The sequence below is a fragment of the Ambystoma mexicanum genome, chromosome 6q, assembly GCF_040938575.1.
Source record: "Ambystoma mexicanum isolate Mex_15411 chromosome 6q, UKY_AmexF1_1, whole genome shotgun sequence".
NCBI classification, from domain to species: domain Eukaryota; kingdom Metazoa; phylum Chordata; class Amphibia; order Caudata; family Ambystomatidae; genus Ambystoma; species Ambystoma mexicanum.
In genome coordinates this window covers 1,027,026,753-1,028,180,185 of record NC_090937.1, presented here as the reverse complement: position 1 = coordinate 1,028,180,185, position 1,153,433 = coordinate 1,027,026,753, and positions in this window count along the sequence as shown.

Sequence of the window (1,153,433 nt, the reverse complement as noted above, 5' to 3'; positions counted from 1 at the left end):
ATTCATTGTGTAAACTATCGTCTGCCTTTCCATTGTCTTACCTATTCCAATATGTTTTTAGAGCATAGAATAGGCATGGGATGCTGGTGAACATTTAGCATGTATACTTCATTTGTATAGTGTATTGTTTTTATTTTTACCTCGCTGTTATTATAGTATTTATTATTGATAGGGGCTCTTATTATTTCTTGATACTATGGGGTACATCATACTTTAAAGCCATTTTATATGTCAATGAAACAAAAAAGGAAATACAGTAAATTCTCCAGAGACCACCCGACAAGACAATGGCCTTGTATTGCAGTACATGATACACCATGTGTTAGCTGATAATACAAATGTTAGTGATAACTACTGTTACTGTACAGTACATTCACACACAAGACAGGGAGTGTAAAGTTGGGCCCTGGCCAATGATGACTCTGACATCCAGAGAGGTACTAGTGACTTCTTTAATCTGTTTCTTGTACATTACATCAAGTACATCAGGTCATGTACCCATAAGTTAAGGGCAACATCCACCGGCATCCTCTCCCAGGGGGTCTACATTGCCAACTGACTCTCACAGAACACATTCATACATCAACATTCTCTCGGGCTGCATTCTCTGTCACTCACTTCAACATTCCATGCATTCTACTCAGAGTCCAGGGGAAGCTCAGTCACTACAGGGAGCATCACAAACCTAAGGATAAGGTTATATACGTAATTGTTCAAAATCGTGCTGCCAGTGGATGGTGCAGAACAGTCAATGGGTCGGCATAATGTTCCTTAGGATAATGCTGCAGAGAAACATTTTTCCATTAGAGATTTGGAACTTAATATTCTAGCATACCTGGGTCATATTGGCATGCACTACCCACAACATGCATGCTGTGTTTGTGAAGGTGGTTGTAAAGGCATCCATACAATACACCAAAACAATTTGCAGTTCTCTATGAGCCACCACATCCCAACGCATTAGCTTCTTCTACATTGTTTTTGAGCTGAAGCTGGATTTTCCTCACTTTCACCCATCTCAGCCATTCTCGTCTGACAGAGTCCTGAGTGTTAGGGGACAACGAAGGGACTTGGAAGTGCTGCGCTGCAAGGCTTTCCTTGGGAAATGTGAATCAATGTGCTCAAGGTGAGCGCCTGCTGCCACGTTGCAAAACTTTAAACAGAAAAAAGTAAGTCATTTGTATGGTAGTTCTGTTTATATTACAATTGCCTTTGCAGCATTGACTGTATATTTGCTGTCTGTGAACACAGTATTTGTCAAGACCTGACCTGATCCACCAGTACCATCCTCGAAATGGAGTGTAACAAGTTCAAAACAAGTGGCGGACCTTGCCATGCAAAACACTTACATCTGTGAACAGAGGAGACCTCTGAAGGCAACGGAGAAAGGCACCCAGAGACCCTGAAAATCAGAGAGGCAGCAGTACAGACTTAGCACCTCTTCACCACTCCGGGTAATGTGTTGCACTTTCCTGTTTCTCTCTCTACTGCAACCATTACATTTTGAACTTGTATTGACATTGGCAAGGTTTGATCCTATATGGGGCTACAGGACTGTCTGTTGTGGCCCTTTACAGCCCTTCCCATTACAATGGTCTCATTCATTTTCTTTTGAAATTGCAAGGGTTTGCTACTTTATGGGGTGCAGTACTGTTGTTGTCTTCTTCCCATTTGTGAGTTCATATGACCTAAACATGTTGTATGTTTCTTTTTTGAGGCATTGGTGCCTCTGCTAGTTTTGTAAGCCATTTTGGCTGAGGCATTGCTAACACTGGATGAAACCATCAAGTGGAAGAAAGGTCAGGGGCCAGGCCCACTAGTCTAAGACCACGGAAACTGGGATTGGGGTTCAAGAAGTAGCTCTCAATGATGAGACTAGCCCAGGTAAGAAATTGTTTTGCAAGCCTGCATAGGTCCAGAACCAAAAGGGCTTCTTGTGTACCCTAACCCACTGGACACAGTCAATTCAGTCTGAAACCTGCACACATGAGGCATTTTCACCTCAGAAGAAACAATGTTTGTCTTCTAAGGAGGATTGTGAAAAGAAGCATGGGAAGGTGGCTTCAATAGACTTGCAACATTTTGTCAAGGAATAGCTTCGACCTCAAGAGCCCACAACCATGGCCCCAACACTCCATGACTTGTACCTCAAGAGCCCGGAACGCTTTGCTAGCCCTGCCAGCAATCTTGGGGCCGCCACCTCCTCCACTCTTTAAAAGCAAAAAAACAACGTATAGTTATTCTGAAATAATGCTCTTACTGTGATTCAATTTATCAGTGAGCTTAACTGCAAGTTTCTTCTGCTTTCGATTTACTCTTGTTGTGAGAGGCCTGCCTGCAGTTATACCCTTCCCATGTAAATAAAGTAACATATTTTAGAAGTGTTTCTTTGTTAAATTGGTTTGTCGTGTAATCATTGTGAGTGGTGTGTCATGTGTGAACCCTTGTGAACAAATACTGAGTAAGAAATATAAATGAGTGGTTCATTTGCCTGGCTCAACCAGCCATTGGCAGTATTGTACAAGTCATGACCAGTACACAATTTGTGGTGGAGCCATAAAAATGAGCTCACATGCTTACCTGCAGAAAAAACACATGGTTGCCAGTTTAGATTTGTGACAAATTGACTTCTCCCCTGCAGAGGTACAAGGATGAATAGAGGCTAACGCGCCCACTCAGCTCTCACACATCTATAAACCAAGAACCACCACAATGATAAAGGTAAAACAGGCACAGTTAAGAGATTTACCTCCTTTGCCTTTTGTGGTACCGTGGGCAGATGAAAGACTATACTCCCAAGATGGATCTGAATGTGGTTGAGTAGCAACCGAAACAGCGAAGTACAACAGTCCACAATAAACAAATGTCCAATCAAGGTTCTATAAAAATGTATATACTTTAATCAAACACTCCATGCGCAATAATAATTAACTAGAAGCCCACCCCTTTAGAAGGAACAGAGAATATGCACTGATAGAATAACTGCAGGAATTTGGGTAATACGATAAGGGGAGAAAAGACTATTAAAATACCACAATGTTCTAAAAGGATATTTCTTGATGTTGAACTAGAGATTCAAATGATCTATCCAGCCTCTGGGGCCCAAAGATGAACTAGGGGAGCAGATACCAGTCAATATTACCTTCTCAAATGTCTCGGTGGTTTGATAGCATTGAACCAGGCTTCTCAGAGCTGTTTGCAGATTCTCTTTTGTTCAATTATGCGGCAGTCGCGATGGTCCAGCGACAAGCTGGTGTTGAGTCAGGGTCAAACAGAAAGTAGCTGCGGTCTCGAATGTGTCTATTTGAGTTGTGTGGATCGCATGATTACCAGGTTCAGTTGGCGGTCAAGGTTCAATGGCAGTGAGCTAGTACCAGGATGTGCAGGTGAATTGATTTGATGCAGAGACTCGGAGGTCACTGCTCAGGGTACACATGGGTCAGATCAATTGACTTTCAGGTGTGGTGATGAAGAAGCTAGTGCTTCAAACAGTGACTCGAGCAAGGCAAGGCAGCAGTACTTTGTTGCTTCAAGCTGAGGCAACAATGTGCTTTGGCTGTCGCGGTGTGGCAGAGAATGGAATTGAATGCCAAATGGCAGTTCAAAGAGGGGTGAAGCCTACAGGCAACTTAAAATTGTCCTGGAGGTTTTCCTTTCTTCAAGTGTTCTTGAATTACAGCTCACAGTAGGTCAGCATTGAACCATAGGGATCTTGGCTGTTCGGGCTTTCAGGAGCCGAAACTCTTACATTAGAATATAGATAGGGACAAATGGCATATGAGGAGGAACACAAAGCTTATAGGTGTTGTTTGGTTATTTGCCCACGTGTTGACTGCCCATGGCCATGCTAATACCACTACCTGCCCCTCCCTGCCCAAAATACCTCCTCATGTGTACTCATTCATCTGGCTTTTCTCAAGCTTTACCATCAATCTTTTCACTCAAAGTGCCTGCCAGTATTTTTTCAAAGCAATCTTCTGAGAGTTAATGATGTAATTAATGTACTACATGTGTAGTAAACATGTATAAACCAGGTCTGCCTTCAGCCTTCTATTTATAAGAATTGTACATTCCCTTCACTGAAGTCCTATTAAAAACCAGCATTGGCAAAGCCATCCAGGCACTTGCACTATTTTGCACCTGCTGCCATCAATGGCCAGTTAATACCACTAAGGCAATGCCTGGCAAGTGCCTTTCCCCTGCCTACACAAAAGCCCACACTGTTGGCCTTAACAATGCTTGTTTAATGAGCCCCTTCCATTGGATCTGCCACAACAATGCAGCTGTAAAGTGGCCTTAGTTGAAAAGGGCATCAACACCATATGAACGTGGATTTGGGTGCTGCCCTAAAAAAAGATTGTGTGCCCTAACAAGCGGCTCTGCATAAACAACCCTTATCTACTCCGGCTAAACATAGCTTCCATACCTGGACACAGACTTCATCCACTGAAACATGCTGAATATCCACCTTTGCAAGAGACTAAGATACAATAGGATGAAGGGCACCAAAGCTAAACTACCGCCCACCGTGCAGGAGGCTACCACAGGGTTTCAATCAGTATTAGCCAGGTTCTCCAAGTCTGTATTACTGAGCAACCTGCCCGCTGGCCATCAAGCATGGCTTGGTGCCAGGAAGTGGGTGCGTCGAGGCAGTTGAGAACAGGCCCACCAGGTAATGGTAGATATTTTATACCACTATATTGTTGATGGTTCTGGACTGGGTTTCAACTCAGGAAATGATTATGTTTTGTTTGTAAAAACAAACATGCTATCAATAGTAGTGGGACTTAGGCCCTCAGCTACATGGAAGCACTATCTCCAGTTCTAAAGGGATTGCATATACGTTACCAAGTCAGCTACAAAACCACAAGCCTAGCTGATGCTCCATGCATACTTAATATTCGACCCCATATTTTAGATGTTCAGTACTTGTTCTTGTCAATGGGTAAAACCCAAAACAAAATACATACTGAGGCCTATTCAAAAAAGCATATTCGAATCCAGCTCCCATTGATGCTCCTTTGTCCCATAGACCCAACCACTTTGCCATCAATGCCGTTAACTAGAAACATAGCCTCGACTAATCTCAAGTACTCAACCCACTCAAAACCTAACACTTCAGCCCAGGATTGTGTCTCGAGCCGCTCAATGGTGAGAGTGAGGAGATGCCATTAATTTCTCTTTAGGACTATTGGCAATGAAAACAAATAAATAAATCATCCAGATGCCAGTTGCTGAGAAAAGTGGTCACGTATCGCGGCAGCCAGTGCACTGCATGCTGGAAATTTTTTGAAATGTCGAAGGCTATGACTGTAAGATGTTGCTTTGGTTTTCTCCCCCTACTTTGCTGGTTTTGCATCCTAACCTCCACCTCCTCAGATTGAAGCTCCTGTGGCAGCAGTGGTCTTTGCTCTCTCGTTAGGGGATCCTCTATGAAATGTGTCTACAGTTATTTCCATACCTTATGTGTTTTGACTTGTGACATTTGTCACTCTATCTGAAAAGTTGAAAGTCCTTGTCTAAGGGCACTCTTAACTAAGGCATGTGCTCGTAAAGGTACCACACGAACGTGTATTGTTATTTTTAGCAGTACTGCTCAAGGGGGATGTAAATCCATGTCCGCATTTTTGATAAGTGGACCTCCAAACACACTCTATCCATTTTTATGTCACTGTAATAAACACGTCTTAAAAATATAATTATTACCCCTATGCGCTTTCATATCTTCAAAGGATAGTTTTAATGAAACACTGCTGCCCTAAATATGCAATCCTTTCTTCAGCCATAATTAGATTGGTCAATCTGACATTGGACAACCCTGGACTGCTTTTTTCTACCACAACTAGGCTAACTGGTAACTTCCTTCCAACTACTTTAATCGTGCTGTCTTGTGTCTGCACGGGGTTATGGTCTATCGAGGATTGCCTTATTGGGAATTTGCTACCACATCCGGTCGAAATAATTTATCATCTGATTCAGGTCTCCTGTTAATCCCTATTTTGGAGTCCGTCAGGGGATTGTTGGAATTATTGGGGGCAGTATTTCTTTCTCACCTATTAGTGTTAATGCATGTGGAGTTGCAATCTGTCATGTTTTTGAATCCCATTATTGCGCAGCACAGTAAAACAGGAGGTATTCCTAAATGCTGCCTCTTTCACTGTTACTGTACTCATAATGAGGCCATAAGCCCTAGTCTAAGGGCTGCCGATTTCATGTTCTACCCCTGCTTTATCCACTACTACCCTGCTGTTTCCTGGGACTCTAGCATACAAGCACAACTCATATTTTTAAAGCGGTAGGGAACATCACCCTATGCAGGGCCATCTTAAGCACTTTTGGGGAAATTAATGGAATTAAGGGATCAAGAATACTGGTCGCGCCCCCGCCCCCTACCCCTTGCGCTCACAACCTATAGGTTGATATCTGTATCACAGCATAATAAGCATGTTTACTCCCTTTAAGTCCCCTTGCCCTCTTCATTCTTGATCTAATCAGAATGATAAACAAGTAGCATTTGAAGACCAACATTAGTAGTCTACGAAGAGGTTACTAGTTCTAGCACATACAGGATCATTATTTTCAATAGCATCCAGGAAGGTATGCAACCTGTAGTATTAGTGCAGGGCCGTATGTAAAAGGTACATGTAACCCATAATAGTCAGAGAACTCACATTAGCTGCCTCACAGAATGCAAAAGTGCTCATGCATGGATAGAGGAGACCAAATGGAAGGAAAAGAAAGCTACACATACCGTAGCATGGATAGTGCATGCAGATTAGAAGCTAACAGGAAAGTGTCTTTATCCATAGAGACTCAGATTAGAAGTGGGATATGGTTTTCAAATAGTGCTGACATTAGATATCAAAGGAACAAATGTCTGCGGTGTGCAATATAAATATGCTCACTATTAAAGTGGAAGCAACCCTATAGCCAGTGAAACCATGAATAAGTATTTTATGAAGATCATACCATGAGAAGGAAATCACTCTGAAGAGCTGACAATTTTGAAAGGTTTAGGGAGTGGCAATATTGAGAGGTTATGCAATACAAGATTAAATGAGATGCCCAGGATCGCACATTGGTTAAGGGGTGAAACGGTGAAGCTGGGAGTTGTGCCAAAACAGAAATTTCTGCATTTGAACACTTTCTTTTCCAGTTCTTACCATGAGCTAAAACAATTTCATTTTATAAAAAAGGACTTGGAAAGTACACAAATCACATTACCAAACATGACCATTTTTAAACAAGATATTATAGAAGGGTGTTACGCAAAATGGGAATGGTTATAGGTTCAATCTCTCCATCATCAAGGGTAACATATAAGTACCAGCATACCAATCAATGTGATTTAACAAATTTAATCTGGGTCTGTCTTTTGTATTTTAAAGCTTTAAATATTTCCAAAACAACGGATTGTGTCCAGGGATGTCATTTCACCAAAATGCCTGGGGTAGCGGAAGTGACATCACACGGCCCTTGACCTCTGATAACATCACAGGAAGTGATGCCATTTGACCCCACCCCGAAGTGATATTGCGGGAAGCGATGGAACACAACCTTTCACCCCTTAACAAAACAAGAAGTGGCATCACATAGCATTGTTCCTAAGTACACTAGGAAAAATATGGTTATGACATCACTATAATGTGATGTACATTTCATCCAAAAATGGATCGCCATAGGTATCGTTAAGATCAGTGTGTATAAGCCCATCTTACCAAATGACTGTGAATGCAAGCAGACGTCCATGGCCAAATGATAATGATGCGTTATTATATAGCACTTACGCTTAAGCGTGTTACATAGAAATAATATACACCCAATAAGACCCAACCTGTGTTGGTGCTCATTTATCGACCTCAGAAGGATGAAAGGCTGAGCTGAGGTGTTTACGAACAGACTAAATCAGTGACTCACCCCCTGAAGTGTGCCTGAAATAAACCTTTAATGAGTCTAGCCTTCATTGTATACAATTCCAGAAAGAGAAATTATTTGGTATTCCTATTCTTTCTTATTTACAGTCAGTGTTGAAAGTGTTACACTTGTGGAACCCCTGATCTTATTTTTCTATTTTTTTAAGAGGCCTAAACAAGAAAGCCAGCGACTCCAGAAGCAAAGAGCCACATGGCACTGGCCACAGCCCAGGAGCTTGCATTACAACAACAACAACAAAAGAAACCTTTTTTTTTAGGGGTAGCAAGGGAGACCACAGGAGTAGCAAGGGAGACTTCAGGGGTTGCACTTGCGAGCCCTGATGACCCCTAAATGACGTCCCTGCTTGTGACATTTTCATTTATAAACGTGCATAAACCCTTTGACTTTTACCAAAAAGCCAACTGTGTTTTGTGTCAAACAAGCAGACCTTAAAATATGCTTGCATGAGCCCTGCAACATCTGGTCTGCTCTCTTCTGTCTACCAACCCTTCCAGCCAGATGGCCTACATAAGAAGAAAGATCAAGTCATGGGTAAAACGATACCAGCAGCATGCAAGAAGGCAAACCTCACAGAAGACAGCACAGTAATTTAAGATATAATAGATGATTTGACCAGGATCACTGTATCGACTGCTGGCAAATCCAGGATACAAGCATGAACGCTTTCATTCCATAGTCTTGAATTTGGATACGTATTCACCTCTTGGACTAACAGTTTATGCCATTGTTGGAGGTGATTGCCTAACAACACCCCATATGAACAAACCAATTTCTAGACCTTCACCATAAGGATGATATCTTAGTTTTTATAGCAACCCCCTATCTGGTACAGGTACATTGCTGATAATAGCAGATGTTGTTCTGCAAAACCAAGTACATATGTAGGCAAATTTATCAACTTCAGACATAGGAAAGGCTCACCCAGCCTTGTTGGAATGTGATATTCTAAGTTTGCATATGAACACATATCTCTGCAATGGGTGCTTCACACACTGAGCTAACTTCTCAACCAGTGTGGCACTCAATTTATCAATTTGGAATTCACTGTTGCCTATTGTACATGATCAACACAATTCCCACAGGAAGGAAAGAATGCCGTAAGGAACACACAAAATATGAATACCACAGTGAACACAGAAAGCAATACATGATGAATTGATCAAGGCAGAATGTACTTGTGCAAATAGAAAGGCAATAGGTTTAGACCCTCAGCAACACCCCATAAAATATCCTGACGTGCTATTTAGGACTGGTGAATAATGGAATCTTACTCCTTCAGATCGGGTAGCTTTGTGGGCCCCCCTAGTAGGTGGGGCCCTGGGTAAGTGCCCCTTTTGCCCTCCCATAAAAACGTCTCTGACCCTCTGGTAACCTCCCTTACTGGGAACATTTTTGTGATCACACCACCTTTTTATTTTGGTATCAGCTTTCACGCTTGTCATGAGAGGTTTTCGGAGGAATCCCAAAGCTGCAATGGGCAATTAGCGGTAATTTCTTCTTTGAAACAATCAAGTAGGTGACTCTGGACTGAAGGTATTATGTGTAGAAGCTGTTTCTTCTTTGGTTATCTCCTAGGGCAATCCTGACTAGTGTTGATGGGAATTGTAGTCCAAACATCTTGAGAACCAAAGGAGTTAGACCATTAAGATAGGGCCACTTTCTTCAACAAAACTAAACACTACATCATAAAATGAAGAATCTGCCTGTTGATGGATCTCCCTTTGCATGCTTCACGCCTGCATCCCTCGACATCATTGCATAGTCACCATGCCAGTCTGGCATCTCTTCCTAGTTATCACATTCTTGAGAGCCAATCACAGCCTGTCCTAGCAGGCGCACGTTCCCACACTCTGGTTCCAGAAATCCAGCGTACTAATACTTGGTAAAGAAGATAGGACTCACTTGGTGTGGCATGGAGTGACAGCAACAGAGTGATCTCCAGTTGTGGTAGATACACACACTACTCCGGTGCTATTTCCTGGTTAGTAAGTCCTGATCAGCAAATCACAGCTTGTTGTACTGGACACCACTGCCTGCAATCTGATTCCAACAGCTTCCGACCTTCAGTTGCCAGACCAGAGGCAGCAAGCAGTTGAGGAGGAAATAAAATGGATTAAAGCAGCAGAAGCAAAGACAACGCCAACGATGGTAGTAGCACATGCAAAACGTTAAAAATGGGAATCCAGCGTTCATCAGCGCATCTGCAGACTCATCCTCTGGAACTCAGCGATCTTGATCCCGACGCTGGGCTCCTCATCCACGGAGTCGATTCTGCAAAGAAGACGAAAGACAAGGCTAGACAAGCTACCACCCATCAGTTTAGGGTTGTGCCGCATTCAAACCACACGTGCATCCCTAGGAGACGAATTACCTGTTACCGGACCATGGTGGGTTCACTTCTCGTTCACACTGGCTGCCATCTCATGCTCTGCAACTGCTGCAAGGTCCGCAATACCACCTACACGGAGAGAGAGAGCAAAAGAACGACGTTACAGAAGGAACAAACTATACAAACACAACAAAAGCAGACTGAAAGCAAACAGGCAAGAAAAGACACATTGAAAAACTCACCTGGAGAGAAGGGGATTAGTCACAACTGGACTGGGCTACCACGTACAGGGACCAGTGAAGGAACTCGGTCCCGGTCAGACAAGCGCCCCTGCAAGAAGTAGCAGGATGGACTGCTCACCAATAACAATCATCAGGTGAGCTTTCAAAGGGCAGCGCAACCTGCACAAATCATGTCCTGGAAGGAAGGGTCTGGAAGGAGAACTGGATCACAGACTGGCATGCTCACGTCCCTTTATATCTCACAGGAGCAGTCCTGAGCAGCGTTACCCATTGCTGCAATTCACTGCATAAATGCAGGGGGGAGAAGCTAGATGATGGCGGCATAATTTCCGGGTGGGCTGCAACCGTGCCCCAATACCCCCGCAGAGACCGGTTAAGCATAACAGAACGAGAAGCCTCTACGAATCTCTGCCTTGGTGTTATGGAGACTTCTGAGACAGACCAGTTGGCCCAATTACTGGGAGAGTTACGGGCTGAAGTTCATGCGTAAAGACAGGAAACCAATGCCCTAAGGAGGGATCTCATTGTGAACCATGAGGGTACTGATGAACTATCAAGACACTTGCTCCAAGCACAGGCTGGTCAGGTCCCATTACCAGGGTTGGCCCCTTCTGCTACACCTTCACAGTCAACGCCAGTTCAGGTGGTTCTTCCTAGGGCAGTTCTCCTGGCCCCGCCCAAATGTTTCACAGGCAACCCAAATAAGTACGCCCACCTCATGAACCAATGCCTTCTATATTTCCTGTGCAGAACTGGGGCGTACTCCAATGAACAATCTAGAGTGGCATTTGTACTTTCATATTTGGGAGGGAGTGCGGCAGACTGGTCAATACCCTTGGTCAACCAAGATGATCCTTTGCTTCAGGACTTCAGGGGTTTTCAGCGGGAAATGGAGAAACTATTTGCACGGCATATTCAAGGAAAAGCTCTGGACAACAAACAGTTGTCACTCCGGCAAAGTAATCAAGATTTTCTGACCTACATCGCCTCCTTCAATCACCTTATAGTCCAGACAAACTGGCCAGAGGAGAAAAGAACTGCGCTCTTTAACCGAGGGTTGCAGTGAGAACTCAAGGATGTTTTAGCCCAAGTAGTAAATCCCCCAGAAGAATGTGCAGAATACATCAACCTGACAGTGCAGCTCGATCACAGGTTGCAGGATCGGAAAATGGATTGAGCAAAAGCAGAAGGACGGTCGTTCTATGTACAACCTAGTGAGAATCAAACTAAGTCACACGATCAGTCTGAACCCATGCAAATCGGGGGCTTGCAGAGTCCGCTCACCAAGGCAGATAGGGAGAAAAGGAGACAGCAACAACTTTGTCTATACTGTGGTAAGGCAGGTCACTTTCTCCGAGAATGCCCGCTGAAACCTCCCAGGAAAACAGTTGGAGCAACTGACAAAAGTGAAGTAGAAGAACCGGACTCAGGAAACTTCAACGCCCGGCAAGCATAGGGGTCCACTTGTGGAGCGGTGAAAAGGAACCAATACAGATCTCACATCTAGTCATCCCTGTGCTCTTGGTAAACCACAAACAACCGTCAAAAATACATGCCTTGGAGGCTTACATTGACAGTGGAGCTGTGCTGAATTACATTGACCAGGATCTGGCAACTCAGATAGGCCTTCCTCTCCGACGGAAGCAAATATCGGAAAAGTTAAGCAGTGGATGGATCTCAGCTATCATCCGGCCCAGTAACTCACTACACCAAGAAAGTTACGCTTCTGTGTCAGGACGGTCACCGCAAGGACATCACCTTTGATCTCATCGGGGCTCTGGCTGGAGACCCACAACCCTACAATTGACTGGCACAAAAGGGTTCTACCCTTTTCACAAGACTGTGTTGACAAATGCTACAACAAAGGATCCCCATTAAAAGGTATCACTGACCCAGGAATGAAGAAAATAACCGTAATGGGCCTCACAAGTTCGTTACCACCTTAATACCTGGATTACCAAGTTGTTTTTCAGAAGGAACAAGCGAACACCCTACCTCTGCACAGACCGTACTGCTGCCAAATTGATCTTGTACATGGAGCGCAAGTTCCCTGTAGTCGGATTTACGCCTTAACAGAACAGGAAAACCAACATCTAAAAACATACCTTGATCAGTATCTGGCAAACGGCTTCATCCGTCTGTCCAAGTCCCCTGCATCCTCGCCCCTCTTTTTTGTGCCCAAAAAGGAGGGAGACTTGAGAATTTGTATTGACTACAGGGCACATAACCAAATCACGGTAAAAAAACGGTACCCGTTACCACTTATCCCCGAACTCTTGGATCAAGTCAAAAACGCTCAGATTTATACGAAACTAGATTTACGAGGGGCCTATCATCTGGTAAGAGTCAAAAGTGGGGATGAGTGGAAGACAGCCTTTCGCACAAAATACGACTTTTATGAGTACCAGGTCATGTCCTTTGGGCTATGTAATGCCCCTGCAGCATTCTAATTCTTCATGAACGACGTGCTCCACAAACTATTGGACATCCGCGCACTTGTCTATATCAATGACATTCTAATCTACTCAACCACATCAATCATGTTTGGGCAGTCTTAGAAAAACTTAGTCAAAATCAGTTATATGCCAAACTGGAGAAATGCTTCTTTCATGTGACAGAAGTAAAATTCCTCGGGTTTGTTCTCACACTATGCGGCGTACTCATGGACACGCGCAAGGTAGACGCTATCCTCCACTGGTCCTTGTCAACATCCACAAAAGGAGTACAGAGTGTGCTCGGGTTCGCCAACTTTTATAGTTGATGTATTCCCAGGTTTTCTCAGATTGTCTATCCAATTACCTGTGTGCTGCGGAAAAATAAACAATTTCATTGGTCTGCAGAGGCAGAGGAGGCCGTCCAGAAACTAAAACAAGCATTCACAACCTCACCAGTTTTACGAAAACCCCAACCAGAAATACCATACTTAGTCGAAACCGATGCTTCAAACGTAGCAATGGGAGCAGTCCTGTCACAATGAGACTCCGAAACAGAACAGCTGCATCCCGTGGCGTTTTGGTCTCGTAAATTGTCTGCCCCCAAATTGAACTATGCCATCACTGATAAAGAACTGCTAGCAATTAAGGCAGCATTCAAAGCATGGAGGCATTATCTTCTCGGAGCTAGACATACAGTTACCGTCATCACTGATCACCGCAATCTGCAATACTTAAAGACAGCTAAGGTGCAATCATCATGCCAACTCTGCTGGGCGCTCTTCTTCTCAGAGTACGACTTTGTTATTACCTACAGACCCGGAGTATGCAACGGAAAAGCAGACGCCTTGTCACCCATGAGCAAGGAAGAAGGAGCATTAACTACACCTGACCCCGTGGCCATCATCCCCGAAGGTACGATCCTAAGCATTATTGCCACAATCACCTTTTTCGATGACATAAAATCTATCTGCAACAGCTGATGAATCAAGCAGCACAACAGGACTGGCTATCAAAAGGAGACCGGTATACTATCGTGAACAATCTACCATACTTTCAAGGTCGGTTATATATCCCAGATAAAAAACTACAGAATCAGATCATAGCAAACTATCATGATTCTTTAGTAGAAGGGCATCTGGGAATAGCAAAAACCCTAGCTAAAATTAAGAAAAACTACTTGTGGCCAACTTGGTGAAAGGACATGATCCAGTTCATCGCAACCTGTGGTGTCTGCGCACAACACAAGTGTCAATAACAAAGTCCTGCAGGTCTTCTACGCTCTTTGGTAGTACCCCCAGTGCCATGGCATATGTTGTCAATGGATTTTATTACAGATCTTTCACTCTGCAACGGATACAATACCATCTTAGTCATCGTAGATCTGTTCTCTAAAATGTCCCACTTCATTCCTCTGAAGTGTCTTCCCACTGCATCTGTTCTGGCTACCGTGTTTCTACAGCAAATTGTTTTGCTATCTGGTTCCCATCCATATTAATATCAGACCGAGGAACTCAGTTTGTCTCTGCATTCTGGAAGAGATGTTGCAAAATCGCCAAGATCGACCTTCGGTTGTCAGCAAGCCACCATCCTCAAACCAATGGCCAGACCGAATGGACCAACCAGACCCTACAGCAAAACATAAGGTGTATGCTGCAACAAACCGAGGATACCTGGAATGATATACTATGGTTAGTGAAATACGCATACAACAACTCTATCCACACCAGTACTGGGCAAAGTCCATTCTACACAGTGCACGGACGACATCCACGGACATCAGTTTTTGACCCAACCGAGTCATTGGAAATGCCAGCTGTAACAACCTTACACAAGACCATCACCCAGGTTCTTAAGGAAGCAGCAGAACACCTAGCCAGAGCCAAAGAGAGACAAAAGCAGTTTGCGGATTGACTTAGAAGGGAATGCCCAAACTATCAAGTCAGAGACAAGGTTTGGTTAGCATCCAAAAACATTCCTCTGAAAGGACCATGGGCCTTCTGGCCCAGATACTTGGGACCCTACACCATCAAGGCGGTGATGAATCCTGCTGCCATGAAGTTAGAATTACCATCCCACATGCGGATCCACCCTGTATTTCATGTCTCCCTCTTAAAACCAATGAAACCAGGTACACAGATCGACACTCCACCGGACCCCGAGATAGTTGAGGGAGGACCAGAATACGAAGTCAAAAGTATCCTAGACTCTAAGGTAGTCTGGTCCAAATTACACTATTTTATAGTCTGGAAAGGCTATGGATCTCAAGATCGGACATGGGAACCTAGTGAGCATATCCACGCTCCACGATTGATCAGGCAGTTCCATCGCATCAACCCTACCAAACCAGGACCAGGAGAGGAATCAGCCTTGAGAGGGGCCTTGAGGGAGAGTGCTGTCATGATTACTGACCCAAGAACACAGTCACCACACCATCAAGTGATGGGGGTAATGGGTCACAGGACGCAGACACACAGGGGACCCAGTTGGACTAAGTCCTGGCGCTTTTGGTGCCAGACTCATGTACGAATGTAAGCAGGAACAATTTATTATTGTGCAAGAGCGCTTCATTCACAAGAACTTTTTCATGTGCTTTTATTTTGGGAACATATCCACGAGCATACTGTTGGGTGTGGCTCTCCAGGCCCAGACTACATGTGCAGTCTCTAGAAACTGCAGGGTGTGGCAGGCAGGCCAGGACCAGTGAGCGTGGCCCCAGGAGCTCAGCTATACAAGCTGTGCTAGCCTCAATGCCAGCGCTTCGTGTTACTTTGCATTCACATGCAATGTGACGCTCATCGCCGCTTGGACCAGCTTACTTACCATTTGGATCTCAGCTTTTTTCCTGCACACTCACTTTCCGGAATTCAGCGTTCATCAGCGCATCTGCAGATTCATCCTCTGGAACTCAGCGATCTTGATTCCGATGCCACGCTTCTCATCCACAGAGTCGTTTCCTGCAAAGAAGATGAAAGTCAAGGTTAGACAAGCTACCACCCATCAGACAAGGGTCGCTCCGCATTCAAACCATGCGTGCATCCCTAGGAGACCACTTACCTGTTGCCAGACCATCGTGGGCTCACTTCACGTTCACGCCAGCTGCCATCTCACACTCCGCAACTGCTGCAATACCACCTACACGGAGAGAGAGCAAAAGAACGATGTTACAGAAGGAATGAACTATACAACCAAAACAGACTGAAAGCAAACAGGCAAGAAAAGACAAAGACACACTGAAAAACTCACCTGAATAGAAGTGGATTAGTCGCAGCTGGACTGGGCTACCACGTGCAAGGACCAGTGAAGGAACTCGGTCCCGGTCAGACAAGCGCTCATTCCAGAAGTAGCAGGATGGAGTGCTCACCAATAACAATCATCAGGTGAACTTTCTAAGGGCAGCACAACCTGCGGGAATCACGTTCTGGGAGGAAGGGTCTGGAAAGGGATCTGGATCACAAACTGGCATACTCACGTCCCTTAATATTTCACAGGAGCAGTCCTGAGCAGCGTCACCCATTGCTGCAGTTCAGTGCATACGTCACGGGGGAGATGCCAGATGAGGGCGGCCTAATTTCCGGGAGGGCTGCAACCGTGTCCCAACGCCTCCACAGAGACCAGGTGAGCATAACAGTATAATGTTGAGTCTACAAAATATAAGCTTTTGTCATGTTGAAATCCTGAAGAAGACGAACATCAGTTCTTGATTAGAACTCGATGACATTTTTCGTTGAAACTAAGTAAAAAGGTATATTCAGAAAGTGATAATTAGATAAGTATTGGTTATTCATATACTTCTCTAGAATAAAACTTGAAATGATCCAACTAATTTCAATTGAATTATATTCTTGATTTAAGACTACACAAAGATATTGTATACATTGATGTTGCTATCGAAGTGGTATAAGAAAAGGATACGCGATTATTCTTCTGCACAAGTGCATTTTTTTGCATATAATGCTATTTGCAGTTTTTACACATTGTATATATCTCTAGAATATGTTTCTATGTATATGCAAGAAATATGTGTTTTTAGAAAGGTAATTGTTTTATGTAAAAAATATTGAGTGACACTTATTGAATACAATGAACATTTTAATGCATTAGATAAAATAAATCATGTCATTTTTTACAGTTTAAACACTGACCCATCGCTCTCTTCATTGCCATCCGAGTTCTCGATTATATAAATGAAAGAATAGTTCTGTGAGACATCCCTTGTTATAGCTCTCTGTGTCCAATTCCCTGATGTCCACAATGAATTGGAGACCCACCTTTTTGGTATAGCCAGTGAAAATGTCACCAGGGTCCAGATTATCAAAGCTTTGCGCTTGTGCAAAAAAGTGGAGCAAATTAATTTAGCACTGCTTTTACTGCTTAGATAATTGGAAATGGAGCAAACAGATTTAGCCACAATTTGTATTATCGAAACATGTTTTCAGAAGGGCAAAAAGGAAACAGACTTTTTCATTTACTATGTTTGATGAGTAACATGAAAAGAAATGCAGTCAACAGATTTTCGTTCAGATATGCAGCAAAATGTGTAAAAAAACAGTATGATTTAGTTTTGCCCCACTGCAAATGTTTTTTAGATAATGCCAGTTGTGACAAAACCTGTTTGCTCCATTCTATATTAGCAAATCATTTGCTCACTTTTTAGAACTCATGCAAATGTTAGTGAATCGGTTTTATTTGTAGGCAGCAAAGTGTTAAAAGCAGGTCTCGAAATGTCCTTTAATGTTGTGCAAACTCGACAGTCAATACTCCCCGTTAGTGTAAATGGGACACAAGACAGGTTGCCTGATAACTGAAAGACTTCAATTTAACGTGCACAGCTTTACGGTTGCGACGCAGCCTATTTAAGATAATGGCCGTGTGTGAGCCAACAAAATGCCAAGAAGATTTACATTAGCAAATTATTTAAGAGCTGACTTGCCACTGTGATGCAGGTCAGCACATTACGCCATTTTCCATTGCTTATCCAGACATTCAACGTGCCCTTTTAATTCCTCATACATCCAGCAATTTATTGGACTGGGGCGGTGCCAAAGCTCTTATTTTTTAAAGTGCCAGTCCTGGTATAACTCTGCACAACTGCAATCTTTTCAACATGACATGTAAAATGTGCTTTGCAGGTGCTGTGGAACTACTCTCACTCTTTTATCAGCCGAACCACCGCTGATGTATGTACTTTGCCTGACAACCCAGTGAGCCTAATGTTCGATTAGGGAATTTTACAAAAGAGGCAATTCATCTTACATCCAAAACTATCCCTAAAATTGCAAACAGAATATCAATAAAGAGCGTTTTTAAATGTACAAGATTTATTGCACAGTTGTAAAGATCAAAGCAACATTATTCAGCAGTGATTGGACTTCCAGTAATGTGACGTGGGAAAACAATGATGTAGAATTCTATTGGATGCATAAAATAGTAGGCTTCACACTACCTTAAAGAAGTAATATACTGAAGGCTGGATCAGCCAGCGTGAATAACATTGCTCTGTAAATGGGTGAAAGGTCTTTTCTGTCCTACAGCCAGCGCCTTGATGAAGATGATCCTTGCTGTCCTTGGGTTAATTGTCAAGGGTAAACGGAGAACGTTGGCACATTTAGGTGTGGCGAAACGGATATTTGTAAATATGTAGTTAGCTGTAGTATGGGAGTACTTTCCAGCCCATGTGCTACCTCTACAGTTGTGTACTGGGCAACTGTTTACTCCTAGAGAAAGGGAGGCAGGTCCAAATGCTTGCAAACCAGAATCATGTGCACCATTTACCTGTATACAGTACTTGTTAATGCAGATTTTTAAGTTTCATAACTTCGCAAATACCAGGTTTAATTATTACTCAATGTGATCCATTTATTGACCTCTGAACGGTCCATGGCTGAGAATATTTTTCAGCAAATCTAACCAACTACCTTAAGGACTAAGGACTAAAGCCGATACCAGGAGCCAAGCATTTAACTTGCTCAGGTGCTTGAACCCAGAAGGGAAACTAACTGCAAAACGCACACTACTCCCCCATTACGAGGCAGATGGTAACAACAAAAGTTATTTCACATGCACTTGTTTATACCCAATGCTTGCTTTATTATCGTACAGTTTTATGGGGAACATCTCATGCATACAATGATGGACAACTTGTTTTCACTTACGTGAAGGGATGCACCTATGAAAAAAGTGCGCATGACAGACATCCACATTCTCTCCTTCATACCAGATATTCTTCCCTTCAGACAGGGGAGTTGCTAGGTCTGGAAAAGACCCGGGGCTAAGCTGATGTCAGAACTGTTGGGACTGGGGGCTAGCTAGTCTTTTGGCTGTAGCTCCTGAGATTCTATCCGGGGCTACAACCAAAATATCAGGGGCAATAGCCCCCTTAGCCCCCCCCTAGCAACGCCCCTGCCTTCAGACATGATGCAAAGAAGGGTATTCAAAAACCATTGTGTGCATTATGTCACATGGCCCAATAATGGCGTGATTGTCTACTGTATGGATGGGGGATTGGGACAATGGCTGAGTCCTCCTTATCTTTGCTAAACCCCTGCAATAAGAACTGTGTGGGTTTATTTATTTATTTATTTATTTTAACTTTGCTTGTAAGACATATATTAAATCAGCTAGGCGTTACCTATCACTTTGTCTCTCTCACTGTATAGAACAGGCAGCACCACTAAAGTGAACATTGGAGGAGCGCTGGCTCCTTAATGGTTAACTCTTCGACCTGAAGCAAGCAAGTTATGTCTGAAGTTGGCCACACCACCACACTCTATGTCAGAAAACTGAAAAACGGCATAGTTGGCAGGTCAGTGAGATCTTGGCTGGTTGCCCAGGGAAATAACATGTGGGCGAGATGGTGACACGGGGGTGAGATGGTAGGAAATGTCAGCTCTGGCGTAGGAATGAGATTCTCTGTAGCAATTGGCTCCAGAGAGAAACCCAAACAGACCTGGTGCAATTGTTCCTGTTGATGGTCAATGGTCCAGTAAGCAAGCGATGCGCCACAAAACTCCAGGTAGGGTCTTCTCCTCTTCACAAACCCCTCATGCACACCTCTTTGTAATGTGGGAGATTGACACAATAACCTACCCTCTCACCAAATGTTCTTATGAAAAGTCTTCTCTGAGTATGTGTAAGCCTCCAAAAGGGAGATCGGACCTCTGGTGGGATTTGGTCTTCAAAAGGTAGAGGGACTGGCATAGTCTGAATCATGATGAATTGGAGATGAGAAAACATTTCTCTGGACGATACTTGTTATTCACCCAACACTTCTGTGCATATCCGAGGTGTAAAGAAGGTGTAAAAAAGGTTATGGGGTTCAGCACTCCAAATTAGTGTCACTAATGGCTCCTACAGGCACGGCAAGCCTAATTTAGGAGTCAAATCTTGCTCTTGCACCCTTACACCATGGTCCTTGCTGCAGTGGGATGGAAATGGTGATGAATGTTGTTGTGTCTATAAAGTGACACAAACACTTTATGAAGGATGGGGGATTAACAAGGGAAGCAGGGGGTAGAGGAGGAAGGGGAGGAGCTGGAGAGAAGGAAGTTAGTTGTTGTAAAGGAGAATAAAGAGAAGTAATACCAAGCAGTGGCTCCTGACTGCTCTTTTATGCTGTGGCCGATCCAGCCACAAAACAACTGGCGGTGACGTTTTCGGACCTGCACTTGCCACAAGCCATCTGCATCCATGCGCCGCAAGGCTGCAGGTCCCGCTGCTAGCTCTTCTGGGCATCTGGGCCAACAGGAGGCACTCCATTCACACAGGGGTGTGGAAACCAACCCCTTCACCAACTCCATTTGAGCATCCGCGCAGACCGGGGGTGCTCCGCTGACAAGGGAGTGCGAGACGGTTCACCCACCACACACACAGAGACAGCTTGCCCCGGTGCCCATTCCAGCCGGGCATCAACACCACCAGGGGTGCTCCGAATACCGAGGTGTCCGTCAGCACCTGCGCAGATGCTAGTCACAAAGCGTCCCCAGCACTATGAGTCTTGCCCTGGCATCCCTGAGCTTGGCACTTCCAAGGAGACTGCTGACATGCAGTCTCCACTCCTGTGTTGCAGTGAATTTGCAGAAGTGTTTCCAGTGCCACACTTACCATGCCAACATATATTAAAATCCGTCAAACCTGCCCCATGAGGCAACCGACTTCCGTGGTGCCATTCAACTCACACAGTCTTTAACTGATTTAAGGTGCCTAAGTGTCCCCCTATGCCCCTACGGACACAGACATTACTCCTGAGGCCATAGCTCATAGCCAGCAATGGCCAGGTTCACAACAGCTCACAGCCATTAATATGCCTCCCAAATGGAGGAAGACCAAGAAGCAGGGGCCCAGTCCTTACTGACATCCACTTCCAGATCATCATTCCTCCGAAAACCACAGCCATCATCCAAGTACTGGAAGATGTCTATGTTGCAGATGCCACAGGTCAGATTTTCTGCTATCTTAAGTGCAAATGGATCACTCCTAATCATACAAGATCAGAAATATTGTTGCACAGTCATTGATTACTGTATTGTCGATTGTTTTTCCTTCAGGAATGTTATGAAATGTTGCATTTCTGATTGAAAAAAGAGTGAACACTAGCCTCTTGAGTTAGTTTTCTAATGGCACGGGTAGGCACCACAAAGATGTATGAAGGCCGGAGGGGCTGGTTGGCAATCCCAAAGCTTGACAAAGAGGTATTGGAAAGAATTACTAGATCACAAGAAATTAAGACATTATCTTAAAACTATTAAAGTGTTCAGAAGCCACAAAGGAAAGTGTCAGTTTGTTGGAGTGTTTGGTTGAAATTATCTGGGACAGAGCTATTGGCAAACAGCATCCCCAAGTTCAGTAGCTCCAGGTTATAGAAAGGTAGGCCCCATGGTTGGATGCAGAATGTAGAATCTCTAAAAGAAAATGTAACCATGATTTAGTGAACGGTGTGCACATGGCTGGTCAGATTTATAATTTCAAAGAGACATATAGAAATTGCTAAAAGACAATTCTTGAGAAACAGTGGGGGCTTTTTTCAAAGGACACCAAATTGTTTTATGTTTAATGCAGTTGCTGAGAAAGGCATTATGCCATCTCCTTGGACAAGTAGTCTTTGGACCGCCAGCCCCCCACGGTTATAGGCCAATTTCCTCACTGGACATCGGCAGTAAGATATTCCCCAAATGTTTGTTGTTCAGACTGGAGGAGATGACTCTAAGTAACAATATTTTGAATCCCTCCCAAACAGGTTTCAGGGGGGGGGCTCAGTACAGTGGACCACTGATTCCCTCTGAGCACCATCCTGGAGAAATACAGTAAGGTAAAGGGGGGCAGATTTGGGGATTTTCAGATTTATAGAATTTGAGTTGATTGATAGAAACATAGTGTGGGGGTCATTTACATTGTATTGGCGTCCCTAAGGTTTTATTAAATCTTATCTAACTGTGATATGCAGACATCACCCCATCTGTCTGATATACAAGAGTGGGGAATTATACATTTTCCCCCACCAATAAAGCTGAAAAGCAGTGATGTCAATTGGCCCCGATGTATTCCTTTCAGACACTGATTCTAGTACTTTGCTTAAGAACGTTAATCCACCCTCTCCGAAGGGTACATTTTATAGCATGCTCCTTTATGCCGAAGACACAACTATTTTGGACTGAACCCCAGCAGGTCCTCAGCAGGGCCTGCTAAACACAAACTGTGTTTTGGGGAACTATATTTTGAAATTAAATATGATCAAAACAAAAATGTTGGTGTTCGTGAGAAGGGTGAAACCTTGTAGCTAGTTTTTAAATGAATGTAGAGATGAGGGAGCAGCCTCATTTTTATTTGAGCCTACTCGTAATGAGCAGTGCTTGGGTCAATCATTTCAAGATGACAGCTGGAAGAGCATCATTTAAAGTGATTTTTATGTTTTTATTACAGGTTTGGGGCATTCTGATTGCACAAGAACCTAGGAGGTATATAAGGCAAAGGTCTGTTCATGATTTTAATGGCAATGAAATCTAGGGTGATTCAAACTGTTATGTCCTGGAGGGGTTGCAAAATAAATTCCCATGCCAAATAATGGGTCTCCCTGCAGATAAACCTGGTAGTGCATTATGAGCTGATTAGGGGATGTTCGGTTTGATGGTATGGGGCCAGTTAAGATTGTGTACTTATTTTTTAAAAGCACACCTGGGATTTTCTGCTAATTATAAAAAATAAAGTGAATTTCAGTGTAGGTGCTATTGCTGCCTCCCATGGCAAAGAAAAAATACGTGTGGTACTGTGGGTTGTAAGGCACTGTTCATTTGGACAGGGGATGGGATGTGACAAATTTGGCACATTAAGTCAACTAAAAATAGCTCCTAAACCCAGAGCTTGTCTGATGGGAGAGAGGCAGATTTCCAAAATACACAAATGCTAACCTCTTTGGCTTACATACACATATAAGAAGACAAGGAGGAATCTGTAAAATAAAATGCCCAGAATGCCGGGTGATGATACTAATGGTACGTGTACATTTCCCCACCCCTCATTAAATTAAGAAGGTGTGCAGCAGGGCCATCTTAATCACATTTGGTGCCCTGGACACGGACATCTTTGGGGCCCCCCTCCACCAAACCAAAGAAATTAACAAATCAAGAATGCTGGTCGTGCCACCCACCACCCACCCGTCGCGCTCACAACCTATAGGTTTATATGGTGTCTTGCAGCATAATAAGCATGTTTACTCCCTTTAAGTCCCCTTGCCCTCTTCGATTTTGCTCTAATCAGAATGATAAACAAGTAGCATTTGACGAGCGACATTAGCAGTCCACAAAAAGGTTACTGTTCTGGTACATACAGGATACTTTTGATCAATAGCATCTAAGAAGGTATGCAGCCTGTAGTATTAATGCAGGACCATATGTAAAAGGTACATTTAACCGATAATAGACAGAGAACTTACATTAGCTGCCTCACAGAATGCAAACGTGCACATGCATGGATAGAGACCATCAATTGGAAGGAAGGAGAATGCTACACATACCGTAGCATGGATAGTGGAGGCAGATTAGAAGTTACCAGGAAGGTGTCTTTATCCAGACAGACTGAGATTAGAAGTGGGATGTGGTCAAATAGTGTTGCCATTAGATATCAAAGGAAGAAATGCCTTTGGTGTGCAATATAAATATACTCACTATTAACACAGTGAAACCATGAATAAGGCTTTTATGAAGATCATACCATGAGAAGGAAATCACTCGGAAGGGCTGACAATTTTGAAAGGTATAGGGACTGGCAATATTGAGAGGTTTGGCATACATATTTAATGAGATGCCCAGGATCACACCTTGGTTAAGGGGTGAAGGGGTGAAACTGGGATTTGTGCCAACTATTCAATTTCTGCATTTGTAACACTTTCCTCTCCAGTTCTTACCATGAATTAAAACAATATCATTTTATGAAAAAAAACGTACTTGGAAAGTACACAAATCACAATACCAAACATGACAATTTTGAAAAAAAATATTGTAAACGGGTGTTATGCAAAATGCAAATGATTCTATCTTCATTCTCTCTGTCATCAAGCAAAGTATATCAGAACCAGCATACCAATCAATGTGATTTAACAGATTTAATCTGGGTTTGTCTTTTGTATTTTAAATCTTTAAATACTTCCAAAACAATGGCTTGTGACATTTTAATTTATAAACGTGCATAAAAACCTTTGACATTTACCAAAAAGCAAACCGTTTTTTGTGTCAAACAAGCAGACCTTAAAATATGCTTGCCTGAGGCCTCCAACATATGGTCCGCTCTCTTCTGTCTACCAACCCTTCCAGCCAGATGGCCTACATAACAAGAAAGATTAAGTAATGGGCTAAATGATACCAGCAGCATGCAAGAAGGCAAATCTCACAGAAGACAGACATATATTAGATGATTTGACCAGGATAACTGTATCGTCTGCTGGCAAATCCAGGATACAAACATGAACGCTGTTGTTCCATAGTCTTGAATTTGGATACTTATTCATCTCGATGGAGGCGATTGCCTAGGTTTTACAACACCCCATCTGAACAAACCAATTTCTAGACCTTCACCATACAGATAATAAGTTAGTTTTTATAGCAACCCCTATGTGGTACAGGTACATTGCTGATAATAGCAGATGTTGTTCTGCAAAACCAAGTACATATGCAGGCAGGTTTATCAACTTCAGACATAGGAAAAGCTCAGCCAGTCTTGCTGGAATGTGGTATTCTAATTTTGCATATGAACACATATCTCTGAAATGGATGCTTCACACTCTGAGCTAACCTCTGAAGCATTGCAGCAATCAATTTATCAATGTGTATTTTACCATTGCCTATTGCACATGATCAACATAATTCCCACAGGAAGGAAAGAATGCTACAGAGTTGTGCCATAAGGAACAGTCACACTATGTATACCACAGTGAACACAGGAAGCAATACATGATGAATTGATCAAGGCAGAATGCACTTACCAAAACAGAAAGGCAATGGGATTAGAGCCTCAGCAGCACCCCATAAGTTCTCCTGACGCCTGCTATTTAAGACTGGTGAACAATGCAATCTTACTTCTTCAGATCAGCTAGCCTTGTGGGGCCCCCTCTAACGTGGGGGCCCTGGGCAAGTGTCCCTTTTGTCCTCCCATAAAAATGTCTATGGTGTGCACGAGAAAGCACAACGTGTGCCTGCAAAATCGCAATAGATGCAGATTTGTTTCATTTTCTGTTAATTTGTTGCTTCTCTGTTTTGCGTAAGACATGCCTTGCAGCTGTTTTATCAAATTAATTGTAATGATCAGGATATTGGGCCTCATTACACGGACGGCGGTGGACCAAGGTGCTGTTAGCACCTTGGTCCATGCCGGTAAAATACCGGCACCACCTTGGTGGAAAGGGGAATTACCGCCCTATTCCAAGGTTGGTGGGGCGGTAATTCCCCCTTCCCCCATTGCCCTTCCCCATTCGCATTTTTGCCCCATAGGGCATAATGGAAATGGGGAAGGTGCTAATTACGGCACAGCAAATTGCGGTACTGTAATTAGCCCCCTGGTCCCTTTGCGGGTTGGTTTTTAACGCCTGCAAAAAGCAGCCGTTAAATTCTTCAACCCGCAAAGGGACCTCATAGTAAGGCGGTAAGACCCTTACCGCCTACCGTGTATTGAGGACCATTATATATAGCTTGTTTGAATATGGTAAAGCTGCTTTTTAATTTATTTTGAGCTTGTTCTTTGCAAATGGTATTAAATATGATACATGTTTTTAAATGGTGCTATCTTAATGGAGAAATATGATTCAATAAATATTGATTGAGTAATAATGGTTATTACATGGCAGGATTCAAAGATCAACTCACTGGGGCTTTGGAGGTTACTGAGGTAATCTCCTAAGAATTATTTTGGCATGGAATGGCAAATAGTGAATTTTAAAACTCCTGAGACCTGTTACATTGGTGAAAAAGTGGCTAGGAATAAAAATAATACTCTTCTGAAGCATTTGAAGCCTCTTTTCTCTACTCAAAATGTTTTTTTACACAACACTTAGTGGCAAACCTTGGTCCAAACTTTGATGATTTGATGACCACTTCATAGAGGGGTGGTGTTGTGAAGTAGTATTTGGACTAATTAATTGGCTTGTTAGTTTAAACTTAAAAGTAACTACAGTAGATTTGAATATAGGGTAAATTAACTATGAACGGTGTGGCATGCATTTACCTTATCTGCCTATTATCCACATGCCAGATGGTCAGAGAATCAAACACTTTTCCACTAGGACATGTAAATAAGAAATAATTCTATCTGATAAATATAATGCTTGCAAATTATTTAATAAAGGAAAGTTGGGTATGCATGCCACTTATTTGTACATTATGCTCCTACTAGCTGTACAAAGGAACAGCATATGACCATTTTCTCCAAGACACAAACATGGTTCAATATTTTTACTCATTAATACCTTTGTCAGCTGGGCAAGGTATCTGAAGATGACAGGGTTTTAACAATAGCAAAACAAAAGGGGTGATGACTGGAAGGTTTAGAAATAGCCTTAACCTCTGGCATTGCTTTAGCCAACCTCCAGACCATCGTTATCTACCTGCCAAGCCATTACAATAGGGGAAATACCACATGCAAATCAACCTTGGTGCCACCCCAAAAGGACCAGTCCAGTCCAAACTGCTTGGTTGCATCCCTTCTAAATGAGACCACATGCATCCCCAGGCATGTTTTGTCTTAACAATGACACTGCTATAATAAGTAAACATACTTAACGAAAAACTATGTGCATGGTGGCAACAAACACAAATTTTGCATGTATAAAAATAAGCTGTCTCGAACCACAGCACACTCATTGGCCAACATTCTTGCACTGTCCAGGACTCTGTACTGGCTATATTGCTACTGAAGTCTCATCCCCTAAGCACCTCCTTCTAGGTCTCCATACCATGGCCCTGAGCAAGTGGCGAGCAACAATTTAGGGTGCCGTGAGCAACATGTTCCTCCAGAGCTACACATTAGGGATCGCTGATGTAGACAGTTGTGTATGTTCACGTCTCACTGGCAGCAATCACACTGCACACCCTTGCATTTCTAATGCCACTGTCTCACTGGTTCAGATGGAGTTGTTCTAGACTCATGCAAATACCAGTCACACTTTTTGTCTTGAAACTCAACTTTTGGAATCACTGTCATACAGTTTCTTGCTTGTTTTTTTTCACATTACAATACACCTCCTCATGAACCTGACACACATATCATGCTGAATCCACTGCAATATATCAACCTGATCATCATCACTGACATGAGTCTTCCTTCTCACTTGGAGCATTTGCCTGTATGCGTGTATGCATTTATGTGTGAATGGTATTTATAAAGCACACCCCTGGCTGCAAAGAGCTGTACCAAGAGGATTACAAGTAGGAGCTGGGATGGGTAGGGGAGCAGAGCAAAGGAAATTCCAGAGAGAAAGATATAAGGTTGAGCGAAGCAATCAGAGATTGGTGTGATGCACTTTGATGTGTGGAGTATTTGGTCCATCATGAAGTGTAGGATGGAGGGGGCAAGTCTTATCAGCCTTGGTCAATCGCTCCAGAGACAGGATGTATAACAGAAAAAGACCTGCTTCCTGTTTATTCCCCCTTTCAGTTCTTTGTTTCCAGCCTTGTAATGTGACTTCTGTACCTGCACTGGCCTGCGGGGATTGTGATTTTCTAGGCATAGTAGTGTGTTTTTGTTGTGATGGCTTTGTAGGTAATGCAGGTAGCCTTGAACATGATGCATACTTTAAAGATGCAGTTGTTGTGGTAAAATGTTCTTAGGCATGGTGCACTGTGCTGGATGGCTTGCAAAGAGGTTAAGCTGGCATCTGGGACACCTACGAGTAGGGTGTTGCCACCATCTAGCTTGAGAAATTGCTCTGAAACTTGGGGCATGGATGAAATGCTTGAATATGTGGCGGAGCACAGTGTGGTCCCATTCTGCATGAGTCTAGTTGGTAATGAGCGTTTTGAATGAGAGGATATTGTCAATAGTAAAGCTGGGAGATTTTGCAATGGGTGGGAGATGAGGTGTGGATCCTTTGAGCTCATATCAGTCAGACAATTCTGTCCTTGAGCATGCTTGGTGGGGTTTCCTTGTAGAATTAATTCAGTGTTTTGTAGGCCTGAGCTACAGGTTGGTGTTTGACATCTTGCTTGGATGAGGGAATGACAGTGCTTAAGTCAATGGATGTTGTTCATGCAGTTGCTCTTTAGATTATTGTATGCAATGTATCTTTAGATTCTGCATATTGGTTTATTTTGATACTGGTGATGGCGACGAGTTTCCCTAATGTTTCATGTAGAGGCTGAAGATGACAATGGACGGGAAGCAACCTTATGGAACACAGCAGGTTTCTCTGTGTTGCTGGGATCTGTTGGGGCCCATCTGAACGCGTTGGTCTCTGTTGGAGATGTATGATGTGAACCACTGAAGGGCTGTTCTGTGGAAGGGCATGTACATGGCGAGGATGTTGAAGAGGGTGAACAATATTGAAGGCAGAAGAAATGTTTAGGAGGAATAATGTAAAACAGGGCTTTATGGTCAACAGCATCGAAGGCAGCAGAGAGGTTGAAGGGACGGGTAAGCAGGGGTCCCCCTTGTGCAAAATAGGTAGACCATCAAAAATGACTTATAGTGTTAATTTAGCATTTATATAGCGCTACAAACCCTCAGGTATCTGAGCGCTGCTTATTATCACCCATGGTGTGTGGTGCTAATTTATCCACCTCAGAGGGATGAAAGGCTGAGTTTGGCCCCGCCGGGATTCGAACCTGCATCAGCAGGGTCTGCACAGATACCAAAGCAAGCACTCTACTCGCCTGTGCTATCGGACCGACATTGTCAGAAACCTAATTGTTTTTCCTTTAGGAGATTGTACAGAATAATCTTTTTGTGCAGCTGGATGGCGACATTCTTCTCAGTCACTTTGCTGAGGAACGGTAGGTGGGTAAATCAGTGATAGTTGCCTTGGTCATCTCGGTTGAGTTTGGGTTTCTTCGATACAGGATCTGTGCCATTTGCAGTGCATCTGAGATGGCACATTGTGTGAGGGATGTGTTGATGACATGGGTGTGAGTGCTTTTAACTTTGATGGGTTTCACAATAGAGGATGGGAGAATGTTCTTGATGAATTTGATGGGTTTCAGCGCCACAAGTGTGTTTGTAAATTCTTCTGGAGAAATTGTCCTGGATTTTCCACATCGTGTTATGTTGTGGACTGGTATTTGTGGGATGTTTGTAGTATATTTGTAGCTGTCGGTGTGTTGCCTTTTCTTTTCTATTTTGTCTGAAGAAGCTATGGATGGTGCTGCATTTGTCAGTGGATTGTGGTATTGTAGTGTCAGTCAGTGGGTTGCTGAGGTGCTTCATGGCTTGGAGGATTGCTCTGCTCTTGATGGACCCTTCCATGAATGTCCTGTGTGCTCATCAGAGGGTCTCATGGTCATGAGGTCTTCAAGTTGATAGGATTTTCTCCAGAACCTTTTATATTCTGCAGCTGGCACATTGATGTTAATAGTTTACAGTGTGAACCAAGGTGTGGAGACCTTATGATTGTTGAGTCGAAGTTTCAGTGGGGCATGGGTGTGAGTGGTCTCAGTTAGGGTATGGCTCAGTGCACTCAGCTGGGTGTTGACATTCTCCATTGTGTCAGAAATGGAGGCCACAGAAGATGAGGTTTCCTTTAGTGTGTTATGAGGGAGTTCCAAAATGGTGGTGAGGTGTCTTAGTCAGTTTGGATTACCCCTGATGGGGGAGAGATGTATGGTGGAAGAGGATGGGTATGGCTACATGATCCATCCAGTCCAAAGGTAGTAGGGAAATATACAATGGCTGGAGAGGTGGTGAATACCATGTTGAGTGCGTTGCCGTTGTTCTGGGTTGTTTTTGTGTTGTGTTGCTGGGTTTCCATGGTGTTGAGCATCATCTGATTACCTAGCTCAAGTGATGTATTTTGTTAATACTAATTTGTCCGTTTTAGGAGTTCATTGCTCTGCAGAGCTATGAATCAGATTGAGCTCATATGGTCATGTACTTGGAAACTGGGATTAATGTAAAAAACAATATGCCTAAAGGACATTTTCATAGTAAACCTTGAGATCAACTATGGGTCCAAGAAAATGGCAATGGCACGCCTCAGATGCGTAAATCGGAATATGGAATGAACATCAAATTGCAAATATGAACAACTTTTCCACTGGAGTAATCACACTTTGATAACTGTAATCTGCTCTGAACAAGTAATCCAGATTCTTTTGCTGAATGGGTGTGAAACACTCAACATATGTAGTGAGTGTTCGGTACATTCTTGCCTGGCCAGAGGAGTTTATTCCATTACGTTTCAATGCACGAGTAGCCATCCAAATTTAATTTCCAGCACAGATAAATGCTCCCCAAAAGTGGGAAATTGAATCTATTTGCATAGAAAAGGAAATGGACATTAAAAAGTGTGCCGTCAGTACAACCTGGAGGTTCAATCAAGACAAATGTATAAATGTGGACATTAACCCAAAGTGGAGAATGGAAAAATCACACTACCGCCATATTATAGAATCTTGGCAGTGGCCTGTGGCAATTCTGCATGGTATTAGCACTGGGCCATAAATTCCTTGGTGTAAAAATGCATTGAAATATGATGGTCATGAGGGGAGACTTCCTGAGGCAAGACCATTCATGTCATGTTACTTCATGCCGCTGGAGAAGAGCGTTTGACAGAAATTACTTCTCTGCAAAAACCAAGAAGAAGAGGTTTTGCTAGGTAGGGCTGAGGGGGCTATTGCCCCGGGTCTTTTGGCTGTAGCCCCAGGTAGAAGCTCGGGGGCTATAACCAAAAGGCTAGCTAGCCCTGAGTCCCGACAATCCTGACATTAGCATAGCCCCAGATCTTTTGCAGTCCTAGCAACACCCCTGCCAAGCAGGACCATGCCACCATATTCACCCCAAGGAGTTGATTCATTGGCACACAGCATTCGTTTAGTGCTCATTGTTTTACCAGATCCGCCTGCAGAAGATTAAGCAGTATGTTGGCCTCAATTTAAATCTGAAAGTGCTTGATGGCTGCATGCTCAAATAGCCTTTACTGGTTAGGCTTTACTGGTATGGCATGTAAGGAATTGATTGGTATTTTTTCTGGCTAGTTGAGTCAAAGAATGCTTTGTCATATCATTTCACTAGATCTTTCGATTTAATGATGGCAACACAACATTATTGAATTAAAGAGATATGTGTAGGCATCTTCCCACTTTGCATCCTTGCTTTATTGGCCAGGAAGTGTCTGTATCTTCAAGTGGCAAGAATCATCTGGCAGCTGATTATACTCCTACATCTACAGTATGGCACATCTCATTGTGGTCATTTTGCAATGGGGTGAATTCAAAATTAAAGCATAACATCCAGGCATAATGCTTTTACGCCTTTAGTCTCCACTGCAGGTTATTTTCATGGTCTTCGAATGCATTAGATGGGCACAAAGTAGAGTTTGCACCTCTGCTGTGCTTTCCTTTTCGGTATGGAATAGCACAACGTGTTATGCTTGCATGAGATTTTCGTGCAGGTGTAAAACAAATGGATTTCTATGGAATCCACCTCAGATTAGCAACTGCGAATGAGCAGGAAGATTAAATAGGGATCCTTTAGTAAATGCTGGCTGCAAAGCATACTTTGCAGGTGTTATATCCTTTTTTTTTACAAGGAGGAGAGTAGGAGGGGAATTTTGCCTAGTTTTACTTTTGTGTTTTGCACTAAATTTTGAAAATGTTTAAAATTGCATGCAGGTGACCATACATCTAATTTAAAATTACCCCCATTGTATCTAATGCTCTATATCAATACACTTCTACTTCCCAATGTTCTCTCTTTACTGCACCCTCTAATTGGACCCATACCCCAAGTAGGATTGACGTCCCAACTAGGTAAATATTAAGGAAGATTACATTCAAATCCTACTTAATGAAAGTGATTATAATGTTATCCCGCAATCACCAGGGGCATTATCTATCAATGACTAAGAAGATACCTTGGACTGTGGACAGAATTAATCCTTGCATTAATGGACAAGCACAGTATTGTACGTCCAAAAAATGCAAATGCAAGATGGTTATGTTCCTTAACTATGTCTTTATTTATTAAAAAATAAATAAATACATTTTCTAGATTTGTGATATTAAAAGAACAAAAACATGGCAAACAAAAATTCTTTGAAACATTAACAGTGGTATGTACCTCTGGGAGCAGATAAGTATCTGTACTTGCTTTTTTGGATCAGCTACAAAGAGCTGTATCGTCCTCTTTTTAGGGGCTGTGTGGATGAGGACTGACAAATTCAATGTACACAGTATTCCACTAAAACAGCTTCCTCCCTTCCAGCTATAAGGTTGTTCTCAATATCCCCCTGACACTTTTACACACCTATTCAATGTAAATTTAGGTGAGGATACATGGATTTCAAGAAAATATACATATTTTAATGTTTATAAAACACAATCAATAACAAACAAGTGCTTAAACAATCTAAGCATGATTGATTGATCTGAATCATGTGTCTAAAACCCAAAAAACATTTCATTCTGGTATATATGCATAACAAAAAGGAACATGTTCAGTATTGTCAACCTTTGAAAACAAATTATGCAATCAATCAATCATGTGCCTTTGTAAATATCTCTTCTTAGGGAGAATCAATGTGCCATCACTCTACGTGTTTTTCTAGAACCAATGTTCAGTGGTTAGGATGGAATCAAATAAATGCTAGTCACATCTCCCATTGGTGCTGTTTTCAGGGCACTCTTTGTTTTCATCACGTGATGGTATTCAACGTGTTGCATAGTGGGAGCATATTGTATTCCAATAAATCTAAAATCAAAACATACATAAAACCTTATTAATACCATGCAGTATTCTTTTTTTGTGTCGTGTCAGACTATGGGGACAAGCATCTGAACAAACCTAATGTCATTTGTTAGCATGAGGGCAATAGCTAATATCAATCTACAACAGTGAATCAAGACTCACTATCAACTGAAACAAAAACATATTTACTTATTCAGCACGGGCCGGTTTCTGTCCCTACTCTTAATATGTTGAGCCCAATGAATATGACTAACCTTATTGGTTATCGTAAATTCAAAACATGCTTTACTTATATTACATATGGGCAATTACTTTTGCGGGTCTACGTAATTCAATTACCAGAAAATATCCTGTTTCAAAGATACCATGGATCTGTAGTCTTTTGAACAATGTGGTCCATGAGATATTTCATAGGGCGCTGCAATCCCCTTCAAAGTGCATCGTTACTCTCCACGGGAACTGGAGTGAAGAGAAACGCGTTGTTACTGTCAAAATTCGTGCGTGACCACACCCACTATTCTATCAGGTGAAAATGGCTTAGCGGCCATCCTATGTAGCTTCTCGTGTCAAGTACTGGCCCGGAGTGTTCTTGCTAAACAGGTAATTTATACGGACATACAGTAAACCAAGACTGCCCATGTTAGAGATGACTTATCCTGGAATCTATTGGGACAAGAGAAAGGGAAGATGATGGAACTTTCTGTTCTGAAATGAACCAAAATACGTGCCGCCTTCCCACGGTCAGAGAGTTACCTCAGCTCACTTGAGTCCACAAGCGATGTCTTTGCCTACATCAGCGTGTGAGTGAATTCTCACCGATTCTTTGCCGATCACATGACTGGCTTAAATGTGAAGTGCGTGATGACATTAGACATCTACGTTGTATCCCTCAGCTCATTGGTTGTTACCAGTCGTCATCTCAGCGTGAAGCAAGTCATATGTAAGGGGTGGACCTATTCCAAATGGCTTGTATCAACCAACGCCATACTGGAAAAGGCTTTTGTGTAAATGATGCTGCATACGCGTGGGCCTATAGACACAGTTCTTGCATTCTGGGTGTTGCAATGAGGTTTCATGGATCATGGATCATGGCAATGCACATTGTATAGACAGATACTGTTCAAATGCAACGGGGACTTGAACAGAGCTGTTTTCCTGCCATAGCAGTCCAATGATCCCATAGGAACAGCTTCTACCTTCTTCCACGCACATATCCGACAGGTTTCACATGTTTTGAAGCAGGGCCAGCCAGTTTCAGTTGAGTCGAACGATTTCAACATTTGCCAGATCATAGACGAGTAGCTGCTACAGCACTGCTACAAACCACAGAAATCTCTTATTGCCGGAGTTGAAGTAAATCTTCCCCAAGATTGTGTTTTCAAGTGGGCCTGAGACCTCTGCATTAGCTTTCTTTAAAATATACCAGTGCCTTAACCATAACCATTCAGCTAGACACACATCGTTGTCTTGTCCATTATGTAAGCTGTCATTGTCAAGCCCCTTAGTCACCATCTACCAGAATGCCATTCTACATTTCTGACAGGTGCGTTCTCAGGCACTGCCCAACCCTCTATCTCTAACATTCTCTTACTTCATCTAAGCACTTGCCTATGAGTTAAGCAGGCAGAACCTTTCTTCTGGGGATTAGACTGCTTATTCTTGGCAACAGCTAGTAGTGTGCTTTTGGCTTCCTTAAACTATTAAATTGATCACGTTGGCTTCTGATGTGTTCCTAGCTTCCTGTAACACTGCAGACGAACTTTACATAACATGCAATGGGCTTGTCAAATCTATCTCTTGTGCTCTCTCTCTAAAATGCTTGATGATGTGGATAGCATTTACCAAGCATGCAATGGGTTTCTGAAATATATCTCTCACAGATCCCTAAGGAGAAGGGAGTCTGTCAGGCAGCCCGCAATGGATGTGTCAATTGCTTCTCCTATAGCCAGCCAGCAAAGTGTTTGTCAAATATGTCTCTCTCAGATGATTGTAGAGTTGGGTCTTCACTATCTATCAAGCAATATTTCAAATCATTTTCTCTGAAATCCTTGAGTAACAATGTGTCTGGCCAGCATGAAATGAGTTTTGACATTTACTTCTCTTATATCCAGCAGGTCATGCATTTTTCAAATGTCTTTCTCAGAAGAGTAATGAGCTGGAACACCTGTATCCAGCATGCAGCATGTTTTTATCATTATGGTATTTATTGAGTGCACGTTTTGCAATAATAGGGAGAGGGAAGCAGAAAAAAAGGGAGCAGGGAGTTAACAGCAGGAGAGGGCAGGTAAATGGCAGAAATGGATCTGCTCGCCGCTAAGGCATGGAATAAGCTACCCCTCGCACTAAGATCTGATTCAATGTTCCTCTCCTTTAGAAACAAAGTCAAAACATGGCTGTTCGCCCAGTCAAATTAACTACAACCTGAGCTATCGTGATTACATGACCAAGACACCCCACCGACTTTGCCCATAGCTTAGATTGCTTCTCCATATGGTCTCCCAAGCCATACTAGTACAACAAATAAGGGGTTACCTGTTACTAATCCCTGGTTATTCAGGTATATATTAGACAGATACTTTATGGAGTTGAATCAGCGGATGAGAGATGACAAGATTATTTCTTTAATTTATTCTAAAAAATAGTTTTTATTCATTGTAATACAATTCTATATATGTCTAAATACATCACAGTACTTTTACCAATTCATAATAATCATCAAATTAAACATATTACAATCTGAACTCACATAATCACTTCTCTCAGTCATACATTCATACCTATACTTTCACAACTGGCAATAACTCTTCTCACTTTCCAGTAACAAAGAAATTAAGCTGTTACACAATTTTTCATGGATTCAATAAAAAAAAACATTTTTCCAACCATTCATGGATACAAGTGTCAAAAACTGTTCATTTGCTTTGTGATCAGTCTATAATCGTCAACACCTGTATCGGTCAAATACTGGCCCCTGAAATTATAGCCCTCAATTCTCCGACCTTACCAAGCCATACTGCCTGATTCTCCTAAGTTATGTTCTCTACTTTGTAAATCTTGTATATATGCACGCAATCGCCTAGCCTATATGTTGCACTAAATCTTGTACACCTTGCTTACTTAAAATGCTCATGTTCTGCTTATCTCTGTATATTATATTGCATGACCTCTCCCATTGTATATTTCCAATGTATATTTACCGTCATTACGTAACTGTTATTGTATGCTCATGCCTCTGTTGTAACCTAATGTTCACTAAGTAAAAGCACCCAGATGATACCTTTGGGTTTGTAGAGCTATGCAAGCAAATAAAACAAACACACAAACAAACAAGCAAGCAACCAGGGGAAGAAACAGTGAGGAACAGGAGAGGGAACAGTGAGGAGTTTATTTGAATATTCAGCATCCCATTAACTCACACCCCAAATCTCAGAATGTACTATTTGTTATTTGGGATCGTTTCTCTATTAATTCTCCCCTCTAAACGTGTTCTGGAGTGCACACCTCCAAGTCCCCGGATTCAGCATTACTTCTTGGAATTCTGCTTGTCTATATTTTTCAGCAGTTGATTCTTCCAAGGTGCGCTATTGGCTGTCACTCCATGTCCAACTTCAGTTTTACTCTTTAGATTGCTTCATGTCAATACACGTTTTCTATAATCTATTGCACTCCAGACCCCAAAGTTCAGCGTTACACGCCGAAGCCAAAGTCCCTCTTGCTTTCCTTCTGTTTTCCTCCACTCTGGTCCCTTTTCCCAGTAATTATTGGGCATACACTCTCTACCCTGTTTCACCCATATCTAGATCTGCGTCTTTAACTCTTTCTTCCTAGATTCTCAGGTCTGATCTCTCACTGCCAGTATTGCTTGACATCTGCGGTAATGCCTTTGTGTTTCCCTTCTAACCTCTCGCTACCTTTCACATCACTCTTCTTTGTTTTTCTTTGTTATTTCTTCTTGTCTGCGAGAATCATTTTTGATGACGCAAGAAAAAGTAGCCATCAAGATGGAAGAATTACGGACAAGATACAAACAGTTGTGGTGTATGCACGACATCTTTCGCAAGCGGCACAGCCCAATACACCGGAAGTAAAAGTACAGAACCAGAACAAGAGGGTTTCTGGATGAGAAGAATGACACCAATGTCCCCCCTCTTTACCAGTCCTGAGGAAAGCATGAGAATAGCTAGCACAATAATTGTAGAGACTCTACTCATGCTGGAAACACCAACAGTGTCGACTTGAAATGTAGATTGGAATAGGAGCAACACACTGAGTCACTACATACGTACCCCTTTCACTGCGTGTTTAAGCAGCCTATAATAGCACTATATGCCCAGAAAATTGATTTTACAAATATGTGCGTGTGTTACAATTGAGAGTCTGAAAATAGACCTTTTTTAACAGTGTATGACGACAAATAAAATTATATATTTTTTGTAATAACAAATAGTAATGGTCTGCTAAATGAAGAATACAGAATAACCTAGTGATCTGTTTGAGTGGTGTACAACATACCTGCGGGTGTAAAATGGAGGGGTAGCCTGTGGGTATTAAAACTGCCATCTCACATGTGGTGGTATGATAGTATGATTCCTCATTGGGGTCCTATCATACTCCTTTGGAGTATGAAGAATATACCAGGGGTATTCATTCTGCCAGCTTTAAATCCTCAATTTTTCTGAAGGAAAAATCTCTAGCCAAGTGCGGAGGTTTTTCCTTAAACTTCCCTCAAAACCTGATACATATTTTTATGGTACAAACAGAGATATTTCTGTTACTGGCATTTGTGTACATTATCGTCATATTCATGATGAGGTCCAATGTGTTGCTTTTTGATTGGATGTTGTATTGAAATGGGTTTTAATTGAAATGGATGTAGTGAAGTTGGTGAGCACAACCACTGCCCTGATGTATTCCAAAGGGGGAGTGTGCTTTCCATGTTGACCCATGTGATGTGTGAGGAGGAATTTACTAAATTAATGACATATGGGGCACATGCTATGGATACATGTTGGGCTTTCAAACTTGACAACCTGTTCCCCAGAATTAATGTGAATAGATGTAACATGCATGCTTTGCCTAACCACAGTGAGACACTCATGATTACTTCAGAGATTACGTATTTCCGTTTTAGTTTGAGCCTGAACCACACACATTCAGTGAATCAGAGGATTTTACATCTCAGGTGACGCTTCAACATAATCATTGTATATTGGTATTATGACATGGTCAGATTGGTTGTACCTCCTTTTTCACCAGGAAGGGTTCTGGGGACCAGCCATTTCCATCCCTAGGCAAAGTGGAGGGGTTGTAGGCAGGATTCTTCAGCACTCCTCCACAGGCCCCTGGTAAAGCTGTTTCATCAGGCTAGAATGCAGTAAGGCACCAAACTAAGTAATCAGAATGTGAGATAGATGAAATGAGCCCAAAAACATGTACTGCCATGTCAAGCTTCCCTAGCAGAAGAAATATCTTCATCTCCCCAACTTTCCATGCATAAACATTTGCACCTTACTTTCTCATCAGCCAAACACCTCAATACATAGTAACGCTGGCACCCTTTTCCTGGTAATGCCGGCCAACTGCTGAGATCCTCTAGGGACACTCTCTAACCATCCACTACATAGGTGGGTTCGGGAATGCCATGGCATTCAGAGGTAGCAAACCTACCAGCAAGACATCCTTCAGGTGTTCCACCATTGCCAGTGACAGTTTGAGAAGAACTGTATAGTAGACTTGCCACAGAACCTTTATTTACGTGGCAATAAATAAGCAGCTTACAAACCTTCCTAATCAGTGTCAAATGATATGATATGATATATTATTTATAACGCGCTTAATACCCAGAGGTTTCTAAGTGCAGACCCGGGGATCGAACCTGTGTTGCTCCGTGTCATCTTGCTTCCAAGGCGGGCAATTTGCCCCTGAGCTATCCTCCCGAGACAAACCCTACATTAACTTTACTACTGTTGACAATGCATCATGATCCTTGCATGTATCGGGGAGAAGACAACAGGCTCCTATGGTGGATATTTGTGCAAGCAAATCTGCTTCCCCTTTCCTTCAAAATGGCAGTTTAAATATTTAAGGCTTTGGTCAATGCCATGGACTGCCTCATGAAGAAATCTGACAAAGGTGTAGTATGGAATCATAAACAGAGAGAAACCTTACTAAATCAGTGTGTTTCACTTGGGGAGATTAGAATAGGGGAATAATCTGGGACCTGGTTTATAGAGAACAAGGGGAACATCTCCTTAAGGGAAAGGTTGGTCAATCAGTAGAATCCGCTAGCTGATGAAAATGCATAAAACCTTGCAGGTCACATGTAAGGATAGTACCTGCATTCACAAATATAAACACATGAGTGGCTTCAAGAGAACCTGACCTTGCCGAAAACCATAATTGAAATTTGAGGGAGAAAGACATAATCCTGGTGAGTGGCATGCCCCAAAAGATTGGCAACCCCAGAAGCAGAGACACATAAGCCCAAAGATGGCTTGTCTGTCTGTGTTTCAGAGACAAGACACAGAGAAGAAGCAGAGAAAGCCAAAATCCTGCTGAGGACTACATCTCTGAAACTGAGACCAGTCCTAGAGGAGTCGCATAGAAAGCTATTATCCTGCTGATGGCCTTACCCCAAGCACTATGGAATGATATAAGAAAGTCAAGACCTTGCTGAGGACTATCTCTAAGATTCTGGAGTAGACTAGAAACAGTGTCTGAAGGAGAAGAGACACAAACCCACTTGTGGGTCTCTTACCAAAGATTCAAGATTGTGTCCCCGCAGGGTAACCTCTTGCTGGTGGGTTACAAAAACACAACCTGGCAAAGACCATTTGTAACTTCAAACAGATTTGAGTCATCTATAGTCATAAATCAGCTATATAGGAAAGCCCATGATTCTTTCCTGTACACTGTATATAGGTTCCAGTTACTATTACTCTGTGTAGAGTTTTACCACCCACCAGTCTAGATTAGGCCCAACTGGCTACCTCAGAGCACACACTGGATCCATTCAGCCAACATTCTCCTGAGTTGTTAACCATTACAGCCATTTGCGGCCAGGTTGGCCTTTTGTTACCAATCCTATTCTGGATCGGATTCAGGGGGCAGGGGCAATGCATGCCATTCATCGTAAGTCAGCATGAACCAAAATACAGAAAACCCAAGGACAAATAAGACCTTAAGCAGAGGAAAATAACTATTTGCTGGTAGGGAAGTGTCATCAACCCTAAGCATGGGGAAGGAAAATGCTAGCTTGAAGGACTGTGTAAACACTATTAACAGCCCTTAGCACGGGGGGTCGGGAGAATACTTGCTAGTAGGTACGTGGCCAAGGATCCATGCTAATCATTGGCACAGAAGGGTGATCCACAGTGGGAGGATCATAAATTATGAGCCCAATAACTATCCTAAAGCAAGGGAGCAAGGTACATGCTAGTAGGAGAAGCCAAGCAGTGAGCTGGGATATGTTTAATTAGGACTGAGAAGCCAAATCGTGAGATGGCGCTATATTCCATAAAGATGTTGGATTAGGGAACCAGGAGAAGATCAACATTCTTATGCCCTTGAACCATCTTGAATTGCCATAATGAAATCCTGAATATTGCTATCCTCAATTTTGATAGAGTGACCCAACAGGCAGGCACACCCATCCTGTTGGGTATAATAAAGAGTGATGAAACATTTTGAAAGCTCTTGTGTGTTTTTCAATTCGTTTGTGTCAGTATGCTCTGGTTACACATCCCATTGCATCAGTGGTGGGCCATCTGCGGACCTCCAGATGTTCTGCTCTATGACTCCTATGTCATCACTTTTGCACTGAATATGCAGGCTATGTCTGATGTAGGGAATAAACATCTGGAAGGCTGCAGTTTCTCCAACACTGTCTCACATAATAGCACTTCTACCGGTGCCAAGACACTAGGTAAGGGAACATTTTTTATAACACACTCAACTAAATATCCCAGAAGGAAGTTGCATAGCATTACATCACAATGTATGTCCAATTACAGGAAGTTCACCAGCAGGTTGTGAGTGTGCTCCTTCTCATCAACATGTCTGTGAAATAGAACCCCATTTCTTTTCCATTTACATATGTGCCTGACACCTTAACTCTTATGCCCAGGCATTAGTGCAATGCAGGTAACACTAGCAAATACATTCATGTTAATTAGAGACGTAAGGATTTGTTGGTCACCAGACTGTGGGGACTTCATTTTCGGGAATCCAATTTATAGAACCCTTGTTGGCTCTATATTTGGAAAGTGAGTGATGAACATGTGTGATTCTTTTCGGACTTCATAATATGTTTATCAGCAGGCCCTCCTTATCACTCACTGCACTACACGTTTTCCCCATAGCAGTTTGATTTAAACTCATTAGCTACATTTGTTTCAGATTTTCAGATTTCCGGGTAACTCTAAGTAATGAGCCATCTTATTGTTCAAGGCCGCAGCCACCTCTACCAATACACGACACAGGGATTTAGCTTTGACTGGCATCTTAGTGGGCAGTCGTCTTTTCATATTCTAGTTTAGCAGGTCATTAGTGTGGGGGAAATTATCCAGATCACACAAACGCGGGGAAGAGCAACACCTGCAATACTCACACTTAAGTAGATGTCTTAGGGAACACTGTAAAAGCCAACTCAAGGTTCTCATCAGTTTCTCCAGTGTGTGGCAGGTCAGGGATAAGTTGGGTGTTTGTGCGTGGTTTAACAGGGTCTGTGCCTGCTCGTGTGTGTACTTACCTATTCTTCTTTAACTCAGGGTAGCTCAGGTAGTTTTATGGCTTTTTCATGTGTGTCGTGTGCCCCGTGCATTAGGCTTTCTGCCTCTGATGGTGGTATCTCTCTGTCATTCTCATAGGACACAGAAGGTTCTCCCTTTTGTGCCCAGGACTGCTCAGGCTGTGTCAACGATGTTTCCCCTGGGTCTCATGGTCCCCTATCTTCTGCTCTCGCAGCTCTCTCTGATGGAGTGTGAGGTGGTTGTTTCCCTTTCGTGCATCCGGTAACACCAGGCATCTCTGTCTCATTATAACCGGTCCATGCCTGCTGATCTGATGGATGACATTTCAATCAGAATTGCAGCTAAATTTCACTGTCCTTTCCCCATGGTCAAGGGCATTCTAGCAGGATTTGACATGTTACATCCCGTGGGTTGGGAGCCATTGGCTGTGTCTTGACGATTTACCAGGAAAGAGCCTTTCATAAATGATAAAAGAGTCTATGAAATAGATCAATTGTTAGAAAAATAAGAGGTGCAAAGAATACATGCACGGGGGGATAGACAGCAGCAGCTCATGACTGGCAAATGAAAAATCATTGCAAAGCCACACGTGTGTAATTTACTCATTCATAAACTTTTATTTCGGCGAGAAAAAAACATAAACGTACATATAAAATACAACAACGTGAGATAACATTTCTCCCTACAGATACATTACAATGGATATTAGTTACAAAGTTCAGTAAAAAATATATTAATCATAAAAATGCAATGAGCAGATAAAGCTAACGGAGATAAAATCGATATGAATGTAGGGATTAGTATGCTGATTAAATCCACCAGTACAAGGTAAGGGATACTATGGATATATTAAGATTATAATTTTGAAAAATATATATTTCACTCAAATAAGAACATGTAACACTGAGGGACGAGGAGAGATAATCTTGCAGATGTTTAGAAACATCTTTTGGGATGAATAGGGGAAAGGAGGAGAAAGGAGAAGTAGAGGCAGCCTGAGACGGGCCAGGAGTGGTAGAGGAGGAGGAGGAAAAGGAGGTAGAGATAGAGAGGGTGGACAGGATGTCCTGAGTTTTAGTCGTGAAATGAGAGGCCAAGGCCATACAGAGGGCCTGGGACAGGATAGGTAGAGACTGCAGCAGGATTGGCTTGCCCCTTGCAGATTTTGAAATTTGGATTGGGCTTCAAACTGATTCTCATGACAGGGGCAAGGACATCCAGAGTGCTTGAGACAGAAAGATGAAGGTTAGAGAGGGCTATGTCAGGGTGTGAGTCAGCCAAAGGTAAAGGAGGAGAAGAGAAAGTAGCGGCAAAAGCCTCAAACGTACCCACACTTCATGGGTTGGATGACCAAGAAGTAGGTGGCATTGCTGGAGTCGGCTTGACCTGCAGGGGAGAGATAGAGAGTTGGGAAGAAAGGAGAAAGTAATCACTCCAAGAGAGAGGACTGGTGAGAGGGTTAGAGAAGGGGAGGACTGAGGAGATTGGAACATCAAGGGTGTGCCCTGCAGAGTGAGTCGGGTCAGAGGGAAGAATAGAGAGAGAGACAGAATTGCAGAGGTTGCGAAAGAGTCCTGAAGAAGGGCTGGTAGCATCCAGGTGGATTTATAAGTCTCAGATGAGGAGAAGTTGGGAGATAGAGGCATGGAGAGAGGAGGAGAGGTCAACCCACTCAGAGAGTAAGAGGGGGACCTGGCCAGGTAGTCTGTAGATAGTGCCCACAGTGAGAGAGAGGCCAGGAGAGATGGAGAGCCTGCATACCAGGCATTCAAAGGAGGAGTAGTGCTGCATTGGAATGATAGAAGCAGAGATCCACTCTGGGAAAATCAAGGCTTCACCACCACCGGGACCGTTGATTCTGGGTTCAGAGAGGATCTTGTAGCCACCGGGAAGAAGAGTGTCAAAACTCGTGACAGAGCTGGCTGTGAACCAAGTCTCGGTGAGACCGACTACATCCAAATCAAGCTCTTCCAGAAGTTGGCAGATGTCAGAGGAGTGTTTGACAGCTGAACAAGAGTTGAAGGTAGCGATGTGGATCAGGTTGTCCCATTTGAAGGACTTCCAGTGAGGAGTACAGGCCAGAGGTAAACCCTGCAGGAGTGTTGGAGGGGCCCGAGGGTGGGCAGAGGAGGAAGGAAGAGAAGGCAGGGTTGTCAGAGAGGGAGACAAGAGTGTCAGAGGGGTGGCAGAGGAGGGAGTCAGCAGGGTTGCCAGAGAAGCTTCAGAGGGTGCCAAAGAGGTGTCAGAGGAAGGAGGCAACAGAGGAGCCAGAGAGGGGTAATAAGGGATTGCAGGAGAGGAAAGGAAGTTGATAAGGTGCAGGAAGCATCTATCAAAGAGGAGAAGATTGGCCTGAGAGCCCTGGACCAAGACATTGTAATTTAAGTAGACATTAATGATGGTCGTAGAGGAGTGGAAGGGGGGCCAGTAGGGCCTCCCACAAAGTGTCACCATTAATAGGAGAAGCGGAAAAAGGAGAGAGAACAGAGACCATATGGGGGGTCCATAGGCCTGGAGAGGGAACAACAAAGAGTATGTCGGTTAGGGTCTGTCTGGAGGAAGCACTATCATTGATAGGGAGGCCTAAGATGGAGACCATCTTTTGAGCTTCTTCCTGTCAGACTAAGTGAAAGGTATAGGATAGTCGATAGAAAAGCAGTTCGAAAAGATAGGTGAGACAGACAGCACCATAAGGGTTGCAGGGAAGAAAGAGGAGGGTAGGGAGAGGGGAGCCCATGCAGGGGAGGGGAGGGCACACAGGGGGGGCAGACAGGAGGGAGGTACAGGGGGATGTGCGGGAGGGAGGAGGACACAACAAAGAACAAGAACAATGGACCTACAAATAAGATGCAGTTTAGAACCATCAGAAAAAAAGGAGCACAACAGGGAATGTAGAAGTAAAGAACGCAGATGCAATACAGGGCAAGAGGCAAAACACAGAGGTCAGCAGGGAACCTTGAAGTGAAGAATGCAAGCAATTGCAATGTGATGCCACACACCATGGATAGCAACACAATATCAAGAACCGTAGAGAGCAAACACAAAGTTCACACAGTCAAAAATACAGTCAACAAGGCACAGAACACAATAGGAACCTAGAAGAAGAATGCAGGCAATGCAAAGTAATTCCAGAAACAGTGGAACATGAGACATTGTCAGAATAGTACACAATAGATTTAAGATGGAATGGCTGAAATGCGAGAGGAAGGAAGGGAAACTCAGGAGGGGGTAATGGAACAGCATACAGTGGCCTGCGATTCAAGGGAGCACACATGCCCATGTTGTTGGCTAAGTATTTGAGTACAGCACAGTACAACAAACACAGATTCGACTTTCCCAAAAGGGAGAAAAAAGGCTGTGTTTTTGAGCACAGCAAAGGAAAAGCATCTGGAGGGTTGCTTAAGTAGGGAAAAAGAGTGGCAAACAGGAAGGCACCAGATGGCCGGAGCTTAGACCAGATGACCTAGATCCACTTGCACCTTCTCCCCATCTGCAAAGGTAAAAAGGATGGAGGGCTGCTTGAGTAGGGAAAAACAGCGGCAACCAGGAAGGCACAAGGTGGGCAGGGCTTAAACCAGGTGACCTAGATCCACTTGCACCTGCTCCCCATCTGCATGATATTGCGAGTGTGTCCGATAACATGTGCCTTGCAGGCCATTGCCACACATAGGTGCATTCGCATTGCTGAATCTTTCTGTATACACTAATGTGTGCTGTAAAATCAATGTCAACCGCAAACAGATTTCAATAATCCACCTTCTAGGATGCATAACATATAATGGACGTGGCCATGGATCCAATACTGTTCTGCTCATGGATGGGTGAGAAGGACCCTGACCAACTGTACTACAACATGTTAGAGTATATCATGTTTTGTGAAAAGCATACATAGCATGCACACATGGCACTCCCCTGATGTGGCTGCATTGGTGTCCATGCCTCCCACAACAACCTCCTGCTTACTGTTAATGAGTCCACTGGAGTGTCACTCAAATGAAGTGAGCTCCTCAGTATGTGGTGATCCATATCCAGTAGCCTAGGCAGAGGCACATTGCTGTTGAGCTTCTCATTGTTCCGTTGTATGAGGTCCCCATCCTCTTGTGGATTTCTTCTATAGTGAACCTCTCCAACCCACAGGCATTTATCAAATCTGTGACCACCTGCCACATCCTCCACTGTTGGTACACAGGAAGGGTACTGCTAGCTCAAGGGTATAAGTCGACCTGGTGGTCCTCAATGTAATCAGTGAGGATTGTTAGTTCTTCGTCTGAAAGGCGCTTCTTTCTTGGTGACCCCTTCTCCTTCACCTGTGCATCTTCGTGGGGTGCTGTTTGTTCTTCCCCTGCAGGTTGAGGCCTCTTAGCCCAAGTGGGCTTTGGTTGTACAGGGGCACCTGTAGGCTCATGACCACAATCAGCAGATTGGGCCTTCTTCTGTCATCTTCCCAATACTCTCTCAGAGCCCTGCCACTTATGGTGCAAGTGGCGTTAATGGCAATGTACCTGCAAATTCAGGTGCACAATCCATGTGGTACTCCCCCCAACATACTGCAGCCTCCACGCACGGCAGAACATTTGCATTGTACCCCCAATATATTACAGCCTCCACGCAAGCAAGGGAAGGCACATTTTATGACAGTGTTACGTGTGTAAGCGTGTGCAGTGCATAATATATGCATATAGGGTCCTTCCTCTGATTTAGTAACTGCTGTCTTGTGCATGGAGTGTAGCTCCTGCATCCTGCCTTATCTTGAGTCCTCCAGCCTTATTTTGCCACATAAGCTCAACATCTCCTGCTGCCTGGTAGTGTGCCACTGGCTGCTGACCACTAGCACTGCCTAGAAGTGCCTGCCATCCCCCACATCCTGGTCCTTTTAACCACTCCTTTCAGAGTCTGTCACCACCTCATCAGCCATCTCCGAGTGGCAGAAAGGAACAAGTTCAAGACCCTCTGCATTGTCCACAAGGCTTTCTGGGGCCTGGGACCACAATGCCTCCTACTCACTATTCCTAAACACCTCCCTTCTTAAGCTCTCCGCTCATCCACCTCCACCTCTCTGAGGGTCATTCGCTTTTCCAAGCAGAGATTTGGGGGTAGATCTCTGTCTTGGGCTGGAGCTTCTCTCTGGAGCAGACTCCCTGCCTCTCTCAGACTTCAGCAGAACCACATCCGGTTCCGGGAGCAATTCAAGACCTTCCTATTTGCTTCCGCTTTCTCTCTTCCTCTTCCCTGCTGATGACCCATCTGCTCCATGCACTGGTCAAGTGCCCACCCTCTGAACTTGGGCACAAGTCCCTGCCTGTTCAGTTTCACCTCACACTGCCTCTTGGCTCCCCAACACTTGGGGTATGTATCTGTAACCCTACAGTCCCTTCTCTCTGCACTTATGAGCCACCCATTGGCTGCACTTCTGATACCTACACTGAGCCACCCGCTGGCTGCACTTTTCTTTCCCTCCACTTCTCCACCCCCGCCCCTTGGCATGTCTCCCCTTCCCCTTCATGCACTTGCGCAATCTGATTGACACAGGGCCTAGTAAAATTGTTGTTTATCCTCCCTCTATTTTCCCCTCCTTGTCGCACCTAGAAACACTTGTGTACATGTCCGTTATAAATGCCATATCATATCATATCATATAATCTAAGGACTTCCTCCACTCTGTACAACCACCACAGCTCTACAGCTCCACAGTGCTCATAGTAAGGGCCCAGATTCACCTCACCAGCCTCATGTGCACCATGTCTGCACCATCGACCAGCACTCCCAAGGCGAGGCTACCGGGGCAGACACATTTTATGACAGTGTTACGTGTGTAAGTGTGTGCAGTGCATAATATATGCATATAGGGTCCTTCCTCTGATTTAGTAACTGCTGTCTTGTGCATGGAGTGTAGCTCCTGCATCCTGCCTTATCTTGAGTCCTCCATCCTTATTTTGCCACTAAAGCTCAACACCTCCTGCTGCCTGATAGTGTGCCACTGGCTGCTGACCACTAGCACTGCCTAGAAGTGCCTGCTATCCCCCACAGCCTGGTCCTTTTAACCACTTCTTTCAGAGTCTGTCACCACCTCATCAGCCATCTTCCTCAACTGAGGCCTCTATGCCAGCTACCACCATGGCCTCCTGTGACCCTATCCCGCCATTGGCCAGTCTGGATGTACCAGTGTCCCTGGTGGAGGTGCAAGCCCATATTGTGGCAGATGAGGTGGTCACTGAGCCTGCCCAAGAACATACAGGAGAACAGGCTGTGGATGATCAGCAGGCACTTTGAAGAGGAGTAGACTCTCTCTCTCTCGCTTTGGTGACCGAGAAGTGGGCATGTCATTTAGGGCCCGTATTCTGCCTACTAGCCCCATATGGCAAATATGAGAAGATTTATGCACTCAAACAACTGTATTATCCATACCCTAAACAGAAACAGTGAGGATATACAAAGCCAAAGATGACTGGAGTAAGTGATTTCATCTCACCTATACCACATTTAACTACTTAAGAATCAAGACAGATATGTATGTATGATAAAATAACACAGACATTAAGCCAAACTGTGTTTAGATATGAAGAAGTATTGCCCACAATTAATAGACATTAGGAATACATACCAGAAAAAGGCCCATAACAATAGCAAAAGGGTGCATTTCTCTCCAAATGAACACCACAGCATGTATTACAAATGGTTACATGCGTTAAACCTTAGAGAAATTTAAAAGTACTGAAAACAGATAAAATATAGGGCTGTGTGGAAGCTAAGAGAATCCATCAGCTCAAGGCAAGTTTACAGGCTGGATCCTGGGCAAGCCAGGTGCATGACTTGGCAAAATCGAATAGGAGAATATATTATTTTCAAAGGTGCTGCTCACAAATGCAACTGGCATAAAGTCAGATAAAGATAAGATAGAAAAAAGTAGCCAATGAGAAACCAGACAAACTAATCTATGTCCTTGGCAGAGTGTGCTAGAGTCTTGCTCAACTGAGCGTCATCCAGAAATGTTTTTTTCTTGTTTTAAAGTTGAAAAATATGTCTCATGTTCACTGAAATAAGGAATAACCTGAGTCATTGTGACAAGAATTAATCTTGTGTTTCATAAAGCGTTAATGTCCAATGAAAAAAAGTGATGCATTTCGCTCATAAGAAACCCACCTATTATATTTTATTGTTCATATTAAAATGGAAAGAACCATTGTGCAATACTTTGCTATGTATAAAAGTGTGTTAAAGATGGACACACTGTGAGTATTTTCATGCTATTTAATCATGTGTGGAATGAGGGATTCTCCCAGCCAGCTGAAAAAATAAAAGCTGTTGTTTTCTGCACAATTACGTCTCTGAATGGCTTTCATTGAGTTATGACTCGTAAAAATACTCTTCAATATATGGCTGACCAATGAAGCAATGCATTAAATTATTTACAGATTGAAAGTGACAAGAGCCCAAGGTCATCATCACTGATGAGTGCTGATGTGCAGCATTGCAGGGTACAGAGATCTTTTGCAGAACTGAGATGAGATGCAAGAGGGAAGGCTGGTGATGTCCTTTTTTCTGTGCCACGGAGAGCAGTGCAGCAGATCTTGAGTAAGGCATGAGATTGTGCAGAAAACAAAAACTAAAGGGGAAGATTGCATAGTATGTAATCTATAGTGGAGCCAACAGGATGTGGGTTAAGAGAAAGAAAGATACCTCAGTTTCAGGTTCCAAGGGGACCAAACATTATGCATTAAACTCTAAAAAAGAGTATATGATAGGGATTCCTGAGGCAACCTGCCAATTAAGAATTAAGAAAAATGCATATCACGCTCCAAAATGTAGTAAAATTTGAGATGAGATGCGTCTATCAGGGGGATAAGACAAGCCAGCCGTAGAAATGTTGTGCATGTTTTTATTTTGAGGTTTATGTTAGATAATTTGAAATATGTAAATAATCTTTAAGTGTTTGTTGTGTTTGTCATGGTTTAGCAAAGGCTTTATGTGTGTTTTGTGGTGCGTCACTGTCATTTTGTGTGAGCGCAAAGGCCAGGATTTCATTTGTATTTTTGAAAGTTTGTTCTGGGCTGTGGGTTGCGTTTCAAGAAATAACAGCTACATTCGTTTCATAAGTGAAGGCAGCTTAAGAATAAAAAGAGCCTGAATATGGCTTGGTTTGCTCAGCAGAGTTTTTTTTGATAGCTCTGAGCCAAAAAAGCTATTTTATTTTTAAATGAATTTTATTCAGGCCTAAGCCTGTGCACATCATATAATGTGTTGTTTTAAGCAATATACAAAAGACTTTAAAAGATGCACATACAATGTTTTGCTATGTGCAGTGCATGATTAATGGCAGTCTGACAAGACGGCATTCGTTACACATTGCAGACGGGTGTTGAGAAGTGGCGCACAGCAGAAACAGACAGCCTGCATTCCTTAAGAAATGTAACAGACAAACAAAAAGCTCAGCTGAATAGATCAGTGATTGGAAGCACTGTTTGTTGAGTTTCTCATATGCTACAGTAATCAGACACAGAAGGAGAAGTTGTTTTATTGTATGAAAAATATAGGTCATGTAAAACACCTTGCATCAGAGAGCTATGCAAATATCAGGAATAAGTATAGATTGAATAATGTTGAAATGTAATGTGAGGAGGGACCTTTTTATAAGGTAGGGAGTAAGTGGCATAGATGCCTCTGTGTATAACATGTTTTTTGTAAATATATGAAGAAAAGGGGCAATAAAGTAGGTTAATTCAAAAAGACAAATGTATTTTAAGTGGTGTGATCTGAGGCACATAATAGTGCATTTGTGAAAAATAGATTGGAAAAATATGGCATTTGGACTATAACATATAAGAATGAGTAGGGCTAAGGATGATATGTATGTGTGCATGTTTATAATAATGTGTAGAGTGTTTAGAAAAGATAGTTATTTAAGATTTGTAAAATTGTGTTTTTATTTTTTATGATGAAGAAATCTATATATACTTCTGGACTAATATTGTCATTAGAGATAGTATTCAAATGGTTGTGATTATATATTATGAGAGATGTATTTTTAATACATAGCTTTAAGTGAGCAGGGGCTTTGTACCGGTTTCATTGAAAGAGTATTTTAGAGTCAGAACTCATTGAATTGATTTTCCTCGTAAGGTTTTTTATGAGCTATACCATTAAGAATGGTGTTTTTTGATTAGAGGGATATCATGTTTAGGTTAAGAGAGTAACCCAAGTTGAAGTCATTTGAGTTTGGATGATTTTTAAAGAAGAAAGGGATTTGATTTTTTGTTATATGTTATGCTGAGATGGTACTCTCTGGGGCACCTTTGGTTGGGATATATGGGATTGTGGGGTGTGTGACCCCCTGTTTTCTAATTATTGAGGGTCTATATTTTTCAATATCTTCATTTTTTTCTAAAATACATGAATGATTAACCATATTTTGAGCACATTGCTTTCACACTAAAATGTATCCCATTTTATTTAGCACAAATAAAAGCCCCCCACCCTGACTTTTTATTCCATTCTAACATTGTAGGGTTTTCTATTAGTAATAGATGAGCCATTTTCTTTTTTTTAAAAGGCATACTATAAGTCTGCACAGTGTAGTCACATAGAAAAGGGAGAAAGATACATTGACCAATACAAGCAAAGCATTTTTAAAGTTTAGATACATTGTTGAAAAGTGAATTGGAAAAGGGAAGGTGCCCTGTGCAAGGGTTTTCCATCACAGAATGAATGTGCATAGGTTGGTACTTCACACCCTTGTGTTAAATAGCACAGACATAACTGCAACAACTGGAGCTCTTGGATGTTTCAGTGCATTATCAATAAAGGAGAGCAGATGCACACAGTTTATTTTTATTGAATTTCGTGGGATACATTTACCCACTCAGCAGTACTTCCCCCACATCACCGAGCTGCACTTCAGCAGAACCAGCAACATAGCTGTGCTGGCCCCTTTGAGCACCAGGGCCTTACCTCAATACTGCATTTTGCAGCTACAAAAGGATGGCTACACTGTTTGGCCAAGCACCATTGGGCAAGTTGGAACAGGAAGCACCTCAAGAAAGGCTGCCAGGGTGTGTTCTTGTGTGTAATAAAGAAGTGAACAAATGGGACCCAAACGCTAGAAGAATGTAATGGAGCACAAACACCAATAGAATGTAAATCATGGGGAAAGTACATATGGTGGAACGTTAAACATTCATAGAAATATGCCCTATGATAATATGTATACACACCTAAAATTGTGGGATTTTGGATGAAGCGGTTCTCATTACAATCACAAAAAACTATTAGAAGGGCGAAACAATGGAGAACGGACCTAGGAGTTGGACTGCCATGCTCTGCGTGAAAGATGTCATCTGCCTATGTAATTTGTTAAAGTCCCACAACTGTACAAATGTGTAATTTATGATAAGAATGATTTTTGCCAAAAAGGACTGTAGGAAGGCTTTGCACCTCATAAAAACAGAACCCCATCAACTGAGTCCCCTCCTAGAGGAGGCAACCAACATTGGATGACCTAGCCAGTGCTTGGAGGTAGATCTAGTTTAGGTCTGCCCAACCATAAATCCGATGATGTCACCCGCTTTATATAAGTGGTGGGAGCTAACAGGCACAGGACACTCTCTCCTGAATTTCCAGCGCCTGCGTATCCTGACATTCCAGATCCACCTTTGCAATATTCCAGACTCTACTGCATGGCCAAAGCATAGCTCATCCTCTCCCAGCAAGGCCATCGGTCCAGAAATTCCACTAAAATCCCAATAACAAAAGGAAAAGCTGTAGTACTTTTGAGAAGCATCCTGTGACCAGACTGGCTTTTTGCCCAGTACCTGCATGCCCGCTGTACTCTTGCCATCATCCAGTGACCACAATTGCCCAGCTGTTTGCTGTAAGGGGTGCCCGATATCCGGTGACCAGAACCTTTTGAGTCCAGAACCAAGTTGGCTGTCCCAAATTCCAAACTCCAGTGCTGATTGTGAGTATTTCCCCATCCCATAGCAACACATTGTCTACCCATCCTGATTCCTTGTCTTGGTTCCACTTTTTAAGTAATCCTATCCATTTGCTGATTCCTTGTTTAAAACTGTTAGAATTCTCTGTGCATCTTGTCCTTGATCTCCAAGCGTTAGCGTCACTGTTCTCTTTATTTCTGTCTTGCATAGATCATACGTCCTTAGCAATATTTTGATTAAATAAATTAATTTTCCTAAAGAAAAGGGGTGCAATGCATGAAAGGTTACAACTGCAGCATAACTATTATATTCATGGGTGGCATTCCTATTTTCTTGCCACTAAATCTAGTGTAAGTAAAACTTTTCTTTGCTTTATAAACCAATTTTCTCTTTTCAACTGCTCTATTTTCTTAAAATCAAACCTCATTTCACCTTGAAATCTCATCCAATTCTTTAGCTATAGTCACCCTTTCACTTCTATATTGTCCCTGTGATGTGCATCTATCACCTAGCCTAAAAACCACATTCCGATTTAGGGGGTAATTAATGGATTATTTGCGCCGAAATAAAACGGGATTTGTGCGCCATTCTGCCCGCTAATCCCTGTTTAACAAATGGGAATTTGCGGGCAGAATGGCGCACAAATCCCATTTTTTTGTCACAAATAATCCATGAATTACCCCCTTAGTGTATTTCACCCATTTTTAAAACAAATGTTTATGACATTTAAAGCTGAAAAAGGGAAACATTGAACGTTCCATGTGTGATTTGACTGCACTGTGTTTTCAATTTCAACCTGCTTGGTGAACTGTATGCCTTTTGTGATACCTTACCCTACAGTTGCTAGTGATATAACATCCCTGATACTGTGATAAAACATATGTACATCATTATTTAATTACACATATAATTAATTATTTGTTAAAATCCGAGTTTCATTTTAGGCCATTGCAAAGGGTTTGAAATCTGTTTTTGACTCTTATTTTGTGAGGGAAGGTCGGATTTTGATTCTGTTGCAGGTGGAAACCTTAACTTGAGTGCTATCTATCTGAATTCAAAAAGTGCTCCTATTCATTTGTGCTTTGGATATGTTCTTATAGAAGGTTATAAAACCTGCGGTCTTGAAAAAATAGACTCAGTGTTAGTTATTTCTAAAAAATACTTTCAATTTATAATCATTATTTCATCATTAGTTCAAAAATATATAAAAACACTTATAAAAGTGTTTGGTATGAGTAAAACCCAACCTCACACAGCATGGTACTAAACAATTTTCCTCTCCTATCTATAATATAATTATACTCAGTATTTGGAAAATTGTTAAATTCATCCACTGCTGTTTTGTAAAAGTTTTTTATTGTTCTATGTGGTTGTATGTATGTGAATTTGTATATTTGTATTGTTGTTTAGTACCATGCTGTGTGAGGTTGGGTTTTACTCATACCAAACACTTTTATAAGTGTTTTTATATATTTTTGAACTAATGATGAAATAATGATTAAAAATTGAAAGTATTTTTTAGAAATAACTAACACTGAGTCTATTTTTTCAAGACCGCAGGTTTTATGAATGTGGGGCACACACTTCCATATATGTACTTAGATCAGCAAAATGGGATATAGTATAATGATCCCTTTTATATATCAACATATTTAGGTCACTCCCTGACCGTGTGGGAACATTTTTTGTAATAGGGTGTTTTGCCTTTTATGAAGTACTTATAGAAGGTTACCCATGTGCATTTCAGTGGCTTTCATTGTAATTATCACCCCATGGGTGATTGCTTCTCCATATAAAGATTGTGTGATTTCCTTGGAGATTAAAATAAATATTGTATTTCCACCAACCGGTCTGCTTCATGGTCCATTATGATCTGGGGTGTTTGTAGAAGGGGGTGTTAGACGGGTTGGGTATCGGCTCAATACAAATTTGTTGAAAATAAAGAAAAAGTGTTGTAATGGAGCGCTGCATCCTAGGCTAGGGGCAAGAGTTCTGATCCAGTGTAATTTGCCCGGTTAGAATCCTTCGTAATTTGTAACATAAAACAGCAAGGAAGTAAGTCAGAAGAGGGAAATGGGAACATGATTGAGGAAGGAGAGGGAGAGAAACGGTGGTGAGAAAAGAAACAAGTATGGGAGAGCAAGAGTGAGAAAAATATTGCAATGCAGGCATATGAGAGTGTTACAAATAACTAGACGGTGAAGACACTGGTCAGAAAAGTAACTAAGGACAGAAAGAGGGTGGCTTCATATCCCCCACTGCATAGCACAGTGCCATTGAAATATTATGCCCAAGTTCACCCATGGTGCGTAGACATGTGCCAAAAGTTATAAATGCAAATTACACTACAGAGAAGGTTACTGCAATAGCAAGTGACACCAGATCAGGCACGGCAAACCCCTACACGAGTAAAGCAGGAATTAACACAATTTTAAGCATGTTTGAAGTTAAATACAGTAGCATCATGGAATGCGCATGCACTGACACAAACACTTATACCCAGATTAGGGGAAGCAATCTTAATAGGAGGAAGCACTCTTACAGCTTAAGACTGAAGGTACACATACTATAGGATAGGTGAGCATTCATGACGTCTCTATACCATTGTTGTATTTTTTGTAAAAATGTCAGCAAACATATTGAGGAGAAATTTGAGTACAGTGAACAGTGGATGATATGTAGTACCCCAAGTATTCATTATGAAGGTTCACAAGAATTTATATGAATATTTTAAGGCCAGAGAATATAAAGGGGTGCACCATTAGGCCAAGAAGCATTTTTATGGAGCCCACACCCCAATTAGTTTGGCTTTCAAGACTAAAGGACAGATTGTTAAGATTACCCTCAGAATCTTTATTCTGATAAAAAGTATCTATGGGTGAGAAAGAAGGAGCAATGAATGCAATCAAGCTAGGAACTGAAAGATTTCGGGAATACAACTAAAGGACAGTGATAGCGCATATTGAGAAACACAGATAGATTAATTTGGCAAACCAAGGTTTGTTTAATGTAAGTCTATTTAGTGGTTAAGAATTCTGAATAGAAACAAGGATGATTTGTCATAAGTACTGAGCATGTTTTGGATCAGTAGTATGTATGATGAATGATTTATTAGAAAGAGTGAGGAGAAGGAGCACTTGGAGATGTGGATAGAGAGGGCATTATGCACAGGATATGGAAAAACATAGGGATATTATGTTATGGTTTTGTAATGTTATGGCCACAAAGACGGGGGAGCGACATACACATACTGAATGTATAAATCCCCCCCACAACAGTAGAAAAAATGCGCACAATGCAAGTATAATACCAATCTAAGCAACAGTAACCCCATGTCCTGCTAGAACAACATATGAGAACACAGTGCATATTACTTGTATAGTGTATATTGAAGCATTTTGAAAATTATGGAGGAGGGACCCTAAAAGAGTACACACAGCAACATGCAACTGACAGGTTCAGGAAGGAGGGGTTGTGAGGAAAAACATAATGAGACAACTCCTGGCAGCATTGTGGAGCAATGTATGAGAGTAAATAATAAGAACATTATTTTTTGTATATGTGTGAGTAAAATATATTGATTTATGTTACAGATGAAGACAATGGGCCTCATTACAAATCGCCCGGTATGGAAACAACGGTGGCGGTAAACCTGCCGCCACCGTTGTTTCCATGCCGGGCGATCACAACTCCTGCAGGCGGGAGGTGATGTTCCCGCCAGGTCTGACCTGGCGGGTTTAACACCGCCCACCTGCAGGCGGACGAGGAAACACCGGCAGCATTATGAGATGCTGCCGGTGTTTCCATGATCCCCATTCCCATTGATTCCCGTAGGACTCAATGGGATTGGGGATTAACACCATTCCGCCTACGTGATTCCCGGGAAACCGGGGTTGTAATTCCCCGGTAATTCCGGGAATCACGGAGGCGGAATGGTAATACGAGTCCGGCGGTAACCAGGCGGTTTTACCGCCTCGGTTACCGCTGGACTCGTAATGAGGCCCAATGTCATTTTTGGAGCGCAAGAGGATTTTTTATATGGCCTTAGTGAAGTATAGTTTAGTGTTGCTATTGGAAGGAACATCATAAGAAGATGTAAGTATGAGAAAATGAAAAAGGGAGATGAACAGATAGAGAAAAAGTAATTACCTGTGGACACAGAAGGTGTGTGAATCTCCTGATTGTTTAGTATCAAAAGAAAGAGAACTCTGGTGACTACAAGTGAAAGATAGTGAGGGATAAAGTGGCTTCATAATGATAGCATTTCTCCTAAGTAGAGTATAGCAGGTGTAGATAAAGTATAGTATATATACGTGTGGCCATATCTATTGAAGAAAGTAATGAAGACATCTGGATGTAAGAAGGTGTAGTAAACCTTTTATGCTTCTTTTAATGTGTAAAGTATTGAAAGTATGTTTCATATGTGCTATGTTTCAGTAAAAAAGCAAATAAATATTGGCTTATGTAACTGAAGCGATAGGCAAACATTGCAAGCATATATGTCATGCTTGCCTGCACTCAAATAGGACATGTGCTTATTTTCAGCATCAAGGGTAGGCATATTAGAGTAGGAAGGGAAACACTAAGTGTTAAATATATTTTTCCAGAATAAACACAGTAAAGAAAAAAGAGACCCCGGTCATATGCCATCGGAAGAAGGACTACAAAAAGTAAAGACAAAAAAAAGATTTGCATCGAGGGAGCCAAAAGCAGGCCTGCCACCACGTGTATATAAAAAGGATAAAGCATAGTGCACCATCCCCTCTGCTCAAAAAAAGATTGCGTTCTACCTGGGCATAGACAAACACAGATTACCCTAGCATCGATACATCAAGGACATTTACAGTGGAAAGGTCAATGCCCTACATGCAAAGCGAGGGAACGACCTACAAAAAGGAAAGTAGAGTCTGCTTTGTTAGAATATCATGACTTTTGCCTCTATTTGGTTTCTACAGGAAGTAAAGCATATTTTATACATGAACGCACCAAGAAAAAAGAAGAAAAGCGGCAGAAGAAGACTGTTTCTTTTGTGTTATTGATGGTTTGGTCTTGTTGTATGTTTTGTTTATATTGTATGGTTACAAAATCAGGGGGCAGTTTATACAGCAGTTCACAATGAGTTCTATAAAGAATAGAGGAGACGTTTTTCCTTTTTCATTTAAAAGAAGCGTTTGGAGATGACATTTGAGCCCAGCACAGTATTGAGAAGAACAAAATGGGGTAAGAACCTATGAAAAGGGGAGGGGCAAGCCAGGATAAATCAACTTTATGTGTGTGCTTTTTGGTCCAACGTCACAGGCACACCCAGCCATAAGCATAGAACACAGTTGACACTAAAGTATGCACACGAGGGAGGAGAAATAACCATTTAATTAAATTAAAATGAAAAAGAAGACATTTTGTAGCAAGTGTTTAGAAGGTAGTATTATTTTAAAGAAATAGAAGCATTAGAGTAGTAATGTTTAGATTTTAGGAGGAAGTGCTGATAATGAAATGCACTTATTTTTAGACAAGCTCACTTGTTTTTATATATTACAGCTGGACAGAGAACACATGCACTTCAAGTTACCTATGCACAAAAGCCAACGAGCAGGGAGAACGGCCCTAACTGTCTTAAAAAAAAGGGCTTAGGGGACCTAGCCAGATGCCCAGTTGCAACTGAACTAAAAGAAACAAAAATCAGCACAATCATCTTCACAGACTCCCCATCCGTATGTCCCCAATTATGACAATTTCACATTGACTGATTATCTTGCACAAAGAAGAGAAAAAGAAGACACCACTTTTTGAAGCATGACCCTTATATGAACTGAGGGGCCCCTACACGTGCTGCAAAGCCTCCAAAAATATCATGTACTGAAGAAAGATCCTTGGACCTGATATGGAGAAGAACAGAGAACCTGATGAGAGATGTTCTAATGCTAATGGAATTTAAACAAAATGATGGCTAGGAAATGAACTTCAAGCAGCTGGCAAATGGGACATGGACAAGGAAATGTTGTGGGGTGAAGAAGGAAGTACACGTGTACATATGCATTTCTTAATTAACTATTTAGAGAAGAAAAAGAGGAGTGAAAGTAAAAAAAACAAACAAAATAAAATGGGTACCTCAATAAAAAACATAAATGTTGAAAGTCAATATATCCCAATTCTCGTAATGGCAGGGTCACTCATTTTGCATGCCAATTAATGTTTAAATTGGGTCAGAGTGGTGGGAACAAGATAGAAGTCATGACATTTTTGGGGATACATATAAACACAAATAATAAAAGATGGCAAAATACGCCTTAATTAATACATATGCAATGATTTAGAAGAATACAACATGAGTGGAGACACTATTAGTTCTTTAGGAGTGTCTTCCACGTTAATTCCCATATTGAGAACACTACGTTGAGGGGGGTGACTGAGATAGGGGTGCATAGGTTCATCTCATATGGGGAAGCATAAATAACAAGTATGTGGTGGAATATATCGACCAGAAGGGGAAGGAAGAGGAGTAGATGTCTCTCTCTTCCTCTGGTGATAGACAGGTGGACATGTCATTTAGGGCCCGATCCTGCCCACTGGCCCAATATTGCAAATATGAGAAGATTTATGCACTCTAACAACGGTATTATCCATACCCTAAATAGAAACAGTGAGGACATACACAGCCAATGATGACTTGAGTAAGTGATGTCATCTCACCTATGACACATATAACTGCATAAGAGTCAAAACAGATATGTAGTTATGACAAAATAACACAGACATTAGGCTAAACTATGTTTAGATATGAGGAAATATTACCCACACTTAATAGACATTAGGAATACATATCAGAAAAAGGCCCTTAACAATAGCAAATGGGTCAATTCCTTTGAAAATGTACACCAAAGCAGTTATTACAAATGGCTAAAGGCTTTAAGCCTTCGAGAAATTTAAAAATACTGAAAACACAGAAAATATAGGGCTGTGTGGAAGCTCAGAGTAGCCAGCAGTTCAAGCCAAGATTACAGGCTGGAGCCTGAGAAAGCCAGGTGTACGACTTGGCAGAATCAAATAGTAGGATATATTATTTTCAAAGATGCTGGTCACAAATTAAACTGGCCACAAAATCAGAAAAAGATAAGGTAGAGAAAAGTAGCCAATGCGAAACCAGACAAGCTAATCTAGGTCCTTGGAAGAGTGCGCTAGCATCTTGCTCAAGTGTGCGTCATCCCAGAACTGTTTTTTCTAATTTTAAAGTTGACTAATATGTCTTGTGTTCACTGAAATAAGGAATAACCCGAGTCATTGTGCCAAGAAATAATCATGTGTTTCATAAAGGGTTGATGTCCAATGAAAAAAGTGATGCATTTTGCTCATAACAAACCTGGCCTATTATATTGTAAAGTTCAAACTAGAACAGAAATAACCATTGAGCAATACTTTGCTATCTGCTATCTATAAATGTGTGTTCAAAATGGACAAACTCTCTTTCTGTGGCATGAGAAATTCTCCCAGCTGGTTGAAAAAATAAAAGCTTTTGTTTTCTGCACTATTGATCCAGTGCACCAAAAGACTTGTTATTATGTCTCTGAATGGCTTTCATTGAGTTATAGCTGGTAAAAGTCCTCTCCTCTTCAACAACTTGATGGTAGTGCAGGTGATATACTCCCTCGACGCAGACTGTCATCCAGTCAGAGTGAGCCCCTGAACCGTAGACACATTGTCAATCTGCAGGAGATGTTGTTGCCTGGGAGGCAAATCCTTATTGGCATTGCAAGCAGGCAGAGGCAAGGGAGTGCATGCAGGGTGCAAGTGACGCAGGAAGTAGAATGGCGTGTGCAACTACTGGTGTCCTCCCAGGTGTGCTTTTTGAGGCAGCAGGAGGAGGAGAGGCAGCGGGCGCATTATACAGGAATTGCCAGGGCCGAGGTTGAGGAGAGGTTGGCACAGACACGGCCGCCATCCTGGAAGATTCTTGCAGGGCAGTGGAGGAGATTGAGAGTTGTTGAGGGAGGCCCTGCAGGTGATCCAGGAAACAATGAAGACCCACCTGCAGGAGGCAGATATTTATGTAGAATCAGCCTTGGCTCAGGCATTGTCAGACATTTCCATGGACTAGCCCGATGACTGATGTATATAGTTCACTAATTGTTGGTTTCCTTTTGTTTATTTTATTTTTTCCATGAAGTTATTTTTGTCTTTCTTGTACATAGTTGTTCAATAATAGATTCATATGTTAACATTCACTACCACCATCACCATCTCTTTGTTCTTTAGTACTCTTTGTCCTTCCATGTGCAACCTTTGTTTTAACATGATCTCCAACTGAGTATGTCCTATGGCTGTCATGTGGGTTTCGGGAACACTCTGCGGGAAATATTGGTACTAGCCTATTTGCTGGGGCACATGTGTGCATGCTTCATGTGAATTTGGTATTTAGTATGATGCCTTCATGGCCAATGTATGTATGTGGACAATGGAAGAGTAGGAAGATGGCATGTTTGGTGTTGCATGTGTTTGATGTCTTTGTCATCCACATCTGTTGTTTAACTACTTCTGTGCTTTGCAGCACAAGCATGTTGGTCATTTTTGTACATGGTGTGTGTGGGTGTGTCAAACATGTATTCTTTGGTTGGCATGGCACTTTCTTTGTAAATGTTTTCATTGGTGTTTATTGATGGTGGGGGTTGTTTGTGGCATTACTGAGACTGACCAGCCCATATGGCCATGTGGATATTCATTTTGCCAGGAGGGTAGGGAGCATCACAAGGGTAGGGGTAGTAAACTATGGTTGACTGATGCCATTAATGGTGCAGGGACATTGCTTGATTGCTTTCAGTGTATCATTGGTGATAGAGCATGATTCTCATTGTGGGTCTGCTGTCGGCGATGTGGGTAGACATTTTGTGATGGGAGGTGTGAGGAATTCGACCATCCACACAGTGGGTGTGCACTCACCTGGGCTTTTCCTGAAATGTTAAATTAAATTGAATGATGGTAGATCAGCCTCTGGAAAATGTGTCGGACTAATCTACACACATTTTCTTATGCTCACAGCACAACATGCACATAGACCTACATACTCTGGGTGGGTACAGCCGACGGGAACAGTCCTCCTTGTCACATTTAGTTGGAATGTGACACCAGGAGTACATCAAGGCATCTCAAAAGGGGGAGGGCAAAACATTCCTCCTGCCATGGCCAGCCTAATTAAATAACAAAGGCTCCATGGGTCTCCCATATCCTTTTGTTAGCACAACGTAAGCACTAACCTGTTCTGTCATCCTGAACACAGCCAGATGAACAGGCAAAACCTCCCCAAGAACTCTTGTGGTTCTCTTGGTGGAAGACAAGAGCCAAGAGAACTCTCTGGGAGAACTGCTTCTGGAAGGAAAAAAAACTCCTGGGTCAGAAAAACTCTTAGCAGTCATTGTAGGAAGCTGGATGGAAAGCTGGTATAGTACTGCAACGGTTCGCGGCTGCACAGTAGGAGGAGCTGTATTCCGGGGAGAGTCAGCAGGGGAATCGGTGTGTGATCCAGTGGAAGGTTGAAGCAGGAAACAGAGAGAGAGAATCCAAGAAACGAGTGAACCCATGGAAAAGGAAGGAAGAGGGAAGCTCGAATGGAGTGATACGGGTTCCGTACCTCGGAAGGAACATGAATCAAGGAGAGAGGCAAGAACAGAGAGCAAAAGTATAGACAAGCGTTAGGCCATGAACAACAAAGCAACATATCTGCTTACCGTGGAGGATGCTTTTTAACTGCAGCTGACTCTCCTTCACAGCCTTTGGTGCAGGCAAGATGCCATTTTGGAATACACTAGACCGTATAATGCAGTGACAGCAGCAGGGGCAATGCACGGCCATCTTTGGAGGTGCACGGAGAAACAGCTTCTGTATTTTGTCCATCTGGATCACAGGGACCAAGGGGACTTCTGATGGTTTCTGACATCTTTCTTGGCCCTGTAGGTTGGGTTGGTGGCAGCAATTAAATATAATTAGCATACTAATAGAGTATACTTCAAACAGGCCCCCATAGGGCCTAGCTGCAGAGGCTAACAAATGACAGCTAAACTCCTAACAACCTTTGATATGCACTGTGTCAACCTGAAACCAGCTCCTGCCCCTCAGTATCAAGGGCAGTGAAGTATCATGTCTGGGTCATGTATTTACAGTAGGTAACCCCTAAAGAGGGACCCCATTCAGAGGGTATGAGTATGTGATTTAATGGAGACAGAAAGTTTGTTCTGACCACAACATCAAGGGAGATCTACCTTTAATTAGGAATCACAGAGAGCTCAATTTAACAGAGAGACCCCTTGATCCACAACAGACAGGAAGATGGGTGGTACTTAGCAGTACATGTTTTCACCTCTTTACCTTTCCTGTTGCAATCATCTGGTTATGGTTCATTAAGGTAGGCTTAGCCTACACCAATCGCTGGGGTCCATTTGGCTTTAAAAGAGGGTTGAGCCCCTCTTTTGGGCAGATCATCTGAAGACTTCACAAGGAGTAACCAGTAGAGCTCATTTGGACCCTGGCAGAGTCTGCCTTACAGCTTTCGCCAAAGAGGGCGGCAAGATCCCTCCCCTAAATATCTCCAAGAGAACAGAAGGAGATACTGAATCCAGAGGACCTTCCACCAGCTCCAGAACCGGTACCCAACCAGCACACATCTTGCCCTGCTAGGCTCTGCAAGCATGCTTCCTAGGTGGGAAGTGCCAGAGAATCTCTGAACTAAACCAAGGACAAGGCCACTGCTTGCAACACTCTCCTCTGCTTTGGCCCGTCTGCCTTAAAAGATGACACAAACCCAGTGAAGAAGCTAGAAGGAGTGCATCGACAAGCATCAACCAGTGTCTGCCTTAAGGGACATTTGTGAGCCAGTTGAGCCCCTCAAGCTGCAACCAACTACACCAATCACTGTTGTCATGGAGCAGTCACTACAATCATCCAAGACACCTCGACCAGTGCTTCAAACCCTCCAACCAGTACTGAGTCAACGATTCCTGATCCTGAGCCGCCATGTAGGCCATGTAGGCCAAGTAGGCCAGTATACAGCTGTCCATCCAGCCTCGCTCACCAAACTGCCTTCCACCTGATACACACAGCTGTCTCCCATCTTGAACTCTTTTGCAGGAGCTGCAAAGCACCATGAAACCATCTTTACACTGTCAGAGCACGAAGAACTTCTACAAGCACAAGGTACATTGTGGTTCTGTTCCCCTCATCCTTCTCTGAAGGCCCCTAGTGCCATTTTATTACCCATTGCTCCCTTTGTTCTGAAACCAAGTATCCTTGAAGTATTGAGATTAATTACTTTACCAACTACCCTCCTGTCAATATCCAGAGTACACCCCCTTTCCTTCTTGAAACTGCCTGTCCTCTGCATTCCTTTCCAGGGTGGGTTGTGTTTTGTAGTGTGATAGAACTGTCGTGATAGTAGATTTTTTCATACAACCTTGACTGGACAGTCCCTTTTATTATTGGGTAATCATTGTATTTTGACTGTGTTGCAACTAACCAACAAACCACGACCTTGTGGGGATAAGCCTACCATTTCGTCCACGTTACCAAAATCGTTACCAAAATTGGACAAGGCGGTTTATAATTTTCTTGTGTTTCCAATCTGTTTGATTCCTTCTGGTGTACCTGAGGTGTGGGCTGATTGATGGTTTAGAAACTGATATTCATGCCTGGACCACTGGTGCCCCGGAAGTTGATTTGTCACAGGAGGTATTCTTCTGAAGATGTTTTGGGTCTCTTAATGTGGATGGGCAGTCATGTGTTTAGGTGTCCGGCCAGATGTTCCCCATTGCAGGGATATTTAAGGGTTCTGGAGGCATCTCATTCACCTCTGGCCATTCACTTCTCCAGATTGTCAATTCATCTATGTAGTGTTCCTTTTTGCTACCACCACAGTTTCAGTGCCCTTTGGCACTTGCCATTTCATGTGGATGTACTCACGCTTCCACGACAGGTATGGCTTATTAGCATTGCAGATAATGAGGAGGGATGTGGTCTCACTCTGATTCACTGGGCTACAAAGTTCACATGTTGACTATGTCACCTGTACATCAAGGAACCAAAGTGTATCTCCAGCAACAAATTGGTTGGCAGATGTTGTGCAGCTGAGTGTGATTCAAGGGGATGCCATGGAAGAGATGACTGCTCTGAATACACCAGCACTGCTTCCAAGTGATCTTATTGGAGAAGAATGTCTGCCAGGTGTGATTCAAGGAAGACACAGTTGAACAATTGCTAAGGAGAACCCCCTAACCTCTGTGTACTCAACGATGAGGTCAATGAGCCTTTGGATCACTCTGTCTGGAGATCAGGGTGCTTTTGGTCTATTGACCCTTTTTGATGCTTTGCTGTTGCTTTGTTTAAAGCTACCTCAACACTGCTACAAACTAGACTAGAATCCTTGGAGCAAAATTAGCTCATACGACGGTACATCTTGGTTGTATTATCTCTTTAGTTGATTTCATGTAATAATGAAATTACAGATTATTCAGATGCCACCCTGATAGTGGGCATTTGTCCGAAATGCATTGGCATCACACTGTAGATCTGTTTTCCTTGATTGCAAATGTTGAATCCCATTAAACTACCATTTGTTTTATAATAAGTGATTATCCAGGAAGATCAGGGTGGGTACGACCCCAAGGGTCATGGTGGTGGGGGATTTGAATTTACAAATAGAACCATTATAGGACATGGAGGGACTGTGCGACTATTTTGATGAGGTTTGGGACATACCAGATCGGGAAGCACAAAGGCCTAGGAGGTAGCATCCCCAGGCAGTGGGTTCTGAAACAATGCTTCTGGGGATGGGCTTGAGGGCTTGTAATGGACAGTTTCTGGAGGATCAGATGGCCAGGCCCACCTACGTAGGAATTGAAAGAGCCACGCACATAAATTAAGTCATTTTATCTGCAAGGTTGTGGCCATTTGCCATGACCTTTAAAGTTCTTGATATCCAGAGTCGTGATGAGAGGCCCCTGTCACTACGTTGGATGTACATCGACATGCATGAGAAATCCCCCCAGCACAGTACCAGTAATCTGCTACAAATCCAAGGCCTGGCGAACAGAAGGATCAAGTGGGCTGATCTTGATTTACCAGCCCTCAAACTTGGTATTTCCGAATCAATTCTCATTGACCTTGAACACTTGTTATTCCTAGATACCCCAGATGCTGAAGTGCTCCATGATAGATTAACTCTGAGTATAATGCCATTTGTAACCAAACCATACAAAAAGATAAAAAAACACATAATTAAGGGGGCCCACTGGTAAGACGCTGAGTGTAGGGCAGCCAAGCTAGCCCTCTTGGCTTGTCTTAAGAGTGGTCTAGGTGTGGATCGGGACGAGTTAATTCACTGTAGAATGCTCTTTAGACAAATTCTAAAGACTAAAAGGATAAATCAATTTGGAAGGAGTGGGATGAACTCCAGGAAGCAGCAAACCAGGGGGGCTCTGAATTGTCCTGGGGGATTGTCAATGGCAACAAAGAGGCCAATGGTAATGGTCTCACTGACAATATTGCACCATCGGTATGGAGAGAACATTTTCAGAAAGCAGTTGGTCCATCTGAGCCTCAGGCCCTAGAAGTAAGGACAGAAAGTAGAAAGGGCATTAAAAGCCCGCTCCAGATAGAGTTTAAGTTAGACTGTGAGGCGATCACATTGCAATGCTGGATCAGATTTCTTGCCCACCGATCTGGTCAAGGACAAACCAGACATATGGGCACCTGCCCTGTGGCACCTGTTTGATGTGATCCTTAAAGCTAAAAAGTACCTCTGTCCTGGCAGGAAGCCACAATACACCAATATACAAACAAGGAGGAAGGGAAGACCCATCTAATTTTAGGCCCATATCCATTCTAGATGGGCTGAGGAAGATATTCACCAGTTTAATATATGAACATCTTCAGACATGGGTTATACAGGAGGGCCTCATTGACCACCTACAGGTGAGATTTCACCCTAAAATAAGTACCACAGACCAGGTATTACGTCTGAGCTTGATCACCCAGAAATAGGCGACCCTGAGGAACATGTATCTGTATTCAGCGTTCATGGACCTCACAACCGTGTTTGACTGCGTGTCAAGAGACAAGCTGTGGTCCATTATGGCCAAAAGGGGGATACCGGAAAATCTCCTCCAGATTATTGCACATTTATACTCCAACAATACAGCAAGGTTCCATTGGAGCTGGGGTGGTGAATTGACCGAATCCTTCACCGCAACAAGAGGGCTGAGGCAGAGGTGTGTCCCCGCCCCACTTTTATTCCTCTTAGATGAGCTCATACGCCATGTTAGGTAAAGGAGCCTTGATCATCCCAAATTTTGTCTGCAAAGCATCCCCATTCTCCTCTTGCCGATGATGCTGTTCTATTATCGACCTCTGTTAAAGGCCTGGAAGTCACCCTGGGATCATTTGGTCTTCCTGCCGAGATTTTAAAAATTCACTTTAATGCAACTCCTAATCAACGGCACCATCCTGGAGCGGGTATGTAACATTGATTATCTTGGTGTAAGATAGCAGGATAGGGGTGGCTGGACTCCACAGTTAGCTATATCATGGGCAGTCTTAGACAAATACTGTGGTGCAGTCTGGAGATTGTTATCAAACTCATGGACGAGGGGCTAGTACACCTGCCCTCACTATATAGAGTGCACAGGCTAAGGCTGCGGCACTGTATGGTCTGGGCCAAGCTGGATATGGTGGAGAGAGGCTTCCTTAACTGCTTGCTGGGTTTGCCAACCCCTTGCCCGGGCATACCAACCTATTTAGAACTGGGGCTGTATCCAATAGGTGCTGATGTTGCCCTTTGGCCTGTCCTGTATTGGATTAGGGTATGGACCACACCAGAGCTCTGGTGTACCGTGAGGTCATATTACACATGCTGGATTTAGAGGACAGTCGCTCCTTGCCATGGTTTGCATATATCAAAGAGTATTTGACTAGTTTCCATTTACAATCCTACTGGACAAACCCATCAGGCATACCACCAGGCACTGCTAATAGATTGAAGAGCCTTGTGTGGGAGGCCACAACAGTAGATATGATTTGTGCTTGTGGTAATTTGTCAATGGGGGATTATTATCTGGAATGCAAACTGTGCTTGGGGTTTGAAACTGGATGTGGCTATGCCCCTGCTAGAAGCCTGTATACAAACTTTACGCTGGGCCAAATGAATCTGGCCTACCACACATGCAATTGAGATGTAGAGAAAAATTACATTTGCCAGGCCTGTGGCCAAGTTAAAGAGACCTTATGTCATTTTCTGTTCTTTTACGAGAGGTATGCAGCCTTGAGGAACAAGTAACTAAAATCACTGTGGCGTCTTACCTCTCCCACCCATGGCGTGTGAGGTCCAGGTTTCTGAATAGTGATGGACCCAGGCGATGAAAACTGCCAATCTAGCGATGGCTTAACTGACCATATATTAGTTATTTATTTAATGACCTGTTTTATAGCCCATTTAAATGTTGATATATCCTGATAGTAATATACCTGAGTTTATTTTAGAGAGAACATAAGACACATACGGATCTGCATGTATGCACTTTATGCTGATTTGCACAAGAATTTGTTTATATAATTCGACCTGCACTGAGGATTTTGCCCATAACAATACGCAAAGTATTCAAGAGGAAACATGATTTACCTGCAGGGTATGCATTGTTTATAATATGCGTTGGCCATCAATGCCTATACTGATTAATTGATTATAATCATGAATTTTAAACTTGCATCAATCCTAAATATTTTATCTTAGGTATACCTATGAATTATGCATGTAATACTGTGTATTGTTTATGTATTGTGGCTAGTGACTATGTCGAATAAAAGTCGATGATGATGAATAAGTGATTGACTTATGACTCCCATTACACTACTGTTGTTTTGACACTGTCGATACGTTTTTTTGTGGAATATATCACTACAGTCTTCAGTGACCTCATTGTTGAGTACACAGTGCTTAGGGGGTTCTCCTTAGCAAGTCTTCAACAATTCTTTGAGAGTCCACATATCACGTATCAGGGCGCTTCTGCTGTAGTACTCCGTGCCTCATACAATGAGTATATATCAGTGCTTATTTATGATTCTTTCTAACAATTATATTGAACCCTCTTTTCTTCACGTGGGGTGCCCACCATCTTATACATTTGAGTCATGGAAGACACACGCCAGAGGAGTTGAGGAAAGTACATGCTCATAGTGCACTGGGCCATGGGTGTTGACGCATAGATTAGTGGGGGTGCTAGGAAGAGGGTGGACTTGTGCGTTCAGCCTTACTGTGGGGTGTTTACGTGAAGATTAGTGGGGGTACTGGGATGAGGGCAGATTTATTGGTTCAGTCTTAATGTTGGGTATTGATGCGCAGGTGTATTGATGCGCAAGTTAGTTGAGGTATAGGGACGAGAGCAGACTTGTGGGTTCAACCTTAATGTAATGTGTTGACATGCAGATGAGTTAGTGTACTAGAACCAGGTTGAACTTGTGGATTCAGTCTTAATGTGGGGTGTTGATATGCAGATTAGTGGGTATTCTGGGACGAGGGAGTCTTGTGGGTTCAGCCTTAATGTGGGGTGTTAAAGCGCAGATTAGTGGGGGTACTGGGATGAGGGCAGACTTGTGGGTCCAGCCTTAATGTAGGATGTTGACACACAGATTAGTGAGGGTACTGGGACGAGGGCGGACTTGTGTGTTCAGCCTTGATGGGATGTGTCGATGCTCAGCTTAGTGGTGGTACTGGGATGAGGGCAGACTTGTGGATTCAGCCTTAATGAAGGTTGTTGACGCCCAGATTAGTGGTGGTACTGGGATGAGAACTTGTTGGTTGCACGGAGTGAAGTGGAAGTAATGGTGATTGCTTGTAAGACTCTAAGGCAGGATGCCTTATATCAAATCCAGTTCACTAGAAGCAAATGGTAACTTCTAGGCCCAGGTGATCACATAAGTCCCTCTCCAGGCCCGTATGAAAAATCATATTACTGGTAACAGTTCTCCCTTCCTTTCCACTGTATCTCCTTCTCCCCCTTCTCCCCCACTGGCCGTACATCGGCAGAAAGTGTCCGGCAAATCCAGATTTTACCCACTGTTCTCGCCTTCTGTTCTTCACTACTCAACACCCTCTCTTTCTCCTTCTGTTATATAAAGGCAAGATTCTGCTTCCGTGGGGGTGCTTCCAAGCATGAGAGCCTTCGACTATGGCGAAGCACCGTGTGCACGTGACAAGCTTGAAAATATTATGAAGTGAATCCGTTTTTAAGAGGCAGAAACAGCTTCCAAATATTGGGGATAACATGGTGTAAATAACAATGGAAATCAAAGCAAGACTTTTGCTAGAGTTTTAAGCCTGCGTGCATACACTGCTTTTGGAGCTGACAAGCCGCGGCATCGATACCTGCATATTAAGACACTGTTTAGTAAGGACCCATTCATCACGGGTGCACATAACAATGCGCGCCTACAGGGAATGTAATGAGTTGCTGTGCAGTATTGGCCTGTCACTCACTTCTCATTATACACTGACTGGAGCTCATTTGCATATTTTGAAAATCCACTGAACAATAGGTCTTGCAAGTTAACAAGACATTTCCATTTCCAGATACCATTTTTAGTGTTACGTTGCTTCAATTAAAAATGCATATTTTAAAGTGTTTAAGATTTCATTATGTGGTGCAAACATGCCATGCATTATTTGCATATCATACATTATTGATCTGGGGAAGAGGAGCAGTAATTGGCAGGTGCATTTTGCATTAGTAAGTGTATTATGCTGTCCTCCAGTGTGCTCCGTGTCCTGGCTGCACCATTTCATTACTGTAGGATAAACCTAATTTCCCCAGGCTGCAGCCTTTTGTGGTCATCTCAGAATGCTACTTAAAGTGAGAGCTTGCTCCGCGCTTGCAAAATGCGATCAACACACACATTATTAATTATGCTGTACGGCAAAGTGGAGGCATAGTCAAAATGCGCACATTAAATATTCCACTTTCTTCCACATTATTTACCTTTATAGAGAACACTTCGCCAGTCGATCACTTTGAAATGTATACATGAAAACGTGTTCGTTTTAACATGTTAAAGCTTTAGGGAAAGTTTAACACGTCCAAATATCCTATTAATGCTTAAAAACAAGTACCCAGGAAACCAGAGTACTCCTTCATATGAATAAACTCACATTTGAACAAAAAGTGAAGGTGAAAAGTGTTATCTTTTAAAGCCACAAAAAATATACCACACGACCGAGGGGGATAGAGGGTCATGTGTACATGGGGGTTGGCTGACGGAATGGTGTAGCATGTTGCATCATCACAGACTATACACAAAAACTATGTATGCTCCAAATGTACATTCAGTGATATTCACTGGGGGTCAGTTGCATATCGACGAGTTACATTGCGTAGGTGCTGCTCTTGAACTCATGCTTAGCACGCAGGTGGCCCTGGAGTCCCATGTAGGCAGCCACTCGTCCAGGTGCTGTTAGAAAAGTAGTCCAAACCCTTCAAAATGACTAACATGTCCTCACACCTATGCCATTTTGGCACTCCCTTCCATTGCAGAGGGTCTGGATTTTAAGCTCACAAGGCCAAAATTGGTCCGCTTGGTGCCGCTTACTGGCACTTATATTTGCCTTATCTTCGAACTGTCCTTAGCCTGGCAGTAATGTTCTGTGTAGGTAATCTATCATATGTGTTGCAAAGACTGGAGGGGGACATCTGTACTTATGTCCTCTGTATGGTTGGTGCAAAACCCCAGAGCACCCCAGGCAAGACTCTCAATTGGTTACGTTGGACGAGCAGCCAGGCTTAAGCTCTCTGAGGTGGTGCAGGCTGATTCTTAAGTACAGTGATTCCCCAAGCCCACACAAAGGAATGTCCACACACATTTTTATGTGACAACACAGTCTTTTGATACCATCCGGAATTTGATAATAAGGTTCAGATAAATATACACATCTATAAATAACACACTTTGCACTCAAGCAACACTATCCTAATAATAATCGTCTCAATAAACTGGATCCAAGACACCAATCCTGCTCCATCGATGGCAACATCATAAAAGTGTCGAAAAAGAACAAAACTCTAGGGGTTTACCTTGACTCAACACTTTTGCTTAAAAAGCAATTTAACTCTACCATCTCAGCCACAGCCTATACCAACAAACTCATAAATTCCTGAAAACCATTCTTATCCACCAACAGCCGCCTTACACTGGATAGAGCCCTCATACTGTCCAAGTTAGAGTATTGCAACACCCTATTCCGTGGCTCTACTAACAACAACCTGAATAGACTACAAATGAACCAAAATAATGCCCTCCGCTGTGCTCTCAATCTTCCACGCAAGGCCCACATCTCCACACTCAGAAAGGAATCCCACTGGCTCCCCATCCACGGTAGAATTAAACTGCAGACTGTAAGTGACTTCAATCCAGCACTCCAACTAAGTCAATGCCTAGTATGGGATGCCCAATGGAAGACCTTATTTATATATTTTTATGTCAAAGTTCTTTAAATCTGGATAATGAACCCTTATATAATGCCCCTCTCTTTGAATCTCCCCGACCTCACTAAGCCAAGAAGTAGGTTTGTTTTGCAAATTAAAAGGTTTATTTGAAGGATGGAACAATATATATATATTTATATATACAGTGCTTAATTTGTGGGGGTGGTTGCCGGTGCCCAACACCGGCACTCTTTTTTTGGGCACCGGAACTCATGCGAGGCCAACGCACATGCAATTGCTTTGTTTGTTCTTCCACTTTGGTTTGATTGGATTATAAATCATTGGGATTTGTGTCATTCTGATCTCGATCTCTCTCGTGCTTGCAGGTTGCAGGCCATGGCTGGCTGGGCCTGGCAGGCAAAAGGGATGGGCCCCAGCCACCCAAATATATGTTTTTTCTTTTAAAATCTTAACTTCCGTGGGGCCGCTGCACCGTGCACCTATTTTTGTAATCAGGCTGAGCATGGCCGTGCTGGCCCCATGGAAGGTAGCCTAAGTGATTAAGGCAAGGCAAAACCCAGGACCGGTCGGGGCCCGGGCGGCAAAGTGGTCTCACTAGTGTCTGTCACAAAAGGAATGAAATGTTGTTTGCAACTTTGGGCACTTTATCATTGGCGCTGAGCCCGACTCGAGACAATTTTATGCCCCAGTCCGACTCTGGATAGCATTCATCTAAGCAAACATGAACTGTGAATTTGTGCCTGGGTGTTTCCATTCTTCCTTTTAATATTATCGGCCTCATTAGTTCACAAACGAGCTTCAGCGAAGGGACCCGGAACGGTGCACGTATAGGGCCGAAACCGAACCGGCTGCACTTCGCAAGAAAAGCCCATGCAAAGACGAACTTCTGAAATGTCATTTCAGGCTTAAAGATCCACACATGGAAACTAGACAGGGACAAACATGGTGCACGTGCCCACTAATCTGTCGTCATAAATAAAAGCACTAGTTGAGTATTCGTGTATAATTCTCAACCGTCTTTTGCTGTCATTTTTTTACATAATTCCAGCGCATGTTTTCTATCCTGATGTGTGGTTTATACACCAGATGTGGCCCCTTAACCTGGGTACAATACTCTCCGAGCATGTGCTCCGAAGGAGAGCACATGCAATCCTCAGATAGGAATCCTCAGATAGGCAGGTGGGTGTCTGTTACACCCTGTAGTTTATTGAAGTATGTCAAGAACAGGTCAGTGGGAAGGAGATATCCGAATATGCATTCTCCTCTGGCTCCTGAATATTGGGTGACAAAACAAATTTAGTTTTTTAATATGTGTTAAGGTGGAAAGAGGCCCTAAAGCAGAAGTAGCACAGGCCGTTGATTTCACAACAATGTCTTGCAGAAATGACTTTTTCCAAGTTATACAACACCATGCTCATGCTTGAAGGAAGGGTGAAGCGGGATGCATTTATGAGATGTGATGACTGATAAGGGCTTGTGAGTAAATTGATTACACAAAACACCTGGATGAGGTGACTGAAGAACGGGCTGAGGGGAGGGTGCTCTTCCTGGAGGTAACCGATTAACAATACTTGGTGTACTTTAACAGACTGTCAGATGGGGCAGAAGGTGTAGAGACAAATACAGTGCAACAGTGACTGAAACAGAATGCTTTTTTATTTATTTAAATTTTTAAAGCGCTCACAAAGCATTGAGACGCAGTTACAGGAGGAGCATGTCTTAGTTGCATATTTACTACTAGCCTGTGCCAGCAGTTGCTACACCAAACATGTGACATGGAGCAGCAGCAGTGTGATAGGCTGGTGGTGGGCCGATCTAGATAGGTCTAACACTGAACTGGCGCGGCTGGCGCGCCCGCGCTGATGCGAGGCGCCGCACCCGCGCTGAGGGCGGCACCGCGCCCAGCATTATGGAGCCAATATTTTTTGGGCACTGTCACTTATCTTTGTACAAATTAAGCACTGTATATATATATATATATATATATAAATATCTATCTATCTATCACACTTTTATGAATAAAATAATATCTGAATAGCACACTTATGAATATGAACGGTGATCATCAATGGGTAATATTACAATATCAACAACCTCTTTAATCAGTTAGGAGTAGGAATAGAAAGGATAAGGTAGCAGAGAATACTTTATATGATTCAAGGAAATGCAAGGATGGGAAAATGCAACACAGAAATAAACTTGATATGACAATATAATCACTTTTTCCCCTGTGACTACTCACTCCCCCCACTATGCAATATGAAGAGATGGAAATGGGGGCACACAAGTTTCAGGAATACCATCAATAACGCAGTTCAATCCCAGTTCCCCAGCAAGCTTAGAGAAAACAGGTATGATTTTGAAACAGGCAAAAATACTTTTGAATGTGATTGCAATGTAAGGGAAAATATGCTAAAATGATTTTAATTCACTAAAGGAGATTCGGGATAAGTGATAGTTACCTTGGATTGGTTCAGGTCAACACTAGCAATGATTCATGAGTGATTATCAGATTGAAAATGAAATTCAGCAGTTTGAAAACAAGACACAGCTATTTTGACATGTAGTGAAATGGAGCTAAATTGCAATTTGCGGCAGTTTTTCTGCGTGCGTGAAACGCGATTATGACAGTTAAATTTCGGTTCTAGGACGTGCGGTTCAAAAGTTACAGAGGTTTTTGTGAAGGTAGATTTTTCAGAAATAAAGTCAAGATTTCAAAATGACAGATTGCGCTTTAAAGATTTGGAATCAATATGGATTTATACCAAGGGCTATGAAACTACAAGATATCCAACGGGACAACCACCAGAAACAGGGCGCCTTCCGCTCTGATTGTTGTGCATCAAGACACTTGAAAAAATATCAGCGCATAGATGATTATCGCTACAATTTTTCAAGAATTATGTGGTGGAGAGGAGAATTTAGGATAGACAAAAGAGGTTCTATAATGCAGTTCTGGACAGGTTGAGATGGATGGAATAGAATTACTTTAAACTAAGAGATTGATTCTGTACAGTTCTAGACTGGATACTCACTCCTATGGCTTTGGAATGGAGTGGAATGGGCCCCATCAAAGATCCGGTCAAGGGTTTGGCTGGGATTTTCTCTCGCCACCGGACAGGTCTCAAGCCCTGGGTTCTGGTCTCAGCACGGCACTCTGGTCTGGATCTGACAGGTTCTGGATACAGCTCTGCTCTCTGGGTCTGGATCTTAGTTCTAGCACAGGGTTCTTGGCTAGAATAGCAAAACAGCACAGCACAGCCCGGCTGTTAACTGTGAGAGCCCCTTGGAAGTTTAGGGGTTAGAATCAGGTTTCTAGATTCTGCAGGCCTGCTAAGAAGGGTTCAGCTTTTGGGTTAGGCCTCTCTGCTTCAAAGTTCTAGAGTTTGGTTCTAGAGTCTCTGTCTGGATATTGTCTGGATCTGGTCTGGATCTTCTTGCAGGGTGCTTCGCCAAGAAATCAGTTGAGTAGTGGAAAAGTGTGTGTCCTATCTGTCCTCAGCAGTCCCTATTTATGTATTTTCCAAAGTTGGTGGGGAGGCTGATTCTCTATGCCCAACCCTCTAGAGATCTGATAGGTCAGAGGATTCCCTGTCCCCTGATTGGAGAAAGGAGCAGTGTGTTATCCTGTGTCATCATGTGTCATGTTTATGGCTTAGGGGAAAGACCCTCCCATTTTCTTTGTACAGTATATCTTATTTTTCATACAAAACATATTTACAATATACACAACTTGTTAATATTACATAAATTACATGACAGATTAATTAGGGTACTGTTCATCTCTCATCTTCCTAAGAGCTTTGGTTGAGAAATGACAACTTTTTTGTGCTTTTGGTTGGTTTCTCAATATTAGTTCTGCACCAATTTTTAGACATGCATTCACACCCCATCTGGGCACATTTCTCTAATTGTTTATGTTCATAGCATAAACACAGTAGCTACAATATGAATAATGCCGGGGTTTGGTCGCAGAACATCGCAAGAAGTCCAGCTTAGTCTTCAACTGTGAGCACATTTTTCATTTTAACAATCTCAAAGTTTCACATTTTTGTCAGTTCAGTGCAATTTGTTGTAAGCATTTTTCTAAAACATAAATTTAATCCAATTCATTAAAAATGCACCAACTGCTGGCAGTCTTCAAAAAGCATGAGCATTTCTAAGCAAGATGTAACTTCATAGATCAAGGAAGAAAGGCAGGTTAGTTTCAGAAAATACGCAGTATACTTTCTTTAGAATTAAATAGTGTTACTGTGTGAGAATCCCCCCACATGGGAAACTTGTAATGGAAAAGTTAGGGGCTACCCTATCTTGTCTATTACAGCCCAGTCCATAAATGTTCAATACTGTTCTGCTTTACGTCTACAGGTTGCACCACACCAAAGTACCTAATATGCCACAGAAGAACAGGACCCATGATGAATCTGGGACCCCTGGATGATTCCTGAGGCTGGAAGATGCTCTTCCTCATCACAGTATCTTTGGTGCCTCAGCAGGCAAAGTGGTGGAGCTTCTTGGTTTTACTCAATGGGACCCCTCAAAGATAGAACCCCATTCCAAGAAGGAGTTGCTGGGATGTTCAGACCAAGAGAAAAAGAGGAACCAGGCAGTGCCAAAAATGGCAGCACTTTCGGTCTTTGCAGTGGTCTCTGTTGGCGGGCCGTTACTCTATTTATTTTTATGTATTATTATTTATATGTTTCTTTGCTCTGCACTTTCCACTCTCCCCCTTCCTTGCACTTTCCCCCTTGCCTTTTCCCATGCGCTTGCACGTTCTCAATGTCACTGGGCCTAGTAAGATCATTGTTTTTGTTTCTCCCATGTACCCCTCCCTTGCCTCGTCACGTTCTGAAACACTTGTGTATGAGTGCAATATAAATAAATTATCATATCATATCATACTCCTGCTGTGGATGGCTCACAAAAGTAAACTTGCTGTGGACTTTGAAAAGACCTGGCTGAAGAGGCTAGGATCCTTGGGGACCTCAGATGCCTTTTGGTGATGACAGATGCAGTGGCAGAAGTAGGTGTCAGGTTTCAGGCATTGGTGGTTTACCAACTTTTGTTTATTTGATACTGCAGCCAGAGCACGGACTTCTGGATGGCTACTGGGGACCTGCACTCAACCACTGGACTAGACTACAGACCCTGACCAAGACAGGAACCTTGGGAGGTCTTCGTCAGATTTTGGTGGCAGGAGACCCACCAGTGTACCTTCCTCTGCACACAGCGAACTGGAATCTTCTTCAGTGGGAAAAAAGTGGTCAGATGTTGTGCCACAACTGGACTTCTTTGCATCGAGATGTTGCATAAAACAGACTGTGGATTGGCGTAAGCACCCAGCCTTTCCGAACATTACACTGCATTTACTCCAGTTTCAGTCGGGGCTGGCCCATGAAACATGTCACACAATCAAAACCAGACACCCACTGCACAACATGTGAGTTGATTCAGATGACATTCATTCAGGTCCCACCCCAAGGAGGGTGTACCCACAGCGCATAGTGCCTGGGAAGGCTCCGGTCAGTCTGACAGGAAGCAGCCCTAGAGCCATATATGGTCTTTCCACCCAACAGTCAGTCAGGGAGGAAGGGACAGAGTCACGTCTTCCCAGGACTTTGGGAAATAAGGTCTAGAGGCAATAGAAGCCAAACAGCTACAGTGGCCATCTTGCATTTGTCCAGGAATACCTTGATCCCTATGGCAGGGCCTAGGTGTCCCAAACATGAAGGATATTCAGAGCAACTGTCAAGTCAGCATTTAGCCACCAACAACCTATACCCTGCTCTCTGGGCAACACACAGATACCCAAACTCACACACAAGGGGTACAAGGATGTACCCCCAACTATGGCTGGCATAAGGGTATCCCATGGTTGTTGTTCACCCAAAGGAAACAAGAAGAGCTGCACTGTCAAAGGTCCAGTCTGGACCTCTAAGGCACAAAACATACAGAAAACACACACAGAGATGTGGTAGGACAAGGACTAGGGGGCCGTGTCCCTCCAAAAGGCATTTCCAGCATCACAAGTGCATTTACAGTGAACCTTTGTAACAGCTGGAAAAATTGTGTTTGTGAAACAGGTCCTTTTCTTCTACAGTCACGTGTGTTAAATAACTCACACATACTCAGAAGCTGTGGTTGCTTTAGCATAACGGGCATGGGCCTGGGTAAGTAGAAGTCCCTAACATTATGCACATGCTGTCAGATATTCTCTGTCATGCACAGCACCACACTTCAGGAGTGGTAGAGTGTAGAGTGATGAATAATCACAAGCTACCTGCAGGAACAGAGTCCCTTAAAGCCTGCATGTGGGACGATATATTTTTAGAATGCCAGTGCTGGCAGAATAAAACTGTTTTTACACAGAAAAGCTAGTATATTTTTGTTGAGAAAGGCCACATTGTTTTTTATGTTTTTTTTTTAAACAAGGCCAGCATTATAATGTCTTGGAAAAGGTTAATTTGTACTTTCGATGATCTGGCACCAGTACATTTTTTTCATGTATTCCGTTACATAATCAATTGCAAATTGTACTGCTTTTTTAACCAAATGTTTCTGAAGTTTGGGATGTAAAATCCACAATTTCATTACACTATTAAAACATTTTCTTGAGGTAGCTGCCATCTTCCCGCCCCTGAAAATTTGGTCCCACTTGCTTGTGCAATTGCGTGGGAGATGTTTGCACTCCTTAACTTGAGACAATTTCCAGCCAAAACTGTTCAGAAGCATCCATACACTGATGCAGGAATACACAGATTCAGGGCCCTATTTAATGATAAGTTTGTGCTAACAACTTTGCACCATAAAGAACATTGTGTGTACTTGGGCGTACAAAAAGTTCACGAAAAGTTCAGTACAATTTGCAGATGAATGGATTTCAAAGTGCAATGTAACCAGCAGCACAAAGAAGTGCAAAGTAACCGGCAGCACAAAGAATAATGAGTTGCACCTGGAACGCCCACAACAAACCCCAACGCTAGGAAAAACTAGCTTTTATCAAAGAAACTTTGTGCCTGGCAAATGTCAAAAAGTAATGAAGAAATTGCAAAACTGTGGCCGTGCCCTCCAACTCAAAGCAGAACCCCAGTGAAACTGAGGCACATACCCCGTAACTCAAAGCAGCACCCCTGCATAACTGTAGCCATTTCCTGTAAATCAAAGCAGCACCCTGAAAAACTGTTGATCCTCCCCCATAACTCTAAGCAGCACCCCGGCGAAAGTGCAACCCGTACCCTGTAACTCTAAGCAGCACCCCAGCAAAACTGCATCCTGTGCCCCATAACTCAAAACACAGCCCTAGCAAAACTGCAGCATGTATCTCTTAACTCAAAGCAGCACCCCTGCATAACTGCAGTCTGTACTCTGTAAATTAAGTACCCTGTAACTCTAAAGCAAAACTGTGCTTCGTCCCCCTAACTCTAACCATCACCCACAAAATGCAAAACTATTCATACACCCCCCTACACTAAAGCTGCACTGTAGGTTCATCATCCTCCCACTACCCCCACTGACATCTACTCCAACCCTGGGCAGTCCCCTCAAGACCTGTCATCTCCCACAACCCCCACTGACCTTCACCCACCCCCTCAAGTACCCTGCTAGTCCATCTTCCTCCTACTACCCCTGGTGACCTAAGACCCAGACCCAGGCAGCCGCCTCAAGTCCTACTACCTCTCACTACTCCCACTGACCTCTGCATACAACCCCAGACAGCTGCCTGCTAGTTTGCCTCCCTCTCACTACCCCTACTGAGCTTTACTACCAACCCCAGGCAGCCCCCTCAAGTCCTGCCACCTCACACTACCCCCACTGACCTCCACCCCAAGCACAAGCAGCCGCCTGCCAGTCTGAATCCCACCCACTATCCCCACATTCCTCTGCCCCAACCCCAAGCAGCCCCCTGCTAGTCTTCCTCCCTCCCACTATCGCCACTGACATCCACCCCAACCCCAGGCAGCCCCCTGCTAGTCTGCCTCCCTCCCACTAACCCCACTGACCTCCTCCACCAACCCTATGCGGCCCCTTCAAGTCCTTCCACCTCCCACTACGCCCACTGAGCTCTGCCCCAAACCCCTAAAGCCCCCTACTAGTCCGCCCTCCTCCGACCACCCCAGCTGATCTCTACCTCCAACACATGTCAACCCAGCACATTGACGTGTGGCCACATACACATTTCAAGCAATCATAACACATAACTATACCATTAGCTGCAGGCAGGGCCATGGGAAGTGCACCTGGGCATACGTCTCAGTGCCACCATTGCCCTGCTCACAAGATCACCTTGTCCTTTGCATAGACATGCAGCATGCGAAAGGATACAAAAAGGACTGGCATGAGGAGTCACGCATGGGACAGGGAAACCTGACAGCCATTGCCTAGACAGTGGGACACAAGTGCGGGGCCGCAACCTGCCCATCTGGGGCTATGCCATTGACGCCCTAGAGCACTACTCTCCCGAGAGGCCCAGGGACCACGACTGCCTTGTGGAGAAACAGTAGCTCTACCCTGGAACTCCTACTGGACCCCGGGTCTCGCCCAGGTCTTCATCTGCGGAGCTGGCATAGCCTCTCCCTCTGAATCCAGGTCTGTTGGGCCACACCAGCTCTGAGCCCCTTGACCAAGTGTGGAGGAGCCCATCTGGATCCAGCGCTACACATCTACCCCACAGGAATACACTTCCCAATGACTTTTAAGACCCCATGAAGTGGGGGTTTATGGAGCCTGGATGCAGACAAATGTAAGACACAGCCGGGGCAGCTGCTACTCAGGCTATCTGATCTGACCACCCCCACCAGATGGCTGGGTGGCCATGTGGTCATGCCTGCCTCAAGACCACTGTCCAGAGTATGGGGCTGAAGCTACCACCTTAGTGCCCAAGATTCGGGGCTTCAGCTGACATCCGTGAAACAAGGCCCAGTCTATCCTCCCTGCCTCACACGAGCTGGGTCGAGCCACCCTGACTCCGCTGGCTGGGCCAAGGCCATCTGGTCTGCTAGGCTGAATGGAAAGGGAGAAGGGTGCTCCCTGTCCAGTCTGGACCCCATGCAGGTGCAGGCAGTGTGGGTGGGAGTTTCCCATGAACTGTGCGGAGCAACAGGAAGAACAGAGACCCTTGTGGCAGGGCTGACACTGCGGCAGTGCCATTGACAAAATCTTGACTCAGAGGATGCTTTCCAATAGATCCAAGCAAGTTAGCTACTCTGCTACTTACACAACCCTGACCACAGTCAGGTAGTCTTTGAATGATTCATCACCAGGCTCCCCATCAACATACAGTGCACTATGTGTCCACACTGGTGTCCCAAGACAATCAGCTATATGCACTGGCCCAGAAGCCGGTTAACCTAGGCCAACCGAGGCTCCACATAACGTTTAGGGGGAATTCTGACTTAGAGGCGTTCACTCACAATCCACCAGATGGTAGCTACACCCCATTGGCTCCACAACCAAACACATACACCCAAGTCTGAACTTGCAGTTCCTCCTGCACAGAGCAGGGTTACCATTGAAACAACACATCATCGGTAGGGTAAAACCAATCTCATTACGGTGTGATCCCAGGTCATATTCCCTATTTGTGAGTGAACAAATGAACAACTTGTGAACACTGCTTCACAATGATAGGAAGAACCGACATTGAAGGATCAAAAACTGATATCACATTTAACGCTTCTCTGCCACAAGCATGTTATCCCTGAGGTATATTCTCTGATACCTCCTGCTTGAAACCCAAAGAGCCAGAAGGATCGTGAGGCCCTGTTTTCACAGACTGTATTCATACAGAAAATAGAGATTAAGTGAGCTTTTGCCCTCTGCTCGACTGGATGCTTCGATCCTCCCTGAGCTCATCTCAGGACACCTGTGTTATCCTTTGAAAGGTGTACTGCCCCAGTTAGACTCCACACCTGCCACTGTCCCAGGTATGGGTGACCCCCCGGCAGGTGCTTGCAGCCAGAAGCGAGAGCTTCATGGTCTTTGCCCACTGCCTCACTGGTTAAGTGAAATAAACAACTTGAGCAGTGGTATTTCACCTGTGGCCTGGGCCTGTAGCCAGCCAACCCCCTTCCACTCTGATCTGACTTCTGTGGAGCATCCAGGCTGCTTGACCTTTGCACAGCTTGGATGGGAGAGACATCGAGTGGGCATGCCACAAAGGTAAAGGCTGGCCAAGTAGTCCAACCCTATATGGACCAAGTACCCCAAATGATCCAGTGGTTTGCAGGGAGCCAGATGGGCAGGCTACCCTGCCATTGAGGTGCAAGTCTTCTGAGTTTCTTCTGTCAGCCAGGCTCCCTGCTGGGCTGGAAAAGGACATGGCCACTCAGGAGAGCAGGCAAGCAGGCAAAGTGCAGTGTGCACATTGCGTGGATTTGCAGAGCCTGGTTGCGTCAGCGAGAGCCAAGTTGAGCACAGACAGCACCCTTACGCACTAAAAACTTTAAGCCAGAGGAAGGCAACTATGCTTACTTGTCATCTGCGTGACAGAGGAGGAGGTCAGGCCAAAAGTGTCATGCCACCTCATAGCCATAATAGGAGTACATTCTAGATTTACTGGCCATCTGGATCTATCTTGCATTTCTAAGGTCAACTATCAGATGACTGGAAATGGAGAGTAGACAACTGACATTTCAAATGATAACAATGGGCAAAGGTGTCCCATGGCACTGGCCACCTGGCAAAGAACCCCCCACAGCATGGCCCCAGGAAGCAGAACACATGGGTAGGGGGTGGGAAGTGGGTCCCTTGATAGGGTGGGTAACTGCTAAGTGCATGACAGTATACCTGGTCCCAGGGACCTCCATGTGCAAACAGAGTGCACTGCTAGGTACGCCATAGCTCTCAAGCTCCACTGTTGCATGCACGACACCTCGAGTCAGTGATGATGCTTTGGTGGTGGTACAGAGAGGTGGGAGTCCCAAGATAGCAGATGAGGTGGTCATCGAGCCTTAGAGGTGATCCACAGAAGAACAGGCAATGGGGGAACAGCAGGCCCTCCAAGGCATTGCTGGTGGTCAGCAGGCACTCATACACTACCAGGAATCAGCAGATGGTAAAGTTTGGAGGAAACACAGGGCAGGAAGAGACAATAAATGACACGAGACAAGAGGAACTGGTGTGGCTCGTAGTTAAGGGAGGCAGCAGCGCGAAGTTAAGAGTAAGGCATCCTAGCAAGTAATTTACACGTTGCATGCTGCACGCAACATGGACTGACGCAGTGACAGAGAAATCTAAGGGGTGCACTGTGTATTTCCAGTTGTGCGCCATAACCTACGGAGATGGAGGATTTACAAATGCAGAAACGCATTTCACACTGCACAATATTTTTGGGGGTGCCACTTAATCCTTTGCCTTCTGGGTAGGCATTGCATGCCTTATTTTGTACATCGTGCATCACGTACCTTATTTTCTAGTTGTGGGGGTGCCATGCAATCTGTTGCCTTAACGGTAGGCATTGTGTATCCTATTTTGTACATTATTCATTGCATAGCATTTTTATTTTGCTGGGGCTGCCTCTCATAGCCTTGCAGGTTCACTTTTCTCTGTTGTCCATCACATAGCCTATTTTTCCACATTTTGTTTGAGGGTGCTTTTTGGATTGACTGCACCATGAGTGGGAAGGCTCACAGAGAGGGAGAGGATGAGAATGTGGACAAGGATGAGGGCAGGAGAGTAGTGAGCCTGCATGTACCCCTGCACCACCAATGTCCGCTAGGGCCAGGAGGAATCAGCCTACAGAGTCACCACCCCATGAAGAGGCACAGCTGAGGGATACTGGTTCACTGAGGAAGAAGTGCTTAAAAAATGAGGAGATGACAATCCTCAAAGGGCTTGCTTAGGAACACTATGTGGATCTCCACCCTTCGGCTGGCAGTATCCTTACTCTGACTTAGTAGATAAGGAAGTGGCAGGAGGTCATAGACATCATCATTGCCTGTGGTGTGGAGAGGTGCACTGCTGCCCAGGTCCGCAAGAGGATGGATGACATCATGCAATGGCCCAAGGAGAAGCTCAGTAGGTACGTGGACTCTGCCCAGGCCACTGGAGGAGGTTCACCACAGGAGTAGGAGCTGACTCAATTTGAAGAGGTCACCATTCGACTTTGCAGCAGATGGTTGGTGTGGGAAGCGTGGACACCCATGTTGCCACATCAGGTGAGTGCCATGTGTGCATTTGATATGTGCTTACATTTTCACATAACATGCTCACATATGTTGGGATATAGTTGGCTGGAGATGACAGCCATCCATTGGCACATCCAAAATGGTACTGTGTGCACTTCAATCGCATTATTTGCATTCAGGGAGGTGGTTGTATGGTGACTGTGTGCAGTTCATGTACATTTCACAGTACACATCACAGTATACACAATTTCATTGCTGTGCCAATACACCTATGTGTGCCAATGGCATGCAAGACACATATCAATGGACATATTCACAGTGTCATACATGTGTATAGTTTATTGTGAATGGAAGTCATTACTCACAGAGAACAATGGCAAGGTGTGGATAATGTCACACCCATGCATTCCCTGTCTGCGGGTGGACATGGATGCTGCACAGATGCATGAGGCCAGCTTCTAGATAGGAGTAGGTGTGGATGGGAAATAGATGTTTCAGTGTAGTACATTCCACATTTTTAGTGTCAATGTAGCAGTGGCCATGCAAACGTGGACTGGCCATTTCCATGCTGCTCTCTCATCATACATGGTTGAGATGCATGTGACCTTGACAGACCACATATGTGGCTGAGGGCAATGTGGCTATGGGGGTTAGGGAGATCATGGAAACACATATGTCTGCATGCATTTTCAGTCAGCAGATGTACAAGTTAAACTTCAACAATAAGACACGGTAGTAGTAGAGTAGGGGCTCATTAATGATGCACAGACCTCCGTCCATCCATCCACTAGTGGGAGTTACACTCTCAATCATGTCTGTGTGTATGTAGGTATGTATATTCTCCAGATCCCACAAACAATGGCATGCCGTACGACCTAATATGCTGTGACATGATTGCACAAGTCATGTAATACCATTGATCTGTGCCTTACAGTTCACAGTGCACTCTGTATCAATGTGTGATGCATGTGTGGTTGGCCATTTCATGTCTTTATGCATTGAAATTCACATATGCATGTTATTCCAGGTACTCATACCTGTATGTTGTTTTCTGTCTTTGTGCATGTGATGACCCAGCAGTTGAGGAGGTGGAGGGAGAGGGCAGGGAGATGGAGGATGCACAACCATCCTCCAGTGCAGCCAACAGTCTGGTGCCCAGTGCAAATCCCACCCTACTGCAGTCAATTGTCAGCAGGACTGCAGACTCTTCACATGATGCTGATGAATCTGATGTTGATGACATAATGAGGGACATGGAAGCTTCCCTAATGGGCATTCCAGATTCCATTGAGCTCGAATAGTCCCTTGAGTCCGCTGAGTCAGAGGAGAGCCAGGAGACCCTGGGGCCAGCAGTGGGAAGCACCACATAACCAGTGGCATCTGTAAGATTGCCTTAGGCTATGATGGGACCAGAAGCAGAGGCTGGTGTCCAACGGAGGGTTGCAGACCACCAGCGAATTATGGTACACTAACCTGCATCCCAGCTTCATAGGCCCTGCACAAGTCATGGATGTGTGCCTTCCAGACAAACTGAGTGGGATGAGTAGATGAAGCGAGCAACCACACAACATGGCGAGGCCCTGCAGGAGATGGCCAGGGACCTTTATCACCTGACTGAGAATGCAATCTCCTTCACAGCTGCAGAGGATGCACAGCATTTGGCCTCAAGGAACCACCAGCGGCCGTTGATGGACATCTTGCATGAGACACTGCAAGCAGAGATGGAGGCATCAAGGAGCTCCCATCAACGAGACGCAGAAGCCCACAAAAATAGCCAGTGGCTGGAGACTTTGGCATCTAGGAGATCACATTGTTGAGACATGGATGCCTTGAAGCAGTCTCTGCATGTTTAGATTTCAGCCACAAGGGCCATCCGCTGCCAATATGTGACCACCTTGAGGCATACTCTCTCCCTGAAGTTGACTGTGGCATGTGTGGGCTCACATGATGACTCAGTGGCCACGCGGGTCCTACTTCATCTTGACCTTGTTGCACTGGGGGCCCTCATGCACCCATCTGTCTCATGAGTGGTCGCAGCCAATGAAGACAAGGCTTTGGCACTGCATGGTCAGAGTTCATCATCTGTAGTTCCATCACAGCCCCCATTTCCCAGCAAGGATCCACAACAGGATGGTGGTGCCAACCAGGAACCACCACAGGACTTTGTTAGCTATTTTTACAATTGTCCAAGAATGACTTTTATTCTAATTTTTTTGGTCCTCGTCTACGGTCGACTCTGTTTCGTTTTCTACCCTCGTCCAAGATGGACTATTTTTCTTTACTCCTTTGTTTGCCTGATGTCAATGGACATTGCCCTCGTGAGGCCATTTTGAGTTGGAGGACTTGACATGAGGCCATGAACAGTGGAATTAACTGCCATGGTGTGTGGACTGCTACAGCCTCCCATATACAGGTGCACATTGCAACCTTCAATGATTCTCATATGTGCAGTCTGTATGAGTGACACCATCACCTGCTCCAATTCATTGTTCTATGTTATTATAGGTATCTTGCCTCATCCTGTGCCCGCTCTCCCAGGGGACCACTATACACCCTTTTTCCATCCTAGTACCCATTCCCTTTGCTGGACAATGGCCAATGTGCTAGGTGAAGGGTGTGAAGAATGCGCAGCGGAACAGCTGTACCAGGAGGTAAGGTTGTGCACAGTCAATCATGTACATGGCTGGTGACGATTGCACCTCAGTAATGGCATGCAGTGGTGCACGTAAGGCTTGCATGGATGATGTGATTTGGGGAAGGGTGGGTGATGTTGACTGTCACAGCAGATGTGAGTTGGCCTACGTGTGTGTGCATGTCTCCTTGATCAACCATCCGTGTGTTTTGTGTTTTTGGTTGCACATCCCCATGTCAAACTGTGGCTTCAGAAGGTTGTGCTGCCTTTCTCCTCCTTGAAATATTGCCAGGCCTTGACACCATCAACCCCTGCATCCTCACAGACAGACTTCACTCTCTAGGTATTAGGAACTCTGCATTAAGATGGATCTCCTCTTACCTCGCTGACCATTCCATGATCACTATCCTCCCAGCCTTCTCCTCTCCACCCCACCCTGTCTACAACAGGGTCGCACAGGTGGACTCTATTTTCCTCCTACTCTTCTACTTCTACCTGAGCCCCTGACGCACCCCTCTCCGCGCACATGATCCAACATGCTGCAAGTATGCAGATGACTCTCATATCATCTTGGAGATCCCAAAGAAGATGGCTTCTCCCCATCTTGACCTTGTCTCATGCCTCACATAAATGTTCCATTGCATGACGCCTAGCCACCTCATCCTGAATCCTGGTATGAATGTGATCCTGATCTGCAGTAGCACAGCACTCTTCCCCCACATTGACCCCTGCCCATCCTCCCTAGGTCCCCCACCCTCAGCATCCAGCTCAGTTAAGAACCTGGGATGCGCCATGGATTGTAACAGGTCAATTTCTCAACACATCAACTGTGGATAATGTTGTCTACACCTCTGCATCCTTAGATTTATCTTCCATTACCACTCCTACCCTCATTGAGTCACGGCAATGTTGCACATCATCCTCTCCCACCTAGACAACATCTATTCTATTTATTTTAGCACCTAGCCTATTGGCTCAGAAAGCTTCAATAGAGTCAGAGCTCAGCTGCTAGGCCCGTACGTCCCTCACCCCCAGAGAACACATCACACCTGCCCTCCAGGAGCACCACTGGCTTGCTATCATCCAGGACGCCACCTTCAAGGCCATGTGTGTCACTCAGTGTGCCCTCCACCAAACAGGCCCTGACTTCCTTCGACACTGACTCATAGGCTACCAACCAAACAGCTACCTTACATCAGGCTGTGCTTTCCTCCTTGTGATCCTTCCCATTCCTTCAATTCCACTTCACTAGGCGTACCCATTTTTTCCATATGGGCTTCAGGACATAGTGGACCACCTTTCCTTCCAGAGGACACACAATACCTGGCTCTTTCCTCCCCCAAGGCCGACAAAGCACACACCCCATGCAATGTCCCAGCACAGCTTGTCCTGTTGGGGACCCCCTGCCAGCCCATGGCGGTGTTGTAGTGTATGCAATGCCTGATTTTCGCGTGCCAGCAGGGTGCCTGGTTAAAAGGTGTACCTCAGCGGACTTGCATGCAAATTGCAGCCTGTCGGTATACCCCCCTGCACTCCAAAGGACCTATTTAATACACTTGCACCGTTTAGGTTTTGACTGCTTGGCCCATGTGGACCACTGACGGGCTTTACCTGTGTGTCACACATCTATCACTTTTTGTTTTCTGTTGGTTTTCTGTATGTATTTTTCATCTTCAATGCAGTGCCTTACTTTTCAGTTAACACATGTCATTATCATATTTTACTGCCAGTGGCTGCACTGTATGTGACTGTACATTGTGGGTGCATGCCTGAGCAAGCTCCTCGCCTCCCCACAGCATATGTTGTCCCTGTATGTGTTTTCTTCCACTACACCCTTTGATTCCCACCCCCTTACTAGGAAACACTCCTCCTTGGGGTTGGCTCATAATGATGGGGACGCAACAACTGGGAAGAGAGGAACCATCCCTGAACTATTGTAACCATTGGGTGTGGTGGGTGGGGTGGGTTGTGGTGGGTGGGGTGGGTTGGACTCTGTAGTAGGGTAGCCACAGCATTATATGTGTGGGAAGCGGGGACCTGGGTCTCTTTCTGGCTTGCCTGCCGTGGTCTGCTGACCATGTCTTTTTTTAACATCTGAGAGACCCGGATGTCTCATGGCTGCAACAGAAGGTCTGCCGCCTGGCCATTGAGTTGCCAAAGTCATCACCTCTCTAAAATGGCCACCACCATTTCCAGCTTCTGGGTTCGGGCAAGCTCACATGAAGCCTACCCCACTCATCTTCCATTGGCTGCATCTACTGTGAAGTAGCCCAATCCTGGGAACCGGCAGGCGAAGCCGGCCCCCTGCCCAAGGCCCCCTTTTAAGCCCCTTGATCCTGCCTGGCCTGTCCGGCCATTGCCAGAGTGCTGTGCCACCTTCCCCCTTCATCCTTTCCTGCTCCACTCTGCCTACTCCGTTCACTGCACTGATGTTTTCAACAAGCCCTGCCTCCATGCGGCCGATCACAGCTTCACCATATTACAATGTCAGCAAGGTAAGCGCTGCTGCCTCACACAGTTTCTTGCTGTGCGCATACCACCTGGACTCTCACTCCATGGAAAGCCACTCATACAGCACTGAACAATGCCTCCTCCTATTGCCTTCTCTATTCCTTATGTCCCAGCTGCTGTTTCCACCCGTATCCTCAGATTTTTCTTCTGTTTCAGTCCACTTGCATGCACCCTTCCACAAGCCAAGCTGTCAGCCTCTTTTTCTAGGTGTTCTCTTGATTTTCTCTCCTAGCCGCCTTATACCCTATGGTCATGGCATCTCTACGCACTTTGTCAGCATATTCCGATTGCCGCTATGGGTTCTCAGGACAATCATTCCTACTGTGACTTTAACAGCTTGCTGCTATCTTACGACATCTTCACTATGTAAACTATGTCTGGTTTCCTATGCGACCAACTGCCTACCTAATCTGCTCAACATCTTTTATTTTTGCTGTTAAGGACTAACGCTGTCTACTTTATTTCTGCCATGCATGCTGCTGGTGTTTGCTGCTTGTTAACCCCCCTACCTTGGTCCATATGAGCTGCTTCACCACACTTTTTAGTCATGGTTTGAGAGTTTGATGCATTATCTGTTTAATTTGTGGTGTGTTTTTTTTTTCTAAAACGTAGTCATTTCACTGCTCACTTTTGCCTACCTATTGTTCCATATTGTATGTGCCCCCTGCACCAACAGGTGGCTTTCTGCATTGTGCTCCCCTGATGTCACTGTTGTCTACCAGTTAATGCATGCTTGTTAGCCCCTTTGACCATGTGATGATGCCTGCCCAAACCTTTATACACCCCATTCTCTTCTCTAACAGGCTTGTTCTTTGTGTCGTACCTGTTGACTTTCATTAATGTCCTTTTTCCTTCCTCCGTCCTTAGCATTGCTCCTCCGCCCTTACCCCCTCCCCCTCTCCCATTTTCCCACTTCTATGTTACAGCATTTGAACAATCTGAATTGTCTCTTGGCCTAATAGAATAGTTTTGTCTTTTGTTTCTTGTTTTATTTATTCACCTGTGCTCCTCCCTAACCTGCACTCCACTCCTTTCCTCCCCACCCTCCCCTGTTTTCATGTTACAGCACTCTCATGATCCAAATTGTCTTATGACTTGGTAGGATTGTATTTGTTTGTTATGTTCTGTTTTATTTCTCACACCTTTTCCTCCCTAACCTGCACTCCCCTCCTCCCCCTACCCTGCATTCATGTTACAGCACTTCTGATTTTTTCAAGGCCTAGTAGGAGCATTTTTATATTGTTTTCTTTCCTGGTCTCTCCCATCCCTTTGTCTTGATGTGCCTTGAGACACCATTTGGCTGTATAGGTGATTACAAATAACCAATACATTAAATAAATAAATGTGCATTTGTGGCAGAGAATCCGAGGTGACCCCTTTAGCAGGTACCCTTGTTTCCCGTCTGCCCTTCCCCCTCTCCCTTTTTCTCCTCCTTCACCCCGATCTGCTTTGTTTTTCCATCAGTTTGCTCCCGGCCTCTATGCCCCTGCTACCTTTTCCGTCTCTTTCCTTCTGTCTCTCTCTCTTTCTCTCCTCCCCCTTCTCTCAGCCCTCACCAGCTGTACCAGCCCCCTTCTCTCCCCTCATCCCCCAACCAGCTTCTCTTCTCCTTGATCCCCACTCCTCAGCTACCCATTCTGTCCTCTCTCTCATCTCTCCCAGTCTCTCTCATCCTCTTTCCTCCTTCCGAGAAGCCTTGACACTCGAAATGTCACTCTATTACCATACCCCTCCTCCCTTAGTGTTCCTTTTCCTCCCCTGCATTCAAGGGTACTGCACAGGCCCCCTAGTCTCATGCAGAGAGGTTGCGCCTTGGTTGCATATTGCACCTTAAGCCCTCGACTCTGGATGGTAGCTATAAGACAGGCACAGCCTCATGGCCGCACACATCTGGTCCTTCAGCTGGGCCCAACTTGACATGTGGGTGCAGCAGTCAGACCAGATAGCTTGTGTTGCAGCTGGCGTGGCTGTCTACTACATTTGTCTGTGGCCATGCTCCATGATAGTAGGTGGGAGTGTCTCCCTGTGAGATATACGTGTGCCCTGGCAGATGGACGGTCTACTCCAAAGTCGTCCCTAGAGCAAGAGGGGACCAATGGGCCTAGCCATAGAGGGAAAGGGACCGCAAGCCGAGCAACAATATGCCCAGGTGGGTGCCAGGGCCCTCTGGGTGTCCTAGGGAAGTGCTACTGGGACTGTCCCAGGCAGTCAAGGCACCAGGCCTCTTCAGAGGGCATGGCTCAAAGGAGTTCCAGCCACAGATCTACCTGATTATGTTTTTTTTCTTCAAAAACCATAATGTCTTATTTATTTTTTCTTTGAAATGCATTGCAATGAAATTTAATGCAGGGGAGACCCCCGCACCCCCCATCCACATCCCCCCAACTTACTTTTACCCGAACCCAGCCCAATCTATTTTGCAGTGAAATGCATTAAAAAATAATCCCATTTTACTGGAATAAAAAATATGGGATTCAATGTTTTGGTAGGATGCCCCTGCCAGAGCCCGGATGTCCATGAGTGCTATCCCAGTCATTGTGCACCAGGCTCTGATGAAGTGCAGCAGTCAGATTACTCAGCGGTGTCCCTCAGGGAGCCCAGCCCAATGGGGTGGCCAAGGCGTAAAGTCATTGAGGGCAGGGCCCCAGATGGCCGGGGCTGCAACCCCACCCTTTAGTGCCACTGGGTCGACCAATGCTGGCATGTTTCCTTCTTCCCTGCAAGACAGCTCAAGGCTGTTCAGATGTTTTTGATTCATGCACTGCATGTCTCTGCAAAGTGACAAGGTGATTTTGCAGGTCCTGATGAATATGGGAGGCAGGTCAGTCATTTCTTGCACTTGTTGCATGGCACTCAGGAGAGCAAATGGCATGGTGATGTTGTGGGCGGGGATGTGGTCACTCTGTGTAGTGTTTTGAAGCTTATTGGCCTGATGTGAGCAGGTCCAGCTGCAATGATGCATAGGTGTACATGATGAAGATGGGAGACTAGTGAGTTATGGTTTGCACTTGCTGCATGGCATTCAGGGGTGCACACAGTATGGTGAAGTTGGGTGCAGGGATGTGCTACCTGCTCTGACCTTGTGTTTTCCTTTGTTGCGAGGCATTCAGCAAGGGTAGATGGCTGCTGCTGAGCAAAGTCAAAGGGCTCTGAAATGGCAGAACACCACACCTCAGACAGTCTGTGTTGGTTTGGGACCTTCAGGAGAAGTACATTGCTATGTGACTGAGGAAAGCTGGAGCAGGCTCTCAAGGGCAGAGGCTGTCACATAACGGGGACATTCTTCTTCAATGCATTCTATACTTTTTTCTCTCTGTATCGTTCCTTGTATGGAGCATTGTTTTGTGGGCTGTATTTTTTGGTGGAGAATGGAGTAGCCACTCCGCCTTGTGTTAGGGTGGGACACACCCAGGTTGGGCAAAGCAGTCCTCCCAGGTGTTGGTTCCTGCTTACATATGCAGTGGCTTTCTACTTCAGGTGTCCTATGTGTTATTGGGTGTCCTAGTGCACGATCTTTGGTTGGTAGCAGTTAAAAATAGTGACAGGATGTATTGATTGTGTTGTGTGAATTTGTGTCAGCGACAAGGATAGTGTTGTTAACAAATGCTATGACTGTGTCAGCGGTTTTTGCACTTGATTTGATGTACATGGGCACACACAGTTTGCATCTCCCAAACGCACATTCTCAGGGAGTTGTTATGGGCATGCTGGATTAGCCCTATTTCAACATTGAGAGGCATCAGAGATGTAGTGTCACTTTGTGTGCTCCACATGGGCAGAAATTCAGGTGATGTGTTTGTACAACATGATTAAGTGTCCCATTTCCCTGTGGCCTTTGTTGTGCCAAGGGGATGGATGGTGGCTGGGGATGAGGGTGTTGTCCCTCCTGCAGCTCCACTGCTTTGCCACGAAAATATTGTGGAGGACAAAATTTGCCACAATGTTCTGGAATACTACTGACGTTGCATATAGCAATACTCCACCTGAGTGGTCAAGGGAGCGGAAGAATGATTTTAGCACCCCAAACATGTGCCCCTCTATGCCCCTGGTGGCAATGGGTGCTGTGTTGTACCTTACCTCACCTGGAGTGGGTGGATTCCTGTATGATGTGAGCCAGAATGATGAGAGGGGTAGGCACTCTCCCATTAAAGGTGGAAATGCTTATTGTTTACATTGTTTGTCAAGGCTTATTTTACTGTGTCTCATGTAACTGCTTGCAATTGTGTGATAGTTGATACTCACTGATGAGCCAAGTGTTCCCATAGGTTCCCGATGCCAGGAACAGTTATAGGGGTGAACGGCAGTAAATATAGCTATCATGGCATTCACACGCATGCTGACTCCCTTAGCATTACAGATAACCTGTGCATTGATGGAATGCTAATGTTTCCGGTTGTGATACATGTGTTCACTCTCTTGGGGGACTGCAGCGCTACATGGGTACAGTCGATGGCTTCTAGTACCCGGGAAAAATGTGCAATGATATGATATGATATGATATGGTATTTGTAACGCGCCTATACACAAGTGTTTCAAGGCGCGACGAGGCAGGGAGGGAGGGAAACAAGGGGAAGACAGACAAACGATCCTACTAGGCCAGGTGTCATTCAGATCGCGCAAGTGCAGAGGTAAGGGGAATAGGAGAAAGTGCTGGGGGGGGGGAAGGTGGGGGGGGAAAGTGCAGTACAAGGTAAGTAGCGTAAAAAAAAAAATAATACTAATAAATAATAAATAAAAGGGCCAGCTGGTGGCAAGTGCGAGGTAAGTGCAGAGCAAGTGCTGGGAGGGGGGCTGTAGGGATACAGTGACAGTCCCACAGTGCAGGGGGAGCCAGGGAGGCAGTGCAAGTGGAGAGTGGCTGGGCCCTGACCGAGGTCGCTGAGAGTGGCCCAGATGAAGGTTTAGTGCAGAAATTCAGTGGGGAGTTAAGCAGGTTTAGCAGGGGAGAGGGAGAGAGAAGGCAGAAGCGAAGAGGAAGGTTTTGAGGTGCTTCCGGAACCGGAGATGGTTCTCCTCAAGTTTCAGGGAGGCAGGAAGGCTGTTCCAGAGGGAGGCCCCTGCTGCGGAGAGAGATCTACCCCCAGCTCGTTGCTTCAAGAAGCGGCTGACCATGAGGGAGTTGGAGACGGATGAGCGAAGGGCTCGTGAAGGAAGATATTTAGGAAGAGAGAGTTGAAGGTATTTAGGCCCCAGGCCCCAGAAGGCCTTGTGGACAATGCAGAGGGTTTTGAACTTAATCCTCGCAGCCACTGGGAGCCAGTGAAGAGATTTCAGTCCTGGAGAGATACGGTCCCTGGGCTTGAGGCCAAGGACAAGTCTCGCAGTTCTGTTTTGGATAAGTTGCAGAGGGCGGAGAGTGGAGGCAGGCAGATTAAGATAGAGGCTGTTACAGTAGTCCAGCCTTGAGAGAACCAGGGCTCGGGAGACAGTGAGCTTCTGGGGGAAGGAGAGGAAGGGAAGAATACCTCTGAGGAGGTGCAGCTGGTAGTGTGACTTCTTAGAGACGTCAGATATATGAGGAGAGAAGGAGAGTGTGGAGTCGAAGATGACCCCGAGGTTTTTAGCCTTGCAGGTAGGGGCAGGAAGGGGGCCAAGGGAGGCCGGCCAGAGAGCTGCAGGGAAGGAGGGAGTGGGTGTGCCGATGAGTAGAATCTCGGTCTTACTGGCGTTAAGGCAGAGGTCATTGGCGGCACACCATTCCTGGATAGCAGACAGACAGTCGGAGATGAGGGAAGGAGAGGAGGAGGCCGAGGGTAGCCTGAAAATGAGCTGGGTATCGTCCGCATAGCACTGGAAGTAGGGGCAGAGAGCGGCGATGCGGTGGGCAAGGAGTGCCAGATACTGGTTGAAAAGCCAGGGAGAGAGGTTGGATCCCTGGGGGACACCACAGGTGGAGAAAAAGATGTCAGAGAGGAAGGAGCCCATTTGGACCTGGGAGGGTCGACCAGAAAGGAAAGAGGTCAGCCATGCCAGAGCCTGACCAGTGATACCCAGGTTATCACGGAGACGGTTGAGCAGGATGGCATGGTTGACAGTGTCAAAGGCAGAGGAGAGATCGAGCAGAATGAGAACACAGGGAGTGTTGGAATCGAGGTTCAGGAGCAAGTCCTCACGGATGTTCAGGAGAGCAGTTTCCGTGCTTCTGGCCGCTCTGAAGCCGGATTGATGGTCATGAAGATTACCAACAGATTCAGCATGGAGGTTAAGCTGGGAGATGGCCAGTTTCTCCAGGAGCTTGCCCAGGAAGGGAGTAATGGAGATTGGGCGATAGTTGGCCGGGCAGGAGGGGTCGGAAGAGGGTTTCTTGAGGAGGGGGTGCACAAGGGAGTGCTTGAGGGGGGATGGGAAGACTCCAGAGGCGAATGAGTGGTTGCAAAAGTCAGCCAGGGCAGGAGCCAGGGAGTCGATGTGGTCCTTGATGGTTTTGGAGGAACAGGGGTGAACCTGTTTAGACGAGGCTTTCATAGATCGGACTTGTCTGGAAACCTCATCAGCAGAAAAAGGTGGAAAAGCAGAGAAGGAGGGCGGAGGGGCGGCTGCAAGAGAGCAAGAGGAAGAGCCGGGAAGAGAGGGAGGGAGGAGAGAGGAGGAGAGCGAGGACAGGATGTCCTGAGTTTTTGAGATGAAGTGCGAGGCTAGTGCAGTGCAGAGGGCCTGGGAGGGGACAGGAGAGGTAGAGACTGCAGCAGGGTTGGCCAGCTCCTTGCAGATTTTAAAGAGTTCGGCCGAGTTGTTAGATGCCTCAGAGATGCGGGCTTGGATAAGGGCTCTCTTCTTGGTGAGAACGGAGAGCCGGTATTGCCTTTGGAGCAGGCGGCAGGCCAGTTTGTCAGAGGATGAACATGAAGCACGCCATTTCCTCTCTGCCACCCTGCACTTGCGTTTTAGGGTGACGAGATCCGAGTCATACCAGGAGTTACATTTGCCATGTCATTGAACTCCTGGCACACTCTCTGTAGTGTGCGTGGTCTGCGATACACACCCGACCATTGCAGTGGTGCGCTGAAATGAGCCAGTTGGCAGAAAATGCAGAGCTGTTAGTATCTTCTCCAGTGGTATCAGTGCATGGGAGCAGATTCTGGGTAATGAAAGTCCATTCTCCCACTGCCTGGCCGGGTCAAGAATGACATGGGGAGGGAATCTGTGCCTTGCATACACCTCCTTGACAGGCATCTCAAATATTGTTGTGCTTGGATGGAAAACCCTGGACCTCTTCATCAACCTCCTCCTTCCATGAACAATCAGTGCCACTAAAGTGAAGTCAAACATCCTGGAAGACTGGGGTTGCCAGAGACAATTTTATGGGAGGGCAAAAGGGGCATTTGCCCCAGGACCCCACCTTGGAGGGGGCCTAGGGGAAATAAATAGCATGTTATGGCATGCTGCTGAGGCTCTAAACCTATTGCCTGCCTGTTTTGACAAGTACATTTTGCTTGATCAATTAAATAGTTTGTGTGTTCCTTACGGCACAACTCCTGTAGCATTCTTTCCTGCCATTTGTGTGGAAGGGGTGGAAGACAGAAGAGGATGTTGCAGGCCTCAGGCAAGCACACTTTAAGGTCCGCTGGTTTGACACAAACAACGCTTTGCATTTTGTAAAGGGCAAAGGTTTTTCTGCATGCTTATAAATGACAGTTTCAAAAGCCAGTGTTTTGGAAGTATTGAAAGCTTTAAAATACAAAAGACAAACCCAAATTAAATCTGTTAAATCACATCCATTGGTATGCTGGTATGCTTTGCTTGATGATGCAGAGAATAAAGCGAGAATCATTCTCATTTTGCGTAACACCCTTCTATAATATTTGGTTTTTAAATATGGTCATATATGTTAATGTGATTTGTGTACTGTCCAGGTCAGTTCCATACAATGAGATTATTTTAGTTCATAGTAAGAACTGGAAAAGAAAGTGTTCAAATTCAGACATTGCAGAGTTGCCACACATCCCAGCTTCACACCTTAACCAATGTGAGTTCCTAAGCATCTCATTTAATCTTGTATTGCCTAACCTCTCAAAATTGCCAGTCCCTAAACCTTCCAAAATTGTCAGCCCTTCAGAGGGATTTCCTTCTCAGGGTATGATCTTCAAAAAAGCCTCACTCATGGTTTCACTGGCTAAAGTGCTGCTTCCACTTAACTGTGAGCATTGATATACTACACACCACAGGCACTTGTTCCCTTGATCTCTAGTGGCAGCAATATTTGAAATCCATGTCCCACGTCTAATCTCAGTCTGTCTGGATACAGACACCTTCCTCGTAACTTCTAATCTGCACCCACTATCCATGCCATGGTATGTGTAGTCTTCTCCTTCGTTTCAATTGTTCTCCTCTATTCATGCTTAAGCACTTTTGCATTCTGTGAGGGAGCTAATGTGAGTTCTCTGCCTATTCTGGGTTGCATGTTGTTTGTTTGTTTGTTTGTTTTATTATTTATAATGTGCAGATGTACCCGGGGGTATCAAGGCGCAGCATTTACAAGAATATTCGAAGCTTGGTTACAAATTTAAAGTGTACATGTTAGCAATAAAAGTATATACAGAGCAATATGGGGAGAACAGGCAATATATACAATATAAACACGAGTACAAAGTGGGCGCACGGGTTACACAGTGTGCGGGTAGCAAGAGTGATAGCCTTGGCACCTAGCTATCTTGGTGGTCCCTCGTTTTCAGCCATGAAACTAGCATGGATCGGAATTTCAAATAGGGCATGTCTGCTCTAAGGTTGGGAGGCAAGGAGTTCCACAGTTTGGCTGCTTTTACTGGAAAACTGTTACCTCCTATGGTGGCAAGTTTGAAATTAGGGACAGAGAGGCAGTCTTTGTATGCAGTTCTGAGGGGTCTCGAGGATGCTTGTCTTTGGAACCTGTTGATCAAATAGATCGGGGCGGCATTGTTAAGAGATTTGTGAGTTAGAGATGCCGTTTTTAGGAGGATTTTGTCTCTAGTGGATAGCCAGTTGTTCTGTTGGCTGAGTCCTGAGATGTTCTCTCTTCTGGGGATGCCTAGGGCTGCTCTCAGGGCATTATTCTGTAAAGTTTGTAGCTTGTTGGTGGTAGCCTTGGAGGTTCCCAGGTAAAGGGTGTTGCAGTAATCAAGGTGGGAAAGTATAAGGGCTCTGGCGAGTGTGAGGCAGCTAGTGTCTGACAGAAATGGTTTAGCTGAGCGGATTAATTTGCACGTGTGTGCAGTTGAGGATGCCAGGGAACTCAGTTGTCTTTTGAAGGAAAGGTTAGAGTCCAGGTAGAGACCCAATGTTTTGACCTCTTGTCCAACTTTGATATTGTTCCCATCTATCATGAAGGAATTGTAGGCAGGGCTGAGTTCTGCAGCCGTGGGAGAGAAGACCCTCATAGTTCTTCCATTAAGGAATGAGGTGATCCATTTGATGGCCTCTGGAGAGAAGTGTGCTGCTGTATGGAGGTGTGAGCATAGGACAGAATGGTCGACCAAATCGAAAGCTGCCGATAAGTCAAGGAGGAGGAGCAAGGCAACTTGCCCTTTATCCCTGAGAGTATCAATCTGAGCTTTTAGGTCGATAAGTGCCGTTTCAGTCCCGTGTTGAGGACGGAACCCTGATTGTCTGGATCCTAAGAGGTGGTGTTCTTCTAGGTGCTTCTGTATTTGTACATAGGCGACCTTGTCGAGAATTTTTAGTAAGAAGGGAACAGTGGTTATAGGTCGGTAATTTGTGGGTATGGCTGGGTCCAGAGTAGGTTTTTTAATAATGGAAGTACCCAGGATTGTTTTAGATTGGAAGTGATGGAGCCAGTGTTAAAGGAAGCATTGATCAGTTTAGTGATGAAGGGTGAGAGGTCACGGACGGCATCTTTGATGAGCTGTGCTGGGCACCCTGGCAGTTGGATGGTTTCAAAGACAGGATATTTTTTTCTACTTCAAGAGTATTGACTTTTGAGAACTTGAAGTGGATAGGATCTGTGGTCGTGTGCTTATCCTGAATTTTGGTCGGGAGAATGTCTTTAAGGGCAGCTTTTTTACTAGAGATTTTAATTTGAAGGGTCACGATCTTATTTGCCAAGGCATTTTGAATTTCTGAGCACCAATTTTTATCTTTGGTACAAGTATCAGGGGGTAGTTTGGGAGTTTCAACTTCTTTAAGTATAGAGAAGAGCTCTTTTATGTTAGATTTGGCTTGGGATATGCGAGAGTCAAAGAGTCAAAGGAGGTTTGTTTGGCCAGGTAGATTTCTTTTTTATAGAGTGTGGTAAGTTTGGAAAGTTTGAGTTTGTTTGCGGCTGAAGGGGATTTTTTCCAGGTAGCCTCACAATTTCTTTTTTGCTGCCTTAGGCTTTTGAGGAATGGGGTGTACCATTTGTTAAGGTGCGTTTTCAGTTTACTAGGTCTGAGTATAAGTGGGGCGATGAGGTCCAACGAGGAAGCCATAACCTTGTATTCTTCAACCAGGATCTCTGGATCCAGGTTATCGGGGAGTGTGTTAAGTGTGGGGAGTAAATTCGGGATGAGTCTTTCTAGTGTAATGTTCTTCTTGTTTCTGGTGAGAGTTGGAGGGGCCGTGGTGTTAGGCAGAGGTGGGGGTCTGTCAGTGGGCAGCAAGAACGATACCAGGTGGTGATCGGTCCAGACTAGTGGTGAGGTATTTGTGATGTTCGCTAAGCAGTTGTGGTCGGCCACCCAATCAAGTATTCTACCTTTTGAATGAGTGGGTGCCATACTTCTTTGCACAAAACCTAGTTCAGCAAGAGTGTTAGCTATGATGCTGGCTGTTTGGTCTGCCGGGTCGTTGTAGCGCATGTTAAAGTCCCCCATGGTGAGAACTTGAGAGGAGCTTTTAAGATTGCTAGATAGAATGGCATTGAGGTCTTCATCAAAGGTGGCAATAGGGCCTGGCGGGCGATAAATCAAATGGATATGGAGGGTTTGGGTATTAGTGAGTGGGACTTTGACTGATAGTGTTTCACAAGATGGGACATTGGAGGAGGTTGCTAGTCTCATGGACAGGCTGCATTTATGTATGAAGGCGACACCCCCTCATCTGGAGTTTGGGCGATCTTGCCTCAGGATAGAATAGTTATCTGGGACTGCTAACATGAGCATGGGGCCTGCTGCAGGGTGTAGCCAAGTCTCAGTGATAGCGAGGAAATCAAGATCTTCTTTAAGGATCAGGTCTGCTATTTCTGTGGCGTGCGCTACTAATGATCTAGTGTTGATCAAAGCTCCCTTGATTTTGGGGCTGGCTGTGTTTTTAGTAGTAGTTTTATGACGTTTGTCTTGTGTTAATTCGAGAATGCCCTGACTGGGGAGGTTATGAGGGGGTCTAGTGGTGGGGTTGTAAGGTGGATTAGAAGTTTTAGTAGAAGAACTTGATCGAGGATGCTGTTCTTTGGACTTTTGTAAAGTGGGCAATGAACGGGCTTGAATGTACCTTTTACATACGGCCCAGCATTAATACAAAAGGATACAATACCTTCCTGGATGCTATTAATAAAAAGTCTCCTGTATCTATTCTAGAACAGAGGTAACCTCTTTGTAAACTTCTAATGTTGGCCTTCAAATGCTGCTTATTTATCCTTCTGATTAGAGCAAGTATGAAGATAGCAAGGGCACTTAAAGGGAGTAAACATGATTATTTTGACTAGAGACTAGACATAAAGTCTCTAATTTAACACAAGAGGAAATTATTGCACTTAATCGACTTTCATCTGACCACACCATTATCATTAAGGAAGCGGACAAAGGGGACAACGTTGTAGTACTAAACACAACGGATTACGTAGACATGGCCACTAAACATCTGGCCACCCCAAATTGCTATCAATGTCTGAAAAACAATCCCACTAAAGAAGTTGTTAAAACCATGTTAAATCTCATTAATGAGTGGCATCAACTAGGATATCTGACAGATGAGGAAAAGCAATTTCTTAGTATCACCGAACCAACGATGCCCACCATATATGTTTTGCCAAAAATACTCAAAAACTTTGACACACTTCCGGATGTCAGACCCATCATGAGTGGGATAGGATGGGCCTCAGAAGGACTATCTATATATCTAGACAATGCTTTAAAACAGTATGTAACCCAAATCCCCTCATACATTAGGGATAACACTCATGTTCTCCAAATGTTAGCACTAATTCAGTGGCAACCACATTATATACTGGCAACCCTAGATGTATCAGCTTTGTATACAAGTATAGATCATACTTTAGCGGTCACAACTTTAGATTACACATATTGTAATCTGTCAGCTTCCCACCGAACACATATCACAATGTTGAAAATATTTCTGAAATTCACACTCGATAATAACATTTTCATATTTAATAACCAATATTATGCCCAAGTCAAGGTCGTGGCTATGGGAGCCAAATATGCCCCCTCGTTGGCAAATCTGTTTATGGCACAAGTTGAAGAGAGTCATATTCTTTCTCATGCCAATTACAAATCTCATATTGTATTATGGAAGAGATTCATAGATGATATATTCATGATCTGGTCTCGGTCCACTTCAATTTTTCGCATACATGAACAACAATACTTTTAGCATATGTCTAACAGGTCAGTACAGTAGGGAACAGATCGATTTTCTGGATTTCACAATCTATATAGAAGATGACAGAATCAATACTAAAACTTATTGCAAGCCAGCAGTGGTCAATTCTACTCTTTTCTCAACCAGTTGTCACCGTCATTCCACTATACAAAATATCCCGATGGGAGAATACTGCAGGGCACGCAGAAATTGCAGTAAAGAAATGGATTTCCATCAAGAATGCAAACTTCTTTCTATCAGATTCTCACAAAGGGGATACGGAAATGAATGCATAAAGAAAAGTCTCAGTAGATATCGCAGTATGAACAGAGCTGATACTTTACAATCCAAACAGCGCAAATCTAATGACACCATTGGCATTATCACCAAATATACAAGAGACTCTAAATGCCTGTACAAATTACTTCACAGACATTGGAACATTCTCCGATTAGATAAGGACATTTCTCCTTTTTTGACTGAAAAACCGAGATTCATCTTCACTAGATCAGAAACAATTCGAGATAAAGTCAGTCCTTCTTTTTTGCAAATACAAAATGCTTCACCCGATACTGGGGCCACTTGGTTGGCTCAAACCAAAGGCTTCCACAAATGTGGCCATTGCTCCATGTGTAAATATGCGGACACCAACATTACTAAATACACAGATCATAATGGACATCAGATTCAAATCAGAGACTTCATTAATTGCAGACCTACGCATGTAGTTTATGTTAATTAGATGCACATGTGCTAAAATTTACATTGGATCCACCATTAGACAGCTACGAATCAGGATACGCGAGCATCTGTCAAGCCTGGACAGCCAAGATCCGAAACTGCCTCTTGCAACACATTGGCAAACTTTGCATCAAACTGATACCAAGGACAATATTCGGTTTGCATGCTTGATGAAGGCCAAATTGGGGAAGAGAGGTGGTGATATTGTATTAAAACTTAGGCAACTAGAAGCCAAATGCATCTGTCTATTTCAATGAACACAGGGCGGGCTCAATTCAGATAGCGAGATGCATGTGTTTCTGCAATAGACATCACTGCCAGTCTGTAAAACTCTAACTCAGCTCTCTCAAGAGCTAAATCCAAACTTAGGTTCAACACTTGCATTATCGTAATTTTGTCATTTGAACTAAACGAACATTATCTTTGCATGTGAAATAGTTATCTGTCACGCTTTTACTAATTCAGGACAATACTAGAAGATCTTACTTTTATAATTATATTGTATCTGTCACTCCGAAGTACACACAAGACTGTTTCAATAATCAATCAGGCATGGGCTGCTTGCACAGGGAACAACGTGAGCACCAACTTAAGGCTTATTTATACTCTAACTTTGTTCTATCCCATTCAGTCACCTTGTTTCTTTGAACAGGCATGAATCTGATCACACGCATATGCCACAGGACGAGTTCATTCATCAGCGCGTGTATTATTGCAACTCAGCATGATTCCATAATAGTCTACTGATATACCAAAGGTTCACATATATTCCAACACTTGTCCGGCACACGCAATATTTGCTGTGAATAAACGCAGCATCATGCTTTTCTTTCGTTATGAACATAACCTTTGTAACACACATGCACGAGAGAACTGTACCACTGTCTCGGCGCATGCGTTACATTCAGTATGCACGCTATCACCGCCAACACGAACGGCTTGACTCCATTACGGCTTGGACGGTGTCCGGGGCAGCAATAACACTGCTGACCATCGGAGGGATTTAACCCATTTCTACAGGTATTAACGAGTATCCCAGGCATAATATATACATAATATTAGAAACGCTTGTACAGTTCATTGAATATATGCTGTGTTCCTTACAAAGGCATCATATAGAAAACTATTGTCCATTTGGGGACCACCTAATCTCATCATTGCAATCACACCTTCAAAATCACATCAAAGGGTGAGTCTATTTTTGCATTTTCACCCCGTGATAGCTCAGGGGCATTTCATCACTCAGATTTACTTCTGATTTTGAAATAGTATTATGTTTGATTTGCAGCAGCTTCTGAAACCAGGTCCGACCGACTTTACTGTGACACCATTATACCAACATCTACAAGATATTAGGTGAGAACGTCATCTGTTTATAGTAATGCATCCATGGTATACATTCTTAACATGCTAATGTAGCAGTAGCTTAATTTTAAAACTGACCACAAAAGTGATGGGTGGAAGGTTTCGAATGATTCTAAACCACTGGCAATTGCTCTGGGCAACCTTCCACACCACCGTTTTTTAGCCCGTCTGCGCCATTGCAAAAGGGGACCAGCCATGTGCAAATCAGTCAACAGCTGCCACCACCGAAGGTAGCAGCCCAGCCCGAACTGCTAGGCCAGGTCCCCTCTGCACAGAAAACCAAGCAACCCCAGACATGTTTCGGCCTTGTTGGACCTCCTCAGTGAGGTGCAGCCTGGTTCCCTGTGGCGCAGCGAGCAAGGGACCCACGTCTGGGCATACCCTCTCACAAGGAGAAACAAACTGACCACAAAAGTGATGGGTGGAAGGTTTCAGGGCGACACATGTTTGGGGATGCTTGTGGTCTCGTGCAGAAGGGAGGTGACCTAGCAGTTCGGGCTGGACTTCCCCTTTTGGGGTGGTGCCAAGCCTGATTTGCATATGGTCTTTCCCCTTCTGTAATGGCTTGGCAGGCGAAGAACGATGGTCTGGAGGGTTGCCCCGAGCAATGCCAGTGGTTAAGATTCAGTCTAAACCTTCCAGCCATCACATCTTTGTTTTTGCTTTGTCACCCCGAGTGGGATGGGTATGCCCAGACGTGGGTCCCATGCCTGCTGGGCCTAGAGACCCAAGCTACTCCTCACTAATGAGCCCCAACAGGGCGAAACATGTTTGGGGATGCTTGTGGTCTCGTGCAGAAGAGATGTGACCTAGCAGTTCGGGCTGGACTTCCCCTTTTGGGGTGGGGCCAAGCCTGATTTGCATATGGTCTTTCCCCTTCTGTAATGGCTTGGCAGGCGAAGAAGATGGTCTGGAGGGTTGCCCCGAGCAATGCCAGTGGTTAAGATTCAGTCTAAACCTTCCAGCCATCACCTCTTTGTTTTTGCTTAATTTTAAAAGCACCATAACTCATCGGTCATTCACTCACGCAACATGTGTTTTTTTTTCACCAAAGCTCACTCACTTGTTCCTACCCCATCCTAAAAGGTGCCACCTTGTTTCTTTGTTTAAGCACATCCAATACCTGTTGAAATTAATGTGCTGGGGATGTTATATATTACCAGCATATCTAAGCTATTCACTAATCCGTGTATGTTTTCTGTTTGCTTCTGACCTGCCCCCCTGCCTACATTTCACTGCATTTTGGGTATATGAATTTAAATTTTATTTATTTTACATGGAAGTTCCACTTATTATATTTTTTCTTATTTTTGGTTGTCGCTCTGCGAATTCTGTACAATATTCATGTATTTTGATCACGTGTCAGCCTTCAAAACGACGCTTTGTCGAAACACGTGTCGGCTGAACAGATGATACCATTAAACTGTTTAAAACTTGTACTAAACGAATCATCATTGTATACTGCATCACTAGCCAAGTACTGTAATCTGGATTAGCGCGTTTGCATGTCACCCTACTCTATAATATATCACTTTTTACAGGCAGCAGTGGGAGCCTGGTAGTTAGACTTGCAACGCAGCAGCATTCCAATACTAATGCAAAGTGTGCACAGCGCACGCACAGGACTGTTTCCCACTGCCCCTATGTTGCATATGATTATTCTGAATGCTGCGAGGCAGCATATCAACCTATGGTTTGTGATTGCGAAGAGGGGCAGGGGGCGCAACCTGATATTCTTGATCACTTAACTTAATTTCTTTCGATTGGTGGAGGGGGTCCCCTAAAGATGTCCATGCCATGGGCCCCAAAAGTGCTTAAGATGGGGGGTTGCATTGCGCATTTATAGTTGGGCTTTCTTTGTGACACATATCATGTGGTGATAAGTACATGAGATTTGCGTCCTCCTTTGGACTGTGGACAATTGCGTGCCACAATCCATAAATAAGGTTGTCTTTGGGCTTGATGAAGCATGTTTGTTGCTTACATGGTGCGTCCCTCAATATGCCCATGCTATTCCTTGTTCTTCCTCATTTTGCGCACAGAATGGGGACCAGGCATGTTTCACCCCACATGTATTTCTTTGCGCTGGCCTTTCCCACAATTTGTGCAAGCTCTCAGCACAGTGCAAAGTAGGTATCGACCAACTGAAAGTAATTGCAGACCTGTGCAAATTCCGATCCATGAATCAGCAACTTTGGTTTTGCGTGGCACCAAGTGTACTTTTTCCTTTTGCATTGCGCAAAACCTTCGGTAAATCAGACCCTTAGTCTAACTGAAAAAATGCACTTACAAAGCCATGCAAATAAGTGTATTTTGAGCATGGGTTTTCCTAATATGTGGCATGCCCATAGTCCCATGTCTATAATTAACTGTCAGTATGAAATATGTGTATAGCTGCAAAAACAGACATCTATGTTTGCCTATTGAGAAATGTTTCACAGATAATTACTTGGAAACTGTGCACAATTTGTAGTTGTAGATAGGAACTGGCTTTTTACACTTGGGCAGCACATGGAATACCAGAGAAGCTCTGTGGATTTATTGATAGTCTTACCAGAGTACACACATGATTCTTTTTTTTTATTTTGTGCAGAGCTAAAAGGTTGTCACCACTTCAATATTTCCTACCTGTTCATATGATCAGTTCTTCTGGTGGAGTATATGTGGAACCCAATAAAAGCGCTTCAGTGGGGCATGAAAATGTGAGTGTTAACTTAGCACTTTACTGTATGGCTAAGCTGGGTAGAAGAGTTGCTCCTGCAGGGGATATCGAATGTTTGGTGTGATCCCTGCTTGAATGGATTTGTCCCACATGAGTATAACACATATGGATACAAGATTGCTTCGCGTTTTTACATTGTGGTTATTTAAAACCTTTTTCCTTTTAAAACTGATGTTTTTATCGCTGCTGTTGTCAGTGCATTTAATTTTTTTAATGTTAATTTGTTGTTTGTTTGTTGTAGGGGATTGGGGTGGTGGTTGGAAGGGTGAATTGGAAGAGTGGGTTAGACGGGTTTGGGGCACACCCCCTTTAACAGAAATATTCAGTGAAAATGGCTGTGATGAAAACACCATGGTGAAATGGGCAATGGTTAAAGTAGCTGGGTGAAAACAAGTGAAACAATTACAGGGCCTGCGATAGTGGCCCTGTAGTTATGGTTAAGATGCTCAACCCATTTATTTATGTATTTGTTTATTTATAAGGAGCCGGCAGCCCGCAGGCATCGGGGCGCACGTTCGCACAATAGAACGAACAGGTAAAGACAGGACAAATGCAGTGATCAAGGCAGCAGTCAGAGAGGGGTCTGTCCACTATTCAAAGCTGAAGGCTTTTAGGGAGGGACAGAAGGTTGTTGGAATTTTCTCCTCTCTTAGGCCCAGAGGGAGGAAGTTCCAGATTTTTGCAGCCTGGACTGGGAAGGAGCAGCCCAGTCATTTATGCGCTTGAATCCTATACACTTAATCAGAGACTGGACCGATGAGCGCAGGAGTCTGGTTGGGGTGTAGCTAGACACTAACAATTTCAGATACGTGGCGGCTCAGCTGTAAGGGCACCGATGGACTAGCATAGGTGGCATAACATGGATTTGTTCCAGTACTGGGAGCCAATGTAGGTCCCTCTTATGGTTGGAAATTGGATTTCTTCGTGTAACTCCTTTCATAATGCAAACCACATCATTTTGGATCACCATTTTGGAGATAGCAATTATTTGCTCCAATCTGAAGGGCATTACAGTAATCCAGCCTCGAGAGAATGGTATCCCTTGGCTATTGTTGCACAATTTGTCTCAGAGAGAAAAGGGCTGATGTTTCGAAGATGTCTAAAATGGTAGGCACAGTTCCTGGCGACTTGATTGGCATGAGTTCCTGCACTCATCGAGGGCTCAAGAGAAAAGCCAAGCATTTTAACTTCGGTTAGGACTGGAATAACACTGTTCAGTATTTAGAAATTCTGGTACTCCAAAGGAAGTTTGGATCTTACTTGGTGAGACCCGAAAAGTAACAGTTCAGTTCCTGTTGAGGCAAAGCCAGTGGTTAGTTATCCAGGACTCCACCAGCGTATACCGTCCTTTTGCCAACGGTCGTTTTTTTGATGGATTTCATGCTGAAATAAATCAATAGAAAAAACTCATTGAAATGTATATGGGGTGTGGGTAAGGGTATAAAATAGGGGGGCAGAGGTTGTGGTAACAACATAGGGAAATGGAGTTTTGGTGTGTCTGCATTTAAGAGAAATACATTACGATGAGATCCCAGATGCATTTGCATCTGCTTTTACCCCTCATAATTTAAGCCAAGCAATAGGCCAGATGTGACTGGCTCTGAAATTTCATTTTGTAGTGTTTTAGAGGATTATCAGTGCCCGCACCCACCAAGGGCCTCATGTCTGGTACTCACAAACTTGAATTTGATGGTTGATTTTCTGTAATCTCTGTAAAGGGATTTCAAAGCCTAACGTCTTGTTTCTATATCCACTGGCATATTTTCAATTATTGTTTGGGTAGGCTTGAGTATTCAATTAGCAAAACGTTGTTGCATATGGAGGGAGATTATGAGCAAGTACTAACATGGCATCATCAGCTGTGCACGTGATGAGGCTAGGTTACAGGACGTAGGCCTTAATAACAATACTAACATTGTAGCAAGCTAACATTGCAACAGATACTGTGTGTAGTGTAAAAGGGGGTAAATATGGGGTACTAACAGCTGACATAGGGTTGGTTTGTGTGGGCTAGATCTGCAGGCCACAGACACTGTGGGCACTAACAAACCAATAGGTGCATTAACAGCATGCTGGCTGATCATATCTAGTTTCAAAATAATGTAAAATTGAGAGCTGTAGTAATATATATAGCGCTTTAGAATATAGCGCTTCACTAAATGTGATGGCACATTTTTTTGGCAGCAATAATGTGGCACACACATATAGTTATTTTATGTTGCCAGTATAAGATGTGAATAGATTGCTGGTGGCTTGCAAGGTATGGAATTCATAATGCAGCAAAAGCCTAATGTGAAACTACAGAGAGTAAATTGCACCATTTTCTTTTTTCTTTTTTCTTTTCTTAAATACCTCATGCATAGAAGGCTACATTATTCATATAACTGACTGACTGAATTAACAATTACTAATCACTAATTCTAACTCCTTAACATTATAATGTAGTCTCTGTGTGCAGAATGAGGTGAAAAGATAATTTGTTTTCAAAAGTGCACTGGCATTTTCTTCTCTCTATTCTGTGTTCAGTTTGCAGAAAGCCTGCATAGCAGGAAATATTAATTGATAAAGTTGCTCGACGAGCAAGGAGTCGTTTGTTAGAAAAGTAAAGAGTGCAGTTGAAAAAAATCCTTTTTAATATGATTGGAGGAAAGTGTCTGCAGATATGCCACGTAAAATGTGAGGAGGCTCTAAGTTTTTCTAATGGGAAGATGACAGTGGGGAGTTTAGTTCGGGATGACTGAGCTCTGAGGACAGAAGTGCCTGGTCACTGATCGCTGGCTGGAGAACCCCACGTTCTCGCCGTGCATTACGAGCACCCAAGATTACAGGAGCAGTTCGTTGGCTGGATCTGTTTTTTCTGAGGTGAGCAAAGCAAGGTCGTGTAGGAAAGCTTCAAACAAATATCTCTGGTAAGCAGACAAAGTTTAAGTGAGGTCACTGTGTGCAATCAGATGGATGACCGAACTAAAAAATGTCATGTAGGCAGAGTAGCAAAGGAAATCCCCTGCATCTTACTTTGTCATGTTTAGAATGTTAAAAAGTAATTCATAGTTTTAAAAAGGCTTGTTTGCTCTGTTTCTGTTTTTTTCTCTCTTTTGTTACAGATAATGGTGAAATGTACATGGTAAGCATTGAATTGTGTACTGTACTTGTCTGCAATATAGTCAGTATATAAAAATGAATTGTTTGGAGTCTTTATTGCATTTGGGATTTTATATGTGGACACAGGGGAGATTAATTCTCTTTGGTAATATATTTGTCAATTTGCCCATGCAGATAAAATAACAACGAGAAGCAGTGATAAAATAGGTGTGTGTGTGTGTGTCTCCTCCTTGCATGTTGTTTGGAGGGAATCTAATATAACATATAGATTACTGGAGGTCTATGAGCCAGTAATGCCCACAGGCGCATAGATCACTGGTGTAGATAAGCCAGTGATACCAGCCACTGACTGTATATAAAAGTATTGGGTTCTCTTGTGTGTATAGGTCCAAGGCCCTCTATAGATCACTAGGAGGTATTTTAATAGAAAGGAAGCTTTTGTTTATGATGGCGTTTTGATGTAGGGAAGGAAACTATGCTCACCACTAAATACAGTAAACCATATACTACCACAAAATACTGCAAGTAATACATATCACTAAGTTCTCCAATATAATATAACAAAGTATGGTCACTAGAATGATATGAGACCAAACCCAATCTAAATGCAAGGATAAGTTATCACCAACTAATGCTCATATGTTGGTGGTAAGAAAAATACAGCCAAACCCCAAATTTACACAAAATATCCTACATAAATGGTACATTGGCCGGGAAAGTGGCTATGGAGTTCCTACTGGGCGTGGCAAGTGTGTCTCACACTACCATACATGCATTAGAGGGAACCCATTTCATGATAGCAGTGTGACACTAAAAGAGGCCACATTCTCAGAGTTAGTGCAATATCTGAAGGCAAAGCTATATGCACATGGGACATTGTCATCAAATAATTCCACAGAATGGCAGACCACATCTATGGTGAAGTACAGAAAGAACCATTAGACAGCATTTTGCAGAAGGCATTATAATTCAGGTCTGCCTTTTGAGACTACTAAATGCAGCTGATAGACATGCAGAGAAAGACTGTCTGATACAGCTATGTGCCAAGACATGGTTTATCCTAAATAGATCCCTGTGAATGCTAGAAAATGATACCAAGCTGATTAGCAGGTTAAAAGCTGATCTGGATGGAGTAAGTTAAAAAGACAAAATGTTAAGAGCAGAATTGGAGGTATGTCAAAAGGATATGTAGTCAAAATTTAGAGATCTCGACACCCAATTGTCTCAAAGCAAGAAGCAGTTTGAGGATAGTGAACAAGAATTGAAACACTTGAAAGGGTTGGTGGACCATATTAGACAAGATAAAGATGAAGTTGTTTTGGAAATGTGGGTTTTGCAAAAAGAACATTTTGAGAAAGAAAGTGATCTCCAAAATGCTGGACAGGAAATGGTTAAAATGTTAGAAGAAAGAGACAAGAGTTCAATGAATGCCAAATGCAAATGGGCAATATGCAAGAGGTAATTAATAAGATGGGTGAGGAAAACAATTATTTGCAAAAGGAGGCAGATAGGCTTCTTAAAAAGTGCAAGGATTTGGAACAGCAAATATGCATTTCCAGGTCCCAGGATAGACGGCAGGGCACCAGATTCAATGGAGTTAATGTGAATCCTATTTGTACACAGAGAAATAGTTCCCCAGATACTGGGCCGGTTGACTGAATTTGTTTTCAGCGCCCTTGGGGGATTTGATATACCCATTGGGGGCCACCACCAATCCCATACGCCTGAAACCAGGGTTGAATCACAAAGTAGTGCAATTCCATGCATAGCAATGAGTAGCCCCATAAAAATAACGAAATCAATCAAAGCTCTGATCAAACCATTAAAAAAAGGAGGGGAGTGCTGTATAGAGGACTATTTAGAAGCGGTGCATGACATATACAAAGCCCTCCAGATACCTAAGGAACAATACAGACAATACTTTCACTTAACTCTAGATGCTCCCACAGCCAGTATCATTAGAGGGTTAAATGAACAGCAGAACATGACATGGGCAGAGTTTGAAAAAGATATTAGACGTCATTTTTCTCCTTTCCAATCATTGCAAGAGGCAAAAAAGGTTGCTTACACGGCTGGACCAAACACGTCACCTCACCAGTTTTTTGCAAGACTTAAAAGAGCTTTTTCTCACTTTCATGCTTCTTTTGACCCCAATTCCTATGAGTTTAAAACTGCTTATTTCTATGGGCTACAGAAAGCCATCATATCACAGTAGTCCATGAATTTGGCCGTGACAAGTCCCTTGAATGGATTGTACACCAAAGTACAAAACTATATGAAGTACTCTATTGTCCGGGTAGACAAAATGATAAAATGAAAGACACTAGACCAAAATCTAAAGAACCCTCAGCAACAGTGATGGAGATCAGGTCAGCCAAAATGTCCCTTGAGTCTGCTCAAAGTCCAGGTAAAAATAATTTGACACCTGAACAAAGGGGTAATCAACAGAGATTGTCACTCCCTACACTGATGTTTCAATCACATGATCACAGTGATAAGGAGAACTACATCAGCCCCAGGTACTTAGGAGACAGACCCTGGGCAGGATATCGCCTGACATGTCAGGTATGAACAATAATCAGAGACAAAAGGCCTCATCACGACCTCGGCGGTAACCCTTAAGTCCGGCAGTAGCGCTATTACCGCCGGATTTAAGGGTCCGCCGAATCAGGGCTTTGGCGGATTTCAAACCAGCTCTGAGCTGGTGTGAAATTCGCCGAGAATTCACGCTAATACCGCCGGCGGGAAATCCGCCGGTGGTATGAGCGCGAAATTTCCCCATTGAGCCCAATGGGGAATGGGGCATTCCTGAATGGGCTCAATGGGGAATGGGGACTTCCAAGTCCACCCAACTCGTGATCCCGCGCTATTAGCGCTGGGGGCTATGGCGGTCGTGCTAATAGCCCCCGCGCTAATAGCGTTAGCGTTACCGCCGAGGTCGTGATCAGGCCCAAAGTCACGACCAAAGAAATACTGATCCCTACCAGACATTGGGGACACAAAGCAGATTTGACCCTAACAACATGATGTATGGTAATCATGATAGACCCCGATATGTGGATCGATTTACTGAAAATGGGAATCAGCATAGGGGACAATACTTGCAAAATGAGAGACAGGACATGAGGCAGAATATGAATTATGCCCCACGTCAATACAATGAATCACCACCACCAGGGGACTACAACCAAAGGATGGGTGAACCTCGCTCACCTCCACATATGAATCAAGAATTCAGAAACAACCCCAATAGAAATCATTCTCCTGAGAGATATCAGAATATATTCAATCAGGGGGAAAACCACCAATATCGAACAAGGCCACAGAGAGAAGATTCTAGGGGGATGGAAAGATTCCAGTGACTCGAGGCCCAAGTGAAAATGTTGGCTGAGCAAATAGGAAAGCTCTGTACAGCACAAAAACAGTCATCAAAGGAGGGGGCAGAAGGCCATAGCAATGACCAGTGGTTTCCGACAATAAGTGACTAAATGTTAATGATACCTGCAATGCTAAGAAAACAGAGTGTCCTGATTTGGTTTTGCATAATGGTTCTGAGATGCTTAATGATTTAAAAAGTAAAATACCGACAAATGAACATGTGACAGAAATTGCAAATACATCTAAAAAGGAAGTTTGATTTAACCTAGAGTTAAATCAAACATTGGAGATTTGCACAAATGAAAAAGGAAAACATGAGATTCCAAAAGAACAAAGGGACAGATTTAAGAAAGACAACTCATGCATGGGGAATACAAGTGAACAGGGAGTAAGTGGGGATGCTGGAACCCCTTCCCTGGGCAATCAAAGCACTAACCAAACACAGGCAGATAAATACTTCAAAGGAGGGTACAGATCAATCACCTGAAGAGTTCTTTGAGCCACAGATTTTTGAAGCAATTAAAAAGAGTGGTACCACACCAAATAACCACAAATGCACAGAATTAGAAAATGGAAAATTACCAAGTGATGTTTTTACACATGTTCAGTTGGAGGATTGTAGTGTGACCACTGATGATTCACGGATGGATGGGCGAACAGTGGCCACACTCCAAAAGACCTCTGAATACGGGGAAATTAATAAAGTCTTTCACAGAGAAATGGACAGAAAGGAGGGAAACATGTCTTTCCATTTACCAATGTGCCTAGACAAAAGTGAAAAAGGCCTGAGAAAGGTGAGTCCTGAAATCAGTAAGAATTCACACTTTTTATGTGTATTAGAGGAAGTTGAAGACAGGTATTATGCTCCCATCACTGTGTAAGAGAAATGCAATACATTTGCGATGATTGACACTGGCACACAGGGACAATTATGTCCACAGAATTGGTCAAAAGTATCAATGCAGGGAGATCCCCACAGAATCAGATCACAGTGAGGCAAAGTGATGGTCCAGTGCATAATTTTAACGGTGAAGAGGTGTCTATTATAGGTGTTACCGAAGTCGACATAAAAGTAGGAAAACACAGAATGAAACAGGAAGTATTGATCACATCTATTTGTGAAATTCCATTTGTGATGGGGACAGATTGCCTGAAAAGATTGTCTCCTCTCATAGATGGGGTGAATGGAATATTGTGGTCCTTAACCAAAAAACAGTTGAGACCTAAGAAAATAAAATCACAAAACAGCAGTATAAATGAATGCCACACTGTTGCCAAAACGAATGATGCAGTGGAGGTATACCTTCATAATAGCTGTGTACCTAGCGTTACTGTCATTTTAATGTGTCAAGACAAAATGCAACGTGAAAAAGAAAAACAATCTGTGCAGATTTATTTAGATCCTAGGAAAAGATGGCAAACTGAAATAGATGAGCACACATCGCACTTCTATTTAAAAAAAAGAAATGCAAACGGAATACTACTCCTGAAACAGACACAGAAAAACACATTACCACTCTTGCTGAAATACACATGGAAGATGAGCAACCATGGGTTCACATTGGTATAAATGACCATTCTAAAATGATAAAAGCTACCTTAGCGCTGGAACAGGAAAGGCGCTTTATTAATGAGAAATTACTGCAGAAAATAATGGAGAGGGGGGAGATCCCAAAAATTAGAATTAAAAACCAATATGTCTCTGGTCTGGACAGTCCAGACTTTGAAAACCAAATTGCAGGGAGATGCATGCTGAAGATTAACATTGGACAAAAAAAAACATCTACCATAATGTGTGGATAGTGAGTGGAGCACAAAATGATTTTTACATGGGCAATGATATCATGCACAGAATGTGTATGGTGTTAGATTTCCTTAATCAAAAAATATGGTCCCGGCTAGGTGGGCCTGCACCTGAATTTGAAGATGAAAGAAAGGCTTATCATTGCGCACAATTGGTCCCATATGCAATTGAATTACAGGTAAGGAAGGATGCTACTGTTCCTGCATTCACCAAGCATGTTGCAGTAACGCTAAAGTGCACGCATGGACAGCAAACGAAAGATTCTGATGCATTTGTTTGTTTAAATGAGTCCATGAAGCAAAAAGGTCTGGATTATGAATATACCCCATTGATAGATGTTGCAGAAGGATATGTGACAATTATGGTGGATAATAAAGTACATCAGGATATTCATTTCGAGGAAACTTCATCATTAGGAATGGCCATACAAAAATCCCATTATACTGCAGATTTCAATAACATGGTAATTGGAAACATTCCTGAGAGATATGTGGATGCACAGGGTGTGTTGCCAGAATATCTGGATTCTCAGCCCATAGGGATCTTTAAAATTCAATATGTGTACCCTTCTAATTCAAATGAGACAGTGTGCTGTCACCAAGAGAATTATATAGTATTTGACTCAAATGAAAATGAAATGGAAAATCAGCACATTCAAATGGAAGCTGATATGCCAAAATATTTAAAAGTAGTATCTTTACAGAGATACATAGCCACACAGTTGGAAGAAAGCACAGAGATTCCTCCACTGGAGGATTTCCCAGAATTCTCAGAAATGGTAGAGGAGTGGATTTTATTGGAAGATGCATGTGATAGCGAAGAGGATAAGAATGAATTGAGGAAAATATTTATGGAATTTAAAGAAGTTTTTGTTAAAGATGCATATGATTGCGGCCTAACTAATTTACATGTTGCCACATTACTGGAAGGGTGTGGTAGAAATCCAGTGTTTGTGCGCCAATATAGATTACCACTGGCATGTTTAGAGTCACTGGCAGAAGTAAATAAAAAATTGGAGTCTCTGGGAATTATCAGGCCCATTCATAGTACATCCAACACTCCTAGTTCTGGGTGTGTTAAAGCCAAATGTTCAATGGCGTCTGTGTGCAGACTTGTGAGAGTTAAATAAGAGAGTGCCAGTTGTCTAGATGGCCAATGCCATTCATTGATCAAGGCCTTGCTCAGGTGCATGGCTCAAAAGTGTTTACTACATTAGATCTCACATTTGGATATTGGTGTGTGCCATTGGCAGAGAATATTCAGAATTTGTTTTCATTGTCATTTGATAAGACGCAATACGCATGGGTTAGAACACCATTCGGGTATGTCAATAGTAGGAGTGACTTTGGCATATTTTTGAGAAAGGCTATACCTGATGCAGCGGAAAGAAGAGCTATAGTTTATGTGGATGATGTCCTGATAAAAAATGAAAGCTTAAAAAGCCATTTTGATGAAATTAGACAAGTTCTTGGCCATTTGCAAAAGGCAGGTGCCAAAGTATCTTTACAGAAGGCACAATGGTTGCAGAAAAAGGTGAATTTTCTAAGCCATGAAGTGACTGAAAATTGACTTAACCCACAAAAGAAAAAGTTAGAGGCCATACAGAAATTAAAAGACCCTAGAAATGTGAAAGGTTTAAAAAGTTTATTAGGAATGATAGGATATAACAGGAAATTTATTGAAAATTATGCTGAAATTACTCAACCATTGACTAAACTACTGAAGCTGAATACACCCTGGAAATGGGAAAAAGAGCAATCTGAGGCAGTGGCTAAATTAAAGGAATGTCTTATAAAGGCAGCATACCCCATAAAGAAAAGGGATTTTTTTTTTATAGAAATAGGTTTCTCTGAACATTGTATGTCAGCAGTGTTATCTCAAAAACATGATTTTAATAACAAAACCATTGCTTATGCAAGTTAGGCATTTTATCAAGTAGAAATTAAATTCAGTGAATGTGAAAAGGCCCTTTTGACCACTGTGTGACTGTTACATCATTTCCGACCCATTATTCAGGGAGAAAAGGTAATCATTGAAACAAATCATCAGCCATTGCAATTTTTAGAGAGTAAAAGGATTAGGTCAGGCAACCTAGCACAGTCCAGAATTACTTCATGGACACTGGCATTGCAAGGCTTTCCTGTAGAAGTGAGATATGGCCAAAATAAAAAGAGCCCAGTTGCTCAAGGATTGGCAGATTTACATGACTGTGCAGCTGAACATGTATCAAACGAAATAGAGGTGGAATCTAGTTTACAGGAGTTTGAACAATCACCACACAAAGCTTTTGATGAAAAGACATGCAAGGATTTGCCAACTGTAAATGTTGACGGTTGTGCCTTTCACATTGAAAATAACAGTAATAAACAATTGGTATCAGGAATAGGAAATGTCTGGTTGAAATGTGGAGACATTACAAGTATAGGGATGAGAATTGGGGCTAGGAGTATTCAGGAAGCAGAATTGGCAGCCATTTATAAAGAAATTACTACTGCAATTGATAATACATTTAGTGAAATTGTCCTGGTGACTGATTCTGATTATGCACGAAATAGCTTTGTAGAATATTTGCCTGGCTGGAAAGCAAGAGGCATGATTACGTACAATAAAAATCCCCTCAAACATGGAAAAATTATACAGGCCATAGACAAATTAGTGGCAGAGAATGATTTAACAATATACTCGAGGAAAATTTGTGGACATTTAAAAACTCCAGGAGAAGATAAGGAGAGAAATGATAAAGCAGATCATTTAGCCAAAAATGGGGCTGTGATGGAAGAGTTGCTACCTATTGAACACTTACTTGGTGAAAAACAGATTGATGCAGTTACACGCTCTAAGGCTCCAAAAGAGGTAGAACAACCAGCAGTGCAATGGAGTTATGATACACCAGATCAAGACCTGATTAAGGCACAAAAAGATAATCCAATTTTGGGAATCTATTATAATCATTTGATAGACCCTGAACAAAATCCTTTAACTGAAAATGATTGTGCGGGAAAAGAAGAGTTGAGGGCGGGTGCTATTAAAGAATAAAAAATGAATCAGACTACATGATGGACTCATGATTAGGGAATCCATAACAGGACAAATAAAGTGGGTGGTACCCCTTTCATTCAGAGGGCTAATGCTATACCACGCACATGATGCAATAACTGCAGGACACAGAGTTCACAAAAAAACATTAGGGATACTGAAAGATTATTCTTACTGGCCACATATGTCCCAAGATGTAGAATTATATACTAGGGGTGTCTAGTATGTGCCCAATTTAAACCCGCTTCACCAATGTATAGAGCCCCGCTGATGAAAATCTGACCATGGAATGGGAAGACCATTCCATGGTCAGATTTGCAAATAAACTATGTAGGGCCTGTAAAAAAGGTTGAGCAGGGGGAATGGTTATATTTTGAGCATGGTTTGTTTGATGTCAAAATGGATAGAGTGTATTCCTGCACCAGATTGTAGTGCGCAAACAGCAGCCACATTACTGGTAAATCATATATTTTCAAGATTTGGGTTACGACAAAGAATAGAATCATATAGAGGAAGTCATATTACAAGCACTTTAATGAGTAAAGTGTAGCATCTGGGATGTTTTTACCCATGCATCCGAGCCCTACCACAAAAACTGTGCCTTACCGGCATTGAAAACATCATCATGGCCAGAACTTCCCAGAAAATGCACAGGGAAATGCATGAAGAATAGGCTGCCACCCATTTTTGTCTATGTTGTGGGCACAGAAGGGCACTGCCTAAAACCACCATTGGGCTACACACAGTAGCCTGAAACCATTGCAAAAGGGGCAATGCTGATTGCCAAAAGCAACCCATAACTATTGGGAATTCATTTTCTTCAGGTCAAATATGGCTAAATTATGGGCACAAAATTATTTTACTGCAGAACCACACCAGTGCCATGTGCTGAACCTGGATAATATACTTCCATGTACAATCTCTTGTTTGAAATGCATTAATTCAAGACTGATCCAAAAAAAAATGCATGCAGTACCCGCTTTGGACTCAAGGCGGCGCTAGCGGTCTAAACTCTGACAGGAGAACTGCTACTTCAGAAGCTAATCAGCCTTCTGTGACAATTGGGACTTCAAAAGACTGTGGGTTAATTGAAAATCTAACCACCTGCTGTTCCCAGAGACAATCTGATTTGATTAACAGGCCAAAAGGCTGGGAAACCTTCTCACCTCAGAAAGCCCAGGATATCACATGGTCATGCTAACCAAAAGCAAAGTGACCCCCTGGTCTGTTGGCCTCAGCTTGCTGGAGCCCACAGAAAAGACCGTTTCCCTTGAATAGGATATGGTGATTTTGACTGTTTCCTGTCATCAAAGATCTGCCAGCCAGGAGAGACATGTGATCACTGTCATCCCCAAACTTTGGGGGCAGACTCAAACACTGCAGTACTTTGAATTGAAAGCAAATATATATTTTACAGAAACACTCATAACTCTTGGTAACCAGATGACAGAAATGTGAAATTTGGGGATCCTTAAAATGAAAACTTTGCCCACAATTCAAGCCCAAACTCCAATTTGTGTGATGTTCTGGGGCAAAACCCTGCTATTTATTGATACTACAGACTCTGTGTTTAAGCTAGAGACATGGGAATTTACTGGAGTATGTATGGACAGGCCGTGTATATGTGTATAATTTTTAATGAAAAACCAATGTTGCATAACCCACTAAAATTGAAAATAAGTTGCCATTTCTTTACCCAAGCTCCTAGAAATGCCAGAGTCGGAACAGTGCCTACCTCATGTGATATATGATGTGTGTAGGTGATGTAAAAACAACTGTTTAGTTTGGAAATATGTATTTGGATCAAATATAGATTTGTGTGTATAGATGACAGGGGAGGGCCCTCTGGCCATAAAATCTACGTCATCACTCTGACTCACAACTCAGTTCTTCCAATCATGTTAGAGGGGAGAATTGGGCCAATGACAAGTCGAGAGGGGCAGGCTTAGCTAGGCCCAGGCACACACCCATTTTCAAAACACATAAAAAGAGACTGCTGGGACAGGTAGAGACATTCAATTCCATTTGCTGCGGAGCATGCTGACCGACGACTTCACATCCAAAGATCCAACACTTAGACTTCCAAGCTAAACAGAGACTACAGAACTTTGAACCAAGAAGGCCCACTGAAAGCAAAAGTATTTGTCAGCAGGCCTCAAAATCATTTGCAAACTATTCCACAGCCGGGCTAGCTGTCTGAATTCTTTTGCCAAGAACTCTTGCCAGTACCCAGAAAGCAGTGTTACATCCAGAATCCACTTGATCCGGACCGGAAAGCAGAGCAGTATCCAGAACCAGAAGCCGCTGAATCCAAAGAGGCTAGACCAGCAGAGCAGAGCTGACCCAGATCGCTGTGAGCAGAACTGATGCCTGATTGACCCGCCGAGCAGACAGAACCGCAGCCGGACGTGTTGACCAGATCCGTGACGAGGCCTAGTTCAAATTTATATTGTGAGTACCTAGCAGAACTGTGCAGAACCAATCTCTTAGTTAAAATAATCTAATCCAAACTATTTTAACCTAAGTAGAACAGCCTCCTAGAAATCGTGTCATCTGTCATTTGTAAAGCTGCACAACTGTCACCTGTCAATTCTGAAGCTGCAAGCTGTCACCTGTCATTTTGAGTTTTACTTTAAATCCGAAAAACTACCTTTATTTAATCGTCTGTATCTCTGGAACCGATTGGGCTAGGAACGAGATTTAACTTTCCTCTGAAAGCTTAGGATCTATGCTTTCCAACAAGCCTAGAACCGACTTGCTTATACTTTTGCCGCAATCACGATTCACGCACTCGCGAATTTACCGCGATTTGTGATTTTGGCTCAATTTCTCCACTTGTCAAAATAGCAGCTCCATTCTTTCTATTGTTAAAATCTGTTGCAACTTGGTAATAACTCCCTGCATTGCTAAAGTGAGCCTGAACTAATACCAACATGCATCTTCCACTCACCCTGAATCTCTAGAGGGAATTAAAATCAGTTGGCACATTTTCCCATCCATTGCCATCACATTTAAAAAGCATTTTGGGTCTGTGTTTCAAACTCCTACCTGTTTCCTCTAAGCTTGCTGGGGGGGAACTGAATTTCGTATTGTATTTGATTGCCTTCCTGAGAACTGTGTGCTCCTCTTTCCATCTCCTTCCATTTCTTACATTGCATAGGGGAGGGGGGTGAATTGCCAGAGAAAAGTGATTATCTTATCTTTTGCTGAAATCATATCAAGTATTTCTGTACTGCATTTTATTCCTCATTGCTTTTCCCTTGAAATCATAAAAGTATTTTTGCTACTTTATCCATCCTATACTAACTCCTCATTGATTGTAAAGAAGTGTGCTAGTGCCAGATTACCCATTGTTGATCAACATCATATGTCTAAGTGTACTATCAGATATTAATTTATTATAAAGTGTGATATATATATATATTGTTTAAATTCTCAAATAAACCTTTTAATTTGCAAAACAAACCTACTTCTTGGCTCAGTGGGGTCAGGGGGGATTCTAAGAGGGGGGTGTTATACAAGGGTGGTCATCCAGAGTACTGAACTAGACATAACAATACATTAATAAGGGTTTTCCTCAGCATCCCAGACTAGGCATTGACTTGGCTGTAGTGTTGATTGAATATCGCTTACAAGCAGATACTGGGGGTTATAAGAAAACTGCACATTGCAAACAGACCTGCTTCTTCTGGGGGCATTGAGCGTTGCAACAGGTCTGTTGTGGACATATTAAAGAAGTTTGTAGCAGAGGCAGGTTCCAGCTGGGATTTACGTCTACTTCTGGTTTTGATGGCAATAGGATCAACTCCTGCCAAAGCAACAGGTATGAGCCCTCATGAAGTATTGACAGGTAGGAAAATGATATTGCCACAACATCTGTTATGCAGGACACATGAACAGACACTTGTAAGCGCATTTACAGTTCACAAATATATAGAAGAACTGAGGAAGCATTTACAACATGCATTTACTTTTGTGCAGCGGAATTTGGAAAGGGTTGCTGACAGTGCAAAATCATATTATGATAGAAAGACGTCCATGAAAGAGTATAACGTAGGGGATCAGGTATATACAATTCATTTTGGAAAAGGTAAACAAAAAAATTCTAAAATTCTGGTGGCCTGGCAAGGACATTTTCAAATCAAAGATAAGGTGTCTCCGGTGGTGTTCAAAATAGTAAGAACAGAGGGTGAAACGGTAACAGAGCAATTTGTTCATGTTAATCAAATTAAGCCCTGTCATCCCAAACATGAAGTAAGGAGGCTTGAGCAAATAGAAACAGCTCAAGTGCCCTGAATACATGAAAGAAAAATACATGATTCTCGTCATAGTGCCCAATACCAGAGAAATAAAATAGATGTGATTCTTATTGTGAAATCAATGTAAATAAAATACCATAGGTGATAAACATAGACAAAAGGGGCTGAAGCAGATTGATTTGTTATGATATAGCGTTGAAATATTTTAATGTATAATGGTGTTTTGTGTATATGTTGTTTTCTCTCTAACATGTACTTAATTTCAGCGGAAGAAAATGGAATGTTTTGGATTTTTGAATTTTTGTTAAAAAGGGTGAAATCGGTATTGTGCTATGTACTTAATCTGTCTCTTTTCTGTTTAATTTAGAATGACTAACTATATTTTGAGGTCGGAGGTCGCAGGACCGGAGGACACGAGAGATGATGGAGTCCTGGAGTCCGCAGGAAGAAATTCAGAAAAAGCCCCAGGTGGGGGCGAAGACCAAGCCTGTGAAACAGATGTCATTGATGATGGCGCCAGAGACATGGATGACACTATTGATGATTGTAGGGAATCTCAAAACTATAGAAGCACAGGTTATCATTGAGCCCGGACCAGCATCTGGCATTGCGGTGGAAGAAGCGCCTGGGTTTATCATGGGAAATAGAAGGATGATTTTTCAGAATATATATGTACCCATGAATCCTGATAGTTTGTTGGAAAAACACTTTAACAACACTGGGATCATGGTTGATCAGACTAAAGAGTGGCTAGAATTGAGAAAACAGGATGCTAAGCAGACAATAAGAGATATGTTATTGCAATTAGAAAAGACATTTGTGAATTCAGCGGATATAAAGAAAAGGAGGGGTAAGAGAGGAGCAGTAATGCTTGTGGTCTCCTTGGTAATGTCTATTATTGGAGCTGTAATAGGTACTACAATGTCAACAGCCAATGCCATTTCAGTAGGGACACTGAGTACTAAAACACAACAGTTGAATTACGATTTGGAAATGATCCAAAAGTCTTTGGATGAAATTAGAGGTGGATTGGATGAACAAGTGAAGTTTATCAATGAAACTGCAGTTATACTAAATGAACAGGCTGAAATTGTACAGCATACTACTAAACTGATAATTAAGCATGACCGGATATTGAATGAAATCCCGAATGTAATAAATCCTGGTGATAGATTGTTGACAAATTACATGAGGGAAGTCCAAACTGCAATTTCCCAATTAATTTGAGGACATATTCCATTATATTTTGTTTCACAAGATATTGTTCATCAAATGATAGAACGGTTAACCAGAAGGGAGATTGATATGGTACAAGTTAAAATTGCATTTGAAATGGGCAATGCAATGCCCCTATATGTGAATTTGGAAAGATTTGAAATTGGGTTTTCGTTGTGCATCCCATATATAGCTCCTGAACTTATTTATCAAACTAAATGAGTACATAAGGTGGGATTTTGGCAAGAAGGAAAATATATAAAAATAATTAATACTCCAGAGGTGGTGGCATTTCGGTCAAGGGAGCCTGAGGTTTACTTGATCCCAAACCTGGAAACATGTATAAAATGTAAGGATCAAAATTACATGTGTCCAGGTAAACCATTTGTCCCTGATGCTACAGATGCTATTTGTGGTTTGAAATCTGATCCAGGTATATTAGGAGCATGTGAAGTAGTCGTTAGCAATTTGGGTGGTGAGGAATTAGCACAAGCAATAATGGTAAAAAATAAATGGTTGGTCAGCACCTTTATGAAGAACATGACGATCATAGACTTAAATCATGGAACATTTGTTGTCAAGCAATTGAAATATAATGTATTTTACTTGCAGGTTCCAAAGGATACAATTGTTTCAATTGGGGGTTTAACATTATTCCATATTACAAATGATATTTGTGAAAGCAAAGTGGAAAATATTGAGTTTTTTCAAAGGGATGCATTCCCAAAAGATTTGGATGTGGAATTCTTACTGAATCATAAAGAAAAGCACACTATTAAAATGAGTCTGGGAAAGAAGAATATTACAGTTAGTAGCCTGGGTGTAATGGAAGTGGAAGTGTTTAATTGGGGAACCTGGGTGGAACGCACTATGGTGGGTTTAGCTGTTGTAATGTTAATGATGGGAGGATGGTTAATAATTTTGTCTGTAAAGATGAAGATGTTTCTTATGATATTAGCAACAATAGGGAATGAAAGCTATCCCAATGTGCATACATTTAAAAGAAAAGAGAAAAAGAGAAGCACAAGTAGGGTTTCCTCCAATTGTGGATTTGAGCAGTGCCAAATTGTCAGAAAAGGAGGGGTATGTAGTAATATATATAGCGCTTTAGAATATAGCGCTACACTAAATGTGATGGCAAATTTTTGTTGCCAGCAATAATGTGGCACACACATATAGTTATTTTATGTTGCCAGTCTAACATGTGAATAGATTGCTGGTGTCATGTAAGGTATGGAATTCATAATACAGCAAAAGCCCAATGTGAAACTACAAAGAATAAAGTGCACCATTTTTTTTCTTGTCTTAAATACCTCATACATAGTAGGCTACATTATTTATATAACTGACTGACTTAATTAACAATTACTAATCACTAAATGTAACTCCTTAACATTATAATGTAGTCTCTGTGTGCAAAATGAGGTGAAAAGATAATTATTTTTTAAAAGTGCATTGCCATTTTTTTCTCTCTATTCTACATTCAGTTTGCAGAAAGCCTGCATAGCAGGAAATAATAATTGATACAGTTGCTCGACGAGCAAGGAGTCCTTTGTTAGAAAAGTAAAGAGTGTAGTTGAAAAACATCTTTTTTAATATGATTGGAGGAAAGTGTCTGCAGATATGCCACGTACAATGTGGGGCACTCTATGTTTTTCTAATGCGAAGAAGACAGTGGGGAGTTTAGTTTGGGATGACTGGGCTCCGAGGACAGAAGTGTCTGGTCACTGAACGCTGGCTGGAGAACCCCTTGTCCTTGCTGCGCATTCCAAGCACCCAAGATTACAGGAGCAGTTCATTGGCTGGGCCTGTTTTTTTCTGAGGCAAGCAAGGCAAGGTCGTGTAGGATAGCTTCAAACAAATATCTCTGGTAAGCAGACAAAGTTTAAGTGAGGTCACTGTGTGCAATCAGATGGATGACTGAACAAAAAAATGTCATGTAGGCAGAGTAGCAAAGGAAATCCCCTGCATCTTACTTCGTCATGTTTAGAATGTCAAAAAGTAATTCATAGTTTTAAAAAGGCGTGTTTGCTCTGTTTCTGTTTTTTTCTCTCTTTTGTTACAGATAATGGTGAAATGTACATGGTAAGCATTGAATCGTTGTCTGCAATATAATCAGTATATAAAAATGAATTGTTTAGAGTCTTTATTGCATTTGGGATTTTATATGTGGACACAGGGGAGATTCATTCTCTTTGGTAAGACATTTGTCAATTTGCCCATGCAGATAGAATAACAACCAGAATAAGCAGTGATAAAATAGGTGTGTGTGTGTGTGTGTGTGTTTGTGTGTGTCCTCCTTGCATGTTGTTTAGAGGGAATCTAATATAACATATAGATTACTGGAGGTCTATGAGCCAGTAATGCCCACGCGCATAGATCACTTGCAGTGAAAAATCACGCTGATACCGGCCACTGAGTGTAGGTGGCACTCTATATAAAAGTGTTGGGTTCTCTTGTGTGTATAGGTAGATCACTAGGAGGCATTATAATAGAAAGGAAGGTTTTGTTTATGATGGGTTTATAATGTAGGGAAGGAAACTATGCTCACCACTAAATACTGCAAACCATATACTACCGCAAAATACTGTAAGTAATACATATTACTAGGTTCTCCAATATAATATAACAAATTATGGTGACTAGAATGATATGAGGCCAAAACCAATCTAAATCCAAGGATATCTTATCACCAACTACTGCTCATATTTTGGTGGTAAGAAAAATACCGCCAAACCCCAAATTTACACAAAATATCCTACAGAGCTAACACCAGTCCTTTGCAAGGTAGAGCACATGCTTCAAGGCAGGTGCAGGAAGAAAGGAATGGGATGTTTCATTTCTTTTCCGAGGACAGGAAGAAATGATTAACAAGCAGGAATGTAGCTTGCCAAAAACTAGAGGGTGTAAACTGAACCAAAAGGTGGTGAAAACGGTGCAATAATGCAATGGAAGATACTCGAATGTTCGGACACATGATTAAGTTCAAAGTGACTTTAAGAAAGGGGAAGGCACGTAGCAGCTGACATCACCAGATATGAGGGAAAAGATGGAGATGGGATATAAGTGACTGTGAGAGGAATGATGACGTCTTTGGGGCTTTTATGGAGTCTGTGGATTGTCTTGGGCAGGCTGAAACTTTAAAACTGGTCTGAGTGTTAACAAACTCTGACTTATAGCAAGGCCTGGAGTTTTTGGTTGCCAAATTTTGAAAGAGATCTGGGGCTTACCAGAAAGCTTTTCCTACCTCCATTTGCACCGAGTGAGAAAACTCGGCTGACTCGGTTGGTTTTCTGATCCAAGCACAATTGAGAGACAGAGGACTTCAAAGATGCAGGGATATCTCTTTGAGGTGATATCTCTGGTTAGCTGACAGCGCAGCAGGATTCTGAGCAGCTCAGTGTTCTGTCAGCTGGAAAGTAGGGGCTGCTGCTGAGTGAAGCCCAGTGTGTAGGCAAACCCGAGGGGCTGGCTTTGTTAGAGTCCCAAGTGAAGTAGAGTGATTATTAATAGGGCAACATTAGCTGGGGCTCTCTTGCTGGGGTAATCTTGCAAGGTGTCAAACTGGCCTGAATGGCATTATTCCCTTTATTTCTAAGATACCCGCAGATAAATGTAGTTGCCTGACTCAAAATTGATTATGGGGATTGTTCTGCTATGCAGGAGAGTCCATAATATATTATCCCATACTAACCCAACTTTAGATAAGGGCAGGGGATAAAAGGGAATTGAAGCTGTACCTTTAGTGAATTTGCTTTCATAGCCAAAGTGTCAAATAGAGTGTCTGCTAATATGTTCCCTAACTTAATAGTAAGCGGGGATGGGCGTACAACTAAGGGTGAACTTGCTTGATGCAGTATTACACTAATGAATGTCAGTAAGGCTTGTTCCAGAACCAAAACAAAGTTGTCAGTGTGCAATTGTATATGTTGTTCTTCCTTCCCTCCAACACCATGCACTGATAACAATTATGTTTTGCTTGTTCTTACACATCACCAATGAGAACATTTGAGATGTGTTTCTTTTCTTGCTATGAAGTTTAAACCTTTTATATACAGAATAAAATGGCGGGCATGTGTGCTGGTTTTATTGTCTGTAGAGTCTGTTCATTTTATGGTATCCAGTGTTATAAGAATGTGTTGTGTGCCTGACACAGTACAAAGTCTGTAGATGTCTAGCTAAGCCTATAGTAAAGCAACTGTGAACAAATGAAAGTGGCAGGAATGTATCTAACAGGCTCCATGCAATTATATGATAGCAGTTTTGAGAGCAGCTTTTAGCATATTTGTTTTCTGGGGGGGCCGAAGTTCCAAAGTAGTTGACCATGAACACAAGCCTTCTGTCCCCCCTCAGCTTAAATTTAGAATGGGCAACAGCCAGAAGGGCTGATCAGTGGATCACACATCTCTACTTGGAATGTAGAAAGATATCTCTTTACTGCAATACAAGCTGGAGCAATGCAATTTCTGCATTCATAAACAAGGCACAGGATTTAACATCACTTAGCAGTGGACAGTTAAACGTGCAACATAGAGGAGTAGCAGAATCTCTCCTACCTTTCTCAATACCAAATAAATATCAGCAGTCTATAACCTTAGAGTCAATGAAGAGGGTATGATCAGAGTCCAGCATAGAGGGCAGAACGGTAGTCTGAAGAGGTGTTGATCAGTGCCCCATAATCATGTGATGGATATCTGGAAGAGTTTGAGCTTATTAAGTTTGGCCGCTCTGAGAACAACACCCACTTATCCTTTGAGATTCAGATATGATTCCCAGATATTTGCAGTATTTCTCACCTAGGGTGAAGGAAGCATACAGACCGAATAGTTGAAGGAGGATGGAATTATATTAGGTTGATTAACCAGGTAAGAGATGAAAAGTATAAACAACTCCCTCTTCAATTCAGTTACAAGCTTCTAGCTCTAAGCCAAAGCCCAACTTTCAATAATGATCCTGGTGAACTAGACAAATCAGAGTGTGGACTTCAACGTGCATATAAAACTGTGTGCCGTCTACATAGGGATAAAAGGTAATAGCCATAGGAGAGTCAAAAAGTGGATTTAAATAATCGATTTTAAATAAATAAGTAGACAGTGAGGATCTTTGTGGGACACCACAGTCCACAGTGGCACGGTTGGAATTAAAGGTTCCCGGATGTATCCTTCGCTTGTAGTTAGAAACGAAAGACTAAAGCCAATGCAAAGACAGTCCAGTGACACAAGCCATAGAAGCATGATGCTGAATTGGATATCAATTAGTAAAGCTTGGCCTACAATGTCAAATTCCAAAGAGGATCCTAGGAAAATACGAATCACAAAGGCCCTTTGATCTATTAATTGTAGAAGATCGTCCCAGACTGTAACCAATGTCATCTTTGTTCCATGTCTTGGATTGAAGTGCAACATGAATTGTATTACCTTCTAGACACTTCTGCAGTTGGGATGTATTCATCTTTTCCAGAATCGTTCAGGCCGGGTTAGTCCTGCAATTGGGCTGCAGCTATTTACATCTAATGTTTTAAGTTTGATTTCTGCCGTGGAGGAGTCAGCACACGTTGTTTAAACATCCTCAGAACCTTACCATGAGAAAGTCATTAATTGAACATGTTGTCTTTGGAGTCAGGGTGGATGCATCTTCTCTGGCATCTAGTAGTGGTACCATATCTTCAAGTGTGCAAGTGGGTTTCAGAGTTTACATTAGGCCTCAGACCTCAGGGATAGTGGTCGGGAATGTGTGAAGGATCCAATCTGTGAACACCACTGATTCAAACATAAATGTCACATATTAGGCACACTCAGGATTAATAGTTTTTGATACACTGGGACAGAGTTTGCAAGTTTAGTTGCAAGTTGATAGTGTGCATTGTGGATATCTTGCCTCAAGATAGGCATGACACCCACACGTACAAAGAACAAAATCTGTGAATCATGTTAATTTCCCTAACTAATTTGATTCTTCTACTTTATTGCCTATGTAAACATCCAGCCACTAAACAGATCCTATTTCTCCTCTATGATAACCCCAACATTTACCTAACACAAGCTCTGGTAATAGTCAAATGTGATTACTGCAGTGGGATTTTACTACCCCCAAGAAAAGTTTCCCTTAGCTACAACTGGTTATGAAAAAGGTGGCCTGGATCATCCGGGGCCATCAACCATAGGAACATATCACTGCAGAACTAGTGAACATCAAATAGTTTACCAGCAGAACACAAGATCATGCAGTAAGTCATTTGCTTGACTCACAATGCATAATACAATCTATGACAGTTGCCGCAACACCAGCACCTGTAGTGTGGTCTGTTGCAGTGTCCATTACAGTGGAGACCAGTTGGCTGATGCTGCTTCATTAAAGGTGAGCTCAGCAGACTCGCTCTACTATTACTCGGAGCAGCAGCTCCATTTAAAAATGGCACCTGACTTCACATTATGTCATGGCCACCAGTCAAGGGGCCAGTCCTTCCTCATCCCCAGGGTCCCATTGGACCCAGTCCTGGCGCCTCTGGCTCCAGGTTCATGTAAAAGTGTGCTCTGCACACTCTATGCTAAGGGTGTGTGCAGCTGGGCCGGGTGTGGCCACAGGGCAGAACTGGAAGGCACGTGCTACAATCCCAAAGAAGGGCAAGGTGGAGTCAGTAGGTGGGGCTAAAGGGAGGGTCCTTAGCCAGCCTATATAAGGCTAGCCCATCCACGTGCCTTCGCTTTGCGTTATTCTGCTGTTAGCAGCGTAACACTCTCTGCTGTTCTAACCTATGCATCACTGGATTCCAGCAGCCCATCCTGAAGATACTCCTGAGAGCGCTCCTATCCTGCAGTCTACCGCTACATCGCTTTGAGCACCTTTCACCCCAACTACTACATCGCTGGGCGCGCATCTTACCTGCTGCCTGCCGCTACATCGCTGGGCGCGCATCTTACCTGCTGCCTGCCACTACATCGCTGGGCGCGCATCTTACCTGCTGCCAGCTGCTACATCGCTGGGCATGCATCTTATCTGCTACCAGCCAGTACATCGCTGATCGCGCATCTTACCTGCTGCCAGCTGCTACATCGCTGAGTGCGCTTCTTACCTGAAACTCATCATGGCCGGAGCCAGACTCTTCTTCTTACCCGCATTCCATCACGGTTGGGGCCGAAGTCTTCTTTCTCACCGGCATTCCATAACGGTCAGAGTCAGAGTCTTCATCAATGCAACAGTGAATCTTCATCGAGAATCCGGACACCATTCTTCATAGTCGGCCTGCACCTACGAGGAAATACGAACAAAACAGGTTAGAACTCATATGCATATCGAACGCACGGCCGCATCATACAAGATACTAGAGTTCCCTTATAATGATATGATATGATATGACATTTGTAACATGCCTATACACAAGTGTTTCAAGGCGTAAAACCAACTTACCTGTCACTGTTGAAACTCCATCAGCCTCTAGGTCTTCCGGACTCTCTTTGGTCCCAATTTACTTCTCCGTACCTATTGAAATGGAATGAGACATTGCAAGAATTATTATTAGACGAAAAAATGCAGACAATCTAATCGAACAATAGTCATAACAAACGACTTACCTTATAAGTGGATTGGTCGCAGCTGGTCTGGATCAACACTCCCACGGACCTGTGAAGTAACATGGTCCATTCTACGCAACCCTGCTAGGATAAGCAGGATGGATAGCTCAACATTACAAAACTACAGGTGAGCTTATATGGGAAAGTGCTTGCACACCGTATTTTGGCAAGAAAGCGTTGGGGGATGTCACAATATCCCCACTCCATTTTCATTGCCTCTCCTCTTCACTCAGGTGCAACACCCATCTCCCGAGCCCCAGGTCCAACCACTATCTGGAGGGGAAGGTGATTCCGAGGAGTCAAGTCAAGGGAGACCTCCAACCGTGCCCCAAAGCCTCCGTGGAGACCAGGTTAGTGTAACACATTATTCTTGAAAGGACTTTCATTAGTCCACTCCCACCTTCTCCCGCACTGGATTGGGGGACAATGCACATTTATGGCTCAATCACAGGGGGCCGGGAGGGGACGCTGGCCCCTTCTCAATGCCTATGACCCATGTTTGGTCCTCTCCAGGCCAGGAAGGCTCCCGGCACGACTGTCTTCCAAAGTGTCTAGATTGGCATCTGTTCATAAAGCTAAGTGTAATGTCCCCAACCTACTACCCGGATATGCTCACTGGGACATTAGCCAAACACAGACTCCACCTATCCTTACCATGTGGCCTTCCCTGGGTATACCTATCAATGGCTTCTTTTTGCTGTCCTTAAAATGCTGGTCCTGTAACCACCACTACAGTGAGCGCAATATGATATTATTTTAACTCTAGTCACTATCAGCTTGCACTGCTGACATAGCCGTCAGGCCCCTGACTATGGTTTTTTCAGCTTGTGCCTGCCTCCTTCTAGATTACTGCTCCCTATATTTGCCTGCTGTGTCTGTGCCCCAAACCCCCAACATGCTCCAACTTTGGCCCAGCAGGCCGGACATGTCTTATCGCTGTCCTACTGACTCTAATCACTATGGCATTTACTTCATTGTTTCCTTTGATTTTCTGTCTGATGTTTAACTACCTCGACTAGTAACCATGCAATGCCATATCTTTTTGATTCTAAACTCCAATGTCTTGCACTGCTGATGTAGTCCCCAGCTCTCTGGGTGTGGCCTTTCCAGCGTGTGCCCTGCCATCTACTGCATCACATCTCTCTATGTGCCTGCTGTGTCCCCACTTCGACCCAGCAGTCAAGGTATGTCTTAAACACTGTCCTACTGACTCTAATCTCTATGATATTTACTTCATCATTTACTTGATATTGTCGGATTTTGTACTGCATAGCCTATTTTCGTAACCATGTAACCTGTAACTAACTGCAACTGTAACTAGGGTTTAGGTGCCTCAGGCCTTTTTGTGCTGCTGTAAATGTAAAATAAATAAAAAAATATTGGGCCCTAGGCCTAAACTATCTTGCTGAACACAGATCGGACATTGGGCCACATTACGAGAATGGCGCTAAAAATCTCTCATTACCGGCATGCCGGTAATAACATGTCCCTGTAGGCTTGATCCCGGAAACAGCGGCTGATCACAAGTGTGCGAGCATGCGCACCCCTGCATGCTGGTAACGCCCGTACCGGCATGCCGGTAATGACCCTCAAGCCCCCAGATAGCGGCATCATCAAATTCGCACATAACACCTCTGCCATCGGCAACCCCCAAATAGCGGTACCGGTATTAACATAGTCGTGTGAACAGGCCCCTCATTACCAGACCCGGAAGTAACGTCATCACGCCGGAACGGGAAATGCATTGGCGGCCATCTTTAAAAACACAATCCATTGCCATCCTCCACAGACTAGACCTTCACAGGCAAAACTCCAAGCACACCACCGACAAAATGCCAAAGGCTACCCAGAAAGGCACTGCCCGCTTGCAGAAACCACAATTTAATGACAAAGAGTTGAACATGCTGGCCGATATCCTTGTAGAGAATGCGGATGTGGTTTTCTGCGGTGACCTCAGTTGTCCAGCACAGCTCAGAAAGAAGGCTATCTGGGAGGAAGTGGCAAGGAAAGTAAGTGTAGTCGGCACCACCGCACGCAGAGTGCGCGATTGCAGAAAGCGCTTGGGATGACCTGAGGCTGAGAGGAATATCTTGTTGGCCAATTGGAGCCAGGGGCTGGCAACAGGAGGCGGACCTCACTCACCTATCAAATTGGCTAGATGGGAGGAAACTTGCAGCACATTGATAGATGCGGAGTCCATTGAAGGTGTCGGTGGAGCAGATTTTGGAGTGCCATCATCGGCAGATGGAGGTGAGTGTCCCTGCAAACACCTGACAACCAATCATCACAGTTGACCACCAAATGTGACAGGGATGAAAGTCAAGACATGGCCCATCATACACACAAACGCATATCCCTGTCCACATGCTGGCCCCACCACTATCACATCCAAATGCATGCTGCATGCCGCTCCCATATACAAATACACACCTGACACACAGAGGACCTGCAGGTGTCACACAGCACGCAAGACACAACACAACTGTAGGCCCCACAGCAGACACCATGGTGAACATATGAACACCTGAGGGATTGCAATACTCACCCCCCAACCTTGCACGTACCCAACCCACCGAAAAACCAGGCATGCAACTGATCACATGGCGCCAACTGCACAAATACCAATGCATGCATGATGCAAGCACCACCATCACTGATGGAGGTACGGATGCAGACACCAAAGAACCTGATGGAAGTGCACAAGCCACACCAGCCAAAAGGCCCAAGGGGCCAAGATGACGGCACCAGGCCATCTACATCGAGGGGAGCAAGGAGGGTCCAATCGGCACACAAGACAGCAAGCAGTGCCCAACCAGCCACCTACACAGGACCAGCAGACACCTGCCCCTGCACCCTGGAGACACAACCCACACAGGGTGAGGCCACATATATGGAGAATGAGGGCACACAGTCCGTTGCCACAAGCTCCCTCGGGTAGACAGCTGCATCGGCAGAGCATAGTGGCGATGAGGAAGGGGTCCCTGATGAAAACACCAATACAGGAGTCCTCCACTCAGAGGCTGTAGGTCGACGCCCAAGCCCGCAGGCCACCCCACAGGGCACCCCTCACCAGGATTCAGTAGGACAGGGCAGCCATGGAGAGTGGTCTCCAACATTGCACAGCCCCGTATTGGCTGTAGATACACCACCAAACCCACCATCCACCACCACCACTGCAATACGGGACCTCAAAGGACTTCTGTCTAGGATGGAGTGCCGGCAGGAGGAAATGCATGGCTATGTAAAACAGTATCTTGCAGAAGGCGAGGCAACGCGCTGTGTAATCCGTGACACCACTGCGGCCGTTATCAAGGCCATCAACCGTAAGGCAAAGCGCGTCCACAATGATTTCTCTGCTGTTGGCCAGATCCTCAACAGGATTGCAGACAGTATGGAGCAGAGGCAAACAGCAGCTTCAGGGACACAGCCATCTACCTCATCTACATCTACCACGCCAGCAACTTCCACACAGACCAGCCCCATGCACAGGTCCCTGCGAAGCGCGTGGCGCTCAGAGATTCAACCCCTCTGAAGGGGGGTCCACAGTAGTAGGGCCACCTTGCACATTTTGATTTGCACCACATCCGGGCATATTTATTTATTTATTACATTTATATAGTGCACAGGCAGCCCAGGGGCATTGTGGCACTGTTACTTGTAAGGAGACTTAGTTACAATGGGTACAGGTTGTGCCTTGGGTTACAGTGAGGCGGTGACCTGTGATCAGCTATCGGTGGTATCATACAACCTAATACATCATACATGATATTCATGAGGGCTTGGACATATGGTGTTGGTTAGGTGAATAGGGTAGTTTTCATGGCTTTACGAAAAGCAGTCAGTGAGGGTTCAGAGCGCAGGGGGTGTTAGGGGGAGGGTGGAGGGTGGGGGCGTGTAGTACTGGGGGTGTGTGGGGGAGTGGTGGGTGTGTGAGGGTATGTGGGGGGAATTAAGGGGACAGTGGAGGGGGGTCTGTGGGGGGGTGGTGGGTGTGGCAGGTGTGTCAGGAAGTGGGAGAGGGGTGTATGGGGGCGAGGGGTGTTAAATAATATCGTACAAACCTGTTGTGTAAAAAACCTCACATGAGTGGACATTGCTTCTTTGGTGTGTGTCAATGTATTGCTTTAGAGTGCACTGTGCCCATATACTCCCACACCCAGTGCCCAGAGTCCCACATACATGGCACCCTCTGCATCCCAGTACATCAGAATGATTGGTCTATGACCGATTGGCGCACTGCGCATTCCTCAAGTGTATTGCGTCCTGGCCGATGTCCAACATCTACTCCTTCCTCTCCTTCTACTTCACCTGGTGGTGGCAGCTCCATGTCAGGTGGCAGGGGTACGTTCCACCGGATGCACATGCTATGCAGCATAGCACATACCATGATGATCTTGCCCACCTTCTCAGGCCTGTAAATGAGGGCACCACCCGACCTGCTGAGGCAGCGAAACCGTGCCTTCAACAGGCCAAAGGTCTGCTCAATGACCACACGTGTGCGTGTATGAGCACAATTGAAGTCCTCTTTGTGCCTGTTCTACGGATTCCTGACAGGGGTGAGGAGCCACGCCTTCAGGGGATAGCCAGCATCACCTGCATGGGAGCAGAAGGAGGTATGTGTAAGGATACTGCTCTGATACCATATGTGCTCAGCCTGTACATTGTTCATGTTCACATGTACTATCCTGTCGATGGCAGCCACATCTACACAACTATCTGCCCTGTACAGTACTTGCCAATCCATGGTGCTAGCCTTGGGTGACATACATGACTTAGGGGCCTTGACATTGGAACCACCAGCCACCCCAAAGCATTGACAAGGTCCATGATGTATGCACATGTGAGGGCTGTGTGGCAGGGGATTACTCCAGACACATGTAGGTCCCCCCACCCTCTCCTCCCATGGCCCAGTGGGCATTCCCCTTGCATATGCATGTAGCCCCCACCCTCTCCTCCTATGGCCCATTGGGCATTCCCCTTGCGTATGCATGTAGGCCCCCACACCCTCTCCTCCCATGGCCCAGTGGGCATTCCCCTTGCGTATGCATGTAGGCCCCCCACCTTATCCTCCCATGGCCCAGTGGGCATTCCCCTTGCATATGCATGTAGGCCCCCACCCTCTCCTCCCATGGCCCAGTGGTCATTCCCCTTGCATATGCATGTAGGCCCTCCACCCTCTCCTCCCATGTCCAGTGGGCATTCCCCTTGTGTATGCATCTAGGTCCCCCCACCCTTTCCTCCCATGGCCCATAGGGCAGACTCACCCAACAGCCAGCCACGTCGTACGATGTCTCCTTCCATGTAGCGAGGTAGTGAGGAGTTCCGCAGCACCATGGCATCATGCGTGTATCCTGGGTATCTGGCACAGCAATGTGTTATCATCTGGCTGGCATCACACACCATCTGCACATTGATGGAGTGGTATAGCTTCCGATTGCGGTACACCACCTCCATGGCATGTGGGACTACCAACTCCACGTGGGTGCAGTCGAGGGCACCAATTACATTGGGCTTGCCTGCCAGTGCATGAAATGCTATTTTGGTGGCATTCCCCTCCTGTGGTGTCCGTGGTAGGGATATGTAGACCCTTGCATGCTTTAGTAGTGCATCCAGCACTTGGTTTAGCACAACAGAGAAGCATGGTTGCGACATGCCATGCATTTGGCCACTGTGTGTTGGTAGGTGCCTGTGGCCAGGAAGTGGAGGACAGATGCCACCTTCAGCAGAGGGGGGATGGCTGTGCGGATGTTGATCAGGCTGACCAAGTCTTCCTGTATTAATAATGGTGGTGATGGTGTCCCTGCCCAGGCGGTAAAGGGTGTGGATCTTTACCGGGGTTAAGTCGAATGGATTTGCCCTTATACGTGGAATTGATGGCTGTCTGCGGGGAACAACTGCCTGCACTGGTGGGATTTGCTGGCCCGGTCGCACCCTCCTTCTCCTCTTGTGTTTCCTCTGTGTTGCATGTTGTAATGCCTACTCAAGGAGAAGCAGTGCAGGCATGCCCTCCAGCCCCAGTATGGCAAGTGCTAGTGGTATCATTTTGGTCTTGGAAGGGGTGTGGTGTGTGGGTGTGCTCCTTTGTGAAGGGCCTGGCTCCATTGCCTCCACCTGTGCTGATTGTGTGCACCTGTGGCAGTTGGGTGCACAGCAGTTTCCTATTAACGGCTGATCCATGATGCCGGTATTGACGGCATCATGGTGGCCCTTCTTACCGCCATCTGGATGTCGGTATGTGCATGTCTGTGTGACTCGGGATGTCCTCTTCCTTGCGGCATGCCGTTATTATGGGCACAGCGCCCGCACAAGCGCATGCTGGTACAGTGGTGCATGACCACAGCGGGTCTTTGTCGATGCCGGTAGGACCGGCGTCTAGGGTCGTAATAGTACAGCCCGGTAATGGATGCCGGTATTGCCTTACCAGCTCTGTTATTACCGGACCACCAACCTCGTAATGTGGCCCATTGTATTTTGTACTGCACAGTCATATGTTCACTGGGCATACTGGATATTCAATGGAGCATTTGATACAGGGCCAGTAAGACATACCAATGGAATGAAAGTTTATTTTCCATCATTTCTTCATTAACCACTAGGTAGCCTCTTCCATTAACAGCCGTAGTGGTAGTGTTGTATTGCTGTTGTTGTTGGTAACCTTTCTAAATGGTTCAGTGCTGTTAGCTTTGTAAAAGGTGTAAGAGATTCCAATGTTGATGTTTTGCACATTCCTTAGTATCTGAAAACGTTCTGACAAATGTGGTGAAAGGTTTCAGTCTGTGCAAGGTTTTACTTTAATTTAAATACACTATCACGGCGATGCATTGAAATTACTACAATATCGTGATGCTGCAAAGAGGTTGCAAAGAAATCACTGAACCTTGCTCGAGAGGAGGGGACATTTTCTGTTTTACATTAGTAAAATTAGTAAAATAAAATAACCAGGGTACAGAGGCTTCCTATTATGCATGTTCAAAGCATTGGAAGTACAGAAATAGAAACATGTTCAACTGGTTTACAATAAAAGGCACTGAACACGGATTCATTAGACCAGTTAAATGCCTTCAAAATAGCCTCAAGCAATATCTCTCCCTCCTCCACCCCCCACCCCGTGGAATGGTTCTCATATGAGCACATGTTGTCGCCAGTTTGCGACATAACCAACCTTATCCATCTAGGAAATATGGGAGAAGACACGTTTATGGGGTTTCCTATAAGACGCAAACAACTGAGAATGTGGTCCCTTCAGATCCCATGTCTTTTGTGCATAGTGTTTGAGAAAATGTACAACACACAAGTTAGTAAGGTCATGACATGTAGGGTACGTTAATGATCTGCAACCATTCTTAGTCTGATGAGATAAAGTAAAACACACACCTGCCAAGGTGAAAGAACAGCCAGCCAAATCCAATGCTAGGCTGTCTTACACCCTCTGGAAACTAATCAAACATAATGTATGACTAGCTCAGCCAACTATGTCTGCAATGAAAGGTTCTCACTGGGTGGCCAGTCCAAGAAAAAAGACAATACAGAGTTAATATCCCACAGCACTGAATACAAGGGGAGTTTTTGCAAAACTGAATAACCCTCATCAATCTACATACTAAGGGATGCTGTCCAGTTTGCATAGCCTCAAAAGTGAGATCCTGCGCGAAAATGGCAGACCTGTAAGGTCCAATAAGAGAGTGACTTGAGCAACTCCTCAAGGAAGTTTACCAGCTCCACCCCAGAGGCTGAGAAGTGATCCTGGCATCTAGATAGACACCAATGAACCCATGCCTGATAAGTGGAAATATATTGTTGTCTGTTGGCCATTGTCCAGGATTCCTTAAGAAAAACTTCAGTCATCACCATAACATCCTGGGAAATCTGAATGGCCCCGAATTCTCTAACCTAGTAGTCATAGAGGCCTGTCCAATTCAAAAAGATGTGGAACCGCAATGGGGTCTAAAGTTAGGTGATTCAGGCAGAATAATCGCAATGTCTGAATACATCCCTAACAGGATTGGGAAACATTCCTGGGAGAGGCAAAAGGACGTTGTTAACAGAATTGTCGCTGACTGCTGTTGCACCTTCAAAATTGAAATTATAGAAAAAGTTGTGAAAGGATAGTACCATCCTCTCCCCAATCCTGAAAGAAAACATTGGTGGCCAATGAGTCTGAGTCTGACCTCCAGCTGAAGAAATGAGGAACTTGGGTATTCAGGTGGGAGGCAACTAGGTCGACATCCAATAGGCCCCAAATCTGCTGAACAGCCTAAAACACTGAATGAAAGAGACAACAATCACTGGAGTGACCAAGGTGCCAACCAAGAGCGCCATCCGCTTGTGATTCTAGGGTTCTCAGTAAGAATTCTGCCTGCACTCTGATGTGGCATGGAAGGCACATTCCCAAAACAACTTTCTGAAAACTGGCAATGTCTTTGTTCAAGTCCCCCCAGATGATGTGTCACACTGCTGAGACATTGTCAATCCTTACAATGATGGATCCATGGAGGCAGTCCTTCAGGAAGCGCTTGATGGCAAACGACCCTGAAAGAATTGTAAACAATGTATGTACACCAAGGCTCCTCTCTGGAACATAAAGCTCCAGGCAAGCCATATCCACATTTGGCCCTCCAACACACCTGGTTGACATCTAAATCTAATAGCATAATGGGGTGGAACTTAACATTGTCCAGCCATTAGAAGCCTCCAGGTGAGTAAGCCACCAACACATTTCTTCTCTGGCCTTTGAGTCATTGGAGTCCAATTCACATAGGCCAGACCCTTCTAAAGTAAACCGATCTTCAATTGCAGTAAAGCACTGAAATGCACGGGTCCCGTAATAAATTATCTGGGCACAGTGGACAGAAGGCTTTCATTAAGACTAAATGTTGAACAGAAAGAGCAGGTCAAAGAAGATCTGACTGTAACCCTATTTGCATAACCGTGACCTTTGTCCGAGTCAGAGAAATAGAGATCATGACAGTGTCTATCCGAATTCCCACGAAAATCATCTATAGAGAAGGAGTGACGTTTGATTTCCTTGCTTTATGACAAACCCTGGTCAATTAAGTATATTCATGGGTTTCCTCAAATGCCTCAGACCCATTTCTGTGATGGAGCCCAGAGACTGGCTATCATCTAGACGAATTATCATTCAGATTCCCACACTCTGCAGTACCACCTCAACTGGGTTCAGCATCTTCTGTGAAACCCCACAGTGCTGATGACTAACCAGACAGTAGTCAACGGCAAAACTAGGTGGAAAGGTGGACATTGAGAGCAACAAGTAAGCATCCTTGAGTTCTAAATGCACAATCCAGTCCCCTGGGTGTAAAACATTGTGCAGGAGATGAACCCGCCTCATCTTGAAATGTCTATACAAAAGAAATGGGTGCAAATCTTGCAAGTGTTTCACATGACGGAAACCTTTTTCTTTTTTCCGGACCAGGAAGGGGTTGCTTAGAAACCCTGATGAGGCAAGTCGGTCCTCTCTATGGCTCCTTTCCACAGTAATTATTTTATTTCCTTTAATATGACAGTACCCCTAGGCATGAGAAGTGTATTCTCTGCACTGTCTGCAAGACCCAAGGATCATTTGTAACGCATAACCAATCTGGGATGCAGTATCTTGTGCGTCCCCTGATGTTTAGGTAAGATGGTAGATTTAACATACTAACCAGTCAATCTTTCTTTGTTTTCCCTTTGTCCTCCTCTGAATATTTGTCCCCTCTGTGGTTTTGTGACCAGACATTTCTGCCTCCCCCAGTAGGATATTGTGGAGAGGTAGATCCTGCCTTTCTGGACAGTCTAGCATATCCCCCTTCTACTGGCCCTGGGTAAAACAGGTTGCTGGTAAAAATATCTAGCCAGGAAAATGTGAACATGATTTAGAAACTTTTTTCACATCGCTCAATCAAAAGGCGAGTTTCCTTGTTTTGAGGGTTTGAATCTAACATGGCCTCTTTGTTGGGATAGATCTCTAGAAAAGACACCTATGTCTTTCTGTACTCATAAATGCATTGGCTGGGCATAACTACTCAAATATATCAGTGTCCACCATGGCGCCTTCCTGCATGGCTGATTCAGCCTTGTCTAACTTTACTTGGGGGTTCCCACGCAATCCATTTGCGTGGATCCCTACTATAAGTAGCCAAATATGTGCTCATTTTGTGGTCTACTGTGTACATGAGGGTACACTTATCTGGAAGTGCTGGCAATGGACACTCTGGGCATATGGAGTGCCTGGCCACTGTATCTAATCTTGATTGGATGTGTTTATGCAGATCTGCTGTATGAGCAAGCAGAGTCAACCTTTTGGAATTAGGATGCATGATGGACTCGGGATCAAACATTACGTTACCCTCAGCATCCTGAACCCCACTAGTACTTGCTAAGTCAGGGTCTGACTGAATAAGGAGATTTGGTAGAAATACTACCTCACCTGAGGTATCAAAACCGTTATAATAATCATTCATATAACTAGGGATGTTAACAATCCCCACCGAAAATATATCTTGAAGACTACCCAATAAACGGGTAGCACTAGAGCTAGAATAATCATTGCTGCCTTACCCTGATCATCAGTTATCAGAATCCCACCCTGAAAGGATTTAGTGGGTAAAACATGGCACCCGTCAACTGTGACTTCAAGATGTTGTGTCTTGGAAAACCGTTTGGATGGACCACCTTCTCTGCCTGTAGTAGCTGGACCTTTAACTTGTTAGCTTTGTCCTGGATTTAAGGTGTGAGAATTGTGCAGCAATGTTTTAAACAATGCGCAGGTGCATGGGAGAGGGAAAGGGGAAAAGTGCAGGGAAGGGGGGAGTGGAAAGTTCGCACCAAAGGAGAATCAGATAAATAATAATAAATAAATAACAGATAAGTAATAAAGGCAACACACAGTGGTAGTGCAGCCAGTAAGTGGCAAGTGCTGAGTTAAGGCAGTAGACAGGGTCGGTCTGATAAGTGCAGGAAGAAAAAAAAGGAGGTCGGGGGGACTGTATGGGTAAAGATACAGACCCCAGTGCAGGGGGGGGCCGGAGGCAGTGCAGGAGGGTGGCAGGGTGAGCAGGTACCTGGGCCCAGAGGACAGAGGGTGGCCAGGTGCATGATGCAGCGAGAGAACAGATCAGTAGGGGAGAGGGGGTGAAGGCAGAAGGAAGGTCTTGAGGTGCTTCAGGAACCGGAGATGGTTTTCCTCAAGTTTAAAAATTGCAGAGAGGTTGTTCCAAAGGGAGGACCCAGCAGAAAACAGAGATCTACCCCAGCTCCTTTCTTTGAAATACAACTGACCCTGAGGTAGTTAGAGGTAGAGGAGCAAAGAGCATGAGAGGGGAGGTATTTACAGAGGGATATCTGAAGGTATTTTGGACCTAGACCCCATAAAGCCTTGAGGATAATGCAGAGAGCTTTGAGTTTGATCCTTGCATCCACTGGGAGCCAATGATTTAAGAGCTGGATAGATACGATCCCACGGCTTGAGGCCAAGGACAAGTCTCACAGTCCTGTTCTGGATTATTTGTAGAGGGTGGAGAGTAGAGGCAGGTAGATTTAGAAAGAGGCTGTTACAATAGTCGAACCTAGGGAGAACCAGAGCTTGACAGACAGTGAGCTTCTGGGAGAAGGAGAGGAGAGGCAGAGTACCTCTGAGCAGGTGCAGTAGGACGTTTGACTCTTTAGAGACCTCAGAGATGTGGGCGGAGAAGGAAAGTGTGGAGTCAAAGATGACCCTGAGGTTCTTAGCCTCACATGTGGGGGTAGGAAGAGGGCTGAGGGATGCTGGACAGAGAGTGAGGGGGAAGGATGGTAAAGGTGTGCCGATGAGGAGGATCTCGGTCTTGTTGACATTCAGACAAAGATCGTTGATGGCACACCAATCTTCAATGGTAGTTAGGCAATCAGAGATGAGAAAAGGAGAGAAGGTGGCCGAGGGCAGACGGAAAATGAGTTCAGTGTTGTCAGCGTAACATTGGAAGTTTGAGCAGAAAATCGCAATGCAGTGGGCGAGACTTGGCAGGTATTGGTTGAAAAGCCAGGGCGAGAGGTTAGACCTCTGGGGAACACCACGGGTATAGAGGGAGATAGATGATAGGAAGGACCCAAGTTGGACCTGGGAGGGTCGATCAGAAAGGAAAAAGGTCAGCCAGGCCAGAGCGTGATCGGTGATACCCAGGATATCACGGAGACGGTTGAGCAGGGAGATATGGTTGACCGTGTCGAAGGCAGAAGAGAGATCAAGTAGGATGAGGATACAGGGTATGTTAGAGTCAAGGTTTGAGAGCATATCTTCATGGATGTTGAGGAGAGCAGTTTCCATGTTTCTGGCAGCTCTGAAGCCAGACTGGTGGTCATGGAGAAAGCCAACAGAATCAGAATGAAGATTAAGCTGAGAGATGGCCAGCTTTTCCAAGAGTTTGCCTAGAAAGGGAGCAATGGAAATTGGGCGATAGTTAGCCGGACAAGAAGCATCAGCTGCGGGACTTAAAGAAACATACATTGCCATGATTAACTACACATGAAGCTAAATCTGTAAGTAAAAGTCTGTTGTTCATGTGACTCAGGGATGTCAATATATACCTCATCATGGGATTATTATCTGCATGGCCTTCCATTGGTGTTAACATGCTGTTTCTAGGAAATGCAGAAATAGTAGAAAATAGTGGCTTCCTTTTTAAGGGACTAATTATACTGTTCACTTCTACATCATACTCGTTCGGGCCCCTTTCTTTCCCTGAACAGAAAAGTGCTGCGCATGACTTATCTTGTTCTGGGAGAACAAACCTGTGTGAAATGAACAAACAACAGAAATAAACGTGCACCTCACTAGGCGGGGAAGGGACAGAGTGCATGGCATATCGAGAAGTTCTTGTAATAGATTCCCCCAGCAAACATATGTTCTGCCAGGTCCCTGCACTGATTTCAGTATCACACACCCATCCACATTGTTCGCCGCCATGTTAAATTGAACTAACTAAAATGTGCTGCAAGCCCCGAGCCATGCTTCCTCCCTTCATGAGTTGCAAAAGTATGTGAGAGTTGTGCTCCAACTGAAGTGCTGCATGCACATAATGTGTATACACACAAAAAATGGAACAGAGTATTGTCAGAAAGCCAAAACTATATATATTTAAAAACAAAACATGTATAGGCACATATTCCAAAAGCATTTAATCATTTGGGAGATTGAGATGTGCACACTTTCCAAATAATTATTTTCTCCTCTCATATGGAAGTATAACCTAGTTCTTCTGTACCTCCACAGGACACTACACCCATTATTCATTCAAAGCGATGCCGGCAAACTGCATTTTGATCTCCATATGGTACAGATAATGACTCTTCCCAACTAGTTATTTGAATGGTGTCATGTAGGACAGGCACCATTTCATGTAGTATATTGCATCCCCGTGGACTATCTTGCATTCTGTGCCTGGTCTCAATACAGACTTCACATTGTCCATCTTGTATTTTCATTGTTGTTGCATCCCACGAGTGAATGCACTACATCTTAACCCAAAGTTATCCTGATGAAGCACATTGTTTAAATAACTAGTGAGGCAGAGTAATAATCTATACCACATTAAGTATTAAATGAAGGGTGCCAACATATCTTGTATTGGATTGTACAATATACAATATTTGTATGTATTTAGCACATGTATGAAGTGCCATGGAGCATTCTGACCACTGTATAGCATCTATTGGTAATAGTGAGATATGACTCTAAGGTCTTCATGGTTTCCGAGGGCACAGTGAAATAATTTGCCACCAGGGAATTTCGTTCTTCCTTTAACATTGAGGAAGCAGTTATTCCTTTTATGTGGCAATGTTGATACACAAAAGGAGAAACGAAAAAGGCTTTTTAAGGAGCCACCCTTATTGATTTAAACAGACTTTAGGCAATATGCTGTATTTGTCCAATAGACTGCATGTATTCCTATGTGGAGATATGAATTCTGGTAGTTGTATTTTCAGCCTTATTTTGGAGGTGGAAAACTACTAGCGTGCTAGAGGGTAATAGTGAGTTGGTGTTATGAGGTGCTACCTTTCCACGTGTGTCTGTTTGGTTGGAAGACCCTATCCTTCCCCCCTTTCCCTATTACGCTAAATAATCTGTGGACTAATGTACCATTTGGGTTTCAGACATTTGGAAGGGCAAGGGCATAATTTCTGGTGTGGAATCAGTAGTCAACAATGAAACCATTTTAGAATTGTTTAACTCCAATAAATCCAGCAAACAATAACAAGGTGCACAAATTGCAGAAAAAAACAGATCTTTAATGCATGCAATTATTGTCTAGGGGGTCAGTCCGTCTCATGTCATCAAAAGGTTGAGAAATCTTGACCCATCCAGATTGGGCTACAGTATTTCAAGACAAAATCCACAAAATTACAATAAATTCCAGAAATTAAGTAAATGCAACTTCCCTATTCTCCCACTGGGACTCGCCATTTACAAACGTATAAAAACAACAAACATTACCCTACTCTATTGGTTAGTACATTGCAAGTGATATATTCCAAAACCATTCGCCTGCAAATTACCTCATAGGGCAATTAGCAAAAACGGAAATCAACAGCTTGTGGCAACAATAGTAGATGCATTAACATCCTTTTCCATGACACCAGGCATCTTGGCACCCTAGACGGTTCTCAGACCTTGCAGCTTTCTCACCACATTGATACATGTTCCTGTCCCCCTTACCCATCCCTCTAGCTAGGCCAAGGACAGAAACAGTTTGCAGGACGTTCATCTCACTTGGGAAAGAGAGATCCTCATAGAACATAGAAAAACATGTTACAGAGGCTTTACTTTAAAGAAATTATTTCTTGTATTATTTCTGCTACCAAGTCACTCTGCCATGAATTAGGCAATCCAAAAACCTCCCTAGAGGACAGTAGATTAAAAGCATGATTCAGTATTTTGGCAGTGCCTCAAACCGAGACCTAGCTCACACAAAGATACTTATTTGCAACTATTGTTTTCCCATCTGACTAATGCTAAAGACATACATCGTTATTATTCCATGTGCTAAAATTCCCTGGGAAAAGCTTCATCTGAGAGAGAATAACAAGAACCTAAGTTCTGAAACAATAACTAATATGATTAGCCACATACTCGGCAATTTAAAAAAATTCTCTTGGATGCAGCAAAAACAAGGCCTAATTCAAAATAGAAGAGACACTAAAACAACAAAGAACCCTCACACTTTGAGTATTCTTGCAGCCAGTATTTCCCTTTATGTTGAGATGTTGCATTACAGATTAACCTTGCCCAGCGCTAGTTAATCTATTAACTACACCCCTGCTCTCTTACATCTTGTCAAAAGGAGATTTTGGTACCCACACTTTACTGACATTACACAAATCTCTTCCATATTTTTCTAGGATGCATGGTAAAGAACAGCCATCCCCATTCCCTGTGCAATCAACATAGGTTTCAAAATAGTTTTCAGGGTCATTCAGCGGATCAAATCGTGTTCCTGGTGGACCAATTGGATGCAGCAGAAACAAGGCCTAGTTCAAAATGGAAGAGACACTAAAACAACATAGAACCCTCACACGTTGAGTATTCTTGCAGCCTGTATTTCCCTTTACATTTAGGATGTTGCATTACATATTAACATTGCCCCCCGCTAGTTAATCTATTAACTACACCCGTGCTCTCTTACATCTTGTCAAAAGGAGATTTTGGAACCCACACTTTACTGACATTATGCAAACCTCCTCCATATTCTTCTAGGATGATTGGTAAAAAACAGCAATCCCCATTCCATGTGCAATCAACGTAAGTTTCAATATGGATTCAGGGTCATTCAGCTGATCAAATCGTGTTCCTGGTGGACCAATTGGATGTTCTGTTTTAACCATGTAAGGTAGATACTCGCCAGTCCATTGTTCTGTTTGTATCTGAACATTTTCCAAGAGGAGAGTGTCACTGACAGGTTTCAATGTGAGTGACATCATGGGCATTGTTTTGAACATTATCTTCTTAGAGCATCCCACAATCACTTCACAAGTAAAAAAAAAGAACAAACAGCAAAACAAGAACAGGAATCAGCAGTTTGATGTGAACCAGGCATTTTCCTTCACCCCACCCTCTTTCTCCATTGTGGTGCGCAAATCATGCATTGGGTATATTACCTGGGTAACAGTTCCATTGTCAGTTTCATTGGGAGGTTCATAAGTACAACAGGAAGTACCCAGTTTCGCACAAACTCCACATTCAATTGCAGTTAGCACATCGAAAACATAGGGATTCTGAAGAGTGATCAGCCTAATAGCTCTCAGTTCTTTACTTATGGCATTCAGCAAATGTTCCTTTTCATTAGACATTTGTATAATTTCCCACCTTGTAATTTGGAGCCATTTGGCATTGGCCACTGTTTGTATCCGAGGAAAGAAGATTGATGAAAAAAACTCTTCTGCTCTGCTAAATAATCTATATTCCTTGGGTATGTTTTTGAGTGTATCACTGGAGTCACGGGACAGGTGGTTGCAACAATGGTGACATTTCAGGCCCAAAGAGCCCTGTACCCGCTGATGCATTAAGTACACAGGCTTGGCAGGATGGCAGCAATTGCGTGTAAGCCATATCTCCACAAACCAGTAAATGTACATGGGCATCATTACGACCCTGGAGGTAACCATGCCGCTTTTTGCGGCATGGCTACCCCATTCTGGGTGCCGGGTCCAGGATCCCTGAATGGGGAAATGCTGGGCCAATCCGACCTTGGAGGGCCCAGTATTTCCCCATTCAGGGAACACAGACCCGGTACATCCCTATTCCCATTTGCGACCAGATAGGGCTCAATGGGAATGGGGAGTATGCAAACAACAGGCCCGTTAATGACAGGCCTGTTGTTTGCATCCTGGTCTGCTCGTGGGACCCGCTAATGACGCCTGGTTTTAGCGGGTCCCACAGGGACACCTTGTAATGAGGTGGTAGGGGTTAAGGGGGCCGGCAGCTCTATTGGGCCCATTAACCCCCTACCAGCAGGGTCGTAATGAGGCCCCATGAGTGCTGTTGTTCCCCCTCTGATGTCTGGGAGATCAATAGTCACATTACACTGCTGGATAGTACCCACTAACACACTGCCATTTCCTCTGAAACACAAGGAGAATTGTGCAAGTTTCATGATCATATTCGGAGGCGTCATGATGCCCTAGGGTTTAGCACGTGTTATAAATGCATAAATAATGAAAGGTTGATCTATCCAAGCCCAACTTTTGCAGATTTCATTTATTTGTAGTACTGCACTGTTTGGTAATCCAAACATCCCTCCTGTTGTGCACCCAATCAGCCCTTTGGCTCATTCACTTCTTCTGCAGTGAAACTGCCCCTGTCCTACTCCATCAGATACTACAACGTGGGTGGTACCATAAAAGCAACCCTATTGTTCCCCCTTTCCTTTTGTTCGATAGGTAAGTACAATATGCTTCAAACTCTCTCTGTCATCTTTTTTACTTTTATATAGTTATCTTCATACACTGCTGTGTTATCTTCTACCCACTGTACTTGAATCTCGTGTTCCTGAATCATCCTTCGCACCCTACATAAGGCTAGATGTACTAAACACTCTACCACCTCTGATAGTATTTCTTGTGGTATAAACAATCTATGTCTTGCTGTTGCATGGGGAATCAATGAACAAACAAAACAAGGTTTGCTCAATTTCACATAACCTTAAAAACAACATTTTGGAACACCTTCACTTGTGTAATTGCCAAAACTCTCTAGTCACAAGCACAGTTGTATGCACAATGTGCTAACAATGCTTAAAAATGAATACCTTTATTTACACTACTAACAACACCTGCAATAAAAACACATTGCTTACAAAATGATGTAGATCCTTCCTCTGCCTCCTTACCTCGAGGCCAGGGTACTCGACCCTACTAAAGTTCCCTTCACTTCTAGAACTGAGTGATAACCTGTCCATTCCTCGTAAGACCATTACTTATTATACAGCACTGTTTATCCCAGTTATAAGAGAAGCTTCCCCACATTAATTCATCATTTATGACGTCATCTTTCCCCACACCAGGGAAGATTCACTGCAACACTTCTTTATTACTCATACAATATTGTACAACGTTGTCTTTCCTCGCCTAGAGGAGCTTTCCCCAGCTATTTCATCAACTCATAAGCAATAGCAATTCACAAGCAGTAATAAAAAAAATGTCACAAACACTGTGTTTCACACAAAATGTGCATTGAAGTCCACTCAATCCAGTGCCATCTTAACAGCATGCAAAGCCTTGGGCAGTGCTCCCAATCCAGAGTTCAGACAGACATTTAGAGAACACAGCATCTGTTCACCTACACCATTTGTGTGCACACAAACTGCTTCCTGAAGGCAGGCACCTGTGGCACAGAACTTTGGCAGGGGGTACCCAGCATCCTCGAGGGGGCGGGGGACACTGAGGGAACACGTTGGCAGGTCACTAGCTGTTTGACTCCAATAAATCCTGGAAGCAATAACGAGGTGCACAAATTGCAGCAAAACTTTAATGCACCCCATCCACCACACCTGCTTCCTCTGCACCCACTTCATCTGCACCCTCCAGCCCTGTGCGTCTAACACGACAGAGTGCCAGGCACTCAGAAAAGCAGCCCCTGGTCATCAAGAAGTCCAGGAAATAGTGTTGGACAACTATGGGAGTGGGTCAGATGGTGTCTGTGGCATATGGGTGTTTTATGGGGAATTCGCTGGGGGGTTTTGGAGTTCACTAGGGGTTTTTGGGAGTTCAATGGGGGGTTTTGGGAGTTCACTGGGGGTGGGGGGTTGCACTTTCTTCAGTTGATATCAAGACACCCATTATGTAAAAAAACATTCAATGGCTGGACATTGTTCATTTCGTGTGTATCCATTTAATTAATGACGGTGTATGGTGCCCAACTCCCCACATTCCCTGTGTGCATGTCCACATGGATACAGTGTTCAATGTGTAACTGACACATATCTATCAACGTCCCTGTGGGTCAGAAGTATTCGTCAATCAGTGATTGGCGTACTGCACAGACATCCTGTGCATCACGAACTGGCAGGGGTGCTGCTTCTCCTCCGTCTTCATCTTCATCATCCTCACCCGGTGCATGCATGTCAATGTCAGGTGGCAGTGGTACATTTCTCAGGACGCACATGTTGTGCAGCATTACACAGGCCATGGTGATCTTTGCCACCTTCTCAGGCGCATAAAGGAGTGCTCCACCAGACCTGCTTAGGCAGCGGAACCGCGCCTTCAACAGGCCAAAGGTCTGCTCAATCACAACACGGGTACAGGTATGTACCCAATTGTACTCCTCTTCATGGCTGTTCTGCTGGTTCCGCACCTGCAAGGGAATATAGATAGGTCTATGTGATGCACTCTGAGCTGGCACCTTCAGTATTCACAGTCATGGCCACAGCTATTTGCTGTCGACCTGCACATGTCCCTGTATGTATGCACGAATATTGTTTAGATGCATTCTATACTGCAATATGGTGTGGTAGTCTGCATGGCATGGCGTTGTACAGATGATGCAGGGTGAATTCATGAATGTGGATGCGGATGTACTGTGGTTGTAGGACGATGTTTGCCTCCCATTTTTGCTGTGTATACTACACTGTGCATGGTCACACAAGCCGCATTGTCACAGTTGCAATCATGTTTAGTCATACATTGCTTGACATACCCATGGTGGCCAGGTTGTGGGTCTTACATCTGTCATTGATATACGTAATTGGTCAAATGTGTGCCAGTGATGTGTTATGTTGGGGTTGGGAGGTTCAGGTCAGGAGTGTTTAGCTCTGCTTGCATTCTCCACTCACCGTCCATTCCCACCCAGGTTGAGTATGCATCCCACCCCATTCCCGCCCAGGTGTAGTATGCATCCCAACACATCACTACCCCGATGCACTGACATGGGCCAGTCAGTCAACTCACCAAGCAGCCAGGCACATCGTCTAGCATGTCGCTCCATGTGATGGGGTAGCGTGGAGTTACGCAGCACCATGGCATCATGTGTTGATCCGGAAAATCGGGCGCAGCAATGTGTGATGATCTTGCTGGAGTCACATACCATCAGCACATTGATGGAGTGGTATTCCTTGCTATTGGTGTACACCACCTCTACAGCATGGGGACTACTAATTCTGCATGGGTGCAGTCCAGGGCACCAACACAATTGGGCACGCCTGCCAGTGCATGGAAGTCTACTTTGGTGTCGGCTGTCTCCTGGGCAGTCCGTGGTAGGGATATATGGGTGCTAGTGTGCTTCAGGAGGGCATCCAGCACTTGGTGCAGCATGCATGAAAATAGTGGTTGTGAAATGCCATGCAGCTGCCCCACTGTGTGCTGGTAGGTGCCTGTGGCCAGGCAGTGGAGCACAGACACCCCCTTTAGTAGCAGGGGGATGGCAGTGGTTATTCTATAAGGCTGGCGATGTTGTTGTCTACCATGTCCACTATGGTGGTGATGGTGTCCCGGTCCAACCGGTACGGGGTGGATCTGGTCAGGGGTTAGATTGAATGGACTGGGTCTGATGCGAGGAATTGGTGGCTGCCTACTAGGTACTACTGGCTGCACTGGTGGTAATTGCTGGGCCTGTCTCACCCTCCTTCTCCTCCTGTGTCTCCTCTGCGCTGCCTGTTGTTGCTGCTATAGTTGTTGTTGTAGTTGCTGTTGTTGCTGTAGTTGTAGCAGTATAGGCATGTCCTCCAGCACCATGATTGCAACAGCTAATGGTGTAATTTTGGTGTAGGAAGGGGTGTGGTGTGTGGGTGTACTCCTTTTATACTGGCCCAGGCTCCATTGACTCCACCTGTGGTGATTGTGTGCACCTGTGGCAGTTGGCTTGATTGCTGATTGCTGTTTATGGGTGGTCCGCGATGCCTGTATGGCCGCCATCGTGCAGGCCCTAATTACTGCCTTCGGGATGCCGGTATTTGCATGCCCGTGTGGGTTCTGATGTCCTCCCATTACTGGCATCCCGGTATTTACTCAACGAAGGGGCGCGTGTACGCGCGCATACCGGTATGAGGGGGCACAGAACAGGCAGTGGCATATTGGCGGGTTGTCAGGTCGTAATGCCCCAGACCCGTAAATGTCAGGTGGCAGTGGTACATTTCTCCGGACGCACATGTTGTGCAGCATGACACAGGCCATGGTGATCTTTGCCACCTTCTCAGGCGCATAAAGGAGTGCTCCACCAGACCTGCTTAGGCAGCGGAACCGCGCCTTCAACAGGCCAAAGGTCTGCTCAATCACAACAGGGGTACAGGTATGTACCCAATTATACTCCTCTTCATGGCTGTTCTGTTGGTTCCGCACCTGCAAGGGAATATAGATAGGTCTATGTGATGCACTCTGAGCTGGCACCTTCAGTATTCACAGTCATGGCCACAGCTATTTGCTGTCGACCTGCACATGTCCCTGTATGTATGCACGAATATTGTTTAGATGCATTCTATACTGCAATATGGTGTGGTAGTCTGCATGGCATGGCGTTGTACAGATGATGCAGGGTGAATTCATGAATGTGGATGCGGATGTACTGTGGTTGTAGGACGATGTTTGCCTCCCATTTTTGCTGTGTATACTACACTGTGCATGGTCACACAAGCCGCATTGTCACAGTTGCAATCATGTTTAGTCATACATTGCTTGACATACCCATGGTGGCCAGGTTGTGCGTCTTACATCTGTCATTGATATACGTAATTGGTCAAATGTGTGCCAGTGATGTGTTATGTTGGGGTTGGGAGGTTCAGGTCAGGAGTGTTTAGCTCAGCTTGCATTCTCCACTCACCGTCCATTCCCACCCAGGTTGAGTATGCATCCCACCCCATTCCCACCCAAGTGGAGTATGCAACCCCCCATTCCTACCCAGGTGGAGTATGCATCCCCCCATTCCCGCCCAGGTGTAGTATGCATCCCAACCCATCACTACCCCGATGCACTGACATGGGCCAGTCAGTCAACTCACCAAGCAGCCAGGCACATCGTCTAGCATGTCGCTCCATGTGATGGGGTAGCGTGGAGTTACGCAGCACCATGGCATCATGTGTTGATCCGGAAAATCGGCGCAGCAATGTGTGATGATCTTGCTGGAGTCACATACCATCAGCACATTGATGGAGTGGTATTCCTTGCTATTGGTGTACACCGCCTCTACGGCATGGGGACTACCAATTCTGCATGGGTGCAGTCCAGGGCACCAACACAATTGGGCACGCCTGCCAGTGCATGGAAGTCTACTTTGGTGTCGGCTGTCTCCTGGGCAGTCCGTGGTAGGGATATATGGGTGCTAGTGTGCTTCAGGAGGGCATCCAGCACTTGGTGCAGCATGCATGAAAATAGTGGTTGTGAAATGCCATGCAGCTGCCCCACTGTGTGCTGGTAGGTGCCTGTGGCCAGGCAGTGGAGCACAGACACCCCCTTTAGTAGCAGGGGGATGGCAGTGGTTATTCTATAAGGCTGGCGATGTCGTTGTCTACCATGTCCACTATGGTGGTGATGGTGTCCCGGTCCAACCGGTACGGGGTGGATCTGGTCAGGGGTTAGATTGAATGGACTGGGTCTGATGCGAGGAATTGGTGGCTGCCTACTAGGTACTACTGGCTGCACTGGTGGTAATTGCTGGGCCTGTCTCACCCTCCTTCTCCTCCTGTGTCTCCTCTGCGCTGCCTGTTGTTGCTGCTATAGTTGTTGTTGTAGTTGCTGTTGTTGCTGTAGTTGTAGCAGTATAGGCATGTCCTCCAGCATCATGATTGCAACAGCTAATGGTGTAATTTTGGTGTAGGAAGGGGTGTGGTGTGTGGGTGTACTCCTTTTATACTGGCCCAGGCTCCATTGACTCCACCTGTGGTGATTGTGTGCACCTGTGGCAGTTGGCTTGATTGCTGATTGCTGTTTATGGGTGGTCCGCGATGCCTGTATGGCCGCCATCGTGCAGGCCCTAATTACTGCCTTCGGGATGCCAGTATTTGCATGCCCGTGTGGGTTCTGATGTCCTCCCATTACTGGCATCCCGGTATTTACTCAACGAAGGGGCGCGTGTACGCGCGCATACCGGTATGAGGGGGCACAGAACAGGCAGTGGCATATTGGCGGGTTGTCAGGTCATAATGCCCCAGACCCGTCAATGTCAGGTGGCAGTGGTACATTTCTCCGGACGCACATGTTGTGCAGCATGACACAGGCCATGGTGATCTTTGCCACCTTCTCAGGCGCATAAAGGAGTGCTCCACCAGACCTGCTTAGGCAGCAGAACCGCGCCTTCAACAGGCCAAAGGTCTGCTCAATCACAACACGGGTACAGGTATGTACCCGATTGTACTCCTCTTCATGGCTGTTCTGCTGGTTCCGCACAGGGGTAAGTAGCCACGGCTTCAAGGGATATCCTCCATCACCTGCAAGGGAATACAGATAGGTCTATGTGAATCACTCTGAGCTGGCACCTTCAGTATTCACAGTCATGGCCACAGCTATTTGCTGTCGACCTGCATATGTCCCTGTATGTATGCACGAATATTGTTTAGATGCATTCTATGCTGCAATATGGTGTGGTAGTCTGCATGGCATGGCGTTGTACAGATGATGCAGGGTGAATTCATGAATGCAGATGCGGATGTACTGTGGTTGTAGGACGATGTTTGCCCCCCATTTTTGCTGTGTATACTACACTGTGCATGGTCACACAAGCCACATTGGCACAGTTGCAATCATGTTTAGTCATACATTGCTTGACATACCCATGGTGGCCAGGTTGTGCGTCTTACATCTGTCATTGATATATGTAATTGGTCAAATGTGTGCCAGTGATGTGTTATGTTGGGGTTGGGAGGTTCAGGTCAGGAGTGTTTAGCTCTGCTTGCATTCTCCACTCACCGTCCATTCCCACTCAGGTTGAGTATGCATCCCACCCCATTCCCACCCAAGTGGAGTATGCATCCCCCCCATTCCCACCCAGGTGGAGTATGCAACCCCCCCCATTCCTACTCAGGTGGAGTATGCAGCCCCCCCATTCCCGCCCAGGTGTAGTATGCATCCCAACACATCACTACCCCGATGCACTGACATGGGCCAGTCAGTCAACTCACCAAGCAGCCAGGCACATCGTCCAGCATGTCGCTCCATGTGATGGGGTAGCGTGGAGTTATGCAGCACCATGGCCACATGTGTTGATCTGGGAAATCGGGCACAGCAATGTGTGATGATCTTGCTGGAGTCACATACCATCAGCACATTGGTGTAGTGGTATTGCTTGCGATTGGTGTACACCGCCTCTACGGCATGGGGACTACCAATTCTACATGGGTGCAGTCCAGGGCACCAACACAATTGGGCACGCCTGCCAGTGCATGGAAGCCTACTTTGGTGTCGGCTATCTCCTGGGCAGTCCGTGGTAGGGATATGTGGGTGCTAGTGTGCTTCAGGAGGGCATCCAGCACTTGGTGCAGCATGCATGAAAATAGTGGTTGTGAAATGCCATGCAGCTGCCCCACTGTGTGCGGGTAGGTGCCTCTGGCTAGGAAGTGGAGCACAGACACCACCTTTAGTAGCAGGGGGATGGCAGTGGTTATTCTATGAGGCTGGCGATGTCGTTGTCTATCATGTTCACTATGGTGGTAATGGTGTCCCGGTCCAACCGGTACAGGGTGTGGATCTGGTCAGGGGTTAGATTGAATGGACTGGGTCTGATGCAAGGAATTGGTGGCTGCCTACTAGGTACTACTGGCTGCACTGGTTGTAATTGCTGATCCTGTCTCACCCTCCTTCTCCTCCTGTGTCTCCTCTGTGCTGCCTGTTGTTGCTGTTATAGTTGTTGTTGTAGTTGCTGTTGTTGCTGTAGTTGTAGCAGTATAGGCATGTCCTCCAGCACCATGATTGCAACAGCTAGTGGTATCATTTTGGTGTAGGAAGGGGTGTGGTGTGTGGGTGTACTCCTTTTATACTGGCCCAGGCTCCATTGACTCCACCTGTGGTGATTGTGTGCACCTGTGGCAGTTGGCTTGATTGCTGATTGCTGTTTATGGGTGGTCCGCGATGCCTGTATGGCCGCCATCGTGCAGGCCCTAATTACTGCCTTCGGGATGCTGGTATTTACATGCCCGCGTGGGTTATGATGTCCTCCCATTACCGGCATCCCGGTATTTACTCAACGAAGGGGCGCGTGTACGCGCGCATGCCGGTATGAGGGGGCACGGAACAGGCAGTGGCATATTGGCGGGTTGTCAGGTCGTAATGCCCCAGACCCGTTAACGATGCCGGTATTACCATTCCGCCTCCCTTTTTTCATTACCTCCATTCTCGTAATGAGGCCCCTTGTCTCCAATTTGATAGTTGGGGGCTTTACTAAGATGTTGGTCAGCAAATTTCATTTGTCTGTTCTTGGCTTGGAGTAAAGGCTCTGCTGCATCTTTGAAGGCCTGTGCAATAGTTGTATGTAGGGTTTTAACCGCTGGCATTTCCAAAGGGGTTGGGAGATCCAATTCTGAAGTACGTGGATATCTGCCATATATAGCGTCGAAAGGGGTTTGTCCAGTGCTGGTGTGTAATGAATTATTATAGGCATATTCAGCTATCCATAACAAGTCCTTCCAATTTCTTTCTACTTGATGTAACATGCAACCTAAGTATTGCTCGAGGGTTTGGTTTGTTCTTTCTGTTTGGCCATCTTTTTGAGGACTTGTGGATAGTCGAATGTGAATTTGGGCCATTGAACAACATTTCCTCCAGAAGTTGGATGCAAACTGACTACCTCGATCTGAGATCAAGACCGATGGAAAGCCATGTAGCCGTACGAATTTCTCCAGGAATACTTTTGCTAAATTGGATCCATTTGGAAGACCCTTAAAAGGAATAAAGTGTGCCATTTTAGAGAACAAGTCTACAACTACTAAGATGGTGTTGAATCCTTGACCGGGAGGTAGATCTGTAATGAAATCAAGGGACAGTGTGTGCCATGGTGCGGGAGGAATTTCCAATGGTTGGAGAAGACCAGCTGGTTTCTGCTTTTGGGACTTATTTTGTGCACACACCGCAAGATTGGATACATTGTATGATGTCTTTACGCCATGTGGGCCACCAATAGTTTTGTTTTACTTTAGCTATAGTTTTGGCAATTCCAGGATGCCCTTCAATAAGGGAGTCATGATAACCCGAAACAACCTGCTCTTGTAAATCTTTACTTAGCAAGTATAGACGGTTCCTAAAATATGGTAACTCGTCTTTAATGGTGTAATGTTCTCCTTGAGTACACCACTCTTGTGGGAAAGTGGCATCCATTAAGAGTTGGATCTTGTTTTTTGAGTTCACCCTGTGTCAATGTTGTCGTAAAACCCAGGAGTTTGTCTTCTGGAATGATGGCTACTGGATCTGGAGTTATGCCATGCGGGACAAGGCGTCAGCCTTTCCGTTTCGGACTCCTGGCCGGTAGGTGATCACATAGTCATATTCAGGGAAGAAAAGAGCCCACCGCAGTTGACGGGATGATTGAGCCTTTGCTGTTTTTAGGTATTGCTGTTTTCGATGATAAGTTATCTAGCACCAAGGAGATAGTGTCGCCATGCCTTGAAAGCTGATTTTATAGCCAAGAGTTCTTTGTCTGTGATAGCATAGTTGAGTTCGGGTGGTGAGAATTTTCGTGACCAGAAGGGCACAGGGTGTAAGTGGCCAGTTCCTGGGTCCCTTTGTGAGAGAACAGATCCCATAGCCATGCTAGAGGCCTCTGTTTCAACTATATAAGTGAGGTCTGGGCGAGGATGCCGTAGAATTTCTTGAAAGGCCTTCTCTGTTTCTTCGGTCCAATGGAACTTTTTATTGTTTTTTTCTCAATAGTGATTTAATTGGATGCACTATTTGGGAAAAATCTGGGGGGAATGGGCGGTAAAAGTTTGCAAAGCCCAACATACTCTGGATTCCTTTAAATGAAGTTGGTGACGGCCAGTTAAGAATGGCATCTACCTTGTGCCTATGCATTCTGATACCTTTTGGTGTGAGGATAAAAATTAGGAACTCCACTTCGGTGACATGAAAAGAGCATTTTTCAAGTTTAGCATACAGTTTATGTTGGCAGAGTTTAGTAAGGACGGAGCGGACATGCCTGACATGGTCTTCTTTTGTAGCAGAATACACTAAGATGTCATCAATGTAAACCAAGGCGCAAATGCTGATAAACTCCCGCAAAACATCATTCATAAAGTATTGGAATGCAGCAGGAGCATTGTAAAGTCCAAAAGGCATTACCTGGTATTCATAAAAGCCGTATTTGGAACGAAATGCGGTTTTCCATTCGTCTCCTTTCTTCACTCGAACAAGATGGTACGCCCCCCCCATAGGTCCAGTTTGGTATAGATTTGGGCGTCTTTGACTTGATCCAATAATTCAGGAATAAGGGGCAGAGGATAACATTTTTTTACTGTGATCTGGTTTAATGCACGATAGTCGATGCAAGTCCTCAAATCTCCTTCCTACTTTGGTACGAAGAATAAGGGACTGGCTGCCAGTGATTTAGATGGGCAGATAAATCCATTTGCCAGGTACTGATAAAGATAAGATTTCAAATTGAGGTTTTCTGGTTCAGTAAGTGCATAGATTCGACCAAAAGGAATTTGCGCACCAGGTATGAGGTCGATCTGACAATTGTAGGGCCTGTGCAGTGGTAGAGTATCGGCTTGTTCTTTCTGGAACGAACACGTCTCGAAAATCTTGGTATTCATTTGGTAGAGTACAAGTCACACCTAGTACAATCACCGCCGTACTGGGAGTAGTAGATGTACATAAGTCTGTTTTCCCCTTTTCCTGGTAATAACAGGTGCAAGCACAATCATCGGAAAAGGCCAACTTCTTGGCACGCCAATCTATTAGAGGGTTGTGAGCTACCAACCATGGCATCCCTAAGATTAGTCGAAACTGAGGAGCTTTGATGAGATCGAATGCAATAGATTCTCGGTGTCCATCCTGGCACAGTAGGGTTAGTGCTGCTGTGCATTGGGTTACTGGTCAGGAAGCTATTTTTGACCCATCAACAGTAGTAACTTTTTCAGTAGTCGACTTAGAGCACAAGGGATGTCCCATCTCTGCTGCCAGATCTTGGTCTACATAATTCCCAACTGCTCGGCTATCTATGTATGCTTCGACAGCATGTATCCGAGACGGTTGTTGGTGATTGGTCAAAATTACTGGTAATGCAAAGTGTGAGGTCTTTGGCTTATCCTTCTCGCTCGACAAGCGGACCTCTACGCTTTCCGGGCTTGGTAGTTTTCCGACTCCTTGTTATTTTCTTCCTTCTCTGTGGCTCCAACAGTTCTCCTTGTTGGTTTCACCGGACATTCTTTGAGGAAGTGGCCTAATTTTCCGCAATATAAGCATAATTGCTGTTGCCTTCTCTTGTCTCTTTCAGTTTTCGTTAAAGGGGGCCGTACACCTTCGATTTGCATGGGTTCTACAGTGTTTTCCAATGTACGTGGAACATTATCCTTTGACCAGACATACACAGCTTGAGTGTCTAACCTTATCCGGTCCACTTTTCGGTCTTGTAATCTGTGATCTAATTGCACCACAAGATTGATGAATTCTCCACAGTCTTTAGGTGGGTTAACCACTTGAGCAAGGACACCCTTTAGTTCCCCTCGTAGACCCCGTTGAAATAGTGTGGTCCTTTTTTCCTCAGGCCACCCAGCTTCAACGACTAGTCTGTTAAATGCTTCTATACATGTAAGCAAGTTTTGACTTCCTTGACAGAGTGACAAAAGTTTGTTGTCTAATGCTTGGCCTTGGGTATGACGAGCAAAGAGTTTTTCCATTTCAATCTGGAAACCCCCAAAGTCATGTAACAACGGATTATCCAAATTTACCAATGGTACCAACCAATCTGCAGCACTGCCACTCAGATATGACAAGACAAAAGCAACCCGTGCTTGGTCGTTAGGAAAAGCCCCAGGTCTCCAAAGGAAATGAAGACGACACTGGTTCATGAACTTTGTGTACTTCTTGGGGTCCCCTGTAAATCGTTCAGGTGGAGCTAAAGGAACTGCCCCAGTTAGGGTTATTTGTACTGGATTGATGGAAGAAGTTGGTACAGGTGCTGCCGGAATGTTACCAGGCAATGGGGTCTGTCCTGCCTGTGATTGGAGCAATTGTCTACTTATTTCGTCGGTACGATCGTTAGTAACAATCAAATACCTCCTAAGAGAGTTGGTTTCTTGCATGGCTGAATGTACTTCAGCGCGTAATTGTCCCAACAAACTGAACTAACTGGTCAGACTCTGAAGTCTCCATGACACCCAGGTGGATAATATTATTGAGTCTTTGCATTCTGTTACGCTCACCTGGTATCCACAGGGATGCCACCCAGCCCTGGTTGGATGATTTGCACTCTCAAACCCTCTCCCGGTCCCTTGGTAAGGCCTATGGTTAAAGATGGGTCTGGAATATAGGATAGCTGGATTCAATACCAGATTGTCTTTATGTTTTCCCACCCCCCTTGGCCTCAACTCCTTCCTCCCCCTTGGGCCCTCTCCTCACCTTAATATTGTAAAAGGTGGATTCTCCCCCCTGCTCCTCGTGGCAGGGGCGTGTAGATGTGGGGGGCGAGCAGCAACCAAGCTACTTCACTGGTGCAAGCCCCCCCCTGTGGGAATCCAGGCCAGCTGCGACTCCGTAGGTTTGCTGCTTTACAGTCTTTATATGCAGTTTGTAAGCGATATTCAATCAACACTACTGCTAAGTCAATGCCTAGTCTGGGATGCTGAGGAAAAACCTTATTGATGTATTTTTATATCCAGTTCAATACTCTGGATGACAACCCTTGTATAACACCCCCCTCTTAGAATCCCCCTGACCCCACTGAGCCAAGAAGTAGGTTTGTTTTGCAAATTAAAAGGTTTATTTGAAAATTTAAACAATATATATATATATATCACACTTCTATAAATAAATTGATAACTGATATCACACTTCAGAATATGACTGTGATCAACAATGGATAATGTTACAGGGGTACACTGATTTGGTTACTTAGGAGTAGTGTAGAGGATGAGGTAGCTGACAATGCTTGATGGTTTCAAGGAAATGCAAGGTGGAATAAAATGCAGTACAGAAATAACTTGTTATGATTTTAACAAAAGGCAATGTAATCACTTTTCCTTGGCAATTCACTCCCCCCCTATGCAATGTAAGAAATGGAAGGAGAGCACACAGTCTTCACGAATCCCAACAAATCACACTTTATAATGCAATACACAGTTCCAGTTCCCCCGGCAAGCTTAGAGAAAACTGGGATGAGTTTTAAACACAGGCAAATTACTTTAATGTGGTTTGCAGGGAAGTGAAAAGGTGCTAAAATTGCTTTTAATTCCCTCTAGAGGTTCAGTGTAGGTGATGGCTACTTTATATTAGTTCAGGCTCACTTTAACAATACTCTATGAATGATTAGCAGATTGCAAACGAATTTTAGCAAAGAGAAGCAAAAAGCTTCTGATTTCTACAGATGAAGAAATCGGGCCAAATCGCAAATCGCTGTAAATTTCGCGAGTGTGTGTCTAAATTTTGTTCCTAGCCCAAACGGTTCAAGAGATACGGACGATTTAGTAAAGGTAGATTTTCGGATTTAAAGTAAAACTCAAAATGACAGGTGACAGCTTGCAGCTGTAGAATTGACACGATTTCTAGGAGGCAGTTCTACTTAGGTTAAAATAGTTTGAATTAGATTATTTTAACTAAGAGATTGGGTTCTGCACAGTTCTGCTAGGTACTCACAATATCAATTTGAAATAGGCCTCATCACGGTCTGATCAGGTTGGACGGGACTTCCGGCGGGTGGTTCTGAAGTCCCGGCTATCTGGGTCAGCTCTGCTCTCTGAGTCTGTCAAGCACCGGATCTGCTTACAACAGTCTGGTTTGTGGTTCTCTCGGGTTCCGGATACAGCACTGCTTTCTGGATACTGCTACAGGTTCTTGCAAAAATTCTTGGCAACAATTCAAACAGCTTGCCCGGCTGTTGAATAGTTTGGTTGGTTTTGAGGCCTGCTGAAGAGGATTCAGTTGGTGGATTCAGGCCTCTCTCCTACAAATTCTGGAGTTAATTTCTGCTACAGGTTCTGGAGATTGATGGATTTGAAGTCTGGATCTCTGGATGTGAAGTCGTCGGTCAGCATGCTCCGCAGCAAATGGAATTGAATGTCTCTACCTGTCCCAGCAGTCTCTTTTTATGTGTTTTGAAAAGTGGGTGGAGAGGCTAGCATCCCTAAGCCTGCCCCTCTCTTGATTTGATAGGTCAATAGATTCTTTGGTCTCTGATTTGGGAAGGGATAGTGTGTCAGAGTGATGTCATTTTTATGACCTGCAGAAATGACACTCCCATGGTCAGTGTGCACACAAATCTATTCCTGATCCAAATACATATTTCCAGGGTACACAGTTGTTTGACATCACATACACACATCATATATTACTAAAGATAGTTCCTGTCCCGACTCTGGCGTCTCTAGGAGCTTGCATTGAAAAATGGCAACTTATTTTCGATTTTTGTGGGTTTTGCAACATTGGTTTTTCATCAAAAATTATACAAAGGCACATTTCCCTTCCACATATATCCCAGTAACTTTCCATGTCTCTAGCTTAAACACATTGTCTACAATAATCATAATTAGCGGGGTTTTGCCCCAGAACATGGTACAAATTGGAGTTTGGACTCAAATCGTGAGGGCATTTTTCAAACTAAGACTCTCAAAGTTGTACATTCCTGTCATTTGGTTACAATAAATTATCACTGTTTCTATAAAATATATATTTGTTGCAATTCAACTCCCCCAAAGTGTTTGGGTCCGCCTCCAGGAGTCTGGGTGGGTCAGTGATCACATGTCTCTCCTTGCTGGCAGAGGGCTGTTGACAGGAAACACTCAAAATTAACATACCCCATTCAACAGAAAGAGCCTTTTGTGTGGGCTCCAGCAGGCTGCCTGGAAGTCTCTCCTCAATCAATCAACAGGGTCATGTGATATCCTGCCTCCTTGGGTGGAATCTCTGAGGTGTTAAGGTTCCCCAGCCTCTTGGCCTCTGGGAACAGCAGGTGGCTAGATTTTCAATTAACTAACAAGCTTTGAACTCCCTGCCCCTCTTGCAACTCCTAAATACAGTTTCCCTGTCAGAGTTTAGACCGCTAGCGCCACCTTGGGGAATTTGTCGGTACTGCATCTATTTCTGAGTTGTCTTGAATTACTGCATTTCAATAGAGTGGTCTTTTGCTTGATAGTATAGGACCCTTGCTTAACATTGTTTTGATGGCATCCTTACAGTAGAGTGGTGATGTGGAACCCCCCACAAGAAGGTTGTATCTTTGGAGTGGTCTCGTGCCAACTGCGCAGTTCTCCTATTCTGGTGTGAATGTGGGCGGCGGTAGCTCATCCCCACATCCACCCAGTCTATTGATTTAGTTTGTTCTGGGATAGAATAATGGGCGGTGACAGCTCATCCCCACATCTACCCAGTCTATTGATTCAACATGGGTCAAAACCCTTGACAAAACCCCCCCGCCTGACTACACTTTGATTCAAGTCGAGGGGAAGTCGGTTGCAAAGGAGGTTTTGAGCCCTCGTGCTGGTATGTCCCCATTATCTTCTTCCAATTCCGAAAATGGCACAGTTCAGCATCTTTTCCTCCATCCGGTTGGATCGATCGGTTCTCCTCGCCGGTCCTGATGGGAATATTGGGCGGTACCCCGGGCCCCTCGGGTCTCTGCTCCCGGTCCACGGATCGTCCTCCTTGGCCAGTCTCCAGGTTTTCTTTCTCCTAGGACGACAAAGGAAAGCAGCAATACCTATCCGTAGACTTTTCTTCCCCACCATTGATATAGTGGGGTGGCATATACATTTTATAGTCAAAACACTTGCGTTCTTATTTTAACAAAAACAAGATACAATTATAAGACATTTTTTTTTCCAAATCATAATATTTTAGAGACTATATGTGGGATATTTTAGGGTTGGAATTGAATTACTCTGGAGCGGTCCCCTCTGGTATTGCAGAGGACTCCTCCAGTTGTTGCAAAGTGTGCCTGGGATGGCAACACTTTAGCTGATTTATATGGACCCACTCTCTTCCCCTTCCGCCAAACCGCCTTTGGGGATGCGGATCTTGTAGGCAACAGGGGAGATCTTGTCTATAATTTCAAACGGTCCCTTCCATGTAGGCAAGAATTTTCGCTGTTTGGCCTGGTTCCTTTGGAAATTGTATAGATAGACCCGATCACCCACCTTATATTCCTTTCGGGTAGTTTTTAAATCATAGTGGGTCTTCATGCTCTCGGCTGATCTTTCTAGATTCCGCTGAGCATAGGCAAAAGCATGCTGCAGGTGTTTCCTTAAATTCTCCACATACTCATGAGTTGTGGAGGCATTTATCAACGTTTGCTCTTGGGTTCTGTAGAGCAAATGCCGGGGAAGCACCATCTTGCGTCCAGTCATCAACTCAAATGGTGACATTTTAGTTGCAGATGAAGGGGTAGATCTGATGGCCATTAGGACCAGAGGTAATCGGATATCCCAACTTGGCCCAGAATCTGCCACAAACTTTTTTAAGATGCTCACAATGGTTCGGTTGTATCTCTCCACTGCTCCAGAAGAGGCTGGCCTGTAAGCAATGTGTAGCTTCCTTTTAACCATCAGTATCTCCCACATCTTTGTCATTACTTCACTGGTGAAGTGGCTCCCTCTGTCTGACTCAATCCTTTGAGGTAGACCAAAACGGGAAAGGATGTGGTTAATCATCAGCAGCTGCTGTTTCTGCCTTGCAGTTTGGGGCTGGGAGACATTCCACCCACTTGGTAAAGTCAGGGTCTGACTGAATAAGGAGATTTGGTAGAAATACTACCTCACCTGAGGTATCAAAACCGTTATAATAATCATTCATATAACTAGGGATGTTAACAATCCCCACCGAAAATATATCTTGAAGACTACCCAATAAACGGGTAGCACTAGAGCTAGAATAATCATTGCTGCCTTACCCTGATCATCAGTTATCAGAATCCCACCCTGAAAGGATTTAGTGGGTAAAACATGGCACCCGTCAACTGTGACTTCAAGATGTTGTGTCTTGGAAAACCGTTTGGATGGACCACCTTCTCTGCCTGTAGTAGCTGGACCTTTAACTTGTTAGCTTTGTCCTGGATTTAAGGTGTGAGAATTGTGCAGCAATGTTTTAAACAATGCGCAAGTGCATGGGAGAGGGAAAGGGGAAAAGTGCAGGGAAGGGGGGAGTGGAAAGTTCGCACCAAAGGAGAATCAGATAAATAATAATAAATAAATAACAGATAAGTAATAAAGGCAACACACAGTGGTGCAGCCAGTAAGTGGCAAGTGCTGAGTTAAGGCAGTAGACAGGGTCGGTCTGATAAGTGCAGGAAGAAAAAAAAGGAGGTCGGGGGGACTGTATGGGTAAAGATACAGGCCCCAGTGCAGGGGGGGCGGAGGCAGTGCAGGAGGGTGGCAGGGTGAGCAGGTACCTGGGCCCAGAGGACAGAGGGTGGCCAGGTGCATGATGCAGCGAGAGAACAGATCAGTAGGGGAGAAGGGGTGAAGGCAGAAGGAAGGTCTTGAGGTGCTTCAGGAACCGGAGATGGTTTTCCTCAAGTTTAAAAATTGCAGAGAGGTTGTTCCAAAGGGAGGACCCAGCAGAAAACAGAGATCTACCCCAGCTCCTTTCTTTGAAATACAACTGACCCTGAGGTAGTTAGAGGTAGAGGAGCAAAGAGCATGAGAGGGGAGGTATTTACAGAGGGATATCTGAAGGTATTTTGGACCTAGACCCCATAAAGCCTTGAGGATAATGCAGAGAGCTTTGAGTTTGATCCTTGCATCCACTGGGAGCCAATGATTTAAGAGCTGGATAGATACGATCCCACGGCTTGAGGCCAAGGACAAGTCTCACAGTCCTGTTCTGGATTATTTGTAGAGGGTGGAGAGTAGAGGCAGGTAGATTTAGAAAGAGGCTGTTACAATAGTCGAACCTAGGGAGAACCAGAGCTTGACAGACAGTGAGCTTCTGGGAGAAGGAGAGGAGAGGCAGAGTACCTCTGAGCAGGTGCAGTAGGACGTTTGACTCTTTAGAGACCTCAGAGATGTGGGCGGAGAAGGAAAGTGTGGAGTCAAAGATGACCCTGAGGTTCTTAGCCTCACATGTGGGGGTAGGAAGAGGGCCGAGGGATGCTGGACAGAGAGTGAGGGGGAAGGATGGTAAAGGTGTGCCGATGAGGAGGATCTCGGTCTTGTTGACATTCAGACAAAGATCGTTGATGGCACACCAATCTTCAATGGCAGTTAGGCAATCAGAGATGAGAAAAGGAGAGAAGGTGGCCGAGGGCAGACGGAAAATGAGTTCAGTGTTGTCAGCGTAACATTGGAAGTTTGAGCAGAAAATCGCAATGCAGTGGGCGAGACTTGGCAGGTATTGGTTGAAAAGCCAGGGCGAGAGGTTAGACCTCTGGGGAACACCACGGGTATAGAGGGAGATAGATGATAGGAAGGACCCAAGTTGGACCTGGGAGGGTCGATCAGAAAGGAAAAAGGTCAGCCAGGCCAGAGCGTGATCGGTGATACCCAGGATATCACGGAGACGGTTGAGCAGGGAGATATGGTTGACCGTGTCGAAGGCAGAAGAGAGATCAAGTAGGATGAGGATACAGGGTATGTTAGAGTCAAGGTTTGAGAGCATATCTTCATGGATGTTGAGGAGAGCAGTTTCCATGTTTCTGGCAGCTCTGAAGCCAGACTGGTGGTCATGGAGAAAGCCAACAGAATCAGAATGAAGATTAAGCTGAGAGATGGCCAGCTTTTCCAAGAGTTTGCCTAGAAAGGGAGCAATGGAAATTGGGCGATAGTTAGCCGGACAAGAAGCATCAGCTGCGGGACTTAAAGAAACATACATTGCCATGATTAACTACACATGAAGCTAAATCTGTAAGTAAAAGTCTGTTGTTCATGTGACTCAGGGATGTCAATATATACCTCATCATGGGATTATTATCTGCATGGCCTTCCATTGGTGTTAACATGCTGTTTCTAGGAAATGCAGAAATAGTAGAAAATAGTGGCTTCCTTTTTAAGGGACTAATTATACTGTTCACTTCTACATCATACTCGTTCGGGCCCCTTTCTTTCCCTGAACAGAAAAGTGCTGCGCATGACTTATCTTGTTCTGGGAGAACAAACCTGTGTGAAATGAACAAACAACAGAAATAAACGTGCACCTCACTAGGCGGGGAAGGGACAGAGTGCATGGCATATCGAGAAGTTCTTGTAATAGATTCCCCCAGCAAACATATGTTCTGCCAGGTCCCTGCACTGATTTCAGTATCACACACCCATCCACATTGTTCGCCGCCATGTTAAATTGAACTAACTAAAATGTGCTGCAAGCCCCGAGCCATGCTTCCTCCCTTCATGAGTTGCAAAAGTATGTGAGAGTTGTGCTCCAACTGAAGTGCTGCATGCACATAATGTGTATACACACAAAAAATGGAACAGAGTATTGTCAGAAAGCCAATACTATATATATTTAAAAACAAAACATGTATAGGCACATATTCCAAAAGCATTTAATCATTTGGGAGATTGAGATGTGCACACTTTCCAAATAATTATTTTCTCCTCTCATATGGAAGTATAACCTAGTTCTTCTGTACCTCCACAGGACACTACACCCATTATTCATTCAAAGCGATGCCGGCAAACTGCATTTTGATCTCCATATGGTACAGATAATGACTCTTCCCAACTAGTTATTTGAATGGTGTCATGTAGGACAGGCACCATTTCATGTAGTATATTGCATCCCCGTGGACTATCTTGCATTCTGTGCCTGGTCTCAATACAGACTTCACATTGTCCATCTTGTATTTTCATTGTTGTTGCATCCCACGAGTGAAGGCACTACATCTTAACCCAAAGTTATCCTGATGAAGCACATTGTTTAAATAACTAGTGAGGCAGAGTAATAATCTATACCACATTAAGTATTAAATGAAGGGTGCCAACATATCTTGTATTGGATTGTACAATATACAATATTTGTATGTATTTAGCACATGTATGAAGTGCCATGGAGCATTCTGACCACTGTATAGCATCTATTGGTAATAGTGAGATATGACTCTAAGGTCTTCATGGTTTCCGAGGGCACAGTGAAATAATTTGCCACCAGGGAATTTCGTTCTTCCTTTAACATTGAGGAAGCAGTTATTCCTTTTATGTGGCAATGTTGATACACAAAAGGAGAAACGAAAAAGGCTTTTTAAGGAGCCACCCTTATTGATTTAAACAGACTTTAGGCAATATGCTGTATTTGTCCAATAGACTGCATGTATTCCTATGTGGAGATATGAATTCTGGTAGTTGTATTTTCAGCCTTATTTTGGAGGTGGAAAACTACTAGCGTGCTAGAGGGTAATAGTGAGTTGGTGTTATGAGGTGCTACCTTTCCACGTGTGTCTGTTTGGTTGGAAGACCCTATCCTTCCCCCCTTTCCCTATTACGCTAAATAATCTGTGGACTAATGTACCATTTGGGTTTCAGACATTTGGAAGGGCAAGGGCATAATTTCTGGTGTGGAATCAGTAGTCAACAATGAAACCATTTTAGAATTGTTTAACTCCAATAAATCCAGCAAACAATAACAAGGTGCACAAATTGCAGAAAAAAACAGATCTTTAATGCATGCAATTATTGTCTAGGGGGTCAGTCCGTCTCATGTCATCAAAAGGTTGAGAAATCTTGACCCATCCAGATTGGGCTACAGTATTTCAAGACAAAATCCACAAAATTACAATAAATTCCAGAAATTAAGTAAATGCAACTTCCCTATTCTCCCACTGGGACTCGCCATTTACAAACGTATAAAAACAACAAACATTACCCTACTCTATTGGTTAGTACATTGCAAGTGATATATTCCAAAACCATTCGCCTGCAAATTACCTCATAGGGCAATTAGCAAAAACAGAAATCAACAGCTTGTGGCAACAATAGTAGATGCATTAACATCCTTTTCCATGACACCAGGCATCTTGGCACCCTAGACGGTTCTCAGACCTTGCAGCTTTCTCACCACATTGATACATGTTCCTGTCCCCCTTACCCATCCCTCTAGCTAGGCCAAGGACAGAAACAGTTTGCAGGACGTTCATCTCACTTGGGAAAGAGAGATCCTCATAGAACATAGAAAAACATGTTACAGAGGCTTTACTTTAAAGAAATTATTTCTTGTATTATTTCTGCTACCAAGTCACTCTGCCATGAATTAGGCAATCCAAAAACCTCCCTAGAGGACAGTAGATTAAAAGCATGATTCAGTATTTTGGCAGTGCCTCAAACCGAGACCTAGCTCACACAAAGATACTTATTTGCAACTATAGTTTTCCCATCTGACTAATGCTAAAGACATACATCGTTATTATTCCATGTGCTAAAATTCCCTGGGAAAAGCTTCATCTGAGAGAGAATAACAAGAACCTAAGTTCTGAAACAATAACTAATATGATTAGCCACATACTCAGCAATTTAAAAAAATTCTCTTGGATGCAGCAAAAAGAAGGCCTAATTCAAAATAGAAGAGACACTAAAACAACAAAGAACCCTCACACTTTGAGTATTCTTGCAGCCAGTATTTCCCTTTATGTTGAGATGTTGCATTACAGATTAACCTTGCCCAGCGCTAGTTAATCTATTAACTACACCCCTGCTCTCTTACATCTTGTCAAAAGGAGATTTTGGTACCCACACTTTACTGACATTACACAAATCTCTTCCATATTTTTCTAGGATGCATGGTAAAGAACAGCCATCCCCATTCCCTGTGCAATCAACATAGGTTTCAAAATAGTTTTCAGGGTCATTCAGCGGATCAAATCGTGTTCCTGGTGGACCAATTGGATGCAGCAGAAACAAGGCCTAGTTCAAAATGGAAGAGACACTAAAACAACATAGAACCCTCACACGTTGAGTATTCTTGCAGCCTGTATTTCCCTTTACATTTAGGATGTTGCATTACATATTAACATTGCCCCCCGCTAGTTAATCTATTAACTACACCCGTGCTCTCTTACATCTTGTCAAAAGGAGATTTTGGAACCCACACTTTACTGACATTATGCAAACCTCCTCCATATTCTTCTAGGATGATTGGTAAAAAACAGCAATCCCCATTCCATGTGCAATCAACGTAAGTTTCAATATGGGTCCAGGGTCATTCAGCTGATCAAATCGTGTTCCTGGTGGACCAATTGGATGTTCTGTTTTAACCATGTAAGGTAGATACTCGCCAGTCCATTGTTCTGTTTGTATCTGAACATTTTCCAAGAGGAGAGTGTCACTGACAGGTTTCAATGTGAGTGACATCATGGGCATTGTTTTGAACATTATCTTCTTAGAGCATCCCACAATCACTTCACAAGTAAAAAAAAAAGAACAAACAGCAAAACAAGAACAGGAATCAGCAGTTTGATGTGAACCAGGCATTTTCCTTCACCCCACCCTCTTTCTCCATTGTGGTGCGCAAATCATGCATTGGGTATATTACCTGGGTAACAGTTCCATTGTCAGTTTCATTGGGAGGTTCATAAGTACAACAGGAAGTACCCAGTTTCGCACAAACTCCACATTCAATTGCAGTTAGCACATCGAAAACATAGGGATTCTGAAGAGTGATCAGCCTAATAGCTCTCAGTTCTTTACTTATGGCATTCAGCAAATGTTCCTTTTCATTAGACATTTGTATAATTTCCCACCTTGTAATTTAGAGCCATTTGGCATTGGCCACTGTTTGTATCCGAGGAAAGAAGATTGATGAAAAAAACTCTTCTGCTCTGCTAAATAATCTATATTCCTTGGGTATGTTTTTGAGTGTATCACTGGAGTCACGGGACAGGTGGTTGCAACAATGGTGACATTTCAGGCCCAAAGAGCCCTGTACCCGCTGATGCATTAAGTACACAGGCTTGGCAGGATGGCAGCAATTGCGTGTAAGCCATATCTCCACAAACCAGTAAATGTACATGGGCATCATTACGACCCTGGAGGTAACCATGCCGCTTTTTGCGGCATGGCTACCCCATTCTGGGTGCCGGGTCCAGGATCCCTGAATGGGGAAATGCTGGGCCAATCCGACCTTGGAGGGCCCAGTATTTCCCCATTCAGGGAACACAGACCCGGTACATCCCTATTCCCATTTGCGACCAGATAGGGCTCAATGGGAATGGGGAGTATGCAAACAACAGGCCCGTTAATGACAGGCCTGTTGTTTGCATCCTGTTCTGCTCGTGGGACCCGCTAATGACGCCTGGTTTTAGCGGGTCCCACAGGGACACCTTGTAATGAGGTGGTAGGGGTTAAGGGGGCCGGCAGCTCTATTGGGCCCATTAACCCCCTACCAGCAGGGTCGTAATGAGGCCCCATGAGTGCTGTTGTTCCCCCTCTGATGTCTGGGAGATCAATAGTCACATTACACTGCTGGATAGTACCCACTAACACACTGCCATTTCCTCTGAAACACAAGGAGAATTGTGCAAGTTTCATGATCATATTCGGAGGCGTCATGATGCCCTAGGGTTTAGCACGTGTTATAAATGCATAAATAATGAAAGGTTGATCTATCCAAGCCCAACTTTTGCAGATTTCATTTATTTGTAGTACTGCACTGTTTGGTAATCCAAACATCCCTCCTGTTGTGCACCCAATCAGCCCTTTGGCTCATTCACTTCTTCTGCAGTGAAACTGCCCCTGTCCTACTCCATCAGATACTACAACGTGGGTGGTACCATAAAAGCAACCCTATTGTTCCCCCTTTCCTTTTGTTCGATAGGTAAGTACAATATGCTTCAAACTCTCTCTGTCATCTTTTTTACTTTTATATAGTTATCTTCATACACTGCTGTGTTATCTTCTACCCACTGTACTTGAATCTCGTGTTCCTGAATCATCCTTCGCACCCTACATAAGGCTAGATGTACTAAACACTCTACCACCTCTGATAGTATTTCTTGCGGTATAAACAATCTATGTCTTGCTGTTGCATGGGGAATCAATGAACAAACAAAACAAGGTTTGCTCAATTTCACATAACCTTGAAAACAACATTTTGGAACACCTTCACTTGTGTAATTGCCAAAACTCTCTAGTCACAAGCACAGTTGTATGCACAATGTGCTAACAATGCTTAAAAATGAATACCTTTATTTACACTACTAACAACACCTGCAATAAAATCACATTGCTTACAAAATGATGTAGATCCTTCCTCTGCCTCCTTACCTCGAGGCCAGGGTACTCGACCCTACTAAAGTTCCCTTCACTTCTAGAACTGAGTGATAACCTGTCCATTCCTCGTAAGACCATTACTTATTATACAGCACTGTTTATCCCAGTTATAAGAGAAGCTTCCCCACATTAATTCATCATTTATGACGTCATCTTTCCCCACACCAGGGAAGATTCACTGCAAAACTTCTTTATTACTCATACAATATTGTACAACGTTGTCTTTCCTCGCCTAGAGGAGCTTTCCCCAGCTATTTCATCAACTCATAAGCAATAGCAATTCACAAGCAGTAATAAAAAAAATGTCACAAACACTGTGTTTCACACAAAATGTGCATTGAAGTCCACTCAATCCAGTGCCATCTTAACAGCATGCAAAGCCTTGGGCAGTGCTCCCAATCCAGAGTTCAGACAGACATTTAGAGAACACAGCTTCTGTTCACCTACACCATTTGTGTGCACACAAACTGCTTCCTGAAGGCAGGCACCTGTGGCACAGAACTTTGGCAGGGGGTACCCAGCATCCTCGAGGGGGCGGGGGACACGGAGGGAACACGTTGGCAGGTCACTAGCTGTTTGACTCCAATAAATCCTGGAAGCAATAACGAGGTGCACAAATTGCAGCAAAACAGCTCTTTAATGCACCCCATCCACCACACCTGCTTCCTCTGCACCCACTTCATCTGCACCCTCCAGCCCTGTGCGTCTAACACGACAGAGTGCCAGGCACTCAGAAAAGCAGCCCCTGGTCATCAAGAAGTCCAGGAAATAGTGTTGGACAACTATGGGAGTGGGTCAGATGGTGTCTGTGGCATATGGGTGTTTTATGGGGAATTCGCTGGGGGGTTTTGGAGTTCACTAGGGGTTTTTGGGAGTTCAATGGGGGGTTTTGGGAGTTCACTGGGGGTGGGGGGTTGCACTTTCTTCAGTTGATATCAAGACACCCGTTATGTAAAAAAACATTCAATGGCTGGACATTGTTCATTTCGTGTGTATCCATTTAATTAATGACGGTGTATGGTGCCCAACTCCCCACATTCCCTGTGTGCATGTCCACATGGATACAGTGTTCAATGTGTAACTGACACATATCTATCAACGTCCCTGTGGGTCAGAAGTATTCGTCAATCAGTGATTGGCGTACTGCACAGACATCCTGTGCATCACGAACTGGCAGGGTTGCTGCTTCTCCTCCGTCTTCATCTTCATCATCCTCACCCGGTGCATGCATGTCAATGTCAGGTGGCAGTGGTAAATTTCTCAGGACGCACATGTTGTGCAGCATTACACAGGCCATGGTGATCTTTGCCACCTTCTCAGGCGCATAGAGGAGTGCTCCACCAGACCTGCTTAGGCAGCGGAACCGCGCCTTCAACAGGCCAAAGGTCTGCTCAATCACAACACGGGTACAGGTATGTACCCAATTGTACTCCTCTTCATGGCTGTTCTGCTGGTTCCGCACCTGCAAGGGAATATAGATAGGTCTATGTGATGCACTCTGAGCTGGCACCTTCAGTATTCACAGTCATGGCCACAGCTATTTGCTGTCGACCTGCACATGTCCCTGTATGTATGCACGAATATTGTTTAGATGCATTCTATACTGCAATATGGTGTGGTAGTCTGCATGGCATGGCGTTGTACAGATGATGCAGGGTGAATTCATGAATGTGGATGCGGATGTACTGTGGTTGTAGGACGATGTTTGCCTCCCATTTTTGCTGTGTATACTACACTGTGCATGTTCACACAAGCCGCATTGTCACAGTTGCAATCATGTTTAGTCATACATTGCTTGACATACCCATGGTGGCCAGGTTGTGGGTCTTACATCTGTCATTGATATACGTAATTGGTCAAATGTGTGCCAGTGATGTGTTATGTTGGGGTTGGGAGGTTCAGGTCAGGAGTGTTTAGCTCTGCTTGCATTCTCCACTCACCGTCCATTCCCACCCAGGTTGAGTATGCATCCCACCCCATTCCCGCCCAGGTGTAGTATGCATCCCAACACATCACTACCCCGATGCACTGACATGGGCCAGTCAGTCAACTCACCAAGCAGCCAGGCACATCGTCTAGCATGTCGCTCCATGTGATGGGGTAGCGTGGAGTTACGCAGCACCATGGCATCATGTGTTGATCCGGAAAATCGGGCGCAGCAATGTGTGATGATCTTGCTGGAGTCACATACCATCAGCACATTGATGGAGTGGTATTCCTTGCTATTGGTGTACACCACCTCTACAGCATGGGGACTACCAATTCTGCATGGGTGCAGTCCAGGGCACCAACACAATTGGGCACGCCTGCCAGTGCATGGAAGTCTACTTTGGTGTCGGCTGTCTCCTGGGCAGTCCGTGGTAGGGATATATGGGTGCTAGTGTGCTTCAGGAGGGCATCCAGCACTTGGTGCAGCATGCATGAAAATAGTGGTTGTGAAATGCCATGCAGCTGCCCCACTGTGTGCTGGTAGGTGCCTGTGGCCAGGCAGTGGAGCACAGACACCCCCTTTAGTAGCAGGGGGATGGCAGTGGTTATTCTATAAGGCTGGCGATGTTGTTGTCTACCAGTCCACTATGGTGGTGATGGTGTCCCGGTCCAACCGGTACGGGGTGGATCTGGTCAGGGGTTAGAGTGAATGGACTGGGTCTGATGCGAGGAATTGGTGGCTGCCTACTAGGTACTACTGGCTGCACTGGTGGTAATTGCTGGGCCTGTCTCACCCTCCTTCTCCTCCTGTGTCTCCTCTGCGCTGCCTGTTGTTAATGCTATAGTTGTTGTTGTAGTTGCTGTTGTTGCTGTAGTTGTAGCAGTATAGGCATGTCCTCCAGCACCATGATTGCAACAGCTAATGGTGTAATTTTGGTGTAGGAAGGGGTGTGGTGTGTGGGTGTACTCCTTTTATACTGGCCCAGGCTCCATTGACTCCACCTGTGGTGATTGTGTGCACCTGTGGCAGTTGGCTTGATTGCTGATTGCTGTTTATGGGTGGTCCGCGATGCCTGTATGGCCGCCATCGTGCAGGCCCTAATTACTGCCTTCGGGATGCCGGTATTTGCATGCCCGTGTGGGTTCTGATGTCCTCCCATTACTGGCATCCCGGTATTTACTCAACGAAGGGGCGCGTGTACGCGCGCATACCGGTATGAGGGGGCACATAACAGGCAGTGGCATATTGGCGGGTTGTCAGGTCGTAATGCCCCAGACCCGTAAATGTCAGGTGGCAGTGGTACATTTCTCCGGACGCACATGTTGTGCAGCATGACACAGGCCATGGTGATCTTTGCCACCTTCTCAGGCGCATAAAGGAGTGCTCCACCAGACCTGCTTAGGCAGCGGAACCGCGCCTTCAACAGGCCAAAGGTCTGCTCAATCACAACACGGGTACAGGTATGTACCCAATTGTACTCCTCTTCATGGCTGTTCTGCTGGTTCCGCACCTGCAAGGGAATATAGATAGGTCTATGTGATGCACTCTGAGCTGGCACCTTCAGTATTCACAGTCATGGCCACAGCTATTTGCTGTCGACCTGCACATGTCCCTGTATGTATGCACGAATATTGTTTAGATGCATTCTATACTGCAATATGGTGTGGTAGTCTGCATGGCATGGCGTTGTACAGATGATGCAGGGTGAATTCATGAATGTGGATGCGGATGTACTGTGGTTGTAGGACGATGTTTGCCTCCCATTTTTGCTGTGTATACTACACTGTGCATGGTCACACAAGCCGCATTGTCACAGTTGCAATCATGTTTAGTCATACATTGCTTGACATACCCATGGTGGCCAGGTTGTGCGTCTTACATCTGTCATTGATATACGTAATTGGTCAAATGTGTGCCAGTGATGTGTTATGTTGGGGTTGGGAGGTTCAGGTCAGGAGTGTTTAGCTCTGCTTGCATTCTCCACTCACCGTCCATTCCCACCCAGGTTGAGTATGCATCCCACCCCATTCCCACCCAAGTGGAGTATGCAACCCCCCATTCCTACCCAGGTGGAGTATGCATCCCCCCATTCCCGCCCAGGTGTAGTATGCATCCCAACACATCACTACCCCGATGCACTGACATGGGCCAGTCAGTCAACTCACCAAGCAGCCAGGCACATCGTCTAGCATGTCGCTCCATGTGATGGGGTAGCGTGGAGTTACGCAGCACCATGGCATCATGTGTTGATCCGGAAAATCGGCGCAGCAATGTGTGATGATCTTGCTGGAGTCACATACCATCAGCACATTGATGGAGTGGTATTCCTTGCTATTGGTGTACACCGCCTCTACGGCATGGGGACTACCAATTCTGCATGGGTGCAGTCCAGGGCACCAACACAATTGGGCACGCCTGCCAGTGCATGGAAGTCTACTTTGGTGTCGGCTGTCTCCTGGGCAGTCCGTGGTAGGGATATATGGGTGCTAGTGTGCTTCAGGAGGGCATCCAGCACTTGGTGCAGCATGCATGAAAATAGTGGTTGTGAAATGCCATGCAGCTGCCCCACTGTGTGCTGGTAGGTGCCTGTGGCCAGGCAGTGGAGCACAGACACCCCCTTTAGTAGCAGGGGGATGGCAGTGGTTATTCTATAAGGCTGGCGATGTCGTTGTCTACCATGTCCACTATGGTGGTGATGGTGTCCCGGTCCAACCGGTACGGGGTGGATCTGGTCAGGGGTTAGATTGAATGGACTGGGTCTGATGCGAGGAATTGGTGGCTGCCTACTAGGTACTACTGGCTGCACTGGTGGTAATTGCTGGGCCTGTCTCACCCTCCTTCTCCTCCTGTGTCTCCTCTGCGCTGCCTGTTGTTGCTGCTATAGTTGTTGTTGTAGTTGCTGTTGTTACTGTAGTTGTAGCAGTATAGGCATGTCCTCCAGCATCATGATTGCAACAGCTAATGGTGTAATTTTGGTGTAGGAAGGGGTGTGGTGTGTGGGTGTACTCCTTTTATACTGGCCCAGGCTCCATTGACTCCACCTGTGGTGATTGTGTGCACCTGTGGCAGTTGGCTTGATTGCTGATTGCTGTTTATGGGTGGTCCGCGATGCCTGTATGGCCGCCATCGTGCAGGCCCTAATTACTGCCTTCGGGATGCCAGTATTTGCATGCCCGTGTGGGTTCTGATGTCCTCCCATTACTGGCATCCCGGTATTTACTCAACGAAGGGGCGCGTGTACGCGCGCATACCGGTATGAGGGGGCACAGAACAGGCAGTGGCATATTGGCGGGTTGTCAGGTCGTAATGCCCCAGACCCGTCAATGTCAGGTGGCAGTGGTACATTTCTCCGGACGCACATGTTGTGCAGCATGACACAGGCCATGGTGATCTTTGCCACCTTCTCAGGCGCATAAAGGAGTGCTCCACCAGACCTGCTTAGGCAGCAGAACCGCGCCTTCAACAGGCCAAAGGTCTGCTCAATCACAACACGGGTACAGGTATGTACCCAATTGTACTCCTCTTCATGGCTGTTCTGCTGGTTCCGCACAGGGGTAAGTAGCCACGGCTTCAAGGGATATCCTCCATCACCTGCAAGGGAATACAGATAGGTCTATGTGAATCACTCTGAGCTGGCACCTTCAGTATTCACAGTCATGGCCACAGCTATTTGCTGTCGACCTGCATATGTCCCTGTATGTATGCACGAATATTGTTTAGATGCATTCTATGCTGCAATATGGTGTGGTAGTCTGCATGGCATGGCGTTGTACAGATGATGCAGGGTGAATTCATGAATGCAGATGCGGATGTACTGTGGTTGTAGGACGATGTTTGCCCCCCATTTTTGCTGTGTATACTACACTGTGCATGGTCACACAAGCCGCATTGGCACAGTTGCAATCATGTTTAGTCATACATTGCTTGACATACCCATGGTGGCCAGGTTGTGCGTCTTACATCTGTCATTGATATATGTAATTGGTCAAATGTGTGCCAGTGATGTGTTATGTTGGGGTTGGGAGGTTCAGGTCAGGAGTGTTTAGCTCTGCTTGCATTCTCCACTCACCGTCCATTCCCACTCAGGTTGAGTATGCATCCCACCCCATTCCCACCCAAGTGGAGTATGCATCCCCCCCATTCCCACCCAGGTGGAGTATGCAACCCCCCCCATTCCTACTCAGGTGGAGTATGCAGCCCCCCCCATTCCCGCCCAGGTGTAGTATGCATCCCAACACATCACTACCCCGATGCACTGACATGGGCCAGTCAGTCAACTCACCAAGCAGCCAGGCACATCGTCCAGCATGTCGCTCCATGTGATGGGGTAGCGTGGAGTTATGCAGCACCATGGCCACATGTGTTGATCTGGGAAATCGGGCACAGCAATGTGTGATGATCTTGCTGGAGTCACATACCATCAGCACATTGGTGTAGTGGTATTGCTTGCGATTGGTGTACACCGCCTCTACGGCATGGGGACTACCAATTCTACATGGGTGCAGTCCAGGGCACCAACACAATTGGGCACGCCTGCCAGTGCATGGAAGCCTACTTTGGTGTCGGCTATCTCCTGGGCAGTCCGTGGTAGGGATATGTGGGTGCTAGTGTGCTTCAGGAGGGCATCCAGCACTTGGTGCAGCATGCATGAAAATAGTGGTTGTGAAATGCCATGCAGCTGCCCCACTGTGTGGAGGTAGGTGCCTCTGGCTAGGAAGTGGAGCACAGACACCACCTTTAGTAGCAGGGGGATGGCAGTGGTTATTCTATGAGGCTGGCGATGTCGTTGTCTATCATGTTCACTATGGTGGTAATGGTGTCCCGGTCCAACCGGTACAGGGTGTGGATCTGGTCAGGGGTTAGATTGAATGGACTGGGTCTGATGCAAGGAATTGGTGGCTGCCTACTAGGTACTACTGGCTGCACTGGTTGTAATTGCTGATCCTGTCTCACCCTCCTTCTCCTCCTGTGTCTCCTCTGTGCTGCCTGTTGTTGCTGTTATAGTTGTTGTTGTAGTTGCTGTTGTTGCTGTAGTTGTAGCAGTATAGGCATGTCCTCCAGCACCATGATTGCAACAGCTAGTGGTATCATTTTGGTGTAGGAAGGGGTGTGGTGTGTGGGTGTACTCCTTTTATACTGGCCCAGGCTCCATTGACTCCACCTGTGGTGATTGTGTGCACCTGTGGCAGTTGGCTTGATTGCTGTTTATGGGTGGTCCGCGATGCCTGTATGGCCGCCATCGTGCAGGCCCTAATTACTGCCTTCGGGATGCTGGTATTTACATGCCCGCGTGGGTTATGATGTCCTCCCATTACCGGCATCCCGGTATTTACTCAACGAAGGGGCGCGTGTACGCGCGCATGCCGGTATGAGGGGGCACGGAACAGGCAGTGGCATATTGGCGGGTTGTCAGGTCGTAATGCCCCAGACCCGTTAACGATGCCGGTATTACCATTCCGCCTCCCTTTTTTCATTACCTCCATTCTCGTAATGAGGCCCCTTGTCTCCAATTTGATAGTTGGGGGCTTTACTAAGATTTTGGTCAGCAAATTTCATTTGTCTGTTCTTGGCTTGGAGTAAAGGTTCTGCTGCATCTTTGAAGGCCTGTGCAATAGTTGTATGTAGGGTTTTAACCACTGGCATTTCCAAAGGGGTTGGGAGATCCAATTCTGAAGTACGTGGATATCTGCCATATATAGCGTCGAAAGGGGTTTGTCCAGTGCTGGTGTGTAATGAATTATTATAGGCATATTCAGCTATCCATAACAAGTCCTTCCAATTTCTTTCTACTTGATGTAACATGCAACCTAAGTATTGCTCGAGGGTTTGGTTTGTTCTTTCTGTTTGGCCATCTTTTTGAGGACTTGTGGATAGTCGAATGTGAATTTGGGCCATTGAACAACATTTCCTCCAGAAGTTGGATGCAAACTGACTACCTCGATCTGAGATCAAGACCGATGGAAAGCCATGTAGCCGTACGATTTTCTCCAGGAATACTTTTGCTAAATTGGATCCATTTGGAAGACCCTTAAAAGAAATAAAGTGTGCCATTTTAGAGAACAAGTCTACAACTACTAAGATGGTGTTGAATCCTTGACCGGGAGGTAGATCTGTAATGAAATCAAGGGACAGTGTGTGCCATGGTGCGGGAGGAATTTCCAATGGTTGGAGAAGACCAGCTGGTTTCTGCTTTTGGGACTTATTTTGTGCACACACCGCAAGATTGGATACATTGTATGATGTCTTTACGCCATGTGGGCCACCAATAGTTTTGTTTTACTTTAGCTATAGTTTTGGCAATTCCAGGATGCCCTTCAATAAGGGAGTCATGATAACCCGAAATAACCTGCTCTTGTAAATCTTTACTTAGCAAGTATAGACGGTTCCTAAAATATGGTAACTCGTCTTTAATGGTGTAATGTTCTCCTTGAGTACACCACTCTTGTGGGAAAGTGGCATCCATTAAGAGTTGGATCTTGTTTTTTGAGTTCACCCTGTGTCAATGTTGTCGTAAAACCCAGGAGTTTGTCTTCTGGAATGATGGCTACTGGATCTGGAGTTATGCCATGCGGGACAAGGCGTCAGCCTTTCCGTTTCGGACTCCTGGCCGGTAGGTGATCACATAGTCATATTCAGGGAAGAAAAGAGCCCACCGCAGTTGACGGGATGATTGAGCCTTTGCTGTTTTTAGGTATTGCTGTTTTCGATGATAAGTTATCTAGCACCAAGGAGATAGTGTCGCCATGCCTTGAAAGCTGATTTTATAGCCAAGAGTTCTTTGTCTGTGATAGCATAGTTGAGTTCGGGTGGTGAGAATTTTCGTGACCAGAAGGGCACAGGGTGTAAGTGGCCAGTTCCTGGGTCCCTTTGTGAGAGAACAGATCCCATAGCCATGCTAGAGGCCTCTGTTTCAACTATATAAGTGAGGTCTGGGCGAGGATGCCGTAGAATTTCTTGAAAGGCCTTCTCTGTTTCTTCGGTCCAATGGAACTTTTTATTGTTTTTTTCTCAATAGTGATTTAATTGGATGCACTATTTGGGAAAAATCTGGGGGGAATGGGCGGTAAAAGTTTGCAAAGCCCAACATACTCTGGATTCCTTTAAATGAAGTTGGTGACGGCCAGTTAAGAATGGCATCTACCTTGTGCCTATGCATTCTGATACCTTTTGGTGTGAGGATAAAAATTAGGAACTCCACTTCGGTGACATGAAAAGAGCATTTTTCAAGTTTAGCATACAGTTTATGTTGGCAGAGTTTAGTAAGGACGGAGCGGACATGCCTGACATGGTCTTCTTTTGTAGCAGAATACACTAAGATGTCATCAATGTAAACCAAGGCGCAAATGCTGATAAACTCCCGCAAAACATCATTCATAAAGTATTGGAATGCAGCAGGAGCATTGTAAAGTCCAAAAGGCATTACCTGGTATTCATAAAAGCCGTATTTGGAACGAAAGGCGGTTTTCCATTCGTCTCCTTTCTTCACTCGAACAAGATGGTACGCCCCCCCCCATAGGTCCAGTTTGGTATAGATTTGGGCGTCTTTGACTTGAGCCAATAATTCAGGAATAAGGGGCAGAGGATAACATTTTTTTACTGTGATCTGGTTTAATGCACGATAGTCGATGCAAGTCCTCAAATCTCCTTCCTACTTTGGTACGAAGAATAAGGGACTGGCTGCCAGTGATTTAGATGGGCAGATAAATCCATTTGCCAGGTACTGATAAAGATAAGATTTCAAATTGAGGTTTTCTGGTTCAGTAAGTGCATAGATTCGACCAAAAGGAATTTGCGCACCAGGTATGAGGTCGATCTGACAATTGTAGGGCCTGTGCAGTGGTAGAGTATCGGCTTGTTCTTTCTGGAACGAACACGTCTCGAAAATCTTGGTATTCATTTGGTAGAGTACAAGTCACACCTAGTACAATCACCGCCGTACTGGGAGTAGTAGATGTACATAAGTCTGTTTTCCCCTTTTCCTGGTAATAACAGGTGCAAGCACAATCATCGGAAAAGGCCAACTTCTTGGCACGCCAATCTATTAGAGGGTTGTGAGCTACCAACCATGGCATCCCTAAGATTAGTCGAAACTGAGGAGCTTTGATGAGATCGAATGCAATAGATTCTCGGTGTCCATCCTGGCACAGTAGGGTTAGTGCTGCTGTGCATTGGGTTACTGGTCAGGAAGCTATTTTTGACCCATCAACAGTAGTAACTTTTTCAGTAGTCGACTTAGAGCACAAGGGATGTCCCATCTCTGCTGCCAGATCTTGGTCTACATAATTCCCAACTGCTCGGCTATCTATGTATGCTTCGACAGCATGTATCCGAGACGGTTGTTGGTGATTGGTCAAAATTACTGGTAATGCAAAGTGTGAGGTCTTTGGCTTATCCTTCTCGCTCGACAAGCGGACCTCTACGCTTTCCGGGCTTGGTAGTTTTCCGACTCCTTGTTATTTTCTTCCTTCTCTGTGGCTCCAACAGTTCTCCTTGTTGGTTTCACCGGACATTCTTTGAGGAAGTGGCCTAATTTTCCGCAATATAAGCATAATTGCTGTTGCCTTCTCTTGTCTCTTTCAGTTTTCGTTAAAGGGGGCCGTACACCTTCGATTTGCATGGGTTCTACAGTGTTTTCCAATGTACGTGGAACATTATCCTTTGACCAGACATACACAGCTTGAGTGTCTAACCTTATCCGGTCCACTTTTCGGTCTTGTAATCTGTGATCTAATTGCACCACAAGATTGATGAATTCTCCACAGTCTTTAGGTGGGTTAACCACTTGAGCAAGGACACCCTTTAGTTCCCCTCGTAGACCCCGTTGAAATAGTGTGGTCCTTTTTTCCTCAGGCCACCCAGCTTCAACGACTAGTCTGTTAAATGTTTCTATACATGTAAGCAAGTTTTGACTTCCTTGACAGAGTGACAAAAGTTTGTTGTCTAATGCTTGGCCTTGGGTATGACGAGCAAAGAGTTTTTCCATTTCAATCTGGAAACCCCCAAAGTCATGTAACAACGGATTATCCAAATTTACCAATGGTACCAACCAATCTGCAGCACTGCCACTCAGATATGACAAGACAAAAGCAACCCGTGCTTGGTCGTTAGGAAAAGCCCCAGGTCTCCAAAGGAAATGAAGACGACACTGGTTCATGAACTTTGTGTACTTCTTGGGGTCCCCTGTAAATCGTTCAGGTGGAGCTAAAGGAACTGCCCCAGTTAGGGTTATTTGTACTGGATTGATGGAAGAAGTTGGTACAGGTGCTGCCGGAATGTTACCAGGCAATGGGGTCTGTCCTGCCTGTGATTGGAGCAATTGTCTACTTATTTCGTCGGTACGATCGTTAGTAACAATCAAATACCTCCTAAGAGAGTTGGTTTCTTGCATGGCTGAATGTACTTCAGCGCGTAATTGTCCCAAAAACTGAACTAACTGGTCAGACTCTGAAGTCTCCATGACACCCAGGTGGATAATATTATTGAGTCTTTGCATTCTGTTACGCTCACCTGGTATCCACAGGGATGCCACCCAGCCCTGGTTGGATGATTTGCACTCTCAAACCCTCTCCCGGTCCCTTGGTAAGGCCTATGGTTAAAGATGGGTCTGGAATATAGGATAGCTGGATTCAATACCAGATTGTCTTTATGTTTTCCCACCCCCCTTGGCCTCAACTCCTTCCTCCCCCTTGGGCCCTCTCCTCACCTTAATATTGTAAAAGGTGGATTCTCCCCCCTGCTCCTCGTGGCAGGGGCGTGTAGATGTGGGGGGCGAGCAGCAACCAAGCTACTTCACTGGTGCAAGCCCCCCCCTGTGGGAATCCAGGCCAGCTGCGACTCCGTAGGTTTGCTGCTTTACAGTCTTTATATGCAGTTTGTAAGCGATATTCAATCAACACTACTGCTAAGTCAATGCCTAGTCTGGGATGCTGAGGAAAAACCTTATTGATGTATTTTTATATCCAGTTCAATACTCTGGATGACAACCCTTGTATAACACCCCCCTCTTAGAATCCCCCTGACCCCACTGAGCCAAGAAGTAGGTTTGTTTTGCAAATTAAAAGATTTATTTGAAAATTTAAACAATATATATATATATATCACACTTCTATAAATAAATTGATAACTGATATCACACTTCAGAATATGACCGTGATCAACAATGGATAATGTTACAGGGGTACACTGATTTGGTTACTTAGGAGTAGTGTAGAGGATGAGGTAGCTGACAATGCTTGATGGTTTCAAGGAAATGCAAGGTGGAATAAAATGCAGTACAGAAATAACTTGTTATGATTTTAACAAAAGGCAATGTAATCACTTTTCCTTGGCAATTCACTCCCCCCCTATGCAATGTAAGAAATGGAAGGAGAGCACACAGTCTTCACGAATCCCAACAAATCACACTTTATAATGCAATACACAGTTCCAGTTCCCCCAGCAAGCTTAGAGAAAACTGGGATGAGTTTTAAACGCAGGCAAATTACTTTAATGTGGTTTGCAGGGAAGTGAAAAGGTGCTAAAATTGCTTTTAATTCCCTCTAGAGGTTCAGTGTAGGTGATGGCTACTTTATATTAGTTCAGGCTCACTTTAACAATACTCTATGAATGATTAGCAGATTGCAAACGAATTTTAGCAAAGAGAAGCAAAAAGCTGCTGATTTCTACAGATGAAGAAATCGGGCCAAATCGCAAATCGCTGTAAATTTCGCGAGTGTGTGTCTAAATTTTGTTCCTAGCCCAAACGGTTCAAGAGATACGGACGATTTAGTAAAGGTAGATTTTCGGATTTAAAGTAAAACTCAAAATGACAGGTGACAGCTTGCAGCTGTAGAATTGACACGATTTCTAGGAGGCAGTTCTACTTAGGTTAAAATAGTTTGAATTAGATTATTTTAACTAAGAGATTGGGTTCTGCACAGTTCTGCTAGGTACTCACAATATCAATTTGAAATAGGCCTCATCACGGTCTGATCAGGTTGGACGGGACTTCCGGCGGGTGGTTCTGAAGTCCCGGCTATCTGGGTCAGCTCTGCTCTCTGAGTCTGTCAAGCACCGGATCTGCTTACAACAGTCTGGTTTGTGGTTCTCTCGGGTTCCGGATACAGCACTGCTTTCTGGATACTGCTACAGGTTCTTGCAAAAATTCTTGGCAACAATTCAAACAGCTTGCCCGGCTGTTGAATAGTTTGGTTGGTTTTGAGGCCTGCTGAAGAGGATTCAGTTGGTGGATTCAGGCCTCTCTCCTACAAATTCTGGAGTTAATTTCTGCTACAGGTTCTGGAGATTGATGGATTTGAAGTCTGGATCTCTGGATGTGAAGTCGTCGGTCAGCATGCTCCGCAGCAAATGGAATTGAATGTCTCTACCTGTCCCAGCAGTCTCTTTTTATGTGTTTTGAAAAGTGGGTGGAGAGGCTAGCATCCCTAAGCCTGCCCCTCTCTTGATTTGATAGGTCAATAGATTCTTTGGTCTCTGATTTGGGAAGGGATAGTGTGTCAGAGTGATGTCATTTTTATGACCTGCAGAAATGACACTCCCATGGTCAGTGTGCACACAAATCTATTCCTGATCCAAATACATATTTCCAGGGTACACAGTTGTTTGACATCACATACACACATCATATATTACTAAAGATAGTTCCTGTCCCGACTCTGGCGTCTCTAGGAGCTTGCATTGAAAAATGGCAACTTATTTTCGATTTTAGTGGGTTTTGCAACATTGGTTTTTCATCAAAAATTATACAAAGGCACATTTCCCTTCCACATATATCCCAGTAACTTTCCATGTCTCTAGCTTAAACACATTGTCTACAATAATCATAATTAGCGGGGTTTTGCCCCAGAACATGGTACAAATTGGAGTTTGGACTCAAATCGTGAGGGCATTTTTCAAACTAAGACTCTCAAAGTTGTACATTCCTGTCATTTGGTTACAATAAATTATCACTGTTTCTATAAAATATATATTTGTTGCAATTCAACTCCCCCAAAGTGTTTGGGTCCGCCTCCAGGAGTCTGGGTGGGTCAGTGATCACATGTCTCTCCTTGCTGGCAGAGGGCTGTTGACAGGAAACACTCAAAATTAACATACCCCATTCAACAGAAAGAGCCTTTTGTGTGGGCTCCAGCAGGCTGCCTGGAAGTCTCTCCTCAATCAATCAACAGGGTCATGTGATATCCTGCCTCCTTGGGTGGAATCTCTGAGGTGTTAAGGTTCCCCAGCCTCTTGGCCTCTGGGAACAGCAGGTGGCTAGATTTTCAATTAACTAACAAGCTTTGAAGTCCCTGCCCCTCTTGCAACTCCTAAATACAGTTTCCCTGTCAGAGTTTAGACCGCTAGCGCCACCTTGGGGAATTTGTCGGTACTGCATCTATTTTTGAGTTGTCTTGAATTACTGCATTTCAATAGAGTGGTCTTTTGCTTGATAGTATAGGACCCTTGCTTAACATTGTTTTGATGGCATCCTTACAGTAGAGTGGTGATGTGGAACCCCCCACAAGAAGGTTGTATCTTTGGAGTGGTCTCGTGCCAACTGCGCAGTTCTCCTATTCTGGTGTGAATGTGGGCGGCGGTAGCTCATCCCCACATCCACCCAGTCTATTGATTTAGTTTGTTCTGGGATAGAATAATGGGCGGTGACAGCTCATCCCCACATCTACCCAGTCTATTGATTCAACATGGGTCAAAACCCTTGACAAAACCCCCCCGCCTGACTACACTTTGATTCAAGTCGAGGGGAAGTCGGTTGCAAAGGAGGTTTTGAGTCCTCGTGCTGGTATGTCCCCATTATCTTCTTCCAATTCCGAAAATGGCACAGTTCAGCATCTTTTCCTCCATCCGGTTGGATCGATCGGTTCTCCTCGCCGGTCCTGATGGGAATATTGGGCGGTACCCCGGGCCCCTCGGGTCTCTGCTCCCGGTCCCCGGATCGTCCTCCTTGGCCAGTCTCCAGGTTTTCTTTCTCCTAGGACGACAAAGGAAAGCAGCAATACCTATCCGTAGACTTTTCTTCCCCACCATTGATATAGTGGGGTGGCATATACATTTTATAGTCAAAACACTTGCGTTCTTATTTTAACAAAAACAAGATACAATTATAAGACATTTTTTTTTCCAAATCATAATATTTTAGAGACTATATGTGGGATATTTTAGGGTTGGAATTGAATTACTCTGGAGCGGTCCCCTCTGGTATTGCAGAGGACTCCTCCAGTTGTTGCAAAGTGTGCCTGGGATGGCAACACTTTAGCTGATTTATATGGACCCACTCTCTTCCCCTTCCGCCAAACCGCCTTTGGGGATGCGGATCTTGTAGGCAACAGGGGAGATCTTGTCTATAATTTCAAACGGTCCCTTCCATGTAGGCAAGAATTTTCGCTGTTTGGCCTGGTTCCTTTGGAAATTGTATAGATAGACCCGATCACCCACCTTATATTCCTTTCGGGTAGTTTTTAAATCATAGTGGGTCTTCATGCTCTCGGCTGATCTTTCTAGATTCCGCTGAGCATAGGCAAAAGCATGCTGCAGGTGTTTCCTTAAATTCTCCACATACTCATGAGTTGTGGAGGCATTTAGCAACGTTTGCTCTTGGGTTCTGTAGAGCAAATGCCGGGGAAGCACCATCTTGCGTCCAGTCATCAACTCAAATGGTGACATTTTAGTTGCAGATGAAGGGGTAGATCTGATGGCCATTAGGACCAGAGGTAATCGGATATCCCAACTTGGCCCAGAATCTGCCACAAACTTTTTTAAGATGCTCACAATGGTTCGGTTATATCTCTCCACTGCTCCAGAAGAGGCTGGCCTGTAAGCAATGTGTAGCTTCCTTTTAACCATCAGTATCTCCCACATCTTTGTCATTACTTCACTGGTGAAGTGGCTCCCTCTGTCTGACTCAATCCTTTGAGGTAGACCAAAACGGGAAAGGATGTGGTTAATCATCAGCAGCTGCTGTTTCTGCCTTGCAGTTTGGGGCTGGGAGACATTCCACCCACTTGGTAAACAAGCATGTAACGGTCAACATGTGCTTGTTTCCTCTAGACGAGCGAATTACAGGGCCTACAAAGTCCATTTGCAAATCTGACCATGGCAGTGTCATCCCCCTCTTTTGGAGAGGCGCACGGTGTGTGAGGGATGATGGCTGAAATTTTGCACACACAAGACACCCCTTCAAGTATTGTTCGAGGTCCTGCCCCATGTGTGGCCAGTATAGCACCTCTCTTAAGATTTCCAGTGTTGTGTGAAAACCCTATGACCGGCGGTGGCCGCATCATGGGCGTGACTTAACATCAGGCTTCGGAATGAGGTAGGAACCACCCACTGATAGTGGCCAGCTTTGGATTTCCTTACCAGCAAACCATCTTGGATCCGGAACATTTTTGGACATTTCATCAACATTCTTAAGTCCTCTTTCCCAATGTAATCGGTACCTGTCAGGGGAAAGTTCTCAGGGTCCTCAATGTGTTGGTAAAACCTACCAATTATTGGATCCCCCTTCTGAGCTGTATTCAAATCAGCATCAGGGGTCTCCTTACTCCATTGTGCAGTTGAAAGATCATTGTGAGCATTTGTCTGGGACCTAGTGATAGCAGTGACCTGGATTTCCCCCAACGGGGACTCTATTTCTATTAGATCCCCTTGGATGGATCTGGTTTTGGCCAGCTGATCAGCTAAGTCATTTCCAGTTCTTTCTCCCCGTTGTTGTCAACATGGTAAGAGCATCCATCCACATAGACAGTGGGCATTCCCTCACACTTGTCTTCTTCAAAGACTTTGTGTGGGGAATTAAGGTATGCCTCCATGTTGTCCTTGATTTTTAGACTTTCGTCCTCGAGACAGTTTTCTCTGGCACAATCATGCAAGTCAGCCAGACCTTGCGCAAGGGGACTCTTCTTGTTTTGGCCATATCTGACCTGCACAGGAAAGCCTTGCATTGACAGAATCCAGGAAGTAATTCTGGAATTACTCACATTTCCTGCCCGGATTCTGTCACTTTGGAGATATTGCAGAGGCTGGTGTGGAGTCTCCACTATGATGTGTTCCCCTGGATAAACGGGCGGTAATTCTTCAATGCCCACACCGTTGCCAGGAGTGCCTTCTCACAATCGTTGAATTTTTCCTCCACAGAGGATAAAGTTTTGCTCGCATAGGAGATTACTTTATTGACCTTGTCATGCTTTTGGTATAATACTGCCGTCAAGCACGTATTAGAGAACCCTGTCTCCAGGAAGAACTCCTTGTTTCTGACAGGGTAAGCTAGGCAAGGCGCTTGTGAGAGGCTTCTCTTGAGTTGTCTTACTGCCTCGGATTGTTCTGGACCCCATTCCCACTTGACCCCCCCCTTCAGGAGATGAATCAGGGGTCTGGTGATCTCTGCGTAGCCCTCAATGAACTTTCTGCTGTAATTAGTCAGTCCAAGGAGGCTCCTTAGTTCCCGCAGAGTGGTGGGGTCTTTCAGTTTCTGAAGTGCTTCCACTTTCTTTTCCTGGGGACAGAGACCCTGAGGAGTAATCTCATGCCCCAAGAAATTAACACGGGTTCTACACCACTGTGCTTTCTGAAAGGAAAGTTTTGCTCCGGGGGCCCTCAACTGTGTCAGAACATAAGGATATCCGCTATGTGTTCCTCCACAGATGAACTTTTGATGAGGACATCATCTACATAAGCCAGGTTACCCCTCGCACCCTGGTCGGGCATGGCCTTATGTAGGAAAATGTTGAATTCATTGCCGGAGTTGAGGTATCCGAAGGGAGTCCGGGTCCAGGTGTACTGCTGGCCCCCAAAGGTAAAAGCCAGTTTGTATTGGTCCTCCCTACTGACAGGCACGGCCCAGTATCCATTGGTCAGATCTATTGCAGTGAATACTTGTGACCCTTGAATCTGGGCCAGCCCTTGGTCAATGTAGGGCGGAGGGCATCGGGAAGTATGGACCCGTTTGTTGAGCTCCCTAAGGTCGGCACAGAGTCTCCACTGGCCGTTTGGCTTCAATATTCCCAGCACCAGATTATTGAAAGTGCTGTGGACTGGACGGATTATTCCCCGGGACTCAAGGTTCTTAATTATTTCAGTAAGGGACTCCATGGATGCAAGAGGCAAACGATATTGCTTCACAAACACTGGAGTCATTCCAGGGTCCGTGGCAATTGTTGTGGTGTGGATGTCGGTGCGACCACAGTCATATGAGTCTACCGCAAAGAGATCTTGAAAATCCAAGAAAACTTGTTTCAACTTTTGCTTCTGTTCTAGAGTCACACAGGCATCAGCTAGGTTGACTCTCTCTTCCGCCATCTGCCTGAAGCCTGGAAAGACTTCTGGTTTGGCTATCTCCGCGGCCTCCTCCAGCTGGGTGGAGAAGTCCCTGGTCAGAGTGCTGATTTGGACTGGAGGCTTCAGGTGGGAAAGGCAGCCCTCATGGACCTGGAAAATCACCTCATCCCTCCTGAAGTCAGAAGTCACATCTTCCTTACCATAAGGGCAAGAAGTGTACACCAGGAAGTTCCCCCCCTGCCGGGTGAAAATTCTGTCTGGTGTTTTATTGTCCTCACTGTCACTGTCAAAACAGTCCTTGAGGATCGGTCCTAACAGTTCATTTCCTAAGTCAATGGAGAAATGTCAGTCATCAACCGCCATTCCAATAATGGTGCCTGCAGCTAGAGAAATACTCTTTAAGTCGCTGTTATCCACCTCCATTGGAATGGTGTCATGTTCTATGTTGACTAATGGAGTTGGGTTTACCCACAACCCTTGCTGTTGGAGAGAAGCATTTAGATGTATATAAGCATCAGGGTTTTTCAATTTTTACCCTCTTTTAACTTTCACTTCCAGGGAGAATTGTCGGGTCCTTTCTGTGATGGTGACTTCCTCTTTGAGCTGAATTTCATCTGCATAAGGTAGCAATTGAGATGACCTAAATGCTTTTTCCGGATCATCAAAGCCCAGGGAATTATCCGCTAATCGGGACCAAGCTTTGAAGTTTATTAGGTCCAAACTAATGGCAAAGCGATTGAGAATGTCACTGCCTAAGTAAAAGGCGGCAGTGACGTCTCGCACGACCCAACAATTATGGACTATGCTCTTGTTGCCAATGGAGATTTTGAGCATACACCTGCTTGGCAGGAGATGTTTGGAATTAGGTGCTTTCAGGTCCATTTCCCATTTGTCTATCATTTTGAATGTGGGAATGGCTGGACCTTTTGGGAGTTGGCGGAACATGGCTTCGCTGATGAAGCTCTTACCGTTGTTCACACACACTCGAGTGAGAACAGAGTCCTTCCCATCATTTAACTGAACAGGGACGAACAACTGCTCTCCAATTTTCTGAATATCAGCCAGGCTCTGAGCTGATTTCACATCTTCCTGGACTATAGGAGTGGGAGTTTCTGATTGTGGATTAGTAAAGAATTTCAGGGTGTTTCCTTCCAGTGTGAAATACCACCTTAAACTGGAAGGAAGGTTGATTTTCAGAAATAGAGAGGACTCCTCATCACCAGTCTGTTGTCCTACTGCTATTACTGTCACATCTGGAATTTGGTCGTTCTGGAAGTGAAATTCTACTTGGTCAGATTTTTGTTCAACCATGTGGCAGGTGCCATTTAAACTAACATGGTTGACACTCTGTGTTCATTTTATTGGTCGGCTAGTCTGGGTCCAGAAGACCTTATTTACGCAATCTATTAGGGGTGACAACCTTCTTGGGAGGTCATTCCCTAGTAAACAAGGGGTGCCCTCTGGAGTCACTGCTATGACCGGGTGTTTCACCTTGTGTCGCCCAATTTTGATGTCCAAATCTGCAGGCCCCTCGACAGGAATTTCCTTCCCGTCAAAGTTCTGCAGTTGTCCAGGAAGAGAGGTGAGAGGGATACGGTAATTCTCCCCCCTTCCTGCATTTAGTTCATCAAAGGCCCTTTTGGACAGAAGGGTAGCTTGGGATCCAGCGTCCACCAGTGCAGAAATTGTCCCCTGCCCCTGTACTTGTACCGGGGCATAATATCTTCCCTCCTTCTCCTCAAGGGTGCACAGATAATGTACATTTTTGGACAACTGGTGGGCTAACTTTCTGACTTTGGACATTGCTAGCGAAGAGATTTGCCAGAATTCTCTGGAGAGCCTGGGGAATCTGAAAGAAAAAGTTGGCAACTGGAAATGGTTTCGGGTCCTGGGCCGCCCCCCCATTTTTGGCGGCAGCCATCAGGATGGGTTTGACCCATGGGATTTTGGTATTGTTGGTTCTGGGATGAGATGGTGGGCGGCGGTAGCTCAGTCTCCACATCTCCCCAGTCTGAATTGGCATCCCTTTGGACCCATTTTTCCTTGGGAGGAGTTCCCCCATCTCTGAAGGAGAAGATCCTTTTCCCAGGATCTTCTGAGGATCCCTCTCCCTCAAATTGGAAGACCTGTACCTCCTCCACAAAGTGGGTCTGTTTGGGTCCTTTGTTTCTCCTACCCCATCGCTGCTCCTTGGGAGGCAGCCTTTCAGGGGCAGGAGATTTTGTTTCCGGTTCCTGGTTTTCCAGGGGCTGTTTATAAGTTGGGAAGGAAGCTTCCTCCAAGGCTTTACACCCCCCTTCCCCTTGTGCCTCCTCCCTGGGAACCGGCGGGTTATCGGGGTGCTGCAACGTCATTGTTCTGGAGCACCAGGTCCAGAGTTTGGGACATTCTGCGGTGGCATGCTCATCTGAGGGTTCTGTTGAGCCCTCAGTATGTCACCCAGATGCCGTGCCATATTTTGGACCTGCCGCTCAAGTTGTGAAACCCGCTCAGGCTGATACGGGGCTCTATTTTCTCCCCTGGGCTGATCCCGGGAAGGGTAGCTATCCCTTCTCTGGTAGTACCCCTAGTTGGGAAGATTTTGGTACCCCTCCACCCTTGGCCTCCCCTCTCCCGGATTAGGTTGGCTGAGCTCAGGGAATTGGGGAAAGAAGGATGGATGATTTTGGGGCTAGAAATTGGGTGGATACCTGGGGAAAAAGTTCTGCCCAGGATTTGGTGAATTTCTGCCCTCCTGGGGGAAGTTAGGAGGGAAGTTCCCCGGGTCAGGTGCTTGGCTGGATCCCCCCCCCCTTCGGCTGGAGGAGTCCACACATAACCCAGGATTGGTCGGTTTCCCTTGTAGCGGGGACTTACATAGTCAGGGGGGCGGGGGACCCCATTTGTGGGACTACCTCCTCGACTCCCTGTCTGTGACTGGCCCGAGGGCCTTCTGGGCTATGAATTATTTGGTGCAGGCAGGTTTTTAGGCCCCCCATCTCCAAATCTAAAACGGGGGCAACCTTTACCTCTGCCACCTTGGCAGCAGCAGGGGTGCTGTTGGTTTTGGGGGTTTTTCGGTGCATTATTTTTATTTTTGATGGGCTTCTGCACCTCATAGATCCGGGTAGCCTGTTCAATGACCCAGTCTAAAGATCTTTTCTCATGAAAATCTCTCACGAGCTGGGTCATTATGTATTTGGGTACGGCATGGAAAAACGTATTGATAAATTCTCTGCCATCTGTGCGCACCCTTCTGGTGGTCTGCTGAAAAGCACGCTTTAATTCTTGCACAAACTCTTGTGGGGCCTGATCCTCCCCACATTGCAAATTGTAGGCTGCCTTGCGAGCCTCTTGAGGATTTCTGTGCACAGAAAAATGTTTCAAGATGGCTGCCCTGTATGTGGACCACCTTGAATGATTTTGATCCTCCAGCCCTGCAAAGAAACTGGAGTATTCTGGTGAGAAGGTCCATTTGACGTACTGGATGCAGCTACTGCTATCCTTCAAATGGAAAGTCTCCATCATTTGCTCATAGAGCTCCAAGTGTTCCCAAACAGAATACTTGGCGTTCTTATGATAAGGCGTGATGACACTCCTTATTGCCTTTATTTGTTTCAATAGGGTCCTTAAGCAAGGCCCTTTTTGCCTTATTGGCCTTTTTAGTTCGGGTAACCCTGGTCCATTCATCCTCTGACTCAGAAGCACTGCTCCCAGAGGTGCCCGTCTGATCTTCCAGGTTTTCCCGGATTCTGCCAGCCTGGGAATGGCTGGCAGAATGTGGGGACCTGGTCTCCTGTGTCCTGTAATGCTCAGAGGAGTCTTCAGATCCCTCCTTGCTGCCAGGATTTGATGGGTACCCCCCCCACTGACCTAACTGGGCAGAGGTTTTCAGGATGCCCTTAATGGGCCTACTCTCCTGGGGTTCCCGACTAAATTGCACTGTGCTTGGGTGCCCACACCCGGATGCCCGCCCCTCCATTCCTGGGAGGTACTGGCCTATGAGCCCCATACTTCTAGCTGGATAGTAATCTGCCATCCCCGTGGCCCTGGGCTCATGTGCGCGAGGGGAAATAGGGGTGGCAGAGTCCAGGGACTGGGAGAGATGAAGGCCTCTGGTACCAGGGCTCCTGAGGTTATGCTCAGGAGTTTCTCTTTCCCAACGAACCTCATCTCTATCCGCCCCTGCTTCCTGTTGCAATGCAAGAGCCTGCGCTTTCAGTTCCTCAGTTAAGGCCTTACTAGACTCTATCAGTCTCTCCTGCATGGCTACCTGTTGCTGGAGCCTATCATTGTGCTGACAGAGAGCCTCATTTTCTCTCTGTGCCTCCTGATTGGTCCTGGAGTACTGGGCCAGTCTCTGCTGCAGGATGGTTACGTCCTCAGTCCCATCCCTACTGGCCTGCTCCTTGCTTGCCAAAGCCTCCTCCACCCTCCTGGTGTGATCTAGCAAGCCCTGATGCTCTTTTTGGAGGTCACCCAGCCCCTGGAGGGCCAAGTGATTTTCTTCAATTTTTCTTTTTAAATGGCAGACTTCCTGGCCTAAGGTATCCCTTTCCTGACCAAGAGCCTGCATTTGTGACTCCAGGTCGTCCCTCTGCCTTTGAAAGGCACCAGATTTCTGGCGTTCTTCATCAAACTCTTCCTGGGTATCCAGGTCTTTTAAAATCGATGAATTGCTTTCCTCTTTCTCTCTGGCTAGTTGGATTTGCAGGGTGGCTACCTGCTCTGTGCATGCCCTGTTGAAATTGATCTGTTGCTCCAGCTTTTTCTGGTTCTGCAGTAAGGAGTCCAAACTGTCTTGGTGCTCCTTCTGCAAAGCCAGAATTCTGGTATCCTGGTCTGTCTTTTCCTGTTGCAGTATATCCATGTCCTCTTTTATTTTAATGATATACTGCCTGCTATCATTTTTGGACTCCTGGCTCCTCTGCAGCCTCTGCTCAGAAGAGACCAGGTCAGATTGGGCCTTTTCTAACGCCATGTGTTGCCTATTTGCCATATCTTGGCCTTCAGCACATTTGTCCTGCATGGCTCCCATATATAGATACAAATATGCCGCTATCCTGGCAATCTTATAATGTTCATCTTTGGCTTTAGGGGCCATATATAGTTCACTCAGGGCCACATGTAGGGGACTCTGATCTCCCCATAAATCTGACCCTGTTTCAGTGACAGGTTGCGCGATTGCCTGCAACCAGACCGTTTGATCCTGATGAGTCCACTCACCTCTCACAAATAGCTTATGTAAGAAGTGCTCTCTGGCTATTTTCGTCATTCTGGAATTTGAGTTCCTTCCTGACTTACAGAAGTTTGTATTTTATTTTGCAAAACAGACTGTTTCCTTAGAGAGTTCCTTTGAGGGATGCTTTCACAGTGTAAATCAGCGTGGTGATCTAACCGGATATGTGTATCTGGTCAGTTGGCACACTGTATTAATCTGCACAAGTGGTAAACATAACCCAGAATATCCCGGCTCCAAGCACCCACTTTTGCAAGCGATATTCAATCAACACTACAGCTAAGTCAATGCCTAGTCTGGGATGCTGAGGAAAACCCTTATTGATGTATTTTTATATCCAGTTCAGTACTCCGGATGACAACCCTTGTATAACACCCCTCTCTTAGAATCCCCCTGACCCCACTGAGCCAAGAAGCAGGTTTGCTTTGCAAATTAAAAGGTTTATTTGAAAATGTAAACAATATATATATATATATATATATATATATATATATATATATATATATATATATATATATATATCACACTTCTATAAATAAATTGATAACTGATATCACACTTCAGAATATGACCGTGATCAACAATAGCTAGTGTTACAGGGGTACACTGATTTGGTTACTTAGGAGCAGTGTAGAGGATGAGGTAGCTGACAATGCTTGATGGTTTCAAGGAAATGCAAGGTGGAATAAAATGCAGTACAGAAATAACTTGTTATGATTTTAACAAAAGGCAATGTAATCACTTTTCCTTGACAATTCACTCCCCCCCAATGCAATGTAAGAAATGGAAGGAGAGCACACAGTCTTCACGAATCCCAACAAATCACACTTTATAATGCAATACACAGTTCCAGTTCCCCCAGCAAGCTTAGAGAAAACAGGGATGAGTTTTAAACACAGGCGAATTACTTTAATGTGGTTTGCAGGGAAGTAAAAAGGTGCTAAAATTGCTTTTAATTCCCTCTAGAGGTTCAGGGTAGGTGATGGCTACTTTATATTAGTTCAGGCTCACGATAACAATACTATATCAATGATTAGCAGATTGCAAACGAATTTTAGCAAAGAGAAGCAAAAAGCTGCTGATTTCTACAGATGAAGAAATCGGGCCAAATCGCAAATCGCGGTCAATTTCGCGAGTGTGTGTCTAAATTTTGTTCCTAGCCCAAACGGTTCAAGAGATACGGACGATTTCATAATGGTAGATTTTCGGATTTAAAGTAAAACTCAAAATGACAGGTGACAGCTTGCAGCTGCAGAATTGACAGGTGACAGTTGTGCAGCTTTAAAAATGACAGATGACACGATTTCTAGGAGGCAGTTCTACTTAGGTTAAAATAGTTTGAATTAGATTATTTTAACTAAGATATTGGGTTCTTCACAGTTCTGCTAGGTACTCACAATATCAATTTGAAATAGGCCTCATCACGGTCTGATCAGGTTGGACGGACTTCCGGCGGGTGGTTCTGAAGTCCCGGCTATCTGGGTCAGCTCTGCTCTCTGGGTCTGTCAAGCACCGGATCTGCTCACAATGGTCTGGTTTGTGGTTCTTTCGGGTTCCGGATACAGCACTGCTTTCTGGATACTGCTACAGGTTCTTGCAAAAATTCTTGGCAAAAATTCAAACAGCTCGCCCGGCTGTTGAATAGTTTGGTTGGTTTTGAGGCCTGCTGAAGAGGATTCAGCTGGTGGATTCAGGCCTCTCTGCTACAAATTCTGGAGTTAATTTCTGCTACAGGTTCTGGAGATTGATGGATTTGAAGTCTGGATCTCTGGATGTGAAGTCGTCGGTCAGCATGCTCCGCAGCAAATGGAATTGAATGTCTCTACCTGTCCCAGCAGTCTCTTTTTATGTGTTTTGAAAAGTGGGTGGAGAGGCTAGCATCCCTAAGCCTGCCCCTCTCTTGATTTAATAGGTCAAAAGATTCTTTGGTTCCTGATTTGGGAAGGGATAGTGTGTCAGAGTGATGTCATTTTTATGACCTGCAGAAATGACACTCCCCTGGTCAATGTGCACACAAATCTATTCCTGATCCAAATACATATTTCCAAGGTACACAGTTGTTTGACATCACATACACACATCATATATTACTAAAGATAGTTCCTGTCCCGACTCTGGCATCTTTAGGAGGTTGCATTGAAAAATGGCAACTTATTTTCGATTTTAGTGGGTTTTGAAAAATTGGTTTTTCATCAAAAATTATACAAAGGTACATTTCCCTTCCACATATATCCCAGTAACTTTCCATGTCTCTAGCTTAAATATATTGTCTACAATAATCATAATTAGCAGGGTTTTGCCCCAGAACATGGTACAAATTGGAGTTTGGACTCAAATCGTGAGGGCATTTTTCAAACTAAGACTCTCAAAGTTGTACATTCCTGTCATTTGGTTACAATAAATTATCACTGTTTCTATAAAATATATATTTGTTGCAATTCAACTCCCCCAAAGTATTTGGGTCCGCCTCCAGGAGTCTGGGTGGGTCAGTGATCACATGTCTCTCCTTGCTGGCAGAGGGCTGTTGACAGGAAACACTCAAAATTAACATACCCCATTCAACAGAAAGAGCCTTTTGTGTGGGCTCCAGCAGGCTGCCTGGAAGTCTCTCCTCAATCAATCAACAGGGTCATGTGATATCCTGCCTCCTGGGGTGGAATCTCTGAGGTGTTAAGGTTTCCCAGCCTCTTGGCCTCTGGGAACAGCAGGTGGTTAGATGTTCAATTAACTAACAAGCTTTGAAGTCCCTGCCCCTCTAGCAACTCCTAAATACAGTTTCCCTGTCAGAGTTTAGACCCCTAGCGCCACCTTTGTCAGTACTGCATCCATTTTTGAGTTGTCTTGAATTACTGCATTTCAATAGAGTGGTCTTTTGCTTGATAGTATAGGACCCTTTGTTAACATTGTTTTGATGGCATCCTTACAGTAGAGTGGTGATGTGGAACCCCCCACAAGAAGGTTATATCTTTGTAGTGGTCTCGTGCCAACTGCGCAGTTCTCCTATTCTGGCGTGAATGTGGGTGGCGATAGCTCATCCCCACATCCACCCAGTCTATTGATTTAGTTTGTTCTGGGATAAAATAATGGGTGGCGACAGCTCATCCCCACATCTACCCAGTCTATTGATTCAACATGGGTCAAAACCCTTGACAAGTTCTTATGTTGCTCTTAGTTTGAATAATAATGTCTTGCTTCTTTCCTTTTAGGTATGGAAAGGTATTTTGGTGTTGTCATGCAGTTTGAAGATGAGCATGGGCCGGTAGGCGAAAGCGCGATGTGCGCAATGCTGTCCGGTGAGTAATGCGCGATGTGCTGTGCTGTTTCGCCTTTTTTATTGCTAACCTGTGTCTTTTCTCTCCTTGCAGGTTGTGATGTTCTTCGCTAAGTGCCGTAATGTTCCAGCAATGATACTGACCAGGGGATGACTACCCAGGTAAGAATTGTGTGGCTTTCTTCATTCGGGAGGAAACGTGGGTAAACGCTTACTAATGCTGTCTTTCTTTCTCCTCTTTCCAGGTTATGGTATTCCAGGTGAGTGGAACTTAAGTCGGCGATGGATTGCAGACAGGATACTGTTCCAGGTAAGTTTCGTAGTGTTCTTTCTCTCTCTGCAGGTCCTTGGTTCAGGTAAAATGGCATCAAAGAACTGGACACGGTGAGCGTTACGCTGCCCACAGCAGAATAACGCAAAGCATGTTCTGCTGTTTGGGTGTGGTTTAAATAGTCTCAGGTAAAGTGGTCCAGGTAAAATAGTCCCAGGCCTGCCACACCCAAAGTAGTCCAGGTTAAGTAGTCCCAGGCCTGCCACACCCAAAAGACTAGACTGCATAGCTCAGTTCCTTGTAACTGGGCTATGTGTGTGTCTCCATGTTGGCTGAACCCTCCCCCACCCCCCCAAGTTAAATAGTCCCAAGTAAATAGTCCCATTCTAATGTTGGTCTTCATGATGGTTATGAGCCTGGCACCAAAGGCGCCAGGACTGACTCCAAGAGAGTCTTGCGTGAGGTTTTAAGGCCTTTGACCTGGCCCTAACTGTAAGGCTGACTTGCCAGTGAGGGCCAGGGGCAAGGGTCATGACACGTGTGCCAAAAGTAGTAGATTCACTATCATCATTTCTCATGACACAAGACATCTTGGCACTCTAGACAGTTCTCACATTGTGCAGCTTCCTCAATGTGAAACATACCTTTGCAACTCCCACATTGATACATGTTGCTATTCCCATTACTCATCCTTCTTGCTAGGCCAAGGACCAACACTGTTAGTTGGCAGGACATTCATCTTGCTTGGGAAAGAGAGATCCTCACAGAAAAATATGCAACAGAAGCCATTCCTTTGAGAAGTGACTTTATGTATCATTTGTTCTAGCCTGCCACTCCACCATAAATTCAGCAATCCTAAGCCTTCACTAGAGGGCAGTAGATCCAAAGCCTGATTCAGTATTTTGGCAGTTTCTCAACCTGAGGCCTAGTACACACTAAAATATGTCTTTTGCAACTATTGTATTTCCATATGATTAATGCTAAAGACATACATCGTTATTATCCCATGTGCTGAAATACCCTGAGAAAAGCTACACGAGGGAGAGGATAACAGGAACTCATTTTTGAAACAATAACTAATATGATTAATATTTGCACTGCCTTGAAATATAGCAACATACTCGGCAACTTAAAAAGTACTCTTGGATGCAGCAGAAATGAGGCCTAATACAAAATAGCAGAGACACTGAAACAAGATAGAACCCTCATGTTTTGAGTATTCTTGCAGCAAGTATTTCTCTCTACGTTTAGTACGTTGGATTTGCAAATTAACATGTAACAAAGTCCCTCATTTTGAGAATTGATTTCTTGTATTATTTGTGGTCTTAAGCCACTCCACTATGAACTCGGCAATCCTAAAACCTCACTAGAGGGCAGTAGCTGCAAAGCCTGATTCAGTAGTTTGGCAGTGCTTCAATCCGAAGCATAGTTCACACAGAATACTTCTTTTGCAACTATTGTTTTTCCATCTGTCTAATGCTAAAGACAGATCGTTATTATTCCAAGTGTTCAAATTCCCTGGGAAAAGCTTCATGAGAGAGAGGATAACAGGAACCTCAATTTTGAAACAATAACTAATATGATTCTTTTTGTCCTGGCCTGCAATCCAGCCACATACTAGGCAACTTGAAAAGTTCTCTTGAATGCAGCAGAAATGAGGCCTAATTCAAAATTACAGAGACACTATAACAACATTGAACCCTCACGGTTTGAGCATTCTTGCAGTCTGAATTTCCCGTTACTCTTAGGAAGCTGCATTTGCATAGTTATAATATGCCAGTAATAGAGTTGTGTTTAATAGAAACACATATTGTAATGTAGCATGTTCATAGTTCCACTGTGTAATAGCCTTTGTGATAGAAGGTAGCATTCACACAGGTTGATACTTGGATTTCTAGTTTGGGATATCATTAAAAATTGTTTGTGATTATTTCCACTCAGCAATCCAGTCATTTGAATGTATTTCTGGTGGGGGCACTTCAGAAAGAGAAACAACAAAAAGTACTATTGATAAAAGAGAAAATATGAATCTGATATTTGTTTTGTTTTTTAGACTTCACTAGGCATGCAATTGTTAAATTATAAACTTTTAAATTAATGATGTGAACAAATTGAATATAAGCACATAGATCAGACTTTAGCTTCCACGTTGATATGAGTACAACATGGAATAGAAACAATGGGAAAGTCTGGCAAGTCTGGAAAGCACTTTCTTTGTTATTTCTGAAGCAAAAGTAGGACATTGGGGAAATAAAATTATATTAAATAAAACATGCAAAAAGGGAACATAGTGTAGGCATTAGTGTCTAGGAAAATAAGAGAAATATAATATTTCATAACTCACATGGCAAACGTGTGTAAATGCATATAAATAAAGGCAAACAAGGAACACAAATACTCAATCTGCAGAGAGCACTCTGGCAGGCAGAGGCGAGCACTGTTGTTGAGTGAAAAGCAATATTCACTCAGGTACTTATTTAATGACTTTCTATTTTCACTTCACCACAGGAAGACTTTACCTACAGAAAACAGCATGCCATTTTGAAATTATTAACTGTTGCATTATAAATGTGAAGGCAATGGAAAATAGAACTTTGTGGAGACATTAATGTGTGGGTTAGTTGCAACACAGAAATGTGTAATTCTAATGAGAAAAGCTGACAAATAAGAAGAACGCAAATAAACAATTTGATGTACAATAAGCTCTGATGGAACTATAATGAAATTGAGAGTGAACATTTTTGCAAGTAATACTGGCCGCGGACTACACATTTTCAGTAAGTGCCTCTATTAAAGATATTCTAATTATACCATTCCCAAAGAAGAAAACTGTATTTAAAAGACATATAGGTGATTGTGTAGTGTAATAAACTACAAGGTGTAATGGGCCATCTTTGCAACAGCCTCTGGACATTAACTTTTGTGTCAACTAACCTAAAAAAAACGGTTCCATGCCTGTGTGCTGACATAATGTACTGCAGCATTCTTTGCAACACAGCATTTGCCACGCTGCTTGTGTAACACCATGGCCTCCCCTTACCACTGCTGCTTTGCTGCCTCCCTGGTCCTCTGTCATCCACCCCTTTGCTTGTAAGGGGGCTTCTCTGCCAGTCCTTACCTGTGTTCTTGTTCCCCCCTCCTCTTCCCTGTGCTCCTCCCCCCCCCCAAATCACATATTGCTTACCACACAAACCCAGAGATGTGTATACTCTGCTGCCTCTAGTGCTGATATGGAAGAGTCCAGGTTCCTCTCCTCTCACCCACCTATGTTCCGTAAATTATAGCTGTTCTGCTGAAGAGTTCCATAGGCCCCGGGGAGTTTTGTCCTGCACAGGCTTCCTACTGGCCCACTCCCCTGAGAAGGAACAAGTATCTTCTTTGCTTGCAGGTCCACACCAAGTGTGCACTAACATGAAACCCTTCCTGGGGCTACTGGCCTGTGGGTACCCTTCCCCTCAGGTTTTGGGGCACCACATAATATAACGCCTGAACAGAGTTCAGTGTGGGAAAGTATACAGGGACTTAGAATAACCCAGATGACCAGAACTGAAGAGGCAGATAAGCTACTAGACCCAGCCATCTTGCAGCAAACATCACACACATGAAATCCTGCAAAATGTTCTCAGCCTTCAATATTGTGGCACGCAGATGGCACCTTTGGTGTGCGGCTATGTATAGCCGCACCCAACGCTGTTTCCCCACTTAGGCTTACACTCACTCCAGTGGTCAAAATGTAGCTTCCTCAGCTTCTGATCATCCTTTATAGGATCACCTGCAATCTCTTGCAAACGTCTTGAAATTAGTCCTTACTCCACCCCTAACACTGGATCCATCCACAAAACAAAGGAGAACATTAGTAGAGATCTTTTACCCAAGAACACAGGTACATTTTGGTTACAATTTGCCTGTCACCATTCACTGCTAAATCAGTAAGGCATTAGAAACCAGCAAACATCCATATTTGTTGATTACATTGGAATTAGAACAACTCAGATATTTTTGGACTTAGTTGTGAAGTAGCCAGATATTCTCGGACATTGTGTATTCAACCCTTCTTAGGAATCTCATCTCAAATTACTAGGAACCCTTTGGACCCAAGAGAGCGTCAATCCACTAAGAAAATTCCTCATTCTGTAATGTAACAGAAGGTTTTCTTGAGACCCTCAACCTTCTATGAAGGAACAGACATATGCAACATAGCTGAAAGTCCATGTAGTTCGGCTATATCGCGCCTGTGTGAGATCAGTTCTCAGGATTTGCTCCTTCTGCAGCATACCTACCCTGACAGGTATTTGGGACCCATACGGGTAGGATCTGGCAGTAGGTTCACGAATACAGACTGTAACAGTGGACACTTTGAGTGTTTTTGTTTCCTTAACGGGAGAAAACATCACTGTACATGATCCTTGGGAAGTGAATAAGATCTAGATGGAATCATCACCAAATCAGGCCCTTTGCCCTCAATAATTTGTATCCCCTTCACTGACTTGTCGAAGGGAGGGGAGTAGAATTTGTGTTGGGAATCAAGGAATTGCACGGTGCTCTAGCGGGAGCCTCAGGTAAGTGTTACAGTTGCACTGTTCTTCTGCAGGCTGCCTGAGGCCTTGGTTGTTTTGTCTTGGCAACCTCACAATAGCTGAAACTTTCATAGTTCTCAATAAGTGGTATCTGCTCCTTAGACGTCAATTTATGATACACATGTGTTTAAGTCAGAGATTGACAAGGATTTCTTTGGCTGTGGAAGGGAAGAAAACCTTACAGGTGCTTTTCAATTGACCATGGTTTTTATAAAAGAAGTGTGCCCAGCTCAAAAGAGTTCAGAGAATTGTGGATAGAAAGACCATAGCTACATAAGAACCTAAAACCACGGTCAAAATTACACATGGTACATAGTGTAGTGATTAAGCTCTAGCGTGTGTGTGTGTGTGTGTGTGTTCAGCGCGTGAGCTGGGGACTGTGGTTGACAGAGCTAATGACTGCCGGGTGGGATGCCCAGTGTTCATTTTTACAAGAACTAAGCATGATATGTGAACCGTGTAACTATCAAATAAATACACATGAACGACCTGATCTGGCATCGGTTTTGCTTACCTACGAGATTATCACACTGGCTACGAGGCTGGTTCGTCGAGGAGGGGACGAGCTCGTTTTGGTGAGAACACTGCCCTCCATATCTCATCCCACCCGGCGGGGAGGGGCCAGTTTCAGGATCCGGTGCGGTGGTCCTGGGGGTTTACTGGCCCGAGCTGTGTACCACAGGAGGAAGAGCATTGCTGTAGCCAGGCAGGCTATTTGGTGTGTAGCCGGGGTCCAGCTGTCTGCTGAAGCCAGGGTCCACATTAGCGCTATGGTGTAGCCGAGGTCCAGCTGTCTGCTGAAGCCGGGGTTCACTGAACATTGTGAGCATTCGTTGGTGTAGCCGAGGTCCAGGGTTAGCTGCAACCAGGGTCCACCGTAGGATTCTTCCTGAGTGCCGCTGGTATCCATTAGGTGGCGTTTGTGTGCAAAGAGACTCTCGTGTGTTGCAGCGGAAGTGTGCGGTGGAAACTCCTGGTCGTTTGGAAAGTGAGTGCCTACTGTGGGTTCCTGATTGCGGGGTGTTTTTAATCGCTGTTCTTCATGGCGGGCGAGACATCGGAGTGCCAAGATGAGGAGTCCCTTCGTGGAGCGCATTTCACTGTGCATGCATCAATTGTCAGCCAGCCATCTGTTTTGGGTCTTTGTGCATGCTGCATTGAACATTCAGCCCCGGTGTTGCTGACTGATGCGCGGTGCATGGACAGCAGTATGGAGACGGAGGAGTGGCGTATGGAGCAGCACGTTCATCAATGTGGGCGTATTGTTGAACAGTTGGGTGAGGCTTATGGTTTTTGTCATACTACAAGGAAGAGGCGTCCAGAAGCGGACAGTGGTGGCAAGTACTGTGTCAAACTGAAAAGGAAATGTGACCATAAGTGTTCGCTATATGGAGCGGAAGGTTGTCATGATAACGTTTATTCTGATAAATGTGATAAAAGTGTTTCCTTCCTTTCCATTCTGAAGGAATTTGATCCAGATTTACATGACTTCTATGTGGGAATTAATGATCTCACATTAAATGAGGATTAATAGGATTTTGATGGTATTGTTGTGTGAGGCCGTTATGAGTGAGTGGAGAGTGGTGTGTGGCCTCTGTTGTACTTGTTCTTGTTTGGGCCGTATGGTTTGAGTGATTGTACGTGATTGTTGTGGACCTGTCATGTGTCCATTTATTGTGCTAAATGCTGATTACATTGTTTTGTAATCCTGTTTTCCTTTGCAGGGGCGAAAGGGATTGTTCTCCTAGACTTATTGAACTATGTGCATTCTTTGTAATGCGTTTTTCATTCCTTTACAGGACGGACTGGTAGGTTATTGGTTTACTGTACAATGTTTTGTGCTTTCCCTTGCATGTGGGTGGGGGAGAAGTATTGTTATGAGCTTTATATCTCTGTGGTTGCTCTTTTAAGGTATATACATTTTATGTGTTCATGAATTGTGTTGATATTCATCCGCATATGGGTGTTTTGCATAACCTGTATATGTGCTAACAGAGTGAGCGGTGTGCATACATGTATATTATGTACTTTGGCGCGGTGTCAAGAGTTGTCCAATAGGTGGGCAGGGTCTATTTAAGGACTTAGTTGGGCCCATTTAACATGCTCTGTTAATTATCGGAGGTAGTGACCGGGTGGTGCCACGTTGCACTGTTGCGCCATACGGTTAAGGGACGTGGTGTTGATCGTTTCCTTGGGTGTGGTTGCTTTATGTGTGGGCAGCCGGGAGGGCCCTTACGGAGATGTTGATTTTAATTGTTGTTGCAATGGCTAGTAGATTGTGGGCAGCCGGGTGGGCCCACGGGAGTGTTTTATCTGCGCCATTGTATTGTGGCGTTGACAGATTTTGGCGTTCAGGGTTTCGCCAGTGGCAGTGGCCTGGGGACACACTGGAATGGAGTTTGAGGTGTAGTTCGGCAGTGGCCTGGGGCCACACTCAACGGGTGTTGAAGATGTGTTGGCGTTCTGGGTTTCGCCAGTGGCAATGGCCTGGGGCTACATTGGAATGGTGTTGAGGTGTAGTTTGGCAGTGGCCTGGGGCCACACTTAGTGGGTGTTTAAGATGTGTTGGCATTTTGGGTTTCGTCAGTGGCAGTGGCCTGGGGTCACACTGGAATGGAGTTTGAGGTGTAGTTCGGCAGTGGCCTGGGGCCATACTCAGCGGGTGTTGAAGATGTGTTGGTGTTCTGGATTTCGCCAGTGGCAGTGGCCTGGGGCTACATTGGAATGGTGTTGAGGTGTAGTTTGGCAGTGGCCTGGGGCCACACTTAGTGGGTGTTTAAGATGTGTTGGCGTTTTGGGTTTTGCCAGTGGCAGTGTCCTGGGGCAACACAGGAATGTAGTGTTAGGTGTATTGGCAGTGGCCTGGGGCCACACTGGAGTTTAAGTTGCTTTGACTGAAGGACGTCTGTCTCGTGAGGTGTACTCCTCCCCTAGTTCCATGGGGGGGGGGTGCTGGTGGTTGTGTTCAGGGCCCATGTTGGCTGCAGGTCAGTTGCTCTGTGAGCTGGTTTGAGCTTGGGTGTGGCAGATCAGGGCAGATGGTGTGCGTGCTTGATGGCGGTCGAGGATTAGAGGTTTAGTTGTGTGGGCCAAGTTCTGGGGGGCAGCTCAGAACTGGTGGAGTTCGTGTTTGTTGTTTTTTTTCTCATGGGTCGGGTCCTTTAGGTTGTTCGGACATGTGTTGTAGAAGGACTTTGTTGGATATGTTGTTGTCATTGAATCGCCATTTTAGTTGTGTAATTGGTCATTCAGGGGGGCAATGGGCATTTATTGAGTGTTGCTGTGCTTGTTCTTATTGTTTCTGGGGTAGATGTGTAGGGCGAGCAACGTCTTTTCTTTGCATTGGTTGTGACTTTTGGTTGGGGTGTGTGTTGGATCTAAGGTGTGGGTTCTGCGCGCTGGCCACACGTAGTGCCGGGGTGGTGTTTGGTCATTTTGGACTTTTGGGATATTGGCGTTGCATGGTGTATCAAGTCTATCAGAGGAGCAGTGTAGTGAAGGTGTCTCTTTTCTTTCAAATGTACAGGAGGAGAAGTGTAGTGATTAAGCTTTAGCACGTGTGTGAGTTCAGCGCGTGAGCTGGAGACTGTGTGACGTGTGGGGGGTGAAGATTCCAGGAGAGACGGTTGACAGAGCTAATGACTGCCGGTGGGATGCCCAGTGTTCACCTTTACAAGGACTATGCATGATATGTGAACCATGTTACTATCAAATAAATACACATGAACGACATGATCTGGCATCGGTTTTGCTTACCTATGAGATTATCACACATAGCACTCACAAAGTTCATGGCTCTCCACCTTCCCCACAGAAATTACAGACAAAAGCTTTCTACCTGCACACAGCACTTATCACACAGGAGGTATACTGATATCCTTGCTACCTATTGAAGTAGTTCTTCAAGAGGATTCTCACAATTTCCCCCTGACACAGACCTTGCTAGAAAAGAAAGCAATTGTGCAGTGGTGCAGCACAGAACAGACCAGAACAGTGCACATTTGTGCACATTTGGTGTGGTGCTGGCATGTCAAGACATTTCTGAATCCTTTTTTAGGGAGTGAGGCCAGTAGGAAGTACCCAAGACCTCTGGCAGCCTCCAGAAGAACAGTGCAACTGTAACACTTACCTGAGGCTTCCACTGGAAAACTGTGGAAGTCCTCGAATTGCCAACACAAATTCTGCTCCTCTCCCTTTGACAAATGAGTGTAGGAGATTCACATTAATGAGGAAAAAGGCACTGGATTGATGATGGTTCCCTCTAGGTCTTACACACTTCCCAAGGATCCACTCTAGTGAGGTGCTCCTTGTAACAAGACAAAAACACTCTAAATTCTCACTGTCACTTTCTGTAGTCTTTGTAGTCCTAACCATTCTACCAGATCCCTCCTCATGGCCCTCAAATACCTGTCAGGGAGAGTGTGTTGCATATGGAGTGAAGCCCAAGAGTTCATCTCAAACTAGAGTGATGTAAGCCAACTACATGGCTGCATCACAGAAGTATTATCTTGGAGGGGTGAAGCTGTCTTAAGTATAAATGTTTTCAAGTAATTCTAGGCGAGATTCCCAATAAGGATTTACTACCCAATGTCTTGGAATATCTGGCTACTTCACAATTCAGTCCATGAATATCTGATATATTCTAACTCATATGTCTTAAAATCAACCAATATAAATATTTGCTGTTTTATAATGCCTTACTATATGAGAACATGTGATTTACAAGGCTAAATTAACCTACAGAGCAAATGCTAAACGCTGAGGGAAGTACAATCAAATTAAGAAAAATGATGTATCAAGTGTCACTGGAGAGAGTGGGGGGATCAGGTATTGAGGATTTGGAAGAGGATAGGTAAATACCCCTGCAAAGGCAACACTTGACTCCACTCTTATTTCCTCCAGTTTTGCAATACCCTATGTGGATGTCAAGGGCTCTAACTGGACATTCAAATATCTGACAACCAATACCACATCATCTTATAGATATGATATATTACACGGCCACGGTAGTGGCCATGTAGTTATGGTTAAGTTGCTGTTTCCATAGGAAGAGCACTTTTAGGCGGCTTATAACTCTGCTCCCACTGGATGAATCCTCACCACCTCACTTTGCAAAAAAAGTATATGGTCCACTCTAAAGTTTTTTGCAAAGTTTGGTGAGGTTTGGTCCAGGGGGGGAAAACTTATAAGGGGGTCCCAAAACGTATTTTTTTCCCAGAGAGTGAATGGGGGAAAAAGCTTGCGCACAGCTACAGGCCAAACCGCTGGACGGATTTTCACCAAATTTGCAGCAGGGGCTTGGTCCCGAAAGCATGCTTTTGTAAATTAGGTGACAATCCGTCCAGTAGTTTCCTTTAAAACGACCAAAGAATATGTCTCAAAAAATTCGTAATACCTATGTCCGCTCCGTGGTCACACTTCCCTTTTCGCTCCGAGGACAAGATAACGATTGGCCAGGGGGGGATCGCATCATGACCGCGGACACGCAACGTCTTCGCCGATTGGCTACAGCGGGCCGTGATGTGCGTCTGAATGTGTGGATGCGCCTGACATCTTGGATCCGAAGACAGCGCTGTCGCCACCAGAGGCGAAATGCTGCTTTGGAAAGTATTTTGCTCTGCTACAGTGAGTGGGGAGGATTACAGAGTAAGAGATGGGTTAAATACTGTATTTGTTTGGACGGTAGGTGTTAATGATGTATTGGCCATGCAAAATGGTGTTTGGGAAAATATTGTGATCTTCTATAGTGATTGGGGAGGTTTAGAGAGCAAGAGATGGACGAAATACTGTGCTTGTTTGGGCGGCAACTGGTAGTGATGTATTCTCCATTGCCACCTTGTTCAGGATATTTGTACGTCCAGAAAATGAGGGGTGTCGTGATGGGCATGTTTGCAGTTAAAAAACGTGATCATTACCTCCCAAGGACAAACCATTTGCATTTCAATTAAGCCAGGAATTCAGAGCCATTAAAAAAAATTACATTTAAAAAGGGGAGCGACAAGTGAATGACGTGACGTCATGACCGCCTTGTGGGCAAGTGTCCTGTGACAGACTATCAAAGAGTTGACGACTCTAATTACGGCACATGCAAAACGTGGCCATTTGTAGCCTGCTACTATAGGTTCTCCTGGAAATTAGTAACATTTTACTAACATTTAATGTTTGAACACGTATGTTTGTGTTGTACTTTGCACATTTTCTGTGTCTTTAAAAAAAACAATTGGTATAGATTGGTTATTGACACTTAGGGGGTAATTCATAGAATTCCGTGCACAAGTGGCACACGCGGCTGACGCACAGTGTGCGCGTGCAGCAGTCTGGGCCAGCTGCGTGCGCCAGAACCCATTTCGGCACTCAGCGTATTCATGGATTTTAACATCCATAAGCAGCCGTGGCGCAGAGTGGCGCAGCGACCCAGCAGCAGTGCCAGTTACGCCCCCAACCCCGCCCCGTGCGCCATGAACAGCGCACAAATCCAGTACATGGCGCACAGGCCAGTGGACTAGCATACAGCCCCCCAACCACGAAAACGTGTGTAAAACTCCCCGCGCACCCCTCGAAATACACATACTCCGCTCATTCGCAGGAAGTTACACACGCGGTAGGCCCTGTGCGAGCAGGGTACGTGTATTTCTTGGGTTTGCGGGGAGTTTCACACGCGGTATGACCTGTCCGAGCGGGGTACGTGTATTTATGGGGTTCGCAGGGACTTTCACACGCGGTAGGCCCTGTGCGAGCAGGGCATGTGTAATTCTGGGGTTCGCAGGGACTTTCACATGCGGTAGGCCCTGTGCGAGCGGGGCACGTGTAATTCTGGGATTTGCGGGGAGTTTCACACGTGGTAGGCCCTGTGCAAGTGGAGTACGCGTATTACTGGGGTTCGCAGGAAGTTTCACACGCGATAGGCCCTGTGCGAGTGGGGTACGTGTATAACTGGGCTTCGCAGGAAGTTTCACACGCGATAGGCCCTGTGCGAGTGGGGTACATGTATTACTGGGGTTCGCAGGAAGTTTCACACACGATAGGCCCTGTGTGAGTGGGGTACGTGTATTACTGGGATTTACGGGATGTTTCACACGCGATTGGCCCTGTGTGAGTGGGGTACGTGTATAACTGGGCTTTGTGGGAAGTTTCACACGTGATAGGCCCTGTGCGAGTGGGGTACGCGTATTACTGAGGTTTGCGGGAAGTTCCACACGTGATAGGTTCTGTGCAAGTGGGGTACGTGCATAACTGGGGTTAGCGGGAATTTTCACACACGATAGGCCCTGTGCGAGTGGGGTACGTGTATTACTGGGGTTCGCAGGACGTTTCACACACGATAGGCCCTGTGTGAGTGGGGTACATGCATAACTGGGGTTCACGGGAATTTTCACACGCGATAGGCCCTGTGCGAGTGGGGTACGTGTATCACTGGGATTCGCGGGAAGTTTCACACGCGATTGGCCCTATGCGAGTGGGGTACGTGTATAACTGGGCATTGCGGGAAGCTTCACACGCGATAGGCCCTGTGCGAGTGGGGTATGTGTATAACCGGGATTCGTGGGAAGTTTCACACGCGATTGGAGTGGGGTACGTGTATTTTGGGGGTTCGCGGGAAGTTTCACACGCGATAGGCCCTGTGCGAGTGGGGTACGTGTATTACTGGGGTTCGCGGGAAGTTTCACACGAGATTTTGCTGTCAGAGCGGGCTACGTGTATTTCGGGGGTGTGCGGTGAGTCCTACACATGAATTGGCAGTGTGGGTCCTCCCAGGTGTGCCCTCTACCCCCTCCACGGCCCCTGCAGGCAGCCCACACCACAGGAGACTACCCCGCACCCCTGGTCATGTCCCACAGGCAGCCAATCCACCATGGGCATGCCCCTCAGCCAAGCCACATGTCACCTTGCACTAGTGATCACCAACTAATGTCCCACAGCACCCCCACCCCCCAGCAGTGAGGGGCACCTGCCAGCAGGCCCCCACTCATGTCCCACTCATGTCCCCCAGCACCCCCAACCCCCAGCAGTGAGGGGCACCTGCCAAAAGACACACACTCATGTCCCCCAGCACTCCCACCCCCCAGCAGTGAGGGGCACCTGCCAGCAGGCCCCCACTCATGTCCCCCAGAACCCCCAACCCACAGCAGTGAGGGGCTCCTGCCAACAGGCCCCCACTCATGTCCCCCAGCACCCCCACCCCCCAGCAGTGAGGGGCACCTGTCAGCAGGCCCTCACTCAAGTCCCACTCATGTCCCCCAGCACCCCACCCCCAGCAGCGAGGGACACATGTCAGCAGGCCCCCACACATGTCCCACTCATGTCCCCCAGCACTCCCACCCCCAGCAGTGAGGAGCACCTGCCAGCAGGCCCCCACTCATGTCCCCCAGCACCCCCACCCCCCAGCAGTGAGGGGCACCTGCCAGTAGGCCCACACTCATGTCCCCCAGCACCCCCACCCCCCAGCAGTGAGGGGCACCTGCCAGCAGACCCCGACTCATGTCCCCCCCCTACATGAAGTAAAGATGCACAATCATGGCTCACTTCTACACCAAAATATCACAGCACGCCACCCCATTATTGAGAAGCAATTATTTCCCAATCCACCCCACCTGACATGCCTATCTCAAGACACAAACCAAAAGTCAACTATGTACATCAATACATGTCCATCACACACACACACACTGGTTGTCATTGTGTAAACCCACATTTTCACATGCATGAACACAATGAGCGAATCCCACACATGGAACTAAAATATGAAAATGTATTATGTACAAAAATAAAGCAATGAAATGAAAGCATAACAAAATAGCAAACATGAAATGAAAACCATGTGCAAAAGACGAGTAAATGAAAAGTATAACCAATACAAAGTAATCCTGAAGAAAAATAGTCAAAACTCTCCCTCCACCAACGCAAATCCAAACGAAATGTAAAAAGAGAAATCCATTGATCCATGGTGAAATCAAAAGAAAAAAGTTCAAAATAATCCATTGTCCAACTATGTACAATCCATTGTTCAAAAGAAAAATCCATTAATCCATGTTCAAAATCAAATAAAAAGTTCAAATAAATCCATTGTCCAACTATGTACAATCCATTGTCAAGGGGCAATGAGCCCAACGAAAGAAATTAAACCTACCTAAGAAACTACCTAATAAAAAAACTATATACAAATGTGTGTGGCATAGTTCATTCACCACAAATCAAAGGAAAAGGAAAAGGAAACCTAACTCTAAAAACTATTTACAATGGCAGCGGGCTAGTCCAACGGCTCACTTTTGGATGTCCCGGGATAGGGCATCATCAAACTCCCACTCAATGTACTGGAGGCGGTCCTCTTCCATGGCCCATAGGGTTCGTAGGGACGACGAAATGTTCACCTCCAACTCCCTGCGAATTGCCTTGAGGCACTCGGCCCACCTCAGGCCCCTCCGCATGGAGTTCTCCGCCCTGACCATTGTGAGCCGTGCCTCTTCCGCCCGCTGCCGCTCCGCATCTATGGCATGGCCCAACCGCTGCCACACGGAAGACACATGAAATCCTGGGTCCTCCTGCCCTATGGCCGATGCCTGCCCCTCCATTGTTGAAGGCCCCGAGCCATCATTGCTCCCACCATGTTGCTGCTGCTGTGCCTGTGCCTGCGCCCTGGCTCTTGCTGCTTGCACGTCCTCCTCCGGCTGGGGTGCAGTTGTCGTGGTGGCCACCCCTGCTGGACGTCCGACTCTTGACTGTGGCAGGGATGTGTCCTCCACCAGCCTGGTCGCTGGGTCAGAGGCAGCTCCACAGGGTACCCAGGTGATACATGGGTGGGAAGATGGCATGAAGGACAACTGGCGCGTAGGGGATTCAGGTGATGAGGGGGTCGTAAGGAGGTCCAGCACACAGAGGAATCCAGCACCGGTGACCCATCGCAGTAGGTCAACGAGGCATGCGAGACGACATGCAGTCTCTCCACGAAAAGACTGCAGGTCACCTTGCATGCCCTGTTGACGCAACGCCATCCCAGCCAGGATAGGCTCAACACGGTCCCGGATAGACACGTCTGCAGGGAGAGGAAGGCCAGTTGTTGTGCGCTCATCCCCTCCCTGAAAAAGGGTCTGGATGTAGGCATCCCTGCTGGTGCCAGATGATGCAGTGACAGGATCAGGGACAGGATTACACACAGGCACCTCCGCGGCTGCCTGTGCTGCCTCCTGTCCCTGCCCCTGAACTGCATCACTAGCACCAGTGGGATCCCCACCTCCAGACCCCGTGTGTGTCCCTTCCGCGGCCTCCTCCTCCACCAAATCCCCCACCAACCTGGATGACTCTGTGCCATCTTCCTCCGTCGGACCCTGTGGGGTCTCAGCTGCTCCTTCTGCTGGCGAGGAGTCCACCTCTGACCTCCGCCTCTTGGACCTACCCTCGGCAGCTGCGGCCTGGGACGCAGCACCAGACTCCTCACTCCCTGACGTGATGACAATCTGGGAGGGGAGCCAGGCCTTGCGTCTCCGGCTGGTGGTGCGATCCCTGCCGCTGTGCTCCACAGCACCCTCCCCGCCCTCTTCATCAGTTGACGCTGCAGACAGGGAGAGATAAAACACAGGCATCAGAGCACTGTACAATGGACTGATACACACATGACAGTTGTACATGAGTGGCAGTGTCATACTTCAGACATGGCATCACTCTTCCCAACACACATGTCATTTGTACTCACACACATGAGCAATTCCACAGCAATATTGTACCAGCCAGCACCATCCACACACATACAACAGCATGAGCATCCGAAGGTGAACCTGACATCACATGAAACACAGGGAGTGCACAACACACTTACATTCATGTGTACATGTCCACCAACTGCCACAGTGATGAGATCCCCATCCATGTCACATCTGGCATTCAGCCTTCTACAGGTCAGTGTCACATGCATCTAAGTTGCATCACAGTTGCACACTTGTCAAAAATACACACATGCACATGTACACAGTGCAGATACATGCAGCAGGAACCACCATCCATGTGTGACACCACAACCATGCCAACGTACATACACAGAAATTCAAACATGTGTGCTCCCACACCTGCATTTGCCCAGCATGCTTACCAACACATACACCATCGATGTGTCTCACACCTGAGAGGACTCACATGTGGCAGCCTCACGCCCATGCTCATACACATCCCTACATGGCCCTACAAAAACACATGTGCAATCTGCACACTACTGGCACACCACAACACGCACAGCGTCCAATCAGTATGCATGTACACTTACCGCTCGACTCCAGATGGGACTGCCTCTCAAGGACCTGAACGTGGAGCGCTGGGCATATGCGTTCCAGGACCCTCATTTGGTGGTCATAGTAGCCTGCGTGCCTCATGCGTATGCGTTTTTCGTGTTACTGGGTGCAACCGCGTACTACGAGAGGTTGATTCCACGCACGTACGCTGCAGGGTTGCGTGCATGGTTTTACTGCAGTTTCGGGGTGCCTGAGCGTTGCGTGACCCATCACTACATCACCGGGGTCACATACAGCCTTGCAGGTGCAGGGGGGCTATTCACATCTTGCATCCCACACCCTTCACCCCAATTGCCCAGGTCAATTGTGGTGTACACCTTGCATTGGCACTACTCCATCTGTGCTGGCACTACTACATCTGTGCCATGGTTGGGAGGCCACCAAAGTTGAGGGGTGCCTCAGCTGGGCGTCCTCCTTGTGACGGGCGTGGTCAGGGACAAGGCTGGGGTGACCAGTGAGTAGGAGGACTCCAGGGTGTCCAGCGTGCCGCAGAGGGGGAAGAGGCAGGGTTGCGCCACTTGAGCACGATGTTGTGCCATGTGTCGGTGCAGTCATGCCACCACCCCATGTGGTTCCAGGAGATGCAGCTTCTGCATCTGGCACTGGCACCCGTGTGACCTGGCAATCCGTTTCATCAACTGCCACGGGCCCAAGGGTAGTGGTAGCTGCAGGTGCAGCTGTGGACACCACCACCCAGGCTCAGGGTCTGCCAGTGCAGGCTGCGTTGGCACTTGAAGAGCCCTTGGAAGATTTCTAACAGGCCAGGAGGGAAACCGTAGGGGCACGCAGGGCTGCCCTGACCAAGGCACGTGTCCCTGGGGCAGTTATGTCATCTGCTGCCCCGAACAGCCGGTTGTTGGCAAGTGCAGGGGCTGGTGCACCCAACAACACCCTGGTTGTGAGTCTGCCAACCAAGACAGTTGCGGTCAATGACCCTGCCACAGCGGATGTTGCTGCACAGGGTCCATTAGAGGGCACCCAGCTGCCACTGACACAAGTCAGGCCTTTGGTCATCCCTCCACCTGCCACTCCCTTGGCTCAATCCATCGAACCCACTGGCCATACTGATCAGGGCGGTATTAGCCAACCACGGTCTGCGCCACAATCCAAGGAAGGTTATACCTGCCGCACAGGCTGGGACCCCACACACAGCCACAACCTCCTGTACATCGAGGAAGAAGCCTTTCTGCAAACAGGAAATGGACTTCCTCGTGGACTACGTGCGGGACCACAGCCGTGACATGCTAGTGGGTGCTAATTGTCAGACTACGACTGCCCACCGTGATACCCACTGGAAGCAAGTTGCGGAACATGTGAGTGCATTCGGCCATGAAGTGCGCACCATGCAAGAGTGCAAAAAGCGTTGGAATGACCTCAAACGCAGCGCTAAGACTAAGCGTGCCTCAAATTACAACTTGACTCTGGTGACTGGCAGTGGGCCTGCACCAGAGGAGGAAGACCTCACACCGCATGAGTCACTCGTTATGGAGTTCATACCATCTGAATTGGTTGAAGGAGTGGGAGAGATGCTGGACTTTGATGCCCAGTCCAGTGAGTGTTGATGAGTGTTTGTTGAGGACGTGTGTGTTTCACTTGTGTGATGTGTTGTGCATGACTGCCACTACATGTCACGTGTACATGGTTCTGATGTGCAAGTAATGCAATGCTTCCCTGATGCATGTCTGCTCTGCTGGATGGTGGACATGTGGAGCAGACGGGGACTGTCCGCATCACCACTATTGCACCCTACTCACATGCTGGTTACCAGTATGCCCCTCCGGTCCATGTTCCAGCTCACTGGCCCTTCTGCATGTAGCGTGGGGTGACCTTCCTCTCAGCCCAGGGACAATGTCATAGCATGAGTGCATGCATGTGTCATCTGCCTGCATGCGGGTACTCTATGTAGGCATGCTCCCTTGCCCCTCCACCCCCTGCTCTGCACCCCAATTCCACCTTTGCACGGGTCTGCTCAATATTGCCGTTGGGTACTTCCCTGTTCATGCGTCCTGTGTACATGCTAACTTCCAGTGGACAATGTGTCAGACATATGCTGTGTGGTACATCCTTAGTACATGATGCAGGGTATCTCACTTGTACTGTGCAGAGGTCAGAGGCCACGCAGGGACATGAGTGCCCATTCATGCTCCATGTACATTCCACACATGCCCCTATGTGTCCTTGACTAGATGATCACTGTAATACAAGTCCTGGGTGACATACATTGCATGGCATTTCATCAGCCTTCCCATGTCCACTGTGGCTCAGTACTGCATTGCACACATGTTTAGGGCCTGACAGTCTGTGTGTGTCACAGGCCTCAGCATGTTTAATTGCCAATGACTCTGTCCAACTGGTGTAGTGTCTTCTTCACACGTGGGTGTACTCCAGAGGTTTCATCATGTGTCCTGCTTATTGTCCCATCATCATTTGCTGTGTTGTCACTTGATTCACATGATGCTTTTGATGCTAGTCAACACAGTCTGTCAATACACAGTTCTATGTTCGGCCTTTTGATACCATGCGAGGCATCCCTGTATTTGCACTTGGGGGGAGGGGTGGTTTGCTTGTAGACATGCTACCCATTGTACGTGATGCCTGAAGTTGACCTTGCACTGCCTTCACATTGTATGACACACATCATGACGTTCTCGTACATGTAGATAGTGAGTAACGTACATATTTGCTGCACTGCATTGACCCACTTCAGTGCAAACTGACACCTTTTGACATGCCTAATCACAGAAGCAATTTCAAGTTGAACCAGAATGCATGGCAGGTTCTATTTTGTGTGTGACATGTCTGCTTGATGTGTTTGGTGTCTGTGTGTGTTGTGTGCTTCTAACATGTCTAGTGACTTTATTTCTCTCTACTTTTCAGATGATGACACAATGGAGCAAGAAGATGCTGTTGTCATGCCAGGCACAGGGTTGTTATCACTACAGCAACCCGACACAAGTGGGGGTAGTGGGTTGGTAGGCTATGAAAACCCATATGTGCTACAGTCCATCTTGTCTCTGGCTGGCAATGACGTCCATGTCCAGTTGGATGAGCATCAGGTCCATATGGCAGGGGTGAGTGATTCTGATGTGGACACTACTCTGTCCACGACACCTGCACTGAGGGGGTCAGACAGTCTTGGAACCTCCGCCTGTGGTGTAGTCGTGCAGCCGCGGACGGTGCCAACACAACGAGGACACCAGTCCTTGGGTTCCACAGGGGTCAAGCCCAGCAACCCGGTCGCCGCACGCAACCGCAGTATACTGAGTGGGAGCAAGACATGACTGCCAATTCTGAACGGCAGGGGGCAGCAATGGAGAACATCGCTGAGAGCATGGAGCGTATGGCCCAATCCACGCTCCCCCCTGCTAGGCAGGTGCTTCTCCAGCAGCAGGCGGCACGGTCCACCGCCCGCTCGCTCAGGCTGGGCATGGCGGCCTCAGCAGGGCACGCCAGGCTGAAATGTCATCTCTGCGTAAAGCAATTGCTGCTCACGCAGAGGCACACATGGAGACCCTCAGGCAAGAGTATGCTTCCCTCAGATCCACTCTGGGTGTCCTTATGATGTGCAAGAGGGAGCGGGCAGAGGAGAGGTTTGCGCAGCTTGACCGTACCATCTCCGCTGAGCTACATGCTTGCCAGGAGGTGCAGGAGTTGTCCAGCAGGGCTTGCAGGAGGAACTCCGTGTTACACCTGCTACCTTGCAAGAGGAAGCACGCGTATCACGGGAGATTCTGGATGCAGACCTACGTGTGATCGCCGCACAGAACCAGGCTCACCCGTCCGGCAGACTTGCTGCCGACGAGGGGCAAGCTGCAGCTAGGTGTGGTCAGGCTCATGTGCCATGTCCTCCTTTCCAGAAAGAGCCAGACTCGGACGACAGTCTATCTCCCACATAGGTCGGGCTGTGCAGGCGTTGAGCCCATGGAGGTTTTTTTTCCCTCAACATCATCCCATGTGGTTGTTAATCAGCACCCTGTATCTCCCCCCTCCTGGGTGCCTCCCCCCGCATCGTATTGGCCATTTTTGATTTTTCTTTTAGTTTAGTTAGTTTAATTTCAATTTGATAGTTAGTTTAAATAGGTAATGTAGGTTTTTCATAGTTAGTGTAATTCATTAATATAGTTTAAAATGGTTTGTCTATTGTGCTTTCATGTGACGGTGTGGTGCTTTGTGGCTTTTGAGAGCATCCACTGTCTGTTCCAGCTGGGCCCTTCAAGCTTGTCTTGTGTATGTGTTTGCAGCTTTGGGTCCTTGACTCACATATGCCACTCCTGCTTCCCTTATCCATGGGCTCGCAAGGATGGTTCGGTGTAACAGCCTATTACACAAGGGCTCTGGACTGTCATATCTGTGGCATGTCTGCTGCTGTGAAACTTGTGTTAACACCCCTAGTGGGGATGATAGGGGTGTTATTGACCACTGTTCTTCATTCGCTAGATGGGGGGTTTCATGATTGATGTGTACATTCATTGCTATTCATTGTGTAGTATGTTTAGTATCTATACTGTACATGTGCTTATTGCAATTCATGGCGTAGATGGTGTGTTCAACAGTTTGCCTGTGAAAGACGGACTGATGGTGTAATTTGTGATGTACGTCTCTGACATGGTCCAGTCATGTAATGCCTGAAGAGACACACACAGATGATTTTAAAGCATTAATCATGTGTTTCATGCACTTTCCGCAGGGGGATGAGCCTCCAGACCACCTTTGCCAGCAGACATGGGCCATTGGACGTGTGGAAGCTGGACACATTTGGTGGTCCAACATGCGCATGTGTGCGCAAGCAGAGGCACAGGGATTGCACTCATGCATCCGAAAACAGCTGACGTGTTTCGAGGGACTCCAGGCAAGGTGAGCAGCACAGGGGGCCACAACGCAGCAGACCTTCCACCTGGCCAGTTGCACATGCATGCTTAGTAGCAGCACTGACGGTGGGCTTGGACAAATATTGGTGTTGAAGTGCACAATACAGCTGAGATGCGTCGGTGGACTAATGGCTAGTTTATGGGAAAGTTGTCTGGGGCACCTGCAGGGCCAGTGGCACATACCTTCCGGTCCACCATGGTCAATTGAGGCACTTGTATTAGCCATGTAGCATTGCAAGACATGGAAAGAAGCAGCTCACAGGGACAGGCAGCAAGGGACAGACTTGTGTGCAGTGCATTTCAATACCATGTAGAATTTGACACATGCACTACCTACTTTATTTGGGTCATGGTGGAACACGACTTGTTCTGAAGTCATACCTTGCTATTTGCGTCTGGCTGCTTACCCAGGGAACATTGCATGTTGTGTGATTCATGACACATTGGTCTTCCATTTGCAACACACCCAACGGTGCATGACTTACTGCATTGACTGTGTATGAACCATCACAGGGGTAATGTTACGTATGGGTATGAAGCATCTGCACCAGATTGTTTGTTTGTAGAGTATTTTGTTACTTTGGGGCATATATGGTGGTGTGTTTGTGTGTTATGGGCATGCACAGATTAGTAACTGTGGCTCTCTTTGCAGCATTAACCTGCTCCTGTTACCGGACCTGAGAGTGTGCAGGCAGGAGGCCAGCACTCACCCCAGGGATAAGTTTTCTTTGTCTTCCATTTGAGTAATTTGTTACTATGTGCATGATGATCAGGTTTGGTGTACTTGTGTATGTGTAAATGTGAGGAGTACATTTTTGTGCATTTCCTACTTTCCCGTGTGAATCCTACTCCCCTCTCCTGCCCCTTATTCCAGTTATCCAGTATAGCAATGCCTGTCCCGACTGCTTATCCCTGACCCTCCTTCCCCACTAGGGTCTCAGAGGCCTGTGTGAGTTTGACCTTGCAGCCATCCCGACCACGGTGGGGGTGGTTGGTTTGTGCCACTCCTGCACCAGTGCATGGGAGCTGTGACAGTACACATCAGTTCGTGGTGCATTATTCTGTGTTATGTACCACATATGGTACACATCCTGTTGTGACATTTTTTTACTGTGCTACCTTGGTTGTTACGTCATTGTGGTAGTACTTGGGCTTTGTGACGCACTGCTACTTCAAGTCATCTACGGGAGGCTCTTCTGGTTTGTTTTGCTGCCTGCAGGCTTTTTGCTTGGCTTCTGTGTTGGCCTGCTTTCGGTTCTCTTTGATTTGGTGTTTTTGCAAGTCAAGGTGGCCTCTGAGGGTGCTAGACACTTTTTGCACACAAGGTGGGAGATGTTGACAAAGGGGAAGGGTGATCCTGTGGCCAGGTGAACTTCAAGGATGAAGGCTACATAACTCAGGTGCTGTTGTTCAGTGGGTCATGGTGATTTGTGAGGGAGTGTGGGTGTTTTGTTGTTGACAGTTGCCTTGCCCTACAGATTGATGCGCACCCTGACATTGTAATTGCGGTATCCTATGTACATGATGTATTCTGCTGATCAGTGCCTGTTCATGTGTTGTGTTTAGCTTTCGGGTGTGAGGGAATAGCTGTGGCTTGACATGCTGGTGTGTACACATGGTGAATGTTCACATATGATGTGTAGAGGACACTGATGGTCACTTGATTGCACATGCATATATTGAGTGCATGTCCCTACTGACCACACTCGCACTATGATCCACTACATGTACAACCACCCTTCCATGTCCACATGTACACTCTGTTTGCCTTCTGGTGCCCACTGTGTCCCTTCAGCACATGATCTATGACCAATTGTGGATCCTGTACATGCGTATTTTGCTTTTTGATGTAGTTTGTTGCTTAGATGTGATGTTTAGGGTGTGCGTCTCACACACAATGGTTGTTTTCTATGCTGTGCACTGAGCAGTGTGTTGCATGAGGTGGACACGGCACACAGAAGGTGCAGTGTTGATTTTGCTATGCACAATGTGCATGTAGGCAGGTATTCATTGTTATGTTACAACTACAACTGTTGGAATGCATTTGGGTATGACTTATTTTGTGTGGGAGTTTGTTTGTCCGTCATTTCATCTGATTCCTAGTCAGGCATCATTGTCTGATGCCACTTTACATTTTTCACATGTCAATGTGTACCTTATTGGTACTGTGTTGGTGTATAGCTATTGCTTGCCATGTCCTGTTGTGGTTTGGGAGGGTTTGGGTGACATAACAGTGATAGTCATGGCCTGTTTTGCAGGTCTGTGTGATTAACAACTTGCATGTGTGCCATGTGGTCACACAGGATTGCTTATGTTTAAGTAGCTAGGGATGCACACAATGTGGCACTTCCATGGCAACATTCTCAGGGTGGTAAGGTTGTGACAGTTGACTGTCTCTTTGTCATCATCGATTGTCCCCTGGTATGTGCCAGGCCTGTGTGCACTCCGCAGGGGTGGGAGTTTAGGTGAAAAATGTGGCCACAAGCTGAGTCTGGGCTTCCTCGCCACCTGCCCTATCCCCTCCCATGGGCAGCGCCTGTGCCTGTGGTTGGGGATGTGGTGGAACCACCATGTCCACCGGTACGCCCTGCCGTGTTGCAACATTGTGCAGGACACATGCTGCCACAATGATCCTGCACACTACTGGGGGTGCATAGAGTAGCTGCCCGCCAGAGCGGTCAAGGGAGCGGAAGCGTGACTTGAGCACTCCGAAGGTCCACTCCACTATGGCCCTGGTTGCAATATGGGCTGGGTTGTATCTTACCTGGGGTGGTGTGGTGGGGTTCCAGATTGGCGTCATCATGTGGTTGCTCAAAGGCTAGGCACTGTCCCCTGGAGAGGTGATGATGGTTGTGATTATTGGGGTTTGTGTATTTGTGTGTGTGTGACATGCAGGCATGTGCACGGGAATTTGTACTCACCTAGGAGCCATGTGTCGCCATGCTGCCCAGCTTCCAGGGCCCGGCTCAGGCGGACATTCTGTAAATGAAACTGTCATGGGTGGAGCCAGGGTAGTTTGCATAGACAGAGGTGATGATTCCCTTTGCATCGCATACCACCTGTACATTGATGGAATGCCAGTGCTTGTGGTTTCGGTAGATGTGCTCAGTGGCCCGAGGTAGACGTATGGCCACATGGGTGCAATCTATGGCACCGAGCCGTTTGGGGAAGTGTGCCACCCTATAAAAGTCCTGGATAACGGCCTGCCTTTCTGTTCTGGCCATGTATATGTGCCTGCGGACTGAGGGGCGTGCAGTGATGATTGCCAACACCTGGTGTAGGCAGCGTGACTGCGTGGCCTGTGAGACCCTCCCACTATGGCAGTAGTCTGCTGAAATGACCCAGTGGTCAAAGAATGCAGGACATTGAGCACCTTCTCCAAGGGGCTCAATGCTTGGAGCAAAGGGTGTGTTTGATGTAAGGTCATCTTCCCACTCCCTGACCAGGTCTAGGATGATGTGAGGTGGAAACCTATACTTGCCGTAGACCTGGTCGTAAGGCATCCCAAAAAGGCATGTCTGGGGTGAAAAAATGCGGGCCCTGGCTATTCTCCTCCTGCGGTGTCCCACGATCAGTGCTGCGACAAATGGGGTTTTCATCGTAGCTGTATATACGTGTTTGTTGTTTGCGTGCACTTTTATACGGTGCGCGGGACGCTTCCGCCTGCCTTCGTGTGGCGGACGCGTTGATGCCTGTACGCGTCTTTTGACGTGTGCAGGGTTCCCGTATTCAAATCCATGAAAAGGGGTTGTTCACGTACATGTGGGCGTTCAGTGTAGTTCCCTGCAGTACTTCCCCAGTTACGTCTTCTTTTTCACCCGTTATTCCCCATTCCGCGTGTTACGACCACTGTTCCGCCCACTTTTGTTGTGTGCGCCATGCTATGTGCGTTTTCCCTGTGCGCGTAGTGCACGCCATTTGATGACATGTGCGCCCGCGTGCGCCATGCACGGATTTGGCGCACAAACAGTGGAAAACACACGCAGCGGCTTCCTTGAATCACGCTTGCTTTCTCACGCTTGTGCCAGTTTGCGCTCGGATTTTCAGTGCACATTTGTTCAATGAATCGGCCCCTTGCTTTCTTTACCTTTTCCCCCATAAGTATATCATGCCATTCTGTGTCTGCCATTGTTTTCAAATGTCGAGTGAGGGCTTCTTTGGACGGCAAATGCAACTGCTGGTGAGCGGTTTCCTGTCCATAATAATTATGTGGAATGAGTCTGTAAACCCGATTTGTCCGTATGCTGAACTCGCTATTTGGAGCAACATCACTTAATTTATGGTGGTGTAAGCTCCAGGTCATGACGACTTCTGGGAAATAACTGTGGAAACAAAGCGACTGCTTCAACGAAGAGTTAAATAATTTTGTATGACAGAGAAACAACGTGTTCCTCTTCTTCACCATTTCCTATGAAAATGGGCTTACTCCGGTGGACTCTGCTAGTTTGTTGTTAAATAAACCTACTTTGCAAGTTATTAGGTTTTACGTCGCTGTATGCTTATTTACAAGTGTTGCGTCATGTCACATACTTGTGCTTTGTGCAGCCTACCATGGAAAGGGAAGGGGGCTATGTATGCAATAACCGCCTTACTTTTCTATGGCGGACATATTTAAAGAGGATTTTGTTTTGTAATCTAAACTGCTAAAGCCACCCCGGATTGCAACAAGTAAGCATACTTTTTAGTAGCACACGCTGCTAGTTTGCTAATTTAGACTATTACTGGCAAAGATTATTTAGCCTATGTACTTTACTGAGAGATAAGCAGTACTTGGAGTGTATGCAAAATTGTTTTTTTCCTTACAATGTGAAAGGCCGTTATTAACGCATTCTTTCCTTACTTTACCGGCGCCTTTCTTTTTTGGCACGGCAGGTAATAAGGGAATGTGCGAACGGCAATGAGCAAAAAGGCAACAAACAGTAATATGGGTTGGTGGATGTACGGCAACAAATTGTATCGTTTGTTATGTCCAAGGTAGCACCACTGTTTCTTATGTTTTCACATCACACCACTGCTGCTGTTTCTTAGGGAGGAAGGACGCCTTCAGCTGATGTGTTCTTCAGATAAGTACAACTTTTGCTACCGATATATAATGTGTAGTGCATTGCTAATCGCTGCATACCAATACATGTTGGCGTTGTGTACGGCAAATGTTGGAGGTGGACTTTCCTACATGATTATAAAATGTATTTCCACACTGCCCACGAGGTATAGATCGTACAGTTATGTGTGTAATGATTCTGGGACATGTCACGGTGCAGTATGCCAGAATACCTTCATTTGGCATTTTTCGCAAGGTGTATACTGTTTACCAAACAACCCTTGGTAAAGGAACGTTATGGTTACGTTGGTCTCCTGAAAATCTTTGACATGCAGTACACCATTTTTTTCTTAACAAGACCTTATACTTACATTGTCCTACTAAAAACCCGTAAAATTCACTAAAAAAACCCTTTGTTATGGGGACGTTATGGTTAAGTTGCGCTACTAAAAACCTGTGAAATTCACAAACATTTTTTTTTTATAAACATGACGTAATACAAACCTCACATTATACTTCCAAGTAAAACCGAAAACCCCTTGAAATTCGCCAGTTATGGTAGCCTAGGCAACCATAACTGCCCGCTCTACTGTGCACTGCTAACACTAACACCCAGGACATAAAAGATGACATCACAAATGTCATTGATGACATCACTGATGACATCACATGTGTAGCCCCTTCGTTTCTCTTTACTGCCATATCTAGGCAGGGTGGTTTTATTTACAGACAGTCAGAAACTTAACTTTCTAAAGGTATTACATTTATATATATTGCTATATATATATATATTGCTATTCACACATGTTCTTACAATACTTTCCTTACATTTCAATTCCATTTTATGATGTACATATATATGGGAAGAAGCAGGCCTGCAACACAGCTATCATTTTTGTGCTTGAATACAATCATGTAGATTATGCACAGTTGCTAATGACACTGCCTCCAGTTTTCTTACTTTTCTCTCCACATATAAACCTCATATTTGCATGCATTGTACTCCATTTATGTTTTGTGGGTATTACTAGAAATATGTAGTATGTGATGAATTATTACCAACTTAGTACATTTTACAGACCACAAAAGTATCATACTGAAGCCTTAACCATTTTATTATACAACTTTGGAAAATACAAACATAGCACCTTTGTGGTGTATGCTGCAGTCTATACCTACATTTCTGTATGAGTAGGTTCCTGTACTAGAAAGAACACTGTAATGGAATTTTGTTTAGAACACTACATTGCGTGATGAAGTCTACAGTTTATTACACATGTCCCGATAACCCCTGATACATTTTTGCCAAATTTGTATTCACAACCCATTGTCTTTAAGCTAAACACACATGTGATGTCATCAGTGATGTCATCAATAACATTTGTGATGTCATCTTTGATGTGTGTTAGTGTTAGCATTGCACAGTGGTGTGGGCAGTTATGGTTGTCTAGGCTACCATAACTGGCGAATTTCAGGGGTCTTTTGGTTTTACTTGGAAGTATAATGTGACGTTTGTATTATGTCATGTTTATAAAAAAAATGTAGTGAATTTCACAGGTTATTAGTAGCGCAACTTAACCATAACGTCCCCTTAACAAAGTTTTTTTTAGTGAATATATATATATATATATATATATATATATATATATATATATATATATATATATATATGGTAGTGGCCGGGTAGTTATGGTTTAGTTGCTAATCCCATTGGAAGAGCACTTTTTGGGCAGCTTATAACGTCACTCTCCCTGGACAAATCCTCACCACACTTTGCAAAAAAAAGTATTTGGCCCACTCTGAATTGTTTTGCAAACTTTGGTGAGGTTTGGTACGTGGGGGCAAAGTTATAGGGGTGATCCCAAAATGTCTTTTTTTCCCATAGACTGAATGGGGAAAAAACTTTGCTCACGCCTACAGCCCAAACCGCTGGACGGATTTTCACCAAATTTGCGGCAGGAGCAGTGGCATGGTCCCGAAAGCGTGCTTTTGTAAATTTGGTGAAAATCCAAGTTCGTTTTTTTAAATGACCAAAAAGTAGGTCACAAAAAATTAGTGATATCTATGTCCGGTCCGCGGACAGTGTACTGATTGGCTAATTGGCTTGCGTCATGTCCGCAGATATGCAACGTGTTCGCTGATTGGATGGTGAAAAGCGTGAAGTGCATCAGATTTTTGGAAACGCCCGCCATCTTGGATTCGCGGACAGCTGCCGATGTCCGTGGACATCGCAGTAAAAACATATGAAAAAACACAACATTCCACTTGTCAAACTTATCAAATAATCTCTGGGGAGGTGAGGGGTGATGAGGATGGGATGGGATATGGCTGCAAGAAGCAAAAATAACTGGTGTTTTTTGCCACGAAAGTAAGCGAACGGTTCTGATGTTCGCGAACAGTCCTATGAAAGTTTGCGAACACCTTAGGATTACAGGGTTGGTGAAATGCAGTTCTTGGATGGCTTATAACTTTGGAGCCACTTAATGGAACTGAGTGAAATTGTGCATGTATATCCCTGGGCTGATTCTGAGTGAGTATGCACAGTTTGGTGGGATTCTGTCATGAGGGGGCAGAATTAGAGGGGGGGTCTCGAAATAATGTGAAGGCTTATTAATGAGGTGCCATTTGACGAATCTACACTTCATTTGGAAAATTGATAATAGATCAAGTGTGTTTGCGAAGTTTGGTGGGATTCTGTCAAGAGGGAGCAACATTACAGTGGGGATCTCAAAATATTGTAAAGGCTTATAAATGTGGTGCCATTTGACAAATCTACACAAAGGTTTGCAAAAAGATTATAAATCTAGATTTAGATATTTTCGTAAAAAGTCTGAATGGATTTTGTCAAGTGGGGGCTAGGTTATATGACGATTGTATGTGCATACATTTGACACTTTTGAAAAAATAAAACATGGGTGGATTTCCAACAAACTTGCGTAAGGAGCATTGGTAAGGACCTACAAGCATGGTTTTGCGAATGTGCCAGTGTTTTATTATTTGACAAGTGTCATAATGTAGCTACAAAAAATAGCGGTATACCTTTAGTGACTGAGGGCTAGCCTGTGGCCATGGGCAGTGGCCAGATTGTCCGGGTCATGGAATAAGGTCATGATCCAGACAATCTGGCTACTGGCGATGACCACAACTGACAAAACATAGGATTAAAGTGGCCATTTCCACCTGGGACTGGCTTTGTGGTAAAGTTATTTGAAATTAGGATAGATTTTAAAGGGAAGAAAAATGTGCTTGTGGTAATATGGTCATAGGGTTCTCTTTTTGCCTTCTGCAGGCTGCTATGGAAAGCAAAGAGGGTCCCTGTATGGAGCCCTCACATTCCCTTTCCATGGTGGGCATCCTGGAAAAGGATTTTCCTTCCTACACCGGGATGCCACAGGTGTCCCGGTGTTGGAAGAAAGATCCTATTTTTAGCACCCAGGGTTCCTGCTTTGGGAACCTAGGGTGCTAATGGCCTTCATCCCCCATTTCAGGGGCTGGAATGGGGGGCTAATGGTCCAGACCTCGTTTTCCACCCTTGCTTTGCTTGGGCTGATAACATTGGCTTCTGGGCCGGTAGCCACCATTCCAGTCCCTGGAACAGAGGATGAACACCACAATATTCCCATTAGCATACCACAGAATGCAAATGGACATGTTCGAAATCTTATTGAGTCTATGTACTTTACTGTGGCAATAAGACCCGAGGCGGCGGGCCAATACCACCCCAGGTAATGCCCCCAGGGCCGTAGTTACAGGCCAGAGCGTAGCAAGTGCCCTAACGAAGCCCCGGGGGCATTACCGTGGGCGGTATTGGCCTGCCGCCGAGGGTCTTATTGCCAGTAGCACCCCGGCCTGTTTTTTCTGTTTTGCTTGTTTCGAAACAGAAGAACAAAAAAAAGAAAAAAAAGAAAAAAATGGCCACCGGGAAAGGGAAAACATAGTCCGTTTTCCCATATATATATATATATATATATATATATATATATATATACAAACACATACACCTTCAAGGTTGTAACACTACAAAAAACCATTCAGTAAGGTATGTAAACAGGGGGACCCAAGCACTCAAGACTTTGCTACCTAATGAAAGTGCAACACAACAACAGCTCTAATGGACTGAAGTGGAACTACAAACACAAAATCACTTGTCTAAACAAATATATTGTTTATGCAACTACTTGCACTTGTGACTTACATTACATTGGCTCTACTATAGGGCCTCTGAAATATATATAACACAGCCACGATAGTGGCTGTGTAGTTATGGTTAAGTTGCTAATCCCATAGGAACAGCACTTTTTGGGAGGCTTATAACTTCGCTCTACCTGGACAAATCCTCACCACAATTTGCAAAAATAAGTATATGGCCCACCCTGAATTGTTTTGCAAAGTTTGGTGAGGTTTGGTCTGGGGGGGGGCAAAGTTATAGGGGTGATCCCAAAATATCTTTTTTCCCATAGATTGAATGGGGAAAAAACTTTGCTCACGCCTACAGCCCAAACCGCTGGACGGATTTTCACCAAATTTGTGGCAGGAGCAGCGGCTTGGTCCCGAAAGCGTGCTTTTGTAAATTTGGTGAAAATCTGTCCAGTATTTTTTTTAAAATGACAAAAAAGTAGGTCACAAAGAATTTGTGATAACCATGTCCGCTCCGCGGACACACTTCCCAGTTCGCTCCGTGGACAGGACACCGATTGGATAAGCGGCATGCGCCATGTGCACGGACATGCAACATGTTCGCTGATTGGATGGTAAAGAGCATGAAGTGTGTCAGATTTTTGGAAATGCCTGCCATCTTGGATTCGCGGACAGCGACCGGTGCCGCGGACATCGCAGTAAAAACATATTAAAAAACACAACATTGCACTTGTCAAACTTATCAAATAATCTCTGAGGTGGTGGGGGGTGATGAGGATGGGATGGGATATGGCTGCGAGAAGCAAAAAAAACAGTGTTTTTTGCCACGAAAGTCCACAGTTTGGATGTTCGCAGACAGTCCTGGAAAGTTCACGGACACCTCAGCATTACAGGGTTGGTGAAATGCAGTTCTTGGATGGCTTATACCTTTGGCACCACTTAATGGAACTGCATGACATTGTGCATGCATATTTCTGATCTGATTCTGAGTGAGTATACAAAGTCTGGTGGGATTCTGTCAAGCGGTAGCAAAATTAGAGGGGAGGCCCCAAAATATTGTAAAGGCTATTGTAAAGGCTTATACATGTGGTGCCATTTGACAAATCTACACAAAGGTTCGCAAAAAGATTATAGATCTAGATATCAATGTTTTCGTAAAGTCTGGATAGATTTTGTCAAGAGGGGTTAGGTTATATGATGATTGAATGTTCATACATTTGACACTTTTGAAAAAATAAAACATGGGTGGATTTCCAGCAGATTTGAGTACAAATTGAATCAGCTAATGCCATCCCTCCTCCTCAAGAGACACCACCACTGCTGTAATCAAGGAGCATTAGAAACACTGCCCCCCACCTTAGAAATAACACACGTGCAACATTTTCCCCTGTCCATCTGCCCCTCCATATTAGTATTTGGTGACTCTTCCCTCATGTCCCTCCCCACGTTTCATTCTAAGCTCTCCTGCCAAAATAAAAAATGCATCCAAAAACAATAAAAGAAATGTTCCTTTGGGAACCACCTTTCACAGTTAAAAAATAGAACTAAAAAAAACGTATAGACTCCATTTACTTTATATTTCTCAGTAAAGTAAATAGACTCAATAAGATTTTCCATTTGCATTTTGTGTTATGCTAAAGGCGGTATTGTGGCATTTATCCCCCGTTCCAGGGATGGTACGGTGGATACCGAACTAGCAGCCCAAGTTATCAGCCAAAGCAAAGCAAGGGTGGATAACGAGGTCTCTGGACCATTATCCCCCCATTCCAGCCCCTTTAATGGGGGCTAACGGCCATTAGCACCCTAGGTTCCCCGCAGGCCATGTAATATATCTCTATATATATCTATCTCTCTCTCTCTCTCTCTCTCTCTCTCTCTCTCTCTCTCTCTCTCTCTATATATATATATATATATATATATATATATATATATATATATATATATAAAACATATATATATATATATATATATATATATATATATATATATATATATATATATATATATTCAGTAAAAAAACTTTGTTAAAGGGACGTTATGGTTAAGTTTCGCTACTAAAAACCTATGAAATTCAGTAAAAAAACGTTGTTAAAGGGACGCTATGGTTAAGTTTCGCTACTAAAAACCTATGAAATTCAGTAAAAAAACTTTGTTAAAGGGACGTTATGGTTAAGTTGCGCTACTAAAAACCTATGAAATTCAGTGAAAAAACTTTGTTAAAGAGACGTTATGGTTCAAAGTAAAACCGGAAAACCCCTGACATTCGCCAGTTATGGTAAGATACGCAACCATAACTCGCGCCGCCGTGCACTGCTAACACTAACAACCAGGACATCAAAGATGACATCACAAATGTCATTGATGACAACACTGATGACATCACATGGCTGGCTCTCCCTTTTTTTCCTTTACTGACATATCTAAGCCACATAGTTTTCTTCAGTAACAGTCAGGAAGTAAAAATTGAAAAGGTACTATATTTGTAGACTTAGGGTCAAGACATATCATATGAAACATATATATAGTGGAAGACACAGGCTTGAAAGAGAGCAATCCTTTCTGTGCATGAAGATAATTATTAGAGTTATCAGCACTTTCTCATAGTTTTATTTTTATTACTATACCTTCCCTGTATATGCTCATATTTGTATACATTGTACTCACACTCCTTTCCTTAGGGTTCACTGACATCATTTGATAAACATACATACAGTAAGTAGCAGCTTTGAAACAGAGCAATCATTTCTCTGCATAAAGATAATCAGTTAGGTTATGAACTCTTTCTGCTACTACTTCTGCTTTTTTGCTTACTTCTCTGTACATGTATATACTCACATTTGTATGTGTTGTTGTCTCTTTGTGTTTTGTCTGTAATAATGTAATTATGTATTAAGTGGGTTTTATTAGCTACTTATTAGATGTTTCACAGTACGCAAAACTCTAATAAGAAAGCAGTTATCATTTCATTATTCTACATGGCAAGATTATGAATATTGCACCTTCATCATGTATACTGCACACACTGCCTAAGTTTCTGCATGAGTTGCTTAGTATACTGGATAAAACTTCATAATAGAATGCTATTTATATCAATGCATTGCTTAATGCACTAATTAGCTCATGATATTTATTCAAATGATCCTTGACACTTTTTGGTCAACATTATAAGAATCCCTCCTACAGAGTTTTCATGAAAAGTAAATGCACATGTGATGTCATCAGTGATGTCATCAGTGACATTTGTGATGTCAACTTTGATGTCCTGGGCGTTAGTGTTAGCAGTGCACGGTGGCGCGAGTTATGGTTGCTTATCTTACCATAACTGACGAATTTCAGGGGTTTTTCGGTTTTACTTTGAACCATAACGTCCCTTTAACAAAGTTTTTTCACTGAATTTCATAGGTTTTTAGTAGCGCAACTTAACCATAACGTCCCTTTAACAACATTTTTTTACTGAATTTCATAGGTTTTTAGGAGCGAAACTTAACCATAACGTCCCTTTAACAAAGATTTTTTACTGAATTTCAAAGGTTTTTAGTAGCACAACTTAACCATAATATCCCTGACTTTAAATACATGTAACATAGAACATACTGAACCCCTAGTTAGTGATTTCGATGTACGCGGTCTACCGCCATGTCCGCGGACATATCGAAAATCTGAGTGTGGTGAATGTAAATTTAAATAGTGTGCCCCATTTCCGCATTGAGGTTTGCAGATGCTTGACAGACACCTGTTATTTTGTATTTTTTTTCTTCTTTTTTTCTTACTTTACTCCTAAAATCTTCACTTAACCTTCTCCAAAGCAACCCTTACATTCCAAAACAGCATGGAATTTCCCATAAAAGATAAGGAAATGCCATCTTCTTTAAAATAAACAGCATTACTGGAATCAATATTCTCATTATTACAGAAGAACATACCAGCTCTAAAGCATGAAGGCACACATGCCTCGGTTGATTACACACCTAGCATTGTTTTGCTGAGGACAAAAAACTGAACTATTGTCCCATATTACCCTAGGTAGTCATCCAGAAAAAATTACATTGGCATTTGGAAGGATGTTCATTACTGCTTGAACCAAGTGTTCCAAATCTGCCAACAAAGTAGGGGCACTGACATAGCCCAAACGGAGAGCATCATCGTGCAAAACTACCACATGGGGGCTGTTGATTCTGCCCATATCTTCCCAAACTTGTACAATTCCCTGTACATTACAATCAGGCACAGTGCTCCACACGACCTCCACTCCTTTAACATCAAAATTCTTTGCAACATGCCTGCATTGAGCATACTGTTGTAAACCATGCACAAACATATCTCCGAGCACCAACGCCCTGACTTTCTCCACTTCTGCCATCTTCACTACACACAGTCTCTTTCAACACAAATCCACAACCTCAACATCTGATTGGCTGATCCCTACAGTCTTCTTTCCATGCTGGATTTGCTGGAAAACCACAGATGTAGCACGCCCTGTTCACGGACAGCTGCGGTGTCTGCGGACCGTGTAACTCTTGGACAGCCCTTCTACCATTTCCACTTCACACTCTGTGCCATTCCCTCATTGCATACAGCTAAGCAGTCACACAATATAGAGAACGTCCTCAGAACACCCCCATTTTGTTTATTTTCGAACATTTCAGGACACCGCAAGTGTTCTTATAACACATGCAACTTGCCAGCGAACAATACGGACAACGTCCTCAGAACACCCCCATTTTCTTTATGTACGAACCTTTCAGGACACCGCGAGTGTTCTTCTGGCTCACTCTTTTTTCTTTTGCTTACAGATCTAGGCCACATGGTTTTCTTCAGTAACAGTCAGAAACTAAAAATTGTATTTTATGTGTAGACGTATCCTACAAGTAGGTTCTTTTAGTAACTCCCTTAGAGTCCAGTCACATCATATAAAACATATACATAGGGGAAGACACAAGCTTTAAAGACAGCATTATTTTCAAGCAAATAAATGATGATTTCTCTGTTTCAAAGCTGCTATTTACCCTATGTATTTGTATATTGGTATGTGTTCTTCTCTCTTTCTGTTTTCTCTATAGTAATGCAATTATGTAATACATGGGTTTTATTAGCTACTTATTACATATTTCACAGTACACAAAAATCTATTAAGAATACAATTATCATTTCATTATTCAACATATTAACATTACGAATATTATACCTTCATCTTGTACGCTGCACACAATGCAATGTTTCTGCATTAGTAGCTAAGTATACTAGATAGAACCCCATAATAGAATGCTATTTATATCAATGCATCATTCAAAGCACTAATTAGGGTATGATATTTATTGCAATGATCCTTGACACTTTTTTCGCAACATTATAATAAGAATTCCTTGTACACATATTTCATGAAAAGTACATACACATGTGATGTCATCAGTGATGTCATCAATGACATTTGTGATGTCATCTTTGATGTCCTGGGTGTTAGTCCTAGCAGTGCAGAGTGGTGGCGCAAGTTATGGTTGCTTATCTTACCATAACTTGGGAATTTCAGGGGTTTTTCGGTTTTACTTGGAACCATAACATCCCTTTAACAAAGTTATTTTTTATTAGCACGCAAACAATATTCAAAGATGGAGTGTAAAAAGCAATTTCAAATAGATGGCTGTACACAGAATGTTGCAAACTAAGAATTTATGGTTGTTTACAGTGAAGGTCAGCTGCTTCCATTTTTTGCTCGTGTGCCGGAGAGGCCCACGACTCGTACTAGGTTCTATTGTTTTTTGACCTTGACAGACAGGGATCGTGCTAAAAGACTTCTTTTGAAGGAGTGTTGCAAAAACATAAGACACGATAAGGATGACATTTCTGAAACAAAACCACTTTTACATATTATATCACTATGAGAAAGATCGTTGGCACAGACAGAGTCGTATTTTGGGACTGCACTACGCTTAGACAATGGAAAATGCCAATATAATGTAAGTAACCCTTTAGATTATTTTATACCCGAATATAATAACAATAGCGTGGCGTTAAGGCCCGGTTAAGTTGTACTTGTTCCTTCAATGTGGCAATTGGTCCCCTGTCACTTAGAGGGCTCTGAAAAAGGCAGAGGACAGAGGGTGGGTTAATGGGAATAAGTTAACATACTGCGTTGCACTATCCTTGCTAGCAAATAGTTTTACGCCCTAATAAATAAAATGAATATTTTTAATGAAGATCGGCTGGTGAGACTAATTTATGTTTTTTAAAGCAGGTATGTCATCCCGTACTGTGAATGCCACGATTTTCAGACCCCGACCGATGGATTTTTTAACTGCCAGGTGCAGCTACTTCTAAACAACTTCAAGACCCTCACCATTTTATGGGACAATCGCCAAGGACCAATATGCCCTTATGCGGTACTAGCAGCTCGAAGCAACATACCAACCATTATGGTAGTCTAATGCCTCGTTGTTGGAACAGCCTTCCTATTATCAGTGCCACCATAGTGCTTATTTTATCATAAAGCAACACCCTGTGTACCACAAAGGAACAGCGCGTGACTCAAGATGAACTTTTGCGGATCGACAGCAAAGACAAATGCAAATCACTGAATATTCTCTAAACATTTGATGTCAAATAAAAGTACTTTAAGAAATGTACAATCTTGCTGTTTGCTTTTAAATCACAGTTTCATATTCCGAATTGTGGCGCGCTGTGTTGTGAGATGATCTGTGTTGCTTACCGGGTTCTCTGTAAAGTCGCGTAGGAACCGCAAAGGAACAGCGCGTGACTCAAGATTAACTTTTGCAGATCGGCAGCAAAGACAAATGCAAATCGCTGAATATTCTCTAAACATTTGATGTCTAATAAAAGTACTTTACAAAATGTACAATCGTGCTGTTTGCTTTAAAATCACAGTTTCTTATTCTGAATCGTTGCGCGCTGTTTTGTGAGATGATCTGTGTTGTTTTCCGGGTTCTGTGTGAAGTCGCGTAGGACTGGAGACGACTGGGCGTTTGGCTACGCACCCTGTACCGTCACGGAGAGAGACAGGGAATATGAATGCTTTGATAATGTCAGGCTTAGGGGCGGGAGATATGATTTACTGTCGCAAAAGCAGGTCAGCCAGATCGATGGGGCAAGTGATAGGATTATCACATAATGTCGACGCACAGCAGCCTGATTTATCGTTTGTTTAGTGGACAAAAAGTCGGGTAAGGGCCATAGGAAATTGTAATGTCAACGGACATAAGGAGGGTTCTTATAACACTTTCAACCTGACAACGAACAATACGAACAGTGTTCTCAGAATACCCCCATTTTGTTTAATTGCAAATATTACCTCCACGTCCACTCTTCCTCATCCCAGCACTTACTTCATGAGACCCCTGCCTCTGACACAGGACCTTCTTCTATTTCTTTAAATTCCTATAACTCCTCCCCCACATCCACATCACTCAGTTTCATATTACCAAGCCGGAGCATGGGACCTTCCCCACAGGGAGGGTAAGGAGGGTCATCAGTACTGTGACGAGGAAGAGTAGGACTAGGAGTAATGAAGATTACCAGTAAGTAATCAGAGCATTTCAGGACACCGCAAGTGTTCTTAGGACACATTCAACTTGCCAGAGTACAATACGGACAGTGTCCTCAGGACACCCCCCATTTTGTTTATGTATGAACATTTAAGGACACTGCGAGTGTTCTTAGCTCAATTTTAGCTTGCTTGCGAACAAACGGACACATACTCCGTCCTCAGAACACCCCACCATTTAGTTTATATAGAACATTTCAGAACAGCCGTGTTGTCCGCAGACAAATCAAACACAACATAAGCGTCTAGTATATAAAAAAAACAGAACATTGAACCTATCTCATACTCCCCCACCCTCCCCAATTACTCTTACACACCAACACACTCCACTAAATACAATTTTCAATCCAAGTTTCACTGCACTGTCCGCGGTCGTCCGCAAATGCAAGATGGCGGGAGCCACAGAAAATCTGACACGCTTCAAGCACCACGCCGTCCAATCAGCAAACACGTCGGGTGTCTGCAGACATCGCGCAAGCCGCTCGGCCAATCAGGGCACTGTCCGCGAAGCGAACAGGGAAGTCTGTCCGCGAAGCTAACGGAGATATCACTAATTTTTTTGCCTTACATTTTAGTCATTTTAAAAAAAACTACTGGACGGATTTACACCAAATTTGCAAAAGCACGCTTTAGGGACCAAGCCCCCACTCCTGCCACAAATTTGGTGTAAATCCGTCCAGCGGTTTGGGCTTTAGGCGTGCGCAAAGTTTTTTCCCATTATGTCTATGGGAAAAAACTAAAGTTTTGGGACCCCCCTATAACTTTGCCCCCCCTGGACCAAACCTCTCCATACTTTGCAAAAATATTCAGAGTGGGCCATATACTTTTTTTTGCAAAGTTTGGTGAGGATTCGTCCAGAGGGAGCAAAGTTATAAGCCACCCAAAAAATGTTCTTCCCATGGAAACACCAACTTAACCATAACTACATGGACGCTACCGTGTCCATGTAATATATATATATATACATACATTACACACCTTGCTGTAGCGGCCGTGTAGTTATGGTTAAGTTGCTCAACTCATAGGAAAAGCACTTATTGGGTGGCTTATAACTTGGCCCCCCCTGGACGAATCCTTACCAAACTCTTAACTTTTTTTGCCAAGTTTGCTGAGGGTTCGTCAAGGGAGGGGGGGCAAAGTTATAGGGGGAACCCACATTTTTTCTGTGCCGTAGATGCAATGGACTTTTTTTGGGCTCCCACCTACAGCCCAAACCGCTAGACATATTTTCACAAAAGTTACGGCAGGAGTGGTGGATTGGTCGCAAAAGTGGGCTTTTTTAAATTTGGCATAAATCCATCCAGTAGTTTTCTTTAAAACAGGCAACATGTAGGTCCCAACAAATTTGTGATCTCTGGGTCTGTTCTGCTGACCCATTTCCCAGTTCGCTCTGCAAACAGGATTCCGATTGGCCTAGATCAAATAGTGCAAATTAACTCCATGGACAAACTGGAATGAAACTCCCTATGTGTCAACAATCCACTGCACGACTAAATAGCTATGGAAAACCGTATCTCCAACACTACGTGTTAGGAGAAAATGTTAACATTGTGTTTAAACTGTAGAGTAATTCTAAAACGTAACCTTGACGTGGAGCAAGGTTTAGTTAATGGAGTACTTGGTACAGTTGTAGGCTTCCAGACATATCCATGTGACAACAACATTCAGTTTGTCAACATCCACTTTGAAAAACGTTCAGAAGTTAAAAAGATATGACGCTCAACAGCACGATTCCTTCTTTTCAAAGGCATGTATGTACGAAGAGAACAGTTCTCTCTGTCTCTTGCATGTGCAGTCACTATTCAAAAATCACAAGGTTTAACCCTAAATCAGGACTTGATTGACATTGGCAGCACAGTCTTTAAAGAAGATATGAGCTATGTCACGGCAGTGAACACTTGAAGAACTATTTCTAGTCAATTTCGATACAAACAAAGTCAAGGCTGACATTCATTGTATTGTGGAGTACAACAGAGTACATGCTCTCTACACACCCCATCTCGATATGTACCATGTTCTTCAAAAAGAAAAACTTGTTAAAAGAAAAGTAATGCAAACAGAACTTATAAGAGATCTCCCAATAGTACTACCAAAGAAAGTGAAAGCAGCTGCTGCTCCATCAAGTAGCACAACCACAGAAGGATGTAGTGCAAATGCAAATGCACAATCAACAGCACTAACATGTAAATTGCTATGCATATGTAGCAATCAATGTTCTGTTCCAATTGCCACCAATTGCTCAAAATATTTACTTTAACTGCACAGGTCAGTTGTGTTTGCAAATGCTCCATCTTCATAAAAATGCAACAAACAATCCTAACAACACTTATCGTTTCTCAGGAATAAGGCAGGAATTGGACTACTGTGCGGGAATGTTGAGATTCACCATAAACACACAAGAAGAACCACAAGGATTTCTAATGTACTTACTGCAATGCTCGAAAGCAAAAATATACCTATAAATAAAATCTTCCAGATTTCATATATGTGGAAAAATATATGCACTCTCTGCAACAATGTTGCGCAGGAGCAAGTCCCTAACGAGCACTTTGTGTATATATCTGTTTAGCAATACCCTGGCATTGGTACTCTAGGATACTTACCATCCCTTACTCATCTGTTTCTATTTTGTAGATTAGCATTTAGCCATGTAGCATACAGCATACAGACTTAGACTAGGGTTCTAATGCACATTCCAGAACTCCATACTAACTATGCCATTTAGGTCACAGGCACTTGCACTGGAATACAGGGAGGTTATTCCATCACCATATTTTGTCCTTGTGCCTATTACAAATAAACTAGCACCCAGCCAGCAATAATGCTTTAATGGTCCTTATTGGCATCTTGTTAGATGCTTAAACCTGTACTCCGAATTAGTTGTGACAGTACGGATACTAGCACTTCATTAGTTGTGAGCGAGACCATCACCCAATTAAGCTGGCACTCTAGTCTTTAATTCTCTTTGTCCTTTTACATTATGGCAATAGGACTGTTCCACTGAGGGGCATATACATTCTTTTGCCTCGTCGCTAGATACATGTGTATCCCCAATTTTCATGCCATTACAATTATCTTGCTAATTGTGCACAAACGCTTGTTAGTTCATATTCACTAACTTCTCTGCATTAACTGCATCCAATTAATAAGTGACTCTGTAATCACTGAACACCACAGACTTTACTTTTGAACTGCCTGTTCATAGATTGGCTTTATCTCATCCTCTAGATAGAGGCTATGGGTTTGGCCAATTAACTGATGGCCTTACATTCTGTTAGGGTCACTAACCCATAAGAATTTGATGGATGGTTCTCTCTTTAGTAACCGGAAGCACCTTTTACCCTTACAAACAGAAACCTTGTATGATATGAGGAAAGCATAACCAAATGGTGTGTTACTTTTGAGAACTGCTCTTACAAACTGACACCTGGTTCGAAATGAGGAAAGCATCATCGAATTGGGTGTTTCTTTTGAAAACAGCTTTAATATGTCCAACTGCGCTATTGAAGAATATGACAGTTTCTTCCCGCTTTTCCTCTTTTACTTTTGAAATTGTTAAATGTTTTAATTTGTACTCATGAATTCCTGTATTGCAATGATCTGATTTACATGGTTTATGTACCAGTCATGAAATTTGACATTACTTTTATTTTGGTTTTCTTTTTAGTGAAGTATGATTAAGAAGCCCCTGATGAAGAGTGAATAACTCGAAACGTTTTGGGCAATTTGTCACAAAATCTATTTGTTATGAACTTAAGCCTAATGTGATTAATGTACATGCATTGTTTATCTTTAATAATTGAAAAATTTGATACATCAACAGATGGTTTGACAAACTAATTAGTGATGTGAGGGTCTCCCTTTATAGGAACCGCTTTCCACTGACTCCCAACTGTTTCACTGTATTAGGCCTTACTATCCATTCTCATTACATCATGTGGCGCTTCACGCTAGCATGAATTAGTTCTATGTATGCTTCTACTGCACCACGTGTCTTTAACTGTCCACAGAGCTGCTCTTAGTTTAATGTCACCATGTGCTGGTTTATCAATGACAATATCAGTATGCAAGTGTAAGAATCATGCTCTGCATGAAAGTAACTAACTTATTTTATGCCTTCCTTGTGCACAGCACTGCCCGCTCACGCTCTCTCTGAAAGCATGTATAAAATATTCTATTAAGGTGCTTAATATTTATATATATCTTTGGGTGAAAACTATTGGTTCCTTGCAAATCTTACCTTTGTCTCCTGTGAGGGAGCATGGCGTGCGGCAAAAATTAAACTATCTGATACGGCTCGTCATAAGACATATGTTACTTCTTTGATCCTACGGTAACCTGGATCTGGCTTGCCTGACAAGATGGCTGCCTGGTGAGGTCTGGTTGAGTCTTGTTATATATATGAAGGTATATTGCACATACTTGTTATAAGGTTTAATTCTATTGTGGTGGTTGTGGCCAGTGGCCAGATTCTTGGAGGCATGGCCACTGGCCACATAGACTTTAGTAATTATTGTATAGTTATTATAGGTATTAAAGGGTTAGTATATTCTATTTTTTATATGGTGGAATGACATAATTGAAGTGTATATGGTATTTATGATTGTAATACAATTGAGGATAGTGCTCTTCGATGTCGCCACCACCTTTAACATGATGACCATTTTAAACGCATTAAACAGCTACATGATACCTTCAGCATCACAGAGTGGCAACTGGACTGGATGATGTGTTTCTTCACTGACCTCCCTTTCCAGCTGGAACTGGGACATTTCTTCTACACCTTCTCACTCTCTACCTGCAGCATCCCCCAGTGTTCTATTCTATTGCCGTGGCTCTTCAATAGTTATCTTGTCCTTCTGGCTTATCTGATCTCTGCCTTCTCCCCTCATTTCCAGTGTTATGCCAATGACACACAGCTTTCATTGAAACTTCCCTGTACTACTTAGTACTTCCCGTGTTTTATCCCCCATTGTCTGACCGCCATTGAGGGATTGCGTGCAGGTAACGATCTTGGTCTCAATGCCAGTAAGATGGAGATATTTCTGATTGGGACACATGTGCCCTGTGTCCCTCCTACCCTCTGGCCACCCTACTTGGGCCCCTTTCCCTCACCATCCTGTGAGGCCAAAAACCTCAGGGTTATCTTTGATTCATCTCTCTCCTTCACTCCTTACATCTTGGACTTTATCAAGAAAGCCTACTTTTAGCTTCTCCTTCTTACAGGCATTTTACCTTTCCTCACCTTCCCTCAGAAGCACTGGTCCTGTCTGGGCTGGTCTACTGCAACAGTTTTTATGCACCTCCCCTTTGTTCCCTATGTCACCTTTAGCTAATCCAGAATAGGGCTACAAGACTTCTTTTTGGCCTGAAGCACAGAGATCATATCTCTGGAGCCCTAATATCTCTACGCTGGCTCCTGGTGGCTGCAAGAATGAAAATGAAGACCCTATTTATCATCAACAAGGCTTTCTGAAATATGGGGTTATGCTATCTTAAACTGTATCTCCTTAAATTCTCCTGTGCTAGAGCCCTCTGTTCTTCTAACTTCTCTGTTTGTGAAACGCTTCTCCAAACAGAGAGTGGGTGGGAGGTCTCTTTCTTTTGCTGTCACCTCTCTTTGGAACAGCCTCCCTGCTCCTCTCAGACTTGAGCTGGACTTCGCTAAGTTCTGAAAATTTCTCAAAACTCTGCTTTTCTTTTCCTATTTCCCTCTGTCTTTGCCTGCTAACTTATACCACTGCCCTGAGTCTGGTGGCCTGGCCCCTTAATAAATTCACAGGTTCGACGATGTATACCTAGTTGACACCAGTATCCCCACACTTCAACACTGCACTTGCGTGCTTTCTAGCTGATGGCTGTGCACCCCACCCTTGGTAGCCCTCCGCCCCAGCAGTTAGCCAGTGACCCGGACACTTTGGCATTACTTGCCACTTCCCTCCTGGGCTCCCATCAGCATTTGCCCAGCCCTACCACCCTTTCCATGCAATGCATGAATTTCTGTTAATGCACAGTTCCTGCAAGTGACTGGTGGATGGATGTGTGACTGTTTGAAGGCAGGCAATGAGGGAGTGTTACAAACATAAAAGTAAAAAGGGTAGATGATATGTACATGCCATCCAGGTCTTTTAATGATGCCTGGCTTGGAAAGGTGACTGCGGAGATCATGGATAGTTATAAAGGTCCATGGATTATGGCACTTATTGTATGCTAGAGAAAAGTATTTGTGGCAGAAAACTGTTTATGTCCTTTTTTTCCTCTAGTATACAGTTGTCCATTACTTCTATTAGCATTGTACAAAATGCTAATGAAAATGTTGCAGAATCATATTGAGTCTAACTACTTTATTGTTCTATTTTTTAACTGTGAAAGGTGGCTCCAAAAGGAACCTTTTTTGGTGTGTTTTGTGTTGTATTTTTTTAGTTTTTTAGTTTTTTGCAGTAGAGGCAAGAAGGTGGGAGAGGGAAATGAGGGATGGGGCACCACCCACAGATACAGAGGGGTAGGTGGACAAGGAAAGAAGTTGGGCATTCTTTAAAACTAAGGTAGGGGCAGTGGTTCCCATGCTCTTTGATTACACCCTCAAAAGCACTTTGAAACTGCTCCCCCTGCAGAGTGGTGTGTTGCAGTATATACATAGTACTGTTGTGTTGCAAATATATGGATCAACAGCCTCTTCTATGGCTTTCAAAGTAGCTAGTGGGATATTCTGCCCCACAGGAGTAGCCTGTGTGGTGGCATTGGCAGTTGAGGAATATGAGGTATAGGAAGTCAGCCTACTACTTCCTGAGCACCTGGGCGGTATGAGCTGGTGTGACGGTGTTTGGACATGATACCGAAAAAGTACTGCCCATGATTGAGTATGATTTCACACTCAATGCATTCAACATGGGTAGCCCAAGCCTTTGGTACCTCTTGTACGGTTTTAAATAACTGCCACACCCATGATTCTATCTCCATGCTAGAGGTAGACATTTGCTCTATTTCATCTTCCTGGCCCTCTTGATCTTCTTCTGAATCATTGCTCCTTTTCCCTTGTCCAGGCCCTCCAACTGGTGGTGGTGGTGATGTTGGCTTCTGGGCAGAAGGGAAGACCATGGTGGATGACATTTTTTAAGTTAACTAGCAAGTATGCTAATAGTTTTCCAAGCAGGTGCTCTTTCCTGGAATTGCAGATGGAAAATGAGTAAGGGAAAATGAGTAAGAATGGGTCTGGGAGCTCTGGAAGGGTAAACCTACAGCTTGGAACTTCCTAGATCAAGTCAAAATGCAGTTTCAAGATGTTCACAAAGCACTGACCCATTCACGAACACGTCATCAGGCCGCACGTGCGTGTAAGGTCACGTGACGCTGTTTGGGAAGTCTGCGATGTAAAACATTGTCAAAAGTTGATAGAAATGTTTAGAATGTTACTAGGAGGTGGGGAATGGCACAGTTTTCACTTACAACTTTCTAGATTGCCTAAAAATGCTGCTATATTGTGGGTGCCTGTGATATTAGGAAGTTGTAGGAAATGAGGGTGGACTGGTAAAAAACAATGAAATTCAGTGAACAAATTGTTTTAAAGGTACATTATGGTTAAGTTGCACTACTAAAAATGCATCAAATTCAGTGAAAATGCAGTTTCTAAAATGTTAGCGAAGCACCGATCCGTTCGCAAACACATCATCATGCCGCATGTGTGCGTACGGTCAAGTAACACTGTTCATGAAGTCTGCCATGATGTCAGACATTTGTGAAGGTCGGTGAAGAATAAAACAGTGTAGAAAGTTGTAGAACATTGATAGAAGTGTTGAGAATGCTGCTAGAAGTTGGGGAATGGCACAGTTTTCACTTGAAACTTCTTAGATTGACCGAAAATGCTGCTATCGTGGGGGTGAGTATGATATTAGGAAGTTTTAGTAAATGAAGGTGCACTGGTAAAAACCTATGCAATTCAGTGAACAAATTGTATCAAAGGGGCATTATGATTATGTTGCACTAATAAAAAGGCATCAATTCAGTGAAAATGCAGTTTCGAAAATGTTAGAGAAGCACGGACCCGTTCGCGAACACATCATCAAGCCGCATGTGTGTGTATGGTTACGTGACACTGTTCAAGAGGTCTGTGATGATCTCAGACATTTGTGAAGGTCGGTGAAGAATAAAACAGTGTAGAAAATTGTAGTACATTGATAAAAGTGTTGAGAATGTTGCTAGAAGGTGGGGAATGGCACAGTTTTCATTTGAAACTTCCTAGATTGACCGAAAATGCTTTAATCGTGGTGGTGAGTATGATATTAGGAAGTTTTAGTAAATTAGGGTGCACTGGTAAAAACCTATGAAATTCACTGAAAAAACATTGTTAAAGGGACGTTATGGTTACAAGTAAAACCGAAAATCCAAGAAATTCACCAGTTATGGTAAGCTAAGCCACCATATCTAGCGCCACCACCTTACACTGCTTAGACTAACACCCAGGACATCAAAGATGACATCACATATGTGGGCTTCTGTACCTTAGAGAATAACTATACTCCGACAGATTTATTCTGATTGACTTTATATATATATATATTATTTCAAACATAGATCCATAAACACGGCGACTGTATCATCCAACGTGAAGCTGGAGTTTAGAGGCGTGGGTAATCACAGCAACGACTGGCGGTCTTAGCCGCGGGTTCAATGGACCTTACCCACGGCTATTAGGGTCCAATATGCTGAAAAAGTACACTTTGTACCTGAAAGAGGCCTTTTTAAGAACTATTACATAAATATGTATATATTCAAAGATTTTTTTTTAGTTAAGGGGAGAAGTTATCACCACAAAAACCCTGGAATTCAGCTAAACTTTGCGCCCCCTGTTGCGCAGCATATGACTACAATGTTTACATCACAGATTTCATCACTAATTACATTACAACAGTAACCGACATTAAGGATGGCCTTTATCAATGGTCAGCACGCATGGGCAAATATATTTTAACGCATTAATGTGTACTAATCATGGCCTTTAGTCATGGACACTGGCCACAGTGTTTACCAATGTGTACTAGTTTTAAAACACTAACAGGCCACCAGCCATAGACTTTGGCCTTCACCAGTGGTTTTCAGTTGTGTTCACTGTAAGTTATATACACTAATCAGCTGTCAGTTCATAAGGGACACATTCTGGAATATATGTGAGCTTTTTGAGAAGTTCAATATGACCCAAAAGTCACAGCGTAGCTAGTTAAATGTAAGATATCACAATGAGCTGATACATCTTAGCACAATTGACCTGAATCAATATAGCTCCTGTGGAATTAAGACAGTCAGAAAACAAAACAGTTTGGAATGTTATTGCATCCACCAGAATGGAAAAATAATACTTAAACCATTGGTGAAAAGAAGCAGAACTAATTGCTCGACTCCAACATCCCCAGCCCAGAACCGATATGGAACCCATGTGTGAAAGTCAGAAGAGCACTGATGGGCATTGCTGAAAGAGCCTTTTGTTTATATTGTGATATGTTTCCGTAACAAACTGTATGTGGGGTCAACCATCTGTGAGCTTTAATTCCGAACAAGGGAACACCTGAATATGTCAATAATTGCTGACAGAACACTGCCATGGCAAAGAACATGGGGCCTTGGAGCATCAGATGGATAGCAGAGAACTGATCAGGTTCATCAGTATTAAGAATATACCAACAAGTGAGCGATGGGGGGGGAACAAGAATTGATCTTAAAACAAGAAGAGGCCAGACTTATATGCAGTCTGAGAAGTACCACCAATGACCTGAATAAGGACAACGAATAAAAATTCTTCTTATAGACTTCCTGACTGAAGTGAGCTTTCATGTGTGACAACATTAAGGACTACTTATGCAAGCCAAAGAATGTTATATTTGATATGGAGGAAGGTGTAGCTCTATAACAGCCCTTTCCTGATTAAGTGCTAACTGCATGAATCATTTATATTATTTTGATTGTGTCTAAAAGCAATATATGAAATTTTGAGAAATAATTATATCCTATAAGGTCTAATTATAGGGTGGAATGTAGAACAACTAAGGAAGATGGTGGGGCATGCTATCGCCCTGCTGTGCCGCCCAGCGATCACCAATGTTGTAGGCCAATTACAGACAATCCCATAGTAATATCCATTATGACTAATTAGATGTAGATATGGAAAACCACCATTATTGTGATACCAGTGCTCCAGGTAGTATTTTGGCATGAGAGTATTTTTACTCCCAGCATTTAGAATTAGAGAGTAAATCCTATTTCAAGAGAGTACAAATTAGATTCATTGTTCGCAAGAGATTAAAAAGTGTCTGACCACTATCTAATGTGTGCGTAAACTTAAAACTGTGTTCGAAAGCATTTGTGAGAAAGAACTTGAAGGTGTGTCCTACCCAGCTTTGTCTTCATTCTACTTTGACAAAAAAACTCTGTTAAGAACTACTACAGATGCCAGCTCGTTACATCATGAATCAAGCCCCTCACTCTACCAGCATCACTTCTCTGCCTCTCGGGCTACAGTTGCTGCCTGACAGTACCTACTTAACAGCCATTGCATATTTATGCTCCATCTTTCCTTCCCTTTGCTACTTCGTTTCCCCAGTCTCTCACTCTCTGATGCTCTGCCTCTCACCAAGAAGTGTTGCTATGCCACGTTTTGCAGTCTGTTGCTCTGTCACTCGGTCTTTCCCATTTCTGAATACTATTATTGCTGTTTCACTCCTATATCTTGCTGTATCAGTTGATATAACTCCTCTTCTTCTCTCATGTCATTCTTTCTCTAGTCTAAATCTTCTATTTCCATCGATCCCCACCAGCTGTTGATTTGTGTTTTCTTATTGTACTGTCTCTCACTGTCTCTCTTACTCTGCTCTATCCCTCACTCCTATTGTGTGTGTGTGTTTCCTATTATTTACCTCTGTTTCCCTTCTCACTTTCTTCTTTGCCCTATATGTTATGTTATGTTACTTGGCATTTATATAGCACCTTATATATTATTGGTATGATCTCAAAGCACTGTTAAGTTGAACGCCCTCGGAAACCGTAGTTCAGGTCAGTAGAGACCGTATGGTGCATGGGTGCACCGAATATGTGTGCAGCTGGTGTAGTTGTTCGGTGAAAGCTGCTTTCTAACGATAGGCGGTGCTGAGGATATCAGTTGGATGTGTTCAGTCTGTTGGGTGGACACTCAGACTGGGTTCTGGCTGTGTTAGGCCTGAGGAACGCCTATCTGAACAGCTAGGCTGGAATGTGCTCAGCTGGTTGCATTTTATTAGGGTGATTAGGTGTTCATGGGGTCGTATTCGTAAGTGAACAGCCAGGCCAAAATAACAGGGGTATAGCTGTATTCTAGTTGAATGATGGTGTATAGTAGAGAGTAAGCGTAGTGATGTGATACGGTGGTTGTCTGTAGAAGTGCCTGAGACAGGGACGTTAACAACATATATGGCAACAATTCTATCTACTCTGTCCCTTTGCATCCGCTCTGTCAAGTTCATTCTGTGGCTCATTGATCTCTCTTCCTGTTGCTCGAATTCCTGTTTTGGATTATCTAGAATGTTCTACCCTCTGCCCCCCATCCAAACTTTGTTCTCCTGTGTTGATAAGGTTCAGACTTTTAACATAGCACCAATAAATATCCAAAAAGCTGAAAATGCATTTTCTATTTACAAATCTAGTGCAGCTTTACTATTGCGTGCTCCTTTTCGATACGTGCAGCCCTTCTTTTGGCCATTACAATGGGAATGATTTAGTTAGAGGTTTGTCTCACCATATTCAGCACTTGCTGAATGTAGATGCTTTACCAGCATGATATGCCATTTCAAGTATTGCAGCCCTCATGGGATGCACATGTTCTTCTTCTGAGCCAGTAGATATATAGAAGCCCAGATGGGATGTGTGTTCTCAGCCATTACTGGTATAATAGCCCTGATGATGTGTGTGTGTTCTGAATCACTGAACATTTAGCAGTCCTTTTGATAAGTTGAAAGCTAAGTCAGTTCCGTTACAATTGCATCTTAAACACATACCTCTTATGCAGATGCATTAACCCACCTGTCAACACGATTTGAACTAACAGGTTACACAATGATCTCTGCAGCAGGGTTATTCACCCACTGAGCTACCTTTCCAAACAGGCTGTTGACTCTGAAGACAAATTGGGTTCCGGCACTGGCAGTTCCATATGAGACTTGCCTGACATAACTGGCTTGTCAAAAGATCTAAGCCTGTTTGCACTATCCTACATGTGAGTCAAAAGATCCATAATGAGACTTTGAAATGTGCTAGTTCTTTTACAGCAGAACTCAGTAATCAGACATAGGAGAAACAGAAGTTTTGAAAAGAGCAACACTGAGTAGGAGGGATTGAAGTATATGACAGCAATGACATATTCTCACACTGTCCGCCTGTGTGCATCACACGAGCTCAGGAGGATGGTGGGAAGGGCTCAGACACTGTTCTTGCTCAGTACTTTAGCTCTCTGCAGAGAACACCATCACATGTTCGTGCTCTGTCATTACAGCAGCTATGTTAGGAAATGCAGGTACTGTCCCAAAACATAGCAGTCCTGTTAAGAAATGTGGGTATGATTCAATCAGCCCTGCTGCAAATAATTGACATTGTGCCATGACACCTATTGAAGCTCTGCTGATTAATTAGGGTACTTTGGCTGAATATATAGCAGTCCTGTTGAGAAGTATTTACAGCACTGTGTCTACCTGTGTCCATTATAACTGCTTGCAGCGGGTGGTCAGAAAGTTAAAGTAAAGTTCAGAAAACACTCTAGCTATTCCTCTAAGAAATCAATCTGTGTACAGTGCCCTTTCATGCAAGCAAACACATGCAAATGTAAGACTAAAAAACCCACATTGGGTCTCATTCAAAGTTTGCCGGTCGAGACACAACGGCGCTGGTGAGCTTACCAGACCGGCAAACTATGGGTTTGCCTGGTGGAGCCGCTGTGCCCAGCAGGTCTGACCCTGCCGGTCACATCGGTCATGACTGGCAAAGCTGTCACAGAAGCACTGGCACCGTTAACAACGGTGCCAGTGCACCCATGTACCAACTCACATTGAGTTCTATATGACTCTATGGGAATGGGGAGTAATGAAATTGCCAGCACCTAACTTCCCGGCTGCCAGACTTGGAATAGCCGGGTGGCACCGGGAAGTCAGGCACCGGTAATTTATTACGTGTCCAGTGGCAACCCACTGGTAACACTGGCATGGTTACTGCCGGACCCGTAATGAGGCCCAATTGTCATATAGAACGCCAAAAGCTTTTCCTTCTCACAAATGCCAACTAACTGCTTGCTGGGAGGCTCTCCAACAACTTCAAGAGATTGCGAACCCCATGCCATTGAATGCAACTGATGTGCTTCTTTGATGAAAAGAAAATAATGTGCGAAATGCCAATGCTGCTGCAACAGCACTGTCTCTATTAACGTGGATTAATACTACATGTGTCCTAAAGCACGGTGATAAGCATGTTCATGATTGAACATGCTTTAATAACACTGTAAACTACAAAATGCAAGCAGTTTAACAAAGTAAACAAAACACAAATGACCTTCTACACTACTCAGAATGTTTTATCTTGATAGAATCATTAACAGAGGAGATTGTTAAAAAAATAAACAGACCAGGACTCATCCCAGTTGCTTCTTTCAAAGAACTGTGTGGATTGCTTAAGTAAAGATTCGATTTGCAAGCTGCTGCTGGCTGGCCAGGATGTCACCTGTCAACTTCATGATGTATGAGGTTGCTGCCATAAATAGCATGCGTAAGTGGTACACAAGGAAGAATTAAAAGGGCTGTATTTTAAAGATTTCTGTGTGTGAAAATGCGGATATGCACCTTATTTGAAAGGCTGGGTGATACACAGTATGAGAAGGACTTGTGTTAAACAAAATAAAAAAGTTTGTTTTTGGTCATGGGAATTCTATCAGACCATGAGTAATGGGGTAGTCAAGGGCATTAATCATTATGGATTCATTGCGTGGGTAATAATTTTGTCAAACCAGATTGTGCATCGTTAACACTATAAGACTGTTAACGAATGAGGCAATCAGAGACAGACAATAGGTATCATGGCTAGGATGTTGACCAATAAATACCAGGTTCTTACAGAATGGGAAGAGATGAATTAGGACCACATGTAGCGCAACGTAAGTGATGCTACGTTCTACACAACCGCAATGTATATTGGTGTGGGTGCGTCAAACAAATGTGACATCATCACATTCAAATGTTAAGTTATAAACACAGTTTTCAAAATGTCAGTGCCGCTCCAGCATGCGGAACGCCACCCCACATTTGCAATAGAGCAACTGCTGATTCAGTAAGCACCCATTTGTGTAATAGAGAGCTTAGAGCAGGAAGCTTATTAATTGAATGCAAGTCTTGCTCATACAAGCATAATCTCTTCATAGATAAAGACATTTATGGGGATTTATCTCCAAGCATATAGAAGAGAAGATGGACAATTGAAATGGAGGGAACACGTGGAATGCGTACTCTTACAGGGTACCAGGTGCTTAGTAATGCAGCAGGACAGAGAATTGTGTTTTCATATTTTTGGAAGGAATAGTATCGAGTATAATATTTTTTTGGGGAGATAATGACCACATACCCAAGAAATTCCAAATGGAGGATATCCTCATATCTTGCAGGGAATTAACACACACAGATTGTCCAGACAAGTGTCTCCTTGGAGGGAATGAACCGAACATGATATAGGGTAGTAGTATTATCACCCAACAAAACCTTTTAGTGCACCAATACTTCATTAACAGATAGGTAAGGGCATGATAGAACATATTCAAGCATGGCGTTTTTTCTAATTGAGACAGGTTTTGGGATGGCATCACAAATGATTTGACAACATATTTTCAAAGCATACATATGGTGATGGGGGATCACGGGTGGTACTTGTAGGTGCTGGAGAACCTGATATGGTGCAGCAAGCATGAGAATTTTGAGCATGAATTTGATGATGAGTCACAGGATACTTACAGATGTCAAAGGAATTGTCATTAGTGGAGGCACAAACTCCAATACAGTACATATGTTTTCCGTATTCCAGCCGTTTGTCATTTTCTCACTCTCTCTTCAGATGAAACAGACAAAGGGTGATTCTGGACAAAGAATCTATGTATTTTGATTTATACATGTTAATGCTATTGATGGAAATTAAGTTTTGGATGCTTAGATAATGGCAAAAGTTGGCAACATATTGGCACATGCACCAATGAGTAAATGTTGGCATAAGGGTTCTTTTGTGTTGCAAACATTGTTAATTCATATATTGTTTCTCAATATAAGAGGGGGCAAAGATCCAGAGCATAAGGGCGTTCGGCCATTAATATTAAAATGGAATATTATTGATTTCAGAGCCCAAGGGGAATGATCTTGATATATTATTTCTTAAAGATACCTGGCCTTCTGGCGCTTAAGAAACTTTGAGGTTCAAATAATGTTATTCAACACTAGAGGTTGTCAAAAGATTTGAAATGAATATTAGAGGTTGCAAAGATTTTGAAAACATAAGGTACACAGATAGTGAGACAACACAAGAGGTTGTGAAGATCAGGAGCAACAGGGCTGCAGCTGCAAAGATTTTGAACACAAAGTACACATACTGTGTGACAACACAAGAGGGTGTGAAGATTAGGAGCCACAGGGCTGCATCCATAATGTTAAAATTGAATGCTAGTGATTTCTGAGCACAAAGTAAATGAACTTTATGTTTTGTGTTATTAAATATATTAAGCCTTTTGGCTCAAATATTTAAACCTAACCTTCGAGATTGTTGAGATCCAGATGAATGAATCTTTTGATAACCAAGCACACCAATATCCTGGGGTTTTTGGTTTATGATTTGTCCATCAGAGCTATTTTATAATCTGGTCAGCTCATATGTTCTAACAGCTCATATGTTCTAACGTCCATGGGAAATACTTTATAACCTGGCCAGCTCATATGTGCTAACATCCATGAGGACTATTGATTAGCCTAACTGTTAAGCCGTCGGTCCGTGAGACTGCCACAGATGCATACCCTTATGCCCACACAGCATCTTGTCTGAAATAAGCACGTTGATACGGAGGAAGGTTGCACACACCTTTATCCAACCTAAGGCTTAACCCAGGTCCCTGTGCCCCTTGTCACTTCTTTATCAGCCCCTTCCTGGGCTCCACCCCACATAAAAACTAGAGCGAGCCTCAAGATTTCACAACCTACCCCCACATTATATATCTGGTTCACTACCCTACCCTATTTCTTCAATGAGTTGATGAGGTCACACTTGTGCCCTCTGTGGCCTCTCTGGTCTCTCTTCCCGTAGCTCCTCCACCCTGCCTCTCACTGGGTTGTAGAGGAGGTCCCAGACATGGCCTGCACCCCTGCTCCACATTTCGAGATGCCAGCAAAGTACTCGCAAATATATGTGAGGTACGAGGAGCAGCTGAACCAACAGAGAGCTGCAGTGGGCCTTTGCCCTGTGTACGTTAGAAGATCAGTACCTGTTGAAGTGCCCATAACCAGACAGCCCTGGGCTGCACGGTACCCAATCAGACAACCGTACCTGCCATTGGTATGAAACAAGTATTTACAGACTGTCCACGAGGAAACCCCGAAGGCCTTAATGGAAGACCAAGGGAAATAGACTAAGGGCCTAGGCAGCCCCGAGAACAACCAGAAGTGGCTACTGAAAGCTAGCATGCCCGTACCAGTGACTGCTAGAATAAATGTAATGGACAGAGAGGAGAGATAAAGTTAAAACGTAAGGAAACGTTGCCATGAGACAAGATGGAAGCAACCGCCCGATTGAATGTGTGTAAATAAGCTTGAAATGCAAGATGCTCAGAAATCGATACTGCCTGCAATGCTCAGTAGAAGAATAGAGCGGCAAGCGCCAACCATATATCTCCTCAATACAGCACAATGTACACTTGCGACTCCATTTTGTGAAAGCAGAAGTGTTCCCAGGTGGCCAGAGGCCTAACAGGTCGAGTTTCGAAACCTAACAGAGGCCAGGGAAGAACCAGAATTGAAACTTAGCAAAGAGAGGCTCATGCCGGGGAAATCGAGGTCAACCAGAGAAGGGAGGTGAGCATGAGCTCACGAGACTCGAGCTTCAGAGCATGCCAGCCTGCCTGTGAAGGTCAAGATAAGAGAGGCCCATGCAGGTGGCCAAGGGAACACAGAATTAAATACACGAAAAGATGGAAAACTAAAGCAAATTCACGGTGAAGTAGCACGTAACCAGCCAGGCGTGAAGATGTACCACCGCTTAATGTCATCCAGAACCCGAGGATGCCATAACTTTTCCTGATAAGAGACTACAGATCCGAGGCCATACCCAGCCAACTAATTGACACATAGCCCTAAAACACTGATTGATGGAAGAAGGAAGGATGAATCTTGGGACACTAGGTACCTGGGTGTCTATTCTGCATGCTGCTAATTAAAGTGAAGATTTATGTTTAGGGGTGTAACTTGCCCAATCACGATAGACCATGTAATCTAGGGTCCTATATACACTGTAACCAATGGGACGTCGTACTTGTAGTGACGTCAATCACGTGTGTTGTAGAGGGATGGGCATAGACGCCCACCCGATAAGAGTTATCCAATCCAATTGCTTTATTTCCATATACAGATATAACACCTATACTTAAGTTACCTTTCCTAACCGATTATGCTGCATGATGATTTTTTATGGAAGTAGACGTCAATGATGACAAAGTTTGCCCATTAAAGAGGCTGTTGTACTGAAGTTCGGGGAAGTCGGGGTGAGGCAGGTGTTTGTGATGCTGCTGATCTCCATATGCTGATGTATGTATCATTAAACGGACTCCCCTTTGCCAATTTACTGAGTCCTGATTATTGAACCTTGCTGGAGTATGTGAATTCCGCACTCTGTCCTCGTATGGTGCAGCTATCTTGTATTACTAGTTTTCGAGGGTGAGTACTGACCAATGAGCCCGTCAGTGATTCCCTCTCCTCGTCAACAGAGTTGTCCTAGGGATCACTGTCAGACTCCTCATCATCACCTTGATAGGAGATGTCAGACAGCTACATGTCCTCATTACCTGACCTGTCCCTCTGAATTCTCCATGTTTTACCAACCACCTTCTTAAAGTGGGATGAGTTTCGAGTAACTCAGTGATGATTGTCTTCTGCTGTTGGCAGCAATCCCTTTTTCTTGGTGAATGACAGTGGGGCTTCATGAAATACTGTTGCGTGTTTGTGGATTTGTGGTTGCTTTACCACCACCATATCCCCCTACTACAAAGTGGACTTTTTGGCTCTTCGCTTTATATCCGCCTATTTCTTCATCTTGTCCTGCGCTTCTTCATTTTTCCTCCTCATGTCCACATCCTGCGCAAATACCTCCCCTCTCAAGCTCTTCGCTCCTCTACCTCTAACTCCCTCAGGGTCAGTCATTTTTCAAAGAAAAGAGCCGGGGGTAGATCTCTATCTTTGGCTGGGGCCTCCCTCTGGAACAGCCTCCCTGCCACTATAAAACATGAGGAGGACCATCTCCGGTTCCGGAAGCACCTCAAGACCTTCTTCTTTGCTTATGCATTCACTCCCCCTCTCCTCTGCTGATCTGTTCTCTCTTGGCACCGTGCACCTGGCCACCCTCTGTCCTTTGGGCCCAGGAACCTGCTCACACTGCCACCCTCCTGCACTGCCTCCGGGCCACCCCATGCACTGGGGTCTATATCTGTACCCATAAAGTCCCCCCCCTTTTTTTCTTCCTGCACTTATCAGACCTACCCTGTCTGCCTTAAATCCAGCACTTACCAATTGCTGACTGCACTCCTGCTGTTCGCTGCCTTTATTATTTATGTATTTATTTATTATTATTTATCTGGTTATCCTTTGCTCCGCACTCTCCACTTCTCCCCCCTTCCATGCACTTTCCCCTCCCCCTCTGCCATGCACTTGCGCGTTCTCAGTGTCACTGGGCGTAGTAAGATCGTTGTTTTGTTCTCCCCTATTCCCCTCCCTTGCTTTGTTGTGCTCTGAAACACTTGTGTATGAGCGCGATAGAAATAAAATATCAATCAATATCTTTATATTCATCTAAAACATTTGGGACGTATGTTATGCTTAACATTGCTTTCAAGGGACATTTCCCTGATATGCGGTGTGGCGTACTCCGGTAGCCCCTCAGCAGTTGATAAAATACCTGCTCATACAGTTTCTCAGTGAGATATGCCATCTGCAAAGTGCGCTTTATTTTTGCCATGAATCTCTCCACAGTTCTGTTGGCCTGGTGCCATAGTAGCATCAACTGCCGATGTTTAAACCCCATATATTCAGCAAATGTACAGAAGTCTTGTCCCGTCAGCCGGGGCCCATTAGCTGATTTAATGATCCTGGGGATGCCATGAATGGTATCTGGTCTTTCCATCGAAAGGTTTTCTAATGAAACCTTTTCCAAGAAAAATTATCCATGGAAAAAATATGCATCGAATGCATATTGGGTTGGGTAAAGTGTTAATTTTCGTTGGGGGAGGGGGGGGTTTAAGTGTAAATAATGGGGGGTTGGTGGCAACCCCCCAAAAAAATAATTCCAAAAAAATGCATTTGATGCTAACATTTTCAATGGATAATTTTCGTTGGAAAAGGATTTGTTGGAAACCTTTTCGATGGAAAGACCATAAACTAACATGAATATACAATCTAGGACAGGGCTTACCTCATGTGCAGTGGTTGATGCTACCATCTGGGCTTCTGGGAACCTGTGAGTACTCATCTATGGCCACCAGTACATATTGACTCCTGTCTGTTGGTTGAAAGAAGTCAATGGTGACCATATCCTATTCTTTGTCTGGAAAATCTGTCATTTGCATAGGTTCTGGCTGGGTTTTTGGCATTTAGAGACAAAATGTATGGCACTCGTTTAACAGTTCCTCAACTTGACTGTTCAGCCTTGGAAACCACATTTTCTGTCTCAGTCATCTCTTGGTTGAGACTATACTATACCTATGTGTCCCTCATGAGCTATTTCCATGACTTGTTGTCTCATGGCTGCTGGTGTGACCAGCTTGTTCCCCTTGAGTAGCAGCCCCTCTTCCGACATGGAGTATGCCATTTTGATGCCACTCTCTACTTCTGGTGAGTCCTTTTCACCGGATTTCTTGGCATTCCTCAGTTTGCTTGACTTGAGGCCTTCTCCCACTACTTGTAGGGCCCTGTTCTGTCCCGCCTACTTTAGGCTTTATAGGTGGTCCAAATCCCTGGACGCAGATTGCTTGTCAATGTAGTGAATGCAACTGCCAGCCACTGATGGCTCTGCAATCGGTGAGTTCTTTGAGTGTCGCGATAAGAAATCAGCAGGGTGTTCGTCCTTCCCTGGTCTGTGTATTTTGTTGAACACTTGGTCCTGTAATCATAGACACAACTTGCAATGTGTGGGGGTGTCCTCAATTGAGGGTTTCCATAATTGAATAGTAAGGCTTGATGGTCAGTGGTTATCAGGAAGGCTTTCCATATAGAAAGAGGTGGAAGTGCTCACACACCCATACCACAGCCAGGCTCTCTTTTTTGGCTTGTGAATATACTTGCTCCCTCTTTGATATGCTTCTGCTGGCATATGACATTACATCTTGTTGATGGGATGCATCTTCCCCCACTTGGGCCCATATGGCTCCCAGACCCAGAGGGCTGGCATCCACGTCAATTCGATTTCTCTCTGCATGTCAAAGTAGGACATGTTCTCCGCAGTTGATATTCTCCTGCAGATGTCATTGAAGGCTTCTTGGCATCTGGCTGACAACTGACACTGAGATATTGGGCCTCATTCCGACCCTGGCGTTAACCAAGGCGCTATTAGCGCCTTGGTTGACCCCCTTATCATTCCGACTCCGCCATGGTGAATGGCGGAATTACCGCCCCATTCCAAGGTTGGTGGGGTCGGTAATTCCCCATTCACCATGGGCCCTTCCCCATTCCCATTTTTGCCCCAATGGGCTCAATGGGAATGGGGAAGGTGCTAATTACGGCACCGTAAATTACGGTGCCGTAATTAGCTCCAAGGTCCCTTTGCGGGTTGGTTTTTTAACGCCTGCAAAAAGCAGGTGTTAAGTTCCAACCCGCAAAGGGAACTCGGAATAGGGCGGTAAGGGTTTAACGGCACCGGTCTCGTTACCGGTGACCGTTAACCCTTACCACCCGACTAGGAATGAGGCCCATTTACTTTTGTAAGGATCCTTAATAGCTCGATGATGGTTGCAAAGTCTTTGATATACCTTGTGCAATAGCTGGCGAGCCCTAGGCCAATCTTAGTTCAGAGACGTTTGTTGTTAGGGTTGTCTCATTTAGGGCAGCAACTTTGTCAGCATCAAGCGTCACCCCATGCTGAGAATATATGCTTAAAGAAACGCCTTTTTGAAAATCACACTTGTCACAGGTGAGGGTGGCTACCTCCAGCGCCATGCCAGTGTGCCATCATGCCTTTCTCTGTTGGCGCCAAAGACTAATATGTCATCACTGCAGTTTAGGCAGTTCGGTATGTGCTTAATGACATTATGAATTTCAACATGAAATATTTCTGCCATCGATGAGTTCCCGAAGCTTAGCCTCTTGTACCGGTATAATCCATGATGTGTCACAAAAGTGGTGCTGTTTCTGGGCTTAACTGTAGCTGGTGGCAGCCCTTATCCAGGTCTAGCTTCGAGAATATTTTGGCCCTATTTAATAGGTGTATCATGTCAGTGATACCAGGGGCTCGATGGTGTTCCCTATTGATCACCTGGTAGGTATTCACATATCCATGAACAGTCAGATGGCTCTCTGAGCCTTTTTGGGGACTGGCATGATGGGAGATACCCACGGTGTAGGTCTGGATGCTGGCTCTATGATATCCTGTTCTAGTAGTTTATGTATCTCGTCCTCCACTTGTTTTTGGGATATTTACTGGTATACACCTGTAGTGTTTTCCACAGGTTTGACAGTGGGCTCGATATGCAGTTGAATGTGCCTGTGGTTTAGCTTTCCTATCCCATTGAGTAGTGCTAGGAACAGTTGGTCTATCTTGGCTACAGTGTTGATGTACTTGTGCACCATTAATATGTATAGGACATGGATTAAACCAATTTCCAAAGTGACCTTAAAGCTGAGAATGCAACCGCTCTCTGCAGCCGCCTCCAGTACCCGGATAGAAGCTTAGAGGCTACAACCAAAAGACTAGCGCACTGCCTGCTACTTGTAATCAAGTCAGCACACGCATTTCAAGCTGCACGTTCATTTAATTGGCCATGTTCAAAGCCCTCATTTCCTTTTCAGGTGGGGGTGTATCTCCTCTGCTGTTGCATTCACCCCAAATATGTATGTGATTTCAGCTGTAGAACAACATGGAGTTCTCTCGTGCACACACTGGCTAATCGTCCTGGGGCATTTTGTCAACAATCATAAATCAGCAGTACGTCCCACGTAAGGCAAAGTCTGAGTTTGAGGCTAGGTAAGGAGTTATGCAGCGTGGGTGTCTGCAGAGTGCGTTCTATAGCACAGCAAGGCGGGGTATAGTCTAGTGTTGGGGATAGGAGTGGTTGGCAGGGTTCTAAATTGGTGCAAGTTCCAGTTTATTGGTTAAGTGATATTAATTATCTCACCTGTTTTGCATTTGTGCACTGTTTATGTTCTGCTTGATTCCAACATCCTGTGCTCCTTATTTTACCAGTAGACTTATTAGCAGATCTTTTGGCTTCCAGGTCAGACACTTCTATGATTTATTGCCATTTCATTTTACAGTTTCTCCTCCTGCCCATTCACCTCCATGCCTCAGTATTTCCTTCCTGTATCCACATGGCGTATGTTGGCATGCCTGTAAAGACTCAATGGGGGTATCTGTACTCCTGCCCTCTATATAGCATGGTAGAAGCACAGAGCACCCAAGCCAAGATTCTCTATTTGGTAAAAGTGGGTGAGCTATCAAGGCTTAAGCTCTCAGGAGGTGATGCAGGCTGGTTCTTCAGTACAGTGTGGTCCCCAAGCACCCACAAAGGAAAGTCCACACACTATTTTAGTGAAAACACAGTTCTTTATATAAATAAAGCTTTGATTATGTACACATACAATAACACACTTTGTACTCAGGCAATTTATAATGATAAATATATACAGTCTCTATGTGGTACCACAATTACTTCTTTGATTCCGTTAAAATGCATCAACTTCAGACAGTTTCAAATGGCATACATATCAATTAATAAAGTGAACCAACAATAGATCCTGAGGAGGAAAGCAAGCTGTTTAATCAATTGGCAGAATAGTTCTCTAGCTACTAAGTCACAGTTCTGTGGGAGGATCCCCCCACTTGAGCAACGTGTAAATAAAATATTAAACAAGCCCAGTCCATATATTGCTTTAGCAGAATCTTATTTCCTTCTATAATTGTTCTACCACCCCAATGTACCTGATAGAGCAGATTTCTTTGATGGGTCGATGACAGAACCTTACTGAGTGATCCCCTTTAAGGCAGGAGCCACAGATCACCGATAGTCCTTGAAGAAGGTGAACCTTGGTGTCGAGAGTCCTCGATGAAAAGGTTTGATGGCATTGAGGCAGCAGCTTCGGTCCTAGCGGTGCTTGTCGGCGATCGGTCATGGACGTCCTGCGAAGACGAGGAGTGCAGTGCACCTTAATGATGATAGTTCTTTGCCGCAAAGAGTCAATGAAGAACTTTGGCCCAGCAAGGGTGTCAGGTCATTCGTGTCTTTGTTGTCTTCGGGTGGTGGGAAACCCACCGGCGGATTCTCCTCCGTTCGTCAGGGACCATGACATTCTCTGGCGGGACAAAGCGGTCAATGGAGATGAGCAAGGGATTCCTTGATTCACAGTGTTCTTAGGCAAGGGAGCGTTGCGGCTCCGGTCATCAGCAGCATAGCTTCAAGTGGTCCCCGCTTCTTGCCAACACAGGTTCGACGGCCTTCCACCGGTTACGGCAATCCTCTGAACCCTGGTCGACAGCAATGGACTTCGATGGCCTCGATGCCCGGGTGCTTACTTCGAGATTCCTCGGTGGTCCCCGTCTCTGGTCGATAGTCTTTCAAAGGCTGGCTTCCAGGGCTCTTCGGTGAAGGTTAGCGGTCTACACAATGTTCTCTCATAGCTCGGGAAGAGGTCTCCTAGCCAGGTCCTCTCTCAGATCAGTCCTCGACAAACTCAACAGCTTTCGAATTGGGTCGAAGCAAATGCAGCAGCAAGTCTTCTTCTTCCAGTTGGGCTTCAAGGATAAGCAGCAAGTTTCAACTTCAGCTTCTGAATGATTTACATCTGTGAGAGGTCTCCAGATATACTGTTTGGTCTCTCATTCACTCTGCTGGGTCACACTCAGGCAACCAATCATTCAGAAGGGCATTCATGCAGGCAGACAGCCAATCAGGCTTACAGTGCATTCAGACCATTCTTCTCCTTCCAGACACTCACAACAAGGAATGTGGATTGGGACAAGCACCCAGCCATTCATCACTCCACACTGGATTCATACCAGTTTCGGGCAGGGCTGTCTCAGTCTTTGTGTCACATACCAGAAATCAGACACCCATAACATGAAATATATATTGGTCACACACTCCATTCACCCAGGTCGCACCCCAAGGGTGTACCCACAACATACAGTCACTGGGAAGGCTCCAGCCAGTCTGGCCTGGACTTCCCCACAATACCATGTATGGAACCTCCACACAACAACCAGTCAGGGGAAGGGATATAGTCAGAGCTTCCCAGGACTTTGGGAAAACAAGGTAACAGGTGATAGAAATCAAGAGGCCACAGGGGCCTTCTTGTCTTCAATCGGGAATCAACTGATTCAAATAGCAGGGCCTGGGTATCTCAAAATGGAGGATACTCAGAGCACCTGTCAAATTCAGCATGGAGCTGCAACCAGCCCATACCCTGCTCTATGGGCCACACACAGGTGTGCAAAAACATACACTAGGCGTACAAGGTTGTATCCCCACCCATGGGTGTCATAAGGGTATCCCAAGGGTCTGTTCATCCAACCAAAAAGAGGAAGAGCTGCACTGCCAGGAGTCTGACATGGACTCCTGTGCAGGAATTAACACAGAACACACATGATAAAAAGGACTACAGGACAAGGACATGGATGCCCGGTCCCTCCAATACATTTCCAGCATAACAATGGCCCTCATTAGGACTCCGACTATTAGCACCATGGTCCATGCCTGAGTCCACCATGGAGAAAGGGGGAATTACCACCCCATTCCAAGGTTGGCGAGTCGGTAATTCCCCCTTTCTCCATGGCCCTTCCCCATTCCCATTGTTGCCCCATAGGGCTCAATGGTAATGGGGAAGGCGGTAATTACGGTACCGCAAATTGCGGTATCGTAATTGCCATCAAGGTCCCTCCAGACCAGCCGTTCAGGTCGGGTCCCACAAATGGACCTCATAGTAAGGCGCTAAGGGGTTAACAGCGCCACAGCCTTTTACGGTGCCGTTAACCCCTTAGCGCCAGGATCGTAATGACCCCCAATGTCTTGATTGGGTGAGTTGACATAGATCATTTCTCTGGTAATGACATGTGTGAATTCCGATTCCTGCAGTAACATAGTCTGCATAGGCCAATTTAGCACTTGGCTGACAGATAAAAGGCTACTGGGCAGGGCCGTTTCCTGGACCGGCACCTTCCCATCTCATGACACCAGCCAAAAAACAGACGTCCTTCTCCCTCCTTGCTGGTAGTGAGGCACATTGGAATAACGAAGCGCGGCTTTAGTGCTTGCTCACAAGACCCGGCTAAACATTTTTCAGGGCTCATGGGGCCCATTTTAATATGATTGGGCTGCCCCCTTGCCCACAGTTAAGAGGGATGGACACCATATTTGGCACACTTGGGTTGCTTAAATAAGAATGTATACAACGAGGCAGGCACCCAAAGGTGAGCTGAAACACTAAACTGCCACTGAAATGTTAATAATTCCTCTGTCAGCAAGGTGCTAACGCAGATGAAACCATTCCGGAACAGTTTCTTTTCAAAATAAAAGTATAGGAACAGTAAAACCTTTTTTATATTTTCAAAGCAGAGGAGCACTGCTCCCAACTGCTCCCGCCCACTATGGCCACTGAACAGCTGCCAGAAAAGGGCAGCTAGTAGCATGCCCACAAGGCAAAGTGCATGTTTAATACCATGAAAGAAATATGTTGCTGTGTAGTTAGACAGCCAAATAGGGACAGCCCTCCATGAGGCTCTTGAACACATAGACAGCACAACAAAATCACAACACTGTGGGACTGTCAGTCATACAAGACACTGATATGTTCTAATATGCAGAACCCTAATTTGCACAGTGTATATTGACATGATCAGTAGCAACATCACAGTAAATAACATTACAAACAGTGACCCTTTAATACCCTAGGATACATTTGGTAAAGACATTAAAAGCCATTTTCACATGTAAGCCAAGAAAATAATATGTTGTGCAATATATACATATTCACAATGATAAATATACGATAACTCAATAGTTTAGTGAACCTTGAGGGCTTTTCTTCATAGGTAAATTGCCAATTAAATCACTTCTAGTGACACCCTATGTTAGCAGACCAAGCACAGTAAGATTACATGATTTGCCCAGGATCACACATTTTGTTAAAGTGGAACTCAGCATTTGGACCGAGGCTGTAATTTAAGGATTTGACTACATATCTTCTCAGTGATAGGTCACATAAATAATGTTTCTGGTTTGGGTTTCCAAAAACAAAATCATTCGTTTTTCTATCAATGCCTTGAAAAGTACACAATTCGCATAAGAAACCAACCTGACATTACATACATTGTTATAGAAATACGTCAAGCATAAACACACTTGTATCTTTATTTTCACCACCTCGAATGCACAACTGCCGTAGCAGCCTGCCAAGGAATGTGGACTTTGAAACAATATCATTTGGTTTTACAAAAGGTATTCACAGCGAAGGACAGTTCAATATAAGGTAATCTGCTTGACGCATTATTTTACACAGCTTGCAGTGTTATACTCACCTCCCATTTATTATCACCTACCAATCGCACATTTTAAGGGACAATAGTCCTTACCCAGGCACCCATCTGTCCGGATCGTCAACCTCTAAACGGTTTATTGAAATGAGGTTGACACAAAGCTGAAATAGGGGATGCTGGTGGAGCATACATTCTGATCTAGGTGGCTGCATTTTAATAATTACCTGTTCATTTATCTATTGCAGCTGTGACTGCATATAGGTGGGGAGCTATGGCAAGCACCCGCCCACATCGCATCCCAAATATGCTCCCTGTTTACCCCTTTCCCTGTTGCTTTCCGTTTCTCCCATACATGAGTCGTTTTGCCCTCCTTTTTTCCTTGCTAACAGTTTCCCCTCTACTATCCCACTCTTTTCTGCTCTTTTTTAACACTGTCACCCTCTGTTCTTGCCTCATTCCCTTAATCCTGCTCTCACCTTTTCTTTCTCCATTTCTGCCAAAGGTACTTTGTTATAGAGGTACGGCTCTCTTCCTCATTTTTCTGCTATTCACAAATTTCTCTTGCCCTCCCTCACTCTTCATTTCTCCCAGACTATTTAGACCTTCATTATTCCCATTCTCCTTACACTCCTGTACCCCCTGCTTTTTCCCTGACCTTTAATTCTCTTCACCCTGCACCTCTGCCGACTCTTGTGCCTTATTAACTATTGTACCAATATCCTGTCTCCTTCATTATCTGTACCCATTCACCCTTTAACCCTCACCTGGTTCCGTTCAATTACTTTATCTCCAATCTTCCCTCACTCTCAATCTCTTGCTCACGCGTCGGCCCTCCTTCATTCCTCACTCTCCTGTCCCATCAGTTTTCATGTTATTTGTCCCTTCTCTACTTTTCTCCCTCGCTATCCTGACCTTATTCCCTCTCCTTTTCCTTCACTGCCCTGCCATGTGGACCTGGAGGAGATATTAAGGCGGTGGGTTGGAGTTAATGTGTCTGTCAAGGGACAAAAGCAGCACCTACACGCAGCGCCCACAAAAAAGGTAACCCCTGGTATGTTTTGAGATTAAAAGGAGAACTCCTTTAAGTTTGTGATGTTCAATGACATTTCAAGTGCGTGGGGTAAGAACACCGAGCATATGCACAAAATGGTTCTCCACGCTGTAGGAATTATCCTGTGATATCACCTCCTGTAATGTCCCTTCTCATCGCCCATTGCTGTGAACCCTATAATTTCCAAAATGAACTACAGGCTTGATTTCAATATTACCACCATTAAAAGCTAAAACTGGCAAAAGTAGCATTTGTCCCTACATTCAACTGAACACCTGCCCACTCTAGGCTCTGCCGCCATGACACACCCACCTGGGTCCCTTTGCCCTACATCTGCCACTGCTTGGAGCACCCACAGATCTGAACGGGTCAGCGGTGGACTGAGAACCAAAGAAGTCTTGAAAAAAAGGGTTTCATGTGTTAATATCCCCACAAAAATATTGCCATACAAGAATATTGCCATATTTTTTCGGTGATATTAAGCCATGGAACCTGCAGAGGACACCCCTGCAACCCCCATCATTTTTTTTAATAGAGCGGGAGACACCCCTGCATCCCACGGTCCCAATAACCCCATAAATTATCCTCACTAATCATATCGCCTATGACCTTACCCCACGACCATATATATGGTGATATTATTGGTGGGGATAATCAGGGGTGTTGCTAGGTCTAGAAAAGATCTGGGGCTATTGTCAGGACTGTCGGGACAAGGTGCTAGCTAGCCTTTTGGTTGTTGCCCCTGAGCTTCTATCCGGGGCTACAGCCAAAAGACCTGGGGCTATCGCCCCCTCAGCCACCCCCTAACAACGACTCTGGGGATAATATTACCTGATACAGAAAAATGCTTCACAGTGGCCCCATATTACACATTTTCAGCAGGCTCAACCCCTTTCCTATGGGAACATTTGGAAATACCACAGAAAAGAGGCCCAGGGTGGAGAGGCCTACCAGGAAATCTCCAGAGTTCTCTAAAGGACAGTCCACGCCTGCATCGGGCATGTTCACAAAGAACTAAACGCCATGCATGCTTTCATGCCGTGGCACGTCGTTCATTGAACATGTTTTTTGCCTGGCGACTCCCAACAATCTTTGATGACCTGACCTCCACCAAATGCCAAGAACCGTGTGAACTTCTAGAAGCATTGGGCTTGGTGTGACAGTGTGGCAGACAAGAGGGTGTGGGGTCGCTGCACACATTATAGCACAGCAGGTTTTGAGGGGAAGTTGTAATGCTGTTTCTTACTGATATTCGCAATGCTAGGGCCCCAGTGAGAGCCGAGCACCAAAGATAGCTTGCCTTAGCACACAAGTGCCAAAGAAAAGGCCCCCTCCACGTGGGGAGTGAAACAAGCAGGACGTGCTTTGTTTCTCAGTGCAGGAGAGATGACTCTTGCTATATAGTGTAAGCGCTCAACTCTAGAGCTGTGGATGCCAAATGGGTTGTGGGCAGAATGTTTGAGGTGTACGAGTTTTAAATCGGAGCTTTTGTTGACTGGCTGCTGTGCGGGTCGTTGCCATCGCGGATTGGCAAATTAGTGAGCGAGTGCGTTGTTGGTTTTCCGTGTTATGGATTAGATGCAATATTGTGTGGGTACACTGGTTGGTACACTTTTGTAAGGGGGCACGTCCAATGCGTATTGACTTAAGTGGCTTTGAACCTCGAAAGAAGAATGCCATCTCCTAAGGGAAGAGTAGCAATGGCCGTAGGAGGAAATGAAGTGCGGTGGTCAGCGGGATGCAGTGTAGACGCGTCTCCGAGTTAGTCTCTGTCCTCCCTTTCTCGGACCCCCCACTGCGAATTCTAGTCCTGCGGTGTTATGCTTCCCACCACAAATACAGTACTGATACAAGTAGCACAGTGTTAAGCGAATTGGACGGAACTACCCTTGTTACCTAACCAATGAATCCCAGACAGGGGGCCGCTTTGGAGCTCTGTAATGGGGAGTGGTAGGTTTGCATTGCCAGAGGCGCTGTACCAGATAGTGCAGACAGCCTCCATCTGACGTGGTTTCTATTCAGCCAAGCTACGGAAACTAGCCAATCTCGATATTTAATGTTTTTTGTAGAATACAAAATACGATTATTATTCGTGTGCAAGAGCGCAACACATGTCCCAACCCAAGAGTTTTGGGGGCGTTTGTCAAGTGGACATGGGTTGCTGAGGTCCTGTTGGCAATAGCGTTAGTGACATTTCTGTACCCATTCAATTTAATTGAGATTAAATGGTAAAAACCCTTCTACTACTTAATTAATTAAACATAAACAGTTAAGACACGTAGCACCTTCATTAACCTAATTTGGTTAGCAAGATTTAGGATATTTTTATCTTGACATATAATTGTAAGATGTGTGTATGATATGATATGATATTTATATCGCGCTCATACACAGGTTTTTCAGAGCACGACAAGGCAAGGGAGGGGAACAAGGGAGAACAAAACAACAATTTCACTAGGCCCAGTGACATTGAGAACGTTCAAGTGGATAGGAGAGGGGAGGGGAAAAGTGCATGAGGGGGGGGGAGAAAGTGGAAAGTGCAGAGCAAAGGAGAGACAAGATAAATAATAATAAAATAAATAAATAATAAAATCAGCAAAAGTGGTAGTGCAGCCAAGTGGCAAGTGCTGGGTTTGAGGCAGCAGACAAGGTGGACTGATACGTGCAGGAGGGGCAAAAAAAAGAGGGGGGCTGTATGGGTACAGATAAAGACCCCAGTGCAAGGGGTGGCCCGGAGGCAGTGCAGGAAGGTGGCAGGGTGAGCAGGAACCTTGAACCAGAGGACAAAGGGTGTCCAGATGCACGATGCCAAGAGAGAGTAGATCAGCAGGGGAGAGGAGGGGAGAAAGCAGAAGCAAAGAGGAAGGTCTTGAGGTGCTTCCGGGAACCTGAGATGGTTTTTCTCAAGTTTTAGAGTGGCAGGAAGGCTGTTCCATAGGGAGGCCCCAGCCGAAGACAGAGATCTGCCCCCATACTATTTACTGAGATGAAATATGAAATTAAATGATGATGGTATGTAATGTGCCTATGATATTTTAACTATATGACTGCAATGTTTGTCTATGTCTGTAATATATATTTGTAAGGTTTACCACGATAAACCAATTGACAATAAAAACATTAACTGCTATCCAGGCTTTTGATACTTTTTCCCATTTTAATTACTATTTAGATTATGAAATGAAATTCGATTTGCATTATTTATTTGAATGGGAGAACATTTATGCAAAGGGTTTTTCCCAGCGTAGTCACATAATAACAGCTGCACAGAGATAAGCCAGTTAATTTCATCCAAGGTTCGCTGTTCCAAAGCCCTGTGTGGTATCAACTCTGCATCAGGGAGAGCACCCAATCGTCATCCTACACAGATCCCAGAATCATCCCAACAACCAGCAGCAAGCGACTGTATGGCTAATGAGGCACTGTCCGACAGGTAGCTCTCCAGCTGCTGCTTAAATACAATTTCTCGATCCATGGCAAGTCCTTCGCTGTCCTGTCCAAAGGCTTTTCTTTGACTTATATAACCACATACAGTAGTATGACGTAGAACTATTGGATGAATGCTCATATGTTAGCGCAGTACTTCCAAATGAGTATGAGCATTAGAGTATGCAATATTAACCCTTGAAAGCATGACGCAGCGCGTGCGTTCATGTGGTATAGTTATGTAATGTCTAAACTTGCCACTGGCTCTAGCCCCAGATCTTTTACAAACTAAGCAATGCCCCTGCCAGTATCTGCTTCTTTTCTGTCTTATACTGGCATGTTGCTTCAAAATGTCCTTTCCACGGTAAAGGAGTCTTAGATCCGTATGGGTATATGTCTACATTGGACGGGTGTAATTGTGGTGCTCTCAGTATGGTTTTGTATATCTCCTCACTAATTACGTAAACCTTAGCCCCTGTGTCCACCATGAATCTGACAGTAAATCATTGATTTGCAGCAGCAGAGTCGGCCTGTGTTCTGTCATTTGCTGTTTTCCGAGTGCATATAGGTAGCCTTTCCTCCTCTGGTCCCCTGCCGATTAGCTTGATTCGCTCTCTGATATGAGATTGTTCTATGAAGTAGCGTATGTGTCAACTGGACCTGCGGGTTGGGCGAGTGGAGGAGGGGGAAAGATGTTTTTCTTTCTCAGTCTCCTGTCATCTGTCGATACTTCATCTCGCCGGCTGCCTTCCTTGTGTCTTCCAGGCATACTCGCTTGCGACGCAGACGCTGCTGTGGTGCCTGTTCCTCTTTAGGTCTCATGGGCACGTGTCCATCTCCTTCACCTCTTGGAGAGTTCATTGACGTTCTGCATACTGCCTTGAAGTGCCTCACCCCCACATGCAAAGCAAAGTTGACTCATTGTTGGATATGTTCCTTCATGCATGAATTCATACCTGCACCGGAAACAGAATTGGTTGCTCTGCCCTCTTGCTGCATGTCACTGTGGCCATCTTGTGGATCATGTCTGCTAGTGCCTGCATGATCTTTGTCCTATTCATGGCTTCCGCCTATTGTTCCACTGCTAATTCAGCTGTTGCCAGCATCACCATTTCATCCAGTGAGTCTGTTTCTTTCAAAGGTTCGGGGACTCACACCCAGTGAGTATTTAGGACCTCAGTGTCTCTTTGTTGGGGTAGTTGTTGAAGTCACACTGCTTTATTCTTATCCGCAGGTGCCTTGCACATGCATCCAGTGGTTCCCCTTTGTGTTGCGTCATAGTGTGGAATATGTGCCTCTCATAATCCACGATGGTGTGTGGAGTGAGGTATATGCTAGGAGACGCTTTCTTCTGTAATCATCCATCTGGCCTAGAACTCCCAAATATATGTCAAATTCCCTTGCCCATCTTGCCCAGCGGCGTCCAATGTCGCTGGTGTCTATGATGTCAAACGCCCTGGGAAGCTGTAGTTACAGTGCCTCTGGTCTTCTTGTCTGACCTGAATTTGGGGGTTTCACTGCCACCGTGGCTGGTATGTCCTGGTCTGACATGTTTGGGTTTCTGGATTATCTTCAGCGTCTTTTACACCGTATGTGAAGGATCTTGGTGCTGTGGTATACTGAGCGTTTCTCCTCTTTGTTAGACAATAGCTGTTGTATTCGTCTGTATGGTTCTCCATGCATTCAGGGCCATGTGTGAGCTCTCATGCAGAGTAACCTTGGGGTTGTCACACTGCCGTGTATGGCGTCTCCCTACAGCCTTGTGTGCTTTTGACATTTGTTCTCCGACTACCGCTCCCCACAAGTTGATAAACGCCATAATTGTGTAGAACTTTACACTTTTACCGCCACTTCCTGCAGTGCACTGTGGCACTCTTGAGCCCGTCCCAGCACTGAAAGCTCGTGCCACCAATTTCGGCATCCACCTCTGCCTCAGCGAACCTCGCACCAGCGCAGGCTTTCCTGTGTTAAATCCTGAGTCCGTGGGACTGCCATGGATATATACCCTTATGAGCACACAGCATCCTACCTGAAATAAGGGCACGCATACGGAGGAAGGTCGCACACACCTTTATACAACGACTAACCAAAAACTCCCTGTGATCCTCGTCACTTCCTCCCTGGGCCCATTCCTGGCCTCCGCCCATCAGAACAACTAGAGAGAGCCTCGTGACATCGCACTATACAGCTTTTTATTTTAAGGTTTTACTTCTAAGCATGGGACTTGCAAAGATGTGTTTAATTGTTTACTGTACCACACTAGCGTATGCAAAATGCTGAAGTGTGTAATGAGACAAGTGCCAATAGCACCATTCGTGTTATTGCGTTAGTTTTCTTCTACATTTGGCAAGTGGGTCACAGAGCCTTGGGCTGCAACTAAAAATAAACAGAAATCTGCTCTACACCGAGCACACTGTTGTCAAAATGTTGTTTAGCATCCAGTGTTTGCCCTTTCTTTTCTCTTTTAAACGGGCACATTCTAGTTTGGCGCATAATGTCAATTTCACATTTGTGTGTGTACCTACCTGTGGCATGACCCCATTTACTGAGAAGAACAGGACTGGGTTACACAGCTCCACACACCAGCTGCCAAAGGTGTTGCTATTGCTGTTGGTTTAAAGGATATCACACTAGTTAACATATTAAACATTGTGTTAAGTGAGTGAATGTGAGATGCGGTCGCAGATCTTCTTCTGTAAATGGATACATTGAGTGGATGTTTTTTTTAACTCGCACATTGTGTCCTCCTTCACGTTACTTATATTGATCCCTTCTTTAAGTGTACTTTCTTTGTTTTGTTTGAGTAATGTTTTCACAGTTCGCACATCTTATCCAGCGGGTCCACATTTCATCATTACGATGTCAGGTGTCAGCTTACATTTTTCTATGGATGACAGGGCTCTACCTGGCTTTGGTACCTAACATTGCTTGCCCTTCTTCCTGTCTACCCTCTAAAAATCACATGCACTTTGAATTCCTGGAAGCCGCCGATGTGACAGGTTTGTAAGTTTGCTGAGAGCTCCCAGTTGTACTGTCTGACCTTTAAGGCCCTCCAGTTCCATTTTACAAATGGGCCCAGGGGTTAGCTTTCATTTGGAAAATGTTCCCTTCACTCTGATATCTCTCAAAAACAGACATTCATCACACAACCTTGGTAAATTGTGGCTATTGCGCTCAATTACTGATGAAGCAGCAGTTCCCTCATGGTCTCTTTTTTCAGATTCGATTAATGGAATTCACTGTTTGATGGTCTTTCTGGAACATACATTTATGAACTTCAAAAATAGCTCAAATATAGACGCATGTTCAAAGAATATCATTCTTTCATTAAAGACGTTCTGGACCACACAAAAATGCAGTTTGCACACACATCAATTAAAAGACACACCTCAAGCGGTTTCTTCAGCACATCCCAAATCCATCGCACAAACATGTATTACAGTTTGTAATCTATATCAAACCTGTCCCAAGTAAATCCTCCCTTACCTACAGTCACCTTTGAACTTTCTTCTCAGTACCTTCATGTCCCACGACTATTGCATAACGCAGTCAAACTTTCACAAACATTTCCCATCTATAATAACGCGCCTGTACACAAGTGTTTCTAGGCGCGACAAGACAAGGAGGGGCAAACAAAGGGAGAACAAAACAACGATCTTACTGGGCCTTGTGTCATTCAGATCCCGCAAGGGCAGGGAGGAGGGAGGGGAGAAGTGCAAAAAAATGGGGATGGAGAAGTGCAAAGGGGAGGGGGATGGAGAAGTGCAGGTAACAGAGTGCAGCCAGTGTGTGTCTAAGTGCCAGTAACCAGAGGGTGCAGCCAGAAGGTGGCTCATAAGTTCGGATTGAGGGGACTGTAGGGTTACAGATACAGACCACAAGTGCTGTGGGGGGCAAAAGGCAGTGCAAGGTGCAACTGGACAAGCAGGGACCTGGGCCCAAATTTAGAGGGTGGCCAGGTGACCAGTGGTGGAACAGATGGGTCATCAGCAGGGGAGAGGAAGAGAGTAAGTGGAAGTGAAGAGGAAGGTCTTGAGTTGCTTACAAAACTGACGATGGTTCTGCTCAGGTTTGAGAGAGGCAGGGAGGCTGTTCCAGACAGAGGTCCCAGTCGAGGAAAGAGGTCTGCTCCCAACTCTCTGCTTGGAAAAGCGGCTGACCCTCAGAGAGTTGGAGGCGGATGATCAGAGATCTTGAGAAGGGAGATACTTAGGAAGAGAGATTTGGAGGTAGTGCGGACCCAGGCCCCAGAAAGCATTGTGGACAATGCAGAGGGTCTTGAACTGATCCATGCCGCCACAGGGAGTCAATGAAGAGATTTCAGAGCTGGAGAGATACGGTCCCTGGGCTGGAGGCCAAGGACAAGTCTTGCAGTCCTGTTCTGGATAAGTTGTAGAGAACAGAGAGTAGAGGCAGGAAGAGTTAGGAAGAGGCTGTTGCAGTAGTTCAGACTTGAGAGGACCAGAGCTCTGGGGGAACGTGAGGAAGGGAAGAATACCTGTGAGGAGGTGCAGCTGAAAGTTTGACCACTTAGAGGCGCCAGAAATGTGAGGAGAAAAGGAGAGGGTGGAGTCGAAGATGATGTCAAAGTTTTTAGCCTCACAGTTATTGTATTGTATTGTATTTGATAATTTATATAGTGCTCTTTCACCATTTGTATCACCTCAATGTGCTTCGCGTTTGGAACGACCTCAGTGACCGTTATCAATAGGCTGGAGGTTCTAAGAGTATTAAATTAGGAGATCCTTGTGTGCATTTTCGCCGGTCTAGGACTTAGTTGGCTGAGTAGGCTCGACTAAGCAGCCCAAATACGTCAGCCACGTGGGTGGGCGCTGTTGCTGGTTTGCGATAGAGTGCTATTGTTGAAAAAGAGTCGATGTGTGACCTGCTATACCGAATTTCGTTTCATTGGTAGTCGCTGTGTGGTATTGGCAGAGGTGTTGAGGTACGTCAGGTGTTTCAGTGTGGACGGCTATATGCACTGATAGACCGGATGAGCATAGCCATAGCTGCATTCTACAATGCATGGATGCTTGACCATGCCTGCGGCCTCTGTCCACAGACGTGGTGTGAGCTATACGTACCATAGGCTTCGATGTTGTTCAGCTACAGTGATGTTTGTCCAGTGCGGATGGCATGGTCTAATTATTCGTGGTCTCTCTGGTGCAAAAGTCAGAGCGGTGAGGGCGAGTGATATGGCCAGATATGGGTGAGGGCAGATATGGCCTAGGTTTCACAATACAGTCGGTTACCCTGTATAATAGGCAGATAAGGTGGGTACACCTAGATTTGAGAACCCTGTATAGTTGCAGAAAGGAATATAAAATTGGGTATATACAATGTATTCCTGAAAACAAACAGATAGACTACCCCTCTCTAAATAGTCCCTTCTGTACAGCAGGGTAAGATGATGTGGGGCTACCTTATTGATGGGTAGAAGGATCACATGGATAGACTTAGATATTTTAAAAGACAACCTTCATTACAGGAAACAGTTCTCTTTATTTATTTTTCATAAAAACATGTTAAAAACATTTAGACATTTGATCCTATGATCATCATTCACCACTTCCCTTCCATCCAACATATACTTTTACAATAATGGGGTAAATTGAATTGGCTTTTCTTCGAGCATAACAATTAATGGATTATGCCTATAAGACATGGGAAAAACACATTAAGTTCCCTTTGCGGTCGACATATGTTTCGGCCCTTAGATGTGTACCAAACCCTGTCTTGGGTTGTCACTAGTTCGAATATTGGGCCATCTTCAGGACATAGATTGTTTTTTCAGGAAGTTCACTTTCGTTCCCCAGTGGTAGGTTTAATGATCTACAAAAAAACATAAAACAATACTTAAAAAAAAAGCTGTGCTACCCGACTGATTTTAAAGGTGATGACTCATATTTTCTACTTGAAGAATCAACCACTTCACCAACCTGTTATCCACATAGTACTACTTGGGACTTCTGAGATTGCAAACTGGTGAATTTAATTTAGACATCCAGTGTTGTGTTCCCTAAAGATAGAGAGAAAGTAACTCATACGTGTTCCGACATTCATTTCAGATTATGGATCAATCCTTTATTAGAGAAGGAAAAGGACCTTTGTGCAATTTACATAGATTCACGTGCTAGGCCGTGCCTTCTGTTGTTGACACTTAAGTAGTTCAGTGACCCGGTGAAGAAATCCACTGAGTAAAAGCGGCACTCCAGAGTGTTTTTTTTAATTCAATTAGCGGTATCTGTCAATGAAAAAGGGGATAACATATTTCAGTTACCCCTTTCGTTGTGGAGCCAAGATTTGCTTTGCATTAGAGCTACAGGTCAGTTAGAGTAACTTTCTGACATTTAGTGTTGCAACAAAAGGTTTGTTTTTTTTAATTCAAACCAAATTATTAAAAAAGGTTTCAAAATGACCTTCAGCCCTATACTAGTTGAATTGCTATTTGAATGTGCTATTATCTATGTTACCTTACTTACTTGTAGTAATCACAATTGTTGTTTCTTCTTGCCGGCCATTCCATGCTGTGCAGGGTGCCTGAGCGTTCTTGCCGTGTTTGTTTAAGTCGTTCAAGATCACGTGACTGTATGTGTGTAATCCCCTGGCAAAATACGTGCAAGCAATATATTCTTCTTTGTTAAACTTGCTTATATGATACATTTTGTTGTACTTCACAAGATCAGTACTGTGACTTGACTTGATCTTTAGAAACAGAAATGGAATGCATAACGCATCATTACCGTATACTTAATAGTATAGGGTATTACGATCAAGTACCGTAAGTCCTCTACATTCTTGACTGAATTCGAATAAAGGTCATGTGGATGTTTCTCATATGGAAAGTGTATCAAAATAATACGGTCAAGTATATAAAGGTGTCAATTTCTGCCTTATAATGATGCAATGAGGCAATATATGTCTGTTTTATGCTGAGCGTGCTGAATATAGTGACAGCCCGTGATGTAATGCATTATGGGGCTGTGAGTCCTAAGTCACTCAGACAGATCTGTGTGTAACAGAGCGCTTGTGATATTGACATGGTCTGATTCTAAATACCAAAATTAGAGCTCAATATGGTTAGAGCGTTCGATAGCATGAAATCAGAATTATACAAAAGATTTTGCACAGGTTTTCAGGGGGCGATGTATATTGTTGTCATGGTGCCATTATTAGATGAATAAACTCCATTCCACGGCGATGGTAAGGCCGTGTTTTACAGTGTCCAGATCATGAATCCACCTTTGTTCACATTTGGTGAGATTTAGTTCTCTGTTTCCTCCTCTTGGAGACGGTTTAATGACTTGGATGACGCACCACAGCATATCTGTGCATTTGTGCTGTTTGGCTATAAAATGAGCAACTAATGGTTTGGTCTCTATTTTCTTTCTAATGCACGACTTGTGCTCACAAATTCTCTGACATATCTGTCGCTTAGTTTTACCAATATATACCAGATCACATGGGCATTTAATGGCATAAACCGCCCATTGGGTGAGGCAATTAGTGAAAGATGTTAGTTTGACTACTGTATTTCTCAATTTGATACTTTTCATGTTCAAGGTTTGCACGCATACTGAACATTTGCCGCAGCGATGATAACCTTCAACTGGGGGCAAACCTCAGAGAGGAATTCGCGATGGTCTATCCCTAATGACATTGGGATATGTATGTACAAGGGTACCTTTGAGATTTGTTTGCCTTTTAAAGGCAAAACGTGGTGTAGCTGGATTGAAAATCCTCAGTTTTTATCATGTTACAATTTATTAAGATAATCTTTCTCAAGTGGCTACTAATGGGACTGTATGTACTTACACAAGTCATTTTATCCAGGGTATGCCGCTGTGATGGTTTTAAACATCTGTCTCTGTTTACATGTAGCGCCCTTTTGTATGCTCACTGAACAGTAGCCTTAGGGTAGCCTCTATTCCTAAGTCTAGATTTTAGGGTCTTGCCATGTTCTTTGTACATGATTAGTTGTGTACAGCTTCTGCGGATTCACAAAAACGGACCATATGGCAGACCCTCCTTTAGACTGCATGGGTGAAAGCTTTGGTAGTCAAGGAGCATGTTCTTATCAGTCGACTTTCTATACAGGACTGTTTCTAGAAGGCCCGAGTCTGTTTTCTGTATTTCTAGGTCTAGAAAGGATATATTACTTAAGTTCGAATGCAAGGTAAATTGGATAAAGGAATTTTGTGTGTTAAGCCATTCGTGAAAGGAGGTTAATTGCTCAGAGGTGCCACTCCTTATCATGCAGATGTCATCGATATAGCGGAGCCATATCTTCATGAATTGGGCAAAAGGATTGTTAATGCCATAGATCGATTGTTGTTCCAGATTGTCCATATACAAATTAGCTACATTCGGAGCGAATGTCGCTCCCATGCTAGTCGCTTGCAGCTGGTTGTAGAAATGACCATTATAGAGAAAGAAGCTTTCTGTTAAAGCCAACCTAATACATTCTAAGATGAATGCAGTTGGGACTTTCGTTAGTGTTTGAGTTCGATTGTTCAAGTATTTGGTCATCAGCCTTAAACAGTCGTGTTGGGGGATGCTTGTGTAGTGACTCACCACATCTAGGGTCACGAGGATGTGATTTGGATTTGCGTTGATGGTTTGGAGTATCGTAAGCATGCTGGTGGTGTCTTTGATATAAGATGTCATTTTTGAGACAAAGGGCCTTAAGAACCAGTCAGAATAAATAGACAATGGTTCTAGGATTGAATTAATGGCTGCCACAATGGGTCTACCTGGTAGTACTAGTGGGTTCTTATGTATTTTGGGGAGGATATAAAAAGCTGGTGTAGTTGGAAATGCTTTTTCGTCTAAATCAATCCATCCCTCTTCCACAGAATGATTCATAAGGCTCTCAAACTCCTCTTGGAGCCTAGATGTGGGATCTCTTTCCAATCTTTTGTATGCAGTTTGATCATTAAGGTGATGCATGACTTCTGTTTCATATGCTCCCGTTTCCCACAGGACAATGCCCCCCCTATATCAGCGGGCTTTATTATAAAGGTGTCATTAGATTGTAGTGATTTCAATGCCCCTCTTTCTTTTTTGTCATTATTGTCTTTGCTATTGTTCTTTGTTTTTAGTACTCCTTGGATTTTGTGGGAGATCCGTTGTTCAATAGCTAGGGTAGTAGGACTAACCATAGCATTTGAGGGGGTGAATTTAGGTGGTGGTTCTAGACCCATGATAGTTGGTTCTTTAGTGGAAGCAGTTGGATTCCTGAAGACGTATTTGAGGCAAATTAATCTGTAGAATTTCTGTAATTCTACTTCCATGTCGAAATGTCTTGCCCTTGCTGTAGTAACAAAAGACAAATCCTTGGATAGTACATATGTCTCTACTTCTGAAAGTTCGTATTATGTCAGATTAAATATTGGGGCTACCAGGTTTGCGGGGCGGAGCCCTGCCAGTTCCTGGTCTGCATTCGGGTTGGTCTCTGGTATTTGCTGCGTCCTCGTTTGCCCTGTCTCCGAAAAAATTGGGGAGGTGGTCCTGGTGCTCCTGATTAACCAGCATCGGAACCACTGCTGGTTGATGCATTCGAAGAGTTTGAGAAATTCACAAATTGTTTTCTTCTATTTCCCCTATTATTCATTCTGCCCTGATTCAATTTATTCATATTGTCATAATACGATTCTATGAGGTAGGGATAGGTGTTTGTTTCTTTGTACTGTTCTACGTCTTTTTTTAATTTCCAAATCTTTTTTTCTAAAGTGATTGGGTCTCATTACAAATCAGGCGGTCTGGTATGACATCCGCATAACACTGAAACACTGAAAGTTGGAGCAGATAGCAGCTGTGCGGTGGGCAAGAGGAGCCAGGTATTGGTTGAACAGCCAGGGACAGAGGTTAGACCCCGAGGGAACACCACATGTAGAGAGAGAGATTGAAGAGAGGAAGGCCCCCTAGTTGGACCTGAGAGGGTCAGTGTGAACAGAGGTCAACAAGGCCATGGCCTGATCGGTGATACCCTGGTTATCACAGAGTGGCTTCAGCAGGATGGCATGACCGTGTCGAAAGCAGAAAAAAGATCAAGGAGAATGAGAACAGAAGTAAGGTTAGAGTTAAGGTTGTAGAGCAGGTCATCACACAGGTGTTTACGAGAACAGTTTCTGTGCTTCTGGCCCCTCTGAAGCCAGACTGATGGTCATGGAGAAAACCAGCATTTTCAGTGTGAAGGTTCAGTTGGGTGATGGCTAGATTTTCCAAGAGTTTGCCCAAAAAAGGAATGATAGAGATCAGGCGATAGTTAGCCTGAGAGGAGGATCAGCAGAGGGCTTCTTAAGGAGGGGGTGCACAAGGGAGTGCTTAAGGGTGAAGGGGAAAGTACCAGTGGCAAAAGAGTGATTGCAGAAATCGGCCAGTGGTGGAGCAAGAGTCTCGATATGGTCCTTGATAGTATTGGAAGAACAGGGAAGAACATGTTTTGACAAGACTTTCATAGATCAGACTTGTCTACAAACATCGTCTGGGTGAACAAGCGAAAGGAAGAGAAGGTAGGAGGAGAGGAGGCCACAGGCAGGCCAGGCATGGAGTAGGAAGAGGAGGAGGAGGAATAAGAGAGGATGGACAGGATGTCCTGAGTTTTACTGATGAAATGAGAGGTCAAGGTCATGCAGATGGCCTTGGAAGGAACCAGAGAGGTAGAGACTGCAGGAGGGTTGGGAAGCTCTTTGCAGATTTTGAAGAGTTCGGCTGAGTTGTTAGATGCCACAGAGATGCGTGCTTGGTTTTGTGATCTCTTCTTGGCAAGGCCAGAGAGTATGTACTGCCTTTGGAGCAGGCAGCAGGCCAGTTTTTCAGAGGGTGTGACTGTAGCCTTCCACTTACTCTCAGCCACCCTGCACTTGCGTTTCAGGGTGACAAGGCCTGAGTGATACCAAGAGTTGCACTTGGATTTAGGCTTGAAGGTGACCCTCATGACAGGGGCAATGTGAGAAACCTGAAGGTGTCTCCCAAGCTAGTTCCTGGGGGGATCTGTCATCCAGGTGGCCAGGACACGGCCATCGCTATTGGATCCAGTTCCTGCGGGGGACCAGTGAGGGAAGATCACCTGGATGGGGGTCCTCAGGGACTGGGAGATTTTGTGTTATGCTCACCTGGTATCCACAGGGACGCCACCCAGTTGGGTTACTTGCTGGTATGCTTCTCAGCTTTGCCCTGATGTGGTCTGCGGGGAAGGTTCTGCCTGAAAATACAGGAGGACTGTGTTCAAGACTGACCGGCTGGGGTAATTATCCTCCCTCCACCCCCATATTATTTCAGTCCCTCTCCTCACCTTATGGTAGAATTAGGCGTGCTCTACATCCTGCCTTCTTTGCAGGGGCGCGTTGTCCTTCATGGGCGAGTGCGGTCCAGTTACTTCACTGACGCCGGCCCATTTGATATTGTTCAGGTAGGTCTTATTGCTTTTCTTTAGTTTTGTTGCTATCCTGCATGCCTTTCTTTGTTTAAAATGTCTCTTTTTTCTCCCTTAGGTATGCAAAGCTTCAAAGTGCGGCGAACTGGCTTGTTTGAGCCCCGCTGGTATATGTTGGTGCAATGAGAGCGCTATGCACAGCGCTGCGAAGTCTTGCCTTTGATAACCTGTGTTTTCCTTCCTTGTAGGTCTCAGTGTTCTTCAGCGCGAGTGGAATGTCCAGAGTGGTGCCAGCCGAGAGGAGACCAGCCATGTAAGCCTTTTGAGAAGTTCGTAATTTGTAAATGTCTCTACTGCTTTCTTTAATGTTGCCTCTATATTCCTCTTTCAGGTCGTTCTGTCTGGGAGGCGTGCAGATTCGAGAAAGAAGTTCTCAGTAGCTGCGAGTGTTTAAAGATGAAGACTGCAGGTAAGATGCTGCTGCTAATGATGTTCCTTTTGTCTCCTTGCAGGTTCTGCTTTTCCGAGGTTCGAGGGAATAGCTGGACACGGTGAGCGTCACGTTGCAGGCTGTAAAGTAAAGCAAAGCGTGTTGTCTTGCTCGGGTGTGGTTTAAATAGCCCCAACAAAATAGTCCAGGAAAAATAGTCCCTAGGCTACCACACCCAAAACACTAGACCGCATAGCTTGGTTCTTAGGAACCAAGCTATTTGGATGCCTCCATGCTGGCTGACAATACAATAAAGTAGTTCCCACGCACATTGTTTTTTCATGGTGTATGAGCCTGGCGCCACAGGCGCCAGGATTGGCCCCATGAGGGCTTTTGAAGAGGATGCCAGGCTCTAGAGAGGCCCGAGTCCTGACTCCAACTGGCCAATGGGTTTCCCAGAGGGGGTTTTGGGTGAGGGTCGTGACAGTAGGACACTGACAGTTGAGATGCAGTATCCCCCTTATTACAACACCTTCCCCCTCCTACCACGTTGGGCATTCAAAAGCACTGCCCCCTCCTTTTCCGACATGAACACTTTCACACTACACAAAAGAGAACGGACTAACACCAGAGCAGTTTACCTGACATCTCCCAATACGAGGGTCAGGCAAAGTCAAGCAATTGATCAGAATCACACACACCTGGTGGCCCTTTCGCTTCCACACAGGGATAAAAGGGAATCGTAGGACCGAGGAGAATAGCGAAAGTGTGCTGCCTCAGATGTCAACGGTACACAGAGCATGTCAACGCTGATAAGCGGGAGCAAGGGAAACACCTGCTACCATGGTAACGGCCTTGACTTCAGCGAAGAAGAAAGCCAAGCTGTTGATCACAGCTGGTGAGCCGAGGGGAGAGCTGATAAAAACTGGCCTGTAGTGAATGAAATTTGCAAAGTAGCAAAGTGAGAACGTTCAAAGAACTGTACAAGTGTAAAGGGGAGACCAGCTGCAAAGGGCAATGGGCACCACATGAGAAAACAAGGGAAGTGAATCCTGCAAACCATTACAAATGTGAATTTGGCAAGTGTGAACCCTACCGAGGGCTGCTAACAAGAAGGGGGCAGGTCTAAAGTCCCAGGAAACAGTGTGGTGACAAGAGTGAACCCGGTCGAGGGATGTCCACTGAAACTGTTTAAAAAAAATTAAGATTTGTGAGCAAAGAAAAACCCATAGTGAACACAGAGAAGGGAGGCTGAAAGTAAAGAAGGATCAGCATCCAGAGGAGGGGGACCCATGGGTGAGAAATTCTCACCCAAAGTTAAACCGAGAAACAAAATTTCATTTTTGTTGAAGGAATTTTAATTTGTTATTTACGTCAGACCCTCGAAGGCAAGAGGCTTTCCAGAGAAATGAGACTTGATTATCCAGGCTCCTGATAAACTGGAACTGAACTGTCGACCCGTGCTGGATAAATATCGAGTGTGTCCTGTGCTCCAAGATCCTACCTTATCCCATACTCAAAACGTGGGAGGGGAGAACTAAGCAAATGCATCCTGACATATTATTTGAGAATACTTCTTTCTTTTCTTGAAAACCATCCCACAACCTTTTTTTGTATTTGTTGTAAGGTTTGGCAATAGGTTTCTTAGTATAGGCCCTTTTTTTCACACAACACCACTAGGACTGCCTTATTTTCATTTGATGGTCGACGCTTGCTCCGATCTTAGATTTAGGTTTAGATTAGACTTTTTTCCAACCTGCATACAGTTTAATAAACAACCTCAAATTGTGATCACTTGTGTCTGTCTTTACTGTTGCCACCGTGAGTTCCTCACATATGGTGTCAGTAGTGAGATGTGACTCAATTGAAACAAATTGGGGGATCCTCCAATTTCCAAAACCTTGTCAGATAGCCTCTAACTCTTCCATCGCCACCAACAAATCAATAGGGTTTGATATCTGTAGCAGTAGGGAAGCTATTATACCCATTGTAAACGAGGAATGATTCCTACAGACTTTGTCGTGATACCCCCTATGGGGTGCTATATAAGATTATAATCTGGCTTAGTATGGAAGTTCAGGATAGAGGTCTTAGTGGGCAGTGTTGACCCCAACTTCCGGGGAGACGTGAAGGTTTCCTTCAAAATCATGGCAAAGTCCCTTTTGAGGTATGCCAGGGAGACCAAATTGCGCAGGGAATTCTGGAAAGGTCTCTATTCCCTAAATTCAAAGAAAGTTAACCAGATAAAGCAAAAAGAGGCAATTTAGGCTTTGGGGAAGCTGATACATCTCTTAATACCGAAGATAAGAAAGGCGAAGAACCCACCATCTATCCCGACCGAGCCTTTGCCCAGCAAAATTATCCAGCCCTCGTTGAAGCTATCTCACAAGCAATTCCAGAAGAGGAAGACATAAAGAAGGGAAGTCCCTTTTTCTTTTTAAAACTTGGATTACTTTACCAAAGGGAAACCTCCCCTGAAGGCTTTATAAAAACCTAACTGGTAATACCAAAAAGACACCAAAAGGTCTTGCTAGAAATCACACATTCCCATCTCACAGGAGGGCATTTGGGACACGTTAAAGCCCAGGTAAATATTAGTGGAACGTTTTACTGGACATATATCCACGCTGATATAAAAACGTTTATAAAAACCTGCAAAATATGTCGGAAGACCAGCCCCCGCATCCCAGTAGCTGACATTCTGAACCCATTGCTGATCATAGAAGTCCCCTTTTCTGAAATTGGTATGGACTGTAATAGGACCTCTAGAAACTTCTAAATTAGGTAATAAGTATGTCCTGGTGATCGTAGATTATGCAACCCGATAACCCGAGGCATTCCCAATGCAAAACAATACCACCCAGCTTCTACCATTTTTCTCTCGGGTCTGTTTTCCCAAAGAAATTCTAACCGACCAAGGTTCGATTTCTATGAGTAAGCTTACGGCCAAAGTCAAAGAGCTACTCCACATTACCACCTTGCAAACGTCTGTGTATCATCCTCAAACCTAATGATTTAGTAGAAAGATTCAATAAGACCTTGAAACTAATTCAACGGAAACTGGTAAACAAAGACAGAAATGTCTGGGATCGAATGATCCCATGGGCACTATTTGCAGTGCGGAAAACCCTCCAAGCTTCCACAGGTTTCTCTCCCTTTGAGTTACCCTATGGAAGAGAACCAAGAGATGTCTTGGACATGCTCTGGGACACCTGGAAAGAATGAGAGGAGGCTCCTATTCCCATATCACAAACTGCCACTAGAATGCAAGAACACATGAAGTTGGTTCGGAGGTTGTACTCATATGGGAAAGGCCCAAAGCCAACAAAAGGCCAATTATGATAAAAAAGTAAATTTAAGATCTGTTTCTATTGGACAGAAAGTAGTAGTCCTTTTACCCACCTCAGAGAACAAACTATTTTCCAAGTGGCACAGACCATACAAGGTGATATAATGAACAGGAACGTGCATGTATAAAATAGTCCAATCAGACCAAAAACAGAAAGTCCATTTATATCACATCAACCTCTTAAAAGAGTGGAAGGAGAACCCGTCAACCACCCATGCCAAAATAATAGCTTGTCTGGTTCCCGAAGATATAGATAACTTTGACTTAATTCCTTCTGAGTTATCTATCCAACAACGAGAAGATATAAACAATGTAGTGGTCTCATTCCCTGATGTATTCGCAGAAAAACCAGGAAGAGTAAAAGGTGCATACCATTATATTCGAATCCCTAAAGGCAAAGTAGTTAATTGAAAACCCTGTCGTCTACCCGAGGCACGAAAACAGATAGTGATCGAGGAAGTCAAAAAGATGTTGAAGGCTAATATCCTGGCATGGTTTGACAATAGTTATTTTAGTATATTCCCTTTTTATTTGATACAACACCACTAGGACTGCCTTATTTTTATGGTCACTGCTTGCTCCCAGCTTAGATTTAGGTTTAGATTAGGCATTTTTCCAGCATACATACAGTTTAATAAACACCCTTGAACTGTGATCACTTGTGTCTGTCTTTACTGTGCCACCTTGAGTTCCTCATAGGCAAGTTCATCACGAGTGTCAGAGATAGAAAGATGGAGGTTAGAGAGGCCTGGGCCAGGATGTGAGTCAGCCAAATGTACAGAAGGAGGATAAAAAGTAGCAGAACAAGCCTCAACTGACACACACCTCATGGGTCGAATGACCAAGAAGGTAGGCGGCATTGTTGGGATCAGCTTGGTATGGGGTTAGAGAGAGAGAGAAGGGAGGAAAGGAGAAAGTGGTCACTCAAGCAGAGAGGAGTTGTTAGAGGGTTGGAGAGGGGGAGGTCTGAGGAGATCAGAACATCCAGGGTGTGTCCTGCAGAGTGGGTCGGGCCAGAGGGAAGAATAGAGAGACAGAGGGAGTCACATAGGTTGTGAAACAGACCTGCAGAAGGACAAGAAGCATCGAGGTGGATGTTAAGGTATCAGAGGAGAAGTTGAGAGGTACAGGTGAGGAGGCAGGAAAAGAGATCTGCCCAATCAGAGGGGAAGGAGGCTACCTGGCCGGGCGGCCGGTAGATAGTGCTCACAGTGAGAGAAAGGCCAGGAGAAAGAGAGAACCTGCAGACCAGGCATTCAAAGGAGGAGAAGTCCTGCCTAACAATGATAGAAGCAGGTATCCAATCCAGGAAGATCAAGGCTACACCGCACTGGGATGGTTGGTTCTGGGTGCAGAGAGGATCTTGTAGCCATCTGGAAGGAGAGTGTCAAAGCTTGTGATCAAGCTCGCCGTGAACCACTTCTCGGTGAGACCGAGGACATCCAGATTGAGTTCTTCCAGAAGATGGCAGATGTCCAAGGAGTGTTTGACAGCTGAGCGAGAATTTAGAGTGTCAACATGGCAATATGTGGCACATATTGGCAATATAAACTCATTTATGTCTTTCCCTGTTCATTCTTTATTTGTTACCCTCTTGCTCTCCTCTACTTCCCCCCATTTTCCTATTCCTCGCAGCTTGCAGTCTGGAAGTCCCTGATGAGGGCAAATCATACCACTTTCCAGACATTCCTAAGTATGTGCGAATGCCTTCACTACCTCTTCTATTGTAGAGGGAATTCATTCTGCCCGCATTTTTCAATGCCAGAATCATTTGCATCTTCTTGGCAAATTGTCTTTTCTTACAATTTTCACAGGAAGCATGTCCTGTTGTGAGAATAGTGGTCCTATAGCTTTCACAACAAATCTTGTTTCATCCTGATCACATTGTGATATAACCTGTGGGGTAATTTGTGTTCTATTTGGACAATAATTGTGGAACACATACAGATCTTTGTCCTACTTGAGAAATTGCATTTGGAAAACATATAGAAACAGTAAGAAATACAAATTAACCAACTGCAATAAAAGACTCTTGTACCATATTTGCAAAGGATAAGAACACCATACGTAAAGTATGTAGATTAAACGGTAGCTAGAAAGCAATAGGGTGATGTACATTAGAGGAAGTGGTACATATTGGTACATATTGGGGGGATCAACATGTCAGTCTTGTTAAAGGGTCATGGGCTTGGCAGCATCAGGGGGAACTTGGACCCCTCCCAGCCTGGGGTAGGTGGTGGACAATGATGTATACCAGAGCAAGTCCTGCTCTACAGGTAGGTTGAAGGAGTTGGGAGAGTCCAAGTCCCTGAAACTCCACCTTAATGTGCCATCTTCCATTCTGGCTCAAGTTTTCTTTACTTTTTTTCAGGACTTCCACGACCAGCATGCATCGCCATACTGAGTGAGCCTATCAGACAGCTGGCAAGAGCTGAGGATACCCACATAAGACTGGCATTAAAGCACCTGTACTCATAGACTGAGTGGGAAGCAATGCTCGCATTGGTGTAGATTACAGTAGTATGCAACCCCACATCCAGCCGGGAAAAACATAGAGACTTATTGAATTGCCTTATACAAAAAGGCAGTGAGGATAAGAGTGGTTTATCTAGCTTTGCAATATGATGGCCCAATCCAGAGGGCAAAAGACAGCATCAGATTTGGACCCAGAGTCAGGTGAAATATTAGCCCAATGGGGGTAGGAATAAAGATCTGTAGGAGCCACCAACAGTCTGGGGTTTTTAGGTGAGTTCAGGAGGTGTGGTGGTGGACTGAGTGATCAAGCAGGGAATGGCTACTATGAAGAAGCTCCTTTCTTTTAAAAGGACAACCCCATCTCTCTCCCTTCAATTGGAGCTAGGGGTGGATGGATTTGTGTATGATGCTAAATTGCATCCCCTGTTGTATCTTTACAAGCTATGTACAGCACCCTGCCACAGCACTTATAGATTAGCTCTTCTGGTTGTTCTTACATAAAATGGTGCACAAATGCTTCCATGGGTTAGCTATGTAACTGATTTGATTATCAAACTTGGCCTCCCCTCAATCTCTGTGATCGCACACCGCAAGACTTTGATTATGAAAGAGCATATAAACCAGAAGTATAAGTCCTGGTATTATAAATCAAGGTTCTTGTAGATAGGCCCAGCTGGTAAAAAGGCGCAGTATTTTGAGCTGAAACATTCCTTTGGTCAAGAAAGGTATTTAACACTTATTGAAGACAAGGAGGTACGAACCCTGTTTTTGAAAGTTTGACTAGGGATACTCCCATTCGCAGTGGCAACAAGCTCCTAGGACAGAGGAGACACGACAGTTTGTAAAATTTGAGAGAATCAGGATGAAGATTTAAAACACTTCTTGTTTCTCTGCCCCCTGTATAGGAGTCTGCAGCATAAGTGGCTTGTCCCATCAATAAAAAGTATAGTATAAACAATATTGCAGTGGCATTAAAGCTTTTCTTATGCAACCAAAACAAAGCAGAGCTCTTTTTTTATTTGAAGTTCACATTTTGAACTTGTTTCCTTATGTCTCATGGGGAATCTTTAGACTTGTCTAGCCTAAATTAACAGTAACCACACTTTAGAGACTGTGATTTTATGTGCAGATATACTCATCAAATAAAGTGAGTAGGTAATTTCCACTGTCTATTATTTTTGGGATGTAGTTTAAGTATGTGCATTAGTATTATATTTTGTTTAGATGTTAGGTTACATGGTTGGTCTCTTGAGATTGAGAAATAAGAAAAAAACTGACATGAGGAAGAAGGAGGAATAGTTTTGAGTTCTCGATTCGCGGGAAGTGATTAACAAAAAAAAGTGTTTATTTTATACCTGATTTCTTGAATTATGGTAAGAATATGCGTGGCAGATGTAGATTTGAGATTTGTGAATAATGAAAATAGTGCATATTGTTAAGGGTGAATTGTATGTTTACATTCAATTGTATAATGTTGTGTTTTTTGATGCAATATACGTTTTGTGTGGAGTACAGGTTTGTTTCTCGATTTGGTGTACTGTTATGCATGGTTTTTGAAGCTCATATTCATGTAGCCAAATATGGTGTCAGGTGTAAGTTTGATTCGAGAAGTTAACAGAAATAGTTCAGAGTTTTCTTTAGGTGTATTATGCATTTTGTGAAAATGAATGCACATATGTACTTTTTTAGGAGGATTTATTTTTTAGAGCATTTCACGTGGGTTCTCTATTCGAAGAGGGGAGTTGTGGTATGGTTCTCGATTCGTAATGTATGTGTATTAGAAAGAGTATATTTTGTGTAATGTGTAGTGATTTAGATGTCATAGGAAAGTGATTATAATGTCTTTTATTGTTAGTGTTGTTTGGATACTGTTGTTGATATGCAGGGAAGTATTTTGATCAGTAGAAAGGTTGTAAGTGGTATGAGTTGTAAGTTAATGTTGATAGTTTGGAGTTCAGAAATATAAATGTTCACGTATATGTTAATCTGTTATGTCTGCTGGGCACTTAAACATTTTTGTATGTTTTTTTTTTAAATTATGAATTTAGATCTTCAACCATTGGATGTTGATGTTCAGAATCTGTTTTCACGTGTAATCAAAAATTTAAAGACTTTGCTCATGGTAATGATTTTGATCTTTTAAAGGAAATCATTGTATTGCTATGAAGTACATTTTGCAAAAAGAAATACAATGAGGGATGTCGAAGTTTTTAAATGTTGTAGGTTTGAATTCTGTTTCCTTTGTAGGGTGATTAGAAGTGTTCCTGTTGTCCATGGTTCACACTAAATGTTGACTGTATACATTTCGAAATGTATATATGCTATTGAGATCAAAACAAAAAGGGAGGCACGAGTGCAATTAAAGCAAACAGACCCATATAACAGCCCCTCTGAAGGTTATTATATGTTATTGACACAATTTGCTGCTTGTTGTGTTTTGTAAATTGCAGTATTCCTTATTGTGTGTGTGGGGGAATATGGAGATACCTTTACTGTACACAGTTCTGGATATCGGACATTGCTGTAGTCATGCTTCTCATCCTTTTCAGCCCCAGAGGTGGGTGAAAAAACATGATTTCTTTTTTGCTGGTAAGACTCCAGTGACATGAATGGAGAGATATGAAGTTTGGCATGTGATTACATTGATTCCCTGGTGGGTGACACCTGCTAAAAGCATGTGAGTTGCGAGTTATGGTGTAGTGCATGGATGGTATAGGAAAGGTGTTACTTTAAAGTGTATTTATAGCAGAGTTTGGTTTGTTCAGATCTGGGAAGGCTGGAAGGTTTTCTCTGCTTAACATGGGTCTGCCCAGGGTGAGGGTAGAGTTTTTTAGAGGGTGTGTAAGCCTTTTGACATGGGGTTGATACCTATGTTACCTATGTTGCAGGTATTTCACTTGTGTTGGGTGGTGTACATGTTTAGTAACAAGTCACTGACTTGGCGTAGACAGGCTTGAGCAAAAAGAAGGTCTTTGCAAGGGTTATGGTTGTTGTTGGCCATGCTCTCTGCTTTATGAAAGGGCTGATTTCACAATGAAAATGGCAGTACTCAGGGAAGGTGTTCACGTGGCTCTAAAATACAGGTGTCACACCCTTCTTTCTTGTCTGTGTTTCCAGGCACCTGATTGGGTGAGAGGTCTTCCCTGGGTGTGAATAAAAGTTCAAAAAATAATAGCAAAAACTATGCATGCAATATTTGTTTGCTGGAATCAGAGTGGGATTGGCAACAGATGTTTATGTTACTTTTTGTAGTGTAACTATAACATTAGAATTTTCTTTTCTCAGTGTGACTTCAAAAGATACCATCATGGAAGCAGCAGAAACGTGAGAACTGGAATCAGCATTATGTTCAGGAAAGTATAGTATATCATAATAGTTCAAATTATAAAAGTGCATCTCCTGAAAATGTTAGCGATAAAAACATTAATGATACTGATTTAAGTGACATGAATTGGTCAAACCGCGGATAGTGATATTGAAGTCATTGTTAGGCAGAAACCTGTGCAGTTCCCTTGGGGAACACTGCAAAAGATTTAAGACTACAGGTAGAGCAGTAAACCCCTTTGGTAGCAGTCTGTACCACCCAGATTTACCTGGTAGCTGTGGCTGAGCAGTCAGACTTCTCTCAAGAAGAGTTAGGCAGTATGTAAAGTATACACAATATGTACCAAAACACAATAGCACAAGCAAACACTGACCAGAGCTTGGTTTCAAAAGTATATAGTTATTTATTTAAAATACACATAAGTTAAAAACACTCTAGCAAAAATATAGTAAAAGCACTTCAACACAGTTATAATGAAAGTAGATTCAATCCTTTCTCCTATCTAGACAACTCTAAGTAAACACCACTTAATTAAAACAGAGGTGAGTGCTTAACGTTAGATGACACTCTAGTAGTTTCCAAGAAAGGGAGAGAAAAAGCAGAAATGGGTTAGACACACCACTCTAAGGTCCAGAGCACTTGCAATAGGCTTAAAGAAGAATAAAGTCACAGGTGAGCAAAAGTCACTAGGCAGGGCCCACTCTTAGAGTAGCCGGAGCGAAAATGTGCCCAAGATCACACTGTTAGTTAGAGATTCAAAGTCTTGCAAAGAGTCAAAAAGAGGTTAGAGTGGCTCAGAAAGTTTAGCCAAAGTGTCCCAGGCACTCCCAGGTTCGAAAGCCGGGGACTAAATCTACCCCGTACAGTCGGTAGCAAGGGAAGCCAGGCAGAACACAGTACCTTAAGCGGAAAGGATCCTCCAGCGGTGGCAGTTGTTCCAGGCAGTGGCAGCAGGGCTCGACGTCGGTCAGGGGAGAAGAAGTTCTCGCTGAAGAGCAGAAGAAGAGGGTCGTTGCACTGCCCGGGAAGAAACCAGCCGCGGAGTCCTCCGGTTAAAGGGTTGGTACCGACTTTCGCGGTATGGGGGTAAAGTGTGGTATTCCGGTTGCCGGGGTGCTTGGCACAGGCAAGGCGGCCACGAGATACCTCAAAGAACGGAAAGAAGGCGAAAACTGGTTGTCCCCACCAGTCAAGGGAAGGAGCCACTCCGTTAAGAGTTCTCCTCGGTCGTCGGGAAAAAGTGGTGAGACGGTTCAGCAGGGCTCCACCGGGTGGTGTCGTCGGAGCAGGTCGGCTCAGCTCTTCCCTCGTCGGATTCTTGGTCCTGTGGCGACTTCTGAAGTCCCAGTCCCCAAAGCCCTGCTTTTATGCAGCAAACCCCCATTCACCCAGCCTAGCTGTCACTCAACCATGCTAAGTGGTGAGCCGGGCGGCTCACCACTTGGGCCAATCAGGACGGAGTGCGACTTGAGTTACCAAGGTAACTCAGTCCAGGGTGCCTAAATCCCCCTCCACCCCTCCTAAGTACCCCAGACAGAGTGGCACCACTTTGGAGGGCTTCTGTGGAGAAGCCCGCCAAAAGTGGAACAAAGGGCTCCACTTTGGGTCAGAGTTACAGAGGCGAACACCAACGCCATTTTAGAATCAAGTTTTGGCAAAAAGTCCCAACCGGAGTTATAAAAATAAATATATAAACCGGCGGTATGTTTAAGGCTACCGTAAATAAATAATTAAATGTGTTAGCCTAAAACAATGGGAAATCCCATAGGGAAATATTCGCGGTCGAATATAAAAAGTAGTTTCCACTGCCACCAGCCAAAACTCGATCAGGGGGGACGGAGACGTGCCCCCTCGACTAACAGACCCTGGGGCAATCGAATTGCCCCAGCCAGTACGTCCACAATATGATGGTTTGTACTGGTTCTGTTCAGGATTCAAGACTAGCAAAGTCTTTGGTGACTTTACATGCCCTGGGAGACAGTAGTCAGTCCCAGGGTATGGAGTCTATGTTGGGGAGTCCCTAGGACACCCCTGGGTCACGGCACAGAGGGTGCTGTGTGACCCACATCACAAAAATACATGAGGCCCTATGGAGTAAGAGACCCCATAGCCCATTCAACACAAGGTTTAACCAAGAAAACACACTTCAACATGTCCAAGAGTGAGGGTAAAAGAGTCTCACTCTTGGCAGGAGAAAAAAATTAAACCCCAGAAATCCAGCAAAGCTGCTGGGGGACTCACTAGGTAGGGAAATTCAGCCTAAACAGAGAATTCTCCCTAACACTCGCCCCCCCCAGACTAAGGGACAGGAGGATTTAATCCACTCCTGGATGAACCTCATACCTCTAGTCGATGATATACATCCTAGAGAGTCCATCAGCATTTTGATGGTGACACCCTGACCTGTGCTCAATGGTGAAATCAAACCCTTGCAGGCAGATTGACCATCTCAATAGTTTTGGATTTTCCCCTTTCATTTGCATTAACCATCTCAAGGGTTGGTGGTCAGTCTGAATAACAAAAGTAGAACCATACAAGTATGGCCTAAACTTCTTCAGTGCCCACACAATAGCAAAGCATTCTCTTTCGATAGTTGCCCACCTTGTCTCAGGATCCTTCAGTTTCCTACTGATGAAGCAAATGGGGTGCTCCCTACCCTTCTCATCCAGTTGGCTTAGAACTGCACCTATACCTACATTGGAAGCATCAGTTTGTACAATGAAAGGTTGGTGGTAGTCAGGAGCTCTCAATACTGGAGCCTGGCAAAGAGCTCTCTTCAGTTTTTCAAAGGCCTGATTGCACTCCTCATTCCATTTTACCTTTTTAGGGAATTTGGGAGAGGAGATTACATTCAGTGGAGAAGCTATGGTCCCATAGTTCTCAATGAAATTCCTGTAATACCCAGTGAGGCCTAGAAAAGCTCTCACTTGGGTTTGAGTAGTTGGTGTTGTCCAATTTTGCACAGCTTCAATCTTGCTGGGCAAAGGCCTTATTTCTCCACCTCCTACCTCATGTCCAAGGTAGACCACTTTACTTTGACCAATCTGGCACTTACTGGCTTTGATTGTCAAATGGGCCTGTTTCAGAGCCTGCAACACATGGCCTAGGTGGTTCACATGTTCTTCCCAGGAGTGGCTGAAGACTGCAATGTCATCCAAGTATGCCATGCAGAAATCTTCCATCCCAGCCAGAACTTGGTTCACCATCCTTTGGAATGTGGCAGGTGCGTTTTTCAGTCCAAAAGGCATGACCTTAAACTGGTACAAGCCAACTGGGGTTGAAAATGCAGTTTTCTCCTTGGCATGGTCTGTCAGGGCTATTTGCCAATAGCCTGACGTCAGGTCAAATGTGCTGAGGTACTTGGCTGCACCAAGTTTATCCACCAACTCATCTGTCCTGGGCAAAGGGTGGGCATCAGTCTTGGTGACTGCATTTAGAGCTCTATAGTCCACACAGAATCTCAAGTCTTTGGATCCTGCCTTTGGTACTAACACAACTGGGCTAGACCATGGACTAGTAGAGGGTTCTATTACCCCGAGATCAAGCATCTTCTTGACCTCTCCTTTGATGTGGGCTCTGATATGTTCTGACATTCTGTATCCTCTGCTTTTGACTGGCAGACAGTCACCAGTGAGTATCTCATGCTGGCCCCAAGGGGTCAAGCCTGGTGACAGTGAGAACAGGGAGGCAAACTGATTTAACATAGATTTGCACTCCTCTTGTTGCTCAGGTGTCAGGTCTGAAGAGAGATTGACTCCTTCAACTTTTTCATCTAAAGGTACACCTCTGAGGAGATCAGGGAGAGATTCACTCTCTTCCTCCTCTGCAGCTGAAGCTAGGAGCAAGGCTCCTACATCAGGTCTGGAGATGTAGGCTTTTAGTCGGTTGGTGTGGAAGACTCTAGGAGCTTCCCTGGGTCTGCCCAGATCCACCAGATAGTTGACCTCTCCAAGTTTTCCCACAACCTTGAAGGGTCCCATCCATTTGTCTTGCAAGGCCCTCTGCCTTGTTGGGAGCATAACTAGAACAAGCTGGTCTTGAGTAAACTCAACCATGTTAGCCTTCTGGTCGTGCCAATGTTTGACCAGGGCTTGACCAGCTTTCAAGTTGTCACTTGCTTCTGCCATCATGTGTGACATTCTCCTCCGGAGACCTATCACATAGTCAGTCACTCTGACTGGCTTGAGGGGAGGAGCACCTTCCAACCCCTCCTTAATCAGGGCCAATGGACCTCTGACTGGATGGCCATAGAGAAGCTCAAAGGGAGAATAACCTACTCCCTCCTGAGGGACTTCTCTATAAGCAAAGAGAAGGCATGGCAGTAGAAGGTCCCACTTTTTCTTAAGGGGTTCTTCCAAAGCACCTATCATGCTCTTCATGGTTCTGTTAAACCTTTCAACCAACCCGTTTGTCTGAGGGTGGTAGGCGGTTGAGAACTTGTAGGTAACTCCACAGGTTTTCCACATGGCCTTCATGTAGTGGGACATAAAGTTTGACCCCCTGTCAGAGATTACCTCCTTAGGAAACCCAACCCTGGTAAAAATACCAAGGAGGGCCTTAGCCACAGCCGGAGCTGTAACAGTCCTCATAGGAATGGCCTCCGGGTACCTAGTAGCATGGTCTACTACAACAAGGATAAACCTGTTGCCTGAGGAGGTTGGAGGATCAAGGGGACCAACAATGTCAATCCCTACCCTCTCAAATGGGACTCCCACAACTGGGAGAGGCACTAAAGGTGCCACATTCTTGGAACCAACCTTACCAGAAGTCTGGCAGGTATGGCAGCTCTTACAATATCTATCTACTTCGGCCCCCATCTTTGGCCAATAAAAGTAGAGTGAGAGCCTTTCCTTGGTCTTCTTGAAACTCAAGTGGCCAGCCAAAGGTATCTCATGGGCTAGTTGTAAGAACTGTTGTCTGTTTTCCTGTGGGACTACAAGGCGTTTGTAGTCTCCAGGTTCAGACTCAGTGGGTTCACTGTAGAAGAGGCCATCTTCCCAGTGCAACCTATACTTCCCAGGCTCTTGCCCATCAGCTTGAGAAGCTGCCTGGTGGCGGAGACCCTCCAGAGTTGGACATTCTCTTTGCCCCTTACGAAAAGCTGCCCTGCTAGGCCCACCTTCTGCCAGTAAAGACTGCAGCTCAGGATGGTCCTCAGGGTCCAAATCTCCAATAAGGTTGGGGCCTCCTTCTAGCTCTTCCTCAGAGTCTAGCTCAACCACACAGGGTTGTACCTCCCTCTCAGCCTCAGCTGGAGGTGGAGTTACAGGTGTAACTTTGGACAACCTAGGGGAAGTCCTTGTTGGAAGCACTGGAGTGCTTGCTGCTGGCTTTTTCCTAGGAGTCTTGGGTTGCCCCTTTGCTCCGGATCTGGTAGTTACTGCAGTAAGTTGCTCCAGTGGTAGAGGAGTGATTTCTGTCATCATCTCCTGAGATAACCCTCTCAGGGTTTTCTCCCTTGCAGGTTTTGTGAGTTCCTGAAACCTTTTGCTAGGAGGTCTGGGGGTATGAGATACAACTCCAAGAGCTTTGAGGTCATTACCCAACAGAACCCTACCTGGCACTTCACATTGTACACTGACAGGTATTTTTACAGCCATATCATTACATTGGATGAGAACTGGTAACTGGGGACACATCTGCACAGGCCCACCAGCTAACTTGGTGAGGCATTTGGGTGCCTTAGCAACATCCTCTGCCTTGAAAAATGATTCATCCACCACAGTTATGCTGGCTCCAGTGTCCCTAATGGCAGGAGTCTCCTGACCATTCACCTGGACACTGTCCTTATAATACTCTTTAGTATTATCTGGGATAGAGTTATAGACATCTAAATTCTGTTGCTCCCACAACCCCAGAGAGACTAAAGAAACACTAGCTGAGACTCCAGTGGGTTCATCAGCTAGTAATAGAAAGTTTCCACTTGCCATGGGTACTTCCTCTTCTGGAGCGAAGGCTAAGGAGGCAAGCTGGACCCCTGAAGGTTTACCCTTACATCTGGGATCTCCTTTCACATGGTCAGTAGCCTTACAAACAAAGCATGAGCCAAAGGCTCGCTGGAATGGAGGCTTGTTCTGACCTCCTTCTGGTCTGGGACCAGAAGGTACACTAGCCTGATTTGGTTTCCCTTGTGGCTTACCCTTATAGTTTTGTTTGGGGCCCTCTTTGGAATTTGTAGTATTAGAATTCTCTTTGGAGTCCTTCTTAGACTGTTTTTCCCCATCCTTCTTCTGAGTTACCCCAGAATCCTTGTGAGTGGCCCTGTTGGCAACCCACAAGTCAGCAGCCTTAGCTAGCTTCCGGGAATCTAATTCCCTGGAATCAGCCAAGTGTTGTCTGAGCTCAGGAGAGCAGGCATCATAAATAGTCTCCAACATAAACAAATTCTTCATACCTTCATAAGTGTTCACCTTGTAACCCTTAATCCATCCCTCTAAGTTTTTCAAACATTCATTCACCCAGGTAGCCCAAGGGGTACCATCATGCTTTTTGAGGCTCCTAAACCTCTTAAGATACTGGGAAGGGGTCTTCCCAAACCTAGCTATCAAAGCTAGTTTCACACATTCATAGTCCTTCCTATCCTCCTCCCCCATCTCCATTACCACATCAGTTGCAACAGGGGGAAGCCTAGAGAACAACCAGGTGAGTAAGTCATTTCCTGTGATGTTCTGGAGCCCATGATTATATTCAAACAGAGACAACCAATCCAACACATCCAACTTAGGCTCATACATACCAACCAATTCTTTAGGCATCCGGGGTCTTTTAGGACTGGAACTTCTAGAGGAGCCAGAGAGAGAAACATTCTCAACAGATAATTTCTTCATTTCTAAGTCATACTTGAGCTCCATTTCCCTTAGCCTTAGTTCTTTGTCAGTTTGAGCATTAAGTTTCTTATACTCCAATTCTAGCTTCATTTTCTCCAGTTCAAAGTACTGAGGACTAAATGTGGGACCTGGTAAAGGTCCAGTAGGTACAGCAGGTAGAGCAGGCAGAGGCCTAGGGGGGACAGTTACAACAGCCTCACCCTCCTCTTCTGACTCTTCCTCAGAAACATCAACATTTTGCTCCATGTTAACTTCAACACTGTCATCTACAGTTGCTGGAGTGGTAGGTTCCTCTGAACCATCACCCAGACTTTGGTTAGCTAACAATCTTTCAATCAGCTCCATTTTCTTGCCCTTAGTCAGGAGATCCTTATGTTTACAGAGCACTCTTAAACAATCAGCAGTTTTGGCTGCAAGGGACTCTTGACTATAGCTTTCTATAACTGACATGTTAGAGGTTTTACTTTTTCAGTGCTAAGCTTTGTGGTTAGTTGCACTAAGGTATCTAAAGCACAATAAAATGTATACTCAATACAAATCCCACCGCTGCCACCAGTGTTAGGCAGAAACCTGTGCAGTTCCCTTGGGGAACACTGCAAAAGATTTAAGACTACAGGTAGAGCAGTAAACCCCTTTGGTAGCAGTCTGTACCACCCAGATTTACCTGGTAGCTGTGGCTGAGCAGTCAGACTTCTCTCAAGAAGAGTTAGGCAGTATGTAAAGTATACACAATATGTACCAAAACACAATAGCACAAGCAAACACTGACCAGAGCTTGGTTTCAAAAGTATATAGTTATTTATTTAAAATACACATAAGTTAAAAACACTCTAGCAAAAATATAGTAAAAGCACTTCAACACAGTTATAATGAAAGTAGATTCAATCCTTTCTCCTATCTAGACAACTCTAAGTAAACACCACTTAATTAAAACAGAGGTGAGTGCTTAACGTTAGATGACACTCTAGTAGTTTCCAAGAAAGGGAGAGAAAAAGCAGAAATGGGTTAGACACACCACTCTAAGGTCCAGAGCACTTGCAATAGGCTTAAAGAAGAATAAAGTCACAGGTGAGCAAAAGTCACTAGGCAGGGCCCACTCTTAGAGTAGCCGGAGCGAAAATGTGCCCAAGATCACACTGTTAGTTAGAGATTCAAAGTCTTGCAAAGAGTCAAAAAGAGGTTAGAGTGGCTCAGAAAGTTTAGCCAAAGTGTCCCAGGCACTCCCAGGTTCGAAAGCCGGGGACTAAATCTACCCCGTACAGTCGGTAGCAAGGGAAGCCAGGCAGAACACAGTACCTTAAGCGGAAAGGATCCTCCAGCGGTGGCAGTTGTTCCAGGCAGTGGCAGCAGGGCTCGACGTCGGTCAGGGGAGAAGAAGTTCTCGCTGAAGAGCAGAAGAAGAGGGTCGTTGCACTGCCCGGGAAGAAACCAGCCGCGGAGTCCTCCGGTTAAAGGGTTGGTACCGACTTTCGCGGTATGGGGGTAAAGTGTGGTATTCCGGTTGCCGGGGTGCTTGGCACAGGCAAGGCGGCCACGAGATACCTCAAAGAACGGAAAGAAGGCGAAAACTGGTTGTCCCCACCAGTCAAGGGAAGGAGCCACTCCGTTAAGAGTTCTCCTCGGTCGTCGGGAAAAAGTGGTGAGACGGTTCAGCAGGGCTCCACCGGGTGGTGTCGTCGGAGCAGGTCGGCTCAGCTCTTCCCTCGTCGGATTCTTGGTCCTGTGGCGACTTCTGAAGTCCCAGTCCCCAAAGCCCTGCTTTTATGCAGCAAACCCCCATTCACCCAGCCTAGCTGTCACTCAACCATGCTAAGTGGTGAGCCGGGCGGCTCACCACTTGGGCCAATCAGGACGGAGTGCGACTTGAGTTACCAAGGTAACTCAGTCCAGGGTGCCTAAATCCCCCTCCACCCCTCCTAAGTACCCCAGACAGAGTGGCACCACTTTGGAGGGCTTCTGTGGAGAAGCCCGCCAAAAGTGGAACAAAGGGCTCCACTTTGGGTCAGAGTTACAGAGGCGAACACCAACGCCATTTTAGAATCAAGTTTTGGCAAAAAGTCCCAACCGGAGTTATAAAAATAAATATATAAACCGGCGGTATGTTTAAGGCTACCGTAAATAAATAATTAAATGTGTTAGCCTAAAACAATGGGAAATCCCATAGGGAAATATTCGCGGTCGAATATAAAAAGTAGTTTCCACTGCCACCAGCCAAAACTCGATCAGGGGGGACGGAGACGTGCCCCCTCGACTAACAGACCCTGGGGCAATCGAATTGCCCCAGCCAGTACGTCCACAATATGATGGTTTGTACTGGTTCTGTTCAGGATTCAAGACTAGCAAAGTCTTTGGTGACTTTACATGCCCTGGGAGACAGTAGTCAGTCCCAGGGTATGGAGTCTATGTTGGGGAGTCCCTAGGACACCCCTGGGTCACGGCACAGAGGGTGCTGTGTGACCCACATCACAAAAATACATGAGGCCCTATGGAGTAAGAGACCCCATAGCCCATTCAACACAAGGTTTAACCAAGAAAACACACTTCAACATGTCCAAGAGTGAGGGTAAAAGAGTCTCACTCTTGGCAGGAGAAAAAAATTAAACCCCAGAAATCCAGCAAAGCTGCTGGGGGACTCACTAGGTAGGGAAATTCAGCCTAAACAGAGAATTCTCCCTAACAGTCATCCATTCAGATGCAGATATTGGTGGGACATCTTGTAATGCTAAGCAGCCAAATACAGAGGAAACAACGAAAACGATAGGTAAGCAAAGTTCTGGGAAACGGTTTGATGCATTGACACAGTATTCAAGGCAATATAGTCGTTGAAATATGCACAGTTTACAGATGTGCACCGCAAGATGTTTTACCATATGGTGTTTTCAAATCTTTTGAAGATGGTAAGGAAGAAACATTCCTATCTTGCTCAATTCAAGAAGAAAAAGGAACTTGAAAGTCTAATAGAGAAATGTTCTGTGTTAAAGAGAAAGGTGTTTATTTTGACTCTCAATCACATGAAAAGATGAATAAAAATTGTAGATGATCTTTCAAAGAGTTTTAAATGTAAGAGAAGGATTACTGGTAAGAATTTATTTGAAGTGTATGAAGGTAAGCTGTTTCACACCTCTCACACTAAGCAGTATTTTAAAAAAGAAAGATATTTTCAAAATTGTACAGTAACGTTGGCATTCACTAAGCTTGGTCGAGGTTATGAATTTCAAGATGGTATTTTTTGTGAACTACAAACTGAGAAGCAGCGGGTGCTTGGAACCGAAAATCTTGCAGGTACTTCAAATGCTTCAAATGTGAAGCATGTCCTGGAATGGAAATGTTCTTTGATTAGCTATATTCGACACAGATCTTGCACAATGTTGGAGTCATTTGTTACTCGTTTCCACATGAGCAAAAGTGAGGAAAAACAGATCAAAATTCCTCAATGTGTGGATCCTTGTGAATTAAGATAATTCATTGGTTTACAAGGGTCTCTCTTCAGCATGTTTAGGTGAAGACACATATTCTAGCTTGTTAGCAGCTCATCATGCTAAAATTAGCCACCTACTTACAGAGTTATACTTTTGTAATGCACCAGCTCTTTCTCTTGGACTTCTGATCAAGCTATTGATTTGTGGTACCATGGAGGCACTGAACACAGTAATAGAATCAGTACAGGAGACATACTTTGGACCAGATGCATTATTTCAGGAGACTGATGTCAGAGCAGGTGAAATTAATGTCATGCTTTCTAAGGAAGTCATCCCGGAAAAATATGGAAAAGGTGTGTCTCTCTTTCAATCAGTTGCTATTCAAAAGCCAGACAAAGTGTGTGTATCTTGTTGATGCATATCCTACCGGTCACAAGTGCGAAAAGTGGATATTGAGAGGAAGGTGCATCCTGACAGAGATTATGGGCCTCATTACGCGTTAGGAGGTAGCCATTGTGCCATTAGCACCATGGCTACCCCCTTACCGCATTTTGTGTCCGGGTTCCCGAAATAGGGACTTACTGGGTCATTCCAACCTTGGAGGACCCAGTAAGTCCCCATTCCGGGAACCATTCCCCATTCCCATTCGAGCCCCCATAGGGCTCAATGGGAATGGGGATGAAGCTAATAACGGTACTGCAATTTGTGGTACCGTTATTAGCTCTGAAGTCCCTTAACGGGTCCCATCCATAACGCCTGGTAAATCCAGTGACCTTACCGGTGCCGGTAATCCCTTACCACCTACCGCGTAATGAGGCCCTATGAGTGGAAAGCACCCTCGTTTTTTGTTTGTTTGCAGAGGTCTATTTGATGTAACTGAATGTCAGATCTTGTGTAAGTAGTGCTTCAGTAGTATAACACATATGCAAATCCATCAAGGAGTGTTTTGAGTAAAATGGAGTTTGTGCTGTTCTCTCAGACCTGCAGAACCGGAATATATTGGAGGTGATTGCATTACAAACAGTTCACTCATATCAGGTTTTAATCAGGTTGTAGACAAAGGGGCTCCTTTTGAGTTCCCCAGTATCCCGCTAGTAATTCTGGTGGGATACCAGGGAACTACTGTACTGCATTCACCGCCCGATATCCCGGTATTACCGGGATATTACCGGTGGCAGAGACAATAGGACTCCATGAGACGGGGTTGCCCAAATCACTGCCTTTGTTAGTAATGGTAGCGGTGATTCGGGCATTTATCTACTGTGGAGGCCTGATTTACCAGCAGGTCAGGCCTGCCAGTAGATCACAGCCCCTAACGTAAGACTTGTAGGTGGTCGATCTGGAAAGGTGCTGGTATGAACCAGCACTTTATTTCTGGACCGCCAACTTGTAATGAGGGCCAAAGTCTTCAAAGCTTAATTCAAAAGATCTCATGCACGGAGTGACAAATAAAGTGATGCACCTACCACTGGATTTGAAAGAAAATGTTCAAAATATGGATGCCACATGGCTCTTTGAGGATTCATTCTTGATAGTTTCAGGAGGATAGCTCAGGGGCAACGTGTTAGCAAGATGACACGGAGCACCACAGGTTCGATCCCCGGGTCCGCGCTTAGAAACCTCTGGGTGTTAAGCACATTATAAATAACCTATCATATCATATAATATTAGTGAATGGTTCAGCAATAAAGGACAGGAAAATGTGGCAGAAGATAAGAACTTGAGTCAGAAATTGTTCAGTTGTGGCATCAAAATGCTCTCGCACGATGAGTGTGGTGCATTTGAAGCTACAGACAGACTGACCAGCACTCTTCTTTATTGACAAAGTGGCAATATGTTGTGGTTGAAGCTTGGACCAACCATTTCTAGGAAAGGTGCTAAAAACCCTTTCTGAAATTGAAAATTTGGCAAAGAAATAACAGAAATAATTGACACAGGTTTTTCCAAAGAGGTGCAGTGCTATGGAGGAACTGTGCTTGTATGAGGTGGCTGAGCACTACTCATGTAACAATGTGAATGGCACGCGGAAAAAGGGACATAAATTAGGTGATTGTCCATGTTGCCTAGTGAGACATGAGAAAGCATCGCTCATCAACGTCAACAGTGCTGTCTTGTGAAGTCTCAGAAAAAAAAAATCTTTTACTTTTGCATCTTGCAGTTCTTTGTACTGTGGTAGTGAGGAAGAGTTGCTTGGTACTTTTGAGTCTTATAAGCAACATTTGAGAACAAAAAAGGGGATATCTTTTATCCCATATCTGGAGGTTACTTACAGATGCTAGAGAAAGAAATTCACCAGAAGAAAAGGTGGCAGGTGAAATTGGACAGGCAACTCCTGAGGGAAGTCAGTCTGTTGATAACAGTCCAAATGCTCTTGGAAATACACTTTTATACAGTGAGGCTAAAATGACCATGGACAAAGTAGAAAATGTTATTGAACACGCTAAGTATTCTGAACTTGAACTTCCTGTTTAGTAGCAAAACTAAACATTGAGAAGGAAGCAATTTTCAAAGAAGTTAGTGAATGTATTTCTCATGGCCTTGACCATGAAAGAATGTTATGTTCATACTCCGATTTTCATCCTTTGTGCTGTATGTAAGTGGACAGGCAGGAACAGGGGAAAGTGTCTTAATTCATGACCTGAGAGCCTTTGCCCACGAAAAGACCAGGTGTGCTCTGTGTTGTGCTGTAACTGCTCCCACCGGTTTGGCAGGATTTAAAATAATAGGGGTTACTCTACATTGCTTGTTGATGTTATCTGTTAACACGACAACGAGCTGGAATTCCCCACACTCTCTAGAGAAGCAACTGAAGTTGCCTGGATTCTCTCTAAAATGAAATTTCTCATTGTCAATGAAGTTAGCTTGGTATCCAATCTCACGCTTGGTTTCATACATTTGAGAATGCATGAGGTGCTGAAGACACAGCTCGAGGAATTGTTTGGTGGAAAACATGTGATTGCTTTTGGTGATCTCCTGCAGTTAACTCCTGTCAAAGGTCAGCCTGTTTCTAAGAGCCTGCGTAGTAAATATTTGCAAAAGTGTATTAGCAGTATAGGAAATGTGGACCTCTGGTCATATTTCCAATATCATGAAAGGACTGTCAACATGAGACAATCGGCAGATTTTGCAAAAGCTGATATCTTAAAAGATGTCCATGTGGGAGTCTTGAGCAATAGTGCACGCAAGGCCTTAGGAAGTAGGCTCATTTTTAACATTTACCAAAGAGGATGCAGTGCCTCTAAGGTTATGTTGGATTTGCGACAAAGGAAAATAGAAAATGTTTGCTTGTTATCTATTGCAGAATGTGATTGATGCAACTCTATACTAATGGCAAGTGAGCATGCAGACATTGTAGAAATAAAATGTGTAGACGTTTTGGAAGGCCAAGCAATGCCATTAGAATTAAATATAAAAGCAAAGGCATGTCTGGTTGACTTGGAAAAATTATCCCAAACAGCAGGATTAGAATCAAATTTGGAATTGTGTGTCAGATTCTGAGCTATGTTGCTATGTAACATGAATGTGGAGATTGGACTTAGTTGGTTCTGTGCCTTATTCCCATTGTACTTCAGTAAATGTCATTCTTGTACAGTTTGACCACATTAACAAACCACAGTTGGTAGGGAGGACCTCTGCAAAGTTACAACTTTTAAAAGACATGTAAGTCCAAACTTCTATCTATGCTGTGCTGATGCCATCACAATGCACAACTCTCAAGGCTTACATTTAGATGTTTCAAAGGTGGATTGGACTGTCTTTAAGGAAGACATGTCTTACATGGCATTGTCTCATGCAAGAAGTTTAAAAACAAAATAGTGGGGATGCATTACAAGATTTAAGTCAATTGTTATAACACATCATGCTACTGTTTAATATAGTGTGAAGAATTTCTGGTGCTATGGACAAGTATCTACAGGGACTGACAATTAGAAACATAGAACTGAACAAATGATCAAAGAGATGTCCAGTCACTCTTGTGGGGAATAACTCATCCAAATATGTATTAAAAAACACAAACAGATATTTTCTGTAATTTCCAGATATTTATAAAAAAAAAGCCAAAGGTATTTATTCACCAAGGAATATAATAACATTTAACCTTTTAACTGCCATGGGTTTTCCCCCCCAGTGCCAATGCCTTTTTTTGGTGATTTTGGTATTTTGCCATTCAATGGCTACTAACATTTTCTGTTTCATTAACCCTTAAGTGCCAAGGACAAGGTATGTCATCCTTGGCAACAGGGAGGTAATCCCAAGGACGAGATACCTCACCCTTGGCACTTAAGGGGTTCAATCAAGTGTGCATTCAGAACACTTTGTGTTAATACAAACATAATTGATGAAAATAGATATTTTCATATCTCCTGTGTACTAAAAAACAACTTGTTTCCAGAAATAATAGATGACATATGAGTCAAAATTCCAAACAGACAATTTCACAGATTTATGTGAGTAAACAGTTCAACATCTAACAAGATGGATCTTCATCGTGTTACTCCCAGGACACTATGCATCCCAGAACCCTAAATCCCTTCAGGTGTATTGTGCATGGTCTTCTAAAATCTGCATCTTCATATATTTCAATTTGCTTATCTAAGAAAAAACAAGATAGCCAGTTGGAATAATTCATCAACTCTATATATTCATCAACTCTATATATATACTAATGAATTCATTGTCTATGTATGACAACTCTCAATAACCTGTATCTTCATGGAGTACAGACTGCAATGAAGGAACTGCAATAGAATAACATATTTGGGCAAATAAGAAAAGCCAACAATATATTCAGGATACTGCATCCACTCCATAATTTGATTTAGTAAATACAATTAATGTGAACAGCAACTCACACTAACCTGTATCTTTGTGGAGCCAAAACTGCCATGAAAAAACTGTGAACAGACAAAATACCAGGAAATTCAATCAATATTTTGTCCCTATTAAAAAACCAATGTAAATGGTGCCAAAACCAGGAAAAAAACACTTAATTGATAATATCCCAACCACTGGTCATAAATATTGCCTGTAGCAGGTAAATCCTTCAATAATGACCAATCCACCGCACTTGAAAAATAAACTAATATTGAAAGACATTTTTCTATTATACATATGGGTGGCTCTAAAAATGTACTTCTGATGCTCATCTTGTCAATTAGGAGCGAGACGCGGGGTACAGGAAAGAAACCGGCTAAAACAACCAGCTTTGTCCCGCACTCGCAATTCGTACTATTTTCTGAATCATCTGACGTGATATATGACATTATGATGTCATCAATCTATTAATATGTAAGAGTACATGCCGGTGGATCAATTACACAGTAATCTGACACTGTACCGATAGTACCTGGAAAGTGTGTTTAATCGAAGTACCTTAAGAAAAGTAAAAACATACAGCTAAAAATGCCACTGAACCATTATATATGATGTTCATGTACATATCCGTGAGGTATTACTTCAAGAAAAAAGACTTTTCACAAATGTCTATACATCACCCTTTAAATAAGGGAAACTATGTATACCCATAAGCCATAATGTTACTGCTAATCATGTATGAGTAATAGCTCAGTACTTTTTCGTGGACCACAACATTCTTATAACATTTCCCTTCTGTACTCTATGTGTCTAAGACCATGCAAATAGTGATGTTATAATGCAGACAGAATGTTCCCATTATACATATATCATAGAATAACCATCTTTAAATGTCCATCTGTTCTCTACAAGCAAAGCAATTAAACACACAGAGAGCATAATTACACTCTTTCTCAATATATCTTAAATAACACGATTCCCTGAAGTTCCTAAACACCATTATAGACTCAAGTGTAGTTAAATTCTTCAATCGGTTCAAAACACATCTGTAATATGCAGTCTTATTCCTGAACATAATTTTAAATAGAAATACATACAATGGCCCTAATTATAAGTATGGCGGTCCAGAAATAAGGGTGCCGGTAGCAATGTACCAGCACCCTTTCCGGACCGCCATACTACAACAATGCTGTTATGGGCCACAGATCCCCTGACATGCCTGACCTGCAGGGTTTTCAGGCCCCTACCAGCATGGTTATCACTGAAGCACTGGCACCGTTAGCAATGGTGCCAGTGCTTCAGTGACCCCATATCCACGGAGTCCTTTGTGACTTAATGGAAATGGTGATTGCCATTGCTGCCACCGCTTGTGACATTCCGGTTGCACTGGGATATCAGGCAGCGGTAAGGGTGTTACGGGGTTGCCGTTAAACCGCTGCAGGTTTTACTGGCAACCCTGTAATGAACCTTTTGTTCATCACAAAAACGGGCACTACCAGGAGTTTACTTATCCATGGGTTGTATGCATATTATTTTATCTCCACCATACTATTTTAGAAATAATGTATGTCAGAGATGTGTACAATCATGCAGTCTCCCTATGTCAAACCTCACACGAAACATGTTAAATCAAATTCGGTGTTCATGATATGATATGATATGATAGTTTATTTATATAGCACTTATACACAATGTGTTTCAAAGCACTTCACAGCAGGGGAGGGAACAAGGGAAGATACAAGACATTCTTGCAGGCCATGAACAGTAAGGATGTGAAATTAACTATCGTACTCAGCCTGACAACATTTCCGATAGTGCAGGAGCTAACACATAGATAAGGAAGGAAGGGGGAGAGTGGGAAGGAAATGGAAACAGACAGGTGACTACCGTACTAGGCCTGACAACATTTCTGGTAGAGCCGGAGAAAAACAAAAGCTGAGAGAAAGGGGTGCAGAAAGGGATGGGAGGAACAAAACGAGCGACTATCGTACTAGGCCAGACGACATTTCAGATAGTGCTGGAGGCAGGGGGGGGGCAACTAAGGGAGGAGGGATCATCCCTCATTGAACCAAGCTTCTAAATCCTCAATCCAGTAAATTTCCTTCTGGAGGAGAATTGAAGTCAAATCTCCACCTCTCTTTTGAACACTTACCTGTTCCACTGTAAGTAACTGCATCTGAGCAATTGTATGTTGGGCCTATATAAAATGTTGTGATACTGGTGATCGGTCTTGCTGGGTCCTCAAATAAGATTTATGTTTTTCCAATGTGTTTTAGCTTTTGCAGTTGTCATCCCAACATAAAAGATGTGACAAGGGCATCTAATGGCGTAAATCACGTTAGAGAAATCACATATTGTGGAGTGTCTCAACAAAATCTTTTTGGATGATTAATTGAATTGTTTTTAATTATATTGTGACACTGTTAACAGTTGTTGAATAAAAGTGTTCCATTGTATTTAATGTTTTGTAAAACCGATTAACTATATTCTGCCTGAATCAGATAGTCCCTCGTCGATTTACATTTGTGTTATGCAAAAATAGGTGGTTGGTCAAATAATTGAGAAAGAGCAGGATCTAGCTTCACCATATTCCAATTACATTTCAAGATGTTTTTCATCTTATGAATCTGCTGGGAGTACATGGTCACAAACCCTACTTTGGATTCCAGTTTAGTTTGGGTGGATTTTAGAGCTCCCTCGTGAGTCACTGCTGCTTTTTTATCTGCACAAACATTTACTAAATCTTGAGAATAATCCCTCCTCAAAAACATTTCTTGCAAAATCATGTTTTTTAATGTGTTCCCAATCTTCAGAAATTATCCTCTTGTACCGTAAGAATTGACTATATGCTATACTTTCAATCGTTTTTCTAGGGTGAAACTTGATGCCAACAAAAGGCTTTTCCTGTCAGTGGGTTTGCCGTAAACTATTGCATTCTATACTCCGTTCTTAGTATACACTTCAACTTCCAAGAATTGAATATTAGCAGTGCGAACATTGGTCGTGAACTTTATTCTTGGTGTTAGATGATTCATAAATTAAAAGGAATTTTGTAAAGTGTCCAGAGGACCCCTCCATATTCCAAACACACATTTATGAATCTATAAAAAAATCTTAAGTTACCTACCCACCTCTTTCAATTCAAGACTGATTCTTCTCCCATAAGTGCCATATAGGTATTCACATAACTAGGAACCATGTCTGCCCCCATGGAGGGTCCTGAAATTTGAATGAAGAATCTATCTTCAAACCTAAAAAAGTTATTGGATAACGCCATTTTTAGTAAGCTTAGTACACACATTTTATCATGCCCTACATTAGTCAGTAGATAATAGTAGCCACTCCATAGCCTCTAAACCTGCAGCATGTTTTTTATTGGTATTTAAGCTACATACATCCATTGTAAACAAGATGGCCTGTTCCTCATCAAAAGTAATCTCCTGAATTTAAGTAGAAACGTCTCTAGTGTCTTCAATGTATGCCTTAGAGGACTGTACTAGGGGTTGAACAACCTTGTCCACATATTGTGGAAGTGGCTCTAAAGGTTTATTGCTTGCAGCTATTATTGGTCACCCTGGCACATCCTTCTAATCCTTTTGGACTTTAGGTAGGATGTACAGTACTGGCATAGTGGAATGAGGTTTGGTTAAAAATATGTCTTATGTGTTATGAAACCATTAAGTTCTGTATCTTCTAAAAGAGTTTTAATGAGAGCCGTACTTGATCTGTTGGCTCATGAAAAATCTCCATATATGCCTCATTGATGAGGTTGTGGAATAATCCAGAGATTATGGGGGTAATTCATAGTTTTCAACGCAGAAGAGTGAACGTGTGCCAGAGTGCGCCTGCCGCATGCGCCAAACAGCATTCAGGCGAACTGCGTATTCATTGATTTCCCAAGCATTTTGCAGCTGTGGTGCAGCAAACATCCAGCAGCGCCAGTTACGCCCCCATAAACGACCCTTGCACCAGAAAAAGCCATAGAAATCCTCAATATGGAGCAGAGGGCCGCGCTAACCTGGGACCATTTTACAGGCCCGCTACACTGTAATCACATGAAAAACTATGCGTACCATACTCGCGGCAGAAAATCTACTTGCGCACCTCCTTGAATACACGTACCCTGCTCGCGGCCTCCAAAACACATGAAAATCTCCCTGTGCATCCCTTTCAATACGCCACCCTGCTCGCGGCAGCCAAACCGTGTGATAATCTACTCGCACACCCCCTTGAATACGCGTACCCCGCGCGTGCCTACAAATCACGTGGAAAAGGCCTACTGTAACCCCATGAATACACGTACCATGCACGGGCAGCCAAATCTCATGACAATCTCCTCGCGCACCCCCTGCAATACATGTACCCTGCCTGTGCCAGGCAAATTGCGTGAAAACAGTTCCACGTGTGGTGCGTGCTGCCTGCGGGGCATGGACAGGGGCAAAGGGTGGTCCCCTGCCTGCGGGGCATGGTCAGGGGCATAGGGGAGTCCCCTGTGGTGTGGGCTGCCTGCGGGGCATGGTCAGGGGTGTTGGGTTGTCCCTTGTGGTGTGGGCTGCCTGTGGGGCATGGTCAGGGGTGTTGGGTGGTCCCCTGTGGTGTGGACTGCCTGCAGGGCATGGTCAGGGGTGTTGGGTGGTCCCCTGTGGTGTGGGCTTCCTGCGGGCATGGTCAGGGGTGATGGGCTGCCTGCAGGGCATGGTTAGGGGTGTAGGGGGGTCCCCTGTGGTTTGGGCTGCCTGCAGGGCATGGTCAGGAGTGTTGGGTGGTCCCCTGTGGTGTGGGCTGCCTGCGGGGCATGGCCAGGGGTGTTGGGTGGTCCCCTGTGGTGTGGGCTGCCTGCAGAGCATGGCCAGGGGTGTTGGGTGGTCCCCTGTGGTGTGGGATGCCTGCGGGGCATGGTCAGGGGTGATGGGCTGCCTGCGGGGCATGGTCAGTGGTGTAGGGGGGGTCCCCTGTGGTAGGGTGTTGATGTCCCGGAAGGCGGGCCTGGGATGTGTCCTCGAGGGCTTGCAGGGACGTTGCCATGATCTCCATCAACTCCCTGCGAGTCTCCTCAAGGAATACTGCCCACCTCAATGCCTGGTGCATGGAGTTCTCCGTCCTTACCATCGTGAGCTGTGCCCTCTCTGCCCGCCACTTCTCTGTATCTTTCTGCTGGCCCAACCGCTGCCACACAGAAGACAAATATAGTCCAGGGCCCTCCTGCCCCTCTGCCGGATGCTGGCCCCGGTGATGTAGATGGCCCGAAGCCTGACGCCTCCCACCTAGAGTCAGCCACCGCCTTAATGCCAACTGCCTCTGCAACCATGACGGCCTCCGGGATGATGGAATCCCATAGTGCTGCCGTGCTCGTGCCCTGCTCGGAGGTCCCTGCACATCCTCCATTGGCAGGGGTCCAGTTGTTGGGGTGACCACCTCTGCTGGTCCTCCGACTCCCAACTGTGGCAGGGATGTTTTCTACTCCAGCTGGTCACGGTGGATGGGGCAGGTCCACAGGGTTCCCAGATGAGACATGGGTGGGAAGACAGCATGGAGGACGACTGGCGCATAGGGTGTGCAGATGAGGAGGGGGTTGCAAGAGCGTCCAGCACACAGAGAAACCCTGTGCCAACGACATGTCCTAGCAAGTCGACACGGCCACAAAGGTGTCCAAAATGATGTGCGTTGTCCTGCCTGGAACTACGCACATCATACGGAATCACCCATGTGCTCAACGTGACACTGACTAGGACAGGCTCAACCCTGTCACGGATTGCCTCATCTGCAGGTAGGGGATGTCTCTACTTCTACTGACCTGCAGATGAGGCAATCCCTGTCACGGATTGCCTCACCTGCAGGTAGAGGAAGGTCAGTTGAAGTAGACACCTCCCCTACCTGCGAACAGGTCTGGACAGAGGCATCCCTTCTGGTCCAGGATGATGCAGTCACAGGATCAGGGACAGGATTACACACAGTCACCTCCACAGCGACCTGTGCTGCTTCCTGCCCCTGCCCCTGGACTGCACCACTTGCAACAGTGGAACCCCCCCTCAAAGCCCCATGCGTGGGTCTGATATGGCCTCCTCCTCAACCACACCCCCCACCAACATGTATGACTCTGTGCCGTCTTCTGTAGCATGCCTCAGTGGGGTCTCACCAGCCCTTTCATCTGCATGGACGTGGCACCAGTCCCCTCACTCCCAGAAGATATTATTACCTGGGAGGGGGGCAGGGCCTTGTGTCTCCAGCTGGCAGTGGCATCCCTGCCGCTGGGCTCCACTGCGCTGTCTCCGCCCTCTTCATCAGTCAACGACGCTGCAGGCAGGGAGAGACAGGCATCAGGACACCGTACAATGGTCTGCTAGACACATGACTACAGCACATGAGTGGCAGTGTCAAACATCACAGATGGCCTCACACTCCCCATCACTCAGGTCAATTGAACCCACACACATGCAAAAACAAGCAGGGAACGTGCAACAGGAATCTGCATCCATTCACATGGAACTGTATGAACATTCTAAGGGTGGCATGACGTCATAAGCATCATGGAACATGCCATTCACATGCACACACGCCATCAGACAGACATGCATCTAGCCATCTCTACCTCCTGTCACAGTTCAATCATCGTCCACTATGTCACATCTGCCAATCTGGTACCTACATGTCCGTGTCAAATGCTCCATGGCGTCTCACAGTCACACACACACAAAACAGACACACCCACATGTACACCGTGCATGTACATAAAGGTGGGATGAGCATCCATGTGTCACGCCCCAAACATGGCTGAGTCCACACACAGGCATGAAAACATCTGTGCATTTTCACATGCAGTTGTGCATCATGCATCACAATGCATACACCATTGATGTGCAGCACATACGACGGGACTCACAGGCAGCATGGTCATGTCCCTGCACATACACATCCATACATGGTCCATGTCAGACATATGTCGAAGTTGCACACTCCTGCTACACCTCAACATGCACTGTGTTAAATGAGAATGCATGGACACTTACCACTCGACTCCAGACAGGTCTGCATCTCGAGGACCTGGTGGTGAAGCACTGGGCAAATGCACTCCAGGACCCTCATCTGGTCGGTGGTAAGCAGGACCTGATGCCCCACTGCTTCCACTGCGTCCAGGAGCCACCAGGGCTTCCTGAGGGTCCTGGACTTAAAGTCCTACCAGCGCTTATGGACGTGTTTGTAGTCGCGTGGTGCCACCCCCTCTACGTTGATGGCATCCACGCATGTCCAACCAGATCCTCTCCCATCCATCCTTGTTGGCGCGTGCTTGTCCAAAGAGGGCATCTTAATGCCCCAGGACTTAGCCCACCAGGATGCCAACTTCTTTTGCAGTGAAGCTGGCAGTCCTCTTCCTCACTGCTGGGGGGGGTCGCCACCGGTCCCAGATAGTGTTTGGCCCAACATGGCAACCCCAGAGGAAGGTGTGGGTAGTCAACTCGGTCCTGGGGCTGGGCTGTGAAGAGATAGAACACCAGTCGGGAGTCTTCTGTTCCAGCAGGGGTGGTCACAGCAACTGGACCGCTGGTGATGGCTTATGTGCAGGCACCTAATTGCAGGGCATGTTGGCAGCAGGCAGTCTGGCAACAGCAGATGTCTCGTAGGAAGCTGCTTGGGGCTTCAGGGGGCAAATAAATTACCTTCTCGGCCGGAGCGTGGTCTTCTGTATGTTGTCATGTGGCCAGCTTGATGCATAGTGACTAGGCACGTGAAAAATCAGCACGTGTGCATGTAATTCGAGGAAAGGCCCTTAGCACGTAAGTGAAGTGGCGCACATAGGCGTGGCTATGCACACGGGTTAAAGGTCTTCGTAGGATGCCATTTTCCTGTACATGCTTTTTGTGGAGAGCAAGCATGTGATTCTTGTACTTCTTGCAGATTGAGTGGTATTTACTTCATAACGATTGCAGTGCGTACTCCTTGTTCACTGCGGCAGAGCTCACTTCTTGTTTTGGCGGGGGTGTTGCCAACGCGCACACACACATGTTTTTTCTGTACTTGTTCCAGGCAGACAGTGAGTCGCGCACGTATTTTTCCACTGTGGTTGCCCCCGTGTGTCGCATACCCATTCAGAGGTCATTGTAGCCTGTGTGTTTCACGCGTATGCATTTTTTGTGTTTATGGATGCCACAGCATACTGCGTGTCCTTAATTCCATGCACGTGGGATACCGAGGGGTTGCGTGCATGTTTGTTTTTGTTTTTGGGGTGCCTGAGTGTTGCGTGGCCTTTCGTTTTTCCCCAGGGGTCACAGACAGCCTTCCAGGGGCACAGGGGTACCTATTCCATCTAGTACTCTGCCCTCTTCATCCCAGTTGTCCAGGACAATTGTTTTCTGCAACTCCCTTTCGCACAAGTAAATCAGTGCCATGGTTGGGTGGCGACCAAGTGGTAAGGGAGGCAAAGGTGGCCCACCTTCAAGAAGTGTCCGCGGTAGGGGACGTGGCCAGGATGACCAGGATGGCCAAGGTGGCAGCGGTAGGCAACGTGGCCAGGGTGGCCAAGAGGGCAGTGTGTCCAGGACCATTCAGGGACACCTATGCCCAACCCAGTGGGTTAGGGAGATGCCGCTGACACATCCCAACTCAGGTGCTGCTAGCCTGGACCGGATTGGTCACGGAACAGGCACGGGATGACTCACAGGCTGACTTCCATGTCACAAAGTCCAAGCCACGTGTGGCGGTGAAAGTTGTTGTCACCAGGCCACCTGGATTTGGAGCAGCAATGTCATCTGCTGTCCCGAGCAGCCAGGTTGTGGAGGTGGCAGGGGCAGCTGCAGCTGACACCACCCTGGCTCTAAGTCACCCAGCCGGGACAGTGTTGGTCCCCGTCACTCACACCAAGGCAGTTGTGCTGCTTGGCCCTGGCAACAGCGCCCATCAGCCAATGCCTGCAGTGAGACCTTTGGTCATCATGCCATTGACGGCTTCCAGTGGCTAGTCCACCTGCGCTTCAGCCCCTACAGACCAAAGTGGCATAAGCCACTCAGGGTCCGCACCACCTCTCAAGAGGAAGAAGCGCGCTCTTGTGGAACACGCTGGGACCACAGACACGGCTCACCCCTCCGGCACATCAAGGAAGTGGAGTTTCAATAATGTGGAACTGGACGCACTTGTGGGCTACGTGTCGGAATATGGCTGTGGAATGCTGGTGACGGCAGGGTGCAAGACGGCGCCTGTTCAGCGTAGGGCCCACTGGCAGTGCATCACGGACCACATTAGTTCCTTGGGATTTGTGAAGCGCACAGCTGATGATTGCTCAATGTGTTGGAATGACCTCAAACACAGAGCAAAAAACAAGCTCGCTTCTAATTACACCTCTACTCTGGTGACTGGCAGTGGGTCACGACCAGAGGAGGATGAACTCACAGACCACGAGGCAATCGCTGGATGGTTAATCGCAGAAGATCAGATCGAAGGTGTGGGAGACCTCCCAGATCTTGAGACAATGTCTGGTAAGTGCCCATGCGTGTGTGTATAGACCATGTGTATGTTGCTTGGGTCATGTGTTGGGATCGAGTGCCAGGTCAGGCTGTGTCGTCATATCTGCCATATGTGACCCATCTGGTGGCTCCAAGCCATCCCCAGCCCATGGGTTTGGGGTTCACTGTATCCGTACTGACCACTGCAAACAATTTGCACATGATGACTGCACTTGCCCTTAAACTGCCATCATGCCATGACATTGTTATTACAGTTTTTTCTCTTTATTCTGCCTGATTCATGGAATCATTTGCATGAAAAATGCAGATTTGCGTGCCTTTCTGCCCGAAAATCACCATACTTCAGACAGGGATTTTCGGGCAGAAAGGCACGCAAATGTGTGTTTTTCAAGCAAATAATTCCATTAATTAGGCTGATTGAATGCTGAGCACCTACACATGTACTGCACCTGCTCACTTCTGATCCCTGTTTCAACCTTCAACATGAAAATTGACATGTGTCAAGTCAAAGTGACCTACCATTGATGTACCCATGTGCCTCCCATCACTGTATTTGAACACACTGGCATTGTTGCAGCGTGTGACACATATGTGTCTTGTCCCACTCTTTTGCATGTTCTGTTTGATCTAATGCATTCTACATGGATGGGGGACAGTAGTGATTAACTCCCATCTGGATGTCCTTGTCAGTTTTGCCATGGCTATGCTACGTACCATCTGTGTGCTGGCATTGATCATGTTTGTGGATGGTCCATGCCACTCACAGTCATATGTGGGATGCAGGTGCTATGAACCATGCAGCACATGTGTTGCTTTTCCATTTTGGAGTAATCAGTGTCTGCTTTCAGGATCCCCTTCCACTTCATTGCCACTGCATGCATGGCTGAGTTTGTGTCATGTGTGACATGTCTGATTAATGTATTGGATGTGAACATTGTGATGCCTATGTGTGTGGGCTATGCTGTTCATGTGTGTCTTCATGACTTCTCTGTTCATTTTGTGCAGCTGATGAGGCACTTGATGCTGTGGAGGAAGAGGAGATGGCGCAGGAGTACTCAAAGCCCAACCAAACACTAGTGGAGGACATGGGGTGGTGCCGCACGAGAATCCATTCCTCCTACAGACCATCCCGTCGACGGGTGTCTCTGGGTACACCTCCGACGATCTCTATGGCTCAGGTGCTGAATCCGACATTGACACAAATGTCCCGTCGCAGGTGAGTGTTTCTGGCAGGGATGCTGTTCTGTACAACGCACCTGCACTGGGGTAGACCCCTCAATGGCCCATTCAGTATTGGAATGTCCGCCTGTTGTGGTTACGGGTGCAGGGTCACACTCCACACTATTTGCTCCTGTACCTGGGGCAGCATATCAACGGAGGAATGCAGTCCTGCAGCCTCAGGAAGCGCCAGCACAGCAAGATGCACATCACTTTGGACCCAACAGGTGTCGTGTCCAGCAACGTGGTGGCCGTTCGCCACCGGGCAGTACTGTGTGGGAGAACTCCATGTATGCAATTGCACAACAACAGGGGACATCATGTGAGATGATGGCTCAGGCCCCGGATAGGGTGACCACTTCCATTCTCCCCCCTGAAAGGCAGGTGGAGCTCCAGCAGCAGGCAACGCGGTCCATGTGCCGCTCACACAGGACATGTAGGCCGCCAACAGGGACCGACGGGCTGAAGTAGGGGCTCTGCGTACAGCCATATCTGCAGAGGCACAGGCCCACAGGAATGCCCTGAGGGAACATAACACCTCCCTCAGAGCTACTCTGGGTGCGCTTGAGGTGTCCCAGAGTAGACGGTCAGTACAGCATCTGGAGCAGCTAACACACAACATCTCAGCTGAGCTCCAGGCAACCTGTGAGGAGATCCGTGCATCACATGAAGCCTTGCAGGTAGAACTCTGTGCTACACATGAGGTGCTGCATGGGGACATCTGGACCATCATCCTGCAGAACCAAACCTTTCAAACCTGCATGTTTGCTGCCATGGAGGAGCATGCATGGGCTTTGCATGGTCTGCCTCCCTTACCACAAACACCTTCTCATGTACCACCAGAGGGTGATGACAGCAATGGCAGTTCTCCCACTGTCGGGTAGCCGTGCATGCCATGAGCCCATGGAGGGATTTATTTTTCTCAACATCAACACATGTGGGTGTTGGGGTGCACCCTGCCCCTCCTCCCTCCTGGGTGCCCCCCTAACCCTCTGGTCACCCATTGCCATTTTTTATTTTTGTTTTTTATTTTTTTATTTTTATGTTTCCTCTTTTTTTGTCTATTGTGCATTCATGTTACAGTATGTTGCTTTGTGTGGCACCCATAGGCATCCACTGTGTGTTTCAGCTGGGCCCATACAGGCTTATCTTGTGTTTGTGTTTGATGCTTGAGGTCCAAACACATATGCCACTCCTGCTTCCCCTTTCCATGGGCTTGCAAGTGACAGTAACTTGCACAGAGGCATTGGGCTTCCATCAGTTGTGTGGCCAGTCTTTAGTCCAAACTGTGTAAACACCCATAGTGGGGATTAATGATGGTTTCTCCACTGCATGGTTGATATGTATATTGCATTCAATATTGCTCGTTATGTATATGTACATGTTGCTTCTTCATGTGTTACCTTGCCTGTCTCCATTGCAGATGCAGTTCCTGCTGTATGCAGTACCCTGCCACATTTACCTACCAGCAACACACTGAAGATGGGAGGGGTCGATGTGGTGCCTTTGTCAGATTGTGACACTTGGACTATTGTGATTGGTCACTGTCAGCTTTACCACTGTTGGGTCCTGTATTCATGATTTGTCATGCTGGTAAGTATATGTTCATGTGTGTAGTTTCTTTTTCATATGTGAGAGGGAATTGTCTGTGGCCTGTTTCCATTTGTGACGGTGCACTTTGTGACAGTTGTGTCATGTGTTGTGCATTTATTTGGTTGCTTTCACATTGCATGTCGGGCAGGTGACATGGGGTTTGGGAGGGGTTGGGTAGCATACCACTATTTGGGTGTGCTGTTTTGCAAGGGGGTACTCCTTTATGCAGCATGAATGTGTGCCTTTTGCTGATATGGCATTGGATTTCTTTACATAGCTGGGGATGCACACAATGTAGCACTTCCAGGGAAACAATCTCAGGGTGGTAGGGTTGTGACAGTTGACTGTCTCTTTCTCATCATCAATTGTCACCTGGTATGTGCAAGGCATATGTGCACGCTGCAGGGTGGGATTTTAGGTGAAGAATGTATACATAAGCTGGGTACGAGCTGCCTCGCCACGTGCCCTTTCCCCTCCCATGCGCAGCGGGCATGCATGTGGTTGGGGATGTGAGGGCACCACCATGTGCACCGGCACGCCATGCCGGGTGCAACATTGAGCGGACACACACTGCCTCGTGATCCTGCACACTACTTGGGGCGCATATAGCAGCTGGCCACCAGAGCAGTCAAGGGAGCGGAAATGTGACTTGAGCACTCCGAATGTGCACTCCACTATGCCCCAGGTTACAATATGGGCTGCGTTGTATCTTACCTCAGGTGATGTGGTGGGGTTATGTATTGGCATCATCATGTAGGTACTCAGAGGGTAGGCACTGACCCCTGGGAAAGAGATCATGGTTGTGATGAGTTCGGTTGTGCTATTTCTCTTTGTACATTCATTGTAGTGGTATGAACTTGTTTGTTGTTTGCGTGCACTTTTATGCTGCACGGGGGTGCTTACACATGGCGTACGTGTTTCTGGCTTAGCGCGTCTTTTGTGGCACGCAGGTTTCCTCTGTTCAATTCCATGAATACGTGTTGTTAGACCATGTCTGGGCGTTGTGAGCATTTGGCAGTGATAGTTCCCCGTAACGCCCACATGTTCATGTGTTGTTCCCCATTCTGCGTGTTTCGCCCCCTTTTTAGGTGTGTGCACTGGGCGGTGTGTGCCTTCACTGGCCGTCTCGTGCACAGCCTTTGGGATCTCGCAATGACGTATGAGCCACACGCGGATTCCGCGCAGGTCACAGGTAAGCCACGTGCAGCGCCTTCCATGAATCACCAAATGGGTGCTTGCGCGGCTTTCACATGCATGCGCTGCGATTTTCATGTTTGCGTCCCCGTTTTCGCACACATTAATTCCATGAATTACCCTGCAAATGTAGATAGGTTCTTATATGATCTAAAACATGATAAGCATGAATGTTCCTGTGTCCAATACAAACCATTATTGATGTATGTTAGTGGACAAGCTGGAACAGGAACAGGAACATATTTTCTAATTCATGCTTTGAGAGCAATGAGACAACACATGACTGATTGCTCTCTGTCATGAATATCGGAAGCTTGCATCAAATGCAGCACAAGAAGTAAGGAGAGTTCTGAGAAAATGAAAAGTACACATTGTGGATAAAGTGAAGATGGTGTCTAATTTGATGCTAGCTGCCATTCACTTTTGAATACAAGAGGTCTTGAGGACTGATTATGATGTTTCGTTTGGAGGTAAACATGTCCCTGTTTTTGGAGATTTGTTACAGTTAAAAGGTCAACCAGTCTTCACGGTTCAACAATGATATCATATATGATATGATATGATATGGCATTTATAACACGCCTATATACAAGTGTTTCAAGGCGCAACAAGGCAAGGGAGGGGAAACAGAGGGCGGACAAAACAACGATCTTACTAGGTCTAGTGACATTGGGGGTCATTCCGAGTAGGGCAGTAAGGGTTAACAGTCACCGTTAACGAGACCGGTGCTGTTAAACCCTTACCACCCTATTCCGAGTTCTCTTTGCGGGTTGGTACTTAACGCCTGCTTTTTGCAGGCGATGAAAAACCAACCCGCAAAGGGACCTAGAAGCTAATTACGGCACCGTAATTTACAGTGCCGTAATTAGCACCTTCCCCATTCACATTGAGCCCTATGGGGCAAAAATGGGAATGGGGAAGGGCCCTTGGTGAATGGGGAATTACCGACCCTGCCAACCTTGGAATGGGGCAGTAATTCCGCCATTCACCATGGCGGAGTCGGAAAGATAACAGCGTCAACCAAGACGCTAATAGCGCCTTGGTTAATGCCAGGGTCGGAATGTGGTCCATTGAGATCATGCAGTACAGGGGAGAGGATTGTCACAAGTACTATCAAAGTATAGTCAAAAAAACTATAGGTAGCATTGGCAATAACAACCTTTTCAATTATTAAGAATTCAAGGAACTTGCCATTAATATGAGGCAGTCTTCAGAATTAGAGTATGCAGAAATGCTCCAAGAAAAATGTATAGGTTTGCTTAAGGATCATATAAAAAAAGTCCCAGGGCCTCATTAGGAGTTTGCCGGTCTGGAAACAAGGGTGCCGGTTAGCTCACCAGTACCCTTATTTCTGGATAAGAAAACTATGAGTCTGCCTGCCGTGGCCGCTTTGCATGACAGGTCTGACGCTGCTGGTTGCAGCGGCCACAGTAGGCAGACCGGTCACGGAAGTACTGGCACCGTTAGTAACAATGCTGGTGCTTCCATGTCCCCACCCACATAGAGTCCTATGGGAATCGATGGGAATGGGGACTTACGTTTTACAGGTGCCTGACTTTCCCGGCCCCAGGAGTTGTAATCTCCCCATGACACCTGGAAGTCAGGTGCTGGTAAAATATTATGGGTCCAGTGGCAACGCGCTGGTAGCACCAACAGGGTTATCGCCATACCTGTAATGAGGCCCACAGTCACAGATTTCTTGCTGACTAAGCTGACAGAATGAAGAGAAGATGTGTAAGTCAGAGAAGCAATATTGGTTTGTCAATTGTTTTCAAATAATAATTCTGTAAAAATAAGTGTTTTTTAATTATTTTTCATGAATACTGTTAGTGAATGTAACAAAGGAAATGTATAAGCTTCGGCATAAACAAAAAAACTTTTCAGGGAAAAAGCATTAGTTTCAGGGACGTTAAGGTGAGAAATACATTGTAAAACAAAGTTTCAAATTCAGGGAAAAACACCTTAGTTGCAGTGACATTAAGGTTGAAATTTGATGCAGCAAAACCCCTGAAATGTAGCAGGCAATTTAGCCAAAGCCACCTTAACTTGTTGGCCCCATTTTGCGCAGTATATGACCAGAATGGTGACATAAGGGATTACATCACATATGGCATCACTGATGACATCACTAATTACATCATTTATGAATCATATATCACATCACTTAAATATTCATAAGACCCCTTTCTTGCTAGATATGTGTTTTCGCTATAGTTGTTAACAATGAGAAGATTGTATAAAGAAGGAAATGTCTACACATGCATACTGTCACTACTTGTGAAGCTTTTACTTGAAGTATTCGGTAAAGAATGAAAATTTAAATATAAAAATGTAATATTTTATAAATATCTTAAATTCTATTAAATAGCAAAAAAATAAAAGTGTCCATACTATAGAATATACTTCAATGTGGCAAATATATGTAAGATATTAGTAAAGTAAAAACACCTATATATAGAGTAGTAAACAAAAAAAATTATAACATTAAATATAAGTAGAAACATGTTGAAACTTGAGTGTTTCATGCTTCTTGAATGTGCAGATTTCAATGTTTGCTTGATCTTATAGAAATAGTATGTATGCATATTGTTTTGTACATTAGTGAAGGGTTATGAAAAATAGAATATGTGTTTCTTGGGATAGGATATGACATAAAAATGTATATAAACACCCGGATGGGTGAGTTTATTAGCCATCTGGTCTTCCGAGAATGGCAAACTATTATTTTTATCTTTTAGGTGTGATGCACGTTTTACCTAAATAAAGCATTTTTACAAACAGACCAATATCTTGCGTGCCTGGGCTTCTTCAGTATTCCCCATGTGTGTTCTAGACTGCAGGGTTAAACGTGTTATTCTGATGTGTATAGCAAGCGGCAAGTAACGCCGTGAAATGCGTCGACTTTTCTGGGAAGCTAGAATGTTGTATTTTAACTAATAAAGAAGCCATCATGGATTTGCTGGTGACGGACTGTTTCTTGAAGCATGGTATGAAGGAGAGTGCTCCTCTGCTCCTCGCTTAACTGACGTTCAGCCAGTTCTTTTGAAAACATATATATATATATATATATATATATATATATATATATATATATATATATATTCACTAAAAAACTTTGTTAACGGGACGTTATGGTTCCAAGTAAAACCAAAAAACCCTTGAAATTCGCCACTTATGGTAAGCTAAGCAACCATAACTCCCGCCACCACCGTCCACTGCTAAGACTAACACCCAGGACATCAAAGATGACATCACAAATATCATTGATGACATCACTTATGCAGAGAAGTGTGTACCATTTTGTATCGCTATCTTCCTACATTTCGTCACGAGGAAAATTCTCCTCGAGCCACTCCAAAGTACTGCACATTTCTGTGTGAAACACACCAATACATTAATTGTTCTGTAGCTCATACAAAATGTCTACAAATAAATAAGACAAATGAAGTTTACTTACTAGTTTCTGGAAATTTGTATTCGTTGTGTTGAGTTTGTGTAATGTCGCTCCTAGCTCTGCAGTTTAGACGTGTAGGTTCTCTGCATAAGCAAACTAATAGTCAGTACTTTATGTGTACGTAACATATATATATATATATATTTTTTAACAGACCATGCAAAGATTGAAGACAATCCACCGAGGGAGACAATGCAAGACACCTGGCAATGCATAGAACAGAAAGTGTACATGCTGAAAGACAATTTTAATGGTTTAAGGCAATTTGTGGAGGAGTACGTCAAATAAAAAATTAGATACCACTGTCCTACTTTTACCTGTCCCGCCTCTCCATGTCCCAGTGAAATATCCCCAAACCCTCATGAAGAACATAAACCTTTCGACGAAACTTCCAGCCCTTCATCCCCTCACAAATATTCTCTACAAAACCCTAATTCCCCTATATTTGTTTGTTTCTGCTTCCCCCTCTCTTTCTTAATTGTTGTATATGTGTGTAATAAGATAAATGTTATGTTAGTTTTAATGAAATTGTTTGTGTCTATTTTTTTTTTAAAACAGTTCAAATGTCCGCGGGCAGCGTGCCTGTCTGGCCTGTCCATAATTAACAAAATATGGATGTCCTAAAGACACTACACCTATCCGTACCATTCGCAAACAAGATGAACCTGTTCTTACAACACACCAGCTGTCCGAGATGTCCGTAATCAACAAAATGGGGGTGTCCTAAGGACACTGTACCTCTCCGTAGCATTCGCAACCACGTTGAAATTGTTCTTAGAACAAAGAGGTGTCCAGTAAGTCCATAAAATAACAAAATGGGGGTGTCCTAAGGACACTATACCTGTCCGTACCATTTGCAACCAAGATGGAACTGTCCGTAGAACAGGAGTGGTGACCGCGATGTTCGTAGTGAAACAAAATGGAGGTGTCCTAAGGACACTATACCTGGCCGTACCGTCCGCCGAACATCTACGCACATGGTCACCATACCCGTAAGTTCTGCGAACATCACGCCTGTCCGTAACTGACCGTCTCACTTGTATCGCACTTTTAATTAGTTTCAGGACCCAAACACTGTCTGTAGAACACCCACGCGCATGCGCACAACCGTTCCTGTGCATTTAGTGTCCTGCGGACACGCATTCCCTTCGCGGCATGTTCACGACGTCATCATGTGACTGCACCCACGCTGAGCGTGTGTCATAATTTGCGCACTTTGTCCGCTTCCCCAACATTTTAAAAGAATGTATGCAGACAATCCAAGTTACTGTACAGTAAAAAATCACCATTTCATATGTCCCAGACAATGGCCCTAGCTTTCCACATGTTTTTTGGAACTTGTTCATTACTTTTGAGTAATCGATATGGTCACGAGGCGCAACCCTCCCCGCTATAAAAGGCCCACCCCACAGCTCATCTTCATTTTAGTTCTGGCTATTGGAGATTGATTTTTGCTGCCTTTAGTGCTCTAGCGGACATTACCTCACCATCCCTAATGGCATCCATGGCTGCTGTTACCTGTAACCAGTGCAATTTAGTGCTGAGTCGTGGGGGACGTGGTTCGTACAGCTTTGGTACGACATCCATGAACCGACACCTAACTTCGTTCCACACTGCGGACATTCGCAAGGTTGTACCATGTAAAGAATGTAGTAGGTTGAGTTCCTCCGCAGCATCCTCCGTTTCCAATCCTCTCACCACAAGAGACACTCCTGTGGGAGAGCGCATCCCTCCTGCCACTTCACAGGCCATTTGCGATGCTGTTGACCCTTACCTTTCAAGGGTCACAATATTGTGTATGCACTGCAACGCAGTACTCTGCAGGGGGTTGTCTTCGAAGTGTTTTTAAGACTACGGTCAAGGAGCACCAGAAGAGCTGCTACCTACCTAAAAAAGGCCCACCCTACATCTTCCTCTCTCCATCTGCCCTTTCTCATCCCCGTGGTTGGTGTCCCTTCCTTACCCTCCTTTCCCCTCCTCTCCTAGTGTGTCGGGTGTAGAAAAAGCCACAAAAAATATGTGAAACAACAAAATGTTTAAAAAAAGGCTCTTTTCAGAGCCGCCTTTCTCAGTTTAAAAATAGAACTATCAAGTAAACGGTGCAGGCCCACGCAAATTTTTTAAAAGTCTGCGGACAGTCCTAGGAGAGATAAAATGTTGGGGGGCAACCCTAGCAAAATCAATGCACTTTTCTCTGGGAGTATGTGGTGGCTCCGAAAAGAGCTTTTTGATGGTGTTTTGTTTGTGTCAAAAACTTGGATTCGTCAACATGTAATGCAAAATAGATGACTATACTTCCAAAAAAGTTTGCAATGCATTTTGGACATTTCGAATACAAATCTGATTGCCAGCATATGTAAGATGGACTCCATCTCTGCGAAAAATGGTTGTACTGTGAAACATAATATTTTCATTGTGGAAAGACGACATGACATGCCAACATCTCTTAGAAAGGCACAAACAGCCTTATTGACATTGCGCCTCGCTTTCTCCATTTGTGGACCAAATGAAGAAGAACGCAGCCACATTTGTCTTTGCGCAATACGTGAAAAAATTACTTGGCAATTCGGGACATGTCCATGACCTTCTCAAGTCCTTCCTTCATTGCAAATTGCAAAGAAATTCCAGACACATGTCTTAAACTGTTCCCTCCACAATGAATTATAATTATGTCAGGATGACGCTCTGTCTGTAAAGTAGCACAGAGAGGTACCAAGTCCAGCCACTTCATTCTACGCACTTCATGCCAGTGCACTTCCACATAAATGGAAAGTTCTTCTAGATTGGCCATAAATAAATTGTCACCTCACTATACACGAGTATACCTCAACTCGATTGTATACAAGTCATTGAACTTTATCTCAACAAAAGAACCTCAACTCTCAATTCTGTACCTACACCCTTCATTTGGAATGTGCAAGAATCGCACTTATGGAAAATGTCTTCCTCTATAACGGATCCTTTTATAACCAAAAACATGGCACCAGTATGGAGGCGACTTTCGCCCCAGATTTGGCCAATTTATTTATGGCCAATCTAGAAGAACTTTCCATTTACCACCCTGAGAATCCATACAAACACACATTCAATTTACCGGGACAGACAACTCCATCTCAGTCCCCTTTCTTGACTTAATCATCAGAAAATCTGTACATGGAAATTTAGAAACTTCACTATACAGAAAAGACACTGACAAGAACACTCTGCTAAGGTTTGATAGCTTTCACCCTGCAAGCCTGAAAGAAAATCTGCTGATAGGACAATTCTTAAGAATTTGAAGAAACTGTACTACCACCTCTGACTTCGAACACCACGGCAAGATTTTAAAAACTCGTCTTTCAGACCGAGGTTATCCTCCCAGAACCGTTCAATGTGTATATAGAAGAGCACAGCACAGACCAACTAGCAGAAGTTCGTTAGACAAAATCACATGTGTATCTACTTTTTCACCGATCAGTCACCTTTTGAGGAACACAATAATGAAAAATTGGCACATTATCAAGACCCCTGATTTCGATCCCATTACACCCCGTTTTGCGTTCAAGAGACAATCAAATCTCAGAGACAAACTTGTTCACACCTACCCCTCCACACGAAAACCAGATAATACTCAAACAACACTGTGGTCTTTACCACCAGTTGTGGGCCACTTTAAATGTGACCTATGTTCTGTTTGTTCCTTAACAAAAAATGTAAAAACTCTAGAACTCTATGAACCTAAATGGACCCTTTCAGGCTTTACCAACTGCAACACCTCGTGGGCCATTTATGGTATAACATGTCCATGTAATTTATGGTATATTGGCAAGATGAAGTGTCCAATAAAACAGAGAATATGTGAACATCGTTCGTGAATTAAAAACAAGATTGACAAAAAACCAATGGTGGCACATTTTGCCCAGTTCAAACATTCGCATAATGACTTAACTTGGTTTATTATTCAAACAATTCCAGCACCCCCTAGAGGTGGCAACAGAGATCTGATCCTCACAAAACAGGAACAAAGATGGATTTTTAATCTGGATACTGTAAATCGGGGTTTAAACACCACAGTGGAATGGTCCCTCTTCTTCTAGAACATGCCTCTGGCATCTTTTCTCTAAAATACTTGTTTCTCAAACATCCCCTTTTTCAAAAAACACCTAGTGTTCTAATATTGCTTTATTTATCTAGTTAAACAACTGACTCATATAGTGCAGTATCCTGCTTTCATATTTGATGATTCCATACTCTCTGAAATATAAGATCAGATATGATATCACCAATTTAAATATTTAGTGTTTTGACATCTCTGTATTTGTTTTCATCTACAGCAATCCCAGAAATTGGGCCTCCGGCAAATAATTGGCCCACGCATTATTGCTGCTTTTCTAAAAAGCATGTACAACAACTTAGGTTTAAGTAGGGCAAACCCCAAAACATCTACCGTCTCATAAATGAGAGTGCATTTCTTAACCTGTCGATATGAGCGAACAAGAGAATTACTCGAAAAAGAGAAAAATTACAAAATAAGCAACCTACTGTTTCTCTCTGCGCTTTACATTGAAAAGCACAAAAAGAGACCCTGCCCTTTTTTTCAATTACGTCACACATAGCATAAAAAGACTGGGCATTCTTGCGCTCAGCTGATCACAACAGCCTAGGCGCTTGTCCCGCCTACTGATCTGGAAACACGCAGAACACAACGCCCCGGCTCCTTGACGCCGACCTGCAATCCACGGGTATCAGCGTTCTGACCGCACTGCCTACAACAGGCAGCAATGAGGTAAGAAACAAGGGTTTTGGCCGGTATGCGGCAAAACAGAAACAGCAGCTTACGCTGGTTCTAATGTGTGCTCACATTCCTTTTTCGTAGGTTTGGCCCGCTCGTAATTCCATCGACAAGCACCCTTCATTAATGCGCAGTTTCCCTTTGCAAACAGGAACGTTACCAAGTGCATTCACGGATGAAACCAATAAAAGGTAACAAGCTCATTGCTTTTAGGCTTCTTTACACAAACCACAAACACACTCTGTCTCACATGACTAAGGGCCTCATTACACGGATGGCGGAGAACCATGGCACTATTAACGCCATGGTTCATGCCGGTAAAATACCGGCACCGCCGTGGCGGAAAGGGGAATTACCGCCCCATTCCAAGGTTGGCGGGGTGGTAATTCCCCCTTCCACCATTGCCCTTCCCCATTCCCATTTTTGCCCCATAGGGCTCAATGGGAATGGGGAAGGCGCTAATTACGGTACCGCAAATTGCGGTACCGTAATTAGCTCCCTGGGTCCCTTTGCGGGTTGGTTTTTAACACCTGCAAAAAGCAACCCAACCCGCAAAGGGACCTCGTAGTAAGGCGGTAAGGATTTACCGGTACCGGTATTTTACCGATACCGGTATATCCTTACCGCTATCCGTGTAATGAGGCCCTAAAAGTTATGTTTGCTTTCTCCCTTTTTTATTCAGTAGTTGTTTCCTATCACGAAACAATTGAGGCATATTGCACACACGGACTCAGCACCGTTCGGAAATGAATATTGTGGTCAATCCTTTATAAATAGAAACCATGACTTCATCATTATAGGTGAGTGTATTTTGACTTGCTATTATATCTAGTGCAACACTGAATTAACAAGTGTTCAAATAGATATAACTAATTACAATCCTATTTCGATTTATAGATCCTACTTGGCCCACTAGGACAAAAGGCTATCCTCTCCTTGGCCATTCCTCTATTTAACATATAGGTGAGTGCATTACAACACTCTATTATCACTTTGTGGACATATGGCCCCATTTGAAGGGCACTATGGTCAAAATCACTAATGGAAAATCGTTCTTCACTTTGGTATGTAAAAAATAACTCCAAATGCATATCTCTCGGCCACTACCAGTGTTAATACACCCTGACTGTCTCCACCTCTGCCATCTTCACTACACAAACTCTCTTTCTACACAAAGCAGCGTCAACATCTGATTGGCTGATCCCTACAGTCCCCTTTCCATGCTGGATTTGCTGTAAAACTCCATAGGTGGCACGCCCTACCCGCGGACAGGCACGGTGTCCGCGCAGCACGTAACTCTTAGCTAGACCTTCTACCCTTTCCACATCACTCGCAAATCCATTCCCTCAATGGACACAGCTAAGTAGTCACACAACCATCCACCAATCACAGCCAAGACCTCTACATCTAACTCCATCATCAGAGTTCCGCACTTCAAAAGTACTGTTGATCACTCTGAATTCAAGTGTCATATCATTGGAAAACACCTACTACAAAAACTACTGTACAAGTCTCGGAGATACAGCTCCATGCATATCCACATGCATGATTACAAAGTACAGGTATGCAGGTATGCATATTTTATTCAGAGTACATGTACAACTCTTACGATTCCATATAAACAAAGTAATGCCACTAAATCTGCATAGCCAATACATACATGCCAACGCTCCCTCTTTAAGTGCGAGTCACCCGATTTTTCTGTGAAAAATCGCACTATTTCTTACTATCTCCCCATAACCTATACATACATGCCAACCCTCCAGATTTACACGCGAAACTCAATTTTTTATTAAAAAATGTCACACTTTTTTACTGTCTCCCACCTAAATTAATGCTAATCCCAATGCGAGCGTATGAGAAAAATAAACGTTCCCAATTGCTGTGGTGATATCTCCCTCTCAGGTGCTCCCGATTGTTCACATGTCTAGTTATATTATGAAATTATTCAAATTTTTCCCATCTACTATAATGAACTATCACTTCCAAACCTCTCTGTTATCTACAACACAGCTGCAAAATAACAAGGGAATTTCATGAACTTAAAATTCTACTCATTTGCGAAGCAGGTTGAACTAACATACTGCAAATAACATATAAAGGCTGCACATAGTCAAATGAAATGCATGCATACATTATGTCCAGATATGAAATGAGAATACTGCCACAAACGCATAACAATGAACGTGTACTTTAACATCAGTGCTATAAACAAACAAAATTACTAACTTCTTCCTTTTACAATTGCATTGAAGACCACTCTCCTGAAAATCAACACCATCTAAACTGCAAACAACATATCCGAAGAAACGTGATAATTCCACAAAAAAAATAAGTACATTACTACTTTTATATTCTTACTGTTACTCAAAGAGACTGTGTGGTTCATTCATGTAATTTGCACACCAAAAAAAAACATTTATTTCTGAATCACTCTGCTCACAAATCCCCATTTATTAAACAAAGATTAACAGGCAGAATGGCACACAAATATCCGTTTTTTTGGAACACAAATAACATACTCAAGCCTTAGAATGTTAGTATTACAAAACAAATAACTGTTTTAATTTTATACCATTAGGTTTACTATTAATGCTTTTCCTCGCCACTAGCTCACTTTCTACTCTCATCTGAAGCACAGTGTAGTAACATACAAACACGAAAATAGCCTTCCCAACTCATTGTAACTGCCCAATGCACATTCACACACCACCACAAACATCTTCCCCATCAAACTCATACATGCATGCACACAGCACACATACATTGTAAAACAGACCAACCCATACCTTCTTTTTTTTTCAACAGACCCCAAAGAATGCCCACCCAAAAGCAAGTCTGTAGGAAGCAACACAGAAATAGAGCAAATGAAAATAAAAGTGTCCAAAGTAAGCATCCATCTCTACCAGAGTTTTTACAAAACATTCAAACAAAACAAGTAATGCAGTAATTTAGGGAAAAAACAGAAACTTCGACTACAGAAACTTTGCATCCTCTATCAAAATGTGGCACGAAACAGAAAATGCTTAACAAGAATTCGGCTACCACTACTGGTAACACTGCTCCTATAAATCCTCATTTACTAGCAAGAAACCATAGTAAAAAAGTATTTTAGGGAAAATGTTCCGCCACAGAGCCCTTCAGAATCTAATAAGAAGAGGAGCGAATCATCCACAACCCTTAAAACCTACCGTAGAAAAGTAATCCTAGAAGCTCTCGTAGACAGTGCAATCCATCTCAAAAGGAAGTTATTTATTATTTATATAAGTTAAGGTCCTCCCTTAAAGCCTGGTCAAACCAGGCGTTAAGGGAGGACCCACAAAGGGACCTCAGAATAGGGTGGTAAGGGATTACCGCCACCGGTGCCCTTGCCGGTACCGGTAATCCCTTACCGCCCGGGTCGTAATGAGGCCCTAGGAGTGCAACGTCCAATAGAACAATCTTTAATTGTCTTAATAAATGGTGTACCAACAAAAGATAAAAGAATTTGGCAACAACTTGTGGATTTACATAAAGTTAGACAAGCCTTGCAATATCTGAAAGACAATAATGAATAATCTGCTCCATACACCCATCTACCCCATACACCCATCTGCTCCATACACCCATCCACTCCATACATCTATCCGCTCTATACACCCTCCGCTCTATACACCATCTGCTCCATACGCCATCTGCTCCATACACCTCCGCTCTGTATACCATCCTCTCCATACACCCATCCGCTCCATACACCCATCCGCTCCTTACACACATCCGCCCCATACACTCATCCTTCCTATACACACATCCATCATATACACTCTTCCGCCCTATACACTCATTCTGCTCTATACACATATTTCGCTCTATACGCTCATTTCGCACTATACACTCATGTGCTCTATAGACCCAACCGTTATATATATTCATCTGCTCCGGCTATCTACACACACTCTGCGCTTCTGTATTCATCCGCTATCCACACTCGTGCGCTCTACATACTCATCCGCTCCACATACTCATTTGTTCTACACACTCATCCGGTTTACGCTCATCCGTTCTGCACATTCATCAGGCTTGCGTATTCCTGCGTTCTACTCGCTTCACTGTGTTTACGCACTCATCCGCGCTACACGCTTGTCCGCTCTACACACTCATCCGCTAGATATGTTTAATCTTTCTATATACTCATCCGATCTACACTTTCATTCGATTTCCACATTCATTCAAACTATATAGTTATCTGTTCTTCCATTCATGCATTCATCCACTCAGCGCATCTGGTTCACTTGCTTCATCTATTCTATCTATTTCATCCATGCCATTCACTTTGTTCACTCGTCGTGCAATTCTGTCTATTTCAGGAGTTTACATCTCGTTACTGATTCCGTAAGATTTACTCTTATTAACCATTTCACTGCTTTGATCTACTTTATTCGTTTAATTCTGGTTGTCCTTCTAGTTTATATTGGGGATTATTGGCTGTCAATTTCTTGCATCAGGTAGTTTGTTGGATTGGTATCATTGAGTTGCTGTTAGTCTGTTTGGGTTATTTGGTACAGGTTGGTTTTTAGGGGAACAGCCAGGTTTTCAGCAGTTTGCGGAAAGACATTAAATCTTCGGTTAGACGGATGTGGGGTGGGAGTGAGTTCCATAGCGAGGGCGCCAAGGCTGAGAATGATGATCCACCTAACCTGACTGAGTTTGTCTTTGGTATAACTAGGAGGCCGGCTGAGCTTGATCTCATGGTGTGAGGGGGTGATAGGGTTTTAGCTTGTCTTGAAGATATTGAGGTCCGGTTTTATGCAGTGCTCGATGGGAGATGCATAAGGTTTTGAAGGTCACCCTTCGGGCTACTGAGAGCCAGTGCAGTGTCTTAAGGGCTGGGGATATGTGGTCTCTTGGGCCGAGCGCAAGTAGCAATTTGGCAGCCGCATTTTGTGCCCTTTAGAGTTTATTCAGTTGGTACGCGTGGATTCCGAGGTATAGGGGGTTTGCGTAGTGCAATCTTGATATAACGATTGATTGGACTGCGGAGAGTCTGTTGGGAAAGGAGAGATATGGAAAGATGCGCCTAAGGGTTTTAAGGTGGTAGTGACAGGACTTTGAGACGTTGTTGACTTGGCGCAAGAGTGTTAGATCAGAGTCAAGGGTGCATCCAAGATTTTTCACTGAGTTGGAGGGGGTCAGTGAGTTGCCCATGGCGGATGGCTAGGGTAGCGGGTGCGGAAGAAGTTCTGAGTTGCCACATACCATGATTTCCGTTTTGGAGGGGTCTAACAAGAAGTGGCTTTGGGACATTCAGAGTTCTATGTCAAGGAGGCAGGAGGCCAGGTCAGGTCGGGAGTTGGGTTTTGAGTTCACGAGTTTTAGAATTAGTTGAGTGTCGTCGGCGTAGTTGTAGCACAGGATGTTGTGTGAATGAATTATTGGTGGGAGGGTGATCAAGTAGAGATTGAATAGGAGGGCAGATAGGCATGATCCTTGTGGGACTCCTGTGTCGACTGGTCTGGCTTGGGAGGTATAGGTGGAGAGTATCGTTATTTGGTACCTATCTTTGAGAAATGAAGCTATCCATTTAAGAGCGGTTCCACAGATTCCTTGGGAGTGGAGGCGGTCTAGGAGGATTGAGTGGTTGATTGTGTCAAAGGAGGCGGATAGGTCAAGAAGGATTAGTGCGGCGCATCCCGCAGAGTCTGCTGTCATTTTAAGGTCATCCCAGATTGAGGTTAGGGTGGTTTCGGTTCCATGACGGGCTCTGAAAGCTGATTGTGCGGGGTCAAGGAGGTTGTTGGTTTCGACAAAGGCATTTAGTTGGGAGTAGGCGGTTCGGTCAATGAGTTTGGCAAGGAACCTGGTGTTTGAGATGGGGCAGTAGTTTTTGGGCTCGAGAGGGTCGAGCAAATGTTTTTTAATTAGAGGTTTGACATGAACTGTTTTGAATGCGTCGGGAAAGATACCAGAGGATAAGGAGGCATTTATGATGGATCTTGCGTGTTCTCCTGCGCAGGTGGAAGCAAACATTTCTTTGAGGGTTGTGGCTGGACAAGGGTCCAGCGGAGAGCCGGATGGTTTGCGGGCAGATAGAAGTTAGAGAAATTGCTCGGGAGATATTGGACTAAAGGATTCGAACGTTGGTCGGGTAGTGGTCGCAGCCGATGGACTGAGCGGTATGGGGGAAGTATTGTCTGGTGGATGTAAGAGAGCTAGCTTGGTGGCTAGAGTATTTGTTCTTTCAAGGGCTGTGGTGTAAAAGTGGAGGGAGAGTGAGTTGCACAGTGATTGGGAGGGGGTCGGGACGGTGGTGGTGCAAGCGGGTTTTGTGAATTCGGAGATGATTTTGTGGAGTTCTTTGCTTGGATTTTTGCAGTTTAGGATTCGGGAGTTGTAGTGGGCTTTTTTTGCTTTCCAGATTTCGGCCTTGTACTGATAGAGATGTCTGGCCAAGGTGGCCTTGCTCTCCTGGGTTTTGTTATTCTGCCATTTGCATTCTAGGTATTTGTATAGTTGTTTAGTGGTCTTCAACTCCGGAGTGAACCATTGGGGAAAAGACCAAGGCATGTTGATGGTTTGCAAGAGGGAGTGAGCTGCATCAGAGATGCATTGAGCCACGAGTCAAAGGTGTCAGGGGTTAGTTGTTTATTGAGTTGGCAGGTAGGTGGTGGAGACTGGAGGAAGCTGTCGGCTAGGTCCGGCACGCTTATTAGTTTTTTCCAGCATTTGCGTAGATTCAGAGGTTCGGATTCGAGTACGCAAAGGGGGTCAGGTGAGGGAATGGTGAAAGAGAGAATGAAGTGATCGGACCAGATGATAGGGGTGGGTGGGTTTAAATGAATCCGGGTGTTGGAGCTAAAGATGGCATCAAGAGTGTGTCCTTTATAGTGAGTCGGGCCATTTATGTGGGGTTGGAGGTTCATTGCGTCTAAACTGTCAACCAGAGAGTGTGGCATAGGGTTGGTGGGGATGTCGAGCCATATGTTGAAGTCTCCAAGAAGGGTGAGATTGGGATGGTTTAGTTGAAGGGTGGCAATAGTGTCACAGAGGTTGTTTGCAAATTGTCTATCGTAGCCAGGGGGTCTGTAGATTATTAGGAAACTGTGTGAGAGCGACGGGGAGAGGGATATTTTAACGAGGAGAGATTCGCAGGAAGGAATGGAAGGTTGGCTGTCGATGATTGAGGCGTGGAAGAGAGACTTGAACACGAATGCTACTCCCCCTCCTCTAGAGGGACAGTTCAGTGGGACGAGGGAGTAGTCAGGGGCGAAGGCTTCATTGGCGATTGGGGCAAAGTCGTCCGAGAACCAAGTTTCGGTGCTGAAGACCAGGTCTGGTTTGTCAGAGGCAAGAAGGTCAAAGATGCAGTGTCTGTTTTTTGCTACGGATCAGGCATTAAAGAGGATGCAGTTCACTTCAGCAGGTGAGGATGGTCTGGGGCTGGAGCGGAGGGGGGGTTGGCAGAGAGAGTGGAAGCTGGAGAGGGTGCAGGGTATTAGTGTGGGTGATGATCGTTGGGAATAGTGGGCGCGCTGACGAAGTGGATTGCTTCGGGACGGATTGGGTGATTGCCTGTGTTAGGATGATCGGGTTTGGCTCGGGGGATTTGAAGGTGGGTTGTCGGCGGTTAGGCATTTCAGTTGCAGATGATGAGAAGTCAAGGGAGAGGGGTTTCAGGAGGGGTGAAGCCACGGGGGAAGGAGGTGATTGGGGAATAGAGGAGGTGGGTCGAGACAGGGGAGGTGAAGAGTGTTGAGAGATTGAGTGGAACCAGGTATATTTCCTCTTTAGTTTCTTTGTTGCGATTGGAGTGTGAGAGAGGGTAGGGGTGTCAGAGGGGGAGAGGGATGCGGCTTCGGTTCTTGCTAGGGCCAGGCGTGCAGTTTTTAGGAAGGGGAACGGGTGTGGTCGGTGGTTGAAGGTGGCAGGGGTTTGTGGGGGAGGCGGGGGTCGGAGGTTGTAGTCCGGGATGTCCCTGGTATGATAGTGAGAGGAGCGGGGATGGTTATCCTTGGCTGGTCGGTGGTGGGCTTCAGGGGAGGAGTGGTCTTAGGGTGGATGTTTGCAGGGCGGGATGTCTCCGGTATGATAGTGAGGGGAGCGGGCATGGTTATTCTTGGTTGGTCGGTGGTGGGGTTTGGGGGAGGAGTGGTCTTAGGGTGGTTGGCTTGCCATCGTGCCCCTCTGGCTTGGTGTTTGGAGAGGGGAATGATAGGCAAAGCGAAGGAGGGTGGGTTGATTGGGGAAGAGGGGGGCCGGGACGGGAGGGAAGGCAGATCGTGCAGTGGGAGCGGTCCATGGTGCTCGTTTCCAACAAACTTTGATGGAATGAGTGCACTCATGCTTAGTGGCTGTTAGGTGTAGTTTCAAGTGCGACTTATAGTTTATTGGACTATATCGATTCGGTGATATCACTGGCTGAGAGTGAGCTTGATTTCAGGGTTCCACAAAGCTGGGTGATGTTATTCACTTATTCTAGGTTTTGGTGAACTATTTGTACTAGCTTGCAGATATTAGGGTGTTTTGAAGTGTAGCTAGCCATTAGGAAGTACTAATTAGGAGGTCTATTTAGTTGTCGCTACAGCACAGTTACGCTGTTGGGTAGGCCTTCTAGTATGCTGGAGTACAGGTAAACTATTAAGGAGGAATTGGATGTAACAGCACCCAGGTATGTTTTTGGTTGGACTTTGGGAGGAGTTTAGGTAGGTTTTTAATTGTAGTTCTAGATTGAGTGGGGGTATGCTATTAAGCACACTTCAAGTTCGATTTGCACAATTGATATTCATACTATTACGTGTACTTCTAGGTTCAACTGATCACAGAGATGATGTTGGGTTAATTAGTTACTAATAGGTACACTTCTAAATTCGACTGTACACATTACTAGGGCTATTCTAACTTAGGTTTTGTGCAGGGAGGCTGTTGGGCACACTTCTATAATCAACTTTCACAGAGAGGTTGTTGAGCACACTTCAATAGTCAACTTTCACCAAGAGGTTGTTGAGCACACTTCTATAGTCAACTTTCATAGAGAGGCTATTGGGCACAACACTAAATTCAACTTTCACAGAGAGGCTATTGGGCACAACACTAAATGCAACTTTCACAGAGAGGCTATTGGGCACACTTCTAGATGCAACTTTCCACAGAGAAGCTATTGGGCGCAACACTAAATGCAACTTTCACAGAGAGACTATTGGGCACACTTCTAAATGCAACTTTCAGAGAGAGGCTATTGGGCAGACTTCTAAATTCACAGAGAGGCTTTTGGGAACAATTCTAAATGCAACTTTCATAGAGAGGTTATTGGGCACACTTCTAAATGCTACTTTTACACATATTGGGCACACTTTTAAATGCAACTTTCACAGAGAGGCTATTGGGCACATTTCTAAATTCACTGAGAGGCTATTGGGCACACTTCTAAATGCAACTTTCACAGAGAGGCTATTGGGCACACTTCTAAATTCACAGAGAGGCTATTGGGCACACTTCTAGATTCACAGAGAGGCTATTGGGCACACTTCTAAATGCAACTTTCATAGAGAGGCTATTGGGCACACTTCTAAATGCAACTTTTACAGAGAGGCTATTGGGCACACTTCTAAATTCACAGAGAGGCTATTGGGCACACTTCTAAATGCAACTTTCATAGAGAGGCTATTGGGCACACTTCTAAATGCAACTTTCACAGAGAGGCTATTGGGCACACTTCTAAATTCACAGAGAGGCTATTGGGCACACTTCTAAATTCACAGAGAGGCTATTGGGCACAACTCTAAATGCAACTTTCACAGAGAGGCTATTCGGCACACTTCTAAATGCTACTTTCACACAGAGGCTATTGAGCACACTTCTAAATGCAACTTTCACAGAGAGGCTATTGGGCACACTTCTAAATTCACAGAGAGGCTATTGGGCACACTTCTAAATGCAACTTTCACAAAGCGGGTATTGGGAACAATTCTAAATGCAACTTTCACAGAGAGGCTATTGGGAACAAATCTAAATTCACAGAGAGGCTATTGGGAACAAATCTAAATTCACAGAGAGGCTATTGGGCACACTTCTAAATGCAACTTTCACATAGAGGCTATTGGGCACACTTCTAAATTCACAGAGAGGCTATTGGGCACACTTCTAAATTCACAGAGAGACTATTGTGCACACTTCTAAATGCAACTTTCACAGAGAGGCTATTGGGCACACTTCTAAATTCACAGAGAGGCTATTATATAGTGAAAGTACATTGTTACAAATAGAGAGATATGCATGCTATTTTATTGTACTTTGTAGGATGTGAAGAGTGTTCTTTTTTCAGGAGCTGTCTTCGTCAATCTTATTCTTTCCTATAATTGTAAAAGAAAGTTACTGGGTATATGTGGTAATGGTGAAGCACTTTTAGTAAGCAAGGTTGTTATACATGAAGTTAGGAGGAGTTGTTGGGAAAAAGAGTTAAAACAGTTGTGTTATGGGTGGTGGACTAAAGTGGGTTAACTATGTTGTTAGAACAATTGGAATATGAGTAGTGCTGTTTGGGAAATTAGAAGGTACAGGGCAAAAATGGGTGTGAGAAAAAGGTGCATGGCTAGGTTATTTTAGTGCTGCTGATTTTAATGAAAGAAGTGCTGTGTTTGTGGTGCAATGTATTTGTAATGTGTTGCAGTGTTTTTAAAGAAAATGGAAATTGTGGCCTAGTGCTAAGGCAATGGCGATTGTTGTTGCAGCAGTGTTTTGTGTCTTATATTAGAGGTTGGGAAACTTTGTCATTATACACATATATGTGAGCAGGTGGAGAATGGTGGCAGTGTAGGGGTGTAATTGAATGAGGTTGGAAAGTTTGAAATTTATAGGAACATTTTCATGAAAGTTAAAACATGTATATGTGCATTTAAAGCAGCACTGTGTGTAACTTTTTTGTAAAAGAAAAGAAAAGCATATGGAAAAGATTTGTAGAACATGTTTAAGTGATACTTGTGTGGACACTTAATAGGTTGGCAGTACATGTATACTTGCCAATATGATGCATTCCAACATGTAGGTGCTTATTAAGTCTTGTTTTTTGTCTTTGTATTGTGGGAGTTATAGTTGCACTTTTCCATTAGAAAACATGGACTACAAGTCCCCGAATGCATATAAATAGTAGGACTGTATAAGCAAAGATTAGCATGGGACATGTTAGCAAGTATGCATGTGCAGCCAATATATTAAACTTCCACACAGTCAGTGGCACGTTCAAATGTTTAGAAACACAGCATTTTCCATTTTTTTTATTCCATACAAATGACACATTTTTGAATCTTGTAGCCACAAGATTGAATAGAAAAAGAAGACTTGATGAGGACCTTTAGATTGGAATGGGTCATGTTGGCCAGTATGCATGTACTGCCACCATATTAAACTTCCACACATCAAGTGCCATTTAAAAATGTTGTACACATCTTCCAAATGCATTAACTTCATGAAATGCTCCTAAAAAGAAGCATTTTTAAATACACAGCATTGTAAGTAACTGCCACTTGATGGGAGCAGGTGCTGGATGCTGCAATACATGGCATTTGCTAGTGTAGTCAAAAAAGAGAACATGTTTATTGGAAGCTTATTAAAGGGTAAGTGGCAGTTGTATATTTAAGTACCATTTAACTTTGGGTCTCACCCTAAGTTACTAGGGGAATCCAGACGTGGACGACTTGCTCACTATTCTTAGAGAGGCACAGCTCCACCCTACTGATGAGGTCCAAGCAGACCGAAACACGTGTCTGGGGTTGCTGTTGGCATTCTTGTTCAGAGAAGAACTGCCTAGCATTTCGGTGCTGGACTGCCCTATCGAAGGACAAAGACTGATATGTTTTGGATATTTCTCCTCTGTGAAAGATAGTGAGCTAAAGAATCTGGGTAAGGCTCTCATCACTGAGACTAATGTTGGCAGAGGGACTCCCAGGACCCCACAAACCTCCACCCCCCTGTTTTTTGCATATTTAAGTAACTTTGAGTCTCACCCTAAGTTACTAGGGGAATCCAGACGTGGACCCCTTGCTCACTATACTTAGAGAGGCACAGCTCCACCCTACTGATGATGGCCAACCAGACTGAAACACGTATCTGGGGCTGCTGTTGGTACTCTTGTTCAGAGGAGAATTGCCTAGCATTTTGGTGCTGGACTGCCTTAGGGCAGGACAAAGACTGATGTGTTTTGGATATTTCTCCTCAGTGAAAGATAGTGAGCTAAAGAATCTCAGTAAGGCTCTTGTTAATGGGATTAATGTCCGGCGGAGGGACTCCCAGGACCCCCCAAACTCCCCTCCCCTGCTTTTTGCATGTTTAAGTAACTTTGGCTCTCACCCTAAGTTACTAGAGGAATCCAGACGTGGACCCCTTGCTCACTATTCTTAGAGAGGCACAGCTCCAACCTACTGATGAGGTCCAACAAGACCGAATCACATGTCTGGAGTTCTGATAAATGAAATGATATTATATGATATGGCATTTATAACGTGCCTATACACAAGTGTTTCAAGGCGCGACGAGGCAAGGGAGGGGGAACAGAGTGAAGACAGACAACAATCCTACTAGGCCAGGTGTCATTCAGATCACGCAAATGCATGGGAAGGGGAAAGGGGGAGGGGACAGTGCAGAACATGGGACAATAGAATAAATAACAAAGTAAAAGTACAGCCAGCTGATGGCAAGTGCAGTGTTAAGTGCAGACCTCAGGTATCAAGTGCTGGTAGTGGGACTGTAGAGATACAGAAAACAGTACCCAAGTGCAGGGGTTGCCAGGAGTGCAGTGCAGGTGTGCAAATTGTGGGGGAGCGGCCCTGGGCCCGAGAACAGAGGGTGTCCAGGTAACCAGTGCAATTTCAGTTTCTGCCAGGAAGTCAGGAGGGGAGAGGAGGAGAAAAAGCAGAAGCAAAGAGAAGGGTTTTGAGGTGCTGCCGGAACCGGAGATGATTCTCCTCGAGTTTCAGGGAGGGAGGGAGGCTGTTCCAGAGGGAGGCCCCAGCCAAAGAATGAGATCTACCACCAACTCGTTGCTTGGAGAAGCGACTGACCCTGAGGGAGTTGGAGGCGAATGAGTGAAGCGTTCGGGAAAGAAGATATTTAGGAAGAGAGAGTTGAAGGTATTGAGGCCCCCAACCCCAGAAGTATTTGTGGACAATGTAGAGGGTTTTGAACTTAATCCTCACAGCCACTGGGAGCCAATGCAGAGATTTCAGTCCTGGAGAGATACAATCCTTGGACATGAGGCCAAGGACAAGTCTCACAGTCCTCTTCTGGATGAGTTGCAGAGGGTGGAGGGTAGAAGAAGGCAGATTTAGAAAGAGGATGTTGCAATGGTCCAGCCTAGAGAGAACCAGAGCTCTAGAGACAGTGAGCCTCTGGGAGAAGGAGAGGACAGGAAGAATACCTCTGAGGAGGTGAAGCTGGTAGTGTGACTTCTTAGAGATGTCAGAGATGTGAGGAGAGAAGGAGAGTGTGGAGTTGAAGATGACCCAGAGGTTTTTAGCCTCACAGTTAGGAGCAGGAAGAGGGCCAAGCGAGGCTGGCCAGAGAGTGACAGGAAAGGAAGGAGTGGGTGTGCCGATGAAGAGAATCTCAGTCTTACTGGCATTAAGGTAGAGATCATTGGTGGCACACCATTCCTGGATGGCGGACAGCAAGTCAGAGATGAGAGAGGGCGAAGAGGTGGCTGAAGGTAGCCTGAAAATGACCTGAGTGTCATCGGCATAGCACTGGAAGTTGGGGTAGAGTGCGGAAATGTGGTGGGCAAGAAGTGCCAGGTATTGGTTGAACAGCCAGGGAGAGAGGTTAGACCCCTGGGGAACACCACAGGTAGATATAGAGATAGAGGAGAGAAAGGATGCAAATTGAACCTGGGAGGGTCAATCAGAGAGGAAAGAGGTCAGCCACACCAGAACCAGACCAGTGATACCCAGGTTATCATGGAGGCGGTTGAGCAGGAAGGCACTGTTGACTGTGTCAAAGGCCGAGGCGAGATCAAGTAAGATGAGGACACAGGGAGTGTTGGAATCAGGGTTGGAGTGCAGGTCTTCATGGATGTTCAGGAGGGCACTTTCCATGCTTCTGGCAGCTGTGAAGCCAGACTGATGATCATGGAGACAACCAACAGATTCAGTGTGAAGATTAAGCTGGGAGATGGCCAACTTTTCCAAGTGTTTGCCCAGGAAAGGAGTGATGGAGATTGGGCGATAGTTAGCCGGGCAAGACGGGTCTACAGAGGGTTTCTTAAGAAGAGGGTGGACAAGGGAGTGCTTCAGGGGAGAAGGGAAGACTCCAGCACAAAGGAGTGATTTCAGATGTCAGCCAGAGCAGGAGCCAGGGAGTCAATGTGGTATTTGATGGTTTTGAAGGAGCAGGAAAGAACCTGTTTTGACAAGACTTTCATAGATCGGACTTGTCTAGAAACATCTTCTGGGGAGAACAGGAGAAAGGAAGAGAAGGAGGGAGAAGAGGTGGACAAAGAAGGGCCAGAGGAAGAGCAGGGAGTAGAGGGAGGAAGGGGAGAGGAGGAGAGAGAGGACAGGATGTCTTGAGTGTTAGAGATGAAATGAGATGCCAGCGCTATGCAGAGGGCTTGTGAGTTGACAGGAGAGGTAGAGACTTCAGCAGGTTTGGCCAGTTCCTTGCACATTTTAAAGAGTTTGGCTGAGTTGTTAGATGCCGCACAGATGTGGGCTTGGATGTGAGCTCTCTTCTTGGTGAGGGCAGAGAGCCAGTATTGCCTTTGGAGCAGGCCGCAGGCCAGCTTGCCAGAGGGTGTACCAGAAGCAAGCCATTTCCTTTCAGCCACCCTGCAGTTGCATTTGAGGGTGATGAGGTCAGAGTCATACCAGGAGTTGTAATTAGTTTGGACTTCAGGCGGATCCTCATGACAGGGGCAAGAACATCGAGAGTATCAGATATAGCAGAGTGGAGCATGGAAAGGGCTGTGTCAGGGTGTGAGTCAGCCATAGGGTGAGTGGGGGTGAGAAAGTGGCAGTGAAAGCCTCAACTGACATGCGCTTCATGGGTCGGATGACCGAGAAGGTGGATGGCAATGCTGGAGTTGGCTTGGTCTGAGGGGTAGAGAGGGTGAGTTGGGAGGAAAGGAGAAAGTGATCACTCCAGGAGAGAATAGTGGTGAGAGGGGTAGACTGGGGAAGGTCTGAGGAGATCAGAACATCCAGAGTGTGCCCTGCAGAGTGAGTTGGGCCAGAGGGGAGAATAGAGAGTAAGAAAGAGTTGCTAAGGTCGTGAAAGAGTCCAGAGGAAGGACAGGAAACATCCAGGTGGATGTTGAAGTCTCCAAGAAGGAGGAGTTGAGTGGTCGAGACCAGGAGGGAAGAGAAGAGGTCCACCCACTCAGAGAGGAAGGAGGAGATCTGACCAGGTGGCCAATAGATAGTAGCCACAGTAAGGGAATGGCTAGGAGAGAGAGGGAGCCTGCAGACGAGGCATTCGAAAGAGGAGTAGGCCTGCGTAGGAATGACAGAGGCAGGAATCCACTCGGGGAAGATCAGGGCAACACCTACTTCGGGGCGGTCGGATCTAGGCACGGAGAGCATCTTGGAGGACATCAAGGTCAAGTTCCTCAAGAAGGTGGCAGATGTCTGAGGAGTGTTTGATAGCTGAGCGAGAGTTTAGAGTGGAAATATGGAGAAGGTTGCCTTCCTTGAAAGACTTCCGGGGAGGGGTACAAATCAGAGGTACGCCCTTCAGAGGTGTAGAAGAAGCCTGAGGGGTGGCAGAAAGAGAAGGAGGAGAGGGCAAAGGAGCCAACGAGTAGGCAGCAGGGGGAGGTGAGGAAGCCTAGGAGGGTTGACCCCTTGCTCACTATACTTAGAGATGCACAGCTCCACCCTACTGATGAGGTCCAATCAGACTGAAACAAGTATCTGGGGCTTCTGTTGGAACTCTTGTTCAGAAGAGAATTGCCTATCATTTTGGTGCTGGACTGCCCCAGGGCAGGACAAAGACTGATGTGTTTTGGATATTTCTCCTCAGTGAAAGATAGTGAGCTAAAGAATCCTGATAAACCTTTCATAACTGGGACTAATGTCCAGCAGAGGGACTCCCAGGCCTCCTCAAATAAGTTACTAGCGGAATCCAGATGTGGACCTCTTGCTCACTATTCTTAGAGAGGCACAACTCCACCCTACTGATGAGGTCTTACCAGATCGAAACATGTGTCTGGGGTTGCTGTTGGTATTCTTGTTCAGAGGAGAATTGCCATGCATTTCGGTGCTGGACTGCCCCAGGGCTGGACAAAGACTGATATGTTTTGGATATTTCTCCTCTGTGAAAGATAGTGATGTAAAAAATCTGGGTATGTCTCTCGTAACTGAGACTAATGTCCGGCAGAGGGACTCCCAGGATCATCCCCACACCCCCTTGTTTTTTGCATATTTAATTAACTTTGGGTCTCACCCTATGTTACTGGGGGAATCCAGACGTGGACCCCTGGCTCACTATTCTTAGAGAGGCACAGCTCCACTCTACTGATGAGGTCCAACCAGACCGAAACATGTCTCTGGGGTTGCTGTTGGTCATGTTGTTCAGAGGAGAATTACCTAGCATTTCAGTGCTGGACTGCCCCAGGACAAAGACTGATATATTTTGGATATTTCTCCTCTGTGGAAGATAGTGAGCTAAATAATATGGGTAAGGCTTTCATAACTGGGACTAATGTCTGGCAGAAGGACTCCCAGGCCTCTCCCCCCCTTGATTTTTGCATATTTAAGTAACTTTTGGTCTCACCATAAGTTACTAGGGGAATGCAGATGTGGCCCCTTGCTCACTTATCTTAGAGAGGCACAACTCCACCCTACTGATGAGATCTTTCCAGATCGAAGCATGTGTCTGGGGTTGCTGTGGTACTCTTGTTCAGAGGAGAATTGCCTAGCATTTCAGTGCTGGACTGCTCCAGGGCAGTACAAAGACTGATATGTTTTGGATATTTCTCCTCTGTGAAAGATTTTGAGCTTAAGAATCTGGATAAGGCTCTCGTTATCCCTCCCCCCTTGTTTTTAGGAACCCTGTATATATTTGTAAAAGGGCTGAAAAGGTACTTTAACAAATATAAGCATATCTGTATTATGGGCCTCATTACAAGTGTGGTGGTCCAGAAATAAGGGTCCCCGTCGCAATTTATCAGTACCCTTTACCGGACCATCACACTACAAGTCGGCCTGCAGGGGCCGTTGTGCCTGACAGGTCTGACCTGCTGGGCACAACGGTCCCAGTAGGCAATCTTGCCACAGAAGCTCCAGCACCATTAGTGTTGATGTTTCCGTCTCCCCACTCCATGGAGTCCAAAGGAATGAGGAATGACTTTTTCCAGTGCCTGTCTTCCCGATCTGCCAGGACTTGTAACGTAATGTAATGCTGGAAAAGTGTTACGAGTCCAACAGCAACCCGCCGGACTCGTGGTGAGGCCCATTAGATGCAGATGTTGCTGAATCTGCAAATAGAAATATTTTCAGAGTTTTACAGTAGTTTATGTTGCAGGTGGCTGTGAGTAACAGGAGACATGCACTCTGAGAGTTCAAGAGTACATCTGAAGTGTTGAACTGAGATGACAGGGTTACAAGTAGAGTGGGTCTAGGGACTGAGTTTACAACATGAAGCTTTTCTGCAACCTCGAATATAACCTCGAATAGCCAACATCTCAATGCAAACTGCGTCACAGAAACAGCATGTGTTGTGTGGGGAAAGGGAGAGGGCTGGGCAGGCAAGGAGGCCATCTAGGGCGTGGGGGGAGCTGGCACAGGTTATGGGAAATGAGGGCCTGGGGTTCAAGAAAGTATTTCTTCCCATCCATGTTTATGATATTTGTGGCTATAATAAACTACAGATAACTAAGATTATCTGTAGTTCATATATAAATGACTAAAGATAGCCAAGGTTATCTGTAGTTCTGTACCCTTGGCTATAGAAAAAAAGTTAACCGAAAATAAAAAAAATATATTTTGACAGGTACAGTGATGGCAGGGTTGAAAAATGGCAAAATAGGCATCTGGGACTCCCAAACAGGTAGTAACTGGGACTGACTCTGCTCAGCTTCAAAACAAGGTAGAGGTTTGAAGCTAAGCAGGGTCGGAGACAGTCCACAGTTCCAGATGCTGTGTGTTTACTTAGTTTTAAATATCTCATAACACACTAAGAAAACACACATCATCTGCATTATTTTCTTTTTTAAATGTGCTAATGTCAGTCCTTGAAAGTATTTTGTTCTTTTGCCTTTTGCTGCTTTCATTCTGGTATTTGTAGTTTCCCAGTCAAGATGGGGGGAATAATGCCACAATTGTACACTTTTTGCATAATATAGTTTGATAATGATTTATATATTTGAGTGACAATATGGTATGTGTACTTTTCAATTTATCTTTTTAAAGCAGAGTATTGTTGAAAGCCAGAAATGTCGGTGAGGAAGGGAAACGAGAGAAGAACCAAGTCATGAGTATTTACCCATGATGTGGCAAGACAGTTTGGAATCCTGGACACTGTTTGCAGTTATTATAAATAAAGGACAAATTTAGGTGGACAGCTAAAAAGGTTCAGAGGGCGGATGCAACCCCTTGGGGTTTTTTTTGTAGTTGGTAAGCTAACTCAAGTATTTTGCCACCAGGATTTTACTCAGGTTGTCATGTTGCCAATGGAGACGCGTACCCACAAAACCTCAAGCACTTGTCTCTTATAGGGAATTTGTTTTCCAGGGAATATTTCAATAGAGATTGCTGAGTTTAAAATCTGAACACCTTTATTGGAACATTTCCTCTCTCAGGTTATTTTTCTGGTGTTCATTACTTTTTTTAACAATCCAGTGCTATTTCGTCCTGTATACTTTCTTCTAAGGGGAACGTCAAATGAACTACGTTTGTATATTTCACTTTAAGATTTATGTACGTACATTCATGGATGTCAGCTTTTGATTTTCGCTACGGGGGCAAAAGTACCTGAACATATGTTATGTTTGCAGTAGTTTTTTTTTCCTTGTGCGGGCAGCTTAAATGCAATTAGGGTCTTAAAATATAGAGTGGTTTGGTAGTGTTCTAAAATTCTATGGAATAACAAAACTCTTGAAATTCAAGGAAATAACTTTAGTTGAAGGGATGTTAAGGTGAGAATTTAACACAACCTAACCCTTCAATTTCAGCGAAAGCCACCTTAGCTTTGTGCCCCCTGTTACGCAGCTTATGGTCACAATGTTGACATCACAGATCGCATTTTCTATGACAGCAATGATTGCATCACGGACGGCATCACTGATCACATCACTGGTCACATCGCTAATAGCATCATAAATTACATCAATTATTATTTAACTGATGGCATCCGACATAAGATCACACTCCGTATTTGCCCATTTTTAGACCACCCTTATGTTTCTACAAATGTGATATTTGTATTTTTTTAATAGTTCATAACAATGATTACATTGTTTAAAAGAGTAAATAGCTACACATGCATCAAATCAGTGCTTTTGCAGCTTTCCTGCTTTCCTTTGTAGTACATAGGTAAAAGATGATATCTGCATTATAAATGGTAGCATGTTCCTGTTTGTGTAAAATATATCTAAGACATGTTCACTTTAAAATAGAAGTAGTGGAAATAAATAAAAAGTGACATATGTTGAACACTAATTATTTCTGACATTTTAAAATAAACATACATAAATACTCAATTGTTTTATTGTAAGAAAAATGCATGCACGTATCATTTTCTAAATGATGTGAGACGTGCATTTAAGAGGGAACAACTAAGTATTATGATATGTTTGAAGAATTTTCAAACATGGATATTGAAAAAAGGGATTATTATAATAAATGCATATATGAATAGAAAAGAAATGACGTTTCAAAATTCAATTTTTGCTTCAAAACATGTACATATATGTATATTTCTTTCTGTGTGTCTTTTGTAAGTGAAAAGTAATCTGTAAATAGTATCCGATTTTTTAATACATTGACTTGTATGAATGTCATAGATGATGTCATTGATGATGTAACTAGTGATGTCATCAGTGTGGTTATAGGCTGTGCAACAGGGGGTTCAAAGTTAAGGTGGCTTTAGCTAAATTTTAGGGGTTTAGTTGTGTGAAGTTCTCACCTTAACGTCCCTGCAACTAAAGTTTCAGAACACCAAGCCAATTGCCACTGCTAGGAATAAATATCTTTTTTTAAAGTGGCAATTCTTTTTACCCCCTTTTAAAAAAAAAAAACAAACTGAACTCACAAAACAAAAAAAGTAAGGAACTATACATGTTTCTATGTTTACCCTTACATGTGTTAAATATAATGATTTTTGATTCCCAGTTCTTGGCTCATTCATCCTTCTACCCCAAAATAGTCCTTTCAGGGCCAATCTTTCAGTTATAAAAGTAGAGAATAAAAAAACAAAGACTCTATAAATGGATCAATAATCGTTAATTGGCCCTTTTAATATAGTGTGTGTTAAAAAAAGCACATTTGTCTATGTTTTTATTATAGTTGTTGCTATACTTCATGCTAGTTGCGGGTTTAATGATTGCAATGCAAGGGTCAATATAGCCATGACTAGGTGTGCCACACAGAGATTGGTGGACCATAGCCTTGGATACCACCTCCAGTTGTTGCTGCGATTAATCGGGCCTGCAGTTTAACCAATCTCATCCTTCATGGTAGGCGTGGGTACATTGACAGTAATGATAGTAGCCATGGCTACAATGGATATCTATGGGCCCTGGGAGCCTATTCCATAGCATCTCTCTTAGCCGTGTTTATCCATTGTTAAAATATGATTAACATATGTAGACATATGTGTTATATCTAGTCTTGAATAATTTTATTTTGAGATATATTGAGTGGACTCTAGGCGTAAGGTTAATGTAACACTGTAATGACTTTCTCTTTATGAACCATAAATACATTTGTAATCATTTTTAAAAGTTAAATAAGTATGCAAACAATGTTTTTCATCAACAGATTTATTTGGGGGGAAGTGGTTGCAGGACTTCTTTTTCATTAAATATTTACACATGCTACATCTTCTTCATGAGCCCAATTGTTTGCATTCTTACTATCTCTTATTCCTGTCAAGTCTTTTATGTCATTTTTCAGTGATTCAATGGACCTGATTCATGGATTATTTGCGCAAAAAAATATTTAAACAGGGATTTGCAGGCAGAATGGCACACAAATCCCGTTTTTTTGGCACAAATAATCTATGAATCAGGTGCCCAAATCTCTTTGAAGATTCATTCAAATGTGTTTCATTTGTTTTTAATGTATCTGTGGTTGTTTTTTCTAAGGAATTTGTGAGGTGGCTGTTGCTTAATCCTTCCAGACTTGAATCACTTCATCTGTTTGAAATTATTTTAAAATTTTTTAAACAAATGAAGACATAACTGACTTTAAAGAACTTTTGATGGTAGCAGAGACATTGAAAAACAGTAAGCTTAGGTATACCTATATGCTGAATGATATTTGTTACTTACAAATATTATTCTTAGTCACATTTTACATACAAAATTAAGAATACACTCACAAAATCCCAACTGTTCTGTACTTTCTTGTGGATGCTTCTTTTCAGCAGCTTCCTTCCGTATTGTTCGATGGTGGGCAGCTACCAATAGGATGTATAGTACCTCAGCTGTTGTTCAGCTTTTCAACCTATAAGAAAATGCCATTTTTTGATTGATTTTTATATGGACCAATTCAACTGGAGTTTCCATTGCCTCATAACGTTAAGTATGTATCTATATAGTAAGGTGGTATTTCCTGAGGGAGAAGTGTGTTTTAGGAGATTGTGGCGTTAAAGAGGGTATAGATACCGTTTTTGTGGGATATTTTAGAAATTGAGGCAATTTCAGAAGGCGACTGTGTCAACACATTATGTGGAGTGTCAGATAATGAATCTCATTGCTCAGATGATTGTGGAGGAATACAGCATTTTAAGAATGCTACTAATAGTGATGTTGAGGTCATAGGTGATTTGTTTTCAAAGCATTGGCTTAGTACATTTTTAAAAAGAAATTCGTTTTGAGCAGAAATTGTAATTTTAGGGAAAAGTTTACTCAGATTGTCATTTAATTCTTATACGTGTAAGTGGCCAAAATAAGGAAGCACACAAAGCTTAGAACAAAGTATTGGAATCAAAATAAAAAGGAAATGAGTCTACTAGTTAGTGGACTATCTGCAGGACCTCTATTTCAAGTGTGGTATTTTCTATAAAAGTGCAGGAATGTTTTTTGCGCTTACACACTGAACTTAACTCAAAATTAAATATGAAAAAAATAAGATATTTTTAAGAAATATCAATTAATGTTTGCAAGATATATTAGAGAACATAGTTATTAACTTCTTATGTGTGTAGGTGTCCAAAACAAGGACACACACAGATTTGAAAAGAAGTATTTTAATGACAATTTAGAGATAATTAGCATATTCGGGAGTAAACTTGCAGCTAATAGACACATGTGAATCATCACTTTGTGTTGTGTCCCCACAGTTGTAGAAATACATATCTAAACTTTGTAGATGTTTTTATGACCTGAACAAACAAAGTGGAAGTTATGTTTAATTGTAAAGAGGTAAATTCTTCATGGCTCTTTGTGCTATCTTACTTGTGGAAGACTGCATTGTTTATCAGTTTGTGGTGTTTCTGTTCTGAGGAAATTAAAACATGTAGTGTACCAATTAATTGACAACTTCAAGATGGTATTCTACACGTAAAGTGTAGCTTCTAAGTAAATAGAAATATTAACAGTATAATTTGAAAGAATTAACCATTAAAATGTGCAGTTTAGAATATGAAATATCATTATTAACTTCTCCTGTGTGCTGGTGGCCAAAGCAAGACACACACAGATTTTACAAGAAGTATTGAATTGACATTTCTAATATTCTTAATGTAGCTTGTAGTAAGTATTGATGTATTTACATAGAGGGAACTTTTCATTGCCTACCTATTATTTCAAATAATGGTATGACTAGACTTTAAAATGATTTACACTGAAAATATTGGCACAGCGTTGGCATTTCTTCATATTTTTATTTGTACAACTGAAGACATAGTTAGGTTATATGAGGGATTAAAGTGGATTAACGCTAGCCGGGTCTGAACCCTGCCAGTCTCCTAAAACCTTGAACGAACCAGGGCTCAAATTACTCAGTCCTGACAATCATCTGTTTTTACTTTCCATGCTTGGGGTTTAAGCCCACACACAGTGGTTTAGCCAGCATCACGTTGCACTGTGCTATTACTTAGGTGGAGGATTTTGTTTGTTTCATTCATAGGCTGCTTGATGCATAAAGTCCATAATGGGCTTTTTTCATCAAACAGTCTATAGTATAAAACAAAAGAAAATGTGCATCTATGAAACAGCACAGTGCACTACAATACAGGTTTGTCAGTGGTAGCGCTCCAGTTGGAATCACTAGCAATAATCGTCCTGCGCTAGGGATTGAAACCCAATTGCTGCTGATGACAAACCATTGTCACATCACACTGTGCTATTTCATAGGTGCTGGAATCTATTGGTTTCATCCAATTGTATTGTATTATTTTATTTGATAATGCGCACAAAACCCAGGGGTAGCCGGGCGCTGCAGTCATAAGAATACTTAAGCTTAGGTTACATACATGGAATACATACAGGGAGTGCAGTTCATGAAAAAATTACAGAGCAGCTATACAGAGTGCATTAGGTGCCGGATAAGTGAAGTACAAGTTCCTAGTTTAGTAAAAATTTTGATAGGTCCTGGCCTAACGCTATTGTAAGTCGTCGTTGGTCCAAAGCCAACTTTTCACTTTGCATCTAAATCTGGTGTAGGGTAGGTTGGCTCTCAGTGCGGTGGGCAGTGCATTCCAGGCGTGAGCAGCTCTAACCGGGAAGTTTGCCCCACCCGCTTTGGATAGTCTGAATCTGGGTGTTTCAAGCAGAAATTGGTTAGCGGCTCTAGTGCGTTGAGTGGAGGATTTTCTTGTCAGTCTGGCCGAGATATATGGGGGCGCATTGTTATTCAGGCCTTTGTGGGTGAGGGATAGTGTCTTAAGAAGAACTCTATCACTGATTTTTAACCAATGCTGGCCTTTTCTGATGTTAGAGATGTGGGCTCTATGGGGTATGTCCAGAGCTGCTCTAAGAGCATTATTCTGAAGTATTTGCATTTTGTTTATGGCAGTTTTGCTAGCTCCTGCATAGAGGGCGTTGCAATAGTCCAGTTTTGACATTACTAAGGCATTGGCTAGGGTGATGCAATTAGATTTCGAGAGGTAGGGTCTGCAGGCCCTGATTAATTTGCAGGTGTAAGCTGTGGAGGACGCTAGGGAATTAACTTGTTTTTTGAGAGATAGCGTGGAGTTGAGGTAGAAACCTAGTGTTTTTACCTCTGTTGCCACTTTGATTATGTTGCCATCAATGTTAAAGGCACAGTAGTTTGGGCTAAGTTTTCTAAGGTTGGAGTCGGAGCCCAGGATCAGTATCTCAGTTTTGTCGTCATTCAGGCAGAGGCCGTGGGAGGTCATCCATGCCTGAATGATGAGGTAGATCTTATTTACTAGAGCTGTGTCTTCGACAAAGTTGCCAGATAGTGGTAAGAGGATTTGCATATCGTCTGCATAGTTGGTATAGGTTACCCCTAGTCTGTCCAATTTGTCGAAGAGTGGCTTAGTGAAGATGTTGTACATGGTAGGTGAGACACATGAACCTTGTGGGATGCCTCAGGTGATATGTATTGGGTCCGCTGAGGCTAAAGGGGAGAACACTCTCATCGTACGGTTGGCTAGGAAGGATTGTACCCAGGCTATAGCTTCACTTGAGAAATGGGCGGCAGACGCTAGGTGGTTGCATAACACTGCGTGGTCCACCAGGTCAAAGGCCGCTGATAGATCAAGGAGGAGGAGCATAGCTGTTTACCTTTATCCTTCAGCTCGTCAATTTGTGTTTTGAGATCGATAAGGGCTGTTTCAGTGCCATGTAATGGTCTGAAGCCAGATTGGCGAGGACCTAGTAGTTGGTTTGTCTCCAGATGGTTTTAGATCTGGAGGTAGGCTACTCTATCAATGATTTTGAGGAGGAATGGGACTGTGGTGATTGGCCTATAGTTGGTAGGGATGGCTGGATCGAGGGTCTGTTTTTTAAGGAGGGGTAGTACCCAAGATTCTTTGAGGTTAGATGGTACAATGCTAGATTTAAATGAAGCATTAATTAGTTTAGAGATGAAGGGTGCTAAATCTTGTGCTGCGTCCTTAATGACTTGTGCAGGGCAGTTGTCACCTTGGCAGTTAGAGGGCTTTAGTGATAGGATCACCTTTTCGGTTTCTAGGATGGATATGTTGGTAGAACTGAAAGGTTGGCAATTGTATTGGGTGGCTGTTCGGTGTGAATTAGTCGAGTGGATAGTGTGGGCTTTAGTAGGGCTCAAGGATGCTTACTTCTTTGCAATTTTGGTTTGCAAAGTTGCAATTTTGTTAGCTAGGGCATTTTGGATGCTAGTGCACCACTGTTTATCTTTGGGGACGTTGTCTACGGGAGCAATAGGGTTTTCCATTTCCCGGAGGATGGAGAAGAGTTCTTTAGAATTAGAATTAGCCTTGCTAATTCTCTCATTGAATGTGTCTTTTTTGGTTTGGATTATTTACTTCTTATATTTATTGGCAAAGTTGTTAAGGATGGTTTTATTCGCAGCGGAGGCTGTATGCCTCCAGATAGCTTGGAGTTTGCGCTTTTGGATTCGTAGTTCTTTGAGGTGAGGGGTGAACCATGAGTTGAGATGAGATTCTCGTTTGCTTTTACGAAGTTTGATGGGGGCTTTTATGTCCAACGCATTGGATATGGCGTTGTTGAATGTTTCAACTAGTATGTTAGGGTCCTGGTTAGTATCGCTAACAGCAAGGGCTGGTAGGAGGAGAGGGAGCAATTTTTCCGAAGTAATGTCTTTTTTACTTCTGGTTGGCATGGCTGGTACTCTATCCTGGTTAATTGGTTTAGGCAGTTCTATAGTTAATGAGAAACTGATGAGGTGGTGATCCGTCCATGTTTGTGGCAGGATTTTGGAGATAGTGGTGTTACAGTTTCGGTTGGCTATCCAATCTAGGGTCCGTCCTTTTATGTGCGTGGGGGCAAAAATGTTCTGAGTCAGGCCATGATCGACTATAATGGATTGGATGGAGTGGGCTTGTTTGTCCTCATTATCATTAAAACCCAAGTTTAAGTCACCTAGTAATAGGAGCTGGGTAGTGTCTTTGATGTTGTTAGTAAGGAGGCTAGATAAGTCTTCCTCGAAGTTGCCTAGTGGGCCTGGTGGTCTATATACCAAGAGAACAGTTAGTGTGCTATTGTTAGAGATAGGTATTTTGGCTGAGAGGAGTTCGCATGATGTTATTTCCGGGTGAGGAGTGAGTCTTACATCTAGCTTAGTTTTGGCGATGATGGCTAGGCCACCTCCTCGAGAGTTGGGGCGATCAATTGACTGCTTGACACAGTTTTTTAAATGAAACAAAATGAATTGGGCACTTCACTGAACATCTAGGGTGGCATCTCCCACCACGATCCTGTTGTGACATTTCAAAAACATTACCTTGCAGTCCTGGATATCGGGTGCATGTCCGATGGGAAGAGTTTGGGTGGAGGTGGATGGAATATAGGAAGCAACAGAAGTGGAAGACAGTGGTGCAGAGGTGCTTTTGTCCAACAGATAACTGCATGCAGATTGTGGAACATGGACTCTCACCTTGTGATGGAAATTAGCCTTCCTATACCGTTCCTCCACGTCATCCCAATGGACCCGGACGCAGTGCTGAATCAGAGAAGAGGTTCCCAAAACGTTGTGATAGTTTACTGAAAGGACCCCTCCACAACACATTCCCACAGAAAACAAACTGAACTTCCTCAACCTCCTTCTTGCTCCGTGTTCCATGACAAGAAAATGCCAGCTATCAGTGACAGTTTTATGGGGACACTGCTTCTTCCGTGGATGCAAGGCAGTACACATCCACACCACCTCTTCATCAATGCTGGTTCCAAACATACATAAACGTGGGACTCTGACACTTAAAATGGAAAAATATTTAACAAGCTAAAAAAATGTTTTAAACACATACTACACATGACTGGACAAAGGTATAGGAACAACAGAGGTAAAAAAGGAATTGAAGACAAATGAGGATACGGCTCTTCAAAAGTTTTTGGAGTCTCACAAGCAAGTACACCCACCAAGAGACTAAAAGCAATGATAAAAAAAGAGACGTGTCTTTGGGTTTGGTGAATAGCTGTGGCAACACAAACAAGCCAATCAGAGCATGACTCTCACACCCACAGCTACACCCAGGCGAAACTATGTATTTGCACATAAACCATCAACCAATCAGATTGAGCACTGCACTTACGTACCTGCACATGTCTCATAGCCACATCAATGGGATGGTCCAATGAGGCAGCACCATTCGTTAACGCAGCTAAGTGCATTTGCACCTTCCAAACCAACCAATCGGATTGCGTGCACTAATAGCCATGTCAATGAGAAGGTTCAATGAGGCAGTTTGGTTCAGTATCACGGCTAAGCACATTCAAACCTTCTACACCAACCAATCACATTGCACACACTATATAGCTTTGTGAACGAGAAGGCCCAATCAGGAGGCACAGTTCATTAATGCAGCTACGTGCATTCGTGCCTTCCGCACTGACCAATCGGATTGCGTGCACTAAATAGCTGCACCAATGAGAAGGCCCAATCAGGCGGCACAGTTAGTTAACCTGCATGTACCTGCATGTATTCTTTGGCCAATCATACTGCTCATCGCACATATGGACCTACACATAAATTATAGCCACGTGTACAGTATCAGCCAATCAGGTGATGTGGTATGTTAATGTGGATACACCCAGCGCAATGACGTACCTGCGTGTACATCATTCACTAATCAAATTCTGCACTGGGCTAACGCAGGGACACATGAATGATAGCCGCATCTACACATCCTCACTCCTGCAGGTATGAGCACTCAGTAAGGTTGCTGAGTGTTCAACTCATTGTTGGAATATTTTAAAATCTACGGCCATTACTGGGGATTGTTCAATTTCTACTCTTACCACCTTGCAGCCACAGCAGTGTGTTTTTCACTTTTCCTCCCCGTGTTGCTCCTCCTGTGTCACCCCTCTGCTCACCCACTTCCCTGATTGGGCACTGGCTGGTTGTGTGGGCCTCATGGTGTAATCCCTTCTGTGTGCGTGTCATAACTTTCATCACTCCTGCTGGTCCGAGCACTCGGTAAGGTTGCTGAGGTTTCAGCCATTGTTGGTATCTTTGAAATCTGCCACCATTTCTGGGGATTGTTTTATTTTTACTCTTGCCGCCTCATGGCCACATCATTGTGTTTTCACTTCCCCTTCCCTTGTTCCTCCCCCTTCTCCCTGCCCCCTTCCCTAATTGGACACTAGGCACTACTTTACCCCTGCACTCACATCAGCTCCAGTGTCCTGTGCATCCCCCTTTGGCTAAGGGACCCAAGGCAAAGGGCAGGAAAAACAGAAGCAGCTCAATGGTATCTGCCGGTGTGAGCCTGGGAAGCTGGAAGCCTGCAGCAGGCAACCTGCTGCTATCAACAAGGAAGGTGCAGTCTGGGGGTGGCAGTTTCACTGATCCCCACCAAACTGACCCTCTTCCAAATGATTTCCCATTGCACTAGCTAACTCCCCTTAGCACCTCAGCTAACTTCTATTGACTAAGCCACACCTCTCATTGTCCCCTGGAAAGCCACATTTGCATTGCTGTTGTGCTTATAACTAGGCCTTTTTCCCACTTTTTAGGAAAGCGAATATGGGTGGTTTGTTCATTGTGGTCACTGTCGTACTGTAAACTGCAACATTACACTCTCTCCCACTCCTCAGTTCCCCACATTTTTGGGGGCACTGTCGTACTGTTGTGTCTCCTGTGTTCCCTTCCTGTGTGACCCCTGCCCCCCCTCACTGTTCCTTGTGCACTGTATGGTACCTGCATATGTCTCTCCTCTCTCATTCACTCCTTCTTCCTCTGACTTTATTTTCCTCCCGTACCTTCCATGGTGCTTTCTGTCTCTCCAATTTTCCACAAACTGGTATTCTATATCTTATCATATCCCTATGGGAATTATGGGTTAGTTCCCTCCTTATGGACTCTCTCCTACTGCCTTTGACTATCACTGTTCTTTCTGCTTGTTGCTTCCTAAAACCTTTTGCTAACATCCGATTCCAAGATTGAAAAAGTCAAATCTTGCTGTTTTTGCTTTGTGCTAAAATAGTCAAATCTTGCTGTTTTTGCTTTGTTCTAAAAAGTCAAATCTTGCTGTTTTTGCTTTGTGCTAAAAAGTCAAATCTTGCTGCCTATTGCAAAATTCTCAGTATTTTGCTTTTATACTGTTTCTTCTCTGTAACTTGCAAGCCTAATGACTTCACCACTCTCTTTTGTCCCACACCTACCTGCCTTAGCCCCCCACTATCTCCATCCTCTACTCACTTCCACCCCAATGGCGCTTTCTGTTTCTCCTATCTTTTCCAATTGCTTCTCCATTGACTATCCTTCCCTTCTCACTAAGTCTGGTCGGAAGAAGTTCAAAAAGGATATCTTGGCCTCTAACCCTGGTCTTCCTATCGCTGACACCTACACCAATGCTTCTGCCAGACAGACCCTCACCGACATCATCTTTGTCATTCCTTCGCCAGCTCTATGGATTCCTCATATGGTCTCTGTGCTCTGCCCTATCTCCTCCTCTCCCATTAATGGTGGGACTCGCTGGGAAGTTCTCATGGCTTCCTTCGACTCCTCTAAAGTCATCATAAATGTCTACCTAAATGGCACTGTAATGGCCCAAGGTACTCAGGCCAATCTCCTCCTCTTTGATTGGTGCTTCCCTCACCTCATCAATTTCCTCTCATCTCCTGCTGTCCCCTCCTCTTCCCCCTTGGCTACCTTGCCCTCACTCTCCTCCTCCTCCTCCTATGCCCCTCCTAGGGCTCTTTCTTCTCCACAGGGCGAACCTCTGATCCGTACCCCTGCCCGTAAGGTCTTTAATGCTGGCAACCTTCTTCATATTGCCACTCTCAACTCTCGCTCTGCTGTCAAACACTCCTCTGACATTTGCCACCTCCTTGAAGAACTAGACCTTGATGTCCTTGGTATTACAGAGACATGATTCACGGCCAGCTCTGTCACAAGCTTTGACACTCTCCTCCCTGATGGCTACAAGATCCTCTCAGCACGCAGATCCTCACGGTCCGGTTGGGGGGTAGCCCTGATCTTTCCTGAGTGGATTCCTGCCTCTATCATTCCCACTCAGACCTACTCCTCTTTTGAATGCCTTGTCTGTAGGCTTTCTCTCTCGCCTACCCATTCTCTTACTGTGGTTACCATCTACCGGCTCCCGGTCAAATCACATAATTTCTCTCTGAGTGGGCAGACCTCTCCTCCTCCCTCCTGGCCTCTACCACTCAACTCTTCCTCCTCGGTGACCTAAATATACATTTAGACTCTCCTTGCTCCTCCTCTGTACTCTTCCGTGACCTCTGCGACTCCCTCTCCCTGTCCATCCTCCCCTGTGGTCCGACTCACTCTGCAGGGCACACACTCGATATCTTGATCTCCTCTGACCTCCCCCTCTCCACCCTTCTGACCACTCCTCTCTTCTGGAGTGATCACTCCCTCCTCTCATCTCATCTCTCCCTCTCTTCCCCCCAAGCCAAGCCTACCCCAACACTGCCACCTACCTTCTCGGACATCCGTCCCATGAAGCGTGTGTCAGTTGAGGCTTTTGCCACAACTTTCCCCCCCCCCCCTCCACCTTTGGCTGTCTCACATCCTGACACAGCCCTGGCCTGGCTGACCTCTTTCCTCTCAGATCGACCCTCCCAGGTCCAACTTGGGTCCTTCCTTTCGTCTATCTTCCTCTCTACTTGTGGTTTCCCCAGGGGTCTAACCTCTCGCCCTGGCTTTTCAACCAATACCTTGCAACTCTCTCCCACTGCATTGCCACTTTCTGCTCAAAATTCCAGTGCTACGCTGAAAACAGTCAACTCATTTTCAGGCTGCCCTCTGCCACCTCCTCTCCCTCTCTCATCTCTGATTGCCTAACTGCCATTCAAGATTGCTGTTCCGCCAATGATCTTTGTCTGAATGCCAGCAAGACGGAGATCCTCCTCATCGGCACGCCTTCACCATCCTTTCCCCTCACTCTCTGGCCGGCCTCCCTTGGCCCTCCTCCTACCCCCACCTGCGAGGCTAAGAACCTCAGGGTCATCTTTGACTCCACCCTTTCCTTCTCCGCCCACATCTCTGAGGTCTCTAAAAAGTCAAATTTCCGACTGCACCTCCTCAGAGGTACTCTGCTTTTCCCCTCATTCACCCAGAAGCTCATGGTATCCCAAGCTCTGGTTCTCTCTAGCTTGGACTATTGTAACAGCCTCTTTCTAAATTTACCTGCCTCTACTCTCCGTCCTATGCAACTAATCCAGAACAGGACTGCGAGACTTGTCCTTGGCCTCAAGCCCTGGGATCGTATCTCTTCAGCTCTGAAATCTCTCCACTGGCTCCCAGTGTATGCAAGGATTAAATACAAAACCATCTGCGTTGTCCACAAGGCTTTCTGGGGCCTGGGTCCAAAATACATTCAGCTATCCCTCCGCAAATACCTCCCCCTCTCAAGCTCTTCGCTCCTCTACCTCCAACTCCCTCAGGGTAATTCGTTTTTCAAAGAAACACGCTGGGGTTAGATCTCTGTCTTCGGCTGGGGCCTCCTTCTGGAATAGCCTCCCTGCCACTGTAAAACTTGAGGAGAACCATCTCCGGTTCCGGAAGCACCTCAAGACCTTCCTCTTTTCTTCTGCCTTCGCTCCCCCTCTCCCCTGCTGATCTGTTCTCTCTTGGCACTGTGCACCTGGCCACCCTCTGTCCATCGGGCCCAGGTACCTGCTCACCATGCCACCCTCCCGCACTGCCTCCGGGCCACCCCTTGCACTGGGGTCTGTATCTGTACCCATACAGCCCCCCCTTTTTCTTCCTGCACTTATCAGACCTACCCTGTCCGCTGCCTTAAACCTAGCACTTGCAAATTGCTGGCTGAATTACCGCTGTTTGTTGCCTTTATTATTTATTTATTGTTATTTATCTGTTTCTCCTCTGCTTCACACTTTCCACTTCTACCTCCTTCCATGCACTCCCCCCCTCTCCCATGCACTTGCGCGTTCTCAATGTCACTGGGCCTAGTAAGATCGCTGTTTTTTCTCCCCTGTTCCCCTCCCTTGCCTTGTCACGCTCTGAAACACTTGTGTACGAGCGCGATAGAAATAAAATATCAATCAATCAATCAATCAATCCCTCTCACTAAGTTTGGAAGGAGGAAGATCAAGAAGGAAATCCCAGTCTCCAACCAGGATCTCCCCATTGCTGATACCTACATCAGTGCTTCTGCCAGACAGACTCTCACCTACATCCTCTCGACGTTCCCTCCCAGACCTATGGACGCCTCATATGGTCTTGGTTCAATCTCTTATATCTCCCTCTCCCACTAATGGTGGCACTCAGTGGGATGTCCTTATGGCTTCCTTCCACTCCTCCAAGAACATTATAAATGTCTATTGGAATGGCACTGTCTTGGTCCAGGGCCCTCAGCCCAATCTCCTCCTTTTTGATAGGCACCTCCCACGTTTTATCAACTTCTTTCCTTCTCCTGCTACTCCACATAGCACTTCTCTGACTACTGTCCCTCTTCTTGCTACCACCTCTGCCCATTCTCAGGCCTCTCCACTACTTCCAGTGGGTGTACCTCAAGCATGTACCCCACCCCAGAAGATTCTAAAATGTGGCAACCTGTTCCCCGTTGCTACTCTCAACTCTTGCTCTGCTGTTAAACACTCCTCTATCATTTTCCGCCTACTTGAAAAACTTGATATGGATGTCCTCACTCTGACCAAGACATGGTTAATAGCCAACTCTGTCACAAGTTTTGACACTCTCCTGCCTTATGGCTACAAGATCCTCTACAAGCACTGAAACAACTGACCCACGTGCATCCTCTGACAAACTTGCCTGCCACATGCTCCAATGGCAATACAGACTCTCTGTCCTGTCCAAGAAGAGAGTCCATATCCAAGCCCGTGTCTCTACGGCCTCAACAACACGGCCAATCTATTTAAAATCTGCAAGGAGCTGGCCAATCCTTCTGCAGTCTCCACCTCTCCTGTTCCCTCCCATTCCCTCTGCAAGGCTCTGGCTTCTCACTTTACCACTAAAACTCAAGACATCCTGTCCATGCTCTTCTCTTCCTCTCCCTCTACCTCTCTCCACCTCTCTCTGGCCACCTCTCCTTCTACTCCTCCTTTCTGCCCCTTCTCACTGACAACACCTGACAATGTTGCTAGACAAGCCGATCTATGAAAGTGTGATCCAAACAGGTGCTCTCCTGCTGCTCCAGGACCATCAAGGACCAGATTATCACCCATGCTCCAGCCTTGGCTGATTACTGCAATCACTCTATCACCACTGGTTCATTGCCATCTCTCCTCAAGCACTCCCTAGTTCAACCCTCCTTCAAAAAGCCTTCTGCTGATCCTACCTGTCAGGCAAACGATCGCCTAATCTCCATCAATCCTTTCCTGGGCAACTCCTGTAAAAGCTGGCCATCTCCCAGCTTACTCTGCACACTGAATCTATTGGTTGTTTCGATGATCATCTTCAGCTTCAGAGCAGCCAGACGCATGGGAACTGCTCTCCTGAATACCCACAAAGAGCTGCTCTCTAACTATGACTCATGCCTTCCATCTGTCCTGATTCTCCGTGACCTTTCCTCTGATTTTGACACGGTCAATCATGCCATCCTGACCAACCGTCTCCATGAGAAACTGAGCATCATGTATCAGGTGCTGGAGTGGTTGCCCTCCTTCCTCCTGGACCAACCCTCCCAGGTTGAACTTGAGTCCTTTCTCTCCACCACCTACCTCTCCACATGTAGTGTTCCCTAGGGCTCTAGCTTCTCACCTTCAATTTCTATCTGGCCCCTTTGGCCCACCTGATCTTTACCTTCTCCTCTAACTTTCAGTGTTATGTGGATGACACTCAGCACTCTTTAAGGCTCTCTCATCCTCCTCTCCTCTCTTGCTCTGTATATCTGTATATCTGTGATTCAGGATTGTTGCGCCTCCAACGATCTCTGCCTTAATGCCAGTAAGATGGATATCCTTCTCATTGGGACCAATGCTCCCATTTTCCCTCTTTCATTCTGGCCATCTTCCTTGGGTCCTCTTCCTTTACCTTCCCGTGAGGGAAAAAGCCTGGGTGTCATCTTCAACTCCACTCTCTCCTTCTCTCCTCACATCACAGACCTTGCCAAAAAGGCCCACTTTCAGCTGCACCTCCTCAGAGGTATTCCTCCTTTTCTCATCTTCCCCCAGAAGCTCACGGTCTCCAGAACAATGGTTCTCTCTAGGCTGGACTACTACAACAGCCTCTTTCTCAATCTGCCTTCCTCGACTCTCAACCCTCTGAAATTAATCCAGAACAGGACTTTGAGACTTACCCTTGGGTGCAAGCCCAGAGGCTGTATCTCTGCAGCCCTGAAATCTCTTCACTGACTCCCGGTGGTTGCAAGGATCAAGTTCAAGACCCTCTGCATCGTCCACAAGGCTTTCTGGGGCTGGGGCACACACTACATCAAACTCTCTCTTCCAAAATACCTTTCTTCACAAGCCCTTCGCTGAGCTACTCCATACTCTAATGGTCAGGCGCTTCTCCAGGTAGAGAGTGGGGGGTAGATCTATCTACCCTCTGGAGGTACCTCCCTGTGGAATGGCCTCCTTGCCAGTCTCAAACTTGAGCCAGACCACCTGAAGTTCCGGAAGCAGTTCAAGACTTCCTTTCTCTTCTGCTTTCTCTCTCACGCTCCCTTACTGGCCTACCTGCTACCCTCAGAGTCGCGCTGGGTACCAGGATCCTCCCTGATCAGTCTCCCCCGCACTGCCTCTGGGTCTACCATGCACGTAGGGGCTTTAACTGTAACCTCTATAGTTCCCTTCCTCCTTTGCACATACCCAGAGTCACGCCGCGTGGCTGCACTTACTCAGAGCAATGCTGCCCTGATTACACATCCCCCTCCCACTCCCTGCACTTTTCTTTGTCGCACTTGCACAATCTGAATGACACAAGGCCTAGTAATATTGTTTGTCTTGTCCTGACCCTGTCTTCCCTCCCTTGTCTTGTTGTGCCTGGAAACACTTGTGTACAAGTGCGTTATAAATATCATATCATACCTTAAGAAGTACAACGCGTTGTGCCGCAAATGTCACAAATGGATCATGGTGGGAGGTGCCATTTTCTTACACAGCAAATGTTGGTAAAGTCCAAGCAACTAAACCTTTAACCTCAGAGAAAGTTGTCAAATCATTATTTTATTTAATTCTTTTTTTAATGTTTTTATTTTCAGTGGCATAGTGCCATTTCACATGTCTTTTTCAATTATTTTATATTTTCCTCCCAGGACAATACTGCAGACAACTGAAGGTACTTGATGGTGGAGGTGCAGTGAAAGTTTAAGACAAGTGCAAGCAAATAAAAATGTAGCCTCAGTAACCTGCAGAGAAACAGGGTAACCGATTAATATCAATGCTGTTCTTTAAAAAAACTCTTTTTTAGCAGCAATTTAGTGGAAGTTGAAAAATAATGCATAGGTGAATTATGAGCCCCATCATTTGCACCATACCACAGTAAGCACAAAGCAATTGCAGACCATTTCTTCAATATTGGTAAGTGGAACTTGGTGAGAGCAGGTGTACTATGTTGGCAGTACATGCAACCTTATAGCAGTGATTATACAATAGTGAAGCTTTATAAAGAGAGAAACAAACATGCTACATTTCAGGCATAGCTATTTGTAATACAGAATACAACACTGGCAATGGCTAGGTGAATGAATAGGGATGGTTATTGACATAACGTAGGATCCTCAGCATTTCAGATAGGTACCAGCACAAGTTACATTATTCAGCTTAAGTAAGTTACATAAATATGTTACAGAGATAACCACTGGCTCCCATCAGCAAGGCCGGAGCTCTCCAACAGACACATTATGGAACCTTCACTCCAAGCATTCCCACACTTATAACATAACATTCTCTCTGACACACCAACACTCTATCCTCCATCACCAAGCAAGTGCATTCATGCCACGCACAATACAATTAATCTCCCTTCTTTCCAAATCATGCAGAACCACAACAAAGCACAGCACAGTACATCTCCTCTCCTAACATAACATAAACAACCTTCACACACAGATCCCCATGAGGAAAACATACGAGGAAACACACACACAGTGCACCTTTCTAGTGATAATTGCATCATAGAAATAGATGGCACTACTCTGGCTGTGTCTCCACACAACAACCACTCACACATAATGGGAGGTGTCCCTCCTATCTACTCAGGTTGTGTCGAACACACACATCAGCCACTCTCACTGGTCCGTAGGCCCCCCAACCCTATCTGCACAAACTTCATCACTTCCATCGTTCACTCAAATCAAAACTCACACTGGACCACAACCTCACCCATGTCCATAGGTACCAGTGACCACCCCTCACACCGGAGAAGAAGTCCCATACCATCCCACACACGCACAGACACAATATGTGAGCAGCACGCTGTCACTCGAAACCATTGACCACCCCTCACACCAGAGGAGAGGTCCCATACTAAACCATACTAGCATTATATTCTAAGAGTGCAGTGTCACTTCACTAACAGCATCAGATGCCACAGAGAGATACACTGAGAAAAATGTCACACTCACACACCTCTTAGGTGCCACTGCTAAATCTGAGAACTCTTCCCACCCACACCATAACATCTTAGGCATTTTCTGATAACCCTATAAAACCATAGCCTGAAATTCCCTAAGTTAGTTAATTCTAGCACATACACTCACATACACAAATTCACTCTGACCACATGTCATTAATCCACACAGTAAATATTCTCTCTGGCACACCAACACTCGCTCTTACATCATCACCAAGCATCTGCATTCATGCCGAGCACAAAACAATAGTTATATTTAATAGAATCCCAGTAAAACACTGACAATGCATAGGTGTAAGAACAGCACTTACACTAACATTTCCTGCTGGCATCTCCGACGAGGAAGAGGGCTGGAGCCCTCTCCATTCGCGACTGGAGACACCAGGCCATCCAACTCCAGAGATGGTAATAGCGACATAATTCTTGTGTCCCCTTCCACCCACTATCCAGAAATCATCCGATGCAGCTGATCCCATTAAGGCTGCCCCTGCGTGCTCTCTTTGCGCAGCACTGCCTTATCCAAAGCGCATTTTTCAATTCTGCCATACTTTCTTAAATTGGCCGACACCATCGACGCGATTCGGTGAAGGCCCTGTACCCGGCCCAGCCGCTGCCTCTGATTGGCCGCCCTGCCGCATATTCACCGCCCAACACAACCGGAAGGCGGGAGCCAGGCCGCTCATAAGGGCCTGACTGCGGCTGTCCGTGGAAGGCCACGTGGAGCCGCGCATCCGCTAAGTGGCACCTCCTTTTCATCAATAACAGTGAACTGCGTTCATCTCCAAACTCTTGCGAAGTAAGTCGGCTGATCCAATGCAGGCAACCTTATCTTTAAATCGCTGCATGCAGATTAGCCTACTGCTTTCCTCCCTGCATCAGCCGGTCTCCTACCTGTGCTGGATAGTTGCATTTAGCCTATTTGCCTAAATGCTAATTGTGTTTTGCAGCAGCCTGTCTCCTACCTGTGCTGGAGAGTTGTACTTAGCCTATTTGCCTAAATGCTAATTGTGTTTTGCAGCAGCACGTCTCCTACCTGTGCTGGACAGTTGTTCTTAGCCCATTTGCCCAAATGCTAATTGTGTTCTGCAGCAGCCTGTCTACCACTTCCCTATCCCTGCCCCACCCCTTTCCTTCCCTCACTCCCTCCTTTCCCCACACAAATTGTTCCTTCTTACACTACATCTGCCATAATTAAGAATACAGTAACATTAGACATCCCATGCCTCAATCCCAACCTCTCCTCACACACACACACCCAAACTAATAGCACCAACAATAGGACAACACCCATCCTGGGTATTGACAGACTCAATAGACTCATGAAAAGAACTAAAACTTCCCTCCAAGTCACCTCATCCACCACTACTCCCAACACATCCACCAAAACAGACATCACCCCTAACAACCACCAACACAAAAGCCACCACAACACACATCTCAAACATCAAACTAAGACCACATTCATTAAACTCACCCCCGACCTAGGCAACACACTGCCTCGTGCCGTCACCTCTACCCTCAAAGGCGCACTCATCAATGCTCACTCATTAGGAGCCCATGCAATAGAAATCCAGGACCTTATTGAAGACCAACATCTTGATATGCAGGTAGTCACCAAAACTTGGTTACACCCAGCTGCAGGCCCACTATTAGCTCTTGCCACCCCCGGGCTTTAGTATCCTCAGAACAGACAGGACTAACACTCAAGTAGGCAGAGTCACCATAATAGCCAGAACCACCCTGGAAATCAGAGACTGCCCACCAGAACAAATACAGGGCTACAAACTCCTGTTAGTAAAGTATACATCTAACCCCAAAACCACCAACAACTTTTTGGTAGTGGATAGATCACCCAACGAAAACACATACCCTGATCTGGACATCCCTCTACTCCTAACTCCCCTCATCAAGCCCAAAACTAAATGCATAATCCTTGGTGACCTTAACCTAGGATATAATGATCCCCTAGATCCTGATGCACTAACCTTCCATACAGCCATGGCAGAAATGAACTTTGCACAGCTGATAAACAAACCCTGGACTGGCTCCTCTCACTCAACTCTCTTGTCTCCATCGACTCCATCCTCCCTGTTAAATGGTCAGATCATTTCATAATCAATTTCACATTAGACAACGCTAGCACAGACCTCACCACTCCTAAGAAACCTTCGTATCACGAATGCGTCCTCAGACAGTAAAGAATTGTTCAATATCCTTAGAGAGCTCAAAAACCCCTGCCAAACTACAGCACCCACCAACACTAGTAATGAATGGTGCACTACCATACAAAACGTCCGATCATCCTAAATCATACTGCTGCAAAACAAATTTGATAGTAAAAAAACACTTCTAGCAGATAAAACTCCACCCACCATAGCAGCGACCCCAAAGAACACCCCTCTTGGCCCCTCCATTTCAATTCACTCCAGTTTCTCAGAAAGAAGTACTAGACACCATAACTAAACTTAAAGCCTCCAACTGCGCCCCCATCCTTACACCGATCTTTACCGAGTTTGTCAACCCCTCATTCCTCACTATCTCAGTCCCCACTAGCATTAAAAAAGCTTGGGTGACACCCCTTCTAAAGAAATCAACCTTGGATCCAACTATACCCACCAACTACCGACCCATTACAACTGTCCCATTTCTCCTAAAAATAATTGATAAAATAGCCTACTTCCAAATTCAAAACCATCTGGAACACAACCAACTGCCAGGGGACAGACTGTCAGGTTTCCACCCTAACCATAGCACAGAGACAGCCCTTCTTGATTTAAAGATTCAAATGGATGCCACCAGAGAAGCAGGTAAACTCTGCCTACTAATGCTGCTCGACCTCTCAGCGGCCTTTGATCTGGTCGACCATGACAAACTCTGTAATACATTAGCTAACAATTTCAACATAGCCAAGAACGCCACTGACTGGATCAGGTCATTCTTGGTAGATAGGACCTCTAGATTATCCATCGGCAAAGAATCAGCAGACCCTGTCAGTCCCTACAGGCGTTCTGCAAGGCTCTAGCCTATCTCCCACACTGTACAATGCCTATACTAAGTTGCTATTCGCAGCCTTGGATACTATGGGTGTCAGCTACACCAACTTTGCTGATGACACCCAGATCCTCATCCCACTCTCAGGTAATTACGAACAAGACTCACTACTAATCAACCAAATCTACTCTCTCATACAAAACTGGATGGCCAACAACAGCTTCTGTCTCAGCGACGACAAAACAGAGCTCCTCATATTAGGTTCCTCCACCAAAATTGACACCCTCAAGCCTGTCTTTAAATCATTCACCATTGACGGCACCATGATCCCCGTACTTAACTTAGATGCCACCTTAACGATGTCTAAACAAGTAAAAACACTAGCCTCATCCACTTCCTACTCTTCCAAACTCATCACCTTTAGTCACAAATTCCTCTCTGCCAATAACTGTGTTACAATAGCCAGAGCTCTCATACTCTCCAAGCTAGACTATTGTAATATCCTTTTCATTGGCACCTCCATATCCAACCTAGCCAAACTTCAACTTATGCAGAACAAAGCCCTTAGAGCGGCATAAAACAATGTGAACATATCTCCAACATCAGAAGAGACCACCACTGGCTCCCCATCCAAGCCAGAATCGTATTCAAAACCCTGTGCATCACACATAAATGCTTGGCCAATAAAGCACCCAATTACCTCAACAACACAATCACGAAAAAACCCCAGACCAGACTTCTCAGATCCATTAAGAACGCATACCTCGAAATCCCAAGATACAAAAGAGAGAAAGCGGGGGGTAGCAGTTTTAAAATCCTGGCTCCCAGACATTGGAATTCTCTTCCCGCTGATATTATAAATGAAACATCCTTCCCAAAATTTAAAAATTTGTTGAAAACCTGGCTATTCAACAAGTACTAACTCAAGCTAGAGCACTATCTTGCCCTGACTAATTGTACATATCTGACTGTAATGTATATAATTGACTGATTGTTCCTGTGTATCTTTATGTGCACATTTAAGATTGTATTCACCCACTGTCTGTAACTACGCTGTGATACCTCCGGGTCTGGGTGTATAACAAATGTAATAAAATAAAAAAACAAACACATACAACACTTTTTTTTCTACCATCTTTTATAGCTGTAGCTATTCATCCCGCAGGTATTAACACCTTCTTGTAGCCGCGGAAACACATACATTTTTTACTAACTCAAAAACAGTTCTTACCAACCTTTAACATTTTCAAATGAGGCATGGGTAGAGGTGAGGACATAAAATCATAAACACAAGTAAAATGGTGGGGTCTAACATCTACAGAATAATATGATTATTTCACTGAAATGTATGGCTTAATAGCCCACGACTATTCACATAGCCACGTGCACAGCAGCAGCCAATAAACTGACGAAATACGTTAATGCGCCTACGTGCACCTGGCTGCATGCTGTATACCCGCGGGTATAGGAGCACCCATTGAAGTTATTTGTTTCGTAGCTGTGGCTATCTAGACAAACAACAAAACTGTTTTTTTTTCCTGCACTCCCAACCCCTCACCACATGCCGCTTCCCCTACTCCCCTGATGTCCTCCTCCCCTCCTCTGCACTCTCCCAATCCCCATAACACTTGTCATTTCTGTGACACAGTTTTGAACAAAATGTTGCATAGCTGTGGCTATGCAATCCAGTAAAATACACATCTTACTATGTCCTATATAAACATTACTGCAGTCCTTAATTCCTTAATTTATTCCAGTCTATGATGCATTCATTTGGATAACTATGCTTCTGACCAGCAATGTTCCGATAACAAATCTCAAAAGCAGCTTGGTGCAAAGTCTTCTCAGTAATGATATTGCTTTTGAGGCAAGAGCGGACAAGAATCGGGGTGTGATGGTCTGAAACATGGGCATGAACGTGCCAAAACGTAATGTAGTGCACACAACACAAAGTACATAGCATGTCGAAAGGCACGATTGGCTTGCTCCCTCCTGTTAAGCAAAAATAGATGCAGTAACCCTGTGACAGAATACACAATCCATATCCTCTTGGTAGGTAGCCCACCTATTGGTATAGGTCTGTGCTACACAAGTTGGTAGTGTGACTGAGCAGCCAGATTTATCTCAAGAAGGGTAAATGTGAGCTGTAGAGCTGTAGCATCGAAATTCACCAATACAAGTATCCAAATAACACTTACACTCAAGGTTTTCTAGTAAAATAATGATTTACTTATTTAACGGTCAGTTTTAATTAAGCATTCTTTAAAAAGGGCAATGTGCAACAATAAAAATACACTTCAAAATACTTTCTCAAAATCAGGGCAAAGCAAATAGCTACTCTTAGGAGATGCTTCATACACACTTGCTACACCCTGAGGTGACTTCACTAACTAGGATAGTAATGGCATTTATATGTCACTTTTGCACTTTGCAAATTCTTAGTTTGGTAGAAAGGAAAGTTTAAAGGAAGGAAAAAGGTTAAACAGGTTCTCAGAGCATGTGAGCACTTTAAATCTTCTAATGAAGTCTAGATAAAAACCTTTCCTAGAAATATTAGTTAAAAACCAATGTATCACCTATGAGGGACAAAGAGTACCAAAGTCAAAGGGAATAGAAGAGTCTGAAGGGAGCCAGGAGAGGCAATGTCAATTGGAGCAAAGTCTATGGAGATGAGGCACTTCTTAGACAGTAAAAGGTCTTGCACAAATTTAGAGAGTTTGTTGAAGGAAAATCACTGTAGGGTCAAAAGCTGTTACACTTGTGAAATTTAGAGCTACAAGCAACTCTAGAAAACACAGCTACTGCAAGTTTCAACTGAGAAGAGCAATCTACAGATGATGAGGTAAGTACCCCAAAGTCAGAACAGTTCCTTTGGTTCAAAGAAGAGGATCAGGCTGGCTTCTGTCTGGTTGCAGTAATACAGATCCTGTGTTCCTGGGCATCAGTCATGGGTACAAGAGGGACAGCGTCTGGAGGGCTCCTGCACAGCAATTCAAAGGTCAGCGACAGCTACAGGCATTCTTCTGGCCATCTAGGGAGTGGGGTAGCTGGCACATATTATGGGGAGTGAGGGCCTGGGGTTCAAGAAAGTATTTTTTCCCATCCATTTTCATGATATTTGTGGATATAATAAACTACATATAACTAAGGTTATATGTAGTTCACATATAAAATGACTAAAGATAGCCGAGGTTATCTGTAGTTCTGTACCCTTGGCTATAGAATAAAAGTTAACCAAAAATAAAAATAAAAATATATTTTGACAGGTACAGTGACGGCAGGGTTGAAAAATCACTGGTGTTGGCCAGTGGCACAATAGGCATCTGGGACTCTCATACAGGTAGTAACTGGGACTGACTCTGGTTAGCTTCAAAACAAGGTAGTGGCTAGCACCCTCAGGGCATGTCACATAACACATGAACGATATGTCCTTTGGGGACAGGCAATTCCTCGCTTTGAAGCTAAGCAAGGTCGGTCTTGGTTACTGCATAGATGGGAGACAGTCCACAGTTCCAGATGCTGTATGTTTACTTAGTTTTAAATATCTCATAACACACTAAGAAAATACACGGCATCTGCATTATTTTCTTTTTTAAATGTGCTAATGTCAGTCCGTGAAAGTATTTTGTTTGTTTGCCATTTGCTGCTTTCATTCTGGTATTTGTAGTTTCCTAGTCAAGGTGGGGGGAATAATTCCACAATTTTACACTTTTTGCATAATATAGTTTCATAATGATTTATATATTTGAGTGACAATATGGTATGTGTACTTTTCAATTTATCTTTATAATGCAGAGTATTGTTGAAAGCCAGAAATGTTGGTGAGGAGGGGAAACAAGAGAGCAAACAAGTCATGAGTATTTACCCATGATGTGGCAAGAGAGTTTGAAATCCTGGACACTGGTGCAGTTATTTGCCCCTAATTGTGGCTGATTTTCAGGGCATAAATAAAGGGCACATTTGCGTGGGCAGCGTAAAAAAATTTCAGAGGGCGGATGCAACCCATTGTTTTTTTTTAAGTTGGTAAGCTTACCCAAGTATTTGGCAACCAGGATTTTACTCAGCTTGTCATGTTCCCAATGCAGACGCGTACCCACAAAACCACAAGCACTTGTCTCATATGGGGAATTTGTTTTCCAGGGAATATTTCAATACAGATTGCTGAGTTTAAAATCTGAGCACCTTTATTGGAACATTTCCTCTCTCAGGTTATTTTTCTGGTGTTCATTACTTTTATTTAAAATCCAATGCTTGTTTGGCCTGCATACTTTGTTCTAATGGGAAGGTCAAATGAACTATATTTGTATATTTCACTTTAAGATATTTGTGCGTACATTCCTGGATGCCAGCTTTTGATTTTTGCTACGGGGCAAAAGTACCTGAACATATGTTATGTTTGCAGTAGGTCATTTTTTCCCTTGCGCGCGCTGCTTAAATGCAATTAGTTGGTGTCGTACGATGTATCACAACATTTAACCAAAGTGTGTGGTCTATTAAAAATAATTTAAACTCACTGCGCTTTGGCTAAAAACATTGTGAGTTTTCAAAGCTTACAATCCTTTACAGATAACAATACCACTATTAAAACAGGTCAAAATATGTTTTTGATTGATGAGCGTCTTTGTGCAATGGGTTGAAAGTGTCTTCAAATATAGAGTGGTTTGGTAGTGTTCTAAAAATCTATGGAATAACAAAACTCTTGAAATTCAAGGAAATAACTTTAGTTGCAGGAACGTTAAGGTGAGAACTTAACACAACCCAACCCTTCAAATTCAGCAAAAGCCACCTAAGCTTTGTGCCCCCTGTTGCGCAGTTTATGGTCACAATGTTGACATCACAGATGCCATTTTCTATGACAGCACTGATTGCATCACGGACGGCATCACTGATCACATCAATGGTCACATTGCTAATAGCATCATAAATTACATCAAGGATTATTTAACTGATGGCATCCGACATAAGATCACGCTCCGTATTTGCCCATTTTTAGACCACCCTTATGTTTTTACAAATGTGATATTTGTATTTTTGGAATAGTTCATAACAATGAGAACATAGTTTAAAAGAGTAAACAGCTAGCTACACCTGCAACAAATCACTGCTTGTGACAATTTCCTTTGTAGTACGAAGGTAAAAGATGATATCTGCATTATAAATGATAGCATGTTCCTGTTTGTGTAAAATATATCTAAGACATGTTCACTTTATTGTAATCTGCATATAAATTTACAAATACAAATTGTGGAAATAAATAAAAAGTGACTCATGTTGAACCCTAATTATTTGTGACATTTTAAAATAAACATACATACATATTCAATTGTTTTATTGTAAGGAAAGTGTGTACACGTATCATATTCTAACTTATATGAGACATGCTTTTAAAAGGGAACAACTAAGTATTATGATATATTTGAGAATTTTAATACACAGATTATTATAATAAATGTATATATGAATAGAAAAGAAATGACGTTTCAAAATTAAATTTTTGCTCTAAAACATGTACATATATGTATATTTCGTTCTGTGTGCCTTCTTTAAGTGAAAGGTAATCTGTAAATAGTATCTCATTTTTTAATACATTGACTTGTATGCATGCCATAGCTGATGCCATTCACAATGTCACCAGTGATGTCATCAGTGTAGTCATAGGCTGTGCAACAAGGGGTTCAATGTTAAGGTGGCTTTAGCTGAATATCAGGGATTTAGCTGTGTTAAGTTTTCACCGTAACGTCCCTGCAACTAAAGTTTCAGAACACCAAGCCAATTGCCACTGCTAGGAATAGATATATATTTTTTAAGTGGCAATTCTTTTTAACCCCTTTTTTAAAAAAAAAACTGAAAAACCTCACAAAACAAAACAAGTAAAGATATATAAATGTTCATATGTTTACCCTTACATGTGTGAATCATAATGATTGTTGCTTCCCAGTTCTCGGCTCATTCATCCCTCTACCCCAAAACAGTCCTTTCAGGGCCAATCCTTCAGTTATAAAAGTACAATAAAACAACAAAGACTGTATAAATGAATCAATAATCCTCAATTGGTCCTTTTAATATAGTGTGTGTCAAAAAAGCAAATTTGTCTATGTTTTTATTATAGTTGTTGCTATCCTTCATGTTAGCTGCGGTTTTAATGATAGCAATGCAAGTGTCAATATAGCCATGACTAGGTGTGCCACACAGAGATTGGTGGACTATAGCCGTGGATACAACCTCCAGTTGTTGCTGTGATTCGCGCCTGCAGTTTAACCAATCTCATCCTTCATGGTAGCCGTGGGTACAATGACAGTAATGATAGTAGCCGTGGCTACAATTGCTATCTATGGGCCCTGGGAGCCTATTCCATAGCATCTCTCTTAGCCATGCTTATCCATATTTAAAATATGATTAACATATGTAGACATATGTGGTATAGGTAGTCCTAGAAAGTTCTATTTCTGTTATTGGTCGTCCTGAAAAGTGAACTATTTGTGCAAGGTAAATGTAACACTGTAATGACTTTCTCTTCATCAACCATAAATACATTTTTAATCATTTTTAAAAGTTAAATAAGTATGGAAACAACGTTTTTCGTAAACATATTTATATGGGGGGAAGTGGTTGCAGGATTTCTTTTTCTTTTAGTATTTACACATGATATATCTTCTTCATGAGCCCAATCGTCTGCATTCTTACTATCTCTTATTCCTCTCACTCAAGTCTTTTATGTCATTTTTTAGTGATTCAATATCTCTTTGACAATTCATTCAAATTTGTTTCATTTGTTTTTAATGTATTTGTGGTTGTTTTTCTAAGGAATTTGTGAGGTGACTGTTGCTTAATCCTTCCAGACTCGAATCACTTCATCTGTTTGAAAATATTTTGAAATATTTTTGAAATGTTTTAAACAATTGAAGCCATAACTGACTTTAAAGAACTTTTTCTTATTGTGTTTAATTGTATTATAATTTTTACAAAGACATAGGGCCTCATTAGGACCCTGGCGGAGAGGGTATTACGCCAGCGTAGTGCATGGCGTACCTCTCCGCCATACTACGAGTTCCCGTAGCGCCATGGAGGTTTTCTCCGCCTGGTTTTACCAGCCGGAGAAAACCATGGCGCTACGGGACCTCGTTGTTAATTACGCCACCGTATTTTACGGTGGCGTAATTAACTCCTTCCCCACTCCCATTATACCCTATGGGGCAAAAATGGGAATGGGGAAGGGCAGAATGGGGATTGGGGATTTACCGCTCCGCCGAGGTCGGAATGGGGCGGTAAATCCGCCAACCCCCATGGCGCTATCGGCGGCTTTCCGCCATGCTTCGCGGTGCATTTAGCACCGCGAAGTCCGCCTGGGTCGTAATGAGGCCCATAGAAAAGAGTTCCATAAACTCCCACAGACATTGAGCTAACAAGAGCATTTTTTGGTGTGCGGCTTCGTCTGTGTTTTATCATTCCAAATGTTCCTTGCGTTAGTCCAGGTTCAAAGCTCAGATGAATAGTCACCCATCGTGTATTAGCCCCACTTGCCAAGGCATTCCACCAGGTCTCTTCATCATAAATTACCCTACTTGCTAGGATTTTAGTCAAGTATTGTGTTCTGGGCAGTTGGGTCCCAGGACAGGATCACAACAGATGGCGAGAGGTTTCCATTGTTTCATTCTCTCTGCAAAAGTGACAGTTGTTTGAGGATACTTGTTTCCTCCTGGCCTTCACTTCATTTGTCAGAATCTGATTTAGTCTAAATCTCAGAAATAATTTGGCCAAAGTTTTGTCGGGGAATTTTGCTAAATAGCTTCTCACTGTGTTGACTTTCATTGCAATAGTCGGAATGTCCTTTGTTGTTTTGTACTGATCTGCCAGAGCCAGAGTTGTAATCCAGTCTATCTCTATTATTGTTGACTTTGTTGGGATTTGTGGATAGTTACGAAGCAGAGGTATCCAGATCAGCCAAAATGTTTGTTTTTAGCGGCCCATTTAGACATGATGATGTTCTTGCCGCTTTCCATTTCCACATTGATGATATTCATGACCTTCGTTCTTGGTTCTGTGATGACTTTTCTGTAGGGCATCAGTGTTTTTCTTATCACTGTTGCCGCCATTGATGGGAGGCATATTTCTCTTCTGATCAGAGTCATGGGTGTAGTTTTTGACAGGCCAAGAACATTTGTCCAGAAATAGCTCTCTATTTTTTCACAGAGAGATCCTGGCAACTGGGGCATAGCATCGGACGCGTAGGTCATACTTGACGTTACTTCGTTACTTTCGCCTTGAAGAAGTTGATCACTGGGATCAGTGAATACCGTCCATATTTTTGGTCAATGGATTTCGCTTGGCTCTTATTTTTGTGAAGAGAGCATCTTGCCTGGGCTGTTCCAAAGCTCTGCTGCATAGCATCACCCCCAAATATTTGAAGACCTCTACTTTTTCTAGGACAATGCCGTTGGCTGAACATTTGTTCTTTTCTCCTTGTTTTTTCTTTTTCCCCATAACCAATATCTTGGTCTTTGCATTGTTCATTTCTAGATTGTTAGTTTCCAGGTATTGTGCCAGGTTGTTATCTGTCTTTGGAGACCCACCGGGGTCAGATCAAGGAGTATGATGTCAGCAGCGTAGAGTATTCTAGAAATCTTCGCTCCTCCTACTGATGGTGGGAAGATTTTTAGAACTTTGTCAGAGTCTGCATAGTCGGCTATGTAGGCGTTATATAAAGCAGGGGCCAAGGGGCACCCCTGCTTCACACTCCTAGCAGTCCTGATCTCTTCTGGTAGGTACCCAGCTTTGTTGAGTCTTACTCTCATTGAGGTCTCTTGATACAGCGCTCGAATGGGCCCAATTATTGCTTCTGGACTGTTGTTGTTTTCTAATTTCTTCCACAAGCATTCTCTACTGACCTGGTTGAATGCTTGGACCAGGTCTATCGGTGCTAAGTACACTGTGGGGCCATCCTGCATGGTTCTTGCTTTAATAGTGCTCAGCAAAAGAATATTTGTTGTAGTCCCCGTATTCTTTGTGAATCCCGATTGGAACGGGTCGGACAGCTCTGACACTTTTAACCAGTTCTGGAAAGCGTCCAAGTCGAGAGATCCACAATCACGTCTAGGAGGGCAATTGGCCGATACTGGAGCATGTCCTTTCTTGCCGCCCTTTTGAAGAATGGGACTACCATTGCTCTCCTCCATGAAAATGGTATTTCCATTGCCTTATTACATCTCTTGAAAATTTCGCTCATGAGCTGTGCCCAAGCTTCCGAATGTTTCTTCAGTTCCAGATTAGATATGCCGTCCTGACTCGGTGCTCTTGAATTTGTCAATTTCTTAATTTTTGACAAAATAGTTTCCTTATCATCCCGGATTCCCCATAGAGTCTTCCTGCTGGGCGAAGGAATGTAGATTGATGACAAGGATAGTTTGTTGTATAGATTGATGAAGTGTCAGACACATTTAGCTTCCCCAACATTATTTTGCAGTAGATCTTTGTTTGCCCCATTTACACTTCTGATTAAAGACCAGAATTCTTTTGAGTTTTTGCCCTGAATTGCCCGGAGGATTTCCTCAGTGTCAAGTTGGTATAATGCGTGTTTATGTTGGGTCAGCCAATGTTTATATTGTGTTTTGGCTTGCTTTATCCATTTTTTATTTTCCAACGTGTTGGATTTTTTGTTAATTCCAATTAACTGTCTCAAGATTTTCCTTTGTGCTACAATTTGTGTGTCGTATATATGACGGTGCTGCTTCCTTCCCTCTGGATTATTTCCCCTTTTTTCGTGGTGTAGATTTGTATGAGAGGCGTATAGTCGATTGTATCGCTTTTGGATCCTTGGATCCCATTTTTATTTGCTGTGGTTTCCAGGTACTTGTCTGTGATTGACTTGATTGCCTTTTCGGATAACTTCAGTCTGTTTCCTCACTGCGTGGTCTCTACTTCATATGGCATACTTTGCTATATCTCTTTCAGAGCCGACCAGGTTGTTTTCAGGATATTGTGGTCGCTGTTTGCGCTTTGGACAACTGCAAAGGTGGCGATCAGCCCCAATAATTCCTTTGAGACATAGATATGATCTATCGTGTTATTTGTGTTCCCAAGTGGGTAGAAGTAGGTTTGAGCTATGTCGTGTCCAGGGGAGGTTGTGAAGATAATTTTCAGCCATTCATTTTTCCAAAAGTCTTCCTCTTTCAAAGATTGGGGCTGCTCTTGCGAGATGTTTCCTTTGGTCGTCAATATCTGCGCAGATCGCGTTGAAGTCACCTGTGATTATTACTTGATCCAGATGAAAGTTCGATGATGCCTTTTCTAGGGTATTAGTTATTATTTTTAAATATTCATCATTTTTGGTGGACTCCAGCATCCTGTACATATTTAGTAGGGCGATGTTTTCTGTAGTTGTGGGTGCTTGATCACTTGAACGCCTTTTCCAGGTTAATACCACTCCTTGTATAAATGGTGAAAGTAGGATTTGAGCGCAGATGTCCAGGTCCGAGCCTGAAAGAATTGTTGTAATTAGGCCTACTGTCGGCCTACCTGTCAGGCCTTTCTTGGCAGAGTTGAATGTTATTTCGTAGCCATTCATGTGGGGCTTTGTCGTGAGCCAAGTCTCTTGGAGGCAAATGATGTCAAAGGAACCTAGGTCTGCCTCACTAAAGGGTGTAAAATGGCTGAATCCTTGGGTGTTCCAGGAGGCCATTTTAATGGTTGTCTCGTTCCCTTCCCTGACTTGAGCTACTTTCCCTTTATTTAGAGACTCAAGGTCTTTAGCTGATGGCTAGGTTCTAATTGATGGTTTTAAAGGGGGTTTTTTAGGAACTAGAGGTCTCTGCCCCTCCTCTTTCCCTTCTTTGCTGACAATTCTTTCTTGGCTCGAATCTGAAAAATCTGTGTTGTCTTGTCTGGGTTTTTTGTTATTTTTCATTGTTCTTCCATTTTTGGTCGTAGTGACCCCTTTCTTGCTCTGAGCGTGTTTGTAAATTAACTCTTCGTCTAGTTGTGACCTCTTGCTTTTCCTCAGTCAGGAAGCCAAGGATGTTGAGGCTTTTTTCTTCCTCTTTTAGTAGATTTCGTATTATTTTTGAATTGATTTGGAGATATGAGCAATCTCTTCTGCCACTATGGCAAGGTTCCAATATCCAGATATCCTCGTTTTGTAGTTTCCGTAGGTTCGGTATTTGTTGAAACAGCCTCAGTATTGTTGTTCTATTCAGAGTGATGTTGTCATCATATTTTTTAATTCGCTTCAGCTTGAAGATGCAATTGTTCTGGATTTTCCTTGTGGGTTCAATTGTTGTTCTGTTTCGCGTGTCCCGCCTTACTTTTTGTTTTGCTGGAGAGTAGCTCCTCTCTTTGGTGAGACTCCTTTTCTTCCTTTCTCTCTTTTCTCTAATAGGGTAGCGAGGCGATCTGCTCATTGTTTTTTTTGCCTCCCTTGTCTGTCTTTTCATGTTAGCTTCTTCTTGAAGATCGTTACTTTTACATTTCGGGAAAGGTGTTCTTGGTGGGTCTCTTGCTGGTCTTGGTAGGGGCGCAGGTACCTTTCTAGGGCTCCTTATATGGTGTTGTGTTCACTTCTATTTAGTTAAATGGCCCCTTCCTTTTCTTGTTTAAGAGGTTATTTTCTTTTGGGTCTGCTTTCCTTTTGTGTTCCACTGCTTGATTTTGTTCTAGTTCCGACTCTTTGATTGTGTAAGTGCTCAGGTTCATCAGGTTTGCTGTAGTTACAGAGCTATCTTCCGAAAGGGAAGCAGACCTTTTTTGATTGGTGTCTTTCCAATTAGGGATTAACTGAGCACCCTTAGCTTTTTTCTGTTCCAGACTAATGTCTTTTTTTTCCAGATTTCTGGCATTCTTTGATAGTCGTTGCTTTTTTTGTCGGCTTTCAGGTGCTTGCAGTTTTAAAAGTGGATTGGCTGACGGCAAGCTTTCCTTTGGCCACTGTGTTTGATTGAATATCCAAAGGAGAAAGAACCACAGCTTTGACCAAACTTATTGAACTTGCTTTTGATCAGATTAACCGTCTACACTTTGCACTTTGCAGGACTCTGACCCAGGACAAAGAAATGAAGAATCAGGAATTTAAGCAAGCTCAAGTGGCCTGGCCAGCTTTGAGGAGGTTTCTGCAGTTTCTCAGAGAACAAGATCCTGAAGACGTGGAAGTTTTGACAAAACTTAGTTGTAACTGAGTAAAGTTCAAATAAATAAAAAATAAAATAAAAAGGATTTTGTGTACTTTGTTCTTTTCTTTTGTTCTGTTTTTTGAGTGCTGGTTTTGTTATACTCAAAATACTTTCCTGTTCCCGAGAGATACAGCCATTTCATTTCTCTATTTTCTTTTCAGCTCGAATGTCTGTCTTGTCCGGGCAAGGTAACTTCTGCAGTTCTTTTGCTCCTCCCCGGCCCGATTTCTTCAATGCTTGTTGGTCTCAATTCTTCACAGATCTATCTACAGTTGTTTCACTTGCGGGAGAGGGGGTTCTTGTGAGCCTACTCAGTCCATTTGCGTTGCAACTCCTTTCAGAGGATTCTTTTGAATTTTTTTTTTTACTTTGTCTGACTTGCTCGGGATGGTGTTTTGTGTTTCCCTAGAGTTTATGTTGTTTTTTTGATGGTAGCACAGACATTGAAAAACAGTTAGCTTAGGTATACCTATATGCTGAATGATATGTGTTGATTACAAATAGTATTCTTAGTCACATTTTACATAAACATAAAGAATACACTCACAAAATCCCAAATGTTCTGTACTTTCTTGTGGCTGCTTCTTTTCAGCAGCTTCCTTCCGTATTTCCTCCTCTGTGGGATAATTTTCCTCTAGCCAGTCCATGTAGTTATTCATTGCAGTGAGAGAATAAAAAACAATGCATGTCACCTCAATTGTTAGAAAGAACAATAGAAGAAAATAACCTGATGAAGGAAGGTGGGATTCTCTGCATTTGCTTTCAGATTGGGTTTATATTGTTTCTATGGTGGGCAGCTGCCAATAGGATGTATAGTACCTCAGCTGTTGTTCAGCTGTTCAACCTATAAGAAAATGTCATTTTTTGATTGATGTTTATAAGTACCAATTCAACTGGAGTTTCCATTGCCTTCTAACGTTAAGTATGTTTCTATATAGCAAGTTGGTATTTCCTGAGGGAGAGGTGTGTTTGAGGAGATTGTGGAGTTAAAGAGGGTATAGATACCGTTTTTGTGGGATATTTTAGAAATTGAGGCAATTTCAGAAGGCGACTTTGTCAACACATTATGTGGAGTGTCAGATGATGAATCTCATTGCTGAGGTGATTGTGGAGGAATACAGCATTTTGAGAATGCTACTAACAGTGATGTTGAGGACATAGGTGATTTGTTTTCAAAGCATTGGCTTAGTACATCTTTAAAAAGAAATTTGTTTTGAGCAGAAATTGGCATTTTAAGGAAAAGTTTACTCAGATTGTCATTTAATTCTTATGCGTTTAGGTGGCCAAAATAAGGACGCACACAAAGCTTAGAACAAAGTGTTGGAATAAAAATAAAAAGGAAATTAGTCTAGTTTAAGTACTAGTTAGTGGACTATCTGCAGGATCTCAATTTCAAGTGAGGTATTTTCTATAAAAGTCCAGGAATGTTTTTTTGTGGTTACACTCTGATCTTAGATCAAAATTAAATATGAAAAAATAAGATATTTTTGAGAAATATCAATTAATGTGTGCATGATAGATTACAGAACATATTTATTAACTTCTTATGTGTGTAGGTGTCTTTCCCAAAACAAGGACACACACAGATTTGAAAAGAAGTATTTTAATGACAATTTAGAGATAATTAGCATATTCAGGAGTAAACTTGCAGCTAATAGAAACATGTGAATCATCACTTTGTGTTGTGTCCCCACAGTTGTAGAAATACATATCTAAACTTTGTTTGTAGGTGTTTTTATGACCTGAACAAACAAAGTGGAAGCTATGTTTAATTGTAAAGAGGTCAATTGTTCATGGCTCTTTGTGCCATCTCACTTGTAGAAGACTGCATTGTTTAAACATCAGTTTGTGGTGTTTCTGTTCTGAAGAAATGAAAACATGTAGTTTACCAATTGACAACTTCAAGATGGTATTCTACACGTGTAGTGTAGCTTCTGAGTAACTAAAAATATTAGCAGTATCATTTGAAAGAAATAACCCTTAAAATGTGCAGTTTAGAATATGAAATATCATTATTAACTTCTCCTGTGTGCTGGTGGCCAAGACAAGACACACACAGATTTTACAAGAAGTATTGAATTGACATTTCTAAGATGCTTAATGTAGCTTGTAGTAAGTATTGATGTATTTACATAGAGGGAACGTTTCATTGCGTACCTATTATTTCATATAATGGTACGACTAGACTTTAAAAAGATTTACACAGAAAATATTGGCACAGCGTTGGCATGTCTTCATATTTTTATTTGTAAAACTGAAGACATAGTTAGGTTATATGAGAGATTTATGTGGGTCAGCACAAGCCGGGGCTGAGCGCTAGCAGTCTCCTGAAACCATGAACGAACCAGGGCTCAAATTTCCCCAGTCAGCCCTGACAACCATCTGTTTTTACTGTCCATGCATTGGGTTTAAGCCCACACACAGATAGTGACTAGCCAGCATCACGTTGCACTGTGCTATTACTTAGGTGAAGGATTTTGTTTGTTTCATTCATAGGCTGCTTGATGCATAAAGTCCATAATGGGCTTTTTTCATCAAGCAGTCTATTGTATAAAACAAAAGGAATTATGCACCTATGAAACAGCCCAGTGCACTACAACACTGATTTGTCAGTGGTAGGGCTCCGGTTGGAATCACTAGCAATAATCGTCCAGCGCTAGGGATTGGAACCCAATTGCTGCTGATGACAAACCATTGTCACATCACACTGTGCTATTTCATAGGTGCTGGAATCTATTTGTTTCATCCAATTGACTGCTGACACAGTTTTTTGAATGAAACAAAATTAATTGGGCATTTCACTGAACATCTAGGGTGGCATCTCCCACCACGATCCTGTTGTGACATTTCAAAAACATTACCTTGCAGTCCTGCAGATCAGGTGCAGGTCTGATGGGATGAGTTTGGGTGGATGTGGATAGAACAAAGGAAGCAACAGAAGTCGAAGACAGTGGTGCAGAGGTGCTTTTGTCCAAAGGTAACTGCATGCAGATTGTGGAACATGGACTCTCACCTTGTGAAGGAAATGAGCCTTCATATACAATTCCTCCACATCATCCCAATGGACCCGGACGCAGTGCTGAATCAGAGAAGAGGTTCCCAAAACGTTGTGATAGTTTATTGAAATGACCCCTCCGCAACACATTCCTACAGAAAACAACTGAACTTCCTCAACCGCCTTCTTGCTCCGTTGCTCCATGACACAAAAATGCCAGCTATCAGTGACAGTTTTCTGGGGACACTGCTTCTTCCATGGATGTAATGCAGTACACATCCACACCACCTCTTCATCAATGCTGGTTCCGAACACACTTAAACCTGGGACTCTGACACTTGAAATGGAAAAAACATAACAAGCTAAAAAAATGCTTTAAACACATACTACAAATGACTGGACAAAGGTATAGGAACAAGAGAGGTAAAAAAGGAATTGAAGTCACATGAGGATACTGCTCTTCAAAGGTTTATGGAGTCTCACAAGCAAGTACACCCACCAAGAGACTAAAAGCAATGATACAAAAAGAGATATGTCTTTGGGTTTGGTGAATATGTGCGGCAACACCAACAAGCCAATAAGAGCATGACTCTCATACCCACAGCTACACTCAGGTGCAACAACGTATTCGCACCTAAACCATCGACCAATCAGATTGAGCACTGCACGTACGTGCCTACAGATGACTCATAGCTGCATCAATGGGATGGCCCAATCAGGCAGCGCCATTCGTTAACGCAGCTTAGTGCATTTGCAACCTTCCCCACCAACCAATCGTGTTGCATGCACTAATAGCCATGTCAATGAGAAGGTCCAATCAGGCACTGTGGTTAAGTATCATGGCTAAGCACTTTCAGGCCTTCTGCACCAACCAATCACATTGCGTGCACTATATAGTTGCATCAATGAGAAGGCCCAATCAGGCGGCGCAGTTCGTTAACCTGCATGTACCTGCATGTACTCTTTGGCCAATTGGACTGCTTGTCACACTTACGGACCTACAAATAATTTATCGACGCGTGTAGAGTATCAGTCAATCGGGTGATGTGGTATGTTAATATGGATACACCCAGCACAATGAAGTACCTGCGTGTACACCATTGACTAATCAAACTGTGCACTGGGGTAACGTGGGGACACATGACTGATAGCCACATCTACACATCCTCACTCCTGCAGGTCTGAGTACTCAGTAAGGTTGCTAAGTTTTCAACTTGTTGTTGGAATCTTTTAAATCTGCTGCCACTACTGGGGATTGTTTAATTTTTACTCTTTCCACCTCGCAGTCACAGCAGTGTGTTTTTCACTTCTCCTCCCCTTGTTCCTCCTCCTGTGTCACCCCTCTTCTCACCCACTTCCCTGATTGGGCACTGGCCGGTTGAGTGGGCCTCATGGTGTAATCCCTTCCGTGTGCTTGCCATAGCTTTCGTCACTCCTGCTGGCCTGAGCACTCAGTAAGGTTGCTGAGGTTTCAGCTCATTGTTGGAATCTTTTAAATCTGCCTCCATTTCTGGGGATTGTTTTATTTTTACTCTTGCCGCCTCATGGACACATCAGTGTGTTTTCACTTCCCCTCCCCTTGTTCCTCCTCCTCTGCCCGCTGCCTTCCCTAACTGGACACTAGGCCCTACTTTTCCCCTGCACTCACAGCAGCTCTATTGTCCTTTGCATACCCTTGTGGCTAAGGGCCCCAATGCGAAGGACAGGAAAAACAGAAGCAGCTCAATGGTATCTGCCGGTGTGAGCCTGGGAAGCTGGAAGCTACCAACAAGTCTGGGGTTGACAACTTCACTGCTCCCCACCAAAATGACCCTCCTCCAAATGATCTCCCATTGCACTAGCTACCTCCCCTTAGCACCTCAGCTAACTTCTATTGTCCTCTCTCCTCAAGCACTCCCTTGTGCACCCCCTCCTTAAAAAAAGCCTTCTGCTGATCCTACCTGTCTGGAAAACTATCGCCTAATCTCTATCACTCCTTTCCTGAGCAAACTCCTGGAAAAGATGGCCATCTCCCAGCTCCCAGCTTACTCTCCACACTGAATCTGTTGGTTATCTCCATGATAATCAGTCTGGCTTCAGAGCAGCCAGATGCATGGGAACTGCACTCCTGAACACCGGCTCTCTAATTATGACTCATGCCCTCCATCTGTCCTCATTCTCCCTGACCTTTCCTCTGCTTTTGACACGGTCAATCATGCCATCCTGACCAATCGTCTCTGTGAGAAACTGAGCATCATGTATCAGGCCCTGGAGTGGTTGCCCTCTCCACTACCTCCCTCTCCACATGTGGTGTTCCCTAGGGCTCTAGCCTCTCACGTTGGCTCTTCAATTTCTATCTTGCCCCTTTGGACCACCTGATCTCTACCTTCTCCTCTAACTTTCAGTGTTATGTGGATGACACTTAGCTCTCTTTCAGGCTCCCTCAGTCTCCGTTCCTCTCTTACTCATTCCTGACTGTATATCCGTGATTCAGGATTGGTGCACTGCCAAAAATCTCTGCGTTAATGCCAGTAAGATGGATATGCTTCTCATTGGGAGCCCTGCTCCCATTTTCCCTCTTTCACCGTGGCCGCCTTCCTTGGGTCCTCTTCCTTTTCCTTCCTGTTAGGCAAAAAACCTGGATGTCATCTTCAACTCCACTCTCTCCTTCTCTCCTTGCATCATGGACCTTGTCAAAAAGGCCTACTTCCAGCTGCACCTCCTCAGAGGTATCCCTCCTTTTCTCACCTTCCGCCAGAAGCTCAGGGTCTCCACAGCCATGGTTCTCTCTAGGCTGGACTACTGAAACAGCCTCTTTCTCAATCTGCCTTCCTCGACTCTGCACCCTCTGCAATTAATCCAGAACAGGACTTTGAGACTTACCCTTGGCTTGAAGGCCAGAGACCGCATCTCTCCAACCCTGAAATCTCTTCACTGACTCCCGGTGGCTGCAACGATCAAGTTCAAGACCCTCTTCATCATCCACAAGGCTTTCTGGGGCTGGGGCACGCACTACATCAAACTCTCTCGCCCAAAATACCTTTCTTCACAAGCCCTCCATACTCTAAGTGTCAGACGCTTCTCCAGGTAGAGAGTGGGGGGTAGATTTCTCTACCCTCTGGAGGTGCCTCCCTCTGGAATGGCCTGCTTGCCCCTCTCAAACTTGAGCCGGACCACCTGAAGTTCCGGAAGCAGCTCAAGAATTCCTTTCTCTTCTGCTTTCTCTCTCACGCTCCATTACTGGCCTATCTTTCCCCTGCGCCGTCTGGATGCTGGCTACCCTCAGAGTCACACTGGTCACCAGGATCCTCCTTGATCAGTCTTCCCCGCACAGCCTCTGGGTCTACCACACATTTAGGGGCTTTAATTGTAACCTCTATAGTCCCCTGCCTCCTTTGCACTTACCCAGAGTCATGCCACTTGGCTGCACTTACTCAGAGCAATGGTGCCCTGAATGCACATCCCCTTCCCACTCCCTGGCACTCCCCCCCCCCCTTTGCCTTCCGTCTGCACTTTTCTTTGTCGCAGTTGCATAATGTGAATGACACAAAGCCTAGTAATATTGTTCGTCTTGTCCTGACCCTGTCTTCCCTCCCTTGTCTTGTTGCGCCTGGAAACACTTGTGTACAGTGCGTTATAAATATCATATCATACCTAATGAAGTGCATCGTGTTGTGCTGCAAATGTCACAAATGGATCACGGTGGGAGGTGCCATTTTCTTCCACAGAAAATGTTGGTGAAGTTCACGCAACTAAACCTTTAACCTCAGAAAAAGTTGTCAAATCATTATTTTAGTTAACTTCTTTTTTTAAGTCTTTTTATTTTCAGTGTCATAGTGCTATTTCACATGTCTTTTTCAATTATTTTAGATTTTCCTCCCAGGACAATACTGCAGACAGCTGGAGGTACTTCAAGGTGGAGGCGCAGTGAAAGTTTACGACAAGTGCAAGCAAATAAACATGTACCCTCAGTAATCTGCATAGAAAAAGGGAAATCGTTTAATATCAATGCTGTTCTTTTAAATATATCTTTCTTTAGCTGCAATTTAGTGGAAGTTGAAAAAAATGCATAGGTGAATTATGAGAATTACCATTTGAACAATATTTAACTGTAAGCACAAAGCAATTGCAGACCATTTCTACAATATTGGTAAGTGGAACTTGGTGATGTGTTGGCACTACATGCATTCTTATAGCAGTGCTTATACACTAGTGAAGCTTTATAAAGAGAGAAACAAACATGCTACATTTTAGGCATAGCTATTTGTATTACAGAATACAACACTGGTAATGGCTAAGTGAATGAATAGGGATGGTTATTGAGATAAAGTAGGATCCTCAGCATTTCAGGTAGGTTCCAGCACAACGTACTTTATTCAGCTTAAGTCAGTTACATAAATATGTTACAGAGATAACCACTGGCTCCCATCACCCAGGCAGGAGCTCTCCAACAGACACATTATGGAACCTTCACTCCAAGCATTCCCACACTCATAACATAACATTCTCTCTGATACACCAACACTCTCTCTGACATCACCAAGCACCTGCATTCATTCCACAAACAATACAACACATCTCCCTTCTTTCCAAATAACACAAAACCACAACAAAGCACAGCAAAACACATCTCCTCTCCTAACATAACATAAACATCCTTCACACACAGATCCCCATGAGGAAAACATACGGGAAAACACTCATACAGTGCACCTTTTTAGTTAGAATTGCATCTCAGAAATAGATGGCAAAGGGCGTCCCCCTTACTACTCTGGCTTTGTCTCCACACAACAGCCACTCACACCTGATGTGAGGCATCCCCCCATCTACTCAGGTTGTGTCAAACACACACATCAGCCAGCCACTATCACTGGTTGGAAGGCGCCCCACCCCTATCTGCTCAAACTACATCACTTCCATCGTTCACTCAATTCAAAACTCACACTGGACCACAACCTCACCCATGTCCATAGGTACCAGTGACCACCCCTCACACCGGAGAAGAAGTCCCATACATCCCACACAGACACAACGTGTGAGGAGCACGGTGTCGCTCGAAACCATTGACCACCCCTCACACCAGAGGAGAGGTCCCATACTAGACCATACTGGCATTATATTCTTAGAGTACAGTGTCAATCCACTAACAGCATCAGATGTCACAAAGAGATACACTGACAATAATGTCACACTCACACACCTCTTAGCAAGGCCACAGCCACATCTGAGAACTCTTCCCACCCACACCATAACATCTGAGGCATTTTCTGATAAACCTAGAAGACCGTAGTCCTGAAATTCCTCAAGTTAGTTAATTCTAGCACATACTCTCACAAACACCAATCCACTCTGACCACATGACATTAACACACTCAGTAAATATTCTCTCTGACACACCAACACTCACTCTTACATCATCACCAAGCACCTGCATTCATGCCAAGCACAATACAACAGTTATATGTAATAGAATCCCAGTAAAATACTGACCATGCATAGGTGTAAGAGCAGCACTAACATGTTTCTATTTCTGCAAAGTTGAGAAAAATGCACTTTCTAAACACTTTTATGCTAAAATGTACTGCCACTTGATATGAGCAGGTGGAAAATAGTGGAAATATATGCCATCTGATAGCAGTGGTTAATATAGCTGACACAAACAACACAGCAAATAGACCTTTACATATGTAGATATTTACTGACACTTTCACTTCAGCCATGCACTCAGCATGTGCACAGTGTGAGTTCTGCAATCAGAATGACAAAAGTGTACAAAATGGTTGCTTTTACACTTCAGAACATCAATAGTACAAACAGAGGACTATAGTAAGCAAAGTACTAAAATGGCCGACACATTTTCACTGCACTCTATCACAGGCAAGTACACAATGACAACAGTAACACTAACCCATTGCATACACCGAAACACATACAACACTTTTTTTTCAACCATCTTTTATAGCTGCAGCTATTCATCCCGCCAGTATTAACACCTTCTTGTAGCCGCGGATACACATACATGCACAGCAGCAGACAATACACTGATGAAATACGTTAATGTGCCTATGCGGACCTGTATGCATGCTGTATACCCGCGGGTAGAGCAACACCTGCTCTCCCAAGCCCTAACCAAGTGCCACCTTCCCCTACTCCCTTGATGTCCTACTCCCCTCCTCTGCCCTCTCCCATTCCCCCATAACACTTGTCATTTCTGTGACACAGTTTTGATCAAAATGGGTAGTCGCGGCTATACAATCCAGAAAAATAGACATCATACTACGTCCTATAAAAACAATGCTGCAGTCCTTAATTCCTTAATTTATTCTAGGCTATGATGCATACATTTGGCTAACTACGTTTCTGACCAGCAATACCCCAATGACAAATCTCAAAAGCAGCTTGGTCCAAAGACTTCTCAGTAATGACATTGTTTTTTAGGCAAGAGCGGACAAGAATCGGAGTGTGATGGTCTGAAACATGGGCATGAACAAACCAACACGTGATGTAGTTCACACAACACAAAGTAAATAACATGTCGACAGGCACGATGGGGTTGCTCTTTCACGTTAAGCAAGAATTGATGCAGTAACCCTTTAGGACACTACACAACCCTTGTCCTCTTAGTAGGTAACCCACCTATTGGTATAGGTCTGTACTATACAAGTTGGTAGTGTGACTGAGCAGCCAGACATCTCAAGAGGGGTAAATGTGAGCTTTAGAGCTGTAGCATCAGCTGTAATTCACCTATACAAGGATCCAAATAATACACTCAAAGTTTTCTAGTAAAATAATTATTTATTTATTTAACGGTCAGTTATAAGTAAGCATTCTTTAAAAAGGGCAATGTGCAACAATTAAAATACACTTCAAAATACTTTCTCAGAATCAGGGCAAAGCAAATAGCTACTCTTTGGAGATGCTTCATACACACTTGAGGTGACTTCACTAACTAGGACAGTAATGGCATTTACAAATTCTGAGGTTGGTAGAAAGGAAAGTTTAAATGAAAGAAAAAGGTTATACAGGTTCTCAGAGCATGTGAGCACTTTAAATCTTCCAATGAAGTCTAGATAAAAAAACCTTTCCCAGGAATATTAGTTAAAAACCAATGTATCACCTGTGAGGGACAGTAAGTACCAAAGTCAAATGGAATAGAAGAGTCTCCAGGGAGGTAGGACAGCCAATGTCAAATGGAGCAAAGTCTATGGAGCTGAGGCACTTCTTTGATAGTAAAAGGTCTTGCACAAATTTAGAGAGTTTGTTGAAGAAAAATCACGGTAGGGTCACGAGCTGTTACACTTGTGAAATTTAGAGCTACAAGCAACTCTAGAAAACACAGCTACTGCAAGTTTCAACTGAGAAGAGCAAGCTACAGATGATGAGGTAAGTACCCCAAAGTCAGAACAGTTCCTTTGGTTCAAAGAAGAGGATCAGGCTGGCTTCTGTCTGGTTGCAGTGATACAGATCCTGTGTTCCTGGGCCTCAGTCATGGGCACAAGAGGGAGGATGTCTGGAGGACTCCTGCACAGCAATTGAAAGGTCAGCCGCAGCTGCTGGCATTCTTCTGTTCAGCAGCACTTTGCAGTTTCAGCCCGTGGTAAACAGCACGACCGCGAATCTTGGACACCAGTTTGGCTTCCTTCACGCCTTGAGTTCAGCACTCTGGTGAGTTGACTCGAGCTTGTGTCGACCTGCTTCGGGAGGGTCCTCAGGAGACTCCTGGAGCTTTTGGCCGGCTTACAGATATGGCACTCAACTATGGCTTTCTCTACCTGGTACTCGGTTCCAGCATCAGCAAAGAAGTACACCCAGTTGGGGACGGTCTTCCAGCAAAGTTCGTCTGGGGGTTAGTTGGTCCCACTAATCCAAGCAAAGAAGTTGTCCTTTCTGGAGCTTCTCTTGTCGATCAGAAAAAGGAGTTTCAGCAAAGCAGCAGGGCTTTGCCGGGCAGTTCAACGGGCCAGGAGGATGCAGCAAGCTTCAATCATGGTTTCTTTGTTGGGTTGTTCTTTCCAGTGGTCGACTCTGTCTTCAGTCCAAGAAGCTCACCTTTTAAGCAGATTTCTCCCAGTCATGCACAGCCTAGCTGTCACTCACATCAGGGTGGCTGTCCTGCAACAACACTTATCCAGCATATCAGGACTGGGCGCATTCAGGTAACCATTGTGACAAAGGACAGGCGTGTTTCGGTCACCTCCCTCACTTCCTGCCCTTCTAGACACACTGGAGCCAGAGGCGGATTTCAGTACTGAAGCCCGCCAAAGGCAAAATGAAGAACGGGCATAAACCTGGTTTGGCACGCAGAGTAAAACCCGAGAAAGACTACACAAACAAGAAATGGTGATAAAAGAAGACTGGGTCATTTTGACACAATGGTCACCCATGGGTGCTAAACTGAAGCTGAGGATTCAGCCAGCGTTAGAAAAGCACAGAAAAGAACAATGGTAGGGACATTAATCCACTGCTGCCAGCCATTTAACATAGTGAGGGTAACATAAACATGTTTACATGACTAAGTAGAAAAAGGGACTACCCCACAGAACTCCTCATAAAATGGGGGGTACTGGAACTACCAAGAGAAAAGGTAAGTAAAGTTAATTTCACTTTACAATTCTTGGGAACTGTAGTTTACCCAAGAAAAGGTATTTAAACCTTATGCGAAATCTAAAGGATTTCTCCATGACACTGCAATGAAGGTGCTGTGAGTCACCATACAAACAGTAGATGCCTATGGAGTTTGTCAGACTCCAAAAACAAGGGAAACAGATCATCCAAATCAGATCAAAACACGTGAGAGAGAGAGTGAGAAAAAGGGCTCACTCTCTCCAGGGTTAAAAACAACAATCCAGCAAAAGAGCTTACAGTCTCTAAAGTTGAAAGGAATTAGCACAGAAATGAGAATTCTCCCTAACACCTCCTGTTCTCATATTAATTTAGAATGATATCACATGGTGGCGTCAAATTTAAGATTTGCTGAATGTTAAGCCACGGAATTTGTACATGTAGTTAAGCACTAAATAATTGGCGGGCAGCCGGCGGGCAGCAATGTATTTATTTTTACAATACATACAGGCAATACATATTAGCTATGCCATTACCTGTATCTGCACTATTTTACACTGTAAGTACTTACAATCTTGTTCTGCTTTGCCGCTATTCGCGGAGTTTTATTGTGTCAGTATCTTTAAATTCGTATTTTGCTGCATGCAGTGACATTTTGCGGTTTTCCACATGCTCCAGTCGCTGTCTTGTTGTTCGCCCAAAGCTGTTGAATCGCATCTTGTTTATATTTTACATGATTAAGAATGAGCGCGTGTCTGGGATTCTCTTCTGTGCTCCTGAAGCCAGCTCGAGCAGGCCTGTGATTTCCCTCGGGAGGAGCCTTTATTCTGGTGGACTTCACTCTCAGATCTGCAGCTGCAAGCTTACCTCGGGAATTTGCTCTGCTCTTTCGCTGCACTGTCTTCAAAGAGCTGTACCTTTGTTGGCTATGTGTGTCTGAATTGTTGTATGTTTTCATAATACTATACTGTTTTTTGCGAGATATTATTAATATACAGTGGGTCCCTCCGCTATTTGTATTTGTTTTTTGCTTAAGACGTTCATCCCTTTTGTTCTGCAGGTGCAATCACGAAAGGCACCCCGGTCTGCTTAGACAATAATATTGCTGCCTACGCATTTGAATTGTTTTGCAGGAAGGAGAAAATGAGTTTTTTTCGTCAGCTTCAAAAAAGGGCTGCCTTGCGCGCCCATGAATTTGGCTTCTTGTCGCATAACGTATTGCCTCACGCATCGATTATTGCAATAGTGTAGTTCTGAACCTTAATCAAAACCGGACGTCACTGCTGTCTGCATCAAGAATTCTGATAGCCCTGAAGTGACGCACAGCCAAAGCTTTAAAAAATGAGGTTAGAGGTTTATCTAGACAATTCATCACACGCACTGATTTCCCAGACATGTCCCTTGCCATGTCATCAGTAAAGCTGAGAGGCTCCATCAATCTGCACATACCAGCGAGACAGCTGCTCGACTAAATGAACTGTTCTGGGCAGCCAAGGAGGTGAATCTTCTGCCCAAATGGGCCCTCTGATTTCCCTAATTTCAATTCATTCCAACAAAATACGTAAACCACTGATTGGGTTCCTGTGAATGTATTCAGGGCTATGCAAAGTGCTGCAAATTTATATTACGTTTTTATCTGACCTTTTCTTGCTTTTTTAAACAAATCTATTACAGAAAACTTGCAACGGCTCAAGGGCAATTTTGCACGGGATTAGAGGTACGAAAAAAAAAAAGCTGTCGTGCAAAAATGTCCTTCAATGCATTTTTTCACAAAGGCAATGCTTGCCCAAGTGAAAAAAATATTGTACACATAATATGACTGGTATAACACAACACACCGGAAACCCAGAGTATGTGGGGGTTTCACAAAGCACTCCTACTAACTGGGTATAATATTAAAACACCATGGAAGGAGGGACTAAAAGTCAGAATGTATTGTACCCCAAAACATGTCTGTCTTAGAATGCAAAACAAAGAAATACAAAGGTAACCACATATATATTGTATACAGATGACCGTGATTATTGATTAAACTGCCAGCCTATTATGCAAGTCTATGCAAAAAGGAAAAGCATACTCGTCCTTGGCACTTAAGGGGTTAAAAGGCAATACACAAATGATGCCATATAGCTAGTGCATCAAAAAACACTACACACAGTGAGGACATATGTGCAAAACACGTATGACAAATTCATAGACCTTATCAAGACAAGACCAACAATAAAGTATTTCACAGATTGTCAAAACGTAAATACAAATTAATTCAGAATAGACAACACATTACAATTTATACAAGCAGACACGATATAATCGGGGAGTACAAGATACTCCACTCTAAATGATGGTATTCAGTAATCAGCCCTTCTTGTTTCCGTCACTATTGCTAAATGCTGGTGATTCATTAGGGTTAAAAGAATAATGGTCTCTGAGTCCACAGAACGTTTATGTAGACCACATTGTTAGTTCAAGTAAAACATTTTCTTGCATTTCAACATTGTGATAAGTTCTTCAACAAACACTGGGATCACCAGTACATCCACCTAAAAATGATGCACCCTGAAGTATTAGCAGTGGTAACTATCAATGAAATCGTTTAAACTGGAAAACAATCCTAGCCTCCACACTAGGTTTGATTGCAGGTTCCATTTCCACCAGTCTAGGGCAGCAGAGTGGAAGGGCTAAATACACATTCTGAAGAAACAGAAATGATCAACTTTCAGAATAGAACTCTGAAACCCCTGGTACTCGGAGGATCACTCAGACTTCATCTCTGAAACAGAGGTTAGAAGACCACAGGGGAAAGCAAAAACCATTCTGTGTTGATTCATTAAATGGTCAGATTTAAACCTTCTGATGGCACTGGTTGGTCATCGCTTCATAATGGCTGTGACTTTTAGTGCTACTCCAGACCGTCCTCACTGCTTGAATAACCTCTGAGCTACTAACTGTAGCTGACCATAATGTAGCCTTTGAATCAGTAGGTGTTATACATAATTTAAATAGCTTTGAAAGTTTGTGGACTTTAGATAATTTGGGCACCAGTCATCTCATGCACTATTCACGCTGACCATTGCAGTACAGCATAGGAAGCTTAGGGACTTCATACCACAACTTCAAGATGCATATCTTTCTATCATTTATCATTCTTCATTCTGTGGGTGGTCTCGGAGCGCACAGACAGGTTGGCTCAAATATATAATCTGTGCAGTTAACATACATCTGGTTCGGGAAAAGTTGTTACTTTTCATTGCTAGAACCTCCCAAAATATATCCCAGTGGAAGCTCAACTCATTCTAGGCATGTTTAGTGTATACTATTTATTTCCCAAGGGTCAATCACCACCTTGGGATGCAAGGCTGGATTGAGTGTTGCCATTTGTAAGGGAGGCTTCATTCTCCGAGTAGTTAGAGTGGACAATATTGCTTGGTCTTAGCCTCATGGAGGAGAGTTGTGATTCAATTAAACACTTTGGTGGATTCTAATATGCAGAACTCTTATTTATTTGTAACAGCAATAAGAGCACAAGGAAGAAAAAAAAATCTTCTTATTACAAGTCCCATAATCCTCCATAAGAACATGTGCTCCCTTCTTCCAATCACTGTGTTTCTTGTCCATAAAACTAGAATCCAAAATGTATGCCATCTTTCTGGAGGTTTTACACCTAATCAGAATAACTGCTGGCCTGGCTTCTTACCGTAAGCTTAAGAAGAAGAAATCCAAAATTGTTGTCATTAAAGATCATTTGGGAAATAGGAAAATGTCTGATAAGGAAATTGTGCATGTTTTTAAGGAATTTTATTCCAATTTATATACTTCTGATGCCCCTCCTAATAGTCCTTCCTACATAACGTACCTTGCGACTCCTATCTTCAAATTGATCTCTCCTCTCTTAATGTTCCAATTACTCCTCCTGAAATACATTTAGCTGTTAAAAAACTTAAAAAATGTAAAGCCCCAGGACCGGATGGCTTCCCTATTGATTTCTTTGCCCATTTCTCTAATCTTTTAGTCCCTAAAATGAGCAAACTTTTCTCTCATTTTAGTTTAAATAATGTAGCCCAAGGTTCTTTCTCAGAAGCCATGCTGATAGTATTTTCTAAACCGGATAAAGATCCAGAACTCCCCCAAAACTACCGCCCAATTTCCCTTATTAATACTGACTGTAAGATGTATTCTAAAATTCTCACCAATAGAATTCTCCCCTTCCTTCCCAATCTCCTTAAGCAAGACCAAGTAGGTTATGTAAAAGGTAGCGTGTCCTCATCCTATATCAGACTATTTTTGGACATCATTGACAATCTAAGCAAATCAATTGACCCCCTTGCTGCGATAGCTCTCGATGCCGAAGAAGCCTTCGACAGAGTTGAATGGGACTTTATGTTCCACGCACTCAAGTGGCATGGTTTTGGTCCCCCTTTTCTATCTATGATTAAGTTCCTATACTCCAACTCTAAAACTGCAGTCTTTGTAAATGGACAATTATCATCCTTTTTTCCTTTATCTAGAGGAACACGTCAGGGTTGCCCACTATCACCTATCCTGTTTATTCTAGCATTAGAACACTTTCTCCAAACTATAAGACAAAGTGATCTTATTTCGGGAATCGCATTTGACAATTTACATATTAAAACAGCAGCTTATGCCGATGATGTACTGATATTCTTAAAAACCCTCAGATGAGCGGCCAACATTTACTAAATATTATTTCCAGATTTTCAGATGCGTCAGGATACAAACTTAATACTGAAAAATCTGAGATTCTTCAACTCAACGTACATTGTACCTCGCTTCATACTAGCACTCTGCGCATGAAGTGGTGTCCCCTAGGATTCAAATATTTAGGTATCCACATTTCTGCTTCGATCAATGGTATTCGTAAACACAACTCAGACAGCATATTAACCAGGCTCAAAGAATTAGTATCTTCTTGGTCTCCCCTGTATCTCTCCTGGTGGGGCAGGCTGGAATCGATCAAGATGATGATTTCTCTCATTATGTTATATTTCCTCTATATGCTGCCTATTCCGCTTCCTCCTTCCTTATTCAAATCTATAAATTCCTGTCTTACCATATTTCTATGGAGGAAAAGGCAACATCGAATATCGCTTAGTAAGTTCAAAAGATCACACTCCCAAGGAGGGGTGGGCTTCCCCGATTTAAAAAATATATATAATTTAGCCTTTACTGTTAAGCAAACACAGTGGTGGTTTGTTCAGGATACATCATTTCAGGTGCCTAACTGGGTTAGTCTGGAGAGAGCCATGGCTTCCCCACTGTCCCTTGCAGACCTTTATCTAATCAAAGGGAAAAATGCATTCACCAAATATTCCTGTCTTCGTCAATCCATCCTGTACCTTAAGGTATTTATGCTCCCATGATTAGCTAAGCAATCTTCATTCATATCCCCATTAATTTGGCATAACCCTTTGATTTAAAAGGTAAATCCATTTTTTGGAAGCCATGGCTCTCTAAGGGCATTCAATTCCGTAACCAGCTATTTAAATGTGGTAATCCCATTACATTTGATGGATTTGTTATCAAATTTCATATGCCTGGCTCTTCTCTGATACAATTTCTTACAATTATTGCAGCAATAGTAGAACATTTAGAGATAATGTTTTATGGTTCCAACAATCCTGATGCGCTAAAACTCCTTCATATGCTCAACTCTAATACAAGAGCCCCTATCGTCTATAGCATCTTATTAAATTCTTCATCTACCCAGAGGATTAAATGTCTTCACATCGACTGGAGAAGAGATTGTGTCCTGTTGAATCATCAGTTTTGCTGGCCTCCCCTATGGCTGTGCATCTCTAAAATTACCACCTATCCGGGCTACAACCAAAAGACCAGGGGCTATAGCCCCCGTAGCCACCCCCTAGCAACGCCTCTGGGCTGCACCCTGTAAACAAACAGTGCACCTTACTGGGCAGATGCACCCTCTGAAGCTAAAGAAAAACTTGATGATTGGCTGAGCCTTGTGGGGGAACTTGTGAACATTAGGGGGTGTTGTGCCCTGTGAAAAAAACCAAACTGGGAACATTAATCAATTACTGTGATTTGTCGGATATCTGTAATTTTTAGTGTGTGACTGTGCCCTGTGACAAAAACTGAGAATGTTAATGTGTGTCTGTGTCTTGTGTGAGAAGATGAACACTTTTGACCAGTGTTTGATCAGGATTTGTAAACATTACTTGCAGTTTATTCAGTGAGAGAACATTTGTAAGACGGCAACCGACCAGGGTCTCTCAGTCACAGTCACTACTACAACTAAGCATTTCCCAAACACTAGCACCATGAAACAACCACACTCCACTTTTCATTGTCTGACATTCATTTGGAACAAATCATCGTCTTTATTACTGGAGTTGGTGCTGACTATGAGTAGATGTCATTCCAAATTCTTGGACAATGAAATGACGGATCATATTTAGAAATATCTATTTGTTCCACATGCAGCACTGTTAGGCTCTTCTTGTAGCACGTGCTGTGCTAAAACTCTCTTGGACTGCACCCTGATGGGGGTGTAACTTCAGTATTCAATGGCATTTTACACAAGTGCAGCTCAGCAGATGAACAGCTTGCTGTACCAATATTGTAATATGTCTTCAAATCTTCCCATGTTGGAAATGTCCAGTTTGTTTGTTTGTTTATTTATTTATAAAGTGCCCCAAACCCAGAGGTATCTGGGCGTGTTGCATAGTTACAAAAGATGCATTCAGAAGACAGCATTACAGGTGGAAGTATTTACAATAAATTACAGGTATATACAATGTTACATGCTAAAATATACAGAGAGATCAGAATAGTACATTCTTTATACATCACAGGATAGAAGCCAAGATTTTGTGTTCTTCCTAAAGCTAAAGTAGGATGGTTCGGCTCTTAGGTCAACAAGTAGTGAGTTCCATATTTTCGAGGCCATAACTGGAGAGCTGTTTCCGCCTGCTTTTTGCAGTTTAAATCTCGGTACATTCAGGTAATGAGAATATGGGGTTATGTTAAGGCATTCTGAAGTTTTTTTGACAAGTTTCTCTGCAAGATATTTAGGGGCAGTGTTAGTGTATGTAAGAGTTAATGTTTTGAAATTAATTCTGTCTTTCACTGCAAGCCAGTTTGTACTATGCTTGATGTCTGAGATATGCTGGGTTCTAGGAATGTTGAACACACTTCTTAGAGCATTGTTCTGAATAATTTATAATTTGTTTACATTGTATTTACTATAGCCTAGAGAGAAGGCATTACAGTAGTCTAATTTTGATAAGATTAAGGCTGTGGCCAGTATGGTACAGCTGACTGTTGATATGAAAGGTTTGCATGCATTGATTAATTTGCATGTGTATGCCGTGGCAGATGCAATGGCATTAATCTGTCTCTTTAAATTTAGAGCTGAGTTGAGGTAAAACCCTAAGGTTTTCACCTCATTGGAAACATTAATATTGTTACCGTCAATATTGAAGGATTTAAACTGTTTATTTAGTCTTGCTACAGAGCCGACGAGGAGAAGCTCTGTCTTCTCATCACTCAGTCAGAGGCTGTGGGTGGCCACGCCTGGATAGTCAGAAATATTTTGTTAAGTAAGGATGAGTCAATTACATAGTCGCCTGTGATGGGAATGAGAATCTGGGTGTCACCTGCATAATTTGTGTAGGTGACACCCACACTATTAAGGTCATCAAATAAAGGCTTTGTGAAAATATTGTACAATGTGAGCAAAACACATGACCCATGTGGAACTCACCAAGTGATAGTTATGGGTTCAGCTGAGGCGTTGGGTGAGAAGACTGGTATAATGCGGTTATCTAGGAATGATTGGATGCAAGCCATAGCTTCAGTAGAGAAGTGTGCAGCTGATGTCAGATGGTTGCATAGGACCTTGTGATTAACTAGGTAGAATCCTGCCAAGAGATCCATAAGGAGAAGGAGGGCAAGTTTCCCCGTTGTCCTTTGGGTTGTCCATTTGGTTTTTCAGATCCAATAGGGCAGATTATGTCCTGTGATTACGTCTGAATTCAGATTGACATAAACCAAGGAGATTATTGGTTTCCAGGCAAGACTGTATTTGGAGGTAGGCTGCTCAATCTAATATTTTAAGAAGGAAGGGGACAGTAGTTATGGGCCTATAATTGTTTGATATGTTAGGGTCTAGATTCAGGTTTTTGGGGAGCTGTAGGACCCACGCGTCTTTTAGGTTAGAGGGGATGGAGTATGATTTGAAAGAGGAGTTAATGAGAGTGGTGATGAAAGGCGCTAGTTCCCCAGCTGACTCTTTGATTATTGGTGCTGGGCAAGTATCACCCTGGCATCTGGATGGCTTTAGAGAAGATATTATTTCGACTACCTCTTGGGTAGAGAGAAAGGGAAATTTTAAGTGGTTGCATTATCAAATTGGTATAAAATGTAAGTGAAATCAGATCCTTGGATAGATTTAGTTTTTTATTTTCAATTTTCTCTTGTGTAAGTGAAATTTTCTTGGCTAGAGCAGTTTGAATATTTGTGCACCAAGTCTTATCTTTGATACGTGTTTCTGTTGGGGTGTCCGTGACTCTAGCTCCTTCAGATTGATGAACAGCTCTCTGGTGCTAGCCCTAGCTTTGTTGTTCCTTTCGTTGAAAGTGTCTTTTTTAGTTTGAGTTATCTCATTCTTGTATTTTTTAGATAATTTGACGAATATTTCCTTATCAGTATCTGTTGGGTGAGTCTTCCAGAGGGTTTCGGCACTTCTTTTCTTATAACATAGAGCTTTCAGGTTTCTGGTAAACCAAGAGTTAAGGAGCACCTGAGGTTTCTCTTAATGCAGTTTTAAATGTGCTGCCTTGTGAATTGCTAGATTAACCATATTGTTGTAAAGTTCAACTAGAGTAGTTGGGTCCAGACTGGTGAGTATCAGGTTAGTGATAGGATGGAGTAGTGGTAGCAGTCTATACATGGTTATATTGTGCTTGTTTCTAATCAGTGCGGGGAAGCCTTAGGGTTAGGACTATGATGAAAACTGACTGGTAGTATTAACATAATCAAGTGATGGACAGTCCAGGTACATTGTTCAATAGCAGTAATTTTAGTATCGCAATTGAGATCAGCAAGCCAATCTTGTGTTCTTCCTTTATTATGAGTTGGCAAGTTGATATGGTGGGTGAAGCCCAGTTCCGTAATGGTATTAGCAAGTGTTGAGGCATTGTGGTCATTGATGTCATCAAGGCCTAAGTTGAAGTCACCTAGTAGAATGGTCTGGGAGCAAGGTTTCGTGTTGGTGGTGAGTAAAGATGTGATATCTTCTTCAAAAGTTAAGATTGGTCCTGATGACCGATATATGAGGTGCATGGTTATTGTACGTGTTGGTGAAAGTGCTAGTTTAACTGTAAGGAGGTCTCCAGAGGTGAAGGGGAATTAAGGGCGTGCTCTAAGTCCTAGTTTAGTTCTGGCAATGAAGGCAAATCCTCCCCTTCGGGAAGTTGCTCTGCATAACCTTAAAATGGTGTAATTGTCAGGTAGTACTAGTGAAAAGGTTGAGCCTGCTGCGCATGCAGACACATTTCAGTTATGGCAATGAACTCTAGCTGATTGTTGACAATTAGATCTGCGATGTCTATTGCATGGGCTACTAAGGATATTGTATTAATCAGTGCCCCTTTGATAAAGGACTTGTTGTTATCTGGTTCGATAGGAGGAGGGGAGGGGTTATTATTTCTGGCTCTGGTTAGTTTCTGGCTTTTAGTTTTCTTATTCGGTGCAGGTGGAGGATTTAAGTTGATGCTGTGATTGTTAGGTGGTTGGAATTCAGTGTTCAGTCTTGATCCAAGCCTAAGGTTTCTAAGGAGGATAGCACATAGTTGGTTTAGGGTGGGTCTGGTGGTATAATGTTGAATCCATTGGGCAGGGGAGAGTGGGCAGTGGTTATTACCACTTGTTATGGTCATCTGTGTAAGATTTGGAGTGTCAATCAGGCAAGGTGGGAAGAATGTCGTAGGTGTGAGGAGATCTGATTGAGGAAGTGTGGTGCTCATGGTGAGTGAGATCCCATAATTATGAGAAAGGGATATCCTGATGTTGGCTGTTGTATTATCTGGCAGAATATTAGCTAGGATTGCGAGAGCAGTATAGGCTAGTATTGATAGTGCCAGTAAAGAACTAAATATCTGTACATTACGTCAAATGGTAGTCAGCAAGGGGTACATGGCTAGTAGTATCAATTGGCCCACATATGGAATGTGAGTAATGTGAATGGGTGAGGTTAGTTCACACCTTTCTTCTTCGTATAAAACTTGATGTTTTGACAGGAAGCTATTCAGGATATGGAGTGGGTTGAGGCAAATGTTTCAGAGAAGGCAAATAAGCTAATATATTAACATCAAATGAATCCACCATAAAGGGTCATGGGCACAAAAAAAAGTATTAGCTGCAAAAGTAACATGGACACAGTTTAGACCTCTGAGACAGGTATGATATGGGGAGGTGCAGACACAAGAAACCGGAGAGCAGTCTAGATTTGTGTAAATTGCGGCAGTAATAATGTAATAAAATGAGTGTTATTCAGGGAGGTGCCACTACACTATAGAGCTGTAAATAGCAATAGTCATTCACAAAAGCTGAGTCTAAAGTGAACCATTAAGTAGTGCATAATGTGGATCGAAATACGGTAACTCATGGAAACAGTTGCCTTGAGACAATTGAGACATTACAGTTCAGGCATTATAATGAAGTACAATCATAGTAACAGTTGCATATGATATCGTAATGGATCATTATAAACTTATCGCAGGGTACAGTCTCTTTAAAGGACGGTCTGATTAGTACTCACTGGTACTCATTGTGGGGTAGATCCGGAACACAGGCTCTGTGTGAGGGGAGATGCAAGGAGGATGAAGGCATCAAGAATGTATGTGACCTATGTCCCACTGTCGGATACAGTTCAGGGCCCACCTGTATTCAGTGTGCCAGAGCAACTGTGGATGGTGATCCATAGATTCAGATGTCAGTGATATACTGCCTGTTGATGCCATCAGCTTGCCATGCCGAGTGTATTTGACAAAATGTGGGCTGGTTGGTATTCTTCCTGCTGCCTGTATTCTTCCACCAATGTATATTGCAAGCACTGCAGCACTGTTCTTGCAAATAAGCACTATGTCTGCAACTGTAAATCCTCATCCCCTGATACATATGGATCAAAAGCAATGGTACTTTAAAACATACACAAAGTAAGCCAGCGGGTACTCAATGTTACTTTTAAATCTCACTACTTGTGAATTTCAACCTAAGGTTGAAAGCACTTACGACATTAGCCTTGTTGAGTACACATAACCTGCCATGGCACATGCCCTCACCATGTTGATCAGGATAAACTTAAGCAGGTACACCAGAAGGAGAGCCTCACTCGAGGATGCAATGTGATGGTTACCTGCTTGCTGGCTGTCTCAAAAGTATGAAACATAGAGCAGACATTGCAAAGCAGCTGCCAATGTCATTTTATTAACATTTCTATTTCTATTGATCTACTGTGAGTGTTGCAGTGATCTGTGATTCCATAAAACTGCTCAATTAGCCTGTCTAGCATGTAACACCTGCACCATTACCAAGCGGTAAACATGGGAGGCTGGGCCAGGCCTCCTTTTCCAAGCCTGCTCTTCTCTATAGCCTCAGGCTGGTGGTTCCCACCATTAAAAGGGGCTTCAACTGGGCAGAGATATCATAATAGCAGCACAAGAGGCACTCATTCCTTCTGCCTGAGACTGCCTGCAGAGATCAGGGGACCTACAACAAGCATCCCGGATCAATTTACGGACTGCTCACATGACCTCTAACTCCAAAACCACCATCTTTGAAAGGTCTTTCCAGCTACAAAAGTGTCTTCAACTGCGCTCATAGCAACACAGAGCTCATAACAACAGTACCGGAGGCACTCATTCCATCTGCCTGAGGCTGCCTGCAGAGATCAGGGGACCTACAAGAAGCATCCATGATAGATCTACATATTTCTCAAATGACCTCTGACCCCACAAATGCCATCTTTGAAAGGTCTTTCCAACTCCAAAAAGGGCTTCAACTGGGTTGAGAGCGAGCAACACAGAGCTCATAAATACAGCACCAGAGGCACATTTTGCATCTGCCTGAGGCTGCCTGCAGCGTCGGCCTGGCTCCCCCGCTGGTTCTTGCTGCTAAACTGAGGATTGCATCCTCCATCCAGCCGGCTCCCCTGAGCCACCTTAACCACCATCAAGCAATGAACAGGGAGCCGGTCGAGAACTCTATCTCCTGGCCGACTCTGCTCTTTAGTGGCAGGAAGGTGTTCTTCCCCCTCCCGCCACCTCCTTGCTTTGGGGTGACACAGCCTCGGGAGACACAGAAAAGGCAAAGAACTAAGGGCCAACACCAGCTTTTTATCCAGAGTCTTTTCCTTTGAGCTATTGCTTTGCTGCGTCCTGCTACTTGCGTACGAATTATGTCTTTGCTCAGTCCCATCCTCAACATGCAGTGCTCTTTCTATCTCTTACTTCCTCTTCTACTATTCTATGTATTCTCCTCTGGTCAAAAACATTTCAACTCTTCCTATCACTATTATCTCTTTTCCTTAACACCATTGCTCTTCTCACTCACACTCTCTGTTTTTTGCAAAACCTCCAACCCTACCCTTCATCACATTTCCTATTCCTGTATCTCCCCCAGCACCTCTCTACTTTGCTGACTCAACATTAGTATGCTTCTATATCTCACTTCCCTTATCTTGCACCTTGGAAAGCACATTCTGTCTATAGTAAGACTTCCTTTACCTCTGACCTCCTTATTTCCCAATCTCCCTCTCTTGACCTCATTACCCTTACATTAATCTGTATTTATCATCCATAATCTCTTCAACTCTTTAAGCTCTTTACAAACCTGCTTACAACTTTCCACACTCTCTGCACTCAACGGGCAGGGGTGGTGTCATAGGACTCTTTGCATCTCCCGAACTGCCTATCTCTCCTACCCATTGATCTGTGGCTAATTATCCCTCTTTCAAATACAATATCTCCACAATCACTGCTTCCTATGGTGTTCATAATATATCTCTCTATCAGCCACCTGGTCCTGCAGGTCAATTTACTGACCACCTCTCCCAACTAATTGACTCCATTCCGACCCATCATCACTTCATTGTGACTAGTGACTTTCTCTTCCCCTCTGTCCACTCCACCATCCACTGACTTTAGCTCTCTTCTCCTTAGCCACTAATTCCCTTCTGTCCACTCTCTGCCCATCCAATCAAATGGCAACTCCCTTGACCTTATTTTCATTTCCTCTCAACTCTTTGCCTCTAATATCACCACTGCTCCTTCTGATTATTCCATCATCTTTGCCTCAATGTCTACTCCTATTTCCACCCTACTCTCTCCATCTACCACTTCTATTTCCAGGTGCACATTTCCCTCCACAAAATTCCCTATCTACCTCTCTGACCTACAACACTCTCTGTCTCCTCCAATACAAAATGTATCACTAACTTTAATGCTGCTCTTAACACTCCCTTTTCCCCACACTTCCTGCTTACTACATTCACTCCTAAAACCTCCCTTCAATGGCTGTTGATTACACCTACATTCTGCACCTTCAAAACAATTATGAGGAAAAGCATTTGCACTTTGCAAAGATCTAGATACTCCTCGGATTTCCAGTTCTACCTGACTGCTCTTTAAAACTATCGCTCTGCTCTTGACTCTGCCAAACGTGTCTTCTATCTCTCATTTCATCTCAATTCTCTCAACTTAGGTGCCTCCAAAATCTCTGAACTCAATTCTCCCACCTCCTAAATCCTCCTCGATCCCCTCTCCTGTTTCTGCTAACGATCGAGCTCAACACTTTGCATTAGAATTTCCAACATTGAAAATATGCACACACATTGCATTCTATCCCTACCTGTTCACCTTTCTCCCCATCTCTATCCTCCTCTCTTCCAACAATGTCTTCCTTTGTCGGCACTAACTTTGATGAGATTTTCGACCTTCTCCTCAGGCCTAACTCTTCATGTGCCCCCATCAAACCTCTATCCCCACACATAGTGAAACTCATACCTCCCAGTGTTGCTCCTTATCTTCCTTCTTTCTTCAACTCCTCTCTTGACATTGCCACTTTTCCATCATTCTACAAGTCGGCTCCTGTCACCCTTGCCCTTAAGAAATCTGGCCTTGATCCTAACTGTCCTGACAGATTTGGTCCTGTCTCTCTTCTGACTCACTATTCCAAAATCCTGGAGTCCATAGTTTTCAACCGACTCACAACCTCGAGGATCATCTTCAATCTGGCTTTCGACCTCTGCACTCTACTGAGTCAGCTCTCCTTAATGTCAGCAACTACATCTCTTCCACTCATCATGCTAACCATTCATCTATTCTTACTCTTCTTGACCTCTTTGCTGCCTTCGATACTATCGACAATTCTTACCTTCTCTCAACACTATTTCTCCTAGGCATCAGGGACAAAGCCCTTGCCTGGGCTGCTTCATATCTGACCCCAGACACTTCCAGGTGTCCTGGAACAGCCTTACCACCCCATGCCCCCCTTACTACTGGTGTTCCCCAAGGGTCAGTCCTTGGCCCACTTCTCCTCATTCTCTATACCTCTGTTCTTGGCAGGTTGATCTCCTCCTGTGGTTTCTCCTATTACCTCTTTGCTGATGACACTCAGATCTTCTTCTCTTTTCAGAACATTCTGAACTTTAATTGTGATCCAGCAAAAGAATTCAAAGATACCGACATTGCTGAAGAGGCTCCTTTCCAAGGACCATATTTATAAGAATGGAGAATGTACATTTGAACATATATAAGCTGCTCAATCACCATAATGTCGAAACACAATTGTGTTAAGGTTACCAGCAGGACCCACGAGTGAGGCATTCCCTTAGCAACCTGAAATAGTTATAGTGGACCCTTCAGCGCACCAACTTCTTTTTAAATATATGAAAGTCTGGAACTTGGGGAGACACCTTGATTAGTCTGATGGCAAAGCAATTGGCAGGGGTTACCTCTAATATGTTTCTAAACAAACTGCAGACAACTTCAAACAATCATTTATGTGCAAGTGGTTTAACTTTTGACATTACCTTAGCTCTTACGAATATACAGTCATTCTTAAGAGGAAGACTCAGGATTGGGACAGTTGTAACAATGTGGACCTCCTGTATGTGAAAAAACATTATTCAGAGTACTCTCTGCAGTGTTTTAATAGACACACTCCTTTTTCTTACTTAAAGAAATTCTGTTCCTTTCAGTTGAGGAGGTTCATAACTTGGCGTGGAGGGGAATGTCAACAGAATTACAACTATGCAGATTATGCCATCAGACATTGGATGTTTTGCACCATATGTTGACGCAATGTCCCAAATTGAATCAAATATATTTAAAGGGCTACTCCAAATTAGTAATTAATGAAGAAAGTATCAAAACGGACTAATTCTGTAGTACCATTTTTTGTGCTGATCCATTGGTGATTGTGGCTGCTGCTTACCACATTTGTAAGAAAGCATTTAATTTATTGACATTGGAAATTTAGCTAAAAGAACATTATATGTGGGAAGTATACTATTATGTTTGATGAAGTGTAATCATTATTTAGCTAAACTTCTTATCTGCATGTTCTTAACTCGTGTGTTCTTATGACATTCTTGTTGAATTGTGGCTGCTATTCACTCAATTTTATTTGTATGTTTCAAATTGGGGTGATTTATTGTTCTATTATGCGGCTTCCTTGAAATTATTTTGTTTGCCTCTTTTTTATTATATTCAAATGCTGGTGTATTTAAAGTCATTTAAATGCTTGAACAAGGTTATTTTTTTATTTTACCCATAAGCACTAATAAAAGAAAAAAACAAAATAGTAATTTTAAGACCTAAAAGGGTCATCTTATGTTTTGTTTTCGGAAGTGCAAGTTATGTATCTTGGATTTAAAGGTAGCACATCCATGTTTATAATTTAACATATCTACAATATAGGGCACTTCTCATTGACATCCAATAACAGAAGATTATCTCCCCCGCCTCAAATAGAATTAAAAAAGAAACGTAATTGGGCAGTATCCAAAGTATGTTGGAGGAATGGCACCCAATGAAAAATATGGTCGCTACACAGGCACTCTCACATGCAAGTGTTAGGTAGGACTACCAGTTATGCCAGAGCGATGCTGGGGGTCAGGGGACTTGGAGGGCCCAACACCCTCACCAGAATACACAGAGGACTCAGTCAGACAGCAAGTATAAACTGAGGTTTATTTGCATATAAAACCAACAGGGATCAGTACACGAGCACAGCAAGACTCAGGTAGAGCTCTTGGTTCCACGGTGTGTAAGGCAGTTTTCTAGCACTATTTTGACCTTCTCCTTATAGCTTCTACATCTATAGTATCCTGTTGAAGACTACATATCCCGATTCGAAAGAGACTATCCCTCAGGTGGATACTGTCTCCCTAGTAGGCGCAGTTGAACCACCTATGTTAGGTTAGGGGATAGAAACGAGACTGATCCTTCCCTCTCTCACTATTTTGCTAACATCTAAAATTAGGTGCGCACTCTTGGAAGTCAAATATGCCTTTTTACTACTTACTCATATTGTCTTTTATCAACTAGCAAAAACAAAATTTAAAACAATCGTTTTAGAAGATTGATATTGTTTATCTGTTAAAATGTGGATCCATTTCCACCAGCATTTGTACAGAGTTAATCAGTTCACTAAAATGATATTGTTTTTCCGAGCTTGCCAATTATATGCCTGTCTCGTGAGTCAGGTCATCACCCTAAACCTTTTCCACCGGTTTCAGCGGAAGGGGTGTTGCTATCTGCTTTCTTCAGGACTTGTCCCTGACGTACCTAGTCAAGGTTCAAAAGTTTTTTTTTTAAAAGACAACATTATTGTTCTTCTCTATATCTCCATTTTCTAGTTGGGGGAGTTTGTCTCTTGTTTCCTTATGCAAACATCTAATAATTGGCAAGCTCAGAAAAACAATATCATTTAAGTGAACTGATTAACTCTGAACAAATGCTGGCAGAAATAGTTCCACATTTAAGAAGATAAACAATATCAAGAATGCACACCTATTTTTAGATGTTAGTAAAAGTAGAGAGAGAGGGAAGGGTCAGTCTCTTTTCTATCCCCTAACCTAGTTAGGTGGCTCACCAGCGCTTACTAGGGAGACAGATCCACGTAAGGGATAGTTGGTCTCTTTCAAATAGGGATATGTAGTAATCAATAGTATACTATAGATGTAGAAGCTATAATCCATAAACTCAAAAATATTCTGTCTTTACTGTGTGAAAAAGATATAGGGCTCCAGGCAGAATTTGCTTGCCCATAGACTTCTGTTGTAATTTACTAAGGTTTTTTGTACAACACATAAGTTAAAACCAAACAATGTTCCTAATGGATTCAATTATCATCCGCAATTTTACAAAATAATATATTAAAACCACAACATTTCCCTCAGATTATTTGCCCACAACCATAAAACATCCTTATTAAAATGATGTGCATAAGATAACAGAGTGGTTCTATGTAAGCCATCAAAACATTCATATTTCAGCAATACATGTTTAGCAGTTTCAATCACCACCTCACTACATAATCTACAAACCCGGTTACCTCTAGGAACTCCAGTCTGTCCTCCAATAACTTCAAAGTGCTCAATATTATTACATTGTATACTCAGATATTTACGAACAATCCAATTATGTTAAAAGCTCTGTTGCCGCTAGTGATTACAATATTGTTCAACATATTACTAACTAATGGTTTTAGTAGCCACATTTTTAATGGCTAGCTCATGGCCCACCCTTTCATCGCAGTTTGAACACCATTTAAAATAACTCCCATGTGATCCAGACCAGTTTGCCTCATTCAGGTGTCTGATATGATTTTGAACTTAGATAAGGTAGTTAGGACAGCCCCGAGATAGTAGTCAGAACTAAATTAAAATGTGTTCTTAACTGCATATCAGGGACAGAATTGATCAACTTCCACATACTATTAAGTGTGTTCAAAATCAAGGCAATACCAACACTGAATATGTTCAATTCTAACAATTCTAACAATATATATTCAATGGGAGTATTTTTTTAAAATTTAAAACATGTTTAAGACATAGGTTTTCCAAACGTTGTACATTCTGAGTTCGCTTATGTTCCCAAATGTCAGCGCCAAAAATCAAGGGTCTAATTTTTGTTTACACAGTGATATTATGGCAGGTAGAGAATAGCCTGAATTGTTCATAATACCAAACAAGCATTGATTCACGCTTGGATCCAAGCAAGTAACATGTACATCCCAATGAAGCTTGTCATTGTTACACCCAAACATACATATGATGTCACATTTTCAATAGTATTTCTCCAATTCGTACTTGATTTGTTCCTCTTTTGGGAAAAGATCATTGCTTTAGTTTTGTGACAAACCCCTTCTGATCTCCTAATGATCCAAGAATATTCAATGTAATCACTTAAGTTTGTTTGTTTGTTTGTTTTTTTGTTTTATTCACTTTTTATGCGCGCCAGACCCAGGGGTAACAGGGCGCAGTGGCAAGGAAATACGAAACTTACAGGTTACATCATGGCAAAATGTACATTAAAATTACATTGGGTTAGACATCTTGGTTATCGTGCCAGCCCCTTCTAAAAGCCTGTTTTTACATTCAGTGGCCTATTTCTTCAATTCAGCTAGCAAAGCTCTGCAAAAAAGATTTTTGCTTGGGTGTCTAACATTGTGATCATTCGTTAATATGTTGCCTTTCTTCTATTGTCCTACTTGAATATAGGTATAATGGTGATTTCCTGACAAGTACCCAGGATAATTCCAGAATAAATGATTGCATTAAATAAGAGAAATAACGTGTTGGCCCACCAGTCCATGGTCAATTTAATGAAGGTGTTACAAATACCATCAAGGCCCTAGAGTTTTTAAGATATTTGATGATTCTTTCAAGATCTTTTGGGGAAAGAGTGAAAATTCAACTTTCTTCAGTAACTTCTATATCCCAATTAATGTGCGTATCTTTAACAATTGGTGGCCCTAATATGCTTTTCCCAATCTACTTTAGTACTGCCGACCAAAGGTATCTGTAATCCCACCTGAGGTCTCACTAACTGTCAAAAATGGTGTGTGTTATTTTCTCTATTTGCATATTGCAACATTTGCCACTGTCTGATTTTTTAGATTTCTTTAAAGTGATGTAGAATAGGCTCTTTTTGCTTCTTTGATTAATTTATGAAAAAAGAGGATGTTTATCTTTGTGGCTCATGATGTTCCTAATGTCTTGCATCAGCTGTTTTTTGATCTCCCTTATTTCTCACTTGAATGTTTTTGTATGTAAACCAAGACAAAACACTTGAATCCCTTTTTTAGGGTTAGCATAGTTAGTGATCATCACACTACCTATATCACATCGAGCCTGAGAGTAGATCTCAATAATATTGGCAATATCGGGATCAGGTGCCCACAATCTTTCATCTGCTTCTCTCCCAGTAGACAGCTCCTCATTCAACCAGTTTTCAAACATGACCCAGTTACCTTGACTCCGAAAAATCCTCTCAATCTCAGTTAAATTACAGTTAACTAAAGCAAGGTACATCTGGGTCAATCTGATTCTGTTTCCCCTTACAGTAACTCAAATCTCGCCAAATAATTCCTTATTAGGTCTACTTAAAGGGACCTGAATCTTAGCCAGAACAGGGAAATGATCACTCTCATCTCTAGGATTAACAATCAGCTCTAATTCCTATACGAAAAGTGATTCAGAACAAAACATATAATCAATTGTAGTATCACTCTTATCGAAAACTCCAGTATAATTTCCAGGAACTTGGTCTTCTGCCATTCAGCCTACACATACCAGTAGGCCCAGTAACGTGGCCTACTCCAAACCTTATTTGTCACGCCTTACTTGTTTCAGCTCTCCTTCCTGGATACCCTCATGCTTAAATAGATTAACAGGAATTGTAGAGTTAAAATCTCCTGTCAGCATAATATGCTGCTTCTGCACATGTGAGCCAATCAGGTCTAATACACAGCAGATCACTCCCAATTAGGGTTTGTACCGGGCAGATCATATATGTTAAAAATGATGCATGAAAAGTTTAATCCATCATCCAACTTCCCACTAAATATGTTGTCAAAAAAATTCTAAGTCTAGATTTTTATTAGCCAAATTAAACATATGTTTACAACTAACAAGTAATGAGCCTTTTGGATGACCTACCAAGCTTTTGGTAGAAAGTTTGTGTATAGTAGCTCAGCCTTCTAAGTCAATTTTAGCCAACTTCCAAGTTTCCTGTGAAACTATTATGTCACACCTATTATCATGAGTAAGCAAACCCTGTTCCTAAAACAAATGATTAAAACTTCTGGTATTCAAGAGCATATAGATAAGTCATGGTGAGGGACATTTGGAATAATTGCTAGGAAAGAATTTTGCCAACCAAGACCAGTCAGCGGAACCCGCTTCTCTCTAATTTGAACTATTCTTCAACCTGCATGACTGGTGACTATTTTAATATCATCTCTAGGCATAAACGACTCATTATTTCCAGCTTGTCTATCTACAGTAATATCAGAAAAAAACAGGTCTTTTGTAATTTGCACTACCCTGGGCATAGCAGGTTCTCAGTATACTATCGCACTTGCTTATCATATGTAGTGCAGATATATGTTGGATAGAGCAGTCATAACCTAACCTATAAAAGTCCACTTCACAACTCTTAATAAAATCCAACATAGAGTCATAATAATAGTGGACTAGAATAGTAGTGAGTAAACAATTGTCCAATATTTGGACCTGTAGTAATATATATAGCGCTTTATAAGAAGATATAGCGCTTTAGTAAATGTGATGGCATTTTTTTGTTGTGTTGCTAGCAGTAATGTGGCACACACATATAGGGCCTCATTACACGGTAGGCGGAGGACCAAGGTGCTACTAGCACCTTGGTCAATGCCGGTAAAATACCGGCACCGCCTTGGTGGAAAGGGGAATTACAGCCCAATTCCAAGGTTGGCGGGGCGGTAATTCCCCCTTCCCCCATTGCCCTTCTCCATTCCCATTTTTGCCCCATAGGGCTCTGTGGGAATGGGGAAGGCACTAATTATGGTGCCGCAAATTACGGTACCGTAATTAGCACCCTGGTCCCTTTGCGGGTTGGTTTTTAACGCCTGCTAAACAGCAGGCGTTAAAGTACCTACCCGCAAAGGGACCTCGTAGTAAGGTGGTAAGGGTTAACGCTCATCGGTACCATTACCGGTGACCGTTAACCCTTACCGCCGCCCGTGTAATGAGGCCCATAGTCATTTTTGTGTTACCAATATAACACGTGAATATGTTGCTGGTGGCATGCAAGGTACAGAATTCATAACGCAGCAAAAGCCCAATGTGAAACTGCAGAGAGTAAAGTGCACCATTTATTTATTTATTTATTTATTTATTTATTTATTTATTTATTTATTTTCTTCTCTTCAATACCTCATACATAGAATACTGCATTATTTATATAACTGACTAACTTTAAAAACATGTACTAAACACTAACTCTAACTTCCTTAACATTATAATGTAGTCTCATGTTCAAAATGAGGTGCAAATACATATTTTGGAATTCATTTTTAAATGTGCACTGGCATTTTGTTTTCTTTTCTCTTTCTGTGTTAGTGCAGAAAGCAGAGTGGAAGGCAACAGGAAACCAAAGAGATACAGTTATTATGCTCTGAAGCTCTCATTCTTTGGAACATGAGGGTGGTAACAGAACACATTTTCTGCTTCTATGATTGGAAGAAAGTGTCTGCAGGTATGCCACGTCAAATGTGGGAAGGCTCTGAGTTTTTCTAATGGGAAAACGTACAGGGAGAAGGCAGTTAGTGTTGGCTGGGCTCTGAAGACAGAAGTGCCTGGTGTCACTGAGCACTGGCTTGAGAATTTCTCGCTGTGCATTCCAGGCACCCAAGATTACAGGTGCAGTTCGCTGACTGGGCCTGTCTTTCTGAGGCGAGCAAAGCAAGGTTGTGTGGGAGAACTTCAAACAAATACTTCTGGTAAGCAGATAAGTTTAAGTGAGGTCACTGTGTACAGTCGTATGGATGACTGAATTAGAATGTTGTCTAGGCAGGATAGCAAAGGAAATCCCCTGCATTTTACTTCATCATGTTTAGAATGTTAAAAAGTAACTCATGATTTTAAAAGGCTTGCTTGCTCTGTTTCTTTTTCTTGTGTTACAGATGATGGTGTAATGTTCATGGTAAGAACTGATCATTGCAAATTGTATTTGCATATAATATAATCAGAATATAAAAACAAATTGTTTAGTGTCATTTTTGCATTTGGGACTTTATATGAGGACACAGGGGAGATTCATTCTCTTTGGTAATACATTTGTCAAATTGCCCATGCAGATAGAATAACAACCCAGAATAAGCAGTGATAAACTGCTGTGTGTGGGTGTGCCCTCCTTGCATGTTGTTGGAGGGAATCTAATATAACATATAGATTGCTGGAGTCCATGAGTCAACAATGCCTACGGGCGCATAGATCACTGGTGTAGATAAGCCAGTGATACCGGCTACAAACTGTAGGTGGCGCTCTATATAAAATTGTTGGGTTTCATTGTATGCATACGTCCAAGGCTCTCTCACTGAGAGGTATTCTAATAGAAAGGAAGGTTTTGTTTTATGATGGGGTCATAATATAGGGAAGAAAACTATGCTCACAACTAAATACTGCAAACAACATACCACCACAAAATACTGCAAATAATATATATTACTAGATTCTCCAATATAATATAACAAGGTATGGTCACTAGAATGATATGAGGCCAAACCCAATCTAAATGCAAGGATAATTTACCACCAAACTAACGCTCATATTTTAGCGGTAAGAAAAATACTGCCAAACCCCAAATTTACACAAAATATCCTACAGACCAGATCAATATCTTTGGTCGTAATGAGATGTAACTTTGGAATAGCATGAAAGAGGTTCAGGAAAGCTAATCTATTAAATGGGATATTGTCACTATGAAAAAAAAAAAAGACTTTGGAGATTATTATACGATTTTCTGGTATCCTGCCAGGAATTCCAGCGGGAGGAAACGGTATTATCGTGCCTGCCGCCTAATATCTCAGAATTAACGTGATTTTACAGGCAGCAGAATACCAGTAAATCCCCATCCCATAGGACTCCATGGGGGGATTTGCTGGTGTGTCGGAAGCAGCCTCTATGCTCTATTGATTTGCAGGAAGGTGCAGCGTAGCACTCAGCACATCTTTGACGTAGTGAGGTTGTTTCCTCCACTTTTTTCAACTCACTGCAGGCCGTGAGCATGCTAGCTGGCTGGCTTATGCAGTGTTCACAGAGGGATGTGGAAAGGCGGAGAAGTGGAGAGGTGCACTAACGCTGGCCTGAGGCAAGGACTGGCAAGTAAATCGAAGGCTCAAAGGTCTTGCCACTGGGCAGAGATATTTGGCTTCCTCATCTGCACGTACACTTCATTCCCCTAGCGGTAAGGCATTATCATGCTCTAATTCTGGTCCTGGCTAAGGTAGTGTGGTATGGGCCGCTTAACTGTGGTTCCTGGTGGGAGGGCCGCCTGGGTGAAATATTTTGTAAGTTTGTGGTGGGAGTGCTCATCACAGTTCTTTGCTGTATCTTGATTAAAGTCTGTTGCATGCAACAATCCTTTTTACAATCTAATGGATGGCTGAGAAAGAGATCTGTTGATTGCATCCTTGTTGAGAGCATCTGCAGGTATATTTGGAGGTTACGTTCTCTCTGCCATAAATTGTTACTGCATGGGGCAGTGTGCTTCTGATTAATAACAGGCTCATAGCCCTCTCCCTCTTATTTTGTGCTTTTTGGATAATTATTGTACAATATTACTTTGACATTTCTGGGTTTGCTGTCTGGCTACAGCTATGATTTTCTGCGTACCGAGCCCAAGGGACCAAGCGTTTAGCCTTGGCTTCCAGTTTGTGCCTGTAAGTGGCACTGGGCAATATGGCTACAACCCTTCAAAGTAAATCACGGGCTCATGATTCAATAAATGACTTACACAGTGTCATTATCAACACTATGGAGCCTGCAGCAAATAACATTGCTCATACAAAAACTATAATGCACATGCCTGTCCTTTTTGCTGACTCAGGCTCTAGCTCAGAGAAATGGCAACTCTTGTCTGGAGGTTCAAATTCGGGCTCCATGGCTGAGGGGCCCACTTACCCTCAGGCCACCACTTCTGAGAACTTAATCACTGATGGCAGTATGATGGCTCAGGATTACAGCACTCAAAAGGAGGAAGCTACAGTCAATATACGACCAGATGTTGGGCACTCAGAACAACTTGAACAGAGCCCATTACCAAGACATGGTGATTTCCAATTTTGGACATTCAGAAGTACCTTCTGTGACTGGTGCTGGTGTGCCTGAAGCTTTTTCTTGTGATCCAAGAGGCCATTTACAGGAGTCAATTTTCCAAAATCACATTGACTTGCAATATCTGATGCCCAACAACATGGATATGCGAAGACAATCTAATATTCTCCCTTGAGTCGACTCCTTGGGCTTAGCTTCAATTTCAGCAAAAATGTTGGGCTCAGGAGGATAGCTCAAGGGCAGCGCACTCCACTTGGAAGCAAGATGATGAGGAGCAACACAGGTTCGATCACTGTGTCCGCGCTTAGAAACCTCTGGGTATTAAGCATGTTATAAATAACTAACTGTAACCGATTATAATAATTATAATGATCACATCTGGTCATGGAGTCGATGCTGAGACATTATGGCAATATTAAATCCATTGCCTTATCGAATGCCCATACATTATCATCCTTGTAGGGGCATAGTCTAAAAGATCAAGCTAAGCCAGGGTCAATTCAACAGCCACTCTCTGGGGACTACCTCAACAAACCCCTGGTTCACTTTAATGTTGGCCTTGGTGGTGGTACTTCTCTCATTTTTGTGTCCCATACTCCAAATATCCTGTCTCCCCTGGTTGAGTACACTGCCAACTGGGGGGGCTCTTTGGCTCTTTTTGATTCACCTGATTTCACTGCTGATGTCCCTTTACTGATGGAGAACATTCCAGTTGACATCATTCCGGGTTCTATAACCCAAACAAGCCCCTAAAAGAGATCATCTAAAAAGAAAAATTATTTTTAAAAAAAGAAATAAAAAAACATGCCGGGGCAAAAGAATTAGCGTAATTCTTTTCTTTATTACCTTCACCATTTGCCGTTGACAGACGCCATACTATATTTGGCGGCTCAGGAAGATACACAAATAGATTTACAAACCCAGAGTCGATGGATCAGGTGATTATTTCCAACAATGTGGAAACCAGAACAGACCTGTGCTTTCCTCCACACACGAACATGGAGACCTTCAGTGGAGAATGCCCTTAAAACCATTGCCATTAACTTTCAGGCACCCGTCGCTGAGGTTTTGGTGGAAGCCCCACTGCAGCATACATCTACTAACTTCAACACAGGGTGGCATTGTGTAAATGTCCTGAGGAATGACACATGTCTTATACAGTCTGTCAGCTGTGAGACCAAAATCATAGGGTGGGTGAGTGAGCCTATGATTAATGGTACTAAACGCCTGAACAGATCTAAAGTATTGGACATTGTTCATCAGATTCATCCTCTAAGATTTCTTTATTCAGATAACATTGACCTAATATCCCTTGCTCTTATTAACAATTGCATGGCCTGTTATTTTCACTTGCCCATTGTGTCTAGAAAGATTTGGGACCAACGCTCAAATGTACAATCTTTTGGTCTATGATATGTTTATAATTAAGATAGTGGAGGATGCTAATTCCTTTAGATCTATTCCTCAACAATGTGTCTCTATGGTACTGCCTTACCCCAATCTGAATAGGTGTGTACCAGTATTCTAAATTCACTACAACAGGACTGTTCATGGGTGTAACTTTCTATAAAATCTTTGGCAGGTCTACGGCAGGGTCGACCACAACCCTAACACCCCCTCTATCAAGGTTTTGTCATGGAAAGTTATTGTGTAGCTCAGATTACATTGCTATAGACAATTCTCTTAATTTATCAACAGACTTGATCCACTCGTCAGACTTTCTTTTGGCGGCGGGGATCTCCTCCGGTGACATGCCCACGGATGTACTACCATTGAACCTGTATTGGAATTCCTCTAGACAAAGCCTTCACGTGGTCCATTTAGCACTTAATTTGTTGTTTGAGGGTTGGGTGGTAACAGGACATTCATAGCCCATTACACTAGGAGGGGATTTTAATTCTAGCTGCACGGTGCGGTCGATGGTTAATGCACAAAGGATTCAAAAACAATCCTCACAGGAGAGTGTCAATAGAGGTGCAGAGTGGGATTTATTCCTACAAGACTGTGAGCTGACTCAACTACAACCTACGGGTGATATATCCCAGCACACAGGGTATAGAGGTTTGCGTAGCTCACAGATTGACTACATCTATCTGTCCACTCATTTACTAACACAATGTGCATCAACTTTCTGATCCCAAAGTGGGTGATCATCTTATTTTTAATTTGGATTCACACACAGCAGTCACCCACAGCTTCCTATTCTGTCTTGCCTTACTCTTGAGGGTGGAGGCAATCGACTTAGGTGGAGTCAAGGATTGTGTCAGAGATTTGTGTCCTCTATTTCGAGATGGTGTACAATTCCGGATTGAGTGAAAGTTCCTGTGTATCTGGAAGCAGAATGGTAGCCAAATTCTATGAAATCATTACAAACTGTTTGAAATGGCTTACCCTAGATCAAACAACTCTGGTGGGTTAAAACAAAACATTTTCCCACAAATTTGATGCAAGGATTGCTTCTTCTAAGAGGCTCAAACACAGGAACATCCGAGGGCTCAGTGCTAAGGGACTATATAGCAATACGTATCAGACAGTGGAAAAAAGCCATCTGTCAGCGACACAGGAACTTGGTTAAATCTCTCAGGTTCGACCAGTTTATAGAGGACGACCAAAATGTGGTGAAACATTTGATGCAGGCAAACACTAGACAATTTTTGATTAGTATCAACAAATCCACAGTGATTCAATTCCTTCAATGAATTGTCATATTCCAGAGGATGTCTGGGTTGAATTCTCAAGGAGAAATTCCACCTGCCCCCTGTCTTCTGTGGAATACATGACCCGATGATTTGCACAATGGTTTCTGGTTTCGCCCATGGACAGAGGCGGACATTGAATGGGCCATTACCAAATTAAAACCATCTAGGGCTCCAGGCCCAGATGGCATTCCATCTTTTGTCTTAAAGAATGCTCCTTCTTTCTGGATCCCCTTCTTGAAGGCCCAATTTAACTATATTTTTGAGACTCTTTGAATTCCTCCTGTATGGTTTCAATCTATTGGTAATCCTGTTTACAAGAAGGGTGATCCAAGTTCACTACAGATCAATTGTCTGATTGACGCATTCAGCAAGGTGTTCACCATACTTATAATGAGAGATCTAAATTTGGTCATATGCAAATTCTCTGTTCTCTCGAAATATCAAGTGTGGTTTCGCCAAAACATGGGCACAGTTTTGAACGCAATGTAGTTAGCCCACTTATTCCACAGAGTTAAACATTGTAATACTGGCCCTGTCTGCATGGCATTGTTAGACATGTCTTCTGCATTTGGAAATATACCAACATGTCACCTCCAGAATTCCGACTGTCAAAAACTCTGACATTCTTTTTTCTTCGCCCCCCCTTACACCACATATATATTTGAGGGGGTATGGGACATAATACAAGTATGGGGGATTGTTCGGGGTACACCCCTCATATGTATGTGGTCTAAAGGGGGTTGAAAAAGAATTAAGAAAAGTCACAATTTTCAGTCTTCTGACTTCTGGGGGTCACAGTAATCACATAGATCCTGCATTTGATTGTTTTGTAAATGAACATATTTCAGCCAATTATTTCAGCCAATTTACTGAGCATTATTTAAATGCTCAGTAAATTGCTAAGCTGTAATGTCCCTCTTCAACTGGTGCAGCTTATTGCCCTCCTACATAGGGATTCACCAATAAGGATCTTCTTGACACGTGACAGTGCTCTTTCTCCATCTATTCCCTCTCGGGTAGGTCTTAAGCAGGGCTGCAATCTAGCCTCCACACTCTTCAATTTATACTTGACTGACATTGATGAGTTGTGTCAGGTAGACAAAATCTACCCTGCCTGCATTAGCAAGGTGAAGCTGCATTGGCTTGCCTTTGCAGATGACTTGATCTTCTTTGATTGCACGCCTATTGGCCAGCAGCGCAAGCTAAACATATTCTGTCAATATTCAAACAAGAATAAACTCCAGGCAAATGGCTCAAAATCTAAAATAGTTGTTTTTTCCAGCAGCAACACTCCTAAGGTAATGATGTGGACATTGGGAGAGGAGAAGACAGAGCATGCTCCTTTAATTAGGTATGTGGGAGGCAATCTCACAAATGCCTCCTCTTTAGTGATGTGGAAGGATTCTTAAATGGTTAAGCTACGCCTCATCATTATATCCTATGAATGCCTGCTGTCTCATGTGTGTAGTAAATATCCCTCACTTTATATATGATTTAAATTAAATCAGCTTACTACTAGATCACGGATGCTGAACTGGGGGTCTCTGGATAACTCTGATGCTTTCTGAACTGTTGTTTTTGGAATCAGCTGGGTCTTTTAGAGACCTTATGTCACTGGGTTTTGGAATATCCAACTCTCCAGCAGAGTAGAGTCACATTCTTCAGACATTGCAACCGTTTTGAGACAGATTATTCTGTTGAAATGTTGTGGGCGTGATTTATGTGGGCTTGGGAAATTTGTCTCCAATCATTGTGTTATGTCATTTTCTTACTTATGTTGTAAGTTGCTTGAACTAATTGAATGGGATGGAAACAAGGCTGGAGCCTGTAACTAGGCAACCGCACCGTTTCACCCCCGAAGGCCCCGCCGGCAGGCGAAAGCCAGCCCATCCGGGAGAAGGCCCTTGAGGGAAATGGCCTGTACTGTGCCCTCTGCTCCCCAGATCTACCGGAGCCCTGGAGCGGGCAGGAGCCCTTCCCTAGCTCTCATCTTCACAGGAGAAGCATCATCTCAACGTGCTCAGCACACCCACATAAAGGCGCCCCAATGACCGAGTATCCTGACACAGAGGACCCAATAACTGCATCAGAGCTCCATTTCCACCTATCGGATTCTCAACTATATACGGCGTACCCCCTGTCCAGCAGCCGCTTAGATCAGCTGTTGGAATCATTTTGCTCCTGTGAGTGCTGCCTTGCCCCAAAATGGCCGACCTTATCGAACGGCATGGAAACTAGGCTGGAGCCTGTAACTAGGCAACCACACCGTTTCACCCCAGAAACCCCTGCTGGCAGGCAGAAGCCGGCCCATCCGTGAGAAGGCCCTTGAGGGAAAAGGCCTTGTTTGCCGCTGTTCGCCGGCAAACACCACTCGCCCCGGAGTACTTGGTCCATTACAAGACATTATTTAAATGCTCAGGCCTATTCTATGCTTCAGCCTTACAGCATTGAGTCAACAACTATCAGGTAACATGTTGCTGTATTTGCAAAATATCTTTATTTAACAATTGCTTATAGGTCCTTGTTCTAATAACTGCAGCACCTTTAATTGTCCTTCACCCTTAAATGGTCATTGGACCTATTCTTCATATATGTCTTTTGGTATAGGATCGTTTGTCAGATCTCTTAACAGCCTAATGCTATATTACCACCCTGTTTCTCTTGCCCCCGGCACCACTGATACCGTACTCACTGTGCACAGCACTACTCCACCTCCCCTCTGGCTTAATTCTCTTGCACAACTTGCCTGGTCGTGTTAGGTAAACTGTCTGCTTAAACTGAATTAGCTGCCACTCAACTTGACGACATACTCAATTGATTCATATATAACTGCAATTGCTATTCTGCTGCATCTAATTACCTTTGAAACTGCCTGATTGTCTGTTGAAGTCGGATTCATATGCAGCACCTACTCTGTTGAAACAGATTATCCCACATCTGTGACCCACTTCATAGTACCTCCTCATCAGATGATAGCTATTCTAGTATTGGCGAGCTAATATTAAGGTAGCCAACTTTCTCTACTGTATGTAGGTGTTGTTAACTATAATTATGGTCCCCTTCTCAATAATACCCCATTCCACCCCATGCACTAAAGGACACTTCATCAAGATTGATGAAGGGCTAGGCAGATTGGGATGTTACCACCACTACCCTATCCCCTGCCCTACCCCATTCCTCCCTTCACTACCCCCATTTCCCACACTAACTGTACCCAAATTATCTCCATGCTCCACTATTAGCACTATACAGGATATACTTGCTTCAGATGCTATAGCCTCGCCTCCCATTGTCATTAAGTTGATCCCCCGGCCAGTAGACTGATCCACCACCCTTCCTGAAATTTCCAAGCGCTACGAGAGACTAGCCAGCAGACTACCGTCCATTCGTGACTCAGTAGCTAAATACAGCCACAACACCACTTGCTCAGATCGCACTGAATCCACTAACAACCACCTTAGGCGAAAAAACAAAACTCACACCATCACAACTAAAGTATAGATGACACTAGTCCTAGCCTACCCTTGAAGGGCTCACAGACACAGCCCACTAAAGGAGCATTACCGAATATCAGGTCACTTGTTGCTCACGCAACGGAGATTGCTGACACATCATTTTGAAAAATAACCTTGATTTCATTGCGGTGACAGAAACTTGGCTGCATGATGCAACAGGCCCCTCTATTGCCCTAGCTGTCCCGGACAATTATTCCATTATCAGAGCAGACAGACCCAAGGCTCGCGGAGGAGGAATAGCAATTATTTTAAAATCCACTCTCAATATAAGACCAGCCACCCCTTCCTCACTGGCATTGTGCAAACTTCTCTCAGTCAAGTTCCAAACCTCGCCAAACAACACTATCACACTACAGATGATCTAAAGGCCTCCTGGACCTCTTGGGTCTTTCAAAGAAGACATCACATCCCTAGCAGCTGACACCACTAAACGCCTGGCACAAAACATCATTCTAGGGGACTTCAACCTTGGTTACAAGGACACCAGTGACCCACACGCCATCTCTTTACCCTCCGTATTATCTGAATAAGGCTATACCCAAATTAGCACTAAACCTACCCATGAGAAGGGCAGGATACTTGATTGGGTAGCAGATCTCATTTGCAACATCATTCTATTAGATTCTACACCACTAGTGTGGTCAGATCATCACCCCATCACCCTAGAAATGAACATCAACAACCTGGAAAAGAAAAAGCCCATTGTTGATCCTCCTTGTCTCACAAGGAATAAAGGTAACATCATAGCAGAGACCTTAGCTCCTTTGGTAGTCCCTATACTCAATGCCCTACCGGATCCCAGTGATCCTAACTCATTGATCACAATTTATAACAAGACCATGACCAAAGCCATCAACGCCATTGCCCCTTTAAAATTGCGCAAAAGCAAACCCAAAGCCCATCTTAACTCGTGGTTTACTCCAGAACTAAAAATACTCTGTACTGAAAAAAGAAAAATGGAAACACGTTGGAAATCTACCCCCACACCTGAAAATAAAACTAACCTTGCCTTCATCACTGCCACATACAAAAATAAGATAATCCAGACTAAAAAAGACACCTACAATGACAGAATAGGCCAAGCTAGTTCCAGCACTAAAGAATTATTTAACATCCTAAGAGAATTAGAAAACTCCAAACCCCTGCCAGATACGTGCACCAAGGATAAAGCCTGGCACACCAGTATACAAAACGCCCTCTCCAGCAGAATTAACGGGCTACAGATCAAAATATCTGACAAAAGGTTACAACTTACAGTTAACACTCCAGCACCACCCTCTACCTTACACATCAAATCATACTTCATGTTTAAAAAGGTCACCATACCTGAAGTCCAAAACATCATTGCATCTCTTAAACCGTCTAATTGTAAAGGCGACAGCTGCCTGGCTCAGATTATAAAAAATGCAGCCAGAGATTTAGCCCCATTCATTACAAAACTCATGAACTCCTCCTTCTCTAGTAATTCCGTCCCAAGAAATCTCAAACAGTCCTGGGTTCTCCCACTATTAAAGAAACAGACCCTTGACCGGGCTATACCCACTAACTACAGACCAATTACAACAGTCCCCTTCTTATTGAACATTTTGGATAGAAGTGCTTACTTGCAAATACAAGACTATCTTCAAACTAACAAATTGCTTGGAACCTGTCAATTTGGCTTCAGACCTCAGCATGGCACAGAAACCGCCCTTGTTGACTTCAAAAGCCAAATCGACGAACTGGAAGACAAAGAAAAAATGGCCATCTTACTCCTCCTAGACCTCTCAGCTGCTTTTGATCTGGTAGACCATACAATACTTTGTGACCATTTATCAACAGCAGCTAATTCCTCCAGCTCTGGAGTCTCTTGGATCCAATCTTTCCTCGCATATCCCCATCACCTGCGGAGTCACACAAGGGTACTGCATCTCGCCCACTTTGTACAACAATTTTACAAAGCCACTATTTGACAAACTGGACCGTCTGGCTGTCACCTACACGAACTATGCAGATGACACCCAGATACTCCTACCTCTATCAGGAACCTATGATACAAATGTCGCTCAGATTAATGAAGAAGTCTACCTCATCATTCAGGCATGGATGGCCACACATGGCCTCTGCCTGAATGATGACAAGACAGAGTTACTTCTAGTCGGCTCACCCAAAAACCTTCTTAAACTAAGTCTTAATTATACAAGCATCCCCATCGATGGGAATAATATACCCGTAGCCAAACATGTAATAACATTATGTATTTACCTCGATGTCCAGTCTAATTTAATCAAACAGGTAAACATGACCTCCTCTGCCACAGCGTATACCGGCAAGCTGATCAGAGCCTGTAGACCCTTACTATCACCCACCAGTTGTCTTACACTGGCGAGAGCTCTCATACAATCCAAATTGGATTACTGCAATAGCCTCTACCTATATGCCAATAAAGCCATTTTAAATAAATTGAAGATTATGCAAAACAATGCGCTTAGAGCAGCGTTAAATATCTCCAGAAAAGAACACTTATCAGTAACTAGAAAGCAACACAAGTGGCTCTCTATACACAAAAAATGGACCTAAAATCTATCTGCCTCACTCACACGGCGCTCAACCATCAAACCCCTCCTTATCGCACAGACAAATTCACATGGAAAGTGCCCAATAGAATCACCAGATCCTCCAACATTCCATGTCTGGTGGTGCCTAGATATAACTTAAAAAGAGCCGGCGGCACCAGCCTCCCGGTACTAGCCACCCAGCTATTGAATACTTTCCCACCGAATATTCAATCTATTCAAGTATTTGTCAAATTCAGAAACCATGTTATCACATGGATACTCAATAGAACTTAAACGTTACAGCCATCTGTTACTATTGACCCAATGTTGGGACTGTATAATCTGTACATATTTCGCCTTGTACTATTGCTATGACCCAATGTTATGACTGTATAACATGTATATATCTCGCCTTGTAATTTTATCCTAACTGCATAAATCGCATTGCTCATGTATAAAACTGTCTATACCATGCCATGTAACCATTACCTCACAAGCACCCAGTTACCTTTGGGTGCGGTGCATGATATAAATAAAGTAAACAAACAAATATATGTTGTTATGTCTTTCTCTTTGATATACGTTTTACTTTTCTTGCTGATAAATTTTCTATCCTGTGTAAGGTTTTTTGTAAACCAAATCACAATAAAAAAAGGAATGGCAAAATACTGGCTGTTTTTTGCCAGTGGGTGTCTGATTTATCTCCTGCTCTTGGTTGGAGGTCAATCAGGTAACCACCATGGTTATTACTGGCACATAATTTCCGGACCGACAAACTTAAAATGAGCCAGTTTGTATTCTAAGGACTTTTCCCATATCACATGTTGCTATCAACATTACTTACCCCATTTGGGGTTGCTCTAATTTCACCAGAAACAGACTCACTTTTGCCATGCTATCTATATCTGTAGGCACATTAGATAGCTTAATTAGTCTGGGTTTCGTAGTCAAGTTAATATTCTCATTCTCCACTTCCATCGTCAGCCTATTATATTTCTTAATGGTACCTGAACGGTTGTCAGGATCCATAGTAGGAGGGTCAGCAGTGAACAGCCACTGTATATCTTTCAAAACACTATTTTCTTCATCCTCATTTGGATCATTTAAAACATGTTTGTGTGGTTGATACAACCTGCTAGCCTTTGTGGGTCATTAAGTAATGTACAAATGTCTCTGATACTTTTATTCTTTTTCATCCATAGTTTAATATTCTCCTTCCCAAAATGATGTACATTTTTTTATTTATCATATGTTAGCTCTTAGGCACCACCATCTTAATTCAACACGAGACAGCATTTGCAATATTATCAATTGCTATCCCTTTTTGTTATTGGAAGATTCATCATCTGTTTTATCTCATTACCTAATTCAGCCGTAGATGTATTTATTTTATTGTCTCATGTGTGTTTTTCTTTTTCATTCTATTTCCATTCTTATTAGTTTTAACCACTACAGACTCCACCACCAAGTCGACCTCAGGGGATTCAAATTCCTGGTTCCCAGTCAATCTCAGTCCCTCCTGCATACCTATGGAGGAAGGATAGCTCAGGGTCAACACCTTTGCCGTGGAAGCAAGACAATGCAGTTCAATACAGTTTTGAATCCCGATCCCATGCTTAGAAACCAAGCCTAGTATTAAGTGTGTTATAAATGAATAATTATAAATGATAAATACCCACATGTGCTCCCTTACTCACAATTTCACACATGTCAGAATTATCTGAGCGATCTATGCCTTGCACTTTGTGCTATTTCCTACTAACTCAACTGGAGGGTTAGATGTTGTTTCAACAGTGGATAAATCTTTAAGGAAAGCAACATTAGTGGACTGTCTCGTAAAAAACACAAAATCCAAGAGGTGGTTATGCTTTTGTGACTGTATGTTAATAATCAACTCTAATCGATCACATTGTTTGGCTGAAGCCAAAAGTAGTTGTTTCAAAGCTTGAAATTGTGTCATAGATGAATCATAGGCATTATGAGAATGGGAGGGGGATCCTGAGAAACTGGGCTAAGTCCCTGTTCGCACTCTGCAACAGCCTCGCGTGTTCATGAAGAGTTAAGTTGAAGGACTTGGGGCGTACAAAATAAACTCCCACTCGACACATCAGTCACATTATCATGTATCTCCCACTCATTCTGATCAAGCTCTCTGATACGATTGTTTGCTTTTCCCAGACCCTCTGTGGCATTATGTTTTACCCCTGTAACAAGATCAATTTTATCTGTACCATTATTGTCAATCAAAACTACTTAGTTAACCACATGTCCCATCATGTTTCGTCCTAAGCAACATATCGACTTAATAATAATATAATATGAGTATCCAAGGAAGATACAAAAACGGAATCGCTCAATATCTGAGGCAAGAAAAAGTTAGTCATTTTAATATCCGTTTCCGTATTCACTTTAGGCATAGCAATCAGTGTCACTTTTGCAGTCTTTACACAGCTCATACGTTGATTTCTCGGTCCCATGTAATAATGTCCCTGCAAAATGTCTCCTGACAAAAAAGTTGCCCCTTTTTCCAGAGACATAATTACATTGAACATGTGGGGGACACCCCCGCAACTCCTGAATTTTTTTTTTTTTTTTTTACAATGGGAGCAGGGAACATCCCTGCAGCCTGTCCCCATACATAGTGTCAACACATATAATGTCGCCAATGGCTTTTCCCGGTGACATTATGTATGGGGATATTATTACCTGATACTGATTTCTCAAGTTGTAGCCACATGTAGGCTCATTCGAAGGTAAAATAATTTTATTTCTTGTCACTCCTTTTACCATCAGTAAAGTACTGTTCTTGTGCTTCTTCAGCAATGATTCTTTCCTTCCATCACATTCTATCTTCTGACTGCCCTAAATACTCCTATTCCATATGCCATTTGACAGTGTGACGGCGACTCTCTTTGTGTACTTCACATGTGGCACGCGAGACGCTCTTACGCCACTAGAGCGCCATTTCAGCACTGTCCCTCAGTTTAAATAACAGCAGGTGTGGCAGCTCAAAGTGTCAACAGCCCCACAGGCAACACTGAATATGCTGAATCACCAAGTGAAAATGTTTGTCATCTAGTCATTGGCCCATCCATTGTTCCAATCCTCAAGATATATTACTGTTGGGAAGCATCACCTAATTGACAGTGGAAAGTTTAAAGTATGGTGGAGGTGCGGGGGTCTGCTAACATCACACATGTCTGGAAACTTATATTTTCTTCTTGATGGTTCTACTTATAAAAGGGAAACTATACATTCATTTAAACAGATATCTAAGGAGATGTAAACTAAGAAAAACATTATCCACTTATAAGATCAACCTATTGCTCTATCACCATCAGCAGAGAAAAAAGAAATAATTGTTAAGCTGCTCATCTCTCAAGGGAGAGCTAATCCACGTCTCTGATCCAAAGTGGTGGGAATTTGTCAGATAGCAGAAAGGAAAACAATAATGTATAATTGCTGGTATAGACGACTTTAGCGCTACTTTAGAGATAGAAAGGTTCTTCACGCAGACTATGGTACAGACGGTTTTTGCTTTCAATATGAGGATTCCCAATCCCCTTCTGCTGTTTCCCACACACATTACGGTGCCGACATCTGTACTGAGGACTCTTCCTGAAAGCCTGGCATATAAGTAAGATACTGTGGGTCCCATTACGCGTGTGGTGGAATTGTCAATGGCAACAGGCATATTTAGTTACCGTGACTGCCACTCACGATGATGGTGAATCCGCCAAATAACGAGTAGTGGTAAAACAGTGATTTCACATTTTAAATGGGTGTATTAGCTCACACTCAAACTGGCATTCTCCTATGGTTAGGTGTACACCACGAGTGTCACTCATCTCCCATGATTTTTTGATTTTTATGAAAATATTTACGTGTTGCTACTTTCAATTTTTCTCTCCAGTTTCATTAAATTAGGGGTTTATCATTGTTATCTCATTTGTTTATAGCTGTACGTACCCTTTTTCAAAAATAAACAATGGTCTGCAATAAACCGAAAAAAAAAACTATTTACCCATTGGCATACATCCTCACCTGTTTACTACTGATATCTTGCCAACTGTTGTTTCTCACTGAAAGTGATAATATTTAGCTACACTGTTTCACTTTCACCGAAACCTGGTTCCCCAGACCCTTGGTGAATTGCCACACTTTCTTATGTGCCCCTCTTCTATTTCTTTACCCACCTTGTCTGTCTGGTCACTCATTGATTAATAGTCTTCTTTGTACCAGCAAAAGCGACGAGACTTGTAAGGCTGAGTACCATATACAAACATATTATTTCTTCCAAATGTAAAACACATAACATCAAAATGTTCATTACATAGCTATCAAGTGGTCCCATGTCGTGCGTGATAGCATGAGTCCATTCTTGATTTTCACTGTTCATGCTGGGATTCCTAGGGTAATACATATAATATATATATTTTTTTAAACCCTACACTTCTAGAATGCAAAATGATAATCCAGGACTGGCTCAAGGTGTCACAGGTGACATGGGCCACTTGGCAGCTATATCAATAATTTCATGAAATGTATCCAATATGATTCTTTCTGCATGAGTGCTGCTTTGCGTTCCCTTCCTCTATTCTCTAATGATATTTGTTCGCCTACCAACCATCAGACTCTGACTCTAACAATGTCTTGCTAATACAATTTTTCTGATTTTCAATTCGTCATTACTTGTGTGCTTTATAATTATTTTCCTGATCTGGCGAGTTAATTCTCCCATATATATTTACTTATATGGACTTATAGGGACATTAAGTAAGGCAAACAACATATTCACTGTTACACATTGAATTATGTTGCAATCTAGTTGTTTCTTTAAAGATTAAATATATAATTTCAGATTCCCATACTGGATTACATTGTAAACATAAACATGGATATATATATATATATATATATATTCACTACAAAAAACCTTTGTTGAGGGGACGTAAGTTGCCCTACGAAAAACATGTGCACTTCACTAAAGAAAATGGTTCGCCCTCCCCAATGTGGTTCAAATTAAAAACGAAAAACCCCTGAAATTCGCCAGTTATGGCAGACTGAGCCCCCTTACTTGCCATTGCCACTGTGCACTGCTAACACTAACACCCAGAACATGAAAGCTGTCCTCTGAAATGTCACTGATGACATCACTGATGACATCACATGTTTAGCCTATTTGCTTTCGTTGCCTGCCATATATATATGTACATTCAGTAAAAAAAAACTTTGTTAAAGGGATGTTATACTTCACAGTGAAACCAAAAAACACTGCACATTCCCCCATTATGGTAAACTAAGCAACCATAATTGCCTGCACTACTGTGCTCTGCTAACACTAACTCCCAGGACAAGAAAGATGACATCACAAATGTCATTGATCACATCACTGATGACATCACATGTGTAGCCCCTTTGTTACAGGATTCGTCCAGGGGGAGCGAAGTTATAAGCCGCCCAAAAAGTGCTCTTCCTATGGAAATAGCAACTTAACCATAACTACACGGCCAATACCGTGGCCGTGTAATATATATATATATATATATATATATATATTCAGTGAAAAAAACTTTGTTAACGGGATGTTATGGTTAAGTTGCACTACTAAAAACCTATGAAATTCAGTGAAAAAACTTTGTTAAAGGGGCGTTATGTTTCCAAGTAAAACCAAAAAACCCTTGAAATTCGCCAGTTATGGTAAACTAAGCAACCATAACTCGCGCCAACACCGTGCACTGCTAAAACTAACACCCAGGACATCAAAGATGACATCACAAATGGCCATGCACCCAAGACTCTATGCCCTGGCAACAACCACCGCAGCATATCACATCCATAGAGTCAAACATTTCAACTATGATCTATGGGAAACTTTTAATGTCCGCGAACAATGTGAGTGTTCTTAGAACACTTTGAACTTGCCAGCGAACAATACGGACACCGTTTTCAGGACACCCCCTACGAACATTTCAGAACAACGCGATAGTTCTTAGAACACTTTCAACTTAACAACGAACCATACGGACAGCGTCCTAAGGACACCCCCTACGAACATTCCAGGACACCGGGAGTGTTCTCAAAAATGTCTTCAGAACACCCTAATTTTGTTTATTTGCAAACATTTCAGGACACCGCGCGTGTTCTTAGAACACATTCAACTTGACAGAGAACAATACGGACAGCGTCCTCAGGACACCCCCTACGAACACTCCCCGGACACCGTGAGTGTTCTTAGAAGCATCTTCAGAACACCACCATCTTGTTTATTTGCGAACATTTCAGGACACCGCGGGTGTTCTTAGGACACATTCAACTTGACAGAGAACAATACGGACAGCGTCCTCAGGACACCCCCTACGAACATTCCACCACCGGGAGTGTTCTTAGAAGCTTCTTCAGAACACCACCATCTTGTTTATTTGCGAACATTTCAGGACACCGCGAGTGTTCTTAGGACACATTCAACTTGACAGAGAACAATACGGACAGCGTCCTCAGGACACCCCCTACGAACGCTCCCCGGACACCGCGAGTGTTCTTAGAAGCGTCTTCAGAACACCACCATCTTGTTTGTTTGCGAACATTTCAGGACACCGCGAGTGTTCTTAGGACACATTCAACTTGACTTAGAACAATATGGACAGAGTCCTCAGGACACCCCCTACGAACACTCCCCGTACACCGCGAGTGTTTTTAGAAACGTCTTCAGAACACCACCATCTTGTTTATTTGCGAACATTTCAGGACACCGCAAGTGTTCTTAGGACACATTCAACTTGACAGAGAACAATACGGACAGCGTCCTCAGGACACCCCCTACGAACACTCCCCGGACACCACGAGTGTTCTTAGAAGCGTCTTCAGAACACCCCCATTTTGTTTATTTGCAAACATTTCAGGACACCGGGATTGTTCTTAGGACACATTCAACTTGACAGAGAATAATACGGACAGCGTCCTCAGGACACCCCCTACGAACACTCCCCGGACACCGCGAGTGTTCTTAGAAGCGTCTTCAGAACACCCCCATTTTGTTTATTTGCGAACATTTCAGGACACCACGGGTGTTCTTAGAACACATTCAACTTGACAGAGAACAATACGGACAGTGTCCTCAGGACACCCCCTACGAACATTTCAGGACACCGTGAGTGTTCTTAGAACAGTTTCACTTTGCTTGCGAACAAAACGGACACATATTGAGTCCTTAGAACACCCCCCAGTCAGTTTATTTAGAACATTTCAGAACACCCGTGATGTCCGCAAACAAATCGAACACAAAAAGAACGTCTAACACATAAAAAACACAACTTTCATCCTATCTCATACACTCCCACACTCCCCAAACACTCCTACACACCAACACACTCTACTAAATACACATTTTGAACAAAGTTTCACCGCGCTGTCCGCGGACGTCCGCGAATCCAAGATGGCGGGCGCTACCGAAAAATCTGACGCGCTTCACGCTCCACGCCGTCCAATCAGCGAACACGTTGCATGTCTGCGAACATCACGCAAGACGATTGGCCAATCAGGACACTGTCCGTGGAGCGAACAGGGAAGTGTGTCCGCGAACCGAACACAGATATCACTAATTTTTTTTGACCTACTTTCTGGTCATTTTAAAAAAAACTACTTGACGGATTTTCACCAAATTTGCAAAAGCACGCTTTCGGGACCAAGCCGCTGCTCCTGGTCCAAATTTGGTGGAAATCCGTCCAGCCGTTTGGGCAATAGGCGCGAGCAAAACATTTCTCCCATTCAGTCTATGGGAAAAAAAAAGTTTTGGGACCCACCCTATAACTTTGCCCCCCCTGGACGAATCCTCACCAACCTTTGCAAAATAATTCAGAGTGATCCAAATACTTTTTTTGCAAAGTTTGGTGAGGATCCGTCCAGGGAGAGCGAAGTTATAAGCCACCCAAAAAGTGCTCTTCCTATGGAAACAGCAACTTAACCATATATATATAGATATGCCCAGTTAAGTTTCTCTCAGGTGAGCTATCAAGAGTGGATATTTCAACAATGTTTTTCGAGGGAATAATCCACTGGTACAATTGTAAATACGTCACAGTATGCTTCTGTTTTGTTTGCTAACCGCAGAATTTCACCAGCAATTTATACTTTGTGAAATGCAGAAATTACTACACCCAGAAAGTATAGTCAAACAATGTTTTCTTCACACCAACAATAAATGAAAAAGGTCACTTCTGAAAGTTAACCAAAAGAGCATCACTCACAAAGAGTCTGACAATGTCTCACCTCCTATTTGGCGGTGCGGGTTTCCCGAGGGTTCACAAACATTTTGCACCCCTTCGGAGTCCTAAAGAGTGTCCATAGGAGTCATCACACTCAGACCCTGGTTTAGAGGAGGAGCCAATTACCTCTACCAGACGTTCCCCCCCTATTCTGCCTATATTTTGGAAACCGGAAATTGCAACATGCGCAAAGCCAATAATGGTGCCTATATCGCTAAAAGTCCTTGAAACAAGGTATCCATTCAGAAAACCCTAAATGTATCTGCAGAGAAATGACGATCTTCTGAAGGAAATTCCAGAAGTGTGAAAATGAATGAAAGAGAAGACTGGTGATGTCACATGAAGCAGAAGTGACACGCACAGAAGAGATGTGAAAGAAGAAAGATAGACTGTATAGAATCTGATGACGAAGTAGCGAAGTGAGCAACATTTTGGGAGCGAGATGAAGATTGCACGTGCGGAGAAGCACTGAAGAAAATGCAAAACCATTTTACAAATTTACAGATGCAGTGACGCAAGTAGACGAAGTAATCGTGAGGAGGGCTATGTAGTGAATAGATATCATATGATATGGCATTTATAACACACCTATACACAAGTGTTTCAAGGCGCGATAGATTGCAGGCTATGCACCAATTTATAAATATAGGAATGCATAGAATCTGGATGTTCCACAACATATTTTAGCAAACTTGGACCCAATGAATGGAAGGTCTGGAAGTGTGGCCCAGCAGAATAAGAATAGTTGAAGAAAGATTCGAGAAGGCTTCCGTGGTGCAGTGTCAAGAGTCACGTCCACTGAGAGGCTAGTTATTTACTCAAGAAAATAAATGAACGTGAGAAGCAAGCTGAACTCCTGTTTGAGGTGTAATGAAAACCACTGAGGGTGTCAAGATTTCTTAATTTAATGGTATTAAATACAACAAAAGAATTTGATGCGCCAATGTATATATATATATATATATAAAGGACTGTATAGAATATGGATGTTCCACAACGCAATTTAGCAAACCTGGACCCCATGAAAGGAAGGTCTGGAAGTGTGGCGCAGCAGAGTAAGAAAAGCTGACGACGAAGGAAGATTCGAGAAGGCTTTCCTGGCCCAGTGTCAAGTGTCAAGGCCGCCGAGAGCCTAGTTATTTACTCAAGAAGATACTCAAGAAGTTACATGAAAGTGAGAAGCAAGCTGAGCTCCTGTCTGAGGTGTAATGAAAACGTGGTCTCCAGTCACATGGTCAGATGAAAATAGACTTTGGGGCAACCTACACTGAGACCAGAAGATAAGGCCATGCCACACTGCCTTTTATTCTCAGGCACAGTGAGCCTCTGCAAGGCTAAATTCAATCAGATTTCATGGAATGCGAGACCGCAGGAGTGATGATGGATGTTGGGCTAATTTGGTGGGGAGGCAATACCAGGCCAACCCCCCAGCACCTGGGGTACCAGCTTGCATGCTGCAAGCAAGTGGAATATTATAGAAGCGTACCATTGTGCCAACCAATTATAGAGGGCCATGTAGTAAGGAGCCCTATAGTTTGAGAAGCCAATAGTATGTTGTGTATTAGTCTGACACAGAAGATGACTTGCACTTGGGGTGGGCTTAATTGTGCACCTGATCTTAGAGACCCAATCATAACCCTGTATCCCATAGAAACTATATGTAGATGTTCCCTGCAGACCAACCACAACCCCTAGTAGGTTTTCTTATTTTGCCACGTAGCATGACATCACTTATGACACATTTTAGTATATACCAATGTTTTTTATTAAATGTTTTCTAATACTCGCTGAACGAGCTGTGCAGCGTCCGTTGATGTCCGTTGTACTCCATGTTTTAAAGACTTGTTATTAAAACAGAATAATGTTTGCCAACTTCCTGACTCGGTCTGATTATTGATAATGAGTAAGATCTGCATCGCCATCCATCTCAAATACTGTTCCCTCGTCCTAAATGGCCCCCTCCCTGGTTTCACTTGGTAGCAGAGGATGGTTTCTGAAACTCCCAACGACCCAGAGGTTTTTAGAAGTTCAAATTATCAGGCGTCCTCTGCCATTTAGCTGGATGATCACCAGGCTTCCTGTGGAGAGCGGCTGATATAGAAATCTTGGAAGTAAAGAAAATACAGTTGGGACGGGTCCCTCTTTCACAAAATCCCTCCTGGTTTACACAATCGCTTAGTGGACTGATGGAAACGGTGACCGGTTGGAGGTAGAGACGATCCTGAGTGTCAAGAGCTGAAAGGTGAACGGTGAGTGGATTGAGGGGAATGGCAAATAATGTGAGAACAGGGGATGGTGTTAATAGTGAAGAGTAACAGGGGGTTGGTTGAGTAAATGTATGATGAGGAGCGTTGAGAGAAGGAGTGTCTAGATTAGCCCAGAGTACTACACTCAAGGAGCATCTATAAGGAGTTTCTCCAATACCTAAAGTGGCACATGGACAAGGTCTGTGAGAGGGAACAACTCAAACTCCTATCGGAGTAGTTTAGGGGCAAGAAGTAGCAGTGAAGAACACTGAAGAGATACATGTTGAAGTCAACTAGTGTATCTGTTTGTGTGTTTTATGCATTAAAAACGTGAAGTTTCGAAGAGCGACAAGGATGGGTTGTGTTGAGTAGAAGATCAAAAGTTAGTATATATCTGTTTATTCATTATCAGCACCGGCTGAAATAGGTGGATTGGAGTAAGTTGTGAAGTAGAGGTTTTGAGCAAACTTAAAGAAACAGCAAGTATCAACAGTCAATTGAGACTTGTCACAATGGGGGATGTTACTCCACTGATGCATCTTTTGTAAACAACTGCCAAAACATGCATCCAAGCCCAAACAGTATAGTGCGGAATGGTTTAAGTGTACCACAGACAAAATGTTCTTAACTTGGCCACAAGGGGGATCACTGTCAACACATTACCAAATACTTGCAGGCTGCATACACAGGGAAGAAATTGGAGAAAAAGTTAGCTAGCTTAGAGCTTTGAAAGATGCACGAGGAGGAATGAGACGATGCACCTCCTGAGGATTGGATGCTTAATCAGTGCAGGGAGGAAGGTGTTCAGCCCGCTGCTCCGCCTACTGCACCTGAAGTAAATGGCAATAGTTAAAAAGATGAAAGATTGCTACCATTAAGGGAACTAAAAGCGACGTCAGGATATAGTAATCGATAAATGAACAACCTGCTTATGGCAGTGACAAGAGCCCAAAAAGAGAAAGGATTAAAGGAAAGGAGGAGACTTTTAATGTCTTAAAAGACAAAGAGGAGAAGCGCAAACAACCAAATGTATCTTTAGATATAGAACGGGATATTAAGAGATAGAAAGGAGAAAAGGATAAAGCGGACGAGGGTATGCTCGTACAGAATGAATGGATGGGTGGACAGATATTGCTCAAGCTCGATGGGAAAAGTATTGAGGAAGATCAAGACAAACAGGATAGAAAAGACAGGGACCGAGAGAAACAATTGAAAGAGCATGAGCATGAAAGGAAGAGTAGACAAAGGCGAGAGCCGTTGTATCAGGAGGAGCAACTAAGAAAAGAAAAAAGGGCAGAGAAACAGAGAAAGTATGACAACAGGCAGAGAGCAATCGAATAATGAGAAAGACTAGAAAAGAAGAGAGAAGGAGAAGAGGAAGAGGAACAGAAATTAGGACATAAAAGAATGCATAGGCGAAGAGACGAAGAAGTGTGTAGAGCAAACGAAAGAAGGGAAGAGAAAAGACAGGAGGAGGATAAAATTAGATGAGAAGTGAAGAAGCAAAGGGAATTAGACCAAGGAATGGAGACAGAGGGCACGCGATATTGATCGCATTCAGAAAAAGCTGATGGAACCGAGTCCAGTAATATCATGGGGCGACATAGAAGAGTTACTCCTGTCACAAGGAGAAATGCCAGGACCCTCTAGGGTAAACTCAGATGAGAATTTTGAGATAGGAAGCATCAGAGATAGGATCGATAAAGATTATCAAGAGATGAGGACAAAAAGTGAATTGAGGAGCAAGGGAAAAGAAGATCGATCCATAGGTGTCCAGCCGCGAGGTAAAGAAGGATCCCTGTTTAGTCTCGAGCATAGAGCCTTATCTTTAGACAGGCTGACTTTAAACAGAGATGAGAAGGATGAAAGCCACACTAGTTGGGGACTAGATATGTCAAATGAAGACATAGAAACCTTCCGTGGGGAAGAGGGAGGAAGTGCATGTGGTCCTGAGGAATGTCTACAGACAGACAAGGAAGTGAGATGGTTGGATTTAGACCAACCCAAAAATAGGATGTAAGGTTGCTTAAGTGTCACAGCACAAAACACAGCTCACAATGGAGCACCATTTAATAATTGCAGGGTGGATGTTGGGAAAGTGCTTAGGGTACTGTATCCTGATACGTCAGATATGGGTGCAATTATGACACATGGGATGAAAGTTGACAAGAATCCGCTTGCTTACATTCAAAGTATTCAGGAACGGTGGGCTTTGGAAACTCGAGAGCCGTGGGGGAAATCAGTGCCAGTATTTTACCACATTTTGTGTCAGGGATTGCCAGAACAGCTACAGAGACAGCTTAAGAAACTAGTGGGAATGGAAACAGAGGCAAGGGCAGAAATACAGTTGCCTATCGCGCATCATTGGCAATTGCTGCAAGAGAAAAATAAGAAGAAAGTGGATGCTAAGAAGCTTGATGAGGCTAAATTAGTCCAGAAGAAATTGTCAAAGTACGCCATAGAAGGAGTGTTACTGACAAGCAGAGAAGGGCTGGGAATGAAGCAAGCAGTGGGTATGTCACAGGCAAAAAATGAACGCCAATCAGATCATGGGGGGAATGGGTTCGTGCCGAGAGGCAGAGGACCGAGTTTCAGAGGAAGAGATGGTTTCCAGAATAATCAGGGTGGTTTTCAAAATAACCAAGGTGGGTTTCAGAATATGCAGAATGACAATCAAAATATGAAAGGAGGGCAATGTACTCACTCATGTATATGAGAGGGAAAATGTTTGTTATCAGGAAATGCCATGAATGTGCATGGCTTCTCTGGAGCTACAAGTAGAGTTCCTTTTACTGATGAATTACCAGTCTCTATAGGAGAATGTGATATGTCTGTACCTTTATTGTATTCAAGGCAGACACCAGTCAACATTCTGGGCCTAGACTTAATGACAAAGCTAAATATGACGATTTATTTTACTGACAAAGGCATAGTGTGTTCCACTCCAGGGATACCTTATTTAAACATGGGTGAATGTATCTTGGTGTTTACAAGGAAGATATCTCTGCGAGGAATGCCATTAGAGCCAGAAGTCTTCCTTTATGGGGTCCGCATTTTATTGACATGGCTACCCGACTTAGTGGGAAAGATTATGAGGATACCTGATTAATTTTTGTTCAGGCCACAGATACCTATGGACAAAGTGGGGGGACATATTTTTCCCTTACAGTTATAGGGAGCCATAGTGCGAGGGGAATTGGCCATTCTCGAAGGATTTGATGACAAGGGCAGGCCATGGAGAACAGCAATTGCCATTGAGGAAGGGTATAGATTGACTGACATCACAGATGAAGATATGTTTGATGATCCGTCAGATGATGAATTAATATTCAAAATGAGCATTACATATTGGATCAGAATAAAGAGAAGGGGAATCCCACAGCGAATGGTGATAGTGCAGCAGCATCCCGCATGTTTTGATGAAGACATGGAAAAAGTGCCAACCTCTTCATGGACTACATGCCCTTATGACATAGGCCTATTGAAAGGGGCGGGAGAAGTTAAGTGTAAGTTGAAACCATCAGCAATTTTAGCTCAAGCAAGGCAGTACCCTATGTCTCGAGAGGCAGATGAGGTTATTTTTAAGACTATGTCAGCTATGATGGAACAGGGCATCTTGGAGACGTCAGAGTCACTGCTGCTGTGTACCCTTTGAAGAAATCAAAAGGGGGGTCATGGTGTTTAATTCAGGACATGAAGCCAATTAACTAGATTGTAGAAGCAGAGTTTCCACTAGTTTCAAATCCTGCAAAGATGCTATGTAGTATCCCCACAGAGGCACGATATTTCACGTGATTGACTTGAAAAATGTGCTTTACTCAATCCCATTGCATAAGGACTCTCAAGACTTCACGTCATTAATGTTTCATCAGACTAGGTTTAAAAGCACTCGTTTGCCACAAGGGTACTGTGAGTCTCTGTCGATCTTTAATAGGGTCCTGCATTTGGACCTAAGCAATATTGATTTGCCAAGTGTTGTGCTGCAGTACGTAGATGACATTTTAGTTTGTAGCACGACAGACGATGAGTGCAGACAAGATTCAGTTCGGCTAATGACTATCCTAAATTGCAATATTGCCAGGAGGAGGTGTTGTACATAGGCCAGTTAATATTGCATGAGGGAAAGAAAGTCACACCTGAAAGAGATGGGGCAATCATGAAGACACCAAAACCGCACACGAAAAAGCAAATGCAGCAATTTTTGGGATTGTGTAATTATGTTAGAGCATGGTTATTTGATTATAGTTCATACAAGACCCCTTTTGCAGGCTTTAAAAAAAGCTCAAGTGAACAGTGAGAAAATAGAATGGACTGAGCAAATTGAGGAAGGGTTTGAGGAGTTGAAGAAAGCACTTTGTACAGCTTCAGTTTTAGGAATTTCCAATTATTCTGACAAGTTCTTCATGTTTTCACATACGAACGGAAAAGTTATGACAGCAGTGCTTACAAAGAGGACCACACTTGGGTAAAAAACCTCTGGCATATTATAGTGGGATTTTAGATATAGTTATGAGAGGACACCTTTCTTGTAGATAATTGCTGGCAGCAGCCGAGTTCGCTATTGAGAAGTCTACAAGTATCGTGATGGGGTGTTCCATGACTTTATTTGTTGAGCATGCTTTGTTTACTGTTTTAGAGAAACCTAAGGGTATACTGACATCTCAGAGGGCTTCTGCATATGTGGTAGTTATATCGAATCCAGCAATCAAAATAGGCAGGAGTAAAATAGTGTATCCTGCCACGTTTGTAGCTGAGCCTTTTACAACAGATGAGCAAGTGCATGATTGCTCTAACTATGAGGTGTATTATGACGCGATCCCAAGGGTAAAGGGCAATGTTCTAGCATGGGGGGAGGTTCTCTTGGTGGTAAGACACAGACATAATGGGGAATTTGAAGTCGTAGCAAGTGCAAGACTACCGTCTCACTTTTTAGCACAGGCTAGATAATTGGTAGCGCTTATTGTCGCGCTCGAGAAACACAAAGGACAGGAAGTGACAGTGTACAGTGACACCACCTATGTGACGTCGACCATGCATGCAGGGCTAGCACCTTGGAAAAGGAGGGGCTACCTCCGAGCGGACGGCACTCCAGTGCAACACGCTGCATTATTGGACATACCTACTAAAGATAAAGCACTGCAACTCCCAGTAGCTATCGAAATAGTTAAGTGTGCAGCACATACTAAGAGAACTGATTTTATCTCATGCGGGAACAGCAGACGAAGAGACCAAAGGGGTTGCATAATCACCTGATATTTCAAGTTTAGATACTTCTAATGTAAAGGAATAAATGGTCACGATAATGATTGTAAACAAAGGGTTTAATCATTTGTCTAGAACGCAGCTGATGGAAGTTCAATGCAGTGCTCCACAGGACGAAGAGGAGCTATGGACACGGAGGGGGTGGTCTTTATCCCCCTCTGAAGCATTGTGGTGACAGGACAACTGGTGATGCCTCTATCCTTATTGTGGGTAGCATTAGAAAAACTACACTACCCTGTGCATGTAACTAGTGAGAGTCTTGCTGCAGCTATTGCAGAAGATTGGTTTGTACCAAACCTGTTAGAACATGTTTCTTTTTATGTAGTAAATTGCATCATATGTCAAATGTTTACCGTTGGGCACACATTGCGAACCATTAGAGGAATGATTCCTTGACTGAATGGTCCTTTTCAGCATTTACATATTGACTACGTTGTTATGCTGCAAGTATGTAGTCGATATAGGTATATGATAGTGGTGATGTGCCCTTTTTGAGATGGATTGAAGCTGGTCCATGTACACACCCTGATGCCACTTGTGCTGCTAGGATTTTAGTCTGAGAAGTCATTCCTAGGTGGGGAGTATGTGAGTTGCTGAGATCCGACAATGGCCCCCATTTTGTTAATGAAGTATTTAAACAAATCAGTATACTGCTTAGTATGAAACAAAAGTTTTCTTCTGCTTATCATCTCCAAGCGAACTGAATATGTGAGATACTCAACAGTCTTTTCAAAGAAAGAATAGCCAAACTTAAACTGACACGGAAGAAGGGGTGGCTGTATTGCCTGCCCCTTGCATGATATGCATTAAGGAATCATCCCAGGTCGGACCACTACCTCACACCCCATGAGCTAGTCAAAGGAAGGTGAATGAGAACGCCCCTGTCACCTCAAACGAGGAGTAGATGTGATGCCCTGACAACTGCAGAAGTGTTAAGAAATGAGCTACGTGCGTATTTAACATGTATGATCGCTAGTATCTCTGTCATTTCAGATCTACTCAAGCGTAAGGGGTGTCAGTATCAGGACACAAATGAAGACCATTCAGCAACCGGATACGAAGGACTGCCTATACCCAAACTAATCATTGGTGATTCCGTGCTAATTCACAACTTCACTAGGAAGTGGCATGAGCCCTGATATAGTGTACCGTTCATTGTGGAGAATATTTCTCCATCTGCAGTAAAAGTTCAAGAAAGGCGCGCCTGGATTCACTGGGGTGATGTGAAGCCGTATGCTGGTGAGACCGGAACATCCCCACCCGATTCAGAAGCAAGTCAAGAAGAAGCAGTTCAGCATGTGCAGACTTGATCGATGACGAGAAGGAGGAAGGATGCTAAGATTGCTGATTGAATAAACGCGAGTGTGCATTTGGACTGTGGCTTTTCCCGCATACTCTTTATAGATATTTTAGCAGGAGTGAGAAAGTAACTGTTCTTGAGCCACGGGAATTCGTTAAAATTGAACTCTAGAAAGTACTGATGAGATGAAAAAAGCCATATCTTGACTTTATTTGTGACGATTGGAAAAGGGAGCAGTTCCCTGACTCGTTCCTCACTGAGTTTCTCTTTGGTCAAGATTAATGGTCCTATCAAACATTGATGCCAATAGACTGCTTTTTATGGTCTTTATTCACCTAATTCTAATCCATCCTTATCTTGTTTGTCATAACACTAATACTTATGTGTTTTTGCGAGACCATATAAATCGTCCTGCAATAAGTTAGCTACTTATAGAAATAATCTAGCAAATTCAGCAGTTACCTGAGCATTTATCGAGGCTGCATGATTAAAAAGCTTTTTCCTTACTTAAATGTAGTACACAGACACAATGTGGTCCATTTAACATAATGCAGTTCCAGAAAGTGGGCAGACTCAACAACTTGTGGAAAGACACCAATTGTGGGGTTTTATGTACTGGTGTATTTCTGTTTCTGCTAATTCACGCTGCTTACTTTGTTGGTTCCAGAAAGGCAGACATCCCTTTGATCCTCCCCACTTCAGTGACTTATGCAGAGTTAAATGCTGTAAGGAGGTCAAGGCTATTTGTGATTATTCCTACACGAGTGACACATGTGAAGTCACCCATTACTCTGACAAATTGTTCTATGATTCCCTCTGTGGGAAGGTTGTATACTGATGTATTTCATGAGTTTCTTATGCAAACTCACTTGGCAAGAAAGATACCTAAAAGAGGTGCAGTAGAAGATGTGTATGAGTTAAATGATTACCTAGACAGCACAGTGCATGTTGCTGGTCCGATAGCACAGCAAGTAGAGCGCTCACTTTGACATCTGTGCAGAGCCTGCTGACGCAAGTTCGAATCCTGGCAAGGCCAAACTCAGCCTTTCATCCATCTGAGGTTGATAAATGACCACCACACACTGTGGGTAATAATAAGCAGTGCTCAGATACCTGAGGGTTTGTAGCGCTATATAAATGCTAAATTATTATTATTATTATTAGGGAACAAAATGTGGTGTCAACGCATGAAGCTGATAGCAAAGAGAACCTATGAGGAATATTGCTATGTCTGTGCTCTCCTACCTTATGCTATGTGGAAGTCCAAGATATTCATAGCTATAGAGATAGACGTCCAGACAGCTCATTGCTTAACTCACCTTGTATTCTGCCATACAAGAGGTGAATTTCAGGGTAAAACTCCAGCTCTGGAAGAAGATAATTACATTCACTATTAAAAGACAAGAGAGAGACTGCACACCGGAGATCATGTAATAAGATACGAACAGCATGGCATGAAGGGAGCAGTAATCCAATAAGAAATAAAGAGAAAGCTCTATTGCCAAGGAAAGACTGATAAAGAAATATGAAGATGCAAGGAAAGAGGCCAGATGCAGATCTGAGGAATAGTACTTTCCCCAGATGGCTGGGATGAAGGCATAGTCGTATGCAGAGCTGTGGCAGTGACTGGACATCATAAACCAGTTATAGATCATGTGGAAAAGGGATGCAAACCTCTATGGCCGAGGCTTGCAAAGCTGCTGACATGGGTCAAAGACAAAGGAGTCCCATTGCAGTTAGTGGCTCTGGCTAGTGCAGAACTGTGCTTTAGAAACAATGGCACATGAAAAGCTGGAGAAAATCAGCAGTGTGGTTGAATCTTCTATGTACCAGGAATGAAGAATTGGATAGTAGTGATAATGGATCACTACTGGGCCTGCGGATCCAGAGTATACATGAAGCTGCCCAGAGACAGGGGAGGACTGTGTTCTATGGTGATTGTTCATGTTCTAGCACTAGTCATTCCGAAGAGTGATTTGAACATTGGTGAGTTTCCAAAAGCAGATGCTCGCCTAAGAAAGTAGAGAGCTATTGGATTTCTCAATCTAACAAAGAGAGAACATCACTTCTCAGCTAAATCGATAGAAGCCTTCAATTGTATTCTGTATGAACAGAGATTGTTTAGTCAGACTTCAGCAGTGTTTGCTACAATCTTTATGCCCGGGATCCAGACAATGTCAAATGCCAAATGGTTACAGATAACCAGATGGGAGGTCCTGTAGATGATCAACACTACCATAAAGGGATTCAATGCTATCAAGGAAGAACTCAGAGCCCTACGACTGATGACTCTTCAGAACAGACATGTCTTGTATATGATTACAGCTATGGATGGAGGTGTTTGTGCCAAAATTGGAGAATCACGTTGCACATTTATACCTTCTCATGATGCCAAGAATAGCACCTTGACAGAGGCCATAGCAATATTGACAATCTTGCACATCAAGATGGACGATGAATTGGAAGACATTGCAAATTACAACTGCTTTGTGTCAATCTTCTCATGGGTTCCACAATGGATGGCGAATATCTTCAAGTTCCTTGGAGCCCTGTTAGTGATGATCATGTTTGGATTTTGTGTGGTCTGAATAATAATCACACAGTGCCAAAAGACTGCAATGAAAGCAACAGGAATGGAGATCATGTTTGATGTCGAGCCTGGGTTTGGACCCAAAGAGCTGACAGATGAAGAAATCAGAGACTATGTCAAGGCCAGTATTCATGGACCTGAGTGAACTAAATTGCTGTATCCAAGAAACCACAAGAAGTATGCCGGAAGATGGATTTGCTGCAGTCCGAATGGACAATGCAGTTGTATGACTTGGAGTGTTGATGAACATGTGAAATCAGCTGGATGCCTGAAGGGAGGAATAGAGATATGGACTCCAAAGAAATACTTTTTCAGACAAGGATGTCTAGATGTGGAGACTAGTGAGAGACTGTGGTCGATGAATCACCCAGAGAGGGCAGTGTAGAGGAAGGACCAAATACCTCTACTAGAAGTTCCGCCCCTGTTCTGCCTATATGTTGGCAACCAGAAAATGCGACATGCGCAAAGCCAATAATGGTGTCTATATCGCAAAAAGTCCTTGAAACTCTATATGTATCTGTAGAGAAATGACGTTCTTCTGAAGGAAATACTGGATGAAGTGTGAAAATGAATGAAAGAGAAGACTGGTGATGTCACATGAAGCAGAAGTGATGCACCCAGAAGAGATGAGAATGAAGAAAGAATATAGACCTTATAGAATCTGATGACGAAGTAGCGAAGTGAGCAACATTTTGGGAGCGAAATAAAGATTGCACGTGCAGAGAAGCACTGAAGAAAATGCAAAACCATTTTACAAAGGTACCGCTACAGTAACGAAAGTAGACAACATAATCATGAAGCTGGCTATCTAGTGAATAGATTGCAGGCAATGCGCCAATATATAATATACGCTTCATCACAACTTACAATAATGGGGCTAAAGACATTCAAAAAATTCTGGCCAAACGATGGGCGCTATTACAGAAAGATCCAGACATCGCAGGACACATTCAGAAGAATGCTAGTGTGACCTTCAGGAAAGCAAAATCGCTTCAATCAGAACTATCACCAAGCCTTTTCTCGACCCCGACACAGATATCAAATCAATGGCTATTAAGCAATCAGGGGGGTTTTTACAAATGTACCAAATGCAAGGCCTGTAAATATGGGGTGTCTTTGAAGAACTATATACATCCTCGAACTAAGAAGGAAGTGACTATCAAGAAACACATTACCTGTGTAACAACTTATGTGGTTTATGTGATAACATGTGGGTGTAATTTATGGTACATAGGCAGTACGAAATTAGAAGTAAAATTATGGATCCTGCAACATCTTCGTGCGATTAAAAACAAAGATCCAACCTACCCCCTAGCCAAGCATTTTGAGGAAAAACACAATGGAGATGTCTCCTCGTTTAGATATTATGGCATAGATAAAATCTTACCAAATCCAAGAGGGGGTGTCTTGATATTGGGCAAAATCTTCCTCGGGGCCAGCCCTTTGAGAGCAAAAATACCCAATTCAGCCCAAAATACAGGTTCTATTGTGCTGAGCAGTGATCTCATGCTAGTGACAAATGACACCCTCAAAGTGTTAGCATATTTATTCTAAGCAGTGAATTTCATATACATTTGGGATTCAAGTTAGAGAATATTACAAAGTATAAAACAAAGAGCAATGCAAAATATAGTGAAACATGGAACTTAGATAAACATAGAGAAACATAGAGAAATATAGAGAAACATAGAGAAACACAGTCTTACGTCCCTTAATCAGCCCTGGGAGACCTGGGTTTTTCATAGAAAAACAAGGCTGGAGGACACCGTGAGAGCCAATTCCGGGCACCTGACTGTACACGAATCAAGTCCACAGGCGATCTCCCCCTGATCCATGTGTGCATGGATATTTTATAATCTCTTGCTGTCAGTCACCATGACGCACAGTTCCAGAACTTTCCCTGTGCAACTGGCTCATGGAAAAAACCCAGCTCTCTCTGAGATGCTCCCTGCTCGCTCCTACCCCCTCCCTTGGTTCCCATCTGCGCTGGCTGAGGAATGTCTTATCAGTACCTTCCCAGAGAAAAGGAAGATTAGCTTGGAGCCAGGGCTACCGTTAGTGAGGCTGAATATTCTAAGGGAAGCAGGGATGTATTAACCCCATCTGCAAGCTCTAAAAGGCATGCACTCATAGCTTAGTGTTTATAGCGCTTAAGACTGGCTATCTAAGCGCTATATAGGTGCCATGATGTTCCAAACACTCCAAAAACCTATTAGCTACATAGCTGGGGGCCCTCCCTGCCTGTCTATCAACAATGCTTAATTTGACCTATTTCATACTAGGCCTGCATATCCCTTGTAGCTCACTACTGCATAATGGAAGTGCTACAACAGACTACTGTCAGCATTTTTAGCACATACTTTGAATACACTATTGGCTTTCAGCGGCTAATGCTGTCATCTAAAGCCCTGATTGGCAAGGTTGCAATTTCGTGTATCACTACATTCCACCCCTATTCAACGTTTGTGCGACAAATGCTGACTAATACCTATCAACATAGTATTTAGTGCAGCGATAAAGACCTTGGGGCTTTGCAAGAGGTTTAAGCAAACTATCTTATAGCGGTTAGTTAGCGTGGCATGCAAGGTAAAACACTACCTAAACAAAAATGTACACAAAGTGAACAGTGACATATACCCTTGCCAAAACCTGGCCTACACAAAAAATACCTACACCAAGTGAACATGGACATTTACTCTAGCCAAAACATGGCCTACACAAAAATACCTAAATCAATGTTGTATAACTGATTGTCAGTTAAAAAGCAGCATGCAGTTAAAATGTCAAGGCAATCCAGTGTAGTCTAATCTATAATGCACTATTGCATTTATGTATGGTTACCAATTCTAAAACCTGGCAGCCTTTCACCCTAAGGGCCTACCCTCCCCCTGATCCCAGGGCATTCAAGCGTGACTATGGGCTGTGTGACTAGACACTTCCCCCAGGTAGGTGGAACCCAACCAGAAACCATCTAATTTCGTGAACAAGGTGAACCCATGAGCACCAGGTTGTCTAAATAAAAACAATTCTACTAATTTACATCAAAGCATGGCATGTGTTATTCATGCAATCAAAAGCAAGCAATTCAATCCATATGTATGCTGGTAACTGTAGCTCTGCGTGCCAGTGTGTGGAGGATGGTCGCCCCCACCCAGTAAAAAGCCAACACCTGCTGATTTAACAATGTGTGCCATACAATGCATTGTGTGTATTTAGCAGTCTTGTTGACCTGCCCTATGGCAGACAAAAATGTCTTCATGTCTAAAATTCTGTCATCTTCAATTGGCTGTCAATACTTGTAGCAGTGCTGGGCATATCAATGGGCCCCACTAGGCCAGAAGTTCTATAGCAGAGCTGGCATCAGAACCCATAGTGGCTAGCTTATTGTGCACAGTTTCTATGTCACAAGCATATAAAGCTCCTGCAATTAATGAATCTAGCTCCCTAGCTACACGCACTCTAGTGATGGGCCATAGAAATGGACTCCATTTGTAGCAGCTTGGTAGTACTAAGGAAACATTGCCTCATGATAAATCTATGTCTAAGTGTAGCACTGTAATAATGAAGGTGTGCATTACCAGTCTACCATTTACATGTTGTCTTACTACTGGAAAATCTAACAGGTTCACAGTGTCTACCTTCTGTGACTTGGAGAATACCCTTCTTCAAGTGGGATATCTACCATATACAATATTAACTTTAGCCACAAACACCATACTACTATCCGGCAGTGGCTGTTTCATCACACCATGGAAAAAATTCATTTAGTCAAGTTATAGTTCATTAAATCTTGGCGAGAACACTCGCTGCAGTTCTTGGTCAGAAAAACATCACATTAGACAAATTAAACAAATGGTATCCATTCAGTGACAAAAGATGCCTGACAATGTGCCAGGCCAGTACACTAGCAATTCCATGTGGATACTCATTTGTAGCGCTTTTCCAAAGAATTATTCCAAATGTTTACAATCAAAAGGTGACTCTTTGCATTAGTGTGCTGGAGACAGCTGTCCCCACAAAAACATGAAACTGGTTGGTTTAACAAAAAACCGTGTCACACTCTGTGTCATAAAATCAAACATCAAGTCAGTCATGGTTTCATTTACCTGCCTTAAGCTGGCTGTAAAAGTATCCAGTGTTTCAAAGATTACCATTTCAAATTATAGCTCATACACTTGGCAGCATTACTTCAATTAAGAATCTTAACCTACGCACAGGTGACTTTGATGTGCGCACTCATCTTATCTCAAAATTAATTACACTCCTGCTTGCATAATTCTGCTGCCCCAACAGTTCATAAATCATTCTCCTGCCTACGTGCAATGTAGAATATTTTTTTTTTTTTCAAAAAAACAAAACATCTCTGGTTAAAGCCATTCAGTTGGAAGAGTAAAACCATTTGGTTTTTTCAGATTCATCTCAACAGTGCATTTAAAAACCATTTTTCAATGTGTTAGCATTCAATTGCTGTGTCACACAGCTGTATGTGGTGCCTGATGTTACAGTCCACAATTCATTGTCCATAGTCCTTTAAACAAGAAAGGGCAAAACATGTCATTTAAATGTGTAGCATCAAATACTTGATAATTAGCCAAGTCTGCATCGTGCCAGTTCAGCAAAAGTTATTACTCTGTTGGACACTATTCGCAGGTTACAGCATTGAGTGCGGTGCAGGGCACGTTAAAGTTGAAATAGCATGTCGCAGTGGCTCGCTTTCTCTGAGAATGCGTCTGACCCTTCTTTGATCAGTGTCACCCACAAACTGCATATTCACTTTCTGATATTGTAAAATGTCTTGTTGTGCTTTGCCTAGGCAAAATACAAACAGAAATGTTAGGATGTCATCAAAACTTCAATATCAGCATTATCCACCCCTTCCCATAATACCACCCCCATCTTCAAAAAGTCTCATCAGGTAACTACACACTTTGTCATAGCTACTGCAATTATTTATCACCTTTCTGCATGTTTCTGGGGGCTTATTTACACTCAACCATACGGGGTGTAACTGCCTAATCACAAACTCATTTGTGCAATGCAATCATAGCTGGTCAATGGTACCTCAGACTGATCTGTGCTTTTACAAAGCCATATAGTAAGTACCCAGGTCGCACAATGCTTTTCTTTTTCACCAAAGCGATCACAAATGCCAGGCGCCAACTTGCTTCCAGTGTCTCATGATCTTGATTCAGTTTGCCCTGCTGGCATCACTCCATTTTTCAAAGGTAAAGTCTTTCAGTCCAATACCGCTTGCAGTTGTACGAGCAGCTTTGTTTATTTATCTTTCTTTTCTTAGCAGTGTCTTTTCAAGCCTCTGGTTTTTTCACTTGTCATTTTTTCAAAGGGCGTTTGCTGTTTTTGAACCACTCCTTTGAGTGCGATAGTCTGAGTCAGTTTCTTTTGTTGCTTCAACAAATCATTCATTCTTGCACTAAGCCGTGTGGCTTCTGGATCATGGCTAATGTGCAGTGTTCATGTTGTACTTCAAAGCCCCGCTCTGCATGTTGTCTCTTGCAAAACGGCTAAGCACTTTTTGTCAGTTTTGCTTCCATCTGGAAGGCCATAATGTCTTTGTCAGTTACTCCATCCCTGGCAATGTAGCTTGCAGTTTGCCAGATGTGTATTTTCTCTTCTCAAAGCGCCTAGAGGTTTCTTCTCCAGTGCACAGCGCTTTACTTCAGTTCACATCACATGGAGCATTGGAATGCAGCTTGCACAGCAATAGCGTTTCACTTCACTTCACATCACATCACATGGGAATGCGGTTTGCACAGTAATGTCTGTTGGAATGGGCAGCTGTCTTTTCTTGGCCCATTCACAGATGCATAGGTAAATGTTCAGATGTGATGTGCCCGTCTGCCATCCTGCATGAAGCCTTTGCTCCGTACCACAGTTTACTGGGCAAATTCTTTACTTTTTGAACAGCTCTCTGTTTTTGCTCCCCCTTCCTCAGGAATGCAGGCATGTTTATCTTTCGTGTGCACCTGGCAGCGCCATGAGCACGCAGCTTATCTCTTTTGCCTATAACTCTTATACTGTGGCGGCTTCACTCGTTTCAGACAATTCACCCAGATTAACTCTTTCTTGTACTGTTTCTGCTTTTGTTTGCCTTCACGCACCTCGCCCAAGACAGCTTCAAGGCACAAGCTCTGCACACACAGCAAGACTCTTGTTTTTCAAAAGCGGCACTTTTCTTGTCATTTTTCTACTCCATGTAATTTTGCAAAATGTCAAAGCGTCTTTTTTTTCTTGTAATGTGCGATCTTTCAAGAGAACTCACAACCCATTAAATCTTTGTGCTATCTTATCACACACAGATGTTTCATTCTGTTGTACCATTGCCAAACTATAACCACTCAGTTCAGTGCATTTAAAAATAAAAATGCCAATGTTTAGTGCAGCTCCCTGCACGTTTTTTTTTTTCTGCAAGAACAACCCACACTCTATTGCTTGTGGGCTGTTTAATGTGTCAACAACATTTTTCCCCATGTATCACAGTCAACAGGTCACTATTTCCAAATCATACATCACTTATAAGGCAACAGCACAAATCCATGGCATAGCATGGGGACAGTCAAAAAATACTCCAGGGGCAATTTAGAAAAATATAAATTGTTTTTCCCCCCAACCATTGCAAGCTGATTCTGCAATTTCAAATCAGTACACAAAAATCGAAAATCCAAATAACATTCACTCACTTTCCTTTTAAGTGAGTCTCTCACCCAATATAAGCATGGCACAGCCTAAAATGCAATATAACCATTTTAGTGTGTTTCCTTTAAACAGAATTTGCCACCATTAGCACATGGAATTTTACAGTTGCCAAAAGAAAGAAAAAACTCTTTAGGCTCTCAGCACAGATGTTACTCATTCTCCTAAGCATGGCTCATTCCCCTTCCTCATTATTCAGGAATGCCAACCCTTCAAAAGCATATATCAAAAAAAAGACGAACCTTCGCCTCCGAACATTACAGCCCCCACTCGCTAGCACACTGGGGCTGAGTCAATGGTTAAATCACTATTCACAATTTGCATGTCAAATCCCTGCAATTATATATTTTTTTTCCTGCCCTCATGACAGAATAGAGATGAGAACTCCGTCTCATTATGCATTCCAAATTACAACTTTAAACTTGGGAAACCACATGATAAAATTCTTTTTCTAATTGAGCATACATCTTTCTTAACCATTCATCGGAGTGCTTTAAACAAAGCCATTTCCCGCTCGTTTATTGCCTTGTACTCCCTGGCACCAATCCCATGCAATAAGTCAGTCACGACTGATTTACTGAAGGGAGTCTTAACCACACAAGCTATCGGCCACGGCAAACCGACACAACATTGCTGCCTTTTGAAGTCTCAGAGCTGCAGTGAGACCATCAAGGAAATGCGACAGCCTGCTCCCCACTCTACACTGTGTTCTCTCACACCATTTGTCATGTCAGCATGGCACTGCTCTTCACAAATCCCACAAAGCTGCCACCAAATGTCTTGATATTGGGCAAAATCTTCCTCGGGGCCAGCCCTTTGAGAGCAAAAATACCCAATTCAGCCCAAAATACAGGTTCTATTGTGCTGAGCAGTGATCTCATGCTAGTGACAAATGACACCCTCAAAGTGTTAGCATATTTATTCTAAGCAGTGAATTTCATATACATTTGGGATTCAAGTTAGAGAATATTACAAAGCATAAAACAAAGAGCAATGCAAAATATAGTGAAACATGGAACTTAGATAAACATAGAGAAACATAGAGAAATATAGAGAAACATAGAGAAACACAGTCTTACGTCCCTTAATCAGCCCTGGGAGACCTGGGTTTTTCATAGAAAAACAAGGCTGGAGGACACCGTGAGAGCCAATTCCGGGCACCTGACTGTACACGAATCAAGTCCACAGGCGATCTCCCCCTGATCCATGTGTGCATGGATATTTTATAATCTCTTGCTGTCAGTCACCATGACGCACAGTTCCAGAACTTTCCCTGTGCAACTGGCTCATGGAAAAAACCCAGCTCTCTCTGAGATGCTCCCTGCTCGCTCCTACCCCCTCCCTTGGTTCCCATCTGCGCTGGCTGAGGAATGTCTTATCAGTACCTTCCCAGAGAAAAGGAAGATTAGCTTGGAGCCAGGGCTACCGTTAGTGAGGCTGAATATTCTAAGGGAAGCAGGGATGTATTAACCCCATCTGCAAGCTCTAAAAGGCATGCACTCATAGCTTAGTGTTTATAGCGCTTAAGACTGGCTATCTAAGCGCTATATAGGTGCCATGATGTTCCAAACACTCCAAAAACCTATTAGCTACATAGCTGGGGGCCCTCCCTGCCTGTCTATCAACAATGCTTAATTTGACCTATTTCATACTAGGCCTGCATATCCCTTGTAGCTCACTACTGCATAATGGAAGTGCTACAACAGACTACTGTCAGCATTTTTAGCACATACTTTGAATACACTATTGGCTTTCAGCGGCTAATGCTGTCATCTAAAGCCCTGATTGGCAAGGTTGCAATTTCGTGTATCACTACAGGGGGTAATCGAGAACTGAGATTGAGACAAACTGAATGTAAATATATTGTCGATTACCAAACAAAATACCCAGATGGCCACAACAAGGATGAGGAGCTCTACACATTTGTGGGAAACTAAAAGTGGTTCCTTGAATTTTCTGTTGTTTTTCAATTTATCTGTCTTATGCCTGTACATAAGTAAATGAATGCTTTATCCCAGACTATGAGGCCACTGCAGGTCTGCTCTTACCTTGACATATGCTTTCTTTTAACGCACTGTTTTATACAACAGTCCTTACATTTCTTAACATGTAGGAGGCTTTTTAAAATCATCACATATATATTTGTTGAAATACAGTTGTATTTTATCAACTTGTTACAGGCCCCGTTTTTTAGACACTTGGTAAATGCATCATTTCTGTTGTTTCCTCTCTCCCCTGTCCCGTAGGTGCCTCTTACTTTCCTCCGGTTATGGAGTGACCATATATAATGAAAGCATTAAGTACCTTAATTTGGCCAAAGAAGCACTTTTTCTTAATCAGGGAAAATGATGGCATGAATATTGTGTTTTACTATACATGGTAATTATAAACATCATAGTTAAGTTATATACTGAATATATTAAGCTTTCTATTCTGATTAGAAGACTCACTTATAATCAGTGAAAACCTTGTCAAAATTGTAATGTTGCACTAAGCACTTTATCTGTAACCTTTGTCATTTATATGACACAGAATATTTGCTGTGATTAAGCATAATATATTCATAAACATCCTAGTTAAGTTATATACTGAATGCACTAAGCACTTTACCTAAATAGGAACACCATTTTTATAATCAGTGTAAACCTTGGCAAGATTGTTATGTGGCACCTAGCACTTTATTTGTACCATTAGTCATTTATATGATATAGAATATTTGCTGCTATCATGCATAATGCACTTTATCCAGCACTGAAGCAACAGTGGAGGGGATGAAATATTGATTATTATGATGCCTATTGTATTATATTCTTAAGGATGAAAAATAACTATTTTTTACCCCCTGTAATACTGAGAGACAATTTTGTTGCCAAAAGTATTTTAATCGATGCTATCATGCACTAAGCACTTTATTCAAGATATTAGAAACTTGACAAATTGGAAACATTGGCAGCTATAATGCACTTTGCACTTTGGTAATGGCATTTAAGATTTTATGCTGTGGTAACTTAAATGGAAGTGACTTTCTCTCAAAAGAATGTTTGGTCATATTTCGGAGATCTTGGTAATACATGACCTATGACAGCACAAACGTTTTGAAAAGTGTGGAAACACACATTGTCATATTGCACAATGCACTTTATGGATATGGGGATAATACATTAGCCCATGAATATCTGAGTGGCTACTTTTGTAGCATCTTTAAAGGTAACACATTGGATGTAAGATATATATGCATATACCTTTTACCATTCCAAGATGTCACTCAGAGAAACATGCATTGGGTCTGAGAGGGAAACCCAAGGGAAAGTAAAGAAGGACTTCTTTCTCGCATGCACAAGTGTTTAAATGGAAAGCCTGTCATTTATGTTTACAACCAGACGAAGCCCTTTCGGGTGAAACGTGTAGTTGTTTGTGTTCTCTCCTGAGCAACTTGTCCACTACACTTTACAAATAAAGGACGTTTGATGGAGATCCTTTTTTGACATGTCTGGATGATTTCTATGATTGAGGAAGAGTGCCGTCCAGGAAGCGATATTCCGCTTTCTTTTTCCTTCTTTTTTGTTTTATATATATATATATATATATATATTCAGTGAAAAAAATGTGTTAAAGGGACGTTATGGTCAAGTTGCGCTTCTAAAAACCTATGAAATTCAGTGAAAAAACTTTGTTAAAGGGACATTATGGTTCCAAGTAAAACCAAAAAACCCTTGAAATTCGCCAGTTATGGTAAGCTAAGCAACCATAACTCACGCCACCACCGTGCACTGCTAAGACTAACACCCAGGACATCAAAGATGACATCACAAATGTCATTGATGACATCACTGATGACATCACATGTGTATGTAGTTCAGGACCCGAACAGTGTCCGTAGAACATCAACGCGCATGCGCTAGCCAATCTCTGTGCATTTGGTGTCCTGTGGACATGCACTTCCTTCGCGGACTTGTTCGCGAACGGATCATATGACCACGCCCACGCTGATTGCATGTTCTGAATGAGGACACTGTTTGGGTCCCCGAACAAATTAAAAGTACATTTTCAATTAATCCAAAATATTTTTCAATAAAATCTCACCATGGCACAAGTCCCACATAGTAATCCTGAGTTTCTACATACCTTTTGAAACTTTTCAAACTTTTTTTTGTGTTCGATCTGTCCGCGGACAGCGCGCATGTCCGTGAACCGCGCACAAGCACCCCTATAAAAGACCACGCCCTAGAGCTTATTCTCATTGTGTTTCTGGCTATTCTTCAGAGCACAGCTATTTCTCCAGCAACTTGCTGATTACACCATCGAGATGGCATCCCTGGCTGCAGAACTGCCACCTGGTGCTGCACCTGCTTCAGCACCACCCCCACCCCCTCCACCACCAGCACCTCCCCAAGGGCCTGAAGAGGGGAACAGGAGTGAGGATGCGGAGGAGGAAGAAGAGGATGATGAGAATGAGGTAGAGGAAAACCCTACTACCCGCACTAGGCGTGAGTCTGTGTGGCGGTTATTTACCATTCATGGTAATGTTCCTAAGGCTCGTGCGAACCGTGTTACCTGCAATGTGTGCAAAATGTTACAGGAAGCAGAGTAAGTACAGCTTTGGGACCACTACTATGAAACGACACCTGAGTTCATTTCACTCTGGGGCTATTCGCAGGGTTGTACCTTGCGAAGAACGTAGCAGGTTGATTTCCTCTACTTCATCCTCTGTTTCTGATCCTATCTCCACAAGGACCACCTCTGTGGGACAGCGTCTTCCACAAGCTGCCACACAGGCCATACAGAATGCTGATGACCCTCACCTTTCGAGGGTCACAGTTATATGTATGTACTGTGACACAGTACTCTGCAGGGGGGAGCGACTTCGTAGTGCTTTTGAGACTATCGTCTCAGAGCACGAGAAGATCTGCTCACCACCCAAATAAAACCCACTCTACATCTTCCTCTCTCAGCTCGCCCTTTCTTATCCCTGTGGTTGGTGTCCCCCCCTTTACCTTCCTTTCCCCTCCTCTCCTAGTGTGTCGTGTATAAAAAACCAAACAAAATACAAAATATCAAAAATCAAAAAAAAATAAGGCTCTTTTCAGAGCCGCCTTTCACAGTTAAAAAATAGAAGTGAAAATAAATGAAGCAGGGCCCTTTGTATTTTTTAGAAGTCCGCGGACAGTTCGCGAACATTTAAAAAATTGGGTTGCTACCCCATCACAAACATTTCAATTTTCTCTGGGAAGAAGTAGTGGCTCTGAAAAGAGCCTTTGGGTGGTGTTTGTGAGTCAAAAACGATAAATGCTTAACACCTACTTCAAAATGGTTGTTGTAATTCCAAAAAAGGTCGCAATGCATTTTGTACATTTCTCAGAAAAATCTGATTGCCAGCATAAGGGAGATGGACTCCATCTCTGCGAAAAATGCATATACTACGAAACATAATATTTTCATTGTGAAAAGAGGACATGCCAAAATCTCTTAGAAAGGCACAAAGAGCCTTATTAACATTGCGCCTTGCTTTTTCCATTTGTGGACCAAATGAAAAAGAACAAAGCCACATTTGTCTCTGTGCAATCCGTGAAAATATCACTTGAGAATTAGGAAACATGTCCATAACCTTCCCAAGTCCTTCTTTCATAGCAAATTGCAAAAAAATTACAGTCACATGTCCTAAACTGTTCCCTCCACAATGAATTACAATTATGTCTGGATGTTGCTCTGTCTCCAAAGTAGCACAGAAGGGTAGCAAGTCCAACCACTTCATTCCACGTGCTCCATGCCAGTGTACTTCCACATGTGGGAATCCAAGATCTACAGCTACTCCACAGCTTTCTGCATGCACCTTCAACCAATGTATCCACGAATCTCCCAAAATCCAAACAATCTGTTTTCTGAAACACACAGCCATAGCTATCTTTTGTTCTCTCAACAAAAAGAGTATCTGAGAAACTCTCTCCTGGCACAACACACCCACTAAACTTTCCTGACCAATCCCTTTCAGTGCTTATTCTCATTTTCATGACTTCTGAACCCAAAAATCCCCGGATGTAACTCTCCCTGTCCGCGAACTACCACCATGTCTGCGGACATATCGTAACATGAACAGCCCTTCTACCATTTCCGCTTCGCTCTCTCTGCCATTCCCTCATTGGATGTAGCTAAAAAATCACATGACCATGCGCACATCACATTCAATACCTCTAGATCTAACTGCATCATCATAGATCAGCACTGCAAATGTACTGTGAATCTCTCTGAGTACAAGTGTCATATCATTGGCAAGCACCATCTACCAGAAATACTGTACAAGTCTCCAAGATTTCTACTTGCAGCTCCATGCATATCCATATGCATGAACACAAACTTCAGGTATGCATATTTTCTGTACAGTAGATGAACACATTTTCAAACAGACTTTTAGCTTGTGTAATCTGTAAAATGAATTTACTGTATTTTTTTCAATTTCCTAAAATCAACTATCACTTATAAACCTTTATACTATTTACTTTCTTTATACACACACACTCAAATCATGTTAAACTAACATTTTTTAAATTAAATATATAGACTACATATATTCAAACAAAATTGCATGCAAGCACAATCTATGGTTAAATCTTTAAAAAAATACTTATACAATTTCATATTTTTTTGTTTTTATTTATTTATTTTCTTAATTACTTTAATTTAGACATGGCATTGAGGCGCTATTACCTAGAACAGCTTACTTACAGAAATAGTGGTATTCACTGGTATATTATAAATTTCACAAGACATAGTAAAGATATTTTTTTTGCTACAGTTAGTCATTCAATACAATTTGTTCATTAAGAACATATCATATGTACTGAACTGATGCAATGTATCTTATGTAAATAAATTAGTTTAATGGTTTTAAAGAAGGCACTGAGGATTTCAATTAAAAAAATCAATATCTAAATTAAAAACAGCGCTATATACAAACAAAGTTACTAATTTGAAGCTTTTACAATTGCAGTGAAGACCAGTCTCCTGAAAAGAAGCAGCCGAATTCGAAGAACAAAGAAGAACTAAGAAATTACCTGTTAATTTAAGAAAAAAGTAAGTAGAATATCACCATAATATTTGTATTATTTATCAAACATACTATAACGTTAATACAACTATTTCGGTGCCTAAAAATAGAGATTGTGTACCATTTTGTCCAAAAATCTCCATGTCTTAAACAGCGATTTACAGCCAGAATGGCCCACAAATTCCTATTTTTGGACACACAAATTACATAACTGTACCGCTACAATTTTCATATTATAGAACAAACAACTGTTTTAATTGTATACATTAGATTTACTATTTGTACTTTTCCACACCACTAGCTTACATTTTTTTTGTCATCTGAACCCCAGTTTAGTAACACATAAATTCAAGAATACCTATCCCTACTAGTTGTAGTTCCCAATGCACAATCACACACCATTACATACATCTTTATCATCTTACTCAAAGACTCATGCACACAGCACGCATACATTCCACAACACCCCAACCCATATCTTCTTTATTTTTTTCAACAGACCCTAAAGAATGCCTACCAAAAGTCAAGTCCGTAGAAAGCAACGCAAAAGTAGAGCAAATGAAAATAAAAGTGCCCAACATAAGCATCCATCCCTAGCAGAATTTGTAAAAAAAAGTTGAAACAAAACAGCTAATACAGTCATTTAGTGAAACACAAGACGTTTCAAGTGAATTAGCTCTCTACCTTGTAGCAGAAAACAAATACGAAAAAAACTGAGCCCTTAATACTTGCAGTTACTGCACTACAAAACTTGACAACAACCAAACCCCTTCACGTGCTATCACAAATAATTTGGAACTATACCCAGTACCAAAACCCCTACAACAACTTAATTTATATGAGAGCATCATAATTCAAACAGTACACCTATTTCAAGCAATAAGACGCCTTCAACCAAAAACAGCAAAATTACCTCCCTCTGAATTGGTAAAAGGCATTCGTGGAAAAGTAGTTTATTTACCATTAGATCTAAAAGAAAATGTGCATACTCTAGGAGTGCAACGTCCAATGCAGCAATCTTTAATTATCTTAGTAAATGGAGTACCTACAAAAGACAAAAAAATATGGCAACAGCTGGTAGATTTATATAAAGTTAGACAAGCCTTCCAATATCTTAAAGAGAATAATGAATATTACAAAGAAATTAATATTGAAGAAAACTTGAAAGATACAACTGAAATAATTCAAGAAAAACAAGAAGCTGGTCAATTTGAGCTACTAGATCCTGCTACAATATCAAATACTTTAGACCATTATACAATTCATCCTTTGCACTGTAATGACACCGTAGAAGATGTACTGGAAACTTACCAAATGTGTCAAACAAAAGGATCGCCAATCAGCATATGGGAAAAAAGTATAGAAGCACATGATTTTCCTCTACTCTTTCCTACTGGCAAAGGAGGAAGGTATGATGATAGACCTATTCAAATATCAGCTTCAGAATACCGCTCATTACGGATGTATTCTGAAGATCCCAGATTTAGACAAAATGTGGAATACATATTCCACCTACTCTTTGAAAGTGAACTAGCAACTTTATGTTACGGAGTTGCACACATATTAAAATCAGGATCACACTTTCAAAATATGACAGCTACACAATTATTAGAAAAAGGATGAAGTTTTAAAATCAAATATTACAAATCTATTAGCAAATATGCATGGTACTAAAGAGTACTGGTTTCGATGTCATGGAGATGTACGTTGTATGATCAGAAACCTTGGCCCACCCACTTGGTTTGTTACATTAAGTTGTGCAGAATATGCATGGGAAGAGTTACATGATTTCCTACGCATATCAAATAAAAACAAAACAAACATAGATATACTAACACCTGGAGATCTTTGTTCTTTGGATCCTGTTAATGTTTCAAGATATTTTCACCATTGCTTAATTGCTATGCTACATTTTATTTGTAATAAAACTGTTCCTCCCCTTGGAGAAGTGCAACACTTCTTTTGGGGAAAAGAATAACAAGCCAGAGGAGCACCACATATCCACATGCTTTTATGGATTAAAGATGCTCCTAAATTTGGTCAAGACAGTGATGCCACTGTTTTACAGTTTATTGAAAAATATGTCACTTGTGAAATTCCATCACAAGCCACAAATAGTGATCTTCATGCACAAATTATAAAATTTCAAAGACACAAATGTGGAAAATATTGTCATCGCAAATACTAAAACAAAGGGAAATACTACACCAAATGCTGATTTGGTTTCCCTAGACCAGTCACAAATACAGGTCAAGTGAACAACCTCATGTCTTCAGTTAGACATAGTGTTAAAGGTAAGTCACCTAAAAATACATATTACATAAAAAGAAAAGAAGAAGAAAAATATATCAATGATTATAATGCAATCATTGCCCACTTATGGAATGCAAACATAGATGTGCAGTACATTGCAGACAATTCTACTGCAGTTGCACGATATGGCACAGCATACTTAACTAAAGCAGAAAAGACAGAGCTCCAAGATCTCTGGAATGACCTGTCATAAGATAAAACATTATCTCAGAAATTATACAGCTTGGGCATAAAAATACTCACCCATAGAGAATGTGGATCATATGAAGCATCTGATTTTTTAACTGGTACTGCATTGTATGATAAATCTGAGAATATAGTATGGCTAAGTCTTGGTCCAGCTAAATATAGAAAAAGAGTTCTAAAATCATATGAAGATATAGAAACAATAGCCAAACATGATCCCAACAGCCAAGACATTTTAAAAAAACAATTTATTGGACACATACTACCCAAACAGAAGTAATACTTTGGAAAACATGTGTCTATAACACATAGCCCAAAACTACACATACAAAAATAATATGAAACCTGATGAAAAGAAAGGTAAATATAGAGTGACAAACTGTGAAGGCAGCTTAGTTAAACTCACTAAACCAAATTTAATTAATCATATCAAATTGTCATTAAAGACTCCTCAACATAAAGAAGTATATTACATGTCCCTGCTACAACTCTTCAAACCATGGAGAAAAGAAGAACAATTACTAGATAACTATGACTCATACGAGGATGCTTTCAAAGCAAATGAAAGCACTATAACTGATGTAAACTTTGCACAGTACAAAACAATGTTGCACAATGAACAGCAACACGAAGAAGAACTCCAAGCCCAACTAGATAAGGACACTCCTGACAGTAGTCAACCTTCTGTAACAGGAAGCCAAGAACCACTGTGAACCACTATTAATAAATGAGGCAGAATTAGCTATGATAGAAGTAGAAAACACCATGTGTCAGTATGAAGATAAGGAAGACTTAACTATACTACAATCAAAACTAAACAATGAGCAAAGTAGCATTTTTCAAGAAGTAACAAAACAAATTGAACATGGTGTAAAACATGAAAATAAAGAATTTTCCTGCCATAATTATAAACCTACTGGTAACTGGAGGGATAGCCTGACTACGGCAGAACACTGTGCTGGAAATACTAGATCAACAATGGGGGGCTGTTCTGACGTATAAAATTTTCTGGGGACTACTATTTGACTTGAGTAGGCCTAGGTTATTTCTATTATGTCAAGATAGATACAGAAACACTTTGAATGTGAGAATGCACCAAAAGGAGTTTCATACACAAATAGATATCAATCTGTCAGCTTTTTAAATTTATTTTGCTGCTGGATGCATTTAATAATCATGCATCAGTAGTTTATTTTGGAAAAAAGTATTTGTTGAAAAAAACACAATCAGAAAATGCAAAAGGTTCATTCACAAGAACAGAGTTTTCAAGGAGGTTAATTATTAGTCTTAACTTTTCCTCAAGCAACTGTTTATGGCAAGATAAATTCCAAAACAAGAAAGTTTTTGAAAGAAACACTGTGAAACCACCACCTAAAGTGACAAGTGATTAGCATGTAGTCCATTGATAACAACCAAAACAAAAGCAATGAATGAGAAAACTCTTGGTTATGTGTAGCCAGACTGGAGGGTGACCTAACAAGTGGTCGATGTCTAGATATCAATCAAAGAAGATGTTGGGACCAGAAGGAATATGGAGGTGCTGGTCGGTAAGACATTTCGGCTAAGTGCCTTCATCTTGGGCCTGGGGTAGGTCTCCCTTAGGGGCTGCAGATCTCCCTGGATCAGGAATTACTGTGATACAGGAATGGTATGAAATGCCAAATGGTTTAGGCTTCTGGCAACCGGCTGTGGATGGCTTGCTAGGTTGCAACTGTGTGGTAAAACACAGGAAATGCGCAGGGTGCCGGTAGAATGGCAACTGTTCACAAGGACATGGACCAGCACGTAATGGTGGCTGGATGGGTCTTATTTACCATTATTGCCTGTAGTTGTCCTGGAAATTAAAGTCCCGGGCTAACTGCAGGCTGGCATGTGTGGTCGCGTTTGTATATTACGACCTATACTACTGTACGTCTGTGGTGAAGCTGGTTCTGGCAAAACATTCCTAATCAAAATCATTAGTAAGTTCCTTCAACAATTGACAAACAACAAACTGTCAGCTGTTGTCACTGCCCCCACAGGTTTAGCTGCCTACAACATAGGTGGTGTTACATTACACCGATTACTACTATTACCAGTAGAACACCAGAACAAATTAGACTATTACAAACTTTCTGCAGAAGCTGCAATGGAATTACGCAGAGTATTGAAACAAATGAAAATGCTACTAATAGATGAAGTGAGCATGGTCTCCAACCTGATGTTAGCTTTGATTCACCTCAGATTACAAGAAGTACTCAAAACAGACTATGAAGAGCTATTTGTAGGAAAACACATTATTGTTTTTGGAGATCTGCTTCAATTAACACCAGTAAAAGGTGAGCCTATTTTTAAAACATTAGGACACAAACTCTGCCATAAAACTGTTGGCAGCATTGGAAATGTCAACCTTTGGCAACATTTCCAACACAGAGAATTAACAGAAAACATGCGGCAATCTGCAGATCTCACTTATGCCAACATTTTAAAAAGTATCAGAGTTGGTATACTTTCTAAAGAAGCAGAAGCAATATGGAAAACTCGGCACATTAATGCACTTTATGGCGATAATGCATGTGCTACAGATGTTAGGGAACAATTAGCCCACAAAAATGTCAATTGTATGGCCTTAATGCCAACTCTTGCAAGCTGTTTCAAATTCAATGAAATCATGCTAACTAAAGAAATGCAACCAATCATGGAAATTAGCGCCACAGACAAACTAGATGTACATGGTATGACATTACCCAGGTGTGACCAAGCCACAACAAGACTAAATAGTTTAGAAAAATCAATCTCAAACACAGTAGGCTTAGAAAAGATATTAAAATTATCCTTAAATTGCAGAGTAATGCTTAAACGTAACCTTGACGTGGACCAAGGACTAGTTAATGGAGCACTGGGTACAGTTGTTGGCTTTCAAACATACCCACGCGACAACAAAATTCAGTTTGTCAATATACTCTTTGACAAACTTTCAGAAGTAAAAAGGATAGGATGCTCAACAGCTAGATTCCTTCTGTTCAAAGATATGTATGTACGCAGAGAACAATTTTCTCTAACTCTTGCATACGCAGTCACGATTCATAAATCACAAGGTCTTACCCTAGACAAAGCAATGATAGATATTGGTAACACAGTCTTTAAAGAAGGCATGAGCTATGTCGCACTATCACGCTTACGTACACTTGACGGTCTATTTCTAATCAACTTTGATGCAAGTAAAATAAAAGCTGATATTCCTTGCATTTTAGAATAAAATAGACTTCGCTCACTATACACCCCCCACCTAAACACATATTCTGTTCCACAAAAAGTAAAACGTTATAAAAGAAAAATAAATCAAACAGAAATGCAACAGGATGTCACTGCAAATCCCCCAAAGAGAGTAAAAGAAACTAATAATTCATCAAGTACCACAAGCAAAAAAGAATCAATTAGGGAAAGTAAACCAAGTACTTCTTTAAAGAAGGAAGACGAACTCCAAAAAAAGCAGTGAGATACAGAACTACCTGGACCATTTAAATTCTCAAATATAGTTGGTGTAAGTTGCTGCGCAAATGTAGCAATGAATATTCTATTTCAATTACCACCAATTGTTGACAACATTTACTTACACAGTACAGACCCATTGTGTTTGCAAATGTTAGTACTTCACAGAAATGCAGCAAACAATCCTGACAACACGTATAGTGTTTTTGTAATATGACAACAATTGGACTACTGTGCTGGAATGGTGAAATTCACTATACATTCACAGGAAGATCCACAAGAATTTCTAATGTACTTACTACAAGTACTGGAAAACAAAAACATACCTATAAATGAAATCTTTCAGATTTCATACATGTGAAAACATACATGCACTCTCTGCAACAATGTGACACAAGAAGAAATCCCCAATGAACGCCTCTTATATATATCAATACCAAATTGTGAATCCATTCCATTTCAGCGACTTGTACAAAATGCAAACTATGGTAGATTATGCTCTACCTGCAATTCAGATAATCGCTCCACATTAGTAATACAAACACATAGTAAATACATAAAACTAATGCTTCTACGTTACAATGCAGATGGTACCAAAGATAACTGCAAGCTGACTGGATTCACACATGGTCAAATATCACTTGGTAAGAAAACCTTCACAACAATAGGTATAATCTACCACGCAGGAGCCACAACCAATTCAGGGCACTACACTGCATATATAAAAAAGAAATGTGGATGGTTTGAATGTAATGATAGTACCATTGCTCTAAAGCAGAGATTACCAGGAAATCTTACAAACGCTTATTTGATGTTCTTAAAACCAAAATTTGATAACTAAACTGTATTTAAACCCGAAGTAAACCTGTGTTAAAAAAATATAAACTGTTAGAATACTCCAAAAGCTATCTAACTGCTCAAAGATTCTACAACAACTAATCAGATAAATGAATACCACTAAATTAGACCAAGAAATACACAGTTTGAATACGCCAATTGGTATCTAACTGCTCCAAAATTTTATAATATCAAAACAAATAAATAATATGTTACTGCTCCAAAAAAATACAACAAGCCAAAGTATAAAGCATTAGCCAGAAACAACAAGTGAACACTGAAAACAAACAAACAAATAAACTGTAGCATAACAGAAAAAGGTTTTTTTTAATCCAACACAGTACTCTGATTTGTAATCTACTAAATATGAGGGTCCCAAAAATAAAAGTATATTGATTATACAATGTAATAAGTCATTACACAATACTAATACTAACATGCTATTTTCTTTTAACACAGAAATGAACAAGAAAAACAAGGACTCCCGTTACTAGACCAAACAGTAAGTATACAATAATAAGGAGAACCATAGCAGCATATCACATCCATAGTATCTAATACCTTTGTTCCTTATACATTTGTTTTTCACCCAAAGTTATAAGCAAATATGAATGTGATATGCTGCGGTGGTTCACATTCCCATGCACCCAAGACTCTATGCCCTGGCAACAACCACTGCAGCATATCACATCCATAGAGTCAAACATTTCAACTATGGTCTATGGAAACTTTTAATGTCCGCGGACATTATGAGTGTTCCTTAGAACAATTTCAACTTGCCAGCGAACAATACGGACAGCGTTTTCAGGACACCCCCTACGAACATTTCAGAACAACGCGATAGTTCTTAGAACACTTTCAACTTGACAACGAACAATACGGACAGTGTCCTCAGGACACCCCCATTTTGTTTATTTGCGAACATTTCAGGACACTACGAGTGTTCTTAGAACACATTCAACTTGACAGTGAACAATACGGACTACGCCTTCAGGACACCCCCTACGAACATTCTAGGACACTGCGAGTGTTCTTAGAAACGTCTTCAGAACACCCCCATTTTGTTTATTTGCGAACATTTCAGGACACCGCAAGTGTTCTTAGAACACATTCAACTTGACAACGAACAATACGGACAGTGTCCTCAGGACACCCCCATTTTGTTTATTTGCGAACATTTCAGGACACTACGAGTGTTCTTAGAACACATTCAACTTGACAGTGAACAATACGGACTACGCCTTCAGGACACCCCCTACGAACATTCTAGGACACTGCGAGTGTTCTTAGAAACGTCTTCAGAACACCCCCATTTTGTTTATTTGCGAACATTTCAGGACACCGCAAGTGTTCTTAGAACACATTCAACTTGACAACGAACAATACGGACAGTGTCCTCAGAACACCACCATTTTGTTTATTTGCGAACATTTCAGGACACCATGAGTGTTCTTAGAACACATTCAACTTGCCAGCGAACAATACGGACTACGCCTTCAGGGCACCCCTTACGAACGCCGGGAGTGTTCTTAGAAACGTCTTCAGAACACCCCCATTTTGTTTATTTGCGAACATTTCAGGACACTGTGAGTGTTCTTAGAACACATTCAACTTGACAGAGAACAATACGGACAGCGTCCTCAGGACACCCCCTACGAACATTCCCCAGACACCGCAAGTGTTCTTAGAAGCGTCTTCAGAACACAACCATCTTGTTTATTTACGAACATTTCATGACACCGCGAGTGTTCTTAGAACACATTCAACTTGACAACTAACAATACGGACAGTGTCCTCAGACACCCCCATTTCGTTTATTTGCGAACATTTCAGGACACCCTGAGTGTTCTAAGAACACATTCAACTTGACAGAGAACAATACGGACAGCGTCCTCAGGACACCCCCATTTTGTTTATTTGCGAACATTTCAGGACACTGCGAGTGTTCTTAGAACACATTCAACTTGCCAGCGAACAATACAGACTACGCCTTCAGGACACCCCCTACGAACATTCCAGGACACCGGGAGTGTTCTTAGAAATGTCTTCAGAACATCCCCATTTTGTTTATTTGCAAACATTTCAGGACACCGCGAGTGTTCTTAGAACACATTCAACTTGACAGAGAACAATACGGACAGCATCCTCAGGACACCCCCATTTTGTTTATTTGCGAACATTTCAGGACCCCGCGAGTGTTCTTAGAGCAGATTGAACTTGTCAGCCACAACCCCCATTCATATTTGCGAACATTTCAGGACACAGCGAGTGTTCGACAACGTCTTCAGAACACCCCCATTTTGTGTATTTGCGAACAATACAGGACACCGTGAGTGTTCTTAGAACATATTCAACTTGACAACGAACAATACGGACAGCGTCCTCAGGACACCCCCATTTTGTTTATTTGCGAACATTTCAGGACACTGCGAGTGTTCTTAGAACAGTTTCAGTTTGCTTGCAAACAAAACTGACACATATTGAGTCCTCAGAACACCCCCCATTCAGTTTATTTAGAACATTTCAGAACACCCGTGATGTCCGCAGACAAATCGAACACAAAAAGAACATCTAACACATAAAAAACACAACTTTCATCCTATCTCATACACTCCCACCCTCCCCAAACACTCTTCACACCAACACACTCTACTAAGTACAAATTTTGAACAAAGTTTCACCGCGCTGTCCGCGGACGACTGCAAATCCAAGATGGCGGGCTCTACCGAAAATCTGACGTGCTTCACGCTCCACACCGTCCAATCAGCGAACACGTTGCATGTCCGCGAACATCACGCAAGCCGATTGGCCAATCAGTGTCATGAGCGCTACCCCCGAGGAGCCAAGACTGGCCCAGCGACCCCGGAAGCAGGCTCATCATCCACACCACGGTTCCAGCAGACCCCTACAGGGGCCCTTTGGACCATGTCCTGGCACCTCTGGTGCCAGGCTCATAAGGAACCACAGTCCCGGCACCATGGGAGGGACCAATCCTCTGTTACAGGAACTCTTTTCTTACCTGGGTGAGGCTGGAGGAAGAATACGCACCAAAGCACTTCTCCACTATTTAAACCACGCCCGATAGAATTCACGTGCTTCGCGTTATTCTGCAACAGCAGCAGGACGCTCACCGAGTCGGCTCCTGCATTCCAGGTCCAGACACACCCTCAGCTTCTTGAGCAGCAACCTGTGGATGAAGAAAAGGCACAGGAACATCTACTCACCAGAATTCAGCCACAAGAGTCCAGTCTCCGACAACCTGCAAATAAAGACATAAGGTTAGAAAACGGGCAACACGCTCGCAGCTGCGCTCGCTTACCTTATCCATCCGTGATCATACCGGAGTTCACCGCGGCCTTCACTTCGGCAGCATCCCAGCACCTGGAAGACAAAAGACATTGTTAGTGGTGTCCGAGCCGAAGTGGCCACAATTCAGTAATACTTACGCGCTTCTTCACGCGCAGCAGCGGCAGCATCGCCCTGAGCATTTCGGCACCTGAAAGGAAGGAAAAGACATTATCAGAGGCGCCCATTTGGAAACGGCCACAATTCAGTTATACTTACGTGCCACTGCACGTGCAACAGCGGCGGCATCGCCCACAGCATCTCGGCACCTGAAAGACAGAAAAGGACATTATAAAAGGGTGCTCCTTCAGAAGCGGCCTCAGATCTCCTATACTCACGAGCCTCTTCTTGCACAGCAGTGGTGGTGTCGCCAACAGCTCCTCGGCACCTGAAGGACTATTACAAGCCACAAAAGGACACTGAGCCTAAACACTGAAATCATCCAGTGACGTAACTGGATTCCACGCGCCCCTGCACCAGAAGCAGGATGGAGAGCTCGGCTTTACTAAACCAAAGGTGAGAGTTTGTGGAGACCAGTCGAGAACCAAGAAGTGGGAAAAGCAAAAGATTGGTGGGAGAACTTATCCAACCAGCTTGTAAATACCCTGCAGAAAACTCACCTTACAAGCCAGACAGTCAATATTCGGAGGTCCTGCCCACAGCGTCTTCCGAGTTCTACGCCTCATCATAGTCATAGAAGCAACTGTAGCAGTCCAGTTTGGGTCAGCGCCTCCGTGGGAATCAGGTGAACACTACAATCAGGACACTGTCGGCGGAGCAAACAGGGAAGTGTGTCCGCGGACCGAACACAGATATCACACATTTTTTTTGTACCTACTTTTTGGTCATTTTAAAAATAACTACTGGACGGATTTTCACCAAATTTGCAAAAGCACGCTTTCGGGACCAAGCCGCTGCTCCTGGTCCAAATTTGGTGAAAATCCATCCAGCGGTTTGGGCTGTAGACGCGAGCAAAAAAATGTTCCCATTCAGTCTATGGGGAAAAAAAACATTTTGGGACCCCCCCTATAACTTTGCCCCCCCTGGACGAATCCTCACCAAACTTTGCAAAAAAATTCAGAGTGACCCAAATACTTTTTTGCAAAGTTTGGTCAGGTTTCGTCCAGGGAGAGCGAAGTTATAAGCCGCCCAAAAAGTGCTCTTCCTATGGAAACAGCAACTTAACCATAACTACATGGCCACTAGCGTGGCCATGTAAAATATATATATATATATATATATATATATATATATATATATATATATATATATATATATATATATATATAGGAATGTATAGAATCTGGATGTTCCACAACGCAATTTAGCAAACTTGGACCCCATGAATGGAAGGGCAGGAAGTGTGGCGCAGCAGAATAAGAATAGCTGATGACGAAGGAAGATTCGAGAAGGCTTGCCTGGCCCAGTGTTAAAAGTCAGGGCCGCTGAGAGCCTAGTTATTTACTCAAGAAGATACTTAAGAAGATACATGAACGTGTGAAGCAAGCTGAGCTCCTGTTTGAGGTGTAATGAAAATGTGGTCTCCAGTCACATGGTCAGATGAAAATAGACTTTGGGGTGAGCTACACCAAGAACAGAATATAAGGCCATGCCACACTCCCTTTTATTCTCAGGCACAGTGAGACTTTGCAAGGCCGAGTTCAAACACATTTAATTGAATGGCAGACTGCAGGAGAGATGATGGATGTTGGGCTAATTGGGTGGGGAGGCATGGGCAGACTAACCCCCCCACCCCTCCCAAGGCACCTGCGGTACCAGCTTGCATGCTGCTAGTGGAATATTCTAGAAGGGTACAAGCATGCCAACCAATTATAAAGGGCTACGTAGTAATGATTCCTATAGTTTGGGAAGCCAATAGTACGTTGTGTATTAGTCTGACATGGAAGATGACTTGCACTTGGGGTGGGCTTAATTGTTCACCTGATCTTAGAGACCCAATCATAATCCTGTATCCCATAGAAACTATACGTAGATGTTCCCCGAAGACCAACCACAACCCCTAGTAGGTTTTCTTATTTTGCCACGTAGCATGACATCACTTATGAAGAATTTTTCATATAAAACAATGTTTTTTAGAGCGAGCAGGGCAGCCTCTGTTGATGTCTGTTGTAATCCCTGTTTTAAAGACTTGTTATTGAAACAGAATAATGTTTGCCAAGTTCCTGAGTCAGTCTGATTATTGATGTATGAGTAAGATCTGCATCCCTTTTAATCTCAGTTACTGTTACCTCGTCTTAAAGTACCCCCTCCCCGGGTTTTCTATGTCTAGTCGATTGTAGATTTCACGAGGTTCACTGAACCCTGTCGATGTTCCCTGTTGTGTGATGCATTCTCTTTAATTCTCTGCTTTTCCTTCAATAACCTCAGATACAGCCATAGATTTTCCACTGAGTGGAGCTCTTACTAGAAGTAATTGTCCACACTTTGTTGACTCCATCCTCTCCTAGGTTGGGAGATACACCTTCTACATCCCTTGTACCCTTGTCATTTTGTTCATCCTGATTACACTTTCTCTGTCCTCCATGACTGTAACTTGTATCTCCACACTCAATTAACACCTGCTCTGAGCTAGCTCGGGTTCTTCATTTCCTCCTGATATTTCTGTCTACTTTTTCCTCGGAAATAACAAAGTTGCTTTTTAATCACAGACACTGCTTGTTTTTACCACCTCCTCCATTTGATGACCTCTAACTCTGCCATTTACATTTTCCTACTTACAAAATTACTTTAACCACCAGCTGTTGGCAGCTCCTCTTTACAATCACCCCTGCCTCTGCTGTTACATCCTACTCCCAATTATCTCCGTCATCTCCTACGAATACCAACTCCTCAATCCCCTTTTCCACCACTTGCCTTTACTATATCTTTAACACACAAGACATTACCTTCCAACACTCTCTGACGGCCTGCTGTCAACAGGTACTCCAACAATTCAAACTTCCCATGTGTAGACTCTGGATTCTTCTTTCCTGCATACCTATGTGCAGAGCTCGGGGTGAGTGGTTGCACCTGTGTTCCTTAATTAGGCCAGGCGATGACTGCCTTCACTTTGAGCTTTAGTGGGCTGGCCTAATTCTATATCTGGTCTGGCTACTTACTTGGATTCCTTTGCCCCTTTGTAGGTGTGCTCACTACTGCCTGGCAGAGCTCCAGTATGTGTTCTTTCTGCAGCATGTATGCCTGGCGTTTGAAAATCTTATCTAGGCATATGCCACTTCCAATGGTAAGGAACATACCGTGTGCCAACGAAATAGTAACTTTGTTTCCTCGTTAAGTGATGTTTTGGTTGGGAGACAAGAGATCGATACTTTGCACTGATAAACAATTTGCTGGAGAAATGCTACCTGGCAACATTATATCTGAAATAGACTTGGGAATTAGTTGAAATGCCCTCTGGTGTATTCTTTCCTATGTTGTGTGAAGTTTTACACATGTGGCATTGCTGCACATCTTATCTAATGCTGAAACTGGCTCTGCTTTCAACACTGGATAATTCATAAACATGATTTGTGAAACATTGTCTGCCTGCATTGCTTTCCCTCTGCCTGTGAAATGTTTAAAGCACCCGTTCACGTAATCTTCCTCCCACAGCTTTAAATGTGACTAGTTTACTACTGCTGACTATGTAACTTTACACGCAGCTGGGATGTTGAAGCCATCATGGGTATACGCTGCTCTCTATGGTGGAGTTTTATGGACTACTTGATTTGCGGGAGCTGTTGGTGCTTTGTGAGCGGTTTAAGATTCCTCTGGCTGGGAAGAGGTACATATGATGGTGGCATGTAACTGCTCCCCGTCAAATGATGAGGAACCGCAGTGAGATAACTTCCCATAAGACCTCACAGGGGGCCACATCACGAGTTGGGCGGTAACGCCGGCGCTAATAGCGCCGGCGCTATCTGCCCTACCACCAAACCCGCCGGTGCTATTAGCGCCGGATCACAGGTTTGGCGGTAATGGAATTCCCCATTCCCCACTGAGCCCATTCCGGAATGCCCCATTCCCCATTGGGCTCAATGGGGAATTTTCACGCTCATACTGCCGGTGGATTTCCCACCGGCGGTATGAGCGCGAATTTTCAGCTGATTTCCCCCCAGCTTAGAGCTGGGGAGAAATCCGCTGAAGCCCTGATTTGGCGGAGCCTTAAATCTGGCGGTAATAGCGCGACCCCCAGATTTAAGGATTACCGCCAAACTCGTGATGAGGCCCAGAGGTGGATAACGCAACTGTACTGTGATTTTTCTTTCCATCTTTGAGAAATCACTTTTGGTTCTTTGCACTTCCTTAGAGAAGCTCTAGCCAATAAATACAATATTTTACTGGACAATCTATTGGGTTGGAATTAGCGCTCCCATGAGATGAATACTGTCAGGGGACAGTGGTGGCTTTTATTCTGACGTTAACTGCTATCTTTCTTTTAGGAGCCACTAAATATGGTGTTCTGATTGACACAGTAGTGTTTTGCAAGTATCAGATGGTTTTATATTTGTCTACTGGAGATGAAAAATCCAAGTGGCCCTGATTATGGAACCCCCCATCCTTGATTGCTCGGTGCAGTGCTGTGCTAAATCAAACAACTAAAAGCCAGACTATATTCTCAACCTATTTGGAAGCACATTCTAAGCATATGTCTAATTTCTAGACATATACCCACCTCCCCCTTTGTCACTGCTCCTGCCCATTAGATTTGGAAATATTTGGTTTTCCCCTTTAGCCTTACTATGTGCTTTGCAACTCAAGAGCTTCTTATCTGTCTTCTCCTGTACAAGGACTAACAAAATCGGGCCTGAGCTCTGTGCCAGGCTAAAAGTGTCTTTTTTCAGTGGGTGTACTAAAGATTCGAGCATTGGTTCTTAATGTTTGGCAATTTCCTCATGCAGCTCCCCATATTCAGCTGCATGAAAAAAAATGCATCCACAGAAGAGAGCAATGATGCACCAATGAAAGCAAGGTTTTTAACAGTGGTGGAGGCAACTGAGTATTAGAAAATGCATGTATGAGCTAAACCTAAAATTCACTTTCAGTTTGCTTTACATTTAGTTGCATGTGTGGTATTCATGATTCACGAATTCATAATAACGGAAAAAATTCACAGCTGAAATCTCTTCTGTCATCTTCTGTCATCATTTCACATGTTTTCAGTCACAGATAAATTCTGATACTTTTGGAATAAGTGCATCGCTATGAACAAAGACATTACTGTAATGTGGCTTTAAAAGTATGACAAAATATTGCAATTCCTGTTATTTTCTTTGATGTCTACAATGCCAACCTGCCATACAAATGTAATCGATCTGTCAGGGTGGGGGAATAATGTACTAGCAAAAGGTGCTGGTGTGGATTGACATTAACAGATGTAAGGAAAGAAACATCACTTGTATTCATTGATTAATATTGCAAGTGCATGTTTATATGCTTATGAATATCACCCATTCATGTGATGGGAGTAAGGAGAATTGTGTGACACCTGAAAATCATTGGATCTAAAAACAAATACTTCACATATATGATGTTCACCATGTAAGATTCTGTCAAATATGAGTATTTCAATTGAATTGTTCTTTGGGTAAAAGTACAGCTATCCAACAAACCTCAGCTGAAACCTTCAGTGAAAATACATGGCTGGAAAGCATCATCAAGTATGATCCAAGATTGATAGTGATTTTTAAAAGTAAAATGGGTGCCACCTTATTTAAGGAGAACATTGTCTGTGGCTCGCTGGTGTTGCACCTGTAAATTATGTATGCATAGGACACCCCTAAATAATGTTGATAAGTCATAGAGACAATTCAAGAATTCATCAAGTATAACATTTATAGAGTGCCAGGATATGATCAATGCAGAAATCCCACCAGTCACCTGACAACAATTCCATAGAAATTGTATGGATGTAATGTAAGCAATATTTCAAATGGGCCCACAAACACAAGACTAAGGAAGAGCTGCTTAATGGCATGAACACACCTTTTTGTTTGTGGTGCATATTACTACTAATTGGCTTCTAACCATTTCAACATGCCAAAAGGTTATTCCAGTAGTCATTACGTGACATGAGGCTGTATTGAATAGTTTATCTTAACCTGATCGAGTATCATGTCTGTGATTGCATCCTTGCCTTTCACTTAGACTCTCATTGCCTCACTACTTTCGAAGAAAATTTCAGATGTTTACAAATGAATGTATGAAAGAATTTTGATAGGAAACATAATTGTAAGTGAAGCCAAATGTAAGAGGAAATAGTATACTATATGAAGAACGATTCTTACTTTAGATCACTACAAGACCTCAAGTAGTTTAGAGCTATACTCCCTTGTGAATTATGGTCTTGCTGTCAGGATGGAGATATTAATTTGATACCTAATGCTATGTTTAATGACATGTTTTGTCATCTGATTGCTTAGCAAGTTATATTAGAAATATGATTATAACACCACAATTATACCCAATCAATAGCAGCTACAAATGAATGGGTCTTAATTGTATTAAGTGTAAACATCTGCACTGGCTACCTCTGTAAGACTGTAAAGTGAGTTTGGGAGGCGAGGTTTTCAGTCTTTGAAATTAGTCAACTCTGCTAATTGGCAGGAAAGCAAATGTGTTTGTTAAAGTTATAGAATCTTCCACTCATTGCATTGAAGTCAAAGTACTGCAAACCTGTCCAAGTTGTTGATAAAGGGGTAGCAGAGAGATGGTATTGCTTGGCGATTGTATCCTGTCCATTCCTCTGTTTAACCTTCAGTGCTGCTATTAAAGATTTATTGAACTCACATCACCTGTGATCGGAGAACTAGATCTGATTTCCACTATAGTATCTATCGCAGAATCCTTATTACTAACTTGCCTTTATTGGACAAACTCATGATCTTCTTGTATTTGACTCACCTTGCCTTTTACCAAGACCAACATGACCACTATGGCTTTGACCTGCCCCTTCATGTACTATTTCCCTTTTCCCTTACCTCCCATGGTATCACCGGTCCTTTGCCTTTGACCCAAGCCCTAACAGTCTCCTTGTTTATGATCCACAGCCCCATTACCTTCCCAGCTTTGATTTGCACCCTCATGTCCTACCTGTTTTTGACATCGGCTCTCATGATTTTCCTCACTCTCAAACATCTGAATGTCCCAAAACTAGAGAATAAATCAGAAATGTACTGCAATACTGAAAACATTTAATTTACGTGACATTATTTTCACAATAAACAAAATACATTACACTGCCAATTTGGTACAATCATTGGGTTGTGAAGAGTGGTCATCAGGGCAAATGATGTTGAGTAATGCTTGGGTGAAGTAGCCTTGAAGCCCTATGATATGTGTTTTGAATGTAGATTGTGGTTGTTGGTGAGGCAGAGCTTGGTTGTATGAGGAAGAGGTGATGGTAATAAGGGCTGTTGCAGGATGTTCAAGGATTGGACCGTTTCATCCTCAACAACTAGTTTATCTTGTTTTTACATTGGTGGCATAACTAATCCACGCTTGAGCACATCTGAGGCTATATTCTTCACTAAATTTAAAATCTAAATCTCAAAAGAAAATCCCTTGCATGAAAAAACACAACACTATGCATATTGCATTGACATCTGGGAGGTTGACATACTGCCTCTCTCCCCATTCCACATTAATGAGAGTCCAAATCTGTCGTTGAAGCTGAGATACAGTACTCCTGAATACAGTATCCCACATAATGTAGAACACTTGCTGACCCCTATGGTGTTGTAGCCTCAAAGTCAACGAGCTGTTAGATTTCTGTGCTTTCTTGGTGCAGTTGTTAAGTGGGATTAGCACCCTAGCGGCGGGGGTCAGGCAATCAGGTGGCTAAGAACACTGGCTTGAACTGCTGATGCAAGCTTGTGTTCCATGTCGCCTGACGGCCACCATGGAAAATGAAGAGGGGCTCCGATGAGCACTGTCGTCCATTTTCATGCAGCCATCTTAGAAAAGGATTTCATACATTGCACAGGATGACTCGCATATCCCGGTCAATGAAGGAAATCCTTCATTTCTTTTTTAACACCCCCCGGGTTAGTGCTTTGGTAAACCTGGGTGCTAATGTGGCATTAAGCACCCGGTCCAGGGGATGGAATGGTCATTAACATCCCAGATCCCTCATTAAAAGCCCTTGTTTTGCTCAGGTTTTTAACTTGGGACGTCAGCGCGTTAACTCCCGTTCCAGCCCCTGGAACTGGTGCTTATCACCACATTCAATGATTTGGCTGTCCGGTACTGAACAACTGGTTTGTCTTGTTCTTGAAATGGTGGCTTAACTACCTAACTACTCCTCTGATGAGCACATCTGCGCTTGCATGCTTCACTAAATAAAAATAAAATATTTCATGAATAAACACAACTATATGTATATTGCAGTGGCAACTGGGAGGATGACACACTGGGCCTCATTACAAGTTTTCCGGTCAGGGATCTACGGTACCGGTAAGCTTGCCGGTACCGTAGTTCCCGGACCGGCAAACTACGAGTTGTGCTTGAGAGTGCCTTTCTGCCTGCCAGGTTTGACCTCATAACGGTGCTGGTGCATCCGGCTTCCCCATTCCCATTGAGCTCTATCGGGCAATGGGGAAGAATTTTTCCTGGCACCCAGGAATGGCCAAATACTGGGTCCGGCAAGGCCGTAATGACCCGGTAATTGCCCATATCTGAGCACCGGAAAAAATAAAATACCGGCACCAGCCATGCCTGTATTACAGCTGGATCAAACAGCATGTATTCCCTTTAATGCCTCACTGTGGATTTGAAACTGTGTACCGCCCTTATGAACTTTTATTTTCCTACAACTTACTTTGTATGAGTTATGAATGAATAGAGTCATGATTTATTGTCTATATGTAATGTTTGGAACTATTACCATGAGTATGGAGTATTTGTTAAATGGGAATCTGTGTGAGTGACTCCACAAGCACACCGAGATTTGCCCACCCACACCCTTTACACGTCGGCACCACAATGACGAAGATGGAGCCAATAGAATATTCTCCTTTAAAAATAACAGGGATGGGGCACTACACCGAAAATGTTCGGATCTGTGCCTCCTCACCTGTTACCCCAGAACATATAGATTACTTCACACTCTACAAGAATGCTGTGGTACACTTACGCTCTGCACTAACATAACAGGAATAGGGCACCTGACCAACATTGTTCGGATCTGTGCCACTCCCCTTGTTACTCCAGAACATACAGACCACCTGATGATTTACCTAGGGCCCTAGTGGGGGCACATAGCCAGTACAGCGTTAATATACATTTAATAACAGTACTACCTTGTTTGTCCTTCCCATGATTGAAGTATGTTGCCTCTAGCATGGGGCGTCATCATGACGATGCTCCCACACCAAGATGGCTACCCTCGGAACATCTGCGCATGCGTTCAAGTTGCCTAGCGACCATACCAAAACTCTGAATCCTCCGACAGAGCGCCCTCACAGCGATTTCCAGTTGTTAGAAGACGCTGAGTACGGAGGTAAGGTGCACTGTAGCTGCATTGATCATATATATACGAACACACATTATAACATGAGCACGCTGTGCCAACCTTTTATTTAGTAACGCCAACGTAGCATATACCCTTATGGGCAACTGTTCACATGAGATAGACACATCTATGCTTCCTGCATCACATAGTGCCTAGGCACTCAATACATAACATGGCACTTACAGTGCTGACATATCCCCTCCTCTTTATGTATCCTACAGATTGCCTCCCCACTCCAGCCTGGACACAGCAGACAACTTCTGTGAGTAGTAATTAACCTGGGTCCCTGACGAATGGCATAACGACCCAGTCAGCATTCTTTTTACCGTGCTTCGGATTGTTTGCAGCCATTATGCAATCCTGAGAAATGCCTCATAATGAGACCCACTGACTTCCTCCCCCTGCGACAAAAAGAGCGAGAGGATTTGGCAGGCAAGAAGAGCACCTCTATTTTGGAGGAGTTCAACATACGAGAGTGTGAGGCCATCCAGATTTTAATAGCAGAGAGACAGTCAGAGACTTAGGTAGTTAAGTCAGTGGAGAGTTCAAGAAATGTGATAAAGATTGTGGTGTCATCTGCAAAACGTTGGTATAAGATCCGAAAGGAGGAGATAAGTTCCCTGAGAGCAGAATGCTACAGTGCGAGCAGGAGCCGACAAAAAGACAGAACCTTGCGTAACACCCACAGTAAGAGGAGGCAGTTGGGAGGTGGTTTTGTTCCAGGGAACAGAGAATTGATGAGTAACTGCAAAATGGAAGGATGCCTTTTATACAGTAAGTTTTAGTCTTAAATAAGACACCTGGAAAGAAGTTTTAAATTTCAGTTTTAAAATAACTTAAGTTTAGTCAATGTCGGCCAGCAATTCTTTTTTTTTTTTCATTTGCTTCTTCCCCTTGCTACGCATGGGTTGTTCTACAATTGTTGTACTCTGCATGTAGATTACGAACAAATACGAAATTCTGTGGTGATGAAAGATTGATTTATTCATATAAATGTGTATATTGTATTGTTATGTATGGATTATCAACATTATTCTATGCCTAATAGATGTGCTATTATGTCAGGATACGAATCTGCCAAAATAAAGTTATGAATGATGATGAGGACGATGGATGAACACAGTGCATAGGAGCCATTTCTGTCTACTTACAATGCAAGCAAAAGTGCAAAGCAACCTTGATGGCTGTGCCTTTCCTTTGGGCAGAGGAATGGATGGCCACAAGATCAGCAATGAAGCTCAACACTTGCAGTGTTAGGAATTGAAAAATAAACATGTTGCAATTATGCTGTGGATGATTGTTTGAATAAACATGATTAAATTCTAAACAATTGGAAAAAATCTTTTATGTTGGATACCATAACAAATGATAAAATATGTAAAGGTGGTTTTCTTCTGCGCATCACAAATAAAACAATAGCATTGAGACACTATGGGCCTCATTACAACTTTTCTGGCCCAGACTGCAGTGATTCCGCGGCGGCGGTAACAAAGTTTCCGCGTCCACAAGGTTGCGGAAAGACCGTCCGATTACGTGCTGTCGGTCGCGCGCACCACACGGACACGGAAATGTTGTAACCGCCGTCACGGAAACACCCACGGAAATGGACATAGCGGCGCCACAAGTTGCGCAAAACCTGTGTCCGCCACCATTGCCACGGACACGGAACCGGTATTACCATGATCGCTGAAACCGGAAACAGAGAGTCAGCCATCATATAAAGCACAATCCATTGCCATCCAGAGTCAGCACGAGCAGAATCCACACTGTGAGAAGCCAAAAGGGACCACCAGCATGTATGCCAGGTTTCCAGCCCAGAGGCAGTGCAAACAGCGCTTTAGTGAAGCAGAGCTAACTGTTCTGGTCGAGCACATAGTGGAGCATGCTGAGATGCTGTTCAGTGCCGATCAACGGCGTGCCACACAGCAGCAGAGGAAGGAAGTGTGGGCGGAAGAAGCACGCAAGTGCACCGCTGTGGGCGTGACTGTGAGGAGTGTTAAAGACTGCCACAAGCAGTGGGATGACTTTTCGCGCCTTGAAACACCTATGTATAGGCGCGTTATAAATACCATATCATATCATATCATATCAGGTTGAGGGTGCGGAACCTGATCTCCACACACCGCCAACGCAGCAGTGGGACAGGTGGAGGACCCCCCTCCCCACTGAGGCTGCAAGCATGGGAGGAGCGTTGCAGCAGTGTCCTCCACCTTGAGGGCATCCATGGGATCGGGGAGGCTGAGGCAGGAGTGAGCCCACCTGCAGATGCTAGTAAGTGTGCAAACATGAATGCCATATGAGTATATGTTGAGGGCATGACTGGGCTAAAGGACCTATTAACCCCCCCCCCCCCAGGCACTGCATGACTGGGCCAAAGGACCCATTAACAACCCCCCAAACTCCCAGGCAGTGCATGACTGGGCTACCGGACCCATTAACAACCCCCCCAGGCAGTGCATGACTGGGCCAAAGGACCCATTAACAACCCACCCCCCCAGGCAGTGCATGACTGGGCCAAAGGACCCATCATGAGCCATATAGTGGCCAATATCACTACAGTGCATTTCCGCCAACAAGCAGATGCATGTAAATGCCACTATTAAATGATCAACCTGTATGATGCATGTGATGCATCCATCAGGCACCACCAAATAACTAATTGCATGCCCTCTGTGTCCCCACAGCCATATCAAGTGACAGTGATACTGCACAACAGCCCAGGCAATCAGCTCCGGCATGGGTCCAACCCAGCGCCCCTGCACAGGAGGATGCTGCCAGCAGTTCGGCATCTCTGCCCCCAGTAGCAACTGCAACACATGTGCCGGCCACCATCACCAGCATCCCCACCATCTCCATGCTGCCTGATGCAACACCGGTGCCACGGGCACCCATCATGCCCACCCAACCCACCACAGAAAGTAGCTGCACTGCAGAGGAGGCAGCATGTAGTGACAACAGTGCCCCGGCAGTGCAGTCTGATACAGGTCCACAGGGGGAGATGCCCACATTGGATGACTTGGAATCCATTCATCAGTTGGAGTTCAGCCCCACATCACTCCCAAGTCCCATGAGGTCACCTACCCCCTCAATGACAGAGCTAAATTCCCGCATGCAGCGGATGGAGGAGCAGCAGGCTACCATCACCCAGCTGGTGGAGAGGCAGCTCGAGGAATCTAGGCTGCAGAGGGAGTGCTACAGCACATCAGGACGTCGCCTCTCAAGGTCCATTGGACGCTTTGCCAGCACTATAGTCACCCTGGCACGCCATGTGCGGAAGGTCACTGACAACACCTCCAGGCTCATTGAGTCCATGTTGATTGGCCAACAGGCAACTCTTGCACATATGCCACCTATTCCTGATTCTTTGCCATCCAATACCACCACCCCATCCAGCTCCACCACTGCCAGTCCATGGAGGCGCTCGAGTTGGCTAACAGGGCTCTCGGGCAAAGATGCACAAGCACAGAAGTGCACACAGAAGTGGTGGCATGTGTGTCGGGCACTGCAGGACACATGTGGACTTGAAGGGTGTGAGGGGTGGGTACGTTTGGGTGGTGGGGGATGTCAATTAGGGGGTTTGAATATTGGGGCCTGGTTGGGGGTGGGTACGTTTGGGTGGTGGGCAAGGTTAATTGGGGGTTTGAATATTGGGGCCTGGTTGGGGGTGGGTACGTTTGGGTGGTGGGTGGGCACAGGTGTACAGCTTCCCTAACAATTGCACCTCCTTCCCTCTTGTTAATTCATCAATATATCATTTAAAAAAAACCTACATGAGTGGACATCCATCATTTCATTTGCAGTACAACAATTCATTTATTGGCATCACCATATCCATGCAATTCTGTGAATGTGCTGTCTCTCAAAAGGAAATGCGAATCAGTTCCTCCCGTGCTCGTTGTCCATCTAGTGGACCCCCAGGAGGAGGCTGTGCCATCCCATCCCCATCCCCATCTCCATCCCCATCTTCATCCTCTGCGTCTGGGGTCATTGGAATGTTCCCATGCAGGCACAGATTGTGCAGCATGGCACAAACGAGCGTGATTTTGCCTGTCTTCACTGGGCTGTACAGCAGTGATCCGCCAGATCTGCATAAACAGCGAAACTGGGCCTTCAGCAGTCCGAATGTCCTCTCAATCATGCCACGTGTGCGGACATGTGCCCTGATGTACGCCTCTTCATGCCTGTTCCTTGGCCTCCGTACAGGTGTCATCATCCATGGTGTGAGTGCATATCCAGCATCACCTACATGGGATGTAGATGGGGGGGACATGTCAGAGTTTGTGGTATCATGTCTTCATCAGATGCAGTGCAATCTTGTGTCATTGTTCATTCATGCATATGTGGCATGCAGTGGTTGGATCGGTGGGTGGTTATGTTCTTTGGCCATTGTAGAGGACGTTGGCAACTGGACATTGATCAACGCATTGGTGTGCATGTGTACTTTGCCCTGCGGGTGACATTGGCTTGTGAGTATGGCATTGTGCAGTGATGTGCACACATGACAGAGTAACTCCACCGTGATGAAGTAGTCGATGCAGGACGTCTCATGTACAGGCATCATGTGCATTGGGAGGGCAGTGTTGCATATTGTGGGTGGGTGTTTGCAGTGGCTCCAGGTGTACGGGACAGTGATAGTATCGGCTGTGTGTGTCATGTGGCAGGGTGTGTACGGGTACACTGTGGTAACCTGTCATGTGTTGCTTTGTGATGTTTAGGTTCCGCTGTCTATTTAGTTGATGGCCGGGGGGGTGATGCATGTGCAGTCACAGCAGCACACTCACATTGCTCATTGCCCTGGACACACACACACCACTTCCACAGGGTCGTTGCATTGGCAGCTGTACTCACCCAATAGCAATGTGCTTTGTCCGGCATAGCGTTCCATGTACCGTGGCAATGTGGAATTCCGCAGTACCATTGCGTCATGGGTTGAGCCTGGCAAACGTGCGCAGCAATGTGTTATCAGATGCGTGGCATCACATACCATCTGTACATTCAGTGAGTGGTACTGTTTCCTATTGCGGAACACCATCTCAATTGCACGTAGTACTGTCAGCTCAATGTGTGTGCAGTCAACTGCACCTATGCAATTTGGCCTGCCTGCTATGGCATGAAAGGCCAACTTGGTGGCAATGACCTCGGGGAGGGTACGGGGTAGGGTTATCTGTTCCGACACATGGTGCAACAGGGCATCCAGTACCTGTACCAGGATTTTGGAGAAACAGGGTTGTGATAGGCCATGCAGCTCACCAACTGTGTGTTGATAGGTGCCGGTGCCAAGGAAATGCAGAACAGACACAACCTTCAGGAGGGGGGGGTGGCGGTGGGGGTGTCTATGTGGCTGCTGATGTCGTCCTCTATCATGGCGGTGATGTACAGGATTGTTGGACGGTCCAGCCGGTATAGTGTGTGGATCTCTCCTGGGGTAAGATTCCAGGGTGAGGCCCTGATGCATGGTATTGCAGGCTGCGTGCGGGGTGGTGCCAGCTGGACAACAGGGTTTGCCATAGGTACAGGGTTAGCTTGTTGCCGCCTGCGCCTCCTACGCCTCCGCCTCCTCCTCTGCACCATTACTGGCATCATGGGCAGTGCTGCCTGTTGGTTGAGTAGGCCCAGTCCCAATGCTACTAGAGCTGCTTCCTGCATGGTTCTGTTTTGTGTTGGGCTGGGTGTGGCCCTTTTGTAGGCTCCCAGTGGCCTGCTGGGTCCAGCTGGGCTGATTTGGTGCACATTTTCCCTGATTCAGGTCAGCAGGCACTGTTTAACGTCATGTTCACGGTGGCAGCGGTACCGCCAACGTGATCAGGGTTTTAACGCCATTTTTCAGCCGGTGTTTCCATGTCCGCGCTAGTTGTGATGCTCGCAGTGTTTAGTATAGCCGGTAACAGAGGGGTTTCCGTGCAGGCGGAGTTTACGGGAGCCTAAACTCCGCGGTGGCGGTTGGAGGTGGTGCTATTTCCGGGTCCGCAGGTCATGATTGTGCGGACGTGGAAACGGTGCCGGTATGGTTATACCGGCAGCGTTAAGTCTGGACCGATGTACTTATAATGAGGCCCTATGATTCAGAAGAGCATTTCATATTGAAGGATCTGTTTAGCAATCTTCATTTTGATATTCCTGCGGTTCTAAAACACAGAACAGGGTGCCAGATGCTAGAAACTGGATCCAATGGAAACTAATTTGTTTCTCAGCAAATGTACAGGTAAGGTAGCTTATGCCCCAGACCCACACGGTTATCGCACCTTCCATCACAGTCAACAGGGTTTGTGGTGGGGGGGTGCTCAAACCATCTAAATAACCAATGCTCACACGATTTACAGAATTTTCCACTTGAATTGGAATTGAAGATACTAACTGACCAGCATTATCAAAAGCCTCCTCTCACCATTATATAATTTACAGAATACCAACGTTTAGATCCCATAAGCGCCGTGTGACCTTGTCATTCCATGTGCAATTTAGGGCTGTGACCGGAAAGTAACCTACATAGCTGAAAAAAAACAGCCAAAAGAAGAGAACATACACAACGTGTCTGTGGTGATAAAATGTTGCCCACCTGATGGCAAAAGTTAACGTACATGTGGTGAAAGGGGTCAGCAACTGACCAAACCATTGTTGGGTGAAGGAGCTTGATTGCTGCACTCAGAGCAAGGGCATAACTTTGTGGGAAGGGAAGAGGAGCATCACTTAAACACACTTCTGCCACGGAAACGCTTAACACAGGTGGGAGGGCAATTTTCACTGTTACAAATTAATACAATTTAATGAAATAGGATAAAACAGAACACAATTGAAAAGAGCACTGCATTTATGCTGTGGCGTAGACCTTTGTTTAAAAGTATATTTCAAACCAACTTCCAAATGCATAGAAACACTCACAAAAAGTGTTTACTTGGTACTGTTAAACACTACCAGTTCCCATGGAAATCTTATCTTATGGTCTTTTAAAAATCAATGGAAAAATAACAGCCACATACTTGACATGCGTTGAAAAGTGTGATAGTTATGTAGTACATATATTGTATGAGTTGCATGAAAAAGAGCATTGGTCATCTAGGCTGGGCTTAACTAGGGAAATATTCAGGCTTATGATGATCTTAAACATACTCAACTAGTTACATTAGGCTATACATGCTATGGCAACATAGGTATGGCATGGTTTAAGTGGCTGCAACACGTGTTTCACATGTGGATATGTGCATTTTGCATTTCATTTCTTGTACTGCAAATAACATTCTTAACAAAAGTATGAGCGAGCCAAAACATTTAAATAAAAAAAAAAATCACAGCTAGAATGTTCAATCTGCCGCAATACAATTACAATACATTCCACATAATGCATCTCTTACACAGATAAAATGTGGTGCAAGCTGTTGGAAATAATAATTTCTGTACTGGAGTGAAATAGTGTTTTCATCAGTTCACCACTCCCAAAAAAGAACATCCATAATGAGCATTGCTTTACCAGAGAAGATCAAACCAGTGTGATAAAGTGCCTGTAATCCCGGAAACAATCTTTTTGAGTTATGTACAAACTAGTATTTCATTGAATTGTTGTACTAAGATGTGGCAACTTCATGTGGTAAATTTAGAAAATTAAGAGAAACTGACAAATCCAAGAAGGTTAACCTGGTCTATGCCACTTGACCTTCCCCTGCCATGTAAAACGTTGCAGAAAGCAGAACATAATGGAAGAAAAGTTTGAGTTAAAACTCCAAAGCCAATAAAAAGCAAAAGAAAATATAGGAAAAATATGTGAATCATGCCTTAAAATGAGCAGCTTGTAATATGACAGTGAATTATCAGCTGGAGTTGGATAAGTAATCATCGAGCTGATGTACAGAGAGGTTGATAGTTATTCTCTGACTCCCAGTACCTGGCTGCCAAATGCAGAGTTGATGCTTATAGAACCTCCTGAAATCTCAAATGTATCTACAACCATATGACCATAAAGAAACATGAGATGCTACTAGAAGCAGAGGGGATTGGAGAACCCTGACAAGCACTTTAGATGGGTGTCTGAAATAGGTCCTGAGAAGCCGGTTAAAGATACTATTTGCATTTATTTGTATGCATTTACATGTCAAAGCAGTATATAATTGCAAACTCACTTCAAACAGGCAACATTTAGCAGAATCAGATGTATTTATTTTGCAGCTGTAAAGAAATAGACAGGGAACCCAGAAGTGTATACCTGTCTTGAGAAATTTCCCTCAGACCATAGATCTGGTAGGGCTTGTATAGAGTTTTACACAGTAAGGATCATACATAGGACAGTAAAACATATTTACTTGACTTCATTTAAGTTATACACTTCCTAACAGAATTCCCCCTGTCCTCAAGGAGTGTTGTTAACATCACAATGTTGTTGCTTATACAGTTCTGTTGTCCCTAGCCATGTGACACAATTTCCACCTGCAGTGGATTGCAGCATCATACATAATTAGTCACTGCCTGGTGACTGATAGTCATGTGGCATCTATTCCAGTTATCAGGTAACATTGAGACTCACCTTCATTTGTGACATGCCACTTTTTATTGTCACTGGGAGTGGCCACACCTCAAACAGGGGTTTATGTCACAGCCATGTTGCTTGATGGCCTTTCTATTCATGCCAGCAAATTGCGGCATATCATGGCTAAGCCTAGTCATATATGCAATCATGGCTGTGGTGTTGCTCTTTTTCGGACAATCTGTGTGCTTTTTGCTAATAGGAAACCATTTAATATTCCTAGCACCTCCAACATGGCACAAAGCATGACAAACATGCTCAGACATCTGAAAGGATGGAACCTGAGAAAGGCATGGCTATTTAGAAAAGCATCTAGAGTCTCAAAAGGGTTCTGAGAAGCATGGCAAAAGGCAAATAACCTGAGAAGAGAACACAGAAGTTTGAATGCTGTCTTGAGTGAGTTGGGTGTTTTGAAGTTTTAGAAATAACCTAAAGTCTTAAAAGAAGGTGAGAGGTCCAAATGCTGCCTAGAACTTAGGAGGGGTGGGACAGGCAGATGTTATAGTCACACCTTTTTTGCCCAGGCATCATGAGGTGAGAGCATACCAGCTTCCCAGACCCTCCTGGGCCTGGGAATGAGCTTACAAATATTTATTTTACCCCAGCGTGCTTCTTGCAGCACCAAGCCCCTCATGTGTTCCTCTCCCCATCTGCGTCCACCTCCCACCTCCCATCCACCCCCTCTCCTGATAGGCTGCTTCCATCTGGCCCTGCTGGCCTAGTCGTGGCATATGCTCCTGATTGGGCAGTCTGCTGCTCTTTACCAACCTTCTCAGGGCATACCTCTGCCCGAGCAGCCCCTGCGGCTAAGGGCCACAAGGCAAAGGGTGGCTCCTAGAATGGCGGCTCCAAACTTTGTCTGCAGGTGTCAGCAGGGGAAGCCAGTGAAGCCAGCAACCAGCCGTCAACCAGCATCAACCAATAAAGTAAGTGTGGCATGGGTGGGGAGTAGAACAATTACTCTACTCCAGAAAACACTGCCACTCTACATTACCCTACCTCGGAGCTGTGATTACTAGCATATGCCACATTTAGATAAGAATTTTTTTTTTTTTTTTTTTTTTTATATAGCGCTACAAACCCTCAGGTATCTGAGCGCTGCTTATTATTACCCACGGTGTGTGGTGCTCATTTATCGACCTCGGAAGGATGAAAGGCTGAGTTTGGCCCCGCCGGGATTCGAACCTGCGTTAACAGGCTCTGCACGGGTGTCAAAGCGAGCGCTCTACTCGCTGTGCCACTTGACCGACCGAATTGGGAATGTTAGCCCCTAATGTCTAATGGCGTATTATTGTGAACACTATCATGCATCGCATCTAGATGGGATTGTGAATGTTAGCATGTCCCACACTCAAAACTGTGAATATCGGTATGTGCCGCACTGGGTCAGAATTGTGAACATTTGCCAGCATCATCTCCACACTGCTGGGGCCTCATATCTAGGTGTAGCCTCCATCTCTTTCTACTATATGTGTTTAGTCTTGTATTCAAATTGCACTGTTAGGTGTAGGCCTTTATCCCACTATGCAGGACTCTCAAATCTAGCTGTGTTTAGTCTTGTAGCCAAATTAAACTGTAAGGTGTAGGTTCTAGCTGTGTTTAGTCTTATACTCAAATTGCATTGTCAGGTGTAAGCCTTTCCCCCACTATGCAGGACTCTCAAATCTAGCTATATTTAGTCTGGCACTCAAATTGCATTGTCGGGTGTAGGCCTTTCTCCCACTATGCAGGATTCTCAATTCTATCTATGTTTAGTCTTGTACTCAAATTGCATTGTCAGGTGTAGGCCTTTCTCCCACTATGCAGGACTCTTAAATCTAGCTATGTTTAGTCTGGGACTCAAATTTCATTGTCAGATGTAGCCCTTTCTCCCACTTTGCAGGACTCTCAAATCTAGCTGTGTTTAGTCTTGTCCTCAAATTGTACTGTTAGGTGTAGTTCTAGCTGTATTTATTCTTATAATCAAATTGCGTTGTCAGGTGTAGGCCTTTCTACCACTATGCAGGATTCTCAAATCTAGCTGTGTTTAGTCTTGTACCCAAATTCCATAGTCAGGTATAGGCCTTTCTCACACTATGCAGGACTCTCAAATCTAGCTATGTTTAGTCTTGGACTCAAATTGCTTTGTCAGATGTAGGCCTTTATCCCACTATGCAGGACTCTCAAATCTAGCTGTGTCTAGTCTTGTTCACAAACTGCACTGTTAGCTGTAGGCCTCTCTCCCACTGTACAGGACTCTCAAAGCTAGCTGTGTTTAGTCTTGTACCCAAATTGCACTGTTAGCGGTAGGCTCTAGCTGTGCTTAGCCTTGTACTCAAATCACACTGTTAGGTGTAGGCCTCTCTCCCACTATACAGGACTCTCGAATCTGGATGTAGCCTCCATCTCTGCTTGGTATATGCAGATACCTGCTACATTATGAAATGTATGCCCACCGGTATAGGCCTCTCTATTCTAGAACGTGACATATATTTCCCCAGCCAAGCAAGCGCACAGGCTACGGTACATATATCTCACACCATTGGCATGGACACAGGCCACAGGCACAGTCAAGCATCAATGCACGATAGAATACGGCTACGGCTAAGCACATCTGGCCTAGTGCACACATAGCCATCCAGACTGAAACACCTGACGTACCTCAACACCTCCCCCACTAGCATATAGCGACCACCACCCGATAGGAATCTGTTATAGCTGGCCTCACATAGACTCCCTCAACAATAGCAAACTATCTCTAACCCTCAACAGCACCCACCCATGTGTTTGACTTCTCTTGGGCTGCTTAAGTCGAGCCTTGCCATCCACCCAAGTCCTTGAACGGCAACATGCACACACGCATCCCCTAAGCTAAACCCCCTAGAATTTTCCATCCACATTGACTACCGTCACCAAGGGCGTTCAACCAAGGTAAAAGCGCATTGAGTCCACACAAGTGGTACCTGTCGAAGCAATAAGGCTCAAATACGGCTTACCATCTCTCTACTGGTTGTGGTGCACCCGAAGAGTCCTGCTCTATGCTAAATTGCACAAACTGGATCGCAGCTGTAACACCTTGTTACAGCTCTTGGGTGAAGGACTGGTTTATGAGCGTAACAATCCGCTCATAGAAGAACTACAAATGTTCACCATAAACCTTTTAAAAATTGGTTATTGAATCAGAAATGTTTTACGTCAGCCCCAATTATGAAACGATAATTAAGCTCAAAACCCATCAGTGGGACCTTGCTTTTAAAATTGAAAAATTACATAATTAAATAGAGGGGGGAAAAGCAAACCTTTACGAAATAACATTAGACTTGCAATCGCCAAACTGGATTCAGTATTGCAGTACAAATACGTGGGCATGATTGTAAACAACACGAGTTCTGATGACAGTTACATCCAGTCGTTGAATTTAAAATTGCAATCTCTTACATCACAAGCCAGGATCATGGTGTATAAATATGGCAAATTTTCCTATAGCCATGTGCTGCTGTTCTATAAATAGAAAGTGGTTCCGATTCTGAGTTACGGAGCAGAAACTAAAATCCCAAAAGATTGAAAATGGTGGGACCGCTTTGAAGCTAAATTTTGGAGAAAAATGTTAAAACTTCCTAAATGTACTCCGATTCCAATTATACGCCATGAACTAGGCTTGTTATCATTATACTCTCAAATTCTGTGGACATTGAGTTGCTTTTTGTGAAATGTCTGTTGGGCTTAAATGTGAATAACATTCTGGGTGTAACTGCAAACTACCTTCTCTCCTCTAATCATCCTTTTCCTCTTCGATGGTGTACTTTTACAACAAATGCTCTAGCTGACGCCTTGATAACACTTGATTTGTTATTACTGAATCCAGGGTGAGCCAAGATAAAACTGTTCCAATATGACTGGATCTGCAACCAAGCTAATTGTAACACCTACAAAGACTTTAATATACATCTCTTTGGAATACTAAAGATGTGCAGGCAAGAAGACAATTGATATCTATTGATCAAAACTTCTGCCGGTTTTGTATGAACATACACCAAAAAGAAGCATTACAACATATAATTGTTGACTTTCCTCAACTATCCCTGTTGCGTAAAAAACTTTTTAAAAATCTCATTGTATCAATCTTTACGTTGAATTCTGTCCAAATATGGCAAATTATTTTTTACATCTTCCAAACTTGCCATGAAAATTGCTGTAATTCAATGTCTAGATAGTGCTCTGCCGAGATTAAGTGAAGACTCTTGAGCACATAAATGTAGGCAACTCATGATCTATATTGTTTTGCCTGTTAATTATGTACCATTTATTTTCCTGAGGTTTATTAATTTGTGTTTCAATTTCTTTTTGATGATTATGTGGTTAACATGTGTTGCCTTTGGGTTAACTTAAGAGTCTTGATATGAGCTTCTGTGAATTGCTTGATACATGTTATTGATGTAATGAATAATGTTTGAAAGGTTGATTTTATCAGCTAACCAAATAAAAAAAAAATATATATATATATATATATGTTAATATTGATATAGATACTGTTCATACCAGAGTTTCATGGGCAACAGGCTGCATAGCTATTTAACTAAATGTTGCAGCATTGAGTTAAAGCAATTCATCGTAGACCTTTGCTTCAACATTGTAAGAGGATTCAATTCAACACTACAGCTAAGTCAACGCCTAGTCTAGAATACTGAATGAAAGCCCTTATTGATATATCTTTATGTCCAGTTCATGCGTTCTGGATGACTACCCCTATATAACACCCCTCTCTTGGAATCCCCCTGACCCCACTGAGCCAAGAAGTAGTTCTGTTTTGCAAGTTAAAAGGTTTATTTGATAATTTAAACAATCGATATATATATCACACTTTATAATAATTAATAATTGAATATCACACTTAATCTGAGCAGTAATCAATAATGGATAGTCTGGCACTAGCACACTTGTGAATAGGAACAGAAGAATAAGGTGGTAGAGAATACTTTATACAAGTTCAGATGGATGTAATGTTGAATGAAAAATGCAATACAGAAAATACTCAATATGATTTCAACAAAACAATGTAATCACTTTTCTCTGGCAATTCACCCCCCCTTTTATGCAATGCAAGGACATGGAAGGAAAGCACACAGTTCTCAGAAATGCAATCAAATGTAATTCAGTTCACCCCAGCAAGCTTAGACTACAGAAGTTTGAAACACAGGCCCAAAATGCTTTTATATGTGCTGGCAATGAAGTGAAAAATATGCTAAAATGCTTTTAATTCCCTCTAGAGGTTCAGGGTGAGTGGTGTCAAGTTAATATTAGTCCAGGCTCACTCTAGCAATGATTCAGGGATGGTTCTTAAGAGGCAAACGAATTTTTAGCAAGGAAAGCAAGGAAGCTGCTGTTTTCACACGTGGAGAAATTTGCAAATCGCAGTAAAATTCGCGAGTGCGTTTTTCGCGATTGCGGCAAAAGTATAGGGAATAGGCATGCGGTTCTAGGTTCGTTGAAAAGCCAAGATTCCCAGCTTTCAGAGGAAAGTTACTGCAAGTCTCTAAGACAAACGGTCACGGAGATATGAGCGATATGGTAAAGGTCGTTTTTCAGATTTGAAATTTTAAAAGTTCAAAGTGACAAGTGACAGCTAGCAGCTAGAAATGACAGGTGACAGTTTTGCAAAATGACAGGTGACAGTTAGGAGGCAGTTCTACTTAGATTAAAATAGATTGAATTATATTATTTTAACTAAGAGATTGGTTCTGCACAGTTCTGCTAGGTACTCACAATATATTTTTGAAATAAATGGGCCTCGCCATGGATCTGGTCAACAGGTTTTCTTCACTCGCCACGGACGGTCTCGGCGCACAGCGTCTGGGTCAGCTCTCTAGTTCTGCGAACAACGGTCTGGGTCAGCTCTGCTCTGCCTCTGGGTACAGCACTGCTTCTGGATCTTTCTGCACAGCTTTCTCTGGACCCAGCGCTGATCTGCACGGCTCCTGGATGCTGCTCTCGCTGTTAGGTTTGCTGGATGCTGAGGCCCACTGAGAAGAGTTCTCAGTTTGTGGGTTTAGGCCCTTGCTTTGAGTTCTGAATCAAGTTCTTTGGAGTTTTAAAGTCTAAGTGTGGAATCTTGTATCTTCTGGATGTTGTGTGGTCCGGCAGAGCGCGTTGCAGCAAATGGAATTGAATGTCTCTATCTGTCCTGACTGTCTGCTTTTATGTGTTTTGAAAATGGGTGGAGAGGCGAGCTTCCTAGGCCCTACCCCTCTCCACTTGTCATTGGCCACTTCATCCTCTTCCCCTTGATTGGGGGAATGAAATAAAGTGTCATCATGATGAGGTCTGTTTATGGTACAGAGAACCCACCCCTGTCAAATTACACACAATCTATATTTTGACCCAAAAGACATATTTGCACAGGTACACATTTGTTTAAAATTACATGCACCCATCACATATCACAGGAGGTATACCCTGTCCAAATCTGCTCTTCCTGGTAGCTTGCATTGAGAAATGGCAACATATTTCACTTTTTAACTGGTTTCGCAATATCGGACATTAACCCAAATTTACACACATATGCGCAAGGAGTATGGACATTAAGTGATGAAGTGTCAGATTTTTAACATGCATACATTTTAAGTAATACCCTCTTAACTGCTAGTTTGCCCCCAGATCATGCCACCGGTTCTAAAAACCTCTTAAAATGTGGGCAGAAAAATCACAAGAATTATGGTATCATTTAAATAATTATGACAAGTCCCTACTATGAGTTATTCATCTTTTTCTAAAACCATATTCTGGCTACAGGGGTGTGGTTTCCCAAGTCACATGGTGTAGAAACCAGTTTGTCCAGTTTCTGCCAGGCTCAGAGGCCCTGCCCCTCCCAGCTTCTGCCAAGAGGAAGCTGTTTTACGGACCCCCAATAAACCATCTGCCTGGGCCCTGGAAGGCCCATTGTTCAAGAGGAAGCCATTTATGGCCACTTCAATAAACCCTCTGCCTGGGTCCTATGTTTAGTCTCTAGCAGTCCCTTGGTAATTCAATCAGAGAAGTGTCATATCCCTTTTGGTGGGAACAGCAAAAGGCAGCTAGGCCTGGGAACACAGCAGTTGTGCAAGTCTCAACTCCTGTCGGGGGTAGCTGGTGGGCAGAATGCAGTTCCTTAAGCCAGGCCCCAGCTAATGTCACTTTTAGTTACCCAGTTTTCTGCATTCAAATAAAACTAACCATTTTTACATATGCAGCTAGAATGCGGATTATAAGTTTCAAACTGTGACATTTAAACAATTGCAACCTATGTGACACTCAAAAGTAGGTCACTCATTTCTTTTAAACATTTAGATTTTTAGTGTCTTTCAGTCCAAATTTACTTAAACTGCTGAAATCCACAGCTCAGCCAGTCTTGTTATAAACCTTCAAGTCACTTCAGAATATAACTTTACATTGTATCCACCCCTCAGTAAGTCTTTCTTTGGCCTGCTTTGGGTTCATTTATTCAGTTTTACACAAATGTCTGGTGTTGTTTTAAAACGCCGGCTTTCTGATAGTGGTGAGTACTGGTAATGCACCCATTTTTGGGATTTAAGAAAATGAATTCCCCACAATTCTAGGTTGCTTTTGGCAATCAGCATTGCCATTCCCAATGGTTTCAGACTACTGTGTGGGTAGTCCAATGGTGGTTTTAGGCAGTGCCCTTCTGTGCCCATAACATCGGCAAAAATGAGTGGCAGCCTATTCTTCATGCACTTCCCTGTGCATTTTCTGGGAAGCTCTGGCCATCATGATGTTTTCCATGTCAGTACTGCACAGTTTTGAGGTAGGGCTCGGATGCATGGATAAAAACATCCCACAACATCCTTCCTACCAAAGCATATATCAGATCATAGCAAACTTCTACACTGAAAGACATATCTTGTAGACTCTGCCGGATAGAGGTTGAAACTTGTCAGCATGTGTGTATCTCCTGCCTGGCTATGAAGTATTACTACTTCAGGGGAAATGGGGGCTTCATCAGCTGCATAGATAATATACACAAGGACTAATTTTGGTCAACACTGTTAGGGGTCCAATATGTAGTGATAAATGGGGCTGCTTTCACAATTTGGAACCTTGTGTTAAAGGAAGTAGAGTCTTGGTAAATAGATACATTATTCGTTAATTTCCTTCACTGATTGTTTTGGATGTAATGTTTACTATTGCAGACACAATTGATCAGGGTGGCCAAACAAAATTGCCACACCCACAAATTCAATGAATCATAACAATGATACCACTCTTGTAAGGTTTAGTTTGCAAAAGTGTGATTGAAAACAAAGCTTGGACAAATCAATGTTGAACAGGACAGAAAGTGAAGGAACTGTACAAGTAGTTGATGAACTCAACAGACAGTGTTGTCAAAATGTTTTGTGTGAGACAAAAACATAAAACATAGATGTCCCATACAGTCTTAAAGGATCATTCAATCTGGTTTAAACAAACATGTTGATTTAAACTACTAAAGATAGTGACAGTGTTGGCTTTAAACACTGGAGGTAGAGATGTCGACACAGATGAGTTTCGGCCATTACATCCGGTCTAATGTGCTTGAATTTGGATGGCCTACATCAGGAAAAAACAAAATAGTTTGGTGGTAGAACATTGAATTTGGGGTCCTGTCCTGCTGTTGTATTTGCAAAGCACTTAATGCTACTTGTTTTCAATAATGAAACCATCCCGAGATGGCATGGTGTTCTTATCGTGTATAGCTGGATTCAAAACGGAATAGTGGAAATTCACTAAAAGATTAGTGATGGGTTCGCCGAACACCGATAGAACTTCAAAGTTTGGTCTTCTCATGGAGGGTATTGCTGTGAAATAACAATAATGTCCATGGTTTTGGGTAGTGTATCCGACGAACAAATGTGCCCCCCATTTGTGTTAGATTTCCACTGGGGCGATAAAAGCATGAAATGACCATCAAAAACTGTAAAGTTAACTAATTCATAGACAGTGAGGTGCATAGTCCGTGGGGTATGAGGGGTCTGAGCATGCACTATGGTCCGGGTGGTAGATGCCGTGTTTCTCGATACAAAGGTAGAGAATTATCAATAACATAGTGTCCAGACCACAGTAGTGGTTTGTTTGTATGTTTTCCATGTCTGGTATAATTTCATGCAGTCCGCTTGTGTCTCACGCTTTAAGACGCTACTGTTAAGTGAGTAGCTGATGGCCATGGTCCCGAGCAGGTGGATATCATTATCAATGATGCGTTCGCGGTCTGAGGCTCACTGAAAAAGAACCAAGTGCAAAACATGCCATGGAGGGGCTGCTACGATGAATAATGTACGTGCTTGCCGCTCCCTATGTCGGCTGCTGATAGACATGGAGCTGGGGCATACAGTGTCTGCATTCATAGTGCGAGTCACACACAGTCTAGACTTGCATAAATGCTGCGATCGAGGTCGGATCAAAACGCTTGCCTAATGCCCAGGAGATCCTGTGGTATCCTGATACAGTGCACAAGCCCAGACTGTAGGGGGCCGTGTATGCTAGACACAAAGCAATGCTGCCTGTGCCTCGTACTGAAAAGTTACGATGCGTCCGTTACCTAGGAGACGGTGTTCGAAAAAAGCTTGGTGGCCATGTTGGAAGGGATTTTAAAGGAGTCAATACCACTGTAATAGCTGGGCACATACGGAATATGGACCTTGGGACATGAACATGAAAGATCTGTGAAACCATGTTTGCGCATGGCTGCAACATTCAAAAAATGCTGCACAGTAAATGATGAAGCACTTCTTAGATTTCTAGTTTGATGATTTTGATAAAGCCGGAAAAATAGCTATACAATGGTATGACTGCAAAAAGTTTTACTGAAGTGTAAATTATGTTATGATGCACCTATACTCACTATTGTGTTGGAAGAAAATGGTATTATATTATACCAGGTGTGTATTTTAGCCAATGCAGAAATGAATATAAATATATCCCACATTTCTCTCAGCAACAGTTTCAAACAAATATTTTGAAAAAGACATTTTGCCAAAAAACTTTTACAGAGAGCTAGTCGGAAAACGTTTCCAGGCACATTTTTTGCAAAGCAACATTTTATCACAGATACATTCTTGGTGGTTGAAAAAGACTGTATTTTCTTCCTATGGTTACGGTACAGTAATCAATGTCTGTGTGGTATGTGGGGCCCCTATTATGGTAAAGGGATTTATATCATAGTCACCCCATAAAATGTTTCCACTCGGCCATGACATTGAGGCCGCTTTCACTGTATCTAGAAGGTGTATCCATTTTTGCTCTAGTCTGGTCAAAACTTGACGTCTTCGCTGCCTGTAATATTTCGGTAATACCGGGATTTTGAGCGGCAGAGATGGTAAGGCAGTTTTGTCAGTATCCCGCTGGTAATACAACCGGGATACCGGCAAAACTGTAATGAGGGCCATAGTTAAATCTCAACAAGTGCCAAACATAACCAAACCAAGACAAAACAAAAATACAAAAACAAGAGAGCATCAGTGATGTGGCTCAAACCCAGCAAGGGTGTTTGCCCACTTCCTCTGGTCAAATGTTCTTGCGTCCTCTCTACACATGAACTGTATTTGATACATACATGATGCCCTATGAGTGTGGGAATGGTATACCTCTGTGTTATAAACATGTGCAGTCATACTTATCACTGTTAAATGACCAGGAGATATCTAGTGGCATATATGAGCTACGTCTCTCGGGGAATTAGGATACAAAATAGAGACACTGGGCCATGACTGCCTCCAATAAAGGTACCTGCACCGGTCTCGTTCAATGGGGACTTACCGGTGTAGTTCGACCTTTGCAGGACTGGAAATTCCCCATTGAAAAAACCATTCCCCATTCCCATTTGAGCCCCCATAGGGGTCAATGGGAATGGGGAAGTAGCTAATAACGGTACCGCAATTTGCGGTACCGTTATTAGCTCTGAAGTCCCTTAACGGGTCCCGTCCTTAACACCTGGTCAGACCAGGCGTTAAGTAAGCGACCCGCTAAGGGACCTCGTAGTAGGGCAGTAAGGGATTACCGGCACCAGTCTCCTTACCGGTGCCTGGTATCCCTTACTGCCCTACTCGGAATGAGGCCCACTATCTTTTTATGATGTGGCTCTCTAGAGGAGAAAAAATAGAAATAAGTCCAAATGGACCGCACGAGTGTGATACCTACAAACAAGCCAAAGATTAAATGTCATGCTAAGGATATTAAGTAGATGTTTATATTTCATAGTCTAAATTTTGCTCACTGACAAGTCTCCAGTCTTTTAATACGAATATTCCAAAGAGGTTATTCATGTGATATAAGGATGAAGGTAAACTCTTTAGATATTCTTTTTTCATCTAATTAAACTGTGTGGCTCATAAATACACATTATGATGTGATGGATGGCTAATATTAACCCATTAGATCTTAATGGGTGTTAATAAATGAAACATTCATCATATTTTAGCTGTTATTTATACTTCTAGATGGCGTAAAGTAAACAACAAATATGAAGTTGTATTACTGCCTGAAATGATGTGGGATGGCATTCAGATGTGGGTGTTGTTCCCTGCCACCATCATCTAGTGCCAGAAAAATCCCCACGCTCTCATGTTTGAGGCATGGTCTGCTCAGTGTGATGTTACCCTTTTGAATAAGCACTTAAATATAATGACCTTGAGAACAGTATTTAAAAAATGACATACAACTGTTTCTTCACAGGATACCTATGTCAGAATGTTTCTTTAGAGCGTTATTTTTATAATGAAATAATGTGATACTGATAAAGTGGCACTTTTACCTAGGAGGAGTGAGGAACATACTGAATCCCAAAAATTACAACTGACTTTTTTCATCCTTGTGTAATGCAAATTTGAGGGGAACTTAGACCCTTTGTGGGACCAATTGACATTAATCTGTTATTCAATCCCTGCAATCCATCCTTACTTCAGTCAGCTTTTCAGCTTAACCCTGGTGATATTTTTACACGTTGCAACGTTGTTATTAAGGCATTTTTTCAGACATTATTTCTCCTACAAACACATGACCAGTATACCTCTTTGCACATTATAGGACATTTGGGGCCAGATTACATCGACTTTGCACCATTGCAAGTGCAATGTTTCATGGTATTACCACTACGGCAAAGTGTGCCCTATTTTTAAAAACACTTGGACATATTAGAAAACTTTTGCACCATGACAAGTATAGTTTGGCATATTAAAAGCACCAGGGCAACCATTTACCTAGTGAAAGAAATATGCATTTTCACTGCATTTTGCACCAGGTCAAAGTTTGCCTTAGTGCTAATATGGGATGGTATTAGCACTAAGGCAACATTTGCCCTGATACAGAAATGCATCAGAAAAGTGTCTTTTTTGCACTAGGGCTATGTAATCTGGCCCCTGGTGGAGCAATGCTATCCATTGACCTGTATTTCTTGCGGGAGTATAGCTCAGGGGCAATGTGCTCGCCTTGGAAGCAAGACGACGTGGATCGATCCCTGTGTCCGTGCTTAGAAACTTCTGAGTATTAAGTGTATTATAAATAACCTATCATATCATATGAAGCTACAATAGCATTTTTTCTTGGTTTGAAAATGGTTAATGCTACTTTTCCATGTTAGTTTCATAAGACATAAGACAGTCGATCAAAGATTCCGAGTTTTGCAAGATGACTAAGCTTTCTAGACTGTTATCTGTCCTTATACATACTAGGTTTGACCTAGTTTCACATCATTTCCAGGGCTGTACTGTCGGAATAGAAAGTATGTCGTGCCTCCTATTGTAATAAATATATTAATATTGGCCTACGCCAAGCTGCTCGAAAAGTCGCTTACGAAAGAAATCTGTGTTGCAAGGTCCTGACCTTAAATCTATGTAAGCCGCCATTTTAGGGCAAACCGCCATATTAGGATTTGTTGCACAAAAGCCGGCCTGTGAGCTAAAATGGTGGACAATGTCATTGCAGAATATAACATGGCCGTCTTGACCTCTGTACATAGCTAATGTGTAATTTGCCTGCAGGCCACTTGTTGAAGTCATGAACTGAGACCTTGTGCTTCGTTGACCTATGTGTAAAGGGATTGCTCGTGCAATGAAAATAATCCACAAGCATATGTTGAGACAATGTATTTATATACTGAACAAAGAACATCTGTCTTACTACATTGTATTAATGTTTAAGAGGGCCTGCATGGAAAACTTTAGAATACACAGTTAATACGTACGCTTGTTGTTACATGTATTAAAGACAAACCAGTTATATGCGGTTATTTGAGACTCGGCACAAACCCTAGAATTGGTGATGTATAAAGTAGAACATTAACCAGAAGTGGGGCTGGGCATAGTGCCCACAATGTGTATAAAAAGCAACTGCATTCTAATGTACAGGGTCTCTCACTGAACACACTGAACCACACTGGAGTTTGTTGTGTTGTACTGAGGGCCGATAGCTATCTGATTAAGCTCTGCTTTTGTAACTGGATTCAGTATAAAATAAAGTACTTTGTATGTTCCTTTGTAACCCTTGTTGGGTGTATTTCCTTTTGGGGTTCTCAGCCTCGATATTTTATTTCTGTTTTCACAGTTGGCGCCCGAGTAGGGACCCTCAAGATTGATGCCGGATTGTTGAAGGTTCACACACGCTATCGGACCGGGTTCGGACGGTGTGACAAAAAGAAAGGGGCCCCTGGATGAGACGCGACACCTCAGCAGCGCTGCACGACCCGATCCCTGGACGATTAGCTTGTGGTCTGAGACGGCATCTTGACGAGGGTCCACTTATCGAGGCAGGCAGATTTGCCAAAATCACCATACATGAGGTAAAATTAGTTAGGTAAGGTTCTTAGAAGTACCGATCGGTCCTCCTTAGGTTTGGTCAGGTGGGCCGTGACCAGATTCTTAATTCAACCCTGACAATTTGAAGTTGGCGCATTGTATCTGCAGACACAATTATTGACCAGGTAACACCAAGACTTTGAGAAATTGTCTACCTGCTTTAGGACATTGGGCCTCATTACACGGATAGCGGTAAGGGTTTACCGGTACCGGTATTTTACCGGTACCGGTAAATCCTTACCGCCTTACTACGAGGTCCCTTTGTGGGTTGGGGAATTTAACGCCTGCTTTTTGCAGGCGTTAAAAACCAACCCGCAAAGGGACCCAGGGAGCTAATTACGGTACCTCAATTTGCGGTACCGTAATTAGCGCCTTCCCCATTCCCATTATGCCCTATGGGGCAAAAATGGGAATGGGGAAGGGCAATGGTGGAAGGGGGAATTACCGCCCCGCCAACCTTGGAATGGGTGGTAATTCCCCTTTCCACCAAGGCGGTGCCGGTAAATTACCGGCATGAACCATGGCGCTAATAGCGCCATGGTTCTCCGCCATCCGTGTAATGAGGCCCATTATTCCGAAGTGATAGACAATCTTTGGAATTTGGCCATCCGGCACCACAGGAGGGGTCGCCGGCATGCACTATGTACTGTAAGCATGGCATTAGAAATATAGTATTTAATGATATTTGGCACAGACAAACCAGACATGCCTCCGAACTTCAGTGGCCAATCAATAGTAGTTTTGAGATCCCTCGTATTGAATATTTGGAGTCAGTCTTGTTAAAGAAAAGGCTAGACCTGCAGCATTTGATGTTTTGCAGAATTGGAAAAAAGAAGCGTTACAACAGCTTAAGGGTAGAGAGAAACATGCGCGCCGTCATAAAACGAATGCTGAAAAAACGTTGTTATATGACCAGGATAAACAGTCTGAGTCGATTAGAAATATGGATAGGGCTTTCTCACTTGGTATTCAGAAAATCTATCCTTCCAAAGATCTTCATGTTTCTGATGAGTTTATTGATAAATTGCTAAATGAACGAAGGCCTGGTGCCTCTGCACCACCTCCATATGTTCCTCTTCCCGCTGCTGTACCTCTTCCTGCTATTGTTCCTGTTCTTCCTGCTCAACCTGTTGCTCCTATTCCTCCAGTATTTGTCCCTCCACCTGCTCCTCCGCCTCTTTTTATCGCACCACTTATAGTACCTCCATCGAATTTGCCTGCTCTCTCTCTTCCAAGTGGTCCTGAGCCGCTTGTAATCGATCGAGGTGCAGGGTCAAAGGTTGTACTGTACCACCAGAGATTAAACGTGAGTTGATTGCATGGGCTAAGCATTGTATGGAGAAGGATGATCATGCTAGCATTTTTTCCACACTTTTTAAAACGGATAATTTTCCTGAGAAAAATGTTTTTATTGAAGGTAAAGGTATTCAGTTATGTATAATGTGGGGAAGATTAAATAATGCGGATGTTCCGCAAGGGTTAAGGGATCTAAATTCTCTAGCGCTTTCTAGAGACACTGTGGAGAAGGTAAATGAGCATGTTGAGAGGTTATTTGGGTATAGAAAGGAGTTAGAAAAGTTACAGAATGAGGATGATGAAGAGGAGAATATGTATGTACAGAAACGGTTCCTTCCGTGTCGCAAACCGATATCGGAGGAAATGCAAATTTGTAAGAAAGACGGGATTAGATGGATTTCAGACATATCGATAACTCCAGTTGAGGTATATGACAGATACAGTCAATATACGTTAGAAATGCAGAGGAAAGTGATACAGGTAATGGTAGAGTACCTGCAGGATGAATGTGTAAAGAGAAAGATTAGTTGTCCCACAGAGTTACTGGGTATTTATAAGAGAGCTTTTTCACTTGACACTTCTTCGACTGCTTTAGCGCTCGATTTAGCTCTGTTGTTTAGTAAGCGTTCAGAGTTGCCTACTTATCAGTTGACTATGAGAGAGGTACCTCCGACATTTGTCCCGAAGGTTGAGATTCCCGCTAATGTTGCAGCAGGTACACCTGCTGTAGACATTACCGCACATTATGTATCACAGTTTGTTCACGTCCCGTTTTCACGAGAGGAAGTGAACACCATTAGACAGTCTATTCCTGATATTAGGAAACATCCGACAGGGTTCTATAAAGAAATAGAGTCCATCTTGCAGTCCTCAGTATTCACCCTAGGCGACATTGATTTATTATTTCCTGTACTCCTGCCCGTAGATTTATGGAAACAAGTTAGAACTATAGACGACGTACCCGGGTTGGGAGATACATGGGCGAATATAATTAGACTTGATGGGGAAAGGCTAGCTGGTGAAAGACCGCCTCAGGTGATATTAACTTTGCCTGATAGAATCGCTGCTAAATTAAAAACCATAATTCCCGAAAAGAGAATAATTTGAGACAAGCTTACGGCCTGTGTCCAAGGAAAGTCTGAGGGTGCTACCGAGTTCTTTAATCGGTTCGAGCAGGTATTTTCGGATTTCAGTGGACAGGACTTAGGCACAGAGTCTGGGAAAAGATTATTTGTGGACAAATTTGTGCGTGGATTGCTGCCTGACATCCAGTCACATTTTATGTCTTCCGAGAGCGTTTGGCAGGTGAAATCGCAATCAGAAGTACTGCATATGGCTAAGTACTACGAGTACCGTGTCAATAATGAAAAAGATAGAGTCGAGAAGAGAAAAGGTGATTTAAAGACTAAAGTATTGTTACAACAAATTGCTAGATGACCCAGAGGGGGTAGTTCTCAGGTTAGAGGCCAGTATGTCCCACAGGGGAATTAACCAGTGTGCTTATTGTCGCCAGGAGGGTCATTGGCGTGCACAATGCCCCGCCCTTCGACAGAGGTCGAATAATACATTTGGTAATATGGGTTGGCGATCCAGAGGTCGCCCGGGCGTAAGGGGCCCTGGAAGAAGTCAGTTTACACAGGTCCCTCAGCAACCTTTTTCGCAGGACAATCAGACTCCGAGTGTGGACACTAGGAACATATTTGATTATCCTTCTGCTGCATATTTATCTGAGGAACTTCCTTTTGATGATATTTTGTTTTGTTAGGATTGCCTGAAGTAGGGTTTGGAACCTACACCTATTCCCGTTAATCAGAAAGGTCCCTACATTGAAATGGTAGTGGGAAATAGGAAACATCAGTTTTTGATAGACACTGGAGCACAGAAGTGTTCCATTGATCATTCTAGGGTTCCAAACATTCCACTGTCAGGGCAAACCAATGTTTCCGTAGGGTTTTCTGGCGCACCAGTTTTTTTGTCCGGTTTCTTCGCCAGTACCTATCTCTTTGGGTCCCTTTACGGACCACTGTCCATTTATTTTGACTTCAAATTGTGGAGAGAATTTGTTGGGGTTGAATCTGTTGAAGGAATTAAATGCAGTAATTCATTGTTCTTCTGATGGAGTACGTTTGACGATTTCACCACAGCAATTTTCTGTCTCTCAATTCTTGACTAGACCTTTGCCGCCAGAATTCATTGATGTACCAGAGTGTTTATGGGCAATTGACGACAATGATGCCGGTGTTCTACAGATTGACCCTGTTAAAATAATCTTGAAACATGGAATTAAGCTGCCACGCATTCCACAGTATAAGATCTCAGTTGAGGGCGAGCGAGTTTTGAAATGCATTGTTTCCGATTTTGTGCATCGCGGGGTGATTGAGGAAATTGCAGGTAGTGGGCCTCATCAGGACTTCGGCGGTAACCCTTAAATCCGGCAGTAGCGCTATTACCGCCGGATTTAAGGGTCTGCCGAATCAGGATTTCGGCGGATTTCAACCTAGCTCTGAGCTGGTGTGAAATCCGCTGAAAATTCACGCTCATACCGCCGGTGGGAAATCCGCCGGCGGTATGAGCGCGAAATTTCCCCATTGAGCCCAATGGGGAATGGGGCATTACCGAATGGGCTCAATGGGGAATGGGGACTTCCAAGTCTGCCGAACTCGTGATCCCGCGGTATTAGCGCCGGGGTCTATGGCGGTCGCGCTAATAGCCCCCGCGCTAATAGCGCCGGCCCTACCGCCGAAGTCGTGATGAGGCCCAGTGTGTGCAATAGTCCAATTATACCTGTGTACAAGAAAGGCGATAATGCAATTCCATTCTGTTTCATAATTGATTTACGTGCCATTAATAAAGTTGGGGCACCGCAATTTCCCATTGTGCCTGATGTAACAACAATATTGACTATGATTCCAGCTACGGCTACTTACTTTAGTGTTATGGACCTGAAGAATGCTTTCTTCAGTATTCCTATACACAAGGATAGTAGATATTTGTTCGCGTTCACCTTAGGGGGACGCTCGATCACATACACCCGTGCACCTCAAGGTTGCACCGAGAGTCCTAGCATTTATAGCAGGGCTCTGAAAGAACAGCTTGATACTGTTGAATTACCCTCTACTTGTACGCTGCTCCAGTACGTTGACGACTTGCTTTTAGCTGCAGATTCTGAGAGCTCTTGTAAAGAGGGCACTGTATTGTTGCTTATCCATCTAGCTAAGCATGGTCACAAATCTTTGCTTAAAAAGTTTCAATACTGTTGCCAGGAGGTCGCATATTTAGGCTACCTCCTGTCAAAGGAGGGAAGAAGATTGACATCTGAAAGAATAAAACACATTTCTGGCATGTTTGTCCCAAATACGCAGAAGGAAGTTAGAGCCTTGATAGGTATGGCTTCTTACTGTAGGTTGTGGATCCCAAATGTTTCACTAGTGATAAAACCGATGCTGGCCTTGATGAAGAAGGGCATTTCTTCACCGTTGCCATGGACCTCGGGACAAAAGCAATCGTTTGACTTGCTTAAAACTGCATTATGCTCTGCACCAGTATTGGGCACACTAAACTATGAAAAGGCCTTTGTGTTGTTTGTGCATGAATGTGATGGATGTGCTTTGGCTGTACTAATGCAGGAACATGGAGGGAAGAGTAGGCCGTGTGGTTACTATTGTTCCGCCCTCTATCCTGTAGCATGCGCTTTGCCAAGATGTTTGCACGCTGTCACAGCTGAGTCTGTTAAACATGGTGAGGGAATAATCCTAGGCCATGATCTAACCCTAATGGTGCCTCACTCTGTAGATGTTCTTTTGAGCTGAACTCAAACGCAGCACCTCACTTCCGCACGGTTGACGAGATATGAATTGATCTTGTTTGCCCCTCACATTCAAATTAAGAGGTGTTGTGTTCTTAATCCGGCTGAACTCCTACCTTTCCCGCAAAATACTATTTGCAGTGACGAAGAGTCACATGACTGTTTGTATATTACCGAACAAGAAACAAAAGGTATAATTGATCCAAAGGACACTCCTTTGGTTAATACACAAGGGGAGCTGTTTTGTGATGGCTCCTGTTTCAAACTTCCGGATGGTACATCCACAGCTGCTTATGCAATCACCACATGAGCACGATTGTGGAAACCAAGAGAATCACGCATAACTCTGCACAGGCCGCAGAGATTATAGCATTGACCCGAGCTTGTGAACTTTCCAAAGGGCTTACAGTAAATTATATACTGACAGTCAATATGCCTTTGGGGTGGCTCACAACTTTGGGAGACTTTGGTCAGAAAGAGGGTTTTTAACTTTGCATGGTACAAAGATTCAACATGGCTCCCTGATAGTACACCTACTCTCAGCGCTTGCGCTCTCTACTCAGTTAGCAGTTTTAAAATGTGCAGCACATCGAAAGATTGCAGATAATATTGGAAAAGGGAATGCTTTCACTGATCAAATAGCTAGACAAACTGCCAATGATCTCTTTACGGAAATATATGTTTCAAGGGAGACTGTAGATGCCTATGTAATGGATGAGGGCATTGGGTCTGTACGGGATATCCAAGCCGATGCCACATTAGAAGAATCCAAGAGGTGGGCTGAGTGCTTGGGGAAACCCGATGACGATGGGTGTTGGGTGGACACGGTTGATGGAAAATGGCTACTTCCTGATGCTTATGTGATGATGATGGTTATCATGGCACACGGTCCTACGCATGTGTGTGCCCAGCAGATAACGAAAATGTTAGAGAAAGTTTGGGTAAACGACAAAATTTCGAAAATTGCTCAGAACTACATCCAGAACTGCATGATTTGCTTACAACATAATGTGGGAAAGGGGACAGCAACTCCAAGGGGATGTTTTGGGCCACCCTCTGTCCAATTCGAAGTAATCCACTTTGATTTTATTGAAATGGAACGATGCAACAATCTAAAATATGTCCTTGTGGTCATTTGTGCTTTTAGTAAGTGGGTCGAGGCTTTCCCTGTCAAAGATGCTACGGCCATGACCACTACAAAGACCATGTTAAAGGAATTCTTTCCACGGTTCGGTTTGCCGAGAGTTATCTGGTCGGATAATGGTCCACATTTTATCGCTGCTGTGATCCTGCAGATATGTGCGGCCTTGCAAATTGACAAACAATTCCATTCGGCCAGACATTCTCAGACTAGTGGAGAGACACAATGGTATTATCAAGAACAATCTCTCTAAAACGTGTGCCGGCACCAAACTAAAATGGCCAGACGCCTTACCGATCGTGTTACTAGCCATGCGTACGACCCCTCAAACTAAGACTGGGCTCTCTCCCTTTGAGGTGGTAATGGGGAGACCTGCTAATATATGGAACCTTCCAAAATGTCGAAGTTTAAAAAAACGTTGAAAATGTATTACTTTCAGACTATTGTAGTCAGTTGACCAAAAACTTGTATTTGATTTATCACCAGGTACGAGCGGCTTTACCTGTGCGATACGAGGGCCCGGGTCACAGCATACGGCCTGGGGAGTGGGTACTTGTGAAGTCCTTCGAGTGCTCCACTTGCCTTCCACCTCGGTGGCGGGGCCCATTCCAGGTCCTGCTGGTCACCCAGACAGCGGTGCGCATTGCGGGCCGGAAACATTGGATCCACGCGTCGCACGTCAAGAAACTTCCTCACCCAGTGCCACACGTTACAGAAGAAACCCCTCGCTAACGCTGCAACCAATGATCCCAAAGCAGTGAGTAGCACTCAGAGTGTGTCAGAGAATATCTCTGAGCCTGTGAGGCCTGGGGAAGCTGACATTTTGTCTCCGCACTCTCCAAAAGTTTTGCTCCCGGAAATTGCTGTTCCAACTTCACTTACCTCTGATACGTTGCTTCCAACGGGAAGTGACGACACATTGTTTCCGGATCAATCAGTACCAGGAACAGCCAGGTGCCATTTGCGTTCAAGAAAATAGACATACGGCACAGTTCGGCTGTGCATTCAAGGAAGGAAAGGATCATTGAGGGCTTGCCTTTGCCCGAATTCAAGGAGGGGGATTCTGTTGACTAGGGTTGTGGAAGGACTAAAAAGAAGTTGCGCGACCGGGGGGGGTCGCCAGCAACGAACATTGGGGTTTCCATCCGAAGACTACAATGCCTGCTACCGCCACCACTTGTATTGGACTTGTAAATGATCGGCTGACCAGCCAGGACAATGGACAGAAAATCTGGGCCTAGAAAACATATTGCTGTGTTTTTATGATAATATTTGGTTGTATAATAGTCACTGTTTTAGGCCTTTGGTATTTTGAAGAAACTCATCCTTTAGAGTTTTTGCTACGGACTGAAAATGTACCCACTGTCCCCACACCTTTTGTACATTCGCATACTTTGTCTCCTAGAGATTTCCAGCATAGGAAGAGATATCATAATAATACCTTGCTACTTATCATGAATGCTACACTTGCCATTTTTAATAAATCCAACTGCTGGGTCTGTTCACATTTACCGCAACACGGGGATAAGGGGCTAGGTTGGTATAGTCATCCTTTTCCGTTGACAACTGCCTGCTATGCTTCTCCTAGAGCACTGTTCTTTGGCCGATGGAATGACAGCGTCTCAGGGAACTTTGATGGCACCAATTTGAATAGTTTTGAGGAACGTGTTTTGACTCCCCTGGGATGATCCCTTTTTGCAAATAGGAGTAAATCGAATGTTGCTTCTACTAGGCCTTCTGATAAACTGTCTCGTCCTTTCCAATCTTTGATTTCCTTTAAAATGGCTCCGATAGGCAATAAGGATGCCATGCCTCCTTCCTACACTGTTAACCATAGACCCGATTCAGTTTCTTTCTGCATACAGAGGAATGGCAATCGGTCAATGGGAGATTTTAAAGGTTGTGCAAACGTTGCAAATTTTACTGGGGAAGACAGACCTTTGTATGTAGGCGAACCTGTCTATTTCGTTTGCGGTAATGTAGCGTTTCCATGGTTGCCCAGAGATTGGCAGGGAAATTGTTATTTAGGGATCCTGTTACCTGGGGTGTTCATAGCAAGTACTATAGAAATTTGAAAGGCTCGTCCACGGCGGGACGAGAATGGTGACACCCCAGCACATGTCTTGGGAGATACAGCAAAATCAGTTGTGACATTTTGGGGGCAGATAGTGAATTCAGAAGATATCAGGAGACTAGCGAGAGTACTGGAGAGAACCATCAACCGGACCACGGATATGATCTACAACATGACATTAGAGCAGAAAGCAATAAGATTAGTAGCACATCAGAACCGGATGGCATTAGATGTCATTCTGGCTGAACGTGGTGGAGTATGTAAATTAGTGGGGTCCGCTTGCTGCTTTTTCGTGCCAGATTCCTCCCCAACTATCTTCAAGGCAATACAGAATCTGCACGTCCTTAGTTCCGAAGTGCATGTTCCAGAGGGAAATTGGGATCTTAGCGCTTGGTTCTGGGACTTCTTGCGATCTTGGGGTTGGAAGGTACTTTCGGTCTTATTAATTATTTTGGGAATTCTGTTGTTTCTTTGTTGCTGTATTCAGTGTCTGCCTGGTATGTTTTTCGATGCTAGGGGGATGTTGCGCACAAGCGATAGATTCGATAGGACATCAAGTGTATGCCCCAGATAAGACTTCCAAAGAATATGTGTTAAAGGATATTTTAGCAAAAGACCTAATGGCAATAGATATTTTGGATAGTGATTCAGGGAGCATGGATAATGATGCATGGAGTTATTTGCAAGGAGACCCAAAGTAGTTTTTAGCACTTGGCATAGGCCAAAAGGAGGGTTTGTCGGAATAGAAAGTATATCGTGCCTCCTATTGTAATAAATATATTAATATTGGCCTATGCCAAGCTGCTCGAAAGTCGCTTACGAAAGAAATCTGTGTTGCAAGGTCCTGACCTTAAATCTATGTAAGCCGCCATTTTAGGGCAAACCGCCATATTAGGATTCGTTGCACAAAAGCCGGCCTGTGAGCTAAAATGGTGGACAATGTCATTGCAGAATATAACATGGCCGTCTTGACCTCTGTACATAGCTAATGTGTAATTTGCCTGCAGGCCACTTGTTGAAGTCATGAACTGAGACCTTGTGCTTCGTTGACCTATGTGTAAAGGGATTGCTCGTGCAATGAAACTAATCCACAAGCATATGTTGAGACAATGTATTTATATACTGAACAAAGAACATCTGTCTTACTACATTGTATTAATGTTTAAGAAGGCCTGCATGGAAAACTTTAGAATACACAGTTAATACGTACGCTTGTTGTTACATGTATTAAAGACAAACCAGTTATATGCGGTTATTTGAGACTCGGCACAAACCCTAGAATTGGTGATGTATAAAGTAGAACATTAACCAGAAGTGGGGCTGGAGATAGTGCCCACAATGTGCATAAAAAGCAACTGCATTCTAATGTACAGGGTCTCTCACTGAACACACTGAACCACACTGGAGTTTGTTGTGTTGTACTGAGGGCCGATAGCTATCTGATTAAGCTCTGCTTTTGTAACTGGATTCAGTATAAAATAAAGTACTTTGTATGTTCCTTTGTAACCCTTGTTGGGTGTATTTCCTTTTGGGGTTCTCAGCCTCGATATTTTATTTCTGTTTTCACAATACTTACATCTGGTTTTGGTCTAAATACAATGGTTAATTCATATTTTAACAGTTTTTGGGCCCTTTTTTGTTTCTTTTTTAATTATTTTATTTTATAGCACTAGAATCCTAAAATAGAAAGCGCCAAACACATGTGTTTTTAATTGTATTGTAAAGTTTGTAAAGATAGGAAGAGAGTCATCATCCAAATTCCCGATGTCAGCTCCTCAGATAGAGAAGGTTTTACCACCAGCAGATGTTAATGTAAACTGAGGCCAAAAAGCACTGGTCAGAAAGGAGGAGTGCAAAACTCTAGTAGGGTTATAAACATTTATCTGGATATTTAGGAGCCAAACAATGCAGGCTTTTGCCACCTTAACTGTAATCCTGGCTTCAGCAGGAAGACCATGAAGTATTTAGAGAATGTGGGTAACATGAGCTCTGTATGCTGCATTGGTTAATATTTTTGCAAAGCAATTTTCACATAATTGCAGCTTCTAGACCAAAAAATGTATGGGGTGGTAAATAGCATGAGCATAGTTCAATTTAGCTCCTACGATTTACGTGGCAATGAGACCCAAATGTTCATCACTCAGATAAGGCATAATTTGTCTAAACTATCCTATGTAGTAACTTGTGTTACTAACCACTGAGTTTAACTATTGAGTCATATACAGATAAGAGTCAAAGAGGACACTCAGAGTCCGGTAGAGTTACTGCTGACAATGATCCAATGGTAATTCCACACGGAATCGCTAGAAATAGTATTACCGCCATTACATTTGGTAGAATTAGCATCATTGCCGGAACGGAAAGCACAGTGGAGGCCATTTTGAAAACTGCAATCCACTCTCAATCTCCCATTTCCTGTTGTCATCCAGACACCATACCAGTGAAAAAATGTCACAGAAAAAGTGAAAGTCCAAACTCCCTGAGATTAGACTGCGAAAGAAGAAATTTACAGAGTCTGAATCCCAGGGTCTAGTGGATAAGGTAGTCTGCCATGTGAAGGAGCTATATAGCAGCAGACAGTGCAAGACCCCTGCCCAGATGAAGGCTGCCATCTGGTCCTCCAACGGTGATAAGGTGGTGACCGTGGGTATCGTCCCTCGGAATATTGCAGGAAGATGTGGGACGACCTAAAAGCGAGGAGCTGCAGCCTCATTGCGAGGTACAAAAGAGAGAGGGTAGCCACATGAAGTGGCACTGTGGAACCCTTTGACCTGACACCGTGGAGATTGCCAGCACTAAGGTAGGAGCATCAAGCTAAGGGGATGGCAGAAAGTATATCACTACCACACACCCATGTGAATGCACCGGCAAAAAAGCATGTTTCCCCGAGCATAAATGAGCAAAATGGGCAGGGAAAAGGGCAACCACATACCAACCAGTCTCAATCCATAGTGTCAAGTGCCATGGAAAGGGTGATAATCTAGTACTGCAAATTTACTTTTGGGGAAATGTGCATGTGAAGCCATGGGACCATGACATGCATCCATGTGTGATGTGACAGTCCATGTTGCCACGTGAACCACCAGATCTGCCACAACTACAAGCAACTTTGGCAGGCCAACCGGCAATGTCTAGATGCATGTGCTGTGTACACCTCAGCAGGTACTACTCCTACCTAGCAGTAGCTGCACTCATTGGCCTGATAACACCCATGGCCATGATTCAGAATGTTTGGAGAATGAACAAACTACATGTTGCATGAGTGTCTTGCTAGTCCACTCACATCTACGAATGATGACTGGCAGCATGTCACTATCCTCCCAACAGGCACACAGTTTACTGATGCAGAAGAAGCCAGGCCTTCTAATGCCCAGGACACCTCCACTGTTGGCAGTGCATTCACCGCTACACCAGCACTGGCTGAAACTGAGAGCAGCAGGAGGAATACCAGTAGGCAGGCAGCAAGTCCTCAGGACTCCTCCACTGTGCCACCTGTGGCAGGCGTGGTGACACCCACTGTACCTACATTGCTGCACAGTGGCCCCTCCAGCAGCCATACAGGAGGTCAAGCACATGCGAAGCCAGGTGCTGGGACGGCCACACCACAGCTGGACCTGGTGTAGATTCCAAAGAGTGCTGGAATCTCCACCAGGGAACTCCTATGCCCACATATCAGCCCCATGAGGATCCCCTCATCACCTGTGTAAGACAGGCCTCACAAGTGCCAGTCACGGGTGACAAGAGAGATTAATGGCTCACCAGATGAGTAAGAGGAGGAAGACAAGGGATTCTGGTCACCCTGTTTTAGCCCCACCCCTCCCCAGAGCCCACTGACAGTGTGACAGCACAAGCTGGATCAGATATGGGCTCAGCTGGAAGCATTGGAACAGCACAGGTCTGCCAGAGAAAATCTTGCAGGGCAGCAGGTTTAACATCTGCAGGGAATCCGGAACTGCTACCAGGTTCCTCCATGAGGTTTTCCCAATCCCTCTGCCAGACGCTGCTGCCATCACCACGGTAGGGGAGGGGATAATGGAGCATACTGATGGAATGTCGGCCTTTGCTGAGTCCCTCAATGGGTCTGAGCCTTCCACCTCCTTCACCCCTACAGAGGGATCCATGCCCAACACACCAAGGCACCACTCTTTGCACAACTTAACACCAAAGATTTTAAGCAGGTTGCCAAGAGCAAGAGGCCACGGAAGTAACATTTCATGGCAATTTCTGTACATAGTCACAGTGGAGGCGGGTGAGGAGGGTGTGTTGGGGATGGTGTGTTGGGGAGGGGTAGTCGGGTGGGGAGGAGTGTTGGGGATGGTGTGCTGGGGACTGGGGAAGCGGTGAGGAGAGTGTGTTGGGGTGATGTGTTCGGAGCGGGAAGGAGGGTGGAGAGGGTGTGTTGGGATTGCTTCATTCAAATGTGGTTGTTAACTCCTACTTCACCCAAAGCAATTCTATGACATTCCTTGATCAGGGCATGTGTTTCCATCATAACGTGGCTATTTACAAAGGTATGTATCATGCGTATTTCAATGCGCTTAAAAGTAATTGTCTATAAGTACTTCTCCAACCAGAAAATCACCCTCCTCCCGCTCACTGCATGGCAGCAATGCATCCGAAGGTAGTTGTTCGTCCTCCTCTGAGGGTGGCATGTCCTCATTGGGGGAAGTGGGACATTCTGCCTTAAGAAAATGTTGTGCAGCATGACACAGGCAAGAACATTTCATCCAACCTTCTCTGGCCTGAACTGGATATCCCAGTCCCTTTGATGAGTAGAAATCACCATTGAGATGGGTGGGGATTCAGATTTTATTCATATGTCAATAATAAAAACAACTGAGGTAGTTCGGCAAAAGGAAATTGGTTTTAATGTCAATTATCTAAAACAGTACAATGAACATCAGCACTCGCTCGATCCTCTTACTCAATGAATCTTACAAAAAACAGAGGTTACATTAAGCAAAATCGTTAGCAGTGATGTGTTGACCTGCGTCATTACCAACGTCAGCCTCCGTGGCAATCTACAAAAACCTATTGAGGTAAATGATAGGCTCTAAGTGAATATCTAATTAGGCTCTAAGTGAAGGGAAAGAAAGAACTCAACACCAACTCAAAATAAGTAAAAAACAAGCCGAGAAAGGTCATCACTGGGTAACACCATAGGTAAATCCAAACAGGAACTCAGTGTTAAATGAATCAGGGTACTGTACCCTCTTCCAATTGCTGTAAACATGATCAGAATCTGGCATAATCCTCTTTTTATCAAGGCTTAAACATGCCTCAGTCCAACGTTTTTTAACAAGCTTTTCTGTGGCTTAAGAACAAATCATATTTCCTTCATCCTGAAATGACAACACATCAGCTTCCCTTAAGCCTTTCACAGATGGCTAAAAGAGTGGCCTGAACCAATCCACAGTCCAATAACATTTTGTTTCTTTTATTCAACAGCTTCTGCGTCCTTCTTCTTTGTCATAGACATTGTCTGCAGGTGCTGTGGTTCTTCCCCAAAGCGTGTACTTGCTTCCTGTAGGGGTGTGGGTAGAGGGGTTTCTCCAGCAAAGATCTTACATCACCTAGGCATGTCCAAGCACGCCTGCCCTGCACTTTGACAGCAGACGGCGTGACATCCTTCATGATGAATGGACCGTTGAAACTGGGTTCGTCCCACTTCTTCCTTGTATGATTGTGGACTAGGACCGCATCTCTGGGGAAAAGTTGGGGAACACGTAATTTTTAAGATTCACTTGTTGAAGCATCTACTTCTGTGTTTTGTACTGCCAAACAGCCTTGTCATTGTAGCTGTCCTGAAATGACAGAGATACTTGAAGTCATACAGTTCAAAAATTCATGCAATTTCATTCCTAGCAAATCTGCAGTTGGCTGAACATCACTTCTAACTCTGGATGAAGGCATTAGGGGTGTTCTCATTTGTCTCCCCATCACTATCTCCTGGGGCATGAGATGGTGGTCAGAACCCGGTTGGTTCCTTAAAGCATATAATGCCAGTGTTAGGCAATGCAACCACCCTTCCTTTAAGGTAAGCTTCAATTTGGCTATTCTTTCCTTGAGCAGGCTGTTCAGCCTCTCACATATCCCATTTCCTTGTGGATGATAAGCCAAAGAAAACGTGTGCTTTATACCAAGCAACAAGCTGATCTGTTCAAATGTTTGGTTCACAAAATGTGGGCCATTGTCTGTCCTCATTGCCTCACATACTCCCCATCTAGGAAATACTTCCCGCATTAAGAATTTAGCTACACAGGTAGAGACTGGATGTGTACATGATCCAGCCTCAATCCATCCTGAAAAGGGAAAAACTACAACAATCAGGTATCTATATCCATTAAATACTTGTATCATGTCGATGTAGTCGATATGAAAATGCTGAAAAGGGTAATTTGGTCTCAGAATAACTCCCCTAACTGTGCACAGTGTATGCTCAGCCGTGAATTTTTGGCACACAAGACAATTCACTACATAGAATGTAATATGCTCTAATAGAGTTGGTACAAACCAATCCTCAGCAATAGTTGCAGCAAGATTCTCCCCCTTGTGTGCACGGGGCGATGTAGCTGTTACAACCCCACCCTTAATAAGGGTACAGGCATTACCGGTTTACGGTATAGAGATACGGTCCCTGGGCTTGAGGCCAAGGACAAGTCTCAGAGTCCTGTTCTGGATGAGTTGCACATGTCTTGGGAGATACAGCAAAATCAGTTGTGCCATTTTGGGGGCAGATAGTGAATTCAGAAGATATCAGGAGACTAGCGAGAGTACTGGAGAGAACCATCAACCGGACCACGGATATGATCTACAACATGACATTAGAGCAGAAAGCAATAAGATTAGTAGCACATCAGAACCGGATGGCATTAGATGTCATTCTGGCTGAACGTGGTGGAGTATGTAAATTAGTGGGGTCCGCTTGCTGCTTTTTCGTACCAGATTCCTCCCCAACTATCTTCAAGGCAATACAGAATCTGCACGTCCTTAGTTCCGAAGTGCATGTTCCAGAGGGAAATTGGGATCTTAGCGCTTGGTTCTGGGACTTCTTGCGATCTTGGGGTTGTAAGGTACTTTCGGTCTTATTAATTATTTTGGGAATTCTGTTGTTTCTTTGTTGCTGTATTCAGTGTCTGCCTGGTATGTTTTTCGATGCTAGGGGGATGTTGCGCACAAGCGATAGATTCGATAGGACATCAAGTGTATGCCCCAGATAAGACTTCCAAAGAATATGTGTTAAAGGATATTTTAGCAAAAGACCTAATGGCAATAGATATTTTGGATAGTGATTCAGGGAGCATGGGTAATGATGCATGGAGTTATTTGCAAGGAGACCCAAAGTAGTGTTTAGCACTTGGCATAGGCCAAAAGGAGGGTTTGTCGGAATAGAAAGTATATCGTGCCTCCTATTGTAATAAATATATTAATATTGGCCTACGCCAAGCTGCTCGAAAGTCGCTTACGAAAGAAATCTGTGTTGCAAGGTCCTGACCTTAAATCTATGTAAGCCGCCATTTTAGGGCAAACCGCCATATTAGGATTCGTTGCACAAAAGCCGGCCTGTGAGCTAAAATGGTGGACAATGTCATTGCAGAATATAACATGGCCGTCTTGACCTCTGTACATAGCTAATGTGTAATTTGCCTGCAGGCCACTTGTTGAAGTCATGAACTGAGACCTTGTGCTTCGTTGACCTATGTGTAAAGGGATTGCTCGTGCAATGAAACTAATCCACAAGCATATGTTGAGACAATGTATTTATATACTGAACAAAGAACATCTGTTTTACTACATTGTATTAATGTTTAAGAAGGCCTGCATGGAAAACTTTAGAATACACAGTTAATACGTACGCTTGTTGTTACATGTATTAAAGACAAACCAGTTATATGCGGTTATTTGAGACTCGGCACAAACCCTAGAATTGGTGATGTATAAAGTAGAACATTAACCAGAAGTGGGGCTGGAGATAGTGCCCACAATGTGTATAAAAAGCAACTGCATTCTAATGTACAGGGTCTCTCACTGAACACACTGAACCACACTGGAGTTTGTTGTGTTGTACTGAGGGTCGATAGCTATCTGATTAAGCTCTGCTTTTGTAACTGGATTCAGTATAAAATAAAGTACTTTGTATGTTCCTTTGTAACCCTTGTTGGGTGTATTTCCTTTTGGGGTTCTCAGCCTCGATATTTTATTTCTGTTTTCACAATACTTACATCTGGTTTTGGTCTAAATACAATGGTTAATTCATATTTTAACAGTTTTTGGGCCCTTTTTTGTTTGTTTTTTAATTATTTTATTTTATAGCACTAGAACCCTAAAATAGAAAGAGCCAAACACATGTGTTTTTAATTGTATTGTAAAGTTTGTAAAGATAGGAAGAGAGTCATCATCCAAATTCCCGATGTCAGCTCCTCAGATAGAGAAGGTTTTACCACCAGCAGATGTTAATGTAAACTCAGGCCAAAAAGCACTGGTCAGAAAGGAGGAGTGCAAAACTCTAGTAGGGTTATAAACATTTATCTGGATATTTAGGAGCCAAACAATGCAGGCTTTTGCCACCTTAACTGTAATCCTGGCTTCAGCAGGAAGACCATGAAGTATTTAGAGAATGTGGGTAACATGAGCTCTGTATGCTGCATTGGTTAATATTTTTGCAAAGCAATTTTCACATAATTGCAGCTTCTAGACCAAAAAATGTATGGGGTGGTAAATAGCATGAGCATAGTTCAATTTAGCTCCTACGATTTACGTGGCAATGAGACCCAAATGTTCATCACTCAGATAAGGCATAATTTGTCTAAACTATCCTATGTAGTAACTTGTGTTACTAACCACTGAGTTTAACTATTGAGTCATATACAGATAAGAGTCAAAGAGGACACTCAGAGTCCGGTAGAGTTACTGCTGACAATGATCCAATGGTAATTCCACACGGAATCGCTAGAAATAGTATTACCGCCATTACATTTGGTAGAATTAGCATCATTGCCGGAACGGAAAGCACAGTGGAGGCCATTTTGAAAACTGCAATCCACTCTCAATCTCCCATTTCCTGTTGTCATCCAGACACCATACCAGTGAAAAAATGTCACAGAAAAAGTGAAAGTCCAAACTCCCTGAGATTAGACTGCGAAAGAAGAAATTTACAGAGTCTGAATCCCAGGGTCTAGTGGATAAGGTAGTCTGCCATGTGAAGGAGCTATATAGCAGCAGACAGTGCAAGACCCCTGCCCAGATGAAGGCTGCCATCTGGTCCTCCAACGGTGATAAGGTGGTGACCGTGGGTATCGTCCCTCGGAATATTGCAGGAAGATGTGGGACGACCTAAAAGCGAGGAGCTGCAGCCTCATTGCGAGGTACAAAAGAGAGAGGGTAGCCACATGAGGTGGCACTGTGGAACCCTTTGACCTGACACCGTGGAGATTGCCAGCACTAAGGTAGGAGCATCAAGCTAAGGGGATGGCAGAAAGTATATCACTACCACACACCCATGTGAATGCACCGGCAAAAAAGCATGTTTCCCCGAGCATAAATGAGCAAAATGGGAGGGGGAAGGGCAACCACATACCAACCAGTCTCAATCCATAGTGTCAAGTGCCATGGAAAGGGTGATAATCTAGTACTGCAAATTTACTTTTGGGGAAATGTGCATGTGAAGCCATGGGACCATGACATGCATCCATGTGTGATGTGACAGTCCATGTTGCCACGTGAACCACCAGATCTGCCACAACTACAAGCAACTTTGGCAGGCCAACCGGCAATGTCTAGATGCATGTGCTGTGTACACCTCAGCAGGTACTACTCCTACCTAGCAGTAGCTGCACTCATTGGCCTGATAACACCCATGGCCATGATTCAGAATGTGTGGAGAATGAACAAACTACATGTTGCATGAGTGTCTTGCTAGTCCACTCACATCTACGAATGATGACTGGCAGCATGTCACTATCCTCCCAACAGGCACACAGTTTACTGATGCAGAAGAAGCCAGGCCTTCTAATGCCCAGGACACCTCCACTGTTGGCAGTGCATTCACCGCTACACCAGCACTGGCTGAAACTGAGAGCAGCAGGAGGAAGACCAGTAGGCAGGCAGCAAGTCCTCAGGACTCCGCCACTGTGCCACCTGTGGCAGGCGTGGTGACACCCACTGTACCTACATTGCTGCACAGTGGCCCCTCCAGCAGCCATACAGGAGGTCCAGCACATGCGAAGCCAGGTGCTGGGACGGCCACACCACAGCTGGACCTGGTGTAGATTCCAAAGAGTGCTGGAATCTCCACCAGGGAACTCCTATGTCCACATATCAGCCCCATGAGGACCCCCTCATCACCTGTGTAAGACAGGCCTCACAAGTGCCAGTCATGGGTGACAAGAGAGATTAATGGCTCACCAGATGAGTAAGAGGAGGAAGACAAGGGATTCTGGTCACCCTGTTTTAGCCCCACCCCTCCCCAGAGCCCACTGACAGTGTGACAGCACAAGCTGGATCAGATATGGGCTCAGCTGGAAGCATTGGAACACAGGTCTGCCAGAGAAAATCTTGCAGGGCAGCAGGTTTAACATCTGCAGGGAATCCGGAACTGCTACCAGGGTTCCTCCATGAGGTTTTCCCAATCCCTCTGCCAGACGCTGCTGCCATCACCACGGTAGGGGAGGGGATAATGGAGAATACTGATGGAATGTCGGCCTTTGCTGAGTCCCTCAATGGGTCTGCGCCTTCCACCTCCTTCACCCCTACAGAGGGATCCATGCCCAACACACCAAGGCACCACTCTTTGCACAACCTAACACCAAAGATTTTAAGCAGGTTGCCAAGAGCAAGAGGCCACGGAAGTAACATTTCATGGCAATTTCTGTACATAGTCACAGTGGAGGCGGGTGAGGAGGGTGTGTTGGGGATGGTGTGTTGGGGAGGGGTAGTCGGGTGGGGAGGAGTGTTGGGGATGGTGTGCTGGGGACTGGGGAAGCGGTGAGGAGAGTGTGTTGGGGTGATGTGTTCGGAGCGGGAAGGAGGGTGGAGAGGGTGTGTTGGGATTGCTTCATTCAAATGTGGTTGTTAACTCCTACTTCACCCAAAGCAATTCTATGACATTCCTTGATCAGGGCATGTGTTTCCATCATAACGTGGCTATTTACAAAGGTACGTATCATGCGTATTTCAATGCGCTTAAAAGTAATTGTCTATAAGTACTTCTCCAACCAGAAAATCACCCTCCTCCCGCTCACTGCATGGCAGCAATGCATCCGCAGGTAGTTGTTCGTCCTCCTCTGAGGGTGGCATGTCCTCATTGGGGGAAGTGGGACATTCTGCCTTAAGAAAATGTTGTGCAGCATGACACAGGCAAGAACATTTCATCCAACCTTCTCTGGCCTGAACTGGATATCCCAGTCCCTTTGATGAGTAGAAATTACCATTGAGATGGGTGGGGATTCAGATTTTATTCATATGTCAATAATAAAAACAACTGAGGTAGTTCGGCAAAAGGAAATTGGTTTTAATGTCAATTATCTAAAACAGTACAATGAACATCAGCACTCGCTCGATCCTCTTACTCAATGAATCTTACAAAAAACAGAGGTTACATTAAGCAAAATCGTTAGCAGTGATGTGTTGACCTGCGTCATTACCAACGTCAGCCTCCGTGGCAAACTACAAAAACCTATTGAGGTAAATGATAGGCTCTAAGTGAATATCTAATTAGGCTCTAAGTGAAGGGAAAGAAAGAACTCAACACCAACTCAAAATAAGTAAAAAACAAGCCGAGAAAGGTCATCACTGGGTAACACCATAGGTAAATCCAAACAGGAACTCAGTGTTAAATGAATCAGGGTACTGTACCCTCTTCCAATTGCTGTAAACATGATCAGAATCTGGCATAATCCTCTTTTTATCAAGGCTTAAACATGCCTCAGTCCAACGTTTTTTAACAAGCTTTTCTGTGGCTTAAGAACAAATCATATTTCCTTCATCCTGAAATGACAACACATCAGCTTCCCTTAAGCCTTTCAGAGATGGCTAAAAGAGTGGCCTGAACCAATCCACAGTCCAATAACATTTTGTTTCTTTTATTCAACAGCTTCTGCGTCCTTCTTCTTTGTCATAGACATTGTCTGCAGGTGCTGTGGTTCTTCCCCAAAGCGTGTACTTGCTTCCTGTAGGGGTGTGGGTAGAGGGGTTTCTCCAGCAAAGATCTTACATCACCTAGGCATGTCCAAGCACGCCTGCCCTGCACTTTGACAGCAGACGGCGTGACATCCTTCATGATGAATGGACCGTTGAAACTGGGTTCGTCCCACTTCTTCCTTGTATGATTGTGGACTAGGACCGCATCTCTGGGGAAAAGTTGGGGAACACGTAATTTTTAAGATTCACTTGTTGAAGCATCTCCTTCTGTGTTTTGTACTGCCAAACAGCCTTGTCATTGTAGCTGTCCTGAAAAGACAGAGATACTTGAAGTCATACAGTTCAAAAATTCATGCAATTTCATTCCTAGCAAATCTGCAGTTGGCTGAACATCACTTCTAACTCTGGATGAAGGCATTAGGGGTGTTCTCATTTGTCTCCCCATCACTATCTCCTGGGGCATGAGATGGTGGTCAGAACCCGGTTGGTTCCTTAAAGCATATAATGCCAGTGTTAGGCAATGCAACCACCCTTCCTTTAAGGTAAGCTTCAATTCGGCTATTCTTTCCTTGAGCAGGCTGTTCAGCCTCTCACATATCCCATTTCCTTGTGGATGATAAGCCAAAGAAAACGTGTGCTTTATACCAAGCAACAAGCTGATCTGTTCAAATGTTTGGTTCACAAAATGTGGGCCATTGTCTGTCCTCATTGCCTCACATACTCCCCATCTAGGAAATACTTCCCGCATTAAGAATTTAGCTACACAGGTAGAGACTGGATGTGTACATGCTCCAGCCTCAATCCATCCTGAAAAGGGAAAAACTACAACAATCAGGTATCTATATCCATTAAATACTTGTATCATGTCGATGTAGTCGATATGAAAATGCTGAAAAGGGTAATTTGGTCTCAGAATAACTCCCCTAACTGTGCACAGTGTATGCTCAGCCGTGAATTTTTGGCACACAAGACAATTCACTACATAGAATGCAATATGCTCTAATAGAGTTGGTACAAACCAATCCTCAGCAATAGTTGCAGCAAGATTCTCCCCCTTGTGTGCACGGGGCGGTTTAGCTGTTACAACGCCACCCTTAATAAGGGTACAGACATTACCGGTTTACCAGTCCTGTCTTGTCACTACAATGCTTCAAAGGGGTTTAAAGAACAACCTCTTCATGTCCACAAATTTGTTTCCTTTTGATGTGCTTTCCCTTGGACCGCTACCAACTTCATTTTTGACATGTTATTATAACTTTTAGATACACTCATCATAACAACCATTTTTTCATTTATATTAGGAGTTTCAACATTCATCATTTCTTTATCTGTATTTGCTACGCGCTTGGCCTCAATGTCTGCTGCTTAATTTCCATGTGAGCTCAAATCTGCCCTTTTAGTGTGAGCTGCACACTTGACGACTGCGATGCTTACTGGGAGGTGTAGTGCTTTAATAAGCCTGTCCAATAAGTTGGCATGCTGTACTGGCGTGCCGTCCGCCTGGAGGTAGCCCCTCCCTTTCCAGCGTGCTAACCTTGCGTGCACCGTCTATGTCACATAGGCAGAGTCACTGTACACTGTTACTTCCTGGGATGCGTGATCCTCGAGCGCGAATATCAACGCCAACATTTCTGCAGCCTGTGATGAATAATGAGACGGCAATCAAGTACTTTTAAGCACCCGAAATTCCCCATTAGCCGTGTGCTTTATCACAGCGGCACCTGTATATCTCTGTCCATCATTTTGATCGATCCTTGAAGAATCGTCAATGAAAGAAATCTCTCCTCCTGCTAATGCGTTCTCTTTTATTCTAGGGATTTCATCATAGAACTCTTCATAGTTTGCACAATCGTGTTCCGGCTCTCCTTCTGGCATTGGCTGAGCTATAAACATGGCAGGATTCACTATTTTACATCAGACTATTTTAATAGTTGGATTCAATATGACTACCTTCCGCCTGCTCCAAAGGCAATACCGGCTCTCCGTTCTCACCAAGAAGAGAGCCCTAATCCAAGCCCGCATCTCTGCAGCATCTAACAATTCGGCCGAACTCTTTAAAATCTGCAAAGAGCTGGCCAACCCTGCTGCAGTCTCTACCTCTCCTGTCCCCTCTCAGGCCCTCTGCACGGCACTGGCCTCTCACTTCATCTCAAAAACTCAGGACATCCTGTCCTCACTCTCCTCCTATCATCTCCCCCCTCTATTCCCTGCCCTTCCTCTAGCTCTTCTGCAGCCACCCCTCCTCAATCCTTCTCTGCCTTTCCCCTTTTTTCTGCTGACAAGGTTTCGAGACAAGTCCGATCTATGAAAGTCTTGTCAAAACAGGTCCTCCCCTGTTCCTCCAAAACTATCAAGGACCAGATCGACTCCTTGGCCCCTGCCCTGGCTGACTTCTGCAATCACTCCTTCACCCCTGGAGTCTTCCCATCCCCCCTCAAGCACTCCCTTGTGCACCCCCTTCTTAAGAAACCCTCTTCCGACCCCTCCTGCCCGGCTAACTATCTCCCAATCGCTATCACTCCCTTCCTGGGCAAGCTCCTGGAGAAACTGGCCATCTCCCAGCTTAATCTCCATGCAGATTCTGTTGGTAGACTTCATGACCATCAGTCTGGCTTCAGAGTTGCCAGAAGCACAGAAACTGCTCTCCTGAACATCCGTGAGGACCTGCTCTCAAACCTTGACTCAACACCCCATGTGTTCTCATTTTGCTCGATCTCTCTTCTGCCTTTGATACTGTAAATCACACCATCCTGCTCAACCGTCTCCTTGATAACCTGGGTATCATTGGTCAGGGTCTGGCGTGGCTGACCTCTTTGCTCTCCAATCGACCCTCCCAGGTCCAACTGGGGTCCTTCCTCTCTGACATCTTTTTCTCCACCTGTGGTGTCCCCCAGGGATCTAACCTCTCTCCCTGGCTGTTCAACCAGTATCTGGCACTTCTTGCCCATCGCATCGCCGCTCTCTGTCCCAACTTTCAGTGCTATGCGGAGGATACCCAGCTCATTTTCAGACTACCCTCTGCCTCCTCTTCCCATTCCCTCATCTCTGACTGTCTTTCTGCTATCCATGAATGGTGTGCCGCCAACAACCTCTGCCTTAATGCCAGTAAGACTGAAATTCTACTCATTGGCACACCCACTCTCTCCTTCCCTGCAACTCTCTGGCCGGCATCTCTTGGCCCTCTTCCTGCTCCTACCTGCAAGACAAAAAATCTCGGGGTCATATTCGACTCCACACTCTCCTTCTCTCCTCACATCTCCGATGTCTCTAAGAAGTCACACTACCAGCTACACCTCCTCAGAGGTATTCTTCCTTTCCTCTCCTTCCCCCAGAAGCTCACTGTCTCTAGAGCCCTGGTTCTCTCAAAGCTGGACTACTGTAACAGCCTCTATCTAAATCTGCCTGCCTCTACTCTCCACCCTTTGCAACTCATCCAGAACAGGACTCTGAGACTTGTCCTTGGCCTCAAGCCCAGGGACCGTATCTCTCCAGGACTGAAATCACTACACTGGCTCCCAGTGGCTGCGAGGATTAAGTTCAAAACCCTCTGCATTGTCCACAAGGCCTTCTGGGGCCTTGGGACAAAATACCTTCAACTCTCTCTTCCTAAATATCTTCCTTCTTAAGCTCTTCGCTCATCTTCAGCTCTCTCATCTTCAACTCCCTCAGGGTCAGCCACTTCTCCAAGCAACGAGTTGGGGGTAGATCTCTCTCCGCAGCAGGGGCCTGCCTCTGGAACAGCCTTCCTGCCTCCCTGAAACATGAGGAGAACCATCTCCGGTTCCGGAAGCACCTCAAAACCTTCCTCTTTGCCTCTGCTTTCTCCCCCCCTCTCCCCTGCTAAAATCACTGAACCTGCACTGAATCTGCAACTGGGCCACTCACCGATCTCAGTCCTTGGCCCAGTCACTCTTACCTGCACTGCCTACCTGGCAACCCCTGCACTGCAGAACTGTCTCTGTATCCCGACAGTCCCTCCTCCCTGCATTTACCCTGCACTTGCCAGCAGCTGGCCCTTATTATTTATCTTGTATTCTACTAACCCTGCACTTTCCCCTCTCCCTTTCCTCTTGCACTTTTCCATTCCCCTCTACCCTTGCACTTGCGCGATCTGAATGACACCTGGCCTAGTAGGATCGTTGTCTGTCTCCCCTTGTTCCCCCCGCCTCATCGCGCCTTGAAACACTTATGTATAGGCATGTTACAAATGCCATATCATATCATATCATACCTCATAGGCAGAAGCCCTTTGAGATGTCAATGTGCCCTTTGGTTTCTCTAAAATAGCAAATAGTGTGTGCTCAACAAATAACATCATGGAACATCCCATCACTATGCTTGCAGTTTTCTCTATGGCGAACATGGCGGCTGCTAAACTTTGTTCATACAGAAAATGACCTCTCATTACTGGGTCTAAGACTCCACTGTAATATGCAGGGGGCTTGTACCCCAACGTGGTTCTCTGCGTGAGTACTGCTGCCATAACATTGCCGATTGTATGTGATACTGAAAAGAATTCCTCACTATAATTAGGAATCCCTAAAATAACTTTTTAAAATGTATCAAACCCTTCTTCTATTTCCTCAGTCCACACAATTGTTTCTTGCATTGCCTGTGCTTTCCTTAAGGTCTGCAACAAAGGCCTTATATACGAGCTGTAGTCAAAGATCCATGCCCTTACGTAATTACATAATCCCAAAAATCTCTGCATGTGTTTTATCGTGTGTGGCTTTGCAGTTTTCAAAATAACCACAGCTCTTTCAGTGGTAACGTTCTTTCCTTCATGCGAAATCAATTGGCCTATGTATAGCACTTCTTGTTGACAATATTGTAACTTTTCTTTGTCAACTTTATATCCTTTGTCAGCCAGTATAATCATCAGCTGAACAGAATCGCGTCTGCACTCTTCCTCTGAGGTGCTGCAAACTAAAATGTCATGTACATATTGCAACACAACACTTTCTAAAGCAATATTGCTCAAGTCCATCTGCAGGACTCTATTGAAATTCGATGGAGACTCACAATACCCCTGGGGTAAACAAGTGTTTTTCAGGCGTGTTTTTCTGAACATAAATTATGTAAGATCCTGTGAGTCTTTGTGCAACAGGATTGAGAAAATGCATTTTTCAAATCAATCACTGTGAAACATTGTGCTTCAACAGGTATATTACATAAGATTGTACACGGGTTAGGAACTAGAGGCAAATCATCTTCAACAATCTGGTTCATTGACCTAAGGTCTTGAATCACATGCCACAACCATACCTTAGATTTTTTGATAGGGTACACCGTGATATTACATGGTGACTCTGAAGTCAATAGAATACCCTGATCCATCACGGTGGAAATCGTCTTAAAAATACCTTCAGATGCCTCTCGAGACATGGGATACTGTCATGCTTGAGGTAAAATTGCACCTGGTTTCAATTTAATCTTCACTTCTCCAACCCCCTTCAGTAGGCCTACATCATTGGGGCCGGTGGTCAATAATGAAATGGATACTTTTGCCATGTCTTCATCAAAATACTCAGGACGCTTTTGTGCTATCATCATTTCTGAAGAACTTCTCTTTTAATTGCTCTCACCCAGTAAGTGATGTCTATGTTATATATTATTTTGTCATGGGATGGATATTCTTCAAACAGATCTTCATCAGTGATGTCAGTGAATCTGTAACCCTCCTCAATGGCGATTACTGCGCACCATTATCTGCCTTCATCATCAGTTCCATCAAGCCAAACCATTTCTCCTCGCACTATGGCTGCTTGTAGCTTTCAGGGAAAGACTCGTCCCTCCTCTTCAAGCATAGGTATTCTCGGTCTGAACAGGAATTCATCGGGTGTTCTCATTGCTCTGCCTGGTAGGCCTGGTAGCCATGACAACAGAAGGCAAACTCTATAATGAAAAACCTCTTGTTCTAACCGTATTGCTCTTGCAACTATCTGTCCTGCAAAAGCCATACTAATTGCACAATAATAATTAAATAATGCATTCCTGGTGTTGAACACACAATGCCTTCATTAGTAAATGAAATGGTCACATTCAACTTTGTCATTAAATCTCATCCCAATATATTAATATGTGTTTGCCTCGAATATAGCAATGGCACCTTCATGTCATATTATCCTATAGAGACTGGTAATTCTTCAGTGAAAGGAACTCTGCTTGCAGCTCCTGTGAATCCCTGCATATTCATTTCCTTGACAGACATTGAAAATGTTCCCTCTCGTATACATGAGCATGTTGCACCCATGTCTACTAAAAACGAAAAACGTTTGCCTCCTATACTGACGTCTACCCTCAGTTCCTCATGAGGATTTGGCATCACGGATAGTATCAAACACATCAGGTCTCCCAGTGAGCTGTCCTATTGCGGGTTCAGCCTCATTTAATCTTTGTAAAAGGATTCCCTTCATTGCCAGTAACACCCCCTATCCTACGAGACATTAACCGCCCTGTGCTTGTGTTCTCCAGAAGATGCATAGGTGACTGTTGTGACTGCCCTTGTGGCAGATTAACCTGGTGTGGTTGCAAGCCTTGCTGTACTTTTGGTGATTGCTGCTGCATCGTTTGATTCTAAGCAAATCCATCTCCATTCTGCTGCGAAAATGCATGTGGATTTGACACCCCCCTTCTCAAAAACTGCCCATTTTGCACTCGCCCTTGACTTCTACATGTGCGAGCAAAGTGCCCTGTCATTCCACAAGTCCAACATATGGGCAATGGTCTCCCAACCAGCCCATTTTGCATATTCTGATTACCGTCCTGCATATTCTGAAACCCACCTTGGTCATTCTGCCAATTCCCTTGATTACTTTGCCAAGGTCGTCCTCAGAATCCTCTTCCCCATGGAGTAAATTCACTATTGTTCTGATCAAACTGCCTTGGATTATTCACCTGTGCCATGTTCACTGTTTGCTGTGAATTAGATTCATCTACACTCGTGAACATTGCCCCTTCACTGGCATACTTGGACAATTTTTTCTGCACTAGCTTCACCTCTTCGCCCTTTCTAATATCTTTTTTTTGCAATTCTTTTCCTGCAGAAGTCTGCAGTAATACGCAATGGTCAGCTGAATTTCTGACCACACATTTGCTTCTATACCCACTAATTTGTTGAGCTGCTTTTGTACTGGCTCTGGCAGCCCTTGGCATAATATATGATAGAATACTGGTGTAGAATTTCCCCAAGATTCACGCGTTTCCAAGCTCCATGCCTCCTGAAAATTTTGAATGTAAACAAGCAGGTCATCCCCGTCCGTCATATTTTTGGTCATTATAGCTCCCATATCAGACATGCCCGGATACAGTACTCTAAGCACTTTCCAGACTATTGCCCTACAGTTATTGAACGGTGCTCCATCGTGAGCAGTGTTGACTGTAGTCACAACAGGGTACCCTGCCCTTGTCCACTTGTCATCAGCTCTCTCACCAAGTACGGCGATTAGGAGACCCTTAATGTCCCCTATAGCAAATTTGTTTCCTCCCGTCATTTTTTCCAACTCATGTATCATGTATCATGTATCGGGAGTTTACACCTTAGATTATCTCTATCCATTTGAGGCCATGGTATATACTGTGGTCTTGTTCCTCATTTCTCTAGTAAAGGAAACTGCAAAGCCCCAAATTCATTCTCATCTCTCATCATTTGTCTGTCTACCACAGGGACAATATTCCTGCATCACCTTCTAACTGGCAATGATCTTAATCTGCTTCTATAGGGCGGTGACTGACCCTCTGATCATGGAGTCACCCTTTAGGTCTGTCTAACTCTGTCAATAGTTTTCAAGCCCTAGGAATAGGTGCGTTTAAATCCGACCATCTTACTTCCTTATCCATAGGAAAACATCCCTCAGGACCACATGTGTCATCTCTCTCTCCCCCATGGAAGGTTTCCCTGTCTTTGTCTGACATTTCTTGTGCCTAACTCGTGCAACTTCTCTCTTCTTGATTTAACTGCTCTCATTTCTGTCTGTCTTTTCTTTTTGTCCCTTCTTCTTTCAATCATTCCTCCCTTTCTTTATCTTTTTTTAACTTGTTCGTCTTGATCTTCTCTTTGTCTTAAGTCCTCAATGCTTTTACCATCGAGTTTAAGCAAAATCTGATCACCCATCCATTCATTCAATAAGAGCGCCATCTCATCAGCTTTATCTCTTTCTCCTTTCCATTTCTTTATTTCTCTTCCTATATCTAGAGACATACTTGCTCGATCGCTTCTTTCCTTATCGCATCTCTCCTTGTCCCTCGAGACCTTAGAAAGTAAATCTTTCTCTGTATTTTTCTCCGGGCCTTCGTCACTTCTTTGCGTAGGCGACTCATATGCCAGGTTGCTATACCCTGCTGCTGCATTAAGCTCCCTCAATGGGTATATCATCTTTCTTATTCTTGTCTTTTATTTCAGATGGGGCGGCAGGAGCAGAGGGCTCTTCACCCCCCCTTTGCATACATTAAGTACCCAGTCTATAGGAGGCGGCTCATCTCACTCCTCATGGTACGTTTTCAGAGCACTAATCTTGCTAGGCGCTTGTTTAGCTTCTTCCCAGTATATGCTGCATACAAATGTGTCGTCATATGCTGCAGGACTGCCTTCAATAGTGACCCTCCTTAGGGCCATGGCATAAATATTTTATCTGCGGTTCCTTTAACCCATTCTGCACTATACTGTCTAAGTTTGGGTACATGTTATGGCAACTATTTGCAGAGATGCACAAGTGGCGTAATATCCTCCATTCTAAACTTGTCTACTCTTAACCTGTTTTTCACTCATTTGTTTTTAATCACAGATTTAAAAGGTACATTTCAGAAAAATAATACAATATGAGGGAGCACCAACCATTGCAAGCTCCAATCGCGTTAACCACAATTTTTACTTTAATGTTGCTAAAAAACAACCATCAAGTTCAATTTTTTAAACAATCAATTTTTCCGTTTATGACATCATCGTTTTTCAAAACCACATAAAGGAAACAGATAAACTCAACCAGTCACATAAATCTCCTGCGATCTTTTCTCTAAGAATCGTTGTGCCCTCTAAAATACTTCATATGAAGTGTAAATTACACCTTTAGATTTGCCTTTAATCAAATCCGTTTTCTACGTGTTCCGCTACGGGACTCTTGGTTCAAATTTCTTCTAGCGTTCTTTAAAATTTAGGTATAGGGCGTATCCTCTTTATCATGGCCTCTCTCCCCATTCTTATTCCTCGGCCACACTCAAGTCAATATTTATTCAATACTTTAACACTCTTATTCTCACATTATGTTTATCCCGCCTCCCTTCGTTACTCTCTTTTTCCCTTTTCACTTCCCTTTATTTACTACGCATGCATCAATTTGCCACTCTCCTCAGTTTCTACTCGCCATTTGCATGTTCGTCTTCTGACTCTCAGAATCGCATGCCTCTTTTTCCGTCTCTTCAAACTGTCGTCCGATCAGCTTCACATAGAAGTGGGAGGGGATTATATGGAAACTAGGGGACCCGTCACACCCACCTTACAAGGTCTTGATAATTACACTAACGATGATCTACGGGGAGCTTCACGTCTTGCCAGCCGAATGGCAAAAAAAGTGCAATATTTCCGGGACTCTAAAGTTTACTTATGTCGATGGATTTTTTAATAAACCATCCTCTCTCTGCTACCAATTGAACTGGTATATCCCATCCCCTTTGATGAGTAGCAATTACCCTTGAGATGGATGGGGATGCAGACTTTATTCATACATCAATAATCAAAACAACTAAGGTAGTTTGGCAAAAGGAAATCTGTTTTAATGTCAATTTGTCTAAAACAGGAAGTACTGCGAACATCAGCACTCGCTCGATTCTCTTAATCAATGAATCTTGCAAAAAACTGAGGTTATATTAAGCAAAATCGTCAGCAGTGATGTGTTGGCCTGCGTCATTACCAACATCATCCTCCATGGCAAACTACAAAAACCTATTGAGGGAAGTCATAGGCTCTAAGTCAATCTAAGTTCGATATGCGTATAGAACAGTGAAGGAAAGTGATAGGGTACTTAACATCAGGTGAGGCAACTAAGCACTCCCCTTAAAATGGCCACTAAATGCACAACGTCCCATTGGATACACAAACTATAGCACCCTTAATTGCGTGGTCCTCTACATTTAATTGGCTTCTAACGCCCGTCAGTACTTTTCCACCTACGTCTAGCAGCAGGCAGGCTGAACATCCAGGTACGGATAAGCTCGTCTTAACACTAGCTTCCCATCAATTAGCAAATCAATCCATCATCACTTCAATGGTCCAGTGTCAATTAGGGCTTTGAAGCCTGGCCTTGAGTTTGTGCTGTGCTCTGAGAAATTTTAAGGAGTGTCTGCACACACTGCCCTCGTGCGTAGGTGTGAACATCTCATTCTTCCAACTTCACTTTGCCTTTTAACTGCGACCCACTGAAATGAGGCTTTCTTGCAACTGTCCAGCACTGCTAATAATGCATAGTGGAAACATCCATCCTTTACTCGTCCACATGCATACATATATATTGGTGCTTGCCACAATCAATTTACTATAAAGCTAGCCTCAAGATTACTTTTTCTGCTTGTGTTTCTTTTGCATCTTTACACGTATAACCTAGCTTAATATCTTCATCTGTTTCTGTGGCATAAGCTTCTTCACCTTGATCCCAAGATGTCACTTATCCTTGATACTTTCATGATGCCTTATAGAATATCTGCATTATCTGGTCTCTGCATCTCTTCTATAGACGTCAGCCCAATTCTGTGTGATGTTACCATTAATCTTTGCCCTTCATTTGCTCTGCTTCTTCCAGGATTTCATTCAAAAGGCCATCATATTTTCCTGTATACAGGTACTGTGTTCTCAAAGGGTACCTTGCCTCCCAGATCTTCTTAGGTATTGGTACTTTTACTGGTACTGAGCAGAGTCCATACTCTGCTCTTTGTCTGTTTAACTGCTCTGTGTATGTCTCATATTCTGGTTTCCAACAGACAGGTAATATGGGCGGGGCAGTTGGAGTACGGGTACTTGGCTCCTCCTCTACAGGCCTGTACATCAACCCGTCAACATGCCAAGGGTCCATGCAATGTACAGGCTGGTCTTTACGTGTGCCTAGTCATGGGCCACTTCCTCTGGCATATGTGGATGTTGCACAGGTTTCATCAGCGATGGTAGCTGGGTATCCAGAGTCACCTGCAAAGGTAAAGGTCATAGGTACCAGTCACAGTGCTTTGTGGATGTGTTGTCTTTTCCAACAACACTTTGTGCATGCATTTTACAAGATATGTCATACAACATGATTTACCATCACACTACTTGAATGTGGAGTCATTCACTATGGAGGAACAAATGCATTGACATGTAACACCATGCACAAAGCTCACAGCCAGCACGTGTTTCTTTCAGGGTGTCTGTGTCTATTCCATAATAGCTTCACATACATGGTTACCAGAGTACATTACATTACTGTCTGACAGTGTTGCAATTGTGTTTGTATAGTGTTGAACTGTGTCATTCCATGTGTAGGGATGTATTATGTTGCATTGTGATTGCTGTAGTCCTGTGTGTGTGTTGCTTTCCATTTGGGGCACTATGCATTGCCCACTTACTACTGCTTTGTCATGCATGTACTAGTCCTGTGGGTGTTTTGCTGTCATATGTGGGGTGAAAGGGCAGATCCGACTTGTACAGGGCCTTGACAGGGCATACATTGTTCAGTTGTGGTAATACCCCCCTCCCCCCGCCCTGCTGCAAGATTAATTTGTCTAATGGCACTTCTACTCACCAAATATTCATGTCCGTTTGTCACGACCCTCACCCAAACCCCCCTCTGGCAAACCCATTGGCCAGGTGGAGTCAGGACTCGGGCCTCTAGAGCCTGGCATCCTCTTCAAAAGCCCTCAGGGGGCCAGTCCTGACGCCTATGGCACCAGGCTCATACAGCATGAACAACAATATGCTTGGGAACTACTTTATTGTATTGTCAGCCGACATGGAGGCATCCACATCGCTTGGTTCCTAAGAACCATTCTATGCGGTCTAATGTTTTGGGTGTGGCAGGCCTGGAACTACTTTCCCTGGTACTTTCCCTGGTACTACTTTACCTGGGCTATATGAACCACTCCCTGACTGCAGAACAGGATGAAGCTAAGGAATCGGGAAACTACTAAGCTCGACAAACGTAGAGGTCAGTTTGTCGAGTGAGAACAGTTGCTGACCTCACACTTTGCAATACCAGTGATCTTAATTAACCACCAACAGTCGTCAAGAATGCATGCCTTTGAAGCATACATCGATAGCGGAGCAGTTGGAAATTGTTGGAGTCAGGACTCGGGCCTCTAGTGCCTGGCATCCTCTTCAAAAACCCTCAGGGGGCCAGTCCTGGCGCCTATGGCGCCAGGCTCATACAGCATGAACAACAATGTGCTTGGGAACTACTTTATTGTATTGTCAGCCAACATGGAGTCATCCACATAGCTTGGTTCTTAAGAACCAAGCTATGCGGTCTAGTGTTTTGGGTGTGACAGGCCTGGAACTACTTTCACAGGTACTACTTTACCTGGGCTATATAAACCACACCCTGACTGCAGAACATGCTTCGTGTTACTTTGCAGCTTGCAACGTGACGCTCACCGTGTCCAGCTATTCCCTCAAACCTCGCAGAAGCAGAACCTGCAAGGAGACAAAATGAACATCATTAGCAGCAGCATCTTACCTGCAGTCTTAATCTTTAAACACTTGCAGCTACTGAGAACAGCTTCCTCGAATCTGCACGCCTCCTGGACAGAACAACCTGAAAGAGGAAGTTAGAGGCAACATTAAAGAAAGCTGTAGAGACATTTACAATTTACGAACTGCTCAAAAGGCTTACCTGGCTGGTCGCCTCTCGGCTGGCACCACTCCGGACATTCCACTTGCGGCGAAGAACACTGCGACCTACAAGGAAGGAAAACACAGGTTAGCAAAGGCAAGACTTCGCAGCACTGCGCATAGCGCTTACTTACCGCATCATAGCACTCTTAATGCGCCATCATTTACCAGCAGGGCTCAACCAAGCCAGTTCGCCGCGCTGAAGCTCTGCATACCTAAGGGAGAAAAAAAGAGACATTTTAAACAAAGAAAACCATTCAGGATAGCAACAAAACTAAAGAACAGCAATAAGACCTACCTGAACAATATCAAACGGGCCAGCGTCAGTGAAGTAACTGGACTGCACTCGCCCATGAAAGACAACGCGCCCCTGCACAAAGGCAGGACGGAGAGCACGCCCAATTTTAACACACGGCAGAACCTTCCCCGCAGACCACATCTGGGCAAAGCTGAAGCATACCTACGAGTAACCCAGCTTGGTGGCGTCCCTGTGGATAACAGTTGAGCGTAACACCGTTGCCCTCTGCTCCTCTCCATGTATCCAGGCAGTGTACTGTTCCGCAGGACTATGGCATTGTGGGTGTAACCAAGGAAGTGGGCACACTAGTGTGTGATGAAAAGGTCAGGATTGCAGGTGACCTGGACATTCAGGGGGTGATACTGCTTCCTGTTACAGTATACTTCTTTGGATGCCTGAGGGCCCACCAACACCAGACAGGTGGAGTCCAGAGTGGCAATCATGTTGTGCATGTGGGCAGCTGCATAAAAGTGTGCCTTCATGACACTCTCCTGTCCCGGGTTGGTGGGCAGGGAGATGTGCTGGGTGGAGTGCTTCAAGCACATGCAGAAGCACATCTGAAAATATGAGCTGGGACATGCCATGCAGCATGCCCACAGTGTGCAGGTAGATGCCAGATGCTAAGAAATGTAGGACCGATACAAGCTTCAGCGGGCGGGAAAGGCTGCTCAGCAATGGTCGCCCTGGTCTGCCAGTACAGGGTCGCCCTGCTCTGCCAGTACAGGGTGATCAGCTGGTTGTTAGTTAAGGTTCAGGGTGAGGGCCTGACCCGGGCTATGAGTTCTCACCTTGCATGGCATCTCCTCCTCCTCCTCTCGCCACCCTGAACCCAGTGCTGGTCTTCCAGCCTATGCAGCTCAATGTGGAGCAGGAGCAGCTGCATACCCCAATTCACAAGGGCTAATCGCAGCATGGAGTTGTAAAGTGAGATTGGGGAAGGTGTGGGCCTTATGTTTCCTTTGTGAGTGGATTTGGTGCACCTGTGGCTGAATTTCCATCACATGGATGCATTTACCTCCACATTTTAGGTGGTGGTAACTATGCTCAGTTTTTGGTGCTATTTCAACTTGTAATGTGCCAAAATTCAGTTTTTTATTGGGGCGGTAATTCCGCTGGCGAAATTAGTGCTAGGGGTAATTCTGACATGTGCTGTCACTAATTCCGCTGGCGCAAATTCTGCTGGTGCTAATTTCGCAGGTGGAATTTGCACTGACTACTGATTCAGTAGTATGGCACAATTGGCAGTAATTCGGTTACATTCACTTTTACCATATATTGCTGGACTCAAGTGTGGGGGTTAATGACAGCCCCAGCACACAAAAGGAAAGGCTAGGTTCGGCTTCTCATCTTATGGCAAGGCAGCCTGGTGAATGAAAAGCCTACCTCAATAATGCTAAATGTGCCTACCAATTCCAAATACAGGTATTCCTTCAGTTGACACAAGGAACATGTGAAGATGGAAAAGGCACATTGTTGGTTGAGAGACAAAAAGTGGCATTTGTCATTGAAACTGACACACATCAAAATGCTGTGGAAAGAAAGAAGAAACTACACTGATTCAAAAGTGCATTGAACTATGACAGAAAGATGCAAGCTGTTTAAAAAAATAAAAAGGCTACAAGGGAAATGTAGTAATTTAGAAGGCTATTTTGTTTTCAGATGCCACATGTAAATCCCTGATGGGTCCAAGGCTTTTCTATGTTGTCTCTCTAGAAGCCCACTGCTTTGAAACCTAGCAGAAGGATTATGCTCTTGAATGACAGGAATGTGACCATAAGGTCAGAGAGATTTGCAGGATGCATTACCTTGGCCCTTGACTCCTCCAGAGTGATTGATTATTTTATTGCAGGCTAAATCAACATTCAGCCAAGAGACTGGAGATGCTCTGGACCATGTAGTTTCAAGGAATGGAAAAATGAAACTAAGCAGATCTAGCTATGGATATATGGTCATTGACTTATATTACAAATGTCATTTTATGTAGGACGTTTGAACCGTGATACTTACAGATTTAATTTTGAAGCTAATTTCAAGGAGACGATGTTAATGTGACTTTCATTCAAATTTGATTTTTCTTCGTTACATCATAAAATGTGTATATGGGTTTCCCGGAAGTTTTCTGAATTTGAAAGTTGAGGAGCTAATAAATTATTCAATTAGATATCTGATTAGGAAGTTTCACATTCCCAACTATGTTAACTGTTGCATATGGGGCGAAAAACTATAGCGCGCCCGTGAAATAACGAGCCAAAATGAAAGTAAGTCCCACCTATCCATCATGGTTAGCGAAACATTAATATCTACATAATATGCCATTTATTGGTACAATACTAAATTTTGCCATGTAGGAGCTTGTTGAGTGAAAAAGCTGTCATGTAAAAAATGTGTAAATGACAAAGGTTGTGTCCATCTTCACTTCACTACAATCAAAGGACTCCAAGGGCCTATAAACAGACAGGGACTGAACCAGGGAGGAGGAGAGAACTGCAGATGTCCAATGAAAATTCGAGGCTAATAAGTTGACAACTCCTGATCTTAATATTTAATCGGAGGGACTTACAAATTTAAAAGCCCTTGCTCTATGGAGCAGGGACAGACAGATAAGGAGACACGGACAAACCTGCCAAATACCATCTTGAAGGGAGAGTTGCTAAACATCTTCAAGGGCTTGCCTATAATCTACCTGGGTGAATCTTGAGATAGCTGTCTGACCTTACTTGGTGGAGGGGCCTTAAAATTGAGAGGCCTTAGATTTTGCATGGGCGAGAGAAAATGGGAAAGATACAAGCTGACTTGGCTCTGTTCTTACAGAGGGCCTTAGATGCTGAGACTATCTAAGAAGTCCAATGTAAGTAGAATTGATCCATTTGAAACGAAGTGTGTGGGGGGATCTGCCTGCTTTAATATCGTCTCTTCTAGTGGATGGGGTGACACTTTTTGCAGACCCGTAGCATATTTGACTGAATATTAATTTAGTTAATTCCCCAATAGATTGACACAATGGGGAGCTTGGAGGAGTTTGAAATCTCCACCCTCTTTCCTAGTGGAAATTAATTTGTAGTCACGAAAAGTAATTGGGTACCTTTATTTTTTTCTACCAACCCAGATTTAGCTAATGAACAGGGGCTCCTTGCCACAAAAATAAATATATAATTGTCACCATTGCCAAACTTACCTTTACAATAAAAATATGTGTTTCTCCCAAAACTAAAATTCCTAAACGATACCACTTCCCTGCCTTTAAACAAAAGGTGTTTTTGTTCCAAAAACGAAATTACCAATTGTCACCACTCCTTAAACATTGTATTTAAACAAAGGGTGTCCTTGGACAAAAATGTAATTCCTTACATTTTTCCACTCCCTAGACCTGGCCTTTAAACAGAGGGATGCTGCATATAACTGATGCCAGTGTTTTTTTAGTGTTTGGGGAGTGAAGTGCTTTGCAAAAGTGAAACCCAGTGTCATTCTCCATTGACAAATATACATGCTTTTCTGAGAGTGAGTAAGGGACCTGAAAGCAGAACGATTTTTGCATTGCTTTTGGGGTGAAATAAGAAAAGATATATCCATCAAAATGTATCTCCAAAAGTCTGTGTGATTGCACACTGCTCACATTTTCAAGTATGCAGAGAAGCACCATGTATCAAGCACTGCATGTGTAATGTGTAACTTGTTTTGTGCCACAGAGAAGGTGGCATGTTTAACCATTTGAACCTATACATTCAATCAATACATATTCTGCCTATACCACAGACTTGTTCTTGGCTCATTGTTGGCACAGGGGAGGGATATACATGGTTTTTTATGAGTCATAGATAGGGCTTGTTGAATCCAAAATCAATGGTTTGTTGCAGGCACTCTTGATTGGGGGTGGGGGGACTGCCTATGTTGAGCGTGGTCTCCCAATATATTGTTACACATGATGAGCCACCAGGAGTCTTAACAAAAGATTGGAGCTTAGTTGTAACAATTTATTTTTTGAGACTGTTGAAAGAAATTGCATGTTTGAAGTAGGCCTATAATTACATCGAACATCAGGATCAAGCGTGGCTTTGATATTTTCATCAAGAAATGCATGGAATTGTTGAACCTTTTAAGAAATGCTGAGTTTAAAGAGGTTAAGAGGGGAATTAATTTGTCAACAATTACAAAACTTGAAAGATTTGTTCACTAGCTGCCTTGATTTCAATAGAAAACAAGCTTTAATTGGTTTGATAAATTGACACTTCAAGTCCTTACAATAGTCAATAAGTGTAGTTTTTTTGACTCCAGACCATTTACGCAGTGCTTTCATAAAGTTCAGTAAAGTTGATTACTGGCATGGTCCAGAGCCCTCTGCTCTATCAGCATCAACATTAGGATTTCCTGCTGTTTTCACTTCAAAGGGGCAATGTCATTTGTAATATCTGTCAGTAGGCTGTTTTTGCAATGGGAGATTGGAGGGTAATTCCACATCATGAAAAGCATTTTCTATTGATCAAGAGAGAGTTGCTGCCTTTAGTTGATCATTGGCTAGTCATTCTTGCATTTGGTTGAAGTTTTATTTCCAGTCATATCATATAATCAGATTAAAATTGATTGCAAAACGGTCCAGCCAATCCTGGTTTGTTGATGGGGATTTAGTAAGCATGCTGTTTTTTTTTATCTTAGGCAGTCAAGTGCATGACCTTTAGAATGTTTGGGGCCTATATCATGGAAATGAAAACTAAGGGGGGGGGCAAATTAATATTGCATTTCAGCTAAATAGGTGTCCTGTAGATTTCACCCCAGACTTTAAAATCTCTCAGAATCAAACACCTATAAAAAGAGGTAGTCAGGGGCAGTAGTGATCAATTATGTGTACTTCAAATGTAGCCTTATTACTAGTAGGAGGCCAATTTAGTAGAATACAAGTAAGTGATAGAATATTCATACTCTATAATCGTATATGCTGTTCAGAAGTTTGTCCCAACAACAGAAACAAAAAAACAAGCCCTATACCCTATACTCGTCAGCTACACTATTCTATGAATGTCGTATTGGAAGCATAACTGACTGCATAGAAAGGAATATGATGATGATGATGAAGATAATTATGAAGGGCAACATGTAGATGATGAAGCTGATAAAGAAGAACGTTAAGATAAAGAAGGTTAATGCAAAGGATTATGCAGAACAAATAGAAACTTAACATGCAGAAGAAGTACTATGAGTAGTACAAGTAGTAGTAGTAGTAGTAATAGTAGTAGTAGTAGTAGTAGTAGCAGCAACAGCAGCAGCCATAGTGACATTAGCATAACCATGACAATCATCAGCACTTGATCCCAAGTCTCAATGAGGTTTATAGACATAAATAAAGCTTACTAGGAAGCATTTCTATTGAACCAAATTGAGTTACAGTCCCTGAGTGAAATGCCTCTTGTGTACTAAACACAATCAGACTGATGCCCAAGTAATCTATTTCAAGAACATAGTTGCACTGTGATACTCCTTAATTCACTGATAGGCCCAGTGAATGAACAATGTTCAGAATCTTTCATGATATGTTCTCAAGGTGTAGCTTTGCTTGAGAAGTCATGTAAGTGAGTCCTCTCATTCATGGATAATAACAACATGAATTTGTGGTAGTTCTTGGAGCAAGCAGGGCTGTCAGAAGATGTGGAGAGGCCCGGGGCAAAACATTTGGTGAGGCCCCCTTACAATTTTTGCACTCATCCAGCGGCGGCACCTCTGCAAACAGTAGACCCGAGAAATCTCCCTTTGAGTTTGTGTGCAGGATCCCAAATATGGTTTAGTAATACAATTCCAAATCAACTACAGCAAAGTTAGATTTCTCTACTGAAGAAAGTTTTATGCCGGATTAACCTTTGTATCATATGCATAAATATATATAGGATGGCATGAGCTCTCCACTTTGCGACCTCCAACTCTCTGAGGCTCTCTCTCTCTGAGGGTCAGTCACTTTTCCAAGTTGAGGGCAGATCTCTTTCTTCGGCTGGGACCTCCCTCTGAAAACAGCCTCCCTGCCACCCTGAAACTTGAGCAGAACCATCTCCAGTTCCGGAAGCAACTCAAGACCTGTCACTTTGCTTCTGCCTTCTCTCTTCCTCTCCCTTGCTGATCACCTTCCTGATCCATGCACTGGTCACCTGGTCAAGCTCTGAATTCGGGCCCAGGTCCCTGCCTGTTCAGCTGCAATCCTGCACTGCCTCTTGGCTCCCCTGCACTTGTGGTCTGTATTTGTAACTCTACAGTCCCTCTCTTGCACTTATTCTCTACCTGTTGACTGCACTTATAAGTATCCACACTTGCCACCTGTTGGCTGCACTCTTGTTTTTCCTTTGTTTCTGCACTTATGCATCCTACCCCACCCTCGGCACTTCTCCCCTCCCTCCTTCCCTGCTCTTGCGTGATCTGAATGACACAATGCCTAGTAAAATCTGTGTTTTTTCCTACTCTTTTGTTTTCCCCTCCTTGCCTTGTCGCGCCTAGAAACACTTGTGTACAGGCACGTTATAAATGCTATATCATATCATTAAGGAGCACCTTGCCCCTGTGTGGGTTTTAATACACACATCATACACAGTGACACATGATGTACAGTGGAGGCCGGTACTTTTCTGAACTTAAGAGGCTTAAAGGTTTGTGCCAATTAGGAAGGATCAACAGAGCACAGTAAGGGATACTAAACCAAACAAGGGTTCCTTGAGGGGGGGCGGGTTCTCACTCCCAAGAACATGTTTGAAACATTGGGATAAATTATGCATTTTACAGCATTTTCTTTGCAAAATTGGGTAGAAATCCATACAATTTGCAATTGGTTTTGTATGGAAGCACATGGAAAATCCCAATAGTTACAAATCACAAACCGTGCACAGGACAATTCTTTCAATACATTTCATGCCGCCTTTCCACGCAAGATATACTAGTATAAATATATATTCATGCTGGTTGATCTCATGTATGTCCATGCAGGCTGCATCAATAGATACCATTGTTTCCATGTACGGACTCCCAGCCAGTAAAAATATCATGCCCCAGAAAGTATATCCAGGCTGACTGTGTACCATGTTATTACTGGCTAGATTGGCCTACATTCAATGTGGGCCAATTTAGCCAGGTAGTATGTTTGCTTTAACCTTGATGCATAGTCCTGTGCATCAAGGGTAAAGCAAAAAGAGTATTGGCAATGCTAACAGTTTGGGCATTCATGTAGGCATGGGAAAGGCACTTCTGTATTGGTATTAGCTGGCCATTAATAGTGCCGGTGCAAACTGGTTTGAGTACCTCAGCAGCTAATAGAAGTGCCTGACAAATGCCTAATACTTATACACAAGCCAAAACTTTTGGCTTTGCCAATGCTTGTTTTTGACAGGACTTCAGCGAAAGACATGCATGGTGTTTTTAAATCGAGTGGCCAAAGGCAGACCTAATTAAGACATTTTTATTACACCAGTTCCATGTTTACAACTCCAATGAAGTCATGAACACTCAAAAGACTCCTTTGAGAAAACACTTCCAGGCATATTGAGGGCAAAGTTTGATGGCAAGGCGTGTTTAAAGCTAGCTCAAAGAGTTCCAGTGAGGAGGTGTTTTGGGGGTGGGGGAGGGCAGGAACTGGGTGAGAATTGCCATAGGGATTAGCATGGCCATGAGAAGTCAATGAGTGGGAAAATAACTAAACAACATCTACAAGTCCCTCCTCATATTACATTTCTTCCTGTCTGTAATCGATGCTATCATTGGGACAGATCTTTCCAGACCCAGGATCTGGCAAATAATTACTCACCAGATTGGAAACACAGCTCCACTATCTGTGAAATCTGTGCACTATATGTTTTTTTAAGAATGCTCTGGTGTGTTCGTGCTTTAAACTATGTTGGACAGGGATTTAAACCGTGGCCGCTAGGTTCAAAAGTGAGACACTTCTCCACAAGACCACTTAAGGGTTTGAGCGGGAGCCCTGTGAAATCCCTTGTCAATGTTGCACTGTACTGAAAATATTGATGTGTATTTTGTAGGTTTAAAAGGGGTGCAGATTTTGAACTATGCTGACGATAAATCCTCTGAGTGGAAGGGGCAAATGTTCATGGGGTGACTAAAACACCTGCCCTTCACCCTCCTAATCCTCCCATCGCTGGGCCAGGCCTCTTTCGCTGCGGTAGGAGGGATGCCCCATAAAGAAAAGTCTATTTCCACCACTGTCTGTACGCTAAAGTAATAGTTGTGGCTTTTTGGTGGCACACCTAATAACCCAAACAAAAATAATCCCATGCAGTGGCGCAACACCATTGAGCAGATCGGGCTCTAGCTCCTTCCTGAAATGTTGGGCTTTGTTGACTCAACCTGGCTCCATGGGCGGCGCCAGCCCCTGGCCACTTTGAGGCAGAAGGCCTCTTTCGATGTGTCGCCAGCCCGTAGCACTCGTTAAGGAGCAGCATCAGCATCAAACATGCAGAGCATAAAAACCTATCCATGAAATATCAACAGATTCACTTTGATAAAGCCAGTCTTAACTTCTGGTCAGAGCTTTTAGATGGCCCACCTCTCCAGAGATTAGCATAGCACTATGAAAGTATTGGGGTGAAAGGTACGACTAGTGGCCAAAGGGAAGGTGAAATAGCTTTTCAGCTTCCTAGCTGGGCGCAGGGAATTCAGAGGGAAATGGGAGCAGGGCTGGCTAAAGATGTGTCAGGAATGGTGGGGTCTCATTTCTATTTGATGTTTGTGGCACCCATTACTGACTGGAACAATGGTCCAAGACACCTGTGCAGTGCTTAAATCAATAATGAAGTCAAGATAATGCAGCAAGGAGGTTCAAAGCTTCAGATTATCAGTAGGTTTCTATGTCATAAGACTGCCAATATGGGGGCAGCTACTTGGGGGCCCATTTCACTGTAAAAGGTGAAAGGCCCAGAAGCCATCCCTCAGGGGTGAGACTGAAAGTGCAATGGGTTTATTTTCCCCACTCACTATCCGCTTTCCAAATTGTCATCCAGTCCCTGCCGGGTTGACCGATAGAGCCGTGGCTAGACGGAACAGGACACAAATGTTAAACAGTGCCTGGGCTTCGCAGTTAACAAAGGCCCTGCAATTACTAACATATAACATTTTACTGTTAGCACTTGCATTCGTATGGATACATTTTTAGGTAATTGAAATGGTGATGTGGGGTTAGCACTTGCATGCCAGGGGAGTGATTAGAAGGGAAGTGGTAACATGAGACATCTCATTCTCACAGCAGTCCTTAAGTGTGATGTTTCAGAAATGAAGGCGAGAGGTAGCTGCTTGTAACATTGAAGCTTCACCAGAAAAGTCTTATTCGAATGTGAAAAGATGTTAGATGCCCACACACAAGTAAGTTTGCTCCTCCTTCACAACCTCTGAAGTTAGCGCCTCTCCCAACATTTGAAGTGTTAGTCCCCACCCCCCATCTCCCCACCTCCCCCTGACATTTTAGCCTAGGTGCACCTCTGATGCCAGAACCCACCCCCCAGTGCTGGTCATTGGGCAGGCTCTCGCTGGATCCGAGATCCAGCACCAGATGTGTAGCCAGATCTCAGGATGTGGCCAGAGTAAGCTGCACCAAATCCCTGCTCTGTGCTGGGGAGAAGGGGAAAAAAATGCCGGGAGCAAACTGTAACTTCCTCTGGTGAACCCATGTAAGAGGTCACAAGAGGAAGTTACAGTCCTCAGTCACAACACGGTTTATGTATTTATTTATGCAATGCTTGTCGGATACATCGACCTGGATTATTTATTTATTTATGCAAAGTTTGTCGGATACCTGTATCCGACAAACATTACTAATACCCCTATTAAACAATCAGACCCCTAATAAAACGATCAGACAAGATGCAGCCACCCAACTGCTTTCAGAGGGGGGCTGCAGGAGTTGTGCCAGGTGGGGTTCAAGTAAAAGAACATTTTGCTTATGGCGAACAGAAATCACCCTGTTTGAATAGTACCAAAGGGGGAGTTTTTTTAAATAAAATGGGAAGCAAATTGTACATTTTAAAGAATATTTACTCAGCAACACTTGTCAAAACTATTATCCGCAGAGTGAAGTTACTCATCATCAGTAACATCGAAGTGGTTTAAAATAGAATTGATGTATAGTCTGGAAAAGAAGCAACATGAAAGAAATTGGGCCGTTTTAAACTATTATTTTTGACATTTCCTCTGATCAGAGGTCAACTGCCACCTCCGCCCCCTTAACCCCGCCTCCTTGGGCAACGCCCCCCCAAACGCTACTCCCACCCAGGCCCTTGTGGGATCCCCCAACCATTTTTTTCCATTTTCATGACTGCGCGCCCCTTAATGAAGTGGCTCCCAGGGCACCTAGATTTAGGGGTGAGGCTGAACACACATTCACATAAAACACTTTCACCCATGCATTCATCCACCAGTTACACAACTCCATGCATGCATACATAAAACCAAACACAGCATTGACACAAACACCAGCATGCACGCAGGCATTCAAACATACATGCACATATGCATACTAATTTGATTTAAATACACATATATATACATTTAATTTAAAATAAAAAACACTTACCTTCCCTCTATGCACCCTTCAAAAGCATCCACGCAGTCGACACGTAGACATGCTGCCTGACAGGAGAGAACTCCTCTCCTATCCGTCACCGTGGTCGCGCTGAGCAACGTGAACACATTGACTGACATGAGAGGAGTCCTCTCTTGTCTTTCAGCATGTCCACGTTTGTTTGTTTGTTTGTTTGTTTGTTTAGTATTTATTATGCACACCAGACTCTAGGGCATGAGGGCGCAGGAGGTAAGAATACATACAGCGTATTGGAGGTTGCAGGTTGCAGGTTGCGGGATACAACATGCAGGTTGCAGGTTACAGGATACAACATGTCATACATGAGAGATAGTTGACAGGTTGGTGATTTGGTAAGGCATTGGCAATGAGAAAACAGTCATGAGGGCAAATTTATACATTCATTTAACATTATTCGCTATCAACCAGCTGATCACATTTTGCCTGACAATGGTGAAAGAGTGTTCTGTTCTCAATGGGGTGGGTAGCTCATTCCATAGTTGTGCGGCTCTGACTGGGAAACTAGTTCCACCTATATTGGCGAGTTTGTATCTGGGTACTTGAAGGCGATTAGTGTTAGCTAGTCTTGTTTGTCTAATAGAGTTAGTTCTGGAGAATCTCTCTGCTAGGTATTGCGGGGCTTTATTGTTTAGTGATTTATGTGTGAGAGATGCAGTTTTGAGTTTAATTTTCTCGTGGGTGGTGAGCCATTTGTGTTTCCTTCTTGTTTCCGAGATATGTTCTCTCTTAGGAATATACAATGCAGCTCGGAGGGTGTTATTTTGCTGCATTTGAATTTTGTTGATAATAGCTTTAGTTGCTCCAATGTACAGGGCATTACAATAGTCTAGTTTGGAGAGGATTAGGGCTCTGGCTAGAGTTAGGCAGCTGTTCTGAGATAGGAATTGTTTCCCCGCTCTAATAAGTTTACATGTGTAAGCTGTTGAAGAGGCTAGAGTGTTTACCTGTTTGGTAAATGATAAGGTAGAGTCACGGTATATGCCTAATGTTTTTACTTCCTTGGCTACTTGGATACAGTTCTCATCGATGATGAAGGAAGAGTAGTTAGTACTTAGTTTGTTGAGGAGGGATGTGGTGCCGAAGATGAGAAGCTCTGTTTTGTCATCGTTCAGGCATAGGCCATGAATGGCCATCCATGCCTGAACGATGCTGTAGATTCTGTTCAACAGTGCCAGATCCTCACCATAGTCCCCTGTAAGTGGGAGGAGGATCTGGGTATCATCTGCATAATTTGTGTAGGTGATACCCAGATGGTCCAAGTCATCAAACAGGGGCTTGGTGAAGATGTTATATAGTGTTGGTGAAACGCATGAACCCTGTGGCACACCGCACGTGATCGGGATGGGTTCCGCGGCTGCTGTTGGGGAGAAGACCCTCATGGTACGGTCACTAAGGAATGATTGGATCCACACTATGGCTTCAGTGGAGAAGTGTGCTGCTGTGTCTAGATGGTTGCAAAATACCTTGTGGTCCACTAAGTCAAATGCGGCAGATAGGTCTAATAGAAGGAGTAGTGCTGGTTTGCCAGTGTCCCTTAGCTTATCAATTGGGGCTTTAAGATCAATGAGTGCAGTTTCTGTGCCGTGGAGTGGACGGAAACCGGATTGGCGGGAGCCTAGTAGTTGGTTTAGTTCTAGGAAGTTCTGGATTTGGATGTATGCCACCTTATCCAGAATCTTTAGAAGGAACGGCACAGTTGTGATCGGGCTATAGTTGGTGGGTATAGCCGGGTCTAGAGTTTGCTTTTTGAGGAGTGGGAGCACCCAAGATTCCTTTAGGTTACTTCGGATGGTGCCGATGGTAAAGCAGGCGTTAATCAGCTTCGTGATAAAAGGTGCTAGGTCCCGTGCAGCATCTTTGATAAGTTGTGCTGGGCAGAGGTCTCCTTTGCAGTTGGAAGGCTTTAGTCCAAGAATTACTTTCTCCACCTCTAGTATAGATACTTTAGAGAAGTAGAATTGGGTGGTTGGTTTAATTGTAGGCAGTTTTGTTGTGGTAGGCAATGAGGAGGATGCTAATGTCTCTCTCTTGAATTCTAATTTCTTTTGGAGATTAAGGACTTTGTTGGATAATGCATACTGGATGTCAGAAGAGCACCATTTTTTATCTTTAAGGCAAATGTCTTGGGGCGTTATGGGATTTTCCAGTTCTCTGAGTATAGAGAACAATTCTTTAGCACTTGAGTTGGCTTGTGTGATTCTGTTATTATAAGTCTCTTGTTTGGCTGAGATGATCTCTTTTTTATATTGAGATGCAAGGTTGATAAGTTTCAGTTTGTTTTCCGGAGTAGGGTGAAGTTTCCAGGTATTTTCGCATTTTCTTTTTTCTAGTCTGAGGTTTTTTAAGAGGCGTAAACCAGTTGTTTAAATGGCTTTGTGGTTTGCTGTTTCTGAGCTTTAACGGAGCAATGTTGTCAAGAGTTTTGTTCATGATTTTGTTGAATTCTTCAACTAGGGCGTTTGGATCTAGATTGTCTGGTAAGGCATTTAGAGTGGGCATGATGCCAGGGAGTAGTTTATCTACTGTCATATTTTTTTTGTTTCTGGTAAGTGCGGGTGGTGCACAGCGTTTTTGAGGTTTAGAGGCTATGGTATTAAGTGTGAATGATATCAGGTGATGGTCTGTCCATATTTGAGGTAAGATAGTAAGGGTGGAAATGTTGCAATTATGGTCAGCAACCCAGTCTAAGATTCTCCCTTTGATGTATGTGGGCTCATTCACACTTTGGGAGAAGCCCAATTCTGTCAGGATGTTAGCGGCTGCTGTGGCTTGTGGGTCATTGGTGTCATTAAAGCCCAAGTTGCGGTCGCCAAGTAGAATTGTGTGGGTAGTGTCTTTTAGGTTTTCTGAGAGGATGGTAGACAGGTCTTCTATGAATGATTAGATAAAACCAGAAGGTCTGTATATCAAGTGGAGGTTGAGTGTTTGAGAATTGGCTATAGGTATTTTTGTGGACATTATCTCGCAAGATTCAGTGGTTAGTGAGGGGGTGAGTCTCATACCAAGCTCAGTTTTGACTATGATGGATAGTCTGCCACATCAAGCTTCACGTCTAGCCATTCTAAGGATGGTATAGTTGTTAGGAACAGCTAAGGACAATGCTAGGCCTGATGCCTCATGGAGCCATGAGTGGAGATAACTTCAGATATTTCTATAGCATGGGCAGCTAGAGATCTGGCGTTTATTAAGGCGCCTTTGAGTTTAGGTTTAGATTCGGTAAAAGGGTTTGAGATGCTATTTATTGGAACTGTGGAGGTAGTAGTTTTTTCTCTATTCATTAGGGGCTTTTTATGCCTTTTGTAGTTGTGAGAATTTGATTTAGGGATGGGATCGGAAGGCATTTTAGTTTGGCGGGTATTAATTTCATATTTGATGAGAGGATCATAGATTCTAGGTAGTCGTGCACGTGGTCTGGCATTTCCCACGGTAATGTTACATTGCGTGGTTAGTTGTGAATTGTACTGGAGGCTAGTTGGTGTAGGGGGCGATAGGAGGTTGTTAAAGGTGTCTATAGAGGCTCTTGTAGGGAACGACATAGTGTGCAATATCATGAGAGTGAGTAAAGTGTCCAGGTGTACTAGGTTGTACAACATTAGGTACATTGTAGGATAAGAGGGGTGCACTAGGTCTAGGTGGTAAGGTTCACTAGTCTGATAGCATCATTAGGCAGATAAAGTAATGCGTTATGGAGAGTTGGCACAAATATGTGATGCTGGGCGCTGTAACTCTGCCAGGCTTAATAAAACTTGTCTGTTGGTACATCCAGGTCTGAGGTTAACAGAGACAACCTAAAATTATAGTGGAGCCACCTAGGGCTGGCTCATGCACAGCCAAAATCACAGCTTATTAAACTTATCTGTTGGTACAACTAGGTTCGAATTTAGCAAGCACAACCAAAATCACATATTATTAAACTTATCTGTTGGTACAACTAGGTTTGAATTTAGCAAACACAATCAAATCACAGCTTATTAAATGCATATGTTGGTACATCTAGGTTTGAATTTAGCAAGCACAACCAAAATCACATGTTATTAAACTTATCTGTTGGTACAACTAGGTTCGAATTTAGCAAGCACAACCAAAATCACATGTTATTAAACTTATCTATTGGTACAACTAGGTTAGAGTTTGGCAAGGACAGTCAAAATCACAGTGGAATTGCCTAGGCAGGCATCATTATATGATGCTATATGATGCTAAGAGTTTTCACTAGCTACTAGAACTTAATTTGTTGATGTATCATCATGGAGCACAACTATAGAGTTTTTAATCTGGAACTTGAATAAGCATAGGAGCCTATATAGGTGTAGTCAGTAGTGCGGATATTGCGCCACCAAGCTGATGGCTTACCATATGCTGGCTAAGGAGCAGAGTAATGCGCCCACGGCCATGACTTGGCAAGACAGGGCAAAGACAGGATCCTTAGTCGAGATCCTTTGTCTGTAGATGCTGCTAGCGCCTTCCGGTGCGCGTGTTGGCCGGAAATAGGTAGTGGGCATGGGGTGGCCGAATCAGCTGGCCTGTGATGGTTGCTAGGCGACCAGATCCTCTGATCGCCATGCGGCCATCTTGTATGCACGGGTTTCGTAGGCACTGCGGTGCCGGCGGCTGCTTGATAAGCAGATTAGATAATGCAAGATGGGTGCAGCCTTATTCGGGAAACGTTGGATGCAGCGTTGTGTGCAGGTGGCTCTGCAGAGCCTTACCCAGTATGGGGGAGGTCGAGGGCTGGCCTCTCCTCATCCGACGTCTGCCTCCTTTGGTGTGGGGCTCCTGCCCTTGGCGGCATCGGACGTGCAATGCAGGACAAAGACAGGATCCTTATTCGAGATCCTTTGTCTGTAGATCCGGCTAGCGCCTTCCGGTGCGCGTGTCGGCCATAAATAGGTAGCGGGCATGGGGTGGCCGAATCAGCTGGCCTGTGATGGTTGCTAGGCGACCATATCCTCTGATCGACATGTTGTCAGCTGAATGATGGGAGGCAGCAGAGCTCACTTTTGAGCCCTGCTGTCTCCCATTATTTTGCTGTTTGTTGCAGAGCCAAATCATTGCAGGGGCAGAGAGCAGACAGCACAGTCCCCCGTGTGAATAAAGTACAAGGGAGACTGCTGTCTTCTCCTTTGGAGAGGGGTCCGCGAGGCCCCCCGCAAGTGCGAGGCCCGGGGCAGTTTGTCCCCCTGCACCCTCATGAAGGCCCTGGGAGCAAGGAAGATTATCAGGTGCAATTGCGTGTAATTCACCTGGCCTAAGCCCCACCCACCTGTCAATCATTTTAAACTGTTGGTTCTGTCCTGTTTTGCCACCTTTTTCCCCTACTTAAGCAGCCCTGCCTCTTTTCATTTGCACTTGGTGAGTAGGTGCAAGTGGATCTAGGTCACCTGGCCTAAGCCCCACTCCCCTTCTTAACCCTGCCTCTTCCCTTCTGCTGCTATCTCTTAGATCAAGGGTGCCTCTCACCCGAGCGACCCAAATGAAGGGCAGATGAAGAAAATGGCAATTCCTGTTTGAGCAGTTGCCGGAATTCCTGCTCAGACAATAGCTAAGCACTAAGTGACATCTTTTTTTCTCCCTCTGTCCCCACAGGCCATACATAGGCATCTCAAACATCAATGACATCACCCCTCCTCTAAGGCATGGACTATGCAATAGTAAAGGTAATGCAGTAACCACAACCACATCAGCCCCAAGTCCATCAGCACCCGCTCGCCATTTACAATACAGAAGTTGATGCTCGCCAACGTCTACTCAGCTATCACCCATGTTGCAGACATCGATGATCTCATCACTACACACAGCCTTGACACCATCTTCATCACCGAGACCTGGCTGACACCCACTTCCACCCAAATCCTAGACGTCCTTGTCCCCGATGGCTACAGCATCCAACAAAGAGACCGAACGAACAAGACAGGGGGAGGTCTCACCGTCGTCCGCAATACCTCATGGCCCTGCACCAGACATGACGTTGACGGTGTTAAATCCTTTGAAGTCCTCTGCTGCCACTTCCTGCTCTCCCTGACAGACACAGTCACCTTCCATCTCATCTACAGACAACCCAAACCCAAGACGGTCTTCAGCTGAGACTTCACCGACGTGGTCACCACCAAATCTCTCACGCACGCCAACATCTTCCTTGGTGACTTCAACTTCCCAGGCATCAAGTCCACCAGACTACTGAAGGAATCTCTCCTCTGCCTTCTTGACAACCTCAGCCACACACAGCACATGCAAGATCCATAACACAAGAAAGGTAACATCCTCAATCTCATCATCACTGCACTGTCTTCCCTCCACTACAGCTCTCCTCTCCCACTTGACTGGTCTTACCACCTACCCATGCCTTTCAACATCCTGCACACCAGCCCAGTTAAACACTCCCAACAGAAACCCATCAGACAAACCTTCAGTGGAAGACCTCATGAAAGACCTTGGCAACCTCCACCTTTCATGGATCGAATACCCCCAACCGAACTTCGACTCTCTACTGGAAGCACAGAACACCACCCTTTTAGCCCCCATCAACCGACATGCGCCTCTAAAACAATGCACCTGCAAACGGAAACCATCAGCACCCTGGTGCATGCAAGCACTCAACCTAAGCAAAAGAGTCGTCAGTAAACAAGAGAAAATCCAGTGCCACTCCAGGACCGCATCGACCTGGCGCTCCTCAAGGAATTCCAAGCAACCCACTGACAACTCATCAACACAGCCAAGGCCTCCTTCTATCAGAACACCATAGCAGAAGCTGACAACAAAAGAAGATCCCTCTTCAAAGCGGTCAAACACTGCATCAAACTGCTTACCACCCCTACCATCCCACACTCAATCGGAAAATCCACCGGCGTCAAAACCTTTTTCATTGACAAAATCAGCAAGATTCGCCAGCACATAGACACCAGCTCAGCATCCATAGATTTACCTCACGTTCCTCTTCACAAAATCTCCACACTCTGGACATCGTTCAAGATACTCTCGACAGAGGACGTGGTAGAAAACATGGCCACCCTCAAAGCCACATTGTATAAAGATTACATCCTCCCAGCATACATCCTCATGACCCTCCTCGTAGAAGCTCTCCTTCCCTACCTGGAGATCATCAACAGCTCCCTAACTCAAGGCACCTTCCCATCTACTCTAAAAACAGAACAAATACTCCCTCAACTAAAGAAAACCACTCTAGATCACAAATACCTATGCAACTATTGCCCCCTCCCTAGGTAAGATCATTGAGAAAATGGTAGCTGCACAACTGCAGCAACATATCGACACCAGCAATCTCCTCCAAACCTACCAATCGGGGTTCAGACCCAGATGCAGCACAGAGACAGCAATCATAAAGGTGCTCAACAACGCCCTTAACATCCTTGACGATGGCCACCCTTGCCTCCTGGTTCTACTCGTCATTTATGCCTCTTTTGACACCAAGAACTTACTGACACCCTACATTGACACATGGGGATCAGCAACATTGTCCTACGCTGTTTTACTTATTTATTTGTGTTCATTTTTATAACGTACGTCACGCCCATAGGTCTCAAAGTGCACAAGTTCAAGTCATACATCGCCAACCACCAGCAGTTTCATTAGATGGACCCAATGCTACCCATCACCAGTGGAGTCCGGCAGGATTCCATCCAGTGATCTGTAATGGAAACATGGAGTCGCTGGGAGCTCTCCTAGCCACACACAACATCTACATCCACCAATACGCTGACAACATATAGCTATATCTCAAGAATGACTCCTCAAAACCTGCCTCTTACTGATCCAGTCTTGGATGTCCAGTGCGTACTTGAAGCTTAACCTCTCCAAGACGGAATTCCTACTCCTCACCAACAACACCAAACACCCAGACATGCTTAACTGGCATTCAACCATGAACTGTGAGCTCACCTCCTGTGCCAAGTGCCTCGGGTTCCATATCGACAAACATCTCTCCTTCAAGACACACATAGCTAAGAAAACTCAGGCAACTTGGTATCAACTCTCCCTCCTGTGGAAATCCAAGCGCTTCCTCGCTATGGATAGTTTTAGGTCCACAATTAAAGCACTGGTCCTATCTAACCTGGATGGGCGCAATGCACTCCTCAAAGGCCTCCCATCGTCTTCCCTTGTGCCCCTGAGAAGTGTCCTACACACGACTGCACACCTCATCAACGGTCTATGCAAAGATTACCATATCTCCCTGGCCCTCATTGACCTTGACTGGCTCCCACTGAATGCACGAATCAACTTCAACTCTTGCTGCATCATCTATAAGGTAGTCACCCTTAAGTCACCCAGCTACCTTGCAAAGAAAATCAGCATCTCTGTCGGACAGTGCACCACCACAAGACAGGACACATGCCGACTTGAAATCCACTGATGCAAAAAGGTAGAGATCAGAAAACAAGCCTTTTCTGACTACACCCCAAGACTATGGTACCTCCTCCCGTCAGCATCTGACTCACCCCCACGATCCTACAATACAGAAAAGAAGTCAAGACCCACCTCTTCAAGGAATCTCTCCTCCTCAACACTAGGTCATCACATCGTCCGGCGTGTCACCTGACTCGCTAGACGCCACCCTCCCTTCTCCTCCCCGCCTCCTAGTACATCCGTATACCTCCACTGGGGCCCTCTGTATCCTACCCCCACTTTATATCTGTGCTGTTGTTACATATGAAAAGTGCTATGTTATGTATCTGTATTGTTGTATACCCTTGTAAAGCTGCACTCAATAAATACAAAAATAATAATAATACATGTAATAATAACAATAAAATAGCATTGTACTGTTAGTGAATGTTTCCTATTACAGAACTCCACCTCTTGTTTGGATTCTGAAATATGTATCTGTTCAGTCTAGACCACTGCTTCTGGCATGGTAACCTGTTATTGTTTTTTTGCCACTTTCAGACACCGTATTCCCTCAATTTTTGCTCACTGTACCTTTCACAAAGAATATCCATTTGCATATCAGTCTTTGTCCTGCCCAGAAGGACAGTCCAGCACTGAACTGCCAGGCAAACCCCATTTGAACAATAGTACCAACAGCAACCCCAGACACGTGTTTCAGCCTTGTTCAGCATCATCAGTGAGGTGGAGCTGTGCCTCTCTGAGCACAGTGAGCAAGGGGTCCACGTATGGATTTCCCCAGGTAACCTAGGGTAACCAACTCCAAATTCCTTGCACAATACAAAAAAGGTAGCAGGCACCCCTCTCTTGAAAGAACATGGCATGATAACCCGCTCTGTGGTTTTTTCCCACTTTGACAGTCCGCAGCCATCACTTTTTGCTCACTGTACCTTTCACAAAAGCAGAATGTCCATTTGCAAATCAGTCTTTGTCCCACCCAGAACGGCAGTCAAGGACTAAAATGCCATGTTAGGCAGAATCATATGCGGTACCCTTTGGGAACACCCCACACAATTAAGACTACAAATGTAACTACAATTTCACCTTTGGTACGAGCCGGTACTACACAGTAAAGTGGTCTGAGCAGCCAGACTTATCTCAAGAGTAAAGTGAGCAGTACAAGAAGTTACACAAAGGACAGCAATTACTATGGTTCAAACAGACACTAATTCAAGGTTTCTGGGTAAAAGATTATACATTTATTTACACCATCAGTTATAAAACAGTAAACTATCATAAAGTTGCAGAAAATCAGTCTTAATACTCTACAAAACCCTATCAATTCTGGACAAGTTAAGAGCAAAACGGCACTCCAGCAATTTAAAAGGGTAGGAAAGACAAGATTATTCAAAATCAACAACACCAACAAGTAATATTCACATCTACCTCTCCCTCTGCCCCACTAATGAACCCCACATACTTTTTCTTACATAGCCACGTTATGGGAGGCCACCAAAAGTGTCAGATAGATGCTATCTAAGACCACTTACATTACCCTGCCAGCCCCTTGTGTAGGCAGGCATGTCCATACAAAGGGGCTTATTGCATGTGTGGTGGTGTCTCAGCGATAAATCTGCTGAGATACTACTAAATTGTATTAACGTTAATGCCACCTGGTCTGCAGTATTATTGCAAGATTACAAGTGTCGGATGGCGGTGTTAGTCTGTATTAGTTGGAGTCCATTGGACTCCATAGAGGATTTTTGGTGGAATTACTGCGGTGGTAATTCTGCCTGAGTAATTTGCTGAAATTTGGCAGAAAGCTGGTGGATTTTCCTGCAGCTAATACATGGAGGTGAATCCTCCTACTTTCTGTCCAACTCATATTTGACTGGTGCGGTAATACACAGGTATATGGTAATACTGCTGCATTTAACTCACACAGTCCACCTCGTATGTGGCCCAATATCTGGAAGAATAGATTTGATTGCTCCATGCCCGAATCCATCACTCCCCTAATTGTTCCCTTGGACACCTTTCAAGCTGTCCTGATAACTATACTATTGGGAGCTATAGCTCAGAACAGGTGAACTCTCCTTCACGTGGAGAGTTGACTTGTACTGTGCAATAGCTCTTAATGTTGATGTGAAGTGTCACTCTCTCGTTGTATTTTTATTTTTTATGGAGGAGGTGGTTTCCTGATTACAATGTTCTTCTGTGCTCCTAGTCACACCATTTAAGTTTCCATTCTGAAGAAATGCTTTGGTGATGAAGAGTTTTCCAGCTCCATTGCTTATTACTGGCTGCTCTTTTGCTTGGCATACCAAGTATACTTCAATAGAAAGCATGCCTCTATGATGTTTCTTTGACATATCCTTCGTTTTGTGTCTCTGGATTTAACATGCTCCCTGTGAGTCTCGGCTCTTCAGGATCTGATAGAAGACATATGAAAAATACTACCTTTTTCTTCAGAACTTAAAAAGAGTGATTTTGATCAAACAGAAGTAGAGTGGAAGCGAACCCTCACAGTGTTTGCTCTCCTGAGAACTTCATTGCTATTGCGGCTCATTTTAACAATCAAAGTTAACTTCGGAGGAAGGTAGCCTTTCAAATAGCGACAGGCTTGCTTCTTTGAGGCCCAGGTCTGCAGAATGGTTGCTGAAATCAGATTACAAAGAGCCCTCAAAAATGCAAGTTCATTTTACAAATATGGGATTGCAACTGCATTTTGTTGGTTGAGGAACTAACACTACGGCGGTCCTTTCTCTTCAGTGATGGATAGGTAGGCACCTCGAGGTCTCACAGTCTTCAAGCACTGCCTCAGGCAGGGTCCTGGACACCGTGGCCTTCATGAAGAGTATCAAGGGGCTATAATTATAATTATAATGATGTGTAAACGCTTGCCACCTCTTAGTTCAACATAGTACTTACTGTAAATATTGCCATTAACTGGGGAGTTCCAGATGGACAGATTGATTTGATTTGATTTGGGATTTGTAATGTGCAGATCCTTCCGGAACCAAGCAGAGAGCCTGCATCTAGGCGCAGATGTTCAATTCCTGTGACCAACTAGAACTTTACCAGAAAAAAAGGTATTGGGACTACTTGAACCTGCATTAATAATGTGTATACTCATAATACTGTGGCATGTTCAGATGTTTAAATATTTTCGGCTTTTCCAGATGGATATTATCAGAATATACACCAAATATAATCATGTCCTACTATAACTAATGCTAATTTGTCATAAATGCCATTGGTGACCAGAACACCAGACATATTATAGTTTGATGAATCACACATGTTTATGATATCAACTCCCTATGTTCCTTAACCTGTGCAGGTGGGGAGAGAGTGGATAGAGCCAGTAGTGGAAGTGGGCGTGAGTGATTGGGAGCAGTGCTCCTCTGCATTGTTTAATACGTTTTAACGTTCCTATACTTTTATATTTAAAAGAAACAGTTCCGGAACGGTTTCCTTTTAAAACAAAAGTGTAGGTAGAAGCTGAAACTTGAACTTCAGTGCACTGCGCCGGGGGTCACGCTTCCAGAGGTATGACAATCCCTTAAACAGCAGGCACATTTGTTTTTTGCTTTCCCCTTACTGGGGATTTGGACCTGGAACCTGCTGGATCAGCTCCAACCTTGCATCATGGGAATCTACCGTAGAACTGCTGGGGTGCTGTTCTTTTTTCAAAGCACATTCCCAAGCACCATCGTGGCCTTGTTCCTGCAGTAGCCAGAATGTTTCTTTTGCATTTAAGCAACTTAACGTGAAAATACTGCAGGCACTGCTGTACGTCCAGCTAATGGGTAGGTGCGAGGGGTGGCTTTAACCCTTAGCATGCCCCTTAAGGGGTGCGAATGTTGGGTGATTAAAACGGGGCTGTGGGGGACAATGAATAAAGGTCGTTTAAAATGCATTTTCTTTCCGAATTTACACAGTGGTGGAGTGGAATAGAGGAAGGTGGGATCCAGGTATGGGGTTGATATTGCGAGCAGTAGGGGGTGTGGGGAGCGGGCGAGGGGATCAGCAGGGAACATAGTTCCTCTCTTTCTTTTCGTACACTTGGACCACTGGATAGAGCCGTTGGGGATTTGCTGCAGGAGTGGCAAAGCTGAACATTTCAAATAAAGTAATGCAATAACAAACACAGGTCAGAATCTGGGTTCACAGAAAACAGTGACAAAGCCAACCGCTTTGGCTTTAGGTATGCATGGGATAGGCAACTGGTAATTTGTCCTGATATGCCCAGGAGGGTGAACGTATATTCAAGCAAAAAATCAGGATGGGAGACCTACACTTTTGAGATTCAGGATAATTTTAGTTTAATCTCTGAATTTTGGTGATGATACATATAATATATCAATTGTTAGCATAATAACAGACAGACAGACAGTTGTACATTTGATATGTAGGTGTACCACTAGGTACCACCCTCAAGAGTGTGGAGGGTGCAAGCCTTCTGATGGTGCAAGATCTCTTGGATGCACAGTTAACAAGGGTTTACAACACAAGAGTGAATGCAGCCCACCAACTTCATACTCAAATGCATACAGGCGTACAACATTTTCCTCTTCGAAAGACAGCTGTACCAACAAGTCAAAGGGGTGAGCATGGGCACCACCTTCGCCCCGGACGTGGCCAACGTATATATGGCTCAATATGAAGAAGACCACATTTTGAACAGCAACAATCCTTATCTCCACAACATCTTAATTTGGCGCAGATACATAGATGATGTCCTGCTCATCTGGCAAGGAAGTCAGACCAAACTCATTTCTTTCCATCACTGGCTCAATCAAAGGAACCCCCACATCAGATTCACTCAAGAATGGGACCACCAGACCATCAACTTCCTAGACTTATACATTTATCGCACTGGCAACATTCTCAAGACTGAGCTATTCAGAAAACCAACAGACCGGAACACCCTTTTACACTTCTCCAGCTACCACCCAGTCGGCCTCAAATACAGAGAATTTTGAGATCCAAGCACATCAACTCCAACAACGTCTCACTGACAGGAGATAACCCAAAAAAGCCATAAAAATGGCCAAAAAGAGAGCAGCTAAAACAGATCGTACCATCTGCCTCACCACAAAAGAGAAGAAACCCACGGAAAGAACTGTCTGTGTCACTACATTCAGTCCTATTAGCAACTTAACCAAATGTGCGACCAGCAAACAGTGGCACCTTATTAAGAATGAAGGGACATTAGCCAAGAAACTGCTTTTCGCCTTTAACAAAAACAGAAACCTCCGAGACACCTTGGTCCATACCCTTCTCGAGCCTGAAAAGGAGACTTACACCCTATGGAACCTACCACCCGTGGTCGGCCATTTCAGCTGCAGACATTGTGTGGCCTGTAAATTCACCAAAACCAGTAAAACCTTTGACTACAATGACTTCCATTGGACCCTACAGAACCACACAAATTGTGAAAGCAAACATGTGATCTATGTCATTGAATGCACGTGTAATTTACTATACATTGGCAAAACTATCAGGCCTATTAAACAACGCATCAGCGAACACAGGTCTTGCATCAAGAATTGTGTGGCAGACAAACCTCTAGTCGACCATTTTCACAAAAGAGGACACAGCGACGAACAATTCACGTGGATGGTCCTTCAGCAACTTAACCCACAGAAACGAGGGGGTGACATCAATTTGGCCCTCACCCGAATTGAACAAAAGTGGGTCTATAGACTGAATACAGTAAAAAATGGTCTCAACATTACCATTGAATGGAAACATTTCTGGACGTAACTGTCACCACTGGTCTCCTTTCAACCCTGAGTGATTCTTTAATTCTTTAATGATTAACCGGGAATATGCACATGCTGTTTTTGAACATTGAATTGCAAACTGTCACCCTGAATATGCATATGCTGGTTTTTGAACATCGATTGCCTTTTAAAACGTATGCCACGGTCACCCACATTTGAGTGCTTGTATTTGTCACTCCAGCCACCACCCAAGTCAGCCACTATGGACTTGCACCTATACTGTATTTTCATAACCTTGCTCATGTTCAGCATTGAATCGCTGCACACACCTCTGCATAGCCGTCACTAGTGGCATCAACATAGTCAGTCACATCACTATTGGACTTGCTATGAACTGTCATTACATTGCGCAGTACACCATGCATTCTGGTGCATTTGAACCACGAACCCCCACCGGACTACATTTCCCAGCACCCTCTGCCCGTAGCCAACGTTGATTGACAGGACTTGTCCCTTTCCAACACACGGCACTCCTATTGGCCCACGTACTGACAGCTGATTGGACCACCCGATCTGGGGGCGGGTACTTCCTGTGACTTGCAGTTTTTTAGTTTCACTTTCATTTGCACACGCCGTGACGCTACAGCTAGACGCTTCTGCTCAAGTAACCAAGTACGTTTTTTGAGAATTGCGAATTTTTTCTCAACTACTCCCTGGCCCATAGTCTAATCCGGGACACTCCACGTCCCTCACACAATTTCACTAAGTCTTCAACCTCATGTCTGTTACCTTTTGGCGTTTTACTGCTCTCTCATTTCTGCTGCACAGTGACCATGTCAATTGCTGGGACCCACAAGAACCATCCCCTGGCACTCCCTCAGATAGTCATTTTGTCTGGATCACTTTGACCACACAGCTCAACCACACGGGCACCATGAACCACAATGTATGCCTCCCTCCATACGTCTCCTACGCATTGCACCTCACGGAGGCTCCTGCCTTGCAGTCAACTTGGGCGCATATAGGCTACTTTAGCCTCCACTCGAACCGGACATCACACACATTCTGGTTCTGTTGAATCGGCTTCCTGGCTCTTTCACTCCTGATCAGGTATGTACCACCCCTGACCGGTCAACCATTTCTGTTACTAGACCAAGACCACTAGTAGCTCTTGCCTTTTTTCTTCCAGTTGCTGGCGCCATTGATTGACACTACCGCCATCTGTAGACCCTGGTTCCAGATACTGTTCTTTGGACTAATTCCATCAGCAACAGTGGCCAATGGGCACCGCCTTCACCTGACTTCCCGCATGGTTGAAGACTCTCAGAAGCCCTTACCGCCGCACCGCTTGTCGGTCCACGGTAAGCTTCTGTTCTCTGGTGCTTACTCTTTGCACCTGTCCTGACACTAATTGGTCACTAATAAGTTGCGTAAATCACCAATTAACTCTGGAGATCCCACTCCTCCTAAACTATCTGTCATTGAATCCCACAGATACCCCACAGACAGTGTTTCATCCCTTCCCCTCCATCCTGAAGAAGGCCATCCCAGTCACCTACGTCCAGTCTTCGTACCCTGTGGCCGAAACACTACAGTGTCGATCCATGACACAACTCCACCCCTTGCATACTTGTACACACCTGTTGTTGTGTTTTATTCCCTATAACAATACCCATGGACCAACTGAGGTCCTTGGCTGCATTCACTCTTGTGTTGTAAACCCTTGTTAACTGTGTATCCAAGAGATGTTGCCCCATCAGAAGGTTTGCACCCTCCTCACACTTGAGGGTGGTACCTAGTAGTACACCTACATATCAAATGTACAACTGTCCGTCTGTCTGTTATTATGCTAACAATTGATATATTATATGTATCATCACCAAAATTCAGAGATTAAACTAAAATTATCCTGAATCTCAAAAGGGGGTCTCCCATCCTGATTTTTTGTTTGAATATATGGGATAGGCAACTGACAGGTGCTGGCATAATTATACTACCTGGCCATAAGATGGCAGCATGTCGAAAATGATGCGATTACTGATGTATATAATAGCAGCTTCTCGCAAAGGCATATCTAATGCCAATACCTATAGGCAAGCCAAAACTGGATGCATCAATGCTTGTTTTTACAGGCATGCAGTTCAAGCAGCAGCTATAAATCAGGTCGTTGAATGAGCAAATGTTGGACACATGTTATTACAACAGTTGCTCATTTACAGCTGCAATTAGGCCATTAACTCTCAGCAGAGTGCTAAAATACAATACTGGCAATCCAAATTGTGAAGTTATTGCCTGATAGAGCTACCTCATAGAGATCCCAGGAGGATGTTATTTTTCCTGGGTAGGGGCAGTCAGTAGGTGGGAATGGCCATTGGGATTATCATAGCCATTGGCAGTCAATCAGGTGGGACACAATCAAACCGAGCCCGTAAGTCACTTGTCGTTCCTCGTATGTCATCTCCCTCCTAGTCATACAAAATAGTTCTAACTTATTGAAGGTGCTTAGGTACCTCAATGGGCAGAAAAAGAAAGAGAATTAACTGTCTCCAGTAGCAATTTGCTGTGGTTCCCATCTGGCATTCATCAGTTGTGGGACATGGTAAAGTCTGTGCGAACAAATATCACCTTTTGAACATTTTTCGCCAAAGGTGCTCACTTCCCCCAAATTGTGACACCACTTTCAGGTAAAACATTATAGTTTTTTTCTACTTTGTGCCTTCCCATGTTAAGGTGAAATTCCAGGGACTTGTACTTTGTGATTTCCTCCTTTTTGTTCCTCTGGTCCATGTGATCATGCAAAGCGCATTGCAGATTGCATGTGGTGTAGCTAGGATGTTTTATGCATAGCCATGTATCTGCAATGTGCGTGTTGTTCCAGGTTCACATTGTTACTGCCACCCTGTGCCTACACAAATGGATTACTTTGTGAAACGAGGCCTTATGTGTTTTGGGCTTCATGATTACAAGCCCAAACTAGGAACCATATGAAGACTTCTGCCTTATTTAAACCTCTTGTGTCAAAACTATGTGACTTTAGGATTTAATCGACTGGTTGTGACATCACCTAAAGCCTTTATAAATTCATAATTGACTCTGTCTAGATGAACGCACGGAACAATGTGTTATACGGCACCATTATATTCCTGTGAAAGCTCATCTGTAACATCGTAAAGCATCAATCAGGGATGCGATGCATTATAGGGCGATGATGTTGCTAGCCGATTATATTGCCTCATTATCATCTTTTAGCACCAGCCAACGAACGCGGTCATTAGATCATTGTCATTGCGGGTTACAGGAATGAAATTCATAAGCAGAGAACTCTAAATCCTGATGGAATGAAGGTCTATAGGTTTTATTATTTAATACATATTTTAGTGAAGAAGCATATTCCAATTTGAATAAAAACAGTGCATATGAACTTAAGTAACAAAAGCAACATTTTTTAAAAAAACATAAATACATGTATATGTTTGCAAAAATACGCATGCACTGTGCAAATATATGCTGACTCCACTAGATCTCAGTCATCATCTTGAATGAAATAAACACACTCAACATTACTTGAAGTATGAGAAGGACACCAAATACTTGTTTGGATGCAGGCAGGAGATTGGAGTACATTTGGTCTTTAAAACCAAGTGTGCTGTCTTTTAATATATATACCCTATACTGTAGAACACAATACATGTTTTTGAGCATGGAGGTTATTATATATGTATTGGGTGTAAGTGACATCTTTCAGTGGCCAGACCAGACACTTGTTAAAAATATTTTGAAGGAAGCGTGTTCATTCAATGGCTGTAACTGGGTCATCAACATATAACCTTCTAGTGACGAAAGAGAAGTGACCATTTCAAGTGCAAGCATGATCAGAGAACCTACAAATGCCTGGAATAGAAGGAGACACGTGGAGGCGGTACAGCCACTATCTCTGTTTGCACAAGGGTGACACTATATCTTCTGACATGCTAGTAGAAATACGTGGGCTGTGCTATGTTCCTGGTCTCCTCCTTCACCCCATTTACTGATGATGAGATGGAGGAAAATGATAATGATAATAAGGGTGACCAAGAGAAAGGTAGTGATCAGTCAGAGTCCAGGCCCCTGCAAAAACGATTTTGGAAACCAGAGGATAGGCAGATGGATAAAGCCATAGTTGCAAAGATAAGTAATAAGGGCAAAACGTCCTCCACTTCTGTACAGGTTATTTTAAAGACAGCCTGTTGTTCTACAATGTTCAGCTGTGGAACTCTGGTACACCTTAGCATCAACGAATGTGCCTGTTTGGTTCCACCTGGAATGTTATGAGTTGAATGCTGGAAGGCGAGAGACTTCATAAGGAGTCCGTTGTAAAGTGGCATCTGATGTGACCGCAGTCATAATCTCTTGCTCTTATATTTTACATTAAACACACGTCTTACCTCACTCAACGTGTGTGTCATCTTATTTCATGTGGCGAGGAGGATGCAAGCCTTCAGGTGAGTGATTGGCTAGGAGCATGTCAGGAAGATGACACTTATCAAGAGGTCAAACCTCTCATGTAGGATAAGTGGGGGAATGGTGACTATGTTTGTTAACAGAGAAGGTTACAGCAAATTCAGGATGGTGAAGGATTAGTTGTATTTGGAAGGGGAGTATTGTGTATAGGGGACATAGGTTGTTAGTTTCAAGTGGCAGGAGAGAAACTGTAGTTCATTTGGGTCAAAGGAGCCACCTGGCATCTTTTCGGATGAAGTCTATCATTTGTTTGGATTTTTGGTGGCCAAAATGGACAACTTTGTGGAGATGCGAATCAAGGAGTGTGAGGAATGTTGCAACATCGAGAAATTATTAGAGTCCAGTGTTCCAACCTTGGGTGTTCCCCAGGTTCCCGAAGTTCCCTGGGAAACGGTGGTGGTGGATTTGTCCAATGAATGTTTCTGGTTCCAAGAGAAGTTATGTAGTGGTATTAATGGATTTGTTGTCCAAATGGCCAGAGGTTTCCATACTCAGGGATATCAGTTCCAGGAACTTGACAACATTTCTCAAGAATGTATTCTGGAGGGAAGGTTTTCCAGCACAACTTCTCAGTGACAATGGTCCTCAATTCGTGTCAAATGAATTTCATTCTTGGCTTGAGGAGAAAGGGATTGCATACAAAAGGACAGCGTTATATCACCCTCAGAGTAATGGCTGTGCAGAGTGATTTAACTGAGCCATCATGGATGGTGTGAGGTTGTCTGTGATGAATAATTGCAATTGCCACAGAGATTTGCTAGAGAGAATATTTCCATAGAGAATGACACCCCAACCCTCCACTGGAGTCACACAATGTGAACTTGTGAGGGGGAGGAAGCCCAATACTGAGCTGACTCCAGGTTGGTTGAATCAGTCCAAGAGGATTGTCATCAACCTCGAGGGGGTTAGTAACAGGATGAGGGAGTGTGGTGAAGCTTCACAGCTGAGGTAGGATACCAGACATAGGAGCATGTGTACAGAGTTAAGAGCAGGTGATCCGGTTAAAATGAATCCACATTTTCAGGGCAACGGATAGTTGAGAAGGATTATGGGTGTGCTGTATGTCGGGCAGGTGGTGATGTCTGGAACAAGAGGAGAATTTGAGAGTTAATTATTGTTTTGGTTTTGACACTGTTTTTCATACTGTTTAATTCCTTGTTGTTCTCTCCTGCCCTCCCTCACCATCCTTTCATACTGTTCCTTCCTTTTCTACCACTCCACCTCCAGACCATATCGTGTTAGCTGTTAAAGGAGAGGGGGTGTGCTATGTAGTGTTCAGCTGTGGAACTGTGGTGCACCTTAGAATCAGAGAATGTGCCTGTTTGGTTCCACCTGGAATGTTATGATTTTAAGGCTGGAAGGCGAGAGAATTCCTAAGGAGTCAGTTGTAATCTGGCATCTGAAGCAACCACAATCATAATCTCTTGCTCTTACATATTACTTTAAACGCACGTCTTACCTAACTCAACATGTGTGTCAGCTTATTTCACCTGTCAGATCTGGAAGTGTGCAATGTCAGTGTGTGGAAGCCACTGCACCAACTTTATCATCACCACAGCTCCTTTGTGACCAGCTTTGGAGGAGGTTGGAGGACAAGCTTTCCTGATTCAGAAATAAAATGGAAAGTGGGGAAATTCTTTATACTACAGGACACATAATGGCAGATGACAGCATCTCACCACCTTCACTCTGTGCAAAAAAACTGTGGGTCCAAGATGGGTACCGCATCTTTGTGGTGTCATTTGATGCAATGCCATGTGCAGGAATAGGGTGAATCTAGAAAATCTCTACTCCAGCAACTCACCAACAGTATTTCATCAGGCGACCACCCACGTTCAATACTGTCACTCCAGAAAATGTTGTTCCTAGTGTGCCATATCTCAAGTGACTGACTGCAGTGGAGCTGCTTGACTAGTTATTCATGCAATTTGTGTTTGTGCTACAACATTTCTGTTCTTGAGCCCTGCTCCCACTAGTTCGCCCAATAAAACACAGAGAACCACCTTACAAAAGGACACACTGTTCTTAGTAAGAAGGTAATTTGGGAGGCATTCAAATGTACAATGAGGGGCATTGCTTTAGGTTTATCCTGTGGTAGGAGGAAAAGACTGGCAAGGGTGCAGGTGGAGACTGATGCCCGCATTGCTGCAGTGATGAATGATTTGATCCGTGATCCAAATGATGTTGATAAAAGAATGGAAGAGTTTGAAGAAAAATCGAAATGATATTTTGGGCGCTAGAGCCGAAAAGGATTTGTATAGAATCAGAAGTGCTTATTTTGAGAAAGGCGAAAAGTGTGACAGGTGGCTCGCCTAAAGGTTGAGGCAACAGATTTCGGAGGGAGCCATTAATTCTATTAAAGGCTTGGATGGAGCGATCACTTTCGACCCATCAGAGATTAACACTATTTTCAGGGATTTTTATACAAATTTATACAAGAAAGAGGCTGGTATTACTGGTAGTGGTGATTGCTTCTTGGCTAATTTGGATATCCCGAGAGTTTCTGATGATGAACTGGTGGGTTTGAGTCGGTTGGTTACTGTTGATGAAATTAGGATTGCTATTGCCAGTATGAACTCTGGGAAGACACCTGGGCCTGATGGTCTGCCGGCAGAGTTTTATAAGGTTCTTCCTGAAATGGCATTAGGGCTCTTGAGGGACATGTATGTTGAGTCCAGGGGGGTGGGATCTCTTCCAGAATCTACCATGCATGCTACCATCTCTGTATTTCTGAAGAATGGAAAGGATAGTATCTTACTATCCAGCTACCGGCCAAACAGTTTAATAAATACTGACAACAAGATTCTGGCTAAGGTGCTTGCTTTACACATTGAGGATGTGAATCAAAGGCTGGTTCACATGGATCAATCTGGTTTTGTTAAACATCGTAGGACGTCTAGTAACATTCGGAATCTCTTGTTGACCATGTACCAGGCCGATAATTTGGATGATGATGTAGCTGTGTTTTCTTTGGATGCCGAAAAAGCTTTTGATCGTGTTAATTGGCAGTATATGTTCACGGTGCTGAGGGCGATGAATCTGGGTGATGAATACATTTCTTGGGTCTCTCTTTTGTATGCTTGTCCTACGGCAAGTGTTAAGACGAATGGTTTCTTATCTGACACACTCAGTCTTTGAAGGGGCACTAGATAAGGTTGTCCGCTTTCACCCTTGTTGTTTGTGCTGGCTATCGAACCACTTGCTATTGCTCTGCGGAATGATTTATACTTGAAAGGTGTGTCCTTTCATGGGGCTGAACAGAAGATTTGTCTCTACGCTGATGACCTTTTGTTGGTTTTACGGAATTTGGAGGTTTCTTTACCGTCTTTGATGGACATTTTGGATCGGTTTCATGTGGTGGCAGGGTTTAAAATAAACTGGTCAAAATCTGAGGCTTTGCCTATAATAGGGAGTTGTGCTAGATCTTTGGTGACTGGATTTGGATTTCAGTGGTGTTTGCGTAAAATGAGATACTTGGGAATTTGGCTGACTCCGGTTGTGAATGATATGGTGGAGGTGAATTTAGGAGAGGCCTACCGTGAATTGAAGTCATCTATGCAGAGGTGGTCGGTGTTGCGTTTGTCATTATGGGGCAAGGTGAATGCCTTGAAGATGGTTGTGGCCCCGAAAATCAACTATGTTTTGAGCATGCTCCCTTTGAAGATTACTTCTTATTACTGGAGATTAATTGATGCAACTCTGCAAACCTTTCTTTGGGATGGGAAGCCTCCTGTACTTAAATTGTGGAAGCTGCAGCTGCCTGTTGAAAAGGGGGGCTGGAGGTCCCCGATTTTAGGGCATATCATCTTGCCTTTTCTTGCCAATTTTTGCTTCCTTTTCTGGTTGATTCTCCAGGTACTTGGGTGGTGGCAGAAGCGACTGCTTTGGGCCCTCTTACCTCACGTGCGATGCTTATGACTGTTAGCAAATGTGGTGGGAAACTTCCTTTGACTGAATTTTTGCGGGACGTGTGGAAGGGCTTTCACGAAATGTGTGGTTCAATTGCCCTGAAGTCGCCTTCGGCTTCAATTTGGTTTAATAGAGCCATCACGGAGGCTGGCCAACCTATATTGTGGCCAGAATGGTTTGTTGGTGGAGTTCACTGGATTAAAGATATATGCAGAAATGGAAAGTGGATTGATTTTGATGTGTTATGTGCAGATTTCAATATTAATAATGTTTCCATTGCGGATTACAGGAAGCTGAAGAGATGTATCGGTGAGATTGATGGAAGTGAAGCTGTGGTTTTGGATCATATGGTGGTGGGATGTTAATCGGTTGCGAGCAAATTGTATCACCGAATCGTTGCTAATTACATAGATAATACTGGGCTGATGGGTGAGTGGAGTAGGCGATTGGGTTGTGAGATCACTGCTGATATGTGGATTTAATTGTGTGCAAATGTGAGGCTTTGTTCAGTTAATCTGTGTGAACGCTCTCGACAAATTAAAATTCTATACAGAGTTTTCTGGTGTCCGGAGAGGCTCAAGAGCAGGGGCATGTCGGATTCGGATGTGTGCTGGTGCTGTGTCTTGGAGGTTGGCACTCTTGAACATTTACTTTGGGATTGTGTCAGGGTCAGGGGCTTCTGGCAGGGAGTTTGCACCATGTGTTTACGGGTTCTGGATTGCAGCATTGATTTGGATTTTATGACAATGGTTTTGGGCAGTGGTATCTTGCTTGAGGATCTTTCCTTGTCTGAGAAACAAAATGTGTTCAGGGGAGCGTCTGTTTCCAAAAAAATGATCTTGAGGGGGTGGAAATCCCAGATCCCGCCTTCATCTAATGATTGGATTGATGAGATGATTTCTTTGGCGGCTGGTGAAAAGGTGATGTACAGGCGGTTGGGGAAACTGCGGATACATGCTAAGGTGTGGGATGTATTCTTGACTATGTATTAACAAGAGGTATATAATTTTATTTTATTTTTTCTCTCTCTTCAAATGCTAATGCTGTTGATGTTCTTTGTTCACAGTATGTAGTGTTTGTTTCATGATCGATGTATTCTTGTTTTGGTAAAATGTAAATAAAGAAGTTAAAAAAGAAAATAAAAGGACACACTGTAGTACCTTGGTGATTACTTCCATCCCCCTTGTGAAATTGTACAATCAATAGCATTGTTTTGCTACCCCATGTACCTCAAGTCATGAGAACACAACAGCTGAAATCATTTAAGATGTTTCCACTGCAATAATATGTTGTGGAATATTGTCATTTTCTCCAAATAGTATTACCTGCTTTCATGTGCCTGTTGTAATTTCACAGAAGTAAACACGTATGATGTTCAGGCTGTCTTACTAGCCAGTCAAACGAGTCTGCTGTGGAATAATAACTCACATATTCTTCAAAGTCCTACATGTCCAACTTCTACTTTATTCAGTGCAGATAATATTGCCATTGACCTTCGTGGTGGTTTGATGCATTTTCCATTCATCTTCACTATGTCAAATATAAATTGTGCTTCATTTCATCCATGCCAGAAAAGTGTATTACACGTGGAGCCAATTCCTAGGTGGCAGCGTTTTGCATGATGGTTTAAAAATGCAAATATGTACAGTAAGAATAGATGTTACATAATTAAGTGGCTCTGGATCTGTGGCGGTTTTCAGCTCATTTAAATCATAACCATGTGGGCAACATTTTCCATTTTGTGATTTCAGTGTGAATTAGCCTCTTCCACAACAATTAACTCCTTAACTTCTTATCCAACCCTTTTCATTCCTTCTCAACTCTGTAGACTCTGGTGCACCTGAGAGGCGTCTTCAACTCATTGAGATGATGGGCCTCATTACACGGACGGCGGTAAGAGTTTACCAGTACCAGTAAGGGCACCGGTACCGGTAAACCCTTACCGCCTTACTACGAGGACCCTTTGTGGGTTGGTACTTTAACGCCTGGTGTTTAGCAGGCATTAAAAACCAACCCGCAAAGGGACCAGGGTGCTAATTACGGTACCGCAATTTGCGGCACAGTAATTAGCGCCTTCCCCATTCCCATAGAGCCCTATGGGGCAAAAATGGGAATGGGGAAGGGCAATGGTGGAAGGGGGAATTACTGCCCCGCCAACCTTGGAATAGGGCGGTAATTCCCCTTTCCTCCAAGGCGGTGCCGGCATTTTACCGGCATGGACCAAGGTGCTAATAGCACCTTGGTCCTCCGCCTACCGTGTAATGAGGCCCGATATATTTTGGAGCAATTATTATGGCTCTGAGGGGAGTCACTCCACCTTTCAATTTCTTAACCTCTTGTCTAGTCAGTCAAGTATTAGAGTATATGTGGATAGGGTTGTAGGGTACTGTAGTCCATGAGCAAATTACTCTATACTGCATCCAATAATACTGCTTAGTTCAGATGCTTCACTGATGTTCATATAGCAATACAACTAGTGCAAGCTTTATGAGGCAAAATCAAACCCCTCCATACCTGCGCATAAACAGCACGCCCACATGGCCTCCAAGAACAAAAGTCTGTGTTGGTGGTGGTGCTAGCAGCCCTGTTAGTGTATGGTGCCTCTACTGAAGCATCCAGATAGGGCAGAGTTGATTGAGATGGCTATGTGGGTGAATGACATATCAATTCTTGTGCTGGAGTGGCTGGTGCCAACCCAGGGCATGTGTGTTCTCCATTGAGGACACTCCCTCATTCGCATTTCCTCTTTTGGAGTGTGCAATGGTAGAGGGGTCACCGGAAGCTCACTTTGTGACGAGTCAGAATATGCTTCTATTTCATGTGCCTATGTACAGATGTGGTCTCCAAGGAACAACCCTTCTTCAGAGCACCCTGCTTCGTTGATATGTTGCATTCAGGGCACATCACACTCACTCTTTTCCTCAGTGTTAAGCAAAAATTCTCCATGGTACTTGATGAGCAAGGATAATACTGGGCACAAGATAATCATGGGGCCTCATAATTCTATCACTAACCTGAAATTGTTGGGCCAGGCCCTTGATCTTGTTTTAAAATTTAAGGCCACCAATTCAGGATATAGTAATCGTATGTAAGTCATTTATGAATTTATTGAATGAACAATGCAATAAAAGTATTGTGAATGGTACATAAAAATCAAAAGGTAAAACAGAGATACATTTGATATGTGGTACACATGAAAGTATTGCATGCATACAAAAAAACCCTCCAACAAATAAAAAATAAAAACCAGAAGGGTAGACCTGAACATCTAATCTGTTATCTAGACCATACAGCCATGTTTTGAACTAACATTCACATCATGCCAACTATTAACAGGCCCAGGGCAAGAAGGCTAGTCAAAGGCTGGATTATGTAAATTAACTTGCACATGCACTCAGTCTCAGCCTGAAAAGATACAGGACTCAGAAACCACCAGGAAGGCCGGACTTTGGCTTCAGAACCCAAGGAATCAGTGGCTGAAATCCCACCCTCAGCTAAATGTGCCCATATTTGCTTCCAGCTTTCCCATTTATAGAACCAGCTATTTGTGGCTGTTCAGGCTTTAAGGAAGTAACTAAAGGGGCATTCCACCCAGTGCTTTCTTGGGCATGGTTTCACGTGACTTGGCTTGCCATGGCACTGTGGAAGGGTCAAATGTCTGACCATGGCTATGCAATATGCAGACTTTGTGTCCTTAAGCACGTTGGACATAAGCACAACTCTAGGGTTTTGTTAACCACGACATAAATGAGGACCACAAGTAATTGGAGGTTTTATTTCACACTTTTCTGGGACCTTTTGCAAACTTGGCAAATTCAGATTTCTGTCATACAACCCCTCTCAAATGTTGTTGGGGGCCTAGTGAAGTAAGTAGAAGGGCTTTGTCATCTGTATTTTCTTGGGAATGGCTTCAACATGCCCAGGCTCACCACGCAGTGAGAACATTCCAGACATCCCCCTGGTGCAGTGAACACCTCTCCTCTGGCAATCTCTCGTTTTGAAGCTATGCCCCATAGAATAGAGTTGCAATGCCAGTAGAGCTGAAGCAGAGTCGGTCATATAATAAGCATTCATCATATAGCGTCTGACATTCCTTAAAAGAAAACCATTTAGTCAGATAGGATTACGATGTTATGAGCTCTGCACCTGGGAAAGAACACAAAACATATATCTACAGTAAGCATTGTACGGGTGCATGGAGTAGTAGCACACATGCTCCTAACACCAACACCTCCCAGGATTTCAGCCACCAAGACTACTCTATATAAACTGTAATGGTGTAAATGCTGGCCTTAGACTCCTAACGCAAAATTTATTTATATTTGTCATACTGTCCCGAGGCCTACTATGTGTTCCCTCTTGCACATTACCTGGTATACCGCCTTGAATCCAAAATGCTTTTTGTGAAGGCAATATACCTAAAGAGTGCATCTGCTCTCCCTTATTGTTAACTCTGTAAGTAATTACTGTGTCAATAAGACCCGAGGCGGTGGGCCAATACCACCCCAGGTAATGCCCCCGGGGCCGTAGTTACGAAGCCCTGGGGGCATTACCATGGGCGGTATTGGTCCGCTGCCGAGGGTCTTATTGCCATTAGTACCCAGGATACTAATGGCATTTTTGTCTGTTTAGAAATGCTGCCGCGTTTCAAAAAAGAAAAAAATGGCCACCGGGAAAGGGAGAACATAGTCCGTTTTCCCTTTCCATGGCGGCCATCGGGAGTGGACGCGCTGGGAACAAAAGTGTTTCCAGCGCGTTCGCTCCCAAGATAGAATTCCATCTAAAGTCAATCTTACTCGCATTAAAGTATTAGAATGGAGCAAGCCAATCAAAGCCAATAGAGTATCGGGACACTTTTAGTAACAAACGGTCGACAGAATCAAAAGCTATTTTGAAATCAACAAGTGCTAGATAAATCGGTTGGCCAAGATTTGCACACTTAACCTTAATTAAGTTCAATATCATTATGTTAGGAATTGTGCCCACTCCTGTGACAAAGCCAGCTTGAAGAGGATCCACCATTTGTGTTTTTTGTGCCCAATGTTTAAGTTTTTTCAAGATGAGACGCGTAAGGATCTTCCCTGGTGCGTCTAGTAATGCTATTGGAAGCATTTGGAGTATCCAAAACATTTACAAATATTTCACTATTACTGTTTCTAATTGTCTGGTGGCAATAGATTCACGATTCTATGCAGCATCCAGTACAGGGCTATGTGGACACTGTCCGACTCTGAATTAAGACAATAATCCCGGAATGTCTCAAGCTTTATCGAGTCTAGGTTATGCACATACTTGCCAAAGATTATGATATAAACTGGTCGAAAGCGATTTACGTTCAGTAAATAGGTGCTTAGCAGTTTCAATATTACCGGGCACTGTACATATACGATAAACCCTGTGCATTAAGGGCATTTAAAGAAATGCCCACTTGAGGGCTAAAAGGGGAAGGTGGTTTATACGTAATCTAGTATGAGGTACTGTACTGCCGGTTTGGGACACTTCTCAAGTACCTCTGTATTTGTAAACAACTGGGTGTGACATTTGAGCCATTTTCATAAGTAGACAGAGTTGATAAATATGCATAGTTATTTGCCCAGTCCCATTGCATAAGTTGCATATGTTTACTCATAAATAGATGTTTCAAAGTTACAAACCTAGTACCTTGTTTGAAATGAGGGTGACTATTTATATATTCGTACATATTAGTATTCAATCTTTGGAGTTCACCTCCTCCATGTTATTCTTTTGGATCACTAGTACCTCCTAGTAATTTGCATTTGGGATACAAGTTAGCTTTAAGGTGTAGTACTCCCTGTCTAGCTAGCATTTGGCCCCTGAGGGAAACTGGGCCCAACTCCAACCGTAGATATTCGACCGAAGTCGAGGAAGGGAGCTTTAATATCCTTCTCCAAATATATCCCTCCAGCTTGTCCAGACATTTTAAGTCACTCATTGCGAGCACGTACAGTCCATACAAAACCATGGGGCAGAAGCTTAGGTCATAGATGATTATTATCCCCTCGATTGAGTAACCTGCCGTTTGGTTTGCAAATACTGCAACCAAGTGAATCAGGTGTCAGTCCTTGCCCGTTCTTGCCTCTTTTATGTACAAGTAATTTCGACTAGCACTCGTTTCAATGCTCAAGCTCGGGCTTGACCCTCTTGGTTGTTATTAGCATGACCTTTCATTTTTCAATATTAATTGTTAGGTCATTTTCAGCGGCGTATGTGACCAGAGTTTCAAACATACCCCTAGCTCTGCTGTATGTGTAGTTAAATACCACTAGGTCATCTGCATTGAGCAGACAAGGTATTGTCTCTCCCCTATTCTAGGGCTGCAGCCGACCACTGTTGAAAAGTTGGGGTATCAGACAGGTATAAAGTATCCCGCCGGGGAGCCAAGACACATCTTTGTTTCACTCCCCTGCAAATCCCTACTCAGGCTGTCATAGTACCTGCGTTGTCTAGTCTAACTCGGCCCCACATGTTAAAATGCAGTCCCTTCAGGACACTCATCAGCCACATAGGACAGCCCCAACCTTCCATTTAACCCATAACTTTTCCCGGTTAACACAGTCGAAGGTGGCTCGGAAATCAACAAAAATGGTATGCAAGGCTGAACCGCCTGCTGCCGATGCCATTCAAAATAATATGTCCATCGTACTCAGGTGCTAATTGCTTCTTGTGTTCTGGGTTCAAATTCTTTTTCTGCTATACATTCCTGCATTACATTCTGATTCAATTGCCACAGATACTTGAATGATGATAGGCCATGCACTCATATAGCAAATTTCACTCATCTTTTACCTTTGGTCTTTCTGCTCTTGTCAATTATAGAAGACACGCTGGAGGTACAGAAGCAGCGGAACTCAGAATGCAGCATCAGGAAGCCACCGTAAAATAAGTGCCAATTAGAACAGTAATGGTGAAGTGAGGTATAACAGTGCCGAGATGACCTACCTTTATTCTGTTAGGAAGGAAAGGTCTTTCAGACCCCCCTGGAATTCCCACATAAAATGGATCTTATTGTTCACCCATTGGTGGGAGACGTCCCCATTTTTGTTTGTCTGTTCTTACAATTCGGCCTTAACATCTACCACCAAAAAAGACGGTAACATAGCCATCTGGTGAAGAGTGCAGACTCCATTGTGTGCCATCCCAAATGCCATCTTTTGTTAGGCCGCCCCATGATCTCTAATGAGCACCTCTCCCTCTGCCCAGTGCTGTGCACTGTCAGCCCAACCTCCCCCCTCCACCGCTCGACAGTTCTATATAAACCAATGTCTCACGGGAGCCTGGCACGTATTGTTGCAAGTATTCTGCATCCTTCTCTCTTCCTCTGAGCTCACTGCCCTGCGTGTGACCGGAGCAAACCCCGGTCTGCTGGCCCATCCGTCTCCACAAACCTGCTCCTGCTCTCTCGACCCCCACCTTTAGAGATACTGGGCCTCATTACGACCCAGGCGGTAAGTTACCGCCTGGGCCGTGACTTTACCACCATGGCGTAAACTACGTTTACGCCATGGTGGTTGGCGGACTTACCGCCCCATTCCGACCTTGGCGGGGCGGTAAGTCCCCAATCCCCATTTACCCTTCCCCATTCCCATTTTTGCCCCATAGGGCATAATGGGAGTGGGGAAGGCGTTAATTACGCCACCGTAAATTACGGTGGCGTAATTAACTCCATGGTCCCTTAGCGCCATGGATTTTAACACCTGCTAAAAGCAGGTGTTAAAAGCGCCATGGCGCTAAGGGACCTCGTAATTGGCGGTAAGGGGTCGGCGCAGCTAACGCTGGCGTAAACCCCTTACCGCCAGGGTCGTAATGAGGCCAACTGTCTGCACGGCCTTTGGCCCCTCTACTCTCCTTTCATGTGACTGTTTGAAAGACCTTTGCCAACAGACCACCCTAAATTGCCCACCATATACCTAATCACATGTGATCATATATTCTCATTTAGACCAACGCCCATCAATCCATTCGTTTTTACCATGAGGCACCACGGAGAATGAATCACAGATGAAACCCCCCAGATAAGGCACCTGGGAAAAGGGCCACTGCACCCCTGCCCCCATAAAGGCATGGGTTACAATGTTTATATATCTGCCCACAATTTATAGGCGATCCCCCATTCTGGTACAAGTTTTATGCCCAGCATTACTGTTTGCATGCCAATAATTATTGTGTAGTTTAGAATTGCTAGAACAGTAACATTTTGTGGACCCAGCCTGACCTTCACCTCACGGAGATGAGCCCAGCTGACCCACATACCGACAGACCGCCCCAATCACAGCAACCAATTGCAGTCTGGCAGGTCCTGCAGGCTCACGGTTCCTGAAGCGAATGTTGGACTGACACAAAGCAGGAAGACTGGTGGGTCCTGCACTGCCCAGGGAAGACACCAGCAGCAGAGCAAAGCAATGAATAAAAGGTGCGCTCGTTAAAACCCAAGCAGGGTCCGTTCCTCCTGGCTATCCGGTTCACTGTAGCTGTGCACAGAGGTGGGAGGCCTGGCTTGCAGTTTGGCTAACTGGTTGGTTCCACCTGCAGCAGGGCTTCACCGGGAGGTTCATTTGTGGTAGAGGTCCTCTTCTTTCAGCTTCTCATTGTTTCTCTCAATCCAGTGGCGACTCTGCCTTCTCAGTCCCAGAGACCTGCTTTTCATGCAGTTTTCCCCCATTCACACAGCCTGGCTGTCATTCACACAACAGGGTGGCTGTCCCGCCGGAACAGTCACCACAGCCAATCATACCAGAGTGCGACATGGGTCTCCAAGGAGACCCTGTGAAGGGAGTCTCAAACCCCTCCCTCACATCCTGTCCCCCACCAGACATTCAGGCGCCTAAGGAGGGCTTCTGTGCAGAATTCCGCCAAAGGACGGCGAATAAAGGAACCAAACCTGATTTGGCGCGCATAGTAAAACACGAGAAAGACTTTTACAAAAAGCAATGGCGAATAAACCCAGCCAGAACCGTATAATAGTAAATATGGTCCAGCGGGTTTAAGTTCAAGGCTACTAAGATAGCCTAAAACAATACCAAGGCTATTTAGAATAACCGTGGTAGGAAAAGTAGGGTAGATATCACTGCTACCAGCCAATTCTTATTGAAAAGGGAACTAAATAATGTTCCATGAGAAACAGACAAAAACGGATAACTATTAACCCTTTCCAAAACTCTATGTAAGATAGTTTGTACTGGGTCTGTGAATTTAAAAAGACTAATAAAGTCGATGGCAACTTTACATGTTCTGGGAGACAGTAGTCAGTCCCAGAAAATGGAGCTTTAAGTGGGAAGTCTGAAAAGGACAACCCTGTGTCACTGAACTAAAGGTGCTGTGTAACACACAGTAAAAAGATGATGCCTATGGAGTAGGTGAGGTTCCACTGTCTCTTAACACAAGCATGTTAAACACACTCAGCAAAACACAGTGGGAAAAAAGGCTCACACTCTTACCAGGTGAAATAAAACAATCCTAGAAATCCAGCAAAGCTGCTGAGGGACTCAGTAGTTAAGGGAAATTAGCCATTTTGGAGAATTCTCCCTAATACCTTTCTACTGGTGTAACCCACCGTGAGTTAATGTACCGGTAGGGACACTTTAAAAAAGACAGTAAGGAAAAAGGAGGGGACCACATTCAGCTATCTCTAACAAGACATCCACAAACAGTACAGTACAGAACAGAGACATGGAAGAAACAGCCTACGTGGCTTTTGCAGAAGAGCTGGCGGAGGGAATCTTAGCAAATCCCTCCATATTGGGAGTAGAACAACAAACAGCCCTTCAACCGAAGGATGATGAATGGAATGAACTTGAAGTCCTGCGGAAGAAGCTTATTAGAGCAGAGCTCCATGGAGCCATCATGACCGAATAACTGAGGTCACACAATGCCCCTAATAGGCTAATTATCAAAATAGAATCATGTATCTTCCTTGATGAAATCCAATTCAGGAAGGATTGGAGTTTCATAGTGAATAAATGCACCAGGCATTGGCTGATCCTCATTATAAATACAGCAAAGGCTGTCTTTGAGATATTGATGAATGAGATCATAGTGAAACAAGATGCCTTGGCAGCCAAAATTATTGTTGGAACCTACCTCAAGAGCATGGACGTGATGTATGTACCAATACAATAATTAAAAGAATTCAAACTAAATTAAAAAATCATAAAATTAAAGAAAGATATTGTATCCTTCACACATGAAAATAAATACCCATATATCACCAATTAGTATTTTGAGGATGCTGAGAAAAATGCCAACCAGAACAGAAATAATGTGCAACAGAGAGGATGACAGTACCAACAGAAAAATAGACCTAGGCCAAATAAATGGAATGTTTCGAGTGGAAACTCGATGAAGACTCAGGAAGAATTGGGAAAAACGTATGTTTCGAAGACCAGGAACAGAATCAACGTGGTAATACTTAGGGCTTTCAGCAACCAACAGTATGAGGAAGATGAAGAGGTAGGTGGAAGGAACAACCACCCAGGATTAAGTGTAACAGAGGCAGGGGCTGGTACGAGCAAAACATCCCTGGCATGTTAATTGGAAAAAAGAGAGAAGCAGAAGACGCGAACAGAATAACAATCTACCGGAAACGAAATATACTATTAAGAAAAGAAGCTGAGCACTCTCTCCCCTCTCTTTTTTCATTACTTTCACTTCCGTGCAATTTTTTTGAGAGGAAGCACGAGATTATGTCCTATGAAGAAATTGAAAAACTAACAGACACGAGAGCGACAACTTTAGGTTTCTCAACAGAAGAGGCAAACGCAATACTAGGCCTAATCAAGGAAACCAGCAGCACACTAAAGGATGCAGATCCCAACAGAAGGATAAAACAACTTGAGTACACCATCAGAAAAACAATTAACCGGAAATTGCATGCAGTGACACTAGGCCGTTATTACAAGGCACAAAGGATCCCAAGAGGCTTACGAATTGGACTTAAACCGACTTTGTGCAAAGAAAGCAAGGAGTTTGTGCATAAATGGGAGCAGATCCTTAATAAATGCTCTTTGGACTTAATTCTACTTACGACTAAGGAGCTTTCTACGAACATACAGAATCTAGAACAAGAGATACAGATCTTATCTGCAGAAATTACTGATCTTACAAGTAAAGATTCATTGGATGAAATACTTGCAGATATTAACACAATATTAGAGGGATATAAAACAGATTTGGAAGCAAGAAAAATAAGGAAGTTCAGGCGTGACACATTTGATTATTTGAGAGACGAAGTTTACACGTGGGCGGACAAATTCCAAAATCAACCTCAGAGGCCACACAATCCCAACCGGAACTCAGAAAACAGCAGTTCAGATACAGATTCTAACAGAGACGAACAGACTGCACAACCTCAACAACAAAGAGCGGAAGGAGACAGTGACCATAACAGAGCGACCCCAAGTACCAGTGCATCATCATCACGACAAACGTCTTTTTTAGACAACCAACAAGGAAGAAACGAACGAGGAGGGGCAAGAGGAAGGGGCACCGGAGTGCAAACAAGATTCCAAGCACGAGCAACTTAGTGGTTAATATTTCAAACAGAACACTAACTAAAAAAGAAGAAGAGGTGTTGCAGAAAGGTCTGAAATTCGTACCGACTTATAATACCAATTTATTCAACACTAAGGTAGAGTTGCATAAATTGACTAGAAAGCTCAAACTTAAAGTTTTCTTTGCGGAATAGGAAAATACTAACTCTACACCAGAATCACCAGAATTAGTAGAATTCAAACCAAAAAGTACCTTTTCTCCTCCAATTAATGTACCAGCAATTGACATTTTTGAAAAAATGGTCATAACATATCTTAAAAAGATCAAATATGGAACAAAAAAGAACAGAAACCTCAGCAGAGGGGAAATGTCAATTGTCCAGAACCTACACTCTGATGAAAAAATAACCATTAGACCAGCAGGTAAAGGGGGTGCATTGGTATTATTAAACACCTCAGATTACGAAAATGAATGCAAAAGACAACTGGACAATCATAATGTTTACACCAAAATAGATCATGACCCGACCATGGAAATATTAAAAGATCTAGATGAACTTCTCACAAAAGCAGAAGAAAGAGAAATGATAACACATAAGACAAAGGCTTTTCTACTGAACTTAAAACCAAACATTCCTCACTTTTACTTGCTGCCCAAAATCCATAAAAGTCTTATCAATCCACCTAGAAGACCGATAGTAGCAGCCACAGGAGGGATTTTACAACCACTAGGAACATACATAGATTTTTTCTTGAACCCTTTAATACAGAAGACATCAACGTATGTGAAAGACAGCACACACTTTCTGAACATCATAGAAGGAGTCCAACTTACATAAAATGACATACTTTTCACCATAGATGTGGTAAACCTCTATACAATCATCCCACATGACTTGGGACAGGAAGCCGTAGAGTGGCTCCTGTTACAGGAAAACGATATAGGAGCAGCAAAAGAATTCATCTTATCACTACTCTCTTTCATTGCAATGAATTCATATTTTGAACATAAGAATGAATTTTACATTCAAACCTCCGGAACAGCCATGGGAGCAACAATGGCACCAGCTTACGCAAATGCGTTTATGTACCAATTCGAGACGACTAATATCTCGCAAAAACCTGAATGGCAGAATAAATTGAAAACATGGGTGCGCTATATAGATGATATATTCGGCATCTGGCAAGGCACAAGAGAAGAACTCAATGAGTTCATAAGTTATATCAACAATATAGATCCGCGGATTCAGTTTACCTCGGAAATTGGCAATCCTGGAATCCATTATCTGGATATCCTGGTGAATGTAAACAACCAACAAATCACTACCTCTTTGTTCACAAAACCTACAGATAGGAACAATCTATTACACTGTGTGAGTTTCCATCCACAAAACACTCTGAAGAATTTACCTTATGGACAAATGTTGCGATTAAAAAGAATTATCAGTGATGATAGAGAGTGCGAACAAGAACCTGAAAAATTAAGCAAAAAACTTAAAGATAGGGGATACCCGAACAAAGATCTACAGTCAGCAAAAGAAAAGGTACAAGCAATAACAAGAACCAGCACTCTAGTACCAAAGGATAAAAGACAATCTCCATCACTTGTATATGTGTCTAAATATTCATCCCAAAGTATGCAGATCAAAAGATGTATAAATAAACATTGGACAGTACTTAAAAGTGACGAAAGAACTAAGAATCTCTTCTTAGAGACTCCAACGTTTGCTTATCAAAGATCCAGTAACCTTAGGGATTATCTAGTTAACACAAGAGACACCAGAACCAAAAGGATCAAACCAAAAAAGACAGGAACATTTCCATGTTTAAATTGCAGTAATTGCAATAACATTATCAAAGGAGGACTGGTTCCGCATCCATACACGGGAGAAAAAATCATGATAAAAAGCTATGGAACTTGCAATACTGAAAACTGCATTTACTGTATAAGTTGCCCATGTGGACTTTACTATGTAGGTGAAACAGGTCGTAAACTGAGAATTCGGATGAATGAACATAAATCATGCATACACAATAAAAACACTAATTCAGCGGTAGCAAGACACTTTAATGCAAAGCAGCATAACATCTCTCAAGTCAAGTTCCAAATTCTGGAAACCCTAGAAATGACAAATGTATATGCTGATTTGAAAAAAAGAAGGCAACAAAGAGAAGCCTATTGGATAGATCGGCTCGAATCTTTGGCACCACGAGGACTCAACAAGGAATTTGATCTCAACTGCTTCCTGTAATAACGTCACCATTTGTTCACTGTGCAATGTCAATAATGAACATGCCAGATTGTTACATGCTCATGTAAAAAGTATAAATCACCATCCGGTTTGTACATCAAGAAACAGTTTGGCAACGCCATTTGAATAATTGAGTTTTACCCCGACTTGCTAAGGACAAGCCTAACTGGTACTTGCATTAAGATAGTACACCGCTAGGATAATAACACTGTTTTCTCTAGCTAAACTGTCCTCAGATAGTTTTTGTATTATTTATTATTTATTTTGTATTATTTATTATATATTCATTTTGTTTATGTATGTTAGATAGTACATCTATATGCAACATGTATTTACATCAATGGCTAATTACATAAACTATCAGAACATACACGTGTTAGCTGCACAACATACGACACGCAGATATCGTGAGGCTTATAATCCTTTACATGCGCAATCAACATCTTTATATTTACATTTTTTACATTTACTAACTAAATTTCACACTCTAAGCCATTAATGTCCTAGTATTGCCTCTACCAATATGGCCGACTTGGTATCACACGAACGGCCATTTTGTTTACATAACGTTGCCCAGGGCAACGACACGAACCGCGAGTCCCAGACGCTGTTCGGAGTTGATCGAGCAAGACGCTGCTCACAACGCTCCAGGTAAGCAATACATCTTTGTAGAATGCAACGCGAAGCCAGATCGCGTATAGACTGACAGCAGTAAGTAATACGGAGGAGATAACACGTTTGTTCTCTCCATACCAGGCAGTGCTTCATAGAGAAACACCACACACGGACAGTACACGTGGGTTGCAAACTGGCACACAGGTTAGTGACATGCTAAATTAGCCACAGGCATTCTCACATAGTATAGCACGACAATTAACACCCTGGCACAGTAAGCACACGCCGCTAGTTTGTCCTTTAAGCATCGTAGTCATCACAAGGGATTGCGTTGCCATTTTAGTATGTAGTTGACCAGTTCCATTAAGCATTTGAACTATAGAGTAAAATCATTATCTTTGTAAATGTTGCATTTTTATGATTTGTAACAATGTATGCCTATTTGTTTGTTTTTTCTCTTTTCTCCAATTTCACTTTTATGTTAAATATTTGTCTGTCCCTGTGGGCGCCCTGTTCGTTAACTATGATCATTTTGGTTGTTAATTCTTGAATATCTGGTTGTTGTACATGGTGCACGGATTAATTATGAACCTAAACATTGTAAACCTTCTAAATCCACCTATAATGCATTATAACGTGTGTAGTACTAACCTGGCTCTGATGAAGGATACAATCCGAAATGCATTAGCCGGATGGGTTTTCTGTTTTGGCTTAACTGAGATAATTCGCTTTTTTGGTGAAGTTTAACCAATTAAGCACAATCTTTTATGAACTTTATAAACACAATAATTGAAAAATTAAAAAATCTACATATTTTTGAATCATGATTGAAGTTGGACTTTATTAACTGAATAACGAGTACAAAAGAAATTGATTAACCCTTAGTGGGAATTTAGGGTGTGCGGCCCACACCGAAGGCATAATTGCCTCGGTCTCTTCTTCTCCATGTTCATTTTCTGTGCCCAACACGGTGGCACATGATAGTGGGCTGCACCCTACTAACACATTTATTTACAAAATAACAATCTACCGGAAACGAAATATACTATTAAGAAAAGAAGCTGTGCACTCTCGCCCCTCTCTTTTTTCAATACTCAGGGTTTTCAGCAACCAACAGTATGAGGAAGATGAAGAGGTAGGTGGCAGGAACAACCACCCAGGATTAAGTGTAACAGAGGAAGGGGCTGGTACGAGCAAAACGTCCCTGGCGTGTTAATTGGAAAAAAGAGAGAAGCAGAAGACGCGAACATAGGGAAAAGTCACTAATAGTGAATCTATCAAAAACACAATTGAATACCACACACACAAGAAGGTGTTGCAGAAAGGACTCTCTTTGGTCCCCACCATGAAACATGATCTGTTTCAAACCAGAATTTAACTCACCCAACTCATGAGGAAAATTCGCCTCAAACAACATTTTGCAAATAGGTATTTCAGTGAGGCAAAGATGTCACCAATCTCCACGAAAAATCTACCTTCTACCCTCCCCCTCACACCGGAATCTATCACTTTTGAAAAAGCCACGTTGAAGAAAATTGAAGAAATAGAGTCAGAGACTGGCTATCCTTTCGACAATCTGAATAAAACCAAGACATTGGCTCTTAAAGATCTGCAAAACAATAGTGAAAATGTGATTAAGTCCGCCGATAAGGGAGGGGCCATAGTAGTGATGAATGAGGATAACTATCAGATAATGGTTAACACCTTAGTAGAAGATAGGACTACTTACAGGAGGCTCGGCAGTGATCCGACTGGCATATTGAGGAATTTCATCAATCCAGTTATTGAAGAAGCCCTAATAGAGGGTCATATTAGACAAAAAGAGGCAGATTTGCTCTGCCTGACATATCCGAGATGTACAGCTTTCTATTCACTCCCTAAAATCCCTAAGGGAATAACACCACCACTGGGGCACCCTACTTGAACCATACTTGAACCTTTGTCCCAATTTGCAGATTCTTTTCTTCAGGACGAGGTAGCCCAGATGAGATCCTACACCAAGGACACGACAGCAGTCCTATTTCACCTCAAAGACATGGTTCTAGAGAATGATAACATCTATATTGTAACAATGGATATTGAATCTATATATTCAAAGATCCCACAGGGCGAAACCCTCAAAGTTATTGAGAATGTTTTACATGCAAAGAGACCAGAAATTGTAATGCCAATCACCCTAATCATGCAATTAGCAGAAATAGCATTAACAAAAAACGATTTCCTTATGGAAGATAGGTAATACGAACAGGCATCGGGCACAGCTATGGGGGCAATATTTGGCCCATACTAGCAAACTTCAAGGAACAGAGTATTTGCCATCCATCAAATCCTTATTCAAAGAATATCTTGAGTTTGCTTCGATATATAAATGACATGCTTATGTTTTTCGAAGGAGGGGAAGATACCTTATTGGCATTCATGGAGTGGCATAATGGTTTAAATCCTTTTCTAAAATTCACCCATGAATTTATTAAAAAAGAAGCCTCATTCCTTGAACTAAAGATCATCAGGACTGGAGCAACAATAGAAACAACAGTATACCAAAAGGTAACTCTCTTTTGGAGTTCAACAGTTTCCATCAAAGAACCCTTAAAGAGAATTTACCTTTTGGACAGTTTCTAAGATTTAGAAGAAACTGTACCACCAAAGATGAATATGATATTCAGGCAGAGAGACTAATACAGAACCTGAGAGAAAGAAACTACCCAGAGAGAATCATAAGACATGCAAGAAAAAGAGCCAGGAATATACCGAGAGAGGTGACCCTCACACAGCAGGGCAAAAAAATAAGGGGTGAGAACCAAATAACACCAGTGTTTACCATTCACCAGTGGTAAATCCCACCAAGAAAGAATTAAGGAGGCTATGGTATATCCTCAATGTAGGAGATAACAATCTAAAGGCGCATTGTTTGCAATAAAAAGAAGGAAAAACATCAGAGATGTATTGGTACATATATATAAGGAAGTTGGGAAGTAAATTGAACAAAAGACCACCCTATGGGGACTACCACGAGCAATTGGACATACACCATGTGGAACCTGCCCAGTATGTCCCTTCACCCAATGTACCACTGCCATGGATATAGGCTGGGCGACATCTTGCGAGCAATGATTGCTCACAAACTGTAATACCGCCAATGTGATATACTTGATCAAATGTCCTTTTGACAAAAAATATATTAGAATGACCACAAGAGCTATACGTATTGGAATATGCAAACAAAGGTCGAATATTAGAACGAAACGCAAACAGCTCCACTCATTGAACATTTTGTACCGAAGAAACACTCAGAGAACGACATTACCTGGACCATTTTGGAGAAGCTAATGGTACCTAGGAGGGGTGGAAATAAAGGGGCTCTCCTCTTGAGAAGAGAACAACTGTGGATCTACAGGCTCAAAAGCCATCTGGAAGGCCTAAACAAAGCGATATGCTGGCAAATGTTGGCTACACTATAATGTAGAAATGAGCCAGGTCTACCCCAACTAAAAGGGGATACTCTATGTTAGCTAAGAATTAGCGACAGCCAATATGAAATCCAAGACCTATGGGTCCAGGGCCATTACCATCAAACAAGATGCCTCCTTATGGGGGGAAAGGATGATCTAAGACCGAGAGAACTGACTATAGCCATGCATATTTGATACATGATACATGACCAGGATGATGATCTGGCCTCAAGCCCAGGGACCGTATCTCTCCAGGACTGAAATCTCTTCACTGGCTCCCAGTGGCTGCGAGGATTAAGTTCAAAACCCTCTGCATTGTCCACAAGGCCTTCTGGGGCCTGGGGCCTAAATACCTTCAACTCTCTCTTCCTAAATATCTTCCTTCACGAGCCCTTCGCTCATCCGTCTCCAACTCCCTCATGGTCAGCCGCTTCTCAAAGCAACGAGCTGGGGGTAGATCTCTCTCCGCAGCAGGGGCCTCCCTCTGGAACAGCCTTCCTGCCTCCCTGAAACTTGAGGAGAACCATCTCCGGTTCCGGAAGTACCTCAAAACCTTCCTCTTCTGCCTTCTCTCTCCCTCTCCCCTGCTAAACCTGCTTAACTCCCCACTGAATTCTGCACTAAACCTGCATCTGGGCCACTCTCAGCGACCTCGGTCCAGGGCCCAGCCACTCTCCACTTGCACTGCCTCCCTGGCTCCCCCTGCACTGTGGGACTGTCACTGTATCCCTACAGCCCCCCTTCCCAGCACTTCTCAGCACTTGCTCTGCACTTACCTCGCACTTGCCACCAGCTGGCCCTTTTTATTATTATTTATTATTTTATTACGCTACTTACCTTGTACTGCACTTCCCCCCACCTCCTCCCCCTGCACTTACTCCTTTTCCCCTTACCTCTGCACTTGCGCGATCTGAATGACACCTGGCCTAGTAGGATCGTTTGTCTGTCTTCCCCTTGTTTCCCTCCCTCCCTGCCTCGTCGCGCCTTGAAACACTTGTGTATAGGCGCGTTACAAATACCATATCATATCATATCATAACTTTCAGACACCACCATTGTTCTCAACAATGGCTATAATGCTTCAAAAGCAGAGCTACAGGCCATTGGATGGCTGATACCAGGAATTGCTGAGAACTACTTTTGAATAAAAGCACACTGTGAATGTTTGAGGCATCTGACCAGATAAGGAACGTATCAGCACTTATTCAAGTCTAGCACAATCATATATGAGTGGATGTACCATTTAATATTGACTTCTGTGCCGTAGAGTGAAACTACATTTCTCATCAATCCAACATGGTGCCAATTTGGCCCAGTGGACATACATGAACATGATCTGATACACCAAAAAGCATAACAGTAACCAGATTCACACACATTGTGGTTATTCAAGAAAGATTGCAGTGGTTGCTAATGAGGACAAATTAACTTAGCACTATCATGTGACACCTACGACCTGGGTCACGTGATCGAAAGTACACAATAGCACTCAATAACAGTTTCGAAATACGTTTCACGCCGAGTGAAATACATTTCCCATCAATTCAACACAGTGGGCCTCATTACAACCTGTCAGGTTTAGACCGCAGTGATTCAGTGACGGCGGTAACAAAGTTTCCGTGTCCGCAAGGTTGCGGAAAGACCATCCGATTACGTGCTGTCAGTCACGCGCACCACACGGACGCGGAAACGTTACCGCCATCACGGAAAAAGCCACGTAAATGGACATAGCGCTGCCACAAGTAACGCAAAACCAGTGTCCGCCTCCGTCGCCACGGACACGGAACTGGAAATACCATGATCGCCAAAACAGGAAACAGAGAGGCGGCCATCATATAAAGCACAATCCATTGCCATCCAGAGTCAGCACAAGCAGAATCCACACTGTGAGAAGGCAAAAGGGACCACCAGCATGTCTGCCAGGATTCCAGCTCAGAGGCAGCGCAAACAGCGCTTTAGTGAGGCGGAACTAACTGTTATGGTGGAGCATATAGTGGAGCATGCAGAGATGCTGTTCAGTGCCGATCAACGGCGTGACACATAGCAACGGAGGAAGGAAGTGTGGGTGGAAGCAGCACGCAAGTGCACCGCTGTGGGCATGACTGTGAGGAGCGTCAAGGACTGCCACAAGCGGTGGGACGACCTCAGCCTGAGAGTTCGGAACCTGATCTCCACACACCGCCAACGCAACAGTGGGACAGGTGGAGGACCCCCTTCCCCACTGAGGCTGCAAGCATGGGAGGAGCGTTGCAGCAGTGTCCTCCACCTTGAGGGCATCCATGGGATCGGGGAGGCTGAGGCAGGAGTGAGCCCACCTGCAGTTGCTGGTAGGTGGTGAAACATGAATGCCACATGAGAATATGTTGATGGCATGACTGGGCCAAAGGACCCATTAACAACGCCCCCCCCCCCCCAAGCAGTGCATGACTGAGCTAAAGGACCCATTAACAACCCTCCCCAAGCAGTGCATGACTGGGCCAGAGGACCCATTAACAACCCCCCCACCCCCAAGCAGTGCATGACTGGGCCAAAAGACCCATTAACAACCCCCCCCAAGCAGTGCATGACTGGGCCAAAGGACCCATTAACAACCCCCTCCTCCCCAAGCAGTGCATGACTGGGCCAAAGGACCCATTATGATCCGTATGGCAACCAATATCACAACAATGCATACCCCTAACAATCAGATGCATGTAACTAACACTATTGAATGATCAACCTGTATGATGCATGTGATGCACCCATCAGCCACCACCACAACACTAATTGCGTGTCCTCTGTGTCCCCACAGCTGTATCAAGTGACAGTGATACTGCACAACAGGCCAGGCAATCGGTACCGGCACGTGTCCAAGCCATCGCCACTGCACAAAAGGATGCTGCCAGCAGTTCGGCATCTCTGCCCCCAGTACCAACTACAACAAATGTGCCAGCCACCACCACCGACATCCCCAGCGCCTCCACGCTGCCTGAGGCAACGCAGGTGCCACGGGAACCCATCATGCCCACCAAACCAAGACAGAAGGCAGCTGCACTGCAGAGGAGGCAGCCTGTAGTGACAACAGTGCCCCGGCAGAGCACTCTGATACTGGGCCACAGGGGGAGATGCCCACATTTGATGAACTGGGATCCTTCCATCAGCTAGAGTTTAGCCCCACATCACTCCGAAGACCCATGAGGTCACCCACCCCATCTATGGCAGAGCTTAATTCCCGCATGCAGCAGATGGAGGAGCAGCAGGCTACCCTCACCCAGCTGGTGGAGAGGCCGCTCGAGGAATCTAGGCTGCAGAGAGGTGCTACAGCATGTCAGTGCGTCGCCTATCAAGGTCGATTGGACGCTTTGCCAGCACTATTTTTACCCTGGCACGCCATGTGTGGGAGGGTAATGACACCTCCAGGCTCATAGAGTCCATGTTGTTTGGGCAACAGGCAAATATGCACACATTTCATCTATACCTGATTCTGTGCCATACAATACCACCACCCCATCCAGCTCCACTACTGCCAGTCCAAGGAGGCACTCGAGTCGGCTAACGGGGCTCTCGGGCAAGGATGCACAGGCACAGAAGCGCACACGGAAGTGATGGCATGTGTGTGGGGCACTGCAGGACACACGTGGACTTGAAGGGTGTGAGGGGTGGGTACATTTGGGTGGTGGGGAGGTTGTTTTGGGTGTTTGAACATTGGGGCCTGGGTGGGGGTGGGTACGTTTGGGTGGTGGGGGAGGTTGTTTTGGGTGTTTGAACATTGGGGCCTGGGTGGGGGTGGGTACGTTTGGCTGATGGGTGGGCACGGGTGTACAGCTTCCCTAACCATTGCACCTCCTTCCCTGTTGTTAATTCATCAATATATCATCATTTGAAATCAAAACATACATGTGTGGACATCTATAATTTCATTTGCAGTACAACAAATCATTTATTGTCATCACCATGTCCATGCATTGCTGAGAATGTGCTGTGTCTCAAAAGTAAATGTGAATCAGTTCATCCCGTGCTCTTTGGCCATCAAGTTGACCCCCAGGGGGAGGTGGTGGCATCAAATCCCCATCCCCAGCTCCATGTCCATCCCCATCCCCATCTCCATCCCCATCTTCTTCATCTGCATCTGGGAGCAGTGGGATGTTCCTGCGCAGGCAGAGATTGTGCATCATAGCACATACGAGCGTGATTTTACCCGTCTTCACTGGGCTGTACAGCAGTGATCCGCCAGATCTGCTCAAACAACGGAACTGGGCCTTCAGCAGTCCGAATGTCCACTCAATCATTCCACGTGTGCGGACATGTGCCCTATTGTACGCCTCGTCATGCCTGTTCCTTGGTCTCCGTACAGGTGTCATCATCCATGGCGTGAGTGCATATCCAGCATCACCTACATGGGATGTAGATGGGGGGACATGTCAGTGTTTGTGGTATCATGTCTTCATCTGATGCTGTGCTATCTTGTATCATTGTTCACTCATGCATGTGTGCCATGCAGAGGTTGGACGTGTTTATTGGCCATCACAGTGGATGTAGCCAAATGGCTATTGACCTACACATTTACGTGCATGTGTACTCTGCCCTGCGGGTGACATTTGATTGTGAGTATGGCATAGTGCAGTGATGTGCACACATGGCAGAGTCACTCCACTGTAATGAAGTAGTTAGTGCAGGACGTCTCATTTACAGGCATCATGTGCATTGGGAGGGCAGTGTTCCATTTGTGGGTGGGTGTTTGCAGTGGCACAAGGTGTATGGGACAGTGACAGTATCGGCTTTGTGTGTCATGTGGCAGGGTGTGCACGGGCACACTGTGTTGACCTGTCATGTCTTCCTTTGTGATGTTTGGGATACGCTGTCTGTTTGATGGCAGGGGGGGTTATGCATGTGCGGTCACAGCGGCACACTCACATTGCTCATTGGCCTGGAGACTCACACACCACTTCAACAGGGTCGGAGCATTGTCAGCTGTACTCACCTAATAGCCATGTGGTTTGTCCAGCATACCGTTCCATGTACCGTGGCAACGTGGAATTCCGCAGTACCATTGAGTCATGGGTTGAGCCTGGGAAACGTGCGCAGCAGTGTGTAATCAGTAGCGTGGCATCACATACCATCTGTACATTCAACGAGTGATACTCTTTCCTATTGCAGAACACCATCTCAATTGCACGTGGTACTGTCAGCTCAATGTGGGTGCAGTCAACTGCACGTATGCAATTTTGCATGCCTGCTATGGCATGGAAGGCCAACTTGGTGGCAATGACCTCGGGGAGGGTACTGGGTAGGGCTATGTGTTCCGATACATGGCGCAACAGGGCATCCAGTACCTGTACCAGGATTTTTGAAAAACAGGGTTGTGACATGCCGTGCAGCTCACCGACCGTGTGTTGATAGGTGCCAGTGCCAGGGAAATGAAGCACAGACACAAACTTCAGGAGGGGTTGATGGCGGTGGGGGTGTCTATGTGGCTGATGATGTTGTCCTCAATCATGGCAGTGATGTACAGGATTGTTGGACGGTCCAGCCGGTATAGTGTGTGGATCTGTCCTGGGCTAAGGTTCCAGGGTGAGACCCTGATGCGTGGTATTGCAGGCTGCCTGCGGGGTTGTGCCGGCTGGACAATGGGGTTTGCCCTAGGTGCAGTGTTGGCTGGTTGGCGCCTGCGCCTACTCCGCCTCTGCCTCCTCCTCTGCACCATTACTGCCATCATGTGCAGTGCTGCCTGTTGGTTGAGTAGGCCCAGTCCAAGTGCTACTAGAGCTGCTGCCTGCATGGTTCTGTGATGTGTTGGCTGGGTGTGTCCCTTTTGTAGGTTCCCAGTGTGCTGCTGGGTCCAGCTGGGCTGATTTGGTGCACCTGTGCCCTGATTCAGGTCAGCAGGCACTGTTTAACGTTATGTTTGCGATGGCAGCGGTACCACCACTGTGATTACGGTTTAAACGCCATTTTTCTGGCAGTGTTTCCGTGTCCGCACTAGTTGTGATGCTCGCAGTGTTTCATATTGCCGGTAACGGAGGGGTTTCCGTGTAGGTGGACTTTATTTGACCCTTAACTCCGCGGTGGCAGTTGGGGGAGGTGCTATTTCCGGGGGGCCGCGGGTCATGATTGGACGGACGTGGAAACGGTGCAGGTATGGTTTTACCAGTGGCGTTAACTCCGGACCGGTGTACTTGTAATGAGGTCCAGTGACAATTTGGCCCGGTAGATACACAGGAACACAATCTGACACAATTAACCAGCAACTAGACCCAGATACACTATGAATAAACAGTAAAAATTGTAGTTGGCACTAAGGAGCAAAATTCACTCAGCATTATCACGTGACTTCTTCGAGTCAGGTCATGTGATATACATGAATATGATTCGATACATCATATATTAACCAGCCACTAGATCCACATACACTGTGGACAAACAGTACAAATTGCAGTTGGCGCTAATGAGAATAATTAACTCAGCTCTATCATGTGACACCTCCAAGCCAGGTCACGTGATCGAAAGTATACTATAACACTCAATATGGCCGCAGCTAGTAGTTACCGCTAAACGAGGCCAAGACAACAAAGGTAAGAAAACATGCTGGCAGACTATTCACATTGGGAAATCAATGCTTCCCACGTGAATCACACGTGGGAAGCATTGATGCACATCATTGATTGACATATGATGATTAAATGAAGGGGATGAGCACAATTAAAAATCCGGCCACAGGCGTATTTATGAAGCAATATAGCACGTTATAGATCATCAGTCTATAAGAAATGTTAGTGTGAGGCGTATAATATGCAAAGCCTCTCTGTACTATCGGTACTATCTCTGTTGTGGAACGTCAACAAAAAGAGATAGAAGATCCTGGCATGACCCGTACAGAGAATGGATAGAAGATAAGCAAGAAGAAAAAACGATATATAGTCTGAATTTCCAAACAAGGGTAAGAACGTTCTGTAGCAGATAATACAAATTGGTTATTAGGAAATGAATAGAAGTAGACTAATTTGAGGTTTATTTATTCACAGGACATATACAGACCACTGTCCATGCAGCTAGAAAGACCAGTTTGCACGTGAAGAAAGTGTGCATAATCTATTGAAGACTGGTAAGGCTGCACTTATCTGTCAATAGAAATAGATGTGGATGTCAATTTAAGATTTGATTAAGAGATAGAGACTTATGGTGCCCCTCTATGTGTATTCCCTTTTAGGGCTTTAAGACAATACAAAAGACGTCCACTAGAGAAAAGTCGAGACACTCCCCCGAGACCAGAAAATGGAGATCAAGACAAGGAATAAGAAAATTGTCTATTTTAATTGAATAGAATATGATTAGGTAGAGCAGTCCAAGCACTCCTCTCAGGTAGCGCAAGGGTACCGAGAGGAGTGCTTGGACTGCTCTACACCAGTATTGAGAGATTCCGACCAAAGGATCTGACACACAGCCTTGCGAATCACTATACTAGTGATAAATGGGAGACAGAGTGCTGGTCGCATCACCTTTCCAGGTTAAGGAATACATTTATCATTCGAAGAAAGTGGCACCAGTCAGATTTCAGCACTGGCGTACTTGCTGAGAAATAGCTTCTCATTGTCATCATGCTGAACAAGAACTAGCATTGAGACATACTTTTGTTGGACAAGAAAGAATAATACGTTCCTACCGCCAGAAAACACGAGTTCCTCTGGATAATTCAAGTTCAATGGGGACAATACTGCTCATATCGGTGTTGGAACAACTTGCGAAATAGATCTGGGGTACAAAACAGTATATATTACTGAATCGAAGAAATCAGCTCGTCCTGAAGAAGGCCTGGAATATTAAAGTTTGAAATAACACTAGTGATAGTGTCTAATGCAACCATATTGGCCGAAACATGTCAGCAATCTGAAAAGATCTCTATTTGTTAAGGGTCTTTGTTAATTCAGTATAACTAACCCCTGTATGAATTATATTTTTAATGGATACATTTAAGCTAGTAATTACTCTGCTTCCATGTTTGGTTTATTGGAGATTTGTTTCTTCACCTCATGCATGTTTTTAATGGTGTATTAATAAATTGTAATTTTTCTATAGCATTTCTTGTTTTGTGTTTGGTTCCTAAACAAGTGGTTCTATTGTGTCATGATATACCATGTATTTAAAATGTTGCCTTTGTAAAAGCACCACCAAGACTAACCTTACCAGCATAGAGAGGGGTAATCTTTTTCTCATCCTCATAGTATACTCATTGTTTCCTCCCATCACAAGAAATTGATCCCCCTGAAAAAAATTGGGAGTTTACCTTAAACAAGGTTGTGTCAGCACATGGTCCAATGCGTAGCAGTTCGATCTACTTTTTGTCACAAAGTTCCTTGTTTACATCAGCTTTTCAGAATGTCTGACTAGTGCTTTTCGGGCAACATGAGGCAACAAAGAGCAGATTGTAAATAACTACATTAAGATGGTGAATAAATGTGTTTAATGTTCATTTACAGACAATTGCGGTGAAACAAGGCAGGACCTATGTGATTTCGCCCTGTAAGTCAATTTACATATGCTACTGTATATGTTTGTTGTACTCGTTTATGCCAGTGGCAATTATATGTTGGAGTCACGTTCTAACTTGGGTCTATCTTTTCAGTCTTCTCAGCTGGTTCAGTAGCGAGAATTGAGGATGTCTCTCCCTCTTTGAGTAAACCATAGGTTGCTCTAGTTTAAATGAATGTAAAATTCATTTTCACAACTCATTTGTGGGTGCTTTTATGGATAAGGGGTAGATTTATTTCACCCCGTTCCTTTGTGTTTTTGGCAGTAGTTCTGTAATTATCAACGCAGTGCTAATGATTTCATTTTCCCTACTCCTTCTGAGAAGATTAATTTTACTTGTTATTTCATTTTGTACGCCCACATTTGGGATTATGTAGTTTGTTTGTTTGTGCTTTTTTATATAGTGCTATAAACCCTCAGGTATCTGAGCGCTGCTTATTTCCCATGGTGTGTGGTGCTCATTTAACGACCTCGGAAGGATGAAATGTTGAGTTTGGCCCTGCCGGGAAAGCAAGTGCTCTACACGCTCTGCTATTTGACCAGCTCGTTCCTTGTACACCAACAATCTGATTATATTTTTAATTTTTTGTTTTTTGTTTCAGACTATGATCCTTTAGTATTGATTGAAAACATTGGTCTATTTAGGCCTTATTACATGCTGAAACTAGTGAGGGGGACTCACTTTCGAGTGCCTCCTTAAAGGGCCCATGAGTGGTTACAACGATGTATATTAGTTGTCTCATCTAGTAGAATATTATGTGTTCTAGAGATTTTTATCTGGGTTTGATCTATTCATGGTAGATGAATGATGTAATTTGCTATGTACATTATGTTATTGAAACATGGGTTTTTTAGTGTTTCTGAATGATTGTGATGATGTTTTTATGTATTTTAATGCACTGGATTAGGTATTAATGTACCTCTATTTTATTAAAATAACAAATCATTAAAACATTGCTTGGAATCTACACCTGATTCTCACTGATCTATTTTATTTGAATGAATTCCATTACAGAGAATGTTCGTTTACCAAACCCAAACCCCCTGTTTTTCCGTACGCCTAAGCCTATTTTACCCCCTTATCGAACCCCCACATACATTTTTACAAATTTCAGTATTTTTTTCGTTGATCATGTTTTCGGTAAACATGTATTCTCTGTAATGTATTCAGTAAAATCACAGGTGTAGGGAAGACATGGTATCAACAGTAAGACAGACAAGGGTATGATAAATGCCTATCTAATCCTAAATCTAAAGCTGGAAGCAAGCTACGGCCATCAAATAATAATAACACAGTCCTAGTGGTATCTTGTCAAAATAAAAGGGCCTGTACAAAAAAACCTATTGGCAATCCTTACCTTTAAATACAAATAGTGTTGGGGTAGTGTTCAGGAAAAAGAAAGAAGTGTTCACAAAAATAATATGCCAGGATGTTCAGGCCTTTGGCCTCCCTTGCCCACGTTTTAAGCACGGCACACAGCGCTTCACTCAAGCATAGCACAATCTCTGGTTTCTTTAGCTGTTAGAGGAAGGAAAGTTCACTCACAGTGCTGTCACATCCCTGAAATCAATGCTTTGACCTCTGGTCCCTATGACCACTACCTTTAGGATTGGGTTCTGGCACAGGGTTTGTTTAGGTTGTTGTAACATATATCGTCATCATTAGTCCAATGAATTTTCTGGGGTTCAGCGTTTTTTCATTTGTCTGTCAGCCTAGCTCTCCTGTGTGAGAGGTTTCAGATGAACATATGGTTATAACCAATTAACCCTGAAACGGCTCTAAGGTCTCTTTTAATTTTAGGCGAATGGATATCTGGGACGGCCTTCAGTTTCTCACGTTGAGGTTGGACACTACCATTCCCTACAAAGAAGCTGAGGTATTTCACAACGGATTGGGCCAGTCTGCATTTGGATATATTAGCAATTATGCCAGCTTCTCTGAGGGCTCTCATAATAGTAAAGAGATGTAAAAGATGTTCTTCTCAGGTTTTACTATAAATGACTATATCATCAATATAATCATCTCTGATAGGGCTGTAATATTCTGTACATAAGTCATTGGAAAGTGGCTGGAGCCCTGTGTAAACCAAAAGAGAGGACTTTGAACTGAACAGTCCCATGGGTGCCGAGACAACTGTATTTTCCTTATCTGGTCCATACACTGGGACCTGCCATTACCCCTTGGTTAAGTCCAGGGTTGATAGATAAGTGGAATTTCCAAGTTTATCAATCAGGTCATCAATGCGTGGTGCGGGGCATGGGATAGACAGTGAAATCGGATATGGCATTAACTTGGCGGAAGTCTATGCAAAACCTCCAGGAATGGTCAGGTTTTGTGACCAATACTATAGGGGAGGACCATTGGCTTGAAGAGAGTACAATAATATTTGGCCTTAACATTTTATTCACTTGCTCAACCACTATCTGTTTGTGGGCTTCTAGGAGTCTATATGGTTTTAGATGGACCTCTTTTCCCTTGGGTGTTCTAATGTAGTGATAAGTGCCTTTCACGCTTCCTGGTTTCTCAGAGAATATATCAGGAAACACATCAGGAAATTATATAACTAAATCCTTGAAATGATCTTGTTGTTTATTAGATAGCTTGTGAGGATTTAATTCAAAGTTATTTATTTCTTCTGGTACCAAATAGGAGAGTATCGTGGCATTGGTGGCAGCTGGGTTTTCTCTCCACTCTTTTAGGAGATTTACGTGATATAAATGGATCTTTTTTTTCCTGTCAAGGTGGTGTTGTTCATCATAGGGAATGACTCAGGGTATCTGGTTGTGTAGTCGACAATCACAAGGACATATTTGTTACCCAGTCTAGAGGTTTCTAAAGGTCCAATGATGTCCACCCTAATCCTTGAGAAATTGATTGCTATTATGGGTAAAGGATTCAGAGGTGCATGTAATGGAATGTGAGTACTGGTTTCTAACATATTTCAGATGTCTGAATAAAGGATTTTATATCAGTATGGATAACTGGCCAATAAAAATGTCCACTGATGTGTGCCTGGGTCTTGGATTGTCCTAAGCGTTCCCCTGTCAGATGGGAATTCCCAATCTCTAATACGATCTTCTGGTGGGTTTTGGGTATTACTAACTGAGTTTTACTTATGCCTTCTGCTGATGTTTCTTTTCTATACAGCAATCCTTGCTTTAAGAAGAAAAAGGGACTTTCCTTCTCTACTCCCTCCACTTCGGGAATTGCTTGTAAGAAAGCCTCATCGAGCGATGGGTTATTTAGCTGGGCGAAGGCCAGGTTGGGAAAGATGGTAAGTTCTTCTTCCCTTTTCTCTTCAGTGGTAGATCGTTCATTAGTTTCCCCTAAGCCTAAGGTACCTCTCTCCGTTTCTTCTGGTTCACTCACTTTAAAATGAGGAAATACAGCCCCTTCAAGAATTCCTTGTGCAGTTGTGTCCCCACAATGTACTTCAAATGGTATTTCACCATGGTTCTATAAGAGAACATGTATGTCTCCCCAGAAGTCAGGATCGATGACGCCTTCTAGAACTTCTACACAGAATTTCCAGGCCAGGCCAGATTTTGGGGCCAATCTTATATAACACTCAGGAGGGGGTATCAAAACTAAGTCTGTGGGAATCATTCCCCTTTTCCTTGGAGGCATAGTAGCCTCTCTACTGCTACAGATATCAAAGCCTATTGATTCTTTCATGACAATAGAGGGGTCTGAGGCTCTATGACTAAGCTTCTGGAATTTTAGGGTTCCACAAGATGTTTCAATTGAGTCACATCCCACTCCTGACACCTCATCTTACAAAGGCATGGTAACAGTAAAACAGACACAAGTGAAGAGTGATCCTCCCACACTGGTCCACCCCCAGGAACTCGATCCAAAAGCAATGGCCGGGTACTGGCCACCGCGATGACAGATGCTCGCGGACTAGCGGGTGAGACACCTTCAGGTTTCTAACACTGAATACTGATTCTCCCATGTGATTTTGTCCTTATCAGATAGCTACTTTGTCCTTATTATATAGCTACTTGACATAGCATTATGTTTTGCATATTTTTGAATTAATTAATACTCATATTGATCCTTCACTCCCCTGTGCTCAAATGTTCTTTGATTTATTGCCCTGGTGTGAAGGATTTTTCGGGGGAATTCCTACCGTTTGTATTCTATTAATCTTGAGCATAACATAACATTCCCGCTGTAGTTGGCAAAATGTAGACATGTTTTTTTTCTGCTGCCTATGTTTTTCATCCCATTGAGGCTGCACACACTGCATCCAAACATCCTTTTACACTTTCACATTGTCTCCTCCTTTTGTTGTTTGCTGGAAGCTCTCTTCACCTGACACATGCAGAGGAAAATAAGTACATTTTACTTTAAAATGTGAGGCCATAAATGGAAGCAGCAGGTACTCATTGTTACCTTTCTATCCAACTACCAATGATTTGCTACACACGGTACAAAAGCATCACCTGCCAAGGCACAATCATCACCCTGTCACTTAGGTGGAGTTCAAGGAGGTACATCAGAGGGAGAACCTCAATCAGGAATGCAATGCAAGGGCTAACATGTTTGTTGGCCTCCTTGAAGGGCTGTAGGATGGAACCGACAATAGACAGCAGCTGCCACAGAAACAGTAACATTGCACCATATAGAGCTCTGCATTGAGTCTTGCAGTAATCGATGATGACATTGAACTGGTCAGACATCCTTTCAATTATGTACAAAATAGAGCTACAATGGGAGGATCCTGAGGTCTTCAGGCTGAGTATGCTGATGTCTACCCTGACATCCTGACATCCTTGTATGGCCAACATTGCCTGGTGCTGAACTGCATAAACCTGGTGCCCCTGTACTGCGGGTCACCTCGGAACTCAGCAGTAAAAATTAAAAACTTTGTCTAAAAATGAGTGTACACCAGGCAAGAAGTAACACGATTTATTTTGGGCTCAAATACAGCTGGGAAAACGGAATTCAAATAAAATGAGGAACAGAACTGCACGAAAAGCACTGTCAAAGATAAGCACCAAGAACCAAAGCTTTTATAATCACACAAACTGATTAGCATCAGCACATATTGCAACTTTAGGATAGTCCTCTATGTGAAGCCTATTGGTGAAGTCGTATAATTCCCCCATAGAAGGTGTGAGAAAGGTGAAGGTGTCTACCTGACCTGTCCACGGGGATCTGTCATCCAGGTGGCCAGGACACGGCCATCGCTATTGGATCGAGTTCCAGGGGGAGGACAAGTGAGGGAGGATCACGTGGATGTCGGGTCCTCGGGAGTGGAAGTGGAACACTGATGGGTGAGACATGGTATTCCCCTCCTAATAACATCTTTCCCCATTCTACCACATAGGATACTCAAACACTCTACCCCCCTTTTGCAACACAAGCACTTTTGCACATCATGAAAGACAACAGACTACCACCAGAGCCGTTTACCTGAAATGTCCCAATACGAGTGTCAGGCAAAGTCAAGCAATTGACCAGAATCACACCCACATGACGGCCCTTCTTGCCCACAGGGATAAAAAGTGGAGCATGAGAGCACATGATGAGCAAGCAGACCGCACAACATGACAGCTATTCAAACACAGCAGTGAAAGAGGAGGAGGAAGGTGGCGAGAATTGAGAGAGTGACAAGGAAAGAAGGGACCTTGCCCATTCCGACCCAAACCTGCAAAGCCTCTGTAGGAGGAATAGTAAGACCGCGAACAATGACTAACGTGTGTTGCAGCAGATGTCAACGGTACACGCAGCATGCCTACGCTGATAAGCAGGACAGAGAGAGAACCCTGCTACTGTGGTTCTGTCCTTGACTCCAGATACAAGAAAGCCAAGCAGTTTATCACAGCCAGTGAGTCGAGTGGGGAACCGATAAGAAACTGAACTGTGTTGAACGAAAGTTGCAAAGTGGCAAATTAAGGGAAGTTGTAAGAACTGTTAACATTAAAGGGTCCGGCACCATGTGGGTGCTCACCCGAGAGACTCTGGTTAACCCTGTGTTTGTTGAGACTACCGATACAAGAAGGCCTTAGGAGAGCCACAAGGAAATGGTCAAAGTGGTTATACTGGGGTCTAGCAAAATCCTCTGTACAGTCGAAAGTCTTTGACCGAGAAACCATTGGAAGGCTAAGGGAGATGAATCACGAAAAGTGAGAAAACAAAATGAATATTGTGTTGACATGAGTGAACCCGGAATAGGGAGATCCACGGTGGATTATTTAAGAAGACATTGGGCCTCATTACAAGGTTGCAGGTAGCCTTGCTGGTGTAACCGGCAAGGCTACCTCCATACCGGCAAGAGAATCCGGCACCCGCAAACGGGCAATTAGCAGGGTATTCTGGCCCTGCCAGACCTGGTAATTGCCCTTTTGTGGGCGCTGGTGCCGGTAGATCCCCATTCCCATTTGAGCCCCATAGAGCTCAATGGGAATGGGGATGCCTGTAGCACAGGCTTGCTGTGCTCTCGGGTGCCTTTCATTCTGCCATTCCAGGCCTGGTGAAATGAAAGGCACCCGCAAGCACAGCGGTCCGGTAACACCGGTACTGGCAAGCATAACGGTACCATTGTTACCGGACCAGCAACCTCGTAATGAGGCCCATTACAACTTGTGAAGGCAACAGTTGAGATTGTTTGGGAAAAGCCATAGTGAACCCGATGGAGGGAGGTTAACATTCGAGAGGGGTCTGAGCCCGGTAGAGGGGAATCCAGGGGTGAAAATCCATCACCCAATGACAAGTGAATACTGTAGTGAACCCGACGGAGGGAGGCAAACATATGAGAAGGGTCTGAGTCCGGAAAAGGAGGACCAGGGGTGAAGTCATCACCCAATGTGTATTAGAAAGGAACTTTTTGTTTGTTATTTTTTAGCACATCAGGTCCTCTGAGGCAAGAGACTTTTTTGTAGAAAAGAGACTTAACCACCAAAGGTCCTGATACCTGAGAACAGAACTGTCATCTTGTGCTTGGAAAGTTTGGGTGTGTTCTGTGCTCAGGAGTCCCGCCTTGTCCTGTGCTCAAAACATAGGGAAGGGAGAGCCCAGATACCACATCCTGACTTATTATTTCTGAACACTTCTTTCTTTCTTGTGAACACCATCCCACACTTTTTTTTGGATTAGTTGTAAGGATTGGTAATAGGTTTTTTTAGTATAGGCCCTTTTATTTGACAAGATGCCACTAGCACTGCCTTATTATTATTTGATGGTTGTAGCTTGCTCCCATCTTAGATTTAGGTTTACATTAGGCATTTTTCAAACCTGCGTATATAGTTTAATAAACACCCTTGAACTGTGATCACTTGTGTATGTCTTTACTGTTGTCACCATGAGTTCCTTACTAAGAGCATGCGTTATATTGAAATGATTGGGTCCTGCAAACCTTACCACACCACCTTTGGCCCGCTCTGTGACATCACAGCCCAGCCCACAATTCCCACATCATAGCGCAAAAACATTGAGACATTTGAGATGACCAGTGCTTCTTTATTCATCTGCCATCAGTCATCTCCATTCATTTCTCATGGTGACACAATCGATCATGACACTACAAGAGCCATGAACTGTTGGCAAGTTACTGGCGTAATGTTGCATCTTAGTAACTCTTTGGGCCACTTTCAACGCTGAGATGTGCTAAGGGGCAATTTGAAACCGTCATGGGACACTTTGAAACATCAGTAGAGCAGATTCATAAACTAATATGCCAAATTATCAAATTCTTGTACATTCACTGTCCTCCCCGGCACTCATGAGATTCGCTTCCTGACCTCGAAAGTATCAAAGGCTGCTCATCTCTTACGACATGACCCTATGAACATGTAGTTTGCAATGTGCAGATAGCTTCTATGGCTGCTTGACAGATAAAAAAAATGCAAATTCATTTCTTTTGAAAGCAACCTCCAAGGCCAGTTTACAGTGCCTGTGTCGAATGCTAAGCCTTACATACGTACCTATAATTCAAGCTATACTACCTATAGTCTATTTATCTAGAACATAATTTGTTGGGGTCAGCTTGGTGAATCAGTAGGACCGTGTGGCTATCAACAAAGACCCCTCCATTTAGTGGGCTAATCCCGCAGCTGATAAATTCATGCCTCTTTACCATGCTGAATTTGCATTTTTACCACACCTGATTGAATTACTGTGGAGCTCTCTTGGCTGTTAGAGGAAGGAAAGTTCACTCATAGTGCTGTCACATCCCTGAAATCAATGCTTTGACCTCTGGTCCCTATGCCCATGGTACAAAGGACTTTCTGCCTCCCATGAGGGCGTTGCCTATAAGACACCTAAAAGGTTTTCCATGAAAGATTAAGTCAAACCAGCATTACAACCATTTTAACATTTAACTGGTGCTTTCTGTCATGGGGCTCTGATATATTTGAACACAAGTAATTTCCGACTTGTGCTAATGGGTCACAGAGGTAGACATTTGTGTCCCACTCCGAAAGACTAACACAGATGTAATATTTTAGGAGATAATGTTCAGACTTGAGGAGGTATGTCTCTGAATGGAGCTGCAGCACATTGGACCGCAATGATGTAGGCTTGCCTTTGGGCACCACTTTGTCTGTGCTGTCTCACAGGCCTGCACTTATTGTATGGGCTGTTGACCCCTCCCACATTTACTGGTCACTGCCTGGCACTTACCTGTTGCCCCCACAACTGGCTCTTGCACTTACCTGCCATCATGCAACTGTCTCCCTGGCACTTCATGTTTCTGTAGATTCTCTAGCATTTACCACTTTACCCTGTCTCTTCTCTCTTTCTGCACTTGCACGATCCAAATGTTCACAAGGCCTAGTTTTGTATTTTTGCATATTCCATTGTCTTACTGTTTTGCCTTGTTCCCTTCCCTTTGCCCTGTGGGCACGTTGAAACACAATTTTCTTGATGTATAAGCGCCTTACAAATTCCCAATAAATAAATAAACATGTTTGCCACTGCCATCCTTTGGCACAACAGTTTCTGACAGAATGTGCAAGTGATCTGATTTGATTGCTGTTTATTCTGCGTAATGTTATGTCATGCTTTTGCATTTACTGTGGTTGTGCACTCACGCTGGGCTCATGTGGGCATGATCATGCTTGTGATGGCAGAGCTGGTTGTATTCTGTATGCCACATAATGATGTGATATTCTTTCTGATCTACAGCAGGAAGGTTTTATTTCTCAAAGAGACCATGCATATGTGTAGGGAGGGAAACCTTCTATTGACATTACAGCTTCTGGCATCTCTATTATCATTCTCCTCCTCCTCAGTGTATCTGGACGCCAGCATTAATGTTCCCTCCATTGTGGATGAATCATAATCTTTGTCTTGATCATCATTCATTTCCTCATCATAATTATTTTCAGACGTATCAGAGGATGGGCTCGACTGAGATAGAGTCCAGGAATTTTCAAACAGCTGTTGATGCTTAACTACTCTGTGTTTTGTTCCCTGATCTTCAGTCGATAAGATCAGCACACCTCCCTGTCTGCCTCTAAGATAGTTGAGAAATCTGAACGTTTAACCTCCTCCAATGGTCTTGTTGAATGTTCCATAACACAAAAGAGTGAACAGGCCTACAAAATTGGCTATCTGGTAACTACCACCTCAACTGTCCCTCCGGAAGTACTTTGCTATCCCTCTATGGTAGCTAGTCTGTCCCTGAGGGTAGGTGGTGTGCGTCCTATCTAAAAGGGACAGCAAAAGGAAATATCCCTCTCTTTACAAATGAGATACTCCTGGAAATTCTCAAATGAGAGTGAACTCTGAGTGCGATGTGGAACCTCTTCTAGATGAAAGGAGTCACTCTAAACTCCTAATCGCACCACATACAATGGAGTAAAATACTATAAATGTATTGTGCTACAATGAACTCTAAAAAACTACATTCCAGTAAGGATTTTATCTCAGTTTATTAAACCCTCCCACAAGTGTGTAGCTAGCTTCTATGGACAATCTAGGGCATTCAATGTTTGTTGAATGTTCATCATCTTGGTGCAAGAACCGTGCATTTTCTTGTAATGCACGTGTGCTCCAAACTAACTTTTGATGGGTTTGTGGAATGTGAGTTGAACATTTCCTTCAATTGATCACTTGCAATGGTGGCTTCCCCATTTCATAAAACTAGTGCTGCTGCTGGAGTGAAAAGAGCATGAGCAGCATGTCTCCTCCAGCCTCTCGCTTGTTTGGGTGTTGCTGACATATTGTTTCAAATGTTCTGTGTACACCTTGATTGGTTTGTCTGCTGCCTTTCCCAATCACTTCTTCTATATCCCAGCAAAATCAGTTGACCATGTCTCAGAGATTCCCTGTTCATCCCCTTCTCTTCTTGTGTTTCTCATGGTGACACTTATCTCGTCCACATTCTTCAATAGATGGACTTGTACCGGTGTGTCAATGACATCCCTGAATCTCTGCTGCTACTCTGTGTTAGCAAAATCAACCAAGCATGATTTTCATATCCAGTGCCCTCAGAGCTTTCCTGCTCCTCCCACTCAACATCCCAGCTGTCACCCAAGGGAATGTGTCTGGTCCACTCACTGCAAGAGACAGAAAGTGACTGGTGTGCTACAGACCTCCCCATATCTCTGCTGCACCTATCAGAACAATCAGAGGGAGCACAAGTGGTTCAGAGATGCTGTGACACATGAGTCAGTCTCCATCTCTTGAATTGAGTGGGTACATGTGCCATTGGATAACTCCTTGGAGGAGGGTTTGGTGCAATAGGGAATTCCTGAAGAAAACTTGTTGCCGTCTCACACTCATCTGATTTTCCTGATAGGAAGCAGCAGAAATGTAGGGAGGTCAATGACCTCCCTCCTAGCAAAATCAAACAAGGGTGACTCTGCCACAAGCTGTCCTCTGGGATGCCCTGCTCCTCCCATTCCTCCTCCCAGGTGACACCCAAATCCATGTGTTTCCTCCACTCCCTTAATGAGACAGAACATAACTGATATAGCAACTCCCTCCCTAAATCTCAGTTTTTCCTTCCAAGCAAAATCAGATATACTTGACTCTCCCACAGACTGCCCTCAGGGAATCTCTGCTGCTACCTCTCATCCTCCCAGGTGTCACCCAATTTCAGGTGTCTCATGCTCTTGCTTCAACAACTGGAGACTGGCTGGTGTGTCTCTCACCTTCCCAAATCTCTGTTCTCCCGCACAAAAAATCAGGAAATTGGGGATATTCCACAAGCTGTCCTCAGATGTTTCCTCCTCCTTCTTCTCCTTCCCCCGGACTCACCGATGTCTTGTCCACTTGCTTCAAGAGATGGACAATGACAACCCACCACCATGAGACTTTTCTATTCTCTCTCAGCAAAATTAGGTGACTGTGACTATCCCAAAACTTGCCCATAGCGATTGGCTGCTCCACTAGCCCATCCTACCGTGTGTCACCCAATGGCACAAGCCGCATGCACTCACTGCAAAAGATAGAGACTGACTGGTGTGCTAACTGCCTCACAAATTTCTTATGCTCCCTCTCAGCAAAGTCAGGTTGGTGTGACTCCCACACACGCTGCGCTTGGGCATTTCTTGCTGCTCTCATTCCTTCTCCCCGGTGTCACCCAATGGCACTTGTCTTATCCACTTGTTTAAGAAGATGGACATTGACTGGTGTGTCACCCAACGTTCTGCATCGCTGCTGCACTCTCCCAGCAACATCAGACAAGTATGTATCTCACAAGCTCCTTCCGCTCCTCCACCCAAGTATCACACAACGAAATGAGTTTTGTTCACTCGATTCAATGGGGGGGTACACTGACTTGTGTGTTACCCACATTCCCTAATGTTTGGTGAAGGCAATTGTCTTATTTACTCACTGCAAATCACTGAATCTTTATACAGCAACGTGTATGCAAAACCAACTCCAAAACTCTCTGACAGGGTCCCCAGTCCCACACTACCTCTCTCTATCTTTCTTGCTTCTCCACTTCACTAAATGCACTACAGTTTTGAAATCCATCCCTAATTCCTCTGTTAGCAACCTCCTGCCTCTCTAATAGTTCCCTGAGACCGAAAGGAAGCTCCAGCCACATGCCTCCATTCAAGCAATGTGGTAACATATCAGACACACAGTTCAAACATGTTTTCTGGAGTTCACCTAGTTGAATCACCTGAAATGTTTCCATGTTTGTGCAGCAATATTCATCCGGGCCTACTTTCAAGAGAACATAGGTCTGAACAAATGAATAAAGGCTTTTAAAGGAAAGAGAAAAAAGTGCAACACGTGATATTGTGCAGCATCACAGATGGCCTAAAGAACACTCCAACTCACATAGATGGTTCAAGTGATTTTTATTATAATGTTCTTTAATGTGTTAAGGGTCATCCCTTATGCTCTCATCTAAGTGTAGCAGTTTCCACCCTTGCCCAGTTGTCCCTAACCCCCAGGTTATTATATATTGCATGTTAACCTCTACTATGCAATATCTAATTGTGTACTCATGGCATCCTAAATGCAAACCACTTTATCTACCAGAGGCTCCCTCAATGACTTTCTAGATGTGGCCTACTTTAGCCCTGGATTAGTTCTGAATGATGTGAGGTGCCTTTCATATACTCAGGCCCCACTCAGTTTACTCCTTTTCATACCTAATGACCCTCTTACTGTATCTCTCTGCTACGCTTCCTTTCTAGTCCACTCTTCTCCCTGGAGTTCTACCCACCATCTCCACCTTCACTCCCTACATATTTCTCCTCTGTCTCTCTGATGTCTTCTCTTTTCTTCCACTACCTACCTCTACCCTTGGCTGTTAAAATTCCCTGCTCAACACTGCTACTATCTTATCTATACTACTACTCCCTACTATACACTGATACTCTCTCTTCTACACTACTACAACTCCCAGCTCCACACTACTACTCCCACCTCAACACTGCTACCACTGCACCCTACCTTTTCAGTCACCCTTCTCTCACTCTCAATCACTTTCCAATCACTACTGGCATTCTTTCTCGCACCTTCACTCACCTTACACAAACACACACTCACCCGAATAACCCATCATTTCCGGTTTCCTTTCTCCCTTTTTTATACTTCCCCATCATCTTCCATTAGTCCTATTGACCTGTACAATCTATCCCTGTCTTCCCCACCTATGACGTGTTACTGTTGTAAAAAGCATAACTAAACAACCAAGCCCCACCTCTTTTCTCTGCGCGAGGCCTACGTGCTAATGGTGTCCTGCAATGTCCAGGTTCATGTTTAGTTGTCTAGATGCAGTTAAATCCTGGGCAATTGTGACGGAATTCATGCCTGTTGTACATCACTCAGTGGCTCAGTCATAAGTTTATCTTAGAGCGGGTTCCATCTCTGCAGCTGTTAAAACAGACAGGCTGACAAACCTGGAGTGTACATCTGCCTTCCGGCAATGTGCTGCACTCCATGCAAGCGCATGGCTCAGCTGTTTCTCTAGTCATTAATTTTGTTTCCGTCGACTTGTATACTTCTGCAGGTTGGAAGGCGCATCTAGGAGGCTTTAATGGGCTATCTTCAGTGGGTGGTCCTCCTTGCTCTCTGAATTTGGAGTTTGCCTGCAATGGGAGAAAAAATACTGGCAAACCTTTAGTGGGCTAGAGATGGGGTGATGCAATGTGGTAGCATAGATATTTAAGCTGGCACTTGTGGAGGGGACAGGAACTGAGGCCATCCGGACCATTATGGGGTAGGACTGGCTCTAGTTTCCTCCCTGGAAGGCCTCTAACCACGGGCAAGAGAGGGATTGATATCCCATTACGACAAGGTCATTTGATTGACCTTCTAAAAGCACATCATGTTTAATGTGGATCCATCCAAGTTCTAGCTTAGAGTTGTGCCTTTAAAAATATTGCTCGAAGAATCTGAAAAAAGACAAGACTCCTTATTTAACGCCAAAGGGAGGTTGGAATACTGAGTTAGCCAAAGAAACAATCCAGGTGGTTGCATTTCTTTACAAAAAGGTAAGATAAACAGAACATGATACTACTATTAGGCTAACGCTATGTTGTTGTCTGCTACCTTTTAAGATGACATGGGGCCGGTTCCTCGGGCAGTAGTGCACTTTTATCTTTCCTTAATTACTCATATAATCTATGGCTACTTCTCCTGTGAAAAGGACCTGAATGCAACAATGTATTCATTCAGTCATTACAGTTATTGTAAACCTTTCAGCTGTTTGTTCAATTTTAAGTTCTTTGGCATGCATTTGTGCTGATCTCACAAAGAATGTGACCAGCACAAAGAATATGCAATCTGGAGGGACAGCCGTCACATCGCTAATATTATGTGAGCTCGGGTTAACCCTGCTGGTTTATTACATGTTTAAATGTCTGTATTTTTTGTTATTATGATATGATTAAAATTAAAACCTTTCACACAATCAGTCAAAAAATAATAAACTCTAATAAAATCCAAAGATTTACACTCAACAAACAAATGTTGCAACGTTTCACCTTTTGAAGGATCAGGGCATAATCTAAGAATCTGTCATCTCTCCATTTTTTGTATTCTTGGTCCAATAAATTCATAAGAAGGAAAAAGGTTAAAACAAAATTGTTGACCCCATTCTGAGCAGAGGAATTTCGTGAGGTATAAAGGATGGTTTAATAGTTTTCCATCATGCTAATAGATTTCAAAGGTTTATATTTTAAAATCGTATCTTTATATTGCATCCATCCCACTGCTGCAATTTCCTTCAATATGAGAGATAGTCATTAGATCAGAAGAAGAATGAATAGATGTTAACAAGTCCTTTAAAAAAAACAAACCTAGGACTCAATTCGGCATAATGGTAGGCTCCTTCATTACAGATAGAATTGCTAAACAATGAATTTTTTGGTGGAGTACGAATCTTATTAAAAAGGCATGACATTTTCCAATTCATAGATCCTTCTATCGATGATAAGCACATCTTAAAACGAATCACATAAACTGCAATTCCATGATTTAGTTTTAAAATAGGTTTCCAAAAAAGCTCTTCTAATTTATACCAGTGGAAATTCAGAGAGGGAACAATAAGTTCAGTTCTTTAGGTAATCACAGGAACAAACTTGGCTTTATAAAATATTGAAATTGGAAGCAAAGAGAACTACCCAAACTTAGACATTTTGTTTCACCTGTGCCACCATATTTATCAGCTTTGGTTGTAAATTAGTAAAAAAGAATTTGGTTTTTAGACATTTCAATAAAAAACAAGGTAAGTCAAGTAACATTACATTCTTCTTACATTTTAGAAGTGCAATGACCACGCTCTGAAGCGATCATCTGGTTGCAGGAAGGCCATTACACCACTAATACCAGACATGCAATCCTCAATTTTCCGGCACCAAAAAACATGTTCAACTGAACTGTGAAGGCCTCAATTGTTTTTGTACTACAGAACCAAAAACCAGGACTGCAACACTCCAAAATAGAATACATACATACACAATATATATATAAAGCCAGGTGTAGATGGCTGTGTACTTCTTGTCACTGATTGTTTGGAGCAATTTGAGATAAATGAGCTGTGTCGAGACCTAGATGCAGTTTACCATCCATGCCCATCTAAAGATGGAATTGACATGCAGGTTAATATGCTGATTACAGGTGACAAGTGAAGGTCATATGCCCCTTTCTGTCTGAGAAACATTAGAGCAGAATTCCTGTCTGGCACAACTTAAGCAGCTGCTCTACTCAGACCATGACTGCATGCTACGTGCTTAATTGCAAAGCTTAAGATCCAGGCATTCCTAGAACATTTCAACTATGAGAAGCCCCCAGTGGCAACATGAAGACATACTATAGGCACATCCATATTCTATTTTAAGGGGTAGTTGTTTCAGCATCCCGAAGTGAAATTGTAGAAAACCTGCTATGCTTTTTACATCCCACCATCTTACAAATTCTCCATAATGACTTTAACTCCCTATCCTTATTCTCTTGCACCATTTCCACTCAGATTCAAACTACTTTAAATGAGGAAGGGAACGGGAGAGAAATAGAGACAAAGAGAAAGCAAACGACAGTTAAGAATGATAGAAATAAATAAATGAGGGATATAGGCCTCAGGAGCAAGGGCGAGGAGCATCTGTTTGGCTGTGGCGAGTGAGCAGTGTTTGAACTTTTCTCCCTCCAAACTACGTCTGTTTCCTGGGTTTTTGCTAATCAGTTCGTGTCACCTGGAGGTGTCTGGAGGTGCGTGTGCCTTTAATCCCATCAGTGGGTTAGCCCATATAAGGCTGCCTCCCACGCCCTTGTGGCGTAAGCCCTCAGGAGCAAGGGCGAGGAGCATCTGCTTGGCTGTTTGGCGAGTGACGTGTGGAGTGGGGAACTTTGGAAAAGATGGAAACTGTTACACCATCTTCAAGGACTAGAGCTCAACTAAAACGAATGGCTCTACAGGACGAGCACCCAACCAAGCTGGCTTGTCAGCAACAGACGAGCCTATACTACTCCTGTGGTTCTATAGCGAATATTGTGGAGGAACCAGAGTCGCTGGTCGTAGAAGAGGTATTTGAAATACTTCCTACATTTGCTACTGCAATATAGCCACAACAAAACCCACAAGAGAAGGACACGCTGGTACAAGCAGTACTGATGCAAGACCTTTCTGCATCAGTGCAGTCGGAAACACAGAAACGCACCAGTACTGTTGGGGGTTGCGAGGCTGTCCCTGCAGAGGCTGGGGCTGGCTCGCCGTGCTCGCAATGGTCTGGTGGGTGTACTGGGGACCCGCGGGACCTTGGTTTGCCATCTGCGGGAGCTAGACTAATGAAGCTGGTGGGCTCTCCCGCAGTCGCGGTTGCACCCGATGACATCGATGGGTGGGGCTGTGATGCGGATGTGTTGTGCTCTGTTGAGGTAGCCGTGGCATTACAGCGTCGCTTAGACTTGGAAGAGGCGGGCCAGGCTAGCCAATCAAGGGGCTTGGCCGCGGTGGCACTGTCCGCCGATGCCGCGACTGCTGTGAGCCCAGGAAGGGACACAATCTCATTGGCGACGCCTGGAGAAGGGGAACACAAGAACGAGGTAAGCGTGACTGCTTTCCCGCAGGCAAAATCTAACACAAGCAAAATAAAGAGCCCGATTATTTTACAGCAACAGGAAAATGTGCACACATTGAGCTCAGTAAAAAGCACGCCTAGTGCCTCGTGTCTGACGGACTCAAATTTAAACGACACAGTATTCAATGAAGCAACAAGGGTGCAAGGTGAAATTGTATTAGGACAAGAAGTGTGTATCACACCTACTAAAGGCAGAAGAAACTCCTTAGAGGTGGTCTCATCAGTCCTACAAAATCTAATTGATTTAAATAAAGTATGTGCTAGTAAACAGACCTCTGAGAGTACTCCAGCTCCAAAAGAGATGGCAAAGATATGCCAGAAAAGGCGATGCCTTAATATGACTAATGTCAACCAGGACATTTGGGGATCTGCTAATTACAAAAGAGTAAGAACACTAGAGGACGGGTCCTCTGACGATTCCTCAAAGTCATCAAGTGGGAAGGAGGTGGACTCTCAGAAACGCCAGACACCCTACCACAAGTTAAATCAAGGTACTATTTTGTCACAATCAGTCCAAATGCCATTGAATGTAAACAGTGACGACTCCACGGATGACTCTATGTCCAGAGATTCCTCATATGTAGAGCGAGATTTCCAGAAAGTCCGAAGAAAACAGTCAGCATTTAGTCAGACTGCACCTGGCACGTCAATGCTAGGTAGAGGTGGCGGACATACCCCCTGTGTTCATGTGCCTTCGAATGAGCTATTAATAGCTGTGACCTCTGCTATGACTATTTCATTGGCTCCTTTTACTAAACTTTATGAGTCACTAAATGAAAATGTGAAGGACGTTACAACATTCTGGCCTTAATGAATTCAAAACTCCTACATATAGAATCAATGCACATCTGCCAAAGCTCAAAACAAGATGATGTAACTCAGAATTTATTGGCAGGTCTGGCGTCGATTAACGATGGCAAACGTAATGACATGCTTGATAAAAAGTTGCTCGCAGAAGTAGCAAAGGAAGCTTTGTCTCTGTTTAGGAAAGTTCTGCCTGACTTAAAAGGCGGAGGGTCACCTGGAGTTGGTACTGGGTTACAAACGCCAACGAATGAGTTGACAGGTATTGTGCCACAGGCGGTGAAAAGAGGAACGACCAAGGAGATCGGTTCACCACAAAGACAAACAGGGCACCTAGGAACGAATGTTGCTGAAACTAATGCTGATACAGAAATTGAGGAGTCCGTGCTCCCAGTGGTAATTGACGTCGAGAACTATGCAAATACCGGGGACGTTTGTCGTGAAGCTGGCGAGCACAGCAAAACACTGGACACATCTTTTCACACAGCATTTATACAAGCCAGAAGTTCAACCATTCCGGCCCTTTTGGATTCCCAAAATGCGTCTGACTCATCATCCCAATTGCCAGGTGGGGAGCAAACTCCTGGTCCAGAAGAGGCTGACAGTGTTAGCGCAAAGTCTGCAAGTTTGTTTCCAATCTTTGGAGGGCCAGATGTAGAAGCACAAAAATGGGCAGGAAACAAAAAAGAAAAGGTTTCGCAAAGCAAAAAGCAAAAAAACATGCCAGGACGCAAGCAGAGTAAACAAAGAGGTGCCCAAAAATGTCTCTGCAACATTAACATGTTTCAATTTATAGATAAAGCAATCACCACTTGTCTGAAATTGAAAGAACCAACTAATGAGCCGATAAAGACTCCTGGAGAAGAAACGGCACATAATTTGAAATCGGCAAGCCGTTGCCTAAGCAAAGAGGAAAAAGCAAACTAAAATGAGCTGCTGGACCTATCGGTGTATGAGGATTTCGTTGGGGAAGAGGAGGCTGCAGGGAACCAACCGCCTGAGGTTGCAGCGATTACAAAAGAGGTCACGATACCTTCCAGGCATGTGGAATTCACCTCTCCTAAGAATGCTGAAACAGACCAACTGCATCCTAAAATGTCTGGGTTACAAGAGCCCCTGAATCAATTAAAAATTACAACATCAGAGTTAGGGGGCAGGATTTGTTCTATTGAGCAGGTTGAAACAGAGGCCGTAAATGAGTTGACTCCAACAAGTCCAGCCTTTGCCACCTTACAAGAAAAAAGAGAACGTCTAAAATGTATTGTTGAATTAAAACATGCGGTGAGTGAATGTAAGAGCGAGTTCCCGACAAACTGTTCAAATTGTGAAGGAAATCGCTTTGAACCAGAGGTGGTCTCGAAAAAGGAGGTTGCATGTCCATCACGAAAAGCTGAGTATCAACAACCCGGAGGCCGGGCGATTACACAGAAGAATAACAATAAGAATTAAACAGTTTGTCCTTTGGATGCTACTTTGACGTTCAAATTGATGTTGGAGAGGATTGAGTCAGGTGATCAATTGATTTTGAACCGCACCAAAGTAATAAGATTGCTCCATCATGTACCCCGTCTAAGAGCGCTAGGTTCTAAAGAGCTAAAAATAGTTGAATTTCCCGATGAAACTTGCAATGATAAGGTTATATTACATGTAGTATCCAGCATAATTGCAAATGCTATTTTAGAAGCTGGGGAAGATCTCTTGTCTTTGGGGTTTGATATCTATAAAGTAATTGACCCTCCAAACTGTGACACATGTGTGGGTATGGCAGACACAGGCGGTGCCTTGCTTACTCATAACATCAATTCCAACTCCAGCAAGCTGTCATTTAAAAATAGATCATCTAATCAAACTTCGAAAGGAGAGTTGTGCGCGATAGAGGCGTCTCCCAAAACAAGCTGTGCTGCTCTGACAGGTCTTAGAGTGACGTCGGTTGACCAGAAATTGTCGCCCCACAAAAATCCAATGGAGAATATTCAGATTACTTTAAATAACGCTATGTCAGGCGACAGGAGTGTTTCCAGTCTGGCAAACAACGCTTTGGATAGAGAAAGCAGCCAAGACTGGAATTGGCTGGCTAGTGCTTTGAACACTAAAACTTCAAGTTAATGCCCAACAAACAAGGAATCACAGCTCTGCTCTTTTGCGTCATGGAACACACGTGGCTTCATGCACTTGTTAAATAACGACTGGCTTCTCAATTTGCAATTGGTGTGTCTGCAAGAAACCTGGATGTTAGAAACACCAGGGATCTCAGACTTTGAATGTGCACTGAATCCTGCCACTAGAGCTGAAAAGGGGAGACCGATAGCTGGCCTGCTAACTATGATTAAGCGATCCTCAGGGTATCGGTTACTAAACTCAAAAAATTACACCTCATACATTCAAGTCTCTGACATAGGCAAATTTAATCATGCAGGAAAGGAGGTAGATATAATCCATTTAATAAACCTGTACTGGAATTATCGTTGGACAGGCTCTTACCCGTTCCTTGATCAAGTTACAACAATCATTGACAACGTTCTTGAAGCAAACAAAGGGGCGGGAATGATAATCTGTGGTGATCTAAACATCGATTTCTTTAAGCCACAGAATCCAGCTAAATCACAACTGGCGATAGACTGGTTGGAAGAACTGTATGTAAGAGGCTTAACTATGGCAAACGGCTGCACGCATGGGGACATTCCAGCAAAGTCTGTGTGGTATCGTGATGATCAATCGTCAACGATTGATTATATTTTCATTTCAAATGCTATGCATGGCAGGATAAACTCCTTGAAAGTTCGGACAATGGTTCATAGTGACCATGAACTGTTAGAGCTGAAATTTCAAAACTTGATAGTTGCTCAACCACGACAATGGAGAACTAAAGTGCGGGTCGAATCTAACCGCTCAAGAGTAAGTCTGGATGAAGGAGAGAGAATTTATGCAACCAATTTAAGAGCAGCCGGGAGGAGGTTGAATATGCTTCTCTACTGTGTAGTTTTAAAGTAAAGAACATCGGTTTAAAACACCTATCATTTCATAACAAACATTGCTTTGATTTAACAGTGATGCAGCGCAAAAGACGAATGCGAGCCGAAATTCGGAGTAACAACCAAGGGCCAAAGTGTGAAATAGCGTCAAAAAACAGAATTACAAAACAAGCCTATAAAAATTGGCTAAAAAGCCATACATTTCTATTACATCAGCAAGACGTGGAGGCCATGCTGAAAACCCTAATAACCAAAAACAGTGGAGAATTTTGGCGTGTCATTAATCGCATGGAATCATCACAAGAAGCGCTGCAATTGTGTCCGGTAACCGAACTCGAGTGGGTGAAGCATTTTACAACACTTTACAACAAAGACCCGTTGTTGCAGCTGCTAGCAGTGATTGACCCTACTCCATGGGACTTACATTTCCCAAGAGAAGACATTTGCGAGGTGATCAAGAAAGCCAAAAACTCTAGGGCACCCGGTCCTGACGGGTTGTTGAATGTAATGATCAAACAGTTTCCTGACCTTTGGGCTGACTTATGTGTGGTCTTATTTGCACAAATAATCATGTCTCGGCAGTCGCCAAGTTCCTGGAAAACAGGGATAATTGTGCCAATTTTTAAAAAGGTGACTGAAGGTCACCTCAAAACTATCGGCCAATTGCATTGCTTGATGTTTTAGGCAAGATCTACGCAACGCTATTACAAAAAAAAACTAGTTATTTGGGCTCAATCAGCAAAAAGGATCGATGAAAGACAAGCAGGTTTTGTCAAAAATGTTGGGTGTTCGCTGAACTTACTCATCTTGAACCTTTTAAAAATGGAAGCACAGCGCACAAACAGCAAAATATACCTTGCGTTTGTGGACTTCTCCTGCGCCTTTGATATGATTGATCGAGAGCTTCTCTGGCAAAAGTTAGTTGCATGGGGCTGCACTGCTGGTTCATTAGCTGCCATCAAAGAACTACACACAGATGCATCGATCACCATTCGTTTGGACCAGTCTGGCTCTCTATCTGCCCAGATTAAGACACATAAGGGTGTCAAACAAGGTTGCCCACTGGCAGCAGCAATTTTCAGCCTCTTCATATCAGATATTGGTGATGCAATATCATCAGTGAGGGCGTTTCCACCTAAGCTCAACTCGTCACCAATAAATTGGATGTTGTATGCTGACGACCTGGTCATCTTGGATTTGACTCCGATCGGCCTACAACGCAAACTTATACTTATATTCCATAACTCTAGCGTTACCTTGAAATCATTGGAGACAAAATTTGTGTGGAAATTTGGGCAAGACAAATTATGCATATCAAAAAGCGGGAAGTACTTGGGCATGATGGTAAATTCCAGCATTTGCGACGACCCTTTAACACGTGAATCAAAGAGGAAATGTGGTCAGTTAGCATGCCAGGACCTTTTGATTCACAAAAAATTTGGAAGATTCTCGATGCAACCCTTGAGAAACTTTTACGAACAAAAAGTGTCGCTGATCCTTATGTACGGAGCAGAAAATGCCTTTGAATGCCCATCAAATCATTGCGCATCGCTCGAACATATGTTCTGGACTAAAGCTCTAAGTCTTCCAATTCGAATTTCAACAGCGTGCATAAGATACGAACTGGCATTAATTTCGTTGCATGCTCGGATCATATGGAACCAATTGGCTTTATACCGGAAAACTAGAGCTCAGGAAGGAATTGATACTCCACAACGCTACCCCGAGGGGAACGGATATGGTTTCCTTATGGACAAAACGCTGTGAAGATCTTTTACTCGCATATAATATTAGCCTGGTCACTCTACATGGAAGTCCCACAGCAAATCCCACGGCAGCAAAAGTAAAGATCTTGCGGGCAGACTGGGAAGCCACGTGTAGTGAGCGTCTCGTAGCTAGAGAAATGAAAAACTCACCTGCAGAAGCAAGAGGATACAATGTGCTACAAAAATATCTGCACTTATTTCCGAGTCCAAAAGCCCGCAGACTTTTTCTGCTGTTTCGCTTAAACGCCTTCAAAACCAAAGAGCGATACTGTCACTGGGCCGGCAATGCAGGACTGAATCCTGTCTGTCGGTTCTGTGAGAAGGAAGTGGAATCACTCAAACACTTGGTGTTGTTCTGTCCAGGTCTAAAAGATGTTCAATCAATTCACCTGGGCCATTGGAATGACGAACATCGATTTGTGTGCGCAGAAGAATGGTGGATGAGAATGTGGAATGGTACCGACATGAAACTAATCTTGCCATTAACATCCTTTTTGGCGGCAATAGAGGAGAGGCTAAATATGGATGTTCAGCATCAGACTGTTCAACCGCAAACAAAGCCACGTGGAGTCACACTAGCTGACTAGACTGGAGTAGGACGACAATGGAGTATGGGAGGGAGGTGGTGTTTGGGGTTTTGTATTTAAGTTGCTGGATCTAATTTGATTTGAGATTGTTTTTGTAATATTTTAAAGGTCTGAATTTAAACCAATACAATTTAAAAAAAAAATGAGGCATATATAAGGATGGTGAAAGAAGAATAGATAGATGAAGTGTTACTGGGAGAGACAGGGACTGTGAAACTGACTTTAAAGGAATATGTCAAATAACTATTATGAAGGTAAAGGACAAGAATGAAGGACTATGATGAAGAACTAGAAGACTGTAGAAGGTGGAAGGACTAGAATGAAGGATTAGAATGAAGCATGGTGGACTCAGCACATGAAGAACTAGGGTAAAGAAGGAAGATGAAGGAGATGCATTGGGTGGAAATAGAAGGACTAAGACTAATTACTAAGTTAATGGAGTACTAGGGTGATGTAGAAGGATTGATGAGAAAAAGGACTACAATGAAGGAGACTGACAATAATGAACGTCTATAATGAAGAACTAGGACAAAGTAGAAACTAGTATTGAAGACTAGGATGAAAGGTTGAGGACTCAGACAATAGAGGACTAGGGTGAATGATTGCAAAAAAAGTAGGGGGAGCATTGGGTGGAAAGAGAAGTACTACGACTAATGACTAAAATGAGTACTAGGGTGAAGTAGAAGGAATAACTAAGACAAAGGACTACAATGAAGGAGAATAACAATACTACAGGACTATAATGAAGAACTAGGACAAAGTAGAACATTGAAGGACTAGGATTGAAGACTATGATGAAAGGTTGAGGACACAGACAATGGATGAGTAGGGTGAAGGATTAGAAAGTATGGGGAACATTGTGTAGAAAGAGAAGGACCGAACTAATGACTAAGAAAATGGAGTACTAGGGAGAAGTAGAAGGAATTACTAAGAAAAAGGACTACAATGAAGGAAAATGACAATAATGAAGGAATATGATGAAGAACTAGGACAAAGTAGGAAGTTGAAGGACTATGATTGAGGCCCAGGGTAAAAGATTTAGGATTTAGACAAGGGGGAACTAGGGTGAAGGATTAGAAAGAAGGGGAAGGGTTGGAAGGAAGGAGAAGACTAGGGATTAAGATTTAAGACTGACTAGGACAAAGGATTAGGATGAAGGAGAAAGACAAGAATGGAGAACTATAATGAAGAATTAGGACAAAGTAAAAAGTTGAAGGACTAGGGAGGAATGAGACAGACTAAGACTAAGGACTGAGATAAATTAGGACTAGGGTGAACAAGAGGAATGATGATGAAGAACAACGATCATGATGAAAATTTATGCTGAAGGAAAAAGGAATTGCTACGCTCACCTGGTCTCTGCGGAGGCGTTGGGGCATGGTTGCAGCCCTCCCGGAAGTGAGGTTGCTCGGGTCCGACTTCGCCCTCTGTGCTTATGTCGTGACTGGTGGTAATAGGTGATGCTGGTCGGGACGGCTCCTGCGTGGAGAATAGGGGGCGTGAGTATGCAAGCTTGAGCGCCTGATCCCCTTCCAGACACTTTCTCCCAAACCGTGGTACCCGTGGGATGCGCTGTCCCAGGAAAGCTCACCTGTTGATTAGTTTTGGCGAGCACTCCTTCCTGCTGCTTCTGGCATGGGCGCTTGTATGATCTGGACAGAGTTCCTTCACTGGTCCCTTGCATGTGGTAGTGCAGTCCTGCTGCGACTAAGCCACTATACTTCAGGTAAGTGTTCCTGTTTGCCTTTGTCTTTCCTCGTCTGTTTTTGTTGTATTGTAAAGTTTGTTGTCTTGTATTGCTGTCCGTTCCACTTTTGATGTTTGCTCTTTTGCTTTCTTCCCTTGCAGGTGATGTTGCCGGCCCGGCAGAAGCTGCAGAGCTCGAAGCGGCAGCCGGAGGGAATGAGGAACGAAGCTGCAGCGGTACAGTAGCTGGTAAATTGTTAACTAGGGGACGCGCAGTTTTCAAATGCAGCGCAGCCCTAGGACGGATGTTCTAACCTTGTCTTTCTTCTTCTTCACAGGGTCCGAGTTCGTGGATGCGGAGTGCGGTGCTGCGGCATCGGGATCAAGATCACTGGATGTTAGGAGATGAACCGATAAAGCACTGGTTTCCTGGAGGTGAGTATGCAGGAGAACGCCTGGTTTCAAAGGTAAGTAAACTGGTCCAAGTGGTAGTGAGCATCACTTTGCACGCGAGTGTACAGTAAGGCAAAGCACCGGCCTTAAGAATGGAGCAGCTTATATAGCTGAGTTTATGACACCACACCCACCAGGTTCAGCCTGTCTGCCACACCCTACAACACCCGATGAGTCAGCACATGAAGACCAGGCCTAGGGAGCCAACCCGATGAGACAGCACATGAGCATGTTCTCCTGGAAAGTTCTTGTAAAATAAAAGCACTCCTGCACTGAAATAAAGTAAAAGCACTCCTGCACTGAAATAAAGTGTTCCTGCTCACATCTCTATATGAGCCTGGCGCCAAATGCACCAGGACTGAGTCCAGCCAGGGGCACTGTGTGTATGGGTCCCAAAAGGACATAAGTGAGTCAAGTGACCCATTGCCTCCATCACTAGATGGGGTGGTTTTTGTGTTCTGGGGCCTGTGCCCATGACAGGAATAGGGACATGGATTTCTATGAAGGACTACAAAAAAGAATCATCAGGGTGCAGTACAAAGAAGAAGGACTTTCACTGACAGAAGGGCTAGTATGAAGGCTGAACAGTGAAGAGGTATGATAAAGATAAGGACTCTGGCAAATATGGACTAAGATTAAGGAGAAGGTGAAGGACTAGTAGGAAGTACTTGGACAAAAGCAAAGGATTGTATAAAGGAGAAGAATTATGAGAAACAACTATGATGAAAGACTATGATGAAGAAAAGGACTAGGATGAATAACTATTATGAATGCAAAGGACTATGGCAATTGACTAGGATGAAGGAGAACGACTATAGGGAAGACCTATGACAAAGAACAAGGACTATGATGAAGGGGAAGTATTTTCACAAAGCACTATGAAGACAGAAGATGAATTCAATTAGGGAGAAAGATCAACATAAAGGAGAACTGATATTATAAAAGAAAATTATGATGAAGAAGGACTAGAATGAAGGCCTATTAGAAAATAGAACTATGGTGAAGTACTCGGAGGAAGGATACAGGCTATGGCAAAGGACATTGATGTAGAAGTACTAGGATGAAAAACTATGACAAAAGAACAGAAATATAATGAAGTACAAGGATGAAGGAGAAGGACTAAGTCAAAGGAATATTATGAAAGAACAGATGAAGTGGAAAGACTAGGTCAAAGGAGCAGGACCAAAACAAAGGTGTTGGCTCAAACAAAGGACTATGATAAAAGAGACTGTGAGTGAGGAAGGTTTATGTTATGAGCTATGATGCAGGACTATGATGACGAAGAATTAATAGAACAAAGGAATATGATGAGGGATATGGACTGGTGAAAAGGACTATAATGAATGAGAAGGACTATGTTGAAACAATATAGTGAAGGAGAAGAACTACAATGATGGATTATGGCGAATGAGAAGGTCTATGACAAATGACTGTGATGAATGACTATAATCAAAGAGAAGGAATAGGATGAGTACCTATGTAACTATGATGCAGGAGTATTGGAACAAAGCCCTATAATGATGTATTCTGATGAAGATAAACAGAATAAGTTTCTAATAGAGGAACTCCCGTCCCCTGCACACTTTCACAAGCTCAGAATAGTGAGCCAAACAATTTAGATTAACTTATGTTCACACTTCTAACAAATATTATTTCAATGTTAATGAACTAGACAGAGTGCTAATTTGTGATTCTCAATGATGAACATCAAGACATAATCCTTTTACTTCTTCATATGTAGTTTTATTTTTCAAAATTGGCCTAACGAGTTTCGAGAAAAACATCTCTGCTTCAGGGGCATATTTAATATTTCAATCAAATCTAAAGAAAGATTTCAAAAACATAAAGTTACTTGTTCTGTAGGGAATATCAAGTTACTCATAATTCTTTTTGTCAAACTGACTGGTAGCCTTAATACAGGTATTGCAAAATCATATATTACATTCATCATCAATTATGTTTGTATTATTCACTTCATTCAATGAATATCTGACCTCTTCAAGTGTATACAATCTTGGTGTGATTGTGGGTGTATTCTCTAAGTCTATTGTGATAAAGAGCATTGTCAAAGGACGAGAGCTAGATTGAAGAACTACGATGGAAGAGGACAAATCTGAATGATTATGACATAAGAATATGGTTAACCACTTTTTTAAAGGAGAAGGACAAGGAGAAAGGATAGGGATGAAGGCCTAGCATTGCAATCAAGGAGAATGTCTTGGATGAAGGAGAAGTGTTTTTTTGCAGAATAAAGGAGGGTTATCATGGCAAAGAACTATGATGAAATTAAATGACTATGATGAAGGAGAAGGAACAGAACAAAGGAGAATGACTCTGAAGATGTTCCTTCTGGCAGTGCTGGAAAAATAGGGTTCTGTGTTTCTTTTCCCTGGTAGATGGTGGCGGATGCTCCGTGTGTCGGTGCAGTGGTTTCATGTTGTATGTGCTGTATCCTCGTCTTGCCTCCCGTTTCCTGTTCAGAAAGACATAAGACTTCTTGTTGCCCAGGTAACGTTGCGTTGCTACTCTAGCAACCGATGCTCTGTGAGTTTGTGTAGCTCCTTGGATTTTTGCTTTACAGTTCTACTCTCTGCCTCCACTTATCTCTGTTCCTTCTTTGCAACCAGCGGTGTGCAGCGCTCCAGCCATAGAGCTTCCAAACTGAAATCTCTGCACAGTCCCTGAAACCACCCACATTGGTAGGTTTCCTTCTCATAGCTAGGAGGACAGGGTTTCCACACAGAACAGCCTTCCTGATTCTCTTATCTTTCGGTGCATATTCAGCATGAAGCCCCCCCTTAATTTAGTTTCCATCAGCTGTGATGTCCATCAGACCACCTCTACTTGAAGCACAAGGGAATTAGCAATTTTTTCTGTGCACTGCGCTCAACCTACTCTACAGGGTTTTCTACCCCAGGGGATTTCCCTGTGGACTCCTGCCTCCAGCACTCCGTTCCCCAAAAGAGTAGAGCAAAGGTAAGGGGTCACCAGGAGGCTTCTCCTGTCATCCTGTTGTCATGGTTGCTCGCAGGTTAGTCCTTTCTTTCACGCAAAGCTTGGTGACGTGATAACATTGACAGAAGACAGTTTATGATGAAGAAGAAAGTCTTTGATTAAGGACTATGACAAATTAGAACGACTGGGATGAAGGGGTGCGGTGAAGAAGAGGTATGATGACTAGTGGCCTATAAGAACGGAATATGGCACCCAACTATGATGAAGGACTATGGTGAAGGTAACATATTACAATGAAGGACTATGATGAAGAGGAAGGGCCAAGACAAAGTACTTTGACAAAGTATTTTGATGAAATAAAATGACTGTTATGATGGAGAAAGACCCGGACAAAAGACTAGGAGTCTGACAAAAGACTATGATGAAGGTGAAAGATTGTGAAAAAGTGCTATGATGCAGAAGAAGGATGAACAAACATGACTTTGATGAAGATGAAGTACTAATCCAAAAGATTATGACAAATGAATATCACAAAGTCAAAGGGATAAAACCAAGGACTTTGACCAAGGACTAATCTGAGGGAGAAACAATATGATGAAGTATGATGCAGATGAAGAAAGAGAATGACTAGTTCAAAGCACTAGAATTACAAATAATGATGAAGGAGAAGGACTAGGATGAATAAAAAAGTTGATAGAGAATGGCTGTGAGAAAGGACAAGGACCATGTTAAAATAGAGGCAATATGATGAAAGAGCATGATGAAAAAATAGGACTATGATGGAGAAGTACCATAACAATAAAGAATGACAAAGGACTGTGATGAATGTGAAGAACTATGATGAAGGGTAAAATGAAGGATTAGAAGAGAGAATAATGTTTGTATGGCAGAAAAGAAACCTGTACCACAGCCAAGGCATGTCAAATGCATTGCCATGTCAAAAAGGGTTCTGAATATTGGTTCCAGAGTTCTTTTTCTGTATCCAGTGAAAATGAAGCCAATAAAAATGTGGTCTGCAAAAATGTTATGGTGTAAATACCTCTGCAGTAAAAAAGTTACCAATCAAAACGTCAAAAAATGTAGCTGAAATGTAGCCAAAACTGTAGTGCTGCTAGGGTAATCGTTAGTTTTAAAGAGAGTTTAGTGGCCTTGTGATTTCCTGGTACATGGCGGGGCTAGATGTTGGGGTAAGGAAAGGGGTTAGAATAAAGAAGTTGTGCTTAGTTAGTCGTTAGGGTAGATTAGGTTTCAGGGTTAGTGTTAGTGTAAGAGTTAATCTAAGGCTAGGCCTAGTAGAGTAATGCTTTGGGTAAACTTTAAAGAAAGAGATAGGGAGGTTGGAGAGGGCTGGTGATGTTGGCTTAGGATAGCGCTTAGGATAAACCTAGTAGTTAGGGTAAAGTAAGCATTAGGGTAAAAGGTAGAGTTGCAGTTAGAGTAAGGCTAAGCTTAGTAGAGCAAGGCTAAACTTAGTATTAGAGCAAGGCTTTGGATTAAGGCAAAGGCTATGTTCTTTGTGGGGAGCTGGTGATGGGGCTGGAGATAGGTTCACTGTTCATTTTCTATTTATTTTCAATTGAGTGATATGCAAATAAAATGCTTTAGCGTGCTGAAGCACTGGCGTAACAGGGGTCCCTGCTGCCCCCGTGGTGTGGGGGGCCCCGCCAGCACATGTCATGGGACGGGACCCCACTGGAGAAAAAAAATATATATATATTTTCTTATCAAACATTTTTTTAACATAAATAATTTCTTTATGAATGCAGAGTGACTACAAAAAGAATCGCCCTCCTCATGGCATGGACGATCCTAGGCTGGAGGCCTCCGTGTCATGGGGTTGGGGCAGCCCTCTGACTTCAAAAAGAAATAGTTTATTCTTGAAGTCACTCTGCCTTCACAAAGAAATGATTTCCGTTATGGTTCAGTCCTTATTGGAAATAATTTCTTTATGAAGTCAGAGTGACTTCAAAAAGAAACAATGGGCCTCATTGCAGGTTTGGCGGTAAACGTGCCGGATCTACTGGCAGGTTGCCGCCGGACCCATAATGATTTACCGGTGCCTGGCTTCCCGATAACACCGGGGGATTACGACCCCGGCCGTCCGGGAAGTTAGGCGCCGGCAAAGGGTAAGTCCCCATTTCCATGGGAATGGGGACCACAGAAGCACCGGCACAGTTAACAACAGTGCCGGTGCTTCAGTGAAAACTCTGCAGGTGGGTGCCGTTCTGCCCGGCAGGTCTGACCTGCAGGGTGGGACGACAACCGTCCGCAGAGCTGTAATATGCCGCTCCAGAAACAATGGTGCTGGTAAACCTACCAGCACCGTTGTTTCCGGACCGGCATAGTTGTAATGAGGCCCAATTTTTTTTGAAGTATTAGGGCTCCCCTCAACCCCATGACGTGTGCCTGTGTGAGTGTATGGTAAAAGGGTGCACACTTAAATATATAGGTAGCTCCTGCGTGCGTGCATGGTGAAAGGGTGCACACTCTAATGTACTGCCTGGGTGTGCCTGTATGGTGAAAGGGTGCACACTTAAATGTATAGGTGGCTGCCTGTGTGAGTGTATGGTGAATGGGTGCACCTGGGTGTGTGTGCCTGTATGGTGAAAGGATGCACACTTAAATGTACGGGTGGCTGCCTGGGTGTGCCCATATGGTGAAAGAGTGCACACTTAAAAGTATGGATGGCTGGGTGTGCATGTGTGTATATGCTGAAAGGTGTGTGTGCTTGCGTTCAGGGGTACAACAAAACCTACATTTCGGGGGCTAACCCTTCAAATGTTGGGAGAGGCGCTAACTTCATGGACAGTGGGGGAGAGGAAAACTTATTTGTTTGGGGGAATCTGATTTCTGTACGCATTTTAATGAGACAATGATTAAGTTGGATAGAGAACAACTATTACAAGTGGCGTTCACTTGAGATTTCTGCACCTTCTCTCTCTTGAAAATTGTTTTAACTGTTTTCCATTTTTTTTTCTTTTTCTATGGTAATGAAAAAATAGCATACAACTGTTTCAATTATAAACTAAAAGAAATGCTTAAAAAAAAGAAAATGAGACTATTCTAGTGCAGCTTCAATGTTACAAGCAGTTAACTCTCTCCTTTAAGGTTGAAAGCACCCACTTATGGACTGCTGTGAGAATGAATGGTCTCCTGTTCCCTCTCTACCCTTCGCATCACTCCCCCAAGGGGAAAGGGAGGGGGAAGTGCAAGGGAAAGGGAAGGGAAAAACAGGGCAGCAATGCTCTGAGTAAGTGCAGCCAGGGCAGTGCAGCTCTGGGTAGTGCAAGGAGAACAAGGGACTGTAGGGTTACAGTTAAAGCCCCTAAGTGCGTGGTAGGTCCAGAGGCAGTGCAAAGGTGACTGATCAAGAAAGATTCTGGACTCAGTGAGACTCTGAGGGTAGCCAAGCAACCAGTCGGTACAGCAGAAAGGTAGGTCAGGTAGGCCAGCAGGGGAGGCAGAGAGAGAAAGCAGAGAAGAAGAGGAACGTTTTGAGCTGCTTCCGGATCTTCAGGTGGTCTGGCTCAAGTTTGAGAGGGGCAGGGAGGCTATTCCAGAGGGAGGCACCTGCAGAGGAGCGAGATCTACCCCCCACTCTCTGCCTGGAGAAGTGTCTAACCCTTATAGAGTTGTAGGTAGCTGAGCAAAGGGCTCGAGAAGGGAGATATTATAGAAGAGAGTGTTGGATGCAGTGCGGGCCCCAGGCCCAGAAAGCTTTGTGGACAAAGCAAAGGTCCTTGAACGTGATCCTTGCAGCAAGTGGGAGCCAGTGGAGATATTTCAGGGCTGGAGAGATACGATCCCTGGGCTTGATGGCAAGGATACGACTTGCAGTCCTGTTCTGGATTAGTTGCAGAGGGTGGAGAGTAGAGGAAGACAGATTGAGAAAGAGTGGTTGCAGTAGTCCAGCATAGAGAGAACCAGGGCTATGGAGACAGTGAGCTTCTGGGGGAAAGTGAGAAAGGAAAGAGTCCCTTTAAGAACATTTTGAGCTGCTTACAGAACTTCAGGTGGTCTGGCTCAAGTTTGAGAGGGGCAGGGAGGCTATTCCAGAGGGAGGCACCTGCAGAGGAGCGAGATCTACCCCCCACTCTCTGCCTGGAGAAGTGTCTAACCCTGATAGAGTTGTAGGTAGCTGAGCAAAGGGCTTGAGAAGGGAGATATTATAGAAGAGAGTGTTGGATGCAGTGCGGGCCCCAGGCCCAGAAAGCCTTGTGGACAAAGCAAAGGGCCTTGAACGTGATCCTTGCAGCAAGTGGGAGCCAGGGGAGATATTTCAGGGCTGGAGAGATACAATCCCTGGGCTTGAGGGCAAGGATACGACTTGCAGTCCTGTTCTGGATTAGTTGCAGAGGGTGGAGAGTAGAGGGAGACAGATTGAGAAAGAGCTGTTGCAGTAGTCCAGCATAGAGAGAACCAGGGCTCTGGAGACAGTGAGCTTCTGGGGGAAAGTGAGAAAGGAAAGAGTCCCTTTAAGGAGGAGCAGCTGGTAGTGGGACTTCTTGGTGATGTCCGAGAGGTGAGGAGAGAAAGAGAGAGTGTAGTCAAAGATGACACCAAGGTTGTTTGCCTCACAGGAAGGTGAAGGAAGAGGGCCCAAGGCGGGCGGCCAGAGTGAGAGAGGGAAAACAAGGGCATGAGTCCAAATGAGAATTATCTCCATTTTACTGACATTAAGGCAGAGATCATTGGAGGCACACCAATCCTGAATCAGGAATGAGCATGAAAGAAGAAGAGTCTGAGGGGAGCCTGAAGGAAAGTGGAGTGTCCACCGAATAACACTGAAAGTTAGAGGAGAAGGTAGAGATCAGGTGGGCCAAAGGGACTAAGTAGAGGTTGAAAAACCAGGGTGAGAGGATGGAGTGGAAAGAAAGGGGCCAAATTGGACCTGGGAGGGACTGTTCAAGAGGAAGGAGGTCAGCCACTCAAGGGCCTGATCCGTGATGCCCAGTTTCTCATGGAGTCGATTGATCAGGATTGATCAGGATGGCGTGGTTGACCGTGTCAAAAGCCGAGGAAAGACCAAGGAGGGTGAGCACAGAAGGAATGCTAGAATCAAGGTTAGAGAGCAGATCTTCACATGTGTTCAGGAGAGCAGTTTCCGTGACTCTGGCAGCTCTGACGCCAGACTGAAGGTCATGGAGACAACCAACAGATTCTGTGTGGAGAGTAAGCTGGGAGATGGCCAGCTTTTCCAATAGTTTGCTCAGGAAAGGGGTGATGGAGCTTAGGCGATAGTTTGCCGGGCAGGCAGGATCGGCAGATGGCTTCTTGAGGAGTGGGTGCATAAGGGAGAACTTAAGGGGAGAGGGGAATGTTCCAGTGGCGAAAGAGTGATTACAGAAATCGGCCAAGGCTGGAGTGAGGGTGTCAATATGGTCCTTGATGGTTCTGGAGGAGCAGGGGAGCACCTATTTGGATGACACTTTCATAGATCAGACTTGTCTAGATGCCTCGTCAGGTGTTGTCAGAGAGAAAGAGGCAAACGTGGAAGAGAGGTAGAGATGGCCTTAGGGGGTCCGAGAGAGGAAGAAGAGATGGAAGACAGGATGTCCTGAGTTTTAGCAGAAAAGTGTGATGACAGGGCCATACAGAGGGCCTGGTAGGGAGCAGGAGAGGTAAAGACTGCAACAAGATTGACCAGTTCCATGCAGATTTTAAAGAGTTTGACTGTGTTGTTAGAGGCCAGGGCTTGAATGTGTGTTCTCTTCTTGATGAGTGTTATTGCTTCGATTAGCATTTTGGTGCAACCAGTCTAGGTATGTCTAAATATGGCCTGGCATGTTTTACTGTAACATTATTACATGTCTACACTGGTCTACATTGTGCAGCCAGTTGGACATGTTTTCATTGTGACATGGAATTTTTAATAGCAAAGCATTCATGTTACTGTGCACTGTTGGTGACTTGCATCTATTGGATTGGTGTTACCCTACAAAACAATTGCCAACACTCTGGCTTTTTAGCCAATTTTTCTCAGATAGTGTGCTGTATATCGCATTAAAACACAGATTTATATCTTTCTGATAGTGCAGTGTGCGGCATATCCCTTCAGCAGCACGTACATGCGTATTGCGCAAGCGTGATAACCTATGCCGTCCCAGAGTGTGGCGCGACCAGTGATTTGTTGCCGAGTTGGGGGGGGCCTCAGCGTGGCTCGCAGGGGGGCCCCTACATTTTGTGTTTCGCCACTGCGCTGTAAATTCAGGGTAGAATAAGGGTTGTATTCGAATTAGGTGACGGTTTAGGAATGAAGCTAGGGTGATTGTTGAGGTTTTGTTAGAGGTGTGGGTCAAATCTAGGGTTATAGCCTTGTGTATTTAAAAATAGCTTTTTAGACAATCTTATTACTTGCAACATTTTCACACTTTGCATTGCTTGTATTGAATGACGTTATTAAAAACGACGTTTTGCTGCCTACATTTTCACATGACTAAACTTTTCCTGGCGACATTTTCACATCAAACCTCACTTTCCTGTCTCAGATGTGAATGTGTACCAGTCTCATCATGTAGATAGCTATGTACATAGAAGCGTGATTTTAATTTCCAAGATGCGTAGTCGGACATGTCAGCCCTGTGCTTTTAGACATTTCAAAGCAAGCATTGGTAGCAAGCATTCCTTCATGCCCTGCACCTGCTGCCATCTCCGTTACGCATATGAAGGTGAATCCTTAATCCTCTGTTAAACATGTAAAGACGCAGGTGGGCATCAGGGCCTAATTCACAGACCGGTTTCCTACGGTGTTATGCCTTTATAAAACACTTCTGTGAATTAGGCCTGGCATTTAGTTCGTGCCACTTCTCACTGAACATGCGGATGAATAAAGGCATTGTCCATGTCCACACCCAGGCAGGACATGGGTGGTATGGGTGGTACGGATCACATTTGAAGAGTAGAGTGCAAGGGTGACATTATATCACTATGATGGGTTGAGCGCGATGAAGCCTGAATCGCCTGCATTGTTCAGCTGCCTCGTGCTCTGCGTTCATTTATATCCACATAGCCCAGCTCAGAGTGGTTATGAGTCAGTCCTCCTGTGCAGGCAGCCTTCCATCTTTGAGCGCTGGCGTGATCTATCGCACACAGGTGCAGGCTGCTGTGCATGCCCTCACACGGTTCTTTCTGCCTGCAGACTCGCTGGCATCCTCATTATCGGGATCCCGACCTCCCAGGGATGCAATGCTCGACTTCACTTCTCCTCTGGGACTGGCGTGCGATGGATGCTGATGTGATCTAAGCACGGCTCAGTACAGAGGATGGAGACAGGAATAGCGGAGCTGTGAGCGGCATTTTCGCCTAATGTGCTTTCATGTTTACACGGTCTGGAGTGGATTTCCTGATATTTGGGGGAAGAAAACTGTCGGGGATAAAGCAGCTCCCACACGTGCAACCCTCATAGCACCCGAGTGGGTAGTTAAATCAAGTTTCCTGTGAACTTTACAAGAGGATTCAAATGTCTTTTTTTTTGCAATATTCACGTGCAGTGCACGAGGGCGAAAGTAAATTAAGCATTACATTAAGACAGCATGCTTCAGCAGAGGTGTAGGCACCTGTCTGCGATTATTGAACGCACTGAGTGTACTGTGAAACGAGACAATTAATATGATGGATGAGGGTAATTATATCTGCGCATTTCAAACACTGAGAATTATGAGCCTGCAAAGTAACTATCTCTATCTACACTCCAACCAATAAGTATGCCACTCACCACATGTCAATTCTTGAAATAATTTCATCTGGTGTAGGCAACACCAACACAGCCACAACATGACTTTTCGCGGACACAGATTCCTTAATCGGGTGTGGTGTGGCGAGCTTCTCCAGGCAGCTTACTTAGTGAAGACAGCAAAGAGCACCGAGTGGCAGTGCCCACATGTGATTTGTACAATGGATACCTGCCCCGCAAGCAGTCTCACTATCTATGGACAAGGGGAGAAACCATATCTTCGTACGAGTCTGTATGAAGGGTTAGGTAATTTCTCAATTTGGTTTACAATCCTTAAAGGATCTCACAAACTGGTCAAGGGACGAGGTTCGTGTCAGACTTCTTTGTACAGTAATCCACAATTTACAAAGCAGACGGATAGCTCATGGGCAACGCATTTGTCTTAGAAGCAAGACAATGGTGTGCAACACAGGTCTGAATCCCAATCCCGTTATTAGAAACCACTCGCTGGTATTAAGCGATACAAAAATGTCACAAGTCATTTTTTCAAAAAAATAACACATTTTTTATTACATTGTTTATTCGAAATGGGGGGGGTTCCCCCCAACCCCCTTTTCTATTTTTTTTTTTGTTTTACCCATTTTTTCTTTTTATTTTTTATTTTTTATTCCCGGACCCCAAAATAAATATATAATTAAAAAAAAGAATTCGACTTTTTTTTTCGATATTATTTTTTCGATATTTTTGTCTTTAGAGATTTTCTTTTCGAAATTATGACCGACCACCATTAAGCGCGTTATAAATGAACAAACAATAAATAAGGGAGCCAATCTAAATGGGCAAGGGGGACCCACATCGAAAAGTCTCTGCCAAAATGTAGGGGGCTAGCTGTGGGCTCATCACTAGGGATGTGGGAGCAGTTGCCAGACAGGCTGTGTCTATGAGACAGATGCTCTCCTTATTCACCTGTTGATCCATTGTCTCCTCCTAGAGGCTTGCCTACTCCATCCACTGTGCCTATTCCTGTGCTCACTCAGTGAAATGCCTGAGGCAAAGAAGGCATGATACTGCACTAGAGAGTGAATGAGTCACAAAGGTAACCCTAATCATAACCAGGGCAGTTATTCTTGGCAGCCATCCATGCCACCGTCTGCTCTAACCACCTATAAACATAGATTCATTCTAACAGATTGAGGAACTGAAGGAGAAGGATGCTGATCTAAGGGCACGCTGCTGTTGTACATCCCACCCACTTCCTTAACATGTGTGGGTGTAGCCTGCATAGTAAGGATGGAGAAGGACCTATACTGATAATGGCTTGGGAGAGATGGGAGTCGCCACTGGCAGATAAAATGGGTGCAAAGAAGTGGGGAGAGGGTATAGAGAATGAGGGACTGACCCACACAGAGACTGGCAAAGAGGGAAAGATTGGAACAGAGAGAGATGGGAAAATAGATGGAGCTGCATGGCGAAAGAGAGAGGAATGAGGACATGGGTCACTAACTGGCATCAATTGGTTACAGGAAGTGAGCTTATGAGAATAGAGAAGCAACACTTTAAGAAAGGAGAGGTAGATGGTGGGTGTACGGTAGCAACCTTGGGTGTTATGAAAAATGAGTACTGTATACATGTCGAAGCACTCTAAAATTGCATACTGGAGCAGTATAGAGAGTGCGCTATGTGCCCCCAGGGACCCTATGTTTTTTAGCCTTTTTAGCCTTTTTAAATATGCTAACTAGAGTGCTATGGAATCCAGGACTGTGCATTAAGTTGTGCAGTATAGGTTATAATGACTGCTAACTAAAGCACTGTAGGAACTATGATATGAAAAATAATTCATAATGTGCCTGTATACAAGTGTTTCTATGACACAGAGGGGGAAAGAGAAGGAAGACAAAACAACAATCGTACTAGGCCTTGTGTTATTCAGACTGCACAAGTCTGGGGAAGAGGGAGGGGAGAAGTGCTAGGAGGGGTAAGGGGGAGGTTCAGGTAACTCAATAAGTGCTGCCAGCAGGTGGCTCATAAGCGCAGTGAGTGGGGACTGTAGGGTTTTAGAAACAGACCCTTAAGTGCTGGCGGGGCCTGAAGGCAGTGCAAGGGCAACTGGACATGCAGGGGCCTGGGCCTGCGTTCAGTGGGTGGTCAGGTGAAAAGTTCGCAGAGAAGTCAGGGACGTCAGCAGGGGAGAGGAAGAGAGAATGCAGAAGCAAAAAGGAAGGTCTTGTGTTGCTTCCAGAACCGCTGGTGGTTCTGCTCAAGTTTGAGAGAGGCAAGGAGTCTGTTCCAGAGGGAGGCTCCAGCTGAGGAAAGAGATCTGCCCTAAGAAAAGTGTCTAAATTTAAAGACACTCCCGTCCCCTGCACACCATTTAAGCTGAAATAAATCAGTCAATATACTGCTTAGATTTTCAGAAATATATAATTGAGTTTAAACAATGGAACACAAATAAGAGCATAAATAGCTTTGATTTAACAATTGAATGTAAACGAACAATAATAGGCTTCACATATGGCCATCATAAAAGGCAAACGAAATGGAACAATGTTCTTATGTTGAGATGAGATTTAAAGCTCTACGCGTTTTGGGGAAACACCCCTTCTTCAGGAGCAAAAACAATCTGCAATCACATATATACACAAAAGTATTAGTCACCTCATAATACAATAGACACTCAATGTCATTGAACAGATCTGCCTCATTAGGACCCAGGCGGTAAGGGGTTTACGGCGGCGTAAACAGCGCCGACCCTTACCGCCTGATTCCGAGGCCCCTTAGCGTCATGGAGGTTTTAACACCTGCTTTTAGCAGGTGTTAAAATCCATGGCGCTAAGGGACCTTGTTGTTAATTACGCCACCGTAATTTACGGTGGCGTAATTAACGCCTTCCCCACTCCCATTATGCCCTATGGGGCAAAAATGGGAATGGGGAAGGGTAAATGGGTTAATGGGGACTTACCGCCCCACTCACCTTGGAATGGGGCGGTAAGTCCGCCAACCACCATGGCGTAAACGTAGTTTACGCCATGGTGGTAAAGGTACGACCCAGGCGGTAACTTACCGCCTGGGTCGTAATGAGGCCCGATATCTTTAAACCAAATACAAAGAGATTGCTCTATTCTACACATGATTATTTACAATTTCTCTACATGCTTGGTGTATCTTAATTTACAACCGGTGTGACTCCAAAAAATGAAACTAGAAGTGAAATGAATGAAAAATATATTCCTCTAATATACCTTTTAAATAGGACGTTTTCACCATAATGTAGAGAAGAATGTGCTTCACAAATACCAGTGCAGAATATGCACAGCAAGCAGGATTCCATGCAGTTCCAAAGTGTCTACTGCTCAATCAGATCTACGGGTATTCTGTTAAAAATCAAAGATAATCAATTTTAGTGGAGTCTTCTAAATCAACACAAACAAGGGTAAAAATAAAGTGAAGAGACAGGTGCTTACCCAATTCTCTGATAATTAACATACAATTCCATAGAACCGTGTTGGGGGAACAGACAGAAGTGTGGAACCCACACTGTAGATCAAAATAAGGTGTCTTGAGGGAATAGCATAGTTGAGTTTCTAGAAAAACCATTAAACCAGTGATTAAAATAAGTGCCTATGTCTATCTATTCAAACACCAAAGTGTCAGACTTAAGGCAACAATTTACCTCATAGTCTTGTCGTGTAGTCTATTTCTCATTCGGCATGTCCGAATCAAACCACATCTATTTTTCAAAGCAACATGAATGTATGTATCCGATTTGTGTGGAGAGCATCAAGCCATTTGAAAACGCGTGATGGCGTAGTGTTAAATTCAAGAAAACATATGCCAAAAGTGTCCGTTACTGATAGCTGAATACAAATGGCCCAATACTCAATTGCGTGTAATATGCCTACGGACAGCGATACTTTCCATGTACTTCCAATTTTAAGATCAGCATTCTACTTCGAAACTCCCTGAAACTGATACTTCCTCAGCCAACCGCAAGGTGTCTGCGTACTGAACGTATCTTCTATGCATTCTTAAACAAATCCAGGAAGTAGGCGTTCACGTGATGACATCACCTGACCCAGAAACTTTCTAGCGTTAATGTTAGAGAACCTAACTAAACTGACTACAAGGATATTTAAAGCCTATGCAAAATACACACGCCACCCATAAGGTGTCCTTGTAATAAATGTATATTTTCTAAACTCTCAGGCATATCAAGGGGGTAAGCAATCACGTGACGATGTCACATGACTCGGAAACGTTCTAGCGTTACCGTTAATTTGCACATCTAAGTTGACCTCAAGGATGTTCAAAAGTATATAATATTGAAAAATAGACAACACCAAACTTAAGAGTAGAATAACAATAATAAAAAATGAAAATGAAAATGAAATAAAAAGAGAACACATTCCATAACAGCTATAGACATAGAGGAAAGACTACAGAATCCACAGATACATAAATACATCTAATTCATAGACAGTCTAAATAAATAGAATGGAACCATTTGTAATGCCAAACTAAGGAAAAGAGGAAAGCCCCCACAGCAAGGAATGCCAAAAAGGGTTCAAGCAGATTGTTCATTCAAGAGCCTGGTGGTAATGACTAAGGCAAGCATTAACATACCTAATACCCGTGACACTTAAAGGCAACCGCCATAGGAGAGAATTGCACACAGAATGTGATGAGTCACACATCTCACGTAAAATAAAATACACTGGCCTACAACTTCGACCTATATACACATAGCAAAGGGTAAACAGAGGGGATGTCAACCAACTTGTACATATCTAGATGAAACAATTGAGGGAAAACTCCTCATTAAGACCTCTAGGGGATATAGTGTCCAAGAGATTGATCCAGAACATCTCTCTTTGTGCAAGAATCTTCATGTAATCACCACCTCTGAAGGGTCTCTTAACTACTCCCAGTATGTTAAATCTTAGCTGTGCAATGGTGTGCCTAGCCCTGGTGAAATGTTTTGCTACAGGAGATTTCTCATTCTTGCAGCAAATGTTCGATTTGTGCTCTGTCCATCTCTCACGAGCCGATCTGGCTGTTTGGCCAATGTACATGAGGCCACACAGGCATTTGATACTGTAGACAACCCCTGTGGTCCTACAAGTAGCAAAGTCTTTTAGTTTGATTTTCCTCCCAGTCTGCGGATGTAAGATGTATTCACCTTTTGCCACATTGTTGCAATGACTGCACGTCAAACAAGGGAATGTTCCCTTTTTTTGGTTGCTAGTGTCAATTGGATCTGTTTAGGTCCCCTTTCTTCTTTCACTACCCTATCCCTAAGATTAATGCCTCTTTTGTACACCAACACTGGTGGTCGTGGAAACAATTCCAGTAGAATAGACCAATGTTTTTGTATAATTCTTTTGATATGAAAACATTGTCTGGAGTACTTGGAGATATGTAAGACCGAAAGAGATCTGCCCCCCAATACCTGCTTGGAGAAGCGTCTGAACCTCAGAGTGTTGGAGGTGGATGAGCGGAGAGCTTGAGAAGGAAGACGTTTAGGAAGATAAAGTTGGAGAAAGCATGGTCCCAGGGCCCAGAAAGCCTTGTCGACAATGCAAAGTGTCTTGAACTTGATGCTTGCAGACACAGAGAGCCAGTGAAGAGATTTCAGGGCTGGAGAGATATGATCCCTGGACTTGAGGCCAAGGACAAGTCTTACAATCCTATTCTGGATAAGTATTAAAGGTCGACAGATTTAGAAAGAGGCCTGTTTCAATAGTCCAGTCAATAATATATGCCACACAGTAACTGTACAAGTATGTAAGCTGCACATACTGGGACTGTATATATTAAGAGAAGATAGTCCTAATTTGGAATGGCTTTAAAGCCACAATCCAAATCTGTGAGAGGAGGGTCCTGACGGAAGAAGACCTGAGAGCCCTACTTTGTAAGACAGAGACTTGATCCATCAGCATTCATGGAGCCTGATCCAAGAGACAAAGCAGGGCCCTAATCTGAGAGGGGCAGCCACTCAAAGGGCATGCTGCATTGATAGCATTCACCTTCATTCTAAACACGTACCTGATCAGAAGGGAAAGAGGATGCACATATGGCAGTATGGGCATAGGAAGATGGTCAAGAGATTTACATAGAGGGCGAAAGGTGGGCAGACAAATAGGATAGTGGGCACACAGAAAAAGGTGATTGGCAGAGCCCGTGATGGACAGAAAAGTAGATGGACACAAATGAAATGATGGGACTCAGCAAGAGAAGTGCGCAAGGTGAGGGGCAAGAAGCAATGCAGGTACGGGGAATATGGAAATTGAGGGAGTAGCAACACATCAATGTGGCAAACAGAAACCCCGAGAGAGATATTGATGGAAAGAGGCAAATGAAAACTGAAAAGAGATGATAGAGACTCTGACTGAAAGAACAGGGAGTTGATGAGTGTAAGTGGGGGATAGAAAAGAATGGAGGAAACTGATAGGTAGGCATTTTGTTGCACATTAACTAACGTGCATGTTTTCTAATGCAAAGTGAAGGGGGGGGCAATACCTCTGGCTCCTTTAGGTGCTTGGCTGGAATAATAGCCACTGTAAATGCTGGGCACACATTCAGTGCCACAGTAACCAATGAGCAGGTAACCTGTGGCACTTAAATCTATGGGCATTTAGATGCATTCTTTTCTAAATTGCACACTCTCGCTTGACTGTTTTGCCAACAATTGGTGTTCTGGAACTGACCTCTCCGTACATTCACATCAACATTAATGGTACAAAAATGCTTATTGCAGTACCGTGTAGCACATTGTGTGGGTGGCATCAAATTCTGATGAACACCTTTTTCTGGCCAATTAATTCTACTTGATATCCTGCATGCAGCCAATGGCCCATCTTGCCTCCTATATATTGGGCCCTGGCACTTCTATTTCACCAAATTAAGCACTGTGTGCAAAATGTGATCATCAAAACCATGGTTAATATGAGAATGCTCCAAATGATTAATGTACCATTGACCATAGTTTTTTCACAGTCCCTACCAGTAAGGAGCATATCTAAAATATAACAGAATACAGCCAATATCTAAACAGTTTGACAGAATACATAATACTGAATATCAACAATGAGTCCTTTTCTATGATCTATACAATTTACATGCCATATATCAACAATTAACAGTTCATCTTGATACATGATTGTGTGTATTCGGCATGGCAAAATGCATGTTACTGAAACCGAGGGTGTGCAACGTCATCAAGATGTGATGACATCACAGCATATGTCGTTCAGCTTCTCTGCCGCAAAGCTACAAATCATGTTGGTGTATTGAGTTAACAATGTGAAGATAACGTGAAAAACTAAAATTATGAATCATGTAAAAGACGTCAAATGGTTACCGTATTAACCATGATTTTCCACAGTCCCCGCAAATAAAGATAATATCTAGAATATATCTCGCATGTAAGCATTAAACGTACATGCATGAACCCTGATAACCCTAATCAGTCCAATTTCGTATTCCATAAAACGTGCAGATCATATCTCAACATTAATGAGCAACACGTCCGTATATGTAATGTTGTATGCACAGCATGTTTGAATCAAGTGTTGTTGAATTCTCATTACATGCACACAACGTCACAATCCTTATGATTCTAGGTACATGGTTTCCTGGTGAAGAAAGAGTGCACTTACCTTAACTTTGTCATGATAGATCCATTTGATAATTCTCCGTTCAGTTCTGTGTTTTTCCACAAACCTCTCCTCGTAACTCAAATACAAGAATTACTTGTTAATAGTTCATAACAATATTATTTCAGCCAATGTCTAGAACCGTGTGAATGTACGTCGGAAGCCACCGTAGAGCGTTTCACTCTTATAGCTTGTGTGGGGTTATAATCTTACACATAGTGAGGGAGGGGGGAGGAATAGAATAAGGGAGGTGGGAGGTGTTACCAAGGCGCGCGACGAAGGTTTGATAAATTAGTGTTGACAGTGAAGTGAATGGTGGCTGGACAAGCGCAAGAGCAGTCCGCTACGCTACGAAGAAGAGTGGGCGGAGCAGGAAAATATCACGTGCGGCCGCTCGTAGTCACTGATTGGCCTAGGTCGCGACCACCTGTAAGGGTGTGTGTGTGTGTGTGTGTGCGGTTTCCTACGAATTGGCGATTATTGATCAATGAGTAGATGAGGATCCCTATTGATCGAGCAGAGAAACTCGATAGATAGATGACGTTTTCCTGTAGGCGGTAGGTAGTTGGTTGCCTAATACGGAAGATAATTGGCTGGTTAAGCCCTCCTGTTGAGGGGCGTATGACACGCGAGGCGACGCAGCGTCGCAGTCTGATTATATTATTGGTTACCTTGTTCCAGGCGTGACAAGAGGACAGCTGTGGGGTTAACGGGGATAAAATAGCAAAACTTATTTCAAGCTTTCTGAAATGTGAAAAGAGCTTACCGGTAGTTTTGGAAGAGGTCGGTGACGTCACCAGTAGGGCTTTCATAGGATACCTCGAGCATAAAGAATTGTTGAAGAGTGGTGGGGAAGAGATCAGTGGTAAGGGAGTGGGCACGGAGGTAAACGGCAACAATTATATCGGGGCAAGGTGGAGAGGGGGATGTGACCATGCACTGAGAACGCTGGCCACGACGAGTGAGGAAAGAGGAGGAGGGGTGAAGCAAGGCGGGACGGCTGTATAAGCACATCACATAGGGCACGCAGCCGCAGGGGGCTACGTGCGCCTCGGCCGTAGAGGGGCCGTAATGGTGTTAGGTGAAAGAAGCAGAGACAGAAAAGAATACCTAATTGCAAATGCTATATTTTATTACTTTCTTTTAGCAGACGATCGCAAGTTCCCAAAATTACGGGGCCAGGTAAAACATCTGAAATTGTTCATTATTAGCCAGGTAACAACTACCATATTGAGGGAGGATAACAACACAGTGCTACCATGTCATACGGGACAGAATCGGGGGGGTGGGGGAACACCCTCACTACCCCACTACAGCATATATGTAAAACACTGTCACCCCATAGGGAGAAACTGATTAAATACAGCATAGTATGGACACAGGGGACGGACAACAAAATGACGACACCCTGGCCGCCTAACGGCAGTTTTAACCCATATGTCCAACACTCACTATTGACCCATCTACATAACACATACAAGGGGAAGAAGTTGACACACCATGTGGAGGTGTTTAACTTATGGAGGATGTTCCAGGGGTCCCGACCAGGACCGACCGGAATGTTCACTTTGGGGGAAACAAAGGAGGAGAAGAAGGTTAAGGAGGAAGAACAGAATGGGGAAAAAGAGAGTGAAAGCACACAGTGCTCGGGGAAAGGACAAGAGGGAGGAGAAAAGACTAGCAACGTAAATGAAACAGAAATAAAAAAGGAACAGAGCGACGACATGCCCTTAGCGAAAGTAGTGAAAAAGGAGGAAGGGGGATTATATCCTATAACGGAACTACGAGAAATAGTGAGAGAACAATTAAGGGCGGCTGAGGGGTATTCGAACCCAGCATACAGCCCACCACCATATACAGCTACCGGTGGCTACACGGGAGGGGAGGCGAAAAAAAGTACGGTAGGGTCAACTTATACGAAGATGCCCGCAGGGGAAGGGAAGACTAGCGAAGAACAAATTGTAGCCATAGGGCACGATGAGTGGGTAGCTGCGCAGGTGTTATTAAAATTGCGAGGTTCATTAACAGGAGAGGAGAAGGAGGTAGTAAGGAAAATGAACGAGGACAATATGAGTAAGAGCGAGATAAGAGGGGAAGGGGGAAAAGGAAGGAAGGGGAGCTGTTACGATTACGAGAAGAGGAAGAGATTTTGGAGGAATGATTAGCGGAGTTAAGGAATGAGCAAAACGCCCTGATCAAACAGCTTGAGAGGGAGGAAAGAGAGAGAAGAAGAGAAAGGAAAGAAAGTAAGAATGAGTTGGAAAAAATGAGGGAACGAACTGAAGAACGAAAGAGGGAAGCTGAAAGGGTGAAGGCAGCAGCAGAAAGGGTATCTCGAGCAGCACAGCGCGACAAGAAAAGGGAGGAAGAAGAGAAAGAAAAGGAAATGGAAATATGGAAGAGGAAAATACTATAAGAAACGACAAAGAAATACGAAGAACGGAGGGTGATAGAAAGCATATTAGAACGAGAAAGAGAGAGATGGGAAAGGAGGAGAGAGGAAGAAAGGATACTGGAAAAGATGAGTAGTGAAGTAATGGAGTAATTAAAAAAGAAAAGAGAGGAAATGGGTGGAGAGATAGAGAAAAAAGAAGCGGAAAGAGGAGATAGGAGAGGGGAGAGTGAAATAAGGAAATATGTACGCAGGGACACAGAAGTAGCAACAACATCAGCGCAAAGGGGAGCAATTGGTAAAGAAGAAACGGGAGGAACGGATTTAATAGATTTAAAAACAGTGACGATTCGGGGGAAAAAGACAGATTGGGGGTTGTCGCTCCTGGATGATTTTTGCAGCGAGGAAGAAGAAGGAATGGGGAGAGGAGGAAGAAATAGGGAAAGGGAAAGCTTAGATAAATTGTATATCACCGGTACCAACAGGGAATCACCATGGGCCTGCAGAAGGAAGGAAGAACTGGGGGGAAGTGAGGAAGAAGAGCAAGGAATGGCGGGAAGGCAGACACGTGCAGCTACACCCTCATCATCCAATCCAACATGTTCCACCACCCCGCACTCATTCCGTCCAACATGTCCACCTACACCCGCACCCGCACCCGCCCCTCACGAACACACACCCTACGCTGGCAGGCTTAGAGATCTCCCTGGACGCTGGCAGGAAGAACGAATACACACTCCCACATCAAATAAAGGACATGATAAACGGAGGGGAAGAGATGGAGGGGAAACGGCTACGAGCAGGGGAAATATGGACATAACAGACGATGTAGACGACACGGAAGAAGAGGAGGGGTATACGGACCCAACGCAGAGAAACTTGGGGGGTCAGATAGGCCACAACCTAATGCCACTTTTGGAGAGAGGAGGGGTTAGACCACAATACGTCCCTTGGAAGCATGCAGACAAGGAAAATATAGTGTGCAGGCTCCCATCACTAAGTGGATGAGTGGGGAAATGGATATATGAGATGGAAAAACACACTGCAGGACAGAAACTGGCAGTAGGAGACGTGAAGGGCCTACTAATATCAATATTAGGGGATGCAGCAGATGACATCTGGAAGAGAGCGGGCTTCCCCGGGGTCACAATAACAAACATATCGCACGACCAGGCGCCATTTGCAAACTGCAGACATGCATTATGGCAAGCATTAAGGGTACAATACCTAGACACCTCAGACATAGGAGCAATTACATCACGCAAGATGCCTGAGAACGAAGATCCTGTTGATTATATCCAGGAAATTCAAGAGAAGTGGCGTATGGAAACTAGAGAGCAGTGGGACAAAACACCAGCAATATTTTATCATATACTAATACAAGGACTCCCGGAGGCAGTGCAGAAACAATTGAAGAAAGTAGTGGGGATGGAAGCAAAGGCTTGGCCGGAAATACAACTGACAATAGTACAACATTGTAGGACATGGCAAGAAAAGATGAAACAAAAGGAAGAGGATAGGAAAGCGGAAGAGGCTAAATTAGTGCAGAAAAAACTGACTAAGTACACGATGGAAGGTGCACTAATAACCACACCCACAACAATGACACCAAACCCCACACAAGTAGTGGCCGCACAAGATCCCTCCCAAATACAATCACCACAAATTATAGCACAACAGCTGCCACCACCCCCACCATATACGACTAATATGGGAGGAGGATACTCAACACCAGGAGCTGGATATTATAATTACAACAGGGGAAGGGGAGGAATGATGAGGGGGAGGGGATACGGCTATAACGCACAACAGCAAGGGGGAGGATTAAGAAGTTTCAACCCCACTGGGCAACCAGTATACCAGGACAATTCAGGAAGTTTCCCATGGCAGACGAGGGAACCACCTGTATGTTGGATTTGTGGATTGTTAGGACACATGTCACGCACATGTAGAATGAGACCCTCCACACCTGCGTGGGGAGAACAGGGACAACAAGGGCCTACAAGGGAACAGCAGGGTTACCAACAACAGCAGGGACTGCCACAGGGCAGCACGCAGCAACAGGTAGTAACACAACAACAGCCACAGACATATTCACTACCGCAACAACAGGTAGTGATATCACAACAACACCAAGTGCAGCAAGTACAGCAACCCACCCAAATTCAGGACCATAAGGTAACCTCCACCAATACACAGCTACAGCAAACACAACTGGGAAGGGTGACTGTCTTGGGACACAACCCTTACACAGGAAGTGGTCAATCATTATACCCACAATAGGACAGCCCACAGACGTCCTTGGTGTGTCCCATCCTGTCGGTAACACCTAATAGTGCGGAGGAACCACGCATAGAGGTAACGATAGGTGACAAAAAGTTATCGCTCCTTGTTGATACTGGGGCAACCCGGTCTTGCATAAGGGAAGGTAAATTTAAGATGTCAGGTGAGGCCATGAACACCCAAGGATTCTCTGGGGTTAGGGGGTTGGTTCCCTTTACTGATAACATCTCCTTATCAATAGGGGATTATGACATGTCCGTCCCGCTCCTATATTCAAGGGAGTCGCCAGTAAACATATTTGGGAGAGACATAATGAGCAGGTTGAATATGACAATCTCCTTCACGGAGGACGGCATCATTTGTTCCACCCCTGGAATAAACATGCTCACTGCACGGCAAATTATGCAAGCATACTGTAGGCAGACAGTGACTAGGGCTGAGCCAGTAGATGGCGAACTGTTCCAGTACAGAACAGACATGGCATTCGCATGGATGCCAGGAATAGAAGGGAAGATCTGGAGGAGGCCAGCAGCCTATCTGTTCAGACCTGAAACACCAGCCAATGAACCAGAAGGAAAGGTGATTTCAGTGAGCATTGAGAGCATTATAGCGACTGCTGATTATATTGCAGTACATGCCCAAGACCGGGAAGGAAGAGCATGGAGGGCAGTGATAGCGCTGGCTGAGGGATGCAGGCTCACCCAGGTGTCCGATGAGGAGCTTTTTTCAGAAGACAAGGAAGAGGGTGAAATGGTATTCATGATGATTGTAGATATATGGCTAAGAGTGACATACAAGTAAGTGGCACAAAAAATTGCCATGGCACTCGAAGCACCCGCATCTACCCCAGTTCCCTTTTACGAGGAAGATATGGCAAAAGTTCCAACATCACTGTGGACCACTAGTCCCTATGACGTGGGTTGCATAAAGAGTATCGGGGGAGTAAGAATAAAACTAAAAAAGGGTGCAATACTCCCTAGAGTGAAGCAATACCAACTATCAAAAGGGGCAGATGAGGGCATATACGAAACAATAACAGCCCTAATAAATAACGGCATACTGGTACCATCAGAATCACCATGTAACACGGCCGTGTACCCAGTGCGTAAAGCTAAAGGAGGGTCTTGGCGTTTCATCCAGGACCTCATGCCCTTGAACAACATTGTAGAAGCAGAATACCCCATAGCAGCAAACCCGGCCACCATATTATGTGGGATTCCAGCAGAGGCCTCACGGTTTACAGTGATTGACCTCAAAAATGCATTTTTCTCAATACCCCTGCATCCAGATTCACAATACCTGACAAGCTTCACGTACAGAAACAAAAAATGGAAACACACCAGGTTGCCACAAGGGTACTGCGAGTCACCCTCAATTTTTAACAGAGTAATACAGATGGACTTGGGAAACGTTGAATTGGAAAGTACGGTGCTGCAATATGTTGATGACATAATAATTTGCAGCACAAGCGAAAAAAGGTGCCGGGAGGACTCATTGAAAATGCTGACAATATTGGCTGAAAAAGGTTACAAGGTAGACAAAGAAAAATTACAGTACTGTCAGGAACAGGTATTATACATTGGTCAACTGATATCCCAACACGAAAGAAAGATTGCACCACAAAGAGCACAGGCTATATCAAACACGCCATTGCCACAAACAGTGAGGGAGCTGCAGCAGTTCCTGGGATTGTGCAACTACTGTAGAGCATGTGTTTTTGATTACAGCTCATATATAGGACCCCTACCTGAAGCATTGAGAGAAGCAAACAAAGTGGAGAAAAAATTGGGGTGGACAAGGGAAATGAGGGAAGCATTTGACGAGTTAAAAAATGCGATATCAACTGCTCCAGTACTGGCCACCCCAGATTATGAACAACACTTCCTTATCATTTTACATTGCGACTCAGCAGTAATGAAAGCAGTGTTGGCTCAGAAAACAAGCATGGGATACAAGCCAATAGCGTTCTACAGCGGTCACTTGGACCCTGTTATGTTAGGTCATTTCCCTTGTGAACAAGGTCTTGCCGCAGCTGACTTCACAGTAGAGAAATCATCATCTATTACAATGGGGTGCCCAACCACACTATTCGTGGAGCATGCACTATTTGCAATATTGAACAAGCCTAAATCGACACTTACCACGCAGAGGGTGTCAGGTTATGAGATCATCTTATCTAGACCAGAACTATCCATTGTTAGATTCAGCACAGTTAATCCTGCAAGGTTTATAGCAGAAGTTATTGAGGAAGGTGACTATGCTCACGACTGTACGCAGACTACTGAAATGTACTCATGTACTAGAAAAGTTGAAGAGGATGCGCTAAATGGAGGAGAGCGCTTGTTCATTGATAGGTCATCGACAATAGACCAGAGTGATGGGATAAGGAGAACTGGGGCAGCAGTTGTAAAAATGACAGAAGAATTGGTGTGTGTCCCGGTGAAGTGTGTACAGTTACCACAGCATTATTCGGCCCAAGCAGCAGAATTGGTTGCACTGATCCTGCGTTGAAGGAAAGCTTTGACAAAAGAGTTACTATATATTCTTATAGCGCATATGTCACGTCAACTGTCCACTCAGGGTTGACAAAATGGTGGAGAAGGGGGTTTAGGAGAGCTGACGGCACCCCAGTGCAACATGCTCTCTTGTTAGCTGAATTAATTGAAGTAATAAATAATCCCCAAGAACTAGCATTGGTCAAATGTCCCGCACACACTAATGGAGAAGATCATATCTCAAAAGGGAATGAAGCAGCAGACGCACATGCCAAGCATGCTGCATATTTTGGTGAAATATGGAACCCCCCAGAGTCAGAGAGAGGGAGAGGGGGGGATAGCTAAACAGATGTTGATGAAAGAAGGGTACACCCATCTCCCAGCCACACAGATAATGGAATTACAGGTGGCCGCACCAATGGCAGAAAAGGAACTATGGGTAAAAAGAGGATTACAATGTCGCCAACTGACGCACTATGGCGTCAGGGTAACACTGGAAAGATGGTCATGCCATTGGCACTATTAAACACCGCCCTGGGCCAGCTCCATCACCCCACTCATACACGGAAGGAAGTTATTGCAGCACGAATTAGGGAAGACTGGTTCTGCCCCGAGCTAAATTCTCATGTAACAAATTTCATCAGCAACTGCCTTACATGCCAACAGTTTACGGCCGGTCACACGCTGCAAGTGATAAAAGGTACTATACCCCGGCCAGAGGGACCCTTCCTGCACATTCATATTGATTATGTTGTTATGATCAATGTATGTTAAGGAAATAGGTATATGATTGTAGTGGTATGCCCATTCTCCAGGTGGATTGAGGCACCTTGCTCACATGCGGATGCTTTCAGAGCAGCCAAATTTCTAGTGAGGGAGGTTTTCCCCAGGTGGGGAGTGTGCGAAGTACTGCAGTCAGATAACGGCCCGCACTTTGCTAATGAAATGTTTCAGCACATCACGTCCTTACTGAATATCAAGCATAAATTTGCGTGTGCATATCACCCGCAGGCCAACGGTTTATGTGAACGCCTGAACGGCCTATCGAAGGAGTAAATCGCAAAGATACAGCAAACAACAAAGAACAGTTGGCTGTATTGTCTTCCGCTAGCTCTATTTGAGCTAAGGAATAGGCCAGGGTCTGACCACCACCTCACTCCTCACGAGACGGTGACCGGACGTCAAATGCGCCTTCCTCTAATGCCAACATCAAGAGCATTCACAGACTATGAAAACACTCCAACTGTACTTGGTGACGAAATGTACCAATATGTGTCTTCTTTGATTACTAGTGTAGCGTTTGTATCTCAACAGCTCGAGCGCACGCGGGGCGGGTCTAAGAGTTACCAACAAGAAGACGCAGACAAAGAATTGGAAAAGGAAAGACTGTGCAAAATTGCTAAAGGTGACCACGTGCTACTGCGCAACTTCAATAGAAGGTGGAACAGCCCACGCTTCACTGGTCCCTACTTGGTAGAGGCGGTATCTACGAGAACGGTGAAATTGCAGGATAAGCGTCCTTGGAATCACCTACACGACGTGAAGATCTGCAAACTCCGGACCCGCCCTAGCGTTACCGACAGGGCCATTGGAAGAACAGCTACAGCATCACCTACGGAGAAGGAGACGTCTACCACAGCTGACAACCTTAGTGTCACTATACCCAATCACCCTCCAAAGTCCCCAGAGACAAGTACTGAAATAGACACTGGGCATTTACACACCGCCCATCCCATGGTCACGAGATCGAAGAGTAAACAGACTTCCGCCAGTTGAGCCCCAAACCCCCTGCCTACTACAGCCACCACCCAATTGAAGGACATTGTTTTGCCCACATACACATGTAAACAATTGTATGTTTTCTTTTTCTTTCTCGCACATGCAGGTACCGTGTGTAATTGTATTGTTAAGAAAATAGATAACTAACAGCGTACATTGCCCAGGAGTAGATGCTACCCACAGACGATAACTACCCTGAAGCCCTATCACACCAATTTGTATATCACATAAGAAGGCCAAAGTACCTAAAAAGAAGGAGGGTACGTGTCTACTACACCGCATTTGTTTTGGCCATAGAAGAATCAATGCCCCATCTTCACCAGCACTTACCTGATCTAAGAGATAGATCGCTTAGATTGGTGTGGGAGCAGCTCTTCGCCTGGGCACTGAACGACTACCTGATAGGGAGTGCTTGATAACGACAACTAACCATAATAACAAGCGTATTGAGAATTGTCAGGCGGGCAACTTTAACGTCGCAAGAATAAGCTGCCGGACTGCAGCAAGGTAAGAGCAAATGCCGGTGAGACTAGCTTTTGTAATAAAAATGATAGGGGTTTTGGTCATCACTGGTCTATTGGCTGCATCTGTATGGCAGAAAAGTTATGCTATCAATATTATGGCTGCACCCAAACCTAACGTACCCCCACCCACGGCTGCAACAGGTGTTACCCTCTGCATAAGGGAAGCAGATTTAAATGCAGCACATACTCAGATAATAAGGGTATTGATAATTACATAACAGATTCAGCACACGTCTCGAACAACATGTGGTACCAGCACATGACCCAAATAGGTAAGCAGACAACAGAAGACAGCTGTTATGTCTGCTCATTGATCCCATACGCTATGAGCGCTTCTCGAACATTCGTCGCCACAGAAATAGAAGAGAAGACGGCACGATGTATAATATATCTGGCACTATTCCAAACGAGAGGGCGATTTCAAGGAACGGTGGTGAGACTGATGTGGAAAACGCGAGACACATATCCATAGCACATACTCAGATAATAAGGGTATTGATAATTACATAACAGATTCAGCACACGTCTCAAACAGACGTCTCACCACCATTTCAAGGAACGGTGGTGAGACTGGTGTGGAAAACGTCAGACACATATCCATACGAAAACAACTTCCTCAAGTCATATTTGAGTTACCACAAGAGCAGTTTGCATGCTGAAGCGTTCAGATACATGACAAGTGGTCCTGAAAAGGGAGAAACGAAGAAAGTAACACTACAATACCTACCATGCGACTGGTACGCCACTGAAGTTCCTGGTACACAAGGCTGTTGGGAAAGACCACTGGTAACCATAACAGGGAAGGTATACATGAACAATAAATGGGACATAGGAGTGGTTGGCAGCTACATGGTAACAAGAGAAAATATTACCACCATAGATGAACACAATAACAGATGTTGTACGATATGGGGCAAGTACGTACCCATGCTGACATGGATGGAGAAGGATGAAGACCCAATGAGCATACTGCCGCTGACTGCGCCCAAGCTATGCTACCAACACAGAGGAGATGTGGAAGTCGGATACAACACCAACTGTGCAAGCGTGTTAGAGTTACCAGAGGGGGGAGCAGGAACAGCAGTGTTAATGGACCACTACTGGGCCTGCGGAAATAACGCATATCACACCCTGCCCCCGCTGTGGAATTGTAAATGCAAAATTGTACACATTAATGTACCATCACTAGTGGTGCCCCAAAAACATGTGAACATGGTGAACTTCCCCAAAATGGATGAAGGAAACAAGAGGAAGAAGAGATCGGTACAATCAAAGAGGGGGTCAGACAACGACAACAACAACAATAATAAAAAAACAGGAAAAAGAGACAAGGAGAACCTCTGACTGGAAACTACCTGTGGGGAAGGTCGGAAACAGCACTCACTTCAATTCCACCAGAACACAGATTATTCAGCAGAGCCGCAATGTTCTTCTCGTCAATAATACACCCTGGACTACAAGCTTATGCAAACGCTAAATGGCTCCAGATAACCCGATGGGAGCTGATGATGACAATTAATTCAACAGTAAACGGATTCAACGCAATAAAAGAGGAACTACGAGCGGTGAGGATGGTAGCACTCCAGAACAGATATGTATTGGATCTCCTTACAGCGATGGAGGGAGGAGTTTGCGCAAAGATAGGACAATAATGCTGCACATGTATTCCTGCTAACGATGCCGACAATGGTACGCTCACCGAAGCAATATCACAACTGGCCCAGATGCACTCCAAAATGATGGAAGAAAGTAAAGGAGTGAAGAAGGATGATAGCTGGTTTTCATTGTTATGGTCATGGATGCCATCATGGCTGTCGGACCGGCTGAAGATTATAGTTGGATGTATAATAATGGCTGGGGCTGCATTGATTATAATAAGGTTCTGGAAAGCCCGGAAGGCACGCACTACAGACGAAATGATCGAAATGGTTGGTATACACCCCTTGATGCCAACTGATGATGACCAGCACACAGACACAATAATAAAGGAAAGAGAGAAACTGCGCAAACAGATCATCACCAACCACCTGGACCTGCCATCCGTAAAGCTCGAAAACCCAGGAAACCCGAGGAGCTACATCGGGAAATGGGTATACTGCACACCGGGAGGAAGTTGTGTATATATGTATTGGTCATTTGAGGACCATGTCAACCACTTTGGACACCTGGGAGGAGTAACTAAAATATGGAGAGTAAGAGGAGATAAGGAAAAGGATATGTTTGTGGTCGACAAGTCGACCAGAGGGGGGACTGAAGTAGGAGAATGGGAGAAAAGACTCCCCCCAATCTCCTCGCGTCCCTGGCCTAGAGGATCGCGACCCAGACACCCGCCACAAGATGAATTTGCCTATCTACCAGATGACCAAATACCCTGGTACAGGAACATATGGATGTGCCCGCCAGCCTGCCCTGCTCAAGCCGACACCTGCGGCATGGATGAACTCGACTAAGCCCTTCAACAGTAAGGAAATACATCGTTAGAGATGTCATGACGACCTAGCCAACTGTCAAGACCACCCGTGCAACCATGCACACTGGACACCCTCACACCAATCCACACGAAGAACGTATTCAGTGCTATGACGTAGGTGACGGACACACCCACTGACGTGCATCTTTATTATTTTTCACATAGGTTTTTTCCGAAATGCAGAAACGCAAGACGCACAAAGCACTCATCTAAATGCTTGCTGACGCTTCTCCTGACCCTTGCACTGTGATGAAAATACAACAAAGACATGATACCGCCTATAAAGCAATGTGATACCGCAACTTAAGTGCCGTGCATTAAACATCCCCACCTATGCACCAGGCCCAAGTAGGCCGCAAGCAAGAGCCTCCATGAACATTGGACGAGCAAGAGTACAATTACTGACCCTGCAGAACGAGCCCAGCGAGAACTGACAGCCAAGGGAGCGATGTTGCAACTCGCATGCTACCAGCCGATGCCAAGGTCACACCTGCAAGCAAAGCCAGACACGCAGTGGAAAATACAACTTTAAATGTGCAGAATTCTGCCTCAGCCACGGTCTCTCCTCACGTGACCAAGCCAAACCTGACAGGGTGCCAGATCCACGAGGGAGAAGTCGCCTGGGTCCCACGTCTTAGACACAGGCTGCAACAATGAAATGACCCAATGGACACCTACAGCGATGGGAATGGTCTGCTCTCAGGCATATGAGCAGATCCACGCATTGTCTGCACGAACACATAGTTGCATATTGTTGCAAATGACAGGTACACCGCGAGCTGGGAACAACGATGGTCCCAGGCTGAGGGGCTCGCGAGTGGACCAATCAGAACATGGGGCACTCACCACTGACGCCACTAACATTAGCCAATCATTAGGGGTCTTCGTGCAACAATTTTCAAGTAACTAATAGAAGGGACAACCCAAGTATACCACCTGACTGACCCTTAACCACTAACAGCATTCTCTATACGTATGCTATACTAACCCTACCACTCGAGGAACCAATCCAGAGTGGCGATAGGTTTTTTGCTAACTTTCCCAGGTGACACAAGTAGCGTGTCATACTAAGGCAAAAAGGGGCCTGCGAGCCCCACGAATTTCGAGAGTCTGGACGGACGCGTACGATCCTAGACCCATCCCTGCCGTTCTTCAATAAACAGCAGAACCATCTTGCTTCTTGTGTGTGTCTCATACTCATTTTTGGGATACGCGGGAGGAGTTGGGGCCTCCCAGCCCGGAGGTCCGCGGAAGGCCCAGCCGACCACGGGAGAAACCCCCCGACACCCTTATTCTGCCACTCAAGTACCAATGATGGAGCCATACCAGTGAAGATGCTCTATATGGATGTGAAGATTTCAAGATACATTATTGATCCACACACTACTTGCTGTAATATTTGCTACTACGGTGTCCCAGTCTTATGTATTATTGTTGATTCTGAGACGGTGCAATGCAGTGTTTAGGTGGTGTCCACCCCATTGTTTTTAATTTAGATACTCAGTAGACAAATCACAGTTTCATGTGAAGATATGTATACATGTCAATATGTCAGCCGGAATGGCAAGGTAACCCCACATACTGAAACATAATTCTGAAACATATTGAATTAAAATAATTGCTTACTTACAAATTAAAGTCTACCATATAAATGTGGAAATATGGGTGAAGAGTTAATCAGTGTACAGCATAGGACACGATGTAGTAAAATCAACGTGTGTGTTGTATAGGACCTGCCAGTGTTATTATTCAGCAGTCTTCATAATTGTGTGTGTAAATTAGTTCCTGTTGTATTTAAAGTAGGGCGGATGTGTGCTCCTGAGTCTGTTTCTCGCACTTAAAATCTGTTACAAACAACTATTTACTAAGACTACAGTTTAGGCTTTTTTATAGTTATACATGGCAGTGCATGGGAAATGTCTATACCTTGATATCTAGCTACTTCTATCAAGTGGTAACTTCAAAGTTTGTGTTGTATCAGGGGGCTGACTATGTATGGTGAAACATGCAAGGAGTGGTGCTCCGGCTATCCACCCAAATGATCATGCACACCTAATCTCTGTGAGAGCAAAATGTCCACATGGAGGGACATGTGATAGCCTTCCCATCATACCCCCTTTTTTTAGCCCCCGCAAGTTTATTATTCAAATCACTGGAAATGGTTTCATGAAAGTGGAGAAACCCTATAATGTGCATTTAAAATGCATCTGTATTGTTTAGTCAACGTCCAAAGGTATGTTGCATAGCACTGTCCACCGATGTAGCCCAAGAGGGGCTGGGGAAATCAATCTAGAGCACGTTGCCTCATGTGCTGCTTCAGAGCTGCCCAACAGGGGGTGGGTACTGCATTTGGAGGACGAGGCAGTATTTTTTCTCAATAGGTGGTTCTGTATTCTTGCTAACACGTTTAAATCAAATATAAAACATTTGCACTGCAATACCCCAATGGTACGGACAGGATACCATGCTTTGAATGTATCTTTGACATATCTGACATTTTTGCATGTAATTTGCATGTGACTGAACACTATTTGAATACTATTCACTGTGTATGTGTTCTGCATGTAAAGTATAGCAGTCCTCAACTTCAGACCGTTGCCCTTGGGGTTAATAGACTATTTATAATACCCATTACCCTTCTTGTGATGCAATCCATAGAAAAGAACCGAATCCCATGAGAAATTCGGTCCAGCTGTCACAAAGTAAGTGACATAGCAGTCATTCCAGCCCCTGAACACAATGCGCTGCTTGATTTTTATAATGTTTTATACAAGTCACCTCTGCTATTATTTGAATAGTCACCAAATTATAATTTTCATTTGCAGGTAATGTAATGCTCTCTTTATGTTCATATGTGAACTGACTATGGTCTTCCAAGAGCCTTCTTCCACCACAGTGTTTCAAGGCAGTACAATTGCAATAGGCGCAATACAGATATCAAATAACACAACATAACTTCAATTCAGGGCACATTGACTCACATGCTGCTGCATGGTTGCCCAACTGGGGTGGCTAATTACAAATCATTCCACGTCATGTTGCCTCACATGCCACTTCATGGTTGCCCCATAGGGATTGTGTCCTCAATGAAACTCATGGCACATTGACTCATGTGTTGACCCACTTTTGCCCAACTGCGGCTGGGGACAGCAAATCTGTCTAGGGGAATCTGACTCATGTGCTTCGTGATGGTTGCCCAAAAGGGGCTGGGTACTTGACTAAATCCAGGGCATATTTCCTCACAGGCTGTTGCACCCTGCATGTCCCTTGCACATGAGTGATTACTGATATTTTGGTGTGGAGAAGGACCAAAATGCTCAAAGGCGCTGTCATCTCTGAGCAGGTGGTGCCTGCTTGTCAGATGTGTCACCTGGTGGTGGTGTGTTTTTTTCACAGCTCCTAGTTGTGTGTGGTGGTGAATGTTAAGATGGATTTCTATACTTTTACTTGGTGGGCAGAAGTTTAGGAGGCCACCCTCAGTTTAGGAGAAGCCTATGGACAAGCCAGACCAATCTAAGTAACTTGGCAGGCGGTCAAGACTAAGTCTAAGGAGGGGTGAGAGTAAGCGGAAGTCCACAATGAACACACACATCAACTAGCCACAAATTACTCTTAGACAAGTGTATAAGAAAAATTTCAATACATTTATTGTCGGCCGAACCAAACAGACACAAGTAACTTTAGCAATGAATAAACAATTATCACACAAATCCTTAACTATACAGTATATATACAACACATTTTCTAATGCAATTTTAGTTAGAAGAAGTAACCACAACTTGTGAAGAGAGTGTTAAGTTAGCAGACAAATGGTATTAGGTAATTCTTCAGCGTGTGTTCCCTAACTTTTGAGTCCAACCCTAAGAATTGGGGAGCCTTATGATCAACAGTACTCTTATGTGTAAAAGCGCACAGTCGTGCAGATGAACAAAAAAGTAGGTCTTCTTGTATGGGATATAGCAAGTCAGTAAGGGGCTTGAGGCGATGAAGAATTGGTTCCCACTATTCGAGTAGGCACTGCCCTTGGCGACAATGTAGGGTACAAAAGGGGAGAATAGCTAGGGAGCGCAGGCTAACACAGTCAAGTTTGAATACCTTTAAGGGATACTTGTGCATAAAAACGATTGGCTGTGCCATGGGTCCACAGGTAAGTGATGCAAGTACTCACTGACCCTCGGCACAGTCCAGAACAATCTTTGCCAGTGTAGTCGTGGTCACTAGTAGGTTTGAGTCCTGCAGGTTCAGGTTGCTTCGCCTCTCAGCGGCTGCAGTGGAGAACGATCGTCCGTGATGGGACAGTTGCCTTTTCTCAGCTTCCAAAAGAGGTATGAAGAAAATTCTGGTGCAGCTAGCTTCGCTTCGGGGCACAGGAGAGCAGAACAGCAGGTGAACTATAGTGATGTCACCACCAGGTAGTAATGCAGGAATCATTGATGCAGGAAGCGTTACACACTCTCCTTATTTGTTACCCAGAGGAGCTAAGCCTGTAAAATGTGCCCGGAGAATGAATGCAAGCACAAGCAAGCAATGTCCCAAGTTTTAGGTCTGCACTTGAGATGGCGGCGATGCTGCAAATTACCCTGCGGTAGAGCTGGACATTTTCCTGGATGGCCCAGGAAAATCTGTGAAGGGGCTTGTTTGGTAGGTAAGCAGGGGGCCCAAGCGTAGTTGTTTCCACTACTCCAAAGGGTCAAAGCACCTTGTCAGGCCCGTTGGGACAGCATAGGGCAAATGATGCAAAACATTTCCAAAGCATCTCTGGCAGTTTCACAGGTCAGTTTCTTTGTGTAGGAGACTTTGATCCTTCTGTACTTTGGTGAGAACCCAAGTGATCGACCTGGAATGGCTATAGTGCCCCTTCTCTTATCCAAGATTAGTTTTGTGCCAAAATCGTGATCTTCCATTAGAAGATCTGCTCTCTTGCAGGCATCCCAGATGTGGACCAATCACGGCCCACAGTGGTTTCAGTCATTCAGGTACCCCAGATATCCTGGCACCAGGGGTGCGGATTGGGACTTGACAGTCCCAGCCCTCTTGCTGGGCACTCATACGTTACAGGCAGAAGCCCGCGAAAGCGATCGATTTTCATGGGAGGCTACCTGCGCAAATAAGGAAAACGCTGGCTACTCGACTTGGGTGAGGCAGGGGACAAAATGGCCGTATGAGAGAGCAAAAGACTTTGTGCCTCGCCCATTTTTGGACCTGGCCACAGTCTGGAGTCACGCGCGGTAAACACGGTTTAACGCAGTAAAAATAAGTTAGACATTATGAAAAGTAACTGCTGCCACCAGTTCTTCCAAGGCACACTCGTACAATCACCAAAACATCCTTTGAGGGTGTCTGGGTGTAAAGAAATGCACTGGAGGGGGTGTCTGTACTACTGCTCTCTATACAGCAGAGGAGAGGCACAGAGGACCACAGCCAAGATTCTCTAAAAGGTAGCTATGGTCGAACAATCAAGGCCTAGCTTCTCAGGAGGTGATGTGGACTGGTTCCTGTGTACAATGTAGTCCCCAAGCACCCACAACGGAATGTCCACACACTGTATTAGTTAAAAAACAGTCTTTATATAAATAAGGTTCAATGTTATATACGTTATCCCGATAATACACTTTGTGCTCCGACAATTCTAAAATGATAAATATATACAGTTCTAGGTGGTACCACAATTACTCTGATTCCATTAAAATGCATCAACTGTACTCATTTCAAATAGCATACGAATCAATACAGTAAAACGATATCAACCATAGACTTAGGAGGAAGGCAAGTTGGTTAGACAATTGGCAGAATACTGGCCCCTACCATTAGGCACATTTCCGTATGAGGATCCCTTTACATGGGCAACCTGTAAATGAAGATGCACTACAAGCCCAGTCCATATATCGTCTATTAGAGTCTTATCTTCATCTATAGTTCTGCAACCCAAATGTACCTTGTGTTGTAGAGTTCTTCATCAGGGCATCGACGGGCCCTTCTTGAGTGCGGTCCCTTCCAGGCAGGACCCACAGGTGGTCGTACTTCCGAGATGAAGAAAAGGGGAATGTTGTTGTTGAGTCAGCAGCTTCGTCCTCGCGGTGCTCTTTGATGAGTGATCAAAAATGTACTGCAACAGGGGAGGCGTGCGGTGCACCTTGATGACGATGGTTCGTTGCCGCAAAGAGTTAGTGAAGAACTTTGGCACAGCAAGGGTGCTGAGTAATTGGCATCTGGCATCGGCAAATGTGACGTGACCACGGCTGGCTTCAGTAGCTTCGTCAGCGTCTCTGAGGTCTTCGGGTGGCATGAAACCCACCAACGGGTTCTCCTCGGTCGTCGACAACCTCGACTTTCTCCAGCAGAATGAAAGCGGTCAACGGTGATGAACAAGGTAGCCCTTGGATCAAATGTTCTTAGGCAAATGGGAGCACGGCGACTCCAGTCGGTGACAGCGGTCGTCGACGGTGGACAGCTGTCTGGTGCTCTCTTCGTTCTCCTCCGTGGTCCCCTTCTCTGGTCGGCAGCCTTTCGTAGGTCTGTCTACCAGGAAACTTTGGCAAAGTTCATCTGGTGCACGATGGTCCCTCATAGCTCAGATTACACGGAAGGGACATCGTTCACCTTCTTTTTCCGGCTCGGCTTCGCGAGTAAGCATTAAGTATAAACTTCAGCTTCTGAACGATTTCTATTAGTGAGAGGCCCCCAGATATACTAGTTGGACTCTCATTCATTCTGCTGGGTCACACTCAGGCAACCAATCACTCAGAAGGGCATTCGGGCATTCAGGCAGCCAATCAGGCACACAGTGCATTCAGGCCTTTCTTCTCCATCTAGACACTTACAACAAAGAATGTGGATTCGGACAAGTACTCTGCCATTCAGCACTACACACTGCATTCATACCAGTTTTGGGCAAGGCTGTCTCAGTCATTGTGTCAAACACCAGATACTAGACACCCATAACACAGAATGCGTATTTGTCACACACTCCATTCATCCAGGTCCCACCCCACAGGCTTACCCAAAACATACAGTCGTTGGGAAGGCTCCAGCCAGTCTGCCTGGACTTCCCCACAACACCATATATGGAACTTCCACCCAAAAGCCAGTCAGGGTGAAGGGACAGAGTCAGGGCTACCAGGGACTTAAGGTAACAGGCGAAAGAAAGCAAGAGGCCAGAGGGGCCATCTTGTTTCCTATCAGGAATCCACTGATTCCAATGACAGGGCCTTGGCATACCAAAATAGAGGACACTCAGAGCACCTGTCACTTCTGCACAGAGCTGCCACCAGCCCGTACCTTGCTCTGTGGGTCACACACAGGTGCCCGAAAACATAGACTAGGTGTACAGAGTCGTATTCCCACCCATGGGTGGCATAAGGGTATCCCAAGGGTCTGTTCACCAAACCATATACAGGAAGAGCTGCACCGCCAGGAGTCCCAAGTGAACTCCTGCGTGGAAAACAAGTCAGAACATACATGATAAGGCAATAAAGGACAGGGTCCCTCTGATGCATTTCCAGCATCACACTAGGGCCATACAAAAACGAGACCCCAGCGCACGGTATTGGAAGGTACATTGTGCACTGTTAAAAGGTTGCCAAGAAATGGCAACATAGTCAAAGACTAAGGGAAGCATAGTTTCCCAGTACTAACAGTCTGAAGAACGTGTCAGTTTCCCCATAACAAGTGAGCAAAAGCCCAGGGGAGTTCAGCTGAAGGCTGGGCTCCACTGGAAAAAGTCAGGTTAGGATTGCCAAGCAAAAGCTAAATGTTAAGAGGGTCCATAAATGGAGGCAAAATTGCACATACATGAAATCTTTCCTAACAGTGAAGACTCTCACAGATGTGGTGGTGACGAGTGTGCCTACTTTAGCTGGAGCAGGATTTATTGCATTGATTGGTTCTGCTGGGCCAGCCCAGTGACCACCTTGTCCTGCACATGATTTGTAGCCCCCAGAAACCATAGCAAGTCAAAAAGTAAGTCGAACTGCAGGATACAGAGCATAGGGCCGTATTCCTCTCTAGCCTCAACAATTTACCCCTCCCCTATCTCCCTCACACAAAGTCACACACCTAGGGATCATCCTGGTCAGAACCTTTTGCTAGAACCCCAAATCACAGCAGTGGCTAAACACACCTTCATCCACCTCAACATGCTAAGGAACATATTCCCTTTTCTGGCGTTCGAAAGAAATAAAACACACACTGCTATCAAAGTGATCATCTGGCTAGGCTTAACAATGCTAACAGCTAACACTCGGGTGCCCCAAATAGCTAATAGCAAGATTACAGCGGATCCAGAATGCAGGTGTTTGGTTGTTGCTCAGACTAAAGAACAGGGAATTCATCACCCCTGCAGTGATTTCACTACATTGACCGTAAAGTACTCTGCATCACTTTCAAAGCTACACTACTGGTCCTTCATGGAGACAAAATAAAGAGACATCTTGCTACGAGGACCCTGAGATCCTCATTTTATGACACTTGCAGTGCTCGCTTACTGCAAAAGATGGATGGGGGAAGCTGCACACTCTACACTTGTTCATGTCCTGGAATCTGGAACGCACTCCCATACCATATTAGAGACATTTCTCAGCTATTACCCGTTAAAAAGCCACAAAGTCATGGTTCTTCCCTTACTAGCAGAGCCACACTTTTACATCGTATAATGACGTAAGTCGTGGAACTCAAACATATAAGGTAGCCAGTATGTCTACCATTATATTTCCTAACAATAGACATAATGCTACTTGTCACATTCATGATAAGAGGATCGTTTGCATATAGCACCACCACAACTCCAGTTCTATACTAGGCAGCCTACCTGGGCATAGTGGTTCGATCGTTAAAGGATAACTTTGATTCCCCAAAACCCAATCAATCTTTCTTCGTGCACTAAGTTCTGAATCATCTTGCACTTACGTTCTGGACCACACAAATACTTACGCAGCAGAATTATAAATAGGGTATACCAGAAAATACCATCTCATCGCACTACATATCTCAATCCGTAGTTTATACACTTAATAGTTAAACTTTAGAGAGACTTGTTTTCTGCAAGAGCCAATCTATTCATGTATCACCAGATGTGTTTTTCTTATGCTGGTTCTTGAAAGGACCTGACATCTCACTCTTCTGATATTGAAATAGATCACAGAGATTCAGTGACTTAACTCTACTTTGAAAGTCGAAGGGTACCACAACACTGTGTGCTATGTTGATTAGCCAGATGTAACTTTTATGCATATTGATTTGTATGAGCCTCTATGCCACCTGCTACTATGTAGAACTATTAAGCGAGTATCTACTGCTATCCTTTGCTATAATCATATCAGCATATCTGCTATGGTAGGGATGTACAGATTCCTCAAAATTAGAACTCCAGTTCTAGCTGGCTATCCCTCAACTGGCTGACGTGTTGCTTCTAATTATTTTTAAATAGGTCCAAAGAAGAACTCTTCAGTACTGCGTGCTCATCGTACTGGTTATAAAACCATTCAAATTAAAGTCAATATTCATAATGGATAAAGCAAATGAAGACAAAGGTCCCTAGAGGGCCTTATTACAATGTTGGCAGTGCAGAAAAAAAGTAGCAGTAATTCCGTTAGAGACACTTTTCTCGCACTGTCAAAATACATGTTTGGTGGAATTACCACCGAGAGACTTACCGAATGGTAATTCTGCCCATTTTTGGAGGAAAACTGGAGGATTTTCCTCCAGCATCAAATTCCTTCACTTTTACTCCTAATTACCACTCGGTAATTCTGCTGGTGATAATTCCGCAAAAAAACCTTCAATATGAATGGGGACTAACACCACCTCACCACCCACGGGACCAAGTGGTGATGAAAAGTAATTCCATTGGGCGGTATTGCGGCAGATTTACTGCCGGAATGCTGCCAAACTCCTAATGAGACGCTCTGTGCTTCAAAATCATCCCTAATATCATGTGTAGTGACACAGAACAAAATACAATAAACGAAGCAGGCTCATTGAATTTGGTGGATGCATTTCAGAAACATATGTTCCTCATTTCCAATCTGTAATTCAATCAAAATAAATGTAAAAATAGACATAGATATATAGTAAAACCAATCTGATTCGAGTAATCATATATATAATGCACCTATACCCATTGCTAGAATTATATCTGTCTGCCACAAATGATATGTATTAACAAATAGTCAAATTCAGAGGGAAATCTCGTAGCTGAAGCCTCGCCAGATAATGAAAGGCAGACATTCATCAATACTGAAAAACATAATGGAGAAATGTACCTGTGTCACTCTGTGATTCGTGTTCTGAAAGCGTAAAAACAGCATGTAGGTCAAAGCCCAAAACATGTGGTGTACACAATGGGATGGCATGATGCTTCTGTCTGATGAGGTGAGTGTGCACTCTTGTGACACAATTTCCTCCTCCCTTCCACCAACTGTCTGTGGTTATCCCCTGATTGCTCCATGAGTGCTGGGGTGCGATTGTCAAAGGGCATCTTGAGTGAGGCATGGATCGCATTCTGCATACCGAACAGCTCATTTTGTGCCTTAATATATTGTACAATGCCCTTCTGCAGCTACACCAGAAGTTCAGTATCCTCTGCCTGACTTGATGTCTCTCTTTTGAGCTCACACTGTCCCTACAACCACAAGGCAGTGTGATCAGGGATACCACTGTTGTGCGTGGGAGTGTTGTGTTCGGGTGGGGACATTTGGGCGGTGTGGCTGACCAAGTGTCATCTGGGTCAGGGTAATATATAGCAGTTGCACATTTTGGGGTGTCTAATCGCCCTCCTGCATCCTGGTCAGGCAACTGATTGTCTGACTATGTCTGCTGTAGTACATCCTCTTCTACCTGCACACGCGTATTGGTTTGGTCTGTCTACCTGGCTTGCAGGACTTGGCTGCTGCCATGTGCCCAATTCAGTGCTCCCTGGTACATACGGCAAGGCTTCCCTGATCTAGGCCTGACGTATCTTCCCACGAGGGCCACTTGCAGTTTCCTGGGTAGGGTTTGTGGCATTGGTAGAGGTGTCTGTGGCAGCCGTCCTTTTGGCAGTTTTCCATCCCAGATGTTTACCTTGCTTTGGTACTTCTTTACCAGATGATTCCTGGAAGGTGATGCCTTCCAGGGCAGAGACAGAGTTGCCACTCATTTGTGGGCGTTTGTGTGAGCCATGCATCACTGTGTTGCCCAACACCCTTTGTTACACAAAAATGGTGGTGGTGGTGCACATGGAGTATCATGTGGCCATTTGTGTGCAGGTGCTTTCCGTTACCATCAACTTGTGTATGTGTGCTGGTGTGTGTGTGTATGTGTGTGTATGTGTACATGCACTCTACAGATTCAGGGGTTAGAGAAAGGTGTATGTGTGCATTATTGGGGCTATCTGGATGGTCACTGCTGAGTGTGACATTGGTGTTTGTCCAGATGTGCTGTGTCTACATGCGGTGGACACTTTTGGCCCTCCTTCAAGCCTGCTGTCCAATGCTCCAGTTCAATGATGGACAGCGCTTTCTGCTGCCAGGCTGTCAACATGATAGTTTATGGGCACCTTTTGCCAGTGCTGGCCTTTGCCTCTGGGGCCTTTGGAATCAGCTTGCACATGGCATGAATTAGGTAATTCCAGTGCTTTCTTACGTCTTCCTTGTCCTGTGGCCCAGTGGACAGCACATTGAGAGCATCTACTATGGGGGCCCACACGTCCCTCTTCTTAGGGCCAGTGGATGCAGATGTCCTAGGGGCTGCACCTCCACAGCCATCATCTTCTGCACAATCAAATTAAGTTATGAGTGTGGACACTGGCACCGGACATAATGTCTGGTGCAAAATCTGTGGTTTGACTTTGTGCCTACTTGCCACATTACTGTCCATCTTGTTATCTGCCTGGCATTGCCTTGATGCAGGGGGATTTGATGACATCGTGCCTGCTGTACGTTAGCACACATTTTCCACTGGCATACACATTGACAAAGAAGTGGTTCATCTTCACTTAACAGCAAACACTGTGATTCAAGAAGTGGTCCAGTGTCATTTACGACACTGGCAGTTGAGAGGGCATTGGCAGGGCCCCTGGAATACATGTATCCACTGCTTATTGCATGTCAGCTTTTTGCCACAGCAGTCTAGATGTGATTATGTGGCGGTTTCCTGGCGTTCAGGATGGCAGTTCCTTGCATCGTCTGCCATCTGGTGGTTCAACTGTGTGGCAGGCAGGGAATGTCCACGGGCGTTATGAGTTGGCGCTGTGGAAAGCCCAAGCATTTTGCCTGAATGTGTAGGTTTAGTCATCTCGACCCCCACTATGTCACAGACACCAAGACAGTGGCAGATGGCAGCCCTCAATGATGATCAGCGGTCAGTTAGCTCAGGGCTGTCAATGCTCAAAGTTGCTGGGGACATCAAGGACGCATTCTTTGTCTCAGCCATATGCCTAGGCGGCTCAGGGCAGAGGAGTAAACTGCAATGCTCAGTGTCAATCCTGGATACAGACATGAATATTCTTGTGGGTGCCGAGGCATCCGTGATCATGATGCCGTCAACACAATTCCGCAAGCTGTGCCCACTGCCAATCCTATGAACCCTGAAGATTTGCATTTTCAGGTACAGCGGAGCATCGACATTGACCCTTGATGGGGCATTCAGCATGAGAGTCCGACATGAGAAGGAGGTGGTGGAGCCGACATTCTACATGGACCCGGTAGCGAAAGGCACGCTGCTTATTTGCTCCATGGCAGACAACCTAGGGCTTGTACACTTTGTCTTTCAGGTGTATCAAAATGACATTGACTGCCTTCTGGCAAAGTTTCAGAATCCGTTTGAAGGCATGGGATGCCTCAAGGGACACGAAGTTTGCCTGCATGTGGATGCGTCAGTCCATCTGGTGGCCCTGCATCACAGGTAAATACCCTTCGACTTAAGAAGATTGGTGGAGAATAAGATCTGCAAGCTCGAGAGGGCAGGCATCATTGAGCAGGCAGAGGGGCCCCTGCTCTGGGTGTCACCCATAGTCGTGTCCAACAAACCTAAATGCCCGGACGAAGTATGGATTTGTGTCAACATGAGGCTGACCAAAAGGGCCATCCACCGGGAATGACACCCCACACCTACTGTAGACGACATCCTGGCATCACATTCCCCTGCATGTCGAGTCCCGAGAAAAAAACACATTCGCCTCACACGTCCGCCTCTTGCATTATAAATGCCATAGTTTTGGCGTGTCTTCAGCTGCTGAGGTGTTCCAGCACACCATCAGGGGTATACTAGCAGGTCCTTAGGCATTCTCAATGTGAGTGATTATTGTTAATATACTCAAAATCACCCAAGAAACACATCCCCAGAATCACTACTGTTCTAGAGAGGTTCGCTCAACAAGGTTTGACTCTTAACTGTAGAAAGTACTGGTTCATGGAGCCCAACGTGGATTTCTTTCTGATTAGTTTTCCACGGCAGGGGCTGTCACCCGATCCTTACAAGGTGGAAGATATCAAGAATGTGGCAGCACAAGCATCTCAGTCAGATGTCCGGAGATTCTTGGGAATGGTGAATTTTTGTGGAAGATCCATCCCCAACCTGGCCACTATTACGGAACCCCTGCACCTGCTGACCAAAAATCATCAGAATTGAGCTGAGGGCACATGGATCAGAAGGTATTCCAGATCACCGAAAAGGCGCTGTTGGCTGCTACCACCATGGTGTCCTTCGAGCAGGCGCAGAACACTGATATTGTGGTTGATGCTAGCCTGGTGGTCCTCGGTGCAGTCCTGCTGCAGGATTCAGAGCAAGAGGATCATCGACTGGTGGCCTACGTGAGTAAGGTACTAACTCCCACCCAGTGCTGGTACTCCCAGATAGAGAGAGGCACGTGTTGTTCTGTGGGGGTGCATACATTTTCACATCTGCGTCTATGGCCATCCAGTCACTGTGGTCACGGACCACAAGCCCCTGCTGCCTATAATGGGGGAGTCTGATCTCTGTCTGCCCATTTGGCTCGAGAGGTGGCTGCTGCAGCTGCGGGAGTAAAGCATCACCTTGGTGTTCAAAGCCAGCGCAGAAAACCCGGGGGACTATCTATCTCATCATCCAGAGTCATAAGGGCCTGCAGGACTTCTGAACATTGATGATATGGAGGAGTTGGTGGCCATGATCACCTAGGCTTCAGTGCCCCGATCGATGTTGTTGGCTGACATTGCTGCGGCAACAGGCCAGGACGCAGGAATGTAGGATCTGATGTTTCAGCTACGGTCAGGACAATGGAAAGTCTTCCTGTCCATGACACAGCACAAGCCACCAGATGCGCATGCATTCCTCGATGGACTTTGGAAGGTGAGGAATGAGCTGTCCATTGGTCAGGATCCAGTTCTGCTACGTGGGACCCAACTGTCCATACCGGTCGCTCTCCAGGATCAGGTCCTACATCTTGCGGTATGTGGGCCATCAGGGAGCCAGCAAAACCAAAGCCTGTCTCAATAAAATGTTTGGTTCCCAGATTTGGAAAGGAAGGTGGAGGATGCTATCAACAGATACACATAGTGCCAGGCGGCTAGGTCCCTGGCAAAGAGTCCCCCGATTCCGACACCAGAAAGAGCTTCAACCCTGTGGAAGGCTCTCAGCCTTGACTCTGGCACTGTATTTCAGTCCCAGTCCTTACTGGTGGTGTTAGATGAGTTTTCATGATACCCCCTCGGGCACAGAGGCCAAAACGGTTGTCCCCATTCTGGAGGACATGTTCACAGCCAACGGCATTGCAGAATCGGTATGATCTGACAATGGACCCACGATCTAGAGTGATGAGTTTGCAAGATTTCTGGACTCATTTGGAGTAGTGCAGAAGCACAAAATTCTCTGCTGGCCAAGGGCCAATGGAGATGTGGAAGGATTCATGTGGATGCTGAACAAGATGTTCTGCATAGCCGTGGAGAAGGACTATGCCCTAACGTCATTCCTCGTGGCGTACTACACCATGCTTCATTCCATCATGGAAGTGGCTCTGGCAGAAGCCTTCTTGGGATGAAAAGAAAGATCTCCCATCCCAGAGCCTGGTTCCAGGAAAAGGGCAGTGGTGGATCCGGCCGTGGTCCAAGAGAGGCAGGACATGACAAACGAGAAGGAGTCCACTAGGGGGAAGCTTGTTGATCAACCTATGAATATTGGTGCTCAAGTGCTGGTGAGGACCAGGAACCCCACACACAAGCTTTATCTACCCCATGACCCGGTGCAGTGGACGGTGGCTGATCACCAGGGGTCCATGATCACGGCAGTAAGATGATGGGAGTCGCTTCCCCGAAACAGCAGTTGACTCTGACTTCTTCTGGAAATGCCTGCTAATGGGGACCGGCAGTGAGAGGGCGGTGCCACCCCATCAGAATTGGAGGGACAGGTAGCCCAAGATATGGATGACCGGACTGCGGAGGATGAAGATCAAGGATTCTCAACTGGTCCGGCATTCCCTGTTGTGGCCACCAGGTACCCTCAGTGCACCACCAGGTGTCCTCCTGAAAAGCTCATGGACTACATCCTGGAGTCATGGTGAACTCTGTAAACATGTTGGCCCATACAGGTTCAGTTACTAATGTCTGCTGTTAATTGTTCATTTGTTTATGATGGTTGGATGGGATGTTATGACGCTCACTGTCACCAGTTTTGGGTGATGGGCCGCCTCAAACAGTGAATAAATGGGGAGGTCAGTCCTCCATGGAGGACAGATGCCCCGTGACCATAATCATGTGTAGTGTGGTCTTTTTGTAGGCTACGCCAGTGGTGAACCGATGGCGTGTGACTATAACAGGCAGGGGGAAAGTGTTAAAACGAGAGGATGTGAACAGTGGTCAGGGAATTGAGAGATTTGAGGGTTTTGTAGCAGAAGCACAATGAAGTATTGGACCCATTACGGAATTGGGTCAGAAGTGTTGTAAGCGAAAACCTTCCCAATGACATCGAGAAGGGCTATTGGCCGATAGTTCAAGGGATCTTGTCTGGAACCCTTTTTATAGATCGGGACGATCACAGCTTTGGTCCAAGAGTCAGGGATTGTGTTTCTTTCTCTACAGACTGTAATTAATGAGCTGAATAGATTTGCCCAGTCGTCCGGATATTGTTTCAGATCGGGGGCTCTCAACGACTTCAATTTTAGGATAGTTGTTTTTATCTCGTCGCTGTCTGTCTGGTCCACCCAAACTGAATCATTCGGTTGCTTGGTAACATTGTGATTCCCTTTTACTGATTCAAACAGCTTCAGGAAGTGAGCTGTCCACTTTTCTTCCGAGACTGGGTTGATCATATGCGAGTTTAGATGATTGTTCGGTTTATTGATGAGCGACCAAAAATCTTGAGATTCATTTGATGTTTTTTGTTCAATTTTGAAGAGGCGGTCGATCGTATTGGCTGGTCTCTTGGTTTTCCTTGGTCATCCATTAAGCGTCTCGACAGACTTAGTCTTCGGTTTGTTCGATTAGCTTGAGATGGAGGCACATTCTGTTGAATACCTTTCGATGAGTCCGAAATCGGTTTGGTAACTTTGTGATCAGTTTGACTAGTTGTAGGAGATAAACAGCTTTCCCCAACTGAGGCACAAGTTGGCAAAGTCGGTGTTTGTACAGACGGTTTGTTTAAGATTTCAGATTGCGAGACTCGTAACTCTGTGGAGTCCCAATGTTGGGTTAAGTCTATCAATGAACTTTGAGCTATGAAATCTTCCGTCGACTTGAGAGAGATGGAAATGCAGATCATTGAGTTGTTTGTTTTTGTTGAGAGGATGATGATTTTTCTTTTGTTTACTCTTTTTGTTTGGTTCTCGACGACATCAGGGGGTCGAGGCCCAACACTGTTTGTGAGGCACTAGAATCTGATTCACTGGGCGTTGTAACTTTCAGCAATGTTTTACTTTTAGTGCCCAGCGCTGTTTTTTGTTGATTTTCCACTACTCTCTGATGTTTGGCCAATGACGGAACGGGTTGCAGAGGCTTTTCCGTTTGCCTTTTAAACACAGGGGCCAGTTCAAGTGGGTTAGGTGGTGCTTCGGTCTGGGTTTCTTTTTCCAGAGTAACCGGCGTGGCCGATTTAAGGCGATGTAATTGATCTTCTAGTAGAATCAGCTTTGAATCCCAAAGCTCTCTGTGTTCCTTGCTTCTTTGGTCCAATGCTGTGCTATATCCTTCGACAAAAGTCAGTTTGCTATGCATCATTGCTGCAATGACAGTACTGTCTTTCAACGAGTCGTTGATGGCTTCATACAGCTTCCCAAATGGCGATAAAGCTATTGTAATTGCCGACATGATTGTTGTGGGATCTATTTTTTTTGTAGGCGATTCCTTGTTTCCTGAAGTAGTTATTTCGCTTAGTCTTTGGTTTTTGGGAGGGGATCAGGGTCGTGAAGTATTCAGAATCGGCAAGTAAGGCACATCAGAGTGGTCGTCTGTTTGCGTCTGTCCATCATCAAGGATGGGTTGGACAGGCGAAGGACGTGTCGCAGGTTGAATTGATGGTATGGAAGCCTGGGCTTCGAGGCCACATATGGGCATTGAAGGGGTTTGTTTTCCATGCGATGACCCAGATTCTTTTGTGCTGGTTGGCTTGTTCCGTTCAGAGGTACTCTCCTCCATTGTTGGTTTGTTTTGGGTTCCGATTAAGTTGGGGTCGTCCAGGTTGATTATCACTTCTGGAGATTCTAGCTCTTTTTTGGGATCTTTATCAGAAGGCGCCTCGTGGTTGAATTTGGCTAGAAACCTTTCGGACGCAGCGTCGTTTCTGGGCAGTATAGACGCCGATTTTGAATAGCTGATTGGATATGCGCCTGGTTCGAAATCCCGGACGTTACTTTCTTTGCTTTTCTGACTGGCGGAAGGTCCTGGATAGCCTCCAGGATTTCTGCATCTGAAAGTTCTTTTGTTTGATCCAGCTTTCTTTTGTATTGCTTATTTATAAAGTCTTTAAGTGCACTGGAGAGAAGTGGTGCCGGTAAAGTTGATTTCCCTGCTTTCTTTAATCGAAGTGTTTTTTGTTTTACATTTGTTTATTTTGTTTTTTTTATTGTTGTGTTTAAAAACTTCTTTGCTTTATTGATTTTCCAACTGATCCGCAATGCCTTGCTCTGATAGAAGTAAACTAGAATATGTCAGCTTTGCCAGAGATGCACAAGCGCTGGTGTTCAGGAATTTCAAGAGGGGGGCTGTAGGAGTTGCACAAGGCACTAAAGCTGCTGTTTGGGGATTCTCCGGTGCAAAAATGTTACCCCGAACTCTTGGGGTTGGTGGCTGGGGAAGCAAGTGATTGTTCCCTGTGCTCGAAGATTCTAATGCCGCATGAAATTGGGCCGCCACCAGAACTGTTGTTGACGTTGTAATTGCGGCCTTTGGAAAGACCTCCAAGGGGCCCCCCAGCTCTGGGGACATCGACATCAACTCAGTATGCCGAGTTGGCTGGAGAAAAGGGTCCTGCATCCAGCGGTGCGTGTGGAAGTCGGCATCATGACTGCCCGAGTCGAACTGGGGCGACACTCACTTGTCCTTTGAGCCTCAGCCAAGGCAGACTCACACCCAGCCGCACAGGCCGTCAAACCATCGCCCGAATCCGTCCGCACAGGGGCCTGGGCCGACCGTCCTCCGACGGCCGAAGCCAAGGCACCCCTCGTCTCAAATACATGACGGGAAGGCGGAACCGGCCGGGCAAGGGACGGACTGCAGGGTGAAGAGGAGTGAGGAGGACGAGGAGAGCTGCCGGGACCCCGATGGTTGCGCAAAGATGTCGGAGACCGCCGAGCCACAGACCCACGGTACTGGTGAAACAGGTAAAGCGGGGAGCATGGTCACGGCAGGCACTCTCTCGCAAATGGTCACTGTAACATTCGCCGTCTCAGACTTGTCCAGGACATTTATGGAGGTGTTTAAAGAAGAGTTTTGAGAGCCAGAGGGTAACTGGTTCTCACCAGTGGGAAAATCCAAAGTGCTCTGTCCAAATCTGTGCATCGACTTGGTCTTAGGACTCAAAGGGGTCGTAGTGCTCGTAGTGTTCGAGGGGGTGGCAATGGTGGTCTTAGCAGGTGGCCTTGCCTCCTTCGATTTTTTAGGACAAAGTGCTGGTTTTGTTTTTTTGGTATTGAGTGTTTTGCTGGTGCTCTGTGTTATACGGGTTTCCAATGAGACCTCTGATGAAGGTTCTGACGAGTTCACTGACTGCAGGGGCTGAGCCACAGTCGTGGCGGCTGGCTCCACACTGCTCCTGCTGCAGACTGCGGACGACTGCTCACCCTCTGCTCACGCTCCGCTCACCGCTCCGCGGTGTAACACCTGATTAAGAGACCTTCAGGCAACACAGTAGAAAGACTGCAGTCCACGGAAGACTGCTCACCCTCTGCTCACGCTCCGCTCAGGGCTTTTTCTCCGATATGCAAACGGGATCATGGAACCTTAGAAGGACTTATTTGAGGGAAATGTAGTGAACAGTTAAAGTGTGTAAACATGGCTTACAATCATTCTCCGATTTGCTATTACAAAGATTTGCACAAGCACAAGCACATGTAGTAGTGTATGGTCATTAATCTGTGTTGGCCTTCAATGTGTATGAAGGCTGTTCCTCTTCCTGTTGCTCCACTCCCATGATACACGGAGGGCATATGATTCAGTAATATAGACCCAGAAAGTACATGTCCACATCGTGTCAGGCCCAACCACTGTGTACTCTTCTTCCCCTCCAATTTGAATGTAATCTCATGCGCGAGATTCAAATGCAATCTCATACTCAGGAAGATTCAAAAATTGAATTTTGCATCTGCTAAATAACTGGGAATTGATACCTTAAATATTTTGACATTAGAATGCTGCCCTCTTATTGAGGAAGCACACCCCATGCTGGTGGACTGTACTACCCAGTAACTGGCTGCCAGCATGAAGTAATTGCCCAAGTGACTTTGATAAGCGCTCAGGGCAGAAATGTGCTACTGCACCCTCCAGTTAGAAGTCCGGGCTAAGCGCTTGGGTGCTAAGGGCACTTTTTTTTAGATGAGCAATGAAACACTAATATTAAAAATGGATAATAAAGCAATGGGGGCGGGACTCGAAGCATAGCACTGCTTAACTTTTCATGACGCTAACATCTCAAGGTATTGATTCAGAGAGACGGAGGCAAAGAAGATGGAGTGGCATAGGTACAGCCAAGCATTTACCAGCCTGATTACCCTTCTGTCCGTTTTCCATGTGCACTTACTTCAACACCAATCCGTGAAGCCCCTCCTCCCGGGCCTTGCCTTCTCTACTCAGTCTTTCCCAGGTCGGGACTTCTATAGCGTCCTTCCCTGTACCCATCCTCATTGGCACACCATATGTAAAATGTATCTGGCGTAACTTCGATCTCTTACTCTGCTTGGAAAAGCTGTTGGCCTTCTCATATCTTACTCCCAGTGGTTCCACTCCCACCTCCTCGGTCTTCTCCCACTCACACTGATGTCTCTTGAGTACTCTTGATGCCAATACTTAATGATTTGGTTGGGGCAAGGGTGACAGGGACACAGTTGGCAGTTAGTGAAATGCCCGAGGGCTGTGGATAGGCCCTTGCACAAGCAGACATCCAAATGCGGGGTTACACCGCCTAGCATAGCCGTATTAGCTGCTCCATCAGACAGGGTTGATGATTTCACCCCTCTGCAGAGTACGAACACAGGATCACTGGCCACCTTCCTTCTGGCCTGGGCCCAGGGACTGTGCAAGATCAGGCAAACTGCAGAAAATGTGCATATTCACACGCAGGCTGGATCCACGTCCATTTGCCATGAAGCTGGCTCATCCTACAGGCTCACATCACGGTGTTGAAGTTTGGGGACTGGTCTTTTTTGCAAGAACAGTGCAGTAAGAGCAATTGCAACATTACGCGGGCAGACTTCTATGCAAACCTTTGTGAATGTGAGCCCATTACTATGAGCCACAATGTTCAGACTTTCCAGATCACCCTATCGTTTCACTTAAGTGGAGTACTCAATCAGATCCCGTCCTAATCGCCATTCCCAGCAGAGAGACAGAGAGAGACAGATAGAGACAGAGAGACTTTGAATACGAGCAGTCTACACGTGTCAAAGATGAGGAGACCTACATCTCCTGCAAACAGTCCAGGTTTACGTGAAAGTGGCAAAAGCAGAGTATTTTGTTTTGGGAATTTACTAACGCCGACGTAATGTAATGACAGACACAGAAGATAACATTATTAGTCTACTGGCAAATGGACAGAGAAATGCTGCATTTTTTATATTTTATTTTCATTTATATATCACCTGACACCTAAGCGTTGTTCAAAGAACAGTAATGGTACTATAACATGGAATGCATGGTACACAAGGAGATTAAGAAGAACAAAGAAGACAGTCCGGGAGCTGGATTTTAAAGAGAGGAAATAGAAACAAAGTGAAAGAGGGAGAGCGCTCCAGTGTTTACGGGCTAAACAAGACAATGGGTGGAGACGGTAGGAGGCATAGGGAGGACGTGGAACTGATATAAGCAGTGCTTTAAATGTGCCGGGGCCAGTGGGGCTCCCACCACAACTTTGGCGGGATGCATTATCCCAACACGGCCACAGCTGCGACAGGAGATGTGCCCGCCATTAAGTCAGGCAAGCTGACAGAAGTGCCAGCAAGCCACAGAGTCGGTGTGCCTGGCTGGCACTTCTGTCAGTCACTGTAACTTGTTTGCGTACCTTACTATGGTTTGTGCATGTTTTTAAGGCCACGCCTATCTCACAAGCCACACCCCCAAATGAGGGCCCCCCCCCTAGATTTCTTACCCCACTTAAAGCCCTGGATATAGAGCGAAGAGCGCGAGAAGGAAGACAGAAAGCAATATGGGAAGAAAGGTAGCGAGGAGCAAGACCATGTAGGGAATTATAAATGATATGATATGGTATTTGTAACACGCCTATACACACATGTTTCGAGGCACGACAAGGCAAGGGAAGCGGAACAGAGGGAGGACAGAGACAACGATCTAAGTAGGCCAAATGGCATTGAGATCGTGAAAGTGCAGGGTAGGAGGGCAGGGGACAAGTGCCAGGGGAAAGAGGAGGGGGCAGTGCTGTACATGGGATCATAATACAACCGAAATTATAAAGCAAACAAGCCTGAACGGAAAGCCAGGGACGGTGCTGCAAGGTAGCAGAAATAGAATCCCGTGGAGGGGAGAGAGGGTGGACAATACGAATGGAAGCAGGATGCATGGAGGAAGTGAGTGCGCAGAAAGTAAACAAGAAATCTCAGAATAAACAATGTGTTCCAGTAATTTAGAAAGAAAGGGAAGACGTGAAATAAAACGTAAGTTAGAGGGAATAGAAGGATAAAAGGAGGGTTTTTTGAGGATAGGGATAATAGAAGCATGTTTAAACATAGAGGGGAACATGGTGGATCTGAGAGATTAATTAAATAGATCAGTAAGGAAAGGAACAGGAGAGGAATAGACCAAGTAAATAAGAGAAGAACGATTAAGGCCACAGGGGGACCCCACTATATCTCTCCTTGAGGTGAAAACATCTTCATGCAGTCTGTAGAGCAATCTAGTGATTGGAGCCATTTTATATGTCTAAATATGGACCATGTCACAAAGTGAACCATTCAAATAAATAATGTAATATTTCGCCAGAGTATCTTATACAGAAAGCTGAATGTTAACAATAATAAGCAACATAACACCTTTGTCAGTGAGGATGAGTAGTGCCACCAAGGGACGCTGGGCATATATTTTACATTGACCTGCCATAGTGTGTTACATGTTCTTGAATGGCTTTGCTCCTGGTTGTAAACTCTGCAAGTTCTGGGGGGGGAGGAAGGCCGCCTTATAGGAGGCAGACTGTACACGATTGAGTGCTTTCTGGTGGTCAGTGAAACAGCTGCGAAATATGTTCAGTCAAAATCCGCTTTTATAACGGATTAAGTTGCCTGACAGCAGAAACATGAAATCACCTTTCTTAAAATGCTTAAGGTCGTGCAGTAAAGTCTTGAAATGAGTCACCTTGTAAAAAGACTAGGGCACACTCATAAAACAAACTGTACAGAGTGTGACCAGTGGGCCTCCCTGAAATGTTTCGAGCCAACCCTACAGATCCAACAGGCCTTACACCAGGGATATATGAGGTAAAACAATTCGAGAAACAGATGTTTCTCCATATCGTCTTCCAAAAAGGTATGCAGTTATTTCCCTAGTCTTATTTTGAAAAGTGATCCTTTTCTTGAAGTAATGCTTATTGAAGAAAGGTAAGGACAGCTCTTTTGAATGGCACGTACTCAGCTATTAAATAAGACATCTTCCCGTGTCTGTGTCCAGAACAATAATTGACATTTAACTATACTAGCATAATTAGATAACAGAACTTGACATTGATATTGGTAATAAAGCGATGCGCCCTATTCTATGATATGGTTCCCTGAGTCTCTTCGAGCTGTCTCCCATATTTCTTTTTACCCCATCGCTGATATCCCTGCTGGCAAACTAATCCCACCTCGTTACTCTCTCCTGGATGCAGAGCTAGATAGAAGCAAAGTGAATTGATAGGCATATCCAACACGCCACGTCATCTACGGCACAGGCATATATAAAGCTGAAAGGCTAGGTTCCTGCTATTCGTTAAGCACACATTATTGCTGTGTTGCATTTAAATACATACTGAGCTCCTTAGGCGTGATGCGCCAGGTGAGGAATGCTCATAGTGTTTGGGCGCCATATGTTGGGCACCTTTTTCATACACTAAAAATATCATCAGATGTGATGTCATCACTCTCCTCATGCATGTGTGAATTCAGCACAGCAACATATTCTTTACCCGCATCTTTGCACTATCCGTGGCATTGCTGAGCTCAAAAGGGCAGCCAGGGAAATCTTCCAACTTGTTAAGTTAAATCGCTGTCAAAATTTGAAAGAAGAATAAGAGTAACATGAAAACATTAGTCATAACACTTGAACAGTGAATCTGAAGCTGTCTGAAGGGCGGAAGATCTTGACTTTCCCCATGACGGAGAGCTGATACCAAGCTGTCTGAGTTTTCTTAGCAATGTGTGTCTTGAAGGAGAGGTGTTTGTCAATCTGGAAGGTGCAGGACGTGAGACTGGGTGTGAAGCCCTCAGGGTTCATGGTTGACAGCCAGGTCTGTATGCCTGGGTGTTCAGTGTTGTTGGTGAGGAGTAGGAATATGGTCTTGAAGGGGTTGAGTTTCAAGAATGCACTGGACAGCCAAGCCTGGATAAGTGAGAGGCTGATTTTGAGCCTGTGGATGTCCTTGAAGGAGTCGATCTTGAGGTATAGCTGTGTGTTCTCAGTGTGTTGGTGGATGTTGTGTGTGTCTAGGAGGGCTCCCAGCGGCTCCATGTATAGATTGAAGATTCCTGGGGAGAGTATGAAACCCTGCAGAACTCCACAGGTGACAGATAGCATTGGTGATATAGAGGAGTCCATGTGAACAAACTGTTGGTGGTTGGCAAGGTAGGACTTGAACCGGTGTAAGACAGGTTGCTGTTCCCCTGGTGCTCCTAATGGAAATCTGAGCAACCTGCCTTCAACTAATCAACACAGCCAAAGCCTCCTACTATTAAAACACCATAGCAGAAACCAACAACAAAAGCAAAGCCCTCTTCAAAAGCACTGCGTCAACCTGCTACCTGATCCTGCCATACCACACTCCATTGAAAAATCCACTGCCATCAACACCTTCTTTATTGAAAAAATCAGTAACATTTGCAAGCACATATTCACCAGTTCTGCATCCACAGACCCACCTCACAACCCCCCTCGCAAAATCTCCACAACCTGGCAACATTCAAGACACTCTCTACAGAGGACCTGGTAGAAACCCTGGCCACCCTCAAAGCCACATCAAACACATACAACATCCTCCCAGCATCCATCTTCAAGACCCTCCCAGCAGAAGCTCTCCTTCCCTACCTGGAGATCATCAACAGCTTCCTAACTCAAAGGACCTTCCCATTAACCCTAAAGACAGGACAAATCCATCCTTTACTTAAGAAGCCTATTCTGGACCCTGACAACCCAGGTAACTATCACCCCATCTTCCCTTCCTAGGTAAGATCATCGAGAAAGTAGTAGCTGCGCTACTGCAGCAACAACACCAACAATCTCCTCCAAACCTACCAATCCTGTTTCAGACTCAGATGCAGCATGGAGACGGCAACCATACAGGTGGTCGACGACACCCTCAACATCCTTGATGATGGCCAACCCTGCATCCTGGTTGTACTAGACCTCTCGGTCGCTTTTGACACAGAAGTCCACCAGGCGCTCACAGACATCTTACATTGGTGGATGGGGAACAGCAACCTTGTCTTACACTGGTTCAAGTCCTACCTTGCCAACCACCAATAGTTTGTTCACATGGACTCCTCTATATCGCCAATGCTATCTGTCATCTGTGGAGTTCTGCAGGGTTTCATACTCTCCCCAGGAATCTTTAATCTATACATGGGGCCGCTGGGAGCCCTCCCAGACACACACAACATCCATCAACACACTGACAACACACAGCTATACCTCAAGATCGACTCCTTCAAGGACATCCACAGGCTCAAAATCAGCCTCTTGCTTATCCAGTCTTGGCTGTCCAGTGCATACTTGAAACTCAACCCCTTCAAGACCGTATTCCTACCCCTCACCAACAACACTGAACACTCAGGTATACAAACCTGGATGTCAACCATGAACCCTGAGGGCTTCACGCCCAGTCTCACCTTCTGCACCTTCCAGATTACCAAACACCTCTCCTTCAAGACACACATTGCTAAGAAAACTCAGAGAGCTTGGTATCAGCTCTCCGTCCTGGAGAAAGTCAAGATCTTCTGCCCTCCAGACAGCTTCAGATTCACTCTTCAAGCGTAATGACTAATGTTTTCATTCTGGATCCCGACAACCCAGGTAACTATCACCCCATCACCCATCTTCCCTTCCTAGATAAGATCATCGAGAAAGTAGTAGCCGCGCTACTGCAGCAACACAACAACACCAACAATCTCCTCCAAACCTACCAATCCTGTTTCAGACTCAGATGCAGCAAGGAGACGGCAACCATACAGGTGGTCGACGACACCCTCAACATCCTTGATGATGGCCAACCCTGCATCCTGGTTGTACTCGACCTCTCGGTAGCTTTCGACACAGAAGACCACCAGGCGCTCACAGACATTTTACATTGGTGGATGGGGAACAGCAACCTTGTCTTACACTGGTTCAAGTCCTACATTGACAACCACCAACAGTTTGTTCATATGGACTCCTCTATATCGCCAATGCTATCTGTCAACTCTGGAGTTCCGCAAGGTTTCATACTCTCCCCAGGAATCTTCAATCTATACGATGCAGTCCTCCAGCGGCACCAGGTTTTCTCTTGTTTCATGATCACTCTTTTGCTGAGGTTGAGCTCTTGCATATACCTGGGTGCTGACAGTTTTGTTTTGCAGGTGCATTGTTTCAGAGGTGCGTGTCACTCAATGGAGGCTGAGAGTGTGGTGTTCAGTGCTTCCAGAAGAGAGTTGTAGATCAGTTGGAGTTATTCGGTCAAGTGAGCTGGAAGTTGGAGGTCTTCGATGAGGGCTTCCCCCGGGAAGTTCTTGAAGGACTTGAAGGTTTGTCTGATGGGTTTCTGCTGGGAGTGATTGACTGGGGTGGTGTGCAGGATTTTGAAAGGTATGGCCTGGTGGTCATACCAGTCAAGCCAGAGAGAAGATCTGAAGTGGAGGGAAGGCAGTGCAGTGATGATTAGATTGATGATTTTACCTTTCTCGTGTGTTGGGTCATTTGTGTTTTGTGTGAGGCTGAGGGTGTCGAGAAGGCTGAGGAGAGCTTCCTTCATCATTTTGTTGGCATTGTTGCCTCGGAGGATGACGTCACTTAGGAAGATGTTGTTGACCTGTGTGATGGACATGGTGCTGACCAGGTTAGTGAAGTCTCTGATGAAGGCGCTGTTGGGTTTGTGTGGTCTGTAGATTAGATGGAAGGTGAGTGTGGACATCAGGGTGAACGGGAAGTGACAGGAGAGGTCTTTGAAGGAGCCAATGCTGTTGACGTCAAGTCTGGTGCACAGCCACAAGGTCTTGTGGATGACTGCAAGGCCTCTGCCTGTCTTGTTTGGCCGGTCTCTGTGTTGGATGATGCAGCCAGCAAGGACTAGCACATCTAGGATGTGGGTGGAGGTGGGTGTTATCCAGGTCTCAGTGATGAAGATAGCGTCAAGGTCATGTGTAGTGATGAGGGCAGCGATGTCTGCTGCATGCGTGATAGCTGAGCGGATGTTGGCAAGCATCAACTTCCATGTTGTGAATGGTGAAGGGGTGTCGATGTGTTTGAGGCTGATGTGATTGAGGTCGGTGCATTGCAGAGTACATGTCTTAGGGGAGGGGCGATGCTGCATATGGCTTGTGGGGACAGAGGGAGAAAATAAATGTCAGCACATGCTTACCTGTTGTCAGAGCAGGGGATTGGGCCCTGGGTCCTCTCAGTCCAAACAGGCCCAAACAGGAGTGGCCCTTTTCTTTGTCTGCCCTTCACTTTGGATGCACAGGTGAGACATGCCCTTGATCTAAGAGTTAAGAGCAGAAAGGAAGAGGCAGGGACACGAAGGTGGCTGGGGCTTAGACCACATGACCTAGATCCACTTGCACCTGCTCACCAACTGCAAAGGAAAAGAGGCTGGAGGACTGCTTGAGTAGGGAAAAGAGGGAGCAAAGCAGGATGGCACCAGCAGTTTAGCCGTGATTGACAGATAAGCAGGGCTTAGGCCACATGACCGAGATCCACTTGCATCTGCTCACCAATTGCAAAGGAAACAAAGCTGGAGGACTTCTTAAGTAGGGAAAAAGGTGGCAAAACAGGCAGTTTTGGGGTGGTCAGGAAAGGTCCCAATCATTACAAAGGATTATTTATTTTAAAATTGTTTTAGTTGAAATTAATCAACCTTTCAATATTTACATTTTTATCATAACAAAAATAGTTTCACTTTAACATTGTTTAAAAACAAATCATACATTTAAAATTATACTCAACATATAAGAGTAAATCTCAGGTGATCATACTGTTATTACTGCATTTCTTAGCATTTCTTGTCATTGTATTCTTACATTACAAGCAGTTCATCAAGCTTTTTGCTGCATTAACATAAAAGAAAAAGAAAAAGAAAGAAAAAGAAGAAAAGGAAGGGAAGAAAAAAGAAAGAAATGAGTTGGCAATTAATTAGCAGTTTAACCCATTCAAGGGTCTTTCGAGGGCAATGTCAATTGTAAACTATTTAAAAAACTCACTGTCGCAATCTTCAGCACTGGAAAATCATTGCTTAGAATTATTGTCCAACAGTTGGTATATTGCACATTACCCAAAAATGTGCAGTGTTTGTCATAATGAGTTTGCCTCAAGGGATACAATACTGGACATTTCGGTAATTAGATGTTCAAGAGTTTCTGATATTTCAACGTCATTACAGAACCTATATATATTACCTTGTGGCTCCAATTGTTGTCGTTTAACCAAAACTTCCCTGACTGGCCACAAGTTGAAACGTAATCGCATTATTGACTGTCTGTATTGCGGCGATGGTGATCTGAATAGATAAGATGCAAGTGTACCCAATTTTTTTGGTGGAAATCTACTGAAGGTTCCTTCTTTGTATTGCACACACTTATTGCATCTGTTAATCCAATCTAAATTGTAAAGCATCCTTTTTACTTTATCAGGATTTAACACCAATAGATCTATACTAACATCTATTTTTGTTAGTGTTTTACATACATATTCAATCTAATTCACCATAAAGGTATGTCTGGAGGAAAACATGTCAGTGGATAATAATCTCAATACGCTGTTTACATTAGTTGAAATTAAACACTTTCTGAACATTGAACAACACCTCCAGTTGTATAGCGCTTGTAATGAGACCAACCCCAATTCGTATCTTATCCATACATGTGGGATACAGTTAGGTATTTGCAGTATTTGTCTCCAAAACAATGCCCCCCACTTATTGAATTGAAAGTTTGTTGAAATTTGAAAAGATTCTAAACCAAATAAAATTGCTGGAACAGCCTTTTGTTTCCAGTACGACCATGCAGGTTTGATAGAGAACTTTCCATATCTGTGCATTATTATATTTGTTTGTGATACAGCGGTGTTAATCTTCATTTCAATGTTTTTTATCTGTTGTTTATTACTCGGGGCACATTCAAAGCAAGTGCCCAAATAGGTATACATTGAGACTTGTTTAGTTGTACTCTATTCACTGCCCAGTTGAACTGTCTCTGGGCACCTTTGATTGGAAAACAGGCTACGACTTGAGTCTTTTCGTAATTTACTCTCAGCTCATTTTGGATTATGTATTCTTGAAAAGCATATAACAGTTTTTGCAACCCTACTTGTGTTTTTGAAAGCAAAACTAAATCATCTGCATATAATAGGTGTTTTATGGCAATCTTAGCAATTTTGGGTGAATTGGATTGCACCTCACTTAAGGCTTGTTGGAGATCATGAATGTAATGATTAAATACAGAAGAGGCTAATGAGCAGCCCTGCTTCATTCCTCGGGCTGTGTGTATTTCTTTCAATAGTACCCCATTTAACGATAATCTGACACGGATGGATGTATTTGTGTGTAATTCTTGAATAATAGTACTTATAGTATGTGGGCCTTTGTCCCTAGAAAACTTCTCAAACAGTTTGACCCTTGAAATAGAGTCAAAGGTGGAGTGTAGTTCCACAAATGCAAGAAATAACGGTTGACTAATGTAGCTACACTGAGCCTTTATTGCGTTTATGCACTTTAGGTTGACCTGTGTCCCCATTCCACTCACAAACCCGGTCTGATTGGGATCTCGGGAATTGTTGTCACTTGTCCAGGCATTAAAGTCTTTTAGAAGTAGCTTCATGAACATTTTTCCCGGCGCATCTAGTAGCGCAATCGGGCGATAATTTTGGGGAGACATGCGATCGCCTTTTTTGAATATTGGTAGTATTAATGAATTTTTCCATGACTTTGGGATTTGTTTATGGATGATTATTTGGTGGAAAATGTGGTGTAGAATTTGTGCCCATTCAGTTGGATTTTCCTTGAACATGTGATTTGTCAGACCATCCGGGCCTGCAGCTCTAGATGTGCTGGCCCGACTGATAAGCTATTCAATATCAGACATATAAAAGTTCATCCTCCACTCACCGTTGTTCGTGGGCTGGGTCAACAATGGAAGGAACTTTGGATCGTTATATAGTTCGGTAAAATGTTCTACCCACTTGTCTTCACTAATCACATTTAATTGTGCATCTATCTGTGCGTCGGAGATCTGATTATTGAGTAGTTGCAACATGTCGGCAGAATTTCTATTTGCCATTGCCTGTTCCATGCGTTCACCATCGTTTTGAAACTAGAATTACAAAGGGTTCATGTTGCACGCTCCATATTAATGCAGGGAACTGAGCGTGATTTTGCTTTTTCATATGCATCATGTGTACTTACTTGTGGATGGGATAAGGTACTTTTAGTGTTACTTTTAATTCAGAACTGATACATATTAGCTTGCAGAAAGATTGTGTATAAAATCCACCAAATGTGAAAACATACATACACATAAATATAAATACATGGGGAATGCCTGAATCACAATATAAAAGGCCTTTTCAAAATGAATCAAAACACAGTGGTTAGGGTTTTCTTGCAAAATGTACTTTGACTTCCAAACAGGTTTTCAGATGTCAGAACAGCAGGTGAATGAGTGTCTTCAGCCTTCGCGGACAGGAGCTGCAGAAATAGCCTTGAGTTGTATGGTCTAATAAGTCTCTTAGATAGTAGATATAATCTCCTGCTGTTTGAGAGTGTGACCAAGAGAGTTTTGTTAATTATTTTGGTCAGTAGTAAAACAAAGGGTAAGCTGGTGCCTAAAGCTATTTAGGAGTTTCAATTATGTGATAAAGTGGGAGCTTTGTAGATTGGAAAGTTTCAATGGAACAGTGTCCTGGGAAATGATATAGCATCAAAAACAAAAAGAAATCATTCACAGAGCCTCCTCATATTGCGGGAAATTTCCTTACGAGCCATGTGCAGTCAAGAGTTAGGCCCTGATTTATGGTATTATTTGCATGTAAAACAGGGATTCCTGACGACAGAAACTCTGGAACTAAAATAACCCACCTTTAGGGATGGCTCTACGAATGGCCAAAGAGGTTGAACACACTGAGAAATGTGTGAAGACTTTAGAAAGCAGAGTACAGTAGGTTACAGTTAAAACTAGGTTGACGATTAATACACTGCAGTCATCCAGTGAAGAAGTGTTTGCTAGTGTAAGTAGTCAGAACATGAGATGGAGAAGTAACAGTGATAATAGAGAACCCAGATTCACCAGGTACAACTGGGAGAAGAGGGATGCTAGAAAAACAATGAGGGATCAAGGTCACAGCACACAATTTCGACATGGCCGAAGTTGTCAATGAGCAAGAGGACGGACTACATTGAGAACATGCTACAGATGCGATAGTCCATCCCACTGGGCCATTAGGCCAGACTGCCCTGCTTTAAGAAGAATATGCAGAAATTGTAATGGAAAAGGTCACCTAGCTAGATGCTGCAGAAATAAAGGTACTAACATGAATTGGATCGGAAATGAGGATAGTGATGAAGGGGAAGAATGTGTGTCGGCAGTAGGAGGTGAATATGAAGTGTTTGACAGCCCAAAGACCGCCATTAATGTAAATGGAAACCCTATTATCATGATGGTAGATTCAGGAAACAAACACACACTCATTCCAGAAGTAGTGTGGAGGAAATTTGGAACAGAGTATTTACATGAAGTTGACATTAAGCCAAGAGCTTATGGTGGCTCAAAAACTGACCTAATTGGATGGTTCAAGGCAACGTTAGGGGTCAAAGACAGATGGGCTGAAGGACGCATATATTTCTTGAAGAAAGGATAATCTCCACTACTTAGCTGGACACATCAGAGGTTATGTAAAGTGTGCCAAGATCCAAATGCAGCAGAATCAGTTTTCTTAATTGAATCACATGAAATTAACAAAGGAAAAATGAAAACAGAAATATTTAGAGGTGAGATTGGCTGTGTGAAAAGGATTCAAACATAGAGACTGGTGAGGCTCATTACATACTTAAATCTGTGTTAACTCATAATAAACCCTACTTCCGCCTATGACTTTATGTAATTCCACCCCACTACAGATATGAGATAGCATCATGAAAAAAGAAATCATTCTCCCAGCATCCTCATATTGCGGGAAATGTCCATACGAGACATGTACAATTAAAGAGTTAGCCCGTGATTAATGGAATTATTTGTGTGTAAAACAGGGATTTGAGTGGCATTCTGCCTGCAAATCCCCATTCATCAAACAGGGATTTGCAGGCAGAATGGCACGCAAATCCCTGTTTTAAAAGCAAACAATTCCTTGAATCAGGGCCTTAGGGTTTAAGCAGCTTAGACTAGTTATTCACACTAATGAATTACGTTTTCAATACCAATGTTTAACCGTATGTTGTCGTCATGACCTAATTATGGAAATAAAGATGGCCAGTGAAAATGTAGGAATTGGGAAAAGATTGGATTGCTTTGAAGAGGGTTGTGTCCAATAGCAGTTGGGTGATGGATTGAAATACATTATTTTGGGAGTGTTTTAACTGTTGCAGAAATGTGTAAAATATGTCAACTGATGTGGTATTGTTGAGACTTGAGTTAGTTTGGACCTGCAAAACCATCATACTGCTCCCCGGAAATTTGGACAATAAACTTCCTTTATGTACAAACATGTATTCACTACTTAAGTGATGGGCCTGTTTCAGTTGAGGTGATTGAAGGCCCAACCGCGCAGAAGTCACCAACAGTTTAGCAGTGATTGACAGGTGGGCCGGGCTTAGGACACGCAACCTAGATCAACGTGCACCTGCTCACCAACTGCAAAGGAAAAGAGCCTGGAGGGCTGCTTAAGTAGGGAAAAAGGGCATTAAAATGGGAAGGCACCAACAATTAAGTAGTGATTGACAGTTAGGCCTGACTTGGGTCACATGATCTAGATCCACTTGCACCTGCTCACCAACTGCAAAGGAAAAGAGGCTGGAGATAAGCTTAAGTAGGAAAAGAGGGCAGCTAAACAGGAAGGCACCACCAGTTAATAACTAATTGACAGGTGGGTGGGGCTTAGGCCATGTGACCTAGATCCATTTGCACTTGCTCACCAACTGAAAACTGCAAATCAGCATACATAGTTTACAATGTTATCGCACCACACTAATTGGCTACCACCTGTAGAACATGCTAATACCCCCCTATATTCCCTGGACCGATTGGCCACACCTCATCTAAACCAATTGCCCTATTCATGTGACTTACTACATCATCACCATTAAATCCTGCTACAGAATTGGATAATAGGTACATTGTTACAATAATAAATCATGACCGTCATGTGATGTGCACCCCTCTAATCTAGACATGCTCAAAGTGAAACTGGCAGGGCCAGCTCTGCTTTAATAAGACAATGGGCCTTCTCCTCAGCATAGACGCTGTGACGCACACAAGCTGCACCCCGACCTTGTACTGAATTTATTGGAAACACCTCTTATCCCAAATCACAGACCATTCCAGACACAGCTCCCCCTTATCTACTTCAGATCCCAGCTGCCCAGTAATGACGTGACCAGGACAGCACTCTTGAGTCTGAATTTCAGGGATTTATTTGCTTTTGGTTATGCGTCTACTTGTAATTCCAATGGGATGTCCGCTTCTTATATAGTGGCCTGTCGGAATCACAAGACTTTTTGCCCTATTTTCGTGAATGTGTTCTTCAAAGGGTGCATGTCTATCCCTACCTGCCGTCCGCACAGCTAACATTCCATTCCCACCACATTCAGGCCCTGCAGCTGGATACAATTAGTGTTTATCTGAGGAAATTATGTGTGAAAAGGAGGGCCCAGTTCCCTCCATGGGCTTGACACCTCTGGATCAGGCAGCAGAGACGGGACACAAGGCAAGGAGGCAGACAGGTACCTGGGCTGGTTTCAAAGTCATCTTTAATGTGTCACAGGTTACCAAGAAGACACCAGCAATGAGCTCCCAAAATCAATGGGTTTTTATACTTTTTTACGGCTGGTGCAACATTTCATTTTATTACGCAATACATTTTAATTGGCTCTTTCAATTAAAGACACACCCTTATTTGCCTTCGATTTACTGGCTTAACTGCCACTCACCAGGTCCATATGACATAACTTGACATGCCTCAATTGACTGCCATGTAGTCTAATTAAATTTGTGTGAGATCCTACTGAACTTTGTTATAAATCCTTTGATGTCTTGAAAGGAGCAGTTTTTATCAGATCACCAAAGTCTTTTTGGCAGGCTTTACTGTGCTTGTTCATCACATTTGTTGTTAACCAAACAGCTGTTTGCTCTAATTGCTACTTTCCAAGGCTGCTAACTGGCCTCCCCGGCCCATCAATGTCAGAATTGCTGCCAAGAAATTCTAAATATATGCCCCAGCTGTAGTGAACTATCCATGAACTGCTTATTTCATTATCTTTACATGACTTGTTTTCCAGCAGCCATTGTAGAATCTACCCCATCCGAATACTTGGCCATTCTACCAAATGGCAACCTACTTTTGAGCAAAACTTTTTTTCTGTCCAGTTCCAAGACTAGATTTTTGATATTCATGATATGTGTGTATTACCTGAGATACCCTCCACTGCGTTAGGCATTCTGACCCTAAAAAATGTACATTTCCCTAAAATGTGCTTTTTGTCCTAAAAAGTGCCACAATTCTGATTTTTGCAATACTGAAACTATTGATCAACCTTACAAGTTATCTGCATTCAGTTTGAGGGGGTGTTTTTTAGCAAATCTAGCACCTCCTCTACACAGCTCCCTATAGCCTGTATTTAGACACCTATCCAGTACATGGCCACTACACCCAATGTCCACTCTCACCCATATTCAGTGTACCTATGCATGCAGTCCCCATCAATCACCCCCTGAGTGCAGTGATCTGTTTCATCATGGGAGGTATTATAAAACATTTCTACAAGCTCAACAACATTTTTAATTTGAGATATATATATATATTTTCCTTTATCAAAAGGTTATTTGCAACATTCTTCCTTCACAATTTATATGTGTAGATTCTTGAAGAAAAACGTTAAGTGCTTCTATTCAGATCCCACTTCTATAACCCACTTAAATTTAAACTATCTGTATACATCACACAATTACGGCCACTACAAGAATCAAGAGAGAATCCATCCTTGAGGGAACCCACCAGCCCAACGTCTCTTAGTCTGTCCATGTGCACCTTTTGGTGCACACATCTTACTTATTTCTACCCCATAACAATGACATCTCCTTGTCTCCCATTGTCTTTCCCATGCACATTCTTAGTGCTTATCTTCTTTTCTCTATTAATCTTTCATCGACACATTTTCCACCCGACTCATCTTCGTTTAGCATTCACGGATCATCTTTATCCGGTTGAAAAGGTCCTTTTGGGTGGCTTTGCAGCAATTCTCCCAGTCTCTTTAACTACGTGAGGCCAGGAGTCAATTTTGTCTTTTATTTTAAAGAGTATTCAGACTCTTAGTTCCTTCATCCAAAGTCAGAAAGTCAACAAGAGGAGGCTTTTTTCTAGGGAACACAAGGATGGGGGAGTCTTCTGTAAAGCTAATTCTCAAACATAGAACATGAATTATGAATGGGCATCTGGCTGGGTCCCTCAATCTTTTCTCTCTGCTCACTGGGTCTGGCGCCACCAATCTCTTTGTGTATAGATCTCTCCTGTCCACCTGTAATATAACACTGAATGAGTTTCCTTTGAAAGGTAAGTATGTTTGTATCATCAGCACTTAATCTTCAACCCCAACCCTTAAAACACTGCTTGTGTGTTTCTTTCAAACGTTCCTGCCCCCTAAACAATCTCCATCATGCTTTCCTTCATTTCTGATATACCAAAATTACATCTTTAAAATACATGCTGGCTGATGTCGGGACTTGACTCATTATCTGGATTTATGCAATAAATACATCCACCTGTGTCTGGCATTGCCCTCATTTGTTATGGGCTTCTTTTTTTCAAAACTGCATATCATTTTAAAGGACACATTTTCCCCTACGGTCAACATTCGCAGACCAATGAGTTTCCTTTATCATAAAAACAATAAACGACAGACAAACAACATAACAAATTCAACAATTCTTTTTTACAATGTGTTTAAAAAAAAAGACATATTCTTCTTATGTTGCTCTCCTTCTGTCTTCTTGGTGCATCCATAGCTTAAGAAGACACCACTAGTGTTGGTTCTAGCTTTCTGTAGAAAACCGAAATAGAGGCAATGTCATTTGGGGACTAGCAAGGGGGTCAGGTTTCTCCCTAGCATAGACCCTTGCTCCCTTCTGTCTATAAAAATATGTTTACCAGGATCATCTCTTGCTACTTCCAGCCCATTTAACTAAAGGCTTGCATTTTCTAGATCGTTGGTGCACATACAATTATTAATTATCATAGCATTCAGGCCTGTACTTTGCTTTTTCCTGCTTAGCTTAACGTTCTTCTCTGTCTTTTGAAGCCTTCCTTCTGGTCGCGTAGGAGAGCAGTCATTTTCATTTTCTGTTCCTTGATCCTGTTATGACATAATTGACACATTTTGCTGCTCTCTGCTTGCCCCCTGCTGCTCCATCTACACTAATCTAGCCTACCCCTGTTAATTGGAATCTAGCACTGTTCCTATTAAATATATACAAATATGACATATACGAATTTCCTTCACTTCTACCAAATCTGCCCTTTTTGCATTTTGCTATTCATCAGAATAAAACAAAAGGTTACTCTGCTTTTTATCTTAAAGTCTCCTACGTCCTTGTTGTCAGAGACGGCCATACTTGCATATACATGCTATTCTATGCTCACACCTGTTTGCGCCTATCTTGGGAAAATGCTATATATATATTTAAAAAGACTGTATCCCTTACTGCTTTTTTCTGTACTCACCTGGGTCCTCTTACTCCTAATAATGATCAACAGTGTGTTCACACACTCTGGGTACAAACAGGTACTTACCTCTTCTAGCCCTACTGGTCCATTAACACTGACCTCTGTCGTGATATAATGTTTTCTCAAATTATATTACTATACTCTCCTAGGCCATGTAGATACTCCTCTTGTGCTCAAGAAAGGACAGTTGGTTTCATCTGTGAAACATAAACCACATCAACATACACATTCAAAATAATGTTTTTGTTATTTACCCTTATATGTTCTTTGGATAAGTTCTGTACAACATTCTCTTATATGATCAACTCAATCTTGGTCAACCATACATATTGTCTTTTATATTAAAATACACCACATTTTTCAATTTTGGCCAGAAACCTCAATGGTGCTCTTTATTTTTCCAAATCCAAATATTGTATTCATTTATGCTTCTTCCTGCTTTAATATGCAATCATTCATTAATCCAATCATTTATTCATTCATTTATTCATTCCTTCACTCCTTTTTAATCTGTTTTATTTATTTTTTATTAGGCTCCCTAAATTTTATCATCAAACCTTTAGTTTTTGTGTTTCTTTCTCCTGTGTTGTTTAATGTCAATTCTGTATTTCATCTTCCCCCAATTAGTCTAATCATAACACAATCTTTCATATTTGTCATGTTTATAATCCCTTGCATGCTTGTATTTTTATTTTTATTTTTTATTTTGTTCCCCTATTCATTTCAATAAACCTCTGCCATACGGGCTTGTGGCCCACAAGACACTTGGCATTCTCTCCAAGCTTTACTGAATTTGTGCTGAGCACTGCTACATTACTGCCTCATGCTATTAGATTTTTCCTTTTCATTTTTCAGTGTGGGATGCTCTTAAAGAAACACCACTTCCTCTTTTGTTTAGTCCTATCGAAATATCTCATTGGAGGTCATTACAACCCCGGCTTTTGGCAGGCGTTAAAGTCCATGGCGCTAACCCGCCATGGTGCTAATTACGCCGCCGTAATTTACGATAGCGTAATTAGCGCCTTCCCCACTCCCATTATGCCCTATGGGGCAAAAATGGGAATGGGGAAGGGAAAATGGGAAATGGGGATTTACCGCCCCACTCACCTTGGAATGGGGTGGTAAATCCGCCATCCACCATGGTGTAAACATAGTTTACACCATGGTGGTAAAGTTGGTGCACTTAGCACCAAGGTTGTAAAGACCACCATTATCATTGACCTTCCTTGAGAACCATCACTGTCCTCTTCGGTCTGCTCTCATTGTTCCTTCCCTTGAGCATTGCCTTTTTCTTTAGTACTCATGGCTGTGTCTTATTTTAGAGGGATTATATGTCCTCCCTCTTTATCCATAGGTATCCATGGTCAAAACAAGAATTCATCAACTATTCTCACCACTTTCTCCACTAGGTGAAATAGCCATGTTTAACAAAATGCTCACCTAATGACAAGAAAGACCTCTGGTTTTATCTCAACACCTTGCAGGACCATTTGCCCTGCACATGGCAATATAAATTAATCTGTGCTCGAATAATGTACCCCAAAATCGGATCACGCTATCCCTTGATTAATTAAATAAAATTATCATGTTTAAGTTTTGTCATCCAATCCCTTCACTGCACTTGCCCCTGAAGTGAATCCATTTTACACTTGCTCTAGCTGCTGTTGCTTGTTGCACTGTCAGTGCTCATGTCTAATACAATGTCTGATCCTGGGCAAACCTTTCCCTATCTCGTGAGCTATATATTGGGGAATAAACTGTCCCCCCCTCTTGAGATTTTTCCACCTAGTGCATCTCCTTGGATTTTACATGTGCGCAATGTGGCTTTTCATGCCACATGCCCAGCATGCATGATCCTGTAGACATGGGAAGCCCCTTCCTGGTTCCTCCAGCCTCCCATGATGTGGGTGGTGGGGCCATGCAAACCCTTGGTGCACTCTGGCTACCCAGGTGTACTTTACTGGAACAAGCCCAGAGAGTGTCAGGGCAGACCCAGCCAAGGCCCCATGACAGAAAGTTAGTCAACGGGCAGGAAGCGGTTCATAGTCATTTTTTCGAAATAAAAAATGTCGAAAGTCATTTTTTCGAAAATAAAATGTCAAAAAAAAAAGTTGATTTTTTTAATGACGTTTTTTATTCGAAATGGGGGGGATCAGAATGTTGCCGGTGCATCCAACATGCTCTGCTTGCGGGTGCCAGTCCACCTGCCAGGTCCAACCTGGTTGACAAAAAGGCACCCGCAAGCACAATTCATAGTTTGCTGGTCCGGTAACTACGGTACTGGCAAGCTTACAGGTACCATAGTTACCGGACCGGCAAACTTGTAATGAGGCCCATTGTATTGTAATGGTTTGACAACAAATGAACCATGATTAAGATATGTAACCGTATAATTAATCGCGCAAATACTGACCAGCCAACTGTGCTTAATCAATTTGGCATGTGCTAACTCCTCAGGTTTTGAGTTACTTACAGACACTGAACACCCTTCAGCAAAGCACTGATCCACCCACAACCCACAAATTGCACTTGTTGCATCAGGTTTCACAGGGCATATGTGATTTTGGTCTTTGAATTTTACACAGGTATCTAAATTCTGGAACAGATAAAAAACAGGCTTCCATGTTCAAGAACCCACCCCTTCAGGAGTCACATTTTGCCATATTTGTCACTCTGCCAGAAACCCACACTGTGCACAAACTTATTGTGAACAATTAAATCTGAGGTGATACATGGAATACTCAACAAAAATCCTATCTGCATCCATTCCACATCTATATACACAGGAATTGCACTTCCCATTTCAAACACAATTTTCTTCTGAATTGTTTCTATCTCCCTTTGTGTAATCCGAGCCATCATTTGCCGGATGATATCAGAGGACACAACATGCAAAGGAATGTGAACCTGTATATATGATATGATATGATTGTTTATTTATATAGCGCCTATACACAATGGGCCTCATTACGACCCTGGCGGTAAGGAGTTTACGCCAGCGTTAGCTGCGCCGACCCCTTACCGCCAACTACGAGTTCCCAGAGCGCCATGGTCACTTTTCCGCCCGCTTTTTGCGGGCGTAAAAATCCATGGCGCTATGGGACCTCGGTGTTAATTACGCCACCGTAGTGTACGGTGGCGTAATTAACACCTTCCCCACTCCCATTGAGCCCTATGGGGCCGAAATGGGAATGGGGAAGGGTAAATGGGTCAATGGGGACTTACCGCCCCGCCGACCTCGGAATGGGGCGGTAAGTCCGCCATCCGCCATGGCGTAAAGGGACTTTGCGCCATGGCGGAAAAGTCCGCCGATGGCGGTAAAAATCCGCCAGGGTCGTAATGAGGGCCAATGTGTTTCAAAGCGCTTCAAGGCCAGGGAGGGAACAAGGGAAAATACAACCACATTCTTACAGGCCATGAACAGTAAGGATGTGAAATTAACTATCGTACTCGGCCTGGTGACATTTCAGATAGTGCAAGAGCTAAGACATAGATAAGGAAGGGAGGGGGAGAGTGGGAAGGAAATGGAAACAGACAGGCGACTACCGTACTAGGCCTGACGACATTTCTGGTAGAGCCGGAGAAAAACAAAAGGTGAGGGAGAGGGGTGCAGAAAGGGAGGGGAGGAACAAAACAAGCGACTATCATACTAGGCCTAACGACATTTCAGATAGTGCTGGAGGGGTGGTGGGGAGGAAAAAAACAGAAATGGGAGGATGGAGGAAACAGACGAGGTTGCTATCATATTAGGTCCAGGGACAATTCTGATAGAGTAAGTGCATAGAAGAAAGTAAGGGGAGGAGATAGGAAAAGGGAGAAGGGAAAGGAGGAGAGAAAAGAGAGTAAGCAGTCAACTGAGACAACTCACTTCGAACCCCCCGTAGGAACTGGGTCAATTAATCTTCTACTGGATTCACCAAATTCAATGTGTCCTCCAATCACCCTATCGTGTTTACCACAATATTTATGCCATGATCAAACAGTGATGATTGCTCATTGAGGATCAAGACAGTTTGGTTTATGCATTGCACCAACTCCTCCTGCTCAGCTCTGACTTTATCCAGTCTCTGCTGAATTATTTTCTAGACATGCCCTAACTGTCAGGCTTTGTCATCCAATGTGCTCACTGACACTACATTGGCTGTTGAAACAGTTGTCCCAACAATGGCCCCGATTATGGTGACTACAATCGCAGCAATCAGAGAAGCAGCCATTCTTCACCCCCTTTTCTTTTTAGAATGGGATGAACTCATAAAAGTGTTTTCCAAATGTAACAGGATCTCTCTTACTGCTCTTTGAGTCCCTTCTCTACGCTTTTGCACCCACTATTTCACTTGGGCAGCCTTAACCTCAGAGACATTAATAAACATTTCTAGGATCAAATCTTGATTTACACTGCTGTAAATGTTGTCGGGGTGATATCCCGGTGGGGGTCAGAGCCGTCCATGGACCGCTGGGGCTGGGGAGGCCCCAACTCCTCCCGCGTCCCAAAAGGAGTAAGAGACATACACAAGAGCAAAGTAATAACTGCTGTTTATTATAGTAACGGTAGGGATAGTTCTCAGCTCGTATGCATCCGGAGAGACTCTCAGCATTAGTGGGGCTCTCAGGCCCTTTTTACGGTAGTATGACGCGCTACTTGCGTCACCTGGGAAAATTGTCACAAAACCTAACGCCACTTCGGGTTGGCTCCCCGAGTGGTAGGGTCAGTATGGTAACATATAGCAGAGGGGATTATTGGATAAGGACAGGTCAGGTGGTACACTTGGGTTGTCCCTAACAGTTGCTACACCGAAATTGTTACAAGGGGACACTTGGTGATTGGCTATCCAAAATGGCGTCAGTGGTGAGCCCCTCGTATTCTGATTGGTTCCCTCGCGAGCCCCCAAGCCTGGGACCATCACCGTTCCCAGCTCGCAATGTACCTGGTGCTGGCAACAATGTGCAACTATGTGCAACTATGTGTTAGTGGTGGACAATGTACAGGTTTGGCTAGTGGCTGATGTGCATGTCTTTCCCATCACTGTAGGTGTCCAACTTGTTGCTTTGTTGTTGCAACCTGTGTCCCAGACGTGGGACTCCAGCGACTTTCTGTCTCGTAAGCTTGGCATCTTGTCAGTTCGACTTGGTCATGTTTGGAGAGAGCGTGGCTGGAGCAGAATTATGAACATTTGATTTGTTTTTCGGCTCTGAGGGGTGCTTGGTGATGGCAGGTGTAACCTTGGCGCTGGGAGCGCGGCATGTGGGTTGCAACATCGCGGCCTTGGCTGTGGGCTCTCGTTGGGGCTCGTTCTGCATGGTCAACGCTTTGCTTTTTCGTCTGAGAGGACTTTTGTCTGAGAGGCACCTGCCTGGGGAATCTTGCTTTTTGCAGCCTACTTTGGGCCTAGCTTCTGGGTGGCGGTACACAATCCATAATATGGGGTCATGAGGGGCAACAGAGTGTCACAAGCAACAGTGAATAAATTGGGTGGCATCTTCATAGGTATAGGTAGCGAGAAAGCATCTGCAAGCATGTATACACAAGTTCTTCAGGCGTCTTGCATTTCTGCGGTGCTGTAGGAGGCCTATGTGAAAAATAACAATGATGCGTGTCTGTGGGTGTACCAGTCCGCTGCGTCATAGCACTGAGTATGTTGTTCGTGTGAGTTTGGTGTGTGAGTGACCAGTGTGCATGGTGGCACATGTGTTCTCATCTGTTGGCTATGTCGTCATGGCATCTCTAACAATGATGATGTTTGTGGCTATTGCCTAATCGAGTTGTTCCATGAGGCTGACGTCAGCTTGACCAGGACGTGGTAGTGGGCAGGCTCCCCGAGCGTGTGGGCCGTGGGCACATGGGGTCTTGTCGTCTGGTGATGACGTGAATGGGTCAAACTCATCTTGCGGGGGGTGCTTGGGCCTTGATGTCCTGGGCCATGGTTTGGATGAGAATGGGGGAGGGTATTTTCCTAAATTTCCCACTTCAGTCCCCCCTCTGGTCGACTTGTGGACCACAAAATGATCCGCTCTTTTGTCTCCGCGTACTCTCCATACCTTAGTTATTCCTGCTAGGTGTCCAGACTGGTTAACGTGATCTTCAAATGACCAGTACATGTATACACATCCACCACCAGGCTTGCAATAAACCCACTTTCCAACGTAATTCTTTGGGTTCCTTGGGTGTTCTACCTTCACTGATGGTGGATATAAGTCTGCTTCTAGTATCTGCTGGCATAACCGTTCTTGTACCTTTATGATGATCTCTGTATGTTTGTCGTCTTCGGCTGGCATTAGGGCGTGCATGCCGATCATTTCTATCATTTCATCAGTAGTACGTGCTGATCTTGCTTTCCATAACCTCATTCCCAGCAGGGTGGCCATTCACAATATTATGCATCCTGCTATAATTTTAAAACCGTCTCACAGCCACGATGGCATCCATGACCACAAGTACGAAAACCAGCTACCATCTCTCTTCACTCCCTTTGCCTCCTCTTCCATCTTGGCATTCATCTTGGCAAGTTGTGATACTGCCTCAGAAAGTGTGCCATTGTCTGCGTCGTTAGCAGGGGTAAATGTGCAACACGAGCTCCCAATTTTTGCACAAACTCCTCCTTCCATTGCTGTTAGGAGGTCCAACACATATCAGTTCTGGAGTGCCACTATTCGTACTGCCCTCAGTTCTTCCTTTAATGCGTTGAATCCATTGATGGTGGAGTTGATTGTCATCATTAGTTCCCATCTTGTAATCTGGAGCCATTTTGCATTTGCATATGCCTGCATCCCTGGATGTATTGTGCAGGAGAAGAACATTGCTGCTCTGCTGAATAGTCTGTGTTCTGGTGGGATGTCACTAAGAGCCGTTTCTGATCTTCCCCACAGGTAGTTCCCCGTCAGTGGTTCTCCTTGCCTCTTCACTCTCGACAGGTTTGCTGTGTTGTTCCTTTCCCTTCCTCCTCCTATCTTCAGTGACCTTTTCTTCCTTTTGTTCCCCTCATCCATTTTAGGGAAGTTCCCCAGGTTGACATGTTTCTGCGGTACTACCAGGGATGGTACGTTGATGTGTACCATAGTGCATATTCCATTGCATGATGGTGGCAGGCTGTGGTATGCCTTTTCTCCTCAGGCCCAATAGTTATCCATAAGAACTGCTGTACCGGCAACCCCCTCAGCTATCATTATTGTTCTTTTGCATTTGCTGTTTCTTCCAACATCGACATTCCCATTGTGTTGATAACATAGTGTAGGTGTGGTAAGTGGAAGTATTGTTATTGTTTCTTCGTCCTTCTCTAGCCATGTTACTAGTGCTGCGCTCCTTGTCCATCCGTTGTAGCATTTATTGTTCTCTTCATTTACTGTTACTACTGTTGCCTTTGCCAATCTTATCATATTGCTACCCATCCTTCTTTCGTGTATACCTTTCCATATATTAATATCAGTGGTCTTTCCCAGCACCCTGGTATCCGAGGAACTTCTCTTGCGCGCCATTCACATGCTAGGTAATTCAATGTTACTTCCTTTGTTTCTCCTTTATCAGGTCCATCCATCACATATTGGAGTCCTTGTGTATGCTGCCAGTAGTTGTTGTACATGGGTAGTGTTTTTATGAGTGTTATTTTCATACAGGTATGTATCCCTTGATTTCCATCTCAGCGTTGCTAATCTCCCTTGGAATCATCCTCTTGTTTGGAACAGGGCCAGATATAGCAGGCACTCCACTAATGTTGCAGGTACCTCAGTCGCAACAAATGTTCTGGATGTGCTTATGGTGTATGGGATAAACGAGCACACATAGCAGTTGTCCTTAGATGTCCCCTTACCAATTTTGGACATGTGCTGGTACCACATGTTATTTGAGACATGTGCAGACTCTGTAAAATATGTGTTTATCCCGTTGTTTTCAATAGAAACACTATGTTTATCCCTTTCCCTGCTCTCTCTTGGGTTACTTGTACCACCTGACACCGTACCTGTTGCAGCCAAGGTGGGGGGTTTGTTAGTAGAAGGTGATGCCATAACATAGGAAGCATGGCATGCCTGCCAGACAGTGGCAGCAAGTAGACCAGTGATGAAAAATATTGCTGTCATTTTTATTACAATTGCTAATATCACTGGCATAATTCTCGTACCTTTCCTGCAGTCCTGCAGCTTCTTTTCTTTTGATGATACAGATGCCCGCCTGAAAATTCTTCAAATAATGCATTATTTTTTTAGTAGTTTCAAGCTCTCCCTATCATATAATCATTCAAAGCCCAGGCGAAAAGCTGTTCCCACGCTTTCCTTAGCATCCTATCTCTTAGGACTGGTAAGTGTTCGTGGATATGTGGGAATGATTGTTCTATGATCAAAAGAAATGTGTTATAATACACACATATTTTTCTTTTCTTTAAGTGTTTTGGTCTTTTTATAACATAAACAAATTGGTGTGACAATGCCTCTGGGGTGTCGTCATCTGCGGGCAGCATTTACCTTTGGGCAATGACGTATGCGTCAGTAGCTTATACTCAACTCTTTCTATATAAACAGTACTATGCGGTACCTGCATGTGCGAGACAAAGGAGAAGAGAACATGCACGTGTCTACACAGTGTGGTGTAAGATTGCAGATCTTGTTTGGACAGAGTTCTTTATTTAAGTAGTGGCTGGGGTGGTGTTTGTTTTACTTTGGGATCTCGTGACCATGGGGTGGGCTATGGGTGATTGTTCACTCGTGTCCTTAGGGGGGCTTGGCGTCTGGGCTGTGTTGTTGTCATTGGTTGCTGTTGTTGCTGCGTTGGCCCTGACGTCGACGCAAGGGCGGGTCTGATCTTTGTAGGGCTTGATTCATGCAGATGGGTCCAGACGTTCGTGTCCCTAAGCTTAACAGCTCTAACAGCTCTAGGAGCTGTTTTCTCCACCTGGTGGGGCCCAGTGAATCGGGGGAGTTTCCACCGGCAGTTAAAATTAGGCAGAAGGATGTGGTCCCCCTCTTTTACTGTCCACTGTGCTACTTGTTCCAGTTCTGTGTTTGTATTTCCTTCTTGTTGGGTGTTCTTCGACCTGCCCCGCATCCGTTCAATCTGCTGAGAGATAAAGGCGACATTAGTTACCAAGGAAGATGCATATTCGGACATTTCTTCACCAAAAACTTTCTGCAATGCTTTGAAGTCTGTTATAGCTCTTGATGGTGGTGTGAGTGGAAGGTGCATTTGGCGTCCGGTCACCACCTCGTGGGGTTTGAGGTGGTGGTCCGACCCTGGCCTGTTTCTTAATTCAAATAGGGCCAAGGGGAGGCAGTACAGGCAACTTTTCTTGGTTGTTTGCTGAATTTTTGCTATCTCTTATTTTAGGAGGCCGTTGTGGCGTTCACAGACACCATTGGCTTGTGGGTGGTACGTGCATGCAAACGTATGCTTAATATGAAGGAGGGCGGTTATGTGTTGGAACATTTAATTGGCAAAGTGTGGGCCATTGTTAGACCGCAACACCTCGCTTACCCCCCACCTCGGGAACACCTCTCTGACTAGGAATTTAGCTGCCCTGAAGGCGTCTGCATGGGAGCATGGACCGGCCTTGATCCACCTTGAAAACAGGCATACTACCACAATCATATACCTGTATCCTTGACATACGTTGATCATGTCAACGTAGTCAATATGTAGGTGCCGGAAGGGTCCTTCAGGCAGGGGTATAGTACCCTTGATCACTTGCAGCATGTGACCGGCTGTGAATTGTTGACAAGTGAGACAATTGCTAATGAAGTTTGCAACGTGTGAATTTAGCTCAGGACAGAACCACGCCTCTTTTATTCGTGCTGCAATTACCTCTTTTCCTGTGTGTGTGGGATGGTGTAGTTGGGCCAGTGCTGTTTTCAATAGGGCGAGGGGCATTACTGTTTTGCCTGTGTTATTTTGTCACCATAGTGCGTCTGTGGGAGACACTGTGCATCCTCTTTTAACCCATAGCTCCTTCTCTGCCATAGGTGCTGCTGCCTGTAATTCCATTATTTGCGTTTCAGGGATGTGTGTATACCCATCCTTAATCAACATCTGTCTTGCCCCTGCCCTCGCCTTATTGTTTTTCCTTTTCTGGGGGGGTCCAAATCTCGCCATCTCGCCAAAATACACAGCATGTTTAGCATGTGCGTCTGCTGTTTCGTTACCTTTGGAAATGGGATCATCCCCGTTTGTATGGGCCTGACACTTCACCAAGGCTATTTCTTTGGGGTATTCAATTACTTCAATGAGTTCAGCCAGTAGAAGAGCATGTTGCACCGGGGTGCCGTCTGCTCTTCTGAATCCTCTTTGCTGCCATTTAATTAAACCTGAGTGGGCTGTTGATGTGACGTATGCACTGTCAGAATATATGGTAACTCTTTTGTCATTGCTTTCTTTTAGAGCTAAAATTAGGGCCACTGCTTTTGCTGCTTGAGCTGAGTAGTGTTGTGGTAACTGAACACATTTTACTGGGACATAGGTCCAATCCTCTCCCAGTCTCACCGCTGCTGCTCCTGTTCTGCGTACCCCATCACACTGGTCAATTGTTGAGGACCCATCAATGTACATTATCTCTCCCCCCTCAGGGGCGCTTTCCTCAACTTTTCTCGTGCTGGAGTAAATTTCAATGGCCTGTATGCAGTCATGAGCGTAGTTGTCATCTTCTACTACTTCTGTTATAAACCTCGCTGGGTTTACGTTGCTGCGCCTCACAATTTTTAATTCTGGTCTGGACAAGATTATTTTGTACCCTGATGCCCTTTGGGTGGTCAAGGTTGATTTTGGTTTGTTCAGGATTGCAAAATGGGCAGGTTCCACCTACAGCGTGGTTGGGCATCCCATTCTTATTGAGGATGATTTTACTACTGCAAAATCTGCGGCGGCCAGGCTCTGTTCGCACGGGAAATGACCCAACATTTCAGGGTCCAGGTGTCCACTGTAAAATGCTACTGGCTTGTGTCCCATGCTAGTTTTTTGTGTCAATACTTCCTTCATCACTGCTGAGCCACAAGGTGAAAAGATAAAAAATTGTTCTTTATAGTTTGGGGTGGCCAGCACTGGTGCTGTTGATATGGCATGTTTTAGTTCCTCAAATTTTTCTGTCATTTCTCTTGTCTGTCTCAACTTTTTCTCCCCCCTCTGTGCTTCTCTGAGGGCCTCAAGCAGTGGTCCTATGTATGAGCTGTAGTCAAAAACCCATGCCCTGCAGTAGTTGCATAGGCCCAAAAACTGCTGCAGTTCTTTCATGGCCTGTGGCTGTGGTGTGTTGGTTATGGCCTGCGCCCTTTGTGTTGCAATGTGTCTTCCATGTTGTGAAATGAGCTGACCTATGTAGAGCACTTGTTCTTGGCAGTACTGTAACTTCTCCTTGTCTACCTTGTACCCTTTTTCTGCTAACACCGTCTTTTCTGCATTTCTCCTCTAAGGTGCAGCAGATGATGATGTCTACATATTGTAGCACCGTGCTTCCAATGTCAATGTTACTCAAGTCCATTTGTTTCACCCTGGTAAAAAAGGTTGGTGACTCGCAGTACCCCTCTGGGAGCGTTGTGTGTTTCCATTTTGTGTTGCGGTATGTGAAACTTGTCAGATCCTGTTAGTCAGGGTGCAGAGGTATCGAGAAGAATGTGTTTTTTAGGTCAATCACAGTGAACCGCGAGTCCTCTGCTGGTATCCCACATAGTATAATTGCTAGATTGGCCGCTATAGGATATGCTGCTTCTACAATGTGGTTGAGAGGCCTTAAATCCTGGATAAAATGCCAAGACCCTCCCTTTGATTTGCACACTGGGTACACAGCAGTGTTACATGGAGATTCTGATGGTACTAGTATGCCACTATTTATGAGGGCTGTTATTGTTTCATATATCCCCTCATCTGCTTCCTTTGATGGTGGGTACTGTTTTACTCTTGGCAGCATTGCTCCTTTCTTCAATTCTATTTTTACCCCTCCAATGCTTTTGATGCAGCCCACATCATATGGACTGGGGGTCCATAGAGATGCTGGCACTGCTGCCAGATCCTCCTCATAAAATGGCACAGCTGTAGTGGCTGGTGCCTCTTGCGCCAGTGCCATCTTTTGTGCTACTTCCTTGTATGTCACTGTCACCCAGATGTGAACGCTCATCTCAAACACCATCTCCCCCTCACCATTATTGTCTGAGAAGAGCTCCTCATCTGATACCTGTGTTAGCCTGCACCCCTCTGCTAATGCTATTACTGCTCTCCATGCTCTTCCTTCTCTGTCCTGGGCATGTACTGCAATGTAGTCTGGTGATGCTACAATGCTCTCAATGCTCACTGATATCGTTGCCCCTTCCTTCTCACTGGCTGGTGTTTCTGGTCTAAAGAGATAAGCTGCTGGTCTCCTCCAAATTTTCCCTTCAATGCCTGGTAGCCATGCTATTGCCATGTCTGTCCCATATTGGAAGATGTCTCCATCTGTTGGTTCTGCCCTGACCACTGTTTTTTTTTGCAATAGGCCTGTAGTATTTGTTGTGCTGTGAGCATGTTAATGCCTGGTGTGGAGCATATTATTCCCTTTTCGGTAAAGGAGATAGTCATATTCAGTCTGCTCATGATGTCCCTCCCTAGTATGTTTACTGGTGATTGCTTTGAGTACAGTAGTGGAAGGGACATATCGTGATCTCCTACAGATTGAAGGGAACCAACGCTCGAGCCCCAGAGAATCCTTGATTGTTCATAGCTTTGCCTGACAATTTAAACTTTCTGTTCCTTATGCATGACCTAGTGGCCCCTGTGTCACCTAGGAAGGACATTTTTTTGTCACCTATTGCCACCTGTATGCGTGGTTCCTCTGCAGGGTTAGGTGTTACTGATAGGATGGGACACATCAACGACATCTGTGGGCTGTCCTATTGTGGGTATAGTGACTGTCCATTGCCCGTGTAAGGGTTGTGACCCAATATTGTCACCCTCCCCAGCTGTGTCTGTTTTACAGGTGTGTCAGTCGATGATATTATATAAGGTGCATCGCACCAGTTTGAATACCTCTCATTTGACCCAATGCATATGCAGGAATGTTATGACCAATTGTACCAGTCCTAATATCAGTATTATGCCTTGTAGTATTCAGAATGTGCCATTGAATATTACTATTCCTGTGTCCTTGTAACTAAGCTCTTGTACGTAACAGCGCCTCAATGCCCTTGGGCTGTTTGCGTGCTATATAAATATATATAAATAAATAAATAAATATTGCATTGTTCTGGATTTGTGTGAGCTGCTGCACTGTTTGGACCTGCTGTTGTTGTTTTGCGATCGCCTGCTGCTGTGGTTGGTGTTGTATCTGTTGTTGTGGGGGTGTGTATATTTGTATTTGTAGCTGGGGCTTTTGCATCAGTGCTTGTTGTTGTGGTAGTGTTTTCTGGGTTTCTTGCTGTTGTTGGTAGATTTGTTGTTCCCACATAGGCCCTTGCTGCCCTTGCTCTCCCCAAGCTGCTTGTGCTGGTCTCATTCTGCAAGTGCGTGACATGTGTCCCACCATTCCACATATCCAGCATTTTGGTGGTTCCCGCCTTGCCATGGATACCCTCCTATGTTATCTGAGTACCACAACTGTCTATATTGGTTGTTACCCTGGAACCCTCCCCCTTGTTGTTGTGCTGGTGGGCCATAGCCTCTCCCCCTCATTTGGCCACCCCTCCCTCTGTAGTTATTTGAGTACCCATTTCCCGGGTTTGCATATAACATCCTCCCGCGTGCGCTCTGTATGGTGGGGGTGGAGGCATCTGTTGTGTCATTATCTGTGCTTGTTGTAATGGTGCTGCCTGTTGTTGTGGTGTGTCTTGTGCTACAGTGACTTGCGTGGGCGTGAGTGCTGTTAGCAGTGCCCCTTCCATAGCATATTTAGATAGTTTCTTTTGGACCAATTTTGCTTCCACTATCTTCCTATCTTCCTCCTTTTGTTTCATCTTTTCTTGCCACCTCCTGCATGGGTACTATTGTCAGTTGTATTTCTGGCCATGCCTTTGCTTCCATTCCCACTAATTTCTTCAACTGCCCCTGTACCTCTTCCGGGAGCCCATGTACTAGTATGTGGTAAAACATTGCTAGTGTTTTGTCCCATGGCTCCCGCGTTTCCAGGCACCACCTCTTCTGGATCTCCTGGATGTAATCAACAGGATCTTCATTCTCACGCATTTTGCGTGAGGTTATTGCTCCTATGTCTGATGTGTCTGGGTATTGGACCCTCAATGCCTGCCAGAGCGTGTGCCTACAGTTGGCGAATGGCGCTCCATCATGTGATGTGTCGCTTATTGTTACCCCTGGGAATCTCGCCCTCTTCCAAATGTCATCTGCAGCATCCCCCAGTATTGAAATGAACAGCCTCTTTACATCCCCGACCGCTAGTTGTTCCCCTGCAGTTTGTTTTTCCATCTCATATATCCACTTCCGGCTCCCCCACTTAGTGATGGAAGCCTGCATTTTATATTTTCCTTATCGGCGTGGTTCCAGGGGACATATTTTGGTCTAGCTCCTCCCCTTTCTAGTAGTGGCATTAGGGTGTAATCCCTCACCTCTCCTGGCGTCCGCTTTGTGGGGTTATTTTAGTATATTCATCATCTTCCTCCATGTATGGTAACTCTTCAATGCTATCAATGTTAAAGTAGTCTACTCTATCACCTCTATTGTTCTTCCTTCCCCTCCTACGACCCTCTTGCCCCATCATGGGTGTGTTTGCTCGCACCTCCTGTCTGCGTCCTGGGAGGTCCCTAAGTATGTCGGCATATGGAGTGTCTACAGGTGTTGGTGTTAGTGGGCGTGGTGTTTCCCTGTTTGCTTCTCTGCTTTTCGTTTCTTCTGTGGTTTTTTCTCCTCGTGTCTCGCATGCCCATGGTGATTTGCAGTTAGTGCACGTTATGTATAATTTATCTAAACTCTCCCTATTCCCATCTCTGCCACCTCTGCACGACTCTTCCTCCTCCTCACTGCAAAATCCATCAGGAAATGTCAATCCCCACTCTGTGCGTTTTCCCCGCACTGTCACTGTCCTTAAATGTATAAGGTCCACGTCTGTGTACTCACCCCCTTTGACCGCGACCCCCCTGTGTTGATGTTGTTGCCACCTCCTTATCCTGGTGTGTGTACTTTTTTGCTCCATGTTCCACTCTCCTCTCACCCCTTTCATCATTCTTCTTCTTCACTACTTTGCCGCCTATTTCCGCTTGTTTCCTATGAAGCTCTTCCATTACTTGTTTGCTCACCTTTGCTAATATCCTCTCCTCTTCTTCTTTTCTCCCCCATATTCCCCCTTCCCTCTTTAGTATGCTTTCTATAACCTTTCCTTCTTCATATTTCCGCCCGCTTTCTGATATAATCTTCTTTTTCCACAGTCTCATTTCCCTGTCGTTTTCTTCCCGCTCCTCCTCCTTCCTTCTCACCTCCCTTTGCTCCGCACGCGCCACTCTTTCTGCTATTGCCCGAATGCACGCTTCTTCCTTCATCCTTTCTTCTGCTTGTTCCTTCATCCTCGCTTTCTCTCCCTTATTTGCTTTCTTTTCCTCCTGTCTTTCCCGTGTTTCTTTCTCGAACTGTCTGATCAGTGCGCTTTGCACGTCCCTCAATTCCGCCAACCTTTCCTCCAGCATCTCTTCCTCTTCTCGTAACAGTCTTCTCTCTCTCCTTTTACTTACCTCGTGCCCTATCTGTGCGTTATCCATCTCTTCCTTTCTTACCTTCCTCACTGCATCCTCCTCTTCCCCTGTTACTGTCTCCCGGAGCTTCAAAAGCACCTGCGCTGCTATCCATTCATCTGGTCCTATGTTTAAGAGCCCTCCTTCCACCCCATCTTCTTCCTGTGTTGTGGTTGAATCTGCTGTATCCGTTGCCACCATCCTCTTTTGGCAGCTATCTATTGGGGCGTATGGTGGAGGGCTGTACGCAGAGTTTGAGTACCCCAAAACAGCCATCAGTTGCTGTCGGGCAGCTTCTCTTAGTTCTGTTAGTGGATATAATCCCCCTTCCTCCTTCTTCACTACCTTAGCCATGTTCACGTCCTCTGCCCCCTTCTTTTCCACCCTTGCCTCTGCTACCGCAAATGATCCTTCTGCCTCCACCTCACTTTCTTCAGTGTTGGGAGGGTCTTTACGTGACGTACCCCACCCCCTCCTTTTACCTTCTCCTCTTTTACCTTCTTCTCTTCCCTTATCCCTTTTTCCTCCTTCACCTCCTGTACTGCAAACATCCGCGGTGCTCTGGTGTACCTCCCTGGAACATCTTCCAGAGATCAAAAACCACTAAATGGTTTGCTAACTTTTCCCCTTTGTATGTGCTGTGTAGGTATGTCAGCAGGTAGTGTTGGGTAAACGTGTCGAAGCTGCCGTTGGGCGGCCACGGTATTTTGTTGTCTGTTCCTTGTGTCCACTCAATACTGTATTTTATAATTTTCTCTTTGTGTGGTGACAGTGTCGTGCAGATGTGATGGAGTGGTGTAATTAAAGTGCTTGCTCTGAACCCCAACCCTGCTCCTGCCCCCGACCCATAGTACGTGGCCATGTTACAATTTTACTTTTCTCAACGTCAACCTGTTACCTGGCCCCGTAAACTGGGGACTTTCGACAGTCTGCTGAAAAGGAAGGCAATCTCAATTTTACAATAATTAGCTTTTACTGTTCTTTCTTCCCGATGTTATAACTACGGCCCCCTTCGGCCATGGCGCACAACGCCCCTGCGGCTATGTGCCCTGTGCGGCGTGCCTTTGAGCTGCCCCACCTTCCTGTGCCGCCTGTACTTGGCACACCGTCAATTTATTTTCTCCTGCTCCCCTTTTCCACTACCTGCTCAGTCCCCTCCCTCTTCTGGTGCAACCCCTTTGTCGAGTGTGGCCGGCGTTTCCGTGCACGGCCACCTCCCCCTCGGCTCCTCCCCCGTCGAGCGCGGCTGGTGTTCTCCGTGCGCAGCCGCCTCTCCCCCTACGCCCTTAGCCTTTTGTACCTCCTGCCCTCGACCACCCCAGGATGAACACGAGACAGCCGTTTAGTCCTATACAAGCCCTATGGGTGACATCACCAACCTCTACAAGATATTACAAGTACGTACGATTTTAGATCCTTATGAACACGCGCTATCCTTTGACACTTTTATTCCCCGTTAACCCCACAGCTGCCTTCCCACTACGTCTGGAGTGGAGTAATCAAAAATCAATTACTTAGTATAATCGGACTGCACAGGCTGCGTCGCCTCACGTGTGATACGCCCCCTCTCTAGGGGAGATTAACCAGCCTATTATCTTCCGCACTCGGGAAACAATCTAACTACCTCCTGCGGGTAAGCTGTCACAATGCCTGCCCCCAGACATCCGGAACAGGTCCATCTGTCCAGGGAACACAGGAATTCCAAAAACCCTGTCTAGGGGCTATATGGGTTCATATTGCCAACTTTAAACTATGCAGGTCATCCTGCAAAGAACTCATGTACAGGCCATGAAGGGACTACTTTCCTTTAGGAACTATTTTGCTGCTTGGGTGTGGTACTGGGAACTACTTTTTGATGCTATTTAAACCACGCCCGAAGAGTAGCACATGCTTCGTGTTATTCTGGATCTTAGCAGCGTAACACTCACCGTGTCTGCAGTCCAGCATCCAGTCTACAGCCACACCCGTCTTGTGTCCAGAGCCGATCCTAGAGAAAAGGAAAGAAGAAGAGAAGGTTAGAACAAGGAGATTTCCTTTTGGAAAAAGACATTAAAATAAACCGTGTCGCATTGCCAGCTGCAGCGCTGCGCCATACTCACCTGTCTTCGGAGCATCTCCACGACCCAGCGCAACACCCGTTGAATCGCCGCCCGAAACATCAGCATCTGAAAAGACAAGAACAAAACAAAAGGTGAGCGGGGTTCTGACAAAGACATTCTTTACTTACCGCAAGATACTTACTCGGAATTTTACCGCACGAGGCAGCGCTGGTCACCATCCTACGTTAGACATTTTCGGCAAGGCGCCGCACTTACTTGCTAGACAGTGCTTGGTACAAACTGACTCTTACCTAAGCACTACCTTGATCCATCGAGGAGAACTCACTCCTTGGATCACACTGCAAGGGAAAGGGGATGAAAGGAGCAAGAGTGAATTAACAGACATTTGAACTCTAAAAGAACTATACATTCGCTTTACACACTACTTACCTCGGAGTCATTGTTGTCTGGAACTCTGCCAAATACCTTCAGATCAGTGAAGTAACTGAACTTCTACGCGCCCCTGCACTCCACGCAGGATGGAGAGTTCATCCTACCAAACAATAAGGTCAGACTTTATGAAGGGGAATACTGGAAGTTTTCAGGGAAAATAGTGTTAGTGTAACCTCTCTACCACGGGTGGCTAATCCCCTTTACTGCTTTTAGGAAAATATTCTTGCGGGCCAGGCAGACGAAACTGAGTGGGCAAGTGCAGTCGATCATCACTTCGCTACGAGTCACACTGGTGGAGACCACAGCAGACCAGCTTCGTTTGATGCCCCTGTGGAATCCGGGTGAGCGTAGCAAAAACATCATCTACCTAACAAGCTTCAACACTCAATTAGTAGGCATCCACATCTACTCATTGATCTACAACGTCAATTCATAGGAAAGCCACACCTCCCTTATACAGTTGTCCGCGATCTAGACCAACCCGCGCACTCTAACAGTCACACGTGGGTGCCCGAAGCCCCACCCAGTCTACTTCGTAATGAAGTAGCGTACAGCCCTCGTGCCTGTCCCGCTACACCTCACACATCTATCGCCGCTTATTAGTCCAAATAAATTTTCACACACTGTAACAACCACCCGCCACCCTCTTTACAATTCCTCCCCCCTCCCTCACAAAGTTACATTGCTGGTTGAGTGTGCCATAGTCACCAAGTCCTCGTGAGCCAGGGCTGCTCGACAGCAGGCACCCCTTCAAAGCGGCTCGCCACCACCCCTCGTCTGGACCACGTCTGGACACTCGCCAACCGCGGGCGGGATACTTCTCAAGTTGGCTCCCGATGGCCAATGTCCGGATTGCGCTGTCCAGTCATCTTGCAGTTCCACGATGGTCCTGTAGTCCTCAAAAGGGGGCAACGGCAGAGGGGGCCGAGCTGCCTGGTTGCCTCATTGCATGAGGCCTTGTAGTTGAAATTCAGGTTAGGTAGACCTCAAACAGATCTCAGCAGCGCCTCCAACTTGTCGGGGTGATTTCCCGGGTGCCGGCAGAGCTGTCTGCAGACCTCCGGGGCTGGGGAGGCCCCAACTCCTCCCGCGTCTCAAAAGGAGTATGAGACACACAGAAGAGCAACGTAATTACTGATGTTTATTATAGTAACAGCAGGGATAGTTCTCAGCTCGTATGCATCTGGAGAGACTCTCAGCGTTAGTGGGGCTCGCAGGCCCTTTTTACCGTAGTATGATGCGCTACTTATGTCACCTGGGAAAATTGTCACGAAACCTAACGCCACTTCAGGTGGGCTCCCCGAGTGGTAGGGTCAATATGGTAACATATAGCAGAGAGGATTATTGGATAAGGACAGGTCAGGTGGCACACTTGGGTTGTCCCTAACAGTTGCTACACTGAAATTGTTACACAAGGACACCTGGTGATTGGCTATCCAAAATGGCATCAGTGGTGAGCCCCTCGTATTCAGATTGGTTCCCGCGCGAGCCCCCAAGCCTGGGACCATCGCCATTCGCAGCTCGCGATGTACCTGGTGCTGGCAACAATGTGCAACTATGTGTTAGTGGTGGACAATGGACAGGTCTGGCTAGTGGCTGATGTGCATGACTTTCCCATCGCTGTAGGTGTCCAACTTGTCGCTTTGTTGTTGCAACCTGCGTCCCAGACGTGGGACTCCGGTGACTTTCTGTCTCGTAAGCTTGGCATCTTGTCAGTTCGGCTTGGTCATGTGTGGAAAGACCATGGCTGGAGCAGAATTATGAGCATTTGATTTGTAGTTCGGCTCTGGAGGAGGGCTTGGTGATGGCAGGTGTAACCTTGGCGCTGGTAGCGCGGCATGTGGGTTGCAGCATCGCAGCCTTGGCTGTGGGCTCTCGTTGAGGCTCATTCTCCGTGGTCAGCGCTTTGCTTTTTGTCTGAGAGGCACCTGCCTGGGGAATCTTGCTTTTTGCAGCCTACTTTGGGCCTAGCTTCTGGGTGGCGTTACACAATCCATAATATGGGGTTGTGAAGGGCGACAGAGTGTCACAAGCAACAGTAAATGCATAGGGTGGCGTCTTCATAGGGATAGGTAGCGAGAAAGCATCTGCAAGCATGTAGGAGTCTTGTGTTAATGTGGTGCTGTAGGAGGCCTATGTGAAAAATAACAATGATGCGTGTCTGTGGGTGTACCAGTGTGCTGCGTCATAGCACTGAGTATGTTCTTCATGTGGGTTGGTGTGTGAGTGACCAGTGTGCATTGTTGCACATGTGTTCTCGTCTGTTGGCTATGTCGTCATGGCATTTCTAACGATGATGATGTTTGTGGCTATTGTCTAATCGAGTTGGTCCATGAGGCTGACGTCAGCTTGACCAGGACGTGGTAGTGGGCAGGCTCCACGAGCGTGTGGGCCGTGGACACATGGGGTCTTGTCGTCTGGTGATGACGTGAATGGGTCGAACTCCTCTTGCGGCGGCTGCTTGGGCCTTGATGTCCTGGGCCATGGTTTGGATGAGAATGGAGGGAGGGTATTTTTCCATTTTCCCACTTCAATGTTCTGATACAATAGTCTCCTCTACACCAAAATAAAACCCAGAGCCTCCTTCTATCACAATTCCTCATGCAGGCCCTGATTCTATCAGAACGTGCCCATTTGTTGGTGTAGCACATTTCGAGGTTAAGGAACATGTTATAACCAACACATTCTTATACAAAAGAACGCAATCAGAGACGTATTTACAACAAGGTCGACTAGGCCCAGGCCTAGAACACAGATAGCCAGAGAAGAGGCATTTTATTTTCAATTTACTGGTTGTTATTTTTTATATATAAAACCAGTTTTGTTTCTCCATCTGGCTAATCAACAACACTGCGCAATTTGAGGTGTTGGCAGTCATTCCACTCTGGCAATTGAAGTCTTTTCTAGTCAAACATAAATAAGCTTGATATTTACAAAAGCTTCATTTTTAGGGTGACATTTGTTTTATTATAGAGCAGCAATGGTATTAGTATAATTGTTCTGTTTTATTTGAACGAATGTTACATTTGACCGAATTTGGTCAGTAACATTTGATTGAATTAAACCAAATAATTAGGCTAACACATACAAAGCATGTAGAGCCGGGGTTGCAGGTGTGTCCCCCGCTCCCTATGTTTGGTATGTATTCGCCTTGGAGGGTTGCAGGGGTGTCCATTGCTTCCTTAATATTGAAGGTGGGGGACCAAGATAAAATAAAATAAATAAATAAATAAGAAAAAGGGGCCCTGCGGCGTCGGATCTGACCCGCGTTAGAGGGATGGATCTGATGCTGCAGGGCAGAAGGGCACCAGGCAGGCAGGAAAGAGGAAAGTAGGGAATAGGGATGGTGGGTGCAGGGTGGGGGTTGGTTTAAGCGTGTTTGATCATATGAAAAGTGATTGCATGCAGAGTGTTATTTTTCGATCAGTTTTCTTCGATCACTTTTCATACGATCAAACACCCCCAAACCACGGCGATAGCTTGTGGTCTGTATCTTTAACCCTACGGTCCCCACTCACTGCATTTTTGAACCACTCGCTGACTGCACTTTCTGATTACTTGCACTAAGCTACCCGCTGGCTGCACTTTTGATTACCTGCACTTCTCCATCCCCTTTGCACTTCTCCCCTTCCCAGCGCTTGTGCTATCTGAGTGTCACAAGGCCTAGTAAGATTGTTGTTTTGTCCTCCCTCTATGTCCCTCACTCCTAGAAACACTTGTGTACAGGCGTGTTATAAATTCCATATCATATCATATCATGTCATATCAATAAGCATTTATATATTTGAGTGACAATATGGTATGTGTACTTTTGAAGTTATCTTTATTAAGCAGAGTATTGTTGAAAGCCAGACATGAGGGTGGGGAGGGGAAATGCTGAGAGGGCAAGTAAGTCATGAGTATCTTGCCATGACATGGCAAGAGTGTTTGTAATCCTAGACATTGGTGCAGTTATTCTCCCCTGATTGTGGGTGCTTTACAGGGCACAAGTGAAGGACACATGTCGATGAAGGGCGTTACTTTTGTTCAGAGGATGGACTCTGCACTTGGGTTTTTTGAGGTTGGCAAGCTTGCTCACGTATTTGGCTACCAGGATTGTACTCAGGTTGTCATGTTCCCACTGCAAACGCCTACCCACAAGACCACAAGCACTTGTTTCATATTGGTATTTCGGTTACCAGGGAATATTTCACAACAGATTGCTGGGTTTAAGAGGTGTTCACCTTTTATACTTTGCCAGCATATTTATTGGGCCATTTCCTCTCTCAGGTTATGTTCTGGTGTTCATTGCCTTTTTAAAAGTCCAATTCTATTTGTCTATTTAACTACATTTTTATATTTCACTTTAAGATATATGTTCACTTACTGTGCATATATTCATGGGTTCCAGATTTTGATTTTCACTAGGCGTGCAGAAAGTACATGGGCATATGTTATTCTTGCAGCCGGACATTTTTTTCCTGTTTACGTGCTGCTTAAAAGTGGTTCGTTGGGGTTGTGCGATGTATCACAACAGTCACCAAGAGACAGGCATAAAACAAGGGACTTGGAGCATGCTGCTTAACCAAAGTGTGTGGTCCATGGCAAATAATTTAATCTCACTTTCATTGCCTAAAAACATTGTGAGTTCTCAAATCCTGAAATCTTTTATACATATCAATACCACTGCCAAAACAGGACAAAATAAGTTTGTGATTGATGAACATCTTTGAGCAATGTGTTTTAAAATATAAAGTGGCCATGCCCACTGGCCATGGCTTTGATGTCCTGGGTGTTATTCTTAGCAGTGAACATTGGTTATGGCACAAGTTATGGTTGCTTAGCTTACCATAACTGCCGAGTTTCTGGGTTTTTTTGGTTTTAATTGTTACCATTGATAGGTTTTTATTAGTGCAACTTAACCATAAAGTCCCTTTAACAAAGTTTTTTCAGTGAATTTCATAGGTTTTTACCAGTACACCCTTAATTTGCTACAAGTTACTTATATTAAACTCACCCCCAATGTAGCAGCTGCAAAGTGAGCGGACAGTGCGGTAGTCCGCAAACATCGGGTGGCATTCACAAAGCCCAGAAGCACAGCAGAGAACAAAAAATTTTCTACCTTTCAACCATCAAACACATGTACATAAAACAACATTATGTACATTTACTACACCGAAATATACCTTTTTGTACGTAATGATCATTTGAAAATGTACACATTTTTTCATGTAGCACACAATATAATGGAATGCACCGAGTACAAACTATAACTACACCTTATATTATTACCTCAGTACAACTCTGCATACAGACTCACAAACAGCATGTGCTTATTGGAAAACAAGCTCTTACTAAATAGTAAGAACACTGTATTTATTTCTGTATCATTACCATTCAATATATAAACATGTCTTATATGCAAAAAATACATTTTCTTTATTTTCTCACAAATGGCAAACACACTACAGTGGTTGGAAGAAAATTTCCCAAAAGAAGACTTTAGTGATGATAGCATCTCTAATGGTATATAATACATCTTTTAATATAAATAAATAATGTATTTTATAGATACCACACTGAAATAAAAATGTCTTTTCGTGATAGTACATAGTTTTCACAAATAAAGAACTCTGCAATTAATTATGCAGAATCATAACAGTCAGAAAGAGAATCCCTATCCGCAACTGTATCTAATGAAATCATGATGTTGTCTGCAAAATTGGATCGAATCAGTAATGACTTTAAAGAACTTTTAAAGTTTGTAAAAAATCATGTGATTAATAATTTTCATCATCACTGCACATGTCCCCCTTGTCCCAGTAATCATCCCCATCAAATTCCCAAAATGTACATGAAAAAGGCTTTGATGAAACCTCACTCCCTTCTTCCTCTGATTATTATTATTGTACAGAATTATTGTACAGAAATTCCTAATTCTCCCATTCTGATACGCATCCCATTCCTAAATAAATGTATCTTTTTTACTATAAATGTCTTTGTATATGGGGGCGTGGTTACAAGGCCATGTAAGCAGTCGTGTTCCTGGAGGATCTCCATCCGATCCTGCAATGATCCGAATAATAGCTGCCTACAGAGATGACTGTGATAAATGAAATTGTAGGTGCATGTGTCCAAAACTGAGTTGCGAGACAGGAATGCGTTCTGGAACCGGAAGACACTGTGGCTCACGAGCATTAAGCCCGAAGAAATTCAAAGCTGTATGCGGACAGAGGACCCAAAATGGTGGACCACTGCTAACAAAGGACTGGAGCTCACAGATGAGACAATGAGACAGACGGATGCATACGAAGGCGCTGGGAGCGGCCCTGCATCGATGCAAGAGCTCTGATGTGGATCGGAAGTGTAGGACCCCTGAGTGAGTGGATAGAGTGAATGTGACGAGGCTTTGTGATAAGAAGCCACCCGGTCGAATGATCTTCGTTGCTCGGAAGGCAGACGTTTGAGATCACGAGCAGGGGCTGGAGGATTGGTCCACAGCGGGCATTGGACAATGCAAAAGCTGCTCTTTCCTCTAACCTATTGGGGAAAGAAATAAGGAAGCGAGCAAAGCCAACACATGACTTGCACCATACTGGTGTGCCCGGCGATAATGGGATACAAGGTAGCATTAGGGCACGTATTCAGCACCAGAGTGCGTCCGATAATAAATACTGCAGGGGGCCCATAGAAACAGTTTCACAAGACTGCAACAATGCTATAGTGTTGCCACAGTGAACGGAGGCTGGTGGAAGTAATGCAAAAAAGCGAATGAGAAGGCTTCTGGCAAATGGTGCTTGAAGGCGGTGACATGCAGGCGCCTACTGAGGCTGAAGAATGAGAGGGGAGCACACGGCAGCAGTAAACAGTGAATCATAGTGTGCAAGGGCCACTGATTAAGGAGAGGGAACAATGGAGGGGCTACGAGTGTGCTGAAACGAAGTGCCTCCTGATGAAGTAGATGGGCATGAGAGTATGCAGCTGCATGATGACTGCAGTAGCACACCAAAACCCACACTGCCAGTCCACCCGGACCTGCTGAGACAATAACCCCCACACAACTTCAGTGGGCACACAATATATTATGGGCTGATGCTTGGGTGCGCCTTCAGGATGACCAGTGAAACACAAGGGATCGGGCTCTAACAACAAGCTTGTACACCAGGTGGGCAGAATCCCGCCCGACTACATGATAGTGGACCTGCTGCCACTTGTCATAAAATTCCGACTCACAAACCTGTCCCAGTGGGGGTGAGCCAGAGCCTGGATGGTCGCAAAGGAATGACACTGCCCCCTTGATAGTAGGCGGTTCTGGCGGAGAGGCAGACACCAGCTACTCAACTACGTGACATGGGGTGGCAAGAACCGGACTAGTGAAACCGGCAGACAGGATGGTGGCGGGATAGCAATGCGAAAGGGGGTCTCCACCGGAATACAGGCCACACCAATAAAGAGGTGCAGAAGGTGGACACAGTAGTCCTGGGGAGGCGGGGGGAAACTATGCAGCATATTTAGCTGCACTGGAAACAGGAATACACCATAGTGCCAACAATCAGCTAAATAAACCACTGCTGGGCTCGGAAGACACATGCAGTTACTGGAAAAACAGTGGGGCGTTATAACACCCATATTGAGCCTGGTCAGACACTGCCTGCTTGGACATAGCTGGCACAATCAGTCAAGTGGCCTTGGGCTATTACGCTACATTGCGTAAAGCAAGGACGGGCAGTGATACCATATGTCTGCGGGTACGTTATTGAGGAGGCAACATGTATGGTGGCAGTGCAGGTGGTCCCCACTGTAAAATCAGGCTACCTAAGCAAAAATACCCGCACAGTCGAGGTGACTCAAAGGTTGAGAAGGCAAGCACGGTGGAAACTTGGGGAGAGACCCGCTGAAGCACCTGGTACCTGGCACGGCCACTTAACCTAAGACAGCGGAGTGATCAGCTGAGGTGTGTTGGCGTCCAAACAGGTTAAATCAAAGGCAAAACAATCCTCACTGGACATCTTTACCAAGCCAGACCATGGATGTAGCAAAGCCAGCAGAGCAACACACGCCAGGGAAAGCACTCCCGCCATGGGGGGGCCAAGAAATCTTGCTATCAGACTTGAAGTATAGACTGCTATACCAAGCAAAATTGAAAGTCCTGTTGATGTGGGGATGGGGGGGTGGAGTTTGGGAAGTTGTAAAGGGGCGTGCCTACAACCACAAGCTACTGTGTAAGGAATGGACGATAGGAGAGGAGGCGGGCGGAGTAGGGAACGGATGAGATGGGAGACCTGAAGATAGTGACCTGGAACGTCAGAGGGCTAAATAATTATTTTAAACAGAATAAGGTCATGATGTACCTGAAGAGACAGAAAATAGATATTGCCTTGTTAAAGGAAACCCACTTGACCAAAGATAAGCAGAAGGTGGTGGTGGATAGCACCACATGTTCTGTTTAAGCTATTACAGTCCACCATAGAGCCAGATGGGAGGATGGTGTTAATAAGAGGGTCAATAGAAAGTAGAGAGGTGAGCATCATCAACGCTTATGCCCAGGACACTGCTGGCTACTTCAGGAACCTATATGTCAAGCTTAGCCCATATATGGATGGGGCAGTTATATGGGGGGGACTTCAACTGCACCGTGGACCCCAAGTTCAACAGTTCAGACGAGAAAGTCGAGGGGCCTACCCCAGAAGCTAAGGCCTTAAGGGTGTTACGCTCACCTGGGTCCCACAGGGGCGTCAATCTGAACTGGACAGCTGCGGTCTCCACCAATGTGACGCGTAGTGCCGAGATGACGGACTGGACTGGCCCAGCTAGCTTCGTTTGCTTGGCCCGTGGGAATATTCTTCTGCAAATGGAGAAAGGGAATTAACCACCCGTGGAGTTGAGTGTTAACCCTCCCCACACTCCCGCTGATCTCGCCACTGATCACCTTTGATGTCCCCTCTTAGAGTCTCACCTGATGGTTTGGAAAGATGAGCTCTCCATCCTGCATTGAGCGCAGGGGCGCGTAGATAACCAGTTGCTTCACTGGCTCGAAGGAATTGGTGAGTTCCACAACAATATTGACTCTGAGAGTCACGGCAAGACGTCGTAAGTATGTAGTTCGTGAGAGTTCAAATGTCTGACTTTCACTCTGTCCGATTCCTTGCAGGTTGCAGCTTGACCCTAGCGAAGAGTTCCTCATGGCAACCGGTAATATCCAGGTAAGGATTTGTATTATCCAACACAGTTCGATAAAATAATGAACATATGTAACCTGTTGCTTTCTCCCTTATTCAGGCGCTGAGAAAAAGTATGAAGTCTCGGGGAATAATGCCTCCGGGGGTAAAATCAGGTAAGTCTATTGTGGTGAGGAGGTTTCCCCTTGTTTGTCCCTTTGTTTCACCTTGCTGTCCTTTTGTTTCCCCTTAGGGGCCGGGGTTTGGCGAGGATGCAGTGGAAGCTGCGCCGACCCGTGAAGAGGAATAGTACCCCCGGTGGTAAAATCAGGTAAGTCTATGGGGGGGTAACTAATATTGCCTCTGTGTATTCCCTTGTCTCACCTTGCTGTTCTTGTCTTCCCCTTAGGTGCCGGAGTGCGGCGGGAACATGCAGAAGGATGCGGTGGAATGTGAAGATGCTGCGATGGCCGGTGAGTTCAGCGCGGCGCTGCAGCAGGCGAGGCGACGCACATAAAATAACTTATTTCTTCCAGCTCGAAGGCACGATGGATCGGGAATTCAGGTAAGGATCAAAAGTATTGCTCTTGTTCTAACCTTTTCTCCTTCTTTCTCCCTTTTTCTAGGAGCTCCAGACTCGAGGCGGGCGTGGCAGAAGACTGGATGCAGACTTGCAAGCACGGTGAGCGTTACGCTGCTGGATGCAGAATAACGCGAAGCGTGTGCTGCTCTTCGGGCGTGGTTTAAATAGCCTCCAAAGTAGTCCCAGGTAAGTATTCCTCCCCAGCCCCACCCAAGTAAAAAAATAGTGCCTAGGTAAAGTAGTCTCTTCCAAGCCTCTTTTGGCTTGGAGCTCTTGCAGCATGGTCTGCATCAGGTGAGTTTGCAGCATGGTCTGCATCAGGTAAGTTTTAATCTATGAGCCTGGCACCTATGGCGCCAGGACTGACTCTCCATATGAGCCTGGCACCATAGGCGCCAGGACTGCACCCAAATAGCCCCTAGCAGGGGTTGTTGGGCTTGCTCAGAATAACTTGATGCCTGCTTCCGGGGTTGCTGGACTTGGTCTGGGTCCCCGGGGGTAGGCATCATGACAAAGGGCCCTATTAAGAGATGTTTGGCTAGTGGATGTGTGGAGAATGCACCATCCACAGAACAGAGAATACTCCCACTATTCTGCTCCACAAAACCTGCACACCAGATTAGATTTTATATTTGCTGCATCGGAGCTGACGGGAGGAATGATGAGAGCAGAATACAAAGCTCTGGTCCTCTCAGACCACGCGCCGATGATAGAAACATGGCAGAACTCGCCTCCTCGGGTGAGAATCCCGACATGGAGACTCAGGGCCGAGACACTAAAAGACACAATGTTTAGAGAAGACTTGAGGAAAGAAATATGAGAGTTCTTTGAACGCAACACTGGTAGTGTAAGATCGGCAGGTACACTATGGGAGGCATTTAAGGTGGTGGTGAGGGGAGCGGCAATGTCAAAGTCGAAAGGGTTGCAAGGCGGTACAATACAGAAATTGTCTGATGCAGAAAGAAAAGTGGAGGCTAAAATGCGGGAGGGTTGGAACTCCTCAGAGGATGCTGATACCATACGCCGACTACAACAAGATTGCAGAGATCACTGGGAAAGACTATGCAACCTAAACTACAAAAAATACACAGAAAGGCAACATGCTGAAGGAAATTACTAGCCTGGTTGTATAAAAGTGAGACCCCCCAGACAAACAATAAGAGCGACACAGGGGACGGGTGGGCTAACACGAGATACCCAGGAAGGTGTGAACAAATGTTTTTTGAGTACTGCCTGCGATTGTACACAGACTTTACAGAGGGAGAGGAAATTGATATGCGGGAAACACTGATAGATATTAATCTTCCCAAACATGAGGCAGAGAAAAGAGAGAACTTAGAGGCTCCAATTACGTTAAAAAAATTAGAAGGAGTGATTAAGCTACTACCCACTAATAAAGCCTGGGTGGGCGGATGGACCCCCAAGTGAATTTTACAAAACATACAGGTCAGAATTGCCCACTCCGATGCTAGCAATGTTAAACGAGGCATTTGACAAGGGCACATTGCCAGAGTCCCTCAGGGTAGCGATCATCATCCTGCTCCTTAAACCCAATAAACCAAGCACAGACTGCGGATCATATAGACCAATATCAATGCTCAACCAAGATAGTAAGATACTTACAGCAGTGATGGCCAATAGGTTGAGACCAGCTATAAATAAACTCATATATCCTGACCAGACGGGTATGTTCCGCTCAGGAGTATATCCGACAACCTTAGGAGGCTCCATCTTGCAGACAGAGGGGGGTTCCCAAGAGGTAGCAGTAATCTCATTGGATGCAGTGAAAGCCTTCGACTCAGTCAAATGGCCCTGGTTGATGGCTGCTTTAAAGGAATATGGTATTGGGCCCACATATTTTGAAGTGGGTCCAACTGTTATATAACAAACCGCTGGATCGAGTCAAAACAGGAGCGACTATCTCAGAACAGTGCCAACTGAGTAGAGGCACTAGGCAGGGTTTGCCCGTGGTCCCCGATTCTTTTTATTTTAGCACTTGAACCCCTGGTGATATACTTGAGGCAGCAATATGGAGAAGTAGGAATTAGTACGAAGGGAGGGCAACATCTGATATCGATATATCCGGATGATATGTTGCTGTACCTGAGGTATCCTGAGGAAAACCTACAGTATATTTTGGAGGTAATGGAGCGATATGGAGTGCTGTCGGGCATAACAGTTAACCCCAAAAAGTCTAGCATATTCCCCCTCGGTAGATATGTGGGAGTGCCACAATATAAACTGCCAGTATTACAGATAAAGTAGGAAACTGAGACGTTCAGATAAAGGGGATAGATGTATACCACAAGGTTGAAGCTGAACATAAGCAAAACACAGAGAAGGCGGTGTCTAAAAATGAGAATAGCATGAGATTTTGGGCCAAGCTCCCCTTGACTATGATGGGGAGAGTGATATGATATGATATGATAGGTATTTATAATGCGCTTAATACCCAGAGGTTTCTAAGCGCTGACCTGGGGATCGAACCAGTGTTGCTCCATGCCGTCTTGTTTCCAAGGTGAGCACGTTTCTGGTGAGCTATGCTCCCAAGTACCACCATCTTTAACAGTGACACTGTTAAAGATGGTGGTACTGCCTAGGGTACTACACTACTTCGTGAACATACCATATATGATACCTAAACGATTCTTTGCTAAAATTCATGGTATTAGTAGAGGGTTCATATGGCACAACTCCAGGAATAGAATAGGGTTATGGAAGCTACAAAACCCATATGAACATGGGAGACTTAGATTGTCCAATTTTGAGATGTACTATCTGGCTAGCCAACTCCAATACGTAGCACGGTGGTTATCGGAGGATCCCACCCAGAGTCCAAACTGTTAAACGCAGAGTGTACTCCTTATATTCTGAATGAATGGATATGGCTGCCGATATCGCAGCAGGAAGAAGGGAAGACTTTTGGATCTGGGTTGGAAGATGTGGCAAAGAGCCTGCCAGGTAATGGAGAATCCGTTCCCGTGCTCCCCACAGGTGCCGCTAGTGGCACTGGATGGGATGGATGAGAAAATGAGGAGGATTGTGAGAAGGCAATGGGAACTGATCGGTATAACAACCCTCAGGGATGTGTGGCGAGATGGGGAGGCGGTAGAGTTTGATAGACACTGGTAGAAGACATAGGATTACACCGAGGACAATACATTACGTATGCTAGGCTGGTGAAGATCATAAAAGGTAAGTTGGTCTGCGACAGAGTTGACCCGACAGCCTGACACAGCCATAGAAACATTTTATGATGTGTCAGATGGAGGCCACGAGTTCTCATTAACATACAAACTGTTGAGGTCCCAGGTGGGATAGGAGGTGATCCAGAAGAGACGAGATTGGGAGGAGGAGGCTGGGGAAGCAATGGGAGACGTGTTGTGGGTAAGGGTACAGGGCTACCATAAGAAAGTATCAAGGAACGTGAGATTGCAACAAATTCAGTTATATGTTACCAACAGAGCATACATGACTCCTAAGAAGATAGCCAAGTTCAAAAACACAGGCACACAGACATGTCCAACATATGGGGAGGTGAATGCAGGAATGGTGCATATGTTCTGGGCATGCCCTGAAATAAGGAGATTCTGGGGGGAGGTGGCCCACCTCATGGTGGGGAAGGAGATAAGTCTGGATGTGGACTCCCTGTGGGCGTGCATGTTGGGGGGGTTCCCCAGGCCACGTAAACTGAAACGCGTGAGTAAACTCAAAGACCTGGCTTACATACTGGCTAAATTCAGGATACCAATGAGTTGGAAAGCAAGTAGTAGACCGAAACTAGATGCCTGGTGGCATGATCTTCAGAAATGGGTGGATGCTGAAACAGTGGTGGGGAATGAAGCAGTAAACCAAGGGGGGGGGGGAGAAGTGGACATGTTGATAGCCTGGAAGCAAATAGTAGCTACACTGTCGGGGTAGTTAGCTTTAGGACAAGAATTACCAGGACCTACCTTTGGCTCCATAGTCCAATTGATTCCTTACAAACATACATATATGACATTAACTTTGAGTATTTGTAAAAGCTAATAAAGAAGCATTAGGACAGATAAATACACATTTAAACATAATGAACCTTGCACAATGGACAAAGTTAAAATGTGCGTCTCATGTAGAAGGTTTGCGTTGTGCTGGGTACTCACTTCTGGTTCCCCAGCGGTAGCTCCTGCCTACTGGGTGATGCCCGACACCAAGGAGCTGGTTTTTGCTCCTGCTCAACGAACCTCAATTTTCGAAGCCTGCTGTCGGATTAGTTGATTGTCCATGCGCTCTTAGTGTGATGTCATTGCGTCAAAGGTTGGAGGTTAGTGCCGCTTTCAGTTGTTCTTGCGGAGAAGGTGGCCTTCCTCTCATGGTGTGTGCGTGTCGGATGGGGGCGAACGGTCTTGTGCCCATGTTCGGGTGGGGGGATCGCGTTGCAGCGCTCACGTGCCTGTGACTCCAAATTAAGTGCCCTTGTGGCCTATTTTATGTTGGTGTGTGGGTGTCATGGCGTGGTCTTCCTGCCTGGGTGTGGGATTGTCTGGCCTTTGTTCGACGTGTGTGTTTAATCGGCAGGGGAGTTGTTTCTGCTGGAGTGGGAGAAAGTGGCATTGCTTTGTGGCTTTTGGTGTGAAGATTCTGACATGTATGGTGTCGCATTGAGATCGTGCACAGGATTAGTTCATCTGACTTGGTGTGCAATGTGGAGAGTTGACTCGAGTTGAGACTTGTTGAGGACATTTTCAAATGAATATATATATGCAATTGGCAAAAGCCTTCAAATAAAGTTTCGTTTTTCCAATCAATTTATTACACATATTTGCAAACCATATATTGTATTGTTGACCTTATAAGAAAATAAACATCAGTTACTATAAAATGTATCTTTAGAGATTTTGATAACCAACTAAAAATAATAAACCTGTTTGGGATATGAATGCCATATAAGGGCATACACATCTGAAGTACTGTAGTAAATAAACATGATGTGGTAGCAGATTAACTGTATTCATAAACAAGTATGACTACATGCCACTTTCAAACTTGTATATGTCTGTTGTTGCCATTCATGTGCCAAACTCAGATCAACATGTGTGGTCTCCCAGGAGACATAGAACCTTCGCAAGGTTGCATATGCTTATATATATATATCGTAACAACCCTACACATTGAGAGATAGGAAGGGCCTTCATTGTATGGAAATAAAATCGTTATCAGAAACTTAAACTATATATCGTTCTTTTTTTAAATGCCCAATTATTATCTGCCGACGCTGCAACTTTCTGGGGACACCCCCCACATACAAAATGGAGGTACTCCTGGCAAGTCACGGTGTCTGGGCAAGTCTGGTTTTGCATGACACACTTTTTTGACACGCGCAGATTTTATGGACACCCACGTGCATGTGCCCTGCAGTTCCTGCCTGATGGGGCTCCGCGAATGGCCCTCATGCCCACGGACATCCCCAGACATCATCATGTGACCGCACCCGTGCAGCATGATGGCCTGTCCGTGAACGGTGTCCGCTCCGCGGACAGTTTCAAACTGCATTTTCCACCAATCTAGGGTGTTTCAAGTTGAAATGTTACCCTTCCATAGCTCCCAGACCCATTCTTGTTCCGGCAACTTTTTACAACTTTTCAAGGCCTATTTTCAACTCGGTTGTCTGCAGACAGTTACGCAGTCCGCGGACGGCTCCTCTGAATGAACCCACCCATTACTTTCAGTCATTCTCAATCTGGCTATTCAGGCGAGAGCACCTTGCAAAGCTACCTGGAAAAGCTACAATCTTCCTGCAAAATGGCATCAGATATGGCTATTCCTCTTCCCCAGCCAGCCCTACCTCTTCCACCACCATCACCAACTGGAGGTGCTGGTGAGGGGAACAGGTGTGGATATACAGATAGGGTTGAAGTGGAAGATGAAGATGAGGTAGAGGAAGTTCCTGTCTCCAGCACCTGGAGTGAGTCCTGAGTGTGCCTGTTTTTCACCATTGTAGGGGATGTACCAAAGGCTTGGGAAGCCATGCTGAGTGCAAGGTTGTACTAAGTTGTGGAAAGCATCAGCTGTACTCCTACGGGACCAACTCCATGTGGGTGCTCTGAGAAAGGCGGTTCCTTTCTCACGGAGAAGTAGATTGACACCCTCTACCCCATCTTCCTCAAATGCTCCTGTTACCACAAAGGATACTCCTTTGGGGCAGATGATCCCAGTGGCCCCTTCGCAGACCATTGAGAACATTGTTGACCCTTACCTTTTGAGGGTCACTGAACTATGTTTGTACTGCGAAGCACCAATCTCTAGGAGGGAGCAGTTTCTTGATGCTTTCGAGGCCACAGTCAAGGAACATGAGAAACACTGCCACCAACCTTACATTTAAGGCCTACCCAATATCTTCCTCTGTCCACCTGCCCCTTTGTCTCTGAGGTTGGTTCATCATCCCTCCCTTCTCTCCCTCTCTTTACCTTGCCTCTCCTAAAAAAATACAAAAATGCAAAACAAATACAAAATGCAAAAACTACAAAAAAGGTTCCTTTAGGAGCCACCTTTCACAGGTCAAAGATAAAACTGAAAAAAAACTCACAGCCCCATTGCTGCAACAACAATCCACCATTGCATTACCACTAGGCCACAGTTCCATATTTTTTAAAAACACTGCACACAAAACAAATACATTACACCACACACATAGCGCTTCCTTTATTAAAACCACCAACACAAAAATAACCTTGATATGCACTTTTTCCTCACACCCGTGTTGGCCCTGTTGCCTGCAGGGTCCAAAACACAACTACTTACACTCCAATTCTTCTAACAACATAGTTCACACTCTTTAGTACACCATCCATTACACAAATTCTTTAACTGTTTTTCTCAAGAACTCCTCCTACCTTCATAAATAACAACCTGCCTTAAATATACTTCACCATTACCACATATACTCACTAACTTTCTTTTACAATTACAGGAAAGAAGAAGATTGCTGAACAAGCTGCCGAAAAAGGAGTGCCCTTCACATCCTACAAAGTAATTACATTAATGTACCATGTATATTTCTGCAATGTTAATATACTTCCACTATATATTATCATAGGGTAGTCTTTCCCAATCAACATTTATTTCACTCTAACTCATTATATTGCACCATTCACACTCTTCATATTCTCATCTGAACACCACCATTACAGTGCCCACTGTTTTCCTCAAAACATCACAATGTCCCTATGTATTCAATCACATCACCACTCCCTTCCTCACTAACTGAAGCCCATCACGCCTCTAAAGACTCTTACTCTTCCAACCTTCCCAACCACACATATTATGCCACTTCACAATCAAACAGCACTCTATTAATCTCTACAATCACACCCACACACCCATGCACTATACATGCGTATACATTCCACAACTTTCAAAACCAAACTTTCTTTTTTCCCATCAGACACAGCAAAATGCCTACTAAAAAGCAACTCTGTAGATAAAAAAGAAACAAGGAGGAGAAATGAATAAAAACACGCTAGATAGTCATCCACATCTAAAACAATATATAGAAAACATTAAAATTATAGAGCTAATAACCTCACTCAACAAAACTAAATCAGTCAGAACTAAAAAAAGTAAGGCCCCACCCCCCAAAAACTAAAACATGTACATAGAAAAGCAGACATACTTATAAACCTAACACTATATCTGCCAGTGTTAAAATAGCCACTATAAAGCTATCCCATTAATTAATGTTACAAAGAAGTTCCACCGTAGAGTTCTTCACAATCTTGTAACAAAAGCTGAAAAGTCACGGCCTACACTTAAAAACTACTAAAGGAGACTAATCCTAGAAGCTGTAATTGACAGAACATTTCTACTAAAGATAACATTGTTTGTATTAATTATAAACAGAATTAAACCACTAAGTAAATGTATTAATACATTACAAAAAAGTACTTCTATGCAATGTCAACATAGATACCTTTTAAACTTCTGTGAACATGAATGGATTCACACAAGCAGCACAGAACCATATTTAATGAAGAGACTTATAAATAAGAAAAAAACAAAAAAAAACAAAAAAATTGCCATAGGCCGAGGGGATGAAATGGTAGAGACAAAATTATGGCAAAAAGAACCCTTATAGAAAAAAACATCCCCAACAAACAGTCAACCGAAGGTTCCTTTAACCCAAATAAACCATCCAGTGTACAAATGGACATGCAGCTCTATGTGTAACGTACACCAACAATCCTTTAAATCTTTACCACAAATCCTCAATCACTATGTGAAACTAACAGACAAAAGTAAAATGAAAACTTTACAAACCATGGATTTTTGTCCAGTGCACAGCCACACCGGACTTCGAGGACATTCACTTGCCTGCATTTTAGGAACTGATTGCAAAAGAACCTTCTGCAACATCAACATGTTAGCAACACACTATTTCGTCTTCATAGAATGTATATGGAATCTTGTGCATAGAATATACTATGCATGAAGTCCTGCTGTAGAACTGCTAAATTTAAATAACATTCTCCTACATGGAACAGCCAAATAACTCCTTCAAAAATATAGCACATCCAAAGTAAATACTTTAGAACTGAAGTTGACATAGAAAATTCAGTAACTTCAGACAACGTTACCGAAAACCTCACAAACACAAACCTCCTAACACACACAGACAAAGATCAGCACGTTCAGAGACACGAGAGCCAATATTGTCCTTAATGGTTCTGGAGGAGTAGGGAGAGACCTGTTTTGGAGTTGACATTCATGGACCGGACAACTCTGGTGACCTCATGAGGTGTGACAGGAGAGAAGGAGGAGAGAAAGGCAGATGGAGGATGAGAGGCCATAAGGGGCATGGGGTGTAGAAAGGGGAGGGGGAGAGAGAGGCAAGGGTGTTCAGGATACCCTGGGTTTTTGCAGTGAAGATTTTAGAGAGTTCAGCCATGTTGTTAGATACACCAGAGACACAAGTCTGGATGTGGGCTCTTTTCTTGGCACGGATGGAGTGCCTGTAATGTTTTTAGAGCAGGTGACAGGCCAGTTTGTTAGAGGGTGGGCCTGAGGTCAGCCACTTCTATTCCGGAGCTCTGCACTTGCGTTTCAGGGCTGCAAGTCCAGAGTGGTACCAGGTGTTAAGCTTGGAGGCCTGTTTCAGGTGGATCCTGATGACTTTGGCAAGAATGCCAAGGGTATTAGTGGTGGCAAGATGGGGGTTGCTGAGAGCAGAGTCAGAAGTAGAGTCTTTAGAGGGGAGACAAAGGGGGGTCTGGGAATCTCTCTACCAGCACGAACACAGCCCAATGACCTGTTCTTGGGTGAATAACCCCTGGGAGAGACTCTACCAAGTCTTTAGCTCACTGTCCTTTTCACAGAGAAGAAATTTCCCCGCATATCAGCCTTTGTCCTGCCCTGGGGCAGTCCAGCGCCGAAATGCTAGGCAATTCTCCTCTGAACAAGAGTACCATCAGTAACCCCATACACGTGTTTCAGCCTTGTTGGGCATCATCAGTGAGGTGAAACTGTTGCCTCTCTAAGAACAGTGAGCAAGGGGTCCACGTCTGGATTGCCCTGTTAATTTAGGGTGAAACCCAAAGTTAATGTACGCAAACAAAGGGGGGTCTGGGAATCTCTCTACCAGCACGAACACAGCCCAATGACCTGTTCTTGGGTGAGTAACCCCTGGGAGAGACTCTACCGAGTCTTTAGCTCACTGTCCTTTTCACAGAGAAGAAATTTCCCCGCATATCAGCCTTTGTCCTGCCCTGGGGCAGTCCAGCGCCGAAATGCTAGGCAATTCTCCTCTGAACAAGAGTACCATCAGTAACCCCATACACGTGTTTCAGCCTTGTTGGGCATCATCAGTGAGGTGAAACTGTTGCCTCTCTAAGAACAGTGAGCAAGGGGTCCACGTCTGGATTGCCCTGTTAACTTAGGGTGAAACCCAAAGTTAATGTATGCAAACAAAGGGGGGTCTGGGAATCTCTCTACCAGCACGAACACAGCCCAATGACCTGTTCTTGGGTGAATAACCCCTGGGAGAGACTCTACCAAGTCTTTAGCTCACTGTCCTTTTCACAGAGAAGAAATTTCCCCGCATATCAGCCTTTGTCCTGCCCTGGGGCAGTCCAGCGCCAAAATGCTAGGCAATTCTCCTCTGAACAAGAGTACCATCAGTAACCCCATACACGTGTTTCAGCCTTGTTGGGCATCATCAGTGAGGTGAAACTGTTGCCTCTCTAAGAACAGTGAGCAAGGGGTCCACGTATGGATTGCCCTGTTAACTTAGCACAGGGGATGAAGGTAGATGCAAAGGTAGCAGGCTGACACTTGTTTCCTCGGACGGATGTTCATGAACGAGGTTGGCATGCTTGGGGAAGTGCAGTTAGTGGCCCGAGAGGACCCAGATTAGAGGAGTGGAGAGAATGGTCTGACTAGGAGAGTGGGGTGATCAGAGGGGATGTGCGTGCCAGATCAGTGTGGATGAAGGTATCAAGAGTGCGACCGGCTGAGTGAGTCGGACAAGAGGCGAGGTGCAGTGGTCACAGAAAAGAGTGGATGCCATGATTGAGGATTCAAGGTGGATGTTGAAATCGCCAACACACGAAGGAGTTTAGAAGTGGTTGCGAGGAGAGAGGAGGAGCAAAATCCCTGTACAATCGAAATACTTTGATCTACAAACATGAGAAAGTAAGGGAAGTGAATTCCCCATGTTGAAAGTAAAAGGGAGGTGAATCCCATGAATATTGAAAGTGAATGTGAATTTGAAATCGGCAAGAGTGATCCCAAAAGACGGGTGCTAACGAGAAGGGGGCAAAGTCATAAGTCCCGAAAAAAACAGTGTGTTGACAAAGGTAAACCCGGCCAAGGGATGTCCACCAGAAATGTTTAAAAAGACATTGAAAATTGAGAGAGGTCTGCGCCCAGAAGAGGGGGACCCGTGGGTGAACCATTTTCACCTTGATTACAAGAACCCGAGAAAGGGAGGTTGACAGTGAACTGTTGAAAATATTTTGTATGAGAACGATAGCAGAAGATTTGCTGAGAGCCATTAGCCCAGCAGAGGGAGGCCAACAGTCGAGAAGGGTCCAAGCCCGAACGAGAGAGATCCAGGGGCGAAATCAGCACCCGAAACCCAATAAGAGAAGGAACCATTATTTGGTTTTGTGAAATGCGATTGAAAAGTGTCAGCGCCCAGAAGAAGGGAATGCAAGGGTGAAACCATCACCCAAAGTGTTCTGAAAGGGGCAGCACCCAGAGGAGGGGTACCCGGGGTTGAAGCCATCACTTGACATGAATGGCAGAAAAAATAACTTTTGAGTGTGTTGTTTTGTTAGAGAATACATCAGGCCCTCAAAGGCAAGATACTTTCAAGAGGAACAACACTTTGCCTTCGACAATCCTCATTGCTGCTGTTGAAACTGTTAACTCGTGCTTGGAAAGCTTGAGTGTGTACTGAGCTCCAAGCTCCCATTTTACCCCATTCACAAAACATGGGGAAGGGAGTCCCAGGATACCACATCCTGACATATTATTTGCGAACCCTTCTTTCTTTTCTTGAAAATCATCCCACACACTTTTTCTATTAGTTGTAAGGTTTGGCAATAGGTTTCTTAGTATAGGCCCGTATTATTTGATACAAAGCCACTAGGACTGCCTTATTTTTCATTTGATGGTTGATGATTGCTTGACAAAACACACTTGAACTGTAATCACATGTGTTTGTCTTTACTGTTGTCACCATGAGTTCCTCACATATGTTTGCCATTAAATCTTAAAGAAAATGTATAAACTCTAGGAGTGCAATGACCTATAGATCAATCTTTGATTGTACTAGTTAATGGTGTACCAACAAAAGACAAACACATGTGGCAAAAAATTATCGACTTAAACAAAGTTAGACAAGCCCTACAATATCTAAAAGAAAACAATAAATACCACAAAGATAATAAACATAGAGGAAAACTTAAGAGAAAGCACCCAAATAATTCAAGATTCGCAAGCACCTGGCAAATTTGAGTGTGTAGATACTGTTACTGCAGTCAACATTTTAGACCAGTATACAATTCACCCACTACACTCCAAAGACACCACTGACGATGCATTAGAGAAATATCAAATGCGTCAAGCCAAAGGATCCCCAATGAGCATATATGAAAAAGCTATACAAGAAAAGGAGGAAGATATGATGAAAGGTCTGCACAAATGAGTGCATCAGAACTCACTCTTTACAAATGCATTCTGAAGACCCCAGATTCAGACAAAATGGATGATACATGTTCCACCGCTTGTTCGAAAGTGAACTAGCAACTCTATGTTATGGAGTTGTACACACATTAAAAATAGGCTCTAGGGGGGCGTGGCCAGTTGCGGGGCAATGCGGACGTGAGTCTCCTCGGCGTCCGCCACCGCTCTATACATCCTGCATTTACAGCCTGTTTTACGATCGCCAGCAGTATAACAAAGAGACCTTCTGAAAGCTGAGGCTCCGCGGCGTACACACGAGAAGTTTGACGGCTGGAGGTGCCGGCAGCCCGGAATCCTGGAGTGTCGAAATCTGGGACATGAGCAGTGTCTTTGGCACAAGTTGGCCGCCAACTGATCTTTGCGCCAACGGCCTGGGCTGGGAGACTGGGCTGGAGGAGATCCAGAGCCGCGAGCCTGTCCTGGCTGTGAGGTGCAGCTGGGCGACTGGAACGTAGATCACCCTCGGTGCCTTCTGTTTGGAACCATATCGGAGCGGCCTGAGCTGCAGGGGGTGCCCCGGCACGGCCCCCCGGGCTCAGAAGGAGCACAACCATGCCCGGCTGCGTTGGGGGCGGAGAAGTGGCGGCGCGCCCTCGATGAAGGCTGGGGAATCGGCACACCCACCATGGCTCTCCTCCGCTGCACGGCTCACCACACCCGCGACCCGCGGTACTCAGTGGCCTTTTGAGTCTGCCCCAGTGAGGGGAGACGGATCCGCAGGAAGACTGGAGCCTTCCGAACGCTGAAGGAGGCCGGCGGCCGCTTGGCCATCCCTGGGAGTGGGATAAAAGCACACACAGCTGCAGGCAGAACAAGACAGTGCCTCTCCCGGAGAGCCAACAGGGTGCCCCTCCGTGAGGATCGAGCAGTGCCCTGACGAAAAGAGGGACAAGACTGACGATTGGATTCAGGGAGTGGAGTGACAATACCCAGGCCCGGTCCCTCGGAATTGAGGTAGAGGACTGGATACTGGGCCCGGGGCTCGGGCCCACCCGTGACCGCAGCGGGAAGTGCATACTGGCTGACCTGGGGAGGCCTAAAAAAAGGCTCAGAGGCAACCCAGTAAGCATCAGCGCGGCTACCCCAGGCACACCGCTGGAAATAGTGCCAAGCGGAGCGGGGTGGTAGGTCAAAAAGAGGGTAGCTTAACCCCGTTGCAATACCTGCGGGGACCTTCCCCGCACTATAACAGAAGCAGTGGGCCTGGAATGAACACACTGTACCTAACCTTGGAACGCTCCGCTCTACAACATCACCGAGGGGGGCCCCACTCGCCAAAGCTGGAGAAATCACCCAGGAGCACAGACAGCCTCGGACCGAAAACAAGCAACAACGGCATTGTGCCTTCTCCCCACCCCCCTAAAATGCACCACCCCTCCTCAGGTTGCTGGAGTAAGCCGCTGGTCCAACAGTGCATTGGGGAAGGGGGATCAGCCCAGGGAAGGATCTGAGAGTTCAGAGGGCAGGAACTCCGCCGTAGGAATACATCAGAGGATCAGAGTGGCAACCATGGGCAAAGAAAAAATGAAGAAACCCACCTTGCAAAACAGGATTGAGCAATAGACTGTTCCTCCATCGCAGCCCGCTGACCCCCAATTGCAGCCCTCTGGAGACTCTGACTCCACGCACACGCTCTCCCTTAAAGACGTCATGGCGGCCATAGCCGACTCTCGCTCATCTATGGAGCAGAAGATAGACCGAATAAGCCTGGATGTGTCCTTCCTCAGGCATGATTTACAGAAACTGTCTGCACGTACTGGAGAAGCAGAACAGCGCATCTCAAATACAGAAGATGGCTTACATACCACGCAACAACAACTCCAGAGGGTCTCGACTAAGCTCAAGTCCCTGGAGGCAAGGGTGGAAGAGGGCGAAGGAAGATCCAGGCGGAATAACGTTTGCATACTTGGCATCCCCAAAAAGGAGGAGGGACCATGCATGGAACTGTTTCTAGAACAATTACTAACGGACCTGTTTGACCTGCAATCCTTCTCAAAATGTTTCTCTATAGAAAGAGCACACCGTATGCCTATAGGACGACCGCTGCCTGGTGCTCCTCCACGCACAGTGATTGCAAGGTTCTTAAACTACCGAGACCGGGATGCACTGTTACAACTGGCACGCTCGAAGGGCACGATTACTTTCAACGGGTCCAGGCTGGCATTTTTCCCCGACTACACGAGGGAGGTACAGAAGGCCAGGCAATCCTTTGGAAAGCTTAAAAAACAATTGCAAACGCTTGCTGTCAAATATGGCCTGCTTTTCCCTGCACAGCTGAAAATTTATCACAAAGGGACAACGGTCCACTTTGATGACCCAGGGGAGGCATGGCCCTGGGCGGAGCAACACATCGAAGGAGACTGGTCGACATCCCGAGGCCCTAAAGACAGACGCCCTGGACCACCACCGGAGCAGTGCCGAATACCAAACCAATTACCACCGTTGGACCGACTGAGAGATTGGGATGACGGAGCCCACCCTGATCCCTGATGTGGATTCACCCTCCAGCCGGCAGGCGGTCACTTTATGGACGACACTGCAGGAGGCCCTCGGTGACCCACACACGGCGTTTCACATATCTACAGGGTGGTAAATGGGGGACTGATACCCTTGCATCTGGGTGCCACCCCCCTCCAAACTTTTATTTTTTGTTGAACTACAGTTGGGACTGTTAGTGCTGGCACTCCACTGTTTTTGAATGTCAGCAAGGTTAGGGCGACAGGTACTTCAAGTTGGGGTGGAGTATGGGGAGGGGGAGGGTGGGAACAGTTGGGAAGAGTTTTTAGTTACCCCAGGGCCACTTTACTCCTGTTGTTTTCACGGAGTGATGGGGTTCCTGGTCAGTTGGGACCGTAGCACGCTCGAACAGCATTTCAGTCACCAGTCACTGTTGATTCTACACTACACCGGCATACACTGGGATTCTACCCCCACATCTCACTCGCCAGCCCCTCTTATGCTCTTGCTAGATGGCACCTGACCAATCTCAAATGCCGGTGACCACACGTCCCAAATCCCTTAAGGTCCTCACCTGGAACGTGAACGGGATGGGGTCTGTGATTAAGCGACACTTAGTTAAACAACTGCTCAAGAGATATTCGCCCGATGTGGCCCTGCTTACCGAAGACACACCTTGCAGGTTCACACTGTAACTTCTTCCTGCGGACCAACTATAGGGCTGCCTTTCATTTGGGGTACACCATGGGATCCAGGGGCACCCTTATTCTTATACATAAGCCTGTCCCATATGACTCGCAAGAAGTAGAGAGGGACCCTAGGGGTCGTTACGTGCTGGTCCTGGGGACACTCGGGGGGGAGAACTTTGGGTTTGTCTCGGTCTACTCCCCACCGGGTCTGAGGCAGGAGCTTCTGGTGGAACTGACCACCCTGTTGGGCAAGTATCAACCCGATAAGTGGTTTCTGGGTAGAGACTTTAATGATGTGATGTGTAACACCATGGATCGATCCCACCTTAGACACCATAACCCGGAGGCCCCCATGGGACTATCCAACTTTGCATCTGCCTTGGGTCTCTGTGATGTGTGGCGGGAATTGCACCGGGGTACCAGAGGGTATTCATTCCACTCGGGCACCCACAGCTCCCTTTCTAGGCTTGAGTATCTATTTGTTCCGCCCACTGAGCTTTTTAGAGTAATCTCGGCAGACTTACTTCCCAGGGGAATCTCTGGCCACTCGCCTCTGGTGGTGGAGACGAGGCTGCAGGGTACGATCCCCCCCAGGACATGGTGGCTGAACAACTATTATCTGGGTTGTCCGGAATTGGTGGATCGCCTCACGGAAATCTCGACGGAATATTTCGAGATTAACGATACTGGCGAAAGCGACCCAGTGGTGGTATGGGAGGCCTATAAAACCGTGCTGCGAGATGAAATAATCTCCTGGACGGCGAATAGGAAAAGGGAGAGGCTTCAGAAGATAGGCGAGGCGGAGAAGGAGGTGACCCACCGGGAGAATGACCATATCCTTGACCCAACCCCCATATCCTTGACCAGGCTCCGACTCTGTCCTTTGACCCAACCCTCCTTGATAACATAGGAATCCCTACCCTGTCGGAGCAACAGAAGGAGGTACTTGACACTGAGCTCAGGGAAGCCGAAGTAGCAGAGGCCCTAGCGCAACTGCAATCGGGGAAAACCCTGGAGCCTAACGGGTTCCCGATCGAAATCTGGCAGAAGTTAGCAAGTAACAACATAGCACCTCCCCTGCACCAGATGCTGTTGAACGCCCGAGACCAGGGTTCCCTCCCACAGGACCTTTGTAAGGCTACCATTGTAGTCATTCCTAAACCGGACAAACCCCCGGAGATATGTGCCTCTTATAGGCCGATCTCGTTAATTAATGGCGAAGCCAAAGTCTTAGCCAAGCTCTTAGCCAACTGGTTCCAACCGTTGGCGGACACCCTGATACACCCAGATCAGTGTGGCTTCATGCCTCCTAAATCAACCCGAATGAATCTGCGCAGACTCCACCTGGCGATGGAACGGGCTCCTATCCTTGATACTCCACTGGCCCTTTTAGCAATTGATTTTGAAAAGGCATTTGATTCAATACCGTGGGACAGCCTTTGGGAAATTATGGTACGCAAGGGGTTTGGAGAGGGCTTTCTGGGATGGGTAAAACTGTTATACACGAACGTACAGGCAGGGGTACACGACAGGAGTGTCCCCTTTCCCCCCTCCTTTTTGCCCTTGCAATTGAAACGTTGGCTCTCTGGCTCCGTCAGAGTGGGGCATGGACGGGATTCAGATGGCCTGAGGGACACGAAGATCGAATATCCCTTTACGCTGACGACCTTCTGCTGTATCTGGCTGAACCGACGCAGAACTGCCCTCTGGTAACCCAGATGCTCGTGGACTATGGGGAGTTTAGCGGGTTGAAAATGAACTGGAAGAAATCCGTACTCTTCTCGGTGAAGGGGGGGCAACAGGCCATCCCGCCGGACTGCCCGTATCAGTTGGAAAGGCAGGGCTTTAAATACTTGGGAATCTGGATAACGAGTGATTTTACCACCTACACAAAGCACAATCTCCAGCCGGTCACTGACCGATTTGCTGCCGACATCCGTCACTGGAAGCTTCTCCCCCTGACTCTCATGGGCAGAGCGGCACTCTTTAAAATGATGGCACTCCCACGATATCTCTATGTTCTGCAGAACGCCTCACTTACAATCCCCACCTCCGAATTCAACCGGATAGATACCCTTCTTAGGGAACTCATCTGGGGGGGAGGCCAGTCACGTATAGCTTTGAGCACTTTGCAGAGATCTATCTGGGAGCGAGGGATGAGAGTACCCCACCTCCAAACCTACTACTGGGCTTCACAACTCGTAGTGGTCAATGACCTGCTTCACAGTGACCGGGCAATGCCTCACATCAAGGCTGAGGTGGACGCCATGCAATGTACAGATCCAATACATCTATTATACCAATCCCCACAGCGGCCCTCTCTTCTGACGATTGGATCGCACACCACCTCCGTCTGGAGGCAGGCACACGTGTTTGTGGGGTGGAGGAACAAGATTACCTCGGCACAACCCCTATGGCATAACAGCAACCTGAAAGAAATAGAGAAGTTCGAACCATGGCCATGCTTGGTGAGAGCGGGAATTTTGAGGGTAGAAGACATCCTGAGGGACGGGAAATTAATCTCATTTGAAGACTTACAGGACAAATTCCAACTGCCAAATACCGAGCGGTACCACTTTATGCAATTGATTCACGCTCTGCGAACCCACATACCTCTGGAGGAGGTAGTCCCCGACTACACACCCATAGAACGTAATATACTCCCAGCCTACATCCCCGCCAAATGCACGTCCATCCTTTATAACGCCATCACATCCTTTGCTACCCCCAAATTACTGCGACTAAAGACCAAATGGGAAAGGGATGTGGGTGAAATAGCTCCAGAGGACTGGGTACAGGATTTAATGCATCCGCGGGAGGTGGCCATCTCGTCCAGGTTGAGGCTTGTGCAGCTTAAGATCCTGCACAGGGTGTACTACCCTAGGACCACCCTGTATGACTGGAGGAGGGCAACAAACCTGAACTGTCTCCGGTGTGGAGAGGAAGAAGGAACTTTCTTTCATATCCTTTGGTCATGCCCCCAGATCCACGTCTTTTGGAACACTTGCTGCACAGAACTGTCTAGGGTACTCACTCGCTCTATCGAACTGGACCCACAGGTCCTGGTCCTTGGGGTGCCTGATGAATCCGATTCCAATAAATGGGAGAAACTGCTTTTGAACACCGCGGCGGCCCTAATGAAACATAACATTGCACAAAAGTGGGGAGCCCCGGACACCCTAACCCTGGAGCAGTGGGTACTGGATATAAACTTGTGTGCTATGATGGAACGACGGATCTACAGCATGAGAGGATGCCCAACTAAAGCATCCAAAATATGGGGGAAATGGGAAGAATATGGGCCCTGAAGGCCGGATGCTGGTAGTCATCATATGACTGGCTTGAGAGCAGGATTGGGGGGAGGAACGATGGTGGCCGGTGACATTAATACTTGGCAGAGCTTTGACGGGGGATGCTGTTCTGTAATGCTTTTGCTGTCCTTTTCTTTTTTTTTGTTTTCTTGTTTTGTGGTTGTTTCGACCTTGTTATGAAAAACAATAAAATGTTTTATTAAAAAAAAAAATATAGGCTCTAATTTTTTAAACATGTCTGCTACCCAACTGTTTCAGAAAATAAAAGACAATGTTTTAGTCAAGTATCACACGTCTCTTGGCAAACACTCATGGTACAAAAGAATACTGGTTCTGATGTCACGCTAATGTACGTTGTATGCTAAGGAACCTAGGCCCACCCACATGGTTTGTTACTTTGCCCAGAGTACGCATGCAATGACCTGCACATCTACTTACGCACAGCAAATCAAAATAAAGATGTAATAAATATAAAAACACCAGTAAAACTCTGTTCCCCTGACCGTATCAATGTATCAAGGTACTTTCACCATCACTTCTTTGCCATGCTGCACTTCAACTGCAATAAAACTACTCTTCTGCTCAGAGAAGTGCAACACTTCTTTTAGAGAAACGAATATCAATCAAGAGGAGCACCACATATCAACATGCTTTTTAAAAAAAATAAAAGATGCTCCCAAATATGGCCATGACAGTGATGCCACTGTTTTACTGTTTATTGAGAAATACATTATATGTGACATCCCTTCAGAAAGCACAGATAGTGACCTATGTACACATATCTTACGCTTCCAAAAAGATGATTGTGGTAAATACTGTCGACTTAGATATAAAAACAAAGGTAAATACTATGAAAAATGCTGCTTTGGCTTCCCCTGACCAGTTTTCAAAAAAGGACAAGTAAATAGTTTCATGTCTTCTGTTAAACACAGTGTAAAAGGCAAATCCCCTAAAAACACGTACAACATTTAAAGGGACGAAGCTTCAATGATTACAATGCAATCATTGCCCTCTTGTGGAATGCAAACATAGACATACAATACATTGCAGACAGTTCCACTGCAGCTGCAAGATATGCCACAGGCTATCTCACCAAAGCTGAGAAAACAGAGTTAAAAGACCTCTGGGTTGACTGATCATCTGACAAAACACTGTCATAAAAATTGTACAGCTTCGGTATAAAAATACTCTACCATAGAGAATATGGGTGCTATGAAGCTACAGACCATTTGAAAGGTATGGCATTATATGGCAAATCTGAACACATTGTTTGTCTAAACCTTAGTCCAGCCTCATCCCGAAAAGGAGAACTAAAATCCTACCAAGAGATAGAAACTATAGCCGCAAATGATCTTGACAGCCAGGACATTTAAAAAAAATGTAATTGACACATATTACACAAACAGAAGTACTGCTTTGGAAAACATGTGCCTGTACGACATAGCCCAAAACTACTCCAACAAAATTAATGTCACACCACATGAGACAACTGGCAAACATTCAGTCTAATTTGTGAAGGAAGCCTAATCATATAAAGTTATCATATTTAAATCTCTGCAACATAGAGAAGTGTATTACATGGCCCTAATGCAACTTTTTAAACCTTGGCGAAAAGAAGAAGACTGATTAGGTGACTGTGACTCATTTGAAGCTGCATTCAAAGCAAATTAAAGCAGTTTACCAAATGATAATTTCAAACAATGCAAAGAGATTTTGGACGAGGAAGGAATAATTTGAAGCTCAACTAGATAAACACACCCCTGAGGGCCAAAAACCTTCCCTCATAGGAAGCCAAGAATCACTTGGAGAACCACTCACTCTAAATGAAGCAGAAATAGCCATGACTGAGGTAGAAAATACCATCTATCAATATAAACAATCTGAAGAAGTCAGTGCTCAATCACAGCTAAATGATTAACAACTCACCATTCATCTAGAAGTCACTGAAGAAATTGAACATGCTTTTAAAGATGAAACTAAAACTTTTACCTGTAAAAATTATAAACCTCTGCTCCTGTTTGTAAGTTGTGAAGCTGGTTCTTGTAAAACATTCTCAATTAAAATAATGAGCACATTTCTACAAAACTTAACAAACAACAACCTTTTGGCTGTTGTAACAGCCCCCACAGGATTAGCTGCCGAAAATGTAGGAGGTGTAACTTTTCACAGACTAATACTACTTCCAGTAAAACACCAAAACGAATGAGAATACTACAAATTATCAGCAGAAGCTGCTACTCAGGTATGCAGAAACAAATGAAAGTGCTCCAAAGAGATGAAGTGAAGATGGTTTCCAACCTCACGTTGACTTTAATTCACCTCATAATGCAAGAAGTCCTAAAAACCGACTATGAAGAACTGTTTAGAGGAAAACACGCTATTGTTTCTGGAGACCTACAGTTAACACCAGTAAAAGTTCAACTTATTTTCAAAACATTAAGACATAAACAATGCTGCAACACACTAAGCAGCATTGGAAATGTACATTTCTGGAAACATTTTCACTAAAGAGAACTAACTCAAAACACGTCTCTGTCTGCAGACCTCACCTATGCTAACATTTTAAAAAGCATTAGAACTGGTCCGCTTACTAAAGATGCAAAATCCATCTTAAATATTAGACTAATCCATGAGCTATATGGGCAAATCAGATCTGCTCCTGATGTCTTGGAAGAATTTACTCAACAAAATATGAAATGCATGTCCTTAATGCCAACCTGTGCAAGCTATAATCAATTCAACAAGACAATGTTAAATAAACGCAACCCATACTGCATATCAGCTCCACAGCCAAGCTAGAAGTGCACGGCATGACACTCCATATGTGTCAACAATCAACCACACAACTAAATAGCTTTTGAAAATCTATCTCCAAAACTATCTCCAAAACAGCTGGATTGGAGAAAATATTAACCTTCTGCCTAAACGGCAGAGTAATTCTAAAATGTAACCTTGACGTAACACAATGTTGTTGGCTTCCAAACAGATCCAATGAGAACAACATTCAGTTTGTCAACATCCACGTTGACAAACTTGCATAAGTTAAAAAAATTGGCTGCACAATAGCTTATTTTGTTCTTTTCAAAGAAATATTCATACGCAGAGAACAATTTTCTGTGTCTCTTGCATATGCTGTCACTATTCACAAATCGCAACTTCTAACCCTAGATCATGCATTGATTGACATTGGCAGCAGAATCTTTAAAGAAGGTATGTTACATAGCACTTTCACGTCTCTCTACACTCACTGGTCAATTCCTAGTTAACTTTGATGCAAACAAAGTGAACGCTGACATTCCTTGCATCCTAGAATACAACGTGCTATGTGCACTGTACAGCCCCCATCTAGCTATGTACCATGTACCTAAAAAAATAAAACCTTTCAAAAGAAAACAAATACAAACAGAACCTATAACAGATCCAACAATATCGCAAAAAAAATCAACGACCAACTCCTTCTTCTTAAAATAATACAACCAAAAAACTGTCTACTACAAACTCAACTGCACATCCACCAGAAAACAAAGAGACAAATGTCTCTTCTCCCATAAAAGCTGCAGGCCCATCAAATGATGCACAGACAGAACTCTCTGGACCATTTAAATTCAGCAACACAACCGGAGTAAATTGCTATGCAAATGTATCAATCAATCAATCTTCTCTTTCAATTTCCACCAATCATTCCCAACATTTACTTAAACGGCTTGGACCAGTTGCGTTTGCAGATGCCCGTCTTTCATAGAAATGCCACAAATAATCCTGACACCACTTACAGTCGCTCAGGTATAAGGCAAGAATTGAACTATTTTGCAGGAATGGTAAAATGTACTATAAACACAGAGGAAAATCCCCAAGAATTCCTAATGTGCTTACTACAAGTACCGAAAAGCAAAACATCCCTATACACATGGAAACATACATGCACTATCTGCAACCATGGTTCACAAGAACACATTCCTAACTAACGATTTCTATACGTATCCATACCAAATTGTGAATCCGTTCCATTTCACCAGCTGCAGCAGAATACAAACAATGGCATATTATGCCCTTTTTGCGATTCAGACAATAATTCCAACATACAAATAAGCTCACATAGCCAATTTGTCATACTAATGCGTCTAAGGTGCAATGCAGATGGTACCAAAAATATTGGTAAGCTCACTAGCTTTATACACGGCAAAGTATCTCCTGGCAAAAAAACCTTCACAACAGTAGGCATAATATACCACACTGGTGCCACAACCACTTCAGGGCACTTTACTGCATATGTGAAAAAGAGAAGTTGTTGGTTTCAATGTAACAACACCTCTGTTACTTCAAAATATAGGTTACCAGGAAACCTGACAAAGGCCTACTTAATATTCCTTCAACCCAAATGTACCCACTAAACTATAGCACAATCAATAGTTACAATATGCCAAGAGGTATCCAACTACATCCAAACTACTAGTTAGAATACGCCAACAGGTATCTAACTACTTCAAAAATGTCCTTCATTACAATATACTTCAAATATGCCATCACAATTCTTGTTACTACAAAACTACTTCTGAAGGCTAATGTAGTTAGAATATGCCAACAGGTATCGAACTACTTTAACCATTCCCTTAATGTCAACATATTTCAAACAAACATACTATCACACTTACACTCACATATTTGTAATTTGTGTTTTGGATGGATTTTGTTTTCCAATGACCCAATGATTATTTAATGTCAACACAACAACAGTGTATCATACACTAATGTTGTGCAAAGCATAATACTGTTGATAAGGGTCAGAAAAAGTAAATGAATATGTAAAATTGTGTGCAATCAAAGCTTTTAAACTATCCCGCTTAACAAATGATACTGATTTTTCCACAGAAAATGAACCAGAGATTCCAGATTCATTACTGCATGTAACTAAGTAACCATACAAAGTGTAAACAAATACATATTCCATAAGCACTATCCTCAGTTGTACTAAAATCATAAATACCATATACAGTTCCATTAGATAATTTCACCATATTACAAAACACTTTATACTTCCACTACATTACCTATAATTACTATACACATTTTACTAAAGTGGTGGTTGTGGCCAATGGCCACAACGACCACTATAGAATTAATCCATATAAGTATGTACAATACACCTTCAAATAACAAAACTCACCCTGAACCCACTGCAATACAAATGATGTCTGCAGACAGTAAAATTGACTGCGGACTCTGCAACATTTGCAAACCCTTTTTGACCTAAAGAAACAGCCCAATACTATCCTTTCCAGCCCCTCTGCCGACCACCAAATAACCCCAAATGTGGTTTCCAGACTTTTCCAGACACAGATCCAACATGGAAGCCGTTTTACCTCATGCTTTTCTTTAGCCAAACAGTGGGCGCAGACATCATGCCACCCCCCCTGATTGATCCAGAGGGCTGTCAGCGGAGTGAATAGGAAAGTGGGCCCACAAACCAAACCCAGATATCACTAATTTGTTCTGACCCACTTTTTGCCTGTTTAAAAAAAAACTACTGGATGGATTTACACCAAATTTACAAAAGCACACTTTTGGGACTAAGCTGCGGCTCTTGCTGGAAATGTGGTCAAAATCCGTCCAGCGGTTTGGGATGTTGGCATAAGTAAATAATGTTTTCTTTGCGTCTATGGGGATTTCCACACATTTTGAGACCCACCTATAACTTTGCCCCGCCCTTGACGAAACTTTACCAAACTTTACTGAGCGGGCCATATACTTTTATTTGCACATTTATTTTTGGATTAATCAAGGGGGGGGTGAAGTTATAAGCCACCCAAAATTGTTCTTCCTATGAGTTGAGCAACTTAACCATAAATACACAGCCGTGTATTATATATGTTATATGGCCCGCGGTAGCAGTTGTGTAGTTATGGTTAAGTTGCTCAACCCACAGGAAGACCACTTTTTGGGACGCTTATAACTTCCCTCCGCCTGGACGAATTTGCATAAAACTTTGCAAAAAAAGTATATGGCCCACTCTGAATTTTGGTGAAGTTTTGTACAGGGGGCCAAAGTTTTTTTCCATAAACTGAATGCCCAAAAAGGAGGGATTTTCATGAAATTTGCGGCAGGAGCGGAGGCTTAGTCCCGAAAGCGTGCTTTTGTAAATTTTGTAATAATCAATTCTGTACTTCTATTAAAATCAGGTCAAATGTATGTCTTAAAAAAATTACTGATATCTGGCTCCACTCCACGGTCCCATTTCCCTGTTTGCTCCGGGTCAAATGTCTGATTGGCCTGATGTCGACAGAGATTGGACGTGCCCGGACGTGCCCAGTGGTTGGCTGGAGGGAAGTGTGCTGTGCGTCATAAGTTTGGGTAACGTAGCCATGCTGTAGCCGAGGATAGTGCGGCGCCGAAGGGGGCTGAAAAAAATGCGTTCTGGCATATGGTGGTGGAAAGAGGGGCTGGAAAGCGTGGAGGAGTGTATCCATGCATACTGCGCCAATTTGTGCTTCCCTCCTCAGGCGACTAGCTTGTTCAGTGACTGCAGGCAGCCTTTGTTACGGCACGATAGTTCCTGATGTGACCTCTTTCTTTGGTGAGTGCTGGCAGGCTCAATTGCAGATGGGGAGTGGATTGCACATGACATGAGCATTTTTCATAGGGTGTACTAGGCTGTGTTGTGTGTGGTAAGCCCCTAGCGCCTTGGATGCTTGGCTGGAGGCCTTGCACCAAAAAGTATGTCCACTAGTTCCAAGTAGGTTTCCCATTGTTGCCTTGTGTGTGTGGTGTGTCTGCATTGAACATATTGTTAGGTGAATGGGTGTGGTGATTGTTAGCAGATCCTACGGTTTTGAGTTCATGTCTGGACATGATGGAGTCAACAGTCCTGCAGCATTTCCACTGGGTGATGTGTTGGAATACTGTGTGTATAGAAGTGCATAGGGTTACAGTGGATGTTTTATGTGGTTGGGTTGTGGACATTGCACAGATTACATAGTACTGCACTGTATTATGATGTATTGGTTCTGTGTACTTAATAGACTGCTGGGAGCAGGGGCAATGTTCTGAAGATTGTGGCCCTTGTGCAGATTACTGAGTACTGTACTATGATGTATTGGTTCTGTGTACTTAATAGACTGCTGGGAGCAGGGGCAATGTTCTGAAGATTTTGTGGTTTGGTTGTCAGTAGTAAAATACTATGTGATTGGAAGTGGGTAGAGGTGCCAGAGGCTGTGTTATGTTTATGGATTCTGCTAACTGCCTACAGGTTTGTATGCATGGCTGTATTATGGTGCAAGGGTTGGTTAGAAGTACCAGTGGCTGTATTACGTTGTGGGTTCTGGTACCTGGCCACATGTTTGCATGCATGGCTGCATAACCTTGCGGTGGGTGTGGCCAAGGCCTGGGCTCTTGGGTGCACGGCCAAAGGCCTTAGGCCGTAGGAGTGCTGGTGGCTGTATTACATTTGTGGGTTCTGGTACCTGCACACTTGTTCACAGGCATGGCTGCATAACATTGGAGTCGGTGTGGCCAAGGCATAGGCTCTTGGGTGCATGGCCAAAGGCTGTAGGCTGTAGGCCATGCACCCAAGACCATTCATGCCAACGCTGTCATACTGCTATATGGATTTTCTTTTTCAATTGCATAGAACCTCTCCATTTGGTGCAATTCATTCGTTCCACTGAAGCCTATTTTACAAGGAGCTCTTCCCCTGTTGATAGAGAGATATGGCAGGTTTCAATTTCCTGCCACAATGCAGCTACAAAACCAAAATCAGGCGGCAACGTGTTACCATGTCATTGTGCATTTCCGATGCTAAGTACTCCAGTTACATACAACTTCCTTGTCCACTTGTTGCAAGTAGGTTTCACATTGCTGCCTTGTGTGTGTGGTGTGTCAGCATTGTACATATTGTTGGTTGAATGGGTGTGGTGATTGTTGTTCCATCCTACAGTTTTGGGTCCATGGCTGGACATGATGGAGTCAACAGTCCTGCAGTGTGTCCACTGGGTGATGTGTTGGTGATGTGTTGGAATACTGTGTGCATAGAAGTGCATAGGGTTCCAGTGGATGTTTTGTGTGGTTGGGTTGTGGCCATTGTGCAGATTACAGGGTACTGCACTGTACCATGATGTATTGGGTCATAACTGAATAGACTGCTGGGAGCAGGGGCAATATTCTGAAGATTTTGTGGTTTGGTTGGCAGTAGAAAAATACTATGTGAGGGGAAGTGGGTAGAGGTACCGGAGGCTGTGTCATGTTTGTGGATTTTGCTAACTATCTACATGTTTGCATGCATGGCTGTATTATGGTGCGGGGGTTGGGTATGAGTGCCGGTGGCTGTATTACGTCTGTAGGTTCTGTTACTTGGCCACATGTTCGCATGCATGACTGCCTTAGGCCATGCACCAAAGACGATAGGCCTTGGCCACACCCACCGCAATGTTATGCAGCCATGCGTTCAAACACTGTGATACTGGTATATGGATTTACTTTGTCAATTGCATAGAACCTCTACATTTGGCACAATTCATGCGTACCACTGAAGTGAAACCTATTTTACAATGAGCGTTTCCCCTGTAGATAGAGAGGTATGACACGTTTTCATTTCTGGCCACCATGCGGCTACAAAAACAAAATCAGGCAGCAACGTGTTACCATTTCATCGTGCATTTCCGATGATAAGTACTCCAGTTACATAGAACTTCCTTTTGCGCACATGGAGACATGTTGGTACCTTATACATGGGGCAATGAATGTACAGCTGACACAATATATACATGCACATTTACTGCCCCTATCTACTATTTATATGAGCAGTGAGTTACGAATCAATGTTTATGTTGGCAGACTCTGTGTGTAATGGCTGTGCATAGGTGGGTGGCAGGGCCATCTAACGCACTTTAGTGCCTTTGAGGAAGGAGATTTTTGGGCCTCGCCTTCATGAAAGGAAACAAATTCCTTTACAATTTCTTCAAAGATTGTACGTGCTTTCTATTGTACGAAGCATAGTGGCCTGACCTGGTTGTGTCGCCTGTGTGGTACATTACGTCTATTTGTGTGAACATTTTGTTTCCAAATGACACCTGTCCGTGTGTAAAGGTAGTAAACTTGCAGTTACTTTTTTTCCCATCTTCATTGTACGTTGAAAGCATTCATATTATGTATTGCCTATGGGATTGTATATGTAAGGTGGAACGATTATCGGAATTGGAAGGCCTACACAATATGCTATGGTTTTCATTTTGTACCACTTGCTGAAATGGAATGGAATCACAGTTAGGTATACATACATAGAGAAAGCGTTAGTTCGGGACTTCTGCCTGAATGACATGATTGCAGAGAGTGCATGTTTGTTTCCATGTAGGAAATCTGAAAGATTTCATTTATTGGTATATATTTGCTTTCCAATACCTGCAGCAAGTACATTGCCACTTACTGTGGATTTAATTGTCTATTTAACATGCATTTACCATTCAAGCACAGTAGTACAATTCCTGCCTTATTCCTGAGCCCCTGTAACAGTTTCCACGATTGTGTGCAGCATTTCTGTGCAGGCCTATTATTTCTAAACACAACTGTTGTGAGCTGTATTAATGAATGTTTTAAACAATTAGAGCCATTTGCAATACACCATTGCTTGCTAGATTTGCACACTCATTTACACCACTTGTGTAGGAACATATGAATGGACCAGGCAGTTTTGTGTCTGAGTACTTTTTGCTTACTAGACTTTGTAAACAAGATTTCTTACAGTACAATGGTGCGTTGCTAACATTTGGACATGGTGCAAGGTGCTTTTGCAAGCAGGTCCAGAAATGGAGGCTAACGAATGTCCTCGTTCTCCTGTGCATTTGTGCACCGGACAGGAGTTCACAGTTTGTAGTATTTTACTTTTTCCGTTGTTGCTGACTTTTACATGGTGCTTGAGGAACTGCTGCAACAACTTCATAGAGTTGTGACGTTCATTACAAATTGATCTGCACAGCCATTTGTAGATGCGCCACATTGGTTCGGTACCATAGACAGTGGCATCTAAGTTTGCTGGGGATATTACTGAAAGCAGTGTTTCTTTTTCCATTGTGCTATTGTGTACCTTTTCATACCCTCATACAGTGCTATGTATGGCAATTTGGTTTCTTTGCTTTTGTTTGTATGATTTATCATTGAAGTATGCCTCTGTGTTGGTGGTGTGCCTCCACTGACCTGTACTGATGTTGTGAAGTTATCTATGCTGAGATTGCATTTCCTTCTAAGTAGTAGTGGTAGTTTATAGAGTAATTGTGTTAATGGCTTCATTCTCATTAAATTTAATTGAAAGAATTTTCATTTTAAGAGCATTGCACTTTCTGCAACAGTTTCCAGGGTTACTTTTGTGCGGTAAGGTTGAAGGGTTGAGCGTGATTTCTCCCCTCTACTTATAAGGTTCTGAAGCACTCTATGGTGGAAAATGTTTTGTAAAAAGACTTTTTTGGAATGCTTCCTTGTGGAGTCATTCGCTTTTGCACATACTCCATTACCAGTAGTGACAGTTGCACTCTTTTCAGTACCTTTCACTACCTTTATTTTCATGTGCAGATTTTGATAGAGGCATTACATTCTCCTTATTGGTAGATGCTTTCATTTTCCTTTGTGCCATTATTAGCTGTTCTCTTTCAACTTTCTGTACAAAATCTGCTAGGGGTGGATGGCTACTTTCTATGCTTTAGGTACAGCTGGGCTATTTATGCATTGTTTTCTAAGGAGTTCCTTTTTGCTAGGCATTCTGTAGCAGCTGCTGGAGAAAAAAAGAAAAATGTATGTCTGCACATTTTGTTATGTATATGTGTGCATCTGTTCATGAATGGATGAATATGAGGGTAGGAATACAGATAGAGGTGTGTGATTGTGTAATGGAGTGTTAGTGTACAGTGGGAACGCTATATTGCTATTTGGGAGTTACTATAATTCTGGCAACATGTTAACACAAAGTGAGCAACTGCTGAGGTGCACTTAGTAAGCATGAAGCAAATACCAGTGGGTTGATGCAATTGTGTACCTTAATATACTAGAACACTGCACTGTCTTAGTAAGAGGTGCACCTCCACGATACCACTGCACTTACTTTGTTGGCTGTCGAGAGTAGGCTTCCTCTGGGTTCCATTTTGAGGTTGACACGCCACTGGCTTTTAGGACAGAGGTGGTTACTGCAACTGTTAAAGAAGACCGTAAGACAATTTGTTTGTTAACTGACTGCATTTGGAGAATGCATTACATAAAAGGGTAGGGGGATGTGTTGGCAGGAAGACTTAGTGTGTGTCTTCATTTGGATGGCTTTGTATATGATTGGGGATTTGGGACCATCAGCATTGTTGGTAAAGGGGTACGTGGTTCATTTGTAAGTGTACCGTATGACGTGCCGTTTAGCAAGTGTGTGCATTGGAGTAGGACTATTTACTTTGCAAATAGATTAGTCCTAGTGTGGAAGGGTGAGAAAAAGGTTGGGAAAGGTGTACAGCTTGGAAAGGAATATGTGTTTGTGTGTGAAATTCCATTAACTTTTCTGCACATATATGCTTCCTACATGAGTACAGCAATTATTACACTTCTTTGATTTATGTATCCACATTTACGATTGGCACTGTTGTCAATGCACACATAAATGTTTTGCCTTTCTAACAAATGTTACATTCTGTGAAGTGTGAAAGGTAAGTGGCAGGCACCCTGTTTTTATGCATGCAATGTATGCACGTGGTTTAAGTTAGGAGGATACAGTCAGTGCTGTTTTTGTGCGATAATTTTATGAACTTTGTAGGAGATGTGTTAGTGCAGAAAAAATGTCATACCATTGTGGCAAGGAAAGAAGAGAGTTCCTGTTGGGATATTACAATGGCTGATATGGGTAAATGAACACTTTCAAAGCACATACCATTGAAGTGGCACATGATGGTAGGTGATGTGAGAAATTACAGTATGCTTTTTTAGTTCGTTATGGAGGTTCAGTGGCAGATACCCGGCTCAGAAGCACTTATAACAGAGTTGTAAACATACTGTATAAAAATATTCATACCTGTACTTTGTGGTGATGGGTGCTGATGTGGAGGAATCTGGATGCAGAAATCTTGGATAGATTCACATAACTTTCTACTGGAGGTGCTTTCGAATCACACAAAACTTGTACTCTGTATGTTTAACGGTACATATGGAGTGTTGTACAGAACTGATAGTGTTAGATGCAGAGGTCTCGAATGTGATTGGTGGATGCGTGTGTGACTATTTAACAGTACCCAATGAGGGAGTGCTCGAAAGAAATTGTGGAAAGGGAAGAAGAACTGCTTCTGCTTTACTGGGGCGCGTCCCGTGCGCTAGTTGGAGAAGCACACGTGCCACATCCTGCCTTTCTCAGCATGCTGGGCATGGGAATGGGACTATGGGGATTATCCAATCAGGTGCTGAGGGTGCACTTCACAGGAAGGGGCAGTAATACTTTTTTTCATTACTCTATGTAGTGAGGCTAGCAGAGATGGAGAGATGCACAGTGTTGATCGTGGGCGATGCCTTTGTGCAAGATCTGCACAGGTATGGCCTGGAAAGAGACTTAGATGGCAATTTCTATTTGGAAGGAGTGGAGGCTTTGTGGTGCAGCGTCGATGTGTGCAGTTTCGGAGTTGTGCTTGCACTTTGCCGAGAAGTGGCCACTTTTGCTACTGTTCATGTTGTCGTGGTGCACTATGGAGCCCTTCATTTGAGTTACATGGCTTGTTCACGTTTGTTCAGTTAACTAAAGAAGTTGATGAAAACAGTGAAGCAGATTTTTCCCACTGCCAAGGTGCTTTTCTCATCCATACCACGAAGAAGAGTATGGGACTATCCCTATTTACTTTTTCCCCAGCCAGAGGTTAGAAGGTTTTCTTATCAAAGGAAGCATGTGTGATGTTTTGTTGCACTGCTGGAATGTTCTCCTGTGACAATGGCATAAATGATTCTCCAAATGTGTATGTTTTCCATGCAAATGGCATTTCTTTGCCCACCATTGGAAATTGTATTTTGTTTTACAATCTACAGGATGTGTTGAAGATGTTATTGTAAGAATGTGAGGAGGCGAAGAAAACAAAAATCCCTATAAAAACCGAAAAAGGTGTTTGTTTAGAAGCACCTTTAAAAAAAAGCCTCTTTTCAGAGCCACCACTAAAGACGAAATCCCCTACCCTGGTTGAAATGTATTCCCCCACTCCTGCACACAGCATGATAAGCCATTGGACACTGCGGTAGTTCCAGGATTACACGTGCCACATCCGGGGCTTTTGGGGATGTCGGCATGGAAATGGGAGGCTAAGGGATTCCTCAATGAGGCTTCTGGGTATGGTGTGTATGCAGAGACTGTGGTAGAAAGTGTATTAGTAGAGAGGAATGCAGACACCTATGGTTATGCCTGTGTGTTTCAGGAGGCAGAGTGTATGGACTTTGGGGGAGTCCTAGATACATTGGTTGAAAGTGAATGCAAAACACTTTGCAGTGGCTTCTCATTTTGGATTCTATCATGTGGATGTGCACTGGTATGGAGTATGTGCAATGAAGTGGCTGATTTGGTTCCTCTTTGTACCACTTAGGTGACACGCAATCATCCAGACATTATTATTCTTCATTGTGGAGGGAAAAGTTTAGGACATGTTACTGGAATTTGTCTGCAGTTTGCGATGAAGGAGCACTTGGCCAGGTCATGCGTATGTTTCCAAACTCCTGCATAATTTTTTGGTGCATTACGCAGACACAGATGTGGCTGCATTCTTCTTGATTTGGTCTGCAAAATGGAGAAAGTGAGGCACATTGTCAAGACGGCTATATGTGCCTTTTTCCGAAATGTGGCCATGTCCTACTTCCACAATGGAAATGTTACGTTTAATAGCACAAAGATTTTTCCCACAAATGGCTTTCATCTTACTGATCCTGGCAATCAGGTTTTTCTGCGACCTATCCAAAATGCGTTTCTGCCCTTTTTGAAAGTACAACAAGCATGTTCCGTTGTTTTGTATCTTTCTTGGTCTTGTAACACACAACACAGCAGGAAAGGAAGGGAAGTGAGGGCACGGAAGGGACATCACCCACAACGATAAGATAGGGCAAGTGCAGAGAGAGGAAGATGTTGGATAGCCCTCACTTAAGTAAGTGGCAGTCATTGGCATGCTTCTGGACCGAAACTTCGCAAGCACTTCAAAGTTGCTCCCCCTTCAGAGTACCACGTCGCAGTACATGCACAATACAATGCCCTTTGACAAGTAAGGCTCTGTTGTGCAGCATATGGTCTGTAAGGATGCTTTAGGGATCCACTGCCCTACAGGAGTATCCCTGGTGTTGGCAGGAGCAGATGCAGAGAATGCTGTAGAGGAAAGTAACCTACTGCATTGTTGGAAGGGCACTACCATGCACACTGCTGCCTTGTGTTTCGATTTGAGGGGTCGTCGCATGGAGGTGGTACCGTAGCTGTACAAGCCATGTTTTCTGCACCTCAGTAAGTGCATCTCACCTGGTAAGCATGACATTTCGGCAGGTCTCCTATGCTGGTAAACAGTTTCCACAGCCAGCTGTCACGCTGGCTGCAGACATTGGGGGTTTGCTCAACTTCATCCTCGTTCTCCTCTTGATCCCTATCTATATCAGCACGCCTGTTCCCTTGTTCAGGCCCTTCGGAGGGAGGTGGTGGTGGTGAGGGTGTGGGTGCTGCTGGCATAGAGGCAGCAGCCATGGTTGCCATTAGTTGCAAAGGTAATATACCACAGCAGAATTGCTCCGAAAGCAACTCGAGCACAAAGCAATGTGACCTGCTACTCTGCTCTTCAAAGCCAAAAACAGAATGTGGCACAGCTCTGGGGTGTGGCCTTTTGTAGGGCTGCTGTGGAGCCCTTACAACCGGAAAAGAGGCCTGAATCATTCAAACAAATAGTTACATGTGCAATGGCACACTGTGAGATGTTTGTAAGTATGTACTTTCACAATAACACTCCTTACATTGCAGAACACAGTACTTTTCTGATGTCCGAGGGCCCGGATTGTGTCCGCAAAATAAGGGACCACTTGCAACATGGATGCGGTCACATAGTGACATTGCGAATGCTCTCAAATGGGATGCGCAGGACGTGAATTGGGTGGAATACTTTGTGCGCTTGTGCATAGGTGTGCTACGAACAGGGTTGGCCTTCCCGGACTCATTGAAAGTGTGACACATGTCTGGCTATCATTTTTGCCAAGCTTGGTGTTTGTAGGCTACAGCAAGTGCAATGTTCATGTGCACAGCTGTCCGTAGGACGTGGGTGGATGCATCGACCTACTGAAAGTATGTTACAACTTTTTCCCACCATGCTGGACACATACATGCCAACATTCTGTGACCAAAAATATGTAGGAATCTTAATGTTTCAAAAATAGTAATTAGAATAATGATGAGATCTGAGGAAATGATGTCACATCAGCTTGACCCGATGAGATGACATCACAGGAAATTATGTCATGAGAACTTTGAACTTACAACATCACAGGAAATGATTTCACCTGACATATGGCCTTGAAGAGATTGCAGGAAAGGACTGCCTTTCCTCTGACGCAACATGAGAAACAAATTTACCAAATGTGTGAGCTGTGAGCACTCTGACCAGCTTCGTCCTCATTAAAACATATTTTCCTCTTCAAACATACACAGGCCGATTCATGGAATAATTAGCGCGGCGCAAGTGGCCAAAAACGTGCGATTCGCAGTGGAATAGCGAAAATCGCAGTGGAATAGCGAAAATCGCAGTGGAATAGCGAAAATCGCACGAAAAGCAGCGCACATCGATTCATGGAAGGCCGTGCGCGAGAAACCCATCGGACGTGCGATAAGAAAGTGCGCGGCGCACGTTGGCGCACAGGCCATCTAACGGCATGCGCCAGGTCACAGCGAAAATCGCACAGTCCACAGCGAAAATCGCACATAGCGCGGCGCACGCAACAAAAGTAGGCGGAACACGGGGCGTAACACTCGGAATGGGGAACAACTTGCCAAAATGTGGGCGTCACGGGGGAAGCACAGGGTAAAAGTGCGCAGAACGCCCACACGCTCGCCTACAACACGTATTCATGGAATAGAATAGGTCAAAAAAGCGCACGCTCAAACCAGCGCACAGGCACAAACACGACCGCCACAAGAAAGCAGGCGGTAGCGTCTCAGCGGCTGTAAGAAATGTGCGCCAAAAGGTGCGCCAACAAATAGCACCCATATACTGCCATGATGAATGTCCTATACTGTGGCCCTCCAGGACAAATGACGTGCAAAGGGGTACCCACAAACACGGACACGCTGACAAAAAATACGTGTGCGCGGGAAGTCTCACACGCGATTTGGCCGGGTACGTGGATTTCAGGGGTGCGCGGGAAGGTCCACACGCGATTACAGCAGGGTACGTGCATTTCAGGGGTGCGCGGGAATTTCCACACGCGAATAGCCTGCCCGCGTGTATTTCAGGGGTGCGCGGGAAGTCCCACACGCGATTACAGCAGGGTACGTGTATTTCAGGGGTGCGCGGGAAGTTCCACACGCGAATAGCCTGGCCGCGTGTATTTCAGGGGTGCGCGGGAAGTCCCACACGCGATTACAGCAGGGTACGTGTATTTCAGGGGTGCGCGGGAAGTTCCACACGCGAATAGCCTGGCCGCATGTATTTCAGGGGTGCGCGGGAAGTTCCACACGCGAATAGCCTGGGCGCGTGTATTTCAGGGGTGCGCGGGAATTTCCACACGCGAATAGGCTGGGCGCGTGTATTACAGGGGTGCGCGGGAAGTCCCACACGCGATTACAGCAGGGTACGTGTATTTCAGGGGTGCGCGGGAATTTCCACACGCGAATAGCCTGGGCGCGTGTATTTCAGGGGTGCGCGGGAATTATCACACGCGATTTGGCTTGGTACGTGTATTACAGGGGTGCGCGCGAAGTTCCACACGCCAATAGCCTGGCCGCGTGTATTTCAGGGGTGCGCGGGAAGTCCCACACGCGATTACAGCAGGGTACGTGTATTTCAGGGGTGCGCGGGAATTTCCACACGCGAATAGCCTGGCCGCGTGTATTTCAGGGGTGCGCGGGAAGTTCCACACGCGAATAGGCTGGGCGCGTGTATTTCAGGGGTGCGCGGGAAGTCCCACACGCGAATAGCCTGGGCGCGTGTATTTCAGGGGTGCGCGGGAATTTCCACACGCGAATAGGCTGGGCGCGTGTATTACAGGGGTGCGCGGGAAGTCCCACACGCGATTACAGCAGGGTACGTGTATTTCAGGGGTGCGCGGGAAGTTCCACACGCGAATAGCCTGGCCGCGTGTATTTCAGGGGTGCGCGGGAAGTTCCACACGCGAATAGGCTGGGCGCGTGTATTTCAGGGGTGCGCGGGAAGTTCCACACGCGAATAGCCTGGGCGCGTGTATTTCAGGGGTGCGCGGGAATTTCCACACGCGAATAGGCTGGGCGCGTGTATTACAGGGATGCGCGGGAAGTCCCACACGCGATTACAGCAGGGTACGTGTATTTCAGGGGTGCGCGGGAATTTCCACACGCGAATAGCCTGGGCGCGTGTATTTCAGGGGTGCGCGGGAATTATCACACGCGATTTGGCTTGGTACGTGTATTACAGGGGTGCGTGCGAAGTTACACACGCGATTAGGCTGGGTGGGTCCTGTCACCCTCGACGGCCCCTGCAGGCAGCCCACAAAACAGGGGACTACCCTGCACACCTGCTCATGTCTCCCACCACCCCCACCCCCCCAGTCACCAGGGGTACCCTCCACCAGGCCCCCACTCATGTCTCCCACCACCCCCACCCCCCACCATCCAGGGGCACCCTCCACCAGGCCCCCACTCATGTCTCCCACCACCCCCACCCCCCAGCAGTGCAGGGGCAGGCTCCACCAGGCCCACACTCATGTCTCCCACCACCCCCACCCCCCAGCAGTGCAGGGGCAGGCTCCACCAGGCCCACACTCATGTCTCCCACCACCCCCACCCCCCAGCAGTGCAGGGGCAGCCTCCACCAGGCCCACACTCATGTCTCCCACCACCCCCACCCCCCCGCCACCAGGGGCACCCTCCACCAGGCCCCCAACCATGTCTCCCACCACCCCCACCCCCCACCATCTAGGGGCACCCTCCACCAGGCCCCCACTCATGTCTCCCACCACCCCCACCCCCCCAGTCACCAGGGGCACCCTCCACCAGGCCCCCAACCATGTCTCCCACCACCCCCACCCCCCAGCAGTGCAGGGGCAGCCTCCACCAGGCCCACACTCATGTCTCCCACCACCCCCACCCCCCGCCACCAGGGGCACCCTCCACCAGGCCCCCACTCATGTCACCCACCACCCCCACCCCCCCGCCACCAGGGGCACCCTCCACCAGGCCCACACTCATGTCTCCCACCACCCCCACCCCCCGCCACCAGGGGCACCCTCCACCAGGCCCCCACTCATGTCACCCACCACCCCCACCCCCCCGCCACCAGGGGCACCCTCCACCAGGCCCCCACTCATGTCACCCACCACCCCCACCCCCCCAGTCACCAGGGGCACCCTCCACCAGGCCCCCAACCATGTCTCCCACCACCCCCACCCCCCCGCCACCAGGGGCACCCTCCACCAGGCCCCCACTCATGTCACCCACCACCCCCACCCCCCCAGTCACCAGGGGCACCCTCCACCAGGCCCCCAACCATGTCTCCCACCACCCCCACCCCCCGCCACCAGGGGCACCCTCCACCAGGCCCCCACTCATGTCACCCACCACCCCCACCCCCCCAGTCACCAGGGGTACCCTCCACCAGGCCCCCACTCATGTCTCCCACCACCCCCACCCCCCCAGTCACCAGGGGCACCCTCCACCAGGCCCCCAACCATGTCTCCCACCACCCCCACCCCCCACCATCCAGGGGCACCCTCCACCAGGCCCCCACTCATGTCTCCCACCACCCCCACCCCCCAGCAGTGCAGGGGCAGGCTCCACCAGGCCCACACTCATGTCTCCCACCACCCCCACCCCCCAGCAGTGCAGGGGCAGCCTCCACCAGGCCCACACTCATGTCTCCCACCACCCCCACCCCCCCGCCACCAGGGGCACCCTCCACCAGGCCCCCAACCATGTCTCCCACCACCCCCACCCCCCACCATCTAGGGGCACCCTCCACCAGGCCCCCACTCATGTCTCCCACCACCCCCACCCCCCCAGTCACCAGGGGCACCCTCCACCAGGCCCCCAACCATGTCTCCCACCACCCCCACCCCCCAGCAGTGCAGGGGCAGCCTCCACCAGGCCCACACTCATGTCTCCCACCACCCCCACCCCCCGCCACCAGGGGCACCCTCCACCAGGCCCCCACTCATGTCTCCCACCACCCCCACCCCCCAGCAGTGCAGGGGCAGCCTCCACCAGGCCCACACTCATGTCTCCCACCACCCCCACCCCCCGCCACCAGGGGCACCCTCCACCAGGCCCCCACTCATGTCACCCACCACCCCCACCCCCCCGCCACCAGGGGCACCCTCCACCAGGCCCCCATTCATGTCACCCACCACCCCCACTCCCCCAGTCACCAGGGGCACCCTCCACCAGGCCCCCAACCATGTCTCCCACCACCCCCACCCCCCAGCAGTGCAGGGGCAGCCTCCACCAGGCCCACACTCATGTCTCCCACCACCCCCACCCCCCCGCCACCAGGGGCACCCTCCACCAGGCCCCCAACCATGTCTCCCACCACCCCCACCCCCCACCATCTAGGGGCACCCTCCACCAGGCCCCCACTCATGTCTCCCACCACCCCCACCCCCCCAGTCACCAGGGGCACCCTCCACCAGGCCCCCAACCATGTCTCCCACCACCCCCACCCCCCAGCAGTGCAGGGGCAGCCTCCACCAGGCCCACACTCATGTCTCCCACCACCCCCACCCCCCGCCACCAGGGGCACCCTCCACCAGGCCCCCACTCATGTCTCCCACCACCCCCACCCCCCAGCAGTGCAGGGGCAGCCTCCACCAGGCCCACACTCATGTCTCCCACCACCCCCACCCCCCGCCACCAGGGGCACCCTCCACCAGGCCCCCACTCATGTCACCCACCACCCCCACCCCCCCGCCACCAGGGGCACCCTCCACCAGGCCCCCACTCATGTCACCCACCACCCCCACCCCCCCAGTCACCAGGGGCACCCTCCACCAGGCCCCCAACCATGTCTCCCACCACCCCCACCCCCCAGCAGTGCAGGGGCAGCCTCCACCAGGCCCACACTCATGTCTCCCACCACCCCCACCCCCCCAGTCACCAGGTGCACCCTCCACCAGGCCCCCAACCATGTCTCCCACCACCCCCACCCCCCCAGTCACCAGGGGTACACTCCACCAGGCCCCCACTCATGTCTCCCACCACCCCCACCCCCCCAGTCACCAGGGGCACCCTCCACCAGGCCCCCAACCATGTCTCCCACCACCCCCACCCCCCACCATCCAGGGGCACCCTCCACCAGGCCCCCACTCATGTCTCCCACCACCCCCACCCCCCAGCAGTGCAGGGGCAGGCTCCACCAGGCCCACACTCATGTCTCCCACCACCCCCACCCCCCAGCAGTGCAGGGGCAGCCTCCACCAGGCCCACACTCATGTCTCCCACCACCCCCACCCCCCCGCCACCAGGGGCACCCTCCACCAGGCCCCCAACCATGTCTCCCACCACCCCCACCCCCCACCATCTAGGGGCACCCTCCACCAGGCCCCCAACCATGTCTCCCACCACCCCCACCCCCCCAGTCACCAGGGGTACCCTCCACCAGGCCCCCACTCATGTCTCCCACCACCCCCACCCCCCCAATCACCAGGGGCACCCTCCACCAGGCCCCCAACCATGTCTCCCACCACCCCCACCATCCAGGGGCACCCTCCACCAGGCCCCCACTCATGTCTCCCACCACCCCCACCCCCCAGCAGTGCAGGGGCAGCCTCCACCAGGCCCACACTCATGTCTCCCACCACCCCCACCCCCCAGCAGTGCAGGGGCAGCCTCCACCAGGCCCACACTCATGTCTCCCACCACCCCCACCCCCCCGCCACCAGGGGCACCCTCCACCAGGCCCCCAACCATGTCTCCCACCACCCCCACCCCCCACCATCTAGGGGCACCCTCCACCAGGACCCCAACCATGTCTCCCACCACCCCCACCCCCCCAGTCACCAGGGGTACCCTCCACCAGGCCCCCACTCATGTCTCCCACCACCCCCACCCCCCCAGTCACCAGGGGCACCCTCCACCAGGCCCCCAACCATGTCTCCCACCACCCCCACCCCCCACCATCCAGGGGCACCCTCCACCAGGCCCCCACTCATGTCTCCCACCACCCCCACCCCCCAGCAGTGCAGGGGCAGCCTCCACCAGGCCCACACTCATGTCTCCCACCACCCCCACCCCCCGCCACCAGGGGCACCCTCCACCAGGCCCCCACTCATGTCACCCACCACCCCCACCCCCCCGCCACCAGGGGCACCCTCCACCAGGCCCCCACTCATGTCACCCACCACCCCCACCCCCCCAGTCACCAGGGGCACCCTCCACCAGGCCCCCAACCATGTCTCCCACCACCCCCACCCCCCCGCCACCAGGGGCACCCTCCACCAGGCCCCCACTCATGTCACCCACCACCCCCACCCCCCCAGTCACCAGGGGCACCCTCCACCAGGCCCCCAACCATGTCTCCCACCACCCCCACCCCCCAGCACTGTGGGGAACCTGCCAGCAGGCCCCCACACATGTCCCCCTGGCCCCAGGTCCTGACGATACACAATCATGGCAGTAATGGCCAGCATACCCAGCACAAACACCCAGGCAAGGATTGCATCCACCCACATAGTGAATGCAATCACATGACACAACCCCAATGCCAAGTATGCAAAAGAACACATGTCCGTCACACACACATACACAATGGGTGCAAGTGAATGTCAAAACCCATATCATGACATGTAACAAACCAATGAGAAAATAACACAAGTGTAAGAAAATATAAAAAATGTATTAAATACCAAAAAAAGTGAAATTTTCAAACATACAACGATGTGGCTAAGTAAATAAATGGTCCATGTCCGAGAACAAAAGTGATAAACAAAAAAACAAAGGAAAAAAAAATGAAAATGAATTTGTCCAAAGCAATATCATGTAATAGGAAATTAATGAAAAACCATTACGTCATGGTGAAAACAATAAGAAATTAAAAAAATGTATCTCCCAAAAAAACAAACTATATACAGGAATGTTCCAGGGTCCATGAGCCCAACACCAAAAATGAAACCTACCACTAACTAATGAAAAATATATGTACAAAAAAGTGGCCATTGTCCGAGCGGTCCAAAATAATAAAAATAAATAAAGGAAACCTAGCACTAACTAACTAAATAACTATATACAAAGGCAGCGGGCAAGTCCTGCGGCTCACTTGGTGATGTTGCTGGCCAGGGCATCATCGAACTCCATGTCGATGTCCTGGAGGCGGGACTCTGTCCTGGCCCCGAGGTCTCGCAGGGACAACCCCATGTCCACCTCAAACTCCCTGCGAGCTTCCTCGAGGCACTCAGCCCGCCTCAATGCCCGACGCATGGAGAACTCCGCCCTGACCATGGCGAGCCGCTCCTCTTCCGCCCGCTGCCGCTCCGCACCTATCCGCTGGCCAAACTCCTCCCACACGGAACACACCACCATCCCAGGGTTGCCCTGCCCTCCTGCCGATGCCTGCCCCTCGGATCTTGATGGCCCCGAGCCATGATGCCTCCCACGTCGAGCCCGCTGCTGCCTCCGACGCCACTGCCTCTGCCAGCACGACGGCATCCAGGCTGATGGAAACCACCGACGCCGTCGTGCACGTGCCCTGCCCGATGATGCCGTCACATCTTCCATCTGCTGGGGTCCACTTGCTGTGTTGTCCACCCCTGCTGGACCTCCGACTCCCAACTGTGGCAGGGATGGGATCCCCACCGAGCTGGCTGCATTGGTCGGGGCAGGTCCACAGGGGGCCCTGGTGGCATCTGGGCCGGAAGACGGCAAGGAGAACGACCGGTGGATAGCCTGCACAGAGGAGGAGAGGGCCGTCAGATTGGCCAACACATGCAGGAAACCCCCGAACATGGCCGATCCCAATTGGGCCACGTCGGCACGGTGCACTTCGTGATGACGTGCGTGCTCCTCCCGGGAAGCACGCACGTCATCACGAATCACAGCCGTGCTCATCGCGACCCCAATCAGGACCTTCTCCACGCGGCCAGGGGTTACCACGTCCGCAGGTGGAGGGGAGTCAGGTGACATGGACATCCCCTCTACCTGCGGACGGGCCTGGGACGGGGCATCCCTGCTGGTGCATGGTGGTGCACTCACAGGGTCAGGGACAGTGACATGCACAGGCCCCTCCACGGTGACCTGTGCTGCCTCCTGCCCCTGGCCCTGGACTGCACCACTTGCACCAGCAGGGATGCTCCCACCAGGCCCCATGTGTGCACCAGTGTCGGCCTCCTCCTCCTCTGTGCAAACCACCAACCTGGATGGCTCCTCACCGTCTCCCGCCGTAGCAGGCCCCTGTGGGGGCTCACCCACCCCTTCCGCTGCAGCCGTGGGGGCATCCCCGCCGCCTTGCTCCACAGCGCCGTCTCCGCCCTCTTCTTCACTAGCCGCTGCGTAGAGGGAGACAAAGGACACAAGCATCAGGCTACTGTACAATGGTCCCCTAGACAGGAAGCAATAGCAGATGAGCACCACTGTCAAAGTACACTTCCATCATGTCCCTCCACAACACATGGGTCAGTCCAGGCAAAACACACACAGTAACAGGCATGGTGCATGCCATGGACATTTCCATGCATGTCCAATGGACTCTAGAAACATTCAATGATATGTAACTCACATGCATCATGGCTCATGCATATCACATGCACACACTTCACCTCAGTCACATCCATCTGGCCTCAAACACACCGAACACAGGCGAAACAAGGGTAAGTTGGGTGCGTCACTGAATCTGTGCATTGTCACACACATGTGTCATGCATCCATGGCATGCACAAGTCACAGACACGCAGGTCAGGCACACAGACATGGCTACCATATATGTACCTGGCATCAGCACCCATCCTTCACCCCCATCCATGTCCAGGTACAGAGACTGGCATGATCTCATGTCCAAAATCTGCATAGGGCTGCCCATGCCGCATTTCAACACATGCAACAACCATGTGGGTCACACATCACTGGTCGCACATGCATTTCCATGATGTCCCTGCACACATACATGCATACATGGCCCATGGCACACATACAGGCAAGTATCATAGAACCAGCACACCGCAACATGCCCTGTCTCACACAGTAATGCTTGGACACATACCGCTCAACTCCAGACGGGCCTCCCTCTCAAGGACCTGGGCGTGGAGCGCTGGGCGTACGCGTTCCAGGACCCTCTTCTGGATGGAACTCATGCGGCCCCGGCCCCCCTCCACGAGGCGCCGGGCCTTCACAAGGGTCCTGGACCTCAAGTCCTCCCAGCGCTTCTTGATCTTCTGGACGTTGCGGGTTGCCACCCCCTCCGCGTTGATGGCAACCACACAGTCGGCCCAGATCCTCTCCCGTCCTTCCTTGCTGGCGCGGGACGATCCAAAGAGGGCATCATACTGCCCCAGGACATGCTCCACCAGGACACCAACTTCGGTGGCAGTGAAGCTGGTGCCCCTCTGCCCCTCTGGCCTGGGGTTGCCACTGGTGCCAGATGTGGAAGTGCCCGACATGGCAACCCCAGAGGCAGGTGTGGGTGGGCAACTGGGTCCTGGGGCTGGGCTGTGGAGCGATGTAATCCCAGTTGGGAGTCTTCAGTTCCAGCAGGGGTGGACACAGCAACTGGACCCCTGCAGATGGCTGATGTGCAGGCACCAAATGGCAGGGCACGGTGGCAGCAGGCAGGCAGGCAGTCAGGCAGGCAGCAGCAGATAGCACGTGGGAGGCTGCTCGGGGCACTGGGGGGCAGTAACTCGGCCTTCTGGGCAGGAGCGTGGTGTTCCGTGTGTTTTCGGGTGGCCAGCTTGATACGGAGTGATTTGGCACGTGAAAATCCTGCACGTCAGCGTGAAATCCGAGGAAAGGCCCTTAGCGCGTAAGCGCGTCAGCACGCATACGCGATTCTATTGGACCAGAGTCCCTCAGCGCGTAAGCGCGTCTGACGTGACCCGCACGGGCGTTCCCCACTCAGCACGTGATGACGGAACACACGTGGAAATACTGCACGTCAGAGTGTCATCGCGTGATTGGCCTATGTACGTGTATTTCATTGCGTGTAATTGGACAAAAGTGCGCGTACACGCGATTGGCCTATGTACGTGTATTTAATGGGTGCGCGGCCACTTACACACGCAAGTACGTCAGCGAACCTGTATCCCGTGGTGCGTGTGAATTTCCACACGCTATTGGACTGGGAACTGGATTCCAGGGGTGCGCGGGTCACACGCTGTATCCCGTGGTGCGTGTGAATTTCCACACGCTATTGGACTGGGAACTGGATTCCAGGGGTGCGCGGGTCACACGCTCGCCTAGAACACGCGCAAAGCATAAAATTGCGGACTTTAACAATAACAAGCTCAGACGCCAGGATGAACATACCGTTCCTAGCAGCAGTGGCAGTGGGCTACCAAAGGAGGAGGAGGAGGATAGTCAGGGCCAGAATATTCACACCCAGAACCAGCCTTTTCGGGATGCCTGATGACCAGGTGTATGGGAGGTACAGGTTTCCACCACACATCATACTGGACCTGGTGAGTGAGTGGGAGGATGACCTCACATCACCCACCCTGTGCTCCCAAGCACTCAGCCCCCTGGAGAAGGTCCTCAATGTACTGCACTTCTTAGCCACTGGATCATTTCAGCGGACAAGTGCCATAGTGGGTGGGGTGTCACAGGCCACCCAGTCACGCTGCCTACACCAGGTCTTGAACATCATGACTGCACGCCCATCAGTCCGCAGGCACATATACCTGCCCAGAACACCTGCAGAAAGGCATGCTGCCGCCCTGGATTTTTACGGAGTGGCACGATTCCCCAAAGTGCTAGGTGCCATCGACTGCACCCATGTGGCTCTACGTCCCCCCAGGGCATCAGAGCACATCTATAGGAACCGCAAGCACTGGCATTCCATCAACGTGCAGGTAGTATGTAATGCCAAGGGAATCATCACCTCAGTATATGCCAACTATCCCGGGTCCACCCACGACAGCTTCATTTACCGAATGTCCACCCTATGCCGGGACATAGATGCTGGGCGGCATGGCGATACATGGCTGCTTGGTGAGTATGTATGCCACTGCACATGCATGCATGTTGGATACTGAGCAAGGTCACAACCCCACCAATGATACCAATCACCACCTCCACAGGGGACAGTGCCTACCCTCTCAGCCCCCACATGATGACGCCAATTCGGAACCCCACCACGCCACCCCAGGTAAGATATAACACAGCCCACATTACAACCAGGGGCATAGTGGAGCGCACATTCGGAGTGCTAAAGTCACGCTTTCGCTCCCTTGACCGTTCTGGCGGGCAGCTGTTATACGCTCCCCCAGTAGTGTGCAGGATCATAGTGGCAGCATGTGTCCTGCACAACGTTGCAACACGCCGGGGCCTGGCCGTGGACATGGTGGTGGCCCCACATCCCCAACCACATGCACAGCCGCTGCGCATGGGAGGGGAAAGGGCACGGGGGGAGGCAGCCCGTACACAGCTAGTGGCTAATTACTTCACATAGAAATTACACCCCTGTGGAGTGCACACTGCCCTGGCACATTCCATCTGACAATCAATGATGACTCAACCTGACACTGATCCTGAATGTCTGGAGAATGAACCGGGAATACCATGTCAGCCTGAGATTGTTCACCTGGAAGTGTCACAATGTGTGCATCCCTACCCACACAGACACCACCAATGCAGTTTTGTGAAGTTACACATTGAAGCAGCTAAAATGAATACCCACTTGCAAAATGCAAGAAGAGGACAGTGCCATGTCAGCCAACCCAACCCCAGCACCGCCACACGACACACCGTGCCATGTCATGCTAATTGCAGGTAAACAAAGTAATCCCCACAACATGACATCAGTCTCACTATGTACAGTGGCACTATTAGAAACCTGCAACACCTGAAATGCTCACAGCAATGCCGGACCAACAACATACTTGAGCACGTAGTACCATTAACATGACATCACAAATGTTACATATTAGTAGTCTCACCACCTGGAAATGCCTGCACTCCCACCACTACCAACTGTGCAGTGTTGTCGCCATGTAGAGTTGTAGGTGCACTGCTGCCAACATGGTCCCCATCTCCAGACTAGAGGTCCTTGTGTGGACATGAGGAAGGGACCTGCAAATTGGGAGGTAGACACAGAAGAAGAGTTACACATCAATGCAACATGCAGTGTACAACACAACAGCAATATGCACTATGAATGTATACACAGTATTGACTACAGACTGGCCACACAGCTCATGGGAGTCCAACGTCACTGTGTAATTCACTGTCACTTGGGCACACCCTTTGCAAGCCAATGGAAACGGGAAGCAGGAGGGGTGTGTGTGACTCAAACCCAAGCATCTGAACCAAATACATTACAAGCCTGCATGTGCCCAGCCACAATGCAGCGTATGCCCACAGGAACCACGGAAGCCAACAGATCGAAGCCAACAGATCGAAGCCAACAGATCGAAGCCAACACATCGGAGCCAACAGATCGGAGCCAACAGATCGGAGCCAACAGATCGGAGCCAACAGATCGAAGCCAACAGATCGAAGCCAACAGATCGTCCCAAAAAAATTGGGAATAAAAGAAATCAAAATAAAAATAAAATTAAGAAACAATCAAAAATGGCCATTGATGGGCCCGGGGGGGTTGGGGAGGCCACCCAGGAGGTCCGAGGACAGGATGCACACCAGAACCCACCTGCGTGGATCCTGGGAAGATAAAACACCTCCATGGGCTCATGGCCCACACGGCTACCCTATTGTGGGAGTATCACTGCTGTCGCTATTATCACCCTGTGCAGCTGCATCCAGAGGTGGTTGCACTATGGGAGGCAGCCCACGCAAGGCCCTAGTCTGCTCCTCCATGGCTGCAAGCATGCGGGTGTGGTAGGTCTGGTTCTGGAGGATGAGTGTGCGGAGGTCCCCATGCAACAACTCACGGGATACCCGGACCTCCGCCCTCGTTGCCTGCATCTCAGCTGAGAGCGTACGGGTGAGACGCTCCAGCTGCTGTTCTGTCCTTTGGTGTGTTGAAGCCTCAAGCTCAACAAGAGTCGTCCTGAGGTGAAGGAGCTCCTGCCTCAGGGCTTCCCTGTGGCCCTGGGACTCAATGGAGATGGCCTCCTGCAGAGTCGCCAGTGCCGCCCGCCTGTCCCTGTTGGACCCCAACATGTCCTCCCTGTGTGACTGGCAGATGGAGTCGGTTGCCTGCTCTAGTCGCTCCATCAGCCTTTCTGGGGGGACAATGGAAGTGGCCACCCTATCCATGGCCTGAGCCATCATCTCGGATGATGCAGCCTGTTGGGTAGCCATACCGTAAATGGATTGCTCCCATGCGGTATTGCCGGGTGGCGTACGGCCACCACGTCGGCGGGCACCACACCTGTCTGGGGCAAGGCGAACTGCGCCTTGCTGTGCCGGCACTGCCTGAGGCTGCAGGACTGCATTCCCCCTCTGATCTGCTGGCCCAGGAACAGGATCAGATGTCGCGGAGTGTGACCCTGCATCCGTAACCACCGAAGGCGTAGCTGCCAACACTGACATCCCCATGGAGGGTACTGACCCTGGTGCAGGTGGGTGAGACAGAACAGAATCCCTCCCTGGAACACTCACCTGCGACGGCACGTAGGTCTCATCCGAATCAACACCTGAGTACAGCTCGGGGGAGGTGCAGCCAGAGACACCCCTTGAGAGCACGACCTGCAGCACTTGTGGGTTCTCCCCCACCACCACACCACGTCCCTCACTGGTGGTTGGTCGGCCCTGGGACACCTCCTGGGTCTGCACCATCTCCACAACCCCAGCAGTATCAGGTGCGTCTTCCCCTGCAAAGACATGAAAACAAAGAAATGGAAACAGGCATTAGCACCATGGCACACATTGAGGGCTGGGAAGCAAGAGAACCAGTACTTGATTGACACATGTCCCACATGACTAAAACCCTCCCATGCATGCACCCTCACTGCGTATGAAGTGCAGGCAAATGGCACACACTGATGACACCAAGATGGAAGATGAAAACATTTTCTGCATGCTGCCTGGCAGTGGCATCACACATTGGCCTGTGATTGGCAGGTGAAACACACATGCCATCACACAGATGGCATGTACCATTGCTATTGAGTGAAGATGGAGAGGAGGGCAGCACCTATTCATTCAGTCCAGTTCCCGCATGTAATAGCTTTTCTAATTCTAACAGGTCAGATTTTTCACCTGGAGCTGCCAGTCTGAAATGGTCAAATTGCACAGGGACATGTGTGTACAAATGATATCCAGGTAACAAAGTCACTCCACTTTACCATACCCATGTCAGACATGTGACTAGTGGACAGCGACATGCCTAGTGAAAGTGGTGGAATGCAAACAAACAGACTGAATGAACAGTGAAAAAGAAGCAAATATGTTGTGTCAAGGTGACACTTCAAGGGCAACTGGCGTGCAGTTGTGCTAGATGTCTACTGTTGGCAGAAGGGATACTGCTATGGCCAAATGCAGCTGCGCAGGAAGGATTGCATGAAGCACATGGCTGACCCATACGACTCAGGCGCACACACTCTCATCTGGCACCCGAACAGAAGCCCTCACACACACACCATGCACATGGATGTCACACACATGCATGTGCACTCACCGGACAATGCCTCGTAATCAGCCAGATCTCCCACGCCTTGGATCTGTTCCTCCGTGACGTAGGTCCCAGCGACTGACTCATGTGGAGTGAGTTCCATGTCTACTACTGGAGACCCACCTCCAGTCACTAGAGTTGCGGCATGACTTGAGGCCAGCTTACTCTTTGCCCTGCGCTTTAGGTCATTCCAGCGCTTATAGCAATCATTGGCTGTGCGCCTCACGATTCCAAGGGCACTTACGATGTCCGCAACGGTCTGCCAGTGTGCCTGGCGTTGTGCAGGTGTGGTCTTGGATCCTGCAACAATGACCATTTCGTTGTCATGTCCGGACACATACTCGACAAGTGCATTCAGTTCGTCATCCGTGAAGCTGGGCTTCCTGGACGGGCCGGACTGTGTAGCCGTGTCTGGGGCATCAGCCTGTGCCGGACGAGCACTCTTCCTCTTCCGCTTGGAAGGTGGTGGTGATCCTGAGTGTCCTGCGCCGCTCTGGACACTAGGGGCAGGAGCCCTGGTGGACTCTGTATCAGGAGTGTGGGATTGCACACTCAGCATGGGAGTTGGTGCAGGCATTGGCTCTAGTGTGATGGTGTCAGGGGGAATGTCAGCAGCATGGACTAGGACCGACACTGTCCTGGCTGGGTGTGTGAGGGCTGGGGTGGATGGAGCCGCAGCTGCCCCTGCAGCCTCTCCGCCCTGCCTCCTTGGTGCAGCAGATGACCTTGCTGCCCCAGATCCACGTGGCATGATGGCATCAACGTGCACCAGCGCACGTGTCGTAGCCCTGCTGACCTGGAAGTCAGCCATGGAGTCATCCAGGTCTGGTGCCACAATGGGCTGGTCCAACAAGGGCTGAGCATGGATGGTGTCAGCCACTTCAGCCTCAACGGGAGGGGGGGGGAGGAGGGGGGGGATAATGGGTGCCCTTGACTGGTCCTCCACACATGGGGGGACAGGCTCACCCTGCAAGTTACGACCACGTCCCCTACCGGATCCACCACGGCCACCACTTGTGGCTCTTCCACCTTTGCCACCCTTACGGAATCCTCGCCTCCCAGCCATGGCACTGATATTAATGTGCGTATGGGAGTGGCTGTAGACAATTGTCCTGGGCAATTGGGGGTAAAAGGGGTTGGGTACCAGATGGTAATTGTACCCTAGTGCTCTAGCACGGCTGATTGTAACCCCTGGGGAAAGATGACGGGTCACGCAACGCACAGGAGGCCCAAAAAAGGGAGATGACGTGCACGCAACCCCTCCTAGACCACGTGTGCAGAAAGAAAAACCTGCACTACGCTGTGGCACCCAGTAACACAAGAATGAACGTATGCGTGTCACACGCAGCGTAGAATGACCTCTGAAGGGGTAGGCTACACACGGGGCAAGCACAGAAGTTGGATACGTGCGTGACTCACCGTCTGCCAGGTAAAAGAGCGTGAAAAATGAGCGCGTTTGGCTGGCTAAACCCCCGCCAAAAGAAGATGTGTACGCTGTCTGAGAAGACAGGACAACAGTAGAAGGGGACACTGTTTGAGGGAACAGGCCCAGGTAAACCAGTAAAAGAGAAAAAAGAGAAAAAGCTGTCAGAGGTAACAGGGAATACGAACTGGAAACGCCGTGAAGTAAATCGCGTGTGAAACGACAAGAAGTACAGAATTCACCCACTCGCTCTCCACGAAAAGCACGTACAAGGAAATGGTGTTCTACACGTACCTTATATACAGGCCCACACGTACAGCGTCACTTACGCGGCACTTCTGCGTGTAGATCCATTTTCACCAATCACACGCTTTGTCACTTCTGCGTGTAGATCCATTTTCACCAATCACACGCTTTGTCACTTCTACGTGTAGATCCATTTTCACCAATCACACGCTTTGACACTGGGACGTGTCACGCAACAATTTCCTGCACGTGCAGGTGACTATAGGCGCGCATATGCTGTTGACGGGTTTACGCGCTAAGGGCCTTTGCTGACGTGTGGGATTTCACTCCCTATCAGGCTGTCCACGCGTTCACACACGAGAGACCACGCTCCTGGCCAGGAGGCCAAATTACTGCCCCCCAGAGCCCTGAGCACGCTCCCACCTGCCATCTGCTGCTGCCTGACTGCCTGCTGGCCACGTGCCCCACAGTGCTGGTGGGTGGGGGTGTTGGGAGACATGGGTGGGGGCCTGGTGGAGGGTGCCCCTGCACTGGTGGGGGTGGTGGGAGACATGAGTGGGGGCCTGGTGGAGGGTGCCCCTGGTGGCGGGGGGGTGGGGGTGGTGGGAGACATGGGTGGGGGCCTGGTGGAGGCTGCCCCTGGTGGCGGGGGGGTGGGGGTGGTGGGAGACATGGGTGGGGGCCTGGTGGAGGCTGCCCGTGCACTGCTGGGGGGTGGGGGTGGTGGGAGACATGGGTGGGGGCCTGGTGGAGGGTGCCCCTGGTGGCGGGGGGGTGGGGGTGGTGGGAGACATGGGTGGGGGCCTGGTGGAGGCTGCCCCTGCACTGCTGGGGGTTGGGGGTGGTGGGAGGCATGGGTGGGGGCCTGGTGGAGGCTGCCCCTGCACTGCTGGGGGTTGGGGGTGGTGGGAGGCATGGGTGGGGGCCTGGTGGAGGCTGCCCCTGGTGGCGGGGGGGTGGGGGTGGTGGGAGACATGGGTGGGGGCCTGGTGGAGGCTGCCCCTGCACTGCTGGGGGTTGGGGGTGGTGGGAGGCATGGGTGGGGGCCTGGTGGAGGCTGCCCCTGCACTGCTGGGGGTTGGGGGTGGTGGGAGGCATGGGTGGGGGCCTGGTGGAGGCTGCCCCTGGTGGCGGGAGGGTGGGGGTGGTGGGAGACATGGGTGGGGGCCTGGTGGAGGCTGCCCCTGGTGGCGGGGGGGTGGGGGTGGTGGGAGACATGAGTGGGGGCCTGGTGGAGGCTGCCCCTGCACTGCTGGGGGGTGGGGGTGCAGGGGGACATGAGCAGGTGTGCAGGGTAGTCCCCTGTTTTGTAGGCTGCCTGCAGGGGCCGTGGAGGGTGTACAGGGAACACCTGTGAGGACCCACCCAGCCTAATCGCGTGTGACTTCCCACGCACCCCTGTAATACACGTACCCAGCCAAATCGCGTGTGATGATTCCCACGCACCCCTGTAATACACGTACCCTGGCCAATCGCGTGTTAAACTTCCCGCGTACCTCTGTAATACACGTACCCTGGCTAATCGCGTGTTAAACTTCCCGCATACCCCTGTAATACACGTACCCTGGCCAATCGCGTGTTAAACTTCCCGCGTACCCCTGTAATACACGTACCCTGGCTAATCACGTGTTACACTTCCCGCGTACCCCTGTAATACACGTACCCTGGCCAATCGCGTGTTACACTTCCCGCGTACCCCTGTAATACACGTACCCTGGCTAATCGCGTGTTAAACTTCCCGCGTACCCCTGTAATACACGTACCCTGGCTAATCGCGTGTTAAACTTCCCGCGTACCCCTGTAATACACGTACCCTGGCTAATCGCGTGTTACACTTCCCGCTTACCCCTGTAATACACGTACCCTGGCCAATCGCGTGTTAAACTTCCCGCGTACCCCTGTAATACAGGTACCCTGGCTAATCGCGTGTATAACTTCCCGCGTACCCCTGTAATACACGTACCCTGGCTAATCGCGTGTTACACTTCCCGCGTACCCCTGTAATACACGTACCCTGGCCAATCGCGTGTTAAACTTCCCGCGTACCCCTGTAATACACGTACCCTGGCTAATCGCGTGTATAACTTCACGCGTACCCCTGATATGCACGTTACCCGCTTTGCGTTCCTTGTTTGGCAGCCCTGTAAACTGGTCCAGGGTTAGCGCAGCCCTTTGCGATGATTTAGCGATTTTGATGGCTTTTCCTTGCGCGAGGGCGTTCTTGGGGGCGTTACTGGCGCTGCTGCAGGGTCGCTGCGATACTCTGCGCCACGGCTGGTTTGGGAGCCTAAAATCCATGAATACGCTGTGCGCGGAAATCGGTTTTAGCGCACGTGCCTGGCGCAGTCAATCGCACGCGGACACTCTGCGCCAGCCGCTTGCGACACTTTTCTGCGAAATTCTATGAATTACCCTGACAATGAGGTGATAACAAATCTGTATACCCCAAGTTAAGTGACGGCCACACGGGCAAATGCAGATTGTAAAACGAGGGCTGTAAAGCGCACATTTAAATCCCCAGAAAAAAAGTAATATAGAGAGAAATATATTGTTGTTTTATTAGACTGCTGACTTGAAACATGAGGTAGTTGCTGAGGGCCTCCCTGCGCTTCCTGGCCACTTTCCACTGAAAGAGTGGAAAGGCCCTGATGCTGTCGCTACTTTTGACACATGAATTTCCAAATACTTTTTTGAAAGTATGGCAGTGTGAAAAGGCAATGAGGTGATAACACTTCTGTATACCCTAAGGGAAGCGACAGCCGCAAAGGCTCCAGCAAATGCAGCTTGTAAGACGAGCGCTGCAAAGCGCACATTTAAACCCCACAACAAAAGTAATATAGAGAGAAATATGTTGCTGTGTTATGAGACTGCTGGCTGAGAACATGGGACAGTTGCTGCCCCCCACAGTCCTTTGGCTCAGGGCTCCTTTTGACTTAAAGAGTAGAAAGGCACCGATGCTGTAGTGAGACAGAGCACTTTCTTGGAGCTCTGAACAAACAGTGTGCATGGAAGAGCTCAGACAGGCAGCTCTGAGATGCAGAGGATGATTGTGGCCGGAGCTGCTACAGGAGTCTTCAGCTTTTGGATCTCCAGATGTTTTGGACTACAAATCCCAATATCCCTCGGCATTGATAGTGATAGCTAGGGCATATGGGAGCTGTATTCCAAAACATCTGGAGCCCCAAAAAGTTGCAGACTTCTACGCTATTGTATTCTATATGAAACAATTTTAAGAAATTGGTTTAAAAGACAGAGGGCCTCATTCCGAGATTGAAGGTAGCCATGGCGCTATTTGCGCCATGGCTGCCTCCAATACCGGGTCCGGCACCGGTCTGGTTCAATGGGGACTTACCGGTGCATCCCGACCCTGGAGGGACCGATAAATCCCCATTGAACAAACCATTCCCCATTCCCATTTGAGCCCGCACAGGGCTCAATGGGAATGGGGAGGGCGCTGATAACGGGCTCATGAATAGCAGGCCCGTTATTAGCGCCCTGGTCCCTTAGCGGGACCCGTAAAGGACGTGTGGTCAGACCACAGGTCCTTTACAGTTCCCGCTTAGGGACCTCGGAATTGGGCGGTAAGGGATTACCGGAACCGTTCTCCTTACCGGTGCCCGGTATCCCTTACCGCCCAACTTGTAATGACCCCCAGAATCTTAGTTACTTTGCCATGGAGCTGGGAGCCATTTCATTAGAAAATTGTTTAAAAACAAATAGTAATGCGTGCTTTTAGGGTTTGTTGTTGTCAGTTTTACTTTTCTGGTGTATGTTTTTTTTAAAGGGAAAAAACACATGTGCACAGTCATGTCCACCGCATGTACAGCGTTAACTGCTGAGCTACTGCAAAAGGAGAGAGCATGGGAAAAGTGTGAGAGAAAGCTTCACAATAGTGAGAGTGACATTGAACAAACACCACAACACACCAACGGCCCAATTCATGGAATAGTTGCACAGTTCAAAGTCAGTGGACATGGTTATTTTTGCAGTGCTATCCATGAATCAGAGTTTGTGTCTGCAGTGCAAAGTCATTTTTAAGCAGTGCAAAGTCACTTTGAACCGTGCACCAGGCTCCAAGTTCTGATTAAAAAGTAACAGGAGTTGAAAGAAAAATACTGTCTGACATTACGTAACCAGGTATCTGGAATATTTTTAGACTTGTTAAAAAATTAGTTTGTGTGGTACTAGCTTTCTATCGATTTCTGTCTCAAGCCAATTATACTTTTCAAATACATTTTAGACCGCTGTGTCATGTAAACAAATTAGTCCCACATCATAAGCATTGCTACTTCACTTTTCCAGTTTTGGGGGGCCTGGAAAATTCAACCATGAATGTAAACTTTGTCAAAAATCCAACAGTGCAGCAGTGTATATATTCTGGCTAGCAGGTAATTACAATAGCTATTACAAAGCATGGGCAAGTATTTGGACACGCATTGGGAATGAAACCCATGAGTTTAACTTGCCCCCAATACCCTCTCTGTTGCCTACTTCTTGCCTGTCAACAAAGCAACCAAAAACAGGTTGTTATTAACAGTACAATACTACATCGAATTTATATATCCAACGTCTGATGCACTAATCACAAAGAAGTTGTGCAGTGGCGCCAGTGGCGTAACACAAAATGTGGGGGCCCCCTTACGAGCCATGCTCAGGGGGGGGGCCCAAATCAGCAATAAATCACGGGTCGCGCCACACCCTGGGCCGGCCTAGATTATCACGCTTGCGCAATACGCACAAATGTGCTGTTGAAGGGGTATGACACACACTGTACTAGGAGAAAGATATAAATATGTGTTTTAATGCAATATACAGCACACTTTCTGAGAAGAATTGGCTAAAAAGCCAGAGTGTTTGCAGTGGTTTTGTAGGGTAACACCAATCCAATACATGCAAGTCACCAACAGTGCACAGGAATATTAATGCTTTGCTATTAAAAATGCCATGCCACAATGAAAACACGTCCAATTGGCTGCACAATGTAGACCAGTGTAATAACATTACTGTAAAGGATGCAAGGTCACATTTAGACATACCTAGACTGGTTGCACCAAAATGCCAGTCAAAGCAATAACCCTCATCAAGAAGAGAACACACATTCAAGCCTGTGTCTCTGTGGCATCTAACAACATGGCCAAACTCTTTAAAATCTGTAAGTAACTAGTCAATCCTGTTGCGGTCTTTACCTCTCCTGTTCCCTCCCAGGCCCTCTGTATGGCTCTGGTCTCTCACTTCTCTGCTAAAACACAGGACATCCCGTCCTCCATCTCCTCTTCCTCTCCCTCTTCCTCTCTTGGCCCCCCATTGGCCAGCTCTGCTTCTCTTCCTCCTTTCTCCTCTTTCTCTCAGACAATACCTGATGAAGATTCTAGACAAGTCTGATCTTTGAAAGTGTTGTCCAAACAGGTACTCCCCTGCTCCTCTAGAACCATCAGGGACCATATTGACACACTCTCTCCAGCCTTGGCTGGTTTCTGTAATTACTCTTTCACCACTGGAATGTTCCACTCTCCCCTTAAGCACTCCCTTGTGCACCCACTCCTCAAGAAGCAATCTGCCTTTCCTGCCTGCCTGCAAAACTATTGCCCAATATCCATCAACCTTTTCCTGGACAAACTGTTGGCAAAAAACTGGCCATCTTCCAGCTTACTCTCCATACTGAATCTGTTGGTTGTCTCCATGACCATCAGTCTGGCTTCTGAGCTGCCAGGGGCATGGAAACTGTCTCCCTGAACACATGTGAAGATCTGCTCTCTAACCTAGATTACAGCATTTCTTCTGTCCTAATTCTCCTTGATATTTATTCTGCTTTCGACACGGCCAACCACACCATCCTGATAATCTACTCCATGAGAACCTGGGCATCATTGATCAGGCTCTTGAGTGGCTGACCTCCTTCCTCTTGGACCGACCCTCCCAGGTGCACCTTGGTCCCTTTCTCTCTGCCACATCTCTCTATGTCCGTGGCGTTCCCCAGGGCTCCATTCTATCCCTCTTGTTTTTCAACCACTTCTTGGCCCCTTTGGCCCACCTGATCTCTACCTCCTCCTCTTATGCAGATGACACTCAGCTTTCCTTCAGGCTCCCTTCAGACTGCTCTCATCTCTCTCACATTCCTGACTGTCTATCTGCGATTCAGGACTGGTGCGCATCCACCGTTCTCTCCCTTAATGCCAGTAAGATGGAGATCCTTCTCATTTGGATCCCTGCCCCTGCTTTCCCTCTCGTACTCTCTCTGCCCATCTTGGGCCCTCTTCTTTCGCCTTCCTGCGAGGCAAAAAACTTGGTTTCATCTTTGAGTCACCTCTCCCTTTCTCTCCTCACATCTCGGACATCGCCAAGAAGTCCCACTACCAGCTGCTCCTCCTCAAAGAGACTCTTCCTTTTCTCACTTTCCCCCAGAAGCTCACTGCCTCCAGAGCCCTGGTTGTCTCTAGGCTGGACTACTTCAACAACCTCTTTCTCAATCTGCCTTCCACTACTCTCTGCCCTCTGCAACTAATCCAGAACAGGATTGCAAGACTTATGCTTCGCCTCAAACCCAGGGATCATATCTCTCCAGTTTAGAAATCTCGCCACTGGCTTCTGGTTGCTGCAAGGATCAAGTTCAAGACCCTTTGCATAGTCCACAAAGCTTTCTGGGCCCATGCCCACACTACATCTATCACTCTCTTCCAAAATACCTTCCTTCTCAATCCCTTTGCTCAGCTACCTCCAACTCTTTAAGGGTTAGACACTTCCCCAGGCAGAGATTGGAAAGGCCTCCCTGTCTCTCTCAAACTTGAGCCAGACCACCTGAAGATCCGGAAGCAGCTCATAACTTTCCTCTTACCCTCTGCTTTATCTCTCTCCCTCCCCTTCTGGCCTACCTGACCTACCTGTCTGCTGTACCGACTGGTTGCTGGGCTACCCTCAGGGACTCACTATGTCCAGACTCTTTCTAGTTCAGTCACCCCTACACTGCCTCTGGGCCTACCACACACTTTGGGGCTGTAACTGTAACCCTATAGTCCATTGTTCTCCTTGCACTACACAGAGCTGCACTGTCCTGGCTGCACTTACTCAGAGAATTGCTGTCCTGTTTTCCCCTCCCCTCCCCTTGCACTTCCCCCTGTCTTTCCCCTTGCACTTCTCGTTCTCACACCTGCACGATCTGAATGACACAAGGCCTATTAAGATCGTTTGTCTTGTCCTCCCTCTATCTTCCCTCCTGCGTCTTGTCACGCCTAGAAACACTTGTGTACAGGTGCGTTATAAATGACTTATATCATATCATTTTATCACAGATTCCAAGAAAAATATACAATTCCCCAGTAAGAAGGACTAGTCTGGCAGCACCGAAATGCCAGTCTAGCCAGTTAATTACACTTAGCAGGACTGCTATATCAGAAATGACCAGTTATAAAGAAAAGTCATACCAAACTGAGGAATGACTAGGCTGTCTGCACCAAAATGCCTCTCTAGCCACTAATACCACATATCATGCCTGCTTAGACTGGACATGGACAACCATTATGATTTGGCACACAATCTCGCCCCCCACAAACATCCCCTTTCCCTCCCACACCTACCCCAACCTCCAAAATCAGCTCCTTGGCCCAGAAATAACTCCACGTCCCTCTTCCTTGTGCCAGAGCTTACATATGAGGCTCCTTCACTCATATGTAAGCACTGGGATGAGGAAGAGTGGCACTAGGAGTAATGAAAATTACAGGTAGCTAAGTCAGGCATTACCTCCATGTACCTCGACCTCACCCCATTACTTGTGTATGAGGCAGACTGCCTCATACACAAGTAGTGGGACGAGGAAGAATAGGGCTAGGAGTAATGAAGATTACCAATAAGTAATCAAGGCATTAAACACAAGTAGTAGTGCAACACCATTGAGTTGACTGGGATTCGGCACTCCTCCCCCTCAAAAAATTGGGCTATGTTGACTCGACCTGGCTGACCTTCAGAGCAGTTGCTGGACAGAACAGGACAAAGGTGTTAAACGTCGCCTGGGTTTTGCTGTTAACAAGAGCCCAATAATTACTAACAAAAAGCATTTCACTGTTAGTACCTGCATTGAAATGCCACAATTTTTTGCCAAATAAGTTTTCCCCTCCCCCACCGCCCGTTAAGATAGTGCCTCTCCCAACATTTGAAGGGTTATCCCCAAAATGTAGGATTTTGTTGCACCCCTGAACACAAGCACACGCACCATTCACCATATACACACATGAACACCCAGCCATCCTTACATTTAAGTGTGCACTCTTTCAACATGCAGGCACACCCAGGCAGCCACCCATACATTTAAGTGTGCACCCTTTCATCATACAGGCTCACACACCCAGGCACCCACCCATACATTTAAGTGTGCACTCTTTCACCATACACTCACACAGGCAGCTACCTATACATTTAAGAGTGCACCCTTTCACCATACACTCACACCCACACCCGTCATGGGGTAAAGGGGAGCCCTATTACTTCAAAAAGAAATTGTTACTTTTTGAAGTCACGTTGACTTCATAAAGAAATGATTTCCTTTAAGGGCTGAACCATAACGGAAATAATTTCTTTATGCAGAGTGACTTCAAAAAGATACTGGGGGTCATTATGACCCTGGAGGTAGCCGTGCAGGTAAATACTGGCACGGCTGCTGCCAGAATCATGAATTTTCCGTTGCCCAGGAATTGGCAATTACCGGTGCATTACAGCCCCGGCGGACCCAGTAATTACCCATTCCTGGCTGCCGGAAAATATTACTCCCCATTCCCATTTGAGTCTCATTGGACTCAATGGGAATGGAGAGGCCGGATGCACCGGCACCATTTATGAATGGCGCCGGTGCATCCGTTGAGTTCTGCGCTCCGGTGCCACTCCGCCTGCCAGGTCAGACCTGGCGGGCTGAAAGGAACCCGCTCGCAGAACTCGTAGCATCAAACTCATAATGAGGCCCACTGTTTCTTTTTGAAGTCATAGAGCTTCCCCACCCCATGACATGGAGGCCTGCAGCCTAGGGTCTTCCATTGCATGGAGTGCGGGATCCCTTTGACTTCAAAAATTAAGTTTATTTTTGTAGTCACTCTGCCTTCATAAAGACCTTATTTCTGTTACAGAAATAATTTCTTAATGAATGCAAGTGAAATCAAAAAGAAAAAAATATTTTTGGGGAAAAATAATATTTTTCATTTTTTTTTCTCCAGGTGGGGCCTCCTCCCAGGACATGTGCTTCTGCGCCCCCCCCCGCACTGCGGGGCTGCAGGGCCCCCCACTACGCCACTGAGTGGCACTGCCATATCTCTATATCTGTCAACACGGGCGAGAGGTTCTCGCAGATATTGAACTGCAGCATAATTTATTACATCTGTCATGCCAAAAAACTGGTAATTGTAAGTCTTCAAGTATAGCAATATGTGGATCGAAGGCAAAGTTTGGGCACTTGATGGCACGGCATTAGCCGTAGGACCAGCATTCACGTAGATGAGTAAATTCTGAAATACAAGAATGCTTTCAATTATGAGAAATGCAGCTTCATTACATGGAGCAAGAAGATCATTATTCAGGCAGCCCCACGCGGCTCACAGCACCTTTGAAACCACAACTGATATTCTTTGAGATCCGAAGATTCTGCTGTTTACTTAGTTGTCCTTAGATTTAGTTGTATGGGAGTAACCAGGCAGCAACAGCAATGACATTTTCCAGACTGGCTAGAGACTGTCACACATGCAGTGAAATCCTTTCTCCAACTCTACAAACCACAGGTGAGAACTTGACACATTACCTCATGGTGCTCAGTGCAGAGACGGTGTGTCTGTTTCACGGGTCATGCAAGGGCAAGCAGCACATCAATCAAATTAATGAGCCATTTAACTCGCCCAGCGTACACTGGAGGATGCTGTTCTTTGCTCCCCCTGGGCCTCAGGCCGCCACGCCTGCTGCAGCCATAAATCGGTATGTTTGGACAACAAAATCCGTAGGTGGTAGGACTGCTTGAAAAGTGGTAGCCTACTGCATGAATTGGTAGGGCTGGCGACAGGGGCGGTATTACCAGGACACAAAGGATGGCATAGGCATGCGCATAGCTGTGAAATGGACAGACGTGCACTCCCACAACTAATTAACAGTGCATTAGAAGATGGGGACATGCAGCCAGTTCTGGAGTCCTACAGATACCTGCATTGTGATTGCACATATGCCGGGCAGGTGCAGTGTCCCTTGGAAACCTCCATTTTGCTTACCTGCAGCCATCTCGGACAGTACTGTGCGCCACACACTCACCATGAAATTTTAACACAAAATGAAAAGCCACTCACACATTCACCAACACTTTGCATGTATACCTTTAATTTCTAAGATACATAGACACTATTAGGAAAGGGAAGGGGTAGCACAAATGGATACATGCACAGGGAAATTTGGGATTTCAACAAGTTCGTCATGAGGGGAGCCAAGGATTGAGGTCTCATCGTAACGTCTCTGCTCACAGAGATTTTGTTGGGGATGGTGGGCTGGGAAATTGGGAAGGGGTTCACGTGAAGGTGGGGAAGTGGTATTTCATGTTTCCAATAATATGTCCATGTACAACATCTTTTAAGGCGGCTAAATTGTTTGTCAATTGTTCCATTTTGACGACCAGGCTATTTAGGTTGCTTTACAGCATTTCCTTAATTTCCTGTGGCCATATGCTGTTGTGGAAGAGGTGCTGCTTATGATGCATTCCTTTCATTTCCAGTATGTCCTGTTAAAGATAGAAATATGTGTAGGTGTATATGAAGCAATACATATTAACTGTCTTAATTTTTAGACTATGCTGCGTACCAATGGCGTTACTATCGTTACTCATTTCGTCAAGAGGGAAATTCTCGCCCAGCCATTCTAGGGTGCGTTGCATTGCTGTGTACAAAAAAAACAATCATGGTTTTTCACTGTTGTACACTGCACAAGCTGTGCAATTATAGGATAAACTTCAGTGTACTTACTGTGTTGTAGTAACGTTCTGCTCTCAATACTTTGCAGTCCTTTCTTTTCCATTTCCTTCTTTGTTTCTATGTAAAACAGCAGTGCGGTAATATTGTTGGACGTAAACATTACTTCGCCTATTGGTGCACTCCATTATGGTGTATGTTCTATGCCTTTGCTCTGTTTGTTTCACAAGTGCAGAGTTTGCAGACCTACTAAATTTTTCCTTGCAATGCACATACATGGTGCTCTTTGTACATGTTCCTTTTCTTTGCTGAATGGTACCACTATGCAAGAGAACCCCTGCCTTTTTCAGCAGTTTGAATGCTAGCCGCTATCTCCAAACAGACGCACAGTCCGCGGTTACTGTGCCCATTGGCATGCAGACATCCATTTGGTATGCTGTATGGTACATCTATACAAACTAAGGGTATCCTGGTAAAAACCTATGAAATTCAGTGAAAAAACATTGTTAAAGGAACGTTATGGTTAAGTTGCGCTACTAAAAACCTATCAAATTCAGTGAAAGCGTTAAGGGCATGTTATGGTTCAGTTGTCCTTCAGTGCAAAAACTTTGTTAAAGGGAAGTTATACTTACTTTGCATTAACAACAACCTATCCATATTATGGGTACACATAAAACCAAAAAAAACATAAATTCACCAGTTATGGTAAGCTAAGCAACCATAACCCGCGCCACAACTGTGCTCTACTAAGACTAACACCCATAACATCAAAGATGACATCACAAATGTCATTGATGACATCACTGATGACATCACATGTACATTTAGTGTTCATGAAACGCCTCCACAAGGGATTGCCATTATAATGTTGTCAGAAAACTATCACAGTTAATTGGGAGAACTATCATGAGATACATAGATCATTAAGTAATGCATTGCCAAAACACCATTTTATTACAGAGTTCTTTCCATATATACATTAAAAAAATATGGAAATGCGCATCAAACCCAGTGTGCTTTAGGAATTTAGTGATTCAGTCATACAGCTCTCATAGACATAGATAAAGGTCATTCTTATTTTCCCCAAAAGCTCTTAACTATACAAAACATTGGTTTATTGGAGCCAGTTGACATTAACGTTGGAGTGTTTTCTAATCAAAACACTCACACACTGTGTTAAGAAATACTTTTATATTCAAATACACAGAGTGAATTTTTTAAACGATTGCTAACATGAGGGTTTACCCTTTAGAAAAGTAAAGTTTAAAAATGATGCATCATTTTACAATATTAAACGCATGCCTATGCTTAGGTCAAGCACAGCGTTCCCACAGGTGCCATCAAGTGATGTTCAGAAGCAAGCACACATTTCCCTCCCCAGCCCCACATTTCAGAAGTCTGTGGTCACCCAAAGGTGCAAGCATGAAATAGGTCATAGAGAAGTTAAAATTGTAGCGGCTGGGTTTATTATATGTCTTAGATGACATTGGGCCTCATTCCGAGTACGGCGCTAACCAATGGCGCTATTAACGCCTTGGTTGACGCCGTACCCGGACCGGCAGCGCCTTGGTGGATGGCGGAATCACCGCCCCATTCCAAGGTTGGCGGGGCGGTGATTCCCCATTCACCAAGGCTCTTCCCCATTCCCAAATGAGCCCCCATAGGGCTCAATGGGAATGGGGAAGATGCAAATAACGGTGACCGTTCATTACGGTCACCGTTATTGGCTTGCAGGCCCCTTTGCGCCCTCGACTTTAACACCTGCTCAAAGCAGGCGTTAAGGGCGAGGGCGCAGAGGGAACTCGGAGTATGGCGGTAAGGGAATACCGCCACCGGTCTCGTTACCGGTGGCCGCTATCCCTTACCTCCATACTCGGAATGAGGCCCATTATGCTTAACGCTCAGTACTACCAGGAGAGCCAACTGCAAAGTATTTCACACAATAGCTGTGATGTTTGCAGGTAATCTTTGCATGACCTATATTTTAAATACAAGGTAGGACATTTACTGTGAAACAGTAGTTCAAACGACAGCAGGACATCGATATATATACCCACAAATCTCAAAATGTCCCTATGTATTGAACAGTCAAACCAACTCTATGGGGGTCATTCCGAGTCCGGCGTTAAGGGAAAAAAGAGGCCGGTAAAGGAATAACGACTTCCTTTACCGTTACGGTCCATTCTGACCCGCCACACTGTTATTTACGCCACCGTAAACTACGATTGCGTAAATAGCGGACCATTGTCGCGCGCCCGACACACCATCGCGTAAATAACGGGAAGGCGTAAACCATCTCCGATTCCAAGCAAAGCGAACACGGAAATAACGACCTCCACATGGGCGCTAAGTACCTTACCGCCATGGCGTTAATACCGGCATCGCGGGGAAGGTGTTAACAACCCTGATCAGTGTTTGGAAGAGGAACAGGTGCACCCAATCAGCACAGGTGGAGGCAATAGAGTCTGGCACAGCACAAAAGGAACACACCCACACACCACACCCCCACCCACACCAAGATGATACCAATTGTAGCAGCATTCCTGGAGCTGGAGGCCCTGCTTGCAAGGCAGCAACTACGACAACAGCAACAACAGCAACCACAGCAACCACCACAGAGGATACACAGGAGGAGAAGGAGGGTGAGACAGGGCCAGCATGCCCTACCAGTGCAGCCACCATTACCACGCCGGCAGCCCCCAATACCCCGCATCAGAGCCACCCCCTTCAACCTCACACCAGAGCAGATCCACACCCTGTACCGACTTGACTGGGACACCATAACCACCATAGTGGCCCTGATACATACCGACATAGTGAGCCTCATAGAAATCAGCACTGCCATCCCCCCTCTACTAAAGGTAGTGTCCGTGCTCCACTTCCTTGCCACAGGCACCTACCAGCATACAGTGGGGCACATGCATGGCATTTCACAGCCAATATTTTCCCGGATACTCAACCAAGTGCTGGATGCCCTCCTCAAGCACAGAAGGGACTACATATGCCTCCCCCGGACTCCACAGGAGATATATGATACCAAAGCTGCCTTACATGCACTTGCAGGCATGCCAAATTGCATAGGTGCCCTCGACTGCACCCACGTAGAATTGGTGGTTCCCCATGCCATGGATGTGCCGTATCGCAACCGCAAGCATTACCACTCCATCAACGTCCAGATGGTGTGCAATGCCAGTAAAGCCATCACACAATGCAATGCTCGGTACCCCGGATCAACTCATGACTCCTTGGTCCTGCGGAACTCAACACTACCACGCTACATGGGCCGACATGCCGGACAACGAACCTGGCTGCTTGGTGAGTAACCATAATGGGCCATGGCAGTGCATTGGGTCTCTGAGTAGGTTGTCAGCATACCCCATTGCGAAAGGGGGTGGGGGAGATGCATACTCCACCCGGGAGGGAAAGGGGGGGGATGCATACTCCACCCGGGAGGGAAAGGGGGGGGATGCATACTCCACCCGGGAGAGAAAGGGGGGGGATGCATACTCCACCCGGGAGGGAAAGGGGGGGGATGCATACTCCACCCTGGAGGGAAAGGGGGGGATGCATACTCCACCCGGGAGGGAAAGGGGGGGGGATGCATACTCCACCCGGGAGGGAAAGGGGGGGATGCATACTCCACCCGGGAGGGAATGACAACGCTATTGTACGTTGTGCACCTCACAGAACACTGTGCCCCATGACAAGTGGCACGCCACATTACCACCTAACCACACAGTAGTGAATACGAGCCAACACCTAATGGTACCTGACAAACAGTTACCCTGGCCTAAGACCACGACACATGCACCACACATAGGTGGACCTTACACACCGTAAGGCCATCGTGCACCATGCAGTGCAATAGCACCATGTCGCTGACTCCTGCATCCCAACACAAAGGACAGTCATCCATGGGAGTGCATAGAGGTTGGTCTGACAGGGATCCTACTGCGTGTGACTGGTTCGGCACCTCCATAGGATAGCTGCCAATCACCATGATAGGGATCAGTGCTGAATGAAGGCTATGCTACCAACTACTACCAACACACCCTTACAGCAGGTCTCATGCAAGTCATCAATTAATGCAGCCCAACACTGCTGCATGCATAAACGATGCACATGCAACAAGACATGAGTGCGCACCATGACCCATCAGGGAGAAGCTACCCCCTCCATCATTCCATTGGCCAGCACACATGGCCGGACCAGTAATGGGTTGATTGTATCCAGGGACATGTGTGCATGGCCAGTCATCACCCGCTGCAATGTAAGACTAGCACAGTTCTCCACCATGAATGTACCAACACTTACCTTCATTCCACTCTCATGCAGGTGATGCTGGCTACCCTTTGAAACCGTGGCTCATGACCCCGGTCGGCAACCCCCAAAACAGGCACGAGGAGGACTATAATAGATCTCATACCCGTACACGGGTGGTCATAGAGCAGGCCTTCGGCCTTCTGAAGGCACGATTCCGTTGCCTCAGCCGGTGAGGTGGGGCCCTCATCTACAGCCACGAGAAGGTGTCCAAGATCACCATGGCATGTGTATGCTGCACAACATGTGCATCCGTCGGAACGTGCCACTGCCCCCTGACGTGGGACTGCTACCACCAGATGAGGAGGAGGAGGAGGAGGAGGAGGTGGAGGAAGGAATGGCAGAACAGCAACATGGTGCCGATGCACGGGAGGGACGTACCGTGCGACAAGCATTGATCGAGCAATATTTCTGAATCACAAGTCAGCTAAGGGGGTGAGGATGACGGGGCATTGGGCACTGGGTGTGGGGATACATGTACTACATGCACTGTGAGACATTAAAAGACACATGCACAATAATGAATGTCCACTCTGTATTGTAGGATAGACCAAACTGTGTATTGCATGATGATGTCCAAACGTGTACAACAGATCCTTCACCCTCACCCCCCTCCCCCCCCCAACTCCCACACACACCCTCAACCCCCTCCCCCTCCCCCCAACTCCCACACACACCCTCAACCCCCTCCCCCTCCCCCCCAACTCCCACACACACCCTCAACCCCCTCACCCTCCCCCCCAACTCCCACACACACCCTCAACCCCCCACCCTCCCCCCACAACAACCCAACAATGTTCCCATCAGTGCAGCATTGGCCACATGTGTGTGGCTGCACGGTCAATGGGCACTGCCAGAGCCTGGGGCATCCCTTCCATTCCGGCGCATCGTGCGCAGTGACCTACGGACTGGGCTGGTCTGCGTGGAGGAGCTCTGGGAGGGTGGCTCCTCCTGCTGGGGCTGTGGTCTGGGGGGTGCTGCCTCCAGGGCATCAGCAATCCTGCCAAGCATCTCACAGATGCGGTTTGTGCTGGTACTGATGACCTCGCCCAGGGCCTGAAGGTCATTATGTAGCACCAACCCTGATTCCCGGTTGTCCCGGAGGAACTCCTCTATCATGCCCGTGAGGTGCTGGCAGCGCACTGTTTCTGCAGCCGATGTGGGTGATGTGGTTGGCAGGCTCCGTGTTATCGTGCCTGCAGGACTTACAGGACTTCCTGCAGGGGAAGTGGGCACATGACAGACAGGTGTATCCGCTTCGCCTGTGAGCCCTGGGCCGTCACTCGACCCAGGGTCACTATGGGCAACCTGGCTGTACGAGGGAGTGTCTGGGCTCTGTACATAGACATTGGGCTCCTCCACGTTGTCGATGGTGTTTGGTGATGTGCTGCCTGGCACATCGAGGATGCACATGGCAGCATTCTCCCCTGACGCACTCGATTCCTCATGGTGCAACGTGGGGCATGTGTCCCGCAGAACTGCAGGCATGTCCAGGGCCGCGGATGTGGGTTGTGTACCCTCCATGGGGGTTGCTGGGGCAGGTGGTGTGGCATGTGCCTTCTTCCTGCTTGCAGGTGTGTGCTGTCCCCTGCCTGTGCCCCGGGAGGTACTTGTCCGGGGGCCTTCCTGGTCCTCACTTTCATGACCGGTGCCTGTGGGGGGCAAGAGAGAGACAGCATGAGCAATGATCTGGGGGTCAGAATTACTTCCAGACAATGGTATTACGATGGGATAGCAGCGTTTTGGTGACATTTGGGTGCTGAGTGGGACTGTGAGCTTTGCTTGGATGGGAAAAGCATACTGTCGGCTGGGTCACTCATGTTGGCGGAGTACTGTGGTGACTGACATTGACCAGCTTTTTGTGTGGCATGCCCAATATGGGTGTCAGCCTTGCACCTGACATCATCCTGGGTCCCAGTTGTTACGGCATCATTGGGGGGGGGGTTTACCCAAACATGATGTGACTGCTTGACCTGCCCTTGGCGATGACTTGCATTAGGGATGCATGTACTGTTTACACTCATGGCACTCACCTGCGTCAGCTGATGAAGGATCACCGCAATCCATATCGCCAACGCCTTCGATGGCTTCTGTGCCCATCATCTCTGCACATGTTTCCTCCTAGGGCATCATTTTTATGGGTGAGCCTGGGTCTCCTCCTGTCTCTAGGGCCAGATTGCGGTTTGCTGAGAGGATGGCCCGCACCCTCAGACGGAGGCCATCCCAGCGTTTGCGGCAATGCGTCGTGCTGCGGGGAGTGTTTCCGACAGCGCTCACCCTCTGCGAGACCAGCTCCCATATCTCCTTCTTCCTGAGGATGGTGGGCCTACGCATGTCGCTGCTGAAAACAATCTCTGCATGTTCATGCAGAGTATCGACAAGTACCTGGAGCTCATCCTGGGAGAATTTCTCCTTCCTGATGCGCGCAGCACCCTTTTTTAAAGCTTTTGGCATGATGCTGGTCTCTGGAGTCTATTTTGCCTATCACAATATGCCCACGAGTCCTGTATGGGGAGGATTGCAATGGATTGTGATTTTAAAGATGGCCGCCATGATGCTTCCCGTTCCTGTTCGATGACGTAATTTCCGTTTGCGGTTTTTACCGGTGCCCGTAATTTACGGTCATCGTTAATTACGGGCACCGCTATTTACGCACTAGGTGGAGGGCGATGGTGTTAGTTACGTCTCGGTTGTTGTCGGTAAGGGGTTTGACGCGCCCTTTACCGGTATGGCGCAAGGGGGTTTACCGGCATAGCGGAAAGCTCGTGCCCGCGAAGTCGGAATATGGTGCTATTTACGCCCTGCTACCAACGCGGATACGGTATTTCCGCCATGCCGGTAAAGTCAGTGATTTAACGTGAACCTCGGAATGAGGCCCAATGAAGTTAAAAAACATTTTAAATTACCTTAAATGCAAACTAGCAAGACCCTTAACCTAAACTTCACTCACAAAGGTAATATTGAGCTTGAGCATCCGATCTATTGCTCGATTTGGAGTGTTGGGTATTTGGACTATGGCACAAACAGCAATGATGTAAGCAGTATGTACCACTTCATTTGTTATAAAAAAGTGCCTGCCTTGTCCAGCTACAGGGAATGTTGTTGCTTCCCACACATGAATGTTCAGGGTCGCCCTTATGTATTACTGTCTTTATTATACTGAGGTGTTTATGCCAAGGCAGAGTTTACAAACTTCACTTGTGATGTTGCCATATTTTAATGCCATTCCAGCCCAAGGGATAGGAGTTACATCGGCTGCAGCAGGTAATTTACCTTACTTCAATTTTTCTCTGTGCTAACACCAGAGCCGTAACCATGAGAAGGAGGTTAAGTTCTTTTAATTCAAAATTTGTATAAGATGTACCTGTCCCACTTGCATATATTTCATATTTAAAGTTTACCATTTGAAAAGACTGGATGTAGAAATGTAGTTATGTTGCATTAATATTACAGACCAGACTAGGTGCTTCTCAGAGTGACAGCAGGTAATTGGTGAGACAAACCAGATATAAGCAGTGAAACCAAAATTCCTCATTCCAATGTTCTCATGTGAGTCCAGTTAGCAGACAGCTTATGTTGTGATTGCTTTCTCTAAAAGATTTTCAGACCTAACCGAAAGTAGACAATTGGATGTAACAAGTATCTCTATTGCTCTCAACTGTAGAACACACTGTCTTCCCCAAATCCTGGGCAGCATAGATCTGAAAACACTCTTTAAACTAACATAACATAGAAGAGAACAAGCTTGCATTAATAGTGAGGATGCAATAACTTTCTAATCCCTGCAACCTTAACAATATCCTTATATTGTTATGGAGCCAAAATGGGGGACAAAATGAGGATGGAGAGGCATAGTTTGGACAACGCAGACAGATTTTGTTGAAGTGTCGGAAACTGGTGAAGGTGCAGAGTCTGGCAGAGGTGGAGTAAAGTTGGAGGGGAAAGAGGCACATGCACTTATTTGGCCTAGGGCAGCAGAAAGCCAAAATATGCCACTGAACGCAATCTCTTTTTTTAATGGCATGTGTACTGCTGTGTCGTCATCTGGATCTCTCGCTTTCTGCTTTTTCCCCCCTTTTGGTCAAGGCTACTGCACTTTGCTGCAGCCTGCGGCCCCTGGACATCCAACTCCAGAAACCCCCACAGAACGCTGATGAAGGAAAATGAATTAAATAATCTGAACTAGAAGAGACAGACAGATAGGTTAAGTACCAAGTAATAACACAATTGTTTTCAGGATTCCCTTGTATTTTTAACTGCCTGGCATAAACCTTAAATAAAAATAAGTATGCATATATATCTTTTTTTGTTAGTATACATCCTTACTTCTCATTGATTCCTTTAGGCACACAACATCCAACACACCTACTTACCTACTCTGATGAACCCCTTTTATCCGTTATGTGAGCTACTTACCTTACTGTCATTCACTTCACTGACTTACTTCGGGTGAAATGGCTTAATTTGGTTCAGATAAACACATTGGTCCATAGCCAGACAACCTTCCTTGGTCATTATTCTCTACACAACAGGTAGACCCTTTTATACAATTTTGAATGGGCTATGCCATGATGCCATCATTTTGGTATTGTTACTTTTGCCTTTTCGAAAAGTTAAACTTATACACCTGGTCACCTATTTCATACTCCCTAAAAGACGACTTATTGTCATAGTATGATTTGGCACCCTCAGCTGCCCTTTCTGGATTTTTGCTGTGCAAATCCAAATGCATTTTGCAAATGTTTTCTCAACTCGTCAACATATTGATGAATTGTGGATGCATTTACCAGGACTTGCTCATTGGTTCTATACAACAAATGTTGGGGAAGTACCATTTTCCTGCATGTTATAATTCCATGTGGACTGAGGCTTGTAGACTTCAATGGTGTCGTCCTAATGGCCATCTCTAATATTTCCAGTGTTTTCTGCAAACCTCTGTTATTGCATCGTGGGCATGATGTAGCATTCACTCCCAAAATGACATAGGGACCAACCATTGGATCTGACCTAAAATGGATTCTCGGACCAGCAGTCCGTCTTGTAGTTGAAATCTTTTTTTATTCTTTAACAACACCCTTCATTCTTCTCTTCCTTTGTAGTCCTCCTCCATTTAAGGATGCTGCTCTGCATCTGACAGATGATTGTAAAACATGCCTATGATTGGGTCTTCTTTCTGTGCCTTAATCAAGTCCTGATTGGGCATATTAAAGTGTTGATTACGAGTATGCGTGCATGTGCGTAGCGGCATGCCTGTATCGACAGTACCGGCTTGCTGCAAAAGTCTCAAAAACCTCCCTTAGCAGCATCATGGAAATCGCAGACAGCCCTTCCGCCTCCGTCCATCTCTAAATAACGGGCCCGGCATTAACGGGTCCGGCATTAGCGGCCACCGCTAATGCCGGAACCGGAAATAACGTCATCGTGCCAGAATGAGAAACGGCACGGTGGCCATCTTGAAAAACACAATCCATTGCCATCCTCGATACACAGGACCTGGAGCCTCAATCCAACACCAGAACATATTCCACAACACCAGCACCATGCCGAAGGCTGTTAAGGAAGGGGCATCCCGGCAGGGGAAGGAGCGGTTCTCCGAAGTTGAACTGACCATGCTTGCTGACACTCTGGCTGAGAATGCAGAGGTGGTCTTTGCCAATGACCTGAAAAGAGCAGCACAGCTAAACAAAAACAAAAACAAAAAGAGATTTGGGAGCTAGTAGCCCAGAAAGTGAGTGTGGTTGGCAACACCCCCAGCACAGTAAAGGACGTCTGAAAACGTTGGGACGTCTTGTGCCTCAGAGTGTGGAACATCTTATCTGCCAACCGGAGCCAGGGCCTGGCTACTGGCGGTGGCTCTATCTCAGCGATAAAACTCAGCTGCTGGGAAGAAACCTGCCCCAGCACAATCGGTCTGGAATCAATAGAAGGTGTGGGAGACATGGAACATGGAGCCACGTCATTGGCTGATGGAGGCCAGTGTCCTAAGAAAACATTGTATTGCAAAGTATGAAGATAGTCCACCAATGTGACCGTGCCATGAGGCAATGCATGGGCCATCACACACACATGGACACATCCCTGCCTAGATGTTGTCCCCAGCACTTACACATCCACATGCATGCAGCATGCCTATGCCATACCTGACACACCACAGACAGGGAAACGGCATGTGTCAAACCGCACACAGTCCACAACACAAAGGCATGTCTCACAGCACACACCACCTCACACATGTGTGAACCTAATGTATGCCTGAGCAACCCCAACAAATGGCACATAACCTGTATGCCACAAGAGTAGGACAGCAAATCATCAAATGTGTACAACTGCACTATTACCATTGTATGCATGATGCATGTACAACCATCCCTGATGCCATCCCTCTTAAGGTCCCCCAGAGGTCGAGATACCGACAGCAATGCAGATGACTTTGCAGCACAGGCCACCACACCTAGAGGGCCAAGTCCAGGGAAGAAACCAACAGGTCTTCCACCTCCAAGGGCACTGGCAAGGCAGATTGGCAACAGAGGAGAAACGCACCAATGAATGGCATGGAACAGGGGCGTCATAGCTCATCCACCACTGCACAAATTCCAACACCTGTGGTATCCACAGCTGTAGAGCTGGTGGCAGATGGGACTCTGTCTGCAGCCACCAGTTCTGTTGGTGAGGCAGCTGCCACTGGCGATGAGGTCCTTTCAGGAGGTGAGGTCTGTGTCCCTGAGGAGGACTCACGCTCCCTGGAATTCCTTGGCACACCTAGCCCCACCCAAGAACAACAGTACACACCCATCAGTACACCCGATGGCATGTCGCATAACCCGTCGGGAGGAGAGGATGAAGCAATGCCTGGAGCCCCACACAGGACACACCAGATATGGGCCCCTTACCACACCAGCCATCCACCTCCACAGGGGTCCTGGACGGGTAGCTCAGTATAACACAGATGGAGGTGCGCCAGCAGGAGTTAACTGGCCTTGTGAAGCAATATGTTGCTGATGGTGATGTGTCAAGAAGGGAGGCCAGAGACAACACTGCTGCCATGAATGGGGCCATAGAGGTGAGCACACAGAAGATCTGCGAGGAGCTGTCGGCAGTGCGGCAGGTCCTTGGCAGGATAACAGATGCCATGGAGGCTCTGCATCCTGCCCCGGCAGTTTAGCATGCGCCAACGACGTCTTCCTCAAGCTCAGCACATACAAGCCCCCTGCGCAGGTCTGTGCGCACCATTCGCAGCTCCAACATGCCACCCCCGGAGTCAGACACAGGCCATTAGTTGCAGGCTCAGCCTGCATGTGAACACCTAAGCCGACTGAAGTGGCATAACATTGCACGCCATGTGTGGGGGAGTTGTGGAGGAGCGGAGGGGGGATGGTGTGTGTGGGGGAGTTGTGGTGGAGGGGGGATGGGGTGTGTGGGGGAGTTGTGGGGGGAGAGGGAGTGGGGATGGGGTGTGTGGGGGAGTTGTGGGGGAGGGGGAGGGGGATGGGGTGTGTGGAGGAGTTGTGGGGTGGGAGAGGGGGATGGGGTGTGTGGGGGAGTTGTGGGGGGAGGGGAATGGGGTGTGTCGGGAGTTGTGGGGGAGGGGGATGGGGTGTGTGAGGGAGTTGTGGGGAGGGGGATTGGGGTGTGTGGGGGAGTTGTGGAGGGAGGAGGAAGGGGGATGGGGTGTGTGGGAGGTGGAGGGTATGAGCACCTTTTACTTTTTACTGTTTAATATACCCATTGTGTAGCTGATAAAATACTTGACTGGACATTCCTTATTGTGCATGTGTCATTTATTGGTTTACAGTGCATAGTGTCCATGTACTCCCACACCCAGTGCCCTCAGTCCCACATTCATGGCACCCTCTGCACCCATGTGTCTTAGAAGTATTGGTCAATCACAGACTGGTGCACAGTGCGTCCCTCCTGTGCATCACCACCACAATGATGTGCAACCACATCTTCTTCATCTTCTTCATCATCACCTGGTGGTTGTTGATCAATGTCAGGGGGCAGAGGCACATTCCATCGGATGCACATGTTGTGCAGCATGACACATGCTATGATGATGTTGGCCACCTTCTTATGCCTGTAGAGGAGTGCCCCACCTGACAGGCTAAAACAGCAAAAACGTGCCGTCAACAGGCCAAAGGTCTGCTCGATGACCACACGGGTACGGGTATGGGAACAATTGTAGTCCTCTTCGTGCCTGTTCTGCGGGTTCCTGACAGGGGTGAGGAGCCACGTCTTCAAGGGATAGCCACTATCACCTGCATGGGAGCAAAATAAGGTATGTGTTAGTCAATTCCTGATGGACACCTGTACTTATCACACATGCCTGAAGATATTTGTTGTTCACATGCATGTGTTCCTGGTTGTATGCACACATTTTACCTTGCCACAATGTGTGCTGTGCCATGGTCTTATGGTGTGGATTGCATCTTCAAGATGATACACAGTGTACACTCCCTTGTTGTTGCTCATGCACTGTGGACGCATACCGCTGTGTTTGTTTTAAATATGTGATGTGTAGTGATCAGCATGATTTTATTACTGGCAGCGTTGCCAGTAGTCTTGGCATTATTTATCATTCAGCGCTTATTATTCCCTTGGTGGGATTGATTTGTGCACTCTCATGGATGCTTGTCCTGTGTAGTGAATTGCTGCGGACATTTACATTGTGCATACTAACAGCATGTTGCTGGATTGTGTTACGGAGGGTGAGGTCTGATGATGGGTGGTGGACATGTTGTGGGATGTGGGGTGGTTGAAAGTTAGGCATTTTGTACTTGGTGTGCAGCTTCCATCATTACTATGGGGATTGGTTGTCATGTTCAGTTTGGGATGCTTTGGAGCACAGTGTTTTGCGATTTGGACATTGTGCTGTCACCACAACAATGACACCATGGTGGTGTGTGCATCTCTCCCCCATTACACTGCCATGTGCCTGTCATGCAACTTACCAAGCAGCCAGGCACGTCGTCCTGCATGTTGCTCCATGTAGCGTGTAGTTGTGCAGGACCATTGAGTCATGAGTTGATCTGGGAAATCGGCACAACAATGTGTGATGATCTTGCTGGAGTCACATACCATCTGTAGATTGATGGAGTGATATAGCTTACGACTGTGGTACACCACCTCCATGGCATGCGGGACCACCAATTCAACATGGGTGTAGTCAAGTTCAGCAATACAATGTGGCATGCCTGCCACTGCATGGAAGCCAACTTTCATGATAAAGATCTCCTGGGTAGTCTGTGGTAGGGATATATAGTTCCTTGAGTGTTTCAGGAGGGCATCCAGCACTTGGTTCAGCATGCAAGAAAATAAGGGTTGTAAAATGCCATGCATGTGCCCCACTCTGTGCTGGTAGGTGCCTGTGGCCAGGAAGTGGAGCACAGACATTAACTTCACTAGAGGTGGGATGGCGGTGCGTATTTCAATAAGGCTGACAATGTCATTGTGTATGATGTCCACAATGGTTGTGATGGTGTCCCGGTCCAGACGGTACATGGTGTGGATCTGCTCAGGGGTTAGGTTGAATGGACTGGCTCTGATGCGAGGGATTGGGGGCTGCCTGCGTGGTACCACTGGCTGCAATGGTGGGGCTTGCTGGGCCTGTCTCACCCTCCTTCTCCTCCTGAGTCTCCTCTGTGGTGCCTGTTGTTGTTGTTGTTGCTGTTGTAGCAATGCAAGCATGTCCTCCAGCCCCAATATTGCTACTGCAAGTGGAATCATTTTGGTGTGGAAAGGGGTGTGGTGTGTGGGTGTGCTCCTTTTGTGCTGGCCCAGACTCAATTGCCTCCACCTGTGCTGATTGTGTGCACCTGTGGCAGTTGGGTACACAGCACATTGCTGTTTGTGGGTGGTTCGCAATGCCGGTAATGCCTGCATCCCGGTATCCCTTATTACCACCTTCATGATGCCTGTATTTGCATGTCCGCATGACTTGTGATCTCCTCCTGTTTGCGCCATCCCGGTATTGCCGGGCCGAAGGGCTGCGTGCCCACGCGCATGCCGGTACGGCGGTGCACGGTATCAGCAGTGGCGCTGATACCGGGTTGCTGACTCGTAATAGGCCGGAGCGGTATGCAGTGCCAGTAATCCCCTACCGGCATCGTTTTGCCATTACCTCCAACCTCGTGATGACCCCCTATGTCTTTAAATTAGTTTTCTACTGCTGTAGATATTGCTTTATAAATTGCAGCCAATTCAGCCACTGAACTACTTTTGGGACCTATTCTCATGCTCACTCATGGAATACCTTCACATTTGACCACACATCCTTATTCCTGCCACCAATTCTTTTTCAGGATCACCCTCACCTGGTATGCACATCCATACACAAATACAGTTGGGAGATTCCTGTACCCTTCTTCATCAAAGGCCTTGTTTGGAGATTGTTCACATTTAGTCAAATGTGTTTCTAATCCTGCACCATCTGTATCATCTACAGCTGCAGTCATGTAAGTCTGCCAGATCCTGAGCTACTGGCATTTTATTATATTTTGCCTATATCTCACTTCCAAAGTGAATCCCTGTAAAGCTTACGTCCATGATGTAATTCTTGACTGGGCTAAGTTCCCTGATCTGATTCTTTTACTCTGCAAGAATTGTAGGGGCTGATGATTAGTTTCAACAATCACCCACTCTCCTTGAACACTAGGGCAGATATTTTGCAATGCCCACATAATCTTCAAAAGTGCTTTTCACATTAAGGGCCTCATCACGAGTTGGGCCGTAACGCCATTAGCGCCAGCGCTAATAGCCCTACCGCCAAACCCCCTGGCGCTATTAGCGCCGGTTCACGGGTTTGGCGGAAGGGTTATTGCCCATTCCCCATTGGGCCCATTCGGGAATTCCTCATTCCCCATTGCGCTCAATGGGGAAAATTCGCTCTATTACCGCGCCGGAAATCGGCAATTTTGCCACGGATTTCCCCCAGCTCAAAGCTGGGGGGACATCGCAAAGGCCATGATCTGGTGAACCCTTAAATGCGGCGGTAATAGCGCTACCGCCGCATTTAAGGGTTACCACCAGACTCATGATGAGGCCCTAATTACCTTTTGTTTCCACCTGTGACAATGCTTTGCTAGCAGAGGCAAAGTTTTTGTTATTTGGATCATGCTTTTGACACTAGACTGCTGACATGCACCGATGTGTGAACCCAATCTCCAGCAAGAAATCTTGATTCTTCCTTGGATAGGCCAAAGATGGGGCTTTTATTAGACAATCTTTCAATTTTGCTACCGCTTCACATTGTACTTGTCCCCATTTTCAGGGCACTTCCTGCTTCAGTAATTTAGTCAATGGTTGTGTGCTTTCTGCATACTATTCAATTAACTTCATATTGTAACCAGTTATCCCTAACAGGCTCTTTACACCCTTCAGATTCATGGGATCTTTAAACTTTTGGATCTACCGTTTTCTTTTGTGGGATCAATCCCTGTTCTGTAACATCATGTCCCAGAAAGTACACCCTTTTCCTACACCACTGTCCCTTCTGCAAGGACACCTTTGCCCAAGCTGTTTGCAACTAGCTGAGCACATGTCTAATTTCAGTGAAATGGCTTTTATATCCTCATTTTTGGTCAGGACATTATCCACATAGACCACACTTCCCCTCTCAGCTGCATCCGGGAGTGCTTTGTTCAGAAAGTAAAGGATTTACTCACAACTCAGCATTAGAATCTCAGTCTTACCCTGCACATATGCTCTCCATGTTCTAAAGAGTTATCACCATTTAGGCGACTTATACTATTGTAATTAATATATACCTCTGCACGGACCACTCTGTAACCCGGTCCTTCATACTAACTATTGTCCTACATCTTCCTATGTATGTATGTGCAACTCTCTGTAACTCTGCTGCTCCTAAGACAATGCGCCCAGTTAAATTTGGGTTGGCCGCGCTATACAAATAAACAGACTAAACTAAACTAAACTAAAGATCCCAAACTCACTTCCACTATTGATTGGATCCAAAGGAAGTACAATTTCACGCATATTCGGTCCATTGGAACGAAAAGGTAAACACATTTTGTAAAACTTTTGCTAGAGGCACACACTAATATCCTGCTGTTATATCTAAGGTAGTAAAAACCTTCTACCCTTGGATTTGTGCAAGGCCTTGGTCAATGAATGGGAGAGGCTGCCTTGACACAGGCACCCTCTTATTTAGTTCTCACAAGTCTGCACACAACTGACATTGACATTGACCATTGGGCTTCAATACACCTAATATGAGTGTGTTTGAGGTACTGTGAATGGGTCTAATTATTTCTCTAAACTCCAGGTGTTTAATTATTTCTACCAAAAACTCTAAACAAGCCATTGTCACACAAAGAGAGGTTCCCCACCATAGTCTAATGGCATTGTAGCAACATGCAGATACGTAAGCCCACAATCCTAGGTGTCATTAGCTAATACCTCCATGAATTCAGTGAGATCTTCTTAATTGCTCTTTCTCATCTTCATTGGTGCAACCATCTGTGGCCTGGATTTGCTCCTCTACCATTTTACAAAATTCTAGAAAATCTTCCAAAATAGGAATTTCTGTGCTTTCTTCTAACTGCATGGCAGTATCTCTTTGGAGAGAGGACACTCTCAAATACTTAGGCATTTCAATCTCCACCTCAATTTTCTGTTTCTCCCCTGCCTCAAATTACATCCTTTGGTTCATAAGGATAGATTGACTGATTTCTGAAAATCACCCTTGGTTTACAATCTAGTGACTCAGACAATTCACCTTGTGATGTAACATAGTTTTCGGAATATTCCCAATAACCGGGTTGTGTAAATCTGCAGTGCAGTATGATTCTTGGATTGATATCCTTAATGGTGTACCTCCATCCAAGTAAATATCCTGACATCCTTTGTTATCCACAAGTATTCTGATGGGACCCTCCCCAACTTCCACTAAAGGTGAGTATTCACATTCCAGCTCCTGCTGTCTCATGGATTCATTGACACATAGAAAATGCATCGGACTCCTTCAATTTGGGTCCCTTGCTGTACTTCAAAGCCATTGAAATTTGCCTTGTGAATGCAGGAATAGTAACATTCGTATTTACTTGAAAATCAATTGCATATGACATTATTTGCGCACAATGGCATTCAATCCTGAAATTCAGGTGCTGCTCCACCAGTCTGGACCAAACCTTGTGATTAAAGAAATCTAAAACCATACTCATTCTGTGCATGATCTCATTTCCCAAAAAGAATTTGGCTTCAGTTCCAATTACAATCCACATGCTGTGATGAATGCTTTGGACCGTATTGTTATGTTCAACATATATCTTCGCACAATTCTCTGTCCCAATTCAGAGACATCTAATCCAAAAATGTGTTGATCTTTTACTTTAAAACTTTGTATTTCTTCTCTGTCAAGCATTTGTTTGAATACTTTCTCATTAATGAAATTACTTTGCTGTTCAAGTGCCAAAACTGTCTCACTCATTTCTGGATGCCCATTGAAATGCACAGGTATTCAGGCTTGACCTTCCTTTATGTGCATTTCTGCAATTGTTGAAATATACATTTCCTGACCTGACTTTGAAACATCATTATGTTCACAGTCTTCATCACTTAGATAGAACCGCAGTGTGTTTTCATGTATCAGTGTCTGCCACTTCTTCTCGGAACCCAAGTGGATCTCCAATGACTGCTTCTTTTTATCTCCTTGAATTTCACCCTGGCACATGAGAATGATGGTGAAACTAGGTACACAGCCATTCTGAAAATACACCTCCACTGCTCTCTCTGACCTAGCAATGGTGTGACATTCTTTTGCAGTGTCAACATGGCTCACCACTTTTTGAGTTTCAGGGGCTTTTTGACCAAGGACCACAGTACCCAATTACCCCATCAATCAGAGGTGACAATCTCTTCAAACAATTTGGTGCTAATAGGAACGGGGTCTTCTCAATGGGCACGATCACCACTTCTTGCCTCAGTCTATGTTTCCCAACCTTGTTGTCATTTTCAGTGGCACCTTTTACCAGTATTTCTTTCCCATTGAAATTACGAACAGGCCTTCCACCTGTCTCATTTTCCATATGTCTTATAGGGGTTTCCCTTCATTTATACTATCCAACATTTTTCTTGACATTACAGTCGCTTGTGCGCCTATATCTATCCATCATTGCAAATGCATTCAATTTTAATAGGGGCATATATCTCTCTTTACATTCTTCAAGTAGACATAGGAAATATGAATTGTTGCTAAACTCAGGGCTGATTTTCTTTAGACCTGCCTGGCTTCTTGCTAAACAAGGGGGCCTATTAAATGACATTTGACCCCCCTTTTTGCCCATCTCGTTTTCAGACTCTCTGTTCATTTTTCTGTCCTGAATAGTCTTGCTACTGATTGGCCCCCTTGTATAGCAGAACCTCCTGTGTTTTCGACCCATTCCTTCTTTCCTTTCTCCACATCATTTTGAATTCCTACACTTACTGCCACTCTTGTGCAAAACTGTTTTGAGTTTTCATTTGCATAATGCAGGAGAATGTCAGCATTTTGTGTTTGGAACTTACCTGGTTCTTGTATCAAACCTGTCAATTTCACCTCTTGGAACATCTGCGGCTTGAATTACTCCTCTGGGAATTCACTTGAAAATGCCTTTTCTGAGTTTTTATCGCTGTGGAGATATGAACACCATTAGAACCATCAGGTAACAAAAACGCATCACCTGTCTTTCTGTTTCAACCTATAATTTAATTCACTTTTGTTGTTTAATTTACTGTCGATGCATTCAGTGCACCATCAACCCTGTTATGGTCCACTTTTCCACCAGGTGTCTATTATTCAAAGGTATGTGCCTCATCTTTTTCATGTGTCATGTTCGTTTTGAATGGTCTTTTGACCCTTTGCTACTTGGGCTGCTCCTGTGCATTTTCCTTTCTGTTCCCTCATCTTCACACACCTGAATAGTTTGGTTTAATTCCAGATTCAACTACACTCCTTTCTTCAGTATGATTGTATTTCCTATGTTATCATCATGTGGTTGTTTTCTTAATTTTAAATCACTATGCAACTCAGTTTGTTCAGACAATGATGGATCATTTGTGCTGTTAGTGTGGGAAGTCTGGCTTATTAGACATTTGTTAATGCCCTGTGCAATGTCACTCTTATGTTCAGCATTCTCACTCAGCTGTTGCTTTTGCCCTGTGCATAGCCTTCCCATCTGCTCAGCTAGCATGTTCACTTGTGCATTCATGCACTGCAATCTATCCAGATCCCTAGAATCATCTGTGCTTTGGGCCCATACTGATTGGATTAATATTGGTCTATCCTATTTTAGTTTCTCTCAGGAGACTGATTCCTGTTAGTGCTTCCCCTGAACTCCTGGGACAGAAGAGATGGGGAGCATGGGATGGCTGTCCTCGGTCCATGGTCTCCCTTTGAGGAGACTTGAAATTAGGAGTGAGGGCTATCGGTCACATTATGTCTTTCATTTGATTGATACTGCTCCCTTTGTTGGTTTCCATTTTCAATAAATCTATCTACATATCATGGCCCTGTTTGGCTGCCATATATCATTGTAGCAGTGTTAAATCTACCCTGTGCTCTCAATGCCTTGTAAGGTCTGTTATTTAGTAGCCTTTGAATGTTATTGGGCCCTACCATGTCATACAAAACCCCACCATGGCAAATTGCCAAGTTACCTGGGACTGATGTAAGTATCCCTCTGAATGGGGTGTATGGATTGAAATGCAGTTGCCTGGGCTGCTACCTTTCCCTGCATGGCCACACCCTTCAGGCTATGTGATGTGTGATTCTTCGATTGAGCAATCTCTAATTGCATATTCCCCGATCTAACTTCTAACACTGCAGGGGCATTCTCTTTTGACTTCTGCTTTGCTTGTATTCTCACTGTGTGATATTACTTCAAAAATCTTTGTCACTTGATCTAGATCCATCACAAAGTCTTATTTCTATAAATTCACTGGTGAGTTGAGATACCACTTCCATAACAAATGTGGTCTTGAACTCTACTGAGTGTATATCACAGCTCATATCAAATCAGGTTTTGCAAGAATTGTCTCGGGGGCTCACCTGGCTGCGCTGATAAAGTACACGCCACTTGTTTTGCATCTTGAATAGACTGAAATGGACAGAAGTGTTTTCTGATCTCTTTCTCAAAATCATCCCATGGCAAATGTTCCTGTTCATTAAGGCTACGTATAAAACTAGCATAACCTGCATACATTGTCAGATGGAAAAATCAAACACACAGTGTTTTTGGAATGTTCAAAGTCCGATACAAATTGAGAACATTTTTCAAATGCTCTTTGATAGTCACACCCACATTTTTTCTAACAGGTTTAATAAGACTTATGATTTTTAATGATTTTAAGTTGATTAACATGTGCTTTATTTTTACCCATCTCTCTCTGCTCTTCAGGAACAGGCTTAGCCTCTAACATTGGAGCTTGGCCAGCCCTTATTAAGCGTTCCTCAACTGGCAGATTTCCAGACTTTGACTTGGCATATCCCAATGAAGGTCATGCCATGCTGTTCACAGGGCATTGAGCACAGCCTTGGTTTTCTGACATCTGAATTTGTCTGTTTTATTTCTCTAAGCTTGGAATGCAACTCTTGTATCCTTTATAAAAATGCAGAGCCCTCAACTCTCAATTTGACTATTAAATCATTAATTTCTGTGACCTGCGCTTTGTAATCTTTGATTGCCTCCATTTTTCTATTATCCTCAGACATCAACCTAAACACTTCACTTTCTAATGATTGCATATCCCTAGCAGATTGGCTGTCATGTTTGTGCAGTGTTTGCACCACTGACAAAACAAGATCCCTGTCAACTCGGATGCCTTCTAAAACCATTTTTAGGTGGTCAGTATCCCCCACACATTCTTCCAATGTCTTCCCTTTCTCACAACCTCCACATTTTGTGCATCACATTTGGCCTGTAATTGTTCACTCTGCTGTTCCCCAACCTCGGCCCCTTCTAAATGAAGCAACCTTTCCCGCATTGCTGCCCACTCACTTATTAAATCTGCAAGAACAATACTTCCTCCTCAGATCGATTAATCTGTGTAGAATGAACCATGTATTTGTCCCTAAACAGACTTAGCAATCTTGTTGACCCTTCCCGTCATTGCAGTTAAAAAGTCTAAGCAAACAAGAATGTAGCACCCTCCCTTCTACAAACAATTGCTCAGGCCATTCCTTATCAACTTCTGATACCAATCCTTCTCGCCAACGAGTAATAGATTCTGACGTCCAGCTAGCTAGAGCGAAGAACTTAGTTTCAGCTTAATCAACCAAATCTGATACCTTCATTTCTGCCATGTTTGCTGCATAACACAGTGTGCTGAAATTATTTAATGTGCAACACTTGGTTCACCAAACAATTCAGTGTGCCTTCAGTACAGCACACTATGGCAGCTATAATGTGCTACGCCTCGCTAATGCACATAGCAAAAACGAATCCCCAGCATCTCCACCAAAATATCTCTATATATAAAAGTCAAAGGTTGTGTGCGGGTTTCTGGCTTGGCAAAGAATTGTTTCTTATACAATTCCACACTGTTTCATCAATCTGCACCACATTTTGCATAGTAACCTGTTAGGACAGTTTGGACATTACTGGCTACATGACATATGGACCCTCCACCCATTTCCCTGGATTTCGTCAAAAGTCAAAATTTGTTTGTGGCTTTGGAGCTTGGCGAAGAGTTGTTCCTAATAAAATTCCACACCGTTTCGCCAATATAAACTAAATTTTGCATACTTACCTTTTAGGACCCTTCAAACATTACTGGATACATGACATTTGGAAAAACGGGTGGAAACCACAGAAAAAGTCCTAGTGCTCACACCTTGTTAGAGCTAAAATCCTTCATTTACTTCAAATAAATCTCTGATGTACATATTCAATGGTTGAGTTAATTTTTCAATTTGTTTCTATTTTTCAAAAATATTAGTATTGAGAATAAATATCCAAATCCTCTGAGTTTATGTAGAAACCTGTTTTATTCACACAATTTGTTTAAGGCGTAAAAAAGACTCATGGCCTCTTATGAACATGCTATTGCCAATCCATTTCGGTGTCTTGCACCATCTTCAGGGCTGTACGTTCACAATTCACAACATTAGTGTATAGCAGTTATCAAGTAAATCAAAATGTATCACAAAATATATCAACTTAAAATGTACATACCAGGATTGCATTTCCAAATTGTGTGTTATTGGTATTCCGGTTCATAAGGAAAATAAAATGAAAATTACAATAAGTTCCACCATCCAGTGAGTTCAAATAGAAAATCACTCCGCGATTCACCAATTCATGCGCTTGAATTTACCTTAGCGTTCATATTCCTTATATGTATGCGCCTTATCTCCTAATTATAGAAGTTGGAGGTCTGCCTGTAACATATTTACATACCGCTCCATGTGATAATCTAGTTCTCATTATTTCAAACTCAACGTGCAATCCTTCAACGCTTACCTGTTGTATTTTCCTTCTCAACTGCCAGTGCCCAACGTCCATACGCGAACGCGCAGGGTTTCGTTGTTTTGTTTTATAATGTGCCTCGTGTCCCGCTTCTACATAGAAACGGGTAGGCGGGATGTGTGATTGGCATAGTAACATGAAAAAATGTCAATATAAATTAAAACACTAAGCGTTTGTATTTAGAGGCAGTATGCTTATGAAATGGGATAAACTTAATCTGCCCGTATATACATATGTTACCCCAAACATCGGGAGAACCTATCAGTCTTGTCTCCGATCGCTGCCCATTTAACCACAGTGTGCAGAGATCAGCTGATGCATTATATCAGCCTAATCTATCTTTACAGACATGATGGGTATGTTCTAATCCTAATTCAATTCCCTTATCTTAATCCAATTAGGGAATCCACAAAAAGACATTCTTTTGTGAATAGACTAATATAAAATAGCTCCTGTTCCCTAATGGTAGTTGTGCAGCTGCATCCTTCTTCTATAACTCTGGAACAAAGGGGGCAGTTATATACCAATGTAATCCTGGAATTTGTTAACATTGATAAAGATCCCCATATTGGTAGTCGTGCCTATAATCTTTATCAAGATGTTATACCCCAAATTATATTCATATCAAGCAATGTTCTTGTAACTGCTTGTCAAGTATCTAAACCTTTAGTTGCCTTTTGATGTAGAATGTTGGTTTGATGTGGTCTTAACCACAAAAGCTACTTGATAAGGAGATTAAGCAGAAATAGACATACATGTGTTCAGATATCAACATACAGCATATATCATATTCACTTTGTGACACAACTTCTGTGGATATTTTTCTCAAGAAACAAGCAAAATTAATCTCTTCATGTATCCCTTTGGGGGCTAATGTTCCCAATTTGTCTATCCAAGAGGATTCCCTTTTATCTCGCCTCCTTTAGATATGTGCATGTGGTTCTCTCTTCATGATCACTTCTAAGATTTGAAACTTAATTTGTGATAAATTGTGTTTCTTGTCATCCCAATGGCATCCTGCCGCAGAATTCTTGTTGTGATTTTGTATACAAGACCAATGTTCATTCCATCTTACTTTAGCTGATCGTTTGGATTGGCCCACACAGTACAGTCCACAGGGGCACTTAATGGAATAGATTATGTTGTTTGTTGCACATGTCGTAAAGTTACAGAGTTTTATTTTCTCTCCTGTGTATGGATGACTTACAATGTTCCCTTTTAGTACATATCCACAATTGCTGCAGCTTAAGCAGGGATATGTTGAAATCTTCGTTGTATCTTTCTTGGTATTTAGGCTTCTAGTTTTCACTAGCTATTCTTTAAGGTTCTGACTCCTTTGGTAAGCGAGGGTGGGTAATTCCTTGAATAATGGTTCCACCCTTTCGTCCAATGCTAACACTCTCCCGTTCTTTTTTATTATGTTCTTGATCCGATTGCTTTGTTTAGACTATTTCGATACAAATACCATTGGTGATATCTCCTCAGTTTTCTGTTTTGGATTCAGCAACTCCTCTCTTTTTTAATTCACAAGTCTTGCTTCTGCCAATTCGATCTCTGTTTTTGTATAACCTCGATTTAGAAATGTCTCACCCATTCGCATTATTTCTTCCTGGTAATCTGTTGGATCACTCACAGTTCTTTTCACCATCAGCATTTGGCTGTAGGGTAAGTTTCTTACCAAACTTGTTTGATGAAAGCTGAGTCTGTGCAGGATATTGTTTCTGTTAGTTGGTTTTTGATATACATTGGTTTTGTAGCCCATGGCGCTAATGCTTATATTCACATCCAAAAATGCATAGATTTTTTTGAAAACTCGAACGTAAATTGGATCTGTTGGTCTATGGTGTTCAGATATTTCAAAGATTTTTGTAAATTTTCTTCTGTGTCTTTCCATATGCCAAATATATCATCTATGTATCAGATCCACAACCCGATCTTCTGTTTCCAAACCTCTTGACTCAAAACATGGTCTTCTTTAAATTTGTGCATGAAGGCATTTGCATATGATGGTGCCATAGTCACACCCATGGATGTTCCGTCAGTTTGTAAATAAAACTGATCCCCATATTGAAAATAGGAATTCTCTCCTATACATTCTAATAAGGTCATTATAAATTCTTTCTGTGCAGGGATATCTTCTTCTTGGAGTAGCAACCACTCCATTGCTGTTCTTCTGTGATCATGCTGGATTGACATATAGAGACTATTCACGTCTATTGTGAATAAAATGTTGTTAGCATCATATTCTGAATCTCTGAGATATTGTAAGAAATGCGTTGTGTCTTTCACATATGTGCTCGTTTTTGGCATCAATGGCTGCATGAAGAAATCTATATAGATCCCCAATGGTTGTAATATGCTGTTAGTTCCTGCAACTATGGGTCTGCTCAGTGGTTTAATAAGGTCCTTATGCACTTTTGGTAGTGTGTAGAAGTGTGGAATTTTGGGAAAATTGATTGTTAAAAATTTCCGTGTGTGGTGGTTTATCCAACTTAGGTCTTCTGCCTTTGTAAGTGGTTCATCCAGATTTTGCTTAATTGTAATAGCAGGATGTGAATCTAATTTTGCATAAGTATTGGTGTCGCTCAGCTGACTCCTACATTCTGCATCGTAGTCTTCAGTGTTTGATATCACCAATGCCCCTCCTTTGTCAGCTGACCTGATCGTCAGCTTCTCATCTCCATACAGTTTCTTTATAAGTTCCAACTCATGATTTTTCATCCATGCCCTTTGCTTTTAAAGTTGATTATTTTCAAGGTCTTTAATGGTTTGTTTTTGAAAAATTTCGATTGATGGTACATTTATGGGTGGAAAAATCTGCTTTTGCCTCTAAATTCTTTAAATGCATCTTGGTGTGTTTGTCTTGTCTCTAACTCCTTTAGTTCGTTAAAAATACTTTCAGCTCATTTTTCTTACCAACTTGAAGAGTTTTATCCTGGTGTCAAAGAGAGAACTATTATAGGTCAGCACAAAACTTAAGCCCTTATATATGGTGCTGATTTCTTGTTCTCTTGAGGATAAATTCAATACTAGACGTTTCTCTGTTTCAGTCTCATCGAGGGTCCTTCTTTTTGTTTTCTTCTTCCTCCTCCTTGCTCTCCTTGTCCTTTGTCTAAAAAAGGAATGGTTGATGAGGTGCATGGTCCTTGTCCCAAGTCGTTAGAGGCTGTTTCTTGATCCTCATCCCTTGGTCTGTTGAGTGTTAAATTACTTTAAGATCCTAAGCACGACGTTTCACTGGTATTGTTATTTTTTGCTTTGGCTTTCCTACTGGTGGCCCATATTTGTCCATCCAGTTGTACACCTCTCCATTCAAATAGTCGTAAGTGTCTCTGCGAAACTTCCTTGATTTTTTTGCTTCCAATTCTAACTTGTAACCTGCCAATTTTTTATTTATATTGTTCAGTTTTGTTTATACTTCTTCTTTATTCAATGCTTTAACCAACACTTTTTCTATTTCTTCTATTTCTGTATGCAGCGTAGTTAAATTGTTAGTCAATTCTTGTATTGTGAGCAACATTAGGTCCAAAGAACATTTATTTAAGATGGCTTTCCATTTTCTTACAAATTCTCTGCTTTCTTTACACAAAGTTGGATGCAGTTGGATTTGCAATACCCTTGGTATTCGTTGGTTCTTGTGGTATCTACCCAATGTGATCATGTGTAGTTTGCCATTGATTTCTTTTCTGATTAGATACTCTAATTGCTTTATTTTTCTAGCAGGGTCTTGTCCTGCTGTTGTGCCTGTGCTGAAAGAAGAGTCAGCGATCAGACCCAGTATTTTGTTTGCCTCTTCTGCAGAAAACCCCAAAGTTTCTGCTTTGTTAGCTGTCAAATCTTCGATGTCTGCAAACGACATGCCGGTTAGCTTGTGGCTTTTCTTCTTATTTGAAATTCTTCTGCTTGCTTTCGAATTTATGGTTATTTGAAAAATGTGTGTGTCTCCACCTCAACCATGTCGAGAAAGGTTACATGAAAAGTGGAAAAGAAGTGGACACTATGTTTCTATTCATAAACATTCAAACATATGCAAATGCATTTATGCACAAATTTGAAGTAGAACATGATTTTAGTCAAGAAGTTTGGAAACAGAAGATCGGGTTGTGGATCCGATACATAGATGATATATTTGGCATATGGAAAGACACAGAAGGAAATGTACATACATTTTTGCAATATCTGAACACCATAGACCAATGCATCCAATTTACGTTCGAGTTTTCAAAAGAGTCAATACATTTTTTGGATGTGAATATAAGCATTAGCGCCATGGGCTACAAAACCAATGTACATCAAAAAATAACGGACAGCAACAATATCCTACACGGACTCAGCTTTCATCAACCAAGTTTGATAAGAAACGTGCCCTGCAGCCAAATGCTGAGGGTGAAAAGAAAAAACAGATTACCAGGAAGAAATAATGTGAATGGGTGAGAAATTTCTAAATTGAGGTTACACAAAAACAGAGATTGAATTGGCAGAAGCAAGACTTGTGAATCAAAAAGGAGAGGAGTTGCTGGATCCGAAACAGAAAACTGAGGAGACATCACCAATGACATTTGTATCGAAATATTCTAAACAAAGCAATCGGATCAAGAACATAATAAAAAAGAATTGGAGAGTGTTAGCATTGGACGAAAGGGTTGAACCATTGTTCAAGGAATTACCCACCTTCGCTTACCAAAGGAGTCAGAACCTTAAAGATAAGTTCGTGAAAACTAGATTCCTGAATACCAAGAAAGATACAACGAAGATTGGAACGTACCCTTGCTTAAGCTGCAGAAATTGTGGATATGTACTAAAAGGGAACATTGTAAGTCATCCAAATATAGGAGAGAAAATAAAACTCTTTAACTTTGCTACATGTGCAACAAGCAACATAATCTATTCCATTAAGTGCCCTTGTGGTCTGTACTATGTTGGCCAAACCAAACGATCAGCTAAAGTAAGATGGAATGAACATCGGTCTTGTATACGAAATCACGCAAGAATTCTGCAGCAGCACGCCATTGGGATGACAAGAAACACAATTTATCGCAAATTAAGTTTCAAATCTTAGAAGTGATCAAGAAGAGAGAACCACATGCAAATATCCAGAGGAGACTAGACCAAAGGGAATCCTTTTGGATAGACAAATTGGGAACATTAGCCCCCAAAGGGCTAAATGAAGAGATTCATTTTGCTTGTTTCTTGTGAAAAATATCCGCAGAAGATGTGTCACACAGTGAATATGACATATGCTGTATGTTGATCTCTAAACACATCTATGTCTATTTTGGCTTAATCTCCTTATCGAGTAGCTTTTGTGGTTAAGACCACATCAAACCAACATTCTACATCAAAATGCAACTAAAGGTTTAGATACTTGACAACCACTTACGAGAACGCTGCTTGATATGCACATAATTTGGGGTATAATATCTTGATACAGATTATAGGCATGACTCCCAATATGGGGATCTTTTTCAATGCTAACAAATTTGATTTTCATCGGTATTTAACTGCCCCCTTTGTTCCACAGTTAAAGAAGAAGGATGTGCTACACAACTACCATTAGGGAACAGGAGGAGTTATTTTATATAAGTCTATTCACAAAAGAATGTCCGTTTGTGGATGCCCTCATTGGATTAAGATAAGCGATTTGAATTAGGATTAGAACATACCCATCATGTATGTAAAGATAGATTAGGCCGATATAAAGCAGCAGCTGATCTCTGCACACTGTGGTTAAATGTGGAGCGATTGGAGACAAGACTGATAGGTTCCCCCGATGTTTGGGGTAACATATGTATATATGGGCAGATTAAGTTTATCCCATTTCATAAGCATACTGCCTCTAAGTACAAACTCATTGGGCCTCATTCCGAGATTGGAGGTAGTCATGGCGCTATTAGCGCCATGACTGCCTCCAATAATGGTACCGAGTCCACCCTGGTTCAATGGGGATTTACCGGTCTATTCCGACCTTTGCAGGACCGGTAAGTCCCCATTGAAAATGGCAATCCCCATTCCCATTTGAGCCCCCATAGGACTCAATGGGAATGGGGAGGGCGCAAATAACGGCCCGGCGCATGCCAAGGCCGTTATTTGCGGCCTGGTCCCCTAACGGGAACCGTAAGGTACGTTTGGTCTGACCAAACGTACGTTATGGGTCCCGTTGGGGGACCTCGGAATAGGACGCAAAGGGATAACCGGCACCGGTGTCCTTACCTGGTGCCTGGTATCCCTTTGCGCCAAACTCAGAATGAGGCCCATAGTGTTCTAATTTATATTGACATTTTTTCCTGTTACTATGGTGACCACACACCCCGCATACCTGTTTCTATGGGGAAGCTGGACGCGAGGCATGTCCATGATGGCCACTTCCGGCCTACGGACGATGCCTGGAGAGTCGCCATGGTAACACATAAAAACAACAAAACCCTGGGCAGTCGCGTATGGAGGTTCGGCACTGGGAGTTGAGAAGGAAAACGCAACAAGTAAGTTTTGAAGGATTGCGCGTTGAGTTTGAAATAATGAGAACTAGATTATCATAATGAGCGATATGTACATATGTTACAGGCAGACCTCCAACTTCTATAATTAGGATATGAGGTGCATGCATATCTGGAATTGAACCCTAAGGTAAATTCAAGTGCATGAATTGGTGAATCACGGGGTAATTTTCTATTTGAACTCACTGGATGATGGAACTTATTGTAATTTTCATTTTATTTTCCTTATGAACCGGAACACCAATAACACACAATTTTGAAATGCAATCCTGGTATATTTTGTGATACATTTTGATTTACTTGATAATTGCTATACACTAATGTTGTGAATTGTGAACGTACAGCCCTGAAGATGGTGCAAGAAACCGAAATGCATGTTCATAAGAGACCATGGGCCTCATTTCGAGTCACCCGGTATGGAAATAATGGTGGCAGTAAACCCACCGCCACCGCTGTTTCCATACCGGGTGATCTCGAGTCCTCCATGCGGAGGTGTCATTCCCGCCAGGTCTGACCTGGCGGGTTTAACACCACCCGCCTGCAGGCGGATGTGGAAACACCGGCACCATCGCGAGATGGTGCCGGTGTTTCCACTTTCCCATTCCCATTTAGTCCTATGGGACTCAATGGGAATGGGGATTTACTGAATTCCGCGTCCGGAATTCCCAGGTCAGCGGGGTCGTAATGCCCCGGTAATTCCAGGAATCACGGAGGCGGAATATAATACGAGTCTGGCTGTAACCTGCCGGAATTCCAGGCACGGTTACCATCGGAGTCGTAATGAGGCCCCATGAATCTTTTTTTTGCTTTCAACAAATCGTGCAAATAAAACACATGTTTTTACATAAACTCAGAGGATTTGGATATTTATTCTCAATACTAATATTTTTTTTAAAATACAAACACATTGAAAAATTAACTCAACCATAGAATAAGTATAACAGGGATTTATCTGAATTAAATGCAGGAATTTAGCTCTAACAAAGAGCAAGGTGTGAGCACCAGGACTTATTGGGTGGTTTTTGCAGTATTTAACATAGCCCTTGTGTCAGTGGGCTTGTTGGAACCTGGCAACCTGTAAAAGGAACAAAAGAACAAACGTATATGTTTGAATGTTTTATGAATAGACACGTAGTGCCCACTTTCACTTTACATGACATTTGGAGTCACCACCCCTTGCCCCAGATTTCAACAAAGTAAAAAAGAAATTGTGGCTTTGTTGCCTGCCGACGAAGCCCTAGACCATGTTCACTGTAAAGGGAAACAAAAAATGTATGAGAGGCGAATGGACCTATAGGTGAAGGTAAAGACAGGTAGCATTCCCAGAGTTTCCAAATGTTAGCAGCATCGGTTGAAATTACTTTTCCAGAGGATTATTGAGAGATGGTGTCTGCCGATGAAGCCATAAACCATGTTCACCGGGACTGTGAAAATAAAAATTTGTTTTGAAACAAGCCTTATAATGGCGTACACTATGTTCACCGGGAAGGGAAACAGAATATTTTGATATATCAGTTGAAATAGCTTTTCCAGAGGATTTTTGAGAAATGGTGCCTGCCATCGAAGCATTAAACCATCTTCACCAGGAAGGTAAACAAAACATTTTGTTTCTCAACTGGTCCTGACACGAGGAACAAAACTTGAGGTCCCACACATTTCAAGGCCATAGGATGCATGATTTTCGAGATATTTGTACGTAATGCACCACAACAAACTGCAACACACCAGGTTGGGGCGGAACATCGACCTACAGGAATATTCATTTTCAACAATTGATGAGAGTGTCTGTCTACAGAACCTGTTCGGAGAACACGTACTTTGACTTGTGCAAGATATTTTCCTTGCCACTTTTCTGTTATTACTTAGAACCCACGGGCTAGGCTAGGCATCAGAAGACCTTGTACCGTATTAGGCACACACCAGGTTTCTACACAGTATATTTTAAACTGAATAGGCCACACAATAACAGACTACCACGCAGACTCACAAGTCCCTCTCTTTATACACACCTTTTAAAAATACGTCAACAAAATGATAGACATTTATATACAAAACATATTTCAAAATCCATGAGCAAAACAAACATTTATCTATATGTTTTGTTAAGGAAAAAGAAAGTAGAACATGCAATTTCAGACTGAGTTTTTTTTGGGTTCTAAAAAAAAACAAGTCAGCATTCATTGATAATGTGTGTACCAAGGATTACAATGCTTCACTATTTCCCCCTTGTTTGCTAACAGTAGTTTGGAGATGAAGTTAAAACACACTTTAGCAGGCACTTTAGTTGGATATGAAAGCAAATGCGCTTTAAGTGCAGCCTCAACCCTCATTTGCCCTTTGCCCCTCTAGCCAAAGATCAGGTTAGTCTGAGGGTGGAGATAATGGACTGTCTTGCTTAGCAGACATTTTCACATAATTAATTTTGATTCAGGCTGCTTCCTTGGTATTCAAGTACCATGGAGAAAGAGGAAATGAACGTATAGGTCAGTTTGACCTCGCCAAATCACCCTTTCCAAGAAATTCCAGTTTCCATTATCCCTATTAATACTCAATTGCAACCCTTGTACAACCAGCCCTTGCAGCCTGCTTGTTGTTTCACCCCCTTCCACAGCATCAGTCACAGCAGCCCACCATCTGGCTCAGGATCCCAGGTCATGCTGTCCTGTCAGCGGTTTGGGCACAGAGATAAAAGCCCCACTCCCAGAAGCGTTGAAGGCCCAATCAGAGGGCCTATATGCTCGGACAGCACAGTTGCAACGACATCCAGGCTCTTACATTTGAGGAAAGCCTACCAGAATTCAAAAAATGCAGCCCCAGGTCTTTTCTCGCATTCAGAGTTTGTGATATGTCAGCCCTGTCCTTCTTAAAATCTCAGCAATGCTAGGACCAGAGCAGGCTCTGTCACAACCCAGGCAATGCAAAAAGCTCCTTGCAAAAAGTCACTGGCAAAAATCCCAGTCTCCCAGTTCACAGTTACTTATAAGCCTGTCTTAAAACCCATCCCTGGACCTATAGATCCTTCACATTTCTATCCCCTCCTAGGCAATGTAACTTCCTTCCCTCAGCCACTTGTATCACTTAACACATGACAGACCCTTCAGGAATATAATCCAGAACCTTCTAGGAACCTTCTCACCCCCTCTGGCCTTAGGGAAACTGCACGCCCCTTTGACCGTCTCTTCCTCCGTTCCTTCCTGCCCTCAGAAGAAAATGTAACATGCCATCCTTTCTTCCTGCGTTTGCTTGGTGGAAACAATGGACATTTATTTTCAGGGCCCTCTCATTTGCAAAGACTGGTGTCAGCTTCTCAATTTTATAATATTTTGAAACTGACCATAATCAGCCAGCGTGTTTGTTCACGCACCTGCTACGGTGTAAATTCACACAGAGCCTGTGGCCTGCAAATCTAGCCCCACACAATGATTCCTATGTCAGCTGTTTATACCACAAAATCACCCCCCTTTTCATCTTCTAATGCATACACATGTGCTGCATGTTAGCTTGCTAGAGCGTTAGTATGGGTATTAAGGTGTACAGCACAAAGCACATGGTGCAATGTTAATATGTTAATGCTTGCAGAACCCCTACACTCAAAATCACACTCATTTGAATTCCTACTGCTACAACCACCCCCTTGCTTTATCCTCAATGCTAACCATTAGTACTAAAACATCACACTCGAAACTCATGCACAATGTCTCTGTTGAGCTCAGTGGCACCACTGAAATTAGTACACTGTTGAAATAAGTGCACTGTTGAATTTAGTGCATGCCATTTGGCCTTACATCCCTCATTGTGTGAAATGCAAGACGGATGGAATGTTCTATCTCTACTCAGGGAGAAACATAAAGGCCCTGTGAGACTGACCAGCAGCGGAAGAACAGGGGAGGGGCTCTCAAGCCTGCTCTCACCTGCTTCTCCTTGTACATGGACCTAATCCATGACTCAATTTCAAGTAACACCCCTATAGCAATAATGGATGATTCTGATCTGCCCAAATTCCATCTGACCTACAAGGACTGGAATTGGTAGATTCTGAAAACCCATCCTATTGAACCTATCACAGCAAACATTGATTAGATATAAATAATTCACATACCCAAAAGCAATGACCAGCATTGCTGTAATCCCTACATGTTGCATGGCAGGATGCTCTGTGCCATGATCATAGAGTTATGGGTGGTGCCAGGAAATCTGGCGAACTATTCTGTGAAGAGTAGCTCAGCTTCACAATCCATCTGCTTATTAATGGAGTGTTGCATATATATGTTTCAGAAAACATGTTGACATTCTATGGTTGGTAGACGGGGGCCACATATGTGCAGTCCTTAGCCTCAACCACATTGGGGGAGCTTTTTATGGCTTCAAACTGAGCATTGATGTGATTTAGGCCACTGGGTCTGTGTGGAAGGAAATATGGTGGAGAATCCATCTCATCATGGAGAACGGCACCTGTGAGGGGATTCAAGAGAATCATGGTTGAGTGATGTCATGCACCAGAGCTTCAGAGTGTTGGAAAGAGCCTGTGTCACAGAATTGGAGCACTGCAAGAAGCTTCATAAGGAGGAATTAGACATTGCCGTCTGCCTATTGGGCTCAATTTAGCACTCCGTTTCTGCAAGTCGGCTTCTGATGGTGGGCAAGTCTAGGCCATAGGTGCCAAGGGCCCGCTGCCCTGTGAACTCTTGGTGGAACAAGCTGGGTTTGTATACTCTTGATGAACAGCTCTCTTACCCCTCATCCAGTCCTGGTGCTATTGTGTGGGAGGGAGGGGGGTTGAGTACAGGTAATTGCTGAATTCTGAATGGGGCACTTTGGTGCAAGCTTATTGGTTTCTTGAGGGGGCTGGTTTGGAGATTAATAAGCTGCCTGAGGCAGGGTTCTGTGCAGGATGATTGATTGGATACTGTTGGTGCATCTATCACAACTGTGCCTGCAACAGGACTCTTTGTAACTGTGTGAAGTGTAGTGAAATATTCTGTGCTCCTTCCATCGTAGTGGAAAGGAGAGGCTGAGTTGTGGCTGTTGTTTTGTGCTGTTAGGACCAATTAATTGGTTATTTATTTCATGTGTGGCTTGCTGTATGCAGTTGTAGCGCTTGCTGAGCTGATTTGAACCATATCTATGAATTACCACTATTGCATATATAGGTGTAAAAGTGGTTGCTAAATAAGTGGCATGGAGTTGCATTATTGGAATAACCCTTTAAAAAAAGATGTTATTTTGAAACACAAAAACAAGGTATAAAACAAAGCATAAATAAAAGGCGGCCATACCTCCTTGTATTCCCGCTATATTTTCATGGGGTTAAGTGCAGGGGTTAAGACTAAATTGAATATATATATAATTATATATATAATGGATGGTATCTGTCACTGAGGTGTATTGGGCTTGACTTTGGGCCGTCAATCGATAACTGGCACTGATTGAACTGTGAGTTTTTTTCACAAATATGCAGGCGATCACAAGTATTAATTACGTGCTCACTACCATGAGATGCCACTCATGTGTAGCAATTCTGATGTCAGAAACCAGTTCGATCCATTTTTATGTAACATAGAAATGCATGGACATGGCGAGAGGCATTTGTAATACATTTTGTAATTGGTATAATTGCAACATGGAAATTTGGGATCTCCTGGATTTCCGTGTTGTATTTACAGCCTCTTCGAAACTGGATTAAACTTGTGTTGCGGGGAAATGCACGTTTGTCGTCCCTAGTGTACAGTTCACTGGGATTTTCAAAACAAGCCTCCATGTTTTTAAAAAGTATCAATTGACACCACTTCAATACTTTTCAGGTAATTCTTTACAAATCCACCCAAAACCTCTAAAATTTCCTTACAATTGACATGTAGATAAAGAAAATGTCACACAATATGGGTGGCTTCACTTTTTGTTCCCTTTTGCCAATTTGTAACCAAATTAAAAGATGAAATTAAGAGAGTCATTTCTTACTAGTTTTCCCCACAGAGTCACAGTGATTAACACCATTTTGCGATGGGGCAAAGCATCATTTTCATATAGTCTTTCTTCTATGACATTCAAGGCTGGAAAACAATAGCCTGGAGGGTTGATCAGAGTAATGCCAGATGTTATGAATAATTCTAAGCCTTCCATCCATCCTTTTCTAATGTCACCTCGAGTGGGACCAGAATGCCCAGAGGAGACCCAAGCTACACTTCACCAACGATGTCGAACAAGGCTGAAACATTTCTGAAGTTTATTGTAATCTTGTGCAGAGGGGATGCAGTTCAAGCGGGGCTGCACCTTTTGGGGTGGACTAATCCTGATTTGCATGTAGGCTTTCCCGTTATGCAATGGCATAACAGGATGAAAACGGGTGATCTCGAGGGTTGGCCAAAGGAATACCAAAGGTTAGGATTAATTCCAGCCAGCAATTTTCAGTTTGTAAGGGACTAACAGCCATCCACACCTTATATGTGTATGAGTAGTAGAAGGAGCCCCTTTTGCACAAGTGAACATTTTGACAGGTGGACATACCCCCTGCTTCCGGTCTTAGTCCCTCCACCTTTTGATGTGCTTTGATATAAACTTAATATAAATTTGATATAAAAAGGATATAAACAATGTTTGATATCGAATTTATATCAAATGTACATTGGATATGTGTTTTCTAATTTATATCAGTTTTGATAAAAAGTGAATATATATTTTATCTAAAATCTATATATAGTGGGGGATAGGCTGGGAGCGCCGCTCACCGATGTTGCTCGGTCGAGCAACGAGAGCAAAGTGAGCACTGAAGATAGGGACTGTGAATCTAGGGTTTTGCAGATTGATGCAGTGATGATGTCACAGAGGGTTTACATCTTGCTGCGATAGGAAGCAGATATTCATCAAGTAGATTCATCAAGTAGATAAGTCCCCCAAAGAATTTTTATAGCAATTTTATTAAACCCCAATAATTTGTATTGTACCTAAGTCTATGATGGTGTGGGGGGAAGGGCTTACAACCCAGGTATTTAGCCTAGGCGTTAGGCCTGGGAAACACAGCACACTTTCAGCGTTCCAGGGCTATTCAGGAAACAATGATTGTCAACAGCTACAGTTACAATGAAAGGAAAACACCCCCTGGAAGCCCCAGGGGTTGCGAAGATAGTTATACCCCTTATTGCCTAATGGGGGTTGATGAGCTGGAAGATGTGCAGGACTTGATGATGGAACACGAGGCCCCACTGGAGCATCAGATGGCATGTTATCCGGTGGGTATATTTTTAAAGTGAGCGTTTGTATTTTGTAGGACGTAAGAACTATAGTTAAAACCATGCATCTCTGTTTTGTTTACAGCCTCTAACCGATAGAGTGGACAGTGTTGGGGAGAGTGAAGCTGTATCAGAAACTATCAATATTTATTCCGTTAGCTGCTGTATCCAAATTGAAAACCAGGGGATTGTGATAATAGCCTTTTAAAGACATGTGTTTTGCTAATAGAAACCCGCAGCATTAAAGATGACATGGTCACATTGGCTGTGACCTGGATTGATATTCTGTCCATACAAGGTTTTACGGCCATAGTGGTGAAAATGTGTTTAAAACAATACTTTCACTGATGGTACTCAGGACATAAAATGTATGACCCTCGGCAAGATGCTCATGAGTGTTTGGAAATATCTCATGTGAATAATTTGCTACATAAATTATGACACATATTGAGCTCTAAACGCCTTGTAGAAATTATGCGAGTGACAAAGCCACTAACACAGCTTCGGGTTGGCATAGGAACTGAACGATGCATATCTAAAACATTATGGGCTATACTCTGTGTCGTAACTTACAATGGGTGATTAAAAACATAGAAACTGTTTCTCTTTATAATGGTTGCCCCATCACAGCCCACCGTCACACTTCTGAATAAAATACAAATATTTAAACCAACAAACAATGGGTGTTATTATGCATAATAAAAAGGTACATGTACTACAAAGGTTATGCCCAAACAGTTCACTGCAGAGAGTAAAAGAGTTACAAGTATAAAAGCAATTTAAAGCAAAAGTAAAAAATAAACATGCAAATTCAAATACCCAACAATCAGACACTCAGCTAGGGTGGATGCATCGCCTGTGTGGCACCGATGATTTAGAGGTTGAGAGATGTCTGGGGCTGTGGAATAGTTTGGGGTGGGTAAGAGATTAACACCCAAAATATTTAATAGCCATAAGGGTGTGTCAATCCACCCGGTGCCAGCGTTCTTTCATTAAGCATCTTTTGGTGAGTGACAGTACTGATTTCCAACATTTTTTTTATTGTGCACTATACCCAGATGTGTAATGATGATAGGTTGTGGGGTGTTACACGCAGTGTCCTGTATAAAGGATTGCATCAGCTCTTTCAAACTATCAAAATGTATTGTGGCAGTGTTGTAACATTGTGCTTTTACTTTCATGCTGACGGCCCACATACACGTGTGATAGGCATATATTTTGGGACCTGTGGATACACACTCCACGATGCATTCACAGGGAGCTAGCTCAGAAGTTAGATCCCTAGACAATCGCTGGTGGGTGGGTTGACATGCCCGGGGCAGCTGACAAACAAAATGCTATCAGAATCGTGGAACAGAACCTGCTCTTGCAATTGTTCCATCACAGCAAATAGTCTTAGGCGAGTGTGAGAGGATGTAAACGTGGCTATAAATATGTTTGTGTTGCCTGAAGTAGTTAGCTATTCTGTGGTATAGCACAAGCACAGAAAAGCCATTTCATCGCCTTTGAACACGCACCTTCTCACTTCATAAGAATTATCAAATAAATATGTGCGAAGCACATCAGGGTCTTTGATTATGGATATGTTGGACAAATTAACTCTTTGTGGAAACTTACCCCACAAATAATGAAGGCATAATTTTGCCAACAGCCACCGAGTGGGGTAATCCTCAATGTGCTCCATATGTAAGCGCATGCCCTGATATTTATAATAATCATCAATGTAAGACCACTCCCTGAAACAGCACATAGCCGTCCAACCAATATTGTCCGTAGTATTTTTCACCACCGCCAGTTAGGGCATGCTGTATAGAGATGTTGTCTGTTTCTGAGATGTATAGGAGCCACTGAAATAGACAGCATCAAGTAACGTGTTTGACGTCCTTGATATGTATCATGGGGCAGCAACACGATTGTTTTAGGACTTAGATATAGTTGTCTGTAAATCTACATACAACAACTAGCCAGCATAGTGCTTTGAAAAGGATCAATGTATGACACGTGTGTCCCACCCTTTTTAGGTATTTCATGACAAGTCATTTGAATGATCCCATCCCTGAATAAATTACAAGCCTGTCTTAAAATGTTGACATCTTCTTGACAGTCGGTCTTTAACAGTTGGCGAAAGTCAAATATGCTGGGCTCATTTACCTTATAACACACATAAACTGGCCTTTTTCGCTAGGCATCATGTATTGAATGCGCGTTGGCAGACTCAATGAGGGTTTTCTCATGGAATCCATGAAGTGAATTATTTAAACTTATGGACTCAAGCACATGAGTACAATTTGACAAACCAGTACAGTAACAAGAACTATAGAACAGATTGGTTTGGCTAATCATTTACAAACTTGGATCTAGCACTGTATTTGTAAAAATCAGACTAACCTTAAATTTAAAATACAGGGGGCCTCATTATGACCCAGGCGCTAATGGGTTAACAGCGCCGTAAAAGGCTGCGGCGCCGTTAACCTATTAGCGCCTAATTACGAGGTCCCTTTGCGGGACCCAACCTTAACGGCTGTTGTAGACCAGCCGTTAAAGTAGGGACCCGCAAAGGGACCTTGGTGCTAATTCCCGTGCCGCAATTTGCAGCACCGTACTTAGCGCCTTCCCCATTCCCATTGAGCTCTATGGGGCAAAAATGGAAATGGGGATGGGCCATGGAGGAAGGGGGAATTACTGCCCCACCAACCTGTTATTGGGTTGGTAATTCCCCCTTTCTCCATGGCGGAGTCGGTAACTTACCGGCATGGACCATGGTGCTAATTGCACCATGCTCTTCCGCCAGGGTCGTAATGAGGCCCAGGGTAAATGGGTATACACATTGGACTCGAAGTATACACAAATACGTTTCTGGTGTAATTGCTCAATACCCAGAATTGACATTGTAAATTATTCTTTTATTAATTTTCATTTTCATTTAACTTTTGTTGTGAGAAAATTTGGCTTAGATTTCATCTGGAAACCAAGCCCTCAACTTCTATCCTTTTTCTCTATGACTTTTCTATTCTCTGTGACGTTGGTTTATTTATATTTCTTTATTTATTTCTTTTTCCCTCCAGCACTGGGGTTCTGTTCACTTGCGTTTTGACTCTTTCCATTTCCTTTTCTACTCCATTATCTTTAAACAACAGGATTGTTAAACACATGTTTTACTATTTCTTCTTTTGTAGTAACATTTTGTGTTTAACATATCAAAACTCTTGTTTGTATATATTTCCTTTGTATGTAACTTGAAATGTGTAAGTATCATATTAACAATTATCTACTTAAAATGTTATGGGCCTCATTACGACCCAGGCAGAGGACCATGGTGCTATTAGCACTATGGTCCATGCCGGTGTCTGCAATGGCGGAATGGGGAATTATCACCCCATTCCGAGGTTTGCGGGGCGATAATTCCCCATGCCACCATGGCCCTTCCCCATTCCCATTTTTGCCCCATAGGGCTCAATGGCAATGGGGAAGGCGCTAAGTACGGTGCCGCAATTTGCGGCACCGTACTTAGCACCAAGGTCCCTTTGCAGGTCCCTACTTTAACAGCTGGTAAAACCAGCCGTTCAGGGCGGGTCCCGCAAAGGGACCTCGTAATTAGGCACAAATAGGTTAACGGCGGTGCAGCCTTTTACGGTGCCGTTAACCCATTAGCGCCTGGGTTGTAATGAGGCCCAATGGCTTGTGTGGCATTTATTTACATAAATCATGCATGAATATGATGGAGTTCGGGGCAGGATTTGGCATATTAGCCCCGGCCAAAAAGGTACTTTACTAATTTAACAAATGTCTAAGGTAGAGAGTACCATTTCTTTTGCAGCAATTGCTTTTTTGTTTTATCTTGAATGCCATACTGGTCTGGGATTTCAAATCAGACCTATGCATTTCTGGTTAGCAGCCAGCCACACAGTCTTCTGTACATTTTCAATAGCTCTTCCCTGTTAGATGGCTGGCATAGATATAGTTTGGTTGGTGAGTTACATTCTCTTGATGGGCCTCCATATCTTACACTAGCGAGTCCTCAGTTTTATCTTGAGATCTATTGGCCGAAATGTAACATAGAAGTTCATCCGTGTTGACAACGGAAACTTTACATACCTGACAGATTATCCTGTTACAGTTATGAATCCCGCAGAGAAATGTTTTGCATGCGGGGCAATTAATGTGCAGTTTGGACATGACTGACTCCAATGCCACCTTCTGAATGTGTGTGTGTCTAAACAGACCCTACACCTTGCGAACGCTTGACACAAGGGCCATTTTGCAGTTCTTCATTAAGCATTTGACATTCCTCTCTTAAACATTTTTTTGGGGGAAATGTGGTGGCAGTGCTGACAGAGATGTTTAGCCCCCAGAAAACATTTTAGATTGATTACACCATAGAAATGGTCCCCATGGTGTAAAACATACCAAGTGTTTCTGGCTGTTTTAGCCGTTAGTGGAAAAAATTCCCACACCCCATTGTTAAAGTATAGTATCTTGATGGGTCTATCAAAATATTATGCAAAGAGAGACAGCTGTCCAAACTCTACTGGTGTGTCCGTCAGTACCTCCAGCTCTTTGTGTATTTGCAGAACTTTTGCACGTATATCGGCGTCTGTTATGCTCCGTCGCTAGATTAATCCTATGATGCTAGATGCCAGGCAGAGATTTAAGGGCCCATGATCAAAATTCAATGACCTTCTGTCTTTGGATTTATGACCTGGCTTTGCAGAATTGTGCTTATAGGTTTATAAACACTGCCGGAACAAAGTCTGACAACTAGCACCATGATTCTTAGCGGTGCAAAACACAGGATCTCAGTCTTACTCCAAAAAAACTTCAAAATGTACAAAGTACCCAGAGGGGATCGTATTGTAAACATGGGTTTGTGTAAACTCTCGGCCTCCATTCTTATTTGGACAAAGTCATTGGGACCAACAGTTTCCAGAATTTGTTGGAACAGTGTTTCCACAGCCTTAGTTATAACTGTTAGCCCATGTCCCAGGGAGCACAAGAGGTTTAAGTTCATGAATATAAATTCCTCATAATGCTCTAGGGCTGTGAATGTTTTATAACATCTTTGTTAGGTCTGCACACTCTCCAAATAAATCAGGGCCTATGGTGTCTTGGTGGGTTTGTGGTTGTGGTGTGCTAAGCTGATGGCACCTGGACATAACCAGGCCGATGGCATCTCGATATAATCAAACAGGCCTTTTTTAAAATTATAAATAGCCAACACCTCGGAGCTTGGGACCTGGTCCATTTCAGATTTCGTGCTGGGTAATTGGGCCAGAGTTGAAACGAATCTCCAACCCCACTCTGAACTATCAGTTTGTCTGTGACAATGGTTGTGTTTTTTATTTCACAAGCACCACTAGGGCACACGGGCATGTGTGCATAGTCATGATTTGTTATATGTTTTCTAATAATACTGGTTTAAGGGGGGTCATTATTTGATCGTCATAGCTCTGTACATTTGTCTGGTATGTTTGATAACAGGGATATTCCTTGAGCGGTTATTGACAGGAGAGTAGATAAGTTAGGACCCACTATCACTGTCGTAGAACACCCGGGTCTCTGTAGGATAGTGGTTGCATTGTGATTTTCTGAATTCAGGGGTTTCTAGGGGGCTGTTGTGTGGTTGTCAACCTGTGGAGATGTGTCAAACGGGGTGTCAGGCTGCGCAAATGAGGACGTTTCACAAAATGCATTATAAAACAAACATGTGACTGGTGTGTTGGTCTCAAAAACTGCCCCTTTGGCTAGTTGGGAGTCTGACTGTGACCCTACAGCTATCCCAAAAGTTTTTGCTGATAAGGCAATGTTATAACCCCTCAAATGTATTATTAATGTAGAAACGGACCCTTCCACATCTTCAAAAGCACCCTGAACCATAGATTACACCGTCTTCTTATTTTTGTAGTATGGTTTTAAGCTTTGAAAAGGGTAAATATTTTCTTGTAATTTTGTTTTAAAGTGGGTTCTTTGTTTTGTATTCTCCTGAATAACACATGTATAGCAGCATGCACCCTCAGAATCGTCTATAATAATAACACTAGCACTGAGGTCATTTGAAATGTTAATATTACCAACATTGTGAGCCGTCCACACAGCATGACCACCTCCATTTTGAGTGTCTGCATTGGCACCCACACATACATCTGTATCACAACCAATATTACTGACACCCAGCTCATGAACATCAAACACAGGAACTGAAATATCACCCCATTTCTCAGTTGTACAAACAGTATCAATAGCCAGAATTGTGAGGGGCCTTGCAATGTGTTTCAAAGGCTGTACCGCTGCTAGTGCGCGCTGTTGCTGCAAGCTCAGAGAAGGCATCAGCCTGAGGCTGAACACTTGCCAACTTGTCATTTGCAATGTTGACACACACTAAACTGTATGCCTCCCCAATGCCTGTGCACACTCCCATCTTGAGTACCAACAGGAGTAATATTAATAATGTAAACATTGTGAGTGTCAACAGTATAGATACATATACCTGTTTCACTGTCAATGCTAACAATGCTAGCATCCTTAATAAGAGCCTCAAGGGCTGTACAACAATTAGTAGACATAGGGCCTCATTACACGGTATGCGGTAACCATGGCGCTATTAGCGCCATGGTTGCCGCCAGTATTTTACTGTGTCCGCCTTGGTGGATGGTGGAATTACCGGCCTACTCCAAGATCAGCGGGGTCGGTAATTCCCCATTCACCAAGGCACTTCCCCATTCCCATTTTTGCCCCCATAGGGCTCAATGGGAATGGGGAAGGAGGTAATTACGGTACCGCAAATTGTGGTACTGTAATTAGCACCAAGGTTCCCTTGCGGGCCCGTTCCTTAACGGCTGGTAAAACCAGCCATTGAGGTCTGGTCCGGCAAAGGGACCTCATAGTAAGGCGGTGTGGGTTTACCGGTACCGGTGCGCTTACCGGTTCCGGTAAACCCTTACCGCATACCGTGTAATGAGGCCCATAGCGTCTGAAAATTCCAGGGACGGTGGTGTGCCACTAGCTTGCACCCTATTCCCCTGCAAAGTGGTCATCAATGCAACTAACCCGTTCAATGTGTTAATATGTATAACAGAAGTAACATCCAGTTGTACATATCCTATTCCCCGCTCACCCACCATTACCACATTACCACCCGAGAGTCTTCTGAAAGAGACAATGCAAGCTCCCACTCATAGGATAGATGGAGAATGAAGAGATGAGTTGTCAAAAGGTTTCAATGATGCATTAGCTAGGTTATCTAAAATGTTGCAATGGTGGAACTGTCAGTATTATTCTCGCCTTCATAACTAGCAACAGCTACACGCCTAGAAATTGTTAATGGTGCAACATCTTCATTGACGCTAATCACAATACACAGTTGCTTGCAGTGGACACCTCCTTCCGATCAAGTCTGACACCCCAGGCGCCTCCCTTGGGACAGTTTTTCTGGAGCCGCAGTTGGGAATCATGACCATGTGACTGTCTTACGACATTGCATTCATTCTCAACATTGTGTCGTAACTTTTGCCGCTTGGAGCATCCAGAATTTACATTGGCACATGCCTGCTCCCACTGCGATGCTAGTCTGGCCTGCGCTTGTACACTTTTAAAGTGGATTTTCACCCCCACTCCAGCGAGAGGTGTGCCTGATGCAACTGGTAATAAACAGGCCCTCACCCCCACCATAACCATTGAAGTTTGGGGGTTTAAGGATCTGGTTGTATCCACCAGGGCTCTCAATCATTCCGGGGGTCGAGGGGCGACTACATGAACAGGGTTTGAAACCAGACCGCCACCTGCACTGCTCAAGGGTTGGCGACCTGTTAAATGTGCTACCACAGTTTACCAGCCCCTGGTGCTGGTAGAACACATGGGGGTGGCTTGCCCCAGGAGAACACCTGTTGGGCGTCCATTTGTCAACCCATTTCCAAGTAATTGGTTGTCCCGGCCAATGCGGGTACAGCACAGAGACCAATGTTCTCCCACTCATTGGGGCCCCTAATCCAACCGTGATCTTTGCAGCGTGTGAACAAAAAAATTGTTGCGCCAAGCACAACAATCCTTTGGGCCTTGCAAGAGGCTGCACTCCAACACTGCCCATTGCTGATCCCGCAGAAACATGCACTCCCATCCTGGGATCCCCAGAAGATCTGTGATTTTTTAACCAGCTGCACATATCATCTGTCATCCAACTGGTGCCTGGTGCAGGGCTTCACAATCTACATCCAGAGACTCTGCCCGCTGCATCATCCACTTGTTAGAAGACATGTCAGTTCTAAATAGAAAAAATATAGATTCAGGATAGTTCATCATTTACACAGAAATAGTCTACAATCAATACAGGACCCAACCCCAAGCATCTCAAGCCCGGTGTAACACCTCAGCATATGCCCCCTTAAAAAATAAAAATCAACCTTGCCAGCAGTTTGTAAAAAATAAATCTCTGTTATACCATTTGCGCAACATGTTTGATCTCTCGCACATACTCAAATACAACTTCATGTTGGCAGCGTTGCCAAGATTGCAAAATACACTGCAAAAGTTAGTAGCGTATACAATTTTGTTTTTAAAGTACACATTGCTATTTTCACATGAATATATGAAGGGCAACACTTGCACTTCCTTTGCAGGCAGAGATAAGACACATTTCGTTTTGTTCCACTGTGCATGCATAATAAACTAAAATGTAGCACCTTCTTGAAAGTAAAAAATGAATCTGGCACAATCTAAAACATGCACTGGCACAGAAGCCAACGTTTACACATCCACAACCATCTCAAGCCCTGTATACCACCATGACATTTGCCATCCTTAAAACATACATCAACTTTAGTACTTTCTACCAATAAATCATGGCTATAGTGTTTGTGTAACATGTGTGATTTTGGCATATATTGATCCCTATGTGCTGAATATTTTAAACACTAAAAATATTTCATCAACTTTATCAGCTCTGTCAAGCTAAAACATGACACTGTGCACATGCAAATGTGTTGTATCACAAAATGACAAGTGCAGCAAATGTACAATCAGCGTTTATTTAATGTTTAATTTAATGCTTGGAATTGTAATATGGGCTGTTTGAAGCTTTAATTTTTACGTTTTTGAATGATTGTGTAGTGGCACCATAAACACTAAACACTTATAAAACCCTTTACACACACTTTCAACTTCTTCCAAAGAGTTGTAGTCAAAACCTCAAAAACAGTTCTAGAACATAAGCTCCATGCATAGAAATAGAGTCCGGTGCTACCAAATTCTATGTGCTATCCTGGCCAACATGCAAAACCACAGAGTATTCAAAGAGAACCATGAATTTTCAAACACGTCATTAAAAGCACATAGCTGTTTAGTTTACAAAATGAAGAGCATGTCAAAAAAGTGCCTGCCTCATGGCATGTCTCAAAAAGGACTGCTTATCGGTAAATACAGTAACAAAAAAACCTTATCAAACTTGATTAAAACCACATAAATTGTACAAACCAAAAAAACAAATCATTAAATTATTGAAATACCCACACCAAACTCACCACCATCTCCGTTCTCTATACCTTTATACAACTTCCTGACCCCTCCACTTCCTGTAGCACAAAGTACGTTGGTGTGATTTCAAAACGCAAAGTCCACTTGTTCCCAGAACAGGGATTGAAGTCAGGCTTGCTTTTATACAATCACCTGTAGAACTTGAACGTTAAAAGAAGTGCCCTTCCACTCCTTCTTTGAATCATCTCTGGACCTTCAAGATTATTTTGTTGGGCCCTGTTGGGAGAGCGGATCTTTCCAAATTCCTCTAGTTGTGAGGTGAGGGCAGGTTGTTCAAGGGAGAGGCAATCTCTATCCCATAACCATCCTCAGTTGGGGGGTGATCTGCTGCTGGAGCAAGTCCTGCATATCTGTCAGCCACACTGCTGCCCAGGACCATACCATGCTGAAGTACCCAGGAAGGTGTGTGCAAGCCTCCTTCATGTTTGGGATCCACAAAACAGACTACTTTTGCCCTTGAAACTGTGAAGTGGGGCTCAGAGCTCCTGAGAGCCAAGACAGCCGGGATTCTTGCTCTTTCACTGTAGAACCACTGTGAGCCATGATTTCAGTTTATTCAACATCTTTTCAAACCAACCAGATCTTCAAATGCTACCTTTGGCACTCAACAGCTTTTGTACCACGGTTCCGTCTATTTGATCCAGTTTGCTGCCACACCATGCCAGTTGATGTGCGCTGTTGCCTTGGCTTGAACAAAGAAGTATTGCTGCACTTGCATTGCTCAAACTGCTATTCGAACCACCCATCTCTTCATCATCACTCCAGTCAACAATTGAACCAACCCTGGTGTTAATTCTGAGCAGCATTCTTTGAGTTCCAGCATGGATCTGACTCATCTATGCATCCCGTCAACAGCTCGACCGCCAAACCAAACCTGGTGGTCTTTATGATCTGCACTGTATGAGTAATAATTCGATCCACAGCATCCTTCTGTTCCACCTTGCCTCGACATCTGCTTGCTGCTCGGCTCCTGTGATGTCTGCATCTCAAACCGAATCAAACCTCCAAACAACATCAGGCACCCTTGTTTGCCATTGTCGAACCGCCAAGACACCGCAAAGCTGTTATTGCCTGATACCTGCCACCCACGATTTATTTTAGGCCCTACAGCCTGACTGGGCCACATTAATTGATAACTTTTTGCAACTCAAGAACATATCTTCTTTTATTTTGTACTGTTATACTTTTGTGTTGCTACTGTTTCACAATCACAAAAGTCAAAGGACGTATCTCTCGCAACTGTGCCTGTTTTGTCTTCATGATTGGGTTGGCTCTTGGTTTGTACAGGTGTGAGGGCTGAGTTGGCCCATTAGCCTCTGGTTATCCTTTTACTGCTGATGGGCAGAAGTCACTTTGTCACACCCTTGCAATTTGGAATGGTGTCCTTGAAAATATGGCCCTTGCAGCCATAGCCGTGGATTTTACTTCAATTGTTATGAGATCTTACCGATGTATCGTTGGGAACGGTTCTCAGTAGCTGGAAAAATAGTTCAGTGGGTTGAGCGCTCGCTGCTGTGATCTATGTGTGATTTGCAGGTCGCAGGTTCGAATCTTGACAAAGCTATTTCATCCTTTTATCATTCTGAGGTTGATAAATGAGTATCAACTTTGGTTGGGATGATTAATGTATTTAAATATGTTCATTATCAGATGTATGTGAGAGAAAAATTCCACCCCAGGAAGCTGATGGAAGGAAGAAACAATTTCCATTTAATTTTTAAATCAAAGGAAGGTTCCTCTCTTTTTTTCCTGCAACATGAAACAATGGGCCTACTTGATGTGTACTTTTTTCATTAACTCTTTATTATAATATTTATTGTGCCCGATTATCTGTGCAAATACATTGTTTATTCTCTATTCATGATAAACCTGAGACCAGGAACTTAACAACAACAGTCGTGAAGAATACTTCGGATGCCCCATTGTTTTCCTGTCACATTATTGTATTATAATAATTTAGTGTAATAGTCAGGCTTTAATTATGTGGTACACTTGAAAAGTAGAAATCTTTTGAAGAGAACGACAAAGGAAATGATCATTTCAAATCGAATAACTCCAGAAAAATAAAAGATGCAATGCAGTGATTATCACAAAAGCTGTATTATAACACGATTTATGCGTGACGGTACTTGTAACATAGATCAAAATGTGAGCCTCTTTGAGTTCTTTTCTTTTGTTTTAAAAAAATATGTTATTACACATTTTAATTAAGAAAACTACCAAAGGGATGTGAGGGCGATGCTATCGCTAAGAGCATCTACTCCATTCTACATGATTCAAGCACAAAAGAGAAACTCATATCATGCAATTCAGCATCCGAACTCTGGCCTGTAGGCCTCTTCAGTTTAGATGCTCGATATATGGCTTAACTTTGAACAATTTAAGAAAACAGTTCTCAAAATAAACAAATAGCTTGTGACAATGAGCAATCACCAACACACACACATACAATGAACACATGTGTCATTTAGGGCTTGATTCACAGAAGCAATTTATAATGGTGCACTCCCATTGGAAAGCGCTCTGTGAATCAGGCCCTTAATCTCCTCCATTGTTTGCTAACAATGGGCCTCATTACACGGTAGGCGGTAAGGGTTTACCGGTACCGGTATTTTATCGGTACCGGTAAATCCTTACCGCCTTACTACGAGGTCCCTTTGCGGGTTGGGGCTTTTTGCAGGCGTTAAAAACCAACCCGCAAAGGGACCAGTGGAGCTAATTACGGTACCGCAATTTGCAGTACCGTAATTAGTGCCTTCCCCATTCCCATAGAGCCCTAAGGGGCAAAAATGGGAATGGGGAAGGGCAATGGTGGAAGGGGGAATTACCGCCCCGCCAACCTTGGAATGGGGCGGTAATTCCCCTTTCCACCAAGGCGGTGCCGGTATTTTACCGGCATGAACCATGGTGCTAATAGCGCCATGGTTCATTGCCTTCCGTGTAATGAGGCCCAATGATAGTAGACTGGTGCAGCAGCAGCAACTCATCTGGGGTCCAACACATACAAAATATTGGGAGGAACGGAGCTCATACGGAGTGGAGGCTGTGTTGGGCATTCAGCTTCTCGCATTGGTAGCCAAGGACAGAATTCTCCTGATTCCATAGTTGGGCTGACACTGTTTAATGGAGAACACGCAGTCATATGTTCTCCTTTGCCCATTGCTCACTATAAGTCTTCACGCGCAGTGGTAGCACTCTTGTCTACAATGCTAAAGCGGCTGTAATGCTCGTCCTTTTCTTGTTCTTTTTATTTTTTTGTAAGCTCCACCATTACTTTTTTCTGATGTTTATTGTGCCACCACCCATTTTATCCAAAATCAAGCCTTTGATAAACTCCATTAAACAACCAGTGTGCTTGAAAAAGAAGATTTCCATAACTGTGTCTCCAAGATTGCTTCTTCCTCATGAAATGTTTAGTCTTTAGCATAAGCATACGCGCTTCCTTGCTGTAATTCTCTTCAGCGAGAAAAAGGAATCTTAGTGCACGGCCTACTTGCGAGGCAGTGAGTCTTGAATGGTATCAGTTGGGAGCATTTTATATGTGTGGTGCAAAGGTGATGTAGCTGCTTACTCATAACCTGGTGGCTGTGCATTGTGCATTCTGATGTCTCACTGTTGGTCACAGCCCAAAAGAAAATGTCTTGTTACGCTGGTAGAACATTGGCGTATATTGTGGGCAAATACTTCATGAACATGTTTGTGTCTGCTGTTTTATTTATTTTATTTATTGTTTTTTTTGTAATGCACCTATACAATAAATGGTGTTGCAAGGCACCACAAGGCAGAAACGGGGTGGGAGGTGGGGGGTCTGACAGAGAAGAAAACAACAATAACAATTCTACTAGACCTTGTGTCCTTCGGATCGTGCAAGTACAGCAACAAGAAGGGAAGGTGGGAGGGAGTGAGGAGGGGGGAGCTGTAGGTCAGGGCAGAACGGATAATGCTAGGACAGGAGGGAGGTGTGGGGCAAGAGGTGGTATACAAGTGAGGGGGGGTGGAAGAAGCTGGGCAAGTGCTAAGAGGAGGCCAGGTAGGCAAGTACCAGGGTATGCAGGAAGTGCAGGGAGTGAGGACCACATGCTAAGCTTAGTTTAGTTTAGTTTAGTTTGTTTATTTATAGAGCGCTTCCGAACCCTCAGGTAGCTGGGCGAAAGACAACATACATTCAATGGTACAGTTTGTGGCATGAGATAAATACAGTAGATAATATAGGACCTGGTTGCATGGTGGTCCGTTACAGGTAAGTTAAGGCATACAGTTGAAATTGGTAGAGTGAAGCGGCCTGGAGGTGGGTAAGTAGCAGAGTGTTAGGCAGAGAGCAAGGATTTCACCATGGCTCTGAATGGCCAGAAGGAAGCTTCTGATCTGATTGCAAGCGGGAGTGTGTTCCAGCATTGTGCTGGGAGAACTGGGAAGCTGGAACCTCCTGCTGTTTTTAGATTGAAATGGGGGACCTTGAGTTGGTGCAAATATGGAGTTCTGGTGGGTCTGGTAGTGCTGTGTCTAGAGAATTTGTCAGATAGGTAGCACGGGGCAGTCAGTGACAGGCACTTGTGTGTAATGACAAGAGTTCTTAGCTTGATTCTGTCTCGGATTGGGAGCCAGTGGACATCTTTGCTGGCAATGGAGATGTGAGCCTTGCGCGGAGGTTAAGAGCGCATCTTAAGGCATTATTTTGAAGAATCTGGAGTCTGTTCAGATTTTTAGTGGTGGTGCCTAGGAAGAGTCTGTTACAATAGTCTGATTTAGACAGTATCAGTGCTCTGGATAAGGTGAGGCAGCTGGTTGAAGATAGAAAAGGTCTATAGGCATTGTTAAGTTTGTTGGTGTATGTGGTAGATGAGATGGTAGCATGTATTTGTTTTTTCAGTGATAGGGTGGAGTCAAGGTACACACCTAGAGTTTTGACCTCTTTGGAGACTTTTACTATGTTGCCATCGATGAAGAAAGGTTGGTACCTAGAGTCCAATTTATTGAGGTGGGCCTGGGAGCCTACGATAAGCAGTTCCGTCTTATCATCATTGAGGCAGACACTGTGTGTAGCCATCCAGGCTTGGATTTCTAGGTAGATTTCGTTAAGCTTTGCAACATCTTCTTCATAGCCACCAGTGAGTGTGATGAGGACCTGGGTGTCGTCTGCGTAATTAGTGTAGCTGACACCCAGATCGTCAAGACGGTCGAAGAGAAGCTTAGTGAAGATGTTGTAAAGTGTGGGAGAAATGCAGGAACCTTGGGGGACTCCACATTGGATTGGGATAGGGTCGGCAGCCGCTGAGGGGGCGAAGACCATAGTCGACCTGTCAGAAAAAAATGACTGAATCCAATTGGTGGCATTCTGTGAGAATGCGGCAGCTGATGAAAGGTGTTGTGTAAGGATCTGGTGGTCAACCAGGTCGAAGGCAGCAGAGAGATCCAACAGGAGCAAAATGGCCAGTTTGCCCTTGTCTTTGGCTTCATCCATTTGGATTTTTAGATCCAGGAGGGCGGTTTCGGTCCCATACCTGGGTCTACAGCCAGATTGTCGCAAGCCTAAGAGGTTATTGTCTTCCAAATGTTGTTGTATTTGGAGGTAGGCTACTCTGTCTAATATTTTGAGGAGGAAAGGGGCCTTAGTGATGGGTCTGTAATTCGTGGGAATGTTAGGGTCTAGGTTGGTTTTTTTGAGAAGGGGGAGAACCCATGCATCTTTGAGGTTATTAGGGACTACTGAGTTCTTGAAGGAAGAATTGATCAGTGAGGTGATGAGGGGGGCTAGATCTTTGGCTCCATCTTTGATGACAGAGGCGGGGCATAGGTCACCTTTACAGTTGGATGGTTTAAGGCTAGCGATTATCTTGACTACTTCCTCTTCGGTGACTGGGGAAAAGTGGAAAGGTGGGCAGTTGGGAATGGTGGGGTCTTTTTTGCTGTTGAGAGTATCTTTGGCGGCAAGGTTGGCTTTTTTGGCTTCTATCTTTGCTTGTAGAAGGGCAATTTTGTTGGAGAGGGCTAGTTGGATATTATTGCACCATGCCTTCATGACATATCCTTCGTGCAGTCCTCTGTGGGTGGCAGTGGAGATTGAAGTTCTCTTAGTATAGAGAACAATTCTTTCGTACCAGATTTGGCGTTGTGTATTCTTGTGTTATAAATCTCTTTTTTCGGTGTTTAAGATAGCGGATTTGTAGGTGGAGGCAGCTGTAGTGAATTTTTCTTTAGTGGAGAGAGATGGGGATTTTCTCCAGCTAGTTTCTGCCGCTCTTTTGATGTTGCGGAGAGCTTTTAGTTCTGCTGAGAACCATTTGTTGGTGTGGGCAATGGGTTTGGCTTTACGTTGTTTGAGTGGAACTATCTGGTTGAGGGCTAGTTCCAACGTGTTGTTGTAAAGGTCTACCAGGGTAGACGGGTTGTCATTCTGCATGGGAAGGTTCACTTTAGTAATGGGCATGAGAAGTGGTCTAATGTTTTCCATGGTGATGTTGCGATTGTTTCAAGAAATTATATGTGGTGTCCAAGAAGGCGGTGTTGTATTGGGTACAGTTCTGGGTAGAGAGAAGGTGATAAGGTGATGGTCGGTCCAAGCACAAGGTGTGATGTCTGTCAGTGAGAGGTTGCAGTTGGCATCTGCCAGCCAGTCTAGGGATCTGCCTTTTATATGTGTAGGTTTGTTAATGTGTTGAGTGAGGCCTAAGTGTGAGGACCAGTGTGGGCCAGGCTCGGTAGTGATGTACACCCCGACAGGCTAGACTGGGGATAGGGGCCCAGAAGGGAAAGTGCAGGTTAAGGGGGTCAGGAAGGCTGGGTGCTGGGGTAGACTGGGCAAGGAGGGCCTGGTGCCCTTTGGAGCTCAGAACGGACCAGGAAGCCAATCAATGTGACAGGGAGGAGGGAAGGAAGAAGAGAAAAGGAGGGTCTTGAGAAGCTTCTGGAACTTAAGGAGATCCGGCTCAAACCTGAGAGGGGCAGGGAGGTCATTCCACAGGGAGGCTCCTGCCGAGGTAAAAGATCTACTCCCTACACTCTGCTTGGAAATCTTCTGATCTGCAGAGAGTTGGAGCTAGGGGACCAAAGGGCTTTAGCAGGGAGGTATTTAGGGATAGAGACTTGGATATAGCAGAGTACCTGGCCCCAGAAAGCCTTGTGGATGAAGCAGTCTTGAACTTGATCCTCGCAGCCACCGGGAGCGAGTGGAGAGGTTTTAAGGCTGGAGAGATGCGGTCCCTGGGCTTGAGGCCAAGGATAAGTCTTGTAGTCCTGTTCTGGACTAGTTGTCTGATCTGTCCGACTGAGTCCTACCCTCCCGAACCTCCTCCTCACCTTTATCATGTGTTCTGATAGCTTCTTTCTGCGTGTCTTCTTTGGGTCTGCTTCCTTCTTTTCCTTTGGCCTTCTTTCTTTCTTTTCGTGCAAATAGGGTCTGTCTCCCTCCGAGGCCACCGTGGCAGGATTGATACCTGCTACTGGGGAACTCTGAGGAGCCAAACCCCAGACCAGGGAAAAAGCTGAGGTAGCAAAAAACCCTGGTAGTAGATACAACAGAAGGTGTCCTTTAGATGTAATCAATGGCAGCTCCCAGAAGGAAGTCTTTTCTGATGCGTAAGTTTGTGCTCTGTTTGGATGGATTATCAAAGCCTAAAGGATTCTGGAGACCAAGTTTCAAAAATGTAGTAAAGTCTTTCTTCAACAAGGTGGACCAAAAAGGGTGAACAACTCCACAATGCAGATATGGACTGGGCAGCAGATCCGGAGAGAAAGAATAGTACAACAGCCAAAAAGGAAGAAGAAGGATTGTGTACTGAGAACAGAAAAGGGTACCTAAGAAAGAAAGAAAGGAAGTTGAAATACCGGTAGTGGTTGAAGAGTGAAATTCGGTTGTGAAACGAAACAGGATAGAAGACAGGCAAGTATAGCATAGAGCGATACCAAGACAGACGTAGGATGAAGTGCTAGAATGCAGACACAAGTGTGAACAGGAAAGCGGGTAAGTAAAGTAGAATGCAATGGTAAAAAGCCTTGCGGAAGCAGAGAAAGAAACGCTAAAAGCGTTGAAAGGATAGGACAGACAAGCGGTTAAGGAAAGCAGAAAGCGCCGGTGAAATGCAGTGCAAAAGACAAACGAGCAAAGAGACAGAAGGCAAAAGCACACTGACAGAACAGAAAAAGAAGAGGTACGAGGATGTACCAAGAACTACAAGGGCAAAGTGCCGGTAGGAAACCGGTACGGAGAAAAACATAAGAGGGAAAACTGCAAACAAACACAGCAGCGTGATCCAATGGAGAATGGACAGATACAACGAGCTGTGCAGAGGGCGTGGCTCAAAGATAAACAAATGGTGGCCATCTTGGTAGGAGACTAGACCGAGGCTCCGGTTCTAGTAGATGATGCTAATGTTTCCAAGACTGCCACAATTTCCATAGGCGAAGCCTGACACTAGTTGAAGGGGGCGAAGGGAGGATAAAGGCAGATTGAGGAAGAGGCTGTTGCAGTAGTCCAGCCTGGGGAGGACCAGAGCTTTGGAGACATTGAGTTTCTAGGGGAAGGTGAGGAAAGGGAGAATGCCCCTGAAGAGGTGCATCTGAAAGTGGGACTTCTTGCCAAGGTCTACGATGTGAGGAGGGGAGGAAAGAAAGGAGTGGAAGATAACGCCAAAGTTTTTAGCCTCACAAGAGGTGGAGCAGAGGGGACCCATGGAGGGTGGCCAGAGAGTAGGCGAGAAGGCGCGAGCAGGGGTCCCAATAAGAAGGATCTCAGTCTTACTGGCATTAAGGCAAAGATAGTTAGCAGTGCAACATGCCTGAATAGCAGTCAGACAGTCAGGAATGAGAGAGGAGGAAGAGAAGGCAGTGGAGGGAAGCTTGAAGGAGAGCTGTGTTTTGGCCTTAACACTGGAAATGAGAAGAGAAGGTGGCGATCAAGTGGGCCAGAGGGCAAGGTAGATATTGAAGACCCACAGCAAGAGGATAGAACCCTGAGGGATCCCAGGAGGCATTGGGGATGTCAATCCCTGTCTGGGATCTCCACAAGCATTCTACTGTCCCAAGATGGAGCCTGTCCCAGGTAGATCCTCTGCGAGTACATTGAAGATGGCTCCTCCTGCAGTTTTCAGGTTAAACCTAGGAACTAAGAGGAAGTGAGTTTGGGAAGATCTGGTGGGTCGGGCTGGTTGGTATTTGGAGAACTTGTCTGACAGGTATTTAGGCGCATAGTTAGACAGACATTTGTGGGTGATACTAGAGCGCAAAGTGAAATTATATCGTGCACTGGGAGCCAATTAGATTTCTGTCTAAGGCTAGAGATGTGGCTGGATCTTGGGATGTTTAGTGCTGATGTTAAGGAATTGTTTTGAAGGACTTGATGTCTGTTGAGATTTTGTTCAGAGAATAGTGTGTTGCAGTAGTCTATTTTGGAGAGCGCTAAGGGTCTAGCTAACATCATGCAACTAGAGAGGGACAAGTATGATTTACGTGCATTGATTAGCTTGTTGGTGTAGGCTGTTGATGATGCAATGACGCTGACTTGTTTCTTTAAGGACAAGGTGGAGTCGAGGTAAACTCATAGTGTTTTTATCTCCTTCGCAACTTTAATCGGGTTCCCATCAATGTTGAAGAACATATCGCGGGTCAAGCTTGTTAAGGTGAGCCTGCATGCCGACAATCAGGAGCTCCGTTTTTTCATCATTGAAGCAGAGGCTGTAAGTATAAGCATATTACAAAACAGGATGCCAATGGCAAGGACTGAGCTCCTACAGCTCACCTCTGCTCACTTCAGTTGTATCTTGAACTCCATCTTTCCAAACTGATCCTGGCAGATTGTCCGGATGCTACTGTAGAATTGTGTCATGTAATCAGCGTGATGCAGTGTTTTGAGGAATTGGTGTTGCTCGTGGTTAAAATTAAATGAATTGGAAAGCAGAGCACTTAAGGTCTCTGGTGTTCTGCTTCTGTAGTTAGGTCCTGGATTTGTTGTTTACTGGCATATATTGTGGCCTAATACCTCATGAACAGGTTCCTCTGTGCTGTTGGGAACCTGGAATGTATTGGATTTGTTTGTGTGATACTCTCCGTACAAAATAAATTGTACATTGTATGACCTGTTAACAAGGTACCTGAAGCCCAGAGAGGCTGGAGAATGTGAAAGGAAGGAAACGTATGACCATGACTGTAAAGACAATGGTAAACAATTCAGCATCTTAAACTTTACCCATTGTTAAACAGGCAGCCAGTGCAGTTTGGCCAGATATGGTGAAAAATGAGCCAAAAATCAAGGAAGAAAAATGAATCGTACAACAGAGTTTAAGAAGACCAGCAGGATGATCCAAAATAAAGGAATTAGATTAATAAAAATGGGTAACCTCCTCATAAAGAGGACATAACAGTGATAAAAAGATGACAGCTGATAGATACAAGCAAAAAGAGACATTTCATGGTCAAATCTGAAACCACAGCTTTTAGCAGAGGCAACCGGAACAAGACAGCAGCACATAAATGGTGGACGAAAAAAGATGATTGTAAGAATATGGGGATCTGCCAAAGACTAAGCCCACCCTTTTAGGAACACATAGCTGCAATGAGTTCAAACACATCCACAAGTCTGAAACTGACATACAAGAGGGGAACTGGGATGAGGTCATGCCAGTCTGCTCACCCAGATAGACGAGGATTTGAGTTCCGCTAGCATAAGTATAGGAGATTAACCAAAAGTGGTAATAAGCACAGCTAACAGTTGAAGATTTTGATTAAACAGAACAGGAGAAAGTGAGGAACTTGAGGCAACCACAAGTGAGAGGGCAAGGAGAGGATTAGAAAAGAGGACTAAAAAAATAAAAAGAAAAAAAAAGAAAAGAAAAGAGGACTAGTCTCTGGGCCTCATTATGAGTTCGGCCGTAACCCTTAAGTCCGGTGGTAACGGTATTAGTGCCGCCAATACTGCTGTGCCAGATCACGAGTACAAATACCGCTGGCGCTATTACAGCTGGTGCAAGTACAGCCGGCTGTAATAGCGCCGGCTGTAATAGCGCCGGCACCCATTAGCGCTATTACAGAGCCATCACAAGTCAGGCGTAGGCGCTATTAGCGCCAGAAAACCGGCAGAGAATCCGCCGAAAACACCCCTAGCCAAATGCTGGAGGTAAAAGAACACAGGAGACAGGAAAAAGTGCCCAGGTGAAACCAATGCAAATCAGAGGCCTACAAAGGACCCACCCATGCACGACACACACTTTCAAACACCATGCTGCCATTTGGAGCCGGGAGCCGTGATGCGGGCATCTACCTGCTGTGCCTGGAGCTACAGAGGCCAGCCAACCAGGCCAGGGCCCTGGGAGCAGAGTGGGTGGTGGGGATGAGGAGAAGGAGGAGTATCGCCAGCCAGGCGGACAGCCATCCCCAGGGTCAGGCCAACACCCTGGGCCCTGACTGATGGGCAGCTGGTGACCGAGAATATGCTGGACATGGCAACCATCACACAGTTGCTGGACACAATCCAGGCTGACATAGGCAGCCGTATGGCTATCAGCACTGCAGTGCCCCCGCTTGTGAAGCTTGTGTCCATGCTACAATACCTTGGGACTGGCAGCTACCAACACACCGTTGCCATGATGCATGCCACGGCCCAGTCCACCCTCAGTGCCGTGCTGGGACAGGTGCTGGATGCACTGCTGCTCTATGTCCATGAGCACATTGCATTGGCAGCCACACATGCACAGGTGAACCAGCTGAAGGGCCAGTGCCATGCCATTAGACAAGTCATGAATGTCATAGCAGCCATGCACTGCACACATGTACCACTAGTAGCACCCAGGGTACATGATGCGGCGTACAGAAACCGTAAGAATTACCATTCCATGAATGTGCAGATGACATGTAGACCTGACCTAACCCTCAGCCACTGATGTGCCCCCCATCCAGGATACACCTACGACTCCATTAATCTGCGCAATAGTACCCTGCCTGCGTACATGTAAAGGCACAGAGGCCTCAACACATGGATGCTGGGTGAATACAAATGAAGTCCAAAATGCATGTCAAATGACATCTGGTGGGGGTGGAGACAAACAGTGAAATCCATGCATGCCTGCAGAAGACATAGGCAGCACTAGAACTGCAACTTTCCCATGCATGCCCCTTGCATGGGAACCCTTGGACATGTGGAACACATCAGAACACAGCCAGTCTGTATGGCAAAGACATGTGGGAGCACAGTCAGATATGGAGGTCCAACTACCACAATGCATCCTGTGTGTGTCGCAGTGTTGCTCCCCACCCTGACACACCAAAGACATCTCACCCTGGTCACCCTACAGTCATGGAAATGGTGCCCGAAAGTAGGCACATCCACAACAACACAACAGACAAGTTGCTTGATCCATGACAATGTACATCCCTGAAACAATGAGTCCTGATTGGCCAATTGTAAAAGCAAAAAGAGAATATCGAGGCTGAGTACCCCAAAAGGAAATAAGCCAAACACGGGTTTACAAAGATACACAGATATTTATTCTACAAATGAACAGATTTCAAAGGAACAAAGTATCAGATAGCTATCTGGCCCTCAGTACATCATAACGAATACCAGCCCTTTCAGTGTGAGAAGTGAGTGGGGCTGTAGATCGGAACATTCACTCTTTTTATACAATTTCTAACATGATGTCCAGCCCATCTACAGGTTAATCATTCCTCGGACTAGGGGTTTGTGCCGAGTTCACTTCTAATTTATTCACCTATATGCATATGGATTATTCCTAGTTTATACACAAATAAATCACAATGGCAACAGTGTATCTTTGGATTAACATTAAGCCTTTGTACATGTTTTATACAATGTAGTTCAACAAGTGTTCACATTCAGTATTTAAACAACATTGTGCTTAATGTATGCTTGCGGATCAGTTTCGTTGGCACAGGTAATCCTTAATCTACAGGTCAACAAAGGACAAGGTCTCATTACATGACACTAACATTTGGCCTGCAGGCAGTTTAGATGTTAACTTACATGTAGAGGTCAGGACGGCCAAGTTGCAAACAGAAGAACACTGTCCACCATTTTAGAACACAGGGTGACTTTGGAGTGAGAATCAAAATGGCGGATGAACCTAAAATGGTGGCTAAATCGATCTAAGATTAGAACTTTGCAACGCAGATTTCTTCACAGAGCGACTGGGCTTAGGCCAATATATACAATAAAGGAGACACAATATAATATCCTGTTTAACATACCCTCCTTTTGGCCTAATCAAGCGCTAAACTACTTCTAGTCACTTTACTAGTAACTCCACGTCTCAATGTGCATACATCCTGAATCACTATCGGAGATATCAATTGACATAACATCAGATACTAAGATTTCTTTCAGCACATATTCATTGGGGCTCTTCTCTGGGGTGTATACTTTATGCCCTAATGAACCCATCACTTGTGCGCAACATCCTCCTAACGTCGAACATATACCAGGAAGACATTGTAAACAACAACAAAGAAACAACAGAATACCTAAAATAATCAGCAAGACCGAAAGAAGTTTCAATCCCCAAGAAGTCCCAGAACCAAGCGCTAAGATCCCAGTTTCCCTCGGGAACATGCACTTCTGAACTTAGGACATGCATGTTCTGTATTGCCTTAAAGATAGTTGGCAAGGAATCTGGTGCGAAAACACAGCAAGCGGACCCCACCAATTTACATACCCCACCACGCTCAGCCAGGATGACATCTGATGTCATCCGGTTCTGAAGTGCTACTAACCTTATTACTTTCTGTTCTAGAGTCATATTATAGAGTATGTCAGTGTTCCGGTTGATAGTCCTCTCCAGTACTCTTGCTAGTCTCCTGATATCTTCAGAGTTCATTATTTGCCCCCAAAATGGCACAAAGGATTTAGCTACATCTCCTAGAACTTGTGCTGAAGTGTCACCATTCTCGTCTCACCGCGGACGAGCCTTTGAAATCTCTACAGTACTTGCAACGAATAGCCCAGGTAACAGAATCCCTAAATAACAAGTTCCCTTCCAATCCCTGGGTAACCACGGAAATGCTACATTACCGCAAACAAAGTAGACAGGTTCGCCTACATACAAAGGACTGTCCTTGCCAGTCAAATTTGTAACGTTGGCGCAACCTTTAAAATCACCCATTAACTGAGTACCATTCCTTTGTATGCAGAAAGAAACTGAATCAGGGCTATGGTTAACCGTGTAGGAAGGAGGCGTGGCATCCTTATTGCCTATAGGAGCCATCTTGAAAGAGATCAAAGATTGGAAAGGACAGGACAGTCTATCAGAAGGCCTAATAGAAGCAACATTAAGCTTACTCCTATTTGCAAAAAGCGAGCGTCCCAAGGGCGTCAGAACACGTTTTTCAAACTTGTTCAAGTTAGTCCCATCGAAGTTCCCCGAGATGCTATTGTTACATCGGCCAAAGAAGAGTGCTCTAAGAGAAGCATAGCATGCAGCTGTTAAAGGTAAAGGATGAATATAGCAACCTAGCCCCTTATCCCCGTGTTGCGGTAAATGTGAACAGACCCAACAATTAGATTTGTTAAAAATGGCATGTGTAGCATTCATGATGAGTAATAGTGTGTTGTTGTGATCACTCTGTCTGTGCTGAGAGTCTCTAGGAGATAGAGTGTGCAGATGCACGAAAGGAGTAGAAACAGTAGCTACATTTTCAGTAGCTAACACATTCTTAAACGGATGTACTTCTTCGAGATACCAGAAACCTAAGACAATGACTATTGTGAAACCAATTAACATTATCACAAGACAGCAATACGTTCTCGGGGCCCACACATTGGATTGTCCATTTTCGCAGCTGGTCACACATTTTCTTATCTGTTCTGTGCGTGTGGGAGCGGTTGCAGGCATTGTATTCTTCAAACGAAAGCACCAATGTTATTTGCTGGCGACCTCCAGGCCGAGCGTCTTCTTAGTCCTTCCACAAACCCTAGCCAACAGAATCCCCTCCCCTCATGTACAAATGATCAGGCCAAAATGACAAGCCCTTCGATGTTTTTTCCTTCATGGCACAGCCGAACCGTGCAGTAAGTCTACTTCCTCGGACGCAGATCGTACCTTGTGATCCCTGGTACTGAGTGATCTGTGAACAACATGTTGTCACTTCCCACTGGAAGTGGCGAATGAATGGAAAGAAGATCAGAAACAAGATTCGAAGCAACTTCCGGAAACAAAACTGTTGGAGAGTGTGGAGATGAAATGGCTGTTTCCCCCAGACCTCACGGGCTCAGGGAGAGTCTCCAATGCACTCTCAATGCTGGTTGCTGCTTCGTGATCATTGGTTACAACATTGGTGAGGGGTTCTGTATCTTCTGTATCCTGTGGCACTGGGTGTGGAATCCTCTTGGTGTGCGATGCGTGTATCCAATGCTTCCAGCCTGCTACCCACACTGCCGTCTGTGTGACCAGCAAAACTTGGAAGGGGCCCCACCAGCGAGGTGTGAGGCAAGAAGATCGCTCAAACGATTTCGTGAGGATCCACTCTCCCGGTAGTATGCTCTGACCGGGGCCCTCGTACCTTACAGGTAAAGCCTCTCGCACCTAGTGATAAATCAAATACAGGTTTTTAGTTAACTGGCCACAGTAATCAGAGAGAAGTACATTTTTGACATCTCGTAAAGAACGAGACTTTGGAACTTTCCAAATATTAGCTGGCCTACCCATAACCACCTCAAAGGGAGAGAGTCCAGTCTTAGTTTGAGGGGTTGTTCTCATAGATAACAACACAATCGGTAAGGCGTCCGGCCATTTTAGTTTGGCGCCGGCCCACGTCTTAGCGAGTTTGTTCTTGATGATGCCATTGTGTCTTTCTACTAGTCAAGCACTCTGTGCGTGTCTGGCCGAATGAAATTGTTTATCGATCTGTAATCCCGCGCATATTTAATACCAGGATTATAGAGGCTAAATCGGACAGTCGGGAATTATTCAAAATCTTAAAAGAACAGGCACAAGCCCCCAGATCTGCTCAAGTAACCTTTACTAAGAATGAGGCATCGTGTACGGAGATTCAATCTGCCTTATCGAACAAACTTGATAAAATTAGAGAGGGGATTAAGTTGAAGAAACTCGACCTACCGACTCAGGTTCTAGAGAACAGTCCTCTGCCCACCATTAAAAAATTTGAGGGTCAAGCCACATTCAGCTTTCAGTCCATCTCAGAGCAAGAATTGGCCAAGGTGATCTCCAATTTAAAAAGTACGAGCTGCAAAGGAGATCCTTGCTCCTGTCTAATAATTAAAGAATGCTCCCCTGTCCTTATTCCAGCTTTGACTAAGTGTGTTAATGCCTCTCGTATGGCGAATGAAGTTCCTGACAACATAAAAAAGGTGTGGATTACTCCATTGCTGAAAAAACCCAATCTTTGTCCCCTTAATGCTTCTAATTATAGTCTCATTACTAACACTCCCTTTCTGTTGAAGATCTTGGACAGAGTTGCCTATAATCAGATCTGCATCTTTTTTGGAGCAAAACCAGATTTATCATAAATATCAATCAGGGTTTCGCTTGAATCATGGTACAGAGACGGCCTTGTTAGCCCTCAAATCCCATCTCCTTCAGAGGATGGATGGAGGTTACATATCACTCCTTATGATTTTAGATTTGTCGGCTGCCTTTGACCTGGTGGACCATACCATACTGTCCACCAGGCTAAAGAGGAATGCCAACTTCTCGGATGAAGCGACAAACTGGGTCATCTCCTTCCTGAAGAATAGACAAAATAGAGTGGCCAGTGACACTGCCGAAGCAAAACCGACAGTACTTACTTATGGGGTCCCGCAAGGAGCTTGCGTGTCACCTTGCTTTTATAATATATTTATGATCCCCTTCTTCCGGATGTTGGAGAAAGAGGGGATCATATTTGCAAATTATGTGGATGACACTCAATGTGTCATCCCCATATCTGTTTCCCAGGCGGAAGATGAACAAAGAATCAATGAAATCTACATAAGAATTTAGGACTGGATAGTGTTGAATGGCTAGGCCATCAATAGCTCCAAAACAGAGCTTCTTCTTATTGGCACAGAGTCCAAATTAGAGAAGTTAGGATCTGGCTATAAGTCATTTCTCATAGATATCTGCCACATTGAGGTTATGAGCAAGGTGAAAACCCTTGGCATTTATCTTGACAAAAATCTGAACATGAATGCCCAAGTGAACAGTCTTGTGTCATCGGCCTCAAACTTCCTTAAGATGTTTCACTGCCTTAGACCTTTTATCTCAGAAGAAAACTCTGAAACCCTGGCAAGGGCTATAATTGGATCTAAAATCGACTATTGTTGTAGTCTCTTGGTTGGGTTGCCGCTATCGGACGTTCATCGATTACAGGTCATACAGAATGGCGCAGTTAGAGTAGTGAAGGGTCTATCTAGAAGAGACCATGTGTCTGAGGCACGGCGAAGTTTACACTGGTTACCCGTGCAGGCCAGGGTTGTGTTTAGGCTCCTCCTTATTACACATAAATGCATACATGGAGTCATGCCTCTTTACCTTAAACAATTAGTTATGGTAAAAAACAACATTAGATCCCTTCGATCGGATGAATCTAACTAATCCCCTAGCTATGCCACGCCCGAAAACAAAAAAATCCAGGGACTCAGCATTCATCTCGGCAGCCCCCCTTAAATGGAATTCTCTTGCATCAATACTGAGGACCACCTCTTCTACGGAAATATTTAAGAAGGGGCTGAAAACGGCACTCTTCGCATAAGATCCTGCTGCTTCACGCCTGATCCTGTCATTGTATGATCTCTGCTTTTGAGCCAATCCCAGACTTGGCGCCATTTTTGTTGTCTCTGTTCTGTTTTACGTTTCACAGCACCCTTAAGCCTCAGGGTACCTGGTTGCGCTATACAAATGTTAAACATAAACATAAACTTATCTGCAGAATTACAGCAGCGATAAAGTGTGGACCATTGTCCGACCAGGTGACTCTTGGCAACCCAAATCTTGGAAAATATTCCTTTAAAATAGTCTTTGCTGTGGTCATAGCTGTGGTATCTTTGACAGGATAGGCTTCAACCCATTTACTAAAAGCACAGATGACAACTAATACATACTTGAAATTGTTGCAACGCTCCATCTCAATAAAATCAAAATTAATAACCTTGAAGGGGACAGAAGGTGGACCAAAACTACCCCTAGGAGTTGATGTGCCCTTTCCTACATTATGCTGCAAACAAATCATGCACCCCTGAACAAAGCGTTTAGCTACTTTAGGGATTTTGTCATTTACCCACACATTTTGCAACATTTTAGTGAGTTTACGAGCACATATATGAGTGGGACCATGAGCCATAACAACCATCATCATAACATATGCGTCAGGCAGTAGCCATTTCCCTTCAACTTTGTCCACCCAGCACCCATCATCATCCAGTTTTCCCAAACCATCAGCCCACTGCTTAGCTTCTTCTAATGTGGCATCGGCTTGGATATCCATTATGGAATCAATACCGTCATCCAAACTACAGGCATTTGTGGCTTCCCTTGAAGTATACACTTCTAAAGAGAGATAAGTGGCAGTCTGTTTGGCTATCTGGTCAGCAAAAGTGTTCCCTTTTCCTACATGATCTACAATCTTCTGATGCGCTGCGCGTTTTATGGTAGCTAGCTGAGTAGGGAGTGCAAGCGCTGAGAGTAACCGTACTATCAAGGAGCCATGTTGAATTTTTGTACCATGTGAAGTCAAGAAACCTCTTTCTGCCCAAAGTCTGCCGAAGTTGTGAACCACCCCAAAGGCGTACTGACTGTCAGTATATATGTTTACTGTAAACCCTTCGGAAAGTTCACAAGCTCGGGTCAATGCTATAATCTCTGCAGCCTGCGGGGAGTTATGCGTGATTCTCTTGGTTTCCATGACCGTGCTCAATGTAGTGATTGCATAAGCAGCTGTGGATGTACCATCTGAAAGTTTGAAGCAGGAGCCATCGCAAAACAATCCTTTGTGGATTGTTCAAAGGAGTGTCTTTTGGATCGATTCTACCCTTTGTCTCTTGTTTGGTAGTGTAAAGGCAGTCATGTGACTCGTCGTCACTGCAAGCAGTACCTTGCGGGAAAGGTAAAAGTTCAGCCGGATTAAGAACACAACACCTCTTAATGTGTATGTGTGGTGCAAACAATATCAATTCATACCTCGTTAATCGTGCGGAGGTGAGGTGTTGCGTTTGTGTTCTGTTTAATAGAACATCTACAGAGTGAGGTACCATCAGGGTTAAAGCATGGCCTAGGACCATTCCCTCTCTCTGTTTTACGGACGAGCAGCAGCAGCGACAGCTCGCAAACATCTTGGCAAAGCGCATGCTACAGTATCAAGGGCGGAACAAAAGTAGCCGCACAGCCTATTCTTCCCTCCATGTTCCTGCCTTAATACAGCCAAAGCACATCCATCACATTCATGCACATACAACACAAAGGCCTTTTCATAGTTTGGTGTGCCCAAAACTGGTGCCGAGCACAATGCAGTCTTGAGCAGATCAAATGCTTGCTGGTGTTCCAAGTTCCACGGCAATGGCGAAGAAATGCCCTTCTTCGTCAAAGCCAACATTGGTTTAATCACTAGTGAGATATTGGGGATCCACTGCCCACAGTAAGAAGCCATTCCTATCAAGGCTCTAACTTCTTTCTGTGTATTTGGGACAGACATGCTAGAGTTTTATCCACTCAGGCGTCAACCTTCTTCCCTCCTTTGACAGGAGATAGCCTAAATAGGCGACCTCCTGACAACAGTATTGACATTTTTTTAAGCAAAGCTTTATGTCCATGTTTAGCCAAATGAATAAGCAACAACACACTGCCCTCCTTACAAGCGCTCTCTGAGTCAGCAGCTAAAAGCAAGTCATCAACATATTGAAGCAGTGTACAAGTAGAGGACAACTCAAGGTTATCGAGCTGCTCTTTCAAAGCCCTACTATAGATTCTAGGGGCCTCATTACACGGTAGGCGGTAAGGCTTTACCAGTACCGGTAAGGGCACCGGTACCAGTAAACCCTTACCGCCTTACTACGAGTTCCCTTTGCGGGACCCAACCTTAACGGCTGGTTTTACCAGCCGTTAAAGTAGGGTGCCGCAAAGGGGCCTCAGTGCTAATTACGTTACCGCAATTTGCGGTACCGTAATTACCACCTTCCCCATTCCCATTATGCCCTATGGGGGCAAAAATGGGAATGGGGAAGGGCCTTGGTGAATGGGGAATTACCGGCCCCGCTCACCTTGGAGTAGGCCGGTAATTCCGCCATCCACCAAGGCGGACACGTTAAAATACCGGCGGCAACCATGGCGCTAATAGCGCCATGGTTACCGCACAACGTGTAATGAGGCCCTAGGACTTTCCGTGTAACCTTGCGGTGCACGGGTAAAGGTAAACGAACGTCCCCCTAAGGTGAACGCAAACAGGTATCTACTGTCTTTGTGTATAGGAATACTAAAGAAAGCGTTCTTTAGATCCACAACACTAAATTGAGTAGCTGAAGCCTGGATCATAGTTAATATTGTCATCTCATCAGGCACAATTGGAAATTGTGGAGCAACAATCATATTGATGGCACGTAGATCAATTATGAAACGAAAAGGAATTGCATTATCACCTTTTTTGTACATGGGTAAAATCAGACCACTACACAAACTACCTGCAATTTCCTCAATCAACCCTCAATGCACAAAATCGGAGACGATGCATTTCAAAGCTTGCTCACCATTGACCGAGATCTTATACTGGGGAATATGTGGCAGCTTTACTCCATGTTTCAAGATAATCTTAACCAGTTCAATTTGCAAGACACCGACGTCATTATCATCAATAGCCCACAAACACTCCGGAACATCACTAAATTCTGGCGGCAAAGGTCTGGTCAAGAATTCAGAGACAGAAAGTTGCTGTGGTGAAATCGTCAAACGCACTCCATCAGAAGAACAATGAATTACCGCATTTAATTCCTTCAACAGATTCAACCCCAACAAATTCTCTCCACAATTCAAAGTCAAAAGGAATGGACAACGGTCCGTAAAGGGACCCAAGGTAATCGGTACCGGCGAAGACACCGGACAGACAACTGGTGCGCCAGAAAACCCTACAGAAACATTGGTTTGCCCTGACAGTGGAAGGTTTGGAACCCGTGAATGATCAAAAGAACACTTCTATAAAGAATAGATGTTTCCTATTTTATTTAACGGGAATAGGCATTGGTTCCAAACCCTGCTTTGGGCAACCATAGCGAAACATAATGTCGTCAAAAGGAAGTTCTTCAGAGAGGTAAGCAGCAGAAGGATGATCTAAAATGTTTCTATTATCCACACTCGATGCCTGATTGTCCTGCGAAAAAGGTTGCTGTGAATCCTGTGAAAACTGACCTCTACCAGGACCCCCTACACCTGGGCGACCTCTGGATCGTCTACCTATATTTCCAAATGTGTTATTTGACTTCTGCTGGAGGATCGAGCATTGTGCACGCCAATGACCCTCTTGTCTGAAATAAGCACACTGGTTAATGTTTACAGGACCCAATGGCACATTTCCCTGTGGAACATACTGACCTCTAAATTGCGAACTACCCCCTCTACGGTCTCTAACAATTTACTGCAATAGTACTTTCGTTTTTAAGTCATATTTTCTCTTTTCAAATCTTTCCTTTTCGTTATTGACATGATTCTCGTAGTATTGAGCCATGTGCAATACTTCTGACTGAGACTTCGCTTGGCAAGCGCTCTCGGAGGACATAATTTGCGATTGGATGTCAGGCAGCAATCCACGCACACATTTGTCCATGAATAATCTTTTCCCAGACTCTGTGCCTAAGTCTTGTCCACTGAAATCTGAAAATACCTGTTCGAACCAATTAAAGAACTCGGTAGCACCCTCAGACTTCCCTTGGACACAAGCGGTAAGCTTGTCCCAAATAATTCTCTTTTCAGGAATTATAGTTTTCAATTTCGTAACTATTCTGTCAGGAAAAGGTAGTATTACCTGAGGCGGTCTTTCGCCAGTTGGCCTTTCTCCATCGAGTCTAACCATGTTAGTCCATGTATCTCCTAGCCCTGGTACATCATCTATAGTTCTAATCTGTTTCCACAAGTCGACAGGCAGGAGTACGGGAAATAACAAATCGATATAACTTAAGGTGAATACCGATGATTGCAAGACAGACTCTATTTTTTGTAGAACCCTGTCGGATTCTTCCTAATGTCTGGAATAGATTGTTTAATGGTGTTCACTTCCTGTGTCGAGAATGGGACGTGAACGAACTGCGACACATAATGTGCAGGAATTTCATAGGCTTGCCCAACCCTTTCCGGCATTCGCTGGAACCACGACTTTTGGGACAAATGTCAGAGGGACCTCTCTCCTAGACAACTGAGAAGTAGGCAACTACGAACGCTTAATAAGCAACAGAGCCAAAACGAGCGCTAAAGCAGCTGAAGAAGTGTCAAACGAAAAAGCCCTCTTATAAATACTAAATAACTCTGCGGGACAACAAATCCTCTTTTTTGCACACTCATCCTGTAGGTACTCTACCATTACCTGTATCACTTTCCTCTGCATTTCTGGCATATACTGACTAAAAGTGTCATATACTTCTACAGGAGTTATCGACGTGTCTGAGATCCATCTAATCACATCTTTTGTACAAATTCGGGTTTCCTCAGTTATCGATTTACGACAAGGAAGGAACCGTTTCTGTACGAACATAATGTCTAAGCTATCACCATCTTCATCTTCATTCCGTAATTTTTCCAGCTCCCTTCTATACTCAAGAATCCTCTCAAAATGCTCTAGCTCCTTCTCCGCAGTATCTGTAGAGAACGCTAAAGTATTCAGATCCATCAATCCTTTTGGGAGATCTATATCATTCAGCCTGTTCCACATTACACATAAATGAATTCCTAATCCTTCAATAAAAATGTTTTTCTCAGGAAGTTTGTCTATATTAGAAAGTGTTGCAAAAACATCAGCTTGTTCACCCTTCTCCATGAAATGCTTAGCCCAAGCAGTTAACACACAGTTTTTCTCTGAAGACACAGTATTACGAGTTACAACCCTCGATCCCGCTCCCCGATCTACTACAAGTGGTGTAGAACCACTTGAAAGAGGGAAGGTAGGCAAGTTTTGAACATCAGGGAACAGAGGTGCTAATACTGGTACAGCAGGCAAAGGTGGAGGAATGGGTGGAGGAGAAACAACAAGAGGAGGAACAACGACTGGAGGAGGAGGAACAGCAGGAGGAACAATAGGAGTAGCAGGAGGAACAATGGGAGGAGGAATAACAACAGGGAGAGGCAAAGCAGCAGGAAGAGGAACATACGGAGGTGGCGCAGTGGCACCAGGCCTTCGTTCATTTATTAGTTTATCGATAAATTCATCAGAAACATGAAAGTCTTTAGAAGGATGCATTTTCTGAATCCCAAGTGAAAAAGCCCTATCCATCTTCATAACTGACTCAGACTGTTTATTTTGGTCATACAACAACGCTTTTTCGGCATTCGTCATATGACGGCGCGCATGCTTCTCTCTACTCTTGAGCTGTTGCAAAGCTTCTTTCTTCCAATTCTGTAATACATCAAATGCTGCAGGTCTAGCCTTTTTCTTCATAATATAGAATCTACGTATTCAATACGTGGGATTTCAAAACTACCATTGATTGGCCACTGAAGTTCGGAAGCATGTCTAGTTTGTCTGTGCCAAATATCATTAAATACTATACTACCAGTGCCGTGCTTACAGTACATGGTACACGTTGGCAACGCCTCCATTGGTGCCGGTCGGCCAAATTCCAAAGATTGTCTGTCCTTGTGAAATAATGCCCTGTATCAGGCAGACAATTTCCCAGGCATATCAGAATACAGGTGTTACCTGGTCAATAATTGAATTTGTGAGTGCAATGCGCCAAAACAAATGATCAGGATACTTAATAATCGGGTCACGACTCACCTGATCAAATCCTAAAGAGGTCCGATTGGATTACAAAGTTTTCTAACAAAGATTCCCTCATGGTTGGTAATTTCGGCAAATCTGCCTGCCTCGAAATATGGACCTTCGTCAAGATGCCAACTCGGACCGCGTCTTCACCGTCATGGGATTGGGTCGTGCAGTACTGCTGAGGTGTCGCGTCTCATCCAAGAAAGGGGCCCCCTTTACAATGTCCGTTCCCGGTCCGATAGCCACGTCAACCTTCAATGAGCTGGCATCAATCTTGAGGGTCCCTATTTGGGCGCCATCTGTAAAAGCAAAAAGAGAATATCGAGGCTGAGTACCCCAAAAGCAAATACACCAAACACAGGTTTACAAAGATACACAGATCTTTATTCTACAACTGAACAGTTTTCAAAGGAACAAAGTATCAGATAGTTATCTGGCCCTCAGTACATCACAGCGAATACCAGCCCTTTCGGTGTGAGAAGTGAGTGGGGCTGTACATCGGAACATTCACTCTTTTTATACAATTTCTAACATGATGTCCAGCCCATCTACAGGTTAATCATTCCTCGGGCTAGGGGTTTTTGTGCCGAGTTCACTTCTAATTTATTCACCTATATGCATATAGATTATTCCTAGTTTATACACAAATAAGTCACAATGGAAACAGTGTATCTTTGGATTAACATTAAGTCTTCGTACATGTTTTATACAATGTAGTTCAACAAGTGTTCACATTCAGTATTTAAACAACATTGTGCTTAATATGTGCTCACGGATCAGTTTAGTTGGCACAGGTAATCCTTAATCTACAGGTCAACAAAGGGCAAGGTCTCATTACATGACCCTAACATTTGGCCTGCAGGCAGTTTAGACATTAACTTACATATAGAGGTCAGGACAGCCAAGTTACAAACAGAAGAACACTGTGCACCATTTTAGAAGACAGGGTGACTTTGGAGTGAGAATCAAAATGGCAGATGAACCTCAAATGGCGGTTAAATCGATCTAAGATCGGAACTTTGCAACGCGGATTTCTTCGCAGAGCAACTGGGTTTAGGCCAATGTATACAATAAAGGAGGCACGATATAATATCCCGTTTAACACAATCCCATGCCTGGATAAGTGTGCATAATAGTGACAATCGGCAAACGCAACACCAGCCAAAGGGAATGCCAATGACACATGGCCGAACAACATGTCGCATGCACATGCAGATACAAGGGTCCCCTCATCCAGCGACAAGGGAAAGACCTGATACATCTAGACAGAGGTGTGTTGCTAGCAGTAAGTAGTCCATTGATCCGATGCTACCCCCTTGCATAGCACACACCACAATGGAAGTGACCATATGACAAGTAGTGCACATGTACCACATGAGTGTGATACACATGAAGACTCACACATACACCAAAACACAGCTGCATGTCCACCTCAGACCATGCATGTCCTGCAAGACGCAGTGTGCATGTCAACATAGCAATGAGATAGCAGGACCTCTTCAACACAAACTTGATTCTGCTGCCAATGTCACTGATTACTGAGTCTTGTGCACCCACTGAACCAAGCTTGGCCTCATACCTGCATTCCCTACCCTGCAGGTGATTCATGATGTCCCAAGTACACATGGCTCATGACCCTTGTGCATCACCCACACACTCAAGCTGCGCGGGCATACAACATTGCGCATGGACGTACACATATCACGTTGAGAGGGCATTTGGATTGCTGAAGGCACGCTATTGGTGCCTATACCGTACGAGAGGGGGATTTACACATGCACCTTGAAAAATCTGCAAACTCGTCCTAACAAGTGCCATGCGGCACAACATCTGCTGTTGCAGGAATGTGCCACTGCCCCCCGATGTGCAGCCACCTGGGGATGGAAGTCAAGATGATGATGTGCCCGAAGCTGGTGCACGTGTGCACAGGGATGGGGTAGGGGAGGGGAGGTTGGCCAGACAGGGTTTGATTGATAATTGTCTCAGATACGGTTGATGGGTACATGTAACACATATCACTTGTACATTAAAGAGCACATGATCACAATCATGAATGTCCATGCTTTGTATGAATTTTGAATGTGATTTATTAAATGTTTGACAATCTCCCCTCCTTCCCCCCCAGTGAACTCCCCAGCACAAAATCCCTCCTCCGCCCCACAGAACTCCCAAGCACACAATCCCCTCTCCCACCAGTGAACTCCCCAGCACACAATCCCCACTGCCCCCCAGTGAACTCCCCAGCAGACAATCCCACCTCCCCCAGTGAACTCCCCAAAACAGTGCAGGTAGGTGCATGTTCTCAGGGCCCGTGAAAAGTGTGCCATGTCCATCTATGATGGTCACGGGCGCTGTCCAAGTCCATGCCCCTCTGGTGAGCGCATTGAACGCCGCCTAGGTGAAGGCTCCCGGACCCCTCCATGGGCATAGTAGAGGTCGATGGGATGGCTCCGGTGACCTGCAGCTGCCAGCAGAGAAGATTGTTAGATTCCCCTGTCTGCTTTGCATGCGCAGATAGTCCCTTGCACAACTCCCATGCCCTTTGCTCGAAACCTGTCAGGGCAACGGTGCATCCCTCCACCACTTTCTGGGTCCTCGCGTTGTCTGGGCCATGGACTTAGTGGCATCTCGTAAGGCACTGCTGATGGCCTTGATGTGGCAGCTGTGCACTTTGGCCATGGACTCTATTTTCACCTGTTGGGCCTCAATTACATCCAGACGTGCCATCACGGCAGCTCCCGTGATCAATGGCACTTCGAGTGTGACATGGACTGGGCTGACAGCTATGCACTTCCTGGAAGGGGGGCTGCAAGGGGACATTTTGCCACCTTGGATGGGGCTGCTGCGGTCCGAGTGCCTATCCTCTGGGGTACCATATGATGGTGTATCAACGTCTCACTCTGGTGTGTGGACACGACGCACATGCACACTTGGGGTGTGTGCATCCTTTGCAACTGGCTCTGGGCTTCTCTGAGGTGTGGCCATACGTTGTGTGTCACTGCGGCTGGGTGAGGTCAACAGTTCAGGTTGTCGTGCAGCTGTTGCTGTCTGTCCTTCATCAGGCTCAGACCCATTGGTGGCTCCCTCAACATCCATTGTTTGCATGGTGGCTTGTGGTGAATTAGGCGCTGTTCCCCTGTGGCCTTATGGGTGCTGCACCCGTCTGGTTGGGCTACAGTGTGGTGATGTGGGATGGTTCCGGCGTCGTGCTGCTTCCGGGCGGACCCTTTGCGGGGTGGTGGTGCTGGTAGAAGCGCGCTGCCTTGGACGCCGTGGTGTTGGAGCCTCCTCACCGTCATCGTCGCCTGTGATGATCGCCGTGTCCCTGTGGGGTACATAGGGTGTGGTATGAGTTCAGGGCAGGCTAGATAAGTATCATTCATATCATACCTTCGAGTGGGTTTGTATACTGTATCAATCATGCATTGCAATTGCATTTTGTTCACTCCCCATGTTGTGATTGGTGGAACGTATTACTGTGGAGGGACACTGCATGGACATGTTTGCGTGACATCTTCAGAAGCCTGCTGGAGATGCACGGTGCCCATGTTGCTGAGTTTTTTTTCATGCACACTCACACATCACGTAGCTGTGCCATGGCCATGGATGTCTGTCCCCTTGCCCTTGTATTAATGCAGTGCACATACAGGGGACTCTAGGGGGCGCTAAGGTACGGTGGTACAAGGGGTCAGTTATGGGTGTCTGCAGTGCCTCACCCACATTGCATGCACATTCATTCACTCAGGGTCTGCATGTGTGACCCTTACAGGTTCATGCATTTTTAGGGGGGCTCTCCTGCAGCCTGTTGGGTACTGGTGCCAGTCTCCGCTCATCTGACTCCCTCTATGGTGCCCATATCATGAGCGTATTCATCTTTTCCTCCCAGGGTTTGAGCTCGGGTGGTGGTGGTGGAGGCCCTCCTCCAGTCCCCATGCTTGCACTCCTGTGCTGTGAGAGTAGCCCACGTTCTCGGACCTGCAAGTCATTTAGCCGTTTGCGGCAGTCCTCCCATCCCAGGGCACACACCCAATGCAGACACCCTCTGGCTGATTTCTCAACAGATCTGCGCTCGATGCTGCCCACTTGTCTTGCGCTGCAGTGCATCGTATAGCCCTTCCTGGTGGGTCAAGTATGGCCAGCTCCTGGTCATTGAATTTAGGTTTCCTGACCCTGTCCAGGGCTGACTTGCCCCTGGTGCGCTCCAGAGGCATTTTTCAGTCTTCACAGGTTTGGATGGCTTGCAGTGGCTGTGATATTCGGCGGATTGTGATTTCCAAAATTGTTGCTGCTTTACTTCCCGTTCAGTCGGTGACATGTTTCCCGTGCGCTGTTAGCGACGCGACTTGGTGGTAGTGCAGAGTGCGATAGATTTACAGGTCCCTGGCCAATTTCTACGGCAGCCGCTATTTGCATTAACGCCATGTCCTTGTGCACACGTACTCATTATCTGGTGGGCTTTCTGCCAAGGAGCGTGGAGTTAGCGCAAATAGCACTCGGCACGAAATCCCCCTGGAATACCGCCGTACTTGTCATGAGGACCTCTGTCTAGAAATACTCAAAAAGGGAAGAAGACAAACAAGAAAGAGCGCTGCCTCTGACATGAAAGTTACTTTGGCATTTAAGAAGATTGCTATGGCCCACAGTTTTGAATGCTGTGGAGAGGTCTTACAATTTGAGAGCTAAAAGAGCACCAGAATCATGTGTTAACAGAAGCAGTGAATATGACTTATTCTGCATCTCATCCAGAACAAAAGTCAGGCTGATAAACATGCAAAATATTGGAAGATGTTATCAAGTTTTAGAGTTGAGCAGTGAGATCTTGTTCGAGAGGTTTGACACAGGTACGGAGGAAAGAGATATTTTAGCAATAAAATGGAACAGGAGGATCTGGTGTTGATTTCTTATGACTAAGGGATGACATAGTTGTTTTAAGAGAAGGGGAATCAATCCAAAAGTCACAAATGCATTGATGCTTTAATAAAGAGCTTGTCATATAATTCGAGGACAGAATTGAATAAAGCTAGCATGGCGAGGGTCAAGAAAGAAAACATATTTCACTTTAGAGAAAGAAAGTACACAAACAAGGTCCAACAATGTGAAAGCCGTGAGTCAGGATGTTACAGATGCAGTAAAGAGGAGAGGACTAGCAGGTCGGGCCAGATAGCATTTACTTCCTAAAGATTACAAGAGTGGTTCTCAAAACGTGCAACCACAGGCGTGGGTAGGGGGGGCTAAGAGGCTATAGCCATGGTCTTTTGGTTGTAGCCCCGGATAGAATCTCAGGAGCTACAACCCAAAGGCTAGCTAGCCCCGAGTCCTGACAGTAACAACATTAGTTTAGCCCCTGATATTTTCCAGACCTAGCAACACCCCTGCGTGCAACAGAAGGCTGGGTAGCAGAATGTTTGTTTAAGACTAAGAAATGTCTCAATGAGTACTAGAAGTGCGCCTAGCAGGAATGGTGGCTTTTTTATAGACAGCTGTTTGGGCTATCCAGTTGTAGCAGTTCAGTCATAGGAGAAGAGCCAAAGGCATCCTGTACACAAGGTGAAAGAATGAGAAACCCATTTGACACAAGAAGAATTAAACAAGTGACATTGGTTGCTGCAAACATACAGTACCTACTAATCAGAGAAGAGAGTTTGCAATCATGGACACTGGTGCCGGTATTTGCTCATGATTTTCAGGGCACTAGTAAAGGACACATGTGGGTGTACAGTCTAACTTTTTTTCATCATGAGGGCGGACGCAACCCTTTCTTCTAAGCGGCAGGTCAGTTGAACTGCATATGTATATTTCACTTTAAGATATATGTTCACTTACTGAGCGTATATTCATGGGTGCCAGATTTAGATTTTCACTATGGGTACAAAAGTACCTGAGCATATTTTATTCAAGCAGCCAGTCATGTGTTTCCCTTTTCTGTGCTGCTTAAACACAGTGAGTTGTGGATGTGAAATGTATCACTGCATTCACCAAATGAACGGCCATAAAACAAGGGGCTTGTAGTACGCTGCTTAACCAAAATGTCTGATCCTTGGCAAATAATTGAATTGCACAAAACATTGTGATTTCTCAAAGCCTGCAAGCTTTTATATATAATTAAAAGAAGATATTATTACAGTTACAGTGACATCAGGGGTGGAAAATCATTGGTCAACTGGGTCTCCCATCCATAGAGTAACCAGGACTGACCCTGCTTAGCTTCAAAGTGAAGAGAAGGCCAGCTGCCTCAGCCAAGTTGCCTAAGAAGTCAAACCAACTTACAAACAAACAAACAAACAAGACCTCTTAGAGCAACATGGCCTGAGAGGGCAGGCCCCTTCCTCACATTAAAGCTGAGTAGGGTTGGTCCCGGTTACTGCATGGATGGGAGATACTCCACAGTCCAGTGCTGTGTGTTTTCTTTGGGTAAAACATCTCAAAATACACTAAGAAAACACACAACATCCGCATTATATTTTTTCAAATCATGCTACTGTCAGTCCTGAAAGAATTGCACTCAGAGACCACTGTTTTGCTTTTTTGCTGAATTGCATTCTGGTATTTGTAGTCTCCAAGTCAAAATGGGGGGAATAATGTCACAATTGTACACTTTTTGCATAACATAATTCAATTTGGATTTATATATTTGAATGACACTATGGAATGTGTACTTTTCAAGTTATCTTTATAAAGCAAAGTATTGTTGAAAGCCAGACATGGGGGTGAGGAGGGGAAGTGATGAGAGGGTAGGTAAGTCATGAGTATTTACCCACGATGTGGCAAGAGAGTTTGTAATCCTGGACACTGGTGCAGTTATTCTCCCTTGATTGTGGCTGTTTTAGAGGGCACAAGTAAATGACACATGTGGGTGAAGAGCATAACTTTTATTCAGAGGGCAGACGCAACCCCTTTGTTTTATTTTGAGGTTGGCAAGCTTGTCATGTATTTGGCTACCAGGATTTTACTCAGGTGGCCATGTTCCAGTGCATACTTCTATTACATATACACAGTTTAGATTCCAATAACTTAAATCCCTATGGTGCCATCCTCTTAGTCAGAATGAAAACTCCCATGAAAAATGCACATCAAAATTAGCATTAAGAAACAACCTTTGCTCAAAACTTTATTATTGAGATCAAGAAATGTCAGTACAATAAAAGTAAACTTCTTCATATGGCATATTAAGGGAATTTTTTGTCAGTTAGGGACATTTCTGTTCAGTCATGTGTTTATTTATTCAAAATGCGGTGACTTCCTAACACATGACATTAGGATAGGCATGCATTTGAAAGGCTTTATATAAATATAGCTATGTGAGGGCAAATCCACCAGGTTAGCTAAACTGTGAATCTACCGCCAACACAACACGGAAGTTTGCAAATGCACATGTAGCCAGCATCACAGCTTCAAGGGAAAGAGGAAATGGGTATAGCACAAACATGGTCGACGATGACCACCTGCAGGAAAAGGAAAGGAAATAATGTGCATTGAAAGTGCTTGTTGATGAGGTAACTGTCACAGTGGCCTCATAAACGACTCACATTGCAGTTGCGCACATCACTAATATTCCAGGAATTCATATTTGTCCTTGTCCACAAAGCCAGAATAGAGCCTTAGGCATACAATAGCCGATTAGAGGTTTTATTCTCCATGTCATTTAAGCACTTTTCATAAATATCACATACATAAGGTTCCAAGGAAAGTCAAAGATATTGCACATGAATAATTAGGTTCCGAAATGAGAAGCCTTTGAAGCTTAGTAGGGCTTGAAAACAAAACATGATATCAAGTAAAAGACTATAATAATAATAATAATAATAATAATAATAATAATAATAATAATAATTATTATTATTATTATTATTAATAATAAATATTATTATTATTATGGTATTTATTGAGCGCAGACTTAGCTTTGAGAAGTAACAGAGCGCTTTGCATAGGTTTAAACCAATACAGGTACATAATGGAGTACTTTACAGAGGTGCACCTCATTACAGATGCATAACAGAGCGATTCTCAAAGTAACAACAGAGCAGATAGACAGCGGGGTGTAGGATACAGAGGGGCACCAAGGTGGGGCACAGCTGAAGTGGGTAGCGGGGACGAGAGGGACAGGCCTTGTCATCTACCAAGTCAGGTGGCACGAGAGGCAACGTGATGGCCGTAGGTATTGAGGGGGAGAGACTCCTTAAAGAGGTGGGTCTTGAGTTATTTTCTGAATTGTAGGAGCATGGGGGAGTATGATGCTGACGTGGAGGCGGTTCCATAGTCTTGGGTCTTAAGCAGAGAAGGCTTGTTTTCTGGTCCATTCCTTTTTGCAGCAATGGATTTCAAGTCTGCACGTGTCCTGATTTATGGTAGTCCGCTATCCACCAGAGATGCTGAGTTTCTCTGCAAGGTAACTGGGTGTCCTGAGGGTGACTTCCTTATAGATGATGCAGCAAGACTTGAAGGTGATTCGTGCATGCAGTGGGAGCCAGTGAAGGTTGATGAGGGCCTGGGTGATGTGCTCGTATCTGTGTAGACCCTTGATGAGGCATGTGGCTTTGTGTAAGACACTTCTCAGGGGCACAAGGGAGGACGACGGGAGGCTGTTGAGGTGTGCATAACCTTCATCCAGGTGGGATAGGACCAGTGCATGAATGCTGGATCTAAAGCTGTCTGGAGGATGGAAATGCTTGACTTTCTGCTGGAGGGATAGCTAATACCAAGCTGTCTGAGTTTTCTTAGCAATGGGTGTTTTGAAGGAGAGGTGTATGTTGATGTGGAACCCGAGGGAGGGATTTGGTGCAGGAGGTAAGCTCAGGTGTGAAGTACTCAGTGCTCATGGTTGATAGCCAGGTCTGTATGTCTGCATTTTCAGTGTTGTTGGTGAGGAGTAGGAATTTGGTCTTGGAGGGGTTGAGCTTCAAGTATATTCTGGACATCCAAGGCTGGATCAGCGAGAAGAAGGTTTTCAGCCTATGGATGGCCTTGACGGAGTCAATCTTGAGGTATAGCTGTGTGTTGTCTGCATATTGGTAGATATGGATGTTGTGTGTGGCTAGCAGGGCCCTAAGCGGCTCCATGTAAAGATTGCAGATCACTGGGCAGAGGATGGGACCCTGTGGGACTGCACAGGTGATGGGTAGCATTGATGATCTAGAGGGGTCCATCTGAACAAACTGCTTGCGGTCGGTGAGGCAGGTTTTGAACCAGCGTAGGAAAAGGTTGCTGATCCCCATGTGCCAATGTAGAGTGTCTGTAAGTGCCTGGTGGTCTACTACTGTGTTGATAGTGGTTGAGAGGTCGAGTACAACCAGGAGGCAGAGGTGGCCATCATCAAGGATGTTGAGGTTGTCGTCGACCACCTGTATGGTTGCTGTCTCTGTGCTGCATCTGGGTTTGAATACAGATTGGTAGGTTTGGAGGAGATTGTTGGTGTCTATGTGTTGCTGTAGTTGTGCGGCTATGGTTTTCTCGATGAACTTACCTAGGAAGGGAAGATGGATGATGAGACGATAGTTACCTACGTTGTCAGGATCCAGAGTGGGTTTCTTTAGTAGAGGGATGATTTTCCCTGTTTTTTGGGTCAATGGAAAGGTGCCTTGAGTTAGAGAGCTCTTGATGATGTCCAGGTCGTGAAGGAGAGCTTCTATGGGGAGGCTTATGAGGATGGATGGGAGGAAGTCGTCTGTGTATGATGTTGCTTTGAGGGCAGCCAGGATTCTACTAGGTCTTCTTTCGAGAGTGTCTTGAATGTTGTCCAGGGTATGGAGGAGAGACATGAGGTGGGTCTGTGGATGCAGAGCTGGCATCTATGTGCCGGTGAATCTTGCTGATTTTGTCAATGAAGAAGGTGTTGATGGCAGTGGATTTTAGGATGGAGTGTGGTATGGCAGGGTTGTGCAGTGTGTTGATGCAGTGACCGATTTGAAGAGGGCTCTGCTTTTGTTGACAGCTTCATGCTATGGCATTCTGATGGTAGGAGGCCTTGGCTGTGTTGGTTAGTTGATCTGAATTCTTTGAGGAACGCCAGTTCAGATGCCAGGTTTTTTATTGTTTCCTGATGACTCTTTTGCTGAGGTTACGTTCTTGTTTGTAACAGGGAGCTGAAGGTTTCAGCTAGTGTAAGTATTGCCTAGTGACAATGAAAGGAAACCCCAGAGGTCTCACGAGACTATGATGCTGAAGTGTCGTTAGACAACAAAGATCTTACTGACTATTTTGTATGAGCACTTTATAAACGCCACCCAGAAATAGTCAGTGCTTGGAAACAGGAAATTCACCATCAGTTGTGTGATATTTTGAAGCCAGAGCTTACTCTGCAATGTCTAAGAAGTAAATGCACTACTTTTAGAACCTTGAATTACCATTTCTGATTTCAGCAGCCTGAAGCATGAGAGCATACGACTAACCACATAAAGTTCAAGTAACAAACTCTTAAGCACATTTGAAGTGACATTTTGAAAACTGGTACATCGTAACTCTGACCCAGTTTTTGCTTAGCAGGATCAGAAGCTTTTGGATTATTTCTTTTTTTTAATAAGACATCATTGGATATATTCCTTGTTAATGATACAGACTGTCACCACCTAGTGGTTTGGTTATGGTAAGAAGTGGACTATAAAGAACCAAGCACACAATGCATAAAACGTACAGGCTAGCACTTGCACAACAGCACACGATGACTACGGACCATAAAACACACCAAGCCCAGCCAGCGGACCCACCGGGCTGAGGCTGCCAACAGCACATCACTGCTCTCTTGCACTTTTCCAGCTTATTACCACTAACCCACCCCCTCTCGTCCCCTTTTTCAGAGCCGCCAGAGTGCCAGGGGACCACTTCAGTGGTGATAGTGCGCGGTACAAATGTCTTTTAACATTAACATTAACATAACTATACTTACCAGGGACATTCCCTTTGTAGTCATTACATCGTACAGTACCTGACTGTTTAAAGTGGGCTTAGTAGTCTGTGGTCATCAGTATAAGACCACTTGCACACCCTGGGAAGTTAACTGTAGATAATCAAAGTTGTTCTACTCTCACATGTTAAACTAAGGAGGGTGGCACAGTAAAACATAAGACAAAGTCTTGTGATAGAACCAGAGCTCTCAAGGATCGCTTCAGAAGGGGCCTCTCACCCTCCAAAGCAATGATTCATTGAACTCACCACTCACTTCATATAGCTCTGAAACTGAATTGAGCAGAGAACCTCACAACAAATTGGGGTACCGATGTTGCTCTTCCAACATCAGCATGCAACGCTGGCAGCAAAACTGCATGACACAGTGATGTGTAGTGTATATTTCCCTCACACAACCTTTGCTGCGAAGGGTGCAATAGAGAATACCATAGTCAATAAGTTGAATGTCAACTCATGTACCAGAAGAAGCACAGAAAAGCTTTTACAAATATATATATGTTTTTTTTTTTTTAAATTTCTTTATTGGTTTTACAACATCAGAACAATCAATCATTAATCAGTGCAATATTCGTAGGCCTGAACAGCAGGTCTTAACTATCCCAACTATCCCGTCCCTCCCCCCCCCCACCGAGACCCCATTGGAACTCTCAAGAGGAAAGCGTCTCAGGCTCATATCTCGTCAGGGCCACTTGGACTGTTCGGGGTGCTATCCAGTGACACTGGGTGGAGTAATGGCATCGTTAAAGCCACCCATCGGTTCAAATCTGCGCTAGAGTCCAGTCTCTGTGTTTGGATTGCCGTTTCCCAAGCCGCCGTCTCAGCAGCTATCCATTTTTTGAGGTCATTCCACCAGAGGGCCCTGTTCGGTCCCCTTGCACTCTTCCAGCTCATGGCGATACGTCTTTTCGCTGTTATATATGCCAAGTCCTTGAGTTTATTTAGGGGCTTGTTCTTGCTGGTCCGTCGGTAGCTTCCCAATATGCAGGCTGCCGGCTCATCGGTCACCAGCTCGATCTCAGCGGTCCCCATTTTTTCCCTTACGCCGCTCCAGAACTGCTGAACTATCGGGCAGCTCCAGAACATGTGGGTCATTCCCGCCCTAGGCTCATGGCATTTGGGGCATGTTTGAATTGTGGCTCCCTTGAAGTTCGATATAACTTCGGGCGTGAGGTAGGCTCTGTTGGTGACATATAGTTGTATGAGTTGGAGGCGGGCATTCCTAGAGATTGCCTTGTGGTAGTGTGTTATTTTCCCCCATGATTTGTCCTCAAATTCGATCCCCAATTCGCTCTCCCATCTACTCTTGCTTTTCAATACGTCATTTGTCGTGCTCTGCAGGAGAGTTTCGTATATTCTGGAGGTTTCATGGCCTCCTTCAGCAGCGTTTAGCAACAGTTCGATAGCCTCGTTTTCCTGAAACCGATTGGCGGCCTCCGGCCATCTTTCCTTCAGGGCTGTCATTACTGCTCCATATAGCAGGAACTGGCCCGGTGGCAGGCCAGTGGATTCGCAGAGGTCGCCGAAAGCCACAAATTCTTGCTCTTGGATGAGGTCCCCAAGCACTGCTACACCATATGGTTCCCACAGCGTGCGTGTGTCCACGTGACCCCATGAGGATTTCGCCATGACAGCTGCGATGGGGATCTGTGGGGAATACGGGTCCGCTGCCCCTATTGCCTTGCAGGCCCTTCTCCAAAGCTGAGTCCCAAGTTTGATCAGGTAAGGGAGGCGTTGCGTGTTTCCCCATCTAACCCAGAGTAGGTCCCTGAGTAGCAGTCTCGGCAGGGCTGGCTGGAGGAGTCTAGTGTCAGCAGTGGTCTCATCTGCCATCCAGTGCATTACGTGCCTTAGTTGGCTAGCCAGGAAGTACAGCTCAAAGTTGGGGATTTTTAGTCCCCCCTTCTCGTAAGGCCTCTGGAGAATGTCTAGTGCCACCCTGTGCCTGCCGCCCTGCCACAGAAATCCCCTGCAGAGCTTGGACAGATCTCTAAAGAAGGTAGAGGGGATGTTAAAGGGTACATTGGTAAAGCAGTGCAGTAGGCGTGGGAGCGCCACCATCTTGAGGAGGCCCGCTCGCCCGGCCATTGAAAGTGGGAGCTTCCCCCAGAACCCCATGGATTTCTCTAGCGCGTCCTTTGCCCTAACCGTATTAAGAATGTGTTCAGTGTTTGGGTGGCGATGGATGGTGATCCCCAGGTATCTAAAGGACGTGGCTTGCCATTGGAGGGCTAGCGGAGGCAGGGAGCCGTACCCCTCACTGTGGAGAGCAGCTAGGGGGTAGAGACAGGACTTGTCTTTATTTATCTGTATGCCCGTAAGTGTGTGGAAGCAGTCTAGTGTCTCTAGGATGTAGGGCAGGCGGAGCTCGGGATCATGCAGGTAGAGCAGCATATCATCTGCGTACATAGAAATAAGGTGTGATACCCCATCTAGCTTGATGCCTCCGTCCCCGTACTCCTGGCGGAGGTACGCGGCCACCGGTTCTGCGGCTATGATGTAGAGCATGGGGGACAGGGGGCATCCTTGCCGTGTACCTCTGTGAAGGGGCCATTTACCGGAGTAGGTCCTGTTAGTACGGACCCTGGCAGTGGGGCGAGTGTAGAGCAATTGGGTCCATTTAAGGAAGGCAGGTCCAACCCCCATCTTGACCATGGTGGCGTACAACCAATCCCATCTGATCGAATCAAAGGCCTTAGTGGCGTCGAGTGATGCCACAGCGTACTTCTGGGGCTTCCCTTCGGTGCCATGTATGATGTGGTGCAATCTACGTAAATTTTCGGTGATGGAGCGTCCTGGCACGTATCCCGTCTGGTCCTGGTGGATCAGGAGGGGGAGTGCTCTGCGCAATCTGCTTGCTAATAGTGCCGCGAGTATTTTGCTATCGACATTTAGCATAGAGAGCGGTCTATACGCTCCACACTCCGTCCCATCTTTGCCAGGCTTTAGTATAGGAATTATTATTGCCTCGCTCATAGAATCCGGGAGGGAGCCCCGCTCAAAGGCCTCGTTGTATACCTGTGCGAGCAAGGGGGCAATGGTCTCCTCGTATGTCTTATAAAATTCCCCGGGAAGGCCGTCCATACCCGGCGTTTTACCCGAGGGTAGTGTTCTGATTATAGCCTTCACCTCGTCAGGTGTAATGGGGTCGTCTAGGGCTTCCGTCATCTGTGGATCTAATCTGGGCAATTGTATGCAGTCTAGGGCGTCTTCGATTCCGGTGGCCGACGAAAGGGGGGTCTGGGAGTAGAGGTCACGATAAAACTCGGAGAAAACCTCATTGATCTCTACCTGTGTGTGCGCAGTGCCGCCATCAGGTTTCCGCACGTGACAGATAGGGGCGCTGGGGGTCTCTCTTTTATATAGCCAGGCAAGGAGTTTGCCAGGTTTGTCTCCTAGGGCGTGTGACCTTTCAACGTGCTTAGTGTAGCTCAGTTTCCCGAGTGTCTCCCAGTGGGTCAGACAGGCCTGTCGCAGTTGAATCATTTCTCGCAGGCTCTCGGGGGTTACGTCCGCTTTGCTTTCTAGCTCGCCCAGTTTCCCCTCTGCCTCCGCCAGGGAGTTCGCGACAGTTCTCTGGGCTCCCCCCACTGCCATCAGCATGTCCCCTCTCATGACCACCTTATATGCCTCCCACGCGGTACCAATGCTGTCTACGCTACCCAGGTTAACCCGCCAGTATTCATCTGTGCTGTTCTGTATATGGTCCCGGAAGGCTACATCTAGCAGGGCCTCAGCTCGTAGTCTCCACGTGGGAACCGGGGGTCTAGGCGGGTGCATCTCCCATGTGACCATTAAGGGGGAGTGGTCCGACAGGACCCTAGGCAGGTACTGTGCATCGCTGAAAGTGGCCTGCCACTCGCAACTTACCATCATGTAGTCCAGCCTAGTGTAGACTTTGTGTGGTGGGGAGTAGAAAGAGTACTCACGCTTCTCCGGGCCCAGCTCCCTCCACAGGTCGCAGAGCGAGAGTTGAGTCATTAGCTTAAGCAACACTTTGGCTGGGGGGGACGGGCGGGAGTGTTTGGCATCAGATCTGTCCCTGAGCGGGTCGAGGGTGCAGTTGTGGTCCCCACCCCAGATCACCGTGGAGTTTGCATGAGGGCCTAGTCTGGTGTATAGGGAGTGGAAGAAGGGGGTGGCATCATGGTTTGGGGCATAGGTGCTAACCAGGCACAGCTCCCTCCCCTCCACCGTACCCCGCACCAGGGCCATCCTACCTTCATCATCCGTCTTGGTGTCCGTTATCCTGAAGGGGACGGTCGGGTCTATCCATATCAAAACCCCCCTTGCGTATGAAGAGTAGGAGGATCCAATCAGGGTCCCTCGCCATGTCTTGGCCAGGGCTTTTAGTTTCTCCTCTGTTAAATGTGTTTCCTGGATCATGGCAATCCTGACTTTACAGCGCCTTAAGTATGTGTGTATTCTGCGTTGTTTCACGTAACTGTTCATGCCTCTGACGTTCCACGTCATTATTTTAATCGTTCCGGCCATGAGCATGGTTGGGTCCAATGTTCCCCCACTGTCTCGGGCGGGGGGTTTAGTTGGCAATGTATCTGTGATAAGGATGTCCTGGGGTCTCGGCGTTTCCCTTTCAAAGTCCCAACGTGGGTGCAACTCCTCCGCAATTCCCTCCCCCCCAATAAACTTCCCAAACAAAAAACTGGTCTAACGGAGGGAACCCCGTCATGACTGTCCCGTTTCCGCTCCTTAGGACCAAACATGGTCGTCGGGTGCCCTACGGGCGGGTAAACGTACCCTAAAAGAGGAATAGAACTCCAGGGGGTTGAGGGAGCTGGTGCTTCGGTGTTCCGCGTGGTATGATCCGTTCAGTTGCTTGTAGGGCGCGATTCCGTGTCGTTGTGCATCTGTGGAAGAGCTCTTTTCGTTATAGTTACGATGGGTGGTTCAGTTCTGCTTACGTCTCTTATCTTCGATGTCTGGCAGTTGTTGCTCGTCCATCCAGTCACGAGCGAGTGCCGGGGTGTCGAACAGGAGGGCCCTGTTGTTGTGTAGTACCTTTAGCCTGGAGGGGTACAGGAGCATGTATTTCACCCCGGCCGCTTTCAATCTAGCCTTAGTGTATATGAACTGGGCCCTGTTCATCTGTACTTGGAACGTGTAATCCGGGTAGATCGCAATCTTGGCCGAGTTCCTCTGGATCTGTCCTCCCGAGCGCGAGAAGGCCAGGATGACCTCGCGGTCTCTGTAATTTAGCACCTTCGCTATCATGGGCCTGGGTGGGGCGCCCGGTGGCGGTTTCTTAGCGAGTGATCTGTGGGCCCTCTCTATGGTGAATCCCTGTGAAAGTTTCCCCGCTCCGATCTCTTGTAGCAGGAGATTTTCTACGTAGTCGGTGGGGTCTGAGCCTTCTATGCCTTCAGGTAGGCCTAGCAGCCGGATGTTATTTCGGCGGGCCCTCCCTTCGGCCTCCTCCGCTCTGTCTTCCAGATTCTTAACTCTCTGCCGTAGGCCGTCTACATCGTGTAGGAGTTGGGCCTTTGCTTCAGTATTTTCTCGTACCTGGGTCTCCAACGTCTCGGTCCTGTCCGCTAGCGCACGGACGTCTTGGCGCAGGAGCCCCAGGTCGATGGCCACGGCATCTATCTTGTTCACTATCGTTGCTTGGAATGAAGCGATGGCCTCCATGAGTTGGGTATTGCTGGGTTCGGTCGGCGCCGCGGCGGGGCCCGGGTCCTTATTAGCCGTTGTTGCTTCGGGGCACCCAGGGGCTGGGTGGTCGTTAGCCGCATACACATCCAGGGTGGTCTGTCGCTGTTTAGATTTGGCTCCCCTGCCCGTAGATCTGTCCAGGCTGGCCATGTTTACAGGTCCCCGGCGGGAGGGCCGCGCGCCTGTGTTTTTCCCTCGTCTCAGCGGGCGGGCCCGGTTCACTCTCCAGTCCCCGTCGGACCCCACCGCGGGGCCACTATATATGCCCTCGCAGGGACCGTCTCGAACCCGGTGAGGCCTCCTTCGATCTTCCTCCGGAGCCTCTTCTCTCTCACTTGCGATGGGGGCGCGGATCTCCAGGCCAGCGCGGGGCTCCACGGGCTTAGTAGGATGCGGCCGCCATCTTGGTCTCAGATTACGCCGTTGTTCGCAAGCCGCGTTTAGGTCTTTTAGGGCCGCGATTTCCTTGTATGAGAAGTCCAAGGGCCTCCTGCAGGCTTCCACCACTCCTTCGATGTTTCTGCGGGCTCAAGTGTTGCTTAAGTGTCCCGTAAAGCAGCTTATCGATGTCCTTCGAGCGGAGCTCACCAGAGACGCGTCCACTCTACATGGCGGTTAGCCACGCCCCCACAAATATATATATGTTTATTCACAAAAGTACTAAAGTCAAAATCCCATTGTGGGGCCCAAGAGAGGGAGCTTGAGAGACTATGTCGACTGTGGGAGGCCAGGCACTCTTTGATAAGACTCTTTGAGATGGTACATTTGGGATCCCCAATAACCTATGGGGGTATGGAGACACAGGAAGGTATGAGGAGGAAATGGGTGCACTAGCACTCTTCTCGTAGACCATGTGTCGGGGCCCCAAGTTACTTACTATCGAAAATATGATGTGTGTTACCACAGTCCTTGGGCCTGTCCACCTGTCCAACACCCCGTGCTTCATGGCCAGAAGTCAGCAATGAACAATGAGGGAAAGCCAGATCATTAATCGTGATTCGAATATTTAGGGCACTGAAGAAGTCCTGCTACAAAGACACAACACAGAAGCATGGGAAGGTAAGGAGGGCTACAGGGCAGTGTCATCAAACCTCAAAATGGAGGCAGTGTTTTTTTCAGGTCTGAATGTGGAACCATAGCACAAGTTGAATAAATTAGTATTGTAAGAGGTCAAACTAGGAAAGTGGGTGAAGGACAGGTAACAAGACAATCACTGGATCCTGCTTGACATGGCCTTTGGAGCTCCTAACAACCCCATTAAGATACCCTTTAACTCGTTCTACACTATAACAGGGTTGCAGTAGAAAACAGCATTGTGGGAGTTAGGAAGGCAGTGAGGGTAGTGATGTTGTATGCAGCAAGAAGCCAGAGTAAAATGTTGGAGGGGAGAACTACACAGGTGTGAGGGAAAGGTTTGTAATGGTCTAGAAGTAGAAGGAGAGTGTCATATGTGTTAGAGGGAGTCTGTAACTGGAAGAGGAAGAAATACAGGTAGATGAGGAAGGGAGGAGAAGGAAGGGGAAAACATAACAGTAGATGTTGTTTAAAGAGGAGAGAGAAATAGAAGAAAACATGGTAATGATAATATACAGGAACACATAGGGAGAAAGAACAAGACAGAGACTGAGGACATCCATAAAGTCTTTGTGTTGGCAGGAACGGACACTGTCTGCAAAGCCATAATTAAGGGCAAGAAAGAGAGAAACATTTTCAGGATATGCTAGGTGCTAAGTGCTTGATCTAGGGGGATTGACTAACCCTGAAGAGCAGAGATAAAAGAAATACAGTAGAGAAAAACAAACTGATTGAAAGGGTAAGTAACATTTAGTGGCCTAAATTAGGATTTCAAGAAGTGTAAAACCAGCGTCTCTTGTAGGCTCCGAATAGATCAGATCTATTGTTAGCCTCCCAGAAGGCAGGGTCCCACAACACCATAGCCCACAGTGAGCTCCTGATTGAAGACAACATGTGGTGGGCTCTTCTAAAATAATAGTTTGTGGTGGGCTCTTGAAAGAGATCATCCTGCATTGGTCTCCTAAAACTGCACACCATTGTTGGCTGGAGTGTTCTAAAAATTAACTTAGGGCAGAAGCAGAAGAAATAGACTGTCACTGCTAACATCCTAGGGTATTGGAGTTGCAGGAATCGGCACTGTATGTCATGCTACAAGCAAATGAGGGCCACCTTTATACAGACTGCAGCAGATGGCCCGTGGAACCCATGGAACTTTGACAAACCACGAGTGACTTTTTGTAAATAACTCATGGTGATACAACCATGATCCCTGGCTGCTGTACTCTAATGAACCTGGACTCAGGACCATGTTCCACAATTTAATTAGAGTTTAAACATCCCTCACCCTTGATTGTATTTTCCTTTATCATCAGCACTGTTATATTTAGAGGTTTCCTTGTTTTCTTAGCATCGTTCCCTGTTAGGTCTTATGCTCCTTTCCGGCAACATTCCTGCAAAATATTTAATGCAAAGTCTTCCCTTGAACCCTCCACTTGTAATACACCACACTACATCCTTGATGGATAAAAGAGAGGACAACATGGATGATGACACCAATTTGGGGAGAGAGGACTCTGTGGGTATCTCTGCAACTACACAATCCCCAAGCACTGTGGTAGGACTAGCTGTTATCCATTTGTGAATGGTGACAGTAATGGACTGCCTTGCCCCACAGTGACTCATAATGAATCAGAAAATATGGTCAGTCAAGTGCGGGACAGCATGGCGGTTACAAACATCCTGCAAGACGCAGTAGTGGAAAGAGCCACAGTGAAGGAAACATTTGATCCTGATGATGCCTGACCTCATGTGATAAGTAGCCTTAAGAGCTAGAGGGAAATTATGAAGGAAATAAAGATACAATTGAGAGCACATGGCAATGGAGTTCAAAATGACAAATTTGTAGGTTATTTGTAGAGCCAGTGTTTGTTGGACATGCTTAGAGGTGTGCATGATGGTGCAGCAAAATTGACAGATTCAGTGGATAAACGGATAGGTGTTCTTCAGAAACATATCAGTATGCCAGCACTTCATGTTAGGCAGAATTATATGCAGCACCCTTTGGGAACACCACACACAATTAGGACTACAAGTGACAGTACAAATTCACCTTTGGTACAAGCCCGTACTACACAGTAAAGTGATAGCGATGGCTGAGCAGCCAGACTTATCTCAAGAGTAAGTGAGCAGTATCAATAGTTACACAAAGGACAACAATTACTATGATTCAAACAAACACTGACTCAAGGTTTCTGAGTAAAAGAATATACATTTTTTTTATTAAGTGTATTTGGTTTATTACAAACCTTTCACAATTTGCAAAGAAAAAATGTGTTTAATAAAGAGATCAATCATAAATAAGAAATCAATTGTAAGTAAATAGATAAAAAAGAAAGATCACAAACTAATAAACCCTTAATAGAATGAAATCTAACTTAAAAAGGGCTCCAAATTGAGTAAGAGAATATACATTTATTTACACATCAATTGTAAAACATTTCACTAAAGTAAAGCAGTTGAAATCACACTCTTAATACACTACACCACACCCAATAAATTCTGGACAAGTTAGGCTCAAAATGAAGTGTGAGCAAAATGGCACTCCAATAATTCAAAAAGGGAGGGAAAGACGAAGTTATCAAAAAATGTAGCAGTACCAACAAGTAATAGGCAGGGCAATATAGAAAAAAGGAACTACAGTGAGGAAATCAATTAAATAGGCCTGGGCCAATGTTAATGGTTCAAATTCAATGTTCAATGTTGCTCAAGATCACACAGTTCAGGGTAGTTCACGGTTAAGTGTTTGCCAAGAGTTCAGGACGAAGTTAGTCGGCAGAAAAGTTATCTTACAGAATGGACAAGGACAAGCCCTCGGATTGGTGAAAGGTTTCACACACTTTCACCACAGATGGTCAAAACGAACAACTGGATTTGAACAGTACCTTAAATGAAGAAGAAGGCTGTAGCTCAGGCGGACGTTCCTGGCAGGTCCTGCAAGCTCACGGTTCCTGAAGCGACTGTCAGACTGACACAAAGTAGGAAGATGGGAGGGTCCTGCACTGCCCAGGGAAGAAACTAGCAGAGCAAAGCAACAAATAAAAGGTGCGCTCCTTAAAACACAAGAAGGGTCCGTTCCTCCTGGCTATCTGGTTCACTGTAGCTCTGTACAGCAAATTCAACCAGAGAAGGGAGCCCTGGCGAGCAGCTTGGTGAACTGGCTGTTCCCACCAGCTCAAGGGGAGAAGATTGCTTGCAGATCTTCCCTGTTGTCGAAGTTTGAAGATTCAGATCTGCCGCAGGGCTTCACCGGGAGGTTCAGTTGTGGTGGGGGTCCTCTTCCTTCAGCTCCTCTTTGGTTCTCCCGTTCCAGTGGCGACTCTGCCTGTCAATCACACAGCAGGGTGGCTGTCCCGCCGGGACAGTCACCACAGCCAATCAGATCAGAGTGCAACATAGGTCTCCAAGGATACCCTGTGCGGTGAGTCCTAAACCCCTCCCTCACATCCTGTCCCCCCCAGACATACAGATGCCTAAGGAGGGCTTCTGTGCAGAAGCTCGCGAAAGGACGGCGAACAAAAGAACCAAACCTGGTTTGGCATGCAGAGTAAAACACGAGAAAGACTTTTACAAAAAGAAATGGCAAATAAACCCAGCCAGAACCTTATAAAAACGTATATGGTCTAGCGGGTTTAAGTTCGAGGCTACCAAGATAGCCTAAAACCATACCAAAGCTATTTAAGATAACCGCGGTAGGAAAAATAGGGTAGTTACCACTGCCACCAGTCAAGTCTTAAAGGAAAGAGAGCGAAACAATGCTGCAAGAGAACAGACAAAACGGGATAAGTATTAACCCTTTCCAGAACTCTATTTAAGGTGGTTTGTACTGGGTCTTTGAGTTTTAAAAAGAGACTAATAAAGTCAATGGCAACTTTACATGTTCTGGGAGATAGTGGTCAGTCCCAGAAAATGGATTCGGAATTGGGAAGTCAAAAAGCCAACCCTGTGTCACTGCACTGAAGGTGCTGTGTAACACACAGTAAAAAGATGATGCCTATGGAGTAGGCGAGGCTCCACAGTCTATGAACACAAGAAAATGTTAAACACGCACAGCAAAAGACATGTAAGATTGGAAAAAAAAGGCTCACACTCTTACCAGGTGAAAAAAATAAATCCTAGAAATCCAGGAAAGCTGCTGAAGGACTCAGTAGGTAAGGGAAATTAGCCATTTTGGAGAATTCTCTCTAACACTCTTCAGTGAGATACACTGCCAATGAATGGAACCATCACAACAGCTGTGGAGAGAAACAGCTAGCATCTTATGAAATAAACCAATAGTCTGCAGGAACAACACATGGAGTGTGTGATAACGATGATACATTGGTCTCCTTAATAATACCTGTTTAGGTTTATATTTTCCTGAGAGTACATCATGTAAGTGGTCTTGTACAGTGCCCATCTGCCAGTATTAGTGACCTTGCTGCACTTGGCACTGTGAGGAAAAAAAGGGAGTTGGGTTAATTAGTGGGACATTGGGTAAAGCAGATGTGACATGGTGGTGTTGATGGGTGCAGGTCGGTTCCCGTGTGCCAATCTTCTTTCTTCAGGATTGGCTGAGAGACCTGTCAGTATGTTATCCATATGGAATATGCCAAGAGCTAATCGAATACAGTATTTTGGGTCTGGTTAGATGCTGATGTGGGTCAGAGCAACAGGGCTAAAGAGGAAAGCTTTGTTATGGCTCCGTTAGTGTTAATTTGCTGATGGCTAGATCAGTTGTGGCTGTCTGTGTGGGGTGGATAGTGTGTGTAATGTAAGGTGGTAGAAGATCTTAGTAGACGGCCAGTCAGGGGAACAGAGTAATAGGGTTTACAAGGCAAAACAACCTGCAGCCCTGAAATCCCCAAACTGGCCTCTTTCATAGAGTTCTCATTTCATCAGCTCTCATTGCCCTTTTCAGTCATTCTCTCACTATCTCGTTATTACAGTGTATCCCATGTGCAACAAAACAAGCATCTGTGTGTTGGCAGTTGAGGAGCATGGGGTTTCCATAAGCTACAGCAAAGCGTTATGGGAGGCAGGAACCTTTGTTTCACAGATAGGGGTACTTGAAATGTGATGTCTCGGTCACCCATGTTGTCTTGATTAGCATGTTGGTTGGCAGACTAAGAGATTCCACAAAGCTCACCCTGCCATGTCATTTGCTGTGCTTAGTGGCCTGCTGGGAGATCTGTGCAGCAGGGCAAGGCCCATCCTAGGCAGGGTAAGAAGGCGTTTGTCAGATATTCATCAGGCAATGGTCCTCAAAAATGTGCAGCACCTTGGTCTAAAAAAGGGGACAGAGGGGTGCAATTGCTTCAGGATGGTAAAAAGCAGTGTGTTGGCAGTGACAGGCATGGGTTCTGGGATTGGCGGAAATGATGGACATCCAGTAAGACTGCAATATCGAGTTTGCAATCTTTATTGCCCCTTTCTAGCTAAGGGTCTCAGGGGTGTTCCTTACTTGCACACATCTAAATGATGGGAAAACGTCAAAAACTGCAATGCTTTACTGAGATTTTAAAGGCTGTCCTGGATAGCCGGTCAGGTTGTCTATCTGAAGGGAATGAATTGGACGGAAATGTGTTATTCCTTCCCCAAATATCATACTTGTTACATATACATAGTTTAATTTTAGGAAATGTTTGAATAGTCCATGGGAAAACAATGATTAACCCTGACTACACTCATCACCTAGCACAACAATAACAGAGGACGACCAACTGCATGATATTGAATGCATGTTTTTTTCAAAATGAAGATTGCCTTGCACAAGGACTCACGCATGTACTATAATTTCAACATCAATGGTATTTGGGAAAATGTGCCTCTATAGTTTGTTACTCTTTATTTTTGGATGCACATTGCCCTTTTCCCCAGATTAAGCACTTCACCTAATGTTGTAAGTGATGTTTTGTGTAAATGGAAAGCAATATCTCCGACATAGTAAATATCACCCTTTTAGAGCAATAGAACAAATAACCAGTATGCACCACTACTACAGCCCAGTAACATACGTGACCTAGGCCATGCATTCCCCCACACATCCTGCCACAGCTCAAATTGGCACTTCTACACTGGACTAGTGACTGTCAGATGAACAACGGAACATGGCAAATGTCTCATTTGAGTGTAAATACATTTTTATTATGAAAAAATAACACATAATTAAAAGAGTGTGCCACTGTCCAGTCACATATAAATGACCAAGAAAAGTGGAAATAGTGGAACAAGGAAATATGAATGATACAAGGCCACCTATGTGACAGGCTCTGTTCAGCTTCTCTTCAAAGCATCCAATCATGGTCGCTATATGATCCAGCTGATTTACAACCTCCAGGATCTTCTCACATATTTGTTTCCACAGTTCTTGAAGGCTGTGCTGGTGGTAGTGGCGGGCATAACGCATGCAAATGTTGGTGCCAATGGGTGGTGTCAGTGCAGGCTGCTGTGCCTTTTTATGTTACAGTTCCCACACCTGTGCAGACTTCTCTTGGTGCACTAACTTCCCCATGTGGCTGGAGCTTCCAGAATGTGACTCCTAATTTCAACATGGGAAAAGGACACAGATGTGTGTGTGTGTATCATAGTTGGGATATAATATGGGATAGTTTACTAAACAGTGTAGTTTAGTGTTTATCATTAGTTTAGCAATTGTGTATTTATAGTGTTTAGAGGTTAGGCAGTTAAAGTTTCAGAGTTTAGAGTCAGAATTAGTTTTAGAAATGAGAGATTTCTTTTTTAATAAGCCTAAAACTTCTATTACACATATTTACATATTTACAATAAGCCCCAATGTACTACCACCTTCTGTTCTGCCCCTGTAGAAGGCATGGGCCAGGGCCTACGGTTTCTGCACGCCCAAGCTCATAAGCACGTCTGTCATCTGGCACACAGGGCAGGAGGGATAGCTCAGGGGCACCGTGTTTGTCTTGGAAGTAAGACAACTCAGCACAACCCAGGTTGGAATCTCGGTTCCGCATTAACCGCGTGTATTATCATCACATTGTATTTCAGATGTTGTGTCTGTTTGAGGATCCATGTGATGCTAGTTTCCACCTTGCTCTTGACTTCCTTAATGAGAGAGGGTATGCCCATGCACCCACCCGTTTGTAGAATGCAACATGACACATAAAATACGAGGCCCCACCACCCCACACCTTTACAGAACTTTGTGCCATAGAGGCCATCATCCAAAACACAAATACTCCCTCAACAAGAGAAACAGCCCGGTGGTGGCACTCTCAGTCTAAAGTTGTACCCATGCTCGTCTCCAATGTTTTACTACAACCTGATGTTTCAAAGCTTCTAACATGCAGAGGCATCTCTGTGTCTTGCCCTACTCGTCTTCACTCACAGCACTGTATGACACGAGCATTTCTGAATAAATGGTACAAGTGTGTATCCATTGTTACCTCGCTGTTTTCATGTCAGCTTAGACGCATCGCAGACTAGCTAGAAAAAATGAGGCTTATATGGTGCAGGCATTTACCGTGGAGTGTACAGAGAAGGAGGGGTTTTGGAATGCTACTGACCCTTTCCCAGTAACCTGTGACTTGTCAGGGAAAGGGCCATTAGCATGCTCCATTTCACACTTGTGCCTGCCCCAGCACATTAATAAAAGATAAGACTTCAAAGAAATATGCACAAAATAGGATCCCTTTGGCGTGATTTCACGAGGATAATCCTCTGTGTTCTATACTTCAAAAAGCATCATTTTCCTCGTTATCAGGAACGGCGATGCGCACCACACAAAACCTAAGTGCAGGCATCTGGCAAAGCAGTAACCAGGCTGGTACCAAAGTCGTGTGTGTTATGTATGTACACACTTCTGCTTCTATCTAGGTCCCGTGTTAAGTTAATTAACACTCGAAATGTAGGTATGATTCTTTTGTTTTGCACTAAATCTACTTTTAGAAAGAAATACTGTTCCCAAATATGGCTACACATTGTTTTGATCCAATTGATGTTTTTATCAACAAAAAATGGGGTTATGTTTCTTACCAAAACTCTTTTGTTGAGTACTACTTCATGTGTGTCTGATGATTTTTATATGATGTATGTGATATGATATCTTATTTGTATCGCGCTCGTACACAAGTGTTTCAGAGCGCGACTAGGCAAGCGAGGGGAACAGGGGAGAACATAACACAGCAAAGATCTTACTAGGCCCAGTGACATTGAGAACGCGCAAGTGCATGGGAAAGGGAAAAGGGAAAAAGTGCATGGAAGGGGAGGGGGAGAGTGGAAAGTGCGGAGCAGAGGAGAGCAGATAAATAATAATAAATATAAATAGATAATGGAGGCAATAAACAGTGGTAGTGCAGCCAGCCAGTGGCAAGTGCTGTGTTTAAGGGAGCAGACTGGGTAAGTCTGATAAGCGCAGAAAAAGAAGAAAAATGGGGTGGGGGAAACAGAGTTATGTGTCTGGAAACAGGGTTGGTAAGAAATGTAAACAGCTAAATGACTGGAGTGGTCAAGAAAAATCCAGCAATCTTTGAAACACTTAGGGCCCAACTCATTGAATTTTTAGTGCAGTGAAAAGTGACTTTTCAGTGCTGCAAACTCCCCGATTCAAAGTGTACTGCAAACGATCTCTCTGCACCATGAATTAGGTCCATTTACACTTTGCACGGCTCTATCAATCAGGGTGTTTGTTACCAGTGCAAAGTGACTTTGCACCAGTGCAAGGTGACTTTGCACTGCACTAAAAATTCCAGGAATAAGGCCATTAGTGTGGTGGAGATGTCAGGAAGTTCACAAAATGATGCGAGCGAAAATACCACCTTCCATACCCGTGTCCAATACACGCTTCGGGTTCACCGTCTTGTGATCCCCATATGGGCAACCTAGCATATCCTTATAACAAAAAACGGTTGGACCCAACACCTGCCATATATCAGTCGTCTACAACAATCTACTGCACTGTACATCAATGTTCACTGTGCATGAAAATAATTCAGACGTGAAATATGTGAATATAATACTTTGCATTATACTGAACTATGGTACACGAAATGGCTTTGCGACATACTGTTATATTTCAGTAGCTGTACATTAATATTCGTATCATTATGAAGCACACCATACTATTGAAATTAGGTACGAAGTGATAAAACACGCTCGAAACCCCATTAGGCCATGTATTCATGAAACAAAGCTGTAACTATTTCTGATGTAGCTCGAGTTGAGCAGTCACGTGCAATGGCGGACCAGATGTGAGGTATTCAGCTTCGGAGCTGGACGATTTAGGACATTTGAGTGTGGCGGATCATGTTTCATCTTCTAAATGTCGTTGGGGGTTTATTTGAAATTGATTAAGCCAAGTTTGACTAAAACGCAGCCATCGCACTTTACGTCGGTTCGAGCATTTTCCATCAAGGCACGAAATCGCACACGCTGTTTGGTTATATGAGAAGGCGTTCATGAGCGGCTAGTCATTTTTTGCAGCTTCACATAAAATAACTTAATAAGGACAAATTAATGGTTAATGAGCAAAGAGTCATAAGACATTAATATGTCAAATTAAACCTTTACAGTCAACGGGGTGGCATTACAATCCAATTGCATTCTATTAAAAATTCAAAAGAACGTTGGCAATTAAATTAGGCAATCAATAAGAACAATGCGTTCTTACCCGATGTTTCATTTGTTTTATCTCGTTATTTGGAGATGTTTAACCGTCTTGTTGTGAATACTGCTCTCCTGACGAAAGCGCAGCTATTTTCCCTTTGCCATTCTTCAATCGAGAGGGAACATAGATGATAGATGCTTTTAATATGTCAGCATCTTGCTGTTTAGGTGACTAATTTTCCATTTAAAAATACTTGCAAAGAGCTTTGTACTCTGAATAATTTCAGCAAACGTGTTTGCCATGCGTCATCGCTATCATCTGCTTCCAGAATAGAGTGCATTGCTTATAACTGCTTTCGACACACCATTTCTGAGTGTTTCTCTGATGGACTAGTGTCATCAATGGAAAACCTACGAAGGCGATGTTTTCCTAAGTGACCTGAGTCTGTGAAGCGCTTCCCAATTGATGAAGACAGGGAGAATTAACTCATTTGTTGAAGTTAGTTCCAGTTTTATATTCCCCTGGGTTCCTGGGAATGGGTGTGCGGGCTTGCAAAGGCGTTCTCTAGGAGTACACGCTCTAGGTGCATTTAAACACAGCACGGCCAAGCAATGCTTGATAAAGTGTTGCAGAAAGAGTGATCTGGGCCCGGCATTCATAAAACCATGTATAAACCCGAGGACAAAATGGAAACATGGAAATGCTTTTTTCACATTCAGCAGCATACTGTATGTGCACTTTCTGTGGGGGCAGACTTCACTGCCCCAGTTTGGTTAGACAGGCGACCTCCCAGAGATGGTCTGGGAGAGATCATACATTGACTCAAAATGGTAAGACCTACGTATTCTGCTGTCAATGTATCACCCAGCAACTTGGTAGAACGCCTTCCACTGTAATAGGTGGAAGAGATGGAGGTGGACCAACACTCATTACCACACCATCCCACTTTCTTGTCACAGTCATTACTCTAGGAGTCCCTGCTCGACAAACGACAATTGTACAAGACCAATTCCCCCTCCCCCCAACGCCCGGCCCCACACTCCTACCCAGCATGTAAACACCTGGCCCAACACCCATGCACGTTTTCACCGATTTCTCCTGATTCAGTTGTCATGCTGGAGCCGACTCTCTTACGTTCCCTTTTGTCAGTTCTTTGGAGCAGTCTGATCACTTTGTAATGTAGTACATTATAAGTCACCAATACATGTCGACATTTCATTATTTAATTCGTTTGTGCTTATATGACTGTGGCTCTGTTCTGGAAGGGCATGTCTGTGCAGCCCATATGAGACACATCCAGAAGCCTGTTTGGTTTTTGTATTTTAAGTTTTCAGGATGGATTTCTTTTAAGATATTAGTCCAGCAGCCATTTCTTCAGATTGGAGTTGGAGCCAAGAACCCCCTGTAGATGAACAGCCAACTAAAGATGTGCCGACAACCCTTCAAGAGGCCTAGCATTCCTTCCTGCGCCTGGCTCAGTGAAGCCCTCCTGGACTACCAGATCTACGAACGCCCTGTGTAGTGCTTGAACCCCTGTACTAGTGGGACCAACCAATCTGTACGTGTTCTCGATGATCCAGCTATGCTGATCCTTCGGGAGTGTCCCTGGTCCACCCAGTGCGCTGTCCAGCTCTCCAGTGGGATACCCCAGTAGAGCCATTGTCATTCCATGTTTGCACCTGGAGCTTTAGTTGTCCCCAGCTTGTGGTACGGGTCATCATCGTTCAGCTGATTTGCAGCATCCCAGACTCATGGCACCCGGGAAAATTGGAGGCAGAGAGTAAGAAAACACAAAGCATTTGTCTCCCGCTGACCTCCATAAGATAACATTCAGAACAAGTCTCTTTCTATCATTCCTTTGCACTGCATTTTGACCGTTGAACCTGGGCAGTATAATCTGAAAGAAAAGAACTTACTTTACTTAATTAGTAACTTTGTTGCATCTCTTTTTTGAACAATTACCAACACAAGTAACTTACCTGCTGCAGATACATTCTGGGGAGACACATTGTGGCCCTATGGGGGTCATTACGAGGTAGGAGGTAACTATGCTGCTATTAGCGTCATGGCTACCCCCTTGGGTCTGGGTTCCTTGAATGAGGAATTACCGGGCCATTCCGACCTTGGAGGGCCCGGTAATTCCTCATTCAAGGAACCCAGACCCTGAACATTCCCATTCCCATTTGAGCCGGGAGCAGTACACATAATGAGGTGGTAAGGGGTTGACGGCTCCGGCACCCTTACCGGCAACGTTAACCCCTTACCGCCAGGGTCTGAATGACCCACTATGACTTTTGGGCACAAGTCCCCATTCTTCTTAGAGATTGGTCTGCTGATGGTAGGGAATATTACTTGGGACTTGCGTCCATTTTTACTCCTTCACTTTGTTTACCTTCTTTGTTTATTTAAGATATTAAATGCATTTTAGGAACCTACGGTGATTGAATATATGCTTAGTAGTCGAAAAGCCTGTGTACACAGGCTAATGTACATAAAGTGAAACAAAGAGGTTCTGCACACATCTATTACTGCGCCACAAGTAATGATTAAGTTCCAAACAAATAGATTTTCATAGTTTGTCACATATTTATTGGTGGCTTATAGAGATGACACGTGTTTTGGCACCCTAAGTGTGCTTTTTTCAAATCTGGGAAATAGTAGTTATTTGATATACTATATACAAAGAGACAAGCACGGTGTGCATATTCCATAGTTTGAAACAAAGGTAAGAGCGCAAATTAAATTAAGTAGGATGTAAGATAAAATAAATTCCCAAAAGTTCCCAAAATCATATGTGCATTCCAGTCATATTAATCATTATATGATCAGAGTAATTAAAAAAATAAAAATAACCATGGTCAGCAAAATTCATTTTCAAAAAATAATGGTGAATGTTTAAGAGACATACATATATACATTTCACATAACAACGTTACATATTGAAGGTGCATGTCATAATAAGAGGTTGTAAACATACCATCAGGACGCCCGGTCATAATGATGAGATATAAGAAAAGGTCAGGGAAGTGGAAGGGGAGGGGAAGGGTGGAGGGAAGAATAATGGTAATGAGGAGCGGGAAGAGAAAAAAACAAATACAAGGTTAGAATTAGTGCAAGTTTGGGTTGCTGTGTAAAACTCAAAAGTACCAAAAACTATTATGGCTTACCTATCATTTGGAGTTCAATTGGCTCTCTGTTGTCGTATTGTTAAAAGGAGTCCCATCAGACTCGTAAGCGTTGCGAGCGCTTGTAAAAACAAAAGATAGGAAGTGTGTTATTTTCCCTTCTGCGTGGTGTAAAACCTAATTATGTGGCGTCAAAAGTTATGTGCACAAAGTGTTAGCAGTTAATCAAATGAATATAGCGTCAGATGTAGCGTCAAAAGTTAGGTGCACACAGTGTTAGCAGTTACTCTTATGAGTATAGAGCTGCAATGTGTTGTGCAGTCTCCGATGCTGTAGAAAGTGGTCTGGGACACTTATTAGCAATGTCAAAAAGTTACGTGCTAAATTGTTCTGCGTTTTAAGTGTGGTCTGAAAAGGGTTGCAAAGTAAATGCGGTTCTCACAACATTTGGACAACAAAAGTCCACATGCCGTACATTAATTTAAACGTATTACTAATTAAGAACAAAGAGTCCCTCACAAGAGTTACAGCGGCATGTAGGAAGACATTTTAATTGTGTAAATATACTATGTGGTATGATTTAACATCATTTATGTTAATAGAAAGAAATGTGTACAGGATCTTGCTGCTTTTATGTGAAGGAGTAGTAACCTCAAACAAAATCTCACATCTGTTTAAAGTTCAACATAGTATATATAGCCAATTATTGTACCTGCTCTTCAATGTCTTGGATACCACTAACAGGTTTTGGACTTAAATATATGATGTTGAGGTATGTCAGAGTAATACAATTTTGATACAGCATGATTAGAAATAGACATGAGATCTTAAACTACATTGAAGTCAAATGAAGTGTAAAACATACATGTTGAAAAATTATTCAGAAAAAAATAAGGAGGCAGAATCTCTATTTTCAAACTCTAAAGTACCATTTACTGTTGAACAAAAACAAACTCTAATTCTTTAAAAGACCTTTTTGAACAACAAGAGAAATGATTGAAATCGGAACTATCACGATGGTGGGAGATAAGGACATTGGAACACTATCTAAAAGTGGGACGTATACCGAGAGGACTTAGAATCTGTGAATTTCCGCTGTTTGATGAAGATGATGTTAAGAGTCTACAAGACTGGGAGGATCTACTCACTAATAATTCAAGGCAGATGATTCAGAAACTCATAGACAACGCCAAAAAGACAACATGATAAAATCATCAAGGACCTCACCACAATTAAAGAAAACATTGAAACTTTAAGCATTCTTGAAAAAACTGTTAAAAACTATGAAATACTTGACGACATTATCGCCAAATTTTCTCTGGAAATCTAATTTTTAAAAAAAGACAGTTCCTACGATACGAACTGGATTACAAATGCAAAAGGTTATACACCTTCAAGAAACCGCCAGGTAGACAATTCAAAACACAAACTTCCAAAAAAGCTCAATCTAACCAGCCACAAAGTACTACGCCATCATCTTCAGAATCAGAATCCTTAAGCGAATTGCACCAAACATCATTAGAATCTATCTCAGAAGAAGGCCAGAACACAGAGAGTCCACAAAACCAAATCCCATCCTCTTCTTTTTTAGAAGAATACAGACATTTCAAGAAAACACGCTCCAATTTAAGACAAAATCAAAAATGGGGCTTTACCAGGACACCCAATACATCAACACAAAGAGGGGACACAGAGGCAAAGGCCACCAACAAAGAAAATGACACAGACAAAAACAATGGCATCCAAACAAGATCAATAAACCAACAGTTGAAGAGGAAAACCTAGTAATCAATCTTACCAATCAAGAGATACCTACGGACCTAACCTCAGCTCTAAATAAAGTCCTTACTTTCTGTCCGACAAATAGTTATGATTATTTCAAGACAACTACAGATCTCTATCATTTTTGCAGGAAATTAAAATTTAAGAAATTCTTTCTGCATACCATCAAACAAAAGACGCAATCAACTGCAGACATTTGTTCAGATATATCAATGAGTCATGTGGAAAATACCATTAATCTTCTAAATTTAGCAGAAGAAGAGGATATCTACACGATTACATCTTTTGCAAAGAAACAAGACATCATTTTGGGACTTGCCAAACATACCAAATTAAAATCACAATCTCAATTCACCCCAACATTACCAACAGATAATGCAATATATCTTTTCCAGAAAGCAGTCCAAGGAGAACTTAGACAACTCTATCTCAGAAATTACAAACCTAAATTCAACCACAACTTTAGTCGTCAACAATTATTATCAATAAAGAAACTCAAAGAAAATCACAATATCACAGTGAGAACAGCTGACAAAGGGGGGAATATTGTTCTGCTTAAAACCGAAGACTACATACAAATAGCAATGAATCATTTGAGTAATATAGATTGTTATCATCCATTGAAAATGAATCCTATCAAAAATGTACAACTAGATTGGAAACGTATGAGTACTCATTGGAATGAACAAAGTTTGATCACAGATGAAGAATGTGAATACATGAACATCTCTCATCCAATACTTCCGACAATTTATTTCATGCCCAAAATACATAAACCTTTCACAGATTTACCCCAATGTAGACCTATCATCAACAGTATTGGTTCTTTCACTGAAAGGATTTCAGAATATATAGAACACTATCTACAACCTCTTTCATCAGGCTTAAATTCTTTTATCAAAGACATGACCCATTCAATAAAACAACTAGAAAACATCTATTGGGAAGACAATTTCTGGTTTGTAACTCTAGACGTTACGGCATTATACACCAGTATTATTCATGAAAGAGGAATCTCTACGGCCAGGCACTTTTTGAAAACTCGGTCTGTCTCACTTCAAGATCAAAATCTGATGATTCTGGAAATGATTCATTTTACCTTAACTAATAACATCTGTTTTTTCGGAGATAAAATATTCAGACAAATTCAAGGAACAGCAATGGGGATAAAATGTGCCCCAGCCTATGCCACCCTCTATATTGGATATTTCAAAACACAATTTGCTTGGCAACATCCAGATTTCACAACCAACAATAGAATAGCTTTCTGGGGAAGATATATTGACAGTATCATTATGATATGGAATGGATCAGAACAACAATTGCAAGAATATCACTCATTTCTGAACAATAGTGACTACAATTTGAAATTCACCATCACATACAATCAACATGTCATAGACTTTCTGGATCTTCATCTCTACATACAAGACCATATGATCCATAGCACTTTATAAACCAAGAGCACAGCAGTCAATAGTGTGCTACACGCTACAAGCAATCATCCTCGCCACATTATCCAAAACATCCCTAATGGGGAGCTTCTTTGAATAAAAAGGAGTTGCACAACAGAAATGGAATTTATAAAACATCAAGATGTCACAATTAGGAAATTCCAAAATCTCGGGTACAGCCCTAATCACCTTAAGAAAATGATACTAAAAAACAAAGAAAGATCCAGACTAGAATTACTACAAAATATGCCTAAAAATCTTCTGAACCAGACAAATTGAGGTTTATTATGGCATATAGCTCAAACAACAAAGTTGTTTAAGAGCACCTTATCCCTGTGTGTTATATCATGTCTTCATGATAGCTCATATTACTCCTGGTTAATACATTTAATTTCTAATATTTTATGTTTTTAAGTATTAGACCTCTTGTTTGCCTATCAAAAAAACATTTAATTTATGGTTTTCAAGGGAAGTGTTGATAAAGGGATGGTCCTGCTGACATTATGTACTGTCCAATTGTGGTTTGAGAGGACAGTCTCTGCTTCTTTGTCCTCTCTATGACACCTGAGGCTTAATACTCTGAGAATTTCAACAAGTTATTGTTTTCCTCGTTTTTCTTGATAAGTGACAAATTAATATTCTATGTTACTTGTTAGAAGAGTGGTTCCTTTTCAGGATTTGAAAACTGTGGTTTTGTTTCAACAAAGTATGCAGCAGGAGATATTCTTATTTTACCGACATTGGGCCTCATTCCGAGTGTGGCGATCTGGAAACAAGTATGCCGGTAAGCTTACTGGCACCCGTGTTTCTGGGACGCCACATTACGAGTTTGCCTGCAGGGACTGTGGTGCCCGGCAGGTCTGACCCTGGTAGGCAGAGTCGTCATGGAAGCACCAGAACTGTTAGCAACGGTGCTGGTGCGACCATCTCCCCACTCCCATGGAGTCCTATGGGCCTCCATGCGAATGGGGTGTTACCATATCTGCCGCCTGACTTCCGGTGCCACAGGGACTTGTAATGTCCCGGTGGCACGGGAAGTCAGGCGGCAGGTTCAGTGTTTTTGGGTCAGCCGCAACCCGCTGGTGGCACCGGCAGGTTACTTCCGACCTCAGAATGGGGCCCATTGTCTCTTTAGTAAAAAGTTTATGGAATTTCATTTAAACAAGCCTGTTAATAGCCATATGTGTTTCAAGGACACATCCTCCTAAGGTATTGGGGCAGATTATTTCCGTCATTAATGTGCTTCATGGATTGCACTTCTTCATGGTTAAATGATAGTTCCTGTGTAACAGGGTACAAGGATGTGGAAAATCAAGGTGCAAGAATGCTAACTTTTGAAAGAGGAAAGCATTAAAAGTTACTTGAATTTTATACACGTCTTTTCAGCTCTATAGTTTTTTGATAGATCCAACTAAGTGATGGTTCAAACAGTGTCAAGTGTTTACCCAACCTGTTTCTTTTTCCTGGTCTTGCAAGTGCAGGATCGGAGGGATCTGGATGGACAGTATTATGTTGTACTAGCTTAACTACCCGGCTTCGACAGGGATTTTAATTCTCAGGGTTTTCAATCTCTGATCGTTAAGTCTCACTTCAGTTTCTTCAGCATTTTCATTGCTTTGTTTTTTAGCAGCACACATTCTCAAATCAGTCAGTCTTGCTTGAGTTACTTCAACAGTTTCCTTCCTATGTTGTTTAGCAGCACTATTTCTCTTAACAGCAAGTCGTGTTTCAATTTCTCCAGCAGTTTCGTTGCTTTGTTTTTTAGCATTTTAGCAGCACAAATTCTCTATTTGGGGTAAGAAGGGACAATGTCCCAGAAGGCTCTCTGTGTGATGCACAGCGTTATGTAGGCTATGCATCCGGCTATTGGTAACCATTGTAATGCAATCAGTGCAGAAGTGATATTTTCACACAGTTTCAGGCCCAAGACAAGTTGGGTAACCTTGAAGTTGATGAGTCAGGCATTTTGAAAAACTCATGTAGGGACTGTTGCAGTAGTCTAGGAGAAAGTCTTGTATTGTGAGAATGACTTGTATTTTTGAGGCATGTTCTTGAGAAGGATAATGACCCTAAGAACACACAGTTGGAAATTAAATTTCTGAGTAACCTTGTGGAGCTGTTCAGAGGTAGCAAGCAGTCCATCAAAGATCACCCACACACTTAACCTTTAAGATAATTGGAAAATATGCTCTCTTAATGAATATGGGTGTCAGTAGGACAGCTTATTGTTGTTCATCTAATACGATGAACAACATATTAGAAGACATATCAATGAACACTAGTATCACAGTGTTATGTTTTTAATGTGATGTGTAAGGAATTCATTCCAAAAACACAGCAGTGGTAATAACAGTCAATTTAGTTTGGTAGTGTAACCTTTACCGTGAGCTGACCTTCTTCAATGTGTATATTCCCCATGTTCTTTATACATGAGCCACTAAAGCCAACTTGTAAAAGCATCCTAAACCATGGCTCTGAGCCACCATCACTGAACCATTTTAATGTGTGTCCTGATGATTTACCAAATTCACCCCTGATGAGGTCTAAGCTCAACAAACAGATATCATTTTGGCCCCTTAAGGAACTGTAGGTCCCTCCATGTCATGGTAGACAATGGGCCTCCTTACAAGTTTGGAGGTAGCCATCCAAACTTGCAAAAAAATCTGGCACCCACGAATGGCCAATTACCGGGTAATTCCGAGTTTGGCGGACCCGGTAATTGCCCATTCGTGGGTGCTGGTAATAAAGGAGCCCATCCCTATTTGGCCCCATAGGGCTGAATGGGAATGGGGAGGGTGGTAGCACCGGTACCGTTAATAATGATACCGGTGCTACCATCATGTTCTGCTCGTGTCTGCCGGTATGGCCACCAGGTCAGACCTGGTGGCTCCAAGGGCACCCGTGACAGAACTCGTAGTATGGCGGTAGGGTAGCAATGGTGCCGGTAGCGATACTGGCACCGTTGTTGCCTTACCGCCATACTTGTGATGAGGCGCAATGTGTTCTACTTGTTGTATGTGTGCAACTTTGAACAGCAATGACATTTGCACTGGCTCAGGGCATCAGAAGAGATTGTGTGACCTGGGAGACGGATACATCTAGTTCCCCTGTAACCATAGAAACTAAGAGATTTCCAAGAATCTCCGGTCATTCACACCCCACCGCGTCATCAAAGCCACAACCCATAGCTTGTTATGGCAGCAATTAAAATATTAATCAGAACTCCCTTGTGGTCCCCTTAAGCCTTTCATCAGTGCTAGCATCCACATATTAAAGAAGTTTCCTTTGAAGGGCAACGTTGCTAGTTTTTTGATGCAGGCATGTGTCTTTTAGCATTGGTAAAAGGCAACGTTTACCATCAGCAGCCACGAGGAAGGTTTATGTTCAATAGCATACATGCAGGACACAGATCAGTAGCCATATGATAAAGGAGTATAAACCCCGGCACAGACACCGAACTCAGAATCCCAACCTCACAGAATGTACAAGCAGGCTCAGACTGGCCTATAGGGATATAGAGCAATGCCCAAAGCGTATACCTAACAAGCTATTTTGGGGTGTATTTTGGGCAAAAGTGGGCCTGTTCTTTTCCAAAGTAGGACAGTTTTATATTGTACCTTTTCTCTGCTGACATGTTTTCAGGCTCTTTTGAACCTTGTTCCAACAGAGAATGGCCCGCCTGGAAATATCCGGGTTCCTGCATAGGCCCGGTTGGAGCCCCAGCCTCAATTCCCCATTTGGCCACCCCTCGTCTCCCTTTTTCCCATGCCGTCCCCTCTCCACTGAGCCATCCTTCTCCCCTACCATTTCCGGCCTCCTTCCCCCCGGATTGATCAATGACTATGGTCACCTGATCAAACAACGTTTCTTTAAGGATCCTCCCACTGCTTCTGTGCTCGGGCAGCTGGCAAAAGTCCAGAGGCAAATGGCAGCTCTCTTCTGTTTGTCCATTAACGCCTGACAAAGCACCCTACAGCAACAACTAAGGTAAGGCGGCATTGGCTGTGAGCATAGCCATTACTCTGCTCAATTTAAAACCTGCCACTTCTTCATTACTACCACCAAATCCTTGTGTAGATTACCTACTGTGCTCCTAAAATAGCCTGATAGATGTACTTAGAGGGACAGACAACGTGTTGCACGTGGATGTATTTGGGGGGGGGGCAGACAATGTGTTGGAGGAGACATGAATGTTAGCCCATTGTGGGTGGCCAATATATTGCACTTACAAATGTGAGAAATGTGAGGGTCAGCCAATGTGTTGCACTTTGAAATGTGAGGGTTAGCTAATTCTTTGCACTTGGAAACATGAGGGCTAGAAAGCACCTAGAAAGCACATTAGAGCGGGCAATGTATTGCACTTGGAAATGTGAGGGTGAGCCAATGTATTGGACTTGGATATTTGAGGGCTAGCCCATGTGTTTCACTTAGAAGGAAGCTGTGGGTGGTCAATGTGTTGCACTTAAAAGGAACCTTGGGTCAACCAATTTATTGTACTTAGAAACCCGAGGGTTAGTCAATGTATTGCATTAAGAAATATGACTGTTAGCCAATTTATTGCACTTGGGAACTTGGGGTTTAGCCAATGTATTGCACTTAGAAATGTGAAGGTTCGCCAATGTATTGAACTCAGAAATGCAACGTTTTGCCAATGAGTTGCATTTGAAAACGTGAGGGTTAGCCAATGTGTTGCACCTAGAAGGAACCTTGGGGTGGCCAATGGTTTGCACTTAGAAATGCAAGGGTTAGCCAATGTGTTGCACTTAGAAGGAACCTTAGGGTGGCTAATGTGTTGCATTGAAAAATGTGAGGGTTAGCCAATGGATTGCACTTGGAAATGTGGGGGTTAGCCAATATACTGCACTTAGAAACGTGAAGGTTAGCCAATGTGTTGCACTTAGAAGAAACCTGGGGGTTGGTCAATGTGTTGCACTTAGAAGGAACCTTGGGGTGACCAATGTGCTGCTCTGAGAAATGTGAGGGTTAGCCTATGTGCTGCACTTAGAAATGCAAGGGTTAGCCAAACCAGCTCACACGGATATCCTGAACAGTGGCATCAATAACAAAGCTCCATCCGAGCCTCAAGGTACGTATAAATGCACCACCTCAGTGAATATCTGCCGCAGGCATGGCTACCCACACACACGCATCAGACTGCAGCGACGACCTAAGACAAATTCAGTCTAGCTGGGCACATCACTTCTTTAGACCAGATTAAACCTCACCAACTCTGCCATCAGAATACAGCAATGACCTATGACAACATTTTATTGAGCTGGACACATAAAGAGTCTCTTGCACTCGCTCACTCTCCTGACCTCCCTCAGTACCCGTCCACATGCCTGATGTCTTGGGTTGTTTACTGGAGCCTGGCCAGCCTACCTAATTTCTTATATGGCCCAAATGCATACACACATTCTAACCTAAGCCTTTTCTGAGAATGTTCTCATACTCTGGACTGCAGTCCCTGAGGGCGTTCCCACCACAAGCACATTGAGACCATGGTAATGTGAAAAGACGCTATATAAATGACTGATACTACTACTAATCTCAGTCTTGGTAAAAATACGAACAATATTTAAAAAATAATTCTCAGAGAAATATCTTTTGCAAAAGGAGAATCATTGTAGCTTTATTTTCTCAACAGAAATGGAAATCTACAGGTACTTCTATAAAGAAAGCACACCTTTTTTTTGTGCCAAAAAACTAAGGTGATAATAAGCTATCCATTGACCAGCAGAATTTGATTACTTCTCTCCTGTCTAGGAACTCTTCCACTTGAATGATCGATATGCAGTTCTGTTTGTGTCCCTTTTTACTCTGGATGCAGTTTTCCTCGATTGTGTGTTTTTGTGACAACACTTTTTTTTGTTTCTAGACTCCCACTTTATGGGGTACATTCCCCTTGGTAGTATCTCAAAGTGGGGGGTGTTCATCTTTGTACTTAGCGCCATCATGTCTGTGTGCTTTATTGTGCCAGTGGAATGTGGAGGGTTCTGCAGTCAGGTTAAGGACTCTGGTTTATGAATTGTCCCCAGACTTCCTGGAATGTTATTTCTACATTCATCCTGGGATAGATTAGCTGCTCATAGAATGCTATTTTAGCTACTTCCTGCATCCACTCATCCAGGGTCAGTGTTTTGGTTGCCTCTAGTGTCTGAGGATACATTGTCTGTAGTCTGGAATGAGCTAAGCTACTGGCGGCAATGCCCAGTTTCTTGTTTGAGGTCCTAGAAACCGTGTATTCAGACTATCGGCTTTCTTGCTGGTATTGATGTGTTCAGAGAGTGGTTAATTACCTCACGATCTCTGACCAAAACATTTTTGTAGCAGACATGACTAAAGTACATGTGATATATCTGGTATTGGTATGGTTTTGTTTATTTATAAAGTGCTTATACACAAAACGAGTGCTTCAAAGTGCTCCAAGGTGAGAGGGGAACACAGGATACAATCATTCATAAGGCCTTCGAGATTCTGAATGATATACAGTAATAGTTGCATACCAGGCCTGACAACATTTCTGCTAATTCAAGTGTGGCTCTGCTAATTTATCTGCACCAGGTTTCTCACAGTTCCAGCACTTGTCTTCTCTATTGTTTTGATTTTGCTCTCAGAGTATTTCTGTGGTAGTTCACAAATTTAATTTGCAACTTGAGCATATTCCGCCTTTAGATGGTGCTGCGATTGTAGCACCAGAATGTCTTTTAAAAAGCCTGTAGATGCTGCTGCTCTGTTGCAGGGGTTGGCAGCATAATATGTAAGGGCATGTCAAAGGTTCAAAAGGATTTGCTTCCCACCCACTACTAAACCAACAGGAACTTACCTTGAAGTCGAGGTCCAAGCCTGGAGACTAGTTGCAGAAAGTACATTGAAGAAGGCGATGACCGCCCCGGACAGCACGAGGACACTAAGAAAACGAATGCAGTGAGCTACCCAAATGACACAAGGGCACAAGTAGTAGGACGGGTTGAATGCCAGGTCCAGTAAGGCAATCAATGCAGGGGGGTGGCAACAGCAAATCTATAAAACAGTCTAGAGTAAACACTAATAGTTCCAAGCAAGCCACAGTACCAGGACAGTGGTACAGGCATAAGCAAATCCACGCAGCAGACAGTGGGTGAAACAGAAACCGTCTCAAGCAGGTCTGAGTTGCCAATACAGTGGGGAAGGCAGAAGCCAAATCCAGGAATCCTAGGCATAAAAAGAAGCCGGGTCAGGAATTCACAGAACATCAAATGCCAGACAAGGGACACTCACCATTGTCGAGCAGCATCCCAGTCTGTGAAAGCCTTCTTTGTCGAGTCTTATGCTCCACATATACCAAAACCAGGAAGCACCTGCTAGCATCCTTTCATTGTACTGCATGCATATGCTGCGTGGAGACCTTTGAGAAGTGTAGTTTGATCACGAACACACAATGGTAGGTGTCATGACCCATGTTCACCTACCCGTACAGCTCGCCAATGTGTGCCTGATACATGGAACATGACAGATGGCTTGTTAAATTAGGTAGAGAGCTGTTGGAAAATTCCATTGTCTAGAGAAGCCCCGCCCAGATTACATTTCCATCTATACAAATCTGCACAAATCATTCTGAGAGTTGGATTGAGAGCCTGTAATACCCCAGTAAAAATGATTCTCTGGCAAATCAGATATATAAGTGTGGGACTAATGTTATTTTGATTGAGTATTTATTAGTGAACGTGGTGATGAATTGTGAATTGTTTGGTAAAACACAGAGCAGAAATTGACCATACCAGAAGATTTAGATTTATATATTAGGAGAGTTGTGACGCCTGATTCTACAATAACTATCTGACAATAGAAGACAGATACAATGGGGCAAATTGGACCTTAAGATGGTCCTTCCCAAGAGTTATAGTGGGTCCATCCCATGCCTGGAATTGATATTGGGAGCAACAATCAATACACTGCATCAGTCTATTATCTTTTAATAAAATTAACCAAGTACATTTCTGAATTTTCTACAAAACGGAATACTTAAATTAGGAACAGTAGGTGTTATAAGGGATCCTGGTGTGACCATGTTTGTATGGAAGCAAAAGATAAACTTCTAGATGCACTGAAGTTCGTGCAGGGTTGCAATATCAATACTATTAGAACCTTAAGATCATATAGGATTCTAATTAAAGAAAACAAGACTACAAATTGAGCAGATGGGGCAATTGTTGGCAGTCATTAATAGTTAAAATGCCAACACCATTTGGCAAATATTTTTGATTGATTGTAATAAAAATGGAAAGATGCAAGAGTCCTGTATTACAGAGGATTGCTGGATCAGTGCGATGTATCATACAAGACGCTACCATTTTACTGTTTTAGACAGCAAAAAGTCAAAGACTATGTAAAACACATTGAATACTCCAATTGTGTCTCCTTCATTAGGTCAGGGTGAAATTGACCATAGTTTGCCAACATTCAGACATGGTTCTAGGGCTCGACAGGCTAACTAATGACCAAACACTAAAATGCTAAATGCCTCTCGCATGGAAAACAACATTACATAAAAAGGGGACAGAGATAACTCTATTTATTATCACAGTATATCTCTTATAGACTCTGTTAGTAAAATATAATAACACAATTCATTTAGATCATATGTAGAGTTGGTTGAAGGAAGACAGTGTTCCTCAGCCCTTGAAAGTTGGGATTTATTCAAGGACAGCACACCATAGATCAAGCTTTTCAGCTGAGTTTATATTAAACCCAAAAAGGGGTTCCATTATAGGTTTTTGTAAAGATCTGACACGTTGAGCACATTATATTATACAGAGGTTATTGGACTTGCCTGTAAGCACTGGAAATAGCCTGTTTCATTTTGAATTCTGTCTTCAGAGTATCAAGCATTGTGTGAGATTACGTCTGCTTCTCCATTGGGCTCCTCGTAGGAACTCCTTTTCCTTGAAACCTTTTACAGCTGAAATCCTGAACATGATGACCTATCCCAGGGTTCACAATTTACCTGGCCAACCCAGGTTAAAACAGTGCTTTCTTTACTTGATTGGGCTTCCCAGGTTTTGGGATGATCCTACTCCTTAAACAAAGACCCAAAAAACACCAATAAAATATACTAATAAGCTACATGAATAATTTTTGTTAAAGACACTTCACATTATTTCAATATTACTGTATATTTACTGTACAGACAACAGGGGCTTCAAAATATAATTGAACAGCGGGAGCCATATTCTAAAAACCTTTTTTGGTGCAAATGAGAAGATGTGCTAACGCATCTCCTCACTTGCACCCCAAAAACAGTCAACCAAATTCCCAAAAAGCATATGAATGATTGTATCTTCCTTAGGTGTTCCTTCATTTCTGACCATGCCATGATTTGGTTTTGAAGTGTGAGAGTGGCAGCTTAAACTGAACAAGACAAAACAAGAACTGTAAAAGACTGCTTGAGAAATCATGGCCTGACATCACTGTTACATGCAGAAGTTTTTTTCTTGTGAGACTATATGAATTTATTTTTTTATTATTTTGCACTGTGACAGTAATAATGTGATTAATTATACAATTGTAGATATGTTGATGCAGTTATGTACCTTGTTTCTTTATAGTCTCAATTGCGTTTTAGTTGTCTTAGATATTTTGGTACCGGTATGTAAATACATGTTGATAATATAGCCGGTCAAGTGGCACAGCGAGTAGAGCGCCCGCTTTGACACCCGTGCAGAGCCTGTTAACGCAGGTTCGAATCCCGGCGGGGCCAAACTCAGCCTTTCATCCTTCCGAGGTCGATAAATGAGCACCACACACCGTGGGTAATAATAAGCAGCGCTCAGATACCTGAGGGTTTGTAGCGCTATATAAAAGCCTAATTATTATTATTATTATGTTGATAATATAATTGAATTTTAATAGTTGTTAATTACATTGTATTGCATTATGACTTTTTGACAAAATAAAGCAATATAAAGCATGACGATGGTGAAAAGAAAGATTGGTTAATGGGCCAAACAATGCCACCAGAATGTAAGAAGACCCACAATTCACAGATGGCAGAAAAGTACTATACAGCGAGATAAGACAATCTGACAATGATCACAATAAGGTGACAAAGCTGGGATATGAGACTGGACACATTAGTCCCAGCATCTCAAATCAGGGTACAAAATCATCTCGTCTGACTGGTGTGTTATGCTCTTGTTTGAATTGCTATTTTTTTCTTAACTGTCAATTGAAGGGACACACCTCTGTAAATGCACGATATTGACTCCATGTTAGGCTTTATAACAACCTAAACACTCAGGCTCCTTTAAATAACCCCCCCTGCACTCACTCTATGAAAATGAATCTGCCCATTCCTTTACTTTACAAAAATCCATTGTGTGCTTGCAATGAGATGTTCCTTCATCTTGCCGACATGTGTTTCGCATAGATCCCTCATCCATATTCTCGTGGAGGCTAGTGAGCATCTCCAAGGCTATGTTCAAATTAAGTCATATGCCAAACACATATCTTTCCTTGATTATATTGAATATCTGTATCAAAATATGATAAATATCACATCAATCACACAGACAAGAATTAATATAGTGTAGTCATACAACATATTCCACTCCACATTATGCGAACTCTTCATAAACACCCCACCACATCGTCAAACCAAATGTAGTGGTTCTTATATGCAAATGTCACTGTGCTTTTAAAAATACATGTTTATACATTGCACCCTGAGCACACCATGGTCAGCTTTACATGGCTCAGAACTCTGCATCTAATTCAACACAACAACTGTTCTCTGTGTTTACAATTCACCATTTACAACACGATAATGCTCTCCAATTGATCACAGATTGCCCCGCTTCTATTGGCAATTAATTCCTCAAACTTGTTCTGTAAAAACACAATCACCAGTCACTCCCCTAAACAACAATATTATCGACTCACAAACTGACAAATTCCCCCGTACATATAATATTATTATTATTATTATTATTATTATTATTATTATTATTATTATTATTATTGTATTTATTTGTATTTAGTGTTTTAAACTTTTACAAGCATTTCACAATACAGTTTTTTTTAAACATACACTTAAAAGTTCAATAACAATCAACCTTGAAATAAACCTGGAGTGCTCTTGCTGGAGTCAGTCTCTGATTTTCAACTTGCCTCCATTAAACCAGCACTGTCACACCGTACTCTAGAAGCCATACATCTAATATAGTGACTCCCAGCTTTTGTCCTGAATATCAGCCTCCACCCTCAATGCCACTTGAGATCTAGGATACTCACAACACCACTCTGGCATCTCCTACCTTAGCTTTAGCCGAGCATCTTTCACATGAAGCCGCAAAAAAAACATCACTGACTTGGAGCTCAGAGCATTTAACAGCCCTTCCTAAGAAATGTGAATAACCTTTCAATCTCTGATAATAGGCATCCAAATGCTTCAGAGATGGTATAAAAGATTGTGATTGGGTCTAATCCCAAGCTATCTGTACCCCAGAATAAACACACATAGTTGGTACCAGTTAATGCTCAACCATTAAGAAACATGGCCATCTTTCCCTATCCAATGTTTATTTGAGAGGCTTTCACCTTTATCTTGGGTTGACCCATCACTGAACGGTCACTTTATTTAGACTCTGTAAAACAATTGCTGCCACTGTTGCTTTGGTGGAAAGTAACTCAGATTGTTTGAAGCCAATGAAACCATTGCACTCTAATATTAAGGTCTTCACAAAAGACTATAATGTTTCCATTACTAAGCATCATAATAAAAATTATTACAAAACCGAAAAAAATGTTCAGAGAAATGGTCTTTAATGTAATATGTATCTGTGTTCTACTTAACCAATAACACTATTTGGTGAAAAAGTGATATGTTCTAAATCTGAGTATTGTAATAGAGTATTCCAAAGAAGGCACAACAGAAAAAGTAAAGTTCAAAGAATGTATCAAAGAAACATACATTGGTCAGGATTGAGTGCGTGTTTTCAGTTTTTGTTTCTTCTTTGAGACACTTTTCTATATTTTCTTATTCTTGATGTGATGCTCAGTCTCTCTCTCTCTCTCTCTCTCTCTCTCTCTCTCTCTCCATGTATCTCTGTTCTCTCTCTGTCCCAGTTTCGTAATCTGAATTATTTTACTTGCACAGAGTATATTCTATCACTTTCTACTCACTGCACTCTGTTATTCCTGAATGGTACAGTAATCACTAGTCTCCCTTATGTATTTTAATGATTAGGGCATTCCTTCATTGTCCCAGAATGCAATAGCACTTTCTCTTAGTCTCTCCCACTGAACACTCTTTCTCCACCAGACCAGAGTATGTGAATGAAAATCTAGTCAAAATGTGTTTGTGAGTTTGTGTTTTGGTGAAGCATTGGCGTATAGTAGGCGAAGGTGTATGAGAGTCAAAAGGCAAAGGCGTATGGGAGGTGAAGGCGAGGCGTATGGGAGGAAGAAGGAGGCAAAAGGACTTGAGAGGCAAGGTGAAGGCAGGTAGCATTCAGAAGTTTCCAAATGGTTGCTGTATTAAGAGATGTGACAGGCATTTCTGTTAGTCTCTTTCGAATAGTGCTAAAGTGTTATTTCATGAGTGGCTGTGTGAACGAGCCATCCTTGCTGCTCAAAATTATTCTGTCTATTAAATTAATAATCAGATTCAGGATATGCTTCCGTGCACAGTTACTGACTACAACTCAATCTATACAGTGGTAAATGCTGACAAAGCCATAAACTATACAACAGAATTCCTCAACTCATTCGACCCCCACGGGAATGCCAGCACATCATCTTTGACTGGAAGTTGGGTCACCCATCATGCTGCTTTGCAATCTTGACCGACCTAAGATGTATAATGGCACAAGGCTGTGCATTAAAAAATTGCTGCCCAACGTCATTAAAGCAACAGTGTTGATCGGGACGGGAAAATGAGAAGATGTATTCATACCCTGCATCCCACTCATTCCAACAGATATGCCATTCAGTTTCAAGTGCCTACAGTTCCCGGTCAGGCTGGCATTCGGTATCACATTCAATAAGGCACACAGCCAGTCAAGCAAGTGCACTAATAGCAACTTGGAATCTTCATGTTTCTCCTACCGGCAGTTATATTTTGCGTGTTCTAAAGTGGGTTCCCCAAATCAGTTGTATATCTTTACTCCAACTGGAAAACCACAAAAAATGTTGTTTATAAACTAACCTTACCATGAACATGTACTTTGGTAATATTAAACTTTAGGCTCATAGTTGTTGGCACCGTCAGCATCATGACACCCATCCTGCTGCTCAGAAATCTTCATGTTGTTCTCACGCACATAAACGTTTCAGAATTCATTTTTAAGAAGAACAAACATTTTTATTGTGTAGTCTTTATAAGCAAACACGTTTAAAACATAAAATAATTGAAACATGTAGTGAAGTTTTCTTTTCACATTTCTTATGGAGCCTTTCCGAAAAGTGTAAAGCTACCTTAATGTATTTCTAACAAATAGTACCTACGAGAAAATGAAATCCTGGACAACCCCGGTTATATAAGCTTGTCCTTTCTAAATTCTGTTGATGTTTAGGGGTTTTGCCAACAACCCAGAAAACAGATTATTACTCACAAATTCTCTTCCCTGGGGCTCTTTTCCTCCATCATATTGTATCATATTAAAGTTATTTCTCTTTTTTTTATTCTTAGGTATTTGGCTTGATATCCCAGAATGCAGCCTCTGGCACAAGTGCTCTCTCACATTGGACTGTTTCCCTCCATTATAATGGTTTAATATTTTCCCATTCAGATTCACAGAACTTGCTGGAGTTGGGCTATCCATCCCATATAGTGTTCTTCTCCTTCTTCCAGCTGCCTTCTACATCTCCTTCCTCTTGAGGCCCCATGCCTCATGCTCTCCTGTGTGGCCTGTGTTGGGTGCCTTGGTTGGTTGCCTCTTCTAGAAATTCAGGCCCATGCTGCTCTGCTTCGGGGTCAGGCATCCATTGTGTGTGTCTTCACTGCCTCTCAATCCTTGGTGAACCAAGACAAGAAAAATCAGCCTTTATTTCCTCACTTAATCCCCTGACCTCTGTGAAACACCTTGGCATTTAAAACAATATTTGAACAATTATCAACAGATGTCATCATGAACTGATATCTATCTATCTATCTATCTATCTATCTATCTATCTATCTATCTATCTGTCTGTCTGTCTGTCTGTCTGTCTGTCTGTCTGTCTGTCTGTCTGTCTTTCTGTCTGTCTGTCTATCTATCTATCTATCTATCTATCTATCTATCTATCTATCTATCTATCTATCTATCTATCTATCTATCTATCTATCTATCTATCATTTAATTGTATCATAACAATGGATATACATGTCAACAGTAATGCCACCAAACTGGTCACTTGGACAGCCCCTGTCCCCTATCATCGTTCCATAAAAACCCCAGCCTCTGCTTTTTATTCTGTCTCTCTGTGTCGATGGTTCCTCTGAAATCTTGTAGAACCCGAATGGCGTTCAATGATGTTTCGACACCATAATCTGCCTCAACACCAGATTAGCTCTGCACCCATGAAAAGACAAAAGCATCTTTTGGCTAATGGTTAATATTGTTATTAGGGTATTTATTGAGCATGGACATATCTTCGGGATACAGCTGAACATTTGACAGGCTTTAGGGGGAAGTACACAGTGAGGGAGGCAGAGACACAAGGTGGAGGGAGTTAACAAAGAGGTTGGTTTTGTGAGGCAATTTGTTGGAGTCTGGGATGCATTTATTAAGAGCATGCAGGACATTATACATCTGTTACAATAAGCACGCCTAGCATTTGTGATGTTAATCGTCATACTGAGCAAAAAGTACCTTGTTGAGGGAAAACGATAGAGAGAAGGTAGTTGGACATGAAAGCAAAACAATAAACTATCTCTAGAGACTTGTAAGTAAGGGATGGAACAGTAAGGGGAATGGGATCAGTGAAGGTGGAGTAAAAGGTAGTAAGAGAGTAATGAGCAGGTCACAGTCCTCCTTTTGTCCTGGGAAAGTTTAAAATGTCTTAATATGCTTTCTGTTTGATATGTTACACCTTATATAAAGATAACTATGTACCAACAGGCACCTAGGTATGGACCTAGCTTACCATTTGTATATTATTTTATAGCTCTAGGGTTTATTGCAGTTCACCAACACTGGCATCACGTAATAGTGTAAAGCCTATACCTCAAAGAGACCAATCACAACCACCACACTGATGATCTTATTGGTATCATCAACACTAAGATATTGCAGAATCCTCAAAGTGCACCCAACCTGCGCAAAAAAAGCCTTACCATCCATGCCAAGGTGTTAGGAAGGTTGTACAGCTCTGTCTCCTTAGGAATGTGCATGAATGTAACCTGTCTCAGCCACAATATCTTTCTTCTCAATGAGTCAGTCACCAGCCCCTATATATCCTAAAAATATCAGGCTAATATACTGTAACATAAAATAACATATACTACATTTACCATACATGAGCAGTTCCCTATTACTGACTGTGTGAAACTCACTTTGGCCACCTCTCCTGCCTCCTTCTCTGCCTTTCCCCTTTTCCCCCCAGACGAGGTTTCTATACATGTCCGATCTATGAAAGTTTTGTCAAAACAGGTTCATCCCTGTTCCTCCAAAACCATCAATGACCACATTGACTCCCTGGCTCCTGCTCTAGCCGACTTCTGCAACCACGTCTTCGCCACTGGAGTCTTCCAATCCCCCCTGAAGCACTCCCTTGTGCACCCTCTTCCTGCCCGGCTAACTATCGCCCAATCTCCATCACTCCTTTCCTGGAAAAGATGGCCATCTCCCAGCTCAATCTCCACACTGAATCTGTTGGTGTCTTCACGACCATCAGTCTGGCTTCAGAGCTGCCAGAAGCACAGAAACTGTTCTCTTGAACATCCATGAAGACCTGCTCTTCAACCTTGATTCCAACACCCCCTGTGTCCTCATCTTACTTGACCTTTCTTCTGCCTTTGACACTGTCAACCATGCCAACCTGCTCAACCATCTCTGTGATAACCTTGGTTACACCAGTCAGGCCCTGGTGTAGCTGGTTTCTTTCCTCTCTGAGCGACCCCCCCAGGTCCAACTTGGGGCCTTCCTCTCTGCTATCTCTATCTCTACCTATGGTGTTCCCTAGGGATCTAACCTCTCTCACTGGCTGTTCAACCAATACCTGGCACTTCTGTCCCACCACATTGCCACCCTCTGCCCAACTTCCAGTGCTATGCTGATGACACTCGGCTCATTTTCAGGCTACCGTCTGCCACCTCTTCTCCTTCACTCATCTCTGACTGTCTGCTATACAGGAGTGGTGTGCTGCCAATGATCTCTGCCTTAATGCAAGCAACACTGAGATTCTCCTCATCGGCACACCCGCTCCCTCCTTTCCTGCCACTCTCTGGCCGGCCTCTCTTGGCCCACTTCCTCCTCCCACCTGTGAGGCAAAAAACCTTGGGGTCATCTTCGACTCCATCTCCAAGTTCAATCTCCACACTGAATCTGTTAGTTATCTTCATGAACATCAGTCTGGCTTCAGAGCTGCCAGAAGCATGGAAACTGCTCTCTTGAACATCCGTGAAGACCTGCTCTCCAACCTTGATTCCAACACCCCCTGTGTCCTCATCTTACTTAACCTTTCGTTTGCCTTTGACACTCTCAACCATGCCATCCTGCTCAACCGTCTCTGTGATAACCTTGGCATCACCGGTCAGGCCCTGGCATGGCTGACTTCTTTCCTCTGTGTTCAACCCTTCCAAGTCCAACCTGGGACCTTCCTCTCCGCTATCTCTATCTCTACCTGTGGATGTTCCCCCAGGATTAACCTCTCTCCCTGGCTGTTCAACCAATACCTGGCACTTCCTTCGCACAGCATTGCCACCGTCTGCCCCAACTTCCAGTCCTATGCTGATGACACTCATCTCATTTTCAAGCTACCCTCAGCCACCTCTTCTCCTTCACTCATCTCTGACTGTCTTTCTGCTATCCAGGAGTGGTGTGCTGCCAATGATCTCTGCCTTAATGCCAGCAAGACTGAGATTCTCTGCATCAGGACACCCGCTCCCTCCTTTCCTGTCACTCTCTGGCCGGATTCTCTTGGCCCTCTTCCTGCTCCCACCTGCGAGGCAAAAAACCTTCGGGGCATCTTCAACTCCACACTCTCCTTCTCTCCTCATATCTCCGATGTCTCTAAGAAGTCACACTACTAGCTGCACCTCCTCATAGGTATTCTTCCTTTCCTGCCCTTCCCCCAGAAGCTCACTGTCTCCAGAGCTCTGGTTCTCTCTAGGCTGGGCTATTGCAAAAGCCCCTTTCTTAATCTGCCTGCTTCTACTCTCCACCCTCTGCAACTCATCCATAACAGGACTGCGAGACTTGTCCTTGGCCTCAAGCCTAGGGATTGTATCTCTTCAGGACTGAAATCTCTGCACTGGCTTCCAGTGGCTGCAAGGATTAATACCTTCATCTCTCTCTTCCTTCCTCGAGCTCTTCGCTCATCCGCCTCCAACTCCCTCTGGGTCAGCCGCTTCTCCAAGCAATGAGTTGGTGGTATATCTCTTTCTTCGGCTGGGGCCTCCCTCTGGAACATCCTCCATGACTCCCTGAAACTTGAGGAGAACCACCTCCGGTTCCGTAAGCACCTCAAACCTTCCTCTTTGCTTCTGCTTTCTGCTTCCTCTCCTCCTCTCCCCTGCTAAATTCCTGGATGAAACTGAAACTGCACTGGTCACCTGGCCACCTTCTGATCTCGGGCCCAGGTCACCTCCCCCACCAATTGCACTCCTGCACTGCCTTCCTGGCAACCCCTGCACTTGTGGACTGTTTTCTGTATCCCTAAAGTACCCCTAACAGCACTTGACACCTGATGTCTGCACTTATCCTTGCACTTCCTTGACGTATGCCTAGAAATTCAGGATAATCACTTCAAAACTAATATCTACCACAAACCCACTGATGTGAATAATCTCCTACAATTCACAAGCTTCCATCCCAAATCAATGCTGGGGAGTCTACCATACAGTAAAATCTTAAGGCTCATGAGGATCATATTCGGATCACTTGATGCTGAGTGTACAAAACTACTGGACAAGTTTGAAAGTAGGGACTATTTGGACTCGGTCCTTGAGGAGGCAAAACAGAGATCAACCCTAGTCAGTAAAGATTATCTTCTCACATCAAGAACAAAAAACAAAAATACCCCCTTGCTCTATATATCCAAATATTCACAACAGAGCTTCCAAGTGGGCAGAACCATTAAGAAATATTGGGGCATCGTGCAGAATGATCCACTCCTCCATAAACTATTCCCCAAATCACCCATGATTGCCTTTAAAAGGGACCACAATTTAAGAGACAAATTGGTGACAGCTGAGAAACCCCCTAAGGAGAAACAATTGTTGCTAAAAACAAGATAGAAGGGCACTTGTCCATGCTTAGGTTGCTCTCATTGTAATAATGTGGTGAAGGGAGAAACAATCACACATCCCCACATGGGTAAGAGGTACAAGTTGAGAGACTATACTACTTGCATCTCAGCAGGTGTCATCTATGCAATTAAATGCCCTTATGGCAAATTATATGTGGGTCAGACCACTAGACCAGTAAAGGACAGAATCACTGAACAGAAATAAAATATCAGATGTAAGAATACAAAATCTCATTTAGCAAGACACTTCACTGGAATTACCACACAGTACCTCAGGTAAAATTTCAAATATTAGAAGTTGTTAAGAAACCGTACAGAGGTGGAGATTACATTCCATCCACTCACGTAGAGAAAAGTTCTGGATACATCTCCTAGACACCTTGAACCCGAGGGGACTCAATGAGGAATTTTCTCTTAGGTGCTTTATCTGAATAAGAATGTTCTGAATCTTGATATACATACAGACATATCATTGGCAATCCAATTTGAAGATGAGGCTTTCTTTTATCGTGCATACCCACTGAATTTATACAGCTAAAGCCGCCATTAGCGTCCATGAGAATATAGGTGTACAGTAAACATACAATAATGAAATTATATTGCTCTGTATAGGATATTTGATATTTGCACCTGTTGGAACTCATGTTAAAATAATATGGGGAATGTTTACCGGCTCACCAGCATTACTTAACGGAGCATTTGGTGATATTTCAACAATGAGTATCATGGAGGGACATGAGGAGAGAGTGGCGATAGACATTGACCAAGTGGTGGTGCACCTGTTGTCTAGACAAAAATGTAATTCACGAAATGTCCTACTGTGGGGACATTTGTATTCCCAGAACTTTGCCCACTGGTTACACTCAGTAATTATCTATGGATGTTCATACGTAATGACCATCAAGAGATAAGGGTCCCCCACAATAGAAAGTCTACATTGTTCGTATTCATCGCAATGATTTATGAACTATTAATCACCACACCTAGCCTCCAAATATGTCATACCTCGGATGCTAGTCAAGAGAACACATCTATATTCTCACACTTCAAGATGGTGCCCCCAGTAGACCTAGTTTGACTAAGTACTGCCCCTACAGCAGGCTCATCTGAGCTGGGAGTAGTCCCTCTTCAATTTAAGCAATCTAACTCTACATACGGATGGTACGAGCATGCGCGCTCCTTTTGGCGTTCTGCTGGGTTCCCCTAACAACAGAGAAGCCACGAAGGAAATGTGCGAGGGTTGCAGCATTCCTCCACGTTAGAAGGAACACACACAGCTTTTCCAGCACAAAGGATTATTCCCCTGGCAACGGATGCTGAAATCATTTCCCGTCCTTAAGGAGAGACAGTCTGGATAGTAGGTAAGCCAGATGCTGTGTAATGACACCGCAAATACACAAGAGAGAGTTCAGAGAAGTAGAATTATTTAGTATCATACCGACCTTTATATCCTTGTTTTGATACTTGTAGATCTCCAACCCCATATCTCTGCCGTGGATCTCCCAGAGACATACGTACGGCTTAACATCTAGAGTAGATGGCCGTGCAGCACACCAAAACAACATACCCTATTTTTGATCAAGTTAGTGGTATGTTTGCATTATTTAAACCCATGTATTTTCCTATTTTCACTTATTTTACGTATGTTTTTGAGCAAGTTTTTTCAGCGTCACCATTATTTTTCACAGATCATGAGCAGGTTTTAGTGCTAGGAATTGGCCAGAGGGTTGCCCTGGTGTGATACAGCCACAGGCAGTTCTTATGAGCGTACTTCTGGAATAGAAGATTATTCCGCTCTTAGCTGGTGAGACTTAGTATCTTTATTTGATATAAAATATATGCCACCCATATCCAATGAGTCTTTAACTAATATGCATTCACCTGCTCTATTTTTGGTAGGGTCATGCGTCCCAAGACTGGATAGTAACCCTTTTGTGAACACAGAATTTACACACTTCCATGAGAAGATCTCAACGTACACTATGGAAGGTGCGCTCATACTTTTGTAAATCTATTCCCCCATTTGTCAAGATGCAGTGATGCTTATCCTAGAAATACAGGGTTAGAAGCAAGGCTATATACCTATGACTATGATATGGGAATATAATTTGGGTTCGACACATGGTAAACTTACCTGCATCTATTATACGTAGGAACAAGGTCTGGAGGGACGTGAATGGTTTAACGCTAGAGGTCCTGACCCCCTACATATGGCATTCCTCGAGGCTACTAAAGGTATTCTACTTGTAGATCTTTAACATCAGTTTGTGTTTTTTCAAATACCACATATGCTATCTAGTAGGCACGTGTTCCTCATGTGCCCAGTGTGGAGATGATGTGGTTACTCTCATTATGCAGCATCTGTTTTAATCAATTGTGATAAACATAGTGATTTCAATATCAGATTGTGCTTTTCTTATTCTCTATGTGCTTGCTCGTGAGGTAGCATTCTCATATATTTTTCATTTACATTGTCGTTTTACAGTTCAACTTTGGCTCAAGAAGAAGAGATTGTGATGTTCGAAGCGCGTCAGCCGTTTACTTTGGACTTTGTCAGTCAGTGTGTGTCATAGGAGTGTGTGTCATAAGAGTATGTGTGGTGGGAGCACACCTCATACAAACATGTATAGTAAGAGTGTGTTTTGTTCAAGCTTGTGTCATAGGAGTTTGTGTCATAAGGAAGTTTGTTGTAGGAGTGTATCTGGTAAGACTGTGTGTCATGTATGGCACAGGAGTGTGCATTGTAGAAGCGTCTGTCATAGGAGCGTGTGTCAAAGGAGTGTGCATTGTGGGTCATGTGTCGTAGGAACATGTGTCATAACATTGTGTGTCAATGGAGCATGTGTCGTAGGAACATGTGTATTCGGTGCATGTGTCATAATAGTGTGTGTCTTAAGAGCTTTGGTGTGAGTTTTCAGGAGATAAACATTAGATAATATATGATCCGTGAAAAGTATATGTTTATTTGTACAGTTTGTATGAAAGATCTACATTTTATGGAGAAGCAGTTCCCAGATCAAATATGCTTGGACACGGACACCATTCGGGTATTCCTGCTGCTGAGCAAGCGGAGTATGTATGCATTTTGGTACTGTACTGTTAGTATGAGAGATGTACATTGTTTAACGAAACTGTTCCTAGAGCAACTATGCTTGGACACCAACATCGTTCAGGTATTCCTGCCACCGAGCAGGCCAGACTACCAATAATACCAGTGTGGTAGATGACAAAGACAAGATGAAATTACACAGTTTGTATCAAAGTGTTGTCATGGTAGTTACATTTTTTTGTTTAATAGGAAACATGTTTATCATTTCGCATGTGAATATATAGAGTTAAATCATAAATCGTTAATATCTCAAAAACTGACCAAGTTGATTTTCATTTTTTTTCTGTGCACCAAATTCCCGATGGAGCATTACAACAATGTAGGCTGCAATGTTTCGAGGTATTTGGGACGAATAAATATGCTTTTGCCCTCTATGGAAACCCCATGCTAAAATCTGTTGAAAACACAATCAAAGTAACACTTTTTAAAAAATAACGCCGTCTATGAAAGATTTTAAACTTTTCATGGAAGTGTTCAAGAGTTATTAGAAAAGGTTATTTTCTGACACTCCATTCAGACAATTGCCCAAAGACACTTTGTTGTAGCTTTAACTATGTCATGCACTAGCACGATGCCATAAATAGATATACATTTATATAAATACATAGGCACATAGACATAAAGATATACATTTATATTCATTTTATTTATTTATTGTATTTAATGTTTGCATTTATAGCAGCGCAAAAAAGCCCTGGAGCATCTAGGCACTAGTTACAGGCAGGAAATAAATTACAAGGTCAACAATAAAATACAAGTTTGCGGGTATTCAGAAAGTGAACGTTATACATTATGCGGTTGCAGGACAGTTACAGGCTAGGTAGTGGCATAGCAGTTACAAAGATGTGCAAAATGTATGGTATGTAATTGTCTGGACCAAAATTAATGGCCACACCTGCTACTGGGTCCTAACTGACGGCACAGTGGGCGTGCAGGATCGTGGCAGCATAAAGTTAGGGGGAAAATAAACAACAGGTTGCATGCTGGTAAAGCTGCCCCAGAGGCTGGGGGCTACCTCGGGTGTGCGAGTCAGTCAGTCTAGAAGCGGTAGGGTACAGTGACATGGTAGCAGATGCAAGTACAAGCATGGACAGTGGTGTGTGGGATCCGAGTGGCAAGTCAATGTTGAGGGCTTTTCTTGTAGAGGGTCGGTAGGCAGGAGCCGGCAATGAGTTAAGAGGAGGTAGTTGGTAGCACTGGTAATCCGAGCTTTTATCGTCTAGCAGATCATGCGGAGAGATTCGGGAGGCATTTGCAGACTTGCTTCGTGAGTGAATCGAGGTAATGGTTGGGCTTGCCTTGCCAGATCCAATGGTAGGCAGGTTGTTATGTGGATCCTGTAGCTGCTGTACATACACCTCTGAACACGAGTCATGATCTGAAGTATCAGGGTTTTGGCGCTCAACATTGTGGACAGGCATAGGCAGGTAAGATGATGTGCCTTGCTACCATGCCTTGAACACAGGTCAGCTTCACCTGCCGGTTCGCCCAGTGCAGAGCAGGAAAATTGGGCCATCATCCAATTGAATTTCTCTGATGCAGAGGCATCCAGCCAAACCTGCTGGGTGCTGAGGGTCGTCATGGAAGAAACAAAGACAACGGGCACCATCTTGGAAGGGAGCAAGTGATCCTTGGTGGTAATATTCAAGGAGTACATCATGGCATCAATGAAGTGGAGGGTCTACACCAGGCATGATGTGGGGGTGCCTTGGGGTCTGCCTTCCATAGTCCAGCATACGCAGACTATATATATTATGCAATTGTGCTAGTGCATGGCATAGTTAAGGGTAAGACTAATTGTTTATGAAATTCAGAAAATAACTTCTTTATACATTTTGAACCCCTACAATTAAAACATCTGACAAAATCCACAATACAATTTAGAGGCAGCCACCCCAGCATGGAAAACCTCTGAATGTTTCTTTGAATGCTTCATATTTTAAAACAATATTATATTTATCACATGGGGAAATGTGTTTTTCAGCCCAAATATCTCAAAACAGGTTGCTTTGAGTTTCAAAATTGTTGGCATTCACATACATATTATCATGCACTAATGCACTTATTTGTCTTTTAAATCAAACTATACAATATTGAGACTTTCAAGGGTTTTGTTGTGTTAGGTTTACTCACCCTAACTGCACTTCAACTAAAATGTTTCCCTTGAATTTCAAGGGTTTTGTTATAACATATATATTTCTTTCATGCCCACCGTACATGTTTTCTCCAGTGTGCACGGCCTTCGACTGTATAATATTCATCACCACTGTATATTTTTTGGCACCTCTGGCCTTGACCTTTGGCCGTGCCCACTGTTTATTTTTCTGTGCCACTGTCCATGTCCGTTGCCATGCACTAGTTATGACAAATACTGCAATGGTTAAAGTCAGGATTAATCTAGCAGATAACTACCAGCACATAAAAGATAATTCCTTATTGCTGATAAACACAGGATATCTTCCTAATTTTAAAAGAATTCAGTTGCGTCCACCCCTTTGTTAGATATCCCTAAATAAAATGCCTACAGTTCCTTCAGCACAACCAGGGAACTAAACTTGTTAGTCATGAGGAAAAATTTCTCTTTGGAGCAACAACACAAGGATACAGTTGCTTACTGATCATGAGATATAAAGAATTCAACGTTGACAAACAGATGATCTCTTCCTCCCAAACAGAAGGCTCAATAATTGCAATGTGTACCGTAGTCAGGTTGGAGAATTTTAAGCATATGTTGTACCTAAGGTCTTACACAGATGTAATGATATGTTTATATGTATGTGCAAAAAAATTCATCCATATTTGTACAAACCTATTAAAATGTTGTATCCTAAGTGACTCTTTGTTGTGTCATACATTTGTATACTCTGTTTTTATGTAATGTGGATTTACGCACGAGTGCATTATTTGTAAAAAATCTAATTTAATAATTGAAGACTATTGATGAATGTTATTGGGGACAGTGCACTTAAAGGTATGAAACTGTAGTTACAGCCACAGAGTACAATGGAAGAGTGATAAGGCAATAACACATAGCAGGCCACAATGTAGTTTTAGATACAATGGTTACCAATGCCCTACCAAAGACTTTTAATGGCAACAACTCAAAACATTTTTTAGTGATGAGGAATAGCAAGGATAAGGAACAGATAGAGCAAAAGAGGGATTGGTTTTATGATTATACGGTAGGGCCAATGAATTAACAATTCCACAAATTCCTAAATAGTGTCACTTTGACATTGATATCTGAATCACAATGTTTGAAAGATCCACCGGCAACAAGGCAGTGATCAGGGAAATCAAATACCTTAAAGTTAACCAGACCATGGGTTATGAGTATTTGTCATCTCTGTTTCATGACACATTTCCGAGTCAATTATTGAGCATAATGGTTGATCCTTTCAAAGGAATAAAGAAATATTGCAGTGCTTTAAACAAACAGAAAAAAAGCCTACACAGTGACTGTGATTCATTGCAATTACCTTACAGCATCTAGATACCAAACTATATAACATAATCCTGGCAAGGTATAGAACTGAAGGAATGAGAGGTTGGGGGTTGGTTAGAGTTGTGAAAGATGGAAAGACATTGGTGGAATGTAAGGAGGATGGTAGACGTGTTTGAATTCATACGTTGAACTGGTGGGGAAGTTTAGATTTCACTCAACAATACTGAAGGTATTGACTATGTCGGAGAAATGCAGATGATTTTGCTGATTGCAGAAACTCATTTGACTGAACGAACCTAGTGACCTATATTTTTACACTTTTCAATGTGCTGGAAAATGTTGGATCGGCCTTGGTCTTCAAGATAAATGTAGATTGACGATTCATTAACAGCGCTGGTGTCAAATGAGTTTATATCCAGCATTATCAAACAAATCTACTTAAGATGGAATAAACTTGCTGTATCTTAGTTTGAGCGATAACTTTGAATGTCCTGTGGTTTTATTTGTTAGCGATGTGTCGGACGACTTTCCGGACTAACCTTATATCGACCTTACGAAAAGAGGGTAGTGTTTGCTCCAATATTCACAAATATCAAGCAGTACAGTTGTGCTCTGTGTTCAGATATTTCAATTCGGCCTTGACTAAAAAAATGGAAATTATGAAGGATGATATTGCAGGAAATTGATCACACTTGTTGATTTGCCTTCTAAAACCAGAAAGACTCCTAGCCCCATACTTTGTCTGTGATGGGTAATACAAGGAAGATATGGGACTGTCACTTAGCTTAACATGTTTAACCAATGAAAAGGGGATTTTGAACCTGTGAACCTTGACATGGGGAAACATGTAATGATGGCCCTTACTACATATACAAATGAGATGTTCTAATTTCTGAGAACCTAAGTAAACACCTGCTCAAAATGTTAATGTCCTCCATTTGGAAGGCCCCTATGGCATACATTGAAGCCTGGCATACGGATTCAGGAATGAATGCACACATAAAGTGCTAAGGTTACACTTGGTCTGGCACCCAAACAATGGCAACCACCCAGAACAATGCTACAATATGCTGCTCTGTTGGTACTTGACCCAAACAATCTTGTGGGTGTTTTTAGATTGTGCTGCAGGAACTTCTGTTTGCATCAAGCTTCCTTCATATCTTCTGTTTATGCCCAACACTAACTACAAAGTGGTAGAGGATACTTTGAGACTAAGGAAATAAGTGGCCCTCATTTTCCAGAAGAGCCTGACATTGTTGTGTTATAGTGCGCCCAGGATCACACAACTATTTGGAATAATAATAATGGAGGACTCAGGTGCACATCAAAACCCAGCTTTATTCAAACAACAAATTAAAGCCAGGACACCGTACAAGCATTTCATTCGCATAGCTCTCATATTTTCAACGGTTGCAAATACGTTTTATACAAAAACTACACCAGCATTTATGCTATATTAGACTATCAGTTTACAGAACCTACGGGAAGTCATTACAGGGAAACTTAATTGGTTGCCACTATCATAGGCAGTGTGGCAAGGGGACTTATCATTTGTTGGCTTAACAAACTTGATCAACTTGACAAGGTGTCAAGATATGAGCAAGGCATAAGTGGGGGAAGAAACTTCCATGGACTGCCATACTTACAATTAAAAAATACTCCTAGTCATCCCGAGGCGATGAGGCCTTCCCTACCCTTCGTACTCAGCCTTGTGTGCCATCTGGTGCCTGTGTGCATGCTAGGGGAGTTCTGCAAGTGTCTTATCAATGTTTGGGTCATAATGAACAGCCAGTGTTTCTTTATATGGAGTAGCTGTTAGGGTAATTTTGTTTGAGAGTGGATTTCCTTCTATCTATTGAGGTTCAGCTAATTCTAATGGGTATGTTGTGTTGTTTGTGTTCACCCGGGACACTATTCATTTACTTTCCATAAAGTCCTTTGGCTTCCTAGTCTCATGCACCTGGACATCCATGGTTGTTTGTGCTCTTATTAAAATTGATTAACTAGTGAGTCTACCACTTCCTTTCCTGGGAACCATTTTCTTGTGCCTGTGTTACATTCATCTACTACTACCCTTCCTTGTTACTGACCTGGGCTCTGGTTGTGAGCTCCTGTTTGGGCTCTGCATGAGTTTCTACAATACATATGTTTTTATAAATTCAGCATCTTGAGTTCTGAGGCCTTGCTAATTCTGAGACTTGCTGAGGCCCCTGCATTAGGGAAATGGCTGCACTCCTGTCTTCCTGTCTCCGTGTTGGTGATTTATAGTGGCATCTATTCATCCTGTATGTCCGCCATGTGATGGTTTCCCAGTTTGGCGTATTCAGCATCTTATCTATCTATAATTCAACTGCCCTATTGATTCAATGAGTCCCTTTCTTGGTACAGAAGGTCTTCCTATTCCCTTATATTATGTTGCACTATTTATACCACACACTATTTGTTCACTCTACAAACTACTTTTAGTCTTTACTTGTGTAACACAATTTAACTAATCCTTTATGGTAGATTGCATGCATGTTCACTACAGTTAAGCATTTTGTTTCATGGAGCTCTGTTAAAATCACATTCACAACTTTCCCTAGGTTTATGGAGTGGTATTGCTGTCTCAGTTTGTAACGTTTCTCACCCATATTGTAATGGGGCGGGCCGGGGCTCAAGGTAGTAATGACATATTCATCTGCATCATCACAGTCTCTTAGGCTAGCCTGTTCCATGAATGTATGCCTCTTCCTACAAAGGAATACAGTTGTAACACAGCTGTTACTGGCAGTGAGACATGCCATTGCTGGTTCTGAAGAGCTGTTCATGCTTCTGACCTTAGGTACTGGTATTTGCAAGTGAAGAAAAACATCATTGTGTAAAAATATATGCATTCTCAAAATTGATGAAATTGCTTGATTCGACAAAACATGGCAGTATTTAGGGATGGGTAAATGAACGTAAAAAAGAGATTGTACATGTCCCTTGCTGAGTTTATTGGGTCTATGTGTTGGAAAGATTTGTGCATGTTAGAGACCCTTCAAATTCAGAACATGGAGACTTGTTGCTGGTAATTGTTATGTTTGCCACTCAATAGGTGAGGATTACATAACTTGATCATTTGGGGTTTTCCATAAAAACTTTACAAACTATTAAAGTAGGCAATATGCCATTTATGTGGAGGGGTATGTGGACATTTAACATATTAGTGCTGGTCGCAGAAACATACTTTTTTTTAGAAAAAACATTCTTAGGACCAGGCTAGGTTAAGCCTGTCTAATGTTTTGGAACAAGTAATATTTGTTTTATGTATTCAAGGACAACTTTATGTATTTGTATCATTGTGTAATTAATATTATTTTTGTATTATTGTATATCATTTTACTGATATTATGCCTAAGAGAAAATACAGCCTTTCTCATAGAGGGAAGCTTGCAACAGGTGCAAAAAAGAAATTCTGCGTGAAGTGCATCAACTCATTTTTAATTAGGTTAACAACTTCTAGGTCATACATCATATTGAAAGTAAACATAATCCTTTAGTTACAATTTTAGACTTTCTAGAGCAAGAAGATTATATTGCTCTAGCTTCTGATAACAGGCAGTTAGACCAATGTAAAGGTTTTCTTTTTACGAAGGAGACGTGTAAAATGGAATATAACTATGGTTTATGCATGTAATAATATTATAATCCATGATGCACTGCCAGATATTGAACTAATTCTTAATGACATGGCATCCCTGGTTTCTCTTTTGTCCACCTATGAATCATTAATCAAACATGCAAGGGCTTTACTCGAAGGATATTATCAATAAGGGAAGAAAGTTACCTGTGGACTGGTATGATAACGATTCTAGTGTTATGATGAAGGAACATTTTAACCATAAATAAAGAAACCAGTAACAATGTGTCTCTTATAAGTTACACTAGAAACAACATATATTAATTATAGTAGAAGAAGAGGGTGTACCAATTAAAACAACGTGAGACATTATTTGATGTTTTAGGGATTAAAGATTCTATTTCTGTTTGGAATGTGATTTCTAATTCATTAAGAAGCGCTGAAGCCTTTAATGTGTGTGGGTGGTATAATCATGTTGCTCCTTTACATGAGAAAGTGGGGACAAGTACTCCCCCCAAAAAGGTGTGTGAATATGTCTAATGAGTGAGGAATGGTCACAGTGGGACTGGAGACTTCATCCCAACCAAATTGATGAAAACAGGTACTAAAATGTGTGATCCTCTAGTGTGATCCTGTATTTATGAAAATGTTGAATTGCTGGAATTGCATGACAGAATATTTAGCAAAATAATGCATTCTAGGGTGATAGCATGGGTTGGAATAATATGTGACGATGGATTTTTCCAGAATTATTGCACGAAAAGTCATTGCTTGTATCTCCATTTACTGATTGCAAAGCTTCTTCCAATGATGACTCCTGACTCTTTTTCACCAGAAGAATATCTGATACCAATAAGTAGGGACTGAAACATGTCGGGAATATTAACACTGCTCTGAATCATAAGAACAACGTATGCGATACTTGTATGCATCAATTTGCACCATTGCTTTTTGAATTCATGGCTCAATCTCTGCCTTAAAAATGGCAGTTTTTGTTGTGTTTGTCAGTGGTGTTAAATAAACTGTCATATTAAATACAAATGAAATGTTAAATAATAAAATAGGGAATCAGAAACAGTGAAGCAGTCTTTTTTTGTAAGATAGAGGGTGTTACTTGACCGACACAGCCTTTCTTTTTTCGATTTAAATATAATGGGCCTCATTAAACGGATGGCGGAGAACCATGGTGCTCATAGCGGCATGGTTCATGCCGGTAAAATACTTGCACCGCCTTGGCGGAAAGGGGAATTACCGCCCCATTCCAAGGTTGTCGGGGCGGTAATTCCCCCTTCCACCATTGCCCTTCCCCATTCCCATTTTTGGCCTATAGGGCTCAATGGGAATGGGGAAGGCGCTAATTACAGTACCGCAAATTGCGGTACCGTAATTAGCTCCCTGGGTCCCTTTGCGGGTTGGTTTTTAACGCCTGCAAAAAGCAGGCGTTAAATCCCCCAACCCGCAAAGGGACCTCGTAGTAAGGCGATAAGGATTTACCGGTACCGGTATTTTACCGGAACCGGTAAATCCTTACCGCCATCCGTGTAATGAGGCCCATTAATGACAGTCAGATATTGACATGTAAATACAATATTTTCTTCTGTCAAGTATGTTGCTTAGGAAGACTTATAATGACACTGTTTTAAAATAGAATAAAAACAAATGCAAGTTATTTCCCCTTTCATGAAGTGCACCAGTGCACCCTCAAGCCTCACTCCAAGGGGGGTGCTAGAGAGCTCAGTCAAGATGGCCAAGAGCCTGTGAGCTCCTGGGCAATCTCGCGGAATCCAGCCATTATCTCGCTCGGTTTAACCTGCCATTGCTTCTATACACGTTATTGGTATTGTGGGAAGGTGGCCTACTTGCATTGGGAAGGAAACCGTGCTTGAGGGACAGAAATACCAGAGTGAACGCTGTCAGCCCAGCCTGAAGGTGGGTCTCTTCCAACAGACGGTAACTCTAACTCCCTGGTGGCAGTGGGGAGGAGAGCAGTCTTGCAGGGAGTGACTGCCACGAAGGATAGAGGTATATTGCCCAGCCCCATAGCTGTGGGAGGTGGTAGACACACAGAGGAGACACGGAGGAGGCACTGGGCCCTGCACCATATTGCTGCATTGACCCCCAGGCCCAGTGGAAGTCCCTGGCCTGGACTGAACAATGTGTGTAGTGCAGACCCTGACAACGAAACCAGATGTGAGGAGGTGCATCCTGCATCTCCTGTGACCAATTTAGATTCACTTGGTAGTCAAGACACGGTGACGCATACCTGGAAGGAGCAGGCAGCAAAAGTGTGAGGCAATATGGTCGGACATAATTACTTTCAGGTTCTGGATGTTTGTTACTGGCTGGTGGTGGAGTCCCCATCTGACAGTACAAGAAATAAAGTGATATTCGGTGAGGATACCCTCCTTGCTTGGTTCTCCCCGGCAGTGGTGTGGAGAGGAGCAATAAACATGCTTGCTCCCAGACACCAATAAGTCCCATTGCTGGATATACAAGGAGGTAACATCACTGTGGGACTGTGGTAAGTCCTTGCAGGGATTGGGAGCCATACAGTGCGCCTGAAGGAGACCAAGAAACACACCCAGCAAAATGTTTAAGCAACAGAAATCAAGCAAACCACAATCCAAGCTACGCTTCGAAACCCAGGCTAAATCCTTATCAACTGGGGATTGCTCCATCATGTAAATCCAGCAATCATCCATGTCAGACCCAGGGGGAGCACTTAGCAATATCAAAATAATGCTGGGCCAAGTCCAAACAAGTATTCAATTGCTGGATGGCAAGATGGACACCCTAACTTGCAAAGTGGATCATGTGCAGATGCGTTTGGACAAACACGGACACCACCTGGATGACAGTATCCGTGGTAGAGGACAAGTCCACGACAGCTAGAAGGAAGTTGGTCAAAATCAAGAAAGCACTAAAGGAACTAATGGATAAACAGGACAACCTAGAATCCCGGGCATACCAGAGGCGGCAGACAAGCGTAACATGGATGCCATGGTAGAAGGTGTACTGAAAGAAGTTCTGGGTGGGTGACAGGGAATTCTCTGCATTGTTCATAGTGGAGTGGGTCTATCAGGTCCCAAGCGGAAAGAAACCCATACCAGGAGCCCCTGCCTGGCCCCTGATTGCAAGGCTGCTGAATTATCAGGATAGAGAAGACTTGGCTCTGATTTCTCGTACAAGGCACAGACCTCCAGGAAAACGTTCATAGATGTCAAGAAACGACTTAGAGAGAGAGAGAGAGAGAGAGAGAGAGAGAGAGAAAGAGAGAGAGACAGAGAGAGTGAGAGAGAGACATAAAGTACGCTATGCTCTTTCTGGAGAAACTCAGGGTGGAGCCTGACAGAAAGTCTCTTTTTATGGTACCGACTCTTGCAGATGGGAAGTGCTTGGTATGCACTGGCAGTCAGGGCATTGTTCAGTTTGAAGACTGCCCAGAGGATATACCCTGGCGAGTCCCCATGCGTGAGCTTATGGTTGATGTTTGGGTGAGGGGGTGGGGAAGAAACCAGTGGATTGGGGTTGCTGGTGGGGTGGCATGGGCTTAGTTGAAGGGGTTACTGTAATAAATGCACAGAGGAATCGAGAATTTCTCTATGTTAATGGATAGAGGGGTGCCATAGTGTCTCAGTTTAGGGAAGATGAACAATACCGAGGCATGTGCATGATATGTGTAACACATGATCAAGTTACTTAGGAATGGGAATGTGAGGGGTGTGAATTGTCCATCCAAGTGCCGTAAACTATTGTGGTATATGCAGAGACATCATGTAGAGGTGGCGTTCCCACGAGAGAAGCTTTTAGCACAAGGCGGGGAAACAAAACTTGGGAGAAACTAGCGATGCCATAAGTATTTTTCATCCTACTCTTCATACTCAAGGGGAGAGTGTGTCCTCATACATAACTCAGTCGGGTTGTGATTGATTAAAATGGTTAAAGATCAAGAAGGAAGGGGCCTGGTGATACAGAGAACCATACTTGGTCGAGTGTATATGTTCATTAACTACTATGGCCCTAATCCGGACTCGATAGAGACCTTAGGTTGGTTTGACCGTCCGTCAACTAGAGGGGCTGCCTCCCGAAGAAATAATTTGGGCTGGAGATTTCAATACAGTCATGGAACCTGACCGGGAGCGCACGAATGGGATTCACTGCCCAATTCCCAAAATAACATGTAAATTGCAGGATATGTGTTGGGCCTGGGAGATGGTCGATGTTTGGAGAACCATACCTTCCGGTGAAAGGGAATACACGTTTTACTCATCCGTTCACAATTCGGGGTCCAGGCTAGATTATTTCTTGGTCTCCCACACACTAGTAGGTAAGGTGTCTGAGGTGTCCATTTTAGCATGCACACTATCAGACCATTCCCCAGTACTGATAACCATCAGTTGGGGGGGGGTGTCACTCACTGATCATTCACAAGTGATGGACTGACACAGATGGGGTGTTTTGAGAGTGGTTAACCAAGGATATAGATACCTTCTTTGAATTTAATGTTGGGTAGGTGAAGTGATCTGTGGTATTATGGGAGAGCTTTAAATGTGTGATCAGAAGGGAATGCATTTCGAGGGAATCTTGGTTGTTGAAACAAATGTGTAGCATACTCACTGATACCGAGGCCCGTATACATAGATTGCAGACAGAGACACCCAAACCTACACTAACAGAACAAGTGGAGATAAAAAAAACACCTGCAATTATTCATTGAACTGGTACACAGGGAAGTGAAATTTCTCCTGAGGCAAATTGCGGTCCAACAATATGGGGAAGGGCAACACCCAGGTAGACTCCTGGCAACAGTAGCTAAGTCAGAAAGGCCACAAAATTGGGTTCTGTCAACAAATGATACACAGGTGGTGGAGAGGTTTGCAGACATAGAGATAGTTCAGGAATTCTGTACATTTTATGAACAACTATACGCTTACCGACTAATTGTTTCCCAACGAGAGGTGAACAGCTATTTAGACCAGAAAGCTCTATATTGGTGTACAGAACAGGAAATAGACTGGTTGGGCCATCCAGTGTTGTTGGAAGAGGTACTGCTGGGTATTAAATCACTCCCATCAGGGAAATCCGGATGGATACACAGCCGAGTTTTACAAATATTACGCCGGGAAACAGGCTCCTCATTTATTGCAGGTGTACCTAAAGATAAGCAACTATGCCTGTACAATTTTCACTAACTGTAAAACACACAAAATAATGCAAAATTTAAAATATCAGGTCACTATTTATAAGCAGGATGGTGCAGTTCAAACTTTACAAGCTGCCTGTCAGCAAATGTGAGTTCCACTTTCCCTACTCATGTACAGCATAAATCACCTTGCTTAGATTAAATGTCATTTCTCTCCATCACTTTATTTTCTCCAATATCAATGACAAGTATTGGTATCAGAGAATGTTATATAGAAAAATGCATTTTGCATTTCTTAATCATTTTTCTCATATGCAAATTTGATGTGGTTGCATGTAAGTGAAATACAAGCTATGATAGATATCATCAAAATCGACCGGCTTACATTTAGAAAATCTCTGCTAACGATTTAGAATGCAGAGAATATCAGTTCATTTACACAATGTTGAACCCAAACGTATTATTTTCTAAAAAGACAACTATCCCCTAATGTCCTTGAGTGATGTGGGTGTATATAAGTCAGGATCCTCCCACTTCTATACAATGTCATTGGCAAGATTATACTGTTTATCTAAACTTGTATAGTTTCCTAGGGAAAGGAAGTGTCTCTACTAGCCTCCTTTTCATCCCAATTGGTCTCCTTTTAAATGACCAGGCATTCACGGGAATTGGTTCCTAAATTCTTTGTCATATTATAAAGCGTGCACCTTAGGTCATACTCCCAGTTATTGACTATACCTGTGAAAACGTGGGGTTGAATTAACTTGACTATATTTCGCAAATTAGTTGTGCACAGTCCAGAGAAATGCTTTATGTTCTACACTGCACAAGCAGCATAGAAAAATGCTGTGTTCTCATTTAAATCATATTTTACATGACCTTGAATAAAGTGAGAAGGCAAATCCATTCTCCACTACAATGTAAAAGCATTCTATTAGGAAGCAGCACACACTTAATTTCTTCAACTCCCAGTTAGACCCATTCCAAGGGCTTGGCAGAGAAATTATTCTTTGAGGGCATATATTTAATTGTATTGGGGCTTTGATGCTCACTTTTTGATGATTATTTTATGGCACAGATCTAGGATTGACCTTTACAGCCTCCCAGGAATCTCCCCAATCAGCGAGACCCCTCAGCTCTTCACTTTATCTGCCTCAGAGAAATCGGGTCTGCCTCAGGCAAACCAGATGTCATTTAAGGTAAAATCTGTTTCAGGGTTTCTCTTGTGCAAAGCCCATGGTCCATCTCATCCCTCACCCACCTCAGCACTCATCGGGTAAGAGACAGGTTCCCCTTTCTGCAACCTTCAGAATTCCAGAGTATTCTCTCTCTCTCTGTCTCCCTCTCTCAATCTTCTCTCTCTCTCTCTCTCTCTCTCTCTCTCTCTCTCGCCCTCTTTTATTCATGGGGGTTCCTTGTCATATAGGCTTTCATTATCCCACACTATACCTTAGTACATCACAATGTCTTATTGGCAAAATGTTCCCTTAATTTTGTAGGCCGATCATATTTTTTGACATGTGACAGGGGTGGTGCTATACAATTTAGACTCAAGTACACATGTCTGTGTTAACATTTGGTAGACATGCTTCCCATTGTTAAACTATGGCACTATCGTGCTGAAATGAATTTAGCCACATGTGTAAGAAGAAATATTAATATATCATATTTGGTCTTGCATTTTAGGGCACACTTCTAAACCTAAACAGGGGATGTATTACTCAAAATAATGTGTTATCACCAAATAATGTCAATCAGCATGGTCAGCTTTGTTTCTGTTGAACTCTGCATGTAGAGTCTTCCTTTGAAGCTAATGATACATCTGAACAGCAGAGCTGGCCTCTTTGTAAAGCCTTCCAATAACTCATCAGATGGTGAATTTATAACCAAACTATTGTCAAAATGTATATTTTAAGTTCATGAATTGCCATTGATGCTTTGAATCTGAAAACTCGACCTTACCCTCATATGACCGCCCCAGTTTACGGCTGGACAAGGAGACCTCTTTTTGGGCTCTTTTGGAATGCAAAGATGCATATGTAAGGTATTTGATTTGCGCCTTGAGCACATGATCCTTTTGTTGTGCTGGACCTAATGAGTTTTGTTGATGACTGGGTAAGGGGACCTGGCTTTTCAAATGGTCGCGTTAATGACCTGAGTCCATAGACGGCCCTCCATTTCTTTTTTCCTGTGTACATTACTTTGTATGAGAGTCAGTGAAGAACAGTCAAGAACAAGTTCTGGCAAAGCCAAAATTAGGACACTGCTGTTTTCAATTTAATAGTTCAATATGCTTAATTTCGGTTTGGTTGTTACGCCCAATATATATCTTGTGCACTACAACAATGTAGGCCTACATTTATAATGGTATCACAGTAATTAATTTCTGATAATTTTGTATAGAAAATGATAGTGCATAGGGAACATCTACTGCTGTAGGCAAAGACATCCGTTTACATTCAACAATCTTTCACATGCTCTGAATACAAAACATATTACAAATATAAAAGAGCAATGTCAATTTCTAAACATGTATTTGTTTTTGTAGTGAGAGTGTTAGGGCTCTGATAAAGTTGATTTTCTTCATTGATAAAATAAAACCAATGGTGGATGGCTTATGAAATTGAAGGTGAATTAGTTAGTTTCTTTTGTTTTCAAAATAGACATTTCAAGGGTACAAACTATGTTTTTGTTCTGTTCTTGCTAACATCTCTCACGTAATATCAAGAAGCATGCACCAGTTTTCACACACTCAAATTCAATAACAGGTATTTCATAGAAAAGTGGCTTTCAACATGTCTTGATGTTAATTGAAAGATTAGCATGACACAGGTTGCTTAGCACATGATTTAGCCTGCTGCATTCTCAATTGTTGTCTAGAGGATCGATAAGAGCAATGTGGCTGTTCCTGCATTTGAAGGAATGGATAGAAAAGTCACCTCATGATTGCAGTGAGAGGCACAGGAGCCTAATGTTCACCAGAGTTTCTGGTTCTTTCATCGCATTCATGGGGTGAATCCAATATGATCTCTGCCATGCATGTACACACACAGAAAAAATAAAAAATAAAAAAACATAACGAATATGGCGTCTTTTATTTCTCTGTTGTTTCAAACTCACTGCAACTGCCCAGTTATGAGCAGGAAAAATGGGCACAAGGTACTGAAATCATGAGAGTACACATTGACCACAATAAAGATTTCTACTTTGAAGGAGTATATTTCACATGGTGCATGAGGCCCGCATAGCAGCTATAGGGTGGTCCTTCCAGAATGTGCATAAGAAACTATGTGGAAGCTGCTCATTCCCTGCCAGCATGAGAATGGGGCAAATGAGGAGGAGTAAAGCAGAAGGCATGTTTTTCGAACTTGCCACTCCACATCTTATTCATTCACAATTATCCTTATGCCCAGTTGTAGCTGGTGAATTTTTTAACTGCAGGGGCACACATGTATGTGAATAATAATCGGGAGTGACTGAGCGCAATGAGGGAGCCTGAACCAAATAAGGAAGGGTGGGGTTGAGTGTTCTCCATTAAGAACATTTACTTTTTCTGTGAAAAACATATCATGTTTGCTGTACCCGTGATGCACAATAACTGTATATCAAGTATAAAGCAAGCGTAATTGCCATTACATGGCTGGTTTGGCCTATATTGAATGTAGTCCAGTCGAGCCACATAATAACACTTGTTATGTTTGATTACCCTTGATGCACCATGACTATGCATTAAGGGTACAATGTGTGTGATAAGTGTTATTATGTGGCTAGACTGGTCTACATTCAATGATGTAGGCAAGCCTAGCCACATATCATGTTTGCTTAACCCTTGAGGCACGGTACTGTGAATCAAGGGTATAGCAAAAAGAATCCCATGCTTCTAGAAGCTTCCATCACTAAATGTAGGGGCTCCACTGAGGGGGCTCACAAATATGGAGGTGGTGGCTGACACATGAAAACAAACAACACTTTCAACTGCTAATTCACACATCATTCAAACAACTCCCTCACACAAACAACACTTTGTTATGTTATGTTATGTTAGTTAAAAAACTTAGACAGAACAATGTATGCTTGAAAACGTCTTGGCGATTCACATGCAAAAGAATGAATTCTGCTGGTACCTGTAAGCGATATTCAATCAACACTACAGCTAAGTCAATGCCTAGTCTGGGATGCTGAGGAAAACCCTTATTGATGTATTTGTATGTCCAGTTCAGTACTCTGGATGACAACCCTTGTATAACACCCCCCTCTTAGAATCCCCCTGACACCACTGAGCCAAGAAGTAGGTTTGTTTTGCAAATTTAAAAGGTTTATTTGGGCAATTCAACAATATATATCTATCACACTTTATAAATAAATTGATAACTTATATCACACTTCAGAATATGACCGTGATCAACAATGGATAATGTTACAGGGGTACACTGATTTGGTTACTTAGGAGTAGTGTAGAGGATGAGGTAGCTGACAATGCTTGATGGTTTCAAGGAAATGCAAGGTGGAATAAAATGCAGTACAGAAGATAACTTGATATGGCTTCAACAAAAGACAATGTAATCACTTTTCCTTGACAATTCACCCCCCCCTATGCAATGTAAGAAATGGAGGAAGAGCACACAGTCTTCAGGAATGCAATCAAATACAATACGAAATTCAGTTCCCCCCCAGCAAGCTTAGAGGAAACAGGTAGGAGTTTGAAACACAGGCCCAAAATGCTTTTTAAATGTGATGGCAATGGATGGGAAAATGTGCCAACTGATTTTAATTCCCTCTACAGATTCAGGGAGAGTGGGAGATGCGTATTGGTATTAGTTCAGGCTCACTTTAGCAATGCTCTATGAGTTATTACCAAGTTGCAAACGGATTTTAACAAAAGAAAGAATGGAGCCGCTATTTGACAAGTGGAGAAATTGAGTCAAAACCGCAAATCACGGTAAATTTCGCGAGTGCGTAAATCGTGATTGCGGAAAAAATATAAGGAGTAGGAAGTCGGTTCCAGATTCGTTGGAAAGCCTAGATTCTAAGGTTTCACTTTCGTTCCTAGCACAAACGGTTCCAGAGATACGGACGATTTAATAAAGGTAGATTTTCGGATTTAAAGTAAACTCAAAATGACAGGTGACAGCTTGCAGCTGCAGAATTGACGGGTGACAGTGGTGCAGCTTTACAAATGACAGATGACACGATTTCTAGGAGGCTGTTCTAATTAGGTTAAAATAGTTTGGATTAGATTATTTTAACTAAGAGATTGGTTCTGCACAGTTCTGCTAGGTACTCACAATATAAATTTGAACTAGGCCTCGTCACGGATCTGGTCAACACGTCCGGCTGCAGTTCTGTCTGCTCGGCGGGTCAATCAGGCACCGGTTCTGCTCACAACGGTCTGGTTTGTGGTTCTCTCGGGTTCCGGATACAGCACTGCTTTCTGGATACTGTTACAGGTTCTTGCAAACATTCTTGGCAAAAATTCAAACAGCTCGCCCGGCTGTTGAATAGTTTGGTTGGTTTTGAGGCCTGCTGAAGAGGATTCAGCTGGTGGATTCAGGCCTCTCTGCTACAAATTCTGGAGTTAATTTCTGCTACAGGTTCTGGAGATTGATGGATTTGAAGTCTGGATCTCTGGATGTGAAGTCGTCGGTCAGCATGCTCCGCAGCAAATGGAATTGAATGTCTCTACCTGTCCCAGCAGTCTCTTTTTATGTGTTTTGAAAATGGGTGTGTGCCTGGGCCTAGCTAAGCCTGCCCCTCTCTGCTTGTCATTGGCCCAATTCTCCCCTCTCCCATGATTGGGGGAAGGAAATGGATTGTCATCATGATGAGGTCTGTTTATGCGTCAGAGGATTCTCCCCTGGTCAATTTACACACAAATCTATTTCTGACCCAAATACATATTTATCTATGTACCATTTTTCTAATATTATAGGTCCAGTTAACATATTTTCTGTAGCACAAAACCATCCGGTCCCTGTCTTTGTACGATGTCGTGTCCACTGATGACAGAATTCTCCCCTTTTCATCCAGATAACGACCTCTAAACCTTTCCAGATTTTACACAAATGTGCACCAGGGATATGGGTTACAGATGATAAAGTGTCAGATTTTTAACATGCATACATTTGGAGTAACAACCTTTTTTCCGCTACTATCCCCAGGAACATACCACAGGGTCCTAACACCTCTTAAAATGTGCACAGAAAAAGCACAAGAATAATTATATTACTTATATAATTCTGACAAGTCCTCACTATGAGTTATCTATCTTTTTAAAATTATGCCCTGGTCAAAAAGGGGTGTGGCTTCCCACATCACATGGTGGAATAACTGGTTTATCCACTTCCCCCAAGCTCAGCTGCTAGCAGAGGCACGGCTGCCCCCCAGTTTCTCCCAAGAGGAAGCTATTTTACAATGCCCCCAATATAACATTAGCCTGAGTCAAGGAAGTTGCATTGTTCTGTCCCTTCCAGTTCCCAGTTGCTTCACCCCTAATCTAATCAGAGAGGTGTCAACTCCTTTTGGTGGGGAAGCAGGATGCAGCTAGGCCTGGGATGAGTGGCTGAGCAGGTTTCTCCTGTCTGGGGTAGTTGTAAGGCAGAATTCAGCTAAATGTCACTTTACTTCCCAGTTTAAATCAAACTTCCAATTTTTACCTATACATTAAATAATGACTTCCTTCAAGTCATTTCAGAATCTAGTTTTACATTCTTCCACCTCTTAGCACGTCTTTCCTTGGCTTGGTTTTGTTTCATTTGTTCAGTTTTACACAAAAGTCTGGTGGTTTTAAAACGCCGGCTTTCTGATATTGGTGAGTACCGGTATTGCAACCATTTTTGGGATTAAGAAAATGAATTCCCTACAGTGCTGAGTTGCTTTTTGGCAATCAGCATTGCCATTCCCAATGGTTTCAGGCTACTGTGTGTGTAGCCCAATGGTGGTTTTAGGCAGTGCCCTCCTGTGCTCACAACATAGGCAAACATGGGTGTCAGCCTATTCTTCATGTTTTCCCTGTGCACTCTCTGGGGAGTTCTGGCCATCATGATGTTTTCCATGCCAGTACTGCACAGTTTTATGGTAGGGCTTGGATGCATGGGTAAAAACATCCCACAAGCCCCCCCTCTTGCGATGGCCATTCTGTCCTTTCACTGATGGAACTCACAAGATCTGGGATGTTCGCCTCCTCTTCTTCCAATTCCATGGATGGCACAGTTCAGCATCTTTTCCTCCCTCCAGTCGATCAATCAGTTCTCCTTGCTGGTCCTGATGGGAGGATTGGGCGGTACCCCGGGCCCCTCGGGTCTCTGCTCCCGGTCCTCCTTGGTCAGTCTCCATGGTTTCCTCTCTCCTAGGATGATAAAGCAACAGCGGCAATACACATTCCTAGACATTTTTCCACCACTATTAATGGTGTGGCGAACATGTACATTTTATACATCCGAATGCATTTTGCAGTCTGATTTTAAAAACAATATATAACAGGGAACATTTGCATTACGTTACTCTATTTTTGATATGTGGAATATTTTAGAGTTTGAACTGACTTACCCTGGAGCGGCCCCTCTGGTATTGCAGAGGACTCCTCCAGTTGCTGCAGCGTGTGCCTGGGATGGCAACACTTTAGCTGATTTATATGTACCCACTTGTCTTCCCATTCCGCCGAACTGCCTTTGGGGATGCAGATCTTATAGGCAACAGGGGAGATCTTGTCTATATTTTCAAACGGTCCCTTCCATGTAGGCAAGAATTTTCTCTGTTTGGCCTGGTTCCTTTGGAAATTGTATAGATAGACCCGATCACCCACCTTATATTCCTTTCGGGTAGTTTTCAAATCATAGTCGGTCTTCATGCTCTCGGCTGATCTTTCTAGATTCCGCTGAGCATAGGCAAAAGCATGCTGATGGTGTTTCCTTAAATTCTCCACATACTCATGAGTTGTGGAGGCATTTATCAACGTTTGCTCTTGGGTTCTGCAGAGCAAATGCTGGGGAAGCACCATCTTGTGTCCAGTCATCAACTCAAACGGTGACATTTTGGTTGCAGATGAAGGGGTAGATCTGATGGTCATTAGGACCAGAGGTAATCGGATATCCCAACTTGGCCCAGAATCTGCCACAAACTTTTTTAATATGCTCACAATGGTTCAGTTGTATCTCTCCACTGCTCCAGAAGAAGCTGGCCTGTAAGCAATGTGTAGCTTCCTTTTAACCCCCAGTATCTCCCACATCTTTGTCATTACTTCACTGGTGAAGTGGCTACCTCTCTCTGACTCAATCCTTTGAGGTAGACCAAAACGGGAAAAGATGTGGTTAATCATCAGGGCAGCTGCTGTTTCTGCCTTGCAGTTTGGGGCTGGGAGACATTCCACCCACTTGGTAAACAAGCATGTAACGGTCAACATGTACTTGTTTCCTCTAGACGAGCGAATCACAGGGCCTACAAAGTCGATTTGCAAATCTGACCATGGCAGTGTCATCCCCCTCTTTTGGAGAGGCGCACGGTGTGTGAGGGATGATGGCTGATATTGTGCACACACAAGACACCCCTTCAAGTATTGGTCGAGGTCCTGCCCCATTTGTGGCCAGTATGCAACCTCTCTTAAGATTTCCAGTGTTGTGTGAAACCCCCTATGACCGGCGGTGGCCACGTCATGGGCGTGACTTAACATCAGGCTTCGGAATGAGGTAGGGACATCCCACTGATCATGGCCAGCTTGGGATTTCCTTACCAACAAACCGTCTTGGATTCGGAACCTTTTTTGGACATTTCATCAACACTCTTAGGTCCTCTTTCCTAATGTAATCAGTATCCGTCAGGGGAAAGTTCTCAGGGTCCTCAACGTGTTGGTAAAACTTACCAATTATTGGATCCCCTTCTGAGCTGTAATTAAATCAGCATCAGGGGTCTCCTTACTCCATTGTGCAGTTGAAAGATCATTGTGAGCATTTGTCTGGGACCTAGTGATAGCAGTGACCTGGATTTCCCCCAATAGGGACTCTATTTCTATTAGATCCCCTTGGATGGCCCCGGTTTTGGCCAGCTGATCAGCTAAGTCATTTCCAGTTTTGTCTGGTCCCTCTACTTTAGAATGACCCTTGATCTTTTTCCAGTAGATGGTCATACCATTCGAGGTGACCAGATCATCAATGTTTTGAATTAACTTCCCATGTTTCAAGGGTTTGTTATTAGCACATAACATGCCTCTGGTTTTCCAATTAACCAGGTGCTCCACGAACCCGTTCCGTACATAATCCGAATCTGTGATTATGACCAGTTCGTGGAGTTGATGTTGGACAGCAGTGAGGATGGCCTGATGCACAGCCATCAATTCTGTCACCTGACTACTTCGGGGACCAATTTTGTATCCAGCGGAGGGTTCTGGTGACTCATTCACCCATGCATTCCCTACGCCGGCCACCAGTTCTTTCTCCCCGTTGTCGTCAACATGGTACGAGCATCCATCCACATAGACAGTGGGCATTCCCTCACACTTGTCTTCTTCAAAGACTTTGTGTGGGGAATTAAGGTATGCCTCTATGTTGTCCTTGATTTTTAGACTTTCGTCCTCGAGACAGTTTTCTCTGGCACAATCATGCAAGTCAGCCAGACCATGCTCGAGGGGACTCTTCTTGTTTTGGCCATATCTGACCTCTACGGGAAAGCCTTGCATTGACAGAATCCAGGAAGTAATTCGGGAATTACTCACATTTCCGGCCCGGATTCTGTCACTTTGGAGGTATTGCAGAGGCTGGTGTGGAGTCTCCACTATGATGTATTCCCCCTGGATAAACGGGCAGTAATTCTTCAATGCCCACACCGTTGCCAGGAGTGCCTTCTCACAATCGTTGAATTTTTCCTCCACAGAGGATAAAGTTTTGCTCGCATAGGAGATTACTTTATTGACCTTGTCATGCTTTTGGTATAATACTGCCATCAAGCACGTATTCGAGAACCCTGACTCCAGGAAGAACTTCTTGTTTCTGACAGGGTAAGCTAGGCAAGGTGCTTATGAGAGGCTTCTTTTGAGTTGTCTTACTGCCTCGGATTGTTCTGGACCCCATTCCCACTTGACCCCCCTCTTCAAGAGAAGAATCAGGGGTCTAGTGATCTCTGCGTAAGCTTCAATGAACTTTCTGCTGTAATTAGTCAGTTCAAGGAGGCTCCTTAGTTCCCGCAGAGTTGTGGGGTCTTTCAGTTTCTGAAGTGCTTCCACTTTCTTTTCCTGGGGACAGAGACCCTGAGAAGTAATCTCACGCCCCAAGAAATTAACACGGGTTCTACACCACTGTGCTTTCTGGAAGGAAAGTTTTGCTCCGGCGGCCCTCAACTGCGTCAGAACATAACGGATCTCCGCTATGTGTTCTTCCACAGATGAACTTTTGATGAGGACATCATCTACATAAGCCAGGTTACCTCTCGCACCCAGGTCGGGCATGGCCTTATGTAGGAAAATGTTGAATTCATTGCCGGAGTTGAGGTATCCGAAGGGAGTCCGGGTCCATGTGTATTGCTGGCCCCCAAATGTAAAAGCCAGTTTGTATTGGTCCTCCCGACTGACAGGCACGGTCCAGTATCCATTGGTCAGGTCTATTGCTGTGAATACCTGTGACCCCTGGATCTGGGACAGCCCTTCGTCAATGTAGGGCAGAGGCCATCGGGAAGTATGAACCCGTTTGTTGAGCTCCCTAAGGTCGGCGCAGAGTCTCCACTGACCGTTTGGCTTCAATATTCCCAGCACCGGATTATTGAAAGTGCTGTGGACTGGACGGATTATTCCCCGGGACTCAAAGTTCTTAATTATTTCAGTAAGGGACTCCATGGATGCGAGAGGCAAGCGATATTGCTTCACAAACACTGGAGTCATTCCAGGGTCCGTGGGAATTGTTGTGGTGTGGATGTCGGTGCGACCACAGTCATATGAGTCTACCGCAAAGAGATCTCGGAAATCCAAGAAAACTTGTTTCAACTTTTGCTTCTGTTCCAGAGTCACGCAGGTGTCAGCTAGGTTGACCCTCTCTTCTACCATCTGCCTGAAGCCGGGAAAGACTTCTGGTTTGGCTATCTCAGCGGCCTCCTCCAGCTGGGTGGAGAAGTCCCTGGTCAGAGTGCTGATTTGTACCGGAGGCTTCAGGTGGGAAAGGCAGCCCTCATGGACCTGGAAAATCACCTCATCCCTCCTGAAGTCACAAGTCACATCTTCCTTACCATAAGGGCAAGAAGTGTACACCAGGAAGTTCCCCCCATGCCGGGTGAAAATTCTGTCTGGTGTTGTATTGTCATCACTGTCACTGTCAAAACAGTCCTTGAAGATTGGTCCTAACAGTTCATTTCCTAGATCAATGGAAAAATGTCGGTCATCAACCGCCATTCCAATAATGGTGCCTGCGGCTAGAGTAATACTCTTTAAGTTGCTGTTATCCACCTCTATTGGATTGGTGTCATGTTCTATGTTGACTAATGGTGTTGGGTTTACCCCTAACCCTTGCTGTTGGAGAGAAGCATTTAGATGAATATAAGCATCAGGGTTTTTCAATTTTTGTCGTCTTTTAACTTTCACTTCAAGGGAGAATTGTCGGGTCCTTTCTGGGATGGTGACTTCCTCTTTAATCTGAATTTCAACTGAATAAGGTAGCAATTGAGATGACCTAAATGCTTTTTCTGAATCATCAAAGCCCATGGGATTATCCGCTAATCGGGACCAAGCTTTGAAGTTTATTAGGTCCAAACTAATGGAAAGCGATTGAGAATGTCACTGCCTAAGTAAAAGGCGGCAGTGATGTCTCGCACGACCCAACACTTATGGACTATGCTCTTGTTGCCAATGGAGATTTTGAGCATACACCTGCTTGGCAGGAGATGTTTGGAATTAGGTGCTTCCAGGTCCATTTCCCATTTGTCTATCAGTTTAACTGTGGGAATGGCTGGATCTTTTGGGAGTTGGCGGAACATGGCTTCGCTGATGAAGCCCTTACCGTTGTTCACACACACTCGAGCGAGAACAGAGTCCTTCCCATCATTTAACTGAACAGGGATGAACAACTGCTCTGCAATTTGCTGAATATCAGCCAGGCTCTGAGCTGATTTCACATCTTTCTGGACTATAGGAGTGGGAGTTTCTGATTGTGGATTAGTAATGAATTTCAGGGTGTTTCCTTCCAGTGAGGAATACCACCTTAAACTGGAAGGAAGGTTGATTTTCAGAAATAGAGTGGACCCCCCATCACCAGTCTGTTGTCCTACTGCTATTACTGTCACGTCAGGAATTTGGTTGTTCTGGAAGTGAAATTCTACTTGGTCAGATTTTTGTTCAACCATGTGGCAGGTGCCATTTAAACTAACATGGTTGTTTTAATTTTATTGGTCGACTAGTCTGGGTCCAGAGGACCTTGTTTATGCAATCTATTAGGGGTGACAACGTTCTCAGGAGGTCATTCCCTAGTAAACAAGGGGTGCCCTCTGGAGTCACTACTATGACCGGGTGTTTCACCTTGTGTCGCCCAATTTTGATGTCCAAATCTGCAGTCCCCTCGACAGGAATTTCCTTCCTGTCAAAGTTCTGCAGTTGTCCAGGAAGAGAGGTGAGAGGAATACGGTAATTATCCCCCCTCCCTGCATTTAGTTCATCAAAGGCCCTTTTGGACAGAAGGGTAGCTTGGGATCCAGTGTCCACCAGTGCCAAAATTGTACCCTGCCCCTGTTCTTGTACCAAGGCATAATATCTTCCCTCCTACTCCTCAAGGGGGCACAGATAATGCACATTTTTGGACAACTGGTGGGCTAACTTTCTGGTTTTGGACATTGCGAGAGAAGAGATTTGGGCAGAATTCTGTGGAGAGTCTTGGGAATCTGAAAGAAAAAGTTGGCAACTGGAGATCAGAGCCATTGTGGGTTGCCCTGGTTCCGGTTCTGGGCCACCCTCCCTTTTTTGGAGGCAGTCACCAGGATGGGTTTGAACCAGGGGATTTCGGTATTGTGGGTTCTGGGATGAGATGATGGGCGGCGGTAGCTCAGTCTCCACATCTCCCCAGTCTGAATCGGCGTCCCTTGGGACCCATGTTTCCTTGGGAGGAGTTCCCCCATCTCTAAAGGAGAAGATCCTTTCCCCAGGATCCTCTGAGTATCCCTCTCCCTCAAATTGGAAGACCTGTACCTCCTCCACAAACTGGGCCTGTTTGGGTACTTTGTTTCTCCTACCTCATCTCTGCTCCTTGGGTGGCAGACTTTCAGGGGTAGGAGATTTTGTTTCCAGTTCCTGGTTTTCCAGGGGCTGTTTACAAGTTGGGAAGGAAGCTTCCTCCAAGGATTTACACACCCCTTCCCCTTGTGCCTCCTCCCTGGGAACCGGTGGGTTATCGGGGTGCTGCCCCCGTCATTGTTCTGGAGCACCAGGTCCAGAGTTTGGGGCATTCTGCGGTGGCATGCTCATCTGAGGGTTCTGTTGAGCCCTCAGTATGTGACCCAGATCCCGTGCCATATTTTGGACCTGGCGCTCAAGTTGTGAAACCCGCTCAGGCTGATACGGGGCTCTATTTTCTCCCCTGGGCTGATCCCGGGAAGGGTAGCTATCCCTTCTCTGGTAATACCCCGGATTGGGAAGATTTGGGTACCCCTTCACCCTTGGCCTCCCCTCTCCCGGATTAGGTTGTCTGGGCTCAGGGAATTGGGGAAAGAAGTATGGATGATTTTGGGGCTGGAAATTGGGTGGATACCTGGGGAAAAAGTTCTGCCCAGGATTTGGTGAATTTCTGCCCTCCTGGGGGAAGTTAGGAGGGAAGTTCCCCAGGTCAGGTGCTTGGCTGGATCCCCCCCCTTGGGCTGGAGGAGTCCACACATAACCCAGGATTGGTCGGTTTCCCTTGTAGCGGGACTTACATAGTCAAGGGAGCGGGGGACCCCATTTGTGGGACTACCTCCTCGACTCCCTGTCTGTGACTGGGCCGAGGGCCTTCTGGGCTGTGAATTATTTGGTGCAGGCAGGTTTTTAGGCCCCCCCATCTCCAAATCCAAAACGGGGGCAACCTTTACCTCTGCCACCTTGGCAGCAGCAGGGGCGCTGGTGTTTTGGGGGGTTTTCGGCACATTATTTTTATTTTCGATGGGCTTCTGCACCTCATAGATCCGGGTAGCCTGTTCAATGACCCAGTCTAAAGATCTTTTCTCATGAAAATCTCTCACGAGCTGGGTCATTATGTATTTGGGTAAGGCATGGAAAAACGTATTGATAAATTCTCTGCTATCCGTGCGCACCCTTCTGGTGATCTGCGCAAAAGCACGCTTTAATTCTTGCACAAACTCTTGTGGGGCCTGATCCTCCCCACATTGCAAATTGTAGGCTGCCTTGCGAGCCTCTTGAGGATTTCTGTGCACAGAAAAATGTTTCAAGATGTCCGCCCTGTATGTGGACCACCTTGAATGGTTTTGATCCACCAGCCCTGCAAAGAAACTGGAGTATTCTGGTGAGAAGGTCCATTTGACGTACTGGATGCAGCTACTGCTGTCCTTCAAATGGAAAGTCTCCATCATTTGCTCATAGAGCTCCAAGTGTTCCCAAACAGAATACTTGGCGTTCTTATGATAAGGCATGATGACACTCCTTATTGCCTTTATTTGTTTCAATGGGTCCTTAAGCAAGGCCCTTTTTGCCTTATTGGCCTTTTTGGTTCGGGTCACCCTGGTCCATTCATCCTCTGACTCCGAAGCACTGCTCCCAGAGATGCCCGTCTGATCTTCCAGGTTTTCCCGAATTCTGCAAGCCTAGGAATGGCTGGCAGAATGTGGGGACCTGGTCTCCTGTGTCCTGTAACGCTCAGAGGAGTCTTCAGATCCCTCCTTGCTGTCAGGATTTGATGGGTATCTCCGCCACTAACCTAACTGGGCAGAGGTTTTCAGGATGCCCTTAATGGGCCTACTCTCCTGGGGTTCCCGACTAAATTGCACTGTGCTTGGGTGCCCATACCCGGATGCCCGGCCGTCCATTCCTGGGAGGTACTGGTCTATGAGCCCCATACTTCTAGCTGGATAGTAATCCGCCATCCCCGTGGCCCTGGGCTCATGGGCGCGAGGGGACATGGGGGTGGCAGAGTCCAGGGACTGGGAGAGATAAAGGCCTCTGGTACTAGGGCTCCTGAGGTTATGCTCAGGAGTTTCTCTTTCCCAGCGAACCTCATCTCTATCCGCCCCTGCTTCCTGTTGCAAAGCAAGAGCCTGCGCTTTCAGTTCCTCAGATAAGGCCTTACTAGACTCTATCAGTCTCTCCTGCATCGCTACCTGTTGCTGGAGCCTATCATTGTGCTGACAGAGAGCATCATTTTCTCTATGTGCCTCCTGATTGGTCCTGGAGTACTGGGCCAGTCTCTGCTGCAGGAGGGTTACCTCCTCAGTCCCATCCCTACTGGCCTGCTCCTTTCTTGCAGAGCCTCCTCCACCCTCCTGGTGTGATCTAGCAAGCCCTGGTGCTCTTTTTGGAGGTCACCCAGCCCCTGGAGGGCCAAGTGATTTTCTTCAATATTTCTTTTTAAATGGCAGACTTCCTGGCCTAAGGTATCCCTTTCCTGACCAAGAGCCTGCATTTGTGACGCCAGGTCATCCCTCTGCCTTTGAAAGGCACCAGCTTTCTGGCGTTCTTCATCAAACTCTGCCTGGGTATCCAGGTCTTTCAAAATCAATGTATTGCTTTCCTCTCTCTCTGTGTCTAGTTGGATTTGCAGGGTGGCTACCTGCTCTGTGCATGCCCTGTTGAAATTGATCTGTTGCTCCAGCTTTTTCTGGCTCTGCAGTAAGGAGTCCAATCTGTCTTGGTGCTCCTTCTGCAAAGCCAGAATTCTGGTATCCTGGTCTGTCTTTTCCTGTTGCAGTATATCCATGTCCTCTTTTATTTTAATGATATACTGCCTACTATTGTTTTCTGACTCCTGGCTCCTCTGCACAGAAGAGACCAGGTCAGATTGGGCCTTTTCTAACGCCATCTGTTGCCTACTTGCCAGATCTTGGCCTTCAGCACATTTGTCCTGCATGGCTCCCATATATAGATACAAATATGCCGCTATCCTGGCAATCTTATTATGTTCATCTTTGGCTTTAGGGGCCATATATAGTTCACTCAGGGCCACATGTAGGGGACCCTGATCTCCCCATATATCTGACCCTGTTTCAGTGACCTGTTGCGCGATTGCCTGCAACCAGACCGTTTGGTCCTGATGAGTCCACTCACCTCTCACAAATATCTTATGTAAAAAGTGCTCTCTGGCTATTTTCATATCTACCAAGGTCGTCATTCTGGAATTTGAGTTCCTTCCTGACTTACAGAAGTTTGTATTTTATTTTGCAAAACAGACCGTTTCCTTAGAGCGTTCCTTTGAGGGATGCTTTCACAGTGTAAAACAGCGTGGTGATCTAACCGGATATGTGTATCTGGTCAGTTGGCACACTGTATTAATCTGCACAAGTGGTAAATCTAACCCAGAATATCCCGGCTCCGAGCCCCCACTTTTGTAAGCGATATACATTCAACACTACAGCTAAGTCAATGCCTAGTCTGGGATGCTCAGGAAAACCCGTATTGATGTATTTATATGTCCAGTTCAGTACTCTGGATGACAACCCTTGTATAACACCCCCCTCTTAGAATCCCCCTGACGCCACTGAGCCAAGAAGTAGGTTTGTTTTGCAAATTTAAAAGGTTTATTTGGGCCATTCAACAATATATATCTATCACACTTTATAAATAAATTGATAACTGATATCACACTTCAGAATATGACCGTGATCAACAATGGATAATGTTACAGGGGTACACTGATTTGGTTACTTAGGAGTAGTGTAGAGGATGAGGTAGCTGATGCTTGATGGTTTCAAGGAAATGCAAGGTGGAATAAAATGCAGTACAGAAGATAACTTGATATGGCTTCAACAAAAGACAATGTAATCACTTTTCCTTGACAATTCACCCCCCCCCTATGCAAAGTAAGAAATGGAAGATGAGCACACAGTCTTCAGGAATGCAATCAAATACAATACGAAATTCAGTTTCCCCCCCAGCAAGCTTAGAGGAAACAGGTAGGAGTTTGAAACACAGGCCCAAAATGCTTTTTAAATGTGATGGCAATGGATGGGAAAATGTGCCAACTGATTTTAATTCCCTCTAGAGATTCAGGGTGAGTGGGAGATACATGTTGGTATTAGTTCAGGCTCACTTTAGCAATGCTCTATGAGTTCTTACCAAGTTGCAAACAGATTTTAACAAAAGAAAGAATGGAGCCGCTATTTTGACAAGTGGAGAAATTGAGCCAAAACCGCAAAACGCGGTAAATTTCGCGAGTGCGTAAATCGTGATTGCAGAAAAAGTATAAGGAGTAGGAAGTCGGTTCCAGGTTCGTTGGAAAGCCTAGATTCTAAGCTTTCTTGCAGCTGCAGAATTGACAGGTGACAGTTGTGCAGCTTTACAAATGACAGATGACACGATTTCTAGGAGGCTGTTCTAATTAGGTTAAAATAGTTTGGATTAGATTATTTTAACTAAGAGATTGGTTCTGCACAGTTCTGCTAGGTACTCACAATATAAATTTGAACTAGGCCTCATCACGGATCTGGTCAACACATCCGGCTGCGGTTCTGTCTGCTCGGCGGGTCAATCAGGCACCGGTTCTGCTCACAACGGTCTGGTTTATGGTTCTCTCGGGTTCCGGATACAGCACTGCTTTCTGGATACTGCTACAGGTTCTTGCAAAAATTCTTGGCAAAAATTCAAACAGCTCGCCCGGCTGTTGAATAGTTTGGTTGGTTTTGAGGCCTGCTGAAGAGGATTCAGCTGGTGGATTCAGGCCTCTCTGCTACAAATTCTGGAGTTAATTTCTGCTACAGGTTCTGGAGATTGATGGATTTGAAGTCTGGATCTCTGGATGTGAAGTCGTCGGTCAGCATGCTGCGCAGCAAATGGAATTGAATGTCTCTACCTGTCCCAGCAGTCTCTTTTTATGTGTTTTGAAAATGGGTGTGTGCCTGGGCCTAGCTAAGCCTGCCCCTCTCTACTTGTCATTGGCCCAATTCTCCCCTCTCCCATGATTGGAGGAAGGAAATGGATTGTCATCATGATGAGGTCTGTTATGCGTCAGAGGATCCTCCCCTGGTCAATTTGCACACAAATCTATTTCTGACCCAAATACATATTTATCTATGCACCATTTTTCTAATATTATAGGTCCAGTTAACATATTTTCTGTAGCACCAAACCATCCGATCCCTGTCTTTGTACAATGTTGTGTCCACTGATGACAGAATTCTCCCCTTTTCATCCAGATAACGATCTCTAAACCTTTCCAGATTTTACACACATGTGCACCAGGGATATGGGTTACAGATGATAAAGTGTCAGATTTTTAACATGCATACATTTGGAGTAACAACCTTTTTTCCGCTACTATAATACAGTGTGCCAACTGACCAGATACACATATCCGGTTAGATCACCACGCTGTTTTACACTGTGAAAGCCTCCCTCAAAGGAACGCTCTAAGGAAACGGTCTGTTTTGCAAAATAAAATACAAACTTCTGTAAGTCAGGAAGGAACTCAAATTCCAGAATGACGACCTTGGTAGATATGAAAATAGCCAGAGAGCACTTCTTATATAAGATATTTGTGAGAGGTGAGTGGACTCATCAGGACCAAACGGCAATCGCGCAACAGGTCACTGAAACAGGGTCAGATATATGGGGAGATCAGGGTCCCCTACATGTGGCCCTGAGTGAACTATATATGGCCCCTAAAGCCAAAGATGAACATAATAAGATTGCCAGGATAGCGGCATATTTGTATCTATATATGGGAGCAATGCAGGACAAATGTGCTGGAGGCCAAGATCTGGCAAGTAGGCAACAGATGGCGTTAGAAAAGGCCCAATCTGACCTGGTCTCTTCTGAGCAGAGGCTGCAGAGGAGCCAGGAGTCAGAAAATGATAGTAGGCAGTATATCATTAAATTATAGGACAGGGTCCTAACACCTCTTAAAATGTGCACAGAAAAATCACAAGAATAATGATATTACTTACATAATTCTGACAAGTCCGCACTATGAGTTATCTATCTTTTTAAAATTATGCCCTGGTCAAAAAGGGGTGTGGCTTCCCACATCACATGGTGGAATAACTGGTTTATCCACTTCCCCCAAGCTCAGCTGCTAGCAGAGGCACGGCTGCCCCCCAGCTTCTCCCAAGAGGAAGCTATTTTACTACACCCCCAATATAACATTTGCCTGAGTCAAGGAAGTTGCATTGTTCTGTCCCTTCCAGTTCCCAGGTGCTCCACCCCTAATCTAATCAGAGAGGTGTCAACTCCTTTTGGTGGGGAAGCAGGATGCAGCTAGGCCTGGGATGAGTGGCTGAGCAGGTTTCTCCTGTCTGGGGTAGTTGTAAGGCAGAATTCAGCTAAATGTCACTTTAGTTCCCAGTTTAAATCAAACTTACAATTTGTACCTATACATTAAATAATGACTTCCTTCAAGTCATTTCAGAATCTAGTTTTACATTCTTCCACCTCTTAGCAAGTCTTTCCTTGGCTTGGTTTTGTTTCATTTGTTCAGTTTTACACAAAAGTCTGGTGGTTTTAAAACGCCGGCTTTCTGATAGTGGTGAGTACCGGTATTGCAACCATTTTTGGGATTAAGAAAATTAATTCCCCACAGTTCTGAGTTGCTTTTTGGCAATCAGCATTGCCATTCCCAATGGTTTCAGGCTACTGTGTGTGTAGCCCAATGGTGGTTTTAGGCAGTGCCCTCCTGTGCTCACAACATAGGCAAAAATGGGTGTCAGCCTATTCTTCATGTTTTCCCTGTGCACTCTCTGGGGAGTTCTGGCCATCATGATGTTTTCCATGCCAGTACTGCACAGTTTTATGGTAGGGCTTGGATGCATGGGTAAAAACATCCCACATACCTATGCTTGTTTAAAAAGACAAATCTTCTAAAAGTGCCGAAGGGAGGGATTATTAGTAGTGACACAAAGAGATAATGGAAGCGAGTTTCAGAGCGTAGCTGTACTGCAACAGAAAACGCACGGCCGACAACATGTGCCAATCTCACACGAGACTCCTGGATAGTGTATGACCTTTTAGAATTAAGGGGATGATTCAGCACATAGGGGCAGAATTTAAGCTGAAGACAATCAGCCCCCATGCAATGGGAAAAAGTACGGTGCACTATACACATGGACTTGAACTGAACCCTAGGGGAAATGGAGAACAAGTGCAACTGGCACAGAGCAGGAGAGATGTGCATAGAAACAGGGATCCAAGTAGCATATGACATATCATATATAAAGACTGAGCTAAAAAAAAAAGGGAATTACAATAATCCACCATACTCAAAACTAGGGAGGCAACAACAGGGGCATGGAAAATCAACACTTTGCACAAAACACTCTGAGTTTATAATATCCTGATTGATAAAACCGAGGCCACCTGGGCCTCCAGTGACAAAGCAGAAGCCAGCATCACTTCTGGATCCTTCACCACTAAAACAGGTGTAGGTAAGGAGCCAAGAGAAGGGGGCTAAACAGAAGGAGCCCATTAAGAGGAAACAGAAGGGGGGCCGAGAACCTCAGTCTTTTTCCCATTCAATTTCAGCCAGTTGTCACCCATCCAGCACCCCACAGCCGCCAAGCAACTCTGCAAATGAGGTGCAGGATTAGTTGAGACAGATCAAGCTGCATGATGATCTGAGTGTCATCAGTATACGAATAGCAGCGGAGCCCATGGGAGTGAATGAACTCCACAAAGGATGGATGTAAACATTGGATAGAGTAGGGGACAAGGCAGAGCCCCGGGGTACCCTGCAACACAAAAACACAGATTCAAAACAAAAAGGAGGAAGAGAAAGAGATTGAGCACATTCAAAAGAAAATATTTAAACCAAAGTAACAGCTGAACAGCTAGGCCCTCCCTAGCGAGATGGTCAAGAAGGGTGGAGTGATTGCTGGTACCAGCATGCTCGCAGTGCCACATCCAGGGCAAAAATAATCATAGAAGATATAAGTTTCAAGAAATGAATTCAATAGAGGAGAAATTAAAAACTCTAATAACTTCATAAGAAAAGGCAATAGAGAAATATGACCAACTTTTGCAGGAACAGAAGGGTCAAGTGAAGGATTTTTCAGCAGAGGGACCATTGCCACATGTTTTAACTCAGGAGGAATAATAGCCAACTGGTGATTAATTGCCTGGGTGACCCAAGATGTGATGGCCGGCATAATATCCTTGAAGATGATCAGAGGACTCGAATCAAGGGGAGGCAGATTTCAACTTATTAGTAGTTTGTGCTATATCCTCAAAAAAAAACCAAAGGAAAAAAAAAGACCAGGAATGAACTGGATCAGAAACAGAGGAGATAGACTCATACTTCTTGTCTTGAAACTGGATTGCACAATTTTGTCCCGGATCAGAACAATCTTTCTGTAAAATAATTAGATATAGCAACACAAAAACACTAAGACGCAGTAATCCTTGCCTGAACAGAAGCCGGGGAAGATAGGGATTGCACATGCTCAAACAGTTCCCCGGGCTGCCTAAGGGTGGATTCCACTCTACCGGAGGAGAATCTGCATTTTGCTGCTAAAATAGCTTTTATGATATGAAGTTGTGACTTAATGTAACATCCTTCAATCAGATTGGCAATAAGACTTCCTCCACTTTCGTTCAGATTGCCTACATTTAAGCTACAGAGAATTCAAATCCTCATCAAATCAGGGCTCTGATGGACGAGCCCATTTTTGACACAATTTAGGAGGAACCAAAAAGTATGCAGAAGCAGAGAGGGCTTCAGTAAGTGTGGACACATTTACAGGCTGTGAAGCAATGCTGCCTGCATTGGCCTGACCTACCACATCAGTGATGGCAACAGAATGCCAGTTCCGTTTCCACGTATTGATTTTAGGAGAAGTCACTGAGTTAGCATCAAGGGCAACTGACAAAGGGATTACAAAATTATCTGACCACGCTACCTGTAGTGCTGGAAAAGCATTTACCAAAGATTTAGAAGATAAAACTACGTCGAGTGCATTTCTTACTTGATGAATAGGACCAGCAACAAGCTTTTGATGGCAAAGGTTTGTCAGTGCAGAGAATAAATGAGTGACTGATAGGCCCTTATCACTATTGAATTTAAGATTAAAATCACCAACTATCACCAACTTGGAATGTTTAAGCTGTAGTTTAGCTGCAAGTTCTAAAAAAGCATCACTAAAAGTAGAATAATAAGCAGGGGGTGTTGATAAACACTTATGATGTAGCAAAAGCCTTAACTGAGAGACAAATTAACTTTTGTTATTGTAATGGGTTATTTATAACGCACTTAATGCCCAGAGGTTTCTAAGCACGGACCGGGTGATGGAACCTGTGTTTCTCAGCGTCATCTTGCTTCCACGAGGAGCGCGTTGCCCGTGAGCTATCTTCCCGAGACAATGCTTCCATTATAATTTTGAGATCACGAGGCACAACATTAGCAGTCAAGGTTGATTTGTGGCCAAAGCAATACCACCACCTGGTTGGAAAGGCATGCAGTCTAAGTGAATGATATCATAGTTTTCTGGGAGTGCCTGTGCAACAGCAGGGCCAGAATAGTCACATATCCAGGTCTCTGTGACACAAGCCATGTCAGGAGAGTAATCATCAAGTAATTCATAACACACTGAAGAGTAAGCAACCAATGAATAGGCATTAATTAAAAAAAAAACAGCAAAGACGGTCAAGAGGAGACGACACTCTACCAACAGCCAAAAAGAAACCAACTGGCCATACAGTATCATCAGGGGCTTAACATAGCAATTATTCTTGAGATAGACTATAGGATTCCCCAATTAAAGAAGCGTCCAACAGACCATGAGCCCATGGCCTGGTGCAGCCTGGATGAGCACAGACAGGCTTGCCTTTACCATGCCTTCGGTGCACCGCATATGCACCTTGCTGCTTGTCCGTGCTGCACGGGGCATAAGCGTCCAAGCTCATATGAGGGAGTGACGTGGCAGGGGAAGAGAAGGAAGAAAGACTTCGGAATTAAAAATAGGAAGTGATGTTGAGTAAATATCTGGGCACAATTCAATAAGACAATAGTTAAAATAGGACCCACATGGCCACGTTGCAGAATAATAATATCCCAAAGCTCAAACCACATTAAAATCAAGAGAGCAACAGTTATTATTTTTTTAGAAGCAAAGCGAGCTCAATGGCAGCCTCACGTGTATCGTCCAACTATTATTTCACACTTCATTCAAACACCTCCTTCCCTGAAAGCATTCATTAAAACAAACGCACTAACATACACACATACACAATAAATAAAAAACACGTTCCTCACCCGCTCGCAACAACCACATGAATTGTGCCGCCACAGTGACCAGATGGCCCTTTCCTGTAGACCCGCTGACAGACAGAAGAGGACTGCTCACCCCCAGAGCTCTCTAAAAGAGTGTGTATGTAACCCCACACTTTTCAGCAATATATCCTTGGCACATTTAAAGCTTACCCTTTTCTCAAAATACAAGTTTGTACTACATAAATATCCCCAATAACATTAAATGAAAATTAATGTAAAGAGGTACTAAAGAGCACTGCCTGCAAGCATTCACAATAATGGCTTGCGAAGTTTGCAATTAGCGAATTTAATGCACTACAGTGTGAGGAAAATGGAAGTTAAATGAAGAGCATAGCGATCTTTTTGTTTATTTGTATCTATAAACGTTTATTTCTATTATTGCTGCACACGGTTGGAATGCATGCCACTGCCACCGGTTTGCTCCATTCCAATATAGTACTGATGGATCTGTTTGCATTAAAGCAGAATAGTCCACCCATTTTCCAGCTGGTCTTGTTCATTAGGAAGATTCATGCCCAATGCGCATCTGGAGCCTTATGGAGCCATAATCGTTTGCAAAGCTTTGAGTAAAACTGCACATCTCTAAAAAAAGACATGGGAAAATCACAAAAAACGTCCATATACACATCCACGAGCTCATTCCGTTTAAATACGGCCAATTTATAATATACAACATATGTCGCCCATTTGAAGTAGTTGAACTTTCTTACAAAAGAAAAACAACGATTTCTCCAAGCTAATAAATACACATTCAGGAAGAGAATATTGAAACTGTTCTTTGCTTATTTCTCTGCCATGTTAAATGTTAAATGTTAAAGGTATTTGTACCGCACACCGTCACCAACACAGTTGGTCCTCAGGCGCTCTGGCGGATCTACAAACAAGAAGGCGGAATGGGTTAGTAGGGTGAATAGGGAGTAGGATAGTGAGCCCATGGCCTGGTAGCAGCCTGGATGAGCACAGACAGGCTTGCCTTTATCATGCCTTCGGTGCACCGCATATGCACCTCGCTGCTTGTCCGCGCAACACGGGGCATAAGTGTCCGAGCTTATGTGAGGGAGTGACGTGGAAGGGGAAGAGAAGGAAGAAAGACTTGGGAATTAAAAATAGGAAGTGATCTTGAGTAAATATCTGGGCACAATTCAATAAGACAATAGTTAAAATAGGACCCAGATGGCCATGTTGCAGAATAATAATATCCCAAAGCTCAAACCACATTAAAATCAAGAGAGCAACAATTATTATTTTTTTTGAAGCACAGCATGCTCAATGTGTTCAAAATCAATGTGTTCTGTTGGCAGCTTCATCTCGTTATATACTGTGCCCTGAGCTTTGGTGCTAGTATCGGAGCGATGTCAGTCATCGTATGCTGTTGGTGTGGTTTATGTGTTGTTGCGGTGTAGTGAAGTGAATGCGGCTTGCGGTGCGAGAGGTGGTTGTGTTCATTTTTTGAGTGAGTTAAGTATGCAGAAAGCTTGAGCTTTTTTGGTTAGTGGGTTATATGTTTTGTAGCTAATCTTCACAGTATGGCCGAATGCCTAGATTTTGGGGGTCCTGCATGGTGCGAATACAGCTAGATTTGAGAGTCACGCATATTGTTAAATTTGACATTTGAAATGGAGCTTCTGTTCTGCAATCACTTCAATGCATGTTTAGCCCCAAGCCAAAAATAAAATGGCTTGCTTAATGCGACTTGGAAAGCCAAAGAGGACGGAAGTGGCTGTGAAATAACTATCATTGGATAGTTCAGGTGGTAAGATTGAGAACATTGCCATTGTCTATGTGAGCCCACGATGTCCCACACATGTATTTGGAAACGATGAAACTGTAAAACCTTATTGTACAGTTGGCTGCCCACTTTGCCCCAAAGTCGAATGAAAAAGGACTCTTTGAAAACAATGTGAAGGTAGAAAAAAATACATAAACTATATACCATGAGGCTGGACAGGCCAAAGGGTAACAAAAGGACTTACAGTCAATATGCAATGGAGCTAACACTGGTGTACATACGAGGAGCCTGGGGGAGTATACAAGGGTCAAAGTGTCAGGGGGGAGGCCGATCCCTCCGCCCCAGGGTAGCTGCAATCAAGAAGACTGTTGGATGTTTTAACACCACTAGTCCAGGCCCTGCAACATTCCTGTGCGCTGCTGGCATCAGGAACGTCAGAATGGCCGCCGGAAAGCATGCTGCTCGCTAAAAATCACCCAGAAGTATGCAGTAAAAATCTGAAAAATAGGCCGCCATCCACTTTTGCCTATGTCAGTGGTAACACAGGACACCACTGCCAAAACCCATCATTTGGCTGCCCAAAAGGCAAGGCTGATTGCAAAAGAAACACAGAGCTATGTGAAAATCCGTTTTTCTTTGTTGTCAAATTTGCAAAGATCATGGCTCACAAACCACCCAAAAGATCCAACCTCCTTGTTGGGTGTTGAACATCATTCTACTTCAAGAATCCACATGAATATAATGTCAGCAGAAGTATATGTTATCAGAACAAAATCCACTTTTGAAGATGGTTGCTGAAAAGAAATATGTCAAAAATGGGTGCAAAACCGTTACTCGCCTCCGTCAGAGGGTACACCCCATTTTGGCGCAGCCGTTTTGCCGCGGGCCGGTTCGGCGCGGCCAGTTGGCCGCAGCGGCCAGTTCGCCGCACCCATTTCGGCGCGGGAGCCTTTCTGGCGCCGCCGATTTGGCGCGAGGGACGTGGCTGACATTGCAGCCACATCTAAACTCCCTCACGCCAAATTTAAAAGCATAACTATTTTCAAATGCAGCACGTTGACAGGAACTGTGCCTGACAACTTGTTGCATTTGAAAATAATTTGGGGTCAAGTGACTGGCGTGAAGTGTAGTATTTTTTATTGTGATTTTCCCAAATGCTTTATTACTATTTTTTTTTATTTGACTGTTCAATTATGTGAGTTAAATATGCAACTTTTGCTGCCTCAGGCACAAGGCCAGTTCGGTCTTGTGGTTAAGTTCCAAGCTTCACAATCTTGCAGGCCATGGTTTGTGGCTGGGATAAAGCTTTTAATGTTATTCTATTTGAAAAAAAAAATAATGTGATATTTTCCAAATAGAATAAAATTAAAAGCTTTAGCCCAACCACGAACCATGGCCTGCAAGATTGTGAGGCTTGGAACTTATCCACAAGACCAAACTGGCCTTCTTCCTGGGGCTGCAAAAGTTACATATTTAACCCCCATGATTGAACAGTCTAATAAAAAGAAATAATAATAAAGCATTTGGGCAAATCACAATAAAAAAGAACCCTCTGCCCACTACCACCCCCCTCCTCCCAACACCTGCCCACTACCACCTCCCACCACCTGCCAGCTACCACCTCTCTCCTCCACCCCCTGCCCACTATCACCTACCACCTCCCACCACCTGCCAGCTACCACCTCCCACCACCTGCCAGCTACCACCCATAACCCCCTGTCAGCTACCACCTCTCTCCTCCACCCCCTGCCCACTACCACCTCCCTCCTCCCACCACCTGCCAGATACCACCTCTAACCCCCTGTCAGCTCTCTCCTCCACCCCCGCAAGATGCCACAAACCCCCTGCCCACTACCACCTCCCCCCTCCCACCACCTGCCCACTACCACCTGTAACCCCCTGTCAGATACCACCTCTCCCCTCCACCCCCGCAAGATGCCACAAACCACCTGCCCACTACCACCTCTCTCCCCATGCCAGGGATTACAGGGATTCGCTGGAGGTAGTGGCCTTGCGGTAAGTTCTCTACCCCAGAGTCTTGCAGGCCATGGTTTGTGGATAAACTGAACCTTTCTTTAATTTCCCCTTTTAAATAAAAATAATGTGATATTTTGCAAATACAATCAAATTAAAAGCTTTAGCCTAGCCACGAACCATGGCCTGCAAGATTGTGAGGCTTGGAACTTAACCACAAGACCAAACTGGCCTTGTGCCTGGGGCAGCAAAAGTTACATATTTAACTCCCATGATTGAACAGTCTAAGAAAAAAAATAATAATAAAGCATTTGGTATGATATGATAGTTTATTTATATAGCGCCTATACACAATGTGTTTCATGGCGCTATATAAATAAACTATCATATCATATCAAATGCTGTATTTTTTTTTTTGGGCAATTCACAATAAAAAATACTGAACGACGCAAAACAATGACAATTCCCACCCCCAAACACCCCCTGCGCCAAAACATCCCCGCTCCCAATTGTCTCCTGCGCCGAATCGGTTGCGGCGAATCGGCCCGCGCCGAACTGGCCGCGCCTAATCGTCCTGCTCCGCCGTCAGACGCTGGCGATCTCTAAATCTGTCAGGTTACACGTGTGTCTCAAAAGCTAAATATGCCCAAGAAGGGACTTCCATCAAATGCAATATAGGGTGCCACACATTGATTTTCATGTTGAAAAAGACTGGAATTTAATATATGTTTGCTCATTTTAAATTTGTAACTGTAATTTTTCACAAGGAACAATGTCACAATTGACTATAAGGTAACCTGATTCAGCTAAAACTTCAAAGAGGTTTCCCACCACTGAGAACACACCACCCTGTTCATTCCCACTAAAAGGAGAGAATATCTAATGGGGTTGCTAATGAGAAGGGGAGGAGACTTCCTCTGCGGCTCTGGGAAAGAGACAATGGGTTCCTCGAACTGAAAGAAAATGCTAATTCGGGTGTGACTGACACCAACTGACCAGGAAGACAAGCCCATGTGACTCTCTGGCTCAGCCAAGCCTTGGAGGCGGGCCAGACTGAAAATGTGGATTTGAAATTGAAGTAACTGTATGTTTTGGGAAAAGACTTATAAAATATTGTACTGAACTGACAAAAATATGGAATTTAGAGATTATTAAAATGAAAATATTGCTCACAAGTAGAAACTACTATTTTGCGACTTTCAGAGACTGAACCATGAAAAAGTTCATATTCTCTAGCAATTGTAATTATGTTAGGAATGTGAACATTTCCAGGAATATGCCCAGATGGTATGTGTATGCATGTGTAAACATTGGTACAGAACTGACACTGAGTAACCGCCCAAAAGCGCAAAAAATTGTCATTTGTGAACCAAAACTTGTAGGAAGAGGACGCTTGGACAGAAATGTACCTTAGTCAATCTGTCATGTAAATTTGTATTATTAACAAGTTGTGCATATTGGAAATATGTTTTTTGGGAAAATAGATTTTCTGGGTAAGAACAAAGGGGAGGGATTTTTTCTGGACCCTAAACATAGTGTCGCTCTGACACATGATGACACATCATGACACACTGTTCCTTTCTCAAATCAGGAGAGGGGGAATTCTCTGACCTATCAGATCCTTAGAGGGTTGGGCACAGTACAATCAGCTTCCCCACCCCTTTGGAAGATGGATAAATAGGGATTGTTGAGGACCCAGAAAGACACACATTCGCTCATCACTGATCTACCGGCGAAGCGCTCTGCAAGCAGAACCCATCTCCAAAACCAGACTCCAGAACCAGACTCTGGAACCAGACTCCAGAACCAGACTCCAGAACCCTGAAGCAGAGGCCTAACCCAAAAAGCTGAACCCTTCTCAGTGGGCTTTAAAAATCTTGCAACCTGAGTTTAACCCCTAAACTTTCACGGGGCCTAACCAATTCAACAGCCTGGCTGTGCTGTGTTGGCTATCTCTAGCCAAGAACCCTTGCTAGAACCCAAGATCCAGATCAGTCCAGCAGAGCTGTAACCCAGAACCCGTCAGATCCAGTCCAAGACCAGTGCAGACCAGAGTGCCTTGCTGAGAGCAGAGTCCAGGTGTATTGAATCCTGTCCAGTGGCAAGCGAAGTCCAGTCCAAACCTTTGACCAGATCTTTGACGGGCTCATTCCAAACCATAGTTGTGAGTATTTAGTGTAGAACTGTCCACAGTCATCTCTTAGCTTAAGTAATCCCATCCAAACCATTCCAACACATCCATAATTGTATTATTGAATCTATTTTGTCTATCTTGAATTCTTCACTCATCCACATAATCCTGTGATAATTGTAGTGATAAGCATCTTGGCGCTAATATACATTTTCTGGAGAAAGGCAATTGCCTCTGAAGGCAGATAGAAACCATCCAGAGGCGCCTCTGGATAGGTGGCTGTGCTGTCTGTGTAGTTTGCAGCTCCATAGACTCCCTAGTGTTAAGAAATCTTTGTTCCAAATCTTCAACAGCGCATCTTTCATTTTCAAATCTTGACGCTTTTGAGAAAAATTGACCTTGACTAAAACCTCTGTAACTTTTGAACCGTACGTGTTAGGAACAAAATTTCTGATAGTTTTGCTGTAATCATGTTTTTCGTGCACGGAAAAGTTTGCCGAGATTTCGCATTTGGCTCAATTTCACCACATGTAAAAACAGCTATTTCTTGCTTTCAACTTCTGAATTTCGTTTTCCATCTGATAATCATTCTACAATCATTGCTAGTGTTTCCCTGAGCCAATCCAAAGCAACTCTCACTAGTTCAGAAACCTATGTAGTGAATTAAATCCTTTTTAGCATGTTTCCCATCACTTCATATTACATTCAAAAGCATTTGACCTGTTTAAAATCATCCTGTTCTCTCTAAGCTTGCTGGGGGGGAATCGGGATTGAAACTGCAACTGTCGATTGTTATTCATGAAACCTGTGTGCCCTCATTCCATCTCTTCATATTGCATATTGGGGGGAGTGAGTAATAACAGGGGGAAAGAGTGATCACATTGTCTTTGGTTAAATTCATATCAGGTTTTATTTTTGTGTTGCATTCATTCTTATAATTGCATTTCCTTGAACCATACAAAGTTATTCTCTGCTACATTATTCTTCCTATTCCTACTCCTAATTGATTAAAGAGGTTGTTGATATTGTGATATTACCCATTGCTGATCATTGCATAAATATTCAAAAGTGTGATATTCAGATATTATTCATATTTATAAAAGTGATGTATATATATATATATATATATATATTGATACATTCTTCAAATACATCTTTTAATTTGCAAAACAAACCTTCTTCTTGGTTTAGTGAGACCGGGGGATTCGAAGTGAGGGGCGATAAATAAGGGTACATCATCCAGAAATAAAAGAACTTTTGATATAAAAATATATAAATAAGGGTTTCCATTGGGCATTCCATACTAGGCATTGACTTAGGTGGAGTGCTGGGTTGAAACCTCTTACAGATTGGGGGCTCGCGTCCGGGATTTCTGGATTAGATATAACACTTGTGCAGCTTAATACAGTGTGCTAAGTAATAGGATACATAAATCCTGTTGGGCTGCCACGCTGTGTTACACTGTAAAAGCACCCCCACAAGGGAACGCTCTAAGGAAACAGTCTGTTTTGCAAAAATAAAATAAAAAAACTTCTGTAAATCAGGAAGGAAATCAATATTTCCAAAATTGCGACATTGGTAGACATCAAGATGGCTAGAGAACACCTTTTACATAAGTTATTTGTGAGAGGTGAATGGACTGAGCAGGATCAGAATGTGTGGTTGCAGGCTATCACACAACAGATCACTGAAACAGGGTTAGATAAATGGAAGGACCAGGGTCCATTACATATGGCCCTGAGTTAACTATATATGGCCCCTAAGGCAAAGGATGAGCAAAATAAGATTGCCAAAATAGCGGCATATCTATATTTATCTATTGGAGCCATACAGGATAAATATGCAGAAGGCCAAGATCTGGCAAGTAGGCAACTGCAGGCATTAGAAAAGACCCAAACTGATCTGGACTCTGCTGAGCAGAGGCTACAGAGGAGCCAAGAGTCCAAAAATGAAAGTAGGCAGCACCTAATCAAAATAAAAGAGGACATGGGTATCCTACAGCAGGAAAAGGCAGAACAGCAAACAAGAATTCTGGCCTTGCAGAAGGAGTACCAAGAAAGTTTGGACTCCCTACTGCAGAGCCAGAAAAAGCTGGAGCAACAACTGGATTTCAACAGGGCATGCACAGAGCAGATAGTCACCCTGCAAAGCCACCTAGATAGAGAGAAGGCAGAGAGCAACTAATTAATTCTGAAAGACCTGGATACCCAGGCAGAGTTTGATGAAGAGCGCCAGAAAGCTGGTGCCCTTCAAAGACAGAGGGACGACCTGGTGGCACAGAGGCAGGCTCTTGCGCAGGAAAGAGACACCTTAGGCCAGGAAATCTGTCACTTAAAAGGGAAACTGGAAGAAAATCACCTGGCCCTCCAGGGACTGGGTGACCTCCAAAAAGAGCATGATAGATTTTTAGAGCACACCCGGAGGGTGGAAGATGCTCTGGCAAGGAAGGAACAGGCCAATATGGACAGGACTCAGGAGGTAACCCTCCTGCAGCAAAGACTGGCCCAGTACTCAAAGACAAACCAGGAAGCACAGAGAGAAAATGAGGCTCTCTGTCAGAACAATGATAGGCTCCACAGGCAGGTAGCCATGCAAGAGAGACTGATAGAGACTAGTAAGGCCTTGATTGAGGAACAGAAATCTCAGGTTCTTGCATGGCAACAGGGAGCAGGGGCTGATAGAGATGAGGTTCTCTGGAAAAGGGAAACACCTGAGCATAACCTCAGGAACCCTAGTACCAGAGGCCTTCATCTCTCCCAGTCCCTGGACTCTGCCACCCCCATGTCCACTGGCACACATGGGCCCAGGGCCACGGGGACGGCAGATTACTATCCAGTCAGAAGTATGGGGCTCATAGACCAGTACCTCCTAGGAATGGATGGGCGGGCATCTGGGTATGGGTACCCAAGCACTGTGAAATTTAGTGGCAAACTCCAGGAGAGTAGGCCCACTAAGGACATCTTGAAAACTTCTGCCCAGCTAGGACAGTGGGGGGGCTACCTGTGATGCTGGAAATGCATCGGAGGGACAGGGCCTCCATATCCTTGTCCTTTACTGCTTTTTATCGTGTGTTCTGTTGTGTATTCTGTGCAGGAGTTCATGTGGGACTCCTGGCGGTGCAGCTCTCTTTCTTTTGGTTTGGTGAACGGACCCGTGGGATACCCTTATGGCACCCATGGGTGGGGGTACAACCCTGTGCCCCTAGTGTATGTTTTTGGGCACCTGTGGTTGGCACACAGAGCAGGGTATGGGCTGATGGCAGCTCCATGCTGAATTTGACAGGTGCGCGGAGTATCCTCCATTTTGGGATATCCCGGCCCTGCCATTGGGATCAGTTGATTCCTGATGGAAAACAAGATGGCCCCGGTGGCCTCTTGCTTTCTATTACCCATTACCTTGTTTTCCCAAAGTCCTGGGAAGCCCTGACTCTGTCCCTTCCCCCGGACTGGCTGTTGGGTGGAAATGCCATATATGGTGTTGCTGTGAGGCCCGGCCAGACTAGCTGGAGCCTTCCCGGTGATGTATGTTGTGGGTACCTCCTGTGGGTGGGACCCGGGTGAATAGAGTGTGTGACGAATACGCATTCTGTGTTGTGGATGTCTAGTATCTGGTGGTTGACACAATGACTGAAACAGCCCTGACCGAAACTGGTATGAATGCAGCTTGGAGTGTTGAATGGCTCGGTACTTGTCCCCATACACATAACTTGTGGTGAGTGTCTGGAGAGAAGTGAATGGCCTGAATACCTTGTGTGCCTGATTGGCTGCCTGCCTGCATGAATGCCCGTAGTCGTGATTGGATGCTTGAGTGTGACCCAGTGGAATGAATGGGAGATCAACTGTATATCTGGGGACCTCTCACTGCTAGGAATCGTGTTCAGAAGCTGAAGTCCACTAAGACGAGTAACTGGAGTAACTGACGATTGACCTTGAAGCCCTGCTGGACGAGAAGAATTGCTGTTGCTCGCCTTCAAAATCTGAAAGCTGCTGTGTTTCAAGAACTGACCCAGAGAGGACCTGGTAAGGCGCCCTCTTCCCGAGCTACGAGGGACCATCGTGCACAGCTGATCTTTGCCAACGCTCCCTGGTAGACAGACCTTCGACAGGCTGTCGACCCGATACAGGGACTGCTGCGGAACTCCAAGGAGAAGCACTCGGACTGTTGTCTGCCACTGTCGACGACCCCCGTCTCCGACCGGAGCCGCCATGCTCTTGTTTGCCTAAAGAACTTCAATTGATCATCGGACGCTCTCTCCTGCATCGTCATCCGCTTGTCTCCCGCTGGAGAAGGCCCGAACATCGACGCGCCGAGGAGCACCCACCGGTGGGTTTCCCGCCACCTAAAGACCGAAGAGACGCTGACTGCTCGACGCCCTTGCTGGGCCACAGTTCTTCATCATCTCTTTCCGGTCCAGAACTATCATCACAGAGGTGCACCGCACGCCTCTTCCTTGCAGGACGTCAATGCTCTGTCGTCGACGAGCACCGCTAGGAACGAAGCTGCCACTTCATGGCCGTAGTTCAACCTGTTCACCGTCGGTCGTTCGACGACCCGTGACTCCCGCCTTAAAGGGAGGGCACTCAAGAAGGGCCGTCGATTCCCCGACAACGAACGCCGAATTCCTCGACACCTCCCGACGATTCGTGGCTCCCGCCTGAAAGGGGGTCACTCAAGAAGGATCGGTCAACGCATCGTTGGAGAACTCTACTCCACCAGGTACATTGGGGGGTAAATCCTTAATAGGAGGAAGTAAGACTATCATATTGCCTGGGCTTGTGCTATATATCCTTATTTACAGGTTGCCCAGGTGGGGGGATCTCCACACAGAACTGTGCCTAGTGGTAGGAGACAGCATTCTGCCAACTGTCAACCATCTTGCGTTCCTTCCTATATCTATTGCTGGTTTCCTCATTATTGATCTGTGTGACATTTTAACCATACAGTTGATGCACTTTAATGAGATTCAATAACATTGGTGGTACCACTTTAGAATTGTATATATTTATCATTATTGACTTCCGAGTACAAAGTGCGTTATTGTGATTGTGTACATACCCTTGAATATTAATTATATAAAGACTGTGTTTTCAGTAATACAGTGTGTGGACATTCCTTTGTGGGGTTTCAGGGACTACACTGTACTTAAGAACCAGCCTGCATCACCTCCTGAGAAGCTAGGACTTGATTGCTCGACCACGTACCAATAATAGAGAATCTTGGCTGGGGTCCGCTGTGCCTCTCCTCTACCATATAGAGAGCGGAAGTACAGACACCCCCTACCAGTCTTTACACTACCCATCAAATCCTGGGAGCAAGGAGGAATCAGAAGACTCCTCTGAGCGCCCCAGGGCAGAGGAGACTAGGTCCCCACATTCTGCCAGCCATTCCCAGGCTCGCAGAATCCGGGAGAACCTAGAAGACCAGACGGGCACCTCTGGGGGCAGTGCCTCTGAGTCAGAGGAGGATTGTACCAGGGTTACCCGAACCACGAAGGCCAATAAGGCAAAATGGCCTTGCTTAAGGACCCCTTAAAACAGATCAAGGCAATAAGGAGTGTCATCACGCCTTATCATAAGACCACCAACTATTCTGTTTGGGAGCACTTACAGCTCTTTGAGCAGATGATGGAAACCTTCCATTTGAAAGACAGCAGTAGCTGCATTCAATATGTGAAATGGATCTTCTCACCAGAATACTCCAGTTTCTTTGCTGGGCTCGGGACCAAAATCATTCAAGATGGTCCACATATAGGACGGCCATCTTGAAGCATTTTTCTGTTCACAGAAATCCCCAAGAGGCTCGCAAGGCAGCCTACAACTTGCAATGTGGGGAGGATGAGGCCTCACAAGAATTTGTGCAGGAATTGAAGCGTGCCTTTGCGCAGACCACCAAAAGGGTGTGCACAGACATCAAAGAATTTGTCAATACTTTTTTCCATGCTCTACCAAAGTACATCATGACCCAGCTGGTGAGGGATTTTCATGAGAAAAGATCACTAGACTGGGTCATTGAACAGGCCACCCTAATCTATGAGGTGCAAAAGCCCATAGAGAACAAGAATGATCAAAAAAGCCCCAAACCAACAAAAACCCCTGCTGCTGCTAAGGTGGCAGAGGTAAAGGTTGCCCCCATTTTAGATTTGGAGATGGGGGGCCTAAAAACTTGCCTGCACAGCAGAATAATTCCAAGCCCAGAAGGCCCTCGGGCCAGTCACAGACAGGGAGCCAAGGAGGTAGCCCCACAAATGGGATCCCTCACTCCCCTGACTACATAAGTCCCCGCTACAAGGGGAACCGACCCATCCTGGGTTATGTGTGGACTCCTCCAGCCCAAGGGGGGGATCCAACCAATTCCCTAACCCAGGGAACTTCCCTCCTCACTTCTCCCAGGAGGGCAGACATTCCTCAAATCCTGGGCAGAACTTTTTCCCCAGGTATCCACAAAATGTTAAACCACAGAACAATCCATCCTTCTTTCCCCACTTTCCTGAGCCCAGACAACCTAATCCGGGAGAGGGGAGGACAAGGGTAGAGGGGTACCCAAATCTTCCCAACCTGGGGAATTACCAGAGAAGGGATAGCTACCCTTCCTGGGATCAGCCCTGGGGAGAAATGAGAACCCCGTATCAGCCTGAGCGGGTTTCACAGCTAGAGCGCCAGGTCCAAAACATGGCACAGGATCTGGGTCGCATGCTGAGGGCTCAACAGAACCCTCAGATGAGCATGCCGGTGCAGAATGCCACAAACTCTGAACCTTGTGCTCCAGAACAATGACGGGGCAGCACCCCGACAACCCACTGGTTCCCAGGGAGGAGGCACGAGGGGAAGGGGGGTGTAAAGCCATGGAGGAAGCTTCCTTCCCCACTTGTAGAAAGCCCCTGGAAACCCAGGAACTGGAACCGAAATCTCCTGCCCCTGAAAGTCTGCCACCCAAGGAGCAGAGAGGTGGTAGGAGAAACAAAGAACCCAAAAAGATCCATTTTGAGAAGGAGGTACGAGTCTTTCAATTTGAAGGAGGGGGATCCTCAGAGGATCCTGGGAAAAGGATCTTCTCCTTCAAAGATGGAGGAACTCTTCCCAAAGAAAAATGGGTCCCAAAGGATTCAAATCCAGACTAGGTAGATGTGGTGACTGAGCTAGCACCGCCCATCATCCAACCCCAGAACCACAGAACCAACAACATGAAAGTCCCCTGGTTGAAACCCATCCTGGTGACTGCCTCCAAAAAGTGGGCGGTGGCCCAAAACCGGAACCAGGGGAACTCAAAACGTCTCCCATCTCTAGTTGCCACCTTTTTCTTTCAGATTCCCAAGTCTCCCCACAGAATTCTGCCCAAATCTCTTCTCTCTCAATGTCCAAAACTAGAAAATTAACCCACCAGTTGTCCAGAAATGTGCATTATCTGTGCCCCCTTGCAGAGAAGGAGGGAAGATACTATGCCCCAGTTCAAGTACAGGGGCAGGGTACAATTTTGGCACTGGTGGACACTGGATCCCAAGCTACCCTTCTGTCCAAAAAGGCCTTTGATGAACTGAATTCAGGAAGGGGGGAGAATTACCAAATTCCTCTCACCTCTCTTAACTTCAGAACTTTGACGGGAAGGAAATTCCCGTGGAGGGGACTGCGATTTGGACATTTGGACATTCAACTATGACAAGGTGAAACACCCAGTCATAGTTGTGACTCCAGAGGGCATCCCTTGTTTACTAGAGAATGACCTCCTGCAAAAGTTGTCACCCCTAATAGATTGTGTAAACAAGGCACTCTCGACCCAGACTAGCCGACCAATAAAATTAAAACAGAGTGTCAACCATGTTATTTTAAACGGCACCTGCCACATGGTTGAACAAAAATCTGACCAAGTAGAATTTCACTTCCAGAGCAACCAAATTCAGGACGTGACAGTAATAGCAGTAGGACAACATACTGGTGATGGGGGAGTCCTCTCTATTTCTGAAAATCAACCTTCCGTCCAGTTTAAGGTGGCATTCCACACTGGAAGGAAAAACTCTGAAATTCTTTACCAATCCACAATCAGACATTCCCACTCCTATAGTCCAGAAAGATGAAAAATCAGCTCAGAGCCTGGCTGATATTCAGCAAATTGGAGAGCAGTTGTTCATCCCTGTTCAGCTAAATGAAGGGAAGTACTCTGTTCTCGCCCGAGTGTGTGTGAACAACGGTAAGAGCTTCATCAGCGAAGCCATGTTCTGCCAACTCCCAAAAGATCCAGCCATTCCCACATTTAGACTCATAGACAAATGGGAAATTGATCTGGAAGCACCCAATTCCAAACATCTCCTGCCAAGCAGGTGTATGCTCCAAATCTCCATAGGCAACAAGCACATAGTCCATAATTGTTGGGTCGTGCGAGATGTCACTGCCACCTTTTACTTAGGCAGTGACATTCTCAATCGCTTTGCCATTAGTTTGGACCTAATAAACTTCAAAGCTTGTCCAGATTAGTGGGTAATCCCATGGACTTTAATGACACAGAGAAAGCATTTCGGTCAGCTCAACTGCTGCCATATGCAGTTGAAATTCAGATTGGAGAGGAAGTCACCATCCCAGAAAGGACCCGACAATCTCCCTGGAAGTGAAAGTTAAAAGAGGACAAGAAATTGAAAAACCCTGATGCCTATATTCATCTAAATGCTTCTCTCCAACAGGAGGGGTTGAGAGTAAACCCAACACCACTAGTCAGTATAGAACATGACACCATTCCAATAGAGGTGGATAACAGCGACTTAAAGAGTATCACTCTAGCCGCAGGCACCATTATTGGAATGGCGGTTGATGACCAACATTTTTCCATTGATTTAGGAAATGAACTGTTAGGAACAATCCCCAAGGACTGTTTTGACAGTGACAGTGATGACAGCACAACACCAGACAGGATATTTACCCGGCATGGGGGGAACTTCCTGGTGTAAGCCACCAGTCTAAATCAGCACTCTGACCAGGGACTTCTCCACCCAGCTGGAGGAGGCCACTGAGATAGCGAAACCAGAAGTCTTTCCTGGCTTCAGGCAGATGGTTGAAGATAGAGTCAACCTAGCTGATGCCTATGAGACTCTGGAGCAGAAGCAAAAGTTGAAACAAGTTTTCTTGGATTTTGAAGATCTCTTTGCGGTGGACTCATATGACTGTGGTCACACCGACATCCACACAACAATTCCCACGGACCCTGGCATGACTCCAGTGTTTGTGAAGCAATATCGCTTGCCTCTCGCATCAATGGAGTCCCTTACTGAAATAATTAAGAACCTTGTGTCCCGTGGGATAATCCGTCCAGTCCACAGCACCTTCAATAATCCGGTGCTGGGGATATTGAAGCCAAACGGCCAGTGGAGACTCTGCGCCGACCTTAGGGAGCTCAACAAACGGGTCCATACTTCCCGATGGCCTCTTCCCTACATTGACCAAGGGCTGGCCCAGATCCAGGGGTCACAGGTATTCACTGCAATAGACCTGACCAATGGATACTGGACTGTACCTGTCAGTAGGGAGGACCAATACAAGCTGGCATTTACCTTTTGGGGGCAGCAGTACACATGGACCCGGACTCCCTTCAGATACATCAACTCCGGCAATGAATTCAACATCTTTCTACATAAGGCCATACCCGACCTGGGTGAGAGGGATAACCTGGCCTATGTAGATGATGTACTCATTAAAAGCTCAACTGTCGAGGAACACATAGCGGAGATCCGTTATGCACCGACACAGTTAAGGGGCGCCAGAGCAAAACTTCCTTTTAAAAGGCACAGTGGTGTAGAACCCGTGTCAATTTCTTGGGGCATGAAAATACTCCTCAGGGTCTCTGTCCCCAGGAAAAGAAAGTGAAAGCACTCCAGAAATTGAAAGACCCCACAACTCTGCGGGAACTAAGGAGCCACCTTGGACTGACTAATTACAGTAGGAAGTTCATTGAGGGCTACGCAGGGATCACAAGACCCCTGATTCATCTTTTGAAGGGGGGGTCAAGTGGGAATGGGGTCCAGAACAAGCTTTGAGACAACTCAAAAGAAGCTTCTCACAAGCGCCTTGCCTAGCTTACCCTGTCAAAAACAAGGAGTTCTTCTTGGAGACAGAGTTCTCTAATACATGCTTGACTGTAGTATTATACCAAAAGCATGACAAGGTCAATAAAGTAATCTCCTATGCGAGTAAAACTTTATCCTCTGTTGAGGAAAAATTCAAAGATTGTTAGAAGGCACTCCTGGCAACGGTGTGGGCATTGAAGAATTAGCACTCGTTCATCCAGGGGGAACACATCATAGTGGAGACTCCACACCAGCCTCTGCAATATCTACAAAGTGACAGAATCCGGTCTGGAAATGTAAGTAATTCCCGAATTACTTCTGGGATTCTGTCAATGCAAGGCATTCCTTTGGAGGTCAGATATGGCCAAAACAAGAAGAGTCCCCTTGCGCAAGGTGCGGCTGACTTGCATGATTGTGCCAGAGAAAACCAAGGACAACATGGCGGCATACCTCAATTCCCCACACAAAGTCTTTGAAGAAGACAAGTATGAAGGAATGCCCACTGTCTATGTGGATGGATGCTCCTACAACGAGGAAAAGGAACTTGTGGCTGGTGTAGGGAATGCATGGGTGAATGGGATCTCAGAACCCTGGGTACAAGAACGCTGGGTACAAGATTGGTCCCCGAAGTAGTCAAGTGGCAGAGTTGATGGCTGTGCATCAAGCCATCCTCACTGCTGTCCAACATCAACTCCACGAACTGGTCATAATCACAGATTCGGATTATGTACGGAACGGGTTCATGGAACACCTGGTTAACTGGAAAACCAGAGGTTTGTTGTGTGCTTATAACAAACCCTTGGAACATTTGGAAATTAATTCAAAACATTGATAATCTGGTCACCTCAAATGGTATGACCATCTACTGGAAAAAGATCAAGGGTCATTCTAAAGTCGAGGGACCAGACAAAACTGGAAATGACTTAGCTGATCAGCTGGCCAAAACCAGAGCCATCCAAGGGGATCTAATTGAGATCTAGTCCCTGTTGGGGGACATCCAGGTCACTGCTATCACTAGGTCCCAGACAAATGCTCACAATGAACTCTCAACCGCACAATGGAGTAAGGAGACCCCAGATGCTGATTTGAGTACGGCTCAAAAAGGGGATCCAACATTTGTTAAGTTTAATCAACACATTGAGGACCCTGAGAAATTTCCCCTGATGGATACCGATTACATGGGGAAAGAGGACCTAAGAGTGTTGATGAAATGTCCAAAAAGGTTCCGAATCCAAGACGGTTTGTTGGTGAGGAGATCCCTAGCTGGCCATGATCAGTGGGTGGTCCCTACCTCTTTCCAAAGCCTGATGTTAAGTCTCGCCCTTGATGCGGCCACAGCCGGTCATAGGGGGTTTCATACAACACTTGAAATCTTAAGAGAGGTTGCATACTGGCCACACATGGGGCAGGACCTTGACCAATACTTGAACGGGTGTCTTGTGTGTGCACAATTTCAGTCAACATCCCTCACATACCGTGCACCTCTCCAAAAGAGGGGGATGACACTGCCATGGTCAGATTTACAAGTCGATTTTATTGGGCCCGTGATTCGCTCCTCTAGGTGAAACAAGTACATGTTGACTGTGACATGCTTGTTTACTAAATGGGTGGAATGTCTCCCAGACTCAAACTGCAAGGCAGAAACAGCAGCTGCCCTGATGATCAACCACATCTTTTCGCATTTTGGACTACCCCCAAGGATCGAGTCAGATAGAGGTAGCCATTTCACCAGCAAAGTAATGACAAAGATGTGGGAGATACTTGGTGTCAAAAGGAAGCTACACATTGCTTACCGGCTAGCCTGTAGTGGTGCAGCAGAGAGATACAACAGAACAATTGTGAGCATATTAAAAAAGTTTGTGGCAGATTCTGGGCCAAGTTCGGATATTCGATTACCTCTTGTCCTAATGGCCATCAGATCTACACCTTCATCTGCAACTAAAATGTCACCGTTTGAGCTGATGACTGGACGCAGGATGGTGCTTCCTCAGCATCTGCTGTACAGACCCCAAGAGCAGACATTGATCAATGCCTCCACAACTCAAGAGTATGTTGAAAATCTAAGAAAACACCTTCAACATGCTTTTGCCTATGCTCAGCGAAATCTAGAGAGATCAGCCGACAGCATGAAGACCCACTATGACTTGAAGACTACCAGAAAAGAATAAAATGTAGGAGACCAGGTCTGCCTGTACAATTTCCAAAGGAACCAGGACAAACAGCGCAAATACTTGACTACCTGGAGGGGTCCTTTTGAAATTGTAGACAAAATCCTACCAGTCGCCTACAAAATCTGCATCCCCAAAGGCAGTTTGTCAGAGGGGGAAGATAAGTAGGTCCATATTAATCAACTAAAGTGCTCCCATCCTAGGCACACTCTGCAGCTACTGGAGGAGTCTTCTGGATCCCCAGAGGGGGCCACTCCAGCTCCACACAATTCCAACTCTAAAATACTCCATATATATAGTCTATAAAATACAATAATAAAAATGTGTCCTAATTTATCAAAATGTATGTGTCCGCCCCACTATATTAATAGTGGTAAGGAAACGTCTACAAATATGTTTTTGTTTTGTCACCCATAGTTTTGATTGGAAACCATGGAGACTAACCAAGGAGGACTACCTGGGGACTGGGAGCAAAGATCGGAGGGGCCGGAGTATCGCTCAATACTCACATCAGGACTGACGAGGAGAACCGATCGATCCACCCCTGATAGAGGAAAAGACGATGAACATGCCATTTATGGAATCAGAAGACATGGAACTGACATCCCAGTCTTGCGAATTCCCATTGATGGACGTACAACGACAAATCGCAAGAGGGGGGCTTGTGGGATGTTTTAACACCACTAGTGCAGGCCCTGCAACATTCCTGTTCGCTGCTTGCATCAGGAACATCAGAATGGCCACCGGAAAGGATGCTGCTCGCTAGAAATCACCCAGAAGTGCACAGTAAAAATCTTAAAAATAGGCCACCATCCACTTTTGCCTATGTGAGTGGTAACACAGGAGACCACTGCCAAAACCCATCATTTGGCGGCCCAAAAGGCAAGGCTGATTGCAAAAGAAACACAGAGCTGTGTGCAAATATGTTTTTTTGGTTGTCAAATTTGCAAAAATCATGGCTCACAAACCACCCAAAAGATCCAACCTCCTTGGTGGGTGTTGAACATTATTCTACTTCAAGAATCCACTTAAATATAATGTCAGCAGAAGTATATGTCATCAGAACAAAATCCACTTTTGAAGATGGTTGCTGGAAAGAAATATGTCAAAAATGGGTGCAATACAGTTACTCGCCTCCGTCAGACGCTGGTGATCTCTAAATCTGTCAGGTTACACTTGTGTCTCAAAAGCTAAATATGCCAAAGAAGGGACTTCCATCAAATGCAAAATAGGGTGCCACACATTGATTTTCATGTTGAAAAAGACTGGAATTGAAGATATGTTTGCTCATTTTAAATTTGTAACTGTAATTTTTCACAAGGAACAATGTCACAATTGACTATAAGGTAACTTGATTCAGCTAAAACTTCAAAGAGGTTTCCCACCACTGAGAACACACCACCCTGTTCATTCCCACCAAAAGGAGAGAATATCTCATGGGGTTGCTAATGAGAAGGGGAGGAGACTTCCTCTGCGGCTCTAGGAAAGAGACAATGGGTTTCTTCAACTGAAAGAAAATGCTAATTTGGATGTGACTGACACCAACTGACCAGGAATACAAGCCCATGTGACTCTCTGGCTCAGCCAAGCCTTGGAGGTGGATCAGACTGAAAATGTGGATTTGAAATTGAAGTAACTGTATGTTTTGGGAAAAGACTTATAAAATATTGTACTGAACTGACAAAAATATGGAATTTAGAGATTATTAAAATGAAAATATTGCTCACAAGTAGAAACTACTCTGAAAATTGTGCGACTTTCAGAGACTGAACCACAAAAAAGTTCATATCCTAGCAATTGCGATTATGTTAGGAAAATGAAAATTTCCAGGAATATGCCCAGATGGTATGTGTATGCATGTGTAAATATTGGTACAGAACTGACACTGAGTAACCACCCAAAAGCGTCAAAAATTGTCATTTGTGAACCGAAACTCGTAGGAAGAGGAGGCTTGGACAGAAACGTACCTTAGTCAATCTGTCATGTAAATATGTATTATTAACAAGTTGTTCATTTTGGAAATATGTTTTTTGGGAAAAGTAGTTTTTTCTGGGTAAGAACAAAGGGGAGGGATGTTTTCTGGACCCTAAACACAGTGTCGCTCTGACACATGATGACACATGATGACACAATGTTCCTTTCTCAAATCAGGAGAGGGGAATTCTCTGACATGCCAGATCCTTAGAGGGTTGGGCATAGTACAATCAGCCTCCCCACCCCTTTGGAAGATGGAAAAATAGGGACTGTTGAGGACCCAGAAAGACACACATTCACTCATCACTGATCTACCGGCGAAGCGCTCTGCAGGGAGAACCAGACTCCAGAACCCTAAAGCAGAGGCCTAACCCAAAAAGCTGAACCCTTCCCAGTGGGTTTTAAACATCTTGCCACCTGATTTTAACCCCTAAACTTCCACGGGACCTAACCAATTCAACAGCCTGGCTGTGCTGTGTTGGCTACGTCTAGCCAAGAACCCTTGCTAGAACCCAAGATCCAGATCAGTCCAGCAGAGCTGTAACCCAGAACCCATCAGATCCAGTCCAAGAGGGCGTGCAGACAAGAGTGCCTTGCTGAGAGCAGAGTCCAGCTGTCTTGAATCCTGTCCGGTGGCGAGCGAAGTCCAGTCCAAACCTTTGACCAGATCTTTGACGGGCTCATTCCAAACCATAGTTGTGAGTATTTAGTGTAGAACTGTCCACAGTCATCTCTTTGCTGAAGTAATCCCATCCAAACCATTCCAACACATCCATAACTGCATTATTGAATCTCTTTTGTCTATCTTGAATTCTTCTCTCAACCACATAATCCTGTGATAATTGTAGTGATAAGCATCTTGGCGCTTATATATATTTTCTGGAGAAAGGCAATCATCTCAGGCAGATAGAAAATATCCGGAGGCGCCTCTGGATAGGTGGCTGTGCTGTCCGTGTAGTTTGCGGTTCCATAGACTCCCTAGTGTTAAGAAATCTTTGTTCCAAATCTTAAACAGCGCATCTTTTATTTTGAAATCTTGACTCTTTTGAGAAAAATCCAGCTTAACTAAAACCTCTGTAACTTTTGAACCGTACGTGGTAGGAACGAGATTTAAATGCCATTTCGAAGCTAACATCCTCAGCATTCAAACAAACCCAACACCCATTCCATGTCCTGATAGTTTTGCTGTAATCGTGTTTTTCGTACACTGAAAAGTTTTCCGCAATTTCGCATTTGGCTCAATTTCACCACATGTAAAAACAGCTCTTTCTTGCTTTCAACTTCTGAATTTCGTTTTCCATATGATAATCATTCTACAATCATTGTTAGTGTTTCCCTGAACCAATCCAAAACAACTCTCACTAGTTCTGAATCCTATTTAGCGAATTAAAATCATTTTTAGCATTTTTCCCATCACTTCATATTACATTCAAAAGCATTTGACCTGTTTAAAATCATCCTGTTCTCTCTAAGCTTGCTGGGAATCGGGATTGAAAATGAAATTGTAGATTGTTATTCCTGAAACCTGTGTGCCCTCATTTCATCTCTTAAAATTGCATATTGGGGGAGTGGGTAATAACAGGGGAAAAGAGTGATCACATTGTCTTTGGTTAAATTCATATCATGTTTTATTTCTGTGTTGCATTCTTTCCTATCATTGCATTTCCTTGAACCATACAAAGTTATTGTCTGCTACATTATTCTTCCTATTCCTACTCCTAATTGATTAAAGAGCTTGTTGATATTGTAATATTACCCATTGCTGATCATTGCATAAATATTCAGAGGTGTGATATTTAGATATTATTCATATTTATAAAAGTGTGATATATAAATATTGATCAATTCTTCAAATAAATATTTTAGTTTGCAAAACAAACCACCTTCTTGGTTCAGTGAGACCAGGTGGATTCAAAGAGAGGGGCGTTATATAAGGGTACATCATCCAGAAATAAAAGAACTTTTGACATAAAAATATATAAATAAGGGTTTCCATTGGGCATCGCATACTAGGCATTGACTTAGGTGGAGTGCTGGGTTGAAACCACTTACAAGGCATAACTTCCCAAAATTGAATGGAACACTCTGTACAGCAAGGAACATTTTCTTGGAGGATGAACTTGTCCTTTGTAGTACCACATGAGCTTCTATGTCAACAGATAAACCCAACAATAGAGGTCTACAATGCGGGTCTGCAATGATAGTGGGCGTCACTAGGATGTGGGCATCCAAGTCCATGGCAATACATAGGTCATGAACGTCAACATCCTTCAAAGTTAGCCGGTTTGGTAGCCGTTGCCCTGCAGAGTTCTGAAGGCAATAATGGGCAACTTGTAATTCACGTGGATCTCAACTGGCAGTAAGTGTAGTAGGTTGTGCAGAATGGGGCTGTAATGTTCTTGATATGTGAACCACATTGTAGTATTCAGGCACTGGTGTTCGGCGGCAAGCAGAGATTTTGTTTTAAATAAACATTCACATGGTCAGAACCATCAACACAAAAGCAAGGATTAGTGAGTCCAACATTACGCACCCCAAACTGTTGACTTCCTGGCCCTACAACAACCCTGCCTTAGCAAAAGCTGCAACTTGTGCGTCCATATTAAGGCTGTGATGACACTGGCTGCAGATATTGTGCACCTTCATTAGACGGAGCAATTCCATGTCATTAGTAGCTTTGTCTCAGTTTCAGACCCATTTTCTCCATCCAAATGCCAAACGCCAGCAGGCCCGTTTTTCAGATCTGTCATGGGATTGCTTTCGAATGAGACATAACCTGTTTGTCAAAAGCATACTGAGGGGATCATGCCTCTGGGTGACATTGATCAGCTGATGGATCTATACTATGAGCAATGGAGGGGAGATATCTGATCCCTGTGGCACCATCCAGGGGGACCATACTCAACAATGAGTCATATGAGCCCATGCCCATGTGTAGCATCCTGCCCTGCAGACTGGAGAACATTCATTTGAGAACTGTTCCCACAATTCCTACCTATCCCCAGATTTGTGCCAACTATGAGCCCCGTTCAACAGTGTCAAAGGATGCACCATGTCATCCAACAAGCCTATACCCCTGCTAGCTCTAGAAGTTTACTATTGGATTTCCTTTTAGGCTTCAACACAACAGAAGTTATGCAATGGTGCAAAGTACTGCAGACGTACATGGGGCAGGGGTTGCTTGATGAAGTATGCCCTCACTTCCTTTGTGCTTGCTGCATGAGATGTGCTAGAGGAGAGGTCTGTAGGATTTAGTTAAACTGAAAACTCAAAGTCTGTAGGTTGGTCTGGCTCCACCACACTGCCTACCAAGATTTAATTCAGAGTGTGTAGAATTGTAATGTGAGAGGAGCGAAGAGTAACCTAATGGGTCTACATCAACTGTACCCACTTGACTAGAATATGAGTCGTGACGGTGCATTGGAGGTACATGTAGTGTAGGGGGATAGAAAACCCTCTACAGGTCTATCCTGTTGGTACAGGCTTAGCCTATGAACCTCAGATATCCTGTACAAAAGCTGTGCGAGATATTGATTCAAGGTGAGTAGGAATGGTGTGTCAATGTGTCACTATACGGCTTGTCTATGGAGAACCTTGGGTAAGGTGTACATACCTCGGCAGTCTGCATATTATCAGCTTTGTGTTTGCACGCAAGACTATTGTACAGAGAGAGCTCTTTGATGGGACTAAGAAGCCCCCGTTCCTGATTCTTCTTTCTTTTAGCGAGCATGTCAGCTATGAAACCAAACATGTATTTCTGGGAATCTGTATGATAAGCGTGATGTATTTACTGTGATGCATAATGTAATCCCCTGTTTTTAACCTGAATGCGGTGGTGCTTGTTGTGCTTTGGGGATTTTAAGGCCACAGGCAATCTTTGTATCGAGGCTGTGGCATCCCAAACTACTTGTTGGGTTATGGTATAACGTACTGAGTACAATATGTGTGACCCGAACATGTTACCTAGAGGGTAGGGTGCGTGTGGTGACCTACATACTTTAAGAATAGTGTAGGACTTTAGCCAGCTGGCAGTGGGTGGAACCTGCAGTCTCAGTATTGCACCGTGTTTACATTGGTGGTGGTGCCACTGTAATATAATATGAAATATGAATATAGCAATGTTGTGGGGATTTATGATATGTCGTCCCTACAATGCAGTTGGTCTTCTCTTTTGCATGAACAATTTCTGCCTTTATGATTTTAACTCTCTGACTTGCAATTGACAATCCTTTTTCAGGAAATCAGAGGGCTGCACTTTTAAAGGCAGTATTCCAGAATCGACACACATCACTCTTTTTATCAGTGAAGGGACCCGGTGGACTGTGACTCTGTGACAACCCTTCTGTGCCTAATCCTACATTGCTTAATCTGAAAAGTGCACACAATGTCACACTTTGACTGGTGCACTTGGCATTCCCACTCACAGCTGCAACAACCAGCGAGGTCACTTCCCAAGGAAAGGAAGGACACTATGGATTTGCTATGGAAGGACACTATGAAAATTCTATGGAATAGCCCAATGGATATGTTATGGAAGGACACTATGGATATGCTATGGAAGGACATAGGCCCTCATTGCAACTCAGGCGTTAAGGGTTTAACGGCGCCGTCGGCGCCGTTAACCCTTAACGCCTGATTACAAGTGTCCCTTTGCGGGTTGGTGTTTAACGCCTGCTTTTAGCAGGCGTTAAAAATCCAACCCGCAAAGGGACTTTGGAGCTAATTACGGCACCGTAATTTACGGTGCCGTTATTAGCGCCTTCCCCATTCCCATTATGCCCTATGGGGGCAAAAATGGGAATGGGGAAGGGGCCATGGTGAATGGGGAATTACCGCCCCGCCAACCTTGGAATGGGGCGGTAATTCCGCCATCCACCATGGCGGAGTCGGTGAGTTACCGGCATGGACCATGGTGCTAATAGCACCATGGTCCACCACCTGACTCGTAATGAGGGCCATAGTGTGGAAGTTGAAAACTGGCACCTAGACACAAATAATTTAGTGAAGACTGGTGGAAGTAAACGTTATCTGGCAGGAACAATATATCCACAGCTTTTCTGATATTGAGGACAAGATATGTCACACAAGAACATGGACAAAACCCTTTTGCAGAGAATGAGGACACACAGGTAGTCTGGAGGGAGCAGGATGGAAAGAGCAGGGAATACTGGAAAGTGAAAGGATATTGACTGTAACTAGATGGAGGCAAGATAGTCAAGACAATGGGCATTGAAGTTTCTCTGGACTGAACAGGATGATCATGCAGTAGATTAGACTGGGGCAAATGAAGGGAGTCTTGAGACAATAGTATGGATGGGATGGCAGTGATCAGGATGTATATTGTTGGGGGATTTTTGAGGAAGGAAGAACTGGCAAGAACTGACATCTATTTTCTTAGGAATAGAGGATGTTTTAGTGGGTAGTATGAGGATGTGAATTGCACTGGCATCATTCAGTGATTTGTAGTGGGTGAACAATACCAGTGCCAGCAGCAGAGACTTTGGGAGACTGGCGGCACATTGTGTACTAATATCACTACAATGGTGTTTAGTTGTGAAGAAGGCGAAGTTTTGCAGTGCTGTATGTGTACATTGGTTAAGAAGAAAAGGCACTTCACTGAGGAAGACTTTGTACCCAAAGCCAGCACACTAGCTCAGATGATGGCCATGATTGCACATGTCAGGCATTGAAATGTGAAGTGGGGATGTTTTGAGATGCATGTGGTAGGGAAACAAATAATTGCCGTAGAGACTCTGAATGAGAGGCCCTGATCAGGTGCTGCCAAGCACATGCCATTGACTACTGTGTCAGTTATGTTTTTAAATCACTGTATTGCCCCATGAGAAAACCACTTGTGAAAGTTTATTTAGATCCCCCACAGAGTGCAGCCCCCCATCAAGGTTGTTGGGCTCTTTCAGAGGGCAAATCCACTCACCATGTTTCTTGTGCACTTTCTAAGATCAAAGCCACCCACTAAGTTACTTGCGCTCTTTCACATGGCATAGCTAGCAACTAAGGTTCTACTGTTTTTTTTATACATGGCACAGCCACCCACCAAGGTCCCCAAGCTCATTCACAGTGTTCAGCAACCCATTAAGGTTCTACAGTTATCCCACAAGGCTCAGCCACCCACCAAGTTTCTATGGCTCTTTCACAGGGCACAGCCACCCATCCCATTTATCAGATTTCTCGCACAGTGCAGCGAACCACTGATGTTCTTTGGCTCTTTCTCAAGTTGAAAACGCCTTCCAAGGTTCTTGGGTTCTCCCACAGGACATAGCCACAAACAAGATTCTCAGACTCTTTCACAGGGCACACCATAGAAGTATTTACAAAAAGGCTGACTAACCCCAGGCCAAGGGCAGTAGATTGCCAGAGGAGCAGCATTTTATTGAGTTTATTTTCAATTTACTGGTTGTCATTCATATATAAAGACAGTTTTGTTTCTCCAAGTCTGTAAGTCTGAGCTGTTAGAAGTCATTCCAATCTTACAGCAAAAGTCTTTGATGGAGAAACTTGTATATGTGCTTGATCTTTGCAAATGTTTTATTGTTAGGGTGACGTGTGTTAAAAAAATAAAAAATACACAACACATAAATAAATAAATGTACAAAAAGGAAACACTTGCCAAACCCAGCGTGCTTAAGATATTTAGGGCCTGATTCCCAGAAGCATTATATAATGTTGCAATCCTATTAGAAACCGCCCTGTGAATCGGCCCCTTAGTGATTCAGTTATACATCTCTCACAGACATACAAGTCCGATATAAAGTTCTTTGCTCAGTCTTATCTTCCCAAAATGCTCTGTAATATGAAAAACAGCCAAAATCCTCATGGGTTTTATTGGTGCCACTTCACATTATCTTTGGAGTTCAGCCATCTTTACAGAAACTGCTCAGTGCTAAGCAGACAAATGTCATCCCTGCTGGGTTTATCATTGCTCATTTTTACTCTTGGAGTGTTGGGTATTGTTTCACAATTGCACAAACAGCAATGATGTCAAGAGTATGTACCACTGCATTTGTTATAAAAGATGAATGCACTGTGCAGTTAAAAGGAATGTTGTTGCGTCCCACACATGAATGTTCAGGGTTAACGTTATCCATTCTCCACCGTGAGCATGCACAGCCAAAGATTCCAAGAATCTTCTAGAACTGTCTTTACTGTACAGAGTTTACAAATTTCACTTGTGATTTTGCCATATTTTAATAGTGTTCCAGCCCAAGGGATTGGAGGTCCATCAGCTGCAGCAAGTAACTTGCCTTATTTTCATTTTGCCCCCTGCTAACACCAGAGCTGTAACCATGAGAAGGAGTTTGAGTTATTTGTATTCACCATTTGTATAAGATGTGCCTGTACCACTTGCATATATTTAATATGTAAACCTTACCATTTGACAAGACCAGATGTAGAATTTTAGCTATGTTGCATTGATATGTGGCCCCCTGGACTTCAGTTGGACTTCCATGTACGTACCCCTTTGGATCTCGTGAGTGATGGCTGATGTTTAATTTTGTCTCCTCCACCAATACCTGAACCTAAACTGCTGTTTATTTCACTGTGCCTCTCTACCTCTCCTTCCTACTCTACTTCTCTCACTGCACTTGTGCTCTGTTTAAAATCGATTTTTGAGGTGTGCTTTTTACATCACTGCATCCATCTTGCCTAGCATCTTGTACTCGGTTTAATTTTTAAATCTAGGTGGTTTGTGCTTTTACATCACTGCATCCTTTTTGCACTGCATCTCATACTCTGTTTAAAATCGATTTTTGAGGTGTACTTTTTTACATCACCGCATCCATCTTGTATTACATCTCGTACTCTGTTTAAAATTAGAATCTAGGTGATTTGGCAGTGTAATTGTGCCTGCCTTAACTACTAGGCCTCATTGAGTGCTGGCCAGGACTGTGCAGTGCAGCCACCCAATTTACTTTACTTTCATCTATCCTATGCCACTGTGATGGCACTCACCATCTCTCCTATTTTCTCCAACTGCTATACTATCACATATCCTCTGTCTCTCACGAAATCTGGAAGAAAAAGCTGAAAAAAAGACATCCTAAGTGCAAACCCTGGCCTTCCCATCGCAGACGCCTATAACAGTGAATCTTCCAGAGAGGTCTTCACTGATATCCTTTTCTCTGTCCCTCACCATATCTATGGACACCTTATCTCATCTCTACTCTCTCCCCTTTCACATCCTCTCCCATTATCGGTGACACCAAGTGGGAAGTCCTTCTGACCGGCTTCTCACCATCACTTTGCATCATTAATGTCTACCACACAGGCACTATCCTGGTCCAATCTCAGGAGGATAGATCAGAGGGACCGTGCTCACCTTAGAAACAAAACACCACGGACCACCACAGGTTAGAGCCCCTTGTCTGTGCTTAGAAACCTCTGGTTATTAAGCACTTTATAAATAAGCTATCATACAAGGTCTGCAATGCAACCTCATACTCTTTGATTAGATTCTGCCATCCCTCATTAACTTCCTTCCTTCTGCTGCCTCTCCCCCTACCACTCTCTCTGTCTCCCCCCTCTGACTGGAGAACCACACCCCTGTACTCCACATCAGAAAACCTTCAGAGGCAGATGCCTCCTCCGTCTGGTGACTCTTAACGCCCGCTCAGCCAACAAACACTCTGCTGACATCTGCCTCCTACTTGAAGACACTGACCTCGACATTATTGCTCTTACCGAGACATGGTTAATTGCCAGCTAAGTCAATGCTTTTGACTCCCTCATCCCTGACGGCTTCAAGATAATTTCCAAGCCTCGACCTCACAATTCTGGTGGTGTGGTTGCCTTACTCTTCCCTGAGTGGGTTCCTTTTTCCATCTTACCCGCCCAGCTCTACTCTTCCTTTGAGAGCCTGGAATGCAAGTTGGTCATCTCTCCCTCCTTGAACATGACCATTGCAACCATTTACCGGCCTCCAGGCACTACCATACTTTTCCTCTCTGAATTTGTTGACTTCTGTTCTCCTTTACTTTCAACTATCTCCAACATATTCCTCTTGGGTGATTTCAACATCCAAATGGGCTTTCCTGTTACAGCATCCACGCTTTTCATTGACCTCTGCACCTCTCAATCCCTCTCCTTTCTCCCCTCTGGCCAAACCCACTTGGTTGGACACACTCTGGATGTCTTCATCCACTCTGACCTCTCTCTCCCCCTTTCTGGTCCCCCCTCTCCCTTGGTCAGACCACTCTCTCCTCTCCTCCTTCCTGGGTCCCTTGGCTCTCTGCTGCCCCCAAAAGCTCTGCCAACCTCGTTCACGAGAATTTGCCCGATGCATTGAGTGTCAGCTGCTGCCATCGCATCCTCCTTCATTCCCCCTTCCCTCTACCCCTGTCTCTACCACAGACTCTGCTTTCAGCTACTTCGCTTGGCCATCACCAATACTCTTGGCATTCTTGCCCCAGTCATAAGGATCCACCTGAAACTGGCTCTAAGCATAACACCCAGTATGACTTCGAACTTGCAGCCCTGAAACGAAAGTACAGATCAGCAGAAAGGAAGTGGCAAACCTCAGGCTCACCATCTAACAAACTGGCCTGCCACCTGCTCCAAAGACAATACAGACTCTCCATCGTGCCAAGAAAAGGGCCCACATTCAGGCACAGGTATCTGGTGCATCCAATAACACGGCTGAACGTTTTTCAAAATCTGCGGTGAACTTGCCAACTCTTCCGCAGTCTCTTCCTCCCCTCCTCCTTCCCAGGCCCTCTGCAATGTACTGGACACACACTTTGCCCCTGTACAGGGGGTGCCAACACCTCCCCTTTCAACTGAATATAGATAACATGATAGGCAGATCAAATAGTTCACTCTCCTGTCCACCATTGTAGAAATCAGGATTAGATTGCCGTTATTAAAAGTAAAAAGTGCACAAGGCACTGCACACACTTGGTTTCAGGTGACATGAGAAATTAAGGGTGTTTTAATATTACACACACCCCATACGTGCACAAGGATATATTATGAATAATGGATACAAAGTGATAAACGCTTAAATAAATGAAGAATATAGCTCCCTGAAGAAAGACATAGGGCCTCATTACACGGTAGGCAGTAGCCATGGTGCTGTCAGCACCATGGCTACCCCTTACCGCCTTCTGGGTCCGGGTTGGCGGTATGGGGACTTACCGGGTCATTCCAGCCATTGGGGACCCGGTAAGTCCCCATGTCAAATACCATTCCCCATTCCCATTTGAGCCCCCACAGGGCTCAATGGGAATGGGGAAAGAGCTAATAACGGTACCACAATTTGTGGTACCGTTATTTGCTCTGAAGTCCCTCAGCGGGTCCCTTCCTTAACGTGTGGTCTGACCACACGTTAAGGACGGGACCCGCTGAGGGTCCTCGTAGTAGGGCGGTAGGGGATTACCAGCACCGGTGCCCTTACCGGTGCCGGTAATCCCTTACCGCCATCCGTGTAATGAGGCCCATAGTGTCAGACAAAAATATATTTTAAAATGAATATTGAAATGTAAAATGTTTTCCAGTCCTAAGCCAGGTGGGTGGAATTATTAACTATGTCAAGGGTTTTCAGATAAGTAAGAGGGACCGACGCATGTGGAGACAGTTTTTGGTAGCATCTTGCAGTGAGATGATGAGGTTTGCTAGGTTAAAAATGCAATTGGCATATAAATCAGACAAACATGAGATTAGGTCAGGCAATTAATGGAAACTTAGATACATTTATCTATGTTCTTATGGAAGAGGGTATGACGTGTGTCATACTAACTAATTTGAGAGACCAGCTGTATTATTTTGGCACCAAAAAATAAGAGTATAGATATTCTCCAACAATGTTAAGTACCAAACAAACCTGGAATACACCTCAGAGATAAGGACCAGACATTGATGCCTGGAAAATGTTTTTGGCAGGACTTCATAGTTAAGTCTAAAATAGGCATATTAATTTTGTTCATCAGAGCAAATTATGGATGCCAGATAAGCTAATGTCAAATCTTTGTGCATCATATAAAGTTATGCAATGGTAATGAAGGGATGTTTGCCCTCTGACTAACGTGGCCTATTAAAAGCATACCATTCTACAAGGTGTTAATTAGCATACAAGTCGTGCGTGATCTTAGAACATCTATAAAGATAGGTTGGAGGCAGAAATGCATTTGAGTGTGGTTTTGGCTGTGATCATTAGACACATTTTTAAAAAAGCTCCCAGGGATCTGTTTTTTTGTGCCTCTGTCTGAAAGAAGAGAACCCATGGATGTCTGATGAAGGTATGAGGTGAAAGACCCACTATAAATTATGTCACAGCCAACATGGGGCCCTAAGTCTTTCATAAAGATTATAAGGACAAGAGCCCAAGACGCCTTTGTCTTGAGGTTTGGGCTGCTGGCAAGCATCAGAAGTTTCCAGGAGAAGTGATAGATGAGTGATAACCTGCAGTGTGATCTCATTCTGTCAGAGTATGTTCTCATGCCCGCCAGCATAACGCACCCTGCATCCATGAAATTCTGGAAAATATCTATACATTATGTGGAAGACAGAGATAGGAAAAATTAATATATGTATATATGGGGTAACATGAATTGTGTGTGGATCCATGGATGTCTGATGAAGGTATGGTATGAAGGGTTGAAAGACCCCCTATATACAACCAAAACTCAGGACATCCTGAACACAGACATTACCCACACGCCCATCCCATCCCACAACCCTGTGGCACCCTTGTTCCACCACACTCCCTCTTCCCCCTTCTCCACCCTCGTCCCTATCACACCTGAAGAAGTCACCAGTGTTGTCCGCTCCATGAAGGTTTCTTCCAAACAGGTTTCCCTTTGCTCATCCAGAAGCGAGCAAGGACAACATTGGCTCTCTTGCTCCATCACTCGCTGATTTCTGCAACCTCTCATTTGTCACTGGGTCTTTCCCCTCTTCCCTCAACAATCCCTTGTGTGCCCCTTCCTAAAATAACCTTCAGCAGTCCCTTGCTGCACAGCCTACTACCACCCTATTTCTATCGCCCCCTTCCTGGGGAAACTGCTGGAGAAGCTGGCCTTGCCCCAACTCAACTAGCATACTGAACTTGTTGGTTGTCTTCATGACCATCAATCTGGATTCATCCAGAGGCAAGGGAACTGCTGTTCTGAGCACCTGTGAAGAACTGCTTGCATCTCTGGACTCCAACTCCCCAGCTGTCCTCATCCAACTCAATCTCTCCACTGCCTTTGCCACTGTAAACCATGAGATCCTCATACAAAGGCTCCATGATACCCTTGATATCTCAGAACGGGCAATCGATTAGCTGACCTCCTTCCTAACTGGCCACTATTCCCTAGTCATCCTGAGCTCCTTCTCCTCTCCTACCTCCTTCTCCACCTGTGGTGTCCACCAGGGTGCTATCCTCACCGCTTGGCTTTTTAACATCTACCTTGTTCCGCTGGCACTCCTCATCTCCTCCTTCTCCTCCAACTTCCAGTGTTATGCAGATGACACTTAACAGTTTATCAAAATTCCTGCCGACCCTCTTGCACTTTCTATCATCCCTGACTGCCGATCTGCCATGCAGTCCTGGTGCACTTCCAGTGATCTCTGCCTCAATGCCAGCAAAACTGAGCTCCTCCCCATTGGGACACCTGCTTCATCCTTTTTGCCTTTACTCTGGCCTTCCTCCATGGGCCCTCCCACTGACCCTTCACCTGTAGCCAGAAACCTTGGAGTCATCTTCGACCCCTCTCTCTCCTTCCTCCCTCACACTTAGGACATTGCCAAGAAGTCCCACTTTCGGCTCTTCCTTCTGAAAGGAATTCTGCCTGTTTTCACTTTCCCCCTGTAGCTTAATGTTACCTGAGCCCTGGTTCCCTCTACACTTGACTATTACAATATCCTCCTTCTGAATCTAACTTCTTCCACTCTGTGACTCCTCCAACTAATCCAGAATAGGGCAGCAAGACTTATCCTTTGCCTTAAGCCCAGGGACAGCATCTCTCTTGCACTAAATTAAAATCCCTCGGCATCATCCGCAAGTCTGACTGGGGCTGGGGAGCACACTATCTGCAACTCTCTCTAACTAAATACTCTCCCTCCAGACATCTATGTTCCTCTGAAACCAACTCTCTGTGTGTAAAGCGCTTCGTTAAACAGAGGCCAGGATGTCAATAACTTTCCTCAGATGGCTCCCTCCTTTGGAACAACCTCCCCCTCCCTCTGCGTCTTGAGCAAGACTTTCTTAAATGAAGGGACCTCCTCAAGACTTTCCCCTTTACCTACTCCTTCCCTTCTTCACTCCTCTGCTAATATTACAGTTGCTGTGATTGGTGTACATGACCTGCATGCATCTTGGGGGCCCTTTACCTTGCACACATAATTGCTCTAGCTTCTGTCTGCCTCAGCACTTGCCTCAGCACACCCCTCCACCCTCGAGGCTCCCTCTTCTCCACCCAATGCAGCTCCTGTCCGGGTAGCACTTACCATACGTTGCACTTCATCTGTCTTACCCACAAGCATGAACAGTCCCGCACTTACCCACTATGCCCTCTACCTTGCTGTACTTGCATGTTCTGAATACTCACAAGCAAAGTAGGTTCTTCCATTTTTTTTCCTCACTGTATTATATTTATTTCGATTGTATTGTGTTTTCTTTCCTTTTCTCCCTGTTGCCCCGTGGGCACAATGAAACAGTATTTACTTTCTGTATAAGCACCTAAGAAGCAAACACTACATAAAAAAAAATAGAAACAAAAATATTACAGACCAGTGTGGGTGCTTCTCATAGAGTGACAGCAGACAATTTGTGAGAGAAACTAGATATTAGCATTGAGACCAAAAGTCCTCATTCCAACCTTCTTTCACTAGTGTCCAGTTGGCAGACAGGTTATATTTATCACTTCCTCAAAACATAGTTTTCAGACTTAACCGAAAGTAGACAATGTGCCGTAACAATTACCTCTAGTGCACACAACTGTAGAACACACTGTTTTCTCTAAATCTTGGGCAGCAGAGATCTGAAAACACACTTTCAACTAACATAGCATAGAAGATGAGAGGCTTGAATTAAGAGAGAGGAAGCAATATCTTTCAAATCCCTGCAATCTTAAATACGTCCTTATAATGTTATGGAGCCAAAATGTGGGACTAAATGGTGTTGAAGGGGCATAGTTTCAACAACACAGACACAGTTTGTTGAAGGGGCAGAATCTGGCGAGGGTGCATAGTCTGGCAGAGGTGGCGTAAAGTTGTGGGGGTGCATGTGCCTGTTTGGGCCTGTGGTAGCAGAAAGCCTAAATACACTACTGAGCACAGCCACGCACAAAGGTTCTCAGGCTCTATTGAAGGGAGTTGCCACCCACCAGGTTTATTGGGCTCTTTCACATGGCACAGCTATCCACTAGGGTTATGTGCAGGGTGCAGGCACCCAGCAAAGCTCCCAAGCTCCTTCACAGGGTGCAGCCACCCACTGAGTGTATTGGACTGTTATACAGGGCATAACCTTCTAGTTTGTTTCAGAGGTTCTCCCACAGGGCACAACCTCTCACCAATGTTTTTGATTTCTTACAAAGGGCACAGCCCTCTACCAAGGTGTGTGGGATCTTTCACAGAATGGAGCCACTCTCTCAGGTTCTTTGGTTTTCCCACATGCCACAGCCATCCACGAGGACTCCTGTGTGCTTAACCTGGGGCACAGCCACCAACTAAAGTTCTAAGGCTCTTTTGCAGGGTGCTGCCACTGACCAGGGTTATTGGATTCTCCCACAGGGTGTCCCCTCTCTTTAAGGTTCTTGGACTCTTTCACAGTGTGCAGCCACTTATAAATGTTCTCAGGTGTCCACACATTTTCAAGCTCTCCTACAGAGAGTTTACTTAGGTTGTTCAGTTTTCCCAGAGATCGCATCCACTTTGATGGATGGGGTGTGTCCTTGTGAAGCCAGTCTCCCTGCATGCCTTACTCATTCCTTTCCCCTGCACAGTGCCCTACAAGATGGATGGTGGGGCTCCACATGCCTGCTTAGGTTGGGCACTACCAATACGTGTTCCAGCTCACTGTGGAAAATTGAGTGTCTGCAATGAAGGCTGTAGAGTCCACTGTCACTCATTATGTAGTCCAGGTGTTCCTCCCCTAAGAGGAGTGCTTCTCGTATAGCAGACTGACACTGGCCACAGTTGCATGTGCAACAGGCACTGATTGGACAGGCTGTGTGGGCCCCCAGGGTGTTTGCATGCCATGTCCAATGTCTCTGCTTCATTGTACCTAGCCCTGGGATTGGTTAGCACCCTCTTCCTCCTTCCTCTCTGTCTTCAGCAGGAATCCAGAATAGGGCAGCAAGACTTATCCTTGGCCTTAAGCACATGGACCACATCTCTCCTTCCCTAAAAAAACTCTTCACTGGCACCCAGTTGCGGCACCGATTAAATTCAAATCCCTCTGCATAATCCACAAGGCTATCTGGGACCTGTAACCACGCTATCTGCAACTTTCTCTTACTAAATACTCTCCATCTAGACCTCTACAGTCCTCTGGCACCAACTCTCTGTGTGCAAATCATTTTGCTAAACAGAGGGCCATAGGCCGATCACTTCCTTCATCTGGCTCCCTATTATAGACCAACCTCTTTGTCTAGAGCACGACTTCCTCAAATTCCAGAAGCTCCTCAAGACTGTCCTCTTCATCTCCTCCTTCCCTCCTCTGTTAATCTCACAGTCACTGTGATTGATGACCAAGATTCTTATGCATCCTCAGGGTCCTGGCCTCCCACACCCAATTGCCCCAGCCTCTACCTACCTCACAACACTTGCCTCAGCACCCACCGGCCTCCATCATGTAGGCTTTCACTTTCTTCCCAACGTGGCTCCAGGCCACATATCACTTTACGTACTATGCACTTCATTTGCTGCTTACCCAAAAGCATCGACATGCCAGCACTTCCCCTCACTTCCCCTCTTCTCGCTGCACTTGCACGCCCTGAATACTGACAAGGCATAGTAGGTTTGTCTTTGTCTTCCGCTGTATTCATTGTTTTCAATCCCATGTTCCCTCCCTTTTTCCCTGTGGACACTTTGAAACAGAATTGACTTACGGTGTAAGCGCCTAACAAATGCACAATAAATAAATACTCACCACTGCTGGAGCAGGCAATTGTGGCTTCACGGTCACTGGTGGACTTAGTGGAGGCAGGGTACCTGTGCAGTGGCACCTCCACACATCCCCTCATAGTCATCTTCTCTAGGGCATAGTCCTTGTTCCTTCCCTTCTACCTCACTTACTCCTCTTCCCACAACTGTCTACCATGAAGACGACCCCAAGCCACCCTCCCTGACAATCTCCCCTGGTTTCGGAGCAATAATGTCCACCAGGGAGGAGGTGATCTATTTAGGGCAGGTTATGGCCACTGCTTCATGGAGCTCGCCATGTACTTGAGTTGCCCCCTCCACCATGCAAGAGCCTGAAGCGGTATCTCCTTCACTACCACCTCTACTTGCTCCTTCTCCTCAGGTTGATCCACCACCTACAGCATCACCTTCTCATGATGATCTTCCCCTGAGCCTCCTCCAGGTGGACCTTCCTCTTGTCATCAGCGCCCTAACCCTGCTGTTCAGAGACCACTTTCTCCTCTATACCCCACACGGAGAACAGTGCCATCCAAAGCTCGTACATCAAGTTGCTTGCTGAGGGACACTCACTACTCCCACATTTGGAGCATCCTATCCTGATACTCCACTCTCCATCCCTCTGTGTGGCTTTGACTCTATTGCTTCTGTATAGTTGTCCACACGAGGCTCTTTCTCCTCTGCCTTTGTAAGGGCATCCACATGAAGCCCTACCTCAATGCGAAACTTCCTTCAGGGGGTGCATGGCCACTGGTTGGCTGAACAAACTCAGTGAATTACTCAAGAGCTTTCTGTATGACTAGACAAACCTGACAAATAAACTTGTCATTCAACACGAGACCCGTCACACGAGACCCGTCAGTCCTGATTGGATGACGAATCAACTCGTTAGAACTTGAAGGGATATGTCAGCACCAAAACCCAACCTGCTCTTATTGTAGGTGCAAAACTTCACTGAAGGATACAACCATTGCCACAGCAACAGCTTTGGGGAATTTGTTGAGGCCTCGTGTTCACCAACATGTTCATTGTCCTCTCCTTACTGCTGCATGACACAAATCTTGCCATATACACATTTGCTGTTGTGTTAGTAATGCACAATTGCTTACATTATATGTGTTTGCATAACTTATAAACATGTCCAAGCTACTTAACTTGTTTTGTGAATCACATGTGGTGACTTTTTCTTGGACTTCTTCATCCTGCCCCGAAACAGCTTTGGGAATCCTGATCAAAATCAGAGATTGGTCGGGTTTGTATTCCAAGATGTATTCATGTGCCGTAGAGCGATGCCTTGAACATTGTGTGGGTTGCAAAACTAAAGCTACAAACATGAGATCATGGTAGCACTGCTAGTGAGTCAAAGGAATTAGGAGTATCTGTTCAAAAGATAATGACACTCTATGGAACCAATCACGAATGCCAAAGACAGGAATAGTCTGTAAGTACCAGATACATAACAGAGAGACGACTTGCTATTTTGGGACCGCAATCACCCGAGACAATGGCTGAGAGAAATAAACCATCCATATTTGAAAGCTCATACAGTGGGCATTCCTACTATTACATTTCCTGACTTCCTGTTTGTCCTTCTGATTTTACTCATGTTTAATGTTCTATTATTTGTATTACAAAGGCACATTTATTTATTTATTTATTTGAACATTTATATAGAGCACAAATCCCAGAGGTATCACATGTCCTGGAAACGGGTTAAAAAAAAAGGCAATATCACCGATGCCGTGGGAGCAGTCCTACCATTTTTCATTGATATATTTGAGAAAAATCTAAACCTCAGCCTAAGACCATGCTCCTGACTTTTCTGTAACATACGATGTAGATGAAAGTTAAGCATGCTTGTCCCACCACTCCACAAATCAAAAGAAATAAGTCGATTCCAGGTGGCTTTGAGGGTAGAAGTTTAGATGTGGCATTCCAAGGCAATGTAGACATAATTCCCCTCGGCACACACACAACATGGCTCAGAAAAACCAAACCATTTGATTGGCAGTAACATTGGCGATGCCTACTAGAGGGAGCAGCTCCTTCTGTGTTTCTTTTTATGTAAAATTGAAAACACATTTTAGAGAACAAGCAATAACCCGGTCATAAAGTACCTCAAGCCCCTTTTTTCATTCGCATTGGATATTGTAACATTTTTAAGTATTATTTTTCAGTAGACCCACCTGCTACGAGTTATCAAACAGGCCTTCTAAATCGTTTTTTAATTTAAAACATTGTAAGGTAACGATATTTACGCTTGGAATCATTCCTGCCCAAGACTGAAAAAGACATATGCGCCATATACCGCATTCTCTTCCACCCACCTGCCTTATTTCCAGCAGCTTCCATTTTGTTTTATAATACGATTGCCCGTGGGTTGCCTTCGGACTACAGAGCCAAGAGCGCCCAGAGACAAAGTATTATTTTCTGCAATTCAGTTTCAATTATTGTCATTCACATCTTTTTCTGCGTTAACCTCATTGTTTGACTCATTTGAAGTTTTGGTGAGGGCCCATTGCTTGTTTAGCTTTGCCCATCACAAATAAATATATACTTTTTGTTTATTCACTATGACACACGTCAACAAAAAATTATATTTAATAAAGATGGGAAAAGCTAAACAATAAACGGGCGCTTATGTTTGCCTTCAACACAAGGCATGGAAATCATTGACGTATTTCAGACAGCCAGTCTAGAGTCTTGGCAGGCATATTCGTGGTTTCCATTTCGTCTGATGTACACTCAGTTTAAAGTCTGTAGAATTAAATTAACATTGGACACTCCAGCAAGGCAGCTGTGATATGAACCTCCCTTGTCAGGTGTGCCTCACAGGGACGCCATCTTCCCATTTTGATCTGAGCTCAGCATTTCGAAATCTTTCTGGTTTTAAACCGGGAAAAAAACAGCTTATGCGTTGCTTTCACATCACAGAAGTTGTCTAAATCGCTCACACAGTCCAGGAACGACACCCGGTTTATTGGGAACCAGGCACTATATGCATTTATTCGAAATGGCAAGAAATACATGCAGTGGATTTGTAAACAAGATCGACTGCTCTAGAGTGGATTCACATATATGTGTTCAACGTAAATCTGTGCCATGCTCATATTGTTGTGGTGCCAAAATCACAATCACAAAGCTGGTGCTGTAGTGACCTCCTAGTTTAACATTCATTAAGCGGTCCTATTGCATGTACACAATCACGCACATCTACCATATGGATACAAGCTGATTGGGCCGCCCAAATGGAAGAATGTCTTTGCAAGTGGGTCCAAAGTTATAATCACTAACCAGCAGAGCCAATGTGTGGCTCAATTTTAATCCAACGCAAATTGCAGGCAGAATTTGTTGGGTCCCCTGCATGCAACATTGAACATTTACAAGGCACAATACAACATTACATCGAAAAGTAAGGCAAACTGGCCTTTTCGTTTCAGTTTTAGGCTCAGATTTTCAAACAAATACATGCCAACGGCAAATTACTCTTTAAGACATTGGGCCTCATTACGAGGTGGGCCGTAAGGGATTACTTGCACCGGTAAGGACATCAGTGCCGATAATCCCTTACCACCCTATTCCGAGGTCCATTAGTGGGTCCCTTCCTCAATGCCTGGTTTTGCCAGGCGTTATGGAAGGGACCCGTTAAGGGATTTCAGAGCTAATAATGGGCCCACTAATAGCGGGCCGTTATTAGCTCCATCCCCATTCCCATTGAGCCCTATGGGGGCCCGAATGGGAATGGGGAATGGTTCCCGGAATGGCCCGATAAGTCCCTATTCCGGGAACACGGACCCGGAATGCAGTAAGGGGGTAGCTAATAGCGCCATGGATACCTCCTACCTCGTAATGAGGCCCATTGTTTGCTGATGAATTCCTGGGGAATCTGCCCGTTGTTCGGCAATTACGAATTCAAGGCGAATGAAGGGCTCTCACAAAATGGAGGAGGAAAGCTTGCTCCTCCTCTGACTTGCTTTAATGCCTCCAATTCCCGCACAGCTCATTTGAAAAGGACCTCATTAATGTTTCTTGCTGCATGAAATCACATTGGATTGCAAGATAGCTGTTCCATCCATTGATAATATACATGCTTGGACATAGGTTGTTTTTTTTAACTTATTATAGCCTTACAGAGCACCGACTACCCATAGGAGGGCATCAAATCAATGCACAGCAAAATAAATGAAAATCTACAGTTATTCCAAATAGTAAAGAGAAAAGGAGTATTATGTGTACATAGAAAGAGGCTGAGTCTTTCCTAAAAATGTAATTCACACTTTCAATTGCTCTGTGGTGGTCGATGGATGTACATAAAGCTTTGACATCTAGTGTAACTAAGAAGATTAGGGCAAATTGGGAAATGCTGGAAAATATCTAAGACATGCATGTTGTCTCTAACAAAAGTGGGTATCTGAACAACTGCAGGTAATAAGCATTCATTAATATAGATAGAAATTGGTTCCATGATACCTCCTCTACCACTGACAATAGGTCTCCCTTCTGGGATATTGTCAACTGTTTTGTGAATCTTGGGTAGAAAATAGATGGTAGGCATGATTGGTCTGTCTACTACTAAATACTGTTTTTCCACATCTGTCAAAATCGAATGCCAGTACTGTATTAATGTTGCCACTGTTCAGGGCATTCACTGGGTTAGTAGCCAATGCTTGATAACATCCTGCCGTGTTTGAATGTTCTATTCCCATTGCAATCACAGGTTTGTGTTGTTAGCATTTCATGTACACATATAGATGTCATTGTCAATCACATGGGATGCATTAATTCAGCCTCAGAAGAAGAGCATTGGCTCGAAACACGTGTCAGGCTGACTTGGAACACAAGAAATCATTTGCAAACTTGCATTTCAAATTTCTGACATATGCACAGTGTGAATGTATTTGTGCCTGTATATGAATAGAAAGGGGTTCAACTGATGAGTCTTGGCTTGTAATCGAGCACGTCATGCCTAAAACCTATGGCTTTAATCTTTATATTGTATTGAGTCAAAATTAATGCTTAATTCTTAATGAGCCTGATAATGTGGATGTGGAAAAATAAGCAGAGTCAACATCATTCCAGTAGAGAGGAATGGTTCTACGTCGAAAGACCAGAAAAAAACGAGGTTGGATTTCAAAAATTATTTTTTCATTTTTTGCACTTTATTTCTTTTTTTAATGCGGGGGGGGGGACTTTTACCCCCCAACATCCCTCACCTTTTTTTTATATTATACCCGAACCCAACCTCCATCTATTTATTGTTTGAAAAGGTGCGAAAAACTCGAAAATGTCGACCAAACAATGTTCATCCTGTTGTTTTTGTATTCGTTTTTGGGGGGATTACTGAGAGGAATAACAGATAACAGACAGTAGGGGTGAAATGATGAAGAGATTTTGCAAGATGGTGTGATGCTTGAGCTAAAACATGGCGCTTATGCACGGCGCATTCTGGGGGCACTCAGGGCCATAATGGATATTTATTGCATTGCCTCAGTGAAAAGCTGCACTTGCTTTGCTAAAAAACATGCTTTCAATGTTATTCATTGCTGAGCCTGGTATGCAGGCCTCAGCCAAGGACACAGCGCTGGGAAAGCGAGAATCTACAGGTGCAGGCTGGCTCCAGATTTAAAAAGGTTTTGTTATGTCTTGCTATACTTGCGACAAGGTCTATGGAATTGTTTTCCGTGGTGCTTTAGAAGAGGGAAGCTTTGCTCCTTGGGGTTACTGTCGGTTGACCCGGCCGGCAACCAACGGTCACTCAGCAATGCGCAAGCGCTAATGCCAGAAGGTTCGAGAAATTGCCACCCCTTTTTGAGGAGGGCATATATGCGGAGCTCTTGAAAGGTCAGGTTGAAAAAACACAAAGACCTCAGTCAGAGGGGGGACGCCTTGTTCTGACCTTCCTGTGGGCTGTTGTGCTCTCTTCCTGGCTGTTACCGGGGTCTTCCAGCCGCTTCTGCCGAGATGAGGGATTCAGTTACGCCCATGGTGATGTATTTTCTCTTTAATTCTCTATCTTTTCTGTGATTTATTTCTGTTTTATCACTTGTTGCTTCTTAACTATGAATAAATAGCCGTATAAGTGCTCATTATTTCGCTAACTGTGTGTCTGGCTGTGAGTTATTGCTCCGTCTACCTGCGTTCAAAGTATTTGCTCTGCTCTGCAAATGTACTAGTGATAAAAACTGTCCATGCACTCTTGGTGAGCAATACACTTTGGCGACGAGGATGGGATATTTGTGATTAATTGCTCCAAATATTAAAGAATCTGTTTGAACGGAGATAGGCTTTGCTTACATTGCAAGTGGAAGTTTGTTTTCATTTGGCAGTGAGTGTTGGACTGTGTTAATCTGTTTTTTTGTGTGCGTGCTTGCGCAAGTGACTGCAGTGTGGAAAGGAAAAAAAAAAGAGGTTTTGCAAATTACTTTGATGATGAATAGTTTGTTCAGGAAAAAGGGTGTCCTCGCTGGCGGTGAATGCCCCGAGGTTATGATTCCAGGTTCGGATAAAAGCCCATATGATAAATTAGCCCAAGTGTGAGCGTGCAGAGCGGGTCTGCATGAAACATGGGACAGTAGTTTGGGAGAAGCTGCTCCATCAGAAGTAATGCTTTGTTTACAGCAGATTTTAGTGGAGAGGGGACGGGAATGTATTGCATTGGGCAGGCGGGCGTGGGTCCTCCTGCATGCCTATAGGAGAATGCATCAAAAAATGTAGAAATGAAAGAGCATATTTTACAATTAGAAAAAGAGTTAGCTGCCAAGCAGCAAATAGCTTTGATGCAGGAAATTCAGATTAAACTTTTTAAAGACAAGGCTGATAAATATCAGGCAGTGGCAGAGCGGGCCGCGGTTAGGGTAGCTCACTACAAGTATAAAAAGAGGAGAGGGGGGGTCAACCAAAGGAAAGTGGCAACTGTAATCGCTATTGCAGGTGTGGATTGGGACCCTGATAAATGGGATGGAGACATTTTTGACTCAACAAGCCCAGAGAGTAGCAAATGAGTCAGATTCTAATGCAAAACTGAAGCAAAAGACAGTGGCAGTGAAGCCGGTTAAGAGACGGTATGCCGCACCCCACCCGCAGAATCCTGCAGGCGGGGTTGTGAATTTAACCAAGCTGGAAGATTACACCCAGCAGGAGGTTGGGGAAATCATTATTCGTTTGAGGCAAAAGTCAGGGGAACCTTTACTGACATGGATGGTGAGATTGCTAGATGGGGGCGCCGCAGGGTTGTTGGTAGATTCCACAGACTCACTGCGCTTTTTGCCTTTCTCAACTGACACTAATGTACAGGAGGTCTTAAGGGCAGGGTCGCCCCTGATGACAATGGGCATGATTCACAGGTGTCTTTTTTGCACCTAGCAGCCCAGGCATGTTGTAACCGTAAGTATCTCATTACGACAGATTGGCCTAGCGAGGAAAAGAAGTGGTACACTTTGAAAGAGGCAATTCAAAAGATCAGGGAGCATGTTATGAAGGAGGCAATTCATGTAGATGCTCTCAGTTTCAACCAAGAATATGGTGATCAGAACTGCATTGCCCGCATACTAAAGTGTCATTATGACTTTGCTCGTAGGTATGACGGGCAAACCCACTGATGAAGTAGTGGATGCCATTCGGCAATTGGCAGACTTAGGGGAGTGGGACAAGAGTGATGACAAGCCGCGAGAGAGAGAGGGGCGTAGTGAGAGAAGAACTGAAGGCAGGTGGCAGGATAGTAGAGACTCTCGAGTGTCCAGAAAGGACATGTTTTTGGCTTTGTTAAAAGATGGTGTGCCACGAGAAGAAATTGATGGCATTGAAACCATGGTAGTGTATGAACTATACATAAAGAGAGGGCTTGCAGCCAAAGAGCACTATAAACAGGTTAAGAAACAGGTGATGACTAAGCCACAGAGGGACACCTCACCTTCCGCCCCTCCTGAGGAAGAACAGGAAGAAGGGCCTATGGGGACACCTTCCCCCTACCAGCCAACATATGCTGATTTGAGGAAGGTGGTGAGTGCAATGTTAGAGGCAGAGTCAGGTTACACTCATTCAAAATTTGACCAGGGTTACGGCCAAGCTCCGGCAGCGTGCGCTCGCATAAATGTTGATAGGCGGCCCCATGTTAATGTTCAGATTTTTTGGGGGCCAGGAAATACGCAAGGGGTGCGAGCATTGATAGACACTGGGGGGGGGCTCTCTGATTCATGGAAATCCAACACGATTCAAAGGCAGACACTTTACCATTACCGGGCTAGGGGAGAAGGAGACCCCCGCAGTACAAACAGAAGTGGATATGAAAATAGGCAATTTGACTAGGCAGAAATACCAAGTGTTGATTGTCCCGATACCCGAGTACATAATTGGCTTTGACATTCTAGAAGGATTGAGTTTGGGACTAGGAGGTAAAAAGTATCAGTTTGGGGTGAGTGCATTGACCTGCACACCCATTACCGTAGGCAAATTGAAGATGCCCCCAGTGCAGGTGCCTCTGGCAACCAAGTGGGTAGCGATGAAGCAATACCGCATTCCCAGGGGGCAGGGTGGGGTTGCCAAATTACATGAGCAAGTGGCCAACATACCACCCTCAGATTACATACCACCGGAAGTGTCTGAAAAACACGAGTCTCCCGTGAAATGGGGAGTACCTTATGGCGATCTGACCGTAGAGCAGACAGAGCATGCCTCGTTTACAGATGGCTCGGCCTGATATGTGGGAACCAAGCGATACTGGAAAGGCGGTGTCTGACACACCCAAGACAAAAAAGATTTTGACAACATCAGGGAAAGGGAAGAGTAGTCAGTTTGCAGAACTTTACGCAGTTTACCAAGCATTGAAACAAGAGACCCCTGGTCGATGTCATTTGCACACAGATTCATGGTCAGTGGCGAATGGATTGGCGGTGTGGCTGCCAACCTGGCAAAAGAATGGGTGGATGATTCATTCAAAATAGTTGTGGGGAAAAGAACTGTGGCAAGATATTGCTGAAATGTTATCACAAAGTGAAGTCACTGTGTATCATGTGGATGTGCATTGTGCTGCAGATTCATTAGAACGTTGGTTTAATTCTGTTGAAGATGAACACACCAAGATTTCATCTGTGGATGCGGAGGCTCAGGAAGACGATTTGGAGTGTTTGGCCAAGTGGGCTCACCAGAAATGTGGGCACCTTGGCGAAAAGGCTACTATCAGGTGGGCACAAGCTCGAAGAATCAGTATTCCTTTAGAGGTAGTGAAAACAATCATTTTGCAATGTCCAGTGTGCCAACACCAACAGCATAGGCCTATCCCTCAGATTGTGCAGGGTACGTTGCGAAGACAAAAATTACCAGGTAAAATTTGGCAAATTGATTACATCGGTCCCCTGCCAATCAGTAAAGGCTGTCAGTATGCATGCACTATTGTGGATACATACTCTGGATATATTATGGTTTTACCGTGCAAACGTGCCACACAACTGAACACCATTAAGTTGTTGGATCAGATCACATTGCATTATGGGGTGCCTTTGCAGATTCAAAGTGACAATGGGTCACACTTCAAAGGCAAATTAATACAGGAATATTGTCAGGAAAAGAGTATTGAATGGCTCTACCACGTGCCCTATTACCCTGCAGCTTCAGGATTGATTGAACGGATCAATGGTTTGTTGAAAGAACAGCTGCGCAAATCTGGAGATGGCAGTTTAGCAGGCTGGCGTGATTGTGTGTTTGATGCGGTGCAAGTGTTAAACAATAGGCCTGTGAATAATCATGAAACTCCTTTGATGCGGCTAATGACTCCTGCTTTACAGATTCAACCCAACTCAGTTAGAGAGACTCTATTGTACTGGGAAAATACCCCGGGTTCTCTAGCTCCCTATCGGGCGACTCCAGAGTCAGCAGGGGTAGACTTGCATTCTCATGAGGAAATCACATTAATAATAATAATAATAATAATTTACACATACAAAGTAATAATTGGACAAACAGTAATTCTAAAGTCAAACTAATATGACACAAAATAATAACAATGCCATAAAATAACAGTAAATGTCTACTTTTAGAAAAATAAGGTTAAGAATTAAAAATAACAATCCAGCCTAAACCTAAAACATGTCCAAAGTATACCACCTTAGCTAACAAAGAATAGAAAGTTAACATAAATTAAAAAAACACGATTCAAAATATCAAAACAAAACAAACATTATGGGACACATATGGCCAGGGACCTCAATGATCCTTGGTATAGGCAGAGACTTAGGTTGTAATGTGGACAACATATTCAAATCTTGATGCCTAGTTTTTCCTCTATCCTAAACCAGATGTTGTATAGGGCAATCAATAATCGAATGTTCTCTGAATTTAAGCAGTGATGCCAAAATAATGACTCAGAGATTGCTGCCAGATCATGAGTGTACTTTCCAATGTGGTGATGAATTACGTCAATCATACTTCCACATTGTGTCAAGACATGTTGTGCTGATTCCAAAACATTGTCAATTTTACACAATCGGCAGGTACGTTTTTCCGACAGAGTTCGCTCTCTCCTGCCCGTGACCAATAAGGTCAGGAGCTGGTCCAATCTTAATAGAAGTACAAAGCGTTGCAGTCTTTTGGATGGACATAGGTTGAGGTAGTCTTGCGGTTTCATGAATGAATAAAGCCTAAATCATATTAGAACCGAGAGGAATTGTTGTGATTGGAACAGGGATTGGGGTACAAATTCCTCCAGAGCATATGGGATGGATTGCCCCTAGATCTGGCCTAGCATTGAAGGGAGTTCAAGTGCTGGGAGGGGTCATTGACACCGATTACCAAGGTGAGATCAAAGTCATCTTGATGAATAGTGGGGACCAAGTGTTACCGATGCAAAAGGGCGATCGGGTGGCCCAGTTGATTATTGTTCCTGTTAAATTGTCCATGATTAAAAAGGGGGAGCCTCCCACAGTGTTAATTACCCGGGGGATCGTGGTTTTGGCTCTTCAGACAGTATGGTACCGGGTGCGAAGGTGTGGGTTGAAAGACCAAGTGGCCCACCAGTGCCCGCAGATGTTATTGCATCAGGCAAAGACCAGGTAGTTTTAGTAGTTTTAGTAATGGAGCCCGGTAGAAAAAAATGGCAGTATGTGCCCGCAGACAAAGGTTACCTAAGAGAGTGATTTTCAACACTGATATCTCTTTTTTGGGTTTGCCTTGTAGATCCTGTGTCTGGCTGGTGTAATTGTGGGACTAAATGGACTCCGTTTGGGAGAGTCAAACGGCATGCTGCTGTCCGTGAGGGATGTCACATCTGTGCCAGCGACTCATGGGAAACCCATAATGATGATCAATGATGTCTGAAAGCAGCCTTATGCCGATGCTGAAAAGCCAGCCAGACCGAAGAAATGGATTTGTGGAATGCGAAAAATACGTCAGGTGCAAACGCAAACATCGTTGATGCTAGCTATACAACAGATGTCTTTAGGGCGGCGAAAATATTCCCCGATAATTACCCAGACATAGAATATGTGGACATATTTGGCACAACAGGTACTCAACATTACACACTTTTGACGTACTGATGTGCATCATGCAGAAGCTTTGCTGACTACTTGTTTAGTAGCGGTGCCGACACCAGTTCTGGTTCTGAAGCACATTTTTGGCGTCATGCACAATGATTCTGCAGTTCAATATTCCGAAATCAGACAATCCTTTTCAATCTATGAGTACTGCAGGTTTTGCCAGGAAACAGATCGCAAATGGAGAAACTTGACACGTATTATAACATACAATATAACTCAAGGCGATGTGTGTTGCTTTATGACCTGCAATGTAATAGAAATTGGCAAATGCCAACAGCTGAATTTAACCAAACAGAAAAATCAAACTGTGTTTGAGAAAAGGTTGTGTTCACGAATTCCAAGCACATGTACCAGTGTGAATAATACTATGTCTTGCAATCATACAGTGATAGTTGCCAGTCAATCACATGAAACTTCCAACAGGATGGCTCTTCTCATGTGGCAACATCACATACACTTACATTGCATCTAACATTTCCGGAGATCCATGTGCCTTAACTCGATTAGGGCTAATGATGTTCCCTTTACACCCAGCAATGTCTCGAAGCAAAAGGTCAACTTTTGAATCTGTGGGTTTATCCCCAGATTGTGATTCACATGTGCATTTGTTATCAGAAGCTGAGGTTCTAGCATTAGCCCTTTCATTAGTGGGAGTTTGGGGTTTAGCTGCTGGGAGTTACAAATCTTTAATTTAACTAGCATGTTTAGTGGTAAAAGGACTTAATCATACTTCTCAAGCATTAGAAGAGTTGCCCCTTGATAGCAAAGTTATTAGAAAAGCAACTTTGCAAAACAGGGCTGCCGTTGATTATCTCTTGCTGAAACATAATTTGGGCTGTAACACAGTTGAAGGTATGTGTTGTTTCAATCTAAGTGACCATTCACAATCCATTGAAAGTCATATTAGAGGTTGAAGGGACCTCATTTCCCAAGTGTCTCAAGATCATACTGGGAATTTGTGGGATTGGTTATTTTCATGGATTCCTGACATTGGGGGTACACTGCGTTACGCCTTTGCTTGCATTTGTATTATTTTGGCTATCATAATCATTGGCTGTTGTTGTATTCAATGTATTCCCAACTTAGTTCTGATGTTTCGTCGGTTTCAGAGACTGGCTCCTCTACCACTGGGCTATGGAAGGTAAATATCCAAGGTGGATTGTGATGCTTGAGCTAAAACATAGCGCTGATGCGCATTGCGTTCTGGGGGCACTCAGAGCCATAATGGATATTTATTCCATTGCCTCAGTGAAAAGCTGCACTTGCTTTGCTAAAAAGCATGCTTTCAATGTTATTCGTTGCTGAGCCTGGTATGCAGGCCTCAGCCAAGGACACAGCACTGGGAAAGCGAGAATCTACAGGTGTAGGCTGGCACCAGATATAAAAGGGTTTTGTTATGTCTTGCTATACTTGCCCCAAGGTCTATGGAATTGTTTTCCGTGGTGCTTTAGAAGAGGGAAGCTTTGCTCCTTGGGGTTACTGTCGGTTGACCCGGCCGGCAACCAACGGTCACTCAGCCATGCGCAAGCGCTTATGCCAGAAGGTTTGAGAAATTGCCACCCCTTTTTGAGGAGAGCATATATGCGGCGCTCTGGAAAGGTCAGGTGGAAAAAACACAAAGACCTCAGTCGGAGGTTCCAACCTTCCTGTGGGCTGTTGTGCTCTCTGCCTGGCTGTTACCGGGGTCTTCTAGCTGCTTCTGGCGAGATGAGGGATTCAGTTACTCCCATGGTGATGTATTTTCTCTTTAATTCTCTATCTTTTCTGTGATTTGTTTCTGTTTTATCACTTGTTACTTCTCAATTATGAATAAATAGCTGTATAAGTGCTCATTATTTCGCTAACTGAGTGTCTGGCTGTGAGTTATTGCTCCGTCTACCTGTGTTCAAAGTATTTGCTCTGCTCTGCAAATGTACTGGTGATAAATAACTGTCCGTGCACTCTTGGTGAGCAATACAGATCAGTAGTGAGTACCCAGAAGGCAGAGAAATGCTAGGATAGAACACATTAATTTAGAAAGGTACTCCAACAGTTCAGTGTTTTTTCTTTCCAAATGACAGACCTCGTAAAAGAATGATGGGTGTGGACTAAGAGGATTAGACCTTTGTCAAAACATAGTATCTCTTATGTATTTTCTAATTAGGAACAAGAGAAAATGAGGGGGTAGGGTGGGAAGGTGAGAACAGGGATAGGTTGGTCTTGACTGGCACCTAGGAGTGGGCTTCATGTTCTTGCAACGAATGTTCCACTCAATGGCTAGAATATGGAGCACATAAACCCAGAGAAGGAAAGAGAAAACACCCACTAATAGGTTTGGTGAACAAGGGAGAGGTACACTGAGCTACTTAAAGGGAGAATTGCTTGGTCCAGACTTATGAGACTAGACTAAACAATACAGAAGATGATTTGTATTATGTGTTTTTGAAAATACAGGATTTTAAGCCCTTGAAAAATGAAAAAAATGAAGATGTACAGCCTGGATCTGGAAAGCATTAAACATGGAGAAACTTCATAAAATGCAACCAAAACACTTCAAATCTATTTGCCTTTCTTTTTGTCCCTTCAAGTGAAAAACGTAATCGGCAGGCTCAGTGGTTTTCCAGGCCTCTTGTATCGATACTTTCTCCAACCAGGAGTCTCAGTTCGTGGGTCAAATCTCTCGGGGATTCACCAGGTTTGTTCAGTCAATCAAAGCCCCCTAAGGCAGATTCATTGAAGAGTCGTTCAATCTTCTAAAGCAGTTCAAGGCTTTATACAGGGCCCAGTTCACTTCTTCTTCATTTGTGTTTTTATTTCTATGCTGTAATGAAGGTGTTAAAGAGGGAAGATTAACACGTGAAATGTGTTAGGCACATCTTGCACTCAATTACAAGCAGGATAAAAAAAAAAATAATTCTGAGCTAGGGATCGAGGAAAATAGGGCAGATTTGTTGATAGATAGAGATGCTGATGATATATGGTTAAAAATTAATTTGTTGAAATCATCCACAGCACCTGGGCCTAAGGGCCTTGCAAACGTAGTTTTTAAACGTCAACCCTAGGTTTGGTCCAGGATCATGGAAATGTTATATAGGAACATTTACTTTCTGGAAACATCCCTATGACATGGAGGGAGTCAATTTTAGTCCTTATTTATTAAAAGGGCATGCGCTCTAAGCCATCAAAATACAGAATGTTATCAATGCAAGATATTGCAGGTAAGATTTTTGCTTTGATTATTATGAATGAATTACATAGATGGTCTCAATCAGTTCAGGCCCTGGACAGGTTTCAGACTGGTTTTAGAGTATCCTCGGCTCCCACCCACAATTTAAGATTAAGTGATATGATAACGGTAAGGGCTAAACGTAAAGAATATCCTGTACTCTATGCCCTTTTCATTGACATAGGAGAAGTATTTGACTCTTTAGACAGAGTGAAACTTCAAAAGTTAGCGCTGTATGGTTGTCCGAGCCATATTCTGTATTTTCGGAAATGTTTTCATGATTAAAACAGTATTGAAATTAGATTGGAAAGTGGTGGTGCGATTTCCAGCCCTGTTCGGACTAGTAAAGGAGTCAAGCAGAAGTGTGTCTTGGTGGCCCTTCTTTTTTATTCATACTTAGCGGACTTACCTCTATGTTTTAGGTATGTTTCTAACTGTACTTGAAGGTTGCTTCATCACATGTAGTTTGTTTATTCTATGCAGATGATCTTGTGATATTTGTCACACTTTGTCTGGGCTGGTTAGAACCAATAGCAAATTGTGGAGTTACACTTAGGATAATAATCGAGTTATTAACAGAGAGAGAGAGAGGCGATGATAATGCTATTTTCCGGCAAAGCTGTCAAAAGACCCAGGCTAACGTTTCCTGTGTAAAGTATAGATTATACTGACTGTTATAAATACTTGGGGGTTGAATTATATAGTAGACATAACTATGTTGATAGTATCACTGCTAAAAAGAGAAAGGCTTCACAACTCATTCTTTTTATAACACAGTTTTCTTGACAAACTGCTGGTTTTAGTTTAGATGGTGTCCTTTGCTTATATAAGCAATTTTTCTGTGGTTCAAGTACTCTATGGCTTGGAGGGTCTTATTCTAAGAGATTGTGTATGGCTCCAGGTCATTGAGGGACATTTCGCGAAGAAAAAATTGTGATTTCCATCATGTGTTCCAATGGCAATCTTGAGATTTGAACTCAAGTTAATATCTTTGGAGACTAATGTTTATATTAAACAGGGGGTTATTTTTATCAAAGCGGTGACAGATCCTAGATGCCCCCTGTAATGCACACTTGGAGTTTATATGAGATTGAACCCGAGTGATGAATATGCAGTAATGTTTACTGAATTTTTTAACAAGATTGATTAGCATCCCAATTCGCCAGAAGACTTTTATGTGTTGGAAAAAATCATGTTCTAAGAAAGAAGAGAGATGGGATTGGCTCCAGAATTTTGAACATGTATCGAAACTAAAAAAACTATACTTGTGTGGCTAATGTGTTATATAGTTGTACAGTTGATCAACCTTATACATTGCTTTATCCATCACCTCTTTTCAGAAGATTGTTAGTATTAATGTGCATTAATCGACTGCCTCTATTGTTTGCAGATGGGCCGGCATTGAAACTACCGCCGGATGAACGATATTGTAGAATGTGTGGAGATAACTTGATTGTGGAAACTGCTAAACATGTACTGACAGAATGCACACGTTTAGGTTCTACTTATATGTGTTTGCTGGGGAGGTTTGTCCATGAGCTTGACTCCATCAAGGATTCATCCTTTTGCACATATTGCCTTAATTCTAATATTTTCACTTTACAGTGCACGTAAGGCTGTTGAATAGACACTCATATCATTGTGAAATTCTTATATTGTTTATGATACATTTTAATTGTTGAATTTGTAAATGCACATTGTAATGGTTTTGTGTTGTATTTTAACTGTTTTTGTATTACTGTTACTATGTGAAAAGTTATTTTAGAACTAAAAATACATTAAATAAATAAATAAGAATAAAAAAAGGCCCAATTCACTTCCTCTTCAATTGTTTTTGTTCTAGACCGTGAGGAAGGTGTTAGGGAGGAAATGTGTTAGGTGCATTTAGAGAGTCTTGCCTAGCTGTAGGAACAGTTTTGGGAAAATGTAACCAATTAGTTTCCACAACCCTCATCCCCAACATGAATTCCCTTCCACCCCCCTCATCTCCAAAATCGATTCCCTCCTGCCACCCTCATTCCCAAACCAATTCCCTCCCATTACCCTCCACCACAACAGCTATACCATCCCACCACCCTTGTCCCCAGATACTATGTCCATGGCTATTTTTACCTGAGCTTGCCATGTCCTGACGCAGGAAGGTGGAAAGCAAGATAATGGATTTACTCAGGGGTTGGGTGGAGCGGGAGAAATGCAGCGGTATCACTGTTACTGCCACATTACTGCTCCGCCCAACCCTGAGTTTGGGCAGAAAGCTAGAGATTTACCTACAGCTCTCAGCTAGAGGTACATCTGCAGCTTTCTGCATATTTTCAGCGCTATTACCATCAGCGCTATTACTGACGGCAGTAATAGTGCCAAAAAAAACATAGAGTCCTATGGACTCATAACAATTGGGGACTAACAGCGCCACAGCAACTCAGGATCTGGCGCAAATTGCACCAGACTGAGTTGAAGCAATGCTAATTGCGTTGGGTGGTATCCCGGCACAATTACTGCCGGGATACCGCCCAATTCATGATGAGCCCCATTGCCCTTCATGATTCCCATACCAAAGTGTTGGGGGGTGGAAATTTCTGTGCGAGTGACAAAGATAGAGCTGGCTGTAGCCCCCTGATGTTCCACAGTGTGAGCATGATGGCCCTCAGGACAGTCTCATTGCTGGCTGTGTCAGCTCTGGCTTCATCTGCCCAACCGCAGAGATATCAGCTATTCCATCAGAAATTCACCTGCTCTGCCTCTCCATGTAACTGGGCCCCTATCTTAATGCCCCTTGCATGGCATCCTCCATGGCTTGTGAATGGCCCAGTTGTTTCTCTACTGTCCTCTCTATTCACTCCTGCCACTGCGCCTGCACATTGATCCTCTGCCATATTGTGTTCAGGTGATCTGGGGTACCCGGTATTGTGGGTTGGGGATCTGCTACCCTCCCTGATGGATGTGGACCATGCACATGTGTGTCAACATCATCAGTGCCAGTGTTGGAGTCCTCTTCATGACGCCACTGCAATTCATGGCCACTGGGTAAGGGTGAGGAAGTCTTCGGGAAAGAGGGCAGGATTGGAAGGGGAGAGGAGTTTGGCAGGTGAATGTCCTTGCTGACTGTGACTAGTACACTTGTAATGGTGGCAGTAACAACAGTGCCGATATGTAGGCGGCTGTGAGCACAACAATTTTAATTGCAACAGCCACTTGCTGGGCAGTAATGGTTTTGCCCATTGCAGTGGTTTCACTATCGGTTTCACATATGTCTGTGGTGCGTAGGGTGCTGGAAGTGTGTCCCTTAGGCTCTGCAGATGGTACTGTGATAGGCAACGGTAAGGGGGTGTCCATGGTGGACCTGTGGTGGAATAGCAGATCCCTATCATGCATCCTTTGCTGTGTGGCCAGAGGATGGCACTGAGGAGAGGTGCCAGATGCTGAGGAGGATGTGCGGGGCCTCTGCTGCTTGGATGTCTTGAGTTACTGTTGAGAGAAGTGTGAGATGGTGTCACTTCACAGGTAACCCACAGGACTATTCAATAGATTCAGTCTCATTATTAGTGGCTGGATGACACTCACTTTGTACAGTGTATTGATATTACACTGTCTGTGAGTGCCATTCTGCACAAAATGCAGATTTGCTCTGTTGCTATGGTATGGCTTTGTCTTTGACGTTTGAGTTTCATAAACAGGTGGGCCTGTGCACATTTCTCTGATTTTGAAGTGGCTTGGCAGGCAGAAAAAATAAATGATGGTCTGGAAGATTACCCAGAGCAAAGTGAGAAGTTATGATTAATTCTAAACCTTCCAGCCATCACCTCTTTTGTTTTGCTGTATTCCCCCAGAGTGGGAAAGGCGTGCCCAGACATGGGTCCTGTGCCTGAAGGACCTAGAGACCCAAGCTAATCCTCACTGATGAGGCCCAATAAGGCTGAAACATGTTTGGGGATGCTTGTGGTCTTGTGCAGAAGGGATGTGACCAAGCAGTTCACGCTGGACTGCCCCTTTACGGTGGGACCAAGCCTGATTTCTATATGGTCTTTCCCCTTTTGTAATGGCTTGGAAGTGAAGAACAATGGTCTGGAGGGTTGCACAGAGCAATGCCAGAGAATGAGATTAGTTCTAAACCGTTGAGCCATCACCTCTTTTTTGTTGCCATATTGTGACACTGTCATAGGGCCTCATTCCGAGATTGGTGGTAGTCATGGCGCCATTTGCGCCATGACTGCCACCAATAACAGGACCGAGTCCGATGTGGTGCAATGGGGATTTACCGGTCTAGGCCGACCCTGGCGGGACTGGTAAATCCTCATTTCACCAATCATTCCCCATTTCCGTTTGAGCCCCCATAGAGCTCAATAGGAATGGGGAAGGCGCTATTTACGGGCCTGCTAATGGCAGGCCCGTAATTAGCGGCCTGGTCCCCTAACGGGACCCGTAAGGGACGTGTGGTCCGACCACACGTCCCTAGCGGTTCCCGTTAGGGGACCTAGGAATCGGGTGGTAGGGGATTACCGGCACCGGTCTCCTTACCGGTGCCCGGTATCCCCTACCGCCCGACTCGTAATGAGGCCCATAGTCTGCAGGTAGCATGTGGGTTTTGCAAATGTTTTGCCAGACTTTTCCTGAAACTTGTCATGTTGTGCCCCTGATTGATGTGTGTTTCATCTTGCATTGCCCTTGTTGCAGCTGATTATTGACAATGGCATTCTATGTGTCTGTGAATGAGGAAGTCAAGTCGTGGTTACTGGGTGGTGTGGGGATCGCTTGGAGATGCCAGGTCAATTGGCACACCATGTGTAATATGGCTTTTGGTCATCATTTACAAACTGCGTGTCAGAGAGCACTCATTGCTGGGGCCGCTGGATGGATTGCGACTATTGTGCATCTGCAACGGTGACAACAGTGTAGGGCTTCCCATTGTATATGTTATGTTTTGGCAATTGGTTACACATTTTCTCACCATTGTCTTCAGGATTTCCGCCACTGACCTCAGCCTCACCTACGCCCTCTAGGCCAGCCATGTGGAGAATGGAGCTGACTGTCTCCTCCCATGGGATGCTCTTAGGGGGCTTAACTGTGCCACTCTCTTTGGCTGCTGTCTCCCAGTGCTGTTGTGCCAGCAGTGAGAATTGTCTGGGTTTGTAGTTGTTCCATCTCTTTTTGATATCTTAAATGTCTCTGGGCGCTGTCTCCACCAAAACATTCCAGATGGCAGCCTTTCTCAGGTGCGTTGTCGTTTTGCGCTGGGCCCTATACAGATTTTCAATGGATTGTGTTTTTAAATATGGCCGCCGTGCAGATTCCATTTCCTTCATAAGGCTATGTCCACCTGCATTAATTCCATCAACATTTGGTAGATGTACTGTTCGGTAATTACTCCATATACTTTAGCTATAACAGTATTTCTGCTAAATGGTTGCAGAATTACCACTCGATAGTGGATTTTGATGGTAAATGCCATCTTGTGGAATTACCATTACCTCTGATGCTTCTTGCATGCCCACCGTCCACTTTTTATATGGCGGTAATTCCGTCAGACGCATTGGTGGTACCGGTAGGCAGAATTACCACTCTATACACTGGCAAACTCGGAATGAGCCCATTATGTGAAAAAAACAGCTTTCTGAAATAGTTTGTTAAAAACAAATGCAAGCTCGAAGTTGTTACAGTCACAGAGAAACATGCATTGATGTTACATTTCACAGAGATATTTTCACTATAAATACCATGCAGTTTCTCTAACTATGTGCTGCCTTTTGCAATGCTAATTCCTTTCAGCAATGCAGAGGTTGACATCACAAGCTGCGCGCGAAGGCAAGCACACTGCCAGGCTTCAAAGCCTCCGTGATGGTGATATGAGATGAGAACGATGGCCCTCAAGAGCGATTGCTTTGAAAGATGAGATTTGAAGCCACCCACTTCTAATCTAAGTTTGTGCAATGAATTCATAGTCATAAATTCCCTATGATGGATTTGCTAATGTCACTAAGGAAGACATCAATGGGCGGGCCCGCTGCTGTTTGATCCTTTCACAGAGTGAAGCATTTTTCTCCCCAAGAAGCAGGGGAAGAATCCAATTGGCACAGCTGTGATGACAGATGTTGTTGTAAGGAACATTGATAATCGTTGCTAACGGTTGTTTCGCACTCTTCGCAAAACAACACAACCGTTAATGATCATATGTAGAAAACAATAGGAATTTAAGCATCCGCATTTTGTGTGCGCTGGAACACATGGTGACAGAACCCACTTCGCTTCCAAGTGACAGCAAACGAGGGGAGAACATGCCTCAAAGAGAAAAGGAGCAAGAAATGAAGTCGATTTTTTTTCTTTTACGTCAAGGCACGTTTTGCAATTTCCTCGCTGTCAAAATTCTCATTCGTTTTGTTTTCTGCCCAAGTGTATTTTCCACAGGCGCTCAGGGTGAGGCGATCAATCATTGCAGGTTTATAGTCTGCGTGAACGAGACGTGCGAGACAAGAATCCAAACACTTGATGTAATCTGAAGTTATGGCTTCCATTTCTCTTTTTAATGGATTTTTTCCTGAGGTATTACGTGTACACATATCTTTTGGAAAACTTGTAAACGATATCTTTAGTAAGTGGTGACACGAATATCGCGTGCTCTACAGCAGGACCCGTAAACGCCGTCCATTATCCGGTAATTAGCACATCACTTGTGATATCTGCAGTCGTATCCGTGCACCATCTCATTTGCCATTCGAGCCCACTGGAAGATTGAAGGTCCTTCTTGGACGCCTGGGATATTTGCTGTAGTGCTGGAGGTTAGCAGTAACTAATCTTTTACAGGAAGGCATGTCGTACACCAAAGTGGTTGTTGAAAGCGACTTCATTGCCAATCCCTCACCAAGCGTGGATTTGCCTTCTGGTCAGACACGACACAAAATAGAAGATCTGTTTTTAGCATGTATTAGTATGCAACAAATCAACTATTACGTGATATGCGCCTTATTTTCTTGTAGCGGCTGCGTTTGCAGAACTACTATCTACACCACACAGCCCATACTCACATCTGCCTAGAGTGTATTCATCTCTCCTCTGAGAAAGGCTGCACCCTTTAACACTAATTTATCCATATCTTACGCTGTACATGGGGCCTTTCATAAAATGTGTATAGTGCACGGAAGGGACCATCCGACGTGCACTTTCCAATCAGAAGTAGGACATTCTGGCAAGTTGGGTGGCGTGTCCCACAGCCCAGTGCATATCAACCCGAAGAGCTTACTCAAGGGCACGTGTTTACGCCATACCAATTTCTTTTTCAAGCATCTATACACCTTAGCTCAAATGTTTTAGCAAATTAAGATGGCAGCCAATAGTACGCTGTAAGAACCTACCCCTGTAAAAGGAACAAAGAATATGCAAACATAGAAAATATACAGCACTCTGGGTAACTCTGGGTAATGAGTAATGGGGCGGGGGGGGGCAATAATGACACAATGCTCAAAGGATATGTTTTCAAGTTTGCACAAGGGATTAAAATGACCATTCCAGTCTCTAGGGCCTCAAAGATGTACTGGGGGCAGATAATAGTCAATAATACCTTTACAAAGGTCTTGGTTGTTCAATGGCGTTAAACCAGGCTTATCTGCATCGATTGTGAGTTCTTTACAGTTTGAAGTGGTCAGCATGAAGCTGGCATCATGTTGCGGTTGAATGGAAGGTGGCTGCAGTCTCGAATCGTCTGCTCATGTTGTGTGGATCGGGCAGTCACCAAGTTCAGCGGTCGAAGTTTGATGGTGATGACAATGCTGAAGCTTCGAATGGAGAGTCTAGAAATTAAAGACAGCAGTACTTTGTTAGTTCCAGGCAAGGCAATGATAGACTTCAGCTGGCGTGGTGCGGTGCAGCCACTGTGGCGAACACAGTCGTACAGGCAAGCAGCGGTTCGAAGAACAATGAACGTCAAAGGCAGCTCTGGAGGGCCCTGACTGTTGGCTTGGTGTCGAATGTTCTCAAGCTAAGGCTCGCAGTAGGTCGATGTTGACAGCAGGAATCTCAGCTGTTCTAGCTTTGCAGTGCTGCGAGTCCGACTCCAGGGTCTCAAGGGCCAAGGTTAGTCCTTTTTCTTCAGGCTCCCAAACACAGGGGAGGCTGGCACACACGTGCAGGGGTCCTGCAACATGGTGAGGTATTAAGCAACAGGGTGGCTTGCAGAGATGCTGTCTTGGACAAGCATCAGAGGTCCCACCTAAAGGTCCCGGAGATGGTTAGGGGACAGAGCTAACCTTTGCCTTGGAACACCTGTTTTCACCTCACAACTGCAGGATTCCAGAAAGGACTGCTCTCCCAGCATGGTGCATTGAAATCTTCTTTCAGGATTCAAGTCCAAAGGATGATTCAAAGAAGTGGCATGATACCCATTTTTTTAAATTTAAAAGTCCACAAGTGATTGGACTAAAGCTAGCCTGCTTTACGGATCCAATCCCTATTCTTGAATGAGTGGAATTTGCCCCGCTGACATCACACACAAAGTGGTGTGTTGATACAGGAAGTGGACGCTCTAACTGATTGGCGGGATTTCCAACCCTCTTGTGGTACCAGGTAATATTTAGGGAGAGGAGAAGCACGAGACAGATACACAGATTTCTTTCCGTCAAAAATGTCTAACAGAGCTTACTCAAGGGTATGTGTTTATGTCATACCACTTTCTTTTTCAAGCATCTATACACTTTAGTTCACATGTTTTAGAAGATGAGGATGCCAGCCAAATTATAGTTGAGTTATGTCTCACTAAATGCCATATTTTTACCAAGCTTAATCAGTCTAATCTAGGCATCCTCAAACTCCCAACATTATACTCTACAGCGATACATTTTGGTCAGAACCAAGTGACCCTAACATAATTTTAAAGCCATCAGAGCAGAATTTCATTACTTTTTGAAGTGCCACAAAAATACCAGAAACATTCCCTTTAGCCTGTCCTTTCTCACTAATCATACATCTAGATGCACAATTAGTTCTTATTCCTTAATGTGACATAAACAGCCTGTATCCAAACTTGATCACATACCCTATATTCAATCTGTGGTCCCATAAAATGACAGACAATAAAAAAAAAAAAATCATCTGTTCATAGCAGAGAGGAAAGAAATGGAGGGTGGGGTTCAGAAGGACATGGACGACAATAATAGTGATTTATTTTGATAATGCCGGAACAAGTGGAGATAAGCACTATGTTGTGATGTCCAGGTCAGAGTGTACGATACAAAATAATCATCTTTGCCTCCATTTGTCTCGTGCACCAACATCATTTAAATCACTTTGAGGTTACTTTGCTTAGTGTGCCGGAAAAGGATATTTATCGCCCACTATTTGGATTGCTCGTACATGCGCTTGGATTTGTAAGTTAATATGTTTTCCAGAGGGGAATTGTGTAGCATTTCAGTGCTGGACTGCCCTTGTGCGTCAGAGCAGACTGATAAGCAAATTGATATTTCTCCTCTGTGAAGGGTGCAGTGAGCTAAAACATGGTTGAAGACCATCTTGGGTGCGAGCCGACTCATTGCACAGGTTATTTGGCAGTGATCTTCCTATTTCGAGGGACTGCCACATTTGTGTAAATTTGGAAAACTTGAAGACGCGGCATTTATCCCAACTTACTAAAAACGTATCCAGGTGTGGAGCAATTGGTTATTTTGCCTTGAAGAGGCTCAGCTTTATCTCGCTGATGATGCCCAACAAGGCAGAAACCCGGGTCCAGGATTGCTGATGGCACTCTTGTTCAAAGGATAGTTGCTTAGTATTTCAGTGCTGGACTGCCCTTGTGTGTGGCCCAACACTGATATGCACATTCATATTTATCCTCTGTGAATAGTGTAGTGAGCTAAAGCACGATTGTAACCCTCCACAGTGGCAACGGCACCGAATACCAGGTCATTTGGCTGTGTTCATTCTCAGGGGAGGAGCTCCCACATGTTGGAAATCAAGAACAATTGAGAGACGTTTTTACAATGGAGCCTGCCACACTCTCAGCTGAGAGACTGTACACAAACAAATGTCCACATAAAAAAAGGGAAGAGATAATACTAGAGAGGATGCACAATCAAAGGAAAGAATCCAAACATAACGTATTGTTCATACTGTAAAGCACAACTCCAGTAAGAATAGGGAGGGATAAGCAAAAGCAAGTAACAAGCAGGCCACAGGTAGTGAGGTTGTTGCAGGGGAACATGCACACTATGCTTACGATGGGTCAGTATGTGGTGGCACGGTGCCTGGTCAGAGGTAGTAAATCAAACATCTTTCAATTCCACTCACTCTAACACATCTATAGGTAAACAACGGATTTCCTTCTGCCCATACTGATTGTTAAATATGCATTTGGAACATGATGTTTCACAAATTATTGGCAACACATTGCAAATGTTGTATTCCTCAAATTATTCACATCAGAAAATCAGGCGGATGGCCGGCCTCCCAGGAAATGAATGCCACAAATGGGGAGAATCACCTAATGCATGTTTTTCTACCTTTGCTTATAGATCATTGGGTGTTCCCTAAACATGAAGGGGCTGTGACTCCACATTCTAGCCAATGAATTATTAGGATTAGACAGGTAAGTGGTGCTTCAAAGAACAATGAACATCAAAGGTAATGTCAACTGGTCCATATAGTTGGCTTGGTGTCGAACATGCTGGAGTCATGGCTCGCAGCAGGTCGATGTCGACCACAGGAATCTCAGCTGTTCTGGCTTCATGGTCCTGTGAGTCCAAATCCAGAGCCTCAGGGCCAAGGTTAGTCCTTGTTTAGGTCTCCCAAACACTGGGTACTCTGGCACACACATACAAGGGTCAAGCAACACAGTGAGGTCCCAGGCAACAGGGTGGCTGGCAGAGATGCTGTCTTGGTCCAGCAACAGACATCGCCTCCAATGGTCTCTGGGGATGGTTAGGAGATAGCGCAGTCCTGTACCTGGAACACGTGCCTTCATCTCACAAATGGAGGACTCTGGACAGGACAGCTCTCCCAGCATGGCCTATTGAACTCTTTTAGGATTGAAGTCCAAAGAATGATTCTAAGAAATGGTGTGCTACCCCTTCTTTTAAAGGCAAAAGTTCACAGGTGATTGAACTAAAGCTAGCCTGCTTCAGAGATCCAATCCCTGTTCTTGAAATGAGTGGTGTTTTCCCCTTTGACATCACACCCAAAGTGCTTTGTGCTACAGGACGTGGAAAATGGAACTGATAGGAATTTCCAACCCTCACAAGGTACCAGGCCATTTTTTAGGGAGAGGAGATTCGAGAGGAAGATACATGGATTTCATTCCTCAAGAACATCCAGAGGGCATGGCCTGGCTGGAGATGGATTGAGGTGTAATCTCTGTGGCTCTGCAGCCCTGATAGCTTTCCAACCTGCTGTGAGCCAGAGAAAAACGCAGACGGATCTGCGCCTTTAGCAGAATCGTACAAAGTAATATGTTGTCCAGCACCTGCTGATGTTTCAGCCATCGGGGGCGGGGGGCTCTGAAACAGGCAAAATGTGGCCAGATGCGGCCAGATGAATCAGAGGTAGACTGGCGGTGAAGGAAGAGAAATGGTCGCCATGGCCCAGCGCGGCACTGGGTGAGGAGCGAAGCAGGCCCCTGAGTGAGGCAGCGGAGAAAGTTGGAGATTGTAGCCAGGGATGTCTTGCACCTAGAACGTAGCTGATCCCCCCTCATATTGAAAGCAGTGGCGAGACTTCCATGCCAGCACCCACAAAGAGGGAGGACCGGGGTATGGCGTGCAGTACACCCAGCAGAAAGCAGACTCTTCTCCCCTACATGGCAGAATATGTGGCGAGGCGCCTGGGAGTAGCCGCGCAGTCAAGACCTTAAAAGATTGAAGACCAGAAGAGTGTGAACCCATTCAGGCAGGAAACCATGAGGCGTCAGATAAACTCCCTGGGCCACCAGGTATGAAAGGGACGGCATGCGCCAGATAGCAAGAGGCTACCCAGCCTCTTGATCGATGCCAGTGGAGAAGAGCACCGCAGAAGCTGCAACAAGCACCGAACAGGGTCTGAGTGAATAAAGTTAAGTATTTTAAAGCTTTCACAGCCAAAGCCCCACATGTACAGTGAACTCGAGCAACACGCTAGGTCACAGGAGCTAGTGGAAGAGGACTAGTGGAATATTTGCAAAAGGCTGACAAGCACAGGGTAGAGGCATTACTGGCAATACTGTAACTTGCCTCAGGGGTGCCCCTGCACTCAGAGCCCAGTTGGACATACTATAACTTGGGCAGTCTGGCTTTGGAGACTATCCCATACTCACCCACGTCTGCCAAACTGGGAAAGTTTTATAGTCTGTGCTCTCAGAAACATCTCAGCCAGATCTAAGCACAGTAGGGGAAGCGAGGATACAGGTGAGCGTGGCCAGTAAAACAGCACTACACAGAGAGCCTCAGCATCCTCTCACCAAGTAGATGTCCAGTTGAGCTAAATATTGACTTGTCTGTCTCACCACCACCAGATAAGAAGCTAGTCATTGGCCTATAATGAAAGACAATAGCATCCGGGAAGCCTCTTACCCCATTTCAGTTGAAAGGCTTTTGAGTGGGGGCGCTTACTGGGATATCCTCCTTTAAGGGCAAGATGAAGTCAGGCAAAGCAAAAGAAAAATCAGGAGCCTCCATTAGGGACATGCTCCAACAATCAAAGTCATTGCCAGAACCATCACCAGCACTGGATGAAGAGGCCCAGTCCACCACTAAAGGTGATATCCTATGTCTCTTTCAGTCTCTGCCAAAAGAGATGGTGTCGACAGCGAAAGACCGTAAGAGCTCTTTTCAGGAGTTGTTCCATCCGGTGCAACAAAATAAATCTAAACTGGAGGACCTAGAAACAGTCTCTTGTGAACAGGCACAATTCCACGACCAGCTCGAGCAACGGGTGGCGGCACTGGAAACCTACTGGCGGACGATGGCAGAGAAACTTGAGGATGCCGAAAATCGTTCATATAGGAACAATGTGCGAATAAGGGGAGTGCTGATGGACATCCTGGACCATGACCTAGAAGGATATGTCCGAGACCTATTCCAAGAGATACTCAGAGAAGAAATGGCAGATCTTATGCTGGACCGCATGCACCGGGTGTTCTCTAACTTCCAGATGAGACAAAATCTCATCCCGGATCTCCTGGTGCGGGTCCATTTTTGCAAAACGAAGGACCTTCTCTTTTAAAGGGTCAGAGCGAGGGGAGACCTACAGTTCCGGGGAGCAACTATACAACTGTTCCAGGATCCTCTCAGAGAACAGTACAGTGCCGCAGACAAATTAAACTACTAACCACTTGACTCTTGGAGAAGGGGATCTGCTACAAATGGGGCTACCCATTTCAAATCATGTTCAAATGCATGGTACCCAGCATCAATTCACATCACTTAACGCAGCGGTGGATACCCTGAAAAATCCCTGAAATAGATATACATGTGCCAGAGGATCAGACGTCAGAAGATGTTGTAGCTCCATGGGCACAAATGAAATCAAGGAAGAGCATATGCCGAGATCCTAGGAGACATTCAATAGACAAAAGAGAAAGGAGCGGAGACGCAGAAGCACCGGGCTGAAAAATGGGATACGTGATCTAACACGGCCCAATTCCTCTGGGAACGAGACAATAACTTTTACAGGTTCTGGAACCTCAGAACCAGGTTGTTAAAATCTCGGGAGGATAGCTCAGGGGCAAATTGTTCGCCTTGGAAGCAAGACGACACGGAGCAACAAATGTTTGGTCCCCAGGTCTGCGCTTAGAAACCTCTGGATATTAAGCACGATATAAATAACCAATTACAAAAAGTTCTGCTCCTCAAGAGGAACAACTATTAAGCCAGCAGCAGGTTGATGGTTGTGCGATCATTTATATTCATCATGGCGATAGGAACATGAGCCCTTAATCAAACAGGGTGCTTGATGTTGACCCCACACGGGGCTGACCTGTTTAGTATTTTTTATACTACAGAGTTATTTTTTTCTTTCCCCCTATTCTTGGTTTTTGTTTTTCATGGTGTGTGGCCCCACCTCCAGAGAAGTAACTGGAAGTATCTCTTACTGCAGAGCGGGAATAATATGAGCTGTCCTGGTGAGAAAGAAGGAAGTTGCAGGGGTCTGATTGTACATTTGGGTTGGATTAAACTGATGGTCCCTTATGGGTTTGAATAGTGGGTTGAATCATATATTACAGGTATAGATCATGGCAGACTTAACAATTGTATCCAGCAATGTTCAGGGGCTCAAATCACCAAGAAAGAGAAAAGGAGTCCTCTCGAAATTAATAGAGCTTCAGGCGGATATCGCTCTTCTCCAACAAACTTATTTACTGAGACGTGATGAGGTCAGGATGAGATCTTGCTGGTTCCCACATCAATACTTGGCCTCCTCAGCAACTAAGAGGGTGGGTGCAGCTAACCAAATTGTGAAATCCCTACATTTTGAACGGGTGAAAATAGTAAAAGATAAAATGGGCAAATATGTGGGGGTTGTTCTACGAATAGCTGGAAGGGATCTTACAGTGGTTTGGTATATGGCCCTAATTCGCAACAGGCCCAGTTTTATGAAGACTTATTTCCCTGCAATAACACAATTTCAACAGGAGGTACTAATATTGGGTGGTGATTTTAATTTGATGGGGTTATGGATAGGTCAGGCCCGGTGTCCTCAGCTAAGGCAGCCTTCCTCAAAAAGGCAATGGTGGACGTGAACCTGGTTGATGCATGGCAGAACCTTCATCCCCAACATCAAGACTACTCTCATTTCTCCCATGTATACTGCACACATTCCAGAATTGATTATTTCCTGGTGTCTCATTCCTTGGTGTCCGAGATCTCGAAAACTACTATGGAGATAGCCCTAGTATCAGACCATTCAACTATCATGATACAACTCGAGCAATATGGCATGGGAGGCAGGAAGGCTATGGGTTGTAAGATGAATGATTCACTACTTACTGATTCAGTTATATGTTCTGATATCATGAAACATATAGTACAATATTTTGAAGAGAACCTAACTGTAGAAGTGTCCATTGCAGGGGTTTGCAAATCCTTTAAGCCCACATTAAGAGGGGAATTGATCAGTATAGCCACAACCCGTAAAAAGCACTTATCCACTCAGAGAGATCAGGCGGAGGAAAGGGTGGCCAGATGGGAATCCCAATGTAAACAGGCTGGGGGTAGGAAGACTTATCAGCAACTCCAAGTGGCCAGGGCAGAATTGAAAACATTATGGGCAGGAGACATCTCGCAAAGATTATTCTGCACAAGACACTTTTACTTTAGCAACTCTAAAAAAGAGTCTCAAATATTAGCCTACAAATCCCAGGCACAACAAGCTAGTACAGTGATATGGCCTTTGAAGGACAGAAATGATCGACTACAGACAAAGGAACAGGAAAAAATACAGATTCTGTCACAGTATTACTCCAAACTTTTTTACGGCAGGGCCATCTGCGGGACCCCAACAAGAATCCTTTATTCGGAAAGCCCAACCCCCCCAAATAACAGATGAGCAGAGGCTAGTCTTAGATGAACGATAATGGCTACAAAAATCGTGCAAGCCAATCGCTCCCTCCGGGGCAATAAAGTACCCGCCTCAGATGGCTATCCTGCTGCCTTTTAAAAAAAAATGTCAACAGTGCTTGCCCGTCACATGGTATCCCTATTTAACTCCTTTGCAGAAACGGGTATGATCACGCCCACTATGGGAAAATCAAACCTGACCGTATTGACAAAACCAGACAAAGATCACACTCTCTGTTCATCTTACTGGCTGATTCCAGTTCTTAGCTATGATTCTCAAATCTATTCAATGGTATTAGCCACGAGATTAGCCCGAGTTATACCGAAATTGGTAGTAGCAGACCAAACAGGGTTCATACCAGGATGTCAGGCGCACAATAATATCCTGCGCACATTAGATATGATATGATATGATAGGTTATTTATAATGCGCTTAATACTCAGAGGTTTCTAGCGCAGACCCGGGGATCGAACCTGCGGTGTTCTGTGTCGTCTTGCTTCCAAGACGTACACGTTGCCCCTGAGCTATCCTCCTGAGACTTCATATCATGACCTGGGTGTGGAAACATAGGCGAATGATAGCTTTACTCTCTATCGACGCTGAGCAAATGTTTGATCGAGTTGATTGGTCATACTTGTCTATGGTCCTTGAGGGGTCCGGGCTGAGGTAGCGGTTTTGTAAACTGATACTAGCCAACTTTGTATTACCATCCACAAGGATTAAAGTAAATGTGATTCTCTCTAGCCCAGTGCATGTGCAAAGAGGTACTCGCCAGGGGTGCCCCTTATTCCCACTATTGTTTTCCCTGTCCATGGAACACCTGGACTGTTGGGTGCGTTCATCTGCTGATATTAAAGGGTTTGAGATGGCAGGTTACCATCATGAACTGGCCCTATATGCGGATGACCTCCTTTTTATATGCAGGGCTCCATCACCACACTACCAAACATTATTGAATTACTGGAACGTTTTCGTGAAGTCTCAGGTTTTAAAATCAATTTAACAAAATAAACCATAGTCAATATCACAGAGTCACCAGACATGGTTACGCAATTGAAAAGAGATCTCCCTCTCTCTTGGGTCTCACATACATTAAAATATCTAGGGGAGCACCTGACGGCAAAATATGTAGACCTTTACACGGCTGATATCTCCCCATTACTTGATAGACTCAAGCAATACTTATTACTCTGGGGGAGATCGAAAATGTCTTGATTTGGGAAAATAACCGCAGTCAAAATAACGCCGTTTCCACGATTGTTGTATGCCTTCCAGGCATTGCCAATCTGGATATGGAGAGCACCTTTGAAGGATGTACAAGCCCAGCTATTCAGCTTCATTTGTTCCCGGAAGAGGCCCAAGGTGGCCAGACATAGGCTTATGACACCTAAAACTGGTTCCGGTGCTAGTGAGTCAAGCGGCGGCTGGAATACGGGAAACCAAACATTGGGTAAATATTGAGCAAGAGGTTATGGGGCTTCCTCTCCATGAGACATGTTGGATTTCCCCCAAAGTTCGCAAGATATGGGGGCGGGGTCTCCCTACTTCCAATGCCACACTAGATCACTGAGATAAATTGACACGCAAGTACAAGATTACAACATTTCCCTTGCCTAAAACGGGTTTGTGGGCCAATAGAACATTTCCCTCAGGATTAGACAAGGAAAGATTTACCTGCTGGAAGGAGGGAGGGCTCCAAACACTGGTTAAACTGTATAGAGATAACCAGCCTTTCACATTTGAAGAGTGTAAGCAGGCCTATATGGTGGAGTAACAGGATAGGTTTGAGCATTTAAAGATATATCATTGTATCACACGGCCAGCCATAGCGCTCCAAGGGAAACGTGAGACTAATAAATTTGAGGACCTATTCCTTGGTGAGCCCCCTGGGGCTAAATTGTCAACTCTCTACAAAGTGCTCAATAATACCAGGTTCAAGCCCCCCCATGTGTACATGGTCGGATGGGAACGGGATGTGGCGAAGACTATAGATGATCTTATGTGGTTTAATATTTGGACTAGGACCAACAAGACCTCTCAGGTGGTTCACTTAAGAGAAAACAGTTTCAAACTGATATTCCGTTGGTACTTGGGCCCTGGAGCATATACATAGATATTCTCCCACCCATCCCCCCACTTGCTGCAATGTAATGCCCCCCTCGGCTCCTTTTTTCAAATGTGGTTGTAATGCCCTCAAGTATAAATGTTTTGGCAGACTATAGTCACCAAGATTAAAGAGATATGTGGATTTGAACTGGAATTGGACCCACTCATTCTACTCTTAGGTAACGAAGATTCACAGGGACATTATAAACTGATGACTAGCAGTTCCATATTGGTCACCTTTCTTTTAGTGGCAGGACGCTTAATAGTTGCACAACACGGGAAATGAGGGAACATGCCAGGGATAAAGGAGTGGTGGGCAAAGGTCTGGTATGTGGCTGCTATGTCTAAAATTGAGGCTGCAATGCAGGGAACAACGGCAACTTTTTTTTGTCAGATTGGGCCTAACTCATCACATATGTAAACGCAGCTGGCAATCCGAACATTCACCACAAACCTCCCAAAATGGCCTCTTTCTCATTAATATAGAGAATGAATCCACCTGCACTGCGCTGTTCCAATTATACTCTAATGGTAAAACGAGGAGCCCAGACGATGTTCTAATTTTGTATTGATTTGTTTATTTGTCATTATTATTTTGTTTGTTAAATTGATTATTAAAGGTCGGCATGGCACAGCACCATACTGGACGATTGATGAAGCCAGTTGCAATCCTATAAATGGACAATGCTAAGCTTTAATGTATCCTCTGAACTGTGCTGGCACTAAAGCCATGATGCTGTAATGGCTGTTGCACCTGACTCAATAAACAGTTAATGGCAAAAAAAAGAACTTCCAAATCAGGGAACACCTGCATGTACACACCATGCAGGAAAGCATATCGAAGATAAGCACTGATTGCATTTTAACATTTCAGGTTTAGAACTCTCCCCTGAACAGATTTATATTTGTAATAAGCTTGGGACTTGCGCTTGTACCCTCCAATCCCACTGACTGGTTTGGAGCCAACGTTAAAGTCAGACAGTGTCTTTGAAAAGTTTGACTAATAGCATTCTTTAAGGAACAAAGAGCCCTTGAAGTGATGACAGATACCGCCCTACTCCCAAAGTTTATCTTCACATCCCAAGAACATCAGATACCCACATAGTTCATTACATAAGGGAAATGCATGAGATAATGGAGATGATGGCATTACAAAATAGAAACAAATAACAATACGGCACAACTTAACTAACATAGAACGATCTGCCCCAAAATCTTTGAGCAACAACAGTGACTTGGTAATAAAACCAGCAGACAAATGTGGGGGTATAGTTGTGAGGAAGTCAACGCAATATCAAAGAATGGTCCTGAAACTCCTCGACGATAAGGGGAATTACATTCCCTTTAAAAAAGACCCTATCATAGCTATTAAGAGAATTATTGAAGAGGTTACCACTATGGGACTGCAAAGGGAATGGATTTGTAAAAATGTATTTGATTTCTTTAAAAAATCCCACATGCAAGGTCTCTAATTTCTATACACCTCCTAAGATTCATACACATTTGAACACCCGCCCAGGCAGATGTATAGTGCCAGACCATGGCTCAATTCTTCAACCAGTGTGTACATTTGTACATTACTTTCTAAAACCCCTAAGTCAATGTAAAATAAAATCTTTCATACAAGAAACCTCTTCCGTTATTAAGCCAATTGAAGGAATACATATTAACCCAGACAACAACTTAATAGTCAACATGGATATCCAATCCTTGTATACTGGTATCCCCCAGGATGGAGAAACCAAATGCAGTAGACAATATCTCATTTAAAATCACACCAATGACATAGTGCCTACTAAATTTAGAAATTATTTGATGACCATATCTCTAAAAATAATAAATGGTTTCGATTTTAACAAGCAATTCTATTTCCAAACACGGGGTACAGCCATGGGGGTGGTTTTCGCTCCCAGACTTGCGGTCATGTAAATGACTGCTTTTGAAGATCAATGCATCTACTCAATTACTAATCCATTTTTTTTTATAATATCACAATGTTGAGATGATACATTGTTGACATTCTCTTCATATGGCATGGCAATAGCAACTTACTTCAATTCCACTGATGGTTAAAGAATTGCAATCCTAACATTAAATTCACAAATTAGTATACTCAACAAATGAAGTATCAATTTTCTAGATCTTTGCATCTTTTATTTACATTGTATTAAACGTCTAGCATTAGGAATACCCTAATTCAATGTAAGAGCTTTTCATCCTCGTGGCCTAAAAGATAATCTACCTTTTCGCCAATAACTCGGATTGCACCAAAACATTACAGCACTCTCTGATTTCAACTATAATACAGAGATTTTGGATCAATGTCTAAAGATTGGTGGGTATCAAAAGAAACTCCTAAATTGATCCAAGAAAAGAGCCAGAGCTTTGATGTTCATCATCAGGAACTATTATATGAGGACGTGAGTGGAGAGAGCTCTGCGACTAACCATCCACAATCCTGGAAAATCCTGGAAAGAATGTAAAAGATTGAGGCTAGAGGAGCTGTCAATGTGATTTAGTTTGCATCATGTTAGGCAATATTGTGGACAGTACCCTTTGGGAGCCTACACCAACCTTGTCCTCCTGGCAATAGGTAACCCGACCTTTGGTGTAAGTCTGTACTACACAGGTTGGTAGTGTGGCTGAGCAGCCAGGCTTATCTCAAGAAGGGTCAATGTGAGCTGTAAGGTTGTAAAACAAAGTTTCACAATGACAACTATTCAAATAAACACTTAGGGCCTCATTAGGACCCAGGCGGTAAGGGGTTTACGGCGGCGTAAACAGCGCCGACCCTTACCGCCTGATTCCGAGGTCCCTTAGCGCCATGGAGGTTTTAACACCTGCTTTTAGCAGGTGTTAAAATCCATGGCGCTAAGGGACCTTGTTGTTAATTACGCCACCGTAATTTACGGTGGCGTAATTATTGCCTTCCCCACTCCCATTATGCCCTATGTGGCAAAAATGGGAATGGGGAAGGGTAAATGGGTTAATGGAGACTTACTGCCCCACTCACCTCGGAATGGGGCGGTAAGTAGTTTACGCCATGGTGGTAAAGGTAGGACCCAGGCGGTAACTTACCGCCTTGGTCGTAATGAGGCCCTTAGACTCAAGGTTTCTTTATAACACAATTATTAATTTATTTCACAGTCAATTATATAAGCCTTCTTCAGAAGGGAGCAACACATGTAACACTTAAAATATACTTGAAACACACTCTGTTTCTCTAAATCAGATGATACCATTGGGAATGGCACACAGACACTTTCTACACCGTGAATAGCTAGGACACTGTGGACATTGATTTATCACTGGTACATTAAGAGCAATACTGAGTTTGGTGCAAAGGTTAAGATATGGGAATAAAACAAAGGTTAACAAATACTTCATAAACCGGTAAGTACTTTTCAACAAACCAATGAAAAGTAAATGAACCCTTTCCTGGGGGATAGGCACAAGCACAAAGTCAGAGATAAGAAGAGTCTCTCAGAGAGCCAGGACAGCCAATGTTAGTTGAGCAAACTATAGGGGAGCTGAAGATCTTCTCTTAGGTGAATAAAAGTCTTTCACAATGCTTTTAGAAAAGTTTGTAGAAATAAGATTCACTTGAAGGGCAACAAGCTAGGAGCCTTGTGATGGGCAAAGCTGCAAGCAACTCTGCAATGGCAACCAGGACAAGTCTCAACTGAGAAGAAGTTAGGCTACACAACAAGTGGTAAGTCCTCTTAACTTGACAGTGTCTTTGGTGAGAAGAAGTGGTTCCAACTGGCTTCTGTTCCTGTGTAGATCTGCAGATATTGTTGTTCCTGGGCCTCAGTCGTAGGGACAAGAGGGAGGACGTCTGGGGACTCCTTCACTACAATTTGAAGGTCGGCAGCAGCAATGGGTAAACTTCATTCAGCAGCACTTTGAGGTTTCAGCTCCTTGCATCTATAGCAAATAACACCATTGTGGTCTCTCGGATACCACTCTGGACTTTCGTCGCATCTGGGGTCCAGCACTCTGTTGAGGTGGCTCAGGCTTGGTCAGTCCTGCTTCAAGGGAGTCCATAGTATCTTCCTGTAGCTCGGGTCCAACTTAAAAGTGTTGCGCTCAGTCTGTTCTTCCTCTCACTGGCACTTCGGTTCCTGTAGCAGCAATGGAAGTGCAGCCAGCTTTGAGAGGATGTCCAGACGAGTTCTCTTTGGGGTTGATTGGTCCCACCAACCCAAGGCGAGAAGTCGTCCTTGCAGGGCTTCTCTAGTCAAGGCGAATTTGGAGCTCCAGCACTGCAGCAGGGATTCACCAGTCAAACCAATGGTCCAGGAGTTGCAGCAGGCATCTCTTCCAAGTTCTTCTTCGGATTCCTTTGTCCAGTGGTCGACTCTGCCTTCCAAGCCAAAAGCCTCACCTTTTATACAGGTTTCTCGCATTCATTCGCAGCCTAGCTGTCACTCACACAGAGAGGTGGCTGTCCTCTAATGACAGCCAGCTGGCCAATCACCTCTGGGTGCATTTTATAACCAAGGGGATTAAGCACACAGAGTTTTGGACACCTCTCTCACTTCCTGCCCCTGCCAGACATGCTGGAGCCAGAGGTTGGTTCACCAGTGAATCCCACCAAAGACAAAATGAACAAAGGGACCAAACCTGGTTTGGCGCACAGAGTAAATGTCAAGAAGCACCTTTCTAATAAGAAATGGCGAAAAAAGAAGACTGGTCCATTTTCACAAAATGGGCACCCATGGGTGCCTTACTGCAGCTGCAATTGCAGCCCGCAGTAAAAAAAGCATAATGGTAGGAAAAAGTAAACCACCGCCATCAGTTATTAATTGTAGAAAGGTTAACATAAAAATGTTACATGGGAAAGTGGACAAAGCTCCAGCACCCTATTGTAAGATAGTGTGTACTGGGTCTAGAAAGTTATACATGTAGGTAAAGTCCATTTCACGTCACTGCTCTTGGAAACAGTAGTTTATCCAAGAGAAGGTATTTAAACCTTTTGGGAAATCTAAGAGACATCCCTGTGCCACTGCACTGAAGGTTCTGTGTGTCACAATGTGAAGATGATGTCTATGGAGTTTGTCTCCAAAGTCTATGGAGTTTGACTCCAAAGTCAAAAGAAACACAGAAAACACATAGAATTAAAAGTACAAAGTCCCAAAGTTGAGCAAATGAGCTGGGGGTGTCTAAGGTGGGAGAGAATTAGCACTAAACTGAACATTCTCCCTAACAGGGAACCAAAAGAAGAGCGAAGAATGATGCACTGGAAGTTTCATGCTGAGCTTCGAGATGGCTGCCACCTTGGTATCGGCAGGACCGGTCTGGCTGGTTGACGATCTGGAGGGAGGCCAGATGGCACTTGCTTCAAGTATCTTGGGAGTTGAACGCCTATCGTAGGGAGTGAGTTGGGTTACCGCCATCGGCTGGCTGTCCAGTGGGTAGATTGTGCTGTCACCGGTGCAACAGAACAGAGGAGACCAGCACTGATGGCAATGTTCCTTACTGGAAATGGGTTAAGGTAGGCCATGGTGCAGGCTCCGCGACAGGCTACCATTACTAAGTCTGGTGATTATACATGGCTAAGGTATCAGGATCGAGGCCCAGAGGATATTAGTGCCTCAGGAGACATTCATTGGAACAGCAGGTGGTGGGCCTCTTTAGAACACTGTACGACTCAAAACAGATTGTGGAGTGCTGATGCTGGGCTACTGCTCCTTTAGGAGATTGTCAAAACTGAAGGGGCCCTTGTGGGTAAGGGGCAGCAGAAAATGGAACAGTATGTGGGCCCCAAAAAGAAGCACATCAAGCATACTGCAGTGGATGGTGACAGTGGTGTGGAGCTACCTAAGGCAACAGAATGGGTCATATTGGAGAGCTTGATGACAATGATACAGGATATCAAGATTTTACATGAGTGTAAAGTCCAAGAGGTGGAAGTGGATGTCTCCCTGATTAGAACAGATTTAAGGAAGGTGTGTGAGAAGGTTACTGTTGTGGAAAACCATGTTAGTGACTTGGACAATATGCTGGAATTACTGCAGAACTGGATGAAGGGTTTGGCTGGGGCAAGCAGAGCACTGGAAAAAAAAGATGAAGATACAGAAGTGAGATCCTGAAGGTGCAACATTCAGGTGTTACAAGTGCTGGAGAGGGAAGAAGGACATGGTGTGGAATTATTCCTGGAAACGTTAATTATGGCTATCTTTCTTTTCAAGGGGCTTTCAAAGTTGTTCCCCACAGAGAGAGCTCATAAAGTGCTGGAGGGGACACCACCACATGGAGTGCCAGGGAGGGCTATGGTGGCCTAACTGCTCAGTTTTAGAGATAGGAATGCAATGTTACTGGAGTCACGCAGGAGAGGATATTTTATGCTGGGTATACCAAGATTCTGATATTCCCTGATTTTACACAAGAATTTCAGAAGCAGAGGAGATGTTCTGAAGCTTTGAAATGACGGTTAATGGATGAAAACCTGAGGTACATAATATTCTTACATGCAAAAATGAAGTTATTGGTGGATGGGAAGTCACACTTCTTTATGTTCGCAGAGGAGGTGTGGAGCTAATTGGAGAATAGATCCTTGAAAAACAGTCAGAATGAGAGGGGAGTAAGTTTAGACATGGCATCCGATGAATGGAATTGAGGGATGATCGGAGACAAGTATTCTGAATGACAATTGTGAAAGATAGATGTGGAACATTTTAGAGGGGACTGAACTGGAAGGGGATACCCCTGTTCCTGATGTGAAATATCACTCAAGGTTGTGCATAATGATGACTGGTCAAAGTTGCTGGAGGAATTGCAAATATCAGGGTCTCTGTATTTATATTCTGTTGAAAATCGTGAGCATGTGATTATTCATGGGTAACAAGGCGGATGATGCTGCCGGTGGGGTGCTAGTTGTAGAAGCCAAAGCTTTATGGAGAGGGGGGGCTTTACAGGAAGATGCTACTCACCAGTGGGGGACAATATGGGCCAATGTTATGGTTAAGGGCAGATAGTAATGGCATTGTGAAGGCATTTGATGGGGATACAGCTACGACTGGGTAAAGAGGTCTGAACGGCCTACCCCAGCCCTGCGGTCCGCCTGCTCTCAGGTAAGGAACCCCAAAATGAGGCACTTGCACCTGATGGTCATTCATTGCAGGTATTTGGGAAACTGCAGTAAATGGTCACTGCACCAACATTGTTTAGTACTTTTGATACTTGATGGTTGTTTTGGGGGAATTTGGGTAGGTGGGTGGGTGGTTGGGGTGTTCAGGTGCAGGGTGTTAGGAGCAATCAATAGGTTTGTATTACATAACAGTGTCAATGTGCAGTGCAATGGGAGAGTAAGTGGGTGGGATTGTGTTCAGAAGATGTCCTATAGTGTGGCGAACAATGTAGTCACATATATGGAATGGGAATGAAAATAGGTGAAAATAGTGACATGAAATGTTTGGAGACTAGCTAAAAGTGGGACGAGAATGAAAGTGGGGTCATTCCTGAGAAGAAATGGAATACAAGTTGCATCACTGCAGGAAACACATCTTCTAGGGTCAGACCAAGATGATATGTGACATAAATGGGGAAGAATTGTATTCAGATGGTATTTCTCCTACGCGATAATGGTCCTGATATGGGTAGAGAAGGGTGTTCCGATACTGTGTGATTTGGGGGAGAAGACCCTGATATTGAAAGATAGTCTGGAAGGAATGAGTTTATGCATTGTACATTCTTATACACCTAACATAGACAATAAGAAATATATTCAATCAGTGCTGAAAGTGGCGAGGGGTTACAGGTGTGTCATCTTTATTTTGGGAGGAGATTATAATTGCCTTCTCGATCTGGAGCTGGATGGATAGGTAAATGGCGTCCGGTTCAAACAGCAATCAACTGTATCTTTAAATAATGGGGTTTCTGATCTTGATTTGGTTGAACTTTGGAGGTGAAACATTGGAGACGAAGATGTGTACTCCTTTTATTCCTATATCCACAGTGTCTATTCTAGACTAGATTATATTTTTGTGGGGAGGGAGCATTTTCATTGGTTCTTTGAAACGGAATACCTGCAAAGGATTATTTTGGATCATGCTCTGCTGGTTACTGTGTTTATGTGTGCAAAAGGGAGGCCAGCAGTACCAATTTGGAGATTGAGAGTGGTGGCTTTGGAAGATTCAGTATTTAGGAATATAATAAAGGATGAGTTATATCTCTTTTTTTGACAAAAATGAGGGATCTGTAGAGGATGTGGGATTAATGTGGAATGCCTTTAAGGTAACCAGGAGAGGGATTTTCATATAAAAGTGGGGTGAGAAAAGCACTGAATAACTCCCTAAATCCAGTTGGACAGACAGTTAAATGACTGGAAGAGGTGTTAGCGAGGAGGTCGCAGGTGGGGGAGGATATCTCAACTGCTCTTAAGATACACATGGAGTTGTAGGAGGCATCGTTCAAGTTTGAATACAGTCCGTACATGATCCGTGTCCATGGTGAGGGGGACAAGGCTGGTCAGCTGTTGGCACGGTTGATCTGACAGATGCGGCCACGATCCATGACAACACAGATCTATAACTGGGCTTGTTTCTTAATTACATCGCAACAGGAGATAAACAAATGTGTTCCAAGAATATTATATGACTTTATATACAAGTGAGGATAAATACTCAAATAGGGATGCCTCAGATCTGTTAGATTTGGTGCAGTTGCCAAGGTTATCATGTGACCTCTGGGAATTGATGGATGCATTGAGAGTCCCCCATGGCTAGGGTTAAAACAGGGAACTGGGTATCCTCCAGATGGTCACTGGAGTGAGGGACCAGACAGGGGAGTCCATATCCCAGATACAGTTTGCAATGGCACTGGAACATTTAGCAGGATACTTCAGGAATTATATATCTGACATGGTTATACGGGTGCAGGAACGTATTCATATTATATCCTTGTACACAAACGATGCCTTGTTATACGTGTTTAATCTGTTACATAATATCTGTAATATTGAAGAACATTTGGCTTGGTTAACAAAGAAAAATCCCAATCTTTTCCTCGTGCTTTTGCCGGTCTGATGGCTAGAAATAGAGACACATTCCCTGACTGGGGGATAAAATGGGAGCATGAATCATTTAAATATCTGGGTATTCAGGTCTTTCATGCAGTGGAGGAAACCTTTGTATACAATATGGGTAGAGCATTGATGGACATTGGGGCCATTATAGACTTCTGGAAGTTATTGCCATTGACGTTAATTAGTAAAGTAGCATTATGCAAAATGGTGATCTTGCCCAGACTACTGTATTTCGTCACAAATATGCCCTATATGATAAAAAAGATTTTCTTTAAGATGTTGGATAGTAAGATTGTGCAATCAATGTGGGGAGGGGGAAGATGAAGGGTGGCGCTTAAGATGTTGAAGAGGTCATATCAGGAGGGTGGGTTGCCTCTTCCAGATTTTGAACTCTATTATTTTGCTGCCCAACTACAGTTTGCAGCCCAATGGGATGACTCACTTGAATTAGAGATACAAGACATGGTATTGCTTTGGGATCTGATGGGGACAAAGGGGGACATGTGTTAATAATATCCTACATATAATGTGGAAAAGATTGCTCGTACAATTCCAGCTAAAGTGTTTGCACAGTTGCCTTTGGCATTTGACACAAATATCCTTAAGGTACTCAGAGAAATAGGTCTTTCAACTTTGCAAGTTAAGGGGTGCAAATCAATGGGCAATTTATTTGAGGATGGGCGGCTGCTTAATGTTGAGAAATGGGCAGGGAGATATGGAATACCAAAGGGTTTTTACTTGATATATGCCAAGGTCATCAAGAGAATGGCCGAATTCTGGGAAGACATCACAAAGGAACCAGACACTACTCCAATTTTACAGACCATACTATCTACGAGTAAAGGGAAAAGAGCAATAGCCCAGTTATATGGGATGTTAAGTGAGGGAAGGCCTTTGTTGATCCTTGTGGTCAAGGACAAATGGGAAAATGATGTTGGCTTTGCGATATCGGACAAAGAATGGCTTAAGATATGGAAACAAGTGAAAAAGGTGTCACATAATGCTAGATTTTAATTGATTGAATTACATTTCCCATACACAGTGTATATGACCATGAACAAAACGGTTTGCTATGGATCCAAAGCTGCACCATTGTTCATGATGTGGACAGAACTCGGCAGGATTTTGGCACATGGTGTGGAACTGTCCAGTAATCATGAAATATTGGGATGAATTGATAGATAGAATAAACAATTTCATGCATGGCTTCTATCAACGATGGCCATCTGTCTGCCTATGGGGACTGGTATCCAGGAGTAAGAAGAATACAAATTGAAAGTAAAACATTTACTCATGTTCACCAAAAGGAGGATCACAATATCATGAAAATGCTCTGAGGTTCCACTTTTAAAACAATGGATAATGGATATTCAACAGTGGGGTTTAGCTGAAACAGAAATTGTACACATGAACAAAGATCTGGAAGCAGAAGAGGGAAATGAGCTTGATTGGGGTCAAATGCTGAATACATTTACTTCCTCTCCTGACTTGAGACCAAGATGAGGGAAATAAACAATCCTTAGGAAGTAGGAAAGGTGTTGAGGTTTGGGTATGGTGGGAAGGGGGAAATGAATGTACAATGTTACCAATAATGGATACTGTGAATTATCTTGGGATGGCTTCTAACATCTGAAATGAAGGAGGCGGGAGAAAAGGCCAATATGTCAGGGTGTAAAAGGAAGAATGTAAGCCAACTTGCAGTAAATAAAATAAACCTTTATTTTTTAAGCTTTGAGGTAGTTCTGTCTTGTTAAGGTCAAAAAGTCAAATTATAAGTCCCTCACTATCCAAGGCAGTATTGAACTCCTCCGGCAATAGGGAGCAACTCTCCTGCTTCTTCTCCATTCGTTCCAGTCCTCAATATGCCCAGCAATATTCTGCAGTGTTGTCAGGAATAAGGGTAGGAGCGTGTGTCATGGACCCAGAAAGGGCTAGAGGGCCAGTAAACACATAAAAACTACATTTCCCAGCAGCACTTGGGAAGGCTGGGTAGTCAATAGCCTGCACGCGTGTGGCCAGCTGATCCTGATTAGCAACGGTTTATGAGGGGCCCACTGCGCAGAGCAGGTGTGGCTTATTTTGTGTTTGCTGTGGAGCGGGTGCGGAGGAAACAAAGGAGATGCCCGCATATGGATTCTGCTGGAGATTGAAAGCGGCAGGCGTGAGTTTGGCAGCGGTGAGGAAGGAGTCATGGTGGCTGCTACGAGCTACACTCTATTATGTCCGGGAAGGCTTGAGAGCCTCCCGGACTTAAAATAAGTGCGGGAGGGGCTCATATGAATGACAAAGTGTACGAGCTCTGCACGAGCCTCATTATTTGTATGGACTGGCAGCGTTCGCATGGTGGTTCAGGGCTTTAAGCATAGTGGCATTCTAAATCTCCGCTGGCGCTCTGTAGGTTTCCGGTGCCAGGCAACATACACTGGAGGAAAGAACTTATCCTGTGTTTGTTTACGTGAATGTGCATTAGTTAATGCTTTGAGGTGTCTCATGTCTTTGATAACCTAGTGCTGCTAACTAGGTTCTTGTTGGGGAAACTTCATGAGGAGAAGGTGCAAATGGCAAAATCTTTATGTTTCCATGTTCATCACCAGTTATGTTCAGTGTTTATAAGTGTTGCTTACGCTAGCCACAGGGCCATGTGTTATGTCTTTCATAATGGGAACATTCCCAATTGTATGTCTGATCTTGCAGGCTATGCAAATTGTTCATGTCAGAGGGTGAAAGAGGTACATGTATCAAGGTGTACCAAAAGAGTATATTATGAAAGCCTCAAGGAGAACCAAAGGTGTAAGTTATGAAACAAGGAAATACATGGCTTATGGTGTCACAAGGTACAAGTCAGTATAGGGTTTTCTCCCTGTTGCTTCCCCAGTCCTATCCAAATTAGGTTTTCCCTCACCCTCTATCTGGTTTTCTTAAAATCCCCCAACCTGTCCACAACGTCTTCCTAACTCTCTTCCCCCCACTGGCTGCCACGTGGTGTCCTGTTTACTATATATATCAGGTACCTGTGCCAACCACGGTGGGAGGGTTGACTTCATTCGGCTTCTGTGGTTCGGGGTGAGTGTCGACCTCTCTTCCCCATTTATTGTGTGAATCTTGACATAATAAGCCACCCCCATATTGGGATACTTACAGCCACCTAAGCCAAATGGAAGCGACTCCTCCGCCTTTGGCCAATGTGCTAAAGGCACTCCAAGACATTCAGGTGGAATTAGGTCATGCTAGACAAGAATTTGATACTTTAAAGACACAGGTACAGAGTTTGGTCGCAAAGCGGACTCCATTAGAGGGGGCCAGTGTAATGGGAACCTCCTCGAGTCAGAATTCTACGGTAATTGTTCAACCTCCTAGTAGTGTACCTTTAGCAGTGCCAAAATGCTTTTCAGGGGATCCTAGAAAATACATGATGTTCCTTTCCCAATGTAGACTACATTTTCTGTGCAAACCCACATCGTTTGAGACAATTCAGGCTAGGACGGCATTTGTAATTTCCTATTTGACAGGTGATGCAGCGGCATGGGCTATGCCTCTGGTACAAAAAGATGATCCTCTGCTATGTAACTGGGATGGGTTTTTAGCAGAATTTGGCAGGCTATTTGACAGACGAGAGATGTCATTAGCACAGGATAAGAAGTTGTTGGGTTTAAAGGAGGGAGCTCGGGATTTGGTAACATATGTAACACAGTTTAACAGATTGGTAATAGAAACCGAGTGGCCGGTGGCCAAGCAAACAGTGTTATTTTACCAGGGCTTACGTGAGGAACTCAAAGATGCAATTGCTAAAATGGAACCGCAACCAAGGACGTGTACCGCCATGATAGATTTAACCTTGAGGTTGGATCATCGCATCAATGAGAGGAAGGGTGATAAAAAGAGACCGGAAGCAGTGCCATTTGTGTGATTAGATAGGAGTAGAGGAGGAAGGACAAGTGAAGCGGAACCAATGCAGGTTGGGAGTGTAAGAGGACCGTTGTCAGCGGCAGAGAGGGAACAATGCAATGTTAACAACTTGTGTCTGCATTGCGGGCAAGCAGGACACTTTATACGTACATGCCCCAACACTCCTCAGAAGAGTGGGAGAGGAGAGAAGAGTACGAAGGAAGCGGGAAAAGAGTTGGGCCGGCCTTAGGGGGAACACAGGTGACAGGCCCGATTGAGATAGGATTCCTGAGATGGATTGCAAATACAGTGGGGGGTAAAACTTCTCACTTAAACATTTTGGTGACATTATGTTTTGCTTTAACTAAACAGGAGGTTAGGGCAATGGTGGATTCAGGGGCTACAGGCAATTTTGTGGATATTACACTTGCTGCACAGTTAGGATTACCCTTACGGGATAAGAACAAAGTAGAAGGAGTGCAGTCAGTTGATGGTTCATCATTATTATCAGGACCCATACGGAAACAGACTGAGAAATTGGAAATGATTTGTGTAGGTGGTCATCGAGAGGAAATTACATTTGATTTAATGGCAGCGCCTCAGTTTGATTTGATATTGGGGATGCCTTGGTTGATGCTTCATAATCCCCAGATTGATTGAGAAAGGCAAACAGTGTGGTTTGAGGAGCATAGGTGTCAGGAACACATACTACCTGAAGTAGGGCCAGCATCATTGTTAATTTAGAAGGGGTCAGTGGATCAGGTGGTGGGAGCAGTGGAAGAAGGAATTCCTTCACAATACATGGAATTTGCTAAAGTTTTTGACAAAGGAGTGGCTGAGCAGTTGCCCCCTCATCGGACCTATGATTGTGTTATTGAATTAGAAGAAGGAGCAAAAATACCTTGCAGTAGAATTTATGCTCTCACGGAAAAGCAAAATAAGCATCTACGGGATTATCTAGATGAGATGTTGGCTAGGGTGTTTATTAGACACTTTACCTCTCCAGTTTCTTCAACTTTATTTTTTGTTCCCAAGAAAGAAGGGACATTGCGCACATGCATTGACTTTCGTGCATTAAACTGTCATGATCTCTGCTTCCAAAAGGTCAGGTTTTTCCCAACTCCCTTGGAAGCAGATCCATAACCCAGGTTCCGAGTGCCAACCAGTCCCAATTGGGTCCTTTTGGACCCAGTCCTGGCGCCAGTGGCACCAGGCTCATAAATATGCCCAGTCCCAGCGCTGGAAGCGCCGGGCTCATAATGCTTGGGTGGACTTACCTGCAGCAGACCATGCTGCTTACTTGCCTGCCAGTTGAGCCTCTGATCCTCTTCTGTTTGGAACTACTTTTCCTGTTGGGTGGGGCAGGAGCCACTCCCTAGATTCAGAACACTGGAACTCTTCTGGAAAACAGGAACTCTTTTCTTGCCTAGGCGTGGCTGTGGAAGGAGACACCTAAGCACTACTGGAGGCTATTTAAACCACACCCGATGGATGAATCTTGCTTTGCGTTATTCTGCATCCTCTGCAGCAGAACGCTCATCGTGTCTTCTGCATCTGATCCTGGGCCTAAGGAAAAAGGCTTACCATCCTGAATCCAGTCTTCAGCAACACCTATAAAGACAAGAAAGAACAGGTTAGCATTACGGTCTTCAGTGACAGCTCTTCACTTACCCGGTCCATCGGCTGTCACCAACGCCTCGTGCTGCATTCCGGCATCTGAAAGACAAAGGCTTACCTACTCTTCGTGCGCTCCGGAGGTCTTCACACTGCATTCCGGCATCTGAAAGGCAAAAGCTTACCAACTCTTCGCGCGCTCCGGAGGCCTTCGGCGCTGCATCCCGCATATGAAAGACAAAACAAGGTGCGTTTAAAGACATTGGGGAACTTTAATACTCACGTGCCATTACTCCTTTCCACATGGGTATTCCGGCACCCTGCCGCCGCTCCGAACTTGTACCTGCAAAATAAAAGACAGTTAGAGCGCATCGTGAAGCAGGCAACAAGCGCTTACTTACGTGCTTCCAGGCGCTTCTTTTCATCACACGGGCTCCATCTTCAACTCACTGCAGCCCGTCATCCGCCATTGCCGGAACCCTGCAAAACAAGAGACATCATTACTAAAGACTTTAAAGACATTAGAATTACCCGAAACGTACCGTTCGTGCAGTAAATGACGGACAGCAGTCCTCTGAAGTCAAGAGGCCTGCTCCCCCTATCCAGTGAAGAAACTGGTCACAGCACCCTGCCTCGAGGCAGATGGAGAGCACGGCGTTCACTTACCTAAGGTGAGAGCGTTAACCTTTGGGGTTCTACAGGAGAAGAGAAAGGGAAGAAGAGAGAGACATTCAACAACCCAGTTCATTAATCCCATATTTTCTATCTGCAGACATCTTACCCTCCGAGCCAGACATACAGTGCACAGAGGTCCAGCCCAAAGAGCCAGCCGTGTGTTACACATCACCTTTGAAGATACGGTATACGCCCAGTCAAGACCGGCGCCTCTACGGGAATCAGGTGAGCGTTACAGAACGCAAAGCCTTCCACAAAACTCCCGTCCAGGCGCTATGGAAACCTCGGATACCGACCAGCTAGCCCAGTTACTTGGGGAACTAAGGGCAGAAGTGCATGCAGCCCGTCAGGAAACGAACGCTCTAAGAAGGGAACTGATTATTTCCAAGGAGCGAACAGATGATCTCGCTAGACAATTGCTACAGTCGCAAGCCGGACAGACCCCGTTACCCGCATCTGGGGGAAATCTTCCTTCTACATCCTCTATGAATCCAGTGCAGATCAACCTACCTGGGAATGTACCTCTGGCTCCGCCCGAACGATTTTCTGGTGACCCAAAGAGGTTTGCAGTATTTATCAATCAGTGCCGGTTGCATTTCTTATGCCGGCCAGCAGCCTTTCCAACTGATCAAGCTAAAGTAGCTTTCGTGCTTTCGTACCTTAGTGGCAATGCGGCAGACTGGTCGATCCCTCTAGTAAATCAAGATGATCCGGTCCTCCATGATTTTCAAGCTTTTCAGCTCAGTATGGAAAAACTGTTCGCAAGACATTCACAGGGGCAGGCCTTGGACAATGAGCTTCTTTCGTTGCGACAAGGTAATCAAGACCTTTTGGCTTATATTGCGTCTTTCAACAGACTGATAGTGGAAACTCAATGGCCTGAGGACAAAAGGATTACGCTGTTTTATAGAGGTCTACGTGGAGAGCTCAAAGATGTGTTAGCCCAAGTAGTGAATCCTCCACAAGATTGTTCGGACTATATAGACTTAGTCGTTCAAATAGATCACAGACTGCAGAACAGGAAGGCCGATCGTTCCAAGTTTGATGCTCGAGTATTTTCCAAACCGCCAACTCCTTCCAAAGGAGTAGACTCCGGGGAACCCATGCAAATAGGGGGTCCGAAAGGTCCTCTAACACAAAAGGAGCGGGAAAGGAGAAAACAGTTGCAATTATGCCTCTATTGCGGAAACTCAGGGCACTTTCTTCGAGACTGTCCGGTGAAACCTGCCAAGAAGGCAGTAGGAGCTGCAGTTACCAAAGTTACAAACTCTGAGCAGGGAAATGACCTCGCCCGACAAGAATAGAGGTCCTCTTGCCGAGCGTGAAAACCAGTTCCGTGACCTCGCATTTCGTGATACTTATGGTCCTCATTAGCCCTGATAATCCGGATCGATTACATGCCATTGAAGCTTACGTCGACAGCGGTGCCATCGGCAATTATGTGGATCATGAAATGGTTTTGAGGATGAATCTAACTCTTTGTCCCAAGGCTGTAAAGGACGTCATTACTACGGTGGATGGTACGGAGATAGCCTCCGGGCCAGTAACGCATACCACTCAAGAAGTGACGCTAGTAAGTCAAGATGGACACCATGAGAAGATCGTGTTCGACGTGATCAAGGCCCCTCAGTTTCAGATTATTCTAGGAATACCTTGGTTAGAGAAACACAATCCTCTAATCGATTGGCGAGCAAGAACGGTCCAGTTTCCAGAATGTGTCTCTACTTGTCACCCTCCACCTGGTGTTGCACTGGCAGCAATTTCTTCAGAGACTCCCCAGTTACCTCCCGAATACTTAGAATACCAAGATGTTTTCCGGAAGGACCAGGCTAACTCTCTACCTCCTCATAGGTCTTATGACTGCCAGATAGACCTGATACCTGGATCTACTCCTCCTTGTAGTCGAATTTATGCCCTCACCGAGCCTGAGAACCTTCACCTTCGACAATACCTGGATCAATACCTGGCAAATGGGTTTATTCGTCCTTCCAAGTCCCCTGCTTCTTCAGCTTTGTTCTTCGTTCCAAAAAAGGAGGGAGACCTTAGAACTTGTATAGATTATCGCTCCCTGAACCAAATCACCGTAAAGAATAGATATCCGTTACCTTTGATCCCTGAACTCCTGGACCAAGTCAGAAAAGCATGCATATATACAAAGCTGGATCTTAGAGGAGCTTACCACTTGGTACGAGTAAAAGAGGGCGATGAATGGAAGACGGCCTTCCGCACCAAGTATGGGCTATTTGAATATCAGGTCATGCCCTTCGGACTTTGCAATGCCCCGGCCGCCTTTCAATATTTTATGAACGATGTCCTCAGAGAGCTCATTGATGTGTGTGTTGTTGTTTACATTGACGACATCCTCGTTTATTCTTCATCGGAATCTGAACATCGGAAACACGTGAAAATGGTCCTCGAAAGATTGCGTCAACACAAACTTTTCGCTAAATTGGAAAAATGTGTTTTCAATGTGACTGAAGTTGAATTCTTGGGATTCATATTATCACCTGGCGGAGTGCGTATGGATTCAAAGAAGGTCGATGCAGTTCTCAAATGGCCATCACCATCCTCCGTAAAAGGTGTGCAAAGCATGTTAGGCTTCGCTAACTTTTACCGCAGGTTTATCCCTGAATTCTCTCGAATAGTCCAGCCCATCACTGCCTTGTTAAAGAAAAACAAACGTTTTGAATGGTCTACCGAGGCGGAACAAGCTTTGCAGGATCTGAAAACTAAATTTATCTCTGCACCAATCTTAAAACACCCTCGCCCCGAACTCCCCTACATCGTGGAAACTGATGCTTCAAGCCTTGCCATGGGGGCAGTTCTATCACAAAAGGACCCGGTAACCAATCAGTTGCATCCCATGGCATTTTGGTCCCGCAAATTCTCGCCTCCTGAAATCAATTACACGATTACTGACAAGGAACTTCTGGCTATCAAGTCTGCCTTTAAGGCTTGGCGGCATTATCTGCTGGGGGCCCGACACACCGTTACTGTGATTACGGATCACCGAAACCTGCAATATTTGAAAACCGCAAAAGCCCAATCCTCTAGACAACTCCGTTGGGCATTATTCTTTGCCGAGTTTGACTTCATAATTACCTATCGACCTGGTACAAAAAACGGTAAAGCTGATGCCCTTTCTCGGATGGGAGTGGAAGAACACTTGATCAACCCTAAACCTGTACCAATCATTCCCGAACAAAGAATTCTGGGTGTAATCGCCACAGAATCCATAGAGGAAGTTAAGGGTAAAGCCAGACAACTTGTAACTCCAGCAGACATACAGAATTGGCATCTGCAGGGAAAGGACTTTGCAGTAAAGGACAACTTATTGTATTTCCAAGAACGATTATACCTACCCAGCACAGATTTACAGAAAAAAGTAATCTCTTGTTATCACGATTCTTTAATGGAAGGACATCCCGGTATGGCCAAGACCTCAGAAAAGATCAAGCGCTACTTCTGGTGGCCGTCTTGGAAAAAAGATATCAGAGACTTTATAATGTCCTGTGGAGTATGCGCCCAAAACAAGAGTCAAAAGGAAAGACCAGCAGGCCTCTTACGCCCTCTTGACATCCCACCTCGCCCTTGGCATACGCTTTCTATGGACTTCATCACCGATCTACCTCCATGCTCCGATACAATACGATTCTAGTAATCGTGGACTTATTCTCCAAGATGGCGCATTTCATTCCGCTCAAAGGCTTGCCAACAGCAGCAACTCTGGCCCGAGAATTTCTCGAAAACATCGTCCAACTGCACGGTTTTCCTTCGGTTCTAATTTCGGATCGAGGTAGTCAATTTATTTCTCATTTTTGGCGAAGTTGCTGTCGGTCGGCTCAAATTGATGTGAGACTATCGACCAGTCACCACCCTCAGACCGACGGACAAACCGAGAGGACCAATCAAACTCTGGAACAGTACTTACGCTGCATGCTGCAACAAACTGAAAAAACTTGGAAAGACATCCTTTGGATAGCCGAATATGCCTACAATAACTCTGTCCATTCGGGAACTGGGAAAACCCCGTTTTTTCTTTTGTACGGCAGTCACCCTCGAACCTCGGAGTTGGATCCCCTCCAAGATCTTGAAACACCAGCAGTAGACTACCTGCATTCTACAATCACCCAAGCCTTTAAGGAAGCTGTTTCTCACCTTCAAAGGGCTAAAGAACAATACAAGAGAGGAGCAGATCAACATCGGAAGGAAGCCCCTCAATATCAAGTAGGGGATCAAGTCTGGTTATCCACCAAATATCTACCTCTAAAGGGGCCACGCACATTCAACCCAAGATACCTTGGTCCCTATTCCATCACTACCATAGTAAACCCAGTAGCGGTCAAGTTGGACTTGCCCCCGCACATGAAGATACATCCGGTCTTCCACGTCTCTCTATTAAAACCCGTGCAACCTCAAACCCGACTAACCAAATCTCCAAAACCTATCCTAGTTGATGGAGAACTCGAGTTTGAAGTCAAAAGCATTCTGGACTCCAAGATCTCCAAATCTAAACTATTTTATCTAATTGACTGGAAAGGCTACGGCCCCCAAGAGAGATCCTGGGAACCTGCTGAATATGTCCACGCTCCTCGCCTAATCAAAAGATTTCACCAAACATTTCCTGACAAGCCAAAACCCCCGGAGAAGCCCGGTTTGGGAGGGGCCTTGAGGGGGGGTACTGTCATGATCTCTGCTTCCAAAAGGTCAGGTTTTTCCCAACTCCCTTGGAAGCAGATCCATAACCCAGGTTCCGAGTGCCAACCAGTCCCAATTGGGTCCTTTTGGACCCAGTCCTGGCGCCAGTGGCACCAGGCTCATAAATATGCCCAGTCCCAGCGCTGGAAGCGCCGGGCTCATAATGCTTGGGTGGACTTACCTGCAGCAGACCATGCTGCTTACTTGCCTGCCAGTTGAGCCTCTGATCCTCTTCTGTTTGGAACTACTTTTCCTGTTGGGTGGGGCAGGAGCCACTCCCTAGATTCAGAACACTGGAACTCTTCTGGAAAACAGGAACTCTTTTCTTGCCTAGGCGTGGCTGTGGAAGGAGACACCTAAGCACTACTGGAGGCTATTTAAACCACACCCGATGGATGAATCTTGCTTTGCGTTATTCTGCATCCTCTGCAGCAGAACGCTCATCGTGTCTTCTGCATCTGATCCTGGGCCTAAGGAAAAAGGCTTACCATCCTGAATCCAGTCTTCAGCAACACCTATAAAGACAAGAAAGAACAGGTTAGCATTACGGTCTTCAGTGACAGCTCTTCACTTACCCGGTCCATCGGCTGTCACCAACGCCTCGTGCTGCATTCCGGCATCTGAAAGACAAAGGCTTACCTACTCTTCGTGCGCTCCGGAGGTCTTCACACTGCATTCCGGCATCTGAAAGGCAAAAGCTTACCAACTCTTCGCGCGCTCCGGAGGCCTTCGGCGCTGCATCCCGCATCTGAAAGACAAAACAAGGTGCGTTTAAAGACATTGGGGAACTTTAATACTCACGTGCCATTACTCCTTTCCACATGGGTATTCCGGCACCCTGCCGCCGCTCCGAACTTGTACCTGCAAAATAAAAGACAGTTAGAGCGCATTGTGAAGCAGGCAACAAGCGCTTACTTACGTGCTTCCAGGCGCTTCTTTTCATCACACGGGCTCCATCTTCAACTCACTGCAGCCCGTCATCCGCCATTGCCGGAACCCTGCAAAACAAGAGACATCATTACTAAAGACTTTAAAGACATTAGAATTACCCGAAACGTACCGTTCGTGCAGTAAACGACGGACAGCAGTCCTCTGAAGTCAAGAGGCCTGCTCCCCCTATCCAGTGAAGAAACTGGTCACAGCACCCTGCCTCGAGGCAGATGGAGAGCACGGCGTTCACTTACCTAAGGTGAGAGCGTTAACCTTTGGGGTTCTACAGGAGAAGAGAAAGGGAAGAAGAGAGAGACATTCAACAACCCAGTTCATTAATCCCATATTTTCTATCTGCAGACAACTTACCCTCCGAGCCAGACATACAGTGCACAGAGGTCCAGCCCAAAGAGCCAGCCGTGTGTTACACATCACCTTTGAAGATACGGTATACGCCCAGTCAAGACCGGCGCCTCTACGGGAATCAGGTGAGCGTTACAGAAACAAGGTAACCATAAAGAACAGATTTCCATTGCCCTTGATTTCTGTCATATTAGATCAAGTGAGGGCCGCCAAGGTCTACACTAAGTTGGATTTAAGGGGCGCTTACCATCTGATACGAGTAAAAGAGAGAGATGAGTGGAAAACTGCATTTAGGACTAAGTTTGGTTCATTTGAGTATCTCGTGATGCCTTTTGGTTTATGTAATGCTCCAGTAGCTTTTCAGTTTTTTCATGCAAGAGGTATCGCATGAGTTCGTTGATATTTTTGTCATTGTCTACATTGATGACATTTTGATTTATTCAGATTCCCCAGAGCAACATGCAAAACATGTGAGGGCTGTGTTAAAGAAGTTACAGGAATATTAATTATGTGTTAAATTGGAGAAGTGTGCGTTCCATATGACGCAGGTGGAGTTTTTGGGATTTATATTGACTGACAAAGGGATTGTGATGGACCCAAAAAAGTTCAGGCAGTGATGGAATGGACTTCCTCATAGTGCATAAAGGACATACAATCTTTTTTAGGGTTTGCCAACTTCTATAGGCGCTTTATCAGCAATTTCTCTAAAATTTCACTCCCATCACGCAGCTACTAAAAAAGGTGGTGCGGTTTACTTGGAGTGTCGAGGCAGAGAAAGCCTTTCAGGAGTTGAAGGTAGCCTTCACTACCGCTCCTGTGCTAAGACATCCTAACACAGAGAGAGCGTTTCAGGTTGAGACAGATGCTAGCAATGTGGCAGTAGGAGCTATTTTATCACAGAAAGATGAGAAGGGAATCTGGCACCCAGTGGCATTTTATTCGAGAAAGCTGTCTGGTTGTGAACAGAATTATTCCATCATGGACAAAGAATTGTTGGCCATTCGGTTAGCATTCCTTGAGTGGAGACATTATTTACTGGGAGCAAGGCATCAGGTGCTGGTGGTAACTGATCACAAGAATTTGCAGTACTTCAAAATGCACACTCCGTTAGTCCTAGACAACTATGATGGTCTCAGTACTTCAATGAATTTTATTTTGTGGTGACATTACGATCGGGTAGTAAGAATGGAAAGGTGGGTGCTTTATCCAGGCAACAAAATTTGGACAATGCAGTAGGTGAAGTGAAGGCCATCATTTACCAGAAATAATTATTGGTGCTATCACGAAGCAGGTCATTGAACTGGTCAAGAAAGCTTTGCCAGGCAGACAATTACAGGAGTGGTGGAAAAGTCATCCGGCACGAACAGTATGGGAAGGACTGCCATATCATCAGGGTAGATTGTATTTACCAACTAAGGAGTTACAGAACAAAGCTCTATACTGGTGCCATAAGTCTCCCTTAGCAGGACATGCAGGTCTGAGAAAAATGCAAACTATGTTGGAGAAATATTTCTGGTGGCCCACATTAAGACAAGATATGGAGAATTATCTGGGGTTGTGTGAGAATTGTCCACGTAACAAAGCAGAGCATGTGAAGAAAAGAGGGTTGTTACAATCATTACCAACCCCTGAGAAACCATGGACTCATATCTCTATGTATTTTATCACGGATCTGCCCCCTGATAATCAATTTGACACCATTTGGGTAGTGGTGGACTTCTTGTCTAAACAAGCCCACTTTGTTCCATGTGTGGGAATACCTGGGGCAGGAAAGTTGGCAGAGTTATTTTTACAGCATGTGGTAAGATTGCATGGGTTGCCAAAAAGTATTGTCTCAGACAAGGGCTCGCAATTTACATCCAGATTGTTGCGTGCGTTTTGTGAGATGTTGGGGATCAACTGTGCTCTCTCCCCCGGTTATCATGCACAAACAGATGGCCAGACAGATCGAGTGAACCAAACACTTGAGCAATACTTACAAGGGTATTTGGGGGATGGAAGAGACTCCTGGGTGCAGGCCTTATGGTTGGCGGTGTTTACCTACAATAACACGTACCACACTTCCTGGGAATGTCACCCAATGAATGTTTATATGGTCATGAGCAGCATATGATACCGGAACATTTGCCAGAAGTGGAAAATATGCCAGTGTAACAGGAGCGCAAACAGTTGTTTCTTTAGGTCAGCCAAAAGGCAGAGGCAAATTTGGAACAAGCCAAAGACAGTACAAAAACCAAGCTGATAAGCATCAACAGGAGAGTCCTAAATATGAAGTGGGGGACAGGGTGTGGTTATCAACTCAGAATTTATCCTTGGTGGGAATATAGACGAAAATGTTTACTTCACGTCATTGGGCCCTATGAGATTATTAAATGTGTGTCTGCAACTGCTATGAAATTGCGTCTGCCTAAGACTTTATCTATACCCCCGGTATTCCATGTATCTTTACTTAAACCCGCAGCTCCTGCGATGACTACAAAGAGGCCACCGCCGATCATGAAAGAAGGTCAGATGGAATATGAAGTTAAAAGCATTTGGGACGCCAGGAAACGGAATCAGCGATTATGGTATTTGATTCAATGGAAAGGTTATGGGCCTGAGGATTGTTCTTGGGAGCCGGCAGAAGCAGTACATGCCCCAAGGTTGGTTAAACAATTTCATCTGCAACATCTGTGTAAACCAGGTCCTGGGAAGGGCCCTTGGAGAGGAGGTAATGTCAGGAAAAAGAGTAGGCGCGTGTGTCATGGACCCAGAAAGGGCTAGGGGCGGGTAAACACATAAAAACTACATTTCCCAGTAGCACTTGGGAAGGCTGGGTAGTCAATAGCCCTACGCGCGTGTGGCCAGCTGATCCTGATTAGCAAAGGTTTATGAGGGGCGCACGGCAGGTGTGGCTTATTTTGTGTTTGCTGTGGAGCGGGTGTGGAGGAAACGAAGGAGATGCCAGCATATGGATTCTGCTGGAGATGAGATTGAAAGCGGCAGGCGTGAGTTTTGCAGCGGTGAGGGAAGGAGTCATGGCGGCTGCTATGGGCTACACTCTACTATGTCCGGGAAGGCTTGAGAGCCTAAGATAAGTGCGGGAGGGGCTCATATGAATGACAAAGTGTACGAGCTCTGTACGAGCCTCATTATTTGTATGGGTGCCGTTCGCATGGTGGTTCAGGGCTTTCAGCATAGTGGCATTCTAAATCTCTGCTGGCGCTCTGTAGATTTCCGGTGCCAGGCAACATACACTGGAGGAAAGAACTTATCCTGTGTTTGTTTACGTGAATGTGCATTAGTTAATGCTTGAGGTGTCTCATGTGCCTGATTACCTAGTGCTGCTAACTAGGTTCTTGTTGGGGAAACTTCATGAGGAGAAGGTGCAAATGGCACAATCTTTGTTTCCATGTTCATCACCAGTTATGTTCAGTGTTTATAAGTGTTGCTTACGCTAGCCCAGAGGGCCATGTGTTATGTTTTTCATAATGGGAAGATTCCCAATTGTATGTCTCATCTTGCCTGCTATACATATTGTTCATGTCAGAGGGTAAAAGCGGTACATGCATCAAGGTGTAGCAAAAGAGTATATTATGAAAGCCTCAAGGAGAACCAAAGGTGTATGTTACGAAACAAGGAAATACATGGTTTATGGTGTCACAAGGTACTAGTCAGTATAGGGTTTTTCCGTGTTGCTTCCCCAGTCCTATCCAAACTAGGTTTTCCCTATTCCTCTATCTGGTTTTCCTAAAATCCCCCACCCTGTCCACAACTTCTCCCTAACCCTCTTCCCCCCACTGGCTGCCATGTGGTGTCCTGTTTACTATATATATCAGGTACCTGTACCAACCACGGTGGAAGGGTCGACTTCATTTTGCTTCTGTGGTTCGGGAGAGAGTGTCGACCTCTCTTCCCCATTTATTGTGTGAATCTTGACAGGTGTGCTCCTGCAACAAGCGTAATACAAAAGACACATCTATCAGAGCGGTAGCCTTTTGTAGCGCGTCGCCCAATCAGCATTCGGATTGTATCCAAGCACCAGTTTGTAAGCCCCGCCCCCATGAACCTGGGCATCCACCATGGAAACCATTGCTTTGCCTTCCCACCACCCGGATTGGCCAGGACATGATTCCCACCTCTTTCTCGCCTCTGTACACTCAAATATGCAACGGCACCGCTCCCCGCCTCTGACTGCCTTCACGAGTCAAGGATGACACCGAAAGACGATGGTCCCAGTTCCAGACCAGGCATAAGTACCTGGAAAAGGGAGACACCCCACAGTAAGGTCCTTTCACACTGCAGCTGCTCCCTACCCCCCCATGGGCTTGTTCAAAAGCCCCTCTTCGGTGTAGCCGGGTGCCAGAATGCTTCTTGGAGGAGGAGCAAGGTATATCCAACAGGACCCAGGTTTCTTTGGGGTCCCCGAGTATTAGCACCTCCTCGTTCTGATAGGATTTTCCACCACTGTCTTTGTATTGAGGGGTCGACTGGTTACAAATCCCCACCGAAGGATCTAGCCCTTTGGGCCTATCAACTGACCTTGATAGATAATTCACCACTAGCTGAAACATGGCTGGTTTGTGTAGAGTCAGGAACGTGAATGGTTGTAAATCAAGGAACTACCTAAGGACCCTATGGTTTGAGTCTTTTTGGACAGCCAACCATTTCAAGGGGGCTTGGTCGGTGAAGATTGTGAATGTGCGTTCCCAAAAGTAGTAATGCAGGGTCTCTACAGCCCACTTAATCGGCAGGCACTCATTTTCAATAGTGGAGTAGGGTAGTTTGTGTGGTAGCAGTTTACGACTTATGAAAGCCACCGAATAGAGGGTGTCTTTGTTTCCTTGTGATATTACGGCTCCCAATCCAGTTCCCGAAGTGTCTGTCTGGAGATAGAAATGTTCAGAAAAATCCGGGAAAAGTAACTGCAAGAGAGATGAGATAATCTTCTTAAAACAGTGAAAGGACACTATCACCTTCTCATCGGACGATAAACCACCCGTGTGTGTGAATCAAAGTGCATCCATAAGGGGGGTGGCAATTGATGAAAAGGCCAGAAAAAAACATTGATAACACCCCATCACCCCCAGGAAGTCTCTGATGCCCTTCTTTGTGATCGGTAGCTGCTGTAATTGCAGGATACCCTCTACGTTGTCCAGATAATTGGTCTGGGTGGTATGATATGATATGATAGGTTATTTATAATGTGCTGACTACCCAGAGGTCTCTAAGCGCGGACCTTGGGGATCGAACCTGCGTTGCTCCTTGTCTTGCTTCCAAGGCAATCACGTTGCCCCTGAACTATCCTCCCGAGACAACACTGGTGGCCAACACTGATTTCCTTGGGCTGATTTGGAGACCCGTGTCATTCAACTTGGTTACCACCTTGAACAGATGCTCCAGGTGTTCCTTCCAGGAAATGCTGAATACGACGATATCGTCAAGGTATGCCAAGGCATACATTCTATGGGGAACCAGTAGTTTATCCATTAGTGACTGGAAGGTGGCTGTAGCCTCGTGGAGCCCCCTGGTGCCCAAACGAGAGCACCCTGAACTGGAGGAGGCCCAGGGGGCTAGCGAAAGCTGTTTTGACATGGTCCTGGTCACGGAGAGGGATCTGCCAATAGCCTTTAGTCAGCTCTATGGTACTCAAGATGAGATCAAGAATCTTGTTGTTATTCTTAATAGCTTCCTTATTCTAAAAGGAATAATCAATGCAGTGGCTAAATTCTGCTGTTTCTTGCTTAAGGAAATTAGGCCCATACTCTCTTTTCCCCAGATAGCATTAAGAAGTATGTGTGTTGTGATTCAAAGCCTATACTGGCCTTATTCCCCCTCTTTCTTACACACACTAAAATTTTGTATCACTAATCGCACGTTGGGAACTAATCTACCGAATACATTCAGGAAAGGAAAGGTGGTTTTTCCTTCTGAGTTCAAGCAGCAAGAATGTGGAATTTGCTACCTCCATCGCTTTGCAGGGAAACTAATCTGCAAATATTCAGAAAACATTTGAAAACTCTTCTTTTTAATCAGAGTAAAATTATTTATTTTTCACTAATGACAAGATGCCTCCGGGTGATAGATGCCCTTTCCTCCTAACACAACTAACATAACAAAGCACAGCTATCGCCTAAATGATATATACTACAATGTACATGGTCAGCATTTAGATAGGTGGGCTATCCTCCTAAATCACATATACTGCATGGTACATGCTCAGGCTGTAAACAGCAGACAGCTCCTTCTACTGCTACTAACTCGCAATTCTAAAACCAACCCAACCCACCTCTAGTAGTTGCCTAAGTGTCATTAAGCCATTAAAAGGCAGAAACTGTACTTTGGAAGACCCAATAGTATAACATAACATACCTAGCATAACATAAACATAACATAACAACACAAATAAACTTGTGATAATGGAGATAAAAGGCTTCTTTCCAAGATCATTCACTAGCAGGGGACCCCTCCCCGCAATGTAAAAATACTGTATACAATTCAGAGACATTCCAACATCACCAGAAACTTCAAGTTCACCTCAACCATATAATCAACATAAGTGGAAGGAGCAAAATCACACTCAAAGGGGACCCTGACATATGCTGAATTTACATGGCACACTTGTGGGATTGTCATGCCTCACTTTACACACCCACGCACAAACACGCATGCATGCACACACACATGCACACTGTCAGTGGAACCCTCAGAATAGAGGTGAAGACAATTTGGACACCTGCCATTTTCTTTCTCTGAAAGGTGGAAAAAAATATATTTTCTCTGTCGTTCTTTTTTCTCTTCAGAATAACTTTGCAATGTAAAAGGGAAACTAGAAAAGAATATACCATTACATGACATGAAAGTGTTATGGATATGTAAATATCATGCATCTGCGCTCTCCAACTAGATCTATTTACATTGGGCCTCATTACGACCCCAACGCTAATCCATGGTGCTATTAGCACCATGGTCCATGCCGGGGTCCGCCATGGTGAATGGCGGAATTACCGCCCCATTCCAAGGTTGGCGGGGCGGTAATTCCCCATTCACCATGGGCCCTTCCCCATTCCCATTTTTGCCCTATAGGGCTCAATGGGAATGGGGAAGATGCTAAGGACGGTGCCGCAAATTGGGGCACCGTACTTAGCACCAAGGTCCCTTTGCAGCACCCTACTTTAACGGCTGGTAAAACCAGCCGTTAAGGTCGGGTCCCGCAAAGGGACCTCGTAATTAGGCGCTAATAGGTTAACGGCGCTGCAGCCTTTTGCGGCGCCGTTAACCCATTAGCGCCTGGGTCGTAATGAGGCCCATTGCCCCCACATTATGAGAGTGACACACAAGATATTGGGCCTCATTACAACCCAGGCGTTAAGGGGTTAACAGCGCCGTAAAAGGTGTTGGCGCCGTTAAACCCTTAGCGCCTGATTACGATGTCCCTTTGCGGGTTTCACTTTAACGCCTGCTTTTAGCAGGCGTTAAAAAACCAACCCGCAAACGGACTTAGGAGCTAATTACGGCACCGTAATTTATGGTGCCGTAATTAGTGCCTTCCCCATTCCCATTTAGCCCTATGGGCCAAAAATGGGAATGGGGAAGGGCCCATGGTGAATGGAGAATTACCGCCCCGGCGACCTTGGAATGGGGCGGTAATTCCGCCATTCACCATGGCGGACCCCGGCATGGACCATGGTGCTTATAGCACCATGGTTTAGCCGGGGTCGTAATGAGGCCCATAGTCTATTTGGCAGTGGCCAGCAATACATTTGGTGATTTAAAGTTCCAGAAAGTCTCCAATACACTTTGGTTTTAGCTTCTGGCCCTTGGCTCTAGCAACCGATTTGAGCTGGCTGACCCTTCACACTTCCTAAAAGAGTCTCTCACCCTTACTGAGGAGTTGCATCGTGCTCTGCATCAATATTCCCTTACTCATCAGCGTTAGATCCTAAGTAGGGTGGTAGCCACATAATGGCTGATGCATCTTGTTCTGAGCTCCAGGCACTAACCAGGTGGCATCCCCACAAAGCCAGAGTTCAGTGATCCTTGGGAGGAGTCCCAGCCTTCTGCACAATACTAATAACTAACTTGACTACATTTCAGCTTCCAGAAGCAAACTTGGTTGTTGCTTATAGTCTGGGTTCCAGTCGTTGACACGATACAGTACTCAATTAAAAGGTCAGAATTCTGCCCACCTGGGATGGTGTCCCAGCTTCCTCAATTGCAGTGAGCAGTAGTTTGCCTGAGCAACAACTCCAACAGGGTTGCAAGCACATTTGGGGCATTCCACCTCTTTATTGGGTTCCAAACCGATGTGAGTCAGCTGTAGTATGTGCCCAGGTCAGAATTCCCAATGTGCTGGGATGAATCACAGATTCCTATGAGGCAGTAAGCGCTAACCTGCCTATCAAACAGCTCCAAGTGGCTAGTAGGCTTAATTGGGTTAGTTCCACAAGCATCAAGAGGGGTTTTGTTTCTCCTTTGGAGATTCAGACTCTATGTATCATAAGTTAGAGCTCAAGGTTCCCGTACTGGTACTCTTAGATTGGATTCCCTGCCTCCAGGCGTCAGCCATAGAAACAAGGTGGTTGTCCTATCACAGGGTTCAGTTATGTAAGCACCAAGAGGTGTGGAAAAGAAAAGAACAAACAGGGAAGTAAGTGGGCACCACTAGTTTAGAAATTTGCATATATCCAGGTAGATGTAGAGGTCAAAAATGTATAATAGTAGATATTTGAATGGAGCTGGCTGTGACAAGTCTGGAGACACCCGGACTTCAAAATACACCAACAGCTAAAGACCAAGTAAGAATACAAGGTCACACAACCGCTCTCAAAAAAGGGCCCAGATGCGGGCATTCAGTCAAGACATTCAAAAATATAGTTCTTATCAAGGTATCACAGGAGCACTTCAAGGTTGGTAAATAATAAAGATGAGGTTCTCAGTTGATTTTCCTATAGTATTTTATCGGAAGAATAAAGCTGTCACTAATATTTCCTTAGTGAGGGAGCATTTGCCACAACCCATATATATTTCAGACTAAAGCCAATGCATTTCGGAACATTTTTCCTTCATCAGGGCAAGTCTATGTAATTGAACATTGAAAAATAATATGCCGAATATAATACACACAATACAAACAGTGATATAAATAATGAAAACATACCGATCAGTAGCAAGTCCACACATGTTCATAAAATAGAGAAAAACAAAAATGTAACATAGTAAGTGGATTAATGGTAACCAAATACAAAATGAGAATCAGAACAAAAACTGGTTTTACCTTGGAAGATTTGTATGGGAGCTGACAAGCGTTAAAGCTGCCCACAGTAGGGTGCAGCGGTACGGCATGCAGCAGGCAACCGTAATATTAACACGTAAGTGCTTCAGAGTGAAATCTATTTGGAAACAAAGGTTGGGTTCAGAATGTCAGCGTGCACCAATTTACGCCAACTGTTTCATGTTTAAATATGAGATGGATCACATACTGACCAAACAAGAATGGAAGAAGGACATCCACATGTGGACCCGTTATATCGACAATATCTTCGGTGTATGGACAGGCACTGAGCAACGATTCGATGAGTTCCATGAATACATCAATAGCATTGACGCACGGATACAGTTTACCAGAGAATCATCACGAGAGAAAATTACATTTCTTGATGTGCAAATTACAGTGAAAGATATGACCTATAAGACTACATTATTCCGGAAACCAACCAATCGCAATAATCTTCTCCACAGGCTGAGTTTCCATCAACCCAGCCTTCTCATGAATTTACCATTCAGCCAACTACTACGAGTAAAAAGGATTGTTAGTGACCCTGAAGACTGCATTGCACAACAACTGGTAATGAAAGAGAAATTTCTTCAGAGAGGCTACCGCCAAGAGGAACTGGATCTTGCTGTTAATAGAATCAATAGCCTCGATCGGGACACCCTACTCTCTGCTTCAAAGAAACCGGATAGACAATTGAAATCACTGGTGTATGTGTCGAAATTTTCAATTCAAAGTAACCAAATCAAGAACACAATCAAGAAACATTGGAACATTTTTAAGAACAACACAAGAGTCCAGGATCTATTTAGTGAACCACCAGTATTTGCCTTCCAGAGGAGCAGGAATCTTAGGGATGAACTTGTCCAGACAAGATTATCTCCAACCAAAATGTCCACACAGCGCATGGGTACATTCCCCTGCCTCCATTGCATTAACTGCAACTCGGTAATCAAAGGAAACATTATCTTTCACCCACGAACAGGCAAAAAGATTTTTCTAAAAACATTTGGTACCTGTGACAGCACCAACATCATTTACGGCATTAAATGCCCATGTGGAAAATATTACGTGGGCCAATACACCAGAGCTGCAAAGATCCGATGGAACGAACACCGATCCTGCATCCGAACTTCCAATCCAAACTCTGCTGTGGCACAACATTGGGCCATGAATAACCACAATTTGTCACAGATCAAATTCCTGGTGTTAGAGTTTCTAACCAGAAACATTCCCCACGAGGACTTGGGCCTACGTCTTAATCATAGAGAAACATTCTGGATCGATAAACTCTGTAGTTTGGTCCCCCATGGTTTGAACGAAGAGATACATTACCATTGTTATATTTGAATCTATTTCTGCACGCTTATTGTGCTGGCTGTTGATGTTCCTGTTGTGCTCATACCAATACTGACCAATATGTTTAAAACGTTTAAGACATCATGCATCACTAGGATTGCTTGTGATCTTTGTATTCCCCTCGTCCAACCTCCCTGACCTTGGTCTGGGACCCAAGGTGCTGCCTCCTCTGGGCAACACCACTTTGGACGAGGATATGCCTAATGAATTCTGTCTGTTGACCTTTCTTTACTTTTCATGACTGCGCATATTTGTACCAGCCTTGCCTATGCACTCATTTTCAACATAGTGCATCCCGCTAAAACTTGTATCTTGCATTTTGTATTTTGTTTTGTTTTCTGCTTTACTTCCAATATTTTAGATACATCCACACTTGTCTGTTTATTTCATCACCGATGTTCATCATACTTGAGTGTTTTTTCTATTTCTATGAAAATCTCCACATTTTAGGTTCTAGCTAAATGTGATTTTTAGGATGCATTTCACCCTAGCATGCCTCTAAATTGGTTAATTTGTGTAATGTTGCAGGCCCACACCTGTAATGCAACGTGATCCGCGAGCACCGGCCACTTAATGGCGCTCGTGAGTCACGTGTACTATAACACGAGCGGTCGTCCAGGCAACCGCCTAAACACTGCTCAGTGGAATCTAAGCACGGCCGCTACACGCAGGAGCTTTTCTGTGCTCCAGATGCGTTAAGGTACGCGACTTTCTCGCCGCGATTTTCGCTAGCATTTCCATTTCACTCTGCCTTTATCACAGATCCTGTCAGACACGCTGACATTCTGGTGTCCTGTTTACTATATATATCAGGTACCTGTACCAACCACGGTGGAAGGGTCGACTTCATTCGGCTTCTGTGGTTCGGGAGAGAGTGTCGACCTCTCTTCCCCATTTATTGTGTGAATCTTGACAGGTGTGCTCCTGCAACAAGCGTAATACAAAAGACACATCTATCAGAGCGGTAGCCTTTTGTAGCGCGTCGCCCAATCAGCATTCGGATTGTATCCAAGCACCAGTTTGTAAGCCCCGCCCCCATGAACCTGGGCATCCACCATGGAAACCATTGCTTTGCCTTCCCACCACCCGGATTGGCCAGGACATGATTCCCACCTCTATCTCGCCTCTGTACACTCAAATATGCAACGGCACCGCTCCCCGCCTCTCACTGCCTTCACGAGTCAAGGATGACACCGAAAGACGATGGTCCCAGTTCCAGACCAGGCATAAGTACCCGGAAAAGGGAGACACCCCACAGTAAGGTCCTTTCACACTGCAGCTGCTCCCTACCACCCATGGGCTTGTTCAAAAGCCCCTCTTCGGTGTAGCCGGGTGCCAGAATGCTTCTTGGAGGAGGAGCAAGGTATATCCAACAGGACCCAGGTTTCTTTGGGGTCCCCGAGTATTAGCACCTCCTCGTTCTGATAGGATTTTCCACCACTGTCTTTGTATTGAGGGGTCGACTGGTTACAAATCCCCACCGAAGGATCTAGCCCTTTGGGCCTATCAACTGACCTTGATAGATAATTCACCACTAGCTGAAACATGGCTGGTTTGTGTAGAGTCAGTAACGTGAATGGTTGTAAATTAAGGAACTACCTAAGGACCCTATGGTTTGAGTCTTTTTGGACAGCCAACCATTCCAAGGTGCTTGGTCGGTGAAGATTGTGAATGTGCGTTCCCAAAAGTAGTAATGCAGGGTCTCTACAGCCCACTTAATCGGCAGGCACTCTTTTTCAATAGTGGAGTAGGGTAGTTTGTGTGGTAGCAGTTTACGACTTATGAAAGCCACCGGATAGAGGGTGTCTTTGTTTCCTTGTGATATTACGGCTCCCAATACAGTTCCCGAAGTGTCTGTCTGGAGATAGAAATGTTCAGAAAAATCCGGGAAAAGTAACTCCAAGAGGGATGAGATAATCTTCTTAAAACAGTGAAAGGACACTATCACCTTCTCATCGGACGATAAACCACCCGTGTGTGTGAATCAAAGTGCATCCATAAGGGGGGTGGCAATTGATGAAAAGGCCAGAAAAAAACATTGATAACACCCCATCACCCCCAGGAAGTCTCTGATGCCCTTCTTTGTGATCGGTAGCTGCTGTAATTGCAGGATACCTTCTATGTTGTCCAGATAATTGGTCTGGGTGGTATGATATGATATGATAGGTTATTTATAATGTGCTGACTACCCAGAGGTCTCTAAGCGCGGACCTTGGGGATCGAACCTGCGTTGCTCCTTGTCTTGCTTCCAAGGCAAGCACGTTGCCCCTGAACTATCCTCCCGAGACAACACTGGTGGCCAACACTGATTTCCTTGGGCTGATTTGGAGACCCGTGTCATTCAACTTGGTTACCACCTTGAACAGATGCTCTAGGTGTTCCTTCCAGGAACTGCTGAATACGACGATATCGTCAAGGTATGCCAAGGCATACATTCTATGGGGAACCAGTAGTTTATCCATTAGTGACTGGAAGGTGGCTGTAGCCTCGTGGAGCCCCCTGGTGCCCAAACGAGAGCACCCTGAACTGGAGGAGGCCCAGGGGGCTAGCGAAAGCTGTTTTGACATGGTCCTGGTCACAGAGAGGGATCTGCCAATAGCCTTTAGTCAGCTCTATGGTACTCAAGATGAGATCAAGAATCTTGGTGTTATTCTTGATAGCTTCCTTATTTTAAAAGGAATAATCAATGCAGTGGCTAAATTCTGCTGTTTCTTGCTTAAGGAAATTAGGCCCATACTCTCTTTTCCCCAGATAGCATTAAGAAGTATGTGTGTTGTGATTCAAAGCCTATACTGGCCTTATTCCCCCTCTTTCTTACACACACTAAAATTTTGTATCACTAATCGCACGTTGGGAACTAATCTACCGAATACATTCAGGAAAGGAAAGGTGGTTTATCCTTTGAGTTCAAGCAGCAAGAATGTGGAATTTGCTACCTCCATCGCTTTGCAGGGAAACTAATCTGCAAATATTCAGAAAACATTTGAAAACTCTTCTTTTTAATCAGAGTAAAATTATTTATTTTTCACTAATGACAAGATGCCTCCGGGTGATAGATGCCCTTTCCTCCTAACACAACTAACATAACAAAGCACAGCTATCGCCTAAATGATATATACTACAACGTACATGGTCAGCATTTAGATGGGAGAGCTATCCTCCTAAATCACATATACTGCATGGTACATGCTCAGGCTGTAAACAGCAGACAGCTCCTTCTACTGCTACTAACTCGCAATTCTAAAACCAACCCAACCCAACCCAACTCCAGTAGTTGCCTAAGTGTCATTAAGCCATTAAAAGGCAGAAACTGTACTTTGGAAGACCCAATAGTATAACATAACATACTTAGCATAACATAAACATAACATAACAACACAAATAAACTTGTGATAATGGAGATAAAAGGCTTCTTTCCAAGATCATTCACTAGCAGGGGACCCCTCCCCGCAATGTAAAAATACTGTATACAATTCAGAGACATTCCAACATCACCAGAAACTTCAAGTTCACCTCAACCATATAATCAACATAAGTGGAAGGAGCAAAATCACACTCAAAGGGGACCCTGACATATGCTGAATTTACATGGCACACTTGTGGGATTGTCATGCCTCACTTTACACACCCACGCACAAACACGCATGCATGCACACACACATGCACACTGTCAGTGGAACCCTCAGAATAGAGGTGAAGACAATTTGGACACCTGCTATTTTCTTTCTCTGAAAGGTGGAAAAAAATATATTTTCTCTGTCCTTCTTTTTTCTCTTCCGAATAACTTTGCAATGTAAAAGGGAAACTAGAAAAGAATATACCATTACATGACATGAAAGTGTTATGGATATGTAAATATCATGCATCTGCGCTCTCCAACTAGATCTATTTACATTGGGCCTCATTACGACCCCAACGCTAAACCATGGTGCTATTAGCATCATGGTCCATGCCGGGGTCCGCCATGGTGAATGGCGGAATTACCGCCCCATTCCAAGGTTGGTGGGGCGGTAATTCCCCATTCACCATGGGCCCTTCCCCATTCCCATTTTTGCCCCATAGGGCTCAATGGGAATGGGGAAGATGCTAAGGACGGTGCCGCAAATTGGGGCACCGTACTTAGCACCAAGGTCCCTTTGCAGCACCCTACTTTAACGGCTGGTAAAACCAGCCGTTAAGGTCGGGTCCCGCAAAGGGACCTCGTAATTAGGCGCTAATAGGTTAACGGCGCTGCAGCCTTTTGCGGCGCCGTTAACCCATTAGCGCCTGGGTCGTAATGAGGCCCATTGCCCCCACATTATGAGAGTGACACACAAGATATTGGGCCTCATTACAACCCAGGCGTTAAGGGGTTAACAGCACCGTAAAAGGTGTCAGCGCCGTTAAACCCTTAGCGCCTGATTACGAGGTCCCTTTGCGGGTTTCACTTTAACGCCTGCTTTTAGCAGGCGTTAAAAAACCTACCCGCAAAGGGACTTAGGAGCTAATTACGGCACGGTAATTTACGGTGCCGTAATTAGTGCCTTCCCCATTCCCATTGAGCCCTATGGGCCAAAAATGGGAATGGGGAAGGGCCCATGGTGAATGGGGAATTACCGCCCCGCCGACCTTCGAATGGGGCGGTAATTCCGCCATTCACCATGGCGGACCCCGGCATGGACCATGGTGCTAATAGCACCATGGTTTAGCCGGGGTCGTAATGAGGCCCATAGTCTATTTGGCAGTGGCCAGCAATACATTTGGTGATTTAAAGTTCCAGAAAGTCTCCAATACACTTTGGTTTTAGCTTCTGGCCCTTGGCTCTAGCAACCGATTTGAGCTGGCTGACCCTTCACACTTCCTAAAAGAGTCTCCCACCCTTACTGAGGAGTTGCAGCGTGCTCTGCATCAATATTCCCTTACTCATCAGCGTTAGATCCTAAGTAGGGTGGTAGCCACATAATGGCTGATGCATCTTGTTCTGAGCTCCAGGCACTAACCAGGTGGCATCCCCACAAAGCCAGAGTTCAGTGATCCTTGGGAGGAGTCCCAGCCTTCTGCACAATACTAATAACTAACTTGACTACATTTCAGCTTCCAGAAGCAAACTTGGTTGTTGCTTACAGTCTGGGTTCCAGTCGTTGACACGATACAGTACTCAATTAAAAGGTCAGAATTCTGCCCACCTGGGATGGTGTCCCAGCTTCCTCAATTGCAGTGAGCAGTAGTTTGCCTGAGCAACAACTCCAACAGGGTTGCAAGCACATTTGGGGCATTCCACCTCTTTATTGGGTTCCAAACCGATGTGAGTCAGCTGTAGTATGTGCCCAGGTCAGAATTCCCAATGTGCTGGGATGAATCACAGATTCCTATGAGGCAGTAAGCGCTAACCTGCCTATCAAAGAGCAGCTCCAAGTGGCTAGTAAGCTTAATTGGGTTAGTTCCACAAGCATCAAGAGGAGTTTTGTTTCTCCTTTGGAGATTCAGACTCTATGTTTCATAAGTTAGAGCTCAAGCTTCCCGTACTGGTACTCTTAGATTGGATTCCCTGGCTCCAGGCGTCAGCCATAGAAACAAGGTGGTTGTCCTATCACAGGGTTCAGTTATTTAAGCACCAAGAGGTGTGGAAAAGAAAAGAACAAACAGGGAAGTATGTGGGCACCACTAGTTTAGAAATTTGCATATATCCAGGTAGATGTAGAGGTCAAAAATGTATAATAGTAGATATTTGAATGGAGCTGGCTGTGACAAGTCTGGAGACACCCGGACTTCAAAATACACCAACAGCTAAAGACCAAGTAAGAATACAAGGTCACACAACCGCTCTCAAAAAAGGGCCCAGATATGGGCATTCAGTCAAGACATTCAAAAATATAGCTCTTATCAAGGTATCACAGGAGCACTTCAAGGTTGGTAAATAATAAAGATGAGGTTCTCAGTTGATTTTCCTATAGTATTTTATCGGAAGAATAAAGCTGTCACTAATATTTCCTTAGTGAGGGAGCATTTGCCGCAACCCATATATATTTCAGACTAAAGCCAATGCATTTCGGAACATTTTTCCTTCATCAGGGCAAGTCTATGTAATTCAACATTGAAAAATAATATGCCGATTATAATACTCACAATACAAACAGTCATATAAATAATGAAAACATACCGATCAGTAGCAAGTCCACACATGTTCATAAAATAGAGAAAAACAAAAATGTAACATAGTAAGTGGATTTATGGTAACCAAATACAAAATGAGAATCAGAACAAAAACTGGTTTTACCTTGGAAGATTTGTATGGGAGCTGACAAGCGTTAAAACTGCCCACAGTAGGGTGCAGCGGTACGGCATGCAGCAGGCATCCGTAATATTAACACGTAAGTGCTTCAGAGTGAAATCTATTTGGAAACAAAGGTTGGGTTCAGAATGTCAGCGTGCACCAATTTACGCCAACTGTTTCATGTTTAAATATGAGATGGATCACATACTGACCAAACAAGAATGGAAGAAGGACATCCACATGTGGACCCGTTATATTGACAATATCTTCGGTGTATGGACAGGCACTGAGCAACGATTCGATGAGTTCCATGAATACATCAATAGCATTGACGCACGGATACAGTTTACCAGAGAATCATCACAAGAGAAAATAACATTTCTTGATGTGCAAATTACAGTGAAAGATATGACCTATAAGACTACATTATTCCGGAAACCAACCAATCGCAATAATCTTCTCCACAGGCTGAGTTTCCATCAACCCAGCCTTCTCAGGAATTTACCATTCAGCCAACTACTACGAGTAAAAAGGATTGTTAGTGACCCTGAAGACTGCATTGCACAACAACTGGTAATGAAAGAGAAATTTCTTCAGAGAGGCTACCGCCAAGAGGAACTGGATCTTGCTGTTAATAGAATCAATAGCCTCGATCGGGACACCCTACTCTCTGCTTCAAAGAAACCGGATAGAGAATTGAAATCACTGGTGTATGTGTCGAAATTTTCAATTCAAAGTAACCAAATCAAGAACACAATCAAGAAACATTGGAACATTTTTAAGAACGACACAAGAGTCCAGGATCTATTTAGTGAACCACCAGTATTTGCCTTCCAGAGGAGCAGGAATCTTAGGGATGAACTTGTCCAGACAAGATTACCTCCAACCAAAATGTCCACACAGCGCATGGGTACATTCCCCTGCCTCCATTGCATTAACTGCAACTCGGTAATCAAAGGAAACGTTATCTTTCACCCACGAACAGGCAAAAAGATTTTTCTAAAAACATTTGGTACCTGTGACAGCACCAACATCATTTACGGCATTAAATGCCCATGTGGAAAATATTACGTGGGCCAATACACCAGAGCTGCAAAGATCCGATGGAACGAACACCGATCCTGCATCCGAACTTCCAATCCAAACTCTGCTCTGGCACAACATTGGGCCATGAATAACCACAATTTGTCACAGATCAAATTCCTGGTGTTAGAGTTTCTAACCAGAAACATTCCCCACGAGGACTTGGGCCTACGTCTTAATCATAGAGAAACATTCTGGATCGATAAACTCTGTAGTTTGGTCCCCCATGGTTTGAACGAAGAGATACATTACCATTGTTATATTTGAATCTATTTCTGCACGCTTATTGTGCTGGCTGTTGATGTTCCTGTTGTGCTCATACCAATACTGACCAATATGTTTAAAACGTTTAAGACATCATGCATCACTAGGATTGCTTGTGATCTTTGTATTCCCCTCGTCCAACCTCCCTGACCTTGGTCTGGGACCCAAGGTGCTGCCTCCTGTGGGCAACACCACTTTGGACGAGGATATGCCTAATGAATTCTGTCTGTTGACCTTTCTTTACTTTTCATGACTGCGCATATTTGTACCAGCCTTGCCTATGCACTCATTTTCAACATAGTGCATCCCGCCAAAACTTGCATCTTGCATTTTGTATTTTGTTTTGTTTTCTGCTTTACTTCCAATATTTTAGATACATCCACACTTGTCTGTTTATTTCATCACCCATGTTCATCATACTTGAGTGTTTTTTCTATTTCTATGAAAATCTCCACATTTTAGGTTCTAGCTAAATGTGATTTTTAGGATGCATTTCACCCTAGCATGCCTCTAAATTGGTTAATTTGTGTAATGTTGCAGGCCCACACATGTAATGCAACGTGATCTGCGAGCACCGGCCACTTAATGGCGCTCGTGAGTCACGTGTACTATAACACGAGCGGTCGTCCAGGCAACCGCCTAAACACTGCTCAGTGGAATCTAAGCACGGCGGCTACACGCAGGAGCTTTTCTGTGCTCCAGATGCGTTAAGGTACGCGACTTTCTCGCCGCAATTTTCGCTAGCATTTCCATTTCACTCTGCCTTTATCACAGATCCTGTCAGACACGCTGACATTCTGAACCCGACCTTTGTTTCCAAACAGATTTCACTCCGAAACACGTACGTGTTAACATTACGGCTGCCTGCTGCATGCCGCACCGCTGCACCCTACTGTGGGCAGCTTTAACGCTTGTCAGCTCCCATACAAATCTTCCAAGGTAAAACCAGTTTTAGTTCTGATTCTCATTTTGTATTTGTTTACCATTAATCCACTTACTATGTTACATTTTTGTTTTTCTCTATTTTATGAGCATGTGTGGACTTGCTACTGATCGGTATGTTTTCATTATTTATATCACTGTTTGTATTGTGTGTATTATAATCGGCATATTATTTTTCAATGTTGAATTACATAGACTTGCCCTGATGAAGGAAAAATGTTCCGAAATGCATTGGCTTTAGTCTGAAATATATATGGGTTGCAGCAAATGCTCCCTCACTAAGGAAATATTAGTGACAGCTTTATTCTTCCGATAAAATACTATATGAAAATCAACTGACAACATCATCTTTATTATTTACCAACCTTGAAGTTCTCCTGTGATACCTTGATAAGAAATATATTTTTGAATGTCTTGACTGAATGCCCGGATCTGGGCCCTTTTTTGAGAGCGGTTGTGTGACCTTGTATTCTTACTTGGTCTTTAGCTGTTGGAGCACCAAGAGGTGTCCCAGCCCCATTCATGGAAAACAGCTTAGTTAGAGCTCCATGTGTCAAATTATGGTTATTTTTACTGGTTCCAAGCTTCAGTCATGGAGCCAAAGTGGGCGTGGCTACATAGACCAGAGTCGTGAGAGCACACGGGAGAGCAAGCCAATTCCATTGTGCCAAGCTCTAAGGTGTCCATATTAGAGATCCCAAAGGTGTGCAGGTGTCCATGGTATTCTGCATGGTATTCTGCCAATGATCCAGGATTACAGCCACCACCCCAAGCTGACTGCCGCTATGAAGGGCAGAGTTCCATGAACCTGGTGTGAAGACTAGCCTCCTCTTGGGAGCCAAATTCAGAGCTGCAGGAGGCCCCTCAGGTACACTTGTGTTACTCCCCTTCTCCCAGGCTCCAGCCTCTAACTTGAGGTGGCTGTTCCTACGCAGGTCAGAATCCAAAAACCTCTGTGAGAAGTCTGTAGGTTTTCTGAAGTGACAAGCTCTAATATGAGCACTTGAGTCTGCACCAGGTGTCGTTCAGTACCGCTCTCAAAAAAGGGCCCAGATCCGGGCATTCAGTCAAGACATTCAAAAATATATTTCTTATCAAGGTATCACAGGAGAACTTCAAGGTTGGTAAATAATAAAGATGATGTTGTCAGTTGATGCAACTGGCCACTTGATTGTGGGAATATAGACCAAGAATGAGGTACCCACATGACAGACTGTAGTCTGAGGGGACTGGATATGTATGGGGTCCTATATACAGAAACGATTGTTACAGAGTCATTAGGGATGGGAAGTAATGTGGTAGTACAAAGAGGGCTATCATTGTTGGCTCAGGAAAAGAAACTTCACTAAAGTTTTGAAGGGAGTGAATGGTAGTTGAGTTTTTGACATGAGCAGGCAGGGAGTTGCCGTGGTCTGGGCAAGGATGGAAAATGAGCAAAAGGGAGAGGATGTGCAGGGTGGTCACGTAAAGACAGATTTTAGGGTGGGCATTGAACCAGAGTTTCCAGGGAAGAGGGTGGCAAGAGATAGCGTATAGGGTTGCAAGTCCGTTTGTGGATTTAAAGCCAAGTATTAGGAATTTCACAGGGAATCTTTTTCTCAGAAAAGGCCTAGCAGGATGGAGGCAGTACTGGTAAGTGAAAGTAGTGCATGAAAGATTGTGGTGGATATTGTCGTTGAAGTTGAGGAGGAAGGCCCATGATGAGGTTGATAAAGTAGTGAAGGTGACTGGGTATCTGAGTTATTACGATTCATTTTCCTGACAATTAGGAGGCACGGGTTGAGATAACTGTCCAAAGGACCCCAAGGTTATAATCATTAGGGGAGTGGAAGAGCATATTAGGTGGGAATGAGATGGGTGATAGATGGAGGATAGGCAATAGAGGCAGGGAACTAGATTATGTTGGTCTTTTAGGAGGTAAGCATTAGAAACCAAAATGCCATACAGATTGTAGGCAGACAAGCAGTAATGCTTTCAGAGAGAGCACAAATAGGGACGGAGAAGACAATTTGCATTTTATCCATGAAAAGATGTTAGAAGATCCAAAAGGAGGAACAGAATTGGCTGAAGGAGAATGCATGTTGGGTGACGAATAAGAGACCAAAAGAGAGTCCTGGGGAAAGCCAGTAAGGGGAGAGTGGGCTGCATGTGTCTGTTATGGGAGAAGGAAAAGGAATGATGTGAAAGGCAGCGACATGAGTGGGTAGCTGGATTTCAAGTTCAGCAAAGTTCTGAAAGACAGAGTGGTGGTCTCCATTGTTATAGGCAAGCAAGCGATTGAGCAGAATTAGGCTTCATTATAACGAGTAGAGGTCACAAAATGTGACATGTGGGCAAGGGGTATTTCAGTAGCTTGACAGGTGCACAATCCAGAAAGAAGGTCACAGATGTAATTGTGAAAATACTCAAGGGAACCAGGCAGAAACTACATCTAGGTGCAGATGTGAACAGTGTGGTGAATGAAGGAGCCAATATGAGTATAGAGTGAAATGATAATTATTGAAAAACGTAAGTCGTTTGCTTCTTCCTAAACAACGACAGGGACTCAATTTTCTGGAGTTCAGGGGCCAGCGATTGCCGGGCTCGAGGACCACAGATAGAGAATCATCTGTCTCTGCGGTGAACGAAACTAGAAGGGCGATCGTTGAGAGGTTTTAACCTGCAGATCGAAGTAGATGGGCTGGATGATAAGAGGAGATCTTAGAAACAAGGTAGTTTGGCACTAAGACATGAAGGCACAAGACAGAATATCTTAAAAAGGATCCTCCCATGTACCAGGAGCCAATGAAAATTTCTACAAAAAAGAGATATTTATGCGGTTCTTGGGAGACTGTAGAGGAGTCTAATGGACACATTATTCTTCCACTTGGAGATGATGCATCTGGCCAGCTGGAATTCCGGTAAACTGGGAATTGCAGTAGTCAAATTTAGAATTTGCCAATGCCCCAACAACGGCTGCACAATCTTTTTCTGCTATAAGGGGAAAAAGGGCCACAATAGTTTGAGTTGATAATAGATCAATTTGACAGTTTTAGTGATGTATAAATTACGATTGTGAGAAACTTGAAAGTGTCTCACCCGCTAATCCCCGGGAATCTATCATCCAGGTGGCCAGGATGCAGCCATCCCTTTTGGATCCAGTTCCTGAGGGTAGACCAATATGGGAGGGTCACCTGGGTGAGGGGTCTTTGGGGAATGTTAGAGGGACACTGGATTGGAGAGGCTCGGTATCCCCTTCCCTGTAACACCTTTGCCCCATCTTACCAGGTATTATACTTAAGAATTCAATGCCCCTTTCACAACACAAACAATTTCTCATGGACAGCTCGCAATGAGAGAAAACAGACTAACACCAGAGCCGTATCCCTGACTGTTAGGAAAGATTTCCCTTAGGTGCAATTTTTCCCTCCATTTGTGAACCCCCCAAATTTATTGCTTTTTGTTTGGAGTACCTAACCTGACTTTTTCCAGTGGAGCACAGCCTTCAGCTGGGCTTTCGCTCATTTGTTATGGGGAAACTGTCCCCCTCTCAGGCTGTCAGTACAGAGAAACTATATTTCCCTAATTCTTTAACTTTGTTGCCATTTCTTGGTAACTTTTTATCTATGTGCCCAGTGCCTTACAGTACCGTGCATAGGGGTCCTTTTGATTTTATGGCCCTAGCTACCTTCTGAGGATTTTTTGGTGTGTGTACATGCGTGCCTAGGATTAACTGGTGGCAGCAGTTTACTTTTAAAGTATTTTTACTTTGCTTTTATGGACCATACCACGTTTATCGCATTTGGCCCAAGACTGTGGTCAGTGCCGAAAATGGCCATGCCACAAAGTCTTTTTTTCTGTCCTTTGGCCATTTTGTCCCTTTGCCTTTCCCCAGATTGAGAAACCCGGGAATTCCTTATTTGGGCATGCAGCCTCCCTCGAAAAACTGCAACTTTCAATGGCTCCTGCATTTAACGTGTGCTAGGGCCCAGGAAGAGGGTTGGGACTCTCTGGCCCCAATCCACACTACTGGTGCCAGTATGTCTGGTAGCCATGAATGACTGGAACCACCGTGGGCCTAATTGGGCCACGTCTGGCGTGCATGCAAGAGAGCAGATCTTCCATTGGCTATCTGAGATTTGAGCGCAAACTGAATATTGTATTAGAGAAGGGGCTCTGCATCCATTCCAGGTCAATCTACTGAGTTTCACACCGCTGGTGACGTGCTTGGAAGGTTTTGCACTCTGACCCCGCTATTGTCTATCGGACCCCTGTTTCTTCATTTAACCAAGAAGGCCTGCAAGGGTCCTTCGCCCCTTTTACAGTAGTGGGAACAACTACTCTTGGCTTCTCCTACTTACCCTCATAAAGAGCCTCTTCGTAAGTGTTCCTGGGCACTCCAGTGAACTGACTAGCTCGAATCCAGGTTATTGCACTGGAAAGCTGCCGTCCTGAATTGAGACTCGAGACATAAGCAATCACTAGCTTGTGGTCCTGGGCCCTCTCCCATTTTGACCATCACTGGAAGTGCCTGCAGCTCTTGCCTACCATGTACTGAAATGAGCAGCACTGGCACAAACCTTCTTCCTACAAGGGCTGAGAAAAAGCAAATGCCCCGTCATGGACGATTGTCCCATAGCACAGCAGCTGTGAGCCAGAGCATCATGAAACTGCAGAGTTACCACCAAGACTGCCAAAGCTTGGTCCAGATTGTGTCGAGGGTTGGTGAGTACTGTCCTAACTTACCATTGACCCCCTGGCCCATCCATTTACTTTTATGCACAAGTGTCCCTCAAAAGATACTCACTTAGTCTGGGATAGCCTGCACTCCCCAGCTATTCCCGAAGTCTGAAAGTCACTCTATCTGCAAGGGTAAACCCTCTTCTAGGAATAGGAAACCCTCTTCTAGGAATAAGAACATATTCTTCATCGCATCTGTAAGGAAGGCCTGGTATCAAGAATAGACAGACACAAGTGATCACAGTTCAAGGGTGTTTATTAAACTGTATAGTTAGGGTGGAAAAACGCCTAATCTACTAAATCTAATATGGGAGCAAGCTACAACCATCAAGTCAAAATAAAGCAGTTCTTGTGGCGTCTTGTCAAATAAAAGGGCATATACTAAGAAAAACCTATTGCCAATGCTGACGCTAAATACAAAAGAGTGTGAGATAGGGCTCACAATAAGGAAAAGAAGTGTTCACAAACAATAAGTCAGGATGCGGTAATCATGGTCTCCATTCCCCACGTTTGGAGCATGGAAAAAGGCGGGACTCTGGAGCACAGCACACGCTCGAGCTTTCCCAGCACGAGGCGGCAGTTCTGTTCCCAATTTTCAGGACGTCAATGGCCAAGTCTCTTTCTTTGTAAAAAGCATCTTGCCGTCTAGGACCTGATGAGTTCAAAATGACAACAAAAAGTTCATTTTAAATGATAAATTGGGTGATGCCTTTTCACCCCTGATCCCCCTCTTGTGGGCTCAGTCCCTTCTCGAATGGTTTCTTCCCTCCATGGGGTTCACTACAGCTTTCCACACAATCACCGTTGTGATAGTCACAAATCTTAATCTCTTAAACAGTTCACTGTGGACAACCCTCTGCCGGGTTCACTCTTGTCAACACACTGTTCTTTCGACTTTTCTTACAATGTGGGATTTACTTCCCTTAGCTTTATGATCATCTGCTGGTCAAAGACTTTAGACTGTACAGAGGATTCCACTAGAACCACGTCTTTCCTCTTTGTCCCTCTTTTTGCCTGTCTAAAGGCCTTCTGGTAACAGTAGTTTCAAAAATTGGGTAATCCCCCAGAGCTTCTCAATAGAGCACCCACGTGGTGCCTGGATCATCTGCAGCTGGCTTTCCCTTTTCAGATTAACAGTTCTTTATGCTTTCCGCAATCAGCCGTTTGCTACTTTTGTTCAACACAGTTCAGTTTCTTTATCGGTTCTCCCCTCATCTCACCGGCTGTGATGAACCACTTGGCTTTCTTTGTACCATGAGTCAAGGCCAGTACCATGGCAGCAGGTGTCTCCCTCTGTCATGCTTATCAGCGTAGACACAATCAGTGTACCATTGACATTTGCTGCAACCTACTTCGGATATTGTTTGCGGTCTTACGATTCCTTCAGCTGAGGTTTCACTGGCCAGGGTTGGAAAGGGCAAGGTCGCTTCTCTCCTTGTCAGCCTTTCTCCTCCTCTTGAAATGCTGTGTCTGGATAGCTGTCTCATTGTGCGGTCTGCCTTGCTCGTATTGTGCTCTCATGCTCCACCTTTTATCCCTGTGGGGAAGGGAAAGGGCTGTCAGGTGTGTGTGAATCTGGTCAATTGCCTGACTTTGCCTGACCCTTGTGTTAGGACATATCAGGTAAACGGCTCTGGTGTTTGTGCATCATCTTTTGCAGTGTGTGAAAGTGTTTGTGGCAGAGAAGGGGGGTAGAGTATTTGAATATCCTAGGGTTAGGATGGGGAAAAGGTGTTATGAGAAGAGGTATACCGCATCTCATCCATCGCTGTCCCACTTGCACTCCTCGAAGACCCCCCATCTAGGTGATCCTTCCTCACTGGTCCACCCCCAGGAACTGGATCCAATAGCGATAGCCGTGTCCTGGCCACCTGGATGACAGATCCTCAGGGAATAGTCAGGGAGACACCTTCAGGTTTCTCACACCTCAACCCACTTCCTGAGCAGCTACAGTCCCCTAAAGAGAACCCGCTTTTTTGTTTACGCATGACTGCTGTTAATATACAACTGTACTTTGAGCGCTAGGCTCCTCTCTTTGTAGTGCTGGACTACATACGTTAGGGATTGTTGATGGACTGCCTAAACTGATATCTGTGTTGATTTAACCCCTTTACTGTTACAGGTTGTGGTTATTTTCTTTCCCCATCATCATCCTTAGGCTAATTGCATTATTGTATATATGTTATATAGTATATGAATGTGTGTGGTATTGTTTCTTCATAACTGTGGTAAAATTGTATTTTGATTATAAGGCCTATAATACATTATTTCTGCTACATCTGTCTAAGAGTAATCTGTGGAGTTTTACTGTGTGTGCTCATTGTGGGCTTCCGTTCACTCTCACCCCTTCTGAGACTTAGTCTTGACTGTCTCCAAAGCTACTGTAGATTAGTATGGTTTGTCCAGAATGTTCCCCTGTTCCACTAAACTAGGGTGGCCTCCTAAACTTCTGCCAACCAGGTCAGAGTTTAGAAATCCATGTTAATACTGACATATCCCAATACAATGGTCAGGCAGGGTCAGGCAATTACTGACCATTATGCACACCTGAGTCTCATACACTTCTGCATGTAGATAAAAGGCAGAGCATGAGAACACACTCTGAGTGAGGCAAAAAACACAAGGAAACAGCAGTTCCAAGATGGCAGTTAAACACTTTCATGAGACCTCGAAAATAGAAAGTGTAAGACCAGGAAACCATGCCAAAGAATCCTGCATTGTGTGTCGGAGATACCCGGGGCCCTCCCACTTAGATAAACAAGGTGGGGAGAATCACCTGTTGCTGTGGTACTGTCCTTTGCTCCTACAACAAAGCAGCTCCAGTGACATCAACACAGCCGGTGAGTTGGGGAGACCAATACCCGACCGGTCTGTGTTGAAGCCAAGGTTGCAAGCAGCAACATTGTATGATGAGCGCTGAAGTGAACAGTGTATGAAAATGCATTTAATAACCAATGCAAGTTAAATTGAACGACAAATGAGTGATTGAATTTTTAAACCAAGATACGATACCTTTGACAGAGTTATCCGCCACCGTGTGTATGCTCATTCGAAGGTCTCTGGAAAGTATCCAACTGTGAGGCGGAAAAAGTGAAAAAGTGGCAAAGGATTGTCAATCTAAGTGGTCCGCAACAGGTCGAGCAAAATCCTGTGCACAATCAAAAGTCTTCGATGTTGACATTAGCAAGTAAATTTGTGTGAAAGTGAATTAATGTTGGTCCGAACCCGGCCGAGGGAAATCAATTGAAAGGTTTGGATCAAAGGAAATTTGTGTTAAAGTGAATTAACATTGGTCTGAGCACGGTGGAGGAAGATTTATTGAACATTGTGTTGAAACAGACCTAAACCCGACTGAGGGGGATCCAGGGTGAACCTTGAATCACCCACGAAATTGGATACATGGAAATCCTACGAGCATTGTGTTAAAGGGGATCTGAGCCTGGCTCAGTGGGGTCCACAGTGAATAGTGAATCACCTGAGAAATTGAGTATGTGTGAATTCCTAAGACGTATTGTTTGTGTGTCGCATCAGGCCCTCTGAAAGAAGAAACTTTTAAAAGCAGAAAGACTTGGGCACGGAAGTCTCTGATGCTAATGTCTGAACTGCACTCTCGTGCTAGGAAAGCCAGAGACTGTGCCAAGCTGGAGTGTGCTGCCTTGTCCCGTGCTGAAAACATGGAGAGGGGAGGGCAATGGCCAGAATATCATGTCATATCATTTCTTGAACACTTCTTGAAACATTGTTTCCCTCACTATTTGTATTTAGAGGTAAGGATTGGAAATAGGTTTTTAGTATAGAGTTTTTTTGTTTTGACAAGACACAACTAGGACTGCGTTATTATCATTTGATGGTCGTAGCATGCTCCTATCTTTAGATTTAGGATTAGATAGGAGTTTTCAAATCCTTTTTGAAGTTCAATAAACAGCCTTGAACTGTGGTCACATGTTATTGTCTTATTGTTCATACCATGTCTTCCTTACACAATTCATATTCAACTGCCAGATGCAGCCAAGGTTTTTGATTTTGGAAGAGAAAATGCTGGGTACTTCAAACAAAGCAGGCTAAAGAATGCAGGAATGTGAACCTGCAAACAGGTTTTTTATTCCAAATTGAATCATCGCTGTTTTGGAAGGACTTAATTGCAGACTGTTTTCCAGCATCCAGCATTTCATTTTGTTAGCATAAACTAATATTCATTGGATTGCTTACGAGGGATTTTTGAGCCTGATGTAAATTTGAGTTGGTGTCATCCGCATACGAGTAATAAATTAGATTAAATTGTGAAAAGATGTAACAAAGGCCTAATGTAAATATTAAATAGTTGCAGTGAAAGAGACAACCCCTGTAGAACTCCACAAGAAACGGGCAGAGAGAGTCAGAATATAGTCATAACCAGTCTGAGGTACTCTACTTAGCAAGCACTTAGCCCAATTTCTATGATTAACATGATGGATACCACAAGCCATCTCAAATGCTTCTTTACATTGGAGGCTATCAGAACCCTCACATACAAATCGACCAAATCTTTCAGAAATGGTAAAACGTTCATTCTTCGACCCTTTTGTTTTCAGAGCACTTTTTGCCGAAAAATGTTTACCGAAAATACATCAAAAAATATGGGGGTTGGGGAGAGGGCATATAAGTGGTAGCGTGGAATGGTTTATAGGGTTCAATAATAGGGGGAGGGGATTTGGGCAGACCTGCCAGTAAAAATAAGTGATTTTTCTGGCAAACATTTTTCGGCATAAAGTGCTGCAAAAACAGAAGGGTCGAAGAATGAACATAGAACTTCATAAACTTGGTTGCAGGAGACTTGACATTCTCAACTGGTTTGGCTGAAGTTTCCACCTAAGCTTTCTCTAGCTGCAGTGTGTGACATTCAGTGTCTCTGTTTTTGAGTTCAAGATCCCTATCTTTGAGTTCAAGATCTCTTTCTTTTAGTATAACTTGTTGTGCCAACTCCTCATTCTTCAACTCAGCTTCAGTCTCTAACTTTTTCTATTCAAAGGCTAACCTCATCCTTAATTACTCAAGTTCCAGGGCACATCCCCGAGAAACAATGCTGGGCTTTGAAATAGAAGTGACAGGAGAGGTGGCAATCCCAGTGGCAATCCCAGTGGCAACATGTGTGACTTCACTAGGGGTAAGGACCCCATCAGAGCTTCCCCCCCATTTTCATCATGAGCATACCAATCTGTCAGGCGTTCCACAAGGGCAGCTATAGGCTCTGCCATAGACGTATCTTCAAAATCTATTTCTCTCACTTTAAGCTCATCCTGATCAATTCAACACTTGCAATAGTTTCCATTGTTTGTAGTGTCATTATCAGTTACACCAATAGAACTCTAAGGTCATAAAGAAGTGTGGATATTCTGTAGTAGCTAGGTTAAACACTGAGTCTTAAAAACTGTATTCCCACCACTGTATCACCAGTGTAAAGACTGGAGGGGGGAATCTGTACTTCTGCCCCCTGTATGGTAGGGTAAAGGCACAGAACATCCCAGCCAGGGCTCTCAGTTTGGTAGGAATGGACGAGCAGCCAGGCTTAAGCTTTCAGGAGGTGATGGAGGCTAGTTCTTAAGTACAGTGAATCTCCAGGCCCCCACAAAGGAATGTCCACACACTATATTATGTGATAACACAGTGTCTTTGTATAAAATAAGATTCAGGAATATATATACCTTTAAATAATAACACTTTGTACTTGGAAATACTTATTCAAAGAATGGCAAATATATACACTCTGGAGCCGATTCAGGGAATTTTCATGCAGAAATCCCCTGAGAAGGACACTGGCTGAGCCTGGCGACAGAAAGAAAATGCGTCCAAAGCATATTCATGGAACTGTTCACGCAAACTAACCGTATTCGCAAGTCATGGCTGGAACGCATCCGACATGCCAACACGCAAAGCAGGAAACTGCCAGATCAACTACCTTTGTGTGCTCCCCCAGGTGCGAATACACGCACCCTTAAAACCGTGCGTGGGGTCCCATGTAAGCAGGCCTGTGATTTGGGGAGCCTGCGCTTGGTCTCCCGTTACTGTGTCCCGCACCCTGGCGACATGCGTATGAAAATTCATAACTTGCCAATAACTCAGGAAATGTGCATGCAAACTCACGTAAAACGTTCCTGTACCCCGCTACACAGCTTACATGCACACCTATGTTACATCAGAACCCCGATTGAGTAACCGCACCGTGAAATCCAAAATGCGAAATGCGATCCCACCTGCATGCTGAAAATCCTATGCGCAATTATGCTTACACCAGACTGCGGGTGGCGGATCCCATGAAGGACTTGTTTGGTCATTTCCCAGCTGAGACATTCCACACTCGATTCCATGATTAGGTCTCTTGCTGAACAATAGTGGCCGTGCGAGGGACTGCCTGCAGGCCGTCCCTCAGAATGCCCACTTCTTTGAAGTTAGTGCCTATTTCTGGTGTTCAAACACCTTTTCCAGCTCTCTGTGCAGGCCAGGCCAACCAAGGCCAGGCACAAGCAACCCTCACACAAGACAAGACACAGAGATGAAAGTTTAACCTGGTTCTGAACCAATGCTATCATCCCATCCTCATTAACACACCTGTGATGCTGGAAATGCCTTATAGAGGGACAAGGCCTCCTAGTGATTGTCATACCACTTCTCTGTGTGTGCTTTCCGTATGTTTTCTGCCACTGAGGTACGGCCTTTGCTCAAATTACTGAGTGCATGAATACAAACTACTACCTTTATTATGTCCCATCGCACTTTGTGGTCTGGGGCTGTGTTTTCTCAGGAAACTTCTCTGATACGCTCTTTGGCTTCAATTGCAGTGCCTCCCTCGAGATCAAATCAAGCCACGCCAAAATCCAATTCTGTCTGGCTTGCCGAGACTGCATTGGACGACGATGTTTCTCTTGATCAAACTGCTATGGTGACACAGGCCCTGCCCTCTTCTTCTGGGAAATCGACCATCAACGAAGGGCCCTTATCGATGTTAATGGAATCTGTGTCTACTGAGACTGCGATTACATTTGCTATATTGAAGTCTTTAGTTTCATCCAGTGACTCTGCACACAGACGTATTCCCGCAGAAACATTGCGGTCAATTCTGGCTGCTTCGAACATTCCCCCGATATTCAAGCAGAGTCGTTGTCATGTCGTTCTTCTGGCCTCTGCCCCCAAATAGCTGTTTGATACACTGGAATGCCGAAATCAGCTCCTCCTGTTCTGCAATGTAAAATCGCAGCAGTGGATGCCTACATTTTTGGTCACCAGCAGACTTACTCATTTTGTTTGTGAGCCTTGCCTTGTCAGGAAGCCTTAATTAGCTATACAAATGATCGTCGGTGGAGAGCTGTCCAAGAATATGGCATGGCTGGAATTCTTCCCCTCAATTTTAACAATGATAGGTCTGGTAATGGAAAATGGGGAAACTCTTCAGGAAATTACAGACTTGGAATTTTTATCTCACTGTTTTTTAGTAAAAAACAGTTGCACAAACTCCACAGACTTTTACATATCAGTGGGCATGAAGGTGCATTGTGGGACAACAGAAATACATCCAACTCTTGTTGAAGACCACTTTGAGTTCTCCTTCTAGGAGTTTGCCTATTCAATTGTAGGCAATGATAGACTTGTGCCAATATTTTCCATTCCTACTTTGAGCACAATAGGGCATCCCAGACCACAACCTCTCTGTCATTGAATCATTAACAAGTGCGAAATATCCCTGATTTGTCAGGAGAAACAACTTTGCAGTGGACTTTTGGAAGAAGCTACCTCTGCTGTAGCCTCTTAGGGCCACAGAAGGCTCTTTTTGGGGGAAGTTTTAGCCAGATAGTAATAAAGAACGTACTGCTTCATAAGACCAACAAGAACTGGTCTCATGCACAGTGAGGTCTAACACCGCAATCCTCAACAATCTTAATTAAAAAATGTCCTTTGTTGAGGGGTTCCTGAGTGGGCTCTGTGAGAAACCACAAGGCGTCTCACCCACTGCTCCCCAGGGATCTGTCATCCAGGTGGCCAGGACACGGCCATCAATTTTGGATCCAGTTCCTGGGGGTGGACCAGTGCGGGAGAATTTCCTGGGATAGTGGTCTTCGGGGAGTGGGAGTGGGACACCGGATAGCGAGACATGGTACCCCCTTCCTTATAACACCTTTACCCCATCCTACCAGGTAGGAAATTTAGGAACTCAACCTCCACACCCTTTACAACACAAACACTTTCTCACAGACAGCCGGCTATGAGAGAAAAGTAACACCCAAGCTGTATATCTGACGTGTTGAAATACGATGTTCAGGCGAGGTCAGGCAATTACGGACCATCACACACACCTGACTTCCATTACACTTCCTCACACGGATAAAAGGAGGAGCCGATAACACACTCTGAGCGATGCAAAGCACAAGAGGAAAAAGTAGTTCCAAGATGGCAGTTTAACAAGAGATGAAAGACGGCAAGACAGAAGCGGGTCGCAAGGAGGGAGGTTCCCTTGGCATTTTCGACACGGAACCATCACTTTCACAAAACCCCGAGAATACTAAGCGTAAGACCAGGAAACAAGGCTGAAGAATCCTGCATTGTGTGTCGAAGGTGCACAGGGCCTTCCCGCGTTTATAATCAAGACGGGGAGTATTGCCAGATGCCATGGTACTGTCCTTGGCTCCAAGAACAAAGCAACACCACAGTGAAATCAACACAGCCGGTGGGTGGGGAAGACCTATACAAGGCCACTCTGTGTTGATATCAAGGTTGCAAGCGACAACGTTGTATGGCAAACACTGGCACAAACATTGTTTGAAGCATGCGTGATAACCTATGTGAGTAAAGTTGAAATGCAGATGAGTGATTGAAATTTGAAACCAAGATACGATACCTTTGACAGAGTGGTCCGGCACCACAGGTGTTCTCATTTGAAGGTCTCTGTAAGGTATCAAGCTGAGAGGTGGCAAAATTGAAAAAGAGGCAAAGAATTGTGAATCGAATGGTCCTTCGATGGGTCAAGCAAAATCCTGTGCACGATCGAAAGTCTTCGATGTTGATACAGTCAAGAAAGTTTATGGCAAAGTAGATAAAGTTGTTCCGAGTCGGGCAGATGGAGATCAATTGAAAACTTTGTGTTAAAGCAAGTTTGTGTTAAAGTAGAAGAACTGGTCTGAGCCCGCCCAGGCAGACTGATTGAAGATTTTGTGTCAAAGTGGATCTAAGCCTGGTGGAGGGGCATCCGGGGTGAACAGTGAATCACCTGAGAAATTTGATACGTGAAAATCCTGAGAACATTGTGTTAAAGTGGATCTGAGCCCGGTGGAGGGGGGATCCAAGGCCGATAACAAATCACCTAAGAAAATTGTATACATGTGAAATACAAAAAGGAAGTGTACTTTATTGCTTACTTGTTGCATCAAGCCCTGTGAAAGAATAGACTTTGAATGTCAAAAAGACTCATGAAGGTCATGATGCTGAAGTTTTGAACTGCACCCTGGTGCTAGAGAAGCCAGAGACTGTGTTAAGCTAGAGTGTGCTGCCTTGTCCCATGCTAAAAACTTGAATATATTGACATGTGATTTCTTGAACACATTTCTTTTGCATAACATTGTTTCCAACACTATTTGTAGTTAGAGTTAAAGATTGGCAATAAGTTTATTAGTATAAGTCCTTTTAGAGGAATCGCCTTTGTTACTGTAGCAGTCTAAACCAAAGAATATCTGCATCTGTGGCCTTGTTGTGTGCTGTGTGCCAGCGCTGGGAGTTTCCTCGAACTCGCGCTATCTGTTCGGCCGCTCGCTTCCTGGAGGAGGCGGAGCTTCGGCCCGATCACGTGATCGCTCACGTGACTTCAGATGGGCACAAAAGCACTCTCAGTGCACCCTCGCGGCGTTAAGCCCCGCAGGGTAAAGCCCGGAGTCCGACTGTTAGGCGCGGAGGCGCTCAAGACAGGTAACTTTTAATTCCTCATTTTCCTTGGTTTGGGGGGATCCTACTAAATTCCTCCATCACTAATCTAGAAAGAAAATCAACAAATGAGACTCCGAAGCTCACCTCTACTAGAAGAGATGGTTGATCAAGAAGGATCATACCTTGGGGGGGAGGGCAGTACAACTCCTGATATCTTACCTCCTTCTCTACCAGGAATATCTCACCAACCCACTCAGTCTAGCCAAAACATTACCCAAGCGTTTTGCCATCTGGCCTCTGAAGTACATGTGTCTCCTCCACTTATTCAGGAAGGGTGGAAAAGAGGACTGGAGTACACTTTAACAACAAAAAAATACAAAGTAGGATTAATGACCACTTTGTACGAAAAAGAAATAAAAGTACCAACGATCTAGCAGACCCAAGGGTCATAGCTGGCCAGACTACCAGTACAATCCAGGAGAGTGATGTCATTCCTCCAACACTTATGGCTACTGACTGCGTTTATCAAACTGAACCATCACTGTTCAAAAACGGCCCAGCTTCTGCAGTTTCACAGGATGATCTTGAATTACAGGAAGTGCCCCCTACAACCAGTGAGAATACGCTTACAGCACTGAGCTTTGTTTTGAACTCTCTGGTCTCTGTATTCGAACCTTTGAAAGCAGAGGTTCAAACACAAGCAGGCATTTTGTTAGAACTTGTAAATGAAGTATCAAAGAATGAGTCAACAACAACGGCACTCACTAATATCATGAATACGACTTTGATCCCTACAATAAAAGACTTACAAATTGAGGGAGCAAAACAAGGCTTGGATCTCACTCAAATATACTCCTTGCTGAAAGAAGAAGCTAAGAATAATCTCACAACTCAAGAATTCATAAGAAACCTATCCACGGAAACTCGAGACATCACAAATAAGAACCATCCGCAGACAGAAGAGGATCCTGTGGACTGCTTCGATGATACACCATTATCAAATTCAGTCCTGGAAGAATTTCAAAGACTAGCAAACGTTGAAATAGAGCCTATAATAGAGATTCTGGAGAGTCCAAACAAAAACACAGCTGTAGACGTCCAAGACTCCCCTCAAACTGAAACCAGTTTAGATCTGGTTACGTCACGTCATCCCAAAAGAAGAAGAAAAAATAAGCAGAAAGAGAGGTTTTTATCATTTGACCCTCATTGTCATTCACAATTTGAGAAAATTAAAAAAAAAACAAAAAAACAAAAAAAGAGAGCCTCAAATAAATCGGCAATAAACGCTTTCCTTAAAAAACTATCACTGAATGAAGAAAAGACCCCAGCTCCAGAAGCTGATGTACCTCCAATTGCCGGCCCCTCTCTGTGTAAAAACCAAAAGCCCTCAAGTCCCATCAAAAGAGGAAAGGGCCTAAATGGAAATTCAGCGACTCTCATAAAACCAAGGAAAGCTCATAGCGATATAACATTTCAAACCATAAACACAGGCATGCAAACTGAGCCAATGAATCCTGTGAATGGAGCTCTTAATAACTCAGAAACAATCATGCCTAAACTGAAAACTAAGATAGCCCCCATTTTTTTAAAAAAGGGTACTAAAAAAACTGAGACCTTTAGCACGGCACCTCAAACAAGTGCAAGCAAAATCAGATTGGCACCCATCTTTCTAAAAACCACTTTAAAACCTGTGGCAGCAACCCCATTGGCCACTCCTGTTGAGCTCAAACCAACTAATGACAATGCCCTAACAGGGTCCCGGGCCCATGAAGTAGACTGCCGGAACGGACTGGGAAAATCAAGAAACCTAGAGCTCTATCTACAAACTGGCTCAACGGAAGAGGGGGCAATTGGCCCTTACCATACTCCCATAGAGTGGGAGACAGAGCAGGAAATAGCTGACTTCTCAATTCCAAGGATTTGGTTCAGACTGGAAAGACCACTCGGGTATATGTCCCTTTGCAGATCAGTTCTCTTAGCAGAAATCAGGGAAAACTATAAGTTGTTTCTTTTCTCATCAGAAGACATCGAATACGTCAAATTTCCAGCTGTTAACGACAAATGTTTTGTGGAGGTCGGCCTTAGCTCAAGAAGAGCTTTCCAGGCATTAATTGGGAACAAAATCGAACTAGCAAGAGCAGGCCTGTTGGTATTTGAGCAGGAGGAGGAAGATGGATTTAGAAATTACACCAGTACATATAGAAACAGAGAAGATTCTCCAAGACTGAGAGGACCAGTCGGTCCACTGAGTGAACATCCAAGGACCCCTAATTCCGGCCCCAAACTAAGCGAGAACCTAATTATGAAATTACCGGAGATTATATCACAGGTCCTCTTGAATCTCGGCGAGGAGCAAATGAGCCTTTAAGCAAAATAGCCTCGGTATCGTCTCCTGGAACACAAGAGGCTCTACTTTTCTTAAAAAAAAGCTACTAAAAATAAATTACTAAAAGAATTTGATATTCTATTATTCCAGGAGACTTGGCTAGTAAACCCCATAGAGATAGAGGGGTTTACAGTTATAAGTCTTGGGGCCTCACAAAAGTCTAAAGGGAGACCGGCGGGGGGACTTCTTATGGTCCTCAAAAACTCGAGTATTCAGCAAATTCTCCCTATCTGCAATAACGTCGCAGGCATTCAGGCCTGCAAAGTAGAGTTGGACTCAGACAATTCAAGAGTCACTCTAGTCCTCATTAACATATACTGGAACCGAGCCACTATAAAGCTGCAAGATCTTCTAGAACTCCTACAGATCATTTTAACAGCAGCGAAGACCAATTTCCAGGGAGCCCACATTATAGTAGCAGGTGATTTTAATGCAGACAATATCACCCTAAACAACAGCCGAAAGCGCAAACTATGGTGGGACTTTCTTTCCTCCTGGGACCTCGAAATGATCATTAAGCAAAATAGGGACAATGAAATAGGAAACCATACTTGGCGTCGAGGTTCTTCGAAATCCACATTAGATTATATCTTTGTAACATCAGGTCTCGCAACTTACTGCCCGACCCTAACCCTTAATTGGGAAGGAGGCAGTGACCACGCAAGCCTAGAACTTCAATTCTCGGCTCTACAGAGAGAAATTAAAACAACACGTCCGCAGAAATTAGTCGGACTCAAGGGCAAATTGAGAGTGGTAAAATATAAATTTGGTGGGGAAAAATTAAACCAACTTTTAGAAGCAATCCCGGGACCGTCATGGACTGAGGAATTTCATCCCGAAAATTTCGGGAATTTCGTATGGTCAATTTGTCCACCACAGGTGATGAAAGCTGGAGGAAAACAAACACATTTACATCACTATGATGAGGAAAGACACAAGCAAAAAAGGTCTCTTCATCACCTTATTCGTACTCTAAAAAAAGGGGGGGAGGAGAACAACAAGAAATCACACAAAAAATCAGGAAAGCCAAACAATCTTATAGAAACTGGTCTCGTAACCACAAACATCAAATACAGCAAGAAGATGGGGAAAAGATGCTCTGCCTGCTTAACGCCAACAACTGCAGAAGCTTTTGGGCCGCACTAAACCAACTGGAGACAGGCCACAATAGCTCTCTCTGCGACTTAGTTCCAGAGCAATCCTGGATCGACTATCTGACCAAGAACTTTGAACATCCAGGTTCTAGAGATTTCACTGGACCCTTAGTATCCTGGTCATTATCATTTACTCAACAAGACATTTTTGACCTTATTCTTTCAGCATCTACATCAAAGGCAGCAGGTCCGAATGGCCTAACCTATCAGGTTTTAAAAAATCACCCTACAATGTGGGCAAAGCTGCTATTCCATCTCTTTCGGGAAATCATAAAGACTGGCTCTTTTCCTCCGTCTTGGAAGAATGCACTTATTATTCCATTCTTCAAGGGGGGCGACAGGCTCAAACCTGCTAGCTATCGACAAATCGCCCTCCTTGACATTGATAGCAAATTGTTCATGCGACTTCTCCTGAAAGATCTCACTCACTGGGTTGATGCCAACAAAATTTTGTCCAGGCACCAAACAGGTTTCAGGAAAGGCCTATCTACCAGCTTAAATGGCCTTATCCTGAACCTTCTCAGTGAAAGCTCCAATGAGAAGAATGGCACCCCACTTTTTGGGGCATGGGTAGATTTATCCAAAGCATTCGACTTGGTGGACAGGGCTCACCTCTGGCGGAAATTGCAAAATTGGGGGATCCCAGCACCCCTTTTGGCTATGCTTATAGAGCTTCACAAGAATACCACCATCAGGGTAAGACTGGATGATGCCGGCAACTTATCAGAGGCCATAGAGGCTTTCAAGGGAGTCCGGCAGGGTTGTCTAGGCGCCCCGTTGTTCTTTAATCTTTTTCTAGCAGACCTGGGGAATTTCCTTGAATCGGCCTCTATGATAGCACCTAGAATAAATGGGAGAAGTATACACTGGCTGGCCTACGCAGACGATATCGTCTTGCTGGATGGTTCGGCCCGGGGGCTGCAACAGCTCCTTCTCAAACTAAATGACTATGTCAAGCTCAATGGTCTTATAATTAACCCTTCGAAATCTAGAATCCTGGTATTTAAACACCCAAGAAAAAACCTTCCCTCCAGGAAATGGATCCTCAATGAAACGGAAATCCCCAGAGTTGAAGAGCTCACTTACTTGGGCTATGAAAATTTTGCATCTCCATCTATGAGTAAGATGTTACCAATTATTTTTGGGAAGACCTCTAAAATCACGGCCCAGATGAAGAATCTGATGGGGAGATTCTGTAAATTCTCACTATCGCCGCTTCTCAAATTCTATATTGGTAAAGCTGTACCAGTTCTTCTGTACGGCTTAGAAGTGAAACCTATGCTTTGGAATTACAATTGGAGCAAAATTGAGGGTCGGCTATGGAGAGCAGTATTAAACTTGCCTACGTGTACACCTCTTAGTAGCCTGCGATATGAACTGGGTCTGATCTCCCTAGGCTGTCGAGCAGATTGGAAGCTCTTGTCGCTATACCGCGATATTATCACTGCTAGGTCTACGACTCTCCTTTTTGATATAATGGGACATCATAAAAAGGCCAAATCAAAACAACTTCTTGCCCTGGAAAGAAAAGTGGGGGACATTTTACTCAGGCTGAACTCAACATTAGAACTTTTGATTGTCAATCCTATGAAGATAAAAAAACAACTCGAAATATATGATTGGATTTGTACGATTGAAGGAGTTAGGCTTCTAAACCCACCAAACCTCTTCTTGATAGTGGAGAGAAAAGTAGGCACATTACCATGATACCTCCAAAAATTCCCAGACAAGAATATTCGAAACAATTTCCTCAGACTCAGATTAAATCTGGCTCATACCGGAGAAATTTTGGCTAAAAGACATCAGGGTGATAAAACCATAAAGCTCTGCAGGTCTTGTGACCCACCGAACCTACAAACATTGAGACATCTGTTGCTAGAGTGTGAGGGGACTTGGACTATAAGACGTCAGCTGCTTGGAAGATTCGTCGCTAGAGAAGAGTCCTTAATACAAGATTCCTTCTGGGACAGACTAATTTCCGGTCAGGAAGTTATGCTCACCACGGCAATAGTAAAGGTTCTAGAAAATTGCTCGATACTCACAAAGTATAGTCGAAGTATCGATTAATGGGTGAACATTTCTCGATCGATCTGTAAGACTTTGGTAGTTTCTATAGTTTTTATTGTTCTTTTTATTTTTTTTGTAAAGGTTTTCTTAGGAAAGCCATACACAAATAAACAATAAAAAATAAGTCCTTTTATTTTGATAAGACACCAATAGGACTGCATTATTATTATTTGATGGTCGTAGCTTGCTCCCATCTTTAGATTTAGGATTAGATAGGTGTTTTTCAAACCCAGTTGAAGTTCAATAAACCCACTTGAACTATAGTCACTTCTGTCTGTCTTATTGTTGATATCATGCCTTCCTTAGAGCTCTCGTACAGGGAGAAAGTCAACTTAGATCTTGATCCCCCAGCCTTCACACAGGTGGGGGCGTGGGACAATATGCCTTCTGAGAATGCATCAGGGTCCCCTGCTCATGTGCCGGTTTGCATGGGGGCCTCTTTCATTGACAGCACTACGTCTCCCAATTCACTATCTCCCCTGGTGTCCTGCATTACTATCATCATTGCGCCCCAGGAAATTAAAACAACTACACCATCGATGGCTAAAGTGGGAGAGAATATGTGATTAATGAAGAAGAATTACCTCTTTTGTTTAGTGAGGTACCTTCTTCTCCACCATTCACAGACCACATGAACAGGAAGAAAAGGAGGAAAATTAATACGGGCAAACAGTCAAAAACATCAGCCAGCCTCCAAATCTAGATCTGGCAATGCCTCTAAAAAACATGTGTGTCAACTGTCCAGTGCAGACACTACCATCGACCTAAATGCTGAATCCAATTACATATTGGCTTTTCCACCTGCCAATTCTCAGTCATCTAAATTTCAGGAGCGGGCCGTTCAAAACAGAAAAAAATTGAGAAAGCCTGTTTGGTCGCCTCGGTGCAATTGTTCATTGACAGTTCCACCAGTCCTATCATTTGATCTAGTGAAACAGGTACAGATCCTCTTAATCAAGAATCACCTGATGGGATCACCTCTCTATTGTCCACTTCTGAAAACACACTTTTGAATAAATTAACTTTGGGTTTCACCCTAAGTTAACAGGGCGATCCAGACGTGGACCCCTTGCTCACTGTTCTTAGAGAGGCAACGGTTTCACCTCACTGATGATGCCCAACAAGGCTGAAACACGTGTATGGGGTTACTGATGGTACTCTTGTTCAGAGGAGAATTGCCTAGCATTTCGGCGCTGGACTGCCCCTGGGCAGGACAAAGGCTGATATGCAGGGAAATTTCTTCTCTGTGAAAGGGAAAGTGAGCTAAAGACTTGGTAGAGTCTCTCCCAGGGGTTATTCACCCAAGAACAGGTCATTGGGCTCTGTTCGTGCTGGTAGAGAGATTCCCAGACCGCCCCTTTGGTTTCATCTACCAATTTGCCTTCAAAATCAATTGAAGCCCTTATCAGAGGTAATAAGACCAACATTACCTCATTTTGGTCATCTAACTCTACATCAACTACTGCCACTACCTCTTCACTGCCTAAACTGTTGCAAAGGAATACTTCAATTTCGGCTTCTGATGTCCAGTCGGTCAGAGTGGACCTTCTGCCGATTATGTCAAAGGTACATGCGGCCATGACTTCAGAGGATGCATCTGGACCATCTGATATGTGATCCTGGCACTAGTTTTTCTAGTTATTTGAACTCAAAGGTGTTGGACATATTCACTTTGATCCCATCTTGAGATCTTTACATTCACACGGACATCGAGTTTATCTCTTTACCCTTGCTGAACAATAATTGCATGGTGTCTCACCTTTATTCTGACATTGTGGCTAACTTGGTGTGGGGACAGAGGGCTATTCTCCATTGTCTGGTATACAATCTATGTGAACTCGAGTCTAGTAATGCAGTGAAGTAATTTTTAACTCCTCCAGTGTTGGTAATGAAAATACGGGCAATTACCTATAGCTTGGTTTCACGCATATTACCATCTTTACACTGTGAGATGTCTTTTATCTCTAAGATGAAGAATGTTCATGATTGGTCATGGGTGGAGTCTGCTATTAAAACCTTTGCGTCTCTTAAACATGGACTAAATCAACCCTAACCTACATGACCTTAAGATTTTATCTTGGAATACTTGCGGCTTGACAAACATCTGGCAGCCATGAAATGGCTCTCCATATTTACAAAATTGTAATATCCTGCTCATTCAGGAAACTATGTCTATGGAGAGTCTTAACTTGAGGGGGTATTCTACTTTTTCCTCACCAGCCACAAGTTTGACTAAAGGGTGACCCAGTGGCGGCTTAGCTATCACCATTGATATTCATTTAAACATCATTTTGACTCTGTGGTTTGCAAGTGAGGATAGTTTGGCTGTTCATGTTGTCTTGCCCGAATCATCTGGGGAATTTTATCAGTTAACATATACTGGAATCCGGATAAGCACTCCATCTAGGAATTTCATTTATCTCTACTATCAATTTTTGAATACTGGTTGTTGAAAGGTCATCTTCATGTGATCATTGAGGGGGGGAGACTTCAATGCTGATTATGATGGGGGCCATGATTACAATCTACTCTCCTGTATCCCCCAAGTTACCAATCTGAATCTTACGCAGGGCCTTGTATGGGACACTTTTATGTCTGGTTGGGACTTGCACCAACTGGACACTACTAAGTCCACTACAACACCTACTTTCAGTTGATATTGAGACCTCTCCACATCATGGATTTACTATTTTTGTGTATCTTCCTCTCTGAACTCCATGTGAAGTAAACTGACCTTTGTTGATCCCCTTGTAGGTGACCACCTGATAATCAAATGTACCTTAAAAATATCAACTTTGAAGCACGAAGTACGGCCTTTGTTGGTGCTGGTTATACAAGACATGCTTGGCCTGGCCTATTGTTGGGATGCTTGCAGATCTGACAAAATAATTAAGCTTTTACACAGAGAGGATACGTGGGCACAGGAAGAGAAGGTGTTTTTTAGTGTAAGTGTGGTTTTTGCACAAGTAGGATCTAAACAACTAGATATGTGCACTGTTAAAAATATTAATAAGGTATCCCTACGCAATGAATCCCAAAAAAGAACTGTATCTGCATTACTTTGACCTGAGGATTAAATCTTCTAAAGGGCAAAGACGACAGGATATGATGTCCCTAAGGGGTCAGGACTTTTTTCTTGTGGAGTACTTAAAGCAAAAAAAAGCATGTCTTTTTTTTTTTTTTTGTCTGTCAGTGCCACAGAAACTTTGTCAAATCGTTAAAGTACAATCTTCATTTGACAGATAACCAGTCCATTTTGATGACTCTACTAAATTCTAATTCTAGACAATTCTGGTCCTGTATTAATAACACATTGTGTGCTAGTAATTCTTCCTCTGGTTATTCTATTCAAGAACATACCTGGGTGCTTTTCTTTTCTAAGAAATTCAGTACTCCGACCAGATTTGACAACTTTCCTCATCCCGTTGCCCTTGGTATTTGCCCTTGGGAAATGGAGGACATACTGTGGACGATTAACAAACTTAAAACCATTGAAGGCCCCTGGACCGGACGGCATTCCACCTTTTATTTTGAAAACAGATCCCCTTGTTTGGGCTTACTTCCTTAAACCACACTTAACCACACTTAGATTCTGTGTAAAACAGAAGAGACTCCAGGACTCAGCGCCATCAAAGATGTGTGTATGTTTAGTTATATTGCATATTCACACTTCTTAAAGAAAAGCCCATAAACAATAACATGTTTCGGCTCTGCTGAGCCTTTTTCAAATCTGGGCTACATAACATTTCACAGCAAATCATCAGAAGTGTGTTACATAGTTTAGCATAATTTTGTATGATTTCAACACAAACATAAAATCAGTATAAAACCAATTATGAAATCATATTGCGCAGGCATTATTCCATCATGCCGCAATACGAGTATACACATCACAGTAAAAAAAAAGTGATAAAGAGACAGAAAAACAAGGATTGGTGAGAGGGAGGATTCAAGGGTGTGGAGAAAAACACATTATGTATGCACATTATTCCAAAAATCAAAAACATGAAAAGACAGAACAGAGGAGAGAAAAATTGAAAACTTAATCAATAACTTGGTTCAAGGGTAATTGGTCCATAACGGTCAACTGACCGACATATTATCCAAATGATAATTCGAGCAGGTATGCTTACCCTTAATGGCTTGCAATAAATCCATAGGACTGTTGTCCCTGTAGTAATAACTGGGTATAATCCCCAATAGAATGTCTGAAATCAAGTTAATATAGGATCAGGTCTCTGGTGATATGGATATCAGCTGGACACTAATTCTTAAAGTGAAAGTACATAACCACTCTCCTATTTGATACACGTACTAAACATTGCAATTCATCTTGTTTCTATAAGTCCCGATGTTGTGCTGCTAGCCGTAAACTTATGTGCGCATAGCATGCAAAACATATATTTCATTTACATTATTAAATGTCATCAAGCCTTGATTACAAAGCCTTATCGTGTGCAGAAATAGCCTACAACCACAAATATCCACGCACTATAATGAGCATCCCTCATCGCGTGCTAAAAGAAGGCAAAGGATATTGCATTAACAGTCTTAATTACCATCAAGCCTTAATTACAAAAACGTCATTATGTGCAAAATAGCCTTATTCCAAAAGTGTCCATGCACTGTAACTAAAATCCCTCATCAAATGTGTTATGCTAGTAGAAACCCCAACAACCAAGCAAGTATAATGTCAAATCACACATCGAATCCTAAAACCGTGTTAGCTTACATGTTAATAAAGACCAACATTATTTCCGTACTACGATCTACATAGACCGTTGGATGCAAGCAGTCCATTGAGAGTTTCTCACGCTTACCTGATTCTTACGGAGTGAAAAATAACGCGCGTCAGCAGAGATACAGCGCTGTCTGCGTCCACCATTTTGATAACTAAGTTGTGCACAGTAGCCATGGCAACGTGTGACGCGTCGCCATGGTGATCCGTGTCTGACAGCACATTGCGAAACGTCCGCCGTGATTCGAACAATTATCACTGCCATCGTGTGTTTGAAGGCCGCCATTGCTAAATGTTTCTTATGCCCATAAAACATGCCTTACTGGCTGGATATTAGGTACAAAAGCTCTCCAGTGATGGTCTCTTTGAGATTCTGCTTTGAGGATCAATTTTTAACAAAAATTAAGAATTAACTTTCCTGAAAAAAATGTCTTAGTATGTAAATACATAAAATTCCCGTTGTATTGATATCTTAATATGTGCTCACACCCAATCACGACATATCATGCTACTAACAAGTAATCAATCTATATTTGATAATCTCCTATGTTAATATCCAAGTGGAAATAATTTACAATGAGACTACTACTAATTGCACCTATCATGTTGCACTTTCGGCAAAGAAAAACCTTTCTTAAACTGAGCGGTACTAAAGGTACTTTGGGACTATGTTACAATGGGCTAACACTACAAGAATGACACCATTTCACTGTCACTGTTGAGACCTGTGACAGTGGTATTGAAGTAACAAATTGCCCGTGCTTCAGCTTGTCTTAGAGCTTTTAACCTATCCCCACCCCTTTTGTTCAAAGTCACTTGTTGTAGATCAATAAATTTGATCTCAGATTTAATATGCAGTTGATGCACCTGCTGCCAATGATCGGCTAGTGGGATCGATGGGTCCTGGCTACCAATTTTCGCCAGATGCTCATGTATTCTGATTCTCAAATCTCTCTTCGTGCTCCCTATATACAATTTCTTGCATACACAAATAATACTGTAAACAACAAATTTAGTCCTGCAATTTATCCCTTGTTTGATTGACCAATGCTTGCCATTAATGTCTTCGAATTCAGTAGTTTGCTCATACGCATATTTACATTGTGGGCAAGTACCACATTTTCTGAAACCAAATTCTTTTTTGTTTAACCATGTACCTTGACTGTCCCTTGCTGCGTCCGGCAGAAGGGATGGACTAAGAATGGACTTAAGTGTAGACTTCATTTATATGTTAAACGTGGGTGGTCACCCACGAAGTCGCTAATGTGATCATCCAGTTTGAGCAGGTACCAATGTCTTTTCAGTATTTTCTGAATTCTCTGGTGATCAGAACAGTATTGAGTAATGAAACGTATTGCCCTGTTCGAATCTGGATTGACCTTGGGTCGGCATCCCAACGTATCTTGTTGATTCATCAGTCTGGTTTTGTTGTATGCCGTTTTTATGGATTTATCCGAGTAACCTCTTTTTCTGAAACGTTGACGTAGTAGGGTACACTCTTCTTCAAATTTGATTTCATGTTGACAATTACGTCTTGCTCTAATATATTCACCCAGTGGTATATTGTGTATGGTTGGATGAAAATGACAGCTGTTAGCGTGTAGCGTAGAGTTCACCAGAGTTGGCTTCCTAAATGTCCATGGGCCTCATTACGACCCTGGCGGTAAGGGTTTAACGGCGCCGTAAAAGGTGTCGGCACTGTTAAACCCTTAACGCCTGATTACGAGGTCCCTTTGCGGGACCCGACCTTAACGGCTGTTTTTGTATTGTCAAGTCCAAAAAGTTAATTTTGTGTTTGTTACAATCTCCTGTGAATTGAATATCAAAGCCATTTAAATTTAAAGATGCCACAAATTCTTGAAAATCATCTCTGCTTCCATCAATGATGCAAAAATCATCATCGATGTACCGTGTCCACATCTTGATTTTATCTCTTTAGAACGGTTCCAGGTAAACTGATTTATCTTCTAGCATGCCCATGAATATGTTGGCTAAGGCTGATTCCATCTATGCGATACATATTGTCCCCTCTTCCTGGTCCCAGTCCATCATTATTCCCATTCCTAAAAAGGGAGACCCGGCTGATCCGGGCAACTACAGGCCAATTGACCTGATCGATGCGGTAAGCAAAGTCTTTGCCAGTTTGTTGTTAAAAGACCTAAATACTTTCTTGAGTCAGTCAGATATTTTATTTCGCTTTCAGGTGGGCTTTTGAAAAAAACATGGGCATGTCCCTGAATGCCACTGTATAGAAACATCTATTGCTGAGTGGAAAAGCTAATCAGGGCTGTAACATCTACATGGCCTCGCTGGACATGTCTTCAGTGTTTGACTGCGTTGTACGCAAGTGGTGTATGAAAAAGCTGCTCGGGTACAGCGTCCCACTGATGCTAGTCCAGTTGAATGCCCTTCTGCATCAAAATTCTACACTGACAATCTGTCTAAACAAGGAAGGTGTGGTTTCTAGACCAATCACGTTCACCTTTGGCCTCAGACAGGGTTGTATCCTGACACCCACCCTTTTAAATATGTATCTAAGTGATATAGATGATCTGTACGCTGCCCTTGGTGTGACCTGTAAAGTTGGGTCACTTCAACATTCATTGGGTGGCCTTTGCAGACAATATTATATTAATTACTAGGACCCTGTGCGGCCTTCAACAAAAACGTAATGTTTTTCATTCGTATGCTGTAAGGAACTTAGGTTATAATTTAACAAACATCTCTTCTGTAACCATGTTGAAGGCAGTCTTGAAAGACAAGCTTTCACCTTTGTTAGCACACGTGAAGTGGATTTTTGGGCAATTTTGCTGATTTTCTATAATTCCTATTCTGAAATATTACTCGGGAAAGATTGAGCCAGTTTTACTGTACGGGCTGAACATGGCGTTTGTAAATAGTTCAGTGATCAAATGCCTAATCTGTTAGAGCAAATTGATTCTTGAGAGTTGGAGCTATTCGCCAATCCCGATGCAACCAAATTCAAACATTTCAGGGATGATTGGAGGTTAACTCTTGAAGACTTGCATACATACTCCGCATACCTTGAGTACACTAGTTTTCCTCGTAGGAGTGGACATCTACCAGTCTATTTGAGATGCTGCCCACGCAACAAGACTTGTAATACGTATTTGTGATTCAAATTGAATCAGTTTCATATTAAAGAGAGGACCTGTCGTTGGTCAAGGGTCTTACCTGATGAGTCATCTGTTCATTCATTGCTAATCTTTTGCTTCTGTAATTCCAAGACAGTCACTTAAACATTAAGACATTGGATTTTGGACTACTCCTCATACCTTGATTACGCTAGCTTTTCTGGTAGGAGTGGACATCTACCAGTCTATTTGAGATGCTGTCCCACACAACAAGACTTGTAATATGTATTTGTGATTCAAATGGAATCAGTTTCATATTAAAGAGAAGACCCGTCATTGGTCAAGGGTCTTACCTGATGATTCATCTGTTGATTCGTTGCTGATCTGTCGCTTCAGTAATTCCAAGACAGTCACTTAAACATTAAGACATTGGATTTGGACTGTGGAGCCCCGACTTCAATTCGATTATTTCTCTTTACAAGGAATTGGATAGCTTTACAAGTGACCGTTTAAAGTGATTGTTTTGGTCGAGATTTATATGGGGTGACAACATATTCTTAATCATTGCACATGTTCGTTTTTTTGCATGAAATCAATTATGTTCTTAGTTGTATGAATTTTTAACTCATGACATGTTTTACCTTTGTGTATTGATGTGTTCTTTAAATGTGTGTAAGGTTTCATGTAAACCAATTCACAATAAAAAAAAATAAAAAACATTTCACATTTACAGTTGGGTTTCCATGACTGATGGCAAGTCAAGTTGTGGGTTGGTTGCGCTGCCTTCTGGGGGTGAGACCATTATTTCCATTTTAGTTAAATTTGAGGTTGTTCATTGTGTAGGAAAAGCCCTCTGCCCTTACACCAGAGAAAATACAACCTGCTAGGGAAAAAGGCCCAATACGGCTCTTGCAGTGATAACAGGTAGGTTATTCCTTAAAAAACTCAGAGTGCACCAGCAAAGAGCTCTGCTTCCACCAAACGTTCTGCCAAAATCTCCATAAGCAGTACATTAAGAAGGTACATAGCATCATCAGTGACATCATCACATACAGTAGAAACCCACATGGCTGGGCTGCCTGCTCATTAGGGGATTCCACGACATTGGTCCCAGCCCCTTCTGTCTGTCTTCTTCCACGTGGGTGATGCTGCAGTCGTCATCGGTCATGAGGTGGTGGCTAATTGGCTATTTTAGACAAAATAAACAATACATCTCTATGTAGCAGTGCACCTGGTTTAAGAAGGCAGGGGCCCAAGGGAAAAGCCGGGGTCATACTAACTCACAAATTTCACTCGATCCCAGACATGCCTGCACCTCTACAAGGTCTCCCACCCTCATTCTGGGCTATTATTTTATCCCTCCCTGCACCTTGCAGCACAAATACCATGACCCAAAAGTGAAGGTGCGAAATCCCTGCGTTCTGATCTTTCTTGATCGATTGGGCTCTAACAGGTGTATGATCAGTGGTATGGTCCTGGCTGGTACTTTGGTATTTAGAGGCACTAGGGAATTTGGGTGCTATAGCTTAGAGTTGGGACCGGTGGGGGATGGAGATCTGTGCCCTACTTCTTGTGGAATTGTATCATACAGAGACGCTCATCCATCCTCCCGTGGCTTTGCAGGGCACATTCTTCTCAGAGAATGAAGAAGGCAACTTTTAAGACAATGGAAGGTTGGTGGTAGCCTTGCCGGTAAAACTGGCAGGCTGCCGCCAAACTTCCAAAAATTTCCAGCGCCCGCGAATTGGCGATTCCCGGGTCATTATGGCCCTGCCGGACTCGGTAATTGCCCATTCGCGGGCGCCAGAACGGAATGGTCCCCATTTCCTTTGAGCCCCAAAGGGCTCAAAGGGAATGGGGAGGTCGGATGCACCGGCACCGTTATAAACGGTGCTGGTGCATCTGACATGCTGTGCTTGCGGGTGCCTTTCTGCCGTCCATGTCCAACATCTACAAAACATGTAATAATGTGATCATGTAGCAGACTTTAAGAACGCCCCCGTGCCCGTGGTCTCTTGCATAATGCCTTACAGCGTTTGCCTTATCCTAAACCGCTTGCGGGTATGGGAAGATTGTCTCCCCATCCCAACATTCCCCCCTTTTGTTAATTCTACATTAACAGACTCACCAATAAGCCCATATTTATTTGCCTCGTGCCAGCGTTCCTCCTCCAATCACTCAGCTTCTAAGTAAGGTGGGGATGCCTCATTTGGAACCCAGGCTCTGCCTATGCGACGCAAACTCTGGCCAGATTGGGCATACTCCTCGGGAGTGCAAGACATATATATATATATATATATATATATATATATATATATGTATATATAGATATATTTAGTGAAAAAAACTTTGTTAAAGGGACGTTATGGTTAAGTTGCGCTACTAAAAACCTATGAAATTCAGTGAAAAAACTTTGTTAAAGGGACGTTATGGTTCCAAGTAAAACCGAAAAACCTGTGAAATTCGGCAGTTATGGTAAGCTAAGCAACCATAACTCGCGCCACCACCGTGCACTGCTAAGACTAACACCCAGGACATCAAAGATGACATCACAAATGTCATTGATGACATCACTGATGACATCACATGTGTATGTACTTCTCATGGAATATGTGTAGAAGGGATTCTTATTATGTTGCAAAAAAAGTGTCAAGAATCATTGCAAGAAATATACCCTAATAAGTGCATTGAACGATCCATTGATATAAATAGCATCCTATTATGGGGTTCTATCTAGTATACTAAGCTACTCATACAGAAACATAACATTGTTTGCAGCGTACAAGATGAAGGTATGATATTCGTAATGTTAATATGTTAAATAATGAAATGATAATTGTTTTCTTAATAGATTTTTGTGTATTGTAAAATATGTAATAAGTAGCTAATAAAACCCATGTATTACAAAATTGCATTACTATAGACAAAACACAAAGACACAAGAACACATACCAATATGGGTATATACAGGGAAAGTGAAGTTAGCAAAAAAGCACAAGTAGTAGCAGAAACAATTCATAACTTAACTGATTAGTTTCATGCAAATAAATGATTGCTCTGTTTGAAAGCTGTTATTTACCCTATGTATATGTATCACTTGATGTGATTGGACCCTAAGGAAATTAGTGTGAGTACAATGTATACAAATATGACCATATACAGGGAAAAGTACAGCCATAAAAAAAAACAGAACTGTCAGAAAGTGCTCATAAGTCTAGTGATTATCTTTATGCACAAAAAGGATTGCTGTCTTTCAAGCTTGTGTTTTCCCATATATATATGTTTCATATGATGTGACTGTACTCTAAGAGAATTACTGTAAGAACCTATTAGAAGGATACGTCTACAAATAAAATATAATTCTTAGTTTCTGACTGTTACTGAAGAAAACCATGTGGCCTACATATGTCAGCAAAAGAAAAAATAGTGAGGCAGACATGTGATGTCATCAGTGATGTCATCAATGACATTTGTGATGTCATCTTTGATGTCCTGGGTGTTAGTCTTAGCAGTGCACGGTGGTGGCGCGAGTTATGGTTGCATAGCTTACCATAACTGCCGAATTTCAAGGGTTTTTCGGTTTTACTTGGAACCATAACGTCCCTTTAACAAAGTTTTTTCACTGAATTACATAGGTTTTTAGTAGCGCAACTTAACCATAACGTCCCTTAAACAAAGTTTTTTTCACTGAATTTCATAGGTTTTTAGTAGCACAACTTAACCATAACGTCCCTTTAACAAAGTTTTTTCACTGAATTTCATAGTTTTTTAGTAGCACAACTTAACAATAATGACTTTGACTTTATATACATGTCATATGGAACTGACTAGATCTCTTCTTATGAACTTGATGTCCGCAAACTTATTTAATGTTCGCGGACATGTTCGGAGAACAGTACCACCACCTAAAAACTCTGGGGAGGTATTTGTAATAGTTATATCATAACATAGGAACATTTAACAAATTCACAAAGCAGCACACATACAAAGTATATGTAGTAATGCTTAAAAAATGTTACCCATATATGTAACACACTAACCATTCATGTAAATACAATATGTTTTAAAATGGAATATACCAAAAGAAGATAAAGTGGCTTCCACCATAATTACCTCACAGACGCTCCACAACCAACAGCAAGACCAGACGTATACACTACTGATTACATATCTCACCAGACATAGTAAGTGCACTTCTTTTTACTCATATATTTATAAACTTTCTATATTAGAAAAAAAAACATATTACTTCTTTGTTTTCTCACAGAAATGTGTAGTACTCTGGACTGGCTAGAGGAGCATTTCCCACGAGACAAAATGTTAGAAGATAGTCCACCTAATGGTACACACTTTACTGTATAAACCAATTGATAAATATTATTTTGTATACATTCAACATATGCATTCTTTTTTACAGACCCTACAAAGATTGCAACTACCAAAGAAAAAGAAGTGGTGGATAACACTCTTGAACACATTACCCACAAAATGGACCAACGTATGGCAAATTTTATGGATTTAAAGAACTTTGTGGAAGATCACCTAAAACCACCAACAACATACCATTGTCCCACCTGTAGTTGTCCCCCCTCACCATATCCCATTCATTTATCCCCAAACTCTCTCAATGGACCACAACGTTTTGATGAGATTTGCATCCCTTCTTCACCTGATCCCACTAATATTGAAAACCCTAATTCTCCTGTTTTTGTTTCCGTTTCTGCCCCACCTTCTCAGTCATAAATTGTTTATATATGTTAAATAAAGTTACTTTTCTTATATTGTGTTGTAATTACTTTCAGTTCCTTGTAATAAAACCAACTTAGGTGTCCACGGGCACCGCGGTTGTTCGGAAATGTTCGTAAAGAAACGAAAATGTAACTGTCCTGAGGACACTACATCTGTCCGTAATGTTCTCATGCAAGTTCAAAATGTTCTAAGAACACTCGTAGTTTCCTGAAATGTTCGTAAAGAAACAAAAATTAAAGTGTTCTAAAGAACACTATATCTGTCCGTAATGTTTGCTATCAACTTAAAACTGTCCAAAGAACACAATTGCTGTCCTGAAATGTTTGTAAATAAACGAAAATGATGTGTCCTGAACAACAGTACAACTGTTCGTAGTGTTCGCTACCCAATTGAAAGTGTTCTAAGAACACAATTGGTGTCCTGAAATGTTCGTACATAAACTAAAGTACACGTGTCCTGAAGAACACTATATCTGTCCTTACTGTTCGCTACCAAGTTTAAACTGTTCTAAGAACACACGCAGTGTCCTGAAATGTTTGTTTCACGTGTGACGCACTTTTAATTACTTCAGAACCCGAACAGTGTCCGTAGGACATCAATGCGCATGCACTAATCAATCGCCGTGCACTTGGTGTCCTGCGGACAGGCGCTTCCTTCACAGACTAGTTCGCAAACAGATCATATGACCGCACCCACGCTCATCGTGTGTCCTGAAATGCAGACACTGTTCGTGTCCCCGAACAATTTAAAAGTACATTTTCAGTTAATCCATAATATTTTTCAATAAAATCTCACCATGCCACAAGTCCCACATAGCAATCTTGAGTTTCTATATACCTTTTGAAACTTTCTGATCCTTTTTTTGTGTTCGATCTGTCCGCGCACACTGCGCATGTCCGCGGACCGCGCACAAGCACCCCTATACAAGACCACGCCCAAGAGCTTATTCCCATTGTGTTTCTGGCTATTCTTCAGAACACAGTGATTTTTGCTGCCACCTGCAGACTACACCATCATCGACATGGTATCCTTGGCTGCTGAACTGCCACTTGTTGCTGCACCTGCTTCAGCACCACCACCACCTCCTCCACCACCACCACCTCCCCAAGGGCCTGAAGAGGGGAACAGAAGTGAGGATGCGGACGAGGAAGAAGAGGATGATGAGAATGAGGTAGAGGAAATCCCTACTACCCGCACTAGGCGTGAGTCTTGGGTGTGGCGGTTATTTACCATTCATGGGAATGGTCCTAAGGCTCGTGCGAACCATGTCACCTGCAATGAGTGCAAAATGATACTCAGTCATGGGAAGCACGGTAACTACAGCTTTGGGACCACTACTATGAAGCAACACCTGAGGTCATTTCACTCTGGGGCTATTGCAGGGTTGTACCTTGCGAAGAACGTAGCAGGTTGATTTCCTCTACTTCATCCTCTGTTTCTGATCCTGTCACCACAAGGACCACCTCTGTGGGACAGCGTCTTTCTCAAGCTGCCTCACAGGCCATACAGAATGCTGATGACCCTTACCTTTCGAGGGTCACAGTTGTATGTATGTACTGTGACACAGTACTCTGCAGGGGGGAGCGACTTCGGAGTGCTTTTGAGACTATCGTCTCAGAGCACGAGAAGACCTGCTCACTACCCAAATAAAACCCACTCTACATCTTCCTCTCTCAGCTCGCCCTTTCTTATCCCTGTGGTTGGTGTCCCCCCCCTTACCCTCCTTTACCCTCCTCTCCTAGTGTGTCATGTCTGAAAAACCAAAAAAAATACAAAATTACAAAAATCAAAAAAAAATAAGGCTCTTTTCAGAGCCGCCTTTCCCAGTTAAAAAATAGAAGTGAAAATAAATGAAGCAGGGCTCTTTGTATTTTTTAGAAGTCCGCGGACAGTTCGCGAACATTAAAAAAATTGGGTTACTACTCCATCACAAACATTGTAATTTTCTCTGGAAAGAAGTGGTTTGTCTGAAAAGAGCCTTTGGGTGGTGTTTGTAAGTCAAAAATTGTATATGCTTAACATCTACTTCAAAATCGTTGTTCTAATTCCAAAAAAGGTCGCAATGCATTTTGTACATTTCTCAGAAAAATCTGATTGCCAGCATAAGTAAGATGGACTCCATCTCTGCGAAAAATGTATGTACTACAAAACATAATATTTTCATTGTGAAAAGAAGACATGCCAAAATCTCTTATAAAGCCACAAACAGCCTTATTAACATTGTGCCTTGCTTTTTCCATTTGTGGACCAAATGAAGAAGAACGAAGCCACATTTGTCTCTGCGCAATCCGTGAAAATATCACTTGCGAATTAGGAAACATGTCCATAACCTTCCTCAGTCCTTCTTTCATAGCAAATTGCAAAAAAATTCCAGTCACATGCCCTAAACTTTTCCCTCCACAATGAATTACAATTATGTCTGGATGTTGCTCTGTCTCCAAAGTAGCACAGAGAGGTAGCAAGTCCAACCACTTCATTCCACGTACTCCATGCCAGTGTACTTCCACATGTGGGAATCCAAGATCTACAGCTACTCCACAGCTTTCTGCATGCACCTTCAACCAATGTATCCACGAATCTCCTAAAATCCAAACAATCTGTTTTCTGAAACACACAGCCATAGCTATCTTTTGTTCTCTCAGCAAAAAGAGTATCTCAAAAAATCTCTCCTGGCACAACACACCCACCAAACTTTCCTGAACAATCCCGTTCAGTGCTTATTCTCATTTGCATGACTTCTGAACCCAAAAATCCCCGGATGTAACTCCTGATGTCCTGGAACTACTGCCATGTCCGCGGACATATCGTAACATGAACAGCCCTTCTACCATTTCCACTACACTCTCTCTGCCATTCCCTCATTGGATGTACCTCAAAAATCACATGACCATGCACCAATCACATTCAAGACCTCTACATCTAACTGCATCATCATAGATCAGCACTGCAAATGTACTCTGAATCTCTCTGAGTACAAGTGTCATATCATTGGCAAGCAGCATCTACCAGAAATACTGTACACATCTTCAAGATTTCTACTTGCAACTCCACGCATATCCATATATATGAACACAAACTTCAGGTATGCATATTTTCTGTATAGTACATGACATAGCTCTCAACCATTTTTGTTTTACAGGCGGGTGAAATCACCCGATTTTGTTTTTAGCGGGTGAGACGCCCATTGGAATGAATGGGCGTCCAGGAGGCTTGGCGGGTGAGTCTGCCCTTTACAAGGCGTGTGACACCCGCCAAAACCGTGTCACTTGAGAGCTATGGTAGATGAACACATTTTCAAACAGACTTTTACCTTGTAAAATCTGTTAAATGAATTTACTGTACTTTTTTCAATTTCCTAAAATCAACTACCACTTATACACCTTTATACTTTTTACTTTCTTTAAACACACACACACTCAAATCATGTTAAACTAACATTTTTTAAATGAAATATATAGACTACATATATTCAAACAAAATTGCATGCAAACACAATCTATGTTTAAACCTTTATAAAAATACTTATACAATTTCATATTTTTTGTTTTTATTTATTTATTGACTTAATTACTTTAAATTAGACATGACATTGAGGCGCTATTACCTAGAACAGTTTACTTACAGAAATAGTGGTATTCACTAATATATTATAAATTTCACAAGACATAGTAAAGATATTTTATTTTTGCTACAGTTAGTCATTCAATACAATTTGTTCATTAAGTACATATCATATACACTGAACTAATGCAATGTATCTTATGTAAATTAATTAGTTTAATGGTTTTACAGAAGGCACTGAGGATTTCAATTAAAAAAATCAATATCTAAATTAAAAACAGTGCTATATACAAACAAAGTTACTAATTTGAAGTTGCAGTGAAGACCAGTTTCCTGAAAAGAAGCAGCCGAATTCGAAGAAGAAAGAAAAACTAAGAAGTTACCTGTTAATTAAAAAAAAAAAGTAAGTAAAATATCACCATAATATTTATATTATTAATCAAATGTACTATAACATTAATACCAGCTATTTTGGTTTCTTAAAATAGAGATTTAGTACCATTTTGTCGAAAAATGTCCATGTCGTAAACAGCGATTTACAACCAGAATGGCACACAAATTTCTATTTTTGGACACACAAATTAGCCAACTGAACCACTACAATTTTCATATTATAGAACAAACAACTGTTTTAATTGTATACATTAGATTTACTATTTGTACTTTTCCACACCACTAGCTTACTTTTTTTTTGTCATCTGAACCCCAGTTTAGTGACACATAAATTCAAGAATACCTATCCCTACTAGTTTTAGTTCCCAATACACAATCACACACCCTTACATACATCTTTATCATCTTACTCAAACACTCATGCACACAGCACACATACATTCCAGAACACCGCAACCCATATCTTCTTTATTTTTTTCAACAGACCCTAAAGAATGCCTACCAAAACACAACTCCGTAGAAAGCAACGCAAAATTAGAGCAAATGAAAATAAAGGAGTCCAACATAAGCATCCATCTCTAGCAGAATTTGTAAAAAAAGTTGAAACAAAACAGCTAATACAATCATTTAATGAAACACAAGAAGTTTCAAGTACAACAACTTCGCTTCCTCTATCAAAATGTAAAACAAACCATAAAACAATTAACAGAAAATCAGCTATCAGTACAGATAAAACTATTTCTTCAAATTTTAATATAGTGCAAAGTAAGCATACTAAGAAAAGTATTTTAGCCAAAATATACCGTCACAAAGTCCTTCAAAATCTTATAAAAACAGGAGCGAAATCAGGTTCAAAGCTTAAAACCTATCGTAGGAAATTAATCTTAGAAACATTGATGGACAGTGCAATTCTTCTCAAAAGAAATGTATTTATTTTACTGTTAAACAAAATGAAACCACTAACAAAACTAATAACTAAATTACAAAAAAGACTTCTCAATAAGCGAAATGTCAACAGAAAGAACTTCTTAAGTATCTGCGGAGGTGAATGGAATCACACTACGAGCACAGAACCATATTTTAATGAAGAAGCATACAAACAAAAGCAAACTAATACAATTGCCATAAATAGCAGTGGTCGAGGTTATGAAAAAGTTAATAATACCACAATGGAACAAGAAGTACTCCTTAAAAAAATATGCCCTGAAAACTTAGAATTACCCCTCCATTCAACTGAATCAGAACGTCTAGTGTACAAATGGCCATGCACGTCAATGTGTAACATTCCCAAACAATGTTTCAAATCCAATTCCTCAATAAATATGTAAAAAGCAAAGACAAAATCAAAATTAAATTACTGCAAAATATAGATACCTGTCCAGTGCGCAAGTACACAGGACTACAAGGACATTCATTGGCCTGCATTACAGGACCTACTTGTAAAACCACTTTCCATGATATCAAAAGGATATCAACACATCATTCAACTATAAGAAATCTAGTCTATAAACTGTACTATGCTAAAAGTCCTGCTTTAGCACTAGCAAAGTTAAATAACATCCTTCTACATGGTACAGCAAAAGACCTACTTGAAGAAATTCACTATATCCAGAAAAAATATTTTGGAAGTGAAAGCCATTTACAGAATGAAATAGCTTTAAACCAATTAAGCAACAATTCTACACATGGCAACCTTTTGCTAAACACATACAAAAAAGAAATACAAAAATTTAAAAGTACATCAGCTGAAGTACCAAACCATGTATGTGTATGTTGCCGTAGAATTTTTTATAAAAGTAACACAAAAACTGTGGACCTATCATACAAAATAGAAGACAATGAAGATTCTAAATGGTTTGAATTAGCTCTCTACCTTCTAGTAGAAAACAAATATGAAATAACTGAGCCCTTAATACTTTGCAGTTATTGCACCACAAAACTTGACACCAACCAAACTCCTTCACGTTCTATCACAAATCATTTGGAATTATACCCAGTACCAAAACCTCTACAACAACTTAATTTATATGAGAACATCATAATTCAAACAGTAACCCCATTTCAAGCAATAATACGCCTTCAACCAAAAACAGCAAAATTACCTCCCTCTGAATTGGTAAAAGGCATTTGTGGAAAAGTAGTTTATTTACCTATTTACCTACGTCCAATGCACCAATCTTTAATTATATTAGTAAATGGAGTACCTACAAAAGACAAAAAAATATGGCAACAGCTGGTAGATTTATATAAAGTTAGACAAGCTTTCCAATATCTCAAAGAGAATAATGAATATTACAAAGAAATTAATATTGAAGAAAACTTGAAAGATACAACTGAAATAATTCAAGAAACACAAGAAGCTGGTCAATTTGAGCTACTAGATCCTGCTACAATATCAAATACTTTAGACCATTATACAATTCCTCCTTTGCACTGTAATGACACCGTACAAGAAGTACTGGAAACTTACCAAATGCCTCAAACAAAAGGATCGCCAATCAGTATATGGGAAAAAAGAATGGAAGCACGTGCTTTTCCTCTACTCTTTCCTACTGGCAAAGGAGGAAGGTATGATGATAGACCTATTCAAATATCAGCTTCAGAATACCGCTCATTACGGATGTATTCTGAAGATCCCAGATTTAGACAAAATGTGGAATACATATTCCACCTACTCTTTGAAAGTGAACTAGCAACTTTATGTTATGGAGTTGCACACATATTAAAATCAGGATCACACTTTCAAAATATGACAGCTACACAATTATTAGAGAAAGTGCAACAAAAGGGTGAGGTTTTACAATCAAATATTACTAATCTATTAGCAAATATGCGTGGTACTAAAGTGTACTGGTTTCGACAAGAAACCTTGGCCCACCCACTTGGTTTGTTACATTAAGTTGTGCAGAATATGCGTGGGAAGATTTACATGATTTCCTACGCATATCAAATAAAAACAAAACAAACATAGATATTCTAACACCTGGAGAACTTTGTTCTTTGGATCCTGTTAATGTTTCAAGATATTTTCACCATCGCTTCATTGCTATGCTACATTTTATTTGTAATAAAACTGTTCCTCCCCTTGGAGAAGTGCAACACTTCTTTTGGAGAAAAGAATACCAAGCCTGAGGAGCACCACATATCCACATGATTTTGTGGATTAAAGATGCTCCTAAATTTGGTCAAGACAGTGATGCCACTGCTTTACAGTTTATTGAAAAATATGTCACTTGTGAACTTCCATCAGAAGCCACAAATAGTGATCTTTGTGCACAAATTTTACAATTTCAAAGACACACATGTGGAAAATATTGTCGTCGCAAATACAAAAACAAAGGCAAATACTACACCAAATGCCGATTTGGTTTCCCTAGACCAGTTACAAATACAGGTCAAGTAAACAACCTCATGTCTTCAGTTAGACATACTGTTAAAGGAAAGTCACCTAAAAATACATATTACATAAAAAGAAAAGAAGAAGAAAAATATATCAATGATTATAATGCAATCATTGCCCACTTATGGAATGCAAACATAGATGTGCAGTACATTGCAGACAATTCTACTGCAGTTGCACGATATGTCACAGCATACTTAACTAAAGCAGAAAAAACAGAGCACCAAGACCTCTGGAATGACCTGTCATCAGATAAAACAGTATCTCAGAAATTATACAGCTTGGGCATAAAAATGCTCACCCATAGAGAATGTGGATCTTATGAAGCAGCTGATCGTTTAACTGGTACTTCATTGTATGGTAAATCTGAACATATAGTATGTCTAAGTCTTGGTCCAGCTAAATCTAGAAAAAGAGTTCTAAAATCATATGAAGATATAGAAACAATAGCCAAACATGATCCCAACAGCCAAGACATTTTAAAAAACAATTTATTGGACACATACTACCCAAACAGAAGTAATACTTTGGAAAACATGTGTCTATACCAAATAGCCCAAAACTACACATACAAAAATAATATGAAACCCGATGAAAAATAAAGTTAAATATAGAGTGACAAACTGTGAAGGCAGCTTAGTTAAACTCACTAAACCAAATTTAATTAATCATATCAAATTGTCATTGAAGACTCCTCAACATAAAGAAGTATATTACATGTCCCCGCTACAACTCTTCAAACCATGGAGAAAAGAAGAACAATTACTAGATAACTATGACTCATATGAGGATGCTTTCAAAGCAAATGAAAGCACTATAACCGATGTAAACTTTACACAGTACAAAACAATGTTGCACAATGAACAGCAACACGAAGAAGAACTCCAAGCCCAACTAGATAAGGATACTCCTGACAGTAGTCAACCTTCTGTAACAGGAAGCCAAGAACCACTGGGAGAACCACTAATAACGAATGAGACAGAATTAGCTATGATAGAAGTAGAAAACACCATGTGTCAGTATGAAGATAAGGAAGACTTAACTATACTACAATCAAAACTAAACAATGAGCAAAGTAGCATTTTTCAAGAAGTAACAAAACAAATTGCACATGGTGTAAAACATGAAAATAAAGAATGTCCCTGCCATAATTATAAACCTATACTACTGTACGTCAGTGGTGAAGCTGGTTCTGGCAAAACATTCCTAATCAAAATCATTAGTAAGTTCCTTCAACAATTGACAAACAACAAACTGTCAGCTGTTGTCAGTGCCCCCACAGGTTTAGCTGCCTACAACATAGGTGGTGTTACATTACACCGATTACTACTATTACCAGTAGAACACCAGAACAAATTAGACTATTACAAACTTTCTGCAGAAGCTGCAATGGAATTACGCAGAGTATTGAAACAAATGAAAATGCTACTAATAGATGAAGTGAGCATGGTCTCCAACCTTATGTTAGCTTTGATTCACCTCAGATTACAAGAAGTACTCAAAACAGACTATGAAGAGCTCTTTGCAGGAAAACACATTATTGTTTTTGGAGATCTGCTTCAATTAACACCAGTAAAAGGTGAACCTATTTTTAAAACATTAGGGCACAAACTCTGCCGTAAAACTGTTGGCAGCATTGGAAATGTCAACCTTTGGCAACATTTCCAATACAGAGAATTAACAGAAAACATGCACCAATCTGCAGATGTCACTTATGCCAACATTTTAAAATGTTTGAGAGTTGGTATACTTTCTAAAGAAGCAGAAGCAACATTGAAAACCCAGCACATTAATGCACTTTATGGCGATAATGTATGTGCTACAGATGTTATGGAACAATTAGCCCACAAAAATGTCAATTGTATGGCCTTAATGCCAACTCTTGCAAGCTGTTTCAAATTCAATGAAATCATGCTAAGTAAAGAAATGCAACCAATAATGGAAATTAGCGCCACAGACAAACTAGATGTACATGGTGATACTACCCATGTGTGACCAAGCCACAACAAGACTAAATAATTTAGAAAAATCAATCTCAAACACAGCAGGCTTAGAAAAGATGTTAAAATTATCCTTAAATTGCAGAGTAATGCTTAAACGTAACCTTGACGTGGACCAAGGACTAGTTAATGGAGCACTGGGTATAGTTGTTGGCTTTCAAACATACCCACGTGACAACAAAATTCAGTTTGTCAATATACTCTTTGACAAACTTTCAGAAGTAAAACGGATAGGACGCTCAACAGCTAGATTCCTTCTCTTCAAAGATATGTATGTACGCAGAGAACAATTTTCTCTAACTCTTGCATACGCAGTCACGATTCATAAATCACAAGGTCTTACCCTAGACAAAGCAATGATAGATATTGGTAACACAGTCTTTAAAGAAGGCATGAGCTACGTAGCACTATCACGCTTACGTACACTTGACGGTCTATTTCTAATCAACTTTGATGCAAGTAAAGTAAATGCTGATATTCCTTACATTTTAGAATATAATAGACTTCGCTCACTATACACTCCCCATCTAAACACATATTCTGTTCCACAAAAACTAAAACGTTGTAAAAGAAAACTAAATCAAACTGAAATGCAAGAGAATGTCACTGGAAATCCTCCAAAGAGAGTAAAAGAAACTAATACTCCATCAAGTACCACGAACAAAAAAGAATCAATTAGAGAAAGTAAACCAGGTACTTCTTTTAAGAAGGAAGACAAACTCCAAAAAAAGCAGTTAGATACAGAACTACCTGGACAATTTAAATTCTCAACTATAGTTGGTGTAAGTTGCTATGCAAATGTAGCAATGAATATTCTATTTCAATTACCTCCAATTGTTGACAACATTTACTCACACAGTACAAACCCATTGTGTTTGCAAATGTTAGTACTTCACAGAAATGCAGCAAACAATCCTGACAACACATATAGTGTTTTTGGAAAAAGACGACAATTGGACTACTGTGCTGGAATGGTGAAATTCACTATAAACTCACAGGAAGATCCACAAGAATTTCTAATGTACTTACTACAAGTACTGGAAAACAAAAACATACCTATAAATGAAATCTTTCAGATTTCATACATGTGGAAACATACATGCACTCTCTGCAACAATGTGACACAAGAAGAAATCCCCAATGAACGCTTCATATATATATCAATACCAAATTGTGAATCCATTCCATTTCAGCAACTTGTACAAAATGCAAACCATGGTAGATTATGCTCTACCTGCAATTCAGATAATCGCTCCACGTTAGTAATACAAACACATAGTACATACGTAATACTAATGCTTCTACGTTACAATGCAGATGGTACCAAAAACAACTGCAAGCTGACTGGATTCACACATGGTCAAATATCACTTGGTAAGAAAACCTTCACAACAATAGGTATAATCTACCACGCAAGAGCCACAACCAATTCAGGGCACTACACCGCATACATAAAAAAGAAATGTGGATGGTTTGAATGTAATTTTAGTACCATTACTCTAAAGCAGAGATTACCAGCGAATCTTACAAATGCTTATTTGATGTTCTTAAAACCAAAATTTGATAAATAAACTGTATTTAAACCTTTCAGTATATTTGTGTTACAAAAATATAAACTGTTAGAATACTCCAAAACCTATCTAACTGCTCAAAGATTCTACAACAACTAATCAGATAAATGAATACCACTAAATTAGACCAAAAAATACACAGTTAGAATACGCCAATTGGTATCTAACTGTCCCAAAATTATAAATGTGTGTTAAAGTAATATAAACTGTTAGAATACTCCAAAAGCCATCTAACACTCAAAGATTCTACAACAACTAATCAGATAAATGAATACCACTAAATTAGGCCAAAAAATACACAGTTAGAATGCGCCAATTGGTATCTAACTGTCCCAAAATTTAACAATATCCAAATAGGTAAATGAAAACCACTACTATATATTAAAAAAATAGACAGTTAGAATACACCAATTGGTATCTAACTGCTCCAAAATTTTATAATATCAAAACAAATGAAGAATCTGTTACTGTTCCAAAAGAAATACAACAAAGCAAAGTATAAAGCATTAGCCAGAAACAACAAGTGAACACTGAAAACAAACAAACAAATAAACTGTAGCATAACAGAAAAAGGGTTTTTTTTAAATCCAACATGGATTTCTTTTTCTCCCACAGACCCAATGATTTTAACAACAAATACAGAAACTGAGCAAATTGCACAGTACTCTGATTTGTACTCTACTAAATATGTGGGTCTAAAAAAAATAAAAGTATATTGCTTATACAATGTAATAAGTCATTACAAAATACTAATACTAACATGCTATTTTCTTTTATCACAGAAATGAAGAAAAAAAACATGGACTCCCATTACTAGACCAAACAGTAAGTATACAATAATAAGGACAACCATAGCAGCACATCACATCCATGGTATCTAATACCTTTGTTCCTTATACATTTGTTTTTCACCCAAACTTATAAACAAATATGAATGTGATATTCTGCGGTGGTTGTTGCCAGGGCATAGAGTCTTGGGTGCATGGCCAAATGGCCATGCACCCAAGACTCTATGCCCTGGCAACAACCACCGCAGCATATCACATCCATAGAGTCAAACATTTCAACTATGATCTATGGGAAACATTTAATGTCCGCGAACAATGTGAGTGTTCTTAGAACACTTTGAGCTTGCCAGCGAACAATACGGACACCGTTTTCAGGACACCCCCTACGAACATTTCAGAACAACGCGATAGTTCTTAGAACACTTTCAACTTAACAACGAACAATACGGACACCGTGCTAAGGACACCCCCTACGAACATTCCAGGACACCGGGAGTGTTCTCAAAAATGTCTTCAGAACACCCCCATCTTGTTTATTTGCGAACAATTCAGGACACCGCGAGTGTTCTTAGGACACATTCAACTTGACAGAGAACAATACGGACAGCGTCCTCAGGACACCCCCTACGAACATTCCAGGACACCGGGAGTGTTCTCAAAAACGTCTTTAGAACACCCCCATCTTGTTTATTTGCGAACATTTCAGGACACTGCGAGTGTTCTTAGGACAAATTCAACTTGACAAAGAACAATACGGACAGCGTCCTCAGGATACCCCCTACGAACACTCCCCGGACACCGGGAGTGTTCTTAGAAGTGTCTTCAGAACACCACCATCTTGTTTATTTGCGAACATTTCTGGACACCGCGAGTGTTCTCAGGACACATTCAACTTGACAAATAACAATACGGACAGCGTCCTCAGGACACCCCCTATGAACACTCCCCAGACACCGCGAGTGTTCTTAGAAGCATCTTCAGAACACCCCCATTTTGTTTATTTGCGAACATTTCAGGACACCGCAAGTGTTCTTAGGACAGACTCAACTTGACAGAGAACAATACGGACAGCCTCCTCAGGACACCCCCTACGAACACTCCCCGGACACCGCGAGTGTTCTTAGAAGCGTCTTCATAACACCCCCATTTTGTTTATTTGCAAACATTTCAGGACACCGCGCGTGTTCTTAGAACACATTAAACTTGACAGAGAACAATACGGACAGCGTCCTCAGTACACCACCTACGAACACTCCCCGGACACCGCGAGTGTTCTTAGAACAGTTTCACTTTGCTTGCGAACAAAACGGACACATTTTGACTTCTTAGAACACCCCCTAGTCAGTTTATTTAGAAAATTTCAGAACACCCGTGATGTCCGCAAACAAATTGAACACAAAAAGAACGTCTAACACATAAAAAACACAACTTTCATCCTATCTCACACACTCCTACCCTCCCCAAACACTCCTACACACCAACACACTCTACAAAATACACATTTTGAACAAAGTTTCACCGCGCTGTCCGGGACGTCCGCGAAACCAATATGGCGGGCGCTACCAAAAAATCTGATGCGCTTCACGCTCCACACCGTCCAATCAGCGAACACTTTGCATGTCCGCGAACATCACGCAAGACGATTGGCCAATCAAGACACTTTCCGCGGAGCGAACAGGGAAGTGTATCCGCAAACCGAACACAGATATCACTAATTTTTTTTAACCTACTTTTTACTCATTTTAAAAAAAAACTACTGGACGAATTTTCACCAAATTTGCAAAAGCACACTTTCGGGACCAAGCCGCTGATCCTGGTCCAAATTTGGTGGAAATCCGTCCAGCGGTTTGGGCTGTAGACGCGAGCAAACATTTTTTCCCATTCACTCTATGGAGAGTGACTATAATGTATACAAATATGAGCATATAGAGGGAAGGTAGAGTAATAAAAACTAAAACTATGACAAAGTGCTGATACCATAATGATTATCTTCATGCACAGTAAGGATTCCTCTCTTTCAAGCCTGTATCTTCCGCTACGTACATGTTTCATATTTGATTTGACAGGAACCCAAGTCTACAAATATAGTACCTTTTCAACTTTTACTTTCTGACTGTTACTGCAGAAAACTATGTGGCTTCGATATGTCAGTAAAGGATAAAAAGGGAAAGCCAGCCATGTGATGTCATCAGTTATGTCATCAATGACATTTGTGATGTCATCTTCGATGTCCTGGGTGTTAGTGTTAGCAGTGCACGGTGGCGCGAGTTATGGTTGCTTATGTTACCATAACTGGCGAATTTCAAGGGTTTTTCGGTTTTACTTGGAACCATAACGTCCCTTTGACAAAGTTTTTTCACTGAATTTCATAGGTTTTTAGTAACACAACTTAACCATAATATCCCTGACATGTAACATAGAACATACTAACCCCCTCGTAGTGATTTTCATGTCCGCGGACTACCGCCATGTCCGCGGACATATCGAAAATCTGAGCGTGATGAATGTAAATTTAAATAGTGTGCCCCATTTCCCCTTTGAATGTGGCTCTGAAAAGAGCCGTTTTTTTTATTTTTTTTACAGATGCTTGACAGACACCTGTTATTTTATATTTTTTTTCTTGTTTTTTTTTCTTACTTTACTCCTAAAATCTTCACATAACCTTCTCCAAAGCAACCCTTACATTCCAAAATAAAAAGGCATTTCCGGTAAAAGATAAAGAAATGCCATCTTCTTTAAAATTAACAGCATTACTGACATCAATATTCTCATTGTTACAGAAGAACATACCAGCTCTAAGCATGAAGGCACACATGCCTCGGTTGATGATACACCTAGCAATGTTTTGCTGAGGACAAAAAACTGAACTATTGTCCCATATTGCCCTAGGTAGTAATCCAGAAAAAATTACTTTCGCATTTGGAAGGATCTTCACTACGGCTTGAACCAAGCATTCCAAATCAGCCAACAAAGTAGGGGAACTGATGTTGCCCAAATGGAAAGCACCATAGTGCAAAACTACCACATGCGGACTGTTCATCGTGGCCATGTCCGCACAAACTTGTACAATTCCCTGTACATTGCAATCAGGCACAGTGCTCCACACCACCTCCACTCCTTTGACATCAAAGTTCTTTGCAAAATGCCTGCATTCAGCATACTGCTGTAAACCATACACAAACATATCTCTGAGCACCAACACCCTGACTTTCTCCACTTCTGCCATCTTCACCACACACAGTCTCTTTCAACACAAATCCACAACCTCGACATCTGATTGGCTGATACGTACAGTCTTCTTTCCATGTTGGATTTCCTGGAAAAACCCGGATTTACCATGCCCTGTCCACGAACAGCCGCGGTGTCCGCGGACGGCATCCACTTTACTCTCTGTACCATTCCCTCATTGCATACAGCTAAGCAATCACACAATACGAATAACGTCCTCAGAACACCCCCATTTTGTGAATTTTCCATTATTTCAGGACAATTATCATTTCATTATTCTACATATTAACATTACAAATATTATACTTTTATCTTGTACTCTGCACACAATGCTATCTTTCTCCATTAGCAGCTCAGTATACTACATAGAATCCCATAATACAATGCTATTTATTGATATAAAAGCATCGTACAAAGCACTAATAACGGTATGATATTTATTGCAATATCCTTGACACTTTTTTCGGAACATTATAATGAAAATCCCTAGTACACAAATTCCATGAAAAGTACATACACATGTGATGTCATCAGTGATTTCATCAATGACATTTGCGATGTCATCTTTGATGTCCTGGGTGTTAGTCTTAGCAGTGCATGGTGTTGGTGCGAGTTATTTTTCATAGCTTACCATAACTTGCTATTTTCAGGGGTCTTTCGGCTGTACTTAGAACCATAACGTCCTTTAAACAAACTTTTTTTAATATCACGCAAACAATATACAAACATGGCGTGCAAAAACCAACTTCTACAGATGGCTTTACACAGAATGTTGCAAAGTAAGAATTTATGCTCGTTCACAGTGAAGGTCAGCTGCTTCATTTTTTTCCCGGGCCCCGGAGAGGCTCATGAAGCAGACTATAAGGTTGTATTGTGTTTTGACCTTGACAGACAGAGATTGCGATGAAAGACTTCTCTTGAAGGAGTATTGCTAAAACGTAAGAGAAGATAAAGATGAAATTTCTGAAACGAAACCACTTTTACATATTATATCACTATGCGAAAGATCGTTGGCACACGCGGAGTTGTATTTTCGGACTGCACCACTCGTAGACAATGGAAATTGCAATTGTACTGTAAGTAACCCTTTACATTACTTTATACCAAATATAATTACAATAGCGTAGCATTAAAGACCACTGAAGTTGAACTTGTTTGTTGAAAGTGGCATAATGTTTTCTACTGCGTACTATCACCGCCGAATTGATCCCCTGTCGTTTAGAGGGCTCTGAAAAAGGCAGACGACACAGAGTGGATTAATAGAAATAATTTAACCGGTCTATAGGCGGTCAAACGCTCTACTCGCTGTGCCACTTTACTGTAGCATGTCAAGTGGCACCGCGAGTACAGCGCTCGCTTTGACATCCGTGCACAGCTTGCTAACGCAAGTTCGAATCCAGGCAAACCCAAACTCAGCCTTTCATCCTTCCGTGGTCGATAAATGAGCACCACACACCGTGGTTAATAATAAGCACCGCTTAGATACCTCACATTTCTTAGCGCTATATGAATGGGAAAATATTATTTTTTTTATTATTAACATACTCTGTTGCACTATCTTCGATAGCAAATAGTTTCACGCCCTAATAAATAAAATGATGATTTTTAATGAAGATCGGCTGGTGAGACTAATTTATGTTTTTTAAAACAGGTACGTGGCCCCGTTTTGTCTATGTCACAATTTACAGACTCCAGCGGATGGGGTCTTCAACTGCCAGGTGCAGGTCCAAATATGCAACTTCATGACCCTCACCATTTTATGGGACAATCGCCAAGGACCAATATGCCCTTACGCAGTACTAGCGGCTACAAACAACATACCAACCAATACGGTGGTCTAATGGCTGGAGCAACCTTCCGATTATCAGAGAGACCATTTACTGCTTTTATCATAAACCAACAGCCTATCTACCGCAAAGGAACAACGCACGGCTCCAAATAAACTTTTGCTGATCGACAGCAAAGACAATAGCAAATCGCTGAATATTCACTAAACATTTCATGTGAAATAAATATACTTTACCAAGTGTACAATCCTGCTGTTTACTTTTAAACCACAGTTTCATATTCCGAATTGTGACGCACTGAGTTGTAACCTGATCTAACACTCTCTGTACCGCAAAGGAACATCGCGTGTCTCAACATGAACTTTTGCGGATCGACAACAGAGACAAATGCAAATTGCTGAATATTCTCTAAACATTTGATGTCAAATAAATGTACTTTACAACATTTACAATCTTGCTCTTTGCTTTTAAATCACAGTTTCATATTCTGAATTGTGGCGCGCTGTGTTGTGACATAATGTGTGTTGTCTTCCGGGTTCTGTGTAAAGTCGCGTAGTACTGGAGACGACTGGGCGCATTTCATTACGCACCCTGTAACGTCACGGAGAGAGGCGGGGAATATGAATGCTTTGATAATATCAGGCTTAGTGCCGGGAGATATGATTTAGTTTCGCAAAAGAAAGTCAGCCAGGTCAATAGCACCAGTCATAGGATTATCACATAATGTCGACGCACACCAGCCGGATTTATCGTTTCTTTAGTGGACAAAAAGTCAGTTGACGCCCCTAGGAAATTGTACTATTAGCGGACAAAAGGAGTGCTCTTAAAACACTTTCATCCTCACAACGAACAATACAAACAACGTTCTCAGAACACCCCCATTTTGTGTAATTGCAACCATTTCGGGACACTGCGAGTGTTCTTAGAACACATTCAACTAGACAAATTACAATACAGACAGCGTCCTAAGGACACCCCCAGTTTGTGTATTTACGAACAATTAAGTACACCGCGAGTGTTCATAGCTCATTTTTACCTTCCTTGCGAACAAAAATGACACATACTCCGTCCTCTAAATACCCCACCATTTAGTTTATTTACAAAATGTCAGAACAGCCGTGTTCTCCGCGGACAAATCGAACGCAACAAAAACGTCTAGCACATAAAAAAACAAAGCATTGAACCTATCTCATACTCCCCCACCTTCCCCAAACACTCTTACACACCAACACACGGCACTAAATACAATTTTTTATCCACGTTTCACTGCGCTGTACGCGGTCGACTGCGAATACAAGATGGCGGGCGCCACAGAAAATCTGACGCGCTCAACGCCCCTCGCCGTCCAATCAGCGAACACGTCGCATGTCCGCGGAAATGACGCAAGCCCACGGGCCAATCGGGGTGCTGTCCGCGGAGCGAACAGGGAAGTCCGTCCGCGAAGCGAACGCAGATATCACAAATTTTTTTGCCTTACATTTTAGTCATTTTTAAAAAACCTACTGGACGGATTTACACCAAATTTACAAAAGCACGCTTTTGGGACCAGGCCGCCACTCCTGCCGCAAATTTGGTCAAAATCCGTCCAGCGGTTCGGGCTGTAGCCATGCGCAAAGTTTTTTCCCATTCAGTCTATGGGAAAAAAAAAGGTTTTGGAACCCTCCCTATAACTTTGCCCCCCCTGGACGAATCCTCACCAAACTTTGCAAAAAAATTCAGAGTGACCCAACTACTTGTTTTGCACAGTTTGGTGAGGATCCGTCCAGGGAGAGCGAAGTAATAAGCCGCCCAAAAAGTGCTCTTCCTATGGAAACAGCAACTTAACCATAACTACATGGCCACTATATCCCCCAACAGCTGCTAAATCAACGCAGTGCTCTGTATTATACTCAGGGTCAAGTGGGGGTGTAGTGACAGTGCCAGGGTGGTGCAAGCACTGCTTGATTGCTACCATGCAGGGTATGTTTGGGTCATCTGTTTGGGAAGCACTGTTTTTTGTACCGTAAGGTGCACTTGATACCCCAATTGAAACCATCATCATGGCCCTGTTAGGTACTGCATTGGTGCAACATCGGAGTCTTAGCTGGCAAGTGCAGAAAAGCTCCAACACAAACACTATCACTGGTACCCATACTTTCATTATCGCCCCCATCCAGGATGGTGTCCAGGAAAAAAGGTAATTAAACCAGTCATTCCTCTGTATGCCAACTTTGCTTTGCATGTGTGATCCAAGGCTGTGCAATGCTCCTATTATTTGCATCAAGGACCTGTTTTCTTCATTGTTTGGGGACACGAATGTGTAACAAGAATCACCAATTTTGCGGCAAACCCCTCCTACCATCAGTGTGAGCAGGTAGAGGACATATGTGTTTTGGAGTATCATTAGTCTTATTGTACCCATCTCAACCTTGATTGTGTTGAGACCCTGTTCAGTGTCATTCGCCAGCTGTATGAATTCCCAAAGCAAAATTTGTAACCACTTTGCGCTTGCAACTGTTTGGCCCACAGGCAGTAGTAGTGATGCAAAAGGGTCTCTTTTTTGCTAAACGTTCTATATTCATTGGGTATTTCCTTAAGCAGTTCAGAGGAGTCTTGATATAGGTAATTCGATCTTATTTTCCTGTGAAAAGTCTTGTTCTTTTCTTTTTCAGGTAAGATACGGAAAACGGGGGCTGCAACGGGCTTCTGGTAGGCCCCCCTATTGTTGAACCTGGGGTTGGGGCAAGCAAGGTTTTTGATCCCACTGCTAAGTGGTCTTCGAGGATCTCAAGAAGTGCTAAGTGCAGTGTGGCCAGTGAGCAGCAGCCCCTCCATGAAGGCATGAGGTGCAAGAATGTTTGCTGTCCACACATCCAGTAGTAGTCCATTAGTGCAGCAGTACATTTTATTAGGTCTGGAATAAGCAAGGTTGTATTGCAGCACTGGTTTCCCCCTACGAAAACAGTTCCTTCGTTATAAAAACATAGTTCATAAGACTCTTGCTTTTGCACTTTCACTGGCTTTTCCATTGCTTCAATCCACCTCAACTTTGCAATATGTTGGTTCCAAAATGGCACACATGCTCTATTCACTAATGCCAACACTTCATCTCCGAACCCCATTAGCCCTCCTGCCATGTAGCTCATTGATGTTTCTTGCCACTTGCTCGCCACATACTTTACTCTTTGCAGCTTCAGGTATGGCCTCTGTAGACACTGGATGCTTTTGGGATTTTGGGTGCATTTCAACTGGTTAGGGTCCAAAACTTCGAGTTGCACACTATGCGCTTGGAAGGTGCCTCACAGCCTACACAGTGCCAGATAGACTATGCATTGAGCCATTAAAATTGGTAGTTCCTGTAGTATTAAGACCTTCGGTGCCCCCAGACCAGAGACGTTTTTATGGGACAGGGCTGCCTGTCTGATCTGAAGAAGTAAGATTCCATTGGTCACCAGTCTTAAATAGCACAGGTAAGGACATTTTATGGGGTGCTTCTGAGGCTCTAAAACCATTGCCTTTTTGTTTTGACAAGTAGATTCTGCCTTGATCAATTCTTTGCTTTCTGCGTTCACTGTGGTATACATAGTTGTGTGTTGCACAACTCTATCATTCTTTCCTTCCTGTGGGAATTATGTTGATCATGTGCAATATGCAACGGTGAAATGCATATTGATAAATTGAGTGCCACAATGGTTCAGAGGTTAGCTCAGTCTGTAAAGCACCCATTGCAGAGATATGTGTTCATATGCAAAATTAGAATATCATATTTCGGCAAGGCTCGCTGAGCCTTTCCTATGTCTGAAGTAGTTTATAAACCTGCCTGCATATGTACTTGGTTTTGCAGAACAACATCTGCTATTATCAGCAATGAACCTGCACCAGATAGGGGTTGCTATAAAAACTAACATATCATACATATGGTGATGGTCTAGAAATTGTTTTGTTCAGATGGGGTGTTGTAAAACCTAGGCAATCGCCTCCAACGATGGAATAAAGTGTTAGTCCAAGAGGTGAATATGTATTTAAATTCAAGACTATGCAATGAAAGTGTTGATGCTTGTATCCTGTATTTGCCAGAAGATGATACTGTGATCCTGGTCAAACCATCTAATATATTTTACATTACTGTGCTGTCTTCTTGCACGCTGCTGGTATCGTTTAGCCCTTCTTATGTAGGGCATTTGGGTGGAAGTGTTGGTAGACAGAAGAGAGTGGGCCAGATGTTGCAGGCCTCAGGCAAGCATATTGTAAGTTCTGCTTGTTTGACACAAGAAACGCTTTACTTTTTGGTAAAGGTCAAAGGTTTTTATGCACATTTATAAATTAAAATGTCACAAGCCATTGTTTTAGAAGTATTTAAAGCTTTAAAATACAAAAGAGAAACCCAGATAAAATGTGTTAAATCACATCGATTGGTATGCTGATACATATATACTTTCTTTGATGATGGAGAGAATGAAGCTAGAATCATTCCCATTTTGCATAACACCCTTCTATAATATTTGGTTTAAAAATGGTCATGTTTGGTAATGTGTTGGCCTTCAAATGCTACTTGTTTATCATTCTGATTAGAGCAACCATGAAGAGGGTAAGGGGACCTAAGGGAGTAAACGTGCTTATTATGCTGCGAGACAGTATACAAACCTAACGGTTGTGAGCGCTACGTGTGAGGCGCTTGGGGCGCGTTCAGTATTCTTGATCCCTTAATTCCTTTGGTTTGGTGGAGGGGGACCCAAAGATTTCCGTGCCCACGGCCCCAAACGTGCTTAAGATGGTCCTGCCCCTGTCACATGTGGTATCTGTGAACACACATACAAACTACTATTCACTCTCCTCCTTCCCACCGAACTCATGTCTCCGTAGCAACTATTTGAGAGTTCTGTATGGGACACATCTTCTATTGTATCTAAACCAAGTCCACTGTGCTCATCATATTTGGGCCTTTTAACTTGCCTCTTTCTATGTGCTAAAACTTTGCTATATACATTCCTAAAAAAGCTGGTGGTATCAAAAAGCATAAAAGCATTATGTTCATTAATAATATTTCCAGTGTTATTACTTTTCACCTGATCATTGATAAGGGGTTAGGTGGCCATGCCATTGTGCATCAGAGGAAATGTGGACACATTTAGGTCTGCATTCTTGGTGAGATTTGCATCCAGGATAGAACCGTTAATGCTAGCACTCGTGTTTATACTCCCCCTCTTTTATATTGCCCTCAGCATCTAAATGTGTATCCTAGAGAGATACCTAATCCATATATAAACATTTCAAACAATCCAGCAATCTAATGTATAGCACATGAATATGAATAGGGAAACATTAACATTGTACGATTCACGTTACTTTTCTTATTATAAACAGAATAATTAGAGGCAGTTGGATCCATCGCAAAAGATACTTGAAAAGGAATACCTTCTAAAATGAGAAAGAGAGCAAGAGAGAGAGAGAGAGAGAGAGAAGGCAAGAGACAGCAAATAGAAAAGAGTATGCGAGAGTGCAAGAGTACACTCGCCGTGCAAATGTAATGCATAGCAGCTTTGTGTAGGGTATGTGATGTTATACCAGAGTATTTATCCTTAAATGTTTAAAAAAGCATATGGGAGATGACTGAGGGGCAGGGGCTTTGAGAGTGGGGTACTTCCCAGCGTCAGCGCAGGCTTGGGACCTTGGGGAACTTTGTGAACATCAGACAGGTGCACCCAATAACATAGCTTCTTAACTTTTTCAGCAAGGGGAGTGGCATATATGACCAGGAAAGGACTGTTACATCTGGGCTGACTCCACCAGCACACAACATTTTTAACACAAGCGTCCGGGAGGTGGAATAGCTCTGATCTTTCCGGAGTGGATCCCTGCTTCTGTCATTCCTAGCAGGCCTACTCCTCCTTTGAAAGCCTGGTATGCAGGTTCTCTAGCTCTACTGGCCTCTCTCTCTCTCTCTCTGTGGCCACCATTCACCTGGCCAGGTCGCCTTCTTCCTCTCTGAGTTGGCCAACATCTCTTCTTCTCTCCTTGCCTCCACCTCTCAAGATCTCCTCCTCAGAGACCTCAACACACATTTCGATGCTTCTAACCCCACTTTGGGTCTCTTTCGCAATCTCTGGGGCTCTCTCTCTATTACTATTTTACCCTCAGGCCCGACACACTTGACCGGGCACACCCTGGATGTTCTCATCTCTTCAGACATCCACGTCTCTAACCCTCTCACCACTCCTCTCTATTGGACTAACCACTTTCTGCTTACCTCCCACCTAATGCTCTCTGTCCCACAGGTGAGGCCACCCCAGTACTGCCACCAACATTCTCGGTCATCTGGCCCATGAAGCGTGTGTCAGAGGAGGCTTTCCTCGCTACTTTCTTTCCTCTTCCTATGCCTGTGGCTGACTCACACTCTGACACAGCCCTCTCTAAACTGCATCCCTCTATCTCCAAAACTCTTGATATCCTTGCTCCTGTCATGAGGCTCTGTTGGAAGCTTACCTCCAAGTGCAACTCTTGGTATGATTCCGACCTCGCCATCCTTAAACGCAAGTGCATGGTGGTTGAGAGAAAGTGGACGGCATCGGGTGCATTCTCTGACAAACTGGCCTGTCGCCCGCTCCAAAGGCAATACAGACTCTCTGTCCTGTCCAAGAAGAGAGCCTACATCCAAGCCTGCATCTCTGCGGCCTCTAACAACACAGCAAAACTCTTCAAAATTTGCAAGGAACTGGCCAATCCAGCTGCAGTCTCCACCTCTCCTGCTCCCAAGGCTGGCGTCTCACTTCACCACTAAAACTCAGGGCATTGTATCCTCTCTCTCCTTTTCCTCTCCCTCTACCTCTCTCTGCCCATCTCTGGTGGCCTCTCCTCCTCCTTTCTCCTCTTTCCCTCTTTTCACTCCTAATGATGTTGCTAGACAAGCCTGATCTACAAAAAGGGGCATCCAAGAAGGGACTCCCCTGCTCCTCCAGAATCATCAAGGAAAATATCGACACCCTCGCTCCAGCCTTGGCCAAATTCTCCAATCACACATTTGCCACTGCAACTTCCCCTCCCCCTTAAGCACTCCCTTGAGCACACCCTCCTTAACAAGGCTTCTGGTGATCCTTACTCTCCTGCAAACTACCACCCGATCTCTATCACTCCTTTACTCGGCAAGCTCCTGGAAAAGTTGTCCATCTCACAGCTTAATCTCCATACTGAATCTGTTGGTTGTCTCCATGACCATCAGTCTGGCTTCAGAGCACCCAAAAGCACTGAAATGCTCTCCTGAACACCTGTGATTACCTGCTCTATAATCTTGACTCTAGCATTCCTTCTGTCCTGATGCTCCTTGATCCATCTCTGCTTTTGACACGGTCAACCACGCTATCCTCATAAATCCTCTCAGTGGCAACCTAGGCATCACGGATCAGGCCCTTGCCTGGTTGACCTCCTTCCTCCTGGATCTACCCTCACAGGTCCAACTTGGATCTGTTCTCTCCTCCACCTCTCTCTCCATATGTGTTGTTCCCCAGGGCTCCAACCTCTTACCCTGGCTTTCAACTTCTACTTGGCACCCCTGGCCCACCTCATTTCTACCTTCTCTTTGAACTTTCAGTGTTCTGCGGATGACACTCAGCTCTCCTTCAGGCTGCCCTCAGCCTCCTCTTCTCTCTCGCTCATTCCTGACTGTCTAACTGTGATTCAGGAATGGTGCACCTCCAATGATCTCTGCCTTAATGACAATAAGATTGAAATGCTTCTCATTATGACCCCTGCTCCGGCTTTCCCTCTTTTACTCTGGCCACTCTCCTTATGCCATGTCCCTGTGCCTTCCTGAATGGCAAAAAAACATTTGTGTTATCTTAGAATCTACTCTCTGCTTCTCTCCTCACACTATGTACCTCTCTAAGATGTCCCACTATGAGCTGCACCTCCTCAAAGGTATTCTTCCTTTTCTCACTTTCCCCCAGAGGCTGACTGTCTCCAGAGCCCTGGTTCTCTGCAGGCTGGAGTACTGCAACAGCCTCTTTCTTCCTGCCTTTACTGTTTGCCCTCTGTAACTAATCCAGAACAGGACTGCAAGACTTGTCCTTGGCCTCAAGCCCAGGAATCATATCTATCCAGCCCTGACATCTCTCCACTGGCTCCTGGTGGCTGCAAGGATCAATTTCAAGACACTCTGAAATGTCCACGAGGCTTTCTGGGGCTGGGGACCACACTATATCCAACTGTTTCTTACTGAGCAATTTCCTTCCCTCATCCACCTCCAACACTCTGAAGGTCAGACGCTTCTCCAGGCAGAGAGCGGGGATAGATCTCTCTCCTTAGCTGGTGCCTCCGTCTGAAAAAGCCTCCATGCCACTCTCAAACTTGAGGAGGACCATCAAAGGTTCCGGAAGCAACTCAAGACCATCTTGATCTCTTCTGTGTTTTCTCTCTCTCTCCCCTGCTGATGACCTGTCTGCTGTGCTAACTGGATATCTGGCCACCCTCTGAAACTTAATGGGCACCAGGCTCCTACATGACCAATAGCCCCTTGCACTGCCTACGTGCTACTGTGCACTTAGGGACTGTATCTGCAACCCTACAGTCCCCTGCCTCATAGCACTTACTTAGAACTGGCCACCCCAGCGGCACTTACTTAAGCTTTGCTCATTACATTCTCTCTTTCCCCTCCCCTGGCACTTCCCCCTCTCCCTTTCCCCCTGCACTTGCACAATCTGAATGACACAAGGACTAGTAAGATTGTTGTTTCGTTCCCCTTGTCTTCCTTGTCTTGTCGCTCTTAGAAACACTTATTTACAGGCGCATTATAAATGAATTATCATATCATTTCATATCATAGATCCAGTCGCTGGGGAACAATTGCAGAGGAGGTGAAGTTGCTGGCGTGTCTGTTGCCGGGCCGGTTGCTTCCTCTGTTCGGGAGGTGAAATCTGTTGAGAGACATTTTATGGGCTTTGTTAGGGCAGACAAATAATTGTGAAACTCCTCCCCCAAAATGGGCGCAGCCCTGTGAGCATCTGACACTCGTCTAAAAGGAGAGAGAGGTGTGTGCATGTTGTGCCCTCTACCACCTCGTGGGGTGATAAGTGATGATCCTTGCAGGGCTGGTTATGTAAAAGGAACAATGCAAGTGGCAAACAGTGTACCCATTTTTTCTTTAGCCTCCATGCCACTCTCAAACTTGAGGAGGACCATCAAAGGTTCCGGAAGCAACTCAAGACCATCTTGATCTCTTCTGTGTTTTCTCTCTCTCTCCCCTGCTGATGACCTGTCTGCTGTGCTAACTGGATATCTGGCCACCCTCTGAAACTTAATGGGCACCAGGCTCCTACATGACCAATAGCCCCTTGCACTGCCTACGTGCTACTGTGCACTTAGGGACTGTATCTGCAACCCTACAGTCCCCTGCCTCATAGCACTTACTTAGAACTGGCCACCCCAGCGGCACTTACTTAAGCTTTGCTCATTACATTCTCTCTTTCCCCTCCCCTGGCACTTCCCCCTCTCCCTTTCCCCCTGCACTTGCACAATCTGAATGACACAAGGACTAGTAAGATTGTTGTTTCGTTCCCCTTGTCTTCCTTGTCTTGTCGCTCTTAGAAACACTTATTTACAGGCGCATTATAAATGAATTATCATATCATTTCATATCATAGATCCAGTCGCTGGGGAACAATTGCAGAGGAGGTGAAGTTGCTGGCGTGTCTGTTGCCGGGCCGGTTGCTTCCTCTGTTCGGGAGGTGAAATCTGTTGAGAGACATTTTATGGGCTTTGTTAGGGCAGACAAATAATTGTGAAACTCCTCCCCCAAAATGGGCGCAGCCCTGTGAGCATCTGACACTCGTCTAAAAGGAGAGAGAGGTGTGTGCATGTTGTGCCCTCTACCACCTCGTGGGGTGATAAGTGATGATCCTTGCAGGGCTGGTTATGTAAAAGGAACAATGCAAGTGGCAAACAGTGTACCCATTTTTTCTTTAGTGTGGTGCACAACTTTGACAGCTTGCTTTTCAATAGGCTGTTGATCCGTTATAGGATCCTGTTGGCCTGGGGTTAGTGAATGCTGCACATTCGATGTTTAATACCCATTAATGCTGAAATATCGTTCAAAAGTTCATTAAAGAAGTGCGTGCCATTATCTGATCTCAATATATCGCACACGCCCCATCGACGAAAAACCTCAGGCACCCACAATTTGCCAGCGCACTTAACACCAGGATGTGCACAAGGTTCCACCTCCACCCATGAGAAGGGACACACGACCACAATGAGGTAACAAGATCCATTGCATCTTTCACCCATGTCCGCATAATCTATGTGGAGTTCGCAGTAGGGCGGGGCAAAGCCCTTAGGATAGTTCTTAATGTAAGGCCTGTATTGTAACTTTGACACGTAGTACAACACACAACCATTTTAGTTAATTCTCCTGCAGGGTGGGGACAAACCATTCCTCCTGTATGTCTGCTGTTTGGAAATGTGTGATGGATGGTGTAGCTGATCAAATGCAACCAGTCATAGCTCATGTGGCATAACTGCTTCTCCAGATATCTCTTGCCTCCACAACAGATTGGTCGGGACTGTTTACATCCCATTTCATCCAAAACTCCTTCTATTCTTGTGGTTCTCGTCCCTGTAACTCAATTAGCTGTGCAACTGGTAATGCATTGTATTGTGTTGGCATCTGTTCAGTGTTTTGTGCCACTACAGGATACTGCGATACCGATGTCACTTGAAGATATGTTGCCATTTTCACTGTGGCTTATGCAGCAGTGTTACAGACTGAGACCTGGTCTGTGTTGTTAGTATGGGTGGTGCATTTTACGAATGCCACTACAGATGGGTGGGATAGTGTGTGAATATGTTCATCTAATAATGCAGCGTGTTGAACCGGAGATCCATCAGCTCGCCTGAATTATCTCCTTTTCCACCGTGCAAGACCTGTATGCCCTGTAGTATTGACATATGGTGAGTCTGAGTTATGTCATGTTGCACCCCTGGGACATTTGCAGCACTTCAATATGCGCTATGAGTTCAGCTGCTTGAGCCAAAAAATGCATGGGTAGTCTTTTTTCTTTACTCGTACCTCATACTCCCCATCTACCAGGCGAACCACTGCCGCCTCAGTGTGCCACAAGCCATTGTCCTGGTCAATTGTTGTTCACCCTTCAACGAAGAGGCCCACCAGCCTCGAGCGGTTTATCATGGGCATTTGTGATTTGTGATATCATCTTCTTCTCCCTCAAAAGTCACACAGTCATGATTGGCTGAGTCTTCTTGAGAGCATATTTCTGTCATAAAGTGGCCAGGGTTGACTTTTTTGCATCACACTATGTGGATGTTTGGGCTTCATAGAATAACCTCCTACTCAGATGCTTGCTGCGTGGTCAGTGTGGATTTAGAATGCTCTAAAATGTCAGAAATGGCATGCTCGATGTATAATGTTACCGAGCATCCCATAACAATAGTGTAACTCGTTTCAATGGCAAACGTCACAGCGGCAAGTGCCTGTTCCCATGCAAATTGACCCTGCATTACTGAGTCTAGCATACAACTATAATAGGCCAATGGCTTGCAGCCCACAACACCCTTCTGTGTAAGCACTGCAGACATCAGTTGCTCCTTGGAGTGGAAGAATAAATAGAACTCTTTTGTGTAGTCTGGGGTTTCTAGCACTGGTGTGGTGGATAGGACTTCCTTGAGGTCATTGAAATTGGCAAGCATGTCCTCAGTCCATACTATTGTGTTGTCATTTTTCTGGGCTTCCCTGAGCCCTTGTAAAACAAGCCTTGTGTATGCTGCATAGTCAAGTATCCTTACCCTACAGCAATTACATAGCCCCAAGAGCATTTCTATTTCCTTCAATGTTTTGGGCTGCCGGGTGGAACGCACAGAGCTGGCACGATCAGGAATTATTCTTTTGCCGTTTACAGAGATCGATTGACCCAGATAAAGTACCTCCTGGAGGCAGTGCTGTCATTTTGCAAAATCAACCTTGTATCCCTTGATGGCCAAGAGCTTTAGGAGTGTTATAGTGTCCTTCCTGCATTGGTGCTCACTGACACTACGCACCAGTAAATCATCAACATATTGAAGAATGGTACAAAGCACCTGAATATTGCTACATTAGCCTGCAGTATCCTGTTAAAATGCTGGGGGACTCGCAGTATGCTTGAGGCAGTCTTGTGTGTTCGAAACACATCCCCCCATGTGTAAATGCAGTAAGGTATTGTGAGTCGGGGTGCAAGGGAACATCAAGAAGGCATTCTTAAGATCTACCAAAGTAAAGTGGCTCACCTCTTTGGGGATGTTACAAATTATTGTAACAGGGTTCGGGACCACTGGAAATTCTGGCTGTAGAATGTCATTAAGAGGGTGCAAATCCTGCATCAATTTCCAGCTCCCTCCTTTTGCCTTTTTTATCGTGTATATAACAGTGTTGCATGGGGATGGGGATGGTACAATTATCCCCTGATTTACTAGCACAACGATAGTGTCTGTATCACCTTCTCTGCCTCACCCAGGGCAACACAGCACCTGGCTTGGGTGTTATTTGAAACAGTGTCACTCCCTGTAAGGGCACCATGCAGTGGCCATTTGTTGTCCAAATTCTATCAGGGAGCTCTACTAAGTCTGTCTCAGTGATGTGGGGTGGGGCTTTGAGAGCCATCAAAGGACATTGCACCTTTTGGTACTGCACCATGATGTCACAAGGAATAGAAATCTCTAGCACAATCACGCCATCATCTGGTCAATCCTCAAGCAATTCTTCATCAGTCATTTCTCTGAGAAGCACTGTCGGGTCAATACACAACACTGTGCGCCACTTGAAGTCGCAACCACAACAATCCTTTTAGCTGACACCACCAGATCCTGTAAATCTAGGGGCAGTATTGTTACTCCAACTAATTCAGGGTTTACCACAGGTCAAAAAATGAAGTCAGATGGAACTTGACAACAGGCCTTACCAATTTGGGGCACCGCCTTGAGAAGCACTTTTATTCCATACACAAACATGTCCAGTCCACAGGAATACCACAAAACACTGCCTCTCCTCCCCTTGCATGTAATAAGATAATTGCTCTTATGGCACACATACCTGGAGTGGCACACACTATTCCTTGGTCTGTGAAGGAGATGGTCATGTTCAATTTGCTTAACAGGTCTCACCCCCAACAAATTTCTCAGAGAACTCTCAGAATACAACAGGGGTGCACGTACCACTCTTCCTCCTATTTTGATATCAACTTCATTTTTGTAGGCAACCATGGTGGCAGCCCCAAAAAAGCCATGTGTGTCAAGAGTTTCACCGTATAGTGGGAATGTTCCTTCACACTGATGCATGATTTAGCAGAACCTGTGTCAACCATGAAGATTAATTATTTGTTACCTATCTCAGTGCCCACCAAGGGTTCCCCGTCAGGGTGGACGGTCATGTATAGGACTGGGCACAAAGAGTTCTCTGTGAGCTGTACTAATCAGGGTAGGTGTTTGTGCCTGGGAATGTAAAATGGTTGCCTCCATCACACATACTCCCCGGTAGGGTATGATAGTGCCGTTCGTCACTGCATTGTTTGTGGGCAGGTTACTTCAATACATTGTGTTTTGTTGGGGTATCAGGGGTTGTGTCACTTGATGATTCTGTCCTGACATACCTGGGGGTTGTGGCGGTAATTGAGTATAAGCCTGATGTATCTCATAGGGTATGGAAGTTGGCCTCGGAATCCGTACCTGTGGTTGGGTCAGTGGGCAATAATTTCAATGCAGGTTGCCTCCCGGCCCCTGCCTGCTCCTACATGTTATTGCGAAAAATCCCCACTTTCCAAAGCTGCAGCATTGCGAGGGCCCCATACCTGCTCCCAAGGTCCCATACCTCCAAATCCCCCTATTCGCCCTTGAACCCACCCCTTTCATGTTGCTGTCCTCCTTGCTGCAATTCCACATGGGAGTTCTTAGGTCCACCTCACACTGTCCTTGTCCACCTCCTGGCCAAAAAACAGCTTTTCTCACATCTGCAGGTGCCGGGTGTTAGGCGGAAACCTGTGCAGTTCCCTCTGGGACCACTGCAAAAGATTTAGGACTACAGGTGTTGGGCAGTAAACCCACTTGGTAGCAGTCTGTACCACACAGATTCACTTGGTAGCTGTGGCTGAGCAGTCAGACTTCTCTCAAGAAGAGTTAAGCAGTATGTGGAGTATACAAGATAGGGCAATTCTTCACAGCAAGACAAGCAAACACGCAACGAGGCTCAGTGTAAAGATATTAAGGTATTTATTTATAACGAAACATCTATCAAAAACACTATGGCACTATCACGGCACACGAATCAAATACAATTACTCTATGAAGAAGAAAACGCTCAATCCCCCTAACAATACTTCGACAAGTCTAGGTTCTACCGGCACCACTTATTTGCAGACAGAGGTGTATGCCTCAACCTAGACGACACTCTAATATTAGTTAGGACGGGAGAGAAAAATAAACAGGTTACGAAATCAACACAGCTCAATACTTCACAGGAAAAATGCAAGGCAAGAAGGAAAGAACCACACTAGATCATAATGTTCAGAGGCCAGGCCCACTCGGAGAGAGGCAAGGCGATATGTCCCAAAAGTCTCTTGTGGAGAAGTGTTCGAGTCTTTGTAGCAAATTGTTATCGGCAGATTGAACTAGTTCAGAACAATACGTGAGAAAGCTTGGAGGCGACCCAATGGAAAGGAGAGGATTAAGACACCTCACTCGAACCGATCGAAAGGGAAGCCAGGCGGACACGGTACCTTGTTTGTGAGAGACAGCTCCGGCGGGGGCAGTTGTTCCTGGTGGTAGATGCACGTCGGGTCTTTGCCAAGAGTACAGATGATCTCGTCGTCGAAGAAAAGTGAAGTCCGGTGAACCACCAGGGAAGAGACCAGCCGCGGAGTGCTCCGTCACAAGGCACCACCTTTTGGTCGCGGTACAGGGGTAGTGGCTATCCGGTTGACGAGGTGCTCTGCACGGGCCATTCGACCACTGCGTCCTGAGGCGAAGAAAAAGCAAAGGGGACTGGTTGTTACCACCAGTCAGGGGAAGAGACTCTCCGGCAGGGAGATCTCCTCTGTCGTCGGGAAGTGGTGAGTCGGTTCCGCAGGGCTCCACCGGAGGTGTCGTCGTTGCAGGTCGGCTCAGCTTTACCCTCGTCAGATTCTTAGGTCCTGTGGCGACTTCTGAAGATCCAGTCCCAAAAGCCCTGCTTTTATGCAGAAAACCCCCATTCATTCAGCCTAGCTGTCAATCAACACATGCTAAGTGGTGAGCGGGGAGGCTCACCACTTGGGCCAATCACTCCAGAGTGTGACTGGAGTTGGCAAGGCAACTCGGTCCAGGGTGCCTAAACCCCCTCCCACACCCCTGTGGTAACCCAGACAGAATGGCACCACTTTGGAGGGTCTCTGTACAGAGCCCGCCAAAAGTGGAACAAAGGGCTCGACCCTTGGTTTAGGAGTCACAGAGACGAACACAGACGCCATTTTACAAACCGAGTTCTGGCAGAAAATACCATCCAATAAACTTATTTAAGATAAGTAGACCGGTGGTACATTAGAGATTAACGAGAAAAAGGATAAATCTCCAACAATGGGACGAATCCCATAGGGTTATGTTCGCGGTCGAACATAACAAGTAGTTTCCACTGCCATCAGCCAAAACTCGACGAGGGGGGACAGGACAGTGCCCCCTCGAGTAACAGATCCAGGAGTAATCGAATTACCCCTACTAGTACGTCCACAATAAGATGGTTTGTACTAGTTCTATTAGTAAATTTAGGTCTAGTAAAGCCAATGGTGACTTTACATGCCCGGGGAAACGGTAGTCAGTCCCCAGGTATGGAGTCTATGGTGGGGGTCCGCTAGGATGCCCCAGCGCTACGGCACGTAGTGTCCGGTGTAACACACATAGAAATACATGAGACCCTATGGAGTAAAAGACCCCATAGCCCATAGAACACATTGGCCCTCATTACGACCCTGGCGGAAAGTAACTGACATGACCGCCATAGCGTAAATAGCGTTTCCGCCACTGCACGATGGAGTAAAGTGCGGCTAATTCTGACCCATCGGGCACGAGCATTACGCCATGGCGGAAGTGCAAAGTCCGCGATGGCGGAAATGACCCCAAAACGCCCCTTACCGCCGTCGTACAGTCTATGGTGGGGGTCCGCTAGTACGCCCCAGCCCTACGGCACGTAGGGTGCGGTGTAACACACATAGAAAAACATATGAGACTCTATGGAGTAAAAGACCCCATAGCCCATAGAACACATTGACATTCAAAGGAATTACCCAGATACATGTCCAAGAGTGGGAGGAAAAGAGTCTCACTCTTGGCAGGATGGAAAAAAACAAACTCCAGAAATCCAGCAAAGCTGCTGGGGGACTCACTAGGTTAGGAAATTCAGCCTAAACAGAGAATTCTCCCTAACACTTGCCCCCCCCCAGACTAAGGGACAGGAGGATTTAATCCACTCCTGGATGAATCGCATACCTCTAGTCGATGACATACATCCTAGAGAGACCATCAGCATTTTGGTGGTGACACCCTGACCTGTGCTCAATGGTGAAATCAAACCCTTGCAGGCAGATTGACCATCTCAATAGTTTTGGGTTTTCCCCTTTCATTTGCATTAACCATCTCAAGGGTTGGTGGTCAGTCTGAATGACAAAAGTAGAACCATACAAGTACGGCCTAAACTTCTTCAGAGCCCACACGATAGCAAAGCACTCTCTTTCGATTGTTGCCCACCTTGTTTCAGGATCCTTCAGCTTGCGGCTGATGAAGCAAACGGGGTGCTCCCTACCTTTCCCATCCAGTTGACTGAGTACAGCACCTATTCCTACATTTGAAGCATCTGTCTGCACAATGAAGTGTTGGCGGTAATCAGGAGCTCTGAGTACTGGGGCTTGGCAAAGAGCCTTTTTCAGGTTTTCAAAAGCCTGATTGCACTCCTCGTTCCATCTAACCTTTTTAGGAAATTTGGGCGAGGAGATGACATTCAGTGGAGAAGCTATGGTCCCATAGTTCTCTATGAAATTCCTGTAATACCCAGTGAGGCCTAGGAAGGCTCTCACTTGGGTTTGAGTAGTCGGTGTTGTCCAATTTTGCACAGCTTCAATCTTACTGAGCAAAGGCCTTATTTCTCCACCTCCTACCTCATGTCCAAGATAGACTACCTTACTCTGTCCAATTTGGCATTTACTTGCCTTTATGGTCAGATTGGCTCGTCCAAGAGCCTGCAAAACATCTCTCAGGTGGGTTACATGTTCTTCCCAGGAATTGCTGAACACTGCGATTTCATCCAAGTATGCCATGCAGAAGTCCTCCATCCCATTCAGAACCTGGTTTACCATCCGTTGAAACGTAGCAGGTGCATTCTTCAATACGAAAGGCATTACCTTAAACTGGTATAAGCCAACGGGGGTAGAAAATGCAGTTTTCTCCTTGGCATGGTCTGTCAGGGCTATTTGCCAATAGCCTGACGTCAAGTCAAATGTGCTGAGGAACTTGGCGGCACCAAGTTTATCCACCAACTCATCTGTTCTTGGCAAAGGGTGGGCATCAGTCTTGGTGACTGCATTAAGAGCTCTATAATCCACGCAGAATCTAAGTTCTTTAGATCCAGCCTTTGGTACTAACACAACTGGGCTAGTCCATGGACGTGTAGAGGGCTCTATTACCCCGAGATCGAGCATCTTGCTGACCTCACCTTTGATGTGGGTTTGTACGTTCTCTGACATTCTGTATCCTCTGCTTTTGACCGGCAGACAGTCACCAGTGAGTATGTCGTCCTGGCCCCAAGGGGGTCAAGCCTGGCGAAAGCGAGAACAGAGAGGCAAACTGTTTCAACATGGATTTGCACTCTTCTTGTTGCTCGGGTGTCAGATTGGAGGAGAGATTTACTCCTTCAATTTTTCCATCTAAAGGTAAGCCTCTGAGGAGATCCGGAAGAGCTTCACTCTCTTCTTCTTCCTCGGATGATGCTAGAAGCAACGCTCCTACATCGGGTCTTCAGACATACGCTTTGAGTCGGTTGGTGTGAAAGACTGTCGGAGCCTCCTTGGGATTGCCCAAGTCCACTAGATAGTTGACCTCTCCGAGTTTACCCACAACTCTGAAGGGTCCCATCCACTTATCTTGCAAGGCCCTCTGCCTTGTTGGGATCATAACGAGAACGAGCTGGTCTTGAGCGAACTCAACCATGTTAGCCTTTTGATCGTGCCAGTGCTTGACCAATGCTTGTCCAGCTTTCAAGTTATCGCTTGCTTCCGTCATCATGTGCGACATTCTCCTCCGGAGACCTATCACGTAGTCAGTCACTCTGACTGGCTTGGGGAAGGAGCACTCTCCAACCCCTCCTTAATCAGGGCCAATGGACCTCTGACGGGATGACCATAGAGAAGCTCGAAGGGAGAGTAACCTACTCCCTCCTGAGGGACTTCTCTATAAGCGAAGAGAAGGCATGGCAGTAGAAGGTCCCACTTACGTTTAAGGGGTTCTTCTAAAGCACCTATCATGCTCTTCATGGTTCGGTTGAACCGTTCTATCAACCCATTGGTTTGTGGGTGGTAAGCTGTTCAGAACTTGTAAGTAACTCCACAGGTTTTCCACATGGCTTTCATGTAGTGGGACATAAAGTTTGACCCCCTGTCAGAGATTACTTCCTTAGGAAACCCGACCCTAGTAAAAATACCAAGGAGGGCCTTAGCCACAGCCGGAGCTGTAACAGTCCTCAGAGGAATTGCCTCAGGATACCTAGTAGCATGGTCTACTACAACAAGTATAAACCTGTTGCCTGAGGAGGTTGGAGGATCAAGGGGACCAACAATGTCAATCCCTACTCTCTCAAATGGGACTCCCACGACTGGGAGAGGCACTAAAGGTGCCACATTCTTGTAGCCACCCTTACCAGAAGTCTGGCAGGTGTGGCAGCTCCTGCAGTGTTTTTCCACTTCGGCCCCCATCTTTGGCCAATGGAAGTAGAGAGAGAGCCTCTCCTTAGTCTACTTGAAACTCAAGTGACCAGCCAAAGGAATCTCGTGGGCTAACTGCAAGAACTGTGGTCTGTTCTCTTGGGGTACTACAAGTCGTTTGTAGTCTCCAGGTGCAGACTCGGTCGGTTCACTGTAGAAGAGGCCATCTTCCCAGTGCAACCTGTGTTTCCCAGGCTCTTGCCCTTCAGCCTGAGCTTCTGCCTGGTGGCGAAGACCTTCCAGAGTTGGACATTCCCTCTGTCCCTTACTGAAGTCTGCCCTGCTGGGTCCACCTTCTGCCAGTAAAGACTGCAGCTCAGGATGGTCAACAGGATCCAGATCTCCAATGAGTTCCTGGCCTTCCATTAGCTCTTCCTCAGAGTCTAATTCTACCACACAGGGTCGTACCTCCCTCTCAGCCTCGGATGGAGGTGGAGTTACGGGTGTAACTTTGGACAACCGCGGGGAAGTCCGCGTTGACTGCACTGGAATGCTGGCTGCTGGTTTCGGGATAGAAGTCTTAGGTTGCCCTTTCGCTTCTGATTTCTTGGAGACAGCGGCCGACAATTACAGTGGAGCGGGAGTGATTTATTTCTTCATCATCTCCTGGAGAGTACCGCGCATGGTCCTCTCTCTTGCGGGTCTGGTTAGCTCCTGTAACCGTTTACTAGGAGGTCTGGGAGTATGCGATACAACTCCGAGAGTTTTCAAATCGTTACCCAACAGTCCGCGTCCTGGTACCTCACTCTGTATGCTGACAGGTATCTTCACAGTCATGTCGTTGCACTGGATGAGAACTGGTAATTGGGGAAGAATCTGCACAGGCCCTCCAGCTAACTTGGTGAGGCGTTTGGGTGCCTTAGCAACATCCTCAGCCTGAAAAAACGATTTATTCACCACAGTTATGCTGGCCCCAGTGTCCCTAATGGCAGGAGTCTCCTGACCATTCACCTGGACACTGTCCTTATAATACTCTTTAGTATTATCGGGGATAGAATTATAGACATCTAAATTCTGTTGTTCCCACAACCCCAGAGATACTAAAGAAACGCTGGCTGAGACTCCAATGGGTTCGTCAGCTAGCAGTAGAAAGTTTCCACTTGCCGTTTGGACTTTCTCCTCTGGAGCGAAGGCTAAGGAGGCAAGCTGGACCCCTGAAGGTTTACCCTTACATCTGGGATCTCCTTTCACATGGTCAGTCGAGCCACAAACAAAGCATTTACCGAATGCTTTCTGGAATGGTGGCTTGTTCTGACCTCCTTCCGGTTTGGCACCAGAAGACACACTATTCTGCTGTGGTTTTCCTTGTGGCTTACCCTTCTGGTTTTGTTTGGGGCCCTCTTTGGAATTTGAGTTATTAGAATTCTCTTTTGAGTCTTTTTAGGCTGTTTTCCCTCATCCTTTTTCTGAGTTGCCCCAGAATCCTTATGAGTAGCCCTGTTGGCAACCCATAAGTCAGCAGCCTTAGCTAGCCTCCGGGAATCCAATTCCTTCGAATCAGCCAAGTGCTGTCAGCGCTCAGGAGAACAGGCATCATAAATAGACTCCAACATAATAAGATTCCTCATACCCGAATAAGAGTTCACTTTGTAACCCTTAATCCATCCCTCTAAGTTTTTCAGCCCTTCACTCACCCAGGTAGCCCAAGGGGCACCATCATGCTTTTTGAGGGTTCTAAACCTCTTAAGATACTGGGAAGGGGTCTACCCGAATCTAGCTATCAAAGCTAGTTTCACACTTTCGTAATCCGTCTTATCCACCTCCCCCAACTCCATTACCACATCAGTCGCAACAGAAGGGAGCCTAGAGAACAACCAGGGAAGTAAATCATTCCCGGTGATGTCCTGGAGCCCATGATTGTATTCAAACAGTTTCAACCAATCCAACACATCCAATCTCGGTTCATACATACCCACTAATTCCTTCGGCATCCGGGGTCTTTTGGGACTGGAGCTCCATGAGGAACCAGAGGAGAGAGAAGCATTTTCCATAGACAACTTTTTCATCTCTAACTCGTGATTAAGTTCTATTTCCCTGAGTCTTAACTCAGCTTGCTTCTGCTCAGCCTGGGCATTCATCCGTCTGAACTCGAGCTCTTGGTTTCGTTCAGATTGAGCCAAGAACCGTTTGTATTCTAATTCGAGCTTCATTTTTTCAAGTTCAAAATAAGCAGGGTTACTTGTGGGAACTGGTATGGGCCCCGTAGGCACAGCTGGTAAGGCAGGTAGAGGAGCAGGGGAGACAGTTTCGTTAGCCTCTCCGTCCTCGTCAGCCTCTTCATCGCTATCATCAGAATTACGATTTAGATCAACACCATCACTGTTATCTACATTTGCTGGAGAAATTGGTTCCTCTGAACCAGTACCCAGACTTTGGTTCGCCAGCAATCTCTCTATTAGTTCTAACTTCTTGCCTCTTACAGGAAGATTCTCTTGCCTACAGAGAGCTCACAAACTCTCAGTATTTTCACCTGACAAGGACTCTTGACTGTAAGATTCCATCGTAGACATGTTTCTGAAAGTTGCTTTTTAGTGCTAAGCTTTGTGGTTAGTTATCCTACAGTGTCGAAACGCACTCTAAACTGTATACTCGATACAAATCCCACCGCTGTACACCAGTGTTAGGCGGAAACCTGCGCAGTTCCCTCTGGGACCACTGCAAAAGATTTAGGACTACAGGTGTTTGGCAGTAAACCCACTTGGTAGCAGTCTGTACCACACAGATCCACTTGGTAGCTGTGGCTGAGCAGTCAGACTTCTCTCAAGAAGAGTTAAGCAGTATGTGGAGTATACAAGATAGGGCAATTCTTCAAAGCAAGACAAGCAAACACGCAACGAGGCTCAGTGTAAAGATATTAAGGTATTTATTTATAACGAAACATCTATCAAAAACACTATGGCACTATCACGGCACACAAATCAAATACAATTACTCTACGAAGAAGAAAACGCTCAATCCCCCTAACAATACTTCGACAAGTCTAGGTTCTACCGGCACCACTTATTTGCAGACAGAGGTGTATGCCTCAACCTAGACCGCACTCTAATATTAGTTAGGACGGAAGAGAAAAATAAGCAGGTTACAAAATCAACACAGCTCAATACTTCACGGGAAAAATGCAAGGCAAGAAGGCAAGAACCACAATAGATCATAAAGTTCAGAGGCCAGGCCCACTCGGAGAGAGGCAAGGGGATATTTCCCAAAGGTCTCTTGTGGAGAAGCGTTCGACTCTTTGTAGCAAATTGTTATCGGCAGATTGAACTAGTTCAGAACAATACGTGAGAAAGCCTGGAGGCGACCCAACGGAAAGGAGAGGATTAAGACACCTCACTCGAACCGATCGAAAGGGAAGCCAGGCGGACACGGTACCTTGTTTGTGGAGAGACAGCTCCGGCGGGGGCAGTTGTTCCTGGTGGTGGATGCACGTCGGGTCTTTGCCAATAGTAGAGATGATCTCGTCGTCGAAGAAAAGTGTAGTCCGGTGCACCACCAGGGAAGAGACCAGCCGCAGAGTGCTCCGTCACAAGGCACCACCTTTTGGTCGCGGTACAGGGGTAGTGGCTATCCGGTTGCCGAGGTGCTCTGCACGGGCAATTCAACCACTGCGTCCTGAGGCGAAGAAAAAGCAAAGGGGACTAGTTGTTCCCACCAGTCAGGGAAAGAGACTCTCCGGCAGGGAGATCTCCTCTGTCGTCGGGAAGTGGTGAGTCGGTTCCGCAGGGCTCCACCGGAGGTGTCGTCGTTGCAAGTCGGCTCAGCTTTACCCTCGTCGGATTTTTAGGTCCTGTGGCGACTTCTGAAGATCCAGTCCCAAAAGCCCTGCTTTTATGCAGAAAACCCCCATTCATTCAGCCTAGCTGTCAATCAACACATGCTAAGTGGTGAGCAGGGAGGCTCACCACTTGGGCCAATCACTCCAGAGTGCGACCGGAGTTGGCAAGGCAACTCGGTCCAGTGTGCCTAAACCCCCTCCCACAACCCTGTGGTAACCCAGACAGAATGGCACCACTTTGAAGGGTCTCTGTACAGAGCCTGCCAAAAGTGGAACAAAGGGCTCGACCTTTGGTTTAGGAGTCACAGAGACGAACACAGACGCCATTTTACAAACCGAGTTCTGGCAGAAAATACCATCCGATAAACTTATTTAAGATAAGTAGACCGGTGGTACGTTAGAGATTAACGAGAAAATGTATCAATCTCCAACAATGGGACGAATCACATAGGGTTATGTTCGGGGTCGAACATAACAAGTAGTTTCCACTGCCACCAGCCAAAAATCGACGAGGGGGGACGGGGCAGTGCCCCCTCGAGAAACAGATCCAGGAGTAATCGAATTACCCCTACTAGTACGTCCACAATAAGATGGTTTGTACTAGTTCTGTTAGTAAATTTAGGTCTAGTAAAGCCAATGGTGACTTTACATGCCCGGGGAAACAGTAGTCAGTCCCCGGGTATGGAGTCTATGGTGGGGGTCCGCTAGGATGCCCCAGCGCTATGGCACGTAGTGTGCGGTGTAACACACATAGAAAAACATGAGACCCTATGGAGTAAAAGACCCCATAGCCCATAGAACACATTGGCCCTCATTACGACCCTGGCGGAAAGTAACTGACATGACCGCCATAGCGTAAATAGCGTTTCCGCCACTGCACGATGGAGTAAAGTGCGGCTAATTCTGACCCATCGGGCACGAGCATTACGCCATGGCGGAAGTGCAAAGTCCGCGATGGCGGAAATGACCCCAAAACGCCCCTTACCGCCGTCGTACGTCACCCTAGGTGCAATTCCGCCACCCATTTTAGCGGTCACCGTAATGAGCGGTCAGCGCAAATTACGGTCACCGTAAATATACGGAAACGGAAGTAAAAACATGGGGCCGGAACGGGAAACAGCACGCCGTACACCTATAAAATCAGAATCCCGACACAACCATCAAAAATCCGACCCTGAGACACATCCCAACCCGTTAGCCACCCCATTTAAAAAAATAAATATGGGAAAAGTTGCTAAAAAAGCGTGCGATCGCAAGCGGCAGGTCCACTTCTCCCATGAGGAACTCACCGTGTTCACAGAGACCCTCCAGGAGAATGCTGCCGTCGTCTTCTCGACGCAAATGACCAGGACGGCACTTGCGAACAAGAAGGACATATGGGCCCTGGTGGCACAGCGGGTAAGTGCGGTGGGGACCGCAACCCACAGCAATGCAGAAAGCGATGGGACGACCTACGGATACGCGTCTGGAGCATACTCTCTGCCAACCGGAACATTGCCACAGCTACCGGGGGAGGATCGGAATCACCCATCAAGTTGACCCCCTGGGAAGAAATCTGTGCCTCCACCATTGGAATGGAGAGCATAGAGGGAGTCGGAGGGATGGAGAAAGGAGTGCAGACATCCGAAGAATCAGGTAGGTGGGCCAAATAAAACTATGCCAAATCCACAATTACCAACCATGTGAAGTACCATGTGTCCCCATAGTGCAATAGAAACACATGTCCAGGAGAACGACCACATACATTGCCATGACAGCGCCCTTCAAAAGTCAGATTAAATACATAAATAATTAAAAATCCCAAAAACACACTCTACATGTGCAGCATGCACACCCTAACTGCAGACTGCAAAATAACTGCATCCCCAATCCACACAAAAATGAGACCACCTCCAAGGCCCTGACCCAAATCACCCCCAGGTACCACCCCAATGCATGTGATACATTGCCATTACAATTACCACAGACCCATAAATAACGCTCGCCCTCCTTTACTCCACCACAGGGTCCGATTCCAACGACGAGCTTCAGGACACCCGTACCAGCACACCTGCAAAGAGGGCCAAGACCAACGGCCAAAGACCCTCCACCTCAGCTGCACGGATCAAGACACGGCAGCAGCACAAATCGAGTGGCAGCACACTGGAGGGGACTCCAACAGGCACCCCAGCAGCCAGCATGTCCACAACAGCAGCACCACAGGTCCCCCCAATGGATGCCACAGAAGGCACTGTTTCTGGTGGCAGCAGCACCCTAGGTGACACTGCATTCATGCCAGCATGCTCCGACACAGAAAACGGTGCTGTTGAAGTAGGACCCATCCATGACCTGTCTCAATCCCCCTGTTTGTATCATCCCGTACACCATGAGGAAACCACGCAGGGGCACCCACAAGATGACGACTGGCCAACCCCCACAAGGCCTGTGGCAAGGCAACATGAGTCGTCCAGCCCCTCTGTGACACCACCGCAAATGGGCATGGCCCAGCAGAGGCAACAGTCCCTCGAGCAGATGATTGTGCAACAGCAGCAACTGGCCACGCTCCTCAAGGAGCATGCTGCTGAATGTGTGGGTTCTAAGGCAGCCATTGAAACATCTACTGAGACACTTAGGGCAGAAATGGAGCGAAGTACCGAGAGCCTGAGGGGACAAATGGAGAGAAGTACCGAGAGCCTGAGGGGGGAACTGCATGCAACGTCCAAAGACGTATGTGGTGAACTTGCCGCTGTGTGCCGTGTGCTCACTGAGCTCTCACAAACCTTTAGGGACATGCATGGACGTGAGCAGGCAGAGACATCATCCGTTGCAAGTTCCGTCCAGGGCAGCCCCCAACGTAGATCTGGGAGGAACCGGCGCTCCACAGGCAGGGGTGCCCCTGATACCCGGAGAGGGGGCTTGCAATAGCGTCTGCCCACATGGCATGTGGGACAACCAATTCCACATGGGTGCAGTCGATGGCACCAATGCAACCCGGTATGCCGCCAAGTGCATGGAATCCCACTTTTGTGTTTGTAATCTCCTGCTCCGAGCGTGGTAAAGTGATGTAGTCGTCTGAGTGCTTCAGGAGGGCATCAAGCACTTGGAATAGTGTCCGTGAGAATAGTGGCTGTGAAATGCCATGCAACTGTCCGACTGTGTGCTGGTAGGTGCCTGTGGCCAGGAAGTGGAGTACAGACACCACCTTCAGTAGGGGTGGGATGACGGTTGGGCTATCTATCATGCTGACAAGGTCAGCGTGTGTCATGTCGACAATGGCGGTTATGGTGTCCCGGTCCAAACGGTAGAGGGTGTGGATCTGCTCAGCTGTGAGGTTGAACGGATTAGCTCGGAGGCGTGGGATTGCGGGCTGCCTGCGTGGTGGTAGTGGCTGTGCTGGTGGGGTTTGCTGGCCATGCCTTGCCCTCCTCCTCCTCCTCCTCCTGCGTCTCCTCTGTGCGGCCGGTTGTTGTAGTAGTTGGCGTTCGTCTTCTTCTTGAAGTTGGAGTACTTGAAGTACCCCAGGCCCAACATCGCTAGTCCTGCCGGTAGCATTCTGGAGTGGGTGTGGTTGGGGGAGGGGGTTGGGTGTGCAATGTATGTGATTTCAGGTTGTATAGCCTTCACCTGTGGTGATTCATTCCACCTGTGTCAGCTGCAATGCCTTTCGTGCGAGCACGTCCCGCACACGAAGCTGCAATTCGACGCATGGCATCTTGCATTTGCATTCATGTTCTTGATCCCGATGGCAGTGAAATATAGGTTTATATGTTAATTCTGCTATGGTCCCATTGTTGCACATACTATATTTGCATTCGCGAGCAGACTTGTGAAGGGTCAGTGGAATGTAGTGCTCGATCAACGGTGGACCCTCATGCAGCACTGTACCGACGTTCACCGACGGGCGGGGAGTCCCATTAGTGATTGAGGCCAGTTACCATTTTCACACACAGCCGCACTACATGGATGTATTTGTGAATACAAGCGTTCACAGATTCCTTTTCGACGTGATGTTGCAAATTAGGAATTCGAAGGACAGCGCTTTCGGTTTTCAACTAGCGGCGTGGAGACGCCCACAGGTCTGACTGGAAATATAACGTTCTATTGTTGAATGTCCTTGGGACAGGGCCCATGACGAGAATGCAATGATTGATATGATTTGAATGGGATGCGCTATAGCGTAGTGGACGATAAGGCAGGACGTTCCCAAATACATGTTACTTCACTACACTAGAAATCTGGGCAGGAGCACAGTGGATTTTGAAGACTGCATTACGCACAGACTCAATGGAAATTTCGAATGTTATGTGAGTAAATATTCAGGCGTTTTTATACCGGGATGAGGGAATGATGAATGGATGCATGGACAGATGATTTAATTGGGAGTCTGCCATGTACATGGCTATTTGGAATCTATCCCCTTCCCCTGCACTATGTGATGCAAGGCTGCCATAGTGGGACCATCGTCTGTCTGCCCTTGTTGAACCCTCCCTGTCTCGACGCGCCTTCAATCACTTGTGTCTATGCACGTTGATGATCCCATTTGATGGATCCTGTTCTGACAGGCGCATGCACACAGACACTCGTTTGTAATAGTGTATTCACCTCGATTTATGTCGTTATGATTCGCTAGTGATTTTTGGGTGCAATTGATCCTTATGAGCGGGCTAGCATGCATATGGTTGTAGGTTTGGTGTGTTGAATTAAGTGAGTAATACATATGAAGTTCGGATGCCCATGCTGTTATTTTTTTCATTTGGGTGACAGGTATCTCCTCCCCTTCTGCCGCTGCCATCTGTACGCCACTCCTGCAGATGGCTTCTACAGTCGACACCTGCAGCTTCGAGTTAATCAGTGGAGCACCATTACGATCTTATGGGACGATCGCCAATGGCCCACATGCCCTTAGGCAGTACTAGTGGCTAGGTGCAGCATACCTACCTTCCAGCTGGACTAGTGCCTACTTCATGGGACGGCCCTGCGGTCCTAGGCGCTTCCATGTTGCCTTTTTGGACGTTGATGTAGCCCCTGTGTACCATGAAGGTACAGGGCGTCACACAAGGGGAAGCTGGTCATTTATTGCGGATGCAGCCCACAGTAATGATGATCATTTGGGAGTTTATGTTCAAATGGGTGTATGGGCTTGGTGATTTTGATGTGCATTAAATTTATATTCAGATATTAACCGTGTAGCGTTATTCTTTGCTAGTAATGTGGCATATTCCGATTTGTGGCGCGATGTATTGTGAGGTGATCTGCATTGGGTTCCGGCTTCTGGGTACAGTTGTGTGGTACGTGCTTATGCTGATGGTTGGTTTGGCTACTGGCAAGTGTACAGGGCTGGTGCAGTCTCCCTCAGGTTACTGCTTTGAATGTTGATTTACACTGGTGGCAAGCGATGGGGGACTGTTGTTGTTTTGTCTCATGGGATTTTCAGTTCATTTTGGTGTACTTGCACCTTCAGATGCCTGTGCTGCATCAGTACGGCAATGGTGTGTTGCCAAATGTGGATGGCCACTCACAGGGCACTTGGGGCCCCTGCATGCATTTGTTCCTTGGCATGCATGGGTGACTTGCAGATTTCACTGGTTGCATGGTGTGACTACATTGCGCCTACGAGGAGTTGTGCAATGTGGCCAGGGAGTGGAGTACAGGCACTCAGTAGGGCCATTTACGGTTGGTTCGCGATGCCGTAGTTCTCGCCATGGCGGAATGGTACTTTCCGCCATGCTTGATGGCGTTAAGTGAATGTCCGCTGGGGTCAGCATTCGCGTACCGTTGCGCCATGGCGGATATTGCGGTTTTGCAAGGCGCGCGTGCGCGTACTTGGTGCAGTTAGCGTTGGCGTTCACTACGGTTTCGCTAATGGCATCGTACTTTACGGTGACGGGTCATGATCGCAACGGGCAGTATTCGATGGCGGTATTACATTTCCGCCATCGTTTTTCGTATTCCGCCAGGGTCGTAATGAGGGCCATTGACATTCAAAGGAATTACCCACATACATGTCCAAGAGTGGTAGGAAAAGAGTCTCACTCTTGGCAGGATGGAAAAAAACAAACTCCAGAAATCCAGCAAAGCTGCTGGGGGACTCACTAAGTTAGGAAATTCAGCCTAAACAGAGAATTCTCCCTAACACCAGGGTTTGCTCAGCCACCTCCAGTTGTGCATTTGATGATACCACACCTTTAACTGCTATTTAACTAGCTTCTTTGTACTAGTTTCCTTCCTCAGCCTGCAGCCATTGAGCCATTTCCTTTCCTCGCTCCTTTATTCTCTTACAATGGTGTATGATTGTAGTTTGAATCTTGGCTGACCCTTTCACTTCAATGCACACTATTTGGTCCAGCGCCTTCTGAACTTCCATGGACAAACACCTTTTAATAATGAAATAAAAAAGAGGAATTGACTGGTCCCACTTGTCCCCCATCCCTGCACGCCATTGTTAGGCAGAATCATATGCAGTACCCTTTGGGAACACCACACACAATTAAGACTACAAGTGCAAGTACAAATTCACCTTTGATAATAACCTGTACTACACAATAAAGTGGTAGCGATGGCTGAGCAGCCAGACTTAGCTCAAGAGTAAAGTGAGCAATATCGGAAGTTACACAAGGGACAGCAATTACTATGGTTCAAACAAACACTGACTCAAGGTTTCTGAGTAAAAAAATATACATTTATTTACACATTCATTTGTAAAACAAACCACTAACTAAAGCAGAAGAAAAATCACACTCTTAATATACTACACAACACTCAATGGGCCTCATTACGACCCCGGCGCTAAACCATGGTGCTATTAGCACCATGGTCCATGCCGGGGTCCGCCATGGTGAATGGCGGAATTACCGCCCCATTCCAAGGTTGGCGGGGCGGTAATTCCCCATTCACCATGGGCCCTTCCACATTCCCATTTTTGCCCCATAGGGCTCAATGGGAATGGGGAAGGCGCTAAGTACGGTGCCGCAAATTGCGGCACCGTACTTAGCACCAAGGTCCCTTTGCGGCACCCTACTTTAACGGCTGGAAAAAACAGCTGTTAAGGTCGGGTCCCGCAAAGGGACCTCGTAATCAGGCGTTAAGGGTTTAACGGCGCCGACACCTTTTACGGCACCGTTAAACCCTTATCGCCAGGGTCGTAATGAGCCCCAATGAATTCTGGACAAGTTAAGCTCAAAATGAAGGGTGAGCAAAATGGCACTCCAGCAATTTAAAAGGGAGGGAAAGACAAGATTATACAAAATTTAGCAGCACCAACAAGTAAGTAGGCAGGGCAATCTAGAAAAGGCTTGTTACAATGAGGATTCAAATCAATAGGCCTGGGCCAATGTTAATGGTACAGAGTCTTTGCAGAGGATCACACAGTTCAGAGTAGTTTGTGGTGAAGTCTTTACCAAGAGTTTGAAATGAAGTTGGTTGAAGGAAAAATTATTTAAAAGAGAAGAGAAGGACAAGCCCTCGTATTGGTGAAAGATTTCAAACACTTTCACCGAGGTCGGACAGAACGAACAACCGGGTTAGAACAGTACCTTAAATGGAGAAGAAGGATGTAGCTGAGGCAGAAGTTCCTGGCAGATCCTGCAGGCTCACGGTTCCTGAAGCGATTGTCAGACTGACACGAAGTAGGAAGACTGGAGGGTCCTGCACTGCCCAGGGAAGAAACCAGCACCAGAGCAAAGCAACAAATAAACAGTGCGCTCCTTAAAACCCAAACATGGTCCGGTCCTCCTGGCTATCCGGTTGAATGCAGCTGTGCACAGCAAATTCGACCAGGGGAGGGAGGCCTTGCATGGTGTTTGGCGAACTGGTTGGTCCCACCAGCTCAAGGGAAGAAGATTCCTTGCAGATCTTCTCTGTCGTCGAAGTTTGGAGATTCGGACCCGCAGCAAGGCTTCACTGGGAGTTTCAGTCATGGTAGTGGTCCTCTTCTTTCAGCTTCTCTTCGGTTCTCCCGATCCAGTGGCGACTCTGCCTTCCTAGTCCCAGCGGCCTGCTTTTTATGCAGTTTTCCCTCATTCACAAAGCCTGGCTGTCATTCACACAGCAGGGTGGCTGTCCTGGCAACCCTGTGTCACTGCACTAAGGGTGCTGTGTAACACACAATAAAAAGTTGATGCCTATGGAGTAGGTGAAGCTCCACAGTCTATGAACACAAGAAAGGTTAAACACACACAGCAAAACACATGTAAGAGTGGGAAAAAAGGCTCACACTCTTACCAGGTGAAAAAAATAAATACTAGAAATCCAGCAAAGCTGCTGAGGGACTCAGTAGGTAAGGTAAAATGGCCATTCTGGAGAATTCTCCCTAACAGCCACATCTTCTGAACCTTGATAATGTATTGCTTCGGGTCTTCATCGTCCCTTATGGTATAATGCTTGATTGTCTGTAGGTCTGGAGTGTCTGTGTACGTTTGCCGCAGCACGTTACACACATGAACCCTAATATTGTTAAAGGGTGCGCAATTGTGTGTTTCATTATCTAATATACTCCCGGACACCCTGCTTTAACCCACACACTTCCAGCCTGATCCCCTACAATGGCAGCAAGTAGGCTTTTCACATCCTCATTGTTCATGGCCTGTAAGAATGCCACTGTATTTTCCCTTGTCCCCTCCCTTGCCTTGAAGCGATTTGAAACACATTGTGTATAGGCGCTATATAAATAAACTATATCATATCATATCATATCCCCCACGGCCAAGGGGGTCCCCGCCGTCTGCTTCTCGAAGGCATACACCCACATCCCAGTTCTGCCAGTAAGGGACGGGAGAAGCTTAATCTAGTTATTCCTATCCTTTTGTGCCCAGGGCACATAGTGCGTCCTTCCGAGACCTCTATGCAACAAACACATTGGGTACCTGTACCCGCCCCTTCTTTATGTCTACTACTAACCTTTTTCCTTGCCACTGCCACCCGGCCAAACCTATTCCTTAACCGTGGTCCCCACAAACTTTTCACCAGGGGTGTAACCTCCGGCGCCTGCTGCACATCCCCTTCATCATCCTCAATTTCGTCCACAGTATCCCATTCGTCTTTCCTTAGCTCTCGGTCTGTGTCCCTGTCAGACCTCACTGTTCCGTATCCCATGCTCCCTGCTCGTCTGTCACCACCCCCCTCCATCTCAACATGCAGAGCCTTTATAGCTTGACCCTCTAACCTGAACAAAAAGTCTTCCGCCCTCCATTCATCCAACTGACTCCCCTTCTTTCCTCCCCCTTCCTGCGTCAGCCTCAATCAAGCCAATTGTACCCATGTCGCATCCAGTGCCTCCTCTAATTCTATCAAAACCATGTTATCCTAGGGTGGGATCACACTCATTGTTGATCTGTAGGGAGGTGGGGCAGTAGCAGGTGTTGGCACACATGTTGGGTTTGTATGCCCAGTGGCTGGGGGAGTGGTGAGTGAGTAAAGCCCTGTATGTGAGAGCACAGCCCCATTCTCCTGTGTTGTCACGGACATCGCATTTATGGCAACCCCTTCAACGGAGCTCCTATTTGTATCTCCTCATCACAAAACATCATCTTACTTCACTGGGAAAGGTTCCCACACTACTGTTTCTCCTCTGTATAATCCTCTTAAATTACTAATAAAAAATAACCAAAAAAAATTACACACACTCCTCCTTCACTCATACACACCACACTCCCCCTCACACTATACCCTTTGTTGTTATACCACGCAAAGGGGGTACTCACATCTGCATGTTCACCCAAGCTCCTCCATCACAGGGTCCCAATAATGGCCTGCACTCTCCGAGGAGCTGCGCCCCTCTCCAAAGAGCAGACAGGAATTCTGTGAAAATGGATCCTGCACACCTCTGCAGGTTGCGCGCTTGGGCTGGTCGCTGCAGGTGTGTGCAGCCCCTTCAGAGAAGCGGCTTGCAAGCCTCCATCATCACAAGGTTCACTGGGATCACGTCAGCGTCACCAAATGTAGGAAAGCCCCTCAACGCTCACAACAGAGAAAACACAACCCACTAGGGAACAAGGCCTAATACACCTCTTGCAAGGATAACAAGTAGTTTAATTCTAAACAAATAGGAGTGCACCAGCAAAGAACGTTCCCCCAAAATCTGCAAAGGCAGTACATAGCCTCATCAGTGACATCATCAAATACAGTAGAAGCCCACGCAGCTGGTTGGTGAGACCCTATACATAGGCTGCCTGTTCCATAGGGGATGCCAAGCCATTGTCCCAGCCCATTTTGTCTGTCTTTTTCCATGTGGGTGAGACAACAGTCGTCATCAGTCATGAGGTTGTGGCTAATAGACAATTATGTACAAAATAAACAATACATCTCTATCTATGTAGCAGAGCACATGATATAGGCAGAGAGGGGCCCAAGAGAAAAGCTGAGGTCATACTTACTCAAAACATTCACTGTATACCAGACAGGCCGATACCTCGTCAAGGTCTTCCACCCTCATTCTTGGCCATAATTGTATCCCTCCCTGCACCCCGCAGCACAAATCACGTGACCCAGAAGTGAAGGCAAGAAAGTCCTGCTTTCTGATCTTTCTTGATCGATTGGGGGGTCTAACAGCCTTATGGTCAGTGGTCTGGGGCTGGCTGGTACCTTGGAATTTAGAGGTCTTAAGGCTAGGACATTCTGGTGCTGTAACTTAGAGATGGGACTAGTGGGCATCGGAGGTACGTGCCCTCCTTCTTGTGGCATTGTATCCTACAGAGACGCTAAACCCTCCTCCCATGGCCTTGCAGGGCACATTCTTCTGAGAGCACGTAGGCTGGCAACTTTGAAGACAATGACAGGTTTATGGATCTCTGCGGCTCTGCCTTTCTCATCAGTGCCCGGGATACAAGCTATGATGCTGGCTGCAGCCCGCCTTTAAGCCTTAGGTTTCAATATGGCTGCTAATATCTAAAATGGCTTTTGTTCCTGCAAGTGCACTACATCTATAAAGCATGCAATAATGTGATGGTGTAGGAGACTTTAAGAGCACCACCCTACCCCGGTCTCTTACAGATTGTCTCCCCTTCCCAACAATTGTCATCCAGTTGTAGATGTCTGTGAGACAATTGTTGAGGCTGTTTGGTTCTTGTTTTATGGTTATCTTCACAATCAGTTGTTTGTCATCTGCAAAGTTGTAGGCGGTCAGTCCGTGGGCTCAAAATGATTTTTTATCAAGGGGGGCATGTAGATGTTGAAGAGTAGGAGAAATGGATCCTTGTGGAACTCCGCAAGAGAGGCTCTTGGTGTTTGCAGTGAAAGGTGGTAGGTAGCTTCTTTTGGTACGATTTGTGAGGAAGGAGGTAAGCCACCTTAGGGTTGATTCTTTTATGCCACATTCCAATACTCTTTTTATTAGTGTTGCATGGCTGATTGTGTTGAATGCCACAGAGATGTCCAGTACTATGAGGGCAGATTGGGTGCCGGTGTCTACATTTATTTTAAGGTCGTCCCATATGGATAGGAGTTCTGATTCTGTTGCTCTCATCAGTCTGAAGCCAACTTGTGAGTGGTCGAGTATTCCATTTGTTTCAACGTATTTAAGTAGCACTCTGTATACATGGTTCTTGAGGATCTTCGCCGGGTAGGGCAAGTTGGATATATTTCTATAGTTGTTTGATTCTTTAGTACTTTAGCAACCTGAATAAGGTCCTGGAAGAATGAAACTGGGGTTTGTGGTTTAGGATTTCTTTGTAGATCTCTGAGGTGCAGAGGTCACTTGGAGTTCCTGTAAGGTTGGTGTCCTTTATAAGTGTGGAGAAAATGTCTGGTTATTGATTCAAAGTTGGGGAGTCTTTTGCTTTAGTTAGGGTTACGCCTATTATCTGTGTTTTCAGTCGTTGTGTTTGTATTAGCGTAGTTTGTTTTGATGGTTTGTTGGAATGTTTATATCTTTGATCTCAAGTGGTTGCATGTTGTCACATAGTGCTTGTGTTGGGGTGACATCTGTGTTGCAGGAGGAAGGGTTTTATATCACTTTGATGATTCTGAATAGTTCTTTTTGTGGGTTAGTTGCTGATTCAATTATTGTAGCAAAGTGATTATTTTTGCTTTGAGCACTGTTGATTTATATAATCTGTATTTGTAATAATCTGAGTTGTCTTTGATTTTTAATTTTGCCCATTAGGTTGTAGTGTTCTCTCAATATGTTTTCCATTTTGCAGTTGCTGTTTTTTTAGTTCTTTCAGCTTCTATGAACCATCTTGCAGGGAGATTTTTTGGTGTGGCTTTGAAGTGTTTTGTTTGTGCTAGATGTTCTAAGGCCTCAGTGATACAGGTACTGAGTATATTTTCCATTAAGTCTTGGTTCATTTCATTTAGTTTCTTTGAGTTAGGTTGCATTGATTCTAGCAGATCCGTCAAGGACTCCAGGTCTAGACTCTTCCAGTTTCTTTTCCTGGTGGTGTGTAGTATTGCCTTTCTCGTTGGTATACAGGTTTGAAGTTTGATGTACGATGGTATCAGGTAGTGGTTGCTCCATACCATTGTTGTTGGTGAGGTGGATGCGCAGAATCCTTTTCTGCAGAGGAGTGCATCCAGGATGTGTCTGGCATTGTATGTGGATCCATTTACTATGTGCTTGAAGTGGAGTTTTTCCAGGAGTGCACAGAGGAAATTAGCAGAGGTTTTGTTTTCTTTTTCAAATCAGATGTTGAAGTCTTCCAGTATGACTAGGTTGTCAGGGTAGGTTGATAGTATGGCAATGGAGTCGGCTAGATATGTAGCGAGGTTCAGGTTGTAGCATGGCCGTCTGTAGATTAGGAGGAACACTATGATGGCTTTGTCGTTGAGCTTGGTCTTGATGTGTGATTCACAGTCTTCAATATCGATTGAGGAGAGTGGCGCGGCGTCGGTGTGCTCTTTGTGCACTATTGTGATTCTGCCTCCTCTTTGGTTTTCTCTGTTAGCATGTATTAATTTGAAGTTGTCTGGTTTGGATCTGTGCACAATCAGTTTGTGATTGTCAGATAACCGTTTGGGGGATGTTTTTACCCATGCATCCAAGCCCTACCTCAAAAACTGTGCAGTACTGACATGGAAAACATCATGATGGCCAGAGCTTCCCAGAAAATGCACAGGGAAATGCATGAAGAATAGGCTGCCACTCATTTTTGCCGATGTTATGGGCACAGAAGGGCACTGCCTAAAACCACCATGGGACTACCCACACAGTTCTCTGAAACCATTGGGAATGGCAATGCTGATTGCCAAAAGCAACCTAGAATTGTGGGGAACTCATTTTCTTAAATCCCAAAAATGGGTGCAGTACCAGTACTCACCACTATCAGAAAGCCGGCGTTTTAAAACAGCACCAGATTTTTTTGACATGTGTAAAACTGAATAGATGAACCCAAAGCATGCCAAAGAAAGACTTACTGAGAGGTGGATCCAATGTAAAGTTATATTCTGAAGTGACTTGAAGGTTTATAACAAGACTGACTGAGCTGTGGATTTCAGCAGTTTAAGTAAATTTGGACTGAAAGACATTAAAAATCTAAATGTTTAAATGAAATGAGTGACCTACTTTTGAGTGTCACATAGGTTGCAATTGTTTAAATGTCATAGTTTTAAACTTAGAATCAGCATTCTAGCTGCATATGTAAACATTGTCTTGACTTAAACTGGGTAACAAAAAGTGACATTTTATCTGAAACCTGGCTTAATGAAACTGAATTCTGCCCACCAGCTACCCCCGACAGGAGTTGAGACTTGCACAACAGCTGTGTTCCCAGGCCGACCTGCATTTTGCTGCTCCCACCAAAAGGGATATGACACTTCTCTGATTGAATTACCTGGGCTCTGCAGGACATTGAACAAAGCCCTGTCCTGACTCAGGCAAATGTTTTATTATGGGGGCCATAAATGGCTTCCTCTTGAACAATGGGCCTTCTAGGGCCCAGGCAGATGGTTTATTCCAGGGGTAATAAAAATGGCTTCCTCTTGGCAGAAACTGGGAGGGGGAGAAACTGGAGACAGAGGCTGAGCTTGAAGAAAGTGGAAAGACTGGTTTCTGTACCATGTGACCTGAAAAGACACACCCCTGTAGCCAGAATATGGTTTTAGAAAAAGATGAATAACTCATAGTACGGACTTGTCATAATTATTTAAATGATACCATAATTCTTGTGATTTTTCTGCCCACATTTTAAGAGGTTTTTAGAACCGGTGGCATGATCTGGGGGCAAGCTAGCAGTTAAGAGGGTATTACTTAAAATGTATGCATGTTAAAAATCTGACACTTCATCAAGTAATGTCCATACTCCTTGCGCACATGTGTATACATTTGGGGTAATGTCTGATATTGGTAACTTGACCAAAAAGTGAAATATGTTGCCATTTCTGAATGCAAGCTCCCAGGAAGAGCAGATTTGGACAGGGTATACCTCCTGTGATGTGTGATGGGTGCATGTAATTTTAAACAAATGTGTACCTGTGCAAATATGTCTTTTGGGTCAAAATATAGATTGTGTGTAATTTGACAGGGGTGGGTTCTCTGCATCATAAAAAGACCTCATCATGATGACACTTCATTTCATTCCCCCAATCAAGGGGAAGAGGATGAAGTGGCCAATGACAAGTGGAGAGGGGTAGAGCCTAGTGATGCTGCACACACACCCATTTTCAAAACACATAAAAGCAGACAGTCAGGACAGATAGGGACCTCCAATTCCTTTTGCTGCAACGCGCTCTGCCGGACCATACCACATCCAGAGATCCAGACTTCAAATCCATCAATCTCCAGAATCCAGAGAGGCTAGAGAGAGAGCAGAGCTGACCCAGACCACTGTTAGCAGAACCAGAGAGCTGACCCAGATCACTGTGAAGTGCAGAGACCAGACCAGAGTCCAGTCTAAAAACTGACCAGATCCGTGGCGAGGCCCATTCTAATTCAAGAATATAGTGTGAGTACCTAGCAAGACTGTGCAGAACCAAACTCTTAGTTAAAATAATCTAATGCAAGCTATTTTAACTGGAGTAAAGCTGTCACCTGTCATTTGTAAAGCTGTCACCTGTCATTTTCTAGTTGCAAGCTGCACTTGTCACTTTGAATTTTAACATTCCAAATCCGAAAAACTACCTTTATTTAATCGCTCATATCTCCGTAACCGTTTGTGCTAGGAACTTGCAGTAACTTTCCTCTGAAAGCTTAGAATCGTGGCTTTCCTACGTACCTAGAACCGCATTCCTACCCCGATACTTTTGCCACAATCGCGAAAAACGCACTCGCGAATTTGCCGCGATTTGCAAATTTCTCAACGTGTGAAAACAGCATTTTTATTGCTTTCAGTTGCCAAAAATTCGTTTAACCTGCTAGTTACTCCTAAATCATTGCTAGAGTGAGTCTGGGCTAATATTAACTTGATACCACTCACCCTGAACCTCTAGAGGGAATTAAAAGCATTTTAGCGTATTTTTCACTTCATTGCCAGCACATATAAAAGCATTTTGGGCCTGTGTTGTAAACTTCTGTAGTCTAAGCTGCTGGGGTGAACTGAATTACATTTGATTGCATTTCTGAGAACTGTGTGCTTCCCTTCCATTTCCTTGCATTGCATAAAGGGGGGAGGGGATTGCCAGAGAAAAGTGATTACATTGTTTTGTTGAACGCATATTGAGTATTTTCTGTACTGCATTTTCATTCCACCTTGCATCCATTTGAAACCATAAAGTATTGTTGCTATCTTATCCATCCTATAACCACTCATCATTGATTATAAAGAAGTGTGCTAGTGCCAGACTATCCATTATTGATTACTGCTCAGATTCAGTGTGATATTCAATTATTACATTATTATAAAGTGTGATATATATATATATATATTGTTTAAATTATCAAATAAACCTTTTAACTTGCAAAACAGAACTACTTCTTGGCTCAGTGGGGTCAGGGGGATTCCCAGGGAGGGGTGTTATATAGGGGTAGTCATCCAGAACGCATGAACTGGACATAAAGATATATCAATAAGGGTTTCCATTCAGTATCCCAGACTAGGCATTGACTTAGCTGTAGTGTTGAATTGAATCCTCTTACAAATTGGGGGCTCGTCCGGGACGTTTGGATTAGATCTATCACTTGTGCAGATTAATACAGCGTGCCAGCTGACCAGATACACATATCCGGTCGGAGCACACGCTGTGTTATGCTGTAAAGCACTCCTCAAAGGAACGCTCTAAGGAAAAGGTCTGTTTTGCAAAAATATAATATAAACTTCTGTAAGTCAGGAAGGAACTCAAATTCCAGAATGACGACCTTGGTAGATATGAAAATAGCCAGAGAGCACTTCTTACATAAGTTATTTGTGAGAGGGGAGTGGACTCACCAGGACCGCATGGTCTGGTTGCAGCCATCACGCAACAGGTCACTGAAACAGGGTCAGATACATGGGGAGATCAGGGTCCCCTACATGTGGCCCTGAGTGAACTATACATGGCTCCTAAAGCTAAGGATGAACAAGACAAGATGGTTAGGATAGCGGCATACTGTACCTATATATGGGAGACATGCAGGATAAATGTACGGAAAGCCAAGATCTGGCGAACAAGCGACAGATGGCGTTAGAGAAGGTCCAATCTGACCTGGTCTCTTCTGAGCAGAGGCTGCAGGGGAGCCAGGAGTCAGAAAATGATAGTAGACAGCACATCATTAAAATAAAGAGGGATATGGACATCCTGCAACAGGAAAAGGCTGACCAGGATACCAGATTTCTGGCCTTGCAGAAGGAGTACCAAGAAGGTTTGGACTCCCTACTGCAGAGCCAGAAAAAGCTGGAGCAACAGATCTATTTCAACAGGGCATGCACAGAGCAGGTAGCCACCCTGCAAATCCAACTAGACAGAGAGAAAGAGGAGAGCAATAAACTGATCCTGAAAGACCTGGATACCCAGGCAGAGTTTGATCAGGAGCGCCAGAAAGCTGGTGCCTTCCAAAGGCAAATGGACGACCTGGCGTCACAAATTCAAGCTCTTGGTCAGGAAAGGGACACCTTAGGCCAGGAAGTCTGCCACTTAAGGAGAAAAATGGAAGAAAATCACCTGGCCCACCAGGGACTGGGTGACCTCCAAAAAGAACACCAGGACTTGCTAGAGCACACCAGGAGGGTGGAGGAGGCTCTGGCAAGACAGGAGCAGGCCAATAGGGACACGGCTCAGGAGGTAACCCTCCTGCAGCAAAGACTGGCCCAGTGCTCCAGGACCAATCAGGAAACACAGAGAGAGAATGAGGCTCTCTGCCAGCACAATGATAGACTCCAACAACAGGTAGCGATGCAGGAGAGACTGATAGAGTCTAGTAAGGCCTTAACTGAGGAACTGAAGGCGCAGGCTCTTGCATTGCAACAGTGAGCAGGGGCGGATAGAGATGAGGTTCGCTGGGAAAGAGAAACTCCTGAGCATAACCCCAGGAGCCCTAGTACCAGAGGCCTTTATTTCTCTCAGTCCCTGGACTCTGCCGCCCCCATGTCCCCTGGCGCACATGAGCACAGGGCCACAGGGATGGCAGATTACTATCCAGCCAGAAGCATGCAGCTCATAGGCCAGTACCACCCAGGAATGGAGGGGCGGGCATCCGGGTATGGGCACCCAAGCACAGTGCAATTTGATGGGGAACCCCAGGTGAGTAGGCCCATTAAGGGCATCCTGAAAACCTCTGCCCAGTTAGGTCAGTGGGGGGGTACCCATCAAATCCTGGCAGCAAGGAGGGATCTGAAGACTCCTCTGAGCGGTACAGGACACAGGAGACCAGGTCCCCACATTCTGCCAGCCACTCCCAGGCTTGCAGAATCCGGGAAAACCTGGAAGAGCAGACAGGAACCTCTGGGAGCAGTGCCTCTGAGTCAGAGGATGAATGGACCAGGGTTACCCGAACCAAAAAGGCCAATAAGGCAAAAATGGCCTTGATTAAGGACCCATTGAAACAGATTAAGGCAATCAGGAGTGTCATCACGCCTTATCATAAGAACGCCAAGTACTATGTTTGGGAACACTTGGAGCTCTATGAGCAAATGATGGAGACTTTTCATTTGAAGGACAGCCAAAGCTGTATCCAATATGTAAAGTGGACATTCTCCCCAGAGTACTCCAGATTCTTTGCAGGGCTGGAGGACCAAAATCATTCCAGGTGGTCCACCTATAGGGCGGCCATATTAAAACATTTTTCTGTTCACAGAAATCCCCAAGAGGCTCGCAAGGCAGCCTACAATTTGCAGTGTGGGGAGGATCAGGCCCCACAAGAGTTTGTGCAAGAACTGAAGCGTGCTTTTGCACAGACCACAAGAAGGGTGCGCACGGATAGCAGAGAATTTATTAATACATTTTTCCATGCCTTGCCCAAATATATAATGACCCAGCTCGTGAGGGATTTTCACGAGACAAGATCTTTAGACTGGGTCATTGAACAGGCGACCCGGATCTATGAGGTGCAGAAACCGGTGGAAAACAAAAACCAGCAAAAAAATCCCAAAACCAACAGCACCCCTGCTGCTGCCAAGGTGGCAGAGGTAAAGGTCACCCCCGTTTTGGATTTGGAGATGGGGGGGCCTGAAAACCTACCTGCACCTAATAATGCTAGGCCCAGAAGGTCCTCGGGCCAGTCACAAACAGGGAGTCAAGGAGGTAGTCCCACAAATGGGGTCCCTCGCTCTCCTGACTATGTAAGTCCCCGCTACAAGGGTAATCGACCCATCCTGGGTTATGTGTGGACTCCTCCAGCCCAAGGGGGGGGATCCAGCCAAGCACCTAACCCAGGGAACTTCCCTCCTAACTTCCCACCGGAGGGCAGAAATTCTCCAAACCCTGGGCAGAACTTCTTCCCCAGGTATCCACCCAATTTCCAACCACAAAATCATCCATCCTTCTTTCCCCAATTCCCTGAGCACAGACAACCTAATCCGGGAGAGGGGAGGCCAAGGGTGGAGGGGTATCCAAATCTTCCCAACCAGGGGTACTACCAAAGAAGGGATAGCTACCCTTCCCGGGATCAGCCCAGGGGAGAAAACAGGGCCCCGTATCAGCCTGAGCGGGTTTCCCAGTTAGAGCGCCAGGCTCAAAACATGGCGCGGGATCTGGGTCACATACTGAGGGCTCAGCAGAACCCTCAGATCGGCATGCCGGCGCAGAACGCACCCAACTCTGGACCTGGTGCTCTAGAAGAATGACGGGGGCAGCACCCCGATAACGCACCGGTTCCCAGGGAGGAGGCACAAAGGGAAGGGGGGTGTAAAGCCTTGGAGGAAGCTTCCTTCCTCACTTGTAAACAGCCCCTGGAAACCCAGGAACCGGAAACAAAATCCCTTGCCCCTGAAAGTCTGCCTCCTAAGGAGCAGAGGGGGGGTAGGAGAAACAAAAGACCCAAACAGACTCAGTTTGAGGAGGAGGTACAGATCTTCCAATTTGAGGGAGAGGGATCCTCAGAGGATCCTGGGAAAAGGATCTTCTCCTTCAGAGAGGGGGGAACTCCTCCCAAAGAAAAATGGGTCCCTAGAGATGCAAATCCAGACTGGGGAGATGTGGAGACTGAGCTACCGCCGCCCACCATCTCATCCCAGAACCAACAGCAAGAAAATCCCCTGGTTCAAGCCCATCCTGGTGACTGCCTCCAAAAAGGGGGGGGGGCGGAACCGGAGCCAGGGGAACCCACAATGGCTCTGATCTCTAGTTGCCAAATTTTTCTTTCAGATTCCCAAGGCTCTCCACAGAATTCTGCCCAAATCTCTTCGCTAGCGATGTCCAAAACCAGAAAGTTAGCCCACCAGTTGTCCAAAAATGTGCATTATCTGTGCCCCTTTGAGGAGAAGGAGGGAAGTTACTATGCCCCGGTACAAGTACAGGGGCAGGGTACAATTTTGGCACTGGTGGACACTGGATCTCAAGCTACCCTTCTGTCCAGAAGGGCCTTTGACGAACTGAATGCAGGAAGGGGAGAGAATTACCAAATTCCTCTCACCTCTCTTCCTGGACAACTGCAGAACTTTGACAGGAAGGAAATTCCCGTTGAGGGGACTGCAGACTTGGACATTAAGATCGGGCGACACAAGGTGAAACACCCGGTCATAGTAGTGACTCCAGAGGGCACCCCTTGTTTACTGGGGAATTACCTCCTGAGGAGGTTGTCACCCTTAATAGATTGCGTAAACAAGGTCCTCTGGACCCAGACTATCCGACCAATAAAATTAAAACAGAGTGTCAACCATGTTAGTTTAAACGGCACCTGCCACATGGTTGAACAAAAATCTGACCAAGTAGAATTTCACTTCCAGAATAGCCAAATTCCAGATGTGACAGTAATAGCAGTAGGACAACAGACTGGTGATGGGGGGTCCTCTCTATTTCTGAAAATCAACCTTCCTTCCAGTCTAAAGTGGTACTCTACGCTGGAAGGAAACACTCTGAGATTCTATACCAATCCACAATCAGAAACTCCCACTCCTATAGTCCAGAAAGATGTGAAATCAGCTCAGAGCCTGGCTGATATTCAGCAAATTGGAGAGCAGTTGTTCATCCCGGTTCAGTTAAATGATGGGAAGGACTCTGTTCTCGCTCGAGTGTGTGTGAACAACGGTAAGAGCTTCATCAGCGAAGCCATGATCCGCCAACTCCCAAAAGATCCAGCCATTCCCACATTCAAACTGATAGACAAATGGGAAATGGACCTGGAAGCACCCAATTCCAAACATCTCCAGCCAAGCAGGTGTATGCTCAAAATCTCCATTGGCAACAAGAGCATAGTCCATAATTGTTGGGTCGTGCGAGACGTCACTGCCGCCTTTTACTTAGGCAGTGACATTCTCAATCGCTTTGCCATTAGTTTGGACCTAATAAACTTCAAAGCTTGGTCCCGATTAGCGGATAATCCCATGGGCTTTGATGATCCAGAAAAAGCATTTAGGTCAGCTCAATTGCTACCTTATGCAGTTGAAATTCAGATCAAAGAGGAAGTCACCATCCCAGAAAGGACCCGACAATTCTCCCTGGAAGTGAAAGCTAAAAGAGGACAATATTTGCAAAACCCTGATGCTTACATACCTCTAAACGCTTCTCTCCAACAGCAAGGGTTGGGGGTAAACCCAACACCATTAGTCAACATAGAACATGACACCATTCTAATAGAGGTGGATAACAGCGACTTAAAGAGTATTACTCTAGCCGCAGGCACCATTATTGGAATGGCGGTTGATGACCGACATTTTTCCATAGATTTAGGTAATGAACTGTTAGGGCCAATCCCCAAGGACTGCTTTGACAGTGACAGTGACGACAATACAACACCAGACAGGATTTTTACCCGGCATGGGGGGAACTTCCTGGTGTACACTTCTTGCCCTTATGGTAAGGAAGATGTGACTTGTGACTTCAGGAGGGATGAGGTGATTTTCCAAGTCCATGAGGGCTGCCTTTCCCACCTGAAGCCCCCAGTCCAAATCAGCACTCTGACCAGGGACTTCTCCACCCAGCTGGAGGAGGCCGCTGAAATAGCCAAACCAGAAGTCTTTCCAGGCTTCAGGCAGATGGTGGAAGAGAGAGTCAACCTAGCTGACGCCTGTGTGACTCTGGAACAGAAGCAAAAGTTGAAACAAGGTTTCTTGGATTTCCAAGATCTCTTTGCGGTAGACTCATATGACTGTGTTCGCACTGACATCGACACAACAACAATCCCCACGGACCCTGGCATGACTCCTGTGTTTGTGAAGCAATATCGCTTGCCTCTCGCATCAATGGAGTCCCTTACTGAAATAATTAAGAACCTTGAGTCCCGGGGAATAATCCGTCCCGTCCACAGCACCTTCAATAATCCGGTGCTGGGAATATTAAAGCCAAACGGCCAGTGGAGACTCTGCGCTGACCTCAGGGAGCTCAACAAACGGGTCCATACTTCCCGATGGCCTCTGCCCTACATTGACCAAGGGCTGGCCCAGATCCAGGGGTCACAGGTATTCACTGCAATAGACCTGACCAATGGATACTGGACCGTGCCGGTCAGTAGGGAGGACCAATACAAGCTGGCTTTTACCTTTGGGGGCCAGCAGTATACATGGGCCCGGACTCCCTTCGGATACCTTAACTCCGGTAATGAGTTCAACATTTTCCTACATAAGGCCATGCCCGACCTGGGTGCGAGGGGTAACCTGGCTTATGTAGACGATGTCCTCATCAAAAGTTCATCTGTGGAGGAACACATAGCGGAGACCTGTTATGTTCTGACCCAGTTGAGGGCCGCCGGAGCAAAACTTTCCTTTCAGAAAGCACAGTGGTGTAGAACCCGTGTTAATTTCTTGGGGAATGAGATTACTCCTCAGGGTCTCTGTCCCCAGGAAAAGAAAGTGGAAGCACTTCAGAAACTGAAAGACCCCACAACTCTGCGGGAACTAAGGAGCCTCCTTGGACTGACTAATTACAGCAGAAAGTTCATTGAGGGCTACGCAGAGATCACCAGACCCCTGATTCATCTCCTGAAGGGGGGGGTCAAGTGGGAATGGGGTCCAGAACAAGCCGAGGCAGTAAAACAACTCAAAAGAAGCCTCTCACAAGCGCCTTGCCTAGCTTACCCTGTCATAAACAAGGAGTTCTTCCTGGAGACGGGGTTCTCTAATACGTGCTTGACAGCAATATTATACCAAAAGCATGACAAGGTCAATAAAGTAATCTCCTATGCGAGCAAAACTTTATCCTCTGTGGAGGAAAAATTCAACGATTGTGAGAAGGCACTCCTGGCAACGGCGTGGGCATTGAAGAATTACCGCCCGTTTATCCAGGGGGAACACATCATAGTGGAGACTCCACACCAGCCTCTGCAATATCTCCAAAGTGACAGAATCGAAAGCCGGGAATGTGAGTAAATCCGGAATTACTTCCAGGATTCTGTCAATGCAAGGCTTTCCTGTGGAGGTCAGATATGGCCAAAACAAGAAGAGTCCCCTCGCGCAAGGTCTGGCTGACTTGCATGATTGTGCCAGAGAAAACTGTCTCGAGGACGAAAGACTAAAAATAAAGGACAACATGGAGGCATACCTTAATTCACCCCACAAAGTCTTTGAAGAAGACAAGTGTGAGGGAATGCCCACTGTCTATGTGGATGGATGCTCTTACCATGTTGACAACAACGGGGAGAAAGAACTGGTGGCCGGCGTAGGGAATGCATGGGTGAATGAGTCCCCAGGACCCTCCGCTGGATACAAAATTGGTCCCCGAAGTAGTCAGGTGGCAGAATTGATGGCTGTGCATCAGGCCATCCTCACTGCTGTCCAGCATCAACTCCACGAACTGGTCATAATCACAGATTCGGATTATGTACGGAACGGGTTCGTGGAGCACCTGGTTAATTGGAAAACCAGAGGCATGTTATGTGCTAATAACAAACCCTTGAAACATGGGAAGTTGATCCAAAACATTGATGATCTGGTCACCTCGAATGAGATGACCATCTATTGGAAAAAGATCAAGGGTCATTCCAAAGTAGAGGGACCAGACAAAACTGGAAATGACTTAGCTGATCAGCTGGCCAAAACCGGGGCCATCCAAGGGGATCTAATTGAGATTGAGTCCCTGTTGGGGGAAATCCAGGTCACTGCTATCACTAGGTCCCAGACAAATGCTCACAACGACCTTTCAATTGCACAATGGAGTAAGGAGACCACTGATGCTGATTTGATTACCGCTCAGAAGGGGGATCCAATTATTGGTAAGTTTTACCAACACCTTGAGGACCCTGAGAACTTTCCCCTGACGGATACCGATTATATTGGGAAAGAGGACCTAAGAGTGTTGATGAAATGTCCAAAAATGTTCCAAATCCAAGACGGTTTGCTGGTAAGGAAATCCAAAGCTGGCCACGATCAGTGGGTGGTTCCTACCTCATTCCGAAGCCTGATGTTAAGTCACGCCCATGATGCGGCCACCGCCGGTCATAGGGGGTTTCACACAACATTGGAAATCTTAAGAGAGGTTGCATACTGGCCACACATGGGGCAGGACCTCGACCAATACTTGAAGGGGTGTCTTGTGTGTGCGCAATTTCAGCCATCATCCCTCACGCACCGTGCGCCTCTCCAAAAGAGGGGGATGACACTGCCATGGTCAGATTTACAAATCGACTTTGTAGGCCCCGTGATTCGCTCTGCTAGGGGGAATAAGTGCATGTTGACTGTGACATGCTTGTTTACCAAGTGGGTGGAATGTCTCCCAGCCCCAAATTGCAAGGCAGAAACAGCAGCTGCCCTGATGATTAACCACATCTTTTCCCGTTTTAGTCTACCTCAAAGGATTGAGTCAGACAGAGGTAGCCACTTCACCAGTGAAGTAATGACAAAGATGTGGGAGATACTGGGGGTCAAGAGAAAGCTACACATTGCTTACAGGCCAGCTTCTTCTGGGGCAGTAGAGAGATATAACCGAACCATTGTGAGCATATTAAAGAAGTTTGTGGCAGATTCTGGGCCAAGTTGAGATATCCGATTACCTCTGGTCCTAATGGCCATCAGATCTACCCCTTCATCTGCAACCAAAATGTCACCATTCGAGTTGATGACTGGACGCAAGATGGTGCTTCCTCAGCATTTGCTCTACAGGACCCAAGAGCAGACACTGATAAATGCCTCCACAACTCATGAGTATGTGGAGAATTTAAGGAAACACCTTCAACATGCTTTTGCTTATGCTCAGCGGAATTTAGAAAGATCAGCTGATAGCATGAAGACCCACTATGACCTGAAGACTTCCAGGAAGGAATATCAGGTGGGGGACCGGGTCTATCTATACAATTTCCAAAGGAACCAGGCCAAACAGCGAAAAGTTTTGCCTACATGGAAAGGACCCTTTGAGATTATAGATAAAATCTCCCCTGTGGCCTACAAGATCCGCATCCCCAAAGGCGGTTTGGCAGAGGGGGAAGACAAGTGGGTCCACATTAACCAGTTGAAGTATTGCCATCCCAGGCACACTCTGCAACAACTGGAGGAATCCTCTGGAATCCTAGAGGGTACTGTCTCAGATTAATTCAGTTCTAACTTAAAATATCCTACATATCGCCTATCAAATTCTGAGTTTCTCAATGTGGGTGTTTTGGGGTTTGAATGCAAAAAAGAAATGTGCATGTTCATATGTTTTGACTATAAATTTATATGCCACCCCACTATATCAATGGTGGGGGAAAAATGTCTATGAATAGGTATTGCCGCTCTTCCTTTGTCGTCCTAGGAGAAAGAAAACCTCGAGACTGGCCAAGGAGGACGATCCGGAGACCGGGAGCTGAGACGCAAGGGGCCCGGGGTACCGCCCAATATTCCCATCCGGACCGGCGAGGAGTTCCGATCGATCAGTACCGGATGGAGGAAAAGATGCTGAACTGTGCAATCTATTGGAAGAAGATGAGGAAACATCCCAGGTCTTGCGAGTTCCATCATTGAAACAGAATGGCCACCGCAAGAGGGGGGATTGTGGGATGTTTTTACCCATGCATCCAAGCCCTACCTCAAAAACTGTGCAGTACTGACATGGAAAACATCATGATGGCCAGAGCTTCCCAGAAAATGCACAGGGAAATGCATGAAGAATAGGCTGCCACTCATTTTTGCCGATGTTATGGGCACAGAAGGGCACTGCCTAAAACCACCATGGGACTACCCACACAGTAGTCTGAAACCATTGGGAATGGCAATGCTGATTGCCAAAAGCAACCTAGAATTGTGGGGAACTCATTTTCTTAAATCCCAAAAATGGGTGCAGTACCAGTACTCACCACTATCAGAAAGCCGGCGTTTTAAAACAGCACCAGATGTTTTTGATATGTGTAAAACTGAATAGATGAACCCAAAGCATGCCAAAGAAAGACTTACTGAGAGGTGGATCCAATGTAAAGTTATATTCTGAAGTGACTTGAAGGTTTATAACAAGACTGACTGAGCTGTGGATTTCAGCAGTTTAAGTAAATTTGGACTGAAAGACACTAAAAATCTAAATGTTTAAAAGAAATGAGTGACCTACTTTTGAGTGTCACATAGGTTGCAATTGTTTAAATGTCATAGTTTTAAACTTAGAATCAGCATTCTAGCTGCATATGTAAACATTGTCTTGACTTAAACTGGGTAACAAAAAGTGACATTTTATCTGAAACCTGGCTTAATGAAACTGAATTCTGCCCACCAGCTACCCCTGACAGGAGTTGAGACTTGCACAACAGCTGTGTTCCCAGGCCGACCTGCATTTTGCTGCTCCCACCAAAAGGGATATGACACTTCTCTGATTGAATTACCTGGGCTCTGCAGGAAATTGAACAAAGCCCTGTCCTGACTCAGGCAAATGTTTTATTATGGGGGCCATAAATGGCTTCCTCTTGAACAATGGGCCTTCCAGGGCCCAGGCAGATGGTTTATTGCAGGGGTAATAAAAATGGCTTCCTCTTGGCAGAAACGGGTAGGGGGAGAAACTGGAGACAGAGGCTGAGCTTGAAGAAAGTGGAAAGACTGGTTTCTGTACCATGTGACCTGAAAAGACACACCCCTGTAGCCAGAATATGGTTTTAGAAAAAGATGAATAACTCATAGTACGGACTTGTCATAATTATTTAAATGATACCATAATTCTTGTGATTTTTCTGCCCACATTTTAAGAGGTTTTTAGAACCGGTGGCATGATCTGGGGGCAAGCTAGCAGTTAAGAGGGTATTACTTAAAATGTATGCATGTTAAAAATCTGACACTTCATCAAGTAATGTCCATACTCCTTGCGCACATGTGTATAAATTTGGGGTAATGTCTGATATTGATAACTTGACCAAAAAGTGAAATATGTTGCCATTTCTGAATGCAAGCTCCCAGGAAGAGCAGATTTGGACAGGGTATACCTCCTGTGATATGTGATGGGTGCATGTAATTTTAAACAAATGTGTACCTGTGCAAATATGTCTTTTGGGTCAAAATATAGATTGTGTGTAATTTGACAGGGGTGGGTTCTCTGTATCATAAGAAGACCTCATCATGATGACACTTCATTTCATTCCCCCAATCAAGGGGAAGATGATGAAGTGGCCAATGACAAGTGGAGAGGGGTAGAGCCTAGTGATGCTGCACACACACCCATTTTCAAAACACATAAAAGCAGACAGTCAGGACAGATAGGGACCTTCAATTCCATTTGCTGCAACGCGCTCTGCCGGACCATACCACATCCAGAGATCCAGACTTCAAATCCATCAATCTCCAGAATCCAGAGAGGCTAGAGAGAGAGCAGAGCTGACCCAGACCACTGTTAGCAGAACCAGAGAGCTGACCCAGATCACTGTGAAGTGCAGAGACCAGACCAGAGTCCAGTCTAAAACCTGACCAGATCCGTGGCGAGGCCCATTCTAATTCAAGAATATAGTGTGAGTACTTAGCAAGACTGTGCAGAACCAATCTCTTAGTTAAAATAATCTAATGCAAGCTATTTTAACTGGAGTAAAGCTGTCACCTGTCATTTGTAAAGCTGTCACCTGTCATTTTCTAGTTGCAAGCTGCACTTGTCACTTTGAATTTGAACATTCCAAATCCGAAAAACTACCTTTATTTAATCGCTCATATCTCCGTAACCGTTTGTGCTAGGAACTTGCAGTAACTTTCCTCTGAAAGCTTAGAATCGTGGCTTTCCTACGTACCTAGAACTGCATTCCTACCCCGATACTTTTGCCGCAATCGCGAAAAACGCACTTGCGAATTTGCCGCGATTTGCAAATTTCTCAACGTGTGAAAACAGCAGTTTTCTTGCTTTCAGTTGCCAAAAATTCGTTTAACCTGCTAGTTACTCCTAAATCATTGCTAGAGTGAGTCTGGGCTAATATTAACTTGATACCACTCACCGTGAACCTCTAAAGGGAATTAAAAGCATTTTAGCGTATTTTTCACTTCATTGCCAGCACATATAAAAGCATTTTGGGCCTGTGTTGTAAACTTCTGTAGTCTAAGCTGCTGGGGTGAACTGAATTACATTTGATTGCATTTCTGAGAACTGTGTGCTTTCCTTCCATTTCCTTGCATTGCATAAAGGGGGGAGGGGATTGCCAGAGAAAAGTGATTACATTGTTTTGTTGAACGCATATTGAGTATTTTCTGTACTGCATTTTCATTCCACCTTGCATCCATTTGAAACCATAAAGTATTGTTGCTATCTTATCCATCCTATAACCACTCATCATTGATTATAAAGAAGTGTGCTAGTGCCAGACTATCCATTATTGATTACTGCTCAGATTCAGTGTGATATTCAATTATTAAATTATTATAAAGTGTGATATATATATATTGTTTAAATTATCAAATAAACCTTTTAACTTGCAAAACAGAACTACTTCTTGGCTCAGTGGGGTCAGGGGGATTCCCAGGGAGGGGTGTTATATAGGGGTAGTCATCCAGAACGCATGAACTGGACATAAAGATATATCAATAAGGGTTTCCATTCAGTATCCCAGACTAGGCATTGGCTTAGCTGTAGTGTTGAATTGAATCCTCTTACAAATGTTTCTGTGAGAAAGAGCGCATCTGTGCCTCCCTCGCTTAGGAGCTCACAGATTTCTATTGATTGTTTTGCCACAGATCTAACATTGAGCAGGATGCGGTGTAGGGTGCCTTTTTCCCTTTGTGGGTTGTTGTTTGATCTTTTGTTTGTCTGAGTCGGTGTGGTGTAGGTCGGGTTTCCATTGCTGCCAGTTCTCCCCTGGTTGTACTTGCTGGGGGGAGTTGTTCCTCGGCAGTCCATCTCTTCGACGAGCAGTCTGATAAGATTGATGGCAGGGTTCCTTCTTTTTGGTTTGTGCTGGTTGGTGAATTATTTGGGTGTTGGTTCTTTGTTCCGGTCTTTGGCAATGTAGGATGTGTTGAGGATAATGAACTCAAGTTTGTCCTTGATTCTTGTTGGAGTATTATCATGAGTGCTATCCGTGTGGGGGTGATTTGGTTTTTGGGGTGTTGAGTTCAGTGTCCCGATGGAGTCAACATTTATGTTGGTTCATGGATGCAGGTGTGTTGCCAGTTGTCTGTTGTCTCTTGCAAAGGAGTCGTATGTGAAGAGGTAGCGAGTGATAACATTGTGGTGGCTCTTTTCTTCATCTGTATCCTTTGCCCGTTTGGCGTTGTCTCCACAGGGTTTTTAGGTGTTGTGAATTCTTGATGATGACCTCCTTCCTGTGGAGCAGAGGGTTCCTTCCCATTTCTGTTTTCCATTCTTGTTTCTTTGTCTTTCTTGTGGCAAGGAATGGCGTGCTGTGCATGGTGTACTGTTTTTCTGAATTGTGGGTTGCATTTCTTGGAGTCAGTGCCCTCTTGGTTGGGTTACTTCCTGGTCCCTGGAAGTGTTTCTTCACTTTTGTAGTTTAATTTTTGGATGAGGTGTAAGTTTGAAGTTGGTTGTCAATTGTAGTTGATAAGCCCTCATGGTTCGGCTGTTTCACAGTTTTTCTTTATGGCTCTGTGTGGTCTCGGTGATCTTTCCGGAATAGGGCTGGTCCGGGTGTGTAGTGCTGTGGTTATTGTGAGGTGCAGCACGGTTCTGCCGCGTGGCTAGGTGACAGTGGGCTGCACAGGCTTACATGGGTAGCGAAGTATAAAGTAACAGACGAGGACATGTAGGAATTAAATGAACTGCACAGGGCTTTTGTTTTGCACTGTTTCCCCTACTTGCTCAACCTACAGTGCTTATAATGGAACAGTTTAAGTATGCAGTATTTACAGAATCCTAAAATGAAACAACTTAGTGGATGTTTCTTGATATTTATAGTCTGCAGAGTTTGTAACATGTATGGGAAATTCTTCTAGGTAGAGAAAATTGACCATTGTTATTTAATCTTCCTTTGTTTACAATGTAGTTCTTATCCAGCCGAAGACTTATTAGTAAAAGTAAGTATATGACCAGGTACAGACTTAATCAACAATTGACTTGTTAGGCTAGCAATCACATTTTCCTAAGACATTAACACATAAGGTAAATAAACATCAGTGTACCTTCTTTCCAAACCCACATTATCTAGAAGTGCAGCACTAATGGGATATTCTAGGCAAAGCTCTAATATGTTTCAAGTGCGTTTAGGAAGATTTCTCCCAAGAAGCGGAGTCGGATCCTGGGACACAGAAGCTCAATGATGGAAATGTTTGATCCAAGCCCAAGAGACGTTTTTTTTATTTTTTTTTCTCGGATCAAATCACATCTTTTACATTTGCTACCACCACACCTCCTACACAAGCACAATTTTGAACTCAGGTGGAATCAATCTGTAACGTATTTGTAAGTACCGACAGGGAATGCTGTGGAAGTGGCTATTGGTCTTCAATCTCTGATTCTGTGTGCCTTTTGTCGTGTATTGTTTGATTTCTCTCACTTATAGTGCATGCCTTGAATAAGTCATATTGGTTTTCGTTTGCTGATGCATTTTGTGTGAAACAGATCGCAGAGGCAAGCCGGCACCTCCCAGACCGCATTTATCATGGCTCAGGGGCAGAGGTACAGGGGCCAGCAGAGGACGCCTGTGGCTTTCCATGTCATGGCTCGGCAGTAAAAGTCACTGTTTCGCCAGTTACAGATGTAAGGGTTTCAGTGGAATACACGTATGATTAATGAAACCACTTGTACTGTACTGAACAAATGATCATGAAAACAGCTTTTCTGACCGTCTAAAGTATCCTTTGCAGCTTGGAGCCTTTTATCACGCAGTAAATCTCCCCTCGAGATAAATGACTGGCGCTGGAGCGGGCCCACTCCTGTTACGAGTGAAACCACCCCAGCTCGTAATGTCGGCGCGCTTCTGTGGCTTCAAAGTCATTCTCCTCAGAAACACATTGGAACATCTTGCCTCCATTAACCTGCCATAATTGCAGCGGCTTGCTTCTAATAATCCCCCAGATCCACAACACGTGCAGACCCGAGGGAGGTCCAGTTTTATTTCATCTTTTAAAATGTGATATCACTTTCCTCCTGGTAGAAGCAATTGAAGCCATTCCTTTATGCACCACCATGCCATACAATAATGGCAGCAGAAAGAAATGTTCCAAATGCATGCAGCAGAGAAAGACGTTGAGTGACAATTTGGGGGTCTTCTAAGTCATACACTTAAAAAAGTCTCTGTTCTTTTTGTTGGACAGAAAACTGCATTGATTTCGACGCAAAGCACTGGGAGTAAAATAGGACACACAGTTTAAACAGATGTCAATTGTCTTGTCCGTTCTTACATACACGATTGCTTTTAGCAGATAGAGAAAAGGTACTGCTTCTCAAAAGATCACACATTTGAAAAAAAAAAGCATGAGGCATTTTTACTTGCATGATTGAAAAAAAAACACGTTGCCTTAAAGACACAGAATGACTTCCCCATTTACGGCCCATGTGTAGCAGTACAAAAGCTTGATTTAACTAGCTCCCATGCCTATGTATACTGCCAACACATGTGATCAAGTGCATTACACATCCCATTGTGCCTGTTTCTAACAGGGACAATTGAATGTTCTTATTTTCTGTGCATGTTCAAGTGTATTTTCTTTGTAAATTCAAAATGCATGATAAAATGCACAGAAAAACCCTATTCCACCTTCTGCTGTGCGATGCACATGAGAAGCTCTTTGCAAATCAGGCTCAGCTTTGTTGGTGGAAGTTAAAATAATTCACACGTATATCCCATTACTTGTGCCTGGCGCACATTTGGAAGTGCCATAAGTGCAGTTAGCAGTACTGACAGTGGACTCTACGTTCTACTAAAATTCTCCAGGTCCGTTCGGATTTCTCCATCTGCAATTCTGGACTTTGCTGAAGTGCCCTTTTACACTGCAGTGGACCCTTTACCTACATACAGTCTGCTCACCTTGTTTTCTTTGCTTTGTAGGTCATATTCCTGGTGAAATATGTATATATATCATCGTTAAAGTCCGCGCGCTGACACCGGAACCACTTCATAAGTGGACATGCGCGTGCCTTTGCATGCGCACATTTGTAAGTGCCATAGAAGTGGGGTTAGCAGTTTGCAGGCTTGCAATGGCAGTACTTTGTCCCTTTTCTGTCCCAGTGACAGGTAATGTTGTTCAACCTAACCTGCAACGTTTCATTTTCTTGATGCTGCTGCTTGTCTCGGTATCAGTATTATTGTGCATTCTGCCTTCAAGTAGTAACGCTAAATCCCTAAAACGGATCGCCCTGTGGATACTGGTGTTCACTGAATAATGTCACGGATTGAATCTGCGTTATTTTAGCAGTCGCACATTATAATTTACTTGCTACGCAGGGGTAATCGCGGGACTGCTGTGCTCTCTGTGACTGTTCTTCTTACGCACTCTATGTTCTGTTTGTGCTGTTTTTCGTGAGTCCGGGTTAAAATATGTCCCGGTTGGATCTGGGTACGCTGTTGATTGTCGACAGAGTATGAATGTCTCATGTGATCTGATGGCATTGGGTGATACATGGGCTGTGAAGGCAGCTTCGAAGCCATTGCGATGTTGTGACCGGACATGCACCTCTAAAGTTATCACCAGAGCAACATCGGCCTCAAATGTTAGAAAACTGACATCCTTCTTTCCCAAAGTGAGTACGCTAAGTACAATAGATGAAGAGAAAGCAGTTCAAGAGATTGCCACGGAACTGAATCTCTCATTGGGGTGTTTAGGTTCTAAGTTTATTGATAATGTAATTTCTGTTCTGATAATTCTGTTCAGGTTGAAGTGTTGGACCCGCTACACGCGTTCCCTCTAGACCAGGCACTTGACTCCCGGTGGGAAGCTCATGAGCAAGCGCTGAGATGCATGGACACTTTTTTGTCTTATCTGACAGCGCCTGCTGTATCTGTAGATGGTTCTGTAGATGTCACTGATAGGAACACAGAGGCCGGAAGCACACAAAGTGTGGTGATACCTGATAAAGGCCTCACAGCTGTTATGATACACAAGTCTATCACCGATGTGACAGCAAGCCTTACTGACTCGAATGTAAATATAGACCTCCCTATGGACACACTGGAGGTGGAATATATAGGTGATATACGGGATACTACCTCAAATCCCTGCCCCTCGTTTATTGAGGCTTGAAAAGGACACATAAAGGTAAATGATCACTTTCGTCTCTTGAAGTTATTGCCATATCATTCACCAATGCTAGGCCAAGTTGGTTCACAAAAACATAATCAAGAGTCGAGGTACTCTTCCCACACTCCCGAGTAAATGCCCTCTGTGCATCACCTGCACAGTGACCACTTAGGCAGATGAAGCCATATGCATCAAGGACAGATATCCATGCAAAATAATGTCAGTGGGAACCACCTTGTCTAATGGGGGCAGATACGGATGACACTTGGAGCTCCCAATCGTGTAATTCAATTTCGGCATTAAAATCCCTCATGATCCATATTATAAACCTTGTCAACAGGAAAAAATTGCCCCCTCTCCCGTTTAGCCAAATGTGTGTAGCCCTCCTCTTTTAAATGGGGGCATAAACTTGTTCCTTCCTTGTCATGAACTGAATCAACACTAGTTATCAGACAAGGGGACTACTGAGGAACTCTTCACATGACTCTTTGCTTAAAAATTTCAAGGATGTGTTTTACTGCTACAACATAAACTTTAGTTGAAATACCATTAGGTGGGTCGTACACATTAATGATTATGACAGTTAGACCAGCATTAATACGTTTAGCAGCTAGAACCATAGAGGACAGACCTGGCACCTCAACGAGAGACCAAGGCTGACTGGTATCAACAGCCCACCCTTTGGGCATCCGAGGCAGCCTTTAGTGGCTACATTTTGAACTGTTGTTCGGCCATCCAAGAACAAATTATCAACAAATTATCAACAAGTCATGTTTCCTGCAGAACCATTACTGACCATAAACCGTGTTCTCCAAACTAACGGAAAAAAACCTGCGTATTCCATGAACTTAAAATGTCAATGTGATCGACTCATCGTGGAAAAATTAGATTTTAAAACTGAATGCAGCCATTGCCAGTTGCCATCTTTCTGGGCTCAGGCACCCAGAATGTATGGGTCCATCAGAGCTTACAGGTCTGCTACTGCAGAGGAGGCTATCTCCTCACTGGGTCATGTTCGAATTGGAACTGGCAGAACTAGCGCCAGATGACGGGACGATGCTGCGACCATCATTCCCGGTCAAAGGATCTCCATTATTTGACCCTGATATGCCTAGTTTACTGTTTTCGTTTACAGTGACTGCTTTACACAGTTTTAATTTTGCCAGGGTAATATTCACTATACTTCAGATATAGCCAAGACGATATAGCTCTGTCTCATATTTCAAAATATAATCAAGAGTTGCCTCAGAATTAAACCATATATTTGAAATAGTTGTAGAGATATGGTCAATCTGGTCAACTATTTTAATAGCGTCTGTGCATATTACTCTTAAAGCAGCAACTGAATGAAAGATACTTGGAACCGCAGCTCTATTTAAAGGAGGGAGGTAATCCTCTGCAGATATAGGTTTTTGTTGCAAGGCTTTAATAGTTACCTCCAGCTAAGAAGTCAGGGTAGACGAATCAACACTCGACAGGTGCGTGGATGAAGGGGCCCAGAGATCTGTTAGCTTTATTTGGCCAGGCTGGTCATTTGCCACATTAGAATGAATGGTTGCCACAATATTTCTTTTCTGTACTGCCGCTGCTGAAACTGTAGCGGTGGGCGTAACTGTGTCGGAGTTCACACACACCGATAGTGGGTTCCTAAATTGGACCACATTGGTATCCGGCCTAGCCATAGGCACAGATCCATTGGGCCCAGAGGGTAAACCCTTAGGGGGCATGGTGGTAGTACTGCCCTCAGTATCAAAGGGATAGATAGTATTTCTGGGTACATTTTCTGCAGTGACACTACATGCATTTTTGTGCATTTTAGCACATGCATAAATGCGTCAGATGTGACTTTGCATTTCCATTTAGCACTGCCACTTTAGGAGGTAAAGACACTTTTGGCGCTACTGCAATGATAGTACCAAGGGTTTCAACCTCAATATTAATATTCGGTGTTTTAGAAATAACCTTTGTACTGATCACACATCCTGATAATTCAGGGTTATAGCCTTGATCTCGTAGTGTTTTCCGACTACGATTAATACTTTTATGTAAAACCATGGATTCAGTAGAGCCAAATTCATTAAATCTTACAACAATCAAACGGACTGCACTGATATACATCGATGCTTTGGCAAACTTTTATGGAGGGAAATTATCTAAATGTTATGTATTTTATCGTGAAACGTTCCTGCAAGTGTGTAGGGATTTTTTTAATATATATTATGAATTATTTTTCTTATTCTGTTTTAGGTCATTATATTTTGTTTTTATTCTGGTGATGCATGTCATGTTTTAATGTTATTGTGTAAAGTGTTTGTTTTTATGTTGTATACACAAAGTCTTATAGCTGTATGTATATTACATAAATAAACAAATACATACATATATATAAGTAAAATAATTCACATGTATATCCCACTACTTGTGCCAAAAAGGTTTGGCATTAGTGGTGTATTAAATCAAAAATGATGCAACTCTGTAAAGCACAACATTTGCACTAAATGGATTTGCATCTCTGGACATCATGCAATGGACTCGTTATTCAGAAAAATGAAGGGCAAACTAAAGAAGGGATGGATGGGCGAGGCAACACAATGCAATAGGGTCCATCAGCATCTAAGTAAAAAGCACACAGAAGTGCACACATACAGATGCCTATTTAAAAATGGAATACTGCACAAACTTTTGAATTTTTTCGAATTTTGAATGTGCACTATTGTTTTGTTAATCGGGCTCAAAACACGTATTTGTTTTTCCTGAAACAGCCTTTATTTTCTTTCCGCCCTTCATAAGCGATATATATACTTCAATCAAAATGACATGTTATCTCGCAATCACAGAGCCAAAATAAAGTACTTCTTTTTTTTTCTTTGTCTTTTTAAAAGGCAAAAAAGAATGCGATCATAACAATATTTGGTGTTAATATTGTAATACATGTTCATGGCAGCTTTGAAAAACCAATAGGTTTCATCCTCAGACAGTTGCAGATCACATGCTGGTGTTTTAAGCTTTGTTTTTTTAAAGAAATTCTGCTTTCATCTTACTAACACGCCATTTAATCGCTGGTACATTCTCATTTTCAACTAACACGTTCCCATTTTATGATCTCCCGATTTTTAAAATAGGAGTTCTGCTGTTTACATGTTCTGGTCACCCAGAGCGACCTCTGTCATATTAAATACATTTGATTTAAAATTTGACATATTCTTGAAAAGGGTGTATGATTCCTCAGGCTAATATAAATCATGATTTCTTAATGACTGACAACATGGCTGCAAGCACAAAACAGTGCATAACCTTTCGTGACGAGGGTGGTCTCAAAATATACTAAATACTAGCATTACCCGGCGCAACATATGCTGTTCTAGCATATCTGAAAGGTTATTCATTAAAGATCATAGCACTTTTATCAGTTTATTCATTCATATATCTCTTAACAATCTCCTTCACCCAGATACAACACTTCATGAGCCAAATGACCAAACTCTTGAGCGAGCAACATTCAGCCTGTGACTGAATACAGGTTTCGGAAGATATTGGCAGATTCTCTCAAAAGTCTGTCCCTATGACTATTCATTTTCATTGAAAAGGCTAAATGTATAGGACATTGGGCCTCCAAACTGTGCTCCAATACCGGGTTCCTGCAATGGCGACTTACCAGGTCATTCCGACATAGGAGGACCCGGTAATTCCTCCTTGCAGGAGCCATTCCCCATTCCTATTTGAGCCCCCATAGGGCCCAATGGGAATGGGGAGGGAGGTAATAACGGGCACATCACAAGTGGCCCGTTATTACCTCCCTCTTCCCCTCTTGGGACCTGGAAAAGACGTCTGGTTTTACTAGACGTCTGGTCCGGGTGCCGCAAAGGGAACCTCGTAATCGGTGCTCCCGTAATGAAGGGTGCCAGTCCCGTACCGGCACCCTTCATTACGGGAGCACCACCCTTGTAATGAGGCCCACTGTCTTCTTTTCAATTTGAAAGGCATATTTTAATCAGATGGAATGAGAGGTATGCGTGACTTATTAATGGTCATTGAAAAAGCTGAAAGTATGGAAAAGTATCTTCTTTTGAATTTGAAAGGCATATTTGTATCAGATGGAATGAGAGTTATTCACAGTATAAGGACAGTGGGCCTCATTACACGGTAGGCGGTGGACCAAGGTGTTATTAGCACCTTGGTCCATGCCGGTAAATTACCGGCACCGCCTTGGCGGAAAGGGGAATTACCGCCCTACTCCAAGGTTGGTGGGGCAGTAATTCCTCCTTCCACCATTGCCCTTCCCCATTCCCATTTTTGCACCATAGGGCATAATGTGAATGGGGAAGGTGCTAATTACGGTACCGCAAATTTGTTGTGCCGTAATTAGCACCAAGGTCCCTTTGCGGGTTGGGTTTTAATGCCTGCAAAAAGCAGGCGTTAAATTCCCCAACCCGCAAAGGGACCTCGTAGTACGGCGGTAAGGGTTAACCGCCGTCTGTGTAATGAGGCCCAGTGTCTATGTTTAATCCATTGATTGCACGCGTCTCTAAAATGTGTCTTTGTAGACACGTAATTGTCAACCTTGTTCCATTGCAGAGTGTCCATTGCAAAGTCCCTGTGATGGCATAACATTGTGTAGCAGCATAATTACAGGGCGTGATCACAGCAACTACGTTTAGTTTTACCTGTGAGGAGACATTCATACTACAGCCTTTTGCTCTTTAGAGACTGAAGCACTGAAGCACTGAAGCACTGTGCCAGTAATTAACTGTTCATCGACACTAGAATTGCTGTGCACTGTGTGAAGAGAGGTTGGAAAGAAATAAATGTAAATTATTCCGAATGATTGCGATCGCATAAAACCGTGCTCATTCAGTTTGCTAAAATGCTAGCTGTTGTTGAAGGGGAAGGGCACACAGAAGTGCAGTTTGTCATTTGGACAGCAGAGGGCAACCTAACACTGATAAATTGCATCAGCTGAGTGCGAATACATACCTAAGCATTTTATATGTATATATATATATAGATAGATGATGGTCAAATGAAAGGTAATGCCATATAGTTTTATTGTTGGATAAGGGTTTGCTTTCCTAGATTTTTGGACAGAATAGCTGCATGTAGTAAGGATAGATGTGTGCAGCACAATACCACCACCACCAGGGGAGACCAAGGGGTTGAAGAAAACAAGAGTGGATAATAAAAGGCAAAGGCAGTCATGAACTAGGACCATCAGGGAACTGTGGGGTTGCTCAACTGCAGACAGCACTTGTTCAGCATTTTATGGAGGCGCAGCATTCCGCCGATGATTTAAAATTGACTATCATTGATGAATGTTGATCATTTCAATTTTTCCAGTGCAAGCACAAATTAGAACAATGTTGGATACATCTTTACAGACTCACAGCAACGGTGTTAATGATGAACTGCAGTGGACAGCACTGTTGAAGTAGCAGTACCATGTAGGCTTTTGGCCGAATATTGCCAACATGGCCGCCTACGGGCCCAGTTTCAAGTGCACAATAGTCGCTTTCTAGTTTGCCTACTATGCTGCATCCCACAGCCAGGTGAGTGAGTCTGTTCTTTTCTTGTCCTCCAACTCCACCTGGGCTCCCTTTAATTGCTGACTAGCATCGCACAATGTTTTTACTGAGGACTGTTTCTTTCCCGTACCTTGACAGGCCGGGTTGTTCTATTTACAGGTCGCACTAACACACAGTTCCATTAAGGTAAGTTTACTGTGGTCTAGCAGGGTTTGGTCTATCCACCATGAGCGGTCTGTCTCTGTGAGTAATCACATCCTTGTGTTTACTCCCTTTTGTCCAGTGGTACGCTGTGCGGTCACGAGTAAACTTCTCGATTGAATGCCAAGTCAGCACCCAGCATGGTACTATGGGGGTGCAGCCAACCGGCATGCCCACAATTCTTTGTCCAGGTATGTAGGCTTGTATACCAGCTATCGTACTGTTGGCACAGATTTTGCCTAGCGCCTAGATACGGCAGCCTATTCGCTTTTACATTGTTGCTCTGTTTGTCTCCACTCCAGCTGTCTCGAACGTTAATAGTGAGATCAGTGAGTTTACATCAAATAGTTGACATGCCGACAAGCATGCACTGCATGTCACAAGCACTGCATGCTCTTTGGGTGGGGAACTCCCTCACTGGCTATGGTTGACTTACCGGTTCGACACACTTTGATCACCTTGGATGGGGGGGCTGCACTGGCCGCAGTACTACATTTAACTAATTG